Source organism: Hypanus sabinus, chromosome 4 (assembly GCF_030144855.1).
Source record: "Hypanus sabinus isolate sHypSab1 chromosome 4, sHypSab1.hap1, whole genome shotgun sequence".
Classification (NCBI taxonomy): Eukaryota; Metazoa; Chordata; class Chondrichthyes; order Myliobatiformes; family Dasyatidae; genus Hypanus; species Hypanus sabinus.
The window spans coordinates 155,884,691-157,038,123 of record NC_082709.1 but is presented as its reverse complement, the minus strand read 5'-3'; the positions used below and the strand labels follow the sequence as shown (position 1 = coordinate 157,038,123).

The following is a 1,153,433-nucleotide window of genomic DNA, read 5'->3' as shown; positions in this document are numbered from 1 at the left end:
ATTGCAGACATAAAACACTAACATTTCAGCTAAATTACAGTGGGTAATCAGAAGAATGCTTGTGAAAATTCAAGCTTCAGGTGTTTTCACAATTTGATAACTTTGTCATTATCGTATGAAGGAATCATGGCTTAATTGTTCAAGGATATATTATATTTTCAGTAAAATCAACATCAAAGTGCCCATATTACCCAAAGGACTGGGATACATAAAAGTAAAGGCTACAGCTCAAAGAGGTAAGAAAAATCCACATTTTTCTATAGCTAATAATATAGTCGCATATATTAGAAAGGATATAGATATTAGTCTGAATAGTGTTTAGGTATGATGAGCAAATAAAATTTACTCCATAATTTACTCCATAAATGCATTTTATATCCATGTGATTAATACTAAGCCACTCATCTAAACCACCTGCTGTGTCTGTACTATGTGAGATTTATGACAAAATTTGGAATCTCTGCAGTTTGGTGTATTTTATCATTTTGAAGATGGTATTCAAGGCCTTGATTCTCTTAAAATACTCTTTTCGTCAAATAAGTTTTGAGATGTCAGTAATTGTAAAGATCTTGACTAGCAAAACCAGGTCCAACACATCATCAAATAACAAAAGCAAAGTAGTAAAGATGTTGAACATTTAAAATAAAAGCAGTAAATGCTAGAAATCCTCCCTGGATCATGTAGAAGGCTTTGATCAATGACTTGCTGAGGAGTTCCGACATCTGCTCCTTCTACAGTTTCAGCTATCCACAAAGCCTGTGAATAAAATGGGGTAACTGTCAACTGTTGAGGGTAACTTATGCCAATGTAAATGCTAGATGGACAATACAAAAGCCATCTCTCTCATTCATCAACTCAGTGAAAGTACACCAAGTTTCATTGATGGGATGATAGATATACTTGACGCATACCAGATTCATCTTCATTCCTGACAAACTGTGACTACTAAGTTTGATTTCACAGATACTACATAACAAAAAAAACCTGCTGATTTTGGGGAAAAAGAAGAAACAACAGAAGGACAACAGTTAAACAATTTTTAACTGATGATGGTATTGGCCCGATGTGAGCGACACGACAGCAGCATCTGCGGACTCAGGAATGACGGTGGTAATCATATTGGAATAAAATGCTTATTTGAAAAGGGAAGTCGAAAACGCTCCCTCATGGCGTGCTGAGAGTGAGCATGCGAGCAACAGCTTACAGAATTCAACATGAAACTCCTATAATCGGCTATCCAGTTATCAGGAAATCCAGATGTTTCAGCACTTACCTCACCAAGTATTGTTTGCTGCCTGCCCTTTCAACTCACCAGGGCCTCAACGACACTTTGCAGTAAGACCAGTTATTCCTCCGTCCTTTTTGTTAATTCATCATTGAAAGTGTTCAGGAGTGGATTTATTATGCAATCCGAAATTTTGGTTGAGAAGACCCTGAAATCTCTCTGACATGCCTTTATACAGCTCACTCAGATGGTCATCATCTGGTATTCTTTCTTTCTCTTCCAACTCAGAGAAGCTCAGAAATTGGAAAAGGTCATGATGGCCAATGTTGATGACCAATCATTTCCTTGCAATTGAAGATTGATTTCAATAAACTTTGCAAAGCTGTGGGGTCCAATAATATACCAAGTAGGAATCTGAAAGACTGTAGAGCCCTGCTGATGGATATATTCAGCATCTCTCTGGAACAATCCATTGTCCCCTTGGTTTTCAAGGCAGAAACCATCAAAGAAGGCAACAGTAACCTGCCTAAATGACCATCATCCTGTGGCATTAACATCAACCATTATGAAATGCTTTAACCTGCTGGTCATGGAGTACATTAAAACCTTTCTCCTGACTACACAGGACCCTCTCCAGTATGCTTATTGTTCAAGTCGATCCACTGATGATGCAATCGCTCCTGCCTTCCACACTGTCCTGTTCCACCTGGAAAATGGGGCTTCAAATGCTAGAATGCTGGCTATAGTCTTTAGTTCAGCACTCAACACCATCATACCCCAGAAACTGGTGGGGAAATTGTCCCCACTGGGTCTCAACATCTCCTTCCACAATTCAATACTGGACTTCTTAACAGTAAGGCCATAGTCAGTCCGTGTGGGCAGTAACATCTCTTGTCCCATTACGTTGAGCACTGGCGCTCCCCAAGGCTGTGTGCTCAGCCCATTGCTATTCACACTGCTGACACATGACTGCGTCGCAGGGTTCAGCTCAAACCGTGTCATCGAGTTTACAGATGATACAACTACAACAGTGGTTGGCCTTATCGAGAATGATGATGAGACAGAGCATAGAGAGGAAGAGGAGAGGCTGGTGGGTTGGTGTGAGAAGAACAACCCAAGCCTGAATGTGAAAAGGACAAATCATTGTAGACTTCAGGACAAACAATCCCCCTCTGCGAATACATGGCCTTCCAGAAAGAGAGTTAAGTGCACCGTTCCTGGGAGTTCACATCATGGGTGTCCACACCAGGTCCCTTAATATCACCTCCCTGAACAAGAAGGCACAGCAGCACCTCCACTTCCGAAGAAGAGTATTCACGCAAGGCTCCCACCTCCCATCATTACTGAGTTTTAGAGGAGCATCTTTGACAGCATCCTGACAGGTTGCATCTCTATCTGGTATGGGAGCGGTCAAGCATCAGACCATTAGTCCCTGCAAAGGTCTATGATAATGGCTGAGAGGATCACAGGGGTCTCCCTACCATCCAGTGGGGATATTTATCAGGAGTGGCAGCATATTGATATTATTAAGGACCAACCCTTCCACCCACCATCCTCTCTGGCTTTCTACAACCAGGCAGGAGACAATGATGCATAAGAACAAGAACAGTTAGGGTAAGAAACAGTTTCTTCCCCCCAGGCCATTAGGCATCTGATCTCCCTGCAGCAACATATTCGAAGTGTTACTGCTTAATCTGTTCCATTCCTTACATTATTTAATATTAACGCACTTTAGTTGATATTTTTGTCTGATTCATCTGCAGATTTAACCCTCACCTTCATAAGTTATCATGTGTTATGTGTACTATTGTGCTCCACACCCTGGTTTGGAGAAACATTGTCTCCTTTTGATATGCATTATATGGTTATTTATTTATAGACATGAATATAGTTAAATGACAATAAACTTGACTTTACTTGACAACTATGACAGGTCTGAAAAGACTTTTATTGCAGTTTCAAAAAGCATATAAAAGTGTCTTGGGCAGTTTCCTTTTGAGTGCTATCTGAGTTCTGTGTGCAACAGCAAGCATTCAAACTGATCATCATTCTCAATACAAAGCTCCCGAAATAGTCAAAATTGAGAGCATGGGACTTCATGTTATTTATTGCTGTGATAACACTATCTAATGACTTCTGCAGCTGATCACTTGGGTTTTTCTTTTGATGACAAGATGGTGCCTGTGAATTACACAGTGAATGGAAAGTATAGTAGGTATAGCTTTTCTCAAGAAAGTAATAACCACATGGTGGCATCCTGTCATTGATGGTGCCCTGACTGTTGCACAAGCAAGAGTGTTGGTGAGTGAAATGTCCTTCTCTTAGAAAAACTGCTCAACAACCCCCGCCCCCCATATTGACTCCTCGCCCCCCCCCCCATATTGGTTTCTAGTTCTTCTGCAAATAACAACTTTTGAACAATGCCTTCATCTTCCGTGAAGCAAAGGTTCATTGTCTGGCTCAACCAAGTACAAAGCAAGTTCTATTGTCCTCAGTATGTTGCACAATATGTCTTCCACATTCTCAGACACTCATCTATTATAACTGAGCAGAATGTTCTTAATTAATTGGCCTGATGACTTATGCAAAGCCATACTCAAAACCTCCTTTACTGCTGACAGAATCAGTTCTTCTCCAATTGTATGGCACTTTCCAGATTTAGCACTTTCCACCATTTAGAAATGGTGTATGAAGCACGCAAACCATAACTGTTTTGTGGTGAATTGCTGGCAAATGTGCTTTGAAGTGTTTTCCTTTCCTGATAGCTTTCATGTAATGAATAAAAATACACGAAGTTTATGTTTGCTCTAGCAGAATGTATTCTCTTCAAATGTTCAAGGAGCCTGGACGATTTCATTGCTTCATTCAAGAAATCTTTTTCACACAACAGACGCATCAGCTGCTTTAGGTTGCTTGATGCTACATAAACCATATTCCAGAGACTCCACACTATACTGTCTACACTTTTTCATTTGATCTGCTTCTGCCATTTTCATTATGCATTAATGACCACAGTCCATCACCTATTGTTTATGTCCAACCTTAAGCACTGCAATCAATAATGGGGAAAGTTATGATGTCATAATAGCTCAGGTAAAATCTGTCTCTCTCTGCCTGAAGGTACAGAAAGTGGGACAGTGAAATCTCATTTGGGCCATGGGCTAGAGAAATGTGGTCAAGACCATTCGAAAGGGCAGATTCTGACATTTACCCCCTTGAATGCCATATCTTATTTCACAAGGATCGTGTCACCGTGTGATTTGAGTGCGGGAATTGTACTAGCTAACATTGTAGTGAATGGCAATACTGCTCAGGCTGAACTGGAAATAACGCAATTTCTTTAGTCCATATTTCTCATGGTATACCAAATACAGAAGTGTCACATTACTTTTCAATAAGTATAACACACTTGGAGAACTGTGCTCAGTTCTAGTCACCTCACTACAGGAAGGATGTGGATACTATAGAAAGGAAATTTACAAGGATGTTGCCAGGTTTTGAGGGGGTACCTTATGAGAATATGTTGAGTGTACTTAGCCTTTTCTCCTTGGAGTGACAGAGGATGAGTGGTGACCTGATAGAGGTGAATAAGATGATGAGGAACATTGATCATGTGGAGAGCCAGAGGCTGTTTCCCAGGGCTGAAATAGCTCATATGAGGGGCTATAGTTTAAAGGTGCTTGGAAGAAGGTACCAAGGGGATGTCAGGGGTAAGTTTCTCACACACAGAGTGATAAGTATGTGGAATGCATTGCCGGTGGCAGTGGTGGAAGCAGATACAATAGTGTCTTTTAAGAGCCTCTTATACAGGTATGTGATGCTTAGAAAAAGAGAAGGCTATGAGCTTGGGAAATTTGAGGCAGTTTCTAGAAAAGTTTATATGGTTGGCTCAACATTGTGGGCCAAAGGGCCTGTCATGTGCTGTAAATTTCTATGTTCTATGTCCTTCGAGCAAATCTAAGGAACAGTGGGTTAGCAAGAGATGAGGTAATTACGTGATCATTGTAATCAATTATTAGGCACTGAGAATCATATGTTTGTAATTAATTTCTTAAATTAAGCCTGCCCCCTTGCTACCAGATGCCACCCATGGCCCCCTTAGAAACTTCCAACTTGCCCCCCCCCCCAAGGGGATGTGATATCACCCACTTTGGGAAACACAGGTCTTAATATACACAGCCAATCTAGAAGAAGAAAATATATGTATTAGGGTTTCCAATTTTTCCTCACCATCATTTTCTTCGTGGGATTTAATTTATTTGATGCACAAATTTTGTAAAATTAATGAACTTTTTGGTCATCATTTTCTTGATTTTCTGAAAAATGTAATTATAGAACAACTTTATGAATACAACTTTTTGTATGTGAGTTCTGTGGCCAGATACAGAACATCATTATCAAGAAAGCAAAGATTATTTAATTGGAAATGTACTGTACTCATTTACCTACAGACATTACTTTGAAATGTGTGCCTAATTCATTTTCCTTTGATTTTAAGGCAAAGATCTTGGAAATTGTCTTCCTGGCAAGCCTCTGCTTCCCCCAACAGGATTTTATTTTCAGGACCTGTGGTCATCGACAAGCTGCAACATTCGTCATTTCAAAACTCCAGCAAGCATCCTCAACTGTCTTCGTGGGAAAAGGGTCCACATGTTTGGAGATTCTACTATGCGCCAGTGGTTTCAGTTTATGATAGAATTTGTGCCAGGTTAGTTTAAATAATTTGTATTTTGGATGGCAGGAGCCATAGCTTGTCACGAGAAGTGGGAGATTTAAATTGTGGTGCCTGTCAGGACTTTCTGTTCTGTTTTAAACTGATTGAGCAATTGGGCACTTGGCAAGGACCAATAAAAATAAATTAGGTTTAAGAGGAGCAGCCATTGTAAGAGTAGACAGTGTTAGAATGGGGAACTGAGGCTTTGGTTCAAGAGGAAAGCAGAGAGGGGGTGAGGTTTCAGACAAGTTTTTCCTTTTGTCTGTTTATTTTTGCATGGGAAGAGCAGCAAGAATGGATCCTAAGGCAATGCTGTGCTCCTTTGACATTACGTGGGAATTCAGGGAGACTGATGACCACATTGGCAAGAAGTACAGCTGGATTTGCTCCTTGCAGACCATATTAAGGAATGGGAACTGAAGCTCGATGACATTTGGCTCATTCAGGAGAATGAGAAACTGATGGACAGGAGCTGCAGGGATGCAGGAGGCAGGTAGCTGGGTAGCCATCATGAGAAGAAACAGGAATAGGCAGACAGTGCAAAGTATCCTTGTGGCCATTCCCCTAATCATCAGCTTTGGATACTGTTATGTGAATGACCTATTTGGGGATATCTGCAGTAACCAGGTCTCTAGCACTGAGTCTGGCTCTGCAGCTTAGAAGGAGAGAGGAAAAATAGGAGAGCAGTTGAAGGGGATTCAGTAGTTAGATCAGACAGGAGATTCTGCGGATGTGAAAGAGACTCCTAGATGGTAAGGTGCCTTCCAGCTACCAAGGTCAGGGACATCTCAGATCAAGTTCACAGCATTCCTAAGGGGGAGGCCGAGCAGCTAGATGTCGTGGTACATATTGTTACCAACAACATTGGTGGGAAAAGGGATTCATAAATTGGGAACAGATGTTCTCAGCGAAATGTACAACAGAAATGTAGAGGTTGTTTAAGGAGTACTTGCAAGGGTTTCAAGATAAGTTTGTCCCTTTGAGGCAGAAAAACAATGGTAGGATAGAAAACCATGGTTGTTAAAAGAAGTGGAACATCTGCTCAAGAGCCAGAAGTAGGAATACTTTAAGAAGCAATAGAACATAGAATAGTACAGCACATTACAAGCCCTTCGGCCCACAATGTTGTGCCAACCCTCAAACCCTGCCTCCCATATAACCCCCCACCTTAAATTCCTCCATATACCTGTCTAGTAGTCTCTTAAACTTCACTAATGTGTCTTCCTCCACCACTGACTCAGGCAGTGCATTCCATGCACCAACAACTCTTTGAGTGAAAATCCTTCCTCTAATATCCCCCTTGAACTTCCCTCCCCTTAATTTAAAACCATGTCCTCTTGTACTGAGCAGTGGTGCCCTGGGGAAGAGGTGCTGGCTGTCCACTCTGTCTATTCATCTTAATATCTTGTACACCTCTGTTATGTCTCCTCTCATCCTCCTTCTCTCCAAACAGTAAAGCCCTAGCTCCCTTAATCTCTGATCATAATCCATACTCTCTAAACCAGGCAGCATCCTGGTAAATCTCCTCTGTACCCTCTCCAATGCTTCCACATCCTTCCTATAGTGAGCCGACCAGAACTGGACACAGTACTCCAAGTGTGGCTTAACTAGAGTTTTATAGAGCTGCATCATTACATTGCGTCTCTTAAACTCTGTCCCTCGACTTATGAAAGCTAACACCCCATAAACTTTCTTAACTACCCTATCTACATGTGAGGCAACTTTCAGGGATCTGTGGACATGTACCCCCAGATCCCTCTGCTCCTCCACACTGCCAAGTATCCGGCCATTTACTTTGTATTCTGCCTTGGAGTTTGTCCTTCCAAAGTGTACCACCTCACACTTCTCTGGGTTGAACTCATCTGCCACTTCTCAGCCCACTTCTGCATCCTATCAATGTCTCTCTGCAACATTCGACAATCCTCTACACTATCTGCAACACCACCAACCTTTGTGTCATCTGCAAACTTGCCAACCCGCCCTTCTACCCACACATCCAGGTCGTTAATAAAAATCATGAAAAGTAGAGGTCCCAGAACAGACACTTGTGGGACACCACTAGTCACAACCCTCCAATCTGAATGTCCCCCCTCCACCACGACCCTCTGCCTTCTGCAGGCATGCCAATTCTGAATCCACCTGGCCAAACTTCCCTGGATCCCATGCTTTCTGACTCTCTGAATAAGCCTACCATGTGGAACCTTGTCAAATGCCTTACTAAAATCCATGTAGATCACATCCACTACACTACCCTCACCTATATGTCTGGTCACCTCCTCAAAGAACTCTATCAGGCTTGTTAGACACGATCTGCCCTTCACAAAGCCATGCTCACTGTCCCTGATAAGACCACGATTCTCTAAATGCCCATAGATCCTATCTCTTAGAATCTTTTCCAACAGCTTTCCCACCACAGACGTAAGACTCACTGGTCTATAATTACCCGGACTGTCCCTACTAACTTTTTTAAACAAGGGGACAACATTCGCCTCCCTCCAATCCTCTGGTACTATTCCTGTGGACAACAAGGACATAAAGATCCTAGCCAGAGGCTCAGCAATCTCTTCCCTCGCCTCGTGGAGCAGCCTGGGGAATATTCCATCAGGCCCCGGGGACTTATCTGTCCTAATGTATTTTAACAACTCCAACACCTCCTCTCCCTTAATATCAACATGCTCCAGAACATCAACCTCACTCATATTGTCCTCACCATCATCAAATTCCCTCTCATTGGTGAATACCGAAGAGAAGTATTCATTGAGGATGATCAGACAAGTCTCTTGAGAGTTGCAAGGTGGCCAGGATAGAACTTAAGAGGAACTTAGAAGAGGTAGAAGGGGACCTGTGAAAGCCATTGTGAGTAGGATTAAGAAAACCCCCAAAGCATTCTTCTAAGAACAGAGGGATGACCAGACTGACAGTGGTGTCATGTCAGAGATAAAAAAGGAAACACGTACCTGAAGTTGGATGAGGTAGGGAAGGTCCTTAATGAATACTTTGCTTCAGCATTCACCAGGGAGAGGAGCTTTAACATTTATGAGCACAGGCCGATATGTTGGAACATGTCAACATTAATAGACAATAGACAATAGGTGCAGAAGTAGATCATTCGGACCTTCAAGCCTGCACCGCCATTTTGAGATCATGGCTGATCAACTACCATCAATACCCAGTTCCTGCCTTGCCCCTATATCCCTTGATTCCCCTATCCATAAGATACCTATCTAGCTCCTTCTTGAAAGCTTGAAAGAGAATTGGCCTCCACTACCTTCCAAGGCAGTGCATTCCAGACCCCCCACAACTCCCTGGGAGAAGAAGTTTTTCCTTAACTCTGTCCTAAATGACCTACCCCTTATTCTCAAACCATGCCCTCTGGTACTGGACTCTCCCAGCATCTGGAACATATTTCCTGCCTCTATCTTGTCAAATCCCTTAATAATATTATATGTTTCAATCAGATCCCCTCTCAGTCTCCTTAATTTCAGCGTGTACAAGCCCAGTCTCTCTAACCTCTCTGTGTAAGACAGTCCAGACACCCCAGGAATTAACCTCGTGAATCTATGCTGCACATCCTCTACAGCCAGGATGTCCTTCCTTAACCCTGGAGACCAAAACTGTACACAGTACTCCAGGTGTGGTCTCACCAGGGCTCTGTACAAATACAAGAGGATTTCCTTGCTCTTGTAAGAAGATTTCCTTGCTGTTGTAAGAGGATTTCCTTGCTGTTGTAAGAAAGAGGATGTGCTGGAACTTTTGAAAGACATTTGGATAGCTAAATCTATAGAGCCAGATAGGATATATTTCAGGTTACCATCAGAAGTGAAGGAAGAGATTGCTGTGATCTTTGCATCATCACTGACCACAGAATCAGAATCAGGTTTATTATCACCAGCATATGTGAAATTTGTTAATTTTGTAGCAGCAATTCAATGCAATATATGACATAGAAGAATAAATGAATAAATAAATAGATAGATAAATTACAGTATACATATATTGAATGGACAAAAAACTAGAAAGAATATATATCAAAAAAGTGAGTTAGTGTTCAAGGGTTCATTGTCCGTTTTGGAATCAGATGGCAGAGGGGAAGAAGCTGTTCCTGAATCACTGAGTGTGGTCTAAAGTCAAGTGAAGAGCCATTGAGATTGCATCTGCCGTTGACCTATTGTGGCAATAGGCAAATTGCAATGGGTCCAGGTCCTTGCTGAGGCAGGAGTTCAGTCTAGTCATGACCAACCTCTTAAAGCATTTCATCACTGTAGATGTGAGTGCTACCGGGTGATAGTCATTAACGAGAAGCACCAAATGATTGGAGGATATGGGCATGTGATGTTGGTATCAGAAGCATGGCACACACCTTAGGGACATTTAAAAGGCTCAAATAGGTACATGGATGAAATAAAACTAGAGTACGATGTTGGGGGTGGGAAGGCTTAGAATTGATCTTGGAGTATGTTAAAAGATCGGCACAATATTGCAGACCAATATGTACTGTGGTTCTATGTCCTCTGAACAGTGCAGCCCAGAAATAGGCCATTTTGCCCTTTATGCCTGTGTTGAGCATTATGCTAGTCTAAACTGCAAATGAATCTCATCTTTCTATTGCTAGCCTGTTCCCTCCCTGTGTTCTAACCTTTTGTAAATATTACACACACAAAAAAAAAGAAACAAAACTTGCAGGCCCCAAAATCCCCCACGTCCCCCTTGCAAAAAATAAACAGCAACAACAGCATCAAATTCCCCACCACAACCCTGCATAAAAAATGCCATTCACAATCCCCAACCTTCTAACTTGCAGAAAAAAATACAGCGACAATAACAATCTCCAACCCCCTCACTCGCAGACAAAAATGGTGACAATAATAATCACTGACCTCCTAACTCGCAGAAAAGTACAGTGACAGTGACAGCAAGAATTAGCATTCCCATTACAAGACAGTGCAGTTAATTGATATCATAAATGTTCAAGCGGATTTGTTTGCAACAAGACAATAATGTAATTTTTGACACTTCTCGTTATTACAGTTAGAGAGGGCAATGGGACTGAATGAAAACTGGACACAACCTGTCACTCCCAACCTTCCAGATAAATTTTTCCAAAAGATTAGGTTGTATTGTTTTCATGATAACTTGGTAGATTAGATTCAGCATTTGCTCAGTCACAGAAACAGGGTAATGGTTGAGATTTGTTACTCTGAGGGAGGACTGTGATCAGTGGTGTTCTGCAGAAATCAATGTTGAGATTATGCAGAACTTTAGAGTGCAGTTTTGATCTCTGTACTGTTGAAGAAATATAGTCGTCTTGGAGATAATACACTAAAGACTCAATGTTATTCCAAGATGATAATACACTCAGTGGCCACTTTATTAGGTACACCTCTATACTTGCTTGTTATTGCAAATATCTAATCAATCATGTGGCAACCACACAATGCATAAAAACATGCAGACATCTCAAGTAGTTCAGCTGTTCAGACCAGACATCAGTATGGGGAAGAAATATGATCTAAGCCCTTCAGTCCACAATATTGTATTAATATTTTAATCTAGTCTAAAATCAATCTAATACTTCTCTTCTACATAGCCCTCCATATTTTCTACCATTCACATGTGCTTATCTAAGAGTTCCTGAAATGCCCCAGTTTTTGTCAGAATTTATCTACTAATTCAAGGTCCAACTTATCAACTTGGTAATAACAATAATACTATGCTTATTTCCTGTTTTTAGGTCTCAAAAATGTAACTACCATGGTAACGGAAAAATATGGCCCGTACAGCATTGTGGATGTAAAAAATGACATTACCATGCATTATTATATCCATGCCATACCAATTCGAATACCTTCCATTTCAATTGTGAACCTCCCATTCATTGCCAGCAAGTTGGATGACATTCAAGGAGGAAAGAACACAGTTATAGCCTTCACGATCTGGTGCCATTTCAATACTTTTCCAGTGGAGCATTACATCCGACGACTACAGAACATTCGGAGGTCAATTCTACGCTTACTGGGTAGAAGTCCTGATACAGTAATTGTAATAAAGACAGCCAATGTCCAGGCCCTTTCACAGGGGATTAGTCTCTATAATAGTGACTGGTTCTCCTACCAGCTTGATTTAGTGATGAGAAGGATGTTTGAGGGCATCAATGTGGCATTTGTGGATGCATGGGAGATGACTATAGCCCATTATCTACCACATGACGTACACCCCAAGGAAATCATCATCAAGAATGAAGTAGATATGTTCCTTTCATACGTGTGTCCTCTATAAGGGCAATAAGTGCTGCTTTAAGTATGTTGCAGTTAAGTTCTAGTAATAATATGATCAACGTTTAAACCACCAAAAAATGTGATACCAGCATAACTTAGCTTCCTCAAATTAACATATTGTTCAGCTATTTCCATACGGCTTCTCCTGAACATCTGCTGCAAAATCATAAATTCCTGGGATATAACATTTATTCCCTATATAAATTCAAATCTGCAATCACTAACTTTCAACCAATGACTTTGGTTGTCAAGACTGGGTCATAGCTCTCATGCTTATATAATGGGGGGGGGGCAGGGAAGCAGGGTTCAGGGTTAACTGAAGTAATGTTGCAAGAAGTTACAGGTAAATGATGAGGTAATCCCCCAGTCTCCCTCCCCCAACCCCACAATCACAGAGTAGCCCTTGTATTTTTCATTTACATTCTGTCCTTTAGTAAACATATTCCAAACATGACTGAAGACTCCACATATTTATGAATGCTCCTCACCACCAAACCAAACAAGGTCTCACTGAAATTGGAATTTGTGTATTATTGCCACACGTAATAAAGTGAAGTAAAAAACTTGTCTTTCATACAAATGAATTCAATAGAGGGTAAAATGAGGTAATACAAGGTAAAACAATAACAATGAAGAATAAAGTGTGACTGCTACAGAGAAAGTGTGGTGTAGCTTCCAGTGACAATAAGGCGCAAGATCATAACAAGGTAGATTGTGAGGACAAGAGTCCATCTTATCATAATAGAGAACCATTTAATAGCCTTGAAATAACTGTGTTGTAATAAGATTAGTAATAGTCTTATAACACAGCCTCTGGTTTGTTAGACTGCTAGGTTTTTGTGAGCAGAAGCTATTTCTAGTCCCTCCAATAGTGATGATGGCAACTTTCTGCCATTGTGCATTAGACCAGGACAGTTTTATTGTGAAACAGAGCAATTCATTTGAATTCCCTGTTTGAAGAGAAGCACAGCTTTTTTTTTAAACTTTGGCCTGTTTTTCTTCAGACAGGCACACTAACAGTATTAACCTCTTTTGAAATGATATCTGGAGACATTACAGAAAAACTGTGCATGGAGGACCATTTTTTCAAGGCAGAATGACCTAGATGTGTTACTTCCATTGTCATCAAGGCAGATAGACATGATGGTGTGTGTGGCTGAGAGTGAAATTAAGTACAAAGTACACATGTAACTATCCTCCATTCAAAATAAAATTGAAACAACTTCTTTACCTAATTAGGCTTTCTCCACTACAGTCTCCCCAGAGATTTCTAACTAAATTAAATGAACTGTACAGTTCATGGTTTACTCCTAACCTGGCTATCTTATTCTTCAGCTGACAGAGTTGTCAATGAAATACTTGACTAATTTATAATTTGTAACACTAATATAATTATGATTTCTCCTTTGATCAACATGGTAAATGCTTCTTTGGTTTTGTTTTTATCTTTGTGCTTTATAGCTTAATTGCAATTTGTCATGGAGTTAAATTATTCATTCTTATTCTTTTGAAAAGTAAAAAATTCCAATGAATGTGATGAACAACTAAACTGCTAATTCTTTCAATGCCTTTCTTACCAAAGATACATTAAGGTATCCAACAGGAAGTTAGCATATTCTCTTGGTATTTAGAATGAAACAAATGGTGGCACTATCTGGATAAAGTAAAGACAATATGTCCAGAGGGAGCTAAAGAACATGGCTGGTGAAATGATGAAAGGAGCATCTGATTTGTTTTTAATTTGGAGATATATCACGGCAACAGGCCTTTCCATCTCTACAAACTCGCACAGCCCAATTACACCTATGTCACCAATTAGCCCACGAATCCGCAAGTCTTTGGAACGTGGGAGTAAACTGGAGTTACCAGAGAAAAACCACACGGTCATGGGGAATTCATAAAAAAATCGTTACAGACAATGGCAGAATGCAACCCGGGTTGATGGAGCTATATTAGCATTACACTAATTGTGGCACTACCATGCCGCCCAGAGGTTCTTGCAAGTAGTCGGGACTTAAAATAAAAGAAGAATCATAAATATTTACAAAAGAGACAGACATTCAGCCCCAAGTCCATGCTCAGTAATGGAAAACTTATTTAGATTATTTTTCTATTCTTGACCTGTAACATTGTAGCACTCAAGTGCTCATCCAGAAACATTTTACACAATAATCATTTTGGTGTCATTGACACATTTCTGAATCGGGATTCCTTTACAAATCATTAATTTGAATCATGAAAAGCAGGAAACCAGCAATGAACTCTGTGGAACTTCACTATTTACAGCTTATATTCACTGAACCATTCCCCTTTATCTTGCATTCTTTAGCTCTTTATATCACATAACTCCATCAAATGTATTACTCTCCTTCTCAAATAATTCATCACACACAACTTTCCCCTTTACAAATCCATTGTGACTAGCTAGCATTGTTCTGATTTATGATTTATGATTTATCCTTATCCCCCAGTACTTTTTCTAACAAATTTGCAGCCTTATATTCGACTGTTCGGCCTCCAATAAACTACTTATCCATAGCTTTCCTCCCCTTTTTTAATAATAAAGGACATTGGCAGTTTTCTAATACTCAGCACAAGGCTTGTGGACAAAGATGAGTAAAAATAATGCCTGGAGCCTCCTACTTCCTTCCTCCCTTCACTCTTTTAGATGTTTTCAAAATCTGTCAAATATATGTTTCCTAAATGCATTCTGCATAACTTGCTTACAAATATTGAATGTTGAATTTACATAAATCTCTGATATATAGTTCAACATACTGTCTTCTAGGATTTTCAAATATAATGTGTTACCTTTTCAGTTATGACCATGCCATGAAGTCAATGGATCCTAACTGAATTAGTTCTCCCTACTGCCTGCACTGCATCTTGCCTGCAAACATTGAACTTATCATTTCAGACAGGATAGTATCCAATTACACACCAGTCTACTCTCAGAGGGAAAAGGCAGAATTCAAAGTGAGTGAGAGATAAAGCAATATACCAACTATAATTCCCTTTCATCAATTATGAAAGCTCCAAATGGGCTTCTCATTTTTATCTCTTGGTTTATAAATGCTACTGATTTGGAAACCAGAGATCAGAGAAAATAGAATTTTATGAACTATATTTCTGAATCCTCTTATGCTTATGCAATGGGGTTCTGATCATGAAAACTAAATGGAACAAAAAGTTTTATATCAGATTTTAAGGAACACTAAAGCATTTAAATTCCAGATGCAGACAGTTGGGTGTTTTCTCAGAAACAAACTGAGTGAATTGCCATGAAGCTGAGATTACTCTAATGCACCTGGAAGTGAAGATGATTGCATAGTGAAGGTGCCATGCCATTGTCCATATGGTTGTCATGACCTACATCATAAACACAAGAGATTTTGTAGAATACCTACAGATTTCTGGTGGTCACAAAAAGCAATGTCACAGAAGAAACATTGAGGATGGAAGATATTCTAAAATATAAAAAATTTTCTATTTAGGATTAGATGGCCTTGCTCTTCAAGAAAGATCATTTTTTTAGAAACTGGGAAATAAAACACTCAAAACGCTAGCTTGAATATTTTTAGCTTTAGCATCCTTTTTCATCTAATCATTTAGTGCTGGGATAGTAAATGATATAATAAATACCATAAGAACTTGATAGAATTTTCTGAAGTAGAATCAGCTAGCTTCAAGGCCGATAAGCATTCAGGAGCAAACAAAGGCTATAATATTAGTTTGAACATGGTTAGTATAAAATGAGAGGGACTTTGGCAAATGTAAGGTCAGCATAGATCATGCTGGAACATGTCAATTTTAAGAAAACAGATCAGAACTTCTGAAAAACTTTAGGATTGATATGTCACCAGGGCCAATTGGAAAATTCCCCAGATTGTGACAGGAAGCGGGAGATTGTTGGTGCTGATCTTTGCATCCCCACTGGCCACAGGAGTGCTTGAAGTTGGAAAATGGTGAACGTTATTCCGTTCTTCAAAAAAAAGTAATAGGTGCAGCAATTACTTTAAACAAACCAAAGCAACTGAGAGACTAAGGCAGAAAACAGGCGCTGTCTGATGCATGTACAAAATAATGAAGTTCTGATGTTGAAAAAAGGTACTTTCTATTATTTATTATGAAATCAGCAAAGACGAACACTTATAGTGATAAAAAAACTAATGAAACTAAATTAGTGATCTAGTAATTTTAATGTTCCAATTAGTAACATCAGAATTAGCATCTATACATATTTAAGCATTCCATTTAGTGTTCCAACAACATCCCATTTAGCGATCATCAGAAAATAGCATGCTCGTGGCTCAGCCCCTCTTCACTAGACTAAACAACTAAGCACAAATATGAATACAAGTATGAGTACACATTAGCGGACCAATCGATTCGCAGAGAGAGAACCGCACAGGTCGAGGAGAAGATTTTTTAAAAAAGGAGCATTTTGCGGGGCTCAACTCATTAGAGACAGACCACTTGATTTGCAGAGAGAGATCTTCACAGGTCGGGGAGAAGTGTTTAAAAAAGGAGCATTTCACGGGGCTCAGCATTAGCGGCAGACCATTTGATGCGCAATTCATTAGCAGGGGCAAATAAAAGTAAAGCAGGGTCAAAGCAGAGCTGTCATTGTGTGAGTGGACCAGTGTAGGAGTGGGAGCTTGAGGTTTCAGTGAAGAGGCAAAGGTAAGTAGCAGGTAAGGCTTTTGTAGTGGCTGAACAAAAAGTCACTAAACTACAGCTAATTAAATAAAGTAGGGATGGATGATGCAGGATCAGGTGATGTAGCAACTGCAGCAAGTATTGGCTGCTCAAAGAACTCAAACTCAAAGTTGGTGACCTGGAATTGGAGCTTCAAACACTGTAACACATCAGGGAGGGGGAGAGTTACCTGGATTCTCTGTTTCAGGAGGTAGTCACACCCATTAGATTAGCTGCCTCAAATTCGGTCTGTGGTCAGGGACAAGAGGGTGTGCCTGTGAATGGGATGGGAAAGATCCAGTTGTGTGGTCCATGTGGGTAATAACGTCAAGGAAAGAGGTTCTGCTTAGGGAATTTGAGCAGCTAGGGACTAAATTAAAAAGCAGAACCAAAAAGGTGGTAATCTTTGGATTACTACCTGAGCCACATGCATATTGACATAGGGTCAAGTAGATTAGAGAGTTAAATGCGTAGCTCAAGGATTAGTGTAGGAGGAGTGGGCTTGAATTCATGGGAAATTGGAACCAGTATTGGGAAAGAGGGAGCTGTACCAATGGGACAGGCTCCACCTGATCCGTGATGGGACCTGGATCCTAGCAAATTGCATAATTAGGGCTGTGGATGGGATTTTAAACTAAATGGTGGGGGGTTGTTCAACAGATTGGGACATGGTTGCAGGGTGGAGGTAATTGGGAATTAAATACTGTATCCAAGGATATCAGGTAATACAGAAGGATAGGCAGGAAGGTAAGGGAGATGGAGTAGCGCTATTAATTAAAAGTGAGATCAGGATGATAGTGAGAAACAATAGAGGATCTAAGGAGCAGTATGTTGAATCCATCTGGGTAAAGTTTAGGAATAGTAAAGGGAAAAAATATCACTCGTGGAAGTTGTATATCGGCCACTGAATTACAGTGACACAGGCAATAAACAGAGAACTATCTGAGGCATGTATGAATGGAACAGCAGTTATCACGATGGACTTGCACGAAGATTGAGTGAATCAAGTTGGTCAAGGCAATCTTGAGGAGGACTTCATAGAATGCATCCATAATGGCTTTCTTGAACAGCATGTTAGTGAACCGACAAGGAAATGTGTTACCTTGGATCTGATCCTGCGCATTGAGACAGGTAAAATTAATGATCTTGTAGTTAGGGATCCTCTTGGAAAAAGCAATCACAGTAGGATTGAGTTTCTCATACAAATGGAGGGTGTAATAGTTCGATCTAAAACCAGTGTATTATGCCTAAACAATGGAGACTACAATGGGATGAAGGAGGATTTGGGTAGTATAGACTGGGAACACAGGCTATATGGTGGAATGGTTGAGGAACAGTGGCAGACTTTCAAAGAGATTTTTCACGGTGCTCAACAAAAGTATATTCCAGTTAAAAGCAAGGACAGCAAGGGTGGGGAGAACCAGCCTTGGATAACCAAAGAAATAAAAGGCAGCATCAAACTAAAAGCTCATGCGTACAAAGTTGACAAGAGCAGTGGAAAACTGGAAGACTGGGTAAACTTTAAGAAACCAACAAAGAACCACTAAGTAAGCAATAAAGAAAGGGAAGATAGATTATGGAAGTGAACTAGCACAAAATACAAAAACAGATAGTAAAAGTTTTTAATAATTCTATGAAGTGAAAAGGGTGGCTAATGTGTACATGGGTCCTTTGGAGGACAAGAAGAGGGAGTTGGGTAATGAGGAAATGGCAGAGGCTCTGAAGGACTATTTTGTGCTGGTCTTCACGGTGGAGGACATATCTATAACCATATAACAATTACAGCACGGAAACAAGCCATCTCGGCCCTTCTAGTCCATACCAATGCTTACACATGCCAAAGAGAGATATTATGGATGTGATGGGAGGTGAAGACCTCAATACATTAGCTATCACTAAAAAGGTAGTGCTGAGCAAATTTGTGGGCCTGAAGATAGACAAGTCTGCTGGTCCTGACAAAATGCATCCCAGGGTACTGAAAGAAATGGCAGAAGTTATATCCGAAGCTTTGGTGATAATTTACCAAAATTCTCTGGACTCCGGGCAAGTCCTGTCAGATTGGAAGACAGCAAATGTCACGCCATTGATCACAAAAGGATTTAGGCAAAAGGCCCATTAGTTTAATGTCTGTAGTTGGGAAAATGCTTGAAGCCATCATTAAAGAAGAAATAGCGAGGCTTCTGGAAAGAAATGGATCCATCAGGGATGTGCCAACACCGAGCTGTGCCAACTTTGCTCTTGGGAAACGTGGAGAGGACAATGAAGAACAGTTCAGCTGTGAGACAGTCTATTAGGTTTTGCACTAATTCTGTGAGGATGACCGCCTTGTGTCAGTGTCCTCAGTGCAAGGAACGATGTCATGATCTTGTATCTATTTGTGCTGAAGGCAGCTTTTGACTCACAAAGTGGGTAAGCAACAAGAAAAGACATGAAGGATTTGGATCAAGAGATTCCTTCAGTGAAGAGAATATTGGGTGTGCTGTGGTGCATTCAGTCTGATACTTTCAAGTTTAAGATCATGACCAAAGATTATCACTCAAGAAGGGGAATCCTCTCCACAGTTAATTCCATCTATAATCCTTTAAGAATATTGAGTCCAGTGGTGCTATCTACTAAGAATGTCCTACAAGATCTATATAAGAAAGGGCTTGGCTGGGATAACACAATGCCAACATCAGCTGCTTATGAGTGGATAAGCTGGCTGGAAGAACTCTGCCAGTTGGAAGACTTCAAGTTTAATAGATATTTGAAACAGCTAGATTTTGGAGAAGTTACTGCTGCACAGTTACACCACTTTACAGGCACAAGCAAAGATGTCCATGGAGCAGTGACCTATCTATTGTTGCACAATACACATTCTCAGGTACATAGAGTTTTTATCATGGGGAAATTAAGGACAGCTCTATTGAAGTCACTTTCCATTCTTTGTGTGGGAAACAACTTTGCCACATCCACTCTGTCCATGCCTTTCAACATTCGAAATGTTTCTATGAGCACCCCACTCATTCTTCTAAACTCCAAGGAGTACAGTCCAAGAGCAGTCAAATGTTCCTCATATGTTAACCCTCTCATTCCCGGAATCATTCTAGTGAATCTTCTCTGAACCCTCTCCAATGTCAGCACATTCTTTCTTAAATAAGGAGCCCAAAACTGCACATGTTTCCACCTACCTGTCTTTTTCCCATAACCCTTAATTCCCCTACTAAGCAAAAATTTATCCAACCTTGTCTTAAATGCATTTACTGAGGTAGCCTCCACTGCTTCAGTAGGTAGAGAACTCCACAGATTCACCACTCTGAGAAATGCAGTTCCTCCTCATCTCCATCCTAAATCTACTCGACTGAATCTTGAGACTGTCCCCTATTTGAAGTTTCATCTAGCAGTGGAAACAACTTTCCTGCCACTATCTCATCTATTCCATTCATAATTTTATATATTTCTATAAGATCTTCTCTCATTCTTCTGAACTCCAGCAAGTACAGTCCCAGGCAACTCAATCTCTCCTCATAGTCTTACCCCCTCAACTCTTGAATCAACCAGGTGAACCTCCCCTGCACTGCCTCCACAGCCAGTATATCCTTCCTCAAGTAAGGAGACCAGAACTGCATGCAGTACTCCAAGAGACCAGCAAGGATCTGGTCCTTGTAGAAGCTGACTACTCAGAGATATTCCCTGAAAACAGTCAAACACAACATGAAGTTTTCGTTTTCTGAGGTGTATACACTTTTCCGTGGTCCAGTCACAGTCCAATCAGACTTCCCCATTCCAGATCCCCTGCTGACAGCATAACCTTTGGAGGTGACAATCTTCCTGAAAGTCAGTGTGAAATGACAAACACTTCTTAAACCTTTTCTTTAGTTTTAGAGCACTGTGTTCAGCAATCTTCCTATTATTTGGCATGCTAGCCTCCTTCTTTCTCAAAGGCAAACCAGTTTGGTAGTCACAGGATTTGTAACCAGCTCCATGAACTTGTGATCTTCTCTTGACAAACCAGGCTGTTCATTCCGATTGCGTGCAGGGAAGTCAGCCTTAAACTGCTGTTACCAAAGCTCATCCAAGTTCAACACTGGGACTCCATTAGCTGCGAGCTGTGGTTGTGCACAGTCTCTCCCAGCACCATTGTCTCCTTTGTGGTCCATTCACAGCCAAACCCAGCGTTGTTCCAAGCGCATAAAATCCATTATTAACACTGAATCACTTGAAATGGCTCCAGTGCTTTAGGCACATTTGTTCCCATTAGCAGCTCAATTTCTGAATCAATTTCTGGCAAATGGATGTGCTTCAGCTGAGACCATTGCCGGAGATCTCTCTATGTGAAATATTCCCTTTGTGGACAGGCATTTATCCTGCATATAAATATCAGGTAGTTCACAATAGCTTTTACTATTTGAGCTAACAACATCCAATCCGGAAACAATGTAGCTGCTCACAATCTTGTCTTGACACATGGCGTGTAAGAGAATGTGTCCCCTCTTTCCTGTGAGGTTCAGCTTGTTCATTAGGCCCAATGTGCAGAATACACCTGTGCCTCCGTGATCCAGGAAAGCACAAGTAACCACTCGTTAACATCCTGTAACGTCCTGACAAAGGGTCTCAGCCCGAAACATTGACTGCTCATTTCAACAGATGCTGCTCGACCTGCTGAGTTCATCCAGCTTGTTTGTACGTGTTGCAAGTAACCACTGTCTTGGACTTCACTTGTACTGGAACCATGAGAAATTTACAATCATGATCACCTGTCCCTGTAAGACCATTAGATATCAGGGCAGTACTCATTGATTCTTACGCAGCTTGTTTCGATTCTGCACCCTTTTTGTTAGAGAGAATATGAAGTATGCCGAGATGCTTGCCACTGCGTAACTTGTATGAAGGACATTTCCTGCAGTCCTTGTTGATATGTTCTGTACACAAACAGCCAAAGCAGACACCGCTTTCTTTTAGGAAGGCAATATTCTCACTATGAGTCCTTTTCTCCAGCTGACAGCATGAATCCAATAAATGTTCACCTTCGCAGACCAGACAAACCCTTTTGACTGACAGGCCCACTTCCCCTCCATTAGTTCCAGGTTCAGTTTTAGCTTTACTTCTCACAGTGGCCACAGTAATAACAAAGCCTTAGCCTTCTAGCTTTAGAAAGGATTTGTGACTGAGTTTTGTTTATAGCTTTGCTTATTGCAGGTGAAATAGCATCCTGTATATTCCCAAACACCAGGTGTGTAGCAATCTTTACTTGCCTTTCTATAAAATTAACAATGTCAGTGGAAGTAATCTAATGGTTGTCCTTTCTTGCAGTTCACCATTCTCCATTTATCCCCAGGTGTATAGGGCAATTTCTTTAAAACAATCGACTTGTTGGCAAGAATGACCAGCTTACACATGTTCTGCACTACGTTCATGGCATTGCAACAGCCTCCAAGAAAAAGACTAAAGAGCTTCCACATCTTCAGATTTGAACCTAAGAAAGAGCCTTTTGCATGATGCAGTTTTATGTTCATTACCAAAATGTTCCTGTACCTTTTAGATATTCTTTCTTAGGGTCAACATGTTACCAACTTCCAACAAGTTCTCTATGGCAATCTCTTGTGTTCTGTTCAAGGAAATAAAGGCAGTCATGACAGTCGTCAGTCTTGTCTTCAACACTATTTTCAAAGGCCCTCATGAATGCAAGAATCTGCAATGGATTGCTGTCAAAGATTGAATCCCTCTTTTAGGCAAAGATGAAATGCATTCTTATTGTACCAATAAGGTTATTATTTCATTTTGCTTCATAATATTCTTACATCTATCATCTGAAACAAGTGTTTCCATGCTGTAAGTGGAAGTCCCCATAAGCCACTTGAGCTGTTGGATTTGGCATAGGCTCCAAGTGCCTGATTAGTGCAAGCTGAGAGTAAACATCCTGACCTACCTTTTGGGGATCTTATTCATGTTTCACAAACATTTGAGGAACAAACAAATCATTGATGTTGAGTGTTTTTGCTTTACTTTGTGCCTTTCCAATATAGGGACTCATACCCTATGAGTCTCTTGCTAGAGTATTTTTAGCACTCACCTCACTTGAAGCTCAAAGCACATCAACTTTGGCCACCTGTGAGGCAATTTCTTCCTGCAACTTAAGCTGGTCCTTCCTTTCCAATAGCTTCTCCTCTTGTTGCATGCTTGTCCTTCAATAATCACTGATGTGTGATTAATGCATCTATATCATCCTCTGTTTCAGTGTGTGCAGAGGAGGTATTAGATCCAGAAGATGCTCTGTTTGCAGCAGAATTGAGCATTGACAATTGACACACTGTCATTCAGGTCCACGTCGTCTTGTGGGTCCTCTGCTATATGGGTAGTCAAAATATGCTTTGGAACTTGAGAAACATTGTCTGATAGAAGGTGAGACATATTCACTTGTTGCAGCAACATGACCTTCAATACAACATGTTTGATTCAACCATGGTTTCACATCCCCTATGATTGCACTATGATAGCGATCAATGCTTGAAAAACATCCATTTTATCTTTCCTTTATTGAGTTTGGAAAGCAATGAGATTAACATGTAATGTTGCTTAGCAACAACTTCACAGAGATCAGTTAAGTTTTCACGATGCTATTAAACTTCAATAGTTCCATTTAATATCTCAGAACGTATACCATATACATCCTGAAATTCTTCTTCACAGACTTCCACAAAAACAGAAGACTGCCCCAAAGAGTGTTTGGCAGTAAAAAAGGTTAGAAACCCCCACCCCCACAAGCAGCAGCAAAACAGTAACCCTTCCCATCCCCCACTTACTTCAGTAAAAAAAAGCATCAGCACCCTCATCCACCAAGCAAGCAATAGCAATGTCCCCAAGAAAGACCATGATCTGTAGCACAACAAAAACTAATTATTCACCCAATCATTCTACGTTCAACAAACTGTCAGTGCTGGACCAGATAAACCACTTTCAATTCAACATCAGCAACCGGAATATTTCAGCACTTCAATGAAACAAAGCGACGAGCCCTCCAGCAACATCACACGACTAAACAACATTGAGCAGGCAGCACTGACCGTTCAAAACTGTGTTCGAACCAAAAATTTGCAGCATGAATCAACAAAAGGTCATCACGTGCTGCAAGCTGCTTCAGCTTCACCAAGCTATCCGAGGCAACCCCTTGCCACAGACTGGTCTTGTTTGGTATGACTGTTTCTTTTGGTAGACAAAATGTCATCGTCATCGTGGCTATCCCTCGAGGTCAAAAATGATGATCTTCATTCTGTTACCACAGAGCGAAGATGCCTGTTCGTGTATTTATTGAACATGTACTTAATGTTGCACTCCAAGAGGCACACAAAACTTCACAAATCAACCAACTGATTTCAATGGCATGGAAACAACAATGACTGGAGCTGATGGATTTGTTGCAGCCTTCATCCGCCTTCACAGCCATTGAGTTCAAAGTAACTTCGTCCGCCTGTTCCACCATTGAGGTCTTGTTCAGATTGTTCTTTGTCAGGGACCTCACCCTTGACCTTACCGCCATGGGTGACCCTACCAGGAGCATAGCTCCAGACGTCATCGCTCTCGGGATCTCAGGACCACACCACGACAAGGTGACAATCCACGGAGAAGTGACAAAATGTAAAGGTTAATTTAAGGCAAAGCAAAACCACTGACAGACTAAGCCAGGAGATTGTCATTGTATGACACTTCCAAAATAAAAAAAAGTTCCAAAATCTAAAAAGGTACTTGGACACTTTATTACAAAACCAGCAATGATGGATGATCTGATGGCAATAAACTAGCAAAGCTAAATTAGTAATATAGCCATCTTGGTGTTCCAATCAGTGATACTAAGCATATTTATTAACAATATCAGATATAGCATTCTATATCTATTTAAGCATTCCAGCAATTTCCCAATTAGCGATCCAATAACTGTCAACAAATAAATCATTTCCTGGTGCTCAATGCCTCTCCACGAGACTAAACTAAACAATTCCCATTTGCTTCTACTGTGCTCCAAACCACATAACAGATTATCATAATACACCTGTCACAAAATAGGATACAGACAGAAAATAGGTATCTGTCTGACATGGTAGGCTCATTCAGGTAGTCAGGAGACATGAAATCCAGGGTGCATGAATATGAAATTGGCTTGACCATAGAAGGTAAAGCAGCATATTATACTTGGAGGTCGGTGACCAGTGGTGTTCCACGGGGATCTGTTCTGGGACTCCTGCTGTTCCTGTGATTATTATAAATGACTTGAATGAGGAAGTGAAAGGGTGCCAAGTTTGCAGATAACATAAAGGTCAGCATTATGGATAGTATGGAAGGTTGCCATAGGTAACAATGGGACATTTGATAGGATGCAGAGCTAGACCAAGAACGGCAGGTTGAGTTCAATCTGGAAAAGTGCAAAGTGACACACTTTGGAAGGTCAAAATGAAGGCAGAATACAGGATTAATGGTGAGATTCTTGACAGTGTAATGGATCAGAATAATCTGGGGGTCTACGTCCATAGGTCCCTCAAAATTGCTGCACAAGTTGATGGATGTTTAAGAAGGCATATAGTGTGCTAGTCTTCATTAGTTGGGAGATTGAGTTCAAAAGCCATGAGGTAATGTTACAGACCTATAAAACTGGTTACATCGCACTTTGAGTATTAGAATTTTCCTTTCTGCTCACCTTATTATAGAAAAGATGTGGAAGCCTTAGAGAGGAGATATACCAGGATGTTGCCTGGATTAGACAGCAAGAATTGTGAGGAGAGGTTAAGCAGGCTAAGACTTTTCATTTTGGTTCAAAGGAGGAGGAGAGATGATCTGATAGAGGTGTACAAGAGGCCTAGATACTTTGGACATCCAGCACCTTTTTCTCAAGGCAGAAATGGCTAATAGGAGGGGGTACAAGTTTAAGATGAAGGAAAATAGAGAGTTGTTAGAGGTAGGTCTTTTTACAGAGAGTGGTAATACATGGAATGTGTTGCTGGATTCTTGAAAGATCATTACTAATGCCTCCACAATCTATTTAGCTACCTCTTTCAGAATTCAGGGTGTAGACCATATGGTCCTTGTGACTTATCTACCTTCAGAGCTTTCAGTTTGCCAAGCACCTTCTCCCTAGTAATGGCAACTTCACTCACTTCTGCTCTCTGACACTCTCGAACATCCAGCATACTGTTTGTACCTTCCACAGTAAAGACTGATGCAAAATAGTTCTTCAGTTTTTCTGCCATTTCCTAAGCCCCCGTTACTACTTTGAGTATCATTTTCCAATGGTCTGATATCTACTCTTGCCTCTCTTTTACAATTTATACAGCTGAAGAAAGTTTTGATATTATAAGTATAAGCTGAAGTATAATATTATTGACTAGCTTGCCTTTGTATTCCATCTTTTCCTTCTTTATGACTTTTTTTAGTTGCCTCCTGTTGGTTTTTAAAAGCCTCCCAATCCTTTAACATCACACTAAACAGGTAGATAATGTAGAGAAAATGGCAATTTGGTTGAATTTCCTTCATAGCCAGGACAATTGGGATGTCATTTGACAGTCATTCAATACAATGATTGAAGTACATTTAGAGAATTGTATACAGTTCTGGTCACAGCATGAGAGGATAAATGAGGTAGTGAGTGATAAAGGGCGTGCAGAAGATGTTGCCTGGAAAAGAGGGCTCTAGTTATAAATAGACATTGGATAGTCTGAGCTTATTCTCGCTGGAATATAGGAAGCTGCAGCTGATCTTAAAGAGGTTTAAAAGTTTACAGGGGGTTTAGATATGCAGAATTTTTTTCACTAGAGCAGGGGACCATAAGACCTAAAAATATTAGAGCAGAATTGGGCAATTCAGCCCATCAAGTCTGCTCCACCATTCCATCATGGTTATTTCCAGATCTCACTCAACCCAACACACCTGCCTTCTCACCATATCCTTTGATGCCCTGATCAATGAGGAAACAATGAGATCCCACTGCACTCTCCTAAATTCCAGTGAGTACAGGCCCAAAGCTGCCAAACACTCCTCATGTGTTTACCCCTTCATTCCCAGAATCATCCTTGTGAACCTCCTCTGGACTCTCTCCAATGACAACACATCCTTTCTGAGATACGGGGCCCAAAACTGTCTCCTATCAAATCCCCTTTCAGTCTACTTTCAGAAGAATACAGTCTTAACCTATTTAATCTTTTCTTATAACTCAAGTCCGCCAAACCAGGCAACATCCTTGTAAATTTTCTCTGTACTCTTTCAACCTTGTTCATATCTTTCCTGTAGGTAGGTGACCAAAGCTGCACACAACAGTCCAAATTAGGTCTCACTAACGTCTTATTCAATCTCAACATAACATCCCACCTCCTGTATGCAAAACATTGTGTTACAAGAATCACCCCTTGTAATGATGATCATTGAGGCACAGTGTTTACCAACAAGTAACTTTTATTGCTTCAACTAAAAAGCATGTGGGTTCACAAACTATCTACCTGTGTGCACCCTACTTGAATCCCTGACCCTCCGTGTACAGTCAATGAAGAGAAAAGGTATTACCCGGGAAAGGAGTCTATGCTGTCTAGGTGTTCCTTCTGCTCCCAATCTCCATGTGTCCATGCGGTCCTCCTTATCCACAATGGTTGGTCTCTGGTTGCTGGACAGTTATCGTCCATGCATATGTGGAGCTCTGACTCTTATGGTGTTCTTCATCAATTGAACTGTCGGATCTCCATCCTATTGGCTCAAGGTCACTTTCTTACTAGTCATTGTACAGGGCTAAAACCAACATTGTTTCATGGCTCTGCCCATCCCAGCCTTCCCAGAGTAAAAGGCACAAATACACTAGTCTAAAACCAGTTCAATGAGGCAATCCAGACAGAGTCCAACAAGATTACAGATTGCTTCATTTTACATAACAAGTAGCTACTCCTCTGAGAAAGGTCTCAGATTTAGGAGGTCATTACCTGAAGTTCATTGTGCCCACATTCAGTTGCTCTGATTAGACTGTTCCAGAACAAGAACCAGTTCAGAGTCCACTCTCTTTACATAACAGATGGCTACTTGTTTGGGAATGGTCTCAGGTTTAGCAGATCATTACCTGTGTCCATATTCACTTGCTCTGATTAGATTATCCAAGAGCAAGAATCAATTTAGAGTCCACAAAATAGGGGGAAAACAAAGACAACTGGTTTGTCTACTTCCCCTGTCTTTGATTGGACTGTAATTTCTTCTGACCAACAATTGACTTATGAAGGCCAATGTGCCAAAAGCTCTCTTTACTTCATGTGATGCCACTTTCAATGAATTATGGACCTGTATTTCCAGGTCCCTTTGTTCTACTGTCTTCTCAGTACCCTACAGTTCGCTGTGTAAGACCTACCCTGTTTGGTCTCACCAAAGAACAAAGCCTCACACTTGTTTGCATTAAATTCCATTTCCAATTGTTCAGCCCGTTTTTCCAACTGATGCAGATCCCTCTGCAAGCCATGATAGCCTTCCACACTATTCACTATACCCCTGATCTTGGAGTCTTCTGCAAATTTGCTGATCCAATTAACCGTATTATCATGCCACATTGATATAGATGACAAACAACAAAGCACCCAACATCAATCCCTGCAGCATACCACCAGCTAGTTACAGGCCTCCAGTCAGAGAGGCAGCCCTCTACTACCACTCTCTGGCTTCTCCCACAAAGCCAATGTCTAATCCAATTTACCACCTCACCCTGAATGCTGAGTAACTGAACGTTCTGGACCAATCTCTCATGCAGGAAATTATTAAATGCCTTGCAAGACTCGATGCAGGCAGCATCAACTGCCTTGCTTTCTCCATTTTCCTGTAACTTCCCTGAAAAATTCATTAAGATTGGTTAGACATGACAGCACAAAATCATGCTGACTATCCTTAATCAGTCCATGTGTATCCAAATACTTGTATATCCAGTCCCTTAGAATGCCTTCCAATAACTTTTCCATAACTGATGTCCGACACACTGGCCTATAATTTCCTGGTTCTATTTAGAGCTTTTTTTAAACACAGCAGAACAACATTGGCTGTCCTCCAATTCTCTGGACCACTCCTATTGATAAGAATGTCTTAAACATTTCTGCTAGGCCACCGGCAATTTCTTCACTTGCCTCCTGTAGTGTCCAAGGCAATACCTTGTCAGGTCCTGGGAATTTATCCACCATGATTTACCTCAGGGTAGCAAACATCTCCTCCTCTAATTTGTACAAGATCCATGAAGTTGACATTGCTTTGCCTCGCTTCTATAGACTATGTATCCATCTCCCAAGTAAATACAGATGAAAAGAATGCATTTAGATCTCCTCCATCTGTTTGGCTCCGTGCATGGATTATCATTATGGTCTTCCAGAGGAGCAATTTTCTCCCTTGCAGTTCTTTTGTTCATATCATACCTGTAGAATCCCTTCAGATTCTCCTTCACCTTGATTGTTAGAACAACTTCATGCCTTCATTTAGCTTTCCTGATTTCTCTGTTAAGTGTTTTCTTGTACTCCATAGCAGCTCATGTGTTCCTACTTGCTTATACCTGCTATGCATCCCCTTTTTTCTCTTAGCCAGGGCCTCAATATCTCTTGAACACAAGATTCCCACACATGTTATATTTACCTTTTATTCTGACAGGCACATACAAATTTGTGCTCTCAAAACTTCAAAAATGACCTCCCATTTTCCAAGCAACACACACAAAATGCTGGTGGAATGCAGCAGGCCAGGCAGCATCTATATAAAGAAGTACAGTCAATGTTTCAGGGCGAGACCCTTCGTCAGGACTAACTGAAAGAAAAGATAGTAAGAGATTTGAGGGAAGGGGGAGGGGGAGATCCGAAATGATAGGAGAAGACAGACGGAGGAGGGATGAAGAGCTGGAAAGTTGATTGGCAAAAGGGATACACAGCTGGAGAAGGGAAAGGATCATGGGACAGGAGGCCGAGGGAGAAAGAAGGGGGGAGGGGAGCACCAGAGGGAAATGGAGAGCAGCCAATGAGTGATTGTGAGAGGGACAGGGAGAAAAGAGAGAGAAAGAAAAGAAGTAAAAAAAAGGGGAAAAAATAATAAGGGGTGGGGTAAAAAGGGAAGGGGGGCAATTACGGAAGTTAGAGAAATCAATGTTCATGCCATCGGGTTGGAAGCTACCCAGCCGGTATATGAGGTGTTGTTCCTCCAACCTGAGTGTGGCTTCATATTGACAGTAGAGGAGGCCATGGATTGACTTATCAGAATGGGAATGAGACGTGGAATTAAAATGTGTGGCCACTGGGAGATCCTGCTTTTTCTGGCGGACAGAGTATAGGTGTTCAGTGAAATGGTCTCCCAGTCTGTGACGGGTCTCATCAATATATAAAAAGCTGCACTACAAGCACCGGATGCAGTATACCACACCAGCTGACTCACAGGTGATGTGTCGCCTCACCTGGAAAGACTGTGTGGGGCCCTGACTGGTGGTGAGGGAGAAAGTGTAAGGGCAGGTGTAGCACTTGTTCTACTTACAAAGATAAGTGCCAGGAGGGAGATCGGTGGGAAGGGATGGGGGGAAGAATGGACAAGCGAGTCGCATAGGGAGTGATCCCTGTGGAAAGCAGTAAGAGGAGGGGAGGGAAAGATGAGCTTGGTGGTGGGATCCCATTGGAGGTGGCAGAAGCTATGGAGAATTATTTGTCGGACCCGGAGGCTGGTACGGTGTTAGGTGAGGACAAGGGGAACCCTATCCCGAGTGGGGTGGAGGGCGGATGAGGTGAGAGCAGACGTGAGTGAAATGGGAGAGATGAATTTGAGAGCTCTCAAAATGGCATGTCTGTAAAGTAAAATTAGTGAAATGAATGATTATGGAATAGTATATGAGTAAACATTTTTGTAATTCACTGCTGGCAGCATTAGCATCACAGTCCAGAGGAAGTTTGATGTCCCTCTCTCGTAGTATTCTGGAAGTAAAAGTGATGCATCATTGGCATCTTTAACTTAGTTACACCACCAGGTGGCATACAGTGGTTAGGTCTCGTCATGATATCCTACACCCAAACACTGTAAAAATACAGACACAGCAAATTGAATTCAGGTCCTTTTCTAAATAAAAGGGGTGACTAGAGCCACATTTTTATCAAAACAGAAATTCTTTTATCTTCCATATTTAGCAAATTAATACAAAAACCCAGGATGTGCTGATTATTTGGCCAGTTTAGGTTAGTTTAGGTTTGAGTTTAGGTTTCAATAATAAAAAAAACATATGGAGGATTTGTAGCAGTGTGCTACACGCAGCGCTAAAGTAATGACACGGAGTCGGTAAACTGCAGTTAAAGAAGATTTTATTCGAACTTCACAGCCTTGCTTTAAAGCCTCCCTGATCCCGCCCTCCCCGGGCGCGGATGCTGTAGGGGGCAAGTACTCACAATCCCGTGCAGGCTTTTCCCTTTGTTGGTGAAGCAGACCTGGCGCCCTTTCGGGACTGACTTTTGTGCCAGCGCGCTGGCTATTTGTCAGCCGGTTCGAGTGCGCTAGGAAGTGGGTTGTCACATAACCCCCCACCCCCACTCAGAACCGGCGATACACCCCCCAATGTCCACAGTCTGGGCCGGACCCTGTTTGGGAGGTCGGCCTCTGCGCCGCGGTGCCTGAAACTCGACCGGTTGCGCCAGATCCACATGGGCCAGCTTGAGTTGGTCCACCGTGAAAACCTCCTCTCTCCCCCCAAAGTCCAGCACGAACGTGGACCCGTTGTTCCTGAGCACCGTAAATGGCCCCTCGTAGGGCCGTTGCAGTGGTGGCCGATGCCCGCCCCTTCGTACAAACACAAACTTACAGTTCTGCAGGTCTTGGGGTACACAGGTCGGGTTCTGCCCATGCTGCAAAGTGGGTACGGGGGCCAGGTCACCGAGCCTCTCGCGTAGTCTGCCCAGGACTGCTGTGGGTTCTTCCTCTTGCCTCTTGAACTCCCCGGGGACGACCAGGGGTGCGCCGTACACCAACTCGGCCGACGAGGCATGCAGATCGTCTTTGGGTGCCGTGCGGATGCCGAGTAGGACCCAGGGAAGCTCGTCCACCCAGTTAGCTCCTCGCAGGCGGGCCATGAGAGCCAACATCAGGTGACGGTGCAAACGCTCCACTAGTCCGTTCGACTGTGGGTGGTAGGCAGTTGTGTGGTGCAGCTGAGTCCCCAAAAGGCTGGCCATAGCTGACCACAGGCTGGAGGTGAACTGGGCGCTTCTGTCGGAGGTAATGTGGGCCGGTACAACAAAGCGGGACACCCAGGTGGTGATCAGTGCCCGGGCGCAAGATTCGGAGGTGGTGTCGGTGAGCGGGATCGCCTCTGGCCATCTTGTGAACCGGTCCACGATAGTCAGGAGGTAACGCGCTCCGCGCGACACTGGCAGGGGGCCCACGACATCCACATGAATGTGGTCGAAACGCCGGTGGGTGGGGTGGAACTGCTGCGGCAGAGCTTTGGTGTGCCGCTGCACCTTGGCCGTCTGGCAGTGCATGCACGTTCTGGCCCATTCACTGAACTGCTTGCAGAGTCCATGCCAAATGAACCTGCTGCAGACCATCTGGATGGTTGTTCTGATGGAGGGGTGCGCTAAGTTATGAATGGAGTTGAAAACGCGGAGCCGCCAAGGTGCCGGGATGACAGGACAGGGCTGACCGGTGGCAATGTCACAGAGTAGGGTCCTCTCACCTGGGCCTACGGGGAGGTCCTGGAGCTGCAAACCGGAGACTGCAGTTCTGTAACTCGGGATTTCCTCGTCTGCCTGCTGCACCTCTGCCAGTGCCTCAAAGTCTACCCCTTGGGAAAGGGCATGAATGTTAGGGTGAGAGAGCGCATCCGCCACGACATTGTCCTTACCCGAGATGTGCCAGACATCCGTCGTGTGTTCAGAGATGTAGGACAGATGGCGCTGCTGGCGGGATGACCAGGGATCGGACACCTTCATGAACGTAAAGGTAAGCGGCTTGCGGCTTGTGAACGCGGTGAAGGGCCTACCTTCTAAGAAGTACCTGAAATGCCGGATTGTCAGGTATAGCACCAACAGTTCCCAGTCGAAAGCACTGTATTTGAGCTCGGGTGGCCGCAGGTGTTTGCTGAGAAACGCCAGGGGTTGCCAGCGACCTGCGATGAGTTGCTCCAGTACCCTACCGACTGCCGTGTTTGATGCGTCCACTGTGAGGGTGGTAGGGACGTCCATTCTGGGGTGCACCAGCATCGTGGCGTTTGCCAAGGCTTCTTTCATTTTAATGAAAGCGGCGGCGGACTCCTCGTCCCAGGTAATGTCCTTGCCCGGATCCGACATCAGGGCGAACAGGGGGCTTCGGGAGGAAGCGGTGGTAGAAATTGACCATACCTACGAATTACTGAAGGCCTTTGATTGTGGTCGGGGTCGGGGGAAATGGCGGACCGCGTCTACCTTAGTCTTTAGTAATCCTGTGGCCCAGGAAGTCGATGGTGTCGAGCCCGAACTGGCATTTGGCCGGGTTGATTGTTAGACCATATTCACTCAGTCGGGCGTAGAGTTGACGGATGTGGGACAGATGCTCCTGACGACTGCCGCTGGCTATGAGGATGTCATCCAAATAGATGAATGCGAAGTCCAGGTCACGTCCCACCACGTCCATTAACCACTGGAACGTCTGTGTGGCATTCCTCAGGCCAAACGGCATGCGGAGGAACTCTAAAAGGCTGAACGGGGTGATGAGAGCTGTTTTGGGGACGTCGTCCGGATGCATCGGGATTTGATGGTATCCCTGGACGAGGTCTACCTTGGAGAAGATCCGTGCACCGTGCAGGTTTGCTGCAAAGTCCTGAATGTGCGGCACAGGGTAGCGGTCCGGTGTGGTAGCCTCGTTCAGCCTGCGGTAATCGCCGCATGGTCTCCAGCCCCCTGTCACTTTGGGCACCATGTGCAGGGGGGAGGCCCATGGGCTGTCAGACCACCGGATGATCCCCAATTCCTCCATCCTCTTGAACTCCTCCTTCACCAGTCGGAGCTCGTCCGGGGGAAGCCGCTGAGCACGGGCCTGGAGGGGTGGTCCTTGTGTTGGGATGTGGTGCTGTATGCCATGTCGGGGCATGGCTGCTGTGAACTGCGGTGCCAGAACTGATGGGAAATCCGCCAGGACCCTGGTGAAGTCATTGTCAGGCTGCATGATGGAGTCAAGGTGTGGGGCTGGCAACTGGGCTTCTCCCAGGGAGAACGTCTGAAAGGTCTCTGCGTGGACCAGTCTCTGCCTCAGCAGGTCGACCAGCAGGCTGTGAGCCCGCAAAAAATCCGCAGCCAGAAGCGGTTGGGCTACGGAGGCCAGTGTGAAGTCCCACGTGAACCTGCTGGAGCTGAACTGTAGCTGCACCGTACGGGTGCCGTAGGTCCTTACTGTGCTGCCGTTCACAGCCCTCAGGGGGGGACCCGGGGCTGGGTGTCGTAACTCATCGGAGGTAAGACGCTGATCTCGGCACCGGTGTCGATCAAAAAACGGCATCCCAACCTCTTGTCCCACACATACAGGAGGCTATCCCGATGGCCAGCTGCCGTAGCCATCAGCGGCGGCTGGTCCTGGTGTTTCCCGGGAACTTGCAGGGCGGGCTACAGTGGCGGGCTTCTGCTCCCCACCGCTGGTGGTAGAAACACCATTGTTCATTGTTCTCCTCACCCCTGCCTCTGGGGTTAGCGGGCTCTGTGGCCAGGCCTGGTCTGGTTTGCTGCTGGGAGCGTGCCCTGGTGATCTGTGCGATGGATGCCCTACTCACCTTCTTGGCGTCCCACAGCAAGTCCACCCAGGCTGCCACCTTCCGGGGGTCGCTGAAATCCACATCGGACAGCAGCAGGCATATGTCCTCGGGCAGCTGCTCCAGGAATGCCAGGGGTTTTTACAACAAATAACACTGAAAACAAACCCCCCAAAAGTAAACAAATCTTTAACATAACCAGAAATTCACTGCTGTGTGGCAGCTTAAACAGTTCTTAAAGCGATGTTGCAAAAACAGTTCTTCTAAGTAGTATTGCAAAAGTTCAAAATTCTTACAGTCCATTTAAGGGAGAGACTTTTTAAGACGACTTAAATTCTCTTTCACATCGTGTTGTTGCAATTCCCAGTCGAACTACTTTTCCCACGAAGAATTTTACGAAGATGATATGTAACGGCTTAAAGGCACTGACCTTTCCTTTACAAAACTGTTCCCAATCCTTTCTGCTATTATTCACAGGGATTAACACGAGAACAGTCAACGAATTCCTTCCAAATGAGGATCAAACAAGGTCAAACCTGTTTCACCGTCGAAATCGATTCTCCTCGATCTTTTAACTCCCGATCTCCGATCTTCACTCTCCACTGATTCTCAACTAGCAGTATTATAAAGAAACTGCTGGCAATGACCTTTTAAACTTTAGGTATTAGATAAAACTTCATCTTTCAACTAAACTGTGTCATAACATTAAATCACGCAGTGGCATGAAGTCAACATGGCAAATCCAGACACGAAATACCCCTCCTCACAGGGAGGGGTCCTTCTTTTATACCCTGTTAAAAAAAACCTGTCACATGATCTCTACTGGTGGGAAAATGACATCACTCCACCATCACAAGACCATTACCTCAAGTCCAGTATAGCTTTAACACCTGTCACGTGACAAATACACCACTGTCACGTGTCACGGGTACGTAACATATGTTTATTATTTCATGTTGCGTTTGTTACGTTATGATTGCACTGCTCCTGGGAAACACTGTCTCATTCTGCCCTACAGAGCTGATGTACGGTTAGAATGACAATAAAGTTTTTGAATCTTGAATCTTGAATCTTGAATCTTACCCAACAATTGGAACAGTAATACACAGCCTATAGTTTTTGCTAATAACAGCAAAACCAAGAACAACCCTCAACCCCAGAGCAATATGGCCAGGAGACATGAATGGCTGAGACCTCAACATAATGTTGTCAGCAAGTGCCTATCATGAACTGCACTGTGCTCTATGTACTGCTGGCTGAGCATGGTAACACTGAGTGAACCGTAGGTATAACATTATTTGTGGGTCTAACAGCACCTTTTGTAAATTTTCAAAGTCACACGCATGCAGGCATACTGCAGTCCATTGAACAAAGAGTTTATCCCGTAGAATTTGTGACCAATCACAATTATTTGGGTCAGGGCTGGGCTCACATATGCTGAGATTATGTCTCTCTTACCATAAAGAGGCTTTGTGGCTGCCAGGCAATTTCCAGGGAATTGCGCAGGACATGTCTTACAGCAACAATATGAATGAAGGTACCCCAACAAAAATTTAAAGCCACTTTGCCCTATTTTATTATTTTCTTGCGGGGGAATATCATCAAGTAGACTTCAGCTCTAAACACAGCAAAGGTTTATCACTCCAAATAATGGTGAAGTCCAAATTCTAAGCACGTGTAAATGAGGTTTGCTTGATAGGAACACATTTATTACACCGAGAGATTGAAATCACCCCGACACAAACACATTCCACAATACACCCAGAACTAAAACACTTATAACTCAAGACTCATGAACTTTGCCTTATTCCCCAGTACGTCAGTCTCATTAATTACACTGATGTGACTGCTAAATAAGAGAATAATGGTAGTGACTCTAAAGTTTAAAGTGCACTCAGCTTTTGCAGTGATAGACCCAGATTAATTCCAGTGGGAGAGGGAAAGCAATTTGCAATGTCTAGCAGCTGTCAGTAATCACTTAGCAGCCTACTCTGGAGTGATGCATTCCAGAAGCTATTAAATAGACATGACTACCTCATCACTCTCAATACTATCCTCACCTCTCTTAAAGGACCTGGTCCATTGTGAGGTATAGTTTCTATTATGCTATTTACCATCTGAGGTTGTGCTTATGTGAATCACCTCTCATTCACAAAATCTGGACAAAGCATATCAATAGGTTTCTTAACTGCAGGTTTCACTGCTCAGTCTTATTCTCATCTGATATCTAGATGCACATTTCCTATCTGAGCTCTCTAATTAAAGATTAACACATGTATCACTGGCTGAATTTCCCTCACCTTCAAGAGAGATGAATTTCATTGTAGAGGACCAATTATTTCTGGGACTTTTGCAAAAGTCTTTGGCGGCAGCTTGACAACAGAGATCCTGTGGAGATAATTTTGCATCTGTTCTCAGCTTGTTATGAATGGCAGAGGCAGACCTAGAAATATACAAGGACACTTCATTTATATAGCACCTTTAATATGGTAAATCATCCCAAGACGATACACGGGAAAGGCAAACAAACTATGACATATGTTATGTACCCCTAGGGTTCATTTTTTCTGCGGACTGACACTTTAAGACACCGAGAGAATGAGAATAACTTTTAGACACTGTTGGATCTCTGCTGACTGCAGAGTTGCTTGGTTACTGTGGTGGAGAGAGGTGGAGTTATTTGATGGACAATCGATTGTATGGTTTCTCTTCAGCTTGTTTTGAATATACAAGGACACACAGACACACACAGCTCAGTCAAAATGGATTTGGTCAATGGAAGACACCAGTGAGTCGGTCGCTGGTTTAAACTTTCAGTAGCCAAAAGGGGTGAGTTGAGATCGATCCAGAGTATTGATAAATGACTCTCACAAGTTCTGCAACTAGAAGAAGCTTTGCAGAGAGAGGAGAGGAGAAGAAGATTTGAAACAGATGAAACCTAGTGACAAAGAGATCACAGTTTGGACTCTCTCTCTAAGTAGCCTGTGAGGGTGAGTTTGTTTCCATTCGACTACAAAGGTGTGATTGTCATGTAGTCAATCCACAGGAGTGGGTTCTCTGGTGAGGGGAAAACCTTTGTGAATACCACATGTGTGTTTACCCTTTGTCTGGGTGTGGTAGTTCACTGAAGAAAGGCACCCCTATGGCAAATCACTGTTGGAGTTATTTTGTATGTCGTGGAACTGGATAAGTGGCTATCACAGTTGTGTGTTTGAGGTAATCTTGTGGAATCTACCTGTGTGTGATCATCCTGGCCCGGGTTGGTAGTTTTACCATTTGAAGATGGTACCTCGGTGATAAGCCACTGTTGGTGATAATCCATACGTGGATTCTGTTTGAGTATCCTGTGGCCACCACTTTGAGATGTCCCATAGCTGAATTTGGATGCGGTACCACTTGTGTTGAAAGGGGATTAGTTGAAGATCACTGTCGGTGAAACTTAGTGTGTGGAGCGGAACAACTTCGGAGATAAAACCTACTGCTATTGTTACTTTGCATTGCTGTCATGGAATCTGTGGAATATCGACGTAATTGTCTTCTCACAATGTTCGCCTTTGGATTAAAAACATCTCGCATTAATTAACCTGTGCATTTGAACCACACTGAACTTTCTTACACCCCATCATAAGACTGTAACTCTTGCCACCCGAGCTTGAATAAGTTTGGGAACTTTTTTTTACAACTATATTTGCATAACACCATTAACTCTTCATTTACCTGGTTAAAGTTACTATATGACATAGTTACTAATAAGATATTGTTTTGTTCACAGCAAAACCAGACTCCAGATGTGTTCAATTGCTGCTGGTACTTTCACAGGGTAGCGTGTACATAACACATTATATCATAGAAAGTTATCAAGGCTGAATCTCCTTCATCTGAGATAACATCCACCCTCGGCTCCCACATTAATCACCTGCGGCAACTCCTGTAGGATCCATTGTGCTGGAGGGCTCCACTCACAGTCCTTCCATGAGGTGGCTGTGGGAGGAGACAGTGCCCAACTTCTCACTGTTGTTGTCAAGCTGCTGCCAAAGACTTTTGTATGACCTTTAAATGTGAAAACAACCAAAGTCATCTTAAATAATCTAAATATGATGCAGAATATAAAGTAATTGAATCTAAAATAATAAATGTAGTTGAATTGCATTAAACTGTTCTAAGCTAATGTAACTCTCAGTTCCACTAGTGATTTAATCTAGGGGAAGTCAGCCCTCAGCCTAGCCAAATTTAAGATGGATGCTGCGCAATGTGTCCCCTGTTACAAATCAATACCATGAAATAACAAGCAGTACACAATATGTGATTAAACGATTGAGATTTGTAATTCTTAATTTGACTATAAGGTTAGTGAACATAAAAAGAAAAGGGCCCATTCTCTTGAAATAGTCTAATGTGCAACATTGGACCTCACGGTTCCATTCATTTGTTCCCCGTTGACCTCCTTAGAGCGTAGTCAACCCTCGCTCCAAGTCTACTCCATCCAGCAACCTACCAACTCTCTCTATTCACGTCTCCTCTCCTCATCATGAAAAACCGCAAATTCCCTGCTCCCAGACCCACCAAAAAAAAACAGCATTCCGCTGATTGGCCAGCATACGTTCCAAAGCACCTGTTATCTCTAGTCGTAACCCAAACATTACTGCTACAGAGAGACTATTACCTCAGCAGTGGAACACTACGGAGAAGCCATTACATTAGCATTGAAACCAGGTCTCCTAATTCTCTGACACCTGTGCATCCCCTATCACCTAACTCTTCGGGCTCAGACACTACTGGGGATAATTCCGGTCTACCTGGCGAGGCCTCCCCAGACTATCTCTTGTGCCCACCTGCAACTCGGACCACTCTGTCCCATGTCCAAGCCTCACTTCATCCCTTGTAGGCTGTCCACAGGTTGCAACCCCCCCCCCCCCACTTCACCTGACTCAGTGGGAGAAGGGCTGCAAGTCTCTTCCTCAATCAACGGGGAGTTAGCAAAAGGCAGCACATACCACACATCCAGGTCCTCATTCTCTGAATCAGTATCCCTCTCAGGGGTGCGGGCCAGCCCAACCTCTTCTGCTGTGGGCCCTGTAGTTGCCCCTGTTTCCGCAGTCCTCTTACTAGGTGTAGGCTCCAAGTCGGGCTCTGGGTCTATTTGCACCTCTTGTTCCAGGATCAGCAGGTGGTTCTGATGGAGAATCTTGACAGGCCCGTTTCCATCCTTTGGTTTCACCCAGAAAACTGGTAGGTTTGGCATCTGACTCTCCACCACATAGGGCTTAGCCACCCAGCGGTCAGCCAACTTGTGCTTTCCAGGTAGCCCCAAAATTCCTTATGAGGACTCTGTCTCCCGGCAGGAGTTGGGAGAACCTAACCTTTTGATTATACCTCTTATTTCGTTAATTCTGCTTGACAGCCACGACCCCAGCTAATTCATAAGCCCTTTTCAACTCTCTTCTCATGTCACACACATACTTCAGTTAAGTCTTCAGTGGGAAGTCACCCTCATCAGTCCCAATTCAAAGGTCAATGGGCAACCTTGCCTCACGCACAAACATCGGATAATATGACGAGTACCCGATAACTTCATCTTGGCTACAGTTGTAACTGGTGACCAGATATCCAATATGTTGACTCCACCTGCTCTTCTTGCTGATCTCCAAGGTCCCGAACATGTCTAGCAAGGTCCGATTAAACCTCTTGGGCTGAGGGTCATCCTGCAGATGTTAGGGCGTGGTCCTCAACCTCGATTCCAAGTATACCCAGTAACTCATGGATGAGTCTGCTCTCGAAATCCCGAACCTAATCTTCATGGAGCCTTCTGGGAAGGCCATAATAAATGAAATACTTCTCCCATAACACTTTTGCCACTGTTGACACCCTCCGGTCCTTGGTAGGAAAAGCCTGAGCATATCTGGTGTAATGGTCAGTGATGGTTAAGACTTTTGCTGTGTTGCTGATATCAGGTTCTATGGACAGGAAATCGATACACACCAGGTCCAGGGCCCCGCACTCTGCAAGTGCGACAAGGGAGCTGCCCACACAGGCAGCATCTTCCGCATCAAGAGCACGACTTGCAGTATTCTTCGACCTCCAATTTCATCTGGGGATAGTAAAACCACTCTGAGCAATCCATAGGTCTTTTCCACCTCCCAATGTCCAGAATCATCATGAAGTGACTTCAACGCAATCCTCAGATACTTCTCGGGCAGAACCAGCTGGCAGCGCCGAGGTTGGTCCAGGGGTGACATGACCTGGTATAGGATCTGGTTCCACAACACCAACCAAGGCCATTCTCTCAGTAATGGAGGCACCACTGCATACTTTGTCTTCCCTGCTGGAGCAATGTCTCCCTTTTCGACTGCTGACCAAATCATACCGATGCCCAGGTCGTCTCGCTGGGCAGCTGCCACTTCCCCAGAATTCAATTCCAGCAGCTGATTTGTCTTCAGAGCTGTCAGGTTAATGGGGAATGGCATCATCAGGAGCCCCCAGTTGATCCACCACTCGATCCGGCCCCTCCTTTCCCTCTGCCTTCACAGTGATAGCAAACTGACATGTGGCCTTCACCCCAGGGGCAGAAACGCTCTCCCACTCCTCATCCCGGACCAGTCCCTCATGCGCCTGTCAGGACAAAGCATCCGCATCGGTGTTCCTGCTTCCCGGCCAGTACATCAGGCTGAAATCATAGGCAGATAACGCTGCCAAGCACCGATGGCCTGTGGCATCCAGTTTTGCCGAGGTCAGGATATAAGCTAGGGGTTGTTGTCCATTCTCACCTCAAACTTGATCCCGTAGAGGCAGTCACTCAGTTTATCCACTACCGCCCATATTAGTACCAGAAATTCCAACTTGTGCATGGGATAGTTTTTCTTGGAGGGAGACAGACTCCGACCGACAAATGCAACAGGTCTCAACCCAGTGCCCTGATCTTGATACAGGACGCCCCTTAAACCCTCTCAACTGGCATCTGTGTGCAGTACACACGGCAATCAGAGGTCTGCATAAGCCAGCACGGTGCCTGGGTCAGCAGTTCCTTCAGTGACTGAAAGACCTCTTCATATTTTGCATTCCACCTCAGTCCAAAGAGCTCCAATGGGCTCAGATACTCTACACCTTCCTGTCCTTTATCCCCCCTCTCCCTTTCTTCCCCTAGGGAGGGTAACCACACAGAAGCTGATTAAATGGGTGAGTCACTTTCGCGAAGCTTTCAGGAATCTCCAATAGTAACTACAGAACCCAAGGAATGAGCAGAGCGTTCACAGTCTGGGGTCTTGGCCAGGTGGTCACCACCTCTATCTTAGCCGGATCATTAGCTACTCCATCCCGTGAGACTACGTGCCCAACATAGCTAGCAGATGTTTGGCACAACTGGCACTTGTCCAGGGAAAGTTTAAACCCTTCAACTTTCAGGCAGCCCAGCACCTTCAGCAGCCTCACTACATGTTCTTCCAAGGTGGATGCAAACACCATGAGGTCACCCAGATACACCAATATCTCAAGTAAATTCATATCCCCCACTGTCTTCTCCATGACCCTCTGGAAGGTTGCAAGCGCTCTCAACATGCCCTGGGGCATCCTTTCGAACTGAAAAATCCCAGGGGATATAAGTGCCATCTTCTTTTTGTCAACCTCACCCACGGGGATCTGGTAGTACCCACTCCTCAAGTCCAGCACACTGAACCACTTCGCACCACTCAGGCAGGATAGTGCATCTTTAATCCCCGGGACCATATTCTGGTCAGCGACAGTGCTCCTGTTCGGAGTCCTATAGTCCACACACATCTTTACCTTCCCATTCTTCTTCTGGGCCGCTGCTATGGAGGCTTTAGGAGTCAGTGATAATCCCAGCTTCCTTCAACTTACACAAATGCTTCCGAATGTTCTCCACCAGCAGGGGCCAGCCTCCATGACCTTTCTCTAAAAAGGGGTGTCCTCGGTCACCCAGATAGTGTGACGAGTGCTCTTGGAACAACCGACATCAAACTCATAAGTGGAAAGACGCCTTCCAGCTTCAACATCTTCTCTTCTCTTCATCTTCTCTTCCAACCCATAAGAACCAGTGAGACCCTGAAGTTGAATGACTCAGTGGCCAACTTTCCTCCTTTTTCCAATAGCTTCTCCCTGGCTTGTCTCAGAGGGGCTCTCAGCATTATAGTCACTGGGAACAGATGTGCCGGGGCATCCCCCACTTGAAAGTGACCTCCTCTTCGTAGTGTTACTGACAATTACTGCCATCCTGCTCACCTGTACCATCCAGGGCTTCTGCAATTCGGGCCTCACCAGTAACCCAGCAGGAAATCCCAACTCCCCCTCTTGGTCTTCCAGACCACCCACTAAGACAGCTTTGCCCTCAGGCACTCCAGGAAATTTGGGGGTCCCCATCACTCCCGTGACTTCCCTGGGCCACACCACCATTGGATTCAACTGGGTGAACCACACAGTTCCTCGTTGAAAGTTGGTATCCAACCCAATGATGCACTTCCTCAAAAGCAGCTCGAAACACCGGGTGCACGGACAATGTCCCTAGAAAGCTCTCACCTGCCTTCTCCTTGCAGGCCCCCATGAGCCTCCTCACAAGAGGGGTGTTGGTCCCCACCAGAACTGAGATGCCGCCCTTCTCAATGGGGTCCAGACAAACCAGCACCAATGTATTAAGGACCTCAGACACTCCCACATCGGCCTCCGAGAACGCCAACTTCACTGACAAATAACAATCATATGGATAATCACTAGCAGTAAGACCCCAGATCTCCAGTGCCCTGAATGGGGTCAATGGTAAATGCTTCAGATACCAGCTGTAAAATGAACGGTACAACAACATGACATGCGACCCAGTGTCAAGTATGCCTTTAGCATAAATACCCTCTATCCGTAGTGGAGCATGGTCGCACTAAGCCTTCAGGAATAGGGTCTTTCGTTTTCGGGGGTTCCTTGGTACATTGCTGGGAACGTGTTCCCCCAGGGACAACAGGTCGTTCCCTCACTGTCCAAGCTTTCCCAAGGACTCTCCCTGCTGAGGTACCCGGGGGCTCACTCTCCTTCTGGTGTGACTCCTGCTGCCAGCAGCCCTCCGCACTGTTCGTCCCCTTGGAGAATCCACCCCCACCCCATCAGCTCCATCATATGGGGGAGGTTACACCCGCTGATAACAGCCGACATATCTCCATTCTCAGTTCTGCTGCAATCTCCTCTACCACGCCCCAGGGTAAGCTGTCTGCAGTCACTTCACCGCAGGGGACTACTGAGGACTGTACCCTGCTGACGGAGGCCTCTCCAACACATTCTCCTCTTCCCGTACCTCTCCAATCAGCTCAACAAAAGATGGAGGGGGTGCATTTTATGAGACTGTCCGAGACCCCGAGTCAGGTCCTGGGATTGGGCACCCCCGGCTATCTGGTCCATTCTTAACTGATCCACCTCAGACACCTGAATGACCCCTCTGCGCAGCAATTCAGCAGCCTCTCTAGCTGAAAAATATAAGCAGAAAGCTTCTCCCCCTTCTCCTGACACATGTTCTGAACCCCCACCATGAACTCCAGTCGGCTCCCGGTTGTGCTAAACGCATAATCCAGTGATTTCATGTAATTGACAGCTATCGCTATGGGATCCCGCAACCTTACGGCTCTCACGTCAGTGGCCCACCCACTCAAACTCTCAACCAATCTCTGTCACTTTACATCATCAGAGCACGGGCCACTCATCTAACCACTGAGAGGTCTCCTCCGCCCATATCACATCCTCCTCTTCCCCTTTAGGGGTGGGCGTTATTCCAGAGAACAGGCAGAGCCTACCATAGCTGGGATTTTGAATCTGGACATTTTTCCATGTATTTGCCAGAGAGGCAATGACGGATTCTAACTCAGAATTCTCACTCTTCACTGGGAGACATGGACTAATTAGACTTTCCAAATCTGACCACTCCTTCCACTCCCTCCTCAGAAACGATAGAACCCAGTCTTTGAAATCTCCGTCCCCAGCTACCGTTACATCAACACTGGTCTGCATTAAAATGAGAGCTGCGTCTGCTATTTTATCAAACCTCCTCCATGCAATCGCAACTTTAACGGCACTTAACAGGCGAATTAACAGTTCATCTGGAGTACGAATATCTACCCCACTGGTTCAATGCTCAGGGTAATCACACAGCATCCAACCAAATCAATCCCAAATGATACCCCCACAATTGTAGCTTTTGGTTCGGCTGGCGGCATAACCTAGGGGAAGACAGCCCTCAGCCTGGCCATACTTAAGAAATTTTGTTTGGGTGGATGCTATGTGATGTGTCCCCATTACAAATCAGTACCACGAAATAACAAACAGTACACAAGATTGAGCTTATAATTCTTAATTTGGCTATCTGGTTAGTAAAGAAACTAAAGAAAGTGCCCATTCACATGAAACAGTCTAATGCACAATGTTGGATCTCACGGTTCTGTTCATTTGTTTCCCGTCAACCTCCTCTGAGCATAGCCGACCCTTGGCTCCTCGCTCCAAGTCCACTCCGTCCAGTGGTCTACCAACTCTCTCCATTCATGTCTTCTCTCCTCATCTCTCCCCAGCAAAATACTGTGAAATCCCTGCTCCCAGACCCACAAGAAAGAACAATATCCCACTCATTGGCTAGCATACATTCCAAAGCCCCTATTATCTGTTGTCATAACCCAAACATTGCTGCTATGGAGAAACCATTACCTCAGCAGTGAGCCATCACAGAGAGGCCATTACAGTAGCAGTGAAACCTTACAGCACGTTACAATCATTAAAATATAAAGTGAATGTAGAGAAAAAAAAACTTAACCTGGATGGTACAATTAGTTGCTGAAATACCATGGTTGGTGTTATCCTGAAGGGCCAGATGCGAAGTACATGCTGTAGTGTCATTGGTAAGATCAGTAGCAGAATAAGAGGTCATGTACGTCAGCATCTAACAGTATTTGAACTCCAAAACATTTGTGTCTTCCTTTTAGTAGAGCACAGGCAGGAAATTCAAATATGTTTCAAACTTTAGAGGGCGAAGAGCTATTAGTGATCAAAATCTTGGTCATGATGGAGGTAAGATATATCTTAAGTGAATAAAAGAAGGCCTTATGTAGGTAACTCCAGTGCTTAAGTAGTAAGTAGCAAAAAGTGCACTTACTAATATTGCAAATGGTGATGAGGCCAGAATTAGCAGAAAGCAGAGATTCTGGAGATTTGAGAAGTTGTAATATTCTGAAGTGATGTGGAGTGGTGAGGACATGCTAGTATTAGAAAGCATGATGAAGAATTAAAACTGATGCTGGGATGCAAAATGGTTCAGCAAGTGGATAGGTGATGTGAATGAGCAGTCAAGTTTTTGGATGTGGTTACATTTAAATGAATGAAATCAGGAAAGATGACCAGAAGAGGAAAGGAACATTAAAGGAGTTAAACAAAAGCGTGATTGTGAATTTCAGATGTGGGAGAGCTCAAGTAAATGAGAATCTTGGAGAAAACTGGATATGGTTTTCTCTGGTGGGTATGTTTGTGTAGCTTTAAGAGGCCAATTTAGTGATTGTGGTAGAAAGAGCTTCGGACCCATGAAGCTGATATGTCCTGAGCCAGGAAATATGTCTGAAGTACCTCAAACATTTTCTGTTGGTCTCATATATGGAATGGACACTCGTGTGAATTGTTGAATTGCTGGGGAGATGCATTTTGCAAAGTCAAACTAGCATGAGGCTTATACTATGAATGACAGGGAACTAGGGCATGTAATGGAATAGTGTGATGGAGGAGCACAAGAGTATACTTCACTGAAAGCGGTTTTACAATTAGATAGGCCAGTGAAAAAGGCATTTAGCATGCTGGCCTTCATTGGTAAGGGTGGCGAGTTGGGATATTATGTTTCAGTTGTATAATTTGTTGTTGTGGCTACGCTTTGAGTACCTTGTACAATTTTAATCATCCTATTATTGGAAAGATGTAGTTAAACTGGAAAGAGTAAAGAAAAGATTTACAAGGATGGTGCCATACCAGAGGGCCCAAGTTATAGGGAGAGGTTGTCACGATGCGCTCACAAAGGACGGGACCCAGGTGTGGAAGAATGGCAGGATCACCAGGAAGAGATGGAAACAGGAGATTAAATGCCAGAATCAGACCCTCAGAGGAGCCACGAGGTAATTCACCCTCCCTGACACAATGACCCATGAAGGCACTGAATGAGGATCCTTTTCAAATACAGATAGACTGTGGGAAACAGATGCCAGCCACAATTAATTTGACAAGATTAAACAAAAACACAAAGTCTTCACAACTCTAGTTCAGACGCTGATTAGCAAATACAAATGCTCAAAAACCCCAGAAGCTCAATGATCTACAGCAAGCCACAGGGCTCATGACAATACCTCTCTCACAAGGCCAGTACTGTGTGGCCCAGAGAGCTCTCAAGGCAGGTCTGAAAACTGCAGGGCAGAACTGGAGCTCAAGGTGGTGCTGGATTATCCAGAACAGCTCTGAAGTTCCTAAGGATGTCATGGTCCGGTCCATGAAGTCCGCGTTCCGGTTCACAGTCCAGTCCGTGGTCTCTGGACTCTGGGTCTTCTGGCTGTCTCTTGTTTCAGTTGGGTTTATTCATAGGCACCTGATTCTCGCCTTGAGACTGGGAATATAAGTGGTCCTGGGTTCGAGTGTGGGTGCTGGATGTCTTGTCAGTTTCCTGTCCTTGCCTTTGTTGGGTAAGCCAGGCTGGCTTTGCTGTTACCCTGTGGTTCGATCTGTCCCTCCTTGTCCTTGCCTCCATTGGGCAAGACAGACTGTCTTTGCTGTTACCCTGAGGCTGGACTGTTCCCTTCCCTTCCCCTTCTTTCTGTAGCCCTTGGCTGGAGCCTCACCTGCATCCTTGCCTATACTCGTTGTCAAGTTCTACCGCCAGAGCAAGACCGGAGCCTTGCTGTGTCAGATATGGAACCATCTTTCATTGCTTGGAACTGTCTCTTTGTGTCCATGCCTTCACTAGGTAAGTCCGACTGTTTGCCGCTACCATATGTTGGGAACTGTTTCATTGTGTGCAGCTTTCTGTGTATGAATCCTTCCCCTACATCCTGATCCCAAGGAGGGGTCCTGGCTCTGTGTTCTGCGTTCCTGTTCTCCCTCAACCAAGGCTCTGCATTCCTGTTCTCCCTCGACTAAGGCTCTGCGTTCCGCGTTCCAGTCTCCCAAGTCCAAGTCTGAGCTTTATGCCCCCTGTCCAGCCCAGGAGTCCCACTTCCTGCCCCCACATCCAGTATTGTTGCCTTGCCACATCTTATCCTCACCTAGATCCGGAGACTGAGCCCGAGTCAAAACCTAGGATCTGGGTCCCTGTCCAGTCTCTGGCTCAGAGTCCTTGTCCAGGTCCCACTTTCTTAGTCCAGACCTAGCCCAGGCCCTGTATCCTAGTCTCTTCCAGGGCCTGTATCTTGTCCAGCGTAATTTCTTCCCCACTTCCCTTGCTGATTTGACACACCTAGTCCTGTTCCTAGTACTTCAGTGTCTATGTCTTGCATTTGGGTCCGCTCTCAACGCCCACCTTATGACAGAGGAAAATTTGAAAAAACACATGGCAGATCTCTTGGGACAGGGCTGGAAAATCCAGAACAGATCTTGTGCTCCTAGGGCAGGTCTGAAAAACTCAAGGGAGATCTGGAGCTCAAGGCAGGTCTGGGAAAAAAAAACACAAGACAGACTTAGAGCTCAGACAGTACTCTGATGCTCCCAAAAAACATGAGGCATATTACATGGGGCAGGGTTGGGAAATCTGGAACAGACCTGGAGCTCCTGAGGCAGGTCTGAAAGAACTCAAGGCAAACCTGGAGCTTGAAACATAGCATATAACTTGGAAACACAACCTGTAACTTGGAAAACAAAGCATGTAATTTGGAAACATAGCAACTGACTCAGAAACATAGTATATAATTTGGAAACATTGCATTTCTCTTGGAGTTTCTCGACTCAGAAACGGCATATAACTCAGAAAAATTGCAAAGCATGGGAGATTTTACAAACCTTGGTGACCCAGAGTACCTCAGAAAAAATGTCTTGAGCATAGACTGGAGATGCTCAGAACCTCAGTTAGGTCCAAATGAGTGGGGTCATTCTAGCATGAAGCATTCACAACAGAGTGGAAAGGGACAGCTGGATCCCCAGGAAGAGACAGAAACAGGAGGTTAAACACTGGAAGCAAAAGAGGGACTGAATAATACCACAAGGTAATTCATCCTTACCAACACAATGACCCCATAATCATAATCATAGAATCTAGGAAACATGTGCCAGCCACAATTAACTTGACAAGGTTAACCCAAAAACACAAGGGCTTATCAACCCTGGTTCAGACAATGATCAGAAAATACAGATGCTCCAAAACCCTAGAAGCAAAATGGTCCTCAGCAAGCCACAGGACTTATGTCAGAGGTTGGCCAGGGTAGGCCTTTATTTCTTATAATGTAGGAGAAGCTGAGAGGTTGACCTTATAGAAGCATTTTTAGAGGGAAGGGGAGTGCAAAAGTAGGGGTTATAGATTTAGGTGAGAAGGAAATGATTTGGAAGGGATCAGGTGGGCAAACTTGTCACACAGAGGGTGTAAAGTAATATGAAGTGGTTGAAGCAGGTATTTAAGAAGTATTTGGATGGGTACATGGATGGGCAGGGACTAGAAGGATATGGGCCTAGCACAGGAATTTGGGACTTGTTGGGTGGGAACCATAGTTGGCATAGACTGGTTGGAGTGAAGGACCCGTGTCTGTACTGTAATGCTTCTCTGGTAATGGTAGTTCTGGTTGCTTGTTATTGTATATGGCCCGTGCCATGCATCAGCGGTCATGGATACACGCTGGAATGCATCCCTCAGATTAATGGACTATGTTTCTAAAAGGCTGAATGGCATTGAACTGTTAAGAATTTCAGAGAACTGGTAATAGGCGAGAATAGAAAAAAAGACAGAGGCTTAAAGTTGTTGACTAATGAAACTTGTGGCAGTACAGAAGACCAAGTTTTCACTTTATCTGACATTCAGAAATTTGCGCTCATGTAGCAAGATGTTTGACGATTTACAGACAGCAGAGGGATTCAGAGAGACAGTGGTAAGGCAGAGAGAGGCAGAACTGTGCCAGCTGCCTACAGACTGAAGCAAAGGCTTCGAAAGCTGTCAGGGGCAGCAAGTGAAGAGAAATGGGGGAAATAGGAGAAAAGAAGACTGAATCCATAGGGTCCACAAGAGATAACTGCCAAGCATCACTTAGAGGAGGAACAGTTAATACATTGAACATTTTGGGAGAAGTAAAGCAGGTTTGATTTGTTATCACATCTTTTTTTCATGTTAATACAGAATATATGTCAGAATATGCTTCTTACATCCTCTTCTATTATAGTGGGGATTTGTGTCTCTGGTGTATAGAGCATTGCTCAGCATTAATTTCACAATGACTCACTAAATGAATTAGCAACCTGCAGTAAGATACTCTGGTACTCCCTGAGGAGGTGAGATTTACTATTGTGGCAACTACTTTATTAATCATTACTTTGTAAACCATCCAACTATTATATTGAATCCCAGGCTATCAAAATTGAACACAGATCAAAGAATGGAAAAATTCTGTCATGAAAATTTGAAATAAGATCAGAAAATACATCTGTAAAAGGAGCAAATTGGCTCACATTTAACTTACCAATGGCAGATGGTGCTTAAGAGAATTGTCAGCTGCATTTATTCTGTGAGTCAGTGTGATTGTAAATTCTGCACCTACCAAAATTCTGCAGCTCCAGGTTAGCATTCACGAGGAATTAGATTCATTGTAATTGTTTTTCATTTTGTAATTGTAATTCATTGTAAAAGTTTACAGCCCCTGTGGCAAGCATTTCTAGGAAGGTCTCATTCACGTGAATGGGATCGCCAGTTTTCATAACATAAGTGAAATGTATGCATGTTTGTTTCTTTCTATTTATGTTGTTTTACATTGATATTTTTATTGAAAGAGTGTGTCAATTAAGTTTTTTAATATTTCTTGGAAAATAAATTAATAACATGCTTTTAAACTGGTCCTAAGTACATTTTAACAGTAGAGAGATTTAAAGTCTACTGAAGAGGCCTTTAAAAGGGTGAAATGCCAGCAAACCATCAAGGAAATCTGGAATGACAGAATGTTAGGTTTCACCACTGCTAGTTGTTGTATGTGGACACTTCCGGTGCATAAGACAGTCATAGCTAAATGGGGCTGGGGTCAGATCTGACTGGGCCTGAGGCCAGGAGTCAGGGCCAACACGCCCAGGGATCAGACACCATGTCATACCTAATGTAATCTTCTGGACCCATGTTCAACCTTTGAAGTAAGCATACTGGTGGTTACGCAGCTGGCAAGAAGAATGGAGCAGTGGAGTTATGATGAGAGGACCATGTGGAGGTAATGTCTGAAGCAATAAGATGATAGTGATTGGGAAGGTAACTGGAGCAGACTGCAGGATGATAGTGAGTGAAGTAGTGAGGAGACAGTATCTAGAGTAGTGAGGGAGCATATAAAACATTGATAATTGAGCATGACTCCACAGCAGCCTGAGGCAAAGAATTCCACAGATACACCCCTTTCTGCTAAAGAAATTCCTCCTCATCTCAGTCCTAAATTGACAACCTTCTATTCTGAGGCTGTGTCCTCTGGTCTTAGGCTCACCCACAATAGGTAGCATCCTCTCCACATCCACTCTATCAGGACCTTTCAACATTCGATAGGTTTCAATGAGATCCCCTTCATTCTTCCAAATTCCAGTAAGTACAAGCCCAGAGCCATCAAATACTCCTCATATGATAATCCTGTAAATCCAAGAATAATTTTTGGGAATCTCCTTTGAACCCTCTCCAATGTCAGAACTTCCCATAAAGGTCCAAAAATGCTCTCAATACTCCGTGAGGCCTCACCAGTGCCTCATAAAGCCTCAACATTACATTGTTGCTTTTATATTCTCGACCTCTTGAAATGAATGCCTGTATTACATTTGGTTTCCTCACCACCAATTCAACCTGTAAATTAAATTTTTGGGAATTCTGCGCAAGGACTCCCAAGTCCCTTTGCACCTCAGATTTTTGAATTTTCTCTTCATTTTGAAAATAATCTGTGCTTTATTTCTTTTACATGACCAAACACTTTCCTACACTGTATTCCGACTGCCACTTCTGTACTCATTCTGCTAATCTGTTTAAGTCCTCTGTAGCTTCTCTGCTTCCTCAACACCACCTCCCCTCCACCATATCATCCACAAATTTGGCCACAAAACCATCAATTCTGTCATCCAAATGATTGACATATACCATAAAAAGAAGTGGTTCCATCACAGACCCCTGTGGAATACTGCTAGTTACCGGCAACCAACCAGAAAATGCTCCCTTTATTCCCTCTCTTTTCCTCCTGCCCATTAATTAAAACTCGATCCATGCTATTATCTTTTCTGTAATAACAAGGCATCTTAACTTGTTAGGCAGCTACATGTGTGGCACTTTGTCGAAGGCTTTCTGAAAATCCAAGTACACAACATCCACCAATTCTCCTTTGTCTATCCTGCTTGTTATTTCTTCAAAGAATTCCAACAGAATTGTCAAGATTTTCCCTTAAGGAAACCTTGCTGATTATGGCCCATTTTAACATCTACCACCAAGTACCCCAAAACCACATCCTTAACAATCGACTCCAACATCTTTCCAACCATTAGGTCAAAATAACTGGTCTACAGTTTACTTTTTTCTGCCTCTCTCCATTCTTGAAGAGTGGAGTGATATTCCACAGGTTCACCATCGGATTCCAGTCCTTTGGAACCATTCCAGAATCCATTGATTATTGAAAGACCATTACAAATGCACCAACAATCTCTTTAGCTACCTCTTTCAGAACCATCTGGTCTAAGTGACTTAGCTACCTACAGACATTTCAGTTTCCCAAGCACCTTCTTCCTAATAATGGCAACTTCACACACATGCCGCTGACACTCTCAAACTTCCAGCATACTCAAAGTGTCTCCCAGTGTGAAGGCTGATGCACAGTACTCTTTCACTTCACCGGCCATTTCCTTGTTCCCCATTACTACCTCTCCAGCAGTGTGATATCTGCTCTCTCTTCTCTTTTACACTTTATGTATCTAAAGAATCTTTTAGCATCCTCCTTAATATTATTGGCTAGCTGACCTTCATATTCCATCTTTTCCTTCTTCATGACATTCTTAGATTTCTTCTGTTAGTTTTTAAAATTTTCCAATCCTCTAACTTCACAGTAATTTTTACTTTATTATATGCCCTCTCTTTAGGTTTTAGGTTGGCTTTGACTTCCCTTGTCAGTCATAGTTATGTACCCTTGCCTTTAGAATACTTCTTCTTTGGGATGAATCAATCCTGCACCTTCTGAATCGCTCCAAGAAATTCCAGTCATTGTGCCCTGCTATCATCCCTGCTAGTGTTCACTTCCAGTCAATTTTGGCCAGCTCCTCTCTCATGCCTCTGTAATTTCCTTGACACCTCTGATTTTAGCTGCTTGTTCTCAAATTGCAGGGTAAACTCTATCATATTTTGATCACTGGCACCTAAGGGTTTCTTTACTTTAAGCTCTCTGATCAATCCCAGTTCACTGTACAACACACTGTCCTGAATAGCTGATCCTCTATTGCGCTGTACCACAAGATGCTCTAGAAAGCCATCTCATAGAAAATCTACAAATTCCCTCTTTTGAGATCCAGCACCAACTTGATTTTCCCAATCTATCTATATATTTAAATCCCACGTAACCATCATAACATTGCCCTTTTGTCATGCATTTTGTATCTCCCATTGTAATTTGTGGACCACATCTTTACTACTGTTTGGAGGTCCATATATAACTCCCATCAGGTTCTTTTTACACTTGTAGATTCTTAGCTCTATCCACAATGATTCTACATCTTCCAATCCAATGTAACCTCTTTCTATGATTTGATTTCATTGTTAATAAACAGAGCCACCCCTCCCCTTAGCCTATCTACAGTAACTGTCCCTTCAATATAATGTGTTTCTCTGGATGCTAAGCTCCCAGCTATAGTTTTCTCTCATCCAATGCCCAGGTCTTAGTCACTGGTCTTGTAGACTACTGTTTGCCCAGTATATAGTGGGCAATTTTTAAGTGTGCTGAGAATTTCTACCTCTGCCCCACTCCTTCAGGTGACAAGTTCCATTACCCTACAAACCCTGGACAAAAAATGTTTTATTTATCTCCCTACTTATTCTTCTACCAATAACTTCAAATTTATGCTCCCTGGTTTTTGAACCCTTTTGTCAGGAATAATCATTCTTATTTCCTCACTGCCATTTACTTTCTACCATTTAGTCTTAATTCAGGGAAGTGCAAAGTATTGCACTTTACAGAGTTAAATCCAGCTAGGATTTTCAAAGTAAATAATAGGGCCCTGGAGAGTCTTATAGAAATGAGTAATCTAGGTGTACAAGTTCATGGTTCACTGAAAGTACAGTCTGGAGTAGGGAGTATAGTGAATAAGGCTTTTGGCCTGCTGGTCTTCATAAATATGAGCATTGAGTGTAAAAATTGGGAGGTCATGGTATGATTGTATAGGATACTGAAGGGCCCACACTTGGAATAGTGTGTTCAGTTTTGTTTGTCCTAATAAAGGAAAGATGTTATTAAACCAGAAAGACTCCTGAAAAGATTTACTTTTATTATTTAGAGATACAGCACAGAACAGACCTTTCCAGCCCAACGAGCTGCACTGCCAAGCAATGTACCTATTTAATCCTATCCTAATCACAGGACAATTTATAATGACCAATACACCTTTGGACTGTGGGAGGAAAGCAGAGCACCTGGGGGAAACCATGCATTCACGGGCAACTCCTTAATGGCAGTGATGGGAATTGACCCTGGGTCGCTGGCACAGTAGGGTATTATGCTAACTATTACGCTACCATGCACAAAGATGTTGCCAGGACAGGAGAGACTGAGTTATAGGGAGAAGATGGACAGGCTATAACTTTATTCCTTGGAGCATAAGAGACAGAGAGGTGATCTTTCCAAGGTGCATAAGTCATGAGGGTCAGAGACGGAGTCATTCTTTTTCCCAGGATTGGGGAGCTAAGAACTAGAGGGCATAGGTTTAAGGTGAGAGGGTAAAGTTTTAATAGGAACTTCAGGGCCCATTTTTTTTACACAAAAGATAGTATCTGCGTGGAATAAGCTGCCAGAGGAAGTGGTTGAGGCAGCTTCAATATGACTGTTTATTCAGTTCCATTGATGCTGCTTGACCTGTTGAGATCGTCCAGCATTTTGTGTGTGCAACTTTTAAAGGACAGTTTGACAGGTACGTGGATTAGAAAGGTAATTGGCCAAACACTGCCAAATGAGACTAGCTTGGAATGAGCATCTTGGTTGGCATGATTCAGTTGGACCCAATGGCCTGTTTCCAAGTTGTATAAATCTGGCCATATTTTCTTGCCATTTCACTTAAATCTCTCTCACCTACTTCTATTCCAGAGTAAACATTCCTAGTTTATCCATTCTTTCCATATAGCTAGTTTCCTAGTATTGCCAACAGTCTTTTTTTTATCTCACGCAACCTCCCCAATGCAACCATATGTTGTGATGATTTGAAATGTGTGTGACACAAAGCTTAGGATTAACTTCCCTGCTGTTACTTTGCATGCTTTCGCTAATAAAGAAAAGCATTTTATACATCTGCTGAGGTGCTCTAACAGACTAGGTGAAGGAAGATCCTAAGGGCTTCGACAGATGTGTCGAAGACTGGATATATGAGTATTTGGATAGAAAGGGATTAATTAAGGACAGTCAGCTTGACTTTGTGTTTGGTAGGTTCTATCTAACCACTATCATAGAGCTTTTTTCCAAGGTTGTCAGCAGGAAAGTTGATGAAGGCAAGGTAGTGGATGTCGTCTATGTGGACTTAAGCAAGGCATTTGACAAAGTCCATCATGGGAGGTTGGTCAAGATGGTTCAGTCACCTGGCATTCAAGATGAGGTAGTAAATTGGATTAGACATTGGCTATGCAGAAGAAGCCAGAGAGTGGAAGTAGACGGTTGCCTCTCTGACTGGAGACCTGTGCCTAGTGGAGTGCTGCAGGGATTGATGCTGGCTCTGTTGTCATCTATTTCAATGAACTGGATGATGTGCGGTTAACTGGATCAGCAAATTCGCATTTGACACCAAGGTTGGGGGAACAGTGAACAACAAGGAAGACTATCAAAGCTTGCAGTGGAATCTGGACCAGCTGGAAAAATACACTGAAAAAATGGCAGGTGGAATTTAATGCAGACAAGTGTGAGGTGTTGCACTTTAGGAGGTAGTTGTTATACAGTAAGCAGTAGGGCAGTAGAACAAAGAAATCTGGGAATACAGGTCCATAATTCATTGAAAATAGTAGGTACGGTCATTAAGAAAGTTTTAACACATTGGCCTCCATAGATCGAAGTGTTGAGTACAGGAGTTGGGATGTTATGTTGAAATTTATTTGACATTAATGACACCTAATTTGGAGTATTGTGTGCAGTTTTGGTTACCTGCCTACAGGAAAGATATAAGTAAGATTGAAAGAGTACGGAGAAAAATTAACAAGGAGGTTGCTGAGTAAATGCAAATAGGCTTTTTCCACTGAGGTTGGGTGTGACTACAATCGGAGGTTATGGGTTAAGGGTGAAAGGTGGAATGTTTAAGGGGAACATGAGGGGAAGCTTCTACACTCAGAGTGGTGAGAGTGTGGAATGAGCTGTCAATGCAAGTAGTGGATATGATATGAACTTCAACATTTAAAAGAAATTGGATAGGTACATACATAGCAGGGGAATGGAAGGCCATGAGCTGGGTGCAAGTCAATGTGATTTGTCATGAACTGGATGGGCTCAAGGACCTGTTTCTATGCTGTAATTTTTTATGACTCTAGGTGTTGATTTTTAGGCAGATTTTATGAGCTCATAAAAGCCATTCAATACTTCTATAGTCTGTAGCTGTTAAGTTATCAGACAGTTCCATACCTTGCCTGTCACTGAAAACTATGCAAGTATTTTGATAGCATTTAGTATTACTCCCAATTTGATGGGCACTTACATTCTGATTATAACTGAGCAGATTAGAGGACTACTGATTATCAGCACAGTTTACAAAGACTCTGGATAATTTGAGAGAATCTCTATTGGGTTGTAATTACTGAAAGGGTGTGAATACCTGCGTTGCTCTGGCTCAATATTTTAACCTCCATGGATTGAAACTTGAAAATTTCAATCCACGGAGGTGTATCTGTCACCAAGGAAATGCTGAAGTTTGTGGATACAGAAGTGCTTTATTCAACAAAAATGAGCAGCAGGCATCATGTTGAGACACTCGGAAGAAGAGGCCTCCCGACACAATATTACATGACATTTTTATATGCTAAAGATCAAAGGTAGCAGCAGGACAATTCTATAGTTATAATATAATCTACAACACTTCCTTTGAATTACATATAATTTTCAAACACCTCTTTCTCTACACCCACACTCCAGACACCCAAAATTGATGTTAACTGCCGCTGACTCTAGGCTGCATTAATGCACCTTCAGGCAGCTGAGGTCTAATTGATCTGAGCTGTGTTTAAAATTCAATCTGCAATCCACATTCAAATTTGAAAATTGGCTGCCAGTGAAATTAATATTTGCTATATACCCTAACTCCAAATTATGCCCTAACAATGAAAAACAAAATGCAATATTAAACTAAACATAAAATAAAAATCAGTATCACTCAGTGGTTCTGCATCACCATTGTTAGTGTGAGGTAAGATCATTCTGGGCCAGGGCACTGAAACCATTCTAACACAAATATGTGCTCTTCTGATAGCATTTTTTTTAAGTTCTATGTGGAGTTTTAGAATTAAACCACATAAGCTATAAACACCCTAAGTTTGATTTATTGCTTGTATAGCATCAATTGTGTCAATGGTATTTCATGTTCATGGGATGCATGGAGGTATAAACGGCAGTAATTCCTTACTGATATCCAGTGATAGGTGCAGGAAGATGTACTGCATATGACTGGTTGGTGACAGGAGAAAGGTCCCTTTTTTTTATATCTTGCATCCTCCCTGTTTGCTGTGAAAATGTTCAACAAACCATTTAATACAAAGGAACCACAAAGCTATGAAAGCCACTGTCCATTTTATTAGGGTTATTTCATAAAGACAGGGCCTGAATGATTGTAGACAACAAAGCGATTCCATTTTTAAAGTGGTGCATCTCTTGTAAACAATATAATGAAAAGCTCTCCATGAGTACATAGAACGTTATTGGAATTTTAAATAAAAGCCAAAGATGACCCTTATCAAAAGTGACCTCAGTGCCGTGAATTTAAAAAAGGAATACTATTTCTCTATTTTTGGATAAAAATGGTCTCACATAAGCTCCTTAAGACAAACAATTGAGTTTGGATATTACTTCCTTTCATTGCCCCAACCAAGGAGAGTCAGTTTTATAACATTTTCAAATCCACTAGAAACAGTCATGAATATCTGAGAATTAACTGAGTTGATGTAAAAACTCCTTTCACTCTTGTGTTAGTGGTGTGAAAACACAACAGAAATTAATAAAGATGACCTGATTAGTACTAATTAAGTGGCAAGAAATGTCTGTCTTTACCACAGAAAAAAAATCAAGTGCTGGAAATTAGAGAGGCATAAATGTATCACTGAACAACTTGAAATATAGACTTCTACTTCGTATTAATTTTCTGCACAGAAAGTGATATTTAATTCTAATCTTCTGTAATTTTCTATCAGATTAGTCATATACCTTGGTTTGGCCAGGTTAAAATGACAATCCCAGGACTACAAACCAATTTTTCTACCTACTGCAAGGAAGATACATTACCTGTACGGCAACACACAAGTTAAAATATATAAAGAATTTGAATTGATTTTGTGGTAAAGAGAATGTAGATCATTATTGTCCCTTTGACTGTCACTACCTTCTGTTTAACAATAAAAAGTTGTTTGAATTTTAGTGAATGAAATAGCTGCAGTTCAATATTCCTAAATTTCTATTGTTGTAACTGTCTGTGAAAACAGTTGTGGAGAATATGTTAGTGACCTTGAAAAAGTATGTTCTTGAACATGACCTTGCGAAACTGTGCATGCTGGGGAAGGAACAAACAAAGTACAAGCTGAAAACTGCATTCAGGGAAAATTTCAGCACTTCTGGCAAGTAATTTACACATGAAAAGTAATGCAGTTCTGGAGAGCTCTGTTCTCTCCAGCAGTAAGTCAAAAATTAGATTGCAATCCTAGAATCATCATACTAACCAGGCCAAAGTATACGACTAATTAGATTACAAAATGAATGTCTGTGAGGCTCTGGAAGGATGAGTTAGGTGAACCAAATACTCCTCAACTTTGTGATGGAATTTCCTGCAGAGTTAAGGGGTGAACAGATGTTTAAAGGATTAGAAATAACTTAAATTTTCCATGTCCTGAAGAATATAGGGATAGCTCAAAATGTAGAATTATGACAACTGCATAAAACTACTCCAGACCATCTATAAGGCAATTGGGTTAAGTCATTCAAAAAAAAATCAAAATTTCTGTGCAGTCTGTGACATATATATTTAAAGAAATAGACAAGCATTGGAGACTCTGTACATGAAAGCTGTGGATTGAAATCTCATTCCAGAAATCTGTGCCGGTTGTCCAGTGCAGATCTGAGGCAGTAATGCTTTCTCTGATATGGCGCCTTTCATTAAGTCAGTGCCCCAACTGCCCTCTAAGCTGGACAAAGAAGATTGCAGGACATTCTTTGAAGAATGGCAGGGAAGTTATCACGGATGTCCTGTCTAATACGTATTTATCCTTCAGTCAAAATCACTAAAGCAGATTGGACTGCTTGATCATTTATCACAGTGTTGTCAATAGAAAATTCACTATATATGGATTGTGATCTCTAAATACACTGTATAAATGTAATACTTCCTTCTTTCTTACGGTGTCGAATTGGATGCAAGTAAGCTTTAAGCCACTCTGCTGATACTGCTCAGCACAAGTCCACAGCCGGATGAGGTGGACAGGGCAATGAGGAAATACACTGGATTACAGTTAATTGAGACACAGCGAGACCAGGACATCTTGAGCCAATTTAGCAGCTGTCCCAATTAGCTGAACTTCATGGAAATAGTCAAAAAGGTTTAAAAATACAAACTGCCATTTAACTGAGTAACAAATTATGTATTTAAATGAAATATGGTATAAATTAGAACATTACCAAAAATGCTACAGTACTATAAAATTGTATTAGTTCCTAATAGCTATCAATGGAGGAATTCTTCCATTGGCTGCTTCCTCCAAATCTTCATTTTAATTGTAATATTCAAGATAATTGTCAATACCTTCAAATTCCACAAAAAAAATTTAAAAATAAAAGAACTGATTAAAAAAGACTATTAACCACCCAATGTGCAGAAAGAAAAAAAAATACATCATGCAGACAATAACTGCAAGCAAATAGCATTCGGAAGTGAAGTCCGCAAAGAGAGTCCCATAGATCAGCATATTTCAGCACAGAGATGAGTCATAGAGCAGTGATCTGAACTGGCCTGTCCCTCACTTTGGGCCCCGACACCCTGCTTTATCACCGGAATCTCACAGGAATGGTAAAACTTGGTGGGTTACACTCTGCCGTCTAAATGAGTAACATCAACTGACCCCCGCCACCTCCATTCTCAATGGATCCATGTCTTTGTGCCTATCTTTTCTGCCAAGGAACACAAGGTAATACTATAGGATATCTCTGATTATCTCAGGATGCCTGAAAATGCTGTATTTTTATTCTGTACAGTAGTAGTAGGTAGAAGATCTTTGTGGATGCTGAGCGAAGAGCTGATTATTGTGCCAGTAAGTTTTAGAATCAATATTGCTTGCACAGCAGCAGATGGATGAACAATGAGATGTTTCTAAAAATGAATGTATTCATCAGAGATATATCAATTGAATGGATGAAGAAGAGTTAATTTTATCACAACTTCTTCCAGTAACACTGAATTAGAACACACATTTTTGTAAACTGAAGGACAGGGTTCCCTACGACAGATGAACTTTCAATACCAGTTCTTATTACTATGTTGTCATTGCAATGAGGATAAGTGAATGTGTTATAATATGGGTGTTGCAATTTTAACCTACTCAATACCACAAAATGAACATCAGATCACATTACACATTGACATGAAAATTTAACGATTATGGTAACCACAACAACAGACCCTGTTGCTTGGCAACATTACTTAATACTTGAAGAAAAGGTGTGTAATTGTAAAAGTCAAATGCACCCCTACAGAAACTCCATTTTTTCCATTACAGTTACTGACTTTTGGCTTTGGAAAGGGCAGCATTATTAATAAATGTTGTTCAACTCCAGGCTTAAAATGAATACAGATCATTAAAATGAAACAGGCTTCATTTAGAAAGTTTGGCAGTTAATTGAGTTTTTCACTATAAATTAATACAAGCTACTGTCTTGTTTCCCATGGCAGAGTGTCTTAGTCCAATTATTTTAGCTTCCCATTTAACTCTGGATTCATTCTCTACAATAAGCATTAAAACAAAATAAATTATCCAGCCACGGATTTCGCTTTTGTGCAAGATGTGCACTCAGTCAAGACTTGGCTTACCATGGGAAAATAACCCTGACAGTGTGAGGATAATTCACGGAAGCTTTATCTGCATCTCCCCAAAGACATAAGATAGAAGGAAGGGGAAAAACAAGTGGTGCATATTCATGTTCTGTTCTTTTACAGAGGTTTACATTTTGATTTGTGCTGCATCTCGCATTTCCTTAAAAGCTCTAGAGTCTCCATCAAGTCTCTGCTCTCCTATCTCCTTAAAGATCAAGTTGTCTCAGAAAGGCAGTGTCCATTATTAAGGACCTCCAGCACCCAGGGCATGCCCTTTTCTCACTGTTACCATCAGGTAGGAGATACAGAAACCTGAAGGCACACACTCAGCAATTCGGGAACAGATTCTTCCCCTCTACCATCCGATTCCTAAATGGACATTGAAGCTTTGGACACTACCTCACTTTTTTTAATATACAGTGTTTTTGCTTTCGCACTTTTTAAAAATCTATTCTATATATGTAATTGATTTACTTGTTTATTTATTGTTATGTTTTATTTTATCAATTATTATTATTATTATTGTTTTTTCCTCTCTCTCTGCTAGATTAAGTATTGCATTGAGCTGGTGCTGCTAAGTTAACAAATTTCACGACGCATGCCAATGATAATAAACCTGATTCTGATTGTGTTAAGTAGCAAAATTCATTAGGGATAACCGTCAACAAAATTGAGACATTTAACAATCCTGCATTAAAAGCACCATTGTAAGTTGGAGATAAAAGTTGGTAAATTCAAATTAGAAAATTGCCTTATCACCAGAATCTCACAGGAATGGTAAAACTTGGTGGGTTACACTCTGCCATCTATCTGAGGTGACATCAGTTGGTCCCCACCACCTCCATTCTCAATGGTTCCATGTCTTTGCACATATGGTCTTTTCTCCCAAGAAACACAATGCAGCACTATAAACTATCTTTGATTATCTCAGGATGCCTGAAAATGCTGTATTTTTATTCTGAATGTTCACACCATTGATTATCTGAAGGAAAATGTTCTGCCCTGGAAACCAAAAAGCTACAATTAACTAAAATATGGGAAAGATTGAACTTCAGATCTCTTGTAGATTTTGGGAATAGCTTCATAATAAAACAGGTAGTTGTGCAAAGGTGCCATGAAAATTTAAAAACAAACAGAGAGTACTAAGTGCATAATTCTTCATAATTTGCATCATTTAGTTATTATAATTGTTTGTGTTTCTTTAATATTGTGTGGAAATTGCGGAGTGAAAATCAATTTGAAAATCATTTTCAATTTGTTTTGAAATTTGAAACACCAGTATCAGACAGCCAGAATCAGAATCAGAACCTGATTTATTATCATTGACACATTTTGCAAAATTGTTTTGCAGCAGCAGTGTAGAGCTAACTACAGTATGTAAAAACTAGAATGAGAATCATAAAAACCTAAATAAATTGTGCAGAAAGTGAGCAAAATAGTGAGGTAGCATTCATGGGCCATTGAGAAAGCTGATGTTGAAGGGAAGAAGCTCTTCCTAAAATTTTGAGTATGTGCCTTCAGGATCCTACACCTCTTCCCTGATGGTAGTAGTGATAAGAAGGCATGTCCAGAGTGGGGGAGTTCTTTAATGATGGATGCCACCTTTTTGACTCATTGCCATTTGAAGATGTGCAGAGGTTAATGCCCATAATGGAGCTGGCTGAGTTTAAAACCTCTGCATTTTTTCTGATCCTCTACCTTGGCAACTCCATACCAGACGATGATGTAACCAGTTAGACAACACTCCATGGTACATATTTGCTAGAGTCTTTGGTGATAAACCAAATCTCCTATATATATGAGACATATTACTCCATGCTTTAGTTGCAATAATAGTTTCCTGAAGTAGGTTTCAGAGGTGTAATTAATAGTATTAGCATTTACGCCCAATGGCCTCTAATAGGTACACCTGTTCACCTGCTCATTAATGGAACTATTTAATCAGCCAATCATGTGTCAGCAACTCAATGCATAAAAGCATGCAGACATGGTCAAGAGACTTCGTTGTTCTTCAGACCAAACATCAGAATGGGGGAGAAAAGTGATCTAAGTGACTTTGATTGTGGAAAGATTGTTGGTGCCAGCCAAGGCGGTTTGAATACCTCATAAACTGTTGATTTCCTGGGATTTTCACACATAACAGTTAAGGAGAATGGCGCAAAAACAAAAGAAAAACATCCAGTGAGTGGCAGTTCTGTGGGTGAAAACACCTTATTAATGAGAAGGGTCAGAAGAGGGTGGCCAGACTGGTTCCAGCTGACGAGAGGATGACAGTAACTCAAATAACCGTGCATTACAACAGTGTAGAGTAACATCTCTGAATCCACATTGAAGTGGATGGGCTACAGAAGCAGAAGACCATGAACATACACTCAGTGTCCACTTTATTAGGTTCAGGTGATATCTAATAAAGAGCCACTGAATGTTTATAATTCCTACAACATGCATTTAGTGGGTTACACGAGTCAGTCAGGTGCACAATTATTAGTTGTTTGTGGATATACCATTCCTGCCCCATGGTCACTACATATTGAGAGGTATTTTAGAACTATATATGTCTGAAGTTCAGTACCTTTCAAGAAGTTAAATGCTGTATTGAATATAATAGGACATCGATTCAATGAATTTGCTGAATAACTGGATTGGAACTGAAATAGTTAATATTGCATCAACTGATAATTAAAGAGATGTCTCTCCTTTTGGGAAGAGACATAGGATTACCACAGATGTCGAGAAGTGAATTAACCGGCAGGAAAGATTCAGTTGACCTTTTGGATATTGATACGATTCTCTCATGATTTAATTGGCTGAGCTTGGTAAAATGATTTAATGTCATGTATGGATGTGACATCTGATGTTAAATAACTGACAAGCTGAGTTAGTCATAACATTTCTTAACTTAATAAAAGAAACACATGAGAGAAAGGCGATCATTTGGATTCTGCACACTGTGGGAGCAGATGCTTCAGAACATTGATAGAAAATTGTTTCTTTACAAATTAGTATCACTAAATTTACCACTTAGCATAAAAAGAATGAAAGAATAGATTAGCTTTGTAATAAATCGCCAAACCAAAGAACAGCCCTATATGGCAAAATCCTGTCAGTCACAGCATGCCAGACACAGTAACGAAAACAGCAACCTGTCAACTATCTCATTATTAAAAAGTCACCTTATACGAAACTTACTTCTGAGTGCTAGATGTAAAACTTGATGTGTTTCTTGCTTTTGATGGGTTTCAATGTAAGTAGTCACACCCTCTGTCCTAATTTAACTGTCAATTTTCCAGGACAGGCAATGATGAGGGCTATTTTGTAATTAGTTACATAGTGCCCTGTTGCAACACAATATTTGCTGCTTGAATTCTGCTTAAATCAGTCTAGGCAATAAACCTATTGTTGCCCGGGGCTTGAAAGCAAAATGATTTCTATCCTCTTAACATGGTGTTCATTTATATTTATTGACTGCAGCTTTCCATCTTTTGAGGTTGATGGATCCATATTCTGTCTGGAAACAGCCTGAGTATTAAAGAAGACAATAACAGTCTCTGTTAGTTGTACGGGTGGAGACACCATTTTAATTTGACAGGATCCCATTACTAGATAACAAGAAGAAAAGTGAATCATTCTAGTGTGGATAACAGCGAGGCATGTTTCTACTGAACAATCATTCAAAATTTTGAGCACCATATTGAACATAATGCCAAAGAAAATCCCATAAAATGCAACAACAAAATTTTGGTTTTGTATCAATCTTCTTAAATTTGGGTATAATCAAATTCAAGAAATAGTATCCATAATATTTTAAAATATATTAACGCTACTCACCGTGAAATAGAATTGTTCATCATATAATCTGCCAGGTGAAATACAGAAGCATAGGACAGTAAGACAGATGAAGATGTCAAACTGTTTGATCAAGTACACAGAAAAACAACATGTAGGCTGCAAGCAAACAGAAACAAAACTGCAGCAATGTAATTCCTGTAAGTGAGTTGCTTTTCCAGATTTTTCACCAGGACTGCCAACTCTGATTTTACATATTCTAGAAGTCTTCGTAAATTATTACCCAGCCACCAAAATATCTTGTCCATCTGTGCACACACACCTAGTCTGTCCTTGTGCTGTACACTTTATGACAGCTTCTGTGAAGCATATGGTCTCAAGGGCAGCAAATTCTCCAACAGGTAAATTAACTGGTAAGAAATGTGTTTCTTTTGTCAGATGGGAGTTGGGATCATTTTCTGCACCCACAATGTAATGGAAATGCACTGAATAACCTGAATAATTGGGGTCAACTGCCAGGGCTTGTTGTGCTTCCAGGGGCATCTCACGCACTTCAACTGCCTTAGTCTGGAATGCCTGCCTAAAATTAGCAGGAGCTGGCCGAGTTAGAGAGCAAAACAGAAGAAGGTGACCCAAGAGAGCTAGACTTTTAGAAGTGCTGTGGAGGCAAGAAAATCATTATGGCTTTTGCTGACTCCATGTGAATATTAAAACCATGTCTCTTTAGAGACTCAGCTTAGTGGAACACCTTGTTCAACTCTGAACAATCCGGATCTTAAAGAAACATTAGATACTTATTTGACAATGAGCATAATCCCTGTTTAAGAAAGTCAACAGAAATGCTTCAGAAGATTGAGAACCTTTCACTCAGCTTTGTAACTTGGAAAATCAAACCATAAAGTTATGGAATTTTGCCTTCTTTAATTGGGCACTATTCACAAGGAATAGAATGTGTTGGTGTGTGGCCTAGTGGGCAAGGCATCAGACTAGTAACCTGAAGGTTACTGGTTCGAGCCTCAGCTGAGGCAGCGTGTTTGTACCCTTGAGCAAGGCACTCAACAACACATTGCTCTGCGACGTCACCGGTGCCAAGCTGCATGGGTCCTAGTGCCCTTCCCTTGGACAACATTGGTGGCGTGGAGAGGGGAAGGCCTGCAGCTTGGGCAACTGCCGGTCTCCCATACAACACTGCCCAGGCCTGTGCCCTGGAAACTCCAGGCACAGATCCATGGTCTCTCGACCATGCCACAACACAACATTCACAAGGAAAAATATTCTTCCCTAAAATGCATATTAGAGTCATAGAACTATAGAATCAGACAGCACAGAAGTGGAACCTTATGGTACAGCTCTTTCATGCTGATGGTGATGCTTCTCTATGCTGATCCCCATATGTCTGCATCAGGCCCATATTCCACAACTACTTTCCTATTGCTGCTCATACGCCTTTTAAAAGCTATAATTTTCTCTCTCTCCACTACCTCCTTTGGTAATTCCAGCTTCACCAGCATCTGCGAGTAAAACTTACACTTCAAGCCTCTTCTAACTGCACATTCCCTCCCACCCAGCCACCCCCCCCCCCCATCCCCATTCAGCTTAAATGTGGAGCCCCTAGTTTTGGATCCCTACCCTGAGAAAAAGATTCCATTTTTTTTCACCACATAATTTTGTCAACCTCTTTGGTTAGTTTCCCGTGTTCAAGTGACACTAAGCAGAACCTACCCAATCTTTCTTCATGACTACAGACCCCCTTTGTAACAACATCAAGTGGATCTCTTCACAAGAGTCTGTATTGCTGCCACATCTTTCTGGTTGTGTGGTGACCAGAACTGTACACAATTCTCTAAGCGCAGTCCAACCAATGCAATGTACAACTGCAACAAGATATCTCAACTATACTTAAAAGTCTCAGCCTAAACCAAGCATATCAAATGTCTTTTTCATTATCCTATCTACCTGTGTCACCACTTTCACCCACGGTCTTTCTGTATGTATATATGCTCCTACCACCAACACTGTATGTTAGAATTTATCTTCTAAGAGTGCATTACTTTACACTTATCAGGATTACATTATATTTGCCATCACTCCTCTAAACTTTCCAACTCATCTATGGCTCTTATCTTATTCACATTCAACAACACCACTGATTTCTTCTTGCTTTATTCCTCAGGAAGGTAAAGGAATTCGGCATGGTCCTGTTGACTCTTACCAATTTTTACTGATGCACCATAGAAAGCATTCTGTCTGGATGCATAACTGCTTGGTAGGGCAACTGCTCTGCACGTGTACACAGGAAACGGCAGAGAGTTGTGGATGCAGCTCAGTACAACACAGGAACCAGCCTTCCCTCCATGGACTCTTGTCTATATTTCTCACTGCTTCAGTAATGCAGTCAGCATAGTCCAAGACCCCACCCACCCTGAAATTCTCTCTGCTCCCCTCTCCCCCTGGAGAGAAGTTACAAAAGCCTGAAAGCATGAACATCCAGGCTCAAGGACAGCTTGTATCCCACTGTTATCAGACTCTTGAATGGACCTCTTGTATAATAAGGAACAAGACTTCACAAACTATCTCATTATTATCTTACAATTTATAATTTAATTGCATAGCATTCTTTCAATATATTTTACATTTTATTCTGCATTGTTATAGTTTTACCTTATTCTAGCTCAATGCTCTGTATAGTGATTCAGCCAAAGTAACTGTTGTCACTGATTTTAAAATATCTAAAATAGCTGGGCCCAAAACACATGCACTCTTAGGATTCAAGCATTCCTTTTATTTGACTTGTACACAAGGAGAACATCATGGGCCTCTGTCACCAACGCTGTTCTGAAGACTGAACAGAAACCTGCTGTTTTTATACAGAATTGGCTTATCAGCTACAAATATTGATCATAGTAAATTGTATATCTTTCAATTCCTTACTCACAAGATCAATCGCCATTCACAATAGAGGTGTTAAAGTCAGTTGAATCATTAAGCAGACTTTATGTTATATTGAAGTTAGTAAGGCCTGGGAGTGCTTGTGCATGAATCACAAAAGGTTGGTTTGCAGGTGCAGCAGGCTATCAAGAAGGCAAATAATATGTTGGCCTTCATTGCAAGAGGGATTGAATTTAAGAGCAGGGAGGTCATGCTGCAACTGTAGAGGGTACTGGTGAGGCCGCATCTGGAGTACTGCATGCAGTTCTGGTCTCCATCCTTGAGGAAGGATATACTGACTTTGGAGCCGGTGCAGAGGAGGTTCACCAGAGAGGAGAGGGTTAGACTATGAGGAGAGATTGAGTCACCTGGGATTGTACTCACTGGAATTCAGAAGGATGAGAGGCAACCTCATAGAAACATAAAGTTATGAAAGGGATAGACAAGATAGAGGCAGGAAAGTTGTTTCCACTGGTAGATGAGACTAGAACTAGAGGACATAGCCTCAAGATTTAGCGGAGTAGATTTAGGACCGAGTTGAGGAGGAACTGCTTTACCCAGAGAGTGGTGAATCTGTGAAATTCTTTGCCCAAAGAAGCAGTGGATGCTACCTCAATAAATACATAAGACAAGGTTGGATATATTTTTGCATAGTAGGGGAATTAAGGGTTATGGGGAAAAGGCAGGTAGGTGGTGGTCAGATCAGCCATGATCTTATTGAATGGTGGAGCAGGCTCTACGGGCTAGATGGTCTGCTCCTGCTTATGTTCTGAAGACAATAGAGCCTTAGTTATGTTTGTTTCTTGTCTTGAATATGATTCTGGGACTGTTGGAGACAGTGTTTTGCTGTTTGGAGATCATTTGGGTTCTTCATTGCTCTGCAGTCTCCGAGATTTCAGGATGCAAAGACAGCATGAGTGAACCTCGTGGCAAGAACCTGCAGGATGGCGTGCGAGACAATGCTTGACCCCACTTTGCCGATTATAGCTTCCACTGTTGGCCAATTAAAGCAACGAGGGCAATTGAACCCTTGAGGTGATTGCAGAAGTTTGGAGATCATTTGGATATTCCAGTGCTCTGCATTCTCCGAGAGGATTCCAACAAGCAGAGGCAGCCTGCACAAACCTCATAGCAGACAGGCTGTAGCATAGGGTGCAAGCCAATGTTTGGCACCGCTTCACCAACTAAAGCTCCCATTGTTCACCAACTGAAGTGAGGAGGGTGATTGAAGCATCAAAATAAGTGCAGAGGGTGAGTAGCAGTTGCTGTCATGGTCCGGACCTTTAATTCCCATTTTCTCCTAATTCCCTTTGATTGTGCCATGGTTCTGACCATTAATTCTCCATTTTCTCCTAATTTCCTTTGATGGCAGCACACCTGGTTTTCATCAAGACCTGCAGTATGAGAACCCTGGCTTTGCACCCACTAGTTGCCAGACCGTTGGTTTTACCAGTGTGGTAACTAACGCTTCCCAGCTCTTAGGATTGTGTGTTCTAAGTTTTGCTTCGGTACCGAGATTTACCTGTGCAACTCAGTCTCTCCGAGTCGAGGTTAAGTTTTCTAAGTTCAACTCCAGTTCAGAGGTTTACCTGTGCAACTCTGTCTCTCCATGCCAAGATAAGGATTCCAAGTTTACTCCAGTACCGAGGTTTACCCGTGTAACTCTGTCTCTCCATGCTGAGAAAAGTTTTGTCTGCCACTTCCCTTTCTGCGCTCCATGTGAAGATAAGTTCTGCCTGCCTCCTGCTTCCCTGCACTACCTCCTGTTTGCCGTAAAACGCTCACACCCACGTCTGCATCCTAACTCAATCCCCGTGCCTGTGTCCTTTGGGTTCGCCTCATTTGTTGCAACAGTTGCCTGTCTTTTGATCACTGTGCTATACTACCAGAGAGGGGAGAGTCTGCCGCTGTGGAGAGTGTTTCCCAGGTTTTTTCTGTGTTGTGGATGTGGACTTGGACTATAAAATACATTTTTTTAGTATTATAGTTTTTATATTCTTTGTTTTTTCACCCAGTCTTCTTGGTTATTTTTTGTATGGGAGGGGGTATTTGGGGGGACAGGGTTGATGTGCCTGAGCCTTTTTCTTTGTTTTTTTTATGCAGGAGGAGGGATGAGGAGGTCAAAGTTTCGCTGATCTGTTTTGTTCAGTTTTTGTGTGGGAGGAGGAATTAGGGAGTTAATATGCCTGATCCGTTTTGCTTGGGTTTTTGTGTGGCAGAGGGGATTTGGAGATTGATGTACCTGTCCCACTTTTGTTCATTTTGTTTTGCCAGGAGATGGGGTTTGGGGTTGATGGTCGTGCTGTCTTTCTTTTCTGTCTTGATTTCATGGCTACCCAGAGAACTGCAGGATTTCAGAGTTGTATGCTTTGATAATAAGATCAACATTTGAAACTTTGTTTCACATCCTTAACATAACAACATTAGAAATAGGAGACAGGAGTACGCCTTCTGGCCTATTAAGCCTGCTCCACCATTCAATAAGATCATGGCTTATCTGGCCATGGGCTCATCGCCACCTACTTGCCTTTTCCCCACAACTGTTAATTCCTCTACTATGCAAACATCTATCCAATCTTGTCTTAAATATATTTACTGAGGTAGATCCTTCTGTTATCTTCCACACCCCCTATTGTGTAAAGGAGGTAATGTTTTTTAAAAATCCTTTCTGGAGAAGTCTGACTGCAGGTGCCTCAGTCGTTTAGCTTTACTGAGCACTATCCTGTCTGTAGTAATCAGGGGTGTCTCCAGTGGTTTCACTTCATAGGTCATCTTTGACTGCAACTGGCCCAGGCTATCTTTGCCTTACTGAAACTTCCACACTCTTTGTCCTGTAGAGGTCAACATAAATCTTACTGATTTCAGTAGCACAGAGTCTCTGTGATTGGCTGCTGTATCAGATTGGAGGCAGCTGTCTGTGGGCTAACATTCCAGTCGAATCTCAGGCAAGAGACTAAAGGAATATGATAACTATCAAGGATATGGCTCCCATTGCCCACTGTACAATGGAGTTGCCCCCTGCCCCTGAGTAAAGAGTGAGGGCAGCTAAAGGGTCCCTAAGGTGAGGATGGAGTCTTGTGCACCTTTCTCAATCGCCTGAACCTTATCAGCTTCTTCTCAGAAGTTCCCAGCCAATGGGGTTATACTCTCAGATATATCAGGGACGTATGTGCAAGACTCCTGGCCAATGAAGTGCCACTCTTTTCAGCCAACAAAATGTCCAATGCTAATTGACTTTAAAGAGCCACTGTGCAGATTGCCATTAGTTCAGCAGTGATGACATTGATGGCCATATCGTGTAGCACTGAGTCTGCATTATTAGCCAGTTTCTACAGCTGTGCGAAGGCCAGGTTTCCAGAACAGGGCTGCTAATATCCAGCAACACTCAGTTTCCATAATGCCCCTTTGATGGGTGGCCCCAGGAAGTGGATTGTAGATGGAGCGCTGGCAGGTGGTATCGATATGAATGGCAATGCATAGGCCAAGTACCACAGATTCAGTTCAGCCCAGGATCCCATTTTAGAAGGGGCGCTTCTGGCAGCCAGTGATAGACTTTCAGTCACATACTTAGTTAAAGATATTAACTAGGATTCGGGTAACCAGTAACCAGTAATTTTGGCATTGCACATGTACTGTTACCGAACTCTAGTCCTGTCCCTTGAGGGTTACAGTAACATACCTGACCCCCATCCCCATGAAACAGCTTCAAAGTGGGGGGGGGGGGGTGATGCAATCACTGTAAATACATTGATATTATCCCTCAAAGCAGATTAGCAAGAATCATTGCTATGGGCAGTGCAGTCCCACGCTCCCTTCACAGTTCTAATTTTGTTATCAACATAAAACACGGATTCAAATTCGCTATGATCCACACACACTCATAACTAAAGCTAAGAGAAGTGTTAGTAGTATTAGTACCTTGAGATACTTCAGAATTTAGGCAGAAAATGGACGCCCTGATTACCCACAAAGTATAATATATATTGGATACTTAAGGTGGCAAACAGCAAAGATCGGGAGTTCAGTCCGTTGAGATTCATCTGGCCACCAGTTCCCTGGCCTGAAGACACCACAGCTTAACGTGCGAGGCATCTATCAACGTCCGCTTTGCTTGGACCTTTAAAGTGGTACGGTATATGTGATCAGCAACGCTTAGAATGGACCTTCCCAGCGGGGCTCCAGGGAGTTCTGTTCCCAGTCTCTCAGCTGGTCTGTACCACACACTGCAGCCAGCAGCATCTTCTGGGCTTCAAGTACCTGTTGATGGGAACCTTTAAAAGTATGTGTTAGTGCTATACAATACTGCAACAGGTTTTCGCTCATAATATGGATGTCCATCAGTTTAGTTAAAAAGGGAGGGGCGATTAGCAAGCGCACGGGACAACACAAAACTCTCCCATGCGGAGCTAGGCCTGTTGCACAGTTTGGGGCACGGCCTCATTGTCATGAGAACCAGTGGAAACGCCTCTGACTGCTCCAGATTGACCCCCTTATGCAATTTAGTAAACCTGCATTTTCGGGCCCCATTCTCTCTTCCAGCTGCCGATAAGATTGACGGTGGAAAGTGCGGGTAAAATTATGCTTACACTAAAGGTTTCCATCAACTCATAACTTTACCCATAAAGAGAAAACCGTCATCAATTGAGATTTTCTCAGAGATCCTAAACCTACGCATAATTTCTAATAAAAAATAATCAACAGTTAGGGCATCATTTCTCTGAGTTGGATAATCGTTTCCCCTTGGAGATAAACGAGCAAGTGCATAATCACAAGCCACACATTTAGGTAACTGTATAAAGTCCATTTGGAGATGCTCAATTCCGAGGGGCGGGGGAGACCCAACAACGGCAGATACCGGGCAGTGTCTTTCAGAACTATGTCTCTGGCAAAGCGGAAAGTTGCTGCTACCTTTGCTATGGTCGAGAATCTCTCATTTTCAATTATACCACCATCCTCTAGTCTTGCACAGCATGTGCTTTAGTCCGTAAAGTCTATTTAAGCTACTGGCGCATCACGCTATGATTTTACCATTCAAATAATTTTTAAAGTATCGGTGGCCTGGACTGCGACGCGATCATGCCCGTGATGAGTTGCTATTGCTGCCTTAGCTCGTTTGTTCCCGCGGGTTATTTCATAATTCCCGTTAGTGTGAGCCGCATAGATTATAAAGGCAATTGCAGTAAGTTTAAACGCAGGAAGAAGTTCAGTTAGTCCATCGTTTTATCGGATTTCCGAAAGGGTGAGAACCCCACGTAGTTATTGTCCACTGTCACGCGCTAATTCTAAAGCATAACGAAAGTCGGCGCATCGACTGTAAGGATGCAGCTTTTGTTAAGGCTAAAAGGTTCAGATGCGTGTGCAGAACAGGAGGGAAAGTAATTGTGTCAGCTCACACCACATATCCGCTATTTTTTTCCCCAGAATCAGATCGGGAGGAAAAGCCATCAAAGAAAATTTACATGCGGTCTTACATCAGGTGACATTTTACAAGGGGCAGAATTAAATTTGTACAAGTTCTTAAGTACAGTTCAGGAACGGATTATCTAAAGGAAACTGCGTAGTCTATGTAAATGCGGCGGTGGAGGAGCAAACTGTTTTCAAAATTGCATTGACCCGAGGGCATCTTCGAGCCCTGTGGCTAGGTTGGCCGCAAACTAAAATATACCTCTCGCGTACATCCCCACGTTTACCCCTACTATGTCCATCGTCCTATTTCCATGCTAATTGGATCAAAGATCTGGTAACGCTATTTAGAATTTATTTCAGATTTCAAATAATATTATCTAAACTAGGCTGTTCAACCCAAAAATTACCAGTCACAAGTGGGTCATTTGTGTATAGATCAGGTAACGGCAAGCAGAAGAAATGCTGCGGAATTGTAAGCAGAACTTAATCTGGTAATGATTAGCCACTTCAGTGTGGTTAAATACAAAGTAAAACTATGAATTAAAGTAACATTCAAATCGCATAGGACCGCTATCGCACTCCTTTTAAAACAACATTCAACATTGCCCAGAGACTATAGTGGAGCAGCCGGGAAGTTTCACACAAGTATGGTCCCGGTTACCATTAACAGCTTTAATCCCTTGATGTTGTAATTGCTTTTGGCAGTACTGTAAAACACTCGCAGTTTTACTTAAATCGTCTCATCTCAAACAAATAACAGTCTATGTTTTCCTGTAACCTAAATTGTAATTTAATTGTAAATTAAGACAAGCGTCCCCGTTTCGAATGCGGAATACATTTACGCGCGTTCTACAGATTCATTAACAGTATTGTTTCCTGCCCGATATCTTTTAATGCCAATCTACAGTGCAACGAAACATTTTCTTAGAGCTCCTACTAGATGAGTTCAAGGTACATTTAAATCAACATTTAGCTCATCATGCATGTCTCCACCTCTGCTGGGAATCGCCGCCCGTGGCAGGACACCGACTGACGCCAACCTCACCGGGTGTTCAAGAGGCGTCACTTGGCGTGGGCTTTGTTGAATCCGTGCCTGGGGAAGGCAGGGGCACAGCATCTAGTTCATCCTCAGTCTCTGGTGCTAGTTGTTTCTTTTCAAACACTGAGGTAGTTTTTACTTTGCCTGTGTCTTTTCCTTCTTTTTTAAATTTACTTTCTCTGCTTTTTATAAGCAAATACAGCCCACCCTACGGTCTTCTCACATTGTCCTTCACGTCTGCAGACACTCACCTAGTTCATTCCACCATACAATACACTTAACGGTCTCTGCTCCATAACGTAACGTAGAGTCTGGGGCTGTGAACTTTCACGCTATCACACACACACACACACACACACACACACACACACACACACACACACACACACACACACACACACACACACACACACACAGACACACACACACACACACACACAGAGACACACACACACACACAGAGACACACAGACACACACACACACACACACACAGAGACACACACACACACAGACACACACACACACACACACTTTGGAATTCCATTTTTTTAACAACACACATCGATTTTTTTTTCTCTGTGTTTCGTGCAGGACCCGACGCGGAGCACCACGACTTTTTTTTAATGCTACAGCTTTCCTATATCGGCGGCTAAGGTACCTTAGCTTCCCCATACAGGAGGAAAAGTGCGTTCCAGCAGCAGCCTCAGTCCTTTGCTCAAATATGAGCGGTCTAGGATTTAGGACTAATCGGCTACCGGGGCCGAATTCCTTCCTCCGTATAATAAAACCAAGGGTTAGCCAGCTCGCCGGAACCTCCAAGTAATTGTCGTCGCCAGAACTGGGCCCAGAACACGTGGAATGCTTTATTTCCACTTGGGCCTAAGGGCCCCTACTAGAACATCATGAGAACATCGTGGGCCCCTGTCACCCACACTGTTCTGGTCTGAACAGAAAACTGCTATTTTTATACAGAACCGGTTTATCTGTTACCGATATTGATTATTTTACAGTAATTTATATCTTTCAATTCCTTATTTTCAGTCGCCATTCACAATAGATGTGTTAAGTCAATGGAAACATCAAGTGGACTTCATGATATTTTGTAGTAAAGACAATAGAGCCTTTTTTGGGTATATTCACATGTTTCTATTATCTTGTGTGTCTTTGGCACTCCCTGTTGTGTAAAAATGATGCTATATTTTAGGAAGACGTTTCTGGAGAAGTCTCACTTCAGAGGCCTCACTGGTTTGGTTTGAGTTCACACTATCTCACCTGTCCAAAGCAGAAGTGTCTGGGGCGATCTCACTCGACTACAACTGCCCATGGCTATCTTTGCCTGGCTGTAACTTCCACAATTTGCTTGTGGAAGCTGAGGTGTAAACAGAACACAGAACAGGCTTTTTGCTGTATTTAGGTACCTGTGACAATAGTAAACCAGGTATGGTGTTTACATTCTAATCATACCCCTACATACTCATCCAAGTTATTTAAATAAGCTGTAAGTTTAAAAAAGCAGCTGGCACCAATTGCTTTTAGATATCAGAAAATTACCCATTCAGGACCACTATTTCCTCCAATGTCCCAGACAGTGCTGGGTCCAGTTTACCAACAGATTCAGATCCCTTGTGCCTTAGACTTCAGTATCAGCCTACCATGCAGGACATCAAAATCCTTACTAACATGATTTAATAGATGAGAGAGAATAATACACCTTAGTACTGTATAGAAAATGCATACGATCAAGGAGAGGGGAGTACAGATATTTTTATATGGAAGCTGCAGATTCTTTTCTGCGGTAAATTATTAAACGCCGTTTCTTTGAGCAAATAAAGCAGCATCCTTGGGCTCAAATAGTCTCACAAATGGGAATGAATAAAGGACAGAGCAATCTGTTCAACAGGACATCTGGTTATTATCACCTTGTTTATGGAAGCTGACAGTGCACAAATTGGCTGCTGTATTTCTGGCTTTACAATCATGAAGCTACATCAAAAGTACTTAAATTACTGCATAGTATCTTGGGGCAACATGAAAGGTTATTAGACAACCTGACAACATGAAAGTGATGTGTGTAAGAGCATGTCTTTATTTCTTTCTTTCTTCTAGCTGTTGTTGGCTAACATGAATCACACCAGAGATAATGAGGGGTTAGATATATCTGCTGGGATATTAAAATGAACGCACTACTAGCAATCTCTCGTTAGAATAACAGGAGTATGGATTGAAAGTCATTTGGGATTTGAAAGTGTAATCTAGTCTAAAATCTCATCTCCAAAGAGGCCATCTTTTAGATGAAATAATAAACCATGTTAGAAACATGAAAGTACAAAAATAATAGGCACGAAGAGACCATCTGGTACACTAACCCAGCATTATACAATTATTAAACCATCAGTATTGTAAAGAACCAACTCTTTATATCATTATTGGCAAAGGATAATCATTTTTATGCTGATCAATGAGAGAATGTTTTCAATACTGCTGCTTTCCATATTCATTATTTACCACATACAATGAAATAAGTTCTTTATCTAATAACTAACACAGTCTGAGGATGCGCAAGGGACAGCCTGCAAATGTCACCACACTTTCTGGTGCCAACATAGCATGCCCACAATGTTCAACAAAACAATGGCAACAAATTAACAATGGCAAAACCACCACCTGCCCACTCACACACATAGTCAGTTCTCCAATGCGAGCACAGACCTCTCGGTAACCATCGGTCACACATCGGTCTTTCTCCGGTGCTTCAATTAAGCATTTTTTAGGTTGGCATCTTCAGTTCAGCCAAGGTCAGTGCAACACTCGTTTTTTGGAATTTTTTTTTATTGAAGTTCATCATCACACAAACATATACATAAGATGTATTTCAGACATTGTACATATATATCACAAATCTCCACAAACTACTTATCTGAGGTATACACTTATAGAAAAGAGTGGAAAGAAAAAACAAGCAAAAGGAAAGAACTATGTACAAGTAGGGAGTGATCTTTTTTTTTACAACAGATTCATTGATTTGTGAGAATAAAATCAGGCCTATGAGGCATTATGTAGTTAAATCATTTTTCCCAGTATGAATCAAATTGTTCCAGCTTATGATTAACAGATGCTGTTATCTTCTCCATTTTGTAGATGTCCATTGTAATCTCCATCCATGTATTTAAAGTTGGGCTGAAGGTTTGTAGAAACTCTAAGCTCACCACTGCTTCAAAGAAGGAACCCTAACATCTAACCACAAGACCTTAAAACATAGGAGCAGAAAAAGGCCATACACCCCATCACCTCTACCATTCAATCATGGCTGATTTGCTTTCCCTCTCAACCCCATTCTCCTGCCTTCTATGCATAACCTTTGATGCCCTGACTAATCAAGGACCTATCAACCTCCACTTTAAATATACCCAATCACTTGGCTTCCACGGCTATCTGTGACAATGAATTGGCTAATAAAGTTCCCATTTACCTCTGGTCTACAGGGAAGTCCTTCCTATTCTGAGGCTGTGCCCCTTGGTCCATTACTTTACCACTATTAGCAATATATTCTCCATATCCACTTTATCAAGGCCTTTCGATGTCCAATACTGGTCAATGAGAGACACCTCATTCTTCTAAACTCCAATAAGCACAGGCCCAGAGACATCAAAGCTCCTCTTACATTAACCCTTTCATTTCTGGGATCATTCTGGTAAACTCCTCAGGACTCTCTCCCATGGCAGTACATCCTTTCTTGGATATGGAGTGCAAAACTGCTTACAATACCCCTAATGTGATCAACCAATGCCTTATAAAACCTCAGCATTGCATCCTTGGTTTTATATTCTAGTCCTCATGAAATGAATGCTAACATTGCACTTCCTTCCTTAGCATTGATTCAACCTGTAGATAACCTTTAGGGAATCCTGCACCAGGATTCCCAAGTCCTTTTGCACTTCTGATTTCTTAATTCGCTCCCCGTTTAGAAAATGGTCTCATCTTTATTCTTTCTACCAAAGTGTATCACCATACACCTCTGTATGCTGTATTCCATCTGCCATTTCTTTGCCCTTTCTCCTTATCTATTCAAATCCTTCTGCAGATTTCCTCCTTCCTCAACACAACCTGCCCCTCCACCTACATTTGTATAATTTGCTAACCTAGCCCAAACAATGTGTAACCCATGTGCATGTGTCTTAAGCTTCTGAAATGCATAATAAGAACACAAACCAGTCTTCTACTTATTCAATCAAATCACCTCAAACCTTTATATCCATGATATATCCACGTGGCTAAATTTGCTGAAGATACAACTATTGTTGGTAGAATCTCAGGTGGCAACAAGAGGGTGTACAGGAGTGAGATATGCCAACTAGTGGAGTGGTGCCACAGCAACAACCTGGCACTCAACATCAGTAAGATGAAACAGCTGATTGTGGACTTCAGGAAGGGTAAGATGAAGGAACACGTACCAATCCTCATAGGGGGATCAGAAGTGGTGAGAGTAAGCAGCTTCAAGTTTCTGGGTGTCAAGATCTCTGAGGATTTAACCTAGTCCCAACATATTGATGTAGTTATAAAGAAGGCAAGACAGCAGCTACACTTTATTAGGAGTTTGAAGAAATTTGGCATGTCAACAAATACACTCAAAAACTTCTATAGATGTACCGTGGAGAGCATTCTGACAGACTGCATCACTGTCTGGAATGGGGGTGGGGGGCTACTGTACAGGACCGAAAGAAGCTGCAGAAGGTTGTAAATCTAGTCAGCTCCATCTTGGGTACTAGCCTACAAAGTACCCAGGACATCGTTAGGGAGCGGTGTCTCAGAAAGGCAGCGTCCATTATTAAGGACCCCCAGTACCCAGGGCATGCCCTTTTCTCACAGCTACCATCAGGTAGGAGATACAGAAGCCTGAAGGCACACACTCAGTGATTCAGGAACAGCTTCTTCCCCCTGCCACCTGATTCCTAAATGGACATTGAAGCTTTGGACACTTACTGCCTTTTTAAAAAATATACAGTATTTCTATTTTTGCACTTTTTAAAAATCTAATAGATTTACTTGTTTATTTATTATTATTTTTTTAAATTTTCTTTTAGTTTTTTCTCTGCTAGATTATGTTTTGCATTGAACTGCTGCTGCTAAGTTAACAAATTTCACGTCACATGCCGGCGATAATAAACCCGATTCTGATTCTGAAATAAACAGAAGCTTGCTTGAGTAACAAAGCATTTTTATTCCTGCTGCTGACCAGATGGGGCTCTATGCACCAACATAAAAGAATTGCACAATGCTGTTTGAGAGAAGGGAGATGGTAGAGCCAGCTATTTGGTGGAGAAAAAAGACTGTTGGGGAACATTACATGCAAAACACTGGAGGAGCTCAGCAGGTCAGGCAGCACCTATGGAAATGAATAGTCTTTGTTTCAGGACTCTTCTTCAGGACTGAAAAGGAAGGGGAAGGAGCCCAGCTAGAAGGTACTAGATGAAACCAAGTGGGTGGGAAAGATAAAGGGCTGAAGAAAAAGGAATCTGATAGGAGAGGAGAGTGGATTATAAGAAAAAGGGAGTTAGGAGAGGGATGTGATAGGCAGGTGAGCAGAGGTAAAAGGTCACAGTGGGGAATAGAAGACAAGGAAAAGGGGAGGGAAAACTGTTTACCGAAGGAGCAATCAATATTCATATCATCAGTTTGAAGACTACCCAGACTGAATATAAGGTGTTGCTTCTCCACCTTGAGTGTGGCCTCATTGTAATACAAGAGGAGGCCATGGACAGGCTTGTTGGAATGGGAATGGGAATCAGAATAAAAATGTTTCAGCACTGGGTAGTTTTCCTTTTGGTGTATGGAGTGCAGATGCTCAATGAAGCGGTCCCCCAATTTACGATGAGTGTCACCAATATAGAGGAGGCCACATTGGGAGCACCAGACACAATAGACAACCCCAGCGGATTCACAGGTGAAGTGTTTTCTCTCCTGGAAGGACTGTTTGGAGCATGAAATGAAGGTGAGGGAGGATTTATATGGGCAGGTGTAGCACTTTGACCACTTGCTGGGAGGTAGATTACTGGGGAGGAATGAATGGTCAAGGAAATCACAGGAGAAATCCCTGTGGAAGGCGGAGGGGGTGGGGAGGTAAAAATATGATTAGGATCCATTTGAAGATGGTACAAGTCGCAGAGGGTGATGTGTTGGATGCTGAGGTTCATGGGGTGAAAGAGAAGTACAAGAGGAACTCTGTCACTGTTAAGGCAGCAGAAAGATGGGGTGAGTGCAGATAATCGGGAAATGAAGGGGAGCATCAATAGTGGAGGAGGGAAAACCCCTTTCTTTGAAGGACAAGGACATTCTGGAAGAGAAAGCTGGATCCTGGGAACAGTTGCAGCAGAGGCAAAGTAACAGAGAAAAGGGAAGAGCATTGTTACTTCCTCAGTTCTTCCACCTCCCCTGCATCTGTTCCCAGGAAGTGGCTTTCCTTTCCAAGTCATCAGAGGTCTCCTCCTTTTTCAAAGAACAGGCCTTCCCTCCCTCTACTATTGATGTAGAGTTTCTCTTGTCCTTACCTACTACCCCATGAGCCTCTGCATCCAACACATCATCCTCCACAACTTCCACCATCTCCAAGGGATCCCACCACAAATAGATCTTTTCCTCCCCATGCTTTCCGTCGGGATCACTCTCTCCACAATTCCTTGTCCATTAATTTCTCCGTACTAATCTCCCTGCCAGCATATTCCTGCAAGTGCCTATGTTCTACACCTCTCCTCCCTTACTTCCATTCAGGGCCGCAAATAGTCCTTTCGGGTGAAGAAACACTTCACCTGTGAATCTGCTGGGGTTGTGTATTTGTGTCTGGTGCTCCTGCTGCAGTCTCCTCTACATTGGTGAGACCCATTGTAAATTGTGAGACTGTTTTGTTGGGCACCTCTGCTCCATCCACCATAAGTGGAACTTCCTGATGGGCAAACATTTTAATTCTGATTCGCACTCCCATTCTGATGTGCCAATCCACGGCCTCCTCCTGTGCCAAGATTAGGCCACCCTCAGGGTGGAGGAGCAAGACCTTATATTCCGTCTGGCAACCTGATGGCATGATTATCGATTTTTCCCTCTGTAAAAAAAATTCTCTCCCTCATCCTCTCGTCTTCTATTCCCCACTCTGGCCTTTTATCTCTTCTTTTCTGCCTATCACTTTACCTCTGGGTCCCCTTCTCTCCTATCAGATTACTTCTTCTCCAGCCCTTTACTTTTCCTACACACCTGACTTCACCTATCAACTTACAGCTATCCTCCTTCTCCACCCTCCCCCCCACCACCTTTTATCCTGGTGTCTTTCCCCTTCCTTTTAAGTCCTGAAGAAGGGTCTCAGCTCAAAACATCAAATCTTTACTTGACTAATCTATTGGAGTTTTTCGAGGATGTAACCAGGAAGTTAGACAAGGGAGATCCAGTGGATGTAGTGTACCTCAATTTTCAGAAGGCATTTGATAAGGTCCCACATAGGAGATTGGTGGGTAAAATCAGAGCTTATGGCATTGGGGGGAAGATATTGACATGGATAGAAATCTGGTTGGCAGATAGAAAGCAAAGGGTAACGGTGAATGGGTGTTTCTCAGAATGGCAGGTGGTGACTAGTGGGGTGCCACAGGGCTCGGTATTGGGACCACAGCTGTTTACGATTTACATCAACGATTTAGAAGAAGGCATTGAGAATAACATCAGCAAGTTTGCTGATGATACTAAGCTGGGTGGCAGTGTGACAAGTGATGAGGATGTCAGGAGAATTCAGGGTGACTTGGATAGGCTGAGTGAGTGGGCAGATACTTGGCAGATGACGTTTAATGTGAATAAGTGTAAAGTTATCCACTTTGGGAGTAAGAACAGGAAGGCAGATTGTTATCTGAACGGTGCAGAGTTAGGTAAGGGAGAAATACAAAGAGATCTAGGAGTCCTTGTTCATCAGTCACTGAAGGTGAATGAGCAAGTGCAGCAGGCAGTGAAGAAGGCTAATGGAATGTTGGCCTTTATTGCAAAGGGAATTAAGTACAAGAGCAAGGAAATCCTTTTGCATTTGTACAGGGCCCTGGTGAGACCACACCTGGAGTATTGTGTACAGTTTTGGTCTCCAGGGTTAAGGAAGGACATCCTGCCTATAGAGGAAGTGCAGAGTAGATTCACGAGGTTAATTCCTGGGATGTCTGGACTATCTTACGCAGAGAGGTTAGAGAGACCGGGCTTATACACGCTGGAATTGAGGAGATTGAGAGGGGATCTGATTGCAACATATAATATTATTAAGGGATTGGACAAGATAGAGGCAGGAAATATGTTCCAGATGCTGGGAGAGTCCAGTACCAGAGGGCATGGTTTGAGAATAAGGGGTAGGTCATTTAGGACAGAGTTAAGGAAAAACTTCTTCTCCCAGGGAGTTGTGGGGGTCTGGAATGCACTGCCTCAGAAGGCAGTGGAGGCCAATTCTCTGGATGCTTTCAAGAAGGAGCTAGATATGTATCTTATGGATAGGGGAATCAAGGGATATGGGGACAAGGCAGGAACTGGGTATTGATAGTAGATGATCAGCCATGATCTCAGAATGGCAGTGCAGGCTCGAAGGGCCGAATGGTCTACTTCTGCACCTATTGTCTATTGTCTATTTATTTATCTTCATAGATACTGCCTGACCCGCTGAGTTCCTCCAGCATCTTAGGTGTGTTGCTTTGGATTTCCAGCATCTGCAGACTTTCATGTATTTATGATTTGCTGGGAAACATTTCTTGAGAGAGGGAAGACAACTCATCTGATGAAGGGGATGTTAAGGACATGTGGGTAGACTCTATTTGAGTGCAGGAGCAGTGTAGAGGCATCATTTTATTATACTTAAATTGGTGAAAAATGAAAATTTCATTGATTAAGGAAAGGATATTATGAACTGGGTTCATTGTTACCAAGTACTTTACCATTACAAAGACCAGATTAATTTTAAATTCAAAATTTGTTTGAGTACTTCTTTGTAATTTTCAAAAACCAGTCACTTGCACTTTATAGTTGCTCAGTGAAAGATTTTATTCTATATCTCATAAAGCCAGGTTGCATAACTAATTTGGATTCTATTCAAATCTTTTATTGAATAGAGATATCTACAAAAAGGACAACCATGCCTGCCTCATAGAGTAGGGAACATTATTCCCAGGAGACTATTATGGCTTCACTTCAAACTGAAAAATGTGAAAGCAATCAACATCAAAGAAAATACAGAAGAATCAATTGGAGGCCTCTACTAGAAAAATGAAAACAATGTGGGTATTCCTTGACAAAAATTGCTAAAATAGACCCCTTTGAATCAGCCATCTCGCTCTATCAAATGGTATTGCTGTTGTATTTTCTAAGATTTCATGACCCTTTTTGGCTGTGTGTACTTCATGGATGTAGTGCAATTTGGCTTCATATCTACAGCACATTATTTGCAATGTGAGCATAAGTGCTATTAAAGACTAATACTAGCACCTGAACTTCACAACGACAGCGATAACTGCAGGCTACTATCTAGTGGTTTAGCAAGTTGACAGATAACGAATTACATTGACAATGTTAGAGCACCCCTGTTCAGAGAAAATTGCTGATCAAATTATTCTCAAAATGGACTTGATGGGCTGAATAGCCACAATGACCATACAGGGGGAAATTAGAAAGGAATTTGAAAGGATGAGGATATTTGAACCCCCAGAGACAGCTGGAAAGCCCTTAACTAAACTCTTCTGGTGAATGGACCTATAGATAAGACTTCGACTTGAGTAGTGTAGAGTGTAGGGATCATTTTATTTTACTTTCACTGATGATAAAAACTGAACCAAGGTAGATTTTGTACTAAAACGCACTCAGTTCTGGAACATCTGGACAATGAAGATGCATGCATCAGGATTTTCTTCACTGACTATAGCTCAACATTTAACATTCTAATTTTTACTTATTTACTGTCCATTACACTGCTGGTATTCAGGGCAAAAATAAAGGTCCTCCTTCTCTGTCTGTCCTTGGCCATCTTCTCTATTGTGCCCCAAATATGGTTCAGGGTAATGTCCCAGGTGGAGACCCAGGAATACCATTGCACACAGATGTAGGAGAATTCTTCATAGCTGCTTCTGTAACAGTTTTGTTTGACTAGACAGAGATGTCAGCCCTTACCTGAAACACCTAATCTGGAGGACCGGCGGAGCACTCTTAGTCTGGCCTCTACTCTTTGACCTGTTTGGCATGGGTGACCCTACCAGGAGCCAAAGCAGACAACATAACTCTCTGGGTCATTGAGGTACACAAACCCCCAAACCACAACAAGGTTGTGGTCCTCTTGGAGGACATCACCATCCCCTCGAAACTAATTGCTAAGCTCCAGAACCTAGGCTTTGATATCTCACTGTGCAACTGGGTCCTCAATTCCTTGCTCGTAGATCCCAGTCAGTATGGATTTGCAACACCATCTCTTCCACAATCGCCTTCAGCACAGGTGCACCTCAAGGCTGTGTGCTTATCAGTCTGCTCGACTCTCTTTATACCCATGATTGCATGGCTAAGTACAGCTCCAATGCCATATTTAATATTAATGTTCAATAACAGAAAAGTCTACAAAAATGGTGGATCAGCCCAGTCCATCACAGGCAAAGTCTTCCCCACCATTAAACATATCTGCAAGGAGTGCCGCCACAAGAAGCAGCATGATTTCTTCTTGTTACTTCCTTTGGGAAGGAGGTCTTAGATCCTTACAGCCTTAGTTATTACCTTTCAAGCATTAGGCTCCTGAAGAAAAGGGAAAAACTTTTCTCACCTCAACTTTGATCATATCTCACAACCTATAGACTCACTTTCAAGGACTCTACAACTCATGTTCTCTGTATTTGCTTACTTCTTGGTCGTTTGTCAGTCTTTGTACTGTATGTAGTTTTTCATTGATTTTATTGTATTTCTTTGTTTGACTGTCAATGCCTGCAAGAAAATGAATCTTAAGGTAGTGTATGTACTTTGATAATAGTAGTTAATAATCAGGTCAGGTACATAATGGATAAATATGAAAAATATTCTATTCCTCTCAGGAAAAATTCACTTTCCTCGCAGGTATCAGACCACACCTGGGCAGTTCTGCTGCAAGTCATCTGTTTATCTGTAATGTTCCCCCAGGTTTCTCTCTCTGCTAGCTACATGTTTCATGTAGTTCTGCATTTCATAGCTTTTACATTAATCTGTTCCTGTTTTATTTCTCAAAAAAGTCTCCTCAACTTTTCCATCTGATAACCTCATCAGCAGCTTATTGCCAGAGCAACCCTGGCCTGATCTTACCCCTTTGCCCTATCCATACCTCCTGCAAACTCTCTGCAATATAAGACCACATTGTTTTCTCTCTTTCTCTGTTCTGGCAGTTCAGAAACAGATAGTGATAATTTCAAAACCCTCGCTCCCAAAAGCAATAAAAAGAATGTTGCTGGCTTATGCTCAGGGCATTGTCATTCTCTTGAAGTTCAAGATCTAGTTTATTATCATCTGATTCTACCTCTATACAACCAAATGGAACAACGTTCTCCCAGATCACAATGCAGTCGCTGTTGTGTCTTCTTTACTAATGAGAAGGTGTTGTGGGTTCAGTTTAGATTGTCTGTTATCTGCACTCCAAGGAACTTTGTGTTCTTCACTCTCTCCTTGGCAGAGCCACTGATGTGCAATGCAGAGTGGTCAACCCATGCCTTCCTGAACTCTACAACCATCTCCTTTGTCCACATTGAGACTCAGTTTGTCGTTCTCACACCATTTGATAAGCCTCTGCCTCCTCTCTATGCTGACCCATCAACTGTTGCTGGTGAGGCTGACAAATGTATCATCAGTGAACTTGATGATTCGGCTTGAGCTGGATCTGGTAACACAGTCATGAGTCAGCAGTGGGCCAAGTACACAGCCCTGGAGGACACCAGTGCTCAGCATGCTGGAGCTTGAAATGTTGCTGCCAATTTGGACTGACTGGAAGATATCAGTTAAATTTTCTCTATCATTCTTCAGTGGTTTCCACTGTTTGTACCAGTTACCACACCCTGAACACCTGGTGGTCCACAGTGCACATGGATGGTCAGCTTGGAGCTGACAGATCTGTCCAATTTAGCACAACTGTAGAAACACACAACATTCTTATTGTGGAAAGGATCTTGATGTGCACAGGGTGGCACGGCTGTCATTATACCAAGGCTGCAATGGGGAGATTTATTTGCAACAAGTTGATTGATGAGGCTGAGATCATATAGATCATATAAAGTTACCTTTCCTGTTGATTAGGGCTGTACCTGATGGAAATCCAATCTGCCTCATCCTTCAGTTTGGGCACTGGTGAGATCAGTGATCCATTCTTGTTGATGGGCATTGTAGATCACCACTTAGAATACATACTCTGCCCTTTCTACTCTCAGTGCTTCTTCCAAGTTTTGTTCAAATGTATGAATGTTGATGTATCAGCGGAGGATGGACAATAGCTGTTAATCAGAAAATAGTTCGACCTGATGCCAAAATATTTTGTGGGATCTGAACTGCCACATCTACTCCTTCCTACTGGTATCCTTTCTGTAATGCCATACAATGGCCTTGGCTGGGCCAATCTTCCTGGAGGATGAGAACATAATCAGAAGTTTTCATCCTCTGGTATTCACAGTATCATTCTAAATCAGTGAGTTTCGAGAATAAGCATTAATAGTTTATTAGCTGTTAGGGGAGAGGCAATCATAGTTTCTGAAGAAGTCACTGGGTAATGATAAGAAAAAGCTCATTGCTCCGCTCATCAATTTAGTGATGCAATGGGTGATTACAGCCTAAATGCTGTTGAAATTATTTAATATGACAGAGACTGGGAATAAGCAGTGTGGTTAGTCACAGACCGCTAAGAAGCTGCCCGTGAAGGATTATTTTGCAGCTGTGAGGCAATGTTATGAGTTTGAATGAGACTGAAATACAGACATAAGTAAAATCTATTGGCCACTTGCACTTATTAAAAAAATTAAGCAGCTAATAAAAGAAGGCATAATGGATCAAACAATTATCATCCTGTACGTCCTCCTGAGAGCCCAATTTTCCTCTGGAGTGCAGTATTATTATTGATAATGTTTTCTTTTGCCCATCAATGGACACAAAATGAAAATTTTCTAGTTTGGCTGTTCATATCAATTTTAAGCACAACCGCCTTCAGATGTTAATTCGAGTGATCTGAAGTAAGATCTCAGGCAGTCAGTGAACACACAGAAAGCAAATTCCGTTTCATTCAGTCTCATTTGTACTCAAAATATGGCAATTGGATAAAAGCTGCATAGCTTCTCCCTTTAGAGTTCTGAGGGCAACTTTTAATTGCAAAATCTGACCTGCATTTCTACTTCCCACTCCACACCCCAGGTTTTGATTACAGTCTCTTGTGCAATGACCGACCTGATTGCTCATATGTCCTTTTCAATTTTTTTTTCTGTTCTTAGCCAGGGAAAAGGTATAATCTGTCTTCATGGGAAAACTGAATTGAGAAAATACCTGATATGGAAGACTATACAAGTCAAAAGATTCAGGCTAATTATGAATTAAGAATTAAAGATGAAGGACAGTCTAAAGAGACCATCCAACTCGAGGCTGGTGGCCCTGAAGATCATCACTCTTCAACTGCACATCCCAGCACTGACGAAGAGTAAAGGGAAAGCTGAGCCTACTGGGCCTGAACACCTCCCTCTGCAACTGGATACCAGACTTCCTAACTGGGAGACCTCAGTCTGTCCGGATCGGGAGCAGCATCTCCAACACCATCACACTGAGCACTGGCTGTGTGGTCAGTCCACTGCTGTTCACTTTGCTGACCCATGACTGTGCTGCAACACACAGCTCGAACCACATCATCAAGTTCGCCGATGACCAGTTTGTGGTAGGTCTCATCAGTAAGTACGATGAGTCAGCTTACAGAGCAGAGGTGCTGTGGTGAACTACGTGTACCTGTCTGGACACGCCCCCTGCTGACTGCTCCTGTGGCTTCTCCCACAGACCCCAGTATAAAGGCGATTGAGGCCTGAGCCCGGCCTCATTCTCCAGGATGTAGTATGGTGGTCAACTACTGCTTGTTCTTTCTTCCAGTCAATAAAAGCCGATATCTCGACTTCACGTCTCAGAGAGAGTTATTGATGGTGCATCAATTTTATTGACTGGAAGTTTTAAAACATGGAAAGCGTTTTAAGTCCGGAAAGATTGGATTTGGACCCCCAAACTCCAGAAGCAGCTCTTGCCTTTGAACTCTGGCTTGCATGCTTCCAATCATACTTGGAGGAGGTTAGTGCAACTGAACCTGCTGTTATGCACCGAATTCTCCTCTCGAGGGTCACCCCGAAAGTTTACTCACTTATCAGAGGCCTGCCGACCTACGAAGGGGCACTGGACGCCCTCAAAAGACAGTTGAACACCATCTACGCAAGACATCGTTTAGCTACCCGGCAACAGCGGCCTGGAGAATCGAGCGCCCAGTTTCTCCGAGCCCTACAGACACTCGTGCGGACTTGCGATTGCAAAACACTCACGGCGGAACAGCATGTGGAGCTGCTAGTACGAGACGCCTTTGTTACAGGAATCAGGTCGGTGTATGTGCACCAGCGGCTGCTGGAAAATGCCGATCTTACCGTATGCTCGGCGATCGAGATGGCCGACACACTGGAGGCTGCTCTGCACAATGCTGACACTGTCCAGCCGCGTGGTCCCCCGCCGGTTCCGTGGACACCTCAGACCCTGCCGTCGCTGGTTCCCACGAGCGAATTTGCCAAGCCACTGCCAGTCACGATTCCACGAACTCCCCAAACCAGACCACAGCTGCTGCCAGTCGCAAGCCCGCGCAGTTTTACTTCTGCGGACTCTAAAAGCACCCACGAAAACGCTGCCCGGCCTGAGAAGCTACCTGCTCCAGCTGCGGGAAGAAGGGCCATTTCACCAAAGTCTGTAAGTCTAAACCACGAGCGGGGTCGGGCAGTGCTGCGCGTGAGGCATGGGGGCCGCCATCTTGCCTGCCCGCCTCGTGGGAGGCATGAGGGCCGCCATCTTGCATGCCCAGATGGAGGCGGACATCTTTGTCGGCGCCAACATGCCCCACCCCCTACCCACCGGTGCTGACCGGGCACCAAGACAGCAATTCAACTCTGGCCACCGTAAGCCTCGACCAAAGTGCTCCACACCAGCTTGCAAGGTCAATGATGGACATCCTGGTGGAGGGGCACAGGACTAGCTGCCTGTTTGACATGGGGAGCACTGAGAGTTTTATTGACCCGGACACGGTGCAACGCTGTGGGCTCGTGACATGGCCGGTAAGTCAGAGGGTCACCTTGGCTTCTGGGTCATATTCCACAGACATCCGGGTGGGTTGTGTAGCGACATTGGTGGTGCAGGGCACAGAATATCGGAACTTTGCGCTACTGGTCATGCCTCAACTGTACGCGCCTGTGCTATTGGGGCTGGACTTCCAGATCCACCTCGAAAGTGTGACTATGGCATATGATGGGCCCCACCCACCACTCACTGTCAGGAACCCTCAGTTTTGTGGGACCTCGCCATATACCCCGCTACTGACCACACACACACACACTGAACCACACATTCCACCCAGCACCATGCCGGCAGCTGAGCCGCTGACACCACTTGCAGCCTCTCCACCCTCAAGATCCCTCCCCCACCGCTGTTGGCCAACCTGACCCCCGACTGTAAACCTGTGGCAACTAAAAACAGGAGGTACAGCGCGGGGGACAGGGCCTTCATTCAGTCAGAGGTGCAGCGGCTGCTCAGGGAGGGGATCATTGAGCCATGCACAAGTCCTTGGAGGGCCCAGGTGGTTGTTGTTCGGACCGGGCAGAAAAATAGGATGGTTGTTGTAGACTATAGCCAGACCATCAATAGGTTCACGCAGCTTGACGCGTACCCCCTACCCCGCATCGCGGATATGGTCAACCAGATAGCTCAGTCCAAGGTGTACTCGACAATAGATCTGAAATCCGCTTATCATCAGCTCCCCATCCACCCAGAGGACCACCCCTACACCGCCTTCGAGGTGGGCAGCAGGCTTTATCACTTCCTGCGCGTCCCATTCGGTGTCACAAATGGTGTCTCGGTCTTCCAGAGGGAAATGGACCGGAGGGTGGACCAGTGCCGACTGAAGGCCACATTTCCCTATCTGGATAACATCACCATCTGTGGTCACAACTGGCTGGATCACAATGCCAACCTCCAATGATTTTTCCAAGTGGCCAAAGCCCTGGACGTTACTTATAATAGGGACAAGTGTGTGTTCGGAACCACCCGACTCGCTATACTTGGGTATGTCGTGGAGAACGGTGTCATTGGCCCTGATCCCGACCATATGCGCCCCCTGTTAGAACTCCCTCTTCCCACCACCCTCAGGGCCCTCAGACAGTGCCTGGGCTTCTTTTCCTATTACGCCCAATGGGTCCCCCATTACGCAGACAAGGCCCGCCCCCTGGTCAAGTCTACTACTTTTCCCCTCTCTGCCAAGGCCTGCTCTGCCTTCAGCTGCATTAAAGGGGACATTGCCAAAGCAACGATGCATGTGGTGGACGAGACCATTCCCTTACAAGTAGAGGGTGACGCCTCCGATTTTGCGCTTGCTACTACCCGCAATCAGGCAGGCAGGCCAGTAGCATTCTTTTCTCATACCCTTCAAGGCTCTGAAATTCGGCATTCCACGGTGGAGAAAGAAGCCCAGGCCATAGTGGAAGCTATTAGGCACTGGAGGCACTATCTCGCCGGCAAAAGGTTCACCTTGCTGACCGACCAGTGCTCAGTTGCGTTCATGTTCAGCAACCAACAGCGGGGCAAAATCAAAAATGATAAAATTTTGCGGTGGAGAATAGAACTCTCCACCTACAACTATGATATCCTGTACTGGCCTGGAAGGCTCAATGAGCCCCCTGATGCCCTATCCCGGGGAGCATGTGCCAGCGCACAGCTCGACCAGCTATATGCCCTCCATGCACATCTTTGCCATCCGGGGGGTCACCCAATTTTACCATTTCGTGAAAGCCCGGAACCTGCCGTACTCCCTTGAGGACATCAGGACGATGACCAGGGACTGCCAAGTCTGCACTGAGTGCAAACTGCACTTCTACCGTCCTGAAAAGGCACAACTTATCAAGGCCACCCGCCCCTTTGAGCGACTGAGTGTTGACTTTAAGGGCCCCCTTCCCTCCACCGATCACAATGTCATGTCTACTTTCTCAATATTATCGACGAGTACTCGCAGTTCCCCTTTGCCATCCCCTGCCACAACACCACTACCACCTCCATCATAAAAGCCCTGCACCAGCTCTTCACTCTGTTCGGATATCCCTGCTATATCCACAGTGATAGAGGGTCCTCCTTTATGAGTGACGAGCTGTGCCAGTACCTGCTGGGTAGGGGCATTGCTACTAGTCAGACCACGAGCTATAATCCCCGGGGGAATGGACAGGTGGAGAGGGAGAATGCCACCATGTGGAAGGCCACACTTTTAGCCCTTAAGTCAAAAGGGTTGCCGGTCTCTCGATGGCAGGAGGTCCTCCCCGAGATGCTCCACTCTATCCGCTCTCTGTTATGTACGTCCACAAATGCCACCCCTCACGAGCGCCTATTCTCTTTTCACAGGAAGTCTGTCACTGGGACCACCCTACCGGCTTGGCTGACGTCCCCAGGGCCAGTGCTGCTCCAGAAACATGTGAGGAGCAATAAATACTCCCCACTGGTCAAGAGGGTTCACCTTCTACATGCGAACCCCCAGTATACCTACGTGGTCTTACCAGATGGGCGGGAGGACACGGTCTCCGTCCGCGACCTGGCGCCCGCAGGAGCAGCAGACCACTACCCCAAACACTCCATGGTGACTATGAACCCTGTACCCGAGGTGACATCGTGCACACTGAGCCCTACACAGACTCCTCATGACACTCCTATACCGGGCGTTTCGTACGCGCATATACCAGACGCCTCGCACACGCATGAGGGATCACTGACGCCTAGTGGGCTGACACCTCCAGTTAGGCCGGAACCAGCACAACCACCATCTCCGGTGCAATCACAGCCGGTGCTACGTAGATCACAGCGACAAAATTGACCACCTGATAGACTTAATCTGTAAATATACTTGTAAGAAACTTCACCCCTTGGGGACTCTCTTTTAAAACAAAGGGGGGGGGGTGAATGTGGTGAACTACATATACCTGTCTGGACATGCCCCCTGCTGACTGCTCCTGTGGCTCCTCCCACAGACCCTGGTATAGAGGCAATTGAGGCCTGAGCCCAGCCTCATTCTCCAGGATGTAGTATGGTGATCAACTACTGCTTGTTCTTTCTTCCAGTCAATAAAAGCCAATATCGCGACTTCACATCTCAGAGAGAGTTATTTATGGTGCATCAGGTGCAGCGGCTGACAGACTGGTGCAGAGCCAACAACCAGTCTCTGAATATGAACAAAACAAAAGAGATGGTTGTTGACTTCAGGAAGGCACGGAGCAACCACTCCCCGCTGAACATCGATGGCTTCTCGGTAGAGATCGTTAAGAGCACCAAATTTCTTGGTGTTCACCTGGTGGAAAATCTCACCTGTCCCTCAACACCAGCTCCATAGCAAAGTGTCTCTACTTTCTGCGAAGGCTGAGGAAAGTCCATCTCCCAGCCCTCCATCCTCATCACATTCTACAGGGGTTATATTGCGAGTATCCTGTGCAGCTGCATCACTGCCTGGTTCGAAAATTGCACCATCTCGGATCGCAAGACCCTGCAGTGGATAGTGAGGTTAGCTGAGAAGATCATCGGGGTCTCTCTTCCCGCCATTATGAACATTTACACTACACGCTGCATCTGCAAAGCAAACAGCATTATGAAGGACCCCAAGCACTCCTCATACAATCTCTTCTCCCTCCTGCCGTCTGGGAAAAGGCACCGAAGCATTCGGGCTCTCATGACCAGACTATACAACAGTTTCTTCCCTCAAGCCATCAGACTCCTCAATACCCAGAGCCTGAACTGGCACCAACTTACTGTCCTGTATTGTGCCTATTGTCCTGTTTATTACTTATTGTAATGCCTGCACTATTTTGTGCACTTTATGCAGTCCTGGGTAGGTCTGTAGTCTAGTGTAGTTTTTTTTTCTCTGTGTTGTTTTTATGTAGTTCAGTGTAGTTTTTGTACTATTTCATGTAGCACCATGGTCCTGAAAAACATTGTTTCATTTTTACTGTGTACTGTACCAGCAGTTATGGTTGAAATGACAATAAAAAGTGATTTGACTTGACTTTCAGGAACCCCCCCCCCCCCACTTATCATCAGGGTGAAAAAAAAAATTTCCACGTATGTCTCAATACCAGCAATTACTTTAAATTTGTGTCCCAGTTTGTCCCATCTTTACACACAGCGGATGTTTCCCACTCCAGTCAACTTCCTTGCAAATCTTTTCAATTTCTCAACTGTTACCTGTTCATTCATGTAAGCTGATGACTAGAATTTCACCAACCTGATCTGCATTTCTGCTTACCCTTCATTTGTGGATTCACCCTGATAAAGTCAACTTCTTGTCTTCCACTCTTAGTGTGCGGCCCTTCCACCCTTCTGTGTACCTATTCTACCCTATTCCTCAAAGAAATCCCTGGTTTTCCACAAATAAATTTCATTCATCAAGGTATCAATCTGAAATCAATCACAATGTAATGCTTGTAAACTTTGGCTTTTTTTTAAAACAATGTGAATGTGAGAAAAGGATCTGGTGCTTTCCCGGTGTATATGACAAATAAATTCTTCTCACTCTTCCAGCTGGGTGCTGGTATTGATTTTAACCAAGTTTTGATGACTAACTCTGCCACTTTGAGATGGCAGAGTTTGTTATCAAAACAACAATTAAAATCAATACCTGTGTGGTGAACTACATTTACCTGTCTGGACACACCCCTCTGCTGACTGCTCATGTGGCTCCTCCCACAGACCCCTGTATAAAGGAGGTTGGAGGCACTGCTCCCCCCTCAGTCTCCAGGATGTTGTTTGGTGGTCTCTTGCAGCTAATAAAAGCCTATCATTCGCCTCCTGTCTCCAAGAGTTATTGATGGTGCATCAACCTGTACCCAGCAGGAAGCGCAAGAAGAGTTTAATGTGAACTCATGTACATTTTCAAACAAGTTCAGATTGAACTTGTTCAGAAGTTGTTCCAAATCCTTTCAATGAAGAAAAAATTAATCAAAAATCTCACACAACATTACCTACATTTTAGTCTGTACTCCCTGCCATGCACTTTTGCCAACCTCCGCCATTTGATTCTGACTGATTTATTTTTCCTCTCAACCCCGTTTTCCTGATTCCTGCATAATAGGAACTCACACGAAGAACCAGTAAACACTGATTGTGCGCTATACCTTTGCGGCTGAATAAGTAATGAGGCAGCAGTTAAGAGCTCCACGTATATTCTGGAGCTTCTTTTCCCCTTTGGGATTTCAGATGAAGTTGACATCTTTCTCCCTGACAGCACTTGTTCTTGGATATATCCAGCACAATCATTATACTTAATTGTCCTGGATTGTTATCTCATTTAACAGCAGTGTAAAGTGTTTTTTAAAATCTGACAGGAAAATTTGTGACCTTAGAAATTAGTGTTTGAGCCTTGTTCAAAGGATTATGCCGCTTCATCCTTTGTGATTTATCAGCCCCTTAAACCAGTGAAGTATCCTAGTGAGGTTTTTGCTTCCCCATTTATTTTGTTTGAAGATAGAAAGAAGCCCGCAAGTTTTAAGTATATTTAAGCTAATGTTTATTCATCAATAACATAACTAGAATATATTAATACTGACATACTTTTTGGTCAAGTAAATCGATTAGATATTGTGCTGTCAGTCTTTGCAGTGTTCCAACAAGAAGAATTCATTGTTTGAACTGATTCTGTGCATAATAAAATATTTCAAGCACAGAAGTATTACTGTGCCTTAACAAAGGGGAACTCAAATGAAGTATTGGGAGTGCCTTTCACTCTCATTTCTGTGATAGTAATTTCTTCTGATAAATTTCAATAACATTCACGCAAAGCTGTCCAGAAGTCAATGCCGGGTTGATGGATATTAAGCAGGGCATTCATTGAAAGGAGTAATTTCATTATCATATTTCAAAGGAGAAGATGCTTGTGTTATTTAATCGCCACAATTAAATTATTGTGTAGACGTTCAAAAAATACAATTTCAAAACATAGGTTTATATCAATTACATGCCTAAGAACAATGACCTTTAAGACAACTTGTACTTACAGTAATAACAAAAAACTGGCTTGTGAAGAGGTTGATGCAATAAGAATGACTGCATTGTTTCTCCTGCATTAAAAGCCGTAGCCTGATATTATGCCCAGTGCAGCCTGAAACATCTTTTCATAGATTGAATGACTAATATAGCTGTCATTCTCATAAATTCAAAATTTAATAGTTACACAAATGTAACCATCTGTTGGATTAGTTTTCCTTCAATTTTAAACTAGAGTAGAAAACGCTAAAAATGCAGAGCATTCCCAACGCTATCTAACAGGATGGAAGGTAATGCTTCATCTGGTAATGTGCTGCAAGGCACTCTTTAGCATGTCATCCTGCATTCTCTCCCAGCTATCAATAGATATTCTACTTTAGATACCATACTGTCAGAGTTTTAGCTTTGCTTTCCCTTTTTAATTGGAACAATTTAAAACATCTATCATCAGGGTGTTATGGTAATGGTATCATCAACCTGGTAACTGTTCCCAGTCATAAGTTAGTTTGTGTGCATTCTATTCTGTTCACATTGTATTTAAGTCCACAGAATTAAACCTAAATTATGCAGCAGTGCTTCTGCAGAGTTGCAGATGGAAATAGATAACCTCTAAGGCAGTGCTAGTAATATATGCTCATGGTTCCCAAAACAAAACAGTTTACTTTGTCATTTATTTAACCACAGCAACCATTTTCAATTAAACATTGCAGAAGGTTATTTAATATTGTAAGAAATGTAAATCAAATGAGAAAGTGGGCAAGGAATGACAGATGCAATTTAACTCAGGCAACTGCTGTGTTTTGGGAAGTTAAACCAAGACAGGGCTTACCCAGCAAATGGAAGGGCCCGGGAGACTGTAGGAGTACAAGTACACAGTTTCCTGAAAGTGGAGACACAGGTAAACAGGATGGTTAAAAAAGAGGCATTTGCCATGCTTACCTACGTTAGTGAGGGAATTGAGTATAAGAGGTGAGATGTCACGTTAAACTGTACAAGATGTTGAGTTTTGTATGCAGCCTTAGGTGCCTAGGTGACTTCATTGCACTGGAAAAATGTGCAGAAAAGATTCACAAGAATGTTACCAGGACTAAAGGGTTTGAGTTACAGAAAGAGCATAGAAAGATGAGGGGTGATCTCAGAGAGGTATATTAAGTTTTGTGGGGCAAAGATAGGCTGACTAGTCAGACTCTGAATAGGTCTATCATGAGAGAGGAAAGTTTAACAGGAACGTGAGGGGCAAGTCTTTCCACACAGAGGGATGGCGGGTATTTGGAATGAGTGCCTGAAGCACTTAAAAGACACTTGAACAGGTACATGGATTAAAAAAAAAATTAGAGCGTTAAGGACCAAATTCAAAGAAATGGGACCAGCTCAGGTGGACACTTGGTTGAAATGGAGAGGTTTGTGCTGAAGAGCCTGTTTCTGGTTCAAAGGCTCAACAACATCCTCCATATTATTCTCAGATATTGGCATGAATTATGCTGTAAGTATAACCTCACCTATTGTTTATCTGCAAATCAAACTGAAATATCTGATAACATAGATGCAAATCCTGAAAATGCTGTTAGAGATACCCTGCTTCTATATAAGATTTGCTGTAAACACCATCCCATCATCTGTTTCATCATCTAAATGCACTGAACAATGTGAGCTCAGATATAGATTAAACTCTACCAACAAGATTAGAACTTGTCCTTTTCAGCCTAAATATCTAATTACGTTTTGTATTTTTTCAATCTTTCTCCAAGTCTGATTTTCATTCCCTTCTCTTTAATCCACTTTATATAATCAATCTAACAATGAATTCATTAGCTCCAGATCAAACTTGGTGCTGTACATTAATTTAAATAGAAAAGTACTCTGTCCAGGACTTTCAAACCCCCACATGAACATAACAATTGACGTTCTGTCCTCTAAACCTTAATCTGATTGGTTAAGGGCACAAAATGTCAATTGTCCTGATCATATATGTTCTAGTAGTCTCACAGATGCTGTTGTCCTACTTACGTATATACTTGGCATAGAAGTTGTCATTCAAGTTTATGGACATGTAAAAGTGGAATGAATGCTTGAGCAATTATGCATGGAAGTACAGACAGAAATTGGGTGAGGGTGAGGGGTGGAAGATGCTTAACTTTTGCATTTGCCATCCAACAAACCAAAGTAACCTATGTTAGAGAAAAATCACTATGGAGATATCAGAGAAATTAGGTCAGTCAGGGCTCCCAGTCAGGAAATTGACGTCTGTAAAATCACGGAGAGGTGGGGAAGGTAGAATGAGTCATTGAGTCAGGCACGGTTTCAGGAGACAGTTTTGACATCAGAGGCTTCAAGGGATGAAGGTATCAGGGTTCACAAATGCAACTGTGTTGGGGAGGCTCCTAATATATATGAATCAGAATCACAATCAAGTTTAATATTGCTGGCATATTTCATAAAATTTGTTGTTGACAATGATCATTGATGTCTGTATGTGATACAGTTGGAGAGAGATGGGATTTGTAAACACCTTCAATAACATTGATCACACTTAAGAGGTCATTAAGTGTCCTCCCAGTAAACCATCTGCCAAGAGGTCTTCCTAAGTTCCTGTTGTTTGTGGATGGTTTTCATTCTCTCCATTTCATCTGTCAAGACCTACTGTAAATTGAAAAAGGATCAGTCATAACCTGCTGCAAGCTCTAATGATCGGTGCAAGTGATTTCCACCACCTAGGACAGCCACAAAATGCCTGATTTTGGAAAAGTACAGTGACGACATTGATCAGCTAACCATTTTTGAAACTAATCCTGCAGGTGTGCAATAAGACAGTTGCAACCCAATTAGCCGTGGCTGGCCACTGAAATCATATAATGACACCACAGAATGAATTCTGTACGGCTTGTACCAGGGTAAATAGGTTACTCATTCATTGTGATCTCCATTCCAGCACTATCATAATTAATCTTATTACTTCTAAATCACCAAAATAAGTTGCCTGATCTATTGTTACTGAGCTTGTCCCTTTATTATTTTAGAATATGGGTTTTCTGCTATTTATTCTTCCATTTCTAAGCAATATTGGAACCCTATCCAAAGACTTTGCTGTCCCCAATTTATTTCCCATGGGAATCTAGAATACATCATCCACATCTTGTGATTTTTCTATTTTGAGCACCAAACTAGCCTTTTTGTGCATCTTCTTTATCCACTATTCCTTATTGTCATTTACTAGCATCCACCTCATCTTTGAGTGGACAAATGTGAGATATTTATGTAATAACAGAAACATGCCTTTGTCAAGAGTTTTCCTTTTTGACCACTAATTGGTCCAACGTTCTATTCTTTTACTATTAAAACGTTCAAATAAAAATTTACTTTCTTTTTTGCCACTCATTTACCTTTTCAACTGTCTCTGATTGTCTCTTATTCCTTTTCTTCCTCCAGACTGACCTTTATCAAAAAAAAACTCCTCTGTTGTCTCGCTTTACTCTCTACACATTTACCCTTCCTTGGGCTATTAGATGTTGCTCATTCTCTGCCTTTCTCCTAACCCAATTCACTCTTTGAAGACCTTCTACTGTTCATTTACTAAATCCCTACCTTTTGCACCACTGATTGTCACATCCACAGATTCGGCAGCGCAGTAGATACGACAATTGCGCTTGTGAATATGCTCATGTCAGCTAATTATTATTTAATTGTGATAGTATTTAACTCCATATTTGTCATTGTAGTGCTTGTTGAGACTTGGATAGAGCACAGCAATGCTTCGCTGCCTGTTTGTATTCAGCCTTCCCTGAGAAATTGGACTGTCAAGTCAACTGACTCTGAAGACTAGTGGTATTCTTTTAATATTTACATGTTCTTTTCAGTCGCAGTGTAGGCTTCATTTTCCATTTGAGAGTTTTAGTTAACAGCCCTGTTTGGCCTAGCATTTATTGTTTTATTTTACCTTTAACGCTATTTGCATTAAAGCTTGTGAACTATCGACCCGCTTCAGTGTCTCTCACTCTGCACTTGGACCATATCCAAACCTGGTGACATTGATATAATCATTTATAATTTTCATCATCAGAACTGATTACAATTATATAACTATCAGAACTATCAGCTATTGAGTTATAGTCTCCATGCCTCCAGGATTGAAGATCATTTCAGCCATAGCCTTCATCATTTGATATGGTAATGTTGTTTATAGCAAGTGGTCACATGCACTGAAATAAACATAACTTCCCCTACCGCATTGTCACTTAAATGTAATTTTCTATTTGTTGACTTACAAATTCTTCCTCATCATTCAGCGTCCCATTGTAATATCACAATCCCACATCTTTCTGACCGCTCTTCACATGTGAGCTTTGATGTGAAGGACATTCAATTTCAGGGCCTTCTTTCCTGTAGTTTTAGCACCTGAGAGGGATCAGCTAACTCTGCAAAGAGCAAGTATCAAATCTGGCCTGTACATGACAGGACCACACCTGCTGGCCTATTTATTCACAATGCAATTGAGAAAGCTCAGAATACACAATCTCAATTAAATGAACATATCCTTTAAGATCTCAGAGTTCTAGCCTCCATTTAAAAGAAGTTGAAGCCAGTTGGCTTCTGTGTATGCCAGCAACGTCCAGCTCCAGGAATAACAACAGCATGTGAACAGAATTCATTGCAAAGAAAGATCCATTGTAAGAATTCTAATAGAAAAGTCATTTGGGAGTGCAATTACATCATGCTACATGAAAAAATATCACATCCTTTGTGTTTAACCACCCCTGGATAAACATTATTATTAGAGAAACACAACAGCAGCTGAGTCACTTCAGGTCTAATTTTCTGTTGCTGATTTTAACCCATGCTGCCTGGTGTTGATGGACTGGATGAATGAGATAAAGCTAAATAAGAGACATCCCATACACTTTATGATGCATTTGCTCTGGCCAGTCATTTCAGCTGGCACAGTGATCTGCTGCAGGAAAATAGAGGCCTTGCTAATACTTAAAATTCATAGAAATATCTGATGTGATTTTAATCGTCAATGGTGGAAGTGATAGCTAGATTTATAGAAGCACAGAGGCAGAGAGAGATACAGGATGTAAGCATACCCTTCAGTCCATCAAATCTGCACCAGCTATCAATAATCCAAATGCACAAACCCTACATCAATTCCATTTCAATTCTCCCATATTCTCATCAACTTTCCCATACTCTACCAGAATTCTGTAGCCATCAATGTTTATAGATAATCCAATACAATTCCATTGATAATGCTAACTTTGGCAGTAATGTGTTGCATCATGTCCTCAGAGTGACCAGGCATTTTAAAATGTTACTGTATTTATAAGGTCTCCCCAGGGCCAACAAGAGCAGGAACATTGATTCCAGCCAAATGAGAAACCCTTGTGGTGCTCTGTTCCAGATTGTACTCCTCATCTGACAATATATTTATTCACTTCATTCCTGTATTCAAAGTCAAAGTAGATTTATTATGACCATATGTGCATGTCACCAAATACACAAGAGATGCTGCAGACGCTGAAAATCCAAAGTAACACATGCTAAATGCTGGAGGAACTCAGCAGGTCTTGCAGTATCTATGGAAAGAATTAGAGCCGATGTTTCAGATCAAGACTGATAGAAAATCTTGCCCTGAAACGTTGACTCGTTATTCTCTTCCATAAATGCTGACTGACTTGCTGAGTTCCTCCAGAATTTTGTATGTGTTACTATGTCATCACCTACTACATTGGGATTCATTTCTTGCAGGCATTTGAAGGAAGATAAAGAAGAACAGTACAATCTGTGAAAACTATACACAACAAAGACTGCCAAATAACCCATGTTCAATAGAAGACAAAAGAAGTCAAATATTAAAGTCAAAATCAGCTTATTATCAAAGTATATATAAGTCACAAAAGACAATTCCGAGATTCATTTTCTTGCAGGCATTCATAGTAAATGCAAGAAATACAACAGAATTAATGAAAGACCACAGTCAACAGATCAAACAACCAATGTGCAAAATACAACAAACTATGCAAATACAAAAGGAAAGAATCATCAATAAGCAATAAATATTGAGAACATGAGATGAACAGTCCTTGAAAGTGAGCCCATAAGTGGTGGGAGCAGTTCCATGATGGGGTGAGTGAAGTTGTCCATGCCAGTTCAGGAGTCTGATGGTTGTAGGGTGATAACTCATTCTGAGCCTGGTACTGTGCGACATAAGGCTCCTGTACGTCCAGCCCACACAGTATACTGTGTGGTACATGGTGAACAGAGCGATGTACCACATATCATTCCCTTTACTTCTCACCAACAGAGTGCCTCATTGAATTTTGCTCCCACTTAGCATTCCTGCCATACTTGGCTAGGACTCTTGCCTTCTAAAGAGTGATGAACCAAAATGGCCAAAGTCTTTTGAGTGCTTCATGCCCAGACAACTGTACCCAGTTGTTGTGCCCAGTGTTAAGATCAGGGCTTAATATAGTCAGACTTTATCTTTGAAGAGTTGATTTTGATTGAGAAAATATTTGTATACTCAGGGGTGTTTTAATGGCTTTTTTGCACGTATCACATTTATGATTTTAAATGCCGTAGAAGATCATCTCTTCAAAATGAAACAAATGCAGAGGAACCTTTAAAATACGATTGAATGGGTGAAACATTCTTAGTAAAATCCATAATTATTCTGATAACAGTGGCTCATTTTCAGTGTCTGTTTTTTATTCTGCATCTAGCTCTTCCAGACTTATTGTACATCACAGACAGGACTGTTCAACAGTCTGATTGTTCATTAATTTTGCTAAATCGACAACAAGTGCAAATCTCACAGAAAGGTTATGTGTTGAAAGATGGAGATGAAACAGAAAGCATAGTCAATGACTGGACCACACTGCCTGCTCAGGTTTCTGATCCATTGAAAAGAATTGTACAATAAATTGAGATTTAGTAACTTTTCCCATGTTACTCTACGTACAGTTTTTATTACCATGTTTAAATAATGAATCCTTCTGTTTCTCCTTTTCGGATAATGACCTCTTGGGCAAAGGAACAGAAAACCTGATTACATGCAGAAGGACGGGGCATATGGAGCACAGCTGACCTGGCAGCTACAAGTGACTTGGGTAAGTGGAAAAATGAATATTGACTAAATATTGTAGTCAATTACTTTCTATACCTTGCAAACATGAAATAATTGTCATCCTAAACAGAATTAATTTCCTACACAGGAAGAGGCAATCTTCATCTCCACCATTATTATCAATTTTGTACCCAAGTTACAAAATTTAGAGAAAAGAATATTTTACTGTGAACTTAATCCTGAAATTGATTCAAGTCTGAAGAATTTTGCATTAAAATAGATTAATGATGGTGCATCCATTTAATGTTTCTGTTAAGAGTATGCATTATTCTTCCAAAGGATGAGACAAATATTTTAAAATCAGCGATCCTACCTAATAAATCATCATGAAGATATGTGGTAAACTTAGTATTATCTTATCATTAAGTTGTTGAACATTTTAAGTATTCATGATTTGATTGGATCATTTAAGATTAGTATTTGGATTTATTTTTACTGCATTATTGACTCTGTGACAAAATAGCACTTGAATTGCCATAAACCTGTCTGATTCAGAAGAAAATCTGCCCAAAATACGAAATATTTCCAGTAATTGCACTGGTTGTTTATTTGTTCATTTTCCATGCGGCATGAAAACCTGCCAATTTCAGTTAATTATGTTGCAGTTACATTTAGGATGAATATAATATAGGCTTTGGAAATGTGTCAGATTATTTCTCTTGATACCAGAGCTACTGTTTTAATTAAAGAAACCAGGGACTGCAAAGTTTAGACTTCGAGAAGAATAAGATAAAAAAAACTATGTAAATTAGGAAAACATGATCAATTAAAACATATTTATCCTAAAATTGCAGAAGAAAGAAAAGAGAGGAATAATGATAAAGAACTGCACCAATCTGAGGTCCTAACATAGGAAGTGTGGACACAAATTTTGATATATCTTGATTTTAGTGCAAGTGAGAAACCAAGAGGAGGAAAAGTGAATAGAACAGTATCTCTATAGAAACAGAAGGAAAAATTAACATAAGTAATCCAATTGCATTGATGAAGCTATATATAATGAAGTCTGTGGCAAGATTGGAAACAAATGTTGCTTATCACTTAACATAGTTTAAAACCAAATGTCTCATAAAAAAGCTGCCAATATGCTTATTTCAGCTTTCAGAAGAAAATATGCCCACACTATGAAGTATCTCCAGTAATTTCATACTGGTTTATCTGTGAATACTTCATGGTATTGTGGTATTCAATTATAGAAGTAACTTATTGAACTTTCAAGATCACGTCTGATTTGGGGGTATAGGTATATTAGAACCCTGATTGCTCTAAATTAAGATATGAAATCTTAAGAATTATGAGAAATTTTGATGAGCTAAATTGGGAAGATGTGTTACTACTGGCCAGTCAGACTCTACCTGAAAGTTATAAAATTAAAATCAGTGCAAAAAAAAAGGAGAGGCTGAGAAAATAGAGACAGTGATGGGAATAGAAAGTAAAGAACATTGGAAAATTCAGATCCACCAGAATCTGTGGAGAAAGAAACAAGGTTTCAAGTTGATAAACTTTCATCATAATTCATAATAGCTTATGGATGTAAATGTATAGATATTTTTAAACAAATATTATTAAGAAGCTGAGGAAAGAATAAAGAGCCACATATGTAGAATGAATGGTTCAAGTACATAATTGTTGGAATATCTTTGGGTAGACTTTATTTTGTAGGTGATAACAAATCATCTACCTCTTTCTCTTCATCCCTCTAGATTTCTAAATCCACCAGATATGTGGAGTATCTATTTCTATCCTCCTTTGAAAGATGAAGAGACTTAGGAGAGGTGTTGAATATCATGTGAAATTCTGTTTGGAGTCAGAAGTGTTTTCACTAGAGTTCTCTGTCAGCAGCTTTAAGACAAATGGCAACATTTCCCAGGGAATAAATTAAAAAAAATTTGTAAAAAATACCTTTTCAATTTAAATATTTTATTTATGAATTTTTGATATTATTGAATTGTTTATCAATTTATAAGCTTATTTAGTTTCTAAAAGAAATTGCAGACCACTTTGTAAAGGAATATATTGGACCAAAATTCTCATAAACTATTTTATCCCTCCTTTTCCATTGACAATACTTCATATAGCAAAATGTTTTCTGCATATGATCCCTTTTGTAAGTCAAGGGATGTTTGTCGACTCTTGAGCTACAATACAGTACCTCGAAAGAGAATTGAAGTATATTCTAAACAGAATTAAATATATGCCTTAAAACAAGAAATCTGAGAAGTGAAAGCAAAGAGCAGGGTAATGGAGGTGTTTGTAGCTCTTTCAAAGTAAACAATTCAAGTGCCATGGGCCTGATGCTGTACAACTTTTCAAGGCACGTACAGATAGTCTTGTATGCATAGACCTGCTGCCCTTGTCCTACCTAGTGGTAGAGGTTCCATCTTTTAGGAGGTCCTATCAAAATAGCCTAAACAAGTAACCCAGTGCATTTTGTGGATAATACACCCTACAACTAAGAAATATTATAGTGGGGCAAATGAAAGTTTAGGGTGATGGATAGATTCTGATCGAATGAAGTACTTTATTCTGATTTAGGCTGTGCTGGGTTGCCACATTCACCCCAGCAAAAGGACAGTATTCTATTATGGTGCTAACATGTGCCTTGTAAAGATGGGAGAAGTTTTGGAGTGTCAGAAAGTGACAATACTTAGCCTCTAATCTGGACTTGTACTCCTGGTGTCTATAGGCATGGTCCGGTTGAGTTTCTGGTGAATGTGGATACCCAGGGTGCTGATGATGGGTATTCAATGCTGGTAATTTAAGTGTCAAAGTTGGGTGCTTAGTCCCTCTTTTGGTGGAGATACAAGAGATTGCAGATCCTGAAATCTGAAGCAAAGAACAAAACACAGGAGGAAATAAATGGGAAAGGCAGTATCTGTGCATGAAAACAGATGATCAACATTTTGGGTGTAGACTCTTCCTCTGGACTGATGAAGAATCTTGACCTGAAACATCATTGGCTACGTGGAACATTCCCTTACCTGGGAATGCTCCCCAACTCCTTCTGCACTACATTGATAACTGTATTGGTGCTGCTTCAAGCACCCATGCTGGAACTCATCGAATTCATCAACTTTTTCCTTCAACTTCCTCCCTCTCCTTAAATTCACTTGGTCCATTTCTGACACCTCTCTCTCCTTGCTCAATCTCTCTGTCTCCATCTGTGGAGACAAACTGTCCACTGAACTCCTTTATAATCCTGCCGATTCACACAGCTATCTTTACTATATGTCTTCCCACCCCACCTTTTGTAAAAGTGCCATTCCCTTTTCTCAGTTCCTTCATCTCTTCTGTGTCTTTGTCCAGAACGAGGCTTTCCTTTCCAGAACATCTTCAATGTTCTCCTTCTTCATCACTGATGCTGCCCTCACTTGCATCTCCTCTATTTCCCAGACAAAAGCGTTCACCGTCTTAACAGAGATAGAGTCCTCATCCTCACATACCATCCCATGAAGTTCCGCGTTCAACACATCAATCTCCACAACGTCCGGCATCATCAACAGGATCCTATCACCAAACACATCTTTACTTCCCCCTCACTCCACACTGCTTTCTCCAGGAATCACTCCTTCCATAATTCCCTTATCCAATCGTTCCTCCCCACTAATCTCTCTCCTTGCACATCTCCCTAACAATCAAGAAAAATGCTATATCTGTCCATTCTTCACCTCCATTCAGGTCCTCAAGCAGTCATTCCAGGTGAGGCAACAATTCACCTGCAAATCTGTTGGGATCATCTATTGTCTCCATTGTTCCTCTACATTGGTAAGGCATGACATAACTTGGGGAACTGCTTTGTTGAACACTTCCACTCCACCTGCCAAAAGCAGAATTTCCCAGTGGGCAACCATTTGAATTTCTATCCCCATTCCCATTCCAACATGTCAGTCCATGGCCTCCTCTTCTGCCATGATGAGGGAACACTCAGGTTAGAGCAGCAACACCTCATATTCTTTCTAGGTAGCCTCCAACCTGATGGCATGAACATTGATACCAGTACATTTTCTCTTTTTTTTTGCTTGTCCCCTCCCCCTTCTTTCCTCTTTCATTCCCCACTCTGTCCTCTTTGCTTTCCTCCTCGCCTGCTTATCACCTCCCCCAGTGCCCCTCCTCTTCCCTTTCTCCCATGGTCCACTCTCCTCTCCTATCAGATTCCTTCTTCTCCAGCCCTTTACCTTTCCCACCCACATGGCTTTACCTATCACTTTTTAGCTATCCTCCCTCCCCTCTACCTTTTTATTCTGGCATTTTCTCTCTTCCTTTCCAGTCCCGATGAAGGATCCTGGCCAAAAATATTGACTGTTTACTCATTTTCATAGATGTTGCCTGAACTGCTCAGTTCCTCCAACATTTTGTGTGTGCTGCTCTAGATTTCCAGCATTGGCAGAATCTCTTGTGCAACAGAAAATTTTCCTCCACAGATTTTGTCTGACCGGCTAAGTTCCTCCAGCATTTTGATTTTTGCCCTCTCTCTTATTGGAGACAGCCATTTAGTTGTACTTATGTGGCTCAATGTTCTCTGTCATTTTTCAGCTCTGCCTAAATATTGTCAAGGTCTTACTTCCTGCAGGCACAGAGTATTTCATTTATTGAGAGGATTCAGCAAACATCCCACTTCTGAGTAGTAATGGAAGGAAAGGTATTGGTGAAGTACTTGATAGTGCCTAAGCAGGGGACACAGGAACTCTGCAGTGAAGTCCTGGGGCTTGAATGATTTATCTTCAAAACCATAACCATCTAGCTTTATATAAGGCAGGTGTTCCCAACCTTTTTTATGCTATGGTCCCCTACCATTGACCGGGAGGTTCATGGATCCTGGGTTGGGAACCTCTGTTGTAAGGTGAGACTACACCAAATGGAGTGTTTTCTAGATTAACTTCGATTTTAGCAGCCTGCCTTACTGCCACACTTCGTCAAATACTGCCTTGATGTTAAGGCCAGCCATTCTCACATCACCTCTGGAATTCAGCTTCTTGGTTTATGCCAAGGCTGTAATGAGCCTGGAGCCAGAAAATGCTGAAAAACTAAACATCAGTGAGAAAGTTATTGGCAAAAACATGTTAATTAATGGCAGTGTTACAGCCATCTGTTACCACTGTGCTGTTGGTTTAGCACTGAATGTAGCAATACATTCAATTCTTTTAAAGCAAAAATAGGGATAGGAAAAGAGTTTTTAAAAAAGTGAAGCAAAATGCTGCATAAGCAAGATGGTTGATATTTTTAACTGTAATCTCTCTTAAACATTTTCTATTGAAGCAATAGTGCTGATAGGGAGTGTTTTTTGGAGTACTGTTAATAATATTATTGGACATAGTAATTGAAATTACCAATAAATGCAGCAGCATATTTTGAAATACTGGCTAAACAGACCAGTAACCACCAGACAATAAAACTGAGGAAAGCAAAGGAACTTTTTATGCCAACATTGCAAAGACACAATTCAGAGAAAAGAAAGTCAAAAGACATTGGATGACATACAAGGCGAGTAGATTAAAGCTTTATGCTGACTGGCCAGAATGTGTTGTGAGTTCCTTCCCCTCCTCCAGCCATTAACACCCACAACTGCACCCCAGTCAGAGCCTGTGACCTCAGGTCCCATCCAGAGTCTTGTCCAGCCAAAGACTTCCAAAATTCCTTGGACCAGGTGGATTGTAATATCATAGCAGTACTATGATCACTGCCAGCAGAGGCCATTGACCAACACAAACACCAGGTGATTCTTTGCTCACAACACTCACACAGCAAACAAGCAATCCAAAGAATATTCATGAATAGAAAGGCAAAAGTTTACCAGCAAATAGACAGTCAACATTTTGACAGCTTGGCAATTGGCAAGCACATCCCCCACTGTATTTTAACGGCCTGAAAATAAAGTAAGTGCCAGCAGCTGTAAATCAGACAGTCTGGTCCCATGTTGTTTGCGGAATCACAGAGAGGGCAAATCGATTGGAATATTATTGGCACATTTATCTTCAGCATCATATTAACTGCTTATGCAATTTATTTTGTGGGAACAACATATTATAAAATTAACTTGTTCAATTTTAAAATTCAAACTTATTGAGCTCTTCAGATATAATAACCTAGGTTTAGAATGTCTGTTTCTTTTTGTAAGTTATTGGAAGGATATATTATTTTAAATTATGATAACCCTATTTATTTTGCAGCAATTATATATTTCAATTCAATTGTTATAAACATTAAATTGAAACAAAACAATAATGCAATTCTTGCCTGTCAAAGCACAAAAATATTTATCATGAAATTCTTACTCTGAAATGCACATCAACCTATCTATGTAAATGTCATTCTGTTTAAAGTGTCTTAAATTCATGGAAGTTATAATAATAACCTTTTTTTCTGCTTTCAGAAGTATGACTAGGGTCTTAAATTTGTGGTTATAACTAATTACTGAGAGAATGTCCCCAAAACCTACTTAAAAAGATTTATTTTTTACAGTTTTGGCAACATATATTATAATGCTAATCATATGGTTTTATCTTAACCGTTGTGCATAACCAGACTACTAGCCTGCATATTTGTTTGTGGAATATGCCAGTCAGCAAAGAGATAGCGTATCTTGGAGGAAAAGTTTCCAAAATGTGAAAACATAGACAGCAATAGGATGTATTTAAATATGTTGGTTTGATTATTGTTGTAACCAACGTTGTTACCATTCATTATGGAAAGTAGAATTAATGCATTTTATGTATAGTTGTTTAATAATCCTGAATACCCAGTTTTGCCAATGATAAATAGTAAAGAAAAGGTAAACCAACCTGGAAATGAGCCATTCTTGGTGATAGGATCCTAAGAATTATAAGATAAATAAATCAGCAGGGGCAGGAACATCATTTTGTGAGTTTCACCTAGCTTTGTCTTCAGAACAATATTTCATTATTTTAATATACTTCTGCTGATTATTTTGGTGGACCCGGCCTCTGTTATAAATATTTGGCAAGTGATAAATATATATGAAGAAAATGTTAGGTGATTGATGTGAAGGACAGTTTATACATTTAAATCAAAGGATATAAAAGAAAAGCTTTACCATCCAAAGGCAAAAAAAACCCTGCAGATGCTGGAAATCTGAAAACAAAAATATTGGGAATACAGGCCAGGCAGCGTGTGTAGAGACAGAAGGTCAGTTAATGTTTCAAGTGGATGGCTTCTTTCAGAAAATGAAAAAGCTAGAAATCAAGAATGTTTTAAATTGCAGAGAAGAAGCTGGAGTGGAAAGGATAAAGTGAATGTGTATGATAGGGTGGAGACTAAGAAAGACTAAATGAACAGATAGTGATGATGCTAGATGAAGATGGATGGCAAAGGCTTGTTCATCACAGCTGATCTGTCAACAGGAGATGCAAATTGAAGGACAAAGGACAGGAGAAAGAGAGAGAAAGAAAAATTGCCGAATTGTGAGTTACAAATTGCTGGAACTCTAAAATAAAGAGAAAGCTGGAGGTACTCGGCAGGTCAGGTAGCATCTGCAAAGAGTGAACATTCTGGTTTGGTCTTTAATCAGAATTGATCAATTTGCCTGAAAATTGTAATATGTTTAGCTGGAAGATGAGAAGTTGTTACACTCAGTGGCTACTTTATTAGGTACACCTGCTCATTAATATAAATACCTAATCAGCCAATCATGTAGTAGCAACTCAATGTATCTAAGCATGCAAACATGGGCAAGAGCTTTAGTTGTTGTTCAGACCAAACACCAGAATGGGAAGGAAATATGATCTAAATTAGTTTGACCGTGGATTGATTGTTGGTGCCAAACAGGATGGTTTGAATATCCCAGTAACTGCTGATCACCTGGGATTTTCACACATAGCAGTCTCTAGAGTTTACAGAGAATGGTGGGAAAAAACAATAAACATCCAGTGAGCAGCAGTTCTGTGGGCAAAAATGCCTTGTTAATGAGATTGGTTCAAGGTGACAGAAAGGCAACAGTAACTCAATGAACCATGTTTTACATCAAAGTTATGCAGAAGAGCATCTCTGAACACATCAAACCTTGGAGTGGATGGGCTACAGCAGTAGAGGATCACGAACATACATTCGGTGGACACAGGTACTTAATAATGTGGCTACAAGGTGTAGATTGAGCTTCATTGGGACAATATTACGGATCAAAGACAAAGCAGGTCAGAGTGAAAGTGGCGTTGAATTGCTGAATAAAAATCAACTCAAGTTTAAGTTCCTTGCCATTCAACTGTACAATGAATACCTCCACACAAAAGAACAAACCAAGAAGCACACACCGTACATATAACTCACATATAACACATAAAGTAATATCACCACAAATAAATTAACAAATAATAAGGTGCATTTACCTATTAATAAATCATTTTGCTCATTTCATGAATTTTTGGATTCTGTGCCAGGAAGTGTTAAAAATGTTAGGACCGAAAGATATAGGAGTAGAATTAGGCCAATCAGTCCCTTGAGTCTACTCAGCCTTTCAATCCTGACTGATTCTTGTTTCACAACCCCATTCTTCCACTTTCTTCCCATAACTTTAGTTTCTTTATCAATCGAAATTGGGGTTCTAACATTTAACTGTTGTTCGTTCTTGGTGCACTCCTCTGTTTTCGTGGATGGTTGTGAAGGAAAAGCATTTCAGGCTGTATATTGTATACATTTCTCTGACATTAAATGTACCTTTGAATCAAGAACCTATCAATGTCTGCCTTAAACACCATGCTCCATGGCATAAAATTCCACATATTCACCACCCTCTGGGTAGACAAATTCTTCCTCATCTCAGTTCCAAATGGACATCCCTTTATTCTGAGAGTGTGCCCACAGATCCTAGATTCTCCTGCTAATGGAATCATCCTCTGCACATCCAGTCTCTCCAGGCTTTTCAGTAAAGGTAGCAATTTGTTATTTTAAATGCCCATGGTGATGTTTAGAGTGCGGTCTTGACTATCACTTTTCAAAGTGTTACATAATATAAAACGATTTCAGCTAAACTTAAATCTTAAATGAGCATCTTAAAATCTTAAACAAGTTCAGTGATATTACAATGTTAGCTATATACAGGAAGCATATGATTAGAGGCAAAAATTAATACAATGATTACAATAATGCTTACAGTTTTTAAAGTTTTATATTGTGCATCATTTATGATTTAAAATGCTTCTGAAGAAGGGAAAAATATATTATTCTAATAGATTATAAATTATGTATGTTTTCCATCAGGTGTTATTGACTAGAATTATGAAGTCTGTGCCTTTTGATTTATTTAGCATGCTGTACTATTGTTTCACAGAAATGGACAATGTATCAAAATGGACAAATTCATGAATGAACACACGAATAAGAGATTATATGTCAGGACTAAACAGTCATTCATTGTGTGTTGGGGTGTGCTTAATTACCATTACATGTGCTTTTTGTGGAGCAATAAAACTTCTATTTAATGCACAAACCAGCCACCTTATCATGTTTATCAGCTTACCTCAGTAAATTCCATCTGTTCCAAGAGTGCTTTATTCCAAGAATAGTAGAGCATAAGTGATATGAAAATATATTTGATAGGCAATGCCCTGAGGTTCTGGATGGTAAAGAAACATCAACAGAAAAGCTGGAAATCTGACCTAAAGCACAATATGTCCGAACCACTGAACAACACAGTTAACACCTATTAAGAATTTATGACATGGATGTGTCATGTGAATAAAAACCTACTCCCATGTGTTCAGTGAATCACCCAGCCAAGTACACAGCCTCAACAGCCTGCTTATTTTTATTATTCTGACTGTCCTTTTCTATAGTTCTTGCATTTTTTTTCAGAATATTTTGCACGTATAGGTATCGAAGATAAAGTTCATGGCAAGAAATGGCTATTAGTTTGTACATTGAGTTGCATACCAGGATAGATGTCTCAAACAAGAGAAAATCTGCAGATGCTGGAAATCCGAGCAAGACACACAAAATGCTGGAGGAACTCAGCAGGCCAGGCATCATCTATGGAAAAAAGTACAGTTGATGTTTTGGGCTGAAACCTTTTGGCAGGACTGGAGAAAATAAACTGAGGAGTTTCTCAGTAAAAAGCTAGGAAGTTGATTGATGAAAGAGACAGAAGATCACGGAAGAAAGAAAAGGGGGAAGGAGCACCTGTGGGAGGTGATGAGCAGGCAAGGAGATAAGGTGAGAGAGAGGGAAAGGGGGATGGAAAATGGTGAAGGGATGGGGTTGGGGGCATTACTGGAAGTTTGAGAAATCGATGTTCGTGCCATCAGGTTGGAGGCTACCCAAACGGAATATAAGGTGTTGTTTCGCCAACCTAAGTGTGGTCTCATCACGACAGTAGAGGAGGTCATGGATGGACATATTGGAATGGGAATGGGAATAGGAAGTGAAATTAAAATGGGTGGCCACTGGGAGAACCTGTTTGTTCTGGCGGACGGAGAGTAGATGCTCAGCAAAGCAATCTCCCAATCTACATTGGGTTTCACCAATATAGAAGAGGCCACAACGGGAGCACCGAACATGGTAAGTGACCCCACAGGTGAAGTGTCACCTCACCCGGAAGGACTGTTTAGGACCCTGAGTGGTAGTGTGGGAGGAGGTGTAGGGGCAGGTGAAGCACTTGTTCCACTTGCCTTATGACCCCAACAGACTCACAGGTGAAGTGCCGATATGTCCATCCACGGCCTCCTCCACTGCCGGGTGAGGCCACACTTAGGTAGGAAGAACAACACCTTATATTCTGTTTGGGTAGCCTCCAATCTGATGGCATGAACATCAATTTCTCAAGCTTCCAGTAATGCTTCCCCCACTTCACCATTTTCCATCTCCTTGTTCCTCTCTCTTTTTATTTCCTTGCTTGCACCATCGCCTGCCTCTGGTTCTCCTCCCCCCGCCCCCAACCACTCTTTCTACCTTCTTCCATCGCATTCTGTCCCTCCCGCTCCAAGTTTCACCTATCATCTGGTGTTTCTTTCTCCCCTCCCTCCACCTTTCAAATCTACTTCTCAACATATTTTCTACAGTCCTGCCAAAGTGTATCGCCCGAAACGTTGACTGTATTTTTTTCTGCCTGGCCTGCTGAGTTCCTCCAGCATCTTGTGTGTGTTGCCAGGATAGACGTCTGATGTAAGATATCAACCTTGAAAAAATTAATTCATTTTAATATTCATGGCATACCCTGTTCATTCCCTAAAATGTAACAGATTTAGGTAAAAGCAATAACATTATCAAGATAATCAAGCGCTGAAATTAATGCAAGGGAAGAAGAAACACAAAAGGAAAGAAAAGTCATTATGTTTAACTCATTTAGTAAATTCCATTTATTACAAACTATTAGACAATTATTTGAAATATTCAAGCTCTCCAAGCAAGCTATGCATAGCAATCATTATTTCCTATCCAATGTCCATTCAGTGATAATACTGCAATAAATGGGCTATCAATGATTATTTCTACATATCAATAAGAGAGTTATACTCCTAATTGAGAACTGAGTCCTGATGAAGGGTTTTTACCTGAAATAATCAACTCTTTATTCTTCTGAATAAAGAAGTTCCTTCTAATGAAGTTCCTCCATTAGTTTGCCTGTGTTGCTCTGAGAATTTTACAGCTGATTCTTCATCCTGTTGGTGTTATACCTACCACAGAACGTTGAAGCCCTTTATTTTCTTCCAAATTTGGAAGAATAATATACCACCACCCTTCCAATCAACCTAGACCTTTGAAGTCTTAGAGTATTCAGTGTGAATGTTGGACAGAATAATTGAATTCTGCTGCCAAGAGTGGTTAACACCAAGATATCATCAGCCACTGTTACAAATAAAGCTTTTAAAACTGGCTTCCTTTCTCTTTCAACTATCTGGACATCTTTAGATGATCACATTAGGAGGTCTCTGACCTATTGAATCTTGATGGATTGAAACCCTGCATGATGTATTATAGTTCTGCTATAGTTCTACATTCATCAACTCACTGTAGTCTTGCTAAGGCTTTGGTAGTAGAACATATGTTATCCAAACTGGATTTATGTTTGTATGGTGAAATACTATATCTATGATCTCACTAGTGATACCTAATTGCTAACTGGCTTATACAAGCACTTAACCTAATGACATCTGGATTCACATGATTATTACTGCCACTGAGTATTTTTTGTAAGTCCTTGTGCGGAGAGCAGAATGTAAACAACTAGTTAATCTGAGTGTTTGACTCCTGGATTTTTTATCGTAAGTCAGTACAATCAGCTGTGGTGGTAAAACACAGAAATTGCCTTAATTTTCAAAGCTCTCTCACATTCTTTTCAATTCACTGCTGTTAAGTGTTGAACTAATGGCTCAATAAGAGCATTAGCCTTGCTTCAGTAGTATCCCTCTTGCTGAATAAGAAGGTTGCAGGTTCAAGATGCATTCCAGAGAATAGAGTACGTAAATCATCGATAAACATCAGTCAAAGAGAAAGTAGTGCGGTTTTGGAAGAACCATCTTTCAGGTGTGATGTCTGTCTAATCTCCATCTAGCACCCTGTTGGATATTCCCTGAAAGGAGAGTAGAAGAACAGTCCCAGAAAACATAGAGCATAGAACATAGAACATTCCACATTGCTAAGATTCCTGTCATTAACCCTGCATTCTGCCTTCAAATTTGACCTTCCAAGGCGTTCTGACCAACAATTATTTATCAATCATCACCAATAGATAATCTGACTATTTACACCATCACTGTTGAGGGATGTTGCTGCACAATAACATTTGTCCACTTAATACTGAATACATTTTATAGAATGAGGATTTCCAGCAGGGGGTGTATTCTGAGATTTTCTGGGCATATTTCTGCCATTATGAAAAACAAATCCTCACATTATCTACTTTTAGCTTGTCTTCTACATATAAATATAAGGGGTGCTGCTCTGTGGTCAGTGAAATAAGGTAATTTATTTCACTTACAATGTAACAGCTTATTTATCAAATGGAACCATACCTATACTTGCAATTTCCATTATTACTGTGATTGCTTGTTGGGAACTCAAATGGAAATAGCTAGTGCTATAGAAGGAACAGCCTCAGAGTAGAATGACATCCCTTTAGAACAGAGATGAGGACTGAGGAAGTATTTCTTTTTCCTAAATTGGTGCATCTGTGGAATTCATTGCCACAGACAGCTGTGGGGGGGGGGGGCAATTCATTGGATATTTAAAGCAGAGTTTGTTGGGTTCTTGTTTAGAGAGGGTGTCAAAGATTATGAGGGTAAGGCAGTAGAATGGGATTGAGAGAGATAATAAATCATCATGTTGGAATGGTGGTGCAGACTTGATCTGCTGAATGGCCTAATTCTGCTCCTGTCTTATGGTCTTATAGTTAGGAAGGTTCAGTTGAGCACAAACTGAAATTACTCTAAATTAGTATGCAATTAGTTTGTCCAATGATGGAGCAAAGAACCGATCTGTGAAATTTTTAGTTCTGTACGACAAGTTCAGTAAGATTTGGAAACACCTTGTAAATGAACATATTCCTACTTGCCTTGTTTTGATGATAACAAATTATATTGAGAGCAGCACTACTTAAGTAGAATTTCTTTTTCACTGTAAATTCTGCTGACACTTACGTGTCTTTCCCATTTCTTTCCAACAGCCTTGCAATGGAACAACTCTGCATCCTGCTGCTATTAGCTATTAGGATAAGTTCAGTGGATACACAGTTCAATGGCTACAACTGTGATGCCAATCTGCACAGCAGATTCCCTGGTAAGATTAAATAAAATGTATTTGAAATATTTAACTCTATTAATGCCAAACAGTGATTCAAAAGTGTTACTTGAAAATACTGTTCTCAGAGTAATAGATTTTCTAATTTTATTCAACAATCTTCCCCGAGAAGCAAGCCGTGAATTTAGATCGCCCTGATTAGACCTTCAGTTGCTCACTTGTGACAGGTTGAACAGTGGGTCTGTTTATTAGCTATTTACCCCTACCACCATCCCCCCACATCGGACTCTAGCCTCTCAGCTTTTCTCCTGAGATTAGTGTGATAAATGGCCTCTTTGTACAACAGTGCAAAAGGACTGCTCATAATCATAATCATAATTATATGCCAACAGTAGGGTCATCATCTCTCTCACTTTACGAAAAATATGATATTTGAAATGCTACCTGTTCACTCAGAACTATTTCATATCAATTTGCAAAGCCGGTGTCTCATGCTCTGATAATTATTATCAGCAGGTCATTTGTGAGCAGAATACTCTGCAATCAGCTGCACAGCCATCAAAAATGACTTGATTTTATTTAGTTAAACTTTATACCAACACCCAAGAAAAAATTGCTTTTGATTTGTATGCATTAGAGATATGGCTAAAATATTTCCTTGGTTATTTATTTTAATTAAATCATTAAAGCATTGAAACAGAACACAGAAATTACATTCTGACAATTATTTCTGCAATTATTTATTATGTTACCAATTCTTAACAACAAGAGACAAGCTTCCCACAATTAATAATGCTGACAACATCTTAATTCAGACTGGACATTGTAGATAGATTAGGGCAGAGCCTCAGCCTTTCCAGGAATCACATTGCATTTACATTTTTCATATTTTCTGCTTCAAATCAAATAACCTTCCTTTTATCTGTATCAAATCCAATTACCATTTTTTGACTTATCCACATAATGGATTTGAAACCTTTTGAAATTTATCATTGATCCTTATGCATCACTAAGGGATATAAATGGGTCTGTATTACAAAGTTCATTTGATCACTGGAGTTAAAAAAGATGCACACCATCTAACCACTTCAATAGATTACCCTGGCTGATATAATTTCTATGTGTCACAAGTAAGTAACAGTCAATGTCAACAAAAGGAAATTAGGCTTCAGTGGGGTGGAAGAGTGATGTTCAACTCAGCCGATATTCTGAACTTCTCTGATTATAATATATTTGAATTCATTGAATATTTTTTTCCGACAGGTGAAAAGGATATCCTTGTCTTTTGTGGAGTGCAGACCATAACAATCAAGATCAATTTTTGTCCAGTACTGTTCTCTGGCTATTCAGAAACAGACTTAGCATTAAATGGTAGACATGGCAACGCGCATTGCAGGGGTTTTATTAATAACAGTACCTTTCCCACAGTTGTTATTTTTACCATCAACCTCAGCACATTAGAAGTTTGTGGAAATAACTTAGTGGTAAGATTTACTCTTGTTTTTGTTTGTGATTTATTATAGACTGATCATTCCTAAATTGCTTATTAACATTGAAATGCTAAAAATATTCATTTATTTGTCATCTATTTAAGCATCGTATGTTTTCCGGAGATAATCCCGTGAAAAAGAGCCTCAATCTAGTTATACAGCATGTCAGAAATGTCATTCAAAATTAATGGGATTTGTTCTCTGCCAGGACTTTGTAGTTTCATTTCAAAGATGCAGTTCATTTACTCTCAAAAACTGGAGAAAATGTCAAATATCACCAGTGCTGAATCTGGAACTGCACAGAAATCCTCTCAAGGACAGAAGGTATCAGAGAGTGAACAAGTCATAAAGAGATACTGCCCTGCCCAGGCACAGGCCTTTTAGCCAACTGAGTGCCAACCATCAAGCACCGATTTATACCATTCCCCCACTAATTAAGTCTCTCCATATTACACCATTCAATCAAACACTTGGGACAATGACCAACTAACCCACCAACCCACATATCTAATTGTTTAAGAAACACTCTAAGAATAAGAACAGCTAGTGAGTCTGATATCAGTAGTGGGAAAGTTATTAGAAGGTATTCCAAGAGACTGGCTATATAAGTATTTGGATAGACAGGAAATGATTGGCAATAATCAACATTGATTTCTGTATAGGGGGTCATGTCTAACCAATTTTCTGGAGCTTTTTGAGGATGTTACCAGGAGAGCAGATGAAGGCAAGTCAGTAGATGTTCTCTACATGGACTTTAGCAAGGCTTTTGATATGGTCCCACAGGAGAGGTTGGTCAAGAAGGCTCAGTCATTGGCATACAAGATGAGGTAGTGATTTTAGTCAAGGTACATCTCAGTCAGTTGCAAAGACTGAACTACTAAACCACTCTTGAGAGAACAACTTCCCAAAGGAATGGTTAAGAAGGTATTTGGCTCTTCATTAATAAATGGCCAATACATTGAAAAATTGATCTAATAAATGTTACTAAAAGAAGAAAGGGAAATGCACAGCCAATGCAGATTACACCTGTGGATGTTCCCCTCAATAGTAAGTACATTGTTTTGCATACTGTTGAGGGAGGCTGTCTACCAGGAGGAGCTGCAGTGACCACTAAGTATGGTACTGTGGCTCAGAAGAGCAAAGAGGAGAAAATGACTGCAATGTTGATTGGAGATTCCATAGACAGAGGAACAAAGATGAGATTCTGTGGGTGCAATAGACACCCGGATGGTATGTTGCCTCCCAGGTGCCAGATGTCTTGGATTGGGTCCATGGCATTTTCAAAGGGAAGGATGAACATCCAGAAGTCTTAGTACATATTGGCACCAATGCCAGAAGTAGACAAAGCAAGGACGTTTGGAAGACAGATTTTACGGAGCAGTAAGAAAGCTGAAAAACAGGACCCCCAGAGTAGTGGTCTCTAGATTGCTGCTTATGCTACACACCAGTGTGATCAGAATAGTATGTTTTGGCAGGTGAATGAGTAGCTGAGGAAATGGTGCAGGGGGTAAGGAGTTCAAATTTATAGATCATTGGGAACCCTTCTGAGGAAAGGAAGACCCTTACAAAAGGGTAGGTTACACCTGAACCCAGGTACTGAGATTGAGGTAGTTGGTTTACAAACAGAGGCAGTGTGTAGTGAGGCTCCAAAAGAAAGACTGATGATAGAGCAGAATTGGAGTCAATAGGATAAGTTGCAATGTAAAAGGTGGACAAAATCAAAAAGAATGAATACAGGACTGAAGTTGTTATATTTGAATGTGCACAGTATACGGAATAAGGCAGATGCATAGTTACAGATTGGCACGTATGATGCTATAGACATCACTGAATCATGGCTGAAGGAAGATTCTAACTGGGAGCTTAACATCCAAGGATACACATTGTATCAACAGGACAGGCAGGAAGGCAGAGGGGGTGGCGTCGCTCTGTTTGTAGAAAGTGAAATCAAATCTTTAGAAAGAGGTGACATAAGATTGGAAGATGTTGAATGGTTGTGGGTAAAAGGAGCTGCAAGGGTAAGGAGACCCTGAGAAGAGTTGTATACAGACATTCAAACAGTAGTAAGGATGTGGTCTACAAATTACAACAGGAGATAGAAAATGCATCTCAAAAAGGCAATATTACAATAGTCATGGGGGATTTCAGTATACGGGTAAATTAGGAAAATCAGGTCAGTGCTGGATCCCAAGAGGGGGACTTTCTTGAATGCCTACGACATATCTCTTTGGAGCATCTAATGGTTGAACCTATTAGGGGAAAAGCTGTTCTGGATTAGATGTTGCATAATAAATCCAAATTGATTGGAGAGCTTAAGGTAAAACAATCTTCGGGGGTGAGTGATCATAATATGATTGAATTCATCCTGCAATTTGAGAAGGAAAGCCGAAGTCATATGTATCATTATTACAGTGAAGTATAAGGAATTACAGAGGAATGAGAGAGGAGTTCACCAATATTGATTGGAAAAGAACACTGGCAGGGATGATGGCAGAGCAGCAGTGGATGGAATTTCTGGAACCAATTGGGAATGCACTGGATTTTTACATTCCAAAGAGGAAGAAGTATTGTAAAGGCAAGATGACACAACCATGGCTAAAAGGGAAGTCAAAGCCAAGATAAAAGCCAAAGAGGGCATATAATAAAGCAAAAATGAGTGGGAAGTTAGAGATTGGGAAGCTTTTAAAAACCAACAGAAGACAACTAAAAAAGTCATTAAGAAGTTTAAAAGTGTGAGAGTTAGAAGTCCGTGAAGTTGCCATGACTAGAGAGAAGGTTCTTGGCAAACTAAGGTCAGAAGTTAGATAAGTCGCTTGGACCAGATGGTGTACACCCCAGGGTTCTGAAAGAGGTGGCTGAAGAGATCATGGAGGCATTGCTAATGATCTTTCAAGAATCACCAGATTCTGGAATGGTTCCAGAAGACTGGAAAATGCCAAATGTCACTCCACTCTTCAAAAAGAGAGAGAGGCAGAAGAAAATAAATTATAGGCTAGCTAGAAGGATCTCAGTGGTTGGGAAAATGTTGGAGTTGATTGTTAAGGATGTGGTTTTGGGGTACTTGGAGAAACATGACAACATTATGCCATAGTCAGCATGGCTTCCTCAAGGGAAAATCTTGCCTGACAAATCTGTTGGAATTCTTTGAAGAAATAGCAAGCAGGATAGACAAAGGAGAATCAATGGATGTTGTGTACTTGGATATTCAGAAGGCCTTTGACAAGATGCCACACATGAGGCTGCTTAACAAGTTGAGGCCATGGTATTACAGGAAAGATACTAGTATAGATAAAGCAGTGGTTGATCGGCAGGAGGCAACAAGTGGGAATAAAGGAAGCCTTTTCTAGTTTACTGCCACTGACTAGTGCTGTTCCACAGCGACCACTCATTTTTACGCTGGATGTCAATGACTTGGATAGCTTTGTTGCAAAGTTGATGAACAATATGAAGATGGGTGGAGGGGCAGGTAGTTTTGGGGAAGTAGAGGCTTCAGCTGGACTTAGACAGATGAGGAAGATGGGCACAGAAGTAACAGATGGAATATAGTGTTGGGAAGTGTACATTCATGCACTTTGGTAGAAGAGATAAAATGGTGGACTATTTTCTAAATGGCGAGAATATTCAAAAATCTGAGATGTAAAGGGCCTTGTGAATCATTGTACAAGATTCCCTAAAGGTTAATTTGCAAGTTGAGTTGGTGGTGAGGAAGGGAAATGCAATGTTAGCATTCATTTCAAGAGGACTAGAATACAAATGCAAGGATGTAATGTTGAGGCTTTATAAAGCACTGGTGAGGCTTCACAAGACGGTTCAAAGGAGGTTCACAAAAATGATTCCAGGATTGAGTGGTTTGTTATATGAAGAGTATTTGATAGCTATGGGTCTGTATTCACTGGAATTCAGAGGAATGAGAGGTGACTTCATTAAAACCTATCAAATGGTAAAAGCCCTTGATAGTGGATGTGGAAAGGATTTTCTTATGACCAGAGAACACATTCTCAGAATAGAGGGTGTCCTTTTAGAATGGATATGAGGAAAGATTTCTTTAGCCAGAGAGCAGTGAATCTGAGGAATTCTTTGCCACAGGCATGTGTGGAGGCCAAGTCTTTATGTATACTTAAAGCAGAAGTTGATAGATTCGTGATTGGTCAAGGCATGAAGGAATATGGTGAGAAGGCAGAAGATTGGGGCTGAGAGGGAAAATGGATCAGCCATGAAGAAATGTTGGAGCTTACTCAATGGGCCAAATGGCCTAATTCTATTCCTGTATCTTATGGTCTTAACAATGGCCACAATATATATGGGGTTTGAGAACAAGCTAATAAGACTGCAAGACCATGAGACAGAATTAGACCATTCTACCCATCGAGTCTGCTCTGCATTCAATCATAATTAATTTATTATCCCTCCCAAACCTATTCTTTTGCCTCCTCCTCGTAATCATGTACTCCCTATTAATCAAGAACCTATCAACCTCTGGTTTAAAGAAACCCAAGGACCTTATCCCCACCGCTGTCTGTGGCAATGAATTTCCACAGATTCATCATCACCCTCTGGCTAAAGAAATTCCTCCTCGTATTTGTTCTAAAGGGATATCCTTGTTTTGAGGATCCTTGACTCTCCTACTATTGGAAATATCCTCCCTATGTCCACTTTACCTAGGACTTTATGTATTTGATAGGTTTCGATGATTTACCTCCTCACCCCATTCTTCTAAACTCAGGTACAGGCCCTGAGCCATCAAACACTCTTCATGTGTTGACCCTTTCCTTCCTGGGAACATGCTTGTGAACCCCTTCTGGATAATCTCCAATGTCAGCATATCCTTTCTTGGAACTGGGGCTTAAAACTTCTCACAATACTCCAAGTGCTGTCTGACCAATACCTTGTAGAACCTTGGCATTTATGTAGAATCTTGCTTGTACTTTCTAGTCCTCTCAAAATGAATGCTCACGATTAATTTGCCTTTCTTACTTCAGACTCAAACTGCAAGTTAACCTTAGTGAATCCTGCACTAGTGCTCCCAGGTCCCCCTACACTTCTGATTTCTGAATTTGCTCCCCAGTTGTAAGATAGCCTATGCCTTTATTTCTTCTACTGAAGTGCATGGCCATCCCCTTCCCTACGCTGTATACCACTTCTCACTTTTTTGCCCATTCTCATAATCTGTGTAAAACCTTCTGCAGACACCTTGCTTCCTCAACACTACCTGCACCCCCACCTTTATATCTTTGTATCATCCACAATCCTGGCTAAAAACCATTAATTTCATCATCCAGATCATTGACATTTAACTGAAGAAGAAGCAGCTGTAACACTGACGTCTGTAGAGTATTGTTAAGTCTCTGTCGGCCAACCAGAAAACACACCCTTTATTGTCAATCTTTGTTTCCTGCTATGCCAGTATCTTTCTTCGATACCGCAGGCTTTTATCTTGTTAAGCAGCCTCATTGTGGCTAAAATCCATTGCTAATTTATCATTGCGCCATCTCCTTTTGAATCAAATCATGGCTTCAACACAAAATAAATGTTATTGCAGTATGTGACAGGTAAGCTAACACAGCTTGCTCTTTCAGCTTCCCTCCTAATGAAGTGTATTCCCTAGATTAAATGTGCCTCTATTTTGAGTTTTAAAATAAATTAAAATTTGTCTTTTTCTTTTATAGGTATCTGCTGCTCAAGGAGTTAATGCATTAGGCAATATTTCAATGGTGCAATTTGGGAACATTTCAGGTTATATTGACACTCCTGACCCACCAACCATTATTAGTTACCTGCCAGGACTGTTGTACAAGTACAGCTGTAGCTATCCTCTGGAGTATCTTATCAACAACACTCAACTGGCTTCGTAGGTTTAAATTTTAAAGGGAAAAAATATTTCAGAATGTTTCTGTTTGCTACTTGACAAATATTCCTGCTCAGTTTTAAAGTACTTCTAAAATGTTACTTTTAGATCATCTGCAGCGATATCAGTGAAAGACAGCAATGGTACATTTATCAGTACTTTGAGCTTACTCCTGTACAATGTAAGTTTGTTAGCATTTTTTTTAAGATAAGATTTATTCATTGATGTAGTATCAATAGCCAATTGATCCATGATTCTTGTTTTGCGGCTACACATTGTGAAATGTGTAAAATTGCTGACAAACAATTCCAAAGCAATTCCAACTCCAAGCCTGATGACAAAACATTATCAACTTAAAACACTTAAAGGCTCACATTCCCCAAATGATGAGTGATTGATTTATCTTGGGATAGAATTTTACATTACGTCAGTTCAGCCTTACCCCATAATTTGATCAATGATTCAGTACAATACTAAGGGAGTATTGCATTGTGAATTATATGTTCATTGTGACTTCCTATTGTACTTCTCTCTGATAAGAGGCACAATTGTATTCCCATCATTCACACTTTGAGTTTCTATAAATTCACTAAATCAGCACTGTTTAGTACATTATTGGAAAATCACCTGACATCTGTGTATTAGGATCTCACTTTGGGAAGGTATAGTATTTAATCTGTTGATCTCAGTAACTAATACTGGATAAAATCTGTACACCTATGTCACCTTTGTACTAGGTCCCACACAACAAATCTTTGGGCTTTTAAGCTCAATTTGTTCTTTTTCTCTCTCTTACTCCTTTACCCACACCAATATTCTTGTACATACTACAAATTCTCAATGGCTTTGTCCCTCTACTCATATATCTGTTTTCCAATTTTCCTTTATACCACCACTAAAATAGCCTGTATTAAGAACTAAGTGGAAAGGCTGCTAGGGACTGCCAGAAATAGGTCCAGAATCAGGAACCAAGCAGGAGAAATAGAAAGTTGGAAGGATTAGACTGTTAAGACTAACTTAGAGATCTGACCAGACATCTAATCCATAGAAAATCCAATACTGGGACATCCAGAGCCCTGCAAAATGCAAGAAGTAGCGGAGAAGCTAAAGGGTTGGAGGGACCATGGTCTGTACAATTAGAAGGGCTCAGAGTAGGTCAAAACAGTCCATTCACATCAGGCAGGATTGAAAATTAACAACGAATTAGGAGGGCAAAGGAATGGAGGCTGAGGTATACAGAGGTGTTTGATAAGAGTAAATGGAATCATGGGATTGTTTTTGAAAGAGACCGAGGTAAGAAGAACAGAAATTCGTTGAGGTTGAGAAGAAGTTGGGTAGAGTCAAAGAATAATTGTAGGAGGATTGGGTAAGTACCTAAATCTGGATTGCATAGAGAAATACAAAGAAAAAGATGCAGAGATTTCACTGTAACAAAGACATTCTTGCGTGCTTAGATTAATTTAAGGTAGAACATGATTACTAGCATGAATATAAGGCATCATACAAAATTTCAGATGTGTAGAGAAAAATGTTTAGATATTAAATGAAAACTAAATGCATCACATCAAAATTACGATTAAATCTCTGCTCATTTGTGATCATTTTGGTTAGTATCTACTCTACTTGGATATCAGGAAAGCCAATAAGTGCATTATGGGACATATTGGAAACAGTGCTGTTGACTTACGGATAAGGGGGAAAAGGGAGTCTGCTCTGTGGAGGTATTAGCCCAGAAATCAATTCGGAATTGTATTCTGATGTTTTATTTTTAGACCTGTACCCAAGAAATTGTACTGTGTAGCATGATATTCTTGTGTAATCTGCTCTCCACAGCAACCCCCTTCTTCCTGTGATGCTCCCCCACCAGTAACTCTTCCACTCTTCTCTCTTCCCCAAATACATTTACTCCATGATTATCTCTCAGGTTTCCTCTAGCAATGACCATTCTATTGTCTTGTTTGCATCAAATTATCACCACCAAGGGAATGACATAAATTGCAACCTCCCACTTGACTTCTGTGCATAACATGTTCCAATCCCTATGCAGAATTTTGCTAACGGCAGTAAGCAGTCAATATCTGTGGCCATAATGAAATACAGGCTACAATGGAAAAAAAATTGTTAGAATTTGTTACTGGCTTCTTGCACATTCCTGTACCCAGAGCAATGAATTACATAATAGAAAGAGAAGGAATCTATTTATTCAGCAAATAAAGTGCTGAGAATTTTCCACAATCTTGTCATGTCTCCAGGATTCAGCCTACAACCTCCCTCTAGTGATACCACCTGTGGGATTGCCCTTAAAAACCAAGGTGTACGCAGCTGTGAAAGCTACAAATCTTGATGGAAGGTAACAACTTAATATTTAATTTTAACTTTGGTTCCTGTGTGACAAGTACTTCCAGATAAAAAATATCATGTCCCCTGTACAGATGGCACGTCTTCATGGATTATTGTTACACTACTCCTTCCGGTAATCCAAACGATGATCATAGATATGATCTTTTCTTCAGGTGAGTGGTTTTCTTATTTTAAGATATGTGGGCGGAGAGACTGTTTTCCAAAGAGCAGGGGAACTTGATAGGATAGTTATTATCATTAATGGTACTTGTAGAGTAAAGCATGAGTGTTTTTGCATTAGCAGGGTAGTAAGTTGAGGATACAGATACAAGGTGATTCAAAAAAATAAAACAGGAAAGATATGAAAATATATTTATCTATAGTAAGTTTTGATTATGCACATAGTGCTGAAAGAATATAAAAATAAATTCAGTAGAACTTGATTTGAAAGGTTATGGAAAAGAGCAGGGTTTAATTGCAGTTCATTGTGGCATTGTTCTGTTTTTTTACAATAGAAAATAAAAATATATGAATTAGAAGCAGGAGTGAACTTACTTCAATATTCAGTAATTTACTATTCTTCTACCACATCCACTTCAAGTGGTGCATAGTTTTCCACCTTAGCAAAAGATCTCAGTCCAAGGCTTCAACATGGCTAAACATCCATGGTTCTCCTTTCGACTCATTTTCCTGTCTAGATGGCCTAGCCTCCATCTGTCACATAGCTCTCATTGCGTGATTATGGCCCTTCCATTTTAGAAACTTCAGCCAAGGAAAATTGAACTTGTTAAAGCATCTAAATAATATACTCTAGATTTCAATGAAATCACAAAACAAAGCTATGAACTCTAAAGAATATGGATTGATTTCTCTATTTCTCCTTTCTCCAAAAGTGCACACTGTATGTCAGAGTCTCACTGAAGGCACGCATACTTAATTACAGCAAGCTTAACACATTTACTCTCCAACTCCTATTTTAATAAGAGCTGTTAATTACTGACCTAAATATCCCACCTTTTATATTGACATCAGCAAACTTGAATTCATTATGCTCAGTTAAATCATTGATGTAGATCAATTACACAGATTAATTTTAGTCTCCCAGACAAATTCAGTCTCCTTAACCCATTGCAATTGGTCTCCTGCTGAAGCAGATGCCATATAGCTGGCCCTACACTCAGCTCTGGAGCATCTGGACAGTAAAGACATCAATGTTAGACTATTATTTATTGACCTTCAATACTATAATTCCAAGCAAATTTATTTCTCAAATTAGGATGTGATACTTCCTTTTGCAACTGAATCCATGACTTCCAAACCAACAGACCACAATCAGCAAGAATGGGAATCAACACCTCCTCCACAATTATTCTCAACACCGGCATCCTCAAAGTTGCAACATCAGCCCCCTGCTCTACGTTCTGTACGCTCACGACTATGTGGCCAAATTCTGCTCTATCTCCGTATACAAGTTTGCAGGTGATGCCACCGTGGTGGGTTTTATCTTAAATAATAAGTCAGAGTATAACCAGATGAGGTTGTCATTTTACAATCTTTCCTTCAATGTCAGCAAAACAAGAGCTAGTCATTGACTTCAGGAAGGAGGGGCAATGCACATGCTGCTGAGGTGGAAAGGGTTGAGAGATTTAAGTTCCTAGGAGTGAACAGCCTCGTCAAACCATGTTGACTCCATGGCCAAGAAAGCTCATCAGTGCCTTTACTTCCTCAAGGCTAAAGAAGTTTGATATGTCCCTTTTGACACCCCCCCCCCACGAATTGTTACTGATGCACCACAGAAAGCATCCTTTCCAGGTACACCATGGCTTGCTATGGCAACTGCTCTGCCCGTGACCACATGAAGTTGCAGATATCTATGGACACAGCTCAACACATCATGGAACCCAGCTTGTTAGGTAGTATCTACCGAAATGAATGAACAGTCAACGTTTCGTGCCAAGATCCTTGATCAGGACTGGAAAGTAAGGGGGAAGATGCCAGAATAAGAAGGTGGAGAGAAGTGGTAAAAGCTGGAAGGTGATGGGTGAAGTGTGCGGGGAAAAGGAGACGAAGTAAGGATCTGGGAGCTGATAGGTGGAAAAGGTAAAATACTGTAGAAGGAGGAATCTGGAGAGGAGAGTGGACCTTGGGAGAAAGGGAAGGTGGAGAGGCACCAAGGAGAGGTGATAGGCAGATGAGGAGAAGAGCTGAAGAGGGGAGACCCAAAGCAAGGAAATGAAGAAGAGGAAAGAGAGAGGGAAAAAATTGCTGGAATTTGAAGAGATCAATGTTCATGGCATCAGGTCGGAGGCTATCTAGACAGAATAGAAGATGCTGTTCCTCCAGCCCGAGAGTGGTCTCATTGTGTCAAAAGAGGAGGCCATGAACCAACATGTCAGAATGGGGATTTGAATTGAAATGGTTGGCCACCTGGAAATGCTGCTTTTTGCGGATGGAGCCAAGGTGCTGAAAAAGGTGGTACTGTACCCCAATCTATGTCAGGTATGACCAGTGCAGGGCAGACCACATTGGGAACACCGGATACAGTAGACAACACTAATTGCCTCAGCTGCAAGGTGTGCTTGGGCCATGAGTGGAGGTGAGGCAGTACATAAATGGGGAAGTGTAGCACCGCCTCCACTTGCAGGGTAAGTACAAGAAGGGAGATTAGAGGGGAGGGATGAATGGACAAGGGAGTCACAGAAGGAGTGATCTCTGCAGAAAGCTGAGACTGGGAGGAAGATAAAGATGTGTTTGGTTGTTGAGGACCCATTGAAGATGGCAGAAGCTGTGGAGAGGTGCAGAGGCTCATGGGGTGGTAGGTGAAGACAAGAGGAACCCTATCCCTATTACAGCGGTGCGAAAATGGGTTGAACATGGACATCCAGGGAATGAAGGAGAAGCAGGTGAGGGCAGAATCAATGCTGGACGAAGCGAATAACCCGCTCTTTAAAGAGGAGGACATCTCTGATGTCCTGGAAAGGAAAGCCTCATTCTGGGAAAAGATGCAGTAGACACGAAGGAACTAAGAAAAGGGAAATCAGGATTTCCTGGTGGCCAACCATTTCAAGTTCAATCCCCATTCCCAGTCTGATATGTCAGTCCATGATCTCCTCTACCAGCATGATGAGGTCACTTTCAAATTGGAGGAGCAACATGTTGTATTCAGTCTAAGTATTCTGCAACCTAATGGCATGACTATTGATTTCTCTAACCTGGTAATTTCTTTCTCTCCTTCTTCCTCCTTCATTTCCCCATTCTAGCTCCTTTCTTACTTCTTCTCCTCACCTGTCTATCACCTCCCGCGGTGATGCTCCACCTCCCATTTCTCCCGTAGCCCACTCTTGTCCCCGATCAATTTCCTTCTTCTCCAGCCCTTTACCTTTTACACCTAACACCACCCAGCTTACTTCATCCCCTCTCCCTCACTCCCTCACCCACCTGACATCATTTAACACTCCTTCCCCTCCCCCCACCTTCTCATTCTGGAATCTCCTGCCTTCCTTTCCAGTCCTGATGAAGGGTCTTGGCCCAAAACATTGACTGTTTATTCATTTCCATAGCTGCTGCTTGACCTGTTGAACTCCTCTAGTATTTTCTGTGTTGCTCTGTATTTCCAGCATCCACAGACTCTCTGGTGTTTATGGAAACTAGCTTCCCATCTGTGGGCTCCGTCTACACTTCTTGCTGACTCATTAAGGCAGCTAACATAATCAAAGATGCCACCCACTCCAGGCATTTTCTCTTCTCCCACCCTCACGCTGGGCAGAAGTTACAAAAGGCTTAGAGTACAGACACCAGGCTCAAGGACAGCTTCTAATCCTAGTTCAATAAAATGGATTCCTGACCTTACACCTTGTGTCCATCTGCACTGCATTTTCTCTACACAGTAAAACTTTATTCTGCATTCTATTATTATTTTATCTTGCACTACTTCAATTCATGATTGTAATGGATTGATCCACGTGGACACTATGCAAGACAAGATTTCATTTGCACATCAGCATATGTGACAATAAATCATGTTAACTTTAAAAATCATAAGTTGTTGAGGTCGAAGCACAGATTCTTGTAAACACAAAGTACACTGCAGATTCTTGTAGCTCCCTAGTTCGTCAAATTGTCAATGCTGAAATGATTTATAATCCATCTAAAACAGACTTTTGAAATTCAGAGTCCATGAACTATCTGGTAAGCTGAGTGCCTTTTAATCTTATTCTACAAAAGAAACTAGGAATTGGGGTGGAAATCACAAACAGAAAATCTGCAGATGCTGGAATTTTTAGTGGGTGCAAGGGGACAAAGGTGAGGCCCTTACTGATTGGGGTGGAAATAATGCCTCCATCTTTACTCAGTTGTAGAAATTATCTGCAGTCTACTATGAGTCTTGAATTAAATTGAATTGACTTTATTTCTTACATCCTTCACCTACGTGAGGAGTAAAGATTTTTATATTACGTCTATCTAAATGAGCAATGTGCAATCATAGTAACTTATAATAATTTATAATGAATAGAACAATCAATGTAACATAAAATACACTCAGATCAGCGTGAGTTCATCATTCTGATGGCCTGGTGGAAGAACCTGTCCCAGAGCCTGTTGGTCCAGGCTTTTATGCTGCGGTACTGTTTCCTGGATGGTAGCAGCTGGAATAGATTGTGGCCAAGGTTACTCGGGCCCCTAATGAGTTATACACACCTGTCCTTGTAAATGTCCTGAATCATGGGAAGTTCACAGCTACAGATGCACTGGGCTGTCCACACCACTCTCTACAGAGTCCTGAAATTAAGGGAGGTACAGTTCCCATACCAAAAAGTAATGCAGCCAGTCAGGATGCTCTCAATTGTACCCCTGAAGACAGTTCTAAGGATTTGGGGGCCCATACCAAATTTCTTCAACCATAGAACCATAGAACATTACAGCACAGAAACAGGCCCTTTGGCCCTTCTTGGCTGTGCTGAACCATTTTTCTGCCTAGTCCCACTGACCTGCACCTGGACCATATCCCTCCATACACCTCTCATCCATGTACCTGTCCAAGTTTTTCTTGTGTTAAAAGTGAGCCCGCAATTACCACTTCATCTGGCAACTCATTCCACACTACCACCACTCTCTGTGTGAAGAAGCCCCCTGCCCCCCATGTTCCCTTTAAACTTTTACTCCTTCACCCTTAACCCATGACCTCTGGTTCTTTTCTCCCCTGGCCTCAGTGGAAAAACCCTGCTTGCATTCACTCTATCTATACCCATCATAATTTTATATACCTCTATCAAATCTCCCCTCATTCTTCTACGCTCCAGGGAATAAAGTCCTAACCTATTCAACCTTTCTCTATAAGTCAGTTTCTCAAGTCTCGGCAAAGTCCTTGTAAGCCTTCTATGCACTCTTTCAATCTTATTAATATCCTTCCTCTAACTAGGTGACCAAAACAGCTCACAATACTCCAAATTCGGTCTCACCAATGTCTTATACAACCTCACCATTACATTCCAACTCTAATACTCAATAATTTGATTTATAAAGGCCAATATACCAAATGCTCTCTTTATGACCCTCTCTACCTGTGATGCTACTTTTAGGGAATTATGTATCTGTGTTCCCAGATCCCTCTGTTCTACTGCACTCCTCAGTGTCCTACCATTTACCTGTATGTTCTACCTTGGTTTGTCCTTCCAAACCATCTGAGGTGTTATCATTGTTTGAAAAATCTAGTAAATGTAGGTAAGAACCTGAATTGTATACATTGTAGCCCTACCATACTAACATATTCTCCCATTGTAGCTCCACTGGAATTAGAATCTGTATGCCCATCCATCCCTAACAATCTATTTCACTACCAGATCTCTATGGTTATATTTTTGTCTGATTCTCTTTACCTCCTCCTGCTGCTCTGTATGTTTCTATTCATGCACTCATCTCTCTAAGTCAATCTTATCTATTCATTACTACGCTGGCACTACTACCTCTCGGAATACTATGACTGTTTCTGGAGGCCAACAAACCATTCTGTTTATAACCAACCTAAAATCAAATTCAGAAGTCCCAATCTAATCCAGAATCACATGTTTCATTAAAATAAATATGAATTCACCTGTTTGGGAAAATGTTGACCTCCTCTAGCCCATCCAGCCATGATCAAGTCTGGATCATGTCTGATCCGCTACCTCTCAGCCCCATTCTTCTACCCCCTCCCTGTAACCTTTCACGCCCCTGACTAATCAAGAACCTATCAATATCTATCTTACTTTCGCCCAATGAGCCACCTATGGCAATGAATTCCACAGATTTACCACTCTTGCTTAAGAAATACCTCCTCATCTCTGTTCTAAATGGATGTCCCTCTATTCTGAGGTTGCACCCTCTGGTCCTAGACTTCCCCACTATAGGAAACGTCTTCTCCACATCCATTCTATCAAAGCCTTTCAACATTTGACAGATTTCAATGAGATTCCACCCTCATTCTAATAAATTCCAATGAGTACAATTACAGCTATCAAATGCTCCTCATACAATATCCTAGAATCCCAGTATCATTCTCGTGATCCTTCTCTGAACCATCTCCAATGTCAGCACATCCTTCTTTAGATAATTGGCCTATAATTGCTTCAATACTCCAAGTGAGGCCTCATAAAGCCTCAGCATTCCATGCTTGCTTTTATATTCTAGTTCTCATGAAATGAATGCTAACATTGCATTTTATCTTCTTCATCACTGATTCAACCTGCAAGTTAACTTTTAGGGAATCCTGCACGAGGAATCGTACGTCCCTTTGCACCTTGGATTTTTGAATTTTCTGCCCCGTTAGTAAATAACTTACACTTTTGTTCTTTCTACCAAAGTGCACGACTATACAATTCCCGAAACTGTATTCCATCTGCCACTTCTTTGCCCATTCTCCTAATGTCTAAGCCTGCTATAGCCTCCCTGTTACCTCAACACTACTCGTCACTCCACCTATCTATGTATCATCTGCAAACTTGGCCACAAAGACTACAATTTCATCATCCAAATCATTGAGACATAATGTAAAAGTAGGTTGTCCCAAAGATAACCCCAGTAGAACGCCACTAGACACCAGCAGCTGTGCAGAAAAGGCCCCCTTCATTCCCATTCTTTGCCTCCTGCCAGTCAGCCAATCATCTTTCATGCTAATATCTTTCATATAATACCTTGGACTCTTACCTTGTTAAGCAGTCTTGTGTGTGGCACCTTGTACACTTTCCGAAAATCCAATGCACACAACATCCACTGATTTTCCTTTGCCTACCCTGCTTGTTAATTCCTCAAAGAATTGTCAGGAAGGTTTCCCCTTAAAAAAAAACATACTGACATTGGGCTATTTTATCATGAGATTCCAAGTGCCCTTGACTTCTGATCCTTAACGATTGACTCCAACATCTTCTCAACCACTGAGGTCTGACAAATTGGCCTATAATCTCCTTTCTTCTACCCCCCTCCCTTCTTGAAGAGTGGAGTGACATCTGCAATTTTCTCAGTCCTCCAGAACCATGTCAGAATATACTGATTCTTGAAAGATCATTACTAATGCCTCCACAATTTCTACCTCTTTCAGAACCCTGGGGTGACTTACCTTCCAGCTTTGCAAGCACCATACTCTTAGTAATAACAACTGCACTCACTTCTGTCCTTCAGACTGCAGGGTGAATTCTGCAATGCCAGACGCAGTGCCAGAGACCTCGTCACTGTGGCTCCCCCCAGTAGGCTGACCTGCCCAACATTTTCTGAAGTATTTATTATTGAGGAACAGCCACAACTAGATTCAGGGTGTGATTAGTAACTGACAAAGTCCATCAGCAGATTCACAAATTCGCACACTTAGCACAGGTTTTTGCACACCTTCAGGTTACCTCCTATTTTCCATCTTGTATTATAGGAAGATCATAGCAAACGTATTTAAACTCTTAACATATACTTGAAGTGGAATTTGCAAAGAGACAGCCTGCAGTGTCACTCAAACCAATGACGATTTTACTAGAAATGAATTTTATTTTAGGATAATTTCCGCTAATCTCCAGAATGGAGTTTTTATCGTAGCTTCATTCACAGAAATTTTAGACCAGCGAGACTTGACTGGTTCAATAAAGGATATACTCAAATATGGGTACCTCTCTATTTACATTAGGAAAATTAAAGAAGTGTATTTTTTCGGGATCTTTAATATGTTCTCAGATAATCCATTCACTTATCACAACAGTGATGAATAATATAGTAATGTAATTTATTTCAAATTTAAGCCAAGTTTATCACCAATGCTAACTTCAATTTTTTTCATTGGGAATAGCTGTACCAAGGATCCGCAGACTACAGTTATAGAAAACGGTAGGAGTCAGATGGGCAGATTCTCATTTGAAGTTTTTCGCTTTGTGAAACATAAGAACCAGAAGATGTCTCCAGTATTCTTGCACTGTGTAACAAAGCTTTGCAAGTCAGACGACTGTCCATTCTTGACATCTGTAAGTGATATCGCTTAAATTCATGTGAAGTAAATCTTTGAGAGCACAATGTCTAATAAATAAAACTTTCTAATTATTTGTAATTATCAAAATGATTAAATAATAAATAATATGGGGTAGTCCTTTGACCCACCATGTCCATCTGCATCCATCTCATTTACCTCCATTAGGCCTGTAGGATTTTATGAATAAAACATGTGAGAGTTGTTTTGTGTTTGACAAAAGCTGCAGCCTTTACTTCCATTCTGAATAAACCAAAAGCAATCACCTTACACTGACATCATTACATCAGACTTCTTTTAAAGTGAACACAAGTTAATTACTGACTTTGTGAATTACGTAGAACTGTTTCTATTATGAAGAATATGTCTCATCTGTCACCAATTACACTACCCTACAAGTCTGTATCTTTCCATGCCTTGCTTATTCAAGAACCTGTCTAAATATCTCTTAAATACAGAGACTGTATCCACTACCATCTCTGGCAAAATGTTCTAGATATCAACCACTCTGCGTTAAAATCTTTCCCCTCAGATCTTCTTGAAAACAACTTCCTCTCAACAAACCTATTGCCTCACATTTTTGAAATCTCTACAAGGGAAAAGAGATCCTAACTATCTTACTCATTGGTGCATGTTGTAATTTTCACCCCTCAGCCTCCTTCATTCCAGGGAAAACAAGCTCAGCCGATCTAATATGCACCATAACTAAAGTACTCTAATCTATGCAACATCCCAGTGAATCTCGTTCACCTCTCTCCAGTGCAACCACAGTCCTTCTTGTAGTGTGGTGACCAGAGCTACACACAATACTCAAATGCAGCCTAACCAGTGTTTTGTAAAGTTGCAATGTAATCTCTCAACTTTAAAGTTCTGTAGTCTGATCTATCAAGGCAAGCATGCCCTCTTTACCTACTTCTCGGCCTCTATTGCCATTTTTAAAGATCTGTAGACATGAACCCTGAGGGCCTTCTGTTCTTCAATATTCACTTGTGTTCATCATTTAATGTACAGTTTATACTCTATCCCAATTGACAGGATTGATAATGGGATCCATGTTGTCATGTGCATTACCAATATGGATATGAATATAAGAGGTGCAATAAGGAAAATTGCAACTAACACAATGATCAGTGGTGTTGTTGAAATTGAGGATGGCAGTCTTCAGCCACTAAATGATATTGAAGAGTTGTTAATATGGGAAGATAATTGACAGATATTGCTTAATCTTTAAGTTTGAGGTAATGCATTTTGGGGATAACTACTAAAGCAAGGATATACACAACGAGGACTCAGTGGACAAGTACCTTGTCCAAAGATCCCTGAAGACATTGATATGAGCAAATAAAGTGTTTAAGAGACCTTGAAGGATGCTTGTGTTCTAGAGTATAGAATATACTATCAAGGAAGCTGTGGTACATTTATATAAAACATTGTTAGGCCACAGCAGAAATATTATTGGTAATTCTGATTCCAGACTTTTAGGATGTGGTTGCCCTGGAGAAAGTAGAGAGGAGGTTCAGCAGGATGTTCCTACAGAATGGCTACAATGTCAAGGAAATCAATCGGACTCCTAACAAGACTGATGGAAAACCAGGAAACCTAAAAATGAGGAGGAACTTGTCACTACTGCCTGTCTTTGCTATATTTCCACAATTTCTGGAAGGATCGCCTGGATCCTGAAGAAATACTAGATTAATACTATTCACAAACCCAAAAGGAAGCTTGAAACACAGGTTATATGGGTTAAAGATGACCTGGAACTCAGGACGGCTGGTGTTTACAGGATTCCCTGTAAATCCAGAGCAGCATATTTCAGCCAGACGGGATGCACAGGATGTGAAAACCTGCATCAAAGAGCAGAGGAGGTGTATCTGTTTGGATTACTCAGAGAAACTGGAGGTAGAAGAACACTGCATTTGCAATTGCCATAAGACTGACTTCAGCACAAAACTATTGCGCCAGGCCAATGGCCTTTGGCCCCCAGAGAAGAAATACATTGCAATAAAACTAGAGGAAAAGAATTTACAAAGATGACTGGCTCACTCTAAGAACTAAAATTCAATTGTAAACAAGGTGGGACAGCAGAAACCTGATTGGATGAGGTCTAACCAATCAGGAAGGACAGATGATAAGGTTATAAATACCACAGGACCAGGTATCATCCCTGATGAAGTTAGTCATTGAAACATTGGTTAAGATTGATACCTGTTCCTGGCTGAAAGCCCAAGAACAGACGGCAATAGCTGATTTACAAACAGTGGCAATGTCTATTGAGGAGAGGCTGTTGATGGGGCAAAATTGCAGACAAGATGAGTAGCAACATAAAAGGTGGACACAATTGAAAAGGGTGAATAAAGATCAGAAGGTGTTATATTTGAATGTGTGCTGTATATGGAATAAGGTAGATGAACTTGCAGCACATTTACAGATTGGCATGTATGATGTTGTAGGCATCAATGAATGATGGCTGAAAGATTATAAACATAGAAACATAGAAAACCTACAGCACCATACAGGCCCTTCGACCCACAAAGTTGTGCTGAACATGTCTCTACCTTAGAAATTATTAGGGTTACACATAGCCCTCTATTTTTCTAAGCTCCATGTACCTATCCAAAAGCCTCCACCACCATTGCCACCAGCCCATTCCATGCACTCACCACTCTCTGAGTAAAAAAACTTACCTCTGACATCTCCTCTGTACCTACTCCCCAGCACCTTAAACCTGTGCCCTCTTGTGGCAACCATTTCAGACCTGTGAAAAAGCCTCTGACTATCCATACGATCAATGCCTCTCATCATCTTATACACCTCTATCAGGTCACCTCTCATCCTCCATCATTCCAAGGAGAAAAGGCCAATTTCACTCAACCTATTCTCATAAGACATGCTTCCCAATCCAGGCAACATCCTTGTAAATCTCCTATGCACCCTTCCTATAGTGAGGTGACCAGAACTGAGCATAATACTCCAAGTGGGGTCTGACCAGGGTCCTATATAGCTGCAACATTACCTCTCAGCTCCAAAATTCAATTCCACGATTGATGAAGGGAAATACACTGTATGCCTTTGTAACCACAGAGTCAACTTGCGCAGCTGCTTTGAGGGTCCTATGGACTAGAACCCCAAGATCTCCCTGATCCTCCACACTACCATGAGTCTTACCATTAATACTATATTTTGCCATCATATTTGACCTACCAAAATGAACCACTTCACACTTATCTGGGTTGAGCTCCATTTGCCACCTCTCAGCCCAGTTTTGGATCCTATTAATGTCCAACTGTAACCTCTGACTGCCCTCCACTATCCACAACACCCCCAACCTTTGTGTCATCAGCATAATTACTAACCCATTCCTCCACTTCCTCATCCAGGTCATTTATAAAAATCATGAAGAGTAAGGGTCCCAGAACAGATCCCTGAAGCACTCCACACAGAATATGACCCATTTACATCCAAACTTTGCCTTCATTGGGCAAGTCAGTTCTGGATCCACAAAGTAATATCCCCTTGGATCCCATGCCTCCTTACTTTTTCAATAAGCCTTATCAAATGTCCTGCTGAAATCCATATACACCACATCTACTGCTCTTCCTTCATCAATGTATTTAATCACATCCTCAAAAAATTCAATCAGGCTCGTTAAGGCACAACCTGCCCTTGACAAAGCCATGCTGACTATTCCTAATCATATTATACCTCTCCAAATGTTCATAAATCCTGCCTCTCAGGATCTTCTCCATCAATTTACCAACCTCTGAAGTAAGACTCACTGGTCTATAATTTCCTGGACTATCTCTACTCCCTTTCTTGAATAAGGGAACAACATCCGTAACCCTCCAATCCTCTGAAACCTCTCCCGTCTCCATTGATGATGCAAAGATGCAGAGGTTCAGCAATCTCCTCCCTCGCCTCCCACTGTAGCCTGGGGTACATCTCACCTGTTCCCAGCGACTTATCCAACTTGATGTTTTCCAAAAACTCCAGCACATCCTCTTTCTTAATATCTACATGCTCCAGCTTTTCTGTACACTGCAAATCATCATTACAATCACCAAGATCCTTTTCCATAGTGAATACTGAAGTAAAGTATTCATTCAGTACTTCTGCTATTACCTCCAGTTCCATATTCACTTTCCCACTGTCACACTTGATAAATACTATTCTTTCACATCTTATCCTCTTGCTCTTCACATACTTGTAGAATGCCTTGGGGTTTTCTTTAGTCCTGCCCGCCAAGGCCTTCTCATGGCCTCTTCTGGCTCTCCTAATTTTCTTTTTAAGCTCCTTCCTGTTAGCCTTATAATCTTCTAAATCTCTAACATTATCTAGCGCTCTGAACCTTTTGTAAGCTTTTCTTTTCTTCTTGACTAGATTTATTACAGACTCTGTACACCACAGTTCCTGCACCCTACCATAACTTCCATGTCTAATTGGAAAATACCTATACAGAACTGCACACAAATATCCCCTGAACATTTGCAATATTTTTTCTGTACCTTTCCCTGAGAACATCTGTTCCCAATTTAAGCTTCCAAGTTCCTGCTTGATAGCCTCATAATTTCCCTTACTCCAATTAAACACTTTTCTAACTTGTCTTTTCCTATCTCTCTCCAATGCTATTGTAAAGGATATAGAATTATGATCACTGTCTCCAAAATGCTCTCCCACTGACAGATCTGACACCTGAACAGGTTCATTTCCCAATACCAAATCAAGTACAGTCTCTTCTCTTGTAGGTTTATCTACATATTTTGTCAAGAAACCTTCCTGAACACACCTAACAAACTCCACCCTATCTAAACCCCTTACTCTAGGGAGATGCTAATCAATATTTGGGAAATTAAAATCTCCCATCAAGACAACTTTGTTATTATTACACCTTTCCAGGATCTGTTTCCCTATCTGCTCCTTGATATTCCTGTTACTATTGGGCGGCCTATAACAAACACCCAGTAAAGTTATTGATCCCTTCCTGTTCCTAACCTCCACCCATAGAGACTTTGTAGACAATCCCTCCATGATGTCCACCTTTTCTGCAGCCATGACACTACCTCTGATCAACTGTGCCACGCCCCCACCTCTTTTGCCTCCCTCCCTGTCCTTTCTGAAACATCTAAAACGCAGCAATTGATGTAACCATTCCTGTCCCCGAGCCATCCAAGTCTCTGTAATGGCCACCTCACCATAGCTCCAAGTACTGATCCACGCTCTAAGCTCATCTGCTTTGTTCACAATACTCCTTGCGGTAAAATAGACACATCTCAAACCTTTGGTCTGAGTACGTTCCTTCTCTATCACCTGCTTATCCTCCCTCTCACACTGTCTACGAGCTTTCTCTATTTGTGATCCAACCACCTCTTCCTCCGTCTCTTCAGTTCTGTTCCCACCCCCCAGCAACTCTAGTTTAAACTCTTCCCCAGTCGCATTAGCAAACCTCCCCGTCAGGATATTGGTTCCCCTGGAATTCAAGTGCAACCCGTTCTTTTTGTACAGGTCACACCTTCCCCAGAAGAGGTCCCAATGATTCAGAAATAGGAATCCCTGCCCCCTGCTCCAATCCTTCAGCAACACATTTATCCTCCACCTCACTCTATTCTTATTCTCACTGTCACGTGGAACAGGCAGTAATCCCGAGATTACTACCTTTGAGATCCTGCTTCTCAGCTTCCTTCCTAACTCCCTGTAGACTTTTTTCAGGACCTCCTCCCTTTTCCTACCTATGACATTGGTACCAATATGTACCACCACCTCTGGCTGTTTGGCTGTTTTCCCTCCCACTGCAGGATATCGTGGACGCAATCGGAAACATCCCGGACCCTGGCACCTGGGAAGCAAACTACCATCCGAGTTTCTTTCCTGCTTAACAAGCTACGATCCCATGGTATTACAGGAAAGATTCTAGAATAGATAAAGCAGTGGCTGATTGGCAGGAGGCAAAGACTAGACACAAAGGGAGCCTTTTCTGCTTGGCTGTAGGTGGCTAGTGGTGTTCTATAGGGGTCTGTGTTGGGACTGAATCTTTTTACATTATATGCCAATGATTTGGATGATCAAATTGATGGTTTTGTTGCAAAGGTTGCAGATGATATGAAGATGGGTGGAGGGCTGGTAGTTTGAGGAAGTAGAGAGGCTACAGAAGGATTTGGATAGATTAGGAGAAAGGGCAAAGCAATGGCAGATGGAATATGGTGTCGGGAAGTGTATGGTCATGAACTTTGATAGAAGAAATGAAAGGGTTGACTATTTCCTAAATGGAGAGAAAATACAAAATACTAAGGCACAAAGGAACTTGGAAATCCTTGTGCAGGATTCTCTAAAGTTTAATTTGTATTTTGTGTTTGTGGAAAGGAAGACAAATGTAATGTTAGTATTCATTTCAAGAAGAATAGAATATAAAAGCAAGGATGTAATGCTGAGACTTTATAAGTCACTGTTGAGGCCTCACTTGGAATATTGTGAACAGTTTTTGGGAGCCTTATCTTATAAAGGATGTGTTGAAACTGAAGAGGTTTTGAAGGAGGTTCACAAAAATGATTCCATGATTGAATGGCTTGTCATTGAAAAGTGTTTGGCTCTAAACCTGTATTCACTAGAATTCAGAAGACTGAGGGGTGACCTCATTGAAACCTACCAAATGGTGAAAGGCTTTGATAGTGGATGTGGAGTGGATGTTTCCTGTGGTGGAGTAGTCTCAGGCCAGAGGCCACAGCCTCAGAATGGAGAGGCACCCTTTTAGAACAGAGATGAGGAGGAATTTCTTTAGCCATAGAGCGGTGAATCGGTGGAACTATTTGCCACAGGCAGCTGTGGGGGCCAAGATTGATAGATTCTTGATTGGTCAGGGCATGACCGGATATGGAGAGAAGCCATGAGATTGAGGCTGAGGGAAAAATTGGATCAGCCATGATATAATGCTGGAACAGACTAGATTGGCCAAATGGCCAAATTCTGCTCCTATAGCTTGTGGTCTTGTGTCGTCTCAGATGGAGTATATAGATAAAAAGAAAATATTTGAGAGCCAATTTTGCTTTTCTCATAACAGTATTATGTAAAATTATGGCATATATAGAATTGATACTAAGAAACTTCTATAAGGAGGAATTTAGAATTAGCCATGCATATAAAGTAAGGGGTAAATTTAAAGGATTTGAAGAAGAATTTATCCATCTGTCAGGTGATTGAGATCTGTAACAATAGTGATAGTGGATACCAGAAAACTTATATACTTCATATATAACAAGACTATTTAGGTGTGCACTTGGAATGTAATGGCATACTAGACTAAATGCAGAAAATGTGATTACTATAGAAAGGTGTTTGATCGCTGGAATGGCTATAGTTGATGAGAGGGCTATTTTCCAGGTTACATGTCACTGAGATTCTTTGATAGACTCATCATGCCTTTCCTTCAACAGGAAATGGTGGAGTTCAAGTGGAATTCAATCAGGTTTTAGATCTTTAAGTTTATTAACTCCAATCCAACTCCAACACTCCTAATTTGGTGCTTTAGTAGGCTTTCTGCAGAAACGTACTTTTCCATGATCTGAAAGACATCCATTGCTCTGAGGACTTGGCTCTGGTGGAGTGTAAAGTTCAGTTAAGTTAATGAGCATCACCAAGTGACTTGCATAGCTGAGGCAGCTATTCAGCTTAACATGTATTTTGGTTATCAGAATCTAACTACGGTCCTCAAAAATATTGATCAGCTTCCACATCTGAAGCAAGATCAGATAACCTGAAATATAATAGGTGAAACATCAGAAAAAGTTATATTTTTCAATTATATCAAAGGTCATACCAACTATTACAAAATTGCTGACTTGAACCCCTCATTAATGTCACTTAATTGGTAGCAGAGCATCATGCAAGCATTTTCACCAATCTTAAAAGATCCACTGCGGTCATACTCCATTCCTGCATTAGGAAAAATGAATAACGGCTCAGCTGTTTATAGCCAAGAGGAATCGAACAGGCCTGTTTATCTTCAGACCTTGTTTTCTATTTCCTATTCAGACACGTACGGTTAATTATTTCAGACTGTAGGTCGAAGTATGGAACACGACTAACTAATTACAATATTGGAAAGTATGCAAAATCTAATTAATTAAATTACTTTTGATTTCAATTAACAGAATTGTTACAAAAGGAAGCGGAGAGATTTAATGGAAGTTACTACCACAATCCCTCGCAGTTCCACAGGGAATGCAGTAATCACTGCAGGGCCTATTATCACCAGGAGTGAGAGTGGTAAGGTTCACCAGCTATCGCTTGCCAGCAAACATGTGTCAGGGAGCTTTAGGGCAAGGTCAGGATCCTAGGCAATCGTAACTTGTGAAGCAAAGCTAGAAATTCATGCAGATAATAATAATGATAATTGTAATAATAATAATAATAATAATAATAATAATAGTAACAATAATTGAAGACATCTCCAAGATCTGAGCAGACTACATGTTGACAAGGAAGCATTGAACACCTGGCTCAGAGTTGGAGACCTCTTCCCAGAAACAGAAGGCATCCTTGAGACAATATGGGACCAGGTAGTTAACACGAAAATTTATCAGAACTACATTACAAGCGACCAACAAGTTCAGGATGATAAATGCAGAAAATACCGAGAAGAAAACAGAAACAATCCAACACAGGACAGGATCCAGTGGCAGCTTAACATGATCTGATTACTGACACAGGCACAATCAAGTGGCAAACATCATTCACCAAAACCTTGCTCTAAAGGACAAACTCATGAATGAAATCACACCTCATTATAAATGCAAGCCTGATCCAGGTTTAGAATTAGAATTCCACAAATGATATTACAACTGATCCATTATTACAGACAGGACAATCCATAATAACAGTCCAGATATAATAATACAGGCTAAACCAGCAAGAACAGCTTACATAATAGATACAGCCATTCCAAGCACGCATAACTTAAAACAATGTGGAAAAGCACCAGAAAATGCTGAATTAAAAGAGGAGATTGAAAGACTTTGGAACGTAAACAAGGTATATATTGTCTCGATAGTTATATCTATAAATGGTGTCATCCCAAAGACACTACACAATAGCATTAAACCATTATGGCTACGCAGTAATATCTATGTAAATCTTCAGAAAGCCACAATACTAAGCACCACTAGAATAGTTTAAAAGTTCCTAGCAATTGACAACTGAGCATGCTTGGCTACGCACATACCTCAGGTTTTACCAGCTTCAGCTGAGGGAAAAAAAATTTAAATAATAATAATTGAACATTTACATGAGTTTTTATGGGAAAGTCTGAAAGTTTTAGAATTGTACTCCTTGATGCTTAATATTATTTCACATTGTGCCACATGTTTCTCAGTAATGCTTTTATATTCTGATGGCAAGATACTACAGTCAGCAGCAAACAAATGATGTAGCAATTACTCTGTTACAATTCATGCTGGGGGCTTTATGCAAGAAGCTGCTCCTTGACAGCCATTGAGAAAAGGCTTTATGCTCAGTAATGACAGCTAGGACCTGTGTTTACTAGGCAAATTACTGCATTTCTTAAATAACCAAATTGAAAATTTTCATATTCTAAATGCCTCCTTCTCACTTAAGCAAGCCAAAATTGAAATTTTACTCCATTATAATCATGATATTAAATCATTCCCTGCTCAATAAATAAAAGTTAACAGAATATGCTCCCTTTAAAAAAAACGATTTATGTTGTACCCTACAGCCATCTACAGTGCTCTGCAATTCCCCTACCAGGTACTTATTTATTTATTATCAGTCTGATTGATGGTGCCGTGGTAGCAGAGCGGTTAACGCAACACGTTACAGTGCCTGCGATCAGTGATGGGGTTTACTTCCCATCGCTGGAGTTTGTATGTTCTTATGACAGCTTAGATTTTCACTAGGTGCTCCAGTTTCCTCCCACATTCCAAAGATTTATTTATGTATTGAGATACAATGTGGACTAGGTCCGTCTGACCCTTCAAGCCACTCCACCCAGCAATTCCCAATTTAATCCTAGGCAATTTTCAATAATCAATCAACTTACCAACTGGTATGTCTTTGGACTGTGGGAGGAAGCCCCAGCAATCGGAGGAAACCTACATGGTCACGGGAAGAACGTACAAACTCCTCACAGGCAGCGGTGGGGACCGAACCTGGGATCACCTGTACTGTAAATTGTTGTGCTAAACACTAAGCTACTGTGCCACCCCTCTGTACAGGTTAGGTTAGTAAGTGTGGGCATGCTATGTTGGTGCTGGAAGCTTCCAAGAATGTGTTAATTGTTGAGGCAAATTACACATTTCACTGTATGTTTTGATGATTCAATGTGACAAATAAAGCTAATCTTAATCTTTGAGATTTGTTGCTCAGGCAACATTCCATTGTAAGTTCATAATGACACAGATACTGTGTAAATCACCACTGATCTCAAGACCGAGTTCCAATTTACCTTCCTCATATCCCTCAGGAGAGGTTGTCTGGATGAAAGCTGCATAAACCTCAGCATTTGGCATTTGGATTCATATGTAGAAGGCAGGGCCCTTCTAGTTTAACTAACTGTCAAACATGCCATTTCATTAAGCATTTCTGATACTCAAAATTATTCCAAACTCATTAAAATCTAACCGACACACCAAAAGGCAGTTGCAATACTGCAAACGTGAACAACTAAAATAATTAAAAACCTTTAATATATTGAAATAAATTAAATCAACAAAAAATCTAAAATTAATACGATTTACTGATACAGTCATTTTGCATTGAACTGAATGGAAGAGAACTCCCACGTATTAAAATGGATTCTTCAGAGTAAATACTTGGTAATTGCAGTGAAATTGTGCTCCACTGTTGTGCTGACATTGCCTTGCAATTTTATATAAAATCTTCATAGCCAACAGAGAATAAACTTTAAACAAAACATTTTTGCTTGAATTACACCCAGTACAAGGCTGGCTTATTTATAGACAATAGACAATAGACAATAGGTGCAGAAGTAGACCATTCAGCCCCTCGAGTCTGCACCGCCATTCTGAGATCATGGCTGATCAATACCCAGTCCCTGCCTTGTCCCCATATCCCTTGATTCCCCTATCCATCAGATATCTATCCAGCTCCTTCTTGTAAGCATCCAGAGAATTGGCCTCCACCGTCTTCCGAGGCAGTACATTCCACACCTCCACAACTCTCTGGGAGAAGAAGCTCTTCCTCAACTCTGTTTTAACTTCACATTTATCAATTAGTCCATCAGTTGTCAAAAGGATGCATTTAGTTTGGCCTCTCTGGAAAATGTTCCACATTGTTTTGGGTTGCCAACTCTATAGCTACAGAGATGAGTCTGCAGGGAACATGAATAAACGATTGGTTACTGAGAAGCTCATTCATAATAATATCTCAATCTGGAGTTATAAAATCATCAAAAAACAATACACATCTTCTTATGTAAAATTACAGGCATTACAAAAATGAGCATGCATTTTAATAAATATACAGTATATTATCGGACCTGGACATAGAACATATTGGGTACAAATGACTCATTCCCTGGAGTCTGCAACCTCATGAATTTTAGTTCCATTTAAGTTATTTGCCTCATGTATCTCTTTACCTACTGCACAAATCTTTAAATTATTTAAGTTTGTAATACATATTTTTTGTTACTAACAGATGATGCAACAGCAAACAAATCACAAGTTGGTAAGTCTTAGTTTGTTGTTTTTTTTGGGGGGGTGGTAAGAACATAGTCTCAATACCATACTTTGAGGTGAATTTCTGGCCAGAAATTAATGCACTTTTTAGCAGATATCTTGGAGGTACAGCAAAGGTGGGTGTTCTTGTAGGAGGGGTAGGGAGCAGTACTATGGAGGTGATTGAAGGCTAAAAAATGTTAGCAGGACAGAGTTGAAAGACAGGAATTAGGATAGGTTAATCATAATTGCATAGTTCAAAGGTGGAATTCCAAAAGGATCATTGCTGGTGCTAGTGTTGCAAGCTATTCCAGTGCCCAGTGAAAATGTCTTTTAGTCTTCATTCTCTTCAAGTCAAATATAAGCCACAGATCTTTACACAAACAGCAGCATGGCTTTAAAATAATGTTTGTAAAATGAAAGTAGAGGCCTAACTTAAATATCATAATTTACTTTACTATTAGAACAGCAAATACTTTGAAAATTATGAACAAGTCTGACTTTGTGTTTTCTTTTTAGGATACGTGGGAAAATCTGCTTTTCATTTCAACTCTGTGTCAAGTGCATTAGTTTCTGGAATTGTTGTTCTTGGAGTGATGAGCATTTCCTTTGTTACCACCTCTGTCATCCTTAACAGGAAGCTGAAAAACAAAAGTGCTTTGATTGGAACTAGAAATCCTGTTTTTAACTAGCTGATTTGGAAAGTGCCCACTGTTTTTTTTATCTACAATATGCAGACTATATTATAGGACAAGATGTTAGAGATTTCCTATTCACTGAATTTAGAATAGGCCTATGTTCTTCATCACAACAAAACTAGCTCTGTCCCTTTTATAAGTTTTTGTAATTTTATTTACATTTCCAACCATATATGTGTCAGAAAAGAGCATGGTTCCTAACAAATCTTCAGCAATATTTTGAAGTAGGTGTTTTTCTTTCCAGAATGAGCTGGGTTGGGGAGGCTGCAAAGAGCCTATAATTCTGAATATAAACTGAGTTGTTCTCTCACAGTTTTAGCAACCCTAGTTCAACCTAGACCTGACTTCTGGTGCTGTCTGTGTGGATTTTGCACACCGACCCTGTGACTGCCTAGGTTTCCCCCGGATGCTCTGGACTCCCCCACATCCCAAAGGTCGGTAGGTTAATTGGCTACTGTAAATTTTAGGTAGCTGGTAGAATAGAATTGATGGACATGGGAGAGGAGCAAGTTACAGGGGAAACAAGGAGGAGGATAAGACTGAATACAAAACCGGACACAAATTATTTCTCAGCACGTTAGGAATGGGGAATCTGAGTATAGGCTCAATGGCTCCTTGATCACTATGAAATGCTGGTAGTATTGGCATGATACAAGCCTTGTAGATGAACGTAACTATGTATTAAATTTAAAATGGAAGGGAGAGTGGAAATGAGAATCTGTAATAAACTTGAGATATGTAGAGGCTTCTATGACTAAACTCATGAAACAGAGGAATGCCAACACAGGGTGAGTGAATTATTTTCCTACTTCAAGGCCCTAGAGTTGAAATCATGCATTTCCATGTCTTAAAAGACATTCTTCTCTGGATCAGTGTGACTTTCTTAACCCGCAATCATGACTATTTTTAAGTGCATTTTGTTATTTTTGTATCGGATCAAGGGGAATTTTGTGCTTTTGGGTCATGTCCAGAGATTACCAGAACTGAATTTATGTGGGCCTTTTAACACCATCAGATTTGAAGAAAAAAAACCCCTAACATTCTTGTCTGGGTTAAACCCAAGTTCTGAAGAACACATAGTATTATCCAGTATGTAGGCAAAATTTTCTATACTATGATTGACACAGTATAGCTTGAAATATTAATTTACAAATTATATGTGCTTTGTTTCTCTCAGTTGTCTGTTTCTAATTAGTGTTGGTATTCATTATGGCATGGAACATGCAAATAACATGAATCTCAATTAATTCCTGTATATTTCACTTTCAACAGTGTCAAAGTTTATCAAAAGGAAGTACAAAAAACGACCAATTGTAAATCAGGCCACCAGCTCTGTACCACAACCCAGGGCGGATAGCCATGCTTAAAATAAAACTGAAACTGCTGGTGAAACATACTAGTGCTACGCTACACACAATCAGAAAATGCACATCTAGGCACAGTTTTTTTCTGCCAGCATGTTGTGAATGGGGAAGCTACATGCAGTTTACAGGTTTTTGGAATATAAGTCCTCCGTGGATTGCAGGATCAGTTATTTTACTCCATATTCCACTCACATGTGCGGCTTAATAAAATGGTGGTGCTGGCAAACCACCTGGATGCAACATCTGCCCACTTACCTCTTCCCTTCCTGCTGTACATGGACCAAAACAATCCTTACAGGTGAAGCAACAATTCACTTGTATTTCTTCCAAGCTAGTGTATTGTATTTGATAGTCTGTGGTCTCCTCTGCATTGGGTATTTGCTTTTGGAGCATTTACACTCAGTCCTCAGGTGATGTAGAGCTCCCTGTTACCTATCACTTCAATTCTACATCCCACTCCTGCTCTAACCAAGCTGTCTGCGGCAACCTTCAAATTATAACAAGGCTCCATGTCTGCTTGAGGAACAACATCCATCTGAACACACAACAGCCTCAATATGAAATTCTACAGTGCTCATCACCTTGTTTCTGTATTTGTATCAGAACTGGCCAGTTCTTCTCTAGGTCATCTAAATTTAATATTGGCTCAGGTTTTTTTTTCTGTGCCAGCACTGCCTGACCTGCTGGACATTTTTCTACAAAGTTCTGTATTTCCTTCTTTCTGTGTGTTGTGTGTCTCCTCAGTTTGTAGCTTTCATATTCTTTTATTTGTGTTTTCACTCTATCTTTGGTAACCTATCTCAACCTATCTCAGTTGATTTCTGGTTAATTTCCATGTTAGTCTGACCTCATCTAAACCACCAGGAATTTACTTCAGGAAGTTAGATGCATAAGACCCACAATAAATATTATACAAAATTATTAAAACCATTACACTATTCTCTATACATTGATCATTTTGTGAATCAGTTACAATGTAATGAAGATATTGCATGTACACTTTCAGGTATCTTATATAACACATCTGCTTAAGTAGATTATCTTTTGATATTTATCTGTGTAGATTGTAACACATCAAAATCAAACGGGCCATTTGAATTGCATTTCCTTTGAAAGTGGTGTGTTGGATTGACTGGAAGCATGTGTCTGCCCTTCACTGAACATATTAAAATGACTGCACCCAATTGAACTCAGCCTTTCCAAAAAGTCTACTCATAATCGTTGCTGTGAAGTGAGAACACTGAAAACAAGGTCTGATTCCTCCCTGGAAGTTCTTTGGGAAATATGAACAGGTTTTCCCAAAGAAACAGTGTTCTTGTAGTCTACAAGTTGCTGGAGCTTTTACAATGCTGTATGAGATATACATAATGTAAGGTGTAGAATCTCCTGAGAGATGGGCTATTTGGTTCCAAATTTCCATGATGAAAGCTGCAATGTTAACTCACAACCACCTGCGTATTTCTTAACACCAGTCAATGAGTTTGAAATATGTCATTCTCTTGATTTTCAATACCTCAGTAACAATGTGCACTGCAGGGCTGTACTCTGATGATATTGTCATTCATAAGATCATTATATAATAAACTGTGCCTAACGTAAGTGTTCAGCATTCCTTTCTTTGCACTATTTGAAACATTTGGTTCACTTCCCCTCCTTACGTATCACCTGTGGTTATTGTTCAAAGGTAACCCATTTTGTGCTATCCTGACACCAAATTATCTACCAAATTTCTACGTGGCATTTTGATTCATAACTATCAAATTAAACACACTGATTAGATCAATTAATTTGAGATGTTTTAGGATCTGTTTAATATTTGGTTATTTGATTTCAAAACCATCTGAAAATAACATTGGGATGAAATGAATATTCCACAGTACATTTTTCTGGGATCTCTTACAATGGAAAGTGTGTATTTGTAAGCCAACAAAAATTCATTCCTTTTTGGGTGACTTAAGAATGATTAGGTAGGAAATTAAAGGCATAAATACTGATAAAAGCCCTAATCCCTTTATGCCCTATGTTCATGAATTTCTCATTTGTTTTCTAGCATTGAACCCTAATGCATTTGCATGTGTCACTGAATTCATATCTGATGTCCTTTCAATCACTGTGAGTCAATATGTATCATTTAACGTGCATGTTCTGTTAGTCTGATAATTCTTTTGATTTTTATATTAGATTGAGCTTTCAGCTTTCATGTCAATGCATTAGCTTTGGACCCAAGGTGTTCATATTAAAATGTTGTGATCACTAATCCCGAAATCATTCTTAACAACAAGCCTATTATTAATCCCTCCTAACGTCACCTAATCTAAAATAATCTGTTCCAGAGTAGGTTGTGTAACATATTACCCTAGGAAACGATCCATAAATACCTCTTCCATGGTGTCCATGCCCATTTGATTAGTCCAGTCAATGTGTAGATTAAATCACACATAATAATTGCAGTTCCCTTATTACTCACCTTTGATCATTTCTGACATATCATTAGGCAACAGCTTGGTAACTTCCAATGTACTCCCACACTTTGCTCCTTATCCCTGCTATTCCACAATTCCAACCAAACAGAGTCATATCACTATCTATAGTTCCACTGTACCAATATTATTAGTAGACACCACACTGGTGTTGTCCTTAACTAACATTGTCAGCCTATCACATTGTTCCAGGTTACTCAATATTTGGAATAATGTATGATCTGAAATAATGGGACCAGATGCAGGAGTGAAATCTTCCACCTCCTGCTTTAGACACACACACACACATCTTTCCTCATAGAAAGATTTGATGGGAGATACAACTAGACAAATTGGACATGTTTCACTGGTTAAAGACAAAGTTGATGTGGTAACAATTGATGTGTGGAGAGGCTCATTTGATTTGATTATGTAATTATGGGATTATGCTGAATTGGTGAGATAGAGAAAGGCTTCAGGTGGGGTGTCCCAGGCATATCGGGATGCCTGAATTCGGGTCCTGGAACAGGGCATTACTCAGTGCTTGGACAATTTAAATGTTGGCCCAGATAGACTGGAAGCCCAGGTGTTGGGTATAGAGGCGATGGTCGGGCTGATTTCGCTCGCTCTCCCGCAATTGTTCATTCTCTTCTCTGTGGCGACAATACTGTGAACAGATCTGACTGCTGTTCATTTCTGCCCAGCTAGTGTAAAAACTGGGGACTGAGATTTGACCTTGGGCCTACTCCAGCCTCCCCAAGAACAGATCTGGGACTCAGTCTGGTAACTTGCTGGTAATGCTGGTAACTTGCTTCTACTGCTTGCACAATGTGTTTTTTTCCTCTCTCTTTCTCTGTGCAGAGTTTTTAGGTTTTTTAGTTTTTAATTGGGTTATTCAAATTTCTTGCTTTGTGGCTGCCTATAAGCAGACAAATTTCAAGGTGTATGAGTTATACATCAATGGATAAAAATGTGCTTTGAATCTTTAAACCATGTCTGTTAGAGACTTCTTTATACCTTATTCAACCATGCCTTCCTCCTCCATTGGGGTGGTAGATATAGAACACAGTTCTGGTTGCCCTGCTATTTGGAAGGATGTTCTTAAACTAGAAAGGGTACTAAAAAGAGTTATGAAAATATTTCCAGGATGGAAAGGCTTGAGTTATAAGGAGAGGTTGTGTAGATGAGGACTTCCTTTGTCCTGGATCATAGGATGCTGAGAAGTGATCATAAATAAGTATATAAAAACATGAGGAACTTAAGTAAGTTGAACAGCTACAGTATTTTGCCAGGGCAGGGGAATCCAGAACTAGAGAACTCTGGTGAGAGGGAAAATATTTAAAAGGTTTCCAAGTGGCAACTTCACTCAGAGGGTACTGGGTACAGGGAACAAGCTGCTGGAGGAATAGTAGAAGTGGGTACAATTATGACATTTAAAAGGCATCTGAACTGGTAAATGGGGCAATGTAAGCAAATGCAACTAGCTCAGGTAGACAACTTGGTCAGCAGAGATGAGTTGGACTAGAGGGCCTGTATTCTATGCTAAGCAGTGATATTCGCATGGTGGCTTTCCTCTCCCTCCTGGACCTATGGTTCCTGTTGCTCTCAAGTTTCCTCCTCATCACCCTTCAACTCTCAATCTCTTTGTTTCTCTTCTTCCAGCATGGGTTTTTGTCATGTGGCATGTAGTGATGGCTTTAAAGCATGATGATTTGTGCTTGATGTATACAAAAAGATGCAACACAGGCAACAAAATTTCATCTCCCGCAGATCTATGGCATTTCTTGTATGATTATAGGACTTGTGTGACCCTCACACTATATACAGCTGAGAGGTGATCATAAATAAGTGTGTAAAATCATGGGAGAGGGGAGCTACAGAATTAGAGGTCCAGCCTTGCAAATGACTTGAGTAAATTCTCTGGTGGAGCAAGAATGGCAGAATACTGCTGTGGCTACGTGGAATGTTACTGTATTTAGGAAGCACAGTATCAATATGGGCTGGGCCTTCACAGGGAAAGCCTTCTACGCACGAAAGAGGACTGTAGGTCTTCCCATTGAACATCACACTTCAGAGCGATGACAGTCTTGAAAATTTCAAATGTTCCAGTTCCTGGTTGAGAGGTCTAAGTAGGATATAAGTAGACTATTCATAAGCTGTTCCCTGACGGACATGTATGGGCCTTCTGCCCAGGGCCATCAACACTCCCTGAGGGCCAGCCATGCCCAAGGGGATGCCTCTTGTGTTGGGGCACCAATTGAACAAGTATCCTATCAGCTAGAGGCTGAAAAAATATTTTTCACTGTTTTCTTAAGACTCTTTGTGGACTTAAAGAAGTCACCCTGAAATTAGTCAAGTTGTTCAGTCTGGTCATCAAAGCTTCAAATATTTAAAGTACATTTATTATTAAAGCTTGTATGCAGTATACAACCCCGAGGTTTGTCTTCCGACAGACAGCCACAAAATGAGGAAAACTATGGAACACGTCAAAGCAAAACATGAAACCCTCAACGTGTCAAGAACAAATCTCTCAAATGGCACAAAAAAATGAGAAACACGGAATATAAAATGTCAGACAGTCCAGGAATATTCAGCCCAGCCCAGTCCAGTTCAAACTGGCACCGTGCCACCCACTTGTATGCGCAGTGCCAGACCGCCACGATCAAAACAACAACAAGAAACACATCACAGCATGAGCCAGAGGCTCCAGTCTGCAACAGTGTCAATTACACTTTGCCTGTCCAGCAGCATCGAGTGAGAGGGACAGAGAGAGAGAGAGAGAGAGAGAGAGCAATCAACACAGCCACCTTCCTCCAAGAGCACAGAATGAGAAACTGGTCACTCAGGCACCTTCCTGGGGCAGCAGCAAGTGAGAGCAGATGGCGCTGAACACCGGCTTGACTTCTGCTCTCAAAGTCGTTGATTTGAATCTTCCTCGATGTATTAAATGATGGAATCGGCAAGTAATCAAGTTGATCACGGGTTTCCACCCCGTCTTCAGGCTTCTTGGCCTTGGCCACACACTTCACTTGAAACCTCACCAAAGTCCCTCAGAGATAGCAAAGCGCAAGATCACCCTATTGACTAGAAAACACACCACAAAAATGTAGATCATGGGCTCCAAGAGCAGCAGAATCACATTTGAAGGAAGCAGCAGCAGCTGCAGCGAAAGAAGCTGTTTTGTGAACCGGCCCTTTGTTCTGTTGGTTGCTGACGCCATCTTCTTCCATCATTTAAATAATGGAAGAACCAATAATCTAGCATGGACTTCTGGTTGGAGTTCCTGCCCTACAGTGATCTTCAGATGGCCCCTTGAGCCTCAGTTTATTTCAATGGGGAGAAATCATGTTATAGATGTATAGTACAAGGAATCATGTTGTGGATGTATAGTAATGCCATTTAATCTGACATTGGAAGAATTTTAGGTACTTTCTAGCATTTTCTGCTCAATCAAATAGCACACAGAATTGCCTAGACCAACTTTGTGACTGGCATGATTGACTTTGGACTGATGACATTTAAAGTCAAAGTTCGATTACAGACCACCTACATAAACGTTTCCCTGCAAAACAATTTCTAGGCTACAGTTTTAAAAAGAATAGCAGCTAAATAAATCTGAATCATGTTAAGAATTTGAACTAAACTTCTACCAGATACCTCATAGAAATATTCATTTTGGCAGATTCTTACCAAATTCCAGAATTCCCAGCCAGACTTGTAAGGATTGTTGTCAAGTTAAATTGAATTTTAAAATATCAACAGTTAAATCACATACTGGGGCAACAGTATGCAAACATATTCAAAAATGCATAAAATAATTTCTTTCACCTTTTTAAAATATGAAATGTTTAATTATGGAATTAATCTTTGTTTCCAGGTTTTTTTTCTCAAGTACTAAATTCATACTCTGCCATAATTTTTTTTACCCTTTGTTGGCTGTGATACAAACATTCCACTCAAAAAGAAACACCAGTAATAAGGGAATAGAAAAAAATTTGTTCAGGGATCATGGTTATCAAGGATAATTTGCAATATGATGATCCTATCTCCTTTTGAGAAGTGACACATATTGTCTGACCCTTTTTATTAAAGCAACAAAATGGGCCAAATTGAAAAGCAAGTGAATAAAGATGACGAACAGAATATTAAATTACTTACTTCTCAAAATAACATATGTAATGTAATCTAAATAGAACACAAACTACACAATTCTCTATATAAAAATTGTAATGAAGCTGATTAGGACAGCTCTCATATATAACTAATCTTCTAGATTGTGATTCATTCTGTATAATAATCTTAGTCTATTAACAAGGTCCTGTATTTAGTACTTGTGTTGACAATTCTGACAGTGTAATTACTTTGTGAAATGAGAGTCCTAAGATCCATCTGCTCTCTATGTTGATTTGGAAGATAAATAGCTTTGTTAACGTCACTATAGTAGATTATCTGGTCATCTTTGCATTGCTCTTTATGGGAGATTTGCACCAAACGGGTGTGGTGTTTTCAATATTACAACTGTGACTGTACTTCAAAAGTTATTCATTGACTACAAAATAATTTGAGCTATTCTAAAAGGGATGAGAATGATGCTATATAATTATAGAGTCTTTCTGAGAAAAATATCTCTTTAAAGTCATAACTATATTTATTACCTCACAAATATAAAAAGTAAACCAGAAATATTTTGCAAGTAGGCTTTCTCAAAACTGTACTTTTCAAAATCATTAGCAGCTTTAAGTGAAAGCACACATAAAGGTATTCCAAAACAAACAGCCGAATGATAGGCTGCATGGAAGAATGTGGATTATCACAGGATGCTGAGCCACCATTTCAGACAAGGACAATCTGGGAATTTTGGAGAATAGCATTAAAATACTGAGATTATGTAATTCAGTAATCTTCAATCAGGGAATGAACAAGGGAATATGACTTGCAGCTAGTTACAACTGCATTCCAACTATCTCACCTGCAGACCCCCTCCACCCCGCCATTGACCTAATCTACATGCACTGTCAAAGGAAAGCAGCATCCATTGTCGGGGACCTTCACCATCCTGGCCATGCTCTTTTCACACTGTTGTCAGTAAGGAGGTAGAGGAACCTCAGGACCTACAACACTACACCACTAGACTCAGGAACAGTTTTTACCCCTCAACCATCAGGCTCTTCAACAGAGGGAATTACTTTACTCACCCCAACACTGAATTATGGGCTCACTTTCAACAACTCTTCATTTCATGCTCTCGATATATATTGCTTATTTATTCATTATTTCTGTCTTTTTGTATTTGCACAGGTTGTTGTCTTGTGCTCACTAGTTGAATGCCCAGTTGGTACTTTCATTGATTCTATTATATTTATTATTCTATTGAGTATGCCTGCAAGAAAAAGAATCTTGGGGTTGTATATGGTGACATATTTGTATTTTGATACTAACTTTGAGCTTGCTTAACAATTCAATCCGATCAGATATCTCCTTTCTGTATTCATGAACTTAAATCCTATTACCTCAAGTACTTTAGTAACACAGGGTTTAATTTTTTCAATCCGATGTCACAGATGTTAAAAATGTTAACTAATTAATGCAAGATTACATTCTTCAGCTTGACATAAATCAAAACTATTCCAGGCTACTTGTGTTATTCTTTCACTTGGCCTGATTTGTGATTGTCTTACTCTAATAACAAGAAAACCTGAATTTTATAACTGGGCTTAAAACCTAATAAACTGATGGTCACTGACAAAATCAGCAGTCTTGCTGGAAATTTTCAGTGGAGTCTATAGTACTAACAGGTTAATATCCCCTGTGATATTCACTGGACTTGCATAAATACAGTGTTTCACTGGCCTTTCAGAAGGCCTTGCTGCCAGTACTAAGGTTGGAAAGCATGAATGGTGAACAAGTAGACATTCATAATCCTGAATGTGACACTTACATATTATATTGATATCACAGGATTTATGCTGTAGAACTAATGGCCATAGAGTAGAATTCTTACTCTTATTGCTGTTGGGTTTATCCAATTACACTTCCACAAAACATTGATATTTTCCTTTAAAAAATTCTTAGGAAATGAAATGCGAACTGGCACCAAGAAACCCAGGTGGAAAAAATAATGACACCAGCTTTTGAATCCTTGGACATTCAGCTCCCAGCTACAATCTTCTTTCAGCCACAGTTCAGTGATGCTCACAATCTCACAATCTGCCAATTTCTAACTGTGCTACAAGTTCACCTACCTTATTGTGTGCATTCAAATATACACCTTCTGTCCTGCACCCACCCTTTTCTATTTGTCCCCTTTTACTTTGCTACTCATCCTGTTGACTGCAATTTTGCCCTATCATCACCTCTTCTTGCAACTAGCAATCTCATTACACATTGCCTCTGTCTGTAAAGCAACTACCCCATCATCAGCAACATCAGTCCAGTTCCTACCCCACTGCCAAATTAGTTTAAACTCTCCCAAACAGCTCTTGCAAACCTGTCCACAAAGATATTGGTCCCCCTTGGGTTCAGTTGTAACCCATCCCTTTCATTCAGGTCATACCTTCCCCAGAAGAGACCCCAATGATCCAGAAATCTGAACGCCTGCCCTCTGCACCAGCTCATCAACCACACGTTCATCTACCAAATCATGCTATTCTTACTCTCACTGGCAAGTGGTACAGGCAACAATCCAGAGATTAATACCCTGGAGATCCTGCTTTTCAGCTTTCTACCTAGCTCCTTAAAATATTCTTTCAGGACCTCAGCACCTTTACTACTGATGTAATTGGTGCCAATATGTACCAAGACTTCTGTCTGCTCACCCTCCCTCTTTAAAATGTAATGAACCCAATCCAAGACATCCCTGGCCCTGGCACATGGGAGCCAACATACCATCTGGCCATCTGTAGCACATCTACAGAATCTTGCTTCTATTCCTCTAACAATGGAATCTCCTATCACTACCATAGTCCTCTTCACCTCTCTTTTCTTCTAAGCCACTGCACCTGACTCAGTGCCAGAGACCCGGTCATTGCAGCGCCCCCCCAGTAACCATATAACCATATAACAATCACAGCATGGAAACAGGCCATCTCAGCCCTCCTAGTCCATGCCGAGCTCTTAATCTCACCTAGTCCCACCAACCTGCACTCAGCCCATAACCCTCCACTCCTTTCCTGTCCATATACCTATCCAATTTTACCTTAAATGACACAACTGAACTGGCCTCTACTACTTCTACGGGAAGCTCATTCCACACAGCTATCACTCTCTGAGTAAAGAAATACCCCCTCGTGTTTCCCTTAAACTTCTGCCCCCTAACTCTCAAATCATGTCCTCTCGTTTGAATCTCCCCTACTCTCAATGGAAACAGCCTATTCATGTCAACTCTATCTATCCCTCTCAAAATTTTAAATACCTCGATCAAATCCCCCCCTCAACCTTCTACGCTCCAATGAATAGAGACCTAACTTGTTCAACCTTTCTCTGTAGTATCCAAAGTTGGTATAAGCTTATTATATTATTGAGGGGAATGGTCACAGGGGTACTCTGCACTGGCTATCCACTTCCTTTCCTTTTCCTAATAGTCACACAGCCACCTGCCTCCTGTAATCTAGGAGTGACGACCTCCCTGTAGCTCCTATCTGTCATTTCCTCGGTCTCGCGTATGAACTGCAACTCCAGCTCCTTAACAGGTTCTCTGAGGAGCTGCAGCTCAGTGCACCCGGTACAAATGTGGTCATCCGAGAGGCTGGAGGAGTCCCAGAATTCCCACAACACACATGTAGAACAAAACACAGCCCCTGGAGCCATTCTCACTACACTAAGTGTGCCCTAACAGATGAGGAATGAAGAATAAAGAAGAAGAATTAACTTGCCAGATACTCACCTCGCTCAAGCCTGATAAGCCAAAGTCACTCCAACACTGACCCACTCACAAAATGGCCATTCTGGTTGCCCATCTTACGTTTATTCGTCCTTTCTGATGAATCCCAGTCAATGATTTGGCACAGTCCAACAACGAAAACTGCCACAAAGCACTGCCCTTTTAAATCTTCAGACACGCACATAAGTGAAATCACTGCTCCCACTTTCTGATTAGGCCTAGTCCAACTCAGAAAGCTCCTGCAAAGCCCTGCCATTTTTAATCTTCAGCCACATACCCGAGTGAACTCACCACTTCTTCTCATGCTCCCGCTCGCTGATTGGGCGCAGTCCAACTCCTTTACTCCTTTCAATATTCCAAGCTGATAATTGTTCGTAGCACTCACTCATAGGGACTGCATTGGATTATTGAAACTCTTTGGAAGTCTGGTAAAGGAACTTATTTCTTCTGTTTGGCTTGTTTCCTTGCTCTCTGTGTTTGAGTGGCACATGTTCATAATTCCATCACATAACATAAAATTAGTGACGAAACATATAGTGAGGTTATTGGTGCAATTTTGGGTTAATTTAGATAGCAGAATGCAGAATCCGGGTTCAATATGTGATTAATCTGCTCTTGTTTAACCCCAAGTAATTTGAAAACAAAATTTAAATTGTGAATTCATCAATATGAATTCAATGATGAGCCAATGGTGACTGCACTGTTTACTGCCTTAACACATTTCCACAGGTCCATTCCAAATAGGCAGCAGAGTTCATGCCAACTAGCATTGATTATGGACTTGGATGCTCTTTCACTTCTGTATTCCAGTTTTATACATCTGATCCGATCCCCAGCATACCACTAAAATGTGTGTGTGTGTGTGTGTGTGTGTGTGTGTGTGTGTGTGTGTGTGTGTGTGTGTGTGTGTGTGGCATGTGATAAAGATGCCCCCCATGTCGGCTACCCCGAAGAGTGTTATATGGCCAGCTACATCATGGTCAATGCTCAGCTGCAGGGCCAAAGAAGCGCTATAAAGATCAGTTGAAAAATGCTTTAAGGAAGTGCAAGATCAGACCCGAAGACCTGGGGGATATTGCTGCTGACCGTAACACTTGGCGACAGCGGTGTAGGGACGGGGTTCGAATTCTGGAGATGGAAAGAACAACCAGAAGACAGCAGAAGAGAGCCAGGAGAAATACAGCCATGGTTGCCATCACTACCACCACCACTACCACATATACATGTCCCACCGGCAATAGAACTTGTGGGTCCAGGATAGGACTGGATAGTCATATAGTCATCAAAGATCTCACTGTTAAAGGAGTGGACATCGCCATTGGATTCTGATGGACAACCAAAGAAGATGAACTGTGTGTGTGTTTAAGTCTGTACAGAGGATCTAGGATTCCTCTGAACAACCAGAAACCTCCAATGTCACCAACAGAAATACACATGTAGTTGAGCCGCTGTACAAGTGACCTAACCCAGGAAATCCAACCTTCTGGTATTTAAAACTGTGTTCAAAATTTCTTTTTTAGGGAATAACTGCTGCTTCTATCTCTCCAAGGAAATTTCAAGCCATGAATTTTGTGCACTGCATAAAAAAATGCTCTCTAGCTGCTTTGTCATTGTGTTACATTCTCGTCACTTTGAAAAGACAATTAATTCTCGATGCTGTTTTCCCTTCAGTTTCAATATTCTCCTTTGGCCAATGGCCTATTCAGCAGACACAATAATCTGTCATTTATAGTGCTTGACTATGATATTGTGACAAATCCCATATTGCCTATCATGTGTATATGGCCGTGTGATTGTCCCTATACCATTGTTTTCAGATTGATTATGAAATTAATTTAGCTGCAGGAAGTGAATGCTTGATATCAGGCAATCTTCATCCCAACATTACTTGACATAACAGTTTATTAAACTCTGGCTCAATCTGTTAGGTATATGATCGAGAAAGTTCAAGGCCAAGGAAGTAAAGTTGGGAGCTCCAGCATTTGATACAAGATATAACACCAAAATTACCATACAGAGCAAACTTACTTGCAGGGTGCGGTTATGTAAAGATGGCAATCTGCTACGTACATAAACAGCTGGTACAAAGCTTTGATATTTGATTGAGTTCCTAAAATTGACAATAAACAAGGAAACAGGGAAAACACAAAACATTCTTCCCATCATTTTTGCGAATATTTACCAGTTGAGAAATCCTTTACCCAGAGGAAGTCCAGTAGTTCAGGCTGATAACCAGGGATGCTAGTTAAACTGCAAGGAAAATGTCTGTTCCCAAGGCCACACACAGATTCTTGTACCACAACAGATGTGGGCAGGACACAGCTCACCATGTCTTGCCTACATTGGCCACAGGTTGTGATATGCAGCATAATAATCAATTCTTGGATATGGCTTTGAGAGAGAATGCAAGATTTCTTGGCATGGAATTGCTATGTTCCTGGTCTTTTCTGTCCAGCAAGTTCTTATTTTTGGAAAACATACAGAATAGGAAGAGAGCTGATATAGAAATCTTAGGGGAGGAGTCATTGAAATCGTTGGTCATTCCACCATACTACCTTAGCTGTTATGGCATGAATTGCCTTGGATTTCAAGCTGCAAACTTTAGAGGGCCTGAATACAGCTTTACACATCCTAATGAAGGCTAAGCATTTTCTTTTCTTTTAAGATATAGTTTCCATTGGCAGAATTGGCTTTGGCCATCATGATCACTGAAGATTGGTGGGGAGTGTTTACTCTTCACAAACCTCTTCTCAAAAAGGTAAAAAATAAATACAACTATTAATATAGATGGCCAGAAAAGATTTCATATTATACTGTTATTAACTTTGTCTTTATTTTGTTGCCTTATGACCAAAGTTATAGGTACAAGCTCTAGCAATCATAATGTTATTGAACCTTTATAACTCTGCTAGGGCTCAGTCAATGTTCCTAATCACCTAAGATACAGCTCTAGGCCTGCTGGGCATCAGGCAGCAGAGGTAATATGGTGAACTTAAATAAAACCAGCACATCATGTACAGCAAATCTGAGGTGATCTATTCCATATAGAATTCTAAGGATTTTATTCACACTATTAGATCAGACAACAGCACAAACTAAACACAAATCAGAAGCAGATATTAATGTTGGGGTTTTGTTAATACCAATTTATTTAAGCTCTTTAGTTACTCTACAGGTATAGCCCTTCATTGTTTCCAAGAGATTTTCCTTAACCTCCAAGAAACAGATATCAAATATTTAGTTTCTGCTCTCTCCTTACTCCTTAAAATCAGCTTTCCTCAAGAGGAAAGAGGGTTGAATTTAATTCCGCAAAACAGGCTCCTTAAATTGCTATTGTGTTTTATGTAAATTATACCAAGAACAACAATGTATTCACCTGATCCATGAGTGATGTGTACTTGGCTGCTTGAAAAGCACAAACTGACCATTAAATGGCTATCTTAATTGACCAAACCTTTGCAATTTGATTTTTGATTTTCTATGCACAAAGTTCACTTGAGCAAAATTGTGAACATCTACCATTTTAGCCCTTAACAGCTGAACATGGACAAAAGATAAAGAAAAGGAGACAAATGTAATCCATATTGTTTGGATCAATTGATTGTAAATAGAACAAATACTTGGGCTTTCAAATGGTATCACAATAGCTGAGAACACTATACCTGTGTGAGGAGACAAGCCCCTTATTTAGTTCTGAAATCTTGCTTCAGGCATATTTGTGACCTTTAAATAAAAAAAACCAAGATTTTAGTTTAAAATTTAAATATGAAAAACAGTGTCATGTTGTGACATTGTGTAACTTAATCTGTTCTGGGAAGAAACGTATATAAGTAGAAGAGTTGTATCATGACAAACACATCTCTATGTTAGACGGCACTATATAGAGATGCATCACTGAGATTTCTGGATTGTCTGCAACTGGTATGTTATTTGTTGTGCATTAATTCAATCTGTAATTTACTAATGAAGTATATTAGAAACTGTAACTGTTCGTTTGCTTGTTCAATAGTGTAACATGTTTTAAATTGGAATTCTCAGACACATTACATACAAGTGTGATTTAGGTAGATCCTCTACATGCTGTAAACATTGGTTTTGAGCTTATTGTGATATTTTTATTCTGAATTTTAAGAAAAAAGAAATGATTATCATGTTCAGAAGCAAGAATGCAAGAGTGGACTACAAACTAAAATGTCACAGTACATTTTATGGTCTGGTCTACCTAGAAATTATCTGGATTTCTTAAATGAGATGATGATCGCACAATACTTTGGATTGACACTGAAGTTTCCTTCAGTTTGACTTCATTCACTTTGTTCATTTTACAGTTCAGTAGAAATCTGTCTTGTAGAAAACACTGGAGAAGGAACTTCCATTGGAGGTCCAACATTATGGACTTCCATAAAAAACCATTATGGGGTCATATATAGGCCAACACATAGTAGCTAAGAGGTGGGTTGAGATTGAAAAGGGAGCTGGAAAAGGTATGTAATGAAGGCAATGACACGATTGTACTGAGGGACTTCAATATGCAAGGGGATTGGGAAAATCAGGTTGCTGTCGGATCGCAATAGAGGGAATTTGTTCAGTGCCTATAAGATGGCTTTTCAGAGCAGCTTCTGCTTCTGCCTACTTGAGGAAAGGCTATCTTAGTTTGGGTGTTGGGTAATATTCCATATTTTATTAGTCAGTTTAATGTAAAGGAACCCTTAGGAGGCAGTGATAATAATATGATTGAAATCATCTGCAGTTTGAGAGAGAGAGAGTTTGTCTCACTATTGGAATGGAATAAAGGGAATTACAGAGGCATGAGAGAGGAGCTTGCCCAGGTGGACTGGAGGAGGATACTGGCGGGGATGACGGCAGAGCAAAGATGGCTGAAGTTTCTGGAAATAGTTCGTAAGGTGCAGGATAGATATGTCCCACAGAAGAAGTTTTTCTCAAATGGCAGGGGTAGGCAACCGTGGCTGACAAAAGAAGTTAAGGACTGCATAAAGGCTGAGGAAAAGGCATGTAAGGTAAGAAAAGTGAGTGGGAAGTTGGATGATTGGGAAGCTTTGTAAATCTAACAAAAGGCAACTAAAAAAGCTATAAGAAGGAAAAAGATGAAAAATGAGGGCAAACTAGCCAATAACATAAAGCAGAATACTGGAAGTTTTTCAGTTATATAAAGAGTAAAAGGGTGGTGAGAGTTGATATTGGACCACTGGAAAATAATGCTGGTGAGGTACTAATAAGGGACAACGAAATGGCAGATGAACTTAATGGGTACTTTGCATCAGTCTTCAATGTGGAAGACACAAGCAGTGTGCAAGAGGTCCGTGACTGTCAGGGAGCGATAGTGAGTGCCATTACTATTACAAAGGAAAAAGCACCAGGCAAACTCAAAGGTGTTAAGGTGGACTATATCCCAGAGTCCTGAGAGAGGTTGCTGAAGAGATAATGAAGAATCACTTGATTCTGGCATGGTCCCAGAAGACTGGAAGATTGCATCTGTCACTCCACTCTTTAAGAAGGAAGGAAGACAAAATAGAGGAAATTATAGGCCTGTTAGCCTAACCTCAGTGGTTGGGAAAGTGTTGGAGTCCATTATTAAGGATGAGGTTTCGGGGTACTTGGAGACTGATGATAAAGTCAGTCAAAGTCAGCATGGTTTCAGTAGTGGGAAATCTTGTCTGACAAATCTGTTGGAGTTCTTCAAAGAAGTAACAAGCAGGATGGACAAAGGAGAGGCAGTGGATGTCACTTACTTGGATTTTCAGAAGGTATTTGATAAGGTGCCACACATGAGGTTGCTTGACAAGATAAAATACTATGGCGTTACAGGAACGCTACTGGCATAGATAGAGGAATGGCCAATAGGCAGGAAGCAGCAAGTGGGAATAAAAGGGGCTTTTCTGGTTGGCTGCCAGTGACCAGTAGTGTTCCTCAGGAGTCAGTATTGGGACCACTACTTGTTTGTCAATGATTTGGATAATGGAATTGATGGCTCTGTGGCAAAGATTGTGAATGATACAATGATAGATGGAGGGGTAGGTAGAGGCGAGGTAGCAATGTGATTGCAGCAGGACTTAAGGTTGATTTATACTTGTGTGTATGGGCTATGCCATATGCTATGCATAGACCTGATTTTCACTTCTGCATAGGCTATACGGTGTTGCGAGGATGCATTAGTGTGCGCCAAAATACTAGCTGGCGGTGGGGTTTCTATGCCACTGTGTTGAGTTTCTTCATGAGAGACATGGACAAGGAAATGCATTTCAAACATCTCCGCATGTCAGCGGGTAGATTTGACAATTTGGTTCATCTATTTTGCTTTGTTTAAACCTGGAGTATTAGATAGGCAGCCAAGTTCACGCACTGGCTAACCAAGCCATTTAGAGATTTCCTGATGTGCATACAACTGATTCCAGTTGGATGTACCTCTGAGAAGTTGTAGAAAGTTGTGAACTCATTCATCTTGATCTTGGGCTTGAGCCTCCAAGGTATCCAGGACATCTTAAAGGAGCGATGCCTCAGAAAGGCAGCATCCATCATCAAGGACCCCCATTAGCCAGGACTTGCTATCATCTCATTGCTACCATCAGGGAGAAGGTACAGGAGCCTAAAGGCATACACTCAACAGTTCAGGAATAGCTTTTTCCCAGCTGCTATCCTGTTTCTAAATGGACATTGAACCCATTAACACTACCTCACTACATTTTGTTTATTTTTGCACTACCCTATTTAATTTAACCATTCCATCCACTGATTGTAACTCACATGTTTTTTTTCTTTATTTTTATGTATTGCATTGTGTTGCTGCTACAAAGATGACAAATTCCATGACATTTGCCAGAGATATTAAACTTGATCCTGTTTGTGATTGTGATTCTGATGTTAAGAGCAGTTTCCTCACTGGAACTGGCACTGTAGCTGTGATTAAAAAATATACATGTGAATACTGGGTACAGATAGATTTAGATTCAGAATGTTTCCCTTGCTGTCAAATAGTGACTGACATTCATCCTCTGGATTCACATATGATTAATATTCTCTTTAGCCTTTGCATTATACGGCTGCGTTAACAGCAACATATTGTTCCTTCAGAAGTGAAAAGGTGAAAAAATATTATGCCTTTCACACTGCCTTCAGAACATTATAAAATACTTTATAGAGAATGAAAAAATACAGTGAGAGCTGTCTCTGTAGTCATGCAGGAATGACTGTAGCTAATTTAGATGCAATGACCTCACCAAAACTGCTATGGAATAATGACCAGACTATATATTTTGCAAGTATTGATTGAGCGTAATTGACTAGGACACGGAGTGTAATGCAATTTGTTCCACCCTTGGGTGCCTGGGGAATTTTAAAGTCCATCTAAAAGAATCTTATTTTTAATACTTCACCCAAAAGTAAAGGAATTTCAATGGAATAGCACAACTTTATTACAGTAATGTCCAGTCAGTCTGGATAGTCATGCTCAGATCTCTAGAGTGATAAAATGCTGCAGCTGATCCAGAGCTGACACACCAAGGTTCAGCTCTGATGACCCATAGTGATGGCAGGGTTCAGCTCCACCACTCACTTATGGCGAGCCCTATGCAGGCAAAAACCACTGTCTCTGGAAAAAGAGAGAAAAGTGGCCAAAGCCTACAGGTATGTAATATTACCATTAATATTCAGAGTATGGCTGTGTATACTGTCAAATACCCAGATAAAAATGTAGCTATTGTAATTTGCCCACATCTATTTAACTTACCTTCCTGATTTTATTGTTAAATTGCGTTAGTTATCAAATTGCAATTTGTACAACAGATGATTACGTACTACTATGAATCTTTTCAAAAATGTCACCAAAATTTTGTTATATATCATTATTGTTTATTTGATTATTATCATGTGAATGATTAGTTTCTTTTTATTTTTTGCCCTTGATGGAGTAAATTACTCTGTAAACAGAAATACCTGAAGTTGTTGGCCAAACCTTTCTTCAATACTGGTGGAGAGGAAGAGTTCAGCTGGATCAAACTGCCCTAGCTTTCATTCCCTACCAACAATTTCCTTTTGTCTATAACTCATTTCTATGAGTCAATGGTCACTGAATATCCACATTGATGACAATGATAGCTGGTTGGTTGCTTGCGAAGATCAGGAGGGAGTAAACTCCACCACTTTAGGACATTTCTTCCCACCAACATGGCGTAGGTTTATAGTGAGGATCGTTGCACGTGGACTGATGCCACTCCTTAGGCTGGGGGACATTCCACAATGGCACAGTGAGCTGCGATGACTGCGGCAACCACAAGGCTGTAGTTTGAGTATCGGAGTTATCCTTCTCCTAGACAGACTGACTTCCAAGGAAAACAAGTCCAGTCTACTCAGGTTTGGAATCGGAGCTGTCCTTCTCCTAGGCTGGCTGCCAACCAAGGCCGATGAGCCCAGCCTGTCTGCCCTGTTATATCGCTGGAACTCAGTCACACCTATGCCATGACGTAGCAAACTCAGTAAGAACAAGGGCACCATGTGAGGCACAGTAGTGTGAAAGAGGCCATATGCAAGCGACCTCCTGCATGGCAAGCCAACCAGCAGTCCTGTACGATCACTATACCTGGAAAGGAGAGGCTATGAGAGATGCTCCACCTCCCTTAAGCAAGCAGGATGTCCTACCCATGACGCACCTGTCCCCTAATATACACATTAGATACAAGAAAAAATATCTAAAGGGAGCACACTACACTCTGATAACAGATGGTACAAGAGTACCATAAGAAGCAACTCTGGATTTAAAGGTTCTGAGAAAGCCCAAAGATTAAGAGAGTTAGTTACTGAGACTAATACCTGTGTAACTAAAAGAAACCTATCTGATGGCAGATCACTCCCTATATTCTCTGATCTTGGGATTCTAACTCTACCAGCCAGTACTTGCTATTGCATCATAGAGTTATAGAATTAGAGAGCGCCACAGCACAGAAACAGGCCCATCTCCTTCAAGCCAAACTATTATAGCCTCGTCTCATTGACCTGCACCCAGAGCATAGCCCTCTGTACCCCTCCCATCCAATACTTAACCAAGCTTCTCTGAAGGGTTGAAATCAAACCTGCATCCACCACTTCTGCTGGCCGCTCGTTTCACGTTATCACCACGTTCTGAGTGAAGGAGCTTCCCCTCATTCTCCCCTCATATCTTTCACCTTTCATTCTGCGGTTGCGTAGCAGTTAACACTATATTATTACAGCTTGGGGCTTTGGAGTTCGAGTTCAATGTCGTGTTCTCAGTAACAAGTTTGTACATTCCCGTGTGTGCATGGGTTTCCTCCGGGTGTCTCGGATCCTTCTCACGGTCCAAGGACATACCAATTAGTAGGTTAATTGGCCATTATAAACTGTCCCATGATTAGGCTACGGTTAAAGTGGCGAGTTGCTGGACAGTGCGACTCAAAGGGCCAGATAGATAGATAGACAAAAAGACTGACCGATGAATTCTGGTTCTAGTCTCACCAAACCTCAGTGGAAAAGGCCTGCTTGTGTTTATCCAATCTATATCCCTCATAATTTTGTATACCTACGGAGTGTAAATGGGAGAGAAGAGAGTGAATGAGGAGATGTAGACAGATTCTTCATAAGCAGGAGGATGACGATTATCATGTTTGAGGGTGGGCAGGAATGTGAAGTTGAGGTTGAAGTTGAATCATCCTATTTCTAATCCTGATTTGTAATTCTAAATGTTGTTATATGATCACTAAGTCTTTTTAACCTTCTCTTTTCAAACTTGGTGGTAAAAGCCAAGTACTTGATCCATTCAAGTGGTTTACATAATTTAAAAGACAACAGATATCTGGACAATAACTCAGCAGGAGCTAAGAGTGAGCATGGGTAAACAGCGAGTCCTTATTCTCAGTTGAATACAACTAACGCAGTGGAGGAGGTATTATGTAAATGAAGGTGAAGCAGAATATTGAGATTGGAGAAGAGGAAAGAGAACTGAAAGTGAGAGGGCGTCCTTGAGGACTTAAAGGTAGATACAGAGGTATTGCCAAAAAATTGGGACCAATTGTATTTTCCTCACTATGAATGGAATGATCAAAAGAAGCAGAAATGGTGCTTAATGAGATGTATGTCTGGTGGAGCCTCGGCAATTTTTTAAAATTTGTGTTTTATTTACAGGTGTTTGACTATTAAACAGAGAAGATGCTGTTTCCCATCTGTTCATTAATAGGTATTATACTTCTTAAGGAAACATATTCTCAAACTTTTCGCGTTCATGATCAAGACTGTGGAGCAACCTATCGACTTCCAGGTAATCCCATAAAAAAATAAGAGATCAATAATATTAAATTACAGGATCAATCATCTTTACATTCTTAAGTTATGCCAATGCAAGTGTTTTCTCGCTTGCCAGAGATTTCTGCCCAGTCATAGCATTTCCAAAGGTTTTCTTGCTATTTAGAACAACACACACAAATACTGGAGGAACTCAGAGGACCTGGCAGCATCTGTGGAAAAGAGTAAACGGTGGGGAGGAGGGCCTCTCCCCCACTCTCTTACTCTTCTTCTGACTTCTCACCTTTCTTTTCAGTCCTCAGGAAGGGTCTCAGCCCAAAACACCAACTGTACTTTGTTCCATAGATGTTGCCTGGCACAAAATCACAACTCACAGTCTTTGCTAGAGAGCTTTCACATGGGCCAAAATTGGGCTCTGCATGATGCTGTTGCAGATACTGATGAAATCCAGGAGAAGGTTGAAACAAAATATCATAGTACTTGGCACTAATGGAGTTCATTTGGAACATTATGTTCTTGCCATGTAAATAAGGGAGCTATTTAAACTAATTCTATCCCATCTCTTAGTCATTGTCTGTAGTCTAGAGCACATCAAATTACAATCATAATAATTTTTAAATGTAATAAGGATTTACTGCCTTCTTTCAAGCAGCAAGCCCTGGACTCCATCATTCTTCAAGTGAACATGTTCTTCCTGAAATGTCTCTCAACCTTGTTATTACATTTATGTCCTTTAATTATTTATGAAGAAGGTGTATGGGGGTGGAATAACAGGCACTTGCAAAGTCTGTAATGTTCCACACAACTTCAGGGGTGGAAATATTTAAAAATAAGAAAATCGTGAGGGGAAACATTTACTTGCACACACTGTTTATTTCTGCAGCCAATATTATCTGTGTTAATAATTCAATATAGTGATTGCTTTGGGATGATACTATGCAAAATATGGCCAAATCAGTAGACATGGACACATATGAATTGTTTGCCTGAGAAAGCAATTTGAGCAATGCCAGTCATTCAGAAATGCTAGGGTTAAATAGGTGGATTGCTGGGCAGAGCAAATCGTTGGGCCGAAATGACCTGTTCCTCACTGTATCTCTAAATTTTACTTACACTCCAATGCACCTTAATGAATACTAATAATATTTAGAAATAAAGTTTCAATAATTATGTCTTTTGTGAAGCTTAATAATACAACTTCTGCAGGAAAATGACATTTTAGTGAGCATATATAACAATATATAACTGAGCAAGCATGATGTCCTATAGTATTTGGTGAAAGATTTGCAGAAATTGAAAAAAAAATCTTCATTTATCCAACATATCCATTTATCTCCCACCATAGATACAACAAGAAGTTGCAAACAGGAACAGAAAGGGTTCATCATCCAAGCAGATCAAGTATAGATCTGGACTAATAAGGAAGACAAGTCCAGAAATCTGTGTGGGCAAAATTAGAAGTCAAAGACTTTAACTTTTCATATGACATGCTGTTATCAACCATTCCCTCTAACATTATAATGCAGTTCTTTTCCATTCTTTTCTCTGGATAACTTAATGGGGTTATTTCTCTAAGTAACCTAGTAGCCCAGCTATTGCAAGCAGGAAAGCTCCCCCAAGGTGCCTCTGAAGATGATGCATTTTCTATTTGACTGTGTCCCACAGATTCAGACCTGGAGAGCTCTCCTTGATGCTAGTGAGTGGTTTCCAAGCCCCATGATTTTATCCTACCTAGAGCAGGCACACAGGTCTGCTGTAGTTTCTTCTTGGTGGTTAGCTATTGAAAGAAATGCAAATGATATTAGGGAATGATTTAAGTCTGGGCTCAAAGTCACGATCTCATGGGAGTGATGACATGTCAACAACCTGCTCCATGTTTAAAAACCTTCTGTCAAGTATCAGCCATAAAAAAACAATAATGATGCAACTTCTAAACTGTCAGAAACTGCATCATTTTCAAATGTGATATGAAAATATATGTTGTATTTTTAACAGATAACGATGATATCAAAGTGGCCTGTGGAACCCAAGATGTTCAGCTGTCAATCTTTTTGTGCCCAATTTACTTTGCTGGTTATAATGAGAGTCATGTGGCTTTAAACAACCACAAAGAAAATTTAAATTGCCATGGAACGGTGGATGCATCAACTTCTCCTCCTGTTCTCAAGTTCTCATTTCCCATCAGTGATGTTAACTCTACATCTTGTGGAAACAAACTGACGGTATGCCAGTCATAGCCACCTGAAGGAATTTCGTACTATAAGAAGTATGATGGAGTAGTTTGCTATTCAACAAAAATATGTGGAAATTACCTTGGAAATTATAACTTATAACAACACTAAATGTTAAAACTGAAAATGGAATTGGAAGAATATGTACTGTTCATAACTGGTCAATCCCAATGTGGTTACTAACTCCAAAAAGATAAAATTACTGGCAGAAGTAAATGCAAAAGTAAATTATTAATCATAATTTATTTTTGTATGCATTTTATTACTTGGCAATCATAGATATACACTCAGTGGCCACATTATTAGGTATAAGAGGTACATAATAATATGGCCACTGAGTGTATGATCATGGTCTTCTGCTGTTCGAGTCCATCCACTTCAAGTTTCGACGTGTTGTATGATCAGAGATGCTCCTCTCCATAGCCATGTAAAACATGGTTATTTAAGTTACTGTTGCCTTCCTTTCAGATTGAGCCAGTCTGGCCATTCTCCTCTAACTTCTCTCATTAACAAGGTGTTTTTGTCCACAGAATTGCTGTTCACTGAATATTTTTTGGTTTTCGCGCAATTCTCTGTGAACTCCAGAGACTGCTGCGAGGGGAAAACCCAGGAGATCAGCAGCTCTGAGGTACCCAAACCACCCTGCCAGGAACCAACAATAATTCAGAATCAGAATTAGAGTCAGGTTTAATATCAATTGCAGATGTCATGAAATTTTTGATATGTGACAGCAGTACATTGCAATCATCATATTAAAAACTATAAATTACAATGAGAAGATATTAAAAATAAATTAAGTAATTTGTACAAAAAGAGATGGAAAAGTACTGAAGTAGTCTTCGTGGGTTCATTATCCATTCAGAATTCTGATGGAAGAGAGGAAGAGGCTGATCCTGAAACAATGAATGTGTCTCTTCAGGCTCCTGTACCTCCTCCTTAATGGTAGCAGTGAAAAAAGGGCATGTCTTGGGTGATGGGGGTCCTTAGTGACAGATGTCATCTTTTTGAAGCATCGCCTTTAGAAAGTGTTCTGGATGCTGGGGAGGCTAGCGCCCACGATGGAGCAGGCTGAGTGTACAGATCTCTGCAGCTTTTTTCCGATCCTGCGCAGTGGACTCTTCATACCAGACTGTGATGCAACCAGTCAGAATGCCCATGGTCAAAGTCACTTCAATCACACTCCTTTCCCATGTTGATCTTTGATATGGAGAAGAACTGAACCTCTTGACTATGTCTGCATGCTTTTATTCATTGATTTGCTGCCAAATTATTGGCTGATTAGATATTTGCATTAATGAGCAGCTGTTCAGGTGTACCTAAAAAGTGGCCACTGAGTGTACATTTATGAATTTCCACAGAAAATTAAGAAATAGTTTTAAAAATATAAAAAGTGTGACCTTATCTTAAATGATTTACATTGTTTGATTCTCAATCTTAATTCTTAAAAGATCATAATTCACAATTTTACTGTGTGTTGTTACAATCCCAGTCAATGGTTTGCTCATGGATCATTTGCAGAAACAATGTGATATTTTCAACAATAGAGTGATAGGACACAAATTACCACCTGTGGTTTTCCAGACTGAGCAGTTAAACAACTGTCAGTGTAGGTCAAGCAGCTCTGGATAGGAGAATAAACACCTTTGACCAAAACACACAAATAGAGTTGTTACATTTTCTCCATGGAAGCTACTGTAGTCCTCTGCTTTGATGTGATTCTGCATTACCTTTTCTATTTTGTTTAGTATATAGCTAGCTACTATATCCTATTCAAAAAGGCCTAAATATGCATTCTCCACATTGTTCCTCATTGTCTTATGTTGTCTGCTGGGTGCTGAATAGCTGGAGAAGTGATGTCATCAGGTATCACATATACCTAATGCAGAGTAGCAAAAAATTAGTGGACTATCAGAAAATCAGTTGCCAGATTCTTTAGTGATCCAATCTCTTTACTCTTGAGCAGTGAGTCTTCTTCAGATTGTAGAGAAATGAGGCAGATCTTCTAGCATTGGGCCTAGCACAGAGACAAACTCAATTAGGAATATGCTGATTGAAGAAGAATTTTCAGCCAAATTTCAGAGTGCAGATCATTCAGCTATTTTTCAGGGTGCTAACTTTAAATTTGACTTGTTCTTCACATACAGCACGGTCATCATTTGAAGGGGCTTCTTCAAAGACCAGGGTAATCACTTAAGATAGTTTTCTTTGCCAAATTTCCAGTTTAGCTTTGCTCAAAATATCCTGCACTTTCTTTTTCTCACTGAGTTGGTATTGAAAAATCTTCCAATGTGCATTTAAGTGCTTCAATACATTTCAGGACAGAATACATCATTTGGTGTACACAAGATCCTATCGCACCGCGTTAATGTGCAAACTGCATCTGCCAACTCCTACTCTCATTCAAGATGTTCTGTTCCATAGACGGTTGCCTGGTTGTGGGAAGATAGAGTCAGATTCAAAAAGAGGATAAAAAGATATATTTTCTTTGTACAAATACTTCATGGCCTTCTGAGCATTGAAGCCCAGAATGAGCACAGCACAGTGGAAGAGTTAAAAGTTGCTGCCTCATAGTTCCAGTCTTGATCTCAGGTATTCCCTATGTGGAGTTTGTACATTCTCCCTATGGTTGTGCACTGTATTACCTTGGGGTAAATGAGCTCCAGTCTCCTCCCACATCCAGAATTTGAGCAGGCTGGCAAGTTAATTGTTCATTGTAAAATGCCCCTTCTATCTAGATGAATAGTAGATCCTTGGAGGTGGTGTGAGGAGGTTTAGTGAGAATGTGGGAGGTGAGATCACTGTAGAGTTAATGTAAGAGAGGTTTAAGATCATAAGACCATAAGATATAGGATATAGAAGCGGAATTAGGCCATCTGACCCATCATGTCTGCTCCACCATTTCATCATTGCTGATCTATTTCTCTCTCAGCCACAATCTCCTGCCTTCTCCCTGTATCCCGTAATGCCTTGACTAATCAAGAATCTATCAACCTTGGTCCCAATGACTTGCCCTCCAAGGCTGCCTGTGGCAACGAATTCCACAGCTTCACCACTCTCTGGCTAAAGAAATTTCTCCACTTCTTCATTCTAAATGGACACCCCTCTATTCTGAGGTTGTTTCTTCTGGTCTTAGACTCCCACACCATAGGAAATATCTTCTGCACATCCTCTTTATTGAACCTTTTTAACATTCAATAGATTTCAATTAGATCCCCCTTCATTCTTCTGAATTCCAGTGAGTGTAGGCCCAGAGCCATCAAACACTCCTCATATGATAAGCCTTTCGATCCCAGAATTATTTTTGTAAACCTCTTTTGAACCCTTTCCAATGTCAGCACATCATTTCTTCGATAAGTGGCCCAAAACTGCTCACAAGACTCCAGGCAATGCCTTAGTAATGCCTTAGAAAGCCTCAGCATTACATCCTTGCTTTTATATTCTATTCCTCACAAAATGAGAAATAACATTTTTGTTTGCCTTCCTCACCACAAACTCAACTTGCAAATTAACCTTTAGGGAATCTTGTACGAGGACTCCCACATCTCTTTGCACCTCAGATTTTTGAACTCTCTCTCTATTTAGATAATAGTCTACACTTTTAATTCTTCTACCAAAATGCACGATCATACCCTTCCCAACAATGTATTCCACCTGCCACTTATTTTCCTATCATCCTAATCTGTATAAGTCCTTCTGTATCCTTTCTACTTCCCCAAAACTACCTGCCCCTTCACCTATCTTCATATCGTCCACAAACTTGGCCACAAGGCCATCAATTCTGTCATTCAACTCATTGACGTATAACCTAAAAAGAACTTGTCCCAACACAGACCCCTGTGGAACACCACTGGTCACTGACAGCCAACCAGAAAAGGCTCCCTTTATTTCCATTCTTTCCCTCCTGCCAATCAGGCAATGCCCTATCCATGCTAGTATCTTTCCTATAATACCATGGGCTCTTAAACTTGTTAAGCAGCCTTATGAGTGGCACCTTGTCAAAAGCCTTCTGAAAATCCAAGTACACAACATCAACCAATTGTCCTTTGTCTATCCTGATTGTTATTTCTTCAAAGAGTTCCAACAGACTGGTCAGGCAAGATTTTCCCTTGAGGAAACCATGCTAACTACGGCCTATTTTACCATGTGCCACCAAGTACCCCGAAACTACATCCTTAACAGTTGATTCCAACATCTTCTCAGACACTGAGCTCAGACTACCTGGCCTGTAATTTCATTTCTTCTGCCTCTCTCACTTCTTGAAGAGTGGAGTGACACTTCCAGTCCTTGGGAACCACACCAGAACCCAGTGATTCTTGAAAGATCATTTACTAATGCCTCCACAATCTCTTCAGCCACCTCTGGCACAACTCTGGCGAGTAAACCCTCTGGTCCAGGTGACTTAGCTACTTTAAGACCTTTCAGTTTTCCAAGCACTTTCTCCCTAGTAATGGCAAGTTCACATACTTCTTCCCCTGACAATCTTGATCTTACGGCATACTTCTAGTGTCTTCCACAGTGAAGACTGATGCTAAAGTTTTATTCACCTTATCCTCCATTACTGCCTCTTCAGCATCTTTCTTCAGCAGCCTTTCGCCTCTCTTTTACACTTTTTGTATCTGAAGAAAGTTCTTGTATCCTTTTTAATATTATTGGCTGGTACTTAGTGAGCTGAGCAATTAGTTTCTATGTTCAGTGATACAAAGACAAAGTAAACTTTCTTATCAAAGTACATATATGTCACCATATACAACCTGAGGTACATTTTCCTGAGGGCATATTCAATAAACCTATAGAATAATACCATAACAGGATCAATGAAATACTGCCCAACTAGGGTGTCTAATCAGAGTGCAAAAGATGACATACTGTGCAAATACAAAAAGAACAAATAACAATAAATAAATAAATAGATAAGCAATAAACATGGAGAACATGAGATGAAGAGTCCTTAAAGATGCATTGAAAGTGCATTTTAATGATGGGGATCTATGACTATAACTTAATGGCCAGTTTCCATCCTAATCAGGGTTACCATCTGTGAGACACTGAAGTATAAAAGAGCAGGAGGTTTGCAGAAATAAAATGCAAATTGATCTTCAAGAGGGAGTGGTGTAATATTATAAGCCACTGCCTAAGAATGTATTTCAGTCTTAGTTAATATTCAAATGATAATGTTACATCAGTATTTGAACATGTTTTGTTCTATATACAGATCTCCAGTATTCAAGGAACAGGTGTTTTTAAAGACTTTTCAAACATCCAATTTGTCAATATCAGCGGTATGATAGAAACCAATGACCCAGTAGCTAACGTCATAACGTACAACCAGGAACTGGTGTATTTATATTCCTGCTCCTACCCTTTGGAATACTTTCTGAATGATACCAGGCTGCAGGTGTAAGTAAAGAATCTGCTTATCATTTGGTTAGCTGAATTCTCTCTCAAGTATAATTTTGGAATTATTTTGAAATGCACGAGTTTTAAATTCATTTCTGCTGGTTTTTGCCATTTAACTTAAATAGAACTGTGGTCATTTCCTTCTTTTACATCATATGTTGAGACAAAGGAGCAGATTTTAACATCAATCTTTTGAACCAACTTCTCCAAACCACAAGACCATCAGACATAGGAGCAGAAATTAAGCCATATGGCCCATTGAGTTTTCTCTGCCATTCAATCACGGCTGATCCTTTTTTACCCTTCCTCAGCCCCACTCCCCAGCCTTCTCCCCGGAACCTTTCATGCCGTGTCCAATCACGTTCCACCTTAAATACACCCAACAACCTGGCCTCTATAGCTGCCTCTGGTAATCAGTTCCACAAATTCACCACCCTCTGGCAAACTCCAAATAAAATGATAGCTTCTATACTGCATTGCTGGTCACTGGCATCATAATTTAGAATAAGAAGAAGTTTATGTATAAAAAAAATTGAACTCATATATCTATACTAGTTGTAAGACCATTACCCAGTCTATCTCCCACCATGCCTAACAGAAACAGCAAAGAGATTCTCACATCGGACAGTATCAGTCTTCAACACACACAAAATGCTAGAGAAACTCAGCATGCCAGGCAGCATCTAGGAAAAGAGTACAGTCAATGTTTTGGACCAAAACCCTTCAGCAGGACCGGAGAAAAAAAGCTGACAAATAGAATTGAAAGGTGAGGGGAGGGGGAGAAAGAAACTCTAGGTGACAGGTGAAACTTGGAGGGGGAGGAATGAAGTAAAGTGCTGGGAAGTTGGTTGGTAAAAGAGACAGAAGGTCACAGAAGAAAGAAAAGGTGGGGGGGGGGAGCACCAGAGGGAGGCAATGGACAGGCAAGGAGATAAGGTGAGAGAGGGAAAAGGGGATGGAAAATGGTGAAGGGGGGATAGGGGACATTACCAGAAGTTTGAGAAATCAATATTCATGTCATCAGTTTGGAGGCTACCCAAACAGAATATAAGGTACTGTTCCTCCAATCTAAGTGTGGCCTCATCACGACAGTGGAGGGGGCCGTGGATGGACATATCGGAAAGGGAATGGGAAGTGGAATTAAAATGGGTGACCACTGGGAGATTCCGCTTTTTCAGGTGGACAGAGCATAGGTGCTCGGCGAAGTGGTCTCGCAATCTATGTCAGATCTTACTGATATACAGGAGGCCACACCGGGAGCACCGGACATCGTAGATGACCCCAACAGACTCACAGGTGAAGTGTCGCCTCATCTGGAAGGGCTGCTTAGGGTCCTGATTGGTAGTGAGGGAGGAGGTGTAGGGGTATATGTAGCATTTGTTCCACTTGCAGGGTGATCAATATGGAGCGACGAATGGACAAGTAAGTCACATAGGGAGCAATCTCTGTGGAAAGGAGAAAGAGAAGCCAAAAGAGAAATTACTTAGAGAGAGGACAAGTTTCACTAGGTGGAGGAGCGAGCTGGTGGAGGAGAACAGGTTAGGTCTGGTATCCAGAAAGAAGCGGAGAGCTTTGAGGCCCTCCTGGTGAAGGATGGAGATGTATTGGGACTGGACATCCATAGTGAAAATCAGATGATGGGGGCCAGGGAACCTGAAACCACTGAAAAGATCCAGAGGGTGTGAAGTGTCATAGATGTAGGTAGAAAGGGGCTGAACTAGGGGGGATAAAACCAAGTCAAGGTCTGCAGATACGAGTTCACTGGGGCAGGACAAGCTGAAACAATGGGTCTACCTGGACAGGCAGGTTTGTGGATTTTGGGTAGGAAATAGAAACAGGAGGTGCAGGCTGAGGGAACTATAAGGTTGGTGGCAGTGGATGGGAGATCACCAGAGTCAATAAGGTTGGTGATGGTGTGGGAGACAATGGCCTGGAGTTCCTTAGCGGAATTCTGTTCAAGGGGCAAGTAAGAGGAGGTGTCTGAGAGTTGGCATCAGGCCCCAGCAAGGTAGAGGTCAGTACACCAGACTACTACAGCACCTCTCTTATCTGCAGGGTTGACGGTGAAGTTAGGATTGGCGTGGAGGGAGTGGAGTGCCAAGCATTCGGAAAGAGTGGGGTTGGAATAGGAGAGAGGAGTTTTGAAGTCTAGATGACTGATGTCCCGTCAGCAGTTTGATGAGGCCACACTTAGGTTGGAGGAACAACACCTTATATTCCTTCGGGGTAGCCTCCAGCCTGATGGCCAATCTCCTTGCCCACTCATTGCCTCCCTCTGATGCTTCTCCCCGCTTTCCTTTCTTCCATGGTCCTCTATCTCTTTCACCAATCAACTTCCCAGCTCTTTACTTCATCCCTCCCCCTTCAGGTTTCAACTATCACCTTATGTTCTTTTATTCCTTCCCTCCACCTTTTAAAACTACTCCCCAACTTTTCTTTTCCAGTCCTGCCATAGGGTTTCGGCCCGAAACGTTGACTGTACTCCTTTCCTAGGCGCTGCCTGGCCTGTTGAGTTCCTCCAGCATTTTGTGTGTGTTGCTCGGATTTCTAGCAACTGCAGGTTTCCCCTTGTTTGTGAGTATCAGTCTCCACACTGACATGTTAATAACAATTATGGACTTCACAGCTTAACCTCTCTTCCTGATTTCATCTCCACCCTATCAACAGAGAACACACTGTCAGTTTCAAAGCTGATTCCAAAAAGCTACATTCCCAGAAAGAAGACATCTGTACAGTGATGTAAACTCTGTTTGATTTAATCAAAATATTACAGGATCCACCGTGTTAAATATGGAATTGCAGCCATTTTATCCATTCAGGCAGACAAAAAGAAATCTATGTAAACTTGTTTTATCCTTTAGCTTTCCATCTGTGGCACTTTCAGCCATAGACTTCAAGTGCCTATCCAGCTATTTTTCACATTTAATTAGTTTTTCCAATAAGAAACTTTAATGCATCCTGTGGTTAAAATTTCATACTGTTAATTTACAATGTGTTAATTTGATTACATTTATAGTGCAGGAGTGAGTATAGCCATCAAGGACAATAATGGTACCTTCAGGAGCACCCTCACACTTCAACTTTACAGTGTAAGTTACTTGATAACCTATTATTATATCAAGGTAGCAAAGTTAAACCAAAATTTAATTCACAATGGACCCATGAAGAGTCTCTGCTCGAAACATCAACTGTTTATTCCCCTCCATAGATAGTGCTTAATCTGCTGACTTCCTCCAGAATTTTGTATGTGTTCCTCAAGATTTCCTGCAGCAGCAGAATCTCTTGTCTTTAATTTGGTTTAATTTATACATCAAATGTATTCCAATAAAGGTGCTCGGGAAAGAAGTTGAAGATTCGGAAACAGAGTTTTATGTTATTGGGTTATTAGCATCTCCAATTTTCTGGCCATTACTTCAAAATTCAGTGAAATGTATTGATTCCATACATTGATATTGATTACCTGCCATTGGGAAGATAATGTATAGGATTGTAAAGAAATGAAAAGTTTACTGAATGGATAGATCAGTCCAGAGAAATTGAACTTAACATATAAATAAATAACATTATCCATTCGGCAGAAAGAAAACAAGTAAAGAAGAGATTTGTGTGATGTAAAAACAATGAGGCAGTATAAAGCCTAACCAATGGATTGCAATGTCCTTTCCTGCTTTTTAACCAGAGGACAAAGCAGGAAAGGATTCTACAGGAAAAGGGACTGAGACTGAACTGGTGTTACTGAGAACCTTCAAAATGCAGATCATTTATCATAAAGTGATTCTCAGACAAAAAAGTAGCAAGTTATCTTCCTTACTGATACTACAATAATAATTCAGAATCAGTAAGAAAGGGAACTTTACACAGGTTTAATAGAAAAAAAACCAGGATTATTAGCGAGAGGAAGGAACAGATGTAATTCATACAGATATTAGAGTTGTGGACATTTTCAATGTAACAGTTTTAACCCACGAAAACAAAATGAAGTTAGGAAATAGCAAAGAAACAGAAAGCACTGGCTATAGTTCTAGAGACATCCGTGATCAGAAGAATAAAACTTTTCCATCAATGACCCATCAGAAATAAAACAGATTACAAATTGCCAAAGGAAGAGTGGGATGGTGAGAACAAGAGGGAAATTTTGTGATTCTAAACTCAGATCTTAATGGAAGCAGGATTATAGAATGATTAAAAGAAAGGCAACATCCTTCCATTTGGGTTTACAGCACACCCCATGTTCAGTGTAAGTCTGTCTGTCAATAGCCTGGTCTACTGCCACAATGAGGCTAAACTCAGTTTGTAGAAGCGACACCTCATATTCTGCCTGGGTGGCCTCCGCCTGATGGCAGATTGTCACAGAGGAACATGCTGGTTATTGCTCTACTCCTTCTCTTCTCCTCTCCCACCTTCATGACCAATACACCACCTCCCTCTGGTTCCCTTTCTCTTTCACTTTCTTCCATGATCCACTGCTCTCCCCTATTAGATTCCTTCAACTTCATCTCCCTCTTTTGCCTATCACCTCACTCCAGCCTCTTACATCCTCCTCCTCAACCAGACACTTCTCATCTCACCTGGTGTCACCCCTCTCCTGCCAGTTTATACCCCTCTCCCTCCACCACCTTCTTATACTTATCAGCCTGAAATGTCAACTGTTTATTTCCTTCTGTGCATGCTGCCTGACCTACTGAGTTCTTCCAGCACTTTGAGTGTATTGGTCGAGTTTACAACATCTGCAGAATCTCTAATGTCAGTGTCAGTTTAACTAGCTAGTTAGAGGTAATATATGAGATTCCTCCCAGACCGTGACAGCTTCTGTCTCCAAGTGAGGGAAAGCCTTAAAACAGGGACTTCAAGAGAACAGAAAATCAGATGTGATGGAACAAGAGAGATAAGGAAGCTGCAAAGGAAAATCATTCAGAAATGAAGCCTTGCTGCATAAAGAAATAAAGAAATGAAACTTTATTCCCTGGAGCATAGGAGAATGAGGGGTGATTTGATAGAGGTGTATAAAATTATGATGGGTATAGATAGAGTGAATGCAAGCAGGCTTTTCCCACTGAGGCCAAGGGAGAAAAAAAAAACAAGAGGTCATTGGTTAAGGGTGAAAAGTTTAAAGGGAACATGGGGGGGGGGGGTGCTTCTTCATGCAGAGAGTGGTGGGAGTGTCGAATGAGCTGCCAGATGAAGTGGTGAATGCGGGCTCACTTTTGACTTTTAAGAAAAACTTGGACAGGTATATGAATGAGAGGGGTTTGGAGGGATATGGGCCAGGTGCAGGTCAGTGGGACTAGGCAGAAAAATGGTTCGGCACAGCCAAGAAGGGCCAAAAGGCCTGTTTCTGTGCTGTAATGTTCTATGGCTCTATGGTTCTATGTAGGCAAAGAAAGGACCTGCATACTGTTAATTGGTAAAGGAAGATACAATGATAAAGCTAAAACAGATCATGTGATAGCAAAAGAGAAATTAAATGGGAAAAAAAGCACAAGAAACAGTTTTCAAGGCAGGAGTGATATTAGAAGAGAAATGTCCAAAAAAGAAAAAACAAATGTCTAGACAGCCAAATTAATGTACAAAAATAGTAAAACTACCATAACCAAAAGTATGCTAAAACTGTGTTCTTTTTCAGGATGCTGATTATAAAAATTCTTTGATCATTCCAGACAAAGGACTCAACTTGAAAACCAAGATTTACGTAGAAGTAAAAGCTGTCAATTTAACAAATAAGTAAGAGGAGTAAAAATAATTTTACTTTTACAAGTAGAATTGCTTTGTCTTCTATTTCACAACAGATCATAGGCCTGAGAAATATCAAATGTGAGTTAATCCGGTCTTTTTACAGATTATAGGATTGCACAAAGATTTAATATATTGTAACACATGTGGTTCTAGAGGTTTTTTTTGTCTGACAGCATTGACTAACTCACTGCAGGGCATAATTGCGCAGTCGTGAATCAAAAGTGGAAACAGTCATTAATTCTGGAGGTTTTTCTTGATGAATAATTTCCCAGATAAACTGTTAATTGAAATCATACAGTAGATGATTTTAGCATCTAACAGTATTTAGTTATTAAATACCTTTTATTATTTAGAGCAAGGCAAACCATTTTCATGAACATTGTTCTTGCACCACCCAAAACTTGCCTTTCTGGATTATATGTCGTGAATTAATGTTCACATAATAAATATAACTGATAGATTCCGTGACCAGGAAGGCAATATTACATTATTAAAAATATAAATAAAGAATCACTATTTCTATTAAATGGGTCTTAAAATGCAGAATGAAAGTTGATTTCTAAAACTAGAACTAATACTTCATACCATAATATACTGAATAAATGTCTATACTGGAATGTTGTGCAATATGCCGACTGTAAAGAGAAAAACTAACTTAATTTTGATTTAGCACAATGTGTAAAAAGGGCAACATTGATTTTCAGCAGCACCTGACTTTCACTTCTTTTGAAATGTAACTTGAAAGTGATTTGGATGAAGTAGATACATTACTGTTACCTACTTCCATTTAAAAGCCAGAGTTAAAGGCATTCCTATTATCTGGCCTAGCCACATCCACTATACTTTTGAGCACCCTGTTGAATGTTCATTCCAATAGCAAAAAGTGTCCCACCACACCACCCACCCTAGAATTCTCAGAACACAACTCATCAAACTTCAGCAGGCTGAAGTTAGCATATCAGAATAGCATTCTGATATCTGAAAGAGGTAACTTTGTGGTCACAGTAGCATATGGCAATATTTTATGAGTCCTAATGAAAGGCTTTGTATTCTTTTCCATAGATGCTTCCAGAACTGCTAAGTTTCTCAATCACTTTATGTATGTTACTCTGAATTTCCTGTCAGAACTTAACATATGGCAATGGTTCCCAGAAGAGTCCATTAAAATAATCCAATGGTTAAATTTGGAACTGGGTAACTGTGAAGCTGATCACAATTTGTACTGCAAATATTCCAACCGACTCCTGTCTCAGTTAGAGATTTCATTACTTTCTACCTCATGGGCGTTCTATTTCTTGACCTGTCATGCTGACGCCAATGTGCTTGGCGAAGTCAGCTAGAACTGACACCCAAGATTAATGAGAAATTAATTGTGACACTTCCTGTCAGGAGGATACAAGTTTAAGGATTTAAAAGGATGACAATGGAAAGTAGTAGAAAAGTAAAAGAAATATGTAACTGATAAAGCTTACTGTATGTTTATTATGATTTATCTTTATCCACATAGGTTCAATGTGCTTCTTGATCGTTGCTATGCATCAACTTCACGATTTCATTTAAATTCTTCCCAAACCTATGACCTCTTCATTGGGTGAGTGTTCCAAAGCTAGCAGCTTGCTGTGATGATTATCTATCAATCTAATTTAACTTCTCCTTACAGGTGTGGTCACTTTATAAGGCACCTCCTGTACACCTGTTCATTAACGCAAACCGCTAATCAGCCAATCTAATAAAGTGGCCATTGAGTGTATGTTCATGATCTTTTGGTGCTGTAGCCAATCCACTGCAAGGTTTGATGTGTTGTCCACACAGAGGTGCTCTTCTGTACACCACTGTAGTAACACGTGGTTATTTGAATTGCTGTCACCTTCCTGTCAGCTTGAGTCAGTCTGGCTAGTCTCCTCCGACCTCTCTAATTAACAAGGTGCTTTTGGCCACAGACCTGCCACTCACTGGAATTTTTTTTGTTGTTTTTCACATGATTCTCTGCAAACTCTAAATACCAGGAGACCAGCAGTTTCTGAGATATGTAAAACACTGTCTGGCACCAACAGTCATTCCACAGTCAAAGTTAGTTGGATCACATTTCTTCCCCATACTGATGTTTGGCCTGAACAACAACTGAACCTTTTGATCACATCTGCATGTTTTAATACATTGTGTTGTTGCCTTGTGATTTACTGATTAGAGATTTGCATTAACAAGCAAGTGCACAGGTGTATTTAACAAAATGGCCACTGAATGTATTTTCACCCCTTTACTCCCATGATCTACATATTTCTTGACAGTCAATAGGAATAAAAAATTCAGAGTTGAGACTGAATCATAGTCTCTTCCTCTCAGAATCTTGGATTTGAAGAAGAAGTACAAGGGCCAACAATAGATTGTTTTAATTGGGCAATTTTTGTAAAAATCATATATAATTTATGTTTAATTCATGTTTTTTTCCTTCTGAATGCTGCTTGTATGATCTCCTGTGCCTGTAATGCTGCTGCAAGTAAGTTTTTCATTGCATCTGTACATACACACAATAGACTTGACTTAAGATGACCCTGCATTGAAAACGATTAGACATGAGATCCAGAAAGAGTCTCTCAATTTATTCAGATCTGCAGTAAATAACTTCTCTTGTAAGCACAATTGTTCATTTCTCCAGTTACCTCAGGACAACATAAATATGATGAATATCTTGTGTATATTTCTGCCTTTTTCTGTCATTCCCATATAAAAGTAAACCGAGAATTCTCAGAGAGAAGCAGGAGATAAAATGTAGTGTTCCTAGTGAAGGCTTTTCATCTTCCAAAGTTCATCTGCATACAATGTGAGCAATTCTCATTATAATTTACCTATCACCCCTCAATGGTTTATTGTATTCTTCAACAAATTGAACTTAAATATCCTTTTATTTAAACCCCATCCACTGTCACATTCTAGTCTATTATTGTCACCTCTTCTAGCAATTACTGCACCTTTCTTATCCTAAAAGATGGAGGATGCTCTAAAGAAGGGCTATTATCCTGAATTGCTATAATTGTTTTTCTTCCCACAGATTCTCTCTGACCTTCTGAGTATTGTCATTATTTTATTTTTTTATTTATGGTATTGTATTCATTCTGCCTCTTATCAGCTTCAATCATTAATATACCCTCATTAAACCCACTTTTTTGCCAACATTTAAAATCTACCACAAAAGCTTATCTCTTGGGCAACAGTGCTAATTTTTCTACATACATTTCACATTTTTGCTATTTCCTATCCCTCATCTATAGAGTTCATTTGTAATCATATGTTTTGTTGTGTTTTTGTAAAAACACAAGTAATGGCATTCATATATTGCCTGCTCCTCAGGCTTTTTCCCACCTACAAGAAAACACAATCAACTTCTACCTCTACCTCCCCCAAATCTCTCCATTCCAAATTGTTATTTTGGCAAGAGTTAAAGAAGCAGCAAAATCCCTTGTGGAAGCATTCATCAGTTTGAGAATGAAGCTCACTAATAGGTATTGTAAATATGAATACCAGTTTGGATACCAATTTTTTGCTTTATCTTTGAGAAAATGTATTAATGTGTAATAAAATCAGTTGACAAATATACAGCTGTACTTGCGTAGACAATCACAAGCACTGGGAAATTCTCAACAATAGCTTTTTTTAGGAGTGTGATTTGGATGTTTGCAGATTCTTATAAAATCTTTCATTAGTTTTTCCTTAATTATTCCAATGACATTTAAATTGTACCACATAAAGCAATGTGGGTGCCAATTGCTTTGAAATTTCTGTTATCTTGGGAATGCATAATTTATGAGGAAACATTTTAAGCAGCATTTCCATGATGGAATCTGCATTTTCAAGTCTGATCAGAAAGTATCTCCCTTTGCCGTGTCTACAAGAGATGCTCCTACAGTGCTGTAATATCAGCTGAATTTGACCTGTATATGATAACTGGAAGAAAGTTTGCTCTCCCAATAGAAGGGAAGTTGTAACTATATTATGTCCTCAAATTACTGCATTCTATATACCATTTGGCAATACTTATCACATTACTATTTGCAAGTGCCAAGTACGGTGGTTTCAAGGTGAAGTCTTATCATCGTTTGTGTCTTGCCATTAACTTGATAAGATGCAAATATTTCAACAGGTATCAGGAATATTGTCAAGAGCAGCACATTATCGATGACTATTATTTCTCTGATAAAGACTTTATGTATACATGAGTATACATTAATTTCAAGATAATTTATATTTTATCAACAATCAAGATGACTTATACTGGACAGCACATCCTGGTGATCATACTGTACGGAACTTTTGACTGACAGCTTTTAGCTGTAACCATACCATCAAGCTGTGCTGGGAAATATCCGAGCAATTCTTTGAGCTTGAAATGCATGGACTTTTATTTGTTTCTTACACATCAAGAGCAAAAGCTCCAAATATAGTAAAGGTGAAAGAGTGTTCAATAGAACAATAGTTAAGTGGGATTAATAAAATGGTATCTCCAACTCAAATTGCCACCTTGGGCTGGTAAATTCAGAAGTACCTGAAAGGTGCTTTATTTTATTTTGAAGTCCAGATTGCAAGATAGCTAAGAAAACTGAAATGCTTTACAATGACAGAGAGACTAATTGTTCACTTGCTTGAAATAAAAGCCTATAGCACATCTTGTCTTCCAAATTACTTGACACAGAGCTATACAGTATAGAATCAGCCCCTTTGGCCCGCCAGATCTATGCCAATCATTACGCTCCATTTGCCTGCTTTAATTATATAACCCTCTTTATCTTGCTCATTTAAGTACCTGTTAAGATTTCTCTTTTCTGCACCTGCCTCCACCATTCCATTTGACAGCTTATTCCAAGTATCCAACTCGGTGCGGAAAACTTGCTACTTGGTGCCCTTTAAATCTGTCCCTCTTCCCGAATGTTAAAAGGCCTGAACAGATTAGATATGGCAAGGTTATTTCCCCTGGTAGGGGAATCTAGGACAAGAGGGCACAACTTCAGTATTGAAGGATGTCCATTTAGAACAGAGATGTGGAAAAATTACTTTAGTCAGAGGGTGGCAAATCTGTGGAATTTGTTGCCAAGAGTGGCTGTGGAGGCCAAGTCACTGGATGCATTTAAGGCAGAGATAGATAGGTTCTTTATTAGCCAGGGCATCAAAGGGTGTGGGGTGAAGGCAAGGGAGTGGGGATGAACGGAAGAATTGGATCAGCCTATGGTTGAATGTTGGAGAAGACTAGATGGGCCAAATGGCCTGCTTCTGCTCCTATATCTTATGGGCTTAGTTAAATATATATGCCTTCAAGTTTTAGACTTCCCTACCATGGGAAAAAGCCCATAACCATTCATCATGTCGATTCCCTCATGATTTTATTAACCTCTATAAGATCACTCCGCAACAAACTTTCCATGGGTTTCGGTCCTAATGTTTCACTGAACTGCTTGAAAGGAGGGAACTGCCTGACAATATTGAGTCCATCAACATCCTGCCTCCATAGGGTTTGGTCTAGTGACTTCACTGGGAATGGTCCTTTGGTGCCCAAAAGCACTACCCTTCCAGCTTTGGGGCTCAATATGTTTAATGTTGAAAAGAAGCATTCCTCAATTATACCCCTGGGATTAAATAAGCCATATTAATTCATAACCAGCCTTTTATTCCCCCTTCAATAATGTGCTGTATTTCTTTATGTTGCTCATTCTTATTTTGTACACATCACCCAAGCTCTCTGCTATCCTCTTGATTAATTCAAACAATTTCCACCATAAAATATGAGATATCCTTAAACTCCATTTCTGTTACTTCCACAAAATCCCTTCTCATTGTGGAGATATGAACTAAAACAATTTATTCAACTTTATAGATGCACTAAAGAACCACAGACCAACATCGTGTCAAATGGAAAGGATCAGTTTGCGAGATTCTATTTTGAAGCGTTCCGCTTCACTGAGCACCGAGACCTGGCTGTCTCTACCTTCTATCTACATTGCATTACACGTCTCTGTGCCAAGGCTGCCTGCAGTGAATTTAATGTGAGTCGAGACATACTTTATTGATTTCCTTTCTAAATTGAAGTGTAGGACATAAAGTTCCAAGGTTCCCACTCTAATTAGTGGACTAATGGGGCTGGACTTCTGGCTTTCTGCAGGCAAAAATAAAACTATATCCCAAAATGTACTGGAGTCATCATAATTCAGGCAGACCCTAATTGTCATCCAGCCAGGCAAAATACAGACGTACAAAAAGGAATTAATATTTCAGGTCAATTATCTTTTCCCAGAAATGGGAAAGGATCAAAATAAATAAACAGAACTTGATTTTTTTTTCAGTTTTAAATGATAATACTTAACGTATGATCATAAATAATAGCCTACGATGTCAGCATAGATGTTGAGGGCCAAAGGGCCTGTTTCTATGCTGTACAATTCTGTAATTCATGGAACAAGCTTCCTCAGAACGCCACTTGGAAAAATGGTTCTATTTTTACTGTTAGAACTCTGTGCTAGCAATAAATATCATTGATGTAAAATTCAAACTTGCATTTACTTAGCATTAAGAATGCAACATGTAGCTTTCAAAATGACTACTACAGATTATTGATCAATTCCGTTGTTCGTGGGATACATCATCAGGGAAGTGATTGTGATGATGATCATTAGACACTGGCAAATCTAATGTCAATATAACAGTGAGTGAAGCCAGCCGGTGGTGTAGTCACATCTGCACTAGACTTCGAGGCGAGTGGACCAGGGTTCGAATCAGGCCAGCTCCTTGCAAGCTTTCCATCCGTGCTGGGTTGAGCGTCGAACTAGCAATTTGGCCTCATACAAAGCAGACAAATGCTAATGAAACGGCAAGGTTTCCACCCAATGCGGCACCAGGCACGGAGAGGAACCACATCATAACAGTGAGTGAGCTGTGATTTTTAAAAGATCTATTGAGCTCTACTTTGTCTGATTTCTTTGAACAGCGCCATTTTTCCATCAAAAAATAATTAAAACTGAAAAATAAGCCCAAATTGAACTAAGAAATAACAGTAAATAATTCAAGATTGAAAGGTAAATATGTTTTAAAAGGGGTGGGGAGGGATTCAAAGTTAAAAGGAGGGAAGAGGAAGGAGCATCACATCTGTAATGTGGTAGAATGAAAGTCAGATTAAATGAGACAATGAGTGACAGTGTAATAAGTGTTAAAGCAACAACTGAAAAAAATCTGGTAGAGGTAAGAGTGGGAAAGATAGATTCATTCTGTGCTTAGTATAAAGATGGACTGCTGTTTCTCAACTTTATCTTGAGGTTTGGTATCTTGTGACTTTTGGTACAGTTTTAATTTAAGATTGAAGGACTTTAGATGTGAAGATATATGATGCAGTCCATATTGATAAAGGTCAGCTTTTTTACCAATTTTTAGTTGCAGAAAACCTTTACTAATTATGTTTTTATTTCTTTTAGAAATGTGGAAGGAGAAAAAGAGAAGCGCCAGTCATACTCACTACTCCAGCACCGGAGGAATTGTCCAAACCTTCAGTAATTAGTTCCAAGCCTGTCTTCACCAAGAATGATAATGGTATGTCTTTGTTTATTCAATTTAAATTAAAATGCACATAAAATATGAAGTGCTTCATTAACTGAGCTAAATAACAAATCATTCCAGCAGAATTTGTTCCTGGATCTATGTTAAAGGTAGAGGAAGATCAGTCAAATTATGAAACCAATATTGTACTATAATTTTCTATAGCACCAGTAGGCCCATGTACAAGTTTGGGCAACCATCCTAATAATATATGTGTAAATTGAGGTTGTGGATGCAATATCTTACTTAATGGCCCTTCTTGTTTGCAATAAATCCTTTAACTGGTAGGAACAGTCGAATGCACTTATCAAATTCTGCCATCCACAGAAACCCATACGTTTGCTCCACAATGGCGTGGAAGTTATAATACTACAAAATGGGTCTAAACTGTAACCACTCTCAGTGAGAACTGGTGTCAAACAAAGCTCCATCATAACGGCAGCATTTTCTCAATCGGTCTCACCACCAACAAACTTCCCACAGGAGCGGAGCTAACTCACAGAGCTAACGAGAAGCTGTTCAATCTGCAGGGACTACACTGATCACTCAAACCTCAGAAGTAAAGCTGCTGTGTACAGATGACACCTGATTTTGTGCACTTTTGGAGGTTCAGCTCCAAGCCATTGTCAAAACTACTAGACAAGCATTCATGAGGATGGGCCTTATACTCAACATCTGCAGGATAAAGGCAACATATTACCTTCTAACAATAAAGTTAGAGTGAATCCCTGGATCAAGTGAACCAGTTTCTTATATCTCGGCAATGACCTCTTGGTGAATGCAGGTATTGAAGACGAAATTCACTGTTGCCAACTCAGTCTTTAGTTGACGGGTGAAAAGGGTACTTACAGGTATATGGACCTCTAATATGCCTCCAAGTTTCATGGTCTACCAAAAGCTCCGTCCTCCCGTATGTTTTTGAGACTTGGATTATACACATCAGGCATCTCAAGAACAATCTCCACAAAATCCTTAGAATAAGTAAACCAATGTTAATGCCTGGCCCCAGGACAACTTCCAAGAAACTGAAGCTCTGTCTCTGCTGGGCAGAATAATGGCTTAGAATCTGAGCATAGTACAGTGTCATTGTGTGTTGATTGTGACTTTTTATTCAGCAATTGTACACATGGGAAATAGGCAGCATAATTTTAAGTTAACATGTACAAACAAGCTGGATGAACTCAGCAGGTCAAGCAGCATCCGTTGAAATGAGCAGTCAACGTTTCCTGCCGAGACCCTTCGTCCTGCTCAATTCAACAGATGCTGCTCGACCTGCTGAGTTTATCCAGCTTGTTTGTACGTGTTGATTTGACCACAGCATCTACAGTGTACTTTGTGTTTATAATTTTAAGTTGTTAGGCTCAATAAACACTATGGGACACCAAACTTCCACCAAACACTCTTGCAAATTTCTACAGATGTACTGTGGAGAGCATTCTAACTATTTGCATCACCATCTGGTATGGAATACCCACCGCACTGGATCAGAAAAAGCTGCTGCAAGCTCAGGCAGCTCCATGATGGCCACTAGCCTCCCCAGCATTGAGGACATCTCCATAAAGTGATGCCTCAAAAAGGCAGCATCCATCATTTAGGATCCCCGTCACCCAGGGCATGCTCTCTTCTCATTGCTACCATCAAAGACGGTACAGGAGCTTGAAGACGTATTTTAGGAACAGATCCTTCCCCACCATCATCAGGTTTCTGAATGGACAATGAACCATAAGACCATAAGATAAAGGAGCAGAATTAAGCCATTTGGTCCATCAAGTCTGCTCTGTCATCTCATTATGGCTGATTCAGTTTTCCTTTCAGCCCCAATCTCCTGCCTTCTTCCTGTATTTCTTCATTTCCTGACCAATGAAGAATCTATCAACGTCTGCCATAAATATACAGAAAGGCTTGGCCTCCACAGCTGCCCGTGGCAAAGAATTCCATAGATTCATCACTGGCTAAAGAAATTCCTTCTCATCTCCATTCTAAAAGGACGCCCCTCTATTCTGAGGCTGTGTCCTCTGGTCTTAGACTCTCTCACCATAGAAAACATCCTCTCCACATCCACTCTATCAAGGACTTTCACCATTCGATAGGCTTCAATGAGGTCACCCCTCATTCTTCTGAATTCCAGTGAATACAGGCACAGAGCCATCAAACGCTCTTCATATGACAAAACATTCAATCCTGGAATCATTTTTGTCAACCTCCTTGGAACCCTCTTCTGTTTCAGCATTTAATTTTTGTACATATACTTCTTATTGTAATTTATAGTTTTTAGTTATGTGTTGCAAGATACTGCTGCTGCAAAACAACATATTTCACAACATATCCCAGTGGTATTAAACCTGATTATGTTGTGATTCTGATTCTGATTCTAATCATTTAAGGAAAATATATCCTGTCACCTCACCCATTTTGGCTTGCACGGGTGGTTGGTTATTCAAGTGGAAATTGATGGGGATATCTCTGCTTGTGAATATGCAAAGGAATGGAACAAATGAGATTACTCTGAAACCTTGCATTGTCTTGATGAATCATATGGCCTCCTTCCAGGTAGTGGGAAATATGGACTTCAATACTGATAATTCATGGGAAAAACAATGATAAAAAAGTTTAGCTAACCTACATGAGAACCTTTTTAACATTTACTCATAATCTCTTTGTTTCTGTACTTTTACCCACAGTGGTGAACACAAACGATGTTTCAGGTAAGGGAGTTTACTGTTAAAAGGAACTTTCAACTGCTTCAGAAAGTACTTCATAAACATAAAAGGGAAATAAAATAAATGAGAGCAGATGCCAAATAGTAATAGGCATTTAATCTTGCACCCTTGCTAAGAATGGGATTTTCCTTTGATATTTTTAACATTTTAATGTTCATTAATATACGCTTGGCAATGGTCAACTTATTGCTACACAATATTCTCCCATCATCAACATACAGACCGCGATCAGTGAACAATTATTCACATAATTTAGAAAAAATAACAATATTATACACATTTCATGGCATGTGCCAGTGATAATAAACCTGATTCTGATTCAATTCAACAACATTCAACCTTTATATTACAGGTGATTATGTTTTTAATTGTTACATATTTACACTGGCCATAGATATCTTCCTGAATTCAGTACAGCCAGTTGCTGCCATGCATAGTTACTCTACTACCTGCATATGACAAGCAGCATCACGTTACCTATTCCTCATATTTCTCATATTCTGAAGCAAAAAAGAAGGAATTACATGTGATATAACAGTAGAACCCTCTATGATCAGGAACCAGACACTGAGACCTTTTAGATGTTTCTTCAATTTTTTCAATGATAGACCATACAAACATAGGATGACACAAGACCTATTGGAAAGAATGTTCTTGTTAAGTAAATATTAAGTCTGAGTCATCCTACATTGCAAATGTCTACATTCATTGGCATGGAATGTTTTCATTGCAAATTACGGAATAGAAACAAGACAGTATGTAAAGTTATGTTTAGAATGTTTTTATTCTCTGAGGCAGCTATCAACTTGAAAATCCCACTTCTCTTTTCATGACTTCTCTTCTAAATCTGACTGCTCACTGGATAGACAGTATGGTATGTTTAATGTTTTATTCTATATCTTTTGCTTTTTCCCACATTTCATTGGATGGTCCAATCCCTTATTGCCTCATTTGCATGTTATTTCACATGTCTAAATCTAGGAATGAGCACTGCCACATAATTTTAAGCTTTGAATCCTAGTCCAAATGTGCCAGTAACTGATACCTATACACATGCATCTTGTGGCAGGTCATTAGATGTAGCCCAGAATATATGGTTTGCCATCCTCCACACCATTGTCCTTATTCTCTTCCTTTCCCTGCCCCAGTTCATTGTTCAAATGTGCTGTGATTGATACTTTTATTTCAAACAAGTGTTTGATTCACATTTTCACTAATTTTTTATCATACAAGAATCTAGTATTGCTGGTGTATGTAAACAATGTTGATTGACTTATTTCTTGTGTTTTATTACCTGTTTTTTTTTTACCTCCAGCATCAGCTTTAGCTGCTCAACAGGCCTTAAGCGTGTACACTGGTTTTGGAGTAGGATTGGGAATCTTAGCTGTAACCTGCATTGTCATGATTGCAACAGGTATACTACTGTATCGAAGATTCCAGAAAAAAAACACCTTAAAATAAGCTGGAAATTATGTAAAAAAAACTTTAAAAATAAACAAGTTACCCTTCATTGAAGATTTTGTGCACCATTCAGACTTCCATTAGAGCTTTCTAGATGCGATAAGTCCTATTGTAACCAACAGCAGTACAAGCCATACTTCATAGTGTATGTTGTAGTTTCAATGCTACTAGGAAAGGTAAGCCTAACTCCAGGTCATTTTAACTGCACCTACCTGGGATCATGAATTGTGATCAATGAAGAAGATTATATGCATACATTGTTTTTAAGCAATCATTTCATTTTATTCAGAAAAAAAGGTATAGAATATAATGCCAGATGATATGACTTAAAAATTACACTTTGTAATATAAATATTCTATTAAAATAAGACTGGAAAATCAATTTGGTTAAATTCCAAAATATAATGTTGCTTAATCATACTGATTGCCTTCTCCATTTACTGTTACTGAACATTGCATTTTGGATAAAATCTGCACATTGGAAGCAGATATAGATATTATGATGTAAATGAGTAAAATAGAAAGTTTTATAGACACTGCTTCAGTTTGCATTGTATGACAGTAGGATGCAAAATAAAGTGAGAGCTACTCTGATAATTTAGTGTGGTTTAGTATTGAGTCTAATGAACCAGGGATATTCCAAATCTGAACCCTTGTTTGCCATGTTTCAGGTAAGCTCAGCCCAGGTATTGGCATGGGTCATCATAGACATGGCATTGCTAACTCATGGTGGAAAAGATATGCAAGGCACTCACCAGCTAAATGATTCTATAAAGTGGCCTCAAGTGGAAATCAAGTGAGGTCAGGATTAGTACGGCTATCTGCATTTATTGCACCACCCCATGCATGAGAAATGGCCATCTTGTTGATGTACTTGCAGAACATATTCCACCATAATTGATAATCTTCAAGGGAGAGGAGGATAGATGGGGGGAGGTGAGAAAAAGGTAAAAAGCAGAACCATTAATTGTTTTAAAGATGAATTTTATTTACTGTAACTAAACAAAATACACTTAAACTTGGTTATTTGTTCAATAGTTGATAATTTTTCATTAGCTTTGCATAACAACTTTATGTCATAACTTAGATCAGTAATTGATAATTCATATGGAATTATTTAGCAATCAAATAAGCTCCAGAAAATAGAGAGCATTGTGTCATGTAGTTTACCTTCTAGATCAAAAGAGAATTGCCCAGATTTGTGTTTGGTACAGTTTGGATACAATAACATATGAATTTTAGAAAAATTAGAGATATGACTTTAACTAAATCTGCCCATTTTCTGACATTCACTATCGTTGAATGCAAACCAAGGAAATCCCAGTCAATGTGTTAATCAAAATATGGAGTAAAATCGAAGGTAAATCTGGCCAGATTCAGTCAATTTAATCAAAATGATCCATCCTTTTGAGAGATTGACAGTCCCTCCTGCTTTCACACTGCATTCCTTAATTCATTCTTTCCAAAGCATTATGTGTAAGTGAGGGAAAGAATACGATGATTTGGCAGATAAATGTGTGGCTGAGGGTTGGTGCAGGGTGAGGCAAGGTTTCAGACTTCTGGACCATTGGGATCTCTTCTGAAGATTGTATGACCTGTATAAAAAGGATGGGCTACACCAGAACCCAAGGGGGATCAATATCCTTGTGGACAGAGCTGTTGGGAGAATTTATACTAATTTAGCAGGGGAATGGGAGCCAGAATGATAGGGCTGAGAATGGGGCAGTTGCTATATAAGTTGTTACAGTGTGTCATGAGACCGTAAGAAAGGACAGATAGATAACTGGGCAAAATTGCAGTCAGTGGGACTAGTTGAAGTGCAACATGAGGGCAAAATCATAAATGGTAATGAGAATAGGACTGAAGATGTAATATTTAAATGCATGCAGTATTGGGAATAAGGTAAATGATCTTGTAGTGCAATTTGATTGGCAAGTATGACTTTGTGGGCATCACTGAGTTGTGGCTGTAAAGAGATCATAGGAGGGAATTTAACATCCAAGAATACACAGCATATTGAAAGGACAGGCAGGTAGGCAGAAGGGGTGCAGTGGCTCTGTTAGTAAAAAATGAAATCAAATCCTTAGAAAGAGGTGACATTGTATCAGAAGATTATAGAGTCCATGCAGGTAGAGCAATGAAATTGCAAGGGTAAAAAGACCCTGATGGGAGTTAGGTACAGGCCGGGAACTGTGGCTAGGATGTGAGCTACAAATTACAACAAAAGATAGAAAAGACACGTAAAAAGGGCAATGTTACAATAGTCATGGGGGATTTCAATATGCAGGCAGATTGGGAAAATCAGCTTAGTGCTGGATCCCAAGAGAGGGAATTTGTAGAAAGCCTATGAGATGGTTGTTTAGAGCAGCTTGTGGTTGAACTCACTAGAGGAAAGGCAATTCTGGATTAAGTGTTGTGTAATGACCCAAATTTGATTAGAGAGCTTAAGATAATGTAACCTTCATGCATCAATGATAATAATATGACAGAATTCACCCTGTAGTTTGAGAGGGAGGAGCCAAAGTCATATGTATCAGTATTACAGTGGAGTAAAGGGAATTACAGAGGTATGGGAGAGGAACTGGCCAAGGTTTATCAGCAGAGGACCTTAGCAAGGATGGCGGAAGAGCAGCAATGGTTGGAATTTCTGGGAGCAATTCAGAAGACACAGGATAGATACATCCCAAATAAGTTTTCTAGTAGGAGGATGAGGGAATGATAGCAGAAAAGCAAAAGAGAGGGCATATAACAGAGCAAAAATTAATGGTAAGTTAGAGGACTGGGAAGCTTTTAAAAACTAACAGAAGACAACTATAAAGCAATAAAGAAAGATGAAATATGAAGGAATAGGATACCCAAAGATTGTTCAAGTATATGAAAGTTGCAAGACAGGTGAGATTGGACATTGGGCTGCTGGAAAATGACAAAGGAGAAATACTCATGGGGAACAAAGAATTAGCGGACAAACTTAGTAAGTATTTTGTGTCGGCCTTCATTGTGAAAGACACTACTAGTATGCCAGAAATTCGAGAGTGTTGGGATGAAAGTGAGTGCAGTTGCTATTACTAAGGAGAAGGTGCTTGGGAAGCTGAAAGGTCAGAAGGTAGATAAGTCACTTGGACCATGGTTCTGAAGAGTGGAGATATTCGTAGTGATCTTTCAAGAATCACTGGTTCTTGGAATGGTTTTGGAGGACTGGAAAATTGCAAATATCTTTTCACTCTTTAAGGAGGGAGGAGACAAAAGAAAGGAAATTATAGGCCCATTAGTATGACTTCAGTGGTTGGGAAGATGTTGGAGTCCATTATTAAGGATGAGATTTCCGGGTACTACTTGGACTACTTCCTTCAGAGGAAGTCTTGCCTGACAGATCTGTTGGAATTCTTTGAGGAACTATCAGGCAGGATAGACAAAGGAGACTCAGTGGATTTGTTCATTTAGATTTAACAAGGTGCTGCAAATGAGGCTGCTAAACAAGAGCTCATGGTGTTCCAGGAAAGATACTAGGATGGAGAGAAAATTGACTGACTGGTAGAAGGCAAAAAGTGGGAATAAAGGGAAGCCCTTTCTAGTTGGCTGCTAGTGACTAGTAGTGCCCATCAGGGGTCTGTGTTAAACCACTTCTTTTCGCATTATCAATAATTTGGATGATAGAATTGATAGCTTTGTGGCCAAGTTTGTAGACGATATAAAGATAGGTAGAGGAACAAGCAGTGTTGCGGAAGTAGGGAGTCTGCAAAAGGATTTAGATTAGGAAAATGGACAAAGAAGTGGCAGATAGAATATACTGTTGGGAAGTGTACAGTCATGCACTTTGGTAAAAGGAATAAGGGTGTAGACTATTTTCTAAATAGGGAGAAAGTTCAGAAATCGGAAGTGCAGATCAACTTTGGAGTCCTCAAGCAGCATTCCTTAAAGTTTAACTTGCAAGCTGGGTTGTTGGTAAAGAAGGCAAATGTAATATTAGCATTCATTTTGAGAGTACTAAAATATAGAAACAAGGATGTAATGTTGAGGTTTTATAAGGAATTGGTCAGACTGCATTTGAAGTACTGTGAGCAATTTTTGGCCCCATTTCTAAGGATGTGCTGTCATTAGAGAGGGTCCAAAGGAGGTTTACGATAATGATTTGGGGAAATTTCGCGTAACTTATGAGGAGCATTTGATGGCTCTGGGCCTGTAGTCACTGGAGTTCAGAAGAATGAGGGGGAATCTCATTGAAACCAATTGAATATTGAATGATCTAGATAGAGTAGATGTGTCCTGCAGTGGGGGAGTCTAGGACCAGAGAGCACAGCCTCAGAATAGAATGAGCCTTTAGAACATGAAGAGAAACTACTTTAGCCAGATGGTAGAAAATATGAAGAATTCATTGCCGCAGATGACTGTGGAGGACAAATACAGTGGATTCAGGTTTATCCTGGACCAGGGGACCACTACATTTCGGCCCAGTTAAGAGGCTGCCCCAGTTTGCCGAAGTTTCATGGAAATGGTTAAAAGGTATAAAAAAAGACAAACTACTATTTAACTGAGTAATAAGTACTGTATTTAAATGAAATACAAAATAAGTTAGAACACTACCAAAACTACTAAAGTACTATAAAACTGCATATTAGTTTCTAATAGTTTTTGATAGAGAAATCCAATCAGTGTTCTTCTGATATGTTTTTCTGATTGACTGTAAAGGACCAATTTCAGCAAAGGCACCTAGTGCAGAGGGTGGACCGCCTTCAAACAGTACTTTCAATGATTGCATCCTCCAAATCTTCCTTTTAATTGTAACATTCAAGATGATTGCCAATATCTTCAAATTCTTCATAGTTTCTAACTTGTTGAAGTAGTAAAATTGTTTTATTTTCACTGCCAGCTGTTTCTGGCATCTCCAAGCCTGACTGTTTGAAGTCGCAGTGAACAACACAGTTCTGAATTGTCTTACTATTTATTACTCACCAACTATCAGTGACAAAGATCACGGCTTTTTGAACACAAACACGCAAATGATACTACTTAAAAACTTTGCTCTAAGTGCGGTGTGATGTCTAATGGCCACACAATGTGCATGCGACTGACACTAGTTAGAAAATGTTTGGCAACAGACCCCTGCCCCAATTAAGTGGCATAGTGTCCCAAATAAGTGAAGGGAAACCTGACTATTTTCTCGATTTGTTTTTGTTCTGTAAGATTTGTCGCAGCGAAGTGGCTTCCCTGATTAACCAATGGCCCAATTAACTGGAATACACTGTATTTAAAGCAGAGGTTGATAGGTTCTTGGTTAGTAAGGGCATCAAAGATTCAAATGAGAAGGCAAGAGAATTGGTTTGAGAGGGATAATAAATCAGCCATAATAGAACAGAATAGTAGACTCGATGATGCAGTGAGTTCTTTCTCCTTGCATGGGGAATTTTCTTAAAAACAGTAGCCAGTGCACAGGCACAGGAAGTGTCAGAGGAATCAGCAGCAGCTGAAGGCAGGCAGAGCAGCACCAAACATGGTGAGTTCTTCCTCCCTGCATGGGGGTTTTTCTTATTTTTAAAACCAGAAAATGGAGATATGGTCTAGTGCAGCAACCATCATCTGAGTGGGGGTTAGAGTCAGAGTGGGAACTTAGAGGCTTTGATGTGAAGCCTCATCATCTATAGGGATAGAAGAAATACCAGAGAATTGGGGAGTTGCAAATGTTGTTACCTTGGTCAAGAAAGGGAGTAGAGATAACCCAGGAAATTATAGACCAGAAAGTCTTACTTCAGTGGTGGGCAAGTTGTTTGAGAAGGATTAATGACCATTTAGAGAGACATAATCTGATTAGGGATAGTCATCATGGCTTTGCCAAAGGCAGGTCATGCCTTATGAGCCTGGTTGAATTCTCCGAGGATGTAACAAAACACACAGATGAAGGTGGAGCAATGGATGTAGTGTATATGGATTTCAGTAAGGCATTTGATAAGGTTCCCCATGCAAGGCTTATTCAGAAAGTAAGGAGGCATGGGATCCAAGGAGACCCTGCTTTGTGCATCCAGAATTGGCTTGCCCACAAAAGGCAAAGGTGGTAGTAGATGGTTGTATTCTGCATGGAAATCAGTGACCAGTGGTGTTCCACAAGAATCTGTTCTGAGACCCCTCCTCTTTGTGGTTTTTATAAATTATCTGGATGAGGAAGTTGAAGGGTGGGTTAGTAAGTTTGCTGATGACAAAAATGTTGGGGGTGTTATGAACAGTCTGGATGGTTGTCAGAGGTTACAGCAGGACATCGATAGGATGCAGAACTGGGATAAGAAGTGGCAGATGGAGCTTAATCCAGGTAAGTGTGAAGTGGTTCATTTTGGAAGATCACATTTGAAGACAATATAATATTAATGGTAAGACCCTTAGCAGTGTGGGGGATCAGAGTGTTCTTGGGGTCTGTGTCCATAGGACACTCAAAGCTGCTACGCAGGTTGACAGTGTTGTTAAGAAGGCATATGGTGTGTTGGCCTTCATCCACCAGGGATTGAGTTCAAGAGTCGTGAGGTAATGTTACAGCTATATAAAACCTTAGTTAGACCCCACTTGGAGTACTGTGTTTAGTTCTGGTCACCTCAATACTGGAAGAATGTGGATACTATAGAAAGAGTGTAGAGGAGATTTACAAGGAGGTCACCCAGTTTGGAGACTGTGCCTTATGAGAATAGATTGAGCGAACTTGGCCTTTTCTCCTTGGTGCGTGGTGACTTGATAGATGTGTATAGGATAAAAACAGCCATTGATTGTGTGGCATGCATTGCCAGCAATGCTCATAGAGACGGATACAATAGGGTCTTTTAGGAGGCTGTCAGATGGGTACATGGAACCTATAAAAATAGCAGGCTATGCAGTAGAGAAATCCTAGGGAATTTCTAGAAGAGATTACATTGTGGGCCGAAGGGCCTGTAATGTGCTGTAGATTTCTATTTTCTATTTCTATGTTCTATGTCTTATGTCTTTGAACCTAGAATCCTACAGAATCCTCCTTTACATTACCAAGTTTGAATTATATCTGTGATCTCTAGAAAGATTTTAAACTGTACTACTTTTTATACATTTACACACACCACCATTTTTCATTAAGTTAACAAACAAAAGCAGAACTGGTATTCTGCTGATCTTCTATCAAAGAAGACAATCTTTTCAGACATGAATACCAACAACGTACCTCTCAAGCCATGAATGTCAAAATTTCCAGTAATGACTTTGTAAGTGTTTCAAGGTCTTTCAGATGCGACGTTATACTGAGATTCAGTGTGCCTTCGCAGTTCCACGTAACCAATTAAGCTGATATTATTTTGAAGAAAAACAATGCAGATATCTCTTCAACCCTAACAAACAATTACCGGTAACCTTCACAAACATTATTAAAATAAATTGTTGGTCATTAACACACTGCTTTTGCAGAATCTTGTTGTGTACATATTGGTTGTTGCATTCCCTTTCTTAAACTATCATGCAGAAAGTTCACCAGCATTACAGCAAATTACTTCAAAAAGAACTTCATTGGTTGTAAAAGCTTCATGATGTCTTGAGGTCAGAAAAAGTATGTCTCTTTTTCTTTTTTTTTTGCTTCTAAGTAGAGAGCCAGGTCCTGTTCAATGGAGATGATAAATCCAAATATGCTTTAGTTATCCATTACAGAGTGGAACAAGACTGTGAAATGAAATAACATGACATTTAGATTTTTGGCTTTTTATTTCATACAAATAGCTTAGTTTGCTTGTATCTATTGAAATGAGATATTTGGAACATTAATCTTCTGTCATTTACAAAAACCTCAATTATTTCCCCATTCAAACTGCATTTGTCCAATGAATATAATTCCAACCATCTAATCACTCCAGATAATTAATAGTCCCATGATTAATCATTGTAATTTCTACCTATGGTGTTTTTTCTTTAAGGCTTTAATATTCTTTTCCATGTATGGGAATCTAAAAGTGTACCATGTGCAGCTTACAAAGGGCTTGCCTACTGAGATTAAGTTATCTTTCTATTATCTTAGTAACCTTATTCAAAACTATTTAACATCTCAGTGGTTTTGCGAGAACACTTATAAATTTTCCACATGACCCTGAAACTTGATTAATGAATTTCTCACCTCCTACCATCAGTTTAAGTTGTAGATGCATACATTAACTACTAATTCCAATTTTAAGTCTGTTATTTATCCAGCTCTTTTTACCCTAACTTTCCATAAATCCTTACCATATGTACTGTATTAAGTGCCGGCGTAGACCTTATTAATAGTATTCTGAAAATTACAGAATATATCAAAATTGATGTTTCTCATCATGCTTTATAAATTCTGGTAGATTGGCGACAGATTATTTATTTCTGGATCTGTATTTGAAGACTTTTAACATACAATTGATTTGGTTAATTGGGACACATCAGGATCAGTACATTTTGGCCCAGTTCAGCCACTATTCTAATTGCCAAAATTTAATGGAAATAGTTAAAAAGGTATAAAAAAGACAAACTACCACTTAAGTGAGTAACAAATTATGTATTTAATGAAATACAGAACATATTAATATTGCAGAACAAACTACCAATAGAGTACTATAAAACTGTGCTTTAGCTCCTGATAGTTATTGATGGAAGAATTCATCCAGAGTACACTGCTGTGTTCTTTTTATTAACTGAAAATAAACAAAATCAGAGCAGACACCTAATACAGGTAATGAATTACCTTCATTGAAAGCTTTTGATTTTTGCATCCTCCAAATTTTTATTTTCATTACAACATTCAAGATGATTGTCGAAACCTTCAAAGTTCCTCACTTGTTGAAGTTGTGAAATAATTTTATTTTCTCTCCCAGCTGTTTCCGGCATCTCCAAGCCTGACTATTTGAAACTGCAATGTGCAAAACAGTTCTGAACTGTCTTACAGCTTATTTCTCACCAGCTATCAGTGATAAAAATTGCTGATTTTTTAACACAAACACACGTAACTGACATGACTGACCCATGAACACCACCTCACTATTATTTTTACCTCTCCTTTTGCACTGCTTATTCAAATTAATTCTTTCTTTATATATATATAAATGTAAATACATGTACACACTTTTGTAATGTATAATTTTTTATTGCTATGTACTGCTGCTCCAAAACAACAATTTTCACAACATATCCCAGTGATACTAAAGCTGATTATGACTATGATTCTATTAAAAAACTCATTATCCTAAGCACAGTGTAATGTCGAACAGCCACATAGGTGCATGCGACTGACACTAGTTAGAAACTTTTCATCAACAGTCTCTTGTCCCAATTAAGCAAAGAGCATCCTGGCTATTTTCTCAATTGTTTTTGTTCTTCAAGAGTTGCCTCAAATAAACGGCTGCCCTGATTAATCAGTGGCCCAATTAACCACTGTATTTCTTTTTCTGGAATCATTACAAATCATTAAGAAATTGTTAAATATAGCCGTTCTTTAAAACACATATATTTTGAAGCTTTTTCAAAGAACAGAAGCATATTGGCCCCTTTTTAAACTTCAGGAATCCAGATCTGTCAGAGCTGAATGTGCTTACGAAGGAATGTGAGATTATACCACTTGTTGACTTGGAGCACTTTTGCATTTATTGTTAATATTCTTAATATTTTTTGGTTGCACTTTGGCTTTTAACAATATCAGTGACTGATTTCAACCCTTTTTGCAACATTCATCTCAGCACTAAGTGTTATGTTTTGTGTCCTTAAAGAATTATAGTACAATACAGCTTTGCAGTGCTAAATCACTCTGCCAAAATATTGTAAGTCATCCTTAATTTAGGTATTTACATTGTTGTACTTTCTATATTCTAATAAATACTTACTTAGTTGCATTGGAATATTTCATTGCATTATCTTCTGATACAGTTGTGAAAAATTCTCTGTACATTGATTATATTGTATTTAGCACACTTTTCCTGTACTCATAGAATGGTCTTATCACCCTAATATCAAAAAGCTTAGGCACTAATTCCCAGTATCATGCCTTGAAGTTAGGTATAAGTTCTTGAGGTTTCATTTTAATTATACTTTACATAGAGTATAGAACATAGAAATCTACAGCATATTACAGACCCTTCGGCCCACAATGTTATGCCGACCATGTAATCTACTCTAGAAACTGCCTATATTTCCCTATTGCATAGCCCTCTATTTGTCTAAGCTCCACATACCTATCTAAGAGTCTTGTAAAAGACCCTACGGTCATTAGCAGTGCATTCCATGCTCCCACCACATTCTCTATGAAAAAACATACCTCTGACATCTCCCCTGAACCTACTTCCAAGTACTTTAAAACTATGCTGCCTCACATTAGCCATTTCAGCCCTGGGAAAAAGCCTCTGGCTATCCACATGATCGATGCCTCTCATCATCTTATATTCCTCTATCAGGTCATCTCTTATTCTTCATCTCCAAGGAGAAAAGGCTGAGTTCACACAACCAATTCTCATAAAGCATGCTCTCCAATCCAGGCAAAATCCTTGTAAATCTCCTCTGCATTCCTCTATGGTATCCACATCCTTCCTGTAGTGAGGTAACCAAAAATGAACACAGTACTCCAAGTGGGGTCTAACTAAGATCTTATATGGCTGTAACATTACCCCACAGCCCAAGAATTCAATCCCATGGTTGATGAAGGCCAAGCAACACACACAAAATGCTGGAGGAACTCAGCAGGCCAGGCAGCATCTATGGAAAAAATACAGTCGATGTTTTGGGCTGAAACCCTTCAGGAGGACTCCTAATGAAGGCCAACACACCATACGCCTTCTTAACAACACTGTCAACCTGCGCAGCAGCTTTGAGTGTCCTATAGACACAGACCCCAAGATCTCTCTGATTCTCCACACTGTCAAGAGTCTTACCATTTGTATTATACTCTGTCTTCAAATTTGGCCTACCAAAATGAACCACTTCACACTTATCTGGGTTGAACTACATTTCGCACTTCTCAGCCAGTGCTGCATCCTATTGATGTCCCACTGTAACTTCTGACAAACTCCAGACTATCTACAACACCTCAACTTTAGTAAAATCAGAAAAAATGTACTAACCCACCTCTCTACTTCCTCATTCATATCATTTATAAAAATCAAAAGAGGGAGGGTCACAGAACAGATCCCAGTGGAACACCACTGGTCACCAACCTTCATGCAGAATACCAATTACATTCATCCTTTGCCTTCTATGGGCAAGCCAGTTCTGGATCCACAAAGCAAAGCCTCCTTGGATCCCATGCCGCTATACTTTCTGAATGAGTCTTGCATGAGGAACCTTATCAAATGCCTTGCTGAAATCCATATACACTACATCCACTACTCTACCTTCATCAATGTGTTTTATTACATCCTCAAAGAATTCAATCAGGCTCGTAAGGCACGAGCTGCCCTTGACAAAGCCATACTGACTATCCATAATCAGATTATGCCTCTCCAAATGCTCATAAATCGTGCCTCTCAGGATCTTCTCCAACAACTTGCCTACTACTGAAGTAAGACTCACTGGTCTATAATTTGCTGGGTTATCTCTACCCCCTTTCTTAAACAACACAACCCTCCAATCCTCTGATACTTCTCCCATCCCTATTGATGATGCAAAGATCATCACCAAAGGCTCAGCAATCTCCTTCCTCACTTCCCACAGTAGCCTGGGGTATATCCTGTCCAAACCTGGCAACTTATCTAACTTAATGCTTTTCAAAAACTCCAGCACATCCTCTTTCTTAAGGATGTGAAATGCTTGAAATGCTCAAGCATTTCAGCCCGCTATAAGTCATCCCCACCATTACCAAGTTCCTTTTCCTGGTGAATACTGAAGCAAAGTATAGATTAAGTAACTCCACCACCTCCTCTGACTCCATGCACACGCTTTTCTACCACATCTGATTGGTCTTATTCTCCCACAGCTCATCCTCTTGCTTTTCACATACTTGTCAAATGCTTTGGAGTTTTCTTTAATCCTGCCTTCCCAAGGCACCTTCTAGCTCCTCTAATTTCATTCTTAAGCTCCTTCCTGGCAACCTTGTAATTTTCTAGAGATTTAACAGTGCTTCATTTCTTGAACTTTCGTAAGCTTTTCTTTTCTTAACCTGATTTTTTACATCCTTTCTACACCATGGTTCTTTTACCCTACCATCCTTTCCCTGCCTCATTGGAACATACCGATGCAGAATGCCATGTAAATATTCCCTGTACATTTGTGACATTTCTGCCATGCATTCCCCTGAGAACATCTACTCCCAATTTATGCTCCCAAGATTCTGCTTAATAGCAGCATTGTATCTCCCCCAACCAAATTAAATGTTTTCCCAAATTGTCCGCTCCAATCCCTCTCTAGTGCTATGGTAAAGAAGATAGAGTTGTGAACACTACCTCCAAAATGTTCTCCCACCAAGAGATCTGATACCTGACCAGGTTCATTTCTCAACACCAGATCAAATACAGCCTCTCCTCTGGTTAGCTTATCTACATATTATGTCAGGAAACCTTCCTGAACACAGCTAACAAACTCCACCCCATCCAAACCCCTTGGTGATGCCAATCAATATTAGGAAAGTTAAAAATCACCCATCACAACAACCTTATTATTATTATTGCACCGTTCCAGAATCTGCCTCCCTATCTGCTCCTTAATGTTGCTGTTACTATTGGGGAGGTCAATAAAAAACACTCAGTAGAGTTATTCCTCCCTTCTTGTTTCTGACTTCCACCCACACTGTCTCAGTAAACAATTCCTTCATAATTTCCTCCTTTTCCTGATTAGCAATGCCACACCAACACCTCTTTTGCCTCCCTCCCTGTCCTTCTTGAAACATCTAAAGCCCGGCACAATCAGCAGTCATTCCTGGCCCTGACTCATCCAAAGTCTTTGTAATGGCCAGAAGGTTATACTCCCCACATATTGGTCCAAGCTCTAAGCTCATCTGCCTTGTTTATGATACTTCTTGCATTAAAATAGACACTTCTCAAATCATCTGGCTGGGTGCACCTTTGCTCTATCATCTGCCTATCCTTCCTCATAAACTCCCTACAAGCTGTCTCTACCTGTGTGCTAACCTCCCCATCCTCTACCTCTTCACTTCAGTTCCCGACCCCCTGCAAATTACAAAGCAATTATATTCAGTTCTCTAAAGATTTGCATCTATATGCTAGATAGGAGTAGGACAGATACAGTACCCACTTCAGAAACAGACACTCTAATCTGAACTTGTCATTGGAAGAGATTATCAGGGCAACAGGCAAAAAGTGACAAGGATGTTTTCAAAACCACCTCGAAAAGTGTAAAATCCAGAATCCAGCCAAGTGTGAGGTGCTGCACTTTGGCTGATCAAACATAGGGACAGTACACAGTTAAGCATGGGACCCTTAACAGAAGTGATGCACAGAGGGATCTTGGGATCCAAACATATAGCTCTCATAAAGTCTTAATGAAGGGTCTCGGCCTGAAATGTTGACTGTTTACTCTTTTCCATAGATGCTGCCTGGCCTGCTGACTTCCTTCAGCATTTTGTGTGTGTTGCACTCTGAAATTGGCTGCACGAGTTGACGGAGTATTAAAAAAAAACATATAGCATGTTTGCCTTTATTTGTTGAGACATCGAGTTGAAGAGTCAGGAAATTATGTTGCAGCTTTATAAAGCTCTGATTAGGCCACATCTGCATTCAATTCCAGTCACCCCATTATATGAAAAATATGGAGGCTTTGGAGAGTGTGTGGAAAATGAGCACGAGGATGCTGCCTCAATTAGACAGCATGTGCTATGAAGAGAGGTTGGACAAACTTAGGCCATTTTCTCTGTTGTAGCAGATGCTGAGGGAAGATCTGTTCGAAGTTGTGAGAGGCAGATATAGTGTTGACAGTTGGTATCTTTATTTTCCCAGGGTTAAAATGTCTAACACTAGAAGGCATGTACTTAAGGTAAGAAGAGATAAGCTCAGAGTAAGAGAATGGGACAATTATTTTCACACACAGAAGGTGATGGGTATCTAGAATGCATTTGCAGGGGTGGGCGTGGAGGCAAATAGAGGTGTTTAAGACACTTAGATAGGCACATGAATATCAATAGAATGGAGAGATATGGAGATTATGCAAGTAGAGGGGCTAGTTTAGTTAGGTGTCTGATTATTAATGTAATTAGTTTGACACAACATTGTGGGTCAAGACACCTGACCCTGTGCTGTACCGTTTTATCTTATATATTTTATGATTGACCACTGAGAATCTCTGGGCCAAGATTGCTTTGGGACAGCAATGAGATCCCTTAGAAGCTCAAAAAAAAGCCCATCATTAGCAAGAGGAGCGCATGATCTCATAAATTACACTTCCAACTTTTTGTTAGATGTCACTCGACACATCTGCGGAAGAATTTGCAGTTGCCAAATTAGCCTCATTAGTCACCTCAGAATCCACAAAACCGGAATGGAAGCAAATAACCTTCATTCCAATGGACAGCCTAAGAAGATGAGGTCTCACTAATACTGAAGTATAACTTCCCCACTTTTGTGTTCAGTATCCCTCATAATAAACACTAACATTCTTACTATCATTTTTTTTATAAACGTGCTACTTTAAAGATTTTTTAGAACTTAGAGGTATTCCCACTATTTTATCCTTGTTGGCTCAATTTGGTAGTTTTTCTGGTTATAAATTAAACTTAGATAAGAGTGAATTATTCCCTTTAAACGCGCAAACTTTATTGAATGACAGGATTCCATTTAAAGTTGTTACTGATAATTTTAACTATTTAGGTATAAAAATTACCAAGAAATATAAAGATTTATTTAGATTGAATTTTTTACCTATGCTTCTTCAAATACAACATCTTACTACAAGATGGTCTCCCTTATTCCTATCATTAGTTGGTCGGATTAATGCTATTAAAATGATGATTTTACCGAAATTTTTATATTTATTTCAAGCCTTACCAATTTTTATTCCTAAATCCTTTTTTGACAACATTGATTCAAAAATTTCCTCATTTGTGTGGCAAAATAAAAACCCCAGGTTAAGTAAAAGGCAATTACAAAAATCTAAAAAAGATGGTGGTTTAGCTTTGCCTAACTTTAGATTTTATTATTGGGCGAATAATATTCGTAACCTAACATATTGGAAATTAGATTTGGACTCATTATTGTGTCCGCAGTGGGTAAATTTGGAATGCAATGAGGTAAAGGGATATTCTTTATTCTCTGTTCTTGGTTCTTCTCTTCCTGCTGATTTAGTTAAATTCAATAAACAGATATCTAATCCTGTTATTAAACACACATTACGAATTTGGTTTCAATTTCGGAAATTTTTTACTCTGAAAAACTTTGTGCTTGATAGCCCTATTTTATTTAATTTTTTCTTTAAACCTTCCTTGACAGATCAAGCCTTTAGCATATGGAAAAGGAAAGGTATAAAATGTTTTTGTGACCTTTTTTTTGAAGGTACTTTGATGTCTTTTGACCAACTTTCCAATAAATTTAAATTACCTAAATCTAATTTCTTCAGATATTTACAAATCAGAAATTTTTTACATAAAGTTTTACCATCTTTTCCCAACTCAACTTCAACGGATTTCTCAGATTTGTCAGATTCTCAGATCCTTGTCAGAAGGGATTAGTTGCTTTTATTTACAACATGATTATGAAGATACAACCAGAGATGTCCGATAGAATTAAACAATGGGAAAAAGAACTTCGATACAATATACCAACAGATAAACGGGAAAAAATTTTACAAATGGTTAATTCTTCTTCTATATGTGCTAAACATGCTTTAATACAATTTAAAATTGTACATAGAGCTTATATGTCTAAAGATAAACTTGCTCGATTTTATTCTCATATTAACCCTCAATGTGACAGATGTCATCCAGAAGTGGCTTCACTGACCCACATGTTTTGGTCATGTCCCACTTTACATAACTATTGGAAGGACATATTCGTTACCATTTCCTCAATTTGGAACATCGATTTACAACCTAACTTTATTACTGCAATCTTTGGTATACCAAATGAGGATGGTAATCAGTTTTCTCCTTCAATCAGACGAATGATTGCTTTTGTAACATTAATGGCCAGAAGGTCTATATTACAAAATTGGAAAGAAGTAAACCCTCCTACCACGTCTCAGTGGCTTTTTCAAACTATTTCTTATCTGAGTTTGGAAAAAATTAGAAGCACTATCTTTGACTCATCAATTAAATTTGAAGAAACTTGGGGACCGTTCATTCGACATTTTCATATGAATTAATTTGGCCTTTTCCAGACTTTCTCTCTGTTTATTCTTGTTCAGGTATGGAGTTCCGGAGTTCTTTGACACTATCATATACTTATAAACTGTTATTATTGCCCATGTTAGTTTTAGTTTAGTGTTTGTTTCATATATATATTTTCTTTCACACATCTCTAATTTTTTTTTCTTTTTCTTTTGATGATTATTTTTGTTTTTTTTTCATATATAATTATATAGACTCGATTGATTAATGTACTTTTTTGTTGTTGATGTTTAATAGGATATTATTATCCTATTATCAATGTAATCTTAAGTCTATTGTATTCATAACCTATTCATTATTATGTTATGTTTTTTTTATATTTATATGAAACTCAATAAAAAGATTGAAAAAGAAAGAAAGAACTTAGAGGTGGTAAGATTGGGTTGCTAATGGGAAACAAGAGGCATAATTGGATCTTTTTCTGCATTGCCGTATGCTGGCAGTCTTATAAAACTGCCACCAATAGTGCGCCATAATTATCAGTGCTATCAATTTCTTAAATGAAAATACAATGGTATAGATGCTAAATGTTTTACTAACTTGATTGAGATTTTTGACAAGGTGAGAATAGTGATTGATGAAGGTGGAGCTCTGGATGTTATTTACATGCCTTCTAGTAGGACATTTGACAGGATTCCTTACGGAAGGCTCATTCACAAAATTAAGCTGCATAGGATCCATGGTGAATTGGCAATTCACATTCAGAAATGGCTTGTGCATGGTAGAGAGAGGGTAAAGGACTTATTCTAGCTGGAGGTCTGTAATTAGTGGTGTTCCACAGAAATCTGTAGTGGGACCTCTGCTGTTTCTGATGTATATAAATGACCTGGATGAAAATGTAGATTGGTAGGTTAGTAAGTTTGCAGATGAAATCAAAATTAGTGGAGTAGAAAATTGGCAAAGAATACAACGGGACATAGACCCATTGCAGATATGTGTGGAGCAATGTCAGATGAGTTTAACCAGCCAAATCTGAATTGTTGCACCTTGGTTGGTCAAATATAAAGAGACAGTAGACTGTTAAGGACAAAACTCTTAACTGTGTTGATGAACAGAGGGATCTTGGGGTCTAAGTTCATCGCTCCCTGAAACTGGCTACACAGGTTAATTGGGTGGTTAAGAAGGCATATTACATGTTGGCCTTTATTACACATGGAAAAGTCAGAAAGTTATGTTCCAGCTTTATAAAGCTCTATTTAGGCCACATTTGGAGTATTGCACACAATTCTGATCGCCCATTATAGGAAGGATGTTGAGGCTTTGGAGAGGGTGCAGAACCAAGATGCTGCCTTCATTAGTGGGTATGTGAGTTAATGAGAGGTTGGAGCAACTTGGGTTATTTTCTCTAGAGTGGTGAAGGCTGAGGGGAGATCTGACAGAGGTTTAGAAGATTGTGGGAAGCATAGATATGGAATATAAATAGTATCCTTTCCCCAGGGTTGAAATATCTAATATCAGAGGGCATGTATCTGAGGTTAGCAGGAGTAATTTCAAAGGAGATACAAAGGACAAGTTTTTTTCACATAGAGAGTGGTGGGTACCTGGAATACACTGCCTGGGGTGGTGGTAGAAGCAGATACATGAGGAATTTTTAAAAGATGCTTAAATAGGCATTTGAACGTGAGAAAAGTGGAAGGAAATGGACATTGTCTAGGCAGAAGATATTAGTTTAGTTGGCCACTTGATTACTAATTTACTTAGTTTGGCACCACATTGTGGGCTGAAGGGCTTGTTCCTGTGTTGTTTTGTTCTATATTCTATATTTGCTGTTCTAAATTAATTAATGGTACAACCAGGGTGGACAAATCCCCAGGACTTGACAAGGTGTTCCCTCAGACACTGTGTAGAAATTGCAGGGGCCCAAGCAGAGATATTTAAATAATCCTTAGTGTCAGGTGAGGTACTGGAAGATCACCAATGTTGTTCTGCTGTTTAAGAAAGTCTCTAAGAATGAACCAGGAAATTATGGGCCACTGAGCCTGACATCAGCAGTGGGAAAATTAATGGAAGGTATTCCACAGACTAGGTATATGAATATTTAGGTAGGCAGGGGTTGATCAGGGATAGTCAGTATGGCCTTGTGCAGGTTAGGTCAAATCTAATCAATTTTATAGTTTTTCAATGATGTCACCAGGAAACTTGATGAAGGCAAGCCAGTGAATGTTGTCTACACGGACTTCAGCAATGCATTTGACAAGGTCCCACATGGGAGGTTGGTAAGAAGGTTCAGTTGCTTGACATTCAAGATGAGGTAGTAAATTGGATTAGACACTGGTATAACAGGAGAAGCCAGAGAGTGGTAGTGGATGGTTACCATTCTGACTGGAGGCCTGTGACTAGTGAAGTGCTGCATGGATCAGAGCTGGGTCCATTGTTGTTTGTTTTCTAGATCAATATTATGGATAATAATGTGGATAACCGGATCAGCAAATTTGGGGATGACACCAAAATTGAGGATGTAGTAGACAGTGAGGAAGTCTATTGAAGCTTGCAGCGAGATCTGGGCCAGCTGGAAAAATGAGCTGAAAATTTGCAGATAGAATTTAATACAGACAAGTGTTAGGAGTTGCTCTTTGGGAGAACCAGCCATGCTAGGCCTTACACAATGAGTGGTAGGATGTTGAGGAGTGCTGTAGAAAAAGGGATCTGGTAATACAGGTCCATAATTCATTGGAAGTGATGTTACAGGTAGATAGGTTCATTAAGAAAGCTGTTGGTACTGTAGGAACCATGAATCTATCTTCTGTCCATTGGAGCACACATCTATTTTCTGTCTCATGGTTTGCAGCATGGTAGAAGCAAATGGGTATAGTTAAGTATTCACACTTAATTCAGTCTAATTGGTTAGAGGCAGCAGGAAATTATTTTTTTACACTAACTTCATTTAGTTACGTTATATCAGCCTTTCTCAACCGGCGGATACAATAGATTCTTCTAAGAGGCTTTTAGGTAGGTACATGGAGCCTAGTAAAATAGAGGGCTATAGGTAAGCCTAGTAATTTCTAAGGTAGGGACATGTTTGGCACAGCTTTGTGGGATGAAGGGCCTGTTTTGTGCTGTAGGTTTTTCTATTTTTCTATGTTTTGCCCTGAAGGAACACTTGAAATAATTTTTAGGTCTAAGAGAACCCATGTGTAAAAATTATTATATCTACAGCTCACGGTTTATTGGTGTGATCAGTAAATTGTAGATATAATAATCCAAAAATAATTGTCAATGCTCTTTTGAGTATAGAATGAATTTTTAGCCAATCTTTTTTGAAAAAGCAGGTAGTTAAGCTTAGCTTACCTTTCTTGAAATTAATTTCTTTCTTTCCCTTTCATAAATATTAAAAATTCATAAGGCAAACAGATTCTTGTCATCTGAAGTCAAAACATTTTTTCCAGGGCCTTGTAGTGACTTGTTCAATTGGTTCATATGATGAAAAATGTCTGCTAAGTAAGCTAGTGTTTGTAACCGTTCTTCATCTTCAAAGCATTGAGAAAAATCTGGCCTAATATTTTCTTGGAAGTACTCCTGCAATTAACCATCCTTCCCTCAGTTCAATACAGCCCTCACCAATTATTAACAGTCTCCCCTATCTTGCATCAAAAACTGAGAATGGAACCAAATAAACACAGTTCTATTGCACACTGCCATACTGGGCTGAGAGATGTCTAATGAGATTGCTAACCGGGTTCCTCCGTCACTGCCCACGACTACGAGTGCTAGCATAGCACGTTACACAAAATTCAAAAAATGATGTTTATTTCTTTAATCACGATCTTTCGCAGAACTCCTAGCAACATCTTGTGGAACACCAGGGTTCCATGGAACCCCAGCTGAGAAACCCTGCATTATGCGATCACTATTAATACGCTTAAATACGTATAGAATGCTAATTTAGTTCAATCACTTAGTTACATTAATTGTGACATTATTGGAATGCTAACTAGATCACTAACTTTGGCTAAGTACATTCATTCAACTGCTAACTTCGTTATTTTACTAATTTGAACGTTATATCACTAATATAGTTTTATTAGTTTTTCATCACTGCAAGATTGTTTGTCTTTGGTAGTTTCATAACAAAGGATTGAAAGTAAATTTTTTGACTTTGGAACTTTGTTATTTGAAATGGGTGCAAAGTGTCAACCTCCAGGCTTAGTCTCTCAGCAGTTTTGGTTTGCTTTGAAGTAAGCACTATAGGTACATTGGCCTTTCTAGATCGAAGTATTGAGTACAGGTGATGGTATGTTATGTTGAAGTTGTATAAGATGTTAGTGAGGCCTAATCTGGAGTATTGTGTGCAGTTTTGGTCACCTACCTACACGAAAGATGTAAGTAAGATTGAAAGAGTACAGAGAAAACTTACAAGGTTGTTGCCAGGAATGGCCTGAGTTATAAAGAAAGATTGAAAAGATTAGCACTTTATTCCCTGGAACATAGAAGACTGAGGGGAGATTTGATAGAAATATACAGAATTAAGCAGGGTATAGCTAGGGTAAATGTAAGCATGCTTTTTCCACTGAAGTTGGGTCGATCTTGGATTGTGTTCTTACAACGATAGATCATGGATTAAGGGTGAAAAATGAAATGTTTAAGAGGAACATGCAGGGAAATGTCTTTACTTCAGAGGATGGTGACAGTGTCGAATGAGCTGCCAGTGCAAGTGGTGGATATGATTTCAACTTCAACGTTTAAGAGAAGTTTGTATTGGTACATGGATGGAAGGGGTATGGAGGGCTATAGTTCAATGCAGATCAGTGATACTAGTCAGCTTAAATGGTTCAGCATGGACTGGATAGACCAAAGAACTTGTTTCTGTGCTGTAGTTTTCTATGACTCCATGACTTAGCTGTAGGTAAGAAAAGAAGTTCTGAATACATCTCAGCAGGCCAGAAAGGATGAAGATTAGACAACAATCTAGCAATGAACTATAATGTGGAAAACATGGTATTGCCAATTTTGGCAGGAGCGAACTAAATGGTGAGAAATTGTAGAACATTGAGATGCAGAGGGATCTATGTGTCCTTGTCCATGATTTGAACAAAAAGTAAAGCACATAGTTAGGAAAGCTCACAGACTGTTATTAATTACTGTGGTATGAGAAGCATTGAACACAAAAATAGGGAGGATTTTCTTTAGTTATATAGAATATTAGTGAGCCTACACTTGGAGGACTATGGGCAACATTAGTCTAGCTATCTAAGAAAGGATGTAAATACATTGGAGACAATTCAGAGATTTATTAAATTGCTGAGGGTTAGATTTTCTAAACCAGAAGTTCAAAGAGAATACAGTAGATTCTGGTTAATTGACCCTTCAGTTAATCAAGGCAACCTTTATTTGGGACAACTCTTAAAACAAAAAATAAAATGAGAAAACAGTCAGGATTTCCTCTGTTTATTTGGGACACTATGCCTCTTAATTGGGACAGGAGACTTGCCAAACAGACTCTAACTAGCATCAATCATACAGCATATTTTAAAATATATTTTTACATTTTACAAAACGTAAGCCTGTGATTTCCATTTTGATGGCGTGATTTTTGGGCTGATTAAGTGATCTGGAGCTTTGCTATCTCCGAGGGAGTTCAGTCACGTTGGGATTGGTGTGTGCAGACTGGAGGCCTGGAGATGGGGCACAAGCCCATGCTCATCTCATTGCTTCTCTCCAATTGATGTGTTGAGCAAGGTTGAAGTATATAAAGACAAGAACAGAGGACAGATGGGTGTTCAGCACTGCATTTGATCATTCTTCTTCTCCCTCTCGCTGGCTGCTGTCAGATGGAAGTGTTGGAGTCTAAGATTCCATGTTGCAAAGATTTATCTGTTAGGCTTGTGGCTGTAGACTCATTTTGGGAGACCTTGAGATTCATGCTGCATGTGTTTCTGGATTCTGGTTCCTCTTTTTATCGCTGCTTTTGAGCAGTTTGATCAGGGCAATCAATAATGGACTGGGTCACTTTGGCAAAGAATGGTTCTACAGCCTGCACTTAGCTATCAGCATGGCGCTGAACTCCTGGATTCCTGGTTTGATGTTTGATATTCTATGTGTTGTTCACTCACTTTTTGCCACTTGAGTAATTTGTACTTTCTTTGTGCTTTGCGGGTTGATGTTTTCTTTGAATGAGTTCAATGGTGGAGAATGAATCTCAGAGTTGTACTCTGTATTTTCAATCTTTGAATAACATGCTCTTGTGTGGCTGGTAGACACTACACTGTGCTTAGAGCAATCAATTTTTAAATAGTGTCAGTTATGTCTCTTTGTGTTCAAAAAGCAGTGATTTTTGTCATAAGTAGTTGCAAGAAATAAGCAGTAAGAACATTTTGAACTATTTTGCTACCATGGTTTCAAGCATTCAGGCTTGAATTTGGCAGAATCGGATGGAAATAAAAATGATTTCACTGCTTGAGCAAGTTAATCATGTTGAATGTTTCAATGAAAATGAAAATTTGGAGGATGCAATCATCTAAATATTGTATGAAGGCAGTCCATTATCTACACTAGGTGTCTGCACTGACTCTGTTCACCTACAAACAATCAAAAGAACATGTCAGATTAATTCCTCCGTCAATAACTATTAGGAACGGTTTTATAGTACTGTAGAGGTTTTGGTAGTGTTCTAATTTGATTTCATTTAAATATATAAATTGTTACTTGGTTAAATGGTAGTTTGTCTTTTTTATACCTTTTAACTCTTTCCATGAAACTTAGGGTAATTGGGGACTGGCACTTAATCGGGCCATGTTGTACTGGTCACGAAGTGCCCCAATTAACCAAAATCCACTGTATAATGTATCAAATATTTCTGGCATTCCTATCGAATAGACTTTCTGATTGTGCTTTGGCATTTACAAAGCACAGCCATGAACATGCAGGGGATGGAGGGATATGCATTATGGATGCAAAAGGTTTAGAAGAAATGTTCAGAAAGGTTTAGGGAAGGTTTTGTAAGATTTAGCAGGACACAGATCAAATGCAAGCAAATGGGTTTAGTTTGGTCTTCATGGATGAGTTGGGTGCAAGGGTCTATGTCCATGCTGTATGACTCTATGACTATGATATACAAAAAATGAATGCACCCACTTGGGTTCAGAAGAATAAGGTGTATTCATCAGAGTTCAGAAGACTGAGGTGACTGAGAAGATCCTGAGGAATCATGACAGTGTAGATCTGAAAAGGTTATTTTATGTAGAGGTGCAATTTAGAACTGAGTCAATTGTTCAGACCACTCATTTAAAACAGATGACATAGACACATTTCTCTATTTGGTGGCTTTAGAACTCTGTTTTTCAATAGGTAGTGGTAGCAGTATCTGAATATTTTTAAGGCAAAGGAAATAGATTTTTATTATCAAATGGAGGAATAGGAGGTGAATGCAAAATTGAAGTTACAATTAGGTGGGACATAGTCTAGGAAATTCAAGGCTGAGTGGTCTACTCCTGCTTCTCACCCTAATACTTGTATTTTTGTATATCACAGTAACATTCTGCCTAGGACCAAATCAGTTTAGGCATTCTGAACTCCTTTGTGTTCATGTTGTCAGTTTTCAGCTTTATCAAATCCTTTTAAAAATCATTAAATTATACATTTTTGAAGTATCTGAAGACTCTTTAAGCCAGTTCCCTCTAAAAACAAGCATTCAGCATTTATTTGCAGAATGTATGTTCCTCAGGAGATTGACCCACACAACCATGGCTTACATCATGGTTTTGTGGCCAGCCAACATACTCTTCAAAACAGATTTGTGGGGTTGTGAGGTTCAAAACAGCCCTAGAAGTATAATGAGGCTTGCAGATTGCTGCAGAAGTGGGAAAAAAAAGCTTAACCTTCAAGATGGTGAGGTGCAACGTGAAGTGGAGGATTGGAATTCAAATAAAGCACAGAGGGCACAGACTAGTGTAGCTGGCCAAAGAAAGGTTCTGCAGAGCTCAAAATCTAGCCAGGGATACAGTGATGAAGAAACAAAGGAGAATCAATAAACTCTGACTGAGGAAGCTGTCTGTCCAGTGGTTGGCTGGATGCAATGGACAATGGAAATTGGAGGACTGGAGGCCTAAGTGTGGAAAGCAGGTAGTTATGGCCAGAGCAGACTTAGTGTGAATATGGTAAAACGTATAGTAGATGATTAGATTATAAGATATAGGAGCAGAATTAGGCAACTCGACCCATCAAGTCTGCTCCGCCATTCCATCATGGCTGATTTATTATCTCTCTCAACATCATTCTCCTGCCTTTTCCCCATAACCTTTGATACCCTGACTAACCAAGAACCCACCTAGCCCCACTTTCAATATACTCAATGACTTGGTCTCCACAGCAGACCATGGCATTGAATTCCACAGATTCACCACCCTCTGGCTAAAGAGATTCCTTCTCATCTCTGTTCTAAATGGATGTCCCTTTATTCTGAGGCTGTGCCCTTTGGTCCTAGACTCAACCACCATAGGAAGCATCCTCACTATATCCACTCTAACTAGGCCTTCAATATTTGATATGATTTGATAAGATCACCCATCATCCTTCTAAACTCCAGCAAGTACAGGCACAGAATCATCAAACACTCCTCATACATTAACCTTTTCAGTCCTGGAATAATTCTCATCAACCTCCTCTGGACCCTCTCCAATGCCAGCACATATTTTCTTAAATAAGGGGGCCAAAGGTTCTCTGAATATTCCGTGTAGTTTGGCCAAGCTTATTAAGCCTCAATATTACATTTTTGCTTTTACATTCTAGTCCTCTCAAAACGAATGCAAATATTGTATTTAACTTCCTTACAACCAGCACAATCTACAAGTTAACCTTTATGGAATCCTGCACAAAGACTCTCAAATCCATTTGCACCTGTGATTTTTGAATTTTCTCCCTACTTTCAAAATAGTCTACGCCTTTACTCCTTCTACCAAAGTGCATGGTCATAAGACGTAGGAGCAGAATTAGGCCATTTGGCTCATCAAGTCTGCTCTGCCATTCAATCATGGCTGATTCTTTATTTTCCCTTTCCTCAGCCCCACTCCCTGACCTTCTCCCTGTAACCTTTAATGGTGTGTCCAATCAAGAACCTATCAAGCTGTTCCTTAAATACACCCAATAACCTGGCCTCCACAGGTGTCTGTGATAACAAATCCTACAAATTCACCAGCCCCAGGCTAAAGAAATTTCTCCACATTTCTGTTTTAAATGGATGCCTCTCTATCCTGACACTGTGCCCCCTTGTTCTAGACTCCCCCACCATGGGAAATGTCCTTTCCACGTCAACTCTGTCAACGTCTTTAAACATTCAAAAGGTTTCAATGAGATCCACCCTCATCCTTCTGAATTCCAGTGAGTACAGGCCCAGAGTCATCAAACATTCCTCATATGATAACCCTTTCATTCCTAGAATCATCCCTGTGACCCTCCTCTGAACCTTCTCCAATGCTAGCAAATTTTTTCTTAGATAATGAGCCTAAAACTGTTCACAATACTCAAGGTGAGACCTCACCAGTGCGTATAAAGCCTTATCATCACATCCCTGCTCTTTAATTCAAGCCCTCTTTAAATTAATGGTAACATTGCACTTCCCTTCCTCACCACCGATTCAACCAACAAGTTAACCTTTAGGGACTCCCAGGTTCCTTTGCATGAAAGATTTTTGATTTTCTACCCATTTAGAAAGTAGTCTGCACATTTATTTCTTCTACTGAAGTGCATGACCATGCATTTTCCAACATTGTATTTCATTTGCCACTTTCTTGCCATTCTCTAACCATGCTAGTAACTTCACTGTAATACCATGGGCTCTTAATTTGATAAGCAGCCTCATGTGTGGCACCTTGTCAAAGGCCTTCTGAAAATCCAAATATACAACATCCATTGCATCTATCCTACTTGCAATCTCCTCAAAAGAATTCCAAAAGCCTTGTCAGGCAAGAACTTTCCTTAAGAAAACCATGCTGACTTTGTACTATCTTGTCCTGTGTTACCAAGTACTCCATAACTTCATCCTTAACAATTGACTCCAACATCTTTCCAACCACTGTTAGGCTAACTGGTCTATAATTTCCTCTTTTCTTAAAGAGAGAAGTAACATTTGTAATTTTCCAGTCCCTCAGAACCCTGCCAGAATCCTATGATTCTTGAAAGATTATTACTAATGTCTCCACAATCTTTACAGCTATCTCTTTCAAAACCTTAGGATGCAGTTCATCTAGTCTGACTGACTTATGTACCTTTAGGTCTTTCAACTTTTTGAGCACCTTCCCCATTATAATAGTAACTGCACTCACTTCTCTTCCTTCACACCCTTCAACACCTGGCACCTAGAATCTTCCACAGTGAAAACTGATGCAAAATACTCATTTAGTTCAGCAGCCATCTCCTTGTCCCACGCCCCCCCCCCATTATATTTTTTCTCTGGCCTCATTTTCTAGTGGTCCTATATCCACTCTCATCACTCTTTTATTTTTTATATATTTGAAAAAGATTTGTTCTATCCACTTTGATATTATTTGCTAGCTTGCTTTCATATTTCATTTTTCCCTTCTAATGATTCTTTTAGTTGTCTTCTGTAGGTTTTTAAAAGCTTCCCAATCATCTATCTTCCCATTAATTTTTGCTTCGTTGTATGCCCTCTTTTGCTTTTATATTAGCTTTGACTTCCCTTGACAGACATGGTTGTAATATTTTTCCATTTATACTTCTATTCTGCACTTTCCCCATTTTTCCCAGAAACTCACATCATTGCTAATCTGTTATCATCCCTGCCAGTATCTCCTTCCAATTTACTTTGGCCAACTCATCTCTCATATCACTGTAATTTCCTTTACTCCACTGAAATGCTGCTACATCAGACTTCACTTTCTCACTATCAAATATTAAGTTGAACTCAATCATTTTGTGATCACTCTCTCCTAATGGTTCCCTTACCTTAAATACCTTAATCACTTCCAGCTTAATACATAACACCCAATCTAGTATAGCTGATCCCCTAGTAGGCTCAATGACAAGCTGCTCTAAAATAAAATGTCTTGTAGGCATTCAATAAATTTACTCTCCTGGGATCCATTACCAATCTGATTTTCCCAATTGACCTGCATTTTAAAATCTCCTGACTATCTTAACACTGCTCTTTTGACATTCCTTTTCTTTATCCCATTGCAATCTCTAGTCCACATCCCAGCTATTGTTTGGAGACCTATATATAACTGCCGTCAGGTTTCTTTTACCCTTGCAGTTTCTTAACTCAACACACACGGATTCAATATCTTCTAATCCTTTGTCATATCTTCCTAATGATTTGAAGCCATTCTTTACCAGCAAAGCCATGCCACCCCCTCTGCCTACCTTCCTGTCCCTCTGATCAGCAGACAACTACAACTATCCTACAGCCACAGTTCAGTGGTGGCCACAACAACATACCCGGCAATAAAATCATCCACCTTATTTCTTATAGTCCATGCATTAAGATATAATACTTTGAGTCACAAACAAGAGAAAATCTGCAGATGCTGGAAATCCAAGCAACATCAGCAAAATGCTGGAGTAACTCAGCAGGCCAACCAGCATCTAAGGAAAGAAGTACAGTTGATGTTTTGTGTCGAGACCCTTCGGCAGTCCTGGCCAACTGTAATTTTTTCCATAAGTGCTGCCTGGCCTGCTGATGCTGAGCTCCTCCAGCATTTTGTGTGGATAACAATTTGAGTGCTGTAACTACTACCCCTCTGATTCTGCGTCTAATGCACTGATAGTCACCTTGCTGGCTGCAATTTTGTCTGATCACCTGCCTACCTTTCCTGACAGTCCAACGACATGGTATCTTTTGTCCATCATTTGTCTATTCTTCCAATCTGTCCAAGTCCTTCTGCAGACTCTCTGCTTCATCAACACCAACTTCTCCTCCACTTTTCTTTGTATCATCTGTAAACTTTGCCACAAAACCATAAATTCCATCATTTAAATATTTGACATACAGCATAAAATAAGCAGTCCCTATATTGATCCCTGTGAAACATCACTAGTCACCAGCAGCCAACCAGAATAGGTCTCCTTTATTCCATGCCTGCCAGTTAGCCAATCTTCTATCCATGCCTGTATCTTTTCTGTAGTACCATAGACTTCTAGGTAAGCAGCCTCATGTGCAGTACATTGTCAAAGGCCTTCTGAAAATCCTACCTGTTTCCTCAAAGAACTCCAATAGATTTGCGAGGCAAGGTTTCCCTTTAAGGGAACTATGCTGACTTTGGCCTACTTTATCAAGCGCGTCCAAGTACCTCAAAACTTCATCCTTAATAATGGACTCCAACATCTTCTCAAACACTGAAGGCAGACTAACTGGCCTATAATTCCCTTTCCCCTGTCTTCCTCCCTAAAGAGTGGAGTAACATTTCCAATATTCTAGATGTGTGGAATCATCTTAGAATCCATTGATTCTTGTAAGATCATTACCACAATCTCTTCAATTACCTCTTACGGACCCCCAGAGTGTAATCCATCTGGATCAGGTGGACTATCCTGTCCAAAACAACATGGCCTATCACAGCAGCTCCTCTGATCACTGTACCACTTTTGGGCTTGAACTCAGAACGTTCTGCCTTAGGCATGTAGCGTTAAAGCTGAGCCATGATAAATTCTCATTATCATTCCCGTGAGCAGATTTTACTTCTCCTTTACCAGTTCTGCTCCAATCCAACTGCAACAGGTTTATGAGGAGTGTTTGATATCTCTGGACCTGTACTCAGTATTTCAGAAGGATAAGAGGGGATCTAATTGAGACCCATAGGATATTGAAAGCCCTGGATAGACTGGGCATGGAGGGGATGTCCTCATTAGTAGGAGAGCTGAGGATTCCTTGGAACAAAGATGTAAAGGGATGTAATAAAGCTTCCCAAGCACCTTCTCCTTAGTAATAGCAACTACACTTACTAGACCTCAAACCACGGTGTTGCCTGTTTACAGGTGCCAGGGCTGATGCCAACAGGGGAGGTGTGGCAGGGTATCCAGGCTGGAGTCCTTGTTCCCCCACGCCCTCCCACCCCCCCACCCCCCACCCAGTCTTCACTCAGTAGAAGATGAGCTCAGTTGATTTTGGCAGCAATGGGTGGCGTGAGTGTGGTCTCTTTTATTGGGTGGCTGTATTTTCTTATCTTATATGTGCTATGTGTGTGTTTTGTGCTGTGTGTGACTGTTGGTACTGTGTTTTGCAACTTGATCTCGGCTGCATTCATGAGTATTCATGAATGGTTGAATGACAGGTAAATATGAATTAAATTCAATTCAATTCTGCCCCCTAAAACTCTTTAATTTCCAGCATACTGTTAGTATCTTCCACAGTGAAGAATGAAGCTAAATACTTAGTAGGTTTGTACACCATTTCTTTGTCCCCCATTACTACCTCTCCGCGTCATTTTCCAGTGGTCCAATATCCATGCTTGCCTGTTTTAACCATAAGACACAGGAGAAGAATTAGGTCATTTGGCCTATCAAATCTGCTCTACCATTCAATCGTGGCTGAGCCTTTTTACCCCTGCTCAACCCCATTCAGCGGCCTTCTCCCCATAACCTTTGAACAAATTCACCAACCTCTGGCTGAAGAAACTCCTCCGCATCTGTTTTAAACAGACACCTCTCTATTATGAGGCTGTGCCCTCTTGTCCTAGGCTCCCTCACCATGGGAAAAATCCTTTCCACATCAACATTCATAAGGCCTTTCAACATTCGAAATATTTCAATGAGATCCCCCATCATCCTTCTAAGTTCCAGCGAGTACAGACCCAGAGCCATCAAATGTTCCTCATATGATAACACTTTCATTCCTGGAATTATCCTTGTGAACCACCTCTGGACCCTCTCCAATGCCAGCACATCTTTTCTTAGATAAGGAGACCAAAACAGTTTACAATACTCAAGGTGAGGCTTCACCAGTGCCTTATAAAGCCTCAGCATCACATTCCAGCTCTTGTATTCAAGACCTCTTGAAATGAATGCTATCACTGCATTTGCCTTCCTCATCTTCTCAACCTGCAACTTAATATTTAGGGTGATCTGCACTAGGATTCCCAAGTCACTTTGTATCTCAGATTTTTGGATTTTCTACCTGTTTAGAAAATAGTCTGCTCATTTATTTCTACTACCAAAGTGCATGACCATGTATTTTCCAACATTGTATTTCATTTGTTACTCTCTTGTCCATTCCCCTAATCTGTTTAAGTTCTTCTGCAGCTTACCTATTTCCTCAATACTACCTGCCCCTCCACCAAACTTCGTATCTTCTGCAATCTTGGCAACAAAGCCATCTATTCAATCAACTAAACCTTTGATATACAGCATAAAAAGAAGTGGTCCCAATACAGACCACTGTGGAACATCACTAGTCATCGGCAGCGAACCTTTTATTCCCACTCACTGCCTTCTACCAATCAGCCAATGCTCTAACCATACCAGTAACTTTCCTGTAATGCCATGGGCTGTCATGGTCCAGTCCGTGAAGCCGCATTCCGGTTCACAGTCCGGTCCGTGGACTCTGGACTCCGGGTCTTCTGGCTGTCCATTGTTTCTGTTGGGCTTAATCACAGGCACCTGATTCTCATATTAGAAGTTGGAATATAAATGGCCCTGGGTTTGTGTGTGGTTGGTAGTTTATCTTGTACTTTTCTCTGTTGGGTAAGTCAGGCTGGCTTTGCTGTAATCCTGAGGCTGGACTGTTCCCTTTCTACCTTCTGAAGCCCTGCTGGTATACCTTGTCTGTAATTGCTGTCAAGTTCAGCTGCTGGAGTGAGACTGGAGCCTTGCCTTGCCAACAGAAGGAACTATCTATTGTTGAGCTTGGAACTGTCTCTTTGTGTCCCTGTGTTTAGTGTCAGTGTATGAGTCCTGGCCCTATGTCCTGTCCCCAAGGAGGGATCCTGACTCTGTGTAAAGCCCTGGCCCTATGTCCTGTTTCCCAAGGAGGGTTCCTGGCTCTGTGTTCTGTGTTCCTGTGCTCAAGTCCAAGGCTCTGAGGAGGTTCCAGTCTGTGTCCAAGGCTCTGACTAGGTTCCAGTCTGTGTCCAAGTCCAAGTTGTAGGCTAGGCCCTGAGTCTTGGTCTTGTTCAGGGCTCATGTCTGTGTCCAGCTACACCTCTCCCTGCTTCTGCTTTGCTCTCCCTCTACCTAGGCTCTGCATTCCTGCTCTCCCTTGATCAAGACCAAGTCTGAGCTTCATGTCCTCATCTATCCCTGGAGTCCCGTGTCCTGCCCCCACGTCCAGTCCTGTTGCCTTGTCACGTTCACTCCACGCCTGGATCTGGAGTCTGAGCCTGAGCCAAGACCCAGGTTCTGGGTCCCTGTCCAGTCTCTGGCTCAGAGTCCTTGTCCAGGTTCCTAGTTCCTAGTTCCTCATTCAGGTCCCACTTTCCTAGTCTAGTCCTAGCCCATGCCTTGTCTCCTAGTCTTGTCCAGGACCTGTGTATTGTCCAGCATCGTTTCTCCCCCACTTCCCTTGCTTTCTTGATACACCTAGTCCTCTCCCTAGTACTTCAGTGTCTGTGTCTTGCATCTGGGTCCGTTCCCAACGCCCACCTTATAATAAGGGCTCTTAACTTGGTAAGCAGCCTCTTGTCTGAAACCTTGTCAAAGGCCTCTGAAAGTCCAAATATGCAACATCCACTACATCCCCCTTATCTATCCTGCTTGTAAACTCTCAAAGAATTCCAACAGGTTTGTCAGGCAAGATTTTACCTTAACTAAATGATGCTGACTTTGTCCTATCTTGTCCTGTGTCACGAAGTACTCCATAATCTCATCGTTAAAAATTGATTCCAACATTTTCCCCAACCACTGAGGTCAGGTTAACTGGTCTATAATTTCCTTTCTGTTGCCTTCCTCCTATCTTAAGGAGTGGAGTGACATTTGCAATTTTCCAGTCCTCTGGCACCATGCCATTGTCTAATGATTATTGAAAGATCATTGCTAATGCATCCACAATCTCTCGCGCTACTTCTTTCAGAACCCTAGGGTGCAGTTCATCTGATCTGGATTACTTATGTACCCTTGGGTCTTTCAGCTTATTGAGCTCCTTCTCCCCTGTAATAGTAATTGCACTCACTTTTCTTCTTTCACGCGCTACAACATCTGGCACACTGCTAGTGCCTTCTACAGCGAAGACCAATGCAAAATACTCATTTAGTTCATCTGCCATCTCCTTGTCCCGTTATTATTTCTCCAGCCTCATTTTCTAGCTGTCCTATATCCACCCTCATCTCTCTCTTTTATTTTACATACTTGTAAAGGCCTTTACTATCCACTTGATAGTGTTTAGTAGCTTGCTTTCATATTTCATCTTTTCCCTTCTGACTTTTTTTAGTTGCTCTCTAAGTTTTTAAAGCTTCCCAATCCTCTATCTTATGGCTAATTTTTGTTTTGTTGTATGCACGCTCTTTTGTTTTCACGTTAGCTTTGACTTCTCTTTTTAGCCACAGTTGGACTATTTTGCCATTTGAGTATTTGTTTTTGGAATACTTTTATCCTGCACCTTCCTCATTTTCCCCTAAAACTCAAGCCATTGCTGCTCTGCTGTCATCCCTGCCAGCATCTCCTTCCAATTTACTTAGGCCAACTCCTCTCTCATACTACTGTAATTCCCTTTACTCCACCGAAGTATTGCTACATCAGACTTTACTTTTTCCCTATCAAATTTCAGGTTGAACTCAAACAAATTGTGATCACTGGCTTCCATGGGTTCCTTTACCTTAAGCTCTCTAATAGCCTCCAGTTCATTACATAACACCCAATCCAGTATAGGTATTTAACAAATTCACTCCCTTGGGATCCATTATCAACCTGATTTTCCAAATCTACCTGCATGTTAAAATCTCCCATGACTATCATAACATTGCCCTTTTTACACACCTTTTCTATTTCCTGTTGTAATCTGCAGTCCACATTCTAGCTACTGTTTGGAGGCCTGTATATAACTGCTATCAGGTCCTTTAACCCCTGCAGTTTCTTAACTCAACCCATAAGGATTCAAATTTTCCGATCCTATGTCACATCTTTCTAATGACTTGAAGCCATTCTTTACCAGCAGAGCCACGCCACCCTCTTATCTTCCTACCCCCCAATACAATATGGAACCTTGGACATTCAGCTCCCAACTACAGCCATCCTTAGCCACGATTCAGTGACACCCATAACATCGTACACAACAATCTGTAAAAGTGCAACAAGATCATCCACCTTATTGCTTATACTCCTTTGAGTACTGCATTTGCTACCCTTTTTGATTCTACATCCCTACTGCGGGCTGCAATTTTGTCCTATGATCTGCCTGCCCTTCCAGATAGTCTGACTGTATGCTATCTTTGTTATTTCACCATCCGTCCAATCCTGAGTCCCTTCACTCCAGCTCCCATTCCCTTGCCAAAATAATTTAAATCCTCCCCAACAGCTGTAAGAAACCTGCCTGCAAGAATATTGGTCCCCCAGCCACATATTTATCTGCTGAATCATCCTGTTTCTACCCTCACTAGAGCATGGTACAGGCAGCAATCCAGAAATTACTACCCTTGAAGTCCTGTTTCTCAGCTTTTTACTTAGCTCTCTAAATTATCTCTTCAGGACCTCTTTTCTTTTCCTTCCTATGTCATTGGTACCAATATGTACCAAGACATCTGGCTGCTCTCCTTCCCTCTCCAAAATGCAGTGAACATGATCCAGGATGCCCCTGATCCTGGTACCTGGGAGGCAACATACCATTTGGATAACAACACACACAAAATGCTGGTGGAACACAGCAGGACAGGCAGCATCTATAAGGAGAAGCACTGTCGACGTTTCGGGCCGAAACCCTTCATCAGGACGAACTGAAAGGAGAGATACTAAGAGATTTGAAAGTAGTGGGGGGGAGGAGGAAATGCAAAATGATAGGAGAAGACTGGAGGGGTGGGATGAAGCTAAGAGCTGGAAAAGTGATTGGCGAAAGTGATACAGAGCTGGAGAAGGGAAAGGATCATGGGACAGGAGGCCTCGGGAGAAAGAAAGGTGGGGGGAGCACGAGAGGGAGATGGAGAACAGGCAGAGTGATGGGCAGAGAGAGAGAGAAAAAAAAACAATTAAATATTGTCAGGGATGGGGTAAGAAGGGGAGGAGGGGCATTAACGGAAATTAGAGAAGTCAATGTTCATGCCATCAGGTTGGAGGCTACCCAGCCGGTATATAAGGTGTTGTTCCTCCAACCTGAGTTTGGATTCATTTTGACAGTAGAGGAAACCACGGATAGACATATCAGAATGGGAATGGGATGTGGAATTAAAATGTGTGGCCACTGGGAGATCCTGCTTTCTCTGGTGAACCATTTGGATGTCCTGTTCATGTCCACAGAATCTCCTGTCTGCTCCACTGGCTACTGAGTCCCCTATCTGTACTGCTCCCCTTTTCTCCCTCTTTCCCTTCTGCAGCACAGACCCATGCTCAGTCCCAGTAGCCTGGTCTCCATGTCATTCCCCTAGGACGTCATCCCCCATGACACTATCCAAAACAACATACTGATCATTGAGGGGAATGGCCACAGGGATGCTCTGCGCTAACTGCCTATTCAGCTTCCTGTTTCTTCTTCCAGCTGCCAGCTACCTGAAACTTAAGGGTGACTACTTCCCTACAATTCTCTTCATTCTCCCATACAAGCTGAAGGTCATCCAGATGCTGCTCCAGATTCCTAACATGGCCTTCTAGGAGCTGCAGCTGGATGTACCACACACATGTTCCCTTGGAGTCTGTGATTCTCCGAGGACTACAACATCCAGCATGAACTATACACAATGGCCATTTAAACTACATTAAGTACCCTGGCATAGTAAGATAAAAGGGAAACTTAAGAGAAGCTTACCTGGACAACTTACCCTGAGCATCTTCTGAGTTGAAGCCTGACACTCCCACTCTCACTCTGGCCCACTCCCAACAATGGCCACTCCACTTGTCTCCTCTGTACTTTCATTTAATCCTCTCTTCACTGCTCCTGCTGACCTCTGAGAAACCTTCTCACTGTGTGCTGCCCCCGCTGCTGATTCAGCTGCTGGAACGACACCGAACACTCACAAAGCTCTCCTTTTAAATGAGCACCACTGATCTGTGAGAAACCTCCTCACTGTACACTGCTCCTGCCACTGATGAGGCCACCGGAATTTCCGTAGCATTTGACTGTTCTTAACTATGCCGATCACCAACCTGATTTTCCCAATCTACTTGCATATTGAAATCCCCTATGACTATCATAACATTGCCCTTTCGACATGCATTTCCTATCTTCCTTTGCAATTTTTTGTTCACATTATTGCTACTGTTCAGGGTGCTGTATATAACTCCCATCAGGGTCTCTTTACTATTACAGTTCCTTAACTCTACCCACAAAGATTCTACATTTTGCAATCCTATGTCACCTCTTTCTAAGGATTTGATTTAATTTTTGTTTACCAACATAATTACCCTGCCCCTTCTGCCAACCTGCCTCTCCTTTTGATACAAAGATGTTAAGCTCCCAACAATAATTTTTTCAGCCATGACCCAGTGACCCACGAAAGATACCTGCCAATATTTACCTGCACTACAAGATCATCTACCTTATTTCACATGCTGTGTTCTTTCAAATATAGTACATTCAGTCATGTGTTCATCACCCTTTTTCAATTTTGTCCCACTGACTGCAATTTTGACATATCATCTGTCTGTCCTTATTGGAGCTGGCATCAATGGATCAGGGGTTGAGAGGGTGAACAGCTTTAAGTTCCTCGGCATAAACATCACCAAGGGTCTCATGTGGTCTGTACATGCTGGCTGTGCGGTCAAAAAAGCACAACAGCGCCTCTTTCACCTCAGACAGTTGAAGAAGTTCGTCATGAGTCCCCAAATCCTAAGAACTTTCAATAGGGGAGCAACTGAGAGCATCCTGACTGGCTGCATCACTGCCTGATAAGAGAACTGTATTTCCCTCAATCGCAGGACTCTGTAGAGCAGGGGTTCCCAACCTGGGATGCCTGCACCTCCAGGGGGTACGAGATGGAATTTTAGGGGATGCGACAAAGAGTGGCTTGTGTCCTTGAGTGACGAGTCACGAATCATCACTCAGCCAGCTGCCAGTGTGCCTTGAGAAGTGGTAGTAACATTTATCCCAAGCACACTCCAGTCTCCCGCTGCCCGAGTCAAGAGGCGTAAACTCACTCCAGTCTCCTGCTGCCCGAGTCAGCATTGAGGATTCTCATGTTGTACCTGAGAAGTTACACCTCAGAGTCGAGGAGTCTCATCAATATTAGCTAGAAGGTTACATCTCAGAGTTAAAAATCATCTCATAATGCCAAAATCTTTATATATCCCAAATCAACCATCGAGTAACAACTTCGCGTTAAAACCAAACCCACAGACAGTAGGCAAATTATTCAATTATAAAATTTTAAAAAGCCGCATTTTGATTTTAAAAAAGCAGCTGAAGTCATTTGTCTCAATGCATTAAAGAAGTTTTTGAATTTCAAAGGTTTTCTTCCTCTTAAAAGGTTTTTTTCTTGAATTGTTGATAATTTTGAATTGTGTTAGTTGAGGAGGTATCATGGTTAGCACTGAGGACTTTGAATTGTGATGGGAGTTCATATCTCCAGTAATCATCGGAAATAGGTGTGTGTTAATTCAATAGAGAGCAGCCTAATAATTCGCGTCGCGTCCCCGTAGCATTTCCACCTGACGATTTATCTTGGCTTAACCACAGATAATATTGTAATATAATATTCAAAAGCGTATTTGAGTAAAGCGGTCATTCCTGACTTAGTCAGATAGTTTTTCTCATATTAGCCCATATTTTTCCTTTCATTAACCATTCATCATGTCAAAAAGAAGGAAATGGAATGATGACGATGTGTACTTTGGTTTCACGTGCACAACAGGAAATGATGGCTTGCAAAAAACCCAGCGCATTCTTTGTAGCGTTGTGATTTCCAACTCAAATCTGAAGCCATCCAAGCTTCAAGAGCACTTCAAGAACAAGCATGGCGGAGCTGATGTTGAAGGACATGATGCTAGGTCATTGAAAATGAAAAGAGCTCCTTTTGATTCACAAGGAACTCTTCCAAAATTAGGTTTTGTTTCTGTTGAAAAACCACTACTTCTTGCTTCATACCAAGTGGCATATAAAGTGGCCAAATCCAAGAAGCCCCATACAATTGCGGAAGATCTCATCAAACCATGTGCACTGGAAATGGCAACAATTATTCTGGGCAAAGAAGCAAGAAAAAAATTTGAACAGGTGCCCTTATCAAATAATGTCATTCACAACCAAATCAGTGATTTGAGTGAAGATATTTTGGACCAAGTCATCTCAGATGTCAGAGCTAGTCCTCTTAAAATCTCTATTCAGTTGGATGAGTCAACTGATATCTCCAGTTGTAGTCAACTCATCACATTAGTGAGGTATGTCAATGATGGTGCTGTGAAGGAAGATATCCTGTTTTGTAAAGATCTGAAAACAAACACAACCGTAAAGGATGTGATGCAGCTGGTGAAAGACGTCTTTGCTAAACATGATTTAGATATCAAAGTCATTGGTTCTGTGTGCACTGACGGGGCACCTGCAATGCTTGGAAATAAATCTGGCTTTTCTGCATTGATGAAAAAGGAGATTCCAGACTTGCAAGTTACCCTTTTTTTTTCATCAGCATGCTTTGGCATCAAAAACATTGCCTCCAAATTTGAAGAAAGTCATTGATACTTGTGTGAAGATCATCAACTGGATCGGGGGCGTGCTTTGAACCACCGCATCTTCAAATCATTTTGTGAGGATCTGAGAAGTGAGCATTCAGTTTTCCACACAGAAGTGAGCATTCAGTTTTCCACACAGAAGTCCGTTGGTTGTCACGAGGCCAAGCTTTAACCCGTTTCTTTGAACTGCAGGAAGAAATCAAAGTTTTTCTGGAGGAGTGTGAATGTGATCTGGATGGGGCAATGGAATTACAGGAAATTGCCCAAATGCTGGCTTACTTAGCTGATATTTTCAGTGACCTGAGTGTTTCTTTTCAAGGAAAAGGCTTGTGAAAAGTTGAATGCCTTCAAAGAAAAGTTACGTCTTTGGTGTCGAAGGATGGAAAGAGGCAGTCTCTCAAATTTTCTTTCACTAGAAGAGATGGTTGATGATGCTGGATCCATACCTCCTACTGTGTGTGAAGAAATTGTGGCTCATTTGGAAATGCTGTCAGAATCGTCTGATGGATATTTTGCTGCTGGAGACCTGAAGATTTCAGAATGGATCATGAATCCATATTCCTACAATTTGGAGAAAATGCCAGATGATGAAGAGCTGAAGGAAGATCTTATTGATTTGTGGACAAGTCAAGCTCTTGAAATGAAATTTGAAAGCAAGACTTTGGAGGAGCTTTGGTGTGCAGCCCTGGACATGTTCCCCGAGACTTGGTGAAAAAGCACTCCGTGTCCTCATTCCATTTGCAACAACATACCTGTGTGAATCTGGATTCAGTTCTCTTTTGTCAATCAAGACAATATCTAGGAATCGCCTGAATCCACAGGCAGACCTGCAGATCGCAGTCAGCAAGTAAGTTCCACGTTTTGACAAAATCATGAATGAGAAGCAGGAGCAAAGAAGTCATTGAATTTTATGTTCACAATTGGGATTGATTTTACTGTTTACAATTTTTTTCTGAATAAATTCGAATCTAATTGCTCAGTTTATATTTGCATTTTATGTACTGAGTTAAAAGCTTATTTTTTTTAAGTTCAATTTGTTCACCCGCAGTATTGTATGTGGTTCAAAAATTAGAAATTAGACTTCTTCATCTTCAAATGTGATATTACTTTTGTAGGGGGTGCAAATATTAATCAAACATTTCCTAGGGGTGTGGGGCATAGAAAAGGTTGGGAACCACTGCTGTAGAGAGTGGTGTGGATAGCCCAGCACATCTGTAGATGTGAATTGCCCACTATTCAGGGCATTTACAGAGACCATTGGGGACCCGAGTCACCACAACCATAAACTGTTCCAGCTGCTACCATCTGGGAAACTGTACCACAGCATAAAATCCAGGGCCAACAGGCTCCGGGACAGCTTCTTCCACCAAGCCAAAAGAATGATTAATTCATGCAGATACAATTGTATTTTTATGCTGTATTGTCTCTTGTTACATTCTACTTATTACAAATTACTATAAATTGCACATTTAGATGGGGACATAACTCCTCATGTATGTAAAGGATGTAAGTAATAAAGTCATTGAAACTTTAAACCTGCATTGGTCTGATGTATGTGAGTCCCTGCCACAATGTGTTCATTGCAGTTTTGTTCAAACTCAGTTTTATTTGTGAATGCAACTCAATCACAGTCTACTATTTCCATTGAAACAGCAATTTCAACTGCTTGTCTAAATGCTTTCTTGTAAGATTCCACAAACTATCTCTTAGTCATCATTAAGCCCATTACTGAACAGTCAGTGCTCAAACAACTTCTTCAATTCAGCCACATACACTGGAATAGACTCCCCGTCCTTTTGATTCCACTTATGGAACCTAAGTGTCTGCAGTCAACAATGATCTCAGTTCCAAATGTTCCTGCGTTACTTTAACGATATCAGCAAAGCACATTTCCGCTGATTTGGTTGGAGCAGTTAAAACTTCCAAACAAACTGTATGCTTTTCCACGCAATACACTCAGTTAAACTGGCTGTCAGGGGTCAGAAGCAGGGACCCAATCACAGACCCAGTACTGTGCGCACTGCAATATTTACTGAGAAGCAACGAAGTCAGCGTCAAAGTTCAGGCAGAGATCAAAAATTCCAGAGAAATACAAAAACCAGAAACAGGAAGAGTTGATATTCAGACAGACAATGTTTATATACAAATGCTGGAAAGGCTCAGGAAAATTCACTAGCATAATCTGGCCACAAACAGGTGAAAACACAGGACTAAAATATGCTGAGCAGAGGCAGACGATAGATGGAGCACAATGAGATGAGAAACAGGTGAGAGGCGGATTTCTCAGTAATGCAGGGGCCGGAGTACGAAAACAAATAGAAGCACATGGCAATACAAAACCACACACTGATGGCTGGGGGAAAACACACAAAAAGACAAAGTTCAACTGGAGGTACTGGCACTTGCCATTGGCTATTTCATTTACTCAAAATATTGCTCTATTTGCTCTATATACAATTACCTTTCATACAATCAAATGTGTCTATCTTTCCGATGTGGCCAGCCACTTCTGCTCTTTTTTATTTATGGTTATTATCTCCTGATACTCTGTTTATGAACTCATTAATTCATCCACTTTTTGTCTTTATTTTAACTCCAATGTCTTGCTGCACTTTTTAAAAACTCCAACATCTCGTTGTACTTCAACAGGTAGGTAGTTATCTTGAGTTTGTCTACATCTTTCTTGTTGCCAATGTTATATTTTGTAACTCTAAAACATAAAACTAATTGAAATAAAAACACAGAACTGGAAGATAAAGCATTTGAGCTAAGATGACCTTTTTTCTGTAGTGAGACCTGCTTTTATTACATAGTGGTGTGATGACTTATGGTATTCACATACTTTTACAAATAACCCATAATGAATTATTTAAACAAAGAGTGGTTAATCTTACAATATTACAGACATATATTAAATACACACACTTATAGTTTGAGGAAAAAGCTGCCGCGTATGATCTTATATTCAGTGTATAGAATTTAACATCGTCCTCACAAAGTGAGTGGGAAACCATATTCACGATGATCAACATCTCTGAATTTCAGTATTCGTCATCTTTAGGCCCTTCTCAACAACAGCGCCATTACCACTCAAACGGACTGAGAAACACTCTCCACTTGGAGCTTCCCGACGGCAAACCCCGGCCCGCCTGTAGTTGGCGATGGGCGCCGTGTGGTGGCGCTGTGGCGGGCGTTGTCGGCTCCGGCCTGGTTCGCTGGATCAGCCTGCCCGCTGGCGTCAGCTCAGAAATTGTCGTCTCTCCTGGAAAACGCGCAGTGAGTGGTGAATAAAAGTGGGTTTTGTAGATTAAGGGCGTCTCGGGTAAATATGCTGCATTTTGCTTTCCTCTTCTCGTTGTGAAGTTTGTTATCGGCGAAGGAAGGAGCTGAGAAGCAATTTGAGAGTCGGGGCCGAGCTGGAACACCACCACAGCTTCAACCCTACACTGAATTCACCTTTCACTTTCTGCAAGAATCCTCTTCCTAAATTTTCATTGATGAAATTGTGTCTAATCCACTAACTGGAACTAATTTTTAAAGAGTTTTAAATCTCACCTTTATGGCGTACACGGTAAATCGAGTGGTAAACTTCCTGTGACCCGAATTTTAAAAGTTCCGTAACCCCAGATTTAGTTACTTCGCTGTTGTACTAGTCCTGGTAATGAAATTACCAAGAACAGTTTTGCTTTCTGCGCTTCTATCTTTGCCAGTGGTGACCTTCTGTGATGCACCCTCAGTCGTTTTTTTTTAATTTCTCATTCATGTGTTGTCTATCGGGCAGCAAAATCAATCAAAATACAGCGTCCACATTAACGCATAATATTACCGAGTATTAACTCTCCAGACTTGAGATGAAGGGTCACTGGCATGAAATATCAACCGATTTTCTCTCTCCAAAAATGAACTGAATGGGGACCAATTTCCTAGCGGGAATTTTATTGATCCTACACAGTAGGGTTTAAGCTAGAGTTACAGGGGGATGTGAACCAGAGTGCCACAACAGTTTGTGGACAGCAAAACACAAAATGCTGGTGGAACGCAGCAGGCCGGGCAGCATCTATCGGAAGAAGTACAGTCGACGTTTCGGGCCGGGACCCTTCGTCAGCATCTGCAGATTTCCTGGTGTTTGAGGTTGTGGAGGCAGAATTTGGTAAGACCTTAGGCAAAGTCAGGAACCGAGAGATTGAGCATGGTGCGACTAGCATCCTGCGCTGCTTATATCTCAATGCGTGAAGTATCGTAGGAAGGGCGGATGAGCTTAGGGCATGGATCAACACCTGGAATTATGATATTGTAGCCATTAGTGAGATTTGATTGTGGGGGGAACTGACAGCTCAATATTCTGGGGTTCTGTTGTTTTAGATGTGACAGAGTGGGAGGAGTAGCGTTATTAGGGTAAAATGTCACAGCAGTACTTTGTCAGGACAGACTGAAGAACTCAGCTAGTGAGATGTTATGGGTGGAACTGCAAAATAAAAAAAAACTCTGATCACTTTAATAGGGCTGTATTACAGACCGCTTAAGTCTTAGGGATTTAGGGGAACAAATTTGTAAAGAGATCGCAGGCTGTTGCTAGAAACCTAAGGTGGTTATAGTCGGTGATTTCAACTTATCACATATTGACTAGGAATCCCATACTATTAAAGGACTATATAGGACAGAGTTTGTCAAATGTGTTCAGGAAAGTTTCTTTCATCAGTCCCAATGAGAGAGCATGCCATACTAGATCTTCTATTAGGGGATGAGACAGGACAGGTGACAGAAGTTTGTGTAGCAGTACATTTTGCATCCAGTGACTACAATGTCATTAGTTTCAAAGTAACTATGCAAAAAGGTCTGGCCATGGATTGAGATTCTAAGTTGGAGAAAGGCCCATTTTGATGGTATTATAAATGATCCAGCAAGTGTGATTGGGACAAGCTGTTTTCTGGCAAAGGCATACTTGGAAAGTGGGAGGCCTTCAAAAATGAAATTTTGAAAGTACAAAGCTGTCAGAATAATAGGTAAAGATAACAAATGTAAGGAACCTTGGTTTGCAAAATATATTGAGGCCCTAGTTAAGAGAAAAAAGGAGGTGCATAGTAGGTTTAAGCAAGTAGGAACAAATGAGGTGTTTCCATAGTGTAAGAAATGCAAGGGAACACTCAAGAAAGAAATCAGGGAGGCTAAATGAAGGCATGAAGTTGCTCTAGCAGACCAGGTGAAGAGGAATCCTGATAGATTGTGCAGATATGTTAAGAGCAAAAGGATTTTACTCGGGACACAGATACAGAGTCTATGAAAGTGAGGCAAAGTGGCATCAACTTCATGGTCCCTGTACAGATTTACAAATCTCAGAGGAGGAGATGTTTGCTCCCCTGAGGCAAATCAGGGTGGATAAATCCCCACAGTCTGACAAGTTCTGCCCTCGGACCCCACGGGAGGCAAGTGCAGAAATTGCCGGAGCCCTAACAGATATATTTAATACATCCTTAATGTTGAGAGGCACCAGAGGATTGGAGGACAGCTGATGTTCTGCTATTTAAAAAAGGCTCTGAAATAGAAACCAGGAAATTATAGGCAGATGAATCTGATGTTACCTGTGGGTAAACTATTGGAAGGTATTTTAAGGGACCGAATAGACATGGACTGATTCAGGATAGTCAGCATGGCTTCGCGCGTGGTAGGTCATGTGCTGCACTTTGGTAGGACCAGCCAGGGTAGGAACTTGCACAGTGAATGGTAGCACGCTGAGAGTGCGATAGAACAAAGGAATCTGGGAAAACAAGTCCATAATTCATTGAAAGTGGCATCACAGGTAGATTGGGTTTTAAAAAAAGCTTTTGGCACATTGGCCTTCATAAATCTAAGTATTGAATATAGGAGATGGAATGTTATGTTGAAGTTGTATAAGACATTAGTGAGGCCTAATTTGGAGTACCTACAGGAAAGATGTAAATAAGATTGAAAGAGAACAGAGAATATTTACCAAAATGTTGCAAGGTCTGAAAGATCTGAGTTATAAGGAAAGATTGAATAGATTTAGGACCTTATTCCTTGGCAAGTAGATTGAGAGGAGATTTGATAGAGTTGTACAAAATTATGGGGGTATAGATAGTGTAAATGCAAGCAGGCTTTTCCACTGACGTTGGGTCTATCTTGGATTGTGATCTTAGAACTAGAGGTCATGGGTTAAGGGTGAAAGGTAAAATGTTTAATGGGAATATGAAGGGAAACTTCTTCACTCAGAAGGTTGTGAGGGTGTGGAGTGAGCTGCCAGCACAAGTGCACGTGAGCTCAATTTCAACATTTAAGTGAAGTTTGGATAGGTACATGGATAGTAGGGATATCGAAGGCTGTGGTCCCGGTGTAGGTTGATGGGAGTAGGTAGGTTAAATGGTTTTGGCATGGACTTGATGGGACAGTGTTCCTGTTTCTGTGCTCTACTTCTCTATGACTCTAAGTTAAGAAATTCTCCCAACTGGTAATTGAGATGACAAGAGTGATTGCTTTTTGTGCTGGTTCCTAATTTTATTTTCTTAGGCTGCTGTTTGTCATCATGGTTTGACACACCTTGTCCATGCTGATCATTAAATACCCATTTGCACCAGTCATATAACCATATAACAGTTACAGCACGGAAATAGGCCATCTCGGCCCTTCCAGTCTGGCCAAACGTTTACTCTCACCTACCTGCACTCAGCCCATAACCCTCCATTCCTTTCCTGTCCATATACCTATCCAATTTTTTTTTAAATGATAATATTGAACCTGCCACTACCACTTCTACCGGAAGCTCGTTCCACACAGCTACCACTCTCTGAGTAAAGAAGTTCCCCCTCATGTTACCCGTGAACTTTTGCCCCTAACTCTGAACTCATCCTCCTGTTCGAATCTCCCCGACTCTCAATGGAAAAAGCCTATCCGTGTCAACTCTATCTATCCCCCTCGTAATTTTAAATACCTCAATCAAGTCCCCCCTCAACCTTCTATGCTCCAAAGAATAAAGGCCTAACTTGTTCAACCTTCCTTTGTAAGTTAGGTGCTGAGACCCAGGTAACATTCTAATAAATCTCCTCTGTACTCTCTCTATTTTGTTGACATCTTTCCTATAATTCGGTGACCAGAATTGTACACAATACTCCAAATTTGGCTTCACCAATGCCTTGTACAATTTTAACATTACATCCCAACTCCTATAATCAATGAAAACACAAAATGCAGGCAGAACTCAGCAGGCCAGACAGCATCTATGGGAGGAGGTAGTGACGATGAAGGGTTTCGGCCCGAAAAGTCGTCACTACCTCCTCCCATAGATACTTCATTATCCACAATGCCACCTATCTTCATATCATCTGCCTACTTACTAATCCAATTTACCACCCCATCATCCAGATCATTAATGTATATGACAAACAACATTGGACCCAGAACAGATCCCTAAGAACCTGCACCCTCCTGCCCATCAGAGCTGTTCATCCTTCGTAACACCCCCATCCTTCTAGGAATTTTCACCAAAAGGGGAAAATTAACTAATACAGCATTTTACAGGATTACAGAGTTTAGCAAAAATACAGAAGTGTTCTTAACTATAAAGCACTGTCACTTCCTTTAATATGTTGTATCTGAATATCAAACTCTTGTAGCATCAGACTCCAATTTAATAATCTCCTGTTTTTATTTTTCATGTTAGCCAGGAATTCCAAAGAGTTGTGATCTGTATAAACAATTAAGGGTCTTTGTGCTGAACAAATGTACACTTCAAAATGTTGTATTGCCAAAACAAATGCCAACAATTCTTTTTCTATGGTAGAGTAATTCCTCTGTTGCACATTGAACTTCCGAGAGAAATACGCTACCGGGTGTTCCACCCCATCCCCTGCTTTCTGCAATAGGACTGCCCCTGCAGCCTCATCATTTGCATCAGTCGCCAGGGAGAAAGGTTCAAACAAGTCAGGTGCCTTTAACACAGGGTGATGGCACAGTATGGTTTTTAACTTGTCAAAAGCATCCTGACAAGAATTGTTCCATTCAAATTTTTCTTCCTTCTGTAGGAGTTTTGTAAGCGGGAGGGCGATATCAGCAAAGTTCTTACAAAATTTTTGATAGTACCCCACCATGCCTAAAAATCTTCTCAAGGCTGTCTTGTTTGTTGGTATAGGAACCTCAGAAATAGCCTGTACTTTTGCCTGCACAGGAGCCAACTGCCCCTGCCCTACCACATACCCCAAGTAGGTGATTGTGGCATGACCAAATTCACTCTTTGTAAGGTTCACTGTAAGTTGGGCTGCAGACATTCTTTTAAACAGGTTTTCTACAGAGTCAATGTGCTCATCCCAAGTGTCACTCCAAACTACCACATCGTCAATATAAGCTTTGGTATTTGTTAACCCTTTTATCACCATGTCAGTCATCCTCTCGAATGTCCCTGGTGCATTTTTCATTCCGAACAGCAAGACGTTGTACTCGTAAAACCCAGATAGGGTGACAAAGGCTGAAATTTCTCAAGCCCTGTCCGTTAAAGGAACGCACCAGTATCCCTTTAACAAGTTAATCTTAGTGATGTACCTCGTTTTCCCCATTTTATCAATGCAATCGTCCACCCTGGGGATAGGGTAAGCATCTGTCTGCGTGACAGCATTCACCTTTCTGTAATTGGTACAGAATCTTATGGTACCGTCCAGTTTCAGTACTACCACGCAGGGAGAGGCCCACGCAGAAAAGGATTCACGAATTATACCAGCAGCTAGCATATGCTCAATTTCTTTTTCTACTAGCTTGCTCTTTTCCAAATTCATCCGAAAAGGGGATTGTTTAATAGGCTGGGTCGAGGCAACAATGACATCATGCTCTGTTCCTTTACACCTCCTTGGAACATCTGGACATAAATCTGTATGCCTTTTAATGAGCTGTGTTAACTGCTCTCTTTGTTCAGGCTCTAAGTGATTGACTTTATCAGCAAGGTTGGCTGAGTTCTCTATTCTTAACTGAGTTCTCTAGTCTGGTGGGTATTATACTTTTAAAAACGCTCTGGGTCCTCCTCAACACTCCGCTCTATCTCATCAGTTTTCGTGACTGCACCGACATCCGCGGGGGTCGTTTCATGATAACCTTTCAGCATGTTTACATGAACCAACTGGTTCGGCTTGCGTCTATCAGGGGTTTCAATCACATAATTCAGCGAGTCTATTTTCTTAACTACTTTGTATGGTCCTTGAAACCTCGCCTGTAGGGGGTTGGTAACTACAGGGAATAGGACCAAGACCTTATCGCCCACGTGAAATTCTTGCTCTCGGGTACGTTTGTCATACCATTGTTTCATTCTCGTCTGGGAGCCACTGACTAGTCACCGACCTTCCTAACTGACCTTCCGTGTGGAACCTTGTAAAAGGCCTTTCTGAAGTCCATATAGACAACATCCACTGCTTTACCCTCATCAACTTTCCTAGTAATCTCTTCAAAAAATTCAATAAGATTTGTAAATCATGACCTTCCACGCATAAATCCATGTTGACTGTTCCATTTATCCTGCATTTATTTTTAACTTTTTCACATTCATATCTTCCCCCTTGGAATTTACCCCTGAACTGCATACTAGAGATGAAGTGGAACAGCTCGAGGCCTGGTGCCAGGCAAATAACGTCTTCCTCAAAGTCAACCAAACAAAGGAGATAGTTACTTTCTCCTGGAGAACTCATGCCACTCACAGAGGGAGAGTAGAGGAAAATGCAGGCAGCTTCAAACTCCTGGGCATGCACATCATGCACAATCTCTCTTGATCCCAGAAGACATCCTACACAGTCAACAAAAGCTCACCAAAACCTCAACTTTATGAGGTAGCTGAAGATAGATGTACATCTATCAGAATCAGGTTTATTAACACTGGCATGTGATGTGAAATTTGTTAGCAGCAGTTCAATGCAATACATAATCTAGCAGAGAGAGAAAAATAATAATAATAAAATAATACGTAATAAATAAACAAGTAAATCAATTATGTACATTGAATAGATTATTTAAAAATGTGCAAAAACAGAAATAATGTATATTAAAAAAAAGCTTCAAAGTCCATTTACGAATCAGATGGCAGAAGGGAAGAAGCTGTTCCTGAATCAATGAGTGTGTGCCTTTAGGCTTCTCTACCTCCTACCTGATGTTAACATTGAGAAAAGGACATGCCCTGGGTGCTGGAGGTCTTTAATAATGGACGCTGCCTTTCTGAGACACACTCTCTAAAGATATCCTGGGTACTTCATAGGCTAGTGCCCAAAATGGAGCTGACTAGATTTACAACGCTCTGCAGCTTCTTTCGGTCCTGTGCAGTAGCCCTTCCATACCAGACAGTGATGCAGCATGTCAGAATGCTCTCCACAGTACAACTATAGAAGTCTTTGAGTGTATTTGTTGACATGCCAAATCGCTTCAAACCCCTAATAAAGTATAGCTGCTGGCTTGCCTCCTTTACTACTACATCAATATGTTGGGACCAGGTTAGATTCTCAGAGATCTTGACACACAAGAACTTGAAGCTGCTCACTCTCTCCACTTCTGATCCCTCTGAGGATTGGTATGTGATCCTTCATCTTACCCTTCCTGAAGTCCACAATCAGCTCTTTCGTCTTACTGACATTGAGTGCCAGGTTGTTGCTGCGGCACCATTCCATGAGTTGGCATATCTCACTGCTGTACGCCGTCTCGTCACCACCTGAGATTCTACCAACAATGGTTGTATCGTTAGCAAATTTGTAGATGGTATTTGAGCTATGCCTAGCCACACAGTCATGTGTATACAGAGAGTAGAGCAGTGGGCTGACACCTAACTTAGGTGCACCAGTGTTGATCGTCAGTGAAGAGGATATGTTATCACCAATCCGCACAGACTGGTTTTCCAGTTAGGAGGTCGAGGATCCAATTACAGAGGAAAGTACAGAGGCCTAGGTTCTGCAGCTTCTCAATCTGGATTGTGGGAATGATGGTATTAAATGCTGAGCTATAGTCGATGAACAGCATCCAGACGTAAGTGTTTGTGCTGTCTAGGTGGTCTAAAGTCGTGTGAAGAACCATGGAGATTGCATCTGCTGTTGACCTATTGTGACAATAGCAGACTCCATGGGCCTAATTGGCCTAATTCTGCTCCTATATCTTGTGGCCCTTTTCCAGATGCTAGTAGAGAGCATCCTGAAATGTTACATTACTGCATAGTATGAAAACTACACTGTGGCAGATAAGAAGGCTCTATGATGGGTTGTCAAAACTGCTGTATGCTTCGTCGACATCAGTCCATCCACTATCAAGGGCATATATACAGAAAGGTGCCAGAAACGGACCAGTAACATCATGAAGGACCCAGCCACACTGCTCATGATTTGTTTATCCCACTCCCAGCAGGGAGGAGGCAATGTAGCGTCAACTCCAGGACCACCAGACTCCAAGAAAGTTACTTTCCCCAACTAGTAAGGCTGATCAACTCCTCCACCCACTAACCACCCCCCCCCCCACCCCAACCACCACTACTCTATTATTTCCTGTCAGTCACCTTATGTACCTAGCATCACTATGGACATATAACCCATCTATGAATTTATACTTATTGTGTTTATTTTTGTGCTGCATTGGTTGCACGGTAACAATTATTTTGTCTCCTTTACACTTTTGTACTGAAAATGACATTAAGCAATCTTGAATCTTGATCTAGTGCAATCTACAGTGTGTAATTAACCTCTCAACTTGCAGAACTTTGGGATGTGGGAGGAAATCTATCCAGTCACAATGCGAAAATGCATACAGACTGCAGATCAGGATTCAATCTAGGATCTGAACAATGAGGCAGCAGTTCTAGCCTCAGTAATGCAGGAATTAAAGATGAGTATTTAGCTTTTTTGTCACGTCATTGAAACGTACAGTGAAATGTGGTTGCATCAATGACCAACACAGTCCAAGGACGTGTAGGGGGCAGCCTGCAAGTGTCACTGTGCTTCTGGCATCAACATAGCATGGCCACTTCTTATTAACCCATCGTAGGAATGTGGGAGGAAGCCCAGGCAGTCATGGGAAGAACATGCAAACTCCTTGCAAATGGTGCAAATTGAACTCAGGTCGCTGGTGCAGCATCTGTGGAGGCAAAGAGGTAGTCAGCATTTCAGGTAGAAACCTTGCATCCAGATCAAGAGTGTAGAGGGAAGAATGGGGAGGAGGCTAACAGGTGATATGTGAGGAGATGGTTGATGGTGGCAGACAGAACCATGCAGAAGAGGAGAGAGTATTGAGAAGGAGGATGGAAAGTAACAGGTGTAAACAGATAAGAATAATTAGGTAGCTGTAATCAGGATGGGGCTAGATGGGAATGGTTATCCAGGGGAGAAGAAACCCAGGGAGGAGGACTTAATAAAATCAGATGTAGACATAAGTGTGCCCCACAAAATCATTCAGAGTCTTCCTTAACCAGAAGCCCTGGATGAACCATGAGATTGGCAATCTGCTGAGGGCTAAGTAGGAGGCATTCAGGGCTGGTAACCAAGTTAAATACAAGAGATCCAGGTACAATCTCCAGAAAGGCATCTCACATGTGAGGTGGCAATTCTGGACCAAACTTGAATCACTGACGGAATGCTCAATACAATGCTTTTGGTAAGATGGCGGCACATGTGAATGCAGTGGCCTCACAGGGGCCAACCAAAAGTGCTTTTCTCTTTGTAAAATTTGTTTTTTTTACAACCCAAAGACAATTCTACTCCAAGAATATTAGGTACTGCAGGGTTACTCCATTAGTGAGCTGTTTGTGGATCAGAGTAGCTGGACTGGTGTTGGAGGCGTAGCTGGCTGAGATTTTGGAGAAAGAGCCAGCCAAGGTGTCGGAAGGGGCTGGCCGTGATGTTGAAGAAGGGTACAGTCGGGATATCAGGAAAAAAGACAGTTGGGATGTCGGAGGAGCAGGTTTGGGTTCGGACGAGCTGACCTGGCTGCAGATTGTGTTGAGGTCTGCTACTTGGAAGCATTGGAGTTGGTGCAGTATAACTGCGGGAGGTTGCCTTGGGCATTTCACTTGCAATCGCAAGACTCTGTTAGTAATAATGTAAGTTGCTGCAGTCCTGCTACCCTTATCTGGTGTTGAGACAGTCATCATGGGAGATGTGTAGCCTCAGTCAAGCCTTGGGCTTACCACCTGTTGCAGACCAGGTGAAAGTCGTGGAAGTGTGTCGGATTGTGTGCGTCTGTATACTGCTAGAGGATTGTACCATCGATTGTCGTGCGCTGTTGCTCAGGTTCTTAGATATATTTTTTTCGTGTGAATATGCTTCTTTGCTCATTATTTTGAATGACATTACTCACTGTTTTTGAATGTTATTCATTATTTTGAAGTTTGCTTGCTATTTTGAATGTTTTGCACCGTGGCCACAGAAGAACACTGTTTCATTCAGCTGTATCTATGTATGGTTTGAATGATAATTAAAATTGATTTGATTCTGATTTTGACCTGTGGCAGGGGTTGTATGCTGTCACCTACAATAAAGGGAAACCAGGTGACATAGGTAACAGCAAGGCTTCACTCCCAGATTGGCTCAGTACCTTTTATGCTTGCTTTGATCATCAAAACATGGAGGCATCTTGATGAAATTGCTGTGATTTCAGTCTCTGAGGCTCAGCCTTGAAAACATCCTAATGGAGGGTGAACCAACAGAAAACATCCTAATGGAGGGTGAACCAACAGAAAGCATCTGGCCCATTGGGAAAACTTGGCTGAGTCCTAAAGACCTGCGTGAATCTAATGGCAATATGTTTAACGATATCTTTGACCTCCTGCTTTGGCAATCTGAGGAACCCCTCAGCTTCAGGCAGGCTTCAGTTATACCAGTGTCTGAGAAGAATGAGGTAAGTTGCCTCAGTGACTTATCTTCGATTAGCACTTACATCCACTATAATGAATGCTTTGAAAGTTTGATGATGAAACATATCAACTCCTGCCTGAGAAGTGATGTGGATCCACTCTGATTTTCCTACAGTTACAACAGGTTTGACAGTGGATGCTATTTCATTGGTTGACAGTAGGTGCTATTTCATTGGTTCTTCACTTAATCCTGGAACATCGGGACAGTGAAGATGCTCATTGCTACAGTTTGGCATTCAATACTATTATTACCTCAAAGCTAATCAATAAGGATCAAGTCTTAGACCTCAATATCTTCTTGTGTAACTGGATCCTTGATTTCCTCAATTGCAGACTCCGGTCAGTTCAGATTGGCAACATCTCCTCCACTTTCACCATCAGCACAGGTACACCACAAGTCTGTGTGCTTCACCCCCCCCCCCCATTCTGTTTGCTTTATACTTATGACTGTGAGGCGAAGCATAGCTCCAATACCATATTTAAGTTTGCTGAATGACACCACTGATGTTGGCCAAATAAAAGGTGCTGATAACTTATAAACAGGAGGCTGAAAATCTCACTGAGTGGTGCCACAACAACAACAACATCTCATTCAATGTCAACAAGACCAAGGGGATTGATTATTACTTCAGGAGAAGAAAACCAGAGGTCTGTGAGCCAGTCTTCATCGGGGGATCAGAGGCAAAGAGGGTCAGCAACTTTAAATTCGTCGGTGTTTTAATTTCAGGGGCTCTGTCGTGGGTCTAGTACATAAGTGTCGTTATGAAGAAAGCACAGCTGGACCTCTATTTTCTTAGAAATTTGTGAAGATCTGGCAAATCATCTCAAACTTAGACGAGCATCTATATATGTGTGGTTGACTGGTTGCATCATGACCTGGTTTAGAAATACCAATGCCCTTGGTGAAAAGCCTGTAAAAAGTAGTGCATTTGGCTCAGTCTGTCACAGGTAAAGCCCTCCCCACCAGTGAGCTCATCTACATGGAGCACTATCACAGAGAAGCAGCATCCATCCTCAGGACTACCACCCTCCGGGCCATACTCTTTTCCCAATGCTGCAGTCAGCAAGTAGGTACAGGAGCCTCAGGACCTGCTCCACCATGATTTTGTTCGGTTATTAACCCTCGACCATAAGGTCTTGAACCAGAGAGGATGACTTCACTCGCCCCATCACTGAACTGGACCCACTTTCAAGTATTCCTCATTGCATGCTCTCGATATTTATTGCTTATTTACTAATAATTGTTTTTTTTCTCTCTCTTTCTGTATTTGCACATATTTCCCTACATTGGTTGTTGTCTGCCTTGTTAAGTGTGGTCTTTCATTCTGTCACATTTCTTGTATTTATCATGATTGCTTGCAAGAAAAGGAATCTTAAGAATCTAATTACCAACTATCTTTGGTAGTTGGTAAGGGGTTGACTTTTGTTTATATAAAAAATTTCTTTTATGATGTATGACCTATCTTTAAATTATTGATTACAGAGTGGTATACCTTTATGTGATGTGCTGTAACATTTTGATCAATTTTATTACAATATATGAATGTGCACACTTTATTTTGAGATGTATCTATGTGTTGCACTCTGTAAATCTTGTTTCTTCTTCTGAATAAAAATACTGTAAAAGAAGAAAAATAATCTAATGGTGACATATATGTACTTAAATAATAAGTTTACTTTGAATTTTGAACAGGATAGGAGTCTGAGTGATGGGCAGATGTGGCCAGCTGTGGTGGGGGGTTTTATAATTCTTGTTAATGGGATGAGGCTGCGTCGGGGAAGGATGGAAAAATTGAGTTAAGAAACAGGGACCCTGGGTGGAGTGAGGGAAGTGAGAATGGAACACAGGCTAACTGATCTAAAATAAATATAGCTGGTACCACACTTTAATCATTTTGTTTTATTTGGAGTAGAAACCGTCATTCAAATAATTTTTGATGAGTTGCATTTTTATTTTATGTACAAAAGGTGTGAGTTGATTATTTGTACAATATAAGCTACCTTGCAGGGATGTGGTTTCTCATGATCATATTCATAGAAAGTGTATATTGTTGCCTGCATTTAAACCTACAGCAGTCTTCAGTCAGTAATGTTTTGCTATGATATAATATGCATATTTTACATTTATAGGTGAACCCCACATTACAGTCATTTAAGTCAGTGGGAAGTTGCACCTACAAAATTCACTTTTATGTGAAAACAAGTAAGTAAATGTCAACTCACTTCCTGATGCATGTACAGAGGATGCAAATTTGTGTTACAAAAAATCATGACGTGCCCTATTTTCTGGTAATCCCCCCCCCCCCCCCCAACCCCAGTGAGATGTAGAAATCTCTATATAAATAAACAGTAAATCTTAAACTGCTAGTAAAGGCCCTTGGTAATAGATCTGTCTATTCAAATTGACTAATGGGCACTATAAATAAACTCTTCTTTCTGTGCCCCTCCGCTGAACATTTCCCCAAAAGAGTCTTATTAGTGTAAGGAAAGAACACTCTGGATAATAAGACCAACTTTTGATTGGCTGTGGTTTTGTTTAGCAATTAACTTTTTCAATTTTAATTAGTGATTATGGCACTTGGATACAAGTCAAAACTGCTTTTGGCAAAGATAAATCCTTTGATATCTATATCACCATTTTATTTATCATTTCTGACTCATCTGAATATTTCCCATTCCATAATGATTCAAATCACAATTTGAAAGGCTATAATTTTTGTCAAATGACATTTTACTCGATCTGATGAGGGTCATTGACTCAAAGATATTTGTATACTCACAAGTGCTGCTTGCCCTTTGGACTGTTTCTGTCCAATCATCACATTTTACTACAAGTATCCACAGTGACCTAGAAATTATAAGCTAAGTGTGTTTATTAGTATCTTTGCATGAACAGCTTAAATTCATCCTTCAGATTTAGTGTTTATAACAATGGAAATGTTATGGAATTTGAATATATCTAAAATTAGCTGTTGATATTATTTACTTAAGTGCCACTGCTTCCGATACAACGTCCTCTATATTGCTGACACCCGATATAAATTGGCGGACCGCTTTGTTGAGCACCTCCGTTCCATCTGCCAAACTTTTAATTCCTATCCCCATTCCAATTCCAACATGTCAGTCCAAAGACCCCTTCCTCAGCCATGATGAAGCTACTCTCAAGGTGGAGGAATAACACCTCATATTCTCTTTAGGTTGACTCCAACCTAAAGGCATGGACATGGATTTCTCCTTCCAGTACTTTTCTTCTTTTCCCCTCACCCTTCCTCCTCCTAATCTCCATTCTGGCCTCTTACCTCGTCTCCTCACCTGCCTACCACTTTCCCCTGGCCTCCTTCTTCCCCTTCTCCCATAATCCATTCTCCTCTCAGATTCTTTTTCTTCTCCAACGCTTTAGCTTTTCTACCCACCTGGCTTCACCTTCACCTTCTAGCTTGTCCCCTTTCCCCTCAGCCACCTTTTTATTCTGTTGTCTTCCCCTTTCTTTCCAGTCCTAGTGAAGGGTCTCAGGCCAAAATGGCAACAGTTTATTTATTTTCATAAATGCTGCTTGACCTGCTGGAGTTCCTATAACATTTTGTGTGCTTTGTTCTGAATTTACAACATGTGCTGAATCTCTTGTGTTTAAAAAGAAATAAAATGCCTTTATGTTTGTGATAATTTGATTTTCTCAACTATTTGCTGTTTTTCATCATTGCTGTGCTGAATTCTAATAATCACATTTCTTAGGATCTCCATTCTTAGAATGGATGAAAAGAAAAAGATGGAAAATTCCTCTGTAAGTACATTTTTAAGTATATGGTACATAAGCCTTATAGATGAATGTGAAGATCATGAAATAATCTTATTTGGTACTTTCAGCATTCAGTTAATCACTTTATTGATAAGGGAACACAAATATAAATTCACCATGAACCACGCCAGAACTCAAAATTTAGAAATGATTTCTAGACACACAGATGACAATGTTAATGACTGATACATAGCAACTGAAATAGAGTGGAAGTGTGATTCAACTTTGAGAATGAAGGGTGTGGACAGATTATGGGGATTGATGAAATTAATTATTTGGAGGGTGAGCACACATCTGTAGACTATTAACACAGGCACAGAAAAGTTGATCTGGGTGGCTTATTTCTGTGTTGTAGATTCTTTATACAGTATATAAATAAACAAAAGGAATTTTAACCTTATTAATAATATAGATATTTCCAGAAGTTTTATTACTTGTTCTTGTGTTTCCAATATTTAAATTAATTTTTACAGAAGGTATTTATTTTTGGTATGAACTCTAGCTCATCCAGATTCAGAGCTCGAATCCATTGGCATAACTCTACCAGTAGACTGATATTCTGTTCTTTTTGGAATTAACCCTAACCCGTTTTCATAATATACTTACATTAATACCTTTAGCTCTTCACATTGATGGTAATTTCTTTTAGAATTAACTTCACTCCTAGTATAGAATAATGGTTTAGTTTGGTATTAACTCCAATCTTTCCTGAGATTGCATTTCATCAAATTACCTCTCCTTTTCTAACCTGCTTTAACTATTTTAATCACTCAATAATTGTAAATCAGGATTTCAGCTGCCAGAGGCTACGTCCACACTACACCGGATAAATCCGTAACCGAAGCTTTTTCTCTTAGTTTTTACCCTCCATCCACACTAAAACGGTGTTTTCGTACCCCAAAACCAGAGCTTTAAAGAAATGCATTCCGGGGTGGGTATTTTTGAAAACGCTGCTCTGGGAGATCAGTACGACGGTCCGGGTAACTGGAAACTTCTGAAAACCCTATCAGACGGCAGCGCACTATTTCATTGTTTTCTTAAACGCAACCTAACAATTTCTGAACAGAAGGCACCGAGACAGAAGCCAGAAGAGTTAGAAATGTACTCACCAAATACTTTGACCCATAACTTACTGAATAAATAAGTATACTCACTTTGCCGTTTTCTGTCCTTGCTCGTATGAAGGTGTTTTACCTATTTATGCAAGTACTTCTCTGACAGTAGATGTGTAATAGCCTAATGTAACATTATATGGAAATGCACGATAACACTGATGCAGACGTTAAAATATTTATACATTTAACAACGTGCTTTATTAGTGCAACAGAGTTAGTCAGTTTTTCAATGTTCGTCGTCAGCCAGGTCAATCTGTCCGTGAACTCCCTATCGGTTGCCTCCGTACACTCGTTTTTTTTTACTTTTAAGTTCTCCTGCGCGAGTGCCAACAGCTGTCCGTCGTCAAGTTTTTCTAGTCTGTAACTACACAAAGGCGCACTTTTATGGCGAGATTCGACACCAAACATGTCGCTTGTTTTCGGTAGATGTATGCCCAGTGGGAGGAGATTCACCGAAATCTCCGTTTCAATGTGGATAGAGTTATTTTCAAAAATGCATAGTGTGGACGCCTATTGTTTTTTCACGAAACTGGCGTTTTCAAAATTATCCAGTCTAGTGTGGATGTAGCCTCAGCTTTAAGCTCTCAGGTACATGCTCTCACACCACCCCCCATCCTAACCTATTATGCTGCTCTGCCTCTATTTGAGGCACACCTGAAAACCAAACTGGTATGTCATTACATATTTAATGTGGTCATTTAACTCGATCATATTAACCAACCGTTGACTGAAGTGAACATGATTATACGTTGACTGAAGACCATTAACTAAAGGTCTCATTCATTTATCAAGAAGAAGTGAAACAGCTTCCCTCCTTACCTATTTGTACCTAATTAAGATGGGATTGCGCTTAATGACGTTAACATATTTGGGCATTTATTTCAGTCAGAATTAGAAAATTCAGGTTAAGCTTTTGTCATCAGAGTTTTTAATTTAAAAACTCCTAATACTTGAATTTAATTGCAGCAGGAGGTTTGGATTATATTGAATAAGCTTGATGATCAAAAGTCAATCAGTGTAATTCTTGTAATTTTGTCACAGCAGCTGCAAATAAGAATGCTTTTTCTATTACCCTTTATGTGGAAAAATCATGGTTATAAACTTTATTCCTAAATCATCTCTAGCTCTCATTGACCCTTTAATTCTTGATTTTGCAACATAAAAGAGTTTTCTTGGTGTCACGTACCCCGTGACCAGGTTACCGAACCAGCAGAAATGGAATACACATTGGGGTCTGGTATTATAGTGACTCAAAGTGTTTATTAGTAAACTACGTAATACAGTGCTATAAAATGCAAATATATGAAACAGGTTGGCGATATATATAGAAGTGTGGAAATAGGAATCAAAACCAAGCTCTTTCAAAGTCTAGGGGTAAATGGATAGTCTTACGACGGTGAAGAGTTCAATTCAGTTTAGGTCGAGGTAGTTGCTGGTGTACCGTTGGAGAGAGAGAGAGAGCGAGAGGTGGTGCCGTTGCTGTCGATCTTCCCGTTGTCTTCCTGTTGCGGTCACCGACTGTGACTGTACCAGGCACGACTGTTCTTCAGTGGTAGACCTGTCACCCAGGCAAGGGTGGACACACAAACAAGCCCCCACCGGTCACACCTTCACACACTGTGAGCCTCTGATCGATTCCCCTGAATCGATCCTCCAAACCCCTACCTTCACGTGGGTGCACAACGCTCTTTCAGTGTCCCGTGGTGTGTCTCCTCGGTGTGCCTTTCAGGGCACCGGCTGTCCATCAAACCGGCTCTGTCTTGCTGTCTCTGCAAGAATATAACAAGCAGGCAAAGCAAGTGCCCTTGTAGCAAAGGTAAATAATCAGCCAAGAAGCCATAATATTAAATCATGACTCTCCTCTTCTCTCTCTCTCTATCTCTCTCTCTCATTAGCAGCATAGTTCACAGTGGGGGTCAACTCTGGACACTGTCTTAGCTTGGTTTGCTTATCACACCCCCACCCTTTTAGGAATTTTTACAGGGGGGGTAAAAATTCAAACATAAATGTACATTACAGAGTCCAACAAAATACATAGGTAGTCATCAATCAACAGAGTGAAGCACAGATATAATTTCAAATCTATCATCTAGATAAACAATTAACAATCACATTGTCAGTACATTACAGAATAGAAAACAATACATATGTGGTTATCATGTAGCACATACAGAAGCGTACACAAATATTAATCTCTATTTCACTTTTAAACTTAACATTCAGCCAGTCAATCTACCATGATCTGGTTACTGTGCAGGCGGGGTAAACTTCAGAATCTATTGGTGGGTCCTCAGCCTTTACAGGCTTACTCATAAGCTGAACTGTTGGGAACACATCCCTCCCTGCCAGGTCATTCCCGAGTAAGACATCCACATCGCGTATTGGGAGTGCAGACCGCACACTGATCGTGACTGTTCTGGATGCTAAGTCACATTTCAAAAATATTTTATGCAACAGTATGGCCTCGGTCCCTTTTCCAATCCCTTCTATCACCACATTACCAGTCTCTGTCTCAGCACTGAATTCCAATACACTGCTTAAGATTAAGGACTGAAAAGCCCCAGTGCCTCTCCAGATTCTCACTGGAACTGGGGTTGACCCCTCCTTCACAGATATCAACCCAGTCGAAAGAAATTTCTCAATTCCTTTCTGAACTCGGCTTGACTCCTCCTCCCTTAGCGGCATTTCATCCGGCTTAATACAGGCAGTCAGGGTTGGCGCCTTTCCCCTTCCTTTATCTGTTTTGGGAACAAGACACTTAGACGCTATGTGACCAGCTTTCCCACAATTATAACACGTAAAACTGGGGTATTTCCCTCCAGACTGCTTCTCATCCTCCTTACCCTTTCTGCTAGTCCCCTGCTTACCCTCTGATTTAGCCGGTGGGCTCTCTCTACCATCCCTACTACCCCTCTGGTAGCTCTTACTTGGAGAAAGCTTTACCTTGTGGGTTAAGGCATACTCGTCTGCTAACTTGGCAGTCGCGGCCAGGGTTTCTGCCTCTTTCTCGTCCAAGTACGTCCTCATACCCTCAGGGATGCAGCTTTTAAACTGCTCAATCAGCATCAACTGTTTTAGTTTGTCAAGATCCTCACTGGCCCCTTTTGAGGCGCACCAACGCTCAAAGTACATTTGTATCTCGTGGGCAAACTCTAAATGCGTGCGGTCCCACTGCTTCCTCAAATTCTGGAACCTTTGCCAGTATGCCCCTGGAACCAACTCATAATTCCTCAGTGTAGCTCCTTTTACTTCATCATAATTCTTTGCCTCATCCATAGACAATGCCAAATAGGCTTGCTGAGCCTTCCCCTTAAGAACACTCTGTAACAAAACAGCCCACTTCTCCTTCAGCCAGTTCTGATGCACAGCGACTTTCTCAAAATGCAGAAAATACCTATTGACATCTGTTTCCTCAAATGGGTGTACCAAATTAATTTCCTGACTAACCTTGAACCCCCCCTCCCCCCCCCAGCTAGGTCTGGCACTGGTCCCCCTGCCTGCAATGCCAGCTCAAACTGCCTCTCTTTTTCCTTTTCTTCACTCTCTTCCCTGTTTCTTTTCCTCCAGCTCTTTTACTCGTAACTCAAATTCATACTGCTGCATTCTTTTCCTCTCCTCAGCCTCAACCCTTAATTTTTCCATCTGCAGTCGGATCTCAACCTCGCTAGGTTTACTTTGAGTAAACAACTCCAACAGCCCCCCAATTTGACGTTCAAATCCCAAACAAAGGCCCCAATTTGTCACGTACCCCATGACCGGGTTACCAAACCAGCAGAAATGGAATACACATTGGAGTCTGGTATTACAGTAACTAATAGTGTTTATTAGTCAACTAAGTAATACAGTACTATAAAATACAAGTATATGAAACAGGTTAGCAATGATATATACAGAAGTGTGGAAATAGGAATCAAAACCATGCTCTTTCAAAGTCTAGGGGTAAATGGATAGTCTTACGATGGTGAAGAGCTCAGTTCAGTTCAGTTTAGGTCGAGGTAGTTGCTGATGTACTGTTGGAGAGAGAGGGAATAAGAGGTGATACCGTTGCCGTTGATCTTCCCGTTGTCTTCTTGTTGTGGTCACGGACTGACCATACCAGGAACGACTGTTCTTCAGTGGTAGACCTGTCACCCAGGCAAGGGTGGACACACAAACAAGCCCCCACTGGTTGCACCTTCACACACGGTGAGCCACTGATCGATTCCCCTGAATCGATCCTTCAAACCCTCACCTTCACGTGGGTGCACAACACTCTTTCTGTGTCCTGTGGTGTGTCTCCCTGGTGTGTCTGCTTGTGTCTTAGCAGACCTGCTTTTTATCTCCCCTTTCGGGGCACCATCAAACCGGCTCCACCTTTCTGTCTCTGCAAGAATCTAACAAGTGTCCTTGTAGCAAAGGTAAACAATCAGCCAAGGAGCCATAATGATAAATCATATCTCTCTCTCTCTCATCTGCGTGAGATGCCTCCCCCTTTCTTCTTCTCTCTCTCTCTCTCTCTTTCATTAGCAGCAGTTCACGGGGGGACAACTCTGGACCCCATCTTAACTTGGTTTGCTCATCACATTAGAAAAAGTATATCAAGCCTTTCTTTCAATCTCTTTTAAAAAATATTCATTAATCAAGTATGTATATTAACTTTTGTACTTTAACCATTGGTACAGTAACTGTCTTATGAGAAGAAATTTTTTTTTCATGTTTTGACTCTTAAATTTATACAAAATAGACAAATGTGACTTTTCTTCTTTTACTCTGTGGGAAGATAGGTTGGTTCATCATCTTGGAGAAATTAAGGAAGCTAAAATTGGACAATCCAAAAGAGATGGCTGCAGAGACATGGTTACATCAAGTTTGATCTTGCAGAATCACCTAGTTTCTGGAACAGTTCCATGGATTTAAATATGACAACATTTGTACCGTTTTAACTGAAAGAGTAAGAAGGGAAAATAGCAAAAGGACTTGCATCAATCATGTAGATTACAGAGAAATAATATTTAAGAAATAATATAATTAGGTAGAAAATTGTGCTTGACAAGCCCAGTAAAGCTGAGACTGTAACCAGCTGGGACTATAAAGCTTTTTTTCTCAAATATTCATTAAGTTTGTATATCTGTTGTTCAAATCTTATTTGACCAGGTACCTCACAAATTAAGGATTCATAAAATTAATATGAAAGCAGTGCAGGAATAAATGGGTAATTATCTGGTTGATGGACATACAGGTATACCACACAGTGGCTTGTCTATTCACAATTAATAGTAGTGAGAATGATGAGAAGAATAAAATGTTCCTAATTTTACGTGGCAAAGTGAATGTATTTCTTTATATGTCTGTATAATGAAATAAATGGGCAAGCAAGTGGCAGAGTATAATCTTGGTAACTATGAGGTTATGTACTTTGGTTGAATGTGTACTTAGTAGAATTGAACAAGTATACCTCTCAAACAATAAAAAAAAACAAGTTGTTGCTGTACAATAGTCAGCTATATCAGTTTTTATGCAGTCTGTTGTAAATCTTTGAAATTATCTATCAAATGCTCGCTCAAGGTTCATATCTGTAGAATCCTGTTACAAAGGAAATCCAGTCATATGGAGATCAAGCTGGAAAGAGATTAAGACATGGGATCAGTCATGATATTAAATGACTAAGCATGCGCAAGTGCTCTGTGGCATATTCAGTTTCTATTTCTTATGTTATTACTTTAAAAATCATTGTTGCATTGTGTATCCATGGAAAGGCACAGTCATCCAATCTGTTTGCTAGTTCTGGAAGCCTACATGATGCATTATGTTTTGCAGAATAGTTTTGAAAAGATTTTTGATGTGACCACTCTCAATGCGAAATACTGTTTATTAATGAAATTGAACCATGTTACGTTGCTGTTTAATCACAATGTTAAATTTGTTTCAGATTAATTCCAGTGCACAAAATTCAAGTGATGTGAGGTAAGAAATGCATCTGCAAGAAATAAATAGCAGCCATGCAAGAGATGGGTGTTCAAAGGACTATGATTGTGTGGGGGATTGAATTTCAGGGTGTATATGGTGATTTATCTATTCTTTGATAACAAGTTACTTTGAACTTTGAATGTTCAGTACGTGCTTCAACAAACATGTAAAAGCAGTGAGTATTTTCATCAAATGACCTCTTACTGTGGGTTTTAATTATAGTGACCTTATTACTTTTTATTTTATTTGTGCCTATACTCTGCACAATTCAGAGATATGTGTTGCAGTTCCAGGGAAGCAGCCAAACAGTTTCAATTCTGTCAGTAAATTAAATCTGAATGGGATTCAAGTAATAGTAATAGTACTGTGAAACTACTAGATTGTCTTTTTAATAAAAATCAGTTTGCAGATTTTCTTTAGGATATGAAATCTACCTTCCTTGTTGCTTTGGCTCAGATGTGAATCCAAACCCACAGTAATGAGGCTAACACTTCTATCCTCCTATTAAGCCACTCAGTTTTATAAAAAAGCTACTGCTGCTGTTCAAGTAGGCTCATTGCCTTCTCCAGACAATTGTTAGTGAGCAACAGGTACTGGCTTTGTGGATATTGTCTGTATTTTTTACAAAAACTGATGGCATTCTTTGATTTATAAAGCATCTAGGCTCTTGGAAGGAAGCAGTGCATATTTCTTATGGTGCTACAACAATTATATTCATTGAGTAACTGACAATAGAGATGTGAAATTCAGAGGTTTAGTCTCTGCAGAGATAATTGGAAAATAAAGATCTTCCTAAATATCTTTTCAGAACAAAGCAAGCATCAGGTGCAAGCAGTGAAGTTTATCATCCTAAGAGAGGTAATAAATCTTTACCAGAATTCTAGATATTTTGTTAAGATTTCAATTTTCTTTTAACCAAACAGTAATCTCTTATAGTATTTCTATGTTTAGCAATCACAGGATAGCCAGTGCCAGGTATGTATCACTGTTTGCTAATGTTATTAGAAAATGATGGTTCGAACTTTTCTCACTATTTATTCAATATACTATCCAAAGTAACATATCTAAACTGAGAGTATAAATAATGATTGTATTTTTGACTATTAAATTTTGCTTGTCAGTGCAAATCTGGGCTGACAAGCTAATTAAAAAATGAATTTGTACAAAAGGATTAATTGCATCCATTTCAAGTGGCAGTGGAGTCAGTTCTTATGTTCTTTCCCAATATTTTCTTCACAAAGGTGTAAGGTGGTCGTTTGCGAATTCCCCTTGAAGATGTATCAGCCGTGTGTGTCCCAGTAGTAGCTTGCAGAATTGAATTTAGTTTCAGTGTTGTAGTTAATGAGGTCAGGTTGTTTTGGTTGGAAGTACAAGTCCCAGATAAAGAGTCAATTTTGCCATGGTCAGTTGTAAGCATTGTACCATTCAAGTGGTATAAACAAGGGATTTATAAAACAAAAGTTGAGAAGCAGAACTGGCTAAAAATTACATGCAGAAGCATAGTTGATTGTAGCAATGTAGTGAGATATGAGCAGGGCAAATGTCCCAACCAGAATCAGTGGCTGTTCTAAGCTTGTCTATTGAAAAGAGAACCTCCCTAATATGTGTGAACCCTTGTGTTCATCCCTTTGGAAAACTATTCATTCTTGTTCATCTTTATGTTTAGATTATTTTTAGATCAGAAGCAACTACTCAACAATTATTCTTTTGGAAATTTCAGATCCTTTAGCAAAATTACACAACAATTATGCCACTACAACAATTATCCCCACCCAAGAAACAAGTTAATCTTGCAACATCATTCAATTCAGTTTATTGTCATTTAGAAACCACAAATGCAATGCAGTTAAAAAATGAGACTTCTAGGGCACCGCCAGACTCGGCCTTGCAGACACAGCACACAATGAAAGCTCCGTCGGACTGGAGTTTGATATTTAAATTGAGAACAGAACCAGTAAGGACTCTTGATATAAGTTGTACCTGCATAATTATATCTCAAAGAGAACCTCTCTGAGTCCTTCACATCACTTAGGTGTATTGTGTCCCGGTAGCAGGTTTACAGTTAGGAAAGGCGCAATCTCACTTTCGGTCTCGTGACGTGTTCAAATGTGGGTGAGGTGCCATGTCAGTTGAATATCAAAGGGTAACTGAAGATGATAAAATCTGAAGTAAAAATAGAAAATACTGGGAACGCTGGGATAGCGTTTGTGGAAAGTGAAAGAGTTAACAAAGGGTCCTGCTCCTTAAACGTTAAATCCGTTTCCCTTTCCACAAATCCTGCCTGACCTGCTGAGTGTTTCAGGAATTTTCTATTTAGATCTGAGACCTGCTAATTACCAACTGAAGATACACAAATTAGCAGGGATACAGTATATATTTTGGGTGAGTAACTTGGCCAAGCCCTGAAGGACGTCATAGTTTTAGATAGTCTATGACAAAACCAGCATGAGGGATAAATGTAGTTGTCTTTGGCTTTTTATCTTATGTAGGCATCATTGGTCATGACTGTCATGGTAGATTATTGCAGATTACATAGCTAAAATCCTGTCCATTCTAAGAGCATCCACTGTCTTATTATGTGGCAGTATTATAGATCTAATTAGGATATAGTCAAAGCAGATCTAGCAACTCATATTTGGTCATCTCAGGCACTGAAGACCTTTAACAGATTATTCATTTTTTCTTCCCACCACAATAGCTCAAAGGCGCCTCATGTTTCCCCACTCTTGATTACTATCCAGCTATGTAATCAATTACAGTGCAGTGAAGATTGCCAAAGGATGTGCCAGGAACAGTATTAGGTAGACTGAAAATAATTATAAACATAGCAAAGTTGTAAAATAGCTGTTCAGCAAACAAGAGAACTGTTCTAATAAATAAAGATATCTTATAACCACTGGATTCATAAATGTTGCAACTCTTCCACAGATGATAATACATAGTAGTGGACATTTAACTAGTTGCAGAAGGAAGAAGCAGCTCCATGAACATTCATGGCACAGTTTAGTCTTGAGAGAAAATAAGACTGAAGCAATTGCAGCCATCTTAATCAGAAATGACAAATGTTTGATCTTCTTCAGCTTCTTCTTTAGGCTCCTGTCATTATAGAAAATGGACTTCAGTCAATTTGATTCTCTCCACATGATGGCAATACATGTTTAAACATAATGGTTATAGGAGCAGAAACATTCTTACTATGGTATCCACTCACTGGCCACTTTATTAGGTGCATTTGCTGGTTATGCAACTATCTAAACTATGTAATCAGCCAATCATGTTGCAGCAAATCAATGCATGAAACCATGCAGACATGGTTAAGAGGTTTAGTTGTTCAGACCAAGCATCAGAATGGTGAAGAAATGTAATCTGAGTGTAATCTGACTGTGGAATGAATGTTGGTATCAAACAGGGAGGTGTGGGGTTTTCAAGCACAACAGTCTTTAAAGTTCATTGTGAAAAAAAAATTTAAATCCAGTAAGCAGTTCTGTAGGTAAAAACAGCTTGTTAATCAGAGGAGAATGGTCAGAATGATTCAAGCTGACAAGGCAGCCCTGACTAAAGTAGCCACATGTTACAATGGTGTGCAGAAGAGTATCTTAGAATGTGCAACATGTCGAACTTTGACTTGCACTACCGTACTTTCCCTTTTCTATTTTCTAATTATGATTTATAATTTAAATTTTTATTATATTTACTTGGATTTGTACTTCAGGGAGCACGAAGCACAGAAACAAATATCACTGTGATGATTGTACGCTCTAGTATCAATTGTTTGGTGACAATAAAGTATTTGTATTGTATAGTAGCAGAAGACCAAGTACATACACTCAGTCACCTCTTTGTTAAGTACAGGAAGTACCTAATAATGTGGCCACTGAGTGTAGAATATTTTCAAAATTATCTATGCCTGTGTAATTACAATCTTGGCATTTAGTTGATAAATGTGGAGAATTGTCCAGGTATATCCTGTTTACAAAGAGCAGGCCAAAACCATTCCACTCTCAGTCAACAGCAAAGGGATAGAAGGTGTAGTCAACAGTGACATCTAAAAATCTTGGCAAATGTACAGTGCAGCAGTGCTCTTGTTTGTACTTTGCAAGCACCACTCATCTCCAGCCATCATTATAAACGAGCTCCAAACATGGACATAAGAAGCTGGAGAATATAGGTGAAGTGAGAGTGATTATCCTTGATGAATAGGATTTGCTTATCCCAGCATGCGAAGACTGCTTCGGTGGATCAGGCAGAGGAAACCCCGGGGGTTCAATGGCTGAGAAGCTGTTGCAGCAGCGCATTGTGGAATGCGTAGGGCATGGCAGAGCACTTAAGAAGACATCACCATCCAATGCAGCCAAGGAAGTTGCCAGGCGTAACGATTTTTCGTGCCACTGGATCCTGACTTCTGAGGCCGAGAGTGTGGGATTTTTCTGTACAAGGCTTTTCCACTTCAATATCTTTCACGCACTGGTTACATTGTGCAACATTCATCTCCCAACTTTCAATAGGCGGAATATGACCAAGTGTATTATCTGGAGATCTGGTGAAGTGGGATCAAGGGAAAAGTTGTGACGTTTCACACAGTAATAAATGGTTATCGTTATTGAAGATTGATAAACTCAGCATTAAAACATTGAGTCAGATGTTGCTCAAGACACTGTCCTCGGTTCAGCCATTTATTGATGATATTGTTCCTTCCATTATAAGGTCAGTGGTAGAAAAGTTTATAAAATGAAAGAGCCTTTGCCTGCACATATTCAGGATCTGGATAATATCCAGGCATAGGAAAATTAACTAAACAACATTTGGTTTACAAATGCTTAGCAAAGACCATCATTGATAGTCTCCAACTACCATTTGATGAAGTACAGAAGCTGAACCAGTAATGTAAATTGGTAAAATGTAAAATAATAAAGGTTTGGAATAAATTGCCAAGGAGCAGGACAGAGCTGAAACATAAAAGGTAATCTTAAGTTCATTATAAAAGTAATTATGGGAGAGGTATAATCTTTGTAAGATAGTTTTCTTTGGATGTGTAATATACAAATGAAGACGTGGGTTTGCCAAATATCTACAGAGGAAAATCTAGCTGTCCAATTGCTGAATTTAGAAATGATTTTGCCAAAGTAAGATGGTAACCCAAACAGTATTGTGCATGCAGTCTGAGTTGCTCAGCTCCAAATAGTAGGTGGTGCTGTACCTCACCAGTATAACTCAGGAAAGCAACGGTTGGCAATGACATGAATACAGCAGAATAACGTAGACATTTCTGGTGTGACTCAAAAATGGGAAATGATTTTCTTAGTTTCTTCAGTGGTTAGTTGTGTTCAAGTAAGGTTTGTAATTTTATTTTTTTTTTAAGGCGGGGGCAGAAAACTACCAATAGGGTATTGCTGTCAGTTAAAAGTCATTGTATATTTTATCAGAAGAAAACATTCACATTTAATTTATGCTTGCATTTCAGCGAATTGTTTTATATCATATAATAAAGCTGGGTATTCAATGATTTGGGTGCATTACTAATTCATAAATTCTGTAATTCAGTAGTCTAGTTTTAAATTTCTTCCTAGAAAAGAGATCAGTAGCTTAATGACATTTTTATACCACATTTTTTCAGTGAATCAAATCAAAATATTATTAGTCCCTATAAACATTCTCAAGGTTTGCTGTGAATATTGGATTCTGCTTTGTTAACTTTTTTTTTGTTCCTGTGCAGATGTTTTGTTAATGGAAGAACCTAAGAAATGTTATTTATTGCGTGAGCTCACTACAGAAAGAGCAACTATTGAAAAAGGGATGTTGGATGTTGATCGACTCATTCTTAAACTCTTTACATCTGGTGTTCTGGACTTCATCTCCTTGAATAATATCACTAGAAATCCAGTCAGGAATGATCGGACTCGAGCTCTGCTGGATCACTTTTTACAGCTTAATAACAATGGGATTTTAAGACAGTTTGTTTCTCACATGCGCGACTCAGTGATTCTAAATGCGGAAGCACTAAACTGGGCTGAGTATATGCAAGGATGCAGTGAGTATTTCTTAATTTGCTTGACCTATTCTGATTAATAGATTTATTTTTTTACTTCGATTACCTTCAGTATTGAACATTCATTCTGGGATTAGAATTAAAATTTTATCTTCTGTAGAGAAAAACCATTTCTTGCATCATTTTGAGGTGGTTCAGCCAAAGTAAAATGGTAATTTGCATTAGGCCTGATATATTCCCTCAGATAATTAACTCCAAATAGTAAACGCTGCTGGACCTCACCAGCAGAAATCAGGAAAACTGCAGTTGTAATGGTTTGAACTGATACATCCTGGCTTATTGGTGCACATTTGGTTGCTAAAGAACAGAGGCCATACCTCAATAATAAATAAATGGATCTCGAATACTTTACAAGATCATGATGATATGAAAGTGATAATCATATACACAGTAAATTATTTTATAATTGCTTTTGAGAGAAGCATGTGCTCAGCATTCACATAAAAATATCTTAATGGTGCAGATGTGATCATTGTTACTGTGTTGTATAAAGTCTTAAAATGTGCAATATAACATCAGTTTGTTTTTTCCTATATTCAATTCTCCATGACTCTCACATTTCTATGAAGGAAAGATTTGTTCCTCACCAGGTGTAAAATATAAATTTTTTGCATGCCTAATCTGCATTTTCACTCTTTTAGGCTTCCTTGAGAAGTGAAGATATGATGCAGACGTCTGGATCATATGGCAAATACTGCATTATCTGTTATAATAATTAAGTTGTAAATTAATTGTTAAAAACTGCCACCTGCCAAAGAGAATGTAGGTTCTCTTCACTGCTTACAGCGCATATTGCAAACATAGGAAACAAAGCAGTACAGCACAGGAAAGGCCCATGATGTTGTGCCAAACTATTTAAACCAATGACCACTAATTAACTTAATCCTTTTTGTACCACATATTGACCATATCCCTCTCTTCACTACATATTTATCTGCCATTGTAAGAATTCCTTAAACACTCCTATGCTATCAGTCTCTGTCATCATCCTGGCAGTGCATTCCAGGCCCCTACTACTGTCTGTGTTTTTAAAAAAACATCTCCTTTGTAGTTATCCCTTTCACTTTAAACACATGCCTTTTAGTACTAGATATTTCATTTTTGGGAAAATAATGCTGGCTGTTTATTCTATCTTTGCCTCACATAATTTTATAAACCTCTTTTAATGTCTCCTCAGCCTCTACTACTCCTGAGAGAGAAGTTCCTGCTTGTCCTGCCTCTTATACATGTGTTAAGCATCCTCTGCACCCTCTTCAAAGCCTCCACATCCTTCCTATAATAAGGCACCAAGAACTGATCACAATACTCTAAATACAGTCTAATCAGAGTTTTAAAAAATTGTAACACAACTTCCTGGCTTTTGAACTCAGTGCCTCGACTCATGAAGGCAAGCATGCCTTACGCCTCTACCACCCTATCAGCCTATGTAGCATCTCAGGGAATCATGCATCTGGACTCCAAGATACTTCTGTTCATCAGTGCTATTAAGGATCCTGCCATTAAATGTGCACTGTCCCTATATGTTGGATCTCCCAACGTCTCACATTTGCTCAGATAAAACTCCATCTGCTATGTCTCTATCCATATCCACAATTGATCTATATCCTGCTCTACCCTTTCGCAATCTACTACATTGTCAACTATACCACAAATCTTTGTGTCATCTGCAAATTAAGTCACTTTAAGATCCCAGTGCAGTACCCTGTGGGACGCCAATGATCACAAAATTAAGAAAGCCCTGCTTCTCATTATAAAGGTTATCTAGTAAATTTGTTAAATGTTCTTAAATACTTACTGGCTTTCAGGAATGTTATTGGTAAGATAAAGCTCATTGTAACTACGTGGTACCAGAAATACACTAAGGTGCCAAGAAGTCATATGGACAGAAGGTAGTGAGAAGGATCAAACACGAGGAAATCTGCAGATGCTGGAAATTCAAACAACAACACACATAAAATGCTGGTGGACGTCCTGATGAAGGGTCTCGGCCCGAAATGTTGACAGCGCTTCTCCCTGTAGATGCTGCCTGGCCTGCTGTGTTCCACCAGCATTTTGTGTGTGTTGTAGCGAGAAGGATGCTTTGATTAATGCTGGTAAATTTCTAGCATTCATGGTGATTCAGACTTGGTACTACCACTTGATTTAAGAGAGAAACTAGGATTATACTATCAACTGTCTTTTTTGCTTTTCTGAACTTCTTGAAGTAGTGCTCAACTGTGGAAAATGTATGTAAACAATATTTTATATCAGTGTTAAATCATTTTGGTGGATGCAGCTAATTCTGATCCAGGTCTGTTTTTGAGGTAAATGACAGATATTAAATGAATGCTTCGTCATGCTAAACCTACTGGGTTCTGTAAATTGCTTGCTCAATGACTATATTAAAAACTTATTCTAATATTTATGTAACCAGTGGTTTTATGTTGTGTAGGTGACAGCTGCTGTATGTTCTTCATTAAGAAATATGGTGATGTTTTTAAATACGTATTGGAAGAATATGGCGTGAAGAGATTTAATGAATATTTCCTGAAATCGGGAATGCTGACTGAATCTGAGAGCAAGGATTTATGCAAGTACAGCTATAAGGAGGGAGCAGAGCGTTTTATGCACATCCTATTCACCAAAAAAACCATTCTATGTGTAGCGGATATGTGGTTTACATTAGTGGAACATAAGCATGATATTCCTTACCTGGGACCATATATCAACAGCTTCCTGAAAGCATTTGATGAACAAAGTAATTGAATTTTTTTTTAAATCTGATCTTATTTTTGAATTCCCTTTGGTGCAAAATTAAATTAACAATTTTTGTACCAATATATGATTAATATTTTGGACTATGATGCAAATTTGTATAATGATAACAGTATACTTAGAAGGATCCAGTACCCCTTCTGTAAGTTTAATTATGTATAGGATGAGTCACTACATTGCCAATAATGCATTACTGAAGTCTGTGGTGGTGTTTCAGCATCTGAGGGTAGAGTTTGCTGTTAGATGGGGAAGATGTCTTTCTGCATTTTGATAGATGGTACGTAGGTGCTCAGTTAAATGATTAAGCAATGAACCAACTAAAGTCCAAGCAAGGTTAAAATGTTATATTTGAACAGAACTGATTTAATTCATCTTGAAGATCTGCCATTTTTCAACTAGTTTGATAACAAGTAAGATGATATAAACCACATACCTTGAATAGAATTTCTGGGACATGATGGCAGTTTCTTGAAACCAACAGAAATTAAATCAGATGATAATCTACCATAACTTCTTACAAGGTTGAGAGGAATATTTAACACTACACATCCATTTGATTCATATTTCAATACAATAAATTGGTGACAAAACAATGCTCAACAAGTACCATTTGTCCATTGCATTTTCACTTCCCACTGAAATCCTGGAGCTGAGCATTACTCTTATATCCACCTTCCTCCTTCTGTCTTACTACTCTCACTCTTTCCAGCCAATTCATAATTATGCCCAACTCTAATGATTTATAATAGGAATACTCTATTTGATCTAGACTCCCCAGATATAGAAAGACCCTCCATAATGCAGAAACGCTGATTATTAATTATGATGGAATGTCACCTTGCACTGTCTCTAAGACAATCACATTCTTTCTATAGTGTGGTTATGAGAACAACACAAAATAATCGATGTGTGGCTTAACACAAGTTTGGTAAAATTGCAAGTTAACATCCAGTTTTATAATTATGCTTCTGACTATGATGGCCATATGCATTTTCACAATCCCTTCAGCCTGTGTTGCCTATTTCAGGGAACTGTGGACTTGGACACATTTGGCTCTCTGTTCATCAATGTTCCTTAGTGCCCTATCACTTACTATATATGTCCTACATTTATTTGACTTCCCAAAATACATTATCCCACACTTGTCAGAATTAAGTTCCATTTGCCAGTTCTCTGCTCAACATCACATATTTTGGCGTAGCCTTGGACAACCTTCCCTGCTATCCACTTAGCTCCTTATAAAATACTTCTGATTCTTCTTAATATTACCTGCAAAAGACATTTCAGGCCTCCCTAATTTATTTCCAAAGTGTTCTGCATCCCTTAAGGGACTTGATTAGGTGTGGTTGCCTACACCAGTTAGGTGTTTCCTTATTTTCTTGATCAATAATCGTAGTCATCCAATATTCTCTAATCTAGTCATCTTTGCCCCTAACTTTGACTAGAACATGCTTGCTTTGAGCTCTAGCTAATATTCTTCTAGAAGACTGCCATTTATCTGATGTTGTTTTATCTACAAATGTTTGTACAAGCATTTGCACCCTATCTATTGTTTGCCAGGTCTGCTCTTGCATTATTGAAATCAGTCATTCCCCCCCCCCCCCCAGTTTAGGACCATAATCTGAGGACTAATCTTATCCCTTTCCATAACTAGATTGAAAATTACATAATTATTGTCACTGTTTCCAAAGTGTTCCTTAGCTGTAAAATCCTACCACCCACCGATCTATACTTAGAAAGATACGGTCAAGTACAGCCCTTTCTCTGGTAGGACTATCTATATACCGTTTCAGAAAACTATCTTGGGCACACTTAATAAATCCTGCTGTTTCGAAGTACCTTGCACTGGGATAAGGCAAGAAGATGAGGTTAAGAGAGATAATAAATCAGCCATGATGGAATGGCAGAGTAGACTCAATGGGCCAAATGACTGAATCCTGCTGCTATGTCTTATGGTTTTATGGTCTAATCTTGATCAATATTGGGGAGGTTACATTTTCCAGTACCATAATCCTATTCTGTAATTAAACAAAAGCATCTGACAGATGGAAGGAAAGAAGTATTTTAAATACCAGAAATCAGAAATGAGGGTGAAACCAGAAACTTGTATGTGCTTAATGGAAAGAGAAAAAAAAAGAATTTTCTTTTTGATCCAGTTTACAAAGTGTAGACATCAGCTTAAAAAGTGTTACACTTCTTTAGAGTATCTCAAGATATTCTACAGAAAAATCATCAAACAAAATGTGACACATACAGGATAGATAACTAGAATTTTGGTCAGTGTACATATTATACAAATTTTATGAAAGTTTCATTTCACGTGCCTGCTCTGCCTTTCAATATCATGACTGATTTCTATTTCAAAAACACTGTTTTTCTGCAATACTCACTTATCCTTTGATTCCTTTAACATCTTGAAATCTATCATTCTGTTTTGCATACATTTAATGATTGTGCCTCCACAGAACCTTCAGGGTGGAGAATAATAGATTTACCACACAGTGAAGAAATTTTTCTTTAATGCAGCCTTAAGTTGGCAACCACTTGCTAGGGGAAACATCCCCTCACGTTTATAGAAACTTAGAAAACCTACAGCACAATACAGGCCTTTCAGCCCAAAAAGCTGTGCCAAACGTGGCCTTACCTGAGAAAATATCTAGGGTTACCTATAGCCCTCTATTTTTCTGAGTTCCACATACCTGTCCAGGAGTTTCTTAAAGGAACCTATTGTATCCACCTCCACCACCATTGCCAGCAGTCCATTCCACGCACTCACCACTTTGTGCATAAAAAACTTACCCCTGATATCTCCTCCATGCATACTTCCAAGCACTTTAAAACTGTGCACTCTCATGCTAGCCATTTCAGCCCTGGAAAGAAGACTCTGACTATCCACATAATCAATGCCTGTCATCATCTTATACACCTCTGTCAGATCACCTCTCATTCTCTATCGCTCCAAGGAAAAAAGGCCAGTTCACTTAACCTATTCTCATAAGGCATGCTCTCCAATCCAGGCAACATCCTTGTAAATCTCATCTGCACCCTTTCTATGTTTTCCACATCCTTCCTATAGTGAGGCGACCAGAACTGAGCTCAGTACTCTCAAGTGGGGTCTGACCAGGGTCCTATATAGCTGCATCATTGCCTCTTGGCTCCAAAATTCAATTCCACAATTAACGAAGGCAAATACACTGTATGCCTTCTTAACCACAGAGTCAACCTGCGCAGCTGCTTTGAGGGTCCTATGGACTAGAACCCCAAGATCTCTCTGATCCTCCACACTACCATGAGTCTTACCATTAATACTATATTTTGCCATCATATTTGACCTACCAAAATGAACCACTTCACACTTATCTGGGTTGAACTCCATCTGCCACTTCTCAGCCCAGTTTTTCATCCTATCAATGTCCCACTGTAACCTCTGACAACCTCCACACTATCCACAGCTCCTCCAATCTTTGTGTCTTTAGCAAATTTACTCACCCATCCCTCCACTTCATCATCATTAGCAAATTTACTCACCCATCTCTCCACTCCGTTATCCAGTTCATTTATAAAAATCACAAACTAGAACAGATCCCTGAGGCACACTACTGGTGACTGACCTCCATACAGAATTTGACCATCTACAACCACTCTTTGCCTTAAGTGGGCAAGCCTGTTCTGGATCCACAAAAAGCAATTTCCCTTAGATCCCCTGCCTCCTTACTTTCTAAATAAGCCTTGCATGGGGTACCTTGTCAAATGCCTTGCCGAAATCCATATACACTACACCTATTACTCTACCATTATCAATATGTTTAGTCACATCCTCAAAAAATTCAGTCAGGCTCATAAGGCACGATCTACCTTTCACAAAGCCATGCTGACTATTCTTAATCATATTATGCTTCTCCAAATGTTTATAAATCTTACCACTCAGGATCTTCTGCATCAACTTACCAACCACTGAAGTAAGACACACTGGTCTATAATTTCCTGGGCTATCTCTACTCCCCTTCTTGAATAATGCAACAACATCCACAACCTCCAGTCCTCCAGAATCTCTCCCATCCACATTGATGATGCAAAGATCATCGCCAGAGGCTCAGCAATCTCCGTCCTCACCTCCCACAGTAGCCTGGGGTACATCCTGTCCAGTCCTGGTGACATCCAACTTGATGCTTTCCAAAAGCTCCAGCACATCCTCTTCCTTAATATCTATATGCTCAAGCTTTTCAGTCCACTGTAAGTCATCCCTACAATCTCCAGGATCCTTTTCTGTAGTGAATACTGAAGCAAAGTACTCATTAAGTACCTCTGCTGTCTCCTCTGGAAATTCTTCTCCTATCCTGTAAACTCTTACTCAAAGCTGGTATGTTTCATTAAGACCATCTCTGATTCCTCTTAAACTCTAACGTATAATGGCCTATCCCCATTCTATCCTCATACCATAGACCCACCATCCCAAAAAGCAGTCTGTTGTATCTTTGTGGCTTTCCCTTAGTAGAAAGTACATCCATTTTTTGGTAGAAACAAAAGTTGTGCACAATGCTCCGAACGTGTTAAACCACACCACTATAAAATTGTAGTAAACCATCATTACCTTCATACTTAAAATTCTTGCCATAAGAGGATTTTAGGGATTATGGAGTTAATCAGAAACTAGGGCTAAAAGCACAGCTCTGATGGTGAAAATCAACTAGAATTGGATGAGTGCAGAGATTTTGGTAGGATAGAGCCATGGATAAGGCACCAGAGATAAGCTGACACCAAGTCATTAAAAGATTTGAAAACAAAAATCAAAATTTGAAAAGTGAGCCATTGCCAGATCAGGTGACAGTGTAACTCAGCAGTGCTTCAGCGCCAGGTAAGCAATACTTGCTATGATGAAGAATCGTAGCTGTAGAAATTTGTATAAGTAGTTTTTGGAAGGATTTATTGTAAAGTCAAAACCCACCCAGGAGAGCAGTCCAGAGGAGGTTCATAAGAATTATTCTGGAAATAAAAGAGTTAATGTATGAGGAGCATTTGATTGCTCTGGTCCTGTTCTCTCTGGAGTTCAGAAGAATGTGGAGGATCTCAGTGAATCCTATCAAATACTGAAAAGCCTGGATATAGTCGATGTGGAGAGAATGCTTCCTGTAGTGGGTAAGTATAGGACCAGAGGGCACAGCCTCAGAATAGAGTGATGTCCATTTAGAACAGAGATGAGGAGGAATTTCTTCGGTCAAAGGGTAGTTATTATTACAGACGGTTGTGGAGGCCAAGTTGTCAAGTGTATTTAAAGTGGAAATAGATAGGTTCTTGATCAGTAAGGGTGTCAAAAGTTATGGGGAGAAGAAAGAAAAATGGGGTTGAGAGGGATAATAAATCAGCAATGATGGAATGGTGAAGCAGACTTGATGGGCTGAATGGCCAAATTCTACTCCTACACCTTGCCACTTTATTTAGGTTAAAAGGGGAAGTGTCAAGTGAGACAAAACTAGAACTAGGTGGGGAAAGGCACGTTGGTTGAGGTGTTCACTTTGAAGTCACAGAATACTGTGATTGCAGACTGTTTCATACTTAGAAGATAGAAAGAGAAATGGAGCCAGTGCTTACAGAATAAAATTTGTGTCACGATCCAATGAGTATAGCTTTGATGTTTCTGGTACTTCAGTGGGAAAAAAATCATGCATAAGGAATAAATTCATTTTAAACTGCTGCTTTAATATATCCATTGGAATTTATTTCTCATTATTTTTCATCTGCCTGTGGTGTTTAATATTGCACATGATATCAACCTTCTCTGAGTTGTCCCAAATTTGGTTCTGAAGTATTCCTATCCATTCAGTTGTTGCTAAAAACCCAGCAAGGATTGCATCACTTCCTATTCCTGAATTTTCCAAAGGTCAATTTCCAGTTTTTTTTGGCTCTTTCTCACTTTTTGCTGTCCTTTGACAACCTCACTGAAAATGCATGGTTCCATTTACTGTATATGGGCAGTTCAGTTTTCTGGGTTTTGTTGTACCATTATGCAATCATCTTCGTACCTTTTGATATACATCCCAGGTACATCTGCTCTGATGTTTTAAATTTTGAACAGTTATTGCCTCCAGTGGAGATGACTGACACAGTTGGGGCACAAACTTGTCAACCTTGTAATGGAGTCTTAGGCAGATTAAGGTCACCATTTCACTCTTTAGCTTATGAACTGTGAAAATTTAAAACATTGTATGGCAAACTCATTGTCATCTGTTCTTTTTCAAATTTACTGCAACTCATTTCCTTTTCTCAAACTCCTTAAATAAGGCATAGTTAAGTTTGAACTGTTGTATTATATATAATTTGTTATAATTGTTTATTTTTCATTTTTACATTCAGCTGGACCTTTCTGCCCACAATTTGATCCACAATTGCCAGTCAAGCCTCTATTAACAAAGAGGTGCTATGTTAATCTATACCGCCTGCTTCATTTAATACATGTTGAAGGCACAGAAGTTGTTAGGAGAATTTTTGATGCCCATGTCTCAGCAGAAGAATTGGAAGAAGAAATCACGAAGAACAAAGTTTTAATCAAGAATCGTTTGGAGGGACCAGATTTTAGCAACTTCAAAAAAAAATGGATCAATATTATTTATTCAACAGACAAATCAAAAACTCTTCATTTCACATTGCCTATTTTTCAATTTCTTGCTGTGTTTATGAAGAAGTTTCCCCGTCCCAAAAAGGGCTGGACTGGTAGGCTTGCAAAATCAGACACATCCCCAGGAGCTTATCTGCGGCGAATTGGTGAAATGCGAGACCACCTCTTGAAAGATATTTTGCACAAATGTCTATCCTATGAAAAATTTGACAGAATGTGGAATGAAGCTTCGGAGATACTTGGTCAGCTTGGCGCGGATGAAAAGAGATTGCAAGAACTTCGCATGCAGCCAATGAGTATTGTATTTGTTGAAAGGAGATACATGGAGAAATACTTTAATAAGCCTCTGTCTGAACTTTTGGAGGAACTTATTGTTAAACAACACAAAAGTAATATTTGTTCATTTATATATTAAACACCATTTAACTAATATCACAACATGCTGAAAACACTCAGCAGGGTACACAGCACAGTACGGAGAGTTGTTTTGAGTTAGTAACTCTTCATAAGATCAGGAGAAATGAGAAGAGAAGTGTGTGCTAATGTCCAGCAAGATGAGGGGTGTAGAAGGATTCTAGTGCTGCATAGGGGGTTGGGGGTTTAAACTAGAGTTGCAGGTGGACTGGAACCAGAGCTCCAGAACAGATAGTGGAGAGGTTGTGGAGAAAGACGTTGTTAAGTGTACACATAGAGTCATTAATTGAATGGTCGAGCATGGGGGGACTAATGTTCTGAGCTGTGTATATGTGAATGCAAGGAGTATCGTAGGAAAGGCCAGTGAGCTTAGGGCCAGCTTGAGGAATTATGACATTGTAGCCATTAGTGAGACTTAGTTGCAGGAGGGGCAGGACTGGCAGTTCAATGTTCCGGGGTACTGATAGAGTGGTAGGGATTAAAGGAGGAGTGGTAGCATTACGAGTCTGGGAAATTGTTACAGCAGTTTTCAGTCAGGACAGACTGGAGAGCTCATCTAGTGAGACTTAATGAGGAATAAGAAAGTTACCACCACATTAATGGGATTATATTATAGACCACCCAACAGTCTGCAGGTTTTAAAGGAGCATATTTGTAGAGCGATTGCAGACTGTTGCAAGGAACATAAGGCTGTGGTAGTAAGTGATTTTAACTTTCCATATATTGACTGGGACACCCATACTGTAAAGGGGCTGAATGGGAAAGTTTGTCAAATGTCATCCGGAACATTTCATTAATCAGTACATAGAAATCCTAACTAGAGAGAGTGCAATACTAGATTTCCTATTAGGGAATGAGATAGGGCAGGTGACAAAAGTTTGTGTTGGTGAACACTTTGTATCTAGTGATCATAATGCCATTTGTGTCAAGGTAATTATGGAAAAGGATAGGTCTGATCCTTGAATTGCAATTCTGAATTGGAGCAAAGCCAATTTTGATGGTATCAGAAAGGTTCTGGGAAGTATAGATCGCGACAGGTTGGTTTTTGGCAAATGTGTATTTGGTAAGTGGGAGGCCTTCAGAAGTGAAATTTTGAAAGTGCAGAGTTTGTATGTTCCTGTCAGAATAAAAGGCAAGAATACCAGAATTTGGGAATCTTGGTTTTCAAGAGATAGTAAGGCCCTGGTGAAGAAAGAGAAAGATGTGCATAGCAGGTATAAGCAGGCAGGAGTAAATAAGTACTTGAGTATAAGAAATGCAAATAAAGACATAAGTAAATTAGGAGAGTTGAAAGAAAACCTAAGGTTGCTCTACCAGACAAGGCGAAGGAGAATTCTAAAGGTATGTACAGATATATTAAGAGCAAAAAGATTGCAAGGGATCAAAATGGTCCACTGGAAGATTAGAGTGGTAATCTTTGTGTGGAGCCGAAAGAGATAGAAGGTTTTTGCCATCAGTATTTACTTGGGTGATGGACTCAGAGTCTATACGTGTGAGGTAATGGACCCTATGTAGATTAAGGGAAATTAGGCTGGATAAATCCTCAGGGTGTGACAATGTGTTTCCTCAGACCCTGTGGGAGGATAGTGCAGAAATTGCAGGGTCCCCAGCAGAGATATTTAAAACATCCTTAGCCGTGGGTGAGGTGCCAGAGTTTGGAGAATGGCTAATGTTGGTCTTTTGTTGAAGAAAGGCTCAAAGAATAAGCCAGGATGTTATAGGCCGGTGAGCCTGACATTAGTAGTGGGAAAGATATTAGAAGGTATTCTAAGGGACCAAGTATACAGTATAAGTATTTGGATAAACATAGACTGATTAGGGATAGTCAACATACCTTTGTGTGCAGTAAGTCGTGCCTAACTAATCTTACCGAGTTTTTTGAGGAAGTTACCAGGGAAGTTGATGAAGACAAGGCAGTGGATGTTGTCTACATGGACTTTGACAAGGTCCTGCATACAAGGTTGTTCAAGAAGGTTCTGTCAAGATGAGGTAGTAAATTGGATTAGACATCGGCTTTGTGAAAGAAAACGGAGTGTGGTTGTAGATGGTTACTTCTCTGACTGGAGACTTGTGATTAGTGATGTGCCACAAGTGTCAATGCTGGCTCCGTTGTTGTCATCTATATCAGCAATCTGGATAATTATATAAGAAACTGGATCAGCAAATTTGAGGATGGCAATATGATTGGGGTTTTCGGGAACAGTGAAGAATATTATCAAAGCTTGCAACGGTATCTAGATCAGCTAGTGAAGTGGGCTGAAAAATGGCAGGTGGAATTTAACGCAGGCAAGTGTGAGGTGTTGCACTTTGGGAAGACCAAGAAGGGTAGGTTGTTACACATTAAGCGGTATCACCGAGGAGTGCAGTAGAACCGAGGGATCTGGGAATACAGATCCATAGTTCCTTGAAAGTGGCATCACAGGTAGATAAGAAGGTCATAAAGAAAGCTTTTGGCACATTGGCCTCCATAAATCAATGTTTTGAGTACAGGAGTTGGGATATTATGCTGAAATTGTATAAGAAGTTTGTGTAAGAAATTTGGAGTATCGTGCAGTTTTGGTCACCAACCTGCAGGAAAGATGTAAGTAGGATTGAACAAGTGCGGAGAAAATTTACAAGCTTTTTGTGAAGACTTGGGGACCTGAGCAATAGGAAAAGGTTGAATAAGTTGGGACTTTATTTCCTAGAACATAGAAGATTGAGGGGAGATTTGATCAAGGGGAAATTATGAGGTGTAGATAGGGTAAATACAAACAGGATTTTTCCACCGAGGTTGGGTGAGACTAGAACTAGAGGTCGTAGTTTAAGGGTGAAAATTGAAATGTTTACGGAGAACATGAGGGGGAACCTCTTCACTCAAAGTGTGAGAGTGTGGAACGAGCTGCCAGCCAAGAGGTGGATGCAGGGTCAATTTCAACATTTAAGAGAAATTTGGTTAGGTAAGTGGATGAGAGGTGCATAGGAGACTATGGTCCTTGTGTGCTATGTTCTATGGCTCTTTGAGAAAGCAAAATAATTGTCTATGCTGGGATACAAATCAAGTTTATCAAGGTGACTATTACTCTAAAACTGTTAGCTGCTGATAGAAAAAGTCAGATGAGTGGAGAGAGGGAAAAAAGGAGATACTTAACATAGGGTGAATTTAAAAGGGCTGAAATGAATTGCAAAACTCATCTAATTACTTGGTTTCTAGCAAAATTACAGTGGATTTAAAGCTGAAGAATTAATGCTTGCTCAGGTCAACCTTTATATATGGTTTTATGAACAATTTACTTGCTGTGTGACAATATCTTTTCCTTTATTTAGGAATTGATTCTATTTGTGCTTGTTCATTGGCAAAGGATACGAGTGCAGGTAAGCTTTGTTCTAGTCATGTGTTTTTTTGAAGAGCACAAACTCTACTAGACATGATTAATATTTCTCAGTTATGGTTTACCTGTGTATAATGAATATTGGATAAATCTGATTAAATTTTTCCAGTCAGTAATTTTGGCAATAATACAAAATTAGAAATAAGAGATGGTAGTAATTTTGCCACAGTGATTCTGTAATGACTTTTAGCAGAATCAAGAGAACAGAGAATTCCCTCTTGTATAAGGACATATCATTGTAGATTTATTTAATTGAACTGCACACTCAGAATCAATTATCACTGCCATTCAACCAACTTCTTAAAAAAAGCAAAACTATTGACCTTTCATCTATTCCTTAAATCATTCAGAATTTTACAAACCAAGGTTAGTCAGATCTTAAAGAAATATGTGGCTAGATACATCATAAAAACCATTATCCAATTACAATAAAGCAATGTAGAATATGTCTGGCAACTGGTGGCTTTATGTTTCCTTACTCTCAATCCATAAGCTCCTTTATATAAAAGATCAGTAATTAAAATCCAAACATCTACCATTTCTTAATAACAACTTGCACTGGAGCAGCCAAATGCAATATAGTAGGCCTTGTGAATATTTCCACTCTTGTGTTTAATTTTTCTTTATATATAACATTCTTTGAAGTCATTTGTGAAAGTACATGTGCACAGAGGTTTTGCTACAGCCTCTTGTCGGGCAGTTTTTGCTCTGTGAAAAGAAAATAATGTCCATATTTTTTAATGAAATAGATGCAATGTGCCAATTCATGGATTAGCATTCATATGTAATTCTATATAATTGTAATACTGGATAATGAAATATGCTACTTCTATAATTCATATAAGAATATTTCATTAATGCAATATCTGAATGTAGAAGATTTTATCCTTTGTGTTTTCTCAGGCCAAAAATGTTTTTCATGTACAGTTATTCAGGTGGCTTCATGGAATCATAGAGCCATACAGCACAGAAACATGCCCTTTCGGTCCACTTGTCCATGCCAACTGTGTCTGTGTATCATAATTCCATTAGCCTGCATTAGACATGTATGCCTCTAGGCATTTCCAATATAACTACCTGTGCTAATACCTTTGAAACATTGTTATTGTTTCCGTCTCCACCAGTTCCACTGTCAGCTTGTTTCAAATAATTCACCCTCTTTGAAAAATTTACCTGTCTGATCTCCTTCAAAATTCACCACTCTCGCCTTGAACCTGTGCCCTCTAGTCCTGGACTCCCAGTCTCTAGGGAGGAGAAAACTCTTAACTAAATCTATTCCTTCTATGCTTCGCATATTTTTATAAACCTCTATAAGGTCACCCCTCTGTTCCCTCTATTCCAGTGAAAATAAACCCCGCCTACTCAGTCTTTTATAACTATGTTTCATTCCAGATAACATCGCAGTGGATTTCTTTTGCATTCTGTATGGGAAAGGTTAAGTCACTACCACTTTGACCGTAATTATACTACTTTGACTACCACTATGATTAATGGCTACCACTTTGACTATTGTTTCCCCTCTCTTCATTTATTTCTCAGTAGAAATTTATTTGGTTCATCCTAATGGAATTTACCTTTCACTTTCAATTTTGTCTTCACAAACCTGAAGACGCAATGGCAGGATTGGGTATCCATACTGAGTTGGAAGGCTTGAGCTTGGAATGAACTTGGAAAATGGGGCAGCAAACTGATAGTCAGGCTTAGTCAACCTATTTTCTTGCTACCAAATTACTACATTGGAGAAATTGTGTACTGTTCCACATTACATGAAGGATGTAGTAGCAGTGGAGAAAGTCGCAGTCATACAGCAAGGAAACAGATCCCTCGACCCAACTAGTCATGCCAATCAAATTCACTTCTAAGCTTTTTGTTACCTGTGCAAAATTATGCAAATAGTGTTTTAATATTTATTTGTTTTAGATAAACATTCTAGAAGTTATTATTAGTAAACTAATACAAAAGAAAATTGTTTCAGATTTATTATTATAAGGTATTAAAATGTTGTTGTCAATAATTCATACTGACTGTGATCAGTGAATTCATCAACCACATTAAACATCAGATTTGAGGATCAATAAAATAAAATCAAATAGTTGTTTATATTTCCTGAATTCACAGTTAAGAAGTCATATGTGTTCTTGACCTTATGGTTGACCTAAAGTTGATGCAAATTAATATTCAAAATTTATCAAGCAGAAAGTCTTTTATTGAAGATTTTATGTATTTATTGAAACACATAAATATCTTTCTATTAGAACAAAAGCTTGAAGATAAAGTGGCCGAAACAAAAGTGGCGGAGCCAAAGGTGGCCGAAACAAAGATAGCCAAAACAAAAGTGGCTGAAACAAAAGTGGCCGAGACAAAGGTGGCCGAAACAAAAGTGGCCGAAGCAAAAGTGGCCGAGACAAAGGTAGTCAAAACAAAAGTGGCCGAGACAAAGGTAGTCAAAACAAAAGTGGCTGAAACAAAGGTAGCCGAGACAAAGGTGGCCGAAACAAAAGTGGCCGAGACAAAGGTAGTCAAAACAAAAGTGGCTGAAACAAAGGTAGCCGAGACAAAGGTGGCCGAAACAAAAGTGGCCGAAGCAAAAGTGGCCGAGACAAAGGTAGTCAAAACAAAAGTGGCCGAGACAAAAGTGGCAGAAACAAAGGTGGCCGAAACAAAAGTGGCTGATACAAAAATGACCAATTCTAAAGAAGAGCAGAAAGGAAAAGACACTTCAGAGGATGAATCTCTATTACCTACTGCTGTATGTTTGGTGACTTTCTTAATCCAATATAGAACTTACACACGCTTTGGTGTCTCTTTATCTCTGCTTGTAGCAAACATTGCATCATTTTGTGGACAAATTTAGGACTACTGACAAAGAAGCAATCACATGAGAGATTTAGGATTTAGAAGCAAGCTATTCTGACATGATTCCTATCTTACTTTTCATTGATCCTCAAAGGAAATAACATTGTTTTCCTCCTGTCTAAACTGACAATTCCATTGTTCATTGCTGGTTGCCCTCAACAAGGTGATGTTAGGTCACCTTCTGTGGTGAAGCAAGTTATTTAGTCTTAGAAGCCTATCCCATCATTCATAGAGCTCTTGACACAACTCGGGTCTTAGTCCACATACCTGCCTTTTCCTTAAGTCTGCTTTGGCTATCAGTAGATTTAAATCAACAGTTGACTACATAGTAGTAGCCATTTGCAGAAGAATTCCAAATATACATAACCTTCTGTTATAGAATTATTTCCTAGTTTCACTCAAAGGATCTAGGCCTAGATTTTTGACTGTGGTTCTTGGTCCTGACTTCCATCCAAAGGAAATATTTTTCTTTGTCTGCCTGATCAGTTTCCTATTGCATCTTGAAAGCTTAGATCTCTGGTGCATTTCCTAAATTCCACAGAATTAAACCTTGGTTTCTATAGCCTTTCCTTAATCAATGCAGTATAACTTTCTAGAGTATTTCTCAAAGTAGGAAGGAGAAGTTGAAGCATGATAATTCCAGAAGGTGTGAAGAGGTGGGCTTGAATTTGACATTGGTTCAGTATGATGTGAATCAAGTGCACAAAAACATTATTCTTCAAACCAATTTAATTGTATAATCAATATGAACTGCAAGTGTTGTCACCCATATACAGTTTGCGCAAATGTCTTGGGCACATATAGCTAGGATGTTTAAGACCTTTGTCCAGAACTGTATTTGCGAACGTGGAGCTGAGAGCAAGTTTGTAAATCTGGCATGAGCAAAGGATGTTAGGAATGGTGAGGGTGGAAGGATGTGAGACAGGTGTCAGAGAAGGAGTGTCAGGGGTGGGGATTGGAGCAGATACAGATTCACCAAGCCATAAGACACCAGGCAAGGTCATTTGATTCTGAACAATTGGTTTATTTCCTGGTACTTTTTTTTGGTACTTCCTGGTCCCTCCCCTCTCCCCTTTTTCCCTAACCATGATTCTCCTCTTCCTGTTACTTTCCCACTCTCAGACAACAATAGAGACCCAAACCTGAATAAAGTTTATCTTCATTCACATACATCATGAAACTTTTTTTTGTGGCAGCACTGCAGTGCAATACATAAAATTACACCAGTACTGTGCGAAGATTTTAGGTATATATATATGTACCTAAGATTTTGCACAGTCCGTATTTTTTGGTGACTGTTGTTCAGCAGTTTGCAATTTCAGGTAATGAGAAGTAGCAGGCTTAAAAGAACATACAAATTAACATTTTATGTGTAATATACTGAGTCTTTGAGTCTTAGTTGTTCATCCATGTTTTATCATAATCTTTAATAGTGAAAAATAGTGCTAATGAGGATATTGGTAACATTTCTTTCTGTAGAGTTTATTTATTAAATGTGTAGGAAGTGTTTACCTTGGTACATCTGAGAAATAAACCTTGAAGCTTTGATAATGAATTCTGCCATTTTCATTTAAAGTTCCAAAACTGAATAGTGTGTGCCTAACTTCCATGATTTTCAAAATCTTACCATGATCATAATTGAGATAGTGCTGTTAAAATTTATAGATGAAGGTTTGATTTTCATTCTCGCTATTTTATTTTTAACAAAAAGAATTATGTCACTGCATACTTGTCATATTACATTGGCAAGTTGAGATGCCGTAGACATAATCACCAATACAGTAAGAGGTGCCAGTTACTATTTTGTTTGTGTTCAGAAGCCATGCAAATATCAGGTTGTTCTAACTAACCTTGGAAGTTGGATTAAACTATTCAAGTTTTCATGATTATCTTAATTTGAAACTTATCACTTTGTAATAATGCACGACTTTTTTTTGAGAAAAGCAATCCTCAGTAGTTAAAATCATTTTGTTTATTTTGTGCTTGTAGGTGACCGGAGACTCAAAATCAAAAAAAAGGCGAAAAAAGTCTAGAAAAAGGGTATGTTATAATGTTCAGATGTCTAATTTAAATTTTTTGCTCTTACTGAATAATCATAAATTATTGAAGCAGTCATTTCCATTTAAAACAGCTTGATTTGATTGAAATGAAAATCATGATAAATGTAGTGAAATAGATCGGTTCCCTGCCCATCAGATTATTGTAGGAATGCAGAGTCATTTCCATTAATGTATAACACTGACATCAACTTTAGTGATGACTTTGGCAAAAGTGCCAAAATACAGTATGAAGGAGTCAGCATAACCACTTTTGAAGAAGATGTATTGATAGAACATAGAATTGTATGACGCATTATGGGCCCTTTGGCCCATAGTGTTGTGCTGTTCCATATAAACTTAATCACAGTGTATTCCAGGAGCATACCACTTTCTGTATATACAAAAAAAAATCTATCTCTGACATCTCTCTCCTAAACTTTCCCCCACTCAGCTTAAACTGATGTCCACTGGTATTGGTTATTGCTGACCTGGAAAAAAGGCTCTGGCTGTTAACCCTATGCTTCTCATAAACTTGTGCACCTCTATCAAGTCGCCTCTCATCCTCCTTAGCTCCAAACAGAAATGCCCTGGCTAACTCAACTTTCCTCATAAGACATTTTCTCTAACCCAGCAGCATTCTGGTAAAACTCCTTTACACCATTTCTGAAGCTTACACGTTCTTCCTATAAAGAGGTAATCAAAACTGAACACAATACCCAAGAGTTTTATAAAGCTGCAACATTATCTCATGGCTTTTGAACTCAATCTTGTGAATGAAGACCAGTACCCCATAGGCCTTCTTAACTATCCTATCAACTTGTGCAGCAGCTTTGAAGGATCTATGATCTTGGACACCAAGATCCTTTACACTGCTGAGAGAATCCTGCCATTAACCTTTTACACCACATTCAAGTTCGATCTTCCAAATTGTATTTTTTCATACTTTTCCAGGTTGAACAACATCCTGGCATTTCTTTTTCCAACTCTACATCCCATCTATATCCCTTTATAGCCTATGACAGTGTTTCGCACTCTGTACAACATCATCAGCCTTTATGTCATCTGCAACCCACCCTTCCACTTCCTCATCCAGGTCGTTTATAAAAATCACAAAAGTAGGAGTCCCAGAGAAGATGCCTGTGGAGCACCACTAGTCATCAACCTGCAGGCAGAATTCACTCTATCTACTACCAACCTCTGTCTTATCAGAACATGTCAATTCTGAATCCACACAGCCAAGTTTGCATGGATTTGATGCCCCATGACTTTCTAGATGAGACTACCATGGGAAATCTGTCAATTGCCTTAGTAAAACCCATGTAAGCCACATCCACCACTTTACCTTCATCAATGTGCTTTATCATATCCTTGGAAAAAGTCAGTCAGGCTCATGAGGTGCTGTCTCTCATTCAAAAAGTCAGGCTGACTTTCCCTGTTAAGACCATAAGACATAGGGGCAGGATTAGGCCATTTAGCCCATCGAGTCCACTCTGCCATTCCGTCATGACTGATCCTGGATCCCACTCAACCCCATACACCTGTCTTCTCGCCATATCCTTTGATGTCCTGATCAATCAGGAAACAATCAACTTCCGCCTTAAATATACGCACAGACTTGGCTCCCACTGCAGTCTGTGGCAGAGCATTCCACATATTTACTACTCTCTGGCTATATATAAAAAAAATCTTTACCTCTGTTCTAAAGGGTCATCCCTCAATTTCGAGACTATGCCCTCTAGTTCTTGATACCCCCACCATAAGAGACATCTCCACATTCACCCATAAGACATTTGTCCTTTCAACTTTGGTAAGTTTCAGTGAGAACCCCCAGCATTCTTCTAAGTTCCTGTGAGTACAATTCCAAAGCTGCCAAACACTCCTCATTTATTAACCCCTTCATTCCTGGAATCATCCTTGTGAACTTCCTCTGGATTCGCCAGTGACAACACATCCTTTCTGAGATATGGGGTCCAAAACTGTTGACAATACTCTAAGAAAATGTGAAGAAAAAGCATTTCAGGGTGTATATTGCAAGTATTACTCTGACATTAAACTGTACCTTTGAAACCTTTGAAGTGCAGCCTGACTAGTGCCTTATAAAGACTCAGCATTATCTCCTTGCTTTTATAAGTCTATGCTTCTCCAAATGATTGTAAATCCTTTCCTAAGAATCTTCTCCATTAGTTTGCACACCACTGATGTATGACTCACAAGTTTATAGTTCCCAGGATTATTCCTATTAACTTTCTTGAGCAACAGAATGACATTTGCCATCCTCATAGTTATCAATAATCATTGATACAGTTATCTTAGACTCTATTGGAGATTGATATAAACAGTAAGCCAACAGCCTCCATATTTTAAACCAGAATGGGAAAGTAATGCTATTTTGTAGTCTTTTGACCTTCACAATCATCCAAGGAGATCCATGCCTTTACACATCATTCGCGTAATAAATGTGTTTAAATGCTTCTCAGTGAAATTTATTCATAGTCAAGATGCCAAATCCTCATGTAGAAACTCAGAATGTTAGATCTTTACTGTGAAATATCCATAAGAATAAATTTGAGGAGTTTGTCATTAACAAAGTAGCCCTTCACCAAAAAAGGAAAATCATCTTGCTTGTTTTGGGCTAATTTGCATCCTAATTTTAAATTTAAAAAACAAAAAATATTTGTGGATTTAGCTGATCTAATTACAAGAAATAAATAAATCTTGAGATTTTGTGGTAAATTATTGTAATGATGTGTGATTGTTTCATAAGCTTTACAGCCAAACACAGAATAAATTGGTTAGTTGATGTACACATTTACCTAAGTGTAACTGATTCACCTTTTTTAAACTTAGCACTAATTTGCAATTCCAAATTGAGTCAAGTAACTTAATATATTAACTGGTAAAGTAAACATTGTAACCCACCTATTTGCTGATTCCCAGACTTTGTTAATTGTGAACATCAGATGTTAGCATTTAATTCTGTTACATTGTCTGGACATTAAATAATTGAAGCTTGTTGTACAGTACCGTTTATCCACAGTACAATATGTGGTGTTCTCTTTAAAAATTTACAATGTCTAAAACTAGACCCTCCAATCCTGAAATCTCAGACTGGTTTAATTAGAGTATCTTTGACATACACTTAAAAATCTAGTGTGAAATATGATTCAAAGCTTAGAACCTCCATTAATATTTAAAATAACCTCTTTGCATCAACAATGGTCTATCTATCTAAATTTAAAGTACTGCCATTAAAATAAGTGCTGTGTGAATACAGGGTAAAAAGTCAGAAGTTGGTCCCCAGGCATTTCCACAGGATGTTGGTGTGCTCCAAGAATTAAAAAGGTAAGACAAATCCATTGTTTCTGAGCGCAGAATGTTTCCGTAAGTTTTTTCACAAGAAGCAAGTAAACAAATTGTCATAGGTTTCAAATGGAAGATGATGTTTTAAAATATATTGCATATTTTAGATCTGTACTGTGATAATTCTTGTTGTTTTTTTCTGTTTAGATTACTTGCTGCTATTTTGTGGATTCTTTTCACCTAGAAATTCAATGACATGCACATTGGTTGAACTGTAATATAAAATCACCAAGACCACTTGTTTCCATCTCTTTAACCTCTTACATCTCCATTGAGATTCATATCCTGTACTCTGAAATTGCTGCACTGTTCCATGTCTCAGAAAGGATGTGTTATCATTGGAGAGAGTCCAGAGGAGGTTCACAAGGATGATCCCGGGAATGGAGGGGTTAACATATGAGGAACATTTGGCAGCTTTGGGAAAATGCAGGGTTTTCTTATTGAAACCTACCAAATGTTGAAAAGACTTGATGGGTGAATATGGAGAGGATGTTTCCTGTGGTGGGGTATCCAGAATTAGAGTGCACAGCCTCAAAACTGAGGGGCAGCCTTTTAGAACAGAGGTAAGGAGGAAATTTTTTAGCCAGAGACTAGTGAATCTATGGAAGGGTCTGCCACAGACTGTGGTGGAAGCCAAGTCCGTGGGTATATTTAAGATGGAAGTTGATCGTTTCTTGATTGGCTTGGGCATCAAAGGAGATGGCGAGAAGGCAGGTGTATAGGGTTGAGTGGAATCTGGGATCAGCCATGGTGGATTGGCAGAGCAGATTTGGTGGGCTGAACGGTCTAATTCTGCTCCTATGTCTGATGGTCTTATAGTCTAATGATTTCAAATTCCCTATTGTAACAATACCATCCCCTTTTCTCAATTCCTACATCTCCCTGCATCTGCTCCCAGGATGAGGCTTTTCATTTCAGAACGAAGGAGATGCCCTCCTTCAAAAAAAGCGGCTTCCCTTCCTCCACCATCAACGCTGCCCTCAACCGCATCTCTTCCATTTTGCACTCGTCTGGCCTCAACCCATCCTGCTGCCACCCCACTAGGGTTAGGATTCTTCTTGTCCTCACCTATCACCCCACCAGCCTCTGCATCCAGCACATAATTCTCTGTAGCTTCTGCCATCTCCAACGCACATCTTTCCCTCCCCCTCCATTTCTGCTTTCCACAGGGATCGCTCCCTACGCATGACTTCCTTGTCCATTCATTCCTCCCCATTGATCACCCTCAGGCAAGCGGGTTCTTGTTCTTGTTCTTTGCAAGCGGAACAAGTACTACATCTGCCCCTACACCTCCTCCCTCATTGCCATTCAGGGTCCCAAATAGTCCTTCCAGATGAGGTGACACTTCATCTGTAAGTCTGTTGGGGTCACCTACTGTATCTAGTGCTCCCGGTATGGCCTTCTGTAGATAAGTAAGACCTGACGTAGATTGGAGACTGCTTTCCCAAGCGCCAATGCTCTGTCCATCAGAAAAAGTGGTATCTCCCCGTGGCCACCCATTTTAATTTCACTTCCCATTACCATTCCAACATGTCAATCTATGACTTCCTCCACTTCACAATGAGGCCACACTCCAACCTGATGGCATGAACATCAACTTCTCAAACTTCTGGTAATGCCCCCCCCCCCCACCCTTCACCATTCCCCATTCCTTTTTCTATCTCTCACCTTATCTCCTTACCTGCCCATCATCCCCCTCTGGTGCTCCTCCCCATTTTCTTTCTTCCATGGCCTTTTGTCCTCACCCATCAGATTCCTCTTTCTCTTTCACCAAACAACTTCTCAGCTCTTTGCTTCACTCCTCTACCCCTGCCGGTTTCACCCATCGCCTTGTGTTTCTTCCTCCCCTCCCCCTTCCTTCTAGCTCTGACTCCTCATCATTTTTTTTCTCCAGTTCTGGTGAAGGGTCTTGGTCTGAAGCATCGACTGTACTTGTTTCTATAGAGGCTGCCTGGCCTGATGAGTTCCTCCAGAATTTTGTGTTTGTTGCAAGGACCCCCTAGTCCCTTTGCAGCTCTGAGTTTTAAATTTTCTCTCTGTTTAGAAAATTGTCTATGCCTTTATTCTTTCTACCAGTGTTTGACGATTCACTTCCCTACACTACGTTCTCGCTGCCACTTCTTTGCTTATTTTCCCAATCTGTCTAAGTTGTCCTACAGATTCCCTGTTTTCTCACCATTACCTGCCCCTCCACCTATCTTTGTATCGTCTGCAGTCATCCAAATTATTGATGTATAATGTGAAAAGGATCTGTCCTAATACTGACCACCACTAGTCACTGGCAGCCAGCTAGAAAAGGCCACCTTTATTTCCACACTTTGCCTCCTGCCAATCAACCAATTTCCTATCCATGCTAATATCTTTGCTGTAATAGCATGGGTTTTTATCTTGTTAAGCAGCCTCATGTGTGACACCTTCTGAAAATCCAAGTGAAAACATCCACTGACTCTTCTTTGTATATTCTGCCTGTTATTTCCTCAAAGAATTCCATCAAATTTCTCAGGCAAAATTTCCCCTTTAGGAAACCATGCTGACTCTGGTCTAATTTCTCTTGTGTGTCCAAGTACCCCAAAACCTCATCCTTAATAATGTGTATCTTTTCAGTCATTGAAGCCAGGCTAACTAGCCCATAATTTCCATTCTTCTGCCTCCTTCCCTTCTTAAAGAGCAGAGGGTGAGTTGCAATTTTCCAGACCTCCCAAACCATTCCAGAATCAGGTGATTCGTGAAAAATCATTACCAGTGCCTACACAATCTCTTCAGCTACCTCTTTCAGAACCCTGTGATGTAGTCCTTCTGGTCCAGGTGAATTATCTAGCTTCAGACCTTTCAGCTTCCCAAACACCTTCTCCTTAGTAATAGCAGCTACATTCACTTCTGCCTTGACACTCTTGTGTTTCTTGCATTCTGCTGGTGTCCTCCACAGTGAAGGCTAGTGCAGAATACTTATAAGTGCCTCCACCATTTCTTTGCCCTCCCAATTCTACTTCTCAGCCGTCATTTTCCAGCAGTCTGATCTCTACTCTCATCCCTCCTTTCCTCCTTATATATCTTCAAAAACCTCTTTTATATTATTGGATAGCTTACCTTCATATTTCACCTTGACTCTCTTTATGGCTTTTTTTGTTGCCTCCTTTTGGTTTTTAAAAGCTTCCCAATTCTCAAACCATAATAATTCTTGCTATATTATATGCTGTCTCTTTTGATTTTATGCTGTCTTTGACTTACCTTGTCAGCCTCATCCTCCCTTTAGAATTCTTTGTCATCTTTGGGTTGCATCTATCCTGCACCTTCCAAATCTTCCCCAGAAACACCAGCCATTGCTGTTCTGCCATCACCCCTGCTAGTGAGACTTTCCAGTCAACTTTAGCCAGCTCCTCTCTCATGTATCAGTAATTCCTTTTACTCAACTGTAATTCTAATTGCATTCAAATATAACACCTTCAATCCTGTATTCATCACCCTTTTTGATTTTCCCCCATTTTACAATTCAATTCATCCCACTGACTGCAAGTTTGCCCTATCATCTGCTTGTCTTTCCTCACAGTCTCACTACCCACTGCATCTACTTATATACCAACTGCCCATCCTCAACCCTATTACTCTGCTTCCCATTCCCTTGCCAAATTAGTTCAGACCTTCCCCAACAGCTCTACCAAACCTGCCCATAAGGATATTGGTTCTTTCGGGTTCAGATATAACCCGTCCTGTTTGTACAGGACACACCTTCCCCAGAAGAGATCCCAATGATCCAGAGATTTGAAACTCTGCCCTCTGCACATATTCCTCAGCCACATATTCTTCTTGTGACACAGGCAATAATCCAGAGATTACTACTCTGAAGGTCCTGCTTTTCAGCTTTGTACCTAACTCCCTGTATTGGCTCCTCAGGACCTCCTCTCTTTTCCTACCAATGTCATTTATACCAATCACGACTTCTCGTTGCTCACACTCCCCCATTAGAATGCTGTGGACACAATCTGAGACAACTCTGACTTTCACATTTGGGAGGCAAAATACCATCCGGATCTCTCTTTCATGTCCACCGAATCTCATGTCTGCTCCGATAACTGTGGAATCCTCTATTATGACTGTACTCCTCCCTCACTTCCCTTTAGAGCTATTGTGCCAGACTCAGTGCAGGTTCAGTTCCTTAACACAGAATCCAAAGAACTGCAGCTCGATGCACTTGGTGCAGGTGTAGTTATCAAGGAGACTAGAGGTCTTCCAGAATTCCCACATCTCACACAAAGAAAGTGCCACTAACTCTGAACCCATTCTCAGCGTACTAATTATGTACTAATATATAAAGAAAGAGAAGAAAAATTTACTAGAAACTTACTTTGAACCTCCATTTGTGGTTGCTCAAGCCTGTTCTCGCTGAAACTTACTGAGCCAAAACCTCTCATTCTAACACAGATCCATGCCAACCATGACACCTCTGCTTATGCTTCCCTTTTTATTGGCTCAAATAAAAGTCACTCCTGTCCAGACTTGTTCTTTTCAAATGGCATCTGCCCTGCAATGATATCCCTCTCACCCTCCCTCTCCCCTCTAGCCCCCCTCAAATTATGACTTATTCCCAATGAAACTTGTTCTTTTCAGATGTCTCCCACCCTGCAACAATGTCTCTCTCTCTCACTTGCTACTGCAAATTAGGACTCAGTCCCAATGAAATTTGTTCTTTTCAAATGGTTCCTGCCCTGCGAGGCTATCTCTCGCTCACAAATTCAAGTTATGACTCACTCCGAAGACTTGGTCTTTTCAAAATGTGCTCCATGCAGAGCACCAAAGGTCAGGATTGAACCTGAGGTCACTGGAACTGTGAGACATTGTGAGTTAGGTCCTAGATGGAACTATATTTGACACTGCAGCATGACCATTTGAATAGTATTCCTTTGGCCCGTGCGCCTCACCAGGATTTTTGTGACAATAAACGTAAAAAGAACAGCTCTGTCCCATTTCATCTTTGTGCTTTCGTATGAAAGCAGGGTGGTTAAATTATTCTAGCCATCTAAAGAGCCGTTTACCTTATTACTTAGCATGAATTTCATCTTATGAATGGAATAAAAAACTAAATTAATCAACCACTAAGGTTCCCATAACCAAGTCTAGGATTATAAAATAGCTTCAAGATTGCTGTAAGGTCTCAGTATAATACCCAGCCAATCTTCATTAGCCATACCTTTCATTCTATTATTTTATCTGCTGCCACAGTAATTAAATTAACTGTGGTCTGATGCAATGCCTGACACAAACCTAACTTGGAATTTGATGTGCTCAGAACTTGTTTTAGGTGGAGCACAGGTTTAGGATCTTGGACACAAAAGATCCTGCAGATGCTGAAAATCTTGAGCAACACACTCAAATTGCTGAAGGAACTCAGTAAGTCATGAGTCCTGATGAAGGGTCTTTGCTTATTTATTCTCCTCAACCAATGCTGCGTGACTTACTCAGTTCCTCCAGCATTTTGTGTGTGTTGTTTAGGATCCTAAAATCAATTGCTAAAATGTTGTTACTATTTTGTTAAAGAGAAACAGTGGAATCTGGTTAATTGGGGCAGCTAGTTATTTGGAGCAGCTCTTTAAGAACATAAACTAACCAAGAAAATTGATGGGATTCCCTTCACTTATTTGGGACACTGTGCACTTATGTGACCATTAGACACTGCACCATGCTTAGAGCAAATGATTTTTAAATGAAACAAGTGAAAATCTACAGATGATGGAAATCCAAGCAACACACACACAATGCTGGAGGAACTCAGCGGGTCAGGCATTGTCAATGGAAAAGAGTACAGTTGACGTTTAGGGCCAAGACCTGTCATCAGGACTCTTTTCCATAGATGCTGCCTCACCTGCTGAGTTCCTCCAGCATTGTGTGAGTTTTTAAATAACATCAGTTGTATGTGCTTTTGTTGAAAAAGCAGCAATTTTTCTCACTGATAGCTGGTGAGAAATAAACAGACAATTCAGAACTGTTTTGCTCACGGTGGTTTCAAGCATTCAGGCTTGGAGATGTCAGAAACAGGCGGGCATGAAAATGGAATGATTTCATTATTTCAACAAGATACGAAGAATTTGAAGGTATTGACAATCATCTTGAATGTTACATTGCATATGAAGAATTTGGAGGATTCTGTTTTCAAAACAGTAGCATAGCAGTTAGCACAATGCTATTACAGTATTATAACTTCGACAGTATGTTGGGACCAGGTTAGATCCTCAGAGATCTTGACAGCCAGGAATTTGAAGCCACTCACTCTCTCCATTTCTGATCCCTCTATGAGGGATGTGTTCCTTCATCTTACCCTTCCTGAAGTCCAGAATCAGCTCTTTCGTCTTACTGACATTGAGTGCCAGGTTATTGCTGTGGCACCACTCCACAAGTTGGCATATCTCACTGCTGTACGCCGTCTCGTCACCACCTGAGATTCTACCAACAATGGGCATATTGTCAGCAAATTTATAGGTGGTATTTGAGCTAGCCTAGCCACACAGTCATGGGAATATAGAAAGTAGAGCAGTGGGCCAAGCATACACCCCTGAGGTGCAGCAGTGTTGATCATCAGTGAGGAGGAGATGTTATCACCAATCCGCACAGACTGTGGTCTTCCGGTTAGGAAGTTGACAGTCCAATTGCAGAGTGAGGTACAGAGGCCCAGGTTCTGCAACTTCTCAAACAGGATTGTGGGGATGATGGTATTAAATACTGAGCTATAGTCGATGAGCAGCATCCTGACATAGGTGTTTGTGTTGTGCAGGTGGTCTAAAGGTGTGTGGAGAGCCTTTGAGATTGCGTCTGCCGTTGACCTATTGTGGCGATAGGCAAATTGCAGTGGGTCCAAGTCCTTCCTGAGGCAGGAGTTCAGTTTAGTTATGACCAACCTCATCACCAGCATTTCATCACTGTAGATGTGAGTGCTACCTAGTGATAGTCGTTAAGGCAGCTCACGTTATTCTTCTTAGGCACTGGTATAATCGTTGCCTTTTTGAAGCAAGTGTGAACTTCTGCCTGTAGCAGTGGGAGGTTGAAAATGTCCTTGAATAATAATAGGGTTTCTCAGGGGTTGCTGGGGTGCTGTAGCTTGAAGGGCTGGAAGAACCTACTCCACACTGTATTGCTAAAGAAAATAAAATTGTATGAAGGTACTCCACTATTTCTACTAGGTGTTGAGCTGATTTTGTTAATTTACAGTCAATCAAAAGAACATGGTAGCATAATTCCTCCATTGATAACTGTTAGGAACTAATGCTCTGTTTTATAGTACTGTAATAGCACTGATGGTGTTCTAATTTGTCTGTATTTCATTTTAATGCATATTTGTTACTCAGTTAAACTGTAGTTTGTCTTTTTTTATACTTTTTTAATTACTTCCATGAAACTTGACTGATTGGGACAGTCATTAAATTGGGCTAAAATGTACTGGTATTGATGTGTCCCAATTAACCAGAATCCACTGTATATATAAAAAATTAAATACATTGTGCAAAATAGTGTACATGGGTTCATTGTCCATTTACAAATCTGATGGCGCATGGGGAGAAGCTGTTCCTAAAATGCTGAGTATGCGTCTTCATGCTGCTTTACCTCCTCTGTAGCAATGACATACCTCATCTCCTCAAACTCCAAATGAAATGTAGCTGCTAACATACCTTCTTTGTAACTGCAACAATATGTTAGGCCCGGTTGACACCCAGAAACTTGAAACTGCTCACCCTTTCCACTGTTAATTCCTCGATGAGTTCTGCTGCGTGTTCCTTCGATTTCCCATTCCTGAAGACACAATTAATTACTTCATCTTGCTGATGTTGAGTACAAGATTGTTGTGACACCACTCAACCAGCTGATCTATCGGATTCCTCATCAAGGGGTAAGAAATGGAATGGGTGAGCAATTTTAAGCTCCTGTGCGTCAGCACCTATGAGGATCTATCCTGGACCCAACGTATCAATGCAGTCACGAAAAGGCATGGCAGTGGCTATATTTCATTAGGAGTGTGAGGAAATTTGGTAAGTCACCAAAGGTACTCGCAAATTTAAACAGATGAACCATGGAGAGCATTTTAACTGGCTGCATCACTGTCTGCTATGGGGGGAGGTACCGCATAGAATCAAAATAAGCTGTAGGAAGTTGTAAACTCAGTCAGCTCCATTGTGCCTCAAAGAGGTGGTATCCATTTTTAAGGACCCTCATCACTCAGGACATGCCCTCTTCTCATTGCTACCATCAGGAAGGAGGCACAGGAGCCTGACGGCACATAATGGTTTAGGGATAGCTTCCTGTTCAGATTTCTGATTGGGCATTGAACCCATGAATACTACCTCTCTACTTCTTTTTCTCTTTTTGTACTACTTATTTAACTTATATATATATATATATATATATATATATATATATATATATATATATATATATATATATATATATATACACATGTATGTATATTTACTGTAATTTACAGTTTATTTTATTATGCATTGGAAAGTATTGCTGCTGCATATGAACAAATTTCTTGACATGTGCAGGTGATATTGAACCTGATTCAGATTCTGTTCCTGTACACCTCCTTGACACCATTTGAAACTCTGTCAGTAGTTGTGCCATCAGCAAATTTCTAGATGATGTTTGAGTTGTGTCTAATCACACAGTAACCCACACAAAATGCTGGAGGCAGCATCTACGGAAAAGAGTACAGCCAATGTTATTATTATTATTACCTAATGTTATTAGGTATTAATGCTGGAGTAATAAAATGGATTTTAGGTATTAATGCTGGAGTAATAAAATGGATTCAACAGTGGCTAGATGGGAGATACCAGAGAGTAGTGGTGGATAATTGTTTATCGGGATGGAGGCCGGTGACTAGCGGGGTGCCTCAGGGATCTGTTTTGGGCCCAATGTTGTTTGTAATATACATAAATGATCTGGATGATGGGGTGGTAAATTGGATTAGTAAGTATGCCGATGATACTAAGGTAGGAGGTGTTGTGGATAATGAGGTGGATTTTCAAAGCTTGCAGGGAGATTTATGCCGGTTAGAAGAATGGGCTGAACGTTGGCAGATGGAGTTTAATGCTGAGAAGTGTGAGGTTCTACATTTTGGCAGGAATAATCCAAATAGAACATACAGAGTAAATGGTAGGGCATTGAGGAATGCAGAGGAACAGAGAGATCTAGGAATAACTGTGCATAGTTCCCTGAAAGTGGAGTCTCATGTAGATAGGGTGGTGAAGAGGGCTTTTGGAACGCTGGCCTTTATAAATCAAAGCATTGAGTACAGAAGTTGGGATGTAATGCTAAAGTTGTACAAGGCATTGGTAAGGCCAAATTTGGAATATTGTGTGCAGTTCTGGTCACCGAATTATAGGAAAGATATCAATAAATTAGAGAGAGTGCAGAGACGATTTACTAGGATGTTACCTGGGTTTCAGCAATTAAGTTACAGAGAAAGGTTGAACAAGTTAGGTCTCTATTCATTGGAGCGTAGAAGGTTGAGGGGGGATTTGATCGAGGTATTTAAAATTTTGAGAGGGATAGATAGAGTTGATGTGAACAGGCTGTTTCCATTGAGAGTAGGGGAGATTCAAACTAGAGGACATGATTTGAGAGTTAGGGGGCAGAAGTTTAAGGGAAACACAAGGGGGTATTTCTTTACTCAAAGAGTGATAGCTGTGTGGAATGAGCTTCCTGTAGAAGTAGTAGAGGCCAGTTCAGTTGTGTCATTTAAGGTAAAATTGGATAGGTATATGGACAGGAAAGGAGTGGAGGGTTATGGGCTGAGTGCGGGTAGATGGGACTAGGTGAGATTAAGGGTTCGGCACGGACTAGGAGGGCCAAGATGGCCTGTTTCCGTGCTGTGATTGTTATATGGTTATAATGTTTTGAGCCAAAATCCTTCAGTTTCCAGGATCTGCAGATTTTCTCTTGTCTGTAGACACACAGTCATGGGTGTAGGGAGAGTAGAGCACTGGGCTGAGCATGCATCTTTGAGGTATGCCACTGTTGATTGTTGACAAGGAGGAGATGTTATTTCTGATCCGCATTGACCTTGGTCTCCCAAAGAGGAGGCCAAGGATCCAGTTGCAGAGGGATGAGCAGAGGCCCAGGTTTTGAAGCTTGTTGATTAGTACTGAGGGGATAATAGTGCTGATCACTTTAATCTTCTCCTTAAAGTTGATTTAATAATAAAGTAGTTGCATTGTTATTTAAATTTGTAAGAGAAGTTATGGTTGCTGTTACTGCCTTACTGCCTTATTTTACACCCATGGATCGGACTAAATGTGTTCAGTGAAACTGTGTGAAAGCTGAATTGGCCTAATGTTAAAATTTTGTCAGAAAAGATACTCTTTATTATTTTAACATAGCTGCAAAAAACACCTGTATCAGTAATTTTTTAAAGCTTAATAATTATATAATCATGTTAGAAGCAATCAAGGCTGTTTGTCATTGGTGATGCTTTCTTTTCTGAGTAATTTATGTTTTTGCAGTACACCAACTCAAAACACGGAAATTCCTAAGGACCAAACTCAAGAAATCACAGAGAAACCCGAAGCCACAGAAACAGGTAAAGTTAAGTTAAACTCATTTTAATTCATGTAAGTAGGAAAGAAGTTAAAGTGTTTGCTATCAGACACTTCCATTTTCAATGTAATGTTCCAAATATGATGGAGCAGCCAGAATTCTGAAGCACTCCAGATTTTCTGCTGTGTATCTTGGACAATTTTGTCATGATGCTCAGATATCTCCTGTGCCACCTATGGAACCAGCCCACCAAAGATGTCTGTTAGAAAGTGTGGTCCTTGAAGTCCTTAGCATGAACACTATACTCCACCATTTATCATCATTGCCACGCAATCTATCATTACTTGGGGGATAACTTGGAAGAAGCACAGACTGTAACTCTTACATTATATTGTTGGCTAAAAGGGTTGAATCCCAAAGTATGTAGCTGGCAGACTGAGTTTCTGCTCCTCTCTTATCATCTAAATCAAAATTTGGAAACTCCCTTGTCTAAGATTTCTTTCATAACAAGGAAAAGTTTAAGAAGGTTACTAAATTCTTTTCAAGGGAAATTAGGAGTAGACATAAAATGCTTTGCTAGTGATACTCACACTCCATGCATAAGTAAAGATAGGTGACTGCAAAATCAGTTACTGCATATACAGTCTAATCACTTTCATTTCTTGCTGATTTCTCATTGTTATAATTTGCCATAAAATAATTTATCATAGTTAACCTATTTTTATAGTAATGAGTATTTAGGAAGAAAAAATTGAGCCACTTTGATTATCTTTATTTCCACGTAAAAGTTTCATTTAATTCTACAGCAGAGATTTATAATTTTATAACAGAAATAATTATTTTTTTGGCAGTGAAGCAAAATATTGCTTTTTCCTTTAACTGTAATCAGCTGTATTTATCATGAATTTTATTCAGATATCTAATGTAAATGAAACATAAATACTGTATAAATAAAGGTAAACTTTCATCTGTTTGAATTATTCAACCTCTCATTGCAGATATCATTGTAATTTGATGTTATCTATTACAGCCTGGTCACTTCCATGTAACAGACACATTTAATGTAAACAATACCTTAAAACAATTGTAATCAGGTATATTCTGCTGCTTCATGTCTTCTGAAACCCAGGATTACCCCTGACCTTGGCTGCTCTGTGTGGAGTTTGGCAGCCATGAAGGTTTACCTGGTTAGCCTGGTGAACTAGGATGCTACTGTCTGTCCTTAGCTCGTGGTGTATGTGATGAAAGCTGCTGCCTTCCCCTTTTACTTGGCTGCATAGTTCTCCACAGCATCATTGCTGCGAGAGAATCAATGAAAAGTGGAGCTTTGCATCAGATTCCCAGCATAGCTATGCTGTGAATAACACACCTCCATGCTAGAATGATCTTTTTAATGCAAATTCCATAACACACTCATTCCTCAAAACATTTCCCAAGTGCTGAGCGAGTTGCCAGGATATAGTTGTGCTTTTATATTGCATGTTTGGCAGTTCTGTAATCCACTTTTGGATATGCTAACATGTCATAACTATTAAGCATGTTGTCACAGGAAGACAAAGTCTGAAACTGCATTGTTGAAAATTCTGATGTGAGAACAAGCTTGCTTTAGGAAATACTTGAATGTATTCTTAAGTTCTTTAGTACCTATTAATTCAACCTGGTGTTTATGTAAACATTCCATAGAAATGTTGAAAATTGTACTTTCTGAACATTTAAATTTTAGCAACGGAGAGATAAATGCTACATTTACAGTGAACTCTCCATTAAAGAAAAAATGCATTTCAAACAAGGGAATATGAATAATATTTCAAATCAGTAGCTGCAGTATAAATGCTCCATTGGTTAGGGAACTCTTTTGAGATTCCATTTGTTTAAAAAATTATTTCCAAGAATGTGGTTTCTGCCAAAAGAACAAGATACAAATTCGCAATTTTTGTTTCAGTGCAGAGTGTAATTATCTTGCAGATTGTTAGTAAATTTCACGGAACTAATGTAATTTCACTGAAGATAGCACCAACTCTTCAATTTTTTACCTCTGAGTGGGAAATGCTAAGTTTTTAATATTCAGTTTCTCAGTCATCATATAAATTACCGTTATATGTTTGTGGAATTTGTTTCCATGTAACACATACAAAATGCTGGATTCTGATGAAGAATTTCAGCCTGAAGTGTCAATTCTCTTTAGATGCTGCCTGACTTGCCTAGTTCCTCCAGACCAGGGGTTCTCAACATGGGGTCCACAGATCCTTAGTTAATGATGGTTGAGGGTCCATGGCATAAATAAGCTTGGAAACCCCTACTCTAGAATCTGTTACTCTGGATTTCCAGTATCTGCAGAATCTCTTAGGTTTTTGTTTCCATGTACTTGCCTAGGAGTATATTCCTTCAATGAGGAGAATTAAGCAAGATATAGAATTGCTATTTCATTATTAGTGTGATTGCATTAAATTACATTAAAATTGACTGTAATTTTTCTTGCATCGTACCAAACTGTATGTAAATTTCTTTTCAAGAATCCGGAAAAAGCTAACCACCTGACACCTGAAAACTCATCAAATAACAAGAAGTTATTTTCTCTGTAACAGTTAAATATACTGCTTAGATCTCTTTATAGAAAAGGTAGCCATGAATGAAGAACTTCAATTGCATCTACCTAAAACTGCTTGCAAAATACAATTCAAACTTATTAAAAGTTTCTAGTTTGTTGAATGCCTAAGAGATGGCTTTTTAGAGCAGTTTGCCATTGAGCCTACTAGGGGATCAGCTGTACTGGATTGAGTGTTATGTAATGAACTGGAGGCGATTAGGGACCTTAACTTAAAGAGAACCCTTAGGAACCAGTGATCACAATATGATTGAGTTCAACTTGAAATTTGATAGGGAGAAACTAATGTCTGACATAGCAGTATTTCAGTGGAGTAAGGAAAATTACAGTGGTATGAGAGAGGATTTGGCCACAGTAAATTGGAAGGAGCTGCTAGCAGGAAAGACAGCTAAACAGCAATGGTGTGTGTTTCTGGGAAAAATGAGGACATGTGTATTCCAAAAGTGAAAAAATACTCAAATGGCAAAATAGTACAACCATGGATGACAAGGGAAGTCAAAGCTAATGTAAAAATAAAAGAGAGGGCACACAACAAAGCAAAAATTAGATGATTAGATGATAGATGATTGGGGAGTTTGTAAAAACCTACAGAGAGCAACTAGATGAATCATTAGAAGGGAAAAGCTGAAATATGAAAGCAAGCTAGCAAATAATATCAAAGTGGACAGCGAAAGCTTTTTCAAGTATAATAAAAGAGAGATGAGCGTGGATATAGGACTGCTAGAATATGCGGCAGGAGAAATAATGGGGGACATGGAGATGGCAGATGAACTAAATGAGTATTTTGCACCAGTCTTCATTGAGGAAGACACCAGCAGTGTGCCAGATGTAGTGTATGAAGGAAGAGAAGTGGGTGCAGTTATTATTACAAGAGAGAAGGTACTCAAAAAGCTGAAAGGCCTAAATATACACAAGTCACCCGGACCAGATGAACTGCACCCTAGGATTCTGAAAGGGGTAGCGTTAGAGATTGTGGCGGCATTAGCAATGATCTTTCAAAAATCATTGGACTCTGGCATTGTGCCAGAGGACTGGAAAATTGCAAATGTTACTCCACTCTTTAAGGAAGGAGGAAGTCAGAAGAAAGGAAATTATAGACCAGTTAGCCTGACCTCAGGGTTGGGAATATGTTAGAGTCAATTGTTAAGTACGAAGTGATGGAGTACTTAGTGACACAGGACAAGATAAGACAAAGTCAGCATGGTTTCCTAATGTAAAAATCCTGCCTGACAAACCTGTTGGAATTCTTTGATGGCACTATAAGTAGAATAGATAAAGAAGATGCAGTGGATGTTGTCTATTCGAACTTTCAGAAGGCCTTTGACAAGGTGTCACACATAAGGCCAAGTTAAGAGCCCATGGCATTACAAGAAAGTTACTGGCATGGTTAGAGCATTGGCTGATTGGAAGAAGGTAGCAAGTGGGAATAAAAGGATCCTTTTCTGGTTGGCTGCCAATGACTAGTGGTGTTCTGCAGGGGTTGGCATTGGGACCACTTCTTTTTATGCCATGTATAAATAATTTAGATGATGAGATAGATGGCTTTGTTGCCATGTTTGCAGATGATACAAAGATTGTTGGACGGGCAGGTAGTGTTGAGGAAACAGGTAGGATGTAGAAGGACTTAGACAGATTAGGAGAATGGGGAAGAAAGTGGCAAATGAAATACAGTGTTGGAAAATACATGGTCATGCACTTTGGTAGTAGAAATAAATGTGTGGACTATGTTCTAAACGGGGAGAAAATCCCAGAATCTGAGATGCAAAGGGACTTGGGAGACATTGTGTGGAACACCCTAAAGGTTAATTTGCAGGTTTAGCCAGTGATAAAGAAGGCAAATGCAATGCTAGCATTCATTTCAAGAGGTCTAGAATACAAGAACAGGGTTGTGATGCTGAGGCTTTATAAGGCACTGATGAGGCCTCACTTTGAGTATTGTGAACAGTTTTGGGCTCCTCATCTTAGAAGAGATGTGCTGGCATTGGAGAGGCTCCAGAGGAGGTTCACACGGATGATTCCAAGAATGAAAGGGTTATCATACGAGGAACATTTGATGGCTCTGGGTTTGTACTTGCTGGAATTTAGAAGGATGAGGGGAGAATCTCATTGAAACTTTTCAAATGTTGAAAGGCCTAGACAAAGTAGATGGAAAGAATGTTTCCTGTGGTGGGAGAGTCTAGGACAAGAGGGCAAAGCCTCAGGATAGAGTGGTGTCCATTCAAAACAGAGATACGGATTTCTTTTACCAAAGGGTGGTGAATTTGTGGTATTTCCTGCCAGATGCAGCTGTGGAGGCCACGTCGTTGAGTGTATTTAAGACAGAGATTGATAGGTTCTTGATTGGACATGGTATCAAAGGTTACGTGGAGATGATTGGGAAATGGGGTTGAGGAGGAGAAAAAAAGGATCAACCATGATTGAATGGCCGAGCAGACTCAATGGGCCAAATGTCCTAATTCTGCTCCTATGTCTTGTGGTTTTATGGTCAATGGTCTAAAAGGCCACAAATGGGTCTCGAAAGCCTCAGCAGAGGAGAAGATACCACAGTCTTATCCTTTTTTGCCTTTTGGACATAGTGATTGGAAATAACTGAAGGATGTAGGAATCTTTTAAATCTTGCATGATACTTTAGGATGTAACTAGTCAATTACTGGAATATAGTATTAGTTTTATAATTTATTTTTTCAATTTATTTTTATTTCATATGTACAGCCCCATTTGCTCAGATAACACACGTGCAAGCCAATCCTAGTGCATGAATTTTAGCTGAAATAGTAAAAGTTTTATTTGCACAAAATTGGTTGGGTCCTTTTGAATTTAGAGTGTGTGGGCATACATGTGCTACAAATACAAAATTAAGTCTTGTGAGTATATAGCAGTTTCAGTTCTTATGACCCATAAACTTCAATGGATTTAGCATTAAAAAGTGGGTTAGAAATGGGAAAATGTATGCAGCCTCATTTTTGAATTTAACTTCCAGAAAAAGTATCTGTTCAACCAACTAATCATTGTTACTTGTTAGGAAAAGACAGTAATTTTAAACAAGTAAATTGAATTTTGAAAGTGAAAGTTCCTTGAGGAAAATAGTTGGCTGGGACAAGTCTTATCCTTTTTTGGCCTTTGGACATAGTGATTGGAAATTGCTGAAGGGTGTAGGAATCTTTTAAATCTTGCATGAAGCTTTGGAATGTAACTACTCAATTCCTGGAATATAGTTTTAATATTTTAATTTAATTTTTCAATTTATTTTTCTTTTATTGTTCAGCTTTGAAATCTGAACAGAGCAATGTAGAAACTGTGCCTGATCCTGAGGATAGTCTGAAGATGTCTGCACCTTGTCTTGTTTCTGCTGCTTCTCCAACTGAATCGTGTGACTCTAAGGATAGGAGTGAAGATGAATCTGAAATGGAGACTAGCCAGGAGAAGGTAAATAGTATATAAATGTTATCTACTATCAACATAACCTGCATTCTCATTTTAAAACAACTGTAGTTGAAAGTAGGTGAGTGGCTTATCTTTCACCAAAGCTTGCCACTTCCAATATATTTACAGTTAACTGATCAGCTGAAGAGTTGGGAAACGTAATGGCAAATTGAATTTAATCCAGTTAATTGCTAAATAATGCACTTTGGGAAGTCATGTAAGGGTAGGGTATACACAGTAAATGGAAAAGTCTAGGAAGAGTGATGAACAAAAGGTCCATAGGGTAAAACTCCATTGATTACTCAAGTGGCTGCACAAGCAGATAGAGTAGTGAAGAAGATTATATGACTGCTTGCATTTATGAGCCATGAGGTAAAATATAAAAGTAGGGTCGTCTGATTATAATTTTTAAACATTGGTTTGGCTACATCTGGAGTATTATGTTTAGTCGCCAGAGTATAGGAAGGGTAAGATGTATTGGGGAGGGTTCAGAGGAAATTCAGCTCTGAATTTCAGAATTACCAGAATTGGAGCAATTCATTCATAAAGGGAAATTATAAGGGGCAATATAAAATTATTAGGAGGATAGATAAAGTAGGTCATAACAATCTTTTTCCATCGGTTGGGTTATCTAACATTAGAGGGCATAGGTGTAAGTTGAAAGGTAGGAAGTTCAGATGAATCTGAGACAGAACTTTTTGATGTAGGGTGGTTGGACCTGAAATGAACTGCCTGAGGAGATGGAGGCAAGCATTCTTACCACATTTAAGAAGTACTTGTATCACTAAGGCATAGAAGGCTAAGGACTAAATGTAGGTAAATGAGATCAGTATAGATATGCACAAAGATTGGAGTGGATATGGTGGGCCAAGGAGCTGTTCCTCATCTGTTCGACTATGATTAAATGTGGTAAAGTCAATGTGGCTGACACATTATGATGTATAAGATATTTTAATTATGTTATACAAGACACTTTAATTTTGGTGGGAGAAATTAGTATACGTTTTTAGTTTGTTCTAGTGTTGAAAGTTGTATATGGCTGTATAATTGTATATGGTTTCAGGTAGTACATGAAAATAACAAGCATTTTTTAATTTGTTGAACTGACTTGCTGAAGAGGTGTTATTATGAAATCAATGTTGTTGCAAAGGTGTAGCAGCCCTTCAGCTTCAACTACAATACTTCATTATTTTAGTAGTGATAATTATCCCATGGTAAAATATCTCCAAGTTAGCATGTTTTGTGTCTTGAAGAGAAATTGTATAGGCTGCTGTTCCCTTCACACTTATACTCTTGGCTTTCTTTGTAGTAGATGTCACTAGACTGGAGAATGCAGTGGAAGTAAGGTTCCACTGTTATGTCCTGTTGCTAATCCCAATGAGCCACCATGCTTATGGTTGCATTGAAGGAAATAGAATATCTGTATTAGGAGTTTCAGCCAAGCAGACTGCCTTTTGTTCTGAAGGTGTTGAGCTTTTAAATTCTGTTCAGCTAGCTGAATGAATATTGTTGGATTTGTTATTTGATTATTGTCTTCAAAAATGTTGTCTCCTGAACATCAAATAGCTGATAAATCTTTCCCTATCCATGGTGATGGTATACAACTGGTGGTATGCTTTAATGCATTAAGCTTACTCATTGTATTTTTCTCCATTGCCATTGAAGCCCAATGCTATTAGATATAGTCAAATAATTCTCTTGCTCCTCTTAGCTAACCTAACTCAACTTAATGATTGATGTTAACTACGTCTGATGGACAGTCCGCATCAGGCAATCCTTTAAAATAAAAAGAAGGAAGCTTTTTAGTTGTTACACTGTTGCATTCTACAGCTTTGATAGTGTAAGTGGGTTACTGTGGCACCGGAGACCCTCAGACCAATATGCTTGGCACTGAGGTGCTACTTAGCCTGCTTTGTTGGGGAGACTATATTAGTTATCAGCCTGACACCAGACCTCTGAAACAGATATTTTATTTCAAGTTCTGTAACAGGAGGAGTTTATCAGTTGGCTGGAGGAAAGATTCAATAAAGCCTTTCTGAAAAATCAATATCCCCACAGATTGCTGGGAATGTCTAGTCTATGACCATCAAAAGTAACAGGCAGGATAACACTGAGAACCTGTTTCAAAGCACATTTATTATCAAAGAATTATACACCTTGAAATGAACTTAGTCCGAATTGAGAGATGGTGAAAGGGTTGTACCATATCACAAAATACGTACTCACACAACCCATCAAGCACCTTGTGCCTCCTTATAACATATTCAGCAGCTTTCATGTTTAATTTGAAGGGAAGCAAGTCATCCTCAATCTCAAAAGGGCTGCAAAAGAAAAGCAAGTGCCTGCCTCTTAGTAGGTTGACAAGTTGCTATTTAAATTCAACTTGATGAATAATCTTAGAATAAAAAAGTTACTGTTTGTGACCAAGTGTCAATGAAAACAGATTGTTATTGAAGGCAATTTTTTAGTTTACTGATAGATTTCATGAAAAATAATCTGAGAGACTTATCCGGTAGGATCCACGTGTAGCCTGAAACACTCCAATGTAGTTGATTCTTAAATGGCTTAGTAAGTCATTCAGTTCAGGGGAAATTTGACATGACAATAAATGCTGAAGATTCAGTGGCATGCACATCCTGAAAATCAATAAAAATAGGTACTTGTATCACCATTTCTCTAAAAGGCCATGAAATGCAATTTCCCAATTTTTCTATCATCATTGCTATTCCTTTTTGAACCAGGAACGTATATAAAATGTATTTACTGGAATTGAATATTTACACATATTAATTTGGAATCTAAACAATGCTCAAATTATATTGGTAATTAGCAGTTGTCTTGACACTTGCTTTTGAAATGCAGGATTCTGAACACATGTTTTGTATAAGGACTTCAGCACACCTCTGACTGGACCTCGTTTTCTTGCTGTCATGTTAATTGAGTAAAGTTAAACTGATCTGAAATTTTTCTCTTTGAATTTCCACGTGGATTGTATTGAAAACATGACACTGTTCTTAGATTAGGCAATTCCATAATATTGTTGTAATTAAAGTACCTGTACAATATAAATAATTTATACAAGTGTTATGACTTTTCTAAAGTATGATTAGGTACTATTAAGTTTTGGCCCACTGTTCTTATTAAGTTATTAGTTAAATGAACTACTAAGTGGGAATTAGTAGGCTATTAAATACTAAGTAAATTGTGACTTTTGGGTTTAGTGACATAAATCTCTACTGCTGTCACATGTTTCTTCATTTTGTTTGCAGATTTCGAATGGAATGGTAAATGTTTATGTCAATACTGATGATGTGGATTTCAAGGTATCCTAATTATTTATTATAATCACTTCATTGAATTCTTAACTTTTTTTATCTTCTCTCCATAATAATAAACTTCCTAGTTATCACGCATTTCCTTCAACTCTATGATATAGGTTTTAGTTTCATTGTAGATTGATATGATAAAATTTGTTCACTGTGGACCCTTCGTGAAATTAGTAAAGTGATTTCAACTTGATGCAACTGGAATGAGTGCACCATCAAAGTGCCCATATTTTGTTACCCATGGTCAGAGAGCTTGGAGATGTGAGAAGCAGACATGCCACCAGTACACAGTTTTCCATTTATTTTGAAGGTGGACTTATTTTACCATGTAAAGTGCTGTGTAATCAAAAATAGATACTTAAAGTCAATCTCTTGATATGTGATGCAGAATATTAGCTATCAGTTTTATGTACTTAAAATTGTCAAGAATGCTGAAGTCTGAGACATATTTCTGTTAAAGTTCTATTTTCCTTTCTGTAGGAGACTTTCAAAAGAATAGAAGCGGAGAGGACTGAATTGACTCGTTATATTGAAGATCTGCGTGACAGCTGCAAGCAGACAGAAAATGAAAGCTATCTTGAAATCAAAGGATGGAAACAAAGAATTCAAGAGCAAGAGAAAGAAAATGCAGTATGTCCCTAAGACCCACCATTAATACAGAAATTATGATGAAAATACAATGGGTCTGACCACTACCTTTGCTTTAACGGGGAAAACTAAGGGATACTTGTGCAGTCTTTCAATTTTTGATATCATTATAGATATTTTAATCCAGATTACATTGGGTACAACTTTGCTAAATAGTATTTCTGAAATAAAAGAGGGATAAAAAAATTCCTGCCTTAACAGGTACTGTAGTTGTCATCAGTAAAATAGTTCCAAATTAGGAAATTTTTTTGAGTAAATATGCAATATTGACCACACTTAATGGTTTAATTCTTTAGAATGAGATTCTTAATATCTTTAATATTAAAACGCAGCAATAGTTCAATAATTCCATTTAATATCAGAGAATGTGTACAATATACAACCTGAAATTTTTGTTCTACACGGACATCCATGAAAACAGAAAAGTGCCCCAAAGAAGGGGGACAGTAAAAACATTACAACCCCAAAACCCCCTTCCCACACACGAACAGCAGCGAAGCAGCAATTCTCCTCCCAGTTATTTCAGCAAAAAAGCATCAGCGCCCTCACTCACCAAGCAAACAATAACAAAGTCTCAAGAAAAACCATGATCTGCAGTACAACAAAAAGTAATCATTCACAGGACAATTCGACATACTGCTCTGTGTGTGTGTGTCTCTCTCTCTCTCTCTCTCTCTCTCTCTCCCCCCCCCCACACCCCCTCCCCCTCTCTCTCTCTCTCTCTCTCTCTCCCCCCCCCCCCCCCACCCCCAAGGCAATGCTAAGATTTTGTGTGCTAATTCACTTAGGAGATACATTTCCTCAGTGAGTATAGAAATATCCTCTGTGAAATGTTCCAGCTTCAAAGTATGCCTACAGAGAAGGGATATGATATTGAAACTGAAACTCTTGCCAAGCTTCAATCCATGGTACTTCCTGGGCTCTGAGCTCGTTGGTAGATGCCAGCATTTCTGAATGTATTGATCATCAAATGCAGAAATTTCAAATATACAGATATACTCACAGTGCCTAATCTCTGTTTCCTCCATGGCTAAACGCACTGTGCAATTCACTAACATATTACTAGGAAATTGTCACTAAGATCATCAGCCCAATTGATTTTAATTGAGGCTGTAGGGCTGTGATTTAGGAAGCAAAAGGAGGTAATTTCTTTTATGAATCATTTCAATGCAGTTAGTTTATTTTTAATTAATTCAAAAGTGTTTTAGATGTTTTAACTAGTTTTATGTGTTACTAAAAATGCAAAACAGAATTTTAAATGCTTTAATTAAACAGCTCAATTTTTATGCTTTTCATATCAAACAGATTTAACAATTAAATGATCTTCACTTTAATTACTGGCAAATCTTGAGGAATAACTTTACGTTCAAAGCTGAAATCAACACATTTTTGGATGTTGAAAGAATAAGCCAGTCTGAAGTCAGAACAAAAAAATGGACAAGGCACAGGTCAATCATGATCTTACAGAATGGAAGAGCAGACTCAAGACATAATGGTCTAATTTATTTCTTTGTGTTTATTTGACCTAATGATTTTTCAAAGCACAGCACTATTAATTATTTTTGTAGTGCAGTTCATTTGTAATGCAATAGCAAATGTGTACATAAGCCCAGCAAATAGCTGTGAGAGAAACGACAGAGATGACATGGTTTGTTACTAATAGTTGAAGGGGTAATTTGGCCAGGATACCAAATTACCTTAGCTTTTCTCATAAAAGATAGACAGGACATCAATTTAGTGAGCTGGTATTCATTTACAGTTAGCTAGCAGGTTTGTGTAAAACCACCAGATGGTGTAGACATGTTAGTCTGTTCAAGTCTAACATGTCTTCTCAGGCATACAACAAAGCAAAAATTAGTGGGAAGATAGAGGATTGGGAAATTTTTAAAAACCTACAGAGAGCAACTAAAAAAAATCAGAAGGGAAAAGAAATATGAAAGCTAGCTAGTAAATAATATCGAAGTGGATAGTAAAAGTTTTTTCAGTATGTTAAAAATAAAAGAGAAATGAGAGCGGATGTAGGACCGCTAGAAAATGAGGCAGGAGAAATAATAATGGGAACAGGGAGATGGCTGATGAACTAAATGAGTACTTTGCATCAATCTTCACTGTGAAAGACACTAGCAGCCTGCCTGATGATGTAGTGTGTGAAGGAAGAGAAGTGGGTGCAGTTACTGTTGTAAGAAAGAAGGTGCTCAAAAAGCTGAAGGACCTAAAGGTACATAAGTCACCCGGACTGGAGGAACTGCACCCTAGGGTTCTGAAAGAGGTAGTGTTAGAGATTGTGGTGGCGTTAGAAATGGTCTTGCAAAAATCATTGGACATGGTGCTAGACAACTGGAAAATTGCAAATGTCATTCCATCCTTTAAGAAAGGAGGAAGGCAGCAGAAAGGAAATTATAGACCAGTTAGCCTGACCTCAGTGGATGGGAAGATGTTAGAGTCATTTGTTAAGGACAAGGTGATAGCGTATTTGGTGACACAGTACAAGATAGAACAAGGTCAGCATGATTTCCTTAAGGGAAAATCCTGCCTGACGAACTTGTTGGAATTCTTTGAGGACATTACAAGTAGGATAGATAAAGAGGACGCAGTGGATGTTGTATATTTGGACTTTCAGAAGGCTTTTGACAAGGTGCCACACATGAAGCTGCTAACCAAGCTAAGAGCCCATGATATTACAGGAAAGTTACTAACATGGTTAGAGCATTGGCTGATTGGTAGGAGACAGTGAATGGGAATAAAAGGATCCTTTTCTGGTTGGCTGCCAGTCCATAGGGGTTGTTGTTGGGACCACTTCTTTTTATGCTGTATAAAATGATTTAGATGATGGAATGCATGACTTTGTTGCCAAGTTTGCAAATGATATAAAGGTTGGTGGAGGGGCAGGTAGTGTTGAGGAAACAGGTAGGATGCAGAAGAACTTAGACAGATTAGGAGAATGGTGAAGAAAGTGGCAAATGAAATACAATGTTGGAAAATGCATGGTCATACACTTTGGTCGTAGAAACAAATGCGCGGACTATTTTCTAAACAGGGAGAAAATCCATGAATCTGAGATGCAAAGGGACTTGGGAGTCCTTGTGCAGAACTCCCTGAAGGTTAAATTGCAGGTTAAGTTGGTGGTTAGGAAGGTAAATGCCATGTTAGCATTCATTTCAAGAGGTCTAGAATACAAGAGCAAGGATGTGATGCTGAAGGCTTTATAAAGCACTGGTGAGGCCTCACCTTGAGTATTGTGAACAGTTGTGGGCCCCTCATCTTAGAAAAGATGTGCTGGCATTGGAGAGGGTCCAGAGGAGGCTCACAAGGATGATTCCAGGAATGAAAGGGTTATCCTACGAGGAACGTTTGTTTGATGGGTCTGTACTCGCTGGAATTCAGAAGGATGGCGGGGGGGGCGGGATCTCATTGAAACCTTTTGAATATTGAAAAGCCTAGACAAAGTAGATGTGGAAAGGATGTTTCCCAAGGTGGGAGAGTCTAGGACAAGAGCCTCAGGATAGAGAGGTGCTCTTTCAAAACAGATGCAGAGAAATTACTTTAGCCAAAGGTGGTGAACTTGTGGAATTAGTTGCCACATGCAGCTGTGGAGGCCAAGTCGCTGGATGTATTTAAAGCAGGGTTCTTAATTGCACATGGCATTGACGGTTACAGGGAGAAGGCCAGGAACTGGAGTTGAGGAGGAGATTTTAAAAAAAAGATCAGCCATGATTGAATGGCGGAGCACACTCAATGGGCTAGATGGCCTAATTCTGCTGCTATGTCTTATGGTCTTAAGTCTTAGTACGTAACTAGGTGTGGGTGCATCTGACCTCTCTCACAATCATAAATGGACTTTCATCCTTTGATAGAAAGACTGTATCCACAACCTCCACCTTTGTTGAAGCTGAGCTTCATTTTACAATTCAGAAGCATAACTAATCTATTAGTACTATATGTATTTTTTAAAAATCATTTAAATTAAAGGACTAAACACATTATCTTAAAATATAAAAACAATTTATCTATGAATTCTTGATCTACAAGTTGGGCATCCTTTCATATGAATGGGCACTTGGAAACTACACAAGATCTGGCTGGCATTGGATCATGGGTTCAGAACATAACCAGGTCTTACCTGATATGATAGGAATTTGGGTGCAGCCTTCGTGGTTTGGCCCACTGAGTAACTTAAAGTTGAATATTTTGTTTCTCCCCCTCCATGTGTGGGAAGCAAGCCTGCTGTGCTGTTAGGTCATCTTGGGACCCTACAGCTCCTTGTGCTGCTTGTTGGTAGTTTAGTTAATTTTTTCTCCTCCATTTGCTATTACTGTTAATGTAAATATCTTGCTCATTGTTACTGCAGCCCTACATGTATTTATTTAAGAGATAAATGGATTTTCTTTTCTCCATGTGCAGGGCATCCAGCAAGAAATTAATATTGTCCACCATCAATTCCAGGAAGAATCTAACAGGATGGATCAGGAACAAATAAATCATCAAACACAATTACAGAAAGTCAAGGAATTAATTAGAGTTAAAAAAGCTCAATGTGAAAGGTACCATAACTGTTTATATCCAGAATAGCCTGCATTCATTATGAGTGCTCTTCTAACTTTGACTCCCTCTTTCCCTCCCAGTCTCTGCACCCTCTGCTACCCCCAACATGCCCAATTTATACTGGGTTATGGATTCATTTGTAGGCCTGCAGCAGAAGCCCATACGTTTCTAAAGTAGAAAATATGCTGTCAGATCACATGGTTTGAGCTACATTTATTTGAAATTCATAATTACACAGGAGCAGAAAGACTGCAGCTGTGACTTGATAAAAGATAATGGAATAATCTCACTTTCAAAACATAGAAGTTCCCACAACTGAAAGGGTAGAATAGGGAAAACAAATAGCAATTATACTCTTTTCAAGAATTTCATTGAAACGCTGAATCAAAGAAGTTGTGTTTTATTAATCAGCACTTCACAGACCAACATTGGATTAGTTATGACTGCTTTTTAATCGATGCTTTACACATCAAATAGTTTTGTACAGATGTATTATATGTGAATTTAGATTTGTTTTGCTGTGGATAGTCCTCATGTGCCTTTTTACCTCTCCTGGAATTACACACTGACTGTGTTTGAAGCTAAATTGCATCTTTGCTTGATTTTGTTCAAGGTTCCAGAAAATAGGAGAAACAGGTATCATTTCTGGGTTTTTTTCTTGCCTATTTTAAATCATTCACAGTAGACTAAACAGAACTTTTTTTTGTCACATTAGTTAAACATTAATCTAAGCAGATTGCTAGTCTATCTGTATTCTTTATCTTGGTAATTAATTAAAAGTTTTATATCCTCCTTTATGCTCCACACATATTGCATATCCCAGCTATTTCAGCACACAAGGTTTCCTGAGAAAACTAACTATAAGCACAGTATGGACAAATCAGTTTGAGAAGCCATTGATGAGCAGGATAGATTCCAAATGGAAGGTCTCAATTAAAATTATTGGTCCAAATTTTGTAGCAGGTGATAAAGAGCTAGTTCTTTCCAACAACCTCCAAAGAAATATTATACTTAACTCGCACAAGTAACACAGTGGGAATTTGTGGAGAGAAGGTAACTCCAGACCTTGTGGCAAGATTGCATGTGTTTGTAAGCATTCTGTGTTACAAATGATATTAAATATGAGGGTGGTGTAAAGCTGGCTGAGATAGAACAGGGTCAAGCCATAACTCCTTAGCTAGCTGCAAAATCTTACAAAAACTGTAAATGAATGCCTCATGTTCCAAATCATTCAGAAGTTATTTCAAGTCTGTTTGAAACAGTTTTCAAAACCTTTTGAAAGAGCAGGGCATCTCAGCTCAACACTTACATGCTTTCACATGTTGCTGTATAATTTCCACAGAAATTACAGTGATCTTTCTTAGTTTCACTCAAAGTTTTTTAACATCAGGTTATCCATTATTATGTTTAAATTATGTAAACTGTTTCTGATTTGAAAGTTGACATATAAATTGATGATGAAGATATAGATATCTAAAGTGTACAATTATTCAAGCTATTAATACCAGAAAAAGTATATCACCAATTATTTTTCAAAAGAAAATGTATCACTAATAATTATTCTCAAGAGTTGATACTTGCCACTAATACAATTATGAATCCTCAAGGAATGTGACTTCAAAAGAAGACCAACATTTAACATTTTTGTTCATTCACTCATGGAATAAATGTCTTACTGGCAAAACCATCATTTATTGACAACTCCAAAATCAATTTCCTGATACGTTAGAGAGCAGCTAAGAGTTATTAATGGTCATACCAGGTAAAGATAGCTCATTTTATTCACTACAAGTTAATAATGAATCACATGGGTTTAATATATTTCATTCTAACATTGTAATTTCATGCTGATTGAACTTTTTTTCAGTAACTAGAGGCAAAAATGTTACAAAGTTTTCCAAAATTTCTGAGAGAGTTGTCTATTTGCTGTCCTGCTCCAGAAACGGAGAATGTTGAATGTTCAAAGATGCTCCTCAAAAAGCATTGGACATGTTACTGAAACTTTGTCACAAACTTTGTCAAATGGATTTTCTGTCACGAACTTTGTCAAATGGATTTCTGTCCATTTGGTATCTTAGATACAAATGTTCAATATTTCACTTTTGTTCAGATATTTCAGAATTCCCATGTTGTTTTCTTTGGGACTTCTTATGTGATTTCTTTTTTGCCAAGGTATGTAAAATCATTGAATGACAAGAATGAGGAACTGCTGAAACTAAAAAAAGAACTGGAAAATGAACAGTAAGTATTCTATAAAGCATTTTAGTTTTGAATATTTGACTACATTGAATTTAAAGGAGCAGGAATGAAAGTTTAGGCTCAGTCACGAACACAATCTATTTCCACCCCCACCCCCACATACACAAACTATAAATAATAAAAAGATTAATAGCTTCATTTCTCAGAAGTGGAATTAAATGTAAAATAAGAATGTTGAACATTTTGCATTAAGAGCTGAGAAAGGGCAAAAGATCTTGTTGCACTTAAGATAATAAGTTTCTTGAAACAGAGGGTCCCTTATACTTCATATTTTGGTGAGGACTGGAGGGAGAAAACTTACAACATGACTGGTGAGAAGCATGTCACTTTAAAGTGCAATTATCCATGCCTAATAATAATTGTTGCTATAGTTATAATTTTGTTTACACTTTCAGAGGAATACTTTAAACAAGAAAATAACTCTCTGTTGGAATAGCATTTCTTTTAAAATAGTGGATCAGATTTTCTTATTTTGGTAGTAATTTCTGTATTCAGAGTTGTTTCCCACCAGTGTCTCAGTTCAGAGTTTTGCTTTCAGATGCACAAAATACAATGCCAGATGAGCTGGCAATTGTGCTGTCAATTCCCGTGATTTCTATTGAATTTACTCTTGTATTTCTGACCAGTGACAGATTATGATGGTCTGAAATTAATAAATTTTAACATCCATCAGAAGGTCTAAACTTCTGACACCTAATGTCATACAGATGTTAGTGGATAAATGTGGTAGCGTGTGTTGATATAAATTAAGAAATAGCATAGGAAAAAGAATCAACATGTATCTAAAACACATCATTGTCTTGTCTAATACCTCCTAGTAGGGTGAATGCAGCTTCATATTTGTTTAATAATACATGTATTAGGTTACAATTATGGTTGAATCTTCATTTTGACTTCATACTAGACTGATCTTCGAACTGTACAAAGAGCTTTTAAATAACAAGACAAGGAACCTTTTACACTGCAGTCCAGCAGATCTATTTAATCTGTCATGTCCCTTGTGGCATTCACTTTCCATGAGTAATATTTGAGTTACCTACTTTTTATTTTGCAACAATCCACTTGCAGATTTGTCAAGCAATGTCTTAAGTGCGTTTGACATTTTCACAGGGAAAAATGGTGCTATGAACAGCGAAAGCTGGAAGTAGAGATTTCAAATGCACAACAGACTGAAACAGAGAATATTAAAAAAGCAATCAGTCAAGAGGTAAGAGGTCTCTGGATAGGTTTCCACAGATTTACTGATGACTTCTTATTGATAGTTAATATTTAATATTAATATTATTCTTTGGTTTAAACCAATATGTCTGCAGAGAATTAGATGCATATTTTGACTTGTATTGCAACTTTTGTTTTTGTTTCTTGAAATTTAATTTAATTTTATAATTATGTGATTTTTGACTCATTTATGACCATTTGTTTCAAATTTGTTGAGCATAATGAAACAAATCATTTGCTTCATGAATAAATGTTTTTGCAACATTTCTCTTTTAAGTGTATTGCATGTAACAAATTGTAACTGTTACTTTGCAAAAAAAGAAAGTGTCAAGATTTTTTTGTAGAAATGCTGCTTTATATGTGGAAGTGTAGCCAGCAAGTTATTGGCTGTTGCACTCTCATCAATCAAGTAGCTGAAACTTAGCAATTATTTTATTGTGTGAGATAACACCATCTGCTTTTAAAATGAAATTATCTTCATCTTGTATATATACTGCATTTGGGTAGGAATCCATGATTGGCATTATGTCTTAAAATGCCGCAAAACAGAATGTCAGTTAACAAGATCTAAATCATTTGTTCTGAGAAGGTGCCATATGCTAAAACCATTTTTAGTAGTTGAACAGCTTTCCATGATTAATCAAGCCAAAGTAAGGATTCCCTTGTTGTATTCTCCACAGCAATTTGATATTCTTCACATACATGAGCATTTGATTATAATTTATAATGTGTGGTATCTGTTTATGTGTGGGCAGGTTGTTGGAAAAAATACCGAGAGGCAGGATTTATGACCATTTGGAGAGACATAACCTGATTAGGGATAGTCAGCATGGCTTTGTCAAGGGGAGGTCGCACCCTATGAACCTGATTGAATTCTTTGAGGATGTAACAATACACATTGATGAAGATAGAGCAGTGGATGTAGTGTATATGGATTTCAATAAGGCGTTTGTTAAGGTTTCCTCTGCAAGGTTCATTCAGAAAGTAAGGAGGCACAGGACGCAAGAAGACCTTGCTTTGTGGATACAGAATTGGCTTGCCCATAGAAGGCAAAGGGTGGTTGTATATGGTTCGTATTCTACATGGAGGACGGTGACCAGTGGTGTTCCGCAGGGATCTGTTCTGGGGCACCTCCTCTTTGTGATGAGAAAGTAGAAGGCCATGCTAGTAAGTTTGCTGATGACACAAAAGTTAGGGGTTTTGTGGATAGTCTGGAGGGTTGTCAGAGGTTACAGTGAGACACCGATAGGATGCAGAATTGTGCTGAGAAGTGGCAGATGGAGTTCAAAGCAGGTATGTGTGAAGTGGTTCATTTGGTAGGTCAAATTTAAAGACAGAATGTAATATTAATGGTGAGATTCTTGGCAGTGTGGAGGATCAGAGAGATCTTGGGGTCCATATCCATAGGACATTCAAAGCTGCTGCGCAGGTTGACAGTGTTGTTAAAAAGGTGTATGGTGTGTTGGCCTTCATCAACCATGGGATTGAGTTCAAGAGTCAAGAGGTAATGTTACAGCTACATAAAACCTTAATTAGACCCCAGTTGGAGTACTGTGTTCAGTTCTGGTCACCTCACTACAGGAAGGATGTGAATACTATAGAGAGAGTGCAGAGGAGCTTTATAAGGATGTTGCCTGGATTGGGGAGCATGCCATCTGTGAATAGGTTGAGTGAACTTGGCCTTTTCTCCTTGTAGCGATGGATGATGAGAGGTGATCTGATAGAGGTGTATAAGATGATAAGAGGCATTAATCATGTGGATAGCCAGGTGTTTTTTCTCAGGGTTAAAATGGCTAACACAAGGGCACATAGTTTTAAGGTGATTGGAAGTAGGTACAGGGGGGTTAGTGGAGAATGGAATAACAAGAGGGAGACTACCCAGGTGGAATATGAGGTGTTGTTTTCCAATTCTGTTTAGCCTCAACATGGCAACAGAGGAGGCTTTATGTCAGGCATGTCTGTGGGAATGGGAAGTGAAATTAAAATGGCTGGCCTCTGGAGATCCTGGCTGGCAAGGCAGATGGAGCAAAAGTGTTCGGTGTCTTCAGATTAATAACCATTTGATATGAAGGTCATCAAAGCACTAGCCCTGCCTTCCTCCATACATCCACAGCACACGTTCCCTTTCCTGCTCTTTACAATTCAAAATATATCTATTTTCTGTTTTTTTTTCCTAGTTCTGGTGAAAAGTCATCAACATGAAACTTAAATCTGTATTACTTCCTGCAGGTGCCATCTGACAAGCTAAATAGTTACTTATGGTACACTTTGCTGTTGGTACCAGTATTACAAGATTTTACATTCTTAATGTTGATCAACAAAGAGTTCTAAAATTGCAATTACGGTAGACTCTATTTTCATAGAAGTACTTAATAGATTAACCAAGCAATATCCTGCTTATTTGCTGTCTTATTGATTTGTATTTAGATTTTGTGAAAGTTAGATTAATATTAAAGGACTACAGAATTTAAAGATTATTTCTGTGGCAGTGTCTTTTGCTGGAGATGCGCAGAGATTTCTTACTCAGTAACCTGGAAGAAGCTGTGTTGGAGACGGAACATCAGCTCAGCATGCTCATGGATAAGACAAAGGGGTACCTTAGTTTTAATTGCTTCTATTGAAGTTATTTATTACTTTATATAACTGTATGGAAATATACTCTTTGACTTATTAATCCTTTCTTATCAAATTAACAAATGATAGTGTGGCATATAACTCTCCAGTTAATTAGGAATAGCATTTCTGTTCAACCAACACACACAAAGTGCAGGGGGAGCTCAGCAGGCCAGGGATCATCTATCGAAAAGAGTACAGTCGATGTTTCAGGCCGAGACCCTTCAGCAAGACACTTTGTTCCTTTAAAGGCAGTTAGCTAAGCTATAGACAAACCACCTGTTACCAATGTCCAGGTCAGACAAATTTTTCAAAAGGGGCCCACAAACTATTGTTTCAGTTGCACGCCATAAACACCTCTTTCTCAGCCATTCACGAGGAAATCTGCAGATGCTGGAAATTCAAACAACACACACAAAATGCTGGTGGAACACAGCAGGCCAGGCAGCATCTATAAGGAGAAGCACTGTCGACGTTTCGGGCTGAGACCCTTCGTCTTGAAGGGTCTCGGCCCAAAACGTCGACAGTGCTTCTCCTTATGGATACTGCTTGGCCTGCTGTGTTCCACCAGCATTTTGTGTGTGTTTCTCAGCCTTTGCTTAAATAGTAAAGGGCACATTTGAACACTTAGTGTTTGATTAAAGAAGCTTCAAAAATGGTGTGAGGCTATTGAGGTTGTAAGCTGGTCTGTGTTTTGCATAAACATGTCCTTTATTAAATTCCAGGCCAATTGCTGATCCATCACATATTCAAGCTACTGTGAACAAATGGGATGCTACTGCTGCTGATCTCAGAAGCAAGATTGAATATATAAAGGTAAACACAAATTGAAGTTTCTTTTCTTGTTTCTTGGAGTACTATTACTATTTTGTAAACTGACATAAGGTGTTTCAAATCTATTCAATTTGTCTTTCTAAAACTATCAACTTTATATTAATGACTTATCATTTATGTGAGTAATCTTGTTACAATCATTGTTAGAAAAATAAATCCAGGCTACATAAACAGAATCACACTTGCTACTAAATCTTTAACCTATATACATATCTTATCAGGGAGTAATATACCACAGAACCAACAGTTGGCCGATATATTTCTGATTTTATTGGCTGACCTTCACATTTTTCTGTTATCCAGAAAAAACATTTTTTTATCTTTATTGTCACGATGTACATTTGTAGTGGAAAAATAAGAGGTAATGGAAAAGCTTGTGGTGCTCTGGAAAAGGAATAAGGAAACAAGATTAATTTGGTTGCATTTCCAAAAAGGCAACAACCATTATTGAATGGATAGTTTCTTCTGTGCACTACTACTATTTAATGAAAACTGTTGTTGAAGACGTTAGTATTTTCAGAACACCAAAAACCAAGTCAATGTTCATAGAAAAAAGAAATATCAAGCTGTTTCCCAATTCTGACAGACTGAGAGCATCAGTTGTTTTCTTTTTTTTTTACACACCACATCAAATATCTTCTATGTCTAGCAGATTTTTTGAAGGATTTACAGTTTTAAAAGAGGACATTTCTGATGCATTTAATTTGTGAATATGCTGTAAGTAATAATATTGACATGGCATGGCAAGGAGTTAGGAGGATAAATTATGCATTAACTATCATAGAAAAGGTTTGAAGCCTAATAGGCAAACTGTCAATTTCATAACAAGAATGTGACTAGGAATTCTTTGTACCAGAGGGCCGCATTCTTGCAGGCTGGTGGTATCTTCAAAGTATCTAAGCCCTTAACAGTCTATTGGAGAAGCGGCGGACCAATTGATTCATGATTCATTAGCAGGAGCAAATAAAAGTAAAGCAGGTTCAAAGCAGAGCGGCCATTGTGTGAAGGGACCAGTTTAGGAGTGGGAACTTGAGGTTTTGGCAAGGAGGCACATGTAAGTAGCAAGTAAGACTTTTGTGGTGGTTGAATAATAAGTCACTAAATTACAGCTATTTAAATAAAGGGATGATGCAGGATTAGGTGGTGTGCTGTAGCTGCATGATGTGGGAAGTGGTGGACCCCATTGTGGTTCCTGGTGACAACATCTGCAGCAAGTGTTGGCTGCTCGAGGAACTCAGGCTCAAAGCTGTTGACCTGGAATCTGAGCTTCAAACACTGCAGCACATCAGGGAGGGGGAGAGTTACTTGGATTCTCTGTTTCAGAAGGTAAGCACACCTATTAGATTTGGTCTGTTGGGAACAATAGTGTGTGACTGCGAGTGAGGCAGGTAGTGGGAAATAAGAGACAGTGCTGGAGGAGTTTCAGCTCTTGAGCTTGTCCAACAGGTTTGAGATTTTTGCTCCCTGTGTGGATGACAGTGGGGGCTGTAGGAAGGGTGAGCAACCTAACTGTGGCACCGTAGTTCAGGGGGAAGAAGAGAAATGTAGTGGTAATTGGGGATAGTATAGTCAGGGGAATAGACAGAGTTCTCTGTCGCAAGGATAGAGCGTCCCTAAGGCTGTGTTGCCTGCCTGGTGCCCAGGTTCAGGATATCATATCTGACCTGCAGAAGAATTTGCATTGGGAGGGGAAAGATCCAGTTGTTGTGGTCCATGTGGTTACCAGTGACATGGGTAAAATGAGGAAGGAGGTTCTGCTGAGGGAATTTGAGCAGCTAAGGACTAAATTAAAAAGCAGAACCAAAAAGGAAGTACTCTCTGGATAACTACCTGAGCCACGTGCAAATTGGCATAGGGTCAAGAAGGTTAGAGTGTTAAATGTGTGGCTTAAGGATTGGTGTGGGAGAAGTGGGTTTGAATTCATGGGAAATTGCCACCAGTATTGGTGAAGGAGGGAGCTGTACCAATGGGATGGCCTCCGCCTGAACCGCAATGGGACCTGGATTCTAGTGAATTGCATAACTAGGGCTGTGGATAGGGCTTTAAACTAAATAGTGGGGCGGGGGGGGGGGGGGGTCAACAGATTGGAGAAGCATGGATAAAGTAAAAAAGAAAAGTGTGGATAAAGAAAAAACCGGAAGATAAAAAAGAGAAAAGTAAGAGTGGAGTGAAAGTAAGTGAAGTGCAAAAGAGTAAAAGATTACAAGATTTTAAAAGCACAATGAGTGTAAAGGCACTTTATTTGAATGCCCATAGTATATGAAATATGGTCAGTGAACTCGTGGCTCAAATCAGGACAAAAAAGTATTATTTAGTGGCCATTAGAGAGAGGTGGTTGCAGGGTAAAGAGGATTGGGAATTAAATATCCAAGGATATCAGGTAATAGAGGATAGGCAGGAAGGTAAGGGAAGTGGGGTAGCACTCTTAATTAAAGATGAGATCAGGGCAATAGTGAGAGACAATTTAAGATCCAAGGAACAGAATATTAAATCCATCTGGGTAGAGATTAAGAATAGTAAAGAGAAAAAATCATTGGTGGGAGTTGTCTGTAGGCCACCAAATAATAACATTACAATGGCACAGGCAATAAACAAAGAAATTTCTGAGGCATGTAAGAATGAAACAGCAGTTATCCTGAGGGACTTTAACTTGCACATACATTGAGTAAATCAAATTGGTCAAAGCAGTCTTTATGAAGGTGGACTTCATAGAATACATCCATGTTACAGCATGTTACTGAACCTACAAGGGAATGTGCTATCTTAGATCTGGTCCTGTTGCAATGAGACGGGGAAAATTAGTGACCTTGCAGTTAGGGTTCCTCTTGGAAGGAGTGATCACAGTATGATTGAATTTCTCATACAAATGGAGAGTGCAATAGTTCAATCGAAAACCAGTGTATTATGCCTAAATAATGAAGACTACAATGGAATGTGGGAGGATTTGGTTTGTGTAGACTCGCTCGTAGCACAGGCTATATGGTGGGACAGCTGAGGGACAGTGGAAGACTTTCGAAGAGATTTTTCACGGTGCACAACAGAAGTATATTCCAGTTAAAAGCAATGTCAGTAAGGTGGGGTGAGCCTGGATAACAAAGGAAATAAAAGAAGACATCAAACTAACAACTTGTGCAAACAGAATCGCCCAGAGTAGTGGGAAACTGGAAGATTGGGAAAACTTTAAAAAGCAACAAAGTGCCACTAAGTGAGCAATAAAGAAAGGGAAGCTAGATTATGAAAATAAACTAGAACAAAATATATGAAGGACAGTAAAAGTTTTTATAATTATATAAAGTGGAGAAGAGTGGCTAAACTAGATGTAGGTACCTTGGAGGATGAGAAGGGGGAATTGATAATTGCATAATAAGGAAATGGCTGAGGCTTTGAATTACTATTTTTTGCTGGTCTACATGGTTAGGGACACATCTAACATGCCAAGAGAGATGTTATGGATGCGATGGGAGGTGAGGACCTCAGTACAATAGCTATCACGAAAAAGGTACTTGTGGGCCTGTAAATAGACAAGTCCCCTGTCCTGATGAAATGCATCCCAGGGTACTGAAAGAAATGGCAGAATTTATAGTAGAGGCCTTGGTGATGATTTACCAAAATTCTGTTGACGCTGGGCAGGTCCCGGCGGATTGGAGAACAGCGATGGTCACGCCGCTGTTCAAAGAAAGGATGTAGGCAAAAGGCAAGAAACTATAAGCCAGTTAGTTTAATATTTGTAGTTGGGAAAATGCTTGAAGCAATCATTAAAGAAGAAATAGCGAGGCATCTGGAAAGAAATGGATCCATCAAGTAGACACAGCATGGATTCAGCAAAGGCAAGTCCTGTTTGACAATCTTACTGGAGTACTTCAAGTTTCTTCCCCCAAGCTATCAGACTCCTCAATACCCAGAACCTGGACTGACACCTTGTGCTATTGTCCTGTTTATTATTTATTGTAATTCCTGCACTATTTTTGTGCACTTTACGCAGTCCTGTATAGGTCTGTAGTCTGGTATAGCTTTCACTGTGTTTTTTTACGTAGTTCAGTATAGTTTTTGTACTGGGTCATGTAACATCATGGTCCTGAAAACAGTCTCATTTTTACTATGTACTGTACCAGCAGTTATAGTTGAAATGACAATAAAAGTGACGACTTGATTTGACTTGATATGATGAGCGCAGTGAATAGAGGGGAACAGATGGACATTATTTACTTGGATTTCCAGAAGGTGTTCAATAAGGTGCCGCATAAAAGACTTATCCATAAGATAAGGATGCATAGAGTTGGGGGTAAAGTATTAATATGGATAGAGGATTGGTTAACTAATAGAAAGCAGAGAGTTGGGATATATTGGTGTTACTTTGGTTGGCAATCAGTAATGAGTGGTGTGCCGCAGGGGTCTGTGCTAGGCCCAGAACTGTTCATGATATGCATAACGATCTGGAAGAGGGGACTGGGTATAGTGTATCTAAGTTTGTGATGATACTAAATTGAGTGGAAAAGCAAATTGTGCAGAAGATACAGAGAGTTTGCAGAAAGATATAGGTAGGTTAAGTGAGTGGGCAAGAGTCTGGCAGATGGAGTAAAATGCTGGTAAATGCAAGGTCATCCACTTTGGAAAGAAAAATGAAAGAATGGATTATTATTTAAATGGTAAAAACTGCAGCATGCTGCTGTGCATAGAGACTTGAGAGTGCTTGTGCATGAATCACAAAAAGTTGGTTTGCAGGTGCAGCAGCCTACCAAGAAGGCAAATGGAATGCTGGCTTCATTGCTAGAGAGATTGAATTTAAGAGCAAGGAGGTTATGTTGCAACTGTACAGGATACTGGTGAGGCTGCACCTCGAGTAGTACTGTGTGTAGTTCTGGTCTCCTTATCAAAGAAGGATATACTGGCTTTGGAGGCAGTGCAGAGGGGGTTCACCAGGTTGATTCCAGAGATGAGGGGATTAAACTATGAGCAGAGATTGAGTCGCCTGGGAGTGTACTCACTGGAATTTAGAAGAATAAGAGGAGATTTTATTGAAGCATATAAAATTATGAAAGGGCTAGATAAGGCAGAGGCAAAAAAGTTGTTTCCACTGGTAGGTGAGACTAGAACTGGCTGAGTAGATTTAGAACAAAGATGAGGAGGAACTGCTTTTCCCAGAGATTGGTGAAATTGTGGAATTCTCTGCTCACTGAGTAGACTACCTCAGTAAATATATTTACGACCAGGTTGGGTAGATTTTTGTACGGTACGGGAATTAATGGGGAAAAGGCAAGAAGGTGGAGATGAGTCCATGGTCAGATCAGCCATGATCTTATTGAATGGCGGAGCAGGCTCGACTGGCCAGATGGCCTACTCCTGCCCCTATTTCTTATGTTCTTATGAGTAATATATTTGAACACATTGACCTCCAGAGGGTTTAATGTTTTGCAGACTATGTTTACAGTCTATCTCAAGTTGAACAAGAACATCATCCACTTTTAAATTCATGTTATTCACATTTATACTGCTTGTAGTTTAGTAGTCTTTCTAATGGGATAAGTGCGATTAAATTAATATTATATCAAAGCAGATTGTATGTTTTGGAATTCCTGTCTTAGATGTGATGTTTTTAAAAGGTCACATTGTTAATGGTACATATATATTGCAATATCCAACAATTGTTTTGCTTTCATCAATAGCTTTTTGATATTAATACATATTTTCCCAATTCTTATTAGATATGTGTTAAGCACTTACTATTAGCCATATTTCTGAAAAAATGCACTTTTGCACATTTTATACCAACACAGAAGTCACATCAAAACAGTCTTTATATTTTAAAAATTCAGGGAATTTCTGGGCAAGAGTTTAATAATTTTTCATTTACCCTTGGCACTTTCACTTTAGTACATGAAGCACTCTGAAAAAATACTTTGGGTAGAGTCAAAATATTCTATTTCATAACTTTATGTTAAAAATGTATCCGCATTAGAAGTCTGCGATGCTAGAATTATCAGTATCTTTTTCTGAATTGATAAAGTCCAGACTGTTGTATGTTTGGAATGGGGTTCACATTTTTTCCTGACCTTTTATTTGCTTAAAGCCTCATTCTCTTACACCAACTAAGATAACTAAGTTGATGCAGACCAAAATCGGTTTTGAAATGTTCTTGGTTAGTAAAGCAAGTAATACACTATAATAACACACACAAAATGCCGGTAGAACACAACAGGCTAGGCAGCATCTAAAGGGAGAAGCGATGTCGATGTTTCGGGCCGAGACCCTTCGTCAGGACTAACTGAAAGGAAAGATAGTAAGAGATTTGAAAGTAGTGGGGGGAGGGGGAAATGTGAAATGATAGGAGAAGACCGGAGGGGGTGGGATGAAGCTAAGAGCTGGAAAGGTGATTGGTGAAAGTGATACAGAGCTGGAGAAGGGAAAGGATCATGGAATGGGAGGCCTCAGGAGAAAGAAAGGAGGGGGGGGCAGCACCAGAGGGAGATGGAGAACAGGCAAACAACTAAATATGTCAGGGATGGGGTAAGAAGGGGAGGAGGGGCATTAACGGAAGTTAGAGAAATCAATGTTCATGCCATCAGGTTGGAGGCTACCCAGCCGGTATATAAGGTGTTGTTCCTCCAACCTGAGTTTGGATTCATTTTGACAATAGAGGAGGCCATGGATAGACATATCAGAATGGGAATGGGATGTGGAATTAAAATGTGTAGCCACTGGGAGATCCTGCTTTTTCTGGCGGACCGAGCGTAGGTGTTCCACGAAACTGTCTCCCAGTCTGTGTCGGGTCTCACCAATATATAAAAGGCCACACCGGGAGCACCGGACGCAGTATACCATACCAGCTGACTCACAGGTGAAGTGTCGCCTCACCTGGAAGAACTGTCTGGGACCGTGAATGGTGGTGAGGGAGGAAGTGTAAGGGCAGGTGTAGCACTTGTTCCGCTTACAAGGATAAGTGCCAGGAGCGAGATCAGTGGGAAGGGATGGGGGGACGAGTGGACAAGGGAGTCGCGTAGGGAGCGATCCCTGCGAAAAGCAGAAGGGGGGGGGGAGGGAAAAATGTGTTTGGTAGTGTGATCCCGTTGGAGGTGGTGGAAGTTACAGAAAATCATATGTTGGACCTGGAGGCTGGTGGGGTGGTAGGTAAGGACAAGGGGAACCCTATCCTGAGTGGCATGGCGGGTGGATGGGGTGAGGGCAGATGTGTGGGAAATGGGAGAGATGCGTTTGAGTGCAGAGGTGATGGTGGACGAAGGGAAGCCCCTTTGCTTAAAAAAGGAAGACACCTCCTTCGTCTTGGAAAGAAAAGACTCATCCTGAGAGCAGATGCGGCGGAGACGGAGGAATTGTGAGAAGGGGATAGCCTTTTTGAATTCATTCAGCATTCATTGGAAAAATGTGTTTCCATGTAGTTTTTGTAAATTTTTTTTCTCCTTAATTTAGAAAAATTTCAATAATCATATTCAGCTGATCAAAAATGGAGCTAAACTAAGTGATCTTCCAGAACTCATCAATCCTGAACCACAATACCCGCTAGCTTTGCATGTTCCAGTAAGTAGACTGTTTTCTCTGACTTCTTTAGTTTGGCTAAGTATATAATTGATTTCATTGTAGTTGTAAAAAAGAATTCGGAGGAGATCTATTGCTAGCTCAAACTACTGCTGCCAACAACAGAACAGAATATTACAAAAAGACAAAAAATCTGAATTATTACTTTATTCCCAATAAATGTAAAAAAGACAGAATTTTGATTAGCATTTTCGGTAACATTAATGGGTACTAATCCATGCTTGATTGAATGTACTAAGCAACTAAAAAACAATGGCTCTGTACTTTCATTCCACTCTGAAACTGAGTTGAGTTGAAATGTGTAACACTTAACCAACGGCTGGTATATGTCTAGGGGAAAAGGAGATCCAGCCACACACCAATCCCACCTCCCATACACGCAGGTGCTGTGAGAATCAAGTTTATGCCTCGCGCCCGCACACAGTATCAAATTCACACCAGATACCGTTATGAAATACACTTTAAAGAGTTTACTAAAACTAAAAGAGTAATAGGCAATAGTAGAGGGGTCGAATGGTTCGATGGTTGAGCTCCAATGATGTGCACTAAACTGACTGAACTTTGATAAGTTGGCGCCCCCCGGAGCGGTTGACATATGTGGTACCAGGAAAACCGAGTGTGATTTCTACTGCTCTGGGTAGTTATGTCACTGCTTTCTGCACCTGGGTTGGGTTTTGTGTGTTGCAAGAAGCTTTGGGGAACTCTGGTAATGCCATGAGGGCATGACATTTGCTGGTGGGGGGGAGAATGTACAATGTATTGTGTATGTGACTCAAAATGGCTTCTTTGGTTTGTTAAGAGTAGGAATGTTTCTTTGTCTAATAAGTGTTTCTCTCACAGTTGTTTAGCTTTAGACTTGCTGATATGGGGATTGTATTCATTTGTTAACCAATGGGGAATGTTATTTTGTCTTGTGAGGCTGGGAACTTGGAGGGGGAGGTGTTTCGCGGGTCTTTGAGAGAGTCGGGAGGAAGACGCTGAGGAAGGTGGACGTGCGCTGCACTGGTCGCCCCCAGGAGTGGGTACCTCCCCTGTCCTTCCCCTCCAGAGGGGGGTCACCTTGGGCCTCGCCTGCGTACACCACATATGTCAACCACTCCGGGGGGCACCAACTTATTAAAGTTCAGTCAGTTTAGTGCACATCGTTGGCGCTCAACCATCGAACCATTCGACCCCTTGGCGCTTGCCTCCGACCTCCACGTCGTCGCACCCTGGACCACCTCCGGTGGTCAACCAAGCAGTGCAGCGCACGTCCACCTTCCTTGGCGTCTTCCTCCCGACTCTCTCGAAAACCCGCGAAAAGCCCCCCCCCCCCCCCCAAGTTCCCAGCCTCACAAGACAAAATAACATTCCCCATTGGTTAACAAATGAATACAATCCCTATATCAGCAAGTCTAAAGCTAAACAACTGCGAGAGAAACACTTATCAGACAAAGAAGCATTCCTACTCTTAACAAACCAAAGAAGCCATTTTGAGTCACATACACAAGACATTGTACAAATGAATAGAATCATACTTCAGAGCTGAAAGCATTGCCATTGCTGCATTGCACACAGAATGCAAACAAATTTCTTCCTGTACTTATAAAGCAATTAAAAGTTTGCTTTGATTCAATATAGCCAGTTAGCTACACAATGCAGATTCTATATCAACACCTCAATTAGTAAATTTTAATGATTTAATAGCTGTAAATTTGTATTTTGCTTTGGGTTAATTATAATTAAATAAGAATCTCTCAATCCTTTCGACAGTGTTTTCAGAAATACTGTTCTTGCAATACAGGAGTGAGGTGCACTTGAATTAGGAAAGGACTAAAAACAATCATCTTTCACTTTGCTTCAGCCTACCCTATTTTTTGAAGGTGCACTTAATCTTCACACTTGAGTCTTGTCATGTTGCAACTGTAGATGCAGTGCAGCTATACAAAATGCTGCATGCATTTAGATTCTCTCTTCTACTTTTCCACTCAACCATGTCTCCCTCTCCTACACTCTCTCTCCATCTCTCTTCCACACTCTCCCTTTCTCTCACCTGCTTTCTCTCTCCATGCCCTACACTATCTCCATCTCTCTCTCCCTTCCACATACTCTCTCTCCCCCTCCATCCTAAGCTCTCTCTCCATCTCCCTCATTCTCTCTCCCTCACCCTCTCTCATATGCATCAACACCTGTGAGAGCACATTTTGATATTATTCTCAACATGAATCTGTAGTAATGCCACATGGCTATCCTTTCTGAGCATTAATGTTTGTTAAAGTTGGGTCCCTGTGCACAGACTACGTATTTAACTTATCCAACAAGGTACTGGCAGACTATTTAATGCCTCTTTCCATTCTTTTACTTGTTAACAGAAATTTAGGTACCTCTTTCATTTTTAAATAGTTCATATTTGCATACAGGTTTATCCAAGTCTTTTTTCATCTAATTTCTGTTTTGTAGAAATCTGGGAAGAAAACAAGCTCTCCTAGTTTACCATTGCCCCAGCATTCTCTCCGTTTACATTCAGCTATTAATGCTGCAGCCGCCATTGTGACGCCAGCATCAAGCCAGTTGCATGGATATAGACACAGGTAAGTCTTAATTTAACATGGCATGATGGTTTCATGAAGCTGATTCTGATAATTTTATATTTAAAGTGGTATTTTAATTTCTTTTTAGTTTTTGTATTTACATAATTGAGTTTTCACTGGTAAGTGACACATTTGTCATTGAGAAAGTGTTGGTGAACGGCTACTTGAAGCACTGCAATTGGAATAGTGAGGATGCACCCATAGTACCGTTACCCAGGAATTTTGGGGATGTTGGGCCAGATCTTTTGAAAGAACAACAATGTATTTTCAAATCAGTGTAACCTATTACTTGAAGAGAGTGGAATCCCTTGTGAATGCTACCCTTGACCTAGGTCATGCAGATTTGGAAAAGGCTAGCAAAGAAATCTAATGAGATGCTGTAGTGTAGCTTTTAGCTAGTATGTGGTATGCTATGATAGCAGTGAAAGGACTAAATTAGTGCATAAGCTACCAGTTAAACAGTTGCTGTTATCTGGTTGATGCCATGCTCCTTGTGTATTTTAGTTATCCCTATTATGAGCAAATGGGGGCTATTGTGTTATGAGAAAAGAAAGGTGAGTCACTTGTTGCAAGACACCTGTCCTCTCAAGGTGTCTCTGTAGTCATGTGACTGAAGTTTCTCAAAGATTTGACCCATCATGTGATGGTTGGAAGCTCATAAGGGTACAGCATTTTAGACTCACTTCTTGGTCATTATATAATGAAACAGGAGCAAGAGTAGGCCAGTCAATCCTCAAGCCACTCTATCAATCATTCAGATCATGGCCAGTTCAATCTTCTTCACAACATCATATCCCTCCATTTGTTGTATAAAACATAAAATAATATAACACAGGAACAGGTCCTTCATCCCATGATGCCTGTTCCATCATACTAATTTAATCTAATCTCCTCTTCCTGCATGTGATCTCTATCATATCTGCTTCTACCACCTTCCCTCCCCTAGAACCTACAACCTATATAGTCCAGGCATTTACAACAATCTGTGTTTTAAAACAAGCACCTTTTAACTTTTCTGTATCATTTTAAATCTTTGCCTTCTAGTCATTGAGTTTAGAGATGATATTAAGCTGGCATCCTGCATCCATTCATAACCATTTCCATCCTGGGGAATAAAAGTCTTTGAATGTCTACCTTTTCTGGGCCTCTTATAATTTTATATAGTACTTCTTAGTTACTACATCTAGCGGAACCATTTCTATTGACAGGATTAAGGAGAAAGGTAATTTACTAGCACCTTAAAACCAGTTGTTTCGGGCACATAAGGACCCATCAGATGTGTTTGGCCACTCATATTGGAGAAGGAAAACTCTGATTTCAAACCTCTGCTCCCTTGCGGCTACGTCCAATCATGGGCTTTGGAAGTAAACCCCGAGGAAATATCCAGAGCTATAGTCCCTAAAGCAGTGCTATGTTGAGGTTAGCACTGACTGATAATTTCTGTGACGAACAGTATGAGTTTCTGCAGTTCCTTTGGATCCATCAGTTGCATGGACGGGGGAGCCTGCTGCATGACAACAGCTTGCTCACCATATCCCACAGCTTGCATACAGACAGAGACAGCTAGGATGCAACATCCATGGTCATCCCTGACCAGTGGAGGGCCTCCATCTTTCCTAAGCCTGCACTCAAAAGCTGGATTGTGCCTAGGTTGTGTTAAACTAGAAAAAACAAAAACAAATTGTGTAAAAGCTTGGAGTTGCTGATAGGGCTTTTCATTTGCAAATAAAAAAAGTAGCATCACTGCAACATTGGTTTACCTAAAGTATTTGGTGTCTGTTGCACTGGGAGTAAACCAGATCCAATGTAGCCTTGTGCATGGTCCATAATCTTGAATTATTTCCCCATATTTTTCAATGTATGGGAAGAAAATATGCTTATTTTGAATTGGGAGCTGATTTGGGCGGGAATACCTCCTGATCCTATATTATATGGACTCAGATAGCTGCCTGTTCTCTGCTTCCATTCAACCACACCCACCCATAACTTATTCCACTACTTCTGTAAGAGAGCCTAACATGTCTCAATTGTCTGTTGACTTAAGAATTGGTACTGGCGTATAGACCTATCCATTCTTTTAACCTGACTCATTAGTCAACTGTATCATTTGAATAATCATGATGCCCTTTATATCTCTTACACAAGAATAGTTCTCTGAGCAAAGTTGATGCTTCTGAATTTTAAGCCATTGTTTATATCGCACTTTGTTATATAATCTCTCTTCTAGGTCAGGATTAAGCAATTTTGATGAGCCAGGACAAATTGAGAAGGAATCATGGATGGGTGTTGAGTATCAACAACAGCTTCTGCAGCATCAGGAGGTATAAAGTAAAATTGTATATTGATTGTACTTCTATAATATAGTTACTGAAATGGCTGATGTGCAATATATTGTGTTCTGATTAATTGAATGAATGAGATTTCATTCTTTTAAGTGAATTATGAGATAGAGCACCTTGTGAGGTTGAACTTTATCCTTAATCACTTAAATTAAATGCATGATGTTGTAACATAGCCACATTGCAGTTTGCTTCCAAAATTCAGTTCCTTTGAAGTCAATCCTAGCAAATTTCAGAAATGGAGTACAATGTGTATTATTATTAAATTATACATTTAGTACTTAATAGGGAGAACAAATCTTTACCCTACAATGAATGTATTGCAGGCAGGCATTACCAATACCCTTCTTTTTAAATAAAACTCTAGCGTCTACTCATGTATGTCAATAACAACAGTTTAGAAAATTATGGGAAGATTGTATATATTTTGATCTTTGATTTATTTTGATGCTTCAGTTTCAAAACTATTTTCAGAAGATATAGTGAGTAAGAGGAAATTGGAGAAGAAAGGAACCAAAGAAAAATTTTACCTTGTCAATATTCACCCATAGGATGTGCCTGAGCTTTAATAATAACAAGTAGATTCTTTTTCTAATTATGAGTTCCTCACTACTTAAATCTCCTAAACAAGTTATTCAGACACTGGGTGTTATAGTCTGTAATATTATGATGCTTTCACGTTTGTTAATTTAATAAGTCGGCAGCAGTAGCATATTGGAGTAGGTTTTAGTTTCTATTTGCATAACATGTCCACATCTGTCATAGCCACTCTACATGCAATATAGAGAAGCCCATGACCTGTGTGGGAGATGATAACTAGGAACCCTCTGTGTCAAATTTTTATTGTTGTGAATTTCATTTGGCTTTTCAAGCTATAGATTAGAAATTCATTTGCAAGACATTGAGTGCAATGTGGAGTGTCAATCAATAGGGAAGAAGTGTTTTTTTTCTTTGGGTCAACAGATTGCACAGAGGAGGGTAGGAACCCAGCAGATGGTTGAGTGGGCAGCAAACACCAGTTTATTGGATTGGATGAGGATCGATTGTGATATGTAGTTGTATGCAAGATTGGATGTGTGTACGCCTGCCTCTTACTGGTGCATTGTATTTAGCAGCTGAGTATAGAAGACCCACCTGATATTACCAGTGCAGATGCTCCCAAACCTATGCTCATCCATTTCTGTCAACTTACAACTATCTGTGACCAACAGGAGTTCAAGTTTAGATCCAGAATTTATGCTTGGAAGTGCATCTAGCCTGAACTTCAAATTCTATTAAACCAGTTGCTTTGTATGTTAATCTAAATTCATTTTATATTTTTGCCCCAAGAGTACTGAGGAAGACCCATGTGTCATTTGCCATGAGGAATTAGTTCCCCACAAAGATTGTTATGAGCTGGAATGCAAGCATACTTTTCACAAAAAGGTGGGTTTGCTGTTCATTTTTACACAACTGCTGTCGACTTTTTGAACATAAATATTTATATTATTAATAACTTGAACTGTAGTAATGGTTAAGGTAACAGGCATACTTAAAATAGCAATCAAAAATAATTAATAATGTATTCTGGACTGTGTAGCAGTGAAACTTGTCAATGATATGAGTACATAATGTTCTATTGTTCTCCCTCAGATCTTATCACAAGGAACATAATTGGAAATTACTACTGTTGCTACTCAGATTGCAATTCAGCCTCCTAGGCAATTATTCAGTATATCATTAACAATGTGGAAATCTGATTTTTTTTCCTGTATGTTTGAAGATAGATATGTTTTTTACAAATTAATTCAGTTTTCTTCCTCAGGTGTGATCCTTATTAAACCTGAATTATTCAGTCAGCATGAGGGGGATTTATTTTTCCTGTGCACTTGAAGTAAATTGATATTTATTGCATAATTATATCTTTTACATGTGACTTGTTCAGAATATTAGCTCAAGGTTTGAAAATCCTCCTCAGCGTCATACCTGATTTATATAAATATTTTGATTGCATTTTCTTAGATTAAAATGCTGCACTTCAATATAAAATGAATGATAGAAGCGTTCTTTTCAAACTGTTTTCTTGATATGGTTAGAAGTACTTTCAGGCTGTGGATTTCCCCTGAGGAGCAACATTTAAATGTTTTATATATATGTATAGTTACAAATACATGGACACTGGAATGCCTGTCTCTGGACAAGGTCAGTAAGACACTAAGGACCTTCATCAAGAACTCAGTGGGCTGTTGGAGGTCAATGCTAGAAGTTACCTCAAAGTGCAAGTGACCATCAGATGTGGAATATACCAGGGTGATACACTATATCCACTTCTGTTCTGCTTAGTTTTGAACCCCCCTCAGCCAGATCATCTCAAAGAGTGGATATGGGTATAGGTTCAAGAGTGGTATGAACATCACCACCACCATAGCTGACATCAAACTGAATGCCAGAAATGAAAGACATTGGCTCACTAATCCACCTGACAAGTGTGTACAGCAGTGACATCAGGATGTCATTTGGACTGGAAAAGTGCAGCTGGATGGTAGTGAAAAGAGGCAAACTCATCAAGACTGAAGGAGTCAAGTTACCTGAAGGCCACATACCAGATGCACAGGGAAAGGTACAAATTCCTGGGGATCCCGCAGCTGCATGGAAGCCACGATGACAACACAAGGAAGGCTGCAACATGCAAGTACCTCCAAAGAGTGAGACAATTCCTAAAAGGCCAGCTGAATGGGAAGAACAAGATCAGAGCCATCAACACATTTGTCCCATCATTCATCAGATACACAGCTGCAGTAGTGTGCTGGCTAAGGAAGGAAATGGAAGCTGCTGACATCAAGTCCTAGAAACTACTAACAATACACGGAGGATTCCATCCAAAGTGCAATGCCGAGTGAATGTACACCTGCCAGAATAAAGGGAGACGGGGACTTGGAAGTGTCAAGGCCACAGTCCTGGAAGAAGTGCGAAACATCCATGAGTCATGTCAGGAAGATGGTCCCTAAGGACGACCTGCTAGGACAATGCCTCAGACAGCAGGCAGTGGATATGGAAATAGAAGTTGGTGAATCAGAGCCAGAGAATAGGAGGCCATGGCAGGACAAGCCATTGTATGGGAGGTACCATTGCCAGATAACAGAGATGGCTGACATAAGAAAGAGTCCTACTAATGGCTGGAAATGGCAGGGCCGAGGGACAGCACAGAGGCACTACTCCTGACAGCACAAGAACAGGTGCTGAGCACAAAAGCAATAGAAGCAGGGGTCTATCACACCAGACAAGACCCAAGATGCATTCTGTGTGAGGAATCTGCTGAAACCATGCAGCATATAATAGCAGGGTGCAAAACACAGGAGTGGACACTCAACGGCACAACCAAGTTGCAGGAATTGTGTACAGGAACATCTGCTTTGAGTATCGGACAGTCCCAAGTCCAAATGGGAAACATCCAAGAATGACAGAGCTAAGATCCTGTGGGACTTCCAAATACAGACTGAGAAGTAGGTACTGCCCAACCAACCAGACGTCGTATTACTGGACAAGGAACAGAAGAAAACAACAGTAATAGATGTGGCAATTCTGAATGGTAGTAACATAGGGAAGAAAGAACATGAGAAGCAGAGGAAATGCCAGGGCTTGAAAGAGCAGATTGAAAGGATGTGAAAGGTTAAAGCCAGAGTAATCCCAGTGGTGACAGGAGCACTTGGACTGGGAGAGTGGCTCCAACAAATCCCGGGAACAACATCTGAGATCCTGATCCAGAAGAGTGCACTATTAGGAACAGCAAGGATACTGTGCCGAACTTTCAAGCTCCTAGGCCTCTGGTAGAGGACCCGAGATTGAGGGAAAAATACACACACGCCACCCTTAAGGGGTGAGGGAAAAGTACATAATTTGACCGTTCTCATTCACACATTACCATTTTTATGATGCAGCTTGAGAAGGTTATAATGAGTCACACATTGAATCACTGCAGTCCTTCTGGTAAAGGTGTTCCTACTCTGCTGTAGGGGAGGGAGTTCAAAGATTTAGATACATACTAATAAAGGAAGAGTGATATATTCCAAGTTATTTTGATGTATGAATAAGAAGTGAATCTTCATGCATGCTGATTCCATGAACTTGTTGCCCTGACTTTCTTGATGATACAAGTGAGCCATGTTATGCAAGGTAGCAGGTAGGTTTGCATCCTAGATAAAAGGTCCATATCACAATTTTCCATAATGCAAAGCCATATGATCTGTGCCTGTATTGGGAAATGTGAGCTGGAAATTAATTTTGAGTTTTTTTTTATTTTTTGTCCCTCATGTGAATTCCACAAGAGTGAATTTTATTCTGTATCTCAAATTTTTGGGTAGAAATTTGTGAATTTGTAAGGGCTATGTTCTATTAGCTGAACAGCCATGATGTGGGGTTACCTGTAGCACCTGCCAAACGACTGATTTATCAGCATGGCCTAGGTGTAGCTGAAATACATTTTATGGATCAATCACAACCGCCATGGGACATGGATTGTTATGGAAAAAATGAATGATTGGATAATAGAGTGCCAATCAAGTCAGTTGCTCTGTCCCAGGATAGTGTCAAACTTCATGAGCACTACTGGATTTGCATACATCCAGTTAAGTAGAAGGTATTCTATCATACACTTTACTCATACCTCGTAGGTGGTGGAAGGATTTTGGATTAGCCATTTACCAAAGGATAACGTCCCTGACCCTGCTGTTAGTTGTACTACTAATCCATTTGAGTTTCTGGTCAATGATATTAGACGTTTTAGAAGAATGTTAGAAGAACTTAATATTCTGGCTTGAATATTAAAAGTAGAGAACTCAGCAATGGTAACATCATTGAACTTCAGAAATGGGTGGTTCAACCCATGCTTACCGTAGTAACGCAGTAGTTAGCTATTACAGCTCAGGCATCGGGAGTTCAGAGTTCAATTCCAGGGTCCTCTATAAACAAGTTTGTACGTTCTTTTCTGTGTGCACATTGGTTTCTTCCACATGCTTCAGTTTCCTCCCACAGGCCAAAAATGTACCCATTAGTTGGTTATTAGGTCATTGTAAATTGTCCTGTGATTAGGCTAGAGTTAAATCCTTTTGGCCCATAAAGTTTGTTTCTCCATTTTATCATGGCTGATCCAGTTTCACTCTCAGCCCCAATCTCCTACCTTCTCCCCATATCCCTTCATGCCCGACTAATCAAGAATTCATCAACCTCTGCCTTAAATATATCCAATGACTTGGCCTCCACAGCTGCCTATGGCAATGAATTCCACAGATTCACTGCTCTCTGGCTGAAGAAATTCCTCCTTGTCTTCATTCTAAAAAGATATCCCTCTATTCTTAGGTCTTTGTCCTCTGTCCTCTCGTCTTAGACTCCCACACGTTTGGAAACATCCTCTCTACATCTGCTCTATTGAGGCCTTTCAACATTCAATAGGTTTCAATGAGGTCACTCCTCATTCTTCTGAATTTCAGTGAGTAGAGGCCCAGAGCCATCATATGACAAGCCTTTCATTCATTGAATCATTTTTGTGAACCGCCTTTGAACCCTCTCAATGTCGGCACATTCTTTCATTTTCTTTCTTTTATCCCTCCTGATTTCTTTCATAAGTGTTCTCTTGCATTTCTTATACTCCATAAGCACCTCATTTGTTCCTAACTGCCTGTACCTGCTATTTTTCATTAAATGGGGCCTCGATATCTCTCAAACTCCAAGGTTCCCTTCACCTGTTACCTTTACCTTTTATTCTGACAGGCACACAAGTCTTATATTCTCAAAATATCACTTTTGAAGGTCTCCCACTTACCAAGTACACCTTTGCCAGAAAACAGCCTGTCCCAATCCACACTTGCCAGATCCTTTCTGATATCATTAAAATGGACCTTTCTCCAATTTAGAATCTTTTTGGATACTTACTTTGAAACTAATGGCATTGTGATCGCTAGATATAAAGTGCTCACCTACACAAATTTCTGTCACCTGCTATCTCATTCCTTAATAGCAGATCAAGCATCACACACTCTCTCACTGGGACTTTCACCTACTGATTAAGAAATTTTTCCTGAACACATTTGACAAATTCTATCCCACCTAGTTCTTTTACAGAATGGGAATCCCAGTCAATATGTGGAAAGTTAAAATCACCTACTACTACAAGATTATGTTTCTTACAATGGCCTGCGATCTCTCTACAGATTTGTTCCTCTAAGTCCCTTGGACTGTTGGGTGTTCTGTAATATAGCCCAATAAAGTGATCATACCTTTGTTATTACTCACTTTGCCCCATACCACTTCACTAGATGAGTTCTCCAGTCTGTCCTGACTGAGCACTGCCATGACATTTTCCTTGACTGATAATGCCACCCTTCCTCCTTTAATCCCTCACACTATGTCTAGTTTGTCAGGTGAGATTTTCCCTTAAGGTAACTATGCTGACTATGGCTTATTTTATCATGTGGCTCTAAGTACCCTGGAACCACATCCTTAACAATCGACTCTAACTTCACTGAGGTTGGACTAACTGGCCTATAATTTCCTTTCTTCTGCCTCTATCCCTTCTTGAAGAGTGGAGAGACATACACAATTTTGCATTCCTGAGGAACCATGCCAGAATCATTTGATTCTTGAAAGATCATTACTAATGCCTCTACAATCTCTTCAGCAACCTCTTTTTGAACCCTGGAATGTATACCATCTGGTCCAAGTGACTTATCTAACTTCAGACCTTTCAGATTCCCAAGAACCTTCTCCGAATTAATGGCAACTTCATACACCTCTTTCTCCTGACACTGTTGAACTTTCGGCATACCTACTGCTAGCATCTTCCACAGTGAAGACTGATGCAAAATATTTATTCTTTTCATCTGCCATTACTATCTCTCCAGCAACATTTTCCAGTGGTCTGATAACTGCTCTTGCCTTCCTTTTACACTTTATTTATCTAAAGAACTTTTTGATATCCTGTTGTATATTCCTAATATTATTGGCTAGCTTACTTTCGTATTCCATCTTTTCCTTCTTTATGTCTTTTTTTTTGTTGCCTTCTGTTGTTTTTTAAAATCTTCCCAATTCTCTAACCCCACTAATTTTTGTTCTATTAAATGCCCACTCTGGTCTTAATGTTGGCTTTGACTTCTCTTGTCAGCCACAGTTGTGTCATCCTTCCTTTATCATACTTCTCCTTTGGGATGTATATATATCATGCACCTTTCAAATTGTTCCCATAGAGTCCAGGCGTTGCTGTTCTGCCATCATCCCTGCTCGTGTTCCTTTCCAATCAATTTTGGCCAGCCCTCTCTCATGCCTCTGTAATTCTTGGGAAATGTCACTTGTGGGCATAGCAAATCAATGGGTTGCCGGGCAGCGTGGCTTGAAGAGCTGCTAAGGCCTGTTCCATGCTGCATCTTTAAATAAATAAATTATTCTCTTAGTGTGGCACTTTGTGGTGCGAGTGCTACCTGTCACTTGTAAGTCCTTGCCTGGCGGCATGGTAGCTTAATGGTTGGCATAATACTTTACAGCATCAATTCTTGCTGCAGTCTGAAAGGTGTTTATGCATTCTCTCCGTGACCACGTGGGTATTCCTCTGGGTCCTCCAGTTTTTTTTCACTTTCCAAAGACATATGAGTAAGGGTTAGTAAGTTGTGGGCATGCTATGTTGACAGCAGAAGCAAGGAGACACTTGCTGGCTGTTGCCAACACATCCTCGGAATGTGTTGGTCATTGACACAAACAGTACATTTCACTGTATATCTCAATGTACATGAGACAAATTAATCTTCATCTTTAAAAATAAGACTGTCATCTGGGATTTGTCACATGTGAGCAGAGCAAATAGTTTGCTGAGGAGGTTTGAATGGAGTTGAAAATTGAGTAATCACCAAAAAAAATCTCCACTTCTCCACGTTAAAGCAGCTGAGGTTGATTGGGCCAGGGACACAGCCTTGAGAAACTCCTGTTGTGATGGGGCTATCTATGGTTTTTCATCACTAAAAAAACATCTTCATTTATGCACGGTATGACTCCAACCTTTGAAGTTAAGAGGAAGACACTCTTAATTTTACCAAGGCTGCATAGTGCCTCACTTGATCAAATGCTGCCTTCACATAAAGGGTACTCACTCTTGCCTCACCTCTGGAATTAATTTGAACTGCGATGTTTAATGCAGTGGTGTTGATGTATCCCAAACTGGGCACTGGTGACAAGGGACTCTTGATAATCCTGTTGATGATATCTTCCATCATTTTGATAATTAAAAGCTGACTGATTCATTTGTAATTAGCTGGATTATGTACAGGACATAACCTGACCTTGTTAATGTTGTAACTGTGTTGAAGCAGCTTGGTTAAATAGATGGCTAGCTGAGGAGTGCAAGGCTTCAACACCATAGCCGGGCAATTGGTTTATCCTATAACCTATTCCTGCATCCAGTACTTAATGTCATGGGCAGGCTGAGGGTCTTGGGAGTCAACAAAGATCATCCACTTTGCACTTCTGCCATAACATGATATGGAGCCAATCTTATGTTTCCCAGTGCCTGGTACACATGATCAAGTCCACCTCTTTGAGGAAGGTGATGTTTGAGTTTACTATTCATGACTAGACCTGGAAAGAATGCAAACCTTTGATCGGAATCATTAAAACAACCTGTGGATGTTTTTGTTGTTTTATCAGGTTGTCACTTCAGTCTTAATATCAGACACTGTTCCTGGCGTGTCCATCTACATTCCTTAATGAATTAATAAGCTGGCTTGATTGTAGACATAAAATGAAGGATATGTTGGGTCTTAGATTTGTCAGTGTGATGAAGTACATATCTGCCACTACAGACAGAGTGTTCTTTGAATGATTCTTTTCCTTCAGTGTAAAAGATCTGAACATGGGTACAAACAATGCAATTTTGACATAATAGAATGACATAAAACTTGGCAAAAATGTGGAAGGGAGCATAAACAAAACCTTACTTTTTTTTGGAAGATGTAAGAATATGGTGAAATCTTTGACGCTAGCAGGGCCTGGTGATTGACAGAACATAATTGGATATAGTTTGTAAATAAATGAATATACCTTTTAGTTTCTATTATTTGAATGTTACCTTGGTCTTAATGTATAACATATAATGTCAAAAATATTACAACCCTCTGTTTTCTATCCTGGAGAGAGAAAACAAAAATTTCTGCTTTAGAAAATACTGTTTGGCTGAAGTTAATGTGTAAGAAATAGTTTCAAGGCCAGAGAAAAACAGAAGCACTTTCCACATTAAATACAAACATGAAATGATTTAAGCTTCTGCACAAGGTCAAGTTTGGTGTAAGCATTGCAGCAGAGTGCTTCAATATGTAACACTACAACATCTACTATCTTTCCCAGTGCCTCACTGTGACTTGCAGAACCTTGCTACTGGGTTTGCCTTGAGTAATGCAATGCTTGACCCCCTAACAAAAAGAAAATAACTTAAAGTTGCTGGCTTCTGGTTTTGTTTTATATATTTTTTTGAATTGGAACACAAGATAAACTTCTTAATGGTTTTTATGATGTATTTTGCAATGCTAATTGATGCAAGCAGCCTTTTCAACTGACTAGCTTGAGTGTCAAATTAGAATCAATACATCAATTGCTTTTATATACGCAGTTAAAATGCAGTGTATGTGCTAAAAATTGTACATTATTATCCTAACAATGTGTTGAAATATGTAGTACAGAAATTAAAACAGAGATTTAACAAGAGTTCTTGCATTATCACATGCATTAAAATGTGGAGAATAGTGCATGTCTTCACAAATTTGTTATTAATATTATATAAGATGTTCTGATGTTCATTATCATTTCTATGTGCCGAGCCATATGACATAGGCAATCATGGTATCATGACCACGATTGATCTTGGCAAAATTTTATATGGAAGTGGTTTGTCATTGCCTTCTTCTGGGCAGTGTCTTTACAAAGATGGGGGGAGGGTGTGGCTAAGCAGGTGCTGCACCTTGCCCAAGGGTGACCTGCAGACTAATAGAGGGAAAGAACACCTTAGGTAGAGACATATCTCCACCCTGCCACCCAATTCTGATGTTCTAAGTCATAAAACTTAAGACTGATATGTCATTTTTATACTGAAGAACTTTAGTTATCAAAAGTACTGACAACTGGGTTTCCTTGGACAGTATAACTGATCTACAAAGTAAAGAGCCAAAGAATTTGTTCTTTATAACTCACTATGATCTAGTGCCTAAATAAGCACATTGACAGACCCCAGATTTTATTTTTCTTTAGTTTGTTAAAATTATTTTATTTATCATCCAATAATGTAACTAATATAGATTTTTTTTCTGCCTTGCCTTTAAGTGTTATTTTCCAATAATTGAAAAACTGCTTTTCTTTCCAGTGTATTGATTACTGGCTGAAGGAACAAAGTACATGTCCTATTTGCAGGATTCTTGTACTAAAGCCAGAGGACTATCCACAGCTGCCAAAAAAATAAGGTATCTATTTTAGTCATGTTAACAAAACAGTATAAACACAAAAATATCTTTTGGGTTATTATAAATACTTGTGTTTAAAAAGTGCTTATTAAACTTGTTTATTCAAATTTGTTTTCATAAAACTTAATTGTTAAATTTTGAAGATCTGTTCACAGCTAACTGTTCCAATCCTTGAAATTTTTCAAGTGTACACTTACCTTGTAATCACTATGGAAACGATTTTTATTTAGTTTCTCTTAGCTGGTGGTTTGTTATTTGAATAAGGATTATCATGTTCCCTAGAGAAACTTAAAAATCGTAGAAAATAGAGAAATTGTTACTTTTCAGAAAATGTAGTCTCCTTTATTCTTCAATCTTAAAGTACAAGATCAAGTATACTGTCCTATTTTGATGTCTAGATGCAAGCATTTTGAGTACTAATAGATTTACATTCAGGAACGGTTACTTTATTTGAATTTCCTTTCTTGTATTTAGGGATTTGAACATAACATCCTCTGATCTGCCCAGCTCACTTAACTCTACTAAAGTATGCTCCACCTGCTATGAAGGAAATTGAACTGAAGCCAGAACTGTGTTTGGTTCTTTGGAGAGAAATAGAGGAAAAATAAACATACGCGTAAAAGAAAATGGCCAAGGAAAATTCAGTTCAAACACTTGAGAGAAACCTGCAGGCTGATGTGGTTGAACGTACAATACAGAGGTTATGGAAATGTCAGAAATTCCTTGCAATGTTGGTACTAATAAGTAATTTGTAATTGTTTTCCCTATTATGCCTCTTGGAGTGCAAAAGTTCATTTGAGGAATCACAGTACCAATGATTTCCCCTGTTTTTAAGAAAGCCAAGTACAGGATGCAATTATGTGGGTAAACATAGAAGCTACAGTGGCAGCCCTCAGGCCAGATACTGCAATTGGTCTTTCGTTTGGTATGTGTGACATTCGATCAGTTGAAATAGTTACAGATTTGATGGGTATTTATTAATATTCTATTCCGTTTACTATTTATTCAACAAGGATATAATGATTTAGTTATTTTATAAAATAATTGACTTTATTTGGTACAGTATCAAGCTGAAATGTGCTGAAGTCTTTCATACACAGTAAATTACTTTGGACATGTTTGTAAATGTGGTAACTAATCTGTAACATTAAAGTCTCATAAACAGCAAGAAGATGAATGGCCTGTTAAATTATTTCTGAAACTGGTTGAACAAAATTTGTTAGGCAGCATATTCTTCAATTTCAGCATACTTAGGTTTATAATACCAATATAACCAATGTGGAAAGTAAAACAAATACTTGTGAATTTCACCAATTTTGACTTTAATTATATTGACCCAAAACAAGTATCTTGGATTATTTGACAAATTGGTCCTTTCCTATCACCATCCTACAGCAGCTCCATGGAGGCCAAAGAAGTCAGGTTAAACACAATGGAGACCTGTCTGACCCATTCCCCATCAGTACTGGCATGAAACAAGACTGTGTATTGGCACCAATGCACTTTGCCATCTTTTTAAGCATGATGCTACAGGAAGTGAAAGAGAACCTCGGAGAGCATTGATGTTCAGTTCAGCACTGAAGGAAATATCTTCAACCTCCGCTGCCTTCTCCCCTGAACAAAAACTATGCAAGAGCCCATTCTTGAGCTACAATGTGCAAATGTCTGTGCACTTCTCATGCACACAGAGGATGCACTGTAGGCTGCAGTCACTCAGTTCACCGAGGCTGCAAGAGCTTTTGCGTTAACAATCTGTCTGATGCTCCATCAGAAGCCCCCTCATGGCATTTACAACCCACCTCGGATCACCATTGACATCCTGTTCACCTACCTGGGTAGCGTTATCGCCAACGACGCAACAGTAGTAAGGGATGTAGGCAGTCGACTCAGCAGAGCCAGCAGTGCCTTCAGGCATCTCCAGAAACGTGTGTGGAAGAACCACAAGCTGCGTCTGTCCACAAAAATCCAGATGTACAGGGCTACCATCATTATAACACTGCTCTACAGTTCTGAATCCTGGGTCTTGTACCACAAACAAATCCAGTTGCTCGAGCGCTTCCATCAGCGCTGGCTCTGCTCTATCATAGGTATCAACTGGCAGGATCATGTCTTCAACATCGAGGACCCGGAGAAGGCTAAACTTCCAAGCTTTGAAGCCACTTTGCTGCTCAGGCAGCTCTGCTGGTCAGACCACGAGTCTCACTCGGACAACTCCAGGTTTCTGAAAGCAGTACTCTACAGAGAACTCTCAGGGCAAGAGAGATCGTGGTGCCCCACGCAAGAGGTACAAAGACCAACATAAGCAGCTCTCTCAGGCAAAAATCAAGGTCAAAGAGGGGCAGCAACTGGTTTGTGACAGAGACCACTACAGAATGCTAAAACACAGAGTGGCCAAGAATTTTAAGGAATCCAGAAGAGCGACTACTGAAGAGAAGAAGAGATGCAGGAAGGATCCTACTTCCCAAAGTGCCTGCATCCCAGCTGTTCCCATGCCCCTACTGCTCTGGAGTCTGCAGATTGAGAATTGGCCTTTACAGTCACCAACGATTGTGCAGTCACTCCTGAGGACTCTTGTTCCTTCCTGATCTTTGCAAGCGAAGAACCAGCCATCATCGCTAATGGGCAGACTGCCAAGAAGATCCTGACACAGATTACAGGAAAAGCATGCTACATTTTTTTTGTTTTAAGTTACGTACAACTTACAATTAACATCAGTGAAATGTTTTCCTTCGTAACATGTTATGTTGCAGCTTTATAAAACTAGTTAGCCCATATCTAGAGCACTACATACTGCTCTTGTCACCCCATTATAGGAAGGATATTAAGGCTTTGGAGAAGGTGCAGAAGAGGTTTACCAGAATGCTGCATGGATTAGGTGGTGTATGCTATGAAGAGAGTTTTGACAAAGTTGGGTGGTTTTCTCTAAGTGGTAAAGGCTGACAGAAGATCTGACAGACGTTTGTAAGATTATGGGAGACATAGACAATATCTTTTTCCAAAGGTTGAAATGTTTAGTACCACAGGGCATATATTTAAGGTCAGAGGGGGTAATCTCAAAGGAGGTGTGGGGCAAGTTTTTTTACACAGGGAGTGGTAAGTGCCTGAAATGTGTTGCCTGGGCTGGTGATAGAAACAGAAACATTAGAGGTATTTTGAATGACACATGAATGTGAAGAAAGTAGAAAGATATGGACATTGTGTAGGCTGAAGAGTTTAGTTCAGTTGGCCATTTGATTACTAATTTAATTGGTTCGGTATAACATTGTGTCCTGAAGGGCCTGTTGCTGAGCTGTACTGTTCTGTGTTCGATATGAATGATAATGCTTTCTGTCTTTATGGGGAATAATAACCCCATCAATTCCCCTTTCAATTTCATATTGCAGATTGGTAAGTACAGAACATTGGATCAAGAGGAAGTAAAAGTATTTTTTTAAGAAGTCAATAGTTTTTCAAACATGGAAGACTAGGTCCCCACTTTTTGATAATAACTTTCAGTGCAGAACAAGTGATTCATCATTAAAAGAGTTCTTAAGTTGAATTGGCTTACTTTAGTTATCTCTTACAAATTTACTTTGTATTTGGTAAATATTTCCAAGAACCTCATACTTATTTTATTTCCATGTAAGAGAATGCTGAGCTTTTCACAAAGCTAGTAGTGGAGCAACTCATCTCTGACAACTTTGCAATTTCCCTGTTTATCTGCATATCAATTCTTACCTGAAGTTAATAGAAAGTAGTCATACAAATAACATGAGTATTAATTAACTGCAACTTGACAATAATTTTGGACTAATATTACTTTATCTATCATCATTTCAAACTGAGTTTAATGAGTTTCTATAAGACCATGACCTTAACTCAAGAAATTACTGGGAATTACTGTTACTGTACTACCTTAGGATTAGCTAGTCAAGGCAAAATATATTTCAGTATTATAACCTCTTTTAAAATTAATCTGTAAAATGTACACCTCAAGTACTAATCCATCGATGCCTCTGAAAGTACAACACACACAAAGTGCTAGTGGAACACAGCAGGCCAGGCAGCATCTCCAGGGAGAAGCGCTGTTGACGTTTCGGGCCGAGACCCTTCATCAGGACTAACCAAAAGGAAAGATAGTAAGAGATTTGAAAGTAGGAGGGGAAGGGGGAAATGTGAAATGATAGGAGAAGACCAGAGGGGGTGGGATGAAGCTAAGTTCTGGAAAGGTGATTGGCAAAAGTGATACAGAGCTGGAGAAGGGAAAGGATCATGGGACAGGAGGCCTCAGGAGAAAGAAGGGAGATGGGGGGGAGCACCAGAGGGAGACGGAGAACAGGCATAGGGGATGAGGGGCATTAACGGAAGTTCGAGAAGTCAATGTTCATGCCATCAGGTTGGAGGCTACCCAGCCGGTATATAAGGTGTTGTTCCTCCAACCTGAGTTTGGATTCATTTTGACAATAGAGGAGGCCATGGATAGACATATCAGAATGGGAATGGTACTCTGAAAGTACTATAGTGTTTTGCTGAATTAGAACAGTATTGCAGATCAATTTGTGCAGTTTACTTCATTTTATCTCCTGATTCACCATAGATTATTGAATGTACTGGAATTTAAGCAATGCACAACTGCCTGAAAGTGTACACATAACACAAATAAGATTTGATTACAGTCAGTTAATATAAATAGATGGAATGGAAAATTTAATATTTTGATGCACAACAACTAACCGTGCATTCTGCTGCCAAATCAAATACTATATTTTTTTGTGCAAAATGAGTTCACTAAAACTATTTTCAATAATTATCTTTGAGAAAAATCTAATCTTAGATCATCCTAATAGAGTTAACATTATGTAAGCCTTATAAAGTTGCCTGTGGTAGAATTGCAGTGTTATTAGGATAGCAGGTCATTACGGTGATAACTGCCTGATCATTGTCAGAAGATCAAGGCACAGCAGGCTCCTAACCAACTTTGTGCAGTCCCGTGCTGTGCTGCTTCAGTGCAATTAGGTTAAACTTCATTATTTCTCGTTACTTCTGCTTGAATATTCTATTCATACTAAATGTGTGTGTTGCAGTAAAGTTACCAGACTACTAACTCTCTGCTTTGTTCAAACATTTCTCTGAAACTTAAAGCATGCCTTGTTCTCTCACTCTCACCATAGATGTGCCTGTCATGGCAAATGTCTGTATCATACTCTGTTTTATTTTAGATTTCTAGCATCTGTAGTTTTTGCTTTTAGAAACGCAGAAGCCTGAACTAGCAACCTAGAGATATGGGTTCAAATATCAGCCGTGAAATTTGAATTTTATATTATTGAGAATTTAAAATATCCTTTAGTCGTGTTTGAGATTGTGTTAAAAACACAAAATGAAAACATACATAGAATGATCCTGATACATTCTGCCTCATTCACAAGACAGGCCCTCCAGGGGATTGGTACACTGTTGTACAGGCTGAAAGGAATGAACTGTTGTAGGGAATCTCAGTATGGATCATGGGATTTCCTGGCCTCAGGTCAAATGTGACCACAGGAACCTTTCCTGATTACCACCTATTCTTAGCTGATGAATTAATGCTCTCCATGTTGAAAACTTTTTGTAATATGGTGTGGCACCATAGTCAAGCTTGACCTATAGTGGACAGCAATGGGAGGCAAGTCCAAAACATTCTCACTTTCAAACCATGGAAAAGCTCAGCATTTGAGTGCTAAAGGCAATGCTGTGACTGACAGGAAATAAACCATCTTGTGTGAGCTATGATTGACCTTGATGTCCATTGGCTTCTGTCCTACTCAGACTCCTTAAAGTCAAATGCAGTGGAAGACTACCTTTGACACAGAGGATGTCATTGGTCAATTGAGTCCATGTTAGCTTGAGAGCAATTGCATCTATGTATTTACATTTAGCCCAGATCCTCTCAAACACATCAACTCTACCCTAATGCGCCTTTTGCCCCAAAAATGGAATGTGGGATACAAATTACAATGAGAGATAGAAAAGGCAAGTAAAAAGGGCAATATTATGATAGGGAAATTTCAATACTCAGGTAAATTCAGAAAATCAGGTTGGTGCTGGAATGCAAGAGATGGAATTTGTGTAATGCTCACGAGATGGCTTTTTAGAGCGGCTTATGCTGGAACAATTCTGGATTGAGTGTTCTGTAATGAACCAGATTTGAATAGCGAACTTAAAGGTAAAGGAACTTAGGCAGTGAATGTAATATGATAGAACTTACTCCATAATTTGAGAGGGAGAAAATAAGGCCAGATGTATCAATATTACATTGGAGAAAAGGAGATTACAGAGGCATGGGAGAGGAACTAGCCTGAATTGACTGGAAGAGGATACTAACAGGGATGATGGCAGAACAGCAGTGGCTGGAGTTTCTGGGAGCAATTCAGCAGGATAGATGCATTCCAAAGATGAAGAAGAATTCTAAAGGGAAGATGACAGAATCATAGCTGACAAGGAATAGCTTTAAAGCAAAAGAGAGGGCATATAATATAGCAAAAAATAGTGAGAAGTTGGAGGATTGGGAAGCTTTAAAAAAGCAACAAGGCAACTAAAAATAAACCATTAGGGAGAAAAAGATGAAATATGAAAGTAAGCTAGCCAATAATATTAAAGAGGATACCAAAAGTTTTTTTTTCATATATAAAGCGTAAAAGAGAGGCAATAACAGATACAAGACTACTGGAAAATGACGCTGAAGAGGCAGTAATGGGGGACAAAGAAATGGCAAATGAACTTAATATGTATATTTGCATTGGTTTTCTCTGTGGAAGACATTAATAGTATGCCAGCAATTCGAGAGTGTAGGTAGAAGAAGTGAATTCAGTTGCTATCACTAAAGAGATGATGCCTGGGGAGCTGAAAGGTTTGTAGGTAGATACGTCACATACACCAGATGGTATGTATCCCAGCTGAAGAGATTGTGGTGCTATTAGTAATGATCTTTCAAGAACCCTTGGATTCTGAAATGGTTCTGGAGGACTGGAAAATTTCAAATGTCACTCCACTCTTTAAGAAGAGGAGGAGGCAGAAGAAAGGACATTATAGGCCAGTTAATCTGACTTCAGTGGTTGAGAAGATGTTGGAGTTAAAGATGAGTTTTTGGGGTATTTGGAGGCACGTGAGAAAATAAGCCAAAATCAGGATGGTATCCTTAAAATGAAATCGTGCCTGACAAATCTGTTAGAATTATTTGAGGAAATAACAAGCAGGGTAGACAAAGGAGACTCAGTTAATGTTGTATACTTGGAGTTTCAGAAGGCCTTAAATGAGGTACCACACATGAGGCTATTTAACAAGTTAAGTGTCCATGGCTTTACAGGAAAACTACTAGCATGGATGGAAGATTGGCTGAAAGGCAGGAGGTAAAGAGTGGGAATAAAGGGGGCCTTTTCTGGTTGGTTGCCAGTGACTAGTGCCGGGATTGATTCTTTTCATGTTATATGTTAGTGATTTAGATGACAGAATTAATGGCTTTGTGGCCGAGTTTGCAGATGATATGAAGATAGGTGGAGGAAGGTAGTGTTAAGGAAACAGTAAGTTTGCAGAAGAATATAGATTGAGAGAATGGGCAAAGATGTGGCAATGTAACATAGTATAAGGAAGAACATGGTCTTACACTTCAATGGAAGAAATAAAGGCATAGACTATTTTATAAATGGAGGGAAAATTCAAAAATAAGAGGTGCAAAGGGACTTGGGAGTCCTTGTGCAGGATTCCCTAAAGGTTAATTTGCAGGTAGAGTTGGCAGTAATGAAGGCAAATGCATTGATAGCATTCACTTTGAGAGGACTCAAATATAAAAGTATGGATGTAATGCTGAAGCTTTATAAGGCATTGGTCAAACCACACTTGGAGTATTGTGATCAGTTTTGGGTTCCTTATCTACGAAATAATGCACGGGCATTGTTTCTGGGAATGAATGGGGAGTGTTTGATGGCTCTGGGCCTGTACTTGCTGGAGTGTAGAAGAATGAAGGGGGATCTTATTAAAACCAATTGAATAATTCCTGGAATTATTAAGATAATAGTATTAATATAATTATATAATTAATATTATAATAATATTAGTATTAAGATAATACGAATGTTTAATGGCTCTGGGCCTGTATTTGCTGGAATTTAGAAGAATGAAGGGGGTACCTCATTGAAACATATTGAATATTGAAAGAACTAGATGGAGCGGATGTGGAGAGGGTATTTCCTATAGTGGGTGACTAGGACCAGAGGACACATCCTCAGAACAGAGGGATGTCCATTTAGAACACAGATAAGGAAGAATTTCTTTAGCCAGAGATGATGAATCTGTGGAAGCCAAGTTAATGGGTATCATTAAAGCGGAGGCTGGTAGGTTCTTGATTAGTCAGGGTGTCAAAAGTTATGGGGAGAAGGTAGGTGATTGGGATTGAGAGCGATATTAAATCAGCCATGATGGAATAACGGAGCCAAACTGATGGGCTGAATGGCCCGATTCTACTTCTATATCTTAAGGTAATTTACAGTAGCCTACTAACTAGGATATCTTTGGATGCAACAAGAAAAGGGAGCACACCAGGAAATCGCATGCAAACACAGGATTGGAGGTCAAAATTAAACTTTTGGGTTGCTGTTTCTGTAACATTCCAGCACTACTTTTAATACTAGTGAACATGCTGTACTCATTTCTTAAATTAAGTCTTTGGTTCATACTTGGGTTAAGGTTCTAATGACATTTTGGAGCCAGTTTAGTAAACACTTAAACTGGGTGTCAGTGAGGAAGTTCAAACAAAGGAGTCGTGGGTGGCCCATCATTAAGAGCTCTCACCATCCAGGCCATACCCTCTTCTCATTACTACCATCATTGAGGAGGTACTGGTGCCCGACAACCCACACTCAAAGTGTTTGGAACAGCTTCTTCCTCTCTGCCATTAGACCTTTGAAAGGTCCATGAGCACTACCTTGCTGTTCCTCATTTGCACTATTGATATTTAGTGTAACTTATAGTCATTTGTTATGGTTGCACTGTACTGTTGTCACAAAACAATAAATCACAATTTATGTCAGTGACAATAAGCCTGGTACTGATTCTGATTTGCTTCCTGCTGAGATCCTCAACACAAATTCAGTCTTCATTAAAGTTGTTTCATTCAATTTGATTTCAAGAAATGGCTGAGAGTACTAGATACAACAAAAGCTTTGTGATCATTAGCACCAAAGACACATTTAAGAACAGGCCGTGCCTCTAATTTCTGTTCCAGCACAGTTTTAATGCTGGCATCGACCTGACACTGAAAAATTACAATGTGCAACCCTGGTGCATCCTGCTCATGAAATGTAGAACAAATCCAATCCAGCCAATTATCATCAATCAATCTATTCTCAATATCACTAAAATGACAGAGGATGTTGATGGCACTGTCAACAATCACCATCTATTATTAATGAGCTAATTACAATGCTCTATTTAGGTTTCAGCCTCAATTCAACTGTAGATTTAGAACAAAAGAACACTATCACAGCATTGACCCAAGTGGGATTCCAAGGGTGAGACAAGAGTAACTGGCTTTCATATCAAGGCAGCCCGGTAAAACATGGGAGCAGAATTAAGCCATTCAGCCCATTGATTCTGCCATTCCAACATGGCTGATCTATTATACATCTCAACCACATTCTTCTGTCTTTTCCATATAATCTTCAGGGCACTTACTATTAAGAACCTATCCAAATCCGCTTTAAATGTTCCCAATGACTCCACATCCACTCTAAGTAGGCCTTTCATTATTCAGTACGCTTCCATGAGATACCCCTTCGATCGCCCAAACCCCAGCGTGTACAGGCCTAGAGCTATCAACACTTTTCATATGTTAATCCTTTCATTTCCTGGATCATTCTCATGAACCTCCTCTGGACCCTCTCCAAAGCCAGCAAATCCTTTCCCAAACAAGGGGCCCAAAACTGCTTCCAATACTCGCAAGTGCGGTCTGACCAATGTCTTATAAAGCCTCAGCATTAGAGTCTCGATTTATATTCTATTCCTCTTGAGACTGGAGATTGGGGCTGAGAGGAAAATTGGATCAGGCATGATGAAATGGCATAGCAGACTTGATTGCCTGAATGGCCTAATTCTGCTCCAATATCTTACGGTCTTATAGCACATAGCTCCTCCAATGCTTCAGCTCTCAGCTTGGATGGTACAACAACTCTGAATCCTCTCATAAGGCAACCCCCATCAAGGGCAAGTTCATCCCGGCGTTGGTGAAAATGGAGGAACTGGAAATTCTGCTGCACTTCCCACTACTTTGGGTTGCGACATAGATGTGAGACAGTGTTGGGTCTTTTCTGGTTTCCTTTGGATCACCTTTGCTGTAACGGAGACTTTCGATTTACTTTAGGAAGAATACATCAAGAGGAGTATCCTTTTCTGTAATTTTTTTCCAGGCTTCTCCTTTTCCTAGGGTAACTGGGACAAGCCATTTCCATGACTAGTCGTCCTTTTGAATTTGATCTTGTGTACTGCAAGAAACAGAGCCCATCTCTGCGTTGGTGCTGCTGTTGTTAGTGGAACTCCATTCTGTGGATTGAAAATTGGCACTGGAAGTTGATAATCAGCAATAAGGGTTAAACTCTTTCCCATTTACCCCAAACAGACTGAAGGCCTCTCTGTGCGAAATATTTCCTGGCAGTGGTAAGGGAGCGTGATGCAAAGGCTATGGGGCATTACCTTTCATCACTCATAACATGACATTACTGCACCTATATCATAAGGTGAAGCATCACAGGCAATCTTCACTGGATGATGTGGATCATAATGTCTGGGTACCCTGTCTGACATCACCATTTCCCTTTCCCTTTTGAAAGCCACTTCATACAGCTTTGTCCATTGCCATTTATTTCTTCCTAGATTGTAGTAATGAGTTCAAGGGGTGGAGCATAGTAGCCAGATTTGGCAGGAACCTGTTACCGTGATTGTCAAATACTAAAACGGACCCTAACTGCATCCTTTGACCTTGGAGCATCCCCCACTGCTTGAACGCAGTAAGTCATGATTGGTTTAAATAATTCACACTTCTTGTGTCATGCTCTGAGTCCATAATCTTCTAATCTTTTTAACACTCTCTTAGAGTTTAGAGATGTTCTTTCTCATTCTGACCGGTAACAATGATGTCATGCAGGTAACAGCCTTGCAGCACCGATTCCATACCTTTCTGCCAGAGTGAAGGTGCAGATCCTATTCCAAAAGTAAGCCTATTATAGCAATAAAGCCCTTTGTGAGTGTTTATGGTGAGAAACACTTCAGGCTTTTCTTCAATCTCCATTTGTAGGTAGGCCTCTGCTAAGTCTCTTTTGTTGAAGTGTTTACCTCCAGAAAAGTTTGCATTACTTTTAACAGTATGCGTTTAAATCCAATGCCTTCAGCAAAATTGGCACACGCTTTTCATTGGCTATTTCATTTGCTCCAAAATACTGCTCAATCCATTCAGTATAGGTGAGCCAGGTATCTGTTGTGCTAGTGAACGCATAGTCTTTCTTACGTAGCCAGCCTTTCTGCTTTTTTAAAATTTATTATTATCACCCAATCACTGTTAATGAATCCATGAATTTGTCCATTTTCTGCCTTTTTTTAACTCAGCCTTATCTGTCTCTTCAAAGAAGAACATGCTTTGCTGTTGTTTTTTACTCGACCGTTTCTCGCTGCAATTTTTTAACAAACATTTCACTGCACTTCAACAGGTAGGTAGTCATTTCAGGTTCATTTAAATCCTTGTTGCCAGTGCCATGTTTTGTAACTCTAAGACATTAAACCATTTGCAAGAAAAAGATGGGAGCCCAAGAGAACGAGTCTTAATTTTATTTTTTTTAAGAGAGCTGCATACATATGACGTGGTGTATTCCATGCACGTGCTTTTACATGTAATCCATAATGAATTATTTATAAAACAAAGCATGCTTAAACAAGGGACATATTTATGACTCAAGCATTATTGCAATATTAAATACACAACATCCTTCGTCCCACATTCACATCACCGGCCTTTGAATGCAAAACAGAGGCCTGGACTCTGGCTGAACTCTAACTTCCCAATATCTCTGACCCTAAACCCTGACCTGACTCCTAACTCTCCTCTCTGTCCCTAAACTATACCTACAAACCTAAAAAAGCAAAAAAAATCTGAGCCACAACTTTGACTGAGACTGCAGCTCAGTGCCTTCTTAACATGAAGTTTGTTAGATGGTTGTGCTTGTCGCAGTCCATCAACCCAGTGACAGCTTTTACTGTGGTTGCTGCCTTAGCTTGTCTGTGGCCCTACTCTTGTTAGCAAATGGGATTGCTTTTCCCAATTAGCATGCTCAACAATTAACTTGTCCTCTTACACCTCAAGGTACAAGTCAGCAGCATTATAGAATAAATCCAATAGTCTGGATGAGTGCCATTCCACGAACTCACAGAAAACTTGGCAAACAAGACAAGGAACCCCATTTGTTAGCAACCATCTAGCAACTTCAACATTCATTCTCTGTGTCACTGATACACACTATTAATATCAAGCTTGCATCATATACCAGGCTGTGAGGGAGTCAATTTTCCTGTAAACAGGTCCTGCTAATCCAGGTCATCATCGAACTACTTTCAAGATACATTGTCTAATGAATTAGGACATCTGATCTTCTCTTTCCTCGATGAGTGGATTAGGGTGTCAGAGGGGACACTCAAGTGCGGAGAGATCTTCAGCTCTGTGGGGTGCTTTCTGGCTGGAGTTTTCCAATGTCTCACCAGATGTTGTATCAGTGCATTGCACTTGAGTCGCCTATGTTTATTCACCAAGACTATTCTGACAAAATCCTAAGAATCTACAAACTCTGCAATCAAGAAAGACATAGGCAACAGTGGCAAGGAAATACCGCTGCTTGCAAGTTTCTTCTCAAATCATGTGCCTCCATCACCTAGGATGTGCCCTCTTCTCATCGTTACCATTAGGAAAGAGGTTCAGGAGCCTGAGGACAATCACTCAATGATTCAGGAACAGCTTTTTCCTCTCTGCCAAAAATTACTAAATGGGCATTCAACTCATGAACACTACCTCACTTTTATTATTTCTGTTTTTGCATTATTTTTGACTTTAATATGTATATATATATATATATATATACTTACAGTAATTGATTTAACTTTTTACCTACATTACCTCACATTTTAATACATATTACTTCTGCTTTTGCACTATTTTAATCATTTAATATACATATATTAAATAATATAATAATATAATTGATTTACAATTATATATAATGATATAATTATAATATAATAATGTAATTGATTTACATTTTTTCCTTTCTATATTATCATGTATTACATTTAACTGCTGCTGCTAAGTTAACAAATTTCATGACATACGTAGGTGATAATAAACCTGATTCTGATTCTAACATGGAAATATGAAACATGCTTTCAGTTGTAAGATCTAAACCCTTTTCATTACAAACAAAGAAAGGATATTCAGGTTCATATTCAAATAAATAAAAAACCTTCAAAGAGTTCAAAAATTCAAAAGAAATTTGTCATCAAAGTACATGTCACCATATAAAACCATGAGATTTTTTTGAAGGCATACTCAATAAATCCATCAAATAATAACTATAAGAATCAATGAAACAACACACCAACTTAGATGTTCAACCAGTGTGTAAGGAACTACAAACAAACAAACAAATAAATAAATAAGCAAGCAAGCAATAAATATTGAGAACATGAGACTTAGTGTCCTTGAAAATGAGTCCATAGGTTTTAAGTTGAGTGAAGTTATCCCCTTTGGTTCAAGAACCTGATGGCTGATGGATGATATCTGTTCTTAAACCTATTGGTGTGAGTCCTGAGGCTCTTCCTGATTGCAGCAGTGAGAAAAGAGTATGGATTGGGTGGAAGGGGAATCTGATTCTGGATGCTGATTTCCTGTGACAGCGTTTCATGTAGATGTGCTTGAGAAGGCAACTTCACAGATGTGTACGATATATAAATACATTAAAAAGGAACATGTAAAAAAATCAGCCTTACAAATAATGCCATTAAAATATTTCATAAGTGAAATTTTAAATGAATGTAGATTGATAATAGAACCTGTTTCCTTGCATGGCACACTGCGGTTTTTAAGGACACACCTGAAGGGGGCAGCATAAGCACTTGGTGGAAGAAGCTCACTATTGCTGCCTACAGAGATAATGTCAGACAATAGATAAAACTTCTCTGATTGTCACCCAGGCATAGAAGCAAGATTATGCTATCTGATAAGATAATTTCAGTACATTGCTTCAATATTTTTCAATATAAGCTTGATGTACAGTTTTTGGTAAAACTAGATCACGTCAGTTTCCAATGTTCTTTATTGAAGAAATATATTCAGTTACAAAATTATAAAATATGACCTGTTAGGCACTGCATTTTAAGAGTGAATTGAGAATAGTACAGTCTGACTAGAATTCCCTTGGGGTTGTTACCTGTCTGGTACTGGAGCAGAAAGTCTGATTATTTTGAGGAGATTGTCTGGAAATTTCTCTCATGGAAATTAGACACCATAAATTCAGAATGTACAATGTTACTGTACTGTTCTGGCACTTTGTCAAAACTGTTGCTGAGAAAATTAAGGCTGGCAATTCTCAAGTTCTGGCAACCATTCTATAACTCTCCTTAGATAAAAAACTTGGTTCCTGAGGTCTACATTTTAAATAATCACTTATCTAATCAAAAAAAAAAAAGATCTGCTGCAAACCAGCCATGGTGGGGAAACATTTAAAGACAATAGTTGAGGCCAAAATTAATTGGACAACATAGTTTAATAATAACATCCAACATGAATTAGTTTATCCATTTTGATAACTTTGGTGAACTGATATTCTGCACCCTGACAATTGACGGCTGATATCCTGTATGGCTTCTACACCAACTTTTCTACTAGTTCAGCCATCTTCAGTGATCCTCAGACTTGTACACCAAAATACTTGTACACCTCTGTTCATTAGTTCTCCCTAGGTCCATCCAATTCATTGTGTAAATCTTATCCTTCCATCCTTCTTGTCCTCCCAGAATGCCCCAACTTGCACTGATCAGGATTAAATTCTATCAGTTGCTGCTCTGCCTATATTACCAACTCATCAATATCATCCTGTAGTCTATAATTATCACTACTGATCTTTGTTTGATCCACAAACCCACCAATCAAATTGGACCCAACACTGATCCCTGTCACCTGCTTCCATTTACAAAAACAATCCTCCATCACCCACTACTTCCTCTTACTAAGCCAACCTTCAATGAGTTTTCGAACTTGCCTGGGATTGCCAGAGCTCTAAATGCTTGGGAAAGTTTTCCATATTGAACTTTGCCCATGGCCCTGCTGAAGCCCATATTAATTACATCAACTACATTGCGCTTGTCAATAAGTTTTGTTACTAAAAAAATACAGAATAGTGGAAGAGTCGGGCAGCTTCTACAAGTGCAAAAGGTGCTGGTCAATGATTTGGGTTGAGGCCCTGCATAGTTGTGTTGGAGGGGGGATGAGAAAAAAGACTGACAGGGTATAGAAGTATGATGGAGGGATAGTTGCAGGTTGGTAATAGATGAAAACAGATAATGAGGAGGAAGATGGGCAAACGGGACCAGTGAGGGGAAAGATGAACAGGGGGAGAAGAAACATAGGCGGGCAGTAGAGTGTTTGTGGGAGAAGAACACTGGGTGTGTTGACTACCTGAATCTACAAAGCCCACTGTCCATACCACTGGGTTGGGAAATGAGATGTTGTTCTAATAATTATGTGGTCTCACTGTAACCATGGAAAAGGCAGAGGACAAACAGGTAGAAATGGGAGCAGGAAGGAGACTGAACTGACATGAAACAGGAAGCTCGATCTGGCTGCTGTGGACCGTGGACAGGTGATCTGTGTAATAATTGCCTCATCTGCACCTGTTTTCTCAAATGTAGAGGCATCTACATTGTGAGCACTAAATGTGGCACAGTAGTTTGAAAAAAGCTACAGGTGAATCTACAGTATATCTCACCTGAAAGGGTTGTTTATGTATCCGGTTGGTAGTGAGGGAGGAAGGGCAGGCGATACATCTACCACAGTTGTAGGGGAAAGTACCAGGGCAGTAAGACAGCTGGCTGGGAAGAGGTAAATGGACTAGTGAGTCATGAAGAAAATGATTTCTGCTGAAAGGAAAGCAGAAAACAAAATACATTTTGTTATCTCTTCCAAATTAGTTAGAAAGTATCTTCGCTAACAAATCATTTTTTAATACTTGCTTTCTAAGTGCTGATGAACTTTGACCTTCAAATTTTCTTCCAGTAACTTCCCTGACAAGGGCTAGGGTTTGATTGCAACCTCAGCTGCTCTCTGTAGAGTCCGTACATTCTCTGCATGACCATTTAGGCTTCCTGTCACATTCAATGTGCAAGTATGTTAAACACCTACTGTAACTTGCTCCCTTGAATTGGTTAATGGTGAAGAGAATCAATGGGCATATATGAGGAGTTGCAATGGAAATGAGAGGAGGCGTCAGCTCACCAGGAAGCAATATGAATCAGATGGCCAAGTAGTTTCCCTTTGTGTCACTATTTTCTTTTTGTAGCGTAATATAGCAAAAATGACATATTTTCCCAATTATTGGATGTTATTCCAGTTAATACTCAACAGATTTTAATCACTTTCTGAACATTACACAGGAGTACAAGAATTTTTCCATTAAACCTCGTAAGTTTAAATGTGTAGAAAGCAGCCCCTTGCCCCTAGGAAGTTTGGTTACTAGGTCCCTTGTGCATTAATGTGGTCAGGTCCCAGTTAAGTCTGGTAGAGAACCAGAGGTTACCAATTTAAAAACTGCAAAAGAAAAGCAGCAGGGTGAGAAGTACAGCAATTTACATAACGAGCTGTTAGAAATGCTGGACTCAGATTCAACAATGTTCAAAGGGGAAGTGAATAAAACCTTGGTGGAGAAACACCTGCAGAGTGAGCAACTGAGTTAGGGATGCATCTGAGAACATTTCTAAGGCAGCAACACAAACATAAGGCTTTAAATGGCTGTCTCCTGTGCTGCATCAGTCCATGAAATGTAGAGATAATGCTTGAGCTAGGATCTTCAGATTAATTTTGCTTGTTTTCCTGTATTCCCTCATGAAATGAAATCACCTTAGCGAAGTAAAGTTCAATGGATGACAGCTTCTTCAGTCGAGTGATTATTGTTCCTATGTAATTGTTGAAAGATAAAAATGGTCAGCCGTTTGAATACAGGCACATCCCAGTTAAAAAAAATCTTCTCTCCAGCTGGATATAGAAACAAACTCATTACTAGATAGTGATAAAGAGTGGGAATCTATATATGCTGAACCCTATGTAACAGACACGCTAACTAATATCATACTTAGTCTTAAATCCCAGCTGAAGTAACCTAAAAAAAACTATTCAGTTCTGTCATTTCTGCTACCAAGAATTGAATCACCACATTCACAGGACAACTAAATGAATGCTAACCTGTGAATAAATAAAGAAAAGAATGAAGTAACTCACTACAGGCACAATGATGTGATGTACTAGTTAGAGAGGAGGGCAGTTGCTAACAAAGCTACTGTGATTGATCAGCTTTCATTAATAGCAAAGACAATATCTCTGCCTTGGATCCTATCCTAATTAAGCATGCTCTTCTTCATCTTTGGATTAAAAATGTAATCTCAAAATCCCTTAAGAAATATAAATTTGTCTAAGGTTGTCACTTGAGCAGCCTTCCCTATCTATGAGTGAAGTAATGAAATATTCTCCTGTTTGAGCCCAGAAGCTCTGGAAACGCAGCTAGCTGCATAAATAGCAACTGAAAGTGTAAATGAATGATTGATTAAAAGAAAGCTAAACCCTGCAAGAAACAGAAGAGCGGACTGGTTGAAAAATGGTCTGAATCGTGCCAAAAGGTCATTATAAATTTATCACATACCCTTTTAATTCTGCCCAATCTATATCACCCAGTGTTCAATTTCACATATCAAAGGGGAAAAGTCAAAAATTTCAATTTCCCACAGCACATAAAAACAGGAGTTTACCAGAAGTAAACCTCAATAATTCAAATTCGTTCCAAAACTTGTTCTGTCCATCCTCAGGCTTGACCACTTCTTTGCCGTATTTGCCTGTTGTCCAAGGTAATACAATTAGTATCAGAAATAATTTCCATATATTAGCTTTGAATCCAGTTAGAATACATAGAAGAGTACAGCACAGGAACAGGCCATTCAGCCCACCACGTTGTGCCAAACCAAATAAAAAGCAATTCAAGAACACCCAAACACTAATCTCTCCTGCCAACACCATGTCCATGTCTCCACCTTCCTTACATCCATCTGCCTTTCGAAACATCTCTTAAAGGTATCTAATATATTTGCCTCCACCACCATACCAGGCATCCACAACACTCTGAGTAAAAATATTACTCTTTACATCCCTCCTGAACCTACCCCCTCACCTTCAATGCATGCCCTCTGGTGTTAGAGATTTCAACCCTGGGAACAGATACTCTATGTCCACTCTATCTATGCCCTGCCAAATCTTTAAAGCTCTATCAGATCTCCTCTCAACCTGCAGCACTCCAAAGAAAACAACCCAAGTTATCCAGGCTTTAGTGATGGCACCAGGCAGCATCCTGGTAAACATCTACATCCTCACCAAAGTGTCAACATAGTGTGGCAACCAGAAATGTACACAATACTCCAGATGTGGCTTAACCAGAATTTTATAAAGTTGCAACGTAACCTCCTAACCTTTGAACTCAATGCTTCGACTAATAAAAGCAAGCATTCCATAAGCCTCGTTAACCACCTTATTAACCTGTGTGTGTAATCACTTTCAAGGAGTTATGAACTTGGATCCCAAGCTATCTCTCCCCAGCAACACTGTTATGGATCTTTCCCTTAATTGTGTACTGTCTCTTGCATTTGCCCTACCGAGGTGCAACACCTCAAATTTATCTGGGTTAAACTCCATCTGCCATTTCTCAGTCCATATCAGCAACTGATATATATAGTCAGTCTTCAACACTATTCACAACTCCACCAATCTTGGTATCATCCACAAGCTTACTAATCCACCCATCTAGATTTTCATCCAGGTAATTTATACACATCACAAACAGCAGAGGTCCCAGCACAGATCCTTCTGGAACTCCACTGATAACAGACCTCCAGCTCGAATAAGTCCTTTCAACCACTACCCACTGTCTTCCCCGCCAGTTCTGAATCCAAACAACCAATTCACCACTGACCCCATGCATCTTAATCTTCTGAATGACCCTGCCATGATGGGCTTTGTCAAATGCCATACTAAAATCCATGTAGACAACATCCACTCCCTTCCCTCCCCATCAATCTCTCTCCTCACCTGGTCATAAAACTCACACAAGTTGGTAGGCACCACCTGCCTCACACAAAGCCATGCTGGCTCTCACCATTGAGGCTCATATATCCTGTCCTTGAGAATTTTCTCCAGCAATTTCCCTACAAACGATGTGAGACTCGTAGAGTTTCCCCTTGTTTCCTTCTTAAATAGAAGTACAACATTAGCCATTTTCCAGTCCTCTGGGACTTCGCCTGTCATGAGAGAGGACACAAGGATACTGGTCAAAGGCCCAGCAATGTCTTCTCTTGCCTCCTTCAATAAGCTGAGGTAAATCCCATCCGGCCCTGGAGACTTATCCACCTTAATACTCAACATAATACGCACAAAATGCTGCAGGAACTCAGCAGGCCAGGCAGCATCCACGGAAAAGGGTAAACAGTCAATATTTCTGGCCAAGACCCTTCGTCAGGACTGGAAAAAGGAACTGAGAAGTCAGAGAAAGAAGGTGGAGGTAGGAGAGGAAGAATACAGTGTAGTAGGTAGTAGGTGAAACCAGGAGAAAGGAAAGGGATGTGAGTGCTACTGCATGATAGTCATTAAGGCAGCTCACATTATTCTTCTTAGGCACTGGTATAATTGTTGCTTTTTTGAACTAAATGGGAACTTCCACCATAACAGTGAGAGGCTGAAAATGTCCTTGAATACACCAGTTGGTTGGGACAAGTTTTCAGAGCCCTACCAGGTACTCTGTCGGGACCTTCCGCCTTGCGAGGGTTCACCCTATTTAAAGACAACCTGAGACAGAGATCACAGGGTCACTGGGTGCAGCAAGGATCTTCACAGCTGTAGTTATGTTCTTCCTTTCAAAGCGGACATAGAAGTAGTTGAGTTCATCTGGTAGAGAAGCATCGCTGCCATTCATGATATGAGTGTGGCCTCATAGCGGTGGTAAAGGAGCCAATGGATTGACACGTCAGAATGGGAATGGGAAGTATAATTGAAATGGGTGGCCTCTGGGAGATCCCTATTTTTTTTCTGGGGGACTGAGTGTAGGAGCTCAGTAAAGTGGTCTCCCAATTTATGCTGGGTGTCACCAGTATACAGGAGGTCAGACCGGGAGCACCAGATACAGTAGTTTGCAACAACCCTATTATTTTTTACAGATTACATATTTATTCCTTGGCATCCCTGTGGCTATTAGGGTGTCTGTAGTTGAATCCCACCATTCTTATTCCCGAGTTCCACGCAAATGGATTCAGCATCTGGCCCCTTTGTTATGTCTCCCCTGAATGAGCTGAGATATTGTCTCTGATTAGTAGAGCAACTCCACCACCTCTTTTATCTCCTCCTCTATCTTTTCTAAAACTTCAAAAACCTGGTACATTAATCACCCATTCCTGCCTCACTCAGCCAAGGTTCAGTAATGGCTACATCATAGTTCCATGTACTGATCCATATTCTAGGTTTCTCACCCTTACTTATAATACTCCTAGCATTAAATATACCCACCAAACGATTCAACCCATCGTATCTGTTATTTCGATTTTGCCTTTCAATACTTTCCCTGACACCTACCTTCTGGTCCAACCCTTCCCTTACTGATCTGAGTCTCTCATTCCCAGCCCCCTACAAAATGAGTTTAAACTCTCCTGAGTAGTATTGGCAGACTTCCCAGCCACGATATTGGTTCCCCTCCAGTTCAGGTGCAACCTGTCCCTCTTGTACAGGTCACCCCTTCCCCAGAAAAAGGTTCCAATGATCCAAGAACTTGAAACCCTGTCCCCTGCATCATCTCCGCAGCCACTCATTCATCGTATCATCACCCCATTCCGAACAGCACTTGCCCCGGGAACAGGGAGTAACCAGGAGATTACTAGTATGGAGGTCCTTCTCTTCAGCTTCTTTCCTAACTCTATACTCGCAGTGTAGGACCTCTTCCCATTTCCTACCCCATGCCATTGGTGCCAATATCTACCATGACCTCAGGCTCTTCCACCTTCCTCTTGAGAATACCCTGCAGCTGCTCTCATACACCCTGGACCCTAGCACCCAGGAGGCAACACACCATCCTGGTGTCTCTTTTGCAGCCACGGCATCTCTTCTCTGTCCTCTTAACTATTGAGTCCTCTATAACTACTGGACTGCCCGACTTTACCCTTCCCGGTCAATATTCAGAGCCAGTCACTGTGCCACCGGCCTGGCAGCTGCTGCTGTGATCTGATGTGCCAGCCCCCAAGGGGTATCCAAAGGGGTGTGCTTGTTGCTGAAGGGAATGGCCATAGGGGAACCCGGCACTGACTTCTTAATCCCCTGACCCCTCCTGGTGCTCACCCATCCACTGTCCGAAGCCTTGTGACCACCTCTTCAAAAGTCTCCTCTATAGTACCTTCAGCCTCCCGAATGATCCTGAGTACATCCAACTCCAGTTCATCTGCTTGATCTGGTCAATCAGGCGCTGAAGCTGGGTGCACTTCCCACAGATGTAGTCATCATGGAAACCACCAGGTATCCTGAGTTTCCACGCCCGACAGGAGGACCATTCCATCCTGACGACTCTGTACTAAGTGTGCCTTCGCCCGTTTCCACCTAAGCTAGTGAAGCCAAAGTCATCACACTCTATCACTGTCACACTCAGGCAATATCCGCTCCACTTCAGCCTAACCTCTTTTTACTTTTTAGCTGTGTTTATGCTTCTGATGTTGACACTTTCCGCACCGGTACAGTCCTAAAGACCAGCCCTGCCCAAATCTGCTCCTTTTTATCCTCTGTCTCCCAATCTCCACAGGGCTCTGACACCAACACTCACACACCTCATACCTGATCTTGGCCAGATGATTTCTGCAGGTTCAGTATCCTGAAGGATGCTCTCACACCGGCTGCTGAAACAAATCACAATATTGTTGGGTGCTGTGGGGATTCATGAAGTTGCCTCTATGTTCTGTCAGTCAAAATGAGTGTAATACCCTAGTTAAGATTTCTACTGCCAATGCTGTGGAGTATTTCATTTAGTAGCCTTCTGTAAAAACAGTATATCTTGCTGGTAGAATGCTGGAAGATAAGGGGCTATAACGTTCAGTTTAGGAATGTTGTGTCAGTCAATCAGGAAGGTGGAATTGGGAGAAGGTTCTAGAGAGAGCTGGGTGGAGAGAGGTTTGTGACAGACACTGGTAGGTTCCATGATCTTTTGACAGGAGATGCGGAGAAGAAAAAATCGGGAGAGATGACCGTAGGATTCAATCCAACAGGAAGACACAAATGCAAGGAGTGCTTCATCAGTTAAAGGAGTCAAGCTGGCAAACTCTACTGGTGAATTAGTGATGAGGATTCAGCACAGTGAGTAACAGTTATACCCAGCTTTCAGAAGATCTGAACTACAAGGATGTGCACATATAGACTGGTTTAATTGTAATGGGCCATTTTATTATTTTTTTCTTTCTTTTCTTTCTCTTAGTAACTATTTGATAAAGCTGAAATTAGAAAATATACTTTCTTTATAATTTTATGTAGTGTACAATCTGTTATTTCTTGCTGACTGATATTGTGTATGGGCAGCATTTGTTCAATCGAGGTTCTAATAATCAGAATATCCCAACTTTCCTGTTTGGTTGAGCCCCAAATCATAGTGACCCTAGACATATATTGTTTGTGAAGAATGCCCTCCTCACCGCTGAGACACATGGCTTTTAGCAGAGGTAGCATATGAACCTGGTGAGGGGGTTGCATGAGCATAAAATCATTCAGCTCATCTGGGAGTGGAATCTTGTCACATATGTTGCTTGGTTTTTCTTTGTAGGTGATAGAATTCAAGCCCTGCCACAGCTGGTGATCACTCTCTGTGATTCAAGTTTGGTCCAGGATTGACAATTCTTATGGGAGGTGGCTTTTCAGAGGTCATACCTGGACCTTTTGTACTCTCCTGGGTTGTCGGTCCTGAACTCTATCAATCTAGAACTCAGCGGATCTCTTAGTTCATCCAGGGCTTTTGGTTGAGGAATTAATGATTTTCTGGGGATGCACTCATCCACGAGTGTCTCTATAAAATCTGTGGCAACCTTGGCATATTCATTTAGGTCCTCTGAAGAGTCCTTGAACATTTCCCTGTCCACCAACTTGAAGCAATCCCGTAGCCTCTCCTCTCCCTCCCATGACCACACCAATTTCTCAGACTTCTGATAATGCCCCTCCCCCTCTCCTTCAGCATTCCCACCCCCTTTTCCCTCTCCCACCTTATCTCTTTGCCAGCCCATTGCCTCCCTCTAGTGTTCTTCACCCTCCCCCCCCTTTTTTCTTTCTTCCATGGCCTTCTATCCTCTCCTGTTAGATACCCCCTTCTCCAGCTCTGTATCTCTTTCACCAATCAACTTCCCAGCTCTTTACTTCATCACTTCCTCTCCCGGTTTCACCTAGCACTTTGTGTTTCTCACCCCTTCCCCCCAGCTTGTAACTCTACTCCTCAGCTTTTTTTCTCCAATCCTGCTGAAGGGTCTCGGCCCAGAATGCCGACTGTACTCTTTTCCACAGATGCTGCCTGGCCTGCTGAGTTCCTCCAGCATTTTGTGTCTGTTGCTCTATTTTATACCTTTACTCACTAGAAACAGATAAGTGCCCCGTAGTAAACAATGGGAAAAGTGCGGCACTTCATAAACGCCCACCTCTGAAACAGTCTGTGGATGCAACATTGCCCTCATTAGCTATGTCAGAACCAACAGGACTGGAATGGAAGTAAGGCATCCTCAAACCCAAGGGACTGTCTAAGAAGAAGCCAAAGGTTATTCAAATACCAAAGACTCAGAGCATTTTGCAACATTAGAGGTTAGCAATTTGCAAGTATTTAAAATGCATGAGATATCATATGAGAAATTTTCTCTAATGAATCCAGTGTTACACTGCAGATCAAAGCATGTGAAGAATTAATTATTTTGTATATAATCTAAATGCTAAAGAGAGGCCAAGTGGGCAAGCATATAAAATACAAATTTGAACAAGCATTACTGAAAACATTAAGAAACAGTCAGATGTTATTCAGCTACAAATGACTGTAGTCACGTTCACTACAATGGATGTATTTAGCCATTTGTCGGTCTGGCGGGTTGTTACATATACAATTTCACAAATACAAATCAGATAGCTGTAGCTCATTCCAAACTGAAATCAGCCTTGAAGAAGCAAATATTCTATCCAATGTTGCAAAGCAAAAACTGTAAATGCCTTCGTAAGGAAAATTAATCTGAGTATAAAACCAAAAAAGACATTTCAAGTGAAGCTTATTCTTGCCTACTGAATCACAGCAACATATTACGCAGATCGTTATTTTAAATGGTTTTGACTTGCCTCAAGTCAGGGTAGGACACTTACAAAGCAGTAATTAACTGAGTTTTCTTTGTGCCAAAACTGTTTTAGAAATGTTTAAGCTCAAATAGAGAGCCATTTATTTGGACCTTGATTTTCAAACACTGATTGTTGTATATACATGTATTTCAAACTGAAACATTTCAAATAGTCTACACTTACAAAATATTTTCAGCTCACCTCTTCTATAAAAATAAATTGGTAAAATAATATTGTGAAGCAAGTTCAGCCTTGACTATTCTCTATGAAAAAAGAATTCCCTGACTATTCTCTATTAAAAAAGAATTCCCTTGAAACTTGAGAAAATAATTTCAGTAGATTGCCAATAAAGCAATAGGTTATTTTGCAGGGTTTGACTTTTCAGAGGAGTTGTTAAACCATGCCTTTGTCTGTTCTTCAGGGTGAATCAGTCTGCAGGAGGGAGATGGAAAACCTGGCTGAATGGTGCCACAACAAGTCAATGTCAGCAAGACCAAGGAACTGATAACTGAATTCAGGAGGTGGAAATAGGGGAACAGAGGTGGAGAGAGTCAGCAACTTCTAACTTCCTCAATATTAATCTTTCAGAGGATCTGTCTTGGGTCTAGCACACAAGCACCATTATGAAGAAAGCACTTCAGTCCCTCTACTTCCTTAGATGTTTGTGAAGATTTTGCATGTCATCTAAAATTTTGACAAACTTCTGTAGGTGTGTGGTGGTTGTACAGGCTTGCATCATGGTCTGGTATGGAATTCCTTGAATAGAAAAGCCTGCAGGAAGTAGTAGATATGGGCCAGTCCATCATGGGAAACACCCTTCCAACCACTGAGCACATCAACACAGAGCGCTGCTGCAGGATAGCATCATCCATCATCAAGGATCCCACCACCTAAGCTATGCTCTCTTCTCACTGTTGCCATTAGGAAGAAGATACAGGAGCCTCAGTAAACACTCAAATAGGTTCAGGAGTAGATATTGCCCCTCAGCCATCAGGCTCTTGAGGCAAAGGGGATAACTTCACTTGCCCCATCTCTGAACTGTTCCCACAATAAATGGACTCACTTTCACGGACTCCTTGCCTCATGTTCTTAATATTTATTTATTATTATTATTTCTTTTGTAATATCATCTAGGAATTTCAAATCTAATTGTCAACTAGTCCATGCTAGACTTTTTCCAGGATTGATATATCCATTCCAAACGTTGGTGCGGAGATCTGTTCAGTGTACTCTAGGTGTGAAACTAGGTCCAACCTGGACCTTTAGTAATCATCATGTCCCCTTTAATTCACTAGTCCTCTAGACATGAAAGCTAGCAATTTGTTAGCTTTTTAATTATCTGTTTTCTACCTGTCTACAAAAGTTTAATGATCTGTTTGTATGAATTTCTTTGTAAGTCCCTGCTTCTAGCTTTCCAGCAATTCAAAATTACTGGAATTTATCTTTTTTTAGGTATAAAGTAAATTGCTTTGTACTTGTCTAAATTGAAACCTATTTATTAATGTTTGTTCCACTTAATTAATCTATTTCATATGTTATGCTTCTACTTGCTCTGATTACAACATTGCACGTCTGCATCCTCGACAAACTTAGATATGTGGCACTGCATCCCAGCCTTAGGATGTTAATAAACAGAGTGCCTGAGGCTTCAACAGAACTACTTTTGCAATATTACTAGTTGTTTTCAGTGCCCTGCTGTTACCCTGACTGGTTCCAATGCTGAAGCACTCTCCCCAACAGATGAATACTATATCCTCAATATAACAAGTAACACTTCCAGCTAATAATCTCTCACAAGTCCATGTAGTTAATTTCCTGTTCCTGTTCTGTACTGTTCTATGTTCTATGAGTTTATTGTCATATGCACAAGTACAGGTATGCAAAGTTACAATAACATCATATTAGCAGCAAGAAAAACATGAACATAAATTATACATGATGTTCATAAGAAAATACAATCAGAACAACAAAATCAAATTCTATTCCTGTGCTGTACTGTTTTATGTTCTAACATCATGCTGAACAGCCAGTTTCTGTACTGTATGGCACAATATTTCTAAGTCACGTTGGAGAATAATTTAGAAGGGTATTTTTAATTCTACTTATTTAGAGATATGGTGTTGAGCACTCCTTTCCGGACTGCTCACAACCACTTATTTAACCTAGACTAATAATTTACAACGACCAATTAACCCATGAACCTGTACATCTTTGGACTATGGAAGGAGACTGGGGCACACGAATGCATGCACAACTCATGCATTCACGAGGAGGAGGTATAAATTCTTTACAGAGGAGGCCAGAGATTAACACTGAACTCTGATACCACAAGCTGTAACAGAGTCACGCTGGTCCATATGCTGCCGTGGTCCCCCAAAATGCTGATTTGATTTTTGACACGGACTTCTCTAAATCCCTTTCTTGGTTGTGGAGAGATCTTTGGGTCTGAGCAATATTGCAGAAATGTGGTAAAGTTTCATGGGAACTGTAACATAAGCAGATTGCGTAGCCTGGCCGAGTAACTGGATTGGAATTGGTAGGTTGCAATTGCTTTGGGTTGGATATAGGATGATGGTGAAGCAAACTGCTTTGGCACCAGACTTCATGATGCTCCAGATTTTTGCCACGTAGTTGGTGGAAAACATTTAGTGTGTCACATGGTGAGTCAATCAACGCAGGATATTCGGTCTCTGACCATTTTCAGTAAGCATTGCTTTCATGTGGCAGGTAAAGTTGATCTTCTGTTCAGTAGTGGCTTTCAAGATGTTAATGAGGAGGGATTTGGCGCTGTTGACGCCAATGAATATTAATGGTAGATGGTTGGACTCTTCTTTATTAGAGATGGCCAAAGTCTGGCACCTTGGCATTTCTTTTCGTGCCACTTGCCAGAACATTGCCTGGGACTTCTACATTCATCAATAAACTGCCTCATATTCAGAGGAATTGAACAAAGTAAAACTCAAGTTTATCATCAATACACAGCTACATGCTTACTGACTTGCAACATCAAAAGACCAGAAGATTTAGGAGCAGAATTAGGCCATTCAGCCCATTGAGGCTGCTCTGCCATTTCATCATGGCTGATCCAATCTTCCTGCCTTCTCCCCGTAACCCTTCATGCCCTGAATAATCAAGGATCTATCAGCCTCTGTCTTAAATCTACATAAAGACTTGACCTCCACAGCTGCCCATAGCAAACAGTTCCACAGATTTACCACTCCCTAGTTAAAGAACCTCCTCCTCCCAGGTGCCAAGGTCAGATCATGTTCACAGCATTTTGAAGGGGGGAGGGAGAGCAGCCAGATGTCTTTGTATCAATGATATAGGCAAAAAAAAGCAAAAAACATCCTGAAGAGAGAATTTGGACAGCGAGCAGTAGGATTTGCAAGTTATTAATTTCTGGATTGTTGCCTGTGCCACATGCCACTGAGGGTAGAAACAGGATGATTTGGCAGATAAATGTGTGGCTGATAAGCTGGAGCAGGGGGCAGGGGCTTCAGATTCTTGAATCATTGGGAAGTCTTCTTGGGGAGGTATGACCTGTACAAAAGGAATGTATTGCACCTGAACCGGAGGGGGACCAATATCCCCACAGCCAGGTTTTCCAGAGCTGTAGGGAAAGGTTGAAGCTAATTTGGCAGGGGGGTGGAAACTGGAGCGTAGGGACTCAGGATAGGGCAGAAGGTGAAAAAACAAAGATCGCATGCAGTCAGACTGTCAGGAAGGTAGGCAGGTGATAGGACAAACTTGTAGCCAGCAGGGTGAGAATCAGTACATTAGGGATGCAGAATCAAAAAGGGTAGAAAATACAGTACTCAAAGTGTTACATCTCAATGCACGGAGTATAAGAAATAAGGTGCACTATTACAGATTGAAAGGTAAAATGTTGTGGCTGAATCATGGCTGAAGGATGGTTGTAGTTGGGAGCTGAATGTCCAAGGTTCCATGTTGTATTGTAGGGATAGGAAGGTAGGCAGAGGAATGGGTGTGGCTTTGCTGGTAAAGAATGGCATCTAATCAGTAGAAAGGTGTGACATAGGATCGGAAGATGTTGAATCCTTGTGGGTTGAGTTAAGAAACTGCAAGGGTAAAAGAATTCCAACAGTAGCTGGGATGTGGACCATTGATTACAATGGGAAATAGAAAAGGCGTGTCAAATGGATAATGTTATGATAGTCATTGGAGATTTTAACATGCAGGTTGATTGGGAAAATCAGGCTGGTAATGGATCTCAAGAGCATGAGTTTGTTGAATGCCACCGAGGTGGCTTTTTAGAGCAGTTTATCGTTGAGCCGACTAGGTGATCAGCTATACTGGATTGAGTGTTATGTAATGAACCAGAGGTGATTAGAAAGCTTAAGGTAAAAATAACACTTGGTCGGCAGTGAGCACAATATGACTGAGTTCAACTTCAAATTTGATAGGGAGAAAATAAAGTCTGATGTAACAGTATTTCAGTGGAGTAAAGGAAATTACAGTGGTATGAGAAAAGAATTGGCCAAAGTAAATTGGAAGGAGACGCTGGCAGGGGTGACAGCAGCGTGGCAATGGTGTGAGTTTCTGGGGAAAATGAGGAAGGTGAAGGATAAATGTATTCCAAAAACAAAGAAATACTCAAATGGTGAACTAGTACAACCGTGGCTGACAAGGAAAATCAAAGCTAGGTAAAAACAAAAATGAGGGCATACAACAAAGCAATAATTAATGGGAAGATAGAGGATTGGGAAGCTTTTAAAAACCTACAGAGAGCAACAAAAAGAATCATTAGGAGGGAAAGGGTGAAATATGAAAGCAAGCTAGCAAACAAGATTGAAGTGGATAGTAAAAGATTTTTGAAGTATATAAAAAATAAGAGAGATGAGTTTGGATACAAATGCTAGAAAATGAGGCTGGAGAAATAATGGGGGACAAGGAGATGGAAGAAGAAATAAGTGAGTATGAGGCATCACCCTTCACTGTGGAAGACACTAGCAGTGTGCCAGGTGTTGAAGGGTGAAGAGTGTTGAAGGGGGAAGAGGAGTGAGTTCAGTTGCTATTACAAGGGAGAAGGTCCTCTTTAAGAACATAGGTCACTCGGACCAGATTATCTGCACTCTCGGTTTCTGAAAGAGGTAATGGTAGAGATTGTGGGGGCATTAGAAATGATCCTTCAAAAATCATTGGACTCTAGCATGGTGCCAGAGGACTGGAAATTGCAATAGTCACTCCAATCATTAAGGAAGGAGGAAGGCAGCAGAAAGTTAAATATAGACTAGTTAGCCTGACCTCAGTGGTTGGGAAGATGTTAGAGCCAATTGTTAACGATGATACTATAGAGTACTTGATAAAACAGAACAAAGCCAGTATGGTTTCCTTAAGGGAAAACCTTGCCTGATAAACCTGTTGGACTTCTTTGAGATTACAAGTAGAATGAATAAAGAGGATGCAATGGATGTTGTATATTTGGAGTTTCAGAAAGCGTCTGACAAAGTGCCACACAAGGCTGCTTACCAAGTTAAGTGTCCATGGTATTACAGGAAAGTTACTAAAATGGTTAGAGCATTGGCTGATTGGTAGGAGGCAGCGAGTGGGAATAAAAGGATCCTTTTCTAATTGGCTGCTGGTGACTAGTGGTGTTCTGCAGGGTTTGGTGTTGGGACTGCTTTTTATGCTGTATCTCAGTGATTTAGATGATGGAATAGATAGCTTTGTTGCCAAGTTTGCAGATGATACGAAGAATGACAGAAGGGCAGGTAGAGTTGAGGAAACAGGTAGGCTGCAGGAGGACTTGGACAGATTTGGAAAACGGGCAAGAGAGTGGCAAATGAAAAACAATGCTGCAGAATACATAGTCATGTACTTTGGTAGTAGAAATAAATGTGTAGCCTATTTTCTAAATGGGGAGAAAATCCAAAAATCTGAAATGCAAAGGGCCTTGGGAGTCTTTGTACAGAAAACCCTAAAGGTTAACTTTCAGGTTGAATTGATGGTGAGGAAGGCAATGCAATGCTAGCATTCATTTCAAGAGGTCTTGAATACAAGAGCAGGGATGTGATGCTGAGGTTTTATAAGGCCCTGGTTAGGCCTCTCCTTGAGTATTGTGAAGAGATTTGGACTCCTCATCTAAGAAAAGATGTGCTGGTATTAGTTTGGGTTCAGAGGAGCTTCACAAGGATGATTCCAGGAATGAAAGAGATATTATATGAGGAATGTTTGATGGCTCTGGGTCTGTATTCAATAGAACTTAGAAAGATGAAGAGGGATCTTATTAAAGCCTTCAAATGTTGAAAGGCCTAGACAGAGTAGATGTGGAAAGGATGTTTCCCATGGTGGAGGAGTCTAGGACAAGAGGGAACAGTGTCAGGATAGAGGGGCATCCATTTAAAACAGATGCAGAGAAATTTTGTAACCAGAGGGTGGTGAATTTGTGGAATTTGTTACCACAGACAGCTGTGGAGGCCAGGTAACTGGGCGTATTTAAGGCAGAGATCGATAGGTTCTTGATTGGACATGGCATCAAAGGAAGAGGACCAGGGCGTGGGACTGAGGAGGGTCAAAAAAAGGATCAGCCATGATTAAATGTCAGTGCAAACTCGATGGGCCAAATGCCTATTTCGGCCCTTTATCTTATGGTCTTATCTGCAATTTCTTTGCCCATTCTTCTAATCTGTCCAAATCCTTCTGTAGCTTTTCTACTTCCTCAAACCTCCTGCTCCTCCAGCTGTCTTCATATCGTCTGCAAATTTTGTAATAGAGCCATCAATTCCATCATCTAAATTACTCATATGTAACGTGAAAAGAATTGGTCCCAACATTGGCCACTGTGGTACTTACTAGTCATTGACAGCCAACCAGAAAAGGCTCCCATTCTTTGCCTCCCGCCAATAAGCCACTGCTTTCTCCATGCTGGAAACTCTCCTGTAACACCAAGGGCTCGTACTTTGTTAAGCAGCCTCATGTGTGGAACCTTGTCAAAGACCATCTGAACATCCATGTACACAAAATCAACTGATTCTCCTTTGTCTTGTTTCTTCAAAGAACTCTAACAGATTTGTCAGGAAAGATTTTCCTTTGAGGAAACCATGCTGACTATGGCCTATTTTATCATGTGCCTCCAAGTACCCTGAGACTTAATCCTTAATAATTGACTCCAACATCTTCCCCCTCACTGAGGTCAGACTAATGAGGCTTTTGTTTCCTTTCTTGGTGGACCAGCATGTGAGTGCTAAAGATGATGCCAGGACTGTGGTTGCAATCTCGATTCCAATTCAATTATGTTTGCATAATTGTACCTGAACTCTTTCAGCCTCAGATGATTGTCATAGACTCATACAGCATTAAAACAGATCCTTCAGCCTCACTGGGACATACCCATCTAAGCTACTATCCTGGAACTGGCAAGGGAACTGAGTACTGAGCGCAAGCTGAAGCAATGACTATGAACTTCTGGATATTTGGTTGGACAAAATTCGATCTAACACCTGCTAATTTAAAGACAACGAAGTCAAAGATGGGTGAAGATAAGTTCAAGTCGTATACTTGGGTATTTTTTTGATGTTATTATTTAGAGAGCAAATGTAGAATACAAATAAAAGGAAGCAAGTATAGATCCATGGTTGTTTCAAGAGGATATGGTGCAAGGATGTAAAATCAAGCCATTGCTTAAGTGTTGACACTCCTTGTGGATCCTGAGAAATATTTACAACACAGAACTGACTTTAAACTAATTACTTCTGTAGGTGAACTGAATCAGCGGTTGATATCATTTACAAACTCTTTAATAACCTTCTCTTCTGCTGTTATTAAAAAAAAATGCAGCTGAAATCCAAATCAGAGTGTCTTTGAGGTGGTCTTAATGCTAGTGAGAACAAAGAAAAAATATAGTTAGCATTTGAGGTGACTGAGATGACAGGAAATTTTAAGAATAAACTTGGAAACTGTAAGAACACTTAAAAAGAACAAACACTGTGGCAAATATGAGTAATTCATTAGATCCTGGCTTTATTGATTCTTCCCCTGAATTTATCTGGGCTTTGAGTTCTTCCCTGGCTTTTAATGATAGAAGTTAATACTTGGAAAAACAATAGTTTTAAAAATTGAAGAAATTCCAAAGATCCGTGCACATGAATAATGGAACCAGATACAATGATAACGTTCAAAAAGAAATGTCATAAAAACTTTACAAGGGGATATCTACTGTACTTGCAGAGAAAAAGCAAAGGAAGAAAGTTAATTGGATAGCCCTTGGATAGAGATAGAAAAGGCATTATGGGCAGAATAGCCTTCTGGACAGTATTATTTCTTCATGTTCTGAATGCCTTCTGAAGAGATGAGGACTCTGGAGAGAAAGAAAATGAAATCAATGCAGAAAAGAAGATAATATATATACTTTATAGATGTAATTCTAAATCTTTACAAAGGGAAAACATGCTTTTGTTAAGGTGAAAACTTACTTTTCTATTTAATAATGTATGATGGCAGTGCTTTTATTACTTTTTTGATGCCATTTATCCAATGTGCAATCACTAAGCAACAATATACTGTAGCACAATACAATATCTTTACTGATCATTTTGAATTCAGATAAATATTTTTTTTCTTCTGAACAAATAACAGCATGATCTTCAAACTTATTTTCTGTGTGATGGTAGGATAAAAGATGTCTACACATTTGCACTGTTCAGCAGATTTAACTAACTCCAGCTTCCAAAAGATGAAAATATCCCTGCGTTCATCAAAGAAGCAGGGGGTGAAATGCACAAGAGTCAATCAGGAATGCAGGCTAAGGGCATGGCCGAAGGTGGAGGGCCTTAACAGGAGGTAAGGGCTGCAGACAGGCAGAATTCCTTGGAGAGTTCAATTGTATCAAGTTGCCAGCAGCACAGACAGTAAGCACACCAAAAAGCAAGGATGATGAATGCAGAATATCAGCAGAAATTTATAGCAGAGTACCAGAATACTGCAGAATTAAAAAGATGTTGCGGTACCTTTATTTGTAAAGGCTTTAAATAAAATAAAGAATTCTTCCTAATGAAGAGGGTTCTTCCTTTAGCGCACCCTAATCCAAACTAAGGTGGAGAAGTAACCTTGGGGGCATGTTTGTTGGTACCTATGAATTATAAACGGTTGCACTTGGATCTTTACTCTTAAGAAATTTGCCAACCCTAGATGTTAAGTTTTACCTTTGTTATTTGGAATAGGTAAGAGAGACGGCTGATATAATAACTTTTCCCTGGTTTCACCATCCTTATGCAATATTTAGCTTTCTCTGAAATTGGTACTTAAACCTTGGTTCTGAATTCCAGCAAATATTCACTGTGCAAATGTTCATCATTGATTATAACATTCCAGAGTTGCCTTGTTTCATGAACTGTTCCTTTTGATTGGAATACTAAAGTAGCAGATAGGAGAAAGTCTATGTTGTTTACATACAGTGGATGCAGTCATATGAAAAATGCACCAGCATTCTTACTCCCTTAGGAGGTTAAGGATGGTGGGCTTGTCATCGAACACTCTAATAAACTTATGCAAGTGTATCCTGACTGGTTGCATCATGGTGTGCTACCACAACTCAATTGCACAGGAACGTAAGAAATTGCAGAGTAGTGGACTCTGCCCAAGACATCACAGCCATGTATCTCCCCACCACTGGTATTATCTGCTGGAGCTGTTGCTTCTAGAAGGCAACATTGATCACGGTAGATCACCTGGTCATGCCGTCTTTTTCAAGGTTCAAAGTACATTTATTATCAAAGTATGTATGCATTATACAACCTTGAGATTTGTCTCCGAACAGGCAGCCACAAATCAAAGGAACCCAAAATAACCCACCAAAAAATAAACTGTCAAACCCCAGATGTGCAGAGGAGAAAAAGTAAATTGTGCAAACAATAAAAGCAAGCAAATATAATCTCAAATAGCAGATGCAAATGCAAATAGCTTTTTTCCAGCTATCATCGGGCAGGAGATACAGAGGCCCGAAGTCCCACACTACTAGGTTCAAGATCAGCTATGCCCTTTCAACCATTTGGTTCTTGACTAACCAATAAAACTCTAATCACTACAGTTTAACAACACTGGCCATTTTGCACTAAAATTTTATTTCCTTTCTAACTATATCAAATCAGTAATCAACTGGCCAACTAATCTCTTCTGCCTACATAATGTCTATACTCTTCCATTTTCCTCACATTCATGAGTCTATCTAAATGTCCCTTAAAAGTGTGTAATGTATCTGCCACTACCACCATCCCAGGAAGTGCATTTAAGGCAATCATCACTCTCCGTATAGAGAAAAAAAACTTACTCTTCACATCTCCTTTGGAATTACCCCTCTCACCAAAACTGCATGTCCTCTATCCTTAGATATTTCAGTCTTGGGGAAAAGATACTGTCTGTGTACTCTGTGTATGCTTCTCATAATCTTATAAACCTCAGCCTCTGCCTCTCTGGAGGAAACAGCCCAGGTTAGTCCAATCCCTGTAATACAGGGGCCATCCTTGGAGCTTCTCCAAAGCTTCTGTCCTTCCTATAATGGGGTGACAAGAACTCAATCTAATACAACAGATATGGCCTAACTAGAGTTTTATAAAACTGCAACGTAACTTCCTGAATTTTGAACTCAATGCCTTCACTAATAAAGGCACCTTATCAATCTGGGATGCCACTTTCAGGGAGCTATGAACTTTGACCCTAACATCCCTTTGCTCATCAGCAGTACCTTCTTGCCCTTAACAATGTACTGTCTCTTTACACTTGCCCTACCATAGAGAAACACTTCACATTTGGCCTGGTTAAACGCCTAATAGACATGTAAACAACATCCACAGCTCCACCTTCATCAAACACCCTTGTTGCCTCATCAATAAACTCAATCAAGTTAGTAACACACATCCTGCCCTGCACAAAGCCATGCTGGCTCTTCGTCATTAGGCCATGGTGTTCCAAATGCTCAGAAGTCCCATCAATAAGTATTCTCTCCAGTACCTTCTCTGCCACTGATGTGAAACTCACTGGTCTATAGATTCAGGATTATCCCCGTTCCCTCCTTGAATAATGGAATAACACTGGCTACTCGACAGTACTCTGGAACCTTGCCAGTGGCTAGTGAGGACACAAAAATATTGGTCAAGCCCCCAGCAATCTCTTCACTTGCCTCTCTCAATAATCTAGACAATATCCCATCATGCCCTGGGGTCTTATCCACCTTAATGTTCTTTAAGAGACCTAATACTACCTCATTCTTTACTTCAAAATGCCCTAGCATATTAGTACTCTCAGCACGGATCTCCCTATCTTTCACATCATTTTCCTTGGTAAATAATAATGCAAAATAGTTATTAAGTACCTCAGCAATATCCTTTTCATCCAACCAAATATTCGCCCCTTTGTGTTTGAGTAGTTCCAGCCTTCCCTGGTTTTCCTTTGCTCCTGATGTATGTATAGTAGGCCTTGTGATTCTCTTTAATCGTACTTGCCACGGACTTGTCATGACCCCTCCTGACTCTACTAACTTCTTGAGTTCTTTTTTTGCTTCTTTATACATTTGTAATTCCCAAGGACATAATTGAAGCTTTACATACTTTCTATTTTTCTTCTTGACTAAATTCATCATCTCCCTCAACATCAAATGTTCTTTTACCTTGCCATCCTTCTCCTTCCTTCTGTCTAGAACATGCTGTACCTGTTCTGTACTCTTATGAAGTTGGTCACTCCACATGTCAGATGTGGAATTACACAAAAGCAGCTATTCCCAATTAACTCTCCCTAGTTCCTGCCTAATGCTCGCGTAATTTTCCCAGCTCCAGTTGAATGCTTTTCCACAAGGCCCACACTTACCATTATCTACAGGTATCTTAAAACTTGAGTTGCGCTCACTGTCCCTGACTGCTCACCACTGTAAGGTCAGTCACCTGGCTAGGCTTATTACCCAACAACACCAGGTCTAGTACAATACCTCCTCTTGTTGGACTATCTACAATTAAATTAAGAAACCCTCCTGGATGCACATAATAAATTCTGCTGGATATAAATTCCTTCCAGTCAGAAGGTCCCAATTCATATTGAGAAAGTTGATGTCTCCCATGACAACAGCCCTACCATTTTTACACCATTCCTTAATCTGCCTGCATTATTCCTCAATGCCTAGTGGTTGTTGGGGGTTCTGTAGATTGCTCCCATCAGGATAGCACCCTTTCTATTTTTGAGTTCCACCCATATAGACTCAGAGGACAGGCATTCCATTGTGAATACTTTTAATGCAGCTGTGATATTGTCGCTAATTAGTAGTGCAACTCGCCCCTTCTTTTATCTCCTTCTCTGTCTTTTCTAAAACATCAAATCTCTGGGACATTAAGCAGCCATTCCTATCACTCCCTCAACCAAGTCTATATAATGGCCACAACATCATAGCTCCATGTACTGATCCATGCTCTAAGTTCACCTTTCACCTGGATCACCTTTGCCCATAATACTCCGTCATTATACTACACACACCTCAAACTATCCATCCCATCATCTCTATTACTTTGTTTCTGCCTGTTTTCACTGTCCCTGACATCTACCTTCCTCTCCATCCCTCTACTTTCTGACCTGGTGCTCTGGTTCCCACCCCGGCCAAACTAGCTTAAACGCTCCCTAGTAACGCTGATCAATCTCCAGTTTAGGAGCAACCCATCTCTCTTTTACAGGTCACCCTGCTCCAGAAGAGGCTCCAATGAATTAAACCTGCAACCATTCCACTGTATCACTTCTTCAGCCACTCATTCATCTGTATTATCATCCTATTCATGCCCTGACTAGCACGTGGTACTGGGAGTAATCCAGAGATTACCATCTTCGAGGTCCGGCTCTGCAGCCTATTTCCGAACTCTCTATGCTGCTTTCAGAGAGCCTCTGTCCTATTTCTCCCTATGTCATTGGTGACAATGTGCACTACTGACTCTGGCTGCTCACCACCCTCTTGGGAATATTCTGCAGCCGCTCCAAGACATCCTGGACTCCAGCGCCTGGGAGGCAACACACCATCCTGGCATCACTTTCACAGCAACAGAACCTGCTCGCGGAATCCCCCTCCCCACCCGCACCCCCCAGCAATCAGGTCTCCTATCGCTATCACTCTGACTGACTTTACCCTTCCCTGCCGAACCTCGGAGCTGGCCACAATTCCACTTGCTTGGCTGCTGCTGTTGTGTCCTCATAGCTCATCCTCCTAGCAGTGTCCTCATAGCTCATCCTCCTGGCAGTGTCCTCATAGCTCATCCTCCTGGCAGTGTCCTCATAGCTCATCCTCCTAGCAGTGTCCTAATGGAGATACTTGTTCCTGAGGGGCTGGCCACAGGGAAACCCTGCACTGATTGCTTACTCCCCTTACTTCTCCTGGTGGTCCCCCGCTTACTATCTGAAGCTTGCACTCTGGGTGTGACCACCTTGGTAAAATTTTCACCTATGCAGTTTTCACCCTCCCTGATGGTCCTGCATCCAGCTCCAGCTCCTTTCCCTTAACCTTGTCTGTCAGGAGCTGAGGATGGGTGCACTTCCTGCAGATGTAGTCTGTTAGCTACCCTGAAATGCCACATCTCACGGGAGGAGCATTCCACTGTTTTAACCACCCTGAACTAGGAGTAAGGATTTATAGACAATAAAAAAAGCTTATTTGTTCTTACCTGTGCCTTCTCTCGAAAACCTTTGAGCTTCTGTAGGTCATTTACTCAGCTTCTTTTCACTGAGTTTTGGCGCCAACTTCTCAAGTCCAATGTTCACATTGACCACCAAGTATTTAAGTCACTATTCACCAGCAGCTGCTAATTAAAGTGCTTATCCGGTTCTTAAATGTTGTAAGACTACCTGACTCTATTACCTTCTTAGGCAGTGTATTCTTCTGAGTTGAATAAACTCTTCCTCAGACACCCTCCAAGCCTCATAATCCTCAACTTAATCCTTTGCACTCTGAACTTAGACATCTATGCCATGAAAATAAGTTTCTTACTATATATGCTTCTACTAACTTTGTGCACCTCCATCAGGAACCTCCTCATCCTGAGGTGCTCTAATATAAACAATCCCTACCTACAACGTCTCTGCCAAAAATTGAAACTTTCCTCCTCAGGCAACATCTTAGTGAATTATCTCTGATTCTCTCCAGTCCAATCGCATCCTGATTTTTGCTGTATAAATGGTGGAAAACACTTGGTGTGGTGCATGTTGAGTCAATCGATGCAGGATACTCAGTCTCTGACCAAATCTTGTAAACACTGCTTTCGTGTGGCCGGTCAAGTTGACCATCTGTTTAGTAATGACTTTCAAGATGTTAATGGAGAGGGATTCAGTGCTGGTAACTCCAATGAATATTGCTGTGACAGTCAGATACACAAATATGCACACATTGGCAAACATAGAAACTTCAGGCCATTAGCTCAGTGGTCTGGCATTGGGAGGGCAGAATCTCACACTGGTGAGACCCTTTCAGTGGCACAGATATAACACCTGCCAAGACATAGTTGGTGCACATGAATGACCTCAGCATGAATGAGATTACAGTAGGAAAAGATACTAAAAGGCATGATATCATAGGAAATCCAATAATAGTTGTCACACCTTAATAAAATGGAATAAAAAGAAATCTGATATTTCCTGCTTTCTTCTGACTTCTCACAATCCAGTCACTTCCCAAGACAGAGAGAGCATTAAAGTAGTTCTGGCCTTAAACTACAGATTAAATTTCCTGAAACAAAACCAGTTTGCCTCCAAGGGACATCACTATGTATATTGCTGCTCTCCAATGAGAGATGATGAGCAGGAGAAAAGGATTTTGGCTCTGTTACACTTTATGGTCTAGTTATTTCAAAGATGAATTCACTTTGGTATCAAAGCTGCTTTGCTGTTTTACAAGATTCCACAATAGAGGGAAATCAGAACAGGCAGATCCTGCACCATTGAGCCAGTTTACACAAATTATTTGTATGTTTAAGTGGAGATAAAATTAAATTGGGTTATTCAGCACTCAGCTGGTGCGAGGCTAGTGAAATGTATCACATAACTGTGTGAGTCTTATCACAGTAATTGCATTTCCTGCAAAGGAAGAAATACTTTTCTATAGCGTTGATAGGGAGAGAAGATCATGAGAGATTATCAGGGAGGAGTGATGGAGGTCAGCCAAATCATTGTGGCTGTTCATCAGATCGATGATGAAAACCTCAAGCTAAGTTTGGGCTAAGACAGGATCTCTGACTTTCTTTGGGACTTAGATGGTGAGGTGGCAGGAGTGAGGGGGATGGATGGTGCTGTGGTGTGGTGAAGCAGGACTAGCTATAGATTAATTGCGGAATCAAAAGGAGCTCCACGAAACTAAACAAGTTTGGTTATTTATTCACCCAAGCAGGGTCTGCAAAGATTCATTTTCAACCTGATTACTGATGCAGAATATGTGCTGCTGATAGGTTAATAATTCCAAGTAAGGGGAGGCTAAGGTGAATATCCAGCCATCATAGATTGAGACACAGTTCAGCAAAGTCCACCTCACTGCCTAAAAGCAGTGCAGGAGAATTCAAATCTGACTTTCTTAGCTGAATAGATATGTTTCCCCTCTACTAGGTGTCATCTCTGACTTAGCCTTGTTTGTGCTTGTAGGGTTAATTGTGTGTTATTACCTTCAGGAATTCCAAATCTGAAGTTCTACACGAAAAGCAGAACCGTCAGCTCCCATGACAGTAAACAGAGAAATGTTATCACCAAAACAGGACCTATTCATGAAAACTACTCTGTAATAAAATTGTATTCACACTCCATTTTAAAAAAAAACTGATTACACTTGAGGTATCGACATAGTTATTGGATTTAATACCAATTTCTACACATTGGTGTTGAAGCAAAGGTTGCTGTTTTCATAAAGAGTGCTGGAAAATATTGCACATTCCTTAAAGAAGCACAGGGGTTAGCACAGCCGATCAAGTTGAAAAGCTAGTGATTGCAGTGGGAATTAGGTTCTCCTCATGCTGCCATCATACCATGTGAGGGCTGGATAGATGACCACCTGTGTGTATTGATAAGATCAGTAATGACACAATTGACAAGGCTTTGCTGAGTGGCACAGCCATTATTGCGAGGTAAAACGCCGTTGAATGGTGTTTCAGGCATTTCATGACATTGTTGCTTTGTCAAAGTCCTGTGGATTCTGAGGTGGCTAATGTAGGATCTGGAAACTATTGGACAAAAGGTGGGTAGTTTTTGAGTTGGTGTACTCTTCCTTCACTGTTTTTTTTGTGTGTTCCTGGTTCATGGACTCTCAACACCATCCAGATGTTCCTTCTCCATTCCTTTAATCCTTTCATCTGTGCACCTATTAATCTGCTCCCAGAATACAACTCAGAGTAAAGTATCCGTTTTGGGTATCTGCTGTTAAAGCAGTCCAAGCTGGCCAATGGAAAGTAACTAACATTACAGCACTGGGAGGATTGATTTACTTATTCTTTCTGTGAATTTGGAGAGATAACATTGTTGCTATTTTTCCAGTTTCTTGGAATGTCCGCTGTAAGTAATCTAAATCTCAGAAGCAAATACAACGGTACGGATAACTTGCATGGTAGACTGTAAGCTTTGTGCCACGAATGATCAAGTACCATTTTCCAGAATTAACCAAAGGTGTAGTGGCACAATAAATGCAAAGATGAATTTCTTCCTCAATATCTACCTTTATTGGAGGTTTTTTTTACTGGATTTCCAGATCTGTAACTTGAACTAGCAACTGAGAAGGCTGAAAGATCAAATACCACCATACTAGAAAGAGAATTTAAGTTTAATTAAGGAAGTCTATAGTAAAATGGCAAACATGAAGGTTCTGTAAAATACTATACAGAGTAAATGATTGGTAATGGTTACCATGGTTCCGTAAGGCTGTTATAGCCAGGGGCAGTAGTGAAAATAAGCTCCCACCACCTAGTAAATGCTCTCAGTGGCTTGCATCTCAAATAGCCTCTGATACATTCCAGCTCCTGGCTGTCACACATGGCTTAATTGACAGCAGAAATGGGCAATGGCAGGTTACTGCCACATCAAAACCAGTTGCGTCAGACAGATGGGGTTCATAGGCCACAGTTGGAAGCTCATTCAGAAGAAGGAAAACTTCGATCTCATACCCCTGCTGTCTTGTGGCTATACCCACTCATGGAGAAATGTTTGGGAGTAAATCCCGAGGAAATATGCAGAGCTGGAGCCCATAAGGCTGTCCTAAGTTGAGTTCAACGCTGACTGGCAATTCGTGCAATGCTGCTGGTGCCAAACTGTATTGGTCTCTGCTGTTCCTTTGGACTTATCAACTGTGTGGAGAGGGGGAGCCTATGACATGGGTAACAGCTTGCTCTCCATAGCATATTGCCCTGGATTGTGTATCATGTAGATAGCTGGGACACAACATTCATGATCAACCCCAACCAATGGAGGGCCTTAAGAATGGGTACCATGAAAGTGAAATTAACAAAAAAATCCAAGTAGTTCTCTACTATGCTTTAGGCAAAGGAATTGTTGTTCTTATCTGATGTGGCTTGTATGGGACTCCAGGCCTACAGAAATGCAGTTACTCTCACTTGCCTCAGAATGCTATGAGGGACAATCAAAGATGGACAATAGATGCCAATCGTACTTGTATCCTCTGGTAGAACAAAAAATAAATATAATTTATTCATTCACAAAGGATTGTACAATGTCCTGGGTATGTTACTCAAAATGGCCTCTTTGGTTTGTTACAAGTAGGAATGTTTCTTTGTCGGATAAGTGTTTCTCTAGCCGTTGTTTCACTTTAGAATGGCTGATATGGTAATTGTATTCATTTGTTAATCAATGGGGAATGTCATTGTGTCTTGTGATGCTGGGAACTTGGGGGAGGGGTTTTCGCGGGTTCTTTTGGTGGAAGGGGGAGGCCGAGGAAGACGCTGAGGAAGGTGGACGTGTGCTGGACTGCTCGTAAGACCACCGGGGTGGTCCCAGGTGCGACGGCCGGATGGGTCGATTGGTTCGTTGATTGAGCTCCAACGAGTGCACTAAACAGACTGAACTTTGATAAGTTGGCGCCTTTTGTTTTTTTCCTTGTATATATATATATATTGTATTGCCTACTATTTTTTTAATTTTAGTAAACTCTTTAAAGTGTATTTCATAACGGTATTTGTTGTGGGTTTGATACTGTTGCCGGGCGCGAGGCATTAACTCGATTCTCACAGCACCTGCGTGTACGGGAGGTGGGTTGGAGAGTGGCTGGATCTCCTTTTTCCCCTAGACATATACCAGCCTGTGGGTAAGGGTTACATTTGTGGGGGGCTCGTCCGGGATTGGATTGTCAGGGGCTGTGGAATCGCGCAGGCAGCAGAGCGGAGATGGACAGAGATAAGTTTGTTTGTTGGTGCCAGTTTGAAGGTGTACCAGTACAGTACGCATGCGTAGTGAGCGGAGTGGATTTTCGAGTTTCGGGAGACGCGATAGTGAGGGGTTTAAGTTCGGTGAAGGGTATTGGGCAGGTAGAATTGGTAGCTAGACGGTGTGGTAAAGAAGTAGAGTCTAGCTGGGTGTTGGTTTGTACAAGTGCTGAAGTCAGGACGGTGGAACTGCCGGCGACGGTCAGTGTACTGGGGGAGGAGGGGCCGTGGGGGCTCCACTCCTTCTCCAAGGATGAGGCTGAGGAGACATCGGAGGAGGAGTTAGAGCTAGAGGTGGACCCCAGAGAGGTGCCCGGCACTAGTAAAGGGAGGTGGGAGGAGGGAGTCGTGACTAAGCCCTGCTCCCCAGGTAGGGTGGAAGCCTCGGAGCTGGCAGCCGCACTTAATTCCCTGGTGGGGGTGGCCGAGAGGCCACGGCTGAAGCTGGGGGTGTTCTCCGGAGCCAAGCCTACTCCGGATGGGGAGGTGGACTATGAGACCTGGATCGAGCATACGTCTTTGATGTTAGAGGAGTGGCCAGGCTCGGAGGAGGAGAAGAGGCAGCGATTGGTGGGAAGTTTGAGGGGTTTAGCAGCCAAAACCGTCCGGGAGTTGAAAGCTGAGAAGCCTGGGGCCTCAGTGGAGGACTGCCTAGAAGTTTTGGAGGGAGCGTTTGGGTTGTCAGGGGAACCCTGGCTGCTTTTAGCAGAGTTTCAACGCCTGGAACAATGGAGAGGGGAAAAGCTCTCTGAGTACATATTTAGGATGGAGGGGATGCTCTCGGGGCTGCGGCGCCGGGGGGTAGTGAAGGCGACTGATGTGGCTAGCATGAGGATGAGTCAGCTATTCAGTGGCTCTCTGGAGGAGGACAAGGTGGCGTGGACTGTCCGGCAGGCTTATAGGAAAGTTCCCCTTCCATCCTTCGGGCAACTGATTAGAGAGGTGCGAGAGGAAGAGAGAGCGTTGGGGCGGAAAAGGGGCACGGGCCTACGGGAGCGATCCTCAGCGATACAGGAAGTGGTGGCTGAGTGGAGGAATGACAATCCCCCGGGGAGTAGGGAACCCCCTTTGGAGGGGAGGGACAGGGGAGGTACCTACTCTCAGGGGCGATCAGTGCAGTGGATTGGGAGCAGGAGCCGTCCTGGGAGAGGAGGGGCGGCCGGCAGTGTGTGCTTTAACTGTGGGAAAGAGGGGCATTTCAGGCGGGACTGTGGGCAGCCGAGGGTGTGCTATAGCTGTGGAGAGGAGGGTCACTTTAGGTGGGATTGTGAGCGACAAGGAGTCCCGCGGAGGACAAGCCCCCCTATGACTAAAAAGGGAGAGGTGTCGGGAAACTTAGGAGAGGCTCAGTGAGGGAACGGACTGGAGCCTCTGGAGGAACACGTTCCCAGAGATCAGCCGGAAGACCACCGGGTGCCCACGCCTCTGTTCCGGATGGGCTGGTAGGACCCCGTGCCAGTGTGGGTCTACGGATAGAGGGAATTTACGCAAAAGCCGTTCTTGATACGGGATCGCAGGTGACCTTATTGTACCGGTCTTTCTACAATCAATATCTAAAGCATTTGCCCTTAACACCATTTGACGCCCTGCAGATTTGGGGTGTGAGCGAGGGTGACTACCCGTACGATGGGTACCTATCGGTGAGATTGGAGTTCTCGGAGGGCGATGTGGGAGTGTCAGAAGCTATTGAGACGTTGGTGTTGGTGTGTCCTGATCCGGTGGAAACCGATGGTGCTGCCCTCCTGGTGGGGACTAACTCCCCAGTTGTGCGACGGCTCCTGGGAGCTTGTAAGGAGAAAGGGGGGGAAGACTTTCTGGAGACCCTCTCGGTGCATCCAGTGTTTCGAGCAGTGTTCGCAGAAGGGGTTGCCTCCCAAGGGCTGGACCCGGAGTGTAAACGAGGGACAGTGTGGTGTACGCAGGCGAGGCCCAAGGTGATCCGACCAGGGGAGGTAGCACTAGTGATGGGGACCCCCAGATTCCCAGGAGTGCCGACGGGAGAAGCCCTGTTAGTAGACGCCCCAGACGATCTTGAAGGGGAGACACGATTTCCGGTGGGGGTGCTGGTGAGGCCCGAAGTGCAGAGACCAGGGGTGGTACATGCAAGGCGTATAGCTATAAGTGTCAGGAACACCACGGCAAGAGAAATCACCTTTAAGAGGGGAATGCCGCTGGCACATCTGTTCCCGGTGACGATAACGTCCAGCGCACCAGTGCGGACCCCTAACGGGGAGGGATCGGAGCATCGAAGGGAGCTGAAGCCTTTAACTTCGGGGATTCCCCAGTGTCGCCGGAGTGGAAACGCAGGCTAGTGGAGAAGATGCTGAAGATGGAAGCTGTTTTTTCTCGGGGCGAGTTTGATGTCGGCTGCTCCAAAAGCACTCGCCACACCATCCGGGTGACGGAGGACACCCCGTTCCGAGAGAGATCCCGGCGGCTGGCTCCGGCATATGTTGAGGACGTGCGACAGCACTTGTGCAAGTTGAAGGAGGCCGGAATCATAGCTGAGTCTCGAAGTCCTTATGCGTCCCCAATAGTGGTGGCACGGAAGAAGAATGGGCGAGTGCGCATGTGTGTTGACTACAGGACGTTGAATCGGTGAACTGTCCCTGATCAATATACTGTCCCAAGAGTCGAGGATGCGTTGGCCTGCCTGAGCGGTGCGAAGTGGTTCAGTGTGCTGGACTTAAGAAGTGGGTATTACCAGATCCCGATGTGTGCGGCCGATAAAGAGAAGACCGCTTTTATCTGCCCGCTGGGGTTCTTTCAGTTCGAACGAATGCTCCAAGGCATATCGGGAGCCCCAGCCACCTTCCAGAGGCTCATGGAGAGAACTGTGGGGGATATGAATCTGTTGGAGGTGCTGGTGTACCTGGACGATTTAATAGTGTTTGGATCGACTTTGGAGGAACATGAGGAGAGGCTGTTGAAGGTGTTGGGCCGGCTTAATGAAGAAGGGTTGAAGCTTTCCCTGGACAAATGCCAATTCTGCAAGTCGTCGGTTAACTACATTGGCCATATCATTTTGTGAGAGGGAGTGGCTACTGATCCAACCAAGATAGAGGCCGTGACCACCTGGCCGAGACCCCAGAAAGTGGGTGCTCTGCGCTCATTTTTGGGGTTCTGTGGGTATTACCGGCGATTTGTGAAAGGATACGCCAAAGTGTGTCACCCGTTGACTCAGCTGTTGTGTGGCTATCCCCCGGTGGGGAAGAAGAGGACGGGGAACCAGAGGCAGGACGCTGGAGGATACTGGAACCCGGCGGAACCTTTTGGCTCGAGATGGGATGATCACTGTGAAGAGGCGTTCCGATCTTTGAAAAGGGCACTGACCCAGGCCCCAGTGTTGGCTTTTGCCGATCCCCAGAGGCCATATGTGCTGCACACGGATGCCAGCCGAGAGGCTCTCGGGGCTGTTCTGTACCAGGAGCATGGCAAAGCATTGAGGCCGGTAGCCTTTGTCAGCCGAAGCTTGTCGCCATCGGAGAGAAACTATCCCACTCACAAGTTGGAGTTCCTGGCGCTGAAGTGGGCGGTGGTGGACAAGCTGGGCGATTACCTGTACGGAGCCAAGTTTGAGGTGAGAACGGATAACAATCCTCTCACTTATATTTTGACTTCGGCGAAGCTGGATGCCACAGGACATTGGTGGCTGGCGGCCTTGTCGGTATATGATTTCAGCCTGAGGTACCGCCCCGGAAGCAAGAATGTCGATGCGGATGCATTGTCTCGTCGGGAGCCGGGGGAGGAGGAGAGGGACGAGGAGTGGGAGAGTGTCCCTGCCCCTGGAGTGAAGGCGATGTGTCAGTTTGTTATCACCGTGAAGGCCGAGGGAAGAGGGAGGCTGGAACGAGCCGTGGACCATTTGGGGGTTTTTGACGACGCCATACCCCTAGTTTACTGTGACCTGACCGCTCTGGGGACTAAACAGTTGCCGGAACTGAGTCCGGGGGAAGTGGCAACTGCTCAGCAAAATGACCCGGGCATTGGCACAGTGTGGAGAGCGGTCGAGAAGGGGGATGGGGCGTTGGCTGAGAAGGCGAAACACCCATACGTGCCTCTGTTGTTGAAGGAGTGGTCTCGGTTGAAGTTAAAGAACAAAATCTTGTACCGGGTAACGACGCCTCCGGACCAACCCCGCTGTTGGCAACTGGTCCTGCCGGAGGAGTATCGCCAGGCTGTACTCCAGGCCTTACATGATGATTCTGGACATTTGGGGGTGGAAAAGACATATGGATTACTCAAAGACCAGTTCTACTGGCCCCAGATGAGGGGGGACGTCGAAGAATACTGTAGGGGATGCCGTTGTTGCATCCAGAGGAAGACCCTGCCAGCGTTGGCAGCTCCACTGTCGCACTTGCAGAGTGCGGGACCTCTGGACCTGGTATGTATGTATTTCCTGTCGATCGAGCCTGACACCAGCAACACCGCGAATGTATTAGTCATCACCGATCATTACACTCGCTATGCTCAGGCATTTCCCACCAAGGATCAGAAGGCGACGACAGTGGCGAAGGTGTTATGGGAGAAGTACTTTGTGCATTACGGCCTTCCCAGGCGAATCCATAGTGATCAGGGGCGGGACTTTGAGAGCCGCCTTATCCAGGAATTACTGACTATGCTTGGGGTTGAGAAATCCAGGACTACCCCCTACCACCCATAGGGAGACTCTCAGCCAGAGAGATTCAACAGGACCCTGTTGGATATGCTCGGGATGCTGGAGATTGGGCAGAAAAGCAGGTGGAGTCATCATATTGGACAATTGGTTCACTGTTACAATTGTACTCGCAATGATGCTACAGGGTATTCCCCTATTATCTGATGTTCGGGCGGGAAGCGAGGTTGCCCATTGACGTGTGTTTTGGAGGTGGAGTGGGTGAATTTCCCGGGAAGTCCCATCTAAAGTACGTGTCCGACATGAAGAGGGAGTTACAGCGGGCGTACGAGTTGGCCGAGGCGGCGGCTACCAAACAAAATCAGAAGAATAAGATGCAGTATGATCGAAAGGTGAAGTTTGTACAATTATTACCGGGCAACCGGGTCCTTTTACGGAATTTGGGACTCCCTGGTAAGCACAAGTTGGCAGATCGATGGGCGGCCAGCCCCTATGTAATAGAGAGCCAGATGCCGAACCTGCCAGTTTACCCGAGGATATCAAGGTACTCCATAGGAATCACCTGCTGCCACTGGGTCAAGCGGCGCAGGTGGATAAGGAGCCTGAGTGGGAAGTTACGCCCAGTACAAGGACTCTGCGAGGGTGCGGAGAACGGGAAGAGCCCGCTGCTGAAGAGCGGGGACGGGTCCCTCACCCGGGAATGGCTACCGATTCAGAGGAGGACGACTCAGATGAGTGGGTCCTGTTCCCATTCGCTGGTGCTCCAGTACCAGGAGAGGAGGCTCCTGGCCCTTCCCATACTGAATTGGGTGAGAGGAGGGAAGGTCTTGAGGGTCAGATGGAGAGGCAGCCTACATTGGTGGGAGAGAGGGTGGAACCCGAGCGTGAGCCAGAGAGATCTCGGGTGAGGGAGGACCCCTGTGAGGAAGGGGGTGCGGGTCTGTCAGGTAGACCTGGGGTGTCCGAGACAGTGGGTTCGCAGGTGACGAGGGAGCCCAGTGGGGCAGAAGGGGTATGGAGATCTCAGAGGATTAGGCGCCCCCCGGAGCGGTTGACATATGTGGTACCGGGAGAACCGAGTGTGATTTCTACTGCTCTGGGTAGTTATGTCACTGCTTTCTGCACCTGGGTTGGGTTTTGTGTGTTGCAAGAAGCTTTGGGGACCTCTAGTAATGCCATGAGGGCATGACATTTGCTGGTGGGGAGAGAATGTACAATGTCCTGGGTATGTTACTCAAAATGGCCTCTTTGGTTTGTTACAAGTAGGAATGTTTCTTTGTCGGATAAGTGTTTCTCTAGCCGTTGTTTCACTTTAGAATGGCTGATATGGTAATTGTATTCATTTGTTAATCAATGGGAAATGTTATTGTGTCTTGTGATGCTGGGAACTTGGGGGAGGGGTTTTCGCGGGTTCTTTTGGTGGAAGGGGGAGGCCGAGGAAGACGCTGAGGAAGGTGGACGTGTGCTGGACTGCTCGTAAGACCACCGGGGTGGTCCCAGGTGCGACGGCCGGATGGGTCGATTGGTTCGTTGATTGAGCTCCAACGAGTGCACTAAACAGACTGAACTTTGATAAGTTGGCGCCTTTTGTTTTTTTCCTTGTATATATATATATTGTATTGCCTACTATTTTTTTAATTTTAGTAAACTCTTTAAAGTGTATTTCATAACGGTATTTGTTGTGGGTTTGATACTGTTGCCGGGCGCGAGGCATTAACTCGATTCTCACAGCACCTGCGTGTACGGGAGGTGGGTTGGAGAGTGGCTGGATCTCCTTTTTCCCCTAGACATATACCAGCCTGTGGGTAAGGGTTACAGGATTTTTTGTTAAGGTACTGTATCTGTAAGTGATGCCTTTTTTCAACTAACTTAACTGTTTCTGCAGAGGTTTACATAGTGTTGTGTTAACAAAGAATCTCACAAAATTACATGTAGATGGCACAGAAAGACTAGTTTGGAGCAAAATATGTCTAGTTGTTGCTCATGCTTTTTGGAGGCTTCAAGTTTGCACCCAATATTTCAATTATTTTATTACTAAACTGTAGAACTTTTGAGAAACTACCTGTGGATGCTCCAAGTTTAAATTAATCTCCATTTTCTCAATTTAGGCTTGAGTTCCCTCTGCAAAACCAAAGAAAGTGAACATTTTGAGAAAAGGTTTACTTGTTCTCAATGCATCAGACATTGTAAAGATACTCCCTTTATTATAAACTGGAATTCCAGCTTTTTTCCTTCATGATCTGGGTACTAAGGTAAACTGGAATTGCTCTCATCTGCAGCCTCCTTCTCTTGGCTTGAATTTAGCTACATCAGTACACCAGGATATCAAGAATCATTGTAGTTGGTATGGCTTAGTATGACATTACATGCTATGAATAACTAACATATCTCCTGTCTAGAGACATTTGAACCTTATCAGGATTAGCTAAAATTTTAATATGTATGGAAAAGTCAAGGCAAAGCTTCTAATCCAAGAAAAAGTAATGGCTGGATTTTTTCAGATCAATTCATAGATGTCAATAATGTTTTTCTCAGCTTTTAAGTTTATAAAGCACCATGATGCAATGCTGTTGTCTCAATGTAATCTCTCAATAACTTCTTCATATATCTGCTTGGATAGAGATTGCTGACAACCTATCTAATCATAACCTACTTTTTGCTCCCAAGTAAGGTCACTGGACAGCATCCTAACTTGAGGATGATAAGACCTATAACAGTGGCATCACCACGGCCTTACCTGGGTTGTTTTACATAAGCACAAGACTTAAGGTGGGACTTTCCCGCACTGGATTCCTTGATATCACATCACTTACACAAAAGGATACTCCAGAAGCTTGATGCAAAGTTTGAGCTGTTTTTATTACTTTAGATATTGGATAGTTTGTCTCTTTAAAATATATGAAGAACAACAAGAACATAAAAACAAAATACAGAAAGTCAATCTTCAAAAGTATGCTGCTAAGTGTTCTATCATTAAATTCCTGCTGCTATATAAATGGTAGCTAAACAACTGCCACAATTGCTGTTGACATAGCAACGAGAGTGAATATTAGATTTTCTTAGTAATATAATGGAAGGGAATGGTGTGAGAAAAGGGTAAAGTAATTTCTAATTTCTGGTGAGTCAGAAGGAAGCAATCTGACTCCTAGAAATTAGTGAATGGTACCCATCTGCTTTGCCTAATGCTTCACATTGAGTATCCATCTGCTGTCTCTGATAGTGCTGTCAAGGTAATTGCTTGGATGGCCAACATCCTATAATTGCTGCAATAGAGATGAATTGGTGTCATACAATCCAGCAACATTATCCTTTTGTTTTCTTTTGAGGGAATCTGCCTCTGAAGAATATGGTTATTTTCCATTTATTTGATTTTGCCACATCAAGTATCGTGTCAATCTCCAACCCCTGCACGGTGGTCCTTTGAAGGTTTGCTGAGAAAAGATCCATGATTTTGCTTATCTGGTTTTCTCTTCATTTTGCAAAGAAACCTCATTTCCTTTGATCACATGCATAGCACACATCATATTAAAGACTGAACAATCTTTGAATTGAAAAGTTCCTCTTTACCATGTATAGTTCTCCAATTCACGTTGACTTCTTGTAACCACTGGATTACATCTTAAAGCATTATCTTTGTTCCTAATTTTGATGAAAAGTTTGGCATGTGTATAAGATGGCAGTTTCCGCTTTACTCATTCCTACCCTCTTAGTAAAATTTGTAAACCAAGGACATTCGAGCTGAATTATTTCAGCACTTAGATGCCTATTTGCACATTAGATCTAATTTTAATTTACTTTTATTTCTTTTTCATTTTCTTGTGTTTCAGCTTTTCTACTCTTTCTAGACAGGATATAATGTAGCCACCATTAAGCTGTTTCAAACCAGAAGCTGCGCTAATTGATTTGGCTTAATAAAAATTGTCCATGTTACTGTAATATTCATAAGGCTTTCAGTTTTGTTTTAAAATTTGGATGGATTGTTAATAAAATCAGACACAAAATCAAAGAAGCATTTTAGTGTCTAATGGTAATTATCAAGCCATAAATATTTTAAACTTATTACCGGAATCATTAAAGTGCATACAAGGACGGCTCTCACTTAGGAGTTACAATTTTAAATTTCATCATAAATCTACACAGGGTGCACCCTTCAATAGACTCACTTCCGAATGCATATGTTTTATAGACAGAGAATAATGTTTGCAGTACATTAAATACGATGATGGAAACTATTCAATTGCAGTGAAAGAATTTTACTGGAGTTTAGCGTGGCTAGTCTGGATCGTGACTCACTGCAGAATTATAATCTATTCCAAGATCAAGTGCTTTTCAGACCATTGTAGATTGATATTCTCAATGACTAAAGTAGCATACCCTTGTATTTTTAACAAGGTCTTAAATTAATAGCCCCTAATGTTAAAGATCACTACACATTTTTTTTCCTTTTTTTCCCATGAGAGTTAGGTTACAGTGCTAATGTGTTTTAAAATGCATACATTATAAAATCTACGCAGGACAATTAAATATTGTCTGGGTCTTCAGTTTCCAGTGTATTTTACTAGCTATGCTTTTAGGGCTGGAAAATTGACACCTAAACTAGCCAGGGGCAAGGAACATTCTGAATGCTGAAATGCTCATGTTCTCAGCATACAAATGATACCACCATGTCATATTCCCTCCTCAGGTTCTTTGCTGTCTTTTTCTGCATCATAATCTTTGCAGCTATTCAGTCTCCTGACTCCATTAAAGTTCAGCAAAACTATATATCCATATCCATAATTATACTTGGTTGATTAAAATTCACAAAAGCAAGGGGTAGTTTGCTTTGGATTTCTTTGCCATCTCCCTGTCATGAATGTAAAGAGCGTTTACACAAGTAAATAAATTTGCATCTGAACTTGGCCAGAAGTGTGGCAGCAGAGTGGGAGGTGAATTGAGGAAGTTCAGCTACCTTGGATATCTTCCTGGATATCCTCTCTATGAGCGCTATCAAATATTTGCTATTTTCAATGTGTAAGTGGCCCAAAGATAGACGTGATGCACCAAAAGACTCGACTTGTGAGTGTGTTTAATGACTAGCTGAGCCAACAGTCCTTGTGCTTTGGAAAGTAACTAACACAACCATCATTAGCAAAAAGATTAATAAAATCCAGTTGGATTGAATATTTGAGATAGACTAGGGAAAAAAAGGTATATACACTGGATGGCTACACAATATAAATGCAAAGGCTGTTAGATGCTAGAAACAATTTACTTTTCAGTGTGTTAGTGGCAACTGGGACAAGCTGTAATTATGCATTTGGAATTGCCTGATCCTTAAATGATGTAAGAGGATTTTATAAGGGAAAGCTACCTATTTGTTAAAATTACTCCCCAAGATTCCTGGATCTGCACTTGAGTGTTTGAGAGCAGTACCTCTTTTATTTCATAAATTGACTTCAATTTATTTTCTTTTCCTTTCCCAAAACAGTGTATTGCTTGAAATAAGGTAGACTGAGTATGAGGTTGTGGGACAGAATTAACTAATCTGATGACCTATTTGTTGTTTCATATGTATGCTGTTTGTTTTTTTTAATCTAGAGCACATCATAGTATTATTTCAATCGGAAGATGAAGAATGGACATCACCCATTGTTTATAAATAAAACTTTAGTGATTTTTAAGGATACTACATACTTGTGTTGGAATTTATGATTATCCAGCAATTGCTACCAGCACTTTATCTCTGCATTACAAGGCTGGCCTGGTTCAATGGATGGTGTTAGCCTTACAAGAGGGAGCCTTTTATACAAATTTCTCCAGATTTGGCCTGAAGTCTCTAATGATTATGAAAGCACTGGGAGGACATTGGCTGCGTGTTTCCCCTCATTGTCTTTTAGGTTAATTAGCAGTACTTCTCCTTCCATAGATACTGTCCCAACCGCTGAGTGTTTCTACTGCATCTTGTTATTTTTTTCATGGTTCCAGCATCGCAGTTTTCTTTTTATTATTAGTGACTGTTCTGCAAGCAGTCTTCAAATGGCAAATTTTCAGTATGATGGAGGTCTGTTGGGAAAATTATAGACACATAACATAAATCTCTATCCCAGATACAACTGGCCCACAGACACCAGTAGTGGCAAAAGGGCAGACCTGAAATCATTCTGAAAGCTGGCAGAGCTTTTATCTGGTAGTGTCTCCTTTGTTTCTCCTCCCTCTCCAGAGCTTGCTAACATTGCTGTATACAGGGATAGCTTTGCTGCTCTATGTGCCAGACAATGAAATATCCCTTGAGGAAACATGCAAATTAACAGATGGCTGCAGGTTTATTAAGCTTTCAAGTACCATGACTTCAAGCAAATCAGAAAAGTGAACAAATAGGTTCACCATTAAACAGTGAGGTAATGCTGGAGGAAAACGGAATCAAAAGCAGAGCCATGGCCTTGAGATTTGAATGCTCAGCACCTGATTTCAGATGCAGCACAATCGACCTCAGTTATTCTCGGAATAGATGGCATTGGAAATCACTTTTTGGATGAACTCCTATTGTACCTGAAATTGCCCTGGCTGTGTTAGTTTGCCCAGCATCATGTCATTATTTATGTAACGTATGTATGCGCAGAATGGAGCAGAATGCTCCACACAGTGCCATCAATGCACAGAGCCTCGAGAACAAGGAACACATTAAACTGCTTTGCTATTATGCTCTTCATTTAAAGAAATACTCTGCTGACATTGGGAAATGATTGCAGGCTGCTCAAAGGCCTTCAAAAGGTATGCTCAAAGTAACAGAGTTTTCCCAGCATGTAAGTGCCTATACTCATTTAAATGGGTGCCTCATTGGACTGATATAGTTGGCATTCTAAGTGACTAGGCACCTAGAGGGATCAATTTAGAATCTACTGCCAGACATAGTCTACAGGATGATAGTGTGTTATAATCTCATGACTGGAGTATTTTTTATGGAGGTCAAGGAAAAATTAGCTCTCACCTACTTTTACTCCATTCTTTTTCTCCAGATACTTCTTGCTTGCATCTACACCGTCTCTGAAGCTTTCCACTGTTCTGATTGTTTCTAACTTGATAGCTCTAACTGGCTCATCTTTACCATGGATATACAATCCCTCTAAAATATCTTCTGCACTGGAATGCTCTGAGGCCCCCCAACCAGATCTCTAAATAGTTACTCTCCACGTTAATTTGTCTATCCTTCAGATCAAGTGAGTATGTGTTTCTGGGGGGGATATGTATGTCCTGCAATTTTTGTTTAAGAATTGCTCAGGCCAATTTGATGAACACTTTGTCTGGTATATTGACAACTAGATTGATGTTGCTTCCTGTACACTAATAGAACTTTAATGATGCTGTCAGATTCAATCCTATTATGGTCTATATCGAACGCTTTCCTTCCCCTTTCTTGATCTCAATAACTCCATCCAAGAAAGTGGCTACCTTGGCTACATTTTGTTCCCCACCCTGCTTCTTGCAAGTATTCCATTCTTCAGGTTCTAATATCACTGACATATTTACTTTGATGATGAGGCATTCTGCACTGAATTTCTTTTGAGAAGTCCTTCATTTTCCTGTATCATGCTTCCCCTCTACCAGAGAGGCCTTAACAACATATTTAACAACTATTTCCCACAGATCTACGATGAGATACAACACGTGTCTTTTCATCTCTTTCCTTTTGCCATTCAGGGACGCAGACAGTTCTTTCAGGTGAAGCAGCAATTCACCTACACTACGTTCAGTTTGGGTAGCTTCAATCCATCTGGTTAGCCTCCAACAAGACATCATGAACATTCTCTAACTTCTTCTCCATATTGCTCCTCTCTTCTTCCATTCCCCACTCTGAAACCCTTTTACCCCTTCTCTTCTCCACACCTCCCTATCACTCCGTTCAGTTGCCTTTCTCCTTCCCTTTCTCCCATGGTCCACTCTCCTCTCCTATCAGATTCCTTCTTCTTCAGGCCCTTTACCTTTTCCACCAATTACCTCTCAGCTTTGCACTTCAAACCCCACCCAACCATTTTCCCCTTCGTCTGTCACCTGCCTTCTTGTACTCCTTCCTCTCCCCTGACATTATTATTTTGGCTTTCTCCCCTTCCTTTCCAGTCTTAATGAAGGGTCTCAGCCTGAATCATCAACTATTTATTCCCTTCCATAGGTGTTGCCAGAAATTTGTGTGTGTTTCTCCGTTCAGTCCAGTTTCATTGAAATGGTTGGTCACAACGTGTTTCTTCTACAGTGGAGTCACTGCTTCAGTCTGCAAGGGGACTGATGCACTATCAATAATTCTAGGAGACTTGAAGTGAACGATAGGCTTTTATTAACAGCGAAAAGGGAACACAACATCCTGGAGACTGAGAGGCCGGGCTCAGGCCTCGATCGCCTTTATACTGGGGTCTGTGGGAGGAGCCACAGGAGCAGTCAGCAGAGGGGCGTGTCCAGTCAGATATACATAGTTTACCACAGGGACACCATGCTTGCTTTTGCCTGCCACTTTTATCTCAACCCTACCCTCACTCTAACCCGTTTTATGTTTTCCTGTGCTGTTATAATGAAGCAGATTACAAGCTTAAGGACCAACATCTCATTTTCAGCCTGGAAGAAATGAAGATTTCCAAGCTCAGTAATTAATTCTAGAGCATCAGGTAGCTCATTTATTTTATCTATCGATCTGCATTAAAATTGCCCAGTTCCTCCACTGTTGTTATTATCTCATTTTTTCTTTCTCTGTTTTTACAGCCTGACCTGCAAGGCAATTTTGCAACACTGACATTCCTTTGTCTGTTTTCTCATTCTCTAACTCCCTAAATGTCATTGCTTTTGATAGATGGATTCCAAAAAGATGGCAGTGAACTCAATTGGAGCAGCTTCTGTATGTCAGCCAGAAGTGCCATTATCCTTTTAAAACATATTTTTTATGATCACAAGACCTTGCTGGTCATTAAGAACTTAAAGTACTGCAGGAATACCACATCAGTGAGTTGCTCGTTAGTGGAGAAACTGAGGGAGTTAGGCTTGGTGTGGATCGTGCTGCAGTCTACATCAGAGAGGCATTGGAGGACTCAGTGTGCAAAGATTGTGTGCAGTCTAACAGTGAGTGATCGCCTTAGTCACTTTTCTTGTGATCGCATGACCCCGTTGGACATTGTTTATGTGGAATGCTGCAAGTCTGATTCGCTGATTTATTGGCCTCTGCTGTAGCAAAGACAAGGCCTCAATTCACAGTGTCACCTGTTTACAGGAGAGAGGCGTCAGAGTTAGTGCAGTCCTCTGGAGGTGGTGTGGGTGTGTGGAGCCAGTGCTACTCCCCCCCACCCCCTGTGTTTGCTCGGCAGAAGACAAGCTGTACTGAGTTTGATTGCAGACTCCTACAATGTTCATGGAGACAGGGGCTTGGACTATTTCTTTGTGTGACTGAATTTTACTGAAACCTTATATTAGCTTGCTACCTTAGATGTGCCTTGTGTTGTGTGTGTCTGTTGGTACTATGTCTTGCACCTTGGACCCAGAGGAACACTGTTTAATTTGAATGTATTCATGGGTATTCATGTATGGTTGAATGACAATTAAACTTCAACTTCTTGAACTCTTTTGAACAAAGAACAACACTCTTCTTCCCTAAATGCTCCCACTAATACGGTGACAAGATGAGCTCATAGATAACATCTCCATGGCAACACTGGCATCACCCGATCAGAGATGCTCTCTTTCTCCTATCCATCATTTCTACACCCTCTCTATAGCTTGATACTTGATCTCTCTTCTTTCTAGGTCTAACAAAGAGTCTTTTAACCGTTACATTAAATTTCTTGCTCTTTCCACAGATCCCGCCTGACCTGCTGTGTGTTTCCTGCGGGAGAGTTACTGCCTGTCAACAGCAGCTTTGGTAAAGCTACCTTGAAACAGTAACATTGTTAAGTCCTTCTATACAGGAGGAGAAATATTCCAGAGCATTAGATACAGTTCAGTTTTGGCTTTGTTGTGCTTTGTCCACTTTCCCATGGAAGTCATTAAGCAACATGATAGTGCTTTGCTTTTGTCTAACTGAATGAGTTCCCTAAGGCATTGTTCATGACACTCGCCTGGCTCTGTGTGAATAGCAGCAGGTTTTCCTTGTGCACTTGCAACTGATGTAAAGTTATGCTTGATTGTTGACATGATTTATTCATCTTGATTTTGAGATGAGTTGATGGCTGCCCCTTCTGAACTCGGGAAAACCTTTACAGAGTTTGCTCTGGAGCTTACCTGCAAATTATTCCTTCTTCAGATATTAGATTCATAGAAATGTCATTGCACCAGAGACCATTCAGTCTATCATATTTCCCGCTGGATCCTCACGAAGAAATTAGTTAGTCCCCTTCCTCCATATCCCTGAAAATTACACTCCCTCATGCATGTGTCCAATTCCTTTTGTTGCCTCCATTTTGAAGTTTTGTTTCTATGGCGCCCTGCAACATGTAAAAGGCAGACTGACTAGCCAATCATACCAATGAAACTTCATAGAGCACAAATCAGGATACAAAACCATTACCACAGTACCCATGAGACACTAATGTGTCAAGATGTCTGCAGTAAATGGGCAAGTTCTCCTGTCAATTTCCCATCTGCAACCTGTTGCTTGGAACAGCAGCTAATCAAAATTTCCCATCAGCCCCTGCTCAGTGTTTGACTGCATGAACCTAGATCTGTCTGGGCCAATGAGATTGGTCTTTGGATTTAGAGGAATTAAGTTCAGGAAATGAGGAGAACACACAGCAGGGAAATCACACTCTGAAACATCTGTACTGAAGAATTCTGTATTGTCTGATCTTAGCCATGTAAGGAATTGCAGAATTACTTGAAAAAGTTCCACAGAAAAGACAGAAAAAAATTTTCAGCATATTTAGCTCCTTCTGAGTAGGCACGGGGCTCTTCCTATTCTGTAATTTCAATCGTTGAGAAATTTCTTTTGTAAAAATGTATGTTTGTAGATATTGAGTTGGGTTGATCATGGTCAGATAACCTGCTGTCTTTCATTGTCTGTGCAGCCAAAGCAAGGGTCAGTGACACCAGCAAAGAAGGAAAGTAAAGAGGTGAAAGTTGAGGGGAAATCTATTCACTTTCAAGGAGTAACTATAAGAACTTCCTTTAATGCTTCAAGGCATAATACGCTCAGTGCAAGATAGTAAAGGTCATGTATTTGCTTCCCTGTCCTTGCTGTTTAGTTCAGAACAACAGTAGGCAATTACAATTACTGGATCTTGACTGCTTTAAAAGAAAGTTGCCACTGCAGCTATAAGGTGCACAGGAGCAATGTATCTGGGGAGTGGGTGAAATACAACTAGATGGAATACATATAGAACATATAACATGGAACAGTACAGCACAGGAACACAATGTTCAGCCCACAATGTTGTGATGAACTAATTAAATTAAATAGCCAACTAATCTCTTCTACCTACACAATGCCCATATCCTTCCATTTTCCTCATATACATGTGCCTATCTAAACATCTCTTAAAATCCCTAATGTACCTGCCTCTATCACCACCTCAAGCAGCACATTCTGGACACCCATCACTCTCTGGGTAAATAACTCTTGCCCCTTGCAACTCCTTTGAAATTACACCCTCTCACTTTAAATGCTTGCTCTCTGTTATTAGACATCTCAACACAGAAAAAGATACTGTCTGCCTGCTCTATTATTCTGCTCATAATCTTATAAACCTTGACCAGATCTCCTCTCGATCTCTACCGCTCCAGAGGAAACAACTGAAGATTGTCAATACTCTTATTATAGCACATGCCCTCTTCTCCAGGCACCTTCCTGGTAAACCTCTTCTCCATCCTCTCCAAGACCTCAATATCCTTCCTTACTAGGGTGAAGAGAACTGTATGCAAAGCTCCAGATGAGGCCTAACTAGAGATTTATGAAACTGCAAAAATAATTTACTAATGTTTGGACATAATGCCCTGACTAAAGGCGGCAAGAATGCAATATCAACCTGTGCAGCCACTGTCAGGGAGCTATGAACTTGGACTGCAGGATCCCTCTGCTCATCTCTCTCTTTACAGTTGACTTACCAAGAAGTAACACTTCCCATTTGGCTGAAACTGATCATCTCCCGATGTATTCTTTGTCAGTCAGCTACACTATCCACAACAGTACCAATCTTCATGTATTGGAGTATAAACGTTGCATCGTTTGCTGTGTAATCAAAACTATGTAGTCAGCTTTGAACTTGCTATTTGCTATGCATGTATCCAATTTAGTAGAATGAAATCTTAAGAATGTAGAAGACAATGGTGTGTTAATGAGAGGTAGCTAAGAGATGTAGATTAGAACATGATTAAGTCAATAGGTAGTCAGCTTTGAACTTGCTATTTGCTATGCATATATCAAATTTAGTAGGAGAATGAAATCTTAAGAATGTAGAAGACAATGGTGTGTTAATGAGAGGTAGCTAAAAGATGTAGATTATGTAGTCTGAGTTTGCTATTTGCTATGCATGTATCCAATTTAGTTTTGCTGTGTAACCAAAACTAAGCAGTCAGCTTTGAACTTGCTATTTGCCATGCATGTATCCAATTTAGTAGGAGAATGAAATCTTAAGAATGTAGAAGACAATGGTGTGTTAATGAGAGGTAGCTAAGAGATGTAGATTAGAACATGATTAAGTCAATAGGTAGAAACAACAGTGGCAGATGTACTTGTGATACGCAACTGTAGACCAATTGGATATGCTAATACAACTAAACCAGGAGATCGCTATAAAAAAAATGCTATGTACAAGGATCGGTGGGCAATCAACGACTAGCTCAATGACTGTCTCAGCTTTGATTTGCAAATTAAAGTTTAATACTTCTTGAAGAATCTTCTGTGTCTCCTGGTCGTTTGTGGGGCACGAAAAACCACGACACATATCATCGGTAATCTTCCTAACCCACCCAACTACATTTTCATCCAGGTCATTTGCATACATCACAAACAGCAGGGGTCCCAGCGCAGAACCCTCAGAACACCATAAATCGCAGTTAGAATAAATCCCTTCGATCATTAGCTTCTGTCTTCTATGGGCAAGCTAATTCTGAATCCAAATGGCCAATTCACCATGGATCCCATGCATCTTCATCTTCTGGATGGGCCTTCCTTGAGGGACCTTGTCAAATGCCTTACTAAACCATGCAGACAACATTCACAATTCTACCTTCATCAATCACCCTTGTCACCTTGTCAAAAAACTCAGTCAAGTTAGTAAGACATTATTTGACCCGCACAAAGCCATGCTGTTTTGCCTAATTACGCCATGGTTTTTCAAATGCTCATAAGTCTTATCCATAAGAATTCTCTCCAGTAACACCCTACCACCAACATGAGACTCACTTGTCTACAGTTTCCAGGATTACTCCTGGTTCCCTTCTTGAATAATGGAACAATACTGTCCAAACCATCAAAGAACCAAGCTCACGTTTATACTATGACCATTTCAGTTAGGTGCTTCACTTCATTATTAGTCACTTTCAAGACAAAAACAGAGAGGGAGAAAGAAGTTGGAAAAGGATCTTTGATTAAAGGGTCACAATGTTAATGTGAAGTAGCTGTCACTGCTGATGCATAATTATTAGCAGAATAACTTTTTCTGAATGTTTTTTGTTACAATATTTTCCCAAATTGGAATTTATTTTGAAAGGGAACTAAATATTTTCTAGCAATAATGGCTATGATGTGGCCACATGTTTCTGTTCTTCAAAAAAAAACTATTGTTGTTACTATTACTAGCCAAATCTTCTGAGCACCCTCTATAAACCGAACCCATGCCACATTAGATTTTAAGAGCAGACATGCACCAGATGCTTACCATCTGTTCTTGAATAAATCTAAGCTTTCAATCCCTTACATCAAAGTATAGGAATATGCCAGTGCTTGAGAATCATACAACCAAAGAAAATTTATGACATAGAAGGCGGCAATTGTATGACGTTGCATTGAGAAGGCCACAGAAGACAGACTGCATCCAGCTACCCAATCTAGTCCAACCTTCCAGCACCTGGTTCCTAGTTTGGAAGATCACAACTCTGTGAGTACACATCCAGACAGGTATGCTTTCAGCCAGTGAACTTCAGATGCAGTACTTATCTCTGGGTGAAAACTACATTCTTCATATCTTTGTAATCCCGATTTGCTATGTAAATCTATAATGCCTGGCTTCTGACAATACCAACATTTCTCTTCCCCAGCCACGCTCCACCAACACCACCAATATTCTATTTAGACATAAAGGCCCTCATAATTTTATACACCTCAATTAGATCTTCGTTAACCTCATCTATTTCAAAGAACACAAGACAAGCCTTACAAAAAAGCTGGATAAACTCAGCAGGTCGGACAGCATCCATTGAAAGAAGCAGTCAACGTTTTGGGTCGAGACCCTTCGTCAGGCAGAGATAGATAGGTTCTTTATTAGCCAGGGCATCAAAGGGTATGGGCTGAAGGCAGGGGAGTGGGATGACTGGAAGAATTGGATCAGCCCATGATTGATTGGCAGAGTAGACTCGATGGGCTGAATGGCCTACTTCTGTTCCTATGTCTTATGGTCTTATTTAGTTTATGGGCAACTTTAGTACTTAACCAGCTAAATTCCATTGGTAATGAAGTTTTACTAGCACCCTCTACCGTCTTCCACTTATTCCACAAGGTGGAACCAACTTATCACTTACCTTTGCATCTCATGGTCTTTTAGTATCTTGACCAATACTTATTAATTCAAAAAATAAACTAAATTATTCTGCTGGTTGTGTGTTTTTGCTGGTTGCCTAATAACCAATGGTAATTTTATTGCATAGCCATTTGTCTGCAGCTTGTTGCCGATAACCAGGAACAAATGCCCACTGCTATTATAAAAGGCAAGGTAAACTTGCCTCTTTTGCCTCCACAGTGCACTTGGTCCTAGCTGAGGAGAAAATGATGGCACTGGGTGATGTAATGTCATTGTTTGGAAGAGCTAGGACAACAACACACCCTCTACTTAGGTGGCTGTCAGAGACTTGGAAAGCTGCTGAACGTCGCTGACAATCACAGCTCCGCAAGAACAATAAAAGAACAAAGCAATAACACAATCTTAACATTAAGCATACTTAAAAATATAAAAATTAAAACACTTCAAAGCATTTTAAGCTGTACAAGCATTACATTTAAGTCAATTTAGTTATTTCATCAATAACGTACATTATTACAAACTAGTTTAGTTCGGCATCTCGGTCAACATGGCTGAAATTGGTTTCTGTGCTGCATTCCTCATATAAGCATACTCAATCCTCACAGCCATTGCTCTCTATTAAAATGAAAGGACAAGTTGTTCTTCTTCCAGCTCTAACAAGGCAGGATCCCCATGTTATAGTTGGCAGAGAAACAAGATCATGTGCCACTAATGGACTCCATGAGGAACTCAGTTTCGCAACAGAACATGCAAACTGCAAACAAGGAGGTCAGCCAACAGGATAACAATGCCTGTTTACTTAAATTTAGCTCCAAAGATTTGAATCTCCCAGTGAACAATCTGATACTCACAAGAGTAAATGCCAACGGTTGAGTTTGAAACTGCCAGTATTGCTGAGTACATCCCAGCCCATTGGGGGTTTCTTTTGCAACATCCTAAGCTATCTTATTAAGATGGTATAAAGGAGCAAGTGCTAGTGAGAGCTGTCAAGTACGGAAATTACACAGGTACATAAAGTTTAAATATTACAGTATTTTCATTTCATTTTGGAACTAAAATGGAAGTAGACCTAAAAATACTCTTGCTTTGATTAACTAAGTGCTATTCTTAAAATATAATTGCCTTCATTTCACTAGAGGGAGCTTCTGAACAAATTGGACTGCACTGCATTCCATTAATGTAGATTGACTGCAATACGTGACTGTGATGAAATGGCTTTTAGGTAGTGTTCCTTTGCATATCTTACTCACCAAATACAAAATTTTATTTTTCAGATTACACAACATTGAAATTATGGCCAGACAAATGTTGGCACATTTGGTAACCTCAATATAAACTTCACCGCTCAATAATTATTTGAATTTATTTCGACCTATTAGTGGCATAGATACAACAGAAGACAATTTTAGAAATACCAGATGCAATTTCACATGTTAATGTTAGCAGTAACATCACAAAATAGAAAAATAGAAATGCTGGAAACATTGTAGATCCATGATCCACATACAAAATAAATCGGGGTTTCTTTGAAAAATAGTAATGCACGATATTCATCCACCTCTACAGTACTCAGGCTCACTCTGTCAGGGTATAAGCCCTCAATATTCAATATGAGCCCTGAGCCTCAATACTGAATATGATTCCTCAATACACTGATTATTGCATAACCAACTGAGTTCTATTTTAGGATATCTCAGTAACAATATAAATACATTATTTTCTTTCTTCTTTTCCCTGTTTCCAAATATTAATTCCCTTTTGACTTTTCTTTTTAAACTACCACACTGAGAAAGGTAAATATCCTCCATTAAATTCTTGTTATGAAAGGCATTTTTTTTAAAACTTCTGTCATTCAATTTTAAGTGCACCTACCCACTTTTATTTTTGTGTTGTTCTTTCCCATTGCTCTGGGGAAATTGAAATGTAAAGTTTTTAATGAAGTTGGGAATTTGGCTGGGGATGCAATAATAATATGATTGATATGCAATTGTTTACTCAGGCAAAAGCTACCTACTACTTCCTAAAAAAAAGTTTGCTACTCCAGCATTTCCAACCCAAGGGGGAGGTGAAGTGCATAGATTACATGGATCATGTAGATATTTTAATGATACTGTTAGTAATCTTTTCCTAATTGGTCAATATAATGATCCACCTTGTAAGAACAATCTTCGTGTTGAAAAAAATTAGACTTTGAATAATTCATGTTATGAGTCTTGCACAAATCCGCCTTTGTTACTTAATTACAGGCATTAATTTACTTTGTTAATACATTACACAGCAAAATTGGTTTTAAAGATATGGCACCTGTCATAAATCTTAACAAGAACCTAATTAGTGGCAACACTTTAAACAAGAATGTAATACCATTTCACCATCTGTCAGTGTGTGGCCCTGTCCAAACAAAATCACAATTTCCCTTGTTTTTACAAGACACAAGCTTTCATTCACCAGCAAGTTAAAATGGCTGAGATAATTCAAAATGTTTGATTTCAATCACCACTTAAATTACTGCGCAGCGGAAATTGATACATATTAAAACGTACGAGTGGTTATAAACTTCCTTTTGGTCGTATTGGTCACTCTGACTAGCTGCATTCATGCTGACATGTTTTCCTTACATAATACAACTAATATTTATGCCACATGAGAAAAAGTCCTAAACTGCTTCGAGAAAAACAGATGGTTTGCTAAGAATAGAAGAGCTGTGGGAAGGTGCAGGATACCATATTAACTAAATATGTGACTGAAAAGGAGGCGAGGAGCTGCAGAGACTGACAGTGGTTAGAAAATGTATTGTACAAGATAGCTGAAGATATCATATTGAGGCAAAAGGAGGTACTGTAAATGATGGACAACAAGGACACCAAAGCTGAGGATAGAGGTGGAGAGTATGCAAGTTGCAAATTTGATGAAGATTATAGAGGGAGTGAAGTGCAATGTGTTGGAAGGGTTAAGCATGTGGATGAAAATTGTAAATATGAAGTCCAGGACTGGGAGCCAGTGCAAGTCAATAAGAGCTGGGAAAACTGACTTGAAAATCAGCAACATATACAGTATTTGAATGAGTTGAAGTTTACACCAGAGGGAGCTTGTGAAGTCAGGTAGAAAGTTTAATCCAGAACTAATAAAGATATTCTGTGCTGCATCTATACTATTTGTACACATTTCAGAATCTCAGTTTTCCACATATTTATTTCATAAATGTATTACTATCCCTAACTTTTCTACTCATTTCAACTTTGCCATTTCTAAGAAGTGAGGCTTGCATTATATACTGTATTTCTGTCACAACACAAAGTCAATGCTTTTTAATCTAATAGGCTGACTACTTTGTATGCAGCAAAGTCTCACTGACCACAATGACATGAATAATCAAGTAATTAATTTTGTGTGCTGGATAAGAGAATAAAAATAATACATGTCATTTGACCTCCTTATTGCTCACCTGACCTACATGTTGGCGTTCAGTGAATTCACAAGCATACCCAGGGCACTCAACATTTGCACAACCCAGTCTCACAAAATTACTGAGTTCCTCCAGCATCTTATGCGTGCTGTTTTGAATTTGCAGCATCTGCAGACTTTCTTATGTTTATAATTGTTATGTGCACTGTAATAGCGTATTCTGGAGTTATGGTATATAACAAATATTTAGTGCAACAGCAGCCATTCTTCAGATTTGAATGTGGATTACAGATTGAATTTTAAATGCAGCCCTGAACAATAGTTCTCCTGGAGCTGTGGACCGGAGTTAATATCAAACCAGACAATGCTGATCAACATTCATTTTGGGTATCTGGAGTGTGGGTGCAAAGGAGGTGTGAAACCATACGTAATTCAAAGGAAGTATTGTAGATATTGTAGCGATGTGCTACACGCAGCGCTGAAATAACGACACGGAGTCGGTGAGCTGCAGTTGCAAAAGAGGTTTATTCAAACTTTGCGGCTTCGCTTTAAAGCCTTCTTGATCCCGCCCTCCCCGGGCGGGAATGCTGTAGGGGGAGAGTATTCACATCCCGTCCCACGCGCGGGCTTTTCCCCTTGCTGGTGCAGCAGACTTGGCGCCCTCTTTGGGACCGGCCTCAATGCCGGCGCGCGCCACTTTGTGAGCCAGTTCGAGTGTGCTGGGAAGTGGGTCGCCACATAACCCCCACCCCCAGAACCGGCAATACACCCCCCCAATGTCCACAGTCTGGTTTGGACTCTGTTTGGGAGGTCTGCCTCTGCGCCACAGTGCCGGAATCTCGACCAGCTGCGCCAAGTCCACATGGGCCGGTTTGAGTCGGTCCACCGTGAAAACCTTCTCTTTCCCCCCAATGTCCAGCATGAATGTGAAACTGTTGTTTCTGATCACCGTAGACGGGCCCTCGTAGGGCTGCTGTAGCAGTGTCCGATATCCGCCCCGTCATACAAAAATGAACTCACAGTTTTGCAGGTCATTGGGTACGCAGGTCAGGTTCTGCCCATGCTGCGAAGTGGGAACGGGGGCCAGGTTACCGAGCCTCTCACGTAGTCTGCCCAGGACTGCTGCAGGTTCTTCCTCTTGCCCCCTTGGGGCTGGTATGAACTCCCCGGGGACGGCCAGGGGTGCGCCGTACACCAACTTGGCTGACGAGGTGTGCAGATCCTTTTTGGGTGCTGTGCGGATTCCGAGCAGGACCCAGGGAAGCTCGTCCACCCAGTTAGCTCCTCGCAGGCGGGCCATGAGAGCCGACTTCAGGTGACGGTGGAAACGCTCCACTAGTCCGCTCGACTGTGGGTGGTAGGCAGTGGTGTGGTGCAGCTGTGTCCCCAAAAGGCTGGCCATAGCTAACCACAGGCTGGAGGTGAACTAGGCGCCTCTGTCGGAGGTAATGTGGGCCGGTACACCAAAGCGAGATACCCAGGTGGCAAACAGTGCCCAGGCGCAAGATTCGAAGGTGGTGTCGGTGAGCGGGACCGCCTCTGGCCATCTTGTGAACCAGTCCACGATAGTCAGGAGGTGCTGCACTCCTCGCGACACTGGCAGGGGGCCCACGATATCCACATCAATGTGGTCGAAACGCCGGTGGGTGGGGTGGAGCTGCTGCGAGAAAGCTTTGGTGTGCCGCTGCACCTTGGCTGTTTGGCAGTGCATGCACGTTCTGGCCCATTCACTGACCTGCTTGCACAGTCCGTGCCAAATGAACCTGTTGGCTACCATCTGGATGGTTGACTGATGGAGGGGTGTGCTAAGTTGTGAATGGAGTTGAAAACACGCTACCGCCAGGATGACGGGGGGGGGGGGGGGGGGGGGTTGGCCGGTGGTGATGTCACAGAGTAGGGTCCTCACACCTGGGCCTACGGGGAGGTCCTGGAGCTGCAACCGGAGACTGTGGTTCTGTAACTAGGGATCTCCTCGTCTGCCTGCTGCGCCTCCGCCTGTGCTTCATAGTCTACCCCCTGGGACAGGACTTGGATGTTAGGGCGGGTGAGGGTGTCCACCATGACATTGTCCTTTCCCGAGACATGCCAGACGTCCGTCGTGTATTCGGAGATGTAGGACAGATGTCGCTGCTGGTGGGACGACCAGGGGTCTGATGCTTTCGTGAACGCAAAGGTAAGCGGTTTGTGGTCTGTGAATGGGGTGAAAGGCCTACCTTCTAAGAAGTACCTGAAATGCCAGATTGCCACGTATAGCGCCAACAGTTCCCGGTCGAAAGCACTGTACTTGAGCTCGGGTGGTCGTAGGTGTTTGCTGAAAAACGCCAGGGGTTGCCAGTGACCCTCGATGAGTTGTTCCAGCACCCCACCGACTGCCGTGTTAGATGTGTCCACTGTGAGGGCAGTAGGGATGTCCATTCTGGGGTGCACTAGCATCATGGCGTTTGCCAAGGCTTCTTTGGTTTTAATGAAAGCGGCGGAGGACTCCTCATCCCAGGTAACGTCTTTGCCCTTACCCGACATCAGGGCGAACAGGGGGCGCATGATTCGGGCAGCTGAAGGGAGGAAGCGGTGGTAGAAATTCACCATACCCACAAATTCCTGAAGGCCTTTGATTATGTTGGGTCGGGGGAAATGGCGGACCACGTCTACCTTGGCGGGCAGAGGGGTTGCCCCGTTTTTAGTAATCCTGTGGCCCAGGAAGTCGATGGTGTCGAGCCCAAACTGGCATTTGGCCGGGTTGATTGTCAGGCCGTATTCACTCAGTCGGGCGTAGAGTTGACGGAGGTGGGACAGATGCTCCTGATGACTGCTGCTGGCTATGAGGATGTCATCCAAGTAGATGAAAGCGAAGCCCAGGTCGCATCCCACCGCATCCATTAACCACTGAAATGTCTGTGCGGCATTCTTTAGGCCGAACGACATGCGGAGGAACTCGAAAAGGCCGAAAGGGGTGATGAGTGCTGTTTAGGGGACGTCGTACAGATGCATCGGGATTTGATGGTATCCCCAGACAAAGTCTACCTTGGAGAAGATCCGTGCACCATGCAGGTTTGCTGCAAAGTCCTGAACATTGCGCACAGGGTAGCGATCCGGTGTGGTAGCCTCGTTCAGCCTGCGGTAGTCGCCGCATAGTCTCCAGCCCCCTGTTGCTTTGGGCACCATGTGCAGGGGGGAGGCCCATGGGCTGTCAGACCGCCGTATGATCCCCAATTCCTCCATCCTCTTGAACTCTTCCTTCGCCAGTCGGAGCTTGTCCAGGGGAAGCCTTCGAGCACAGGCGTGGAGGGGTGGTCCTTGTGTCGGGATGTGGTGCTGTACGCTGTGTCTGGGCATGGCTGCCATGAACTGCGGTGCCAGAACCGATGGGAAATCCGCCAGGACTCTGGTGAAGTCATTGTCGGACAGTGTGATGGAGTCTAGGTGTGGGGCTGGCAACTGGGCTTCACCCAGGGAGAACGTTTGAAAGGTCTTGGCGTGGACCAGTCTCTTCCCTTGCAGGTCGACCAGTAGGCTGTGAGCCTGCAAAATATCCGCTCCCAGGAGTGGTTGGGCTACGGCAGCCAGTGTGAAGTCCCACGTGAACCGGCTGGAGCCGAACTGTAGCCGCACTGTATGGGTGCCGTAGGTCCTTACTGTGCTGCCGTTCGCGGCCCTCAGGGTGGGACCTGGTGCCCTGTTGCGGGTGTTGTAACTCGTTGGAGGTAAGACGCTGATCTCGGCTCCGGTGTTGACCAAAAAACAGCGTCCTGACCGCTTGTCCCACACATAACCATCAGCAGCGGCTGGCCCTGGCATTTCCCGGGAACTTGCAGAGCAGGCTACAGCGGCGGGCTTCTGTGCCCCATCACTGGTGGTAAAAGCACCATTGTTTGTTGGTCTCCTCACTCCTGCCTCTGGGGTTAGCGGGCTCTGTGGCCGGGCCTGGTCTGGTTTTCTGCTGGGAGCGTGGCCTGGTGATCTGTGCGACGGATGCCCCACTCTCCTTCTTGGCTTTCCACAGCATGTCCGCCCAGGCCGCCACCTTCCGGGGGTCGCTGAAATCCGCATTGGACAGCAGCAGGTGTATGTCCTCGGGCAGCTGCTCTAGGAATGCCTGCTCAAACATGAGGCAGGGCTTGTGTCCTTCCGCCAGGGCCAGCATCTCGTTCATCAATGCCGACGGTGGCCTGTCTCCCAAACCATCCAGTGCAGTAAGCGGGCAGCTCGCTTGCGCTGTGGGAGTCTGAAAGTCCTTATGAGCAAGGCTTTGAATTCTGTGTGTTTGCCGTCCGCTGGGGGCGACTGTATGAATTTCTCAACCTGGGCGGCTGTCTCCTGGTTGAGGGAGCTCACCACGTAGTAGTAACGTATGGCATCCGAGGTTATCTGCTGAATGTGGAATTGCCCTTCTGCTTGCTGGAACCATAGGTGAAGTCGCAATGTCCAGAAGCTTGGCAGTTTTAACGAAACTGCATGAACAGATGCAGCGTCATTCATCTCCGGTCCAAATATCGTTTGGGCCATCGGGGTCACCAATTATAGCGGTGTGCTACACGCAGCGCTGAAATAACGACACGGAGTCGGTGAGCTGCAGTTGCAAAAGAGGTTTATTCAAACTTCGCGACCTGCTTTAAAGCCTTCCTGATCCCGCCCTTCCCGGGCGGGAATGCCGTAGGGGGCACGTATTCACAGTCCCGTCCCGCGTGCGGGCTTTTCCCCTTGCTGGTGAAGCAGGCTTGGCGCCCTCTTTGGGACCTGCCTCAAAGCCACTTTGTGAGCCGGTTCGAGTGCGCTGGGAAGTGGGTCACCACAATATGGTGTAACTATAGAATTGTCCTGCTGTTACCTTTGATCTTTAGCATATAAAAATGCCATGTAATATCGGGTCGCAACATCCTTGAAGGGTGTTTCACGTTGTTGAATAAAGCTCTTCTGATCTACGGGCTTCAGTGTCTCCAGTGACTTTGTTCATGTTATAACATGCACCAGGGTGGATAATCTCACATTTTCCCACATTATTTTCAATTTGCCATGTTCTTGCCCGTTACATTTTGTAACTTTGAAACATTAAACCAATTCAAACAAAATGTGGGTCTAACTTTGAGTTTACTTTAAGCTTTGCCTGCACGTATCACCTGGTAGTGTAATGACATATGCAAATCACACATTTATATATATAACCCACGACTTATTGTTTAAATGAAAAAGAACACTTAATCAATCGTTATATATACAAGATCACTAAATATTATTGAAATATTAAGTACCCAATACTCCTCCCTGATTAGCTATCAGCTCCAACTCAACAGAGATAACAACTGAACTATTCTATATAATACAACTACCATATACAAACATCCACAGCACAGTAACTTTTAAAATTGTCCCATTCAGGTTTAAAGATTTAATTGATGTAGAGGATTTCTTATTCTTATGAGATAACATCTTCTCTAACACGAGGGATCACTCTGCTAGGCAGGTGGTACTTGTGACTGTGAAACAATCTCACCTTGTAGGACTTCCTCTATTGTGGTTGTAGGAGTTGCTTCTGAGATAGAGGGTAGGTGTTGATTCTGAGATAGAGGGTAGGTGTTGCTTCTGAGATAGAGGGTAGGAGTTGATTCTGAGATAGAGGGTAGGAGTTGATTCTGAGATAGAGGGTAGGAGTTGATTCTGAGATAGAGGGTAGGAGTTGATTCTGAGATAGAGGGTAGGAGTTGATTCTGAGATGGGGGTAGGAGTTGATTCTGAGATGGGGGTAGGAGTTGATTCTGAGATAGGGGGTAGGAGTTGATTCTGAGATGGGGGTAGGAGTTGATTCTGAGATGGGGGTAGGAGTTGATTCTGAGATAGGGGGTAGGAGTTGATTCTGAGATAGGGGGTAGGAGTTGATTCTGAGATAGAGGGTAGGAGTTGATTCTGAGATAGAGGGTAGGAGTTGACTCTGAGATAGAGGGTAGGAGTTGACTCTGAGATAGAGGGTAGGAGTTGACTCTGAGATAGAGGGTAGGAGTTGACTCTGAGGTACAGGGTAGGAGTTGACTCTGAGATACAGGGTAGGAGTTGATTCTGAGATAGAGGGTAGGAATTGATTCTGAGATAGAGGGTAGGAGTTGACTCTGAGATAGAGGGTAGGAGTTGACTCTGAGAGAGGTTAGGAGTTGACAGAGATAGAGGGTAGGAGTTGACTCTGAGATAGAGGGTAGGAGTTGATTCTGAGATAGAGGGTAGGAGTTGACTCTGAGATAGAGGGTAGGAGTTGACTCTGAGATAGAGGGTAGGAGTTGATTCTGAGATAGAGGGTAGGAGTTGATTCTGAGCTACAGGGCAGGAGTTGATTCTGAGATAGAGGGCAGGAGTTGATTCTGAGATAGAGGGTAAGAGTTGATTCTGAGATAGAGGGTAGGAGTTGATTCTGAGATAGAGGGTAGGAGTTGACTCTGAGATAGAGGGTAGGAGTTGACTCTGAGAGAGAGGGTAGGAGTTGACTCTGAGAGAGAGGGTACGAGTTGATTCTGAGATAGAGGGTAGGAGTTGATTCTGAGATAGAGGGTAGGAGTTGACTCTGAGATAGAGGGTAGGAGTTGACTCTGAGATAGAGGGTAGGAGTTGATTCTGAGATAGAGGGTAGGAGTTGATTCTGAGATAGAGGGTAGGAGTTGACTCTGAGATAGAGGGTAGGAGTTGACTGAGATAGAGGGTAGGAGTTGACACTGAGATAGAGGGTAGGAGTTGACTCTGACATAGAGGGTTGGAGACTCTGAGACAGAGGTTAGGAGTTGACTCTGAGACAGAGGGTAGGAGTTGATTCTGAGATACAGGGTAGGAGTTGATTCTGAGATAGAGGGTAGGAGTTGATTCTGAGATAGAGGGTAGGAGTTGATTCTGAGATAGAGGGTAGGAGTTGATTCTGAGATAGAGGGTAGGAGTTGATTCTGAGATACAGGGTAGGAGTTGATTCTGAGATAGAGCGTAGGAGTTGACTCTGAGATAGAGGGTTGGAGTTGATTCTGAGATAGAGGGTAGGAGTTGACTCTGGAGATAGAGGGTTGGAGTTGATTCTGAGATAGAGGGTAGGAGTTGATTCTGAGATAGAGGGTAGGAGTTGATTCTGAGATAGAGGGTAGGAGTTGATTCTGAGATAGAGGGTAGGAGTTGATTCTGGGATACAGGGTAGGAGTTGATTCTGAGATACAGGGTAGGAGTTGATTCTGAGATACAGGGTAGGAGTTGACTCTGAGAGAGAGGGTAGGAGTTGATTCTGAGATAGAGGGTAGGAGTTGATTCTGAGATAGAGGGTAGGAGTTGATTCTGAGATAGAGGGTAGGAGTTGATTCTGAGATAGAGGGTAGGAGTTGACTCTGAGATAGAGGGTAGGAGTTGATTCTGAGATAGAGGGTAGGAGTTGACTCTCAGATAGGTAGGAGTTGATTCTGAGATAGAGGGTAGGAGTTGATTCTGAGATAAGAGGGTAGGAGTTGACTCTGAGATAGAGGGTAGGATTTGACTCTGAGATAGAGGGTAGGAGTTGACTGAGATAGAGGGTAGGAGTTGATTCTGAGATAGAGGGTAGGAGTTGACTCTGAGATAGAGGGTTGGAGTTGACTCTGAGATAGAGGGTAGGAGTTGACTCTGAGATAGAGGGTTGGAGTTGATTCTGAGATAGAGGGTAGGAGTTGATTCTGAGATAGAGGGTAGGAGTTGACTCTGAGATAGAGGGTAGGAGTTGATTCTGAGATAGAGGGTAGGTGTTGATTCTGAGATAGGGGGTAGCAGTTGATTCTGAGATGGAGGGTAGGAGTTGACTCTCAGATAGGTAGGAGTTGATTCTGAGATAGAGGGTAGGAGTTGACTGAGATAGAGGGTAGGAGTTGATTCTGAGATAGAGGGTAGGTGTTGATTCTGAGATAGAGGGTAGGAGTTGACTGAGATAGAGGGTAGGATTTGACTCTGAGATAGAGGGTAGGTGTTGATTCTGAGATAGAGGGTAGGAGTTGATTCTGAGATAGAGGGTAGGAGTTGACTGAGATAGAGGGTAGGATTTGACTCTGAGATAGAGGTTTGGAGTTGATTCTGAGATAGAGGGTAGGAGTTGACTCTGAGATAGAGGGTTGGAGTTGATTCTGAGATAGAGGGTAGGAGTTGATTCTGAGATAGAGGGTAGGAGTTGACTCTGAGATAGAGGGTAGGAGTTGATTCTGAGATAGAGGATAGGTGTTGATTCTGAGATAGAGGGTAGGAGTTGATTCTGAGATAGAGGGTAGGAGTTGACTCTGAGATAGAGGGTAGGAGTTGACTCTGAGATAGAGGGTAGGAGTTGATTCTGAGATCGAGGAAGTGTTCTGGCAGCACTGGACATTTTTCTTTCTTTTCTCTCTCTGAATCTACGATCCTTTTTTACTTTCTTGCATTCCTTCTCCATTTCACACCTTTCTCTTTCTCATTCATATTCTTTCTCTCCATCTCTTCCCTCCTTTTTCTTCTTGCAATTTGTGTATCTTGGTCTTAGGAAGTTGCATTTAGTTTACTGGAGTATTCTCTTATTAAAACTTCTCTTGCTTTCTTTAATCTTTCCTCGTGGTTTCCTCATCCACAACATCATCTGATGATTCCTGTCTTTTATCTCCATTGACTCCTTTCTTTCAGCCTTCCATCCATCCAATTGGGCTTTGGTTTCTGTGCAGGCACTGAAATTTTGTTCATGCTCATTTCATTCCTGACACACAATTGCATCTTTGTCATCGGTTTCCATTGAAGCAGTGATTTCAACTGCTCTTTTAAAATAGAAATTGAGCTTCAATTAGGAGCTGTTTTCAAATGCTTTGTTTTAAGATTCCACAAACTAAACAATCTCTTCCATACCATTAAGCCCATAACTGAACTGACAATGCTCCGACAATCTCTTCAATTGGACATGAACGATGAAATGGATTCCGCTTCACTTCAATTCTGCTTATCAATCCTAAAGGAAGAGGGAAATTATAGGCCAGTTAGTCTAACCTCAGTGGTTGGGAAGATGTCAGAATCAATTGTTAAGGACGTGGATTTGGAGTACTTGGTGACACATGAAAAAATAGGCTGTAGTCAGCATCGTTTCCTTAAGGGAAAACTTTGACTGACAATTATGTTGAATTCTTTGAAGAAATATCAAGCAGGATAGACAATGGAAAATTGGTGGATGTTGTGTATTTGGATTTCCAGAAGACCTTTGACAAGGTGCCACACATGTTAACAAGTTAAGAGCTCATGGTATTGCAAAAAAGATATAAGCATGGATAAAGCATTGATGATTGGCAGGAGGAAAAAACTGGGAATACAGGGAACTAGTGGAATTCCACAGGGTCTGTGTAAGGAACGCTTCTTTTTATGTTGTGTGTCAATGATTTGGATGACAGAATTGATGGTTTTGTGGCCAAGCCTGCAGATGATATAAAGACAGATGGAAGGGCAGATAGTTTTGAGGAAGTAGAGAGGCTACAGATGGACTTAGACAGATTAGGAGAATGGGCAAAGAAGTAGCAGGTGGAATACAGTGTCTGAAAATGTATGGTCATGCACTTGGTAGAAAAAATAAAAGTGTAAATAAATGGAAAGAAAATTCAAAAATCTGACGTGCAAAGGATTTTCTAAAGATTACTTTGCTGGTTGAGTTGGTGGTGAGGAAGCCAATACGATGTTAGCATTCATTTTGATAGGACTATAATATAAAAGCAAGGATGCAATGTTGAGGTTTTGTAAAACACTAGCAAGGACTCACTTGGAGTATTGTTAGCAGTTTTAGGCCCATTGTTTAAGAAAGATGTGCTATCATTTGAGAGGGTTCAAAGGAGATTCTGGAAAAAGATTCCTGATTTGAAAGGCTTGCCATATGAAGAGCATTTGATGGCTCTGGGCTTGCACTCACTGAAATTTAGAAGAATGAGGGATAACCTCATTGAAACCTATTGAATGTAGAAATGCCGCAATAGAGTGGATGTAGAAAGGATATTTCTGTGGTGGTAGAGCCTAAGACCAGAGGACACAGCCTCAGAATAGAGGGGTGTACTTTTAGAATTTCTTTAGCCAGAGAGTGGCGAATCTGTGGAATTCACTGCCACAGCTGGCTGTGGAGGCCAAGCCACTGGATATACTTAAGGCAGAGGTTGCCAGATTCTTGATTAGTCAGTGCATGAAAGGATATGGGGAGAAAGCAGGAGATTGGGGCTGAGGGGGAAAATACATCAGCCATGATGAAATAGTGGAGCAGACTCGATGGGCACATTTTCACAACTCTAAATGTTTGTTCTCTTCAGGCAAGTTATTGCAGCCAAGTAAATTAAGTGTGTTGTTGTAGATGACAGAGTTCAACCAATATCATTGAATTATGTGCCATCTACAAATGTGCACTTACGTTCCTTCCCTGGCTACTTCAGCAACACCTTCCAAACTTAGCACAAAGAAGGCAAGGGCAGTAGGCCAGCAGGAACACCAATCCTGCAGGTTCCTGTTCAACTTGTGTACCATCCTGATTTAGAAATATTTAATTAATTCTTCATCATCACAGTGTCCATACTCTGGGAGAGACTAGCTTTCCTAAAGAAATTGCAGCAGTTTTGGAAGGACGTTCCTACTACTTCTCACAGGCCAACTGGCAATAAATGCTGGGGAAAAAAAAAGAATTTTAAATAACTTAGTTGTAGCACTGTTCCCTCATGATTGCTCTAAATGTTCAGCTTGGTCTTCTAACAGAAGTATATAACTTCCCACACCAAAGTAAGTGCAATAGTGTTAATCAAAATCTATTGCTTGCTGCTGCATCATCTTATATTTAGAATATAGGCCATCAAGTGCAACATTCCATTCTGTCTTCCATGCTGAAACAAAAATAAGCAAGTTATAGCAAGACCAACCCCGACAACTCCACCATTTAATCCTACTCCTTAGTAATCTTGTAAAGGAGATGTAAGTCAGGAGTAGATCACCAAATTTGACACCTATATTTTGTGCTCAAATGTCTAGAATAGGACTGAAAGCAACAACCTAGATCCTGTCTTCAGAGTGCTGCCAAACAATCCACACCTAATTGAAACTTTAAGCTATTTCAATAGACATTTCCCATAAGTTGGTCATGTTCTGCTTTTAGGAGGGTAATACATAGACTTTGATGGGATAGAAATTAGCTGTATGTGTTAAGTCTATGATGTCTTAATATATGGTTTGGAATTTTACATTTGGAATTCAGTTCTACCGAAGTCAATAACACTGAATTTCTGAGGTGCTGTGCATTGCAACTATGTCACTATACCTTGTGTGTAGTACATGCAACAAAAATAAATTTCAACCATTGAAAGTATAAATTGGATGCCTCATTAAAACTGAAATATTTTCAGAGCTTTATAAAACTGTTCAAAATGTTTTTTTCCCTTTAAATTTATGATTTATTCAGGAGTATCAAGCATTCTTTCCTTCAGACTATCTTTGGATGGTTTTGCTTTTCTAGACCCTTTCTGTCTTCTTCAGTCAAATTTTCTCTTTGTGTTTGGAAGAAAATTATCTTTGGGGTCAATATTACCTGAGGATTCAGATGGAACAAATAACCTCCCATCTTATGTCCTGGGGAGAGAAAGATATCAACCCAAAAACAAGGCCTCTAAGGACATGGCTGTAAAAAGTTTGGAAAGATTACATTTTACTAGAAGGTGGTGAGAGATATTCAATACTGTTTTGTGTTGAAACAATTAAAATTCATGCACCAAAGATCATTGCCAAAATTGCTGAACCTTTTGGGTTAATGGTATTTTTCATTAGGACTAATTTTACATGTTTCTCTTAATCTTCATGTACTTCCACTTTTCAGAAATTTGGTTAATATTTTCAGACTATTTCTATGACCTTGCATTCAGCTCCAAGTTGAACTCATACTATGTACTAGTCTCTAGATCAGTATCTAGAGAAAAAGTCGGGCAGTTGAGAACAATTTTTCCAATGTAGCTGCACTAAAAAAAGTGCACTCTTTCTTTCTTTCTGTATCTTGCAAACTTGCAATTGTGCTAGAGATGTGGCCCAAAGGAATTTCTACCATTTTGAAATGTGCCCTACCATTTTTCCAACACTGGAGGCCAGTGAGTTTGGCTACATCCAGGTGGAAAACCAACCTGTTCACTGGAGGCAGATCTGTCCATAAAATATAATAGCAAGGGTTGGCCAGACTGTGGTGTAGTGGCATTCACACTGGACTTCAAGGCAAATGGTTCTGGGTCCGAGTCCAGCTGGCTCCTTGCACACTTTCCATCCATGATGGGTTCGGTGTCGAGCTAGCAACTCAGCCTTGTAAAAATCAGACAAATGCTAAAGAGACGGCAAGGTTGTCATCCAGTGCAACAGAAGGCACAGAGAGGAACAACAGCAAGGTTTCTTATCTTGGAGTTTCTTATCATGCAGAATTTAACTTTGATTTTCAGGCCTCACAACCTGGGAACTACAAGACTACTTTATCCAGGAGGATAATAAATTTTCCTGCTTGAGTTACCTACTTCACCACACCTGATAACTGAGCATTCCAACCCCATTCCCTTCCAATCATCCCTCTGATCTTTCCTCAGTTTTGATCTTCAGACACGCCTCTGCTCCACATCACAATCTTCAATCAGCTCTGATCCATCTAACACAGGGGTTCCCAACCTTTTTTTTATGCCATGGATCCCTACCATTAACCGAGAGGTCCATGGACCTCAGGTTGGGAACCCTTGCTCTAACGGATCTTAATCTTTCACCAATTCCAGCTGATCTCCAATGTTCTGCCTTTTGGACCCCAGCAATGGTTTATTTGATCTCCTCTCTGCTCTAGCCATGGTTTTCAAGTGATTCTGACTTCTTAGCTCCCCTTAACTTTAAATTTCAATTCCCACCCTGTCTTTGGATATTTTCATGATTTCCTACGTTGGTTCTCAGGATACCTGTCTGATCCCTGACATTAGGTCTGGATTCTACCCTGTCCCTGACCTCCAATCTCCCCTCTGCGTCTTATTTCCCTTTGTTCTCCTTTCTTGCATACAACTTTCTATCCACCCTCTTCTTCCCACTGTTTCTTCACTCTGTTACTTGACTGTGGAGGAATATAAAAGGTCTACCTTTTTGCTGCCTCAATCCTCATACCTTTCCATAATTCAGTACACAGTATACCAGTCACCATTTCTGACTGGTGTTTGTAATGTTTCCCTGTTGACTGAAATCTACAAGATTTGCATTCAGGACCCTAAATCCGATTGTATTTTTTTTTAAAAGTAAAAGTCAAATCTGCCAAATAACATACATAAGAAACCTAACGGAGTATTTTGCATCCAAGTTTATTTTTATGATATTCCTCTTGTTGGCCATGTTGTGCTCTGCCGGGACAGTCTGCCTTCTTCTTCAAGCTATGTAATGATATCAAAAATCTTTTTATTCCTAAACAACAGTTCCATCCTATCTTTTTTTTGTTTTTTTCTGCAGTTCAATGTGTATTGTTGAGTCTCTCAACAATTTGTTTTAGCCTCATCCCTAGCTGACCCTATTTCCTGGACCTTTCTGAAAAAGCAATGGGATTCTTCTCTAAAAGCAGCGTTATTCAGTTTCATTGAAGATGTCATTCCTTGTTATTGTTCATTCTCAGCCAACTATACTACAGACATTCCATATCAACAAGTCAGTACATGGGCACATTCCCTCTGTCTTCTTTTTCTTAAGCAGTTACATTACTTCATGGAAACTGCAACTTGGTTTCTTTTCCCATCAACCTTTTCATATTTATCTTCGGGCCAACTATGAAATCTATTTGATTAAAGCCTCCCATCATAAACTACAGTTACATCAGGTAACAGTAGAGTTTAAAAACATCAAATAACATTACAGCAATAAATGTAAATGCTATTTTGGAAAGCAAAAGTTAACAGTGATAATCAGATCCTGCATTAAATTCAATGGACTCTGAGGATGACCCATTCTTTTCATTTCCCCAGGTGCAAAATTTCCTGTCCTCACCTCAAACATTTCTGTTCTCAAAGATCAGAGTCTTCATACGGCAGCATTATTACAAGCTTACTGCGTATTTAGTTTGAAAAAATTCTGCTTAAGCAGTGCTTTATTCTAACGAGGAGTCTGACAATAGAGAGATAAGGAGAGGTCAGGTGAAGGAGTATTCAAAAAGCTACTAATGATAACATCAATTATTAACCCATCCCTAATAACTTGTCTCCCCTTACCTTACACACTATTTTAGTTATTCTCTTCAATGCTTTTCTTTAACTGTCAGTCATCATCTCTGCTTTATGTCCTTACTGAGAATTCAAGACCTATTTTCTCACATAGACACATTCCTTTCTGAGCTCCAAAATGTCAAGGATTCACCTTCTTCTGTTCCTATTAAATTTTCTTAAATATTACAATTGAAGTTTAACAAAAATATAACAAGAACATGCTATATCCACATGTGAAGAACTTACAGATCCTCAGGAATATCGGAATGAACTGATAGCAGGCCTTTTGCAAATTTTTGATCACTATATAAGAAAGAACTTCTATCATCTGCCTATTATTTCTTTGAAACTGCGCCCTTTGTCATTTTATATTTAAATTCAAATGCTACATTTGCTTTTTCTTTACCTCTCACATTCCAATATTATCACCTAGTTTCTCCATAATTTTCCTGACATTCCGGACTTGGTACTCAATTTGTATTTTATTGGCCCTATTAAATGTATAGTAGAAACTGGCTACTGTCTACCCTCACCTCCTGACTTTCAGTTTCACTTAAGGCATTGTAAGATGAGTATAAACATTAGTCAACAGCCTTGCAGCATTTAGTGCAAATGAACAAAGAAATTTTTCTCTTCCACCCCCCCCCCCCCCCCCCCCGGTCTTGGATTCTACCTTCATTGCAGCCACATCTTAAATATTTCATTTGTGTCTCAGAGATAATTTGACCTGACCACTGGCACGCTTGTTTTCAGCATGACAAGCACAGGCTTGTAGTCTACTGTTTTAACTGTAGAAATCAATATTCCATTTGTTGTGCAGTTTGTTTCTCCACAGTAATTGGATGTTTTGAACACTGTTGAATATTAGTTTGTTTGAATCTCTGTTAGCTATGTCAATCCATTCATCACTCTGTTTGTCGCCCTATTTTCTTATCTATATACACCCATTGCAATTTAACATCACACCACTATTTCACCCCTTACTTTTTATTGTCTGATTTATTCTTTCATCTCCTAGTTTGGTGTGCAATTTGTTCACTTAACGAAATATCCAGCACCCTGTAATTCCAGCATGATGCTCTTTTCTCTCTCTCTCTCTCTCTCTCCAGATTGTTCTCATCTCCGCTATTTACAGCTCTTCCAGACACATCAACAGCATTTAAAAAGCCTTCACCACCTCTCTCACCTGGCAATAATACCATTTGTATCATTCAATCTCTCTTTGTCTCATCTTACTTCCATCCCTCCTCTAAAACATAAAATATACTTGTTCTCTTTTCCTAGTTCTGAAAAATCATTACCAATCTAAAACATTAACTTTGTTTCTTTCCCTACAGATGCTGCCTAACCTGTTGAGAAGTCCCAGAATGTTGTTTTTATTTTAGATTTCCAGTTTCTGTAGCTTCTTCTTGATGACAATAATCCATTTAACACAGTTGCATTCAGCTTTATGTAAATGGTGAACAATATAAAGCCTGTGTCGATCACTGAGACACCCCATTTGCTTGTCTGTTTACTCTCTGACTAACCTGCAGTACATTGTCAAAATATGTAATGTTCCCATTTATTGACTTGAATAGATAAGCAGGTACATTTTCTTCTTGCTGTTCTGATTTTTAATGTGATATTAATGGCTACAGATTGAGTTATATTGTTGGAATTTTGATTAAGCTACAATAGTAATCATTAATAATAGTCCAATAATAATTTTCCTATACTTTTGACATTAATGACAAATCTTATTTCATTTATTCCACCAATCCCAAATTTTCCTCCATGTCTAATTCAAAACATAGTTCTTTCGTAGCAGTACTGCCATTTATTTTTCCATCTATCCATTCAGTACAAATGGCGTCAATGTTGACTCTCCACTCCGAACTGCATCCTGAACTGAGAGGCTTATTGAAGGGGTATAGGCAAGATCAGTGTAATGATAATGGATTTATTTTCCTGAGCTATATTGAACCAAATGGGTTTTTACTGCAGTCTAGGAGTTTTATAATCATTATTGCTAATAAGATTTATTACATAAACTTGTGTTAGAGTTCATGTATTTGCATCAATGGCTGAGGTCTCTACATACGAGTCCACTAACTTAACCAACATACTCCTGTCCCCTTAAAATGGTAATTACTAAACTATATGACTGTATTGAAATAGACTATTTCTAATTTGAGGAAGGATTTCCAAAACATAAGACCTTAATAAAAACAAAGTTTCGTTGTGTGGAGGCAGTAATATACATTGAATATTGTCTAAACAATATCTGTTTTATATTAGCTGTTCTGGGCCACACTGGTTATATTAATAACTAATAGAGATTCTTTTCAGCAATCCTTTATTAGAGCAGCATAGGAGTTATAAATCCCATAAGATCTTGCCTATTTCAAAATCCACTCAAACATACTGTTTTATAATATTACTTGGATAACAGAGTTGATCTCCTTAACCGCTGTGATTGATGGATTGGAAAGACAAAGGAGAACAGTAAAGGGAATGTGGATTGAATTAGGGTAAAATCAGGGAAAGGAAGAAAAATAAAACCAGAAATTTAAATATTGAACATTTAAAGATGTTAATAACTTACTATCAACAATAATAATAAAGCTCCACAATTTAAATTATCTTCTATGGTGTCAGAGAATTTGAATGGAATTGCAAGAATGTGAAATGCCTCATTGAGAAAATTCTTATGTGCTGGATAACAGGCTGAAATCTGTGTGGCGAATTTAATGCGCAATTAGTGCATATTTTAGCTCCTTTTATGAAGCTCTTCATATATTTGAGGGTGAATGATGCTTTTGGAGGCTGACGTGAGAATGGTGCAAATTGGCTGGAAAATTCTATCCCCTTGCAATTCACAGGATATTCTTAATTTGCAATAAGTTGGTATACTATTTCTGCATTAATAACAACAATGGCATTAAACTTGCTGTTATCTTGCACCATAGTTTAATTTTTCCTTCTCTAGCTAAAGGATGCTGCAATCAATCTATATTAATGGTTACCATCACCAGCTCAGAATAAAATAATAAATTTAACTCACATCTGGGATCTTATTTAAGATTTCCAACAAACTTCATTTATTGTCAAAGTATATCAGGTATTTGGACAGTTAAGGTGTTTTTTGCGGTTGATCTGTGATTGAGGTGATGTACTGCAATCCAGTTAGTGTCAGCAAAGACATCAGTGCCTGCTACATGCTATACAATTATGCTATGTAAAGATCTTCCTTGGACTGGAGATCAACTTAGAATGGATGAGAATAGAGCACTTGATGACGTGGAGACTGCGCAGAAGAATTTTTCTATTAAGAACCGCTTCCGAGAGAGGACACACTTTTGGATTGCGGAACTATCTATGCATTGTTCTTCCTGAGAACAGCCTGAGAACTTGTTTATGCTATTTCACTTGTCTACCACAGCCTCAGTGGAACAATGCTGTTTATCTGTGATTATTGTCACCAAAAGTGGACTGGTAGAGCAGAGAACTCTGAGGTAATTAACCTTTGTGGTCTTTACTGATTCTCACCTGTAGGGCTATGACTCTGTCCAACTATTTTTATTCCACAATGTTTCAACCAAATTATGGTCAAAACAACCTGAAATGTTAGTATTTGAAGTAAACATGTGACAGGGGCACAAGACTTGCTAAAATTCTGTATCAGCAATTCATAGCAGGTGTGTACAGAATGGTAGTGACTTGCATATAATTCTCCTAACAAATATAACTCTCTTGAACGGTAATCTTTTATGCAAAGTTTCAATTTTAACTAAAATCTTTTTAGCAAAAAATATAAACAAAGAAATAGAATTTCATGCTAATATCCAAAAAAATATTTTTCAAATTTGTCTACGTTCAGTTGGTAGGAGACCTGCCTTTGTTACTGAACCTACACCAAAACATTCTAGAAACACTCTGTAGATCAGACAGCATCCATGGAATGTGAAAGAGTTAACTTTTCATACTGAAGATCCTTCATAAGAACTGGAAACATGAGTAGATAACTTTGTTTTAAAACCATCCTGTTTTATAACCAAATATATCTGATACACATCTTGTTCAAAACACAAATCAATACCATGCCAATGAGTTAAAACTTGTTTAATCACAAGCTTATATTAAGAGGATGTGATCAAATGTTTTAACATTATTTCCAAAGCTATAAATTACAGTGGGAAGAAGTAATGCAATTGATCGGGCTAAGACCTAAATAATTGCTTCAAAAATGTATATGTCCCATTACTCAAAAAATATCACAGAAGGAATTGACTGTGGTTGTTTTACATCATACATCAGAACAAGTTTGTTTTTTCCACAGGAAGGAAGTCATCACAGGATATATAAGTGTCTCAGTTTTGGTACTGTAATGTCTTCAGAACATAGACTCTGCAGCTCATTTTAAAATAATGGAAAATTCTTAAAATTCTTGGAGACAGGTTTGTAGTAGATACTTTATAAATATTGTACATTGCCCAACCTAGAACATTATCTTGATTAGCTCCTTTGAGAGATAATGGCCTGTATTTAATGGTTCTAACAGAACCAGTCCTGATGTTATGACATTTTAAAAACTCCTTCCAAGTAGGTGTATATTTATCTGGCTGTGCTTAGTTATTTGAGTGATTCAGCTTTTTTTTAAACTGTTCTCTGGTTTTCTCTTCCACTATACTGAAATTATTGAACTTTGCTTATCATGTTTGTGTTGAGTTTTACATGTAACGCCCTGGTTAAGATTTGGTCCCCTAATCTGAGGAAAGACATTCTTGCCATAGAGGGAGTACAGAGAAGGTTCACCAGATTGATTCCTGGGATGGCAGGACTTTCATAAGAAGAAAGACTGGATCGACTAGGCTTATATTTACTGGAATTTAGAAGATTGAGGGGGAATCTTATTGAAATGTATAAAATTCTAAAGGGATTGGACAGGCTAGATGCAGGAAGATTGTTCCTGATGTTGGGAAAGTCCAGAATGAGGGGTCACAGTTTAAGGATAAAGAGGAAGCCTTTTAGGACCGAGATGAGGAAAAATTTCTTCACACAGAGAGTGGTGAATCTGTGGAATTCTCTGCCACAGGAAACAGTTGAGGCCGATTCATTGGCTATATTTAAGAGGGAGTTAGATATGGCCCTTGTGGCTAAAGGGATCAGGGGATATGGAGAGAAAGCAGGCACAGGGTTCTGAGTTGGATGATCAGCCATGATCATACTGAATGGTAGTGCAGGCTCAAAGGGCCAAATGGCCTACTCCTGCACCTATTTTCTATGTTTCTATTACTGCTAATGTTGTAGAGCAGTTAATTTAATAGCTTTCTGTAGAAGCAGAGGATTACCGTTAAAGGGGTTGTGATATTCAGTTTAGGAATGTTAGGTCAGCCAATTAAGATGGTAGAATTAGGAGAAGGGTCTAGAGAAAGCTGGGTGGAGAGGATTTGTGATGGACACTGGGGTGGGTCATGGTCTTTTCAGTGGGAGATGGAGAGTGAAGATTGAGAGAACTAGCGATAGGATGCAGTCCAACTGAAATGCGCAATTCGATGGAGTCCACGATGGGGAATTCTACCGGTGATTAGTGAATAGGACTTGGCGTTGTGAGTAAAAGGACACATCCAGCTTTTGGAAGCACTGAGCTTATGCACATTTGAGTGTTTTAATTATAATAGGCCCTTTTATTTATTTTCTTTCTTTTTTCATTCTTCTTTAATAATTGCTTGATTAAACACCATCTTTATAATTGTATGCAGTGTTCAGTCTGTTATTTCTTGCTGACAGCTAATTACATGAAGGCAGTACTTATATAGTATTCACTCAGATCAAGGTTCAAGTAGTCGAGACATCCCAACTTACTGCCTTGGTGGGACCCAAGTCATACTGACCCTAAATGCATGGAGTTCGAGAAAGGTGGTTTTCTCACCGCTGAGACCAGTGGCTAGTCAGCAGGGAGTTAAAGGGCTGTTTTTCTAGAGATGCCCGATAAAAAGGGGTTTCATTATGGGGGCTCATCCGGGAACTGATTTGCTGAATACTGTGTAATTGCTGTAAGAATCGATTACATGGTTTGTGTGTTAAGCCAGTGTTAAACTAGTGTCCGGAAAAGTAATTAAGATACATGATTATGGACACTGCAGGGATTAAGCGTTGGTGTGATTCAAATAAATTATCTGTAACTAATGCTTGTGTTTTGAGCGGGGTGGATATCTGCTGTCCAGATGAATTGCTGAATAGAGTTTTTAAGTTTGGTTCTAGTAATAGGGAAAGTAATGCTCATGGAACAGCGGTTTGACCAAATGGCGGGCAATGATGTCGTTTCAGTTCAGACTAGCAATGACATGATGGGAGTGAAACTGCCTGGTATGATTGGGATGCCTGGAGAGGTGGGGCCATGGGCTGACCATGCTTCAGAGAAAAGGGGAGTGTAGGTGAGGGTGCAGAATTGGAAGATGAGTTTCCCGTAGCTGAGGGTGGAGACTTTAAAGACAAGTTGCTCTCATTTCTGTTGAGTGCGATGAAGGAATTGTCTGATGTGGAAGGTCTAATGACTCCTTCAGTGGCTGGTGAAACTTCTGAATTGGTATCAGTAATTATGGCCCTGGTGGATAAATGCACCAGCGGAGAGTCGAAGTCATCGTAGGCTGAGAATGGTCTCGGGAGTGAAGCCCACCCCTAGGAGGGAGGAGGAATATGAACTTGGGTGGAGCAAACAACTCAGCTGCTGGATTTGTGGCAGTGCTCAGGTAATGTAAGAAGACAGCAGCTGGCAGAGAGTCTAAAAGATCCATCTGCAGAGGTGGTGGGGTCCTTAAATGCAGAGAATCCATTTGCCACGTCAGCAGGCTACAGGCAAGTGCTAGAAAGTGGTTTTGGCACGAATGGGAAGCCCAGCGGAACTTAAGATCAGGTTTAGGCGCATGCTCCAGGAGAAAGGGGAGAAAACTTTCTGCCTAATTTTTTGGCTAGAGAGTCAACTGCTTTGCTTGTGCTGTGAAGGAGTCATCCAACTGGCCGGTGTGAATCAATTAAGGAAAGACCAAGCGACAAAGGGCTCACAGGCACGTTACATGTTTGCTTTAAAACTCCTAAAGACTCATAGGACGCATCCCCCTTCCGTCGTTTGTTGAGCTGATCAGAGAAATAAGAGAGGAGGAGAACGCAATGGAGGAGCAATAGGCCTCCGTCAGCATGGCACAGTCATTGGTAGAAGCCTCTGTTGCTGAAGTGACCCTTGATGCCACACAAGCAAGGCTGTTGCAGGATTTTGTGAAAGATTTGAAAGCCAAGGTATCTCGGTTGATATTGGCTGGTGCTGCTACCAAGCTTGACAAGTCTGATAGGGAGCCAGACCCACTGGTGGGACAAACTAATCAGAGGGTGTCCCTTGACCAGAGGAGCGAACAGTATTTTCTGTTACAACTGTGGTGAGGATGGACATTTCAAGCAGAAGTGTGAAGGACAGGAAACCTTCAGAAAGTGAACTAACAGTTATGTAACCAGAAGAGGAAGTCAGGAAACCTTGGAGAGACCCAGTAAGGGAAAAGCCCGGCATCTTGGGGGGAGCACTCAATATATCAAGGAAGACACCAAAGTGTGAAACCCTGTTCCTGAAGGCCTAGTGGAGCCAGGCTCCAGTGTATTCCTACAGATTGAGGGTATTTATGCTAAAGCCAAACTTGGCACAGATTCTCCAGTTACTCTGCTGTCCAGATCTTGCTACAAACAGTATTTGACGCATTTACCATTGATGCCACTCAGTGCCCTACAGCTTTGGGGCCATAGTACTAATGACTACCGGTATGATGGTTACTTGCCACTGAAGATGGAGTTTTCAGAGGGAGATGTAGGAGTAGCTAAGGACCTTGATACGTTAGTGTTGGGCTGTCTGGATCCAGTTGAGAAGGGTGAAGCTTCCATTCTTGTGAGAACAAATACAGGTGTCCCCCCCCTTTATAAAGGTAGAACGTTCCTATGAAACTTTTCTTAAGCCAAAATGGCGTAAAGCGAAGAACCACTAACTTATACGTGAAAAATTTTCGTAAAAGCAGAAATCCTCTTTGTAATGCAAACACAAGTTACTAATGTAGGTCTTCTGTAAAAGCAAAGTGGTGTAAAGCAAACATTTGTAAAGCGGGGGGCACCTGTACTCCTATTGTGAGAAGGCCAATGGGAGCCTGCAAGGAGAAAATTAGAGAGAGTTTTCTGAAAACCCCGTCCATTCACCTGGTCTTCAGAGTTGTTTTTGAGGAAGTGCAAGCTCATCCTAGGCTAGATGATGAGCACAAAAGAGGAACTGTGTGGTGCACCCAGTCCAAACCTGTCATGTCACGGCCTGGAGAAGTAACTAGAGTGACTGGAAACCCCAAATTTCCTGGAATGCCTGATGCAGAGGCCCTCCTGGTGGATGCTCCAGAAGACCATGAAGAGTCATGCTTAGTTTCTGGAGTTCAGATTTCAGTTGAAAACAGTATGAAGACTTGGGTCCAAGTACTGGAATTGCCAAGATTTGATATCTAAACCCTTTCACAACAATAGGACATTAAGGAAATGTAAAATGATTAGGATGTGCTCCAGTCAAGTGTAGACTTTAATATGATTCAGAATGAACTGAAGCAGTTCAATGTGAATATCAACTCTTCTCAAAGTTCACAATCTAGGGAGCTGATGTCTCACTGTGGGTAGTGATGTGATTTAGCATAGGTTCAAATAAGGCTCCCTGTGTTGACACTGAGATCTAGTCTAGCTCAGTATTATAATATTGGTAATAATGTGGTTCTTTGTTAAACTGGTGTTCTAGTACGGAACACATTTTCCAATGACAGTCCTCAATAAGAGCTTCGGTAAGGATCAGGCACATATTGACTGGCCGTACAAATTAATGCAAAGCATTGCGTTGTCATCACTCTATGTTCAGCAAGAATAAAAATCAGTTTCAGGGTATGCATTGATATTATATTGAAGCCATATTTTTAAGATTATTCTATGATGACCAGTTCACTCAACACCATGTGATGTAGGACTAAACATTTATATTGTAACCAAATGTTTTAAATATTCCGTTTCATGTTCTGTACATCGCACAATGGTATTCAATGACAAAACTTTAATTTGTTGAACCACATGCCATAACCTTAGTCTTTTAAATAACAATGTTTTTACACTTGTAATGCCCTGGTTCATATCTTTACTGTTATTCTGTAGATATTTCATTTAGCCACTCTGTAAGAGCTGTCTGTTCTGCTTAAAGCCTGTTTGGGTTATTTCTGAAGATAAGGGATGATGTGGAATGTGTGCCATCCGATTAGCAGGAGGTTTTCTTGGTGAGGAACAATAAGGTTGGGCCTGTTTGAGAGGAGATGAAGAGAAAAGATGCTGGACAGAACTGTAGCGTACGATCCGGTGGGAGACCCGTTTGCTCGAGGTGGATTGCGTTCAGAAGGTGTTGTGTGCTTCCACGTTGACCGAGGGCCCAGCGCGTGAGTGACAAAGAAGTTCAAGATGAGCTCTCACTTGTGCACATTTGACTGTTTAATTAGAATGGGCCCTTTGCTTTTTTTTATTCTTTACTAACCCTTCAGTTAAGATTCATACATATAATTCCTTTAATCATATACTGTCTGTGTTTTTCGTGACAATAATTTGTAACAGGGTAGCAAATGACACAGCATCCACACAAGCCGAGGTTTGGGGTGGGATCGAGCGCACCTCAATCTCATGAGTCTGGTGGGGCCGGAGGTTGTCTTCTTTGGATTTACGCAGCCATGGAAACCAAGGTGGTTTCACACTGAAACTATAGTTTAAGGTTAGCAATATTAATATAAAGCACAACAAAAATAACTCAAATGTATGGGTGTATTCACCATCAATCGAAGTGCCAAGTCTTCAAAGAGGATGTTCTGCTCAGCAGCCTCCAACTACGATCATTTTGTATAAATCTAAATAAACTAAAAGAATGTCGTTTCATGCTTATTGTGTACGACACCTGAAACAAAATTCACTGTTTGAGTTTATTTTTACAAAATCAGAACCACCCTACATAAGCTATGCACAGACTCTTGCTATGCCAAGCCTGATTGCCACTTAAAAGCCAAAACCACCCCCTATTTCTAAATGTCAAAAGGGAAATGCAATTCATTCACCATGATTTGAATACTCTAATGGTGACATATGCAAATTCACCTTTATGAAAAAAGTTATGGAATTGCTTAGTTTTCTTAGAAAAACTTACAAGTTACATGAGAATTCCGGACACCTAAATGCTGGATAAACCAGAGTTTACTGTATTATATTTTGTATTTTTTTGTTATTTTTGCTGTTCTCCTCTTGCGTGTTCATTCCAGTACTGTTAAAAGCTGCAATTTCAGTGCCAGCAGAAGTTAAAAGGATAGCTATTCCTGTGGTACTCTTCATGTCAAAGATAGGGCAGCAGAAGCAGCATTATCTGTGAGTCTGCTGGTCTTTATTTTCATGTCACACTCCAGATATTGAGCATAAAGTTGAAACTGAAAGTCTCATGCAGTATGTTGTCAGAAAAGATTATGTGACACTGTTTAAATAATAATCATTTCCATTATGTGTTATTTTTGTATTGGGAGCACGAAACAGTATTTTGTTTTACAAGCCTAGTCCAATCTGGTGTTGTTTCCTTGGGGTTTTGATTTGTGGTTTAGCTGTGTTTCTTGTTATATGGTTACTATTGATAGATCCTGAATAGATTATTTTATGTCAATTTTTCTAATTGCCTTCTTTCTCACAATTGTACAATTTTGAAAGGTGTTGCTGGGAAATATTTAGAAATAGACATGCTAACCCAGATTATTACTACACATCTTCGCTAGCTCTATTGAGAACAAGTAATTTAGAAATCTGAAAAATATCAGCTATTACTTTTTTTAAAAAGAGGCACCACTATCATTTATTTTAATCTTCTGTCTTCTTTATCCAAGGATCACTGGTGTACAGCTACCCAGCAAATAACAGCCAGCCACTATTTCACCTTCACCATCCGAAGAGAACAAGCAGCAGCAAAGATGCCATGAATTTTCTAGGAGTTATCCAAGACATTCCACAGCCTAATATTCTTTTATATTTCTGTAAAACAGAAGTTAACTGTCAAGAAGTTAACTGTTGTTGGAAAATCACTGATCCATTAAAGAGAGCCAGGAAAAATCTCAAATTTCCTTGTCTGATGGAACAACTGAGATCAAGTATTGAATTTTAGGGACCACTAACCAACATAATGTTGAAAATAGCATTTCTCAAAGATGAGTGCAGTTTGGTGTAGGGTAGAAAATGGCCAATAGCACTTTAGATTTGCTGGTTTGTGAATAGTTGATGTTTCACTGAACATAGGAACATTGAAATATGACAAAAACTTGGAATGAAAATTATAACAACAAATGAATTGAGGCAGGTTTAAAAGTGTGCAACATCACCATAGTTAAAGAAATGTTCTTTGGAATGACGGGTATCTTGTTTCAGTGGCTCAAGGACATATTTTGGGCAAACGCCGGAGAACAGACTGGTTCAACTGATACAGTGGCCACTGATGCCTTTACTTTGCTCCAAGCACATCAAAATAAGACGTAGCAAAGCCCTTTATTTGGAGTTACAGTGACAATTTGTCTCCAATTTATTTGCAAATCACAAATGATACTGAGTGCATTATATGTGAATATGCAAAGTAAGTTGAATGGGCAGTGACCTGGTAAATTAAGATAGTTTAAATCCAAAGAATATCACATCAGTGGGGCAGCTAGAACTACTGCCTCACATCTCTGTTGGCCTGTGTCTGATCCTTACACCCAGTATTGTCTTTTTGGAATTTATGCATTGTTGCTGTGACTACATGCATTTCCTCTGGGTCTTCCAGTTTCCTCCTATATCTCCAGAAATACGTTAGTAGGTTAATTGTCCCCTGCTGTATAGTGCGTGGTGGGAATGTGGATGCACCTGGGTGTTTGATGGTCGGAGAGCATCTTTTGACCTTAAGTGCCTGCTTCTGTGCTGTAAGACTCTATGAACATGCATTCACAATAGAGTTGAAGCTTAACGTTTGGTATCAGGAAGAAACCCAGCCATCATCCCCAACTGCTAATCTGCACTGCATAAATGGATCTTTAACGATTGTTGGGTAAGGATTAAGAGTGGAACTTGCCGATGACATTCGCTTGATGGAGATGATTAAATTTACAAACAAATGAGAAATTGCTGAGGCTCCAGTACAGCCTCAACAATCAACTTTCCAATTGGTAGAAAGGCTTGTATCCATACCCCAAAGCCTTCAACGTGAAGTGAAAGACAAACAGGAGACCTCGAGATCTGGGTGACATATCAGAGGTGTACCTTCAGCATAAGCCCTCCAGCTGGTCAAGTTGGTAGCTCTTTACCATCTTCTCAAGAGCAGACTTGACACCAACATTTCATAAATCAATTTTTAAAACTTTTTATAATTCTCATATAATCTTCCCTCTATTGTTAATTACCTCAAGACTCAACCACATCAACAATCCAAACTCAATTAGTCCATCTAATCAGGTCCAAAAGCAGAGTGTTACTGATAACTATCGCCCTTGGCACATTTCATCACCTACTACTACTCTGCACTCACCTGTGTTCAATGAGTAGCTGGCAGAGCTGGTAAAATCCTAATCACTTTCATAAGAACAAACTGCACTTGATGGCCAGGATTTGCCATGTATTAACCAGTGATAGATTATAGTAAGCACACCAGTGGAACAGCTGTGGTGGGATCATGAGTTCTGCCATCCTGAAAAACAGACAACACCAGCTCCCCACTGCCAGTTCAGGAACTCACCAATCCTAATGATGTGTTTGATGACAGATTGCTGGAGTGACCCTTTGAAGAGCATTCAGAGCCATAATGTCATTGTTGGGTTTATGAGTGCATTGTAAAACAGTATGTTTGGCATTATTCTGGCCTTGAGACGTGAGATTGAGGTTTGGAACTGGTGTATGAGGGTGTGATGCAGCATATGATTGTAAGTTAAAAATCCTGATTGATGGCTATCTTTATTGGAGGTATTATAGCAGTATGGAACTAGGTGCAAGATTAATGGTGCAGTTAATAGTGATAGAATTTCTTGATTTCTTTACTGACCTTGCTCGCTTTTCTGGGAGACAGTTAAACTTCTTATGGTACTGTGGACATATCCCAGGCATTTCAATTAAAATGTTCACTTGAACGCAACTACCCAATGGCTGTTTGAGTGTGAATTGATTTGAGTTTGTGGGCCTTTGTGTAATTCTCCTCTTCTACCAAGGGATTTAGAGGTGTGCAGCGTTCCTACTCTCGGCCATAACCTCCAGCAAATTTCCAAAACTTGTGAAATGACTTTCAGAAGCAGTTGGAGGCATGGCTTTAATGAATACCAGCTAACTTGATCAGACTCTTGCATTACATTGCTTAAGTACAAATGAAGTAAAGTGTATGAGTAGTGTTATATAGATGTATAAACTGCCACTTTGCTTAAGAATTAAGTTCACTTTTGCGAAGTGAAAGAAATAGTTAAAAACCAACTCGGTTTCTGGTAATATTTGCTCAACAGCAACTCCTACTGGTATCAAAGTTGTGTGAGTGTTGAAATGTATTTGGAATGGGTCTGCAGTGCAATGTCCTCCAGAGCTCCAGAGCTTGCTGGTAGTTACTATTAAGATTTACATGTGTACCATATTGAATTAATACCTGAGGTTACAATCGATCATTAGAATATCCATAGTAAAAGAATTAGTGCCTTGAGGAGAAAAATAAACTGAACAGAATTAGAAAGAATGAACTAGCAGTGATAAAAATATCACTACAATGCAATTTAAATTCCGTTGGCAAACTGATACCGAAATTTTTAGACTAGTGAACAATTGCACAATTCAAAATAAATATATGACTGATAGAGTTTCTGGTCAGATCAGTGAACTGAAAAGCAAACAGGAAATTTATTAACATTGCAAATAAACTGAAAGACAAGGAGCTCTATAGGACAGATGCAGCTGCAAGTACTGTCTTTCGAAAAGTCACCTTATTTCCAAAGCAGAATCTTAATGTGGAGGAACTGGGGTGATAATAATTCAACACTTTGAATTTTACAACCGGACTATTTTGTTTTTATAGGCTTTTACCCATGGACAAAGAGATCACTTGGATATTCACCACCACATATTAATATCTGCAAATACTTCGGCATCCATGATGATTTGAACAAACATAAATAAAGAATGCTGCTTTTCTCACAGTGCTGCTGTTAACTGATAGAATTAATATTTGTTGAAATGGGCTTTCTAGAATAAAGCTTACTGATAAGTAATTTAGTGTCTGTTGGCACATAGCCAGAGGATTAAGGGTCATCGTATTGGGGGCCTATAGACTTCTAATTCTGGATTTGAGAATGGTGCTTATGGCTCTTTAGAAATGTCATTTTTCTTTATCCTAAACTGTACCACAAAATCCCTGATGGGGAGAGGGAAAGAGGGTAGGATAAAAACATGGACTGAGTAGATTTTCCAGGAGCTTAACTAACGTATGTGATTATTGATGCCTGTAAACTCAGGAGACCTGCTTGTTTCTACCCAATTCAGCACAGAAAGATGAAGGGTGTCCAGCTGACTAGTCCCACTATAGTTTCTTCCTTGTTTTTCAGATTCATTTGCTCATTTAATGCATGCGTACTAAAGGCAGATTGATGACATTGACTTTCACTTAATTGAAAGTGTTCTTTCCAATTTCACAGCAGAGCCCCATACTGTGATTAAAGGCTTTTTTATATAAAATCCGAGCTGCTTCAGATTGCTTTCTCAAATTGCTGCAGTCACACTACTCTTCTTGTACCAGTCAATGTCAATGAGTGGTTGCAACATCACTGGGTTTTTCTCTGCCTATGAGCTAAATTCTGATGCATCAGCTAATCACCCTCCAATTCCAGAACTCTAGAGATCCTACAGAAGCTGAGAATCTTGAGCAACACTCAAAATGCTAGAGGGACTCAGCAGGTTAGGCTGCATCTATAGAGGGGAACGGACAGGCAATACTTCAGGTGTACCCTTCCAATCCTGATGAAGAGTCTTGGCCCAAAACACTGACAGTTCATTTCCCCCCATTGTCGCTGGCTGCCCTGCTGAGTTCCTCCAGCATTTTGTGTGTATTGTTCATCCTCTGATTCCCACTGTTTCCCAAGGCAGAACTACCTAGACATACTCAAGTCTTGTATTTACATAAGTACATTCTTTTGACTTCCAGTGCTAAATTTTCTGAGACCCATTTTCCCAAATCTCATCTCTTTCCAGCTGTAACAGTTCTTAGAATATAATACTGATGGCCAAGTGGCTGTTCCCCATATTGCCCTTAAAAAAAATCAGTCATTTTCAATACTGTTGTCACTTGATGTTGCCACATTGCTCATTCATGCTGAATCAGATTCAAACTCACAATGGCCATGTGCTTTGCAACACAATGAAAATGCACTGAGTCACGACATAGAAAGAGGCCATTGGGCCCAAAATGCTTGTGCTGGTTGAAAACAGATACCTAATCAATTCTTACCTTCCATCACTCTGCACGCACACGCACATCCAAGTAATGCTTAAATGTGTGAGGGTTTCTCTCTCCACCATTTAATGTATTCAGTTCCACACACCGGCCACCTTTCTGGTGAAAGAAAATTTCCCCACTGAGTCCGGTCTAACTGAGGAAATCTTATGGTGATAGAAAAGGCTTTTAGACAAGTGCCCTCCTTTTCTTTCAGGTGAGCACACGTCTTTCTCATATCCTGACCAATTTACTCCTCAAGCATCACAAATTGTCTAATAATTTGTCATAAATGATTGGAGGAAAATAGAGTTGAATCTAGTATTAATGCATCACTCTGTGCAGGTTTTTATGAAAGGATATTTCTTGAACGTTGTGTGGGCAGAGATTTAGGAACAGACAGACAGTAATTTTCTGCTGGTGTTCCAATACCTATGCGTAAAACACAGGCCTGTTTTCATGTAACACTGGGAGAATTTTGGTCAACTTTTTCTGAAAGCCTTTCCAAAGAATGTAGCTGTTTAGTTAAATAACCATTTCTTGTTTGTGTTGTCCCTGGTGAAACAAAATATTTCTATAAGTAATCACCAGAGGCTTTGTCTGTAACAATAAAGATTTAAAGATTCACGTTATTTTTCACATATACATCAAAATATACAATGAAATGTGTCAATTGAGCCAACAACCAGCATAGTCCAAGAACGTATTTAGCCATACTTCTGGTGCCAAAATAGCATGCCCAGAACTTACCCTCTCCTAATGTGGGAGGAAACTGGAACAGCCAGCAGTCACACAGAGAATGTACAAACTCTTATAGACTGCTGGGGGAATTGAATCTCTATCGCTAATTGCTAGTGCAGTAAAGCGTTTGCTAACTGGTATGCTACCATGTCATCCCGTATAAATAGAGAATAATGAAGGAAGCAGAACCAAACTACAATTTACTTTGCACAAAACCAAGAAAGATACTGAGACTATCCTGCCAGAGGATTGCAGAACTAGAAGTACCATTGCTTTGAGATGGTCTGGGTCTTTGACGCACACAGCAATATGTCGGGTGGAACATAAACTTAGGTTCAGGTTTGATGACTTGGGGATCTTAATGTTCTATTTTCAGACGATTGATGTCAATGGTGGGGCACAAGTATAGATCTCCTTCAGTGTCTCACTTCATTGAAACATAGTTTCTGGGCAGTGTCCAGGATCTCACCCCTGAATCTTGATTGTTAGAAGGAGGAAGGGAGATGGGCAAGTAATTTGTGCATTGGGGAAAGATTAATAATAACCCTTTGTCTTTTCAACATATACAAAATGCTGGAGGAACTCAGCAGGCCAGGCAGCATCTATAGAAAAGAGCAACGTCAATTGTCCTCTTTTCCATAGATACTGTCTGGCCTGTTGAGTTCCACCAGCATTTTGTGTGTGTTGCTTTGGATTTCCAGCATCTGCAGAGTTTCTCTGCAGCTTATGTCTTTTTGTTTAGTGTAAGGCATAATACCTCAAGTGCTTTGCTAAAGGTGTGAATATCCAGGTATCTGAAAGGTTGGAATAGAGAAGGCTGAGGGAAAAATCTGGGGGATGAGAGAGAAAGCTTGAGGGCCGTGGACGGTGATAGTGGAAATTCTTACAAGAGGTTGAGGGACAGTTACAGAGGGAGCGGCTATGCACAAACATGTGTTTGGCTTTTCCCATCTGTATTAACTCTATCCACATAGACAGATGCAAACACATGCTTGTCAAGCAGAGTCTTTAGCATCATACTGGGTAATGTAAGAATTTAATAAATTATATCTGGAGACAAGTAAAGCATAACAATATTCTAGATCTAGTCCTTTTTGTCTGTGTTTAATCTAGGATGAACCCAATGACATAATTATGTGTTTTCCCTCCAGAGTTCTTGTGCACAATTCTTTGCATAATTTTGAGACGAGTGGAGATGATCTGCCAGAGTATAATATGGAAAAATGTGAATTTGACCATCTTGACTGAAAATATATATACGATTTTAAAAGTGAGAGATTTGTACGAGACTTCTTTTAGGAAGGCTAACAGGCTGTCCTTCTTTATTTCAAAGGGAGACTGAAGGCAAGTTCCTTATTTCTATAGGACTTTGGTAAGACCTCATCTGAAATAGTGTGAACAGTATTGGTTTTATAAAGGCCAAGCATTCAGAGGACACCACAATTAACAGTGCACTGATGATGTCTCCTTGTATGGTGACAAAATGTTTGCAAGTAAATTGCCAAAATCGGAGAACTACTCAACCCAACCATTGGTCTTATTCATGGAAGCAGGTTTGAGAAGGTTTACAAAAATCTGTAGAAGTCAATTTGCCTTGTGAAGAAAGGTTTGACCTTTCTTTGATTTTTGTGCAATAAAAATGTTTGGGGGCAAACTTCGGAGCAACCTTTAAGAAATGAAGGGCACAGTGATCACCTACAGATTTAGGAAGAAACTCCTGGAATGATTATCAGGGAGTTGTTTTTATGGTCAGAGTTAAAGGGAAATACATGTTAGTTTAAGTTGCAGTTGGGGTTTAAAGAGAAAACTTTAAAATTGTTAGAAGCATTTGTTCATGCCTGGTATTTCATAATACTTCATATCATATTTCCTCATAGTATTTTCTTCTGTGTTGTGCATGCAAAATGTTGTATATTTAATCACTAGTACGTTTACTTACTTTCAAAATAATGTTCTCTCCTTTGCTGCTCTGTAAGCTTCTGCATCTGGGTGTTTTCAGGCTAAACTCCAAGAATAAGACACAACCGCCAAAAGAGTGGAGTTTAGCAATTCATTAAAGTCATGGCTGACCCTTTTACTTCGCCTGACTTTCCTGCATTAACCCCATATCCCTTGATTCTACAACTATCTGAACATGTTTCCCGTTTTTTTCTAGATTGCACTCATCTCCAGTCCTTTTTGGGTACACTCTTCCAAAGCTGTACTACTCTCTTGGGAAAGACTTGTTTTAAAAAAAGGCGACTCTTTAGCCCGGCTGGGACCATGCCTGATCCCAGAAGTGAAATCTTCTTATTATCCTGCATACTTTTGATTCTTCTCGTCTCCTGAATGGCTAACTCCTTATTCTTGAAACAGTGATTCTTTGGCTTTGCATAACCTTGGTACAGAAAACATATCCATGTGCTAATGATGCACCAGCAAAGATCAAATGAACCAACTGTTGCTAAAAATCAGTCCCTGTGAATTGGCACACTGCTTACAACATCTCCGAAAAATCATAGAAATAGACGCTGTATATACTCAGCAGGGCATTAATTTAACCTCGAATTCAGCCTCTCTCCCTCTCCTACAAATGCTACCTGAGAACTTCCAGCATTTTCTGCCTCATTTAGTTGCAGCAGCTCCGCTGCCTGTCCTACTGCGTAATTGGAGCATTTTCTGTTGATGTGTCTGATCCACAGCGGGACTGCTCCTTTTTTTAAAAAAAAACTGGCACATCGATTACAGAGCGAGTTTGTCTTCGCGTCCTGACACTTCGGAGACCCAGGTGTTGGGACTTCAACCTCCAGAAGACATTGCGCAACCATCTCCCCCCCCTCCCACCACGCCCCCGGGTGGCCTGCTGAGCACGCGTGTGTGCACACGTCGGCGCGGCTGAGAGGATCACCTGCTCCAGGAGCAAAGCGGCGCGAGTTGGCTTCAGCTGTTCGCTATCGATCCCGCTGACATCTGGACCCCGAGCGCCGCACCAATCTCCTTGACACCGAGCGACGCGTACGCTGGCAAGGTAAAGCCAGCAAGAAACTTAAAGGAGACCTCTGAGAGAGAGAGAGGGGGAGAGAGTGAAAGTTTTTTTTTGTTTTATCCTGGTTCTTCCAGCCTCGGTGATCTGCAGCGACTGCGGACTGAAAATGAGAGCTTCGTGTACCGGGATGTTCCTGCAGCTTTTGATCCTCATTTTGGGGAGAGGGATGCAAGGTGAGAGATGCAATTACTAATGTTGTTCTAACATAATGTGTTTTTGGTTAGGTGTGCGATGAGAAAATTTGTTCCAACTTTTTTTCCTAGTTTCGTTTGGACGGTCCAAGTAACGTGCAATTGGGCTGGGCAGTTCAATTTTACTTGCTCGCTCCCATGTTCTTTAAATGAGCCTGTTTGTATCGTTGCCCTGAACCATTTCTCCTGTTGCAGTCGAGGTTGTACTGCAGTGCTTTTGTTGATTACACTGTGTTCTTTTTAAAAGACCTCAATTTCACAACACACTCCAGGTTTGTTTGCTCGTCGGTTGAAGGAAAAGCCGGAGAGAGGGAGGAAAGAAGGGAGGGGATGGGGAGGGAGGGTTGGAGTGGAAAAGCCGGGGGGGGGGGGAGAGAAAACACTTGTTTGTCTGGTCTTGTTGGTAGAGCACCTGCAAAACGTGCAGACCAAATAGCAAATATTGTTTTAGGGGGAAAATATGGTTAGGGACAGTTACGAAGCAATTGAGAGCAGTTTAGTGTTTTCATCAGTAAATCATACAGTGGTATTCGGTCTGTAGGTAAATTATCAAGTGCAGCTGCTATTTGTTTAGGGAACTAACTAAAGTCGGAACGCTTACTGCCATATATCAGATGCAAATACGAACATCACGTTTAAATTTTAATTATTTGTACCAGTCTTTACATTTTATCTCCTTTAAGCGATTCATTGGCAGATGGCACATAGGTTATTTATTTTTAAAGAGCTGACCCCCCCCCCCCCATCCTGCGTAAATGTAGGGCAATTAGCGACGAAGCTGCCCCGAAGCTTTGACGTGTTGATCAGAGTAGAGCTCTCCCCGTTTCTTGGAGGGGTCACTGATCATTGAACAAGAAGTCAGCAGCTCTTGCCTGTGGCTCTGTGCCCTGTGATGCTGACAGGTCGTATAATATCTCTCAATTCGGTATCCCGCCAGCAATCACTAACAAGGTCGTGTTAGTGGTCCCAAACACGAGCAGACTACTTTGGAGTAACCGGTGAAATACAACCCAAAACGAGTAGAAATGCGATTTGACCATGGCGGGAATGGACATTTGTTCCTAATCTGAATTTCGGCAGTTTGTTTCTTCCATTTTGAACTTTTTGAAAAGTTGAGTATTTTTATTCGTGGTGCTTTCGGCCGAGCCAGCACGGCGCCCAATTAGGCGGGCGCGGGTGTGCGACAAATTATGAATAGCATCAGTGTCAGTATGACTACGAATTTCAGACTATCGAAAGTTTTTATTTAGAACTTGATGAAAAATGAAGCGAGTTCCCTTCCGATTTTTCCTGTATTATTTCGCCAGTGGAATAAATGAGTAGTTTAAAACCTGCTAGGGGCATTCAATCAAGTTGACATGGAAGACAGCATGAAAGTGTTGGCGGATAGGTAGCCGAACAAGAGTATTTTCAAATACGAGTAGGGCGTGTTTGTTATTCTTCAACTGAAACTTAGTTTCAAGAATTTTGGTTTCTAAATAAACTAACTCATGTTGAAGTAATCCATTCAGCATCAACAGTCACATTGCAAATAAATAGAATAGCATTGTGAAAATGTCAATTAGGACGGAAAATAATGGAACAAAATAACAAATGATCCAGGACTAATGAAGTGAACGATAGATTAATGTTTCATTTGAATCTGGTTTTCCCCAAGGCATAACCTCAAAAATATTAACTTGCATTTATTTTTCCTGTATTAGCATATTTACCCTGAACTTACTGCACTTACTTTTTCAATTAATGTACTGAACAACATTGTTGTTGTTAAGTCTAATGCTTGAACTTTCATTTGCTAACTATATCCAGATATACAACATTCTTTAGGGAGGGGTTAATTTTTCTGTTTAGTTTTGATCTGAAGTCAATTTTGCACTCTGGAAATGCATTGTTACAAATAATCTGCTTTCAGTCATAGCATCATGCCAAATGCCTTGATTATTTCAATATTGTTTTAGTCTTTTTGCTGGTTTCCAGCATGTTGAAGTCAGCAGGAAGATGTATCAGAAGAATAATTATTAATATTTTTGGAATCCTCACTTCAGTGTTTTTTAAATGATCTTGTATTGATTCAAAACCCTTTCTGACAATGTGCTGCATGTTCCTTCCAGGAGTGCTCTTGAGATGGTGCTTGTACGAACCCCAAAGCATTTCTGATAGGTTCATTCATTCATTCATTCATTATGTGTCATGTCGTATGACGTGGGCGATCATGGTCTTTGACCATAATTGTTCTTGGCAAATTTTTCTAAAGAAGTGGTTTGCCTTTGCTGCCTTCTGGGTGGTATCTTTACAAAACTGGTGACTCCACCCACTATCGATACTCTTCAGAGATTGCCTGCCTGGTGTCAGCAGTTGCCTAACCAAGACTTGTAATATGCACCAGCTGTTCATTGGGCCATCCACCACCTGCTCCCATGGCTTCATATGACCCTGATTCGGGTGGGAGGAGTGAGAGGGGAAGCAGGAGCTACACTTGGCTCGGGGTGCCCTGCTGTACCTTACAGCTCTTTTGGTGGAGACGTATCTCCACCCCTCCACCCTGAGATGCTTTTCTGACAGAGGGTCTGTAACCGGAGTGTTGTCTTATTAACATAGCATTTCCTGTGTTTATTTCAGACTCCCAGTGTTCATACTACTTTCCTTCTCTTATACCCGCACACAATATACAGATATCCTTGTGTCAAACCAATCTCTCTAAAAAGACAACATACAGTTCATCTGGTATGGACTGTCATCTAGGTTTTTACAGGGAATTCTTTCACCTTTCTTGAAAAATACAAGCTGTGGTAATTTTGAAAACAAAATGTCAATAATGTTGAAATCAGCAAAAGAAACCAATGTCAAGAAGTGTGTATTCCTTTATACAAGATCATAGTTTGAAGTATTGCACTTTGGCTTCAGTTGTCATTACTAAATGGAATATTGAGAGGTGGAAAGTAAATGTAGACTGACGTAAACAAATAACAGAAAATTACCCTTCCACATAGAGCAATACCATCTTGTGTGTTTTCTGATCAAGAGTAGTGTTAAGTTAAAACATAAAAAATACTTTTCTCCACTAGATTTTGCAGGTCGGAGACCTCTCTAGACAAACATGTCATGGATTTGCTATAAATTGTTGTCAATTAGTGTCATGAGTAACAGCAAGATTGTTGTGACTTGCTAGAACTTGCACTACCTAGCTGAAGAACATAGGAGCCTCCTAAAACAGTGGCATGTTCTGTAACCTGGCAACAGCAGAAAGCTATCTTAGCATCATGCTCAAGTGCTGGGCCTGGGGATTTGTTAGAGTGATTCAGTAGACTGTGTTCGGTTTTTAAATATAAATGATTACAATAAATTACAGAAAGCAGCAACAATATTCTTTTTCATTGGTCCCTGAACAATCCCTATTGCTCCAAAGTGTCACTTCATTTGGTGTTCCTTTGCTCAGCATTTTGTTTTTGCCGCTCTAGATTTTGTTGGCAGTCAAGTGCAGTAGTCTCAAAACAACAATCTCAATCGCTGTGAAATCTTAACAATTTGTAAGCAATTTTCAAATACAAGACAAATTTACCTTGTCATTTTTTCCAGCTGGTTTTGGTAGTTTAGGTTGTAGAGATTTTGAAATAACTGCCCCCAATATTGGCTAAATCCTGTTTGCCAGTATTGGCCTAAATGTATACACTTGGCCAGTGTGGATGAAAACTGATTGAATTAATTTTGTTTTGTACTCTTTCTTGTAAAAATATTGTTTAATTTGTGTTTATCTTGTCCATGCTGTGATGCTGCTGCAAGTAAGTTTTTCTTTGCACCTGTGTATATGATAAACTCAACTTTGACTTTGGTACAGCAACAGTCTCAATATTGAAGCTGGGAGATTTGTTTATTAAAGTCAAGTGGAATTGAGAAGAGCAGACAAAACAAGATGGCAGAGTTGCATGAGAGCTGTAGTACTCTGGATGCTCAGATCTTGGACGCTGAAGAACATAAGCAGGCATCAAATGTCTTTCTCCATTCTGGTGAATCTGTACTGTACATTTGCTGAGTATTTCCTAAAGTGGGGAGCACTTAATTAACCCTCACAATTTAATATTGGCATTTTATATAGAAACATAGAAAACCTTTAGCACAATACAGGCCCTTCAGCCCACAAAGTTGTGCCAAACGTCCCTACCTTAGGAAATTACTAGGCTTACCTATAGCCCTCTATTTTACTAAGCTCCATGTACCTATCCAAAAGTCTCTTAAAAGACCCTATCATATCCGCCTCTACCACTGTTGCTGGCAGCCCATTCCACGTGCTCATCACTCACTGAGTAAAAAACTTACCCCTAACATCTCCTCTGTACCTACTCCCCAGCACCTTAAACCTGTGTCCTCTTGTGGCAACCATTTCAGCCCTGGGAAAAAGCCTCTGACTATCTACATGATCAATGCCACTCATCATCTTGTACACCTCTATCTAGTCGCCTTTCATCCTCTGTCACTCCAATGAGAAAAGGTTGACTTCACTCAACCTATTCTCATAAGGCATGCTCCCCATCCAGGCAATGTCCTTGTAAATCTCCTCTGCACCCTTTCTATGGCTTCCACATCCTCCCTGTAGTGAGGCGACCAGAACTGAGCAAGTGGGGTCTGACCAGGGTCCTGTACAGCTGCAACATTTACCTCTCGATTCCTAAATTCAATCCCATGATTGATGAAGGCCAATACACCATACACCTTCTTAACCATAGAGTCAACCTGCGCAGCTACTTTGAGCGTCCAATGGACTTGGACCCCAAGATCCCTCTGATCCTCCACACTGCCAAGAGTCTTACCATTAATACTATATTATGCCATCATATATGTTTTGTTGCTTGATGAAAGAGCAACAAAACATATAACTGCCATTGACAGTTGAAATCGTCTTTTCACATTTAACGAGATTGGCATTAAGATTGTCAGAGTAATAATTATGGCATGCCAGAACTGACATGCTAAAATACCCAATATCCAACTGCAGAGAGGGGCAAATCACACTGATTTTTTTTGGTTTGCACACAGCTCAAGGACAATCCATCATAATTTGTGATATTGATGTGGTCAACTTGCATGCTTCTCTTACATCTGTCAATAAAAAATAATATTTAATATAAACAGACATGGGAAACAAATGGCCTTCAGCCGCTATCTTAAAAGTCACTGAATCATGTCCCTAGAAATTGGATTTCACCCTTGTTTTGTGTATAGAGTGTGTGCTTTCTATAGCACTAATGCCTCCGCTCCAATATCCAAAGAAAGAAATCACGAAATTGGCAAAAATACATTAAAATTAGTGCCATGGCATCCTCCACTTGGAATGGGACTTATTTAGTTTCCATCTGGTATTATGTGAAGAATTTTCAACTGTTGTGTCTTTGGCTGCATTGAATATTGAGAAGTAAGTTAGAGCTTCAATGCCCTCTTTGCAATGACATCACAATTCAGTTGCAGAAAACCTGCCTCGAAACTGAGGAAAAGCTCGTGGGTGGTGAGGGGAGTGGAAACTAAGTGATTGCATCCCTATCTGGGCACCTCACACCCCAGTGCCAATCATTTGTCCAGTCGACTTCCTCCTGTGAGTAACCTTGTGGAATGGGCTAATTAAGAGGCTAATGATCACAGTATATGGCGTTGACTGCATGAACCTGCTGTATTGTATAATCCTGTGCTTCAGACTTTATCCTATCACCTAGTTAGTCTATTTCAAGTAAATGTTGAACTAACTTCTCAAGTAATCGCATTCCAGTGCTCTGGCAGATCATAACAATCCTCTTGAAGAACCTAAAAAAAGAGAAAATCTGGAAATCCAAGCAACACACACAAAATGCTGCAGGAACTCGGGCAGCATCTATGGAAAAAAGTGCAGTCGACATTTTGGGCCGAAACCCTTCGGCAGGAATCTTGGAAAAACCTCTTAGTTTATCCAAAACAGAGCATTGGAAAACCCTAATGGGTCATATAGCATCAGTGGTGGCACAAGATACAATTTGACATTTCAGTTTGAGACACTATGCAACGTCACATGCCAGAATGTCAGCTTGTACCCTATGCCTTTACAGATGCTGCTTGACCAACTGAGCTTGGTTAGCATTCTGTTTCTGTTGTTGATTGCAGCATCTTCAATCCCTTATGTCTTCAATTTCTTGCTTGGTTTCTCTCAATTACTGCAGATAGTGTGCATTCTATGACCCACTTGTCTAATGAGGTGTTGCCTGGATTTTCTTTATCAATTTTTTTTTCCATGACTTCATTGGGTCGTCTCTGAACAGGGAGCCATAGTGGCACAGCTCTTGGAGCTGCCCCGTAACTCCAGCTGAAATCCAGTTCAAATCTTGACCTCTGGGTGACATTTTGGAGTTTGCATGTTCTCCCTGTGACTGTGGAGTTCTTTTGGATGCTGTGCTGTTTTCCCGTATTCCAAAAATATGCGGGTTAGTAGATTGTGATTAGGTGGATGATGGAAATTGGGGAAGCTGGCAGGAAAACAGAAAGGGAAAACAAAATTAGTGTAACTAAGTGCTTAATGGTTTGTGTTTCCTTTAAAGACCAAAGGGTCTGTTTCTGCACTTCATATTTCAATGTGTGCCAGAAGGGAAATGCCCCCAGTTTCTCCCATCTCAGTCCTGTTCTCTTATTGAGAAACTTTAAACCTCCAGGTTCAAGTCATTTTATTGCTTAAGTTTTGATATTCATTTCCATCAAATAAGTTAATAATTATAAGCTATTGATTATTTTCAGTCTTTTGAATTATGTCCTAAATTTCTGTGTTAATGCCATGAATTAGGTATGCTGACTTAATTGCCTTAGTAACAGACCCTGATGTTTCAAAGTTCATAATGCATCGCTTCTTTATAATTTGATGCATACTTGGCTGAAGTCTGAAAGCAGAGAGTAAATGTTAAAGGATGAAGTATGTGGTTTCATTCTTTCCATGTATTGTAATATTTTGCTTGTTATGTGTAAATTATCAGGGGTTTGAATACTGAGAATGAAAGCTCCACTTGTCCACATCTGGTAAAATACACGCTCTGCCATAAATTCTTTATGATATCATGAACTGCTGATTTTAAAGGAATTGAGTCTGTTCCAGAGATCAGGAAGGGCAGCCATCAAACCAAGGCCAGGGCAGCTGGTCTGCAGATTTATTTTTGTGAACTTTAAATTTCCTTTAATACTGCGATGACCTCATACATTTATAGTCTTTGTTCTGCTCTTCAAAGGTGATGCACACCTCTATCTTGATTTCCCCATTAAAAGTCCACATTAAATTGAAACTGCTGTTTGTCTGTTCACTTTGCTACTCTGTCCATGTTTACTACTGCTACGCTTGGTATTTGTAACATTGTCTAGTTTTGTATTGCCTGCAGACTTTGAATTGTGCTCCCAATATTCAAGTCCTGGTCATCTAAGACTCAAAATGAAACACTGACTGACGGGGAGCATGTTTTATGTTCCTCTGCAGTTAAATATTTACTCATTGTTATAATTGGCCTTTTATCTTTTAGCCAATTTTGTATCAAAGCTTTCACTTTCCCTGCTATTTTCTAAATATGTTCCTCATGATGTATGTTATCATTCCCTTTGAAAGTCTATAGAGTATCTACTGCACTGTGTGTGATTGGCCATAGCACATGTGATGTCTGTACCATATTAACTCATTTTTCTCCAAGTGAGAATAAATCCTATACTTGAAAAAGATTTCTGATTGTACTCACGTTATGATTTTTTTCCAGTAATTACCTGTTTTCATTTTATCATGGAAAATTTCTGATACAGAAGAAGGTCCCTTCCACACAGTATGCCTTGGCTGGTCGAAAACAAGTTACTCAGCTTAATGCCACCTTTTCAGAAGAAGGTCTACAGTTCATAGGTTACAGCTCTAAGTGTACATCCTTCCGCCTTTATAGTGTAGATGAGGTTTTCTGCCTCTGCCACACTTCTAGGTGAAAGTATTTTACTTATCCCTTTTAATCTTTCAATAATTTAATTTCAATATATGGTAACTGATTTTTGACAATCTGTTAAGAAAGCTAGATCCTTCCTATTTATTCATTCATGGCCTTTGATAATTGTATCCATAATTTTATTCTTTACACCTTTGAACAAGATTGTAATATGTTTTACATTTGCAAATGCTATTTTTTTGTTAAAACCAAAATTAAGTGTTTTACACCTCACTGAGCTCCAGGTACATTTTCAGAACTTTTCCTCCATAGTTCTTAATGGCACTTGGTAGGTTTCTTCATACAGTATTTACCTTTTTCTGGTATTTCAATAGCACCCTCAAACCTTCAGTCTAGTTTATTTAAATGCAATGAACTGGAGTGGCCCCTGTAGTGAACTTTGCATGAGAAGTCTACCTACTTCACTTCCTCTGGGATCAAGTGGGGATAGGGTTGTCAGTTGTCTTGGAGGATGAATGTATCCTTGCCTCCTAGTCTTTGTTTTCAACTTTCTACTAATTCTTAAACTTTCTTGCCACCCCACCCCACCCCACCCCATTTTCTTTCCCTATTATTTTGTTATTTCCTTTGTCATTCTGTACTGTATACCTTTGTCAGGTGCACATATGCTAAAGCAAAAGCATTATTTGCAGCTAATGTACTTTTTTTCTCCTAAAAAAAAACCCCAGTTTGGGGAAGTATTTTCTGTTTATCCCGGTATATGGTGGTTTCATCATTTTATAATGTGGTTTCCCTAGCTGTGTAAAGTTAACGTTGGTGTAATTGTACTGCATTGTTGTAGAATAATTGTTGCAAATTTCATGGATTGACCACGCTCTGGCTAAAGAAATTCCTCCTCATCTTTGTTTTAAAAGGATGTCCCTAAATTTTGAGGCTGTGTCCACTGGTCTTAGACTCTCCCACCATAGGACACATCCTCTCCACATCCATTCTTTCAAGGCTATTCACCATTCAACAGGTTTCAATTAGGTCATTACTCATTCTTCTGAATTCTAGTGAATACAGGCCCAGAGCCATCAAATGCTGTCCATATTCTGGAATTATTTTTGTGAACCTTCTTTGAACCGTGTCCAGTTTCAGCACATCCTTTCTCAGAACTGCTCCAAGTGAGGCTTCACCGGTGCTTTATAAAGTCTCAAAATTACATCCTTTCTTTCATATTCTCGTCCTCTGGAAATGAATGCTAGCATTACATTTGCCTTCCTCACTACAGACCCAACCTGCAAATCAACCTTTAGGGAATCCTTCACAACACAATTCCCTTTTGCGCCTCAGATTTTTGCTTTATCTCTCCATTCGGAAAATTGTCAACCCTTTCGTTTCTACCACCAAAGTGCATGACCATACACTTCTTGACACTATTCCACTTCTTTGCCTATTCTCCTAATCTGTCCAAGTCCTTTTTAGCTTCTCTTCTTCCTCACAACAACCTGCCCTTCCACCTATCTTTGTATTGTCTGCAAATTTTGCAACAAAGCTATCAATTCCATCATCCAAATCATTGACATAAAATATAAAAAGAAGCAATTCCAACTCAGACTTCTGTAGAACAACACTAATCACCGGCAGCCAACCAAAAACAGGCTCCCTTTATTCTCACTCTTTGCCCCCTACCAATTAACCACTGCTTTATCCATGCTAGAATCTTTCCTGTAATACCATGGACTCATAGCTTGTTAAGTAGACTCATGTGTGGCACTTTGTCAAAGGCCTTCTGAAAATCTAAGTACACAACATCAACCAAAGTTATCATGGGCTACTTTATCATGTGCCTCCAAGTACCCCGAAACTACATCCTTAAGAATTGACTCCAACATCTTCTCAATCCCTGGGGTCAGACCAACTGGTTTATAATTTCCTTTCTTCTGCCTTTCTCACTTCTTGAAGAGTGGAGTGACATTTGCCATTTTCCAGTCTTCCGGAACATCCAGATTTCTTGAGAGATCATTATTAATGCTCCACGGTCTCTTCAGTCGCCTCATTCAGAACCTTTGGGTGTACGTCATCTGGTCCAGCTGGCTTATCTACTTCAAGACCTTTCAGATTCCCAAGAACCACCTTCTTCCTAGTAATGGTAACTTCACGTTCTTCATGACCCCAACACCTGGAACTTCTACATACAGCTAGTGTCTTTCACAGTGAAGACTGATACAAAATATTTATTAAGTTCATCCACCATTTCCTTTTTCCCATTACTACCTCTCCAGCATAGTTTTTCAGTGGTCCCATATCCACTTTATGTATCTGAAGTGACTTCTGGTATCCTCTTCAATATTATTGGCTAGCTTACTTTCATATTCCATCTTTACCTTCTTAATGACTTTTTAGTTGTCGCCTTTTGGTTTTTGAAAGCTTCCCTATCCTCTAACATCCCACCAATTTTTACTCTATTACATGCCATCTCTTTGGCTTTGACTTCCTTGTGAGTCATGGTTGTGTTATCTTGCCTTTTGAATACTTCTTCCTCTTTTGGGAGGTATATATCCTGTGCCTTTTGAATTGCTTGCAGAAATTCCAGCCATTGCTTCTCTGCTGTCATCCCTGCCGGTGTTCTTTTTCAATCCTCCTCTCTCATGCCTCTATAATTCCCTTTACTCCACTGTAATGCTGATACATCTGACTTTAGCTTCTCCTTCTCAAATTTCAGAGTGAATTCATTCATGTTATGATCACTTGCTCTAAAGGTAATTTTACCTTAGGCTTTCTAATCAATTCCTATCCATTGCACACTACCTCATCCATAGTAGCTAATCCCTTAGTGGCCTCAACCACAAGCTGCTCTAAAAAGCTATATTATAGACATTCTAGAAATTGCCCTGCGAGGAATCCAGTACCAGCCTAATTTTCCCAATTTTTCTGCATATTGAAATCGCCCATGACTATGTGTAACATTGCCCTTTTGGCATACATTTTCTCTATCCCGCTGTAATTTGTAGACCACATCCTTACTACTGTTCGGGTGGTCTGTATGCAACTCATATTGGGATCTTATTACCCTTGTAGTGCCGTAGCTCTCTCCACAATGATTCCATACTTTCCGACCCTGTATCACCTCTTTCTAATGATTTGATTTCAATTTTTTCCAACAGAGCAACCCCCCCCCCCTGCTGCCTTCCTGCTTGTTGTGTCTTTTTGATACAATGTGTATACTTGGGTTATAGGCTCCCAGCTATTATAACCTTTGTTTTGTTCTTCTAACTGAAAGGAAGATATCTGATATTACTTCAGGTTTCCCGGCTGATATCCTTTTCTAAAAACTCATGTGAAAATCTTCCTAAATATTGCTGCCAATTTTTTTTTATCATTTTGACTTGATCATCCTTTCCTCTTGAAGCATCTCAGTTTGCTTTCACTAATCCTCTTTTTTTAATGTAAAATTCTTTGAATGCTTTTTAAGTATTTCCTAGTACCCTTGACATTTCTTATCCACCTCTTGTATTATCCTAATCCCCATCTTTTTCTATTATTGCTTCATACCTTGAAGGCTTTCTGGTTGAATTTTAATTAGTTTAGCTCTCCTGCGTTTTTATGTGTTTTCACATTACCAGTGTCTTTTTTTAAAGGCTTATCCGTATTGTATATTGTTACAATTTTTTTCCCCCCCAAAAATCCCTCTATTCCTTTAACTCTTTGTGGAAGTGTTTTCTACCTTGCCTCAATAAGAATATGTTCTAATTCACTTGGACAAGATTGAATTTCCCTTTTTTTAAAAAATTGTTTAGGCTTTTTAGTTTTACTTAAATTGTGCCTACTTCCTTTGAAAGAAATTGCCTACATTTAGCTCAGGGTTACTAGTCAATATAATTACATGTTTTCTTGCAACACTTTTGTTTTTCTAGCATGCTTCAGAAAGAGTCCTGTTTACATGTTAGAACTTCATTCCCTTTTCTCCATTTACTCTCTCTCCTAGTTTATAAATTGATAACTAAAGTCTTCCAAAACAATAACTTTATTATGCTTACTCATCCTTCTAATCTGACTGCATGTTTCCTCTCCTGTTTCCTTCCGACAGTTATGTGGTCAGTGACAGGTTTCTAATTGTGTGTTAAGTGCTTTAAAAAGCATTGAGCTCATTGGAATGACTCTACCTTCATCCTGTCTACACCAACTGTGTTCACAACATGCCATCAATGTTGTTGTACTATCTCTGTATCTGCATCCTAAATGTATCAAGCTCCAATAGGTTCCATTTTCCATTCTTATCGAGTTCACAGCCAGATTCCTGTCAATACTAACCACTGTGCTGAGACTTTCCAATGAAGTAATTCCTCCAAGTTTTTTTCTGATTAATTTCCCTTATGCTTCTGATACAGTGCATGCATCTTAGCAATTTTCTGCTTCTATCTTCTTCCCTTTACTTTAACCTTTGTTCTTGTTAAATACTTTTTCCTTAAATGTTATCCCCTTTTACTCAAAATAGTTGATTCTGGATGTTCTGTTTTTGACACTCCCCTTCATTTCTAGAGTATGTATCACTTCCCTGCCTTAATGTTTACCAAATACTATCATTTAAACAACAGATGGATCTTTATTGACATGCTAAATCTCCTCAAACACTCGAAATAGAGCCATTGGTATTCAGCCTTCTTGATTATATCGTTGTGTTTGGACCAAGATAGATCCTCCAAAATGCTGGCATTCAGGAACGAGAAACTGCTGATCCTTCCCACTGCTGACCCCTCAATGATTACTGATCTGTGCTCTTGCTACTTTTCCTTCATAAAAGTCCACAGTCAATTCCTTGTCTGGTCTTGCTGACGTTGAGTATAATGTTGGTTGTCTTAGCCAGTCAGTCTCATTCCAGTAGGCTAACTCCTGCTCTTGTAATGCTTTTTTTTTTACAGCAAGTTAATCTGTGTCTACAGTTTGATTAATTATGTATCTGTACCCTTAGATATGTTGTTCTGGTTCGTATTCCAATTCTCATTAGCTTAGACTATAGCTTTTATTTTTCTCCAATTAAAAGCTACATGACTCGTACATCCACATTAATATATATTTTCTAATTATTCATTATGCAGACTTATGAATATTTTGTACCTTAACACTTTTACATTAGCTTTGTCTCCCAATTTGGACTTGACAGCAGTCTTTGAGGCTGATCTTCCCGTTTATGGGACCAAATTAGTTCTGGTGCTGATGTTTGTAAACTACCACTTATCATCTTTGGCTTATCTAACTAGCTATTTTAATGCTTATTCAAGCTTTTATTTGTTTTGAAGCCATCTTGCCACATAATCTATTAGCTCCCAATTAATTTTGGGGCTTTAATTTTGGTCATGATTCTGCTGTATTGGAAATTTTAACAATGAGTCTATGGATATGTTCTAATCCTACAGTGGAAGAAAGATAGTTGGTGAAGCAGCATGGTGCTTTGTAGAATGGAAACAGACCAGTTATTGTAACTCATTTTTTGTTTGCTCAGAAGGTCTTCTTTATCTCACCTTTGCAGCATTTCTTTTAACTTTTTCTCTCTGTTAGCTTATTCATAAATTAAACTTTGCTGGTTTGAAATGGGATGTTGAATTGATGACCTTGGAAGAGGTGCCAAAGGATTGATTGAGCTCTAACAGTATTAATGTCAGGTATGTTTGGAGCATTGTCACTATCCAGGCATGCATTATCCCATTTGTCAACTCTCCAGTCTGTATTTCTAACTGCATTGGCATCCCTTTGACACCATATTTTCCTCAGTAATGTTAATTTCACTTTCTGCAGACTCCTCACTTTCTTCTTGGGAAGCTAGAGTTTAAGGGCTTAGCTTGAGAACACGAGGGATTTTTTTCTATCATTCCTCTTCCATCATTATCAGTCATCATTCTTTATTCAATGTCATTTTAAATTTGTGTTCTTACACCTTCAAATAATCTCTATCACTCTCTGATCTGTTAGATAGCCTACCTCCTTTTCAGAGATACAGGATTTGAACAATGAAACTTATTGTTTCCCATAGGCATCTACACCCAAATTAATACCTGGTGCTTCAATCACCAACACCTTGCAGGAATAGAACATTGCAGTTCTTTCCTGTACTGCTTCCTTCAGTTTATTTTAATTCTAGATAATATCAACTCGGCACTCTCATCTTCTGGTAGTATCCACTTAGCACTTAGCTTTGGAAGTTTTTGTATCTCTTGTTCTGCAATGTACTTAAGGGATTTTTCATCTGAAACCACTGAGCTGTCAAATTTTAAACAAATATATTGCATGTTAGTGGTTTTAAAGATTAGTGTTTTATTTTGTAATTCTCTTTTGATGTTGGTCATAACTTTGATCTGGTTAACAAGTACATATATGGATTCACCAGGTGAGAACAAGCTGTTTCCTTCATGAATTTCAACCTACATTTGATCAAAATATTGTCTGATATCCATAGACATAGGGTATAGGAGCAGAATTAGGCCATTTGTCCCATCGAGTCATCATTTCATCATGGCTGATCCAATTTACCCCTCAGCCACAATCTCCTGCCTTCTCCCTGTATCCTTTCTTTCCCTACTCAATCAAGAATCTATCAACTTCTCTTTTAAATATACATTAAAAACTTAGGCCTCCACAGCTGCCTGAGGCAAAGAATTCCACAGATTCACCACTCCCTGACTAAAGAAATTCCTCCTCATCTCTCTTCTAAAGGGACACCCCTCAATTCTGAGGCTGTCTCCTCTGGTCTTAGACTCTTTCACCATAGGAAACATCCTCTCCACATCCACTCTATCAAGGCCTTTCACTATTTGACTTCAATGAAGTTGCCCCTCATTCTTCTGAGTTCTGGTGAATACAGGTCCAGATCCATCAAATGCTCTTCATATGAAAAGCCATTTAAGTTAGGAATCAATGTTGTGATCTTTGAGCCGTCTCCAGTTTCAGCATATCCTGTCTAAGACAAATTGGTGAGTTGGCAAGTGGATAAGGCGTGGGACTAGCGATCAGAAGGTCGTAAGTTCAAGCCCCAGTGTATACTGTGTTCTTGAGCAAGGCACTTAATCACACACACCGCTCCAGTCCACCCAGCTGAAAGTGGGTACCGGCAAAATGCTGGAGTTAACCTTGTGATAGACCGGCGTTCTATCTGGTGGGGGGCGGGGTGGTATTCTCATACACTCAGTTGTTCACGCCACAGAATAAGCACTGACCTGATGAGCCTATAAGGCTCAGGACAGCCTTTAACTTTCTTTCTAAGATGGGGCCAAAAGTGCTCAAGAATACTCCAAGATAAAGAATGAGCAAAAAAGTGGCAGATGGAATACAACATTGGGAAATATATGATGATGCATGTTGGTAGAAGGAACAATAGTTTAGACTACTATAACTGGGAAGAAAGTTCAAACATCAGAGGTGCAGAGGGACTTGTGGGTCTTCGTGCAACACCCCTATAAGGTTAATTTTTTTAGGTTGAGTCTGGTAAAGAAGGCAACTGCAAAGTTGGCATTTTTTTCAAGGGGGAATAGAATATAAAAGTAAGGAGATAATGTGGAGGCTTTATAAGGCACTTATCAGGCTGCACTTGGAGTATTGTCAAGAGTTTTTAGCCCCATAGAAAGAATGTGTTGTAGTTGGAGAGAGTCCCAAGGACGTTCATGAAGATGATTCTGGGAATGAAGGAGTTAACACATGAGCATTTGGCAACTCTAGGCCTGTACTCAGTGGACTATAGAAGAAGGCGGGGGCGGGGATCTCATTGAAAGCTACTGAATGTTGAACGAACTAGACAAGGTGGATGTGGGAGGATGTTTCCTATGGCGGGTGTATCCAGAACTAGATGGCACAGCCTCAAAGTTGAGGGGCGACCTTTTAGAACAGAAGTATGGAGGAGTTCTCTTACACAAAGAGTAGTAAATCTGTGCAATGCTCTGCCACAAACTGCGGTGGAGGCCAAGTTCATGGGTATGTTTAAGGCAGGTTGATTATTTCCTCATCGGCAGAGCATCAAAGGATATGGCAGGTGTATGGGGTTGAGTGGGATCAGGGATCAGCTATGACGGAATGGCGGAGAAGACTCAAAGGGCTCAATGGCCTAATTCTGCTCCTATGTCTTAAGGCCTAAGTGAGGCCTCACCAGTTCTTAATAAAGTCTCAACCTTACATCCTTACTGTCATGTTTTAGACCTCTTGAAATGAATTCTACCATGGCATTTGCCTTCCTTACCATGACTCAACCTGCAAATTAACCTTTAGGGAATCCTGCAAAAGAACTCCCAATATTCTTTGCTCCTCAATTTTATTTTGTATTTTCTCTCCATTTAAGAAAGAATCAATTCTTTCATTTCCTCTACCAAAGTGCATGGCCTCTTCCCAGCACTGTATTCCATCTACCATTCTTTGCCCATTCTCCTAATCTGTCTTAAGTGCTTTTGTAGCCTCTCTACTTCCTCAAAGCTATTTGTCCCTCCATTTATCTTATCATCTGCAAACTTTGCAAAAAAGCCATCAATTTCCAGCATCCAAATCATTGACATATAATGTAAAAAGAAGTGATCCCAACACGGACCACTGTGGAACACCACTAGTCAACTAAAAAAAACTCTTTATTCCCACTCTCTGCCTCCTGCCATCAGACACTGTTTTATCTATGCTAGAATCTTTCCTGTAATACAAGGGTTCATAACTCGTTAAGCAGTTTCATGTGTGGCACCTTGTCAAAGGCCTTCTGAAACTTCAAGTACACAACATCAACTGATTCTCCTTTGTCTATCCTGCTTGTTACTACTTGAAAGAATTCCAACAGATTTGTCAGTCAAGATTTTTCCCTTGAGGAAACCGTGCTGACTATGACCTATTTATTATATGCCTTCAATTACCCTGAGACCTCATTGACTCCAACATCTTCCCAAATACTGTCAGACTAACTGGGCTATGGTTTCCTCTCTTCTGTCTCTCTTCCTTCTTGAAGAGTGGAGTGACAGTTGCCGTTTTCCATTCTTCCAGAACCATTCCAGAATCCAGTGATTCTTGAAAGATCATTACTAATACCTCCACAATCTCTTCAGCCACCTCTTTCAGTACCCTGCGGTGTACACCATCTGGTCCAGGTAACTCAACTACCTTCAGATCTTTCTGTTTCCCAAGAACCTTCTCTCCACTTACGGTAACATCACACACTATATGACCTTTGACAGCTGGAACTTCCACAATACTGCTGTTGTCTTCCACAGTTAAGACTGATGCAAAATACTTATTCAGTTCATTAACCATTTCATTACCCCCATTTCTAATTCTCCAGCATAATTTTCCAGTGGTCTGCAATCCACTTTTGCCTCTCTTTTACATTTCGTGTATCTGAAGAAACTTTTGGTATCTTCTTTAATATTTTAGGCTAGTTTACTTTTGTATTCCATCTTTACCTTAATGACTTTTTAGTTTCCTTCTGTTGGTTTTTAAGAGTTTCCCAATCCTCTAACTTTCCACTAATTTGTGTGCTCTATTATATGCCTTTTTTGCCTTTATGTTGGTTTTGACTTCTCTTGTTAGCTATAATTGTTATTTTTCCTTTAGAATACTGTTTCCGTTTTGGGATGTATATATTCTGTGCCTTTGGAATTGCTTTCAGAAATTGCTGTCATCCCTGCCAGTGTTCTTTTCCAATCAATTCTGGCCAACTCCTCTCTCATGTCTCTGTAACTTCTTTTATTCTACTGTAATACTGATATATCTGACTTTAACTTCTCCTTCTCAAATTTCAAGATGAATTTAATAATATGATCACTTTCCCCTAAGGGTTCTTTTAGCTTAAGCTCTCTATTCAATTCTGGTTCATTGCACAGTACTCCATCCAGAATGGCTGATCACCTAGTGGGCTCAACCACAAGCTGCTCTAAAAAGCCATCTCATAGGCAATCTAGAAGGTCCCCTCCTGTAATCTAACACCAACCTGATTCCCCAATCTACCTGCATATTGAAGTCCTCCATGACTATTGTAACATTGCCCTATCTCCTGTTGTATTTTGTAGGCCACGTCCTTACTATTGTTTGTTATTCTGTGTCCGTCAGTGTCTTTTTACCTTTGCAGTTTTTTTACCTTTATCCACAATGATTCAACATCTTCTGACCTTATGTCACCTCTTTCAATGATTTTATTTTATTTATTTTTTACTAACAGAGCAACACCACCCCCTCTGCCTTCCTGTCTATCCTTTTGAAATAATGTGTATTTTTGGACATTAAGCTCCCAACTCTCATCTTCTTTCATCCATGATTCTGTGATGCCTATAACATCATGGCTGCCAATGTGCACCTGCGCTGTGTTCATCTGCCTTATTCCATACACTGCACAAATTCAAATAGAACACCTTCAGTCCTCTATTCCTCCTTTTTGCTCTTGGCCACCTTTTACATTGGAACTCATCCTGTTGACTGCAGTTTTGCTCCATCAACAGCCTTTCCTCACTGCACATTGCCTCTGTAAACTAGCTATCTCATTTTCAGCTCTGGACATGCTCAATCTTTTGGTTCCTAACTTTGTCTGAGGTCTTCCTAACATTTGCCTTCACAACCTCTCCACTAACAGTTCTGGTACTCTGGTTTCCATCCCCCTAGAACCCTAGTTTAAACCCCACCATGCAGCATTAACAAACTAGGATATTAGTCCCCCTCCTGTTCAGATGCAAATCAACTCTTCTGTACAGATCTCACTTTCCCTGGAAGAAAGACCAACAATCCAAAATTCTTATGCCTTGCCTCCTACACCAACTCCTTAGCCTCATATTAAACTGTATAATCTTCCTAGTTCTGGCCTCAGTGGCACGTGCCACGAGTAGCAATGCTGAGATCACAACTCTGGAGCTCCTACCCTTTGACTTAACATCTTACTCCCTGAACTTCCTATGCAGAACCTCATCTCTCGCCAAACCTGTGTCATTGGACCATGACATTGGTGTACACATGGAACATGACATCTGGCTGTTCACCCTGCCATTTAACAATGCTGAGGGCTTGATCCGAGATATCTTAGACCCTGGCATCCAGTGGGCAACCTACCATTCAGGAGTCCCGTTTTTGCCCACAGAACCTCCTGTCCATTCCCCTAACTAATGAATCCCCTATCACCATAGTGTGTTTCTTCTTGCCCTTTCTTTCTAAGTCACAGCGGCAGACTGCAGAAGCCTTCACGCATAACTTATGACAGATCTAGTAGAAACCTTTTAAATTTGTTTCCCTAATTTTGTACCATCATTGATATCCTTGCCTCTGTCAGCAGGGCCCATTGTGCTGAACTAGGAATTACTTAATTTGTGTGGTTTCCAGTAAGATGCTGGCATGCTTTGACATAATGGCTTCTTTAGGGCAATCAAAGGGGCTTTTGCCATCTTTAAACTTGTTTTTACACTTATAAACACTGTTGGACATTAAACACTTCAGGTACTGCAGGTCTACCCATCAGTGAGTTGCTCAATAGCTAGTGGAGCTGGACTTGGTGCACACCAGGTTGCTGCTTGCTACAGAAATGCATTGGAGTTGCGTGAAGATGGTGTAGTGTAATGGCAAGTGATTGTCTTGGATGTTTTGCTTGTGATTGTAAGATCCTGTCGGGCATTGGTAATGTAGAAAACTGCAAGTCTGATTCACTAGTTGATTGGAGAGACTGGTGGCAGGGAGTTTGCAGGGCCTTGGTTGTAGCATGGACTAGGCCCTCATGCCTGGGACTCGCCCGTTGCAGCCACCCAGGAGGGGAGACACCTGAGGCGCTAAGGCGCAGCATCCGTGCTGGATTGGGGGTAGGCCGCTCTCAAAGGTGCTGCTCTCTGTTGTTCACTCAGTGGATGACAAGTTGGATTGCATGCGTATGCTTGTCTGCGGACTGCTGACGGTTTGCTCTTGCTAACCATCATCCCCATGCCATCAATCCGCAGGACCTGTCACCCAGACTGTGACTGTATGCTTACTGCTATTTTATATGTACTGCTTGTGCCTCATGCTGTGTATAACTTGGTATTGCGTTGTGCATCCCGGCCCCAGAGGTATGCTGTTTCATTTAGCTGTATTCATGGATATTAATATATGGTTGAATCATAATTAAACTTGAATTTGAACTTCCCTATTTAACCCCATCTAAGTCTTTACTTTTCTTTTTGGATTATTCTTAAAACCCAATTCTTTGACTTAGAATCTTCCTGTTGCTTACTTTTAATCGCTGTGAGAAGAGAATTTTCCAATAAATTTGTTTTGACAGCATATCAATTCCTTTTTCAAATGCTTCTCTGAAGCCGTGGATTGCTAGAACAATGCAAATCAGTGAATTCTGAACAATCACATTATTAGTAAGCTACTAATTATAGTTTTGTTGGTAGCTATACATTAAAATTTGATCTCCTTAACCTACAAAAGGGAGTTTATCTTCCTTTAACTACCTTTATGATGAAATGTTCCCTGATTATTTTCTTACTTATTAGACCAGCAAAGATGTGCTTCTTTATTATCATCACCTGGTATCCTGCCTTGGTATGGGATATATGTAACAGACATTATGTTTTAAAAACCACTTCTTAGAATACAGGGCACAGAGGACAATTTGCAATGTCAATATTCTTTTAAGATGAGGAGCATGGTGGGAAAACAGCAGGGATTATTGGGGGAGAAAAGAGGAATGTGAATTATCAAGCCTCTGGCTAAAGCTAAGTGAGTATGGAGCTGTGCCAATTACCTTGTTGAAGTAGCAAAAACAAATATTCTGTGTGAATTTAAATTAGTGTGATATTCTCAGGAATCATTTACAGAAGTTATCCGTAATGCTCTCCTTTAATCTCTGATCTATCCAAACATAGTCTGTATTCTGCCTGTAAGAATAAGTACAACAGCTATTAATCAGATAGTCTTCAGTTCCAGTGGCATTAAGGTCAGAAAATACTGAATTTATGCTATCCAAGTAACAGTTTATCACGGGAGCTGCTGGCCGTATACGGAACAATTCCTTCTTCCTTCCTTCACTCCCGAAGTCTTTGCTGAGTTAGATGACCTTGGGTCGTGGAGTAGAAGTGGATTATAGTTGTCCATGGTAACCAAAGTTTAGTTGCTTCCAGTCATAACCATTATCTACCAGGCACTGTTTTGTGTGGATGTTAGATGAGAATGGGATCAAGCTGGCCTGTAATCAGCTGTCCGAATCAGGTTTATTATCGCTGACAGATGTCATGAAATTTGTTGTTCTGTGGCAGCAGTACAGTGTAATACATTAAAAAAACTACATGTAACAACAAGAGATGTAAAAATAAATGATTAGTGCTTAAAGAGAGCAAAGTAGTGAGGTAGAGTTCATGGACCATTCAGAAATTTGATGGCAGAAGGGAAGAAGCTGTCAAAACATTGAATGTGCATCTTCAGGATTGTGATGGTGGTGATGAGAAGGGGGCATGTCCTGGATGGTGAATGTCCTTAATGATGGGGCTTCACCTTTTGTAACTGCTAATAGTCTATACCTTGGATCAGGAAATGTGCCTTAATGGTTATATGATTTCTTTTCCCAATCTAATTTCCTGCTTCCTGAATCCATTGATTCCTTATTGGGTTTACCGATCTGTCCTCTGGACTGTTGTCCCATTCTTGGCTTGGGAGAGTCATTGTAGTTGAACGTGATTTATATCCTTCCCCACTGATTATACTTTCCAGGAAGGATCGCTATATAATGTCAGAAAAGATTAGCTCCATTGTGTAGATACAGCTGTGATTAGAAAGTACATGTGTACATTCTGGCTGAGAAACCTATTGTCATGGCATAGAAAAATAGTTGCATAGTTATTTTTCCAAACCTCTTAGTGCCACACAGGAAATTTAGACTTCCCGGCAATATTTTCAGTAGTGCGATAAATTAGTCCGATGTGATGTTCAGTCCGTGAGGTCAATAATTATGGAATGTTCATTTTCTTTTTTTTTAATCATTTCTGTGTGATATTCCATCTCTTATCAAAACAACACAAAAGAGCCAGCCAACATCTACTTGCAGAATAGTCAAGTTTTACTTAACTGTTTTCTTTGGAATTACTATATCAGGATCATGTGTGACTTGGAAAGGAATTGGCAGATGTTGCTATTCCTATTTGGCTGCGGCCTTTTTGCCTTCTAGATGATAGAAATGACTAATCTTGGAGAGACTGATGGAACAGAATTTATGAATGGCTGGATTGCATTTTGCATCCATTCTATCAGTGGTGCTAGAGGCAGTTTGGGTCTTTGGTGTGGTGCCAGTAAGTGGGCTAATTTGTCCAGGATACTGCCAAGTTGCTTGAGGTGTTGGTGCATGTAGAGTTTTGGTAAGGCTCCAGCGTACAAAAAAGGTTGGGAACCCCCAGTGTAGGGCATTCAATTGTGTGCCTTTATAGATGGTTGAAAAGTGCTGGTGTTGGTTGAGGGTCAAAGGTGAGATCATTGATGCAGCAGTATTTAGAGTCACATCTGCTTTTGTAGTTATGGCTCTTGTATAGTGTATCCATTTGCGTTTTTACTGTTGGACAGTTCTTTGGTAACTGCATCATCTGGCATAGGACTAATACTGTAGTCCTTGAAACAGTTAGACAGAAATCATAATTAGTTTCTTTTCCTGTAGATTCAACTTCAATAGACACATTGAGTCCATTCTTCACAAATTCCAATCCACTTTGTAATCTGATACTTACAGATTAATATGCTTCTCATTCAGAAACCTTCTCATGAATTTGTCCTATCTAGTATTTGCCCATTCTCCTGTTTCATTCTATTTCACTGATAAGCCTTCAGCTGTGGTAGTTCTGTACTGAACAGTTCTTTCTAAAATTTTCCTTTCTGATGCTACTCTGCTTATTTAACTATGATGTGTCATCTGTCCTAACTTCCTATGATTGTTTTCATATGTGTCTAGTTAACATGTTAATTGGTTAAGTATTACACATTTATTTTGCATATATTTGGGTAACAAGTACTCGAATACTGAGCAGAAATAAACAAATTGCAGCTGAAAATAAACTACTTGAAGAATTCAGCAAGCCAAGTAGAATGTGTGGAGGCAAAAGGATGAAAATGTTTTGGCTCAACTCTGCATTATGGCTCATTTGATGATGTCGTCAGGATTTGTGCAAAGTGAGTGAAGTGCTGTGCATTCGGAGGGGTAAGCTTGGAATAGGTGAGGGGAGTAGAGAAGTCCAGGTGGTTAAAGTCGTATCAGCATTTGGGAATGAATGGATCAAGAGAGTGTAAGATGCCAATGTGGGGTGAGGGGTCTTTGCTGAAGAAATGGATATGGAGATGAAGGTGGTGGGAGAAGATACTCAAAGTCATGGATTTGAAAAGCAGTGAGTCTCCAGACCCTATGACTAAGATGGCTCTGGAGTTACTGGGTGTACTGGCTGTCTTTCAAAAATCCATTGATTCTGGAGTATTTCTATCAGATTGGAAAGTTGCAAATATAATTTCAGTATTTAGCAAAGAAGGCAGTGAGGTAAAGCAAAGATTACAGACTAGGTAACTTGATGTCATTCATTGGAAAACTGTTAAAATCTATTATTAGGGGTATGATAGGTGAGTTAGGTAACAATAATTGAGCAATCAGTGGATTTTTAAAATACATTTTTGTGGTGGCAGCTAGCAAGTTTGTTAAGTGCAAACCAGTCAGTGTAGTATTTGGAGAAAGTCTTTGAGGTGCTGAAAAAATGTCATAAAAGATACCATATTTGACTTGGTAATATTCAACTTTTGGGTTGAGGATTAGTCGATGGATAGAAAAAATTGGAATAAATGGGTCATTTTCAGGATTGAAGGAGTCAGTGACTGGATAATTAGAATCAGGTTTAATGTCACCAGCATTCTGTATGTCATGAAATTTGTTAACTTTACGGCAGCAGTACAATGAAATGCATGATGAATATAGAGAACATATATAAGCTGTAATAACTAATATATGTATGTGTATATATGTATGTGTTTGTGTAAAATATATATACATACACACACATGCATATAAAGTGTTATAGTAGCGCAAAAACCCCCCAAAAAATAGTGAGGTAGTGTTCATAGGTTCGATGTCCATTTAGAAATTAGTAGGTGCACACTGAAACCATCACTCCAAGCACCATTGATTAATAAGTAGGCCTATCAAACTTTTACTTGCCTAAGGATGCCTGCGGTCATTCAGATGAACTGAGAAGCCCTCAGTTGTCTAATGCAGTCACATGAAGCTCAGTAAGACAGAACCCAAAGAAGTCCCTAGATTTCCTTTCTCACTTCAGGTTCATGTACGTTGTTTTCAGTGGCCTAGACATTAGGATTGCTGATGATATGCAGCTGAGGGGCAGTGTGGATTATTAAAAGGGTACAGAGAATTCCAGAAAGGCTAAGTGAATCAAGAGGACATAGCAGATGGAATTTGGTGTCAGTAAAGAAAAAATCGACTGTAGTCTTTTGAAAGATGGAGCAGCCACAGCATGTTAAATGGGTTTACTTCTCCTATTTTTATGTGCTCTTGGACACCAAGTGATTTCATAACACTTGGTCTTATCTTATGAAAGATCAATGTGAGCAAATATTATTGCTTTCTATTTAGCAATAAGAGTAGAAAATGACAGTATTGAGGTGATATGACAGTATTTAATTTGAGGTGATAATCACGGTTGTGAATTTATTAATTAAGTCCCCTTTTCCACCTCATTGTATTTTTTTAGCATCTCAGACTTGGTTCATATTCAGTGAATTGCAAATACTGTTAATAGACTCGTTTAGGCAAAATGTATAATTTTACCCTTCAACATGTCATAATGATAAAAAAAAATTATGCCTAACTCTTTAATTGTAGATTGGGTAAAGTAATGCCCTTTATTTCTTTGACATCCTTGTATGTGTGTGCTGTTTTGATAATGGAAATTTGGGTAAAAGAACCTCTTTCCTCCTGTCTTGCAGTCCAAATAAGTTTAATAAATTATGGCATTTTCCAAGATTTAAAAAAATGGTGTTGATTCTATGAGATTGCCTTGATTTGGTAATTTTCTAGTAGTGTTAGAAAATGCTTAGAGGTTTGTGTATGTTGCTTCAAGTTGCTTCTAAAATCCATCTGCCTAGAGGTTGATAATGTACAAGTCTTTGCTTTTGAATTCTATGTGATCCAGATTCCAAGGGGTTAGGAATAGGGTGTGTGCAGGGGAGAACAAAGAACTAAATGCAAAATTAGGATGTTGACAGCATGGATATAGAATTTGTCATTTGGTGTGTATCAGTGATGTTGTGTAACACCATTTCCAGAATGTTCACATGTTAAAGCAGTTGTATGGTATTCAGGCTGCACCTGTTGATGCAGGTTTTCATAATTGCTTCTAATACCTGCTTCCATGCAACTTTGAGAAAACTGGTACAGATTACTCACACGCAATGGATTCTGCATAAACTGGAGCAAGCCACACAAAATGCTGGAGGAACACAGCAGGTCAGGCAGCATCTATGGAAATGAATATTCGGGCTGAGAGACTTTGCCAAGTCAGAACACTTGCCTTTGATGAATACTTAGTGTTATTAGTGCTTGATCTTTGAGAGGTACCCCCAACCATCCCAAGCAAGAGGCCCTTGCCCGACTCAAGATTTTCCCCTTCTCCCATTTGGAATTGGGTTATTAGTGTCAATGTTCTGAGGTTCAGTGAAAGATATGTCTGTATAGATGAACACATTTACACAGTGAACTGAGGTAGCACAAGGTAAAATAACAACAGAATACAGAATAAAGTGCAGTTGCCACAGAGGAAGTGCAGAGGAGGTAAGTAATGAGGTGGATTGTGAAGTCAGGAGTCCATCTTACTACTGTACTAGGAAACCATTCAGTAGCCTTATAACTTCAGGGTAGAAGCTGTCCTTACGTCTGGTGTTATGTACTTATCTATCACCAACCTTTATAGCACAAATCCATTCTGCGTGGGCATTTGTAGTTCCATTATTAGCCTCGCTTCACTTATGAAGTATATTGCAGGAAGCTGTTAAAGTACTGCTGTTAATGCTGGTACTGAATTTTCTTCTCCTTCCTGATCCAGTCAGAGCCATTGAAGTAACTGATTACTCTGACTTTTGGTTTCACTTGCCCTATGCTCACACAGCACATGAAGGAAAAGCCTTGCATTGGTAAGGTTGATTTAATAGCAACCTGCAACTTTGGGTGAAATGCTATTTAATTTCCAACTGGAACTGTGTAGTTACTGGCTTGCTGTGCAGCAACCATTTAGTGTGCCACTACATGTACCAAGAATATTCCATAGCATAGGGATATTGCAGATAGTAAGTATGACCTACCTATCCAAAGAACAGACTTGGCTCTACCAAGAATTAGTCTTAGTAAATTAGCAGTATGTATACACCTATGGGTTTTATCTTTCAAAGGGCATTGGAACAGTTTAATTCTTTTAATATTTGGAATAGATTGAGTAAACAGTCTTAAAATTGCATTGACCTTCTCAGTGTCATTTTGCACAATTTTCACCGATTCCCACTAGAAATACCGTTTGCAGAACAGATATTACACAGATTGGGTATGAGAGGATTGAATAGATAATGTTAAAAGCTGTATAAATTTCTAGACAGGCCCTGGGAGGACGATGGAATAATTTAAATAAAGTGAGTATGACCAAGCATTACAAATACATTCATATTACCAATGTGATTGCTTTAGGACTTCAGTTTGGTGAGCAGTTCTTGAATATTCTTAATTACTTGTTGAATAAAATCCTTTAATGTTGCCCTCAAGGAAGCTGAATAATCATAAACCCGTGGTTGCTAATTAAATAATGACATCATAGAAATTAAATATTAACCATCGAGAAAGTGCTTTGTCTAATAAATAATGCATGAACTGAAATAATCACTTCTAGTTTTCCTATTTATCATTTCCTAAGTTTGATTTTTTTTTATGAGCCAAGCACTAAAAATATTGGTGAGTCTTTTCGGACCCCAGAATGCCTTGAATATCAATACCTTATTTCATAGAATATCCGCATAGTTAGCATACTGTTAGTAAGTGCGATGGAACTTTGAGTTGGAAGTGTGGACAAATCAATTAGATGTACATACTAAAAATTTCAATGTTTTTATTTGAATAAATATTGTGCATAACTTGTCTGTAACACAGGTCATTTACACTAGATTACATGACAAAGTTGTGATTTTGAGAATATTTTGCAACCAAGCTTTTTAAGTAAAATATCTTTCTAGCATTCAAATGCTAATTGCAATTTGGGATTGTACTTGTATAAAGCTGTTGCTTAAGTTTCCATTTGATATTGGTAACCAGAAACTTAAGGTAATTGTTTCCCATATTGCATCCTGTAGTAGAATTTCTATGAGAACAAGAAGTTATTCCACTTATTTTTGACAAATGTCCTTATTGTGGTTTCCTTCATCATGCTGTGAGCTGTACCTTCCTATCTGTGTTTTCATGTGGAATAGCTATTTCGTGTTTGGTATTAGAGGCTAACAGGACTATATTCAGTTTTGTTGTGAATCATTCACTTATCAAGCTGTAAATATTGTTTAACTGTCTGCACAGGATAGAAAAGTCCCTGGGTGCATTGGTAAAGATGCAACTCTTTTGAAAATCAATTTATTAAGTATCCCCTGCCCTCCTTTCACCCTCTCCAAACAGGAGCAACCTGAATTTTTTGCAAAACATCTGCAATACAAAGTCTTCTTTCATGTTGTGTTTACTGGTACAAAAATATCACATTTGCATGCTAATTCTTTGAATCCAGTAATGGTGTGAAATACTATGTGAATTGGATTTCACCTAAGGCCTTGAGTTGATGAATCACTGGTCTGGTTTATAAAATTAGCTCTGAAAGTGTGAGAGTACATGGGTGAACTTACTTCAGAGTGTGATGGTCTAAAACTATGACTTAATTTATGTAAAACAAACACAAATCACTGTACAGGTTGCTTGGTGGGGTGTAAATTAACTCTGTTAATGCAATGTAAAAAGGCCAAGTTCAGGGGCATGATGTATATGTTAGTTAAATTTAAGAGAATTTGTAACAGTAATTCAGAGCAAAACTTCCTGGTTTCTTCAAACAAAGTAAAGCTAGAATTTAAACACGAGTTTCTGCAGACACTGGAAATCCTGAGCAACACACACAAGATAACCTGAGATCCTCCTTCAGGAGCAGAATCAGAGCTAGGTTTAATATCACTGGCATATGTCGTGAAAAATAACTGAATTACAGTCAATATATGTAATAACAAAAATATTTATAGTAATTCAATTAAATAAGTAGTGCAAAAATAAAAATGAAAGAAAGTAATAAAGTGTTCATGGATTCAATGTCAATTCAGAAATCGGATGGCAGTGGGGAAGTGTTCCTTAATCATTGAATGTGTGCTTTCAGTCTCCTGTACCTCCTTCCTGATGATTGCAATGTGAAGAGGGCATGTCCTGTGTGGTGGGGACCAGAGTTAGAATTCATCAAATTTTGCTTAAATTTTCACTTGGATGTCTGCATTTTGTTGTGGAAATTCCATTCATCAACTAACCCAAAAAGAACTGGGCTCTGACTATTGATATTTGCTTCACTGTTTTTATTAGCAAACCATTGACCCATATTGTGTATTTTACTCCATTTTAAAATCAATGCCTTTTATGGTTGTGCCTTTTATATTCAAAATGTTTGCTCATATCTAAGATGCGTGTATTTTTAATCCTGAACAAAGGGGGAGAAAAATCATTCATGTATCATGTGTTGACTTCATTACCTGAGATGGTTTGTTTGGCTATTCTTAAAAAAAAATCAGATGCATTAATGAGGTGTCCACATCCACAGTGTGAATCCTTCATTTTCTTTAAAGATACAAGTTGTGTTCGGAGTGATCAGTTTTAAACCAAAGCTGGAATAAATCTGGATCTAGAAATATTGTTGTCCCCCTCCTTTGCCCTGGATGAGATTGCAAATGCCTGGTAGTTTTCATCTTATTTGGAAGGGCAAGAAATGCCTGGTAATCAGATGAGCGAAACACTGAAAACAAGGATGTAGTCTGTCCATTTTAAATATAACTTTGTTTACCTTTCCACAGTAATTTGAGAAGAATAAAATTCTATTACTGTCCTGGTTGCATATAATAGTCTACACATTATATAGTAATATTTTCCAGAAGTCAAGCAAATATAGACAGCTCTATTAAAATTTAACACTGCTATGTGAGTGATAACAGGAATTTATTCCATCCAGCAACTTTTCCCTCCTATCAACATTCTATGCCATTAATCTGGATAATCAAATAATCCTATTGGTCAAAGGGAATTATTTCTAAGTGATTAAGACTAGTGTCAGAGGGTCTGGTGAAATTCCACTGGCAATCGTATTGAATTTCTTATGATCGTTTTCCCCTTAGGCAGCGATACACCGCAATGTAAGAATTAATTTAATCAGTAATCCATTAACATTTTTTGAATTAGATTTATAATTGTATTGCGAAACTAACACTTGTAATAATATCTTGGCTATATGGGAACATAAAGAGGTATTAATTCACTGCATCGTATTTTAAAAGAATGGTTTAATCTCAAAGTAGTGTAGTGCTATTTATCACATATGTATTGGGTGATAATGCAACAATTTAGCACCATGGCATGTTGAACCAATTTAAGCAGGGTGGTAACATGTTACAATTCAGTGCACCAGTGACTCTAAGAATTTAGATATTTATTTTCTATTATGCATTGTGAGACCACTTACAACCATTTACCACACTCAGCTTGATTTAAAAAAATATTTTTGATGCCACATTGTTAAGATGTGTAGTTTAAACTCAGAAATTAAACTTGCTACCAGTAGGTTTTACTGCAGATCTATTAAAGGAGTTTTCTTTATTTTTGAATATCTTTAACTTTTATTTTTCCTATTGACACGTCTCCAAAGTGGCAAGTTTTTGAACAAAAACATTCCATGAGAAAAACCACAATGGTTTTAGACTGTCATCTGCAATGTGAATACAGCAAGGTAGAGAAGGAAATTATAAACACAAGAGATTCTTCAGATGTTGGAAATCCAAAACAACACACACCCAGTGCTGGGGAAACTTAGCAAGCCAGGCACCATTAATAGAAATGAATAAATACTGGATGCTTTGGGTTGAGAACCTTCACCAGGGTTGAAAAGGAAGGGGGAAGATGCCAGAATAAAAAGGTGGGGGGATGGGAAGGAGGATAGTTAGAGGGTGATGGGTGAAGCCAGGTTGGTTGGAAAGGCTGGAGAAGAAGGAATCTGATAGCAGGAAGAGTTGACCAAGGAGAAAGGGAAGGAAGAGAGGAAGGTGATGAGCAGTGAGAAGAGGTGAGAGGTCATTGTGGGAATAGGAGGAGGAGAATTTTTTTTACTGGAAGGAGAAATCGATATTCATGCCATCAGGTTGGAACCTACCCAGTCAGAATATAAAGTGTTGTTCCTCCACCCTAAAGGAGGCCTCATCATGGCACAAAAGGAGGCTAACGACCAACATGTCGGAATGGGAATTGAAAATGTTTGCCACAGGGAAGTTCTACTTCTGACTGATGGAGTGAAGGTGCTCGAGAAGCTGTCCCTAACTTACAACGGGTCTCACCAATGTAGAGGAGGCGGCATCAGGAGCACCGGACACAATAAACGATCCCAGTAGATTTGCAGGTGAAGTGTGTCTCATCTGGAGGGAGTATTTAGCATCCTGAATGGAGTTAAGGGAGGAGCCGAATGTAACACTTCAATTGATTGAGGGATGAGTGCCTGGAGGGAGAATAGTGGGGAGGGACGAATGGACAAGAGAATTGTGGAGAAGGCAATCCTTGTGGAAAGTAGAGAGGTGGGGGGAGGGAAAACTACGTTCAATGGTAGGATCCCTTTGGAGATGGAGGAAGTTGTGGAGCATGACGTGTCAGATTCAGAGGCACTTAGGGTGGTAGGTAAGGACGGAGGGACTGTTGAGGCAGTGGGAAGATGGAGTGGTGCAGTACAAGCTTATTTACCCATCTTGCATTCTTCCTAATTATGATTACTTATTTTGTCCCTAAATCCTTTTTTATCAGCTTTCACTTACCCAGATAATCTAACTGAGAATGTTGATAAATTTTCCAACCCAGCCATTAATCTTGAAAGTAAAAGTCTTAAAGTTGTAACAATGGAAATATACCACTGTCCTTTGTTGAATTCTTGCAGTTTGTCTTAACTTCATGAGTCTTCACTCCAGGCTCCTCCGCTGTTGAGTGAAGCTGCTTAAACTGGGGAAGTGAGTACCTTGTGCTGCACTTAATCTTGGATACTATTATTTACTCAAAATCTGTCTCAATAAAACCTTTGTTTTAGAAGTATATAAACAATATTGACATAAAACTAATGCATAAGAGTTTGTCCTTCTGATATTTTACTATAGTTGTATCAATATCTCACATTATTACATTCTTGGGGCATTTGAAATATATTTTTCAGGCAAGGTTTTATTTTTGGAGGACTGAGCTGAAGACATGTAAACCTGCTTTAAAAAAAATTGCAGTACAGTATAGGTTCATTATACTTGACACTTTACAACTGATGTATTACTTTAGCTATCTAATCCACTGCAGTACAGGCAAGTGATACAGGTTGTGATCTGGCTTGGCTAAACTAGGTGTATGAGTGGGGAATTCTGCTCAGCTGCCCTGGCAGATTCCCATTAAGTGGAAATGGCAGGTAAATTGGTAAAGTAATTTAGTGGTCAATTGGTTTGCCATTGGCATATACTGTATACTAAATAACAGTGGAAAATCAGCAAGTCAGGCAGCATCTATGGATGGGAATAAACAGTCGATGTTTCATGCCATTACCCCTCATTAGGACTCCTGATGGGGGATATCAGCCTGAAAAGTTGATTATTTATCCCCATCCATAGATGCTGCCTGACCTACTGAGCTCCTCCAGTGCATTGTGTGTGTTGCACTAGACTTCCAGCATCTTCAGTACCTACTGTAGAAAATCCTTGTTATGCAAACTATCCATGCACATCATTTCATTACACCAATGCATTCAAGTAGTGCAGTGGAAAGCAATAGCAGAATAAAGTGTTACAGTTATAGACAAAATGCAGCTCAGGCAGCCCATAAAACACAAGGCCATCTTAGAGTCAATAACTTATATTTAAGAGTTGAACAATCATACTAAAAGTAATGAGCAGATCTGCAGAGAGCAGCTTACAATGAACTCCAGCAGCAGCTCCTTAATTAAAGTTATAGAAAACAAACTCTGTGCCACCATTTTGACTTAGGGCTGCTGCTTTAGATGCAGTAGCCATGGTTGAAGTAAAGCTAAGGTGTTATATTAGAATCAGAATCAGGTTTATTATCATCAGCATGTGATGTGAAATTTGTTAACTTAGCAGCAGCAGTTCAATGCAATACATAATCTAGCAGAGAGAGAAAAACTAATAATAATAAATAAAACAATAATAAACAAGTAAATCGATTACATATATTGAATAGATTATTAAAATATGTGCAAAAACAGAAATACTGTATACTAAAAAAAGTGAGGTGTATCCAATGCTCAACTTGGATCATTATTGTAGACATGTTGACTCTACGCCACCAGCTGGCTATCAACAAGGTCAGTCCATTATCTGTAGCATATAGACTGAAATGCGTTGCTACCTCTAATTCTTGCAACTAGATAACCCATTGAACTTCTAACACTTGAATGAAAGTTTGCTGACACGTGCTGCGTGTTCTGCTTACACATTTTCGTTCCCTCTCGTTTGTAGGTCTATTTCATTAGGAGCAGTCAAATATGAAGCAGCCCTTGGTTTCTCATCACAGTCATAAAAACAGTTACCTGTAATTCATCTGATTGGATGCTGCATAATCAAATAAGTATTTACACTTTGGATTGAATCTCAGATAAAATGGAATGAATTTTGGAGTCACAGGACAATGCATTGTGATAGCCTGATCAACCAGAGATGACTTTCTAGATGTATAACTGCAGAAGAGCAAAATTCGCTTATCCTAGGATGTGAAAAATCAGCTTTGATTCATTTAATTTTGTGGCCAATGTTTGTTAGAGATTACACCACTTGTTGAATTGTAGGTGATACTAATGGATTAATATGTACTAGCTGTCATCCTTCGACTTTTCTTCATTAGTAACATTGTAAGTTTTACCCAATTTACTTAAGTTAAATGCTTGTACAGGTTGAGTACTACTTATCCAAAATTACAAAATCTGAAGTTCCAAAAACCACTTTTTTTGAGCACTGAAATGATGTCACAAATGGAAAATTCCAAGAGTTTGGAAAGGTTTCTATGTCTGCAGATAGTTCTGAGAAGGAGATGAACAGAAGGTAATGACAACAGAAAAACACTGCATAAAGCGAAAAGTGAAAAGCTTGATCATGTGTCATCAATGTCAGAGTGAATATATGTTACTTAATGGTAAGTGGATCATGAAACAAGCAAAGATCTATCATGACAAAGTGAAAATTGAAGATACCGTGCCTATAACATATTCACCCCCTTGGAAAGCTTCATGTTTTACAGCTTTGAATTACAGTGGATTTAATTGGCTTTTATGACACTGATCAACAGAAAAGACTCGAGTCAAAGTGAAAACAATCTCTACAAAGTGATCTAAATTAATTGCAAACATATAACTCAAAATAATTGATTGCATAAGTATTCACCCCCTTCAAGTCAGTACTTAGTAGATGCACCTTTAGCAGCAATTGCAATCTTGAGTCAGGATGGATAGGTCACTATCAGCTTTGCACATCTGGACACTGAAATGTTCACCCATTCTTCTTCAGAGCTCAAGCTCTGTCAGATTGCATGGGGATTGTGAATGAACAGCCCTTTTCAAGTTCAGCCACAAGTTCCTAATTGGATTGAGGTCTGGACTCTGACTTGGCCATTCCAGATTATTAACTTTGTTGTTTTTAAGCCATTCCTGTGTAACATTAGCTTTGTGCTTGGGATCATTGTTTTCTTCTTCCACGTCACAGCTCTCGTGAGGACTGCATCGAGTTTTCCTCAAGGATTTCCGTGCAATTTGATGTATTTATTTTACTCACTATAGACAATAGGTGCAGAAGTAGACCATTCGGCCCTTTGAGCCTGCACCACCATTCTGAGATCATGGCTGATCATCTACTATCAATACCCGGTTCCTGCCTTGTCCCCATATTCCTTGATTCCCCTATCCATAAGATACCTATCTAGCTCCTTCTTGAAAGCATCCAGGAATTGGCCTCCAGTGCCTTCCGAGGCAGTGCATTCCAGACACCCACAACTCTCTGGGAGAAGAAGTTTTTCCTTAACTCTGTCCGAAATGACCTACCCCTTATTCTCAAACCATGCCCTCTGGTACTGGACTCTCCCAGCATCTGGAACATATTTCCTGCCTCTATCTTGTCCAATCCCTTAATAATCTTATATGTTGCAATCAGATCCCCTCTCAATCTCCTTAATTCCAGCATGTACAAGCCCAGTCTCTCTATCCTCTCTGCCTAAGACAGTCTGGACATCCCAGGATTTAACCTCGTGAATCTATGCTGCACTTCCTCTATAGCCAGGATGTCCTTCCTTAACCCTGGAGACCAAAACTGTACACAATATGCCAGGTGTGGTCTCACCAGGGCCCTGTACAAATGCAAAAGGATTTCCTTGCTCTTGTACTCAATTCCCTTTGTGATAAAGGCTAACATTCCATTAGCCTTCTTCACTGCCTGCTGCACTTGCTCATTCACCTTCGGTGACTGATGAACAAGGACTCCTAGATCCCTTTGTATTTCTCCCTTACCTAACTCTACACCGTTCAGATAATAATCTGCCTTCCTTACTCCCAAAGTGGATAACCTCACACTTATTCACATTAAACGCCATCTGCCAAGTTTCTGCCCACTCACCCAGCCTATCCAAGTCACCCTGAATTCTCCTAACATCCTCATCACATGTCACACTGCCACCCAGCTTAGTATCATCAGCAAACTTGCTGATGCTATTCTCAATGCCTTCATCTAAATCGTTGATGTAAATCGTAAACAGCTGTGGTCCCAATACCGAGCCCTGTGGCACCCCACTGGTCACCACCTGCCATTCCGAGAAACACCCATTCACCGTTACCCTTTGCTTTCTATCTGCCAACCAGTTTTCTATCTATGTCAATATCTTGCCCCCAATGCCATGAGCTCTGATTTTACCCACCAATCTCCTATGTGGGACCTTATCAAATGCCTTCTGAAAATCGAGGTACACTACATCCACTGGATCTCCCTTGTCTAACTTCCTGGTTACATCCTCAAAAAACTCCAATAGATTAGTCAAGCCTGATTTGCCCTTGGTAAATCCATGCTGGCTCGGCCCAATCCTATCACTTCTATCTAGATATGCCACTATTTCATCTTTAATAATGGACTGCAGCATCTTCCCTACTACCGATGTCAGGCTGACAGGATGATAGTTCTCTGTTTTCTCCCTCCCTCCTTTTTTAAAAAGTGGGATAACATTAGCCATTCTCCAATCCTCAGGAACTGATCCTGAATCTAAGGAACATTGGAAAATGATTACCAATGCATCTGCAATTTCCAGGGCCACCTCCTTCAGTACCCTAGGATGCAGACCATCTGGACCTGGGGATTTGTCAGCCTTCAGTCCCATCAGTCTACTCATCACCATTTCCTTCCTAATGTCAATCTGTTTCATTTCCTCTGTTACCCTATGTCCTTGGCCCATCCATACATCTGGGAGATTGCTTATGTCTTCCCTGGTGAAGACAGATCTAAAGTACTTATTAAATTCTTCTGCCATTTCTCTGTTTCCCATAACAATTTCACCCAATTCATTCTTAAAGGGCCTAACATTGTTCTTAACTATCTTCTTTCTCTTCACGTACCTAAAAAAGCTTTTGCTATCCTCCTTTATATTCCTGGCTAGCTTGCGTTCGTACCTCATTTTTTCTCCCCGTATTGCCTTTTTAGTTAAGTTCTGTTGTTCCTTAAAAATTTCCCAATCATCTGTCCTCCCACTCACCTTAGCTCTGTCATACTTACTTTTTTTTTAATACTATGCAATCTCTGACTTCCTTTGTCAACCACTGTGGCCCATTTCCCCCCTTTGAATCCTTCCTTCTCCGGGATATGGACTGATTTTGCACCTTGTGCATTATTCCCAAGAATACCTGCCATTGCTGTTCCACTGTCTTTTCTGCTAGGATATCCGTCCAGTTAACTTTGGCCAGCTCCTCCCTCATGGGTTGATAGTCTCCCCTGTTCAACCGCAACACTGACACCTCCGATCTGCCCTTATCCTTCTCAAGTTGCAAATAAAAACTTATCATATTATGGTCACTACCTCCTAATGGCTCCTTTACTTCAAGATCGCTTATCAAATCCTGTTCATTACACAAGACTAAATCCAGAATAGCCTTGTCCCTGGTCAGCTCTCGTACAAGCTGTTCCTAGAATGCATCCCAAGCCTTCACAAGCCTTCCAGGGCCTGGTGCAATGAGGCATCCCCACAGCATGATGCAGCTACTACCATGCTTCACAGTAGGGATTGTGCGATTTTGATGATGTGCAGCATTTGGCTTAAGCCAAAGATAGCATTTAGTCTGATGGCCAGAAAGCACAAATTGGTTTCATCAGACAACAGAGCCTTCTTCCAGCTGACGTCAGAGTCTCTCGCATGCTTTCTGGCAAGCTCTAGCCTACCATGACAGCCTTTTTCAACAGTGGCTTTCTCTTTGCCACTCTTCCATAAAGCTGCAACTGATGAGGCAACAGTAGTGTGTGCAGTCTCTCCTATCTGAGCCACTGAAGCTTGTAACTCCTGCAGAGTTGTCAGCCTCTTGGTGGCCTCCCTCACTTGTCCTCTTCTTGCACGGTCACTCAGTTTCTGAGGATGGCCTGCTCATGGCTGAATTACAGCTGTGCCATATTCTTTCCATTTCTTGGTAATTGACTTTAACTGTACTCCAAGTGATAATCACTGACTTGAAAATTTTCTTGTATCCATCTCTTCACATGTGCTTTTCAATAACCTTTTGGCAGTGTTGCTTGGAGTGTTCCTTTGTCTTCAAAGTGTATTTTTTTGCTAGGATACTGACTCGCCAGCTGTTGGACCTTCCAGATACAGGTGAATACTTACGCAATCAATTATTTTGTGTTTTTATATTTGTAATTAATTTAAATCACTTTGTAGAGATTTATTTTCACTTTGACACAAAGGAGTCTTTTTACTGTTGATAAGTGTCAAAAAAAAATCAAATTAAATCCACTGTATTTCAATATTGTAAAACAATAAAACATGAAAACTTCTGGGGGGGGGCAGGTGAATACTTTCTATGGGTGCTGTAACTGAATATTCAGCAGGCTGGTGAAAGAAATTTGAAAAAAAAGCGGCGTTAATTTTTAAAAAGTATGTGCAGATTATGACGATCCAGCACCAGAGCAAGACTGCAATGCTGATTGTTTTTTATACCTTACAAAACGGCATTACATTTTTAAAGCAAAACTGGTGAAAATCTAACAGCAGAACAATTTAAAATGCTGATTGTTTTTGTACCTTGCATAAACAAAAAGTAAACTGCAAATAGAGTTTACTGTAACCTTTTAATCAAAGCACGGCATCATAGGTGGAGACCGAAGGCCTGCCAATTTTTGTTATCGTTCAACAACTTGTTAAGATATTCTCCCAACGCTGCTGAGCTGCTTTTGTTACCCTGCACATGTTATATTTTCATTCTTTTAATGATATGTAATAATTTTCACTGTCATGTACATTTGTGTGAAGAACAAGTTTAAGACAAAGATTGCTTTTTGAGACAAAGTAGTTCATGTATTCAGGGTTGAAAATAAATATATATAAGCTATCTTATATATTACAAAAACACTCGAAACACTTCTGGCCCTCAGCATTTTGGATAATAGCTACTCAACCTGTACTACGATCATCCCATTAATTGATTACCAGACTTAACTTTTGATGCAGTTTTTTTTTACCACATTGACATATCTAATACAGATACTCATTCTAATTTCTTAAAGACAAGCTAAGCAAATATTCAGTAAATTTCAACAGTAATGTAATTTTGTATATACCTTTTACTGTTTGGACTTTAAATTTTATATTAAGTATTTTATACACTGCATTTTAATGCAATAACTAATCTTAAATTAAATATCAAATTATTCTGAAATTCTGTTATAAAGTATAAACTTAAACCTTTTATATTTTTTCACAAATATTTAATGAACCTTTCATCCTAATAGAAAAATGTTAGTCAAAGAGGTTGCTTAGAGATGGATGAGAATATTAATTAATGATATGGCTCTACTGCCATATCATCAACTAACCTAGGCAGTAACTTCACAATTCTATCAGGAATATGACTTTGTCAGCTTCTTAAAAGAATATAAAGTGAGATTGACTTTCTCCATCATTTATTATGAACATATTGATGCAGCTATAAAGAAGGCAAGACAGCAGCTATATTTCTTTAGGAGTTTGAGGTGTTGATCAAATAAAACACTCAAGCATCTACAAATGTACTGTGGAGAGTATTCCAACTGGCTGCATCACAGTCTGGTATGGAGGGGTAATGTACAAGATTGAAGTAAGTTGCAGAATCGTGTAAAATTAGTAAACTTCTTCATGAGAATTAACCTCTGTAGTATCCAAGACATCTTCAGGGAGTGGTGCCTTAGGAACACAGTGTCCATCATCAAAGATCCCCCCGCCCCCATCCAGGACATGCCCTCTTCTCATTATTACCATTGGGAAGCAGGTACAGAAGCCTGAAGTCGCACACTCAGTGATTCAGGAAGAGTGTCTTCCCTCTGTCATCCAATTCCTAAATGGACATTGAACTCATGAACACTACCTCACTTTTTTTTTTGCACTACTTACATTAACTATTTAATATATATTAAATGATTAGTGCAATCCACAACTTTTTTTATAATCTTTTTTAAAACTTTTACTTCCTCTCTTCAGTATGCTGATTTTCCAGAAATGTTTTTTTCTATTTTGGATTTGGTATGTGAAGCTTAGAAAACTAGAAGGCTGTGGGTAACCCTAGGTAATTTCTAAAGGGCACAGCATTGTGGCCTGAAGGGCCTTTATTGTGATGTAGGTTTTCTATGATTCTATGCATTTCATTGTACTGCTGCTATAAAATTAACAAATTTCACAACATATGCCGGTGATATTAAATCTGATTCTGACTTGAATTTTGTCTGATCCTGTACCTCACCTGCTATCATGTTCAAAGACCCTCCCTTATTTTTCTATTGCAGCCTGTCTTACTGAGTGTCTCCAGCATTTTCAGCTTTTATTTTAGATTTTAATCTTTTTTTCTGATTTTTTTTTTTCACTAAGCTGTCTACTGTTCTGCAAAAACTAGATGCTGTTACTGGCGCAGCACAACAGTCTGTGCCCAGCCCAACTGATCATGATGTTGCAAGTGGTTCTCCCTCTCCATTGTTTATCTTTTAAAGTCCTGCTGGTAATGAAATACTTGTATTAATGTTTTGTTTAATAAAAACATTTATTCTACAATCAAGAAACTTGTAATATGAATCTTGTGCCAAGATGTGGTTGTTGGTTTATAAAAATAAACAGCAGAACTTGCTGAGTAACATTAATATTCCTTCTAATGGATCTGGTTTAACTGTGAGATCATTGAAAGCTGCTGCCTGTACCTATGTTCACCGAAGTACAATGGCTCTTTAGGTAAAACATCTTGATCTTAAAATTATTGATTTGACATGCTCTTCCCATCTCCTCCAGCCCGAGATTTCCCTGCTTCTTAAAATCTGACCTTTACTACATTCCTGTCTTGATGGAAGTTGCTTCATCTGACTTGACTCTATCTGCAGTCCACCATTGAAACCCACGTATCTCTTTAGCTTTCTTTTCATCTCTAAGTTGATTCTTAATACTTCACTTGTCATAATGTCTTCTTCTGTACTGTGAAATTTTATTTTCAGCTGTTCTATGGAATCTTCCTGTATTAAAGCACCCTTTAAACTGTAAGCTATTATAATTGCAAAGGGCAGATGGCAAAATTCATTTGTCTCCTCCTTGGTTTATCCATTAAGGATTATGAAAGAATCCTGTTGTAGCTTCCACTTGGTACAAGTAGTTCTCTAACAGTGGTACACTGGTATACTGTGGCAAACGTGGTCTATGCTTACTTGCTTTCATCAGTTGTATGGAGTACAAGAGATGGGATACCATGTTATAGTAATACCGAACCTTGGTCTGCTCTTGGAGAATTGAGTGTAATTCCGCTTGAATGTGCAGTAAAGACACAGGGATGTTGCTAATATTGGTTGGGTTGTAAGGTGTTACTGAGTAAACTGGGGCTACTTTAAAATTTTTAAAAAATCATCAACACCATAGATAGGGAAGACTGCTTTTTACTCAGGGTAGGGGAGTCTAACACTATAGGGCATAGGGCATAGATTTGTGGTGTGGCGGGGGGAGATACTGAAGGGGAATCTGAGGGATGAATTTTTCACACTGAAAACGGTGGGCTTGTGAAGCAAGATGTAAGAGGAAATGCAAATATAATGTTTAAAAGACATTTGGGCAGGTTTAGAGGGGTGTGGGCCAAACATGGGAGAATGAGACTTGCATAGATGGGCATCTTAGTCAGCAAAAACATTGTGCCAAAGGGTCTGTTTTCATGTTGTGTAACTGACTCTCAGAGAGGGCATAGACATTTGTTCACTTATCCTTCCAGTGATGTTAAAGGGTCGCTGATATTTTCTGGTATCTCGAGATATATGCTGCAGTAGTACATAACTCAGAGGCATATGGGAGGACAAGCATCACCCTTGTCCAGTTGACTGGACAGTTGACTTGAGTTTTGTGACTGGTCTGAGGTTGTGATTATTAGATGCTCCTTATTACCTTGAGTGACAAAGCTGTGAATTTTTTTTTTTGGTCAATGTTTGTCTTCACTGAGAGCGAGTCCTAAGCTGCGGCAAATGGGTCCACGTTTTCCAAAGTCTTACTGTTTATGTTTAGGGTCACAGAGCAGTGTGGCATAATGTAGATGACCCCTGTCTTGAGGAAGTGAAATATAAGGCCCGTCGTCTTTCACTTAAAAATGTCAACTGTGGCTTGGGGCTCAACCTCTGAGCATGCACCGTCTGTACTCCAGTTCAACTAGCAAAGTTTCACTAACTCTGGTGGCTTAAACAACTTCCCACGTGTTCTGGATTGACTTCCTTTCCTGCAGGAAGTTTGTTGGAGATGAGATACAACACTAGGGAAAGAGATTGGGGAAAAACTTTGGGCATTGACTGATCTTTGTGTTGTTGCCAGCTTTGTCTGAGAAAGCTTACGTAGCGTCCTGGGAGCAGAGAAATACAGAGACAGCATGAGCCATTATTTGAATCAGCTCAATCTTGCCTTTGTCCAATGTACACACACATCCGTTTCAGCGGTATCGGGCAGAATTTCCTTTTTCCCTGAACCTGATATGCTGAACTACTCTTGGTTTCTGTCTGCCGCCAGTTTGCAGCACAGATTGCTGATGAATCTGAGACCTTCCAGGTCGACACTCAAATGAAAGGATATACAATGGATGCTGCTTAATTGGGATACATTGAGACAGTACATTTTGGCTTGGGGCTCAGATGTGTATTGATAGCAATGGTTTTACTGTTAAATTTGGCTGTCTAATTCTGGAAGTACTAAACCTGTGAACATGTAGATCTAAGGAGCTCTTTGTGGTAATGGAAATGTTTCTAGCTGAAGCATTGTGAGCAACTGATTGCACATACAGTAGACTCTGCTTAATTGGGACACATTGGGACCAGTACATTTTGGCCCAATTAAGTAGCTGCCCAAATTAGCTGAAGTTTCATGGAAATAGTTAAAAAGGCTTTTTAAAAGAAAGATGAACTTCTATTCAGCTGAGTAATAAATGATGTGTTTAAACGAAATACAGAACAAATTAGAACACTGCCGATACTACTACAGTACTTCAAGGAGTATTAGTTCCTAATAGCTATCAACAGAGCAATTCATCTGGTGTGTGCTGCTGTGTTTAGATAGTTCAGGGAGAGGTAACACCTCTGATGTCGTATTCCTTCTGGGGCAACTTACTCACCTTTGGTTCTCACTGGGCACTCGGCTCTGACCTGTAGCTGACCTGCATGCTATGCTATTTGCATACAACAGTGGCCACACCCTGGTCCACCACTTCAACAGGAGGATTAAACCAGGTGAGGGTAGCTGGTGGCAGCTCTAACCCCATGAAAGGGGGACAAGCCTGACCTAGTATGTGAGATCAACGGTAAGATCCAGTGAGAGGGCATCTCTGCAGCACTTCGTGGAGAGCAAAGGATAAAGCACAGGTCATGGTTATCCACTGCAGCTGAGAAGACCTCAATTTGTGACGACTACTTGTAGCACTAGACCTAGACTTCCGAGGTCGAGAGAGTGGAACTGTTTCAGTGCAATGGCTTTTCCATTTTAAAAACTCTCCTGCACAGATTTCACTGTCATCATCGGATACAACAAACAGCCAACACACTGCCATATTCTTTTAACTGACCGTAAATGATCAAATTCAGCACAGGCACTTGTGTAGATAATGGACTGCCTTCATACAATGCTTTCAACAACTGCATCCTCCAAATCTTGATTTTCATTGCATCATCCAAGGTGATTGTCAATGCCTTAACTCTTTGTAGCCCCTAACTTGTTGAAGTAGTGAAATCATTTAATTTTCACTCCCAGCTGTTCCTGTCATCTTCAAACCTGAATATTTAAAACCGGTTAGCAAAGTAATTCTAAATTGCCCTACTGCTTATTTCTTTCCAACAATCAGTGACAATAATCACTGCTTTTAGAACACAAGTACATGCAAATAATATTTTAGAACTATTTGCTGTAAGCATGGTGTAGTGTCTTAACGACCACGAGTTCACGCGACCAGCACTAGTTAGAAACTGTTTGGCAATGATCTCCTGTCCTAATTAAGCAATATGGTGTCCCAAATAAATGAAGGGAGTCCCAGCTAACTCCTCAATTACTTTTAGTTTTGAAGAGTTGTGCCAAATAAGTGGCTGCTCTGATTAATCAATGGACCGATTAATTGCAATCCACAGTAGTTCACTGGCTAAGCTTATTGAAAAGTGATGTAGACAGAGTTGGGTCAAATTCATATATTTTCAAATATCAGAATTACCCAATTTTGGATGCATCAAACTCTGAATTCAGTTTAATGCTCTGCGGTAACATGGTTTAATATATCACATGCTTCAGGAGCATGATACGGTTTCATATATTAATAATAGATATCCATCTTTTTGAATAGGACAGGTGAAATGAGAAGTGCTCTAATGACACATTCAGTTCATGTATTCAGCGTGATCTGATTTGTTGCACAGCTACAGCTGATAGCAAGCCCTCGAGCTTGATTATTGTAAACCTACAAAAGTTACTGAATATGACAGGTTCTTTATATGTGTAATCCCAGATTTATAGTCAGTAGAGCGTTGTGCAATGGATTCCAAGTTGGGATTGGCTATGCAATAATAGCCAGCAGGAAAAAAATGACAGCTTACTCATGTAGTGAATCAAGCAGATTTCCTGTCTTGTGAGAAACACAGCAAAAATAACACAATGATTTCAGAGTCTCAGGATGTTTTTAATTTTTTCTTTTCATTGCTTCAAGTACTTATTTCAAATTGATAGTAAAGATTAGATCTCATTGAGAGGAAAGACCTCATGTCAGTGTCTTGGAAAAGATTTATGTATATTTTTGTACTTTTTTTAATGTGTCCAACTGAAACATTCAGGTAGAAATCTGTACAGAAACAGGAAATAATAAGCCTTTAAAATGTTCAGGTAAGATTAGGGTAAGTTTGAAAAATAGAAGCTACTTGCTATTGGCCTAATAGTTCCTCCGGTGGACAGCTCCTTTGTTATCTCAATGCAGGATTTTAAATTAGTTTGTTTAAACAAACAGTTGCCTTAACTTTCTTAGTTTCCTACTGAAATTTAATGTGGAGAAAACTAACCTGGGGTCTTTCAGAGCAACATGGTAAGGTGAGTGTCCAGGGAAATGCACAATTACAATTCATAAAAGTATGAACCGAATCTTGATATTCCCAGAAGGTGCAGTGTTGCCACAATCAAATTAGTTGTCCATTTCCCCAAATCAGACAATTTTCCACCTTCCAGAATATTTCAAATAACGACATTCTGAGTGTGATAAGAGTAAGTGGAATGGCAGATGATGTCTGACCTGCTGAGTTCCTCCAGCACTTTGTTTCTTACACCAGATTCTAGCATCTGCAATCTCTTGTGTCTATGTTGTACATTCCTTTGCAATTTCTTGGACCTTAACTTTCACATCTACTTACAGAAAGGCTGTTTAAAAACATCATTATTACTGCAGATAACAGTTGGATGAATTTAAAATGTAACACGTCTCTAAGTTTTGGGTGTCCTGGTGCTGAGAGGAATATGCTTAACTGTTTCATTGGTATTCCTGGTTCATTGCACTCAATGGTATAAATAGGTACTGGTTCTAATAAAGTTGAAAAGTATCTTGGACAGAGTTGCTACCTCCAGGAAATGTATTTGTTTCCCTACATTAGTTGTGATTGATAATTGTACTCTGGGAACTGTGTACCTTTTTGCACCTTAGTGGTGGCTTGCAATGTCATAGATTATACGGAGGCAAATTTGTGAAGCTTCCTGGTATTTAGATCTGGTATTGCCTAATGAAGTTGGCTTCTTTGATCTGGTGGTTCAGCTTTTGGGGGAGAGCTATCATAATATGATAAGATTTTATTGAAAAATTGGGAGTGATTTAATTCTACCTGAATATTCATTCGTAAATTTGAATAAAGCAAATCACAAGACATGAAATGTGAGGTGGTCTTGTTAGATGGCAAAGCTCCATTAAAAGGTGTAACAGTAATCAAGTAATGACTAAACATTTATGGAATTTATGCATTGTTTATAGATTGGATATATCCCATTTTAAATGAAGAACATAAGAAATTGGTGCAGAAGTAGGCCATCTGGTCTGTTGTGGCTGATCTGGCCGTGGACTCGGCTTCACCTACCTGCCTGTTCCCCATAATCCTTAATTCCCCCGTTTTACAAAAATCTGTCTAACTCTTAAGTTGAAATAATAAGGTAACCTCTACTGCTTGTACAGAGAATGCCACAGATTCACTACTCTCTGGGAAAAGTAGTTTCTCTTCATTTATATTTGAAATCTGTTGCACCAAATCTTCAGGTTATGTCCCTGAGTTCTAGTCTTACTTACCGGTGGAAACAGCAGTAGGCATGAGACGGACTCTGCAGAAAGTCAATCCCAGTAAGGTGATCACGCCAGACAACATCCCAGGCTGAGTACTGGGAGTGTACACACCAGTTCATTGACATCTTCAACACTTCTATCATTCTGGCTGCTGTCCCACATGTTTCAAATCAGCCACCACCATCCCTGTATCAAGGAGCTCCACACCTTCAGAGCTAAGTAACTACTGCCTAGTTGCACTGATGCCAATCAACGTGATTTTTCTGGGGTTGAGCAGCATAATAAATCAGCCATGATGGAATAGCGGAGCAGACTCAATGGGCTGAATAGCCTAATTCTGCTCCCATGTCTTATGGAAGTGCTTTGAATGGCTGATAATGGCACATATGGGGAAAAACTCCATTCCTGCCACAATGGACACTCACCAATATGCTTATTGACAGAACCCCTCTGGCATGCACCTGGCCCTGACCTGCATAGAAAACAAGGACACTTATGTCAGAATGCTGCTTCTGGCTTTCAGTTTGACATTTAATAATATTGTCCCACTGACCTTGGTGAACAAACTCCTACTCATCACTCTAAACGCCTCTGTGCAGCTGGACTTCCAAACCAACAGACCTCAGGTATTCAGCAAGTACACCTGCTCCTCCTTCCCCATCATCCTCAACACAGTTGCCTCCCAGTGCTGTGTTCTGAGCCCATCGGGGTACACTGTGCTCATCATGAATGCACGGCCAACCACCTGAGTAATCGCATTGTCAGGTTCCCCAATGACACGACAGTGATGAGACTCATCACCAACAACGATGAGATCATCTGCAGAGAGGTCAAGGCCTGGTGCTGGGCAAATAACTTCATTCTCATTGACAACAGACAAAGGAAATGGATATGGACTTCAGGAAAACTTGCACTACTCACACTCCTCCACATCGGTGGCACAGCTGTTTCAAAGTCTTGAGACAACCTCTCTTGCACAACCCCTCATGGTCCTATTTTCTGAGGAGGCTGAAGAGAGCTGGTCTATGCATATCAATACTCATATGCTTCTGTACATGTGCAGTAAAGAGCATCCTAACATGCAGCATCACTGTGTGATATGGAAACTGCACTGCGGCAGACAGGAAGGCACTGCGAAAGGTAGTCAAAACTGCCCAATGCATCACTAGCATCGGCCTGTCTGCCATTAAGGACATTTCTAAAGAAAGCTGCTGGAAAAGGGCCAGTAACATCATAAAGGATCCCACCTACCCTACTCATGTCCCACTCCCATCAGAGAGGAGTCTATGTAGCATCTACAGCAGACCCACCAGAATGAAAAGCAGTTACTTTCTCCAAGCAATAAGGCTGATCAACACTTCCACCTACTAACCACCCCTCCAGATTTCCTTTCAGAGTCATCTTATGTCCTAGCATCACTATATGGACTTACAATCAATTTGTGTATATATATTTTTTGTGTTTTTTTTTATTTTTGTGTTCTTTTATCTTATTTTTGTTCATTGTGCTGTATCAGATCTAGAGTAACAATTATTTTGTTCTCCTTTACATTTGTTTACTGGACATTAAACTATGAACAAAGTCAGGCAGCATCCCCATTAGCTTAACATATTTTATGTATGTTTTGAAGAGAAGGGGTTGGGAATGTAACCACCCATCCTGAGAGACTCCAATTCACCTGAAACCACAGTCACCATTGCAGACATAAGATCAGACCTCTGAAGAGTGAACCCATGGTAAGCATCTCACCTGGATGTTGGCCCTTGCTTTGTCATTAGATCCTGTACAAATTAACTGGGGGTACTTTCAGACATTTTTAACCACTCCCTGCTTCAATCGTAGCTTCCTTCCTGCTTTAAGAAGACTATTATCTATCTGGTACCTAAGAAAAACAGGGTAATATTTCTTAATGACTATCGCCCGGTGGCTCTGACATCTACCATCTGAAGTTATTGAAGAGGCTGTTCATTGCATGCAGTGACTCCAGCCTCCCAGACAAACTTGACTGACTGCAATTTGCCTATTGCCAAAGCGGGTCTACAGTAGACACCATCTCCCTGCATTACACTCATCTCTGGAACATAAGCACATTAAGTTGTTTGTTAACTACAGCTGTGCCTTCAATACCATAATTCCAAGCCGATTCATCTCTAAACTCTTAGACCCGGGACTCAGCACCTCCTTTTGCAACTGGATCCTTGACTTCCTAAACAGCAGACTGCAGTTAGTAACAATAGGCAAAGGCACTTCTGTCATGATTATTCTCAACTCTGGAGCCCCACAAGGCCTGTGTCCTCAGCCTGCTGCTCTGTTCCCTGTAGACTTATGATTGTATCATCAGATTATGCTCTGACTTCTTCTACACGTTTGCTTATGGTACCTCATTAGTGGGCTATATCACAGATAAAGATGAGTCGGAGTACAGGAAGGAGACACAGAACCTAGTGACATGGTGTTATGATAACAAACTTCCCTTCAATGTCAGCTGAAGTGAAAAGAGTGGGTCGTTGACTTCAGGAAGTGAGGAGGGTAGGGAAGGATTTCATGTGCTCCATGTTCCTGTTTACATGAGCTGTGCTGAGGTCAAGAGGATTGGATCCACAGATTTCTTGGAGTGAGCATCACCAATAGCCTGTCCTAGTTTAACCATGTTGACCCTACAGATAAGAAAGCTGTCTGCCACTACTCCCTCATGAGGCTATTGATATTTGGCATGTCCCATTTGTGCTATGAGGTGGTGCCAGTGAATGTGACCAATGACAATGTCCTGCAGACAGTTCACAAAACTACTTTTATTTCTTCTTCTTTCAAATGTGATTCTTCTATTAAGCTACCTGCGATTGGAACATGTGATTTGCATTTCGATGGTGTGTTTCTTTTTGCCCAGTTGAGCGATTTGTTGCTTTGCTGTCTCTGAGGGGTTGGGAGCAGTGTGTATGGCCTGGAGGACTGGAGATGGGGTGTGAGCCCAAGATCAACTTTATTACTTCTCCCCGATTGACGTACCAAGCAAGGTTGAAGTCGATGAAGATGAGATTGGAGTGCAGGCTGGTGTTCAGAACTGTCTGCCTGTGTTTGACTGGTCTTCCTCTCCCACTAACTGCTGTTGGCAGAAAGTGCAGGGACCTTGGGTTCCATGTTGCAAGGCTTGTGGCTATGGACTCGTTCTTGGGGATGTTGAGGTGCATGTTGCATGTGTTTCTGTATTCTGGTTACTCTTTTGAGCTGTTTTTGAGCTTTTTGATTGGTCCAGACTGTGTTGCTTTGGGGAAGACTGGCTCTGCAGCCCGCAGTTGGCTAGGGTCATGAAACTGAATACTGCTGGACTCAAAAGATTGATATTCTATGTATCATTTGCTCGCTTTTTCCTGTTTATGGAATTTGTTCTTTTCTTCTCCATTGGGAGTTTGATATGTATGTGCATGTGTGTCCTGCCCATGATTACAAGAAATGGCAGAAAGTGCGAATACAGTTCAAAACATCACTGAAGATGACCCTCCTTCCATGTGTTCCTACACTTCTCACTGCCTCAGTAAAGCAGCCAACATAATCAAAGACCTCACCCATCTTGGTGTTTCTCGATTCTCCACCCCCCCCCCCCCCCCAACTTCCATCAGACAGAAAATACAAAAGCCTGAAAGTATATACCACCAGGCTCAAGAACATCTTCCATTCTGCTATTTTAAGAGTATTGGACCTACAATGACAAGGTGGATCCTTGATCTCTGTCTACCTTGCTATGACCTTGCACTTTATTGTCCACCTGCAGCACCCTTTCTCAATAGCACTTTATTCCACTTCCTGTTATTGTCTTATCTTGTACTCTATCAATGCCCAGTTGTCATGAATTAATCTGTAGGAACTATAGGCACAACAAGTTCTTTCACTTTACCTCAATACACTAATAAACCAGTTTAACCAGTTGTTGTAGTGTAAAGTGCTACAAGAGATCATTAAACAAAAAAAGACAGCATTGGGGTGAGCTGAGGAATGGTTAGTGAATGAAAAGCAATAAGTAATAGAACCGGGTTGGTTTCAGGATGGTGGGGCCACTGAGGAGTGGGCTCTGGTGATCAGCAATGAAAACCCAATCATCATGGTCCTAATACGTTCATCGTAAGGAGAAGGTAGGGACACTTCTGGGGAATATAGACAGGTTAAATGAATATGCAAGAACATGGCTGATGGAATATGACGTGAGTTTGTCCACATTGGTAAGTAAAATAGAAAGACTGAGAATATCAAATGGTGAGGGACTGAAATGCATTAATATTGAAAGGGATCAGCGACTCCTTGTATAGAAATCACTGAAAGTTAACATGCAAGTACAGCAGACAGTTAGGAAGGCAAACTGTCTATTATCCTTTATTGCAAAAAGATTTCAGGGAAAGACTAGATGTGCCGTGCTCCAATTATAGAGAATTTATATGGCACAGAACAGCACAAGAACGGGCTTGTTAGACAACTGTGTCTACTCTAAGCATGACATTAGTCTAAATAGTTTCATCTGCTTGCATGTGGTCCATATCCCTCTATTCGTGTCTATTCATGGTTGTTCATGTCTGTCTAAATTTCTCTGAAGTATTGCCATTGTATTTGCCTCCACCACCTCCTCTAGCAGTATGTTCCAACTGTGTACCACTTTCCCTTGGAAGGCTGCTTCTGCTGTGCTCTGAACTGGTCTGATTCCTCCCTGACTTGGGAAAGATACAGTGCAGAGAGATTGACCAGATTGATAGTTGGGTGGTTTTTGGTGAGGAGATGCTAATCAGACTTGAACTACTTTCCCTCAAGTTTTAGAAGGTATATTACTCTTAGATGGCTTTCCAGAGGGGATGAACAGTTAGTATTTCCTATGGCAGCATGGAATGACATCCAGAAAATAAGGAATTGAGGAAAAATTCAAAAGTTAAACTTCAGAATTCCAAAGAAGCTGTGGAGGCTCAGTAGTTGAGAACATTTATGGACTTTAGTGAATCAAAGGACATGGGGTTAGTGTATTAAAGTAGCAGTTATATAAACAATCAGTCATAATCATATTGATCTGTGGAATACAACGAATGTTAAAAATATTTGACAAATAGGTCAGGCAGTATCTGTGAAAATGGATAGAGCTTTAACATTGTCTCTCCACAGATTCTGAATGATTTGCTGAGTATTTTCAGGTCTTTCTGCTGTTATTTCAGTTTTCTAGCCTTTTTATTTTAATTTTCCTGATAGTGAAGCTGAGATAATGGGCTGAATTGCCTCTTCCTGCTTTGTTTCTTTCTTTATGAACTTTGATGGAAAGCTTTAGGATGTGGCCATATCACCAGAAAATTCCTTTGCAACCTTTTGATTGCACTATTCAGCTCTTATTATTCAACAAACACTTGCCTCGACTCCTGTGGGTCAGTGCCACAGATCTTTTACAATTCTTGGCAGTAATATTAAAATGAAACTCCTTGTCTCTTCTTATTTTTACCTATCTGTGATTCCACATATTCTTCTTTAAAACCTTACTTGTGTAGCTATATACTATAACAATACTGGTCTGAACTTAACGCAACTTCTTTCTCCACAGAAATGCTTCCCTGTCCTAAACCTACCCATGCCATTTGCCACATATGTTATCTGTTGGACTGATGCTATTTGATTTATTTTTGCTGTGTAATATGTTTTATTGTCGATGCCATAGACAGGTTACCAGAAAGGACTTTCTTGCCTTTACTGGGGCTGTTTGTAAGTTGGCACAATGTTCCTTCTTGAGGGCATTGCTGCAGTCACTATTATTAACTGAAAACCATTACATGGTGAGCACTAACAAGAGAATCTGCAGATGCTTCAAATCTGAGCAACGGACATGCTGGAGGAACTCAGCAAGGCAGGCAGCAACTATGGAAAAAAGTACAGTCGACGTTTTGGGCCAAAACACTTCGGCAGGACTGCGAGTCTCAGCCCGGAATGCCAACTGTACTCTTTTCCATAAATGGTGGCTGACCTGCTGAGTTCCTCCGGCATTTGTGCGTGTTGCTCTGATTTCCAGCATCTGCAGATTCTGACTTGTTTGTGATTTCTGTGGTTCAATATTAGTTTTTAATTTGGTCACCACTCAGGATTTCACAATGAAACTACCAGTGTTGTTGTTTCATTGCATATCCTACAGTACAAAATTAGTTTATAATATAGGCATTGTAATGAATTATACATTGGACTTCACCCATGCAGTTCCTGCATTGTACAATCTCACTTCAGTTTTATTTATGCTGCTTTGTTTTTGCATTGAGCCGTAACATGGTTTTGTATATCCTGAAGGTTTTTAAAATAGTTTATGAATTCCCTTTAGGGTTCAAAGGCTAGTATAGAAAACAAATTCTTGGGTGGGTCGATTTTATGCCTGCAGGCATAAGAATCCTGTTTTGAAATTGAACTTAATGTTGTAAATACACCCTTGGGAAATTGTAGCAGACTGGTCTTGAGAATGGGTCAAGTCTATATAAAGATTAAATGTAAATAATTTCATAGATAAAATAGTTTCCATAGCTTTCAGGGGACTCATCCCATTTGTATGAGCCTAAATTAGGGAAATATAACCATATAACAATTACAGCACGGAAACAGGCCATCTCAGCCCTTCTAGTCCGTGCTGATGCTTACACTCACCTAGTCCCACTGGCCTGCACTCAGCCCATAACCTTCCATTCCTTGTGTTGTGGGGTGGGGGGGGAGCAGGTTATCCAAGGTAATGCAGTATATACAGTTCAAACACAGGGTTTCACTTGGTGAGACAGCCATCAAACAGTTCACAAAGTTTCCTATTGTTTTTCTTGCTTAGATAAGCCAGTTTTGATTTTAAGAAAAATTTACATAGAATTTAAAAAATGCAACTTGAACCTTAATAAGCTTAATAAGGGAAGTAAAGTTAGAAAGTGCACTAAATATTTAAAAATATGAAAGAATATCTAAAGATAAATTGGGTGGGATCTGGAGAATTAATGGAGAACATAGTGGTGGAAGTCAAATTAAGACGTTATTTTGCTAACATTGTTACTATGAGAATAAAGGTAACATCCAAGTAATAGCTGCAAATCAAGACTTGGAAGGGAGGAGGAAGCTTGCTATCTCCAGGGAAGTAATGTTAAACAAATTGTTGGAACTATAGGAAGACTGGTCTTGAGTCACGATGGACTTCATCCATGTGGATTAGAAGATGTGGCATTTAAGGTTTTCATTTTCCAAAATTCTCTAATATGGAAGATATTGTATTAAGGTTGCAAATAATAAATTTAACTTAGTTGAAAATAGAAGGAGATAAAGCAAGAAAATACAAGCCAATTAATGGACATCTACTGAAGGGGAAAATGTTTGAACCTGTCATCAAAAAATGCTAGGGCAGGGCAGTTTAAAAAGGTTAAGGTAATAAGACACAGACAACATGATTGAAGTAGAGTTTGAGAAATTTATTAGAGTTAATTAAAAAGTTAGCAAGTCTTTATGATGACGTATAAGTTGTAAGTGTCCAGATCAAAGTTATTGTGGAAAATAAAAGCTTATGATGGAGGAAGTGACATACTGAAATGTGTAAAGATTGGCTGCCTGAGTAGGGAATGCTGGGCAGTTGAAGCTTGCATGGAGAAAGGAAGAGAGTGAAACCCTCATGGGGAGTCTAGAACTTTGGAAATGACGCTTGAAGTAAAAGGATTCAACAGTTGAGCCAGAGATGAGATGTGACCTTTTCTCTCAGAATCATGAATCTTTGGAACTCTTCTTCAAATAGTGTGGAAAGAAAGGAAGAAATACTTTTAAATCAGAGCTAGCTGGATACTTGGGGTGTCAAGATTATTTTGGAGTCAAAGGTACAATTTAAGCAGCCATAAGCTTGCAGCCCTGAAGTTCACTGTTCATTTCCTGAAGTTTAGTGCACAAGATGCAGCACTTCAAGTTTATCTAAGGGCAATGCACAAAATGCTGGAGGAACTTAGCAGGCCAGGCAGCATCTATAGAAAAGAGTAAACGGTTGTTGACATTTCGGGCTGAGACCCTCTGTCAGGAGTTCATCTAAGGGCAACTGTTTATAAATTCCAGCATTCTTGATATCAACCCTTTTCTTTGGAAAAGTAGATTGTTGCAAGTGCCAACAGGTAAGTAATATCTGTAGAGAAAGATCATCTCAGATCCATCAGGTCAGATCATTAGCTTCTCAAACCTTTTAATTTTAACTGTCAAAAGTTAAAGGCTTGGAGAAGGGGTGACGAGAGAAAGCGAATCTGGTGGTCTGTGATAGTGCGGATGGCTGAAGACAATAAATAACTGAAAGGATGACAGTGTAAAATGAAAAGATGGTGGTTATGATCCAAAAAGGGGAACAAAAGGTCAATCAGAACCAGACTCATCTCTGAAAATGTGTAAAAGAAATGCTGGAAATGATTTAACTTAATTTATTGAGTTCAGAAAGCTGTAATATGCCCAGATGGATGATAAGATGCTGTTTCTTGAGATTGTGTTCAGGCATTCCACGCTGTTCCAGAGGTCAGAGTGGGAAATGAAATGGGATTGAAAATAAAGATGAAATCTGACTGGAAGTTTAGTCATACAGGCAGACTGAACATGCAAAATACAAGTAGGCTTTATCAGAATATTTGAGGGCTTATCATCGCTCCTCTAAATTTTTCTATAAATCAACAAACCCTTTATTAGCTTCTTTGCTAAGCAAATTGGGTCATAGTTCTGCCAAAGGTCTCCTGCCCGACACATCGACTCTACTTTTTTTCCATAGATGCTGCCTGGCCTGCTGAGTTACTCCAGCATTTTGTTTGTGTTGCCAGGATTTGCAGCATCGACAGATTCACTTTTGTTCATATTTTTTCCCACTGTTGTCTAGGTCTTTAATAAATTGATACATCTCCATTAAGTCAATGATTAGTCTCCTTTGTTCCAGAGGTTACTCAGTCACTTAACACAAATTAAAGTTCTCCGCCTAACAACATTCCTGCTTCCTTTTGTGCTATCATACCCTTCCAATAGTGTAGTGATCAGAATTGTATACGGCATTCTAAATGTGGCCTAACAAACTGGAAACAATCCTCCAGCATACCTTGCAACACGCACAAAATGCTGGAGGAATTCAGCAAGTCAGGCAGCATCTATGGAAAAGAGTCCAGTTGGTTAGTAGGTTAATTGGTCATTGTAAATTGTCTCATGATTAGGCTAGGGTTAAATTGATGGGTAGCTGGGTGGCGTGGCTTGAAAGGCCTGTTCTGTGCTGTATCTCTTTTTTAAAAAAAACCCAATGCAAATCACAAGGTTCTTTCTATCTCTGTGCATTCTTATTTTTGCAAATAGATTTTTTTCAGGAACTTATCAAATACTTTCCAGCTATGCCTTGGCTCCTTTTGAAAATCATTTCCATATTCCAATCTTGACTGCTCATATACACAGCTAAACAAGAGAAAATCTGCAGATGCCTCACTTCACCTGTGAGTCTGTCAGTGTCATTTACTATGTCCTGTCCTTATGATTCAGCCTCCTTTAAATTGGTAAGATCTGGAATAGACTGGAGAAGGGGGGGGGGGGGGCGCTTTATCAAGTACCTTCGCTCTAAACGTCGACTGTACTCTTTTCCTAGATACTACCTGGCCTGCTGAATACCTCCAGCAGTTTATGTATGTTGCTTGGATTTCCAGCATCTTGAAGTGTCACCTGGAAGGATTGTTTAGGGCCCTGAATGGTTGTGAGGGTACAGGGGCAAATGTAACACTTGTCACATTTGCAGGGTATGTGCCAGCAGGATGATCAGTGAGGTGGGATGAGTGGACAAGGGAGCCATGCAGAGAGCGATCTCTATGGAAAGTGGAGTGCGAAAGATGTGCTCAGTAGTAGAATCCCATTATAGATGCCAGAAATTACAGGGATCGATGTGCTTAGTGGTAGGATCCCATTGTCGGTGGCAGAAGTTACGGGGAATGATCTGGTGAATATGGAGGCTCTTGAGTGTTCAGTTTGGAAAAGGGGAACCCTATCCCAGATATGGGATATCTGGGGAAAGACAGATGTCCAGAAAATGGAGGAGATGCAAGTAAGGGCAACATCAATGGCAGTTCAAGGAAACCCTCCCCAAGTTAATGAGTTTGGTGAGGGAGACCATAGCCCAATGTTCCTTAGTGTGGTTCTATTGAAGGAGGTGTCTGAGAGTTGCTGCTGGCCTCAGGAAGGTTGCCGTCAGTATATCAGACTACAGTAGCATCCACCTTGTCTGCCAGATTTATGGTAGGTTTACAATAGTGCGGGGAATGGAGGGCAGTGTGTTCAAATGGTGTGAGGTTTGAATAAGAGAGAAGAGTAATGAAGTCAAGACGGGGATGTCTCATTCACAGTTAAAGGTAAGAAAGGTGCAACAGGTTATTAAGAAAGCAAATAAAATTATATTTTGATTTTTAAGGTTCAGAGTGGGCAGAAAACCATAGCAGGGTGTCCAAGAAGAGGGGGAAGGTTGATGGTGGGAGCTGGGGAATCCTTGAATAAAAGAAAGCTTAGAGACAGGCTTCAGAAGAAGAGCTCAGCGTCAATGCAGGTCTGATATGCTCAGTCTTTCTTTGCAACTTGAAACCCTTCTGTCCCAGTAACATGCTCGTAAATCCTTGTTACATCTTTTTCAGTTTAATGTCGTCCTTCCTATGGCAAGGCATCTGGAATTGGCCTTGCCATCATCTTGTACAGCTGTAACAATACATCCCAACTCCTGTATTCAATATTCCAATTAATGAAGGCAAGTATGTCAAATCACAAACACAAGAGATTCTGCAGATGCTGAAAGTCCAGAGCAATTCATAACAATTCTGGAGGAACTTGGCAGATCAGGCAGCATCTATGGAAATAAATAAAGTCAATGATGCTTCACCAGGATTGGAAAGGAAACGTAGAAACAGAAAACCTACAGCACAATACAGGCCCTTCAGCCCATGATGCTGTTCTGAACATGTACTTATTTTTCCCCTTTGAAAGGGGAAAAAGGCAGAATGAAAAGATGGGGGAGAAGGAGAACATGCTAGTAGGTGATAGGTAAAGGGCTGGAGAAGAAGTAATTTGATAGGAGACAAGAGTGGACCATAGAGAAACCTTCCTTACTGCATTTTCTACCTGTGTTGCTTCTTTCAAGGAGCAATGTGCCTACACCCCTCGGTTCTAGAACATTCCAAGAGCACTACCCATTTATGCCTTTGACCATGTGAATGGAATGAAGAATTAAAGCAGCAGAAAGTTCAGGGTGACTCCTGTGGACTGAATGCAGTCGCTGCATCACCCACGCTGTGTTTGGTTTCTCCATTGTAGAGGAAGCCACATTCTGAACAATGAGTGCAGGGCACTAGACAGGAAGAAGTGCAAGTAAATTGTTACTTCACCTGGAAGGGTATTGGTGAACTCTGGATTGTGGGGGTGGAAAAGGTGAAAGGATAGATGTTGCACCCCCTGCAGTTGTATGGGAAGGTGCAGTGAATCAAGATGGTGTCGAGCTGCGATGTCTGTCAAGGTTGTGGTGCAGCTTAGTTGTTTTTTAGGTTCATAGGGTGGTCTTGGAGAGTTCTGGGTCAAGTTAGAGTTTTAGGGACAGGTTTGAGTGGGAGTTAAAGGTCAGGAGCAGTAAAGGAAGAATTGGGCAGGAGCTGGTTGTCAGAATCAAGGTTGGAGTGTTCTGTGGACGAAAGCCAGAAATTCCCATGGATGGTTGTTGGGTTGGCAGGTGTTGAGGATGAAGAGCAGCGATCCCTGTGGTCAATGAATAAGGTTGGTGGGGCCCATCACAGGGGCTAGTGATCCCTCCACCCCCCCCCCCCCCCACTCCAGGTCAATGAGGTTGAGGCCTGTAGGTCAAAGCTCTGTGACTGGTAGGTTCTGAGATTGGAGAAGTCCGGAGTTTAAAGTCTAGTGATTGCCGAGTTCGGAGGTTGAAGACAAAAGTCGGCGCATCTGGAGGTCCAGGCCTGAACTTCGTAATCTCTGGGTCAGCATATCTGGAAGTCAGAGGCCTGATGTCTGTGAGTCTGGGCCAGGGCCTGGAAGTTGGAGGTGTAGAGGAATGGAGTTGGAGGCTTGAGTGGGAGGGAGGGAGGGAAGGAGTTTTGTTTTGCTATTGTTTTGTTGTGTTGTTCTGCTGGACATTGTGGAAGTGTTATGTTGGCACTGGAATGTGTAGCGACATCAGTTCTGGTCGCCTCAGTATAGGAAGGATATGGAAGCATTGGAAAAGGTACGGAGGAGATTTACCAGGATGCTGCCTGTTTTAGAGAGTATGGATTATGATCAGAGATTAAGGGAGCTAGGGCTTTACTCTTTGGAGAGAAGGAGGATGAGAGGAGACATGACAGAGGTGTACAAGATCTTAAGAGGAATAGACACAGTGGACAGCCAGCACCTCTTCCCCAGGGCACCACTGCTCAGTACAAGAGGACATGGCTTTAAGGTAAGGGGAGGGAAGTTCAAGGGGGATATTAGAGGAAGGTTTTTCACTCAGAGTGGTTGGTGCGTGGAATGCACTGCCTGAGTCAGTGGTGGAGGCAGATACACTAGTGAAGTTTAAGAGACTACTAGACAGGTACATGGAGGAATTTAAGGTGGGGGTTATATGGGAGGCAAGGTTTGGGAGTCGGCACAACATTGTGGGCCGAAGGGCCTGTGCTGTACTGTTCTATCTATCTTCTATCTATCATCTGACATGTGCAGGTTGCCCACAGCACATCCTTGGGTTCCGCTGGTTGTTAAAGCAAACGACACTGTATTAAATGTTTTAATATACATGTGATAAATAAACAAATTTGACTTTATAATGTTTGTCCCGACCCATTTTATCTAATTAAAATTCAACTCGTCACTTTTGCATGAATTAAATTTTATTCCTCAGCCCAGTTGATCAAGATTGGTTTTGTAATCTTAGATAAAAAAATCAGAATTGGCCTCTGACTTTGCTCCTTAGAATATGCTGTACTTGCCACATAGTACTTAGCACATAGTCTGCTTGTCATAGTGCTGACGACTTTCATAAATAACATGCAGTGCACTTGGTCAGCAATAATCTGCCATCACAACTCCATGTGGATTTGTTAAATTGCTTAGTCCTTGCCTCTAATTGGTTCCAGTAATGTCATTTGGTTTAGTTGTTAATTTCTTGCTCTACTGGGATTTTGTCATCTTCCTTCACTGTGAAAATATTTACAAAAAAGCCAGTTAGCATTTGCTGTTACTTATTTTCCTGTATACTTTTTGTCTGCAGCTGTTTTAAATCTTGTATTAATTCTAAAAACCTTTACTCTTGTCAAGATGTTTGAGATCAAAAGTAAATTTGCTGGTTTCAAAATGCCAACAATTGGGAAGATCTTTGTGGGTTCCTTGGGATTTCAAGTTTTAATAATATAAATTTTGGCCTGACAGAGCTCGTGGCTCAGAAGTGTAATTGACAGCAATGGTCTGCAATTGAGTTTGGCTGTTTAATTCTAGAAATACTAAACCTATGAACATATAGATTCTAAGGAGCACTTTGTGGTATGGAACCATTTCTAGTGGAAGCTCTGTGAGCAATAGATTGCACATGTAGTGGATTCTAGTTAATTAGGATGTGTTGGGTCCAGTATATTTTGGACCAATTAAGCAGTTTCCTCAATTAGCCGAAGTTTCATGGAAATAGTTAAACTGTAGTCTGTCTTTTTTATACCTTTTTAACTGAATAACAAATTATGTATTTAAATGAAATATAGAACAAATTATAACGCTATCAGTACTAATGCAGTACTATAAAACTGTCTTAGTTCCTAATAGTAATTAATAGAAAATTCATCGTGTATGCTGTGCTGCTTTCTTTTGACTATAGGTGATCAAAATCAGAACACACGCCTAGTGCAGATAATGGACTTGCCTTCATACAATGCGTTTGACAATTGCATCTTCTAGATTTTCATTTTCATTGTGACATTCACGATGATTCTTAATACGTTCAAATTCTTCATAGTCTCTAACTTGTGGAAGTAGTGAAATTGTTTCAATTTCACTCCTGGCTGTTTCTGGCCTCTCCAAGTTTGAACGCTTGGAGCTGCCGTGAACAAAAGAGTTCTGAATTGTCTTGCTGCTTATTTCTTGCCAGCTATCAGTGACAAAAGTCACTGCTTTTTGATCACAAGCACATGCAACTGGCCCAATTTAATTTTTTTTTCAAAGCGCAGTGTAGTATCTAAAGGCCGTGCAAATGTGCACGCTTGATGCTGGTTAGAAACTGTCCCAACTAAGTGGCATTGTGTCCCAAATAAACAAAGGGAATCCCGGTTATTTTCTTCATTTAATTTTTGTTCTTTTAAAGTTATCCCAAATAAATGGCTGCCCTAATTAAACGGAATCCACTGTAAAATCAAACACAGGTTGTCTTCTTTAAATAAGTGTTTTATGTGGGACTTGGATAAACTGTTTAGACTTCAAGTAAAAAGAAAGGGCAGAGGTGCTATTCCCTCCCACCTGGTTTAAAAATAAAGTTCTTTTTGTGTTACTATTAAAAACAATATGACAGGAAAATCAGGTTTAATGAATATTTGATTTACTGAGTGTGAACTCAATGCTAATTGCTAATGCAGGTCATCCCCAATCTCATCAAGTGGCATTGAGGGCATGCTGCCTGCAGTTTTCTGTGCTCTGAGATAGGTGGATGGAAACTTACGTGCTTGAAAATTTGCTTGAAAACAACTTTTTTTTTTACTATGCTGTGCCTTTACATGTAAAACATAATGTTGTCACAGTTAAATGCCATCTGAAATCTGCATTGTTGAGATTTGTTATTTGTGGAAGCATAGAATTTTGGTACATTCTTTTAAACCTTGACCAGAAACAATAAATCAAGGGTCTATCCAAAAATGTTTGTTGTGTGTAGTTTAAAGGAAGTCCTTTTCAGCATACAGCCATTATTTCCACTAAAGTATTTCTGGAGCATTTGCCAATATTTCCATAGTAACAACTGATTACATTGTCTTTTAAATCCAGAAATGGTTTGCTGGCTGGATTGCCAACATTTCCATAGGGACTCTTCAGACACATTACCTATTCATCCACAGAAACACTCCTTTTGAAATGTTGAAGTGCATTCATAGAAACTGTTTGGATGATTTGCCTATATGATGGACCCTAGAAAAAGCTAAATTGAGATATTTAACCAATAATAATTTGTTTCTCTAAACTTGCATTATTATGTTGCAACTTGCTTTGTCGGTGATTAAGGAAATGACTGGTTTATTATTGTCACAGCAAAAAACGTATACCAATCAAACAGGTTAATTCATTCTAACAGTGCGTTGAGGTAGTACAAGGTAAAACAATAAGAGTGCAGAATAAGGTGTTATCAGTTACAGAGGAGTGCAGTGCAAGTAGACAATAAGGCACAAGGTCATAATGAGATAGACTGTGAGGTCAATAGTCCATTTTATTGTACAATGGAATCTGTTTAACTGTCCCATGACAACAGGATAGAGCCAGGCGGTACATGCTTTGAGGCTTTATATCTTCTGCCTAATAGGAGAGTGGAGAAGAGAAAGGATGTCTGGGTGGGTGCCTTCTGCTTCATCAAGACGTTATCTAGCTCTGGCTTAAATATTAGAAATTCCCTTTGCCTTTTTACTCCTCATCCTGTTTTTATGGCATGGGTTTATCCTGAAATACACTGTAGGTTTTATACAAATTACACTAGCGAAGGCTCACAATCTACCTGTGCATATATTTACCAACAAAGTATAGTTCTGACTTGTAATGAGAATTTCAAGCTGAGGTCAACTGACAAGTGGCCTATAGATTTATGCTGTGGTAATAGCACTATTGTTCATTTTCTTATTGTCATTTCTGTTTATTCAGAAATATTACAAAATAAAGTTATTTACAATAAATTATGCGTTGGCTCTCTGTTCCTATTCAAATTAAAGATGTTTACAATAAATCATTCATTGGCTCTCAAACATTAGTCAAGGATTAAAGACTTATTTACAGTAAAATAAAAACTATTAACGATAAACATCCAGGTGTTGACTCTCATGCCATTACCAAAGATCCTTTATGGTCTATACACTTCCAGCCACTCCTGGGGCACCATGTTGACTCATCTATCCACACTGTTGATGAGGGGTATTCTCCTTCCCACCTGACCCCTCCCACTCCTGCAGGTGATGAACCTTAAACTGTGGTCCTTCCCCAACGGGCCTTTGCGGTGGCTGCACCGCCTGAGTGCATCCCTCAGCACGTATTCCTGCGGGCGAGAATGTGCCAGCTGGCAGCACTCAGCCACGGACATCTCCTTGTGCTGGTAGACCATCAAGTTTTGGGCCGACCAAAGAGCGTCCTTCACCGAGTTGATGATCTGCCGGCAGCACCGGATTCCGGTCTCCATGTGCATCCCCGGGAACAGCTCGTAAATCAGGGAGTCCTCAGTTACGCAGCTGCTGGGCATGAACCTTGACACCATCCCTTCCATCCTCCTCCACACCTTTTTCGCGAACCCACAGAGTGCAAAGAGGTGAGTCACTGACTCTGCCTCATTGCAGTCCTCCCGTGGGCAGCAGGGTGTGGAGATGACGTTCCAGGTGTACAGGAGGGCCCCTCACACCGCCAGCCAGGCAATGTCTTGGTGCCTGTTTGTGAGGTCTGACGATGAGGCAATTTGCCAGATGTACTGGACAGTCTGCTCAGGGAACCACACCAATGAGTCCATCTTGTCCTTCTCCTACATCGCCTGCAGGGCATCACGTGCTGACCATTGTCCAATAGCCTTGTGGTCAAAGGCATTAACCTGGAAGAACTTTTCTACAAAGGACAGGTATGGCGGCAATGACCAGCTGACTGGGGCATTGCGTGGGACTGGGGCCAGACCTATCCTTCGCAGCCAGGGTGACAGGTAGAACCTGGGCACATAGTGGTACTTTGGGCCCTCGTATCTGGGTTCCACACACAACCTGATGCAGCCATACATGAAGCTGGCCATCAGGGTGAGGGCGACATTGGGGTCGTTCTTGCCCCCATTGTCCAGGGATTTGTGCATGACGGTCCATCTGACTTGCTCCATCCTCGATCCCCAGACGAATCTGAAGATGGCGCTGGTGATTTCCAAGCTGCTGGAGAGGGGGATGGGCCACACCTGCGCCAAGTACAACAGACCTGAGAGCACCTCACACCCGGTGACCAGATTCTTGCCCGTTATCAAAAGGGAGCGCCCTCCCCACAGCCCCAGTTTCTGTTTCACCTTGGCAGTCCACTCCTGCCAGTTCTTCTTTCATACTTCTGTACCTCCGAACCAAATCCCCAACACCTTCATGTGGTCAGGCCTGACGGTGAAGGGGAAATTTCTGTTATTCTGGAAGTGCGTGTTCCCGGCAATGACCAGCATTTAACCTCTCCTGGTGAAGCAAATTCCACAATATATGTAGCTGAATGAAATTCTAGAATTTAGATCTTGTGATAATAGTGAAGAATAATGAAGTGCAATACAGAAATTCTAGATCTGATGGAACAAAGAAGGTTAGTGGAGAATAATGAATAACTAGTGGAGATTAACCAGACAATTGTGCAATATTGCAAAGGAAGAATGGCTGAATCAAAAATGCAATGAAGTAGAAGGCCATATTAACAACAGCAAAGAAATGCACAAGAAAATTAAGGAAATTACTGGAATTAAGAAAACCTCCTCTACAGGATGTATAAGGTCAGCAGATGGATTCATAAAGTAGGTGAGAGATGGATTCAGTCTATAGAGCAGCTTTTTGAAGATAATAGAGGGGAGCCCCCAGATATTAAACACCCTGATTCTGGCCCACCTATTGCCAAAGAAGAAATAACTAAAGCAATGAAAAGCGTGAAATGTGGTAAAGCCACTGGACCTGATGAAATTTCAGTGGAAGTGATACAAACCCTATAAGATCTGAGCATAGATATTCTTTTTGAACTGTTTAATGGCATGTATGAGTCTGTTGTATTGCCTGATGATCTCTTGAAATCAGTATTTATAACTCTGCCAAAAATTCCTGGAACTATTGACTGCAAAAATTATAGAACAATCAGTCTGATGAGTCAAATAATAAAGAATCTGTTAAGAATTGTTCTGAGTCGAAATAAAAACAAGTTAGGGTCAGAAACTTCTAAACTGCAATATGGGTTTATTGAGGATAGAGGAACTAGGAATGCAATTTTCATACTACGAATCCTTTTAGAAAGGGCAATTGAATATCAAAATAATTTCTTTTTATGTTTTATTGATTTCACTGAAGCATTTGACAAAGTGCAACATGAAAAATTATTTCAAATTCTTGCTAAACTAGACATTGATAAACGGTGGCAGTAAAAATAGATAATAGTATAAGCAGTTGGATTAAAATTCAAAGCGGAGTTAAACAGGGATACGTTGCCTCACTGGAATTATTTAATATCTATAGTGAAATGATTCTCAGAGAAATAGAAGACCTAGATAGGATAAAAATTGGAGGTGTTATCATCAACAATACATGCAGACGATACCACCCTAATAGCTAGTGCTGCAGAAATCCTCCTAGACAAAGAAGTACAAACAAGTGCAGATTTTGGTCTAACCATCAACTGTAAAAACAATCAAATGTATAGTAATATCAAAACAACAGGATACTCCCAACTGCCAATTGTACATCGGTAACCGAGATTGAACAAAAGACCAGCTTTAATTACCTTGGTAGCTTTATATCACAAGATGCTAGAACTAATGTAGAAATAAAAAGATTTGCCATTGCCAAAACCAACTTCCAAAAAATGAAACCCAGTTTTACCAACAGACATATTTCTATGACAACAAGGCTTAGGCTACTAAAATGTTGTATCTGATCAATCTTGCTGTATGCTTTCGAAACATGGACTATAATACCAAAACTCCAAAGAAACTTAGAAGCAACAGAAATGTGCTTTCTTAGAAGAATGCTGAAAATATCATATAGAGATCGGGTAACCAATGAGACAGTACTCCAAAATGCCCATACAGAAAGATCTTTAATGATAACATTAAATGAGAGGAAACTTAATTTCCTGAGCTATTTAATCAGAAAGGGAGAAATAAAATGCCTTACATTACAAGACCGTATGCCTAGGAAATGTGGAAGAGGAAGACAAAGAAGAAAACATATGGACACTGTGAAAGAACTAACAAATCTAAATGTGCGAGGTATCATTGACGCTGCGAGGGATTGTTCAATGTGGAGAGCCATGATCACCCAAGCATGTAACGTGCAAGGCATATGAAGAAGAAGCTAAAAAAGGAGTGAAAATATATTCCCAAGTCAGGGTGGAATGTGACCTGGAGGGGCTTCAGGTGTTGCAATGCAAATGCTGTCCAATTTTTTGATGGAAATGTTTGTGGGTAGAGTTGGTAATGCTGTTCATGAATGGCTGCCATGCATTTTTAAAAGGCAGGTACAGTGCAATAGTAATAAAATAATGTTGGTGTGTTATGAGTTGCTAATCAATGAAATTTCTCTCTCTCCCCCCCCCCCCCCACCGTGGATTTGAGCCTCTTTGGAGCTGCAATCATTTAGGCAAGGGATGAAAATTCCATGACGTTCCTAACATGTTTCGCTGTTGCTAGAAATCTGGATTCAAAAAGTGAACTCAACGGATTCTATTCTTCTTTTCTTTAAACTCACCAGGTTCATTGAAAAATCATTTATACTGTTGCATAACATATAAAAGAACATAAGTGAAGTAAAATTGTGTAGTAGCAAAAAGAAGTAACATCCAATGATTTGAAAATCTGCTAGTGAGTACCAACAAAGTCCTGTTTGTGCCATTTTACTGTGCCAAGTTTTATTTAATGAGAAGAGTAGTTATTCAGTAGATTATGACCATGGGGTTTCCCAGTTGCTCCTGCTGTTATTTTGATAGCTCTTCTGACCTGCAGTCCAACTAGTGGGACAGAGGGTACTCAGAGATTTGATGGCAGAGTTTTGCATCTTATCTTTAAAATAGGGTGCCTTATTGCAACTGCATCTACCTTTTGGTCAACTTAATTGTGAAACAGCTCTCTCAATTTGGATGCCATTGCTTAGGTGTTCATGAGGAGCACTTTGAAGTTGAGTGGACTGATTATGCAGTTGATTTTTGAGTGGTGTGGCTAGATTTGTCCTTTATCTGCTTCAATGATAGATCTGCTAGGTCGTGCTAGGTTGTTTGAGATAGCATTTAGAAGCAATCACAAGGTATAGAAACATGAATTATTGTGTAAACCTTTTCAGAATTTTGCTAAGATTTTCACATTTATTATGTCATGTCATTAGGTGGTAAATGTAAAAGAAATCCCTGTAAGAGTATAGAGCATAGGTCACAAGTGTTATAGTAACTGTTTACTCAGCAGTAAATCTTGTTGGCTGCACCTAGCCTTCAGTTGTTAATCCTTCAATAGAAGTTACCACTTGGGGAATAAGCACTCTGATTTGTATTTGCATAGAGACCCTAAGCCTGTACGTAGATTGGGGATAAAGAGGACGAGAATTACTTCACGTGAATACTTTTAACTTTGCTTCTGCTTTAAATTAACTTTTTATGTTTTAATGTATTGCTTCCACTTAGCAATTTTTAAATATGACTGATCATTAAGTGTTTAAAAATATTGAATTGCTTGATGGTTTTTAACAGAATGTGAAGAATTACACACAGCTTTGCCTGTAAGAGCTGTTCTGGCTTACAGCCTCGACATCATACCACCAAAAATTACTGTTAAGACCCAATTACCTGAATCAATGTATGCAGTGTTAGCATAATAGTTCTCTGCATTTGGGCCAGGTAAGTATGGGTTTATGCAAATGTGGTTAGCTACTTGGGTACAGTGCACCGTACCAATAAAGTAACGCATAGTGAGGCAGAAAGTACAGTTCAAGTTACACTGGAGAATCTATTGGTAGTAAAGTCAAGTTAGAAAATGGAGATGTAAAATAACTGCTACATTGTCGCTTTTCAAAAAAAGGGATTGAAACAGCCCCACTCCCAATACAAATGTACAAGCTGGATGAGTTATATTGCAACTGTATAAGAGTTTAAATATTTCTTCAGTGGTGAGGCTCACTGTCAGCATTTCAAATGAGCAAGATGACATATTGTCAACAGAGGAACCATGGTGTGCACCCTTAAATATCATATCAATGTTTTCACAGGCACATTCAGGATATCTTGCCTGTGTTCCCATTGACAGATCCTTGAATATCATTGTTAGTATTGTCACAAACACATTTTTGTACATCTTGTCAGCTTTTTCATTGACACAGTCTGGTTATCTTGTCATTGTTCATATGAAACATTTTAATGGAATCATCCATGGGTGGGTTGCCAGCATTCTGTTTTCCCCACAGGGATGATTTTGACATATTTTCAATATTTTCTATAGATGTGCAGTCAGTATTTCTAGAAAAGTCAAGGATGCTTAATATTCTGCACAATTATAAATGGTTGCAATTGTCTAGACACCTAACACAAGATCATTTATGCAGGATATAGGGCAGGTTGGGGTAGTTTATAATGGAAACCAGCTTTTTTATCTTGTTAACTCAGAAAATCCAGGCAGAAAACTGCATGTTTGTCTAGAGAGCAAGTTATGATTATTTCTTCAAGCAAGTGAGTTATTTATTCACTGGTTCTGTATTAACCATTTGCAATTGTCCATGCACTGAAAGACCTACAAGTAGATCCAATAAAAAGGAAGTGTTTTCATTTTTTATTATATGTAAATTACTTGTAATGCATGAATTAGACTGTAGATTTTACAAAGAATTGAATAAACAGTGATAAACGCTTGATAGTTCTATTGTGTTCAGTTGTGTAGTCTATTATGATCCACTTTTCCTTCAACTCTGGTAACTAGCAAATTTACTATTGTTATCATCTACACTCACCGGGACTGGCCTAACTATAATTGAAATAAATGGAGTTCGTGGTTAGTAGCCAAAATGTTAGTAATAATCAATTCAGTGTGTATTCGGTGGTTATTATTGTAATAACTGTTACATATATCTAATAATGAAGATTGACTACACCAGGAGGAATTAGGTAGAGCTGACAAAACACTTCCAGGTGTCAAGGTTCCTATGCAGTAATTCTGGGGCTGTAATACCAGGTAATTAACTTTATGGAAGGCTGATGCAATTATAGAGAACTGACCTGGGTGAACTACAGGAGAATACTTTCCACTGCAAGAGAATGCTTTCCATAAAAAAATAACATAAGAAACTCATACACTTGAACATTAGGGAAAATAATTGATACTTAGGCCAAACTGCAATGAAGGCTTCTGGCAAAATACAAGTTGGAAACAACCCAACCAGTGGAAATAGAGAGCAGATTGACTTACAGTAATAGAGCACTTGACTCATCTACAAAGAATAATTTTAAGAGTAAATAGCTCCTATTGTACTGGCCAGAATACTTTAATAGATAATGAAATGTTTTGTGTAATGCTGAATTGTGTTAAAAAAGTGAAGCCGAGTTTCAATCTCAGCTGGTGCTGTATTAGCTATTCTCATGGGTACTGTTTGGTCTTGGTTTGTTAGGTAATGAGCAGGTTACTTTAGGATACCCAATTCATGACTTGTCTTGATGATGGAGGACTCTATGGTAATACAGATTGTCAAGGGAGTTGGTTAAGTTATCCCTTGTTGGAGATGAACATAGCCAGGTAGTTCTGTAGCAGGATTATAAATGACCAAGTATCAGCCCATCCCTGATTGTTGCTTGGATCTGGCTACTTAAAGTTAGGGGCAACTTCATTTTCTGAGGAGTTGCGAATGGGATTGTATAATTGTCAGTGAAAAGAATCATTATTAACAATGATGGAAAGAGGTGATTTGAAGCTGCTGAAGATAATTGAGCATAGGAGATTCCCTGAAGAGCTCCTGCAACAGTGTACTGAAGTTTTGTGTACATGTGACTCCTTATTATTGGTGTTTTTCCCTTTTATGCCCATGATTTCACTTTTACTAGGGCACCTTGATACTGCATTTGGCCAAATACCAACCAGATGTCAACCACAGTAACTCTGTCCAGACCTCAAGAATTCAGCTCTTTGCTCTATGCTTAGATCAAAGCTATGATGTGGTCTGAAGCTGAGTGGTCCTGGTAGCTGCGCATCCTTGAGTGGGTTTTTTAGCAAGTGCTACTTGTTAGCCTTGTTTAAGACATGACAGTCGGAAACTTTGGCAACAATTGGCTAGATTGAATTTGTCTTCCTTTTTTTGTTTTGAATAGGTTTTAGTTGGATGGTATTCCTTGTTACATAGATGCCAATATTTTAACTGTACTGGAATAGCTTGACTCAATTAATAATGAGTTCTAGAGTGCAAGCTGCAGTGGGAGGTTATCTGGCCTCTGCTTTTACTATATCTAGTGCTCTCAGCTTTTTCTTGAAACCAGAATCAGGTTTATTACCACCGACATGTGACATTAACTTAGTAGCAGCAGTTCAATGCAATACATAATGTAGAAGAAAAACTAATAATAGTAATAATAGTAAATCTTATTCAGTATGTTTCATACAGTATATGGATATTGAATAGATTAAAGTCGTGCAAAAAACCAGAAATAATATATATTTTAAAAAACACTGAGTTAGTGTCCAATGGTTCAATGTCCATTTAGGAAACAGATGGCAGAGGGGGAGAAACTGTTCCTGAATCGCTGAGTCTGTACCTCCTGCCTAATGATAACAGTGAGAAAAGGGCTCATGTGGAGTGTGGAGTGAATCAGATAATGCAGAGACAGGTTACTGTGATGGTGGAGATTACACTCTTTGCTGAACATGACTGGCCATCACTGACAAGGGAGATGTTCTTCTCCCTGTTAATATTTCATTGTCCACCATTATTAGTTAGGTGCAGTTTTTGATGGTTTTTTTTTACCTGACCCCTTGATAGTGAGATTATTTAACTGCTTGACCCATTCTGTTTTTGCTATGCTGTATGCATGTCGTGTTGTATTGCATCTTGTGGTGTTACTTCTGGCAAGCCTTTATAGTCTCCTTTTTAAACCAGGGTTGATCTCCTTGCTATGGTGTTAGAAATTGTGGTGAAAAGTTTGATAAATTTTGCTGTTCTATTGGTCCACAGTGCCTCAAGGACATCCATATCTGCACTGCTAGTTCTATTGAGACTATACAATTCAGCATAATTGTCGGATAAATGTAGGAAGGTGTCCTCGTAAATCAAGGACTTTGTCTCCACAAGAATGTACAAATTATTTGAGTTAATTAATCTTTTAGATGGCAGAAACCTATATAAAGAATCCAGAAGAAAATGTCCATCATCTGGCCTGACTTGGCATTATGCAATCATAATTTCAACACCATTCATTTGCCCACTTTCATTGGCGAAGAGTAGAATCAGAATGGTCACTTTTTAAGTCTAAATGTCAGTATCCTGTTCAATTCAATTTTTTAAGCAGGGCATTGCAATTGTTTTCTAAGAGAGGAAATATTTGAGACAGATTCCTGTTGCCAATGTGTTTTTTCAATGTGTTTTGGGAACAGTACAGAGGTGGATGCAAGTTTTTTTTTTATTTAAAGTATAATTTATCTTTCTTGATACGTTATGAGCTGCCAATAATTCATGTTCCTGTGGGTCTTTCTCCTATTCATCAGTTTTTCATTTGTAATCCTGCAAGATTTGTATGTAACCAGATAAACAAAGCTGCACATCAATGGTTAGAGAGATATCACTAATATGTCTACATCTTCAATATCTTTCCTAACGCACATTATCTGGTGATTGCTACATTGTTTGTGGAAGCTTGCTATCTGCTGCAGCATGTACTGCATTACATGTAAAGATCTTTGTGGAAGGTGCTTTATAACTGCAAAGCCTATTGGCTTCTTTGGTAAATTAAAGGTACTACTTTAAAGGCGTTAATTCTCAGATTTTGTGTTTGCTGCGAATCTCTGTGATTTTCCTTCAATAATTAATGAAGATGAAGGGCAGTGGATTTAACACAGATCCCTGAAGGTTTCTAGCAGTGACTAGCAACTACACTGAGCTACTTCCATTTGTAACTAGCCTCTGTCAGTGAAATTGCATCCAATTGCTATCCAGTGTTAGTAGTTCCCCAGGATGCAACCTTACTTTAGAACCTTTAGTACTATGCTTTAAAAGTCCTTTCGAAATATAGAATTGTAATTTAAATAATGTTTTTGTCATTCTCCCACTGGAATTTCTTCAAAGCCAGGGATTTTTCCTTAAGACAAATCTTGACACCCTAATAAACTGTTTTTTTAAATGAATACAGACTACATCTATTTTCTGTTTTTCTCCTGTGTATCATTACTCAAGATTTCCAGCATCAGCAGACCTCATGTTCCACTGTTTTGTTGCTCCTTTGCAAAGTTTCTTTGAGGTATACCTACCCTGACAATGATTCCTCCTCTCAGATGTCTGTGAGACTCTCTCTGTGAGCTCTGCTGGTCTCCAGCTCTTCAAACACGTACTCACCCAGTCTCACTGCCACAGTGACGTGTCCTTCCTCATGTGCCACATGGTTTCCAGTTCTCTTTCTAGGTGCCTTCCTCCCCTATCAGATTCCTCCTTTTTAATCCCGTTAGACTACAAGACCATATGATTTAGGGGCAGAATCAGGCCATATATCAAAAATAGCCCTCTATTTTTCTAAGTTCCACGTACCTATCCAGGAGTCTCTTAAAAGACCCTGTTGTGTCTGCCTCCACCACCATCGCCGGCAGCCCATTCCACGCACTCACCACTCTGCATTAAAAAAATCTTGCCCACCCTGACATCTCCTCTGTACCTATTTCCAAGCGCCTTAAAACTGTGGCCTCTCATGTAGCCATTTCAGCCCTGGGAAAAAGCCTCTGGCTATTCACACGATCAATGCCTCTCATCATCTTATACACCTCTATCAGGTCACCTCTCATCCTCCACCTCTCCAAGGAGAAAAGGCCGAGATCACTCAACCTGTTCTCATAAGGCATGCTCCCCAATCCAGGCAACATCCTTGTAAATCTCCTCTGCACCCTTTCTATGGCTTCCACATCCTTCCTGTAGCGAGAAGACCAGAACTGAGCACAGTACTCCAAATGGGGTCTGACAAGGGTCCTATATAGCTGTAACATTACCTCTCTGCTCTTAAACTGAATCCCATGGTTGATGAAGGCCAATGCACTGTATGCCTTCTTAACCACAGAGTCAACCTGCGCAGCAGCTTTGAATATCCTATGGACTCGTACCCCAAGATCCCTCTGATCCTCTACACTGCCAAGAGTCTTACCATTAATACTATATTCTACCATCATATTTGACCAACCAAAATGAACCACCTCACACATATCTGGGTTTAACTCCGTCTGCTGCTTCTCAGCCCAGTTTTGCATCCTATCAATGCCCCGCTGTAACCTCTGACAGCCCTCCACACTATCCACAACACCTCCAACCTTTGTGTCATCAACAAACTTACTAACCCATCCCTCCACTTCCTCATCCAGGTCATTTATAAAAATCACAAAGACTAAGGGTCCCAGAACAGATCCCTGACGCACGCCACTGGTGACCGACCTCCATGTTGAATGTTGTACACCCATCTACAACCACCCTTTGCCTTCTGTGGGCAAGCCAAATCTGGATCCACGAAGCAAGGTCCCTTTGGATCCCATGCCTCCTTACTTTCTCAATAAGCCTTGCATGGGGTATATTATCAAATGCCTTACTGAAATCTATTTACACTACATCTACTGTTCTACCTTCATTAATGCGTTTAGTCACAGCCTCAAAAAATTCAATCAGGCTCGTAAGGCATGACCTGCCCTTAACAAAGCCATGCTGACTATTCCTGATCATATTATACCTCTCCAAATGTTCATAAATCCTGGCTCGCAGGATATTTTCCATCATTTTACCAACCACTGAGGTAAGACTCACTGGTCTATCATTTCCTGGGCTATCTCTACTCCCTTTCTTGAATAAGGGAACAGCATCTGCAACCTCCAACCCTCCGGAACTTTCCCTGTCCCCACTGACAAAGCAAACATCATTGCCAGAGACTCAGCAATCTCCTCCCTCACCTCCCACAGTAGCCTGGTGTGCATCTCGTCTGGTTCCGGAGACTTATCCAACTTGATGCTTTCCAAAAATCTCCAAAACATCCTGTTAATGTCTATATGCTGAAGCTTTTCAATCTGCTGTAAATCATCCCTGCAATCGCCAAGACCCTTTTCCGCAGTGAATACTGAAGCAAAGTATTCATTAAGTACCTCTGCTATCTGCTCCGATTCCATACACACTTCTCACTGTCACACCTGATTGGTCCTATTCTCTCTCATATTATCCTTTTGCTCTTCACATACTTGTAGAATGCCATGGGGTGTTCCTTAATCCTGCTCGCCAAGGCCTTCTCATGGCTCCTTCTGTCTCTCCTAATTTCATTCTTAAACTCCTTCTTTCTAGCCTTATAACTCTTTAGATCTCTGTCGTTACCTAGTCTTTTGAGCATCTCGTAAGCTTTTCTTCTTGACTAGATTTTCAACAGCCTTGTATACCATGATTCCTGTACCCTACCATCCTTTTCTTGTCTCATTGGAACATACCTATCCCCTCTGAACATTTGCCACATTTCTGCCATACATTTCCCTGAGAATGTTTGTTTCCAATTTATGCTTCCAAGTTCCTGCCTGATAGCTTTATATTTCCTCTTACTCCAATTAAATGGTTTCCTAACTTGTCTGTTCCCATCCCTCTCCAATGCTATGGTGAAGGAGATAGAATTATGATCATTATCTCCAAAATGCTCTCCCACTAAGAGACCTGTCACCTGACCAGGTTCATTTCCCAATACCAGAACAAGTACAGCCTCTCCTCTTGTAGGCTTATCTACATATTGTGTCAAGGAACCTTCAATCTAACCAAATCCACCCCATGTAAATCCCTTGCTCTAGGGAGATGCCAGTCAATATTTGGGAAATTAAAATCTCCCACCATGACAACCCTGTTATTATTATACCTTTACAGAATCTGTCTCCTTATCTGCTCCTCAATATCCCTGTTACTATTGGGTGGCGTGTGTATATATCTATATAGATCCAGTAGAGTTAGTGACCCCTTCCTGTTTCTAACTTCCACCCAGAGACTCAGTAAACAATCCCTCCATGACTTTCTCCTTTTCTGTAGCTGTGACACTATTTCTGATCAACAGTGCCACACCCCCACCTCTTTTTCCTCCCTCCCTGTCCTTTCTGAAAAATCTAAAGCCTGGCACACTAAGTAGCCATTCCTGCCCCTGAGCCATCCAAGTCTCTGTAATGGCCACAACAGCATAGTTCCAACTACTGATCCATGCTCTAAGCTCATCTGCTTTGTTCATGATGCTTGTGTTAAAATAGACACATCTCAAGTTATTGGTCTGAGCGTATCCCTTCTCTATTACTTGCCTATCTTCCCTCTCGCACCATCTCCAAGCTTTCTCTATTTGTGAGCCAACCACCCCTTCCTCCATCTCTTCATTTCGGTTCCCACCCCCCAGCAACTCTAGTTTAAACTCTCCCCAATAGCCTTAGCAAACCTCCCTGCCAAAATATTGGACCCCTCAGATTCAAGTGCAACCCATCCTTTTTATATAGGTCACACCTGCCCCAAAAGAGGTCCCAATGATCCAGAAATCTGAATCCCTGGCTCATGCTCCAATCCCTCAGCCACGCATTCATCCTCCTCATCACTCTATTCCTATACTCACTGTCACGTGGCACAAGCTGTAATCCCGAGATTACTACCTTTGAGGTCCTGTTTCTCAACTTCCTACCTAACTCCCTGTAGCCTGTTTTCAGGACTTCTTCCTACCTTTGTCATTGGTACCAATATGTACCATGACCTCTGGCTGTTCACCTTACCACTTCAGAATATTGTGGACATGATTAGAAACATCCTGGATCCTGGCACCTGGGGGGCATACTACCATTCGTGTTTCTTTCCTGCGTCCACAGAATCACCTGTCTGACCCCCTAACTATAGAGTTCCCTATTACTGTTGCCTTCTTCCTTTCCTTATAACTTCTGAGCCACAGGGCCAGACTCTGTCCTAGAGACGTGGCCACAGTTGCTTCCCCCAGGTAGGCCGTCCTCCCCAACAGTACTCAAACAAGAATACTTATTGTTAAGAGGGACAGCCACAGGGGTACCTCCCAGTATCTGACTCTTGCCCTTCCCTCTCCTGACTGTTACCCACATATCTGTCTCCCGAGTCCCCAGTGTGACTACTTGCCTATAGCTCCTCTCTATCACCTCCTCACTTTCCCTGACCAGACGAAGGACATTGAGCTGCATCTCCAGTTCCCTAACCCGGTCCCTAAGAAGCTGCAGCTTGACACACTTGGCACAGCTGTGGCCGCCCAGGGAGCTGGGAGTCTCATGGACATCCCACATCTGACATCCAGTACAGAACACTGGCCTCACAGGCATACTTCCTGTTTGTATCCCTCACAGGTAACTTACCTTGCCTCAATCCATTATCACCAAAGCCCTACCACTCTGCCTCGAATCGCTCTGTCGATGACCGCTCTGCTAGGCAGTGTCTCCCTTTTATGCCTGAACCTTCCCTGCTATCTAACTCATGATTGGTGCTCTGGTTATAGCCGCTGATAGGCCACATACAACGGACTAATGCTCTCAAAGCTCCCTTTTAAATAACCGCTGCCAACCTGTAAGAAATCCCTCTTGGTAAGCTCTGTTGACGCTGCTGATAGGCCATGGACATCCCTTCGTGTCCTGACCAGTCAAGAACCTATCAACCTCTCCCGTAAGTATACGTAAAGACTTGGCCTCCATAGCAACCTGTGGCAAAGAATTCCACAAATTCAACACTCTCTGGCTAAAGAAATTCCTCCACATTTCCATTCTAAAAAGATGCCCCTCTATTCTGAGGGTATGTCCTCAGGTCTTAGACTCTCCCACCTTGTGGAAACATCCTCTCCACATCCACTCTATCAAGGCCTTTCACTACTCAATAGGTTTCAATGAGGTCACTCCTCATTCTTCTGATTTCCAGTGAATACAGGCCCAGGACTATCAAACAGTCTTCATATGATAAGCCATTCAATCCTGAAATCATTTTCTTGCCCCTCCTTTGAGCCTTCTCCAGTTTCAGCACCTCCTTTCTAGGATAACTGCTCACAACACTCCAAGTGAGTCTCACCAGTGCTTTATAAAGTCTCAACATTATACACTTGCTTTTATATTCTAGTTCTCTTGAAATGAATGCTAACATTGCATTTGCCTTCCTCATCACATACTCAACCTACAAATTAACCTTTAGGAAATCTTGCACAAGGACTCCTAAGTCCTTTTGCACCCTCTTTTTTGTATTTTCTCTCCATTTAGGAAATTGTCAACTCTTTCATTTCTTCTGCCAAAGTGTATAACCATACACTTCCCAACACTCTATTCCATCTGCCATTTCTTTGCCCATTCTCCTAATCTAACTAAGTCCTTCTGAAGCCTCTCTACTTCCTCAAAACTGCCTGCCCCTCAACCTATCTTTCTGTCGTATGCAGACTTTGCAACAAAGCCATCAAATCCATCGTCCAAATCATTGACATATAACATAAAAAGAATCAGTCCCTTCCATCTTCCATTTACCCCTTCCATCTAACATCTGTAACTTCCCACATCATTCTCTTTATTTGTCCCTCCCTCACCGATTACCTTCGGCCTCACCTGGTCTCACCTATCACCTACCCTCTTGTGCTCTTCCCCCTTGCCCACATTTTTATTTTGGTTTCTATCTCCTTTTCCAGTCCCGATGAAGTGCCTTGGGGAGAACTGAACAGTTCCCATAACCAATGGACTCGCTTTCAAAGACTCTTTATCTCATGTTCTCGATATTTTAAAGATTCAAAGGTTCACTTTATTGTCAAAGTATGCATGTACAATACAACTCTGAAATTTGTCTTCTCCAGATAGCCACGAAATACAGAAAAGCCATAGGAGTCATTGAAAGAAAAGACATCAGTCCCATTCCTTGTGCAAAAATTAAAAAAACAAAACTCGCAAACCCCAACCCCTCCCTCACAAAAACCAACAGATTACTGATCTGGAAGATGGCAGCTAGAACATCAAAAACCTCAAGCTCCCAACCCACTCACCTGCAGAAAGAACACCACCAACAGTGCCAAATCCCAAAGCCCTCTTCCACACACAAAAACTAACAGATTGCCTGCCCAGAAAAAACAACAAGAAAAATTATTATGTCCTTTTTTTTCCTTTTTGTATTTGCACAGCTTGTTGTCTTTTCCACATTAGTTGTTTGTCCATCCTGTTGGGGTTGGCCTTTCATTGATTCTATTGTGTTTTTTTGTATTCACTGTTAATGCCTGCAAGAAAATGAATCTCAGGGTTGTATATGGTGACATATATGCACTTTGATATTAAATTTACTTTTGAACCTTTGAACATTGGAAACATCAACTGTTCACTTCCCTTCATAGATGCTGCCTGACCCTGCTGTAGGTAGAATTTTGTGTGTGTTGCTCCAGGTTTCCAGCATCTGTAGAATCCTTTGTGTATGCATCTGTTAATATCTTCCTGTATCTGCTTATAACTAAGACCTCTAGTTTTCATTTTTTTTCTGAATTGGTACCCTCTCACATAAATATCTTTCCTCCATCCACGGGAAGTTATTCCAACTTTTTATAGCGGTTTATACCAAACAACCCGATTTCAGCTCTCCAGGTTGGAGTCCAGTAGATGAGTGATTAGGTTGCTTTAGAAGCCTCAATTCTTGTAAAAACTTTTTGTTTCATCCACTTCTATGGTTTTGGTTCCAGCAAAATTTCTATATAGCAGTAGTAATGATAGTATAATTTTCAGTACTTAATGCAGAGCAACTTATAAAACTCAGCTATAGCTGTCCTGCAAAATCCACAGTAATATCAGGTTTAATATCACTGGCATATGTCATGAAATTTGTTAACTTTATGGCAGCAGTACAATGAAATACATGATAAATATAAGGGAAAAAAGATGAATTACAGTAAGCGTATATATCTGTGTGTATGTATGTATATTAAATAGCAAATAAAAAAATGTAGTGAGGCAGTGCTCATGGGTTGGAAGTTTATTTAGAAATCATATGGCAGAGGGGAAGAAGCTGTTCCTGAATCGCTGAGTGTGTGTAACAGTACATTGTAGCTTTCTGATTTTTAAACAAATTCTATGCCTTTCTGTGTACCTATTCTAAGCCTTTTACTACAGTTCTTGTTTCTAAATGTGAAGTCATAAGCAGTTGAAGTAGAAAGACTGGGCCAGACTCGCCTCCTTAAGAAGTGCTTCCTTTTAAGTTCTTCCTTTTGATTTTTCTCTTCCTTGTCATTTTCATACGTGGTTAAGTAACATCAGATCTGAAATAGTTCTGGCTCATCAATACCCTTAGATCTTGTTAAAGATGAAGGTGATTTGTTGCATGGGGGAGGAGGGTGTGGGAAATGAAAATCGGGGAAACTTTTCTTTCCAAAAACCATTTGAGCCTCATTGGAGGGGGGTGTGGGGGGGATATAAAAGGGTGATTTCCAAAAAACCCACATCTGAAGTGTGATCTGTTTGTAATGAAGGGTGTGGCTCTACTTCCAACTATCTGTGAAGTAAAAGCAAGTATGGAATTGCTATTCTGTTCTTAGTGCTGGATTAAGGCAGGTGTGTGTGTGTGTCTTTGTGTGATTTGATTGATAGTAAAAGCACATCATCAATTAACAATGACGCCACTCTGTTAGAAATAGAAGTTGCCTGATTCCATTTATTCATGTAGAAGCAGAAGACTAATTCTTCTTTGGATGATATAAACTGTTGCTAAATGTATTAGCATAAAACCTGGTACCTTAAGAAGAGTAATATGTATAAATATAAACAAGCCAGAGGAGTACTGATAGATTAGTAAGCACCAACAATGCAAGGTGCCATTAGAGAAGCTGTTGCAGATATGCAGCGAGTTATGGTTCTAAGCTTTGAAATAAATCTGCCTCATTCACTGTGCATTAGTCATTGCACCTCTTGGCAATAAATACCTGTTCTCTAGTACTGTGATATGTTTACTTTGTGGTTCAAAAGAAATTATGCCTCAGGTTAAGGGACTCTGATCTCATTTTCAGCTTTAATCAACTCTGTTCCTTGTTCTGGTGTAATTTATATAGGACACAACTAATTTAAAAAGCAAGACAAGAGCTGAGAGCATTAATTAACTTGAAGCTTGATCTCTTCCCACAGTCATGAATATGTAGCATGAGGTGAGAATGTTATAGTTTTCTTTTGGTGAATATCACAGGTTTTGATCCAGCTGTATGCTCAGAATTTTGATCCTGTATTTGACAAGACACGGAAGGATCCTGAAAGATCCAGCAGAAAATAAGATGAGCAGAAAAAGGTCTCCTGGCTCATTTAGCTTGCTCTTGTCCTTCAATCTAATCATGGCTGTTCAATGTGAAAACTTAATTCTTCTTACCCCCTTCCCCCCACCACAATTTAACAAGCTGCCATTCTTTCTAGCTTTGATGAAGGGTCTTTAACCTGAAACATTAACTCTATTTTGAGGCCCGTTTTGAGGCGGAAAATGACGTGGTGGCGAGGAAGACCACCCCTCCCACAAATGACCAGGTGCTGTGTCTCACCATGGCTGATGTGAGAAGAACCCTGTGCAGGGTCAACCCACGGAAAGCTGCTGGACCAGACAACATTCCTGGTAGAATGCTCAGAGGATGTGCAGACCAGCTAGCAGATGTTCTCACTGATATCTTCAACATCTCCCTGAGCAGCGCCACCGTTCCAACGTGCTTCAAGACCGCCACCATCATCCCCGTGCCGAAGAAGTCTTCAGTGTCCTGCCTAAATGTCCACCGTCCCATTGCACTCACATCCATCATCATGAAGTGTTTTGAGAGGCTCATCATGAGGCATATCAAGACCCTGCTGCCCTGCTCACTGGACCCCCTGCAGTTTGCGTACCGTCCCAACCGTTCACAGATGACGCCATTGCCACCACCCTGCACCTGGCCCTAACCCACCTGGACAAAAAAGACAGATACTGTTCCTAGGATGCTGTTCATAGACTTCAGTTCAGCATTCAACACAATCATTCCTCAGATACTGATTGGAAAGCTGAACTTACTGGGCCTGAACACCTCCTTCTGCAACAGGATCCTAGACTGCCTGACTGGGAGACCTCAGTCAGTCCGGATCGGGAGCAGCATCTCCCAACACTATCACACTGAGCACGGGGGGCCCGCCATGGCTGTATGCTCAGTCCACTGCTGTTCACTCTGCTGACCCATGACTGTGCTACAATTCACAGCTTGACCCACATCATCAATTTCGCCAATGACATGACAGTGGTGGGTCTCATCAACAAGAATAATGAGTCAGCTTACAGAGAGGAGGTGCAGCAGCTAACGGACTGGTGCAGAGCCAACAACCTGTCTCTGAATATGAACAAAACAAAAGACTTGTTGACTTCAGGAGGGCACGGAACGACCACTCCCCGCTGAACATTGACGGCTGTTCAGTAGAGGTCGTTAAGAGCACCAAATTTCTTGGTGTTTGCCCGGCAGAGAATCTCACCTGGTCCCTCAACACCAGCTCCATAGCAAAGAAAGCCCAGCAGCATCTCTACTTTTTGCGAAGGCTGAGGAAAGTCCATCTACCACCCCCCATCCTCATCACATTCTACAGGGGTTGTATTGAGAACATCCTGAGCAACTGCATCACTGTCTGGTTCGGAAATTGCACCATCTTGGATCGCAAGACCCTGCAGCGGATAGTGAGGTCAACTGAGAAGATCATCAGGGTCTCTTTTCCTGCCATTTCAGACATTTACACTACACACTGCATCCGCAAAGCAAACAGGACCCGAACCCGACGCACCCCTCATACAAACTCTTCTCCCTCCTACCACCTGGGAAAAGGTGCCAAAGCATTTGAGCCCTCACAACCAGACTATGTAACAGTTTCTTCCCCCAAGCTATCAGATTCCTCATTACCCAGAGCCTGGACTGACATCTTACTGCCCTACTGTCTTGTTTATTATTTATTGTAATGCCTGCACTGTTTTGTGGACTTTGTGCAGTCCTGGGCAGGTCTGTAGTCTAGTGTTTTTTTTCTGTGTTGTTTTTTTACGTAGTTCAGTCTAGTTTTTGTATTGTGTCATGTAACACCATGGTCCTGAAAAGCGTTGTCTCATTTCTACTATGTACTGTACCAGCTGTTATGGTTGAAATGACAATTAAAGTGACTTGACTTGACTTGTCTTCCCAGAGATGTGGCCTGACCCGATTAGTGTTGCCTGTGTCTTCTGTCTTTACCTTGATTACTCTGCTGTATGAAGTCCAAGTAGTCCTCAATTGCCTGATTTTACACAGTAGTATCTACCCCTTCTTTAAATACCTCCAGTGGTCCTTCCTTCATGACCAACGAGGACAGAGTATTCTGGAGATATGCCATCCTCTGTGAAAAGAAAAAAGCTCCTGCACCTCTGTTTTAAATGTACACCCTCCCGTCTTGTCTCTGTATGCTCTTGTTTGAGACTCTCCAGCCAAAGGAACCTCACAAGATTCATCATTTTGCATGGTATGATCAATAAGATCTTTCTTTAGCTGTTCATGATAGAAGGACTCTCATCCAAGGAAATGGCCTTGTGAATTCCTTCTCAACTGCTTCCAATGTTGATGTATCCTTTCAGAATTAAAGCAGTGAAAATGAAATTTTAAGTAGGTTATTCTGTCTTAAGTCTATCTTATTATTTATTCTTGAATGACTTTGTAACACAGTCCAAGTCATAGAGAATACATTATCTACATTATTAATAACTGTAACCGTTAGCAATATAAGGTGCCAGAATCATTTTTATTTTCATTGAAGTATGTCGTGAAATTAATTGTTTTGTGGCAGCAGTACAGCGCAACATATAAAAACCACTACAAGTTACAGAAATAAATAAATAGTTTAAGAGAGTAATAACAAGGCTGGAGCCTCCAGGTCCATTAGAGGGGCTGCTGCAGCTTCAGAACTGGATGTGGTTTTAAGCTGTCATGCAAGTCTCTTAACTTTATTTTCCTTATGACGTAACTAACCATTGCACCTCAAGGTAATAAGTGTTTCCCCTTTGTTAGATTTACACATTTTAATTTGATGATTTATATAGTGCCTTGAGTCATATAATACCTTCTCTGGCAGAAAAAAATGTTTCAAGCTTACAAATGCTTTAAGGTCACAGCAGCATTAGCAACAAAATTATGTGATTCTTATGCAATGTAATATGGTATTAGGAAAGATGACTAAAAATTTAGTCCAAAATTTAGATCAAAAGTGTAGGCTTTTAAAAAGCACCTTAACAGAATTGAGAAAACTACTATGCAGATGTTTAGGAAGGGAATTACAGATGAACTCTGGAAATCTCTGTTCTCAGTGGTGACCAGAATTAGAACACAAAATTCCTAAGGTATCCGGCCAGTGAATATTAGAGACAGAACAGGAACTTGAAAAGCAGGAGGAGAATTTGTCCAGGAGTCCATGTAGTAAGCAGGATAGGACATAGGATAATCTCAGGTTGAAAGTTCAAAGTAAATGTTATTAACAAAGTATATGTACGTCACCATATTCAATCCTGAGATTCATTTCTGTGGGCATACTCAGCAAATCAATAAAATAGTAACTATAACAGGGTCAATGTAAGATCAGCTATAGTGGAGAAGACAAGAAACTGCAAATGCAAATATGAGTACTTAGTGAGAACATGTGATAATGAGATGGGGTCCTTAAAATGAGATGTATCAGTTGTAGGGACATTTCAATGATAGGGCAAGTGATTGTAGTTATCCCCTTTTATTCAAGAGCCTGATGGTTGAGGGGTAGTAACTGTTCCTGAACCTCTGGTGCGAGACCCTTGGACCTTCTATCTGATGCCATTGCCACCACCCTCCACCTGGCCCTAACCAACCTGGACAAAAAAGACACATACGTTCGGATGCTGTTCATAGATTTTAGTTCAGCATTCAACACAATCATCCCTCAGAAACTGATTGGAAAGCTGAACCTATTGGGCCTGAACACCTCCCTCTGCAACTGGATCCTAGACTTCCTGACTGGGAGACCTCAGTCAGTCCGGATTGGGAGCAGCACCTCCAACACCATCACATTGAGCACGGGGGTTCCCCAGGGTTGTGTGCTCAGTCCACTGCTGTTCACTCTGCTGACCCACGACTGTGCTGCAACACACAGCTCGAACCATATCATCAAGTTCGCCGATGACACGATCGTGGTGGGTCTCATCAGCAAGAACGACGAGTCAGCTTACAGAGAGGAGGTGCAGCGGCCAACGGACTGGTGCAGAGCCAATAACCTGTCTCTTAATGTGAACAGAACAAAAGAGATGGTTGTTGACTTCAGGAGGGCATGGAGCGACCACTCCCTGCTGAATATTGACGACTCCTTGGTAGAGATCGTAAAGAGCATCCAAATTTCTTGGTGTTCACCTGACAGAGAATCTCACCTTGTCCCTCAACACCAGCTCCATAGCAAAGAAAGCCCAGCAGTGTCTCTACTTTTTGCGAAGGCTGAGGAAAGTCCATCTCCCACCTCACATCCTCATCATATTCTACAGGGGTTGTATTGAGAGCGTCCTGAGCAACTGCATCACTGCTTGGTTCGGAAATTGCACCATCTCGGATTGCAAGACCCTGCAGCGGATAGTGAGGTCAGCTGAGAAGATCATCGGGGTCTCTCTTCCCGCCATCACAGACGTTTACACTACACGCTGCATCCGCAAAGGAAACAGCATTGTGAAAGACCCCATGCGCCCCTCATACAATCTCTTCTCCCTCCTGCCATCTGGGAAAAGGCTCCGAAGCATTCGGGCTCTTACGACCAGACTATATAACAGTTTCTTCCTCCAAGCTATCAGACTCCTCAATACCCGAAGCCTGGACTGACACCTTGCCCTACTGTCCTGTTTATTATTTATTGTAATGCCGGCACTGTTTTTGTGCACTTTATGCAGTCCAGTGTAGGTCTGTAGTCTAATATAGCTTTCTCTGTTTTTTTATTACGTAGTTGTCTAGTTTTTTGTACTGTATCATGTAAACCATGGTCCTGAAAAACATTGTCTCATTTTTACTATGCACTGTACCAGCAGTTATGGTCGAAATGACAATAAAAGTTGACTTGACTTGACTTGATGGCAGCAATGAGAAGAGAGCATGACCTGGACGGTGGGTGCCTCAGATAATGGATGCTGCGTTCCTATGACAGAACTTCTTATAGATGTGCTCAGTGGTTGGAAGGACTTTAGCCGTGATGTACTGGGATGAATCGGGTACATATTGTAAGATGTTCTGTTCAAAGGCATTGGTGTTTGCATACCAGGGTGTGATTCAGCCGGTCATTATACTCTCCACCACACATCTATAGAAGTTTGTCAGAATTTTAGATACATACCGAATCTCCACAGACTCATAAGGAGTAAGAGAAATTGCCATGCCTTCTTCGCAATTGCATCCTGGGTCCAGGTCAGGTCCTCTGAAATAGTAAAACCCAGGAATTTAAAGTTGCTGATCCTCTCCACCTCTTGCCCTCTGATGAGGACTAGCTCATGGACCTCTGGTTTCCCTCTTCTGAAGTCAATAATCAGCTCTTTAATCTAGTGAGAGGTTGTTGGTATGACACCACTCAAATGAGGGAAGCCATTTAGAGGTGTTGTAAAATGATACAATTTATTCAGTACCACATCTCCTGAGTTCCCTCCTCCTTTCTAGAATAGCATTTTATGGGAAAAAAACGGGAACAAACACCAGTATATCTCATCTGCTTTCACCTTGTGTTTTTCTATCATTAATTCCTAAGATTAATCTTTTTGTTAAGTTTAAAAAAATCTGATATTGCATCAACGGCAAGATTTATTTCATAATATATTTTTTCCTGATTTATATTTTAGAAATTCTTTGCTGTTATTCATTTTCTGGATGTTATAAAGTAAGGACTTCAGCCCCAGTTGAGTGAGGCAGGAGAGGAATCAGATCATTTTGGAGGTGGAAATCTGTTATTTTTTTTAAATGGCATTGATAAGAAGTCTGAAGTTCAGTTCAAAACTGCAGATTGCCTGCAACAGTTGCCATTGAGTCAGTAACGAGGACACAGTGTTTCTGACCAGGATTACTGGGGATATTTTTGCCATCCCACGATCAGTTATAAGAAAATTTTGCTCATTCAGTTGTATAGATGTTGTACAAATAATCCAGGAGAGACAGTGATGAGGCAAAGATGTGCACATGAAAATTGCGGTTGTGCTTTCATGTGATGTTGCACAGAGTCAGCACATGTGTTTATGATCTTCGAGACTGTCAAGTATAAATCCTTGGAAGGAGGACTCGGTAAAAGCCGCAGCTTACAAATGGTGTAAAGTAGACCACTTTGATGGATGTGCATCTCGTTATCGTGATGTACTGAGGTCAGAGACTACTATTGCCCGAGGAAATATATTGGCAGCTGATTTCACTGAAACATCTGTATTTTAGCTGAGAATAATTTTGAGAGGAATAATGTTTATCTTTGGTCAGTAGTTTTGTCAGCTGAGTGAAATTCGTACAATGAGAATTGACGGCATGTGACAGTAAATAAACCAGCAATTTCAAATACTGCCTTGAGGATTCCATGGGTGCTTTTGACAGAGAACTATGTCTTAAATTCAGTGCTGATTTGAATGATAGTTCAGGGCAGTGATAGCAAAACTTACAACTAACATCACTAAGTTCTGATGGAGCAGTAAATCAGGTTCTGCATATTGTTGCCAGGTTTGCCAAGTTACAACTTTGGTAGAAACATGCTTTTCAAATATACCTACTATGATCATGGTTACTCAATTAATCATGAAAAGAAAGCCTTGAACGCACTTATGTCACATCCTTGGGGTAATTCCAAAATGTTTTACAGGAGTGGAAGTTTTTGATGTATAGTCACTATGACACTCTATAACTAATTTATAAAGAGCAGGTTGCCAGTGTGATCAAGTCCTGATCATCATAGGATAAATATTGACCAGTAAATATTGAGAAGAAATAGTGACTGGAGTGGGTTGGGTCTTTGATTATGCTGGCTGCTTCTATAGAGGGCAAGCTGGTTTATGTGATATACTGAGCTGTGTCCATAATTTTCTGGAGTTTCTTGTGGCTGTCTCGATCCAAAAAGAAATTGAGGGATAGAACACAATTTGACACTTAAGTGTATAAATCAGAACGTTCTAAATGTACAGGGCAGCATCATGGAATGCAGAAGCCCATATATACTAGTACTTCAGTTCACATTTCAAGACTGTGATTCCACAAATAATGCTAGGAGTTACTGTTGGACCATTGTATGTATAGAGAGGTGTTACTGGCAATGCTGCTGTAATGAGACCCTGGAGCAAATTCAGCAAAGAAACACTGCCTGGTTCAGTGTGGAGAGGCTGCCTGTGAAAGCTGGTACTGTGCAGGCTAATTTGACTGGTGTGTCTGAGCAAAGCTTACATGCAGCTTAGGGCTGCAAGTTGGCAGGCATACCAGGTATAAGTCATAGTTTCTTCAGATACATAAAGTGTAAAAGAGAGACGAGAGTGGATATTGGACCACTGGAAAACTATGCTGAAGAGATAGTAATGGGGGACAACAAAATGGCAGATGAACTGAAGAAATATTTTGCATCAGTCTTCACTCTGGAAGACATTAGCAGCATGGTGGAAGTTCTAGGTATCAGGGGCATAACTTGAGAGAAAGTTCTTGGGAAACTGAAAGATCTGAAGGTAGGTAAGTCACCTGGACCAGATGTTGTACACCCCAAGGTTCTGAAAGAGTGGCTGAAGAGATCGTGGAGGAATTAGTAATGATCTTTCAAGAATCACTAGATTCTGGAATGGTTCTGGAAAACTGGAAAATTGCAAATGTCACTCCACTCTTCAAGAAAGGAGAGAGGCAGAAGAAAGGAAACTATAGACCAGTTAGTCTGACCTCAGTGGTTGGGAGGATGTTGGAGTCAATTATTAGGGCTGAATTCTCAGAGTACTTGGAGGAACATGATAAAATGGACCATAATCAGCATGATTTCCTCAAGGGAAAATCATGCCTGACAAATTTGTTGGAATTATTTGAAGAAATAACAAGCAAGATGGACAAAGGAGAATCAGTTGATGTTGTGTAGTTGGATTTTCAGAAGGCCTTTGACAAGATGCCACAAATGAGGCTGCTTAACAAGCTGCCAGCCCATGGATTTACAGGAAAGATTCTAGCATAGTTAAGACGGTGGCTGATAGGCAGGAGGCATAAAGTAGGAATAAAGGGAGCCTCTTCTGGCTGGCTCCAGTTAGTGATGCTTCACAGGGGTCTGTGTTGGAACCAATTCTTTTTACATTGTATGTCAATGATTTGGATGGTGGAATTGATGGCTTTGTTGCAAAGTTTGCAGGCGATGTGAAGATAGGTGGAGGGGCAGGTAGTTTTGAGGAAATAGAGAAGCTACAAAAGGACTTGGACAGATTAGAAGTGGCAAATTGAATACATTGTTGGGAAGTGTATAGTCATGCACTTAAGTAGAAGAAATGAAAGTGTTGACTATTTTCTAAATGGAGAGAAAGTACAAAAAACTGAGCTAAAAAGGACTTGGGAGCCCTTGTGCAGTATTTCCTAAAGGTTAATTTGCAGATTGAGTCTGTGGTGAGGAAGGTAAATGCAAAGTTAGCATTCATTTCAAGAGGACTAGAATATGAAAACAAGAATGTAATGCTGAAACGTTATAAATCGCTGCTGAGGCCTCACTTGAGTATTGAGAGCAGGTTTGGGCCTGTTGTTACCTTAGAAAGGATATGCTGAAATTGAAAAGGATACAAAGGAGTTCCCTGAAAATGATTCCAGGATTGAATAGCCTGTCATATGAAGAATGAAGGGTGACCTCATTGAAAGCTATGGTAAAAGGCCTGGATAGAGTGGATGTGGAGAGGATATTTCCTGTAGTGAGAGAGTCTAAGACCAGAGGACAGAGCCTCAGAATAGAGGGGCGTCATTTTAGAACGGAGTTGAGAAGAATTTCTTTAGCCAAATAGTGGTGAAACTGTGGAATTCATCGCCACAGGCAGCTGTGGAGGCCAGGTGTTTATGTATATTTAAGGAATAGGTTGATAGGTTCTTGATTGGTCAGGGAATGAAGGGATGCAGGAAGAAGGCAGGAGATTGGGGCTAAGAGGAAAATTGGATCCCCATGATAAAATGGCAGAGCAGATATGATGGGGCAAATGGTCCAATTCTGCTCCTATATCTAATGGTACGATAGCTGGGAACTGTCAGTAGCAACTCCATGTATTTGTGGTACCCAGATCCTACATTGTTTCTTCAGCTTTTTGTGGGCATTATTAAGTTGCCATCTTCTCTTTAATTTGCATTCACAGCTATCCATGGCTTAAAGATTTCTCTCTATTAACAAACCTAATAACTGCATCTTCCAAATAGATTTCTTTTCAAGTACTTGTGAGTGTTCAGACTGGAGGAGCAAGAATGCAGTGATGAACTGGTGCTCTGTGGGGTAGCACTAATCTGACTACCACTGAATTAAAATTGGATCCAGTCCTACTCAATATTGCAAGAGAGACTTTTGATTTAGATGGGAAATTTGCAGTGGCTTCTACTGAAGATCACAGCAGGAAAGCAAGAACATCTTATCATAGCTAAAAACAGAAAAAAGCCATCGTCAGATGAGGCAGCATATTATAAAGAGAAATAAACTTCATGTTTCAGTTTGGAGGTTCTTCAGAATCAGAAAAGCTAAGTGTACGGCAAAGTATCTGGCCAATACATCCCTCCCTCACTCTCATTTGCAGAGAGTATAAGAGAGGGATGTATAGGGCAGAGGTGACTTTTCCAAGCAGACACCAGGTTTATTGTTAGTGATTAGCTATTGATGAGGCCATCTGCTTGATGGTTTGATAAAGACATTTAGAGAGAACGTGGAATGTGAATGTGCATGGAATGTGAGCACAGTGAAATGAAAGTTGTAGGAAATGCCCGTGGTAAGGGGGAAAAGCAAAACCGGTGTGATATTCAAGATGGTAATCTACTATAGCGGGGAGAAAGCAAATCACTGGAAGTTATGGAGTCAGAGCAGTTTCGCATAGATACAGGCCCTTTTGGCTCAATGAATCCATGCCAAACATGTTGACTACTTAGCTGGTCTCAATTTCCTCCCTTCAGCCCATTTCATTCAAAGTCCTGTTCCTCCATGTGCCTATCCAAGTACTATTTATACTATACTATTGTTCCTGTATCAACCACTTCACCAGGCAATTTGTGCTATATACTGAACTCAGGTCTAATGTTGGTCCGTCCTTTTCAAAGATGGAACAATGTTAGCTGTCCCTCAGTCTTCTGGAATTTCATCTGTGGTGAACAAAAGTGCTAAAATTTCCGTTATCAGCTCTTTCCCCTCTCACCTTGTCTCCCCCACCATGGAGAGAAGTCTGTTAACAACCTTGTCTCTGCTTGAGATAATTTTAAACAATTCTGTAAGTTTGCCCTTCATTAACCATATAACAATTACAGCATGGAAACAGGCCATCTCAGCCCTTCTAGTCTGTGCTGAATGCTTACTCTCACCTAGTCCCACCTACCTGCACTCAGCCCATAACCCTCCATTCCTGCCCTGTCCATATACCTATACAATTTTACTTTAAATAACAAAATTGAACCTGCCTCTACCACTTCTAATGGAAACTCGTTCCACACAGCTACCACTCTCTGAGTAAAGAAGTTCCTTCTTGTGTTACCCCTAAACCTTTGCCCCTTAACTCTCAACTCATGTCCTTTTGTTTGAATCTCCCCTGCTCTCAATGGAAAAGGCCTATCCATGTCAACTCTATCTAACCCCCTCATAATTTTAAATACCTCTATCAAGTCCCCCCTCAACCTTCTACGTTCCAAAGAATAAAGACCTAACTTGTTCAACCTTTCTCTGTAACTTAGGTGCTGAAACCCAGGTAACATTCTAATAAATCTCCTCTGTACTCTCTCTAATTTGTTGACATCTTTCCTATAATTTGGTGACCAGAACTGTACACAACATCATTCTTTGATGTTGCAAGAACTTAGCCTAGCCAACTTCTCCTTGTGAGTCAGACCTTCTAGTGCTGGCAGCATCTTTGTAAGTCTTTTCAGCACTCTTTCCAGTTTAATCATTACTTTCCTATAACAGGGTGACCAAAACTGTATACAGTAAATGAAGATCTGCCTTACTGCTGACTTGTACATTGGCAAAGTAACATAGAGTCATAGAAGAGTATAGCACAGAATCAGGCCCTTGTGCCCATCTAATCTGTGCCAAATCATTTAAACTGCCTACTCCCATTGACCTGCACCGAGACCATAGCCCTCCCTATCCCTACCATCCATATTCCAATCCAAACTTCTCTTAAACATTGAAATCAAACTTGCATGCACCACTTGAGCTGGCATTTTCATTCCCCAATCTCACGACCCTCTTAGTGAAGAAGTTTCCCCTATGGTCCCCTTAAACTTTTCACCCTTCACCCTTAACCCATGACCTCTAGTTATAGGCCCACCCAACCTCAGTGGAACAGATGTCTGTTTCATGGTTCAGTCCACTGTCCTTCTTTAATGAGTTTCCTGTATTTTCACAGATATAACACTAGTTTACATCGTCTTGTTCTCTTTATAGAATCATTGAGTTGTAAAGCACAAAAATGGGTTTCTCAGCGTAACTTGTCCAAGCTCATGCTAGTGCTAACCCCATGACTACTACCTTTGCCTCCCATTGTGAAGCAATTTTGCATCCATTTTCTCAGCACTGTGGACAACATGTTCTCTAACCTTCTGGACCAGCCTGACACATGGGCCTTTGTCAAAACCCAAGCCAAAGTCCAAGCCACCACATATACTACTCAACATCCTTCAATTTTCTTGCCTTCTCAAAAAATCCAATCATATTTTTAAGACAGGTTCTTCCCTTCATAAGACCACGCTGACTTCTAATCAGTCCTTACTGCCTTTCTAAGGGAGCACAAGTCCTGTCTCTTGGAATTTTTCCAATAATTTCCCCACTACTGACATGAGGATTACCAGGCTGCACTTGACTGGATTGTCCCTACAGACCAACATTAGCTGTCCTTTTGTCTTCTGGAACTTCATCTGTGGTGAACAGAAGTGCTAACATCTCCATTATCAGAATCAGGTTTAATATCACGGGCATATGTTGTGGAATTTGTTACTTTGTGGCAGCAGTACAATGCAATAGAAAGTATATAAAAAAAACAATAAAAGTAAATATAAGAATAAATAAGCGGTGCAAAAAGAAAGTGAAAAATACTGAGTAAGTGTTGGTGGGTTCATTGTCCATTCAGAAATCTGAGGGTGAGGGATAGAAACGGTTCCTGAAAAAATTGAGTGCGTGTCTTCAGGCTCTTGTACCTCCTCCTTGTTGGTAGCAATGAGAAGAGGGCATGTCCTGAGTGATGGGGGTCCTTAGTGATGGATGCCACCTTTTTGAGGTATCATCCTTTGAAGGTGTCCTGGATGCTGGGGAGGCTAGTGCATGTGATAGAGCTGGCTGAGTTTACAACTTTCTGAAGCTTTTTCCGATGCTGTGCAGTGGCCCGTCCATACAAGATGGTGATACAACCAGTTAGAATGCTCTCTATGGTACATCTGTAGAAATCTGCAAGTGTCTTTGATAACATACCAATTCTTCTCAAACTCCTTCCTTGTAATTGCATCAATATGTTGGGCCCAGGATAAGTCCTTGGAGTTGCCAGCACCCAGGAACTTTGAACTATTCACCCTTTGCACTTCTGATCCCTTGATTGGACTGGTGTGCGTTCCCTTAATTTGCCCTTTCTGAAGTCCATAATCAATACCTTGGTCTTACTATTATTGAGTGCAAGGTTGTTACTGTGACACCACTCATCCAGCTGACTTATCACATTCCTGTACGCCTCTTCATCACCATCTGAAATTCTGCCAACTATAGTTGTGTCATCTGGAAATTTATACATGGTGTTTGAGCTGTACCTAGCCACATGGTCATGGGTGTAGAGAGAGTAGAGAGATGAGCTAAGCAAAGAGAAAATGTTATTTCTAATCCACACTGACTGTGGTCTCCCTGTCAAGATGAAAAGGGTCCAGTTGCAGAGGGAGATACAGAGACCCAAGTTTTGGAGCTTTTTGATTAGGACTGGGTGTATGAATGCTGAGTTTTAGTCAATAAACATCAGTCTGTCATAAGTATTACTATTGTCGAGGTGATCCAGGGCCAGGTAGAGAAACAGTGATATGGCATGCGCTGTAGGCCTATTATGGCAATAAGCAAATTGATCCCAGAATCAATTCATATCCTTTTATTTTGCCCTTGTAATTTCTTTCTTAAAATCTCTTCTCCATTTCCTATAAAAACTCAAAGGTCTCACTCAAAACCAGCTGCCTATACTTGATATATGCTTTTTAATTTCAGATCAATCTTTCAATTTCCTCCAACCAAGTTTACCATTCTTACCATTTTACTGGGTTTTTTCCCCAGGACATGATTGTGACCACTTTCTAACCACCACGTATCAGATGTTTTATACTTTCTAACAGCTGCCTCAAATCTACTTTGTGCCCTGTCCTTCTCTACATTCTTTGTCTCCTGCCCCACCTGAGATTCCCTGACAAAGGCTTTCAATGTTCTTTTCATCAGCTGAAGGAGCAGAACAGCTGCCATAAAGCTCCCAGTCATGTTTTTTAATTTAAAATTGAGTCTGGAAGTCCTCTAGGTGCCTAGACGAAAGATGAGGTATCATTCCTTGTTGCTTCCTCTACATAAAGTCTCTCATCTTGATCCTCCATTTCTCTGAATCTCTTCAGTTATCTCCCTAATAACCAACCCCCATTCCTCTTCAAGACCCATCCCGCAATCCTATATCTTCCTGTCTATTAGCCAACCCCCATCCCTCTTCAAGGCCTTCCCCGCAATCCTATATCTCCCTGTCTATTAGCCAACCCCCATTCCTCTTCAAGACCCATCCCACAATCCTATATCTCCCTGTCTATTAGCCAACCCCCATCCCTCTTCAAGGCCTTCCCTGCAATCCTACCCCTGCATCATGCCATTTGATGACCAGTGTGTAGGGTACTTGCTAGCAGCAGCGCTGGTCCATCTTGTCCATCAGCAGTGGAGCAGAGGAACAAGACCACACAGGGAAGTGACCATGAGGGCTAGCCTTCCTCTCAGTCATCTCCATGTTCACATGCTCCTTTTCTCTTCTCCCTTATGTTTTCTTAATTCATAATCTCTATTCCATCCTAGCCTTCCCAGTTTTCCAGCTGCAAGTCACTTGGCCAGTAGACTAGCCTTGACCATCAAACCTTTCCCAGTGAAACCTTGGGCAGGATTGCAAAAAAAAAAACAGGACTTGTCATTGACCTCAGGAAGCAGGACAGAATATGCACACTCCTGTCAGGAACAATGGTGCTGAGATGATTAAGAGCTTCAAGTTCCTCAATATAAATATCAATAATTTATTCTAGTCCAGCTGTCTATTTAGAGATAATTAATGAATAGGCCCTTCTGGCCCTTTTGAGCTGTTCTGCCCAGCAACCTTCAACAACCTCATGCTAACTTAATCACAGGACAATTTACAATGACTATTTAACCTACCTAGTGTGTCTTTGGACTGTGGGAGGAAACTGGAGGACCTGGAGAAAGCCCACACATTCCATGAGGATGCATTTAACTCCAATCTCCGATGCCCTGAGCTATAATAGTGTCATGCTAACCGCTACACTACAAGCTGTGGCACCTGCGGCTTTATGATCACTATGCCCAAGAAAGCACACTGCTTCCTCAAAGTTAAGGGAATTTGACATGCCCCAGTGACCCTCACTAATTTTTACAGATGCACCATTGGCATTATCCTATGCATGGAATGGATCATAGCTTGGTGTGGCAAATGCTCTGCCCAAGACTACAAGAAATTGCACCGCCAACTCCATCATGGAAACCAGCCTTCCCTCCAGTAACTCTGCACCTACTGCAGCCAATGTAGCCAAGGCCCCTTCTCATCCCAGTCATTACCTCTTCTCCAAACGCTCCATCACTCATTCCAACCCCGTTAAATGAACAGTGCCACAGCTTGATTGCATGTACCTCCAAGCTTGGGGACAGCATCTGTCCCACTTTTATAAGTCTCCTGAATGGGCCTTGAACAGCCCCAGGACTTGGACCACCAGGTTCAAGACCAGTAACTACCCCTCAACCATCAGACTCTTAAATAAAAGGGGGTAACTACACTCATTTGCCCTGTCGTTGAAATGCTCCCACAACCAATTATCTCACTTTAAGCACTCTTTATCTCATGTTCTTGTTATTTATTGCTATTTATTTATATTTGCACTTTCACAGTTGTCTTTTGCAATCTGGTTGATCTTTCATTAATCCTGGTATAGTTTCTATAGATTCTATAGTATTCTATAAATTTGCTGAGTATGCCCACAGGAAAATTAAGCTCGGGATTGTATGTGGTGATGTATATGTACTTTGATAATAAAATTTACTTTAAGTGGATAATAAAGATGAATTCTTGATCTCTCGTGGTCCTTGTATTTATCTACCCGCACTACATTTTGTCTTTCCCTGTAATTTTAGTACTGTATTCTGCTTGTTTAGTTTTTTTATACTACCTCGGTGTACTGATCTGTCCGGATGGCACACATTCAATGTTTTTCAATGTATCTTAATATGTAAATGCAAAAATAATAATCCAATTACCTATCATATGTACACTCATGGGGCCTCTGTCCTCACCACCAGCAAATGATTGCTGACAAGCTTGTTTAATAACTCACTCCTGTGCACCAATCAGTAACCGGAAAAAAACACTCATTAGTGGTGGTTATATCAAATTGATGGATATACTCTGGCAGGGAAGATGTTATTTTGTTCTGTTGTAGCATGTCATTCAGTTCATTCAATACTTAATCCTTGGGCTAGAAGGCTTGATTCATAAAAGTCGTAATTTATGGAAGGAACGATTCCACGGTCCTTAAGTGCCACAAATTGTATTATTCAATGTCCTGACACAGCTGCTGATAAATTTTCATTTATTTGAACGTACCTTCTGCACCAAGGCACATTCCAGATGGAAGAGCCATTGACACAGATTTATTCATTGAAACGAAAGAACTCGGCCAAGAGATGTGAATTATATTAACTTTACTTTTTCACATAGCAGAGGTGGAACTAATTGTTAATCCTAAAATATTTTGGTCTGACTTTAGCTCTGAGCTTAGGCTGATGGGGGTCTTGGTAAATAATGCAGATGAAGTTCTTGCAGGTTGGCATACTGTCAAGAGGCCTCGGTTATTGTGTAATTGTGGTTTAATGTACTTCCACATTGTCCTGGAGTTGAATTGAGTAGGAGTGACAGAACTGCCAATTACAGTGTGGGAAATTGTGCAGTAGCAAGTTAACTGCTTATGTTCCCTGGCAAATAGAGTTCATTTGAAGGAAGTGATCTGAGAGATGAATATCATGGGAGGGGAAGTTGTCAGAAAAGGCGAGCCAACAATTGTAGAAGCGATCCGTTGCTGCTGGACTTCCTAGTTGTTACATTTTATAATAGTGCCAAAGGGCCTGTTGTGGCCTTTTATCCAAATGACACCATAGTTGAAGCTGTGTGGCTTGGGGCGCCATGGTTGCATAGTGGTTAGCATGACAATATTCCAGCTGTGTACCTTCCCATGTTCTGACTTCAGTTCCAGCACCATCTGTAAGGAAATTGCATGTTCTCCCCGTGAACCACGTGTGTTTCCTCTTGGTGCTCCAGTTTTCTCTTATAGTCACTGCGGAAAAGGGTCTTGGCGATTGCAAGGATGATTTACAGCAGATTGAAAAGCTTGAGCATATAGACATTAAGAGGATGTGTTGGAGATTTTTGGAAAGCATCAAGTTGGATAAGTTGCCGGGACCAGATGAGATGTTCCCTGAGCTACTGTGGGAGGTGAGGGAGGAGATTGTTGAGCCTCTGGCGATGATCTTTGCAACATCAATGGGGCTCGGGAGACATTCTGGAAGATTGGAGGGTTGTGGATATTGTTCCTTTATACAAGAAAGGGAGTAGAGATTGCCTAGGAAACTATAGACCAGTGAGTCTTACTTCAGTGGTTGGTAAGTTGATGGAGAAGATCTTGAGAGGCAGGATTGATGAACATTTGGAACGGTATAATATAATTAGGAATAGTCAGCATGGCTTTGTTGAGGGCAGGTCTTGCCTCACGAGCCTCATTGAATTTTTTGAAGATGTGACTAAACACATTGATCAAGGAAGAGCAATAGATGTAGTGTATATGGATTTCACCAAGGCATTTGACAAGGTACCCTATGCAAGGCTTATTGAGAAAGTTAAGAGGCATGAGATCCAAGGGGACATTGCTTTGAGGGTCCAGAAATGGCTTGCCCACAGAAGGCAAAGAGTGGTTGAAGACGGGTCATATTCTGCATGAAGGTCGGTCACCAGTGGTGTGCCTCAGGGATCTGTTCTGGGACCCTTACTCTTGGCGATTTTTATAAATGACCTGAATGAGGAAGTGGAGGGATGGTTTAGTAAGTGTGCTGATGACAAAAAGGTTGGAGGTGTTGTGGATAGTGTGGAGGGCTGTCAGAAGTTACAGCAGGACATTGATAGGATGCAAAAATGGGCTGAGAATTGGCAGATGGAGTTCAATCCAGATAAGTGTGAAGTGGTTCATTTTTGTAGGTAAAATATGATGGCAAAATATATTAATGGAGTCTTATTAATGGTAAGACTCTTGGTACTGTGGAGGTTCAGAGGGATCTTGGGCACCGAGTCCATAGGATGCTCAAGCAGCTGCGCAGGTTGACTCTGTGGTTAAGACTGCATATGGTGTATTGGCCTTCATCAATTATGGAATTGAATTTAGGAGCCGAGAGGTAATGTTGCAGCTATATCTGAGGCTGCTCAGATCCCTCTTGGGAGTACTGTGCTCAGTTCAGGTCAACTCACTATAGGAAGGATGTGGAAACCATAGAAAGGGTGCAGAGGAGATTTACAAGGATGTTGCCTGGATTGGGGGGCATGCCTTATGAGAATAGGTTGAGTGAACTCAGCCTTTTCTCCTTGGAGCGACGGAGGATGAGAGGTGATCTGATAGAGGCATTGATTGTGTGGATAGTTGGAGGCTTTTTCCCAGGTTGCCACAAGAGGACACAGGTTTAAGGTGCTGAGGAGTAGGTTCAGAGGAGATGTCAGGGGTAAGTTTTTTACTCAGAGAGTGGTGAGTGCGTGGAATGGGCTGCCGGCAATGGTGGTGGAGGCAGATACAATAGGGTCTTTTAAGAGACTTTTGGATCGGTGCATGGAGCTTAGTAAAATAGAGGGCTATAGGTAAGCCTAGTAATTTCTAAGGTACGGACATGTTTGGCACAACTTTGTGGGATGATGGGCCTGTATTGTGCTGTAGGTTTTCTATGTTTCTAAAATTCCAGAGACCTAGAATTAATCTTGCATTGTCTTGATGGAGTTTGTGCAGTATCCCTATGGCCATGTGGATTTCCAGTGTTCTGGTTTCCTTACATATTGCAAATATGTGCTGACTGGTAGGTTAATTGGCCACTGTAAATTGCTCCAAGTGTGTAAGTGATTGGTAGAATCTGAGGCGATGGGGTGGAGTTGGTGGGAGTGTGTAGTGAACAGAGTGGACTCAGTTTAATATTATTTTTGATACTTGGACTGGATGCGCTGAAGATCCGGTTGCTGTGCTGTATGACTCTGGACTTTGAGCCTAACATTTCAAGATTTGAGGCAATCGTAGTACTATTAGTCCATACGTTTATTTACACTGATGCATTTTGCTATTGAAACTCCTTTTTATCGGTCGTCTCCAGAAATGCGGCTTGTTAGCTCCTCGCTAAGAGCCACTGCAAGAAATCCACCTTTCTCAGACTCTATATTTCTCAAGGTGTATACGTCTAGGGTGTACATAACTTGGGTCCTGCCAAACCCATGAGGTTGGGATGTCCTTACCACCCAAACCCTGGTTTCTGTGAATGCTGTGTGATTTACTGCACCCCTGCAATTGCTTGTCGACAAGAAATAACAAACCATACACTACATACAGTTATAAAGAAAGTATATTTTTGAATGTTAACTTAACCAAAGAGTTATTAAAGAACAGAAAGACAAAAAAAAAGGCCCATTTAATTAAACAGTCAAATATACACGTAAGTTGCTCATCTTGAAAGTTGGCTTTAAGTCACTCGCTAGACCCTCAGTCGACAGGAAAGCACACACCACCTTCCAAATGTTGCTTGAACTTCATTTTACAACAAACAGGCTCCCCACAGGAGTATTGGTCCTTCCTTCTTGAAGCCATTCATCTGCACAAAGCACCTTGTACAACAGGGACAGCATCCTCATCTTCCCTCCTGTTTTCTTCCAGCTCCCGCCAAAAATGCCCAATCTCACCAGTGTCCCTCACTAAACCTCTCCGCCTAGCGTTCTGTAGAACCTTCTCCGAATTCCACCCTACTGACTGGCTGACACCATATTCCCAAGTTGAGCAAAAAAGCCCCTTATCTCAGCTCAAACCCAAACAGGCTGAAAGCAGAACCGACTGCTGTTACGGAACTGCCAAAATGAAATACTTACAGCATAGCAGTAAAAATCTTAACCAGGGCATTACACTATCTTAAATCATCACTGTACTTACCTTCAAATCCCTCCATTCCTTTTATTATTGTAGGAACACAGATGGGAGCAAAGCCACTGAAGAGTTGAATGGAGCTTAAAATCTAAATATTGGAAAATGTGCAAAAATGTATGAAATCTGGAGTATTTTTTAGATGCATTGACATTTGTAGGAAATAGCAGGTGAAATGCCATGCAGGAACATAGGAATTAATGGATCATTAGATGTCAAAGAAATGGATTAAGATTTTGGTAACAGATAGATTTCAGCAAGGATACTGGTGGAAATTAAAAAGTGAGCTATTATGATAAGGAGGTTGTGGGATTAATGGAAGTTCTGGCTTCAATTAATCCTGTGGTCCTGGTTATAAATTGGATAAGTTGAAAAACTTGTAGATTTACAGGCAAATCTAATTCAGTGATAACCAGAAAGTGAGTGTGGAGTTGTAGAATGATAGTTGTAGAGTATACTGAAATGGTACAGAGCATCAGAAGTCCTAAGTACCCATCCACATTGAGTGTCAAATTCCATTTGCGGGTATGCTACTTGGCCAGGAACACATCCTCATTGAGCAATACAGCACAGAACCAGGACCTTCGACTCAACTCTTCCATGCTGAACATAATAGTCATTTCCCTCTAAATCTTTCCTATCCATGTACCCATCCAAATGATTTTTTAAAAATATTGTTATTTTAGCTACCTCAACCAGTCTCTCTCATAGCCCATTCCATATCTGCTCCACACACTACATGAAATACAGTAGCTGTTCCTCAGCTCCCTTGCTAGATTAAGCCCACAATCTAATTGCAGTGGTCTGTTCATCTTAAACTCATGGCTTCTAGTTTTTGATGCTTTTGTCCCGGGGAAACAGTCTCTGCATATTCACCTGGTCTCTGCCTGTCTTGATTTTATATACTGTATCTTGATAAGGTCGCCCCTTGGTTTCTTACACTCCAAGCAACCAATTCCCAGCCTACCCAAAGTATGTTGAAATTCTCTTTGCACTCTTTCCAGCTGTAATGACATCTTTCCTTTAATAGGGTAACCAAAATTGTACACAAAGGTCCAAGTCTGGCCTCACTTACAATGTAACTATAATGGAATTACGATTGTAATTACACTTACAATGGCAGTCTTTGTACAACAGCAACGTAATGTTCCAAATCTTATACTCAATCCCCTGACTAAAGGTCAAACACCTTCTTCACCACCCTGACTACCTTTAATGCCATGAACTATGTAGAAACATAGAAAACCTACAGCACAAAACAGGCCCTTCGGCCCACAAAGTTGTGCCAAACATGTCCCTACCTTAGAAATTACCTAGAGTTACCCATAGTTCTCTATTTTTCTAAGCTCCATGTACTGATTCAAAAGTCTCTTAAAAGACCCTATCGTATCTGCCTCCACCACCGTTGCTGGCACTCATTCCACGCACTCATCATTCTCTGCGTTTTACAAAAAATAATAATAATAAATTACCCCTGACATCTCCTCTGTACCTACTCCCCAGCACCTTAAACCTGTGTCCTCTTGTGACAGCTGTTTCAGCCCTGGGAAAAAGCCTCTGACCATCCACACGCTTGATGCCTCTCATCATCTTGTACTATTAGGCCTCTCTGTTGAACAAAACTGCCCAGGCTCTTACCATTCACTATGCAAGTTCTATCCTGGTTTGACGCAACATCTCACATGCACAGTGGCATGCCAAAGTTTGGGTACCCCTGGTTAAAATTTCTGTTTCTGTGGATACATAGTTAAGTGAGTAGAAGATGAATTGATCTCCAAAAGTCATAAAGTTAAAATTGAAACATTCTTTTCAAGATTTTAAGCAAGATTAGTGTATTATTTTTGTTTTGTACAATTTTAGAGTGAAAAAAGGGAAAGGAGCACCGTACAAAAATTTGGGCAGCCCAAGATATTTGAGCTCTCAGATAACTTTTACCAAGGTCTCTGACCTTAATTAGCTTGTTAGGGCTATGGTTTGTTCACAGTCATCATTAGGAAAAGCCAGGTGATGCAAATTTCAAAGCTTTGTAATACCCTGACTCCTCAAACCTTGTCCCAACAATCAGAAGCCATAGGCTCCTCTAAGCAGTTGCCTAGCACTCTTAAAATTAAAATAAATGATGCCCACAAAGCAGGAGAAGGCTATAAGAAGCCAGCAAAGCATTTTCAGGTAGCCCTTTCCTCAGGTTGTAATGTAATTAAGAAATGGCAGTTAACAGGAGCGGTGGAGGTCAAGTTGAGGTTGGAGGACCAAGAAAACTTTCCGAGAGAACTGCTCGTAGGATTGCTGGAAAGGCAAATCAAAAGCCCCATTTGACTACAAAAGACCTTCAGGAAGATTTAGCAGACTCTGAAGTGGTGGTGCACTGTTCTACTGTGCAGCGATAGCTGAACAAATATGACCTTCATGGAAGAGTCATCAAAAGAAAACCTTTCCTGCGTCCTCACCACAAAATTCAACGTCAGAAGTTTGCAAAGGAACATCTAAACAAGCCTGATGCACTTTGGAAACAAGTCCTGTGGACTGATGAAGTTAAAATAGAACTTTTTGGCTGCAATAAGCAAAGGTATGTTTGGAGAAAAAAGGGTGCAGAATTTCATGAAAAGAACACCTCTTCAACTGTTAAGTACGGGGGTGGATCAATCATGCTTTGGGATTTGGGATTGCAGTGGCACAAGGAACATTTCACTAGTAGAGGCAAGAATGAATTCAATTAAGTACCAGCAAATTCTGGAAGCAAACATCACACCATCTGTAAAAGAGCTGAAGATGAAAAGAGGATGGCTTCTACAACAGGATAATGATCCTAAACACACCTCAAAATCCACAATGGACTACCTCAAGAGGCACAAGCTGAAGGTTTTGCCATGGCCCTCACAGTCCCCTGACCTAAACATCATCAAAAATCTGTGGAAAGACCTCAAAAGAGCAGTGCATGCAAGACGGCCCAAGTATCTCATAGAACTAGAAGCCTTTTGCAAAGGAGAAGGGGCAAAAATCACCCAAACAAGAATTGAAAGACTCTTAGCTGGCTACAGAAAGCATTTACAAGTTGTAATAACTTGCCAAAGAGGGTGTAACTAAGTACTGACCGTGCAGGGTGCCTAAACTTTTGCTTCAGGCCCTTTTCCTTTTTTGTCATTTTGAAACTGTAAAAGATGGAAATAAAAAAAAGTAATCTTGCTTAAAATATTAAAGAAATGTGTCAACTTTAACTTTATGCCTTTTGGAAATCAGGTCATCTTTTACTCGATTAACTATTCACAGTTACAGAAATTCTGACTGGGGTTCCTAAAATTTTGCACGCCACTGTATCTGAATCGAACCCCATTTACCATTCCTCAACCCACTTATCTGACTGGTCAAGATCCCTCTGTAGTATCTGTTGAGCTTAGTTAGCCTTGACGATACCATACCTTAGTTTCATTTGTAAAATTATTAACCATTCCATGTATATTCTCATCCAAATTGTTTATATAAATGACAAACATCAAAGGTCCCAATACCAATCCTTGTTGCACACCTCCACTATCACCCTCTGCTTCCTACCATCAAGCCAATTATGTAACCAATTCACTAGCTCTTGGATCCCATACAATATGGACTTCCACAAGGGATTTTTTAAAAGGCCTTGCTAAAATCCATATAGCCAACATCCATCACTCTTTCCTCATTGGTCCTCTTGGTTACCTTTTTGAAATACAACTTTTAACAAATATAGACAAGTAGATCTTAATTCCAGACCATTCTTTGTTTTCTGAGTCCCGGAGAACTGAGCACTGGATGACAGGATTTTCTCTTCTCTATCTATGGAAGTTGGAGTCAATTACTGAAACATTCTCTCTCATCATCTGACACTAACTAAGAGCACGGAGATAACTTACAGCACCAATTGTTTTGTATTATTTACCCATCAAACTGATGGATGAATTGCTTAATCTTTCGTTGAGCTTTTGGTAATTAATGTGTTGTATCTGATGCTCATTAATGAAATGATCAAAATGAGATTCTGCAGATGTTGGAATTTAGAGCAAAACCAACACAGGAAGATCTCTGTGGATCAAGCAGCATCTGTGGAGGCAAAAGATGTAAGCCAATGTTTTCAGTCAATGTGCACCTTTTGCCTCCGCAGTGGCATTCAAAACAGAAAGCCATTGCTGTTTCCAGAATGACTGGTACCTTTAATCTGTAGGCAAATTGATGCTATACATCATCTCACCCTTGGACCTCTTATGCATATGCACATAATAGATATGCTTCCACATATTAAGAACCTAAAAATGTTTAGCTGAAAATGACATTTGGTAGGCTTCATAATATTTTCACTCAGAAGGTACGGAGCATTACTTGGACTGGACAGGATCTTGACCGAAACAAGATCTTTTGCTGCACCGGGTGCTGCTTGAACTACCGAGTTCTTCCAGTTTTGTTTTTTGTTAATGAAATGATGAGTCCTCAATTTGGATGAAACCGTTTTCCATTATTGGAACTGTGGAGTTTACAGAGGAATAGTGGATGTCAAAGCAGAAGTAAGTAAAAATAATAAAGGGTATGGACAGAGTAAACAGGGGAAAATTGTTCTCAGGAGCAGCAGGGTCAAGACCCAGGAAACATAGGCTGTTGGTTAAAAGACTAATAGTGATGTGAGGATTTTTTTTATTGAAGCAAGATGATCTTAGAGTACATTCTTGGGATAGTGGTCAAGGTAGATTCATTTGCAGTGTTCAAGAAGAAACCAGATAAGTAGGTGAAAGAAAGGAATTTACGGAGGAGGTTGGAGGAGAACTAACTTGATTGATCTTGGAGAAGGTAAGGAGTTGGTGGCTTAAATGGATCCCTTCAATTACTGTAATAAGTCTATGATACGGATGTGATATGTTACTAATAACAATCTTGCATATATTTAATACATTTTGCAATTTTGAATATTACTTTTAAAATTCAAAACAAGTCCAGTTTAAAGAAATTGTCATTGAAACCAGGTTGACTAAGCAGGATTTTCAGGTCACCAAAACAATGGCCAGACGTTTTCATGTTGCCCTTGTATTTAGGCAAAATGGACAGCTGAGCTCTGAGATTTGTTTGCAGAGGAGAATGAACGTCTGGCAGATGTTTATTCTGTGAAGATGAAACACAGAATCTCCAACAGCCTTCAAACAAATCTTGGAATATTGGTAGTTGCCAGCTGTCATTTCATACCTTGTGTGTTTGACTTTTTATTTTCCACCTGGGTAGTGCAAATTATCTCTCCTGTAGGCAGTATAATTAACCTTCATTCAAGCAGGATAAGTTTTTTTTCTATAAGGCTTTATCTTCCATTAAAATGAACAAAGTCAATTTGTAGATGATGCATGGCAAAATAATCTTCACAGCTGCTTTTTCTTAAAAGAAAACTATAGTGAACTGCTGAATCACTGCAATACATCGTTCTTGCCTCTGGATCTTGTATACATATAAACAGAATAGATGTGTTTCTCTGTGTGTGTTGCTTGTGTTTCTACATATAGTATTCTGCATATCAAGGACTTCGAAGCGGGTAAAGTTACATTTGGTAGGCTTCATAATCTTTTAACTCAGATGGTCTGGGAAGCTTGAGAGGAAGAAACTGAGATCAATTTAACAGTATTACAGTTGATTAGAGGTAGCATGAGGGACCAGCTGGCCTTAGTTGATTGAAGTGGGACTGCAGCAGGGAAGACAGCGGAGCAGCAATTGCAGGAGTTTTTGGGAATAATTCAGGAGACACAGCAGAATTTCATACCAAGAAAGAAGCAGCATTGTTAGGGGAAAATGAGGCATGATCAAGAATGCCTCACTTTTTTTCACTTATATTTTCACTTTTCTGAAATGTAAGAACATTGCCCAAATTTAACACTGCATCTGCAATATTGACATGTCAGCTAATTCAGCACAGGTTAGACAGACTTGAAAACATTAACTGCTTCTCTACAGATACAGCCTGAACTGCTGAGTGCTTCCAGTGCCTTTTAGTAATTCAGCACAAAGTGGAAATTGAATTTCCTACCTTTTTGAATTGCATCTGTGAGCCAAAGCAAGAAAACAATCAGCTTTGGGTCATTGTACCTTCTCTACCCCAAGTTAAATCGCCTGCAATTGCTTGCTATCACAAGTCACTAAAGAATAATGATGATTAGGGTGACTATCTGGAATGCAGCCGGCAACATTGTTTGCATGAAGGTTTGCAGCTGGGAAGTGATGTCAATAAATGTAAGATGGCAGTGATTGCTTTAATCTGTATTTGATTATATAAATGGTTCTCTCAGGCTTTCTGAAAACAGAAATGTTCCGTCTGGACACTTCTGTTCTTGCTGCTCATTTGGAACAAATGTTCAGTATTTTCTTTAATTTTGTATAATGTTGAAATCAAAGGACTAAGCAAGTTTAACCATTTTTTAAAAAGCTGCATAATTTCAAAAAAAGCATGTATGATGTATAGTTTCATTTGTGCTGGCTTTTCAATCCTATTTTTAAGCAGTATATTAGTGAAATTTACAATTTTCCAACCTACATATTGCATAGCACTTTGTAGACTTGCACACTGTAAATTTCAGGAGGACACCTATCACATTTGCAGCACCTATTAATAATCTAAAAAGAAAATCAAGAATATCATAAAAAGCTGATGCAAAGTATATTGGTACGTAATTATTTTCAAGTCTGTTCAACAAAGAAAGAAATGACTCATTTTTAAAAATTCCACATTGGAATCATTACTGTGATTACTATAAGCAGAGACAAGCACAGAAAAGTTTTTCTTTCTCAACCTTTTTTTATTTAGATGTTCAAATGTTGAACCTTACATTTTATATGCAGTTTCCAAATGAAATGAAGCTCTGATGCTCTGATTAATTAATGTGGCCATGGATTAGCTGATCATTGTCACCAGCACAGGAAATATTCCCAGGTCAGGGAATGGATAATCAATTAGTATTCAGGCATGGACACCTTAGTTGTTTTCTGTCTCAGGAACTGTGATCAAATTGAGCTGATCAGTGTCGAGAATGATGAGATGATATTCGTGATGAAGAGATGATTTAGCTTTGGATGTTGTTGCAACTTCATTAATTTATGGGAAATAGATGTGGCTAGTAGAGCCAGCAGTTATTATCCAGCCATGCTTGCCTTGAACTAAATCAATAGCTAGTACATATCAGAAAGCAATAAGGATCAAAAATTTGGCATTCATTAAGTGAGGTTTTACACTGAACCAGTGGACACATAGTCTTCCTCTGTATAAATTCCCGATGTAACAGAGTTTAAATTTCTTAGCTGCTGCGTTTGTCTCTAGATTGTCAGACCAGGCCTTTGGCCTAATCAGAGCTCCAGTATGAGCTGAGCAAGTTGTTTTTACATATATTGTACGTAACATGTCTCTGAATCAATCGTTTTATGAAAATAGTCAAGGTGAAGCAGAATGCCAGAGTAGAGCCGTATTGTTGTTCAATTGGTCCCTTATTTACATACTGGATTAAGAAATAATTTACTTGTGCACATGCATAAATTTACTGTGACAGAACTGCAAGCTTTGTAAGTACAGTCGTCCCTCCTTATCCACGGATTCTGCATGTGCGGATTCAACCAACCAACCGTGGAAAACCCTGAAGTCCAGCACTCGTTGTTTGAGCATGTACAGACCTTTTCCTTGTCATTATTCCCTAAACAATACAGTATAACAACTATTTACATAGCATTTACATTGTATTAGGTATTATAAGTAATCTAGAAATAACTTAAAAGTACAGGCAGTCCCTGGGTTATGAATGAGTTCCGTCTTTAAGTCAGATTTGAAACCAGAACAGGTACATTTGGTATTATTTAGCGTCAGTTAGTCAGACGTTTTTCATAGTATATAGTACATATTTTACCTTTCTATGCATATAAAACACTTAAGAAACATACGTATTTCAATAATTAAACCACTGTGTTGCTTAGTAATAATTGTAGCTTTCATCAGGGCAAGGCCTTTCACATGCTCCGTTAAAATTGTTCTGCTCGTTCACTGACTGTAGCCTAGCGCTTTTCCAAAGACTGATGGCATTTTACCTTTTTCCAATCGCTTTATTTCTTCCACCTTATTTTCAATCGTGATCGTGATTATTTTCGTGAACAGAAACATTGCGGATTCAGAGCTGTACCGCTGGGTCCTAATGTCCACTGCACTGAGCATGTTGAATAAAGTCCAGGGTTCCGCTGGGTCCTAAAGACCACCACACTGAGACAGTTTAAATAAGGGACTTGAGCATCTGGGTTTTTTGGTATCTGTGGGGAGGTCTCAGAACCAATCCCCCACAGATAAGGAGGGCCGACTGTATTCTTTTATCTTTATATCCTTTTTGAATAAATTAAGGATCATTGCCCTTTTTAAATTGTAGGCTTTTGCATTTCTTTATTGGAATGAAGGCGTGATGGAACTAATACTAGGTAGTCTAAGACTGGATTTAGTGTTTCTATTTTTTGCCATGTTCAAAACCAGTTGATGGTGCATGAGTCAGAACAAGATAATTTGTTTGAAGTGTTATTCCTTGTTGACCCCACCTTTTACAACAGAAGTAAACGTGGGAGTGTCTTGGTCTTGAAGGGCAGGGGAGACTCTTTCCATTCAATTTCCTTCATAGCTATTTCCAGAAAACCTATTTCAAAACTTGGCTGGCTCACAGTGTTTCTCATATAAAACTACTTTGCCTCTATGTGTCAAAGAATCCAATCCTAGCATGCACGACTTTCTTTTGTATCTGTGAAGATCAGCCAACAGTATCAGATGTCTTAAATTGTACATCGAGGTACAATTGCTCTAGACTTGGCTGAGTCTGGAATTTTGTTAAAATAAGAATTGACACACTTCTGGCAGGGCACTTAAGCAGGAATGGTAAATGGGTTACACTCTCACTGATACCTAGCCAGTATTTAGGGATGAATAGAGTACTCAAATAGTGTTCTCCTAAATGAATCCTAATGGAAACTAATAAAAAGTTAGCTTTGGGGCATTTCATTGATAGATTCTGTGTAATGTGTGCTGTTTCTTCCGTCATTGTTACTTTTGTGCCCTTTGTACCGATTCACCATATCCTTCACTAAACCATAGTTTCTGCATAATGTCTCCTTAAAACACTAAGGATATGTGGAAGAAAATAAAAACAAAAAAAACTTGAAGTAGTCAGCAAACCAGGTAGCCTTTGAGGAAAAAAAACTGTCAACGTTCTGAGTTGTGAGTTGTACAACTCAGAAATAGACCCTTCAGCTCAACTTATTCTTGCTGATCAAATTGCCTTCCTGAACTAGTTCTATATGTAGGATTTTATCCATATCCCTTTAAACATGTCCTAACTACGGAGCTGTCCAAATCCAAATGCCTTTTAAAACTTAGCAATTGTATCTGTTTTTACCACATCCTCTGGTAATTTATTCCATAGTGTAAAAGATCTGCCTCTCTGGACTCCTTTAATTTTGCATCTCTTGTCTTAAACTGGTGCACTCACTTAACCTGGGAAAAAGATTTTGGCAATCTATCTTACCTCTGCTGCTCATGTTCTTTTGAATTGTTCTTTTTGTTTATTTTTCCACAATTCTTTCCAGTTATGTTTCTGTAGCAATCTCCTTTCTCCAAGCTGGAATGTAGAATGATTTGAATTATTTATTTCCTGCTTCAGGAAGGATTGCTGACCCATTGGGTCTATCCCTTATGAACGACTTGCAACCCACCCCCTTCAAACCTTTGAGGATTGCTTCCAACTTTAAAGAAACGCGATCTGAATCAAAAATATATGTTTGTAATTTCAACCTGCGGAATAATTTCTGCGTACAGAAATAGGTATTAGCATTTGCTGTGTTCATGAACAATTTTAGAGACGTGAACTTCCCCATTCATATTTAATTACTCTTCAGAAGATGGCGATAAGCTGCTACCTTGACCACTGCTGTCTTTCTGAAGTATTGAGAGTTTTGGGATTTAGATCCAGTGAGTAAAAAAATGGTAAACATGAGAAAATCTGCAGATGCTGGAAATTCAAATCGACTGTACCTCTTCCTATAGATGCTGCCTGGCCTGCTGCGTTCCACCAGCATTTTATGTGTGTTGGTTGAGTAGAAAAATGGTTATACATTTCCAGATTTCTCTTCACTGTCTCACCACTCATTCTATCCCTACTGTCATCCAGTCCTGTAACATTGGGTAGGGTAATATTTTGTATAATTTTTACTTGTGAACAGAAACTACAAATGTGAAAAAACAGTCAAGAAATGTGGGCAACATGTAAGAGTTGACAAGTGTGGGTACTAATAATCTCATACAGTAGTTTACTTGCTTCCTGAATGAGTTTCATTGCAAGATCCTTTCCTGAGGGATAGACATCACTCTCTTGCTAGTTTTGTTCCTTTATTCTTCTGTCATGAACGTATTGGCCTTGCTTTGTAGTGAAGTTAAACCTTTTTCTAGCAGTGGATTTTAAGAAAGATTTTAATGCTCTATTTTGTCATATATGCGTTAAACCGGCACTAGAAATGAATAGTTAGCTGCCAAACCACACAGTCATCAGGAGAGGAAGTCTGTGCAGTTGATGTTATTAGGGGCTGTATAATGTATTATAGAACCTCCAGGCTTCAAAGTATATTGTATGGTAGGATCTGCCTCACTTGAGAGTGGCTCAAAGCCAGTTGTTTGGAAAATATTGAGACAACTTGCTTCCGATTTCTGGGTAATGTGTAAAAGCCACAACAGCTGCTTACACAACACCCTCAGAATCCTGGAGAAACTCAGCAGGTCAAGTAACATTTCTGGAAAGAGATGAGTATTTGATGTTTTGGGCTGATTGATTGTGTTCCCCATTTTGAAATACTTCCCTCTTCTGCAGGTCATGGTCAACAAGGTAATGGAGATCAGGCAAATGGTCACCTATGCTGTTTAGCTCACTCCCTCATTTGCCAAGTTCTTATCTTCTCAGTCAACCTGCCTATATCAGTATGGTTACTCTATTGTCATTGCAACATACCCTTGCACCTATTTTATTGTGTCATATTTCTCAGAAGAGAACTAAGGAGCCATCTCTGCTCTTCAAGACTGCTTTGAGCACACTGACTGGCACATGTCCTGCCTAAATGACTACTGTCCCATTGCACTCACATCCATCATCATGAAGTGTTTCGAGAGGCTCGTCATGAGGCATATCAAGACCCTGCTGCCCCCCTCACAGGACCCCCTGCAGTTTGTGTACTGTCCCAACTGCTCACTGATGACGCCATTGCCATCACCCTCCACCTGGCCCTAACCCAACTGGACAAAAAAGACACATATGTTCGGATGCTGTTCATAGATTTCAATTCAGCATTCAACACAATCATCCCTCAGAAACTGATTGGAAAGCTGAGCCTACTGGGCCTGAATACCTCCCTCTGCAACTGGATCCTAGACTTCCTGACTGGGAGACCTCAGTCAGTCCGGATCGGGAGCAGCATCTCCAACACCATCACACTGAGCACGGGGGCTCCCCAGGGCTGTGAGCTCAGTCCACTGCTGTTCACTCTGCTGACCCACGACTGTGCTGCAACAAACAGCTCGAACCACATCATCAAGTTCGCCGATGACACGATCGTGGTGGGTCTCATCAGCAAGATCGATGAGTCAGCATACAGAGAGGAGGTGCAGCGGCTAACAGACTGGTGCAGAGCCAACAACCTGTCTCTTAATGTGAACAAAACAAAAGAGATGGTTGTTGACTTCAGGAGGGCACAGAGCGACCACTCCCCGCTGAACATTGACGGCTGTTCGGTAGAGATCGTTAAGAGCACCAAATTTCTTGGTGTTCGCTTGGCGGAGAATCTCACCTGGTCCTCAACACCAGCTCCATAGCAAAGAAAGCCCAGCAGTGTCTCTACTTTGTGTAAAGGCTGAGGAAAGTCCATCTCCCCCCACCACCCCATCCTCATCACATTCTACAGGGGTTATATTGAGAGCATCCTGAGCAGCTGCATCACTGCCTGGTTTGAAAATTGCACCATCTCGGATCGCAAGACCCTTCAGCGGATAGTGAGGTCAACTGAGAAGATCATCAGGGTCTCTTTTGCCGCCATCACGGACATTTACGCTACACGCTGCATCCACAAAGGAAACAGCATTATGAAGGATCCCATGCACCCCTCATATAATCTCTTCTCCCTCCTGCTGTCTGGGAAAAGGCTCTGAAGCATTCAGACTCTCACGACCAGACTATGTAACAGTTTCTTCCCCCAAGCTATCAGACTCCTCAATACTCAGAGCCTGGACTGACACCTTACTGCCTCACTGTCCTGTTTATTATTTATTGTAATGCCTGCACTGTTTTGTGCACTTTACACAGTCCTGTGTAGGTCTGTATACTAGTGTAGCTCTCCCTGTGTTTTCTTTTATTTACGTAGTTCAGTCTAGTTTTTGTACTGTATCATGTAACACCACGGTCCTGAAAAACGTCTCATTTTTACTATCTACTGTACCAGCAGTTATGGTCAAAATGACAATAAAAGTGACTTGACTTGAAGGGCCCAAGAAGTTAGATCACTCATACCAACAATAAGAGAAAGACAACTCTGATTCCTAGGACACATCATGCAGGTAGATGAACTAGAAAAAGTCATATTCTCTGGAAAGATAGAGGGGAGCAAACCGAGAAGAAGACCTCGGCTTATGTACATCAAAAGCCTAGCCAGGAGGCTACACATCAAGGAAATGGAAGTCATCCAAAGAATGAGGGGTAGATCTGTATGGAAAACCATGATCACCAACGTCTTCAATGGATATGGTACCTAGACAGACATAGGCAAACTTGGATATCTTGCATTCTGTCTCCTCTTCCAGGTTGTTAAGATAAAATGTAAATAATCGAGGGCAATGAATTTACCCATAGGGCAATTTCCTGGCTGCATCTTTCCAGCATAGGAAGCTCCCATCTTACTTGGTGAATAAGCTACAAGTTCAGATGACAACAGGACAGAATGGGTCAAGATCATTTTATCAGACAAGGGAAGACTTCGTCGGTGTATGCTTGTGACTGAACTAGGAAAATTAAGGTGTCTTCTGTTTTGTTTTTGCTATTATCTATGCAAAGTTGAGACAAAGTGAGTTTAACAATTTGATTACTTCTGAGGTGGAAGTATCCAGTAATTATTTCCTTTATTAGCTGCACTTAATAAATACCAACACACTGTGAGCATAAGGCTGTTAAATAATGTGCAAATGCTTTAAGAAAAGGAAGGGTGGAAGTGATGGGGAATTGCCAGTCCTCAATAAGGTCATTGAAAATTGAAGCCATTATTGTCACAGATATGATTGTGATATTTGAGAGGTATTTAGACAGGCACTTGAACATGCAGGAAATGGAGGGATATGGATCACGTGAAGGCAGATGGAATTAGAGTAATTTAGCATCATCGTTGGCACAGTCGTTGAGCAGAAGGGCCTGTTCCTGTGCTGTACTGTTTCATGTTGGCTTCAAGCAAGTTTCTTTTAAGGCAAAGAATTGCAAATATTGATGCTTGGCTGCACATGGGTGATATTGTTATGTGAATACACATAATAAATATACACATACTGTCAGAAATTTGAAGGATAAGTTAGTCTTTGCAGCAAAAAGGGATTGGAATAGAGGAGTAATGGGGCCCTTTTGAAATTGCACAGAAATTGAGATGTTACTTGGAGCATTATATGCAGTTGTAGATTGGAAAAAAATGTAGGAGATAGTCTAGGAATGATTTTGGGACTGATTAGGTTGGATTAATTGAATTGAATGAGCAATGTTTCTAAACATAATTACATGTTTAGAAGAATGTCTAATGAGACCATTGCAAAATAAGGTTTTGATAGGGATCAACAGGTTAAATGTTAAGAATTTATTTCTCTGGATGGGAATCAGGAGTGAGCAAGTTCAAGGTGACTCTTACTTCTATTTCTTGTTCTAATAAAGATCAACAAATTTAGCATCACCAGGAATCAACCTTCCAACCTTCCAGGTCAACATGACAACACTGCAACACATGACCAACTTGTTCACACTTGTTTCTGTATATCACTTAATATTTTCAGTTTGTCTTCAGAAAAGACTGAATCTAACTCTCACGAATATAAACTTGCACATAATCACACTAAATTGATACGGAAAGACTTGAGTCATTTGAAGAATTCAGGGTGAGCACAGTCCAAAGAATGCTAACAAGCAGATACCTGCAATGTTAGATAACAGTGATTTCTTTGTTAATAATATTCAAGTAGTAACTTATTTGATCTTTGCATTTCTTTATCATTGAAGTGTTTATGAATCAGCTATTTTCTATATAAACCTTAATATGTAAATGAATAAGGAACACAAATAATGAGGTAGAACATACAGGTGCTTTTGGCAAAAATGTATTAATATAAAACTACTTGAGGTTGGAATTGTGACAGCATCATCGAGTTGTACAGCATAGAAATAGGCCCTTCAGTCCATCTCATCAGTACAGACCATCCCACATGCCTGTAGTAATCACATGGGTCCACATTAATTCCACATCCTCTATACCTTGTTCATTCAAGGAAGATGCCCCATAAAAGTCATTACTGTTCCTGCCTCCACCATCTCTTCTGGCTGCTTGCTGATAATATCTATTCTTCTTTGTGTGACAGATTTATCCCTTAGATTTCCTCTAAACCTCCTCCCTCACACCTGTCCCTTCTAGTTTTAGAACCTTGCTTTCTATCTAATCTTTGTCTTTCAGAATTTTAAATAATGTCACCTCTCAGCTCCAGGGAAAACAGATCGAGTCTATCAAATCTCTCCTCATTCTTTTTATTCATCCTGTAGCTGAATCACATCCTTCCTATAGTGAGGAGACCTAATCTGCACACAGTATCTCAAGTGCAGCCTAACCAACTGTAATGTGATGCCCAAACTCACCTATTCAAAGTATTGGCTGAGAAAGTAAGCACGCAGTTCACCTTCCTCACCAGCCTGTCTACCTGTGTTTCTGTTTTCAGGGAATTATGTACTTGAATTCCAAGGCGTCTTTGTTCAACAAAACTTCCTGGATGTATGCTTAGTTTAGCTTGCTAATATCACCTACCTGAATTAATTCCCTTTACCCACTCGAGCAGTTAAACTATACAGGTTTCCCCTGCTATCTGAAAGTAGAGCGTTCCTATGAAACCTTCCATAGCTGAAATGGCGTAAAGCGAAGAAACAATTACCATTAATTTATATGGGAAAAATTTTTGAGCATTCCCAGACCCCAAAAAATAACCTACCAAATCAGACCAAATAGCACATAAAACCTAAAATAACACTAACATATAGTAAAAGCAGGAGCGATATGATAAATACACAGCCTATATAAAGTAGAAATAATGTATGCACAGTGTAGTTTCACTTATCAAAATCGGGAAGATTTAGCCAAAACTGATTTATAGAAGAAAATCGGCACGTACACGCATGTGCACATACCTGCTCGCACAAGGCTTCACGGTCATGGTAGTCTTTTTCAGGATAAACACAAGTTTAAAGCGGGTGCCTTTTTTCGTTAAAGCAAAAATCCTCTTCAGTTAGCAGAAACAGGTACTAATGTAGGTCTCATAAAAGCAAATATTCATACATTCTCATCCAAATCATCAATGTTTAACAAGAATAGGGGACCCAGCACTAATCCCTGTGATCATTCTGGTCATTGGTACCACACTGTGCCTCCTACCACCATGTTGCTTTTGTATCCAGTTTGCCAACTCGTATTGAATCCTATGCATTCTCACCTCCTAGACTAGCCTACCATTCAGAATCTTTTGTCATAAAGACCATGTAGATATGTGTTTGTCCCTGCCTTTCTCAGTCCTCTTGGTTCACAAAAAATTTAAATTCAGAAGACATGATTTCCCCACACACAAAACTATGCTGACTAGCCCAAATCTGCCCTTGCCTTTCCAAATGTCAAGTCCTGATCCTCAGAATGCATTCTAATAACTTTACCATTACTAAAAGAAGGTTTTCTGAGCTGTAGTTCTCTTGCTTATCCCTGCTGCCCTTCTTAAAATAAAGGTAGTTATCCTCCAGTATGTTACCTGTGGTTAATGATACAAGAATGTCTGCTAAGGCCCTTGAAATCTTCTCTTGTGCTTCCCCTAATATCCTAGTCAAGCTTTTGGATTTATCTATCTTTATGCATTTCAAGAACTTCAAGACCTGCAACACCTCCTTTAAAATGTTGATATGATACAAGATAGATCTGTTCCCACCCTTGAACCTTTAGCTTCATGTTCTTTTCCATGGTAAATGTGAATAAGAAATATTTATTTAAAACCATGCATTTTCCCATGGTTCCACTTATAACTGTACTGATCCTTAAGGGGACTTCATCTCTCATAGCTAAGCTTTTTCTTTTAGCATACTTACAGAATCTCTTGGCAATTCTCTGACACCACTATCACAAACTTATCACTAATCTGTTGTGGTGTTTTTACCAAAGAGGACAGTCCCAGTGTTCCCAAACCAGAAACCATGATAAACCTGGACATCTGATCTCTACTGAAGTCTAGTGCTACTGCATTCAAATCAGGTGAACCTAACTTTTGCAAGAAATGGAGATGTAACCATTGTAAAGTTATCAGGGATGCCAAGAGACAATAACAGTCCAAAATTGAGTCCTGGACCAGCTGTCAGTTGTGACAGGGCTTGTGTGCTACAAGCAGGCTACAAGTGAAGTCAGGCAGTATTACCAACAGCAGTGGGTTCCTGTCTGATGAACTTAATACATCCTATGCATATTTTGAAAAAAAAGGTGATTGGAATTCCATAATCCACGCTGAAAGCCTCCAACATATCTGAGCCCTCAGTTGCTTTTACGGAGTCCAGTGTTCCAGAGAGTGAATTTGCTGGAAACATCTGGTCAACATGTCCTTAGATACTGCACCAATCAGCTTGTAGAGCTATCTGCAGGTAATTATAATGTTTCCTTGTTTAAATCTGAGGTCTCACCTGCTTTAAGAAGGTTATTATCATCCAGTGCTTAAGAAAAACAAAATAACAAACATAAAGCCTTAATAACTTATGCAACACGCACAAAATGCTGGAGGAGCTCAGCAGGTCAGTATGGAAATGAATAAACAGTCAACATTTTGGGCTGAGACCCTTCTTCAAGACTGAGAAGGAAGGGGAGAAGGCGCCTGAATAAAAAATGGTGGCGAAAGGGGAAGTAGGCTAGTGGAAGGTGAAGCTGGGTGGGTGGATAGGTCAAGGACTGGAGAAGAAGGAATTTGATAGGAGAGGAGAGTGGATCATAGGAGAAAGGGAAGGAGGAGGGAACTTGGGGAAGTGAGAGGCAGGTGAGAAGAGGTAAAAAGTAAGAGTGTGGAATAGAGGAGGTGAGGGGTGGTTTTTTTTTACCAGAAGGGCACATTGAAATTCATGCCATCAGCTTGGAGGCTACCCAGATGGAATATTAAGTTGTTTTTCCTTCATCCTGAAGGTGGCCTTAAACTTGGCATAATAGGAGTTATGGATTGACATGTTGGAAGGGGAATGTACCAGTATCAACACCTGTTTGCTCTCTTTTGGGCAATGTTGGTTATGATGCATAAAATGGAGAGAGTTGTGGCATTATTTTTAATACAGTTTTTAATACAGTTCTAGTTGATTCTGTTACAGGAGATGTGGCATGCAAGTAATTGATGGATCTCTAACCAAGTTATAGTTGTCTTAGCCACTCATGCCCCCACAATTTGCCTCCTGTTTTTACAAAATACAAGCCCAATGTTGTACAGTATTTCACTATTGTGAATGTCATTCCTGCTGGAATTACCTTCATTGTAAGTTCTTAGTTGGACATCTGCAGGCTTCAGTTCAGTATACTTGAAATACCAGTCAAACTCACTGTGTAGAATAACTGACACATAAGAGCCAGTTTCCAATTCCATTTTAATTAATTTACTGTTCACTTCTAGTGTAAGATTTATTGTTTGTCTATTGTTAGGTTTCATATTGTAAATCTTAAGGCTACACAATCCTGTGTCACTCTCATCATTATCATGTAGATTAGTGCTTTTCATGAAACTGTATCTTGACATTTTAGCTTTGTCTCCTCCTTATTTAGTCCATTTATTTTCATCTGCCTGACATGCTTTTTGTATGAGACCTATTTTGTTGCATTTTCTGTAAGTTTCCCCTTTAAACCTGCATTGGTCTAGTGTGGGGGTCGGCAACCCGCGGCTCCGGAGCCACATGTGGCTCTTTTACGTCTGTGCTGCGGCTCCCTGTTGCTTTGGGAAATAATTGGTCAGTATTTAATTAAAATGTATTTTATGTTAGTTTGTTAGTTTTTGAAATGTAATTCTAAATTTGAAGATTATGGTGATCTTGTACAATCTAATTAAGACGTTGTGGCGACCCATTTCCTGACACATCCGAACCGGCTCACAATTAGCCAGCGTTCAGGCTAAGGGAGATAGCCTATGGGGGTTTGTGAGTACGTGTCTTTTGCAGCATCCGCGCCCATGGGGGGGGCGGGTTGAGGGAGGCTTAAAAGCAAGGCTGTTTAGTTCGAATAAAGCTATCTTTGACTGCAGTTTACTGACTGCGTGTAGCACACCGCTACAACGTGTTTTTATCGCTGGCTGTCCAGAGGGAAGGTGCTGAAATGCTTTGTCGCGTGTCTGGAAGAAGTGAAAACTTTCCTGGGCAGCAAAGGGCCCACCTTTCCTGAGCTGGAACAGCCAGAGTGGCTGGAAAAGCTACACTTCATGGTAGACATGACAGCGCACCTGAACACGCTGAACACAGCTCTTCAGGGGTAAGGACGTAAAGCCCTGCACATGTTGGAGGATATTTTGGCATTCGAGCGCAAGTTGACAGTGCTTGCCAGAGATTTACAGAAAGGCACATTGTCTCACTTCCCCAATTTGAGAGAGTTCAAACAAGGTCACGACATGATAAATTCGGAGTATTTACATTCTGCAATCATCGCAATGCAAACATCGTTTGGGAAACGCTTCTGTGAGTTCAGAGAGGAAAAAAACACATTATCCTTCCCGGTCACTCCCCTAAGCATCGATCCATCCCTACTGAATACGACTGCATTGTCAGGTGTGAGTCAACCTGACCAAGTATGATAAACATTTTAATTGCCTATTATTTTACGTATATTCATATGTTTTCATTGTTCAGTGAAATAGTCCTTTTATTTTTCAGGTTGACAGCTGGCTGACGTTATTTTTGGTTTGCTGCTGGCGGCAAATTTAAGTTTGGCGCTTTTCATAAATACAAGAAGGACTCAAATAGACGTTGAGTATTTTACTTAAAAGTAACCTTCAACCCAACGTCTTTTTTCGGAGTTCAAAATGTTTTTGTTGCATGCAGAAATGTAATTTCGTTTTCTCTGCAGGAGTTCATCAATTTCATAAATGCAACACATTATAGTTTGTTTATACATAGCATAAAGGCAAAACAAAACATTGTATGCAGTGTTATTTCATTTTAAATGTCAAACGGGTTTTGCGGCTCCCAGTGTTTTCTTTTCTGTGGGAAACGGGTTCAAGTGGCTCTTTCAGTGGTAAAGGTTGCTGACCCCTGGTCTAGTATAAGTGAGCTCCTGCCACAATGGCTACACAATCTGTTTGGCCAGGTAGGTTTCTGTTTAGACATTGCAATTTTATTCACGCTCACTTTCATCCCTGTCTGCAACTCCATTACATCACTGTCTTTTGTTTCTATTGATTCAGCAATTTCAACTGGTCTTTTAAATGCAAGTTGTGTTTGGATTGGGAGCCATTTTTGAATGGTTTCTTGTAAGATTCCACAAACTAAGTGATCTTCTATCATTAAGTCCACTGCTGAACTGACAATGTTCAGACAACTTCTTCAATTCAGCCACGTATGCTGAAATAGACTTCCCTTCCTTTTGATTCTGTTTTTGAAACCTAAAGTGTTCTGCAATCAAAAATGGTTTTGGTTCTAAATATTCCTGTGCATTACTTTCAGCAAAGCCCATTTCGGCTGTTTGGTTGGAGCAGTCAAACTCCCAAGCAAACTCCACTCAGCAGAACTGGTACTTATTTCTCATTATCTATTGCATTTGCTTTAAAATATTGCTCAATTAGCTCAGTATACTGTACATATTCCAGTTGTCTTTTGTGTAATCAGATACATCAGTCTTTCCAAAGTAGCCAGCCATTTCCGTTTTTCTTTTTAATGATTGTTATCACTTGGTACTCATTGTTTATGAACTCATGGATTTGTCCATTTACTGCCTTTTTTTTTAAACTGGAGCATTTCTCTTTCCCCTTTTCAAAAATAAATGTGTTGTGCTGTTTTTGTTGACTCTTAACATCACATTGCACTTTTTTAATTCGCATGTTTCATTGCACTTCAACAGGTAGGTAGTGGTTTTGTAACTCTTAAAACGTTAATCTAATTGAAAGGAAAACAAGGAAGCTGGAAATTTGAGTGTACTTTGTTTTTTACTTTAAGCAAGGCATGCACTAATGATGTGGTGTGACAGTATATGCCATTTATATACTTCTACATATAACCCAAAATTCATTATGTAAACAACAAAGAATGCTTAATTAAACAATATATTAACAATATTACTCAAATATTACTGATCGATTAAATGCACAACACAAAGAATTCCTGGTGGGCTTCAAAGGCCTTAGAAATCCAGAGACTGGCAGACACTGGTGACTCGAGAGGCTTCATCCAATCTATGGTCCAAGCTACTGTGGAATAAACCCCTCGTACTCAAAGGATGGGAAGAACCTGCTAAGGGATCGGAAGGATATCAACAATTGATGAAAAGATTACTTTCAAGAATTTTTGAACCATGACAGCACTGCCGAACCAGATGTTACTGACCAAATCCTCCAGAGCCCATGAGGGAAGATGTGGCGGAACCTTCCAGTGTAAAAGAGGTCCATGAAAAGCAACAAAGCCACTGGGCCTGATGGGATTTCAGCAGAGATATCAAGGAAAGTGGACCAGCTCTCCTGTACCACATTCATACCCTGCTCCTGAAGGTCTTGGAAACGGAACATCTACCCTACGAGCTCAGGGATGCTCATAGTGACCATATTCAAGGAGGGAGACAAGGCAGATTGTGGTAATTGCTGAGTGATCTCTCTCCTGTCTATAACAGGCAGTGCTTGCACATATCCTTGTCAACCGACTCCTTCCACTATCTGAAGAAGTACTCTCTAAATCGCAGTGTGTTTTCCACACATCACAGATATGATTTTCACAGCAGCATGCCAATTATAGGAAAAGTGCCGTGAACAAGGCAATCCTTGTAATTAGCTTTCAATGATTTGTCAAAGGCATTTGATACAGTAGACCTCCAAGCTCTCTGGCATATGAAGATATGGCTGCCCTGACAAGTACTTACAAATACTGATGGTATGATGGCATGTCAGCCACAGTACTCAGCAACAGCAATGCTGAATCAGAGCTCTTCACTGTGAAGACAGGTATCAGACAGAGCTGTATCATTGCACCCAACCTATTTGTCATCTTTCTTTCTGACATCCTTCACATCACTGGCCAAAACTTGCCACAGGGAGTATCAGCCATGTATAGAATGGACGACAGGCTTTTCAACCTCAACAGTTTCAAGGCCAGAACGTCAACACCATCTACTGTACTGGAGACGGCCAACATGAGCAGCATCTGCATCATGACAAGGCAGCACCAACTCCAATGGATAGGTCTGATCCAGATACCCAGCTCGCATCTCCCTAAACAGAGCCTTTATTCCCAGTTGAAGGAATATCAGTGAGCCCCTTGTGGGCAAAGAAAACATTTCATAGCTAACATCAAAAACAACCTGAATAAATTCAACATTACATCTGGAAACTGGGAAGACATTGCAATCAATAGATACACCTAGAGGAGATCCGTTCAAGAGGGAGCTGCTCTACATGAGAGTGACCTCCTCTGTGCCGCAGAGAAGAAGCAATAACAGGAGAAGCTTAGAAGCTGAGGAACCAAAAGACCTAACCACTATCCATAGCCCACACTGCACCAAAACATGTGGATCCCAGATTGGCCTTTACAGCCACTAAATACCCACCAGTGTACAGTACTGTGCAAAAGTCTTAGGCAAATGAGTTAGAAGTTGTGGCACCACTCAGCCAGATTTTCAGTCGTTCCTATATGCTGATTCATCATCACCTTTGAATCAGCCAGCAACAGTAGTGTCATCAGCAAACTTAACTATGGCACTGAGCTCTGCTTAACCTCACAGTCAGAAGTATAAAGCAAATAGTGCAGGGGGCTTAGCACACAAAATGGCGGTGCACCTGTGCTGGTAGAGATTGTGGATCCTGGTGTATGTATCTTCACTGTCCATGTGTTCCGTGGTTGAGTGAAGAGTTATCTGCTGTTGACCCGTTGTGATGGTGGGTAAATTGGAACGGATCCAAGTCGCTCCTCAGGCAGGAGTTGATGTGCTTCATCACCAACCTCTCAAAGCACTTCATCACAGTGGATGTAAGTGCACCTGGATGATAGTTACTGATGCAGGTTACCACGTTCTTCTTGGGCACTGGTATAATCGAAGCCTGCACGTAGCAGGGGTGTACCTCAGACTGCTGAAACAAGAGGTTAAAGATATTGGTGAATGTTCCAGCCAATTGATTAGCACAGGTCTTTATTATTCAGCCAGATACCCCATATGGGCCAGATGCATTCAGTGGGTTCACCCACCTGAAGGATGCTCTCGTGTTGTCTCCGACTGAAATCACAGGCCCATCAGAGGCTATGGGAGTTTGTGAAGGACATTAAGCTCCTAGTCTTGCTCATCCCTCAAGTAGCAATTATGTCATAATCCCATGTGCTGATCCATGCTTTGAGTTCATCTGCCTTACTTATTAAACTAAATGCAGTTTATCTTGTCAGACCTTCCATGCTCCCTGCATGTCCTACCTGCTGGATTTTCTTTTTCTGACCTCTAGATTTGTTTTAGCTTTCTCATCACATGCATATAGGAGAACTGGAAATATTCAGCACTTTCAGTAATATCTGTGGAGTCTTCATGCTTCAGAATTACGAATAGGATACTGGGGACCTGAGCATTTACAGCATTTCATTGATTTTTATTGGCAATTAAAAACAGGATCACCAACCTGGGCTTTATTAAATGACCTCACTTCCTTCCACAATTGGCCAAGGGAGTTGCAGTAAGGTTCTTCTTTCTGCTGAGTAATGTTAATCAAACTCTGCTGGAAGGATCATATTGAAGTGGAGTAACTTTAAATGTTGTGCTGAAATCTTAGCTCTCTGTCACCCCATACAAAACTGCTGTCTGTTACAGCTATTATAAGGTTGCCCTGGATACTTTGTCAGTTTGCGAGTGTATTGCCACTGCTGAGATCTAGCAGTAATTTACAAAAACAAAAAAATTAACTTACTCCTCACATTTCGTATTCTGCTGTGTGATGGAGGAAAAGTTGCCTGATAGAAACAACAAGCAGAGATCGAAAAAGATAGAATGCAAGTAGTTTCTTTTACCTTTGGCTTGGAAGCTTTGGTTAATAAAGTTGCTTTATGGTCAATATCTGAAGATTCTGGCATAATATCTCTGTGGATGTACTTTAAAATTTTTTTTTTTTTAGCAGGGTCTAGTCTTGCTCTGTGGTGAGGGGATCAGCATAAGTTTAAGGTTGTAATTAGGATGACTGACTAATATTTAGTACAATTTTGCAGCTCCTGGTTGCTTTGAGATAACAGATAAACATCGGGCCTACCGAGAGAAGTACATTGTAATTGTGCAACATTTTATGAAGATGCAGAATGTTCCACACTTCCAGAAACTTGAAGCAGGAGTTAAGAAAGGAACTCCAAATTTAGTGAAACCACCTCTTAAATATTCTAGGTTGTCTCAGCAGGGTATTTAAAACAAAGCTTACCTGGTTAACTTCCTATATATCCATGGTTGGCTTCAGCTTAAACATCAAATCTCATTTTAGCCTCCTGACATAGTGGAAGTAGAATTTTTTGGACTCTGCAGAGCTCCAGAAGATTAGATCCCAGATTAGAGTATAGTCAGTCAGATATAATGAGCCTAATCTCCATGCCAAGGAAACCTATACTTAACAGTAATATGATTGACATTTGCAAAACAATAAAGGAAACCATTCTAAAGATCCTGTATTTCACCTGAAAAGGCATAGGAGGATCAGAAGGTAGAGTTGCAAGTTGCATGAAAGCAGAATTATTTTGGATGACAAACTGATTGGCAGCTGGCGCTGTGAAAACTAATGTATTTCATTTGAAAGCCAGACCTTTCTTCTGATTACACTCTGTACCTCTATATAAAAGTTACAGTGTGAACTGGGACAATATAATCACATTTCTGCTTCTGGAGATTTTTTTTTGTTTTACTCAAACTTCCTGAGTCATCCCATGTACATTGCTGTTCATAGAGTCATTTACAGGACTGATCAATTACAAGGAAAAATAACTGTAGGAGAGGAAGTGTATCTGGGAGTCCAGAAGGAACTTCAAACTGATACAGAAAGTATAAGAACTTTGACCAAAAAAGGAAAAGATTGTGTCTTTATTACCACAAGATGTTTATTATCTGTTGTTTATTATTCTTGAAGATGATAGGTACTCACTTTCTTGCAGTTTTGCAATCATTGTTGTGAAGTTACTGATAAGGAACTGCCATAGAAAGAGTCCAGAGTACCAATCTGAGACAACAGCTGACCAGTTCCATTGATCATTGCTCATTCCTACGTTACACATCAATAACAAGTGTTCTTTGTATCCGGAACCTGTGAAACCATTAACTGAATTTTACGGGAGCCCCATCAAGAGGGTGCTGACCAGCTGTATCTGTTACAGGATCAGTAGAGCATCAGTCCTTACAAAGGACTGTTAGAACAGCCAAGAGCATCATAAGGGTCTCCCTACTATCCACTGGGGGGCATTTATCAGGAGCACTACATACAAAGGGCTCTTAGTATTATCAAGGATCCCACCCGTAAATCTATCATCCTCTTTGACATTCTACCATCAGGGAGGAGACTCCAGTGCATGAAGACAAAAATGATCAGTGTGGGAAACGGCTTATGAACTCCCTGCCGCATTGCATTCAAAATGTCATAGGATAATTTGTACTGTACCCTACTACATTTAATTTATGCACTTTGTTTACCTATGTGTAATTCATTTGTAGATTTAATTCTCACTTTTTGAAGTTATTGTGAGTTACGTGTACTATAGTACTTTATAGCCTGATTTGGAGAAACATTGTCTCGTCAACTTTATACATGTACCTGGTTAAATGATAATAAATTGACTTGACTAGAGAGTTTACATTTAAGGCATGAAAGGCTAAATTCAAAGGACAGTTTTTTGGCACAGAATGGTGGGTATCTGAAATGTGCTGCCTGGGTGATGGTAGATACAAATATGGTGGAGACGTTGAAGGGGCACTTAAATAGCCACACAAATGAGCAGAGAATGGAGGGATATGGAGATAGTGCAAGCAGCCGCAATTTCTTTTGTTAGACCCTTAATTACCTGTTTAATTCAGCACACCATCACGGGCCAAAAGAGCTTGTTTCTTTGCTTCTATAGTGTCTATATTCTAAAAATGTCCCTATCAAGTTGTAGTAGTGCATGGATATGTATTGTGCCCTTGAGGAGAGTTATCTTTATATTTCATTTTTCATGTTATACTTAAAATAATCACAGTCTATTTTGCACCGCTGAAGAGCTTTCACGTATGCTACTTGGATCTTATGAAGGGTTTTTAACCTGAGCTTTTAACTGTTGTTTCACTTCCCACGGATGTGGCCTGACCTGTTGAGCCTTTATAGCAGTTTATTCTCTTTTATTTTACGTTTCCACCTTCTGCTGATTTTTTTTTTAATTTAGATTTTCTTAAATTTGTCCTCTTCTCCGTTTCCTGTTCTTAGTATTTGTTTTGGATTTCTACAGATGCAGTTTTGATTTTCTTTGTATCTTTTTATATTAGTTGTACCACAGATAGGCCCTTTAGCACAACTCTTCCATGCTGATAATGATGCCAATCTACTCTTAATTTTTCCACAATAGACCCATAATCTTCTACTCCTTTCCTATCCCTGTTTAAAATGTCTTAAAATATACATTAGTATAATGTATTGATATATTTTTTCTTGTACTCTATTATATATAAATTAATTAAAATATTGGGAAGAAAATATGTCTTCTAAATGCTGTAATTGTATCTGCCTCTATCACTTCCTCTGTAACCTCATTTCTCCTCCATGGAAATACCTCCTCTGATCTCTTGTAAATATCTGCCCTCTAGTTTTAGACTCCATAAACCTAGGAAAAAGATATTTACCCAATTTTTTCCCCTTATAAGTTTTTATGAAGTCGTCCCTCAGCCTTCTACACTCCAGTGAGGACCCAGCCTATTTAATAACTCTTTATAACTACAGCCCTCAATTTCAAACAACTTCCTGGTAAATCTCTTCTGCCTTCTTTCTAATGCTACCATATCCTTTCTCTTGTGAGGTGACCAGAACAGTACACAATACTGTAAGTGTGGCCTAACCAACATTTTGCAGAGCTGCAACATGATGTCCCAGCTCTTGCATTCATTGGGGCTTATTGTTAAGTGGCAATGTAAAATTCCATATATTAAAATCTCAACTATAAATCTATAATGGGATGCTTTGATTCTGATTGGCATTCAGTGCAACTCCAGAGGAGATGGAGACAGACTAACGACGCTGTCTGGAAGAAAGACTTTGGGCAAAGGAAAACCTAAGCTGCATTTGTCAAGGTGTTGTTGGCATGGGCATTATTCTAATTGAAGGACCTAAGGTGATTGATGAAAACAAATATTAATAAGTTGGATTTGGGGGAAGAAAGAGAAAGAATACTTGGAAAATAAAGAATGAGGCATACTAATCAACAAAAATTAAAGGTTCAGCAAATAAAGAGTAAAATCTGAAGAGGATAACTTGTGAAACTGTCAGTGGCATTAACACACACTCCATACTATTTACTGATAAAGAATTTCCAAATAAATACCATGTACTCTCGGCAGTCAAGCCAGAACATTATACTCTGGAGATAGGAGCCTAAAATAATATTTATTTAAAGAGGATACCAACCAGTAGGTCAGTGTGAAAATGTACATGGAACGAGTAACTCCTGTAATAAAACCCCCAAAAGATTGAAAAGCAATACTGAAAACAAATGTGGGAATTTAAATAGACAGCAAAAGCGGCAGATTACTGTTATCCTGTGACCTGAAGTTAAACGAGATAAATTAAGGCAGATAATCTTCAAGCAAAGTTGGCTACCACATGCACTGGAGTTGAGAAGGAAAAGTTATTTGCATGCAGTTGTAATGAACTCATCTTTAGATTAGTGAGAACAAGGTTGATAAAGTATCTAATAAAATAACTCCTCAGCAAGCTGGACGTAAATACTGTACAATTATTTCTTTTTTTTACATATAATTCTGAGCAGGAGACTGCATCTCAGTCCCTCAGCCATGCTCTGCTTCTTAATAAGCCTGTGGTTGATATAGTTTTAATATCGTCCACATTTCTGCATATCTGCAGTAACCTTTAATCCCTTTGATTATCCGCTTCATTCTGTCTTAAAGAAATTGTGCTTGCACTGCCCTTTGAGGAAGGGAGTTTCAAGGATGTCTGTCCTACGGAGAGAAAAAGAATTTCACTCATCTTCATTTTAAATGAGTATTCCTTAGCTTTAAAAAAGGTGACCCCTAGTTCTATATTCTTCCATTAGAAGATGTATACTCTCCACATTAATCCTGCCAAGACCTCTCAGGATCATTTACAGTATATTTCAATCAAATTCCCTCACACTCTTCATAAATCCAGCCAAGCTTTATGCAACCTTTCCTCGCAAAACCATTTGCCAATTCCAGGTATTAATTCAGTAAAAAAAAAATCTATGAATCGCTTTCAGTGCAAAAGCATTCATCCGTGAAGATCAATATTGCATGCAGTACTACAAGTGTGTTCTCACCATATAACTGAACTCCCTACTTTTGATTTGCTTCTCTTAACAATAATTACTTGCTGTACCTTCCTACCAGCATTTTGCAGACCATGCACTAGGATACCTAGATCCCTCTGCACTTCTGAGCTCTGCAGTTTCCCACCATGTGAATAATTTGCTTGCTTTAATTTTGGGGCTAAAGTGGATAGATTCATGTCTCCAGTTTTTCAAATCTGTTCATTCATTTACCTTATACTGTAACTGCCACAGCCTTACAAGTAATATGTAGTTATTTATAAATTTGTTTATAAAAACCTGACAAACCTGATTAACCCTAACCTGATCACAGAACAATTTACAATGACCAGTGAACCTACTTGGTACATCTTGAGACTGTGGGAGGAATCTGAAGCCACTGGGGTAAACCCACACATTCCATGGGAAGGACGTACAGAGACTCCTTACAGAACGGAACCAGAACTTAACTCTGAATGCTGGAACACCCAAAGCTGTAATAGCGCCGTGCTAACCACTACACTACCATGGTGTTGACAGAGTTAGTATTTAATATCCAAGGCCTAATTGTGTGTGTGAGAAAGAGAGAGAAAACACTGATAAACTACCTCCTTACCTCCTTGATCTGCAGTCTTTGCACTGATAATATAACTATAGACTCTTTGGCAGGATGTTCCAAGAATAAACCCAGCAACAATGAAAGAATTTGCTCAGCTGTCAGTGCCATCATTTATTGTCAATTTTTAATTGCCCTCGAAAAGATGGTAGTGAACTACGTTGCAGTTTTTTGTTCTTGTTATGACACAGCAGGAGGCCATTTGGCTTTTTGGGTCCATGATAGCTCCCAGCAAAAATATCTCCCCACTTAATTTCCCTAAAATTTAATCTTTGTTGCATGCCTATTAATTCTCTTTTGTCACTTACCTACGCCAGGGGTTGATTTACAATAATCAATTGACCTACTAAAAGATTTTCAGAATATTGGAGGAATCCAACAAGCCTGATAGAAACCCACACAGTGATTGGATGATCATGCAAACTCCAAATGGACTGTACCTGAAGATATGATCACCTGTTCGAGTGTAAAGCACATGATGTGGTCAGGAAGAGAAGACAGATGGCAATTGGTGATATAATGCACATCTTTTAAACTGGTTTCAAAAAGCGCAAGTCTTATTATTCCACATGCTATCTTGAAAATTCTGGGTAAATTTGAAAGTATGGTCTTCTTAACTAAGTCTGGCACAAATATAAAATAGCGTAAATAAGTTTAGCACATACTGTCTTCTTTAAACCTCTCCTCATTCCCTACTGAAGGATTATTTTATAATATCCTCAGCTATAACTTTAATGAAATCAACAGATGTTACAGATACCAGGATTAAATTTTGGGTTTATGTTTGCTGTTTTTCATTTATTGCTATGTGGGGCTTTTGATTAATTTTCTTGAAGTTAACCTTTTAAGGATTATGGTTATGTGTGCTTCGCAAAGGGATATAGTCCCCGTACTGTGGTTTCTTAGCATTTTGATGGGTAAAACATATTGAATTATACAAAATAAAGCCAACCAATGACATAGAGAACAGTTGGTACTGAAAGAGTTGTTTTTCTTAGTTTTGAAAAATTTAAGATCAGCAACATTCATGCTTTTGTTCATCAGGAATTCCAGAGTGAAGTTTTTTGTGTGAAAATATCAAATGAGCTAGCTCAGAGGCAGTTTGACAGAAATGTACACTAAGCAAACACTATCCAGATTTGACTCCATGGTCTTACTACTCTAATACAAGTATGTTATGATTTGTGCTGTCGTCGCTTTAAATGGCATGAACCCATCAGAAATAAATTTCAGATATTTTAGTGAAGAATGCAAGATATTTCTCCTGCTTGGGAGATTGGGGGTAGTGGTGGGGAGAGATAATATTTCAGGAAGCTTTTGAAAGATTTAAAAGGATTCTCAATATCCAGGGTCTACATTTACATTACAACAGAGTCAGTAGCTGCAGAAAAATGGGAACAGTGGAATTTGTAATACAAAGAGTGACCACAAGTCACCATTGTGCATGCATTGCAGTTATTGAAGGAACGGAGATACAGATTTGATATATGTTGAATATATAGATGATAAAACCCTGATCTTAAAATAAATCAGCAGCTCCCAGCCAAACATCTTATACAAATGTTCACTACATTGTTTCAACAGTTAACTAATTCAGCTATTTAATCTATCTCATAAGTCTGAACACTTCAAAATATAGAATATTGCTAAAATTATTGTAAAATACAGCTAAATAAAATTATCACTTAAAGTCTTCACCTTTTGGAGAAAAGCAGCCAAAAAAACTAAGGAACTGGCTGTTTTTAAAAAAATTTAAGTCTTGAGAAATGGTATTTTGTAATGACAATGGCCTTGAGCAATGAAATGAAATACACAGACACTGCAGCTGTCCCATTCAGGACTTAGTCAAAGGAACTGTCAAGAATTACAATTATTTATTTTCTGTCAAGAATGCCCTTATTGGACTTTTGTATTCTTTTGTTTTGTGTTGAGCTTTGAAGTAAAATGTATGTTGCATTGCTTTAGAATATAAATATTGAATATAACAGACTTCCTTTGTTTGAACAGATTGTGTACTGTTTGGGCCAGACATTCTTGTGCAAACAATTTAAAATAATCCAGAAGTCTTTGAGGATTATAATTTCAAAAAAAGACATTTCCTCTTCAGCAATGATAACCATTGAGTTGTATATTTAATAATTCTTTCAGCCAGAAACAATGAATACAAAACGTGAAACTTTCTGGCAGATTATAATAGGCATTCCTTTGGTGCATGGTTGGAATTTCGAATAGTAGCATTATTTCATACACAAGGTGAGCTAATACTTTACCCCTACCTCCGCAATCTATCAAGTATACCAACTAATCATCATGCATTTTTATAATCTACTGTTTTATTCAGTAATTAATTTTGGGTATTAATCAGATTTTACATGAAATAATTTCAGGCCTCAGTCCTAATTTTTTTTCTCTCACTAATGTAAAAACAGGAAACGTTCTGTGTTTTTGTTTGTTTGTTTGTGCGGGGAGTGGGAAATTTCGGGGGTCGATGGTCGTGCTGCTTGGTTTTGTGGCTACTCAGAGAAGAAGAATTTCGAGTTGTGTACTTTGATTATAATTGGACCTTTGAACTTGCTATCCATGCCACTTGCACAACTATGAGTATTTGTTTTGAAACTATGATCATGCCACTGGCTGTAAGGAGTTTGTATATTCTCGCTGTGACTGCATGGGTTTCCTCCAGATTCTCTGGTTTCCTCCCACAGTCCAAAGACGTACTGGTTAGCAGGTTAATTGGTCATTGTAAATTGTCCTGTGATTGGACTGGGATTAAATCGGGGTTGCTGGGCCGTACAGCTCCAAGGACCAGAAAGGCCTTCTCTGTGCTGTATCACAATAAGTATTGATCTTTACTGTCATTTACTTTTTTTTACTCCAGTGGGACCCTTTCAAACAAATTGTTTTAGTGTGGATGACTTAAGTTACATGTTTTTATTCTTCTGTTCATCAGTTTGAGTTTGAATGTGTTTGTTGAGGCTTTTAACTATAACAGTGGACAACAAATGATGGGTCCCCATTACCCTGATACTGTTTCTTCATGACCGCAATATCCTGGTGAAATCTTATACCGTGTCTGTCAGTGACTGTGCTAATATTTGTGGGGAAGAAGTCTGAATGGGAATGTTGCACTTCATGGTTTTGTATGTTGTTAACAGCTGCATATAGTTTAGAGTTCTGTAGTTGCCAAGAAGACTTTCAACAACATCCTTAAGTGCCTTCCATGTGATTTTCTCTAGTCCCACTAGAAGTTATTTGAATCACCTGTCATTGAAGCCCTGACTGATTTGTGGACCAACAAAAATGCCTTCCTTAATCTTAGTATCAGTTATTCTGACTCAAATTATAAATTGAAGTAACAAATATGGGTGATTTTTTAAAATGGTGCATGATGGGGAAATTTGATGATCAGCAGCCCAAAATCCATAAGATACACATAAAAGTGTTGAGGAAGCGTTTTGTTGTCCAGTGTAATTGGACATAATGCTTGGATGATAATTGATGAGGAAATTGTTGACCAGCATTATATTCTTTCAGTTACATTGTTATAATGTGCAGATCTGTAAGTACAAAATACTGAAAATGCTCAGCAGTTAAGGCAGCATTTTCTCTTTATTTCAGGTTTCTACTATGTGTTCTGTATGCAGTACTTTATGTAGAATTCCATTTACTAGTTGCTGCGCCACAGTGAAAGAACCTTTAGTTTGTACTGCTCCACCCAGATGCATTTGACTTCTAACATAGCTTCCATTCCAAAGTCTTATCTGTGTGAAAAACTGGAGCTTACTCTTGCCTTCAGTAATTTCCTCTGATAATGATTCAAGTAAATCTGGGTATAGTCAGTCATGTAACAAGTCTAATAGTTGACATCCATTCCCAAAGTTAGATTCACTTCTGTGAGACAATATCAAAGAAAGATTAAGTACTTTTGTTGTGTCTGTGCAGCAACATATAAATTAGTTAAATGCACACATGTGAGAGATGGCTTTAACTGGTGTATTCACATTGTAGTGAGAGAGAGAGAGAGTGAACAATGCACACGCGCAGGCAACAGTCCATATGTAGTGCTAATGGTAGTCATTACTCTAAAAGAAATAAGTCCATACACTACAATTCATCCTCCTTTAGATTAATGTAATATAAAACTATATATACAAAACATTTAATTTCTCTTTCAAAACCAGATCCAAATAAAAATGCTTTCACCATAACCGTCCATTACTAACTTAACTGTTCTAAAGGTTCATTCAGCCCTTTGGGTGGCGTTCTCTTTCTTTCAGGATAGTGCCTCTGGACCTGTGGAGTCACATCAGGTTTGGTAGGTGTCTTGCTTAAGACATTGTTCTCAGTTGTTGTCAGTGACATGATCATCACTGAGAGGGAAGTCCAGTGGCTGTAATGTGTCCTTGTTGGATGCAGTCGACTCAGGTGTGTTCTTTGGTTGTGCATCCAGTATCTGGTCCACATGATGTCTCCAACAGTCACTATGTACATCAGTGGTCCAGTTCTAGTAGCTATCCTACAAACTATCCACTTGTCTTTTCAGTAATCATATGCTAGGACTTCTTGTCCAGCCTTAAAGCTCCTTGTTGATTACTTGACAACTGGCTGAACTGTTTATTCTGCATTTACCTCTGGAGGTTTATGCTCATGAATAGCATTGCAGGTGTTTGACTTGTCGATGCATGAACAGAGTTCTGATACACAAAAAGGAAATTGTTCACCTTATGCTGTAGAAATGTCCTCCTTGTCCATTGCTTTAATGGATTTCTTGAATGTTTGGATAAACCTTTCAGCTAACACTTTCGTTGCTGGGTAAAGAGGAGTTGACTTGAAATGTCTGATACCATTTTTCTTCATGAACAGTCAAAATTCTCCTGATATGTATTATGGTCCATTGTCACTCACAATTTGTTTTGGTAGGCCCTTTCTGATGAAGATAGTTCTTGGAGCAGAGACAGTTTTTGCTGAGGTGGTTGACTTCATTGGTATAACCTCTGGCCACTTCAAATGAGCATCCACAGCAATCAGAAACATGGAGTCCATGAATGGTGTAGCAAAGTCGATGTGTACTCTTTGTCATGGTGATGACAGCCACTCTCTCAGGTGTAACGGTGCCTTTGGGGGTGCACTTTGAACTTAATGGCATCCCAAATAGCTTTTGGTCAAGTCTTCAATCTGTTTATCTATTTCATTCTCAAACACCTTCTCATTACCATTAAGCAGCTGTGCCAGTCTCTGGTTAGTGCTACCATTTGGGCTGCAGTTGCCTATTGATGCCGCATTGAGAGCTTTGATTTTCCTTAACCATTCACATCTGAAAATTGCTTGCCCTCAATTTTTCAACTCTAACTGCAGTGTTTAGCCCCCATACATCATATTCATTTTCAGATTGCCTTTGGGGGGGAAACTTATTCACCTGTGTATGTCTTTAGCATCACTGAAGTCTCTATCTTAGAAAATAATCTGTTGTAGCCAGCCTCTGAAATCATAGACAAAGCTGACCCTGTGTCCAGTTCCATTTTCAGTTCTACACCAGTCACATCTGTTGTGATCCGCTTCAGTAATATTTTACAGTTCTCGGCATGATCGATCACCTTTGTCAGACTCTGTTGTCTGATTCAGTTTCACATTCAGTCACTTTATGCATTTGCTTAGTATTGTGGTGAAACTTTTTACTCAGTTGGCTGTGCTTTTTGTCTGATTTGCACATTCTCTATGTGACTGTGTCTGTGACACGTCCTACAATTTTTTTTCTTTGAATCAACAGTATCATGCAAGGATTCGCACTATCAATTAAATTTTTTAGCTTTTTGAACTATTCAGGGCCATTTTGTCCATTTCACTTTCGAAACCCTTTTTCTGTAGTTCTGCTGCATCATTATCAAAAGATATTGCAGTGGTCAATGCTCATTCAAAAGTTAGGTCTCTTTATGAACGTAACCTCTTGGAGTGCTTTGACTTTGACCACATATAAGCCTGTCCCTTAATGCATCAGAAGATCTATCTCTAAAGTCACAATATTGGGAATGTTTGCACAGTTCTGCAATGTTTTCAGAAATGCTTTCATCCTTTGAGTGGTTCCTGTTGTAAAATCTAAATCTCTCAGCTATTACCAGCAGTTTAGGGCCCAAGTGGTTTTGTAAAATTGAAACGATTTTGTTGAATGTCCTGCTGGCTTTTCAGGGGTAAGTTGCATAAGAGACTGTACATACAAGGGCCCATTAAGCTAAAAAGCATGGGTGCTTTCTTTTATTCCTCCATGTGGTTTGCTTTACAATACAGTTCAACCCTATCAGTATGACTCCCAGCCTTCATTAGCACTATCAAATTTGTTAGCTTTCCTGACTGAAGCCATTGCAAGTTTATTTTCACTTTAAATTTTGCTAGCTGCATGTCTTTCATTGGGTACTATTCTGTACTAGCACATCCCTTTTTTACCAGGAATGATGGCTTCCATACTGTTTAACTCTTTCCTCTTGCTGTTTTGGCCTGTAACTGTCAATGGAGTTCATGATACTTTCTGACATTGAGGTTCGTAGTCATCGCCAATTTGTTGTGTCTGTGCAACAATGTGCATATTAAATAAAAGCACGCACGTCGGAGATGACTTTAACTGGTGTGTTCACATGGGGGGGAGAGAGGAAGAAATCAATACGCATGCACAGACAACAGATCATACGTTGTGCTAAGAGGAATCGTTTCTCTAAAAGAGATCCATTCATTGCAAATCTTTTTTCCTTTGTGAGGAAGTGAAAAAAAATTTGAAACAAAAACTGAATACCGACAACCAGTGGTAATTTACATCATCTGAGGGCTGATGTGTGTGCCATTTAGTGCAGTGGTAAATAAGATAGTGATATGTTTTAATATGAATTTAAATTATTAACAAATTATTATATTGGGCCACACAGCAATATTACAGTTCTCTAAATGTGTGAGGAACCCAAATCTTTTCCTACAAATAGTTTTCAGAAACTTTATATGCAATGAAGTCCAGATATCCAATAGTTACAGTAGTATATTACAGTTGTTATTCCTCCCTGTGCCTTGCCCCCTCCTAAGCATCTGTCTTTTTTTACGAGGCCGAGTTAGTAGCTCAACACTCAGCCCAGCAAAGATGGAAAGCATCCAAGGAGTTGGCGAGATTCAAACCTGAGACCAGCAGCCTCAGAGTCTGGTGTGGATGCCACTACACCACTGTGCAGTGTAGTCCAATAACACTGGACAATTAATTCAGAAGTACAAGTCCAAATTCCAGTCATAGCCAGGAATTCATTTTCCAAAGTGTTCATCGCTAGAATCAGTAAAAGTGACCATGAAATGAATGGATTATTGTTAAATCTTACTGGTACACTAATATTCTTTACAGAAGAAAATCTGTTTTATCAGGTTTGGCCTGAAAGAGACAAACATATTGCTATGCATCTAAAATCGCAGCAATGATGATGGCTTTCATTTTCCTTCCAAAATGGATTAGGAGGAGACTTGCTCAGAGGAAGTGTATTTCTGGGCCATAATGTTGGGCTGACCAGAGTTATCAACTATATTAAAAATGCAAGTTTAATTCTCACTGATTTTAAAAATGCCATGATCCTAATTTAGTATTTAGAAAATTATTATGTTTTAATGAATATTAAGTTTTGTCTTAATATTAAGATTATGGTAAAAGGAGATCCTCACCTTGGTCAATGCTTCTAAGCAGCATAAGAAACAGGATAATGCACTGTGGCAAGCTACCAGTTATTACCACTGAGCAGACACCATAGATGCAAACGAAATGAGCAGCTCTTCCTTTTAAATCAGTAATTCCCTGGCATTCAGGTTCATTTATTGACCTCTTTGGAGTCTGCCCAATTTGCTTTTGTTAATTGTAATTGACAGGTGCTTATTCATTCCTTTAATTGTAAATGACAGATGTTTAATTAGTGTTTTCTCTGCATGTACAGCCAAACTGCACTTTGCTGTTAACCTTTGATTGATATTTGTTAAGATTTCATTGCTTGTGCAGTCAAAGGTTTAGTAACAGCAGGAAAGTGCTTAATGCTAATTGTATGGGTGAAACTTACATAGCCGCTGAATTATGAGTAGCAGGATGGGCCTTAATATAGTTAATCTTCACAATGCCTGCCGGAAGAATGAAATACTTTAATTAGTCCTTTCTCAGCACCAACAAAAGCAAAGCCCTGCTTTTACTCACATCTTCTTAATAAATCTGCTTTGAACTTTGAACTCCATCTTCAGGGCATATCCTTGTGATTGTTTAGCAATATTTTTGAAATTAAAATAACTCGAGTTTGCATTAACTGAGAGTTCTAGGTGAATTAAATTTTCTGAATGTATTTGAAACATTTAAGCTTCCCAAAGCGGGAAGCTCTTGGATGCATGTAATATGTTGATGGTAAAGTAATAATTTTTGTGAACCTGCCAGAAGTATTTGTTTGGTGAAAGTAGACTAGCAAGGTGGGCATTTATTGTCAGTGTAACTCTTCCTATTATCACTGGGAATTCATTAAAATGTAAGGGTTGGCAGATGAATCATTTGTATTGCCACTAAATTGCTGATCCTGTTTCCATGGCGTGTTGCTGAATATATTTTTTCCTGTACAAGAAAGAAATACAGTTTGAAGTTACATGAGAGGAAAGATCAATAGAGCAGGCTGACGCAATGGTGTTAGATGCAACAGATATTCACTAATTATAAATATCGAAAAGCATGGGAGTATGATTTATGGAAAGAAAGCTTACTGTATGCTGGAAGCATGATTACTAATTACATGTAAGCACAATGTACACAGGGATTCAAGACTAAGAATGGTCTTCATGTAAGATTTATTAGAGCAATACAAAAAAAGTGCTGAAGGAAGCCAGCAGTCAGGTCGCATCTATGGAAGGGAAATGAACAGTTGACATTTTGGGCTGAGACCCTTCATCAGGTCTAGAAAGAAGGAGGACAGAAACCAGAATTCTCTTTGCCTAAATGAGCCTTTACATTACAAGACATCTAACATTTCCTCTTCCCCCCTCCCCCCAGAAAATGAGGTTTTCCCTCCATTGGTGAGGACCTCACCTGGTATCTCTGTCATTTTTGGCAAGTCTGCCCTCCCCCGACAAAATAGGGATAGATTTCCTAGTCCTCACCTGTCACCCCATGAGCTTTTGCATCCAACAAATCATTTCCTGAACCCTCACCTTCTCAATCAGGAACATCTACTGCTCTTAGCTTTCTGCATGGATCGCTCTCTCTGCAACTGCCTTGACTGGCCATCTCTCCCTATGCAACTTCTTTCAACCACTTATCCCTACAATTACACTTAGGCTCCTATTCCTCCTCTACCCTCACCACCATTTAAGGCCTTAAACTCTGATTCCAGTTGAGGCAGCACTTCACATGTGAATTCACTGGTGTCATTTGTTGCATCCAGTGTTTCCTGTGTTGATTGTCAGCGAGGAGGCAATGTTATTTCTGATCCCCTCCTGGCAAGGAAGTCAAGGATCCGGTTGCAGAGGGAGTACAAAGATCCAGGTTTTGGAGTTTGTTATTTAAAGCCCAGTGTATGGTTGTTTTGAGCACTGCATTGTAGTCAATAAACTGCAGCTTGATGTAGGTGTTACTGTTGTTCAGGTCATCCAAGGCCGAGTGGAGAAGCCAGTGAGATTACATCTGCTGTAGACCTATAGAGACAATATAGTGACCCTGGGTCCAGTCCTATCCTTCTCCATAATTATATTGAAACTAATGGCATTGTGATCACTGGACCCGAAGTGCTCCCCAACACATATCTCCGTCACCTGACCTATCTCATTCCCTAACAGAAGATCCAACACTGCCCCTTCTCTAGTTGGTACCGCTGTATTGCTGCAAAAAAACTATCTTGCACACATTTTACAAACTCTAAACCATCCAGCCCTTTCACAGAATGGGCTTCCCAGTCTATGTATGGAAAATCAAAATCTCCCACAATCTCAACCTTGTGCTTACTACAAATATCTGCTATCTCCCTACAAATCTGCTCCTTCAATTCTTGCTCCCCATTAGGTGGTCTATAATACACCCCTATAAGTGTTACTACACCTTTCCCATTCCTCAATTCCAACCAAATAGCCTCCCTAGATGAGCCCTCTAATCTATCCTGCCAAAGCACTGCTGTAATATTTTCTCTGACAAGCAACACAACAACTCCCCCCCCCCCCCTTTTGCCCTTCCGATTCTATCACACCTGAATCAACGAAATCCAGGAATATTTAGTTGCCAATCACACCCCTCCTGCAACCATGTTTCACTAATAGCTACAACATCATATTTCCAGGTATTAGTCCATGCTCTAAGCTCATCCACCTTTCTTACAATGCTCCTAGCAATAAATAGATGCATTTTAGAAACTCTCCACCTCTTACTCTCTGATTATCCCTAACAGTGCAAACAAATTTATTATCTTTTTCTTCCTGCTCCGTTACATCTTCGGTCCGAGCGCTCCCCTTCTCTATCACCTGTCTTACAATGGTATTTTCTTTACCATTGCTTAAATAACTCTCGTCACAAAGATTAAACAGGGAACTGTCAGTGAAGAATGGCTTCCAAAAAGTCAGCATTTGCTCCCTCAGTGATTCCTATCTAGAAAACTAATCTGCTACTGGGGGTAGCTGTGCAATGACCTGAAAGGCATAGGGCAAGGAAGTAGCTAAAGCATTGCATTATTGCTTCACACTCCAGGAAAGATGTAGCCAAGGAAATATTATGAAATGTAATTCAAAATGTTGTTTTAGCAGAAAACAAAACAAACATTTGGAAGGCAACAGTCTCCACATGTGTCATGGCTACATACCAAGAATTAAGAATATTGATAATTGTAGTTGGATTTTAGCCACAGTACTATATGTAATAAATAGCAGAGATCTGTTCTGATGTTATTCTTGACACTGCAATAAGAGCACCACCTATCTTCAAATGAGAGCAGGATCAGTTTTGACTGGGATTGAACTTGCTATTAACGACAAACCCACATCCCGTGAACAGGCTCCTGATACCTTCAACTTTGTGGTTGCAGGGGTGGGTCGGGGTGGTTTGGATCATAACAAAGAAAAGTTCTTGCCTCTGGAGCTGCAATCCAGCAAATTACACGTCAATTAATCTTAGCACGAGGATACATCACCATACCATTCAATTGCAGCTATTGAGGAATTCCTATTAATCCTGGGAACAGTTTGAGGCAGAGTTTAAAAAAAAGCTAACCAGGGATGCAATAAATTGCAGATATAAAGCTAGTGTCTGTAACATGATCAAGAAATTATAAAATACAATAGAGAACTATCTATTTTGCCATTGTCCCTTGGGGAAGGAGATCAACTCTTCGCTGCACTGGCCTGCTCTTTTTGTGACTTGCATCCATTCATCCCTATAGCAATATGATTGACTCTTAATTGCCTTTTGAAGCTGTCTGGCAAGCTATTCCATTGTACCAAACCACAATGTGTGATTCAAGCAGGGAGATTATAACTGCATTATTAGGGCAATAAATGGAGTCTTTGCCAACAAACCCACATCACATGAATAAATAAGGTTTGTAAGCATGCCACTAAGGACCATAGTGATAAAATACACACAAATTGCTTTTATGTTGAATTGCTACAGCTTTTCTCACTTGCAGATTTAGATGATAGCAAAAGTAATGATGGATACAATTTTGTATAAATCAAGTGGTAATGGAGTGAAGTAGGTAAAGTGGATCCCTAGATTAATGGAATAAGAATAATCCAGATCCGGAAAAAAACAATTGAGGTAGAGTAATACAAAGTAAAGAGACTTTGAACTCTGTACTACAGGCACAGAAATATGAACAATTAAAAATGAGGAAGGTACCAAGTTAGCTGGACAATTGAATGCAAAGAAACCACTTCAATACCAAAGGATTTATCAGATAGAAAAATTGAATAAGGAAACAATGAGAAATTAAGTTAAAATGGGCATTCATCACTAAGGATCCTCACCACCCAGGACAAGCCCTCTTGTTACCACCATCAAGGAAATTGAACAGGAGCCTGAAGGACCATATTCAACAGTTCGGAAACCGCTTCTTTCCCTCCAGCATCTGGTTTCTGAACAGATAATGAAAGCCACCTTTATTCCTTTTTTTTTGGTACTATTTATTTATTTCATATAATTTATAGGAATTTTCATGTATTTGCACCATACTAGTATCTTCGTTGTTGCCCTAAACACCAGCAGCATAACAGGCAGTATCTAACTGTACTGTGGCTGTAAAAGCAACAAATTTTATATCATTTAAGTCAGATTCAGAAATCAGCAGCACTATTTTGGATAAAGGAAGGAAAATTTGGCACTAACTCGAGTGGTGAAGAAACTGAAGAGTAGAAAACAAATGCACAACTGGAAGACTTAAACTAGATGTAAAAGTAATAAGTTTATACAACTTTTTCAGCCCCTCTAGAGACATTTCAGCTAACTTGCCAGGTATGATGTTGTGGCCATCACTAAGTCATGGCTGAAGGATGGTTGTAGTTGGGAGCTGAATGTCGAAGGTTACACATTGTATTGGAGGGATAGGAAGGTAGGCAGAGAGGGTGGTGTGGCTCTACTGGTAGAGAATGGCATCAGATCAGTAGAAAGATGTGACATATGGTCAGAAGATGTTGAATCCTTGTGGGTTGAGTTAAGAAACTGCAAAGGTAAAAGGACGTTGATGGTAGTTATATACAGGCCTCCCAACAGTGGCTGGGGGGTGGACCACGGATTACGACAGGAATTAGAACAGGTGTGTCGAAAGGGTAATGTTATGGTAATCATGGGAGATTTTAATGTGCAGGTTGATTGGGAAAATCAGATTCATAATGGATTTCAAGAGAGTGATTTGTTGAATGCCTAAGAATGGCTTTTTAAGAGCAGTTTTCCATTGAGCCTACTAGGGGATCAGCTATACTGGATTGGGTGTTAAGTAATGAACCAGATGCGATTAGGGAGCTTAAGGTAAAAGAACCCTTAGGAACCAGTGATCACAATGTGATTGAGTTCAACTTGGTATTTGATAGGGAGAAAGTAAAGTCTGATGCAGCAGTATTTTAGTGGAGTATAGGAAACAGCCTTAGGATAGAGGGGCATCCATTCAAAACAGAGATGTAGAGAAATTTCTTTAGCCAGAGGGTGGTGAATTTGTGGAATTTGTTGCCACATGCAGAAATGGAGGCAAGGTCGTTGGGGGTATTTAAGGCAGAGATTGATAGGCTCCTGATTGGACATGGCTTCAAAGGTTACGGGGAGAAGGCCGGGAACTGGGGTTGAAGAGGGGGGAAAAAAAGGATCAGCCATGATTGCATGGTGGAGCAGACTCAAAGCTCCTATGTTTCATGGTCTTATAGTATTAACTTGTTGTGCTTGAAAAGGGTAGAAAATTATGGGAAAAATAAATCCAAAATACTAAATTAATCTGCTGTAGAGCAAATTTAGGGGAAATACCAATTTATTCAGCTACTTTCATTTGAAAGTAAGCTACTTTCATTTGTATGTAGACCTTTGTACCTGTAGGATAGCTCATAAATATTTCACAGCCACCGAATACTTTACAGAAATCTTCACTCTTGTAATATAGGGAAATGTGATATTTAGATTGCTAGCAGCAATGCTGGTGAGAGATAAATATTGGCCAGGCATAGGCTGCACATGCTGATCACAGACAATATGCTAGCATTTGATACTCCATTTTATGTAATTATCTGAGGAGGCAAAATAACGATAGAATGACTTGCATTTTATTTTTTTTTCCATAAAGCTTGTAATAAGTCACAGGCTATTAAAGAAGAATTGGTTTTGCTGTCAGACAGTATCTTTCTTTAGTAAAGGCTTGTTAAGTTTTAGTATGACTGTATTTACTCTGGTATTTGAGCCTCAGGCCCTTAATTTGGATAACAGAGGTGATGGCTTTGTGGCCAAGTCTGTGGATGACACAAAGGTAGTGAAGGGTCAGGTAGTTTTGAGGAAGAATGCATTCTTTATAATTACTTCATCAGATTAAGAAAATGGCCAAAGAAGTGACAGGTGGAGTATAATGCAGGGAAGTGTATAGTCATGCATTTTGATAGATTAATGGCATAGAGTGTTTTCTAACTGGGGAGAAAATTCAGAAATCAGAAGTGCGAAGAGACTTGGGAGTCTTCCAGCAGGATTCCCCAAAGTTTAACATGCAGGTTGAATTGGTGGTAAGGAAGGCAAATGCAAAGTTAGCATTAATTTTGAGAGGACTAGAAAATAAAAGGAAGGATGTAACGTTGAGTCTTCGTAAGGCATTGGTGAGGCCTCGCTTGGTGTATTGTGAGCCGTTTTGGGCTCCTTATCTCAGAAAGGATGTTGTTGGTGTTGGAGAGGGTCTGCAGGCAGTCCATGAGAATGATCCCGGGAATGAACGGGTTACTGTATAAAGAGCTTGTGATATCTCTGGGCCTGTACTCACTGAAATTTGTGAGAATAAATGGATCTCATTGAAACCTATAGACTATTGAAAGGCTGAGATAGAGTGGGAGGATATTTCTTATAAAACCGTAAGACGTGGAGCAGAATTAGGCAATTTGGCCCATCAAGTCTGCTTCGCCATTCCATCATGGCTGATCCCAGATCCCACTCAACCCCATACACCTGCCTTATTGCCATATCCTTTGATGTCCTGCCGATCAGGAAATGATTGACTTCGGCTGCAGTCCGTTGCAGAGCATTCCATAGATTTACCACATTCTGGCTATAAAAATTCCTCCTTACTTCTGTTCTAAAGGGTCACCCCTCACTTTTGAGGTTGAGCCCTCTAGTTCTGGATACCCCCACCATAGGAAACATCCTCTCAACATCCACCCTTTCTAATCCTTTCAACATTTAGTAGATTTCAGTGAGATCCCCCTGCACTCTTCTAAATTCCAGTGAGCACACACCCAAAGCTGCCAAATGGTCCTCATATGTTAACCCCTTCATTCCTGGAATGATCCTTGTGAACTTCCTCTGGAGTCTCTTCAATGACAACACATCCTTTCTGCACTGTGGGCCCACAACTGTCGACAATACTCCAAGTGCGGCCTGACTAGTTCTTATGAAGCCTCAGCATTATCTTTTTTTATATACTATTGCCCTTGAAATAAATACCAACACTGCATTTACCTTCTTTACCACAGACTCAATCTGTAAATTAATCTTCTGGGAGTCTTGCATGAGGACCCCTAAGTCCCTCTGCATCTCTGATGTTTGAACCTTCTCCCAATTTAGATAATGATCTGCACTATTGTTTCTCTTACTTCAGCACTATCTATCTCTCCACCTATCTTCGTATCATCCACAAACTTTGCCGCAAAGCCATCAATCCCATTAACTAGATCATTGACCAACAATGTGAAAAGTAGTGGTCCCAATATTGACCCCTGAGAAACACCACTAGTCACTGGCAGCCAACCAGAAAAGGCCCCCTTTTTCCCCACTTGCTGCCTCCTGCCTGTCAGCCATTCCGCTATCCATGTCAGTACCTTTCCTGTAACACCATAGGATTTTATCTGGTTAAACAGCATTATGTCGAGCAAGATTTCCTTTCACAGAAACCATGCTGACTTTGACTTATTTTATCATTAGTCTCCAAGTACCTTGAAACCTCATCCTTAATAATAGACTCCAACACTTTCCCAACCACCAAGGTTAGGCTAACTGACCTGTAATTTCCTTTCTTTTGCTTTCCTTCCTTCCTTAAATAGTGGAGTGATACTTGCGATCTTCCAGTCCTCTGGGACCATGCCAGAATCAAGTGATTCTTTAAAGACCATGACCAATTCATCCATTATCTCTTCAGCAACCTCTCTCAGGACTCTGGGATGTAGTCCACCTGGGCCAGGTGACTTATCCACCTTAAGCCCTTTTAGTTTGCCTGGCACTTTTTCCTTTGTAATAGCAACGGCACTCACTCCTGCTCCCTGACACTCACAGTCTTCTGGCACACTGCTAGTGTCTTCCACAGTCGAGACAGATGCAAAATACCCATTAAGTACATCTGCCATTTCTTTGCCCCCTTTACAGCCTTACCAGCATCATTTTCCAGTAGTCCAATATCAATTCTCACCTCCCTTTTACTGTATAAGTGAAAGAACTTTTAGCTTCCTCCTTTATATTATTGGCTAGTCTGCCCTCATATTTCACCTTTTCCCTTCTTGTAGCTTTTTATTTGCCTTTTGTTGGATTTGCAAAGCTTTCCAGTCATCCAACTTCCAACTCATTTTTGCTACCTTATATGTGCATTCTTTGGCTTTTATGCAGTCCTTAATTTGCTTTGTCAGCCACAGTTGCCTACCCCTGCCTTTTAAGAACTTCTTCCTCTGCTGGACATGTCTATCCTGCACCTTGTGAATTATACCCAGAAACTTCAGGCATCTCTGCTCTGCCGTCATCCCTGCCTGTATCCTCCTCCAATCCACCTGGACAAGCTGCTCTCTCATACCTCTAATTTCCTTTATTCCATTGTGATACTGATACATGTGAGTTATGCTCCTCCCTCTCAAATTGCAGTATGAATTCAATCATATTATGATCACTGACTCCAAAGGTTCCTTTACTTTAAGCTCCCTAATAAGACCTGGGTTATTACACAACACTCAATCTAAAATGGCTCAAGCACAAGCTACTCTTAAAAAGCCATCTCATGAGCACTCAACAAATTCTGACTCTTGCGATCCAACACCAACCTAATTTTCCCAGTCCTCTTGTATATTGAAGTCCCCCATTACAATCATGTCATTGCCCTTATTATATGCCTTTTCCAACTCCCTTTGTAATCTCAACTCCACATCTTGGCTACTATTTGGAGACCATTATATGATATCCTTGAATTACCCTTCTTAATTCCACCCACAAAGATTCAACGTTCTCTGACCCTATGTCACCTCTTTCTAAAGATGTAATTCCATGTCTTACCAACTGAAGCACACTACTGTCTATGCTTTCATGCCTGTCCTTTTGATACAAAGTATATCCTTTGATGTTGAGCTCCTAACGATGGCCTTCTTTCAGCCATGACTCAGTGATGCCAACAATGTCATACCGGCCAATCTCTAATAGTGTCACAAGTTCATCCATCTTACTCTGAATGCTACGCATATTTAAATACAGCTCCTTTGCCCCTTTGAATTTTGCCTCTGTGGTACAATTTAACTCTTTGCTTTGTCTGCATTTGTACCCAGTCATCGGCTTGTCCTTCTGTACATTCATGTTACACCCATCATCGACTTGTAAACCTGCCAGCTCATCCTCAGTTCTATTATCCTAGTTCCCATCCCCCTGCCATATTAGTTTAAACCTGCCTGCAAGAACATTCATCCTCCTCAGATTCAAGTGCAACCAGTCCTTTTTGTACAGGTCCCAGAAGAGGATCCAGAAATCTGAATCCCTGCCCCAGCTCCAATTCTTCAGCCACACATTTATCTGCTACCTCATTCTACAGTATTCCTATCCTCACTGCCAAATGTTACGGGCAGCAACCCTGAGATTACTACCCTTGAGGTCCACTTCTCAATTTCTTTCCTGATCCCTATATTATTTTTTTCTGGACGTCCTCCCTTTTTCTACCTATGTCGTTGGTACTGTTGCATACCACAACTTCTGGCTGCTCACCCTCTCTTTTCAGGATATTGTGGATGTGTCCAGAAACATCTCGGACCCTGACACCTGGGAGGCAAACTACCATCCATGTTTCCTTTTTCCATCCACAGAATCGCCTATCTGTAGTGGGGGGGGGGGGCAGGGAGCACAGTCTGCAAATAAAAATTTTCCCATAGAATAAAGATGAGTAGGAATTTCTTAAGCCAGAGATGTTGTATCTGTGGAATTCATTGCCACAGACAGCTGTGGAGGTTAGGTTATTGGGTATACTTAAAGCAGAATATGATTATGTTCTTGATTAATAAGGACATCAAATGTTCCAGGGAGAAGGCAGGGTAATTGGGTTGAGAGGGGTAATAAGTCATCCATGATGGAATGGCAGAGCAGACTCAATGGGCTGAATAGTCTAAATCTGCTCCTATGCCAAATTCTCTGAAGAAAAAAAGCATTAGAAAAAAAGGCAGCATAGTTTGGGGGGAAAGGGTGTAGCTGTGCATTAAGGCACTAATCAAAATCATTTTAATACAAAAGTTTTGGATGTTTTGGATTAATTGGATACACACATTCAAAGAATGCTTTTACATTTTTTGTGTCTAGGCTAGTTGAATTGATATGTTGTAACAAGTAGCATACTTGGAATTTTTCAAGTCTAAGCGTTGCTAGATACTTGATGATATACAAAATGTTTTTACATAATGCATCTTTCAATTTCATTCTGCCTTTAAAACCAGTAACGTATAAATCCTCATTGAGGCTTCAATGTCACAGAGCATCTATCCTGGAGCCAACATATTGATGCAATCTGCCATCAGATTTCTGAATGCACGCAAACTACCTTGGTATTCCTATTTTTGCACTTTTGTTATGTTTGCACTGTAATGCTGCCACAAAGCAATACATTTCACAATTTACATCTGTGATAATAGACCTGATTCAGATTCTAACAGTGGTACTGGAGGTAATAAGGCATCAATCCTGAGTAGTTGCAAGAGTTTGCTGTTTACACATATGGAAAAGAAGGCAAAATGCAGTATGTTTTAAAGTTCTCTCTGCTCGTGATGACATCTGTTGTCATGTATTTTTTTCCTCAACGTAGAAGCTCAACCAAGAATGTCCTGGGGTGATTGGGGTCCATCATTAAGGGCCTCCATTGCCCAGGATATGCCCTCTCATTGCTATCATCAGGGAATAGGTACAGGAACCTAAAGACATACTTAACGATTCAAGAGTAGCTTCCCTCTGCCATCTGATTTCTGAATGGCTGTTGAATCCAAGAACCTCACTGCTTTTTCTTTTAGCACTACTTATTTAATTTAACTTTTTAAATATATATATATCTTACAGTCATTTACAGTTTTTATTATGTATTGCAATGTACTGCTGTGGCTTAGCAACTAATCTCATGGCATAAAACAGTGATATTAAACCTGATTCTGATTTTGAACATTGCAAGTCTGACTTTAAGTGTGTGAGACTTTGACACACAGGTCAGGCCCACTCCAACTTTTTCCCAATGTGATCTTCGGGGTGGGTGTTTATTTAAGGTGGGAATCTTGGTTGAACTTCACCAGCGCTAGGAGTGCTATTCCATTGGAGCCCTCAATAAGTTCATCTGGTTTATAGAAGACCAGTAAACAAATTTGACATTGTCAACAAATGACATTATACTGCAGCTGTTAAATATCTGCAAAATAAATAGAAAGTACTCTGTGTCTAGTAGAATACTGTCTTCCTGAGAGGATCATCATTGAAGTGGATGGAGAACTGAGCATCTACAGTAAATACAAACTAAACTTGGCACGAAAATGTTAGAGCTGTTATGAGGTGATGCATGGCAAGTCCTGTGAAGGCATTTGATGTGTGTATGTTGTCTTTTAATAACATGACAACTGAATTACAGCTGATGAGCCTCTCAAGTACTGAACATTAACCACTGGTAATTGTTCCCATTTGTTTCTGTGCATATTAAAGCTCGGTTATCATTAACTTTTACCATTTCTAATGGGAGGGGAAATCAACATGAACCATTAACTCTGTTTCTCTTCTGAGGGATGACATTTGACCTTGAGTATTTTCGGCATTTTCTGTTTTTTTTCACATCTTTCACTATTTTTGCTTTCGACATTGCATTCACTTTCTCTAATTTACACTTTGGCGCGGTTCTCTTGTTTCCTTTTCTACAATGTGGTAAACACTCACATTTTCAATAATTGGCATTGTAAAATATTGTTAATAAGCAGAAGTTCCTCTTGGCCCCACTACAGCAATTGCAAGACATTTTAATGCATCATTGTGATATATAATCGACTATATTTGCCTGTTGCTTACCTAAGTTTAAGTCAATTTGGTCCCAATATGGCCTGGCACATCACTTGTGATTTTACATTCAATCATTTATGTAAATATTGCAATCTGCATGTGTTTGCTGTGAAGTATAACATGCACAACACTCTTCTATAATTTTCACCAGATACAGTGCCTCTAAAATACATACATCACCCCCAGAAGTTTTCATGTTTTATTGCTTTACAACATTGAATCAATCACAGTGGATTTAATTTGGCTTCTTCTGGCTTTGATCAACAAAGAAGACTGTTTTGTGTCAAAGTGAAAACAAATTGGTTTATATTTATTACAATTATTAAACACAAAATAATTGAGTGCAAAATTACTCACCCCTTCAGGTCAGTATTTCGTAGATGCACCTTTAGCAGCAGTTACAGCCTTGAGTTTGTGTGGATGGATCTCTGTTAGCTCTGCAGTATTTCCCATACTTCTTTACAAAACTGCTCAAGCTCCGTCAGATTACATGGTGATCGTAAGTAAACAGCCCTTTTCAAGTCGAGCCACAAATTCTCCATTGGATTGCGGTCTAGACTCTGACCTGGCCACTCCAGATCACTAAATTTGTTGTTTTTAAGCAATTCCTGTGTAGGTTTGGCTTTTTGCTTGGGGTCATGGTCTTGTGGTAAGCAAATCTCCCAAGTCGCAACTTTCTTGCAGACTGCATTAGGAGTTCCCTGTACTTTGCTGCATTCATTTTACCCTCTATCTTCACAAGCCTTCCAGGGCCTGCTGCAGTGAAGCATCCCCACAGCATGATGCAGCCACCACCATGTTTCATGGTAGAGATGGCACATTTTTGATGATGTTTAGTTTGATGGCCAAAGAGCTCTATTTTGGTTTCATCAGACCATAGAACCTTCTTCCAGCTGACTTCAGAGTCTCCCAGATGCCTTCTCGCAAACTTCAGCCAAGATTTCTCATGAGCTTTTGTCAACAGAGGCTTTCTCTTTGCTACTCTCCCATAAAGCTGTAACAGGTGAAGCACCTGAACAACTGTTGTTGTATGTACAATTTCTCCCATCTCACCCACTGAAGCTTGTAACTCCTGTTGAGTTGTCATAGGTCTCTTGGTGGCCTCCCTCACGGGTCCCTTCTTGCACGGTCACTCAGTTTTTGCGGACGGCCTGTTCAAGGCAGATTTACAGCCGTGTCATATTCTTTCCATTTCTTGATGATTGATTTAACTGTACTCCAAGGGATATTCAGTGACTTGGAAATTTTCTTGAATCCATCTCCTGGCTTGTGCTTTTCAATAATATTTTCACAGAGTTGCTCAGAGTGTTCTTTTGTCTTCATGGTGTAGTTTTTGCCAGGATGCTGACTCACCAGCAGTTGAGCCTTCCAGATGCAGGTACATTTTTTCAGCAATCAATTAAAACACGTTGACTGCACACAGGTCTCCAAAAACAAATCTCCATTTAACTAATTATGTGACTTTTAAAACCAATTGGCTGCACCAGTGATGATTTGGTGTGTCATATTAAAGGGAATGAATACATATGCAATCAATTATTTTGTGTTATATATTTGCATTTAATTTGGATTTCAATTTGACACAAGAGTCTTTTCCAGTTCATCGGTGTCAAAAATGCCAAACGAAATCCACTGTGATTCAGTATTGTAAAACAATAAAACGTGAGGGGGGGGGGGAGGTAAATATTTTTTATAGGCACTTTTTATTTTTAAATATATTTTATTTATTTTTTAAAAAGGGATTAATCATTTATTTGAAGTATTCAAAATAAAATATTTGTCTTGAGCAAAAATAGTCTGTTTTTTTTCTCAAATTAAGAATGACCACAACTTTTACTTCAGCAGTGAAATAATTTGCTTCATTACATCTATTCCCCTTGGGGGTTTAGAAGTCTTTGTCCTGATCGGATCAACCAAATACTTTCTTCACAAATCCATTTCTGAGATTTCAGCCCTATCTCATGGTGGATATTTCTTGTTTGCTGATGTCATCTACTCATGATTAAGCTGTACTGATCAAATTGGATTATTGGTTAAACTTGGAACTTGTAAAACATAATAATTATTCATTATTAATTTTGGTGTTTTTAATTTTTGCTTTATTTTGTTTGGCCTTTTCTCATGTAATGCATATTTCTTGTAATTCCTCTTCCTGGTTTGCTAGTTTCTGAGGGTTAACCCAAATAATTGGCAAGGTTGAGTTGAGCTGGGATTATTGTGCACTTCTGTGAAAGTTGGAAGTGTTATCCTTAAATGCAGCATATAAGTTTTATTGGATGAGTTAATAGAGGCCTGGACTCCCAACACATAAACTGAAGAATCTGCATTCAAATAAATCTAAAATTTAAAAAAATCTGAAATGTGAAAAAAATAAAGTAATTGTACTAAAAGCAAGAGAGACTTTTGTAAGAACCTATTGTGATCATTTTTTCAGAAAAGCAAATCTGCTTTTGATCTTGGACCAAGACACATACATATAAACTAGAAGTCCAGGTATGACCTACAGAAGGCTATTTTAAGGGAGTAAAAACAGTTTCAGTTGAGGTTAGAGACAGAATTGGATGCACGTCAGCTCTTGCAGAGTTGGTAGGTTATTACTTTCTGCAAAATGAAATGAATGACTGTGATGCCTCATTCCCAGATGAGCCCAGTGTCTTTTATGCATGAAATGGAGAATAAAATCATGCCTGTGTGAATCATGACCCTGTGATCTCCATCTCAGAAACCAATGTCAGAGTATCTTTCAAGAAAGTGAAGCCTCACAAGATCTCAGGCCCTGATAGTGTACCTCGTGGGGCTCTGAAAACCTGTGCCAACTAACTGGCAGGAGTTTTCAAGGACATCTTCAATCTCTCACTGCTGCAGTCGGAGGTCCCCACCTGCTTCGAATGGGTGACAATCATACCCGTGCCCACAAAGAGCAGGCTGAGCTGCTTCAATGTCTGTCACCCACTAGCACTCACAGCTACTGTGATGAAGTACCCTGAGAGGTTGGTTATGGCTAGAATCAACTCCTGCCTAAGGAAGGACTTGGACCTACTGCAATCTGCCTACCGCCACAATAGGTCTTCATCTGATGCAATCTCACTGGTTCCCCATTCAGCCTTGAATCAGCTGGGCAGTAGTAATACCTATGGCAGGCTACTGTTCATTAATTATGGATCAGTATACAACACAATTATACCCTCAGTCCTAATCAATAAGCTCCAAAACCTGGGCCTCTGCAACTGGATCCTTGACTTCATTACTGGGAGCACATAGTCTGTGAAGATCAGAAATATGATCTTCTCCTTGCTGGCAATCAACACTCGTACACCTCAAGGATGTGTGCTTAGCACACTGCTCTACTCTCTCTTCACCCACGATTGTTTGGCCAGGCACAGCACAAACACCATCTATAAATTTGCTGATGATGAAACAATTGTTAGCAGAATTTCAGATGGTGATGAGGCATACAGGAGCAAGATAGATCCGCTTGTTACAGCAACAACCTTGTACACAACATCGGTAAGAACAAGATCAAGTTCCTGAGAGTTAGCATCTCTGAAGGTCTATCCTGGGCCCAACATATTGATGCAATTACAAAGTAGGCAGGGCAGTGGCTATCTTTCTTTAGGAGTTTGAGGAGAATTGGTATGTCACCAAAGATGCTTGTAAATTTCAACAGATGTACCATGGAAAGCATTCTAACTGGTTGTATCCACCATCTGGTATGGAGGGGCCACTACACAGCATTGAAAAACACTGCAGGAAGTTGTAAACTCAACCAGCTCCATCATGGGCACTAACCTCCCTAGCATCACAGACACCTTCAAAAGCTGATGACTCAAGAGGGCAGCCCATCATTAAGGACCCCAATCACCTACGACATGCTCTCCTCATTGCTACCATCAAGGTGGAGGTACAGAAGCCTGAAGATACACTCAACTTTTCATGGATGCTTTCTTCTGCTCCACCATCGTATTTATGAATGAACAATGAACCATGAACACTACCTCAGCATGTTTTCCTCTGTTTTTGCACTACTTATTTAATTTAATTTTCATGTTTATATACTTATTGTAATTTTTAGTTTTTATTATATATTGCAATGTACTGGTACCAGAAAACAAAAAAAAATCACAGTGATATTAAATCCAATTCTGATTTTGCTATAGCAATGTAATTGACTTCTAATTACTCAATGAAGTCTCCTACTAAGCCACGGGACAATTAGGAATGGACAGTTAATAAACCAATAATAGTCACGTAGCATGAATAATTTTTTTTTAAATGAGCGTTCCTGGAAGGCTGATAACATGAAGTAGTCATGTTAGTGGTGAAAAGTGCCAGCTTTCCTCAATCCAAGTACAGATGGAATTAGCACTGAGTAAAGCAAAGCCTAAAAGGATTTATGAAATATGCCAGGTTATGCATATGCCCGCTAAGTGCAATTGCTGAGTAGTTAGGCTGTTAGACAATGTGCATTAGCTGTAGCTAGCATGCTGACCTTCAGCTGCTGTGCAAGATATTTGTTAACTGCTGGATACTGAACTTGATACTTCTCTTATCATCAATCCCATTTAAAGATCCTGACTTTGATTAGCAACATTATAATTATACACTTAAGGGAGTTTAGGAAGATACGGTGATTGTACTAACTGCTTGGAACAGTCTAAACTATAAAGTCGCCAGCATGCATAATTTCCCACTGTACCAATGAAATAAAATGTGTTTAGTGTTTCAAGTTGTGATGATTATATCTTTGAAGCTGTTTCATGCATCCATTTATTGCACTAATTATCAGAGCTAGCATATAGTTGATTCATTACTTAAAGATTTTTAAATGGTATGTGCTTTTTCTCCCCCCAAGGACAATTGTGATGGGCGCACGTACGTCCCTTGTATACATCTGTGATGTGATGGTATTTATTTGAAAGGAAAGAGTTGTTACTCATTAAGATCTGGAAGCGCTACCCACATTCTGAAATATTCAAAGAATTTCACATTTCTGATTCATAGAAGTGATAAATCAGAGCTTTGTTTGATGAAGTAAAATAATCTGAGCACTACCAGTACAGGGAAAGGTCCAGATGTGTTAACATTCCTAAGAAGCCAAAATTATATACAGAAATCTGACAGTTTCCTCCAATTGAACAGGCAGTTGAAATGGGGAGAAAAGATGTGCTGTGCTCTAATAAGTTAACATCATGCTCATCAAATGACGAACCTGACTGGGTCAATCTAAGAGACAAACTGTGGCGACCCATTTCCTGGCACATCCGAACCGGCTCACAATTAGATAGCCTACGGGGGTTTGCGAGCACAGAGCTTTGGAGCCTCTGCGCCACGGTGGGCAGGTTGAGGGAGGCTTAAAAGTGAGGCTGAGGATTTCGAATAAAGTATTCTCCTTCGACTGCAGTTACCGACTCCGTGTCGTAATTTTAGCGCTGCGTGTAGCACACCGCTACAAAACATTATTTAAGCAATTTGTAGAAACTGGCTGTTACTCAGAGCAGCACATTCATATCTTTTTGACAGGCCCACTTTTTTGTGTTCAAATAAAAGAATTTGTAACACTATCTATTGGACACAAAAACAAGTACATTTTAAAACTGAAATAGGCTGAAATATGATTGTTTTTTTAATAAATTCTGTATAATGTTTGTAATCGTATTCATAATCACAGTTGCTAGTGACTGATTACTGTAATATAGATCTCTGTAGTTTAGTCAGATGGCATTTTAGGTGAACCATCATGGCTCTTTGCGTTTTCCTAATAGTACTTCATTAATTGTCATAAAAACATTCAATATCCCATCTGATTCAGACAGTTTAACTGTTTGTTTTGTCAGTTACATCAGAGCAGAAAATTTGTTTTTACATTTAAAAGAACTGAACAATCCCAATTTCAGATGTTGCTGAAATTCCGCATTATATAATTTTCATCTGCACTGAATAGGGTTTCTACAGTTACAGAGTCATAAAAAAACTGCAGCACAGAAATAGGCTTTTTGGCCCATCTAGTTTGTGCTGCACTATTTAAACTGTCTATTCCCACTGACCTGCATGGGGACCATAGCCCTGTATACCCCTATCATCCATGTAAAATATCTTGTATGTTGAAATCAAGCTCACATGCACTTCTTCCACTGGTAGCTCGTTCCACACTCTCACAACACTCTGAGTGAAGATGTTTCCCCTTAAACTTTTCATCTTTTACCCTTAGCCCATGACCTCTAGTTGTAGTCCCACCCAACCTCAGTGGAAAAAGCCTGCTTGCATTTACCCTTTCTATACCCCTCATAATTTTGTATACTTCTATCAAATCTCCTCTCAATCTTCTTTATTCCATGGAATAAAGACACAACCTATTCAAACTTTCTTTATAACTCGAGTCCTCTGGTCCTGTAACATCCTTGTAAATTTTCTCTACATTCTTTCAACTTTATTTACATCTTTCTGGTAGGGAGGTGACCAAAACTTCAAATGAGACTTCACCAGTGTTTTATATTTCAGCATAACATTCCATCTCCTGTACTCCCTGTACTCAATACTTTGATTTATGAAGGCCAATGTGCCAAAAGCTTTCTTTACAACCCTATCTGCCTGTGATCATTAGTTCCTGCGTATATCTGCTATGCAGCTCCGTATTTTTCTTAATCAGAGCCAAGGTTCCCTAAACCTGTTCTGTTTATCTTTTACTCTGACAGGCACATTACAAGCTTTATACTCTCAAAATTTCACTTTTGAAAGCCTCCCACTTAGCAAGTACACCTTTGCCAGAGAACAGCCTGTCCCAGTCCACATTTGCCAGATCCTTTCTGATACCATCAGAATTGGACTTCCTCCAATTTAGAATCTCAACCCACAGACCAGACCTATCTTTTTCCATATTTACTTTGAAACAAGTAGCATTGTGGTCACTGGATGCAATGTGATCTCCTACACAAGCTTCTGACACCTGCCCTGTCTCATTCCCTGATAGCAGATCAAGTATCGTACACTCTCTCATTGGACTTCTGCGTACTGATTAAGGAAACTTCCCTGAACTCATTTGACAAACTGTATCCCATCTTGTCTTTTTTACAGTATGGGAGTCCCTGTCAATCTGTGGAAAGATAAAATCACTTGTTGTATTAGCCTATGTTTCTGGCAGCGCTGTGCAATCTCTCCACAAAATTGTTCCTCTAAATCCCGCAGACTGTTGGGTGGTCTATAATACAGCCTCATTAAAGTGCTTTTTCCCTCAGTTCCACCCAGAAAGCCTCACTAGATGAGTTCTCTTGATTAAGCACTGCCATGACATTTTCCCAGAGTAGTAATGTCACCCCTCCTGCTGGATCATGCCTAAAGCAATGGTACCCTAGAATATTAAATAACTAGTCCAGCCTCTCCTGAAATCATCTCTCTAATGTCATAAAACCACATGCTGATCTGTGCTCTGAGCTCCTACACCTTCCCCACAAATAATACTCTTTGCGCACATAGCTCTCAACATTAGTCCCACCATACTCAACTTTTTGCTTTCTGACTTTGAGGACTTAATAACATCTGTCTTCACAACATTTCTGCTTTTTGTTGGGGTACTCTGGTTTCCATCCCTCTGCAACTCTAGTTTAACAGCCCCCTCCCCCCACTAGCAAACCTTCCTACTAGGATATTAGTTCCCCTCCAGTTCAGGTGCAAACCCTTGGACACTACTTCACTTTTTCAATATATAGTATTTCTGGTTTTTAGCACAATTTTTAATCTATTCAATATACGTATACTGTAATTGATTTAGTTATTATTATTTTATTGTGTTTTTTTTCTTCTATATTATGTATTGCATTGTATTGCTGCTGTTAACAAATTTCACATCACATGCCAGTGATTATAAACCTGTTTCTGAAACACTGTGTCCTGTACATGCCCTTCCTTTCCTGGAAGAGAAACCATGATCCAAAACCCTGACCCCCTCCCTCCTCCGCTAACTACTTAACTACATGTTAAATCGTATGATCTTCCTAGTTCTGGTCTCAACAGCACATGGCATGGGTAGCAGTCCTGAGATCACAACCCTGGAGATTACAAAGATACTGTTTTAAAAAAAGTACCTGAAGGGGCATTTCAGTTTAAAGCTGTAAGTAGTTGTTCAAGTGAAGTGGATTAATACTGAGGACTTAACACTTAAATGACCACAAACATGAAAAAAATCTGCAGATGCTGGAAATGCAAGCAACACACACAAAATGCTGAAAGAGCATCTATGGAAAAAAGAACGATCGACGTTTCAGGCCTGCTAAAGGGTTTCAGCCTGAAATGTCAACTGTATTTTTTTTCCATAGATGCTGCCTGGCCTGTTGAGTTACTCCAGCATTTTGTGTGTGTTACTTAAGTGAGCAAATATTGTTGTTATCAGAAGAGCATTGTCATTGAAAATGTGACATGGATTTATGTAGGGGCCTGATTTTAAAGTATAAGCAAGGCCCAGGCTTAGAGATGTTGATGGAGACATATTCTTCTATGTCAAAGCTAAGTCACCTGTATGCTATAAGGGTTTTGATTGCAAACCAATAGGTCATGTATGCTGAAGTGATAAAGCTGCACTCACACAGGTGGAAAAAGCAGGAGGCCTTGCATGGATGCCCATTCAAAATCTTAAAAGTAGCAGCTGATAAAGCAAGTTGTTCATGTATGTTTCAGAACCAAGGAGGCAAGTTAGATTGTATCGTGCATATGATAGTCAGGTGAAGAAATGGAGGTAGGCATACTTTGGTGAATCTTTGCTGCACTCCATCTGCAATAAGTATATCCTTTTTGATAAGGAGCTGGAGTTGTTCACTGTACTCTACATCACTCTACTATAAATATAATTACTATTGTAGTACTCAAATCATCTTGCAGTAAAAACCAACACATTATTTGCCTTTCTACATATCTGATTACTTGCAAGATAGCTTTCAGTGACTTGTACAGAAACAACCTAGTTCCGTTTGAAAAGTAACATTTCTGTAGTCAGCATTTCTGGATTTCTTTGTACCTCTCTGGATAACTATATATTTCTACATTCCATTCCATTTTCCATTTTGTTGTCCATTGTATCCTCCTTGTCACTACTAATAACCCACTTAGTTTTAATTCCATAAATGACCTCCCAAGTGTTATATTTGGTCCTGTCAGCCTAATTGTTGACCTAGATTGTGATGAGTTAGGGCCAAGCACCATTCTTTTGTAGTGTTCCATTATAGGTGGTCCATCACTCTGAAAGGGACTCAATTATTCCTTCTTGTTTTATATCCCTTACCCAACACTCAGTCCATGTCCATATATTGTCCCAATTATCTATCATTTTTAAGAATTCTGAAAGAGCAGCAATGATCATGCAGGAGACCAAGTCAAGACACTTGGATAGAGAGATTGTATTTTTTTAATCATCATAATCTGGGACTGTTAGGATTTCCAAGAAACTGGTTCCATAAAAATAGAGCAGTAGTAAGGTAGGTTCAAATGGCACAGAGTAATCTAGTATATAATTGCACCTTCAAGCCTGCTACAGAAAGCAGTAACTACCTGAAAAAGAAAACAAAATATAGAATTTGTGAAATAGCATTTCAGCAAAATGAAAGTTTATTTCTGTAAATATAAGTAATAGTAATAACTTTAAGGAACAAGAAGAAAAGCCTTACATCAATAGTGAGATAGAGTCAATGGTGAAGCTATTTAATCTTTCTGATAGTACCTAGCAGTAATAAACTGAGTAGAGGGTTTCCAATGATGTGGGGTGTAGCCCAGGCAAAGTCATAACTTGATGCACCAAGTTAAAATGAAGTCCCTACAGCTGAGAGGTTTTCAAACAGAGAATTTTTAAAAGGCAGGCAAACCACACAGTGATTTTAGAACACCCTTCACAAAAAATAATGGCATTGCCAGACTTCAAAGAAATCTTCAAGGATGCTATATATTATTAGAAATCCTGGCTCTCAAAGTTGACTTACAATCTGAGGATGAAATGGGAGCAATTTCAGTGATGAAATAGAACCTATACTGGATTGCTGTGTACCATGTGTAATATTTGTGGGCCAGTCTGAAGTGAAAGATGCAAAGTCTAGATGTGCCACTAATCTTGCGTGCTGTGAGTTCACAGTGTTGATATGAAAGTATATAATCAAGTGTGCCTAATCCAGAGAGAGGTAAAAATCTTGGATTAGAATACATTTTGCACTTATGGGGAGGGGGTAAAGAGCAGAGAAGCAGACAGAAACAAAAAAAAAAAAACTGCAGGAGGAACTCTGCAAGTTGATGAGTATCGGTCAGGGAAAAAATTATAAATGTTTTGGGTCAACCCTATGCATCAGAGCAGGAAGTGGGGATGGAGGATGGCCAGTATTAAAAAGAGAGGCGTGAATGTGGGCCAATAGCAAAGACATGAACTGGGGACAGTTGTAGGATAGAGGGCAGATGGAGCCAGTGAATGAGGGCTGGAGCTGGGATGCTAACAATATCATGATAGGTGGAAGCAGACCAAATTAAAAGTTAGATATATCCAGGCGGAGGGATGGGAGTGTAAATGTGCAGATAGCTGCTGGACGGTGATGTAGGACAAAAACGCTAACAGTGCTGGAATCTAATAAATATGGAAAACAATTATGGGAACCTAAGGGCAAGATAAAAGACTGATAGAACCAGATGAGGGAGTGGATTCAATGGGGTAGTATGTGGATAGAATCAGGAGGGAAGGGGAATGCTGGGGAATGGGAAAGGGACTAGAAATGGGAGGATCAAAGATTGATTGGAAGGAGAGAGAAAGAGAGATGGAAACGCAGATGTTAGAAATTAGAAAACAGTGCTCCTACCATTGAGTTGTAGACTACCCAACAGGAATGTGAGCCGCTCTTCTTCTGGTTTGTGTTGGGCCAGGTCCTGGCGGTGGAAAAACTGGTTTACAACTAATGTGGACTCAAGAAATAGAGGAGTGCTGAAAACAGTACTTGTCCTCAGCTGTCTATGTCCGGAAGATGGTGCAAAACAAAGGGGAAGACATGAACTGCCACAGACAAAAGAAAGAATTTGAGATAATAAGGGAAGTTTAAGGAATCATGATTCCTGTTCTCCTCAAATGGTCAGTGGGGTGCTTTATAGCACCAGTGATCGATGATCAGAGTTTCCAGCCACTGTCTGTGAGGAGTTTATACATTCGCCTGGAGGCTGCATTGGTTTCCTTTGAGGGTTCTGGTAGGTAAGTTGAGGACATGCTGTGTTGGCTTCAGAAGCGGAGCAACACATGCAGGCTGCCTCCAGCACGTTTGTGCACTGTGTTGGTCATTGGCAAAGGATGCGTTTCACTGTACATGTGACAAATAAAGCTTACCTTTCTGTAGCATGTTAGATTGTTGTTACCCTCATCGCTCCATTAACAAAGAGACCATTAAAACCAAGCCCTGATCATGGGTTTTCCCAGTGAACAGTGGTGCCACTAGAGAAGGACGGTGTAGTCTTCTGATGGAGGCAGACCCTAAAATTATGCCTTGGAGGAAACGCCATGAAAGGCTGAAAAGGAGATGAATTAAATGGGAGATGCATAAAAATAAGAAAGGGAAATAAATCAATCTATGAGACTGCCTGAAAATAAAGACAAAATGGAAAAGAACCCAACCAAAGCAGTGATATGTGCCTAAAAGAATTTCGAGTATCTTGTATAATTGTAGTTATTAAGAGCTATTAGAAGTTTGTGTTCATGGTTACATAAACTGTGCTTTACATGCAACTTGTTTAAAATTTTGGAATTAATTATGTTAATTACACTCACTCCAAGTGGTAGTACTAGCACCATCCCTGAAACTTTTGACCTCAGATCCATACACTGCTGGAACGGTCTATGTTTCACTATCTTTTTGCTGTGCAACTGCCTCATTGTTTTTTTCTGCTCTCTGAAGACTGTTTCATTTTCCTGCAGTGTGATCATAAACTACTTTAGTACCTTATCCAGCTAGTCAGTTTTGAACTGATAAAAAGCTCTCAACTATGGAAGCTAATACTCCAGTCTCTTCTTTACCTCACACATGGCTGCTTACAAGCAGGGTTTCTACCACAACCATGTTCAGTGGAACTATGGTTTATTTTTCACTTTCCTGGTCAGTTGCATCAGAAACTCTTCGCAGCACTGTTCTCTTTCGAAAAAAAAAACAAGAATTGAACTGTTGATCTTTCTGATCTGTTGAGTTTAGTGCCACACCCTGAACATACAAGATGGTTCAAATCAGAGAAGTTACATTTGCTTGCTTAGGTACTCAGTAATCTCCTCTGACCAAATGCCATTTCTGTCAAAGAATTGATTGTCATGGACAGTGTTTTTAAGACCTAAGGTTCATCCCTTTAGATCTTTTTACTGATAGAGAAGGTTATATCTACACCTGATCAGGGCTCAGATCCTAAAAGTAAAAAAAATGTCGGCCTATTTAAACAGGATCTCTAAGTGCAAATGATCCAAACTAAAATTGTGAATTACTTCCCCCACCCCCAGCCGGTGGTAGATGAGATGAAAGACACTCAGCGTTTGTTGCCTGCAAGTGAAGATTGCAACATATGTACAATCTTCATAACTCTCATTTATGAGCAGCCTGACTGTACATGTTAAGTATCAGGGAATTAAACAGAATCCTACTGCTACTGCCAGGGAGCATTTTAATTTTGCTTGGCGTGATGACAGCAATACTAATAGCAGATACATACTTGACTAATGATGCCAGGAATCCATAAATTATCATAATGTACTTGCCCTTTACCTTCCTGCTCAACTTGAACCTGGAATACTGTCCAACATTTCTTAAAGACTTTTCTGCTAAAGCATACAGCACCAAATTTTAAGATAATTTGCTAAGTTAGAAAGATCATAGGTGTAAACATAATATTTCAAATAGTTCATTACATAAAATAAATAACTGACACCATTTATTCCTTGATAAGGACTTTTCTTAGTTGTGCATTGGAAAGGAAACAGCATTGGAAAGAGCACAGGAAGACATCCAAAGGCAAAAATGAGGCAGATTCTGGGGATCTGAAACAAAAATAGAAACTGCTGGAAATATTTAACTAGTCAGGTAGTTTCTTGAGAGAAATATAATTGCCACTTCAGGCTGATGACCTTTCAAAGCCAGGAAAAGAGTAGAAATGCAATAAATTTAATTTGCAAGGAGATGAGGAATGTAGACTATTTTGGGAAATAGATTGGCAACTAGTATCCACCACAATCTCATGCACTTCCTCAGCCACTTTGACTACACTTCCTTGCATCTGTCTTGTGAGGCTTACATTTCACTGCCCCATTTTCTCCACCTTTGTTGTATCAAAATTACCATACCTTCCATGTTACTACTTTAAATAAATCTTTTTTTGTCTTCGGCTCTGGCCTCTGCTCCACCAGTTAAGTGATGTCAACTGCATCTTTCCACTTTAGCTTTTCTGCTCTGTTTTGCTCCTACCCTGATTACATACAAGGTCCCCTGCCCTCCCTCTCCACTGCTATATTCAAGGTGATCTGTGTAAAATTTCCACAACTCCAATGTGATATCATCTCCTCTATCCTTTTTAATCATGCTGAAAGGGCCATTCCTTCTGTGACACTCTAGTCAAACTGTCAGTCTCCAAATATATCCACATTCCTCCTCACAATACCTTCCAAAACAACTTGAGGAGATGCAACACTTGCTCCTTTCCTCCTCTTTTCCCATCACCCAAGAGAAATGAAGCTGTGATTCATTTGTAGTTCCAATTTAGTATACAGTATTCAAATTTTATAATACTGTCTCCTGTACATTGTGGGAAAACAAATACAGATGGCTCCATCTCACCCCCTCTCTGTCTTTTCCACCTTTCTGAAGTTCAATAAACAGAACCTCATCGTCCAACTTGGGGGCAAATTACCATTTCAGGACTCAACAACTGAATTCAATTAGTTCCGACAATCAGCATTCCAGTCTTGCATCGTGTACTTCCAGCGTTTAGACTATCCCATTATTTCAGATTTTATTCAACTCCTTCACTTATACAGTACCTTTTCAAAATATACCTTGAAAGCACTCTTTAACAGACACCACCAAACATTTGTGTCATTCATGTATCTGATCTTCATCCTGTCACAGATGCCACCTCTGGTCTCTGTCACCACTTTCTCTACAGTTGAAAATATCTTTCTTTCATTTATAAATTGTGGTGTTACCCTTCATCACTCATAACATGTGACTTGACTGCACCTATTCCACAAGAAGAGGCATCACAGGCAAGATTCACCGTACAATGTGGATCATACTGTCTGAGTACGGTTTCAGACATCACCATTTCCTTCACCTTTTTGAAAGCCACCTCACACTGCTTTGTCCATTGCCCTTTCTTCTCAACCTTTAGTTCAAGGGGTGGAGCAAAATAGCCAGGTTTTGCAGGAACCTGTTGTTGTAATTGTCACATCCTAAAAAGGACTACAACTTGTGACATGTCCCTTGACCTTGGGGCATCCAACACGTCCCTTGGCCTTGGGGCTTGAATTTTCTCAACGCACTGGTGTAATCTTTGTGACCACAGTAAGTGATGATTGGTTTAAAGAGTGCACACTTGTTGCAAAATGCTCTGAGCCTAAAATCTTCTAATCTTTTTGACACTGCTTTGTGATTTCGGAGATTTTCCTTGTCATCCTTACCAGTAACAATGATGTAGGACTGAGTGCCTCAGCAGACTTGCAGCACCTGGTCTGTCGCTTTCTGCTGGAGTGTAGATTCAAATGCTGCTCCGAAGATGAGCCTATTATATTGATGAAGCCCTTTGTGAGTCTTTATAGTAAGAACCACATTGTTTCTTCTACCATCTGCAACTGTAGGTGGCCTCAGCTAACAAACAAGAGAAAATCTGTAGATGCTGGAAATCCAAGCAACACACGCAGCTAAGTCCACCTTGCTGAAATGTTTTCCTGCGGAAAGGATTGTAAAGATATGCTGGGCAGAGGGTATTGAGCTACTTTCAGTACTGTGTTGATGGTAAACTTAATTCCTGATACACCCATCCTTTTTTTTTACTGGGACCACTGGAGTTGCCATGGGCTCCACTCAACCGTGGAAAGAATTCCTTCAGCCTTCATGCAATCTGGCTCACTGGCTACTTTACCACGGAACTGGACTGATTTGCAAAACTTGATATGTTTGAGTTTTCCAGTGCCATCCTTGAATACTGCTATGGCATCATCCAGTACCTTTCTTAATTCGATGTCAGTTGACTCTGTTGCAGGGAACATGCCATGCAATTGATGGGTGGATCTCCAATCATGTTTGTAGTTGTCTCAGCCACTCACGTGCCCACAATGCTGGTTCTCCTGTTTTTACCACCTGAAAGCCCAATGAAACTTGTCGGTTGTTGTATTTCACTATTACAAATGTCATTCCCAGAGGAGTTATCTTTTCTCTATTATTAATTCTTTATTGAATTTCTACAGGCTGCAGTTCAGTATCCTTAAAATGCAGTTCAAACTGATTTTGTGGAGTGACTGAAACAGCTGAGCCAGTTTCCAATTGCATTTTAATTAATTTACTATTTATTTCTGGGTGTAAGACATATTGCATGTCTCATGTTAGTTTTCACACTGTAAGTCTCAAGGCTACACAGTCCTGTGTCACTCCCATTATTGTCAGATTTTTCATCAATAGTATGCAGATTAGTTTTGAACTTACAACTTGACTTTTTTTCCTCTTTCCTATATAATCCATTTAGTTTTGTCTGCCCAGCATGCTCTTTGTGTGTGTCCTACTGTGTTGCATTTTCTGTAAGCTTCACCTTTACATCTGCACTGGTGTGGTTGAATCCCTGCCACAATGGTAACACAACATGGTCATTGCAGTTTTGTTCACGCTCACTTTCATTCCTGACTAAAACTCAATTGCATCTCTATCTGCTGTTTCCATTCATACAGAGATTTCAACTGCTGCTTTAAATATGCATTGTGCTTCAGTTAGGAACCATTTTTGAATGCTTTCTAGTAAGAGTCCACGAAGTAAGCAATCTCTCAGTGCAAAATTAAGCCTATCACTGAACTGATAATGCTCAGACATTCTTTTCAATTCAGCCACTTGGGCTGAAATGGACTACCCTTCCTTTTAATTCCACTTATGAAACCTGAAGTGTTCTGCAATCAACAGTGGTTTCAGTTAAAGTGTTCCCACAGTACTTTCACAGTATCAGCAAAGCTAATTTTTGTAGGTTTAGTTGGAGCATTTAAACTTCTAAGCAACTGTATGCTTTTCTGCCTAATGCACTCAGCAAAACTGGCAACCACTTTAAAATACTGCCCAATTCGCTCAGTATACAACATCCAGTTATCTCTTGTGCAATTGAATATGTTCATCTTTTCGATGTAGGTAGCCATTTCTGTTTATTTAATTTATGATTATTATCATCTGGAACTTACTGTTTATGAACCTGTCAATTCATCCATTTTCTGCCTTTTTCTTTAACTTGATCATCTCTTTCTTTGCCTTCTGAGGAAACACACGTGCTCACTTTAAAAAAAAAACTCGAATATCTCGCTGCGTTTCAACAGCTAGATAAGTGTCTTGGGTTCACTTAAAACTTCCTTGTCACTCCTTCCTAAGTTTTGTAACTCCAAAACATAAATCTAATTGAAAGGAAAATACGGAGCCAGGAGATGCATGAAAGTTTTGAAAGGTTTCATCAGGGATTCCCAAGCTGGGATCCACAAACCCCTTGGTTAATGGTATGAGTCTATAGAATGAAAACGGTTGGGAACCCCTGGCCTGGACCAGTGCAAGTATTTGGAGTATAGGTCCTGAGCCTAATTAGAAGCTCTTATAGAAGACATTATGAGGCCCAATTAATTCACCTTGTTTAGTATTGAACAAAACAAGTAATTAGCAAGGTATCCTCGCCAACATCTCTAAAATAATCATGCCCAAATGTTCAGGTAGAAGATGAAGCAATGGCTACAAATCAATATACATAGACTAAGGAATGAGTACAAATAAAGACAAGGCAGACAATGAGTCTTGCTATTCCAAGAACAAGTAGTATACCATTACTTCATTTATTTAAGGAGGAACAGTAAATAAAGCAACAGATTGTCACTTTGACATTCAAAAGGCTCCAGTTTTAGCTTGTATATCCTATCATACTCATGAAAAATTAAATCAGTTAATCTCCGGAGAGAAGTTTTGACACACTTACTTCAAATGTCATGATCCTGAAATTATGGATAATTGGATTTTTAAGAGCTAACAATTTGTCTAAAAGGGGCTGTACTATACAGTTGCAAATGAATTTACTTTTTTTTTTGGAAAGGCTGTAGGATTCCATGGCAGAATATTGATCAATCCTTTTGTGGGGTATAGGACTGAAATGAGATAACTGCTATTATTTCTGTGCCTTTTATTTTGGTCTGTTTACCTAGTTGCTATTATGTCAGTTTTCATTTGTTATGATTGTTAGGTTCATTATGCTTGGAAAGGATAAAGATATTTGGGAATTGTAATTAACTGTATATTTCAATCAGGAAACCAGCATTTCAATCGATCCAAATTGCCTAAGTTTTCAGATGTTTTCCCTAGGTTAGAGACTTCCAAGTGGCAGTTTTCACATATGAACTTTTAACGTATCATTTTTTACTGCAACATTAGGCTTACCGTATATATTGAGTACATGCTGTCATAATGTGAGCACTTAACTGAATATGATTTGGAATCTCATGTCATTCGACCTACACAGTCTATGCTGTCTTTTGGTAGGGCAATTCTCTCCTTTGAATTGATGACCACTGCTTTGATTCTGTTTCTACCATCCAAAGAGTGAAGTCCAGATCATAATTACTGTTTGAATAAAGATATTTTACTCTCATTCGTCCGGCATTCTCTGCTTAAAAATTCAAAAGCTTCTTATTGTCCTTAAGCCAGCCACTAATATTATTCCTTATTTACACTTTCTATACTGGTCCAACCCATCAAATCATCTTTGCATTTGTTTGCTCCAAGGAGAAGAACTAAAGCCCCTTCATTGTAACCTCAGTTAAAATCCTTCTTTCCTGTAATTATTCCGATAAATCTTTTCAGTTTTGGATCTCTAGGGCATTCATATCTTTCCTAAAGAGTGGTGGCAAAAATTGGATATAACATTTCATTTTTGGCCCAACCAGAATTTTGTATAAGTTCAGCATAATTTCCCTGATTTTTGCACTTTATGCTTAACTTTTATGCTTCTATTTAGAATCCCATGATCCTTTTATATTTTAATAACCATGTTTTCAACAAGATCATCCACTTTCAAGAGCTATTGCACATATTTACTAGAGTGTCTCTATTCTTTCACACTGTTTAGAGCTCTGACATTGAATCTGTATTACTCTTCTTCCTGTCATGATACACCATTTCACAGCCCCAGTACCTGGGTTTCTCTCCACATTTCACTCTGATTAAGCCAGTGTGATTGGAGAACCTTTAAATAAATTTGTCACAGGATCCCTTAATCTCAGTCATTTTGATTAAGTAGAAGAACATGAAGCCTTGTCCAGTTATGATTTATGTTTAAAAAAGACATTCCTTCAAGTTCAAGTGTATTGTAATTCAACCATACACATGTACACAGCTAAATGAAACTTTATTCCTCGTCTAGGACCAAGGTGCAAAACACAGTACATATGTCACGTACAGCACATAATGATATTAACACAATAATATTAACAGATAATTTAAACAGTTCTGTAGATGCATAAGTTGATATTAAGAGCATGTATGCCATATAGTTAAATGTACAATAATATATTACTACTGGTGCTGACAGAAGTAACGTGTACTGGGATGTTCAGAAGTCTCATAGCCTGGGAGGGAAGTAGCTGTTCCACAGCCTAACAGTCCTTGCTCTTATGCCACGGTACCTTCTGCTTGAGGGTAGGAGGTCAAAGAGATTGTGGGACGCATGGGAGGGGCCCTTGATGAAGCTCTATAAATACAGTGCTTCTGGTATATGTCCAGAATGGGGGGGGGGGGAAATAGAGCCTCAATGATTCTCTCAGCAGCTCTCACAATCTGTTGCAGGGGCTTATGGTCAGATGCTTTGCAATTCCCATACCTTTGAGAAGTGGAAGCGCTGCTGTGCTTCCTTGACTAGAGGGGTGGTATTCTAGACCGGCTGAGATCATCCGTGACGTGCACTCTAAGAAACGTGATGCTCCTAATTCTCTTCACAGAGGAGCCGTTTATGTGCAGTGAGGAGTAATCAGCCACAATCATCTCTTTAGCCTTGTCCACGTTGAGGCTCAAGTTGTTTTGTTCGCTGCAGTCCACAAGTCGCTCTACTGCATCCTTGTATGCTGACACTTCATTGTTGCAGATGAGGCCAACCACTGCTGTAATCAGTAAACTTACTGATGTGGTCTGAGCTGGATCTAGCAGTGTGATCAGCAGTGGGCTGAGCGCACAGCCCTGGGGCACCAGTGCTCAGCATGATGGAGCTAGAGATGTTGCTGCCAAAATGAACTGTCTGTCATCCAAGATTCATTTACCTTTCTGTTACCAATATAATTTGAGCACATGATTTAACAGTGCATGAAATATATGCAGCATTGTTTAGTTTAGTGTCCTTCCTTTTAATTTTTCAAGAAGTGTTACCACTGTGCAACCAGTCCCAAGCACCTGGTATCTCATTTGGATGAAATTTAATATTGTAATAAGATGCATTGATCAACATAGTTAAGATATTTCCTGATGTACTTTTCCTAAACTCAAATGACAGCCAGAATAGAGCAACATGAAGCTTATTATTTTTTAGTGTGGTTACCTATCAAATATTTATGATTACCAGGTTTTACTGCACTATAACCTTGATAAATTCCAACAAAATTTATTTATCTGCACAAAACCTGCATGTTATTATTAACTGGAATCAGCGCTATAGGCAAAACAGAATATTAAAGTAAAAGTAACAGAAATAAACCATCTCAGAGCCAATCTTCAGTTTCGGAAGGCTCACAAACCTTGCTTCTGCAAGCTATGACATGAAAGGCGATCTATGAATGTGGGTTTTGCAACTATAGTAAATATTTGCAATGTCACTTTAAAGTCTGTCTCTATATAATGCCTGCTATAGATTCTTCTGAATTGGTCAGACTATTTCTATTAGGTCAGTCTTCTCTGCTGCCAGCTCCAAATCAATCTTCATTTCCCCCATTGATTTTTGCCTTACTTTTCCAAGAGAAATTTATATGAGCTCACACTTTTATTTCTGGAATGCAAGTGTAGCTGGCGAGCCCTCTATTTATTACCCATCTTTAACTGCTCTTCATCTGACCTGCTGGTTTGGCTGTTTTGGAGAACAAATAAAGAGCCATCCACAGTACAGTGTGTGCTCAGTTGCAGATAGAGTAATAAATCTAAACAGCATTGGAGGTAGTCTCAATCCAAATCACACACCTAATTATGCTAATCCTATCAAGTCCCATTTTATTCTCCCTGCTTCTCAATCAACTCTAATTTACCTACTGTCTAGGGCAACTTGCAGAGGTGCGTTAACCCATACAGCATTGGGAAACTGGAGGCAACTGGATCACTCAGAGGAAATCATTGCATTCACAAGAAAAGACGGCAAACAGTGCAGAGGCAGCACTCACACTCAGGATGGAACCCAGGTCATTGACTCTGTGCTATCTGCATCACCATCCTATTTGTGTGGAGTAGAATGACATATCACAGAGCACTCTGATGAAGTAGATAGATTTTACAACAATGAGGTTGTTTCGATGAAATCCTGTGCCATGGGACTGAATGCAGAATCCAATTAGTAAGTATGCACTGATAGAAGGGTCCTAGAATGTGGCCCTTTCCCTGAGAACCCCTGCAGCCATTGCACTCAGCTTCAGTGCAAACCGAAGCGGAGAATCCTGGACTTTTGTGCGTGCCAGTCTGTTGACAACCTTTTAAAATACAGGTGAATTTTTTTTTTGCCCTCCAAATACTAGTGGCTTTCATATTTACCTGTGTGTGGCGCGTGGCCAAGTGGTTAAGGCATTGGACTAGCGATCTGAAGGTCACGAGTTCGAGCCGCAGCCAAGGTGGTGTGTTGTGTCCTTGAGCAACGCACCTAACCACACATTGCTCCAGTCCACCCAGCTAAAAATGGGTACCGGAAAAATTCTGGGGGTTAACCTCGCAATAGACTGGCATCCTATCTGAGGGGGAGTCTAGTTCTCTCTGTCGCTTCATGCCACGGAAACCGGCTTAAGCAACGGCCCTTAACTTTAACTTAGTAGGGCAGACTTTAACCTTAACTCCATATTTACCAGATTGCCTCCATTGTCCCAGCAGTAATCAGTATTTCTTCAGTGTCTGACATTGGCAACCACTTGTTCAATGCCAGGTCCTAGATCTGGCCAAAACTCAACAAAATCTACTGTAACTTTCTATCTCTGTGGCTCAAAAGGACAGGGGAGAGAAGAGGAGTGCAGTAGTGATAGGGTATTCCATAATCATGCAGGCAGCAGATTCTGTGGATGTGGACACCCAGTTGATGCTATGTTGTCTCCCAAGTGCCAAGGTGTGGAATGTCTTGGACTGGGTCCACAGCATTCTAATGGGGAAGGGAGAACAGCTGAAAGTTGTGGTATAAACACGAGTAAGTCTGAAGATGCTGGAAATCCAAGCAACACACACAAAATGCTGGAGGAACTCAGCAGGCCAGGCAGCGTCTAAGGAGTAAACAGTTGACGTTTTGGGCTGAGACTGGGAAAAAAGATGAGGTCAGAGCAAGAAATGGGTTGGGGGGGGGGGGTGGAAGAAGCACAAGGTGGTAGATGATAGGTGAAACTTGAAGAGGGAGAGGAGTGAAGTAAATTGTACCAATGAAATAGATGGGAAAAGGGAGGAGATCCTGAAGAGAGAATATAGGAAGTTAGTTAGAAAACTATAAAGGAGGACCTCCAGGGTAATAATCTCTGGATTGCTTCCTTTGTCATGTGCTAATGATGGAAGAATAGGATGATCTGGAAGAAGAATGTGTGGCTGAAGAATTGGTGCAGGGGACTGGGTTTCAGATTTCTAGATAACTGGGATCTCTTCTGGGGAAGCTGTGACCTGTACAAAAAGGATGAGTTACAATTGAGCCCAAAGGAATCCAATATCCTTGCAAGCAGGTTTGCTAGAGCAGTTGGGGAGGGTTTAAGCTAATTTGTCACAGGATGGAAACCAAAGTAATAAGCTGAAGATGGGGCAGTTGGTATACAACTAGATGTAGTGTGTAGTGAGACTGAGGAAGGAAAGGCAGATGATAAGACAAATTTGCAGTCATTGGGACGAGCTAAAGTATAACAGGCCAAAGTGGCGATGAATAAAGGTTTGAAGGTGTTAAACAGAGAGGGTGGTTGATTCAGTAGGTAAAAAAAAAATGAAATCAAATTGTTTGAAAGAGATTACATAGAATCGAAAAATGTAGAAGTCTTGTGAGTAGTGTTAAGAAACGTGTTAGACAAGGGAGATCCAGAGGATGTAGTGTACCTCAATTTTCAGAAGGCATTTGATAAGGTCCCACATAGGAGATTGGTGGGTAAAATCAAAGCTCATGGCATTGGGGGGAAGTCATTGACATGGATAGAAAACTGGTTGGCAGATAGAAAGCAAAGGGTAGCGGTGAATGGGTGTTTCTCGGAATGGCAGGTGGTGACTAGTGGGGTGCCACAGGGCTCGGTATTGGGACCACAGCTGTTTACGATTTACGTCAACGATTCAGATGAAGGCATTGAGAATAACATCAGCAAGTTTGCTGATGATACTAAGCTGGGTGGCAGTGTGACATGTGATGAGGATGTTAGGAGAATTCAGGGTGATTTGGATAGGCTGGGTGAGTGGGCAGATACTTGGCAGATGATGTTTAATGTGAATAACTGTGAGGTTATCCACTTTGGGAGTAAGAAAAGGAAGGCAGATTATTATCTGAACGGTGTAAAGTTAGGTAAGGGAGAAATACAAAGAGATCTAGGAGTCCTTGTTCATCAGTCACTGAAGATGAATGAACAAGTGCAGCAGGCAGTGAAGAAGGCTAATGGAATGTTGGCCTTTATTGCAAAGGGAATTGAGTTCAAGAGCAAGGAAATCCTCTTGCATTTGTACAGGGCCTTGGTGAGACCACACTTGGATTATTGTGTACAGTTTTGGTCTCCAGGCTTAAGGAAGGACATCCTGGTTGTAGAGGAAGTGCAGCGTAGATTCACAAGGTTAATTCCTGGGATGTCCGGACTGTCTTACGCAGAGACGTTAGAGAGACTGGGCTTGTACACCCTGGAATTAAGGAGATTGAGAGGGGATCTGATCGAAACATATAAGATTATTAAGGGATTGGACAAGATAGAGGCAGGAAATATGTTCCAGATGCTGGGAGAGTTCAGTACCAGAGGGCATGGTTTGAGAATAAAGGGTAGGTCATTTAGGACAGAGTTAAGGAAAAACTTCTTCTCCCAGGGAGTTGTGGGGGGTCTGGAATGCACTGCTTTGGAAGATAGTGGAGGCCAATTCTCTGGATGCTTTCAAGAAGGAGCTAGATAGGTATCTTATGGATCGGGGAATCAAGGGATATGGGGACAAGGCAGGAACCGGGTATTGATAGTAGATGATCAGCCATGATCTCAAAATGGTGGTGCAGGCTCGACGGGCCAAATGGTCTACTTCTGCACCTATTGTCTATTGTCTATAAACTGCAAGTGTAAAAAGACCCTGATAGGACTTATATACAGGCCTCCAAACATAGTCAGGATATTGTCTACAAATTACAACAGGGGATAGAAAAGGCATATAAAAAAGGCAATATTGCAATAGCCATCGGGGATTTCAGTGCAGGTGGATTGGAAAAATCAGGTTGGTCCTGGATCCCAAAAGAGGGAATTTGTTGGATGCCAATGAGATAGCTTTTTAGAGCAGCTTTTGGTTAAACCCATTAGGGGAACAGCAATTCTAGATTAGGTGTTATGTAATTACCCAGATTTGATTAGGAGCTCAAGATAAAGGAACCCATAGGAGGCAGTGATCAGAATATGATAGAATCAACACAGCAGTTTGAGAAGGGAAAGCTAAAGTTGGATATATCAGTATCAAAGTGGAATAAAGGGAATTACAGAGGCAGGAGAGAGGAGCTAGCCCCAAAGATGATTGGAAGGGGACACTAGCAGGGATGACAGCAGAACAGCAATGGCTGAAGTTTCTGGGAACAATATGGAAGGCGCAGGATATATACATCCCAAAGATGAAGAAGTATTCTAAAGGGAGGATGAGGCAACTGTGGCTGAAAAGGGAAGTCAATGACAGCAGAAAAGCAAAAGAGAGGGCATACAATATAGCAAAACTTAGTGTGAAGTTTGAGGAATGGGAAGCTTTTAAAAACCAATGGAAAGAAATTTAGAAAACCATAAAGAGACTAAAGATGATATATGAAGGTAAGCTAGCCAATATAAATGAGGATACAAAAAGTTTTACATAAACAAGAAATGAGACACGAGTGAATATTGGACCGTTAGAAAATAACACTGGAGATGTAGTAATGGGAGACAAAGAAATGGCAGACAAACTTTTTTAAGTATTTTGCTTCAGCCTTCACTGTGGAAGATGCTAACAGAATGCCAAAAGCACAAGAGTGCCAGAGAGCAGAAGTGAATATAGTTGCTCTTACTAAGGAGAAGGTGCTTGGGAAGGTAGAAAAATCACTTGGACAAGACGGACTACACCAGTGTTCTCAAAGAGGTGATTGAAGAGATCATGGAGACACTAGTAATGACTTTTCAAGAACCACTAGATTCTGGAATGGTTCCGGAGACCAGAAAATTGCAAATGTCACTCCACTCCTTAACAAGGTAGGGAGGCAAAAGTAGGGAAATTACAGGCTAATTAGCCTCACTTAAGTAGTTGAAAAGATGTTGGAGTCTATTATTAAGGATGAGGTTTCATGGTTCTTGGAGGTACACCAGAAATTAGGCCAAAATCGCCATGATTTCCTAAAGGGGAAATCTTGCCTGACAAATCTGTTGGAATTTTTAACAGGCAGAATAGACAAAGGAGAGTCAGTGGACATTAATTATTTTGATTTTCAGAAGGCCTTTGACATGATGCTGCATATGAGGCTTCTTAGCAAGGTGAGATCATAGTATCACAGAAAAGATACTAGCATGGTTAGAAGTTAGGCTGACTGACAGGAGGCACAGAGCGGAAAATAGGGGGTTGGTGGCCTTCCATGGTTGGTGGCCGGTGACTAGTGGTGTGCCACAAGGGTCGGTGTTGGGCCTGCTTTTTTTTCACATTAAATGTCAATGATTTGAATAATGGAATTGATGGCTTTATGGCCAAGTTTACAGATGAGACAAAGGCAGGTGGAGGGGCAGGTAGTGTTGAGGAAACGGAGTCTACAACGTACTTGGACAGATTGGGAGAATGAGCAAACAAGTAGCAGGTGGAATACAGTACAGGGAAGTTTTTGGTCATTGAAGGAATAAAGGCATAGACTATTTCCTAAATGGGGAGTAAATTCCACGCTCAGAGGTGCAAAGGGACTTGAGAATTTTTGTGCAGGATGCCCTAAAGGTCAACTTGCAGGTTGTGTCGGTGGTACAAACGGTAAATGCAGTGTTAGCATTCATTTCAAGAGGACTAGAATACAAAAGCAAGGATATGATATTGAGGCTTTATAAGGCAGTAGTCTGACCACACCTGGAGTATTGTGAACAGTTTTGGGTCCCTTATCTAAGAGAAGATGTGCTGGCATTAGAGAGGGTCCAGACAATGATCCCAGGAATGAAAGAGTTAACATATGAGGAGTGTTTGATGGCTCTGGCCTGTACAATACTCACAGAAGTTTAAAAGAATGAGGAGGGAACCTCGTATTGTATTGAAAGGCCTAGATACAGTGAATGTGGAGATGATGTTTCCTATAGTGGTGGTCCAGAAGGCACAGCCACAGAATAGAGGTATATGAATTTAGAACAGAGATGAAGAAAAAAATTCTTTAGACAATGGGTGGTGAATCTGTGGAATTCATTGCTACAGTTGGTTTACGGGCCAAGTCATTGGGTATATTTAAGGTGGAGGTTCTTGATTATTCCGGGCATCAAATGTTATGGGGGTAGCAGGAAAAAGGGGTTGAGAGGGATAATAAATCAGCCATGATGGAATGACGGAGCAGACTTGATGGGCTGAATGACCTAATTCTGCTCCTTTGCCTCATGGTCTAACCATTTCCAGACCAACCTAACAAAGATGCTTTCCAACGTAAGATTCATTAGGGTCTCATTTCTTGTGCACCCATTAGGAGAACGGTATGTAGTGTGTTTAATATTCTAATTATCCATGGAGCATCTGATGAAGGGGACTTTTCTCATCATCAATCAAGCAAGGTTTTGGTGTTTGTTTAAAAGCTTCAGTGACGAGGCATTCTGACAAATGATTTTGACGGTTTGCTTGGAAAACCACCCCAAAGGGTTCTCTGTCTCCTTTTCCTCCAGGGCTTCATTTCATTTCTTGAAGACCATTGAATTATTGATTTGTGATCAAAGGGTTTCATCTAGGTAAGGTGCTCTGCAGGGGTTGGGTATTTTGTCGTAGTTGAATGACAGTGAGTGTTCTCAGGCAAAATGGCTCCATGAAGTGGAAACTGGTGTGGAAGATAATCTTTGAGAATTTGAAATGTTGAGAATTTTGAGATGAGCAAGATTTAGTGGCCCTTTACTTTTTTGGGGGTGGGGGCTAGGTTCTCAACATTCTCTCCCATCGACCACAGAAGGAGGGGATTCTACATTCTTCCCTGGAGTTAGTGCATTTCCCCTTGATTCTCTTGATTTTTGAATCTGTTTGAGATTGAAGAATTTCTTAAATATTTTCTTTGATTGTTTCCCATCGCTGCATTGAGAAATCAAAGAAGAGCTTTATCATCCAGCAGAGGGTTGTAAACTCAGTCAGCAATATCATGGGCACGAGCCTCCCCACCATCAGGGACGTCTTCCAAACTGATGCCTCAGGAAGGTGGCATTCACCACTAGGGACCTTCACCATCCGGGAAATGCCCTCTTCTCATTGCCACCATCGGGGCGGGGAGGGGGGGTACCAGAGTGTGACAACCCACACCCCTCATTCTGCACTTCAGAAACAGCTTCTTCCCCTCTGCCATCAGGTTTCTAAAGCTGCCGTTTTGAGGTTATGTAGTCCCTTTTCAGCTTCTTGGTGTTAATGGGGTCTGCTGGGGCTGTTTTGCTCATGGCAGTGTGTTCTCAGATTTCTGGAGTTAGCTTGTAATACTCTTTGTGATGCTGTTCCTGGCTTTCCAGAGATGGGCTGTATTGCTCTTCACTTACTCTTGTTCCTGGTTTTCTCAAGGGCGAGGTGAGCCTCCTGATGCACCATCAATAACTCTCGGAGACAGGAAGTGAACGATAGGCTTTTATTAGCAGCAAAAGGGAGCATGACATCTCGGGGACTGAGGGAGGAGCAGTGCCCCAATCGCCTCTATACAGGGGCCTGTGGGAGGAGCCACAGGAGCAGTCAGCAGAGGGGCGTGTCCAGACAGGTATTCATAGTTTACCACACCTCCTCTGCCCTTAGTGATGACAAAAGTGCTTCCTTTCTACTCAAAGGATTTCAGTATCTTCAAACAGCCATCCACTTCTCAAGAGGTTACTTCCAAACTCCTGCCACAGCTGGCCTTGTAGGACAAAGATGTTCTGTAGCACGTCTCGTGGTTAGATTCTTTCTTCACCAAGGTGCTGCAGCATCAGTTGACTTCACCTGAGTATGAATGGTGTTCTGTACAGCATGTTTAGAGACACTCTCCTTCCACTAAGTGTAGCTCTTGAAAGAAGTGCTCAGCTACCAAGGACTGCCGGGTCTGCCACTGACTCCCCACTGCTGGGAGTGGGGTGCAGACTGGTACGTTAGGGACATTAATAATTCGGGGTGGGGTGGACACTGGTACGTTAGGGACATTTAATAATCTTGGGGTGGGGGTGCAGACTGCTACGTTAGGGACATTTAATAATTCGGGGTGGGGTGGACTCTGGTACGTTAGGGACATTTCAGAGATTCTGGGATAGGCATGGATTAGGAAAAAAAGGAGTGTTATGAGCTGTGTAGAAGGTAAGCATCATAGAACAGGTCAAAAGGTCAGCACAATATTGTGTTCAAGTGTCTGCACTGCGCTGTATTGTTCCTACGTTCTATTAAATTAACTGAGCCATGTCTAACATTGTATACAAAAGGCTTAGTAAGTCTTAAATTTATGAAGTCCAAACATCTTCCCAGCTCATCACCCCCCACTAAACCCCATTCTCCTCATCTTCAGTCAAACTGATTATACGGCAGGGATAAAACAGTGGCTGATCTGTAGGAGGCAAAGAGTGGGAATAAAGTGAGCCTTTTCTGGTTGGCTGCTGGTGACTAGAGGTGTTTCACAGAGGTCTGAGTTGGGATTGATTCTTTTTACATTATATGTTAATGATTTGGATAACAGAATTGGTGGCTTTGTTGCTATTTGCAGATGATATGAAGATAGGTAGAGGGGCAGCTAGTTTTGAGGAAGTAGGCTGCAGAAGGACTTTGACAGATTAGGAGAATGGGCAAAGAAATGGCAGATGGGATGCAGTGTTGGGAAATGCATGGTCAGGCACATTGGTAAAAGAAATGAAATGGAGAGAAAAAATTGAGGCACAGAGGGTCTTTGGAGTCCTTGTGCAGAATTCCCCAAAGGTAATTTTGCAGGTTGAGTCTGTGGTGAGGAAGGTAAATGCAATGTTAGCATTCATTTCAAGAGGACTAGTATATGAAAGCAAGGATGTGATGTTGAGATTTTATAAAGCACTGGTGAGACCTCACTGGGAATATTGTGAGCAGGTTTCGGCCCCTTATTTTAGAAAGGATATGCTGAAACTGGAAAGAGTTCAAGGGAGGTTCACAAAAATGATTCCCGGACTGATGGTTTGATGGCTCTGGGTCTATATTGACTAGAACTCAGAGGAATGAGTGGTGGCCTCATTGAAACCTATTGAATGGTGAAAGGCCTTGACAGAGTGGATGTGGAGAGGATGTTTCCTATGGTGGGAGTGTCTGAGATCAGAGGACACAGCCTCAGAGTAGAGAGCCATTCTTTTAGAACAGAGAGTGGCGAATCTGTGGAATTCTTTGCCACAGGCAGCTGTGGAGGTCAAGACTTTATGTATATTTAAGGCAGAGGTTGATAGATTCTTGATTAGTCAGGGCATGAAGGGATACGGGGAGAAGGCAGGAAGATTGGGATTGAAAGGAAAGTTGGATCAGCCATGATGAAATGACAGAGCAGTCTCGATGGGCCATATGGTCTAATTCTGCTCCTATATCTTATGGCCTAATCCCTAACTCTTCTCTCTCCTCCTAACTTTCCCTCTTCCAGCTACCCGTACCAGCAGTAGCCTAGCTGCCTCCCCAATCTTAAATCATTTCAGCTCCTTCACTGCACCCCCTGCACCCGTCCACCTCCAAATTTACAACTTCTGATTATCCATGCCTCCATTATACTCTCTCCACCCCACCTCTTCTGATATCTGGTAATACCACCTCCAGAACTATCCTGCCACCACTGTCTGATCCGCTCGGAGACACATCAGAAGAATGTGTGCAACATGGGTTCAGCCTCTATGGTCATCATAAGTTCCATCTCATCTATCTTTCTGGGCAAAACCAAACTGATTCTTTCATTCAGTCTGAGCTACATAAATATAGATTATGGAAAAAACATTTTTTCCCGTTTTGATCAACAGGTTGGAAAGCTGTGTGGCATGCAGCAACATATTAAGATCATTTTAATTATCTCTCGAAAAAATAAATTAGTGAACAATGATACTTCTGTCAAAGCATTGCAAAGCACTTCAGTCAATATATTTGCCCCTGTTGCAGAGTCAACTGTAAAAAGTAATTCACAAGGTGTTACTTATTTTTACAACTGCCTGGTCTTACATGGCATTGTAAAAATAACATCTAGGGGAAGTTTGTGATCATGTCAATCTTACTGTTTGCTTGACTGGTTAAAAGATTAAGGTCCCAAAATTATCTTTTAGAGTTTTCCTGTAGGTATGTCCCTACATGGTAACAACGGCTTTCTACAGAGGCAATTCTGTATGAGTAAAATGGAGGAATGTAACTGCAAACAGCTGTAATATTCTTATTTATTATGATGCAGAAGGCTATTGGTAAATTAAATTGATGGTGACTCTCATCAGAGCAATCTCATCAGTACCATACCCTGCTCTTTCATTCCTTATACTCCTGTATCTTATTGTTTCTTTCTACATCAGTGGCTTTTTGAATCTGTTTTCCCCACTTATCTACCAAGAAAGTTAATTCGGTTTCCTTGCTTGCCGTCTGCAAACTACAAGTGATGCCTAATGGCCATTTCAGAGGCTTGCCGTACTTAGACTCCATATCTTTACGTATCCATCATATCAGCTGCCTGATAATGTTAAATTCAGGTTATAAACATATATCCATTTGCTCAGAGAAAAAGGAAGTAGAGACTTTGGCCCAGTCACCATGTAGTGAAGTTAAGAATCAAAGTGAACCACTATCTTGTCCCTCCAAACTGCTTTGCCAGTTCTGTAAAACAATGGTTGCTCTGGTCTTTTGCTTCAGCCCCACTTTCTTGTATACCTGTACTCCCAATAGCTGTTAATGCCATTATAATCCAGTGAACTATTTCAGCCCTCAATCCTGTTAGTGACTCTGCATCCATGGCTCTCTGGGATAGACATGCCTCAAAGATTAGAAATCCCTTCTCTTCAGAGTTAAATGATTTTGCTTTGTCCTGAGATGAAGTCACTAACTCCTGACTCCACCCTATGGAAACATTTTCACAACATTTACACTTCCAAGGCCTCTCAGATTTTACATGTATTCAGTGTATTTCTCTATCTTTCATCTGAATTCAGTGCATCTATCTCTCAACACAGCACAACTCTCAGATTGGGAATCAATGCAGTGAACTTTTGCTGCACTAGATCTGAGATATATGCACCATTGCTTACATGAGTAAACAAATATCTCCTAGTGCACCAGATATGTTCTCACCGTGTTCTACATTCCAACTGCCGCTTTAATTATTATCTACACTTGCACAATTACACTGTGTTCTTTGTATAAATCCAGTTAGACCTGAGTGTCCAACCTTTAATAGATGCTTACCAACTGAAGCAGACAGTTTAACAGAGGCTCCCGTCCCCTCTCAGCTTTCTGCAGTGATTACTCTGTGACTTCCTTATCTGCTCATCCACCTCTGCCAGCACCCCACCCGACACCTATCCCTCAGTTGTTCTAAATGGTACATCTGCACAAATGCTAACTCCCTCACAGCCATTCAGAGCCCATATAGTCCCTCGAGGTAAGGCTGTCCGCGTTTATCCATTGGTGTTCCTTATTACATCCTGAGCTCCCAGTGTAGCCTCCTCTACATCGTTGAGACCTGACACAAATTGGGGAACTGCTCCTTCGAGCAGCTTCGTTCAGTCTGCTACACCAGCTGGCTGTCCTGGTGCCCAGCCATTTTGATTCCACTTCCTCTGCCCACACTGGCATGTCTGTCTAAGCCTCCACTGCTGAGCTGAGGTCAGACACAGATTTGAGGAACAGCGTGCTGTATTCTGCAGTGCCTTAGGAAGGCGGCGTCCATCATTAAGGATCCCCACCACCCAAGACATGCCCTCTTCACACTGTTACAGAAGGAGGTACAGAAACTTGAAGACACACACTCAGTGATTCAGGAACAGTTTCTTCCCCTCTGCCATCCAATTTCTAAATGAACATTGAGCCCTTGAACTACTTTTTTATTTCTGTGTTTTTTTTTTGCACTACCTATTTTAACTTAACGATTTAATAAGCATATATATACTTAATGTAACTCAGGTTTTTTCTGTCTATATACTTATTTATCATGTATTTCATTGTACTGCTGCAGTAAAGTTAACAAATTTTACGACATATGCCAGTGATATTAAACCTGATTCTGATTCTAACAGTCTCCAACCTGGGAGCATGAGCATTGATTTCTCTGACTACTGGTAACCACACCCCTCTTTCGTTTTCCTTTTTAAAATGATCTTGATAGACAATCACGTCTCTAATATCATTTAGCTTCTTACATCGTTCCTTTCTCCTCCACCCCTCAGCTTCTTATCAACCCCTTCATCTCAATTCATCTATCACTTGCCAGCTCTTGCTCCATTTCTTTCCCCATCTTTTTATTCCGGCCATCTCCACTCTTTCTTTCCTTTACTGATATCAGGACTTGACCTGAAATGTCAACAGATCATTTCTCTCCTTGGACACTGTCTGGCCTGGAGGGTTCCTCCAGCACTTTCCTGTGTAGCTCAGAATTAGAATCCAGATGACATTACTTTGTCCCTCATGTGTTTCATGTTTGTAGTCACTGGACTCTGCTGTTGGAATAAATTTTGTCGCTCTCACACTGAATATGATCTATTAAATTATGATCACTTTTAATTAACCTTGCCTTATTATACATAAATAATCAGGTATTCTCTTGTGGTCTCAAATGTATTTTTCTAGGAAATATTCCCAAGTACATGATATGAATGTGTCCTCAAGGGGATCACTGCCAATTTGCTCACTCTGATTAAAGTGTTCCCATTATTTATCAGCTGAAATCATGGCCATCACAATGCACTTTGTCTCTTTTGGAATTCTTAGATAAAGTAACAGGGAGGAAAGACAAAGGAGAATCAGTGGGTATTGTTTATGAGGATTTTTAGAAGGCCTTTCACAAGGTGCTGCACAATGTGAAACAAACCCATAGTATTTCAGAAAAGATAATAGCATGACAGAAGATTGTTTGACTGGCAAAAGGCAAAAAGTGGGAATAAAGGAGTTCTTTTCTGGTTGACTGCACGTGACTAGTGGTATTCCATTGGGGTTGGTCTTGGTTCTGCTATCTTTCATGTTATATGTTAATAAGCTGGATGATGGAATTGATGGCTTTGTGGCCAAGTTTGTGGATGACACAAAGATAGATGGAGGGCAGAGCGCCTGCAGAAGAACTTGGACAGATTGGAATGGACAAAGAAGTGGCAGATGGAATACAGTGTAGGGAAGTTTATGGTCTTGTACTGAAATAGAAGAAATAAAGGTGTAGACTTTAAATGGGGAGCAAATTTAGAAATCAGACATGCTAAGGGACTTGGGAGTCCTTGTGCAGGATTCCCTAAATATTAATTGCAATTTGAATTAGATTTAAGGAAGGCAAATGCAAAGTTAGTATTTATTTTGAGCAGGCTAGAATATAAAAGCAATGATGTAATGCTAAGGCCTTACAAAACATTGGTCAGACCACAATTGGAGTATTGTGAACAGCTTCGGCTCTATTTCTAAAAGGAGTGATGTGTTGGCACTGGAGATGGTCCAGAGGAGGTTTACATATGTGATCCTGCAAATGAAAGGGTTAACATACGCTGAGCGCTTGGTGCTCTTGACCTGTACTACTGGACTTCAGATGAATGAAGGGAGATCTCATTGAAACCTACTAAATATTGAAAGGCCTGGATAGAGTGGACGTGGAGAGGATGTTTCCAATAGTGGGAAAGTTTAGAACCAGAGGGTGCAGCCTCAGAATAAAAGGACATCTCTTAAAAACAGAAAGGAGGGATTTCACCAGAGGTGGTCAGTCTGTGAAATTCATTGCTATAGACTGATGTGGTGGCCAAATCATTGGGCATATTTAAAGTGGTGGTTGATAAGTTCTTGATTACTAAGTGTGTCAATGATTATGGGGAGAAGGCAGGAGAATGGGGTTGAGAGGGATAATAAATCCACCATGATGAATAGCAGAGCAGACTCAATGGACTGAATGGCCTAATTCTGCTTCTATGTCTAATGGTCTGATTAGGGGCCTTCTATTGTACTCCCATTAGTTCTTTATGTCACTGGTTATTCCTTATCTCTAACAGAAATAACTCTCCTTTTTGATCTTCATAACCAAGATCCTTTCTAAGTTCAGTGTTAATGTCACTTTTTAACAATTGGAGCTAAGCTCTGCTCTCCACTCTTTTCTCTTTGGCCTAACACTCTGAAATACAAAGTACCCTGGAATATTCAGTTCCCAACCTGGGTCACCTTGCAACTACATCTATGAGAGCTATTAAATCAAACCTACCTGTGTCTATTTGTGTCAGTGATTTTGTTCACCTTGTATATGTTTTGTATGTTCTGATTAAGAACTTGGACTTCATGTTACCATTTTACCCTACTGTGACACTATTGCAATTGTATGCTTTCTCCCTTTCTGTCATTCTCCATTTATTGCTGCTGACTCCAAATAGTCATAGACTTTGAAAGCTTCCTTTGGTCAACGTTTTACATTTAATTCCATTTCTCAACTAACAATAACCACTTGCATGTCATTTCTCTTCGCATTCTCCCTAGCTGAGATTCTGCTTGATAACGCCAGGTCATTCTGAAACTGGCAGCTTGTAAATATTGATTATGGAGAGCTGTTGTCCTGTCTCAAGGATGTTACGGTCAGCCTGAAGTTACCCAATTGAGAGCAGTTCTGGCTTTAAATTGGAGAGGGCATTAATTCCATTGTAGATTTTGTGGGAAGTTAACATCTTGGAGGAAGCAACTGAACTACAACTAAACAATCTCTGTGAACAAGTGTAAGTTAACATTGGCCACTTAGATAAAGAAACCAAAGGCTATGAAAAGTAAAATAAAACAAACTGCAAGTAGGTCTGAGAATATTCCAGTGATGGTTGATAACCTGTCAAAAGAATGTATTTGAAAGTAACTGACACACTTCTAAGTTTGATTGTCTATTCAAAATACCTTGCCGTTCAGAATGAGATTCTGTATCAAGCAGCATGGACCCTCTTGGATGATGTTTTTTTTTGTAACAACTCTGTGAAACAAGTGTAAGATTTGCTACAGGATTTTAAGATAGAATGGAACTGGGATGGGAACCAGCAAATCTGAGATCTATCCAGTTTGAAAAGCTGACAGATTCAATTCTCAGCTGTAGGGAGTTAGCATCTGTCAGAGTGTGATGTTTTGTTTCGACAATCCTCAGATGATGACCTACCTCATCCAGAAATATTGATGTTCTGTTATTAAAATAATACAATTCTGCTGCTGTAGCTGCACATGGTCAATTTACAAATCGATGATGAATGTGAAAATTACTCAATTTAGCTATTGTTCCCATATTAAATTATCTTTGTTAATTTATGTAATAATGTTGCAGAACAGGATGCTCTATCAGAGGATGTATCAAGGTATGACATCATATGTCGAATTATTGTTCACTCACTGCTGAGCAGAATTAGGATCCTTGTTCAAAGTTTTTGTGGGAATAATTTAACGAAAGAGAATGTGCTACAAATAATTTTGAAGATTAAATAACAATTGTTATGTTATTATTATATTAATAATGTAAAGTAATAAAGTTATTGTACTAGGAGGTGTTCTTCATTTCTGGCTTCTGCCCTCTTCTATTCCAACCCTGATGAAGGGTTTTGGTCTGTAATGTTGACTGTTTATTTCCCTCCATAGATGCTGCTCGACTTGCTGAGTTTCTCCAGCAATTTGTGTGTGTTGCTCAAGGTTTCCAGCATCTGCAGACTCTCTTGTGTTTGTGGAGGAGTTCATTATTTTCTTACTTCCAGTATCTTCCCTTTCTGCTGCTCTTGTAACAGCAGGATATTATTGTAATAATCAAAAAAAAAAATCGGATGCTGGATATCCAAAATCAAAACAATAAAAATGCTGGAACTACTCAGCAGGTCAGGCTGTGTTTCTGGGAAGAAACACAGACTTAACACTTCAGGTCAAAGACCCTGTGTCAGAAGTCGACTCCATAATTTTTTTGCTTTTAACCATGATTGTATGATGGCCTCCTGTTGCCCATCTGTGCTGATCACAGATGATTCTGCATTGTTAGCACTTGCTTCAGTGTATGGACGGTACATTCAGCTAATTTATAACTTTCTGATATAGATTGCAGGATTTAACTTCACATTAGCTTTTATTTAAGACGTGGCTTCTTTTTTCATAGGGTGCATTTGAGTTAATCAGAAACGAACTAATAAAGAACTCAAGTGTGAAAAACCTGGGCAGCAGCGGTTTCCCCACGAAAACCCTATGGACAACTACACTACCCAAGTTGATGGCACTCATCAATAACAATAACAGCATCTTGCCTGTACTGAGGTGACATGGTAGGGGTGCTATGGTAGCGTAGCGGTTAGTGCCAACAACCCAGCTTCAATTCCCTTCCCTGACTGTAAGGAGTTTGCATGTTCTGCCTGTGACCATGTTGGTTTCTGCCAGGCGCTCCAGTTTCTTTTCACATTCCAATGACATTCACGTTGGTAGGTTAAGCAGTCACATGGCTATAATAGGTGGCCTGGTTCTTTAGGAGGAAAAGGCCTGTTACTGTGCTGTATCTCTAAATAAAATAAACTTCCGTAAGGTTTATTTCCATGAAAAATGACTGGATTAGATGTCAGTTTAGAAGAACGACCTATGAGATTTACAGGAAAATGTTTCCTGCTTGACATTGCTGCTGGCTGCACCTCCAACAGTGCCCTGAGGTCAGCTGTAGGGTCATCAGCCAAAGACCACTGATGTTTTGTTCCCATAGCCCTGGTCCCAAAGCAGTGGCAGGAATGTCTCCCTGCCAACCCCTGCAGCTTCCAGTGGGGTTAGTCGATCTCCCAATTTCTGCCCTTCCTCCTCAGCCACTGCCAAAAGCTTCCCTTGCCTTTTTAATGAAGGATTGCTGAGACAGGTTGTGTCACCCTGACTGAAAAATCCTCACGTTGCAGAATTGAACATGTCTCTGCGTATGGTGTACTTAATAGGGTACCAGGTTTCTGTTTGATTTGACAGTTACCTACAGCATGACTGTGAGCTGTAGAATGGTATCTACACTTAGTCGATGCTTCAGTAAATTTGTGTTAACTTTTCCCTGCAGAATTTGTGAACAAGGTGCCATAAAAGAGAGATTAGATCAAGTACATTTTAAACACGATGAATTTTATTCTTTTTTATAAAAAGGGAAAAAGAGAGTATGAGGAGGAGGTGGTCAGTGGTTATTCTAGCAAGTAATTAGAAATTTTCATGCTTGGGTAATGCGGAAATAATGTTGGCTCCATAATGTAGGGCCTTAAGATATAGGAGCAGATTTAGGCCATTTGGCCCACTGTATTTGGTCTGCCATTTCATCATGGTAGTTCCAGTTTTCCGCTCAGCCCCAGTCTCCTGCCTTCTCCCCATATCCCTTCATGCCCTGACCAGTCAAGAATTTGTCAGCCTCTGCCTTAAACGTACATAAAGACTTGACCTCCACAGCTGCCTCTGGCAAAGAATTCCACAGATTCACCACTCTCTGGCTAAAGAAATTCCTCCTCAGATCTGTTCTAAAAAAAGCCTGTATTCTGTGGCTGTGTTCTCTGGTGTCAGACTCTCCCACCATAGGAAACATTCTCTCCACATCTGCTCTATCAAGGCCTTTCACCATTTGATAGGTTTCAATGAGGACACCCCTCATTCTTCTGAATTCTAGTGGGTACAGATACTCTTCATATGATAAGCCTTTGAATCCTGGAATCATTTTCGTGAACGTTCTTTGAACCACCTTCAGTTTCAGCACATCCAAAACTGCTCATGATACTCCAAGTGAGGCTTCACCTGTGCCTTATGAAGTCTCAATATTACATCCTTGCTTTTATATTCTAGTCCTTTTGAAAGGAATGCTAACATTGCATTTGCCTTCCTCACCACAGACTCAACCTGCAAATTAACCTTTAGGGAATCCTGCACATGGACTCCCAAGTCCCTTTGTGCCTCAGTGTTTTTGTATTTTCTCTCCATTTAGAAAATATTCAATCCTCTCATTACTTCTACCTAGGTGCATGACCATACACTTCCTGATTCTGTAATTCATCGGCCATTTTGTTGCCCATTCTCCTACTCTAAGTCCTTCTGTAACCTCTCTACGTCCTCAAAGCAACCTGCCCCTCCAGCCATCTTCATATCGTTTGCAATATACCTTGATCACCCAGGTGTCTGACTCAAAGAGAAGTGCATGTCTCTGCTAAGACATGAGTATTACACGAACTTCAATATCAATGACATTCCCACACATTGAGAATTGTTTTAAAGCAAGTTCTTATCAGATTTAACAAGTAAGTTAACCGGTATGCATGCATTATCCTCTGCTATTCTAACAATGTCATGTTATTGGTTGAACTTAAATGTACATCATGTTTCATCATGATCAGATACTGTGTATAATTGAAACAATTCCTTGCAGACATAAAATCCTCTTTTGCACCTCGTTGAGGATGGTTTTCCTCAGACCACCATCACCTTGGACATTTCAGACCCTTGGACAGGACGAAGGACCCATCATAAACAGGCCATTGACTGAGCAATAATGCATATATCTCTTACTGGGAGAACATATTACAACTTAGTAACTCATTAGGAAATTGTCAAGCAAATATTGTTCATTGATAGATTACTGTTGATTACCAGTAATCTTGGATTTCTAAAGAAGGCTTCTATATGAGAATTCTAAGAGCCCAGACTTGGAATAGGATCAAGAAATAATGACAAGATGAGGCCATTTTACCCTTTCTATCTCCTTAAATATATTTGATTACATGACTGTTGAGGCCTTCTGTAGTAGAGAATTCCAAAACTTTACCACGCTCTCAGAGAAGAGTTTTATTCCTTACTATCATCCTGCAAGATTTATCCTGTTTATTTTTAAATTTGTTGATAAGAAGGTGTATGGTGTGTTGGCATTCATTAACTGTGGGATTGAGTCCAAGAGCCATGAGGTAATGTTACAGCTATATAAGACCTTAATTATACCCCACTTGGAGTACTGTGCTCAGTCTGGTCACCTCACTACAGGAAGGATGTGGATACTATAGAGAGAGTGCAGAGGAGATTTACAAGGATGTTGCCTGGATTGGAGAGTGTGCCCTGTCAGAATAGGTTGAGTGAACTTGGCCTTTTCTCCTTGGAGCGACGGAGGATGAGAGGTGTATAAAATGATGAGATGCACAGATTGTGTGGATAACCAGAGGCTTTGTCCCAGGGCTGAAATGGCTAACACAAGGGGACATCGTTTTAAGGTGCTTGGAAGTGGGTACAGAGGGATGCCAGGGGTAAATTTTTTCACATAGAGAGTGGTGGGTACATGGAATGCACTGCTGGTGATGGTGGAGGAATTATCTTTTGAATCAATGGTTCTTTTAAGAGCCTCTTAGAGAGATACATGGAGCTTAGAAAAACAAGGCTATACGGGTAGTATTCTAGGCAGTTTCTAGAATAGTCTACATGGTCAGCACAACATTGTGGGCCAAAGGGCTTGTAATGTGCTTAGATTTCTATGTTCTATTTGTATTCTGTTGTGAAGTTTGAAATTTCAGCTAATAATCAAACCATGCTTTAATTGTACTCGGTGTGTCTCCTGCAATGTTGGTCATGACAAATTAATAGGCATGAAGTTTTACACCAAGAATGTTACAGCACACAGCTTTTTCTTTATGCATGTCATATTTTCTGTTTATTATATTACAACTTTTGCTTGTGTTTGAGGACAAGGTTTTGAAATTATTATCCTTTTCAGGTCCAAGGTACATAGCAATATAATGAACCATGTAGCAGAAGAAGAAACAGTTTCAGCACTTTACTGTGCATGGGAAGAAGGGGTGAAATTTAACAGTCCTTTAAAAAACTAGATTGTGTGTTTGAAGAAGAATGATAATGCTTCTAGGAATTTACTACAAGGGTTTAGGGTATAATGCTATTGATGATGGTAATCTGAAACAAACATAAAATGTCAGAAGTACTTATCAAGTCATGCAGGATTCATGGAAAGAGAAATACAGTCATCATCTGAATTGGAAAATTAAAAAAAATGACTTGTGTGCTTTAAATTGCAAGAGGAGCGTGGGGAGAACAAAAACAAAATGACCCCTCTCACATTTGAGTCTCTCAATGCAGTACACTGCCGAAAGTGGGTGGGATTGGGGATGCTGCCAGGTGAGTTGCGATTGTAAGGTTTGTTCACTGACCAGAAGCTGTCATGCACCCTGTATTTGCAGGCTGTACACATGCTGAGAGAGCACTGCGCATTCCCACCTATGTGTGGGTATGAGCATTTATACAATTATAGCCCAATCTGCAGTGATTGTGGACCTGAATGCTACTGGTTTAAGACATTCCTTGTTTAAAAAAGAATCCAATCCAGCCAACACTTAATCCTTAAAGGAGCGTATTAAAGAATTTTATGCTGTAACAATCACAAGTTGACATTTATATTGAAAAGTAAGAAAGCTTGTTCGAGAAGAAGTAATGATTTACAATTTCATCTTACAAGCTAAACCTGCAGGCTGTCTAATAACTCAATATTTCTTCCTTGTCTAAGCATTACTTTATCTCTGGCATACAAAGCATAGCTTTTAGTACAAGGTTAAATTTCAAATGCTGTCTGGAGAAAGCTTTGAAAATTCATTCAATGGATCTTCAAGTTGCTTTTTTTTTCATGTTAACCTTAAATTTCTTGCTCTTTTTTCTCTCAGATAAGAAGATTTTTTTCCAATCAGAGAAGCAGTACCAAAGTTCATAGTTTATTTGATCATCCCTTAAAGCAAAAAAAATTGAATCTTTCTACCAGAAGGTATCTATTTCTAAGCAGTAGGTGCTAACACTCAGTTTCTCCAGATAAAAATTGATTGTAGTTTGTAGTTTCTTTGTTTGTGTGTGTGTGTGTCACTTTTAAGTGTACATATCTCCAGTCTAGGAAGTAAACAAATCAATCTGAAATTGGACACTGGGTCATTTCCTTCTATTATTTTGCTGAACTACCAGAGCTTGTTGTACTGCACCCATTTTGGAGTGTGCTATTTTAAATTTGACTTATTCTCTCCTCCCATTAAGGCCCTGAGTGAAATGCCAGGGGAAATAGAGCACTAATCCGGGAGGGAAAGCTTCAGTATCATGGAGCTAAAGGAGAAATCCTGATTCAAAATCATTTTCTCTCATGAAAAAATGGTTTTTTGTTGGTCTTTGTCACTTAAACTATGGTGATGCACTTTCTGCAAGGAAGCTTAAAAATGCAATGGGCCATTAATGCCTGAAAACAAACCTGACCAAATAGCGGATCAATAGAAAATGATTCCCCCGCCCCACTCTATTGAGATTGTCTGTTGTGGAAGTGGAATGTGAACTACACCTGTCAAAACTTACTGTTTTCTCAATACTGTGTAGGATGAAATTTACTAATGCACACACTTTTGCAGGGAATCAAATAGATCAGAAGTGCTTATCTGGAAATCATATTTTCCCCATGATGTTCTGTTAATGAATTTAAATATATCTTTCCATTTGCAGTGTGGTTTATCACACCTTCACTGACCTTATTAACTCTGGGGATCTCCCATTCACTGCCACCACCACCCTCATTATTCCCTCACCCCATACCTCCTGTTTCTACTTTCTACCCAAGATCCACAAACCTGCCTGTCCAGATAGACTCATTGTTCCTGCCCCAAATAACTTGTATCTTCATACCTCAACTGTTTTATCCCCCCAGTTCTGTCCCTTCCTACCTACATCCGTGACATTTCACACGCACTTGATCTTTTCAATTATCTCAACTTCCCTGACCCCAATCATCTTATTATCACTATGGATGTCCTGTCCCTATACACCCCAACCCCATCAGGAAAGCTTCAAAGCTCTCCATTTCTATCTGGACACCAGACCCAACCGGCTCCCTTCCATCTGCCAGAACTGGTCCTCACTCTCAATAATTTCTTCTTTGGCTGCTCCCATTTCCTTCAAACAAAAGCTGTAGCCATTGGTACTCGCGTGGTGCCATCTATGCCTGACTTTATGTCGGCTCTGTGGAACAGTCTAAATGTTCCAAGCCTACACTGGTATAACTCCTCAATTTTTCCTATGCTACATTGATGACGGAATTTGTGCTGCTTCCCACACCCATGCTGATCTCATCGACTTCATCAACTTTGCTTCCAAATTCCACCCTACCTTCAAATTTATCTGGTCTATTTCTGACACCTCCCTCCCTCCTTTTTAACAATTTCTCTGTCTCTGGATTCAGCTTATTTACTGATATCTGTTATAAATCCACTGATTATCACAGCTACCTGGACTATACCTCTACCCACCCTGTTGTAAAAACGCCATCCCCTTCTCTCAATTCCCCCATCTCCGCTGCATCTGCTCTCAGATGGAGGAAGAGGCTTTCCTTCCTCCACCATCTACACTGTCCTCAGTTGCATCTCTTCTGTTTTGTACACGTTTGCCCTCACCCCTTCCTGCCGCCACCCAACCAGGGATCGGGTTCCTCTTGTCCTCACCTTCCACCCCATCAGCCTCCGTGCCCAGCACATAATTCTCCATAACTTCTGCCATCTTCAGCAGGATCCCACCTCCAAGCACATCTTTCACTCCCCCCCCCCCCTCTTAATGCCTTCTGCAGGGATTGCTCCCTACATGACTCCCTTACCCATTCATCCCTCCCCACTGATCTCCCTCCCGGTACTTATCCTTGCAAGCAGCACAAGTGCCACATCTGTCCCTACACTTCCTCCCTCACTACCATCTGGAGCCCCCAAACAGTCCTTCCAGGCAAGGCGACATTTCCTGTGAGTCTGTTGGAGTCATCTGCTTCATCTGGTGCTCCTGTATTTTGATGAGGCCCGACCTAGATTGGGAGACCACTTCGCCAGCACCTATGCTCCGTCCTCCAGAAAAAGCAGGATTTCCCAGTGGCCACACATTTTAATTCTACTTCTCATTCCCATTCCAATATGTCAGTCCATGGCCTCCTCTACTGTCACAAAGAAACCACACTCATGTTGGAGGAGCAACACCCTGGGTAACCTCTAACCTGATGACATCAACATCAATTTCTTGAACTTCCAGTAATGCCCCCCTCCTTCACCATTCCCCTTCCCATATCCCTCTCTCACCTTACCTGTCCTACACCTCCCCCGGTGCTCCTCCCTCTTCCCTTTCTTCCATGGCTCTCTATCCTCTCCGGTCAGATTCCCCCTCCTCCAGCCCTGTATCTCTTTCACCAATCGACTTCCCAGCTCTTTACTTCACCCTCCCCCTTCCCGGTTTCACCTATCACCTATAACCTGGTATTTGTTCTTCCTCTCCCACCACAATTTTACTCTGATTTCTCCAGTGCTGATGAAAGGTTTCGGCCTGAAACATGGGCTGTTTACTCATTTCCATTGATGCTGCCTGGCCTGGTGAGTTCACCAGCATTTTCTGCGTGTTGCTTGCCCTGCTTCCATGTTCTTCCTGGTGAAGTGTTAATGAAGTAAATAAATGAAAGTATGAAGAGACTGATTCGAGGGTCTATTCAGCTGCAGCTTTCCCGGCGGTAGTATAAATCAGGTCTGGGTCTTTTCAGTAGTTGATATTAAAAGCTCCAGGCACTGAAAATCCAGACCAAAACAGAAAATATTGAAAATGCTTAGCAGGCCAGGCATCATCTGCAGGGAGAATGGCAAAATCAACATGTCCATGGCCCTCTATCAGAACAGGCAGTTGATATTTAGAACAAAAAATACATACTAATAAAATATAATCTATGTATTTATACATAATTCCAGGTGCATTTTTAATTTTAAAGTAATACTTTGATGTACAACTTAAAAAGAAAACAAAGCAGTAAGTAATAATTTTGCATATTGTGTTTATTTATTCCAGTTTCAATGAGGAATCTGTTTCATATTTTATTTCTGAGCTAACTTGCATTGTTAACATTCAATTTCTCTTGACAGCTGTCACATATTCTGCTGATTATCCTATGCTATTAAATTAAACATACTCAATATAACCTAAGGTGAAGAGCTGCAGGCAGTATTTGCTGCCTGTCAAAATAGTCAAGCGAATTGAAATAGGCATTGCCAATAGCATCAAGCTTTCCATTTAGCAGACAACCTCCTGGGTAGGGAAGGAAAAACACATTTAATTGAAAAGTTGGCAGATGTGCATTTAAAAAAAATTAAATTGGTATGCAGAAAGGTGTTTTCCCTTGACAAGTGCACTGAGTAGATGCAGTGTGTGGTATTTACTGAGCACAAGGTTTAGAAGGATCAAATCTTAATCTACACTGAACCAAGGGAGAGAAGGGAGAGGGGGTACATGGCCTGGGTAGCTAATACAATCCAAAACATTTTATTATTATTACTGTGCAACATATTTAGTGCCTTTGTTACTCTACTATCCTTCTACTTTAACTGAAATATTAACTTGTTTAATGTGAAACCCCTCAGTCTAGTGCATTCACCTTGTATGCCATCTTCATTGGTTTGCCCGTATTTCACTTCATTGCTCATCTTTTTAAATTGAACGTTGCTGACTTTTCACCTTATCTTAGCTAGGTGACCCTTTATCACACTTTCCAAGATATATTCCAATAAATAGCATGCTTCACTGAACTACAAAGATGAGGCCAGTCTTTCTGGGGCTTTTTATAGTCTTTGGTCTTCGTCACTTCGTTCTTCAGAATTCTAAATTAGTTTCTGGCATAGCTGCAAGTTTTGTTCTTGTTTGAAATTGTCCTCTGTACCCATAAACATATTTACATTTCTTTCTCTTCATGGCAACAAAATTGATGGAATCTCTGGACACTTAAACTGCATCTTGTCTCCACAAGGACTTCCAGCTTAATTGGACAGATAAGCAAACTAATATTCATGCCTTTTCCCAGGTCAATGCCCCAGCATTGAGGCCTTTCCTAAACTCAGTGTTAGGTAATTTATTTCTTATTTTTAATTTATTGAGATACAGCGCAGAGTAGGCCTCCCAGCTCCATGAGCCACACCATCCAGCAACCCCTGATTTAACCCGAGACTAATCACAGGGATAATTTTCAATGACCAATTCACCTACCTGCACCTGGAATGAACCCACACGGTCACAGGGAGAACGTGCAAACTCCTTACAGGCAGCAGCAGGAACTGAACCCAGGTCACCTGCACTGTCAAGTTTTGAGCTAGCCACTACACTATAGTGCCACTTTGGGCATGACCAGATTCCCACAGCAGACATTCTGTCATGTGAAAAGATTACAAAGCAGACAAATTAAAAGTTTTAAGGATGTATTCAAAGCGTCCGTGAAGAATTGGAGCATTTCCACTGATTCCTGGAAATCTCTGGCTCGTGAAACTGTATCTAATCATTCACTCTGTCAACCAACATCTGTACGCTTCACTTATGAAGAGATCTGCAATTCCCACATCGGCCTCATTGACCACCTCAGAACCCACAAAACTCAAATGGAATTATGTCATCCTCAATCCTAAAGGACTGCCCCAGAGGAAAGATACTTGGATGGCATGTGATCTAAAGGAAGGGATTTCTGTTGCAGTAATAAGCTACTCTTTCATTCTTCACTCATTTGGTTGTGCTTGCTTTCATTTGAAAGCTGATTCACTTTGATGTTAGTCCTGAGTAGCAGTCAGTGTTAAGTCTGATTTCAGGCTGACCCTGCTGGGTGCCAGTTATGGACCATGATACTCCAGAGGAGTTGCTTTTCAGACAAGCCAAGAATCTTACAGTATCTTTCAGGTACTTTAGCACTATTTTAATGAAAAATGCACACGTTATGTCAGGTTTGTCATGTTGGCTTGGGAGTCCCAGTTGACTTGGAGCATAGTGACAGGCTGCAGCAGTGACAATGGAACTTTCAGGTACTTTTGCACTATTTTGCTGAAAAAACGTTCATGTTATCATATCAGGTTTGTCGTGTTGGCTTGGGAGCCCCAGTCCACCTGGGGAACGTGGTGGCAGGCTGCTGCAGTGATGATAGGGCAGAACACATGGCTCTTAGCTTAGGCTATCACTGCTGTCGCTGTGATGAAGTAAGGCCTGAGGGAGATTAACCTCGTGGAAAACTTGCAAAGTTGGATCAAATTGTGCCACTGGAAGTTTATGATGGGCTAACCTTCAATATTAGATTTCCTCTTGACTTGTGAGAAATGATATTCAATAATCTTTGAAGATCTAGATTAAAACCTTTTGTATTTAAAATGGGAGCTTGGGGCTTTTGGTGATGGTGTCGGTACCTGTGAAATCTCCAGCACTGAAGTAATAGCAGGAGTTTTACATATATATCTTCTAACTCAAACCTAATTCTTGCTGATTGAGGCACAGGCTGAAGGATGTTAGGCTTGCGGCAGCCCTCCGGAAGATTTGAGTTTGGGTCCCTAGGCAATGTTGCTAAATATTCTTTGATTTACTGCCTGCTCATACTGTTGCATAGTCATGTCATCATCTGTATTTATGTTTTTACTGTTAAGCTTGAGAAATTTGAACTACATACTCTCATTCAAAACCTGGGACATGTGACTGATTTCCCAGTAGGCAGGAATTTAGAGATATTTTAGAAGAAAGATTAATCAGGAAGGAGGATGCATAATAAGATGACTGATTATACCTAGTGCAAAAAATTAAAATTAAAAATATCCAACTCCCACGCTTAGTTTTGACAGCTACCTTCAGGAGAGGATAAGTGCCATGGAACTACTCTTGATTTTAAAAATGGGAATGTTGGCAACATGTATTTTATAATCGGAAGTATATGGTCAATACATATTGACAGACTGCAGTGTGCAGGAAGGAGATTGGTTTACAATTGTTCAAAACCTGGAAAGTCATTAAATCCCATTAAGAAAATAGCTTTTGTGAGTAGTCAGTGATTCTTCTATTACGACACCATGAAGGCCAAAGATTTGTTACAACAAATTTTGAGGTAAGGAAAGAATTTGGCACAAATCTGCATTGTAGATATATGTCTATGACGGGTCTATTTTTTATTTGTTGCACATACTAAATTATGTTACCAATTATTGCAGAGTTCACTTCACAAAAAATTTAGAGAACATTGCCTAAACTAGGTGAGATATCTCACTGACAAGCCAAGTAAAATCCCAAGCAACACACACAAAATGCTGGTGGAACACAGCAGGCCAGGCAGCATCTATAGGAAGAAGTACAGTCGATGTTTTGGGCTGAGACCCTTCGTCAGGACTAACACAAAGTCAGTATTTGAGCTATGCCTAGCCACACAGTCATAGGTGTATAGAGAGTAGGGCAGTGGGCTAAGCACACACCCCTGAGGTGCGCCAGTGTTGATCATCAGCGAATAGGATATGTTATCACCAATCAGCACAGATTGTGGTCTTCTGGTTAGGAAGTCGAGGATCCAATTGCAGAGGGATGTACAGAGGCCCAGGTTCTGCAACTTTTCAATCTGGATTGTGGGAATGCTGATATTAAATGCTGAGCTATAATCAAAGATAAGCATCCTGACGTAGGTGTTGGTGTTGTCCATCATGGTCTAATATAACTGTCATATAACCAGGGTTGATAGCCTTGCTTAATAGTAATGGTAATGTGAAATATGCAAAAGTACATGCTGGTAGTTGCACCAGACATGCCTAAAGCTGTTAAGCTGATAATCTATTGAAGTTGCAGTGCTGGACTACTTACATGGTAAAAAGCAAAGCAATTGTTGTGTATTTAATATGTCAGTAATATTTGAGTAATATTTTAAATATATTGTTAGATTAACCATCCTTTGTTTACATAATTCATTATGGGTTATCTGTAAAACTACGTGCAAGGTATACGTCATTACAGCACTATGTCATAAGTGTATGCCTTACTAAAGTAAAAAAGCTCAATGTATGTGAATTATCTCCGGCTCCTTGTTTTACTTTCTATTTGTTTTGTTTTGGAATTGGGAAACATGACAATAAACAATAAATGGAGTTAAGAAATCGCATATCAAAGGGATCAGATTAAATTGCTGCAATCCCACCATGTTAAAATTCACAGATATTTATTCCAAGATGGCAGCTCGACGCAGCTTGCAGCGGCCACTCCAGAGCTGATTATCTGTTTTTAGTGAAGTGGGGTGCCGTACACGATCATAATCAATTGAAAACAGACGTGGGAGCACGGAGGAACATCGGGAAATCTCCAGAAAGACCTTCTTCATTGCTGCTGTGATGTCCGGGACTCTGCTGAGAAAACAGGCCCCCAGTCCTCGGGGTCGCGTTGCCGATGGCCGTTGGTGGGGCCGTCTTAATACGCTCGGCAGAGGATGGTGCTCGGAGAAGCTGTACCGGAGGGGATAGTCGTCGGCTTGGAGGTTCGACGGAATCGGAGCCCACTGTGGTCAGGTCGCTTTCGGTGTGTGCTGCGTCTGCGAGGCTGGTTTCGACGGAGCTTTTATCGTGTGCTGAGTCTGCAAGGCTGAGTCAAGTGGCGCCATGGAAGTCCTTAGCGGGGGTACTCCCTTCTGCTGCCTGCATAGGATGGCGAGTCTGTCCGGACCCTGGGAACTTGTGGACACTGTGTGGTGGTTTCTTTTGAACCTATAGTCTTTTAACATCTTTGGACTATTTTTACTGTGCCCATGGTCTGTCTTTTATCAATTATGTTATTGTTTGCACTGTTGTAGCTATATGTTGTAACTATGTGGTTTTGTGCAGGTCTTGTAGCTTTAGTTTTTGGTCTTGTTTGTCTGGTGGATTTGGAGCTCCTTTCCAGGGAAAGCGCTAAGACAGTAGCGCGATATTAATACGCAGCAGCCTCTCCGGACTCTGGATTGGGGATTGCCAAATGTTACGTGGATTTTCTAGTGTAGTCTGTTTTGCCATATGCTTTTGTGATATCTTTCTGGAGGAACATTGTCTCATTTTTTAACTACATTGCATTTGTGGTTTCTAAATGACAATGAATCTGAATCTGAATGTTCACCATCATTTATTATTAAATAAGTAAACAACTAATGGTAAGAAGAGACTTTGAGAACATTTCTTTCCTCCGAAGTGGAGGGTCCTGCAGTTTTCCCACAGAATGCATACCACCAAGAAATGGAAATGGCCAAGCAAGTTCACCAATGCCTCTACTTCCTCAGGAGGCTAAAGAAATTTGGCTTGACCCTGACAACTCTTACCAATTTCTTTCATAGCACTTTAGAGAGCAACCTATGTGGGAATGGATCATGGTCTGGTATGGTAACTGCTCTGCACGTGACTGCAAGGAACTGCAGGGAGTTGTGAATGCAGCTCAGGACATTACAGAAACTGCCTCCCCTCTATCAACTCTATTTCTGGCTGCCTCAGAAATGCTGCCAGCATAATCACTGATTGCAGCCACCCTGGACAATCTCTGTTCTCCCCTTTCCTATCAGTCAAAAGATTTAAAAGCCTGAAAGAATGTACCATCAAGCTCAAGAACAAACTCTACACCTCTGTTATAACACTATTGAATAGTTACCTCGTATGATAAGATGGGCTCTTGACTTCGCAATACACCTCATTAGGATCTTACACCTTAGTGTCTTCTTGTACGACATTTTCACTGTAACATTTTTTTCTGATACGCTTATTGTTTTACCTTGTTCTACCTCAATGCATTGCGTAATAATTTGATCTGTATGAATAGTATGTAAGACAAGCTTTTTACTGTATCACAGCGCATGTGGCAACAGTATACAATTCCAAATGTCAACATTGCCAGTGATACACAACTCCCAAAATGAATTTAAGCAAAACAATTAACAGGTATGTAGTGATTACATTTGGAAGGTTAAGGACCAAGAGCTGGAAAGTGGGATTAGTCTAAAGTTTTTCCACTTGTGTGGACTTCATGGGCCAACTAGCCTAATCTGTGCAGTATTTTTAGCAACTCCTTTTTTCTCCTAGTTTCTCAGATTTAATTTAAGTTTTAGCAGAATTTTATGCTGTGAAATGTGCTTTTCCAGAACAGAAATTTCCTGAAGTATACTCTCTCTCTCTCTCCCAATGTGACTTAATATAATCTAACTTAACATACACAGATATAAATACAAAATGGTTAAGTTAAAAATAAGTAGTGTAAAAAAGAAAGTAGTGAGTTCAAGGGTTCAATGTCCATTTAGAAATCAGATGGCAGAGGGGAAGAAGCTGTTCCTGAATCACTGAGTGTGTGCCTTCAGGCTAGGTCATTCATAACTGGTCAATATTGTAGCAATTTAAACCTCTCTTTTCCATTTCTTTTACTTCTATGAGAATGCTTATTCTCCATGCTCTCCTTGAGCTTAAAAAAAATTGCTTCTAACTGCCATAGTGACACATTTATGTTTTGTTGTAATAGTTGGAAACTCAGGTAATAAAACTTCGATTTAAAATAAAATCTGCAGAATTCTCAGACGATCCCGCTAGTCTGACTGGTGTTGCATCTCTTTCCACACCATCCCCACCTGATCATTTCTTCCCACTTAACATTCAGCTCCCGCCTCTTCTTGCTGAATTTATTTATGTAAATCTCCAACTGAGTGACCAACAATTGTAATACGTAGATGTTTGGATAAACCCTAATATCTTCAAAGAGTGAGATAGACCAGAAAAATAATTCATTATGTTTATTGAAGCTTAAGTAGACTTGCGTTCAGAGCTGAGCTATGACGACAAACCCCTGACAGCAGAGAAAATTATAAATGTATAATCCTTGCATTCCTTTTTGTATATAATTAAAGGTTAAGTAAGTAATTACCTTGGGCTAAAGGATCAGTTAGGCGTATGAGTGGACCTCATGGCTTCTTGAGCATGCTCTGCTTTTCAATCTGATCTAATGATTTGTCCGTGTTCCATTTTCCTGACTGGTATTCATAACATTGAATACCCCTATAATCAAAATACTTCTCATCCTAGAAAATACCTAATGATAGACTTTGGATTCCTTTTGTGGAAGAATTTGAATCATAATCTTACAGTTTCTACCCTATCAAGCACCCTCAGGATTGTTTGTCTCAAAGAAATCACCTATCAGAGAATATATATCAAAATCTGCTCAGTCTTTCCTTTAAGACAACCCTTCACTTCTTGGCCTTTACAGGTGTATTCATTTGGGATACCAATTTACTGAACCTTTGCTTTATTTACCTCCAAAATAGGAGCTGTTTCACCAAACTCATACCCAGTAGAAGAACACATCCCTTTTGATAGGATGCAGAAGTGGGCTGAGAAGTGGCAGAAGGAGTTCAACCCGGAGAAGTGTGAGGTGGTACACTTTGGAAGGACAAACTCCAAGGCAGAGTACAAAGTAAATAGCAGGATACTTGGTAGTGTGGAGGAGCAGAGGGATCTGGGGGTTCATGTCCACAGATCCCTGAAAGTTGCCTCACAGATAGATAGGGTAGTTAAGGAAGCTTATGGAGTGTTAGCTTTCATAAGTCGAGGGATTGAGTTTAAGAGTCGCGAGTAATGATGCTGCTCTTTAAAACTCTGGTTAGGCCACACTTGAAGTACTGTGTCCAGTTCTGGTCGCCTCACTATAGGAATGATATGGAAGCATTGGAAAGGGTACAGAAGAGATTTACCAGGATGCTGCCTGGTTTAGAAAGTATGCATTATGATCAGAGATTAAGGGAGCTTTACTGTTTGGAGAGGAGGATGAGAGGAGTCATGATAGAGGTATACAAGATAATAAGAGGAATAGATAGAGTGGACAGCCAGCGCCTCTTCCCCAGGGCACCACTGCTCAATACAAGAGGACATGACTTTAAGGTAAAGAGAGGAAAGTTCAAGGTGGATATTAGAGGAAGGTTTTTTACTCAGGGAGTGGTTGGTATGTGGAATGCACTGCCTGAGTCAGTGGTTGAGGCAGATACCCTAGTGAAATTTAAGAGAGTACTAGACAGGTATATGGAAGAATTTAAGGTGGGGGTTATATGGGGACAGGGTTTAAGGGTCGGCACAATGTTGTGGGCCGAATGGCCTGTACTGAGCAATATTGTTCTTTGTTCAGTCAAGACAAACATTTAACTAGCCTTATTCTAGTTAGTATTTTTGTGACTTTTTTTCTCCTAGTTTCTTAGATTTAATATAATTTTTAGAAGAATTTTATACTGTGAAATGTGCTTTTCCAGGACAGAAATTTCCTGAAATATATACTCTCTCTCACCTAACCATGACTTGCTATGATCTAACTTAACTGTTGGGCTAATGTAACAGAAAAAAAACATTTTGAGCTGAAATCAGAATCAGTTTTAATATCACCGGCATATGTCATGAAATTCATTAATGGCAGCAGTACAATGAAATGCATGATAAATAGAGAAAGAAATACTGAATTAGAGTAAAAATATATATGTTTATATTATGTGTGTGTATGTATACATATATATGTGTGTGTATATATGTCTATTAAATAGTTATGTTTTTTAAAAAAGTATTGCAAATAAAAGGGAATAAAATAGTAGTGAGTTCATGGGTTCAGTGTTCATTTAGAAATCAGATGGCAGAGGGGAAGAAGCTATTCCTGAATTGTTAAGTGTGTGCCTTCAGGCTAAGTCATTCATACCTGGTCAATATTTTAGCAATTCCTCATTTCTTGCTTTCCTAGCATTATATATTCTTTGGAGGTTTCGTACTGTACAAGGTTAAGCTTTGCCAGAATATAAACTTATCATTTTTAGTGTTCTTGAAAATACCAAAACTGACTTAATTTCCATCAAAGCAACCAATGGATCTAAACCTCTAAATGGAAACCCCACTGAGCAGAAGAATAAAAAAGTTGCTGTTAAGCAGTTGAAGTTTTAAAAAACATCCATGGTCCTAATGACTGAAGGAACAGGTATGAGGGGCTGAATGAGCTACTGCTACATCTAGCATATATGTTCTTGTCCTGTACTGTAAACAAGATTAAGGTCCATTGGTTATTTTAATAGAAAATTGTGTCAATTGCCTTTCTCGTTCTTATTTGAATGAATGTTACTCATTTAGTAATATTATAAGTTTGTAATGTTAATGTGACACAAATAGAAATGCAGCTGGTTTGCCACACATAAGATGACATCCCAGAACTTTAATTAGCATTGTGATATATCTATGGATAGTCACTCCTCACTTTACGTGCCAGAACTGCAAATATTTCTGGTCATGATGTTATACAAATCATATAGAGGCACCAGAGAGGCAGCAGAAATGTACAAGGATTTTACCAGAAATGAACAAGTATACATATCAGTAAAATAACACACCAGCTTCATTTCCAAGCAGGTCTGGAAACAAATTTATCCTGAGCAGCTGCTCTTCAGTTTGGCTGTTTGCAGAGACATGTATCAAGACAAACATCAACTGTTGCTGGAAGATCGTCAGCTAGGTGAAGGATGCAATTTGGTCTGCTCAAACCTTGGTCTTCTGGTGTAACAAGTCTGCAAGTGAATGCTCCAGCTGGCACATTCCACGCTACTGGAATATGTGTTGAGAGAGACACTGAAGTTTGATGCAGCCATTACAGAAGGACCACAATCTAATGTCCAACTAACTTTTAGAAGCTCTGTCCTATATAACAGCCTCTCAGACACTTCATGGATGTGCATTGCTATTTTGTAAGAGTATGTATTGGTGGCACAGTGAATGTATTGATTAGTTAACTTGATACAGTGATGCGATGGGTGGAATGAATGACGTATACTGATTGTGTTGTATTTTCCATATGTATTTATATAGTCCTAGAGTGAGGTACTACTTGGTGTTTAGACTATTTATTTGCCGGCCCAGATAGACTGGGAAGTTTCAGTGTGGAGGTGAGGGTCGGGCTGGTTTTGCTCACTCCCCCACAAAGTTCACTCCTCTCTCCGGTGGCTGTCGTCTCTGCAAATTTTGCGGCGTTTTTGCCCCACTAATATGATGGGCTTGAGAGGTTGAGGCTTGGGCCTACTACTGCGGCTACTCCAGTAGAGCGGATGTAAGGACAGTCTGGTTTGGAATGCTGCCGTTTGCATCTATTGCTTGCAAGTTGTGTGGTTTTTCTACCTCTTACTCTGTGCAGTGTTTATGGTCTTTTTTTTTTAATTGGGTTCTTCAGGTTTCTTGCTTTGTGGCTGCCTGTAAGTAAACAAATCTCAAGGTGTATAATTTTATACAATCTTCGATAATGTACAATTGATTGATTTTGATTGATAAATAAAGCATATCTTTTGAAATATAACATATGAAGCTTCTTGAGAAAGTTAAGCCAGGTGGGTTCTCCTGGACCTTGCAGGAACATTCAGCCCACTTTTTTGTTGACTTTTACTTGCGATGGAGTTTTCTTTTCCCCTGTTAATTGTGTAATGACAGGTTCTCTTTAACTCCTGAATTTGTCTTCCTGGTTACCAGTCTATCCTCCGGCTGTTCCTTCTCTCAGTAGCTTGCAAACTGCCAGGCATACACAAGCGATTTTGCTGATGCTGGAAATCTTGAGCATCACGCACACAAAATCGTTGAAGAACACAACAAGTCAGGCAGCATCTAGGGAGGTGAAAAACCAGTCAACATTTTAGGCCAAGACCCTTCATCAGGCTTTGCATACATCGTTTTACATAGTTTGCTGAATGTAAACCAGGTCCAAATGTTTGCTCCTCACTTCCTTCCTTTGGAGTCTTCCCCAACCAGAATGATGTTTGCCCCAAGTGATCTGAATTTGCCACTGTCCTGCACTGTTTATAGCTGCAGTCCTCAACAGAAGCTTGATTTCCCTACCACTTTGGATAATACGCCCTTGATTTCTGCTGATTATATGCTTAGTATGGCATTGCCCAGGATCAGCAAGATTTGAATAAAGTCATGGAAACCAAATTGATGCAAGAATCTGAAGTGGTCTGGAAGTACTCAGAACACTTAACAGGTCAAGCATTGCCTATGAGAAACAGTTAATGTTTCGGTTTGAAGCTGAAGTCATGCCTGTAGAGGTGTCTCACAGCATCACAAAACTGTCAGTTGTAGTTTCGTTAACTATCACTATACATTGACTATACTATTATAGTATATTTATAGTATATTATATCACTATACTATTCAGTGGTAAATTTAAGTTCACTCCAGTCTTCTGAACGTTTAAAAAGAAATCAAACAAGGGAATAGAAGAAATTTGGATTTTTATTTGACTCTTAAAGAGTAGAACTTGTGGTCTTCCCTAGTTAGGGTACAGGTGGGAGACTAGGCATCCACTCCACATTCGAAGGCTTGTGACATGGACGTGGGACACAGGACATCTATGGTCAGATATCCAGCTGACAGACCGGTGAGGGTGAGAGCAAGTCGTTGGCGTGTTCCATGTGGCAGAAGGCACTGGCAGCGGTGCCCCCCCCCCCCCCCCCCGGGTATGCTATTCAGCAAAGACCAGAATTCAAGGCCTAATGTTCAGGGTCCTGCCATCAGCAAGTCCGTTCAAGGTCCTGATCCAGGGTCCTTCACTGTTATCGGCGAGTCCTGGTTCAATACCAAAGATTGAAACATGATGGTCAATTGGATGTCAAGGCCCAGTGGCGGGAACCCTGCATCTGCGAATCTACCAGCAAGGTTGAAGGCACAGTGCCCGCAAGTCCACCAGAGGCTGAAAATGGCCTGTCTTTAGGGTTGGAGAACTGTGGGTGTGTGGATGGAGCTTGTTTTGCTGTTGTTTTGTTGCTGCTGTTCTGTGGGAGTTGTTGTTGACACTTGCAGGCTGCCCCAGCACATCCTTGGGTTGTGTTGGTTGTTATCATAAACAATAGGTTCCATTGTATGTTTCGATGTACATGTGAATCTGAAGGGTTTAGTGGCCTCCCAGTGTGCAGCATTGAGCAGCAAGTTATGAGATGTGACAAAGGCAAGTAGGGAAAACCAGAAAGATCCAGAGGCAAGAAAACTGAGAGTGTCTGTGTTTCTGTCAACCACAAAGCAGTGATCTAGAAGTACAACACTCTGTTTGAGGTTGTAGGAACTCACATATCTGACTTGGACAAACAAGTTTGCTTGAAATTTGGCACATTTTCAAGTAAAAGCTCGGTGGTTCTGTGGAGTGTTGGTGGTAGTGATTTTCAGGCTGGTGGGGCTGAAGGTCTTTTTACAGAAGATTTTGCATACAAGTCTACTGTTGATTGTCCAGGGACTGTATGATGCCAGGAAAATAATAATTAGGGTAAACATGGTTCCTGCCAAAATAAGAGGCATTGAATTTCATGTTCGGTGTTACCATGCCCAGAAATATGTGGAAGAAGTACTTTATTTCAGCTTATGCCAACTTACCATTGCCCAGAACGTATTATAGTCAGAGTTGTTCAAACACAGTGTCTTTTAAGTGATAAAATATCTTGAACAATGATTAGTTCCAACTTCAGAAGTGAACACCGGGGACTTTTTGAATGTTCATTGCTGTTGAAATGCCCTTTTCAAAAGGTTGACTGGACCATTGTTTTCTGGTAAAATTACAAGCACTATAATAGAAGTTCTATGGAGTGTTGTTTCAATATGGATGCTGCAACAGAAGTTACATGAACAAACTTGGCTTCATGCCTATAAAGCAATTAAATATAACTGCTTTTATGGGTATGAGTTTTGAAGTATTGCACCCTCAAAAGTAGCCTGCAGCAATAAGTGCAAAGCACAAATCTTAAACCTGTCAACAAAAGCTCATTTCAGTTATGTTCTGCACTCTGTTCTATTGTTTAGTTCTCTCAACAGGCACTGTGTTCTCATAGATTTTGGCTCAGTCTGATGTTGATAAATATGTTGTGATTCCAATTTTCTTTCCTGTTTGCTTCTCAACAACAGTTTTTATCCCCCCTCGCTATTTTACCAGTAGCTGGGAGATATGAGAGGAATGAGGCTAAAATTGGGAAACAAAACCTTCGCTGCATAGCAATGGCTTCCTTGTCCATTTTTGGCTCTTCAGTTTTTTTGGTTGGTGGCCATGTGTGGGGGGAGTGGGGGAGAGACATTAGAATGGACTCTCACTGTTGAATGCGATAGGATCTCCATGTTTCCAGATTTCAATGTGCTGTAATATCCCTACTCTCCCCCATTAAGTATCAGGATCATTGAATTCCTTCAGTGGGCTCATTCAGTTGTGTCTTGATGGGTTACACATTTGCCTTTGAGCCAGAAGGTTGATATTTGAAATCCCACTCCAGAAACTTGAGTACAAAAGTCTTGGTTGACATCCCAGTGAAGTACTAAGACCTGAACTTTCCAGAGTAAGAGCAAAAGAAATAAAAGCTGGAATAGGTCATTCAGAAACTTTTGCTTGCTTGGCCATTTACTAAATTGGAGTTGATTTTTGCACATTCCTGCATTACCATCACATCTCTTAATATCCAAAAATATATCAATCTTTTCCTTGAATTTAATCAGCAACCAAAACGCCACAGCCCACTTTGATTGAGAATTCCAAAAGCTCATCACTGCTTTGGTGCAGAAATTCTATTTCCTAGCCCTGAATGGATGACTTATTGCCTTGAGACTATGCTGTGACTCTGGGCTAGAAAACACATCTGTCATGTGAACAGTCTTTTGTGTGTCTGTGCTGTCAAACCTAAGAACTTTCGCCAGTTTCACTGAGATCATCTCTCAAGAATTTGAGAATAAAATCTCAATTTTTTAAAAAATGATGTAAGCATTCAGCAGATTAGATAGAAGCAACAGAATGAAACAGTTGCCATCTCAGTTCTAATGACAGGTCATTGACCTGAAATGTTAGTTTCATTTCTCTATCTGAGCTGATGAAGGATTTTCAGCATTTTCTGGGTATTTTTGTTCAGATTTCCATCAAATACAAATTTTCTTGCTTTTAGAGTACATTCCTCGTCGCTAACTCTTCTAGGAGTAATCTTGTTTTATTGTGCTCTCTTAATAGCATTACTATCTTGGGCAGGGAGACTAGAATTGTACCCAATTTTCCAGGTGTGGTCTCACCATACCAAGACATTTTTACATTGTTATCCAGTCTTCTCACAATTAAAAGCTAGCACAGTGTTTGCCTTTGTAATTTCTTCCCTACCTAGTGACTTCCAGTCATTCCTGTATAAAGAGTGGGGTCACAACAGTTGAATCCCTGACCATTTTAAACATACATTTATGGAAGTTTCCAGAGTGGCTGACATGACCCTAATACTTGATCTCTTTCCCTAATGCCAAAGCCTTGCATGCTGGGAAGGAGGAAATCGAGCATTCTTTGCAGCCTCATGTTAGCTGACCTATTCAAAAAATTAACTCCAGTGTTCTAAGAAAAGATACAGCAACATGTTACTAAACAAGGTATGAATGAAAGAGAGATGTTGCAGGCTAATTGCACCTTCTACTGTATCTTGATTTAGAGACACGTTCTCAAATACTGTTTACTGCAGTTATAACCAGTAACATTTAGGAAACATTATAATATGTATGGCTCGGTAGCAGAACGGTCAGGATAATGCTATTACAGCGCCAGTGATCCAGGTTCAATTCCACTGCTGTCTATAAGGAGTTTGTACGCTCTCCCTGTGACTGTGTGGATTTTCTCTGGGTACTCCAATTTCCTACCATATTCCAAAGATGCACGAGTTAGTAGGTTAATTGGTCACGTGGGTATAATTAGGCAGCATGGGCTCGACTGAGCTGTAAAGACCTATTATTGTGGTGCATCTGTCATGAAAAATAAATAATATGTGGGGAATGTATGCCTACCTGCTGAGAATTTTTTGCCACCTGAACATCACTAAACAACAGTACATTCATTTGCAGGATTTTTTTTAAAGTTTTGGTTATGATTTTGTAATCCCCACAATTAGAATCAGCAGTACATTTGAAATTGGTGTCATTGCTACTCAAATGCATTTTGTTTTGCTACAAGTGTTGGCTTTTAAATACTTATACCAATTTAACAAAGAAACGCAAATTTGAAGCTGATCAGAAATTACTTTTTTTAATAAAAAAACTTCTCAGCGGTTCTTTGTTGAGAAGGAAATTGGAACAGTTTCAAAGAGTGACTTGATAATTTTTCATGTCTGGTGAGAGAAAATGACTCTTTTGTGAAATTGCTAAATATCCTCTGGGGTGAATTTCATTGAGGCTTGACTGCCATACAAAATGTGCATGAGTGTGCCCTTCTTTTACCCTGGACAAATAAGGACATTTCTCCAATGGTCACTGAAGAATTCCACTGCAAGTACAACTAATTAGGGAAGCTTTAAACAGATTCCCAATTTATAACAACAGATCACATTTTATACTAATTGGCAGTTTAATACGGAGACAATTTGTTCTTTCTTATTTGGACTTAATGTTGCTGATTTGCTTAACAATAATCTGAAATTACTTCATTTTGTTTGTGCTCAGTGTATGACGAGCAGAAGGTTAAAGAATAAAAATTATTCCACATGTTTATGCGGCTTTTAAATGTACTGTCATGAACTTGCATGTTAGTTAACAAATCAGCTCATCTACTCCATTCACACTGTTAACAATCAAGCTATTAAGTAAAGCCATTTTCTGGTGTTCTAGTGGTTTACTGGGTTTATGGACATGAGGAAAATATTTTCAAATTTGATCTCCTCATTAGCAGGTTTCAGTCAGGTCAGAGTTTGGCTTCTGATGCCAAACTCTCTTTGTGAGCCTGGGAGATCAATGTTCATCGTACATTATATTATCAAAGTGCATATACTGTATGTCACCACAAACAACCCTGAGATTCTTTTTCCTGTGGGCATTCTCAGCAAATCTGTAGGATAGTAACTGTAATAGGGTCAATGGAAAGATCAAGTAGAGCAAAGAAGACAACTGACTGTGCAAATGCAAATATGCTGTAAATAAACAGCAATAAATAACTATGACATTAAATAACAAGCTAAAGAGTCTTTAATGTGAGATCATTAATTGTGGAAAAATCTCAATAGATGAGTGAAATTATCCACTTTTGTTCAAGAGCCTGTTGGTTGAGGGGTAGTAACTATTCTTGAACCTGGTCAGTCCTGAAGCTCTTGTACCTTTTATCTAATGGCAGTGGGGAGAAAAAAGCTTGGGCTGGCTGGTAAGGATCTTTGATGATAGATGCTGCTTTCCTATGACTGCATTTCATGTACGAGGGATGATTGATAAGTTCATGGCTTAAGGTAGAAGGAGTCAATTTTAAACTAGCACGTTTATTTTTCAACATAGTCCCCTCTTACATTTACACACTTCGTCCAGCGGGCATGCAGCATACGGATCTTGGACCTCCAGAAAGTGTCCACGGATGGGTGATTGATAAGTTCGTGGCCTAAGGGAGAAGGAGATGAGTTATTAACCAAACTTTCTGCATAATCACTAAGAGTTGACCTGCAAGTGCATGTAACTTGAGCTGTATAACTCATGATCAGCCATGATCATACTGAATGGCGGTGCAGGCTCGAAGGGCCGAATGGCCTACTCCTGCACCTATTTTCTATGTTTCTATATGCTCCACGACTACTGGACAAAATGTGTAAGTGTAGGAGGGGACTATGCTGAAAAATAAATGTGCTAGGTTTTCTAATATTGACTCCTTTTACCTTAGGCCATGAACTTATCAATCACCCCTCGTATATGTGCTTAATGGTTGTGAGGACTTTAACCATATAACAATTACAACATGGAAACAAGCCATCTCAGTGCTTCTAGTCTGTGCTGAACGCTTACTTTCACCTAGTCCCACATTTGGCCTTACCAATGCCTTGTACAATTTTAACATTACATCCCAACTCCTATACTCAATGCTCTGATTTATAAAGGCCAGCATACCACAAGCTTTCATCATCACCCTATCCGCATGAGATTCCACCTTCAGGGAACTATGCACCATTATTCCTAGATCACTCTGTTCTACAGCATTATTCAATGCCCTACCATTTACCATGTATGTCCTATTTAGATTATTCCTACCAAAATGTAGCACCTCACACTTATCAGCATTAAACTCCATCTGCCATCATTCAGCCCACTCTTCTAACTGACCTAAATCTCTCTGCAAGCTTTGAAGACCTACTTCATTATCCACAACGCCACCTACCTTAGTATCATCTGCATACTTACTAATCCAATTTACCACCCCATCATCCAGATCATTAATGTACAGGACAAACAACATTGGACCCAGTACAGATCCCTGAGGCACACCACTAGTCACCGGCCTCCAACCTGACAAACAGTTATCCATCACTACTCTCTGGCATCTCCCATTCAGCCACTGTTGAATCCATTTTACTACTTCAATATTAGTACCTAACAATTGAACCTTCCTAACTAACCTTCCGTGCGGAACCTTGTCAAAGGCCTTACTGAAGTCCATATAGACAACATCCACTGCTTTACCCTCGTCAACTTTCCTTATAACCTGTTCAAAAAATTCAGTAAGATTTGTCAAACATGACCTTCCACACAAATCCATGTTGACTCTTCCTGATCAGACCCTGACTATTCAGAAAATTATATACACCATCTTTGAGAATACCTTCCATTAATTTACCCACCACTGACATGAAACTGACAGGCCTATAATTGCTAGGTTTACTCATAGAACCCTTTTTAAACAATGGAACCACGTGAGCAATACGCCAGTCCTCTGACACCATCCCCGTTTCTAATGACATATGAAATATTTCTGTCAAAGCCCCTGCTATTTCTACACTAACTTCCCTCAAGGTCCTAGGTAATATCCTGTCAGGATCCGGAGACTGTTTATATTCCTTTTATTTTATATTAGATTATATTATATTCCTTAAAAGCACCAGTACTTCCTCCTCTTTAATCGCCATAGTTTACCTAACTTCCCTACTTGTTTCCTTTACCATACATAATTCAATATCCTTCTCCTTAGTGAATATCAAAGAAAAGAAATTGTTCAAAATCTCCCCCATCTCTTTTGGCTCCACACATAGCTGTCCACTCTGATTCTCTAAGGGATCAATTTTATCCCTCACTATCCTTTTGCTATTAATCTAACTGTAGAAACCCTTCGGATTTATTTTCACCTTACTTGCCAAAGCAACCTAGTATCTTCTTTTAGTTTTTCTAATTTCTTTCTTAAGATTCTTCCTACATTCCTTATATTCCTCGAGCACCTCATTTACTCCATGATGTCTATATTTATTAAATCAAGTTCCCAATATCCCTTGGAAAACTATGGCCTTCTCAAACTTTTAACCTTCCTTTCAACCTAACAGGAACATAAAGATTCTGTACCCTCAAAATTTCACCTTTAAATGACCTCCATTTCTCTATTACATAATTCCAATAAAACAAATTGTCCCTATCCACTCCTTCTAAATCCTTTTGCATCTCCTCAAAGTTAGCCTTTCTCCAATCAAAAATCTCAATCCTGGATCCAGTCCTATCCTTCTCCATAATTATATTGAAACTAATGGCATTGTGATCACTGGACCCAAAGTGCTCCCCAACACATACCTCCGTCACCTGACCTATTTCATTCCCTAACAGAAGATCCAACACTGCCCCTTCTCTAGTTGGAACCTCTATGTATTGCTGCAAAAAATTATCCTGCACACATTTTACAAACTGCAAACCATCCATCCCTTTTACGGTATGGGCTTCCCAGTCTATGTGTGGAAAATGTAAATCTCCCACGATCACAACCCTGTGCTTACTATAAATATCTGCTATCTCCTTGCAAATTTGCTCCTCCAATTCTTGCTCCCCATTAGGTGGTCTATAATACACCCCTGTAAGTGTTACTACACCATTCCCACTCCTCAATTCCACCCAAATAGTCTCCGTACACAAGCCCTCTAATCTATCCTGTCAGAGCACTGCTATAGTATTTTTTCTGACAAGCACAACACCTCCCCCTCTTGTCCTTCTGATTCTATCACACCTGAAGCAACGAAATCCAGGAATATTTAATTGCCAATCACACCCCTCCTGCAACCATGTTTCATTAATAGCTACAACATCATATTTCCAGTTATCAATCCATGCTCTAAGCTCATCCACCTTTCTTACAATGCTCCTAGCATTAAACTAAATGCATTTAAGAAATTCTCCACCTCTTCCTCTCTGTTTATCTCTAACAGTACAAAGAACTTTACTGTCTTTTTCTTCCTTCTCCCATATATCTGTTCCTACACTCTGGCTCCCCAACCTACCTGCAAGAATATTTGTCCCCCTCCAGTTCAGATGTAAACCGTCTCACCGGAACAGGTCCCACCTTCCCTGGAAAACTGCCCAATTATCTATAAATCTGAAGCCCTCCCTCCTGCACCATGTCTTCAGCCATGTGTTGATCTGCTATTTCTAAACCCACCTGCACGTGGCACTGCTAGCAATCCTGAGATTGCTATCCTGGAGGTCCTGTCCTTTAACTTGGCACCTCGCTCCCTAAACTCACCTTTCAGGACCTCCTCACTCTTCCTACCCATGTAATTGGTCCCTACATGGACCACAACATCCGGCTGCTCACCCTCCCTCTTGAGAATACTGAGAACTCGATCTAAGATATCGCAAACCCTGGCACCAGGGAGGAAGCAGACCATCCAGGATTCTAGATCTCTTCCACAGAACTTCCTATCTGTCCCCTTAACTATCAAATCCCCTATCACTACTGCTCTCCTCTTTTCCCTCCTTCCCTTCTGAGCGTGAGGTACTGGGCTGAACCCACTACCTTACGGGTAAAACCCTCCCAACCATTGAGCACAGTGACATGAAATGCAGTCGTAGGAAAGCAGATGGGTAATTGGCCAGATTTATTGTTGATGATGATCCATTACTATTGTGCTTGCCCAGATTCAATCTCAAATCTATTAATATTTACACTTTGGTCTCATCAGTGAAGGATGAGCAATTAGGCTGGTTTTCAGAAGCATTCTTAGACACTGAGCTATATCCTTAAGTGACAATGAACAAAAAGGAGAGAAAAATGAATAAAATTATTGGAACAAAAATATGTTTGTATATGTTTGGCACCATTGTCACGTGCACACTTAATCCTGCAAACCAATACAAAATATTAAACACAAGATTCTGCAGGTGCTAGAAATGCAGAACAACACTCACAAAATGCTGTAGGAACCCAGCAGGTCAAACAACGGCTATTGATTTCCCTCTGTAGATGCTTCCTTCAACATTTTGTGTGGTTGCAATACAGAATATTGTAGTTTGATTCGTTTACTCAGTAAATTTGCACTTAATGTTCATTGAAATAATCACAATAGAATCCTTTCAGTATCTATTATATATGCTCATTAGGTAGAGGTCCAATTACAAATTAATTGAATTTCACAGAAATTTTTTCAAGTTTTTGTCATGGGTAGCTTGAATGCAGCAATAGTTTCTTCTCTGAAATATATTACAAACAAATTCACAAATTTAAGAAGGAAGTAGAACAGAATGTCTAGGAGCTACTCTGCACCTCTAAATAAGATTAAGTTCAATGACCTTTGGACAGGACTTAATCAAAAACCACCCATGGCTCATTTTCAAGAACTTAAGTTGTGTCTGTATTATTGATTTTTAAACCAGATGTTTGTATGAGTTCCTAGCATATTTGCATACAATTTGTCACTATTTGCAAATCTGAAGGTATGTGGAGTCATTTCTGTTGTAAGAATCCATGAACAAGTGAGATGGTTTCAATTCATGCCTCCACTTTCTAGCAGATTTTTTTCTCTATTGTTGGCCTTTACACGCGTTCACTCATCTTAATGAGATTAGTCAGATGCATAGTAATTTTAAAGTGCTTTAGTCTTATTTCTGAAGTAGCAGCTGTGCCAGATGTTGCTGCAGAAACAGCAAGATTGTCAAAATCTACTTTTGGGTCCAGTTGAACTCAAAAGTTCAAAGTAAATTGATAACCAAAGGACAGTATGTCCTTTGGTTATGCTACCTTGAGATTCATTTTTGAAGTTATTTATTAGACAAGAAAGTAATGTAATAAAATCAATGAAAATATACATAAAGTCTGACAAACAATGAATGTACAAAAATGACAATCTGTGTAAACACACAAAAATAATAAATGAGTAAATAAATAATACCAGAACATAATGTGTTGAAAATGAATGAGTTCAGAGTTGAGGGGACTGAATTTATCCATGCTGATTCAGGAACCTCATGGTTGAAGGGTAATAACTCTTCCTGAATCTGCTGGAGTGGGACCTTAAGGCTTCTGTACCTCCTTCCCAGTTGTAGTAGCAAGAAGAGCCTGGGTGGTGGGGTCCTTGATAATGGATGTGGCTTTCTTGTGGCAGTGTTCCTTTTGGAAGGGCTCAATGGTGGGGAGGGCTTTCCCTGTGAGGAACTGGGCAGTTTATTTTTGTAGTATTATCCATTTTTTGGCCAGTCTTTCCATTTCTGGCCATGATTCAACCAGTCAGGATACTGTTCTCTGCGTCCCCATAGATGTTTGTTAAACTGCAGCTATTTCAAATCAGTTGAAACTTACTAACACCCTTAAGCTATATGCTGCTCATAGGAATGTCTCTGAGGTGTCACAATTATTTTGGAAATTGATATTGTATTTTGAGCAAAGGAGTCAATTGTACGAGGAGTGTATGGGAAATTTTAAAATAATTATGAACAATTTTATAATTATTATGATATTGTACAGGAGTAGTTTTGTGTTTATTCACATTCTTGAATTGCCACTGATTAGTTTAAACAGATGGTCTTCTGATAGTTGGAACTTGTATTCAAAGACAGCAATGTTTCTTAGTCCCATCTTGTTTTGAAAGGAGTACCAAGGAGAGGGGCCATCTTTTCTCATTGGAGTTGAGAGAGGTGATCTGTTGCAGCTGTTGAATTTATTCCATTCAGAAGGTAGGAATTTGTATTGGTAGCCTCTTTAAAGAGTCCCAAAGCAGTGCAAACCAATTAGATTAAAACACACACACACACAATCAATCTGTTTACAGGATTGTATAAATTAAGCTGTCCTTGTTAGCACTAAGGAATAAATGTTGACATGAATAATAGAGGATTCTTGTACTCATTTAGTAAGCAGGAGCATCAGTATTAGCTTATTTGGACAGCAGAGCTTTTCTGGAACACAACTTTTAAGATTATTTCCTAAAAGTAAGTGGTGCTGAATATTCAGAGAAAATGAAAATGGAAGTATTTTAAATATCATGGGGTGAAGAAGAGGTGCTGGAGCCAGAGGTTTTGCTGCATGTCTTTTCAGATCTCTGAGACAACTGATGCGTAACCAGGATATTCACAACGCTAACAATGTATTACCATATTTATAAGGTGCAGACTGAGCCTTTGCCAAGTACAGCCTGTACATGATGAAATTTGTACTCTTCTACTAAACAGGGAATAACTGTGAACTCAACTAAAACTCAATTAAAATAAAAGTGGCTTATGTTTTAATCAACTATTTGGTTGTATGTGGTGAATAAGGGATTGGCCGATGTGTTACTTCTGTGGATGCCCAATTCTTACCTTTAAGGAGATGTAATCCCTGTGGGATATGCATGTTGTGCAATTCTGAAGAATACATTTTAACAGGTTGTTTCACCTTGGAAGTACCTTGATTGAGCCAGATCCTCATTTGACATCAAAACTCATTCAGCAGTGCAAAGGAACAGAAATCTGCAATAACTCCTCTTCCCTTCCCAAGCCAGTAAATAGGCTAATTCTGTCAGTCTAGCTGCACATACCTAACTAGCATTGACTAGCAACTGATAGGGAAACTTTTGTTGCTTAGGTATCACTCATAAGTGATAAGACTGCAACTTGTTTGTGGAACAATGTAATGTATTGACAACATGGCTATAGAACTGTACCAGTTAGGACGTAGCAGTGTTAACTTGGAGCAACACACAAAATGGTGGATTAGTGTTACATACACACAATTTGAACACGGGACAGTGGGTTAATGTAATTGTCTCATGACCGTGGGGTGATGTTATATCACATGCATGTTCCAAATGGTATTTAAACGAGGCCACAGTCGGTGATGCAGTTCTCATTTTTATTTTTGTGCAACGTTGTTGTTGCCGGTCGGAGGAGTGGAGGCTCCACTGGTTTTGTTTGTTGCGCGTTTAATTTTCCCTTACTGTCCAGTATCTGAGAGTGAAGGCATTACTGGAGTTATCTGAGTTCAAAGGATCAGATAACGTTAATGTTGTTCAGTGTTTTGGGGAATGATAGACCTTTGACTTGGTTCAGGAATTGTGACATGCACATTTGAGTTAAACCCCTGCAAGGTCAGCAAGGTTTGTGCAGTGACCACCCTCCAGTCAAAAGGTCAGTTCCTTTTATTTCTTTGTGATTTCTTCAAACAAGGCATCTCTCAGCTGTGGGATCAGCAGATTTGTAGTTACTTCGAAGGAATCATTGTTTCGGGGAAGTCTCTCCAGAATGACTGTATAAATCACATGGACTTTTGAATTTATCACTTTAAGTCTGTGCTTGGATAAGAACTCATTGAGAACAGTTTTTGTGTTTGACCGTTTGTTAGATATTGCCGCCTAACTGTTAACTTCCAGTTAAGTTAGTCGTTTGTTTACTTTTCATTTGTTTTGAGCAGAGATTAATAAATCTCGGGATTTGTTTTAAACCCTGTCTCAGTTTCATATTCCCTGCAGCTGCATTCATAACAGTTAGGAAGCTTCTATGGAGTGAAATGGACAGTCAATGGTTTTGGTTGAGACCCTTCATCAAGAATGGAAGGAAAGGGGAAAGAAACAGCCTGACATGCTGTATGTTGCTCCAGATTTCCAACATCTGCATACAGCCTGAAACTCTTACTCTCCACAGACATCCTCAAAACGAAGAATATCCCCAAAGAATGAATGACAGAAAAAAAACAGAAGAACCCCAAAGCCTCCTGTCCCCTCCCATGCACACGCAGCATCAACCCTCCCCCGTCCTCTCCCTCCACGAGTTGGATCTTCCACTATTTTCTATTGCTGGAGAGCAGATGACAGAATTTCCGACATATTGTATAAAGTACCAAAGAGCTGCATCAAGTACTGGGAATACATTTTCTCTAACTTTCCATATTCATTCTAAAGAATAGCAGATATTGCATGGAGAAAAGGATAGAAATGAAGAGAGGTACTGAGCTCTGTGCTCAAGACAGCTCGGTATTTTTCTTTTCTGGAATGGCAGTTTAAATCTTGTAACATTAATCAGCAGGCTTTCTCATTTAAGCCAAGAAGAGGCTCTGCACCATCTGTTTTTCTTATCTCTCAGGTAAGGATATAGGCATAAACTGTTGTTGTGATGGTGGTCTAGAATTAGCTTTACTACATTGATTCTTGATATACACCCAGCTGTGTGTGATGATGTTGATAATGTATTTTGGGTATAATTAAGACTCAGGCTCATTTCTGGCATTCTACACTCAATAGGTGTGTGGCCTGGCAACAGTTAGTTCTATACAGAAATGTTATACAATATATTGATGTCATTATGAACTTCTGTACCTATTCAACTGATTCTGTTTTCATAATTTGATAATTTGCTTATCATAGGACCAGCACAATGGTGCCAGAATTAATGCTGTTGTTACCTCAGTTCTGGGATTCTAGGATTAATCCTGAGCTTAGGTGCTGTCTGTTTTGGAGTTTGCTGTAACCATGTGGATTTCTTCTAGCTGTTCTGCTACCCTCACATCCCAAAGGTGCTGCTGAACTAACTTGGTGTGACTTCACCTGCAGCACTCCAAAAGGAACATTGCAGTTAAACTCCAATTTTGAAGTCATGTGGAGCCTTACATGAGGTCCTCTACTGAAAAAAAAGTACGCTGTGAAAGCGTGAGCGGAATGTCAACATCTAATGTGACAACGGAGTTTGTGGATTGCCACTGGATCACAATAATAGAATAAGATTTTGGTACTCAAAATTATTTGTTTGTAAGATCATCTCCAATTTAATTAAAATTTCGACACTTGGCTAAATTTTGTGAGGAACTATTAATGGTACATAATCTAGTGAATCATTATGTGCATCATTTTTTTGGGTGTGAAGGAAAATCAGCATGGTTCTTATTTACCACCTAGTCTGATCTTAAGTTTTCTTTATGAACAATTTGGGTCAACATGCACATTGAATGATGCAGGAATTTGGTGTTCATTAGTGCCTGAAACCCAATTAAGGGCATCTGCATGCCACATTCCCAAACTAGAGTGATTCCAATTCTTCCATTCAACCTAATTTTACCAATGTAACATTACATAATAGACTAGCAGCAAGGCAAAACAATCACTAGGTATGCTCAGTAAATGCCTCATATTGCCTTAGTAGACTAATATTTAAGATTTATTAAACTGTTTGGGGACTACCTAGGATTGAAAGAGAAGGAAACGGGTGCCACTGATCACCATGTGTTCCTTCTCTCCCATGATCCCAATAATTGACTCCTATTTCTTTACAATAAAATATGCTGACTCTCTTTTAAGAGTAAAAGTCAGAATGAATGAATCCGTTGGGGTTTAATACCTCTGCCAGCGTCAGAATCTTTTTCAGCTGAGGTCTGCAAACTCACTCTTTATACAGATGGTAGCAATTAACTGACTAATTCGCCCAGCTGTCTCCCCTCTCTTTTTCTCCCATTTCACTGAGACATTGGAACTGGGGAAATCATGGACTTTGCTAGATGGCATGGCTCACATTGGAGCAGGAGAAAAGCAACCAGCCTTTTGGGTCTACTCTTCCATTCATCAAGATTATGACAGATCTTCCATCTCAGCACAGTTGTCCAGCACTATTCTCGTAACCATTGACTCCCTTGATGCCTTGAAATTAATCTCTATTTTGCACAAGCACAATGACTGAGCATTAACTGACCTCTGGGATAGAGAAATCCAAAAGTTTACTACTCCGAAGAAAACTTTTTTCCCCCCACTGCAGTCCTGAATGGCCTGCCCTTATTGTATCTTCTCACCCTAGACTCGTTAGTCAGGGGAAACTTCCTCCTTATCAAGCCCTTTAAGAAAAAGTCACTGGAGACTGAAATTTCCAGTACTATTCTTTAACAGACAAGCAGCAATAAAGCCACTGAAGGCACACAATGACTTATTATGCTACCCTGTACTAATTGGCATATTTGCAATGATGATTGCCTAAGGGTAAATGAGATCATCTTTTTAAACAGAAGCACTGTAATATGATCTGCCCCCTTATGTCTCAGTCATTCAGTCCCATCTGCGAGGTGAAGTTTTCAGTTCAAAATTAGCTTTTAAGCAACAATGCTTTATCTCAAGTGGTCCTTGGGGATCTGGAAGATTTGCTTCAGCTCTGGGTTATGCTGGCTCAGAAATGATGCAACAAACCAGTGTTGGATTTGAAGGCTTCTGTTGGTGGGGCAGAGGCTTCTTGAAGGGGCAGGTAGGTGGGTAGTTAGTAAGGTGAGCACTCTTCCTACCATTTACCCTGGGCTCTTTGTGGTCCAATGCAAGCCATGCTTCACTGTAGGGTAATAGTTGCAATATTTTCCATTTGCAGTGCATGCACATAAAATGCCGAAGGAACTCAGCAGGCTGGGCAGCATCAATGGAAAAGAGTAAACAGTCAATGTTACAGGCTGAGACCCTTCATCAGGACTGGAAAGGGTGGGGATAGATTAGAATAAGGTGGGTGGAGGGGAGGAAGAAGTATAACGTGGCAGGTGATAGGTGAAACCTGGGAGGGGTGAAGTAAAGGGCTGAGAAGTTGATTGGTGAAAAGAAATCAGGGGCTGGAGAAGGGGAATCTGAAGGCAATGGAACAAAGGGAAAGGGGACAAGCACCAGAGGGAGGAGATGGGCAGTTAAGAAGAGGTGTGAGAGGGAAACAAGAATGGGGAATTTCTTGTTTATTTTCCATTTGCTTTCTATTACTGACCTAAAGCATACAAAAAAAATGGACTTTGCAACATCTGCAAGTGATGGAACTGCTAATACGCCCTTCTGACAATAAAGTTGAGACCCTGGAAAACATGAACCACTTTGAATATTTTGAGCCGTGAAGGTAGAAGGTAGACATTAGTGATGTGCAATTCACCGTCCACCAGCATAAATTTTGGTCAGTGGAGATACAGTAAGTTTGATGATCAAGTCGTTAAACCATAACTTTTGTGTCAGATCTGCCAGACCACAATGATGCCTGACATTCTGAGATGTGACATCATGGCATTCTTATGCACCTATAGCTGGTTTCATAAGGCAAAGGAAAGTACCATCAACACGGTTTCTCCAAGATCTTCCAAATTCACTGTAAGAATGCACTGATCCACATCATTGTCATCTCAGAGGCAGACACTGCATTGTAACAACCCCAGCCCCTTCTACTTACCTAGTTATAGTTCTGGGCCATGTTGTTCACTTGCCCAACACCAAATTATTGTAGCAGACACTATTCCAAACTCTCTCATAACAAGTGACTACCAGAAGGAACCTTAATTCCTTAAGGTTGTTGTAGCCAGGGGTGGTAATGGAGATAAGCTCCCAATATCTGTTATATGCTCCCAATGGTGCATGACTCAAATTGACTCTGACAACCAAGCCCAGCTCCTGGCCTTTGCATGAGGCTTAGCTACTAAGCCCGGTGGAACCATTTCTACTGACAGAAGGGGCAAAGGTGGGCTACTGGTGTCTTAAAACTTACCACTTTAGTCAGATGGGGCTCATCAAGGAGAAGGAAAACTCTGATCTTAAACCCCTGCTGTCTTGTGGCTATACCCACTCACGGGGAAAGCTTCGGGAGTAAACCCAGAGGGAAAAATCCGGAGCTTGAGTCCCTAAGACAATCCTACATTGAGTTCAATGCTGACTGGCAACTCCTGTGATGCTGCTGGTACCAAACTGTACTGGTCTCTGTCATTCCTTTTGGATTCATCAGATGCATGGGGATGGGGAGCTTGTTACATAGGCAACAGCTCAGTCTCCATATTGTACAGCCCTGGCTTGCGTATCCAAGTTTTAGAATACAACATTCATGGTCAACTCTGACTGACAGAAGCCTCAAGATGGAGCAGGAACAGCTTCAAAGATGTGCTCAAAGTTCCTGGGGACAAACAAGACATCTCTACTGATATTTAGGAATCCCGTGCTCAAAGTAAAGGGAAACATTCTAGATGATTCTTTGGAGAATTTGGGAAATCCTGGAGGATTTCAAGTTAGTAAATTGGTGGTGTATTGCAGCTCTGCATAAGTAATAGAGGGTGGGTAGTATCTCACAGAATACCAAAATGCTGCTTGCCCAGTCAAACAGGCCCTACCCTATCTGTGGTAGAGTTTGTATTTCCCATATTGTTTCCAGCAGTCATCTCCGTACTCATAAAGCTCGAGACAAGGTTAGTCATCCTTGATCCCAAATGGCTGCCTTAAGGATACATTGCTTAAGGTGTTAATAATTGTGTTGCATATCAGCTTTAAAATCCTGCAGATAATAAGTCCTTTCATTTGAAGAATTCATTATGCTTCTCATAAACTTTCATCTTTTAGATTAGATCTTTTTGATCTAATTTTTTTCATCAATTAGATCTTTTCAAGGTATTTTCAATTTACCTTAACCTAAGAGGAATGTAACCATGGAGCTTGAAGGGACTAGCTCGTGCACTACCAAAGTGGAAGATAGCCCACAAAGTCTCAATATTGTCATGAGAGCATGTGGAAGATAATAGATTACTAAGCTCACAATTATTCATCTGTAAGAAACAATAAGTGAGCATGACATGTAAAACAAAAGCTGCCTGATGTTTGTAATAAAAACACAAAATGCTGTCTGGCCTGCTGAGTTCTGCCAGCATTTTGTGTTTTTATTTATTTCCAGCATCTGCAGATTCACTCGTGTTGCCTGATGTTAGTAATTCTGTTTATCGCAGCCTAACTTTCCCCACAGATGCACTGTATCCGTCCCTGATTTGTTTTTGAATTATCTTTCCATCTCCTAGTGAGGTTAAGTAGAAAACCAGTCTTTATTTGAGATTACATTTAATACCCAGAAACTCTGCTGTATCGGGACTCATTCACAGTCCCACAGAAGAGAGTGAGAGTGACATTTTAAATTCACTGCTAGATGGATTCTGCTTAAATTAATAACATTTGTGAGGAGAGTTTTCAAGTGCTGGTGCTTGGGCACCATTTTATATGGATTGCAGTTCTACACGTTGGAAATATGGCATCTATGTAGTTCTTTTTGGAGAGCATTACTAAAAGCCTGAAACTTGCAACCTGTGCAGATTGTGTTCTCTTCAGAAAGGCGTCAAATTCAGTAAACTTCACTGCCTCTACTTGGAAACAGAAAGCCTGGCACTTAACACACCTTCCAACTCCCTGGTTTGGGAGTTCTAAGGCCAACTCTAATAACCAGTTTGAAATGAGTTAATAGAGGAGAAAAAGTATTAAATCTAGCTTATTCTGGTATAGACATCTCTGTGCAAGACTGAACTGTTCTTTAACAAAGAGAGCAATCGAGGAAGATACAAAGCAGTCTTCTTAATACTGTGTAAAGTTCAAGACTTGGAGATCAGCTTTCAGGTGATGGCCTGGCAAAAAAGCAAAAGTGATGTGAGAAAGTAATTGTAATTTGCAGTGTTCCATTTGAAACGATGGTGGAAATTTATTGTGGCTTTCAAAAAAAATAGTGAAAATATTTTTTAAAACGTATACAGGACATTGGGGAAAGAACCGGTGAGTATAACTATAAGTGAATTGTACCTACAGCATGTGATTATTAAGCTATATAGTTTTTCCCCCTGTCCTGACAAAGGGTCTCGGCACGAAATGTCGACAGTGCTTCTTCCTATAGACGCTGCCTGGCCTGCTGCGTTCCACCAGCATTTTGTGTGTGTTGCTAGTTTTCTTCTTTTGTATGCTGTAGTTCTTGTATTGAATACAACAAAAGCATTGAGAAGCAATAGCCATAGTCTTGAATTAAGTACATTCTTGTTTTATATAGGATAAGTGATATTAAATTGGAGAAAGTGAAGAAAGTATTTAAAAGGTTATTGCCAGGAATTGAGGTACTGAGTTATAGAGAGAAATTGAACTTTATTCCTTGGAACATAGGAGACTAAGACGAGATGTTATTGAAGTGAATAAAATCATGAAGAGCAAAGACAGGATGAAAACACTCAGTACTTTTCTCAGGTTTGGTGAATCAAGTATCAGAGGACATCGGTTTAATGTGAGATAGGAACTTGAAGGACTTTGGTACCTATGTGAAATCAACTGCTAATAGAAGTGGTTGAGGCAGGAATGATAACAACTTTTAAAAGACAGTTGAACAGATACATGGTTTGGAAAGGTTTAGATGGTTTTGAGCCAAATGCTGGCATTTGAGCCTTGTTTGGATGGAGGATCTTGGTCATCCTGGAGCATTTCGGCTGAAGGGCCTGTTTTAGCAGTACAACTCCTTCATTATTCTAATCATTGCCTAGACACATCCCAGGTGGAGGAATGTGAAACGTATAAAATTGTAACGGGATTGGACAGGCTAGATGCAGGAAGATTGTTTCCGATGTTGGGGAAATCTAGAACGAGGGGTCACAGTTTAAGGATAAAGGGGAAGCCTTTTAGGACTGAGATGAGGAAAAGCTTCTTCACACAGAGAGTGGTGAATCTGTGGAATTCTCTGCCACAGGAAACAGTTGAGGCCGGTTCATTGGCTATATTTAAGTTAGATATGGCCCTTGTGGCTAAAGGGATCGGGGGGGGGGGAGGGGTATGGAGAGAAAGCAGGTACAGGGTTCTGAGTTGGATGATCAGCCATGATCATACTGAATGGCAGTGCAGGCTCAAAGGGCCGAATGGCCTACTCCTGCACCTATTTTCTATGTTTCTATGTGCTTTTCCACGCTCACAGTTCATAACAATTTATTGAAAATTCTGCAGCTATCTTTAGCACTCCCACAGAACCAACCATTCTTAGAATATTTTTGCCCATTTTTATCAGCAGCAGAGACACATGGACCAGATGTGACTATTCATTACTACTTCTCCTATACTTGGCTTTAATTTTATTTTAAGTGATTAAATACAGATGTGTCATTACACTGGTTTTCTGTTATAAAATATAGACACACACAACATAAAGAATAGCTTCTGCACTAATTACAGCTGGCCAATTGTTCATTCATTTATTAATAAGATGAACATGTACGCTGCCTATATTTTTTGGTCATATACAATGTTTGCTTGCTTATCCTTAACAGTAGTACACAAGTCATTATCGACAATTGAAAATGAAGTTTTAAAAATTTTAGTGGTAGATAAGAGAAATGGCCACCTTTGCCATTAAAGTTAATGTACCTAATAAAGGACTCCAATATAATTCCATTGAGTGCTTCTAGTTACTGTTAAAACTATTAATTCAGCATGCTCAGGACCTGGCAGGTTTTCTAGACCAATGGATGTCATTCTATAATAACACTGGACAACAAAGATTTTGCTTCCTGGATACTTCTAGGTGTATCTTATGAATTTTGGGCAACTGATCATCAAAATCACATTGGAATTTCTCTATCATGCACCATTTTTTTGAAATCACTTGTATTTATTATTTCAATTCATAATTCAAGTCAACTAAAATGTTGCCTACAATGTAGGCTGGAAAGTTTCCTATCTTGTCCAGGCAGGCTTGGTCATGCTTAGGCAGCGCGGCTGCTGCATGGCAGGACAGGTTTCAGTAATAATTATTGGGTTCAGGACTGTAAGGATGGAATTTGCTATCACCAGGAACAAAAATTTCTATGAAGGATTTTGATATTTGAGACAGATGCTTTCCAGAATAACTGATGCCAAGATTAAGGAAAGCATTTTTGTTGGTCCACAAATCAGACAGGCAATTTGAAGAGTTTCTAGTGGGACTGGAGAAAATCACTTGGCAGGCATTCAAGGAAGTTGTTGAAATTTTTCTCGACATCTACAGAGCACCAAACTACATGCAGCTGGTTGAAAGCATGCTTCAGGTATATAAAACCATGAAATGCAACCTGTCACTAAAGATTTATTTTCTGCATTCCCATTTAGACTTCTTCCCTGCAAATCTTGGTGCTGTTAGTGACGAGCATGGTGAAAGGTTTCACCAGGACATTGTGGTCATGGAGAAAAGATACCAGGGCAACTGGAATCCATCAATACTGGTGAATTATTGTTGGACACTTAAGCAAGAAGTCTCAGATGCTGAGTACAAATAAAAATCATTAACAAAATATTTTAAACACATTATATTCAATAAAAGTTAATTTGTTATTTCTCTAAATTCCTACATGATACAAGTAGTCTGAAATTATATTTGTGTTCATCTTCAAGCAGTCTATCATAAACAAAAAAAATTCTGAGGGAGCAACACTTTCGAAAAAAATTGTTGTCCAGTGAATAATGCACCAACAAACTTTTAATTCATTTATTCAATATTACACAGTAGTACTGCAAATTTGCCAGCATACTTAGTAAGCTTAAAAAGACTGAGAAAGAAAACCGCAAGTTTCAAAGGAGCATGGGAAAGTGAATCAGGTAAATTGCAAGGTAGTTTGGGGAACAGGGAGCTGATAAGATTGGGAGCACGGGGACCCAGTGCGGTTGTGGGAATCAGCAGCCAGTGAGCCAGCTGCTATATCATTTGAATTTGTGAACACTGGATAGCAAATTATCAGAGTTTTATTACATAAATTTTGAACACAAAACATAGGAGCAGAATTAGGCCTTTCAGCCCATCAAGTCTGCTCCACCATTCCATCATGGCTGATTTAATATCCCTCTCAACCCTATTCTGCTTTCTCCTTGTGACCTTTGACACCATGACTAATCAAGAACCCATGAACTCTGCTTTCATACACAATGCCTTGGCCTCTGTGGCAATGAATTTAACAGATTCACCACCCTCTGGCTAAAGAAATCCCCCCCCATCTCTGTTCTAAAGGAAGGTCCCCCTATTCTGAGGCTGTACCCTCTACCATGTTGAAGGCACACACGTGTGCGTAGTTAATGAGCACTTTGTTGTTAACAACCATGTTGTGGTAATGATAATTACACTTTGAATTATTTGAAAACATCAGAAATGAAAGATGTTGCACTGTGAAACTACTGTTCTTAATGTAAAACTAATCTATACTGGAGCATTATGTCTAATAGAATTACTGGAGAGAAATTTAAAAAATAATTAGTTCCTGTGGTTTGCCACTGAGTGCTTCCAGAAAGCCCTATGGCATCCTGTTTCCTTTTGCTTTCTCTGATCATATCTGTGAACGTCCAGTACAAGGAGCTAGAAAATAAACTTGCACAACAGTTGTAGAGGGATCCTTTCACTGCCAATTCCTGGTGTGCTGGCTTTGCATAGCTACTGCCAACATCAGTTTAAACTTGCCAAGCTCTTGGAAACTAGGCCTTGGGAAGAAATATTTAAATACTGGTGGTTCTGCCAATCTCTGTAGGCAGATTTAATTTGTAATTACATTGGATTCTAACAGCATTAATCCCCATTGTTGTGATCAAAGTGAAAAAAGGAGTTTAGGTTAGGTTGTTATCCAGCTTCAAGTTTCCAATCTTTAATGATTTTGTCCCCTGTCATTCTTGATATTGTGCAGATGTACATGAGTGAGAGGAATGCAAGGGAAGGAACATTCCAAAAGATTCACCCCCCAGCATTTTTATCACAAGTTAGAAGCCAGTTGTTTAATTTCCAAGCAATCAATACAAGTTCAGAGTAGAGTGATAACTACAGCATTGTGTGTTATCTGCAATATTTGTAATGACAATATATACATAACTCACTTAATCTCACATCTTTTATTGTATGGTCCCTCTGTGTTTTGTCCAACATAGCTTCTTTATAAACATCCGCTTTTCAAATCATTGTTGTTTGTCAGAATTGCTTGGATATAGATGGACTGCCTAACATTCACTGCCCTTGAAGTAATCTTTTGACAATATATATTACCCTTCTTGTACCTCTCCTTCCCTCTAAAATGACAATGCCATCTCAAGACTTTACAGCCAGTGTTTGTGTAAGCTGTGCTTCTTCTGAGCCCCTTCTTTTCCCTGCAAAAAAAAACTGTTGGCTAGGATTTCAGTTCCTGATAACTCTCCAGTGATTCTGCTGAAAAGGTGGCTTCATGATGAGTGATGACAGATAGAACTATAATACCCAATTCTCCACCTGCCTTCCCCATAATCCCCCCCCCCAAAATACATAACTGTAAAGTATACTCATTAATTACAGTGGCAAAGCAGTTAGCGCATCAGGGTTCAATTCCCACCGCTGTCTATAAGGAGTTTGCTCGCTCTCCCCATGAACACATGGGTATCTTCCAGGTATTCCCATTGCTTTTCACATTCCAAAGATGTCCAGGTTAGGAGTAACAAGTTGTGGGCATGCTATGTTGGCGCCAGAAACTCGGCAAAACTTGTGAGCTGCCCAGCATAATCCTCACTGATTTCATTTGATGCAAATGAGGCATTTCACTGTAGTTTTTGAGTTTTGATGAACATGTGACAAATAAAGCTAATCTAATCTACCCAAGGCTTGAACATTATAAAATACCCATTGGCTGAGGTATAAAATGATAATTAACCCCGTGACCCTCAGAACAGATTGGAGGCTGGGTATCGTGACCCATTTTCTGACCCCTTAAGGCCAATGCATCATCTACAAGGTATGAATCAGGAATATTTGAATATGCCTCCAACAACTCTGAAGAAGCTGAATCACATCCAGGAGAAGCAGCGCACTAACCACTGTAACTATTCATTTCCTCCAGCACTGGTGTAATGAGGTTCCTATCTGTACAATCTCTAAAATGCACAGCAGGTTTGTGTTTCTTCCTGATGCACCATCAATAACTCACTCTGAGACGTAAGGCGAGATATTGGCCTTTATTGACTGGAAGAAGGAACAAGCAGTGAGTGACCACCATACTACATCCTGGAGACTGAGAGGCCGGGCTCAGGCCTCAATTGCCTTTATCCAGGGGTCAGTGGGAGGAGCCACAGGAGCAGTCAGCAGGGGGTGTGTCCAGACAGGTATATGTAGTTCACCGCACTTCTGAAGGTGATAGGTGAAGCCAAGAGGGTGGAAAGGTTAAGGGCTAGAGAAGAAAGAATCTGATGGCAGGGGTGGGGGGGGGGGGGAGTGGAAGAAGAGTGGACCACAGAAGAAAAGGAAGGTGGAGGGATTAATAAGCAGGTGAGAAAAAGTAAAAGGTTGGAGTGAAGAATAAAGCAGGAGATAAGGGAGGAATTTTGTTCACTGGAAGAAATCAATATTCATGTCATCAGGTTGGAGGGTACCTCATGTATGAGAGCACCATTTCACGTTCATCCCCCATGTTGTTTACCATCCCAAGTTGGAAATATATTAATCCTTTATCTTCTCTGGGTCTGAATCCTGAAATTCACTATCCAACATCAGGGTGGGAGAAACTTCCCTACAAAGCATGTGATGGTTCAGGAAAGCCACCTGCCCATCACACTGAGAGCAGTAAATGTATTAAACACTAACGGGTTTTGTGTTTAGTGATTCGAGAAACTTAGCAAAATAAAAGAACCCATGTGGTTACTTAAAACAAGTTGACTGTTCAACAATCATAGTTAGCTTAGGGAAAAACAGGAACAGGAAAATATACTGGATAATGGAAGGAAATTCAGTTGTTTGGTTTTAAGATTATACTGTTGCACTCACAATGTTGACGTGATTTCAGTTAGGTCTGCATGGCAACCTCATACCACTTTTATTCTCACTTTTCATTCTGCCTGTGATTTCTGGAGCAAAATCCAAATCATAATCAAGATTATTGTTAACAAAAACCTACTTATAAACTAATCAGGTTATTTCCCAGGTTTACTACTTCAACCAGATGTGAATGTCAGTAATATGTTTAAAGTTGTTTTCTGGTAGGCAAGGGTTCTCTCACTTCCATTAATTTTGAAACATTGTTAGGAACTGAAATGATCTTTCCTTTGACTGTCAGCTCAGAAGAGATGAAGAACCCTTTGCATTACTCAAGAATTGTTCATACATAACGATGAAAGACAGTTTTCAAAAAGAAAGGTCACTTTCTTCACCTCATTGCACTTTCTTTGTAGCTTAGAAGGCTAAAATCAAACCTGAAATCCCGTTGCTAACATACAATACTGTGGAAAAGTATTTAGATAGAGTACTGTATTTGTCAACGTGGAGCAGAGAGCATGTTTGAAAATCTGGCAGGAGAAAAGAATGTTGGGAATGGTGAGGGTGGAGAGCCACGGCAGGGGTGTGGGACAGGTGGCAGAGAAGCATTGCTAGGTATGATGGGGGGGTGGGGGGGGGGGGTGGAATGACAGGTGTCTGAATACACCCAGCCCAAAGCAACAGGCAAGGTCACTTGATTCAAAACAATTGGTTTACTGATCATAACAGAATGTGCCCCTGGTGCTTCCTGCTCCCTTCCCACTCTGTCCACAATAGAGACTTCTATCAGAATCTGATTTATCATCACTCACATACAGTGCCTATAAAAAGTATTCACCCCCCCCCCACTTGGAAATTTTCAGGTTTTATTGTTTTACAATATTGAATCACAATGAATTTAATTTGGCTTTTTGGACACTGATCATCAGAAAAGACTCTGTCAAAGTGAAAACAAATTTCTGCAAATTGGTCTAAATTTCTTACAATTTTTAAACACAAAATGAGTGATTGTATAATTACTCACTCCCTTCAAGTCAGTATATGCACCTTTGGCAGCAATTACAGCCTTGAATCTGTGTGGATAGGTCTCTATCAGTTTTGCACATCTGGCACTGCAATTTTCCCCATTCTTGTTTACAAAGCTGCTCAAGCTCTGTTAGATTGCATGGGGATGATGAGCGAACAGCTGTTTTCAAGTCCAGCCACAAATTCTCAATTGGATTGAGGTTTGAACTCTGAATTGGCCACTCCAGGACATTAACTTTGTTGTTTTTAAGCCATTCCTGGATAGCTTTGGCTTTGTGCTTGGGGTCATTGTCTTGCTGGAAAACTAATCTCCAAATTCGCAGTTCAAGTTTTCCTCCAAGATTTCCCTGTATTTTGCTGCATTCATTTTACCCTCTACCTTCACAAGCCATTCAGGGCCTGCTGCAGTGAAGCATCCCCACAGCACAATGCAGCCCCCACCATGCTTCACGGGAGAGATGGTGCATTTTTGATGATTTGCAGTGTTTGGCTTGCGCCAAACATTGCATTTAGTCTGATGGCCAGAAAGCTCAGTTTAGTTTCATCATACCACAGAACCAGCAGCTGACTTCAGAGTCTCCCATGTGCCTTCCAGCAAACTCTAGCCAGGATTTCATGTGAGTTCCCCCCCCCCCTCACCCCCTGCCCCAATGGTGGCTTTCTCTTTACCCCTCTTCCATAAAGTTGTGACTGGTGAAGCACCCAGGCAACAGTTGTTGTGTGTGCAGTCTCTCCCATCTTAGCCACTGAAGCTTGTAACTACTCCAGAGTTGTCATAGCTCTCTTAGTGGCCTCCCTCACTAGTCCCCTTCTTGCACGGTCACTCAATTTTTGAGGATGGCCTGCTCTCGGCAGGTTTAAAGCTGTGCCATATTCTTTCCATTTCTTGATGATTGATTTAACTGTACTCCAAGGGATATTCAATGACATGGAAATTTTCTTGTATCCATCTCCTGGGTTGTGTTTTTCAATAACCTTTTCACAGAGTTGCTTGGAGTGTTCTTTTCATGGTGTAGTTTATGCCAGGACACTGAGGCTGCATCTGACTCACCAGCAATTAAACCTTCCAGATTCTGGTGTATTTTTACTACAATCAATTGAAACACCTTGACTGCACACAGGTGATCTCCATTTAACTAATTGTGTGACTTCTAAAACCAATTGGCTTCACCAGTGATGATTTGGTGTGTTATATTAAGGAGGATAAATACATATGCATTCAGTTATTTTGTGTTTTATATTTATAATTAATTTAGATCACTTTGTGGAGATCACTTTGACGCAAAAGAGTCTTTTTCTATTGATCAGTGTCAAAAAAGCCAAATTAAATCCACTATCATTCAATGTTGTAAAACAATAAAAATTGAAAACTTCCATGGGGCTTGAATACTTTTTACAGGCACTCTGTCATGAAATTAGTTTTTTGCCGCAACAGTAGTGCAATACATAAAATCACAACCATATTGTGCCAAAGTCTTAGACTTCCTAGTTATATACATGTGCCTTAGAATATTGCACAGCACTGTATCTCTCATTTATTTACCTACAACAATAACTTCCATGGTAGTCATAACATTAAGAATGTGTCATCATTCCATTAGAAGGCTGTAATTAACTGATTCACCACCAAGCATCATTATCATTTAAAAAAGTCCTTACACATTTATGCAAGTTCTGATATCCCACTTGAAAAAATGTTTTAATTATTTTTAATAGTACTGTTCCCATTCAAAGTTACTTGCATTTACAGTATAATGAACTGGTATCAGATAATTGCCTAAAGGTATAGGAACAATGAAACTTCTGTTGGGGCTCAACTGAGATCCTGACATATAATAAGAATCCTCATTACAATGTATTTGGCAACATTCATTCTAAAAATCTGCACCATCCACAATCAACTGCTGTCATCCAGTGCTTTGAAATTTCTTGGACCTCCTGGGGCCTCGCAGCAGCACAGCTAATAGAACTGCTGCCTCTTCATGCTAGCAATCTACCATGGTGACATGCAATCAATAACAGGCATTAGACCTAAACTTCCAGAAATAGCTCAGTTAGGAACTTGACACCTGGAGTAGCTGTCAGTTACCTGAATGACCACTGATTCTGCACGTTAACAAGGGTGAAGGAAAGGTCAAAAATAAACTCCCAAGTTTCTCAATCACAAACAAGAGAAGATCTGCAGATGCTGGAAATCCAAGTAATACACACACACACAAAATGCTGGAGGAACTTAACAGGCCAGGCAGCATCTATGGAAAAGTGCATAGCCGACGTTTCAGCCCAAAACTTGGACAGTTTACTCTTTTCCATAGATGCTGCCTGGTCTGCTGAGTTCCTGCAGCATTTTGTGTGTGTTGCTCGAGTTCCAAAATCTTCAGTTTCATAGCGGAGAAAATGAAATGCACATTGGCAAACCAAGAGTTGAGATCTGATATTGTGCATGTTTGATGGAAAAGCAGAGAAGAAGTAGATCCACTTATCTACAAGCTTAATCATGTAGAAGTGTCGCAGCAGGGATAGATCCGCATACTTTTTTCATTTAAGCACATCTTCCTGGTGTCATAATGAGCTTTGTTCAGCTGTTTTTCATCAAATTCCTGCTCTGTTAGAGCAATCATATAGTGGGATTTTACTGTTTATGGTCAAATCATAACAGTTTAAAAAATGGTAAAGAGCTTGCTGGTGCCTAATAAGATTACTGAGAACGTAATGAGCAACAGAGAAAAACAATCACTAATGCATTAGTTTTGCTGTACGTATCCATATAAGGATCAGATCTTTATTAAAATAAGCTGAAAATTCAAAATAAACTAGTTTATTTAGATTCCTCATTCCAAGTTTTGTTCAAACCATTCCGCCAGAATTTAATTACCAGAAGCAATATTTGAAACTGACCTGGTTCACCAAAAATGGAGAAGCAGCCATGTTTGTCAGTGGTCCTGGGAATTATACTCATTTGGTAGATCTGAAAATGTTTGTCAATCTAAAGAAAACCTGAGCATATTTTGTTCCCTTAAAGGAAGTAAACATTTTATTACAATTAACATTTTCTTGGAAGAACTGGATTCAGAGAATTACATGCAACAAACAGATTGCCGGAGGAACTCAGCAGGCCTAGCTAATACTATCCATCAGGATTGAGAGGGGAAAGGGGAGAGGGGCAATATAAAAGGGGGGGGGGGAGGGAGTGCAGGGGATTGGTGAACTGAAGAGAGATGAAGGATGACAGGCAGAATCAGCCAGTAGGGGAGGAGTGGGTTGTGAGACAGAGGTAGGCAGATGATAGATTGTGCCAGACAAACAAAAAAGTCACGGGCAAATAGAGGCAGGTAGAGGGGAGGGAGGGAGAAGGACAAGAGAGTAGGAGGGTTATAGGCAGGGACAAAAAAAGCTACCAGTATTGGAATCTGATAAGGAAGGAAGATGACATATCCCATTTTCATCTTCTTATATTCCGGAACTAGTAGCCTTTATGTTCCTGCTTATCACTGTCGATACCCCCCCATCCCCCGGCTCCACATGTCATCACATGTGATGTCTGTCTCGCAACTCCACCCTTCTCTCTCTCCTACCCACCCCCACTATCTGGGTCTGTTTGCCCATTATCCTTTGTCCCTCTAGCTCCTGTCTCACCCCACTCCCCATCTCTTTGTACTTTCTGTCTTCCCTCTTCACTCTCAAGGATGCAGGGTTTAAACATGAAATATTGACAGTTCCTTTCCTCCACCTGCACCTCCCGCGCCCACCCCACCACCACACTGGTGCTGCTTCAACCCATTAGTCCTCCAGCCGATTGCTTGCTGCTCCAGATTACAGCATCTCGTTACTTTGGAAATATAGAGTAATTTTTATGTCTTCGCACTGTACTGCTGCTGTAAAACAGCAAATCTTACATCACACAAGTCAGTGATTCTGATCTGCAGTCTCTTCTGTCTCAGGAGATTACATGCTACTTAATCTTGGTAATGTTATGCATAACCAAGAGATATACTGCACTTTGTACTTATTATACTACAGTGGATTCTGGTTAATTGTGACACATTGAGACAAGATCAGTATATTTTGGCCCAATTACGCAACTGCCCCAATTAGCCAAAGTTTCAGGAAATAGTTAAATGTAATACAAAATATAACACAACCAATACTTCTGCAGTACTATAAAATTGTGTTAGTTCCTAATATTTATCGACAGAGGAATTAATCTGTGTTGTCTTCTTTTGACTGTAGATAAACAAAATCAGCTCAGATACCTAGTGCAGATTGTGGGCTACCTTCATACGACGCTGTCAACAATTGCATCCTCCAATTGTTCATTTTCATTCGAGATGATTGTCGATACTTTAAATTCTTAATAGCTTCTAACTTGATGAAGTAGCGAAGTTGTTTCTTTTTCACTCCCGGCTGTTTCTGGCGTCTCCAAGCCCGAATGCTTGAGGCCACAGCTAAACAGTTCTCAATTGGCTTTCTGTTTATTTCTCACCATCAGTGACAAAAATCACTGCTTTTTGAACACAGACACATGCAACTGCTCTATTTAAAAACTGTTTGCTCAAAGCAAGGTGTGTTGTCTAACGGCAATGCAAGTGCACGCGACTGATGCTAGTTAGAAACTGTTCGGCAAGACTCCTGTCCAAATTAAGTGGCACAGTGTCTCAAATAAATGAAAGGAATCCTTGCTATTTTCTCGATTAGTTTTTGTTCTTTATGACTTGTCCCAAATAAGCAGCTGCCCCAAATAACCAATAACCCAATTAATCAGAATCCACCTAATTTGTAATTGTTTTGAATATATGCAAAAGACAAAATTAAAATATAGGTTCTAAAGTAACTACAGGGAGGATAAAGTGGGCATCAAAAATTTGGAGATGATCAGAAAAAGTGGTCTAAATCCTAAAATATTGGAAATGGAATGGTGCGTTTGTGGAAATTTGCAGAAGTAGTTTAATTTAAGAGATCTAGACATATTAATAACTTAATATATTAATGTAAATGTCAGGATTAGATGATGATAGAATCTGTAACTTAATCTTTTTAATAATGGTTTCTGAGGAGGTTGGGAGGGAGGTGGCCCGGGGTAACTGTATCCACGAAAGATTCTGTCACTGCAGTAGGATGTGGATATGTCCCTTGGAGATTTTCCAAGGCCAGTGTTTCCCAACCTTTTTTAGCCCAACACCCCCCGAAAGCACTTTCGTACTTGCCAACAATCCTCTTAGGCACAATGTACTTCCCAGTGTAAAAACGTCTACCATATGCCAATATGAGAAAGATGATTCTGCTTTAAATTTTTATTTGTCTTTAAACCTAGCTTACACAGTACCCTTACACTGTTCAGTAGCTTCAATGTCAGTGTGGTCCTTGAGCTTGAGCAAGAGTTGAAATATCTGTTTCAAGTTGTGATGCAAAAGCTTCAAGTCCCCACGTGTATTAATGTCCAAGTGGTTTCTGTTTTTTGTGAATATGTGGTTCGCTGCACTGAAGCTTCTTTCAAGGAAGGAGGATGGAAATACAATGAAGAGCAGTTTGACTCTCTCCAAAGAGCAAGAAACTTTGTATGACAGTTTAGCCACATACCACAAAGTTGACATTTTTTAAAAAGCATTTTTGCTTCTTCATCATTCGGAATTTTGATAAGTTTTTTCTTACAAACTCTCTTCCTGTTCTTCCACCTTCCAAAGGGTTAATTACCCAGTCTGGAATTTACAGATTGCTATTGAATCGATTCTGAAAATTCTTCTTCTGTGACTGCAGGTGCAAGCAGTACTCTTGCAAATCACTGTTTGTGAAAGGGAGTGCCAAACTTTCTATGCAGGGAAACTGTGAGGACATTCTTCTCCCAATGTTTTCCAATTGTCTGATAAAAGTGGACATTGCACTTTTTGCCCGATGTTAAATTGAAATTCTTACCCTGCAGTTCCATATTTAGAATGTTCGTTTTGTCAAACAGATCAGCCGGCTATGCCACATCTCCATGCAGGAGTTTGATCTTGTTTCCCAAGCTCTTGTCGACCTCGAGCAAAAATTCAACCACAATGTCAAAAACGTTAAAGAAACATTTTAAGCAGCAGCCTTTTGACAGCCAACGCACTTCAGTGTGAAGAAGCAAGGGTTCAAACTTTTCATCATTATCTTGGCATAACTGGCAAAATATTCTGCTATTTAATGGATGAGCTTTAATTTTGTTGATAGCAGATATTAAAAGAGTCATGCTTCCAAAAAAAAAATCGCTGGCTGAGGTTTTTGGCTGCAAGGTGTTGATGTTGAATTAAACAGTGGTTTTTCAAACTGACTAGGAATTTACTTCTTCATAAATGCCAGTAAACCAGCATGGTGACCTGCAATGGTGCTCCATCTGTTACACAAGAAATCATATTCCTAGATGGCACACACAAGATGCTGGAGGAACTCAGCAGGCCAGGCAGCATTTATGGAAAAGAGTACACAGATGCTGCCTGGTCTGCTGACTTTCCCCAGCATTTCATGTTTATGGCTTGGATTTCCAGCATCTGCAGATTTTTTCTTGTTTGATCTTCCTAATCAGAATATTTTTATCCTCAACATACATTTTGAGCTCGTCGTAGATTGATTCTCTGTTGATATACTTTGAACATTTTACAAAAGAAATCTCTTCATAAACTTTTCCAATTTTGATAAACTGTACATATTCCATTAGCAATGCCTCGTTGTCTTGCACAATTGACTCACCCAGTTGTATCCCAAATTCTGCTTTTGTAGTTCTATGTATACTTGATAGTCAAATGTCTTCACCTACGATCTACAGAGTTATTACTCTGAGGAATTGATTTAAAAATACTTGTATCCATTTTCAGAACAATGGTGAGCACTTCTGATGCAGTATGCAATATTTATCTTTCACCAGTTGTGAGATTTTCCACACTTTGGAAAATATAATTTTGGAAATGTTATAAGGAGCAATGAGACCACTATCAAGGGTGTTTTTAGCTTTCTTGGGAAATGACTCAAGTATACAATGCTTTTCAAATGTTTCTTTCATCTGGAACTGAGTAATACCATAAGTAGCCTTTTCAGGGTGTATTTTACAAAAATGTTCCTGCAATCTTGATGGTTTCATAGATTCATTAGACAGTACAATATTACAAATAAGACACGAGCCTTTTCTGGTTGGCTAATGGTGTTCCTCAGGTGTCAGTGTTGGGACCCTTACTTTTCACATTGTTTGTCAATGATTTGAATAATTGAATTGATGGCTTTGTGGCAAAGTTTGAAGATGATACAAAGATAAGTGGAGGGCTAGGTAGAGCTGAGGAAGCAATGTGGTGCAGTAGGGCTTAGACAAAATAGAAGAAAGGGGAAAAATGTGGCAGATGGAATACAGTACGTATTGGAAAATGTATGATAATGCATTTTGGTAAAAAGAACAATAATGCAGACTATTATCTAAATGTAGAAAAGGTTCAAACATCAGAGATGCAGAGGGACTTAGGAGTCCTCATGCAAGACTCACTGAAGGTTAATTTACAAGTTGAGCCAATGGTAAAGAAGGTAAGTACAATGTTGGCATTTATTTCAAGGGGAATAGAATATAAAAGCAAGGAGATAATACTGAGACTCTATAAGGCATTAGACAGGCTGCACTTGGAGTACTGAAAACAGTTTTGGGTCCCATATCTCAGAAAAGATGTGTTGACATTGTAGAGAGCTCAGAGGATGATTCCAGAAATGAAGGGGTTAGCATATGAGAAATGTTTGGCAGCTTTGGGTCCGTACTCACTGGACTTTAGAAGAATGCATTGGGATCTCATTGAAACCTAACGAAGGTTGAAAGGACAAAATAGTGCGGATGTGGAGTGAATGTTTCCTATGGTGGGGTTGTCCAGAACTGGAGGGCACAGCCTCAAAATTGGGGGGCAACCTTTTAGAACAGAAGTAAGAATAAATGTTTTAAACCAGAAAGTAATGAATCTGTGGATTGCTCTGCCACAATCTGTGGTGGAGGCCAAGTCTGTGGGTATATTTAAAGTGGAAGTTGATAGTTTCCTGATTGGTCGGGGCATCAAAATAGGATTGAGTGGGATCCATGATAGAATGGCAGACCACTCTCGATGGGCTGAATGGCTTAACAGTCGGTCAGGTCTTGTGCCTCAAGTTAGGGTGCTGCTTACCACCACTCTCCCAAAAATTGTGAATGCCCACCGATGACTTTTATTTGCCCTAATGCCCCTTCAGGACACGTAACCACCACCACCACTGGAAATCACTGTCCTAGGGCAATCTTCATGTGTAAAGTGAAAATTGGCCAAAATAACTCAGATGAAAAATAAGTTCGGTGAAAGTGGGTGATATTAACTATCCGAAAGGAAACAGGAATAATGTTATAAAAGTAGGCCGTGCATCAGGACTACTTCATGATTCAAGACTACTTTATCCATCAAGTCTTGTCAGCATGGAATCTGTGGAAATTTGGCTGCATGCATTTGAAATTGGCTGGCCCATAGAAGGCAGAGGGTGTTAGTAGCTGGAGCATATTCAGCCTGGAGATCAGTGACTAGTGATATTCCATAGGGATTTGTTCTGGGGATCTACCCACCCCCCCGCCCCCACTGTTGGTGATTTTTATAAATAACTTGTTTGAGGAAGAGTGGGTCTATAAGTTTGCAGATGACACTAAGTTCGGTTGACAGTGTAGAAGTTTGTTAGAGTTTACAACAGGATACCAAGCTGGGAGAAAAGTGACAGGTGGAGTTCAGTCCTGAAAAATGTGAAGTGAAATGCTTTGGAACTTTGAAATTGAAGGCAGGGTACCAGGATAATGACAGTGTGGGGGAACGGAAGGATCTTGGAGTTCAAGTCATTAGATTCCTCAGGTTCAAAGTTGCTGTGCAAATTGAATAGGTGTTTAAGAAGCTTATGGTGTGTTAGCCTTCATTAGTCAAGGTATTGAGTTCAAGATCCACGAGGAAATGCTGCAGCACTATAAAACTCTGGTCAGACCGCACCTGAGAATATTGTGCTCAGTTCTGGTTTCCTCATTATATGAAGAATGCGGCAGCTTTAGAGAGAGTACAGTGAAGCTTTACCACAATACTGCCTGGATTAGAGAGCATGTCTTATGAGGAAAGGGATTTTTTCTTTGGAGTGAAGGAGCCGAGAGGCAATTTGATAGATTATGAGAGGCATAGATGGAGTGGGCAGCCAGCACCTTCTCCCCCCGGATGACAATTGGCAAATAAGAGAGAATATCCTTTTAAGGTGATTGGAGGGAAGTTTAGGAGAGATGCCAGAATATCTTTTTACACAGTAGTTTATGCCTAGGCACTCTACTGGGGTTGTGATATGGAGGCTGATGCAATAGGGACATTTTAGAGACTTCAGATAGGTACATGGATGACAGAAAAATGGAGAGTTAAGGGCTGTTTAGGAGAGATTGGTTAGATTGATAATGGAGTAGGTTTATTTTGGTCGGCACAACATCATGGCAAATGGCCTAGATGGGGATTTTATCATCAAAACTAACATAGAGCATGGTTTAATTTAGTTCTGGGAAGTGGAACAAGGTAAATAGTTCATGTAAGGGCAGGGCAAAAATTGGGTAATTATAAGAATCCCAAGTTTGAAACAATAACCCTGGTGTACTAGAGAAGTTCAGAGTTCATTGAGATTAAAACTAATTTCTGGTCCAAGTTTTCTGGCCAAAAAAGTTAACAAGCATATTGACAAATCAGTCATTAACTTCTTCAAATAAGTGGGATACACAGAGTTTAAAATAAATACAGTTCTTGAAAAGGCATATCAAAAAAATAAAGCTCTACCGATAAATGCCATAACATAATCTGAAAGTTATTGTTTTAGGACAATAACAAGCCAGAACAAGCCTAATGGGCTGAATGGTCTTGTTCTGCTCTCTAATTGTCTATGATTCCATCAATAGGCAGTATTTTGCTTAATAAGAAAGGTGGAAAATTTGCAAGCATTATGATTCGGAATGAATCAAAATAGTTTTCACTTAAGGAATAAGACAGGCAGTAGCACAGTGAAATGTCATTTCTATCTCAAGACAGATTTTGGATAGGGAAGAATGATCGTCTGACGTGTTGTATCTGCTGTAGAATTCTGCATGTAGAAATATTGGCTTTAGCTGAAGCTGAAAGGAGTAAAGTATCAAAAACATCATAAAGGAACCAACCAAGACTGCTCAGGTAATTATATTGAAATGAAATGACTGATCTCCCATCCCTATTTTAAAAACAGCATAATAGGATTACATTGGACCTACTGAATTTCACCTCTCACCACCACTCAAAAACTTGGCGAGCTTCTGTACCTTGTGAACCAACTTTTCCCACAGGAAATTTGTTTTGTGGGCACCATCATGGCCTCCTGATAAAGTGGTCCTTGACAAGAAGAAGCAGCTGCACTCTTGCAGCATTCTCATGATTTACAATTATGGTGTAGCTGACACTGAGCATCCATTTCACCTGGCACGTGCATGTCAATAGTGGCCATATTTCTGGGATTCAGATATAACAAACCACAAAGAACTGATGCTTTTTGATCACTTGGTAACAGAACTAGCCTAAATTGAATTGATGGAAAATCTTTCAATATAAATTGAGGTGAGAGACACCTTCGACCTATTGATCAGCACTTGTTCCCTCTCTGGCATTTGCTTAATTTTAAAAATGATGGTTTTATTTTTATTTTCTTTGAAGCCACCAACACTGCCCAAATCAAAGCCCTGTAATTCTTTTGTTGCTGTAAACAGGCCATTTTTTTTTTGCTTCACTAGTTCTTCCGAGACTGGTGTCTGTAGCCTCCTGAATTTTAATTACTTTGGTCTTTGCTTTCAGTTGTCTTGGCTGTACACTCTGGAGTTCTTTCCCAAATTCATTCTGCTTGAATCTCAAAGTAGCTGCATAAACAGATGTCCAGAACCAAGCCTTTGGTCACTAATGTAGAGACTAAAGCAGGCAAGGTTGGCAGGACAGCCAGGGCTGCACAGGCAGTGAGGAAGATAGGTTTGGCTGAACTGCATTTATTTTAATGAACAAAGTCTGTCAGGTAAAGCAGATGCACCCGGGGCCTGGATAGATGCATGGTATTGTGATATTATAGCTAATACGGAAATATAGTTGAGGGATGTGTAGGATTGGCAGCTCAATCTTTCTGTGTACAAGTAATACGAGTGTGATAGAGTTGGAGGTAAGGGGGGGGGGGGTTCACATTTTTAATTAGGGAGAACATAGCAGCAGCACTGAGGATATTCCTGGGAGAACATCCAGTGAGGATAAATGGGTAGAATTTACAAATAAGAAAAGGTAATAATGTGATAGTGTTTTTCAGATTGGAGGATTGTGATCAAAAGTATGCCACAGGAATCAGTGTGGGTCCTCGGTTATTTTTCATTTATACTAACGATTTGGATGAGAACATAGGTGGCATGATTATTATGTTTGCAGATGACAACAAAGTTGGTTCTGTGGTGGACAGTGCAGCTGATTGTCAGGATATAGATCAAATGGGAATGTGGGCAAGTGAATGGCAGAAGCCATTTAGCTAGCTAAGTGTGAAGTGATACACTTTGGGAGTTCGAACTGCAGCGAGAGTACAAGTGTCCTGAGGAGTGTGGTAGTACAGAGAAACCTAGAGGTGCAAGCTGTCCCAAAGTGACAACACAGGTAGAGAAGGCATGTGGCACACTTGCCTTCATCACATGGGACATTGAGTAGAAGAACTGAATCGTCATGTTAGAGCTGTACAAGTCATTCCCAAGATTGTACCTGGAATTCTGCATGCAGTTCTGGTTGCCACACTGTAGGAAGAATCTGATTAAACTAGACAGGGAGCAGGGAAGGTTCACAAAGATGTTACAGGACTGGAGGACTTGAGTTATGAGGAGAAATTGGATAGGCTTGGACTGTTGACCCTGAAGTGAAGGAAACTGTGGAGTGTGATCGTGCAAAGGTGATAAAATCATGAGGGGCATAATGAGATGGATTGTCACAGTCATTTTCCTAGTGTTGGGGAGTCTTACTTAGGGGTTATATGTTTAAGGTGAGAAGGAAAAGATATAAAAGGACCTGAGGTGTATATCTTTCACACTGAAGGTGGTGAGTATATGGGACAATCTACCAAAGGAACTGGTAGAGGTAGGTACAGTAAGAGTGTTTAAACAGGTATGTGGATAGGTAAAGTAGAGGGGGCAACAAAACTGTGCTAAAGAAATTCAGCAGGTCATTCAGCATCTATACGAGGAAAGAAATTATTGATGTTTCGGATCAAACCCTTGCATTAGGACTGAAAGTGGAGAGGTGGGATAGCCAGCTTAGAGGTGAGAAGGGGGAGTGATAAGAAAGAATTCCAGGATGATTTGTAAACTGGGGAAGGGTGTGATTTGACTGGCCCTCCCATTTTTTGTTCCTAAATTCCCTCTACCTTCAACCCCTTCCCCCTTTCGGCTTCATTTACCCACTTCATTCCCTTCCACTCCCATCTAGTTCACCTCTCCCCCTAACAGCTCCCTGCTCCCCCTCTGTGAGCTCTGATGTTCTCCAACTTTTTGCACCTATCACCTTCTAGTTAGTCCTCATACCCCCCCACCACACCTTTTTATTCTGGCATCTCCCCCCTTCCTTTCCAGTCCTGAAGAAGCGTTTCGGCCTAAAACGTTGACTGTTTACCCAGTTCCATAGTTGCTGCCTGACCTGGTGAGTTCTTCCAATGTTGTGTTTGTCTTACTCGCATTCTCAGCTCTGAAGATCTGAATCTACAATAGTGACTTGTGTTCCTGCTTATCTCCCTCCAGCAGCTGTCTGCTATCTTCACACTCTCCTCCCCCATCAGTACTTTTCCTTTCTCCTCTCTGTGTGCCTCCAACTATCATACATCTGCCACGCATTCCAACTCCACCTCTGCTCACCTCCCCTACCTGGCACTGCCTGCCGGCTTCAGCAGATTACAACATCTGCTATCTCGGCTGTCACTGAGGTTTTAGGGGGATATGAGCCAAATGTAGGCAAATGGGACTGGCTCAGGAAGGCACCTGGTCTGGTATGAATGGGCTGGGTCAAAAGGCCTAACCCATGCTGTCTAACTCTGTAACTCTGTCAGATCTAGCTTCAGTAAAGGAGGTGAGAATGGGAGTATCCTGATACATTCTCACTGTTGCTCAGTGTCAGACATTGCCAGTTTTGGATTTGATAATGTCAGGAGCCTTGAGATGTTTCATTATTGTACAGGAAGTAATTTTCATCCAGCTCATTGCCCAGTAACTGCACTTTGTTGTTTTATTCACTCATCGCAGCAGGTGTAACTTATTCCAGTGTGGGAAAGTAATACTGAAGTTCATAAAACAACTGCGAGTGACAAGCAGAGGAATTGCATTTTGCCTTTGTTCAGTCTTAGCTTTGTAAATGTGTGTATTAAAACTTTTAAACTGAAATGAGAATGTTGTGCCTTACATCAACTCAAAAGCAAAACTGATGAAAGAAAATTGGGCTGTATGTAAGACTGGCTGGATGATAGCTACAAATATATACTTAACCTTCCGTCATCCCACCAAGACAACTTTTACTCCCTATTCACAACATTTAAGGAGTCCATCTTGGAATGATTATGTTATAAATTGTAGCAATTTAGATTTTAAGCATCTGCAATTTAAGAAAATGTACTGATTGCGTGTTTGTTATTTCTGTGTGTGTATGGGGATGCTTCTATTTGTATGGAAAATGTTAGAAATCTTTGCATTAGAATGCCACCATTCTGATTCCTTGCGTGAATCAGTTAACCAAATAAGATTGATATACATTTTTTTTCTCTGCGTCCATCTGTCTTGCCTTGTCAGGGTGAGTGGGAGTTCAGATACGGAGCCTTTTGTGCCCATTGAGCTTGCCTGTCAAGCTGTGTGCATTCATTCAGTGCTCTCACTGCCAGGCACAATTACTCCTCATAGCAGCATTCCTCCACTGATTGAAATTCATGCTATATATTGAATGTTATTCTTTGGCACAGTTTTCCCCCCTTTTTATTCCCACTTTCCAAGCAGCAGAGGTTATTTAGGTAATTTATTTCTTACATTATAACAGGAACTTCATTTATGATTCGAGGTTATGGAAGGTCCTAAACAAATGTTACTCTTTTTTTTTCGTATTACAAGCTTCCTACGTATTTCACACAAGTTTTGATTTGTGTCAGCATTCTATTCAACAGCAAGCCTTGCCAATTCTGTTACTTCTGTTTTCAATTTTGCGTAATTGACTTGTGGATGAACTCAATGATTTTAGAACGAACAGTTCAAATGAGTTTCCTCATCTGAGGTTCACGTATTTTCTTTATCCCAGGCCTTGAAAAATATGGAAGGTAAAAGCAAGATCTCACACAAGAAATTAGAGTGCAAAATTAAAGTGATTAAAGTACATGGGATGGTGGGTAATGCAATCGTCATCAATAGAAAGCTGGCTGGTAAACAGAAAGCAAAAACGGAAGAATAAGTGGGTCCTTTACCAAGATGAAAGCAATGACTGTAGTATACCTTAAGGTTCAATGCTTGGACATTAGTTATTCACTATATAACAGGGCACGGAGGATCACAGGGGACCTGAGTCACCCCAACCACAAACTGTTCCAGCTGCTACAATCCAGGAAACAGTACCACAGCATTAAAGCCAGGACCAACAGGCTCCGGGACAGCTTCTTCCAGCTGGCCATCAGACTGATTAATTCATGCTGATACAACTGTGTTTCTAAGCTATATTGACTGTCCTGTTGTATATCTTACTGTACGCACTATTTATTACAAATTACTATAATTTGCACATTGTACATTCAGATGGAGACGTAAAGATTTTTACTCCTCATGTATGTGAAGGATGTAGGAAATAAAGTCAATTCAATATTATATATTAGTAATTTACATTAAAGCATTAAATATATTACCCCCAGGTTGCAGTTGACCTAAAGCTATGTGGGAAGATGAGCTGTGAGGAGAGTTCAGAGAGACTCTAGGTGATACAGATAAGTTGAGTGTAAGAACACAGAAAAGATAACAAGAGTAGACGTAGGCCATTCAGCTCCTCAAGCCTGTCCTGCCATGGCTGATCTGCTGGAGGGCTCCCCTTCTGTGCCAGTTCCCCATGTCCCCTCAATTCCCTGATCTTTCACCAATTTACGTACTTTATCTTTAGACACCTCCACTGATTGAACCTCCTCACCCTTTGGGGATAGAGAAAATAAGAAATTGATGACTCTCTGTCAAAGGGTCTCAGCCCAAAACGTCGACTGGACGTTTCTCCATAGATGCTGTCTGGCCTTCTGAGTTCCTCCTGCATTTTCTGTGTGTTGCTCCCTTTACTCTCAACTTTTCATTTTATTACTGCACCTAGTCTTGTAATTAAGTGTTCTGTGTGGGGAAAATGCATGACAGATGTAGTATAAAGCAGATAGATATGAAGACATCCACTTTGGTAGCAAATTGAACAGTGAATGATCAGGAAAGGGGGAGGTACAATGAGATCTGAGTGCTGTTACACACCAGTTGATTGAAAATAAGCATGCGGATGAAGCGGGCTGTTAAGAAGACAAGTTGTATGTTGGCCTTCTTAATGGGGTGAAGTGAGAACAGGAGCAGGGATGACTTACTGCAATTGGACAGCGCTTTAGTGCAATGTATTTGTGCAGTTTTGATCTCCTTTTGAGGAATGGTGTTCTTGCTGAGAAGAAAATGCAGTAGAAGTTCTCTACATCAAGTTCTATTATGGAGATACAAAAAACTGTACCTCTCTTACATTTCCTCTGTTTCTCAGATTTCTGCTCTCACCCACCACAGGAACTACTCTTTTAGTAACTTCCTGGTCCCCTCATCCTTCCCCAGCACCCCTCACTGACCACTGGCACTGTCCCCTGCAATGACAGAAGGTGCGACACTTGTTCTTAGACTTCCTCTCTCACCACCTTCCAGAGACAATATTCCCAACTCCCTCAGTACCCATTTCCATTCCCCTCCCTCCCTGTTTCCAAGAACCTATTACCCACAAGAACCTTCACCCACCAACTTTCCATCCCCTCTCCCGTCTGGTTCTGATTCGATCTGCCTTCCCTCTCTCCCCTCATGGTCCCCAATATTACCTTCACCACAAAAAAAAAGTCAAGGCCAAGACATTAAATCCTTTAAAGGAGGAATGAGATGTGGTGCTAATGACTAAAGATATTCAGGGACGTGCAGAAATAGCATTTCCACACACACAATGCCGAGGGATTCAGACAGCATCTATGGAAATGAGTAAATAATCGATGTTTCAGGCCATGTCTCTTCATTGGGACATTCACATTCACAGTGTACCGGACATGGATAATCAGCACTGCTAAAATTTGGATGTATCTCCTAGTTGGTTAGCAATTGAAATTACTCATTGATAATCATTGAAACATGCCTGCTCCATCTACAAACCACAGGTGATGTATTTGAAAGGATTACGCAGCTGGCGGTATCCTGGACCAGTAGACAGGTCTTACATGGACTTGCTTTTCCTGCATGCATTTGGCTTCAGCAGACTTCTTCTGGCATTGACAGATATAGCCAGTACATTCCTGGCTCCTAATTAGCATGCACTTCCTGCTTCCCATACTATAGGATGTTTGATACCTATCACTGAGACAATAGGTCCTTCTATATTGGAAAGCTCTATTGTTCAATGAAGGATGATTAAGTGGATTTCATATTTTGTTCTCCACTTAACCTAGGAAGTACATATTTAATCACATCACCAGCTAACATTAAGCAGTGAGATGAGAGTCCTACTGGTCTGCTTAACCATGTGAGGCATTGTATTTCCTCTGGAGCAACAATCTTTAAAGAACCTCGTGATCTCATGCTTTGGCATCTATACATCTGACTTTTTTTTTGGAAAAACAATCCCCGCCGCACATACCATAGGCACTTTTATTTATAGATAGACACATACAAATGGTAAAAATATGCACAAGACTCTAAAAACAGTTCTCCCAGAACAGAAAATTTTTGGAAGTTCAGTACCAGGAAATTGAGCACTTAAAATGTTGTATAAAATAGAAACAGTCTTTATTATTTAAATTTCTAAGAAATGGATAAAATGAGCAGACTTTGCTGCCAAACCAACTTAACCCCATCTGCTTGCATGTGGTACATACCCTTCTATTCTCCGCTTCTTCACGTTTGTCTAACTGCCTCCTAAACATTGATACAGTGCCTATAAGTAGCATGCACCCCACCCCTAAAAGTTTTCATGTTTCTTTGTTTTACATTAAATTATGGTGGATTTAATTTGGCTTTCTTGACACAACAGAAAAGACACTTCCATGTCAAAGTGAAAACATTTCTTCAAACTGGTCTAAATTTATTACAATTATTTAACAAATAATTAATTGCATAATTACTCACCCCCCTCAAGTCAGTATTTAGTAGATGCACCTTTGGCAGCAATTACAGCCTTGAGTCTGTGTGGATAGGTCTCTATCAGTTTTGCATATCTGGACACTGCAATTTCTCCCATTCTTCTTTACAAAACTGCTGAAGCTCTGTCAGATTGCATGGGGATTGAAAATGGACAATCCTTTACAAGACCAGCCACAAATTCTCAATTGGATTGAGGTCTGGACTCTGACTTGGCCACTCGAGGACATTAACTTTGTTGCTTTTAAGCTATTCCTGTCTAGCTTTGGCTTTGTGCTTGGGTCATTGTCTTGCTGGAAAACAAATCATCTTCCAAGTTGTAGTTCTCTTGCAGACTGCATCAGGTTTTCCTCCAGGATTTTCCTGTATTTTGCTGCATTCATTTTACCCTCTACCTTCACAAACCTTCCAGGATCTGCTGCAGTGAAGTATCCCCACAGCATGATGCAGTCTCCACCATGTTTCACAGGACGGATGGTGTGTTTTTGATGTGCAGTGCTTGGCTTACACCAAACAAAAAGCTCAATTTTGCTTTCATCAAACCATAGCAGCTTCTTCCAGCTGACTTCCGATTCTCCCACATGCCTTCCGGCAAACTCTCTCAGAGATTTCATGTGATTATTTCCCCCCAACAGTGGCTTTCTCTTCGCCACTCTCACATAACGTTATGACTGTTGAAGCAACCAGGCAACAGTTGTTGTATCCTGTTCTCTCCTATCTCTGCCACTGAAGCTTGTAGCTCCTGCAGACTGTCACAGATCTCCTAGTGATCTTCCTAACTAGTCTCCTTCTTGCACAGTCACTCAGTTTTTGTGGACATCCTGCTCTAGGGAGAATTACAACTGTACCATATTCTTTCCATTTCTTGATGATTAGTTTAACTGTATTCCAAGGGATATTCAGTGACTTGGAAATTTTCTTGTATGCATCTCCTGACATACAGGAGATGTCACTTGGAGTGTTCTTTTGTCTGCATGGTGTAGTTTTTGCTAGGATACTGACTCACCAGCAGTTGGACCTTCCAGATATATGTGTATTTTTACTACAATCAATTGAAACATCTCCTGTTATCTCCATTTAACTAATTATGTGATTCTTAAGACAAATTGGCTACACCAGAGATGATTTCTTGTGTCATATTGAAAGGGGTGAATACTTAAGCAATCAATTATTTTGTGGTTTGTATTTGTAATTAATTTAGATCACTTTGTAAAGATCTGTTTTCACTTTGACATCAATGAGTCTCTTTCTGTTGGTCAGAGTCAAATTAAATACACTGCGATTCAATGCTAGAAAACAATAGAACATGAAAGCTTTCGGGGGGGGGGGTGAATACATTTTAGAGGCACCTTGGGAAAAGAGTATGGTTTGTACCCTTTTTTTCCTCTCATAATTTTAGATACTTCTATCAGGTCATCCCTCAGCCTTTAAGAGACCTGAAAAAAACAAACTCTTCTTATGGCTAATATGCTACAATCCTAGCAATATTTGGAGAACTGTTCTGCACCCTTTCCAAAGCCTCCAAGTCCATCCAGTGGTGTGGCAGCCAGAAATGGACATAAGACCTCAATGACGGCCTAACCAAAGTTCCATGCAGCTGCAGCATAACTTCCAGATTTTAATACTCAATATCCCAGCTATTTGAAGGCAGGCATGCTGTATATCTTCTTTACTGTCATATCCACTTGTGATGCCACTTTCTGGGAACTATGGACTTTGATACCAAGATCCCTCAGTACATCAATGCTCCTAAGGTTCCTGCCATTTACTGTATGCTTTTCTCTTGCATTTGGCCTCCCAAAATGCATCACCACGCACATGTCCAGATTAACCTCCATCTGCCATTCCTCTGTCCATATTTCAATGTCATCTATATTCTGCTGTATCCTTTGTTGACCTTTCTGACCATCAATTCAATTCTCATGTCATCTTCAAATCTACTAACCAGGTCACCTACATTTTCATCCAAGTCATTAAAATACATTAAAAACAACAGAGTTCCCACCACTGATCTTTGAGGAACAACACTGATGACAAACCTCGGAACAGAAACCACTACCCCCCTTCACTACTACCTTTTATATTCTCTGATTAAGTCAATTTACTATCCAGCTTATCAATTCATCAAGGATCCCATGTCACTTAATTTTCTGGTTGATTGAGGTTTACTAAAATATTTTACTAAGTACACGTGGACAATATCCATTGCTCTACCATCATTACTCATTTTCATAACTCAAGAACTCAGTTAATTAGTGAGACTAGACCCCACCCACACAAAGTGATGCTCATCATACCTAATATGTAATGCACACAAAATTCTGGAGGAACTCAGATGATCAGGCAGTATCGATGGAGAGGAATAAAGAGCTGACATTTCGGGCCAAGACCCTTCATCAGGACCTAATATGTCTGCTTTTCCAAATGAAAGTAAGCTTTGCCTATGAGAATATCCTCCAATAATTTCCCTACCAATGATGTGAGGCTCACCAGCCTATAGTTTCCTGAATTATCTGAGTTGTCCTTCTTAAACAAGGATAATATTGACTGTTCTCCAGTCTTCTGGGATCTCATTACTGACTAAAATGGATACAAAGATCTCTGAAGGCCCTATCAATTCCTTCCTTGCCTTTCCCCAGTATCCTGGAATAGATTTCAGCAAGTCCTGGTGAATTAACCACCTTAATGTTTTCTTTAAAGATCCAATACCAGCTGCTTCTTAATATTGACCTGCCCGAGAGAATGAGCATACCCCTCCCTCATCTTGCCATCATCTATGTCCTTCTCTGTGATGAATACCAATGAGAAGAACTCATTTACTCTGGTTGGAATGCTCAGCAATGAATTGTTAATGTAGTTGTAGCATATTGTGTTTGCAATACCAGTCATCGTTTTTTGTCAGTATTCTTATCTGGGAAAAGACATGGTCGGTGATTATTCAGCACTGGGATCATGCAGGCAGGTTATCTCCAGGAGGACTGCTGCCTCTTTGTACTTATTGATGATACAGATCATCTTCAATAGAAACGTATGAAGTTAAAGAAGACAGCTTCATCACTTTGCATGGTTTTCTTTGGAAAAGTTTTGTCTTTGTTTAAGGCATGAACAGGGCAGGCACATTTTGTATCTTGTTTACTGAATATTTGTTAAAAGTATATTGATTTATTTTCAGGTGAACTCAGTACCTTGGTGTTAATTGCAACTCATCGATTACTTTGAGTGTAATTTTACCCTTTTTTTCTGATCTTGATATTTCTGCTTCATACTCCATGAGCAGTCATTTACCTAACCTAAACTGATGGTTGGCATTGACAGGAAGGGCCGAAGGGCATACGTCCATGATGTTTGACTCAGTGTGAAAGGAGGCAGGTGGTAGTAGCCACCTGAACAACAGACATAAGTTACATCCTCTGTTGGTCCTCCGTGTTTTCCTATGCACACAGTATCCAAAAGCAAAAATATTTTAAAAAGGAGAAATTCACAAAAAGGAAAAAAAAATCTGGAAAAAAATAACCTATTTTAAAAAATATTACCACTGAATCAACAATAAATAATATGCTTTACTTTTTCTTTACTGTTTATTCAATTTCCTGAATTATGGAGGATGAGGTCAGATGGTAGCTGCAAATAGCATTAAAGCAACTTAACATTTCTACTTCTTTCAGCTTCCGGAACAAATAACTCAGTGTTCCTGCCTTTGTTCCCTTGAGGGACAATTCAATCCCCTTCCTTTCTGATGACTCCAATTCTGCTCATAAAACTGTATTATGCCATAATTTAGAAGGTTTTTATAGAAAACAGTACCCTGGGGTCCAATTGAGCATCATGAATTTTGTTTCTGTATGTTAATTGCTTGCTGTATTTGATTTTAATAACAATATATGTCAGGTTGAAAGCTCATGCTATAGAAGTTTAAGATAAAGCCCTCACTGAGGATGTAGATCTGACTGTGACTTTAATACAGTTCCATTGATGAACAGATTGATCAAGGTTTATTGATCCAGGCCTACAGACAGTCATGCCTAAACATTCAACTTACAGTGGAATATAATTTATCAAAACCAGAATGCACTGCTGAGTGTTCAGTCTGAGGCAGGGAGGAAGACTGGCCATCTCCCGCCCACTGTGTCTTTCTCAGGTGGCAACATCAAAGCTGAAATATCTGAGAAATCTGAGATACGTTTGTAATGTTTACAGTTGTGGTTGTCACAAGTGTGTGAATGTTCTACATTCTGAACTTCATTGTCAGAAGTGGAAAGTGCCCATGCATGTTCTTTTTTGATATGGGCTGGATGATGCACGTTGGTGGTCACTTGGACTTAACAGAGTGAGGTCTTGACCCATTGGCTTGAGAATCCAAGAGAATTAGAGACCAGGCCCTGCTGCTAAGTTCCAAATTGTGCCATACCTACCCATAGGCACACATATCTATTCTGGCATACGTTGAAAGCACAAAGCTTTAATGTTTTCTTCAAGATCCTGCTCATACCTCAGTGTTTCCTTCTTCATTCTCACCCTGTGTCTGCCCTTTAGTCTCCACTGAGCAGGGAGAGAATGAGGGTGTGGGAGTTGGCGTTTTGGACAGGTGCTGAGGTGGAAGGGATGGAAGATGGGGGGGGTGGGGGGAGGGAAGGTGTATTATGAAGGATCCTTTGATAGCACTGTGAGTCTGGGGGTCCAGTTACTTGAAAATTATGTTTATAAAATCAACATCATTCATGTGCCTTGATAGTGGATTTTCCCAATGCTCAGAATTCTGTTGGAACTACATTCTCACTTAATAAAGCAACACCCAAAAAATACTGGAGGAACTCAGCAGGCCAGGCAGCATCGAAGGAAAAGAGTAAAGAGTCAATATTTTGGGCCAAGACCCTTCATCAGGACAGAATAAGTCCTGGCCTGAAACGTCAACTGTTTTCTCTTTTCCATTGATGCTGCCTGACCTGCTGAGTTCCTCCAGCACTTTGTATGCGTTCCTTTGGATTTCCTGCATCTGCAGGTTTTCTCACGTTTGTGTGACATATTAAAAGCTTTTTTAAATAAAATCTTCAGATCCTTTTAAGACTGCTGTAATTTCAGGAAACATCCCTGCTGCTTCAGTGGTCTCAAGGGAGAGAGGATGACTTCCTTCTGTGCGTCTGAGGTGGTTGATAAGGTCAACATGGAGACTGAAAATGAGGTAGGGGGCAGCTTACAGGGACTGCTGATCTTAACTAAGGTGGTGGTAGCAGTGCTGTAACTCACCGAGCAATTCAGGAGGTGACAGAAGGGATTGCCTTGTGAACACCTTACAGTAACTCCATCACAAACATGTGAGTGCTTAAGGGTAGAATATTAGGCTGAACTATTCTGTCTTCCATTGTACAAATGCATGCTCAAAGAAATTCAAAACTGTGCATAATCAAGGGCTGATGGGAGGGCAGAAAATCAGCAGAGAAAATTAACCAGGAAAATGATTCTGGGAAGTTGATACTCTGCAGTCAAAGCAGCAACGGTATTTTGTGACGTATTTGGCCTGCCTTGCCTTTCTTTAGTCTCTCGGTTTCCCCTGTATTCTGGGAGTCTAGCAATTATCTAATGCTGCACAGTTTTACACATATAACTTTTAAAGATCTTGTGACAGATCAGGGTGGCAGCTGTTTCCATTACCTCGTCTCTGTTAATCAAAGCTATTGTGTAAAAACAGAACATGCAATATTGTTTAAACAGCGTTTTCCTATAATTCTTTTAACGCACTTCAGGGGACCTTTTAAAACATTTCCTTTGATGAAATAATTTGTTAAAATCAAGTTGGCTGCTGTACAAGGGATTAAAAAAAATTGTACTAACATAAATGAGTGAATTAATACAAGAATGTTTGTTAAATAAAATGTAGTTACTTTTATCCAAGTTAAATAGATGTTCTTTTTTGGTATTTTAACATTGAGGAAAAGAAAGCAATTTGCCACTGAGAGTCAGGGTAAAGTGACATCAGGTCAGTTGTGAAATAGGTCAGGTGAATGAGAAAGCTGTCCCTGTTGTGCTTCAACAATGCCCCTCAATCACAGGCTCAGAAGAGTTCCTTCTAATTGCATCTGTGTACAATTTTGCATTAGGCATTATTGTGACCTCCAAGTCGGACTGTTGAATGCTGCTGATTCGAAATAGTGCCTTCTCCTAATTGGATCTCTGGCAAGTAGAGAGAGGAAACATTTATGCCATCAATCAGTATTGGATTCAAGGCTTCATTCCACAGATGGAGGACTCTACTAACCCAATCTTGGCTTCCCCTAGATAAGCTATTTGAGATGGATGAATTAACCTCCATTCCCCGTTGCACTCTGGATCATGGAATGGCAACTGATCAGAGAAACGGATATTGAAAGTGGAGCCAAAGATTTGAGATCACACTCTCGAGTGGAACAAGTTGTTTATGATGGTCACAGGATGTAGTAAGGAACAAAGTACTAATATGAGAAATATAATCTCAGGAAGAATCTGCTGCCTCAAAAGCAGTTGTTAGAAGCAGACCAAATATTTTAACTGGACAAACTCCTGCTCTTTTGAATGTTAACTAATTCCTGCTACAATTCACACTAACCTCATGATTGGTGGTAATGAATAGAAGTAAAGAAAATGAGGTTTATGATATGCTTTTGTCGACAAGGGAGTAATATGACTTTGCAACAGAATTATGGATTTTCATAACTGCTGCTTCTCATTTGGGTGTCTTTTGGACCTGGGATTAAATGGGGCTAACAGGCCAGAATAGGAAGCTCTTTGTCTCTTAGGAGACCCAAAAGGTCACAAACGATCACAGTCATTGCTAATCTACAGGTGTAAAGGAGGGGTTTGGAGGTGGATGTGGAATTCGATCAATGCAGAGGTTTATTTTCCTGCTCTTTGCATCTGGGTGCTCATGCCCTGCAGGGTTTGATGCCATGGTATGATAGCCATTTTTTCTTGTTTCTGGGACATAGCCAGTTGGATTGAAAGTTGGGTTTGCATTTTGCAGCAGATCTCATCTTGATAATGGGATGGGAGAATCAGAATCCCTGACATATGACATGAAAGTTGTTGTTTTGTGGCAGCTGTACAGTGTGAAGTCGCAAAAATCTGCAAATGTTAAAATTAAATAGATCAGTGCATGAAAAGGAATAATGTAGTAATGTTCATGATTTCTTGGCCTGTTCAGAAATCTGATGGCAGAGGGGAAGAAGTTGTTGCTGAATTGTTGAATGTGGGTTTTCAGGCTCCCAACCCTCCTCCGTGATGGGAGTAACAGGAAGAGGGTATATCTCACATGGTGAAGGTCCTTTTATGATCAATGCTGCCTTCTTGAGGCACTGTCTCTTAATGCTGTGCTGGATGGTGGGGAGAGTTGTACCCATGATGGAGCTGGCCGAGTCTATCGCCTCTGCAGCTTCTTGTAATCCTGTCCGGGGGTGCCTCCATTCCAGGCTGTGATGCATGCAGTCAGAATGCTCTTCACATTTTCATTGACACACCAAATCTTCTCAAACTCCTCACAAAGTAGAGCTATTGGCATGCCTTCTTTGTGGTGGCATCCAAGTGTTGAGCCCAGGATAGATTCTCTGAGATGTTGGCGCCCAGAAACTGGAAGTTGCTCACCCTTCCCACCACCGACCCCCTCAATGAGGAATGGTGTGTGTTGACATTTACAGCCACTTCCTTGGTCTTGTTGACATTGAGTGTGAGGTTGTTGTGGCAACACCACTCAATCAGCTGATTTATCGTACTCCTCTAAGCCTCCTCATTGTCATCTGAAACTCTACCAACAATTGTAGTGCCATCAGTGAATTTATAGGTGGATTGAAAAGGCTGAGGTGAGTTCCTGTTCGAGTGGGTATATAATTTGGAGGTTGGAGAGGGGTAAATTAGTCACAAAGGAGATGGTTTATGGTAGCACAGGGAGAAAACCTTTTGTACTTTGGAACCTAAAGGAAGAAAATGATGAAAGAGAACTCTATATTTATTAAAAAGGCATATTCCACAGTAGAATGTGTCACTTTGTGCTTCAGTGGAATAGATTTGTTGAGTTAAGAAGTATTGATCATGATCTCCCCCTGTATTCCTGAGACGTGAGGCTACATAGGAGAGAGGACGGCTACTACAGGGCTGAAGTAGTTGTCAATTTGCAATAACCCGGATGGTTTGAGTTCTTTTGGGGACTGAACAGTAATAAAAGCCAAAAAGATCCCAGCAGTCATTCTTGGTGCTATCCTTTTAAAAAAAAACAGAAACTTTTGAGTCTTGGGGAATTCCCGCTTCCCTTGATTTTTTTTGGATATCTCTGTCTACAGTTCCCCAATTCTGAAATGGCAGGTGGAGGCCTGGCATCAAGGCAGTTTGGATGTCTGCCCTGTTTCCTGTGCTTGGGTACATGAACTAAATGTCCTCCTGATATGAATTGCAGTAACACTATTTTGACCGTTGAAGTTAAAGTGTGGGAATATTCCTATAGCAGACTCATCAGACACTTTGTTTCAAAGGGATTAGAAATCTTCTGGTAAAATGGGTGAAGGAATTTAGGATTAAATGTTTCATCCACATTTACTCAACAAGTCAGTGATTCATGTAATATGAAATAGAATGCTCTGGGCAAAAAAAAAACTGGGCTTGTACTCAAGGTAAAACAACACTGGGGTCTGAAAAAAGAGGGAAAAAAACAAAGTCAGAAAGTTAAGTGATCCATTTTCTTCATTATATGGTCCCAGACCAATGTTTTATTGCTGTAGTTGATCTGCAATACATCACAATAGTTGTTGTAGACTCAAAGAAATGCAAAACCATGAAAGTGTGGTGCTTTTTATCTTGCTTGCAGGATAAGAATATTAAATTACACATTGAATAAAATACTAGTCTTGTTTTCCAACATATTTTACTTTGGAACAAAGCAGAATCAGGTGAATGAAATCATCACTAGCAATATTGCTGCATGGGTTTTAAATAATGAGGTACTTGCATTTAAGTAGGTTTACAATGAAGTTAAGTTTAGTTGAGTAAGTCACTTGTAATTCTGATCTCAGTAAAGTGATTATTGCCAGTACAAACGGTTTTACAAGGACAGTCTTGTGTTAATTCAACTATAAAGTAGGCTGTGGTATTGTAACAATTAAGTTAAAGGCATTCCAGAGCCTTGTGGATCAAGATCCCGGAGCTTCTTTGCTGAATTTTTGATCTGTTAAGTCTGATGAAGTGTCTCAGTCCTAAAGGTCAACTATTTACTCTTTCCCGTGGATGCTGCCTGGCCTACTGAGTTCCTCCTGCATTTTGTGTATGTTGCTTTCAATTTCTGGCATCTGCACATTTGTTTAGGTTTGTAATGGCAAATCCTGTTAGGCTAACAGACTCTACACAGCTCAATCCCTTAACATAATCCTGGCATGCACAGCTTTGCAGTAATAATAACCATCACAGCACAGCAATCAATAATATTGATTGGCATCTGTTTAGTTCTAATATTGATTGGCATCTGATTAGTTCCAATGGTTTAGATAGGGCAGAGTATGTTAAGTGTGTCCAGGACGGATTCCAGTCATAGTATGTTGACAGGCCGACTAGGGGGAATGCCATACTAGATCTATTACTAGGTAACAAACCAGGTCAGGTCACACATCTCTCAGTGGGTGACCATCTGAGGGACAGTGATCACTACTCCTTGGCCTTTAGCATTACCATGGAAAAGCAAAGAATCAGAGAAGACAGGAAAAATTTTAATTGGGAAAGGGCAAATTATGAGGCTGTAAGGCTAAAACTAGTGGGTATGAGTTGGGATGATGTTTTTGTAGGGAAATGTACTATGGACATGTGGTCGTTTAGGGATCTCTTGCAGGATGTTAGGGATAAATTTGTTCCGGTGAGGAAGATAAAGGGTGAAGGAAGCATGGGTGACAAGTGAGGTGGAGAATCAAGTCAGGTGGAAGAAGGCAGCATACATGAGGATTAAGAAGCAAGGTTCAGATGGGTCTATTGAGGAATATAGGGTAGCAAGAAGGAGCTTAAGAAGGGCTGAGGAGAGCATGAGAATGCCTTGGCGAGTAGGGTAAAGGAAAACCCCAAGGCATTCTTTAATTATTTGAAGAACAAAAGGATGACAGGACTGAAGGTAGGACCGATTAGAGATAAAGGTGGGAAGATGTACCTGGAGGCTGTGAAAGTGAGCAAGGTCCTCAGTGAATACTTCTCTTCGGTATTCACCAATGAGAGGGAACTTGATGACAGTGAGGACAATATGAGTGAGGTTGATGTTCTGGAGCATGTTGATATTAAGAGAGAGGAGGTGTTGGAGTTGTTAAGATACATTAGGATGGATAAGTCCCTGGGACCTGACAGAATATTCACCAGGCTGCTCCATGAGGTGAGGAAAGAGATTGCTAAGCCTCTGGCTAGGATCTTTATGTTCTCGTTGTCCATGGGAATGGTACCAGAGGATTGGAGGGTAGTAAAAAAAGGTAGTTCAAAAAAGGTAGTAGGGATAGTCCAGGTAATGATAGACCAGTGAGCTTTACATCTGTGGTGGGAAAGCTGTTGGAAAAGATTCTTAGAGATAGGGTCTATGGGCATTTAGAGAATCATGGTCTGATCAGGGACAGTCAGCATAACTTTGTGAAGGGCACATCGTGTCTAAGAAGCTTGACAGAGTTCTTTGAGGAGGTGACCAGGCATGTAAATGAGGGTAGTGCAGTGGCTGTGATCTACATGGATTTTAGTAAGGCATTTGACAAGGTACCACACAGTAGGCTTATTCAGAAAGTCAGAAGGTATAGGATCCAGGGAAGTTTGGCCAGGTGGATTCAGAATTGGCTTGCCTGCAGAAAGCAGAGGGTCGTGGTGGAGGGAGTACATTCAGATTGGAGAGTTGTGACTAGTGGTGTCCCATAAGGATCTGTTCTGGGAGCTCTACTTTTCATGGTTTTTATTAACGACCTGGATGTAGGGGTAGAAGGGTGGGTTGGCAAGTTTGCAGACGACGCAAAAGTTGGTGGTGTTGGGGATAGTGTAGATGATTGTTGAAGATTGCAGAGAGACATTGATAGGATGCAGAAGTGGGCTAAGAAGTGGCAGATGGAGTTCAACCCGGAGAAGTGTGAGGTGGTGCACTTTCGAAGGACAAACTCCAAGGCAGAGTACAAAGTAAATGGCAGGTTACTTGGTAGTGTGGAGGAGCAGAGGGACCTGGGGATACATGTCCACAGATCCCTGAAAGTTGCCTCACAGGTAGATAGGGTAGTTAAGAAAGCTTATGGAATGTTAGCTTTCATAAATCGAGGGATAGCGTTTAAGAGTCATGGGGTAATGATGAAGCTCTCTGGTTAGACGACACTTGGAGTACTGTGTCCAGTTCTGGTCGCCTCACTATAGGAATGATGTGGAAGCATTGGAAAGGGTACAGAAGAGATTTACCAGGATGCTGCCTGGTTTAGGGAGTATGCATTATGATCAGAGATTAAAGGAGCTAGGGCTTCACTCTTTGGAGAGAAGGAGGATGAGAGGAGTCATGATAGAGGTATACAAGTTATTAAGAGGAATAGATAGAGTGGACAGCCAGTGCCTCTTCCCCAGGGCACCACTGCTCAATACAAGAGGACATGGCTTTAAGGTAAGGGGTGGGAATTTCAAGGGGATTTTAGAGGAAGTTTTTTTACTCTAGAGAGTGGTTGGTGTGTGGAATGCCTGAGTCAGTGGTGGAGGCCGATACACTAGTGAAGTTTAAGAGAGTACTAGATAGGTATATGGAGTAATTTAAGGTGGGGGGTTATATGGGAGGCAGGGTTTAAGGGTCGGCACAACATTGTGGGCCGAAGGGCCTGTACTATTCTATGTTCTATGTAATAATGCTCACTAGAGCAATAATTAACAAGAATTTTGGTGTTTGAAAGGGGTTTGCAGTAGGGAAGTGTGAGGACAATTGGAAGACAACTTGGGTGATTTTCTTAATGTTAGATGATTAGGAACTGCAGGGAATCAAATTAATTTATGCTCATGAGAAAGAAAAGCTCCTAAAGACTGGAGCAAAGAAAGTAAACTGCTGGAGGAACTAAGCAGGTCACAGAGCATCTGTGGAAGCAAAGAGATGGTCAGGGTTTACTACTGGACTGATTATTGGTATAATAAGCAATTTTAAGAAGCCTATTGGAATGGTAGGACAGATTTGAGGGGCTTTTTTTCAGCCTCGTGGTTATCCATATTGAGAACTTTGAAGTTATCACATTTTCTACTTAGAGCTGTTCCATGAACTCTGCAATTTAATAGCAACACTTTTTCTTCATCTTAATATTGTGTTGTTGATATTACAACAAGAATATATGAAGCTAATCTTAAATAAATTAGATTATGTTAAGGTAAGAACAAAATAATGGTCAGGCAGAATCTATAAGGAGAAACAGAGTCAATGTTTCATGTAAATGACCTTTCATTAAAATGCTTCACAGAAGTGTTAACTTTGTTCCTTTCATTATTTTCCAACAAATACTTCCAGTGTTTATTGTTTAATTTTACTTCTGTGATATAGTAGTTGAATAATAATAATATTAATAATTGCTGTATTAGTGTTTGCTGAGGTCTAAAGACAGAAGGGTATTGGCCCTTGAAGGCATTCTTAACATGGCAATCATATAGACAGTGGCTGTGAGGCTGTAGGAGTTATGGAGGGAACTGCCAGTTTTACTCAATGTAATTAACAGGTTTGTTAGAGCTGTTGGGGAGGGTTTAAACTAATTTGGCAGGAGGATGGGAACTGGACTGAAGAGGTTCAGAATAGAACGTATGTTTAAAAAAGCAAACAAAGTAGGCAATCAGACTGTCAAGAAGGGCAGGCAGACGATAGGACAAAATTGCAGTCAGCAGAGTGAGTATAAGTGCACTAGGAATGCAGAATCAAAAAGTGTAGCAAATGTAGTACTCAAAGTGTATTTGAACAAGTCTAAGAAATGAGGTGGATGATCATGTTGTACTTCTGCAGATTGCCAGGTATGATGCTGTGGCCATCACTGAATTGTAAATGAAGGATGGTTGTAGTTGGGAGCTGAAGATCCAAGGTTGTATGTTGTATTGGAGAGATAGGACAGTAGATAGTGGGGGTGGCGTGGCTCTGCCAGTAAGGAATGGCATCAAATCAGTAGAAAGATGTGACAAAGGATTGGAAGATGTTGAATCCTTGTGGGTTGAGTTAAGAAACAGCAAGAGTAAAAGGATCCTGATAGCATTTATATTCAGGCCTCAAATGGTAGCTGGGATTTGGACTACAGGTTACAATAGGAAATAGAAAAGACGTGTCAAAAAGGCAATGTTATGATAATCATGGAAGATTTTAACATGCAGGTTGATTGGGGAAAATCAGGTTGGTAAGGGATCACAAAGCAGTGAATTAATGCCTATAAGATGGCCTTTTAGAGCAATTTGTTGTTGAGCCTACTAGGAGATTAGCTGTACTGGATTGGGTGTTATGTAATGAACTGGGGGTGATTAGGGAGCTTAAGATAAAGGAACCATTAAAGGCAGTAATCACAATATGATTGAGAACTTGGTTGAGAAAGTAAGGTTTGACATAGCAGTATTTCAATGGAGTAAGGGAAATTACAGTGGTATGAGAGAGGAGTTGGCCAAAGTACATTGGAAGAAGCTGCTGGCAGGGGTGGCAGCAGTGCAGCAATATCTTGAGTTTCTGGGAAAAATGACGAAGATGCAAGATAGATGTATTCCAAAAATAAATAAATACCCACATGGCAAAGTAGTCCAATGGTGACTGGCAAGGGAAGTCAAAGCTGATGTAAAAACAGAAGCAAAAATGAGCTGGAAGGTAGACCATTGGGAAGCTTTTAAAAATCTACAAAGGGCAACCAAAAGGATCATTAGTACAGAAAGGATGTTTTTCAAGTATATAAAAAATAAAAGAGTGATGAGCGTGGATATAGGACCACTAGAAAATGAGGCTGGAGAAAAAATAATGTGGGGAGGGAGGTGGGACAAGGCAATGGCAGATGAACTAAGTGAATATTTTATGTCAGTTTTAATGTGGAAGGCACTAGCAATGTGCCAGATGTTGATGGGTGTGAGGGAAGAGAAGTGAGTGCAGTTACTATTAGAAGGGAGAAGGTGATCAAAAAGCTGAAAGACCTGAGTCACCCAGGCCAGATGAACTGCACCCTAGGGTTCTGAAAGAGGTAGCGGTAGAGATTGTGGAGGTATTAGTAATGATGTTTCAAGAATCTTTTGACTCTGGCATGGCTCTGAAGGACTGGAAAATTGCAAATGTCACTCCACTCTTTAAGAAAGGAAGGAGGCAGCAGAAAGAAAATTATAAAAAATGTTATGGATTTCTTTCTTTCTATTAATCCACTAGGTAAAGGTTTAATATCATTTATACGTGATCAATTAGCATCCTTACGGCGTGCCCCTGTGGATAAAATTAGAATGGCTTGGGAGCATGATTTAAATATCTCCTTATCTGATGAGACTTGGGACTCGATTCTCAAATCAGTTAATTCAACCTCTCTTTGTGCTCACCATTGCCTTTTACAGTTTAAGATTGTTCATAGAGCCCATATGTCTAAATCTAAACTATCCCGATTTTACCCTAATATTAGTCCTCTTTGTGATAAATGCAAAAGGGGCGAGGCCTCTCTCATTCATATGTACTGGTTTTGTCCTAGCTTGGAGAAATTTTGGAAAGATGTCTTCATAACGTTAGCGTATATTCTGAATCACCACCTGGAACCTAACCCTTTAAGTGCTTTGTTTGGTTTTTTGGGTGAGACAGATTTACATCTGAGTTCGACCAAGTGTCGAATACTATCTTTTGCTTCTCTCCCGGCTAGACGTTTAATCTTCCTTAGATGGAGAGATGTTGCCCCGTCCACGCATGCTCAATAGCTTAATGATATTATGTCCTGCTTAGACCTTGAAAAAAATCATTATTTAGTTCTTAATTCGGATACAAAGTTCCATAAGGTCTGGGGACCTTTTATTGAGTACTTTCATAACCTTCCTCTTAATTAAGATTTTTTTTTGGTCCCTTGCTTTCAGCTCCTTTTTTTTTGGTAGTAGGCATTAATATCTTCTGTTGCTAAGTGTATTTACAGTTTTGGGGGTTTGAATGTCCTGATTTATATTCTCTATATTGTGTTGTGGTTGGTCTGGAGTTCTTTTTTGTTGCGGGGCTTGGGGAGGATACTAATTTTACATGTCTTCAATTTGGGTGCTTTCTCAATTATCTTCTTTTGTATTATATTATTATTGTATGTTTATTTTTGCACTGTATTAATGTTCTTAATTTCAATTCGGAGTTTTTTTTATCTGTAGCGATGTAGAAAATGTATAAAAAAACTAATAAAAAAAAGAAAGGAAATTATAGACCAGTTAGCCTGACCTCATTAGTTGGGAAGATGTTAAGAGTCAATTGTTAAGGATGACCTATGGAGTACTTGGTGACACAGGACAAGATAGGACAAAATCAGTATGTTTTCCTTAAGGGAAAACCTTGCCTGACAAACGTGTTGATATTCCTTGAGGAGACTACAAGTAGGGTGGATGAAGGGAATGCGGTGGACATTGTATATTTGGCTTTTCAGAAGGCTTTTGACAAGGTGCCACACATTAGGCTGCTTACTAAATTAAGAGCCCATGATATTGCAGGAAAGTTACTGGCATGGTTAGAGCATTGGCTGATTCATAGGAGGCAGTGAGTTGGAATAAATGGTTTATTTTCTGGATGGCTGCCAGTGACTAGTGGTGTTCTGCAGGGGTTGGTGTTGGGATTGTTTTTTATGCTGTATATCAATGATTTAGATGATGGAATGGATGACTTTGTTGCCAAGTTTGCAGATGAAATGAGGATTGGTGGAGGGGCAGGTACTGTTGAGGAAAGTAAGGCTGCAGAAGGACTTGTACAGACAAGAAAACTGGGCAAGAAAATGACAAATGAAATACAGTGTTGAAAAATGCATTGCCATGCACTTTGGTAGAAGAAATAAATGGCAGACTATTTTCTAAATGGGGAGAAAATCCAAAAGTTTTGAGATGCAAAGGGACTTGGGAGTCCTTCTGCAGAACACCTTAAATGTTACCTTGCAGACTGAGTCAGTGGTGAGGTAGGCAAATGCAATGTTAGCATTCATTTCAAGAGGTCTAGAATACTAGAGTAGGGATGTGATGCTGAGGTTTTATAAAGCACTGGTAAGGCCTCACCTTGGGTATTGTGAACAAGTTTTGGGCTTCTCATCGCAGAAAAGATGCGCTGTCATTGGAGAGGGTTCAGAGGCAGTTCACAAAGATGATTCTGGGAATGAAAAGGTTATCATATTTGATGGCTCTGCATCTGTGCTCACTGGGATTTTGAAAAATGAGGGGGGATCTCCTTGAAAGACCCAGACAGAGTGGATGTAGAAAGGATGTTTCCTATGGTGGGAGAGTCTAAGACAAGATAACACAGCCTGAGGATTGAGGGGCGTTCATTTAAAAGAGAGATGCGTAGTTATTTCCTTAGCCAGAGAGTGGTGAATTTGTGGAATTTGTTTCCATAGGCAGCTGTGGCGGCCAGGTTGGTGGGCATTTTTAAGTCAAAGAATGATAGGTTGTTGATTGGCCAAGGTGTCAAAGGTTATGGGGAGAAGGCTGGGGAGTGGGGCTGGGAGGGGGGAGGAATCAAAGAAAGGATCAGCCGTGATTGAATGGTGGAGCAGAATCAATTGGCCAAATGGCCTAATTCTGCTCCTGTGTCTCGTGGTCTTGTGATATTGAAGTCCTACTGCGGAAAACGGACTGACAGGTGGTTAATAGGTTGGGGTAGAGGGAAGGGGTGATGAGCACTAGTTGAGGTGGAGCATCCAGAAGATCTGCCAGGGTAGCCATCATCAGCCTCTGGCAGGAGGTTGAATGGAGCCAGAAGTCCACAACCTCCGCTCTGAATGTCATGTGTGTTCGTATGCCAAGGAGCAGCAAAAATCCCAGCAGGGGACAAGCACCTTTCGGTTCAGGTGACCACTGTTGTGGGGGCACACACAAAGTTTTGTTGCGTCTGTAATCTAGATAGAGATTTGCTCCCTGCTACAAGGGACCACTCCAGCCTCTGAAGGATCAGTGGTATGCCACAGGGAGCAGGTTACAGCCCTCTTTGAGCAAAGGCATGCTGCTTGAGAACAGACAGTTATGCTCATTGGATATGCATGCTCCCCATGAATGGCTCATGGTTCAGCATAGGAGAACACTGCACAAATAGCTAGCTGTTGCTGCATAAACTGCATGTCAGTGGATTGCATCTCATAGTTCCAACAAATCACTCTTCTTAAAGGGCAGAAAGACAACATGCTGGAACACATCTCCCTTCTGTGGGTGCGGCGAGATCCCCACTCAGAAATCACAGCCCCCTTCGTCCTGGGTAGAGTTCAGCTGAGATTACATTGAGAGTTGAGTCCAAGTAGAAGATTGAGGACAGGAATGACCTGGAAACTGAGATTCAGGATTTGTCAAACCAATTTAATTCCAGGGTTGGAGGTTGAAGTGTTTGCAATACTGTCATTCACTGCATCATTGCCTTCTCAAATGCTGTGAGAGGTTGTCTGATGTGCAGGTTCTAGACTTTGATATGAATTCTTACACAACTCCCAATATACCTCCCAATATGGCCTTCAGACAGCAAGCTTGGTTGTGGCCCACAACCAGGTGTCTCAGAATGCTCTTTCATGTTTTTTTCCTGGACGCCAGGAGCTGGCCCATTCTCTGGCGTGAGATACCGAAGTCATCTGTGGTGATTCAGAGAGAAAGCAATCATCAAGAAATCATAGCAACATAGCATAAGATTTAAAAGCGGTGGTGGGGGGGGGGGCACAAAGATGTTGGTATACAGAGTCAAAAATAATGTCTTTTAGTTTTTATATGGATTCTACTTTTTTGTTATAAAGCATAATAAGCACATTTTTTTCCTGCCCCAGAGGATGGCAGAGGACTTGATCATCCAAGGTATTTCGGGAGAGCTAGATAAGTATTTGAAAGATTAACCTCAATTCCTTAAAGTTGGCACAGCAGATAAGTTTAAACCAGCATGGATTAGGTATGATCAGATTGAATGGCAGGGCAGGCTTGAAGAGCCTGGTGGTCTACTGATGCCCAGTCTCTCTGGTGAGGGATAAAGGACACATGCAGCAGCTGCAAGTGTTAATGTATATGTATACCTTGCAATGCCTTAACTAACAGCAGATCCGTCATTTGAGCCCACTTTGACGGAGTGTTTCTGCTGTTAAAACAACCCTGGTACTTCTGGCACTTTCTGTGAATCTTAAAAGGTGTCTGATCAGCTGACAATGGGCTCTGAGACATAAGGAGTGCATGTTTCTGGCTGTAAACCTCTCCAAACTGTTCTAAATGTCTTTCTAATGAAGTGTATGAATTTCGTTGTGCAAACCCAAGTGGCCAATGATTTAATACACCAAAAAAAACTTTGAAATTTAATATCACCATGTTCCATTCTTTTTCTCTATATTTACCAGATAAAATATATTCAACCCTGCAAAAGATTTGTGTTGTGTAAATAGAATTATTATTTAGTTACGGCATTGGCACTAGCAATGGGATGAATAAGTTTTATATGCATCTAAATTTATTTGATTCTGTAAAAAAATGTTTAGTAGCTTGTAAATGTTTATGTTTAGATATAATATGGTAGTTAATGCCAACATGAAGTGGGGGGTGCGGGGGAATGCCTGTGCAGGCAAAGGTATTTGAAAAACATATGCCGAATTCTGTAAAGCACTTTTAAACTGCAGCATCTGCTGTGTTTTGATTAATATTCAAGTTGTACTGGACATGGATGACATTGGTTACATTAACTCTTATTGGGCCTGAATTCAATGAGCTGGATCCTAACAAAATGAGAATAATCCTTAAAAAATATGAAGAAACTAGACATTTGCATAACTAGCCTATCCTATCTCTAAATTCAGGCTGGGAAAGATAGATTGTTTTGTGAGAAGCCCAAACACCTTGCATTTCTACAACAAAAGTAAGAGCAGGCTCTTCATATTTGTAATAATCGCATAAAAATAATGTAAGACAACAAACTCTAAGACTTAATAGTTGCAATTTATAAGAATTTGAACTTCGAGATGAAAGCCAAGTTGTAAGTTAACAGAGATGATGGTGCTCTTATCCATTCCTGGTGAATGTGGGATAGAAGCACCAAATGGAGCTTCCACATCCTTGTTTTAAATCACAGAATTACAAGTTAGATGACAGTCTCTCTGCTAAGTATATTTGTTCATCCTCACACAAACAGAATATGTACCAGTTACAAGCGGGTTCTGTTCCTGAGAAATGTTAGGAGGTTAAAAAAATTGGTATGTCCCCATTGACCCTTGCCATTTTTTTATTGATGCGCCCTAGAGAAAATCCTATCTGGATGCATTGTGGTTTGATATGGCAACTGCTCTGCATGTGACCGCAAGAAACAGCAGAGAGTTGTGGACTCAGCTCAGAATATCACAGAAATCAACCTCCCTTCATTGGACTCGCTGCCTCAGTAAAGCACCTATCCCAATCAACTACCTTATTTACCCTGAATATTCTCTCTTCTCTCTTCTATTGGGTAGAAGATACAAAAGCCTGAAAGTATGTACCACTAGGCTCAAGGACAGCTTCTATTCTATTGTTATAAGACTAATTCCCTAGTACAATAAGATGGACACTTGACCTCACAATCTACCTTGTTATGATCTTGCACATGCACTGATTGTTTACCTGCACTACATTTTCTCTGCAGCTGTTACACTTAATTCTTCATTGTTAATGTTTTACCTTGTACTACCTCAATGCACTGTGAAAAGAATTGTTCTGAATGAATGATATGTAAGACGAGCTTTTATCTGTACCTCGGTATGTTTTACAATAATTAACCAATCCTAATTCCTAACTCAAACTGTTCACAACTCAAATGTGGCTGCTCACCAGAAAATTTAAGTAAAAACACGGGCCAGCCAAGGGCAACATGCAGTTAAACCAGGGCGTTTAACTTGCCTGTTGAGATTTCTCTGCAAGATGAAAGAATGTTGCCTCAGACTGACTTCCCACACTGCAACAGATGCTTGCAACACCACAAGAGCCAGCAAATCCATCTCACCTGTTCCCAGATGCTCATTTATATGGACAGGTTGTACATAAGTTGGGGATTCGTAACCTGGGGAGCAACTATAAAACTAATTTTATATTGGCTGGTAGCCTGATTAAATATATTGGAAATGGAAGCAGCAACACCTAGTGCCATAAAACCAGTACTACAACACCAATAAATTCAGTGATGTTGGTTGCTACATGTGTGTGCGAGAGGAACAGAACATCCATACAGCTAGGCTGGAAAATCTAGAAAGAGCATGGAGCAATGCCATTCGCGGCTCTTCAATGAGACATCCAGTAGAGGACCTTAAACTTAATTTCTAGGACAAGTCCAGATTTGGGGGACAAGAGCACGGAAGTTCGGAGGACTGTCAGGGATCTGTTTGATGGAAGTTGAGGGTACGTGATGATGCTGGTGATTGGGGATGGTGTTTAAGGTGGTGTCAGACCAGTCAGGTTAGGAAGTGTAATCGTCAGCTGGGGATGCTAGAAGTACAGCGTCGTCATGGCCGAGATGGGGCTGGTGATTGAGAGTTGTGATTGTGGTTAGGACTTGAATGATTTAGGTGGTTAATACACTGTTGCTTGGATCAGGTGGCAGGTTGGTGGGTGGGGTTGTGGGAGGAGAGGAGGATTAAGCAAAGGCCACAAGCTTGGCGTGAAGGGAAGTTATTCAGAGGGAGAAATGCTTACTTCAAGGGAATCTTTCCAAGTAGCGTTTGTATATATTAAAGGATATGTTGTACTTAAATGTAATAGAATTTGTAATCCACGATCAAGAAAGTGTGCATCAACACACAATGATGAAACTTCTTGCATGTCCAAAAAATTAGTGAGTATAGTTGATGGCAATTCAGTCTCAAGAGGAAATTACAAATAGAAAATAATGAAATGACACTTCTATTCTGTACTGTTGTATTCACACAGCAATGTTGACATAAAAGCAGATATTCACTGCTCCAAGATCTGTGGTATGTCTTATTGCAATAATTCTTTAGTTTCTCATCCTTGATCATGCGACCTTAATACAATCAAAGCTTGTTTTTAAACCTCACAGCTGAGGGACCAACCTGTTCTTATTGCATGACCATATAGGCCAGCCATTCTCAACCTTTTTGCCCTGGAGGACCACTTGAAATAATTATCAGGTCTCAAAGAATGGCATAATAAATAACTAAATAAGAAAACCACAAATACAAAAACTTTGCAATAAATTCACTTCTAATCTATGCAATCCACTTTTTGCAATGTTTACAACAACAGCAAAGTGGCAGGCCAGCAGCTGAGTCAAGGCACATGAAAATTCCTTCTTTAGTACAAAAAGTACTCCAATAAGGGGAATTTGGGAGGGGGAGGCTGATGTCACAGCCCAAGTTGGGAGAGTCTATTCAATGCTTGGAAAAAGAGCTTCACGCTCATCGGCAGCCTACTGTCCTCTCCTCCATGCAATACAACACTCACCAATTATCAATGGCCTCTCCTGTCTCGCGTCAAAAACTGAAAATGACTAAACCAAATAAACACGGTCCTACTGCACACTGTCATGCTGGGCTGGAGACCTCTAACAAGATTGCTAACAGGGCTGTTTGGTCACTGCCCGTCACTGCAAGCGCTAGTGATTTATTTTTTAATCACAATCTCCTGCAGAACCCCAGTTAACAAACCCTGATATAAGTATTATAATGTAGAAAACCATATTGTTGTTCTAAAGGTTAGGTGTCAGTTATGAGCAAGAGTAAAGGGTCATAATCTGTAAATGGCTAAGAGTTAGAAACTTTGAGAGATTGTTGAGGCAAGATCTATTTGCATTGTTGAGCAACAGGATTATCAAAAATTCTCTTTTGCTGGGTGAAGAATGTGGCTGTTAATCTTGAAAACAAAGCTAGTTACTTTTTTTTTAAAAGGATGAGATTTTTGTGATTTGCGTAGTGACTGGTGAAATTCAAAATTCAAAACAAGTTTATCATCAAAGTACATATCACCATTTATTTTCTTGTGGGCATTCACAGTAAATACAAAGATACACAACTGGATCAATGCAAAACCACACACAACAGTGACTGATGAACAGCAATGTGCAAAGGACAACCAGCTGGGAAAATACAAAAAGGGAAAATAATAATGATAATAAATAAATAAGCAATAAATATTGAGAACACAGTTGTTGAGTCCTTAAAAGTGAGTCCATAGTTTGTGGAATCAGTTCAATGTTGGTTGAGTGAAGTCATCCCCTCTGGTCCAAGAGCCTGATGATAGAAGAGAAATAACTTTAGTGAGTGAAGCTCATTTTGTCACTTAGCATTTCTGTTTATATATGACTTTAGTTTACTTGCTAATTTTTCTGTAAATCACTTTTGCCTTTTGTTTCCTCTCCTGACTAGTGGGTTCTAAAAGTCATGCCTGTAGCCTCTCATTCAACTGTCTAAATTTTCCTTTTTTTTTCTGTTTTGTGTAGCTTTTGTGTTTTCTTACTCTTGGTGTGTTGCATACTTTGATCACGTCTGATGAAATCTTTCATCAAAATGTAAATTCTCATCCCATTTTACAGGATCTAACCTGGAGGGAAAGTCAGAAGAGAATTCAGCCTATACGCTGCTGTAGTCAGGAAGGACTCCACGATTTGAGCTTATATTCTTGATATTCTGCTTCAGTAGAATAGATACAAAATAAAAGTAGGTAAATGGTACTACTGTTTATGTAATTGTACTCATGTTCTTTCTGCTTTCAGTTCATGCAGTGACCATTGTGACGGCAAAGGTTGGAGAAAACATCACACTGCCTTGTGAGGCAGAAAAAGGAATTGGCTTGTACTTGGTGACATGGAGACTGGTAAGTAATGTGTACAATATATTTGTTTCTTTGACACAGCATAGAGCCAGTTTAAAGATTGTAAATGTCTCATGTGAGTAATCATGTGATCATGTGGTTAATGCCTCATGGAGTGATCATGTTGTTAATGCCTCAAGGAGTGATCATGTGATCATCTACCACTGGCTCTCTCCTCGTCTGGTGAGTGACTGCCAGGCACTTGTGCTGAGCAGATATTTGAAGAAGTAGTTGTGTCTCCTTGTTGCATCAATACCAGCCGAGTGGAGCATAGGATCTTCAGTACCAAATAATAAAGACTAAAGATTAGCTTCCTTTGTCACAAGTACATGGACACATACAGGGAAGTGCATTGTTTTGTGTTAATAACCAACTCCGTCTGAGGGTTGTTGGAGGGTCAGCTTCTGGTGCCATAATGGCATGCTCACAATTCACTAACCCTAATCGTACATCTTTTTGTAATGCGGGAGGAAACTGGAGCATCCAAAGGAAACCCACATGGTCACAGTGAGAACATACAAACTCCTTACAGACAGCGGTGGAAATAAAACCCCAGTCAGTGAAAGCTGGCGCTGTAAAGCGATGGCTCTAACCGCTACCCTACCATGCACGATAAGGATGCTATTTTAGTATTATTTATTTCCTCTCAATTCATTCTGAGATGTCTTAACGTAAGAAATGAAAGTGGAAGATTATAGCTGGGAGCTTAATGTCCAAGGATACACATTATATCGAAAGGACAGGCAGGAAGGCAGAGGGGTAGCATTGCTTTGTTGGTTTAAGAAAATGAAATCAAATCATTAGAAAGAGGTGACTTAGGGTCAGAAGGTGTTGAAACTTTGTGGATCAAGCTAAGGAACTGGAATGGTAAAAAGACCCTGATGGGAGTTGTATACAATCCCCCCAAACAGTAGTAAGAATGAATGAAAAAGGGCAATAGAAACTGCATGCCAAAAGGGCAATGTTACAATAGTCATGGGAACTTCAATATGAGGGTGGATTGGGAAAATCCAATTGGAGCTGGATTGCAGGATGGGGAATCTCCAGTGTGCCTACAAGAAGGCTCTTTAGATCCCATTGTGGTTGAGCCCACAAGAGGATCAGCTATTATGGATGGGGTGTTGTGCAATGAACTGGAATTGATAAGGGAGTTTAAGATAGAAGATCTCTTATAGGGGAAAGTGATCATAATATGACTGAATTTACCCTGAAATTTGAGAGGGAGAAGCTGAAGTCAGGTGTATCAGTATTACAATGGAGTAAAGGGAATTTCAGAGGCATGGGAGGGGAGTTGGCTAGAATTCAAAGGTCAAAGCTTCATTTATTATCAAAGTATACAACTTAGAAATTCTTCATTTCTTTGGGTAGTCATGAAACGAAAGACAGGCAGCACAACCATCAAGCCCCCCCCCCCCCCAAATCACACCACTCTGCCAAAAAAAAGAACAAAACTGATCAGGCACATCAACCCCCAAGTCCCTCCTCCTGGACAAAACAGTCAAACAAAATGGATCAAGCACATCAATCCCCAAATATCTCCTCCCTGACGGAAAAAAAAAGTCAATCAGACACATCAATATCCCCTCCCACACTAAAAAATGAGAAGATTAGGTGAAAAAAACACAGAATATAAAAGCCATAGGTCTGGTGGGGAGAAAGGAGACTTTAGTGCAAACTCCAAATCCAAAATGGAGAAAAAAAGCCTGGACAACACTCTCCGAGCAGCAGGGTTTCTTCCTCTCCAGTACAGAGCAACCAATCAAAAGACAAGCAGCCAGTGTTCACACTCTGCCCTCTTTTAGCTATTTCAATCTCCCTCATCACTTTAATTGGCGAACAATGGGAGCTTTAATCGATGAAATGGAGCCAATCATTGGCTTGTGCCCTGACCTGTGCCTGCTCGATGGGAGGTTGGCACACACTGTCTCTGCTTCTTAGAAGCCTCTTAGAGACTGCAGAGTGCTGGAAGACCCAAACAATCTCCAAACCTACATACTCTCCTCGATGTTTCAATCACCCTTGTTACTTTAATTGACAAACGATGGAAGCTATGATCGGTGAAATGGGGTCAAACATTGGCATGCATGTCATCCTGCAGCTTTCTTGCCATGAGGTCCATTCCTGCTGTCTCTGCCTCGCAGAAGCCTCTGAGACTACAGAGCACTGAAGCACCCAAACAATCTCCAAATAGCAAAACACAGGCTCCAGAAGTTCCAGAATTACATTCAAGATGAGAAACACATGTAAAAGACACAAAAGAATTGAAAAAGATTGGTTTCATGATCAAACCAAAAAATGTCAACTAAAGGAGTGTTGTACGTAGGTGCCATCTTGACCAAAAGGTGAAGTTCAGTGGCTCAATTGAAATGTTTCAATTCATTGGAAAATAACACTGGCAGGGATGATGGCAGAGCAGCAATGGCTGGAACTTCTGGAGGCAATTTGCAAGGCACAGGTTACATAAATCCCAATGAGGAAGAAGTATTCTGCAGGAAAGATGAAACAACCATGGCTGACAAGAGAAGTCAAAGCCAGCATAAAAGCCAGAGAGAGAGAATATAATAGAGCAAAACTTAGTGGGAAGTTGGAAGATTGGGAAGGTTTTGAAAACCAACAGAAAGCAACTGGAAAAATCATTAAGAAGGTAAAGGTGGAATACAAAAGTAAGCTAGCCAATAATATTAAATAAAATACCAAAAGCTTCAACAGATATGTGAAGTGTGAAAGAGAGGTGAAAGTGGATATCGGACCACTGAAAAATGATGCTGGAGAGGTAGTAATGGGGGACAATGAAAAGGTGGATAAACTGAATAAGTATTTTACATCAGTCTTCATGGTGGAAGACACTAGCAGTATGGTGGAAGATCCAGGTGTCTGCAGTCATGAAGTGTGTAAATTTACCATAACTAGAGAGAATTTCTTGGGAAACTGAAAGGTATGAAAGTAGATAAGTCACCTGGACCAGAAGGTGTACACCCCACAGTTCTGAAAGAGTGGCTGAGGAGATCATGAAGGCATTACTAATGATCTTTCAAGAATTACTAATTTCTGGAAGACTGGAAAATTACAAATGTCAGTCCACTCAAGCAAGAGAGAGAGACGGAAGAAGGGAAACTATAAGCCAGTTAGTCTGATCTCAGTAGTTGGGAAGATGAAGTTTATTATTAAGGATGAGTTCTCAGGGTACTTGGAGGCACATGATAAAATAAGCTGCAGTCAACATGATTTCCTCAAGGGAAATAACAAGCAGGATAGACAAAGACAAATCAGATGATGTTGTGTACTTGGACTTTTAGAAGGCCTTTCACAAGGTGCCACACATGAGGCTGCTTAACAAGCAATGAGCCCGTTATATTATAGGAAAGATTCTAGCATGGATAAAGCAGTAGTTGATTGGCAGGAGGCAAAGAGTGGGAATAAAAGGTGCCTTTTCTGGTTGGCTTCTAGTGATTAGTAGTGTTCCACAGTGGTCTGTGTTCAGCTGATTCTTTTTACTTTATATGTCAATGATTTGGATGATGGAATTGATGGCTTTGTTGCTAAGTTTGCCTAGAATATGAAGAAGGTAGGTGTAGGGACAGATCGTTTTGAGGAAATAGAGAGGCTAAAGAAAGACTTAGATGGATTAGGAGATGGGCAAAGAAATGGCAGATGGAATATAGTGTTGGGAAGTGTATGGTCATGCACTTTGGTAGAAGAATTGAAAGGGTTGACTGTTTTCTAATTGGAGAGAAAATACAGAAAAACTGAGGTGAAAATGAACTTGTGAGTCCTTGTGCAGGATCCCCTAAAGGTCAACTTACAGGTTGAGTCAGTGGTGAGGAAGGCAAATGCAATGTTAGCACTTATTTCAAAAGGTATAGAATATGAAAGCAAAGCACTGGTGTGGCTTCACTTGGGTATTGTGAGCAGCTTTAGGCCCATTATCTTAGGAAGGATGTGCTGAAACTGGAGAGGGTTTAAGGGAGGTTCACAAAAATAATTCCAGGAATGAATGGTTTGTTGTATGAAAAGCATTTGATGGCTCAGGGCCTGTATTCACTGGAATTCAGAGGAATGGGGGTGACCTCATTAAAACCTATAAAAAGCCTTGATAGTGGGTGTGGAGAGGAAGATTCTTATGGTGTGAGAGTCTAAGACCAGAGGACACAGCCTCAGAATAGAGGGTCGTGCTTTTAGAACAGAGATGAGGAATTTCTTTAGCCAGAAAGTGGTGAATTTGGGGAATTCTTTGCCACATGCCACTCTGGAGGCCAAGTGTTTATGTATAATTAAGGCAGAGTTTGATAGATTCTTGATTGGTCAGAGGATGAAGAGATATGGGGAGAAGGCAAGAGACTGGGGCAGAGAGGAAAATTGGATCAGCCATGATGAAATGGTGGTGTAGACTTGATGGGTCAAATGGCCTAATTCTGCTCCTGTAACTTATGGTGAAAGAGTCTCGGGACATGGGCTCACAAACAGGACATATCATTTAATGTGTTTCATTTTATTTGCCATCAAATATAAAGGTCCATTTCTAAAGACCATTGTGAAGCCAGCATATAATATAAAAAGCAATTCTAGCAGGTTGAGATTGTAGTTGGGCTTTCCGATACAAAGGCTTTATGCTTCACAGAACACAGAGGCACCTCAGTCTAACTGGCTTTCTTTCAATTTTGGAAATTATCATTCTGGGTAATACATCTTGCAGGTATTACAAGCATGTGATCCAGCCCAAGTGGAGTTGTTTACCCAATCAAGTATTTTCTTTTTGATTGCTTTTTCTTGAAACTGATGCTTCTGAGATCTAGACCATTAATAATAAGTTTAAGATGCTCCAAGTATTGTATTAAGAGGGACAGAGATTATGATTTTAGTTCTAAAAAGTAAGTGGTACCCGTCAGTACTTGTCTGCGGAGCGGGAGATTGTAGAGCTAGTTGGAGACAGTTCCTTGTGGACTTTAAGTGCCAGTTTTAAAAAGTAGGCGGCACCTGTCAGGACTTGTCTGCGGAGCAGGAGATTGCTTGGGTTAATAATAAAAAGAAGCAAAGTTTAAGTGGAGCTGCCGTTGTTGGAATGGAAGGTGTTAAAGTGGTCAGGCTTTGGCTGACAGACTTTGGCAAGAACAGGCACAGGTTAGAATTTAAGTGTGAGCAGTTAAAGATATGACACATGTAGGCAGGATTGTAGTTCAGGCTGTAGAGTGCTCCTTCTGTAAGATGTGGGATTGGATGGCACCTGATGGTCTCCCTGATGACTACATCTGAAAGAAGTGCATCTAACCCCAGCTCCTGACTGATAAGGTCAAAAACTGGAGCTGAGTGTACTCAGGACCTTCTGGGAGAGTTTTACTGAGGTGGTCACACTCAAAGTACAGGCTTCAGATAGTAGATGGGTGACCACCAGGAAAAAGAAGGGGAGGAAGCAGTTAGTGAGGGGTTCCCTTGTGGCCAATCCCCTCAGCAACAATATTCTGCTGGGGGAGGGATGAGCTGTTGGGGCACATCAGCAGTAGTCAGACCAATGGCACTGTGGCAAGCTCTGAGGCTCAGCAAGGAAGGGCAAAGTCAGGCAGAGTGATAGTGATGAGAGACTTGATAGTCAGGGCGGACAGACAGCAAGATTCTGTGGCAGTGAAAAAAAAACAGGATGGTGTGTTGCCTCCGACGTTCCAGGGTCCAAAATGTCTCAGAGTGGTTGCAGAAGATTCTCAAGAAGGAGGGTGAGTAGCCAGAGGTCACGTTGAACACTGGCACCAATGACATGGGTAGAAAGGGTGGAGAGGCCCTGCGCAGTGAGTATAAGAAGAGGCTGAAGAGCAGGACCTCCTAAGCAGTCATCTCTGGATTGCTCCCAGAGTCATGTGTCATGAATAGGATGACAGTACAGATGAATGAGTGGCTGAGGGAGTGGTGCAAGGGGCAGGGTTTCAGATTTCTGGATCATTGGGATCTCTACTGGGGAAGGTGTGAACTGTACAAAAAGAACGGGTTACACCTGAACCCAAGTGGGACCAATATCATTACAGGGAACTTCTCAAGAGCAGCTGGGGAGGGTTTAAACTGATTTGTCAGGGAGATGGGAACTGGAGAGATCGAGCTGGGGATGGGGCAGTTGTTATACAAATCAATACCGTGTGTACTGAGACTCTAAGGAAGGACAGGCAGATGAAAGGGCAAAATTGCAGTCACTGTAGTGAGTTGAAGTATAACATGGTGGCAATATCGAAAAGGGTGATGAATACATGACTGAAGGTGTTATATTTGAATGCATGCAGTATATGGAATAAGGCAGATGATCTTGTAGTACAGTTAGAGAATGGGAGTTATGACATTGTGGGCATCACTGAGTGGTGATTGAAAGAAGATCATAGTTGGCAGCTTAACATACAAGGATACACCTTGTATTGAAGTGGCATACAGGTAGGCAGAGGGATGGAGTGGCTCTATTGGTAGGAAATTAAATTAAATCCTTAGAAAGAGATGATATAGGATCAGAAGATATAGAATCCTTGTGGGCAGAGATAAGAAACTGCAAGGGTTAAAAGATCCTGGGATTGACATACAGGCCAAATTATAGGATGTGGAATATAAATTTCAATGGGAAATAGAAACGACATGTAATAAGGGCAAAGTTGCAATATTTGGGTGGGGGGGGGGGGAATTTCAATGTCCAGGTAAACTGGGGAGATCAAGCTGGTGCCAACAAGATGGCTTTTTAGAGCAGCTTATGGCTGAGCTCACTAGGAGAAAGGCAATTCTGGATTGGGTGTTGTGTACTGAACCAGATTTGATTAGAGAGCTTAAGATAAAGGAACGCATAGGAGTCAGTGATCACAATGTGATAGGGTTCACCCTACAGTCTGAGAGGGAGAAGTTGAAACCAGATGTATCAGTATTATAGTGGAGTAAAGGGAATTGCAAAGACACAAGAGAAACTGGCCAATATTGATAGGAAGGAAATACTACAGGCATGATGGCAGAACAACGATGGCTGGTGTTTCCGGGGGCTATTTGGAAGGCAAAGCATAGATATATTCCAAAGGTAAAGTACAGTACTCTAAAGGGAGGATGAGGCAACCATGGCTAACAAGGGAAGTCAAAGACTGCATATTGGAAAAGAAAAGGCATCTGATATAGCAAACATTAGTAAGAAGTTAGAGGATTCAGAAGCTTTTGAAAACCAACAGAAAGATCTGAAAAAAACATAAGGAGAAAAAAGATAAAATATAAAGGTAACCTAGTTAATAATACCAAAGCGGATACAAAACATTTTTCAGATATATAAAGAGTAAAAGAGAAGCAAGAGTGGATATTGGACTGCTGGAATATGATGCTGAAGAGGTAGTAATGGGGGACAAAGAAATGGTAATTGAACTTAATAAATATTTTGATTCGGTCTTCACTAGCAGTATACTAAAAATTCAGGAGTGTCAGAGGGTATAAATGAGTGTAGTTGTTATTACTAATGAGAAGGTGCTTGGGAAGTTGACACATCTGGTCTGAAGGTAGATAAGTCACCTGAACCAAATGGACTACACCTCAGGGTTCTGAAAATGGTAGCTGAAGAGATTGTGTAGTTATTAGTAAAGCTCTTTCAAGGATCAATAGATTCTGGAATGTTTCTAGAGGACTGGAAAATTGCAAATGTCACTCCACTCTTTAAAATGGGAGGGATGCAGAAGAAAGGAAATTGAAGGCTATTTAACCTGATGTCAATGATGGGAAGATGTTGCAGTCCATTACTAAAGATGAGGCTTTGGAATACCTAAAGATGCATGATAAAAGTCAGTATGGGTTCCTCAGGGGAAGATTTTGAATAACAAATCTGTTGGAATTCTTTGAGGAAATAACAAGCAGGATAGACAAGCTCGAGTACATCCACCTTCTATCAAATACTACCACTGTTGCTACTCCAGGTAGCCCCCCCCCCCCCCCCAATCAGGACTCAAAATTGAGTATTTATTGTTGATGGGAACTGCCACAGGAATGCTCTCCGCTATCTGATGTTTCCCCTTTCCTCTCTTGACAGTCACCCATTTATCAGTTTCCTCTTCCCCTAGGGGTGACTGCCTCCCTGTAAGTTCCTGTCTATATCACCTCCTCACTCCCCCTAACAAGCCGAAGGTCATTGAGCTGCAGCTCCAGTTCCCTAACACGGTCTCTAAGGAGCTGCATCTCCATGCAACTGGTGCAAATGTGGCCCTAGGGGAGGCTAGAAGTCTCCTGGTGGTCCCACATCTGACTCCCGGAACAGAACACTGGCTCTGCAGATGTACCCCCTATTCTTTCAAGAGTTAAATAAGAAAATGAAATAAGAAATAAACTTACCTACTTATCTCACCTCTGCCTGTTCTCTCTGAAGCCTGTCGAACAAAAGCCTTACCACTCTGACTCAGACCACTCCCACAATGATCGCTAGATGGCACCTTTCTTTTATAGAGTCTGGCTCCAGATCTGCATGGGAATGCTTCTACTATGCCACTGTCCAGTCCACTGTAATACAGATACATATGCCTTTGGCATCTCCTTGCAAATTTCTGGGTGAGTGGAATCATATTATGGTCACTTTCCCTGAAGGGTTTTTTTTACCTTAAGCTCTCTAATCAATTCCTGTTCATTGCAAAACACCCAATCTAAAATAGCTAGTCTCCTAGAGGGCTCAACCACAAGCTAATCTAAAAAGCAGTCTGGTAGGCATTCTAGAAACTCCCCCTCTTAGGATCCAGCACCAAGGTGATTTTCCTAATCCACCTGCAAATTTAAATCCTCCATGACTATTGTACAAGCTATAACCTTCTTTCAGCAATGATTCAGTGACATCCCACAACATCATACTTGCCAATCTGTATCTGTCCTACAAGTTTATCAACCTTATTCAGTAAATTGCACAAATTCAAAAAATCACACCTTCAGTCCTGTATTCACCCTTTTTGATTTTGTCCACCTTTTACATTGCACCTCATCCTGCAGATTGCAATTTTGCCCTGTCATCAACCTCTCCTTGCTTGGAGTCTCACTACACATGGCCTCTGTTTGTAAACCAGCTCACTCATCCTCAGCACTATCGCTCTAATTCACATTTAAACCCTCCCAAACGACTGGAGCCAACCTGCCTGTAAAGGATATTGGGCCCCCTCAGGTTCAGGTTTAACACATCCCTCCTGTACAGGCCATACCTTCTCCAGAAGAGATTCCAATGATCCACAAATCTGAACCCCTGCCCCCTACACTAGTTCCCCAGCCTCATTCACCTGTCAATCATCCTAATTTTACTCTCACTGGTGCATGGCATGGGTAGCAATCCAGAGATTTAATACTCTAGAGATCATGTTTTTCAGTTTTCTACCTAGCTCCCTAAGATTGCTTTTCAGGACCTCTGCACTTTGTCTAGTACCTGTTATTGGTGCCAATATGTACCAAGACTGCTCCCCCTCCCCCTTGGGAATGCTATGGATCTGATTCAAAATATCCCTGGCCCTGGCATTTGGGAGGCAACATAGCATCCAGGTATTTCTATCATGCCCACAGAAACTCATCTCTTTTTCTCTGAGTATGGAATCTCCTATCAACACTGCTGTGCTCTTCAGCTCTCCTCTCTTCTGAGCCACAGCACCAGACTCATTTGCAGAAGACCCAGTCATTGTGGCTCCCTCCTGGAAGGTCATTCCCCCTCAACAGCATCTAAAGTGGTATACTTATTACTGAGGGGAATGGCTGCAGGTGTATTCTGCACTGTCTGTACGTTTCCCTTCCCTCTGCTGACAGTCAACCAGTACCTGTCTCCTGTAACCTAGGGATGATTACCTCTCTGTAACTTCTATTTGTCACTTGCTCATTCTCCTGTACGAGCCAAAGGTCATCAAGCTGCAGCTTCAGATCCTCAATATGTTCTCTCAGGAGTTGGAATATCATTGACAATGAAGAAAAATTATGGAGGAATCTTGATCAGATGGGTAAGTAGGCCAATGATTGCAAAGTTGCTTTGATTTAGATAACTATAAAGTGTTGCATTTGGGAAGTTAAAGCAAGGTGAGACATCTATAGTGAGTGGTTAGGACTTGGGAAATGCCGTGGAACAGAGGGGCCTAGGAGTATGGCTGGAAGTGGTGTCTTAGCCTGACAGAGTGTTGATGAAAGTATTTGGCGTGTTTCACGACTTATGCCGGTGATATTAAACCTGATTCTCATTCTGGCCTTCTTCAGTCAGGGCATTGAATATAGGAGTTGGGATGTTGTGTTTCATTTATAGAAAACATTGGTGAGACCACACTTGGAATATTGTGTACAATTTAGAAGGCCCTGTTGCAGATAAGAAATCATTAAATTGGACAGATTGCAGAGACGATTTACAAGGATGTTGCCAAAGCTCAAAGGTCTGAATTATAATGAGGCTAGGACTTTATTCCTTGGAACATAAAAGATTGATGGGAGACCTTATTATACAGATGTATAAAATCATGAAGGATATAGATAGGTGTCATACATATCCTTTATTTCTCAGAAAAGGATAATTAAAATCTAGAGGGCATACAGTGCCTATAAGAAGTATTCAACCTTTATTGTTTTACAGTGGTGGATTTAATTTGGCTTTTTTAACTGATCAACAGAAAAAGACTCTTTGTGACAAAGTGAAAATGGATCTCTACAAAGTGATCTTAATTTATTACACATATAAGACAAATTAATTGCATAATATGACACACAAAATCATCACTGGTGCATCCAATTGGTTTTGGAAGTCACATAATTAGTTAAATGAGGATCACCTGTGTGCAGTCGCAGTATTTCAATTGACCAGAGTGAAAATACACTGCTGGATCCTGATATGCTTGAGAGTCTGTTAGTTCATCAATATGTTAACCATTTTTACTGATGGATCAAAAGATAACTAAACTGGTAACAATAAAGAAATGTCTTAATAACCATTTATCACTATATACAGAACTGGTTGTTAACATTTTGGGCTTACAGTGGGTGGAGGAAATTTGTCCTTACAAAGTTGTAATCTGTTCAGATTCTTTTTCAGTTTTGACTAATCATTCTAGTAGTAAGTCAGATTTACTGATGGAAGCTCTTCAAACTTTATTTCATATTTAAAGTATTAGTTTACGTGTTCCCTTCTTCCGGGTCCCTGCACATAGAGGTGTTGAAGGGAATGATCAGTTGATTACTTGGCCAAAAAAAGCTGTTCAACTGTGCATGTAGATCTTCCACTTAGCAAATCAGATGTTAAGGAGTTGGTGGGGCAAAGAATTAAGGGATTGTGGCAGGACTTCTGCGATAAAGGGCATAAGGGGAGACATCTTTACAAAATACATAAAACTGTTGGATTATTGGAAGAAGGGAGTTAAACAAGAAGGAATAGTACTGACTTGAGTTAGAGTTTGCACACTATGCTTAATTATTTCTTGTATCTTGTTGGAAAATTTCTTTGTGGGGTGTGTAGGTTTTGTCATTATGAAACAATTGAACACATTCCTTAGCAATGTGAAGCATATAATGTTGAAAGAAAGCAAATGCAGGCTACACTACTAACTTTGGGGTTTGATAGTTTTCCTTTAAAAACTAAATTATGGAAGTAATTTTAATTCACGATATTGTCTTTCATTAATTACAATCTATAGGGCTTTTTGGGGTAATTTCGTTATTATTTGATAAAGAACCAGTAGGGGTATTGTTCCCAACTCTCTACACCCCACTCCAGTCCAGTTGGTGGCAGTAGTACACCTTTAAGTTAGACTGTCAACTGCCATTAAAAGTCAGAAGAAGGTCCAACTGCTGGTGAGTCAGTATCCTGGCAAAAACTACACCATGAAGACAAAAGAACACTCCAAGTAGCTCAGTGAAAAGGTTCTTAAAAGGCATAAGTCAGGAGATGGATACAAGAGAACTTCCAAGTCACTGTCTATCCCTTAGAGTACAGTTAAGTCAACCATCAAAAAAATGGAAAAAAATATGGCACAGCTGTAATCTGCCTAGAGCAGGCTATCATCAGAAACTAGTGCCTGTACAAGAAGGGGACTAGTGAGGGAGGCCACCACCAAGAGACCTATGACCACTCTGGTGGAGTTACAAGCTTTGATAACTGAGTTGGGAGAGGCTGCGCACACAACTGTTCATCAGTCGCAGCTTTATAGGAGAGTGGCAAAAAGAAAACCACTGTTGGAAAAAAACTCGCATGGAAATCTCAGCTAGAGTGTGCCAGAACGCATGTGAGAGACTGTGAATTCAGCTGGAAGAAGGTTCTATGATCTGATGAAACCAAAATTGAGCTTTTGGCCATCAGATTAAACTATGTTTGGCATAAGCTAAATACTGCACTTCATTTAAAAACACACCATCCCTACCATGAGGAATGGTGGTGGCTGCATCATGCTGTGGGGATGCTTCACTGCATCAGGTCCTGAAAGGCTTGTGAAGGTAGAGGGTAAAATGAATGCAACAAAATACAGGGAAAACCTGATACAGTCTGCAAGAGAACTGTGACTTGGGAGAAGATTACTTTTCCAGCTAGACAATGATTTGAAGCATAAAGCCAAATCTACACAGGAATGGCTTAAAAACAACATTAGTGTCCTAGAGTGCCAAGTCAGAATCCAGACCTCAATCCGATTGAGAATTTGTGGCTGGACTTGACAAGGGCTATTCATTCACGAACCCCACGCAATCTGACAGAGATTGAGCAGTTTTGTAAAGAAGAATAGGGAAAAATTGCAGTGTCCGGATGTGCAAAGCTGATGGAGACCTATCCACACAGACTCAAGGCTGTAATTGCTGTCAAAGGTGCATTTACTAAATACTGACTTGAAGGGGGAGGGGTAGCAATTATACAATCAATTATTTTGTGTTTAATAACTGTAATAAATTTAGACCAATTTGTAAATATGTTTTCACTTTGACACCAAAGAGTCTTTTCTGTTGTGTCTAAAATGCCAAATTTAATCCACTGTGATTCAATGTTGTAAGACAATTAAGCATGGATACTTCCAAGATGGTTGAATACTCTTTACGGGCTCTGTAGATTTAAGATGTGCGGTGAAAAGTTTAAAAGGCACCCCACAGTATACATGGAAAGGACCATCAGATAAAGAGGCTGTGCTAGATACAGTAACAACATTTAAAAGATATTTGAATATGTACAAGGATAGGACGTGTTTAGAAGGAAACGGGCCAAGTTCAGGCACATGGGACTAGCCTGGTTGGCACCATAATTGGCATGAATGTGGGCTGAAAGGTCTGCTTACATGCTATATGACCCTGACTCTTAAATGTACTTATCACATCCAATTTTACTAGGTAGCAACCACACTGTGTGGGCAAGGGTAGAAAATACCCCTTCTAATGCTCATTCTTCTCACCTTAAACTTAATCACACCTGTTTTTGATACCCCTACCATGAGGGAAACGGAGATATTGACTATCTATAGTATCTACATCCTGTGGCCATCTTATTAGGTACACCTGCTTGTTAATGCAAGTAACGCCAATCATGTGGCAGCAACTCAATGTGTAAAAAACCTGCAGACATGGTCAAGAGGTTATCAGAATGAGGAAGGAATGTCATGTAATTGATTTTGACCATAGAATAATTGTTGGTGCCAGACAAGATGGTTTGAGTATCCCAGAAACTACTGATCTCCTGGAATTTTCACACACAGCATTCTCTGGAGTTTACAGAGAATGGAGTGAAAAGCAAAAGATGTAAAGGGAGTGGCAATTCTGTGGGTGAAAACACCTTGTTAATCAGAGAGGTCAGAGGTAAATGGCCAGACTGGTTCAAGGTGACAGGAAAGTGATGGTAACTACATGGCATAACAGCAGTGGGCAGGAAAGCATCTCTGAATATACAACACATTGAACTTGGAAGTGGATGGGCTACAGGAGCAGAAGACCATGAACATAAGAATACGTACACAACACTGGAAGAACTCAGGCAGCATCCGTGGGAAAAGAGTAGCCAACGTTTCGGGCCGAGACCCTTCATCAGGATACTGCCTGACCTGCTGAGTTCTTCCGACGTTGTGTACGTATTCTTTGATCCACAGCATTTGCAGTTGTATTTTTGTGGACCATGAACATAAACTCAGTGGCCACTTTATTAGGTACAGACTAATCAAGCATGGCTTATCTAATCTATGCCCATAGCTAAAGTGCTATAATCCAAGCAACCCCTTAATGAATCTGCTCCACATTCTTTCCAGTGCAATATCATCCTTCCTATAAATTGGTGATCACCAGGGGTGCAGTGCTAGCCGGAGAGCACCCGGTACCTCTTTAAGGAAAAAGCCAAACTAAACAAGCCAATTAATTAGGTGCCGCCCAGGGTGATCTGAGTATCTTAGAAACTCCTAGGAATGCCTATCTCCTGGGATTTTTACGCACAACAGATGCTGGAGTTTACAAAGAATGGTGCCGAAAACAAAAACAAATCCAACAAGTGGATTTAACAAGCTGGTTTCGCTCACAGAACAGCCACTCGCTGGATGTTGTTTTGTTTAAGTGGCAATTATAATTTATTGCTGATAAGTATGAGCTAATGCAACATGCAGTGGAATGTGTGATAAATAGGAGATATTGAATGGCATAAAGAAACAAAGAAATCTTAAAATGCGTCACAATCAAGAGAAAATCTGCAAATACGAGGAAATCTGCAGATGCTGGAAATTCAAGTAACACACACAAAATGCTGGTGGAACACAGCAGGCCAGGCAGCATCTATAGGAAGAAGTACAGTTGATGTTTCGGGCCGAGACCCTTCGTCAGGACTAACTGAAAGAAGAAATAGTAAGAGATTTGAAAGTGGGAGGGGGAGGTTCAAAATGATGGGAGAAGTCAGGAGGGTGACAGGAGGAAGATGAAGCTAAGAGCTGGAAAGTTGATTAGCAAAGGGCCATCAACCTTCTCGACTTCACTACACCTTGTTCCAGTTCCAACCTCACTCTTTCTGAATGCTCTCCTCTCCACTCCCTCCTCTGCACCAATCCCAATCTTACTATAAAACCCACTGATAAATAAGGGGGGTGCTGTAGTAGTCTGGTGTACTGACCTCTACCTTGCTGAGGTACAGCAACGATTTGTTGATACCTCCTACTATTTACCCCTCGAATATAACCCCACTAAGGAGCACCAGGCCATTGTGTCCCACACCATCACCAACCTTATCAGCTCTGGGGATCTCCCATCCACTGCCACCAACCTCACAGTTCCCACACCCCGTACTTCCCGTTTCTGCCTGCTACCCAAGATCCACAAACCGGCCTGTCCAGGTAGACCCATTGTCTCAACTTGCTCCTGCCCCACCGAACTCATTTCTACATACCTTGACACTGTTTTATCCCCCCTTATTCAATCCCTTCCCACCTATGTTTGTGACACTTCTCACACTCTGAATTTTTTCAATGATTTTAAGTTCCCTGACCCACATCACCTTATTTTCACCATGGATGTCCGGTCCATATATACCTCCATCCCCCACCAGGAAGGTCTCAAAATTCTCCGCTTCTTTTTGGATTCAAGACCCAACTAGTTCCCCTCTACCACCACTCTCTTCCGTCTAGCGGGATTAGTCCTTACTCTCAATAATTTTTCCTTTGGCTCCTCCCACTTCCTCCAAACCAAAGGTGTAGCCATGGGCACCTGCATGGGTCCCAGTTATGCCTGCCTTTTTGTTGGCTTTGTGGAACAGTCCATGTTCCAAACCTACACTGCTATCCATCCCCCCACTTTTCCTTTGCTACATCAACGACTGCATTGGCGCTGCCTCCTGCATGCATGTTGAGCTCATTGACTTCATTAACTGTGCCTCTAACTTTCACCCTGCTGTCAAATTTACCCGGTCCATTTCCGACACCTCCCTCCCCTTTCTTGATCTTTCTGTCTCCATCTCTGGAGATGGCCTATCTACTGATATCTACTATAAGCCTACAGACTCTCACAGCTACCTGGACTATTCCTCTTCCCACCCTGTCTCTTGCAAAAATACCACCCCCTTCTCACAGTTCCTCTATCTCTACCGCATCTGCTCTCAGGATGAGGCTTTTCATTCCAGGACGGAGGAGATGTCTTCCTTTTTAAAAGAAAGGGGCTTCCCTTCCTGCACCATCAACTCTGCCCTCAAACGCATCTCTCCCATTTCACGCACATCTGCTCTCACCCCATCCTCCTGCCACCCCACTAGAGTTAGAGTTCCCCTTGTCCTCACCTACAACCCCACCCGCCTCCGGGTCCAACATATAATTCTCCGTAACTTCCGCCACCTCCAATGGGATCCCACTACCAAGCACATCTTTCCTTCCCCCCCCCTTTCTGCTTTCCACAGGGATCACTCCCTACTCAACTCCCTTATCCACTTGTCCCCCCCATCCCTTCCCACCAATCTCCCTCCCAGCACTTACCCTTGTAAGCTGAACAAGTGCTACACCTGCCCTTACACTTCCTCCCTCACCACTATTCAGGGCCCCAGACAGTCCTTCCAGGTGAGGTGACACTTCACCTGTGAGTTGGCTGGTGTGGTATACTGCGTCCGGTGCTCCCGGTGTGGCCTTTTATATATTGGTGAGACCCGACACAGACTGGGAGACTGTTTCGCTTAACACCTACACTCTGTACGCCAGAGAAAGCAGGATCTCCCAGTGGCCACATATCTTAATTCCACTTCTCATTCCCATTGTGATATGTCTATCCATGGACTCCTCTATTGTCAAGATGAAGCCACACTCAGGTTGGAGGAGCAACACCTTATATACCGGCTGGGTAGCCTCCAGCCTGATGGCATGAACATTGATTCTCTAACATCTGTTAATGCCTCTCCTCCCCTCATTACCCCATCCCTTATTTATCTCTCTCTCCCTCCCTCTTTTCTGTTCTCTCTCTCTTTTTTCTCTCTCTGCCCCTCTCACAATAACTCTTTGCCTGTTCTCCATCTCCCTCTGGTGGTCCCCTCCCCGTTTCTTTCTCCCTAGACCTCCCGTTCTATGATCCTCTCCCTTTTCCAGCTCTGTATCCCTTTTGCCAATCACCTTTCCAGCTCTTAATGTCAACTCTCCCCCTCCTGTCTTTTTGGATCTCCCCCTTCCCCTCCCACTTTCAAATCTTTAACTATCTCTTCTTTCAGTTAGTCCCGATGAAGGGTCTCAGCTCGAAATGTCAACTGTACTTCTTCCTATAGATGCTGCAACATCTGCAGATGCTGGAAATCCAAGCAGTGTTGCTTAAGATGCATGTCCACATATCTCTAAAGAGAGCAGGATGGGTCGATAAGGTATCAAAATGACACGCAGAATACAAACATGAAAAATGAAACATACAATATGAATTAAGACAATATGACCATAAAACATACAGGCAGAATTTAAAGCCATTCGGCCCATCAAGTAGTTTCCTCCATTCGATCATTCTGATTTTTTTTTTAATCCCTCTCAACCCCATTCTTCCGCCTTCTCCCCGTTACCTTTGAAGCCCTTACTAACTAATCAAGAACCTTACACCCTCCGCTTCAAATATACTCAATGACTTGGTTTCCGACACTCGTTGTGGCAATGAATTTCACAGATTCACCACCTCTGGCTAAGGAAGTTCCTCCTCATTCTATTCTAAAGGGTTGTCCTTGTATCCTAGACTCCCCCACTATATGAAACATCCACTCTGTCTAGGCCTTTCTGTGGCTGCAGATTGCTGCCCATGGCTAACTGAAGACACAGCTTGGGATGACTAGCTGAGGAGTACTGGCGAGAGTGCTGCCTGGGAAGCAATGCTGAAGACAGAAGATACAGTCATTTATCTAATTAGGAGTACAAGGAGTCTACTCAGACCTCAAACAATTTCCACTGAGTACTTTTAAAATTATTAACTAACTCAATTAGAGTGATTTAATAAATTAATTTGCTTAATTTATAAATCCATTTCATTTGTTTGATTTACAGTCACCTCAATGCTCTACTCCCATCACCATTCAGTAACCTTTCATTCACATGTTTATCAAGGATCTAACCCTGCCTTTAAAATATTCAAACTGCTTTCACCATCTCAAATTGATCACAATCTATTGTGAGAGCAATTTCCATCTTACATGGGCAACCCTCTTTTTTTTAAAACAGTGATCCCCAATCCTACATTTCATAAGGCAAAGGTGCAGAATTTGGCCATTCAGCCCATCAAGTCTGCTCCACAATTCCTTCACTGCTGATTATAATCCCTCTCAACTGCATTCTCCTATCGTCACCCTGTACCTTTAACACCCTTACTAATCAAGAACTATCAACCTCCATTTTAAATGTACCCAATGACTTGGCTTCCATAGCCATTTGTGGCAATGAATTCCACAGATTCACCGTCCTCTGACTAAGGAAATTCCTCCTCATTTTGTTTCTAAAGAATTGTCTTTCTATTCTGTGGCTGTGCCTTCTGGTCCTAGCCTCTCCCACAAAAGAAGAATTCTGTCCTAATCTGCCCTGTTGAGCCCCTCGGAATATATGTTTCAATCTAAACTTTAAGGGATGAAAGCACAGGTTACGCAACAAGCGAATTGCTCCAGATATTAGTCTAGTAAACCTTCTCTTAAATGCTTCCACCTTAGTTAGAATAAGAGCAAGGGTATTATTTCTGAGCTGCAAACAGAATAGTTTGTACATGGTTGTACACTTCATTTCAGGAAAGATGTAATAGCACCAAGGAGAGTGCAGAAGAGATTTACACGGATGTCATCAGATCTGGAAAACATCAGCTTTGAAGAATGATTAAATAACCAATGGATTTTGTTTTTTTTCCGAAACAGAAGAGTCTGAAGGGTAAATTTATTAAGATGTATTAAATTATGAAGAGCTTAAGTAGAGGAGAAAGAACTGGGTGTATTTAAAGTAATTGGTAAATGGATTAGATGCTGCATGAGAATATTACCCCGAGGCAGGAAATCACTATCCAAAAAAGTGAAAAGAGCAGAATCCCTTATTGCATTTAAAAAGTAATTGGATTTGTACTTGGAGAGCAATGACCACAGGGAGATGGATCATGTGCAGTGGGGTGGAATTACCCCGGCTACCTCCTCAATCTTTATAGACAGAATGTGTGAATGGCCTGCCATTTTATGCATTAAAATTTTAATGCATCACTGTACTTTTTGCATAATGTGTTGCTCCCAGTGCATAGAGGAAACACTGCATTCAGTCAGCCATAGCAAAATGAAGGTTAGGTTGGATTGGTTTAAGTATTATCTTGCCTCTTGCTCCAGAAAATGAGCAGGATCATCTCAGCATCTAGTCTGCACATCAACAATGGCGATGGGTACTGCTGCCACCAACAACCTAGCAGATAACAATCTTAAAAAGAGAAAAGTGCAGATGCTAGAAATCCAAGCGACACACACAAAATGCTGGAGGAACTCAGCAGGCCAGGCAGCATCTACAGAAGTACAATTGATGATTTGGGCCAAGATCCTTCAGCAGGGACTGGAGAAAAAAAAATGAGGAATAGATTTAAAAGGTGGGAGGAGGGGAAGGAGGAACACAAGGTGATAAATGAAACCGGGAGGAGGAGGGATGAAGTATCGAGCTGGGAAGTTGATTGGTGAAAGAGATACAGGGCTGGAGAAGGGGTGTCTAATAGGGGAAGCCAGAAGGCCATGAAAGAAAGAAAAGGGGAGAGGAAGAGCTCCAGAGGGAAGCAATGGACAGGGAAGGAGACAAGGTGAGAGAGGGAAAAGGGGATGAGGAATGATTAAGGATGGGGAGTGAGGTCATTACCAGAAGTTCAAGAAATCGATGTTTATGCCATCAGGTTGGAGGCTATCCACATGGAATATAAGGTGGTGTTCCTCCAACCGAAGTTGGCTGCACCGTGACAGTAGATTTACAGATAGGAATGGGAAGTGGAATTAAAATGGGTGACCATGGGAGATCCTGCTTCTTCTGGTGGAAAGCAGGTGCTTGGTTGAGCATCTCCCTGATATACAGGAGGACACACTGGGTGTACAGAACACAGTATATGACTCTAACAGACTCACAGGTGAAGTGTCGCCTCACCTGGAAGGACAGTTTGGGGGCCCTGAAAGGTAGTGAGGGAAGAGGTGTAGCAGTTGTTCTGCTTGCAAGGATAAGTGCCAGGAGGGGGATCAGTGGGGAGGGATGAATGGACAAGGGAATTGCGTACGGAGTGATCCCTGCATAAAGCAGAAAGTGGGGTGGGAGGGGAGGGAAGGGAGTGCTCAGTGGTGGGATCCTGTTGGAGAGATGGTGGAAGTTCCGGCAAATTTGGAGGCTAAGTTGATGAAGTCAGCGAGCTCTGTGTGGGGTGCAGGAAGCAGTGCCAATGCAGTCATCGATGTAGCGTAGGAAAAGTGGGGGATGGACACCAGTGTAGGCACGGAACATGAACTATTCCATATAGCTGACAAAAAGGCAGGCATAGCTGGGACCCACGTGAGTACCCATGGCTACACCTTTGTTTGAAGTGGGAGGAGCCAAAGGAGAAATGATTAAGAGTGAGGACGTTCCACTAGACAGTGGAGAGTGGTGGTGGAGGGCAATTGGTTGGGTTTGGTGTCAAGAAAGAAATAGAGCTTTGAGCCTTCCTGGTGGGGTGGTGGAAGTGTAAAGGAACTGGACATCCACAGTGAAAAAAAGATGATGGGGCCAGGGTACTTGAAAGATCCAGAGCATGTGAAGTGTCACAGATGTAGGTAGGAAGGGACTGAACTAGGGGGTTAAAATAGAGTTGAGGTATGCAGATATGAGTTCAGTGGGGCAAGAACAAGCTGGACAAGTGGGCTTGTGGATCTTCCTGTACCAAAAGCCCTGTTGTAGAATCCAGAAAATTACAATGGTTTATAACCTGCGTAACAATAACCTTCTTTTTCTCTTTTAGGAAATTAATGAAAATGTCAAGGAACAACTCATTTCTTTTTTGCCAATGACTAATAAAACAACAGACAAAGAATTCCCCAAGTACAAGGGCAGACTAATTCTAAACAAGGATTTGTCCTTAAAAATTTTGGATGTTGGAGTTCAGGATGAAGAGAAATTTTCCTGCTTGATAGTGGCTGAATCAGACGTTCATCAATCTGTTGTACATGTCAGAGTTTACAGTAAGTAAAAACTACATTTGTGATTTAATTCACAGAAGCTAGATTTTGAGACATGTTAAAATTTTTTCTGATAAATATCAAGTGATAGATATTCAAACTATCACACTTTTTACCCAAGGTTTGGGAATTGAAGTTACTCCTTTTTTGCAGGCTTGGCTTTGCTCTTTCTCCTCCAAGACATCAATGTCCATCTTACCCCACCCACACTGGCGCTAGCCCAGTTTCCTCAGTCTGGGATCACGTGCTGTGGTGTTGGGCTGTGGGAGGCTGCCACTATAGAAATCAGTGTTGCAGAAGCTAACGAGAACAGGAGATCCTTCAGGTGAAGAGACCAAATAAGATCAAGCCAGGTTAGGTTAAGGGAGGGCAAACTGTTCGCCATGGAAGTCTCGTTCCCCAAACATCAACATCATGAAGGCTGTAATTACTAGAAGTCACTTATTATTTCCAGAATCTAGATCTAGATAACTGTGTGACTTGCTTCCAGTGCCTCCACCAAAAGTCATAGAGTCACAGAGAGATTCAGAGGAAACAGCCCCGTTGGACCACCAAGTCTCCACTGAACACCAATTTCCCACCTATACTAAATCTTAAAATGATCCCGCTTTTTACTCTTCTCAATTTCTCATCAACTTCTCCCAGATTCCACACCGACTAATACACAAGGGATAAAGCACAGTGGCAATTAACTGAACAACTTGCAATTTTGTTGGGATGTGAGAAGAAAATGCAACACCTGGTGGAAAGAGAGGGAATAGACAATAGGTGCAGAAATAGACCATTCGGCCCTTCGAGCCTGCACCGCCATTCTGAGATCATGGCTGATCATCTACTATGGTTCCTGCCTTGTCCCCATATCCCTTGATTCCCCTATCAATAAGATAAGAATCCAAAAAATGTACAGATGGCACACTGTCAGCACACAGGGTTAGGTTCGAACTGCATCTTTGGTGCTGCGAGGGAGCAACTCTACCAACGACATCACTGTCCCACTCTCCTTGCTATTGTTTAAGGACGCTAGGTGAGGAAGAGCAGTGTTCAACAGACAGCTATCCTAGATGTAACAATGGATGTGAAGCAAAGGGAGAAAAAAATTGGCACAATATGTAAAGGCAGTAATACTGCATCATTTTTCCTGGATGTTTTCACAGCAATCCCTCTAGATTTGAGGCAGTAGCAGAGGTATTTATTTCATGTTAATTCAATCTTTCTGATAGGAATACATCCATTTGCAATAGTGAGCATGTGTGTCTGAGCACATCTCGATTTTCTTAACTAACTGACGTGCACGGTTCACAGTGACAGAGTTTGAGTATCCACAGCTTGTAAGTCTTCTTCAAAATCTTGCTCATGTCTGTTGACGCCTTCAATGTAGCAACTTGCAGTTGTAGCATATCGTTAAGAAGAAAACACCCCAATTAGGAAGCATCACCCACTCACAGAACCACCAGGCGTACTAAAGCTTTGTACATTTTGAGAGACTTTTAAAGGCAGAATGGGATGTGTGTGTTCAGATTTGCAAAGAACAGGCTAAGAGAGCTAACACACTGTAACTGATACGGGAGGTAACTTCGAAAACCAGGAGACATGAAGAACTCCAGTCAAAACTGATATTAAATGTATTCATTGGTGTAGGACAAACTGGTGAGAATGAGAATGAAAGATTGAGGTGTACTGTATAAAAGAATGCAGATGAAATTTCAATTGATGGATATGTTGGAGGCCAGTGAGCTGATGACAATATGAGAACTGCATAAAAAAGTGATATGAAATTTATGATTGCAGGAACTATTGTGCCCTGATGTGATGCCCTGCCAAAGGGTCTCAGGCTGAAAGGCCAACTGTATTTTTTTTCCATAGGTGCTGCCTAGCTTGCTGATCTCCTCCAGAATTTTGTGTGTGTTGCTTGGATTTCCAGCATTTGCAGATTTTCTATTGTTTGGGGTTAGGGAAATCCTGCCCCAACCTTGTAAAAGTGATTAATGGAAGATAAACCTATGGACAGTCTCTTGTCATCCCAACTTCTGCTCTACTGGCAAACATGACGTTGATATGATAATGAACTATCAAATGAGGTTTAAACAAAAGTCAAGAAGGAATATGTGAATTTTATTGAGAAAGGGGGAGACAGGTTTTACAGTCTTAGTATTGAATCCCTTGAAAGGACAGTAGGAATCTTGATAGCAATTCCACTTCAATTTTTTGTCAGCTCTGTAATTGCTATTGGAAATTATACCACAAAGGAAATGAAGCTCTGATGGAAGGGATGGTGGCTTGGAAGTCAGAGGTAGTTATTACTGGTGTTGAGGAAATTTTAAACATGGGGACAGGAATGGGATATTGTAGTTCACATCAGAGTGGGAAAACATAGGCTTTTAATTAAAATTAGGGGTTCAGTTTAAGATATTTTTGGGAAGGGAAAGGAAAAGTCATCAGCAATATTGCAAGGCAACAGCAGAGATAACAAGTGTATTATGGAGGGGTAAAGCATAAGAGTGTACTCAGAAATAGAGTATAACTATGAAATAAGATGGATAAAATAAAAATGCTGCATGCAATCTATTTGATTGCTGCTGGAGAAGGAGTCTGCGAGTGGCCTTTGGCTGTGTGGCTTGCTGTGGCAGGGGTTAGGCCTCTGCCTTGTGCGGTGTCCCTCTCTTTCGATGAATGTCGGTGATATTGTCGAATGGTATCGTGGTTCTGCATTTATGGATTGGAGTAATGCGTTTATGGACTTTGGACCTTCTCAGACATGGTTTTTATATTGTGTTTTTTTAATAACCCATTCCTTTTCTGTTTTGTTATGCAAGGGAGGGTGTTTGAGGTTGATATTCTGTCATTTTTTTGTGCATATGAGGGTTTTTTTGGGGGATTTAATGTTTAATTTTGTGTGGGGGGTTGATGATTGGGATGCTGTTCTTTTTTGTATGGGGGCTGGGTCTGATGTTTCTCTCTGACTGAATTCCATGTACTTTCTTGGTCTCATGGCTATCTTGATAAGGCAAATGTCAGAGTTGTATATGCACGTTTTGATAATAAATAAATGAAACTTGGATTACATGCAGCATTTATAATAAGGTGCACATGGTGGCCACTTTATTAGGTACATTTATACACCAGCTAGTTAATGCAAATATCTAATCAGCCAATCACGTGGCAGACATGGTCAAGAGTTTCAGTTGTTGTTCAGACCAAACACCAGAATGGGGGAATAAATGTGATCTAAGCGGCTTTGACTGAGGAATGATTATTGGGGCCAAACAGGGTGGTCTGAGTAACACAGGAACTGCTGATTTCCTGGGATGGGCTCTAGAGTTTACAGAGAATGGTGCAAAAAATAAAAAATAAACATCTAGTGAGTGCCAGTTCTGTGGGTGAAAATGCCTTGTTAATGAGAGAAATCAGTGGAAAATGGCCAGACTGATTCAAACTGACAGAAAGGTGAGAGTGACATTTTACAACAGTGGTGTACGGAGAGTATCTCTGAGCACACAACACGTTGGACCTTGAAGTGGATGGGCTACAACAGCAGAAGACCATGAATCTATGCATAGATATGTAGGTGAAGTGTGGTACACATAGAAATGAATGCATAAGTAGCTGTTACAAGTTCAAATGAGCAGGGTATCTATGTCTAGCACTAAGGCGGGAGGGAGGTTTGGATATAGAGGTTGAAAAGCTCTAATGAGATTACTAAAGTGAAGGGGAATGATTTGGCGGTGCACGACACTATTACAGTGCAGGGTGGTCTGGTATTTGGAGTTCTGTAAGGAGTCTCTGTACATCCACCCCATAGAATGCATGGGTTTCCTCCCACTGTCTAAAGGTGTACCGGGTAGGTTAATTTGTCATTGTAAATAGGTTGGGGTTAATCTGGGTTGTGGGGCTGCTGGTGTGGCATGGCTCAAAGAGCCAGAAGGATCTACTCTGAATCATATCACAATATAAATATAATCTCTAATTGTAGAAGAGGTTTTAGTGGAAGTAAGAAATAATATTGATAAGAAGGCATAGGTGTTCCCTGCCAGTCGCTGTACTGTTGGAAAGAGTGCAAATCAAGATACACAGGAGCTTGTAAGAAAGAAATTGTAATACTAATGGTTTATTTTAATCTGTATAAATTTAGACAAAAATCAATTTGGCATGTGTAGAATTGAGGAGGAGATCAAAGAATGTTTTTAGCATAGTTTTTCAGAACCAACCAGAGTGCCAGCTATTTAGACATGGCATAATGTGGTGAACCAGGATTAATAAATTAATCTCAGTAAAGGACCCTCCACAGAAAACTGTTTATTGCATGGTAGAATTTTAAATTCAGTTTGGTAGTGATAAATTTGGTTCTGATGCCAGTATCTGAAAACAAAGAGTACTATGGGGATAGTATTGGCTAAGGTGTACTAGGAAAATAGGATAACCTATCAAATCAGCAGTGGAGGACATTTAAGGAGATTCTTCAAGTCCCCCTGTAATCAGAACATGGTACTAAAAAAAATTACAGATGATTTCAAAATTAAAGAAAAGGATCATTATATTGTGAAAAGGATCATTATATTATTAGGGTAGCCAAATAATTAGAAAGGTTTTAGTTCAAACAAGGAAAGGATAACTGTAAAGAGTGGAAGAAATGGAGTATGAGTAATCAGCAAATTACAGGAGAACAGTAGGAGATTTTACATATAGTGTACATAGAATATGTCCTCTGGTATTAGATATTTCAGCCTTGGAGACAAATACTGTCTGACAATCTGTGCCTTTCATAATCTTATTAACCTCTATCAGATCTTTACTCAGCCTCTGCTGCTCCAGAGAAAACATTCCCCAATTCTCCTTATAGCACATGGCCATTAATACATGCAGCATCATGTATCCTTTCCAAAGCCTTAACATCCTTCCTTTGGCAGGGTGAGCAGAACCGTATGCAATAGTCGAGATGAGGCTTAAATAGAGTTTTATAAAGCTGTAACATAACTTCCACTCTCTTGAACTCAATTCCTCAAATAATAAAGGCAAGCACACCATATGCCTTCTCACCACCCTATCTACCTGTGTAGCCACTTTCAGGGAATTATGGATTTGGATTCCAAGATCTCTCTGCACATCAACACTGTTAAGGGTCTTAACAATATACTCTCCCTTTACACAATCTCTCAAAGTATAACTCTTCACATTTGGTTGGGTTAAACTCTATCTACCATTTTTCTGCCCATATCTGCAACTGATCTATATCCCACTATCCTCTGCCAGTCTTCTGTACTATCTACAACACCAGCAATCTTTATATCATCTGCAAACTAACTAATCCACACATCTACATTTTCATCCAGGTGATTTTATATATCACAAAGAGCAGAGGCACAGTACAGATCCCGATGAACACCACTAGTTATAGAATAAGCCCCATTAACCACTATCCTCTGTCTTCTATATGTAAGTCACTTCTGAATGCAAGCAGCCAATTCACCATGGACCCCATGCACCTTAATCTTCTGGATGACCCTCTCATGAGGGATCTTCTCAAATGCCTCACTAAAATCAATGCAAATGACATCAACAGCTCTACCTTCATCAGTCACCTTTCTCACCTTGAAAAAACTCAAGTTAGTAAGACATGACTTGCCTCATGTGAAGTCATGCTAATAAGGCCATGGCTTTCAATTGCTCATAAATTCTCTGCGTAAAAATCCTTTCTGGTAACTTACCTGCCATGAAACTCACCGGTCCAAAGCTTCAAGTATTATCCTTATTTCCCTTCTAGACTAATGGAACAACATTAGCCACTTGCCAGTCCTCGGGGATCTGGCCTGTGACTGCAGATGACCTGAAGATTTTGCTCAAGGCCCCAGCAATCTCATCCATCTCTGGCCACTCTGAATAACTTGGGGTCTATCCCATCAGACCTTGTGGACTTATCCACTTTGATGTTCTTTAAGAGATTCCTTCATTTCAAAATGCCCCAGCAAATAAGCACACACCACACTGACCTCCCTGTCCACCATGCCCTCTCTGTGCAAAGTGTGGGTTTAGGAGTCCAGCCATATCCCACCCCTTCAAGTACATGTTCTCTCCTTTGTCTCACCCTCTCTCTAGTTATTCTCTCAGCCTTGAAGTATGTATCGAATGCTTTGAGATTCTCTTTAATTCTGCTTGAACTAGGGCTTTTCATGGCTCATCCTGGTTTCTTTAATTACCTTACTGAGTTCTGGTTCTTCATAATTTGCAAGGTTCCCAAATGCTTTTTGATTTTGGCTTCCTAAATGTTCAGTTCCTGTTCGTTTTTGTTCCCACACAATATGTAAACACAATTACAAAGAAATCATGGCAACGCCTCTACTTAGAAGTTTGCAAAGTTTCGGCACGTCATCTAAAACTTTGACAAAATTCTATAGCTATGAGGTGGAGAGTACTGTATATTGACTGGTTGCATCACAGCCTGGTAAGGAAGCACCAATGCCCCTGAATGGAAGAACCTACAAAAAGTAGTGGGTACAGCCCAGTCCATCATGGGTAAAGCTCTTCCCACCACTGAGCACATCCATGTGGAGCTGTGTCACAGGAAAGCATTGTCAAGGACCCCACCATTCAGGCCATGCTCTTGTCTAGCTGCTGCCGTCAAGAAGGTACAGAAGCCTCAAGAATCAGTCCACCAGGTTCAAGAACAGTTATTATCCCTCAGCCATCATGCTATAGGACCAGAGGGGATAATTTCACTCAACTTCATTCACCCCAAAAATGAACTGTTCCCACAACCTTTCAAGGACACTTCAGTTAATGTTCTTGATATTTATTGTGCATTTATTTACTTATTTGTTCATTCATTCTCAGCTGAAGCTGGTAAAATCTGAGGTATGGGCACAGCCAAGCTCGTTCATTTCTCAATTGTTAGGAACTTTCGGACTATTCTAGTGGTGTTTCGTATTGTGACTTTCTGGAGATTTACTTAAATATTGCTGAGTATGATTATTATTATCTTCTCTTTTTGTATTTGCATAGCTTGTTATCTTTTGCACATTAATAACATTGTACATCAATTCTTATCAGTTTCTCAACCAAGTCTCTGTTATGGCCACAAATTCATAGTTCCATGTACTGACCTGGGTCTAAGTTCATCACCCTCCCTCAAAATAATCCTAGTATTAAAACACACACTTCAAACCATCTATCCCATTGTGCCTGTTACTGAATTTGTTCTTACTGGTCATGACATCTACCTTCTCATTCCTTCCACTTTCTGACCCTGTGCTTTGTTCCCATCCCCTTGCCAAACAAATTTTAACCCTCCCTTGTAGATGAAGTACCTTGTAAAATTTTGCAGCTCCCAACTAATTGTTCACAAAAATGAATATTACAAGCAAGGATTTTGATCAATTTAACTGAGACTTTTTATTTGTGAATCACATGCTCATTTTTCACAGTTAAGCCTAAAAAAAGGGAAGATTGTAAAGCATGAACAATTAAAGTGTCAAAAACTGAGATGTCAACAGTTCTAAAGTATTCATCCCACTTTGCTCAGTAATTAGTTGAATCACCTCTTGCAGCTAATACAGCTAGTAATATTTTTGGATAAGTCTCTATTAGCTTTGCACAACGTGATGGAGCAAGATTCAAAATTACAAAATGGCTGAAGCTCTGCCAGGTTAGTCGGTGAGTGGTGTTGGACAACAACCTTGAAATCTTTTTGAGGTCTTGCCTGAGACGTTTGATTGAGCTGATGTCAGGGCTCTAACTGGGCCACTCAAGGGCATCAAATGTCTTCATTTAAAGCCACTCCCTGGTTGCTCTGGTAGAGTGCTTTGGGTCATTGTCCTTCTGAAAAACAAATTTCCTCCAGTTTAAGCTTCCTGGCAGAGGCAGGCAGGTTTTTTTTTATCCAGGATCTCTCTGTATTTACAGTACTCGTCTTCCCATCAATCTTGACCAGATCTGCAGTCCCTGCTGCTGAAAAACATCCCCATAGCATAATATCACCCCCACCGTATTTTATAGTAACAATGGTGTTACCGGGCTGATGTGCACTATTAGATTTATGCCACATGAACCACTTAGTGTTGTGATGAAGAAATTCCACTTTAGTCTCATCTGTCCACAAGGCATTGTCAGCATCTTTACATCATCTAAGTGACGCTATGCAAAGTCTGGATGGGCAAGTTTTTTTTTAAAACCAGGGCTTCTTCCTTGGCAACTTGCATAAATATCCTTTTTGTGCAAGGCCTTAGATTTGTGGAGCCATGAACTCCAGTTCAGCCACTGACTGTTAGCGTCACAGTAGCCTCGCTTACGAGTGCCATTCTTCTCTGGTGACTAAGTTTAGAGGGGCAGCCTGACCTATGCAGTAGGACTCTGGTTTCATATATATCCAATTCTTCACGATGAACTGCACAAATCTCCAAGGAACATTCAATGCGCTTGAATGTTCTTGTACCTTTCCCCAGATTCTCTATTATCTTATCCCTGACTTGTCTTGAGTGTTCCAGTCTCTTTTTTTGGTTGGTCTGCTGAAAATTTGCCATATAGAGAGAGGAGGTATTTATTGAGGTGATCCTTCAATTTTCTACATCAACAAATTGGGTGAGTTGGTAAGGTAATATACGGTTATTGCACCTGAAGAAAGTTTGCACAGTAATTACAAAGGGGATGATAATTTTTCAGCCTCACAATTTTGGGTTTTAATTTTTAGCAAGTAATTGACAGATTTTGGAATTTTATTTTTGATTTGGCCTGTTGCCCAATGTTTTGTAGATTAGCTCAAAGATCCTAATTCAATATATTTTAAATATAGAAAATGAGACAGTAAAATGTGAAAATAGTGTGAGAACTGAATACTTTTTCAAGGCATTGTAGATCACCATTTACTGTACAACCCTGAGATTCATTTTCTTGCGACCGTTCAGAGCAAATACAAGAAACTGAATAGAATCAATGAGAGACCACACCCAACAGGATGGGCAACTGTGCAAGTACAAAAGAGGGTAATAAATAAATAAACAAACAATTGATATCAGGAACATGGGATGAAGAGCCCTGGAAAGAGAGTTGATAGTTTGTGGGAATACTTCAGTAATGGGGCAAGTGAAGTTATCCTCGCTGGTTCAAGAGCATAATGGTTAAGAGGTAATAACTGTTCTGAACATAGTGGTGTGAGTCCTGAGGCTCCTGTATCACCTTTTTGATAGCAGCAGCAAGAAGAGAGCATGGTCTGGGTGGTGGGGACCTTGATGATGGATGCTACTTTTCTGCAACACTGCTCTGTGTAGGTGTGCTCAGTGGTGGGGAGGGTTTTTCCTGTGATGGACTGTAGGATTGTGTAGGATTTTCCATTGAAAGGCATTGGTGTTTCCAGACCAGGCCATGATGCAAACAGTCAATATACTCTCCACCATGCACCTATAAAAGTTTGTCAGAGTTTTAGATGTCATGCTGAATCTTTGTGAACTTCTAAGGAAGTAGAGGCACTGCCGTGCTTTCTTCATAATTGCATTTCCATTCTGGGCCCAGGATGGGTCCGCTGACATAACACCGAGGAATTTAATGTTGCTGACTCTCTCCATCTCTTATCCCCCAATGAAGACTGACCCATATACCTCCATTTTTCTCCTCCTGAAATCACTAATCAACTCCTTGGTCTTGCTGATATTGAGAGGTTGTTGTGCCACCACACAGCCAGATGTTCGATCTCCTTCCCATATGTGTATTAGTCACCACCTTTGATTCGGCCAAAGACTGGTGTGGTCAGCAAACTCGAATATGGCATTGGAGCTGTGCTTAGCTTCACAGTCATAAGTATAAAGCAAGTAGAGCAGGAGGCTAACCACACAGCCTTGTGGTGCACCTGTGCTGATGGAGATGTAAAGGAGATGTTAACAATCTGACTGACTAGGTTCTGCAAGTGAGGAAATCAAGGATCCAATTGCATAAGGAGGTATTGAGACCAAGGTCTTGAAGCTTATTGATTAGTTATGAGGAGTTGATAGTGTTGAATGCCGAGATGTAGTCAATAAAGAGCATCTTTGATGTCCTGATGTTCCAGGGTTGAGTGAAGAGACAATGAACTGGCTTCTGCTATGGATCTGTTGTGCCAGTAGGCAAACTGGAGCAGATCCAAGTTGTTTCTCAGGCAGGAGTTGATATGTTTCATCAACGACCTCTCAAAACACTACATCACAGTGAATGAAAATGCTACTGAATGATAGTCATTGAGACAGGTCATCACCTTCTTCTTGAGCACCGGTATAGTTGAAGCCTGCTTGAGGCAGGTGAGTACCCCAGACTGCCAAATTGAGAGGTTAAAGATATCATTGAACACTCCAGCCAGTAGATCAGCACAGGTTGTTAGTACAAGGCCAGATACCCCATCAAGGCTGAATGCTATCTGTGGGTGCATCCTCCTGAAGGATGCTCTCATGTCAGCCTCAGAGACTGAAATCATAGGGTCATCAGGGATGTGGGGGTTTGTGAAGGTTCTTCCATGTTTTCATGGTGAAAGCGAGCATAAAAGGCATTGAGCTCATCTGGAAATAAATCCTTGTCACCTATGTCGCTTTTTTCTCTTTGTAAGTTGTTATAGCATTCAAGCCCTGCCACAGCTGTTGAGCACCCCTCAGTGACTCAAGTTTGCTCTAGAATTGTACATCACACATGAGATGGCTTCCTGCGACTCATACCTGGACCTCATGTTTCTTACTTGGTCACTGGATCTGAATGGCACTGATCTGGCCCTCAGCAGATTGAAGATATCATGGTTCGTCTAGGGTTTCTGGTTGGGGAAGACTGAATGATTTTGTGGGGACACACTCGTCCAATGCTCCCTATACTCACTGCATAGGACTTCTAACCCCCCTTTCCACCTATGTTATTGGTGCCAAAGTGCAGCAAGACCTCTGGCTGCTCACTCTCTTCTTTGAGAATGCTCTGCAGCCGCTCTAAGATATTCTCAACCCTGGCATTTGGGAGGCAACGTGGGGGTACCTCCTTCACAGTCACAGAATCTCCTATCAAGTCTCCTGTTGCTATTACATTGCTTGCCTTTACTCTTACCTGTTGATCCCTAGAGCCACTAACCTGACTACTGCTGTTGTGCCCTGGTAGCTCATTCTCCACACCCCCACCCAACCAATATCTGAAGAGTTATGCTTACACAGGGGATCATGCAATGTCTATCGCCACCTCCTTTACCTCCTTTCATGGTCACCTAACTATCTGAGCCTGTTCCTTAGCTGTGACCACCTCACTGAAGCTCTTGTCTGAGATGCTTTCTGCATCCTGGATAATCCTAAGTATATCTAACTCCAGCTCCAGCTCCATCTCCTTCACAGCTGGGCACACTTCCTACAGGTGAAGTCATCAGAGACACTGGTCATCTTCCTGACCTCCAAAATCCTACAAGAGGAGCATTCTATTACTCTCACTGACATCCCAGCTACCCTAATCGGAAGATGAATTTTAAGGAAAATCTCATCTGCACCTTCCTGCTCTGACTCCCTTCATCAAAGCATCCCAAACCAAAGGCTCAGCACCTATACTTAACCATGGCACTTCAAACATGGCCATTCTCAAAAATGTAATGGCATTATCCAAAAAAGGGAAAAGACAGCAAACTATAGGCCAATTAGTCTAATATCAATGATGAATGGTCCTGGCATGAAATGTCAACTGGTTACTCCTCTCCATGGATGCTGCCTGAGTTCTTCTGGCATTTTATATATGTTGCTCTGGATTTCCAGCATCTGCAGAATCTCCTGTGTTTAAGAACCTGATATCAATCACTGGGGAAATGATTGTACCTATGTCCATAGAGATAATAACAGATATTTAGAAAGTCACGAGGTAGTGTAGCAGAGTTAACATAGATTTATGAAAGGAAAATGATGTTTGACACATTAGCTGGAGTTCTTTGGTGACACAGCAAACTGGGTAGATCAAATTTCGATTTCCAGAAGACATTCAATAGATAAGGAATGATATAATTGCTTTAGAGGCATTGGAGAAGTGCTTCACTAAGTTAGTTCCTAGGATGATGTAGTGCTTGGGGACTCAGATAGGTGACACTTTTAGAACAAAATGTCTCTTATCTACGATGAAGCTAAGGTGGAATGTCTTCTTTGAGGGTCATGACCTTTTGGATATCTCTATCCTAGGCAGTTGAAGAGTCTGAATCATATATTCAAGGCGGAGATCATCCGGACCGGTGACATGATTGTTATCAACTGCGGTTCCAGCGGCCCCAGACTGATCCAGACCTCAGATTCCACTGATGCTAACAATGGTTCCTACAAATTGAACACTTTCTGATTGCAAATTATCTGGCCTCTGGCTCTGGCTCCGGCTCCAGCCTGGACCTTGGCTACTAGCACCTCCATGCCAAGATCTCCTTCGTTTCCACTAGGCACCCAGGCTCCCCTTCCCCTACTACCGTTCTCAAACCCCAGGTCTCTCAGATTCCACTATCTCCTCTTTGGCCCTCTGAGCATCCATCTTCCTCTCACCCTACCTTTCCTGCACCCACAACCCCCACCCCATACCTCCAACTCTCCTCTAATCCCTGCCCTGTTTTCACTATTCCTTCTGACCTTTCCCTCTCTGAGGCTCAGCTTTTTGTCCCTAGCAAGGGCCTTACCTTTGTCCCTCTTGGTACACACCTCAGTGTGTTCTGCTGCTGTCATGACACCAAGGTCTTCTTCTGTTGCCCCAGTCTCCTAGCCCACTTCTTCTGCAAAAATTCCCCATCCCATACTGATTATCTCTTACTCCATCTCTAATGTTCCTCCTATGCTTGGACACTCCACTTTGGTTCTCTGCCTGCCCTGGAACTTTTCCTCTCTAATTATCGACGAGTCATCAACCAGCTCAACTTCAGCACTCTTTATTCCTCCTTGAACCTTCTGAACGCACTACTCTCCACTTTCTCTGCACCAATCCCAACCTTACTATCTGCAGACAATCTGCAGACAAAGGGGGATCTGTGCATTGTGGTCTACCTTGCTGAGACAAGGCAGCAGCTCTCAGACACCTCCTCTTGCCTACCCTTCTGCTTTCCACAAGGATTACATCCTCCATGATTCCCTTGTCCATTCGTCCTCCCCACTAATCTTTGTCTTGGCACTTATTCCTGCAAGTGGCAAAGTGCTAAACCTGCTCTTTCACCTCTCCCCTACCTCTATTCAGGGTTCCAAGCGGTCCTTCCAGGTGAGGCAACACTTCACCTGTGAATCTGCTGGAGCCTTGTATTCTATCCAGAGTCCCTGATGCAGCCTCCTCTGCTTGGTGAAACCCATTGTAAATTGGGAACCACTTCATTGAGTAACTCCATTCCATCCACCAAAAGTGGAATTTCCCAATGGCTAAACATTTTAATTCCCATTCCCATTCCTGTTCCGAAATGTTGTTCCATGGCCTCCACCTGTACCATGATGAGGCCACCCTCAGGGTGGAGGAGCAGCACCTTATATTCCATCTGGGTAGCCTCCAACACGATGGTATTGATTTCTCCTTCCAGTAAAAAAAAATCCTCGCACTCCTCTCTTCTTCTAATCCCCACACTGGTCTACTACCTATCCTCACCTGCTTATCACCTTCCCCTAGTGCCCATCCTTCCTTCTCTTTCTCCCATGGTCCACTCACCTCTCATCAGATTCCTTCCTCTCCAGCCCTTTACCTTTCTCACCCTCCTGGCTTCACCTATCACCTTCTAGCTATCCTCCTTCCCCTCTCCTTTTGTTCTGGTGTCTTCCCCCTTCCTTTCTATCCTGAAGGAGGGTCTCTGCCTGAAACGTCGACTGTTTGTTCACTTCCATAGAAGCTGCCTGACCTGCTAAGTTCCTCCAGCATTGTGTGTGTGCTTCTCCAGAGATCATCAGATATTTGAAGTAAAAGAGAATCATGGGCTGAGAGGGCTGAAGTGAAAGAAAATCATTGGCTGAGAGGAGGAAAGGGGTGCAGGCACCAGGACTAGTTCTGATTGAAGACGAATGCAGCAGCATTATGGGGCTAATTGCTGACCTCCTGTTCTTGTGTGAAAGGAAGTGTTAGATAGAAATAGTGTGACTATAGAATTTTGTTCATTCATCCATCTTCTTTTGAATTCAACTCTGCACTGGCATACGATTAATGAATTTGCCCTGAAGACAGATTGCATCTTTCTTTTTGAAATACTTCACCAGTACTACTACCCCACAAGCCTTCACATCTAGCCATCTTGAATGGGATCCTACTATTAAATACATCTTTCCCTCACCCCGATTGTCCACTTTCTGTACAGATCATTCTCTACATGACTCCATTGTCCACTCATTCCTCCCACTCGTCTCCCTTCTGACACTTAACCCTGCAAGCTAACAAGTATTACTCCTACCCCTTCACCACCTCCCTCACCAATATTCAAGGCCCCAAACAATCCTTCTAGGTGAAGAGTCACTTCACCTGCAAGTCTGTTGGGGTCATCTGTTGTATTGGCACTTCCAGTATGGCCTCCACTACATCAGTGAGACCTGACATAAATGGGGAGCTGCTTTGTTCAGCTCCGTCACTCCATCCACCACAAAAGGTGTGATTTCCTAGTGGTCACCCTTCTCCATATTCCCAATCTGACATGTTGGTCCAAGGCCTCCTCAACTGCCACAATGAGGCTACTCTCCTTTCCACTTTCTTTTTCAGTCCTGATGAAAGGTCCCAGCCCAAAACTTCAGCTGGTTATTCTTCTCCGTACATGCTGCCTGACCTGAGTTTCACCAGCATTTTGTATGTTGCTTTGGTTTTCTAGAGCATCTAGAGAATCTCTTGTGTTTACCAGTACTACACTTAGCCCAGTGACATTCATATTCAATGTCAGGATTTTATTGTTACCTACTAAAAGTACTTGGGTACTTTGGCTGCAGATTTCTATCGCAAATGATCAACGATTGAACAGTATTGGAGTTTTTTGGGAGTGGGTATGGATTCTAATGTGTACCATTTTCTGTTCTGAAGTTAATTTTTATTTTTATTTTACAGGAAGATACCTAATGCTACATACATGCTCATACTGTAGCTGAAGACTAAAAAGCTGTTTCTTAATAGTGGTGACTTGACAGAGGTGTACAAAATGATAAAAGTGGACAGCCGGAAACATTCCCCCCCCCCCCCCAAATGGAAATTGCTAATATGAGGGGCATCAGTTTAAGGTTATTGGAGAAGAGGTGGGGGGGAGGGGCGTCAGATGTAGGTATCTTTCACACAGAGGGTGGTAGGTGCATTGAGTGCATTGCCAAGAGTGGTGGTAAAGGCAGATACCTTAGGAGCATTTATGAAACTCTTAGTAACGTACATTTTAAAAGAAGATATGGAAGTCTATGTAGGAGGGAAAGGTTAGACTGATGTTTGAGTAGGTTAAAAGTTTGCAACAGCGTTGTGGGCCAAAGGGTCTGTACTGTGCTGTAATGTTCTATGTTCCATATTCTGAATCACTAATTGAATGTTGGCACTTTTACTTGGGTGGCTATAGAAACAATGTCAATCTTTAAGCATCTGCTATTTATTTGGATGCCTTGGTACAATGTCTGAAACATCCTCATTATTCACAGTTCCGTTTCCTTTCAAGAATGACAGATACTAGGAAATGCTGATGTTATTGTTTGTACTGATGTAGCATATCCTCCCAAAACTCGCACTGTGCTTTGACATTTTGCCTCAGCAGGAAGGACCAGGTGCGATGCGATACAAACTGAGGCAGCAATAGAAGTTTTTCATTGAATCTGTCTTTGTGTATTCTATGATCATGCTTCAGGGTTTTGCTGCTGGATGGGTCCATTGCAACTGAGCTAAGGTGCTGGATATTTACATGACTCTCAGCATTTAGCCGTAATTTCTGTAATTATATTTTCATTGGAATATATTGAGTCTTGCAGTAAACAAGATCAGCTTCCATCCTCAGATACTTGGTAGAGCAAAAATGCAGCAAAAAAGAGTAACTTCAGATTTGATCATTTAAAATTGCTTTGTTAGTTGATAATTCTCAAGTCTTCTCTATTTTCTGTTTCTTTACAGAGCAGCCAACTTCTCCCGAAATTGAACAACCAGCTCCATTTCTCATTGCAGGGAAACAACAACAGGTATGAGCCAGGAGAGGTCAATGCTCCAAAGTAATGACCAGAATATGTTGAAAAATTTGAACAGTATTCACTCATGTTTCCCACAATAGAAGATACTCGTGTGCATTAGAAAACGAAGAACTACAAATTAAGAGATTGCAGTGTGATAAACATATGTAAACTCTTATCAATAAATTTAAGCTTTAGTCATCACAATTATGAGATATTTGGAAAGATACTAAACATGTACATTGTGAAAAGAAATCAAGGTAAATTTCATTTCAAATTAATCCAACCAAAAGGGCCATGACAAAACTCAACACAAGGGATTCTGCAGATGCTGGAAATCTTAAGAAACACACACAAAATGCTGCAGAACTGAGCAAGTCAGGCAGATTCTATGGAGGGGATAGACTGTAGATGTTTTGGGTAAACACCCTTGATCAGGACTGGAAAGGAGGGGAGCAGAAGCCAGAATAAGAAGGTGAGAGGAGGATAAGGAGTACTGGCAAGCAGGTGATATGTGAGACCAGCTGAGTGAGAAGGTGGTGAGTGGGAGAAGGAGTCGAAGTAAGAAGCTAGGTTGTGATATCTAAAAGATATAAATGACTGAAGATGGAATCTGCTAGAAGGGGACAGGGGGCCGTGGAAGAAAGGGAAGAAGGAGTGATGCTAGAGGGCAGATGAGAAGTGAAATGGTGAGAGGGTAACCAGGATGAGTAATGGAGGAGGAAGGAGAAATTACTGGAAATTAGAGAAAGCAATGTTCTTGCATCAGGCTGGAGGCTACCCCAGATGGAATACGTGTTTGATTTCATCATGAGGACACAGAGAGACTTGTCAGAATGGGAATGGGAGGTGAAATTGAAATGAATAGCCACCGAGATATCCTGCCTCTTGGGACGGATGGAGCAAAAGTACCTGATGGAGCAACCCCCTCCCCTCCCCTCCCCCCCCCCCCAAATTTCAGCCTGTTTCACCAGAGCAAAGGAGGCCACACAGTGAGCACTGAACCTAATAGGTGTGCCAGTGAAGTGTTGCCGCACCTAAAAGAATGCTTGGGGCCATCAGTGTTGGTGGGGGAGGAGGCATAGGGTGTAGCAGCAGGTGTAACACATGTCACACTTGCAGGGTTAACAACAAAGAGTTCATATACTAGATGCACATATTAAAAGTTCTCCATTTCAAAAAACGTTTTTTAACTACTTATTTTATTTAGTGGTACAGCAAGGTAATAGGCCCCACTGGCCCAAACAGCCTGTGCTGCCCAATTATGCTCATGTGTCCAATGACTCTACTACCCCGTATGTCTTTGGAATTTGGGAGAAAACTGGCATACCCAGGGGAAACGTGCTCACAGGGAGAATGTACAGACCCCTTGTGGTTAGCAACAGGAGCTGATACTGTAATAGGGTTATGCTAACTGCGATGCTACTATGCCACCCAATTTTTGGCTAATAGCAATGAAATTGTAAAATTGGTTTTAAATATACTCAATGGCATGGCCTCCACAGCTGTCTATGCCATTGAATTCCTCAGATTCACCAACCTATGGCTAAAGAAATTCCTTCTCATCTCTGTTCTAAATAGAGGTACTGCTATTCTGAAGCAGAGCCCTCTGGTTCTAGACTCACTGACAGCAGGTATCTTCCTCTCCACATCCACTCTATCCAGGCCTTTCAGTATTCAGTAGGTTTCATTGAATCCCCCCCACATTCTTATAAACTCCAGCAAGTACAGGCCCAGAGCCATCATATGAGCTTCATAATACCCATAATAATGTATGTATAATCTATATTTTCATTTATATTTATCATTATTATTGTTATGAGCAGAGAGACAACATCTGCCGGAAGTAAATTCCTTGTATGTGCACAGGTACTTGGCGATTAAAGTCTGATTCTGATTCATATGTTAACCCTTTCATTGCCAGAATCATTTTCATGAACTTCCTTTGGACCTTCTCCAATGTCAGCACATCTTTTAGATAAAGGGCCAAAAACTGCTCACAATACTCCAAGTGTGGTCTGACCAATGCCTTATAAAGCCTCAGCATTATATACCTGCTCTTATATTCTAGTCTTATCGAACTGAATGCCAACGATACATTTGCTTAATTTACCATTAATTCAACCAGCAAGGGAATCTTTACAGAATAAGACCATAAGATACAGGAGCAGAATTAGGCCATTTGGCCCATCAAGTCTGCTCCACCATTCAATCATGGGCTGATCCAATTCTTCCAGTCATCCCCACTCCCCTGCCTTCTCCCCATGCCCTCTAATGCCCTGGCTAATCAAGAACCTCTCTATCTCTGTCTTAAATGCACCCAATGACTTGGCTTCTGCAGCCACTCATGGCAACAAATTCCACAGATTTATCTCCCTCTGACTAAAGTAATTTCTCTGTACCTCTGTTCTAAATGGACGTCCTTCAATCCTGAAGTTGTGCCCTCTTGTCCTGGACTCCCCTACCAGGGGAAATAACTTTGCCTTATCTAATCTGCTCAGGCCTTTTAACATAACCATATAACAATTACAGCACAGAAACAGGCCATCTCAGCCCTTCTAGTTCGTGCCGAACATTCGGAATGTTTCTATGAGATCCCCTCATTCTCCTGAACTTCAGGTAATACAGCCCAAGAGCTGCCAGACAGTCCTCATACAGTAACCCTTTCATTCCTGGAATCATTCTCATGAATCTTCTCTGAACCCTCTCCAATGTCAGTATATCCTTTCTAAACTAAGGAGCCCAAAACTGCACACGATACTCCAAATGGAGATTAACCTCTCGGGTCTCCTGCACAAGGACTCCCAAGTCCCTTTGCATCTCTGCATTTTGAATTCTCTCCCCATCTAAGTAATAGCCTGCCTGTTTATTTCTTCCACCAAAGTGCATGACCATGCAGTTTCCAACATTGTGTTTCATTTGCCACTTCTTTGCCCATTCCCCTAAACTATCTGAGACTCTCTGCAGGCTCTCTGTTTCCTCAACACTACCCGTTCCTCCACGTATCTTTGTATCGTCAGCAAATTTAGCCATAAATCCATTAATCCCATAGTCCAAATCATTGACATACATCTTAAGTGCAGTGATCCCAACACCGACTCCTGTGGAACTCCACTGATAACTGGCAGTCAGCCAGAATAGGATCCCTTTATTCCCACTCTCTGTTTTCTGCTTTTCAGCCAATGCTCCACCCATGCTAGTAACTCCCCTGTAATTCCATGGGCTCTCTTACCTTACTAAGCAGCCTCATGTGCAGCACCTTGTCAAGGTTCTTTTGAAAATCTAAGTACACCACATCTAGCATCTCCTTTGTCTACCCTGCTTGTAATTTCCCCAAAAATTGCAGTAGTCAAGCAGGATTTTCCTTTCAGGAAACCATACTGGCTTTGGCCTATCTTGTCAAGTGCCTCCAGGTACTCTGTAATCTCATCCCTAAAAGTCAACTCCAACAACTTCCCAGCCACTGATGTCAGGCTAGCAGGTCTATAATTTCCTTTCTGCTGCCTCCCACACTTCTTAAATGGTGGAGTAACATTTGCAATATTCCAGTCATCCAGTACAATGCCAGAATCCATCGATTCTTGAAGGATCATTGTTAATGCCTCTGCAGTCTCTCCAGCTACTTCCTTCAAGGGTGCATTCCATCAGGTCCAGGAGCTTTATCTTGCATGAGAGCTCCCAAGTTACTTTTCACCTCTTGACTTCTGAATTTTCCCTCTGTTTGGAAAATAGTCTACATCTTTATTCTTCTACCAAGCTGCATGACCATACACTTCCCTACACTAACACTACATTCCATCTGCCACATCTTTGCCTGTTCTTCTAACCTGTCGAAGAACTTCTGTAGACTCTTTCCTTCCTCAACACTACCTGCCCCTCCACCCATCTTTGTCTCATCTGTAATCTTGGTCACAAAACCATCAATTCCATCATTCGAATTGGTGACAGAATGTGAAAAGAATTGGTTCCAACACAGACCCATGTGGAACACCACTAGTCACCAACAGCCAAACAGAAATGTCCCCTTTATTCACACTCTTTACCTCCTGCCAGTCAGCCAATCTTCTTCCCATGCTAACATCTTCCCTGTAATACCAAAGGCTGTTAAGCAGCCTCATGTGTGACACCTTGTCAGAAGTCTTCTGAAAATCTAAGTGGACAACATCCACTGACTCTCATTTGTCAGTCTTACTTGTTAGTTCCTCAAAGAATTCCAACAGATTTGTCAGACAAGATTTTGCCTTAAGGAAACCATGCTGATTTTGGCCTATTTTCTAATGTGCTTCCACATATTGCAAAACCTCATCCTTAATAATAGACTCCAACATCTTCCCAACCAGGCTAACTGGCCTATAGTTTCCTTTCTTCAGCATCCCTCCCTTCTTAAAGAGTGGAATGACATTTGCAATTATCCAGTTCTCTGGAACCATTCCAGAATGAATCTTGAAAGATCGTTACTAGTGCGTCCAAATTCTCTTCACCTACTTTTGTCCGAACCCTGGGGTGTAGTCCATTCAGTCCAGGTGACTTATCTTGCTTCAACTTCCCAAGCAACTTCCCCTTAGTAATCGCAACTACACTCACTTATGCCTCCAGACACTCTTGAATTTTTAGTCTCTCCCATACTTAATACATTCGTCCCCAATTACTACCTTTCCAGCAACATTTTTAAGCAGTCTGATATCTACTGTTAATTTTTGCTAATTGAAGAGTTCATTGCATTTTATAAATAAATTAGTTATACGTTTGTAGAAGTTTTCAGTGCATTTTATACTCTGATAAGATGGAAAAAAAACAGCAATCTTTTTGTGCTTCAGACGTATTTTGAGTAGTGTTTAAAAAATAGAAGTATGAAGCTGACATAACTTCCATTTAATGATTTGCTTGGTTGTTTTGACTGTGCTCTTAGAACCTACCAGGATATCAAACAGGGAACTGTATATTTCCAGCCTATTATCTCCTAAGCTTCAACGTTAACTGTCAATTTCCTGTATTGGATTACACAAGTCTGGTATTATCAAGGAGCACTGATACTTATTTTTAAAGGATTCCTTATAAATGGCTTTTTCTGATAAACAACTGATGGTTAACAATATCCCAAAAGATAAAATGTTGCTGAAGTTGGTCCATAATGTAATTGTAATATTTCCCTGTTCCCTTTCATTCAGGTTGGTGTGTGTGTTGTGAAAAATAGCTACCCTCCTGGCAAGATTTCCTGGCAATACAATTCTCAGGACCTGGACAGCAACAGCCCAGGTACAAATATAGATTTCAGAGTTACAGTTTAAATATTGAGCCGTTTCAACACAGAGCACTTCTTGTTGACTCTAAACAATGTTTTTCTCTGACCACTGTGTTCAGTGTAGCCTAATAGCAGGTATTTGCAAATCGTTTGAGTACAAAACACATTCCAGTTAGGGCTGATCCCTCTCTACATCCATCAAACATCACTGGAAAGTGATCAGTTGGTTGACTGATTTCTCTCACAATGAACCAGCGCCAAAAGCACCTGACCTCCCACCCACCCCAACACCCCACTGTTACCATTTCCTCCCCCATCAAGTTCAGTTCTTTAAGCTGTCCTTTAACATTTTAGGGCATTTTTTTTCTGCATCTACTCAAGTCTGCCTTAGATGTTTTGTCAGCCATGAAAGACGTTTTGCTGTGGATACTCAGCCCAGTATGATTGACCTATCCAAAGGATGCTCCTGAGAATGGGCCTGCTAGCAGGCCTTGATCTGTTCTCTAATGACAATAAAAGAAAAATTAAATAAGATTTAATAAAGTGACCTTGTTGACAACAGTTACTGATCAACTTTAACATCTTTTCTAGATGTAAGGATTGTCAATTCCGCTGTTGTTAATGGTAAACACTTATACAATTTAACATCTATCCTGGAGTACACACCATCAAGAAATGAAGGAAGAATATCTTTTCGCTGCCAGGTGACTTACTTTGAAGACCTGGACAGAAATGCAACAAAAGTATCTCCATCAGTAGATATGTTCGTACATTGTAAGTAACAATCATTAATTATGTTTTTGCATAGAAGAGGAATTAAGGGTTACGGGGAAAAGGCAGGCAGGTGGAGATGAGTCCATGGCCAGATCAGCCATGATCTTATTGGATGGCGGAGCAGGCGCAACAGGCCAGATAACCCACTCCTGCCCCTATTTCTTATGTTCCTATGTTAACCCATAACACACTGAATGATCTGTTTATTCTCACATCGGATATAACCATAAGATAGAATACAGTATATAACACTTCTGAATCTTAAATACAGCAAAATTAATTGTCAAGATAGTATAGACAGGTTACATATGGTGCAGCCACAGTTAGATATAATAAGTTAATTTGCTGATGCAGTTTCAGTTGAGGAATAGATGTTGAGCAACAAGCTCTTCTTTTGAATTCTAGTGTGACAATTGATGGACACCGCTGAAGTCCATCTAGCATCTAGCCTTGATGCTCCCCTTTTCCTCCACTTTGTTACAATAGTACCTGTGAATATGGTGTCAGCTCTCATGTGTTTAATGATGGGTCGGGACCTGCCGCTTTCATTTCAATTATTGTTGCGTTAGACGTCTGACATTGGTTATCTCCATCTAACTCTAGGAGGACTGAAGCCACATTCTTCATGTCCAGCATACTGCAGGTTCTCACTTTCTAGCAATTGTCCACAGTTGAACTATACTCTTAATAATGCAATCCTTTTCCTTCTTTCCCTGTCTGTCTTTGAATTCTTTGATCCATGCATTTGTTAACCGAAAATTCAGCTTCTACCTGGTCTTCCACCCTCCACTTTACTCCCAAGTACTCCTCATCGTATTTTTGATGATCTACACTGATCACCTAAGCCCTGTTAATTCATTTTTTGATTCTTTCAACATTTAGTTGTTTCTTCTTTCCTTACCCTGAAACTCTGCATTCCTCTAAGACTGGCTTTAGTGTTCCCTTTATGTTTTATTCTTTTAATTGTGTTCACCTTAGGTTCTGCAGATCTCTTCGTAAAGAAATAAAAACCCTTGCTGGTGGGTATTTCAGTTTTTTCACTAAGAGGAACCTTAGTGCCAAGTCCCAGTTTCCATTTTAATAGTGTGCATGTAATATCACTTTGTAGCCATTGACCAGATCACGCTGGCCTCACCTTGCCTCAGTACCTCCTTCTGCAATTGGATCTTGATTTCCTCACTTGCAGACCTCAGTCAATTTGGATTGGTAACAACATCTCTTCGGCAAACTCCATCAGCACAAGGCTGTGTGCTTATCCTTCTGCTCTACTCCTTTGTACTTATGACTGTGAGGATAAGCACAGCTCCAGTGTCATATTTACGTTTGCTGACAACACTACTGATACTGGCTGAATCACAGGTGGTGACTAATCAGCACGTAGGAGGGAGATCGAAAATCTGGCGAAGATTTTTTGTGAAGATTCGGCATGACATCTAAAACCTTAACAAGCTTGTATTGGTGTGCAGTGGTTGCATCCAGCTGTCTGGTATACCCCTGAATGGAATATCCTTTAAAATAACCATCACTGACCTCATCCACTCTGGAGAACTCTCAACCACTGCCACCAAACTCATAGTTCCCCTTGCCTTGCACTGCTCGCTTTTACCTCCCACCCAAGATTCACAAACCAAACCGTCCAGTTAGGCCTATTGTCTTTACCTGCTCCTGCACCACTGTCCTCATACCTCGATCCCATTCTATCCCCCTTGGCTCAGTCCGTTCCCACTTACACCTGCCACATTTCTCATGCCCTCGATCTCCTCATTAACTTCCGAATCCCTGGTCCTGACTGCCTCATCGTCAACATGGATAATCAATCCCTATAAACTTCTATCCCCATGAAAGCTCTCCTCTTTTTATCGTGACAGAAAAACTAACCAATCCCCCCTTCCCCCCCCCCACCACTCTCCAGCTGATAGAACCCCCCTCACCCAGAACAGTTTTTCCTTTGGATCCTCCCACTTCCTCCAAATCTGAGGATAACCATGGGCACTTACGTGGATCCTAGCTATGCCTGCCCCATCGTCAGCTATGTAGAACAGTCTGTATTCAAAGTCTTCCCCAGTTATACTTCCCAACTCATCCTCCGCTACACTGACGACTGCACTGGTGCTGCTTCATGCATCCATGTTGACTTTGTCAATTTTATCAATTTTGTCTCTAACTTCCACCCTACCGTTAAATTCACTCGGTCTATTACTGACACCTCCCTCCCCTTTCTTGATCTCTCTGTCTCCATCTCTGGAGACAAACTGTCAACCAACGGTCTTTTATAAACCTACCAATTCCCCATGGTTATCTCGACCATATCTCTTCCCACCCATCTCCCGGAAAAAATGCTTTTCTCAGTTTCTTTACCTCCATTGCATCTGATCCCAGGACATAGTTTTCCATTCCAGGACATCGGAGGTGTCCTCCTCATTTGAAGAATGGGGTTTTCCTCCCTCCCCTACTGATGCTGCCCTTACCAGCATCTCCTCCATTTCCCGAACAAACACACTCACCCATCTTCCTGCCGCCTTAATAGCGATAGAGTTCCTCTCATCCTTACCCAGCCTCCACAACCAACACATTATCCTCCACAACATCTGCAATCTTCAAAGGGTTGACTCCCTTGTCCATTCTTCCCTTTCAACTAATCTCCCTCCTGGCACTTAACCCTGCAAGCAGCCAACATGCTACACCTGCCCATACCCCTTCTCCCTCACCATCGCTCAGGGCCCCAAACAGTCCTTCCAGGTGAGGAAAGACTTCACCTGCGAATCTGCTGGGGTTGTCTATTGTATCCAGTGTTCCCAATGCAGCCTTCTCTGCATTGATGAGACCCATCATAAATTGGGGGACTGCTTCGTTGAGCACTTCTGCACCATACACCATAAGCATGACTTACTGGTAGCCAAACATTTTAATTCCAATTCCCATTTCCATTCCGATGTGTTCATAAGACCATAAATCCATGTGTCGATCAATGGCCTCCTTTTGTGCTCAGATGAAGGTCTTTATTCTTTGGAGCGTTGAAGGTTGAGGGGGGACAATAGAGGTACTTAAAATTATGAGGGGGGATAGATAGAGTTGATGTGGATAGGCTTTTTCCATTGAGGGTAGGGGAGATTTGAACAAGAGGACATGAGTTGAGAGTTAGGGGGCAAAAGTTTAAGAGTAACATGAGGGGGAATTTCTTTACTCAGAGAGTGGTAGCTGTGTGGAATGAGCTTCCAGTAGAAGTGGTAGTGGCAGGTTCGATATTGTCATTTAAAGTAAAATTGGATAGGTATATGGACAGGAAAGGAATGGAGGGTTATGGGCTGAGTGCGGGCCAGTGGGACTAGGTGAGAGTAAGCGTCGGCATGGACTAGGAGGGCTGAGATGGCCTATTTCCGTGATGTAATTGTTATATGAGACCAGTCTCAGGGTGGAGGAACAACACCTTACATTCTGTCTGGGTAATCTCCAACCTGATGGCATGAACATCGATTTCTCCTTTTACTGAACAGATTTCCTTCCCCATTCCCTCCCCCCCACTTTCTCTATTCCCCACTCTGACCTTTCACTTATTCTCACCTGCCTAATACTTCTCCGTGTCCTCTCCTCCTTCCCTTTCTCCTATTGTCCACTCTCCTCTCCAATCAGATTCTTTCTTTTTCAGCCCTTGACCTTTCCCACCCACCTGGCTTCCAGCTAGCCTCTTTTCCTTCCTCACCCTTTTACTCAGGCATCTTCTTCCTTCCTTTCCAGTCCTGAAGAAGTACCTCTACCCAAAATGTCAACCATTTACTCTTCTCCATAAATGCTGCCTGGCCTGCTGAGTTCCTCCAGCATTTTGTGTGTGTTGCTTTGGATTTCTAGCATCTGCAGAATTTGTCATCCTATAAAAAGTAGTGGATACAATCCAGTCCATCACAGGTAAAGTGATGGTTATTTTATAGGATATTCTGGTGCTACCACTGGGGAGAAGGTACAAAAGCCTCAGGACTCACACCACCAGGTTCAGGAACAGTTATTACTCTCAACCAAAAGTCTTGAGCCAAAGAGGATAATTTCACTTGCCCCATCACCAAACTATTCCCACAGCCTGTGGGCTCAAATTCAAGGACACTTCATCTCATGTTCTCAATATTTATTGCTTATTTATTTATTATTATTATCACCATTTGTATTTGCACAGTTGTTTGCCAATCATGTTGAGTGAGGTCTTTCATTGATTCTGTTGTGTTTCTTGGATTTAACGAAGAAAACAAATCTCAGGGTTGTATATGGACACATATATGTAGTTTAAATCTTGAACTTGAAATGACAGTAATACATTGGTCACTTAGTTCCATTACTAGGTTCCATTTGGAGTCCTTTTTTACTTGGATCCTCCAGCATTTTCTGTCACTGCAGATTATGAATAGGAGACAACCGTCATTTCACTGTGGTTTTTTTTGTCAAGCGGGGCTAGGTTTTTTAAATCATTTATTTTCATTTTATAAATTTAAGAATCAAGGTTTTTCAAGTTGTAGAAAGATTTTCGAGATTTGAGTCGGGAAGTGGAGGAGCATTTTCGATGAGTTTACGAACTGGAATGTAATTGGGCATATTTTGGATACACTTGTAGAATTTTTGCTGAAGCAACTCTTCCAGGGTGCTATTCCGCTCATTGTTGGGGGCCATTGGACAGGTGTGGATCTTAGAGCTCCTGAGATCAATATATATATAGCTGCATATTGATGATGTTTGTGTGAGCACTTCTCTCACAGGTGGGTGCACAATATTCTGCGACTGAAAAACATTGTGCTGGGCTAAATGTTCGTAGGACTGGCTGGTTAGCACCCCATTTGGTTCCTGTTATCTTCCTGATTAGTGCCATTCTGGATTTTAGTTACTTTGAAGGTGGATCTTGTATGAGAGAGTTCGATTCAGTGTGACTTCCAAGTACTTTGGGTGCGGATGTTTGGGTAGCTGTTCATCATTGAATTTGAATTTAATATTAAGTATAAATTTGGTTAGTTGGTTGCCAGATAAAATAGGGAAGTTACTATCTAGTTGATGTTCATATTTAGGTACCACTTTGAGAAGTAGTTGTATGAATCAAGTCAACTTTTCAATATAATTACAATAAGTAATATAAAAAATTAAATAAGTAGTGGAAAAAGAGAACAAAAAGCGAGGTAATGTTTATGGAGCATTCAGAAATCTGAAGAAGCTGTTGCTGAAATGTCGAGTATATGTCTTCAGGCTTCTGTACCTCTTCCCTGATGGTAACAATGAGAAGAGGATGGCCTGGATGGTGAGGGTCCTGAATGTTGTGTTTTCTGTGTGGGATGTGGGAAGCCTGGGAGACTTCCAGTCTCCCGGGTATACACTTCTGCACCAGGTACACTGAGCTGCAGCTTGATGACCTTGGACTCATACGGGAGGAAGAGGAGGTGATAGGCAGGAGCTACAGGGAGGCAGTCACCCCTAGGTTGAAGGAGACCGGTAACTGGGTGACTGTCAGGAGACGAGCGGAAAGGCACAGCCAGTGCAGAGCACACCTGTAGCTGTTCCCCTCAGTACAACTTTAGATACCATTGAGAGGGATGACCTACCGGGGAGTGTAACATTGAATCAGGTTCACAGGTCTGACAGGTGAGACTGACTGCCAATAGGTATATTAGTCATTTATTTACAAACAGTAAAAATTCAACCAAACATTCATGTGCCCCAGACACTACAAAGCTAAATGTTCAGCAGACATACTTAGTTAAAAGCATGCCTTCCTGATGGCTATGTTCGCTGCTTGCCTTAAAGGAAAAAAGAAAGAACCTCCCACAGCATATACCCAGGGTATTTGAAATGGAACACTAGGTAGCTATCCAGTGGGAAAAGCAGCTGCAGTTTCTAAACTTACCAATCATAACGGAAGCAGCTTTCGACAATCAGTATGAGCCACAGTGACCAGGTCTCTGGCACTGAGTCTGGTGTTGTGGCTCAGAAGAGCAGAGAGGTGAAGAGGACTGTAGTGTTGATAGGAGATTCCCTAGTCAGAGGAACAGAGACAAAGTTCTGTTGCCTCCCCGGTGCCAGGATCGGGGATGTCTTGGATCGGGTCCAAGGCATTCTCAAAGGTGAGGGTGAGCAGTCAGAATTCTTGATGCATTTGGCACCAATGACATAGATGGACAAGGTGAAGAGGTCCTGAAGAGAGATTTTAGGCAGCTAGGTGCAAAGCTGAGATACAAGACCTCCAGAGTAGTAATCTCTGGATTGTTGCCTGTGCCAGGACAGGAATAGAAGGCTCTGGCAGGTGAATGTGTAGCTAAGGAACTGGTGCAAGGGGCAAGGCTTCAGATTGATGATCATTGACCTTTACTATCCTTGCGGGCAGGTTGGTGAGAGTTGTTCAGGAGGATTTAAATTTTTAGCAGAGGGATGGGAACCAGCGTGATAGTGCTGAAGACGAGGTAGCTGGTTTACAAACAGTGCCAATGTGCAGTATGGAGAGGCTGTTCACAGGGCAAAATTGCAGTCAATAGAATGAGTTGCAATGTAAAAGGCAGACAAAATTGAAAAGGGACAATACAAGACTGAAGATATTATCTTTGAATGTACACAGTATATGGAATAAGATAGATGACCATGTAGCACAGTTACAGATTGCCATATATGCAATTATGGACATCATTGAATGATAGATGAAAGAAGATTACTGCTGGGAGCTTAATGTTCAAGAATACACAGTGTATTGAAAGAACAGGCAGGAAGAAGGTGGTATTGTCTGTTGGTAAAAAATGAAAACAAATCATTAGAAAGAGGTGACATAGGGTCAGAAAGTGTTGAATCATTGTGGGAACTGCAACTGCAAGGGTAAAAAGATCCCGATGGGAGTTGTATACAGAACCCCAAACAGTAGTGAGAATGTGGTCCACAAATTACAACAGAGATAGAAAATGCTTGCCAAAAGGGCAATGTTACAATAGTCAAGGGGGGTTTCAAGGTGCAGGTAGATTGGGAAAATCAGGTTGGTGCTGGATTAAAAGAGGGGAAATTTCTAAAGTGCCTACGAGATGGTTTTTTAGAGCAGCTCATTGTTGAGCCCACTTGGGGATCAGCTGGTTTGATGCCTCTGGGCCAACATTCAGTGGAATTGAGAAGAATTAGGGGTGGCCTAATCGAAACCTATTGAATAGTGAAAGGCCTCGATAGAGAGGATGTTTCCTATGGTGGGGAGTTTTAAGACCAGAGGACACGGCCTCAGAATAGTGGAGTGTACTTCTAGAGATGAGACATTTCTTTAGGCAGGGAGTTGCGAATCTGTGGAATCCTTTGCCACAGGCAGCTGTGGAGGCCAAATAGTTATGGATATTTAAGGCAGAGTCGATAGATTCTTGATTGGTCAGGGCATGCAGGGAAATTGGGGGGTGGGTGGTGGGAGAGGGCAGGAGCTTAGACCTGAGAAAATTGGATCAACTATGATGAAATGGCAGAGTAGACTCGATGGGCCATGTGGACTAATTCTGCTCCTATATCTTACTGTCGTATGATAGATGCCACCTTCTTGAGACATCGCCTTTTGAAGGTGTCCTCAATGGTGGGGAAGCCAGTGCCATGATGGAGCTGACTGAGTTCAATTTTTTTTAAATAACCATTTTCCTTCTTGCAATTTTTTTCTTACTTTTAATAATTGCTGAATGTCTCTGAACATGAAATATTATTATTCAATTGTTAATTCATCTTGATTTAAAAGCAATTAAATCTTAATCAAGTGCTGTTTTGCGATCATTGAACAGCAATATTGAAGTTAATAAAGCTAATTTACAATCTCCAGTAGAGTTATTTTTATCTTGAAATCACATTGAATAAAATGTATGGCAGGTAAAATACCTGTTGATCTCATAGAAACATAGAAAACCTACAGCACAATACAGGCCCTTCAGCCCACAAAGTTATGCCAAACCTGTCCCTGCCTTAGAATTTACTCGGCTTACCCATAGCCCTCTTTTTCCAAGCTCCATGTGCCTATCCAAAAGTTTCTTAAAAGACCCTAATGTATCTGCCTCCACCACCATTGCCGGCAGCCCATTCCACACAATCACCACTCTCTGAGTAAAAAAACTTACCCCTGACATCTCCTCTGTACCTACTCCCCAGCACCTTAAACCTGTGACCTCTCGTGTTAGCCATTTGAGCCCTGGGAAAAAGCCTCTGACTATCCACACGATCAATGCCTCTCATCATCTTATACACCTCTATCAGGTCACCTCTCATCTTCCATTGCTCCAAGGAGAAAAGGCGAATTCACTCAAACTATTTTCATAAGGCATGCTCTCCAATCCAAGCAACATCCTTGTAAATCTGCTCTGCACCCTTTCTATGGCTTCCACATCCTTCCTGTAGTGAGGTGACCAGAACTGAGCACAGTACTCCAAATGGGTTCTGACCAGGGTCCTATATAGCTGCAACATTACCTCTTGGCTCCTAAATTCAATTGCATGATTGATGAAGGCCAATACACCGTATGTCTTCTTAACTACAGAGTCAACCTGCGCAGCTGCTTTGAGCGTCCTTTGGACTCAGACCCCAAGATCCCTCTGATCCTCCACACTGCCAAGAGTCTTATTATATTACTACATATTGCTATATTCTGCCATTATATTTGACCTACCAAAATGAACTACTTCACATTTAGCTGGGTTGAACTGCACCTGCCACTTCTCAGGCAGTTTTGCATTCTATCAATGTCTCATTGTAACCTCTGACAGCCCTCCACACTATCCACAACACCTCCAACCTTTGTGTCATCAGCAAACTTACTACTCCATCCCTCCACTTCCTCATCCAGGTGATTTATAAAAATCACGAAGAGCAAGGGTCCCAGAACCGATCACTGAGGCACACCAATGGTGACCGACCTCCATGCAGAATATGACCCGTCTACAACCACTCTTTGCCTTCTGTGGGCAAGCCAGTTCTGGATCCACAAAGCAATGTCCCTTTGGATCCCATGCCTCTTTACTTTCTCAATAAGCCTTGCATGGGGTACCTTATCAAATGCCTTGCTGAAATCCATATACACTACATCTACTGCTCTTCCTTCATCAATGTGTTTAGTCACATCCTCAAAAAATTCAATCAGGCTCGTAAGGCACAACCTGCCCTTGACAAGCCTATGCCCAATTATATTATACCGCTCCAAATGTTCATAAATCCTGCCTATCAGGATCTTCTCCATCAACTTACCAACCACTGAGGTAAGACTCACTGATCTATAATTTCCTGAGCTATCTCTACTCCCTTTCTTGAATAAAGGACCAACATCCACAACCCTCCAATCCTCCAGAACCTCTCCCATCCCCATTGATGATGCAAAGATCATCACCAGAGGCTCAGCAATCTCCTCCCTCACCTTCCACAGTAGCCTGGGGTACATCTCATCCAGTCCTGGCGACTTATCCAACTTAATGCTTTCCAAAAGCTCCAGCACATCCTCTTTCTTAATATCTACATGCTCAAGCTTTTCAGTCTGCTGCAAGTCATCACTACAATCACCAAGATCCTTTTCCATAGTGAATACTGAAGTATTCATTATACCTCAATTATTTCCTCGGGTTCCTTACACATTTTCCCACTGTCACACTTGATTGGTCCTATTCTTTCATGTCCTATCCTCTTGTTCTTCACATACTTTGTAGAATGCCTTGGGGCTTTCCTTAATGCTCCACCAAGGCCTTCTCATGGCCCCTTCTGGATCTCCTAATTTCCTTCTTAAGCTCCTTCCTATTAGCCTTATAATCTTCTAGATCTCTAACATTACCTAGCTCTCTGAACCTTTTGTAAGCTTTTCTTTTCTTCTTGACTAGATTTATTTATTTTAAAAAAAAGAAAAAAAAACAGCCTTTGTGCACCACAGTTCCTGTACCCTACCATAACTTCCCTGTCTCATTGGAATATACCTATGCAGATCTCCACACAACTATTCCCTGAACATTTGCCACATTTCTTCCGTACTTTTCCTTGAGAACATCTGTTCCCAATTCAAGCTTCCAATTTCCTGCCTGATAGCCTCGTAATTCCCCTTACTCCAATTAAATGTTTTTCTAACTTGTCTGTTCCTATCTCTCTCTCCAATGCTATTGTAAAGGAGATAGAATTATGATCACTATCTCCAAAATGCTCTCCCACTGAGAGATCTGACACCTGACCAGGTTCATTTCCCAATACAAAATCAAGTACAGCCTCTCCTCTTGTAGGCTTATCTACATATTGTGTCAAGAAACCTTCCTGCACACACCTAACAAACTCCATTCCATCTAAACCCTTTTCTCTAAGGAGATGCCAGTCAATATTTGGGAAATTAAAATCTCCCATCACGACAACTCTGTTATCATTACACCTTTCCAGGATCTGTTTCCTCGAGCTCCCTGTTACTATTGGGCAGCCTACAAAAAAACTCCCAGTAAAGTTATTGACCCCATCCTGTTCCTGACCTCTACTCAGAGACTCCGTAGACAATCCCTCCATGGCATCCACCTTTTCTGCAGCTGTGACACTATCTCTGATCAACAGTGCCACGCCCCCACCTCTTTTGCCTCCCTCCCTGTCCTTTCTGAAACAGCTAAAACCCGGCACTTGAAGTAACCATTCCTGTCCCTGAGCCATCCAAGTCTCTGTAATGGCCACCTCATCATAGCTGTAAGTACTGATCCACGCTCTAAGCTCATCCGCTTTGTTCACAATACTCCTTGCGTTAAAGTAGACACATCTCAAATTGTCTGTCTGAACACATTCCTTCTCTATCTCCTGCCTATCCTCCCTCTCAGACTGTCTCCAAACTTTCTCTATTTGTGAACCAACTTCCTCCTCCCCAGTCTCTTCAGTTCGGTTCCCACCCCCCAACAATTCTAGTTTAAACTCTCCTCAGCAGCCTTAGCAAACCTCCCCGCCAGGATATTGGTCCCCTTGGTAACTCGTCCCTTTTATACAGATCACACCTACCCCAAAAGAGGTCCCAATGATCCAGAAATTTGAATCCCTGGCCCCTGCTCCAATCCCTCAGCCACACATTTATCCTCCATCTCATTCTATTCCTATTCTCACTGTCGCGTGGCACAGGCAGTAATCCCAAGATTACTACCTTTGCGGTCCTGCTTCTCAACTTCCTTCCTAACTCCCTAACATACTACTGAGATTACTGGTTTGATTAACAATACTATGATAAGCTGCATAAGTATGGTGGAAACTGTATATCTCTCTATGCCCATTACAGTGTATATTTGTTCTTTAATATCAGCTTGATATAGTGAACTATACAATAATGCAGAGATCTGGACTGGAAGCAAATTATTTTCAGTCCCCCAGAACTACCTCAGCAGTGAAGTATCTTGACTGAAGCATTATCAAAAGAAAATGAACCAGATGATAGGATGGGATGGATGGTTATCGAGGCAGAGTGACCAACCTGACTGGCCTTTGGTGCCCATGTTCAAAGGTTCAAAAGCCACAAAACATGCAAAATTTTTTATAAGTAGGTGTTGTTGTTGTTAACACTGGATCTGATAAATTTATGGAGAAACACTAATCTTTTACCTGCTACATCACAGCTCCCAGCTGTCAGAGATAGAGGCCCTGTGTGTCTCCATCTTAGTGGTAAGCTTTTGGAAATTGGAATTTCTTTTGTATCTGAAATTGCAGCCTCTTTTCTAATCTACAAATTCTCCATCAAGATGTGGAGATGATCACAAATAATATTCTGTGATATAACTTTGGTTGTTCTGTTAGCTTTGAACTGCATGCAGAAATGTGTCTTTTGCTGGTAAGGCTTGATTTTGTGTCCCTTATTTTATCTTGGCTTGAGGAGGATATTTAGATATAAAAATGTGATTAATTTCATGGTGACATGTCAAATTGCTCTTTAGCAGTGTGAGCTGTGGCTTGCACAGCAGTATGCTATTTTTGACAATGCAAAATCACCTTCTCAGGAGGAATCCTTACTTCTGTTTCCACCTCTACACTTGTGTTTTATACAATTCAATGCTTTTGTCATCTGCTATGTTGATCTATCCCATTTAAGTTTTATGAATTGAACAGGACGTTAACATTCTTCAGGGAAGCTGTAAGCATATCATGTGTATTCACCGCAGTGGTTGAATGCAGCCTGATTATAGTCATCTGCAGTACTCCACAAGGTACATTTTATGCTTAGCCTGCTGAGACCAGAGCTTGTTGTACACACAATATTTTGGACCCACCTTGAAATGCACATTTGAGGAGGTTTCTGTGCAAATTGTTTCTCAGCCTTTGAGAGTCACATTTGAGCGATGAAAGAAAAAAGTGGCCTGGAAGGTTTGTTTGGCCATCCTTGTTATAAAGGAAGAGGGCCATAAAGGTTTAATGAGCTATTCTTTAGCATAGGACCTTAGCAGTTGAAGTTTCCACCTTAGGGTGTGGATGCACAACCAACAAAATCTTGGAGAAGTGCAAAATCATTTCAGTTGTAGCTCTGTTAAGAGTTATATCGATTAGTGAGGCTGAGGATATAGAAACACTTGAAAGCAAGGATCTGAAACAAGATTCAAGAAAAACATCTTTAGTCATTGCCACTCAACAAGTGTGAGCGTATTGACTGCTAACCAACCTTGCTTCTGTAGATATAGTTCTATTGAAGCTAATCGAATGAATTGCATGGAGGTGAGTGCAAACCTTTCTTACTCCCACAGTTCAAATTTCAATCCTGTGGGGAAGCACCTGAAAGAACTGGAGCAGTAGAAAGGGCAGTGTGTATAGTTGTTATTCTTCAAATAGGAATGGGTCAAATCAGCCAAGTTCCTTTTTTCTAAATACAAGTATGTTGGCTTTAGGAATTTGTTCAAGATTGAAGATGGTTTGTTTCTCCAGTTTTGTGGATTGAGAGGCGACTAATGAGGGCAATATGCAAGCTGCAGGCTCCCCCACAGTTCAGGCAGGAGATGTCCAGTTGGGATGATAGTGGGTAGTTTAAGAAGTGTCGCTCTTGGTCAATATATGCATCATTCTGTTGTATGGCCACAAAGCTCTCAATATTGTCTTGAATGCTCCTTCTCCACTTTGAAGTGTCATGATGGATCAGAGATTCACAACTGTTAATGGGGCTATTGAATTTCTCCAAGAAGACTTTGAACAGTTCCTTGATTATTTTCCCTCTGTCTCTTTGGTAATCTTTTCTCATGACAGAGCTCAAAATAGAACATTCACTTCAGGAGTCCAGGTTCTCTGGTCTGATGCCCTGAATAAGCAGTATTCTAATCATTAAACAAGGTGCTTGGGAAGCTGAAGGGTCTGAAGGTGAATAAGTCACCCAGATCAGATGGATTCCACCCCAGGGTTCCGAAAGAGGTGGCTGGGGAGACTGGGGAGGCAATGGGAATGATCTTTCAAGAATTATTGCATCCTGTCATGGTTTCGGAGGACTGGAAATTTTAACAGGATGCCACACTTGAGACTATTTAACAAGGCAGGATCCTATTGTATTACAGGAAAGACACTAGCATGGATAGAACATTGGCTAATTGACAGGAGGCAAAAAGTGGGAATAAAAGGAGCCTTTTCTGTTTGACTGCTGGTGACTAGTGGTGTTCCACAGAAGTCAGTGTGGGACTGTTTTTTTTTACGTATATGTCAATAATTTGGATGATGGAATTGATGGCTTTGTGACCAAGTTTGCTGATGCATCGAAGGTAGGTGGAGAGGTGTGTGGTATTGAAGCAGGAAGACTGCAGAGGGAATTGGATAGATTCGGAGAGTGGACAGAGAAGGGGCAGATGATATACAGTGTAGGGAAGGGTATGGTCATGCACTTTAGTAGAAGGAACAAAAGTGTAGACTATTTTCTAAATGGGTAGAAGATTCAAAAATTTGAGGTGCGAAAGGACTTGGGAGTCCTCATGCAGGATTCCCTAAAGATTAATTTGCAGGTTGAGTCTGTGGTGAGGAAGGTGAATGCGATGTTGGCATTCATTTCAGGAGGCCTAGAATAGAAAAACAAAGATGTAATGCTGAAGTTTTATACGGCATTGTTGAGACTTCATTCATAGTATCTTGAGCACCTTATCTAAAAGATGTGCTGATAGTGGAGAGATTTCAGAGGAGGTTCACTAGAATGATTCCAGGAATGAAAGGGTTGTGGTATGAGGAGCATTTGATGACTCTGGTCAGGCACTCACTGGAATTTAGAAGAATGAGGAGGGATCTCATTGAAACCTATTGAGTTTTGAAAGGCCTAGACAGAGTGGATGTGGAGAGGATGTTTCCTATAGTTGGGAGACTAAGACCAGAGAGCACAGCCTCAGAATAGAGGGACGCCTATTTAGAACGGAGGTGAGAAAAAATATATTCAGCCAGAGGGTGATGAATCTGTGGAATTCTTTGCCACAGTCAGCTGTGGAGTCCAAGGCATTGGGGATACTTAAGGAAAAGGTTGATAATCAGGGTATGAAAAGTTATGGGGGAGAAGACACAAGAATGGGGTTGAGAGGGAAAATGGATCACCCATGATGAAATGGCAGAGCAGACTTGATGGTCTAATTCTGCTTCCTACTCTTATGTTCTAAGGAGCAGATTCAGGAAATTAAATGCAGTAATTTGTAGTGTTCAATTAATAAAGTATACACAGGATCGTAAGATCTCACATATCCTATTCCTTTTATCCTATTTTTTCAATTAGACAATACTTCAAAAATTTCCTTACAAGTGTCACCAGCACAAGATGTCCTGGAGGGAACAACTGTACAATTCTCGTGTTCAGGTGATGGCTACCCACAACCAACAAAATTCACCTTCACCAAGAATGTAAGTCAGAATTAACAATTTGATTGTCCTTAACCACGTAATTAACATTTTAAACTGCCTTTACTCCTTTGTAAACACTTATCATTTCCTTAGCTATCCTCAGTTACAATATTTGCTTTGTAATCCACAGATGGAAATTTTGTTGCTCATGAATTGATTTAGAAACAGAAATGCATCATAATTGAGTATCACTGTTTCTCTATGGGTGGGAGTAGTTAATGACTTTACATTAGTTATGGCTGGCAGTCTGCACGAGGCCAGGGGCACCTAGCACCATATTATGTACACACCTACATGCATTAGAACTTCATAAAATGTGTTATCCTATTATATACAAATTAAATATTGTTGTTTAAGACTCAAACAGTACTTTTACATATGATGAATCAGTTATGTCTCATTGTTAAAACTATGTTCAGTAAAGTGTTAATATTATAGTCTTTGCTTTAGTTTCTTGCATGCATTTTGTAGTTATACGAATGTGCGGTGGGCATATGACAGAATATCACATTTACTACAGTCATTAAAATACAAAAAGTACCTTGTTTTTATTTTTGCATTTCCAATGACTTAGCACTTAGCAGCTTGGACAGCATTTGTAAAGGGAGAAGCAGGGCTGAATTAAGATCAAAGACCTTTAATCAGAACTGGGAAAGAAGAAAGTAAATGACGAGGATGAGAGAGATGGATGAGTCAAAGGGAATAATGTAGGAAGTGATGCTCAGAGGTCAGAGTGCAATGGAGAATCAAAATGATAGGTAACTTTAAGTTCAAGAACTGTGGACTGAACAAAACTCCTCAAATCATTCACTTAATCTGTGTTTGATTTGTCCAAAGCAGAGGAGTCAACATTGTGAGCACAATTTGTTGAGCACATAGATTTAGTTCACAGGGTTAACCCTGAGCTTCCATTTGCCTGTCACATTAACTCTTCATCTGACCCCCACTCTGAACTGTCTGTGACTAACCCTAATCATAATACACCATTTCAACAGACCCAATGTAAATTTAAGCAACAGCATCTCATCTTACATCAGGGTATGCCATAACCTTCACAATATAGTATTTAATAATATCAAGTAATTTGCTTGTTCTGTTTGTACTAGAAATGTCCAGTTCTGCTATGGTTATCCAACTGAGATTAACTTCCTCCCTCCACTGATATTGCCAGATCTATTGGGAATTTCCAACGTCTCTGATCTGCATTTCATGCAGTTCCTAGGTCTATACATTTGTTTGTGTCTAACACCTCTCAATTTATCAGCAGCATCTCACCGAAGCATTCATGGCCCCTCATCAGAGATACTATCCATATCTCCACATCGCACTCTGCAGCTTAAAACTGGTTTATTTTCTACCTTTCCTTCCCACTGATGCTGCCAGACCCACTGACTGTTTCCAGAATGATATTCTTATATGCAGGCTGAAGATATGTTGAGCAAATCTCCACTATTTACTTTAATAGGGAGAAGAGAAAGCAGTTGGCGTGAACAGACTGGAGCTGACAAACGTGACACAAGAGGATAGTGGTGAATATGCCTGTTCACAACCAGAAAACCCTGACTTGAAGGATGCTCTTAACATCACTGTGTATTGTAAGTATTATTTTAAAATTGAAATATTTGGCTTGTATTAAATTAGAGAACATGTATTGATTTTCAAATTAGAATAATATTGCCTATGACAAGCGAATGTAAGGATTACAGCTATTTCGTATGAAGTGCAGTACTGTCACATGGCTTGTAGAGGAGTTGCCTCAGTAACCAAGGTTCTAATGACCTCTGGTGCTGTCCTTGTGGACTTTGTCCATTCTCGCTGTCTGTATAACAGCATGGGCTTCCTCCCATGTGCCAGAAATGTGCAGGCTGGTAGGCAAATTGGCCACTGTAGTGTGCCCCTACTGTGTAGAATATAGAGGGAATTGATCTCGTTCCATACTGTATGAGTTGATGAAATATAGTTAGCATCAATAATGGCCATTAAAATCACATTCACTATGATATTCAGACCAGCTTATGATTTCTAGAAACAAACTATATTTGGAACAAAATTAAATTAACTGAGATTCTGATATTTTGAGTGATCACCTCACATGAAAATAGAGAGTTTCAATACAATTCCTACCTTGCAACATTAACAAAAGAAAATGCACATACAATGCTATCAATGTAGCAAACTGATCCATCATGCTTCTTAAGCAAACAAAATGTTGCAAACCATATAGGGTGAATATAATTGCCTAAAAGCTTGGTTAAAGAGACAGGGCTTAAGCATCTTAATGGAGGGTAGATGTTTGAGTAAAAATGAGGATTAGCAAGAGATTTAGGGTTTAGCCAGGCTTAAACCCCAAAACACACAATAATTCTCATTTCCCACATTTATCATTTATCAGTACAATTTTATTGAGTTTATTTATCTGCATAAGAGGACCATTCACATAATTTAAGAATGGCAGAGAGAGAAAGCAGAGAACAATGAATTTTCATTTCCATGCATCTTGATTGAAGTGAGTAACTGAGAAAATGTAACATGTAATGCCAATTTGATATAGCATAAAGTCCCTTGTTCCAGAGATTTAAAGCATAGAATTCCCTCTCCACATCCACTCATTGCCATAAGTGTATATGTGTGGATGTTAGCCTATAAAAGTGTTAGAGGCAATTGTGCTACTTTGCATGGGTGTTTGAATGACCATTTGTAGAGGCATGCATGAATGCATGTTAGGCAGTGATTAAAGATTCGGCTTTGTAATGGAAAAACACTGTTAATATTCAGAGTTTCTGAGTACAGACAGTCCCCTTGGCTGATGCCTGTGGATGCTAGCTCCAGCAGAAGGCAAGGTGGGGGGTGAAAAAATACAGAAGCAGTATCAAAACAAAAAAATATTCTCACAATTCAAACTTCTGTCTTTTAATCTAGGAAAGGTGGAAAAATCTACAGAGTGGGTGAAATAATGAATTTAAAAATATCTTATTAATCACAGATTTGGCTCTGACAATGAGTCCTAGTGAAAATGTCTCCAAGATGATTGGGGAGAATATAACGCTGGAGTGTATTGCTACTTCCTCTGGAACTGTGGATGTTACCCTGATGAAAGTAAGATGTTGACTGTTGCTTTCAACTTGTATTTACTGCTTGAGTAAATGTTCAACAACTTGGTCATCCAATTATTGTTCCCACCTTTATCCCAGGCTGAGAAACCTTCACAAACTATTCCCTCTGGTTTTGAGGATACTGAATCTCAGCACTGGAGTATGATACATGTCCAACTGGATTTTCTTCGTGGTTTAAAATTCCTAGGCATTCGTGGAAGAGCTGCTTTCCAGTAGTCATGCCTAAATCATTCCACCTTGCAGAAAATAGCCGCCTTTTGTGATCTTGGTGAGAGATTTGGAAATTGCACTGAAAATAGGATTGTGCCAAGAACTATCAGTTCTCTCATGAAATTAAGCTTGGTACAAATATAGGTACACAGGCTAATGCGAATGTGCTACGTGACACTTTAATCCTCCTGGATGTGATTACTTCTTGTAATGTTGATACTAAATTAAATATATGTCTCTTTCAAAACTGTGTGCTTCTAACATGCTCTGTGTTTCAGAAAAATAAAGCTAATCCGAACCCTTTAGTGGTGAAGTCATTACAGTATGCGCACGCTGGTAATTACACTTGCCAAGCCAAAGTGAAGGAAGTGGAGAAAATTATGAGAGAAAAGTCTATAATCATACGTGTGGAAGGTAAAACAATAGTATGTGTGGCATTATTTGGGGCCAATTAACAGGGTTCTGCTCATTTATTTCTCCTACTTTTTTTGAAATCAATAATTCTTTGTTATTTTCAATATTCTATGCACCAGATCACTGATGTGCAATTGTTATGTAGAGGCCTAGAAATTCAGTTATGCATGGCAGTGTTTTTGAAATCTAAAAAATAATTTCATCAAGAATCCATCTAGTAAGTACCATTGAAATATTTAGAACCAGAATCAGGTTTAATACATCTGCATATGTTATGAAATTCATTAACTTTATGGCAGTAGTACAATGCAATCAATACATGATAAATATAGGACAAAACTGAATTGCATTTGTTCCAGTATCTCCCCAAAGATGATACGCTGCTATGCATGTCAACAGAGCACAATGGATACTTAACATTGAGAGAAATTGTTGTGTGTCTGAGACCCTCAAATTGAACACACTGAACCAGACCAATCTGGAGCATTGATAGCTGCTTAGCTATTAGATAAAGAGTTCAAATGTGAGCAGGTTATCATTTATAAGTCCACGTTGTCTTTTTCCTACTAGGCTGGTGGTTTCACCAACCCCTCTCAACAGCTTCAGTCCTCCCCAATCCTCTATCCAAGTCCCTCCATCAGTCACTGATACTTTGCCGAGATCTCGGTCCAAAAGCCTGATCAATCTGCACTCTGACCCCCACTATCATCCTCTGTCTGAACACCACCAACACTTTTGATCCTTAAACTGTCTCACCATCACTAATACCTGCACCATCCCATCACCTACCCAATCACCATGCTGATTCCGATCTTGTAACTTCCTTTTCACTCCTGCTGTCATCATGTTGGTCCTCATTTTGGTCCCTTCTCCTATCCTTATCCTTTAACTCTTTGGTCATTATCTCAATCCTTACTCCTGGCACCCCAACATTCCCCTGCTCCTTTAGCAAACACTTGCTAACCCAATCCATTCCCCCGAGACGTTTGCAAACCATGTACAAAACCCTCAAAACACTGCACAACTGATCCTTCCTGAAAATTTACAATGACAGGAGTTGGTGAGTTTCAATGTGTAAACCCCATAATGCTTCAGGCTTTGGGTTGATAAAATTATCATTACTAAGGGTGGGACTTGTGTTTCTTTAATGTGCCCATTCAGGTGTGGTACAATTTCTAGCCTTGCAACGTTAAACACGATCATAATGGAACCAAATTATGCTCCAAATTCTAGCAACTAAACAATACTGCCACTTGGATCAGGTAACATGAAGGACGAAACTTGGTGTGTTATTTGTCTATGTGAAACAGTGAAGCAAAAGAGTGCTAAAATTAGCAACAAACTGCAGGTTTTGGAGATCTGAAATAAAAGCAGAAAATCCCAGAGATACTCATCAGATCAAGCAGCATCTATTCAAGAGAAAAACTGCATTTAATGCTACAGGTTAATGACATTGCCTCTGAATTGCCTAATCCCAACAAGCAGGAAAGGGCAGGATATCTGAAATAGGTCATTTTAATATAGATCCCCAAAGGCTGCAAACTGCCTTTACAGAGGCTAAGTTCTGCTCCCCAAAGTTTATTGGGCTTCAGTGAAACCAAAGATAGATAGATCAGAATGTGATTTTTGATGGAGAATTACAGTGATGGTCATCTTGACACACAAGATCATCCCTGTGGACTGAATAAGTTGTCATCCAATCTGTATTTGGATTCTCCACTGAAGAGGAGATCATGTTGTGAACACTAAATTGCAAGTGATTCATTGTTTGGGCCCCTGGATATGGCTGGGGATGAAAGAGGTAAAGGGGCAAATCCTCCATTAAATAGAATGTAATAGGATGGAGTGAAGGACCAGAGGGAATCATGGAAGGCAGAGTTAGGCTGGAATATTGAATTTGGGAGAGAAGAGTAAATGGTTTGGTGGTGGCACCTAATTGAAGGCAGCAGAAGTTATGGAGGACGATACATTGAATACAGACTTAGAAAATAGAAGTGAACGTTTTTTCATTCTGAGTGAGAGCAGTGTACCTTAGACTAAGTGAACAAAATGAAATATGGTCAAGGTGCTGCCAGTGAACAGTGATTGGAGTCACTGCTGCTGTGTCCCAATGCTCTGAGATATTATCAGAATTCTGAGATTCATGGATTGGACTGTAATTCATATTGGCCGCTTTCAGTTCCGTGCTGTTTCTTCGTGTTCTCGCCCATTCTTTCTTGTTACTGACTGACGGCTGAGAAATGGGTGATCTGTTAGTTTGTGTGTGAGGGAAGGATTGGGGGTGTTTGGGGTTTGCAAGTTTTTGTTTCTTTCTCTTTTTGTGTGTGGATTGGTGTCTTCCTTTCAACTACTTACATGGTTTTCTATATTCCATGGCTAGCTGGAGAAGAGACAAATTTCAGAGTTGTATTCTGCATTTATACTTTGATAGTCAAATGACCCTTTGAAATAAAACTCAGCTATTAAATAATTAGCAGAGTTGCTGGCATGGAGTTAATTGCCTTTGTCAGTAGGGTGAGTAGCAAACTTCCTTCTGGAATCAATTGTGATAATTATTCCTTTCAATGCATTGAGAAGTTAATTGGATAGGTTCCCTAAAGGGCAGGTGAGCGACCCAACAAATTTACCTGGGCACTGAAAGCAAAATCTATCACAGTGATCCCTTGCGAATTCTTTGAGAAAAAATAATATTCTTTGTTACAGGAAAACCGAAGGTAATAAAATTGACAAAGAGAGTGGTGAACAATGCAAAAGTGATCACGTGTGTTGTGGAGGGTTTCCCCAAGCCTCTTGTCCAGTGGAGCATCAATGGAACATCTGTAAGTAACAGAGTGGGTGACACTCATACACCCAAAAATTTATCCCAGTTTTTTAAAAAATTAATTGTCTTTGCTTTTGAGCACAACAGACAATACGAGCCTTTATTGTCCATCCCTAATTGTCCTTGAATGTAGTGGCAAGTCACCTTGAACTGCTGTAGACTTTATGGTGGAGATACTGCCACAATCCTACTGGGCAAGGCTTCAAAATTTAGACTCAGTCACAGGTAATATTTCCAGATCAGACTGATTGCATGTTGGAGGAGAACCCACAGATTGGGATGGGCTGCTGGAGTAGCCTAGATGAAAACGAGTGAATTTGCAGAAGATGCACACTGCAGATTGGTGATAATTCCCTCCTAACGGATGCTGCTCGACTTGCTGAATTCCTCCAGCAGCTTGCGGTATTTTCTTTTTTAATCAAATTCCAGCCTATGCACCAGCAGCTATAAAAACAGGTCCAAGCCTGTCTGTGTCTCTTGCAGTACCTGGCTTATTTCCAGGAATCCTAATGACTTGCTTGGATGAATGCGGCTCCAGCAGTACTTAACATCATCCAGAACAAAGTATATGGTACACCCCAAACATTCAATTCTTTTACCTCTCATACACCACGGCTGCTGTGTGTGACATTGACCGAATACGTTGCAGTACATATCAGAATCAGCTTTATTAGCACCGGCATGTGACTTGAAATTTGTTAACTTAGTAACAGTTCAATCCAATACATAATATAGAAGAGAATAATAATAAATAAATAAACCTTATTCAGTATACTTTATACAGTATGTTGATAGATTTAAAATTGTGCAAAAAACAGAAAGACTATATACTTTTTAAAAAGTGAGGTAGTATCCAAGGGTTCATAGTGGAAATTGCACTGAGAAGCCCGAGGACCAGCGAAGCTGGATGTGAAACACCCTGCCACTTACCAAGCTTTGGTGAACTACGATTCCATTCTTTATTGTGCAGTACCTGCCACAAATTAGCTATCAGGGTTCTTCTATTCGGAGATTTTCTAAATAAGGTTGTTCGGTGAAGTGGAGATTTTGTCTAGGAGGAGTTTGGTGATTTATTAGGATGTTAAATATAGATTAGAAAGAAGGGTGATTGAAATTCTCAACCAGAGCTGAATATTAAATGTGGACCAACAATGCAGTAAGCCTGTTGATGCCCGGATTACAAGATACAGTAGATCAGAGAAGTGACCACAATGCAGTTTTTGCTGATTTGCCTACCTGTACCGCAAACAAGTTGGGATACACAATAAATATGGTGTTTAGTTATCCAGGTACAAATTAAAAAATTGAAATGTTTTCATTGCAGCCAAAAGAAGAACCAGTAAAAGACAAAACATCACAGTGGGTCCATAAGATAACAGTAAAGCCTTCAGAGAACATTACAGTGACATGCACAGCCATAAATATCCATGGGGAGGATCAATATTCGGTTAATCTAACTGCCAGTGAGTATTTTGAAATATTTTGCAAACAAAATTTAGAGGATGATAGCAGCTTACTATGCCATTTTAATCAAACCTGTGCTTTGATAGTTCAGCAGCAGCTTTTCATTTACACTGAAAATGTTTCTGAAACTTAAGTGAAATCATTTTCCATTGTTCAAAGGGCTTTGCTTTTCTGTGGGTCTTCAGATGTTTCAATGTTCACAAACACAGCTTTCAGATTGACCACAATGCTATATTGATTTGAAGATGTTACAACTCAATGGAGAACATCTGTTAGGCATTTTAACAAAGGATGACCTGTCACTCTCTTCAGTGCAGTATCTGCCATATTAATGGTGAATTTTCCATTATCATTTGAATCCAGGCAGCTACCTTGGATCAAAAGAGAATCAATAGGCAGAGTAATACTTAGCATCGGATTCACTTTCCACCCCCACCTAGATATACAAATTATTTTTCTAATGCTCCTTTCCTTATTTGTGATCATTTTAGAAAGACAAAGTCAGTTAGCTTTCCTTTCTTGATCTTTCTGCACACATTGTATTTTTTCTGCCTTAAAATAGATCTTAAAAAAAAAGCAGGTTCTCTTACCTCATTCTGTTTTTCACCATCTTCAGTCTGCAAGCCTTTAAAACCAAGACTCTGCCTCATTTGACCACTGGTTTTTGATTCATTTCCCATTCTCATTGATTGGAATGGAACGTACCTTTATTTTACTGAATTCTTTGAGGTACAGGATTGTTAGTTGTCTATATTTCACCAGTAATGGTTAGCAAGCAATTACTGACATTAAACTTTTAAAAGCCCCTCTTTTGCAGGGATCTAACTTTTTTTATTCCACAGTGTTGCCCAGTAAGTGTAATGTTTTGACAGCTTCCTAATCATGTCCTGTGAACTATTCTCTCACCTCGATACTCAAATGAATGGCTGCCTTCTTCAAACATTTTTTGGGGAATATTTGGAAATATCGGATAATGCGTACAATGAAGTTGGGGACCTTGTTTAAGCTAGAAGTGGACTTCATGGACTCAATAACTTGCTTTATCCTATGTATTTTTCAGTGCGGTTCCAAGAACCTGCGGATGAAAGTCTCGAGCAAGACTCTCCAGGTAGTTGGCAGAATTTACCTGTCAGAATGTAAGAAGTGATATATTGTGCTAGTGAAGTGAGGAATTGAATGATTTTCCTTTTCATTCCTTGTGAGACCTATGTTGTCACTCACATCTAGCATGGTGTAGACATGTTCAAGGTGGAGAGATACCCCTCCTTCCTCAGAGTTTAACATCACTACTCAAGGAAGGTAGGAGGAAAAAAAATAGGGAACTATTTGTCTGATAACAATGGTTAACAGAATACTGGAAACTTATTTAGAATGTGGTAACCCATTTGGAAAAAATATGACAGGTAAGAGTGACACACACAAAATGCTGGAGGAACTTAGCAAATCACACAGCATCAATGGAAAGGAATAAATAGTCAATGTTTCAGGCCGAGACCCTTTATCAGGACCAGAAAGGAATGGAGCAGAGGCTAGAATAAAGTACAACCTGGCAGGTGAGAGGGATGGTGTGTAGGTGAGAGAAGAGGGAATGAAGGAAGAAGCTGGACAATATCATGGTTAAACATACCCTGGAGATGGCCATTGCTTGGTATTTTTGGTGGAGATCAAGCAGGCAATAACTGCTTTATTTTCTGAGCAGTTGTGAATAGAATTGAAGTTACTGCTATCATCAGTAATCATCTCCAGTTCTGATTTTGTAATGAAGGAAAGTTGTTTTGTGTAGATCCCCAACATAATCCTCAGACTGGAGAACTATGAGTTAATCTCAAAAGGAATCATAAATTTGTTTATCATAGATGTCTGTTGATGCTCAGCCATTGAGCATATTTAAAAATGTGATAGAACATCTTTTTTTAAGGACGAGAAGGGCAGGTGGTTGAAATAGAAAAAACAATAACCATCACCTTACTGAGTCTGGACCACATTTGGGGTTACTTCCTGCGTATGTTCCTCGATGGCAGTCTTTATTAGGATGCAGCTTATCTTGCATTATTTATGTGAGAAAGTATGCAGTGACACTGAAATATCACAACTAAAGGTTTATAAAGATTAGCTTTATTTGCCACAGTACATCCAAAACATTGTTTGCATCAACATGATCCAAGATGTGCTGTGGGCAGCCTGCAAGTGTCTCCATGCTACTGGTGACAACATAGTATGCCTGCAACTCGCTAACCCTAACCCATACGTCTAAAATGTTGGAGGAAACCCTCACAGTCACAGGAAAAATGTGCAGATTCTTTACAGAAAGCAACAAGAATTGAAACCCTGATCTTACAGCTTGAGCTGTAAAGTTTTGTACAATCCACAATACTACCTTGCCACTCTACATTGTTAAAGCACTAAATTGTTCATTGAAAATACACAGAACTGCGATCTCTGCAATAACTTAGCAGCTGGTCTTGCGAACAACCTACTTTAATTATTTCAAACCATTATTTATTGGCTGACTGACTCCACTCAGTGGCACTGTATTTCACTTGAACATTCGTGGGGAGGTGCAGGTTATGTAATTGGTGTCTCAGTAAAGCTGCCTGGGCAAAGTCAAGGCTTTCTTGACTTGTAGACCTGGTTATCTCATAGGTCAGTTCATTTTGCTCCAGAGATCCTGTTCTAATCATTGGAAGTATCATTGTGTTACCACACTTGGCCACACTATAGTCAAATTGATGTAGTTTAAAATCGCCACTTAATAAATCTGACTGGAATGCTTTAACTCCTCCAGATCCAAAAAATAAAGACAAGAGCAGCGGTGGTAATCGGGCCAAAGTAATAGTGGGAGTAATCATCGGCCTGTTAATAGCAGCATTCATCGCTGGTATGATTTACTGGTTGTACAAGAAGAAAAGGTATGCAGCGTGATATCCCAACGTAGCAACAACTGTATCTGTATGATTTCTTTAACAGAATAAGGTTTTCTGAGGTATCTACACAGCATTGTAATAGCTTCATCTCACTGCGGAACAGGACGGTGATTTAAAAAATCCATTTACCTGAAATCTTCAGGTACCTATTCATTTCCCAGGAATGTGAAGGGAAAATGTCAATGGCTTCCTGTAATATGAAGCAGCCTGAATAATTTTGTTCATTTTTAAGTTTCCCTCTGTTTGAGTTTCAATATTGTCTTCAGTATTTTTGAGCATTTAAGATATTGAAGAAACAATCTTTAAAAATCAACTCTGGGAGCTATTGATCCAGAATCATAGGTGACCAGCTAACCTTCAGATACATGTGGGTTAAAGTTGCTGTTTCCCATTCAGATCAATAGAAATGCCAGAATCCAGAGACTTTAAGTCACATCATTGGAAACACCTTTCAAAGGAAGACAAATCAATTTTCTACCAAGCCTGCAGGAAAGTGAACATACAAGTAAAAACTTCATGCCTTGATGTTTTGTCTTTTGAACATCAAAGCATTTTATTATAACTTCACAAAACAATCTCCTGTTGCACATGAGGAGAGATCAGTTGTAATTTCAGGTGAAGTAGCGTTTAATAGTTTGGGCAAGTAATTTGTCCAGAGTATGCAGGCATAATTCAGCCTTTGTTTACATTTCACAATCATGATATGAACTGCATAACTCAGAACTTGCAGCAACTAAAGATGCAGAATTGATTGAATAGTAAGAAATTATCTTCACTAAAGCTCAGAGATTGAAAATTGCAAGATTTAGACGGTTCTACACTACTGATATAGGTTTACTTTAAAGGTAACAGGAACTTGTTACAATAGCATTTTAGTGCAAGTTTAGTTTTGCTGATGAATACTTGGTCTTTAAATATAAATTGAGATTCTCTCTTCACTTTTTTTTTAAAAAAAAACTATATTCTTCAACTTTCCTGCATCAAAAAGCAAAACCAATGAGAGAGGTACAGCTGATGAGTTCAAGAAGATAAACAAGGGAGACAACAACCATACTTCAGGCTCTTCAGCTGTGTAACTGTTATCTCAACAAGACAGGTATGGTTTCCTATAAACACGAGCTCACCAGTCACAATTGACTTGAAGTGCAGAGCGACATTACCAAGTATACCAAAACCAAAAATATGGTGAAGGAAGAGTATTGTAACTTTTCTTTACTGGCTAACTGAATCAGTATCTTTCAAGTTTACGAAATTGCAGAAGTGTTTCATGGATGAATCCCAAAATTCAGTTGGCAAAAGGAGGAGGCGATGTTAATTGCCTGCTCTTGAAAATAATAATCATACGACAAGCCAAAGTAGATCAATGGGGAATTAATGCATCTCTAAACTACTTAGTATTAAGATCCTAAAATGAATTTTCAGAATTATTGTTCAAAATATTTAGTTGAAATTGTATAAATAAATAAGCTATTGTTCTCCACATTTTTATAAATTGTTTAGCTTTGATAGGCTCTTAGCACTACAGCAAAGAAACAGAGCCCAACCCATCCAGTCTGTACCAAATCTGCCTAGTCCCACTGATCTGCACACAGACCATAGCCCTCCATTCCCCTCTCATCCATGTACCTATCCAAAATTCACTGAAATGTTGAGATCGAACCTACATCCACCACTTCTGCTGGGAGTTTGTTCCACACACTCACCACACAGAGAAGATGCCCCCTTTTAACATTTCACCTTTCACTATGAACTCTAGCTTTAGTCTCCCTAACCTTGGAAAAAGCCTGCTTACATTTACCCTACCTATACTCTTCAATTTTGTATACCTCTATCAATCTTTCACATTTTAAGGAATAAAGTCCCAACCTATTCAATCTCCCCTTATAACTCAAGTCTTGGCAACATAAACTTTCTCTGTGCTTTGTCAATATTATTGATATCTTTACTGTTCGCAGTTCTGGTCACCTACCTACAGGACTCTAAAGCCTCCAATAGTCTTGTCCAAATTCAGCATAACAACTTAACATTCTAACTCCAGTACTCAATACTTTGATTCAGGAAGACCAATGTGCCAAAAGCTCTTATGATCTTATCTCCCTGTGACACCACTTTCAAGTAATTATGGACCTGTATTCCCAGATCCCTCTGTTAATATTACACTTTTGGAATCAGTCATCAATTCTATTTCATCTTGATGCTAGTTCAACCATAATTAAATGGTCTTTGTAATTGCAATACAAAGATCAATTTCTCAACAATACAAAACATATGACTTTGACAGTTATTAGCAAGACAAAAGCTCTTCATAAACCTGCCAGTTTCTTGGTTGTAATGCCAAATCATTTTTTTTGTTTTGAATTCTTTGGCTACGTGTTCTGTTGTATTACAGAACAGAGATAGTTATTTTGCAAGTTATCACTAATTTGATTTGGAGGGAGTTGTTCCATGAATCTTGTTGCAGGATACTGTGTTCTCCTATTTACCACTGGACTTGTAGCAATCAAAAACAATGCTCTATTATTTCCACATCTGGTACCACCTGCCAATTGTGTCTTGACTGGTGTACTTGTTTCATACCTCAACCACTTAACTACACCACAGATCGTTACAGTTGCCTAAGTCCACACATTTTAATCTTTTAGTTAAAATCTACTCAGCTTTTTAAAAAAAAATCCAGTCCTGCCAAAGGGTTTTGGCCTGAGATGTCGACTGTGCTTCCCCCCCCCCCCCCCCCCTTAGATGCTCCCTGGCCTGCTGAGTTCCTCCAGCATTTGTGTGTGTTGCTCGGATTTCCAGCATCTGTAGATTTTCTCATTTGTGAACTTTTAGTTGTTGGAACAAGAAAGGTGGGGAGCAGACTGCTGTCCGAGAGTTTCTGCTCCTTACCCAGGGAGGCTGATGCTGGATGATGCCAGACCCATAGGTTATCTACACATTCAAATTACATGGTCGATGCTCTTTATTACACTTAGAAACAAATCCTGAAAGCGGCTGCTAACTTCATTTACTAAACAGTTAATAGCAATGAATTGTAAAATTCAGAGCTCTTTCAAATTACATGTTCAGACAATCTGTGTTATCAACTAATATATGGAAATTCTCAATGTCCCAATAAATTCTCTTACAGTCTGCTTAATTCTAACCAACCTTAGACTGGCATGTTGTTGTTAATCTAATCCATATACACATGTTTTGCCTGGGCTATATGAAAACAATGACCCGGATACCATTCAACTTTTCGGTGATCACCTTACATTTGGAATAAATTTGGCAGAAGCTGCATTCAAATATAAGGGTACAATAAAAAGTTAACAATGCATGCCAGGACATCAGCATGGAGCCTAGTTAAACTCATATCCAGTTTAATGACAATTTCTTGTTTCTTTCTGTCACTTTACAGGGAGAGAAAACCATCGATTTAGATACAGATTGGTCAAGGATATCAAAGCCACTGAAACAGCAAATTGTAATAATCGCTGAAATTGGCAGGGAGTTGAAATTGCCGTCTCCATCACCACGGGCAATGCCTTATCTCTTAAGATACAGATGTACAAATATCTGCAGCTGAATATCCAAATATTTCTAACGAAACACAATTTAACCGGTTTGTTACTCTGAGGACTGAAGTAGCACATGTTACCTAACCAAATGTATGAGGAAAAATTCTTCCCAACACAAAAACTAGGTAAACATGTGACTTTTATTATGGATCAACCTGTAACAAAAAGATATTTCTTATTTAAATAAGGTACTCAGTCCTCCAAAGGAATAAGAACGTTTCCTGTGGTAGCAAGTGAGTTTTTTTTAAATCCCCAAAAAGTGTTTCGTTGTTTTGAATTTCTGCACTGATGTGTTTGCTTTAAATGTTAATATTACAGGGGGTGGTTAATGCTTTCATGTGTCATTTCCTTACGGCATTAGTTTATGGGATATTGTGGATCATGCTTAATTGTTTTTGAAATATTCGCTTCAGGTTAATTTCCTTGGCAATTTAGGTCAGTAAGATCTATGATTATGCCAAGATTTCAAGAAGCCCACCGTATGAGTTCGCTGTAAGCCCGTCTAGGGCTTCAATAGAACTTGCATTAACCCATATAATAGAGAGAAATCTTGGGCTCTGAATTTTCAGTTTGGAAACATGGTTGAAAGAGGAAGGAAGACAAATTAAACATAATTTAATATAGTCTTTCTGGATTTTGTGGTTGATTCAAGATAGAAGATAAAATGGCAGCTTTATAGTGGAGATTTCACAGTCCTTTACTTATTCCTGGCTTGCATATAAAGTGTCCATTTAAAAAAAATTTGATGCTAATTTAACCAGTTAAGTAGCTTAAAGCACATTGTTGATTGGCCAGTTCAATGTATCCATACTCTTCTCACCTCTTACTCAAATCACGTTGGAGAAGTTTGCTCGTGGATATTTTAGCAGAATTGGAAATATGGAAGAATAGTGTAAATATATAATTAATGCAACTATTTCAACCAATCTTAACTGAAGCTTCTACAGGTTACATAGAGGTATGATGGGGCAGCCAATATCCAAAGGGTATGAAAAAAAACGGAGAAGGCTAAATAGAAATAGTAATACAAATTTGGATTATTTTGTTTACAGGAACCATTCTTCAGTCAGCAGTTCTTTTGAGTCCATTATTAGACATAGTTTGTGAAAATTATGAATGGAAAAGATGGAGTAGTAAGTGTAGTATCACAAATGCACTCAGGAATGTGTATACAATATCATTATACACTAACTGGCTCCCCCTGTTTTTAATCTGGTGACTTTGAAAAATAGAAGATAGCAATTGATCAGGTATTTAACTTGACACAGAAGCCTGAATGACTGACTGAACAACTTTTGATAAATCCATTAAAACTTTGCATATTTCTTGCAATTTATTCAGTTAGTTTCTGAGTGACCTGACAACGGGCTATATTTTTCTTCTGCTAATTACAATCTCAATTCCTCATTATCCTGAACTTTTACATTTGCCAAATGTTTGTTGCAGCATATTTAAAGAGCTTGTGGACCCTTGGAACTTCAGTTACCTCTTCAGGCACGACACCAGAGTATTGGTGAGGTTAGCTGTACAGATAATTGGGTCTTATAAAATGACTGCTGTAATTTTTTTAATTCATTAATCAGAGATATAATGAGAATTTTATGTTTTGTATATAGTAATAGTTCCACAAAGATTTGCTATTTCTTAATGATGAATAATTCTCAGTGAAGGCAGGGAAAATCATTGTTGGCCTCCTTCTATTGTAACATGGGCCCACAACACAGACTCATTGAAAGTTTAATAACAAAGAAAATATTTTGGAGTGGTATGAACAAGCGGATGTATCATAAAGCAGTAAAACAGATTACAGAATCACCTGTAATGAAAGTGGAATGTAATGTATTTGGTCATTTTGTGACATTAGCCCCAATTATTTAGCCTGATTCTTGTACAAAAAACAGTTCTTGATCTTTAATCTTTCCAGTTTGCTAAAAATAAATGTTTTGAAGCTTTAAATGGTCTACTGTGTATTAGTCATTTAGAAAACTAAAAACAAAGACTAACTACCAAAATTAGCACAATTTGCAAATGAGCATTTTAATATTAAGTACACACACTGAAGAAGAAGAAGAAGCAAGCCGAACCAAATTTCTAATGCATCAAACCTCAGTCACATCCAAGTCCATACACGACTGGTTGATGCAGGATAACGTCAGAGGCAGGGCTTGTGTGACACAGAAGGAGTTCTGCCTGCTGTGTGAATGTGCAGGGGAGCATCTGGTTTCATTGTGGTGCATTGTCTGCATGGGATGGAGAGGGAAAGGGGAAAATGCAGCACCAAAACTGCCCTTGCAGCCCATAATGACAATTTGAGCTAATCCCATCGGCCTGCTCACTTCACATCACTATATTCCTGGCTTGATCATGTGTCTATCTAAATGCTTCTTAAATGTGACACTATCACCTCCCAGCAGCATGATCCAGACACCTAATGCTCTGTGTGTGAAAACTTGCCCCAACTCTCCCTCAAACAGGCCTTGACACTTCCATCCTAGGAAAAAGACCATCTACCCCTATTCTGCCACTTATTTAATATATTCATAGCATGTCACCTGGTTGTCTTTGTCTATCCTTTCCTTATACCTAATACTCTCTTATCCAGGCAACATCTACACCCTCCCCAAATCCTTCACATCCTCCCTGTAATGCAACAATCAAAGCTGGACACAGTACGAGTACAGCCAAACCAAAAGTTTATACATCTGCAACATAACTTGCTGATTTGTATACTGAATTCCTTTACCAGTGAAGGTAAGCATGCTATTTTTCAGATGAGGAGCCTTAATAATGGATGTTACCTTCCTGAGGTATTGCCTCTTGAAGATGTCCTTGATGGTGGGGAAGCTTGTACCCATGAAGAAGCTGCCTGAATCTATAACCCTGTGCATTGGAGGCTCCATAACAGTCAGTGATACAACCAGTCACTTTACAGAAATTTGTAAGAGCCTCTTGTGACATACCAAATCTCCTTAAACTCTTAAAGCAGGGCTGCTGCTATGCCTTCTCCATGAGGTATTGGGCCCAGGCCATATCCTCCAAGGTGTATTGTAGACACCCAGGCACTTGAAGCTGCTCACCCTTTCAGCTGATTCCTCAGTAAGGACTGGCATGTGTTCCCTTGACTTACTTCCCCTTCCTAAAGTAAATAATAAGTCCCTTGAACTTGAGTGCAAAATTGTAGCACCATTTGACTAACTGATCCATCTCACTCCCGTACAACTCCTCATTGCCATCTGCAATTCTGCTGACAACAGTGGTGTTGTCGTAGAGGACTACAGCACAGAAACGGGCTTGTCATCTTATCTAGTCTATGCTAAACTGTTACTCTGCCTAATTCCATTGACCCCCATCTGGATGGGAAGGGTATGGAGGCCTATAGTCCATGTACCTATCCAAATTCCTCTTCAATATGGCAATTGAACCCATAGCCACTATTTCCACTGACAACTTGTTCCACACTTACACCATCCTGAGCAAAGAAGTTCCCACTCCACCACAGATTCCCTTAAATATTTCACCTTTCTCCATTAACACATGACCTCTATTTCTAGTCAAACCCAACCTCAGGAAAAAGCTTGAGTGTATTACTCTGTCTATACTCTTCATAATTTTGTATACCTCCTTTAAAACTCTCCTCATTCTCCTATGCTCTAGGGAATAAACTCCTACCCTATTCAATTTTTCCCTATAGCTCAGGTCCTAAAGTCTGGCAACATCCTTACACTCTTTCAATCTCATTAATATCTTTCCTGTATGAGTGACAAGAACTGCACTCTCCCAAAGTCTTGTATAGTTTCAACATAACATCCTAACCCCTGTACTCAATACTTTGATTTATGAAGGCCAATGTACCAGGTCTCTTTCAACCCTATCTATGATGCCACTATTAAAGAATTATGGATCTGTACTCCCAGGTCCCCTGTTCTATCACATTACATAGTGTCCTACTGTTCACTGTGTAAGCCTTACCCTGGTTTGTCCTCCCAAAGTGATACACTGCACTTGTCTGAATTAAATTCCATCTGCCATTTCTCAGCCCATTTTTCCAGAACTCTATCACTGTCCACTACCCCAATCTTGGTGTCATCTGCAAGTTTTCTAATCCAGTTTATATTACCATCAAGATTGTTGACATAGACAATAAACAACAGGCCTAGCATCAATCCCTATGGCACACTACTAGTTACAGGTCTCCAGTTAGAGCAGCAACTGTCAAATACCACTCCTGCAAAGCCAATGTTGAATCCAATTTACTACCTCATCCTGACCACCTTGACTGAATCTTCTGAACTATCCTTCCATGTGTGACTATGTCAAAGGCCTTGCTAAAGTCCATGTAGGTAACTACTGCCCTTCATTCATCAATGTTCCTCATACCTTTTTAAAAAAACTCTACAAGGTTGGTTAGACAGAACCTACTGCACACAAAACCACAACCTGCCTATCCAAATATTTATACAGTGCATAAAGTATTAACCCACCTAGGAAGTTTTCATGTTTTATCATTTTAAAACATGTACGTTGGCACGTGGTCAAGTGGTTAAGGCATTGGTCTAGTGATCTGAAGGTTGCTAGTTCAAGCCTCAGCTAAGGTAGCATGTTGTATCCTTGAACAAGACACTTAACCACACATTGCTCTGTCAGGACACTGGTGCCAAGCTGTATCGGCCCTTGCCCTTCGCTTGGACAACATCGGTGGCGTGGAGCGAGGAGGCTTACAGAATGGGCAACTGCCAGTCTCCCATACAACCCTGCCCAGGCCTGCACCCTGGAAACTTTCTAAAGGCACAAATCCATGGTCTCTTGAGACTAACAGATGACTATAATCACAGTGAATTTAATTCTGGTGCTCTTTTTAAAAAAAAACTCGTTAAAGAGAAAACACCTCTACAAAGTGATCTAGTTTAAATACAAATATTAAACCCAAAATAATTGATTGCATAAGCATTCACCCCCTTCAAGACAGTATTTAGTAGATGTACCTTTGGCAAGAATTACAGTTTTGAGTCTATGTGGATAGGTCTTTATCAGCTTTGCAACCTGGACACTGCAATTTTTCCCCATTCTTCTTTACAAAACTGCTTAAACTCTGTCAAATTGCATGCAGATTGTGAGTGAACATCCCTTTTCAAGCCCAGCCACAAATTCTCAATTGGATTGAGATCTGTACTCTGACTTGGACATTCCAGGACATTAACTTTGTTGTTTTTGAGCCATTCCTGCCTAGCTTTTGCTTTATGCTTGGGGTCATTGTCTTGCTGAAAAACAAATCTCCCAAGTTGCAGTTCTCTTGCAGACTCCATCTGGATTTCCCTGTATTTTACTATACTCATTTTACCCTCTACATTCACAAGCCTTCCAGGCCTTGCTCCAGAAGCACCCCACAGCATGATGCAGCCACCACCATTCCTCATGGTAGCAACAGTGTGTTTTTAAATGCCAAGCATAACATTTAGTCTGATGGCCAGAAAGCTCAATTTTGGTTTCTTCCATCTGACTTCAGTCTCCCACACACCTTCTGTCAAACTCTGGACAAGATTTCATGGGAGTTTTTTTTCCCCCCCAACAGTGGCTTTCTCTTTGCCACTCTCCCAATAAAGCTGCAACTGGTGAAGCAGCCAGGAAACAGTTGTGCAGTCTCTCCCATCTCAGCCACTGAAGCTTGCAATTCCTCTAGAGTTGGCTTGGGTCTCTTGGTGGCCTCCCTCACTGGTCCCCTTCTTGCACAGTCACTCAGTGTTTGAGGATGGCCTGCTCTAGGCAGATTTACAGCTGTGCCATATTCTTACAATTTAATGATGATTGACTTACCTGTACTCCAAAGGATATTAAGTGACAGAAATTTTCTTGTATCCATCTCTTGACTTGTGCTTTTCAATACCTTTTTGTGGAGTTGCTCAGAGTGTTCTTTTGGCTTCATACTGTAGTTTTTGCCAGGATACTGACTCACCAGCAGTTGGACCTTCCAGATACAGGTGTATTTTTACAGCAATCAGTTGAAACACCTTGACTGCACACAGGTGATCTCCATTTAACTAATTATGTGACTTTAATTAGCTGCTAGGCAAACACAAGGAAATCTGCAGATTTTGGAAATTCAAGCAACACACACAAAATGCTGGTGGAACGCAGCAAGCCAGGCAGCGTCTATAGGAAGAAGCGCGGTCGATGTTTTGGGCCGAGATGCCGCCTGGCCTGCTGCGTTCCACCAGCATTTTGTGTGCGTTGCTAGCTGCTAATTAGTGATGATTTGGGGTGTCATATTAAAGGGGGGAATACTTATGCAATTAATTATTGTGTTTTGGATTTATAATTTATTTAGATCACTTTGTAGAGATCTGTTTTTACCTTGTCTTTTTCTGATGATCAATCAAAAAAAGCAAAATTAAATCCACTGTTAGTCAATGTTGTAAAACAATAAAACATGAAAACTTTCAAGGGGGTGAATACTTTTTATAGACACAGTACATATGGTTCCCTGGAATATTTTACAATAATTTACCCACTACTGGTATCAGCCCCATTGGCCTCTAATTTCCAAGATTATCTTTAGAGCTTTTCTTGAACAAAGGAACAGCATTAACTATCCTTAAGTCCTCTAGCATCTCATCCATGGCCAAGTATGTTTTAAATACCTCTTTCAGGGCCCCTGCAGTTTCTGCACTTGCCCCCCACAAAGACCAAGGGGACTCTTTGTCAGGCCCTAGGAACTTAGCCGCCCTAATTTGCCTCAAGGCAGTGAGCATCTTCTGTAATCTGGATACAATCCATGGCCTCGCTACTGTTTTACTATAGTTAATTTATGGATAAAATGTATTATGTGCAAATCCAACTCAATTCCCCAAGGTGCAAGCTTGAAATAAATAAATTCAGAACAATTTATTATAAGTTTGCTGCTGAACACCACTGGGAAGTTGGAGGTGTCGATGATGGATAATATTTTAGTTTCTCAATTAGTTGTAACATGGTTGTATCACTGATCCAGAAACATACATTATAAATCACCTTTTCATGTTTGAATTAAAATAACTAAATAAGAAATTCTAATATCTACATCAAAAACCATGACTTTTTTCAACAATAAACCAGTAGTTCTATCTGGTTGACTGATGCCCATCTGGGAAGAATACTTTGCCTCCTTATCCATTCTAACCAGGGGTCAACCACCAATACAGGAAATGACTCTCAATTCAAGACTCCTGGAACTGAAGAGTAACTTTTGGTATTGCTGACAACATCCACATCCCTACATGAACAAGTAAATAATAATAAATACACAGGAGTTTCTGTGGACGGGAACAAGATGCCCAGATGTTATGTTGCCTCCCAGGTGCCAGAGTCAAGGACAGCTCAGATTGAGTCCATAGCATTCATAAGTGGGAGGGTGAGCAACCAGAGACTGTGGTTCACTTTGGTACCAATGTCATGTATAGGAAGGCAGAGGAGGTCCTCCAAAGTGAGTTCAGAGAGTTAGGTACTAAGTTAAATGACTGGACCTCTAGGGCTGTGATCTCAGGATCGCTACCTGTGCCATGTGCTAATGAAGCCACGAATAGGAAGGTCATACAGTTTAACATGTGGCTAAGAAGTTAGTGCAGGAGGAAAGGCTTCAGATTTTTGGATCATTGGGCTCTCTTCAATGGAAGGTGGGACCTGTTTAGAAGAGATGTTTTACACCTGAACTGGAAGGGTCTAATATTCTTGTGGGAAGGTTTACTGCATGGGGATAGAGGGTTTATACTAGAGTTGCATTGGGATGGGAACCAGAGTGCCAGAGTAGATAATGGAGTGTTTGTGGGGAAAGATGTTGTTAACACTACAGTACATAAAAAGTCGGGATTAAAAAGGTTCAGTTTGATGGGACCAATATTCTGAGTTGTGTCTATTTCAATGCAAAGAGTACTGTAGGAAAGACGGATGAGTTTAGGGCAAAGATTAGAATTATGACATTGTAGCCATGAGACTTGGTTGGAGAAGGGGTAGGACTGGCTGCTCAATGTCTCAGGGTTCTATTGTTTTAAATGTGATGGTGCAGAAGGAATTAAAGGGGGAGGGTTTCAGAAAAAATTATCACGGCAGTGCTCAAAACTGAACAGACTGGAGAGCTCATCTACTGAGGCTATATGGGTGGAACTGAGGAATAAGAAAGGTATGACCACATAGGGAAATTGCAAACTGTTGCAAGAAACATAAGGTTGTGATAGCAGGTGATTTTAACTTTCTATATATTGATTGGGACTACCCTACTTTAAAAGGGCTGGATGGGATAGAGCTTGTCAAATGTCTTCAGGAAAATTTCCTTAATCAGTACACAGAGGCCCCATTCAGAGAGTGTGATACCACATCTATTAAGGAATGAGACTGGACAGGTGACGGAAGTTTGTACAGGGAAACATTATGCATCTTGTGGCCATAATGCCATTAGTTTCATGATAGTTATGGAAAAGAATACGTCTGGTCCTCAGGTTGAAATCATAAATTAGATCATAAATTAAATCATAAATCATAAATCATAAAGGCAAATTTTGATGTTATGAGAAGGATTTGGCCACTGTGGATTGGAACAGGTTGCTTTCTGTCAAAAGTGTACTTGTTAAGTGCAAGGATTTCAAAAGTGAAATTTTGAGAGTACAGAATTTGTATGCTCTTGTCAGAATAAAAGGGAAGGATAACAGTTTTACAGACCTTGGTTTTTGAGAGTTATTGAGGCCCTGGTTAAGAAAAAGGAGATGCATAGCAGGCTTCGAGAAGAAGAAGCAGCAGGTACTAGAGGAGCATAAGAAATGAAGCCATGAGGTTGCTCTAGCAGACAAGTCGAAGGTGAATACCGATGGCTTCTATAGATAGATTAAGAGCAAAAGAATAACAAAGGACAAAATTGGTCCTTTGCAAGATCAGAGTGGTCATCTATGCATGGAGCCAAAAGATGGGGGAGATATTGAGTGGATTTTTTTTTGCATTTGTATTTACTTGGGAGATGGACACAGAGTCTATAGAAATGAGGTTATAGACCAAATGCAGATTACAGAGGAGGAGGTGTTTGCTGTCTTGATGTAAATTAGGGTGGATAAATCTCTGGAGCTTAACAAGATGTTCCCTCAATCCCTGTGGGAGGCTAGTGCAGAAATTGCAGGGACTCTGGCAGAGATATTTAAAACACCCTTAGCCATGGGTGAGGTGCCAAAGGAATGGAGAATAACTAATGTTCCCTTGTTAAAGAAAGGATCTAATAATAAACTGGGAAATAATAGGCTGGCCAGCCTGTTATCAGTAGTGGGTAAATTTTTGCATGGTGTTCTAAGGGATTGGATATACATGTATTTGGATAAACAAACTGATTAGTGATAGTCAACATGTCTTTGTTCATGGTAGATCTTATCTAACCCATCTTTTTTGAGGAAGTTACCATGAAGGCAGGGCAGTGGATATAGTCTACAGCGACCTTGGCAAGGCCTTTGACGGGGTCCCACATGGGAGATTGTTCCAGTAGGTTTAGTTGCTTGGTATTCTAGATGGAGGTAGTAAATTGGGATAGACATTGGCTTTGCCAGAGAAGTCACAAGAGTGGTAGATGGTTGCCTCTTTGGCAAGAGGCCTGTGATGAGTGGTGGGTCACTGGGATTGGTGCTCAGTCCATTGCTATTTGTCATTGATATCATCAATGATAATGTTGTAAACTGGATCAGTAAATTTGTCATTGACACCAAGATTGGGAGTGTAAAGGACGGCAAAGAAGACTATCAAAGTTTGCAGGATTATCTGGACCAGGTGAAAAATGGCAGATGAAATTTAATGTAGAATCGTGAGGTGTGGCACTCTGGGAGGACAAACCAGGGTAGGACTTACACTGTGAGTGGTAGATCACTGACGAGTGCAGTAGAATAGAGCAATTTGGGAATACAAATATAAAGTTCCTTGAAAGTGGATTCATGGGTAGATAGGGGTGTAAACACTATTCTCCTTCATAAGTCAAAGTATTGAGTTCAGGAGTTCAGATGTTATATTGAAGCTGGTGAGGCCTAATTTGGAGTATTGTGTGCAGTTCTGGGCACCTACCTACAGGAAGGATATCAATAGGACTGAAAGAGTGCAGAAAAAATTTATGAAGATGTTGCCAGGACACAAGGAACTGTGTTATAGGGAAAGGTTGAATAGGTTAGGACTTTATTCCCTAGAGCATAGAAAATTGAGGGAGGTTTGATAGAGGTATACAACGTTATGATGGGTATAGATAGGGTAAGTGCAAGCAGGTTATGGGTTAAATGTAAAAGGTAAAATGTTTAAGTCAATAAGTCACTGGAGCTGAATTAGGCCTTTCAGCATATTGAGTCTGATCCACCCTTCCATCATGGCTGATGTACTTTCCATGTCAATCCCATTCTCCTCATAATCTTTGAATAACCAAAAGCCTGTCAACAACCGACTAGGCCTCCACAGCAATCTGTGTCAATAAATTCCATAGATTCACCAACCTCCGGTTAAAGAAATTCCTTCTCCTCTCTATTCGAAATGGAAAGTATGATAATCACGTTGAATGTTAAAATGAAAATGCAGATTTGCAGGATGCAATCATCTAAAGCATTGTATGAACGCAGTTCATTATCTGCGCTCAGTGATGCACTGATTTTGTTCAATTACAGTTAATCATACCTCAAGAGGACCACAACATTGTTGTAGGGTTTGGAGGCTTGTGTGCCTCAATGACCCAGACAGCTATGTTGGCTTTATGCTTCGTTTTTGGTAGGGTCACCCATGCCAAACAGGTCAAAGGGAAAGGCCAGAATAAGAGTTCTTGTTTCACTGATCCTCCAGGTTTGGTTTCAGCTCAAGGCTAACAACTTGGACTGATGAAACAAAATTGTTACAGAAACAGCAATGAAAGATCTTTCTACATCTAAGTGCGATGGTATTCCTGAATCTTCACCCAGGAATGTGCATGATTGACAGTAGTGAAAACCAAGCTACTGACACAATGAAGGAAACCCTGAACACCGCCAGAGATGGAGGACCTTCATTGCTGCACTGAACACCAGTGGTGTAAAAGAGAAGAGAGAGAGAGAGTGACAAAGAGTCAATCATAAGGACGCAGCAGATGAACTACCCTGTCGATAACTCTTAGGAACTAATACACATTATAGTACTGTAGAGGTATTGGTAGTTTTCTAATTTGTACTGTATTTCACGTAAATACATGAATTGTTACTCAGTTAATTGGGTAAAAACGTACTGGTCCTGCTGTCTTCTGATTAACTGGAATCCACTGTACTAAAAATGATCATTTTGCAACAATTCTTTTTACCTGGCTAAAAAGGGACTTTGCTATTAGGTGTTTTTTGTTATTTGAAGACTCATTACTTAATTAATCCCACAGGCCTTACCTTTATATATTAAAGATTGAGACACGAATATAGGAGGGCATATTAAAAATGTTTGTAAGGAATACAAATATTGGCTCTGTGATTTTGGAAGGAAGGAAGCTATAAACTTCAGGACAATATCAACGAACTTGTCACTGGACAGAAAAATAGATTCAGTGGTGACTGGTGTAAGCTAGTGCAGTAGGAAGTTGCAATAAGAGAAGGCCATGCACAATAAATGAAAAGATATTGTAATGTATACAGGGACTTTGAACTGCCTACCTGAAGGACAGGTGATATAGGCAAATGAGATGCTTTCTTTTATTAACTGAAGTACAGTACAGGAGATTGTGCTAGACCACGCACAAAACTAGCTAAACCACAGATTTTGGATTACCACCTTAAAAGATGTACAGAGCAGATAAGGGGACTTTGCCAAAACAACAAAATGATATCTTCGAGAAAATACTGGACAGGATAAAGTTGCTTTCTTTGGAACCGAGGAGTCTTAACAGAGATTTAACTGTGGAATTAAAATTAAAGGCCAGGTAAATCAAAGCTCTTGTACAGTTAGAGAGGGTCAAACACCACAGGAATGGAAGCAAAATTATTAGAAACCGATTTAGTCAGAAAAAGTTCTTTTACCAAGAACGGTATTGCAGACTAAATGAGTGGTAAAGGCAGAAATCCTTCCCAAATTTAATAAGTGCTTTGATGTGTACTTGAAGGTACTTGTACTTACTACAAAAATCGATCACTAAAATAGAATTCAAAATAGTATACGGATAGCAACTATTAAAAACCAACTGAAGAATGAAGGAGTGAGATTTGTAATAATCAGTCTCATTGGAACTAGTCAACAATGTGCTTTGTCAGTCACAATACCCAGTAAGCTAGATTCACATGGTATCTTTAGTATGTACCAACACACCAATACAGCAATACTTGTGGGTAGAACAAAGAAATTGCAAAGGTAAAAAAAGCCCTGATGGGAATTATATACAGGCCTCCAAACTGTAACCAGGATGTGAATGACAAATCATCACAGGAGACAGGAAAAATATGTAAAATGGGCAATGTTGAGATAATCATGGGGGAGTTTCAATAAGCAGGTTTATTGAGAAAATTTGGTTGGTGCTAGATCCCTCCCAAGAGGCAAAATGGTAGAATACCCACGAGGTGACTTTATAGAGCAGCTTGTGGTTGAGCACTCAAGGCATATTGCAATTCTGGATTGGGTATTATGTACAGACCCAAATTTGATCAGGAAACTTAAGGTAAAGGTACCTTGAGACACCGATCATAATATGAAAGAATTCACCTTGAAGTTTGAGAAGAATGTAAATTTGAATCTATCATTATTACAGTGGAGTAAAGAGAATTACAGAGGTATGAGAGAGAAGCTGGCCAAAGGTAACTGGAAGGAGGGGCACTAGCAGGGATGGCAGCAGAGCAGCAATGGCTGGTGTTTATAGGGAACAATTGGAAGATGCAGGGAAGATATATCATAAAGATGAGGCAAGGGAAGTCAAGGACACCGTAAACACAAACCATTCCGCATGTAATAGAGCAGGATTGGGAAGTGTTTAAAAACAAACAGCAGTCAAATAAAAGAATCTATAATGAGAGAAAAGATGAAATATCAAAGTAAGCTATATTAAGATAATATAAAAGAGGAAACAAAAAGCTTTTTCAGATATATAAAGAGTAAAAGAGAGATGACAGTGGACATTGTAGCACTGGAAAATGACACCAGAGAGGACAAAAATATGGCGGAGGAACTTAATGTTTGCTGAGTTTTCACTGTGGAAGACACCAGCAGAATGCCAGAAATTATAGAGTGGCAGGGGGCAGAAGTGAGTGTTGTTACTATTACTAGGGAGAAGGTGCTTGGGAAGCTGAAAAGTCTGAAGGTAGATAAGTCACTTGGACCAGATGGACCACTTTGCTTGACCATTTAAATATGCAGGAACCATCACAGACTCTCACAATCCCGTCATTTCAGTTCGAGGCTGATATGAGGGCATCTTTCAGGAGCATGAAACCACAAAATGCATCCGGTCACCTGTGCTGATTAACTTCTCACTTGGACAGTCTGAGATGCCAACCGGCTTCGAGCAGATCTCACTTACACCAGTGCCCAAGGAGAAAAATGGTAGCCTGCCTCAATGACTATAGTCCAGTAGCACTTATATCCACAGTGATGAGAGGTAGGTGATGAAACACATCAAGTCCTGTCTGAGAAGTGACTTGGATCACCTCTTCACTCAACCCTGGAACACCTGGACAGCAAAGATGCATGCATCAGGATGCTCTTTACTGGTTACAGTTTGGCATTCAATACCATTACCCTTGTGCAATACGTCCTAGTGCAATTGGATTGTCAATATCCTCACTTGCAGACCTGTCAGCTGGGATTGGCAACATCTCCTCCACAATCTCCATCAGCACAGGTGCACCGCAGGTCTGTGTGCATAACTCCCTGCTCTACATGCTTTACGCTTATGACTGTGTGGCCACACACAGTTCCAATGCCATAACAAAGTTTGCTGATGATACCACTGGCGTAGGTAGAATCAGAGGTGGTGACAAATCAGCATAAAGGAGGGAGTTTGAAAATCTGGCTGAGTAGTGCTGCAAAAACAACCACCTACTCATAGAACAGTACAGCACATTACAGGCCCATCGGCCTACAGTGTTGTGCCCACCCTCAAACCCTGCCTCCCATATAACCCCCCCACCTTAAATTCCTCCATACACCTGTCTAGTAGTCTCTTAAACTTCACTAGGGTATCTGCCTCCACCACTAACTCAGGCAGTGCATTCCCCGCACCAACCACTCTGAGTGAAAAACCTTCCTCTAATATCCCCCTTGAAATTCCCCTTACCTTCAAGCCATGTCCTCTTGTACTGAGCAGTGGTGCCCTGGGGAAGAGGTGCTGACTGTCCACTCTGTCTATTCCTCTTAATATCTTGTACACCTCTGTCATGTCTCCTCTCACCCTCCTACTCTCCAAAGAGTAAAGCCCTAGCTCCCTTAATCTCTGATTATAATCCATACTCTCTAAACCAGGCAGCATCCTGGTAAATCTTCTCTGTACCCTCCTATAGTGAGGTGACCAGAACTGGACACAGTACTCCAAGTGTGGCCTAACTAGAGTTTTATAGAGCTGCATCATTACATCGCTACTCTTAAACTCTATCCCTTGACTTATGAAAGCTAACACCCCATAAGCTTTCCTAACTACCCTATCTACCTGTGATGCAACTTTCAGGTATCTGTGGACATTTACCCCCCGATCCCTCTGCTCCTCCACACTACTCAATGTCAGCAAGACCAAGGAGCTGATTTATTGACTTCAGGAGAAGGAAACCAAAGGTCCACAAGCCAGACCTCATCAGAGGATCAGAGGTGGAGAGTGTCAGCAACTTTTAATTCTTTAGTATTATCATTTTGGAGGATCTGCCCTGGTTCCAGCATGCAAGTGCAATTATGAAGAAAGCATAGTAGTGTCTCCACTTCCTTAGGAGCTTTCAAAAATTTGGCATGACATCAATTTTCTACAGATATGTGGTGATGAGTATATTGACTGGCTGCATCACAGCCAGGTATGGCAATACCAATGCCCTTGAATGGAAAATCCTACAAGTAGTACTGGATATGACTGGTACAGGAAAGCAGTATCCATCACCAGGGATCTCCACCACCTAAGTCATGCTCACTTTTCACTGTTACCATCAAGGTGGTGCAGGAGCCTTTGGCTTCACACCACCAGGTTCTCAAAGTTATTACTCCTCAACCATCTGGCTTTTGAACAAAGGGCAAAAACTTGACTCAACTCCATTTGCCCTATCATTGAAATGTTCCCACAACCTATGGACTTACTTTCTAGGATTCTTAATCTCATGTTCTTGATATTTATCGCTTATTATTGTTACTTTCTTTTTGTATTTGCAGTTTGTTATCTTTAGCACATTGGTTGAACATTCAAGTTGGTGCTGTCTCTTATTGATTCTAATATGGTTATACTTCTATTACGGATTTATTGAGTATGCCCTCACAAAATGAGTCTCAGGGTTGTACATGGTGACATTTATGTAGTTTACTTTGAACACCCCAGGACTCTGAAAGAGGTAGCTGATGGAAGCATTAGCAATGATCTTTCAAGAATCACTAGATTCTGGATTGGGTTCTGAAGACTGTAAGTTGCAAATGTAACTGCACTTTTTAAGAAGGGGGGGGGGGGAGGCAGAAGAAACAACATTGTAGGCCATTTAGCCTGACTTCAGTGGTTGGAAAGATGTTAGGGTCTATTATTAAGAATGAGGTTTCAGGGTACTTGGAGGTGTATGATAAAAGAGGCCAAAGTCAGCATGGTTTTCTAACAGATCTGTTGAATTCTTAGAGGAAATAACAGGCAGGATAGACATAGTCAGTGGATGGTGTTTATTTGATTTTCAAAAAGCTTTTGACGAGGTGTCACAATGGAGGATGCTTAACAAGAGCCCATGGTATTACAGGAAATATACTAGCATGGATAGAAGAATGGCTGACTGGCAGGAGGAAGAGAGTGGGAATAAAGGGGGCCTTTTCTGTTTAGCTGCTGGTGACTAGTGATGTGCCACAGAGGTGGTATTGGGACTGCTTCTTTTCACATTGTATGTCTATGATTTGGATGTAAGAATTTGAGGGCCAAGTTTGTGGACGATACAAAGATAGGTGGAGGTGAAGAAAGCTGGGTGGCTGCGGAAGGACTTAGATTGGGGCAAGAAGAGGCAGGAGGAATATAATGTAGGGGAATACATGGTCAAGCATTTTGGTAGAAGGAGTAAAGGCATGGACTACAGTACTTTTTAAATTGAGGTGCTGGGGGACTTGGGAGTCCTCGTGCAGGATTCTCCGAAGGTTAACTTGCATGTTGAGTCAGTGGTAAACAAATGCAATGTTAGCATTCATTTTGAGAGGACTAGAATACAAAAGAAAAGGTGTAATGCTGAGGCTTTATAAGCCATTGGTTAGACCTCACTTGGGAGTATAGTAAGCAATTTTGGGCTCCTTATCTAAGAAAGTATATATCGGTATTGAAGAAGGTCCACAGGAGGGTCATCAGAATGATCCCAGAATGAAAAGGTTAACTTAAGAGGAACATTTGATAGCTCAGGGCCTATACTTGCTAAAGTTTAGGAGAATGAAAGGGGATCTGCAACCCCTCAAATACTTAAAAGTCTGGATAAAGTGGATGTAGTGAGGATCTTCCCTGTAGTGGGGGAGTCTAGGACCAAAGGGCACAGCCTCAGGGTAGAGAAACATCCATTTAAAACAGAAATAAGGAAAAATTTCTTTAGCTGGAGGGTGGCATATCTGTGGAATTCATTGCCACAGATGGCTGTGTAGGCCAAGTCATTGGGTATATTTATGGCAGAGATTGATATGCTCTTGATTAATCAGGGAGTGAATGGCTATGGGTAGAAGGCATGAGAATGAGGCTGAGAGGGTTAATAAATCAGCCATGATGGTATGGTGGAGCAGACTTGATGGGCAGAATGGCCTAATCCTCTATATCTTATGGTCTTAGTAATTATATTAATAATTATATTTTTACATATAACATTTTATTTGTACTAAAACTACCAATATATGGCAGAGAAGGAAAAAAAAGCAGAAATGAAGTTGTTTCAAGAAATGAACAAAACACCCTTGGAGAGATGTTTTAGGGAAGTTTTAAGAAGGAGGTGGAAAACAGGTAATTACATCTTCCATTATACTTGGAGGACAGGTGGGTTGTGAGAGAGGGAATCAGCTGGACTGGCATATTGTCTAATCTGCAACAGAATACGTGCAGTTGTTTGCAGGTGATGTGATTATGAAGGAAAGAGTTCAAGAAGCGAACAAAAGGGTCAGACAGCTAAGCTACATCATCATCATCCCCCTGGTTATGTGAAATCTTTAATGATGCGTTTGCTAAGAAGAGATTACCTCAATCTTTTTATGAAGCTACTATCTCTCTAATTCTTAAAAAAGATAAAGATCCTACTTTATGTGCATCTTATCGCCCTATATCACTATTAAATGTAGATTCTAAGATTCTTACAAAAATTTTAGCCATTAGATTAGAAAAGGTACTATCACAGATTATTTCAGAAGATTAAACTGGTTTTATTAGGAATCGGTATTCCTTTTTTAATGTTAGAAAATTGATTAATATAATTTATACTTCATCACCCACAATCTCAGAATGTGTTATCTCATTAGATGCTGAAAAAGCTTTTGATAGAGTTGAATGGACATACTTATTTAATACATTGAGAAATTTTAATTTTAGTCCCAACTTCATATCATGGATTAAATTAATAAATTATAAACCTGTTGCTTCTGTTCTTACAAATAATTATAGATCCTCTTTTTTTCAATTATCTCGTGGTACGAGACAAGGCTGTCCCTTAAGTCCTTTATTATTTAATATCGCATTAGAACCTTTAGCCATTGCTGTTCGTGAATCTCCTAATATTTTTGGTATTACCCGTAATGAGAAGTTATACAAATTATCACTTTATGCTGATGACTTGCTGTTATATATTTCTGATCCTGATAGGTCTATTCCCGCTATTTTATCCTTGTTGGCTCAATTTGGTAGCTTTTCTGGTTATAAACTAAACTTGGATAAGAGTGAATTATTTCCCTTAAACGCACAAACTTTATTGAATGACAGGATACCATTTAAAGTTGTTACTGATAACTTTACCTATTTAGGTATAAAAATTACCAAGAAATATAAAGATTTATTTAGACTGAATTTTTTACCTATGCTTCATCAAATTCAACAACTTACTACAAGATGGTCTCCCTTATTCTTATCATTAATTGGTCGGATTAATGCTATTAAAATGATGATTTTACTGAAATTTTTATACTTATTTCAAGCCTTACCAATTTTTATTCCTATATCTTTTTTCGATAACATTGATTCAAAAATTTCCTCATTTGTGTGGCAAAATAAAAGCCCCAGGTTAAGTAAAAAGCAATTACAAAAATCTAAAAAAGATGGTGGTTTAGCTTTACCTAACTTTAGATTTTATTATTGGGCAAATAATATTCGTAATTTAATGTATTGGAAATTAGATTTGGATTCACCACTGTGCCCGCAGTGGGTAAATTTGGAATGTAACGAGGTAAAGGGATATTCTCTATTCTTGGTTCTTTTCTTCCTGCTGATTTAGTTAAATTCAATAAACAGATATCTAATCCTGTTATCAAACATACATTACGAATTTGGTTTCAATTCCGTAAGTTTTTTACTTTGAAAAACTTTGTTCTTGATAGCCCTATCTTACTTAATTTTTTTTTCAAACCTTCCTGGACAGATCAAGCTTTTAGCATATGGAAAAGGAAAGGTATAAAATGTTTTCGTGATTTTTTTTGAAGATACTTTGATGTCCTTTGACCAACTTTCCAACAAATTTAAATTACCTAAATCTAATTTTTTCAGATATCTACAAATCAGAAATTTCTTACATAAAGTTCTACCATCTTTTCCCAATTCAACTTCAGCGGATTTCTCAGATTTGATTTTTACCTTAAACCCTTGTCAGAAGGGATTAGTAACTTTTATTTATAATATGATTATGAAGATACAACCAGAAATATCAGATAGAATTAAACAAGAATGGGAAAAAGAACTTCGATATAATATTTCAACAGATAAATGGGAAAAATTTTTACAAATGGTTAATTCCTCTTCTATATGTGCTAAACATGCTTTAATACAATTTAAAATTGTACATAGAGCTTATATGTCTAAAGATAAGCTTGCTCGATTTTACTCTTATATTAACCCTCAATGTGACAGGTGTCATCTCGAAGTGGCTTCATTGACCCACATGTTTTGGTCATGTCCCACTTTACATAACTATTGGAAGGACATATTTGTTACCATTTCTTCAATTTGGAATATCGATTTACAACCTCATTTTATTACTGCAATTTTTGGTATACCAAATGAGGATGGTATTCAGTTTTCCCCTTCAATCAGACGAATGATTGCTTTTGTAACATTAATGGCCAGAAGGTCTATATTACAAAACTGGAAAGAAGTAAATCCTCCTACCACGTCTCAGTGGCTTTCCCAAACTATTTCATATCTAAGTTTGGAAAAAATCAGAAGCACTATTTTTGACTCATCAGTCAAATTTGAAGAAACTTGGGGACTGTTTATTCGACATTTTCATATGAATTAATCTGACCTTTTCCAGACCTTCTTTCTGCTTATTCTTGTTCAGGTATGGAGTTCCGGAGTTTTTTTGACACTATCACATACTTATAAACTGTTACTATTGCCCATGTTAGTTTAGTTTAGTGTTTTTTTATCATTATACATTTTCTTTTACTTATTTTCAATTTTTTTTTCTTTTTTGACGATTATTTTTGTTTTTTTTCCATATATATATAGACTTGATTGATTAATGTACTTTTTTCTGTTGATGTTTTAATAAGATATTATCTTATTACCAATGTAATTTCAAGTCTATTGTATTCATAACCTATTCATTATTATGTTATGTTTTTCTTTAAATATATATGAAACTTAATAAAAAGATTGAAAAAGATAAATTATATGACTGTACAAAATAGATAGCATCAGAAGAGTATTTTGCACTTTTCAATCACTGCAATTAACATGTCCTCAAACTTTATAAAATTTGAAGATATAGGAATAGTTAATGTTGTGCGCAAAGTCAAGAGCACAGTTTAAGATTAAGCAAATAACAATGTTGATTGCTCATTGCCTTCCTTGCCTGTGTGGGAAGCTAGATATGGTTATAAAATCTTGGTAGGGTCTTAACATTTCACTTTTCTGATGTTTAATTACAGCCAACTCTGGTTCACCTGTGATTTCTTAGAGGTCTTAAACTACATGACATTGACAAACCAATGGTAAACCTTCATCACAAATGTGTAAAGGGTTTTTGATGCCTTAGGACAATATCAAAAGCTGTACTTTTTAGATAATGAATTAACAGATTACATTCCAGGCAACCTTATAGGAGCAGGAGGGCAATCATCAATACTCTTCAGTAGGTGATTGAGTAATCTAATGTGGGTAAAGTGAGGCTCTATTGCAATGAGCTAATACATGTAGAATTAAGGCAAAGATCACATGAATCAAGTGCAAGATCAAACTGTCAAAAAAGTGCTCGGGAAGAAGTTAGAAGCTGGATGGTGTATGGTCATCACCAAACTGTTATGGAGAACAAGAATTGTAAAAGAAAAATGTATCATTGGTTGGGGCAAGCAATGGAGATACAGCAGTATCTTTGAGAAATTATACAATGCGATGAATGATTAAAAAATTGGCAGAATTGTGAAAAATCATTCAATACTTCTGCCCACTTTTAAAGCTAGTTGAAAAGAAAGCCAACAATAAAACATTGTCATAGAATAGAGAGCAATTTAACTACAGATGAAAATGATATTCATAATATACAGAAGACATATTAGACATCCTATTACACATAACTGTGTAATGACATTAGCCTAGTTGTTGTAATTGATCCATCCAAAAACCTCCCACACCACTAAATTGGAAGTGAATCAGCTAAATCTAAATAGAGCAAACTATGAAGGCATGAGGCATGAAATGGCTAAGACAGATGGGAAAGAAACATTAAAAAGATACGACAATAATCACGCAATACCAAACATTAGAGAATGGATGCATAGTTGACAAAGGGGGGAAGAAACAAGTGACATGACAAGCCATTGTGATCACGACAAGGAAAAGGCTACGAAGATTGTAGATGCACTGATCAGTATCTCCCAAAGTTTCAATGATTCTTAAAACGATTCTCATAGATTGGAAAACAGATTAGAAATGAGGGAGATAGAAAACAGGGAATTGTAGGCAGTTTAACCTGCTATCAGTCATAAAGAAAATGCTGTTATCTATTATGAAATAAGTGGTAACAGGATCCTAGAAAATAATGTAGTTGAGCAGTCATTATGGATTTATGAAAGGGAAATAATATTCAACAAATCTATTAAATATTTTGAGGTTGTAACTAGCAGATTAGACAAGGTCAAACCAGCTGTGATGCATTTGGATTTTCAAAGGGCCTTGGATAAGGCCACACAAGACTTATATGGATACATACTGACAAGGATTGAGGATTCATTAATGAAAGAAACACAAGGGTTATTTCAGGTTGGGAGACTGTAAATGGTTTAGTGCTGCAGTGATTGGTGTTGAATTATCCTTTTAAAGCCTCGAAAGAGACAGAAATTCAACATAGTACAGATGGAAATTAGTGGTAAATTAGGGTCCTGTTCATGAGTGCAGAGAGGATCTTCGTGGCCTGGTATGGAAATAGTAATGTCCAGCAACAGAAAAGCCTACAAGAAGTGGTGGATACTGCCCAGTCCATCACAGGCAAGTACTTCCCCAAGGGACAAGCCAAAAGAAAGCAGCACCCATCATCAAGGACCTTCACCATCCAGGTCATACTCTATTCTCACTACTAGCATTGGACAGGAGCTTTAAGTGCCAACACCACCATGTTCAGGAACAGTTATTACTTACAATGATCAGGCTCATGAAAGAGCATGGATAAGTTAACTACCTCAACACTGAACAGATTCCACAGCCTATGGATTCACTTTCAAGGACTCTACAACTCATGTCCCTAGAATTATTATTTATTTATTTACCTAGATATTTTTATTCGCAGTTTATCTTATTTTGCACATCTGCTGTTTGTCAATCTTTGTGTATAGTTTTTCGTTATTTTTAATGTTTCTTTATTTGCCTGTAAATGTCTGCAAGAAAATGAATCACAAGGTAGTATATGGTGACACGTACATACTTAGAGAATAAATTTACTCTGAACTTTGAACTTTTGAATGTTATGAGAAAAAGATCACAATATATGAATAAAAATTCAATGTTACAAATAAGAAGCAGACACAATTTATTTGTTAATACTGATTTTATAAAATATTTTACATGAACAGATAGATTGCTGAATACTTAAAATTGAAAGATAAAAAGGATGTTGAATAAAATATAAATTAATTGCACACATTAATAGTTTGCCATGTTAGACAAATAGAAAGGCATTCTTTTCAACACAACGTTGAGTTAAAATGAAGACTAAGAAACTACTGCCTCTTTTTAAATGTGAGTTCAGAGAAAAGGGGTACCTGATTTCAATGAACTCCACCAACAGAATGAAGAAGCTTCCATCTGGAGGCAATACATGGTAGCGCACTGCATTACTTCACAGAGATAAAGAGCTGCTGTTTAGCTCAATCACAGAGCAACAATGAGATAACCGCACCAGAAAATATTCCACAAAAGATTTTGTTCACCATTTTAAAAATGCATTTACACTTTGAGCACGTTCGACATAAGTGAACCTACTATAAATGCAGAGGGGTGAGGTGTGATTGTCAACTTTCTCTAGGTTTATGATGCAAACTATTTACTTTCCTCTGCAGGACAGCTAGTACCTACAACCAGCTATAACCAGGACTATACATTTTTTCACAGAAAATGAAAAAATGAGGGTACATGGGTTTCACGTAAAGACCAAATGGAAAAGAAACTCCACTGATTAGACATCCAGAAGTATTACAGACTTGTGCAGCAATTCCAGCCTACGAACAACATACAGCTCCAGTTACATGTGCCTAGAAAGTGAAACCTCTCTATTTTACCTTTAAAGCATATTTTAGTTTCTAAGCTTCAAACATTTACACAAAGGCTTAAGGAAACTACATAAGGAAGCCAACAAACTGACCAGTGCAAAGGGACTACATAGCCTCCAGTTGAAAATGAACAAAAACCTGAATTTCAAAAATATCCAATAAACATGCCTGGAAAAAGAATGTTATTCACATTTATTAAAACAAGTTATTTGGCATGGTAAGTGCCACTCTTGAACTTGATTTCAGAATTATTTTCCTATGAATTTCTAATGCTTAGACTGAAATAGTAAACAAGGAACCATAAAGGTCAATCCTCAGCTAAATATGTACCCATTGATGCCAGCCATGACTATTACAAATTATTTGCCTCTGTCTCAGAAAAATGTTTCAAATACAAAGTATTACAAGCCGATATTGGTTGCTGATGTAAATATTAAAATATTTAAATGACTTACTACTTTAAGTAACTTTTATTGAAAAGCAGCAATTCTCCACTACACTAGCAGGAATTATTATGTGCAAAGGGAAGGCGAACTGCACTTCCATTCTCTAATGACAGGCAGTACTTTGATTGGCCATGGCTTGACATCAGTGACTGGGATCATTATGACCTTGAACAATACCATAAAGCATCAATATCAAATAGAAATGAAAATCATAATGGAGGTGTATAATGGGAGACTAAAGTGATTTGTCCATTCAACACAATTCTGCTTCCATGCATCGAACCTAGAGGAAGCTATGGAGAGTCAAATGCATTAATGCATCAATAAACACATTAAAAATGCAAATGCACTGCATTATTCCCTCTTAGTTACCTCATTGTTTAAGATTATTATCAACAATATTGTTAGCATTCCAGTAGGGGGCATTATTAAACCATAAAACATCTGCAGCTGAGACAACCCACTAAAGAAACTGAAATCAAGATACTGTAATTATAGAGTTGCTATGATTTAGACAAAATGTACTGTACATATTTAATAATATTAATATCTTGGTAGGACGTATTAATACTTTTAGTTGACCTGTGAGTGAGTTTACATCAAGACATTTTAAAATTGTAACAACTCTTACTACAGAGAAGTTGAAAGAATTGCAATTGCAATTAAGGGTTTAACTATAAAGTCCTAAAGCAATGAAGTAAACTAATTTTCTGTAATGTCATTGACGAACTTAATTTACAAAAGAACCATGATTTACATACAATGACAAGAGATTTGCGCTGAGTTTAAAATCCACTAGAAATTATGGTACAAGGTAATGCTTATTTACCACTTCTTTCACCATGGTAACCTAGAGAAAGGCATCAACAGAAGCAAGTTCTTTTATTATCCATTATTAGATGCAAGGAAAGAAATAAACATCTCGAACTAACAAGGATACTGATCATTTCAAAGCTGCAATGCTATTTGACACAATATTAACAGTGCAAGATGTATTTCTTTGTTTAATTTGAATAGTTATCCATTATCAATTCTAGTTTACAGTGATACCAGACTTGGAAAAGTGACTTCACTCAAACTTTTTCCTAAAGAGGATACTGATGCTAATAATGAAAACAACTGTATTGCTCCCCCCCCCCCCCCCACCCACGGCACAAACAAATACAGCAAAACCAAGAAACCAAGACTCTACCTCTGCTACACAGTTCCATCAATATATTGGCACACAATTGAATGCAGGCAGAGTTTTACATTCAGTTGGCCATCATCAGTGTGTATAGATCTTGTGCATTGCCTCTGCTGCCTTTGCTTTTCTATATCCAGCATTATAAATGATTTAAAAATATAAAAAGATGAATATTTTTACTTCAAAATTGATTCCATTAATGATGTTACAATTCATAAAAATAGGTTAACATTTTTGTTGCATTAACCAGAAACTTCAAAATCAGTTTTGTTCCATCAGAATACAGATGAATTGGCTACCTCATAGGAACGGAAACGGATGTAATAAATGCAGTAAAGGCTGTGCACAATGGGAAACTGCAAAGGTTACTGTCAAAAATTACCTTAAAAGGCAATATACATACACAAATATATGTACTCTACATTCAGAAAGTAGTTTTTTTTAATAAAGAAATTTCACTATCTCAGAAAAGACTCAGTAGTGAAGGCCACATGCTGTTTGCACCTGTTGAATAGATAGTAATGCAGCAAATTGAAGCATCTTCGTTTAGTCTGTGTTTTAGACTGGACAATGGGGTGGAGGGAGGAAGAAGTCAAACCAACAGTGTGTCCCCATCAGTGCAGATGACATAAAAGAAATACTGAAGCAGAAATGACTGGTTCCCAATTTCCAGACATAATCAGTACTTAGGCCGACAAGGCTATCTCAAACAAGAAAGTTCAGATGATACTCAAAAAAAAAAAAATTCTGTTGATAATGATAAGCAGCAGAGATCTCAAGCAATTCACAGGAGTGAAACAGTAAACTTTCTTCTTCTCAGTTGAACCCTGATTTTTAACATTATGGCTAACAAAAATACATAGGTATCATTGCTATCTTTTATTAGAAACCTTCCCAAGAAAGCCGCAGAAGTAGGCTCCACACAGTTGGTTCAAAATTGTTCTGATTGTTGAATGTTACTTTAAAATTCAATGCTCTTGTGAAACTCAGAAGCCTGTTCTCTGGGTTTTCCACTCACATGCAAACAGCCATTGCTACGGATTAAGACGTGGAGTAATAGGAGGAAAGCTGGCAAATTCTCTTAAAATATCTCTTGCCATCTCTACTTTGTTACTAGCTATCAAAAGAGCTCGTTTTACATCTTCAAAGGAGTAGCCTTCACCCATGAGTTTTGCAATTTTTGCATCCACATTTTCTTCTGCTTGGCTGCTCTGCAAAGACGCTGGTTCTTGAACATGAGTTTTCTTGTGATAACTATCTGGTGCAGCCCTACGAGGAAGTGGTTTAGGAGGTCTGGCTGGTGCTTGTGAAGAATCTGGAATAGAAACACACAATGGAATACTGATTCTAGTAACAGTAACAATTAAAACATTTTCTCCACCATTATTGCTTAGGTTTATTGTTAAGTTTTGGTTTATAGCTAATTTCCCTCACATTTTATCCACAAAAATCAGGGCCTCATTTACATAAGTTTGTTTTGTTTCACTGCAATGACCTGGCAATCTATAGTAGCTACTATGTTGTCTCAGAAAAAATCTTTCTTTTCTTATGTAATTGCAATACAGACTTAAATATTAGAATCTTTAAAACACTATCAGTAATTCCTTAGTAACTCACCTTTTCCCCATTCACAAACCTATTCAATCTGATACTCATAAAAAGATTCTTTAATTTACATGCACAACTCTCAATTTATAAATTTACACAGCCTCATCTTTTTGAACTAGTAACTTGTTCAATTAATTTAAAATACTTTTTCAAGCACTTTAATACCTGGATTTAATGAAGACTGCAGACAAATGGTCAAAATAATCTACTAAAATTCAGAATTATATTATGCTATTTGCTTTCATTAACCAGTATCTGTATCCACACATGATTAATTTTCTTTGATTTTCTCAGATCAATTTTTGCCTCTTCTTACCTGTCAGTGATGGGAGCTGGTCATAGTCTTGTGAGGTCCTATTAGATTTCTGATTTTCTTCAACTGTCCTTCTAGCAGGTGGCACAGGTACAGAAATACTCGGGGCATCAAAGGCAGCATCTACTTAAATAAAAGATAAGGTTTTTTTTACAAAACTTTTCGACCTTATACTTTAACACATTCCTCAAATGGCTGTTTTATGCATAATATACTGCTCAGGTAACAAGTTGCTATGCGTATAAGCCAAGTAATTTGCATATAGAGTGAATGAACAATCAAGCTGACTGCGTGAGTGTGTAGATTGAAATTCCTGATCTTCTTTTCTTTGGGGATAAGGTTCCAGTAATCGTGCACTCATCAAAACCATCCATACTTAAACGGGAAATTGAAGGCCACCTATCAAAGGTCACAAATTCCTTTTCCACTTGCCTACCCTTAGCATGCCCAAGTAAGTCTGCACTCGAAAAGCCATTGGCTAGGATTTTGCTGTCAATTGCACGCTGCTGGTATTCCAGTCATTTAAAATAAACTAAATGAAGTAGGGAGTACAGTGAGGTAAGGGTGGGTGAGATGGATCAGCGTGTGAGTGTGTGTGTGCATATCTGAAGGCAAATGGTACGTGCATATGGCAAACTCAGAGCCTGAGTGTGATGGAGTGCCTTGGAGCAAGAAAGAGGTGGGAGGGAGGAAATACAATTCATGACAGTTATGGCTTTCTCTGCTGTTCCCATGAGTAACTCATATCCAACAACACCTCAGACCAATTTTCTTTAATGGGAGAGTAAATGTTGCATGAATGAAAACAATGCATTTTTAATTTAAAATAAGTGAATGAAGTACTTTTCCAGCAGAAGCTGCAAATTAGAATGGGCATCTGTTACAAGCCTGAGTGTTCAATGATACACATTATTCCTGAAACCTGACAGCTGCTGTCTTCTACCAGCTTTCAAGTTATGAAAATTGTTGTTCCTCTTCATGCCTTTTGCCGCATCAGGCGGCAACCTTGCCTTTTCTTTAGCATTTGTCAGTTTTCTTACGAGGCCAGGTTGCTAGCTTGATGTTTGACCCAGCACAGATGGACAGCATGCAAGGTGCTGGCTGGAATCAAACCAGGGACCACTCGCCACAAAGTCTGGTGTGGATGCCACTACGCCACTGCCTAGCTAAGTTAGGAAAAATGGTCTATGAAAATTTATAGATACATTATAGACTCAATAAAAATGGAGGGTAGTTTAAATTATCACAATTAATGATGTTTATATAGTTTGCAAGACACACAAGCTTTATAATGATTAAAAGTCAATGTTGCAGGACACTTACTGAAAATTTCAACATAAAATAAGTTGCCTATTGTTAAAATTCACAGTTTTAAAGAGACATTTGCAGCTGAAGAGATAAAGCACTGAATATTTACATTTATTCTCTAAACTAATGAACTGTGTTCTAGCTTATTTCCAGTAATGAGGCTGTAAACCTTATTGAAAGTGATTGCCTATTTCTCAACATACTCTAAGTAGATTATTTAAGGATCACTAGCAATGACAGGAAATTGAGTCAAATAAAGGAAATAAATTTACCAAACATATGGAAATACGTAGAAACAACCATATATTTAAAAAATAATTGTACATACTGTTATTAATGTCAATGATAATAAATAACAATATAAGAACATAAGAAATAGGAGTAGGAGTAGGCTATCTGGCCCATCGAGCCTGCTCAGCCATTCAGTAAGATCATGGCTGATCTGACCATGGACTCATCTCCACCTACCTGCCTTTTACCCATAACCCTTAATTCCCCTACTAAGCAAAAACTTATCCAACCTTGTCTCAAATATATTTACTGAGGTAGCCTCCACTGCTTCATTGGGCAGAGAATTCTACAGATTCACCACTCTCTGGGAAAAGCAGTTCCTCCTCATCTCCATCCTAAATCTACTCCACTGAATCTTGAGGCTATGTCCCCTAGTTCTAGTCTCACCTACCAATGGAATCAACTTTCTTTCCTCTATCTTATCTATCCCTTTCAAAATTTTATATGTTTCTATAAGACCTCTTCTCATTCTTCTGAATTCCAGCAAGTACAGCACCAGGCAACTCAATCTCTCCTCACAGTCTAACCCTTCATTTCTGGAATCAACATCCTCTGCACCGCCTCCAAAGCCAGTATACTCTTCCTCAAGTAAGGAGACCAGAACTGCACGCAGTACTCCAGATGTGGCCTCACCAGTACCCTGTACAGTTGCAGTATAACCTCCAAGCTCTAGAAAAGAAGGCTAAAATTCCACTTGACTCTTTGATAGCACGTGCAAATCAATCTTTGTGATTCATGCTCAAGCACTCTGAAGGCTCTCTGCACAGCATCATGTTGCATTTTTTTTTACCATTTAAATAATAAACTGCTCTTTAATTTTTCCTTCCAAAGTGGATGACCTTGCGTTACACCAACATTGTACTCCATCTGATAGACCCTTGCTCACTCACTTAACCTTCTCTATAGGCTCTCTGTATCTTATGCATAATTTGCTTTTCCGCTCAATTTGGTATCATCAACAAACTTAGATACATCAATCTCCTCTTCTAGGTCATTAATGTACATCGTGAACAGTTGTGGGCCCACTACTGACGCCTGAGGCACACCGCTCACCACTGATTACCAACCAGAATAACACCCATGCATCCCAATTCTCAGCATTCTATTAGTTAACCAATTCTCTATCCATGCAAATACATCCATGTATCCTTATCTTATGGATAAACCTTTTATGTGGCACCTTGTTGAACACCTGCTGGAAATCCAAGTAAATAACATCCATCTGTTCCCCTCTATCTACTGCATTTGTTATATCCTCAAAGAACTCCAGTAAATTTGTCAAACAGGACCTGCCTTTGCTGAATCCATGCTGTGTCTGCCTATAGATCTATTTCTTTCCAGATCCATCACTGTTTCTTCTTTAATGATAGCTTCAAGCATTTTCCTAACTACAGATGTTAAATTAACTTGCCTATAGTTACTTGCCTTTTGCCTACATCTTTTTTTGAACAGCGGTGTGACATTTGCCTTCTTCCAATCCACCAGGACTTGCCCAGAGTCCAGAGAATTTTGGTAACTTATCATCAAAGCCTCTACTATAACTTCTACCATTTCTTTCAGTACCCTGGGATGCATTCCATCAGGACCAGGGGACTTATCTATCTTCAGGCCCACAAATTTGCTCAGCAAATAATACTAAAATAACAACAATACTACACTTATAATCAAAACTGACTGATTAAGCTCATTATATTCCACTATTTTCTTACCTTATTGAACATGCTACAGTGGAAACACTGATAAGATGCAATGATTGCTACAAATTTTAGATAACTGGTCTCTGTTTTGCAATGTTTTCCAAAGATATTTACAATAGAAATATTTAAATATTTAAATAAATAGAAGACAAAATAAATGTTCTTATAAGGGAAAGCAAATTACATTTGCATGTTCTAGTCCAATTATCCCACTTTATGCCATAAAACAAGGGTTCCATTTTTGGGAATACTTGAGCAGGAATAAACCCCAAAAACATCTCCAATTTTAAGAATTGAACCTCAAACATTAATGCAGTTATAATATGAATTGATTTGATAAACTAAGGGCAATGTTAAGAATTTTCACAGTCATATTTAAAATTTTACATGCACTGGGCACGTAGTAAGCTGGCTTACCTGCACTGAAATGGAAGGAGTCAGGGCCAGATGTGGGTCTGCTGCCTGAACCAGATGACCTGGGCAGATCTGACAGGCTAACACGAACAGGAGGAGGTGGAGGAGGCAGTGAAGGAGGTGGGCTGTCAAATGCATTATCACTAGCTAATGGCAAAAAAGAAAGCATTTTTGCTATTAAAAATCCATATTTTAATATTAATAATAGCCTCAAATTCAAAGTATTTAGCATGAATCTATTAATAGACTTCTATAATTGATGGTTTTAATTTGGTCATTGTTTTTTATCTTTTGTCAGGTCTCTTGATTTTGAATGTTTGCAGTTTTCAAAGACGATAACAATGACAGCTGTGTACAGGCAAGCAAAGAACAGGGTCTCAAAATTTGTCAAACTGTTCTGTAAGTAAAGCTGACTAGCTGTACTGGGCCCCTTTCCTGTAATCTGCCATTCTGAAGTACTGTGAGCCCTCGTGATCTGCATCTTGCTAATACCTAACAAAGTGGTCAGTAACAAGAGACAAGAGAAAATCTGCAGGTGCTGGAAATCCAAGCTACACACAAAATGCTGGAAGAACGCATAAGGCCAGGCAGCATCTACGGAAAAGAGTAAACAGTTGATGTTTCTATGCTCTAGGGAATAAAGTCCTAAATTGTTTAACTTTTCCCTATATCAGGTTCTTAAGTCCAAGCAACATCCTTGTAAATTTTCTCTGCACTCTTTCCATCATATTGATATGTTTCCTATAGGTAGGTGACCAGAACTGCACACAATACTCCAAATTAGGCCTCCCAACATCTTATACAAATCAACATGCCTTTCCAACTCCAATACTCAATACTTTGATTTATTAAGAATGTGCCAAAAGCTCCCTTTATAACTCCATCTATCTGTAATGCTACTTATAAGGGAAAATGGATCTGTATTCCCAGATCCCTCTGTTCTTTTGCACTCCATGAACTTCCACTGCCTTGTCTTCATCAACTCTCCTGATAACTTCCTTGAAAATCTCTTGTGAAAATTGGTTAGACACGACCTACCACGCACAAAGCCATGTTGACGATACCTAATCAGTCCCTTTCTATCCAAAAACTTGTAACTGTATAACTGGTTCCTTAAAATAACTTCCAATAACTTTTACACTACTTACGTTAGGCTCACTGGCCTTTAATTTCCTAGCTTATTCTTAGAGCCTTTCATAAACAATGGAACAATATTAGATATCCTCTAATCTTCCAGCATTTTAAATAGCTCTGCTAGGGCTCCTGTAATTCCTTGTCTCCCACATTGTCAGGATTTATCCACCCTAATTTGCCTCAAGACAGCAAACACCCCCCTCTCTGCAATTTGTATACAGTCCCTGACCTCTTTGTTCTTTTGCCTCTCTTCTATATATTCAGTGTTTGGCTGCTGAGTAAATACAGATGCAAAATATCCATTTAAGATCTTCCTCATCTTCTTTGCCTCCATACATACTATAGGTAACAATTCCTATCTCCCAACGAGGACCAATTCTGTCCTTTGCTACATCTGTAGAAGCGCTTGGGATTCTCTTTCACCTTGTCTACTAAAGCAACGTCATACCTTCCATAGGACCTCTTGATTTTTTTCTCAAGTGTTCTCTTGCATTTCTTATACTCCTCAAGAACCTCATTTGTTCCTTCCTACCTATACCTGCTATGCATCTCCTTCTTCTTCTTAATCAGGGCTTCAATATTTCTCTAAAGCCAAGGATCCTTAAGCTTATTATATTTGCCTTTTATTCTGACAGGAACATACAAAGCCTGTACTCTCAGAATTTCACCTTTGCAGGCCTCCTACTTAAAAAGCATGCCTTTGCCAGAAATCAACCTCTCCCAGTGTACACTTGCCAGATCCCTTCTGATACTATCATTACCTTGGTTACCATCACTTCCATAATAATCTTGAAACTAATGGCATTGTGATCACTAGATGCAGAGTGTTCCCCTTCACTAACTTCTGTCACTTGCCCTGTCTCATTCCCTAACAGAAGATCAAGTATCATACTCTGTTAGTTGGGAAAATGACATTGTAAACATTAAACTTCATGCAGTGTTACCAGGAAGCTAGCATTACTGTCTGGGCAATCATTGTTGCTTTTGAGCTCAGAATATTCAAGGAAATTCTACTGGAAATCTCCAGCCATTCCAGAAAGGGGAAAGCATGGAAGTGTAGGTATTATTAAGCCAAGTCAAAATCAAAATTTCAGTAGAATAGGAAGTGGCTCTGTGAGATTAATAAATAGAGTGAATCATTCAGCAAAGACGACAATCTGAGCTTTCAGTCCCCTGCCTGAGTCAGAGGATCTGGGTAGCTCAGGAGGCTGATAAATCTAGGAGGTGGCGATGGTGGTACTGGAGGAAATAGATGTCAAATGCATTAACACCCACTGTGAACAAAGAAAATATTTAAATGAGAAAACAGAGAACAAAGATGTTCATGAGTATGCAAACCAAAAGGATTATTACTAAAAAAAAACCTTTAAAAATAATAGCCTCAAATATAAATTATTTTCATAAGTATAATTCTGAACAAATTTCCCAAAGAAGTTCTTCTTATATGACAGTTAGGATCTTATCTGTGAATCTAACAATTTCTAAATGAAGTACCTTGTGGAGGAACCAGAAGATCATAATCGGAAGGTGTTCTGTTCAGTGAGGAGCAACTTGGTTTTGGGTTGTCTCTTGCAGGAACTCTAGCTGGTGGTAATGGAGCTGGAACAAAAGAAGCCTCAAAGATATCATCTGGAAATAATAGAGAGAGATTTATCTCACTAATAGTTTAATTTCAATATTGGTCTTCAGCACAATAGGCCATCTGGGTTAGTTCTCTTGTATGACTTAAAAAACATGGAAACATAGAAAACCTACAGCACAATACAGGCCCTTCAGCCCACAAAACTGTGCCAAACATGTCCTTACCTTAGAAATTACCTAGGGTTATCCACAGCCCCCTATTTTTCTAAGCTCTGCATACCTATCCAGGAGTGTCTTAAAAGACCCTATCGTATCTGTCTCCACCACTGTCACCGGCAGCCCATTCCACACACTTACTACTCTCTGTGTGAAAACTTATCCCTGACATCTCTTCTGTACCTCTTCAAAGCACCTTAAAACTGTGCCCTCTCGTGCTAGCCACTTCAGCCCTGGGGAAAAAACCTCTAACTATCCACACAATCAATGCCTTTCATCATCTGATACATCTCTATCAGGTCACCTCTCATCCTCCATCGCTCCAAGGAGAAAAGGCCGAGTTCACTCAACTTTTCTCATAAGGCATGCTCCCCAATCCAAGCAAAAGTTTATAAATCTCCTCTGCACCATTTCTATGGTTTCCACATCCTTCCAGTGTGAGGCAACCAGAACTGAGCACAGTACTCCAAGTGGGGTCTGACCAGGGTCCTATAGAGCTGCAACATTACCTCTCGGCTCTTAAACTGACGATTGATGAAGGCCAATGGACCGTATGCCTTCTTAACCACAGAGTCAACCTGTGCAGCAGCTTTGAGTGTCCTATGGACTTGGACTGCAAGATCCCTCTGATCCTCCACACTGCCAAGAGTCTTACCATTAATACCATTAACTTCCCTCCAGGACTTCCCTGTATTTTGTTGCATTCATTTTACCCTCTACATTTACAAGCCTTCCAGGGCCTGCTACAGTGAAGCATCCCTACGGTAGGGGTGGTGTGTTTTTGATGATGTGCAGTGTCATGGACAAAAAGCTCAGTTTTGCTTTCATCAGACCATAGAAGTTTCTTCCAGCTGATTTCAGAGCTTCCTACGTGCCTTCTGGCAAACTCTAGCCAAGATTTTATGTGATTTTTTTCCCAATAGTAGTTTTCTCTTTGCTACTCTCCCATACAGCTGTGACTGTTGAAACACCCGGGTATCAGTTGTTAGATGCGCAGTCTCTCTCATCTCAGCCACCGAAGCTTGTAACTCCTCCAGAGTTGTTGTAAGTCTCTTAGTGGCCTCCCTCACTCATCCCCTTCTTGAGAATGGCTTGATCTAGGCAGATTTACAGAAGTACCATTTTCTTTCCTTTTCGTGATTATTTGACTTATTTGTACTCCAAAGGATATTCAGTGACTTGGAAATTTTCTTGTATCCATCTCCTGACTTGTACTTTTCAATAACCTTTTTGCAGAGTTGCATTAAGGGATATTTTATCTTTATGGTGTCGTTTTTGCCAGGATACTGACTCACCAGCTGTTGTATTTTCCAGATACAGGTGTATTTTTAATACAATTAGTTGAAATACCTTGACTGCACACAGGTGATCTTCATTTAACTAATTATGTGACTGAAAACCAACTAGCTGCACTAGTGATGAATTGGTGTGTCATACTAAAGGGGATGAATACTTATGCAATCAATTACTTCATGTTTTATGTTTGTAATTAATTTAGATCACTTCGTAAAGATCAGTTTATATTTTGACACTAAAAATTCTTTTTCTATTGATCAGCATCAATAAAAGCAAAATTAAATCTATTGTGATTCAATATTGTAAAACAATAAAACATGAAAACTTCCAAAAGTGGTTGAATACTTTTTATAGGCACTGTAAATTTAAAAGGTTAAATTAGCAAGCTGCATATGTTTGTAAAAACACACAGTGGTTGCAATTCTTGCCTGCTTCTGTTATTTTAATTACTATTCAAATAATCTTAATATAAGGTAAAAGTAAACATGCTTTACCCATTTCCAATGCTTTTGGTTTCTTTGCTTCGGTTGTACTGTTGTGAGTTCCGTTAGCGCACTGTCCATTTTCAAACACTCTACAAAAATTTGACAGGATGAAAAGTAAGATGGGAGAATGTTGCAGTTCTACCCTATTCCAAGCTCCCAAATGAGACCATCTTCAGTTCCTGCTCTCTTGAGACCCCTAATGTTCCAAATTTCTCAAAACACTGAAGCATCCATGAAGAAGAGACCACAAGATATACGAGCAGAATTACACCATTTGGTCCGGGTTTGCTCCACCATTTTTGCATGACTGATCATTGTCCCTCTGTGCCCCAATCTCCTGCCTTCTTCCCGTATCCCTCATTCCTTGATTAATCAAGAATCTATCAACCTCTGCCTTAAATATAAGTAAAGATCTGGTCTCCACAGCCACTTGTGACAAAGAATTTCAGATTTACCACTCTATGACTGGAAATTCCTCTTCATCTCCATTCCAAAAGACGCCCCTCTATTCTCTGGTCTTAAGACTCTCCAACCATAAGAAACATGCTCTCCACATCCACTCGATCAAAGTCTTTTATCAATTGAATACAGGCCCAGAGCCATAAAACACACTTCAAATGACCAGCTGTTCAGTTCCAGAATCATTTTTGTGAATCTCCTTTGAACACTCTCCAGTGTCAACACATCCTTTCTAAGATAAGGGGTCTAAGACTACTCACAATACTCCGTGAGGCTTCACCAGTGCTTTATGAAGTCTCAACATTACATCCTTGCTTTTATATTCGACACCCCTTGAAATGAATGGTAACATCGCATCTGCCTTCCTCTCCACAGACTTAACCTGCTAATTAACTTTAAGGAAATCTTGCACAAGGACTTCCAAGTCCCTTTGCACCTCAGTTTTTAAAATTTTCTCTCCATTTTTATTTCTTTTACTAAAGTGTATGCCCATACTGTATACTGTATACTTACTGATACTGTATTTCCATCTGCCACTTCTTTGCTCATTCTCCTAAGCTAAGTCCTTCTGTAGCCTACTTCCTCAAAACTACCTGCCCCTCCACCTACCTTCAAATCATCCGCAAACTCTGCAACAAATCCACCAATTCCACCATCCAAGTCACTGATATATAACGTATAAAGCAGTCCCTACACCTACAGCATGCTGCAGGAACTCAGCGGGTCGGGTAGCTTCCGTGGAAATGAGCAGTCAACGTTTCAGGCCAACACCCTTCGTCAGGACTGCAGAGGGAGGGAGCAGGGGCCCTATAAAGAAGGTGGGGGGAGGTTGGGAAGGAAAAGGCTGGTAGGTGCCAGGTGGAAAACCAGTAAGAGGAAAGATCAGGGGGTGGGGGAGGGAAAGCAGGGAGGGGAGTGGTAGGAAAGGTGAAGAAGAGGGGAAAGCACTATGAGTAGTAGAAGAAGGCGGAATCATGAGAGAAGTGATAGGCAGCTGGAGGAGGAGGCAGAGTGAAACTGGGATGGGGAAGGGAGGGGGAGGGAATTACTGGAAGTTGGAGTGTTCAATGTTCATGCCAAGGGGCTGTGGTGTATCACTAGTCACCAGCAGGTAACCCAAAAAAGCTTCCATTATTCTCACTCTTTGAGTCCTGCCAATCAGCCACTGCTTTATCCATGCTAGTATCTTTCCTGTAATAGCATGGGCTCTTAACTTTTAAGCAGCCTCATGTGGCAACTATTGTTCAGAGCAGATAGGGGAAACATTAGGGCATTCTTTCTTGAAGGTAACCTTCCTTGAACGAAACAGCAATAACTGGTACAATAATGTACCAAAGTCATTCCGCGTTGTTCGCAACAATATACCCACATTCGTGTATAAAATACTGCTTCTCCTTTAAAGGTGAAATCAACCCATGAAAGCTGAGTATACACATTACATTATATCATCAGGTAGAGGCAGCACTGTGACCCTGCACGTATTACAGCTGTCTCATAGAAGTCAAGCAACCTAAGTTTGATAATGATGTCCAGTGCTATCTTTTAGGGGTTTACATGTTCTTCTTGTGCTGCCATACACTAGAGACAGGCTGGTTGTTAAGTTCAACTGACTTCTGTAAACTTATCTCCAAGGCTCTGAGGATTTCTACCAAGTAGGTACACAATGCAATGTGATGAAAATATTTCAAATTCACAAGCTGTTCCATTACTTGATTTGCTGCTGTCTCTAGACTTCCTTCGTCCTGAGTGAGAGCCATAATGTCATTGAGTGGTGCAGGAGGCAAGAGAGGTCAAATGACTAGCTCCTGGATCTTATTTCTTATGACAAGAACAACAAGTGATTTTGAACAGACATCCTGGAGCTGTGATAAACATCCAGACAGGTAAGCTATAGCCTATTCACCTTTAATACTTGCACCTTACACAATCACCAACACCTCCTCTTTCAGATGATGCTGAAGAGAACTGGACTATGCACATCAATACACATGGCCTTCTACAGATGAGCAGAAGAGAGCATCCTAACATGCTACATTACTGCAAGGTACAGAAACTGCACTGCAGCAGACAGGAAGGCTCTATGACAAGCAGTCACTCTGCTTTGGGCCACTTAGACAACAGCAAAAGATACGACAGTTTGCTGTTTACTGATTACAGCTTGCATTCAATACCATCATCCCCTCAGTATTAGGCACCAAGCTGTTAAACCTGGGCCTCTGAGGCAGATCACAACTGGTTCTCAACCTCCTCATTGGGAGACCACGGTCAGTATGAACTGGTGACAACATCTCAATGACAATCAACACAGGATGTATGCTTAGCCCTCAGTTCTAATTTCTCTACATCCATGACTGTGTGGCAAAGCACAACTCAAGTGTCATTTATAAATTTGCAGATGACACCATTGTTGTTGGTAAAATCCCAGATGGCAACAAGGAACAATTCAGGAGTGAGATAGATCAGCTGCATGAGTAACGTGGCAACAACAATACTGCACTCAATGGCAGCCAGATCAAAGAACTGATTGTAGACTTCAGGAACGGGATGTCATGAGTACATGGACCAGTTCAAGTTGAGCAGTGGAAAGGGTGAGTAGTTTTAAGTTTTTGGGTGTGAACATCTTAGAGGATCTGCCCTGGACCCAGCACCAATGATGTAATCATGAAGGCATGATTCCACTTATTAGTTGAGGAGATTCACAATGTCATCAAAGATTCCTGTAATTTTCTATAGATGTACAGTTGGAAGCTTTCAGACTGGCTGCATTACAACCTAACATGGAGGCTCCAATACATGGGATTGCAAGAAGCTGCAGATGGCTGTTATCTTAGCCAGCACCTTCATGGGGATAACGCTCCTTACTATCGAGGACATCTTCAAAAGGCAGTGCCTCAAGAAGGCAGCATCCATTATTAAGGCCCTTACCATCTGAGACATGTCCTCATTACTACTGTAAGGGAGGAGGCACAGGAGCTTGAAAACCCACATCAATGATTTAGGACAGCTTCTTCCCCTTTGCCAACAGATTTCTGAATGGTCCAGAACCCATGAATATTCCCTCTTTATTCCTTTTTATTGCACTTTTTATTTATTTTCTAATTTTTAGTAATTTTGTCTTTAGATTGCTGCTTCAAAACAACAAATTTATCATCATTTATCAATGATAATAAACCTGACTGATTCTAACCCTGCTGAAAGTTTAAACACAAGGAAATCTGTAGATGCTGGAAATTCGAACAACACACACAAAACGCTGGTGGAACACAGCAGACCAGGCAGCACCTGTAAGGAGAAGCACTGTCGATGTCTTGGCCTGAAATGTCAACAGTGCTTCTCCTTATAGATGCTGCCTGGCCTGCTGTGTTCCACCAGCATTTTGTGTGTGTTGCTGAAAGTTTGTTGTATTGATAGATTTGTCCATTTTTGTTTATATCTCCAGCTCTACTGCCAGCAGCAACATTGCCTCCTTCTTTATATATTATCATGCTTTGATATTCTGCGTCCTTTTAAGGACTTCAATTCTTTAAAGAGCAGTACTGCACATCCACACATATAGGGAGAACAACAGAGTCTATATGCAATTTGTAACATTCATGCTGCTAAAGAACTGAGCAATGTCTACCTCCAATAAGAGAGACTAACCAACTATCCTTTATTTTATGATGATAAATCAATGTCATTATATTCACCAAGTTCCCAATTAACAGCATGGTCAGTTGACCATAAGCTCACCTGAACCAGCCAATAAATGCCATGGTCACAGCAGCAGATCAGAATCTAGTGATCTAGTGACTTGTGGAAAGCAACTCACCTCCTGGCACCCTAAGCTTTTCCACTGTCTACAAGAGAGGGGCACAATAGAATATTCTCTCTTTGCTTCACTAAATGGAGCTCAAAAATCCATGATGAAACTTTACACGATACAGAACAAATCAATGTACACCCCCCCCCAAACATTCATTCTCTTCACCACCACAGCACAGCGGCTGCAGTGTGTGTCAAAGACAAGACAATGTACTTACCCAAGATAGTCTGACATTTCCCTTCAGACCCATGATACTTATCATTAAGAATAAGGAAGCAGGCACATGGGAACACCAATGGCAGGTTGGAAATCCCTCCAAATCTAATTAACAACAGCACTATAGAAGTAGCTTTACTACTTCCACTACAAGAGTTCAACAAGGCAACTCATACCACTTTCTCAACGGCTGTTTTGCTAGCCGCTGAAAACAAAAGTAATTTTAAGCTTTTCAGAGTTTCACGTGTCTATTTCCTGACTTGGTTGTCTTTTATCACTGTACCTGAATTACATCTCTAAGCACTCTTTAAGATGTGTAGGGTTCTCAGTAATATTAACTGTAATGTTAACTGCTAATAATAAAATGGCTTCGCTGTAGTGTTATAATGAAATGGCTTCTCTGTAATGTTAACTGATGAGGTAATGTTCTTTGTAGCTGAAAGGTCTGGGTTATAATTATAGATAACGGGAAACTAACCAATGGAAGTCATGTTATTCTATCTGTATGTTTGGGAATCTGGGTGAGTGCGCGGGAGATCGGCGAGGAGAGGCAATGACGAAAGAAGTGCAAGAAACACTCTGGTAGACCAAGGATATTGCCTGAGCTCCAGAGTTGTGCATGAACTGTATAGTCTCTATTCTTGGCGCCTTTTTATTTTACATTTTTGTTTCTCTATTAACCCCATAGTCCCAGTACAAGTTATAAAGAGTAATCGTTTAAACGTACATTGTGTACTGATACTTTACGTTGTGGATTTGTGCCGGGGTGCATACACAGCATCTATGCAAATGTGAGACAGTTTGGCAGGCAGACGGCGGTTTCCCCTAGACGAACATGGGTTGGTGCGCTGAGTGTTACAGATACACATATAAACTTATTAGCAACGTAGGCTTTGTGGGTTTCTCTGGTGCTGGCGCAAGTACCACCATTCTTTATTGAAAGTAGCCATTCCCAAACTAAGCAGTGATTAGTACAACAAAGTATGAAGGTCTAACCAAGCAAAACACTTAATTCATAAATGTACATTCACACTCTAATGTATAGTACCACACCAATCAACAGAGCATGCTCCCTGCTAACATTCCCAATCACCTTCATATCTACCAATTCATTCCACAACTGCCAAGTTTTAAAAATTATTTCACTGTGACAGTAAAACCTCTTTGCACATTAAACCTGTTGAGGCTGGTTCAATTGCACAGATTACCTTGAATCTAACACTCAATACAATTTTGCTGCATTTTCCCACCGGACTGACACACACTGCCACTCTGGAGTGTATCTCACAGCAGGAATGAGTTTCAAAGCTTTTGTTTTCTTTAATTCTCAACTACTCTGCTCTCTAATTCCCCCCCTCCCACCCCTTTCTTTATAAAACATTTACCATCACTAAATGAACAGAATTCTACTGGACTTCAATAACTTTGCCATGATTATGTGTGAACCTAGATGGCAAGTACTGAGAAGCTATCTCATTCTGGCTGGTTATCAGACAAATCCATTTCTTCTTTCACTCGCCAGTTGTTTGACTTCCTTCCAACATGGACATGTACATTAGGATTGCAAAATTATTTTCTATTTTTAAAACATAATTAACTGTAGCATCCTCTCTGGATACTGATTGAAATTAGTTCAAACTTAGAACTGAAGGGAATAAAAGCTGAAGTCTTCCTGTTCTACAAGTTCACTAACAGATGAGCCAGAATTCCCAAGTCTAATGTAAGTAATCTTCAAATGTTTCTGAAATATTGATCATTGCAATATTTAGAATTAAATAGTCAAAACGAAAATTTAAATTTAAATTTTGCCATTTAGACAGCTTGAGAAAAGGGCAAGAGACTGATAATAAACATTGCCAAAAACATTGCAAAGCTATTAAATTTAACCACTTAATAATTTGCACATTAAAGAGATGTTACTAAAACAAAGAACTAACTGCCATTCAATTATGTCAGATTTAAAGCTATAAAGCATTTTTTATTCTGTAACTTACTCACCTCCACTTAATTATTCTTAAATGCATTCAACTTCCATTTAAAGCAGAAACTGAAACACTTGTTTCATTATATAAAAGAGCTGAAGTTAGAGATCTTCAACAACATGGATGTTCAACTAGTATCATAGCTACAGTTGAAATTCATCAAACCGTTGGCTTGCTTAGAAAACTGGCGGAGTAGCAGAAGGCAGAACAGAAGTAACAGGCAAGTATTCAAATTAGCATTGTGGAATGATTGATGTCCTGCAAGATCTCAAATAGTTATTCACCTCAGAAATGAACAGGATAACAGGATAAAGTGACAAACAAGAATAGGAAGCATTGTAAGCAGTGTAGGTGAAGTAGAAATTGCAAATATATTAGAAGTAGATTGATTTAATTAGCAAATAAGGGCCATATTTCAATTAATACAGGCAAATAAGGGTGTTGGGGCTAGCCCCTTTGGACCAAAATGGACAGAATTAAGTATTTTTCAATTGACAAAAAGTAGAAGCAACGAACACCAAAAGAGACTTTGTGACACTGCTTGAAATGTAATATTATATGAGCTCAATTGTTATTTTTACTTCAGAGACTGATAGAATTTCCCTTAAGCTATGGTGTTAAGGAAAAGATGAGATCATGAGCTTCCGATGAGCCATAATCTCAATGACTATGGATACAAGTAACTTCGTCCTTTCCCATATTCCTAATTACAAGGAGAAAATCCAACAAAAACTGTTTAATGGGTAGAATAAAATGGTTCAAGTCTGGATACATCATGTTCATTATCATATGATATTGTTTCCATTATGTCAAGTAACACGCAAGAGCTAGGTAGGATGAAGCCATTGTAAAGTTCTGGAAAAGAAACAAATCACCCTTGACTGTAATGCTTGCCCTGATGATGGTTGCTATCAAAGGTGTTATACAAAGAACAGTTTCTTGGACAAACAATGGCGAAACATTAGAAATGCACCTCAATGAAGTTTTGCTGGCTTTAGTGCAAAGAAAGGTAAAAGCTGAATATAGAAATGGGATGTTAAAGCTTTATATTCCTCATGCAAATACAGAATTGTAGTCCAACTGTTATTTGTAATAGGCTAACACATGTCAATAATACACTAGTCATTACATGAACAGACATTTGTCTATGCATAGGACATCTAAACCAATAGTTCACAAGAAAAGCTCACCATCCACACCTAATAAAATACATGCTCCTACATCCATGCCTTATCACATAAGGAACTGGGGTTCTTCTTGGCATTACTAAACAGCTACTAGCCTTGGTTAGAGCAGCCTTTGTGTTGATTGAACTTTTAATTGCTTTACTCATTTTTGTGAGCTTTCTAACTAAATACATTCGGCCCTCCTTATCCATGAGTTCCACATGTGCAAATACAACCAACCGCGAATCGAGAAAACCCATAAGTGCTCTTCCAGCACTTGTTCGACAATGTACAGACTTTTTTTTTCTTGTCATTATTCTCTAAACAATGCAGTATTACAACTATTTTACATAGTATTTACATTGTATTAGGTATTATAAGTAATCTAGAAATGATTTAAAGTATACAGGAGGATGTGCGTAGGTTATTGTGGATTGGGATTGAAAAAAATAGGAAGTTCTCTTATTAAGTAAGTCGGAACAGGTACATCCGGTATTATTTAGCACCAGTTAGTCAAACGTTTGTCTTAGTATATAGTATATATTTTACCTTCCTGTGCATATAAAACAATTAAGAACATATGTTTCAGTGCTGGGCTCGGGAACGGAAATTCCTGAGTTTGATCCAGTGACAGATCACTCCCGAGTGTGCTCTCCATCCATGCCTGGTTGATGTGGAGGATCAAAAACCCAAAACACCAAAACCCAATAATTCTACCCAGCATTGCTTAGCAATAATTGTTGCTTTCATTGGGGCAGGGCCTTTTTCACTTTATCCTTTAAAATTGTTCCTATCGTTGACCAACTGTAGCCTAACGCTTTTCCAATGACCGATGGCGTTTCACCTCTTTCCCTTCACTTTGTTATTTCCACTTTAATTTCAATTGTGATCGTGATTATTTTCATGAACAGAAACACTGTGGATTCAGAGTTCTGCCACCGGGTCCTAATTTCCACTGCAGTGAGACAGGTTAAAGAAGGTCTGGTGTTCCGATGGGTCCTAAGGTCTACCACATTGAGACAAGTTGAATAAGGGGCTTGAGCATCTGCGTTTTCTGGTATCAGCGAGGTGTCCCGGAACTAATCCCTTGCGGATAAGAAGGGCAGACTGTATTGTTAAAAGCTTCATGCACCTTATTTAACCTTTGTCATGGGCAGGCCAACAATACCAAGAGAATCCGGCACCCCAATCTGATAGCTCCTTTGATTTTTTTAAATCTAACCTAAAGTTTTCCTTAAAGTGTTAAAGGTATAAATAACTATTTTTTGTACTACAGAATGATATGTCATTCACAACATAAAGTAATAGCCTCAAAATAACCAGACCTTGATATCCGCGGTTTCACAGTTTGTAAGTGAGTGGAATGCGTAGATATGGACAGAGGATATGATGACGGGATCTTGTATTCATCTTCATTGTCCTCATTAAACACTCTTGATTTTTCAGAGATTGTCTGTACATTTGTGAATAGATGGGGGTGTCTACAAAAGGAAGACTTACATAAATAAAACAGTTCACTGCAGAGACATTATTAAGCTTTAAAATGTACTTATTTTTCTCATTTTATGTACCTAAAGTCACAATTGACAATATCTCAGAAAATCAGGCAATAAAATTGAGAAGTGTAATAACTAAAATGAAAACATTCCAAATTTATAATTTTAAAAGAAAACCTACCAGACATGGTTGATAAAAAAAGATATCTAATGAGGCGCATGATATTCATATGGTTTAACTCATAATCCAAAGTAAAGTAATGAATAGAGCAATATGGTCAAGAAGGCTTAGTCGCTTGGAATTCAAGACGAAATAATAAATTGGATTAGACATTGGTTTTGCAGGAGAAGCCAGAGAGTGGTAGTAGAGAGCTGCCCCTCTGACTAGAGACTTGCGACTAGTGGTGTGCCACTGGGATCAGTGTTGGGTCTGTGCTTTTCTTTCATCTATACCAACGATCTGGGTGATAATGTGGTAAGTTGGATCAGTAAATAAATGGATGACACCAAGATTTGAGCTGTAGTGGACAGCATGGAAGATTATCATGGTTTGCAGAGTGACCTGGACCAGCTGGGAAAATGGGCTGAAAAAAAGCAGATGGAATTTAATGCAGACAAGTATAAGGTATTCAATTTGGGAGGACATATCAAGGTAGGACTACTTAGTGAGAGGCAGGACACTGAAGAGTGCAGTAGAACAGAGGTATCTGAGAATACAGATCCATAATTCCTTGAAAGTGGTGCTACAGGCACATAGGGTCATAAAGAAAGTTTTGGCACAATGGCCTTCGTAAAAAGTTGGGATGTTATGTTGAAATTGTATAAGATGTTGGTGAGACCTAATTTGGAGTATTGTGTCCAATTTTGGTCACCAGCTACAGGAAAGATATCAATAAGCTTTAAAGAGCAAACACGAGGAAATCTGCAGATGCTGGAAATTCAAACAACACCCACAAAATGCTGGTGGAACACAGCAGGCCAGGCAGCATCTATAGGGAGAAGCAGTGTCGATGTTTTGGGCCGAGACCCTTCGTCAGGACTAACCAAAAAGAAAGATAGTAAGAGATTTGGAAGTAGTGGGGGGAGGAGGAAATGTGAAATGCTAGTAGAAGACTGGAGGGGGTGGGATGAAGCTAAGAGCTGGAAAATGATTGGCCAAAGTGATACAGAGCTGGAGAAGGGAAAGGATCATGGGACGGGAGGCCTCGGGAGAAAGAAAGGGGGGGGAACACCAGAGGGAGATGGAGAACAGGCAAACAACTAAATATGTCAGGGATGGGGTAAGAAGGGGAGGAGGGGCACTAACGAAAGTTAGAGAAGTAAATGTTCATGCCATCAGGTTGGAGGCTAGATTGCAAAGAAAATTTACAAAGATGGTGCCAGTACCTGAGGACCTGAGTTATCAGGAAAGGTTGAATAGGTTAGGACTTAATTCTCGTCAGCATTGAAGAATGAAGAGAGATTTGATAGAGGTAAACAGAATAATGAGGTTTAGATAGATGCAAGCAGACTTTTTCCACTGAGATTGGGAGAGACTAGAACTAGAGGTCATAGGATAAGGGTGAAATGTGAAATGTTTAAGGGGAACATGGGGGGGGAACTTCTCCACTCAGAGGTTGGAAAGACTGTGGAACAAACTGCCAGCAGAAGTGGTGGAAGCAAGTTCAATTTCAACACTTAACAGAAGCTTAGTTCGGTACATGGATGGGAGGAGTTTGGAGGGCAATGGTCCAGGTGCAAGCCAATGAGACTAGTCAGATTGATAGTTTGGCATGGACTAGAGGTGAAGGGTCTGTTTCTATACTGATCTATGACTCTATGGTTGTTCACATAAAACTTTATTGTGAAGTTTACTCAAAAAAGGCACCTCTATGTTATAACTTCATCTTTTGTTAAAAGTTAACTCAATGCCTTAAGGCTATGGAAACAAAACATATCCAGAAATGTGACGGAGCTGCCAGGAATCTGTAGAATACAATTTCTCCACGTTGTGTATTCCTTGAACTTTTGACTATGGAGATAGGGGACGAAAGGGAAGAGATCTCCAAGGAAAAACCACATCCAGCTGTCTCCAACATCCATAGAGTTTATTAATATTATCACTAACAGAGCCCTGAAGCTAGTTGTCTATCTGCCTGTCTTCTTCAACAAGAATCTGTCAAACTGGATTTAATAAGGAAAACAAAAGAAAAATTGACTGGATTATTAAATGGATTTATACATGATTTCCTCTTAGATCCTATAGATTGAAAACAGTTATTTCCTGCATATGTTTCATTGCGAAAGCAAAATTAGTTTTTCTCTTCTGTGATTCACTTTATTTTCCTTTCTGCCGAGGGAGCAATTTTTCTTGTTTACTGAGAAACAAAGCCCTGGTTTTTGATAATAGCTTTATTGCCATAAGAAGCTATAGTAGAGCTACTGGCAAGCAATATGGGAATTTGTTTAGGTATGTAAAGTATCTCTTTTTCATTAAAAAAAAGCAAAATCCTATCTACGCATTAATACCCTGTCCAACTACTCTCAATGACGGGCAGCATCCAACCTAGAGTCAATCAATCTTACCTTCGTCACAGTACAGTAAGTTTAAAATAAATTGTTAATTCAGTATCTTTTCTGTAAAATCAAACAATGGGTTCTGATTCAATATACGTATACCCATCATAAGGATTAACAAGCAGCTGTGTGCAGTTTTTCTTCTAATGGATACTTAACAATGGCATGTGCAGAATTTAACAATAACATGCAGAATTTCACAATTGCATGTGCAGAATCAATCAGGTACAGGTATATGAATATGGTGGTCTGACAATATTATTTATTCTGTAGAAATGTCCTTACCTTTGCAGCAAAGTATAGCTTTAGAAAATTAATTCTTAACTTAATTTCCCCATGAAAACATTACATCTGCATAGTTAGATGCTGAATGTAAGTTTGCAAGTATATATTCCAATTTATGATTTATTGACTATCCCTACACACTTTCATGTAAAGGAGAAATCTCCCACCTTCCCCTCTCCAAACAAAAGAATAATTTCCTGCAAAATCATGCTTCCTCACACAATATTTACCTTTCAGAAATTAAAAAAACTAACCAGCTTTTTAATGTACAAGCTGCTCAAATTTGAACTTAATTTTGCCTTCACTGAAATAGCTTTCCAAGAAGATGTCACCAAGTAATCCTGAAGTCCTGACTGATTTTTATCCTTCTAGACAAATTATATAATGACGTCAGCACAGTGAGCGGTCATTCTCCAAATGCTCAAACTTGCAATTCCAAATTTAAGGGCAGATGGTGTTGTACCAAAATGTACAGGAAGCTGAAAATTTCTATGAATGAAATTAATTCAGCAAAGAAATACATTAAACTGGCCAATATTTTCAGTTAGTGAAAATTAATAATACATCATGAAATATTTGGCAGGAAATGGACCCAATACATTTTTTCTTTTGTTTACAGTACTGTGAAAAATGCTACAAATGCTTTTCTGGATTACTGACAAGGTATTTATAAATAAACCACTGTGGTGGGCCTCATTTTGACAACAAGCCAGATCATAGGATTCATGAAGTGTTTTTACATGAACCTAGTAGCACTTTTCTTCTTTTAAAAATCCAGATTAACTCTGACATCAATTCAAATCAGCTGACAGTGTGATTTCAACTAACTTCTCTGGGATCAGCTATCCAGAGCTCCATGTTCTAGCCTGCTGAACTGTGTTACTGTGCTCATAGTGGGGGGGAGAAAGCACAGCATTAAAGTCTTAATTACACTCAGTCTGCTCTGTTGGGCACTCATCATTGTTATACCCAATACTGGACTTCTAAAATAGATATTCCATTCTGAGCCCTGCACAGCTAAAAATTACAAGGGAGGGAGGACACGGCGTATTCAAAAATTATTCTAAGTGGCATTGTGAATCTTAAGTCCATACATGAGGAGCATGGTGGAAAGAGTACACATCACCTCTCAAGCTTTCAGAACATTTAACAAGCTCCTTTTACTCAGATGTAATTCGAACACAGGCATCATAGGCTACTTCAGAATGCACACAACTGGAGTGGACCTTGATCCTATGGGACGGCTTAAGAGGATGATGATAAAATACCACATTCCAATTTTTTCATGCTTTTTATTTACAATAATCATTAATTATGAAATGTTTTCAGTACAGAAAAGCACCATAACTCTTAGCATCAGTGTGCCTGATGAAGCTATATTGTTATTTTTAATCAAAATAAAGGATAACTTACTTCGTGCTGTTGGAAAATGCTGCAAGCGTTGGTGGTGGTGGAGACTGTCGTAGAGGTGGAACATCATATTCATCAGTACGCAAAAGTCCATTGGTGAGTGTCTATAAAGTAAAGCAATACATTGGTAAATTAATTTATTATTGTCACATGTACCAAGGTACAATGAAAAAACTTGTCTTGCCTACCATTCATACAGATCAATTCATTACAACAGTGCACTGAGGAGGTACAAGGTAAAACAACAGAGTGCAGGATAAATTGCTACAGTTACAGATAAAGTATAGTTTAGATAAACAGCAGGGTGAAAAGTCTTAATGAGGTAGATTGTGAGGTCCAGTTTGGTATAGGGGTCCATTCAATAGTCTTCCTCCTGAGGAAGTAGAGGAGCTGGTGAGCCTTCTTGGCCATTGCGTCAACATGGTTGGACCAATACAGGCTACTGACGATTTTCACTCCTAGGAACTTGAAGGTCTCAACATCAGCACCATTGATGTAAACAGGAGCATGTGCACCACCCCTTCCTGAGGTCAATGACAATCTCTTTTGTTTTGCTGACATTGAAGATTATTGTTATGATACTATGTCACTAGGCTCTTTATCTCTATTCTGTCCTCCAACTCATAATTATTTAAGATATGGCTCACCACAGTGGTATCATCTGCGAGCTTATAGATGGAGATTGAGCAGAATCTTGCAATGTGAGTGTACAGAGAGTAGAGTAAGGAGCTGAGTACGCAGTCTTGTGGGGCACCAGTGTTGAAGATAGTCATGACAAATAACAAATATTTTAAAAAATCTACACCATCTACCATTAAGATAACTATAAATTAAGATATCGAATTCACCAAGAATGAATATTGAGGAGCAGTGATACAGAAGCCCTGCAAGCTTGCTCAGCCATTCAATGAGAACATTGTTAATTCATTTACAATTTTAAATGCTTGCCTTTAGAATTGGTCACAGATTTGTGATCCAAAATGTAAAAGAAAAATTAACAGGATTAACTAGCATGAATTGGAAATGATTTATTATCACATATACCAAAATTTAGTAAAAATACAGTGAAACACATTTGTTTGCATGTCACCCAAAAGATTATCTGATACACAAGTACAATGAGGTATTAAAAAGGGAAAGAAAATCCTGGAGAAACAGCAGGTCAGGCCGCATCTATGGATGTGACTAAATAGTCGACATTTCAGGCTGAGACCCTTCATCAGGACAACAGAATACAGCATATAGTTTTGCAGTTCCTGAGTAGTATAGTGCAGGCAGACAATTGCCATTTGAAGAAGAAAGCATTCCAATCTACTCCCACATTTTGCTTGTAGAAGCAAAACCAAACTTCAGAACTAATAGATCAGAATCTTATTCTTAGGTTACAGCCTTTGGGCTAAACCCTTCATCTACTAGAAAAAGTTGTTTTCCCCCTCTAGCTACACCATCAAATCCCTTCACTATCTTAGAACTTTGATCAAATCATTCCTAGAATATTTATGGAACACAACCATTGTTTTGTCACTGCAAGGCCAATGAATTGATTCTTAGGTGTGGTGCCCAAATTCTCACAATATTCTTTGACATTATCTTCCAGAGGTTTATTAGACTGTAATATAATTCTAAATCCTATCCTCCAGATTTGATTCCATTAACTTTCCTGTCCCTGAAATTTTATTGAAACATTTCTCTTTTAGAGCCAGAACTGCAAAGCAAGTGAAGAGTTTTTGTATTGATCACAAATTTGCTAGTTGCTTTGGTCAGCTGCTGAAAGTTGACCTCCTTTATCTAGGTTTCTGACAAGACTCCATTGTGTCAGTCTGAATGACCAGATGCAGTGTTTTACCACAGCACCCCTCACCCAATAGAGGAGTGGGAGGGTCACTCATTTATGCTGCCCAAGTAAAGACCCATTGCCTATTGTTCCAATTATGGACATGGCTTTTGGACTTTTCCCAGGCACGAGTATGGTATGCTTTGGAGGTGAGCAATACTTGGTACAGGATCACTTCTCCCAAGACATCTTTCAACTTCCAAATTGCTCAGACATCTGTTTGTAAGCTCAACAACTTGCTTAGATCTCTGTTCTTAATTCTTCAGATGTATATGTACTCTCTAATAACACACACAAAATGCTGGAGGAACTCAGCAGGCCAGGCAGAATCTATGGAAAAGAGTACAGTCAACATTTTGGGCTGAGACTTCAGCAGGACCGGAGAAAAAAAGATGAGTAGAGTTAAATGGTGGGGAGGGGAGTGAGAAATAAAAGGTGATAGGTGAAACAGAGGGGGGTGTGGTAGAGGTGTGAAGTAAAGAGCTGGGAAGTTGATTGGTGAAAGAGATACAGGACTGAAGAAGGGGGAGTCTGACAGGAGAGGACAGAAGGTCATGGAAGAAAGAAAAGGGGTGAGGAGCACCAGAGGGAGGCGATGGGCAGGCAAGGAGACAAGGTGAGAAAGGGAAAAGAGGATGGGGAATGATGAAGGAAAGGGGGGGGGGGGTGCCATTACCAGAAGTACAAGAAATTGATGTTAATGCCATCAGGTTGGAGGCGACCCAGAAAAAATATAAGGTGTTGTTTCTCCAAGTTGACTATGGCCTCATCATGACAGTAAATGAGGCCATGGAGAGACAAATCGGAATGGGAATGGAATGGAATTAAAATAGATGGCCACTGGGAGATCCTGCTTTTGCTGGCAGAGTGTAGGTGCTCAATGAAGTGGTCTCCCAATTTACGCCAGGACTCACCGATATACAGGAGGCAACACTGGGAGCACTGGACACAGTATATAACCCCAACAGATTCACAGGTGAAGTGTCGCTTCACCTGGAAGGACTGTTTGAGGCCCTGAATGGTAGTGAGGGAGGAGGTGTAAGGGCAGGTATAGCATTTGTTCTGCTTGCAAGGATAGAGGGAGATCAGTGGGGAGGGACAAATAGACAAGATGAGTAGGGAGTGATATCCTGCGGAAAGCAGAAAGCTTAGAGGTGGGTGGGGGGGGGAGGGGAAAGATATGTTTGATGGTGGGATCCCATTGGAGATGGCAGAAGTCACACTCTCTAGTAAGCTTGTTGCTCCTAACGTCATATAAATTACTCTGCATTCTGGTGCATTTGCCTGTTCCACTGTAGTTCTTTTAACTTTCACTTCACTTCTTTTAGTGCTTTTTTTGCAACTTTTCTCCAAATCAAGTTTTAGCTGCTGAATGCCTTCAGAGACCTTCTCAAGTATGTGCTTAAATCTGCTGCAGTACAAGCCTCCATTCTAACAATGATTTCTACAATGTCACTGTCTCTACTTTCAATTTTCATACACACATATTCATTTTTCATTTCAGGAGGAATTTTAAATTTAATGCTCTCCTCTCAGGAGGAATAGCTCTCCTTGGAACTCTTCTTATTTTGGATCACTTTCCCTTGCAATACAGATTCCTCTCTGGAGCTTTTCAGAGAAACTCATGTCTCCCTTTTCTGGGAGTGACTAGTAACGTTGTTTACACCAGCAGTATCTTACCATCTGAAGATTCCAGGCAACTAAGTTTGTTTCCTAAATACTCAGTCTTTTGCCACCTTATTTCAGTGATTGACTCCGTCTATCAGCTCCTGTGAACCAACCACATAATCCAGATAAGGTAATTCCAACAAGGATGGATTACGAGATTTCCACTCCCTCTCAATTCAGATTACTGGTTGCAGAATAATGCAATTTATTGGATCATTAAGAAGAAGTATCACAGAAAATGAACATGCAACCAATATGTGATACAGGTGGGCCCGGTTTCTGAATGTTCACTTTACAACACCTTGCTTTTACGAAAGACCTACACTAGTTACCTGTTTTCGCTACCCAAGTAGTGTTTTCGCTTCTACGAAAAAGGCAGTGCGTGTGTGCCGAGCACCCAAGCTCCTCCCCCCAAACTGCATTCTATCCGCTATAGCTTAAACAATAAAGACATTTTTGCGAAAGTGGAACTTAAAGGTAGTCATGGGTGGTTTGATTGGTTTTTGAGGCAACGGCAGCTTCATAACTTAAAAGTTACTGGAAGAGTGCCTCTGCTGAGAGCGCTTGCATGAGATTTTGCAGAAAAGTATTTCTACGTTATATAGGCTGTGTAGGTTTTATGTGTTATTAGGTGTGATTTGGTAGGTTATTTTTTGGGTCTAGGAATGCTCACAAATTTTTCCCATATAAATTAATGGCAATTGCTTCTTCGCTTTACGCCATTCCGCCTTATAGACCGTTTCATAGGAACGCTCTACTTTCAGATAGTGGGGAAAGCCTGTAGTGACTTAGTCAGCAGGCATGAAATAGTGAATGCTTCAGTTCTACAGGCAGTAGGGCTGCCTTCTTCAACCACCTTCTACAACAGATCAATGTGTTAAGTCACAAAAGGCTACCAATAGATCAGTTTAAAGCATGTAATGTCCACTTTCCTACTTTAACATTATGTATTCGCATTCAAAAGATCTGTCAGTATCTATAGAGTTTTACAGCATAGAGCAGGCCCTTCAGCCCATCTAGTCCACACAAACATGACCTTCTTCCTAGCCCACCTACCTGTACCCACTTCATATCCCTCCAACTCTCTCCCTCCCATCCATGTACCTCTCCAAATTTTTCTCAAATGTTCCAAAAGAACCCACATCAACTTCAGCTGGTAGCTCATTCCACACTCGCACCACCCTCTGAGTGAAAATGTTGGTCACCTCCAGCCTTAGGTGCAACCAACTGTAAACCTGCAAGTACTCTAGCGGACTGGTGCTGAATCAGCTAATTGCATTATGTCTTTCTCTATCTCTAGGCTTATTCAAGTTACCTCACAATGTCCTATATGAAGACCTCCTCAGAAATGGTCTTTTCCAAATCACCCATTTAACTACATCAACACTTTGTCAATCAAGGTGTATTAGTGCTTAATTCTTTCCATGTTATTCACATCTTATCATGTTACCGGGCTTTAAGTGGACATTGATCAATAACCTATGAGACGGAGAAAATAACGTCAAGATAAAGAAGAGTCAAGTATGGACTATAAGGAAGAGAAAGGAGTAAAGAAAGTGAAAGAAAGTGAGTGAAAGTTACCAAGATTTGAGTTCTGTACAATTCTAGAAAGCAGCACATTATAGTCATCAATGCAAGGGAAAATGAAGTGAGGGAGAGGGCCCGATAAGGACAAAAATAAAGACTATTGCATATATCAAACTGATATCCTTCCATTCCTGTTTAACATCCCTTTCCCTCTTACTATTTACACTCAAAAGTGCAACTGAAACATTTGAACCCTGAACTTGGAAAATAAGTCGGAGTAAGGACAAATGATTTGAGTGCAATGATTCCATCTTACCAGTAGCAGTGAAGGTTAAAAACATATCATGACCATTGTGGGTTGAAGGATAATAATGTTTTATTATTCCATCCTTTGAAGCATACCAATTTACGTGATTGGCACGTAACAAAAATAAGATTGAACTTAGCTGGCACAGAAGGTGGGGAAATTCCCCAGCAATATGTAACAAATCTAAAAAGAATTTGCTTATGACACAATTGCACACAGGGGTATCCCCCCACAGGTTTTAAATGCAGAACTTAAGTAGATAGCTTAGAGCTCAAGGATCCACTACATTCAGGCCAAACCATCTACCTTACAACTAATGATGTTTTAGTTACAACTCTGAAACTGTAATCAACATTTCTCCTATCCAGCAGAAAATAAAAAAGCCTGAACATAAAACCACCAGATTCAGTTTCTATCCCACTGTTATATGAATGGTTCCCTAATACACTAAGATGGACCTCACAATTTACCTCATTGTAACCTTGCTCTTTACAGTCTACCTGCATTGCACTCTCTGCACTATACATGTCATTCTGAACTCTGTTATTGTTTTACCTTGTACTATCTTTAGGCATTTTTATAATGAAATAATCTGTATGAGTGGTATGCAAGAAGTTTTTCCTCTGTTCTTCAGTATATCTGACAATAGTAAACAAATTTACCTATTACCCATTTGGTGGCAATGTTAAACCAGTATTAACTTCAAAGAAGCATTTCATTTATTGGCCAAAGAGGGGTGTGAAACTGTGAGGAAATAATTTCACATGGCTTGAGTTTAATTTTGTTAACTATTAGCTCCATGAAATTGTTTCATTGGACAGCCAGATCAATAATAAAATTCACTTTGGTCATTCTTCATTAAAGTCTTAGATCAAGCAAAAGTAATTTTATAACAAATTGATCTCACACACACACACACACACACACACACACACACAAGTTCGTGACCTAAGGTAGAACGAGAAGAGTTATAACAGATCTTGTTACATGCACATGCAGGTCAACTCTTTCAGTGATTATCTATCTTAGGCCACGAACTTATCAACCAGCCCTGCTGTGAACACTTTCTGGAGGTCCAAGATCCATATGCTCCACGACCGCTCGACTAAGTGCATAAATGTAGGAGGAGACTATGTTGAAAAATAAATGTGCTAGGTTTTCTAAAATTGACTCTTTCTACCTTAGGCTATGAACTTTCACTCACCCCTCGTATATATTGAATGTCTGTCATTCAATGAGTGTGCCTGCTCACTACTCTGGGTATATAATTATAAAAATTCATAACACTAAGAAAATATTGCTTCACACCTCTTAAATAGGGAATCGTGTCTTCTGAATTTATACATAACCCTAACCTATCAATCCCCTTTAGGAATTTTCCTGTTTCAGTAAGAATACTTCTCATTGAAACTCTAATGAGTAATGGGACAATCTACTCAACATTTTTCATACAGCAACCCCTTCATCTGCTAAATTTTAACATAGTGAACTTTCTTTACATTGCTTCCAATTCAAGTACAATAAAACTTAGCACCTGCTAAACGATTATGAGAGATCCCAATGATTTAGCATCTGACTCACTAGATGACGTTTCCCACTTTGCCTTTAAACTCATTGCAGCCTGTCTATTGCACAGCCTTGAAACTTAAGTCTACTGGAATATTTGTAATACTGTGCAATATCTAAGTAAGTGAATTAAAATATGTTGAAGTAGAAACAGGAACAACATCCAATAATATGGAAAATCTGCCAATCTAGTGCCTGCTGGATAATTGGAATTTTAATGTACATTATTCCCTGTGTAAGGAGACCAAAACCTCACAGCACTCCATGTGTGACTTCACCAGCATTCTGTAAAACTGCACCACACCTTCCTATTTTTACATTCTGCATAACTTACAATAAAGCTCAAGATTCCATTAGCTTTCCTAACCACTTTCATCTTTGTGTTTCATGTACTTGGACTCCAGATCCATTTGTACCACAGTATTTTGTATTCTGATTTGACTTAATTAATAATTTGTTTCTTCATTCTTTCTTCCAAAGTGGATAACCTGACATTTTCCCCAACTTACACTCCTACCATATCTTTTGCTGACTTTCTTGACCTATCAATCACTTTGAAGATAATATATTCATGCCCTCCTCGTAACGTACTGATCCACTCATCTCACTAAAGAACACTCTCGTGCTTTTTCCAAAACATCCATACACTGTAATAGTTGATCTTTATGATTTCACAAGTTACTAAATGCCAATCTGAAAATTTATCCACGTTTTTCCCCATTAGTTAGTCACTCCCTTACCTCCAACCTCACCCTTGTGCCATAATATTTATGTGGCTTGTTATCAAATGCTTTTGGAAATGGCAAATACACGACATCTACTGCTTCCCCTTTAGTAGCCTAATTGCTCCAATCCCAAAGAGCCTAAACAAGTATGTCAATTGTAATTTTAAAACAATTTGATTCATCTTAATATGATCTTCATATGGTTTTCCACATATCCTGATATTAAGTCCATAATAACAATTTCAATTATTTTTTGAATGTCTTATGTTGGATTGACAAGCCTATAATTTCCCATGAAGTTTGCCCCTTGGCTTATACCATACTGGAACATGAGGTGGTAAGGAAAAGCAGCATTAAGTGATTTTGAGAGTTTACTGGTTGATGTTTAAGATGCTATAAAGCATTCAATCAATTACTTTAAGTATCATCATTTGGTTAAAGGGTGCCTGACTTCCGCTTTTGTGCTAGAAAATAAGGAACAAAAAATCTCTTGTGGGTGATATAATTAATTGCGCAGTGCAAATTTAGAGGCAAGAGGCACAAAGTTATGAAATTTCCTATACAAAAAACTGATGTGATGATTGCTCATGGATGCATTAAAAATAATTTTATTGCTAGCTTCACTTGTAATCAGAATTGCGCAAGCAGCTAGCATTTGATATGATGCAAAACCTGAATAGCTCACTGCTAGTTGCACAATAGTCAGTAATAATACTCCTTAATATGCCTTTACATTATTAGATGTATATGTAGTATAAGCACATACTCAATTTCTAACTCTAGCAGTCAAGCCGGAAGCAAAGTGAAAGAAAAACACAAAACAGAACGAGTATTAAATTGACAAATAGTAAAAGACAGCCGCAATCTGAAGATTTTTTTTGTGCATATTTGATTGTGCCTATTTCTTTATTTGTTTCCCAGAGAATTCCACACGCTAGAGGCCTGTACTCGGAAATCAAAATCCAAATTCCCAAATTTTTGTTTTGATTGATTGGTTTTGCATAAAACAGAATGTAAAGCAAAACTACTAAAATGTTTCCATAAAATTTATCTGAAAGGAGAGCTTCAAACAATATAAAGCCTCATACTATCTTTCCTGGCAGGTAGATTAAGAGAGTCAATTAGGAAATGGCTGTGAACACTAAAATACTCTCCAGGTGTCCATCTCTGCCATCAAAATATTGAATTAAGTGTAGGAGAAATGAAATGCCGACCCCCAGTGATGATACTGCCATTTGTCACATTCATTCTCCCACTGCTACCTCACTACTTCAGGTAGGACTTCACAGTTGAGAAATTATCCCATAAGAGCACTGGTAAGAGGGCAATTTGCATACAAACTACAGTTGGCCCTCCTTATCTGCAGGTTCTACATGAGTGGATTCAACCAACCGCGGATTGAGAAAACTCAGAAGTTCTCTCTCTAGCACTCATTGTTTGAACATGTACAGACTATTTTTTCTTGTCATTATTCCTTAAACAATACAGTATAACAACTATTTACATAACATTTACATTGTATTAGGTATTATAAGTAATCTAGAAATGACTTAAAAGTACAGGCAGATCCCGGGTTATGAATGAGTTCCATATTAAGTCAGATTTGAAGTCAGAACAGGTACATCCGGTATTATTTAGCGTCAGTCAGTCAAACGTTTTTCATAGTATCTAGTACATATTTTACCTTTCTATGCATATAAAACACTTAAGAAACATACGTATTTCAATAATTAAATCACTGTGTTGCTTAGTAATAATTGTAGCTTTCATCAGGGCAAGGCCTTTCAAATGCTCCATTAAAATTGTTCCGATCGTTGACTGACTGTAGCCTAACGCTTCTCCAATGACTGTTTGCGTTTCACCTCTTTCCGACCACTTTATTACTTCCACCTTATTTTCAATCATGATCGTGATCATTTTTGTGAACAGAAACACCGCGGATTCAGAGCTGCACTGCCAGGTCCTAATATCCACCACACTGAGCATGTTAAATAAAGTCCAGTGTTCCGCTGGGTCCCAAAGACCACTGCACTGAATCATGTTAAATAAGGGACTTCAGCATCCGCGTTTTTTGGTGTCCGCGGGGGGGGGGTCTTGGAACCAATCCCTCGTGGATAAGGAGGGCCGTCTGTATAGTTATATTTTTCAACTAATAGGTCTAACTATACTCTGGATGGAGAAATCTGCATAGACATACAATAAGATCACAGTCCCAGATGATCTGCTGTGAGCCCCTTTCACATTTCTGATTATAATCGAGTTTTATGTACAATTTCTGAAATAATACAGCATGTAAGCAGGTCATTCAGTCCAACTCATCCACTTGGACCAGTGAGCACCACTCTGTATTAAACCCATGACCCAGAACTTGGCTCACTGTTCCATATAATAAACACAGGAGATCCTGCAGATGATGGAAATCCAGAGCAACACACACAAAATGCGGGAGGAACTCAGCAGGTCCAGCACCATCTAGGGAAATGAATAAACAGTCGATGCTTTAGGCCAAGAGCGTTCATCAGGACTGGAAGAACAAGCTGTGGAGAGGGGAAGGAAGACAAGCTAGAAGATGACAGGTGAGGCCCAATGGGTGGGGGAGGGGGGTGAATGAAGTAAGAAGCTGAAAGGTGATAAGTGGGCAAGTCAGAGGACTGGAGATGAAGGATTCTGATAGGATAGGAGAGCTGATCATGGGAGAAAGGGAAGGAGGAGGGGCACTGGGGGTATGTGATAGGCAGGTGAGGAGAACAAGAAAGAGGCTAAAATAGGGAAATGAAGAAGAGGGAAGAGGGAGGGGAAAAATTACCATGAGTAAATTACAATCAGGTTGGAGGCTACCTAGATGTAATATGTTGTGTTGCTCCTCCAACCTGAGAGTAGCCTCATCATGGCAGAAGAGTCAGTTATGGACTGATATGTTGGAACGGGAATAGGGATAGAAATTGAAATAGTTGGCTATCAAGAATTTCTGTTTTTATCAAATGGAGCTGAGGACTCAACAAAGCAGTACACAGGTCTACACTGGGCCTCCCAGTGTAGAGGAGGCCACATTGGAAGCACCAGATACAAAAGATGACCCCAAGAGATTTGCATTTAAAGTGTTGCCTCACCTGGAAGGACCATTTGGAGCCCTGAATGGAGTTGAGGGAGGAGGTGAATGGGTAGGTGCAGCACTTCAGCCACTTGCAAGGGTAAGTGCTGGGAGGAATGAAAGGACAAGGGAATCAAGGAGGGAGTGATCGCTGTGGAAAATGGAAAACGGGGCATGGTATAGATTTGTAACCAGAATTTCCATTTCAATTTCTGTCCTCATTCCCCTTCCTCGCTTCACCAGTTTCCTAATCTGACCTCTTACCTCTTCTCCTCATCTGCCTATCATCTATCCCCGGTGCTTCTCCTCCTTCCTTTTCTCCCATGATCTACTCTCTTCTCCTAACAGATTCCTTCTTCTCCAGTCCTTTGACTTTTCTACTTATCACCCCCCCAGCTTCTTATTTCACCCCCCTCCCCCACCAACCTCGCTTCCAGTATTCCAGTTACCTACCACTGACTGGGTGAAGGTGGTCTCCCTTACATTCCCTCTGAATCTCTTAGCCCTTGCTCAAAGCTTATGTCCTCTAGTTTTATCTACCTCTTATATGAGGAGAGATTTCCTGCAGTTTACCCTTTCTATACTACTCAAATTTCTATCAGTCACATTCCCCCCTTTATGTCATTCACTCCGGGAAGAAAGGACCCTATCTGGTCTGTCCTCATTGCTGAACTTCTCCATCCAAGGTAATATCCTGGTAAATCTCCTCTGCATCTATGGCACTATCACATCCTTCCTAGACATTGGTGACCAGAACTGCTGCTGTACTCCAGCTGAGGTCTAAGCAAGACTTTATAAAGTTGGAGTATAACCTCCCTACTTCTATACTCAGTGCCACAACTAATGATGGTCAGTATCCAGATTGCTAACCAAATTTTCAATTGTATTGCCTCAATTGTGTGTGGCCTGGTACTCCAAGGTCCCTCTGATCCTCAATACTACCAAAGACCGTGGTGGATGTCTGGGTCTTCTAAGTGCTCCAAAATGCATCATCTCACATTTGTCTAGATTAAATACTATCTGCAAAAGTCAGCTCACTTCATCAAAGCATTGATATGTCTCTGTATCTTAAGGCTACTTTCCATACTATCAACAATCCAAATAATATGTGTCAACTCCAAAGTTACTGATCTTGCCTCAGATATCCACATCTACGTCATATTCTCTCATTTTCCTAAACTGCAACAGATACCTGCCCAGGCTGTCCAATGTCTCCTTGCACAACAGCCTGCTTATTTCAGGTATCAGTCCAGTATACCTTCTCTCAACTGCTTTCAAGTTACATTCTTCCTTAAGTAAGGAAACCAATATTTTACATAACTCTCTACATGCCTTCAACCCTGGGGAAATGACTTTGGCTATGCCACTCATGATTTTATTATCCTTACTTCTCAGTGTCCAGGGCAAAAGGTCCTAGTCTATCTAGGCTATTGAGACCTGGTAACATGCTTGTAAATCTCTTTTGCATCCTCTAGTTTAATAATATAATTCCTAAAGCAAGGTAAAGCAGGCTAAAGAAATGTAGTCTCACCAACATCATGTACATCTGTAACATGACATCCCCAACTCCCTGTACTCAAAATGCTGAACAATGACTGTAAACCTACCAAACAGCTTCTTCACCACCTACGTCATTACTTTCAAGAAGATCTCATGACTATAACTTATGCCTAAAATGGTGGTTGGAAAATAATAATAATAATGCAAATATATTGTATGGGTCAAATTCATATCCAATTTTTCTTTACTTTCACACACATCCAAGTTTTAGAGGCATTTATGCTACCCAAATCTTCCTATGAATAAACAACTAGTGTTAACAGCGCCCCAACCTGCTAATGCAATCAAGTAAACGAATCATTTACACTCTGAAAAAATCCAGTGTATTTATTTTGTTTTGATATTCATGCTGTGCAGTTACATTTTCAAATTACCTTCACAAATTTGTTCCAACTTGGCGCTAGTTACAACTATATTTATAAAAATCACCAAAATGAAAGTTCATTACACTGCTCATAGGAACAGGTATAGACTATTTAATTCTGTGAGCCTGTTAAAATCATTCATTTAAAACACTGTTATTCTGCATCTTGGTTATGTAATTTTAATGGACTTGAATGTCTAATATTGATTAACTTCAATTTTTTTCCTCCCACCGTAACTGCACTAGCTTTCATATGGAGAGAATTTAATTTTCAAATAAAGAATTGTTTCTTTATATCCATCTTCCTTAGACAAATGTTTCCTTTGTCTTTTTGCTATAGACTCCCTGAAAGAGGGATCAGCTTTCCCTAGCTTCCCTGACAAACCCTTTAAGTGACAGCTATACTTGGACAACAATTGTATGCTTCTCCATAGCTGGTGAGGTCAGCATTTAAAAATAATCAAATTTTCACTGGTTTAAATTAAATTCATCACATCCTCTGTTGTAATAATTATCTGTCTACAGTTTGTGCAGCTTATTGCATTGAAGTATGATTGGCATCAATATTACAACCAAGTGTTAGCTTTCCATAGATAAACTAAAAAAAGCAAAGCTATCCCTTGATTTAAAAACAACTATTTTATATCTTACCTTCGTACTATCATATGTTGTATCTTGGCGCCTGCCAGGTTTGCATGGAAAACTTGGATCTGTAAATTGCCAGCTCGATCTGGTATTTAAATTAACAGGTGGTGTGTGGCCAGATTTAGGAGATCGATCACATCCAGACCTGCAGTCTGCTGATGTGGTAGAACTATGTGCATCCCTGGGACATCTTGCTTCATGTATTGTGTGTTGGTCCCTGACAGAAGCGACACCAGAAGGATGTAGTGAGCGTGCACCTCTGCTTTCTGGTGGGATAGGCGGTGGTCTTTCAGGTGGAAGAGGGGGTTCTCTGAGGGGTGGTGGTGGTGCTGGGAGAGGCTTGTCTTGTTTTCGAACCATGCATGGAGAAGACTAATTAAAAAATAAGAACATTATGTAATTATAACTTTACATTAAATAAAAATTCAAAACTAATTCAACAGCAATTGATGACCGAAATATCCTTTCTTTTCTAGGGTGATTAGGGGGACAGACAAAATTAATCTTTATGTAAAAGGTACACTTTTCCAGAATAATTTCCATTTATGGATAATTTTGGTCATTCAGAACATTACACATAAAAACTAGCACTCAAAAGAACCACACACAAAATATTGGAGGAATTTAGCAAGCCAGGCCAAACCCTAGTTTTACATCTCTGTTTATCAGTTAGCCAAGAATGGTGAAATTAATTAACACATTGTCAATCATTGTGGATTCTAGAAGGGAAAGCAGGACAGGAGAATGAAGAGTTATCATAAGCAATAAGTAGGTCATTGCACTCGGCCTTCTCCCAAGCATCTTAACTTCAGAGATGAACTCACTATTTCTCTCTATGCCCAAGTATTTCAGATGCTCACCTAAACACCTTTTAAATACTGTTCAATGACACATCTTCAACCACTCTCTCAGCTGAAGGAGGACCCATCACATTCTGTCTAAAATCTCTTCCCCTATACTATAAACCTGAACTCTCTAGTTTTGCCTGTCTCAGATACCGGTTAAAGTTTCCTGCAATCTATCTATCTATAATCTCTCAATTTTATATACCTCATTCCTATCTCTCAATTTTATATACCTTATATTCCTATCCCTTCTTATCCTCCTCTGTTCCAGGGAGAAAAGACCTAACTTCAATAGCCTCATCTCATAACTGAGCTTCTCCATCTGGGCAACATCTTAGTGAATTCCTCTGCACCCTCTTCAGCACCATTATATACTTTCTAGACTTTGGCGATCAGACTGCACACTGTATTCCCACTGAGGTCTGAGCAAGTCTTATTAAGTTTGAGCATAACCTTCTGTTTCTGGATGCCAAACCAATTTTGGATGCAGTTTACCAACTTGGCCTGAATCCCCGGGCACTGATGTTTCAAATTAGGTTCCACAACGAGACTTCATCAAAGGCTTTACTAAAGTTCAAATAAATCACACCTACTACCCTGCCTTTAACAATATATTTTGTTTGAACAATACATCTTTGAACAATTCAGTCTAATTGGTAAGACAATTCTGCTCTTGACAAATCCTGTCTGTGTCAGAATAGTCTCTGCCTTTCAAAAAGATTATTAATCTTTTCACTCAGCTCTTTTTCAGTATCTTCCCTACTACTGATGTTAGGCTCATAGGTTTATAGGGGCTTTCCTTTGCTGCCTTTGCCTTTCCTGAAAAAAAACAAGGATCACTTTGTTGTCCTTTAGTCAACTGATGTACATCCAGTAAATACTGGAACACTGCAGTTAGAAACCCAGCTACTTCTTCCCTCCCACCAAAACCTGTGACAAATCTGACCAGTTCTGGGGATTTATGCTGCTCATTATTGCTCAATTTGTGTTCTGTTTCATGCAAGTGTAAACCAAAGAGTTGAATTCCAGAGACTGGGGGTAACTGCCCTTAACATCAAGATAATAATTGACTGTGCGTGGCATCAAGAAGCTCCAAAAGAACTGGCATTAATTGGTTATCAAGTTGAGATTGCTCCCAGATACACATCGAAAAAGGAATAGGATTTGGCAGCTCTAGGTTAACTAACTAAGTTTGAGGAATGTGTTGCGAGAGATCTTCAGGAAAGTACCCTTGGCTCTTCTTCAATGACCTGCCTTCCATCCTAAGGGGATGTTTGCCAATAATTGTACTGTGTTCAGTTTCATTCATGACTCCTCAAAAAATTAACGTGACCATGCCTATATGCAATAAAATCACAACACTGCAACAAGACCTGACAGGCAGCATATAATATTCTTGAAGGTCAAGTGTCAGGCAATAAATATCTTGAACATCTCCTAAAGCACTATCATTTAATGATAATTCCATTAATATTTTGTTACACTATTTGGCCCACTGAGTCTATGTTGGTTCACAGAGCAATCACACTCCCCCACTAATTTTCCCCATAAGCTGTCCTCCCAATATTCTCATCAATTCTACCATTTTCCTACATGTAAGGGCAGCCTATGACAGCTAATAACCCTGCATCTTTGTGATGTGGAATGATTTCAAATGACCTGCAGGAATCCTATACAGTCAAGGGAAGAATATGCAAGCACAACAGATAGCACTGTTGTAAGGGCTGAACCCAGGCCACTAGAGGTGTAAGGCAGCAGCTCTACTAACTGTACTATGCTGCTGCTCATCTTCAAGGGAAGAGTCACTATCAGAAACTTAACTTGAAGAATCACAGAATTACCATAGCAACAAGTACAAGTCTAAAGCCAATTATCCTAGAGCAGATGACTTAGCCCAACTCCTCAAAGCTTGCCCACCATCCACAAGGAATGTTAGAAGAATGATAAAATACTCTTCATTTGCCCAATTGAAAGCAGTTGCAACGAAGTTCTAAAATCTCAACACTGTCTAGGAAAATACAGCCTGACTGATTGCTAATCAATCCACCACACGCTCTCCACTACCATTTGCAGTTCTTGCTGATGCTACTCGAACAATACTTCCCCAAAACACTGCCTCTCCTGTGGGTATGACAAGGGGAATTAGCTCTGGGAACAGCATCACAGACACCTTCCCCTGCAATTAAAAATATACTACCATTCTTTTGTCACTAGGTCTTTTTGATCAAGTCCACTTCCCTATAAAACAGGGCCAATAACTATTGACATTGCAGTATTTGGCTGGAAAATTCATATCTTTTTTCTTCATCTCTACAAACTCAACCCCAATGCCTCAAAGTTCCTCGCTAACTCAAAATAGGCTAATCAGGAGAAGCCTGATGTATAACTCAATGCATTTATTAAAATAACTTAGCACTTTTAATATATATGCAGTAGTTATAGCAGTTTTAACAAACCTTCCTTATAGATCAGAGGGAACAAAGGCAAAATGGCACAAATGATTCCTTGTAACTGGGAATGAAGCAATGCTACCAAACATAATACTCAAACTCATTTTCTAACTTTCAAAACTTATTTTAAATTCAAAGATGTCTAGGACAGTAGCACTGAAAACCAAATCAGTCAGCTGATTTCTAAAAATGTTGGGCTTTGATAAAATACCTTTGGTGAACCAGTGGGACTAGCACAAGGTGACCGAACCACTCCTTTCTGAATGAGATCTAACCGAGGTGGCACTGGGGGAAGATTGAGATGTTGAATTTGAAGTGGATCTGGAGCAGCTTTTCGGCGTTGTGCAACAGGCGACGAGTTTGGCGAGGACACAGGAGATACTTGTCTTTCTGTACACTGTGAAGACCAAGTAGAATCAGGAGACAATTAATACTCCATCATTACTCTGGTGCTATCAAATTCCATAGGAATATTTAGAAGAATGTACATCAAAAGAAATTCAGTTACAGAGTTTTTAGAAAAATATCTGCTGTTTTGGGCCAAAACTAGACAACTGCTGGTGAATTCTCTTCTTAACTTAGATGTTTTCTGAACAATAACTGAGGTAACATCTATGTGGTGAGTGGAAAACCAAAATAAGAATTATTCATCAGTGTACTTTGAGGTCCTTAGTTATGTTGACAGGTTTTGCCAAGTAGAGCAAAACTTGGGTGCAGTCTCACCAAAACCCTCAGATATTTCAAATTATACTCTTACTACAATAAAGAAAATTTTACAGCTTAGAAAACAAAAGATTATAGAATCAATTTGGTTGGAATTTGGCAGACAGCACAGGCAGGAATGGTTTATTGAATTATTCATAGGATTTGTATTGTTAATCAAAGCAAATAATGGGCTTCCATCTTTATATAAACTGGGAATACCGAACTTGCAGTGGCAGTAAGAGTAATAAGTTCATGGACTGTGTCCACATGACTTCCTAGATGAGTACATCCAGAAGAACAGACTGAAAAGACAAGTTACTGTAGTTTATATCTACTATTATGTGTTGTAAGAAGGAAAATTAATAAACATAAACTAAAGAATCTCTAGAGAAAAATGATAACACTATTATCTAATTTTATTTATGAGTGATTTAGCGAAGTTAGAAGCTGATGGTATGAACCTATGCAAACTTTGCAGACAAACTGATTTATGAAGCTGCTGTTATAACGAATTATTATTGCACCTAGCATAGTATTGTAAATAATAAGAATATTAGACTGAACAAACAGGAATGATCTATTTCACTTCATAGAAATAACAACAGCTGGGGAAAATATACTTCTTATTCAATACAAAGATTAAGGGAAATTGAGAATTTTTCCCCCACTCATGGAGTTATGAGGGTTCGGAATGCACTGTCTGAAAAGTGGAAGCAGAACACCTCACCACATTTTTAAAAGCACTTGATAAATAAGCAAAAGACTGTAACCTATATGAACATGGATCAAGAACTGGAAGGGAGATTAATCCAAAATTCAATTTTGTTCGCCATCTGTGCTTTATATTTCTATGATTGCAAGGTAGGTTGGAAAGCTACATACTGTACATTAGAAAATATCACAGCAGTGAAGAAATGGCAAAAAAAATTGTCACAATTTACATTCCTTCAATGAATAAAAAAATCCCCAACCACATGACTAAAGAGGAAACGTATGGATGATATGGTACTTAAGGTTCATAATTTTGTTAAAGGCACTAGTAAACTAGAGTACTAAAATGAATTTTATAATTTACCAAACGATGACAAAGTTGATAAAGGCAAAATAAAAGAACAGGTTAAAGACAAAGGATACCATCACACTTTTGACTCAGAAGCATAGGGCACTACCATCTAGTCTGTGCCCAACTGTTACTCTACCTATTCCTATTGACCCGCACCTGGACCATAGTTCTCCATACTCCTCCATTCCATGTACATATGTACAAACACTATGAAGCCTCTTACAGTCTATAAAGATTTGTATACTTTTATAGACTGAAGAATGATTTTGGGGATTCAGCAGGAGTGTTTGGGAATCATTTGATTGATTGCAACTTCAATATCTATGCTTGATGTCTTTCAGGAAAGTGCAGCTTGCTCAAATAGTGCACTATCTACCATCTAAACATTTCAGCTTTGCTACAAGCACCTGTGGTTGCACTGCATCCCTTTCAAGGTACAGTAACCTCAGAAACTTTACCAAATAGAATGACAAGGCCAACAAGCCCTTGGGAATTCTTTTATTTGCATGTCACCCTCCAATTTGAATAGTGTGCTGACTTGAAGCCAAATTGAAATTTCTTCTTCATCACTGGATCTAAATCATAGTACTCTTCAATAACAGAGTGGGGATATTTCTGATAGTTAATTTCCTGAAGTCCCTCAAATAAAGAGCAATTCCAAAAGCCAGTTTTATTTTTCCAAAGGGTAAGAAGAATAACAGATGATTTAGTTGAAACAACTAAAGCTGTGAGGAATAAAAGGAGCAGATAGTAAGGACTTTCTTTGTCAGGAAATATAAACTAGGTATTGATTTCCAAAATAAAAAGTGCGTAAAAAATTAGATGAAATTTATTCATTCAACAGAATAATCAAAGATTTTTGGGTGGGCATTCTGTTGCAAAAGACCACATTTCTCAGTTTACAGGCATAATTAAGCTGATAATTCATTTGATATCCACAAAATCTAAGTGATAATAAACATGGTGCAGGACAGTGTTGATGAAACTGAGAATCAAGCATAATTTTTCTGAATGACAGTAGAGGCCCTAAAGATTCATATCTGTGGTTCCTACCTTGACTGCTACAAGTCACTTAATTGTGTACTACAGGGCCCACCGGACCATATTTAACCATATTAAAATAGTTAAAATATCAAATTTGAAGCACATTTTGTAAGTAATTACCACTATTATAAATCAGTTTATGGTGCTTTAAGTGTATAATTAGATATCTGTTTGCTGGAAAACTTTCTTGTTCATGGATCTTTGTTTAATATATAACTACCAGCACATTTTGTCACTTGTCAAATGTGTTAATATACAAACATAACTTATATTAACAAGATTTAATTTTATTGCATTTCAAACTTACCTTTCCAAATGATTCTAGCCTGTTCATAATCAGCGAATCATCACGATCATCATCATCATCCAGGTCCAATATTGGCATATTAAAACTGTCTAGGCAACATTTTGCTCCATCATCTCTTGGATCAAACGGATCAACAATAATTGGTTCTGTACCTTTGATTTCACAACGGCAAAATGGGCAACCCTGACCATCAGATTCCTATATGGGAAAGAAATCAAGTGTTATGTAAAACTAATGAAAGATTTGTTTGTCTAAAGTTGTAGTAGAGTAAAATGATTTACCTTCCTCTTATTCATGGATTCCCAAAAATATAGAGGTAATACAAGGATCAATCTATATTTATCTACATTGAAACACGCTTTCAAAGAAAAATGCATTACAAGAATGTCGAATAATTTGGAATTTCATTTTATTTTACGCAATCATTTAAAAGAAAAACAATCTACTGAAGACCAAGCATTTTATATTTAAATTGGAAACTCCCAAAGGCAGTAGATTTTTAAAATCTAATTCAATTATCTGATTAGATTACCTTAAGGAATTATTTTCTTTTCAAATGAAAACATAATCATTTAGAACACCAAACTTCCTGTCTTTCCATACTTTATGTTTCAAATTTTCTATGTCCATAACATCTGGTTTTAAGTCTATTGCTGATTTTCATTTTGACAGCTATACTATTATCTTATTAGATTTTTAAAAAAGTTGAAATTCCCAACTTTGGCAGTCCAACTCCCAATTCAAAAACGGAGCCCTTAATATCAAATACTTTGTATTCATTAACGTGTGAAAGGCTTCTCTTTGCTTTATTCTCTGAAGACTCTGAATCACATTCTAACAGTTAACTGAAAACCAAAAAAACTGTAGATGCTAGAAAACTGAAATAAAAATAATGCTGAAAATACTTTCAACAAGTCAGGAGTATCTGCATTATAAGAAACAAAATTAACTTTCAATTTAAAAATCTTTCATCAAAACTGCTAAAGTGAGAAAGCAAGTTGGTTTTAGTTTGCATAAACAGTTGTGTGGGGAGGACAAGGTGAGTCTAATAACACAAGACAAGATTTGACAAGGTGATTATACTGTTTACAGAACAGTCTTAATGAGGATTGCTAGAGAGAATAGCAAAAAAAAGCCTGTAAAAACTAAGAATGCATGACTAACAATGTCCTGTTGCAATTACAGATGGACGTGGTGATAAACTATCTCCTCACTTGCATGTTTCATCCTTTATTGATGAACCATCACCTCTGTGCCTGGACTCCGTCAACTAAGGAGCTGGGTAGACTGTTCATTCCTTTTATGTGCCATGTTGTATGACGTGGGCAATCATGGTCTTTTCATGCCCATGATTGTTCTTGGCAAATTTTATACAGAAGTGGTTTTCCATTGCCTTCTTTTCGGCAGTGCCTTACAAGATGGGTTGCCCCAACCATTATCAATACCCTTCAGAAACTGTCTGTCTGGCCTCAGTGGTCATATAACCAGGACTTGTGATATGCACCAGCTGCTCATACAGCCATCCATCACCTGCTCCCATGGCTTCACTTGACCTGGATCAGGGAACTAAGCAGGTACTACACCTTGCTCAAGGGTGACCTGCAGGCTAGCAGAGGAAAGGAGCACTTTACACTTCTTTTGGTAGAGACATATCTCCACTGTGGTGAACTACATATACCTGTCTGGACACGCCCCTCTGCTGACTGCTCTTGTGGCTCCTCCCACAGACCCCTGTATAAAGGAAATTGGAGGCACTGCTCCTCCCTCAGTCTCCAGGATGTTGTGTGGTGGTCTCTTGCTGCTAATTGTGGTCCCTTGCAGCTAATAAAAGCCTATCGTTCGCCTCCCGTCTCTAAGAGTTGTTGATGGTGCATCACCACCCCACCACCCAAAGTATGGTTAGATCACACTTTGAGTAATGAGTGCATTTTTTGTCTCCTTATTGGAAGGAGAATGTTCTTATTGGGGGCGGATGCAGCAAAGTTTCACAAAATGGAATGCTGGCATAGCAGGGCTATCTTATAGAATTTAGATTGACTATACTTACATTTAGTTTAAAAGAATGGGGGGAGGGGTTGTGGTGGTTGGAAATCTCACAAGATTGTGAAATGACTACATAGAATAAGTGCAGGAAGATTGCAGGGAGGCGGGGTAGATGGAAACCAGTTCCACAGGTCACAACCCATGCAAAATGCTTTTTCTGAAACTTTCACTTACACTGGTTATCACTCGAACAGTCCAGGAAGCCACAAAGAGATTAGAGTGGGAGGCGAAGTGGCATGAGGAATTAAACAGCAGGCAGATGAAAGTTCAACATCACCCCTTTGGACTAAACACAGGCGCTCTGCAAAGTGTTTACTCATTGGCTTCTGGTGTTTCCAGAGGGGAGGAAACACATGTTAATCATTGCTTCACATGAAAGAATTGTTAGGTCCCTGGATGACGAAAAGGGATTGAGTTAAAAATAAAAGCAGGTGTTGTTTCTGCTGCAGCTGCATGGGAAAGAACCATGAGAAGATGAGAGGTTGGTGGACATGGAAAAGGCATAGCAAGGTGGTACAAAGGGAATGACCCTCTGTAAAGCTGAAAAGGTAGTGAGGTGAAGATATGTCCTGTGATGAAAAATTAACTGTGGTGGAAAATGTGGAGGTCCATCTTTTGAATGAGAAGGTTGATTAGATGAAAGATGAAGACCAGATGAGATATGTATCAGGTTTCAAGCCATGATTAAAGAGAGGGAAAAGCATCTCAGAATGGAAAATCTCTTCATCAGAGCAGCAACAAAGGAAATACAAAAAAGAAAGATTGGAATGGAATCCTCACAGGAAGCAGCTTGGGAAGAAATATACATAACATAGTTGTGGGAGTCAGTGGAAATTGGCAGCAAGAATAATAAATTCACAAGTTCTGTATAAGTGCAGGAAGCAGCATCAATGTAGTTAACCAATGGTCCAGAAAAATAGCTGAAGGGACCAGCGTAAGAATGAATCAAAGACTGCTCCATGTATACTGTGGGCCCACACTAGTTTTCAAAGCTGTTGTTTTAATCCAAAGAAAGTGAACTTGTTGTTATTCAATATGAGAATGAGGTCTTCAGTCATTTGCTTAGCAACGATGGAGAAGAGCCAGTTGAGCCTCTGTTGGCTGAAAAAGAAAGGATCACCCCACTGTGTTACATAGAGTGTAAAGGGTTGTAGGTCTAGAATAAAAATTAACCTGTAGAAATCAGGAAAATGAAAAATATTATAGTGGCAGATGGCATCAAATGTGAATGTAAGTGGGAAAGGCCTGGATCTGGAGAGCAAGGATGGCGTGAAGGTGGGAAGGAACAAGTTTGGTGGTGTAAGGACAGTCGAAACAACCTAACAGCCCAGGTTGTGGATCAACAGGTGCGGACAAAAGAGGGCTTTTTTGGGGTTAAATGACTACAAGGATGGTGGCTGCGAAGGAAAGATCTCCAGAGAAAATAAGATCACCGACACTCTATGAGACAATTAACTGATGCTCATCCTCCAGAAGAATATATGAAGAGGTAACTGAGAGCTAAGGTTTGACCTCTGTTATTTCAGAAAGCCACAGCAGCACACTCTTGTTGATAACAATGAACAACACAGAGTGCGAGTGGATTCACCTCATACTTCTGATTTCACACTTCCTTTGCTCTATTTGAAATCTCACACATTTTCTCTGCAAATTAAAACTAATTTGTTTTGCAGTTTTCCAGTTTTGATGAAAGATCTTGGATCAGAAACATGAATTTGGTTCCTTTTTGGACAGATGTTGCCTGATTAGCTGAATACTTCCAACGTTTTATATTAGGCATCATGCATTACATTGTTTTGGTGCTTAATGTACCTTTGTAGTCAGAGGAATTCTTTGTTTGTCCACGTACCTGCCATGCCGTCAGACAAGAAGTGCACATCAAGTGACCACATGGTTCAATCTTCACATCCTTATCGTTCTCAGCACAGATTTTACACAACTGAAATGTAGAACCCATCTCACAATAGAGCTCATATTGTTCCTAATGGGAAAGAATTTTAAAATGTTTGCAAAATTAGTGAAAGTCATAGAATACTATTGGTAATAGTCTGCTGTGGCAAGCTATCCATTTTACCACCCTGCACATTGAACTTGTTTCCAAATGTTTCTGATGTAATTCTTATGTCTTTCATATTTAGTGAAGTTGCCTATGTTATTGATAAATTTTGCAAAGAGGCCTTCAATTAAACACAAGGCTCACGGTATGTGCAAATACTGATTTGAGATGTTTGGCTAGTTTGTTAAAACTCAAAAGCTTTGGCAAACTTCTATAGCTGTGTTGTGAAAAGTGTATTGACTGGCAGTATTATGGCCTGATATGAGAACACCGATGCCTTTGAGTGGAAAATCCTACAAAAGGATTCAGCCCAGTACATAATCAGTAAAGCCCTCCCAACCATTAAGCGCATTTACATGAAACATTGCCGCAGAAAAGCAGCATCCATCATTAAAAATCCTCAACATCCAGGCCATGCTCTTTTCTCGCTGATGCCATCAGGTGGAAGGTACAGGTGCCTCAAAATGTGTGCACTCTGGCCGATTAGGCCCATGATAAAAAAAAACAATGATGTAATCTACTTTTAAGACAATAAAAATTTAAACAATACCTGGATAACAATGACTTTACCTGCGTAACCTTTATGTGATCATGAGGTGTTGGTTCACATAATCCAGTTAGATCTGGATTGTAACTTCGTCCATCTGGGTATAAATAACTAAATAAAAGAGGGGGAAAAACTTTACATATTTCAAATACTCACATTATAATTAAAACATTGTAAAAGATTTTGACATCACTTCTGATTGTTATTTGTAACTTATCAACATCAAATACATACAATCCTTCTCGGCATCCATCTATTAGCGCTTGAAAAAGTGGCTTATTGTGTGGTATGGTCTGCAGGATGTTTCCATCATTTGTCACGTAGCCAATAGCCCATTGGCCAAGTCGGGTACAACTGAGCCTAAAGATGTAGCTGTGGCAGAAACAAAACAAAGTAACTAAGCATGAACATACAAAAGTTCCAATACTCAGATCAACCTTATATAAAATGGATTTAAAAGGCAATTCAAACAGCATTTTATTTACACAGAACAGTCAGGTTTTTTTGTAAAAAAAATCACAATTTGCAGCATTTAAAACTAAATGTTGTAAACTTGCCACAGGGAGCTATTGCCATATACAGAAGCCCACTGTTTGCTGTTTGTACAGCCTGTATATATGAACAAATGTTTGGGATGCTGGGAATATGGATTTGCCTGCTGCTGCAGGGCTGCAGCCATCTGTTAGGAACAATTCACCTGAATAGAGCATGGTATAACCTGGGGAGACCTGTAACATAGGCTCTGAAATGGAACTCAGTTAATGAAAAACTGAATTGCACTGAGTGATTTCTGAAATGCCACTTACTCCAGTGTGCCTCATGGAAAACCATTAGTTAACTAAGTACATAATTGTGTCTAACATAAATAATTTACGATTACTGTTGAATGTTGAAGACCAAGACTAGAATTACTACTTAAAGAACTAAGAGGAACAGGAAATGCTAATTCAGCCTTGAGGCTGCCCATGGTTGACCTTCAGTCTCAAAGAGTTTTCTCGATATCCATCAATTCACTCAGAAGTTAGTTTTCAGGTACAACGGTTATTAAGGCAAATAGAATTTTATTTTATTTTTATTTAGAGATATAGCACAGCAGCATGCCCCTCTGGTTGAATGAGCCCATGCCACTCAATTGCACCAATGTCATCAATTAACCTACTAACCATACACCTTTAGAGGCAACCAGAGCTCCCAGCGGAAACCCACACAGCCACAGGGAGAACATCCAAGAACCTTATAGACTGCAACAGAAGTTGCTGGCACAGTAAGGGATAGGGGTATCCATTTATTGAATGACCTCAATTTCACAGAAATTGTGGTTGTCACAAAAAGACTAGAAATCACAACAGATGAGTGACTCTTGTAGAATGCAAGTACAGATTTAGCAAGAGGGCAAGAAATGTTTTAGCAACTAAAGAGATTCATTAAACATTAAACAAATTATGGAAGTTCAGATTATTATCCAAAATGTTTAATGGATAAAGGAACAGAACGGAAGGATAAAGGAAAAAAACTAATTCATTTAGGCAATGAAAATTTATTGCCACTATCACTGTATGTGAATGATTATGGCAGAATACAAATTAAGGCCAATGCAATCTTTTTTTTTTAAAAAGGATAATAGACACAAGTTCATGGATTTTGTACTTTGTGATTTAGGTTGAAGTTAATAATATTTCAGGAATGAAGCAATTCAATATGGAGTTAAATAGAGGTACCATTTGAGTGTTCTTGTAAGCTACAGTAAAACAGAAAATGCAGAAATGCTCAGCAAATAAGACCACAAAACTATAAACATAGGCGCAAAATTAGGGCATTCAGCTCACTGAGTGTTCCACTATTCCATCGTGGCTGATATATTATCCTTTTAAACACCATTCTCCAGTCTTTCTCACCCATAACCTTTCACACCCTTACTAATCAAGAACCTATTAACCTCTGCTTTAAACATACTCAATGCCACGGCCTCCACAGCAGTCTGTGGCAATAAATTCCATAGACTCACTATCCTCTGCCCAAAGAAATTCCTCATCTTTGTTCTAAATAGACATTCTTCTATTATGAGGTTGTGCCCCCTGGTTGAAGACTCCCCAAGTAGAGGAAACGTCCTCTCCATGACTAATCTAGGCATTTCAACATTCAATAAGTTTCAAAGAAAAACCCCTCATTCTTCTAAACTCCAGTGAGTAAAGGCCCAGAGCCATCAAATGCTCCTCCTCACCAGGAGGAGCATATGATCCTGGGAATGAACCCCTTCTGATTTTTGAATTTTCTCCCCACTTAGAAAATAATATATGCCTTTATTCCTTCTATTGAAGTGCACTTCCCTACACTGTATTCTATCTCCTATTCCTTTGCCCTATTATTTCTCCTAATCTGTCCAAATCCTTCTGCAAATCCCTGATTCCTCAGCACAACCTGCCCCTCCTCCTATTATTGGAATCATCCACAAATTTGGACACAGATCCATCAATTCTGTCATTTAGAGCATTAACATATGACAAGAAAAACATTGGACACCACTATTGTTGGCCACAAGTAGCCAATATGAAAAAGCACATTTTACTCCCATTCTTTGCCTCCTGACAGTCAATTTTCTATCCATGTTAGTATCTTTCCTGTTATACCACGGGCTCTTATCTTGTTTAGCAGCCTCATGTGCAGCACCTTGGAATGGCCTTCTAAAAGTCCAAGTAAACAACATCCACTGACTCTCCCTTGTCTATCCTACCATGATACAATAAACAAACCAAAATTTTCTTTGTATTATTGTTATGTATTTCAAACACCTATTCAGAAGCAATCTTCTGTAATTGTGTGAAAATGGTAGATACATTTCATTTTAAGGTATTCGAGGTGGGTCAAAGTGGCACAGCCAGGAGAAAGGGGGAAAAACAGGATTAGGGCTAAATTTCCAAAAACAAATCTAAAACGTAGTTGTATGGTCAATGCACAATGAACAGTGTAGCTTTTTTGTCAACTCCTTTATGCCTTATAGTCTATTTAAAAGAAGTGTAGCAAAGCATCTTTGAAAAAAGTTTGAAGTTTAAAGTTCAAATTTCAAACCTATTATCAAAGTATGTGTCAGCCTGTTCTAGTTATTCCCTGATTTAATAAAGGGACACATTCAATTTGTCAGTGTCAATATAAACAACCCATTGCAGTTCAACCTATTACAGTCTAACTGCCTTATAGCACTGTTAATCTTAGCCACACAGGCACTTATAAAAAATATCAGTCCCAATCTGTATCAATAGGATGTCCTTGTTAAGCACTGTGAGATTAGCCCTTTTAGCATTAAACAAAAATCTTAGAAATAATTTGAAATGAATAGTTTGAACACAGCAGGACAGTGCCAATGTCTTGCCGAAGGCAAGTATTCCTGTGCCCTAGGCCTTTGGGATTACATTAAATCTAGATATACAGCTGCAGTTGACAGTCTACTGTACTCTGTCAGACATAACTTGCAAGTAAAGCTTATAAATCCCATCTCTCAGTAAATTAAACTTGCCAGTTCAAATAATTATTTTAAATTGTCTTATACTTAGAATCAAGGTAATAACAAAAGCAACCTGAGAGCATACTGTATAAAAATGTACAGAAGGGTTCACAGAATAAGTAACAAAGGCTAGAAAATGACCATTCCTCCAAATACCGAAACAGGCATATAACAGATATCCTGTGCCATGTCAAGCAATTTCAGACATCTCATCCAAAATGTAGAAAATTAATTTAAATTTAGTATAATTAACATTTTTATAAATGATATATGCCAGTAGACTTTATATGATCAACAAATAGCTTAAATTTATTGGAGGTGCATGTTAAATGTATGTACTTTTACCCCTGAACTCATTCAGAATGCTTGAAAACTGGTGACTTCAGTATTCAAGTTCTGTGACCATGAGGATAGGCTGGTTATAATATTGGATTAATAACCCAGAGATTAAAAGATCATGATCCAGAGGGATAAGTTACAAATCTTAAATTAATAATTCTGACAATTTGTAGCAGAACTGCAAAAATTATAATAATCTTGTACTGTAGTAAAACCTCAAATATTACATCACTTTCAAATCAGTGAAGAACCAGATATATTTATCTGTCTAACACACATCGAATTCTGTTTCCAAACAGTCCCATGCACCTCCTGCTATTTAGAAGTTTTCAGATGGGTCAGCAATAATTAACTAGGCAATCTTAGCTTCCACTCTCAAAGGCTCTGCTCTCTCCATCCTCTCACTTAAAATTTTCTTGGTTTCTCACTTTTCCAGTTCTGTTTGAGTCATTAACATGAACCTGAATTTTTGCCTTCCACTGATGCTGCCTGATATGCTAAGGTCTTCCACCATTTCTGGTGCAATACAGTCCTGTACTAGGTTGTCGAAAGGGAGGATTAAAATCCTGTGCTTCCCATTAGGAATGGAAAATATTTCACAACAATTAGCTTAAAAATCCAGTTCCTTATTGTTTCACAAAAATCAACTTGACATTGATACACGGAGTGAAATACAATGGTTATAAAACATAGAATCAGGCTCTTCTGTCCATCAAGTCTACACCACCATTCCATCATGGTTGATTGATTATCCCTCTCAACCCCATTCTTATACCTCTCCCCACAACCTTCAATACCCTTACTAATTATGAACCTATCAAGCTCCGCTTTAAATAGACCCTATAACTAGACCATCACAGCCATCTATGGAAATGTATTCCACAGATTCACCACCCTCCAGCTAAAGAAATTTCTCCTCATCTCTGTATTCTAAAGAAATGTCCTACTATTCTGAGGCTATGCTCTATGATCCTAGATTCTCCCCCTCTTGGAAACATCCTCTTCATTTCCACTCTATCTAGGCCTTTTAATATTTGAAAGGTTACAATGAGATCCCCCTTATTCTTCCATGCTCCAGCAAATTTGGGCCAAGAGCCATCAAACACTCCTGATATGCTAAACCTTTCATTCTCAGGATTGTTCTTGTAAAGTTCCAATGGCTCTCTCTAATGCCAGCACATGCTTTCTTAGATACAGGGCCCAAAACTGCTTGCAATACTCCATATGTGCTCTGACCAATGCCTTATAACGTCTCAACATTACACCCTTGCTGTGGGATTCTAGTCCTCATGAAATGAATGATATCATTGCATGTGCCTTTCTTACCACCAACTCAGCTTGCAAGTTAACCATTAGGGAATCATGCACAAGGACTTCCCATGACTTTGCACCTGATTTCTGTATTCACTGCCCATTTAATAAATAATCTATGCCTATGTTTATTCGACCAAAATGCATGACCATACACTTCCTTGCACTGCATTCTATCTCCCATTTTTTGCCCATACTTCTAATCTGTCCAAATCCTTCTGCAAACTCCCTGAGGCACTATCTGCCTCCCCACCTATTATTGAATCATACACAAACTTGGTCACAAAGCCATCTATTCTGCCATCCACAGCATTAACATATAACATGAAAAACAGTGGACACAACACCCAGCCCTGTGGGACACCACCAGTCACAGGCAGACACCCTGAAAAAGCCTGCTTTATTCTCACTCAATGCCTTCTGCTAGTCAGCCAACTTTCTGACAATACTAGTATCTTTCCCATAACACTATGGGTCCTTATCTTGTTTAGCAGCCTTATGTACAGCACCCTGTTAATGGTGTATGGTTGTCTCTCCTTTGTCTATACTGCCTGTACCTGCAGGTACCCCAAAACCTTATCCTCAATAATGGACTCCAACATCTACTCAACCACTGAAGTCGGTCTAACTGGTCTATAATTTCCTATCTTTTGCCTCCCCCCTTTCTTAAATACTGGAGTGTCATTTGCAAGTCTCCAGTCTTCTGGAACCATTCAAGAATATAGTGATTCTTAAAAGTTCACTACTGATGCCTCCCCAATCTTTTCAGATACCTCTTTAGAACCCGGAGATGTAGTACATCTGGTTCTGATAATTATCTACCTTCAGAACTTCGTGTTTCAGAAGCACCTTCTCCTTAGTAATAGAGACTATCCTTACTTCTGTCCACACCACTCACAGATTGTTGGCATGCTACTGATGTCTTCCACCATGAAGACTGAAGCAAAGTATCTATAGCATTCAGTCTGTGTGCCCATACTTGTTCCCCTTTACTACCTCTCCAGAGTCATTTTCCAGCAGACTGATTCAGTCTGGCTATGTCCTATTGCAGAATAATTTCATATATAGTTACAGGACACAGCTAACACATTGGATCCCTGGAACGTCTGGGGGTGATTACTGAGGCCTCACCAATAGCTTAGCCCTTATTGTTGAAATACAATGTCAGCAACCAAGAAAAAAAACTGAGTAAGTGGTTCTGTGTATGTCCCAAACACACGCCAGAACTGTGACATCAATCAACGTGCATCACGTAGTTGATGCCTGTCCTGTCAAATTGACCCATATATATTCAGCTAGTACGCAATGCTAGTCATACATGGGCAATTAGTCCTAAAGAACAGATCTCCAAACTATTGAAATGGGAAAGCCTTAAGAATCAGCAAAGCCGGATTTTTGAAATGAAGAAAACGAAGAGGATTTTTGTTTTTGCTCTGTGTCAAACTAAAAGCCTTGTTTTCTATTTCTTGAAATGGTCTCTTATTGCATCTAACACAACCAGAGGTAGGAGGAGGAGGTGTAAAAGGAGGGCTCTCACAAAGGTGGCTGAAGGATAAAAGAGGTTAAGACTTCAGCCATGATAGTCTGTCCCTTACAGTCTTTAGATGGTCAGGTAGCAATATTCCTACATCCACTAATCCATAGACACTAACATCTTCAATGGTAATGAGGACTGAGACCCAGAACCTTTTTATACAGCTTCTCTCATTATTTTTAATAATAACTAGAGAAAATCAGCAGATACTGGAAACCAAAGCAATACACACAAAAAACAGGCCAGGAAGCATCTAAGGAACAGAGTAAACAGTTAACGATTTGGGCTGAGACCTTTCATCAGGACTGGGAAAAAAAGAGATGAGAAGACAACGTAAGAAGGTGGGGAGAGGGAAAGAAGAAGTACAAGGTGGCAGGTGATATGTGAAACTGGGAGGGCGGGGGGAAGTAAAAAGCTGGGAAGTTGGTTGGTGAAATAAGTGAAGGGCTGTAGAAGGGGGAATCTAACAGGAGAGGACAGAAGGCCATGGAAGAAAGGAAGGAGCAACAGAGGGAAGAAATGGGCAGGTAAGCAGTTAAGGTGAGTGAGGGAAATGGGAATTGGGAACGGTGGAGAGGTGGGGAATTTCTGAAAGATCAAGAAATTGGTGTTCATGCCATCAGGCTGGAAGCTGGAAGCATACCATCAGGCTGGAAGCTGGAAGCATGCCATCAGGCTGGAAGGATACAAGGTCTTGCTCCTCCAACTCGAGTGCGGCCTCATTGTGGCAGTACAGGAGATCATGGACTGACACGTCAGAATGGGAATTGGAAGTAGAATTGAAATGGATGGCCACCAGGAGATTCCGCTTTTTCTGGTGGACAAAGCATAGGTGCTCTGCAAAATAGTCTCCTAATCTATGTTAGATCTCACTGATATAAACGAGGCTGCACTGGGAGCACCGGATCCAACAGACAACCCCAATAGACTCACAGGGGTCATCTACTGTATCCCTCACCTGGAGGGACGACTGTTTGGAACCCTGAATGGTAGCGAGGGAGGAGCGGTAGGTGCAGAAGAGAGATCAGTGGGGAGGGATGAGTGGACAAGGAAGACATATAGGGACCAATCCCTGTGGAACGTAGAATATGGAGGTGGGCAGGGGGAGGGAACGATGTGCTTGGCGAAGGGATCCTGTTGGAGATGGCGGAGTTTATGAAGAGTTATGTGCTGGACATGGAGGCTGGTGGGGTGGTATTTAATAATAACATGATATCATCTTATACTTTTTCTTCAGTTAAGGAAACCACATTAAGAGTATTTGTCTAATTCTACAACTTGTGCAATCAATTAAATATGATGGTTTCATTTACAGTTATAAAACACTACAGAACAGAAATGGGCCCTTCATCCCATGTAGTCCATGCCAAACTATTAATCTGCCTAGTCCCATCAAATTGCACCTGGACGACAGCTCTCCAAACCACCCCCTTCCCCATTCATGTACCTTTTCGAACTTCTTAAACATTGAAATCAAACCCACATCTACCACTTCTGCTGGTAGTTCAGTGAAGAAATGTCCCCTCATATTCCCCTTAAACATTTCACTTTTCATCTTTAACCCATGACCTCTAGCTCTACTTTCATCCCACATCAATGGAAAAGGCCTGCTTACATTTAACCCATCTATACTTCTCATAATTTTGTATACCTCTATCAAATCTCCCCTCATTCTCTTTTTCTTTTTCAATCTTTTTATTGAGTTTCATATAAATATAAAAAAAAACATAACATAATAAAGAAAAGGTTATGAATACAATAGACTTGAAATTACATTAATAATAAGATAATAATATCCTATTGAACATCAACAAAAAAAAGTACATTAATCAATCGAGTCTATATAATTATATATGAAAAAAACCCAAAAATAATCGCCAAAAGAAAAAGAAAAAAAATTTGAAAATATATAAAAGAGAATATATATGGAAAAAAAACACTAAACTAAACTAACATGGGCAATAATAACAGTTTGTAAGTATATGATAGTGTCAAAGAACTCCGGAACTCCATACCTGAACAAGAATAAGCAGAGAGAAGGACTGGAAAAGGCCAAATTAATTCATATGAAAATGTCGAATGAACGGTCCCCAAGTTTCTTCAAATTTAATTGATGAGTCAAAAATAGTGCTTCTAATTTTTTCCAAACTCAGATAAGAAATAGTTTGAAAAAGCCACTGAGACGTGGTAGGAGGATTTACTTCTTTCCAATTTTGTAATATAGACCTTCTGGCCATTAATGTTACAAAAGCAATCATTCGTCTGATTGAAGGAGAAAACTGATTACCATCCTCATTTGGTATACCAAAAATTGCAGTAATAAAATGAGGTTGTAAATCGATATTCCAAATTGAGGAAATGGCAACAAATATGTCCTTCCAATAGTTATGTAAAGTGGGACATGACCAAAACACGTGGGTCAATGAAGCCACTTCTGAATGACATCTGTCACATTGAGGGTTAATATGAGAAGAAAATCGAGCAAGTTTATCTTTAGACATATAAGCTCTATGTGCAATTTTAAATTGTATTAAAGCATGTTTAGCACATATAGAAGAAGAATTAACCATTTGTAAAAATTTTTCCCATTTATCTGTTGATATATTGTATCGAAGTTCTTTTTCCCATTGTTGTTTAATTCTATCAGATATCTCTGGTTGTATCTTCATAATCATATTATAAATAAAAGCTACTAATCCCTTCTGACAAGGATTTAAGGTAAAAAATCAAATCTGAGAAATCCGTTGAAGTTGAATTGGGAAAAGATGGTAAAACTTTATGTAAAAAATTTCTGATTTGTAAATATCTGAAAAAATTAGATTTAGGTAATTTAAATTTATTGGAAAGTTGGTCAAAAGACATCAAAGTACCTTCAAAAAAAAGATCACGAAAACATTTTATACCTTTCCTTTTCCATATGCTAAAAGCTTGATCTGTCAAGGAAGGTTTGAAAAAAAAATTAAATAAAATAGGGCTATCAAGAACAAAGCTTTTCAGAGTAAAAAATTTACGAAATTGAAACCAAATTCGTAATGTATGTTTGATAACAGGATTAGATATCTGTTTATTGAATTTAACTAAATCAGCAGGAAGAAAAGAACCAAGAACAGAGAATAGAGAATATCCCTTTACCTCATTGCATTCCAAATTTACCCACTGTGGACACAATGATGAGTCCAAATCTAATTTCCAATACGTTAGGTTACGAATATTATTCGCCCAATATTAAAATCTAAAGTTAGGTAAAGCTAAACCACCATCTTTTTTAGATTTTTGTAATTGCCTTTTACTTAACCTGGGGTTTTTATTTTGCCACACAAATGAGGAAATTTTTGAATCAATGTTGTCAAAAATAGATTTAGGAATAAAAATTGGTAAGGCTTGAAATAAATATAAAAATTTCGGTAAAATCATCATTTTAATAGCATTAATCCGACCAACTAATGATAGGAATACGGGAGACCATCTTGTAGTAAGGTGTTGAATTTGATGAAGCATAGGTAAAAAATTCAGTCTAAATAAATCTTTATATTTCTTGGTAATTTTTATACCTAAATAGATAAAATTATCAGTAACAACTTTAAATGGAATCCTGTCATTCAGTAAAGTTTGCGCGTTTAAGGGGAATAATTCACTCTTATCTAAGTTTAATTTATAACCAGAAAAACTACCAAATTGAGCCAACAAGGACAAAATAGCGGGAATAGACCTGTCAGGATCAGAAATATATAACAGCAAGTCATCAGCATAAAGTGATAATTTGTATAACTTCTCATTACGGGTAATACCAAAAATATTAGAAGATTCACGAATAGCAATGGCTAAAGGTTCTAATGCAATATTAAATAATAAAGGACTTAAAGGACAACCTTGTCTCGTACCACGAGATAATTGAAAAAAAGATGATCTATAATTATTTGTAAGAACAGAAGCAACAGGTTTATAATATATTAATTTAATCCATGATATAAAATTAGGACTAAAATTAAAATTTCTCAATGCATTAAATAAGTATATCCATTCAACTCTATCAAAGGCTTTTTCAGCATCTAATGAGATAACACATTCTGGGACTGTGGGTGGTGAAGTATAAATTATATTAATCAATTTTCTAACATTAAAAAAAGAATACCGATTCTTAATGAAACCAGTTTGATCTTCTGAAATAATCTGTGATAGTACCTTTTCTAATCTAATGGCTAAAATTTTTGTAAGAATCTTAGAATCTACATTTAATAATGATATAGGGCGATAAGATGTACATAAAGTAGGATCTTTATCTTTTTTAAGAATTAGAGAGATAGTAGCTTCATAAAAAGATTGAGGTAATCTCTTCTTAGCAAACGCATCATTAAAGATTTCACATAACCGGGGGAAAGCAAGGAAGAAAAAGTTTTGAAAAATTCTACAATATAACCATCAGGGCCAGGAGCTTTCCCTGAATTCATTGATGAGATGGCCTCACCTATTTTGACCATAGAGATAGGAGCATCAAACAAGCTACGATCTTCACCTATCAGTTTAGGAATATTCAAATTGTTAAAAAAATTATCCATCATGGACAGGTCACTATCAAATTCTGATTGATATAAAGATTTATAAAAATCTTGAAAAGTGTTATTGATTTCTTTATGATCAGTAGTTAAATTACCGTCTTGTTTACGAATTTTAATAATTTGTCGCTTAGTCGAAATAGCTTTTAATTGATTAGCTAACAGTTTACCAGTTTGATCAATGTGAATATAGAATTGAGCCCTGGTCCTAATTAATTGATTTTCAATTGAAGAAGATAATAATAAGCTATGTTCCATTTGAAGCTCAACTCTCTTCTTATAAAGTTCTATGGTAGGAGTCACGGAATAAATCTTATCAATTTCCTTAATTTTATCCACTAATAAAGCAATATCTAAATATCTTTGTTTCCTTTTACCAACGGAATACGAGATAATTTGTCCACAGATAAAAGCCTTGAAAGAGTCCCAAAGTATTCCTCTGTCAATTTCTTCAGTATAGTTTGTTGAGAAAAACAAGTCAATTTGCTGTTTTATGTAGGTGACAAATTCTGGATCTTGAAGCAGAGTAGCGTTAAGTCTCCAAGATCTAACATTATTGGAAAAGTCCGAAAACTTAATAGATAACTTCAAAGGTGCATGATCTGAGATAGTAATAGAATCATATTTACAATCAATAACATCCGTTAATAACCGATGATCAATAAAGAAATAATCAATTCTAGAATAACTATGATATACATGTGAAAAAAATGAAAATTCTTTATCTTTAGGGTTCAAAAACCTCCATATTTCTGTAATTCCCGAATCAACCATAAAAGAGTTAATAAGTAAGGCTGATCTATTCGGAAGAGTTCGGATAGGCTTAGATCTATCCATCGAAGGATTCAAACAACAATTAAAATCTCCACCCATTATCAACATATATTCATTTAAATTAGGAAGGGAAGTAAATAAACGTTTAAAAAATTCAGGGCAGTCAGAGTTTGGAGCATAAATATTAACTAGAACCACTTTTTGATTAAAAAGTGAACCAGTTATCAACAAAAATCTGCCCTGTGGATCAGAAATTATTTCATGATGTGTAAACAAAATTGAGGGGTCTATAAAAATAGACACACCCCTAATTTTGGCGGTACAATTCGAGTGAAATTGTTGACCCTTTCAGAACCTAAAAAAACGTTGATTATCCTCCCTCCTAATATGGGTCTCCTGTGCAAAAATAATATTAGCGTTCAATCTATGGAATACTTTAAATATTTTTTTTTACGTTTAATCGGATGATTTAAACCATTAGTATTCCAAGAGATAAAGTTAATAGATTTATCCATCATGCCAATATTAGTTGTGTATATCATAATAGGTTAAAAAGACACATAACCCATAATTCAGGAAGAAGGAAAATTGATTCAGGAGCAACCGGAGAACATGACACCTCAACAATATTAATAATTTAAAGTCGGCCCATAAACTAAAAGCAAAAAAAAAACGCAAAAGCATGAAAAAAGATCCCTACCCCCTCCCCCCACCCTTCGAAGGAAAGCCAAGCGGCAGGTGCATAATCTAACACTAACCTTACCCCCATTTCAAGATGGCAGCTCCATAAAAAGATTTAAAAAAACTATATAACACCCAGATTTAAATATAGGGTTGCAAAAAGAAAATATATATCAATCAGAATGAAAAAACTAATATAATAAAACAAACAATCATTAATAAAAAAAGTATAAACATTAAAATTTAAGTGTAATATACCTTTAAAAAAAAATTCCATATTCAAATACAAGAAAGATGACGTTTCAGAAGCAAAGACTTATGGGAAGAAGAAACGACATTTTAAAAAAGCCATCTTACAAAATATAACTGTAAATTCAGCAATCTGCTAAAAAAGTTTAATAAAAAAAGTTATCAAAATAGGATTTAAAAAAAGATTTAATAGACACTACAATATATTAAAAAAAGACTAAAAAATTCAAAAAATTTGTCCCATTTCTAAGTACAGGCAAACAAATAAATGCTTATAGAAAGCAAAGTCTTATGGGAAGAAGAAACGACATCTTGAAAAAAATAAATCATTATTACAAAATATAAATGTGTATATCTGAAACAGAAAAAAATTTATAAAAATTAAAAGAGCATCTATAAAACAATGATGATAGTAAAAAAAAAGAACCAGACCCGTAGATCAGGATAAGAAGTTATAACCCAGCTTCGTAGGTTAATTAAAATGAGATGGCGTCCTCTCTCCGAAAAATCTTCAACATGACACATAGTTCAAGTTGCACTAGAAGATCTATATTCTTCAACAAATTTCTTCGCTTCTTCCGGAGTGTTGAAAAATTGCTGACTGTTGTCATTCAGCGTAATTCTAAGCTTCGCTGGATACATTAAAGCTTGTTTAAGTCCAATCGAGTGAATCTCTGCTATCACTGGTTTAAAAGCGATTCTCGATCTCATTACATCGTATGAATAATCTTCAACAATTCGAAATGTGTTAGTGTTGTAAGAAATCATACCTTTTTTACGAGCTAATCGAATTAAAAGCTCTTTCTCCCGAGGATAATGAAGGCGAACAATCACCGCTCGTGGTTCCAGACAGAGCCGAAAATCTCGCAACTCTGTGAGCGCAGTCGATAACAGGTTTAGATTGCAAACCTTCAGCACTGAAAGTTTCCCATGGTAATTTAGAGAAAAATTCAGTTAAATCACCGGACTCGACTTTTTCGGGAAACCCGATGATACGCAAATTCTGTCTGCGAGATCGATTTTCGAGATCAGTAATTTTAAACTTATACTGATCCATAGTTTTAGCATTCGACTCTACCTTCTTCTCCAGCGCTTCAATTGTATGTACTTTTTCACAAATTGATTTTTCAAGAGTCGCGATCTTATCTTCATGCCGCTGAATGTCTGATGCCTGCGATTGAAGCTTAGTTTCAAGCGATCTATCAACTTCTTCAAGTTCAGATATTTTCCTGGTAAGCTTATTTTCCAAACTTGTCAGTCTACTTCCCAATTTACCATCTAATCCGCCTTCCAGACCCGCAAGTTTAGCATCCAATTTAACGTCCAAAAGACTAGAAATTGCGTCGATGGATAAAGGATCCTTAGACGATTTCTTGCTTGTAGCCATTTTAAGTTTGACAAGATTAGATCAAATATTGTTTTAGGAAGAAAAAAAAGTTAATCGAAAGTATCAACTCATGTGATTAAATTCGAAAAGATTTGATTAAAGGGTGATTATAGTTGAAAAAATGAAGAGCGCCTAAAAGGCAGATGTTTACGTCGCCATCTTGAAACTCCACCCCCCCCCCCCCCCCCCTCATTCTCCTATGTTCTATGGAATAAAGTCCTATCCTATTCAACCTTACCCTCTAACTCATGTCTTCAAGTCCGGGCAACATCCTAGTAAACTTTCTCTGCACTCTTTCTGATATTTTTCCTGTAGGTAGATGACCAGAACGCCATATAATATTCTAAATTAAGCCTTACCAACATCTTAAAACAACTGCAACATAATATCTCATTTCTGGAAGATGCAAGAAGCATAACTGATTGCTTAAAATAAAAGCACAACGAATAATCCTTTTGAATAATGAATAGCCTTGTTCTTCAGACACTAACATGCAACTTTATTACCCCAATCCACTCCAGAGAAAAAGTTAGTGAATATGAAATATACAAAACGCAAGTCAGTACACTAGGTTAAATATTGATTTAATAAACTGCTGCTCCAGGATTACCTTTGTCTTGTGCAATCTGTAAAGATAATCTAATCATTATATATTTGACAAAGGAATTATACACAAACATATTACTATAAACAATTATAATTAAGTATCAGTGGAGAAAACAATTTACTTTCTGGAACAACAGTACCATAATGTAGAATTCACTTTAAGAACTCTGTTTACATTGCAATTAGTTTCTTTCTTACCTGCCAGGTTTATTGATATATTTTTGGAGACGAGCTTTCACCTCATCATATGTAAGAAAAGCCATGTAGCCGGGGTGGGTCACAGCCAAGAAATTCCAATTTCTTAAAATAGAGGTCCAAGGCTAATGAAGAAAAACATTTTTTTTTACTCTGACAGTTGGGGTAGACTACATACACTAAATGTTAGTAGACTTTTATCTTCAAGCTTCAAGAAAACCTGTACTGAAGAATTGTAGTTATATTTAATATAGGGACCTTTGTCCAATTAAAACCAGAAGTCAATTTTGTAAATTTCACAACATGTAGTATCTGTCTGTTAATAAAAAATAAGGATGTGACCTTCAGACATGTGACGACTCAGCTCTTGAAATTACAATACATCTCAGCTACCACAGAGCAACAGTATGCTAGTTACAGTACAAAATAAATTGACATTCAGTCTGTCATCTACTATATGTGCCAATGGCTAACCTGAGCAAACAAAAAAAAGTAAACTTACACTATGATTTTATCCCAAATTCCTTTCTATTACAGGCATGATCTATTATCCATTATTTTTTGTAAATTATGCAACATGGCCTTGACCTCAACCACTCTATTTTGATAAATGCTCTTCTTTTGAATAAATTTCCAAGTATTTTTTCTACACCCATTCTGCAGCAATAATTTTGAACTGGTGCCCCCTTGTGGCTATTTGTTTAACCCGAGGAAAAAGTATTCCTGTATTTAGGTATTCAAAACACTGAAGATTCAAAACTCTGAACGTTCAAAATTTCTATTCACCTTCCTTCTCCATTACATTGGCAAGATGCCAAGTAAATTATTTTTCTGCTGTTACCATGGCTTTGCAGTCATAGCTCCTGGTGGCTTTAATGTGCTTTCTCTAATAACAGCATCCGAGTAATGTCATCTCTCTGCAGCTACCATTGGGCAGGGTGTACAAAAAGCGGAAGTCCCTCAACCCTACGTTCAAGAACAGCTACTTCTCTGCAACCTTTCACCCTTGAATCAACCAGTAAATCCCTAATCACAACTACAGTTTAGCAAAACCTTTGACTACTCTGATCACTTCGTATTAAAATTGACATTCTTTCTGCTCTAATTCAATTTTTCTCTTGTAAAAATTGTGTAGAATTTATGCTTAATACTTGTGAATGTTGTTTATATGATGCTATGTAGCTGAGGTTACTGCAAGTGAGTTTTTCATAACACATATGCTATGATAAAAACTCACTTGACACAACAGTTAAAACTGCGTTCCTTATTTAAATGTGGTCTAAACTATGCTTTGGAGAATTATTTTTCATGTATTTGTTTAATCTAGTACCCCATGCCTGTTTAAGAAACAGAGTTAATTAGAAATACAAATATGATTTGAGTACAACAATTGTAGAACACACAACACAAAACAGTGCAGCATAGTACTTCAGCCCATGATATTGTGCTACCCTATATAAACTACTCCACGATCAATCTAATCTTCCCTCCCACACAGCCCATAAGCCCCCAATTTACTTATATCCACGTGCCAATCTGAGAGTCTCTTAAAAGTCCCTAATGTATCAGTCTCTACCACTACCCCTGGCAGTACATTCCAGGCACCCACCAGTTTGTATAACAACCTTACTCTGACATATTTGCTAAACTTACCTCCAATCACCTCTCATATAAGCCATGCCACCCTGGGAAAAATAAGCTGATTGCCTACTCTACCTAAGCTTCTTATAATTGTATACACCTCTATCAAGTCACCTTCATCTCTAACCTACTCAACGTTTCCTCAAAAGATATGGTTTCTAATCCAGCCAGCATACTGTTAAATCTTCTCTACACCTTCTCTGAAATTTCCGTATCTGTCCCATGATGACGTGACCAGAACTGAATACATTTAAATGTACCACACCCAAACCTTCCCCTGAGTTTTATTGTATTCCCCAGGCCTATTAAGATCCTCTGCAGTTTATGAATGTCCAACCTGTATACAGCCTATACATACAAGTGAGGTGTTGGTAGACAAGTAGAACAGATTTGCCGGCTACTACAGGCACCTTCTGTCACCTGAGAACTTGATTTGCCAGGAAATTCATTCTACTTGTCTATCAACACCTCATATGTATAGGCTGTATGTATGGAAGTCCGACATTCCTACTTGCAAACTGCCTGGGTTACAAACAGTTGACAGGAATGGAACTTGTGCAGCCCAGGAAGGACCTGTATTTCTTTCAAATAAAAACCTTGAATATTAATTTTCTCATTTATGACACAATATCTGCAGGTAGGAAATACATATTTAAGGAACAGCCCTGTTTTAACCTCTTGGCAATTTATCCTAGAATATTCACATTCATCAGGAGGTCACTGCTTACTACCTTCTATATACTTTTACTTGAAGTATTTCTCAAAGTTAAAGACTTCATTTATTGTAGTTCATATAGACATACCATTCACATGATTTTTCTTAATAACTTTACTCCTGACTAGAAATATATACAGTACCATAAACAACGTCATCAATTACCTTTCATTTACTCTGGTGGGTAAAACAGAGAACACACACCTATATTAAAGCAATTTATTTTACTGCTTTAATTGAAAATATTTGGGTTACTGTATAAAATAATGGGATATTTTTTTTCTTCTTGGAATTAACTTATTTATACAGATCTTACAACTTGTAATAAACTTACCTAAAAATCAAATAACAAGTCCCTTCCAAAGAGGGGAATGATTCTCCTTGTTTCAGGTCCAACCTTTGGTCTAATAGTCCTTTAGTTCCACCCCTCACCCTGCCCCAAAAGGTACATATACATATACACAAATGCACACGCTAACCCTTTCTTCAGCCAAGAACATTAGTTTTAATCACTATACCCCATGTGCTCTCTTAACTCAAGAACTATTTTGAAAATGTGGCAAACAAGTTTGTCAATCTAAATACCATCCTGTCCCAAAGCTACCAAAATCTTTTCTTTCTGAGCACCCCAATAGCTCTGTTTTCAGAAATTCCTTACGAGTATGCAAAACTATAAGGAACTGTAACAATCTTCTAGTTCAAAGGATTTTAGCTAACACATACTTAGATACCAGCTACTGTCACTGAGTTCCAAGTTGCAGGAAAACTGCTAACAAGACTCCCCACTCAAAGGACTTGCATAATAAGTTTGTACACATCTACAATCTTCATCCAACACCTATGATCTTGCCACCCTCAATCAACCCGTTTTAAGGTATTCATTCTAGCCATGCAACAATTGAAAAAAAATCTATAACTACCTGGATTTTATTTAGCCTATTAGAATTTACAGCTTGTTCATAACGCAGCTTAGTTTGATCTTCTTTGGAAAGCTTAGACTAGCTCGAATTACTCAAAATAATATACTTTTAACAAATGGAATAAATTAGCAGAGCAGGTGAAATGCCAAATTAAAACACAGAAATGTGTAATTAACATATTTATTTTAATAGTCATTAACTTACCTGAAATAGCCTGGTAAAAATATCAAATTCAAAGATTGAAATGTAATCATTGCAGGTTAAATCAATTGTAGACTTTAGAGCCATGGCTTCCAAACCAGAGCTGATAGAATGAACTTCATGAAGGCACTGTCTAAAGACTTTCCAAGGTACAATGGTCCTGAAAGAAGGAAAATCCTGTAACTATTCTTCATTATTTATGCTTTAAAAATCACAGTAATGTGCATTAAATACAGAGCAAACATCACTATTATTAACGTAGCCTGCCTTTTTTCAGACTTATTGTCCATTTATCCTGGGAATAACTTCGCTCATACCAAATATCTTTTATTCAAATACAAACAAAAAACTATTAAAAACAAATCAACAATTAATTCAAAATAAATCCTTCCTAGCAATGACAAGGAACGGCCTTCCCATTTTTTTAAAACTTCATAATCATTTAAAATTAGCATGTATAATTGTTCATAACATTGGCTAGAAATAATGGTATTTGAGGGCCAAAAGGTCATATTAAACAAACCAAGCACGTGGGTTTAAATAGTGCTTTCAACATATCAGAAAGATCCACGGTAGCTAAAAGGAGCTTTATCAAATAAATTTGATAAACACTTCCACTGGGGTATACAAAGACAGCTAATCAAGTTTGATCAGAGGGATAATTTTAAAGAACCATCTTAGAGGAAGAAACAGATGGATAAAGTTGTAGGGGATTCCAGCGCCCTTGGGCCCAGGATACAGACAATATGGCCATTAACGTGAGACTGATCAAGATGGGGAATGCATCTGGGGAAGCCAGATTTACAGAATACCTCATCTATGTTAACTTTTCCAAGACTGTTCCTACTCCAATTGAAAAATGCACAGAATCAAAGAACTATTCAGTAAAAAATGCAAAATAATGAAAAAATTGTCAGAGTTTAACTTGCTTTATTACACAAATTAACACAATAAATCTTTCACATAGGTTGTGAAAAAACATAACAAAATTGAATTTCACTGCCCCAAGTATTACACTCCCATGTCCTTGTTTAGTAGTTGTCAATTGCAATACAACAAAATCGACATACATTTCTATAAAGCTGCAACTGACACTGTTAACTTGGACAATAATTTTACATTGATTTCCCAAGACAACTTCTGAATAAACCATCAGAATTCATAACTTAGAGACTTTGGACATAGTCAAAGTCCCGTAGTTTAAGAATAACCTTAGTAACCTTTACAAGGACTATATGAATTGATCTTGAGGACACCAATCAAACCATAACATCTTTAGAAGGAAATCATACAACATTTAAAATTGAAAAGGGTTAGCATACTGAACATCACGCATTACACATTTAAATACAAATCCCTATTCAACTTAACTTTTGCTACATGAACTACAGTTTGATGTTCTGTAGTTTACCAATCCAAAGGAATTATTAACATTTCGTTAGATTTTACAGGATTACAAAAACTCACTACATGAAAACAAGGTAATTTGACAATCAAATCCATGTAAAAGAAGCGACTTAGTATTTCCCAGCTTTCAGGGTTTAGCCATGTACTTTCTTTAAATGCCATATTGAGTTTCTCCCTCCACACTTTCAGATGTCCATTTCCAGGCTCCTACTACTTCACTTAGTAACTCTTTTTCCATCCATTCTAACTCTTCTACCAATTAACCTAAGTCTAATCATTTCTGTGAAGAGATATATGTCCTTTCTTTCACACACCTATACCCTTTCTTTCACCAATCTCCTACAAGTCCAAAAGAACCAGCCTAGCAGAAGATCCCTCTTCATAATTAAAGAAGTCAATCCTCAGTTTTCCTCGCCACGCACTATTCTGCTATCACATCCTTCCAGAGGTGCAATGGCCAGAAATTTATACAATTTTGTGCCATTTATTTTGCATTAAAGTCTCAAGTGATATAGGCACCTTTTCTGTGTTCCTTAATCACTTCAACTGCTACCTAAAAGGAGCAGTGGGGATATACTCAGCCTTCTTGTTCCTCTACATCCCTTATTAACATATTACTGAATATATATTCCCCTGCCTTATTTGCTGCTTTTAAGTACATTTCTTCATATTTGTGGATTGAATTCCACTTAAATGCAATCAAAAAACAATATTCAAATATTTCCAAATTCTGATGAACCAGACCCAAATGTTAGATCTGCTTCCCTTTCACAGATGTGGCCCAACCTACTGAGGGCTTTCAGCATTTTCTGTATTTATAACAAACTTCTGACATTTGCAATTGTAATTTTTCAACAGAATCTAATAAAACAAATCATGACATTACTAATCTTGTCTCATGTACATATTTCTCCCTGTAGCTGTTTCAAGGTAGTTTACATTGCTTGCATGTTTTTAAAAAATTCTTGATGAAGCCACAAAGCAGCATGCTTAAACCTCCTTGGCAAATAAATTCTAGTAATAATCTAGTAGTTGATCACACTGAAACATCAAAATATCATATACTCCATTATAATCCAGGAAGCCAAAAGGTTTGGAAGAATCCACATTTGAGTACTAGAACAAAATATGTAATGAAGTCATTTTAAATCACATTGCCCATTATTGTTGCTCTTCAAACCACAAACCACAAATGTGACCACTCTGTTGACTGCTGGTCATTATAAACATTGCAAATTAGGTCATAAAAAGATTAAAAAGTTGCAATAAATGTGCAGTGCAAAATATTTGCTACTTTCTGAAGATAAAGTACGCACTGGATACAGACAAATGCATCACCTTCCAAGGACATGCATGAAAAAATTTAAATTATACTACATTGTGCATAAAAAGATGTTTCATACTTAAAGGCTTTTGGAAATATTCCTTGCATCCAATCTTACACAATTAAAATATCTGCCAAGCCATGAAACATTTTTTTTTCACACCATAGCATGGCATCCTAAAATTTCCACCTCTCCGAGCTTTTAATGTATTTTCAAATAGAATCTAGGAAGATGCCTGTATATTGTTTTTCACATGTAGTGTGTCTATATCTACTTAGCATTACTAAATTGCCGAGATGATAAAGGGATGATTGAAATAACAAACTAAAACAAAATTAATAAATGAAAATAAAGATACAATGTAAAGAATGTAATTAACAAGATCTTTAGTCAGTGAAGATGCTTAATTTTATTATTTCAATTTACTCAGAAAGGGAAATTAAAAGTTACATCTTATATTTCCAAGATTAGGCAAGCCTAGGAAAATGGCAATGAAGCATATGTCTTCAATATTAATGATCTATCAGACACCATCCTAGATGCTTGACAAACAGGAAACCACTTGGTAACTTGCTGACATACCACATCAGAGGATACCTACAAAAATTGACGTCTTTCAATATATATGTGACAACGAAAGGTTACAGCTTCAAATATTGTGACAGCACAAAATGACTGTATTCTTTACTGTCATTAACTTAGTCCCTCAAATGCCCAACATTAAGAATATTAAGGTCATGCACTAAACGTCACTTATCATATTTGTCTATCTTAGGCTTACATAGAACACAACCTCAAACATTTATCAGTACTTCCTGTGTAAGTATTTTGATGTCCAGTGATTCCGCTCCATTTTATATTGAGACATTATTATAATTTTAATTACTCTATCGCTAGGTTTGCATAAATATCCCATTGCAAACAATTCATTCAAATTTCCATTCATCTGAATCCCTCTCAAATGGACTTCCGTGATGGCACTTTCACTCGACAAAAAATAGATTGTATAAAATACAGAAATAGTAAATGGGAGTGAAATGGGTTAGGCCAGAAATGATATGAACTTAAATTCAATAATATTACTCAAACTCATAAACAGAATTTCTTTTCAGTTAAGCTAGATTTAAGTGCACACACTATTTTTACATTTATCCATCTGTAGATGCACGAAGAGTGGTAATGCAGGAGCAAGATGATGCACGACAGGAGGTTGGCAATGGCTGGTGGGGACTACAGAATTCCCTCTGGTTTGAAATGAACTAAATGTTTTCTGAGAATCCATCAACAAAAACACATTTAAAAGCTTCCTCTTTTCTAATGGGGGAAAAATAATCCTCTTTCTTTAGCTTGGTAATTTCACCAAGTGTAACTTTAAAACATCAACTGATATTCAATGTGGTTAAACATCCTGTATCTTTATAAAAATGTTGTAAAACAAATTTTGATATCAAGCTACATTAGAATATTTCCGGGCTGCTCACTTAGTTCATTTTGAGGAATGAAGTTAAATTGTTTGAAATAATTCACAGGAGGGTTACAAATAAGTTCCATTTTACGTTCTAAGATCAGTAAAGAGGAAACTCAAAAATTGGTTCGAGCTTTATGGAGAATCATAAAAATAAGAAATAGATTAGGGAGGCTTACAGAGGAAGACCATAAGAACTCAAGAAAATAGGTGCAGAAGTAGACCACCATGCCCCTCAAGCTTTCCATGTCATTCAGTATGATAATGGCTGATCTATACTGGCCTCAACTCATCTTTGGTGTAGGTTTCCACTAAAGTTCATTTCCACAATCTTTCAATATTTATCTGATATTAACTGAGTGTAAAGACCTGGCGTCCATCACCTGCAGGACGGAGAATTCACCCAATCTATCCAGAGTTATGGACTCATACATTGAAGACGAAACTGCTCATGATTGAATGATTAAATTGAGAGGTGATCAAAAATCCAACACTGAAGTAGCTCAGTTACCTTGGAGGGTTATAGCACTGGGAAAGATTATTGAGATAGAAGGGTGAATCTATTGTTTATCTAGAAGCCGACAAAAAATTGCTAGGAAATGGGCAAAATAATTTTGTGAGCCTTCAATTTTATCAAGGAGAGCATGAGGGAAGCCTATTGGTAGTAGTCAAGCTTAGAGATAAAATGATTTTGGTGCAAGTTTCAGCAGCAAATATAGGGATAGAATCAGACAGCATTTCTCCATATGTAAATAATACAGAAAAACAATTTAGGATCAAATATGACACTGTAGGTCTGAATAGTGTTGTTCAGTTTCAGAAGCCTTATTCGCTTTCAGACCAACTCTGAAGAGAGGGCTGGAATCATAGATGACATAATTCAAGATGACTACTTCAGTGTTCCCAATAGTTAGCTGGTGGAAATTCTCCTCATCTAGCACTGAATGTTGTTCAGAATGAACATAGCAACAGAGTCAAGAAAGGTATTGAGATCAATCAAGATGCATATGGCAAGAGAAAATAAAGCAATAGCTTTCTGTTACTCTGGATTGGAACATCATTCATAAACTAAAGCTGATCAAAAAATGAAATGGATTATATCAATCACTTCCTAGGATTTTTGGGATGATTGCATTGAAAGAGAATGATAGGCAAAATCTGGGACATCGATCCAACGGTTTGCTGCACTACATGAAATTACATTTATTGCAGATCTAGTTTTTATGATCATTTTATGGACTAATGATGGAGAAGGAATTAATATGATTAAAGAAAAATCAGATAATTTTAGATTTTTAATAACTATATTAAAATTTTGCACCACAAATATTCTTGACCTGCCACAAGACTTTAAATGGTCTACATAGACACTAATGAGTAACTATACCAAAGTAACAAAACGAGGAATTTTTATTTATTATTTAGTAATTTCTCCACCAAAAAATATACTTAGAATGTTACAGATGCTTTCATAAAACAAAAAAGGGTTCAATTCTAAAATTCAGCCATAATATTGACCATGTGTTTATTTTCTGCAAATAAATTAAAAAGGAACAAAGATAGAAATAATTAGAATATTCAAAGACACTCTGAATAATTTGCTCCTATCATACCATACATACTAAAATTCAAATCTAATGTCCTGCTAAATTAGGCTTGAGTGGCAATCAATCAATCAATCACCACATGGTAGGATACCCTTCATCAGGACTCAGGAATCAGGTAGCATAGAATCAAACCCTAATGAAAGGTCTCAGATCGAAACGTCAACTGTTTACTCTTTTCCGTAGATACTGCCTGGCCTGCTGAGCTCCCCCAGCATTTTGTATGTGTTGCTTAAATTTCTTTAATCTATTTGTTTCATGAGTTTTAGAATGATTTCTTCATGACAGATGTATTTAGAATTTAACAGTAATGCAAAATTGTTTTCAAACATACCAAACCTACAGATTCCAAGACAGTAAAAACAGAATAAAAATGTTTTTCAGGAAAATGGGATAGTATGGTGAGGAACTATACTTCAAAAATATTTTTACATTTTCTAAGCATTTTATGAAGTATGAGATTACATCCTTATTGCACAAATAATTTGAAAAGATGTAAGAAAATTTCCTTCAGTATGTTTAGAAGCTTAAAATTAATTCAACAGAAGTCACGTAGCAAAATTAGTAATGGTCTTTAATGTTCATCCTCTAAATTTCCGTTAGATGGAGATCAAATGACATTTTGTTTTAGATTATTTAGTACATCAACTGTTGCAGTAATGAAGCAACCAAAAGTGAACTTAAAAGTAGCTGTAAAGGTCAAACCAGAGAAAATAATCTAAACAAACTGAAGAAATCTACATATGCAACAGCAGACACTTTAGCTCTGTTGGCCACATAAAAAACAGTACCTAATGCATGCCACAATGTTTTTTTCTAAAAATTCGGCACAACTGGGATATTGGTAACATCATATTTTTTCAAAAAAATATTACAAAGAACTGGACAGTTTATTAGCCAATAAGTGTACCTTCACAAGTACACTTGAATGTGACTGTCACAAAATCCATTCTTCCCAGCCATTTAAGAAATTAGTTGCTTAGAAAAGGCTTTGAAGTCATACTTACTTGTCATCAAAGGCACGTTTCCAGAATTCTGCAGCATCTGCTTTAGTGATGCGAAAGATGTCACCTTGAAAATGTCCAAAAGGGAATATGGCTTTGATTTCCGCAAGCATGTGGCTGAAGATCAGCGACAACTTTGTCAGATTTCTCCTAGGGAAAAAAAGCCACACATCAGAATGCTAAATATTCCAATCCAACTCTACATTTCATCCAACGTTCTGGAGTGTGCAGAAGAGCTTTACAGCTTTTAAGTACTGTCAGCAAATGAACTAAATTCCAAAACTGCAACAGACCAGGAGACTGTCCTTCACAATACAAAATTCTCTGAAGGCCAACCATTTTTACAGTGAAATACTTCCAACAATAATATAGGATGAGGATATCAGATGGCACTAAATTGCAGAATTTGCAACCTTGACCAGTCTAGGCAAAGCAAAGATAATCCAAACAGACTTAAAAAATGTCATACCAGATAAAGCAAAAGCTTTAAACCACAATGCCAATGTTTAAATTACTAGATACTTATCAAAAAGATGATTCATCTCATTTCCAGACATAGAAATATCCATAATGGGCTATTCTTGGAAATTTTCAAATTGTGGTAGTTTACCACTGAACTGCCAAAAATTCTCAACAGTAGTGTAACCTAGCTTGGGAATGATGTGTAAATGAGAAAGTTCTGAATTTGCTCGTTGAGCTTCACTGGCAATTCCCCAATGGTGACCCAATATTGGAATCCAACACTGTGCACATTCTTGCTGCAATTTCCCAGGAGTTGTCCTCAGAATGAACCTAGTGCAAGAACATCAAGTTAATTTCTTCAAACGGAAAGGAATGGATGAAAGTGAATTTGGGAGGTAGAACATAATCAATTTTTATTCAATTAATAGGATTTGCTTTGACGCTTATTGGTATTTGAAATGTTTGTCCTTAATATGTTTTCAATTTGCTTAACTGATTGCAAGGGATGGATCAGGGATATTGAGAAATATTTAAAATGTATTGTCCTGAGACAACAGGGCATTTGAAGCACCTCGAGGTAAAAAGGTTAAAAAGAAGTTTTTTTAAAACAATCAGGGAATACTCAATCATCATTATTGAAGTATTTTAACATTAAATCAAGCTATGGAACATCAGGACAAATTACAAAGACATTCAGAATCTTTAAATTAGAAGTTTAATTTCTAATTATTTATTGAATAAAAATTGGCAGTCAGCATTCCTTTAATTTTAATGGGGACGGTCACAACAATCTTGCTTTTACAGAGAGAAACCATTCAACCCTAAAAAGTTAGGTAAAAATCAAAACTGCAGATGCTGGAAAACTGAAATAAAAATAGAAAGTGCTGGAAACAGTCAACAGATCACACAGCATTTGTGATTAGACAAATGGAGTTAATGTTTCAGGTTGAAGGCCTAAAATATTGATACATCAAGAAATTGAGAATGATGTGTGACAACTTTATTTTAAAAAAATAATGTGATACACTTCAACAAGTGTGTCTGTGATTTTTAAACCCAAGCAAGCGCTCTGATCTCACTACTTTAATTGAAGACCAATGCAACTTGAAAACAAAAAAGTAAACATTGAAGATGTCTTACAAAAAATAGGTTTTGGCAGATGCCAGAAAACCTTCTGTGTTCGGTTATAAAAGAGATCTTGTTTAAATGCATGAAGTGAACCAACATACACACCAATTAGTCTGTGTTCACTTTTTTAAAAATTTTCTTGTTCAGGGGACCAATGTAAAGGTGCCCTTTGACTCAGTTAATCATTTTTACTGTTTTGTATAAATAGAGCAAGTGCTACTTGAAGACAAACGAAAAAAAAATAAATATATATATATATCCTGTATATTTTATATTCAATGTATATGAACAGAATCTGATAAAGTTTGACAGGACTGCAGAAACTTGAGTCTACAATACAAGGCTGTGTCAAATTGGCAGCTGTTGAATAACTCATCAGTATGTACAGAGTGTATTTAATCAAAATAAGAAATGGAAATAACTTTGCAATACATTCAACATTTTAATTCTGTATGATGTTTAATATGTGCTGAAGTGGCAAAACCAAAGGTCCTAAATCAAATAGAATGTAGTAAAATTTTGACAAAATAGTGCTATATCCTCCCAAAAGAGAAATGAATACACAGGGAAAAAACTGCATTACAATTGCCCATGTGGCAGATGTGCTTGTTGAGTAATGAATAATTCCAGTCCTTGAAATAATAAGGGGCTAAGAAAGCACGAAAAGGCTTCATGCCCTTCATCATAATCCTTGTGACAACACACACACTACAGCTAAATATCACACTTCTCAAATTACTTTTCTGTAAGAAAATGCAGACATTGGCTACTGGAAGACAATTGTTATAAGAAGCATCTTCCAGAAATAACATAATTTCTAAAATAATTTTCAAGGATCACATTCTTGTAGTTTGCATTGAAAGTAGACTTCTTAATGAAATACAATTTAATTGCAGGACAAAATTAGTCTATAAAGGGAAAACTTGTTCAAAATCTGTGTATGAGGCAGATTTATAATCAACATGTTTATAAGTGTGATGTGAAACTACAAGCAATAGAGGTTTTGTGGAGCAATTTCTCCAGGCAGTATTAACTCAGCCAGAAAGAACATCTAGTGGACCCCAGGTTGGGAACTCTTGTATAAGAGGATTTATTAAAATCATTCTCCACACTGCATCAAGGGTCACGACCCACAATTCAGTGAATTTTCAAATTTGGTATACTGGTAAAGGACTTGGAGACCTTTTTAAATAACAGAACAAGTGGTTACTTTTACAAAGTGTTTCTTAGAATTAATTTGTACATTAATACTTCCCAAATCATAGTTGCTTAAGTGCTGCCTTCACTTCCCAATGATTACAAAGCAAATTACTCAGGTTGTTGTAGTCACTGTTTTGATAGTACTTTAAATGGAAATGAAATTTTAAACAGATAATGCCTTATTGTGAATATTTATCTAAAGAATGTGTACACAAGACTATGTTCTTTCACTTCACCTCTTAGAAGGCTTATTTAATTAGAAGAAATCGATCATGGGAAATTTTTCATGTGGTTACATTTTGCAATATTGCACTATATGATATATAAATGCATGGAAGTTAGATACTCCAATTTCTCAACACCATGAGTGCGATTATCTGTTATATTTCAAAACTAAAATTCAAAATTTTGCATGATAAATTAACTCAATGTAATCAGGCCATGGGTCTCTCGAGCCTGGTTTCCTGATACATGCAAATGCTTTGTAAACCACAATTTGGCCACAAAAACCTTTGCCTGCCCTGTAACGACATAACTGACCTCAGCCATCATAAAATGTTCTGCATTAAATTGACATTTTTACCAAATAAATTTGTATTATATTACAATATTACATATTATAAATACACACACACACAAATAAATATTTTACATATAACTATAAGTCAAGTTTATTGTCATTTCGACCATAGACTGCTGGTACAGTACCCAGTAAAAATGAAACAACGTTCCTCCAGGACCCTGGTGCTACATGAAAGAACACAAAACTACACTAGACTATGTGAGACAGCACAAGGCTACACTAGACTATGTAAAACAACATAAAAACTGAGCAAACAGGAGGAAATCTGCAGATGTTGGAAATTCAAACAACACACACAAAATGCTGATGGAACACAGCAGGCCAGGCAGCATCTATAAGGAGAAGCACTGTCGACATTGGGTCTTGGCCCGAAATGTCGACAGTGCTTCTCCTTATAGATGCTGCCTGGCCTGCTGTGTTCCATCAGCATTTTGTGCATGTTGTATCATTAAAAACTGCACTAGACTACAGACCTGCACAGGACTACATAAAGTGCACAAAACAGTACAACAATTAATAAACAATAGGCACAGTAGAGGACAAATTACAATATAATAATAAATGATATAGATATCAGTCTAGACTCTTAGTATTATGGAGTCTGATGGCTTGGGGGAAGAAACTGTTGCACAGTCTGGTTGTGAGAGCCCAAATGTTTTGGTACCTTTTGCCAGATGGCAGGAGGGAGAAGAGTTTGTGTGAGGAGTGCATGGGGTTCTTCACAATGCTGTTAGCTTTGCGGGTGCAGCGTGTGGTGTAAATGCTTGTAATAGCGGGAAGAGAGACCCCAATGATCTTCTCAGCTGACCTCACTATCTGCTGCAGTGCCTTGCGATCCAAGACGGTGCAATTCCCAAACCAGGCGGTGATGCAGCTGCTCAGGATGCTCTCGATACATCTTCTGTAGAATGGGGTGAAGATGGGGGGAGGGAGATGGGACTTTTCTCAGCCTTCACAGAAAGTAGAGACCGCTGCTGGGCTTTCTCGGCTATGGAGCTGGTGTTGAGGGATCAAGTGAGATTCTCCACTAGGTGAACACCAAGAAATTTGGTGCTCTTAACCAGCTCAATGGTGGAGCCATCAATGTTCAGCGGAGAGTGGTCGCTCCGTGCTCTCCTGAAGTCAACAACCATCTCTTTTGTTTAGTTCACATTCAGAGACAGGTTGTTGGCTCTGCACCAGTCTGTCAGCCACTGCACCTCCTCTCTGTAAGCTGACTCGTCATTCTTGTTGATGACACCCATCACGGTCGTGTCATCGGCAAACTTGATGATGTGATTTGAGCTGTGTACTGCTTCACAGTCGTCGGTCAGCAGAGTAAACAGCAGTGGACTGAGCACACAGCCTTGGGGGGCCCCGTGCTCAGTGTGATGGTGTAGGAGATGCTGCTCCTGATCCGGACTGACTGAGATCTCCCAGTCAGGAAGTCTAGGATCCAGTTGCAGAGGGAGGTGTTCAGGCCCAGCAGTTTCAACTTTCCAATCAAGTGCTGAGGAATGATTGTGTTGAATGCTGAACTGAAGTCTATGAACAGCATTCGAATGTATATATCTTTTTTATCCAGGTGGGTGAAGGCCAGGATGGTGGTGGCGATGGCATCATCTGTTGAGTGGTTGGGATGATATGCAAACTGCAGGGGGTCCAGTGAGGGGGGCAGTGTCTTTATGTGCCTCAAGACGAGCCTCTCGAAACACTTCATGAATGATGGATGTGAGTGCATCAGGACAGTAGTCATTGAGGCAGGACACTGAAGACTTCTTCGGCATGGGGACGATGGTGACGGCCTTGAAGCACGTTGGAACAACGGTGCTGCTCAGGGTGATGCTGAAGATGTCAGTGAGAACATCTGCCAGCTGGACTGTACATCCTCTGAGCACTCTACCAGGAATATTGTCTGGTCCAGCAGCACAGATATATAAATTAATATATCTTTGTTTGGGGTGTCCAGAGAGGGATAGCACCTTTGGTGAAGAGGTTTGTTGTGTCCATTTCAGGGCAGTTCACTCACCTTCAGTTCCCAATTGACACTCAGCTCTCAGCTGTAGCACCAATTTTCTGTTTGAATGTGACAGCAGCCACAGTTTGGCTCACTGCTTCAACAGGCAAGATAAACCAGGTGAGGGGAGCCGGCAGCCTCATATCCCAGTGAGATAGAGACATGCCATTCTTAGCATGCGAAGCAAGCTCCAGCAGACTAAGCAGATGAGAGCAACAGTAAGATCCAATGGCCTGGAAGGTGATACTGCAATGCTCCGTGGCGACCAAAGGGCATAACCAGGCACAGAAGATGCCATGGTCATCCTCTGCAACCAAGGAAAACCCCAGTTTGTGATACTCATTTGTACTACTGACCCGGACTTCCGAGGTCAAGAGAGTGGAATTGCCCAATGCAATGACTTTTCCACCTTAAAAGCTCGCCTGCACAAGTTTCCTGTCTACATCAGACGTTATGGGCAACCACCAACCCTACATACAGTGGATTCCAGTTAATTGGGACACATCATCCCAGCACATTTTGACCCAATTAAGCAGCTACCCCAATTAGTTGAAGTGTTATGAAAATAGCTAGAAAATTATAAAAAAGACAAACTACATAACAAATTATGTATTTAAATGAAATACAGAACAAATTAGAACACTACCTACAGTAACAGAGTAGAGCTGTATTAGTTCTGAATATTTATGGACGTAAGAATTCATCCAGTGTATGCTATCATTTTCTTTCCATTGACAGTAAATGAACAATATCAATGGTGCCACCCAGTGCAGATAAAGGACTGCATTCATACATTTTTATTGATGACTGCAAACTCCAAATCTTAATTTTCATTGAAACATTCAAGATGATTGCTGATACCTTAAAATGCTTCATAGTTTTGTTGAAGTAGTAAAATTGTTTCATTTTAACTCCTAATCATTCCTGGTATCTTCAAGCCTAAATGCCTGAAACCACAGTGTGCAGAACAGTGCTAAGTTATTTTACTGCTCATTTCTAGCCAACTATAAGTGACAAAAATCATTAATTTTTGAACACAAGCACATGCAACTAACACTATTTTAAAACTGTTCACTCTGGTTAGAACCTGTTGAGCAACAGTGTCCTGTCCTGCAAATTGCAGCCACAGTGCATCATTGGTGAGAGAACGGTTAGTCAAACAGCCTGCTCAGGTAGATGCCCAGAGGTACTAACAAAGCAAGTATCATAGTCCTGATGAAGGGTCTCAACCTGAAATGTCAACTGTTTACTCTTTTCCATAGATGCTGCCTGGTCTGCTGAGTTCCTCCAGCATTTTATGTGTGTTGCTCGGATTTCCAGCTTCTAGAGATTTTCTTTTGGTTTTTTTTACACCACAGTCCTGTCTGCTAATACACAATTAATCTGCAAGAACAGTCAAAAGCTACTTAAATAGTATCCAGGTATACACTGCATGGCAGTGGATACCAGTGCATGCTTTCTGAGTGAATCAGGCACAAACAAAAAACTATGTTCTGTGGACTAAATTCTTGGAACTCAAAACAAGCTCACAGTTTTCTTTAAAATCCTTTAAATAAAAATGGAACCATGCAGTGCACAAATGTGGAGTATGCGTTCCTGCTTCAAAGTCATAGTATCAAGTTTTAGAAGATGTATTAGCATTTTCTAGCTTGGAAAGTTAATGGATAATATGGTTGGCACAGTTTACAACATGCTTTTGAAATCATTACCAGCCAAGTAAATATACTACATTATGCATCATGAGCACTCTCATGCACTTGTCATGAAAGAGCAAAAGACTGAACTTCAACACTTTATCTTTGGGATGATCTTTCCCAGCATCTAAAAGTTTTCTGCTGAGCAATTTCCAATATGTTCAAACTCTAAAATTAGCAAACTAATCCATTTCACCTTTCACTAAAATGCCTTAACATGATTTTAAGTTTCTTCAGTTAAGGTTGATCTTCTATCATAATAATTTAATTCATGGCATGTTTTTCAGATACAAGTCTTACTTTAATATAGAACAAATCATTAAAACAAGACTTGAGACTTTTAAAAAAATAATTAACCACTAATAATAGCAATATTGTCTGCTCCAATATTGCACAGTTCTAAAGAGCACTATATATGAGGTCAACTGTGCTGCTCCAAAGAGCGCTACATGAGGTCATTCTTACTCGTCAACCATTAGGCTCTATAATGAGTCAATCTATAGCTGGGGAAGTGATGACCCCTTCCTGTTAAAGACTGTTCATGGTAATATGTTTTATTCTTTCTACTTCTCTTCTAATATTTATATCTGTGCACTTGTAATGCAACTGTGACACTGTAATTTCCTTTGGGATCAATAAAGTACCTATCTGTCTATTCAACTCAACCAACAAGTTCAACTTAAGTATACTAAACAATTTCCTCTAAATTATGTTATGCAGGACATGAAAAGGTGTAGTCATAAAAAATCCTGATTTTCTTAAAATATATTCTGATATATACACACAATATCACAATTTCAGCTGATCTTCTTGTGCATCATATACGAGAAAACTTGACAGAATGACCCAAAAGATGGAATGCTTATTCTACAAATCAAACCACCGCTGTGCTCTCCCTGCATGAAGTTAGACCTTTAACTTAGAACACATAATGTGCATTGACTCTTACAGGAAGTGCTTTGAGACACAAGATGCTACAGTTGTTGGGTTCTACAAAATACTGGAAGGAGGAAAGGACTCAGTGGATCACATACCACCTTTGGCTAAATAGGGCAAGTTAAAAGCTCTTCACTTAACACCTAGTTTTAATAAACTCTTAATTTTTCAAACTGATCCAAATACCCTAGTTGTCAGGAATAGGGAAAAAGTGGTTAATGACAGTGGTATTGCTGACATTCAGTTCCATATATTCAATGAGGTAATGCCCTGATGAACGGCTTCCTAACCCTTGCAACTAAACTTGAAACTAAATCCTCTGAAGAACATTAGTGCATTTAACCATGCACCCATGCTGTCAAACTGCTGCTTTAAAATCATAAATAAGAAACATGCAGATGATGGATATCCAAGTAACAGACACAAAATGCTGGAAGAACTCAGCAGGCCAGGCAGCATCCATGGAAAAGAGTACAGCTGACATTTCGGGCTGAGACTCTTCAGCATTCCTGCTGCCTGGCCTGCTGAGTTCATCCAGCATTTCGTGTGTGTGTTGTTTTAAAATGAAAGGCAAAAAGTTACAAAAGGATAATCAGCAGTCTTTTTTTTCTGTATACATTTGTTTGTTGTTCGGATACAATAAAAAAAATCCTTCAAGTCTATGTTTGTCCATCATTGGTAGCCTAGAAAGCATGTTGTTAGGTCGTTGACATAGCAAAATAGGAACAAAATTGTAATAAATACCAAGTGGATCTATTACGATGCATTCACAGTTTTGGTAACAGTGGCTTTAAACTTGCACATTTAATAAACTTTTCCTCACACATACTTCTACACAAGAACAAGATAGCACCAACTCAATAAATTGAGGAAAACATAATAAATTAGTTTTCTTTAATGATAAAGCCAGTGTTCAACCTACTTAGAAAGCATCTGTATCTATACAAAAGAAGTTCTATTTCTTCTTAAGAAGTCTTGAAGAGTCAAATGTAATCCATTTTCTAAAACTTCAATTCATTATCAGTAATGAAGGACAGGGATAAATAGATCATACCTTATGTTACAGCTGAGCTTTCAAATATGGTGCAAATGGAAACATTTGATTACGGCTAATTGTTATACAAGAGGAAATTCCAAAGTCACGAAAGGATTATAAAAATTAAACCATAGCTTGTCTAGCTTCTGGCATTATTAAGGCAAACTTCCTAATAATTCCTCCAATTGCAGCTGAGACACCGATTTACTGGAAAAGTGCCTCTTGTTTTCAGTCACATACTATACTATTCTTTTACTAGAATGCAAATATGACCATTACCACCAAAAATGAGGTACTACTCACCCAGTGGATAGCAGGTAATTGGTGAAGCAAGACCTTTTCTTACTAATTCAAAGTATTTTCAGAATCACTGGAAGTTTTGCTTCAAAAGTCCAATTATTGAAATCTCCCAATTGTTCAGTTTGAACAAGGGTTTAAAAGTAAACACAGAAGTCAACATAGTGGATGTGAAATGTTATAAATAGTAACTGAAAATACCCAAATCACCCTAATTCTCAGAGCACTTGTTACACTCAATTTTGTTGCTACTGTTGCATTGAAGCAGTTCCAGACAAGCTACTTGTTTTTTCAGTTACAAAGTGATGAAACTAAAGGTCATCCATCATATTTTCTTGCATACCTACATTAGAACATATGATTTTATTAGCTGATTTTATCATAAATCAAATTTACAAGCTAATCACATTCACTATTCTTAAGCTACCTAGTTGCTTTGCACCAATTTTCAATTATGCAGTGGAACATTCAATTATTTAACAAGCAGCAAAAAAGCAACTCTTCTGACACTAAACATTCAACAAGGCATTAAAACAAGGCATTAATATGTTGTTTTGAGAAAAACCTTAATACATAGCATTCAAAGTTGCAGTTAATTAACAATACATTTTGCAGAAAATTTCATTCCAAAGGACAGTCACTCAAAACAATACCAAGACCTTGCCTATACTGATCAGAAAGTGAATACAATTGGAAAGCTTTAAATGGCCATGGGGTTTATTTGTTTTAAAGATCTGTTTGGAGTTCAATGCCAGCATTGTCTGTAGAGTTTGAATGTTCTCCACATGGGTTTCCTCCGAGTGCTCAGATTTCCTCCCACAGTCCAAAGTATCGGTTAGTAGGTTAATTGGTCATTGTAAATTGTCCTGTGATTAGGTAAGTGTTAAGTAGGTGGGGCCCTGAGCAGTGTGGCTCATTGGGTCGGAAGGGTCTGTTCCAAGCTGTATCTTTACAACGATAAAACTAATTACATAAAGTACTGCTGGTCCACCCCCTCATATCAAAACGGCTACTCCTCTCCCTCCTTACTTACCTCCACCTCTGTCAAACTGTAGTTTCTGTATCCTTCCAGTTCTGCCCTTCTCTCACCCACGTTTCAGTTATGACTACAACATCTTAGTTCTCAGAATCAATAAAAACTGAGTTCATCTGCTTTATTTAATATTTATTAACACCAAATAGATAACCTCACATTTATCCACTGTGATTTAGGCAGGTTGAGGGAATGGCGCATTCCCTCTACCAGTCCAAATCACTCTGAAGCTTCTCAGCATTCTCCTGGTTGCTCACTCTTCCATCCAGGTTTGTGACCTTTGCATATTTGGAGATATTACATTTAATTCATGCTAATATATGTTACGGATAGCTGGGATCCCAGCACAGATCCCTGTGGTGACTCCACTCATCTCTGTTTCCTCAGAGAAAGCAACCTGCTTGTTCCCCATTTCCTGTGGATTTACAGTTTCTCTATACACTTTAGTACCATGCCATCAAACCTAAGTGTTTTAATTTTCGTTGCTAATCTCTTACTTGGCACCTTATAGAATGTTTTCTGCAAGTCCAAATATACCACGCCTATTTGTTCCCCCTCATCTATTCTGCTAAATGCATTTTCAAAATATTGCAATATATAGGTGGCGCCCGTTTTTTGAATGTTCACCTTACAACAGCTTGCTGTTACGAAAGACCTACATTAGTACCTACTTTTGCTAACCAAAGAGGATTTTCGCGTTTACGAAAAAAAAGACGCCTGCTTTATATGTGTGTTTACCCTGAGAAAGACTACCATGACCATGAAGCCTTGTGCGGGCAGTTGTGCGCGCGTGCATGTACATGCGTAGGTGTGTATATGCCGATTTTTTTTCTCCACATTGATTTTGGCTCGCTGTTTTCCCAATTTTTATAAGTGAAACTACACCATACATACAATATTTCTATTTTATATAGGCAGTATATTTACCATATCATTCCTGCTTTTACTACATGTCTGTGTTATTTTAGGTTTTATGTGCTATTTGGTTTGATTTAATAGGTTATTTTTTGGGTCTGGAAACGCTCAAAAATTTTTCCCATATAAATTAATGGTAATTGCTTCTTCACTTTAAGACATTTCGGCTTACGAAAGGTTTCATAGGAACGTTTTACCTTCGGATAGCAGGGGAAACCTGTACTCGTCAAACATAATTTCAGTTTTGTAAATGTTGATTTTGTCTGATCACATTACTCTTCTCCAATCATTCTGTTATTACGCCTTTTATCAAGGCCGTAATCTTTTCCACACTATTAATGTAAAACTGGTCTATAATTCTGTTACTCCCTGCCTGCTTTTTAAAATTTTAATAAAGTGAGCTTACAGGAAGTACCCTCCCATTGTAGGACTGTTCAAGTGCCCAAAAATTGTCAGAAAATGGCCACCATTCACTATTTTTTTGGGCCACTCCTTTAGCTCACTGGAAAACAGGACCTGGGAAATGATTGGTCCATAATCCATTTAATTTCCCTGAGACCATTTCCCAACTAATTGTGGATTTTATTTAATTACTCCCTCTCACATGATCCCATGTGCCTCCCTCAGTACTTGTGATTTATTATATCCTTCTTTGTGAAGGCAGGACCAAATATGTATTTACAATTTTAAAAAGCATTAAGACATTTATTTTACATCTATTCTCTTGAGGGTAACTCTTTGGACAAATATTTCAGTCTCACTTCCTTTCTCTTCTGTGGCCTCAGTTGTGTGAATGTGGCCTTTAAAATGCGTAGACAGTTATCTCTTCACCACAATCATAATGTAGGCAGTGCAACACAGTCAACACATTTACTGTTTCCTGTCTGTCAACAGATCTAACTTGTTTTTTAAAATATTTAGCTGTTCATAAATAAGCAATTTAATGAATTGGAAGGAATTATACACAATAACCACACTTACAGCTATCCTCCAGCTGCACTGTATTACAAAAAGAATTAATGGTTTGGCCACCACAATAGTTTACAAAATAGTTATAACAGAAATACATTTCTCTCCAATTTTCACCATCATGTACTCTCAAATTCTACATTTACAAATGATACTTAGAACATCAAGAATGACCAGCACAACCTCTCAATCTTTCACAAGTTCTTTTACTGTGGTTTTGGTCAAAACAATTCTGCTTTTTCTTTCTTTTTGCAAAAGCTCAATAATAAATTTACAGAAACAATGCTACAAAATATTGTGTAATAAGAGGTTATTGCTTCAGCATTCAATGTCTATCCTAAAGTTTTTTGCAACTTCCACTCAATGCAATGCCAATTTATGAACACAATCTCACTCATAGCCCTTGGAAGGAAAAACGCAAGACTTTTTCCATCACTAATACCGGACCACGCCTGTATTCTCAGAGCATTCCACCTGGTACCCAAATGGGTGAGGCAGGGCTCTTAGTTGAACAGAAGAAGAACTTGTGAAATGAATAGATAAGTTTTCCATCCTCTTAACCTCAATGCTTACTCAGGTCGAATCAGATGTTATTACTTCATATTCAGACGGAACAAAAACCAAGATCCCAATTTTGATTTCTATATTACACTAATAGAGCGTGCTTATACTCCCAACAACATAATCGGACTTGAATTCTATCGTACCCTTCTACATCTGAAGCACTTATCTAACTTGTTGAACACGCTGTTGCTATTAGCATTCACTTCCTAGTCAACCTCTAACCTATCAAAAACATTATTCACACTTGGCTTTAAACTAATCCAAAATGGAAATGATCGATGGGCCAAATCGGAAATAAAGACAGAAGGAAAAAGGGTTAACAGATTGCTAATCTTGCAGAATTGTCCTGTGCTAAGTTTTCCTCACCTATCAGTACGCACCGATTTCTAGTACTCTCAACTCTATCCACGTTATCATATTTCCAAAGGTATATTTCATCTTATCTTTGCAACTACAGTACTACCAACCTATATCACATATACACCCTACAAATACAAGAGTACTTTGCCTCCTTTCATCAATTATTTGCCACTCTCATTAAGGGACCAATCATTCGGTCATCTTCCATTTGCCCTCTTCTCTATGCTACCATCAGGGAGGCGCTCTAGGAGCCTGAAGGCATACACTTAATGATTCAGGAATAACTTCTTCCACTCTGCCATCAGATTTCTGAATGGGCAATGAAAGCACGAACACTACTTCAGCCCTTAACTATCCAAGTCATTGTTGATCTTGTCCTTGAGAACTCCATCCAATAACTTCCCTACAACTAAAGTCAGGCTCAACAGCTTATAGCTCCCTCAACAACAGAACAGAATTAGCCATCCTCCAGTCTTCTGGAACTTCACCAGCTGCTAAGAATGAAGTAAATATCTCTACAAAGGCCTCCACAATTCCATCCCTGGTCTCCCATTAAGTCGTGGGGATTTGCCCACATTAATGCGCTTCAAGGCTGCAAATATCTCCTTCCCCATAATATGCATATGTTCCAAGACTTCAATACTTGGAAGTCTTTGGCATCCATGATGTTCTCTTTCGTAAACACAGAGGAGAAACAAATATTAAAAAATCTTGGCCATCTCCTGTGGCTCTGCACATAAGCAGCCCTGATTGTCTTTCAGAAGACTTAGTCTCTCCCTGGTCACAGTTATGTTAATATTGAAGAACCTCTTAGGATTATCTTTAACCCTGCCTGCCAATTCCATCTTATACCCTTTTTACTTGCCTCCTAATTTCCCGCTTAAGCTTTTTATTTTCATTGGAAGATTCACTTGTCCCCAGCTGCCTAAAAGCCATGTACAATTCTTGATCAAAGTCTCATTATCTCTCCACAGCCATGGTTCAATGAATTTGGTATCTACTATCCAGCCTAACAGGAACATGCAGACCCTGGACTCTTGATATGACCATTTAAAAAGCCTTCCACTTGTCAATTTGTCTGTTTGCCTTTAAATAGAGGTGCCAGTCAACCCAGGTTAGACCCTACCTTATACCCTCAAAGCTGGCTCTGCTCCAGTTCAGGACATTAATCTGTGGACCTGTTCTTAATTTTTCTATTACTATTTTAAAACTAATAGAATTGTGGACACTGGACACAAAGTGCTGCCCAAATACCACTTCAGTTACTTGGACAAAACTATTTCCTAAGGAGATCCAATATTGCTTTTTCCAAAGTAGGTATTTCCACATACAGTATTGCATGAGGAAACTGACTTAAATGCACCACATAAATCCCACCCCATCTAGGCCCTTTGCACTCTTGAGTGGCCTAGTCAGTAGCAGGAAAATTGTAACTTCCCACTTGCACAACCCTACTATTCTTGTAACTATGTACAATTTCATGAACATATCTGCTAAAGTTCCCAACGACTATTACAGGGTGCCAGCAACGGTAGAAACAGGATGATTTGGCAGATAACTGTGTGGTTGAGAAGCTGGTGCAGGCCCAGGGCTTCAGGTTCTTAGAATATTGGAATCTCCTCTGGGTGAGGTATACTAGTACAAAAGGGACAGGTTGCTCATGAACCTGAGGTGGGGGGGGGGGGGGGGGGGAGAACCAACATTCTTGCGGGCAGGTTTGTTAGAGCTGTTGGGAGGGTTTAAACTAATTTGGCAGGGAGATGGGAAGCAGAGTGGAGGGACTCCAGGATAGGACCAAAGATAGCATGCAGTCAAGTATGTCAGAAAGGGCAGGCAGATAATAGGAAAAAATTGCAGCCAGCAGGAAGAGTATCAGTGCATTAGGAATGCAGAATCAAAAAGGATAATAACTACACTGCTCAAAGTGTTATATCTCAACGCACACAGTATAAGAAAGAAGGTGGATGTTCTTGTTCCACTATTACATATTATTGGGTATGATATTGTGGCCATCACTGCATCATGGCTGAAAGTTAGTTGTAGTTGGGAGCTGAATGTCCAAAGCTACACGTTGTATCACAGGGATAGAAAGGTAGGCCGAAAGGGTGGTGTGGTTCTGCTGGTAAAGAATGGCACCAAATCATTAGAAAGATGTCACATAGGATCAGAAGATGTTGAACCTTTGTGGGTTGAGCTAAGAAACTTAAGGCTAAAAGGACCCTGACGGCAGCTGTATACAGGCTTCCCAACAGTAGATGGGATGTGGACTACAGATTACAATGGGAACCAGAAAAGGCGTATCAAAAGGGCAATGTTGTGATAGCCATGGGAGATTTTATCATGCAGGTCTATTAGGAAAATCTGGTTGGTAATGGATTACAAGTAGGATGGATAAAGGAGAAGCAGAGGATGTTGCATACTTGGATTTTCAGAAGGCCTTTGACAAGTTGCCACACACGTGACTGCTTACAAGGTTAAAAGTATGTCATTACAGGAAGTACTAGCATGGTTAGACCATTGGCTGATTGGTAAGGAGCAACAAGTTAGAATAAAAAGGCCCTTTTCTGGGTGGCTGCCAGTGACCAGTGGTGTTCCGCAGGGGTTAGTGTTGGGACCGCTTCTTTTTATGCTGTGTACCTATAATTCAGATGATGGAATAGATGGCTTTGTTGCAAATTTTGCAGATCATATGAACACTGGTGGAGGGGCAGGTACTGTTAAGGAAACAGTAAGGCTGCAGAAGATCAGGAGAATGGGCAAATGAAATATAATGTTGGAAAATCATGGTCATACATTTTGATAGAAGAAATAATTGTGCAGACTATTTTCTAAGTGGGGAGAAAATCCAAAAATCTAAGTTACAATGAGACTTGGGGTCCTTATGCAGAATACCGTAAAGGTTAACTTGCAGGCTGAGTCCATGGTGGGGAAGGCAAATGCAATGCCAGAACCAGAATCAGGTTTATTATCACTGGCATGTGACGTGAAATTTGTTAACTTAACAGCAGCAGTTCAATGCAAAGCATAATCTAGCAGAGAGAAAATAATAATAATAAATAAAATAAAATATAATAAACAAGTAAATCAATTATGTATATTGAATAGATTTAAAAGAATATGCAAAAACAGCAATACTGTATATTTAAAGTAAGTGAGGTAGTGTCTAAAGATTCTATGTCCATTTAGGAATCGGATGGCAGAGCGGAAGAAGTTGTTCCTGAATCGCAGAATATGTGCCTTCAGGCTTCTGTACCTACCTGATGGTAACACTGAAAAAAGGACATGCCCTGGGTGCTGGAGGTCCTTAATAATGGACGCTGCCTTTCTGAGACACCACTCCCTAAAGATGTCCTGGGTACTTTGTAGGCTAATGCCCAAGATGGAACTGACTAGATTTACAACCTTCTGCAGCTTCTTTCAGTCCTGTGTAGTAACCCCTCCATACCAGACAGTGATGCAGCCTGTCAGAATGCTCTCCACGGTACAACTATAGAAGTTTTTAAGTGTATTTGTTGACATGCCAAATCTCTTCAAACTCCTAATAAAGTATAGCTGCTGTCTTGCTTTCTTTATGACTATATTGATATGTTGGGACCAGGTTAGATCCTCAAAGATCTTGACACCGAGGAACCTGAAGCTGCTCAATCTCTCCACTTCTGATCCCGCTATGAGGATTGGTATGTACTCCTTCGTCTTACCCTTCCTGAAGTCCACAATCAGTTCTTTCATCTTACTGACATTGAGTGCAAGGTTGTTGCTGCAGTACCACTCCAGTAGTTGGCATATTTCACTCCTGTACGCCCTCTCATCACCACCTGTGATTCTACTAACAATGGCTGTATTGTAAACAAACTTGTAGATGGTATTTGAGCTATGCCTAGCCACACAGTCATATGTATACAGAATCGAGCAGTGGGCTAAGCACACACCCTGAATTGCGCCAGTGTTGATCATCAGCGAGGAGGATATGTTATCACAAATCCGCACAGATTGTGGTCTTCCAGTTAGGAAATTGAGGATCCAATTGCAGAGGGAGGGACAGAGGCCCAGGTTCTGTAACCTCTCAATCAGTGAATATAGCCCATCACATCACACAAACCAATCTTCCATCCTTGGACTCCCTTTACAGTGCTGCCAGGTTAATCAAGGACACAACCCACCCAGCCAACACACTTTTTGTCCCTCTTCCCTCCGGGAGAAGGTTCAGGAACTTGAAAATTCGTACGGCCAGATTTGGGAACAGCTTCTTTCCAACTGTGTAAGACTGCTGAACGGATCCTGACCCGGATCTGGACCGTACTTTCCAAATATCCGGACCTTACTTTCCCTTTTCTATTTTCTAATTATTATTTATAATTTAAATTTTTATTATATTTACTTCGATTTGTACATCAAGGAGCACGAAGCGAAAAATGAAATATTGCTATAATGATTATACGCTCTAGTATCAATTGTTTGGTGACAATAAAGGATTGGGGGAATGATGGTATTAAATGCTGAGCTATAGTTAATAAACAGCATCCTGATGTACATGCATCCATTTCAAGAGGTCTAGAATATAAGAACAAGGATATGATGCTGAGGCTTTATAAGGCACTGATGAGGCCTCACCTTGAGTATTGTGAACAGTTTTGGGATCCTAAACTAAGAAACAATGTGCTAGCATTGCACAGGGTTCAGAGAAGGTTCACAAGGATGATTCCAGGAATTAAAGGGTTATCATATGAGGAACATTTGATAGCTCTGGGTCTGTACTCAGTGGAATTTAGAAGGATGAGTGGGGGATCTCATTGAAATCTTTTAAACATTGAAATGCCTAGACAGAGTAGATGTGGAAAGGATGTTTCCTATGGTGGGGGAAATCTAGGATAAGAGGGCACAGCCTCGGGATAGAGGGGCATCCATTTAAAACAGAGATGCGGAGAAATTTCTTTAGCGAGAGAGTGGCGAATTTATTACCCCAGGCAGCTGTGGAGTCCAGGTCTTTGGATGTATTTAAGGCGGGCACTGATTGGCTACAGCGTCAAAGGTTATGAGGAAAAGGTCAGGGAGTGGGGCTGAGGAGGGGGGACAAAAAAAGAATCAGCCATGATTGAATGCTGGAGCCGAATCGATAAGCCAAGTGGCCTAATTCTGCTCCCATGTCTTATGTTCTTATAGATGATCCCTCCAGAACACCCTCTCTAAGCACTGTTGATATATCCTTCCTTATTAACTCCACTCCCTGAACTATGATACCTCATTTTAGTAGCACAAAAGGCATGAGTTGTCTCCCAGTGAGGTTAGTCCAAAATTAAACAATTTCCCGCCAGCACATTCTTAGCTCACACTGCCACTTCTCAAACCTTTTTCAATTATACTAAACTACAATGGAACAGCATCTTTCCCACTCAAAAGAATACTGCATGAAAATATATTTTGTTTTCATAAGGAATCAAACAATTCAATCTTTGTAACAGATTTATATTGTAGGACTCTTGACAAAACAAACTTAATTAAATTTAACTCAAAACGGTGCGGGTGATATTTGGCTGACCTAATTATTCCATGAGTAATATATGCCAAATGCTGTACTACAAAATGAAGTTCAAACTTCAAAGCAAATTTATTATGAAAGTGCATATGTTACCATATATAACCCTGAGATACATTTTCTTGCAGGCATGCTCAATAAACCCATAATAGAATAATAACCATAATACAAACTTTGTAGATCAATGAAAGACCGTGCCAACTGGGAATTCAACCAGCATGCAAGTCAACAAATTGCAAATACAAAAAGAAAGAAATAATATTAAAATAAAGCAATAAATACAGAGAACTCGAGAAGAGTTCTTGAAAGTGAATCCAAAGGTTGTGAGAACATTTCAGTGATGGGGCAAGTGAAGTTGAGCGTAGTTATCCCCTTTGGTTCAGGATCCTAAGGCTCCTGTACCTTCTTTCTGACAGCGGCAGCAAGAAGAGGTCATGGCTTCTGCGGAGGGAGTCCCTGATGATGGATGCTGCTTTCCTGAGACAGCACTCTGTGTAGATGTGTTCAATGGTGGGGAGGGCTTTGCCCATGATGGTCTGGGCCATATCCACTACTTTTTGTAGGATTTTCTGTTCAAGGGGATTAGTGTTTCCATACCAAACTATGAAGTAGCCAAACAACATAGCCTCCACTGCACATCTATAGTAACTTATCAAAGTTTTAGATGTCATACCAGATCTTCACAAACTCCCAAGGAAGTAGAAGCACTGCTGTGTTTTCTTTGTAATTGCACTTTACGTGCTGGACAGGTCCTCCAAAATGATAATACTGAGGAATTTAAAGACGCAGATTCCCTCCACCTCTGATCCACTGATGAGGACTGCCTCACAGACTTCTGGTTTTTCTCCTTCTGAAGTCAATAATCAACTTCTTGGTCTTGCTGACACTGAGTAAAAGGGTGTTGTTGTGGCACCACTCAGTCAGATTTTCAATCTCCCACCTATTTGCTAATTTGTCTCCACCTTTGATTCAGTCAGCAGTGGTGTCATCAGCAAACTTGAATATGGCATTGCAGCTGTGCTTAGCCACACAGTCATGAGCGTACAGCAAGTAAAGCAGGGGGCTAAGCACACAGCCTTGTGGTGCACCTCTGCAGAGGAAGATTGTGGAGGAGATGTTGTAACCAATCTGAACTAACTGGGGTATGCAAGTTAAGAAATCATGGTTCAGATTGCACAGAGAGGGATAGAGGCCAAGTTCTTGAAGCTCATTGATTAGTTTTGAGGGGATGATGGCATTGAATGCTGAGGTGTAGTCAATAAAGAACATCCTGAAGATTGTATATTTGCTGACCAGATGTTCTAGGATTGAATGAACAGCTATACTGCACCAATAGGCAAACTAGAGGGGATCCAAGTCGCTCTCAGGCTGAAGTTGATATGTTTTATCACTAACCTCCCAAAACACTTCATCACTGTGGATGTAAGTGCTGCTATCATTTATAATTAACAAATCAGAAAACTAGAAAGAAAATTACAAATGCACATAAATACATAAAATGCACAATTATAAGACCTCTGGAAAAAGATAAAAAGGGTAGGAACACAGACCTTTAAACCTTTCAGAATCTACAGTGCATTTCCAACATTTCATATAATTTAAGTAAAAAAGTGTAGAAAAAGCATATATTGCAGGCTTTTAGTTTCACAAGCACATCTGCTTGCTAAGTCCAGGATTCTGATTTCCTACCAAGAAAAAAAATTATACAGGCACTTGGTGTCTCACATTTGGCTAATTACACATTAAATTCTAACAGACTTTGTTAGTTAACTGAAGAGAAGTGCTAAATATTCTGAAATTGATTGTTCAAGTGTAATACAATTATCAATCCTAAATCACCTTGTCAGTTTCCAAAACTAACAACTTGCTGATACTTTAGTGAATGAACAAGTCACACTGAGACACGCGCACTCTATATTTAAGAACTTGACATTATCTAAAAAGAGATTTTTGGACTTTGGAGACACGAGGGATATGCAGATGCTAGAGATTCAGAGCAGCATGTGCAGGCCAATGAGAGAACCCAGCAGGTCAGGCAGTGTCTATGGAGACAAATGGGGGAGGGGGTGGTGGCACTTCAGACCGAGACTCTTCATCAGGTCTGGAAGGAAAGAGGTAAGGGGGTCAAGCAAAAAGGTGGAGGGGAGAGGAGAGGAAGTACAAGCTGGCAGGTGATGGGTGAGGCCAGATGAGGGGTAAAGTGGGTGGGTGGGGAGAGTATCTGGTGAGGATCTGAGAGGTGATTGGTAGAAGTAGAGAGCTGGGGAGGAGGGAATCTGGTGAAAGAGGACAGTGGTCCATGGGAGAAATGGAAGGAGGAGGGGCTGAAGTCCTGGGGAAGGGCCTCAGCCTGAAGCATCGACTGTTAACTCTTTCCCATAGATGCTGCTGAGTTCCTCCAGCATTTTATATGCGTTGCTTTGAATTTCCAGCATCTGCAGATTTTCTCATGATTATATTCTCTGGTGCACTTGAGAATAAGGAAACTGACACTCAAAAAGAAAGTGAGAATATTTTCTCTCTATATCAAATACACAACAAATAGCAATCAATAAAGGAATAAATTTGATACTTATATAAATGGTGTTTTTTCATTTTTTCAACTAGTTTAGTAGAACAAATCGCATTTCTCTCATTGTATGATATTGGAGAAACTGAAATTGAAGTATTCCACATGAATGTTTTTCAAAGTTAAAAGTCAATATAGTACTTATCACCAAATACTCTCTTGAGATTCACTTTCTTGCAGACATTTACAGGAAAATAAAAGAATACAATAGAATTTATGAAATACTACACATAAATGAAGAATGACAAACAACCACTGTTCAGAGATAACAAATTGTGCAAATAAAAAATAAATAATAAAAGGATTATAGAGTCCTTGAAAGTGAGTCTGAAATTAGTGGAATCAGTTCAGACTTGAGGTGAGTGAAGTTATCCACACTGTTTCAGAAACCTGATAGTTGTAGGACAAGAACTGTTCCTGAACCTAGTGGTGTGGGACTGCAATGAAAATATTTTAAAAAGTGTTTCATGTTCACGTTCTTTTCTGATTTAGTAGGGACATTTGCAAATGTATTTGCAAACAAAGTTACTGTACATGTGTTAAACCACAAATAATCCCTTTATTAGTTATATAAACCATGCAATACAGACAGGAAGACAAATGGTTAATGAAATAGCAGTACAAAAACAAATATCACCCACTAAATGAGCTGAGCTGCAGAATGCCGCAGGGAACCAGAGTGCACACAGCCTTTTTTTCTTTCCCACGACATCCTTGTCCCCATCTCCAACTTTTAATGCTAGCACGAGTCTTCGTGTACCCTACAAGATTCCCCCTTGCACAAAAAAATTGCCCCTTTTTATGCCTTTCAAGATCCCACCAAAACTCTAACACAACTCTTACCCCAGTACTCTCATGATAAAGCACCAGTTGCTACCTACACCTGTACAATGATCTCACCTTCTCCAGCCAAAAGTGTTGTGAACCCTGTAGAACTCTCTTTTTTCTGCATTAGTATAACCTAAAATTGGATCAGATCTTTGTATAAAACTAGACAAAGAGAATCCAATTAAATAATAACACAAAAAAAAATTATACGGTCAATTATTTATTGAGAAAAATGATCCAATATTACATGTATTTTTTGGAAAAAGTATCTGAACCTTTGCTTTCATTAACTGGTCAGATCCCCTGTACAGCAATAACTTCAACCAAACCTTTCTGGTAACTGTCAATCAGTCCCACATATCAGCTTGGAGGAATTTTAGGCCATTCCTCACAAAACTGCTTCAACTCTGAGATGGTAGTGAGCTTGCTTGCATGAACTGCTTGCTTCAGGTCCTTCCATATTGTATTATTGAACCCATTGTATTAGGGTCAGGACTTTGACTCAGCCATTCCAAAGTATGAATTTTCTTCTTTTTAAGCTATTGTTGTTTATTTACTCTTGCCTTTTGGATCATTGTCTTGTTGCATTATCCAACATCTATTAAGCTTCAGGTGACAGACTGCTACCCTGACATTCTCCTGTAAAATGCCTTGACATAATTTTGAATTCACTGTTCCCTCAATGACTGCAAGCCATCCAGGCCCTGAGGCAGCAAAGCAGCCCCGAATCATGATATTCCTTCTACCATGCTTCACAATCAGGATGAAATTTTGGTGCTGGTGTGTAGTGCCCATTTTTCCTTCAAACATAGCAATGTGTACTTCTGCCTAAAAGTTCTACTTTAGTCTCATCTGTCCACAGAACATTATCTGAGAAGTGTTGTGGAACATCCAGGTGGTCTTTTGTAAATTTGAGATGAGCAGCAATGTTTTTTTGGAAAGCAGTGGTTTCCTCTGTGGTGTTCTTCCATGAACACCATTCTGCTTAGTGTTTTTCTTACAGTAGAAACAGGAACACAGACTTTAGCAAGTTCTCTAGATTTTTGCAGGTCTTTTGCTGTTAACCTGGATTCTTTTTCACCTCCTTCAACATTGTACATTGTGCTATTGGGTGTGATTGTTGTAGGATGCCTATTCCTAGAAAGAGTAGCAACAGTACTGAGTTTCCTCCATTTGTAGACCATTTCTCTTACTGTGGACTAATGAACATTCGGGTCTTTAGAAATGCTTTTGCAGTCTTTTCCAGCTTCATGCATCTCTACAAATCTTCTTCGAAGGTCCATTGAAAGTTGTTTTGATCAAGGCATGGTGTACATAAACATATCTTTCTTGATAAGAGCAGCCCTGTCAGTAACCTGACTTTGTGTGTCTTATATTTTATATATAGCAGGGCACCTCTACAACCCACACCTCCAATCTCATCTCATTGATTGGAACACTAGACTCCAAATAGCTTTTGAAGAAGGCATTATCCCAGAAATTCACATACTTTTCCCAACAAATTTATGTAATATAGGAACATTTTTCTCAATAAATAAACAAGTATAATGCTTTCATATTATTTTTAATTGGGTTCTCTTTATCTAGTTTTAGGACTTACTTGATGAAATGATCCCACTTTAGGTCATATTTATGCAGAAATAGAGAAAATTTTACAGGGTTCACAAACTTTTTAGCACCACTAACTCCATTAACTTTCTCAAAATCCCACACCAGCTAACATCATTTTGTGTTACAGACTTTCATTTTATTCTAGCATACCAAGGAGGAATCACTTAACTCTTTCGGACCTAAGTAAGGCTTCTGTACCTATTGCTCGATGGCGGTAGCAACAACGAGGCATGGACTGGAGTTGGTGGGTGCTCTTGATGGTAAATGCTGCTTTCCTGCAACAGCACTCTTTGTAAGTGTGTGCAGTGGTGCCTGCGATAGGCTGGACTTATCCACCGCTTTCTGTAAACTTTTCTATTCCTGGGCATTGGTGTTTCCATACCAGGCTGTGATGCAACCAGTTGGGGTACTCTTCTCTGTGCAGCTACAGAAAATTAACCAAGTTTTAAGTGACATGCCTTCTCTACACAAAATTCTAAAAAAGTAGAGGTGCTGTTGCATCTTCTTTGTGATGGTGCTTACACGCTGATCTCTGGACAGATTTTCTGATATGATATCAGCAAGAAATTTAAAGTTGTTGGCCCTCCTACCTCCAATTCCTAGAACCCAAGGCACACAGACCTTTGGTTTCTTCCTCCTGTAGTTGATAACCAACTCTTTGGCTTTGCTGACATTGAGTGAGAGGTTATTGTTGTGGCACCAACTGGTTATTCAATTATTTCTATGATCTTCTGAGCAATGCCTCAACAAATTACTGTACATTTGGATTCATATACAGGGAGTATCATATACAAAAGTGATTCACTTTTACTGGCTCAATTCACCCACAGCATATTCAAAACCCAGACTCAACCACCATCCATGCGGGTTCCAACAACCATGGACACCTTCAAAGCGATTCCGCAGCCTCCAACTGCGACTCCAGCCTTGAACTACAGGCCGGGTCTTCACGTGCTGCTATTGGAATTCCCATCTCCCCTTCCCCCGCCACCACTCTGCAATCCCGTCTCCATCAGATCCCATCATCAGCTTCTGGGCCCTCAGAGGCTCTATCTTCCTCTCACCCCCAACCCTCCGCTCTCCACTGACACTATCAACTTCCCTCTCCCCTCTGACCCCAGCTCTCATCTGTGTCGGGTCTTCACCATCCCCACCGACCTTCCACTCTGAGGCAGAGCGCTCTGTCCTCAGTAAGGGCCACACCTTTGTCCCCCTGCGCCCACACCTCAGTGAATTCCGCATGTGCCATGACGCTGAACTCTTCTTCCGCCGGCTCCATCTCCGAGCTTACTTCTTTGGCAAGGACTCTCCTACCCCCACCGATGACCTCTTCTCCTGTCTTCAACCTCCTCCTCTTCATGGAACTCCACTCTGGCCTTCTGCCTGCTCTGGATCTTTATATTGCTAACTGCCAACGGGACATCAACCGTCTTGACTTCACCACACCTTGTTCCAATTCCAACCTCACTCCTTCCAAATGTTCCGCTCTCCACTCCCTCTGCACCCTTACCATAAAACCCGCTGCTGGGGGGGGGGGGGGGGGGGGGGCGGGGGGCGCTGTAGTAGTTTGGCGTACTAACGTCTACCTTGCCAAGGCACAACTACAACTAGCTGATACCTCCTCTTATTTACCCCTCGAACATGACCCCACTAAGGAGCACCAGGCTATTGTCTCCCACACCATCACCAACCTTATCAAGCTCTGGGGATCTCCCATCCATGGTCACCACCCTCAGTTCCAACACCCCGCACTTCCTGTTTCTATCTCCTACCCAAGATCAACAAAACTGCCTGTCCAGGTAGACCCATTGTTTTAGCTTGCTCCTGCCCCACCAAACTCATTTCTGCATATCTCAACACTGTTTTATCCCCCCTTGTTCAATCCTTTCCCACTTATGTTCGTGACACTTCTCATGCTCTGGATTTTTTCAGTGATTTCAAGTTCCCTGGCCCCCATAGTCTTACTTTCACCATGGATGTCCAGTCCCTATATTACTCCATCTCCCACTAGGAAGGTCCCAAAGCTCTCCATTTCTTTTTGGATTCCAGACCCAACCAGTTCCCCTCGGCCACCACTCTCCTCTATCTAGCGGAATTGGTCCTTACTCTTAATAATTTCTCCTTTGGCTCCTCCCACTTCCTTCAAGCTAAAGGTGGAGCCATGCACACCGTATGGGTCCCAGCTATGCCTGCCTTTTTATTGGCTATGTGGAACAGTCCACGTTCCAAGCCTATACTGGTATTTGTGCCCCACTTTTCCTTTACTACATCATTTACTGCATTGGCGCTGCTTCCTGCACGCATACTGAGCTCGTTGACTTCATCAACTTTGCCTCCAACTTCCACCCTGCCCTCAAATTTACCCGGTCCATTTCCGACACCTCCCGCGCCTTCCTTCATCTCTCTGTTTCTATCTCTGGAAACAGCTTATCTACCAATGTCAACTATAAGCCCACGAACTTTCAGAGCTAGCTGGACTATTCCTCTTCCCACCCTGTTACTTGTAAAAATGCCATCCCTTCCCTCAATTCCTCCATCTCCTCCGAATTATATGTCTAGCATATAATTCTCTGCAACTTCCACCATCTCCAATGGGATCCCAGCACCAAGCACATCTTTCCCTCCTCCCCCCACTTTCTGCTTTCCGCAGGGATCGCTCCCTATGCGACTCCCTCGTCCATTCGTTTCCCCCCCCCCCCCCATCCCTTCCCACCAATCTCCCTCCTGGCATTTATCCTTGTAAGCGGAACAAGTACTACACCTGCCCTTACACTTCCTCCCTCACCACCATTCAGGGCCCCAGACAGTTCTTCCTGGTGAGGCGACACTTCACCTGTGAGTTTGCTGGGGTGATATACTGTGTCCAGTGCTCCCGCTGTGGCCTTCTATATATTGGTGAGACTGGACGCAGACTGGGAGACCATTTCACTGAACACCTACGCTCTGTCTGCCAGAGGAAGCAGGGTCTCCCAGTGGCCACACATTTTAATTCCATGTCCCATTCCCATTCCAATATGTCAATCCATGGCTTCCTCTACTGTCGAGATGAAACCACACTCAGGTTGGGGGAAACAACACCTTATATTCCGTCTGGGTAGTCGCCAACCTGATGGCATGTACATTGATTTCTCTAACTTCCGTTAATGCCCCTCCTCCCCTTCTTACCTTATCCCTAATTTTTAAATTAAATGTTTTTCTCTCTTTCCCTTTCACAATAACTCATTGCCTGTTCTCCAACTTCCTCTGGTATTCCCCTCCTACTTCTTTTCTTCCAAGGCTTTCCATCCTATGATTCCCCCCCCCCCCCCACCCCCTATCCCTTTTGCCAATCAACTTCCCAGCTCTTAGCTTCATCCCTCCCCCTCCTGTCTTCTATGATTTCGGGTCTCCCCCTCCCCCTTTCAAATCTCTTACTATCTCTTTTTTCCGTTAGTCCTGACGAAGGGTCTCGACCTGAAACGTCGATTGTACTTCTTCCTATAGATGCTGCCTGGCCTGCTGCGTTCCACCAGCATTTTGTGTGTGTTGAAGGTATTGAATGCCATTGTTAGTGAGTTCAATACTTTGCCAGCTATCTGTGAACTTCACTATCACCTCTTCTGTGAAAATAAACCTAATTGTGGTCATCTAATTCCATCACTAGAACTGTAAAATGTGTCAAAATGTGTAGGAGACAGCTCTTTGTATTTCGCTGATGGGACAGCTGATTCATTTTGTCTCTTTAGCATATTCTGTAGTATTAACACCCGAAGTTCAGGAAAATTAAAGTTTGATGATCTATTGAAGTTACCAAATTACCACTTAACTTTTGTTATCAATTAAAAGCTCTTTACAACTTCTCTAAAAACAGACTTTGATATTACTATGTGATATCAAAAGACCAGATTGCTACACAAGTAAAAATTTGGTTATTTTACCTTTAAAACATGTTTTTAGTCTTCCAGAAGAGGTCACATTTGTAGTCCTCTTTGTACTCATGCATTACGTAAATGATAGCAAACATATACAATCCATTAACATACAAAAGAAAAGCTCTGTCATAGAGCATGGAAACAGGTCCTTCTGTCCAACTAATTCATGCCAACTATAATACCCACCTGAACTAGTCCCATTTGCCCTGGCAAATGTCCCTCCAAACTTGTCCTATCCACGTACTTATCAAAATGTCTTTTAAACTTTGTTATTGCACCTGCTTCAATTACTTTCTTAGGCAGCTAATTCTATATGCATACCATCGTCTACGTGAAAGGGTTGCTCCTCAGGTCCCTTTTAAATCTTTATCACTTTACCTTAATGCTTCCATTTTCTAGTTTTTGGTTTCCTTTCGCTGAGAAAATTAATGTGCATTTACCTTTGATGATTTTAAATGCCACAAAAAGGTTGCCCCTCAGTCTCCTATGCTCCATGGAATAAAGTTCTAGTCTGCAATATCTGTCCCAAAACTCAGGCCCTCAAGTTAGAGAAACACTCTGGTCACAGATCTTCTTTGCACTAATTCTAGCTTAATGACACCTTTCCTATAGCTGTGATCAAACCATACACAATACAGTACTTTAAGGGCAACCTCACCAGCATCTTACACAACTGTAACATGATGTTTCATCTTTTAAACCCAATGACTGATAAAGTCCCGAACTTTCTTTACTACTGTTTTCATGTGGTGCCAATTTCAGAAAGTTACAGGCTTCTATTCCTAGATCACTATTTCATAATAATCCCAAGGTCCCTACTATCCACTACCTAAATTCCACCTGGAGTGACTTCTTAAAATATAACACCTCACACTAATGGAACACCTCATCTACATTAATTTAGACTGTAATTCTGGTCAAAAGGTACAATCGTTTGTAATTGATTTTTCAGGTCACTGTTGACCACAAATCAAAAATCCTAAATTACATTGAGCTCTGTGCACCTTCTGTGAATGAATGGGTCAGGCAACCCGTAAAAAACATTAAAAACAAGTGCTGTGCATTTTGTCATTCAAGAGTTGGAAGTCTCATGCTTTCTTCATGGTAAAACACTGCACAGAACCCCTCAAATGCCTCTCATTACTCAAAAATTAATTTCCCTTCTCAGCTCAGTTCTTGGCAGCCCACATAACCCTGATGCAATAATTTTGCCAATTTTTATTTCTGGATTACAAGCTGTTCAATGCTGAACACATGTTGTGCTCTGCTATAGGTGTATAATTTCAGTATTCTTCTATACTATTGAATGATAAGTACTTAATGAAGGAATAAAGATGAGCAGCTTCCATTTTTGAGATCTTGGAAAAATCCTTGGAACAATTATGGGCCTTAGACCACCAGAAGCAGCATCTATGAGGGAACAAGCCTAAATGTTTGCAAATTGTAATAAAAGTCTGTAGACTTAATTGGCTGTAGTATGTCAGCTCTTCACAATCTTGCATCAGTCATTCAGACAAGCAGATCTAATACAACTCTGATAATCCACCCTTTTAAATTGTTTAGATTTACTAGAGGTATGGCGTCAAACTCAATCAACAGTATAATGAGAAGGTCATATCTGTATGCTGTCAGATTTAGAGTAAACCATCAAAATTGAGGCTGGAGCTGGAAGACATGGTGGATGTACATTTCAGTTTGCTTGAACAAATTGAAATTCACTATGATATATTTCCTGCTGCCTTTAAACTTCACAACATTCACTTGGGGTGGGGGAGTGTGTGCAACATATTTTGAGAAAAGGTGAAATAAAGGCATATTGGGGTATTAATAGGTGCAATATCCACTAGTCTAGAAAATCTACCAGTCTAGCATGACTGCACGACCTGAGGTTTCAAGTTCAAGATGGCTTAATGTCACTTGCAGGACCCAAGTGAAAGAAGAACAAAGTAATTGTTTCTGCGGATCTGATGCAGCACAAAAAATAGAATGAATAATAATAATAAGGTGTAATAAATATAAATACATAAAATAACTTGCATACATAGATTGATTGTATATCCATAAAGTGATGCTAGGTACTTGGATGTCCGTACTTGGGTGACTGTACTTGGGTGACTCTGAGAGTAGTAGTGGTGGGGTATGTTAGTGAATGGAGATGTTGATCAACCTCGCTTCTTGGGAAAGGCAACTGTTTTTGAGTCTGGTGGTTATGGCATGGATGCTGCATAGCCTCCTTCCTGATAGGAGTGGGACAAACAGTCCATTAACAGGTTGGGTGGAAGCCTTCATGATGTTCCTGGCCCTTTCCCTGCACCTTTCTGCATACATATACTTGAAGGCAGGGGATGCATTGGGCAGTTTTGACTACCCATTGTAGTGCTTCCCTGCCTGCTGCAGAACAGTTTCTGTACCACACAGTCACACAGCTTGTTAGGGTGTCTGTCTGTAGAAGAAGGAGAGTATAGATCCACATAGTCCAGCTCTCTTCAGCCTCTGCAGAAAGTGTAGATGTTGACAAGCTTTCCTGACTGTGCAAAATGTGTTCTGGGACCATGAGCAGTTAATGTGAAATGTGCACTCCTAGGAGAATTTGAAACTGCTTACATTTTCCACTACTATAATACCAATGTAAAGAGGGGTGTGAGTAACTCAAGTTCTCCTGAAGTTAATAATCATCTCCTTTATCTTGTTGATATTGACAAAGTCATTTGCCTGGCAACAGGCCTTGAGCTCTTCCACCTTCTCTCTGTAGGCAGTCTCATCATTGGATCGAGCATCACCACTGTTTTGTCATCAGTAACGTGACAGTGTTTGGCCACGCAGACATGTGTGAGCAGAGTAACTCACCACACAGCCATAGCGGGGCGGGGGGAGGGAAGGAAGAATCGGCACCAGTGTTGAGGATGTTGGGGGAGGGAGGAGTGGTTGTGTATCATGACTATATGAGGGCTGTTGCTTAGGAAGTTCAACACCCAGTTGCACAACAGTGCGTTTAAACTGAGAAGTAAGAATTTGTACACTGAGGTCTATGGGACAATAGTGTTGAATGCCAAACTGAAAACCAGAAACATTCTGATATAGCGTCAAGTTTATTGTTGTAGCATATATATCCAGGATGCAAGTGTCATGAAAATGAGCTTTTTGCAGCAGCAGCACAAGAGTTTTACTGTATCCAGATTTACTAATGAAGCTAAATTAGGTGGCATGATCAGTCGCAAGGATATTGCATTGCAGAGGGGATTCTGTGGTGTACAGACAAAGTATATGAATGAAAATCTTCCATCATTTTCTGTTACTATCTTATAATAGCATGTGGACTCAGCAACAAATTAGGAACACAAACAGTAGTATCACTTTTAGAAGAGGATTTGATTCTAAGTGAGGTATCATGTTCTCATTACACTGCAATAGGTGACAGCACATCAGGAATTCTGACAAAGGGTTGCAGGCCTCACAGAAATGATTGCACATACTGCATGAGATTTTTCAGCATTTTCTGGTTTTATTTCTGGCTCCAAACTGCTGATTCTGAGAGTCTAATTTTCACTATATCTGGAATAGTGTGCAGATAGTTCCTATCTAAGGAAGCTTACTTGTAATAAAGAAAAATGTAAATGTAAAAAGAAAAATAAAGAAAAAAGGTTCACCAGATCTGTATGCTATTCCGCCTTATTTAGAGTTTGAAAAAAAATGTAAACTCCTTGAAAAGCAAAGTTCTTATAGGTTTGATAGGATCATAGAAACATACAGCACAGAAGTGGGCCCTTTTGTTTCCCAACACCCCACTCCATGCCAACCTGGATGCTCATCCCATTTCTCTGCATTATACGGTGGGAATCAACAGTAATGGAGATAGTGCAAGAAAGTGGCACTGACACACAAAGACACAGACACAGAATTATGCCATTCAGCCCTTCGAGTCTGCTCCACCAATCATCATGGCTGATTTATTATCCTTCTCAACCCCATTTTCCACCTTCTCACTATAACCTTGGACGACCTGAAGAATCAAGAACCTTTCAATCTCTGCTTTAAATATACTGAATCCCTTGGCTCCACACAAAGACAGCATACTGTCTGAAGGTATGGAGAATATGCAAATTCTTTATACATACATTAATTTGACACTAAATGGGATCTCAACGATTCTGCTGATGCCCCATGTTCAAATCATACTGTGGTGCTTGAAAGGTCATGAATTGTTTATAATTTTCTCTATTTTTGCACAAATGTGACCTAAAATGTGATCAGATGTTCATGCAAGTCCTAAAACTAGCTAAAAGGAACCCAATTAAACAACACAAAAACACATACTTGTTTATTTATTGAGAAAAATGATCCAATATTACACATACTTGTTGAAAAAAAATTGTGAACCTCTTGGATTAGTAGTTCATTTAAAAGAGAAATTAGATTCAGGCGCTTCAAATAATGGGATGATAATCAGATGAGTGCGGGAGGCCCTGCTCTATTTAAAGAACATAAACCTGGGTCTTCACTATCCAAATCTGATCTTCATCACACCAGTCTTTGGAAGTGTGCTATGCCTCAATCAAAGGAGATTCCTGAGGATCTCAGAAGTTGTTAATGATCACCAGGCTGGAAAAGGATACAGAATCATTTCTGATGAGTTTGGGCTCCACCAATCCAGTCAGGCAGATGGGTGTACAAATGGAGGAATTTCAACACTTGTTTCTCTCCCCAGGAGTGGTCGACCAACAAAAATCACTGAGTAAGGTGTGCAATATTCCTGGAGATCACAAAGAAACCAGGGTAACATCTAAGGAACTGCAGACCTCTCTTGCACTGGCTAATGTCATTGTTCATGAGTCTACCATCAGGCAAACACTGAACAAAAATGGTGTGCATGGCAGGATTGTAAGGAGAAAGCCACTGCTCTCCAAGAAAAACATTGCTGCCCATTTAAAGTTTGCTAAAGGCCATGTGGATAAGCCAGAAGGCTACTGGAAGAAGGTTCTGTAGACTGAGGAGTCAAAAATAGACCTTTTTGGTTTAAATGAGAAACATTATATCTGGCAAAAAGCAAACACTACATGCCAGTATAAGAACCTCATCCCATTTGTGAAACATGATGGTGGCAGTGTCATTGTTTGGGTCTGCTTTGCTGCCTCAGGACTAGGATGGCTTGCCATCATTAGTAGAATGATGAATTCTGAATTGTACCAGCAAATTCTACAGGAAAGCATTAGAGTATTCATCCTTGAATTGAAGCTCAAGAGAAAGTGGGTCATGCAGCAAGACAACAACCCTAAACATGTCAGTGTACCATAGACTGAAAACATGAAATTTTTTATGCTTTAACCAAACGGCTTAATCTGATAGAAATGTTATGGAAGGACTTGAAGCAAACTACTCATGCAAGGAAGACCAACATTCCAGAGCTGAAGCACTTTTGTAAGGAAGGGTGGCCTAAAATTTCTACAAGCCAATATGCAGGACCATCGACAGTTGCTGGAAACATTTGGTTGAAGTTATTGTTGTACAAGGTTGTCATACCAGTTACTGAAATCAAAGACTCACATACCTTTTCCGAAAAATACATGAAATATTGGATTATTTTTCTCAATAAATAAATGAACAAGTATAATGCTTTTTTTGTTATTTAATTGTGTTCACATATAGTTTTAGGACTTGCATGAAGATCTGATCACATTTTAAGTCATATTTATGCAGAAATAGAGAAAATTCTAAAAGGGTACACAAACTTCCTAGCATTTTTGACCTTAGTTAGCAGCAATTTGTCAAAAGCCAAGAGAACTTGAAGAAACTATTCTTGCTTCTGCATCTTGTATTTTATTGAAAGACAAACCCTTGTGGGAAGGCCAAAACTTTGATATTGTGACAAGATCAGTCGTGTCTAAAATTTCAGCATTCTGTCAACAATCCCACCCACTAGAACAGACAAACCGGGCCTAGTGCAAGCAGCCTCCACAAGGTGTAAAAACAAGCCAAGATGCAAAATCTGCATAAAACCAGATATTATTATAGTATTGATGGAGGATTAATTTACAGAATAGGCATAAATGATTTACTTTCAATCTGGCAGTTATAACTGATTTTATCCACGTACTTTATGTACTTTATCCACATTTGCAGATATTTCAAGGATTAGTAGAGAAACAAATCAGAGAATACTAAGATCTTATAATTCAAGGAAGTGGGAAGGAAGATGGGATAAATGAGTAGGCGAAGTATAAACAAATATGATATAATGCCATGAGATTAGAGTTCATCTGCCAAAACGGAATTACGATAGGGCACTGAATGGCAACTTCCAGAGATGTGGGTGTCCTTTTTACAAGACTTGCAGGAAGTTAGCATTCAGATACAATAATTAGGCAATTTGTATTTTATTCCTTTATTGCCAGGAAAATATGATTATAAAGGTAAGGAAGACTTGCTGGATCTGTACACAATTTTTGCATGATGACATCTGGAACATTACATAGGATTTTGTATTTATTTCCAAGGAGAATGATACTCTGGCCTTAAAGGCACTGCAGAAGAGGTTTATTTGATTCTTGGGTTGGGGTGGAGGCAAATGTTTTCTGAGATAAAAGAATCTTAATGAGATTCTGAGGAGGCTTGATAGGGTAAAGTCAATGAGAATTTTTCCCTGGTGAAAGCTAGAGCTCAAGGGTATAACATCCAGATAAAGGAACCTCCTATTTAAGACTGAGATGAGGGAAATGAATTCTCTGTACCTACAAATTTTTCTTTGGTATGGATGCTGAGCTATGAAATTTATTTAGGGTTGAGAGATTTCTGGAATATAAAGGAAATCTTGTGAGATGGAGCCAGCCAGGGAATTACCATCGTTAAGCATCCTTTAACAACTGCCACAATCACTTATTTCTGTTAAAATGTTTCACAGCCTTCAATTCAACTTAACCTGAAAAACAAATCAACTTGTCTGCCTCCAGTACAGATAGTTGTAAATCTGTTTAATGCTTACCATGTTTGTTATTTTCCTTGATTCATAAAGTAATTTGTAAAAAGTATATTATACTTAATCAGTACTATAAAAATGCACATCAATCATAATCTAAATTATTGAGATAGAATTCTAGAATTTAAGGGCATGGGCATAAATTTTTTATTAAATCTCTGCAAACAGGAGAAAATCTGCAAATGCTGGAAATTCGAGCAACACACACAAAATGCTGGAGGAACTCAACAGGCCAGGCAGCATCTATGGTGTAAAAGTGTACTCAACGTTTTGGGCCAAAGCCCTTTGGCAAGACTGGTGAAAAGAAAATCTCAGCAACACATTATTTTGCAAAAATCAATTCTTATTTTCACTTTAGGTTACACAAGTAGTTAACTATTCAGTTCCCTGAGCTTGTTTATTGTACCTCCATTCCATTTACTAGCATTTCCGTTGATATGCTTGACAAACAAAAATCTGCGGAGTTTGAAAAAGCGAAATTGAACTCTTGCCACAATGTTGTTGATTTTTCTTGCATTAAAGTAATCTGTCGAATTCAATGACATTCCATATTGGGGTTATTGCATTAGAGAACTTCAAACGGGGGAATAAAAGCACTCAAAACACACACACTGGTATGACATTTATAGAACTTCAAGATGAATCAGTTTCGAGCTCTGGGGAGGTTCAACCTTGACCAACGAGGGTACTCCAGGCTACAGTGGTCAATGAAACAAAGCACAATACATTTTTGGCGGTATAACTAGGAGGTCCTGTCCCTTGTACAAGTGGTAGAATTCCGCTTACATCTCTTTCAGGAAATTGTGTAGACTGGACCAAATGAAGACATCAAATCATGGAATAAAATAGAAGCAGTTAATCGAGGGTTCCAGCTAGTTGGAACACGGGTAAGAAAGTGAGGATGAAATACACATCAATGAGATTACTCTGAGTGGTAAAGTCACAAATTATCCTAGGTTAGTTTTTCTAAGTAACTGGTCATGAATGTTTTAATGCAAGCAAACACCCACATCTTCCTGCAAGTGGTTTAGGCTGAGATGGCTGTTTTTCTATTTGTTCTAGTTTATAGTCATAATTTGGTGACATTTATTTAAACAGAAATCTCCATTTAACATTGAGGAAGAGCAGCTGTATCCAGCACCTTTGATACTGAATCACATTAAAGTTGAATTTTGAGTTGAGGAATCATGGATTTTATACACATCAAGAATCGTGAATCTTTTTAAGTTAGAAGAATGAAAGATGATTTTGTTTTATTTGAACAGGCTAACAATATGAACCTGTTCAGTTTTTTTTGGAAAAAGAAAAGCAAGCAGACAAAGTATCAAGTGCTTTGGCTTGTTGAATAAATATATACTGTATATTATTGTAGGCTTGTGTTATTTTCTATATTACCTCCGCCTAGAAATACTTGCATCTTTAAATATAAATCTTTGTTGAAACAAATAAAATTTGAAGTTACTGATACACTACCACAAATTCAAAATTTAGTTCAGGAATTAAAATACCCAATAATGTTTCATGTTCAGTGAAGATACAATTTTTGCAATAGGATCATATTGCAATGTTTCAGCACACTGCCTTTAACACTTAATTTTCATTTTAACTCAATTTCTTGAACTCTGGAAACTCTGGAAACTAAGCTATTAGAGAAACTCTCTAGAGAGCGTTTTCTCTTAAAAGTTTCTGTAGATATTAGGTGGGGGAAGGGAAAATATTAGCAAATCTGAAAATAGGATTAAAGGAGTTCCCAATTTGGGGATTCCCTAAAAGGGCAGGAACATAATTTAAACTGTACTTTAATAGCATTTAAATTTGTGTGGGCTAGATGACACATGCTGGGTTATCAAACCATTTTTAAATTTTCCAGTGAGAATCGAAAGGGTACTTCTCTTAAATAGGCCTTTGGTGAACACCCTTGTTTCCATTTAATGATTTGTTTTTTCACTTCACAACTCAATGTGCCTCAAAGCAGTTGAATTCGCATGATTTTTTTTTGCTTGACTTCAGGCACTGTTCTTTTACATTGAATACATACATTTTTCTAGCTTTTGAATGTATCTGACAATTTACGTTCACAGACGATACTTCTATCCCAGCACAGCGTGGAAGGTGTCAAGAGTTCATGTAGGACTTCCTGTTAAGAGATTTATAAATGGAAACTATTCCAGGGCATGATTTGGAAATTATGTCTCTCGGTTACATACAAAGATCTATAAATGAAGTTTCTAACATCTCCACGGTTGTAATGTGTTTGTTAGTCTGACCTAGCCTTAAACCCATGTTAACTTGAACTTATTGTTTTGTATTAGTGCCCTTATCATTTGTTCCAGTTCCTTTTCTTCGGGGTTGCAAAAAAACATTGACCATGCTGATCCGATAATTTCATTGCTATCAATGCTCATTAGTCACTCGCTATATTGCAGATATCTGAAATAAAATTTGAAGTAGTTGTTTAACAATAATCAGTTTAAAAATGTACAAAATAATGAATCTAGAACACAGTGTTAAATTTCCTGTTATAATGAAAATATAATGTGCTGAGTGTAACACAAGTGTTATTTTAATGTCTTATTTCAGTTGTCAGCTTTACAGTTAAAACTGCATTATAGTACATATTGAATGTTAAACAATTCCCCATTTTATTTTCTGCCATTTTGAATATGCTGACAAGGACCACTGATTTGGCCACAAGTGACATTTTGTGGAAGAACTCTGATCCCTCATTATCCCTTCATTCAGGTATCCAGTTCCTACTTTAAAAAAGTATATTGCCGACCTTGTTTTGGCTATATGGATGAATTTGCTTTCATTTCAATGTACAGCTAGAATGAACTGTGCAAATGCACATTTAGTGTGGAAACACTCATGTTTAAATGAAAGGAACTGAGAAGTTATTTTGTTCATTTTATATCGTGCCTTGGTATGTTCATGCTCTCTGTGGAAGTGAGGATGAAAGAAGGAGCCTGTGTCAAGACTCAGTATTCAGACCCTTGCCCTTCAACAAATGCTTAAGATTTAGATTTAAAATGTTGGGGATATGAAAGAATGGTTTGTAAATGTTACAACTTGCCGATTTGTCGATGGCCTGTTCTTTCATCTGAGGTAGCCCAAGGAGAAAATATCTTTTATGAAGATATGGATTGTTTCATCAACTTGCCAGTGAAGTGTAAGACAATGCATTTGGGAAAGTGTGATAAAGCAAGTAGCCTATAAAGGAAGGGACATGGAACTATATAGAGGAACAGCAGTATTTTGTAGGGTGTGTGCACAAATCACAAGGTGTTTAAAATGCAAACATGATGTTTTCTTTATAAGCTATGGCACCATTTCCAAGAGCAGTGGATAGTCTTTAATACCATAATACAAGGATGAGAAAAATATTAAGACAGAAAACAGTCCCTTCAGCCTAGTGAAACAGAACTGACAATCAACTATCTACTTTTTACACTAATCCCATCTGTATCCTCTTATCTCAATTTCCCCAAAATTCCACCACTCACCCATTTGCATTGGCCAATTAGCCTACCAATCCACATGTCTTGAAAGGAGGAGGAAATCGGATCATTTAGAGGAAATCCAACAGTCACAAGGAGAACATGTAATCTTCACACAGATGATGCCCAAGATCAGGATTGAACCTTGGTCATTTTATCATCCAGAAAACTGTAAGAGCTTGGGCTGAAAACATCATCCCATTTAAAAATACACGTTAATATGAAGAGCTGGGACCTTCAGGGTTATCAAATAAGAGCATGATGATGGAATTTGGCTGTACAGTTTTTTTACCAAATGGCCCAATTATTCAGCATGATCTGCGGTTCATCAGATGGATTACAAATATTGTATTACAATCTGCAAAGAACAGATACCAACTAAAGAACGAAGTGGCCTGCACTTTGGTCCAAAATAGCCTATCCTTGATTCAATCAGCATGCCAGGCTGATCACTTAAGGACAGAAGCAATGATGCCATGTTCTCCACCCACCCCAAGATACCATGATGTAGCCAAATTTCATGCCAAAATCAATGTTGGGCAGATGATATTGCTTTCTCATTAGGTTGCCTTTATTCTCACATAACAGGATCTTGTAAATCCATTTCTACATTCAAGATTTTTTTGTAGATCAACTGCTGAATAGACAAATGCTTGCTACTCATTTTAATTGTAGAGCAGCCATGAATGAATCATCTGGTTCCAAAATGACAATGGTATTCAGAATATGCTTGGATTTGTAGACTAGGCTTGGGAACTCCACCCCCCCCCCAAAAAAAAAACACTTTTACAATTGCCTTGATGAGCTTAGCTGCTAGCAAGGTTTCAGCCCTTTTAACTCTGTATAATTATCCATGCATTTCTTGTTTGGCTTGCACTCTGCAGCCAAAGTATAAAAAGCTTTCTTTCCTTCCTCTTAACACTTAGAAACTTTGGAGGGGAGATATCCCATGTTGTTTACCTAGGCACAAACTTTGTGATGCATTTCGGGACAACTGATATTAGATATACTTTCTACATCATTGGCTTCCATTCCTCATCTTCCAAAGTGGCTTCACCAATAAATGGCATCAAGAAACAAAAATCTGGCTGCCACGTGCATATATAATTCTCCATCCACCTATAAAAAGCAATATTCAACTGATCTTGAACATTAAGAATAGTCAGAATATGACTGCCACCACCACATTAGAAATCTATTTTTTCACATTTACACTCAAAGGAAAAGTTTATCCTCCGACTAAATATAATGTCACTGAAATGTCATCAAATGATCTTCACTGGAAATTAAGCATGTGAAGGAAACTAGACAATTTGAGAGAAATAATATTCTCAAAATTAAATCTGCATTAAATGCTTGATTAAAAAAACCTCAAAAGAGGGATTTCCTGGGAATACTTAACCCCAGTTTAGCTCTGCTTCAAAAACCTCCCATCAAAATCCCAGCTAACATAGATAAATTTGAGAACAAAAAGGTAAGAATAAAGTTTAATAATGTTAGATTTCAATAGTGTACTTCTTATAATTAGCCATTGTACAAAATGCATGGTTTTACTTTCCACTAGTGGCATCAGTAATAGACAAGCATGAGACAATCGCAATGGCTTTATGAAAAAAAAACTCTCTGGGTGCAGCACCACTGCCAAGATTGGGACCTAATGCATAGTTCAAGTTGAAATAGTAAGCAGTTATGGATGATTCACTCACTCAAATTGATGTGCTTGAATTTGATGCAAGCTGTTCTTTTTTCAAATATACTACCAGTTCTTATCAACTTTCTCAGTCTATTCCCAAACCTATGGTTTCTCATTCCACAAGTTATTCTGAATGAATGGACTTTATTTCTTACATTCTTCACATACATGAGTAAGAATCTTTACGTTACATCTCCATCTAAATGTGTGACGTGCAATCATAGTAATTTATTATAAATAGAACAGTCAAATGTAACATAGAAGTACACTCAAATCAGCGTGAGTTCATCAGTCTGATGGCCTGGTGGAAAAAGCTGTCCCGGAGGCTGTTGGTCCTGGCTTTATGCTGTGGTACCATTTCCTGGATGGTAGCAGCAGAAACAGTTTATGATTAGGGTGACTCAGGTCCCCGGTGATCCTTCAGGCCCTTTTTCACACCTGTCCTTGTAAATGTCCTAAATCATAGGAAATTCACAACTACAAATGTGCTGGGCTGTCTGCACCACTCTGCAGAATCCTGTGATTAAGGAAGGTACAGTTCCCATACCAGGCAGTGATGCAGCCAGTCAGGATGCTCTCAATTGTTCTGCTGTAAAAAGTTCTTAGAATTTGGGGTCCTCAGACTTCCTCAACTTTGAGGTGAAGGAGGCGCTGTTGTGCCTTTTTCACCACATAGCTAGTGTGTACAGACGACATGAGGTACTTGGTGATGTTGATGCCAAGGAACTTAAAGTTGTTTACCTTTTCAACCCAGCTCCATTGATGTCAATAGGGGTTAGCCCAGCTCCATTCCTCCTGTGATCTACAACCAGCTCCTTTGATCTTGCAATCTTGAGGGAAGAGGTTGTTTTCTTGACACCACTGTCAAAGAGATAACTTCCCTATAGTCCACCTTGTTATTGTTTGAGATTAAGGCCAATCAATGTAGCATCATTGGCAAATTTAATTAGCAGATTAGAGCTGTTGGTGACAACATCATCTTGGGCATATAGGGAGTAAAGGAGGGGACAGTACACAGCCCTGAGGGGCTCCTGTGTTGAGAGCATCATCTTTTTGCACCCTTACTGCATCCTTGCCATAATTTGAAGATTCTTCCGGTTATTGAAATACAATTATTATGCCATTTTTCATCATCAATGACGGATGCACAGCTCTGCACCAATTTCTAGAATTATTTGAAAGCTTTAATTTAATGCAGCTTTTCTCTTACTTCCATCACAAAGACAATTCTGCTATTTCTCAATTAAGAGCATGCCAAAACAGAAGCAAATTGTTTCCTCTATGAAATAGAGGTGCATTTTAGTAGCTAGCACCTACATCCAGCTACACAACATTTGTAATTTCAATATTCAATTACATTCATTAGATTTTAATTGGTCAATATGTACTAGTAGCAGAAGGGCTGGTAATAATTGCAAAATAAAGGGCTTGGCACAGAATTTAAGCAGCACTACAAATAACCACTCTATAAACCCACAAAGGAATTCAATAAACTTTCAAATGGTGAATCAATATCACAAAATCAATCTCCCCCCTCCCCCCACACACTGAACCAACAATAAGAATTCCCATAATAGATTCTGCTAGAGCGGCAAGGACTATTCAAACCCATTCTCTAACCCAATTTGGAATGTTTTCTAGATTTTACTTTTAAGCAAATAAAGCAAATATCAATGTGAACATTTTGAATTCAAATATTCTTGTGTCAGAGAAATTCCAATTATTTTGGAAACTCAAAAAAAGTTTAGTTTTTTTAAAAGATCCAATCAAATTCAATGACAATCAAGAATTGCACAAGTCACTGACACAAGTCTATTTCATAGAATATCAAATTGAAGGACATTTTTGTGGTTCAATTTTATTTACCTGCAATTATGAAAGGATATGAAAACTCCAGAAACTGCACCAAGAAGCTTGCAATTCAAAATAATCTGCTGAAAGTACCCAGGAGGTTACTCAGCATAAGAAACATTTAACATTTCAGTGCACGAGCTTTCATCAAGTTAGCTTTTCAAAGGTGATTGAGCCACTTGTTTTTGAGTAATGTCGTACTCAAATTGCTTCCACGTTTTACTAAGTTCAACAATGCCTACGTTTCAGAAATTCTGAAACATTTGGAGATCTACATTATGTGAAAGGCACTACCTTTGCAATTCATTTCCTCATCATAAATCCAAAGCTCAAAAGTACATTTGTGACTTTCCCAAAAAAAATAAATCGCATTCCACCACCAGCATCAGGTTATAGTTTGTTTCCCCAAAGAAAAAACAGAGGTATAATACTTTCAAATTAAGACTTGGTAATAAAAGGCACATCTTAAGTCACAACAGTATTGATAACTTTTGCCTCAAACATACTTTCAAGCTAACACACTAGCATATTTATATTTCAGAACAACTTCTGTTTACTGCAGAATGACCTTTTGATGTATGCATAGAATTATCAAAATAACACACATTTTGTCAAATGCTACAGTCTATCACTAAATTTATTACCATACAAACAATAGTTTTGTTGAATTTTGGTTAACACAACGTAAAATGCTATGGTGAAAGCAGAAATATTTCTATGGGAATTGGGGATTATTATTGTCACATATACTGAAATACAGGGAAAAGGTTAGTTTTGCAAGCTATCCATCCAGATCTTTTCAAACTATTAGCACACTGGGGTAATACAAGGGAAAAATAACAGAATATAGGACACAGTCTTACATTTACTAAGAAAGTACATTGTAGGTAGAAAATAAGGTGCAAGAGCCTTTATCACATAAATTGTTATGTCGAGAGTTCATCTTTAACATACAAGAGGTCATTTCAAGAGTCTTATAACAGTGGCATACAAAGTGTCCTTGATCCTGGTTGTGTGCATGTTCAAGCTTTTGTATTTTCTGCCCGATGAAAGGCAGAAAAGACAATGTACAGGATGAGTGGAGTCTGATTATGCTGGCTATTTTTCCAATGACAGTAAGAACTGTCCATGAAGGGGAGGCTGATTTCCGTGATGGATTGAGTGGTGTCCACAGCTCTCCACAAATTCCTGCCAATTTTGGCTGAACAGTTGCCATACCAAGCTGTGATGCATTTATAAAAATTGCTGAGGGTCAATAGGGGCATGCTGAATTCCTTAGCTTTCTGAGGAAAATATTTCCTATTTGAATGGAAGGATACAAATTCTGATACTTAGAAGGGAAGAGCTGTAAGATTTTAAGTTTTAGCCAATTTATTTTTTAGACCGATTTAAATATCTAATACATATTTTTGTTCCCAATTCCAGCATACAGATTACATTAATTGTTCAAAAATGTTATACGTCCTTTCACTATTACAGCACATGGCCTCAGAGTTTTGAGTGCAATCCCAGCATCCTCTAAGCCTAGGAATCTCTGTGTTTGTCCTCTCTGTGGATTGCGTGGGTTTTCTCCAAGCCCTCTGCTTTCTTCTCGCAGTCCAAACATGATTCAGGTAGGTTAATTGGTCATGATTAGATTAAGTTTAAATTGAGTTTGTTGGGGGTTGTCAGACAGTGTGACTCGAAGAGTGGGAAATAAACAGTTGAGGCCCCAGTACCGTTCACACAAAACCAATTACAGATTGCCAACCCAATCATAACCCACTACACTATTGGAGTCTTGTAAGTTCGACAATTCCGTATGTGGTATCTTTATCAAATGCCTTTTGCAAATCCAAACACATCTTTTATCTATTCTGCCTTTTTACATCCTCAAAGGATAGTAATAAATTTGGCAGATCACAATTTCTTGTACTGAAAGGATTTTAACTCTGTTATTAAGGAAGTATTTGCAGGACCTGTACAATACCAACAAATTCCATTATTTTTAACAATGACAGACTGGGCCAACTGCACTGCAGAGATCCATTTTAGATGCAGGGAATTTTGGAAATCACAATAATTTATCCATGATTTCTGCATTCATTTATTTTAAAATTCCAAAATGTTGCCCATCACATCCAGATGATTGTCAATACTTACGGTAGTCTTGTGAATTTGTGTATTATCTTTTCTTTAGTAACATTGGTTTTCAATTTTGTTTTTAAAGCTACTTCCTCTGTTAACTCCAAGCTTTATTAATGGAATTCTGTTGACACCTTCTACCATAGAAATATTTGTTCATAACTTACTTATTTTTAATTAATTCCCTCTGTCTAGTTCTCCAAACTAGAATGTTTAACTAGAGTCTTCAATTTTATTTACAAGCTCTTGCTATCTGATTTTATATCTCTTGCTAATATGTATTTTTATCAATGGCAGATTCAAACTACCATGCAATTAGTTTGGCCGATAATAAATCTGGATCTCCACAAGTAGTCATAATTTCATAAAGAACAACATGAAGCAGTTCTCTTAATGAAGATCAATTTAATTACACACACACCCACACTTTCTTTACAGATAAGGAATGTAACATGGCAGAATTATGTTCGAGCCACCATGAACATTAAAGGTGTGGTAGACTGTAGCTTTCTCTCAAATGATAAGAAAGAACCTACGAAAGTGATTAAAAAGAAATTGTAATTAACTTTGAGATGAGAGCAGTAAATATTGAACATCCAAGGGAAGGCTGGATAATGCAACTTCAATATTTCAGACTTAAAACCCAAAATTAAACTGCTATTCAATTCATCTCAGAATTCTTAACAAAAGAAAAGATTTTACAGTACAAATTTGAAAAGCTGCATTATTAAGCAGCTTTGTTCACTCAACCAGCATAACCCCTAGGAACAAGTTTGCGGGTAGGAAAAGAATTAACCCATGTCTTTTGGCCCAAAGTGACACAGAACAATCACTAACCAAACAGCCTATGAATAACTTATGATTTTCTTGATGAAACTTGGCTGCAAAGGGCATTGAATGTAGTCTAGGCAAACAAAAAAAATGATATGGTCAACCATTTACTAATGAGTAATTTTCCAATAAGATTACGGTGCTCAATTCTGTATATGTGATGCTTAACATTCCTCCAGAGTGCCACCACTTTAAATGAAATAATTACTCCAACACTATATACACAGCCGTTAGTAACCAAATGGCCAAATTTCAAACTGCTGCTCTATAGTTTATAGAACTAAAGTCCTCCGGCTACTGGAGAATTTCTGATAGTTTGCAAGGGCAGAATGTGGAGCCATTTTTCCCAATGCAAGGATCTTGGGGAAAAAAAGGATGAACTGTAAAGCCATTAAAGATTTCTAAGTTGATTCCCCTTGTTCCTTCAAATTCCTACAAATTCATTTCTAATCACTTTCAAGTTTACCTTATTTTACTTAAACAAAAGTTGTATGAATAGTTTTTCCGTTGCAGAATTCAGCTCATAGCTTTCAAATGTCGAGATGTGCCAAATAAAAATTGCTGGGCAAAAATAACTTTTTTTTTTAAATTACTTTCTCTACTTGGCAATCTATAAAATGGGCATAGTGAAGAAATGCAAGTATGACATCACTGGCATGTGTGGGCTTGGAAAGCATATCAAGTGTGCGTTAACTAAATATATGGTGTATGTTGAAAGAGCACACACATTGATTAAAAAAAAGGACCAACAATGACAATATCTGTAGATCATAAAGCACGTAAATAATCCTCCCAAGGTGTACTGCAAGGGATTGTCAGGGATGTAAAGCTTCATTCTGGTGAAACCAGAATTTTAATGAAGTTTCTCAGTAAACCACAAGTGTATCAGAATGGAACAATTATTTTTTACATTTCCCCCATGAGGATGACTTTCCTCATTACCCAGCCATTACTCAACTGATGAGCAATTCATGGCCCTACAGTGGAAAGGCAATATCTGCCATTTCGAATTTCTATAAAAGCACCGTGTTATCCTTTAAAAAGATATCTGAAATGCCACAAACAGGCTGTACTAACCATATCTCATGGTTCAATTTCCTTTTACATACAAGACATTGAAGCTATTAGTTAAGCTGATAATACCAAAAGTACTGTGGTGCTGGAAAGTTGGTGAACCCTGTAGAATTTTACTCATATTTATGCAGAAAGAGAGAAAATATGATCAGATCTTCACGCAAGTCCTAAAACTAGATAAGGGAACCCAATTAAATAAATAACACAAAACACATTATATTTGTTCATTTAATTATTGATAAAAGTGATCCAATAGTACATAAATTTTGGAGAAACTATGTGGACCTTTGCTTTCAGTAACTGCTGTGACTCTCTTACACAGCAATAACTTCAACCAAATGTTTCATTAACTGTTGTTCAGTCCTGTACATTGGCTTGGAGGAATTTTAGGCCATTCCTCCTTATAAAACTGCTTCAACTCTGGGATGTCAGTGGCATGAACTGCTTGCTTCAAGTCCTTCCACAATATTTCAGGACTTTGACCTGACCATTCCAAAGCACAAATTTTCTCTTCTTAAACCATTTTGTTGTTGATTTACTCTCGTCTTTCAGATCATTGTCTTGTTGCATTATCCAAATTCTATTGAGCTTCAGGTGACAGGCTGAACCCTGACATACTCCTGTAAAACGTCTGATACAATTTTGAGTTCATCGTTCCCTCAACGATTGCAAGCTGTCCAGGCCCTGAGGCAGCAAAGCAGCCCCAAACCATAATGTTCCTTCTACCATGATTCACAGCTGGGATTAAGTTTTGGTGTTGGTGCGCAGTGCCCTTTTACCTCCAAACATAACAATGTACACTTCTGCCTAAAAGTTCAACTTTTTTCTCATCTGTCCACAGAATATTGTCCGAGAAGCGTTGTGGAACATCCTGGTGGTCTTTTGCAAACTTGGTATGCAACGATGTTTTACTTGGAGTGCAGTGCTTTCCTCTGTGGTGTCCTTCTCTGAATACCATTCTTGCTCAGTGTTTTTCTATGGTGGACACGTAAGCAGAGACTTTAACAAGTTCTTTAGATTTCTGCAGATCTTTTGCTGTTACCCTCAGGTACTTTTTCACCTCCTTCAGCATTGCATGTTGGGGAGAGTAGGGAGAGTAACAACAGTACAGAGTTTCCTCCATTTGTAGACAATCTTTCTTACTGTGGACTGATGAACACTCAGTTCTTTAGAAATGTTCTTGTAGCCTTTTCCAGCTTCATGCATCTCTACAATTCTAAGGTCCTCTGAAAGTTGTTTTTGATCAAGGTATGGTGGATAAGAATCAGAACTTTCTTGAGAAGAACAGGCTCTGTCAGTAATCTGACTGTGTGTGTCTTTCTTTTTTAAATATAGGGCAGGGCACCTCTATAACCCACACCTCCAATCTCATCTCATTGATTGGAACATGACTTCAAATAGCTTTTGTAAAAGGCATTAACCCTGAGGCTCACACACTTTTTCCAACAAATACATGTAATATTGGATCATTTTTCTCAATAATAAATGAACAAGCATCATGTTTTTGTGTTATTTAATTGGGTTCTCTAGTTTTAAAACTTACATAAGGATCTGATCATTTTAGATCCTATTTATGCAGAAATAGAGAAAATTCTACAGGGTTCACAAACCTTCTAGCACCACTATATAAACGAAACAGGGATGCTCTGGAAATCTCAACCACGTTCCACTTCCTGTAGAACTTATTACTTCTCACTCTAAAAGGGCAACTATTCCAGAGAATTTCAACATAATTTTAAGAGTGCACATTCAGCTCTTTTCTTTTCTCTTCCTTTTTTAAAAATTTATTGACCTACAGCTTCAAAAACTACACCCAACGTTTGAGTTAAAACACATTTAATAAATAGATATAAAATGAAACTTCTGTAACTTTGGGCTGACATCTGGTTCTTCCCTCTAACTAGCAGTACCTCAGAGAACTGTGATCACCTTTCAATAATGATTAGAAAATGTGTAACTCAACATTGATTTGAGATAAGAGAATCCTGTTTATGGTGTGCCATAGGGGTCCATGCTGGGTCAAAGGTACTTGTTATCCAGATTATTAACATAGTTGACAGTGTTATTAACATGGTTAGGAAGTTTGTGAATGACACCAAAATTGGTGGTGTAATGGGGGCAGAGAATGACAAATAGGCAAGTGTGAAGTGCAGCAGTTTGTAAATTAAACTCGGTCAGAACTTACACAGTAAATGGTAGGGCCCTGGAAAGTGCTGTAAAACAAAAGGCCGAGGTATACAGAGATGCAGTTTGATTTAAATTCCTCTAAAGTGGACTTGTAGGTAGACAGAGTTGGGCATACTTGCCTTTGTCAGTCAGAATACTGCTATACAAGAGTGTGGTGATATCACATTTACAATACTGTGTACACCAAGCTGGAAAAGGTGGAGAAAATATTCATGAGAATATTCTTGGAAATGGAGGCCTTGAGCTACAATAGACATTGGATAGGCTGGGACCTGCTTCCTTTTGAAACATAGGAGTTTGAGAGGATTAACTCAGATTTATAAATCATGGAGTAATGGTCATTCTTTTTCTCAGGGTAGGGCATGCAAAAATCAACAAGCTTAGTTCTACGCATTTCCTTCTCATCTTTAAAGAAACCTAAGGGACATCTCTGCCACAAAGTGGGTGGTGGGTAAATGGAACAAGCTGCCAGAGGAAGTGATAGAGGTGAGTTTACAAGGTTTTAAAGCCCACAGACAGCTGCTTGGATAGAAAAGGTTTAGGGAGATCTGGGTTTGTTTTTTGTGCTGTATAATTGTATATTAAGCAACCTATAAAGAATTACAAATGTCTGGTCTAACAGATAAGCAGATCAGCATTTATGTATTACCTTACCCATATTCTCTACATTTAACTTCATACAGGAGAAAGCAGCTTTGACCAAAACTCTATTAGTAATCATTAACAGTTTAATCAAATCCTGATGGTTCACTGCAAACAGGAAAAAATATTAAAACCTCAAAATACAAATTAACTATCTATAGATCTACAGCTGCACGTTTAGTTCATTGCAAACTATTACCCATGAAACATGTTTAATAAAAAGAGCTATTAAAAGCAACACACAACTAATTAAGCCATTCTGAAGGTGCCAGGCAGTGAACAAACTTGGTTGCCAGAATCTGTCACAAGGGAAAGGGCACCTCTAAACTTGATTAAACTTTACTTAGTAAAAATAAATCCTTCTGAACAGACTTAACTTTTAATTCATACAAGCCATTTACACTATTTTAACATGCGCTGCAAATGAATGTGACCTCAGTTGCAATGTTAATTTTAGCTGTAATAATGAGAGAAAGCTCAACTAGTTAGACAGCATCAATGGAGAATGAAACCAAGCTAATGTTTCTGGTTGCAAGAACTTAAAAGAACAGATTCATTCTTGGTGTCATTCAACACTCATTGAAATATCCACATTAACATATCACAATTTAATAAGATGAAAGTGAAAAAGATTGTATTGGGTAAAGAAACTGTGTGAACATTCAGACTCAAAAGTAGCAAGATTTATGTTAGCAGGCACCACTCATTATCCGGTCTCAAGATTAAACCTTAATTAATACAATTAAACAAAAGTGACAAAAGAAATTAATGAAGGAAGAGTAGTGGATGTGGCCAACTAGTGATTTTAGCAAGGCATTTAACAAGGTGTGATAGTGAGCTCATAGAGAAAGACAGGAGGCATAGGATCCAGGGAAACTTGGCTGCATGGATTTAGAATTGGCTTGTCCACAGAAGGCAGAGGGTGGTATTAGATGGAACACATTCTACCTGGAGGTAGGCTTCCAGTATTGTTCCACAGAGCTCTGTTTTGGGGCTTTTGCTTTTAGAGATTTTTTTTTTAAATGTCTTGGCTATTGAAGTGGAAGGGTGTATTTAGTGAGTTTGCAGATGACAAAGGTTGGTGGTGTTGTGGATCGTGTAGAAGGTTGTCATAAGTTACCACGGGACATTGGTAGGATGTAGAGATGGGCCAAGAGGTGGAGGTGGAGTTCAATGCAATAAAGTGTGAAGTGATGCACTTTGGATGGTCAAACTTAATGGCAGAAGAGAGTTAATGATGGGATTCTTAGCTTAAAATTAAGGTAACTGGAGGAAAGCATGGGGATATGTTGAGGTAGTTAATTTTCATACAGAGTGCTGGGTGCATGGAACATGCTGCCATGGGCGGTGCTAGAAGCAGATATATTAGGGAACAATGAACAAACTTTGATAGGCACATAGATGAAAGAAAATTGGAGGACTATGTGGGAGGAAGGTGTTAAACTGAATTTGGGAGTAGGTTAAAAGGTTGGTACAACATGATGGGCCAAAGGGTCTGTACTGTTCTATGTTCAGCTGAAATGAAAAGGTATGATCGACAAGGTTATCACTTTATCACATTGCTTTAACAGTTGAAAATTACAATTACAGTTCTGTATTTCCATTCAACATATAGTTTCTGTACTGCAGCTACTCATTTTGCACAGTAATAAGAACTTGTTTAGAAAATAAAACTAACAATTAAAATGCAGTAACTAAAGGAGAACAAGTTTTTTTGAGGAAAATCAAGTCATTCAGAGGAATCATTTCTTTGAACTCAATTATTTAGCAAATGGGTGAAAAAACTTTGAATAAAATGCTTTCCTCTTGTCAAAGAAAACAAAGGAACAGCAAATGAGCAATCTGTATCAACTATATCAACAATGCATGATCCTAAGTTGCATAACAGAAATTTTGAGTATTGCCCTAGGTTTAAAGTTGAGCCTCTGACACAAAACAATAAAGAGGTAACTAAATCTGCACTCAACGGATATTTTATTTAGCACTTCCTTTAGTAGATTCAGGGAATGGGGAGGTATAGACCATGTGCAAGCAGACAGGGTTAGTTTTAATTGGCCAGCACAAAGGACTATATGACCTGTACCATACTGCTCTACATTCTATATTTGCTGTAGAATGGTCTTCTACAATTCAATTACACAAATGTTTCGGGTGGTTGTAAGATCAATTTCCACACCAGTCCATGACCTGCGAAAAGCATTTGGAATGCATTGCCAGGTAGTGGTGGAAACAGTCTCCAACAGCCTTTAAGAGATGTCTTGTTAAGGATCTGAATTGCCCAGACGTTGAAGGCAATGAGCTGGGAGCTGGAAAATGGGATTTATAATGAATGGCTTGTTCTCACGCTGTGTGAATCCAGGTTCAGGTTCTGTCATTTACGCAAATTGCAGTAAACAGCAAGTTTTTAAAAATATCGGTAGTGGAAAATGTACAGAAAAAGATGACTCTGGAGCTTCATACTCAAACAAATTATTCAACACAAAAAAATAAGTTACTGATTTCAGAAACAGGATTACTGGTTAATTTTGCACACAAGTATAACTTCACAACTTTTTACAGACTTGAGCGGTTCTTTTAAAAAATAGTCCAATCATTGACCTGACTGTAAGCTTGGAGAGCAAATTCCATAATTGCTCATTTCAAAAAGATGCAGAGAAAAATAGGCTTAAGATGAAGGAGGTAGGAAAAGTTTAAAGCAGATGTACATTGATACATTGATAGGTGCCTAGAACATGCAGCCAAGAGAAGTAGTAGCAGATATGATATTTCAAATATTTTACTTCTAATTTAATTTTTCAATTTCAACTTTTAGTAAATTGTTGACAGGTTTTGGAAGTTTTCTTTTAATCTGACATGCTGCACAATGTTCTGTAGATGAGCTCATAAATACCTACTTCAATATATTTTAAGTTTAGAAAATGAGTGTAAAATTTGAAAATAGTTGTGGTGGACTGAAGTTTCTAGACACTGTATACGACAAGAAAAAAAACAGTAAAACTGACAATAAAAGGACTCAAATGCATGCTTATCTCTAATCCAAAACTTTCGTGCTACTGAGTCTTATATCACATACAGTTTATCAGTGTTCTTATAAACCCATGGATGAATTGAGTAAATCATTTATCAGGTAATTCTATCAAATAGTTTTTGAAAGGGCATTATATACACATCTACTGCAGTATCTTCAGAGGTCAAATGAAATTACCATGTCAAGGTTTACCTGTTACAATATACAAGCCTGTCACTCATTCCCCAAAAGTTAATGCATCCTACACAGATGGCTAGTCACAAGGTTTCCAGTTGTTTCAGAAATGTTAAACGAAGTGCCACAGTGAGATATTAAACTGAGTTCATTGCACAACCTAAACAAGCCGACTCAGTTTCTGCCCACCCAGAAACAAAAGCAGATACTCAACACTTGAAAGTGGTAAATTGGTTTAAAATGATAAAATAGTTTATTATTGGCACAGGTAAAAAGGTAGAGTGAAAACAGTTGTTTAGCATACTGTCCATGCAGATCATTTCATAACAATAGTACATTAAGGTAGCACAGGGAAAAGCAGTAACAGAATGCAGAATAAAGTGTTAGAGTTACAAAGTGCAATGCAAGCAGACACTAAAGGTGCAAGGCCATAATGAGGCAGACTGTGAGGGCAACAGCCCATCTTATCGTAAGACTGTTCAAATAGTCTTAAAAAAGCAGGACTCTGGTGGTATGTTTTTTTTTCCCCAGGAATTTGTATCTTCTGCCCGATGGGAGAAAAACAGAATGTCTGGGGTGAGTAATGCATTTGATTATACTGGCTGCTTGAATATGCTTTAATTGTGCTGGTTTGCAATGAGAAATGTAGACAGAGTCCATGGAGGGAAGCTTGTTTTCTGCAATGCATTGAGCTGTGAGCAGAGCAATATCCAGATAGAAAGCATCCTTTGGAGCATTGCTAAAAATTGATGAGGATATAGGGGACATGCCAAATTTCTTTACTCTCCTGAGGAAGAAGCAGCACTGGTGACCATTTTAGTCATTGTTTGGGCTAGTAGTAAAAACGCTCACTCCTAGAACTTGAATTACTCAACCCAACTGACCTCAGCATTACTGATATAAACAGGAAGATGTGCAATACATCTACCCCCTTCCCTAAAGCCAATGACCAGCTCTTGTTTTGATGACATTATGGAAAATATTATTGTCATGACACCCTATCACCAGACTCTCCAACTCCCTTTAGTACTCAGACTCATCATTACTTGAGAGTCGGCCTGCTACAGTGGTGTCACCTGCAAGCTTGCAGATGGAGTTAGAGCAGGATCTGGCCGTGCAGCCATGAGCACTGTAGGCAGCTGAGCGTGCAGAGAGATCCCAGTAGTAAGCCTCAGGTAGGGTACCACCGTACTGCTTCAACAGCACCCCGATTGCTTTAAACAGCAGATAAAGCTAAGGCGGCCCAGTTTCAACTGTTGTCAAAGCTACTAAGGCTTTGTAACAGTTTCTAATTAGCACTAAAAACACTGTCGAGCACTAAACAATAAGATCTGTCATCCAAAACATGCAGGCAGATCAAGATACATATTACTCAGTAAACCTATTATGTGAATTATCCACTGCCCCCACCCCCAAGATGATCAGAACAGGATACTTATAAGCATGCCCAATAAACCAGCCACAGGAAACTACTATCATGTGGTGAATAGTTACTATGTGGAACTCTGTTACTGGAGAACCAAGAGATTTCCAAATTGTTGCTAACTAAAGCACTAAAGCTTACAGAATCATTCCAACATACAAACTACACAGTTAAAAATAGTGACTGTGCTAGGATTTAAACAAGTAGAATGTTCTAACTTCAAACGTTCCTAATACTGGCAGTCCTCAGGTTATACACGCATTCTGTGCCAACAACCGTCAATAAACTATGTTTTCTCCGAGTAAGAAAAATCTGTTCCTTGGTTACCCATATCATTTTGCTTTGTACACACTTCCTATAACTCTTTCATTTCATCAGCTATTCACTAAATACTTCCCCTTAATTAGATTAATGGAATAAGATTTGTATTCTATTGTAAGTGAATAACACAAAATACCGTACTGCAACAAAAAAATCTTTAAAAACTTAATAGGAGAAATTGAGCAAGATCAAATTTCCATAAATCAGGAGTAACAAACAATCTACTGGAGAAACACCAGCAGGCTGAGTAACATGAGCAGGTCCAAATGCTGCCACCACCACCTACAACCCTCCCCACCCTCCTGCCCCACAACCAACTTCCTACAATAGACTGCCCACTGTCTCACATTCCAGCATATGCTGTCTTGTTTCCCCAAGTCAGGTCTTCTGTAACCCAGGAGCCCCTGGACAGGCTACAGAGAGGTTCTGATCAAAAACTTAACATTCATATACTGATGCAACACAGGCGTAAAAACTTAGTCATTCAACTGAAAAAATAACCAAGGTAGGAACTCTGAAATCCCAATATGTTAAGTCACAAAACATCAGTTCCCCAACAGTGAATAATTTTCCAATAATTACACCCAAAACAAGGCAGAACTGAAGTTACCATCACAAAAGTCATACTCAAAATACTCATTGCTCATGTGCTCTTGAAAAGATTTTCTTTGGGAATGAGGAAATCTTTAAAAAGCTATTGCAAGACAGATGGCTTAGAATCTTATGAACATAGAAAGTCACATGCAGTATCACTGTTAATGAAAATGGATAGTTGTAATTAATACAGACAAAATAAATTAGAATTGCTTTCAGACTGCTGCACAGATAAAAAAAGTTCTAGCTACTTTATTGAAAGTACCCTCAAGTTTCAGTGACTGAATACAAATCAATGGGACACATAAACACCTAGTTATTTAGAATAATCTATGACAAGTACATCAAAATTGATTGTAAAGGCCATACTTTCTGTAGAATATTTCCAGAAAAATACCCATGACTATATAAATCAGATCAATTACATCCAGTTGACTGGTCGGCAACATGACAGCAAAATTTCAGTGGTTGAGTTCTGCAAGCTAGCTTCCTGACCTACACCAACACAATCTCACTGAATAATGAATCCTCAGCAAGTTAATTTATTTCAAACTGTATACAACTTCTCATGGTTGAACCTTTCCACTTCTGATGAAAATTTGAATCCAGAACTCTGGTGACGTTTTGTCCAAAATCATTGCATCTGCTAGGAGAAAACCCTAGCAGCATCTGTGCATGAATAACAACCACACTTTCTATTTTTACATTTATCTCATAACATTATTTTAAAATATATACTTCTCATAAGGGACAATTCTGCAAATGTCAACAACAATAATCTGGCAATAGAGAAACAAATCCCATCTTGTTTTTTTCAGAATGATCATCTCAGGCATCATTCTCAAGGTTCATTAATGGAAAAAAATACTAGTTCTGTAATTTTAAACATTAATCAGGATCAGCCCTTAATGTTCCAAGTCATTCCTGAATTTTTTTTGAATACATTACCACAACCATTCTGTAGTTAGATGGGTCTCCACCAATCCATTATTAGAAGTGTCCAAAGGACTCTGATGATATTATATCATTCTAAAACTAAATTAATACATTTTACAACTGAATTGTAAATTCTTCAAAACAAAGAATTCACTTTGGCAATGAGAATATGAGGCCTTTGCTCAGAAGTAGATTTTTCAGCCTTTCAAGCCTCCTTTTCTATTCAACAACATCATATTTATCCTGCCTTATCCCCATATCTCATTAATATCCAGGCATCAGCTGATATCTTGTTCCAACAGAATCAATGAACAAACATTCAAAGGTAGAGAATTCTGGAGAATCACTGCCCTGATAAAGGAAGAAATCTCTCTTCATTTCAATCCTAAATGGCCAATTCTCCTAATTTTGAGACTGTGACCCTTATTTCTAAAGTCAACATTCGGGGGAAACTATGCATCTTTTCACACCCTCAGAATTTTATGCTTCCAAATGTTATCTGTCATTACTCCAACCTTCAGAAAACAGGTCTATCTAGCCCAATCTCAAATGGTAGATCCACCAACCCAGCAAGTAATCTGATGATCTTTGTTCTATTCTCTCAAGATTCAAGACCCTTGAAAAGGCAACCCTCATCAATACAGGTCTGTAGGCCTGGCATTTGACCAGGAGTGTGCTACATCTATCTACATCACTGCCTTTGAATACAGAGTTGAGGCTTGGAGTCCAGCCTGTCCTCTAAATTCCCCCACATCCCTATCCCTAAACCCTAATCTGACCTCTAACTTCCACTGGTCCACAAAACCATCCCCACAAACCTAAAGAACTAAAATAACAGTCTGAGCCATAATCATGATAGAGACCACAACTTGTTGCAATCTGGAAAAATAAATGGATGGAATAACAGAAGTATTTCTTTCCCAAAACAGAAAAAAGGCTAAATTAATTTTTTGATTGTAGTCATTCATATCACATCAACTTGATTGCAAAGCTAACATTTACTCCTTTTTGAAAACAGCAAACTAATTTAGAACTATAAACTTAAAAATCAAAGGTTATCCAAGACTGTTACATTTGAACACAAGCAGCATCATTTGTTTAAAAAAATAAACACATAATATCTTACCAATACTACTGGTGTTTATTTGGCACAATTACTGTATGTGAAACTACTGGCAGAGTATTTCACTCAAATACATCACAGCAAAGTTTAGTTATATCTTAGCTCACAAATAGGCTTTTTGGCAGTCAAAACTGGGGGGCTACTTGGATCTTCCTACCCAAAATGATAGTATTTACACTTCCCAATTTCCTTTAGCATAAGATGATGATCTGAACTGTGCTGTATAGCTACAGAAGAAAAGGGAATGGAGAATGAATAGTAAACAAATCTATGGCTGAAAGAACACAACCAGGAGAATTGGCTAAAAGGTTAGTCAATGATTTTTGTAGATATTTAAAAGATAAAACTAAAGAGAAAAAAAAACTAGCCCCTCATAACTTTGTTGTCCAAAATACTTTACAACCAGTTATGCATTTCTGACATACTGTCAAAGTTCAACATGGGATGGGTAAAAACCAAAGTATACATAGCAGCTTCTCAGAAATAGAATAGTGAAACTAATAGGTTAGTGATAATTGTGTGAATATGCCACTGTTGTCAGTCTTCCCTCACCAGAAACCCTTGATGAACCAAGAGATTTCAATCTGCACCCAGGAAAATACAAGAACTCCAGGTATAACCTCCAGAAAGCCATCTCACAAGCGAAGTAGCAATTCTGGACCAAACATAAATCACCGAAGGATATGTGATAGCTCTGGCAAGGCATGAATGTCATCACCTCCTACAAAGCAAAACTAAGCAACATAAATGACAAAAGGCTTCACTCTCAGATAAGTTCAACACCTTTTATACTCGCTTTGATTGATAGAACATGGAAACATCTTCACAAACTCCCAGTGGCCCAATGATGAGCTCTACAACTTATTCTCATTAGCATTTACTTATTTTTTTTATTTTCAGTCTACCTTCTTTTGCACATTGGTTATTTATCAGTCTTTGCTTATGTAGTTCTTCACTGATTCTACTGTATTTCTCTGTTCTACTGTGAATGCCTGCAAGAAAATGAATCTCAAGGTAGAGTATGGTGACACATACAGTACAAACTTTGATACTAAATCAGATGTTTTCAACAATTCTGATTGAGAATGAAGTTGTGTAAAATATTAGGAATATACCATGTCATCTTCAAGACAGTGTAATTATATATTATGATAATGTCAATAGCTTAATGTTGCACCTGAAAGCTAAGCCACCTAACCCAAATAAAATGTATCTCAGCCTTTTACAAAGCTTCCAATACTTTTTGGCTCCAGACATACAGTAGTTACTGATTCAAAGACTTTGTTTAAAACAGAGGAAAAGGAATGGACCTAATAATTACAGATTCATCAGTCTGACATAATCACAAACTGATTATAACCTGCATAAGCAATGTCATCCCAGTCAAAAATATTTGTTGTTTTTGATGAAAAAAAATAGCCAGCCAAAGTGGAGGTAACTGGTCAGTTCTCACCTCTTCTATGTTGTGAACACACTGCCAAAAGTGGTAGAGAGCTTAACCATGTATATATAATTTATATGCAGTGACCCTCTATTCTTTGCAATTTTCAAAAGGAAGTAGCCCTACTTCACTGTTACAAGTTGTGAAAACTTGCTTCCCCTTTCTTTAAACAAACTGTGAAGTATCGAATGACATCTCACAATTTATTGGCAATGTACATACAAATTAGGAGCCACAGAAAACCTTTATGCTTCTTATGCCTCCTCCACCATTAAGATCACAGCTAATCTGCAATCTAATCTTATACAAGAATCTATACTGTATAACTCTGCCCTAGACTTTGAGAAAGAGAATGTTCCAAAAACTGATGATATTCAAAGACTGTCTTATCCATCTTAATTGCGTAACCACTTACATTTAAACAGCAAGACCCTAGTTCTAGATTATCCCAGAAAATCTCCATTCACCCAATCTAGAGCTTACAGGATCTTGTACGTAAAATCATTTTTTTCTTTTAAATTTCAACAGATACATCTTACTTTGTCTTTTCTTCCATCAAAAGCCATTCACCCATACCAGGTATCAGTCCAGGATACCTTCTTTGAATGCTTCCCACCAATTTACATCCTCCCTTAAATGAGAACAATACTGCATTCAATATCCCAGATATACTTTTACCATGCTCTGCATAATTGAAGCATAGCCTCTCTACTATTGCATTGAGATAATTAACATTGTTATTTTCCCCCAATTATTAACTGTATTTGCATTCTGTTAGATCCCCCTGCACCACAAAGCTCTGCAAAAGCACATTATTTACATAATGCCCTTTACTAATTTTTATGCACAATTATACTCCTTTATCAACTTCTGTTTGTAAGCTCCTTGGCTCCTCTGCATAACTTTGCGTCATCATCCAAGTTGTTTATGTAAATAGCAAAATGCTGAGGTCCCAGTACTAGAAAATGTCTTGTTAGCAAGGAAATAATCTATAGATACCAAAGCACTTAATTCCCTCAATAGCATTTGATGTGGCATTTTATTAACTTCCTCTGGAAATCTCAATGGATGCTCTGGTTTACCTTTATTCATAGGGCATTAACTCTTCGAAGAATGCCAATGCATTGGCCAAACATTATTATCCTTTCATAAAATCATGCTGACTGTGATGATTACCTTAAATATTTTGATTTGCCTTTCTTTTACGTATTAAATAATGGCTTTTAACAATTTCATGAAAGATGTTTATGGCAAGGTAACAGGATCTTGAATATCAAGGGAGGTGAGGAATTTAGTTGAGGAAAAAAAGCTTTGGAAGCTGGAATCAAATAGCGTCCTAAAAGATTATAAAGTAACCAGAAAAGAACTCAAGAAGGGAATTAAGAAAACTAGGAAGGGTCGTGGAAAGTTTAGCAAGCTGGATTAAAATTCCCAAAGCACTCTACGCAAACTTCAGCAGCAAGAGGATAACTAGGGAGAGGGTGGGACCACTCAATGATAAAGGGGTGAATATTTACTTAGATGCGAAGGGTGTGGGGGAGGCCCTTAATGAGTACATTACATCAGTATTTACCAAGGAGAAGGACATGGAGGATAGAGAGATCAGAACTGAGTGCATTAATATGCCAGGGCACTTTGAGGTAAAGGAGGTGGTAGTACTGGTCTCATAAAGGGCATTAAGTTGGACAAGTCACCAGTTCCTGATGGGATACATCTCATGTTATTGAGAGAGGCAAGTGAAGAGATTTGCTGGGCCTTAACCATTATTTCTGTGTTCTCTCTAGCCACAGGAGAGGTCCTAAAGGACTGGCCAGTAGCTAATGTTATTCCATTGTTCAAGAAGGGAATCAGGGAAGATCCTGGAAACTAAAGATTGGTGTGTCTCATGTCAGTGGTATGGCAGTCACTGGGAAGAATTCTTAGGGATAGGACTTATAAGCCTTTATAAGCCTAATTAGGGAGAGCCAGCATGGCTTTGTGCAGGGCAAGTCATGTCTTACAAACTTGACTGAGTACTTTGAGGTGAGAAGGGTGATTGATGAAGGTACAGCTGTGGATGTTGCCTACATGGTTTTAGTAAGGTATTTGACTAGGTCCCTCACAGAAGGCCCTTCCAGAAGATTAAGATGCACGGGATCCATGGTAAATTGGCCATTGGCTTGCCAATAGAAGACAGAGGTTAATGGTCAAAGGGACTTATTCTCACTAGAGGTCTTTGATTAGTGGTGTTTCAAAGAGATGTGTACTGATATGGACCTCTGCTGTTTCAGATGTATATTAATGACCTGGATGAAAATGTAGATGGGTGGGTTAGTAAGTACGCAGATGATACAAAGATTAGTGGTGTTGGGGATAAAATATATAACTGGTGAAGAATATAGCAGGATATAGATCAGGTGCAGATATGGGCAGAAAAACGGCAGACAGATTTTATCTCAACCAAATATGAAGTGTTGCACCTTGGCAAGTCAAACATGAAGACAGTATACTGTTAAGAGTCTTAACACTGTTGATGAGCAGAGCGATCTTGGTGTCCAAGTTCATAGCTCCCTGAAATTGATCATGTAGGTTCGTAGGGTGGCTCAGAAGGCATATGGCATGCTAATCTTTATTAACCAAGGCATTGATTTCAAAAGTCAGGAAGTTATGTTGCAACTTTATAAAACTAGTTAGGCCACATCCAAAGTATTGAACACAGTTCTTGTAACCCCATTATAGGAAGGATGTCAAGGCTTTGGTGAGAGTGCAAAAGAGTTTTACCAAGATACAGCCTGGATTATAGGGCATATATAATAACAACAGGCTGGACAAACTTAAGCTGAAGAGGCAGAGGCTGAGGGGAGATCTGATAGAGGTTTATAAGATTATCAGAAGTATAGATAGAGTATCATAGAAAGACAAACAGCATCTTTTTCCCAGGATTGAAATATCTAATACTACAGCACATGCATTTCAGGAAAGAAGGGATAATTTTAAAGGAGTGTGAGAGGCAAGTTGTTTTTATTTAAAAAAGTATTGAGTGGTAGGTGCCTGGAATGGTGGTAGAGGCAGATAGATTAGGAATGTTTAAAAGACATTTAGATAGGTACACAAATGTGAAAAAGAAAGAGCGATGTGCACATTCTGTAGGCAGAGGGGCCTATAGATTAGTTGTTCAGTTGTTTACTAATCTATTTGGTTTAGCACATCATTGTGGACTGAAGGACCTGTTCCTGTGCTATTTTCTATGTTCTAACTGGGCTATAGTACCCTGCTTTCTTGCTCTCTTTTTTTTTTGATTTTCCTAATCCAATGGAACCTTAGCAGAATCCAAAGTATTTTGGAGAAACTGAAGCCAATGCATCAACCATTTCATTCATCAATTCTTTAAAAATATTTGGATGAAGTCCATCCATACTTGTGGCCAGGCCCAACGCTTTGCTCAGTGCCACTTCCTTGGTGATTATAATTTTCCCCCATCCTAGCTCTTTCCTCCCAATTCTTGATTTGCAGCTCCTTTTGGAATGATGCCTGCAAACAAAATATGTTTAAAGAGGTTGCAGGTGAATTAGCTTACATAATTTTCCCATTTTCCAATTTCTATAGGATCAGCACTTTGTTTTAAAAAAGCAAATCTCTCTTGAATTTTTCATGTTTTTATATTTATTGTATTTTTTAAATTTTTAGTCATTCTTTGCCATTTTAAAATCTATTTACTCTTCTCATTTCCCACCCTTTGATCATATGCTTTCTCTTTGATATTATTTGAACCAGAAACATGCTTAGTGTCCTTGTCTAAGATTTTTTCTTCAATGTTAGCAAGTATCTAATCCGTGTATATTGGAAGAGTTCCTTCAATATTTACCATTGCACTGTGACCGACCAATCTCTTAGCTCAAATCTGCTATATCACATTGCCTGCTAGCTCTGCTTTCATGCCCTTATTTAATAATGATTACTAGCCTTGGACACTCTCGCTCAAACTAAATGTAAAATTCAATGCTGATTAAGGACACTTTCACTATGAAGTCCAAAACTTGCCATCCTCAGAAGCTGTCCCAATAATCTGCCATAAACAGTGATCTGAACTACTCTTGTCCATCTGAATTTTTTTAAACAAATTTGTATTAAAATCATGCTTATTACCACAAGGTTATGGACGTCACCCATTATTTTAGCCTTTATATTCATTTCTACTGCAGTTACTATTTGGTACCTGGAGACCACTTCCAAGTGTGACTTGTTGCTTTTGTTTCCTATATCCACCAAAACTGCTTCTACAACTTAAGTTTTCAAACTTAGGCCATCCCTATTTGGTTGATCATCAGTAATAAACAGCTACACTTCCACCTTTTTCTAGCTTCCCACCCTTTATAGATTTCATATGCCCTTCAAAATTTAGATTCCAATCTATGTCATCCTGCAGCCAAGTCTCTGTGGTGGTTATCATTCTATACTTTATCTCCCCTTTTTCAATTCATCATTTTTGTCTTGAATGTCAGGTACACTCAGATACCTTTCATTTTGTCCTTCTATTACTTTTGTAACCCCCAGCTTTAACTACCATCTAACATAAAAATCTGACAGTGAGTACACAGAAATGGATCAACCTTCTAGAACCACCCTCAAACATACTCTTACTCTTCCTGTCAGTTTATTTATTACTTCCTAGTTTTGGCACTCTAGTGTAGTGGTTAGCCCAAGGCTTTACAGTAAAGGCAACATGGGTTCAATTCCCACTGCTGCCTGTAAGGAGTTTGTAAGTTCTCCCTGTGACCATGTTTCCTCCCACAGTCCAAAGATGTACCGGTTAACTGGTCATCATAAGTTGTCCTGCGATTAGTCTAGGGTTATATCAAGTGGTGTTGGGTAGCTTGGTTCAAAGGGCCAGCAGACCGTGGTCCATGCTGTATCTCAATAAATAAGCAAATATCTTCTTTCTAGCTAAAACCATGTCAGATCCTAAATGTAACTACTTTTCCCACACATTGCAGCCTGGACTGCTTGCTGTTTCCAGTTTTTTTCTGTTTTCATTATGGTCATACTTTATGTTTCTTTTAAAGAATGCTGTTCAAGTTCACCAAAGCAGTTGTACACAGATATGTGACTTCCTGTGTGAAGACTTGCAGATTCTAGCACTGACCTTGACCTGCTCCCCTTGTAGAAGTCAGAGCCAGTAACTTGCTTCCTTACCTTTAGATTCTTTGCTGCAGACTTCTGGCACAGACATTGCATTGATATCTCAGGCTTATTCTAGCCTTTCAAGAATCGCTTGACATCTTTTCCCCCACCATCAGCTGAGAGAAAAAGCAGAAACCGCCATCACAGCCGACTTACTAAATATATAAGACCTCAAACTGCACCCAATAATAAACCTTGAGGTTTCAATGTCCAGAAAAGACTTCCATTCTAGTTAATCACAAGTTAATATTAGCTTCCCAGAAAATTGGTACTGATCTTATTATGTGTCAATATAATTTACTTATTTTGCTTATGGACACAGCACAATAACAGGTGCTTCAAGCCAACAAGCTTGCGTTGCACGAGTACAACCATGTGACTAATTAACCTACTAACTTGCACATTTTTGGAAGATGGGAGGAAACCAGAGCACCTGGAGGAAACCCTTGCGATCATGGAGAGAACATACAAATGCCATAGAGACAACAGCAGGAATTAAACGTGGGTTGGTGGACTGTAAAATGGTGGGCTAACCCTAATGCTATCGTACCACCCAAAGAATGGGAAGAATTATCTGCATGATGGTTAAAGCATTTAGTATTAGAAAAATGTATTGAATTTTAGATATGAGGTTCCATTCCCTTCTATAGTGGGGTGGGAGGAGGGAAACAGTGGGGAAGTTGACACTTAATGAACTTAAGCAAAGCCTGCACTATATGCATGATTGACCTACTAATAGGGCAGAGTCCTTGCCAGAGGAAGTAATGAGGAGGAAGACACCTCAAAAGAGGAAGAAGAGCAGAACAAAACACACAGTTGTTGTAAAGAACAATGCAAGGCAGTACCGGAGACACCTTTCACTGCCAGAGTTGCAAGACTTGGGCCACAAATTTTCATTGCCCATGCTGTAATTAAAGCAGAATGTCAAATAGTACTTTTCAATTACTACTAAATCTAAGTCTTCTATTCAGAATGAAATAATTGTATGTTTGTAGTCTTGACTAAACAAATAACAAATTGATAAATGAAGTCTTGTCTTAATCCAAAAAACACATTATATAGAAATAAAACTTCAATCTAATTTACAACAAACATAAACAGTTGAAATTAAAACTTACTTTAGAATTTGTAGACAACGCTTCATCAAATTTAATTTGACTGGAATTCATTGCAACAGACGGCTGTGGAGGCCAAGTGATTGGGTATATTTGCAGTGGAAGATGATAGGTTCTTGATCAGTAAGGGCATCAAAGGTTACAGGGAGAAAGCAGGAAAATAGTATTGAGAGGAATAATAAATCATCCATGATGGAATGCTGGAGCAGACTCAATAAGCTGAATGCCCTAATTCTGCTCCCATGTCTTATTGTCTTCTCTCAATAACACCAGGGGATAAATTCAAGCACCATTTCAAAAATCACTAGCCATAAATAGCTTACAATATTTTTAAAACTGTCGGCCACAATACCGGCATCTTTAAGTGCTTACAACATTTGCACTTCAAATTATGCTCAGTGGCCACTTTATTAAGTACGCTTTCTCGTTATTGCAAATATCTAATCAACCAATCATGTGGCAGCAGCACAATGCATAAAACCATGCAGACAAGGTCAAGAAGTGCAGTTGTTGTTCAGACCAAACATCAGAATGGGGAAGAAATTTAAGCCAAGTGCTCATTTATATCACTGTTTGGATTTTTTTTAAACAATGAGCATTTATGACATCACACATTATTGTCGAAGGTCATCTGTTACCAACATTAAGAAATGAACCTTTACTGGGAAAAGTACAGTCTTGCAAAAGTACAGTCGGCCCTCCTTATCCATGGGTTCCGCATGCGCAGATTCAACCAACCACAGATCGGAAAACACATTATGTAGCGTCAGTTAGTCAAACATTTGTCTTAGTATATAGTATATATTTTACCTTTCTATGCATATAAAACACTTAAGAAACATACATATTTCAATAATTAAACCACTGTGTTGCTTAGTAATAATTGTAGCTTTCATTGAGGCAGGCCCTTTCACATGGTCCATTATTCTCACTTTATTCTTTATCCTTTAAAATTACTCCGATCGTTGACTGACTGTAGCCTAACACTTTTCCAGTGACCGATGGAATTTCACCTCTTTCCGATCACTTTATTATTTCCACTTTATTTTGAATCGTGATCGCTTTCCGTCAACGGAACAGAAACAGCAGCAGCCGCTGGCAGCGGGTCCCAAGCTCCGCCAGGCCCTAAAGTCCACCATATGAGACAGGTTAAATAAGGGACTTGAGCATCCATGTTTTTTGGTATCCACGGGGGGGGGGTCCCGGTACCAATCCCCTGCAGATAAGGAGGGCCAACTGTATTTAGCCCCAACCTTTTGTTCACATTAGCATTACAACCAGTGATTTTGATCAGTTTAACCGAGAATTTTAATTTGTGAATCACATGCTCCTCCCCCACAGTTGAGCCCCAAAAAGGGAAAATTGTAAAGAATGAAAAATTAAAAATATAAAAACTGAAATGTCAGCAGTTCAAAAGTATTCATCCCCTTCTGCTCAGTACTTAGTTGCACCACCTCTCACAGCTATTACAGCCAGAAGTCTTTTTGGATAAGTCTCTATTTGCTTTGCACAACTTAGCAAGATTTGCTCATTCCTCCTTGAAAAATTGCTCAAGCTGTGTCAGGTTAGTTGGTGAGTGGTGGTGGTCAGCTATCTTGAGGTATGCTGTTGAGGTCTGTTGATGTTCGATTGAATTAAGATCAGGACTCTAAATGGGCCACTCAAGGACATAAATTTTCCTCATTTGAAGCCACACCTCAGTTGTTCTGGCAGTGCACTTTGGGTCACTACCCCAGGGGCCACGAACCTTTTTTGCACCGCTGACCGGTTTAATATTGACAATATTCTTGCGGAGCGGCCAACGGGACCGGGGCGGGAGAGCAGGGTATTAAACATGACCAGAATACAGCGATACTCGAAGGAGGTTCCTTATGTCCAATCTATTCCGCAATTTAGTTTACATGGCTATCAGCACCTTGCTTCTGTCCCGCTTGCTCACGTTCTTTTTAATCGCTCAAAAGACTCAATGGGTTTGTCTTTCAGTGCAGGGTTTCTTGGACTCAAGGTACTGAAGCAGTTTTGAGGGCTTCATTGCCTTATTAGACAGTCTCCGGGCCCGAACTCCAGCCTCCGCCCGCCCACTGCCAGATGCCTTGGCCAAGTGCAGCTGGTCGTGGATGGGGTGAGAAGACAAGGTAAGGGCCAGAGGTCCCTGTGCTGGGGCCGCGGCGGTCGCAGTCCAGAGAGAGAGTGACCAACCGAGTGAGGAGTGAAACAGGGTGTCCCACCCCACCATGTAGGATCTATCGGCTGACAAAAGTTTGGCTCAAGGGATCACTTTCAGTAGATCGCAGCGAGGTAGCTGCTCTCCTGCTTACGACACCCTGTGCCCAAATTAGGTCATCTGCGAATATTTTAGCATCGGGTTCCCCACGAACATTTGGTATGCCAAACAGGTTCAGAGGTGCAGCCTATCTGTCCACGCTCCAAGCCAGTAGCAACGGTACAGCCACGCAAGGTGGCCAGTTACCCAAGACCAACCAGTGATCCCTGGCACTAGGGTATCACTGCGTTTAGGCAACTGATGACCTCATGTGGGTAATGGCTTTGTGTGTATAATGACCTCGCGTGCGTTCAAGTTCAGCAGTGGGCGTGACAGGGTATGAGGAAAGGTGCAGTGACTCATATCATTTCATATCGACAAATCGTATTGTTTCCTCGCGGCCCAGTAGCACATGCTTTGCATGTTGGGAACCACTGCAATATCCTGCTGAAAGATGAACTCCCTCCTCAGTTTAAACTTTCTGGCAGAGGCTAGCAGGTTTTTTTGAATCCAGGATCACTGTATTTAGTAGTATTTATCTTCCCATCAATCCTGACTAGATTTCCAGTCCCTGCTGCTGAAAAATATCCCCACAGCATGACGTTCCCTCCACCATACTTTACAGTAGCGATGGTGCTACCTGGCTGATGTGTGGTGCAAATCTAATACCGCGCATCAATCAGGTACTGCTTAGTGTTGAGGCAAAGTTTCACTTTAGTCTCATCTCACCACAAGACCTGCTTCCACACCTTTACAGTATCTAAGTGATGCTTACCAAGTCTTTACAGGCAAGAATACGCTTTTCTTCAAACACAGGGCTTCTTTTCCACTCTTCAATACCTTTTTTGTGCAAAGGCTTAGAGATTTCAGAGCCATAAACTTCATCTCCAGTTGCAGCCACTGACTTCTGCAGCTCACTCGGAGTGACTATTCGCATCACAATAGCCTCTCTTTAGAGTGCCATTCTTCTCTGGCAACAAAGTTTAGAGGGCCAGCCTGATCTCACCTGTGTTGCTCTGGGTTCATATTTTTCATGATGGACTGGATTGAGCTCTGAAGTATGTTCAGTGCCTTTGAGATGGTCTTGTACCCTGCTGCAAGTTTGGGTAGCACCTGATGGCATGAACATCGATTTCTCAAACATCTCAAAAAAAATGAAGACTTGGAGGATGCATTGTATAAAGGCAGTTTGCCTTGATTTTGTTCTTTCACAAACGAAAGTACTCTGGATAAATTCCTCTGTTGATAACTATTAGAACTAATACTGTTTTATATTACTAGTAATAGTAGTAGTATTTGTAGTGTTCTAACTTGTTACTCTTAAATTGTAGTTTGTCTTCTTTTTAAAAAAAACCTTTTTAATTAATATCCTAGAGGGAAGGTTGCTTGTGCTGCACAGGGGCAGGGGGTTTAAACAAGTTGCAGGGGGATGGGAACCAGAGCGTTAGAACAGATAGTGGAGGGGTTGTGGAGAAAGATGTTAAATTTACATAAAGGGTCAGGAATTGAAGTAGAATATGATGGGACTAATGTTCTGAGCTACACATATTTCAATACAAAGAGTATTGCAGGGAAAGCAAATAGGGGCAGGACTGGCAGTTCAGTGTTCCAGGGTTCTCTTGTTTTAAATGTGATAGAGTGAGAGGGATTAAAGAGGGAACTGTGGCATTACTAGTCAGCACTAAGTCAGGGCAGATAGGAGAAATGTGAAGCTACATGGGTAGAACTAAAGAATTAAAAAGGTATGACCACATTATTGGGATTATCTTATATATAACCCAACAGTCTGTAGAGCAAATTTAGAGGAGTAAATTTGTGAAATGATTGTAAACTGTTGCAAGAAACAAAAGGTTCAGGTAATAGGTAATTTTAAACTTTCCACATATTGACTGGGACTCCCATACTGTAAAAAGGATGAATGCCATAGAGTTTGTCAAATGTGTTCAGCAAAGTTTTCTTCATTGGTACATAGAGGTCCCAACTGGAGAGAATTAGACACTAGATCTCTTATTAGAGAATGAGACAGTAAGTGACAGAAGTTTATGTAGGGGAACACTTGGCATCTAGTGAGCATAATGCCAATAGTTATGGAAAAGGGTCGGTTTCGTCCTTGGGTTCAGATTCTAAATTGAAGGCAGGCCAATTTTTATGGTATCAGAAAGGATTTGGCAAATGTGCTTTGGGATAGTTTGTTTTCTAGCAAAAGTGCACTTGGCAAGTGGGAGGCCTTCTAAAGTGAAATTTTGAGAATGAAGTTTGTATGTTCCTATTGGAATATAAAAAAGGATAAAAGGTTTAGGAAACCTTGGGTTTCTAGAGAAATTGAGGCCATTGTTAAGAAAAAGGAAGAGGTGCTTGCAGGAACAAATGAGGTACTTGTGGAATTTAAGAAATGCAAGAAAAGACCAAAGAAATCAAGAGGGCAAAGAGATGACAGGAGGTTGCTCTAGCAGACAAGCTAAAGGGGAATCCCAAGTTTTTCTACAAATGTTAAGAGCGAAAAGATAGCAAGGTTTTAAAAAAAAAATTAAAAATGGTCCTCTGGAAGATCAGAAGGGTAATCTATGTGTGGAACTGAAGGAGGTGGGGAGATCTTAAATGGATTTTTTTGCATCTGTATTTACTCAGGAGATGGACACAGTCTTACAGATTGAGGGACTGCAGCAGCAATGCCATGGACTCTATACAGATTACAGAGGAGGAGGTGTTTGCTGTCTTGAAGCAAATTAGGGTGGATAAATCCCCAAGGCCTGACTAGGTCTAGGTGTTTCCTTGGACCCTGTGGGAGGCTAATACAGAAATTGCAGGGCCCCTAGCAGAGAAACCCAAAAAGGCAAAAAGGTATTCAGAGGGGGCAAAAATACACCTATGGGCTCCAATATGACAAACTGGATCCAAGACTGCTTCCTCCCACTGAAACTATTTAATGCTAGAATCTTTAGTTTGCATCAATTTCAAAATACATTTATTGTCAAAGAATATATAAATTATACAACCTTGAGATTTGTTTATCTACAGGTAATGGCAAAGTAAGGAACCTGAAAGAACACTTTTTAGAAAAAATAAAGACCAATCCCCAATGTGCACAGAGAAAGAGATAAAAACAAATCATGCAAACAACAACAGCATTCCGAACCAAATTGAGTCCTTAGATCCAAATCCCTGGAGCACCCCAGAATAAGTCCAAAGCTTCAGTATTCAGTTCAATATATTAGCAAGGCAAATCGCCCAAAACTTGCAGACACGAAGCACAGCAGGCAGGGGCAGTCTCACAGTTTTTGTGTCGCAGAGAGAGAGAGTCCCCAGTGCATCTTGGGCAGCATTTAACCTCACACTAGGACTTGGACCCCAAGGAAAATTGCTTCAGGCCTAAATTTTGCTGCTGAAGGCACTGTCCTCGACGTCTCTTTATCAGCTTGGCACCAGAGCGACCCAACCTTGGCCAACTCTCGACACACTGCCCTTCCAGTCTATATGGGCCAGCATTTAGATTGTCCAAACAGCAGATTAAACCTTGCATATGGATCCAGGCCCCGATGTGGCGAATCACTCTATGCCTGGAACACACCACCCAGTGATTGCTTCGGACCTGGATTTCACTGCTGGAGAAAGCAGTTCTTGATCTTTTCAAATCAGGTCGACATTTAGAGTACTTTATCCTTGTAACCAGGCCAGCTGGACTGGCATCAGAATTACTCTGTACAGCGTTCTCCCCTCCAAATTGTCCACTATAACCAGCACAGCTCCAACTCCTAGTGTGTTGATTTTGCAATGTACAAGCAGGGCACATCTTGCCAATTTGCTCTGCTGTCACTCACCTCTGCATTGTTTGTGGTGATAGTTCACCACCCTTCACCTCAAAAATGTTAATAATATTTTTAATCAAATTTCTTTGCTTTTGAACTACAAAGAAGCTGTTACACACCTTTGATATCACCATCTTAAACCGGAAGAACCATCATATCAATAGATAATTAATTTAGAACTAAATGTTGAAGCCATGGTTTAGAGATTGAGATATTAAGAGTTAGTTGAGTTGTTCATTGTGGGAACTACACTCAATACTGCAGAGAATTATTAATGAGTAGATCATCTATACCGAATTCTTTCTGGGTAAGTGAAAGATTTTCTTATGCATGATTATTTATGCATGAGAGGGTAAATAAGGGGAAGAGTAATACATAGGATAGAATACTTCCGTATAGGGAAATAGGGAGAGCCAAGATTCCATGATATTCCTCTTTTCTAACAGAGTCATTAAATAAGAGCAAAGTGATTATGTTGAATCCATATTTAGAGAAAAAAAATTACACCACAGCTGACCGGCTAGATTCTTGGATAAAGTTTAAATGTGAAATCTAAATTTCTGTTATTTATACATGAGAAGGATGGGGTAGCCTTGATTAAGGCTCTGGGGGTCATTACAAGGAAGCTGTCAAGGATGGAGAAGTTTACTATGTGGAAAGATTGTGTGGTGTTGTTTCATTCTAGAAGAGGGAGGGTTAATGGAAAGTTTAATAGATGGGTCAATATCCCTGTGGCATAAATTTAAGGTGATCAATAAAAGAATCAAGTAATTTGAGGGAAAAACAAAAAAAAATTAGAATCTAGAAGTGTGGTTGACCCAGAAATGGTCATAAATTTAGAAAGAACCTGAGTAGGCAGCACATTTAGCTGTACTTTTCAAGATCATGATTGCAGTGGAAGCAAAAACAAACATCTACTGCAACTTGCTGTCAAAAACTGATGAGGTGGTGAGAACATTCAACCTCCAGTACAATTTTCCATTCAATCAGAATGATGCTGCATTATTTACAAGAGGAAGTTCTCTTTTTTGAGCAAGCTCAGCTTAGGAGAAAACTTAGTGTTTTTTAAATTTGAAATTGTACAAAATATACAAAATTATATATATATTATTTTTCACAATAGAAAAGGCAGGATAAAGAACACTATTGAAGTATGCTACATATAACCTTTAGATTCAGCCCCTTACAGGCAAACACAAAACAAAGAAACCCAATAGAACGAACCCAGTAAAAAAAGACCGTCTAACACCCATTGTGCAGAAAAATATAGTGACAGCAGTAAAAATAAGGAACTAATATTCAGAACTGAAGTTCACAAATGCGAGTCCACAGCCAAAACATTAGTCACAATTCAGTGCAGAGACAAGTAAACTTTGAGCAGCAAACTGAACAATAGTCTGTCCCTCTCCTCCATCCCTGACACCCTGACCTTTTCAATCTGGCCCAGCATTAAACTGGCCTAAAAGTGGGTCGTTCCTTGCTCTCAGACCCAGGCCCTGCCACTTCAATACACTCTTGGGCTTGAATCAGCCCATAACTGACCTTTACAATCTGTTCCAGCACTGAAATCAAACATCAGCTTGTTCCTCACTCTCAGGCCCAGGCCCCAAAGCCTTGGTTGTGGCACTTGGAATCAGCTCCAAAGACCAGACATTGGCTCATTCCCTGCTCTTGGGCCCAGGCCCTGCCACCTCGATTCAGCCCATACATGCCATGCCGCAACCATCCTAGCACCTTCAAGACTTCAGTCCACACTACAAAAAAAAATGCAAGTTCATACAGGTGGTTCAAAACCTCAACTCCAAAGAAAAAGTTACAGGCTATTGATTGCAGTGATCATTTTACAGAAAAAATGTGATTAATAAAATAATTAGTAGTTTTGATTGCTGCCAGAAAGTCACTGTGCTTCACCAGCACTCCCTTAAACCAGAAACTTAAATGACTTTTAATTTAGTGTAGTAACATAATACAGCTTAGAGTAGAAGCAACTTAAAGAAAATAAAATGTTTAACTTCAACATACTGCAGTCACCAAGTTCCTTCAAGTAACAATGCAGATACAAATGGAAACCAGCTTCATCACAGCTATCATAGTGCCACAGGAATTCTAGAAATATTGTAATAATCATACTCAACTAACATATAACAAAGCAGTCTCACTTCACTCCTGGAAAATATAGGGCAGACCACAGTATACTTTCCAGAGTCACAGGATTTCAATGCTTACAACTACCCAGAATGAGCCAAGCAGTATCGGTGATGTTGTTGTTGTTAGGAGCCAATAAATAAACTAATCAACAAAAGAAAACATAGGATCTCCACAAACTCATCGACCTCGAAATATTGATTCATCTCCTGCAAAAAACAAAGTTTAATTTTCACTGGCCTCCACTTGTAATGACTTAATGTCATTCATGCAATGATATATTATTTCTAAGTGTATCCAAGTCTGGGCTTTCTACTGCATGCTTCAACATACATAAAAATCAAAAATGGTGCATAAAATTGCAATAATTTATTTATTTTGGCATCAATTGTGTCTACCCACATCAAAAAGAACGTTACATCAGATAGAGTTCCATTGTGTTCTATACTCCCTCTTCACTTCTTATAGCTTTCGGATTAGCACACAATTGAAGTAGATAAGCACAGGATAAAATGGCATTTAAAATTTTCCCCTCGGCATATGACAGTACAAAATGTGTCACATTTGGCTTTTTATATAGTACTATTTTTAAATCCATTCTGCCCATGCTAGCAATTAGAAAGAAGAAATGGAGCCACTGACATTCAAAACTACTTTTTCACTAGTCAAACTCCTCCGTTATCAGTAACTTAACATTTTGATGAAAACAGCAAGAAATGTGCAACAACAGTGAAATGTAATCTGGCCAGAAATATGTACTTAAGTAGGATGCACTAGGCAGAAAATAATAGGAGAATATGAAGATGTCTGAGAGGTGGTACTATATGGCACCACTGGGGTCAATGGTTTGCTTGTGCTATTAGTACGACATGATGTCACACTGGCTGGGCTGATGGCCATTTGTGAAAAATCTGAGGCACCCAACTGTTCAAACAAAATTTATACATGGCTTTTAAAGCCATACATTGATCACTGAACGTATCTGCCAGCAAAATAAATCAAAATAATTGCCCATTAATACACATATGCAATATTAATTAAAGCTCAGAATCTGTTGAGATTTCCCCCAAACACTCAAGAATTTACAAATTGGATCAGTGGTTGCAGAGTCAAAAATAGCATATTAGTCAATGGTTAAAATAATATTTGGAGTGTAGCAAATCCACTTGTCCTACATCTTAGCCACCCAGACCGAGGGGAACTGGTGCATAAACACATTTCATTCATGTACATAGTTCAACATTAAACCCAGTTCACAAAAATAACTATAAACTTTTAATAAAGCAAAAAGTACTGCAAGTATAAAGATGTGTAGATAGATAAACTGAGCTATTGTTTCAGGATTGTGAACTTTCACTAGAATCAGAAAATTTTAAGATGCAGAGAAAACAATTAAGAAAAAAAAGTCACTGATGGGGTAGGAGATAAAAGGAGTTACTAACAATGGAGAAAAAGGACAGATAAGGTAGTAGTGATGCTCACACAACCTACACAAATCCCAGCCCTCACAGAGGGCCTCTCCACTTCAAGCCGTGGGCAATTATTTGCCCCGGGTCACCAGCAAAAAGGTTTTACACTAGGCTTCTAGCACAGAAGCATACAGCTGTGCAGATGCAGTTTTAAATGTATGGAATATATTTAAACACTATAACCAGAACTCTGCTGGATACCAAGTACATCGGTTGTAGCACAAAGTAATTTCAATCAACCACCACCACTTTGTTTTAGAGGTCATCTTTGGAAAACCGTAAGAGTAGTTCTCAACAGGATTTATTTATAATTAATATGGGCAAGTATTCAAAATTTAGATAGCACTTTAGTCCTCCAGTCTTTTTTCTACTCTACAATGTGCAGTTAAACCAAAAATTATAAAGAGGGTTAACTGAGCAACTATGGACAAGACTGAAACAGCCAAAGTGTTTCAAAGTTTAAAAGGTTTACCACATGCCCATCAGACTACAAATTCCAATTTCCAGGCTTAGTACATCAGGAATTTCATCCTTTAAATGTGTTCACATGATGTAAAGGTCACATAGACAGGTTACAAGTCCACTGCTCATAGGATTGCAAAACTAAACTGGTACATTTTTCCAAAATATTCCAAATAAAACTTCTGTACACTGCTAAAACATTACGCATTTAAAAAATCATCTACAATTTAAATTCCTAAAAGACAGTGTCACTCGAAGTGAATATTTTAGTTCTAGTGCTGCCCACACATTCTAATGACTGGAGCAAAATGAGTAAACTGATGGATTTTAAAACAATGCCATATCAAAAGCAAGATACAGCAACTTCCAAATCATGACTCTTTAATCTAGACAGAATATGATTCTATAAAACTATTTAGTTCATAAAGAAAATTTCTGCTCTTTTTAAGAAAATGAAAATAGGATTATCACCAATTCCATCTACCGAAAATGAAAATTAAAAACATCCGCATTTTAGGCCAGCTTACATTTAGTAAGGTGTTAGTGGCCAAATGAAAAAAGCTGAAGTACTAAAATCACATCTTAAATTACAGTACTTCAGCAAAATGTTATTTTTCATATACAATTCATGAATTTAAGCAGATTAAAAAAGACAAGGGATGACTGCTGTTTTTAAAACACTGAAGAGACTAGACACGCTCTGCTCAGGCAGTAACTCCATTATCATTGTATCACGCAAAGATAGCAGCAGACTGACAGGAACACAGACCACAAAAACAAAGCACTCTGAGTCCCTTCTAAAAGAATCCAGTTCAAAAACAGAGACATACGATAATGAAGAACTTTGGTTAAAACACTCAATGATATATGTTAAAGCATCACAGTAAGTTACTACAAAGTTACCAGAATGAGAGTACAGTTCAAGGAAAGAATAAACAGATTAGGAATGATTATTCTAGGAAAACGAGTAATGGAGTTTGACTTAATAAAGATTTTTAAATTATGGTGGACATCAACAGAAGTTGAAAAGATTTCTGTTTGTAGCAAGCTTAAAAACTAGCCACCATAAATCTAGTGCGTAGATCAAAAGAAACATTCTTCACTCACACGGTGGTGAAAATTAGGAATTCTTGATCCTACTAGCAACCAGCATTAGACTTGATGGTTACATGAGGAGGAAAACAATACAAAATGCTGATAGGCTGAGATCAAACATCTAGAATCACATAGTGGTATTTATCCCATTGAGTAACCAGTTTTCTTTAAAGAAAAGCAACCCTATTAAACACACTCTCTAGAACATTCGCTATATCCCTACACTTGCCCCCCCCCCACCCGCCCATTTATTTATAATAAATGAATCATCCTCGGAACCATTGTAGCCATTATTCAGAATTTGCAGGCAGCAGCAAACTGCTCACCAACCAACCTATTCAATGCCCAAAATCAACTTCAAGTCAAGTCACTTTTATTGTTCACTTGCATGGACACCATATGACTCTATCCTTAATGACAGTAGCACAATGCTATACAGTACAGGCAACCTGGGTTCAATTCCCACCACTGCCTGTAAGGAGTATGTCTGTTCTTCCCTTGAACACATCAGCTTCCTCCGTGTGAACTGCAAGGAAACCAGGCAAAGACATACTGGTTGGTAGGTTAATTATCAACTGCAAATGGTCCTGTAATTAGGCCAGGGTTAAATCAGGAGATTGCTGGACTGCGTGATTTCAATGGCTGGAAGGGGCTATTCCACATTGTATCTCAATAAATAATAACCCTTTTGTGTTCATCAGGAGTAGAACAAACTTCGACAGCTGGCTTTGCCATCTGGTAAACAAAACATCTGACCAAAAAAAATCAAACTATTGAAAAACCAAACTTTTCAAGAGCAAAAGTAGGACAATTCATTTAAAAACTGATCTATTTACCTTGGTCCCTCACTGATGTTCCTCTCCAATTCAATGAATAGAGATTTGTTCTCGAACCAGATGCAATCTTCAGAACTGACACAGATTCAGTCATATGCAAGTTTTATATCAGGTGCAAATTTTGAAATGATGCCTACACTCCCAAATAAAATGGGAGAAGGCTCATGTGGACCATAAACATCAGATAATTGATTCCTGGGATGGAAGGACTTTCATTTGAAGAAAGACTGGATCGACTAGGCTTATATTTACTGGAATTTAGAAGATTGAGGGGGGGATCTTATTGAAATGTATAAAATTCTAAAGGGATTGGACAGGCTAGATGCAGGAAGATTGTTTCCGATGTTGGGGAAGTCCAGAACGAGGGGTCACAGTTTAAGGATAAAGAGGAAGCCTTTTAGGACTGAGATGAGGAAAAGCTTCTTCACACAGAGAGTGGTGAATCTGTGGAATTCTCTGCCACAGGAAACAGTTGAGGCCAGTTCATTGGCTATATTTAAGAGGAAGTTAGATATGGCCTTTGTGGCTAAAGGGATCAGGGGATATGGAGAGAAAGCAGGTACAGGGTTCTGAGTTGGATGATCAGCCATGATCACACTGAATGGCTGTGCAGGCTCAAAGGGCCGAACGGCCTACTCCTGCACCTATTTTCTGTGTTTCTATAATCATCTGACTCGGTGCTATGAATTCTTGTAAAATTCAAGTCATTAGCATAAAATAAAATATTTCTTAATCACACAGCGTTCAAGGCACAAATTTCCAATCACTCAGATAATATTAATGTTTACTTTTGTTTGGTTCATCTGTAAAAGACAATTTGCAACAAAGCAGCATCTCAATGCACTACTCTGATCTGAATAAAGCTTTCTTGATATGAAACTTCATTCTAACCATATCAAAATGATTCAAAACTAACATGTATCAAATTACAAGAGATTTTCCTGTTACTTACTGCATCCTTTCTCTCCTTAATACAAAGCAAAGTGACCTGCATCAAGTTATCATTTATTGTTACTGCAATCACAAATCCAGACAGCTTTGGGAAACTAAATTTACCATCGACAATAAGACATAGGAGCAGATTTAGGCCATTCTGCCTATCGAGTCTACTCCACCATTCTATCATGGCTGATATTTTATACCTCTCAACCACTTTCTTCTGCCTTCTCCCAATTACCTGCAACACCCTTACGAATCCAAAACCCACCAACCTCCACTTTAAATAAGCTTCGGTCGAGCAACACATCAAATTAACTAAATCCATTTTTGCTTGTTGCAAGTGAGCAATAAAAAGGCAGTAGAGAAATGCCTTTCAAAATCACTCCATCACAGAAACTGCTTATGGGGTGCAGCAGTGATACTCAAAAACTTATCAGGGGTATCACTTGAAGCTTTTGCACACTTTCTGGTTTACACAGTTCTGGATCTGTGTACTGTTTGTTTGACCGACTTGTGGGGATCTTTTTGGAGTAACAGGGCAGTTACCTGATTTGTTGTTTCTCCAATACAAGGAGGCAGCAGTATTGTCTAGCAAAACAAAACCATGCCAGTCTCCAGAAGCAAATAAAGAAGCCTCCATTTTCATTACTCCATCTCATCACCTTCACTATGTCCCTTTTCTCCCACCTACTTAGTGTGAACAATCTTAAGTAAATCTTTACCTAATCATATCATGTCCAAGGGTATGATAGTCAGGCAGATAAGTTATTGGGTTAGTAGGCAGGGTTCTGGACTGCTAATCAAGCAACATGGTTTAAAGTTTGCAGATGATATGGAGAATGGTGAAGGGGCACAGTGTTGAGGAAACAAGGACTTAGACAGTTTAGGAGAATGGGCAAGAGTGGCAAATGAAATACAATGTTGAAAAATGCATAGTCATGAACTTTGGTAGTAGAAATAAAGATGCAGACTATTTTCTAAATGGGGAGAAAACAAAAAAAATCTGAGATGCAGAGGGAGTTGAGAGTCCTTGTGTAGAACACCTTAAAGGTTAACTTGCAGGTAGAGTTGGTGGTGAGGAAAGCAAATGTAATGTTTGCATTCATTTCAAGAGGTCTAGAATACAAGAGCAGGGATGTGATGCTGAAGCTTTAGAAAGCACTGGTGAGGACTAACCTCATCTAAAAGAGGTGCTGACATTAGAGAAGGTCAAAGAGACAGTTCACAAGGATGATTCTGGGAATGAAATGGTTATCATATAAGGAACGTTTGAGAGCTCTGGGTCTGTACCAGAACTTAGAAGGATGAGGGGAATCTCATTTGAAACCTTTTAAAGGTTGAAAGACCAAGACAGAGTAGATGTGGAAAGGACGTTTCCCATGGTGGGGGAGCTTCAGGATAGAGGGACTTCCATTTAAACATACAGAGAAATTTCTTCAGCCAGAGGGTGGTGAATTCATGGAATTTATTACCACATGCAGCTGTGGAGGCCAGGTCGTTGGGTGTATTTAAGGCAGAGCTTGATAAGTTCTTGACAGGACACAGCACCAAATGTTACAGGAAGAAGGTTGGGTAGTGGGGCTGAGGAGGGGGATAAAGGATCAGCCACAACTGAATGGCAGAGCAGGCTCGATGCACCAAATAGCCAAATTCTGCTCCTATGTCTTATGGAATACCACAATGGAGGACAGGTGATTAAATAAATCCTGCATTATTAAAAATACACCAGTCACAGGATTGTCATTAAAACCTATCTGGTTCCTTAAGGCTTAAAGGAGGAAATCTGTGATCCTTACCCAATTTCATATTCTCATATTTCCATGATATTTAGCACATCAAACTCATACAAGCTCTGAAAGCAATTGTCAACCCTGAATATTTCCCGGTAACCTATTCTCCCTCATGACCATTAACACCATATTTCTCGGTAACCTATTCTCCCTCATGACCATTAACACCTCACTGACTCTCTGACTACCCAAATACATTGCAGTTGGGGGGGGGGGGGGGGGAGAAGAAGAGGTAATTTATGGCAGCCATTTAACCTACCAACTAGCACATGTTTGGAACATTGGAGGAAACCAGAGCAATCCCAGGAAAATCCACGCAGATGCATTCACTGTAAATGCCACACAAACAGCACTGGAAATACTAATCAGACCCCAAATCTCTCAAACTATTAATCAACACCATTGTTCACATAATCTGGAACAAAAATATAAAATATTCCTGTAATCTTGGGCTGTAAAATTTAATCACAACAAAATTCTGTAATTTGCAAACTCAATTCAGTTAACAACTTCTCTGTTCTGCAGGACAACATACTCAAGAAGGCACATCTATTCTGTCCTAAACAGCAGCTAATAAGATACTATTCCCCAAACATTCTGGTGCATTTATCACTAAACATCCGAGAAAGACAAAGCCAGCTATCCAAACTTCAGGAGGATGCATTTCTTTTAGGCAATTCACATCTGACTGTCAGCAGCACAGCTCATAATGACTACATCCGCTTGGTAATAACATCCTTTTCTTGGGGCCAAGTACGGGTAAAAGTGGATTCTGTCTGGAATGCATTACATTTTCTTTTTTAAATGATTCCACTTCCAATTTCATGGCTTATCAACAAGTCTGCAACCACACTTTTCTTCATAAAACACAAAGATAAGACATGTGAGTTCTTTCTTTCCTTTCATTCTCACCCAACCCCCGCCATCCCACATTCTACAAAGCCTACAAATGGAGAGTTTATTTTAGATTGTTTGCTTACATTGTGCATTTCCTTCCTCCTGTCTGTGAATCTATCTTTGAGCAAGAATCCAAAGATAAATTAAAATGTATTATGGCCAAGAATTTTCACTTAGTGCTTACACTGATAATCCTAATTCCAGTATTATATTTTCCCTGACAATTTTTTTTTAAAAAGTTGTTACATTCTAAAGATATTTTTCTTGTTTTAAAAAGAGCAAAATTGCTTCATTTCCTGTTTCCAGTTTCTCTCTAAATCCCAACAGTGTGACCAGACATCCAGGTACAAGATGAAATCAGGAAGTCACTTTGCCTTGTTTTTTCCCTTATTTGGGAATAAATTACACATCTGTAATTTATACAGTACATGCATGGAACTCACATAGAAGCCAAAGTAGATCTTGATGGATCCAGTCTCCTTATTCATCAAATCTGTTTTTCCCCCAACATCCACCATTCCCCTCCAAAACTTTGTATTGCAAATTTAAATACTTACAGCACCTAACCATGTATCAAGCAATCACTGAATCTTCACTCATTTCATATTTGCTGACCATTCAAACTCATTGGCATTCTACTTTGAAAATGACTTGGTCCTTCATTTTGCTTTCTCAAATTAAAAAAAAATGGATATTGATGCTTTTTAAGTAATCAAAGAACATAGGTCTTTCACAATATGAGATTGCTTCAAAGCATTTTTCATTCAATTAGTTGTGAGTGTGTTGGATAAATACAGCTGTCATTTGTGCGAAAGATTATGTGAACACTAAGAGTAGTAGTTTAAATATTTTTCAGTGGTATTAGTTGAAGACTAGCTGACACCAAGAGGAGTTTCAGTCTTCAAAACAGAGTTTAACTCTTTTTGGGGGAAGTCTCAGGTAAGCACTGCCACAGAATTTAGATATCAGTAATATGACATTTGACCATCAGCAGAGACCACAACTTCAAATCCTGTGATCTACATTATAGTTTTATCTTACATGATTGAAATGAAGATCCAATTTTTCACTCCAATACAAAAGCAATTACTAAACCCAAATCACACATGCATAAAGCTGTCAATTCTACAGAATAAAAATCTAATCCAATTTAAACTTGGATGTCATCAAGCTAAAATGATGGACTAATATCATAGCCCATGAATGGTGCTAAAGATCATTCCAGGAAGAGCAATTTCATAACTTTTTTTTGGAAGTGTGTTTATGTAATTCTATGCCAGCACCACTTTTGCTTCCACCACGGACTACCAGAACACCCACTATTGCTATACGATGACGCTAAAGATTAACACTGACGTTATTACCAGTGCATCAAGAACCTCCAGCTGATTACCGGGAACTTCTGCAGTCAGTATAATTGTCTTCCATTTGTAGTTTCCAAACAAATCATGGAAAAAAGAAATAAAATATTCTCCTGATTCTGATATCTTGCTCAGCTAATTTCTTGACAATGTCTTGGAATTTAATTCATTCGCGGAACAGATTTCCATTTACTGAATGACTTTAATCACGATTACACTTCATCCGCAATGCACTCGAATAATTCGTTCAGAATAACTTGAACGCATTTGGTTTTAAGAATAACAGAGGAAAGAACGGCGCTGTAGAATTTGTACACAGCCTGTTATTTAGATGGAAACTTCAGTCGAATTCGGAACTTATTAATGGAGCAAAGCAAATACCGCACATCCAGAAATAACATTTTAGTCACCTACGCGAAAAACGCCAGCACTCTGCAATATCTGACAGCAATACTTCTCATTAGATCATCATGTTGCAAGGAATAAGAAAAAGTTCATGGCAGTGAAAGGAAAGGGATGATGCAGAGAGAAATGAGTGGTCAGTGCTTTGGGGGTGATATACTTATTTTCTTTTACCTATCCTGAGATTGCTCCTCATACATCCTCTCCTTGCCTTCCTTGAACAGTCTGATTGCCCGCTTGGATTTCTTCATTAGGCTGTCGATATAGATCTTGAAGTATTCGTTTTCACTCAGGACGTGCATGCGATCCTCATACTTGGACAGAATGAGGCGGAGATGTTGGTAAGTGTCCGGCAGAATGTCCAGAATGTACGGGGGGCTGTTTTTCAACTGCAACTTGGAGTTCTGGCACAGCCTCACCACTTTGTCCATCAGCTTCCAGGTCTTCTCAACCATCCGCTTGTCGGCCGCCTGCTTCGGCGGCCCAACGGCATCTTGGATGGCGTCGATAATCCCCAAAATCCGACCCTTTTTAACATTGCTACGTGGATTCCTCGGCGCCGCCGCCATGTTCCTGCCTCTTTCCCCCTTTTCCTCAGGACTGCTTTCAAAAAAACTTCAAAAATATATACAAGAACTCCTCCCAACTGCAGCAAATAAATTAAAAACTCCCGAACTCACGGAAGGAGAGGGATCACGCGAAGTGCGGGGATGAGTAACAGCACCATGTGCATGCGCTGTATCCTAAGAGGAGGAGCTGTGTGTGAGATTTTTTAAAGGCCCTAACGCGACACCAAGCCCGAGCCGACTCGCCTCAACTCCGCACAAACAGAGCAGCAAGGAAGAAACGATCGGGGCGGGATAACCTGACTCGTGCCCTCATCCACCAATCCGCTTGGAGGATTAGTCCGCTCCGCCCCTCACACCCGCCCACTTCGCGCATTATCCATTCAGAAACAGGAGAGGGGGTAAAACTAAACGTACATCTGACTGACATTTAGAACGACCAATCCATGAGGACGGTTTTCACAAACTGCTTTCTGATTGACGCACACGGTTTGAGGCGGGGTCCATGAGGTGGAGCTGGGCTTGATTAGCATCAGGAATATCCAATAGAGGACGGGAACTGGGATCAGATCAATCAATCGGATTGACGCTTTGCGCGAGCTTTTTGTTGATAGGGTTAGCGAAGTAGTTGACAAAGACATTTGACCAACAGCCATCAAGTAGACAATCTCAGCCCCGCCCCGCACGCCTTTGTTGACTGAGGCGAGGGGGGGCTGTTGGTGGTAATGGAATGGCGGTGATTTGCTGTTTACGAACGCGAGCAATCTGCGAGATTCTTATAGTTGAATCCATGATAGCTATCTTAACCCCCTTAAAATGCCCGGCAGGCCCAGGCGCTTAATGTAAATTCCATTGATGAAAATGCGGAAGTTATGGGACGTCATTTTATTTACATCGATAAGAGCCAATAGGGTGATAAGTCGAATTGTAAACAAAGGGTGTAAGGACTTCCGGTCCGAGAGCCTCCCTTGTGGGTGCGAGCCGGTGAGGAGGGAATTTTGAATTGCAACCACCTCGGGTTTGTGGCGCAGGAATGATACAAACAGCAGTATGTATCCTTCAGTTTTTTATGGTGATCCATGAACATTTCCAATAATGGAGCAGAACTACCAGCATTGTCACTAGGCTCTTAAAAATATATGAGGAGGGTGCTGATTCCACACTTCTCCAGTTGTCACGGCCCTTGTACAGGTTCAGTCAGGTTATAAGAAGAATCAGATCTATTGTCACCGGCATGTATGGTGAAATTGGTTAACTTTGATGGCTGCCATATGTGTGTAATTTGTTGTTTTGTGGCGACAGTCAAGCTGTAAATTACAGTATAAATAAATAATGGGGGTTCTTTTTATTCCCTTATTTTTCTTTCAGAAAACATTCTTAACACTTTATTTTTATTATTATTGATATATTACAGTTCTGTTAATCAGTTTTATTTAATTCTCATTTAATTCTTTATTGTACATAATGACATATTGACTTAATGTGTGGTCCTGTTCTCTTTCTCTCTCTTTTACCCCACTCACTATAATCTCCCCCCAGCCCTACCTTTCTCTCTCTTTTATTTCCCATAATTCTCTACCTTCCCCCTAGCCCAGGGGTGGGCAAACTTTTTGACTTGAGGGCCACAAAGGGTTCTAAAATTTGACAGGGGGGCCGGACCAGGAGCAGATGGACGGAGTGTTTTGGTAATACACCTCATAAGAGAAAATAAAATATCATGGGATATGTAGAAAATATGTGCTTTAATTTCAGTTGAAAATGAACAAATGCATTACAACAAAATATCTGTCTTTGAAGTCCCATGGTATTTAGCTATTTATTGAAATGACTTTTAAAACACTGAAAATTAAATGAATAAAATACAGCTTTTTTTAATAGTAACAGTTATTATTTTAAAGCACTGAAAATTCTGTTATCCTTCAAGATATTATCATCATCACTCTACTCCTGACTGTCTTTATTTCAAAAACTGTAGGAGATGCAGGTCTACTTGTCCTGCTCCTTCTTATTCAATTGTCCCCTGTGCCAAAACTCGACAACGACCCGCACAATGACAGAACAGTGAGAGCGCGCAAGTATGCGGAGCGCATTATTTGATCTGGAGCGCATTTTTTATTTTGAGAACGTACGTGCACCACTACTCATGTCCATCACTTAACAGAAATGACATGTAACATGTAAGGCTTATGGAAAAAAATATTTTCAAATGCATTTTTTACATAACACAACGAAGAAACTTATTTTTAATTTCAATGGGAACAGTGTTGTTGGTCTCCCTTTTTAGCCAGCGCATCAAAGTCTGGATTTAGTTTTGTTGTGGCGATTCTCAGGATGGATCTGAGGTGTTGGTCAGTTAGCTTGGATCTGTGGCTGGCTTTGTTGATGTTCATGATGCTGAACGCCTGTTCACACAAATAGGTCGAGCCGAACAATGCCAGCATCTTCTGTGCCGTCCTCCGAAGGTTTGGAAACACCTCTTTACCAAGAGAAGCATAAAAGTCATTCAGTTTAAGAGAGTTGAACTTCTCTTTTAGACGGGGTCAGACTGAAGGTCGATCAGTTCCAGCTGTAGCTCCTCTGGTGCTGTTTCAGGATCTTGTGACAGGGGACAGGCCACCAACTGAAGTGACTTGTCAATTTTTTCAAAATCAGAAAAGCGACGGCAGAATTCTCTGTGCAGCGCATCCAGTGACTCGCTGTATTTTTTCACATTTGCGCCGGCCTCTTCCAGCGTGGCTAGTGTGGGAAAATGAATGAATAACTTATTCGAAATTTGCCTGGAGAAAAAAGCCAGCTTGGATTTAAAGGCTTTCACGTTTGTGTACATGTCATGCACAAACTGATCCTTCCCCTGTAGCTTCACGTTCAGTTCATTCATGTGTGAAAATATATCCACAGCAAACGCGAAGTCACAAAGCCAGCTCTTGTTGCTCAGCTCAGGAAATTCGCCGGCCTTCCTCAGTAACTCCAAAAATGCACCGATCTCCTCTTTGAGCTCCCATACTCGTTGAAACACTTTGCCCAAACTTAACCAGCAGACACGGGAGTGATAAAGTAGGTCCTGGTGATCCAGGAACGTGATGAACTGACGGTGCTGAAGTCCCCTTGCACGTATAAAGTTGACAAGTTTTACGACAGGATTCACAACATGATTCAGCTGTAATACCGATTTACATAGAGATTCCTGGTGGATGATGCGGTAAAGGAAAATAACTTCCTGGTCAGGATTTTCATTTTTCACTTTATTCTGTATTCTCCTCAGCAGGCCAACATTTTTCCCCGTCAAATTAGGAGATCCATCTGTGGTGACGTTGATAAGTTTACTCCAAGGGAGCTTCATATTTTCAATGACAGCAGACACCCGGTCATACAAGTCCTCTCCCCGTGTTTTTCCTTTCAGAGACTCCATTGTCAAAAACTCCTCCATTATTTCAAAAGTATTGTTAATTCCTCGGATAAAAATGAGGAGCTGAGCAGTGTCTTTTACATCGTTGCTTTCATCCAGTGCTAATGAATATAACGTGAACGACTCTGCCTTTTTATTTAAGTTGCTGGTTATATCTTCATCTATCAGTTCCACACGGCGAGTCACTGTCCTGCATGATAAACTGATTTTTTTCAAATTTGTCTTTGCTCTCCGGACACAATACACCTGCTGTCTCCACCATACATTCTTTTAAAAGCTCGCCTTCAGACAGAGGCTTGCTGGCCTTTGCTAATTTGAATGACAGCATAAAACTCGCCTTGGTACTTGAGTCATGAATGGCAGTTTGACGGTGAAAAAAATTTTGTTGAGCCTGTAAATTAGCTGCCAACCTCTGAGCATTAGCTTCCCGTTCTTTCGTTGACTGGTCACTAGCATAGTTGGCATGTTTTGTGGCAAAGTGACGGCTGATATTATATTCTTTAAAAACCGCCACAGTCTCTTGGCATATCAGGCATACAGCAGTTGATCGGTGTTCGGTAAAAAGATATTTAGTTGTCCACTCCTTATTAAACACCCGACATTCTCTATCCACTTTTCTTTTCTTAGCTCCACTCATCTTTACAGAAGGGGTGAGAGGTTGTAGCGGTGTGCTACACGCAGCGCTAAAATTACGACACGGAGTCGGTAACTGCAGTCGAAGGAAAAAACTTTATTCGAAATCCCCAGCCTCACTTTTAAGCCTCCCTCAACCTGCCCCCTGTGGCGCAGAGGCTCCAAAGCTCTGTGCTCGCAAATCCCCGCGGGCTATCTCCCTTAGCCGGAACGCTGGCTAATTGTGAGCCAGTTCAGATGTGCCAGGAAATGGGTCACCACAAGGTCACAAAGTAAAGCGCAAATGTGGAGTAATACGCTGCACCTCAACAAAGGTCAATGTATATAGAGTGCGTCATCTATTGGGAAAACGCCAGAATTGTGGGGAAAAAACGTTAACAAGGTTTATTAATATAATTTCATCAAGATCTGCGGGCCGGATTAAAAAGCTTAACGGGCCGCATATGGCCCGTGGGCCGTAGTTTGCCCATGCCTGCCCTAGCCCATTTCCCTCCAAGCCTATCACTTCCCAGCTCTCTACTTCATCCCTCCCTTCACTTCTTATCCCCCCTCGACCATCCCATGTTACTTCACTCCTGATGAAGGGTTTCGGCCTGAAACGTCGTCACTACCTCCTCCCATAGATGCTGTCTGACCTGCTGAGTTCTGCCAGCATTTTGTGTTTTTATTGATTTAATGTATCTTTTTTGTTGATCTTCAATAATAATTAATAAAAAAGATTTTTAAATGAAATGAAATTGTGCAAAGGAAGGATGGCAAGGCAGTGTTCATGGGTTCGTGCACCGTTCTGAAAGCTGATTGTGGAGGGGAAGAAGCAGCTCCAAAAACGTTGAGTATGGATCTTTGGGTTCCTGTACCTCTTTCCTGATGATCATAATGAGAACATATCATCACAAATTAAACTGATATTTAACGACACCAGCATCATGGAATTCCTTCCAGCATCAGTTTCCCTTGATTTAGCCACTGATTAGAAACTCAGTCATAATTGCCACATTGCTCTAGAGTGGCTTGGAGATTAGCTTCCTGCAAGCCTTGCTTCCCCAGATCCTTAAAATCCATCATTAGGTACAAGAAGGAATTATCTTTTATACCTATCCAGATGCCATCAATTTACCTGGATGACAGTAATTCCAACAACAACTAAGTTGCTTGACATTATCCAATATTTAAAGCACCAAACACTACCAGCGGTGTATTTTGACAGTGGTCAGTGCCGTCTACAAAATACACTAAGGAAACTTGTCAAGTTTCACAGTAACATGTCACAAATCCATGATCTTCGTCACACACTGGAGAGTGGAAACACCACTGCTTCCAAATTCCCTTGTTAATTATATAAATATATCAGAAGTACTTCATAACTTCACTTACCTAACAATAGCCGAGTGCAATGGCTGCATCAACGTAAGGTGGCGGTTCACTGTCACCTTCTCAGAAGAATCTAGGGGTAGTCAGTTAATACTGGCCTTCCACCAATTTCACTCTAATACAGAAAATAGTCTAGACAGATTCTATTTCTAGACAGGAGAACATCAAGGAATCAGATAAATGACATTCAGGTGTTTGCAAGGAGACAGAGGGAAAATGCAAAGTAGAAGTAAAATTTGTGAAAACTTGAGAAGGGAATTTAAGCATAGTAGCAGGATGACTGAAGAGACACATAGTATGATTTTGAAGATCAGATTAAATTAATGTCATTCAGAAATCTGAGTAGGACCACAATGTGATTTCTCTTTTAACTGGGAATACTGAGTCTAATTGTAGCATTAATCATGGTAAAGATTCACTAATGAGATTGAAACTGAAGATAAAATCTAAAAGCTTTCCATTCTTTATCTCTGTTTCTTAGAAACTGATTCAATTACAAACTAAAACATTACATGAAAATGTATTGAAATTGGAATAACCACATATGCAATTGTATCCCAATTATACAACTGTAATCCTTATAAAAACAGAACATTCTGGAAATACACACAAGGTCAACTAGTTCTGATAAAGGGTCTTTGCAATGTACTGTTTGCTCTGTTTCTCTTCACAGAGATGTAGCCTGACCAGTTGAGAATTCCCAGCTCTCTTTAAATTTGTAATTACTTTGATTTTTATTCATTGTAATCATTGATATCACAAATGGAGTTGCAATATACATATTAAGGACTGAAACTTAACAGAGAAACATTTTTTGCTCCTAGGATTTACCTAGGTATTACACATAAATCATTTGTCACTAATTTTAGACACCTGCTGAAATGTAAATAATTCAAAAATATACTGCAAATAACTTTATAAAGCAAAAGTAATTCAGTTATGATATTTTTCTCTGTTATTAAAACAGTGTCATCAATTTCCTTAATTTCAGGAACCTTTTAAAAAATACCATGAAATTTGTCAACATCATTTCCTGAGCAAGCACCAGCGGGCTTCCTTCTGTAATGTTTCTCAGTTTATGGAACAGTGCCTGCTAGCAGTGAAACATTTTGTGTTGGTTGCATCATTCCTCGCAGCTCTGCCCTCAAGAAATCCTTAAGGGTCAAACAACTATACAGGCAACAGTCTTCCGGCTATTGAGAAGTGATGATGTACTGTTGAGTGCCCAATGTTGAGGGAGGTGAAGATGTGATCAATGGAGTTGTAAGGACTGGAGCACCTTTTCATACCTGTGAATTCAAAAGGCACATTTATCAAAAAATCGATTTCCCAATTTGCTAAAGAACAATTATTTTTTTAATTATTTTTACTCCAAGTGGCAATGAAATTGTCCTTACCACAGTCCTCACCGCTTTGTAACATTTGGCAAAAGTTGGTGTGAAAGTACAATATTTGTATTATGTTAATCCTGTTCAGATTATAAGAAGTAAGAGCAGGAGTAGGCCATCTAAACCTTTGAGCCTGCTCCACCATTCATTTGGTGTATGGCTGATCACCTGTGCACCATTTTCTTTGGCACTGTTCGCATATATATCACTGTACTCCAGTATACAGAAATGCATAGATCTCTGTTTCAAATGAACGCAACAGAGTAGCCTTCTATGCTGGAACCAGCACAGAGGGTATTTCCTATGGTGGAGAGCCCAAGTTTAGAGGGCACAGCATCAGAAAAGAGGGGTGTCCTTTTAGAGCAGGGATAAGGAGGAATTTCTTTAGCCAGAGAACGATGAATCTGTGGAATTCTTTGTCACAGGCAGCTGTAGAGGCCAAGTCTTTATTTAGGGCAGAAGTTGATAGATCCTTGATTGGTTAGGGCATGAAGAGATACAGGGAGAAGGTAGCAGATTGGGGCTGACAGGAAAAATGGATCAGCCATGATGAAATGGCGGAACAGATACAATGGGCCAAATGGCCTAATTGCTCCTGTATCTTCTGGTCTTATGTAATCATAAGCAAAGCAAGCTGGCATCTTTAGAAGGTTAAGGATGTTCAGCTTTTTGCTGCACGCTAATAAACTTCTACAGAAGTATTGTTGAACGTATCCTGACTGGATGCATCGTGATCTGCTGTAACAATTTGAACATGCAGGAATGTAAGATGTTGCATGCAGTAGTGGATTCTGCCCAGTATATCACAGGCATGGCCCTCCCCTCCATTTATGGTATCGACAGTACTGTGCAAAAGTCTTAGGCACATATATTTAGTTAGGGTGTCGTAGACCTTTGCACAGTCCACTTTTTACTTTATGTATTGCATTGTACTGCTATTGCAAAACAAAAACAAATTTCATGACCTGAGTAATGATAAACCTGATTCTGATATGGGTCTCTTTTGTGGAACTGGGCAGGGAGAAGGGAATCAGAGGGAGCAGGAAGCACCAGAGATATATTCTGTAATTATCAATACACCAATTGTTTTTAATCAAATTGCCTTGCCTGGTGTCTCAGAATGGGGAGTGTCTGCACCATGCCAACCCTCCCCACTCCTGGCACTCCTTCTCTGCTACTCATCCCACACTCCTCCCGTGGTACTCTACCCTCACTATTCCCAACATCCTTTACTCCTGCCAGATTTACAAGCTCACTCACAGCTCCACATTGACAAAAACAGTACTGTGCAAATGTCATAGGCACCCTGGATATACATAGTGGTACAAAGAAGTTTGTGAACCCTGTAGTTTTCTCTATTTCTGCATAAATATGACATAATATGTGATCAGATCATCATACGTCCTAAAACTAGATAAAGAAAGCCCAATTAAATAAATAACACAAAAACATTTACTTGTTCTTCTATTTATTGAGAAAAATGATCCGGTATTACATGTATTTGTTGGAAAAGGTATATGAACCTCTGGGGTAATGCCTTCTACAAAAGCTATTTGGAGTCAGGTGTTCCAAACAATGAGAATGGAGGTGTGGTTTGTAGAGGTGCCCTGCCTTATTAAAAAAGCCGCACAAAGTCAGGTTACTGGCAGAACCTGCACTTCTCAAGAAAGATCTGTTTATATCTACCATGCCCCAATCAAAACAACTTTCATAAGACCTTAGAAGAAGAATTGTAGAGATGCATGAAGCTGCAAAAGGATGCAAGAACATTTCTAAAGAACTAAGTGTCCATCAGTCCATAGTAAGAAAATGCAGGAAACTGTTCTGTTGCTACTCTCCCTGGGAGCAGTCGTCCTGCAAAGACCACACCAAGAGCACAACGTGCAATGCTGAAGGAGGTGGGAAAGTACACAACAGTAACAGCAAAAGAGCTGCAAAACTCTCTAGAACTTGCGAAAGTCTTGCTCAACTGTCCATCATAGAAAAACTGAGCCAGAATCCTGTTCCGAGAAGGGCACCACGGAGGAAACCACTGCACTCTAAATAAAACATCGTTGCACACCTCGGGTTTGCAGAAGGCCACCAGGATGTTCCACAACGCTTCCGGGACAATATTCTGTGGACAAATGAGACAAAAGTTGAACTTCTAGGCAGAAGTGCACATTGTTATGTTTGGAGGCAAAAGGGCACTGCGCACCAACACCAAAACCTCATCCCAACTGTGAATCATGGTGGATTATGGTTAGGGGCTGCTTTGCTGCCTCAAGGCCTGTACAGCTTACAATTGTTGAGGGAACGATGAACTCAAAATTGTATCAGACGTTTTACAGGAGAATGTCAGGGTTCAGCCTGTCACCTGCAGCTTAATAGAATTTGAATAATGCAACGAGATAATGATCGGAAAGACAAGAGTATGTCAACAACAGAATGGTTTAAAAAGAGGAAAATTAGTGTTTTGGAATGGTCGGGTCAAAGTCCTGACAATCCTATAGAAATATTGTTGAAGGACATGAAGCAAGCAGTTCACACCAGGAAGCCCACCAACATCTTACAATTGAAGCAGTTTTGTAAGGAGGAACGGCCTGAAATTCCTCCAAGCCAATGTGTAGGATTGATCAACAGTTACCAGAAATGTTTGGTTGAAGTTATTGCTGTACAAAGGGATCACACTAGTTACTGAAAGCAAAGGTTCACATACTTCTTCAAAAAATACATGTAATATTGGATTATTTTTCTCAATAAATAAATGAACGAGTATAATGCTTTTTGTGTTATTTATTTAATTGGGTTCTCTTTATCTAGTGTTAGGTGTTACCTGAAGATCTGATCACATTTTAGGTCATATTTATGCAGAGAAAGAGAAAATCCTACAGGGTTCACAAACTTTCTAGCACCACTATATACGTGCCTATGATTTTTGCACTGTACTATACAAAATGCCTTGCCTCAAAAAGGCAACGTTAGTCATCAAAAATCCCCACCATCCGGGCCATGGCATCTTCGCAGAGCTCCCATCGGGCAGGGAGTAGAGAAACTTGAAGACCTACACCACCAGTTTCAAGAACTATTTCCCTTTAATCAATCGGTTCTTGAACCAACTAACAAAGGCCTGTGCACTACAATCTAGCAACACTACAACAATATTGATAATGTTGCACTAAACTGGACTTTGTTTTGTGTTCTTGTAAAAATTGTGTATAATTTATGCTTACCTATAATTTCCAATGTGAATATTGAGTATAAGATGCTTTTTGCCCGTGACACTGCTGCAAGTATGTTTTTCATTTTACTTTTGCCTTTGACAATAAACCCCACTTTGACTATTTCCTTAGGCCTCTAGAGTACAAAATTTTCAAAGGTTCTTCAATCTCTTAATGAAGATATTTGTCCTACAGCTTTATTATGCCAAAGTTTCCCTGGTTCTAGCTATCTCAGCCTGGTAAAACATCCTCCCTACATTTTGCTTTTCAAGCTCTTCAATCATTTAGTATATTTCAGTGAGATGTCTCTCATTTTTTTAAACTTTAGAGTATACATACCCAGTCTACTCAATCTTTCATCATCATTGGAAACAGGAATGGATGTTTGCTCCAGTACATCTGTGACAACAACCATCCTTTCTCAGGTAAAGAGACCAAAACTACACTAAATTATGATTCCTTACACATTCAAAATTCAAGGTTAATAACTGAAAAATTATTCACAGACTAAATTAGTCATTTGACCAGCAGACTGCAATATTTGGATGAATCGATATTTGATGTCAGATGTGGTCATGATTGATTTCATTCTGGACTGAATCAACTTTGTTCAGCAATGTATATACAGTATGTGGATACACTAAGACACTGAATTTGATACTAAGACGCTTCTTGTACTAAGACCGTTAGTATATTATCTTAAAAGTGTAATGTGAATAGAGCACACCATTCATTAACTTACCAACTACAAATCTTGATCAAACCTTAAATATCTAAGTGAATTTTCCACAGAAGTGCCTGGTGTGCATTTCTGTGTTACCTAGTGGATTTAATATATTTGTCACTGTTGAACCAGATCAGAGTAGTATTTGCTGAAGTGAAACTATTCAGCTAAATCTGGCTTTCAAAGCTGGAAAAACCTTTTTTTATCAGTTGTACTTCTGGCTAGACTTAGAACCCTGATTAGATGATAGTGGGGTTAAGCTTCACTCCAGAGGTCTGAACACAAAATCCTGGCTAGAACTCCAATGAGTGAGGCGTGTGCACTGTCAGTGATAGTGTTCACTCTCTGGAATGGGCCTAGAAATCTCATGGCCTTATTTAAAGAATATGCTGCTTCCCACCATCAACATTACATTGAAATGCAGAACTTGCTGTGCAAGGCTTATCTGCTCAATTTTCAAAATTGTATGAGTAACAACACTTAAAACCATATTTTTACAAAGAATTCACAGACATAAACAGACCTGTTAACCTAACTGATCTGTGTTGTTGTTTGCACTCCATATAAACCTCCTCCTGTCTCATTTCATCTCACTCTGTCAACAAAGTTTTCTTCACCACATGCACTTATCTAGCTTCCTTTTTAATGCATTTAAGCTGTCTGCCCCCCCCCCCGCCATTCACTGTGGTAGTGTGTTTCACATTCTCACCACTCTCTAAAAAACATCCACAATGTAGAGTTTTGTCTTATGCTGCTGTAAAGCTCCAATGAACATTTTATCATTGTTAAAATGCTATGTAAATGGAAATTGTGGTTGTTGAATTCTGGATTTACTATTGATTATCTTTTTCTAATGACCCCACAAACAGAAGTGTAATTTCTGCATTTTTGCCTTTTTAATGCTATATTTGTCATTACTAAAATTATTTTCCTTTTCTACTACTTCAATATACATGCCTGGAATTCGCTGTCTTGATAACATGCAAATAAAATCTATTCACTGTATCTCAGCACCTATAACAATAATAAACCAGTTGCCAGTGACTAATTACTTGCAGATTTCTATCATGTAAGTACTTTCTTTTCATAGAGCATAGTACAGGCCATTCAGTTTCCAATTTTTTACAGACTTTCAGCCTAGTCCAAGATCAACCTAACCCTTCCCTCCCACATAGCTGTCCATTTTTCTTTCATCCATGTGCTTATTTAAGAGTTTCTTAAATGTCCCATTAAATGACTACTTTCACCACTGGCATCTCCTCTCCACTCCCTCTAGAGCTTCCAACAAGAACTGAACAATATTCAGGTGTGGTCTAACAAGAATTTCCATTTTTTTTTCATTTTTTTCCCTTTATTTTCTTTTTGATCCTTTTTTTTTCTGGTGAAGGTTTTACGTTAGTGCCAGTGAGGCCAGAAATAGGAAGATTATGCAGTTTAACACATGGCTAAGCTGTTGGTGTAGGAGGGAGGGCATAAGATATTTGAATCATTGGTCTTTCTTCCAGGGAAGGTGTAACCTGTACAGAAAAGACAGCTTGCTCCTGAACTGGAAGGGGATTAATCCTCGCAGGACGGTTTGCTAGTGCTGCACGGCAGGGAGGTTTAAAGTAGCATTGCAGGGGGATAGAAACCAGAGTGCTGGAACAGACAGTAGAGAGGTTGTGGAGTTAGATGTTGTTAAGACCGCAAAGTCAAGAAACAAAAAGTTGAGCATGGTGTGACTAATCCTGAGCTGCATGTATTCCAATGCAAGATGTATCATAGGAAAGGCAGATGAGCCCAGCACATGGATCAACTCCTGGAATTATGATATTGTAACCGTAAGTGTGACTTGGTTGCAGAAAGGGCAGGACTGGCAGTTCAACATTCTGGGGTTCTGTTGTTTTGGATGTGACAGAAGAGGGTAGCACTACAAGTTAGTGATCAGTCAGGACAGACTGGAGAACTTGTCTAGTGAGGCATTATGGGTGGAATTGAGAGGTATGACCATGTTAATGAGGCTATATTACAGACCACCCAATTGTCTGAGGGATTTAGAGGAACAAATTAGCAGAGAGATCACAGATTGTTATAGTAGGTGATTTTATCTTTCCACATATTGACTAGGACTCCCATACTGTAAAATGAATAATTGTCAAACGTGTTCAGGAAAGTTTTCTTAATCAGTACATAGAAGTCCTAACAAGAGAGTCTGCTATTAGGGAAGGTGATATAAATTTGCATAAGTGAACACTTTGCATCTAGTGATCACAATGCCATCAGTTTCAAAGTATATATGCAAAAAGATAGGTCTGGTTCATAAGTTGAGATTCTAAAATGGAGAAAGGCCAATTTTGATGGTATCTGAAAGGATCTGGCATGTGTGGATTGGTACAGAAAAGTACAAAGCTTGTATGTGCCTGTCAGAACAAAAGGTAAAGAAAATAGTTGTAGGACAACCTTGTTATCAAGAGATAATAAGACCCTGGTTGAGCTATAAGAGGAGGTACATAGCAGATATAGTCAGGTAGGAACAAATGAATTACTTATGGAGTATAAGAAATGCAAGAGAACACTTAAGAAATCAGAAGGGCTAAAATAAGTGATGGGGTTGCCTTAGCAGACAAAGTCCCAAGGGATTCTACAGTTATGTTAAGAGCAAAAGGATTGCTCTCAAAACGATTAACAAAATTAGTCCTCTGGAAGATCAGAATGGTAATCCATGCATGGAGGCAAAAGAAATGGGGGAGATCTTAAATGCATTTTTGCATCTGTCTTTACTCAGGAGAAAGACACAGAGTCTGTAGAAGTAAGGCAAAACAGCATCGTTCATGGACTCTGTAGAGATTACAGAGGAGGAGGTGTTTGCTGTCTTGAGGCAAATTAGGGTGGATGGATCCCCAGGGCCTGACAAGGTGTTTGCTTGGGCCCTGCAGGAGGCAAGTGTGGAAATTGCCAGGACCCTAGCAGTGATATATAAATCATCTTTCGTGACAGCTAAGGTGCCGACTGATTGGAGGATAGCCAATTTTGTTTTGCCGTTTAAGAAAGTTTCTAAAATATACCGGGAAATTAAAGGCTGACGAGCTTGACATTAGTAGTGGAAGAGTTATTGGAAAGTATTCTAAGGGAGTGGATATATGAATATTTGATTAGACATGGACTGTTTAAGAATAGTCAGCATGGCCTTGTGCACAGCTGGTCATGTCTAACCAATCTTAGAAAGTTTTTGAAGGGAGCTATCAGGAAAGCTGATGAAGACAAGGCAGTGGATGTGTCTACATGGACTTTAGTAAGGCATTTGACAAAGTCCCTTGTGAGAGGTTGGTCAAGAAGGTTTTGTCACTCAGCATTCAAGGTGAGGTAGTCACTACTGGAGTGCCTCAGGATTAGGTCTTATTTTTTGTCATCTATATCAACAGTCTGGATGCTAATATGATTTTCTGGATCAGCAAATTTGCAGATGACAGCAAAACTGGGGTGTAGTAGACGATGAGAAAGGCTATTGTGGCTTGCAGTATCTGAATGACCTGGAAAAATGACAGATGGAACTTAATGCAGAAAAGTGTGAGGTTTTGTACTTTGGTAGGACCAACTAGGGTAGGTCTTACACAGTGACAAAAGGAGCGTGGTAGAACTAAGGGATCTGGGAATGCAGGTCCATAATTCATTGAAAGTAGCATCACAGGTAGTTGGGGTCGTAAAGAAAGCTTTTGGCACATTGGCCTTCATATATCAAATTGAGTACGGGAGATGGGATCTCAGTGAGGCCTAATATGAATCACTGTGTGCAGTTTTGGTCACCTACCTACAGGAATGATATAAATAATGTTGAAATAGTATTTTGAAAATTTACAAGGATGTTGCCAATTTTGGAGGACCTGAGTTATGAGGAAAAATTGAATGGGTTAGGAACGTAGAAGATTGAGAGGAGATTTGGTAGAGGTATACAAAATTATGAGGTGTATAGATAAAATAAATACAAGCAGGCTTTTTACAGTGAGGTTGGGTGAGACAAAGGTCATGGGTTACGCGGAAGGTCATGAGAGTGCAGAATGAGCTGCCAGCGTAAGTGGTGCATGCAAGCTCAATTTCGATGTTTAAAAGTTTGGATAGGTACTTGGATGTTAGGACTATGAGGGGCAATGGTCCCAGTGCAGCTTGATGGGAGTAAGCAGTTTAAATGGCTCGGCATGGACTAGATGGGCCAAGGGGCCTGTTTCTATGCAGTACTTTTCTGTGGCTCTCTTACACCAAAAATATTTCATAGGAAAAAGAATCTCAACATATCCTATGAAATGTTCCTTTTGGTGTTGTGCAAAACTTTGACCATGCTGTCTTAGGAGCCACAATTATTGGGCACTCCCTGAGAGCTGGTTCTTCATGCCATAATGCTGGTGATCAGCAAAGATTATGGCCTTGTCTTACATTCTCCTTGCACGTGGTTCCCCATGAAAGACCTTCACACACTCACCACATTCTGCCTGCAGTTTCACTCCCAAACCTCAAAGAAGTCCACGCCCTAACCTACTGCAATTCTTGAGGCCGAGATGGCCTCCCACTCATTGTTTACCTAATCATCTGCTTCAGTTCCCAGTTCCTCAGCCTAGATCAACCCAGCCTCCTCACCTATCACAGATACTTATTGTCCAAGTCTTCTTCACCCTGCCCCAAACTTGCATGTTTACCATACATACTGCCCGAGTACCATAATGCCTACAGACGTTATTCATTGCAAAAACATGAAATTTAATGGTGACTTTGGTGTAGTGGTGAACTTAACCAAAATAGTCACTAATACCATAGTGCAACACTAGTCAAGCTCATCCAATTACGTAAATTTCAGAATCAGATTCAGGTTTATTATCACCGGCATGTGACGTGACATTTGTTAACTTAGCAGCAGCAGTTTAATGCAATACATAATATAGCAGAGAGAGAAAATATATTAATAAATGAAATAAATAATAATAATAAATAAACAAGTAAATCAATTATATATATTGAATAGATTTTTTTAAATGTGCAAAAACAGAAATACTCTATATTAAAAGAAGTGAGGTAGTGTCCAAAGCTTGAATGTCCATTTAGGAATCGGATGGCAGAGGGGAAGAAGCTGTTCCTGAATCGCTGAGTGTATATCTTCAGGCTTCTGTACCTCCTACCTGATGGTAACAGCGAGAAAAGGGCATGCTCTGGGTGCTGGAGGTCCTTAATAATGGACGCTGCCTTTCTGAGATACCAGGTTAGGTCCTCGGAGATCTTGGCAGCAAGGAACTTGAAGCTGCTCACTCTCTCCACTTCTGATCCCTCTATGAGGATTGGTATGTGTTCCTCCGTCTTACCCTTCCTGAAGTTCTTTCTCATCTATACGTATATTTTATTACAGACAAAGATTAAAGAGAAATATTCCCCTCCAATCAAGAGGGTTGATGTCCCTTTTCTGTTTTTGTTCATTTTTGTGCGGTAGGAGGGATTTGGAGGTCGATATGCCTGTTACAATTTTGTTCATTTTTTTTGTGTGGGGAAGTGGGATTTGGGGGTCGATGATCGTGCTGCCTTTCTTTTCTTTCTTGGTTTCATGGCTACCCAGAGAAGAAGAATTTCAGAGTTGTATACTTCAATAATAAATTAAACTTTGAACCTTTGAGTTTGTTGCAAAGAACAATTTTGCCATTTAGCCAAGAGTAAATATGCTACAATGCTTTAACAGTTGATGACGTGCTCAAAATATTAAACACCAACAATTCTGAGGACTAGCAGACATTAATGAAAAAGACTTTGACGGCAATTTGACACATGGTTTCAAACTTGGACTTAAGCATTGGCACATTGACAGAAGGGACTGAAATGCACTGTTTTAGTAAAGCAGTAAACACAACTTAATAAATTAAGCCACTTTTGATTTTGCTTTTGTAACTCAGTTTTATTTATTCAGAAGTTATTGATTTGTCAGACCCAAGTGTTATTGCAAATGACAGTAGAGTGAATTGATGATATTATGGAGGATGAAAACATGAGAAAATATGAAACTAACCTGCACAAAAAACTGCTTTTCTCCTCCCAGTCTGTAAAATGTACTTAAGATTACCATTCCTCTTTGTATATCCTGGAGTGTCCACATGTGGAAGGTTAATAGCATTGATAGTGATAATTGAAAAGAGTATTTTTGAAATAACAGTTAAGGCCAGTGTATCTAACTCACTTATCACACAATGACCCAAGCCATGAAACCTGATGAAAGGTTTTGGCCTGAAACTTCGACTGATCCTTTTCTTCCATGGATGCTGCCAGACCTGCTGAATTCTTCCAGACTTTTGTGTTTGTTGCTCAAGTTCAATCCTGTATTCAAAGGTTCAAAAGTTCATTTTTTTGTCAGAGTATGCACGTGCAATGCCATTCTGATATTCATCTTCTCCAGATAACCATGTAATATAAACAATTGGTAGTTGTTGCAAGAAAAGACATCATCCCCCTGCATGAAAGAAAAGAAAAAAGAAAATGCTCGCAAACCTCAACACCCCCCCACTCCCACACACACACTCCCCTCTCCCGCACAAAAAACTAACAGATCACCCACACGGAAAATAGCAGCTGAAGCATTCTTTTTCTGCTAATATAGCTCCATTCCTATAAATGTGGTACTCTGGCAGAAGCTATGCAGCGAATGAGTTAGATCAGGATAGAAAATTAATTGCCCCAATAAATTAACTTTCTGAGCCACTTTATATCAGCAGCTTTGCATGTGTTAGAAATGAAAAAAAATCATAATCTGTTTTTGGTCTCAGTTTCCACTTCACTTGCCTGTATCCTCCTATCCTTGATTTCTTTATACACCAAAAATCTGACTCTATTGGCTTGAGTGTGTTCAAAGATCCTGTCTATGTGACTTTGTGTAAAGAATTCCAAAGATTCTCAATTCTTTAACAGAATTTTTCCTCATCTCCTTCTTATTCTGAAATGTTACCTAGTTCTAGATTCTCTCATAAGGGGGCATATCTTCTGAGTGCCTGTCAACCTCCTCAGAACCTTACGTATTGTATTAAATCACCTTTCATTCATCTAAATGCTAGTGAAGTAGGCCTACTTTGTATTAGCATTCCTCATAAAACAATCCTTCTTCCCAGGAAACAAACAGCAAATCTCCAATGCAAATATATCTCTTCTTAAAAAATGTAAAGTGAAGAACTGCAGATTCTGGAAACCTGAAATAAGAACAGAAAATGTTAGGGGGCAGGTTGTAACTGCGAAGAGAGGAGAAACAAAATGTTTCTTTAATGGATATCAACAGATATAGTATATGCTATGTGATCTGCTGATTATCCTCATCGTTTTCTGGCTTTTTATTCTTCCCTTAAGTATCCTGCATTAATAAATGTTTGCTTTGCATGATACCAAATCCACACCCTTAACCACTATTTCCTGTCAGTCGCCTTCTGTGCAAACACTCCTGTGCCAAGTGTCACTGTATGGACATACAATCAATCCACACATATAAACTGTCCCATGTGTTTATTGTGTTTAGTTAAATTATTATTGAGCTCTTTCTCTATTGTGATTTGTTTGTGGTGCTGCATTAGACCCAGAGTAACAATTATTTTGTTCTCCTTTACATTTTTCTACTGAAAATAGCATTAAACAATTTTGAATCTGGTGTGATTTTTGATCACATTGTGCATATATATAGTGTTATTTTTTTAAAAAATCTACCTCAATTTAGTTATAGAGCTGTATCACACTGAAACTCGCTGTAATTTAGAAGGACAAGGAGAGATCTCATTGAAACTTTTCAAATATTGAAAGGCCTAGATGGAGTAGATGTAGAAAGGATGTTTCCCACGGTGGGAATTTAAGATAGAGATGCTGAAGGATTTCTTTAGCCAAAGGATGGTGAATTTGTGGAATTTATCACCACAGGCAACTGTGGAGGCCAGGCTGTTGGGTGTATTTAAGCAGAGCTTGATAAGATATTGATTGACACAGCATCAAAGGTTATGGGGAAAAGGCTGTGGAGTGGGGCTGAGGAGGGGAAAAAAGGATCAGCCGTGATTGAATAGCAGAGCAGACTTGATGGGCCAAATGGCCTAAATCTGCTCCAGTGTCTTTTGATCTATGGTCTTATGAAACAGGTCCTTCAGCCCAACTCTCACTTTTCAATCATGATGCCTTTCGATACTAATCTCATTTGCTCTGTTATCACTTTACTTCTTTCCTTTCCAAGTATCTGTGAAGATGCCTCCTAAGTATTGTATTTGTCTCTACTGCCTCCCCAGCAGCTCATTCTGTGTTATCGTCACCCTCTGTATGGTAAAACCTGCCCATCAGATCCCCTTTAAATTTCTCCTCTCACCTTAAACCCACACTCTCCAATGTTGGATTTCCCTACCCTAGGAAAAAGACTCTGACCATCTATCCTATCTGTGCCCTTTAGAATCTTATGAATCATTACCTTAGAAATGCAAGACTAGTAATTAAACTAAACTAAATGCAATGTATTCTACCAGCAGTCATCATGTCTTATGATTAAGCCATGTTAATGACTATCATGTGACCAAACCTCTGAAAATAAGTACAGTTAAGACATAGAGCACTAGTTATGGCAGAGGAGAAAAAGGAAAGGGGACTGAATGCTAATAAGACTTTTCAACCTGTGAGGTTTTGTTTATTTATGTACTGCAGCAAACCACAAAGACTTTTACAACTGTGATTTCTCCATCTGGAAGGGGAAGAACAGCAGCTGCATGGGATCGATTGAACCCATTCCAAGTCACATATCCTTCTGAGCTGGAAATCTATTGCTCACCCTTCATTCTGGCTGATTTAAAATTCAGACACTCACTGCCTACCAGAGCTGTGGCTTCACCATTTGGAGGGCAGTGGCTTGAGAACTGTACCATCTTTTCACAGGCATTCAGAATTATTAGCCAGAAGGAACTATTCTATGCAAGGAATGGATTTGATGGATCAAAGACAGGGGAAGCAGGCAAACCAATTGTCGTTGTTTCCCTCCATTTTGTGGACTTGAACTGATTCTTGCTCTGGGATCATCTAATCAGAGTAATTGAATGTGGGCACAGGAAGCTTTAGCTTCCTGCTAAATCTGAGAGCATTCTTGGACGAGTTGCTACGTATTATGTAAAATGTCAGACCTACCAAAGAAGCAATATGTAATCTTGTTAGGCTGTCAGGGATGCCTCACCTAACTGGTTTGGACCAGTCAGCGTTGAAACACTCAAACACAGACGGCTGGGGTGGGCAGAGCCATGAAGCAATGTTGGTTGTTGCCCTGTACAATGACCAGTAAGAAGATGACCCAGGTAGGTCAGGTGACCTTGAGCCAATGGGATGGAGATCCAATGGTTCAATTGATGAGAAACAGTATAGGAGTCAGGGACTCCAATATGCAGGGGCGGTAACTCTCTAGCAACCACAGACCAACCACTACGGAAAAGCATGGACATGTGGAGATCAGGACCACAAGGCCAGCATAGACTCCTTTCCCGGGTAATACCCTTACTCTTCATTGACTGTTCATGGAGGGTCAGGGATTTTAGTAGGGTGCACACAGGCAGATAATTTGTAAATCTTGTGCTCTTTAGTTGAAACAATGAAAGTTACTTGTCAGTAAACACAGATTCTCTGTGCCTCACTGATCATTATTACAAGGGGTGATTCTTGTAACAGAATAGTCCAATAAATGCTGATCTTACAAACAATGCCAATATTTTCAGTAAGGTAAGTGAAAATAAACCAATTTTGTCAATTTAATGTTAAACACTGCATTTGTGGAAGTAGTAGCAGCTTAGTCTTAGCAAGATAATATAAGACAGAAACAAGACAGGGGATCAAAGGATATGGGAAAAAGGCAGGTGTATGGGGTTGAATGGGTCTGGGATCGGCCATGACGGAATGGCACAACAGACTGGATGGGCTGAATGGCCTGATTCTGCTCCTATGTCTTATGGCTTAAAATTTGAGAATTCAGAGCAAATGTAACACCCTCAGTTCTGCAATTTAGATCAGCTAGTACCGTGGACTGGAATTTGTAAGAGATCATGCAGTGCCTTGATCTATTGGGCCAAAGGGTTGAAGACTGAACAGCCATACCTAAACACCAACACATTTAACATCCATGCACAGAACAACATGCGGTAAATTTCACAGTGCTCTCATGGGATTGAGGAGGAGGAGAAGGAGGTTTATGGTTTACGTTGCATACTTTGGCAGACCAAAGTAAACAGAGTCTTGCCTTCACATCTTATATTTAGCAACTGGTTACAGTGAGGTAAACAAATGTCAAAATAAGCAAAAGGATCATGCCAAAATGAAGAAATTGTTCATTACATTTTTACTTAAGAGTCACAGCATTGTTCTATCATTACTATTAACCGAGATACAGACTGGGCCTCTGTATCTTCCTCTGCAATGGATCCTCAACTTCCTTATTGGGTGACCACAGTTAGTTCAGATCGGAAATAACCTCTCCTCTTCATTGAATATTAATATAGGCACACCTCAAGGAGTTATGCTTAGCCCACTCCTTTACTTCTTCTACATGCATGACTGTGTGGCTAAACACAGCTGAAATGCCATCCATAAGTTCACTGATGGCACCACTGTTGTTGGTAGAATCTCAGATGGTGATAAGGAAGCTTACAGGAGATTGGCTGATTGAGTAGCGTTACAACAACAACCTCAGAATCAAGACCAAGGAATTGATTGTGGACTTAGGAAGGGGAAGATGTGAGAACACACATTGAGGGGTCAACAGTATAAGGGGTGAGCAGCTTCAAGTTTCTGGAAGTCAACACCTCGGAGTATCTATTTTGGATGCAACACATGGATGCAATCACGAAGAAAGCACAACAGCGGGTCTGCTTCATTAGGAGTTTGAGGAGATTTGTTATGTGATTAAAGACAGATTTCTGTAGATGTACAGGGGAGAATATTTTGATTGATTGTAGCACAGCCTGCTATGGACCTTCAAATGCACAGAACCAATAAATACTCTCATCATCTGGGCCACGTCCTGTTCTATTTATTACTGGCAGGGAGGAGGTGCAGGAGCCTGAAGGCACACAATGATTTAGGGACAGCTACATGCCCTCTGCTATCAGATGTCTGAACAGCCAGTGAATCCATGAGCACTATCATGCTATATCTTTTTATTGCACTCTTTACTTATTTGTAATTTATCATAATTTTGTCTTTGCATTGTATTGCTGCTGCAAAACAGCAAATTTACACTATTTAACCAATTTTGTAATTTATAGATTTTATGTCTGCTCTATGTGTAGTAGGTCTCCGTTAGTCTCGATAGACCATGGATTTGCGCCTTGGAAAGTTTCCAGGGCACAAGCCTGTGCAGGGTTTTTTTTCATACTATACTTTCGCCACAAAACAAATTTTGCGTCATACTATGTCAGTGGTTATGAATCTGATTCTGCTTCTGAGTTTGACACTTCTACCTCAGACATTTGAATGAACAATGTCAATATTATATGGATTCATTTGATGTTGACTGAACAACGTGCTCCATGACCAAGGCTACAAAAAGCCGTTTTCAAAGCAAACTAATTTGACTTTGTAAATTTTCACAACTTTTTACCAAGCATAGTTTCTCAAGAAATTCATGGGCTGCCAACTGAAAATTAGTATTTCAGATACTGTTTTCAGTGCTCTGGGCTTTTCAGTAAGATGTCCATAAATTTGAATTCTGTCTTGCTTACAGGGGCTTAAGTTCAATCTCAATTGAATAAAAGGATTGACCAATTAGAGAGGTCAAGCACCCTATTCAAGGGAAAATAGAAATTGTAGTAGAAAACATATCATTAAGCAAATTACTCTAAACTGAAGAGACTGGGAAAATGCATTATGGGTATTTCAGCACACTATATTTCAATGGTCAGAGAGTGACATGTCCATCGTTAATCAATAATATGTACCCAATGAAATCAATTGCATAATGGTAAACATTCATAAATCAGACTTTGATAAATCACAGAATGGCTCTACTTAATATTTAAGGGAATACAAACTCACTCTAGTGTCTTATAAAAGCTCAGCATTATCTCCTTGTATTTATATTCTATTCCCCTTGAAATGAATGCCAACATTGTATTTGCCTTCTTTACAACAGACTCAACCTATAAATTAGCCTTCTAGGAGTATTGCATGAGGACTTCGAAGTCCATTTGCACCTCTGATGTTTGAACCTTCTCCTCATTTAGATAATAGACCGTACTATTGTTTCTTTTACCAAAATGCATTATCATACATTTCCCAGCACTGATTTCCATCTGCCACTTTTTGCCTATTCTTCCAGTTTGTCTAAGTTCTGCTGCAATCACATTGCTTTTTCAGCACTACATACTCCTCTACCTATCTTTGTATCATCCACGAATTTTGTCACAAAGCCATCAATTCTATTATCTAAATCATTGACAAACAATGTGAAAAGCAGCGGTCCCAATTCTAAACTCTGAGGAACACCACTGGTCAACGGCAGCCAACCAGAAAAGTCCCCTTTTATTCCCACTCGCTGCCTCCTGCCTGTCAGCCATTCCACTATCCATGCTGGTATCTTTCCTGTTACACCATAGGATTTTATCTTGTTAAGCAGCCTCCTGTGGCACCTTATCAAACACTTTCTGAAAATCCAAGTAAATGTCATCCATTGCTTTCCCCTGCTTGTTACTTCCTCGAAGAACTTTAACAGATTTGTCAGGCAAGATTTTCCTTTATAGAAACCATGCTGACTTTGACTTATTTTATCTTTAGTCTCCAAGTAGCTTGAAACCTCATCCTTAATAATAGACTTCAACACTAACAGGCCTATAATTTCCTTTCTTTTGCCTTTCTCCCTTCTCAAAGAGTGGAGTGACATTTCCAATCTTCCAGTCCTCCATGAATCAAGTGATTCTTGAAGAATCATGACCAACACACCCATTTTCTCTTCAAGGCTCTGAGATGTAGTTCATCTCGCCCAGCTATGTTATCCACCTTAAGACCTTTGAGTTTGCCTAGCAATTTTTTCTTTGTAACAGCAATGACACTTGCTCCTTTCTGGTATTGTGCTTTATATTATTGGCTAGTCTTCCCTCATATTTCATTTTTGCCTTTCTTCTAGACAAATAAATCCAGAAAAAGGGGAAGAAGAGTCAGAGATGGATCACGTGAATGTTAGAGCAAGGTGCAAAGTGGCAGTTCCGTACAAGTGAAGGAGATGGGACCGATGTATTTGTAAATGTACCAGAAAAGATTCGAAAGCATGAGGCAGAGTAGGATTGCATGAAGCACCATTCTATGTATTGTACAAAGCAAATATAGCTTGGCCCCATGTGATCACATTGGATGGAGTTGGAGCAGCAGTTCAGCCAGGCAGTATGTTGGTAGAAGAGAATCAACTGGGTCTCTTTTAAAGGAAGAAGCAAAGGGCCCTCAGCTCATCCAGCTGTAGAATGAGCTAAAGTGTAGATGAATTGTATTTCCACAGCTAAGCCCTTAGAACCAGGAAGCTGAAAAATATCAGTGTAGCAGATAGCATTGGAGGTGTCGCAGATGTAAATGGGAATGGACTGGACAAATGGAGAAAGGATGGTATTGGTGTAGGGAAGAATAAGTTCAATCAGGTAAGAGGAAACAAACAATGGGTCTTCCTAGAGAGTCTTGCTTGAGGATCTTGGAGAGCAAGTCGAAGTGCAACATGCAGGGCTGGGAGACAATAAGGCTGGAGTCTGTAGGTGGAAGATCTCGAAAGCAAATGGGGTTGGTGAATTTTGGTAAATAATAACCTGATGAACAGTGGTGAGAAGGTGATTTAGAAAGTGGCAGGAGGATGTGTTTCAAACCTGACATTTGGCCTCTGTAAGATGGAGGTTAGTTGGCAAAGGCACCCTTAACAGCAGGTTTGGTAATGATATCAGGTTTGGTCCTTAGTGAGCAATGTTTTTCAAGTTCTGAAATTAGAGAAGGTTAGAATAAGTAAGAAAAGTGAAAAAATTGAGATAGTGAATTACACATTGGTAGTTCACAATGAACAGATCTAGCGAGGGTAAGAAGCCACAATCTGGAATGAACACATCTGGCAAAATGAATGAGCGTGGAGAGTGAGGAGGTGGAAGAAAAGTTCAACCTCATGCTGGTCTTGGAATTTCATAGGATGATAGCACAGGGACGAGGCTGGCTTCTCTGCTCAGGACTGATGTTCACAATCAGAGGGGGGAAGATCAGAAGAAGTGAGCTGTGGGTAAATTGAGGATAAATTTTAATGATTCCCATTATTAACAAGTCTACAAACTCACAAAATTGTAACTCATATCTGAAGCATGCTAAAAAACCAAGGAGTAGGAGTTTGACACTTTATCAGAACTTCTGCACCGTGAGTCAATGCCTTTAGGCTAGAACAGTCTAAAATGAAATAACGATGACAAAACAGCCACAAGAGTGTTAGAATTAGATGTTATCTGTTGTTGAACTGTTTAATTTGGTGTGTATGCATACAAATGTTAACTTGTTTTAAGATTTTTCAGTGCTCATAGTTTACTGTTTGAGATCTTATGTTTGAATCAAGAGCCAGCAAAAATCTCCAAATTAATTATCTGTAAAATCTGCTTAACTGAAGAACAGATGTTTTGTAGATACATAACTTTTAAAAGTACAAGCATTAGAAAGTTATTAAGTGAAACTCTTGGAATTCAAACCATCCAGACTTATTCCCTAACGGCCCCACAGTTTTTTACATTGCAGGATAAAATTTCTTCCAGTAGAAAATACCTAAGCAGTCTTTAAAATCTTTATCCAATTTCAGTAATTTTTGTGAATGAGTGGATTTTCCTTGTTTTTACTGGAACAGGAAATTCTAAGAAACTGACGTCATCAAGGCAGGGATTGCTACAGCCAGCAGTCAGAGGAAGCTGCTTTCCATGTCACTAATGAACTTCGGTGAGTAATCATTGTGTGTGATTCCCAAGCTATTTAGGAAATATTTCATGCATAGAAATAAAAATGAAGTTAATCACCATTACGGTTAACTTCAATTATTAAGTGACTCTTACAGTTATCCACCCATGCAAGTTTTATCATTGCATATTTGTGCACATTCTGTACGTAATTTCCATTTATTCAGCAAAAGGTTACTGAGTTCCTGAAAGAGTGACTTACTGATTGTCTGAATAGTTAACTCATGATTATGCATGTTAGTTAAGATTCCAGAATTAGATGCGCATTAACTCTGACAGGGCTTGCAGGCTATTACTTCTAACAACACGAACTCTAACATCAGAAATGACTGTGATGCTTCACTCCCAGATGTGCTCAATGCTTTTTATACATGCTTTGAAAGGGAGATGTGCAAATCCCTGCAACATCTGGAGACCCTGTGTCTTAGAGGTTGACGTCAGAACATCTTTCAAGAGGGCAAACCTTCACAGAGCGTCAATCCACAATAATGTATTTAGTAAGGCACTGAGAACTCGTGTCAACCAACTGGACATTGTCAATCTCTCGCTGCTGCAGTGGGAGGTTCCCAGCTACTTCAAAAGGGAATCACTATACCATTGCCCAAGAAGTGCAGGGTGAATTCCACTCCACCATGAGATTTTTGAACAAACAATGAACCCATGAACACTTTTTGCTCACTCTTTGTACTATTTGTTTTATCCTTTTATATTAATATTTCTTATAGTTATGATACATTTTACATGTTGCACTGTACTGCTGCCATAAAATAACAAATTTCACAGCATATGTCAGTGAAATTAAACCTGATTCTGATTCTGATTTTGATTCTAAATCCAGGTTTAAGTTCTGGATCTAGAAATTTTACCACGTTGCACAATCAAAAGAATAAAAAAGAAATAAGGTATAAGCGGTGTGGCCTTTGTTGGGGTGGGCAGTATTAGAGTGACCAGGCTTTGACAAGAACAGGCACAAGCTAGAACTTAAGTTTGAGAACTTAGGGGTATAACAAATGTGGCAGGATGGTAGTTAAGGCAGTGGAATGTTCCTTCTGTGAGATGTGGGATTACCTAACCATCTCCCTGATGACTACATCAGCAGGACATACACCCAACTTCAGCTCCTGACTGACAAGGTCATGGAACTGGAGCTGGAGCTGGATGTACTCAGGAATATTTAGGAGGTTGAAATCCTCATAGATGGGACTTTTACTGAGATGGTCACACCTAGAGTGCAGGCTTCAGATGGTAGATGGGTGACCACTAGGAAAAATAAGGGCAGTAAGCAGTCAATGGAGGGTTCCCCTGTGGCTATTCCCCTCAGTAGTGAGTACACCCCTTTGGACACTGCTAGGAGGATGACCTATTAGGGCACAGCAGCAGTCAGCCCAGTGGCAGTGGCCAGTTCTAAGGCTCAGCAGGGAAGGGAGAAGTCAGGCAGAGCGATAGTGTTAGGAGACTCGATAGTTAAGGGGTGGACAGGAGATTCTGTAGTTGCAGGAGCCAGGATGCCTCCCAGGTGCCAGGGTCCAGGATGTCTCAGAGCGGCTCTAGAAGATTCTCAAGAGGGAGAGCAAAGAGCCAAACACTGGTGCATAATGGCACCAATGACATGGATAGAAAGGGGGAGGAGATCCTGTGCAGCTTGTATAGGGAGTTAGGGAAGAGGCTGTAGAGTAGGACCTCCAAGGATTACAGAGAATTTGTGAATTACACCCAGTACCACATGCTAGTTAGGACAGGTTTAGGATGACAGTATAGTTGAATGAGTGGCTGAGGGAGTGGTGCAGGCGGCAGGGCTTCATGTTTCTGGATTATTGGGATATCTTCTGGGGAAGGTGTGGTCTGTACAAAAGGATATGTGTCCACTTGAGGTTCAGGTGTAACCTATCCTGTACACAAAGAGTAAGTTACACCTGAACACAATGAGAACAAATATTCTTGTGGACAGGTTTGTTAGCGTTATTGGGCAGGGTCTAAACTAATTTGGCAGGGGAATGGGAACAGGAGTGATAGGGCTGAGGATGGGGCAGTTCGTATACAAGTCGATGCACTGTGTAGTGAGACTTGAAGGAAGAACAGGCAGATGACGGCAAAATTGCGGTCAGTGTAATATGGGAGAGAAATTGAAAAGGGTGATGAATACAGGACTGAATTCACACAGTATACGGAATAAAGTAGATGATCTTGTGGCACAGTTAGAGATTAGCAGGCATGACATTGTGGGCATCACTGAGTTGTGGTTGAAAGAAGATCATAGTTGGGAGATTAATATCCAAGGATTAACATCCAAGGATAGGCAGGGGGAAGCATGGCTTTGTGAGTAAAAAATGAGAAAAAATCCTTAGAAAGAAGTGACATATGATCAAAAGATGGCAAATCATTCTGTGTAGAATTAAGAAACTGCAAGGTTGAAACAACCCTGATGGGAATTATATACAGTAGGATATGGGATACAAATTACAATGGGAGATAGAAAAAGGCATGTGAAAAGGACAATGTTACAATAGTCATGGAGGATTTCAATATGCAGGTAGATTGGGAAAATTAGGTTGGTGCTGGATCCCAAGAGAGGGAATTTGTAGAATGCTTACAGGGTGGATTTTTAGTGCAGCTTGTGATTGAGCCCACTCATGGAAATGCAATACTGGATTGGGTGTTGTGTAATGAACCAGATTTGATTAGAGAGCTTAAGGTACAGGAACCCTTAGGAGAGAGTGATCATATTCACCGTGCATTTTGAGAGGGAGAAGATGAAGTCAGGCATATCAATATTACCTAGGAGTAGAGTGAATTACAGAGGCATGAGAGAGGAACTGGCCAAAGCCGATTGGAAAAGAACACCAGCACATATGATAAAAGAGTTGCTGGGGATAATTCAGGAGAGAGAAGTCACAAAGGCGAAGAACTATTCTGAAGGGAGAATGAGGCATCCGTGACAGAAAAGGATGTCAAAGACAGTACATCAGCAAAAGAGAGGGCATACAACTTAGCAAAATTAGTTGGAAGTTAGATAATTGGGAAGCTTTTAAAAACCAACAGAAGACAACTAAAAATGCCATAACAAGACAAAAGATGAAATATAAAGATAAGCTAGCTAATAATATAAAAGAGTGTACCAAATGTATTTCCAGATATATACAAAGTAAAAGAGAGGCAAGAGTGGTTATCAGACTGCTGGAAAATTATGCTGGAAACATAATAATGAGGGACAAAGAAATAGACAAACTTAATAAGTATTTTGCATCAGTCTTTACTGTGGAAGACACTAGCAGTATGTCAGAAATGCCAGGGAGCAGAAGTGAATAGTTGCTATTAGTAAGGAGAAGGTGCTTGAGAAGGTGAAAGATCTGAGGGTAGATAAGTCATGTGGAACAAATGGACTGCATCCCAGGGTTCTGAAAAACGTAAGAGATCGTGGAGGCGTTAGTAATAACCTTTCAAGAATCACTAGAGTCTAGAATTGTTCTGGAGGACTGAAAAATTGCAAATGTCACTCCACTCTATAAGAAGGGAGGGAGACAGAAGATGGGAAATTACAGACCTGTTAGCCTGACTTCACTGGTTGTTAAGATTTTGGAGTTCATTATTAAGGATGAGGTTCCAGGGTACTTGGAGGCACAATGTAAAGTAGGCCGAAGTCAGCATGGTGTCCTCAAGGGGAAATCTTGCCTGCCAAATCTGTTGGAATTCTGTGAGGAAATAACAGGCAGTATAGACAAAGGAGAGTCAGTGGATACGGTTTACTTGGTTTGCCGAGGACGGCTATGGAAGCCAAGTCGACGAGTATATTTAAAGCAAATATTGAGAGTTTCTTGATTAGTCAGGGTGTCAAAAGTTACGGGCAGAAGGCAGGATGATGGGATTGAGAAGGACATTCAGACATGATGGAAAGGCAGAGCAGTCTGGATGGACTGAATAGCCTAACTCTGCTTCTATGTCTTATGATCTGATGTTCTTATGTTTTCCATTACTTCACGACAATACAGTGATTGTTTCATGCTTCATACATTTCATTGCTAAATCTGGGAAGCCCCATTAAAGTTGGAGATGAACCAGCAGTAAGGGAGGTTCTGAGTACAGTTTTGCAGAAGTCACAAGACCAAATTAATAAAGCAACTCAGTTCAGTGACAACTCTGTTCAAGGACTATTAGATGAAATATCTGAGAATGTGTAAGATACATTGTGCAGCATATTTAGGACAACAGAATTTGGTCTGTGTTTGGATGAGTCAACTTTGCCAGGCAACATATCTTTGCTTCTTGGTTATGCTTGTGTTATAAAGGATGAAGATTCTTTCAAGATTTCAAGTTTCAAGATTTGTTATTTGCAGGGGGTGTAAAAACAGTTTAATTCACAGTCAACATCCTGTTGCAAAAGCTTAAGTGATCAGCTGCAGAAATCACCAATAACAGTTATCACACCGGTAAATATGGTGCCATGATATATGATATATGATATATGAAATATGGTGGTTAGCGCAACGTGATTACAGCTTGCGGCATTTTGGAGTTCGGAGTTCGTTTCCGGCGCTCTTCTTCCCATGGAATGCCTGGGATTTCTCCGGGTGCTCTGGTTTCCTCCCACAGTCCAAAGACACGCTGGGTAGGTTAATTGGTCATTGCAAATTGTTCTGTGATTAGATTGCGGTTAATTGGGTTTATCAGGGTTTGCTGGGACAGCATGTCTCAAACAGCTGGAAGGGCCTACTCCACACTGTATTGCTAAGTAAATAAATGAATGGAATCAAGTCCCATGCTCCCAGCTCTCGACTATTTCATGAGCTTTGTATTGAGAACGACGAATAGTTTCAATACTTGCTGTTGCACACAAAAGTCAGGTGGCTCTCAGAAGGAAACTGCCTGAGACACTTTTATGTGATTTTTAAAACTGTGATAAAATTTTTTGAAGACTCGAGTGCTTCATTCAGTAATCAACTCAAGAATATTAGGCATGACATTGCTTATTTGTCAGAGTTATTTGTGAAGTTTAATGAAATCTCTGTGTCCTGAACCTTCTTCTCTATTCCCTATACACTCCTGACTGTCACAATCAAGAGAAAATCTCCAGATGCTGGGAATCCAAGCGACACACACAAAATGCTGGAGGAACTCAGCAGGCCAGGCAGCATCTAAGGAAAAGAGTACAGTCGACGTTTCGGACCAAGACCCTTTTGCCGGACTGGAAAAAAAAGCTGAGGAGTAGATTTAAAAGACAGGGGAGGGATAGAGAAACACAAGGTGATAGGTGAAACCTGAAGAGGAAGGGATGAAGGAAAGAGCTGGGAAGTTGATTGATGAATGAGATACAGGGCTGGAGAATGGGGAAATTTAACCGGAAGGCTCTGGAAGAAAGAAAAGGGGGAGGGGAACCATAGGGAGGTGATGGCAGGCAAGGAGATAAGGTGAGAGAGGGAAAAGGAAATGGGGAATGGTAAGGCATTGGCATTACTGGAAGTTTGAGAAATTGATGTTCATGTCGTCAGGTTGGAGGCTACCCTGTTGGAATATAAGGTACTGTTCCGCAAATCTGAGTGTGGCCTCATCACGACAGTGAAGGAGGCCATGGATGGACATATTGGAATGGGAATGGGAAGTGGAATCGAAATGGGTGGCCACTGGGAGATCCCACTTGTTCTGGTGGATGGAGTCGTAGATGCTTGGCGAAACGGTCTCCCAATCTATGTCAGGTCTCTCTGATATACAGGAGGCCACACCAGGAGCACTGGACACGGTATATGACCCTAACAGACTCACAGGTGAAGTGTCGCCTCACCTGGACGGACTATTTGGGGCTCTGAATGGTAGTGAGGAAGGAAGTGTAGGGGTAGGTGTAGCGTTTGTACCACTTGCAGGGATAAGTGCCAGGAAGGAGATCAGTGGGGGGTGGGGGCGAACGAATGGACAAGGGAGTTGCATAGGGAGTGATCCCTGTGCAAAGCCGACAGTGGGGGGAGGGAAAGGTGTGCTTGATAGTGGGATGCCATTGGATATGATGGAAGTTGCAGAGAATTATGTGCCGGACGCGGAGGCTAGTGGGATGGTAGGTGAGGACAAGAGGAGCCCTATCCCTGGTAGGGTGGCGGGAGGATGAGGTAAGAGCAGACGTGCATAAAATAGAAGAAATGTGGTTGAGTGCAGCATTGATGGTGGCAGAAGGGAAGCTCATTTCTTTGAAGAAGGAGGGTATCTCCTTCATTCTGGAATGAAAAGCCTCATCCTGAGAGCAGATGGAGTGGAGATGGGAATTGAGAGAAAGAAACGGCATTTTTACATGGGTGGGAAGAAGTACAGTCCAGGCAGCTGTGAGAGTCTATGGGTTTATAATAGACATCAGTAGATAAACTGTCTCCAGAGATAGAGGCAGAGAGATTGAGAAAGGGGAGGTGTTGGAAATGGACAAGGTAAATTTGAGGGCAAGTTGGAAGTTGGAGGCAAAGATGATGAAGTCGACAAGATCTGCATGGGTGCAGGAAGCAGCAACAATGCAGTTGTCGATGTAGTGTAGGAAAAGTACTGGATGGTCACCGTGTAGGCTTGGAACATAGACAGTTCCACGTAGCCAACAAACAGGCATAGCGAGTGCCCATGGCTACACCTTTTGTTTGAAGGGAGTGGGAGAAGCCAAAGGAGAAATAATTAAGAGCGATGACAAGTTCCTCTGGATGGTGGTGGACGGGAACTGGTCAGGTCTGGTATCCAGAAAGAAATGGAGAGCTTTGAAGCCTTCCTGGTGGGACACAGCTCTAATCTGCTGATCAAATTTGCAGATGACATGATATTGATGTGCCTTATTATCCAACAATGATGAGACAGCCTACAGAGAAGTCAATGTGCTGACACAGCACTGTCAAAAAAGCAACCTCTCCCTCAATGTCAAAAAAAAACAAAGGAATTGATCGTGGATTACAGGAGGAACAGAGACAGGCTAGCCCCTATAACATCAGTAGGACTGTGGTTGAGAGGGTGAGTAGTTTCAAATTCGTCAGTATACACATCACAGAAGATCTCATCTGGACTGTACATGCCAGCTGTGCCACAACAGCACCTCTTTCACTCAGACGGCTGAAGAAGTTCAGCATGAGTCCCCAGGTCCTCGGGACTTTCTACAGGGACACCATCAAGAGCAGCCTGGCTGGCTGTGTCACCGCCTGGTACAGGAACTATACCACCCTCAATCGCAGGGCGCTTCTGAGAGTGGCGCTGACAGCCCAGTGCATCTGTGGATGTGAACTTCCCACTATTCAGATCATTTACAGCAGCAAGTGTGTAAAAAGGGCCCAGAGGATCACCAGGGACTCCAGCTGCCCCAACCACAAACCCTTTCAGCTGCTACCGTCTGGCAAATGGTTCCACAGCATGAAGGCCAGGACCAACAGGCTCCAAGACAGCTTCTTTCACCAGGCCATCAGACTTATTAATACACATTGATCTGATTGCATACCTGACTGTACATTGTATCTGCCTGTGTATCTGATTGCATGAGAAAGTGTTATGAATCAGGATCAAAATCATGTTTAATATCATTGCCATATGTTGTGAAATTTGTTGTTTTTGCAGCAGCAGTGTAATACAGTACATAATAGCAGATAAAAATGTGAATTACAGTAAGTATATGTATATATTAAATACTTAAATCAAATAAGTAGTGCAAAATATAATTTAATAAGTATTGAGGTACTGTTCATGGGTTCAATGTCGATTCAAAAATCAAATGGCAGAGCGGAAGAAGCTGTTCCTGAATCATTGGGTGTGTGCCTTCAGGTACCTCCATTTTTATTTATTCACTTATAGGATGTAAACATCGCCAACTAAGCCAGCATTTATTGCCCATCTCTAGTTGCCCTTGAGAAGGTTGTGATGAGCTGCCTTCTTGAACCGCTGCAGTCTCTAAGGTGTAGGTACACCCACTGTGCTGTTAGGGAGGGAATTCCATGAACTTGGCCCAGCAATTACGAAGGAACGGCGATATGTTTCCAAGTCAGGATGGTGAGTGACTTGGAGTAGGATTTCCAAGCGGTGGTGTCCCTGAGTATCTGCTGTTCTTGCCCTTCTAGATGGTAGTGGTCATGAGTCTGGAAGATGCTGCCTCAGGAACTTTGGTGTGTTCATTTTTAAGGGTCTCCAGCACCCAGGGCAAGCCCTTTTCATTGTTACCATCAGGTAGGAGGTACAGAAACCTGAAGGCACACACTCAGTGATTCAGGAACAGCTTCTTCCCCTCTGCCATCCAATTCCTAATTGGACATTGAACGCATGAACCCTACCTCACTTTTTTAATATATATTGTTTCTGTTTTTGCGCAATTTTTAATCTATCCAATATACATATACTGTAATTGATTTACTTATTTATTTAATTTTACTTTTTTTTTCTCCTAGATTATGTATTGCATTGAATGGCTGCTGCTAATTTAACACATTTCACAACACATGCCAGTGATAATAAACCTGATTCTGTTGCAGTGCATCTTGTAGACAGTACACACTGCTGCAACTGTCCATCGATGGCGGGGGGATTGGATGCTTGTGGAAGGGATACCAATCCTTGCATTGGCTTGTGTCAAGCTTCCTGAGTGTTGATGGAGCTGCACTCATCCAAGCGAGTGGCAGACAGGCTTTGGGGAGTCAGAGGTGAGTTACACACTAGATTCCTAGCCTTTGACTACTCTGGTAACCATGGTGTTTATATGGCTAGACCAGTTTAGTTTCAAATCAATGGTAGCCCCCAAGGTGTTGATGGTAGGAAATTTAGTGATGGTGATGCCACTGAATGTCAAGCGATGATGGTTAGAGCCCCTCTTGTTGGAGATGATCATTGCCTGGCACTTGTGTGGCTCGAATGTTACTTGCCACTTGTCATCCCAAGGCTGGATATTGTCCAGGTCCTTCTGCATTTGGATATGAACTGCTTCCCTATCTGAGGAGTCACGAATAGTACAGAACATTGTGCAGTCATCTGCAAACATCCCCACTTCTGACCTTATGACGGAGGAAAGGTCATTGACGAAGCCACTGAAAACGGTTGGTCCTAGGATACTTCCCTAAGGAACTCCGGCAGTGATGTCCTGAGGATGAGATAATTGACCTCCAACCGCCACAACCATCTTTGTGACAGGTCTGATTCCAACTAGCAGAGGGTTTTCCATCTAATTCCCATTGACACCATTTTAGCTAGGGACCTTGATGCCATATTCAGTTAAATGCTGCCTTGATGTTGAGGGCTATCACTCTCACCTCTAGTATTTATCTCTTTGGTCCATGTTTGGACCAAGGAGATGATGAGGTCAGGAGCTGAGTGGCCTTGCCGGAACCCAAACTGGGCAGGTTATTGTCGAGTGGGTGAGCATGATAGCTCTGTTGATGGCCCCTTCCACAACTTTGGTGATGATTGAGAGGACAATTGGCTGGGATGGACTTGTCCTGTTTCTTGTGTGCAGGACATTCCTGGGCAATTTTCCACATTGCCCGGTAGATGCTGGTGTTGTAACTGTACTGGAACAGCTTGGCTAGTGGTGTGGCAGGTTCTGGAGCACAAGTCTTCAAGACGATTGCAGGGATTTTGACTGGGCCCAAAACATTTGCCGTATCCAGTGCTTTCAGCCACTTCAGGATATCACATGGAGTGTATCGGACTGATCGCATAATGACATCTGGGATGCTGGGGACTTCTGGAGGAGGCCAAGCTGGATCATCCTCTTGGCACTTCTGACTGAAGATTGTTGCAAATGCCTCAGCCTTCTCTTTTGCACAGGTGTGCTGGGTTCCTCTATCATTGAGGATGTGGAGCCTCCTCCGCCAGCGAGTTGTTTGATTGACCACCACCATTCACAGCTCGATGTGGCAGGACTTCAGAGCTTAGATCTGATCCGTTGGTTGTAGGACCTCGTAGCTCTGTCTACTTCTTGCTGCTTATGGTGTTTGGCATGCAAGTAGTCCTGTATTATGGCTTCACCAGGTGATGCGTCACATTGAGGTATGCCTGGTATTGTTCTCAGTATGCCTTCCTGCATTCTTCATTGAACCTTCCTGATGGTAGCAATGAAAACAAGGCATGTCCTACGTGGTGGGGGTCCTTAATGATGGACGTCACCTTTTTAAGGCACCATTCTTTGACGGTGTCCCAGATGATGATGCAACCAGTTAGAATGCTCTCCATGATACCTCTGTAAAAACTTGCGAGTGTCTTTGGTGACATACCAAAGTTCCTCAAACTCCTAATGAGATTTCCCACTGTCATGCCTTCTTTGTAGCTGCATTGATATGTTAGGTCCAGGATAAATCCTCAGAGATATTGACTCCCAAGAACTTGAAATTGCTCACTCTTTTCACTTCTGATCCCTCTATAAAGACTGGTCTGTTTTCCCTCGCCTTACCGTTTCTGAAATCCACAATCATTTCTTTGTTTTTACTGATGTTGAGTGCAGGTTGTTGCTGCAATATCACTCAACTAGCTGAAATATCTCACCCCTGTACACCCTCTTGTCACCATCTGAAATCCTGCCAGCAACAATGTATCATCTGCAAATTTATATATGACATTTGAGCTGTGCCTAGCTACAAAGGCATGGGTGTAGAAAGAGTCTTATCAAAATCACATCAGTCATTTTCACATTTCCGTCCAAGTTAACCCTATTTAAGTGCAACATTAGCTGTTGTGACTTTTTTCATTTTCCAAGCCTCTCTGAGTTGGAAGAGAAAGAAAAACTAACAGATGATGATTTTCAAGTATACTGTGCCCACCTGGGTGAGAGATTTTAGAATCCCTGCTCGATCCAAGTTCCAGACTGGGTTATAAATTCATTCCTAGACACTTGTAATGAAGAATTATTAAGAATAATGGAGGATGAACTGATCTCACTACAAAATACTTCGAGCTGAAGCCGAGGTTCAAAATATCATATCAACTTTTGGTTGCAGGAAGAAATCTCTAAATGCTATCCTGCACAGTGTGAAAAGGCCAAGGTCTTCTTTATTACCTTTCCAACATCATGCTTAGTGGAACATGGTTTCAATGCAGTCGCCCAACTTGTTTCAATGCAATGAAACAGACTGCAAATCACTGAATGAGGGGATCTGACTTACATTCAGCCCTCTCTGATCTCTCTGCACCAAGCCCACTCATCTCACTGAAAGGCAAGGGAGCAGTGAATTATTAACAAAAATTGCTTTTACTGTAATTAAATAAAGAGATAATATTATTCGTAGCGTTAAATAGATTTGGGTAAGCTTTGCAATTATTTGTCACTGCTTTGAATTTTGCAGTTCCTATTTCACTGTGCATTTTAACTCAGGATTCTTTATAGTTTTTATGGAATGGCTGGAAAGGGAGACGTGGGCACTGGGGATGTGGTCTGGGAGCCAAGGGACAGTAACCCAAAATAGTTTGGGAAGCTCTGATGTATATAGCATACATATACACAGAAGCCGCCAGGGATTTGCTGAGATGTGAAAGAATGTGCAGTCCATATCCTTGTGTCACTCATGCAGGTGAGGCCTGTGGCTGGCCTGGAGATCGAAGCCTTCTTTGATTTTGGCTAAAGAGGGCTGGACTTTACCTGGGTTGCTGCTGTGCGTTTCTTCTTCTTTTGTGGTTTTTCTCAATATTCACTTCTAATCCCAACTAATGATTGCCAACACTACCCTGTTCTTCCTTCGTCTGCAATCATCTCTCTATTCAGCAGCTTCACATGCCCTTCCAGATCCTGACTTTATGAAACTAGGTTTAGCTTGATGTAGACTTAGTATCTCTTCTATTAGTGCCCGAATCTTAGATGTGGAAGCATTAACAAAGCTGATTACAGTTCAGCTATCCTCAGTGGGCATGAATGTGTCTTTTGATACATGTGAACAATGTTAGGTATCAATGGTGCTTATGGAATTTCATCCCAGTAGCTTCCTTAAGAAAATTGTTTTTATCATAGAAAATGTTCTTGGAAGGCATTTTCCCGTGTTTTACAGTGATCTTTACAAACTCTGCATTCTCTCCACCATTCCTGTACATTTTTAATGTATAGATTTTCATATACTGTGCAATAACAGTAACATTAAATTCTGAGACAGTGTAATGATACAACCTGCAACTGTTTGGTTGGTATCATGTTTAATTTTAGTTTTCATTTTTCAAATTATTTTAACAAAAACATTAGCAGCGGTTCAGAAAAATAAAATAAAAACATTTCTCATCACATTTGTTACTCAGCCTGATTTAGAACCCATAAATAGCTCTTTTTCCAGTTTCATCTTTTCCAGTGACGAGACTGTGCTTCCCTTCCTTTATTAGGATGACCTCCAGGAAATAAAGCAGGACCACGACTTCCTCGGCATGTCAAAGATTTTGCACTTGTGGTATTCCTCCCCCCACCATACAGTCTCTGCATTTGGTGGTTTGTGGTAATAATTTTGTTTGAACCTCTGTCTCACATCCTTCTTTGTTCCTTTGATAATAAACATGGAGATATGTTATTGATTATGTCACAGATTTCTCTGTGACAGATGTGCTTTCTGTGGGAGTTAGTTCGTATGCTTTGAAACACACAGTTTTAATTATAAAACATCTTGCCAAATAACCCCAAATTCATTTTCTGTGAAATATGCTTTCCGTTGTAATGTTCCTCATCTGCCATCCCCACCCCCATTTGCCAGAAATAGGACTGCCACCCATCTAACTTACAGTTTGCAGAGGAATAATGATTCGTCTTGCTCCTCCATGACCATCTACCCAGTGGAGAGAGGGGATTGGCAGCCAGTGTGCCAGTGAAGGGGATAATTTTGGAAACTACTGTCACTGAGCAGATATAAGTATGGAGTAAATGATCAATGTGATGCTTTCACAACTTGTTTACACGTTTCCATTGAATAGGGTTGGGTATTCCGCAGCAAGCATTTTGTTTACAAAGACTGTAATGACCACCAGCGTCAGAGCTGTAGTATGATATTGCTTGAAAGGGTGCTATTCGAATCCAGTGAGCTTGAGCCAAATCTTTAGCAAAGCTATCTAATTAGTTTTATTCCACTATGCTTCCTCCATAACTTCAGAATCAGAATCAGGCTTATTATCACAGACATGCATATGCCATGAAATCTATTGTTTTGTGGCAGCAGTATAGTGCAACACATAAAAATAAAACTATAAGTTACAATAAAAACTATAACAAAGTAAATAAGTAATGCATGAAGAGAGCAAGTGGTGAGGTAGGTTTCATGGATTCAGAAATCTGATAAAAAGACTGTTCCTGAAATATTGAGTATTTGGCCTCAGGCTCCTCTATGATGGTAGTAATAAGAAGAGGGCATGGTCTGGATGGCAAGCGTCCTTAACGATGGATGCCATCTTCTTGAGGAATCGCCTTTTGAAGATGACCTCAATAGTGCGGAGGCTTCATAAATTCTTCCAATTTCCATTTGAAGTTATTATCAAATCTGTTTCCTTCGCCCGTGAAGATCATTATAATTCACTCTGCAATCTTTTCTCTCACGTCGTCTCTGGTCCTTTTGCCATTACATTAAATGGTTAGTACCCATTCTGCTGCTAAATAGTTTCTTATTTACTTTATCAAAACCTTCCTGACTTTTCACACTGCAATCAAATCTTCCCTTTACCTTTATATACCTTATTGTTGTTAAACAGGAAAATTGATTCATGATTATCTTGGTAGAGTAATGGTCTGCTTTAAAGAGAACAGCATACACTTTTCAACCTCCATGCAGCTTTTGTCTTTCTTCTTTGTTACCATTATGGTAAGTGTCTTTGCATTCAGTTCTTTAGTTATATTTCTCAGTTTGAGTCTCAACATGAATCCAATACACTGCCAGGGGCTTCAACAATGCTTTGAAGGTTTCATGTAACTTCTTGTTTTCTAGATTGCATAATTTTAAGGTGAGAAGGGGAAGATTTAAAGGGAACTGAGAGGGACGATTTTCCACACAGAGGATAGTGGATATATGAAACGAGCTGCCAGAGGAAGTGATAGACACGCATACAATTACAAAATTTAAAAGGCATTTGGACACATGAATGACAGGAAAGATTATGAAGGACTTACGCCAAATTATGGAAAATGGGACTAACTCAGATAGGCATATTGGTTAAATTCACCCAAAGGCCTGTTACTGTGCTGCATAACTCTAACCCTGAGGGCAGAACTGTTTCATTTGATTTATAATCTCTTTTCACTCTTCCCAACAATTTTCATACCTTTACACTTTTCTACTAACTTTCATTCACTTTGTGTTCAACAATATTGTAAGTTTATTAATGTCCTCTTGAAGTCTGTTGCTACCTGTTTCACCATCATTTGATATCTGAGTTTTGTTTTCAGCTATGGAATTTGAAATGATACAAGTACAGACTATAAACAGAATCAAGAAATTGATTCCACTAATTGGAGATATCACTCCCAATTTTTCTCCTACCTGAAAAATGAATGTTAACCACCTTTTCAAGAACATAAAGTCATAGAAAACAGGGATAATTCATTTGGCTCCTGATACTTGCACTACCATTTGATAAGTTCAAGGCTAACTTGTAACCTCAGTGTAACCTTTTTGTACTAACCTTGCATTTCTTTGTTTCTCTTAAAATCCAAAAAAAACCCACATCAATCTCTGCTTTGGATATATTCAGCAATTGTACGATCTTATGGGTAAATACAAGAGAGATTGCATATACTGGAAATCTGGATCAATGCACACACACAAAACGCTGGAGGAACTCAGTGGGTCTGTTATGTTTTGTAACTAATAAACATTAAACTAAATCAAAGAGAGACACGGGAGTCCAGGAATGCAAGTCTAACTTTGTGTTTACTTTAAGCGAGGTGCGCACACATCACGTGGTTGCATCATGACGTATGCAGTTCACATATTTATACATATAACTCGGAATGAATTATTTAAACGAACAAGAATGCTTAATCAACCAGCGTATGTATACAAGATTACTCAAATTTTACTTAAATATTTAACATACAACAGGGTCAGACTCAAAACATCGCCTGTTTGTTTTCCCTCTGAGTTGAGTTCATCTAGCAACTTGTATGTATGTTCATCTCATAGATAGGAAATTTCAAAGATGTTCTCCCTCTGGGTGGAAAAAAAATCTTTGCATTTGAGTCCTAAATGGTTGATTCCTTATTTTGATGCTGTGACACATGATTCTAGAAGTTGCAGCAAGAAAAATTATCATATATGCATCTTACCTTGTTAAGCCCGTAAGAATTTGTCATGTTTTGACGAGATCAATTCTCGTTCTTCTAAATTATTTTGTAGGCCCAGTCAATATGTTGTCTCCTTATAATGTTCTCCCCATTTCTGGGAATCAATCTGAAATTTCTTTTATTAGGTCTTCAATTTTGTACTTGCACAATCTCTGCCTCTTTAATCCCATGGGTTTTAATTTTATGAATGAAATTAAGCGGTTGTGAAATTACTATTTCAGAAATACAATGGAAGGGAAATTTAAAGATTTAAGCATGGAAAATATTACACTTATTGGACATCCACACATTGAAAAATTGGTCATACTAACTCAGATCAGAGACTGAATATGAAATCGACTTGCTTTTTATGGTTTGGTGCCATGCCACATAATTGTGAGCCATCTGCTGAGAATAACCAATTAATTACAGGTGCATTTATGCTAAGATATTCAGTTAATGTCATGTGAATAAGTTAATGTAGTAGTGAGGATGTTGTCAGATTTAATAGCAACGATTGTGCAATTTTGAAGCAGTTACTGTTGTAATATTGGGCTACATAGCAGCAATTTTGTTGACAATATTTTTGTCATGAACTCCTGTTAAAAATCGTGTGCAAGGATGTTGGGTTCATTAAATAACCTGCTGAATTTTGCTCCTAATTTTAAATACAATAATTGCATTTTAGGCAAGGGTACAAACCTACTGTTTGGGAAGAACCCAAGGCCTTTATGTGAAGAGTTTACAAGCTATTAAAACACACAATAGGGGAAAAGTACATATGTATAATAATATTTTTGTGAATATGTAATTTTTAATTACACTTTGTGGTTCAAACATTGTACCCGTCAAAGTTTTGATTGTTGAGAAAAATGCTGACACTTGTATTTTTATATAAATCAATGTCTGGCAGAGTGTAATTACAAATTAATTACTGCTCTCTTTGAATCTAGCACAGTTTAATCAACTTCTTTCTCATATACATTACTCACAACATTTAGAAACCTTCTTTAATATATAAAATAATTCCACTAGCTCATGTTCTAGTCATCAATTGTGTTACTAAATGAAGTTAGAAACTTTACTTAAGAATTTAAGAGTAGTGCTTTTATAATGATTGTTCAAAAATATGCTCAGAGTTTCACAATTCCTTTTTCTGAACTCTAGCTTTATTTGACTATGTTTTACATATCTCTATCTCTGGAAGCATTTACATTGACGTTCAAATAAAACTATGTGCCACATTATGGCTCACACCCCCCCCCCCAAATATGCAAACGTAAATGACTGACAGACGCAAGTTCAGAATCTTGCCTACAAGAATAGGGACTATAGGAATCTGCTAAATGTTAGAGCACTTTTATGGTGATAGTCCAATAAATAAAAACTACAAGAATTGAACACGTGTTTGAAACAGATTTAATGTAAATGCCAATAAGTAAAAGATAAAACATAAAATGAGAAAAAGACATGATACCCACCTGATTCAATTGACAAAACCTACATAATCTCCACCAACATGCGATGTGCTGTGCTTATTTAATTCCCAGTGCAAGCAGTTCACAAATCTGTGGCCTTTATGAGATTAATTAAGGGAAGCTCCAAAATATTTGTCTAATGCATAGCAATTATTTTAAAACCATAGCATAAAGTGCCTCTTGTTTGTCCAGTGATGTCCAGTTTCAAAGCTGGTAATAAAATTTCAGATCATCCAGTGATTATGTGCTTGTACCTGTAATCTAACCAAATACCAACACTGCGAATTTCAGAATATGTATCAGGTTTAATATCACTGGCAAATGTCATGGAATTTGTTGTTTTGTGGCAGCAGTGTGTAGCAGTACACTATAATAAAGCTATAAATTACAATAAGAAGTATATATAAAAATAAATTAAGTAGTGCAAAAGAGGGAAAATATGAGTAAGTGTTCATGGGTTCATTATCCATTCAGAAATCTGATGGAGAACAGAACAAGTTGTCCCTGAAATGTTGAGTGTGTGTCTTCAGGCTCCTGTACCTCCTCCATGATGGTAGCAATAAGAAGAGGGCATGTCCTGGGTGATTGGAGGGGGGTGCTACCTTTTTGAGGCATCACCTTTTGGAGGTGTTCTAGATGCTGGGGAAACTGGTGCCCATAATGGAACTGGCTGAGCTTAAAACTTCCTGCAGCTTTTTTCAATCCTGCACAGTGGCCTTTACATACCAGACAGCGATGCAACCAGTTAGAATGCTCTACGCAGTACAGCTGCAGAAATTTGTGAGTGTCTTTGGTAACACACCAATTCTCTTCAAACTCCAAATGTAATGTAGCTGCTGTCATGCTTTCTTTTAATTGCATCGATATGTTGGGTCCAGGATAGATCTTCAGAGATGTTGACACCCAGGAACTTGAAACTACTCACACTTTCTAATTCTGATACCTCAATGAAGTGCATGCCTCGACTTCCCCATCCTATAATCAATCCCTTGGTCTTACTGACGTTGAGTACAAGGCTGTTGCTGCAACACCACACAACCAGCTGATCAATCTCACCCCTGTATGCCTGTTTGTTGCCATCTGAAATTCTGCCAACAATAATTGTGTCCTCAGCAAACTTATAGATGGTGTTCCGAGCCATACAGTCATGGGTATAGAGGGAAAAGAGTAGTGGGCTGGAGATAAAAACAAAGTTGCGGCCAGCAAAAATGACCATGAATATATTGCCCTGCCTTAAAAGCTAATTAATTAATACCTCCTAGGAACAAACTGCTTGCAATTGCAGAAATGTGACTCCAGTTATGAATGTCTGAACTCTAAAGTAGGAGGAGGAGTGGGCCACTAACCCTCAAATCTGTTTTACCATTTTATCAGATCTTGATGAACTGCACATTCCAAAACCTTTCACTAAGTTGCTCATGATGTATCTACCTCTGCCTTACAAATCCAACAGTCTTGGAAATCTCTCCTTTTAACAAGAAGTTTCAAAGAATCATGGCGTTCTGTGAGAAAAATGTCTCTGTTTTTGACCTCTCCAATTTTTTTTAAGCAATGTTCAAGATTCTACTACAAGGGAAAGCATCCTATCTACATCCACTATGTCAAAAGCCCTCAGTATCTTAAAAGTTTCACACTTTCCTCATAAGACAACCACTTCAATCCTGTGTCAATGCAGTAAATCTTCTCTGAACTGTTTCCTGTGCATTAACAGCCTCCTTTAAGTAAGGAGATCATTCCTATACCCAGTACTTAAGATGTTTATTACTAATGCCCTACATAACTGGAGGTTTATATTTAAGTTTTATACGGTGTGGTATCACCAAACAGATTAAAAAGAAAATACATGCAATAACACAGACGTTTTTGCGTTATCATTAGCATACACTGAAGTAGTTTAGCTCCAATAAGTATTTATTGGAAAGTAGTTAATGTTGTTATATAAAAACTTGCATGTGGTGGTCCCTCCACAGACTGCAAAATGACATTTGCTTACTGTATTACTGACACAGAAGAAGCCAATTTGGCCTGTTGAGTTCATGCTGTTCCCGGCAGAGCAACCTCATCAGTTCCATTCTGAAATCCCTGTAACCCTGCAACATATTCTCTCTCACATATCCATCAATTCACCTTTCTGACTCTTTTGTCATGTGCCTAAACTAAAGGGAAATATGTAGTATCCACTTAACCTTTGAGATGTGGAAAGAAAGAGGAGAGTCGTGGAGAAACATGCATAGTCATAGAGAAGATGAGCAAACTCCACACAGATACAGTGGTGTCATTTTAATAGTTTTAAAATATTCAGACACATTAAAAATATGACAGCTTTGAGAAATAGCTATACTACTGATGGAGAGTCCTGTTTCTGACAAGGTTTAGTAGGGAAAGCGTGTACCGAACTGGTTTCTGTTGCCTCTGGAAACTTAGAAATGCAGGTTTGGATTCTAATCAATGGTTTCCAATGTAAAAGTTCAGCGCACCCTCCAGTTAGATTTCCAGATCTGTTATTGTTCTTTGACAACGCATTGCTTGCTCCTGGGATCTCAGTGTTGATGCTGCAGGTGTGTCTAAAGGAGCCACGTGATCCAGGAGGTGTTCTGGAATGAAGAGTCGTTGCTCGTATTTCTCTGGTGGGTGACTGGGCCCATGTCCTGAAGCTGGCAGCACCGACAGTGGTTTTCATTTTCCACCACTTCTTGGGGTCCATGAGTAGAAAAGAGTATGTAGTAGATGCTTCACTGCAAAATGGACTTCTGAAGGACACCTCAGTCAACCCTTATGCATCATTTAGCCGATTAATGCACTCATTTGAATGATCCCATTGCTAACAAGAGAATAGTGGACACATAGCCTGGCCTCTTAGCTGAGAGATAGTTGTACCATAAAACCCAATCTCCATGATTATTCTTTAAATAGATATGTTATGCCCACTTGAGAGATGGACTGAAAAATCTCCCTCTGGATTAAGTATTGCTGGAACCAATCACCTTCTATTGCAGAGATGTAATACCCCTGGTTTAAGACTATGCTTTATTGTATTAATGCAGTTATGCTGTTGGGTATTTGATCTTATGTAGATTTTGTCAATATGGATCGTGTTCCTTTGATTATATTGTACAATCGAATATTACTCTTTTAGCTGTTTAAAATAATAATTCAGTTGATTAATTTAGGCTTATTGTAACAGACAATGGGATTTGCCTTGTTTCTGTTAACAAGGAGCATTCTAGAGGGTTTGGGGGTAGCCACTTTCTGGAGAGAGAGCAGGTGTTTTGGAGGAAGAAGGAGGAAAAGGAAAATAGAAATGGATAATAAACACAGCAGAAGAACATGAATCCTCACGCAAACTTTGGTCTCACAGAGAATGGGCAGATAAATTTTAATTAGCTAGTTATCACACAACCTTAGAGAAAGTTCGTGATACCTTGTCCTTGAATATTCACTTATGCTTCACCTGGACTGTTTTCAGGCAGAATTGTTTGGCACCGTGAATAAATTAAGTGAAGCAAACCAGATTGATTACACAACAATGAGCTCCAACAATTATGTACACACTAGAGGCTAATTAATATATATGTGAAATGGGCCCTTTACTTCATTTTGTTTGTTACAGTTTAAAATATTTTGTCAATACAACTTTAAGCCTATTCTGGTGTGAGTTAAATTATTGCTTCCTGGTGAACAGTAAATTTGCACGTGTGTCAGTATTCATATATGTAACAGTCGTAGTTTCCCTTAAAGGAACATTCAACCTTTTATGTGCTGCATTTACCCGAATCATCTTTACCTTAGACATGTTTACTTTTTGGAAATGGTCTTATCATCATTATTCCCCATGCATTGTTGCAGCTAGGATGAGATCACAGTAATAGCTAACTTGTTACGAGCCTAAGGCGAGACGGTTGCAGATATAAAAGTCCTCTCAGTGATTGAAGGCTGGCACAGAAGTAACAAGGAAACAATAGCATATGGTCCTTGGGAAATGATGTGCAAGCAGTACTTTATGAAGATGTGTCCCTGCCGATTAAGAACCTCCAGTTTGTATTGTTGATGTTAGAGTCTGTATTTAGTAATTTAAGATGGTGCCTACATGAGAGATTCAAATATTATTGATAAATGCATAAAATAAACCTACCACTATTAACATGTAATGATTTGTCCATAGAGTTAGCTAAAATGATGAGTTGAAGTGACTTTCTAACAGCTTATTTCTGAAGATCATTGAAATCCAGCAAAATAAATTATTTAAACTGCTACGTATAGTCTAATTTGATAAATAATCTTACTGTCTTGTGCAGTTTAATTTGTTTTACTAGTACTTCTTTATAATCAATGTCCTACAATTGCTAACAGCTTACATGCATAGGATGACATTATGTCCTGATTTCATTTGAATATGTACATCTTAAATTCATTGGATATATAGTTCTATTTATCACCAGATGAAGTTGAACAGTTTTTAGGTGAATGAAGCTACCCCATGATCCCTCTCGCTGCCCCATTCTAACCAATTTTTACAGAAGCACCATTGACAGTATCCTGACCAGCTGCTCCACCATCTAGTGTGGGAACTGCAATGCATCTGACTGCAAGACCCTACAAAGGATTGCGTGGACTGTAGAGAGGATGATCTGAGTCTCTTTTCCATTCATTCAAGATCGCTATCAGAATTGTTGCATGTGCAGGGCCCTAAGCACTGTCAACAATCCCTCCCGCCTGTCCCACAATCTCTTTGACTACCTACCATCAGGCAGGAGGCAATGTAGTTTCAGGGCAAGTACTCTTAGGATAGAAACAGCTTCCTCCCTAGGCTGTAAGAATACTGAATTTCCTGCCACCACCCAGATCTCATCACTTATGAAACATCAGTAAAGTTGTACTGTAATGGTACTGGGTTTGCTGAACGCAACGTTGAAAACTCAGATGAAGACCTTAAGCCCATAAGTACTCTCTCTAAAGGGAAATTGTACTGTAACTATCCAGTCTTCAAGGACGAGTTCATTTCCCTATTTATTTTCCACAATGCATTTAGTTGCCAATACCCACTATTTGAACAGTGTGTTCTCTCTCCCCACCAAGGAGAAGGTACTTCCAGCTAACAAAGCAGTTTAAAACACAGTTCATTTATTTTCAGTGATACAGTTTAAATCCAAACAACACTCTCAAAACACATTTAAAGCTCACAGAGGATTTCCATCATAAACCTTTACAAATCACAAACCATTTCTAACACATAAATCATTTCTAGAACACAAAGTATCTCTAAAACACAAAGCACAAGGAATTCCCAGATCACAGGTACTATTCCGATAACCTAAAAAGCCATAGCAATGGTGCAGATGAACAAATCTTCCATCACAGAAACTAAATCCAGAAGAATGGATTCGGGATTCCACTTCACCCATTTTTCTTTCATAGCTTCTTGATGTTCTTTAGCCCATTCCTTGATGCCTGAACTGCTCTCTACAATTATACTGTTTCTACCACTTGGGTGACTTCACACATACATGATATTACCTCAGAAAACCTTTTTACACAAAAGATTTTAAAGATTTTTAGAGAGACAGTTCCACAATTAATGCTGTGAAGCTAACTTCATATGTACATAAAACTTCCAACATTATTAGATGAGTTATTGATATGCTAAGCGATTGTTTTCATCTGGTCTGCAAGCTTCTTTGAACAAAACAACATACAGTAGCTTCTCTGTTTTGAAACAAGCCAAATTAAATAACCCATCATATTATACTGCACTCTCAAGCAATAAATAAACTAGGCGCAGTGACCAACATCTTGCTTTCCACAGACAGAGTGTCTGCTATGTACAGAGCTTGTTTGCAAAGCTATGTTTTAAACTGCAGGCTGATTACTGTTTTTCATTTACATTTTGAGAACTGAAGACTGACTCCCATTCACAAAGTATGACCACAGGTTAAATAAAGCAGTTTTAAATGGAAGTTTACTTAGAACTGCTTTGATCTTACAAGTGGCAGCTGTTGTGTTTGGAAAGTGAGCTCAGTAAAACATGAGAATATCCATCACAGTACCATTTAACTTTTGACTTCTGTCATGAATGCACCTTATGCTAAATGTCAATCTTCCGGAAAATATCTCATTATTTGTTAATTATGTTGGGGTAGTATTACTTTATGTGTGGTGTGTGATTTATAGGTACTGTGTTGTGCATCTTGGTCTGGTGGAATGTTGGAGGAACCAGTTAATGGTGTTAAAGACACAGGAACAATTCCGAAATGTAAGAACAGAAAACGTTATGATAGTTGATTAAGAACTGAAACAGTTCTATATTTCATCTTGCAGTCCCAAAAATTCCAGTCAGTGGTGAACTTTTTCAAATTTCCATTATACTTTCCAAAACTGTGATTTCATTGCTTCTCAGGGTAAACTTTTATGACTTGTGCCTTTTTATGTTACTTTGGCACATAAAACTGGGAACACTTGCCTTGAGTCACTTGTCAGAAGTAGCTGCCTACTTGTGCTGCTGAAATGTAATTTTTCATCAAGATCAATTTAGTGGAAATAATTTACAATTAATACTGCAATATTGCAGTCATGGCATGTTTTATGGCTCTTAGAGCATAAAGTATAGAACAGTGGATGAAGATTCTTAGGACAGGATTTACAAGCATTTAGAAAAGCATAATCTTATTTGAGATAGTAAGAGTGGCCTGATAGAATTCTTTGAGGCTCTGAAAAGCACATTGATGTAGGTAGAGCAGTAGATATGGTGTAGAGCATTTGATAAGGTTCTCCATGGTGACCTCATGCAGCAAGTCATGAGGCATAGATTCTTAGAACATTTGCTGCATGATTCAGAATTGTCTTGTCCATGGAATGCTCAGTGTGGTAGTAGTGAGATGTAACCTGCCTGTAAGTCAGTGACTCATGGCGCTCTGCACAGATTGGTTCTGGGCCCCTGCTCTTTTACAGATGACAAAAAGGTTGGATGTATTGTAGAAGGTTGTCATAGGTTACGACAGGATATAGACATGATGCAGAGTTGGCTGGAGAAGTTGCAGATGGAATTCATTTGGAAAGTGTGAAAAGTTCAAAGTAAAATTTACGATGAACATATTGCCACAGACAACTGAGATTCTTTTTCTGTGGTCATACTTAGCAAATCTATAGAACAGAAATGATAAGTATCAGGAAACTGTAAACAAACTGTGCAAATGTAGATATAAATGCATAGCAATAAATAATGAGCATGAAATAACAATATAACAGAGTCCTTAAATGAGAGTAACTGTCCCCTTTTGTTTGACCGCCTGATGACTGAGGGGTAGTAACTGTTATTGAATCCGGTGGTGCGAGTCCTGAAGCACTTGTACCTTCTTTGGTGAGTGGAGTAAAGGAAAACCCCAAGGTGTTCTTCAATTATGTGAAGAACAAAAGGTTGACGGAAGTGAAGATAGGACTGATTAGAGGTAAAGGTGGGAAGATGTGCCTGGAGTCTGTGGAAGTGAGTGACGTCCTCAATGAATACTTCTCTTCAGTATTCACCAATGAGAGGGAACTTGATGACAGAGAGGGCAATATGAGTGAGGTTGATGTTCTGGAGCATGTTGATATTAAGGGAGAAGAGGTGTTGGAGTTATCAAAATACATTAGGACGGATAAATCCCCGGGGTCTGACAGAATATTCCCCAGGCTGTTCCACAAGGTGAGGGAAGAGATTGCTGAGCCTCTGGCTAGGATCTTTATGTCCTCATTGTCCACAGGAATGGTACCGGAGGACTGGAGGGAGGCGAATATTTCCCCTTGTTCAAAAAGGTAGTAAGGATAATCCAGGTAATTATAGACCAGTGAGCCTTACATCTGTGGTGTGAAAGCTGTTGGAAAAGATTCTTAGTGATAGAATCTATGGGCATTTAGAGAGTCTGATCAGAGACAGTCAGCATGGCTTTGTGAAGGGCAGATCGTGTTTAACAAGCCTGATAGAGTTCTTTGAGGAGGTGACCAAGCATATAGATGAGGATAGTGCAGTGGATGTGATCTACATGGATTTTAGTAAGGCATTTGACAAGGTTCCACACGGTAGGCTTATTCAGAAAGTCAGAAGGCATGAGATCCAGGGACGTTTGGCCAGGTGGATTCAGAATTGGCTTGCCTGCAGAAAGCAGAGGGTCGTGATGGAGGAAGTACATTTGGATTGGAGAGTTGTGACTAGTGGTGTCCCACAAGGATCGGTTCTGGGACGTCTACTTTTCGTGATTTTTATTAACGACCTGGATATGGGGGTAGAAGTTTGGGTTGGCAAGTTTGCAGATGACACAAAGGTCGGTGGTGGTGTGGATAGTGTTGAGGATTTTTGAAGATTACAGAGAGAGATTGATAGGATGCAGAAGTGGGCTAAGAAGTGGCAGATGGAGTTCAACCTGGAGAAGTATGAGGTGGTACACTTTGGAAGGACAAACTCCAAGGCAGAATACAAAGTAAATGGCAGGATACTTGGTAGTGTGGAGGAGCAGAGGGATCTGGGGGTACATGTCCACAGATCCCTGAAAGTTGCCTCACAGGTAGCTAGGGTAGTTAAGAAAGCTTATGGAGTGTTAGCTTTCATAAGTTGAGGGATAGAGTCTAAGAGTCGCGGGGTAATGATGCAATTCTATAAAACTCTGGATAGGCCACACTTGGAGTACTGTGTCCAGTTCTGATTGTCTCACTATAGGAGGGATGTGGAAGCATTGGAAAGGGTACAGAGGAGACTTACAAGGATGCTGCCTGGTTTAGAGAGTAGGCATTATGATCAGAGATTAAGGGAGCTAGGGCTTTACTCTCTGGAGAGAAGGAGGATGAGAGGAGACATGATAGAGGTATACAAGATATTAAGAAGAATAGATGGAGTGGACAGTCAGTGCTTCTTCCCCAGGGCACCACTGCTCAGTACAAGAGGACATGGCTTTAAGGTAAGGGGTGGAAAGTTCAAGGTGGATATTAGAGGAAGGTTTTTCACTCAGAGAGTGGTTGGTGTGTGGAATGCACTGCCTGAGTCAGTGGTGAGGCAGATACACTAGTGAAATTTAAGAGACTACTAGACAGTTATATGGAGGAATTTAAGGTGGAGGGTTATATGGGAGGCAGGATTTAAGGGTTGGCACAACATTGTGGGCCGAAGGGCCTGTACTGTGCTGTATTGTTCTAAGTTCTACCTGATGGCTAATTTATTCATATTTTGGTAACTTATTCTACCTAGCCTTTTTAAAAGATTATTATGAACTCAAGACATTCTGCAGTTGTTAGAAATCCAGAGTCACAGACACAAAAATGCTGAAGAAACACAGCAGGTCAGGCAGTATCTATGGAGAGGAGTAAAGAGTTAATGTTTTCAAAGCTCATTAAGCTCAAAATTCAAAGTAAAGTTTATTTTCAGAGTACATACATGTCACCACATACAACCCCGAGAATCTTTTTCTGTGGGCATACTTTGCAAATCTGTAGAACAGTAGGAATTGTAAACTGTAAACATCAGGAACTATTAACTGTAAACAAACAGCAAATGTAGATATAAATAAATGACAATAAATAATGAGTATAAAATAACAATATAACAGAGCCCTTAAATAAGTGTAGTTATCCCTTTTTGTTCAATAGTTGATGGGTAGTAACTGTTCGTGAACCTGGTGGTGCAAGTCCTGATGTTCCTGTACCTTCTACCTGATGGCAGCAGTGAGAGAAGAGCATGGCTTGGGTGGTGAGGATCTTTGATGATGGATGCTGCTTTTCTACAGCAACGTTTCAGGTAGTTCTTCTCAAAGGTTGGGAGGGTTGTACCCTGGGCCAAATCCATGACCTTTTGTTGGATTTTCCACTCAAAGACATTGGTGTTCCCACATCAGGCTGTAATGCAGCCAGTCCGCACACTTTCCACCGCACATCTATAGAAGTTTGCCACGGTTTTCAATGACATGCCATGCCTCCACAGGCTCCTGAGGAAGCAGAAGCACTGTCATGCTTTCTTCACAGTAATATTTATATAATGGGTTCAGGATAGGTCCTCCAAGATAGTGACACCCAGAAATTTAAAGTTACTTAGCTTCTCCACCTCTGATCCTCCGATGATTACTGGCTCATGGACTCCTGGTTTGCATCTCCTGAAGTCTACAATCAGTCCCTTGATCTTATTGACATTAAGTGAGAGGTTGCTGTTACCATTCAGCCAAGTTTCAATCACCCTCCTGTATGTTGATTCATAACCACCTTTGATACAGCCCACAACAGTGGTGTCGTTAGCAAACTTGTGTATGGTGTTGGAGCTGTACTTAGCCACACAGTCATAGGTGTAAAGTGAGTAGAACAGGGGGCTAGGTACCTTCAGTGCTCCTATGCTGATGGAGATTATGGAGGAGATGTTTTTGCCAATTCAAACTGTCTGGGTTCTACAAGTGAGGAACTCCAGGATCCAATTGCATAAGGAGTTATTGACACCCAGGTCCTGGAGTTTACTGATCAGTTTTGAGGGGATGATGATGTTAAATGCTGGGCTGTAATTGAGAAACAGCATCCTGATGTATGCATCTTTACCGTCCCGATGTTTCAGGCTTGTGTGAATAGCCAACAAGATATCAGCTGTGGACCTGTTGGTTTGGTAGGCAGATTAGAGCAGATCCAAGTCACCATTCAGACAGGAGTTGATATGCTTCATCACCAGCCTCTCAAAACACTTCATCAGTGTGGCTGTAAGTACCACTGGGCACAGTCATTTAGACAGGCTACCATGCTCTTCTTGGGCGCTAATATGATTGAAGCCTGCTTGAAGCAGGTGGGTACTACACTGTGCTGGAGTGAGAGGTTGATAATATCTGTGGATACACTGGCCAGTTGATCAGCACAGGTCTTCAATACTCAGCCAGGTATTTCATCTGGACCTGATGCTTTCCTTGGATTCACTATCTTGAAAACATCCCACGTCATTTTAACATGCTGAGACCAAAGGAACATTGGGAGAACGGGGAGTGCACAATGGTTCCTCCCTGTTCTGGTTCTGTTCTGTTTTGAACTTTGAATTTTGAGGATGCTGCCTGGACTAGAGAATCTGTTTCATGAGGAAAGGTTGAATGAGCTAGGCCTTTCTTTTTGGAGTGACAGAGGTTGAGAGGTGATGAGATAGAGGTGTATAAAGTTATGAGAGGTTTAATTAGGTTGGTCAGCCATCAGCTTTCTCCCAGGGCAGCAATGGCAATAGCAGAGGACATGTAATTAAGGTGAATGGCGGAAAGTTTCAGGGAGTTGTCAGAGGCAGGTTTGTTACGCAGTGACTGGTGGGTGCCTGGAACACACTGCGGGGATAGTGGTAGAGGCTGATACAAGACTCTTAATTAAGCAAAATGGAGGGTTATGCAGGTTGTGTAGTAGGTTGTAAATTGATCTTACAAGTGGGTTTATATTGTTGGCACAACGTTGTGGGTCAAAATGTCTGTAGGGTGTTGTGGGTGTCAGTGTACTATCATGGGACAGGCAATTCAGCCCATGATAGTGTGCCAATCTTGATGCCAATTTTTACTAAATCTCCTCCTCCTGTATATCATTCCCCTATCCACTTCATTCTCATGAGTAACTAAAAGCCTCTTAAATGCCACCAAGCAGCCTGATTCCACTACCACCTCGGGTGGCCCATTCCAGATACCTATATTCCCTATGTAAAAAAACTTGCCCCTCACGTCGCCTATGAACTTCCCCTCTCTAACCTTGGAAGCATGCTCTCTGGCATTTCACACTTCAACCCGTGGAAAAGATTCTGAATGTATACCCTATTCATGCCAATTATTCGATCCTTTCTAACCCTAACCCAACATCCAGTATTTCCTTCAGAATGATTTTTAAGATACCTACAGAAATTTCCTTAGGCTCTGTTTATTTGTCTCAGGAGATTTAATTGTTCTTAATATCTCTGGATTTCAAGACATTTCCAACTCTTAGCTTCACCCCACCCCCTCCGGTCTTCTCCTATCATTTCGCATTTCCCCCTCCCCCCGCTACTTTCAAATCTCTTACTATCTCTTCTTTCAGTTAGTCCTGACGAAGGGTCTCGGCCCGAAACGTCGACAGCGCTTCTCCTTATAGATGCTGCCTGGCCTGCTGTGTTCCACCAGCATTTTGTGTGTGTTACTGTTAACCAAGGAGTCTGTGGACCCCTGGTGGGGAACCCTGCTCTATATCATGATGGATGGTAGGAGAGACACTCTTCACTAAAACAGCAACATAATTTTTGGTTACTACATACAATTTTTGGTTGCTTTCTTCCCATAACCATCTGTTGATGAATCTCTTCCTGTGTTAATGGGTATTCAAATCAGATTGCTCATCCAGTATTTCTGTAAACTTCATCACAGAATCGTCTGTCAAGTCTAATTTTTCCAATTGTATTGTTTTTATAATTAACAATTAAAAGTGTTAAAAATTAAAGAAGCATGTTCTTCTTACTGTCTCTATTGTTTTTCTTCCAAAGTGCCTGCAACAATATTCACAAAATGAATTGTAAACGACAATTGATTTAGAGTAATCCCAGCGAGTTGTCAATCCTTGTACAAATCTGTCCTTTGATTTACTAATAGGATGTGGCTGCTGTTGCAAAGACCAGTATATATTGCCTGTATCTAATTGTCCTTCTACTGAATGGTAATGATAGGGTATTTCAGAGAAGAATTAAAGAATCAAACACATTGATTTCATTCTGTTGTGTCACGGGTAGGGCAGGCAAGGGAAAGAACAGCAGAACTGCCAATAGCCTTCCCCCAAAACAAACGTTCGGAGAACCAAATAAGCTTTTTATGATGTCTGATACATTAACAGTCAATTTAAGTATTAGTAGCATTATATAACAGATAATTTAATTTACAGAGTATAAACATTACACCTATGTGAAGACATTTGAACTGTTTCACTCATCTAGATGCAGGGGAACTAGTCCTGTCACATAACACAATGTTAAATTTGTGATACTAGCAATGATAAAAGAGCCCAAAATAGAAATAGATGTACAAACTTTTCCAATGTTTCAATGTTAACAACTCCAAATCTAAATGAATCCTATTCTTACATGTATAATTTTAACCTGACCTTGCTGCACTTGTGTGATTGCCTATACCACATAAATACAGTGCATTGTTGTATAAATAGTACTGTGTCTGCGGGCAGTATATCACAATACTGTTGATCATTTAACCACTGCAGTCACTTGTTGATTTGAAATTCATACACCCAATTCATCACAATAAATCACAAACCCAAATCCAACGGTAAGTTTTTCAATACATTCTTTTGCAATAACATGCATAGAAATATAGAAACATAGAAAATAGGTGCAGGAGTAGATCATTCAGCCCTTCGAGCCTGCACTGCCATTCAGTATAATCATTAATAATCATTTAATTCATTATTATGTGACTTATTTTTGTACACCCCACCTGAATCCATAATTTTGCATGAAATGTACTGGATTTAAATTTCCCTCATGAAAATGGATTTTATAATTTTTTTCTTGTCTTTAGGTACCGTCAACAGTAAACCAATGAGTCACCACAGAGAACTTTTCAGTTTAAAATCAAACCCACTTTTATATGGAGCATGCAAGTGACAAAGTGATATCCATTACAAGAACTCCTTCTACCTAGAGGTAGGGATACATTCAGAGGTCAGTGAGATGAATCATCCAAACATTGTCTGGAATAATCTTATTTTTTTTCAGTCATGTTCTTTCTTGTCTTACCTCCTGAAGGCACTGACACAAGGTGAGTACTCTTCTGCAGATATCGCCAGCCCTCTGAACGAGCTGAAGAGTAAGTGGCAGCAGGCCTTTGAATGTTATTTTCAGAATCAGAATCAGAATTAGGTTTATTATCACAGACATACAATATGAAATTTGTTAACATAGCACTATTGTATGGAGAATGAAGCCATTTGTACTAACATCTTAATTTACAGTTTGCAGAATGAACACTCCAGGAATCAAATTTAGGACTCTTCTTTGATATGGCTTAATATTAAATCAGTGGATGAACGACACTGTGTTATGTATGTAAATTAGTAACATATAACCTTTTATTTTTAAATATAGGGCCCAACATTACATTGTTGACTACGTATTGAAAAGGATTCACTGATGGTAAAGTTCTTTAGAATGTCTTGAAATCTTTTTGCTTAAGAGTCTGTTACCTGGACTATTCCTCTTCCCACCCTGTCTCTTGCAAAAAGGCTATCCCCTTCTCACAATTCCTCCATCTCCGCCGCATCTGCTCTCAGGATGAGGCTTTTCATTCCAGGACGAAGGAGATGTCTTCCTTTTTTAAACAAAGGGGCTTCCCTTTGTCCACCTTCAACTCTGCTCTCAAACGCATCTCTCCCATTTCCCGCACATCTACCCTCACCCCATCCACCCGCCGCCCCACTTGGGATAGGGTTCCCCTTGTCCTTACCTACCACCCCACCAGCCTCCAGGTCCAACGTATAATTCTCCATAACTTCCGCCACCTCCAACGGGATCCCACTACCAACCACATTTTTCCCTCTCCCCCATTTCTGCTTTTCGCAGGGATCGCTCCCTACGCAACTCCCTTGTCCACTCGTCCCCCCATCCCTTCCCACCGATCTCCCTCCTGGCACTTATCCTTGCAAGTGGAACAAGTGTTGCACCTGCCCTTACACTTCCTCCCTCACCACCATTCAGGGCCCCAGACAGTCCTTCCAGGTGAGGCGACACTTCACCTGTGAGTCAGCTGGTATGGTATACTGCGTCCGGTGCTCCCGGTGTGGCCTTTTATATATTGGTGAGACCCAACGCAGACTGGGAGACAGTTTCGCTGAACACCTACACTCGGTCTGCCAGAGAAAGCAGGATCTCCCAGTGGCCACACATTTTAATTCCATGTCCCATTCCCATTCTGATATGTCTACCCATGTCTACCTCTATTGCCAAAATGAATCCAAACTCAGGTTGGAGGAACAACACCTTATATACCGGTTGGGTAGCCTCCAACCTGATGGCATGAACATTGACTTCTCTAATTTCCATTAATCCCCCTCCTCCCCTTCTTACCCATTCCCTGACATATTTAGTTGTTTGTCTGTTCTCCATCTCCCTCTGGTGTTCCCCCCCCCCCCTTTCTTTCTCCTGAGGCCTCCCATCCCATGATTCTTTCCCTTCTCCTGCTCTGTATCACTTTCGCCAATCACCTTTCCAGCTCTTAGCTTCATCCCACCCCCTCCAGTCTTCTCCTATCATTTCACATTTCCCCTTCCCCCCCACTACTTTCAAATCTCTTACTATCTTTTCTTTCAGTTAGTCCTGACGAAAGGTCTCGGCCCGAAACGTCGACAGCGCTTCTCCCTATAGATGCTGCCTGGCCTGCTGTGTTCCACCAGCATTTTGTGTGTGTTGTTGTTTGAATTTCCAGCATCTGCAGATTTCCTCGTGTTTGGTGGTTAACGGTAGGAGTCTATGGCATAATAAAAGGTTGGGAACCCCTGATATGGAACCATAGAGCAATACAGAATGTGTATCGGCCATTAAGTCCAATGAGTCCATGCTAGCCCATTTCTTCTGTTTGGCCAATATCCTTTTATACTAATCCCTCCATGAACCAATCTTCTTAAATGAAACTATTGTACCCTGCCTCAACTACATCCTCTGAACACCTATTCCATAAACTCACCATGCTCTGCATGAAGCAGTTGCTCCTCAGGTCCATTTTAAATCTTTCCCCTTTTGCCCTAAATCTAACCACTGGAGTAAAGACAGTTACCTCTTATCTATGTCTCTCATAATTTTAAACATTTCTATAAGGTTGTTCATCACCCTCTCATTTTTCATAGAATAAAGACCTAACTTTGCCAACCTCGTCTTATAATTCAGGCCTTCCAGTCCTAGTAACATCCTCATAAATCGTTTCTGTACTCTTTCCATTTTAACCACGTCTTTCCTGTAACAGGGTGACCAAAACTGTACACAATACTCCAAATGCAGCCTCATCAACAACTAGTACAACTGCATCATAATGTCCCAACTCCAAAACCCAATGCCCTGACTGATGAAGACCAGGGCACTAAACATATATTTCACCCCACTATCTACCTGTGATACTCCTTTCAACAAACTAAGTACTTGTAAACTCCAAAGTTCCTCTGTTCTCTTACACTCCCTAGTGCCCTACCATTGATAGCATAAGTCCTACACTGGTTTGACTTTCTGAAGTGCAGCTACTCACATTTATTTGTATTGAAGTCTATTTGCCACTCCTTAGCCCATTTCCTTAACTGATCAAAATCACTTTGTGATCTACAATCTCATCAGGCCAGGCAGCATCTATGGAAAAGAGTACAGTCGACATTTTGGGCTGAGACCCTTAAGCAGAACTTAGCACAAAACGTCAGCTGTACTCTGTTCCATAGATGCTGCCTGGCCTGCTGAGTTCCTCCAGCATTTTGTGTAAGTTGTTTGGAAATCAAGCATCTGTAGATTTTCTCTTGTTTGTAATCTACTTTGTTTGTAAGCTTCTTCACTATCAACAATACCTCTTAATTTTGTGTCATGCATAAACTTACTAATCAAGCCTTGTGTATTTGCACCCAGGTCATTTATGTAAATAACAAAGATCCCAACCCTGACCCCTGCAGTCACTAAACATCATTTTGATAAACAACCTTTAATCTCTGCTTCTGTTTCCTACCTCTGAGCCAATTTTGAATCCACTTAACTAGTTCTTCCTCAATTCCATGTGGTCTAACCTTCCAGATGAGCCTATCATTCGGGATCTTGTCCAAGGCTTTGCTTAAAATCCAAACAGAGAATTTCCTGCCATCTGGGAAAAGGCACCGAAGCATTCGGGCTCTGATGACCAGACTATGTAACAGTTTCTTCCCCAAAGCCATCAGACTCCTCAATACCTGGAGTCTGGACTGACACCAACTTACTGTGCCTATTGTCCTGTTTATAATTTATTGTAATGCCTGCACTGTTTTGCAGGCACTTTATGCAGTCCTGGATACGTCTGTAGTCTAGTGTAGCTTTTTCTGAGTTGTTTTTATGTAGTTCAGTGTAGTTTTTGTACTGTTTCATGTAGCACCATGGTCCTGAAAAATGTCATCTCTTTTTTACTGTGTACTGTACCAGCAGTTATGGTTGAAATGACAATTAAAGGTGACTTGACTTGACCTGACTTCTGTCAAATAGGCACCATCCACTATCAAATGAAGTTACAGCTGAGAATATTGCTGTTCCAGAACTGAGCCAGAATACAGAGGAGATCTTCATTTTTCCTCTGTTAGTCAGAAATAGCTCAATGAATGTCATTTGAAGATTGAGCTAGTTATTGGCCTGAAACTTGGGACATAGTTGGAATATGGATTGATACAGGAACAACATAAGAGGAGTGTAAAATGGCCTTTACATCCCATTCGATATGTACAAGAGGTCAAAATGCAATGTAAATAGTATGCTCTATTACAGACATACAGATTCTCCAGTTAGGGCATCCTTAAAATAATTTTCATAAAGTAATCAGGAATCTTGTATATTGGTAACTTTTATTTTGCACAGACATTAATGAGTTGAGCAGAAGCAGCCACCATGTTTGCTTGTTTCTCTACATAGAACATAGAATAGTACAGCACGGTACAGGCCCTTTGGCCCACCATGTTGTGCCAACCCTTAAACCATATAATCCCCCGCCTTAAATTCCTCCATATACCTGTCCAGTAGTCTCTTAAACTTCATTAGTGTATCTGCCTCCATCACTGACTCAGGCAGTTCATTCCATGCACTAACCACTCTCTGAGTAAAAAACCCTCCTCTAACATCCCCCTTGAACAATTATAATGTCATCACTCATCCAGTGAACTAACGATGAATGCAATGCAAGGTTTCCAATATTTGGCTGATATAACTTCTCAGATAAACCACTCTAACCTCATAGGAGCTTCAACAATGCTTTTTGTAAAACTGAAATTGCTTTGGTTCTGTCCAATTAAAACCTTAAAGGTGCAAGATTCAACATAAAGGATAAAATGTATCAGATAAAGAAAATGTCTTTTAATAGAATCTATAAGCCGAATTGGAAATAAGTTACATAAAAAGATGACAGAAAATTCTCAGAATACTCAGCAGGTTAGGCTGATCTGTGCAGATCAGTCAAATGAGAAACAGCATGAATATTTCTTACAGTTGGTCTCACTGAAAATTAGTGATGTGTAGAAATTCAGTTTTTCCAGCAAAGGCACAGCATCACAAGGTTTATTTCTTGCAATTGGATTCATTTAAGTACGACAGTAATATTTGCTTTATATTGTTTTTACACTTGTTTCTATTTTCATTTGTACCATTTTATTTGCATATCTGATTAACATGAGACATGGCTTTATTTTCACATGATAAATACAAAGATAAGTAGAGATGGACAAAGGCCATCTGACTCATCAAACTTTTTTTTGCAAAGAAACTCACATCCCCACCCACTAACTCCGTAACGTCTTGAATAATTCCTGCAGTAGGTTGCCACAATGAACCAAGGATAACGCCCTTTCCTTCTATTGGCAATTAACTTACCGCGCCAGAGAAACAAACATTTTTTCCATTGTTGGGTGAATACATAAATATATGGTCTCCAGAAATGAAGGGCATCAAATAGCTAATACGCAGCTGTACCCTCTAACCTAGCAGTTTTATTCAAAATATAGAAGAAAATGACTGTGACTCCTTCATTTTCTATGATACTATAAAATAATGGCGGAGAGAAAAAACAATCTAATGTTCTTAATGCAACTGCTTGCAATTTATTGTGACTTTTCACTCTCTGGACTTCATCCTTGTCAATCTAATCAGGGGAAACGATACACCTCAAAAGTACCTTCCAAAAACCACTGCACAAGATATAAGAATGCAACCAGTTGCTCATTTATATATAAAACTTTAATATGCCGTTTATTACATAGAAACTTAGAAAACCTACAGCATAGTACAGGTCCTTCTGCCCACAAAGCTGTGATGAACATGTCCTTACCTTAGAAATTGCCTAGGGCAGGGGTCGGCAACCCTTATGAACCCATATGAACCCACTTCCCACAGAAGAGAAAACACTGGGAGCCACAAAACCCGTTTGACATTTAAAATGAAATAACACTGCATACAATGTTTTTTTTTGCCTTTATGCTGTGTATAAACAAACTATAATGTGTTGCATTTATGAAATCGATGAACTCCTGCAGACCAAGCGAAATTACATTTCTGCATGCAACAAAAACATTTTGAACTCCGAAAAAAAGACGTTGGGTTGAAGGTTACTACATCGTTAGCCTACCTTGGATCGAAAAATTAAAAGAAATCGCGCACTGGCAGGTGTCAGGGATTGGCAGTGGTGACGTATACTAATAGTGATAAAAACACGTTGTATTGGTGTGCTACACGCAGCGCTAAAATAACGACACGGAGTGGTTAAACTGCAGTCAAAGATAACTTTATTCGAACTGCACAGCCTTGTTTTTAAGCCTCTCTCAACCTGCCCCCCGTGGGCGCGGATGCTCCAAAAGACACGTACTCAAAAACCCCCGTAGGCTATCACCCTTAGCCGGAATGCTGGCAAATTGTGAGCCGGTTCGGATGTGCCAGGAAATGGGGTCGCCACAACGTTTTATTTAGATTGTACAAGATCACCATAATCTTCAAATTTAGAATTACATTTCAAAAACTAACAAACTAACATAAAATACATTATAATTAAATACTCATCATTTATTTTCCAAAGCCACAGGGAGCCGCAGCACAGAGTTGAAAGAGTCGCATGCGGCTCCGGAGCCGCGGGTTGCCGACCCCTGGCCTAGGGTTACCCACAGCCCCCTATTTTTCTAAGCTCCATGTACCTATCCAAGAGTCTCTGAAAAGACCCTATCAAATCCACCTCCGCCACCGTCACCGGCAGCCCATTCCACACACTCACCACTCTCTGCTTAGAAAACTTACCCCGACATCTTCTCTGTACCTACTTCCAAACACCTTAAAACAATGCCCTCTCGTGCTAGCCATCTCAGCCCTGGGAAAAAGCCTCTGACCATCCACACAATCAATGCCTCTCATCATCTTATACACTTCTATCAGATCACCTCTCATCCTCCATCGCTCCAAAAAGCTAAGGCAGAGTTCACTCAACCTCTTCTCATTAAGGCATGCCCCCCAATCCAGGCAACATCCTTGTAAATCTCCTCTGCACCCTTTCTATGGTTTCCATGTCCTTCCTGTAGTGAGGCGACCAGAACTGAGCACAGTACTCCAAGTGGGGTCTGACCAGGGTCCTATGTAGCTGCAACATTACATCTCAGCTTCTAAACTCAATTCCACGATTGATGAAGGTCAATACACCATATGCCTTCTTAACCACAGAGTTAACCTGCACAGCAGCTTTGAGTGTCCTGCTGACTCAGACCCCAAGATCCCTCTAATTCTCCACACTGCCAAGTGTCTTATCATTAATACTATATTCTGCCATCATATTTCACCTACCAAAATGAACCACCTCACACTTATCTGGTTTGAACTCCATCTGCCACTTTTCAGCCCAGTTTTCCATCCTATTGATGTCCTGCTGTAACCTCTGACAGTCCTCCACACTATCCACAACACCTCCAACCTTTGTGTCATCAGCAAACTTACTAACCCATCCCTCCACTTCCTCATCCAGGTTATTTATAAAAATCACGAAGAGTAAGGGTCCGAGAACAGATCCCTCAGGCACACCACTGGTCACTGACCTTCATGCAGAATATGACCCATCTATGACCACTCTTTGCCTTCTGTGGGCAAGCCAGTTCTGGACCCACAAAGCAATGTCCCCTTGGATCCCTTGCCTCCCTACTTTCTCAATAAGCCTTGCATGGGGAACCTTATTAAATGCCTTGCTAAAATCCATATACTCTACATCTACTGTTCTACCTTCATCAATGTGCTTAGTCACATCCTCAAAAAGTTCAAATAGGCTTGTAAGGCACGACCTGCCTTTGACAAAGCCATGCTGACTATTCCTAATCATAGTATGCCTTTCCAAATGTTCATAAATCCTGCCTCTCAGGATCTTCTCCATCAACTTACCAACCACTGAGGTAAGACTCACTGGTCTAAAATTTCCTAGGCTATTTCTACTCCCTTTCTTGAATAAGGGAACAACATCCGCAACCCTCCAATCCTCTGAAACCTCTCCCGTCTCCATTGATGATGCAGATCATCACCAGAGGCTCAGCAATCTCCTCCCTCGCCTCCCACAATAGCCTGGGGTACATCTCGCCATTACATAAGACAAGGGAAACTTTGTATATCTTAAATAAATTTTAGGAGTAATATTGATTGTCATCAGACATGAAATTCGTCTTTAGATTGCAAACACTTCATTTCCCTACAATGAGATTTTTCTTTCACAGGGTTTCACCTCCATTGATAACTTAATCTAAATTTGTTGAAAGGGTAGTGGTACAGTGATCACAGACGGGGAGGGTTACAAATTTAAATGACAAGCAGCAATTTGGATAAGGATAAACAGTGTGAGAGAGAATGGAACAGATGGTGCCTAAGTAAATAGCATCAATTCAAGAAATGAATGGTAATTAAAGCTATTATATCTGAATACACAAAGCATTAATTAAAATATTGATAAACTAACAACCCAATTAGAAATAAATGAGAACAGAGACATGTCTGTATGGTGACCAGAGCTGTAAATATATATTAGAAGGAACCTAGAAAGTATATATTAGAACAGAAAAAAAGGACATGGATGAGTGAGAACAGCTGATAATAAAGAGAGAAATGAGGACCGTTGTAGAGGATAATTTTGTGAAGAGGAATGAGAAGTAGAACCACTGTGGATGGTAAGATGTAAAATGGGACAAAACTAATGGTTGAAGTAGTTTATAGGAAAACTAACAGTAGAAATGTAATCCCAGAGGGAATTATTTTAGAAAACCGTGTTTTAAGTATAATCTTCAATGGAGTGAAATAAACAGCCAACATTTTGGTCTGTGAATAAAGCAGTGCCTCTATTTCCTCAGGGGCCTGTGGGGGTGCACCATGTTTTTGAAAACCTTGGCAAATTTCCATAAGTGTGTGATGGAAAGTGTGCCGACTGGCTGCATTACGGCCTTGTACAGGAATATGAATGCCTTTGAATGGAAAACCCTACAAAGATTCAGCCCAGCCCATCACAGATAAAACCCTCCCAACCTTTGAGCACATCTACATGAAACGTTGCTGTAGAAAAGCAGCATCCATCATCAAAGATCCTCACCACCCAGGCCATGCTCTTTTCTTGCTGCTGCCATCAGGTGGAAGGTACTGGTACCTCAGGACTCGTACCACCAGGTTCAAGAACAGTTACTACCCCTCAACCATCAAACTCACAAGGAGATTCACAAGGATGATTCCAGGAATGAAAGGGTTATCATATGAGGAATGTTTGATGGCTCTGGGTCTGTACTTGCTGGAATTCAGAAGGATGAGGGGTGATCTCATTGAAACCTTTCAAATGTTGAAAGGCCTAGACAGAGTAGATGTGGAAAGGATGTTTCCCATGGTGGGAGAGTTGAGGACAAGAGGGCACAGCCTCAGGATAGAGGGGCAACTTTTCAAAACAAAGATGAGGCGAAATTTCTTTAGCCAAAGAGTGGTGAATTTGTGGAATTTGTTGTCACACCCAGCTGTGGAGATCAGGTTGTTGGGTGTATTTAAGGCAGAGATTGATAGGTTCTTGATTGGGTACTCCATCATAGGTTACAGGGAGAAGGCCGAGAACTGGGGTTGAAGACGAGATAGGAAAAAGGATCAGCTATGATTAAATGGCGGAGCAGACCTGATGGGCCAGTTGGCCTAATTCTGCTCCTATGTCTTATGATCTAACTACACTCACTTAAGGAGCCTGTTATATTGTTATATCATACTCACTATTTATTGCTCTTTATTTATATCTGCATTTGCAGTTTGTTTACAGTTCATAGTTCCCGATGTTTACAGTTTACAATTACCGTTCTACGGATTTGCAAAGTTTGCCCACAGAAAAAGATTCTCAGAGTTGTATGTGGTGACATGTATGTACTCTGAAAGTAAATTATACTTTGAATTTTGAACTTTATGAGCTTTGAAAACATTCGCTCTTTGTTCCTCTTCATAGATGCTGCCTGACCAGCTGTGTTCTTCCAGCATTTTGTGTTTGTTACTCTGGATTTCCAACAACTGTAGAATCTCTAGTGTTCATAATAATCTTCAAAAAAGGCTCCTGTCTTATCAAAGGATGAATTTACAGATTAATTTTCTGTAACAATTAATCTCGCATTAATGGAGCATGCTGTATTTGACAATGTATCACATAATTCATCATCCCCATTATGTGCTGTGTTGTATGATGTGGGTGATCATGGTTTTTGACTATAATTGTTCTTGATAATGTTTTTCTACAGAAATGGTTTGCCATTGCCTTCTTCAGGGGCAGTGTCTTTACAAGATGACTGACCTCAGCCATTATTGATACTCTTCAGAGCTTGTCTGTCTGCCATCAGTGGTCGCATAACCAAGTCTTGGGGCAGGCGGGCTAAGCAGGTGCTACACCATGCCCAAGGGTGACCTGCAGGTTAGCAGAGGGAAGGAGTGACTTACACCTCCTTTGGCAGAGACATATCTCCTCCCCGCCACACAAATCACATAATTAGAAAGAAATAATTCATAATTTCAAAATAAGAGGTCCACTGTATTGTCTGGAAATAGAAATACTTGCAATAAGTTGCAGGTTTCCATCCTTGGTTGCATAAGGAAAATCAATGTTATCATCCATTCAAAGAGCAGTGAGTAGATTTCATTTCTCCTTGACAGAGAGCAACAGGTGGAGCAAGTGTTTGGCTTCATTACTGTCGCCAACTCGACCACGGTGCAGCACACCACTGACTCTTTCTACACTGCTTTGTGACTCAGAGGCGAATAGTAATGGAAAGAGATTCCATTTCCTGAAAAATCAGCTTCTGCGTCATGTTATCCAAGACAATGCCTGATTTCCTGGCAACGGGTTACAGGGCCTTCATTTTCCAAAGGACCCTTGACGCTAGGCAAAAGGTGACCACAGACTGACTGGGTCGTTGCGAAGAGTTGCTCTTTACCGCTAACTATATGACAAACAGTTATGGAGCAGGGAGGAGCGAGGATGCAACCTGCAGCTGATAATATCTGTTTTTGAATAGCAATTGGACATCATTAACATCATTGGACTGCAATTGGTGGCAGTCCTTCGGATTCGAAGAAACCTGTGCGTGATGGAGTTTTAAGTTGAACAGGGCCAATCCCACTCACTCAGCAGAAGAGATCTTGATCCAGCGGCACAGACAACCGTTACGGCTGGAGACTGCAATACAAATAAATTTAACCACATATTCTCAGACCCAAAATTGATTCTGTTCCTCTCACTGCCAGAGATCACAGGATGTACTTCACCACAATGCAAATATAAAAGCAGATAGAAAATTAAGATATCAAAGTACTTTTTTATAAATGAAATAAACTGAGCTGTATAGAAATGTCACTAGTCACATTTGAGGATTCCCATAGTCCTGATTTCTATGAGCCTGTTCTAGTATTCCCACACACTGCCTGACCACTGGCTGGAACATGTCCGATGGTAAACAGCAGAAGGCCTTGAAGGACGACGCTGTGCGGCTCTCTCCTTAAATAACCTTTCTTGCATGAATGGCTGCAACCTGGGCAACTCCAAGGAGACTGGGGGAATGGTGACAGTGGGATCCTGAGTGCTTTCATCCGGTGAGGATTCAGCAGACTCGTATTCCATGGATACATTGTCCTGACCCAGAGTAGTGTATTCTACTGAAGGTCAGATTCCTGGAATGCAATCACCTTTTGGGCAGACAACCAGAGACACAATTTCAGCATTTGGAACTTGTAAGTCTTAACTTTCATTACAGTGCCCATTGTTGGGTAGATTATCCCTGTAATCAGAAGTAGGATAGCAGCCATCAGCTGGCTCGGGTTTGACTCCACAGGGACCCCAATGTGTATTTCCACCACATCTGCACTGGGAAGGGTGGCATTCAGGTCCTGCACAAATCCCTGTGCAAAATTTGTAGTGGCTGCTCTCTGCTCCTGGCAATTGCGACAAAGCTTTCTCGCAGGCCTACCGCATCAGCAGTCATTTGCTTATGCAAATACTTTAACCTTCTTTTGTAGATCAACTTTTAAATTAATCTTCTTTTGTGATAGTGAAGGGTAGCCAGTAATTCAAATTAACAGGCAAAGGTATTTTATTGAACAAGTAACTGAAATTGTGCAATAAAGCATTTCTTCCAATGTTTTGCTCAAACTATACATGCAATCTCCTATAAGTTTCTGTTCAGAATTGTATCGTATTGGCATAACAAGTCACAGTTCCTGAAGAGGTTGTGACCAATATTCTAATTTACATGTTAATCATTTGATTATTGGTGGGACCTAAATGTAGGCAAAAAGATTGCCTCATTTTCTATATATCATTTGATTGTGGAGTAATTATTGTTATTTGAAGCTCTTTATAATACATGCTATGTAAATGCATATTTTTATGATTAAACCTCGCCTGCTTACCCCCTTTAACACAACTAAGGAGCTAAGTTATTTTGTTTCGTTATTTTGAGTGCATTGTATATTTGCAAAAACCTGGAACACAAAATCCTAAAGAATATATTTTTTCCAAAACATTTGACAACAAAGGAACTGGATTGAAAATTCCGGCAGTTCTCCCGGTGGCATATATAATTGGTTAAAATATAAAACATTCTAGAAGTATTCCATGGTAGTACTCCACTGGAAGCATGAATAGTAGTTTTGACAAAATATTTCTTTTGTTAGAAGTACATGTTCTGATGCATAATTCAGAAGAATCTATGAATACAAGTTCTCCCTAGATATTTCAGATCTATAGCTTTCCTTCAACAAAACATATAAATATTTTCCAAACCCTTATTTTGAGGATTGTATCTCTGCTTGGCATTGCAAAATAAATGTAGACTGATAGCAATATATGGGAGGTGATGGATTGTTGTTGATGCAATGGATGTGCCACAGTTACGCTGGCCAGCACCAATCTCATCTGGTGAGAGTGGACAAAGGTCCTGGCTACATGACAAGGGTAAAAGAATCCCAGCACCATTCAGCAACTCTGCTATTATTTCCTAACAGCCAGATTAACAATCTGGCATAAAATCTCCTTTACCAGGGCACAAAAAGCTAATAACTTATACTTTATACTTGCATTTAGTTGTTTAATAATTGCTATTAAAGATCTGGAAGTAATTGCTTTCAATCTGAACTAATATTCACCACAAAATTAATTAATTGAACATTAACTTGTATTTGTGAGATCTTGTACAGAACTTGCCCAAATAACAAAGCTGATAGTGTTCAAAAATAATTACGTGCTTTGCTTTCAACCATTTGTCAAGGACATCACAAAGTGGTATAAGACACAATATTTTCAAGCATCATTGGATTTTGGAATCATGGGGTCCAAGTCCATAGCTCCTTGAAAATCTATAAGATGGGACAGAAGGTAAATAGCATGCTTGCCTTCACTGAACAGGATAGGAAGCATAAGAGTAAGGAAATCATGTTGCAGCTATATAGAACTTCGGTTTGACCGCATGGACTGTTGTATGCATTTCTGGTTGCCCCACTATAGAAAGGATGAACAATGATTTTCAGAAAACTGATGACCAAGGACTTCATTATGATCACACAACTTAATTGACAGGGAATGATCAAATCACCTCCATTTTGGTGTTGTCCTTGTATGCAATTTTTTCAAAGCAGTGTAAGGCTTATGTTGATACTTCATTCAGCACGTTGACATCAGAAAGTGAAACCTCCAAGTCTTGGTGTGTCTGAACAATAGTGCATTATTGGTTGCCAAAATTACTTATGCACTTGTGGTGAACTACATATACCTGTCTGGACACGCCCCCCCCCCCCCCCCCCCGCTGACTGCTCCTGTGGCTCCTCCCACAGACCCCGGTATAAAGGCGATTGGAGGCACAGCCCCGGCCTCAGTCTCCAGGATGCAGTGTGGTGGTCAATTGCTGCTTGTTCTTTCTTCCAGCCAATAAAAGCCGATATCTCGCCTCACGTCTCAGAGAGTTATTGATGGTGCATCAATTTTATTGGCTGGAAGTTTTAAAACATGGAAAGCATTTTACGTCCGGAAAAATTAGACATTGACCCCCAAACTCCAGAAGCAGCTCTTGCCTTTGAACTCTGGCTTGGATGCTTCCAATCATACTTGCAAGCGATTCCAGTGACTGAGCCTGCCACAATATACAAAATCCTACTATCAAGAGTAAGTCTGAAAGTATTCTCCCTTATCAGGGACCTGCCGACCTACCAAGGGGCACTGGACGCCCTCAAAAGACAGTACCTGCGGCCGGTGAACACTGTCTACGCAGACAAGGCCCGCCCCCTGGTCAAGTCTACCACTTTTCCCTTCTCTGCCGAGGCCCGCGCGGCCTTCAGACACATTAAAGGGGACATTGCCAAAGCAACGATGCATGGGGTGGACGAGACCATTCCCTTCCAAGTAGAGAGTGACGCCTCCGATTTCGCATTAGCTGCTACCCTCAATCAGGCAGGCAGGCCAGTAGCATTCTTTTCTCGTACCCTTCAAGGCCCTGAAATTTGGCACTCCGTGGTGGAGAAAGAAGCCCAGGCCATAGTGGAAGCTATTAGGCACTGGAGGCACTATCTCGCCGGCAAAAGGTTCACCTTGCTGACCGACCAGCGCTCAGTTGCATTCATGTTCAGCAACCAACAGCGGGGCAAAATCAAAAATGATAAAGTTTTGCGGTGGAGAACAGAACTCTCCACCTACAACTATGATATCCTATCCCGGCCTGGAAGGCTCAATGAGCTCCCTGATGCCCTATCCCGGGGAGTGTGTGCCAGCACACAGCTTGACCAGCTATACGCCCTTCATGCACATCTTTGTCACCCTGGGGTCACCCGATTTTACCATTTCGTGAAAGCCCGGAACCTGCCGTACTCCCTTGAGGGCATCAGGACAATGACCAGGGACTGTCAAGTCTGAGCTGAGTGCAAACTGCACTTCTACCGTCCTGAAAAGGCGCAACTTATCAAGGCCACCTGCCCCTTTGAGTGACTGAGTATTGACTTTAAGGGCCCCCTTCCCTCCACCGACTGCAATGTCTACTTTCTCAACATTATCGATGAGTACTCGTGGTTCCCCTTTGCCATCCCCTGCCCTGACACCACTGCCACGTCCGTCATAAAAGCTCTGCGCCAGCTCTTCACTCTGTTCGGATATCCCTGCTATATCCACAGTGGTAGAGGGTCCTCCTTTATGAGTGATGAGCTGCGCCGGTACCTGCTAGCTAGGGGCATTGCTACTAGTCGGACCACGAGTTATAATCCCCGGGGCAATGGACAGGTGGAGAGGGAGAATGCCACCATGTGGAAGGCCACACTTTTAGCCCTTAAGTCAAAAGGGTTGCCGGTCTCTCGATGGCAGGAGGTCCTCCCTGAGGCACTCCACTCTATCCGCTCCCTGTTATGTACGTCCACCAATGCCACCCCTCACGAGCGCCTATTTTCTTTTCCCAGGAAGTCTGCCACTGGGACCACCCTACCGGCTTGGCTGACATCCCCAGAGCTAGTGCTGCTCCAGAAACATGAGAGGAGCAATAAATACTCCCCATTGGTCGAGAGGGTTCACCTACGACATGCAAACCCCCAGTATGCCTACGTGGTCTTACCTGATGGGTGGGAGGACACAGTCTCCGTCCATGACCTGGCGCCCACAGGAGCAGCAGACCACTACCCCGAACACTCCACGGTAACTATGAACCCTGTACCCAAGGTGACACCGCGCACACTGAGCCCTACACAGACTCCTCACGACACGCATATACCAGGCGCCTCGCACACGCGTGAGGGATCACTGATGCCTAGTGGGCTGACACCTCCAGTTAGGCCGGAACCAGCACAACCACTGTCTCCGGTGCAATCACAACCGGCATCTGTGCAATCACAGCCGGTGCTACATAGATCGTAGTGACAGATTCAACCACCTGATAGACTTAACCTGTAAATATACTTGTAAGAAACTTCGCCCCATGGGGACTCTCTTTTAAAACAAAGGGGGGGGGGGTGAATGTGGTGAACTACAAATACTTGTCTGAACCACCCCCCCCCCCGGCTGACTGTTCCTGTGGCTCCTCCCACAGACCCCGGTATAAAGGCAATTGGGGACACCGCCCCGGTCTCAGTCTCCAGGATGTAGCATGGTGGTCAATTGCTGCTTGTTCTTTCTTCCAGCCAATAAAAGCCTATATCTCGTCTCACGTCTCAGAGAGTTATTGATGGTGCATCAGCACTGCAGCATCTTAAGTCAAGAGCAGATGTGTAAATAAAAGCAGAATTCCACAAGTTGGTACCCAATTTGAACAGGTCCAGTTTCAGATGAGCAACTCTCTCACTTAACTATTGAATTGAAGTGAATGTATGAAACCATTTTTCAACGATTCACCGCAGATCCTCACACCCACACTAACCTGTCCTCAAAATGGAGGGCCAAAAGATGCAACACACCGTGCCCGGCAGTAATCTTTCAAATTGAACTTGTTACTAAACAGCAGCTAGGCTCTGGCAATCAGGTACTAAGGCTAACTCAGAATCTCCTAGTGGTCTTTGGACAAAAACATTTAAAAAGTCCAAATAAAATTAAAGAATTCTACACATTGAAGAATTGTTTACCAGTTTAAAAATGACTTTTAAAACTCCTTAAAGTTCAAGTGATAGATTTAAAAGATTATGAGAAAGAGCAATAAGTAAGCCACTTAGCTGCATTTACCCTTTTACTCAGGGCCATTGACCAGATTAAATGGCACCAGCAAGCCTAATACGGAGTGCTAAACTGGCTTCTTCAGCAAGTTAAATCAGAATCAGCTTTATTGTCACCAACACATCATGTAGAATGCATTGTTTTGTTGCTGCACTACATTTAAAACGTCACAAAATAAATAAATACATCCATAGACACAAAATTCAAATGTGAAGCAACCTTGCTTGGCAACGACTGGTAACAGGCAGACAGATGTGGAATAAGTCATACTGTCTGTCTAGTCTTACTGGAGGAGGTTGCAAATGGCCTGGGAGAATGATTGTTAAGAGAAGGCTGTTAAAAGAAGCGAGGGAGGAAATAACAGAGGCTCTGACCAACATTTTTCAATCCTCCCCAGTTCCAGGAATGGTGCCAGAGGATTAGAAGACTGCTAACCCTGTGTTATTGTATTAAAAGGGAGGAAGGGATAAACTGTAATTACAGGTCTGTTAGTTTAACTCAGGAAGTGAGGAAGTATCACATCGATTTTGAGGGATAGTATAAACCTTCACTTAAATGTGCACAGATTAATCAGAAAACGTCAGCACAGATCTGTTACAGGAAGTGATGTTTAACTAGTTTGATAGAGTTTGTTGATTAGGTGACAAAGAGTATCATGAAGGACAATTAGTAAAGTTGTAAGTTAGTTTACTATTGTCGCATGTACTAAATTACAGTGAAAAACATGTCTTGCATGCTGTCCGTTTAGGTCAATTCATTACGATGGAGGTAGTATAAAGTAACAGAGCACTGAACAGTGTGCAGCAGCTACGGAGGAGGTCAAATGCAGGTAAGCATTAAGGTGCGGGGTCACAAGTTAGATTGTGAGGTCAAGAGAAAATCTGCAGATGCTAGAAATCAAAGCAACACACACAAAATACTGGAGGAACCCAATATCTCAGAAAGGATATGTTGATATTAGAGGGAGTCCAGAGGAGGTTCACAAGGATGATTCTGGGAATGAAGGGGTTAACATATGAAGAGTGTTTGGCAGCTTTGGGCCTGTACTCACTGGAATTTAGAAGAATGGAGGGGGATCTCACTGAAACCTACTGAACGTTGGAAGATCTAGATAAGGTGGATGTGGAGAGAAAGTTTCCCACGATGGGCATGTCCAGAACTAGAGGACACAGTCTCAAGGTGGAGGGGTGACATTTTAGAACAGAGGTAAGATGGAATTGTTTTACCAGAGAGTTGTAAATCTGTGGAATGCTCTGCCACAGACAGTTGTGGAGGTCAAGTCTGTGCATATATTTAAGACAGAAGTTGATCATTTCCTGATCGGACAGGGCATCAAAGAATATGGCAAGAAGGCAGGTATATGGGGTTGAGTGGGATCCAGGATCAGCCATGATGGAATGGTGGAGCAGACTCAATGGGCTGAATGGCCTAATTCTGCTCCTGTGTCTTATGGTCTAAGTCAGCAGGCCAGGCAGCATCGATGGAAAAGCGTAAACAGCTGGCATTTCAAGCTGAGACCCTTCTTCAGGACTACTGCTGCCTGCATGTTCTGGATCTCCGTGAAGCTTCAGTCTGTGACCCCAGCGAGAAATTGGGTCCACAGGGCCCCACAAGGCCACAGCCTGAAGGAATCATCTTCCAAGCCAGACCTGGAGATTTGGTAAATGTGGCTGATCGGCGAGCTCCAGGAATGGGAGCATGCTGTTGTGAAGAACCGCAGTATGAGTGCGGCTATAGATCACAGGCTCTGGCAGCACCCCAGCTACCTTGAAAAGGGGAAAAAAAGGAGGCATTAGAAGAAGAAGAATTTAAACTGGTCCGCTGATGGGCTGAGAGTAGCCCTCTGGCACTCTACTTAGCTCTGCCCCCTGTATATCTCAGGCTTGTATGCTGCATATACTGATAATAAATGTACTTTGAAATAAACAGTCAACATTTTGGGTTGCGATTCTTCATGAGGAGTGGAAAATAAGGTGGGGGTGGATGGACAGAAGCCAAATAAGAAGGCAGGGAGGGGCAGGAGTATAACATGGTAAGTAATAGGTGAGAATGAAGGTGAGTGGGTGGGGGAGGGGTGATGATGTGAAAAGATGGGATGTGATAGGTGGAAGAGGTAAAGGGCTGATAGGAGAGGACACTGGGCCAAGGAAGGAGGAAGGTAATCAGAGGGAAGTGATGGGCAGCTCATGAGGGTGGGGTGAGGAAAAGGGAAGGAGTAGGAGAGCTAACAGAATGGTGAGAAACAAAAAAGGTGGATGGGGAATAGAAGAGTAGGGAGTGGTTGCTAGAAGATATAGAGATCGATGATCATGCCATCAGGTTAGAGACTACCCTGGCAGAATATGAGGTGTTGCTCCCCCAACTTGCATTTGGCCTCGTAGCGGTAGAAGAGGTCGTGCACAGGCATGTTGGTGAAGAAATGGGAAGTGACCATCAGGAAAACTCTCCTTCTGGTGCAGATGGAGCAAAGGTGCTTGATGAAACAACCCTCCAGTCAATGTCAGGAGTCACCAATGTAAAAGAGGCCTCACCGGGAGTTGATACAGTAGCTAACTTCGACAGCCTCACAGGTGGAGTGCTGCTTGACTTGGAAGAACTGTTTGAGACCCTGAATGGTGGTGAAGGAGGAGGTGCAGGAGCAGGTGTCAACTTGCAGGGATAAATGGCAGGAAGATCTGTGGGGAGGGATGAGTGGACACGGGTGTTACATAGGGAGCGATCTCTTTGGAAAGTGGAGAGGGAGGGAGGAAAACATTTACTTACTTGTAGGATCCTGCTGGAGATGGTGGAAGTGGTGGAGAATGATGTGCTGGATGTTGAGGCCCATGGGGTGATAGATAAGGACAAGGTGAACCCTATCCCTGTAATGTCAGTGGGGGTGAGGAGTGGGGTTTGTGGTGAGGGCAAACATGCAGGAAGTGGAGAAGATGCAGGTGACGGTAGCATTGATAGTGGTGGAACGGAAAACCCCATTTTCGGTTTTTTAAAAAAGGCACCTCGGATGTGCTGGAATAGAAAGTTTCATCATGGGAACAGATGTACCAGAGGCAGGGGAACTGAAGGAAGTGATTTGCATTTTTATAACTGACAGGATGGGAAGAGGTATAGTCATCGTAACTATGCGAATCAGTCAATTTGTAAAAGATAGCAGTCAGGTTCCTGGGATATGAAATAGGAGTGTTATGTTTTGAGAAGTGGGAGATTAAGAGATTCAACTTAACACATTGAAACTTTAATCTAGCAGAAAGTGTCTGCTGAGAGTGAACTGTAGTATGGGGGAGGATCCGACTTGTGGATGCTGTTTTCAGCCAAATCACTTGCCACAGGCTCAACAGGAATGGATTTTCAAAAGTTTATCTAATTACAGACATGCCTGTGTTCTCTTCATCCAAGACAGAGAATATAACATAAGAACACAAGAAATTGGAGCAGAAGTAGGCCATCCGGCCCATCAAGCCTGCCCCACCATTCAATGGAAACAACTTTCCTACTTCTATCTTGTATATCCCTTTCAAAATTTTGTATGTTTTTATAAGATTCCCTCTCATTCTTCTGAATTCCAGAAGGCATAGTCCCAGGCGACTCAATCTCTCCTCATAGGTTAAAGGCTTCATTCCTGGAATCAACCTGGTGAACCTCCTCTGCACTGCCTCCAGAGCCAGTATATCCTTCCTCAAATAGTGAGACCAGAACTGCATGCAGTACTCCAGGTGTGGCCTCACCAGTACCCTGTATAATTGCAGCATGACCCCCCGGCTCTTGAATTCAATCCCTCTAGCAATGAAGGCCAACATTCCATTTGCCTTCTTAATAGCCTGTTGTATCTGCAAGCCAACTTTTTGTGATTTATGAACAAGCCCTCCTAAGTCCCTCTGCACAACAGCATGCTGCAATCTTTCACTATTTAAATAATAATCTGCTCTTCTATTATTCCTTCCAAAGTGGACAATCTCGCATTTACCAACGTTGTATTCCATCTGCCAGACCTTGGCCCACTCACTCAACCTATCTATATCCCTCTGCCATCATTCCACATTCCCTCTGCAGACTTTCCACAATTTGCTTTCCCACTCAGTTTAGTGTCATCAGCAAATTTTGCTACGCTACACTCAGTCCTCTCTTCCAAATCATCAATGTAATTGGTAAACAGCTGCAGGCCCAGCACCGACCCCTGCAGCACCCCACTCACCACCGACTGCCAACCAGAGAAACACCCATTTATACCAACACTCTGCCTTCTATTGGTTAACCAATCCACTATCCATGCCAATACACTTCCTCCAACTCCATGCATCCATATCTTATTTAAGTCTCTTGTGTGGCACCTTATCGAACACCTTCTGGAAATCCAAGTATATCACATCCACCTGTTCCCCTCTATCCACTGCACTCATTATGTACTCAAAGAACTTCAGTAAGTTTGTCAAACAGGACCTGCCCTTTCTGAATCCATGCTGCTTCTGTCTAATGGAATTACTCCTTTCTAAATGTTTCGCTATTTCTTCCTTAATGACAGCTTCAAGTATTTTCCCGACTATAGATGTTAAGCTAACTGGCCTATAGTTACCCATTTTTTGCCGACATCCTTTTTTAAAAAGTGGCGTGACATTTGCTGTCTTCCAATCCCAGTGGAACATGTCATAGCAATTTCTTTGGGTGATGTGGTGGTGATAATGGAAGTGTATGAAGGTAATGAAATATGGGTCCGAGATTGCATCGCCATTAGGATAACGTGGAGTGCATGAATACCATACAAGAGTCTGAATTGGGTGAATGGAGTCGTGTCTGAAGCTAATTGTGCAATTAGCTGGATAAGGCACCCACTGATGCTCACCACAAATCAGGTTTGAGTTCAAGTTCAAGTTTAACTGTCATTCAAACCATTCACATTTATACAGCTAAATGAAACCGTGATCCTCTGGGTCTAAGGAGCAAGACAGCTCATACAGTAAATCAAGCCCATAGCACATGTAGTTGCAAAAGCAGATACAGTCACAGGAAATATTAGCACAAGTTCCTGAGTGGCATGCCTGAAAAATTGATGGTGCAAGGGATGTTGTCCTGGAGCCACATCTCCACAAGAACAAGTATGCAGCAGTTCCACATCTCACACTGGTTCAGCAGAGAAAGGCAAAGCAGCTTGTCTCATGCTGGGCCAACTGCAGTCGATCTAGTTTGTTTTTTAGTGGGAAAACACTAGATTCCACTGCACCCACTGTTCCTCTGTACTTTCCCACACTGTCTCTGACATTTCTTTCCCAGGCTGGCTGTAACACGCAACACCACAGCACGAGGGCCTGGTCTGCTCAGCAGCCAAGGCCAAGCAGATCCCCCACCCTCTCACCAATGAGCCAATGAACCAGATCTGCAGTATTTTATGTGCCTTAGAGACATAGTGTCTATAGACAGCCAAGAAACAGGCCCTTCAGCCCATCAAGTCCATGCCTTGTCCAACAGGATCCTCAAATAAAATAAGGACATTTAAGACTCACACGTGCACTATTTGCTTGCCCTGGAGAGGCTGCTGTGACCAAGTGTGCTGCCATCTTATGGGATCTGCCTTCAAGTGTGTTCATCAGGTTTCCTCAGCTTTGCTGCATGTTCTGAACTGCAAGGAATGATTAGCCCTGGAGAACATTTCTTGTTATCTTGGCTTGGTATGGCAACTGCTCTGCCAGTGGCCACAAGAAAATGCACAGGCATAGGACATCACGGAAACCAGTCTTCCCTGCAAAGACTCCAATTACACCTCTCACTGCCTTGGTAAATCAGCTAACCAGACATTCCCTCTTTTCCCCGTCCCATCTGCAGAAGATACAAAAGCCAAGAAAGTACATGCAACCAAGCTTATGGGGAGTTTCTATCCTGCTGTTATAAGACCCTGGTACAATAAGATGGACTTCTAACCTGACAGTGTACTTTGCTTCTTGCCTTGCATCACAGTGCCCTTTCTCTGTACTGTAACTGTAACACGTTATGAACACATATCACTATAGCGTAGAACAAATCTTCAGCGTAAGGTGTTGTGCTGACCTGTTAACCTACTCTAAGATCAATCTAATGGTTCACTCCTACATAGCCCTTTATTTTCTCTCACTGATGTTCAAAGGTATCTCTTTTTGTCAAAGTATGCATGTACAGTACCAACACTGATATTCACCTTCTCCAGATAGCCAGGAAATACAGAAAAACTGCTGAAAGAAAAGACCACAACTCCCCCTCCCCACGCGAAAAGGAAACTAAAACAAAACTCCCAAACCTCAAACTCCCCCGCCCTCTCCCTTGCATAAAGAAACTAACAGATCGCCCACACAAAAGATGGCAGCTAGAACACCAAACCTCAAACTCCCAACCCCCTTCCTTGCACAAAAACCAACCCACACAGAAAATGGCAGCCAGAATGTCAAGAACCCCTTCCCCCACAAAAAAATAACGGAGGCATAAGCACCAAACCCCAACCTCCTTTCCTACACATAAAAACCAACAGGTCGCCCAGGCAGAAAAATAACAAAAACATCAGACCCCAAATCCCCAACTCCCTCCTTGCACAAAAACCAACACATCACTTACCCAGAACCCCAACCCACCAATCAGCAGCAAGAAAGAAAACAACAGAGAAAAGTGAAGGAAAGCAATATAAACTACAGTCCAATAATCACACATCTCAGAGCTTTGAAAACATCCTCCCGCCAGAACTGAGGAGAGCGGCTGGTCAAAGTCAGTCCACCTGTGAAAAATGGCTACTGCACCACTGCCACTGACCTGTGGTCTTCCAAACGCCACCTACTCGGCAACCAACTGTCGTCAACCCACAGCCTCCGTGGAGAGCGACTGCTGACCTCCTCCACAAGCATCTTGATGCCTCAATCTTCCTCAACACCTCAAAATGGAGTTGATCATTGCCCCACAGCCTGGGTCTGGTCTTCTGCACAACGCAGCCTGTGCTTGCGGTCCTCTCCAGACACAGCAGAGCACCAGATCACTCAATCAAACTCCAAACTGTGTATCACAGGCTCCAACTGTCTCCGAGACATAATCGAGACAGAAAGAATGAGCAGGAGGTGTAGAAAAAGGGAAATAATTTGAAGAGATTGGCTATCTGAAAGATGTCACCTGAGAAATTGTTCGCTAGTGCCACCTTGGCCAGAAGAACCCTCCCCTCCTACATAGCTCTCCATTTTTCTATCATCCATGTGCCCATCTAAGAGTTTCTTAAACGCCCCTTACGTATCTGCTTCTACCGTTACCCTGGCAGGACGTTCCACATCCACCACTCTCTGTGCAAGACACCTCTGACTCCTTCCCTATACTTTCCTCCAAACATCTTAAAATGATGCCCCCTCATATTAACCATTTTCTGTATTTTGCTATTGTCCTTCTACGTACTACCTGAATATAGGATGAAATTATCTGTATGGATTGCATGCAAAATTCTTTCACTGTACGTCAGTACATGTGACAATAGTAAGCCAATTTACCCAGGTACCAGTTTTACCCAAAACTGCATTCTATCAAAACCTTAAGCCCTCATGAAACCTTGGAATCCACTCTCACTCTAGACTGTTTAGGCATAGACTTGAAGAGCGGAGCAGGGTAGTTATGATAAAAATGCACAAACATTTCACAAGACCACAGACAGAGAGAACTGTGTACATTTCTATTTATTCAGGGATAGCTTCTTCCTCTTTGTCATCACATTTCTAAATGGACATTGAACACATGAACATGTCCTCACTACTTTTTTTCTCTTTTTGCACTATTTATTTAATTTAACATTTTAATATATGCATATATTTCTTACTGTAATTTACAGTAATGATTATAATCTACTGCAATATACAGCTGCTGCATAACAACAGAATTCACAACATACGTCAGTGATGTTAAACTGATATTGATTCTAATGATCACATTAGGGAGGATGGAGAGTGTAATGAGAAATGGGATTAACATAGGTTCATTTCAGAAATATATGTGATTATTAAAATACTTTGCAATATGGATGAATTCTTCAGTGAAACAGTGAACTCAAGAACATGAGAAATTAGAAGTGCATGACCTCACTACGTAAAACTCCATTTGCCAAGTTTTCACCCAATTACTCAATCTAGCCCTAAACAAGTGCACAATCACAATGTCCTCATCACAATATGCCTTCCATTTATTTTTATATCATCAGTAAACTTGCAAGTGTTACTTTTCATTACCTCCCTCAGGTCATTAATGTAATTACTAACCAACTGAGGCCAATCTTCTGATACCCCTGTGGAATTCAACAGTTTCAGACGAGGAGTCCACTGTCTTTGCAGCAATTCTGTTAAAAGCCTTGGGCGCAGGCCAGGTTTGTCTGTCATTTTTTACTGATTACCCATTACAACTCTGGCATTTATGGCAGCAATGAAGGTCCTCCATCTCTGTCTATCCTTGGCCATCTTCTCTGATGTGCCCCAGGTGTAGTTCAGGTTTCTCATTTCTGCCTCTGTGGAACAGCACCAAGTCATCTTTGGTCTCTCATGTTTCCTCCACCCTTCAGAGGTCTAGTGAAGTGCTGTTTCGATGATGGAGCTGGCCTCACTTACCACATGCCTCATCCACCCCCAACGCTTCCTCATGACACTTGTTGCCATATCCTCTTGATGACGCTGAAGGAGAAGGCCGTGGTTGGAGATTTTTCTTGGTCAAGAGATAGGCTTGTACTGTAAAATGGCGGCAACTTGGCAAGGTAGCTGTCTGTCATGTGTGAGCATGCATACCCGTGAAAGAATGTGGACAGAACACAGGTCTGCTTTGGTGTGGGCGCTGCACTTGGTGATCCCCAAATGTTGCTCATTGTTCTGAAGACATTTCTACGCTTTCTGAGTCTGCACTGGATGTCGCCTTTGGTTCCACCATGATGCCAAATGATGCGGCCCGGGTAGGTGAATCTGCTGGTGCTGGGCAAGTCGACACCATATGCCTTGACAGGAGGAGGAGACTCTACGTTGAGTGTCATGGATTTCTCTAGCCAGCCCTGAGTCCAACCTGTCCACTAAAGGTACACAGGCGCTGAGTTTTCTCTTGCATGTGGCAGTAATGCAAGGTCATCTGCAAAGTCAAGGTCTTCCAGAGCAGAAAACACAGTCCACCTAATGCCTCTCTGCTTATCTTTTGTTGTTTGCCTCAGAACCCAGTCAATCACCATGTTAAACAATATCACCAATTTTGCCTGACTCCTGTCTTGACATCAAAGATCAAGTTGCAGTCCCCAACTGTGCAGGTGAAATTAGCGTGGAAACTCTGGATGAGCTGGACAAACTTGGAATGGATCCCGTATGATCTGAGAATTTGCCAGAGGCTGTCCCTGTCAATGCCTTTTCGAAAACCTTTTCAAAGTCCATACAATCTACATACAGTTGTCTCGGCCACTCTGTGCACTGCTCTGTGATGTTACACAGTGTGAAGATCTGGTCGACACAGACTCTGTTCTTCCTGAAGCCAGCTTGCTCACTCCTCAGGTGCACACATTTGTGATGCCATGCCGGTTGTTGCAATCACTTAGTACTTCTTTCATGGGGATCCTAACAGTGACTCCCTTTATCCAGTCTTGGGTACTTGTCCCTGTTTCCAGGTTATAGTAAACAGTCATTATACGATGGCTTCTCGGCCTTTGGGCTAAGATCAAGTTTAGAATCCATTGTCTGTCAAGTCAAGTCAAGTCATGTCACTTTTTATTATCATTTCAACCGTAACTGCTGGTAACAGTACACAATAAAAACGAGAGTGTGTTTCAGGACCATGGTGTTACTTGAAACAGTACAAAAACTACACTGAACTACGTGAAAACAACATAGAAAAAAAACTACACTGGACTACAGACCTACCCAGGACTACATAAAGTGCACAAAACAGTGCAGGCATTACAATAAATAATAAACAAGACACAGTAGAGGGCAATAAGTTGGTGCCAGTTCAGACTCTGGGTATTGAGGAGACTGATGGCTTGGGGGAAGAAACTGTTACATAGTCTGGTCGTGAAAGCCCAGATGGCAGGAGGGAGAAAAGTTTGTATGAGGGGTGTGTGGGGTCCTTCATAATGCTGCTTGCTTTGCGGGTGCAGCATGTAGTGTAAATGTCTGAAATGGCAGGAAGAGAGACCCCGATGATCTTCTCAGCTGACCTCACTATCTGCTGCAGGGCCTTGCGATCCAAGATGGTGCAATTTCCGAACCAGGCAGTGATGCAGCTGCTCAGAATGTTCTCAATACAACCCCTGTAGAATGTGATGAGGATGGGGGGTGGGAGATGGACTTTACTCAGCCTTCGCAGAAAGTAGAGACGCTGCTGGGCTTTCTTTGCTATGGAGCTGGTGTTGAGGGACCAGGTGAGATTCTCTGTCAGGTGAACACCAAGAAATTTGGTGCTCTTAATGATCTCTACTGTGGACCCGTCGATGTTTAGCAGGGAGTAGTCACTCCGTGCTCTCCTGAAGTCAACAACCATCTCTTTTGTTCACATTAAGAGACAGGTTGTTGGCTCTGCACCAGTCTGTTAGCCGCTGCACCTCCTCTCTGTAAGCTGACTTGTCGTTCTTGCTGATGAGACCCACCACAGTCATGTCATCGGCGAACTTGATGATATGGTTCGAGCTGTGTGTTGCAGCACAGTCATGGGTCAGCAGAGTGAACAGAGTGGACTGAGCACGCAGCCCTGGGGGGCCCCCGCGCTCAGTGTGATGGTGTTGAAGATGCTGCTTCAGATCCGGACTGACTGAGATCTCCCAGTTAGGAAGTCTAGAAACCAGTTGCAGAGGGAGGTGTTCAGGCCCAGTAGGCTCAGCTTTCCAATCAGTTTCTGAGGAATGATTGTGTTGAATGCTGAACTGAAGTCTATGAACAGCATTCAAACGTACGTGTCTTTTTTGTCCAGGTGGGTTAGGGCCAAGTGGAGGGTGATGGCAATGGTGTTGTCTGTTGAACGGTCGGGTTGGTACGCGAACTGCAAGGGGTCCAGTGAGGGGGTCAACAGGGTCTTATATGCCTCATGACGAGCCTCTCGAAACACTTCATGATGATGGATGTGAGTGCAATGGGACTGTAGTCATTTAGGCAGGACACTGAAAACTTCTTCGGCACGGGAACGATGGTGGCAGCCTTGAAGCACGTTGGAACGGGGGCGTTGCTCAGGGAGATGTTGAAGATGTCAGTAAGAACATCTGCTAGCTGGTCTGCACATCCTCTGAGCACTCTGCCAGGAATATTTTCTGGTCCGGCAGCTTTCCGTGGGTTGACCCTGCGCAGGCTTCTTCTTACATTGGCCACGGAGAGACACAGCACTTGGTCATTTGGAGGAGGAGTGGTCTTCCTTGCCACCACAGCATTTTCCACCTCAAAACGAGCATAGATGTTATTCAGTGCATCTGGGAGGGAGGCATCACCTGCACAGTCAGGTGATGTTGTCCTGTAATTGGTGATGTCCTGAATGCCCTTCCACATGTCACTGCTGTCCTGGAAGTGGCTGTGGATTCGCTGGCCATGAGCACGCATTGCCCCTCTGAGGGCCCAGGACAGTTTGGCCCTTGCTGTTGTTAGGGCTGCCTTGTCACCTGCTCTGAAGGCGGAGTCACAGGTCCTCAGCAGCGCACGCACCTCCATGAATTTCTCATACTTTATCACTTGAGATTGGGATTTTTGTAAGTTCCTCGCAGTCATATGAAATTAGCTCATTTGCTATCATAAGCATATTTGCAATATGTGGTCTACAAAGTGAAACTTGATGTCAAAAATTGACTTAACATGTCTGTTACTTTGTTTTCTGTTACTAATTGTTTTCTAGTAGTCCTATACCAACCTTAACCTACTTCTTTCTATTTATGGTTTATGTTCATTGAAACTGTTTGTTTTGATCTTATGCACAAGTTTCCCCTCAGAATCAATATTCTCCCTTATTTGAAGTTTGATTATCTCTTTCCTTATGAAGTTTTGGCATCAAACATAACCATGCTTGGTATTTCTATCAACGAATACTTGCTGGCTGAGGTACAACTAGCAAGCATCCTTTGATTGTAATACACGAAACGTCAGAAAAATGGGAATTGGCTTGGTCACCTCATTTCATATTGCTGGTTATCCTCTGCCACATTTTCTCACATATGAGAGGCAAGATGATGTTTCAGTTTGGCATTAAAATGCCTTTGCCTGTTGTCAGTGCTATTTTGAGTTTAATGCCATTCAGTAACACGTCTGTATAACGATCACTTTAAGCATGATTTCCTTCATTCCTGGAAATTATTAATGCCGTTCAGCAACAGCTTGTTTAGAAGTTGCCTATGAGGGCTGTCCTTGTATAAATGCCATTCAGGCTCTTCGCAAGCTCGAGAGGGGAGGGGCCTGCCCCCAGTTCCCAGCACTCCGTTTCCTGCACATTGTCAGTAACACGTCTGTATAACAATCACTTTGAGCATGATTTCCTTCATGCTTTTTGTTCCTGGAAATGATTCTCAAATTCTAAAGTACCAGTGTAAAGCCTGTAAATAATGACAACAAAATCTCTATCTAATCATTTCTGTAAAACAACAGAAAATGCTGTGTATATTCAAAGACCAAATTAAGTGTATTATCGGAGCGCATGTATGTCAGCATGTACTATGGCGAGGAGAGAGCATGGCCTGTATGGTGGGGATACTTGAGGACAGATGCTGCTTTCCTGTGGCACCATACCTTGTAGATGTGCTGAATGGTGGGTCAGCAGGTCAGGCAGCGTCTGTGGAAAAAGAAACCAAGGTACCACATCAGGTTGATGACCTTCCGACAGAACTGTTAGAGATAAGCAGCTGAGAGAGGGGGAGAACGGGTAGAGAGGGGGATGATGTAAGGGGTAGAACATCGAACATTACAGCACAGCAATGGCCTCAGAATGAACTTTGTTTGTGGCCTTGTTTGCTGGCACCACACTTTCTCTGTGACGGTAACACAGCACAGGCATTCCAGCCCACGATGTTGTGCTGACATTTTAGCCTGTTCTTAGATCAGTCTAACCCTTCTCTACCATATGATTCATCCATTATGCGCTGTGTCGTATGACATGCACATTCATGGTCTTTCCAGGACCATGATTGTTCTTGGCAAATTTTTCAACAGAGGTGGTCTGCCATTACCTTCTTCTGGGCAAGTGAATTTACCAGATGGGTGACCCCAGCCATTATCAATGCTCTTTCAAGGTTGTCTGCTTGACATCAGTGGTTACATAACCAGGGATTGTGATATCCACCAGTTGTTTACGCAACCATCCACCACCTGCTCCCATGGCTTCACATGACCCTGATTGGGGTGGAGGGAGGGGGACTAAGGAGGTGCTACACCTTTCCCAGGGTGACCTGAGGCTAATGGAGGAAAGGAGTGCCTTACACCCCCTTCAGTAGAGAGGTGACTCCACCCTGCCACCTATTTCTTCTACATAGCTCTCTAATTTCCTGTCTTCCATGTGCTTTCCTAAGAGTTCCTTGAACACCCCTAACGTATGTGCCTCTAGCAGCACCCCTGGGTAACTCAACTGGTAAAGTTTGAATGGAAAGGTGATTAGATCCAGCTGAACTAGGGTGGCAAAGGCTGGAGAATAACAAAAAGGCAGAAGGAAAAGATGAAACATGAAGGTAGCAGAAGGAAAAAAAGGTTACCTTTAATTCAAAGACACTACCTGTGGGGGAAAATGGTAGCGAAAGGGAGTACATGCATAAGGTTGTAAGCAGCAAAAGTAATGAAACGTTCTGGTTTTGTGTGTGAGCAGGTAGAGACGGCAATGTTAGTGTACCAGAAAAGGTTAGGTTGGGGTTCTGAGACAGGGGTCGCCAACCTTTTTGTGCACCGCAGACCGGTTTAATATTGACAATATTATTGCGGACCAGCTGATGGGGGGGGAGGGGGGTTGTTAAACACAACCGGAATACAGCGATACTTGAAGGAACAACACACACAAAATGCTGGTGGAACACAGCAGGCCAGGCAGCATCTATAGGGAGAAGCGTTGTCGACATTTCGGGCCAAGACCCTTCATCAGGACTAACTGAAAGGAAAGATAGTAAGAGATTTGAAAGTAGTGGGGGGAGGGGGAAATGTGAAATGATAGGAGAAGACCGGAGGGAGTGGGATGAAGCTGAGAGCTGGAAAGGTGATTGGTGAAAGTGATACAGAGCTGGAGAAGGGAAAGGATCATGGGACGGGAGGCCTCAGGAGAAAGAAAGGAAGTGGGGGGGGAACACCAGAGGGAGATGGAGAACAGGCAAACAAATAAATATGTCAGGGATGGGGTAAGAAGGGGAGGAGGGGCATTAACAGAAGTTAGAGAAGTCAATATTCATGCCATCAGGTTGGAGGCTACCCAGCCGGTATATAAGGTGTTGTTCCTCCAACCTGAGTTTGGATTCATTTTGACAATAGAGGAGGCCATGGGTAGACATATCAGAACAGGAATGGGACGTGGAATTAAAATGTGTGGCCACTGGGAGATCCTGCTTTTTCTGGCGGACCAAGCATAGGTGTTCAGCGAAATGGTCTCCCAGTCTGCGTCAGGTCTCACCAATATATAAAAGGCCACACCAGGAGCACCGGACGCAGTATACCACACCAGCCAACTCACAGGTGAAGTGTCGCCTCACCTAAATGGACTGTCTGGGGCCCTGAATGGTGGTGAGGGAGGAAGTGTAAGGGCAGGTGTGGCACTTGTTCTGTTTACAAGGATAAATGCCAAGAGGGAGATCGGTGGGAAGGGATGGGGGGATGAATGGACAAGGGAGTTGTGTAGGGAGCGATCCTTGCAAAAAGCAGAAAGGGGGGGAGGGAAAAATGTGCTTGGTAGTGGGATCCCGTTGGAGGTGGAGGAAGTTACAGAGAATTATACGTTGGAGCTGGAGGATGGTGGGGTGGTAGGTAAGGACAAGGGGAACCCTATCCTGAGTGGGGTGGCGGGTGGATGAGATGAGGGTAGATGTGCGGGAAATAGGAGAGATGCGTTTGAGAGCAGAGTTGATGGTGGATGTAGGGAAACCCCTTTGTTTAAAAAAGGAAGACATCTCCTTCATCCTGGAGTGAAAAGCCTCATCCTGAGAGCAGATGCGGCGGAGACAGAGGAATTGTGAGAAGGGGATACTTGAAGGAGGTTCCTTATGTCTAGTCTATTCCACAATTTGGTTTACGTGGCTCTTAGCACTTGCTTCTCTCCCGTTTGCTCACATTTCTTTCCACTCAAAAAACTCAGCGGGTTTGTCTTTAAGTGCAGGGTGTTTGGACTCAAGGTACCGACACAGTTTTGAGAGCTTCATTGCCTCATTAGACAGCCTCCAGGCCCGAACTCCAGCTTCCCACCGCCCTCCGCCAGACACTTGGCCAGGTGCGGCTGGTCGTGGATGGGGTGAGAGGACAAGGTCAGGGCTGGAGGTCCCTGTGCCAGGGCCGCGGCAGTCACAGTCCGGAGAGAGCGACCAACCGAACGAGGAGTGTGACAGGGCACATGCCCGCTCCCCTTGTAGGTCGATAGGATCTATCGACCACAAAAGGGATGACTTTCAGTAGACCGCAGCGAGGTAGCTGCTCTGCTACTTATGGAACCCTGAGCCCGAATTAGGTCGTCTACGAATATTTTAGCACTGGGTTCCCCACGAACATTCGGTATGCTAAACAGGTTCAGAGGCAGCGCCCATCTGTCCGCACTCCAGGCCAATAGAAACAGCACTACTCGCCAGCCGCGCGAGGCGGCCAATTACCCGAGGCCAACCAGTGACCCCTGGTGTGAGGGTATCACTGCGTTTAGGCGACTGATAACCTTGCATGCGTTCAAGTTCAACAGTGGGCATGACAGGCAATGAGGAAAGGTGCAGCTGACTCATATCATTTCCTATTGCCAAATCATATCATTTCCTCACAGCCCGGTAGCACATGTTTTGTGGCCCGGTACCGGTCTGCGGCCCAGTGGTTGGGGACCACCTTTCTAAAATACCGAAACAAGGAATATGCCAACATGAAATGTGTCAGGGCATAATCATTCCTGATATATATTTATCAAACCCATACTATACGTGCACAAACAAGAGAAAACCTGCAGATGCTGGAAATCCAAGAAACACATACAAATTGCTGGGGGAGCTCATCAGGCCAGGCAGGGTCTATGGAAAAGAGTAAACAGTCAATATTTTGAGCTAAAACCCTTGGGCAGTCCTTTTCCATAGATGCTGCCTGGCCTGCTGAGTTCCTCCAGAATGTTGTGTGTGTTGCCCATACTACATCTAGTTATGAACAGACGAAAGCAATTCTGGTTGTATCAGCTAATCATTTAAATAGCTACTGAATGAAAGAAGAGCCAGTTACCCAGGCCCATCAAAAACAGGAGATGCTGGAAACGTGCTGGTCAGACAGCGTCTGTGGAAAGGGAGAGAATTAATATTTCTGACCAGAAACGTTAACCAGTTTTCCATCTACAGGTGATGCCAGATGTGATGAGTGTTTCCAGAACTTCCTGTATTACACAGAGCTATTATTCACTCACCCATCAGAAAAGGTTGTACTCATTATTAATAAGCTACTAACAAGCAGGTTCATTTTCTTCCCCAGCTTCTGGTCACAGATGTTGTTAGTCACTCCCTCTCTAGTGTTTAATTCCCCAGCCATCATGATTTGTAGACATTCAGAAATGGCTTGCCTACTGACAGCATCCAATCACTGTCCAGGAAGGATCTGAGTAGGTCAGCTGACTTTGGCAGCTGACAGGTAGGCTTACCACCAAGGGTTTTGATGAGTACTTTGTGACTCAGTTGCCATAGCAATCGTCGTAATGTTAGTGCTTGCCAATCACTCATCTTTATGCGACAGATGAAGGCAAAAAGTGAGTGATAATATAAGGAAGCAGATAGCTGATAGTGCTTGCATTAAACTGATTTTATACGGTCATGTAATTGTGATGGCACTACAGACCATTGAGACAGACCATTGAAATCTACACCAGCTCCTGGTAGGGCAATTTTTCTTGTTTTATTCCTTTCCTCTTTCCTATAGGCTGCTGAATTTAATCCCCTCAAGATGCCAATCTCACTCACCTTTAAAATCCATAGGTGCTAGTACAAATGTCCAACAAGAACACACAATTAATGGGAATTTCTGTTTCTCACCACTGCTACAGACATCAAGCTCCAAATCATTATTATTTTCTGCATCAAAATGTATTCCCACATATCCAGCATTTACCCAGTTTAAAAAATAGTCTCCTTGAACCCTCCACTAATGGGAATATCTTCCCAGTATTTACCCATCTACATTAATCATTATTTTGTACGTTTCCTTCAAATCTCCTCTCAAGTCTGTGCTCCCCCTTTCTCTTGAAGGTGTTAACTCATATTGGGTGAGTTTCAGAGTTGAGGGTTATGAACTTATTATCCTGTTCAATTACATTTTCTTTAGTCTGTAAGCCACAAGACATAGGAACAGGATTTGGCCATTTGGCCCATCGAGTTAGCTCTGCCATTCTATCATGGCCGATTTATTGTCTCTCTCAGCCCTGTTCTCCTGCCTTCTCCCGGTAACATTTGATGTCCTTACTAATGAAGAAACTATTAACCTCCACTTTAAATATACCCAATGACTTGGCTTCCACAGATGTCTGTACCAATGAATTTCACAAATTTGCCACCCGCTGGCTAAAGAAATTCATTCATCTTCATTCTAAAGAGATGTCCTTGCTTTCTGAGGTTGTGCCCTCTTGTCCTGGACTTCCCACTATAGGAAATATCCTCCATGTCCACTCAATCTAGGCCTTTCAATAATCAATAGGTTTTGATGAGATTCCCCACCCATTCTTCTAAGTTCCAGTGAGTACAGGCCCAGAGGCATTAAATATTTCTCATACATCTGATTCACTCCTTGCTAAATATCAAACGTTTTGCTCCGTGATTGTGGGCAGTAGTGGAATTTCAGGTCTTTTTTTTGGTCCTTCCTAATAACCTAATGTAACTAAGCTAATTTAACAGTGATGAGGGTGGGACAGGGTGGGGTTGGGAACAGATATTTGCAGGAGTATGAATTAATAAACAAGAGACAGTTTATTAAAAGGAAATCATGCTGAAATAAAATTAAACTTTTTTTTAACCAAATAGAGAAGACTGATTCAGAGAATGTAATAGATGAATTTTCAGAAGGTGTTTGACAACGTTTCATTCAAAAAGCTGGGTATAAAAACTGATGACCACAAAACAACAAGGGTTAGTGGCAGGGTAGAAAAGAAATTTGCTCCTGGGCAGAAAACAGAAACTTGTGGTAAATTATTATTTTTCAGACTGAGGGATGGGAGATAATGGTGTTCCCTGGGGGTTATTGTGAGGTTCACTGCTTTCTCTGATCTACATTATTGATGTAAATATAGGTGTGCAGTATAAAATTTCAAAATTGAGAGATCCTGCAAAACTAGAGGGTAAGGAGGAAAGTAATATGTCACAGAATGTTAGGGATAGACTGGCAGACAAGTGGCAGGTGAAATTTAATACAGAAAAGCATGAAGAGGTACATTTCACCCAGAAGGGACAAGGAGAGATAATATAGATAAAATAGCCTAGTTCCAGAGAATGTGCAGGGACAGAGGGAGCTGAAGGCTCATATGGTTTAATATTTCATGGCAGTTCATTTTGATTGCATAGTTCATAAAGCATATGAATGGTGGGCCTCATTAATACAGGCACAGAGGAAGGTTTCATTAAACCAGGCTATACCTTTAGCTACATTGGAGGTTGCAATGAACCTGAACACCTACGCTCGGTCCGCCAGAGAAAGCAGGATCTCCCAGTGGCCACACGTTTTAATTCCACGACCCCTTCCCATTCTGATATGTCTATCCATGGCCTCCTCTACTGTCAAGATGAAGCCACACTCAGGTTGGAGAAACAACACCTTATATTCCATCTGGGTAGCCTTCAACTTAATGGCATGAACATTGATTTCTTTAACTTCCGTTAATGGCCCTCCTCAGCTTATTGCCCCATCCCTTTTTTATTTATCATTCCCTCCTTTTTTTCTCTCTCTGCCCCCTCACAATCGCTCCTTGCCTGCTCTCCATCTCCCTCTGGTGCTCCCCTCCCCCTTTCTTTCTCCTTAGGCCTCCCGTCCCATGATCCTTTCCCTTCTCCAGCTCTGTAACCCTTTTGCCAATCAACATTCCAGCTCTTAGCTTCATCCCTCCCCCTCCTGTCTTCTCCTATCATTTCAGATTTCCCCCTCCCCCTCCCACTTTCAAATCTCTTACTATCTCTTCTTTCAGTTAGTCCGGACGAAGGGTCTCGGCCCGAAACGTCGACAGTGCTTCTTCCTGTAGATGCTGCTTGGCCTGCTGTGTTCCACCAGCATTTTGTGTGGTGCTTGAACTTCCAGCATCTGCAGATTTCCTCGTGATTGGAGGTTGCATCCAGTTTTAGCCACACCTCTTCAGGGAGATTGTAGACAGCACAGAAAAGATTCAGCAGTAAAGTAAAACCATAAGGTGACCCTGAACTTCCTGTTGCATTTCACCTTCATTCTCAATCCGAGGCCTATTCCAACCTGTTTGTGTGTGGCCTCCTCCAGTGAGGCCCAACATGAACTAACATCTCATCTTCCATTTGGGTACTTCACAACCCTCTGGGATGAACACTGAATCTTGCAACTTCAGGTAAGCTGTTCTCTCATCATTTCCCATCATGAAAGTGTATAACACAGCTGTTTTACCATCTCTGCTTTATTCAACTGAAATGATGACATTGTATGGGAAGCACATCAAGAAATTGACCAAGACACAACTCAGGCATTTACGCCAAATATTATACATCAAGTGGCAAGAGAGGGTACCAGATGCAGAGGTGCTCAAACGTGCTGGAACAGTCAGCGCAGAATCGCTCATCACAGCTTCTCAGCTGTGTTGGACTGGTCATGTCACAAGAACGAGCGATGATCGTTTACTCAAAGCTGTTGTCTACGGCGAGCTACCTGAAGGAAAGAGGAAGCATGGTGGTCAGAAGCTGCGCTACAAAGATGTGCTCAAGCGCCAAATGAGGAACACGGACATGAAGGTCAACACCTGGGAGAAAGATGCTTTGGACAGAAGAAGTTGGTGCTCCATTGTCAAGAAGTCAATCCCAGCTATCGAGGAGAAAAGGCAGAAGAAATATGAAGCAGGTCATGAACACAGACATTCAGTGCTAGACCAGTCAAATCACAAATGCAACTGATGTGGGAGACAGTGTCGATCCAATGCTGGTCTTATGGCCCATGAACGTGCCTGCAGACACTAAACTCTCAGCACAGTCAACATCGAAATAGACAGACAGCTGAAGAAGAAAGGTTATACACTTTCTAAGACGGATGCGATGAAACTGTTAGCACCATGCTCCTTAACATCTGATCTTAACCAATTGTCATAATGGCTTTTGTCTTTCACCATGCTTCCCCTGGCTCTGTTTTGAAACTATAAACCTTCTGTTTTCACTCCAGTTCTGCAGCAGGGTCCATGATCCAAAATCTTGTGTGAAATTATCTCAGCAAGCCAAACAGCTTCTATAGAAGGGAATAAAAGGTTGCTCCCCTCTACAGAGCAAACACGAGGAAATCTGCAGATGCTGGAAATCCAAGCAACACACACAAAATGCTGGAGGAACACAGCAGGCCAGGCAGCATCTATAGGGAGAAGCACTGTCGACGTTTCAGGCGGAGACCCTTCTTGGCCCGAAACGTCGACAGCGCTTCTCCCCATAGATGCTGCCTGGCCTGCTGCGTTCCACCAGCATTTTGTGTGTATCCCCTCTATAGATGCTGCCTGACTTGCTGAGTTTTGTGTATGTTGCTCAATATTTCCAGCATCTGCAGAACTTTTTGGATGTATGAAATTCTCTTCCTGGATGATACATTAACAGAAAGCTTTTATTTACTTTTATTGTATTTATTTAGAGAAACAGGGTGGATCTGACCCCTCTGACCCTCTGAGCTTTGTTGCCCAGCAACCCACTTGTTTAACCTTGTTGTTGTTAAGTCGTTTAGTCAGATCTGCCTCTCCGTGACCTCACGGGCCATAGGGTCCATAGGGTTTTTGTGACAGGATATGGAAGTATTATGCCAGGCCTTTCTTCCACCCAGATACTGCTGCTGCCCAGGTTGGGATCTGTCTAGGCTTGAACTCTGGACTGTCCTGCGCTGATGCCACTACACCACCAGCCGGCCCATTTAACCCTCGCCTTATCATAGGACAGTTTACAATGGCCAATTAACCTACTAACTGGTGTATCTTTGAACTCTGTGAGGAAAACAGAGCACCCTGAGGAAACCTGTATGGTCACTGGGATATGGGGAGAAGATACTCCTTACAGAAATCACCAGAAATGATCAAAAACTCTGATGCTGTGAACTGTAATAGTGTCTCACCAACCCATGTGGGACTGTGGCACCCGACTATATCTTGATGTAAGTAACAAAAATAAACCGAAACTGAAGTTAGTTTGTTTTCCCACAGATGCTGTTTGACAGTATCATCCTCACTCTCTTATCAACAAGTTAAACTCAAAGTCAAGTGAATTGACAAATGATTAATTACATGCATGCAAATGCCCAATTCAACTTACTTTCAGCAGCTTCACAGGTGCATAGGATCAAATAAGCAGCATTTAGAAGAAAATCATAAACTTTAAACACATTGTTTAACAAGAAAGAACACAGAGTGAAGAACTACAAAATCCATTATAATGCAAAGTGACCAAAGAGGTCTATAGTTTTGCTATATTGAGGTAGGGAGTAGGGTTGTGTAGGCTGTTTCAAGAGCCAAAAGGCTGAAGGGAAGTAGCTTGACTTGAAACTGAGTGAAGCCTGAGAACTTTTTTTTTTCCGTATGGTCATCAAGTTGAAAGATCCCAATGATAATACTGACTTTGGTTAAACATTCCGAATGAGATACAACAGTTACATGGAGTGGAAAGTTTTTGTACTCAGATTCTACAAGGTCTGTCAATTGCTTTTTTTTTGAAGAATATAGTTTTCTTATCATATCATTGTAGCATTTCATTTCCAATATAAGTAATGCTGACAACTTTCAAACTTAAGCTCTCAAAATGAGTTGTTGTGAAAGACTTCTTTCCATTGAGAAACGAGTTGAGGCAGCCCAGACTCAGGCTGAGTACTTTACACAATCACCTGATGGCAGAGCCCAGTACAAGACATCACGTAGAAAGTGTTAAAAACAGTGGCTGCCACTGAAACATCTATCGTGCAGGAAAAGCCACAGAAGTACAGGATTTCCAGCAGCCATCAATAGCGACTTTGAACTGTGGAACAGGCAGTGTTCAACAACACATAGGGTGTATTTTTGCTGGGGCAGAGGGGATATCAGGCATGTTTTGTACATTATTTAATGGTTCTTTCTACTTGTGCGATGATGCAAACAAGATCACAATTACTAGGCTTTCCACTCACAGATAAAACCATATTCATTTACCAAGCTAGTAAATAGTTAGTTCCTCAATGCTTTAGAGGTCAATTGATCCCAATAGAAATATATGCCAGTGTGATTTGTCTTCAAGGGAAGATGGGAGAACTGGAGCGGAAAATCAATCAGAGAAGCCGAGATGGTTGGTACATATATGGGTCAAAGGGATTATTGTCTTGTAATCTAGTCCTGTTATATTTCCAAGTGACAAATCACTTCAGTTTGATAGGATGGAGAAAACAAGAGGACATTTTTGTAATCTTTAAGCATAAATCTATATTTAACATTGAGGGATTTCCTATCCCAATCTATCAATAACCCCAGGAACATGTTGCCAACTCATGTATTAGGTGTAGGTTCACTGAAAATGTTTGGTAATGGCTGATGTTACAGGTAGCTGGCACTTTGAATGACTGATCTTGTGGTTGGTGGTATCTTGTGGGAGTTGATTTATATCACTTTCTGGTGTTGGAAAGATGGTTCTTTGAATTTCCTGAACTAGTGTATTTTTTTAAATATCTCTGTAATTGTCTCTCCTGGAAGATTGCCAGACTGTTGCTGGGTACAGAGCTTTAAACCATAAGATACAGGAGTGGAATTGTGCCATTTGGTCCATCGAGTCTGCTCTGCCGTTTCATCATGGCTGATCCATTTTCCCTCTCTGCCCCGATCTCCTGCCTTCTCCTTCATGCTGTGACTTGGCCTCCACAGCAGTCTGTAGCAACAAATTCCACAGATTCACCACTCTCTGGCTGAAGAAATTCCTCTTTACCTCTGCTCTAAAAGGATGCCCCTCTATTCTCAGACTGTGTCCTCTGGTCTTAGGATCCCCCACCATAGGAGGCACCCTCTATACAATCCACTCTATCAAGGCCTTTCAACATTCAATAGATTTCAATTAGGTCACCCCTCATTCTTCTAAATTCCACTGACTACAGGCCCAGAACCACCAAATGCTCTTCATACGACAAGCCATTCATTCCTGGAATAATCTTTGTGAACCTCCTTTGTACCCTCTCCAGTGCCAGCACATTCTTTCTTAAATAAGGGGCCCAAAACTACTCACAATACCCCAAGTGAGGCCTCACCCATGCTTTATAAACCCTCAACATTACATCCTTTATATTCTAGACCTCTTGAAATGAATGGTAACCTTGCATTTGCATTCCTCAACCTGCACAAGGGCTCCCAAAGCCCATTTCACCTCAGATTTTTGTACTTTCTCTACATTTAGAAAATTGTCCACAATTTTATTTCGTCTACCAAAGTGCATGACCATACACTTGCCGACACTGTTTTCCATCTGCCACTACTTTACCCATTCTCCTAATCTGTCTAAGTCCTTCTGTAGCCTCTCTACTTCCTCAAAACTGCTTACCCCTCCACCTATCTTCGCATTGTCCACCAACTTTGCCACAAAGCCACCAATTCAGTCATCCAAGTAAAAAGAAGCAGTCCCAACACAGACCCCTGTGGAACACCAGTAGTTAACAGCAGCCAACCAGAAAAGGCTCCCTTTATTCCCACTCTTTGCCTCCTGCCAATCAACCACTGCTTTAGGGATTGTGTGTCTAAAAACTGAGCTAAGTTTCACCTGTTTTGATTGCACATTTTAACACAATGATGTCCATTTCTGCTGGAAGTCCCACCCAGCTGGAACTTGGATTTATCCCTTCTAACTGTGATTCTCTTCAGAGCCGCTGATGTTTCTCGTAGGTTTTTTGCACGTGCATATTGTCAACATGTACGGTGATAACGTATATCCTATGACTTGATTATAGCTACTAGTAAAGCAAAAAGCAAATAGCCAGACATGGATTAAAAAACCTTGACTTGGGGTCTTGATGTGTCAACAAGCACCTGCTTGAGTTTTCAATGGTACATGTACTTAACACATTATCGCCAGATCTCACAATGCTCTTTGCAGACTTTCAAAACCAGACACAGCAAAAGTGTACTACAGTTTGCTGAATAATGAATCTATGGCTTCAAGTTCTATGGGTTACTCATAGCACAGAACTCAATCTGCAATGACAGTTGCTCATGGAGAGAATTCTTTAAGATCGTGACCTGCTTCTCAGAATTCTCAATAGCAAAGACACAGTAGCTGTGATTTCTGAAGGCAGTCGCCTTAAAGAATAGGGCAAGAATGTTAGCTCACATATTGTTATTCTAGTTACTAAAGCAAAACCTGCTGGAATTCTGGGAAATAAATCAGAAAATGCTGGAAATACTCAGTAGGTCTTGCAATGTCTGTGGAGAGAGGAAGTTTTTCTTTTAGATTTATTAGCAATTTTAGCTTTTGTTTATTCTTCAAGTTAGCAAATGGTTTCTTCCATTAAAACATTGTTGAATATGATAAGTAAATAAGATTTATACTCACAAGCAAGGCCATTTCTCATATAGTTACAAGGATCAACATCTGTCAACGATAACCCTATATTCCTTTAACATTCCCTAATAGTGAATTCCAAAGATCCACTATAGGTGAGAAAAAGCTTTCCCATCCCAGTCCTAAGTAGCTGATTCTGTTGTCAGCCAGGACAATCATCATCCCTACACTAATCTTGTCAGGCTTCTTGAAAATGTTGTACATCTCATTGAAGTCATTTCTCGTTCCTCTAAACTCAAAAACGTAAAGACCTAGTCAGCATCATCTCTCCTCATACACTATCTCTCATCCCAGGAATCAATCCAGTCAACCTTCTGTTACTCAGTGTGTAGGAGAGACATTGGAAAATAAGGTTGAGTGGTGCCAGAACACCAACTTCTCACTCAATGGCAGCAAAACTAAAGAGCTGATTATTGACTGCAAGAGGAAGGAGCCATAGTCCATGAGACAATCTTCTTTAGTGGAACAGAGGTGGAAAGGGTCAGTAGCTTCAAATTCCTTGGTGTCAACTTATCAGAAGATCTGTTCTGCGACCAGCACCTCTTCTTTCTTAGAAACTTGTGTAGATTCAACACTTCACCAAAAAGTTTGACAAATTTCATAGATGTCTGTGTTGGTGGTGTTGGTGGTGTAGAGGTACCCACACCCGGACTTTGGAACAAGATGTCTCGGGTTTGAATCCAGCTGGTTCCTTGCACGAGTCCCACCTGTGCTAGGCTGAGCATTGAGCTGGCAACTCAGCCTCATGAAACAGACAAATGCTAAAGAAACAGTAAGGTTGTCACCATAAGCTCCTAACATCATCGGGAAAAACCTTACCTTCTATACTATAGTGAAAAATACCTTTACTGGTTCATCCCGGCCAGATATGGAAACATCAATGCCCAAGAATGGAAAAGACTTGCAGAAAGTTGTGGCCACAGCCCAGTCCATCACAGGCAAAACCCTTCCCACCGCTGAGTCCATTTACATGAGCTTTGTCGCAAGAAAGCAGCATCTATCATCAAAAACCCACACCATCCAAGCCATGCTCTCTTCTCACTATTACCATTGAGCTGGAGGTATAGAACCCTTAGTTCCCACACCACCAAGTTCAGGAACAGTTATTACCCTACAACCACCAGGCTCCTGAACTGGCATGGACAACTTCATTCACCACAATGCTGAACTGCTTCTACTTGACTCACTGTCAAGGACTCTTTACAACTCATGTTCTCAGTATTATTTTTATTAGCACTACTAAATAAATACAAATACAAATTTGTCTTATTTTGCACATTGGGTGTTTGTCAATCTTTGTCTGTTTATGTATAGTTTTTCATAAAATTCTGTTGTATTCCTTTTTTCGTTAAATGCCTGCAAGGAAATGAATCTCAAGGTAACTTATATGTACTTTGATAATAAATTTACTTTGAACTTTGAACTTTTGAACGAAACCAATTTTGTTTTCACATCATTTCTGCCTCTTTAATTAAAGCTGAGTTTTAATTAAACACATGGGCTTTAATTAAAATTGTATTGCTGTGCAGTTACTGGATTCAGAAACAGAAGCCAGATGGAGGGAAAGTTTAAGCATTTAAAAGCAGAAAAATATTCACTTGCAGAACATCGTCACACAGAGAAGTTGGTCAGGTTTGTGTGCACAGGTCAGAGACTGAATATTATAGACTAGGCCTTGAAATGCCCTACACCAGGGAAAGATAATTTCTCTCTCTACCCTGTCAAGCACCATGAACAGTAACAGAGTAATTAGAAAGAGACTAGACCTCTTAAAAACCATCAGAGCTGCCTATTGTGGAGCTGCTGAGATACCTGTGATTTTTTATGTCTATTTCTCCTCAGTGTTTGTCATGAATGGAAAGAAATGAGAGTAACAAATAGTGACGGCTTGGATCATGTACACATTAAGAGGAGGAAGGTATTTTCAACCTTGAAGTGCATTAAGCTAGGTAAATCTCCTTGCCCCAGACATCGTGGAAGGTCAGAAAAGAAATCATAGAGGACTTATAGAGATATTTGCTTCATCATTATCCAATGAAGAAGTTCCAGAAGACTGTGGATGGCTAAAGTAGCCCCGTCATTCAAGAAGGGCACAGGGAAACTACCTCGTCATGTCCTTGCATCTTACGTCTACCTGCAATGTACTTTTTCTGTAACTGAAACACTTTATTCTGCACTTTGATATTCTTTTACTTTGCACTGTAGGTTTTCACAAATAAAACAACGTGTTTTATTTTTAAGAAAAACCCATAACAATTCATTTATTGAACTGAACACAAGACGCTGTGTAAGAACTTTATGTAGTTAAGTAATCATGTCAGACACCCCCACTTTTAAAGTGAACCCCAACTCAGTATCGGCAGTTGTGAATTCTGCACGTTTCTACCAATTACATTACCCCTCACAGCCCCCACCCCCAGAATTCTCTAAAACCGGCATTGTGAGCCTGACCTGGGTCCTATGTTCCATGGGTGGAAGAACAGCAGGTGGCTCTGGTTCATCCAGAGGTGTATTGACATGCTTACGCCCATGTCATGATGGCAGGGGGACGGTAGTGGAATGCTCCAAAACCTGGTGGGCTGGTTTACGGTGACCTGCTGAAATACATTCATGCTTACCCCTCTTATCTTTTCTCTCTGTACCAAAGCATGGAACAGGCCATCGTAAGGGGGCCTAAAGGGAAGTTGGTGTACATCAAGGCAGACTAACACAACCGAGGCAGAATGTAGGACAACAGGAACCCAATAGTGCTGTACACCATGCTGGCAGGTAGGAATAGGTGAAAAGGAATTGAATTTACTGAGGAGGGTGGATGCTGTTGAGAGACCGACCAGTCAGCTGTGCCATCAGGGATAAAATCACCTGCTACACTTAACAGCTGCCCGTAAACCAACTCAGCCGTGGACGACTGCAGCTCCTCTTTGGGAGCCGTTCTGAGCCCCAGCAGGACCCAGGGGAAATGATCATGCCAATATTCATCTGTCAGGGAACCCCTCAGAGCAGACTTCAAGGAGCGGTGAAACTGCTCACATAAGCCATTAGACTGCAGGTGATACGCCGTGGTGTGATGTAGCCTAACACTGAAGCTCTGGGCCATCGCAGCCCAGAGGTCTGATAGGAGTGATTTGTGGTCAATGAACGCTGTGAAATGGTGACCCTATAGAAGAAAACAAAAATGGCAGAGAGCAAAGTAGACACCGAGAAGCTCTCAGTCAATCTTCAAGGGAATGGAGCTGCTGGTTGAAGTTCATGTCCAGCACACACAGCGTAGTCTGAAACATCAGTAGTAATGGCTATAGGTGGGCATTGGGAGCAGGTGTGCCAGTAGGATTTGTTGGAAAGAGATTGTTTGGTACCTTCAAATGCCCTGGTCATGTTCACTGACCAGTGAAGCACGCAATTAGGGGTATTGCCTTTAAACACACTATTCAGGAGAAGCATAAATTCAGCTGTTCATGGAACGAAGTGGTGATAGAAATTCACCATGTCTAAAAACCGTAGTTTTTTAGTCATGCGGGGCAGAGGAAATCCATAAAAGTGGCTACTTTTGATGGCAAGGGTTTCACACCTTCTGCAGAGATGCAATGGCTGAGAAAGTCAATGGTTGACAACCCAAACTGGCATTTAGCAGGCTTAATAATCAACTCACATTGGCTTAAGCGCTCAAAGTGTGCAGAGATGGGATATGTGTTCGGATTTGGATGCACTAGCAACAAGTAATCCATCCAGATGAACGAAAAGAAAATCTAAGTCTTTTAATATAGAGTCCATCAGCATTGGAAAGTCTGTGCTGCATGTTTCAAACCAAACAACATGCGCAGAAACTCAAAGTGGCCAATTGAGTTATCGCACCCACACTGGGAATGTCCTCCAAGCGCACAGGACCTGAGGGTAGCCCTAACTAGATCAACTTTGTGAAATATTAACTTTTCGGCTAAGCATGCTAAAAAGTCCAGGATATGTGGAAATGAGTAACAATCAGGGATGGTGGCCTTGTTAAGGTGTTGGTAATCACCACATTGGCGGCAACCACTATCAGACTTAGGGACCATATGGAGAGGAGAAACCCAGGGCCCATTTGACCCATGTACAATGCCAAGTCTTTCCATGTTGGCAAACTCAGCCTTCGCAGATGCCAGCTTTTCTGGGTCCAGTCTTCACGTGCAGGCATGGGCTGGTGGGCCAGTTGTAGGAATGTGGTGCTCGACCCCAGGCTTTGTGACTGTACTGGGGAATGAGGGCTAGATGGAGTTTGTCCAGCAGTCGAGTGAACTCGTATGTGGTGGTGCATGTGCTTGGGGAATCATTGTGGGGAACTTACTGGGGGAGAAGGGTAACAACCCAAAGTCTTTGACATCCCTATGCCAGCAATATTTAAGATCAACTAATAGTCCTTGGGCTCACAGGAAATCTGCAGCAAGCTGAGATCTAGCCACCTTAGCCAGGACAAAGTCCCACATGTAACGTCACCCACTGAGGCAGAGCATCACCTGTCGTGTCCCATAAGTCTGGATCCTGCTGCTGTTGGTCGGTGGCCTCCAGTGAGGTTTCATTGCTCCTTGTCTTTTCATTAATAGGCGATGCTGTCAGCACACTCACTTGAGCACCCTAGTCACACAGGAAGTTTCACTCTGAAAGGTGTCCATAATGAACAGTAGATGTCCTTGGCAGCTGGAACCCACAGTGTTCACAGACCTCTAATGTCCCGATGTACTGACAAGGCAGTCAGCACATCCTAGCATTCGTATAAAAGTGAGCGTGATAAAAACACAGACCTGGAGTAGTATGTTTTGCAACATTAATTAGTAGCGCGTTTTGCGTGCTTGTGTGGAGGCCTCACTGACCAGGCTTATTAAGGCAGGATAAAGAGAAGGAACTATCAGCCATTTTAGCAAGTTCCTTTAGTACTTCATGGGTGCCTTAGTGAGGGCTATGTGAACTTGATCAGACATTTGCTGCATTAAGAATTCTTTAAGAAATAAAACTCTGATTTTCCAGGAGAGACAGCATGTGGTCTATTAGCTCCGACGGCTGAGCATTGCTGAGGCCAGGCAAGGGAAGCTCTTGGACTCCGATAGTCCAGAAGCCTATAAAAAGTGAGTTTTCAGCGAAGGTATTTATTGTGTTCATTCAGGTTTTTTAGTAGACTCACAGCTGTGGAGTTTTTGAGTGACACTACTGCATAGTAGGATATGGTGTTGTCAGCAATGATTTCTCGCAGTACAAATTGGGCCACAGCTTGTACAATCCAAGTGATGGCATTTTACTCCCAAAGCTCCAGCAGTTTCAAAGCCAATTGGCTGGCATATTCAATAACTCTGGAATCATCCTAGAGCACTGGGGTCACCAGGGTAGGTTTTTGCAAATAAAACAACTTGAGGCATTTTACGTTTAAAAGAAAACCGTAGCAACTCATTTATTGAACTCCAAAAAACTGAACACAAAGCACAGTATAAGTGCTTTATGTAATCACATCAGACCCACCCCTTAAAGTGAACCCCAATTCAATGTCAGTGGCTGTGAATTGTGTACATTTCCTCCAATTACATTACCCCACAGTACTACCTTAAACACTGTTACTGAATTAATCTGTATGAAGTATATGCAAGACAAGTGTTTCTCTGTACCCTAGTACCTGAAACAATTGTAATCCAATTTCCCAATTTACCACTTTAAATTGCCAAACAAATTATTTGTTTCAAGAATAATTAGGCAAGGTCAATAAGTGTCACAAATAAAAACACTACGTTTTTTGCAAAGGTACTTTACAAGTGTCATATTTTCTTTGGGATGTAGCTAGCTGAGTATTGAATCTTGATTTTCAAATTGCCTTTCATAAAGTATTTCTCAGGGATTTTTACGTAAAAGCATAGGGAGTTCACGAATATCATAATAGTATAAGCAGGGGATTGTTTAAAGGACATGAAAAAGAAAACAGGAATAAATGAGTCTCTTTCATGGATATTCAACAAGATCATGGCTTGTCTGCTTTCTCACTCAATCCACACCATACATCCTTTCTTTTCTCAAGTGGTCAAAAATTTACCCTTTCAGCTTAGAGTACACAGTATTACACAGTCTCTGGAGCAAAGAATTCCAAAGATTTAAAAACCTTCTGAGTAAAGAAATTTATCTTCATTTCCATACTTCGGAAGTGAAGTTATTCCCATAAACGAGGAAACACTAAGTTGTGTGGTAGCATAGTGGTTAAGTTACCGAGCCAGCAGCCAGCAGAATGGCAGCTAGGGAATTAAATAAATCTGGAATAAAAACTTTTTGCAGTAATGGTGATCATTAAGTAACTGGATTCTTTTGGAAACCATCTGTTTCCCTCATTACTTGCAGAGAAGGAGATCTGCAGTCATTACCCAGCATGGCCTACAGGAGACCACTGTTGTACTTGACTGCTAACTGTCTCCTCAATTGAAGGGAAGTTAAGAGTCGACAGCAAGTGCTGGCATTTTCAGAAATGTCCTCTTCATGTGATTAAATAAGTAAAAATAAAGTAAGAAAATATCACAAACTGCAATATGATAGTAATCAAGTAATCAGTTTAATTAATTAAGAAATTAAATATTCAGCAGATCAGCACCCTTTATAAAGTAACTCAGAATTAATGTCAGTCCAGGTGAAGGGTCTTTACATGTAATATTGACTATATATTTCCTTCCATAGGTGCTGTCTGACCTGCTGAGTTCTGCCACAACTATTTTCGGAATGATTCGAGAAGGAAAGAGTTAATGTATGAGGTGTGTTTGATGGCTCTTGGCCTGTGCTCTCTGGAGTTTAGAAGATTAAAGGGGGATCTCGTTGAAGCCTATTGAATATTGAAAGACCAAGGTAGAGTGAATAAGGATAGAGTGGTGAGGGAGTCACTTATTTATTAAAACTCTTCCTGCTTAGATTAAAAACAGCAACCTGAAAATTACAGATGATGTACAATTCAAAGATTAAAAGGATTTTATACCCAGCATATATTTTGATTGTTAATAGAATATAAATTAAAACACTAGTTTGACGCTGCATAGAGCTGGGAAGCCAAATGAAATGTGACTAAAAAATCCAGTTGTGATTGGCATTTATTTGGAGTTCAAACAAGAGACCTACAAGGGGAAGGGCACAGCTGAATGGGTATTTGAAGTTTAAAATCGAGTTACATCATAACTACAGTTGAAACAATGATGGAAAGAACATTTATTTCTGATCAATGAAACCAGTGCTGGGGGTGCAATATCTGCTGCTATGACATGGGTGGAACAAGAAATATGATGAAAATGTCAGACCTCAGCAAACCTCCTGTCATGTTTTGAAACTCCAAAACGTAAAATTAATTGAAAGAAAAACATGGAGCTGGGGATAACTTGTGTGTACTTCATTTTTACTTTAGTGAGGCAAGCGCTTACAGTACGACATGGTGACGTATGCCATTCACGCACTTTTACACATAATGAACTATATATACACACACGTATATATATAGTATACTATATAATACATCTACTATACAGACAACCACAGCATAGTGAATTTTAAATTGTCCCATTCAGGACTAACAATTTAATCACAGTGGAGGATTTTCTACTCTTGTGGGACAATGTCTTTCCTGACGAAGGGGAACACTCTGCTTGGCAGGTGAGTTATGTGGCTGTGAAGCCATCCCAGGTTCTGGGGCCTCCTCCATGGTAGTTATAGAAGTTCTGTCTGGGACTCCCTTTCTTCTCTAACAATTGACTCAGTACTTCTCAACTGATCGATGTGTTATCTCCAGATTGCATCAGACACAGTCTCCATTGTGAAAGAGGGAGAGTGACCCATCTCTGTCCTTAATCTTTCCAGGTACCTACCGGTACTTTTGATCACCACTTGTTTGAGGAGCGCTCAATTTGTCCCAACTTTTTGTCCTGTATACTCCCTCTGAGAGTGTGTTTCAAGAGATCCAAGTGTGAGCACAAGGGACAACCCAGGAATGGCATAGCTGGTAAATTGATTGTGGAGTGTGCTGCATTGCAATATGCAAGGAAAAATTGGCAAACTTCTGATCCCTTGTCAGTGTAGTGTGTTTTGCTGACTCCACTCATTAAGAGTACAGTGCAGATGTAATATATCTTATTCCATTCATTTTCAGAAATGACTGAAACTGTTTCACACAAACTGTGGTCCATTGTCACTGACTAAGTGTTCTGGAACACCAGACTTCGAGAAGAGGCTTCTCAACACATTGACAGTGTGTGAGGCTGCAGTTGAAGCTATTGGGAAAATTTCTAGCCACTTTGTAGCTGCACCCACTACTACCAAGAAATTTGTGCCCATGACTGGTCGGGCAAAATCCACATGAATCCTCGGTCAGAGCACTGCAGGCCATTACCAGGAATGGAGAGGTGCTGTTCTTGTCATCTTCTGAGCACATTGGTAACCCGAACAGTGCATAGCAAGCTGCTCAACCTATTGATCTGTTCCAGGCCACCAGGCACCCTCGAGCCAACGCTTTTATTTTGACCACGCCTAGATGACTGGCAAGTAACTCCTCCAGCACTTCAGCTCTCAGCTGGGATGGCACAACAACTCTCAATCCCCACAAAAGGTAAACTCCGTCAAAGGTGAGTTTATTCCCGTGCTGGTAAAATGGGGGAACTGGGATCTCTGCTGAACATTCCAGCCATTTTGGGTGGCCATGTAGTCCTGAGACAGTGTGGGGTCTGGCTGGTCCCCCTGCTCCCACCCCAAAATGCTGTGGACGTGATCCGAGATGTCTTTGACCCTGGCACCTGGGAGACAACATACTGTCTAGTCTCTATCTGCAGAATCTCCTGCCTGTTCTTCTGACTATAAAGTTCCCTATAAATACCACTCCCCTCTTCTCCCTCATTCCCTTCTGCACCACAGACCCATGCACAGTGTCAATAACCTGGTCACCGTGGCATTCCCCTGGGAGGTCATCTCCTACAACAGCATCTAAAATGATATATTTATTATAGAGGGAATGCCCACAGGATTTTTTTTATTAAGTGCAATCGTGAACAATAGCCAGATCAGAAATGCTCATCAAGTCAACCAGTTCCCAAAGAGATCCCTGATAGGCCAATCAGACGGTTCACTGCTGCTCAGCGATAGAACACAAATCCCGCACTAACTGCCTATTCAACACTCCATTGCTTTTCCTGACAGTCACCCCATTACCAGCTTCTTACAACTTAACAACTTCTCTGTAGTTCCAGTCGATGATCTCCTTGCTCTCCTGCACAAGATGTTTTCTTTGTCCTTTGGAAAGCCACTTCACTCTACTTGCCATTTCTTCCCAATTCGTAGTGATGAGTTCAAGGGGTGCAGCACAGTTGCCAGATTTGACAGGAACATGTTACCTGGGTTACCTGGGTTTCAGCAATTAAGTTACAGAGAAAGGTTGAACAAGTTAGGTCTCTATTCATTGGAGCGTAGAAGGTTGAGGGGGGATTTGATCGAGGTATTTAAAATTTTGAGAGGGATAGATAGAGTTGACGTGAACAGGCTGTTTCCATTGAGAGTAGGGGAGATTCAAACTAGAAGACATGATTTGAGAGTTAGGGGGCAAAAGTTTAAGGGAAACACGAGGGGGTATTTCTTTACTCAAAGAGTGATAGCTGTGTGGAATGAGCTTCCTGTAGAAGTAGTAGAGGCCAGTTCAGTTGTGTCATTTAAGGTAAAATTGGATAGGTATATGGACAGGAAAGGAGTGGAGGGTTATGGGCTGAGTGCGGGTAGGTGGGACTAGGTGAGATTAAGGGTTCGGCACGGACTAGGAGGGCCAAGATGGCCTGTTTCCATGCTGTGATTGTTATATGGTTATATGGTTATATGTTATAGCAATTGACAAATCCTAAAAAGGACTGCTACTGCAGTAAATCCTTTGGCCTTGGGGCTTCCACCACTGCATGAGTTTTCTCAGCACACTTGTATAACTCTTGTGCGTCAATGATGTGACCACAGTAAATGATGCTTGGTTTAAAAATTTCACAATGTTGCATTATGCTCTGAGTCCATAAACTTCCAATATTTTTAACAATGTCTTAAGATTTTGGAGATATACCTTGTCATCTTCACTGGTAACAATGATGTCATTCAGGTAACATTATGAGCCTGGACAGCCATGCACACCTGGTCCATGGCTTTCTGCCAGAGTGCAGCTGCAGATACTACTCCAAAAATAAGCCTATTATAGCGATCAAGCCATTTGTGAGTATTTGTAGAGAGAACCACTTCGGACTCTTCCTACATTTCCATTTGTAGGTAGGCCTCAGCGAAGTCCACGATTACAGGTGATGTGGCATGCAAATGGTGGATGGATCTCCTATCAAGTTCTGGTTGTCTCAGCCAACTATGCTTCCACAATATTGGTCCTCCTGTTTTTACCACATACAAGCTCAATGCAGCTTGTCGGTTGTTGTATTTCACTATTATGAATGTGATTCCCACAGGAGTTGTCTGTTCTCCAGTTTAAGTTCTCAGTTGGATATCTGCAGTCCTCAGCTCAATATCTTTGAAATGCAGTTCAAACTCATTTTGTGAAATGACTGAAACAGCTGAGCAATTTTAGTTAACTTACCATTCATTTCTGGTGAACCCATATTGCTTGTCTCTTGTTAGTTTTGAACTTTGTAGATCTCAAGACTACCCAGCCCTCCATCACACCCATCATTATTAGACTTTTCATCAACAGCATGCAGATTCATGCTCTTTTTCAAGCTACAACTTGACTATGTAGTTTTTTTTTTCTTTTCCCTCTGCAGCCCACTTACTTTTGTTTGCCTGATCTGTGTTCTACATTTTTGCATTTTCTGCAAGTTTACATATAAAGGTGCATTGATCTGGTGTACGTGAACCTCTGCCACAACCATAACACAACTTGTTTGGCCAGGCAGGTTTCTGTTTAGATGCTGCCATATCGTTCATGCTCACTTTCATTCCTGACTAGAACTCAATTACATCTCTTTCTGCTGTTTCCATTCATACAGCTGTTTCAACTTCTCTTTTAAAAGTGAGATATGCTTCAGTTGGAGTAATTTTTGAATGCTTTATTGTAAGAATCTCTTAGTGCACCATTCAACTCTTCACTGAACAGACAATGCTCGAGAAGTTTCTTCAGTTCAGCCAGAATACCTGAAATAGTCTCCCCTTCCTTTTTATTCTACTTATGAAACCTAAAACATCCTGAGATCAACAATAGTTTTGGTTCTAAGTGCTCCTGCATTACTTTCACGATAACAACAAAGCTCATTTCGGCTGGTTTGGTTGTAAACCTCTAAGCAAACTGTATGCTCTTCCACCAATTACACTTGGCAAAACTAGCTCTCATTTCTCATTGGCCATTTCATTTGCTTCAAAATAACTGCACAATTTTTTTCAGTATACAAATGTAACACTTACCCAACAGGCTGGTATATGTCTAGGGGAAAAAGGAGATCCAACCACTCACCAACCCACCTCCCGTACATGCAGGTGCTGTGAGAATCGAGTTTTATGCCTCGTGCCCGCCAACAGTATCAAACCCACAACAAATACCGTTATGACATACACTTTAAAGAGTTTACTAAAATTAAAAGAGTAGTAGGCAATACAATATATATACACACACAAGGAAAAAAACAAAAGGCGCCAACTTATCAAAGTTCAGTCTGTTTAGTGCACTCGTTGGAGCTCAATCAACGAACCATTCGACCCCTCGTCGCTTGCCTCCGACCTCCACGTCTTCGCACCTAGGACCACGCCCGGAGGTCTTCCGAGCAGTGCCACGCACATCCACCTTCCTCGACGTCTTCCTCCCGCACTCTCCTTCCACCAAAAAAACCCGCGAAAACCCCTCCCCCAAGTTCCCAGCATTACAAGACACAATAACATTTCCCATTGATTAACAAATGAATACAATTACCATATCAGCCATTCTAAAGTGAAACAACGGCGAGAGAAACACTTATCCGACAAAGAAGCATTCCTACTTGTAACAAACCAAAGAGGCCATTTTGAGTAACATACACAGGACATTGTACATTCTCTCCCCACCAGCAAATGTCATGCCCTCATGGCATTACTAGAGTTCCCCAAAGCTTCTTGCAACACACAAAACCCAACCCAGGTGCAGAAAGCAGTGACATAACTACCCAGAGCAGTAGAAATCACACTCGGTTCTCCTGGCACCACATATGTCAACCGCTCCAGGGTGCGCCCAATCCTCTGAGATCTCCATACCCCTCCTGCCCCACTGGGCTCCCTTGTCACCTGCGAACCCACTGTCTCGGACACCCCAGGTCTACCTGACAGACCTGCACCCCCTTCCTCACAGGGATCCTCCCTCACCCGAGATCTCTCCGGCTCACGCTCGGGTTCCACCCTCTCTCCCACCAATGTAGGCTGCCTCTCCATCTGACCCTCAAGACCTTCCCTCCTCTCACCCAATTCAGTATGGGAAGGGCCAGGAGTCTCCTCTCCTGGTACTGGAGCACCAGCGAATGGGAACAGGGCCCACTCATCTGAGTCGTCCTCCTCTGAATCGGTAGCCATTCCTGGGTGAGGGACCCATCCCCGCTCTTCAGCAGCGGGCTCTTCCCGTTCTCCGTGCCCTCGCAGAGTCCTTGTACTAGGCGTAACCTCCCACTTGGGCTCCTTTTCTTTCTTTTTCAATCATTTTATTGAATTTCATATATAAAAGAAACATAATATAATAATAACTAGGTTATAAATGCATAAGACTTGAAATTGAATTAATAGTAGGATAACAATATCCTATTAAAATATCAACATAAAAACATAGTACATTATCAATCAAGTCTATAATAATTATATGAACAAAATAAAAATAATCATCAAAAGAAAAAGAAAAAATTATAAAAATACAGGGAAAAAATATAAAAAAATACTAAACTAAACTAACTGGGCAATAATAACAGTTTATTTGTATATGATAGTGCCAAAAACTCCGGAACTCCATACCTGAACAAGAATAAGTAAAGAGAAGGTCTGGAAGAGGCCAAATTAAATCATATGAAAATGTCGAATGAACGGTCCCCAAGTTTCTTCAAATTTAATTGATGAGTCAAAAATAATGCTTCTAATTTTTTCCAAGCTCAGAAAAGAAATAGTTTGAGAGAACCACTGGAACGTGGTAGGAGGGTTTACTTCTTTCCAATTTTGTAATATAGACCTTCTGGACATTAATGTTACAAAAGCAATCATTCGTCTGATTGAAGGGGAAAATTGATTATCATCCTCATTTGGTATACCAAAAAATTGCAGTAATAAAATGAGGTTGTAAATTGATATTCCAAACTGAGGAAATGGTAGCAAATATGTCCTTCCAATAGTTATGTAAAGCGGGACATGACCAAAACATGTGGGTCAATGAAGCCACATCTGAATGACATCTGTCACATTGAAGGTTAATATGAGAATAGAATCGAGCAAGCTTATCTTTAGACATATGAGCTCTATGTACAATTTTAAATCGTATTAAAGCATGTTTAGCACATATAGAAGAAGAATTAACCATTTGTAAAAATTTTTCCCATTTTTCTATTGATATATTATATTGAAGTTCTTTTTCCCATTCTTGTTTAATTCTACCTGATATTTCTGGTTGTATCTTCATAATCATATTATAAATAAAAGCCACTAATCCCTTCTGATAGGGATTTAAAGTAAAAATCATACCTAAAAAGTCCATTGAAGTTGAATTGGGGAAGGATGGTAGAATTTTATGTAAAAAATTTCTAATTTGTAAATGTCTAAAAAAGTTAGATTTAGGTAACTCAAATTTATTGGAAAGTTGGTCGAAAGACATCAAACTACCTTCAAAGAAAAGATCACGAAAACATTTTATACCTTTCCTTTTCCATATGCTAAAGGCTTGATCTGTCAAAGAAGGTTTGAAAAAAAAATTAAGTAAAATAGGGCTATCAAGAACAAAGTTTTTCAGAGTAAAAAATTTACGAAATTGAAACCAAATTCGTAATGTATGTTTGACAATAGGGTTGGATATCTGTTTATTGAATTTAACTAAATCGGAGGAAAGAGAAGAACCCAGAACAGAGAATAGAGAATATCCCTGTGCCTCACTGCATTCTAAATTTACCCACTGTGGGCACAATGGTGAATCCAAATCTGATTTCCAATAAATTAAGTTACGAATATTATTTGCCCAATAGTAAAATCTAAAGTTAGGTAGAGCTAAACCACCATCTTTTTTAGATTTTTGTAATTGCCTTTTACTTAACCTAGGATTTTTATTTTGCCACACAAATGAAGAAATTTTTGAATCAATGTTATCAAAAAAAAGAATTAGGAATAAAAATTGGTAAAGCTTGAAATAAATATAAAAATTTCGGTAGAATCATCATTTTAATAGCATTAATCCGACCAACTAATGATAAGGATAAGGGAGACCATCTTGTAGTAAGTTGTTGAATTTGATAAAGCATAGGTAGAAAATTCAATGTAAATAAATCTTTATATTTCTTAGTAATTTTTATACCTAAATAGATAAAGTTATCATCAACAACTTTAAATGGTGTCCTTTCATTCAATAAAGTTTGCACGTTTAAAGGGAATAAATCACTCTTATCCAAGTTTAGTTTGTAACCAGAAAAACTACCAAATTGAGCCAACAAGGATAAAATAGCGGGAATAGACCTGTCAGGATCAGAAATATATAACAACAAGTCATCAGCAAAGAGTGATAACTTGTATAATTTCTCATTACGGGTGATACCAAAAATATTAGGAGATTCACGAATAGCAATGGCTAAAGGTTCTAATGCAATATTAAACAATAAAGGACTTAAGGGACAACCTTGTCTCGTACCACAAGATAATTGAAAAAAGGAAGATCTGTAATTATTTGTAAGAACAGAAGCAACAGGTTTATGATATATTAGTTTATTCCATGATATAAAATTAGGACTAAAATTAAAATATCTCAAAGTGTTAAATAAGTATACCCATTCAACTCTATCAAAAGCTTTTTCAGCATCTAGTGAAGTAACACATTCTGGAATTGTGGGTGATGAAGTGTAAATTATATTAATCAATTTTCTAATATGAAAAAAGGAATACCGATTCCTAATAAAACCAGTTTGGTCTTCTGAAATAATCTGTGATAATAACTTTTCTAACCTAATAGCTAAAATTTTTGTAAGAATCTTAGAGTCTACATTTAATAGCGATATAGGGCAATAAGATGCACATAGAGTGGGATCCTTATCTTTTTTAAGAATTAGAGAGATAGTAGCTTCATAAATAGACTGAGGTAATCTCTTCTTAACAAATGCATCATTAAAAATTTCACATAGCCAAGGGGAAAGCAAAGAAGAAAAAGTTTTCAAAAATTCTATAATATAACCATCAGGACCAGGAGCTTTCCCTGAGTTCATTGATGAGATGGCCTCTCCTATTTCGGCCAGAGAGATAGGAGTATCAAACAAGCTACGATCTTCATCTGTCAGTTTGGGAATATTCAAATTGTTAAAAAAGTTATCCATCATGGACAGATCGCCGTCAAATTCTGATTGATATAAAGATTTATAAAAATCTTGAAAAGTGTTATTGATTTCTTTATGATCAGTAGTTGGGCTCCTTATCCACCTGCACCGCTTGACCCAGTGGCAGCAGGTGATTCCTATGGAGTACCTTGATAGGCCCTTTTCCATCCTCAGGTTTCACCCGGTAAACGGGCAGGTTCGGCATCTGGCTCTCTATTACATAGGGGCTGGCCGCCCATCGATCTGCCAACTTGTGCTTACCAGGGAGTCCCAAATTCCGTAAAAGGACCCGGTCGCCCGGTAATAATTGTACAAACTTCACCTTTCGATCATACTGCATCTTATTCTTCTGATTTTGTTTGGTAGCCGCCACCTCGGCCAACTCGTACGCCCGCTGTAACTCCCTCTTCATGTCGGACACGTACTTTAGATGGGACTTCCTGGGAAATTCACCCACTCCACCTCCAAAACACACGTCAATGGGCAACCTCGCTTCCCGCCCGAACATCAGATAATAGGGCGAATACCCTGTAGCATCATTGCGAGTACAATTGTAACAGTGAACCAATTGTCCAATATGACGACTCCACCTGCTTTTCTGCCCAATCTCCAGCGTCCCGAGCATATCCAACAGGGTCCTGTTGAATCCCTCTGGCTGAGGATCTCCCTGTGGGTGGTAAGGGGTAGTCCTGGATTTCTCAACCCCAAGCATAGTCAGTAATTCCTGGATAAGGCGGCTCTCAAAGTCCCGCCCCTGATCACTATGGATTCGTCTGGGAAGGCCGTAATGCACAAAATACTTCTCCCAGAACACCTTCGCCACTGTCGTCGCCTTCTGATCCTTGGTGGGAAATGCCTGAGCATAGCCAGTGTGATGACTAATACATTCGCGGTGTTGCTGGTGTCAGGCTCAATCGACAGGAAATCCATACATACCAGGTCCAGAGGTCCCGCACTCTGCAAGTGCGACAGTGGAGCTGCCAACGCTGGCAGGGTCTTCCTCCGGATGCAACAACGGCATCCCCTACAGTATTCTTCAACGTCCCCCCTCATCCGGGGCCAGTAGAACCGGTCTTTGAGTAATCCATATGTCTTTTCCACCCCCAAATGTCCAGAATCATCATGTAAGGCCTGGAGTACAGCCTGGCGATACTCCTCCGGCAGGACCAGTTGCCAACAGCGGGGTTGGTCCGGAGGCGTCGTTACCCGGTACAAGATTTTGTTCTTTGACTTCAACCGAGACCACTCCTTCAACAACAGAGGCACACATGGGTGTTTCGCCTTCTCAGCCAACGCCCCATCCCCCTTCTCGACCGCTCTCCACACTGTGCCAATGCCCGGGTCATTTTGCTGAGCAGTTGCCACTTCCCCCGGACTCAGTTCCAGCAACTGTTTAGTCCCCAGAGCGGTCAGGTCACAGTAAACTAGGGGTATGGCGTCGTCAAAAACCCCCAAATGGTCCACTGCTCGTTCCAGCCTCCGTCTTCCCTCGGCCTTCACGGTGATAGCAAACTGACACATCGCCTTCACTCCAGGGGCAGGGACACTCTCCCACTTCTCGTCCCTCTCCTCCTCCCCCGGCTCCCGACGAGACAATGCATCCGCATCGACATTCTTGCTTCCGGGGCGGTACCTCAGGCTGAAATCATATACCGACAAGGCCGCCAGCCACCAATGTCCTGTGGCATCCAGCTTCGCCGAAGTCAAAATATAAGTGAGAGGATTGTTATCCGTTCTCACCTCAAACTTGGCTCCGTACAGGTAATCGCCCAGCTTGTCCACCACCGCCCACTTCAGCGCCAGGAACTCCAACTTGTGAGTGGGATAGTTTCTCTCCGATGGCGACAAGCTTCGGCTGATAAAGGCTACCGGCCTCAATGCTTTGCCATGCTCCTGGTACAGAACAGCCCCGAGACCCTCTCGGCTGGCATCCGTGTGCAGCACATATGGCCTCTGGGGATCGGCAAAAGTCAACACCGGGGCCTGGGTCAGTGCCCTTTTCAAAGATCGGAATGCCTCTTCACATTGATCATCCCATCTCGAGCCAAAAGGTTCCGCCGGGTTCCAGAATCCTCCAGCGTCCTGCCTCTGGTTCCCCGTCCTCTTCTTCCCCACCGGGGGATAGCCACACAATAGCTGAGTCAACGGGTGACACACTTTTGCGTATCCTTTCACAAATCGCCGGTAATACCCACAGAACCCCAAAAATGAGCGCAGAGCACCCACTTTCTGGGGTCTCGGCCAGGTGGTCATGGCCTCTATCTTGGTTGGATCAGTAGCCACTCCCTCTCACAAAATGATATGGCCAATGTAGTTAACCGACGACTTGCAGAACTGGCATTTGTCCAGGGAAAGCTTCAACCCTTCTTCATTAAGCCGGCCCAGCACCTTCAACAGCCTCTCCTCATGTTCCTCCAAAGTCGATCCAAACACTATCAAATCGTCCAGGTACACCAGCACCTCCAACAGATTCATATCCCCCACAGTTCTCTCCATGAGCCTCTGGAAGGTGGCTGGGGCTCCGGATATGCCTTGGGGCATTCGTTCGAACTGAAAGAACCCCAGCGGGCAGATAAAAGCGGTCTTCTCTTTATCTGCCGCACACATCGGGATCTGGTAATACCCACTTCTTAAGTCCAGCACACTGAACCACTTCGCACCGCTCAGGCAGGCCAACGCATCCTCGACTCTTGGGACAGTATATTGATCAGGGACAGTTCGCCGATTCAACGTCCTGTAGTCAACACACATGCGCACTCGCCCATTCTTCTTCCGTGCCACCACTATTGGGGACGCATAAGGACTTCGGGACTCAGCTATGAATCCGGCCTCCTTCAACTTGCACAAGTGCTGCCGCACGTCCTCAACATCTGCCGGAGCCAGCCGCCGGGATCTCTCTCGGAACGGGGTGTCCTCCGTCACCCGGATGGTGTGGCGAGTGCTTTTGGCGCAGCCAACATCAAACTCGCCCCGAGAAAAAACAGTTTCCATCTTCAGCATCTTCTCCACTAGCTGGTGTTTCCACTCCGGCGACACAGGGGAATCCCCGAAGTTAAAGGCTTCAGCGGTCAGCTCCCTTCGATGCTCCGATCCCTCCCCATTAGGGGTCCTCACTCGTGCGCTAGACATTACCATCACCGGGAACAGATGTGCCAGCGGCATTCCCCTCTTAAAGGTGATTTCTCTTGCCGTGGTGTTCCTGACACTTATAGCTATATGCCTTGCATGTACCACCCCTGGTCTCTGCACTTCGGGCCTCACCAGCGCCCCCGCCGGAAATCGGGTCTCCCCTTCAAGATCGTCTGGGGTGTCTACTAACAGGGCTTCTCCCGTCGGCACTCCTGGGAATCTGGGGGTCCCCATCACTAGTGCTACCTCCCCTGGTCGGATCACCTTGGGCCTCGCCTGCGTACACCACACCGTCCCTCGTTTACACTCCGGGTCCAGCCCTTGGGAGGCAACCCCTTCTGCGAACACTGCTCGAAACACTGGATGCACCGAGAGGGTCTCCAGAAAGTCTTCCCCCCCTTTCTCCTTACAAGCTCCCAGGAGCCGTCGCACAACTGGGGAGTTAGTCCCCACCAGGAGGGCAGCACCATCGGTTTCCACCGGATCAGGACACACCAACACCAACGTCTCAATAGCTTCTGACACTCCCACATCGCCCTCCGAGAACTCCAATCTCACCGATAGGTACCCATCGTACGGGTAGTCACCCTCGCTCACACCCCAAATCTGCAGGGCGTCAAATGGTGTTACGGGCAAATGCTTTAGATATTGATTGTAGAAAGACCGGTACAATAAGGTCACCTGCGATCCCGTATCAAGAACGGCTTTTGCGTAAATTCCCTCTATCCGTAGACCCACACTGGCACGGGGTCCTACCAGCCCATCCGGAACAGAGGCGTGGGCACCCGGTGGTCTTCCGGCTGATCTCTGGGAACTTGTTCCTCCAGAGGCTCCAGTCCGTTCCCTCACTGAGCCTCTACTAAGTTTCCCGACACCTCTCCCTTTTTTAGTCATAGGGGGGCTTGTCCTCCGTGGGACTCCTTGTCTCTCACAATCCCACCTAAAGTGTCCCTCCTCTCCACAGCTATAGCACACCCTCGGCCTTCCACAGTCCTGCCTGAAATGCCCCTCTTTCCCACAGTTAAAGCACATGCTGCCTGCCACCCCTCCTCTCCCAGGACGGCTCCTGCTCCCAATCCACTGCACTGATCGCCCCTGAGAGTGGGTACCTCCCCTGTCCCTCCCCTCCAAAGGGGGTTCCCTACTCCCTGGGGGATTGTCATTCCTCCACCCAGCCACCACTTCCTGTATCGCTGAGGATTGCTCCCGTAGGCCCGCGCCCCTTTTCCGCCCCAACGCTCTCTCTTCCTCTCGCACCTCTCTAATCAGTTGCCCGAACGATGGAGGGGGACCTTTCCTATAAGCCTGCCGGATAGTCCACGCCACCTTGTCCTCCTCCAGAGAGCCACTGAATAGCTGACTCATCCTCACGCTAGCCACGTCAGTCGCCTTCACTACCCCCCGGCGCCGCAGCCCCGAGAGCATCCCCTCCATCCTAAATATGTACTCGGAGAGCTTTTCCCTTCTCCATTGTTCCAGGCGTTGGAACTCTGCTAAAAGCAGCCAGGGTTCCCCTGACAACCCAAACGCTCCCTCCAAAACTTCTAGGCATTCCTCCACTGAGGCTCCAGGCTTCTCAGCTTTCAACTCCCGGACGGTTTTGGCTGCTAAACCCCTCAAACTTCCCACCAATCGCTGCCTCTTCTCCTCCTCTGAGCCTGGCCATTCCTCTAACATCAAAGACGTATGCTCGATCCAGGTCTCATAGTCCAGCTCCCCATCCGGAGTAGGCTTGGCTCCGGAGAACACCCCCAGCTTCAGCCGTGGCCTCTCGGCCACTCCCACCAGGGAATTAAGTGCGGCTGCCAGCTCCGAGGCTACCTGGGGAGCGGGGCTTAGTCACGACTCCCTCCTCCCACCTCCTTTTACTAGTGCCGGGCACCTCTCTGGGGTCCACCTCTAGCTCTAACTCCTCCTCCGATGTCTCTTCAGCCTCATCCTTGTAGAAGTGGAGCCCCCACGGCCCCTCCTCCCCCAGTACACTGACCGTCGCCGGCAGTTCCACCGTCCTGACTTCAGCACTTGTACAAACCAACACCCAGCTAGACTCTACCTCTTTACCACACCGTCTAGCTACCAATTCTACCTGCCCAATACCCTTCACCGAACTTAAACCCCTCACTATCGCGTCTCCCGAAACTCGAAAATCCACTCCGCTCACTACGCATGCGTACTGTACTGGTACATCTTCAAACTGGCACCAACAAAAAGTCTTACCTCTGTCCATCTCCGTTCTGCTGCCTGCGCGATTCCACAGCCCCTGACAATCCAATCCCGGACGAGCCCCCACAAATGTAACACTTACCCAACAGGCTGGTATATGTCTAGGGGAAAAAGGAGATCCAGCCACTCACCAACCCACCTCCCGTACATGCAGGTGCTGTGAGAATCAAGTTTTATGCCTCGCGCCCGCCAACAGTATCAAACCCACAACAAATACTGTTATGACATACACTTTAAAGAGTTTACTAAAATTGAAATAGTAGGCAATACAATATATATATATATATATATATATATATATATATATATATATACACACATATATATATACACATATATACAAGGAAAAAAACAGAAGGCGCCAACTTATCAAAGTTCAGTCTGTTTAGTGCACTCGTTGGAGCTCAATCAATGTACCATTCGACCCCTCGTCGTTTGCCTCCGACCTCCATGTCTTCGCACCTAGGACCACGCCCGGAGGTCTTCCGAGCAGTGCCACGCACGTCCACCTTCCTCGACGTCTTCCTCCCGCACTCTCCTCCCACCAAAAAAACCCGCGAAAACCCCTCCCCCAAGTTCCCAGCATCACAAGACACAATAACATTTCCCATTGATTAACAAATGAATACAATTACCATATCAGCCATTGTAAAGTGAAACAACGGTGAGAGAAACACTTATCCGACAAAGAAACATTCCTACTTGTAACAAACCAAAGAGGCCATTTTGAGTAACATACACAGGACATTGTACACAAAATTTAGTGTTCTCTTCTACAATTGAACACATCTATCTTTATCCATGTAGCCAACTACTTCAGCTTTTTTAAAAATTATTATTATCACCCGGTACTCATTGTTTTTGAATCAATGAGTTTCATCTGTTTTCTGCCTATATTTTACCCCAAGTGTTTCTTCCTCTTGTGAAGAAAGTATTTTCTGAAGAAACTCAGACATCTCACTGTACTTCAACAGGTAGGTAGGTTCATTTTTAAAATTACCTACAACCACTTTTATGTTTTGCAACTCCAAAGCATAAAACTAATGGAAAGAAAAACATGAAGCCAGTGATAACTCATGTACTTTGCTTTTACTTTAGTGAGGTGCACATTTACAGCATGTATGCCATTCACATACTTTTACATATAACCTATAATGAATTATGTAAACAACAAATTAAACAATATATTTATAATATTATGCAAATATTTACTGAAATATTAAATACATAACATCTCCCACTGTTAATCAACAATACTTTTGCATGTGATAAGGAAGTGGACGAAATGCAAAAATAAGAGTCTCCTCTGATAAGAACCAAACCTTGTAATGCTAGAGAATAATGAGAACCTTGTGCAAACAGAGACATTCATTAAAGTCCCTGCAAAGTAAATAACATAACAGAGCTACAGAGTGCAATATCAGTTTTTAGCAGACAAAATCCCACGAACCTGTGATATGATGTGGTTTACTTTATAATATAATTCCAGTACTAGACAGCAAATCAAAACAGAAGTTGATCTTAAATAGTTCAGGTTAAAGAGCAGGACCTCAAGAAGATGAGCAGAAGTCTACTCATGCAGTTGGGAAAAAACTTCACGAATTTCATAATATTTGCTTGTACACGTTTGTAATTCCACTTGTTGGGAATACCTCCATTCTTGAGTTGCTTTCTCTCCATCAATATTTTTAATTCTCTACTCTTAATTTCCACTTGCTCTGACTTTGTACCTTGCAAATATCGAAGTTCAAGATAAATTTATTATCAATGTAAATATATGTCAGCATATACAATTCTTAGGTTCATTTTCTTGTGGGCATACTCAATAATTCCAATAACCACAATAGAATCAATAAAAGACCACACCAACAGAATAGACAGCCATTATGCAAAAGACAAACTGTGCAAATATAAAAGGAAAGCAAAAATAATAAATAAGCAATAAATATCAAGAACATGAGATGAAGAGTCCTTGAAATTGAGTCCATTGATTGTGAGAATATTTCAATGCTGAGGCAAGCGAAGATGAGTGAAGTTAACCTTTTTGGTTCAAGAGCCTGATGGCTGAGTGGTAATAACTATTCCTGAACCTGGTGGTGTGAGCCTTCTGTACCTTCTTCCTGATCACAGCAGTGAGAATAGAGCACAACAAACACAAGGAAATCTGCAGATGCAACACACGCAAAATGCTGGAGCAATTCAGCTGGCCGGTCAGCATCTACAGAAAAGAGTAAACCGTTGACATTTTGGTCCAAGACCCTTCATCAGAACTGGAAATGGAGAGGAGTAATCAGAGTAAAAAGTTGGGGAGAGGGGACAAAGAAGTATAAGGTGGTAGGTGATAGGTGAAACTGGGAGAGAGGAAGGGGAGAAGTAAAGAGCTGGGAAGTTGATTTGTGAAAGAGATACAGAGCTGGAGAAGGATGAATCTTATAGGAGAGGACAAGACCATAGAAGAAAGGGAAGGGGGAGGAGCACTAGAGGGAGGTGACGGACAGGTAAGAGAATAAGATGTGAGAGGAAAACAGAAATGGGGAATGGTGAAAGAGAGGAGGGCTGGGGAAAGGGGTAATTACCGGAAGGTCAAGTAATTGATGTTCATGTCATTAGGTTGTATGCTACCCAAATGGAATATAAGATGTTGCTCCTCAGAATCAGAATCAGGTTTATTATCACTGCCATGCGTTGTGAAATTTGTTAACTCAGCAGCAAATGCTCAATGCAATACATAATATAGAAGAGGAAGAAAATAATAATAACAACAAAATAATAATGATAAAATAATAATATTAATTAAATAAGTAAATCAATTACAGTATACATATATTGAATAGATTAAAAATTGTGCAAAAACAGAAATAATATGTATTAAAAAGGTGAGGTAGTGTTCACGGGTTTAACAACCATTTAGCAATCAGATGGCAGAGCAGAAGAAGCTGTTCCTGAATCGCTGAGGCTTCTGTACCTCCTGCCTGATGGTAACAGTGAGTAAAGACCATGCCTTGGGTGCTGGAGGTCCTTAATAATGATCACTGCCTTTCAGAGACACCGCTCCTTGAAGATGTCCTGGGTACTTTTATAGGCTAGTACCCAAGATGGAGCCAACTAAATTTACAACCCTCTGTAGCTTCTTTTGGTCCTGTGCGGTATCCGGCACCCCCCCCCCCCCAACTTACCAGACAGTGATGCAGTCTGTCAGAATGCACTCCACGCTATATCGATAGAAGATTTTGAGTGTATTTGTTGACATACCAAATCTCTTCAAACTCCTAATGATGTATAGCTGTTGTCTTGCCTTCTTTATAATTGCAACAATATGTTGGGACCAGGTTAGGTCCTCGGAGACTTTGACATCCAGGAACTTGAAACTGCTGACTCTCTCCACTTCTGATCCCTCTATGAGGATATTCCTTCGTCTTACCCTTCCTGAAGTTCACAATCAGCTCTTTCATCTTTCTAATGTTGACTGCAAGGTTGTTGCTACAACACCACTCCACTAGTTGGCACACCTCACTCCTGTACGTCCTCTTGTCTCCATCTGAGTTTCTACCAACAATGGTTGTATCGCCAGCAAATTTATAGATGGTATTTGAGCTATGCCTAGCCACACAGTCATGGCCTCATTGTGGCAGTAGAGGAGGCCATGTTGGAATGGGAATGGGAAGTAGAACTGCAATGGGTGGCCACTGGGATGGTCTGCTTTTTGTGAGCATGGCCTGGGTGGTGGTGGGTCCCTGATAATGGATGTTGCTTTCCTGTGTGTAGGTGTGCTCAGTGGAGGGGAGAGCTTTACCCGTGATGGACGAGGCTCTGTCCACTACTCTTTTTAGGATTTTCTGTTCAAGAGCATTGGTGTTTCTATTCCTGGCCATGGTCAGCCAGTCAATATAATCTCCACCACACATCTATAGATGTTTGTCAAAATTTTAGATGTCATGCTGAATCTTCACAAACTTCTAAGGAAGTAGAGGAGCTGTCGTGTTTTCTGTGTAATTGCACATGTGTGCCGGGCCCAGGACAGGTCCTCTGAAATGATAACACTGAGGAATTTAAATTTACTGACCCTCCCTACCTTTGATCCCCCGATGAAGACAGGCTCATGCACCTCAGTTTTCCTCCTCCTGAAGTTAGTAATCAGCTCCTTGATCTTGCTGACATTGCGTAAGGGATTGTTGTTGTGGCACCACTCAGCCAGAGTTTCAAACTCATTCCCATATGCTGAGTTACCACCACCTTTGATTCAACCCATGACAGTGGTGTTGTCAGCAAACTTAAATATGGCATTGGATCTGTGCTTAGCCACACAAGTGTAAAGCGAATAGAGCTGGGGCTAGACACACAGCCTTGTGGTGCATCTGTGCTGATGGGGATTGTGGAGTTGCTGTCGTTGCCAATCCAAACTGACTGGGGTCTGCAAGTAAAGAGTTTGAGGATCCAATTGCACAGAGATATTGAGGCTAAGGTCTTTAAGTTAATTGATTAGTTTTAAAGGAAAGGTAGTATTTAATGCTGAGCTGTAGTCAATAAAGAGCATCCTGATGTGTGCATCTTTGCTGTCCAGATGTTCCAGGGTTAAGCGAAGAGCCAATGAAATTGGATCTGTTGTGTCAGGAGGCAAATGGTGCAGATCCACGTTGCTATTCAGTCAGGAATTGATGTGTTTCATTGCCAACCTCTCAAAGCACTTCATCACTGTGGATATAAGTGGAACTGGATGATAATCTTTGAGGCAGGTTGCCACGTTCTTTTTTTGGCACCAGAATAACTGAAGTCTGGTTGAAAATCAGGTGGGTACCTTAGACTGCCAAAGGAAGAGGTAATATATCTCCATGCACATTCCAGCAAGTGGATCTGCACATCTTTAGTATTCAGCTAGGTACCCCATCTGGGTTAAAAGCCTAACAGTGACATTGTGATTGAGTTGAATTTGCTCAGTAGATTGCTTTGGAAGACCAGTAAAAAGTGGATTGCAGAAATCAAGTCTATTCCATATAAAGTCATGAATTAGTTTTCAGCATCAAAAATCATGAAGTCAAGATTAAAATAGATGGAGAAATACACTACAAGTCAAATGGCATCAGTGGAGGGAGTTTCATCAGTTACTGTTAGAAGTTTTACAAACTGATGTTATTTGACATACACTGTAAGTGCCATCTAGAGGATGACTTGCAGAGGTGCTGATACACGAGAGGCTGATGCTGTAAACCTGGAGCAATACATGCAAAATGCTATAGGAACTCAGCAGGTCAGGCAGCATCTATGGAAGGAAATGAACAATTGACATTTCGGGCTGAGTCCCTTTATAAGGACTGGAAAGGAAGAGTAGAAAGATGGAAGGGAGGGTGAACAACATGTGGTGGCAGGTGACAGGTGAAACCAGGCGAGGGGGAAGGTTGGGGAAAGGTGAATGAAATGACGTGAGAAGCTGGAAGGTGATAGGTGGAAGAGAAAAAGAGCTGAAGAAGAAGGAAGCTGATAGGAGGAGACAATAGACCATGGAATAAAGGGAATAAGGTGGATAGTCAGAAGGAGGAAGTTGTAAACAAAATAAGCATGTTGTGATAGCAGGTGAGGAAAAACAAAAGGGATAAAGGGGCCAGAAGAAAACAAATGGGGGGGGGAAGAGGGGCATAGTTGCTGCATATTATTGAAATCAATGTCGATGCCATCGAGTTGGAGATTACCAAGATGGAATATGAGTTGTTGTGCCCCTCCTCCACCTTCCTACTTTTCCTCTCAACTGGATCCACGTAACACCCACCAGCTCCAGTTTCTTTGTGCACTCAAAGAGCTGATAGGTCAAATGGCCACAATGTGTGTAGGTGAGTGGTAGGAACTTGGGGGGATTTGAGGGGAATGTTGGGAAAATATATTCACATTCGTGCAGGATTAGTGTAAATAGGTGCTTGACTTAGTAGCTCAAGGGCCCTTTTCCATGCTTTACAATTCCATGATCTTTATTTGATCAACTAGGCTCAAAAATAAATATTAATCATTTAGACAAGGCACTGAAGTATGTCGAGTAACAATCACAATCTTAAGCTGAAGAAGTTAAAACTTAGAAAATGTTTTCGAATATTTACGTTGGTCAATATTTTAAGCAGCAAGTTCTCAAAAAAAAGTCATTGATCACAGAACAGAACTGAGCCCTCTTGGTCCTGGCACATCCACATCTCCAACTATGAGCCCTATCAAGGCTAGTTCATTTGTCTGCATTAGGTCTCTATTCCGTCACTGCCTAAGAATACCTTACATTTCCATTTAATTATTCAGGCCAAATATTTTCCCTTGCCATATCAAAGTGTTCCACTAAGTGCCTCGGTGAAGGATGTGTTAGATACTGGGTAGGCTTCCAAAAGGTTTTGCAAAGGGTAATGCAATAAACCCAATGCACTCTGATTACGCAACAGTCAATTATTCTAACTTTAAAGATGTTAATCTGAGACTGATACAGTTTCTCAATAAACCCAATGCTCTGTAATCTGATTGTCCTTAAGAGACAGGGGAAGTGCACTCTAAATTTACGTTCTTTCCATTCTCATAAAGTAATGGAAGACAATTACTCAATGCCTTGAATCTTCTGCAGAAACCAACCTGCAAATTTGATTATTGATAGTGCATACTAAGTCCCGGTCCTAAAGCACGCATTTCCAAACACAGAACTCGACTGGAGCTAAATGAAATACAAATTCTCTTAATGGTATCTATATTGACTTACTGCAGCAAGTCAATATGCTTACTTTTATGAGAATCTACTTTTCATTTACATTTTAAAATGAAAATATTCTTTTTTTAAAGGCTCTGCTTATGAATTAACTGCTAGTACAGTTGTGACTATTCTTTCAAAATATAGCTTCTTTAGTATCCTGCAAATGTTATGGGCAATATTCTGCTGAACATGATCTTACTAATTGCTAATAAAACTCCAATAACTTCCATGTAAATTCAGTTAGCTTCAGAGGTAATATAAAGGACAATGGATATTAGCATTTGGCTAAATGTACTGAATGGATTTTGGAATGTGCTATGTTTCCTGGAAAGTCCTAGGTTTATGAGGTGTTAACTAATCACAGACAGAATTGTGGTGAGTTCAGTATTTTTGGCAGAAAAAGGAAAATTGCCCAGCTTTCCAGCTTCCAATTGTGATCCAGTGATTTTCCCATTTTTCAGTTTGTGCGTATCTGTTGGCATTTGAGTGAAGGTTTTCTGTGAATCCTTTCATAGTTGAGTAGCAAAGATATAAAGACGTCTGTCAGGTTTTGTATGAGGCTATTTGACTCATCATATTCATTTTTTAGTGGAGATATTCAATTCATCCCACTTCTTTACTTATTCACTCTATTGCCATTTTTACCATTAAGAATTTATCCAAATTTCCTTTGTGCTATTTCCGGTAGTGCTTCCAGAATTCTATTAGCAAATATATTGACGAGCATAATTCTAGTGTGTAAAGGAAAATAACCAGAGCTCCCTCTTCTTCTGTCAATCAAGAACCTCTGTCCGCTGTTTACTGAAGGATTTGTCTTTGAAAAATTTCTCCTTCTTTGCTCTGCAAAAGACATTCATGATCTTGGACACGTCAGATGTCCTTTTCATTCCTAAGGAGACCAACCCATCTTCTATAAATAGCTGAAGCCCCTCTATCCGGACAGTTCACTATTAATGGAAAGACTCTTAACAGTGTTGCTGTGCAGCGGGATCTAAGGCCAAGCCCACAGCTCCCTGAGCGTGGCTGTGCGGGTTGATAGGGTGGTGACGAAGGCATGCTTGACTTTATTAGTTGAGGAATTGAGTTAAAATTACAGTGAATTAGGTTGCAGCTTTATAAAACTCTATGGAGGCCACATCTGGAGCACTATATTCATTTCTGGTTGCCCTGTTACAGGAAGGATGTTGAGGTTTTGCAGAGGCTGTAGAAAAGATTTATTAAGTTGCTACCTGGATTAGAGAGCAGGTGCTATGGGGAGAGGTTGGAAACATTTGCATTGTTTTCTCTGGAATAGCAGAACCTGAGGGGAGATCTGATAGAAGTTTATAAAACTGTGAGAGGTAGGCAATGGAAATACTTTTAACAGTGCTGCTATACAGAAGGGTCTAAGGCCGAGTCCATAGCTCCCCTAATGTCCTCTAGTAATGGCCATTTCAATCCTGGGGAAATTATTAGTTGAGGAATTGAGTTAAAATGAAAGTTGAGAAACTGTTAATAATTGTCCCCAGGGTTGAAATGTCTAATACTAGACAACATGTATTCAAGTTGAGAGGGGTCAGTTCAAAGGAAAAGTTTTTTTTACAGAGAGTGCTGAGAGCGTTGAATGTGCTGCCGGGTTAGTGGTGGAGGCACTCGAAAAGTTCCTAGGTGTGCAGCAAATGGAAAGGTATAGATGTATCCTTGTGTAGGCAAAAAGGATTAGTTTAGATGGGCATTTGATTACCAATTTAATTAGTTCAGCACAAAATTGTGGGCCAAAAGGCCTGTTCCGCTGCTGTACGATATTGTACATTCTAAATATTTTAAGTATCTTTACACCAACATTGTATAAGTCATGTGCAGAAATGTTACCCAGATGAGTCTAGTGGTTACTGAATTTTAAAATGATTTATTCAGTATGAAGACATTAAAAGGCCTGACTGTTTCCAACAATAACAACCTCCTTTTAATGTCACAGTTGGCCATGATTTGTGGTTCATTATGTAATATTGATGCACATAGACTATATACATTCTCAAGTAAGAAAATAGACAAATTACCGTAAAGCCTCATAAATAGTCATGAGGCCCCACAGCAATTGATTTGTAATTGAAACGGAATTGTCAGAAAAGGACCTCAGATAACAGTGCAGTTTCCTGCTGTTAGATTGCACAGATGCATCGGTTCAAATCAATCTCCAAACCATGAAAATTTCCTGCAGTTTAAAATACATGATAATTTATGCAGGACAAGCTGAGAATATATTGTTAGATGTTGCTTGTGTCTCCCTGGCACACAGTCAATCACATTTAGTATTGAACACTTCAGTAAATCTTGCATCAAAAGGACAGGGCAGTAGGCCGAGGCTGTATTGGTAAAAATAAAATTAATCAAATCCTTAGAAAGACATGAAGGGTCAGAAGTTGTAGAACCCTTGTAGGTAGGGTTAAGAAACTGCAAGGATACACAAAGACTTTGGTGGGATTTATAGACAAGACCATAACCAGGATGTTGGATATAAATTTCAATTGGAAATAGAAAAGGAATGTAAAACGGGCAAGGTTATGTTAGTCACAGGAGATTTCAGGTTTGTGTTGGATCCCAAGAAAGATCATAATAACAGCATAAGAAATAGGAGCAGGAGTAGGCCACCTGGCCCATCGAGCCTGCTCCAGCATTCAGTAAGATCATGGCTGATCTGACCATGGACTCATCTCCACCTACTTGCTTTTCCCACATAACCCTTAATTCCCCCACTATGCAAAATGTCTATCCAATCTTGTCTCCATTGCTTCATTGGGCAGAGAAATCCACAGATTCATCACCCTTTGGGAAAAGCTCTTCCACCTCATCTCCGTCCTAAATTTACTCCCCCGAATCTTGTGGCTGTGTCCCATAGTTCTAGTTTCATCTACCAGAGGAAACGACTTTCCTGCCCCTATCTTATCAATCCTTTTCATAATTTTATATGCTTCTATAAGATCTCCTCTCATTCTTCTAAATTCCAGTGGATACAATCCCAGGTGACTCAATCTCTCCTCATACTCTAACCTCCTCACCTCTGGATTCAACCTGGTGAATCCCCTCTGCACCACCTCAAGAGCCAGTATATCCTTCTTCAATAAGGAGACCTGAACTACACGCAGTACTCCAGATGTGGCCTCACCAGTACCCTGTACAGTTGCAGCATAAATCTCCCTGCTCTCAACTTCAATCCCTCTAGCAATGAAGGCCAACATCCCACTTGCCTTCTTGATAGCCTGCTGCACCTGCAAACCAACCTTTTGTGATTCATGCACAAGCACTCCCAAGTCTTTGTGGACAGCAGCATGCCACAATCTTTTGCCATTTAAATAATAATCTGATCTTCCATTTTTCCTTCCAGAGTGGATGACCTCATATTTACCAACAGCAAGGTTTAAGGGTCAGCACAACATTGTGGGCCAAAAAGCCTGTACTGTGCTGTACTATCCCATGTTCTATGTAACATTGTACTCCATCTGCCAGACCCTTGCCCACTCACTTAACCTATCTATATCTCTCTGCAGACTCTCCATATCCTCTGCACAGTTTGCTTTTCCACTTAATTTCGTGCCATCAGGAAACTCAGACACATGACACTCGGTGCCCTCTTACAGATTGTTAATGTATATCACGAACAGTTGTGGGCCCAACACCACCCCCTAGAGCCTACCGCTCAGCACTGATTGCCAGCCAGAGAAACACTCAGGTATCCCCGCTCTCTGCTTTAAATGGCTCTTTTGTGTCAGTCTTCACGGTGTAGGACATGTCTAACATGCTGAAGAGAGATGATATGGACGTGATGGGAGGTGAGGAACTGAGTTAAAATGAAAGTTGAGAAACCATTAATAATTATCCAGCGCTATCTCCTGGATCCCACTACCCGTCTCACTCACAGTCACATCCTCTTGTCACTGACCACACACCAAATTTGAGGCAGCCAATCTAATGGGTGTGACTACTTTCTGAAACAGAGAATCCAGGTAACTCTCCCCCTCCCTGATGTGCCGCAGTGTCTGAAGCTCAGATTCCAGGTCATCAGCTTTGAGCTTGAGTTCCTCGAGCAGCCAACACTTGCTGCAGATGTGGTCACCAGGAACCACAATGGGGTCCACCACCTCCCTCCCACATCATGTAGCTACAGCGCTTCTCCCGAACCTGCATCTTACTTCCTTTATTTAATTAGTTGCAGTTCGATGACTTTTTTATTCAACCACTGCAAAAGCTTTACCTGCTACTCAACTGTGCCTCCTCACTGAAGCCTCATGAGCCAAATTTGGTAAACTTTGCTTTCTCCATCAGTGAACTATACTGCGAAGCAACTCTTAGTCCCACCTTGTTAAGCCAACAACAACTTCACCACTATCTTAATTATTGTTTCGCTCATTTCTTCTTTGAAAAACACGCTAAGTGCCTCTATTACTATTAGCACTAGCAAACTGCTTATGCAAAGATGAAAAAACTAGCTGACCAAAACAAGGGATAGGCTGGCAAAACAACTCCTTTGGGGCCCCTGTAAAGCAACCAACCACAAAATATATAAGCAGCCACGTCCAAAATTTAAAATAGAACAAAAGAATGCTACAGGCCAAACCAACCAAACCACTTTTTCACACTCACACTCTCCCAGACAGCGTACACAGTCGGACATAAGTCTGCTGCACCAGCACCAGCACTAGCTCAATCCAGAAGGGCATTTGTAGAATGCCTATAAGATGGCTTTTAAGAGCGGCTTGTGGTTGAGCCCCTACGAGAAAGGCAATACTGGATTGGGTGTTGTGTAATGAACTAGATTTGATTAGCAAGCTTAAGGTAAAAGAACCCATAGGAGACAGTGATCATAATTTGATAGAATTCACCTTTCAGTTTGAGAGGGAGAAGATAAAGACAGTATCAAAATTACAGTGAAATAAGGGGAATTACAGAGGCATAAGAAAGGAGCTATCCAAAGTTGATTAGAAGGGGACACCTAGAGATGACAGCAGAACAGTAATGATTGGAGTTTCTGGGGGCAATTTGAAAGGTGCAGAATAAATACATTCCAAAGATGAAGAAGTATTCTAAAGGGAGGATGAGGCAACTGTGGCTGACAAGGGAAATAAAAAAACAGCATAAAAGCAAATGTGAAGGCATATAATATAGCAAAAATAGTGGGAAATTAGGGGATTGTGAAGTTTTTAAAACCCAACAGAATGCAACTAAGAGCCATAAAGAGAGTAAAAATAAAATATGAAGGTAAGCTAGCCAATAATGTAAAAGAATATACCAGAATATTTGTTCAGATATATAAAGAGTAAAAGAGTCATGAGCATGGATATCAGACTACTGGAAAGCGATGCTGGGGAGGTAGCAATGGGATACAAAGAAATAGCGGATAAACTTAACAAGTCTTTCATATCAATCTTCACCGAAAAGACACTAGCAGTATAATTGATATTCAAGAGTGTCTGGAGGCAGAAGTGAATGTAGTTGCTATTACTAAGGAGAAGTTGCTTGGGAAGCTGAAAGATCTGAAGGCAGATAAGTCACCTGGATCAGGTGGACTACATCCCAGGGCTCTGAAAGAGGTAGCCAAAGAGACTGTCGAAGCATTAGTAATCATCAGTAGATTCTGGAATGGTTCCCAAGGACTGGAAAATTGCATATGTCACTCCACTCTTTAAGAAGAGATGGAGGCAGAGGAAGGAAAGTATAGGCCAGTAGCCTGACCTGAGTGGTTGGGAAGATGTTGGAGTCCATTATTAAGGATGACGTTTCAGAGTACTTGGAAGCAGATGATAAAGTAGGCTAAAGTCACCATGGGTTTCTTAAAGGAGAAACCTTGCCTAACAAACATGTTGGAATACTTTGTGGGTATAACAGGGAGGATAGACAAAAGAGAGTCTGTGGATGCTGTTAACTTGTTTTTCAGAAGGCTTTTTACAAAGCACTGCACATGATGCTGCTTAACAAGATAAGAGCCAATGGTATTACAGGGGAAATATTAGCATAGATAGAAGATTGACTGACCAGCAGGAGGCAAAGAGTGGGAATAAAAGAGTTGAGTGCCAGTGACTTGTGGTGTTCCGAAGAGGGTCAGTATTGGACCGCTTCTTTTAACGTTATATGTCAACAATTTGGGTGATGGAATTGATGACTTTGTGGCCAAATTTGCAGGTGATAGAAAGATAGGTGGAGGGGCAGATAGTGTCGAGGAAGCAGGAGGTCTGCAGGATTTAGACAAATTGGAAGAATAGGCAAAGAAGTGGCAGATGAAGTATAGTGTAGGGAAGTGTATGGACATTCAGTTTGGCAGAAGGAATAAAAGCATAGACGATTTCTACTTGAGGAGAAAATTCCTTGTGCAGGATTCCCTAAAGGTTAACTTGCGGGTTGAATTGGTGTAAGGAAGGCAAATGCACTGTTAGCTTTCATTTCAAGAGGACTAGAATACAAGAGCAAGGACATGCTGCTGAGGCTTTATAAGGCATTGGTCAGATCGCACTTGGAGTACTGTGAGCTGTTTTGGGCCCCCTATCTAAGAAAGGATATGTTCGCATTGGAGAGGTTCCAGATAAAGTTCATGAGAATGATTTTGAAAATGAAGAGGTTAATGTATGAGGAGCACTTGATGTTCTCACTGGAGTTTAAAAGGATGAGAGGGTATCTCATTGGAATCTATTGAATAATGAAAGACCTGGATAGAGTGGATGTTTCCTTTGGGTGAGTCTAGGACCAGACTGCGCAGCCTAAAAATAGAGGGACATCCATTTAGAATGGAGATGAGGAAGTGGGTGGCAAATCTAAAGAATTCTTTACCACTGATGGCTGTGGAAGCCAAGTCATTGAGTATATTTAAAGCAGAGGCTGATTGGTTCTTGATTAGTCAGGGTGCTAAAGTTTATGGGGAGAAGACGAGAATGGGGTTAAGAGGGATAATAAACCAGCCACAACGGAATGACAGAGCAGGCTCGATGGCTGAGTGGTCTAACGATGCTCCTATGTCTTTTGGGCTTATGCTCTTTATGGTATAAATCTCTTCCCCCGGCAGCAGAGGTGCTGCCTAAATGGCTTTCTGCCCCTTGCTTCTCCAGCCAGTGTGAACAGAATCTCACTCCTATCTTCAAAGTTCAAAGTGTGAAATATATTTATTATCAAAAAATATATACTTTATGTCACCAATCATTCATTTTCTTGTGGGCATACTCAATAAATCCAATAATCATGATAGAATCATTAAAAGACCACTCCAACATGGTTGACAACCAAAGCACGAAAGACAACAAACTGTGCAAATACAAAAAGAAAATAAAGAACTAATAATAATAATATTAATAATTTCTCATACCAATACAGGACCAGGTAGTTAATACAAAAATTATCAAAATAAAGAATAAAAGGCCAACAAATTCAAGATGTTAAATGGTGAAAATACCAAGAGAAACCAAAAACAATCCAACAAATTATAGGATCCTCTAGCAGCTTAACTCAATCTGATTACTTACACAGGCAGAATCAAGTGGCAGACATCATTCATCAAAGTTTAGCTTTAAAATACAAACTGATATAAGACCCCATACCTTACTATGAATACAAGCCTTGTCCAGTTTTAGAGTCAAAGTCTACAAAGGTATATTAAAGACTGATCCATTATTACAATCCATAATAACTGTCCAGATCTAATATTATAGGATAAGGAAGCAAGAACAACTAACTGAATAAATATAGGCATTCCAAACACGCACAGCATACAGAAATCAGTAATTGAAAACAACAGAAATATGCTGAATTAAAAGAGGAAATTGAAAGATTATGGAACATGAACAGAGTATACATTGTCCCAAAGTATATATTGGTATCATCTCAAAGCCACTACATAACAGCACTAAACAATTAGGCCTGCACATCAATATTTATGTAAATCTTCAGAATGCCACAATGCTGAACACCCCAGAATAGTCTGAAATTTCCTAGCAATTGACAAATCAGTGTGCTAGGCTGCACCCGTACCTTAGGTTTTACCGGGGTGAGTTGAGGAAAAATTTTAAAAATTATAATAATAAATAAACAATAAGTATCAAAAACATGTGATAAAGAGTCCTTGAAACTGAGTCCACAGATTGTGGGAACATTCCAATGACAGGGCAAATGAAGTTGAGTGAAGTTTTCCCCTTTGGTTCAAGAGCTTAATGGTTGAGGGGTAATAACTGTGCTGTGAGTCCTGAGGCTCCTGTACCTTCTTCCTGATGGCAACCTTGAGAAGAGAGTTTGACTTGGGTGGTAGGAGGTCCCTGATGATGGATGCTACTTTCATACGAATACACTCCATATGGATGTGTTCAATGACAGGGAGTGCTTTACCTGTGATAGACTGAGCTGTATCCATTAATTTTCGTAGGACTTTCCATTCAAGAGTGTTGGTGTTTCCATACCAGGCAATGATCTCTCACCATCACATATCTAGGTGTCGTGCTGAACCTTCACAAACTCTTAAGGTAGTAGAGATGCTGCCATGCTTTCTTCATAATTGTGCTTATGTGCTGGGCCCAGGGACTGGTCCTCCGAAATGAGAACGCCAAGGAGTTTAAAGTTACTAACCTTCTCCACCTCTGATCTTCCGATGAGGACCGCTGGTTTCCTCTTCCTGAGGTCAATAATGAGCTTCTTGGTATAGCTGACATTGACTAAGAAGTTGTTGTTGTGGCACCACTCAGCCAGATTTTCAATCTCCTGCCTATATGGTGATTCGTCACCACCTTTGACTCAGCCAACGATGGTGTTGTCAACAAACTTAAATAAAGCAATGGATAAAGCCACACAGTCATAAGCGCAAAGTGAGCAGAACGCGAGGCAAAGCACACCGCCATGTGGTGCACCTGTTCAGATGGAGATTGTGGAGGAGATGTTGTTGCCAATCTGAACTGACTGGGGTCTTCAGATGATCCAATTGCGCAAGAAGGTATTAAGACTAAGGGCTTGAAGCTTATTGATTAGCTTTGAGAGGATGAAAGCCTTAACTGCTGAGTTGTCATTGATAAAGAGCATCCTTGCTGTCCAGATGTTCCAGGGTAGAGTGAAGAGCCAATGAAATGGCATCTGCTCTGGACCTGTTGTGCCGTTAGGCAAATCAGAGTGGATCCAAGTTGCTTCTGAGGCAGAAGTTGATATGTTTCAAAACATTCAAAACACTCAAGCCCCTCAAAAGACTTCATCACTGAGGATGTAAGTGCTACCGGACGATGGTAATTGAGGCAGCTTATCACATTCTTCTTGAAGCAAGTGGGTACCTTAGACTGCTGAAGCAAGAGGTTAAAGATCTCAGTGAACACTCAGGGCAGTTGATCGACATAGGTCTACAGTACTTGGCAAGGTACCCCATCTGGGCATATTAGCAAATATACAGTCACTGGAGAACAAAATTGAGGACCTAAGGGTGCTGTACTGCAGGGGAACAAGGGATTGTTGTGCTCTGCGTTTTACAGAGACATGGCTCACTCGGAGTATGCCAGATATGGTGATCAGACCTGAAGGCTTCTTGATGCACAGGATGGACCGAACTGCTGATTCAGAAAAGGCAAAAGGTGGAAGTCTCTGTTTCATGATAAACTCTCTGTGGTGCTCCAATGAGGCAGTTTGTCAAACTCATGTTCGCCTGACTTTGAACATCTACTGATCAAATGTTAACCATTCTACTTACAAGAGTTCTCATCCATGATCCTGACCACAGTTTACATTCCACCAATGGCCGACTATAGTCGAGTGCTTGAGATCCTACATGATACTATCATCAAACAAGAAATGGTCCACCTCGACGCTTTTCATATCATAGTTAGGGGATATCAATCAGGCTTATCTGAAGAATACCCTGCCCAATTACTAAGGGCATATAGCCTGTAGCACCAGAAGTCCCAACACACTAGACCACTGTTAAGCCAAGATAAGGAATTCCTACTGCTCCATATCCAGACCGCATTTCAGGAAACCTGATCACTTGGCTGTCCTTCTCCTACCTGTACAGAGGCAGTGACTAACGAGCAAGACTCCAGAGATTAGGACAACAAAGAGGTTTTTGTGGGATGCAGTGGAGTTGCTATGGAATTGCTTAAGTTGGTGTGCCGGGCTGTGGTCAAGTCCTCCTCTATGGATCTGAATGAATACACCACAGTTGCCATGCACTTCATAAAAACAGTTGTAGACAAGTCTTCCACAGCCAGTTTTCAAAGTTCAAAGTAAATTTATCATCTGAGTACATATATGTTACCATATATGTGACCATACTATATGTCACCAAATACTTGAGATTAATTTTCTTGCAGGCATTCACAGTAAAACAAAAAAAAACTACATTCTCAGACTGACAAACAATCAACGTGCAATAGAAGACAAACTTACAAATACAAAATAAAGATAATTAATAAATAAATATTACTGTGAACATCAGTTGTAGATTTCTTGGAAGTGCATTTATAGGTTCACTTGTGTCCATATAATGAGAGGTGGACTATGGACCTTAGATCCATAATCTTCATACACTCCTTAAATAAATCCAACCATTTCTCTGTTGAGAAAGTTTGTGTCTTTGCTGTGCAGTTGGAGTACATCCCCCATTCAGGTGCTGTCTTGAGTGTGATCAGTGAAGCCCAATGCCCTGTAAGCAATGAGCTGTGTATCCAGTAATGAATGCAAGCCTGACAGGATAAATTACAGACCATCCTTGTGATTATATAAACTAATAAGTGTAACATGTGGCACAGGAGCTTCCAGTTATCTTTTGATGAAGTGAATAAAATTTCTTTCACATCTTCCAAACAACTGACATTGAGCTCTGAAGACGAAACCAACCTAGTTCCATCCATCTGAAGCATTAACTATGTTTCTCCTTCCACAGTGGTTCTTGACCTGCTGCATTATTCTAATAGATTCTGTTTTTATAGTATGTTTCTGGCATTTGTAACTTTTGACCTGAGAAATAATGCTTGGATCCTAGCTTGACCTGAAGCTCTCAAAGGCTCCAGCACAAAGCCACCAAAGGGCAATTTTCTGATTTTCATGCTGACTTTGCATTGTTTGATTAACTATTCTTCCAGGATAACTTTGACTAAGTGCCGATTTTGACTGTTTCTGTACAGTGGACATCAGCTATGGTCAAAAGAGGCAATGTACCACCAAAAGCCAGTCATTTTAGAAGCTGGCGGATATTAGTCCAAGATGGCGGCGCGACGCAGCTTGCAGTGGCCACTCCGGAGCTGATTATCTGTTATTTGTGAAGTGGGGTGCTATGTGCAATCATAATTGATTAAAAATGGATGTGGGAACATCGGGAAATCTCCAGGAAGACCTTCTTTGTTGCTGCTGCTGCTGTGAGGTCCAGGTCTCTGCAGGGATGAACAGGCCCCCGGTACTCGGGGTCGCGTTGCCAATGGCCGTTGGCGGGGCCGTCTTAATGCGCTCAGCAGAGGATGGTGCTCGGAGAAGCTGTGCCAGAGGGGGTGGTCGTCGGCTCAGAGGTTTGACGGACTCGGAGTCCGCTGCGGTCAGGTCGCTTTCGGTGTGTGCTGAGTCTGCGAGGCTGTTTTCGACGGAGCTTTTATTGTGTGCTGCGTCTGCGAGGCTGAGTCAAGTGGCGCCATGGAAGTCCATTGCGGGGGTACTCCCTTCTGCCACCAGCGTGGGATGGCGAGTCTGTCGGGACCCTGGGGACTTGTGGAAACTGTGTGGTGATTTCTTTTGAACTTACAGTCCTTTAACATCTTTGGACTATTTTTACTGTGCCCATGGTCTGTTTTTTATCAATTATGCTGTTGTTTACACTGTTGGAACTATATGTTGTAACTATGTGGTTTTGTGCAGGTCTTGTAGCTTTAGTTTTTGGTCTTGTTTGTCTGGTGGATTTGGAGCTCCTTTCCGGGGAACGCGCTAAGACGGTAGCACGATATTAATACGCAGCAGCCTCTCCGGACTCTGGATTAGGGATTGCCAAACGTTATGTAGATTTTCTGGTGTAGTCTGTTTCGTCATATGCTTTTGTGATGTCATTCTGAAGGAACGTTGTCTCATTTTTTAACTGCATTGCATTTGTGGTTTCTAAATGACAATAAACTGAATCTGAATCTGGTCAGTGTTACACCCAATAGCTAAAGTGACTGATGATAAAAGAAAATGAGGCATCCATCCTTTTACAGCATTCAACAGGATGCCAAGATATTCTTCATCACCACCATTTTCCTGCCCTGTCCACACACTTCTTGAAATATCCTACCTTCAACCGCCCTCTCAAAGAAGTTTAAGAATCTGGTGTGCTTTATTATAATGATTTCTCATTTTTCTAAACTCTAAGTTCTAGCTTACACATACATTCCTTCTATGACACCCCCGTCATCTCAAGTACATCCTTCCTGAGAAAGGGAGACCTCAACTGTACACAGAATTACAACATGGTAGCCAATTACAGTGTGTGAAGAACACCTACAATTAGTTACATTGACAACTTCTTTGTAGAATATCATCAGGCCAATTATCCATAACATATGACTTTGAGGACTGGTGTTTAATTATCCAATAAATTCTTTTTTCACCAGCAAGCCAATTCTGGCTCAGTAAAGATTAGGCAAAAATATTAATAATAATGATTCCCAAGGCATTTTAGAAAAATTATTTTCAAGCTGAAGAATGATTTTATAATGAAAGTTGTAGTATTCTGATCAAAAGTGTTAAATTAAATCTTACAAATGGTGAACTTAATGGGGACTAACTCTACTTTATACAATGTATTGCTGTCATCTATTTCACATTTAACGTTCTTCCTTCAGATCCATGGCGCTTTATTTAATTCATATATTAAAATAAATTTCAGGCTCACATCTTTTTTAAGTTATCCATTTTCAGCTGGCTGTGATTTTTTTTGTTTGAAAATAGTGACAAATGTTCTGGCGGATCTATCGATGTGAACAGATGCCAGACACTTTCTTTAGGTAGTCAATATTCATTTACATAGTTAGACTGACATACTATTCACTTGGGGGATATTAGTTTAGCATAACTGTTTTCATACTGTCCCCCATGTATGCTCGTTTTGTAGAAGATCATTAGGCAGCAGTCAAGTGTGGGAATATTCTCCTACTTATAAACCAATTTCAGAACCCAAGCCACCATCAATTAACTCACAGTGATACTGACAATGATAGAGAAAGCATTTCAAGTTGAAGTTTCTATATATCACGAGGTCCTGATCTTTGAGTCATGTCAGTGCTTCTTTCTGCAATAAAACACTCCCTACGCTGCTCTCCATAGGCTGATACCTCACTTTGTGTTAAGTAGCATGATTCCATGTCCTACAATTTCACAGTAGGATGACAAACCTTAAAACTGCTTCATTGACCAAGTTTTATGGTTATTTACTTGATCTGTTTTGATTGATAATGTACTTGGGAATGCTGGGGGATGGTTGACAATGCAAAGCACTGTGTAAACGGAATTTGTTACTGCCCTTCATATCCGGGTGAAAGTGACAGGGAAACTGACTGCAAACTTGAAAAGATTTGGAGAGTGGCCCTGAGGGCATTGGAGGGCATGAGGATAATGTGTTCCGATTCATAGCAATTGCATTCAAATGGAGTGGTACAGCTGTGCTAAAATAACCAAAACCTTTGTTTGTGGCTGTTCTATACCTTACAAAAATACGAGGGTGCCTACCTACTCTTGATTGTGCATATTTTATAATTAAAGTGAGGAAAAATGTTTCATGTGGAAAGGCAGTGAATCTCCAACACACATTTAATAAAATATATAAACGCCGCTAAACATTCCACAAAATCACCACATGTATACAATGTAATGAGTCCAAACAGATTCACTCTGAATGTATTGCTCTAGGTGTATTACAACATATTTCTATATTACAGGTATAATGGGGAATTTATTGCATTTGTCATGAAAATATGTAATCACATCCTGTAGTTGTTCTTTTCCACAGTTAACTGATTTATTTTGATGTATAGCTTGGCAACAGGCTCTTCCGGCCAAATGAGCCCAGGCCACCCAATTACACCAATTAATCTACTACCCTGAATGCCTTTGGAAAGTGGGAGGAAATTGAAGCACCAGAACAAAACAGGAACAGTCATGGGGAAACACAGAAATTCCTCACAGGCTGTGGTAGAATTGAACCCGGTTGCTAGCATTATAATAGTGTTACACTAATCGCTATGCTCCTGTACCAATGCCATAATGAACGTAGAACCATTACTTAGACCATGATGGTTGTTAAGGTTACAGTGACACAAAACCGAAATATATCAGAAACCATAAGTTTGAAATAAAACAAAAAAAAATTCATCAGGTCAAGTAACATCTATGGAGGGAGAAGAAACGTTAAAATTTCATGAGCTAAGTCACATCAATTGAAAGGCCATCTGGTTCTTTGACATGCACTGCAAGTGCCATCTAGAGGAAGATTGGCAGAAATACACTTCCTCCATTTTTTTGCCGGATGTATTTGAAAGACAAATTGGTCGGGGTTCCAGCCTCATTATTTAAAGGACATTCTACATTTTGAATTGATAGTGATATTGCTTCAAATTACAATTGATACAGGGAAGGGGAATATTACATTACTGATTTCGCTAAGCACAGCTCCAATGCCCTATTTAAGTCCCCTGATAAACAACACTGTCATAGGCCGAATCAAATGTGGTGACAAATTGGCGTACAGGAGGAAGATTGAAAACCTGATGGAATGGTGCCACAACAACAATCTTTGACTCAATGTAAGCAAGACCATGGAGCTGATTATTGACTCAGGAGGAGGAAATCTGGGGTCCTTATCGGGGGATCAGAGGTGGAGAGGGTCAGCATTTTTAAATTCCTTGGTGTTATCATTTTGGAGGACCTGTGCGTAAGTGCAAGAAAGAACAGCAGTGCTTCTACTTCCTCAGGAGTTGGCGAAGATTCGGCATGGCAACTAAAACTTTGGCAAACCTCTAGAGATGTGTGGTGGAAGGTGTATTGACTGGCTGCATCACAGCCTGGTATGGAAACACCAATGCCCTTGAATGGGAAATCCTATCGAAATTAAAGGATATGGCCCAGTGTATCAGCCCTCCCCACCATTGAGCACGTCTATACGGTACATTGTCGTGGGAAAGCAGCATCCATCACCAGTGGCCCCCACCACCCAGGTCATGCTCTCTCCTCGCTGCTGCCATCAGAAGGAAGGTACAGGAGCCTCAGTCCTCACACCACCAGGTTCAGGAACAATTATTACCCCTGAACCATTAGGGTCTTGAACATCACCTGCTCCATCACTGAACTGTTCTCACAACCTATGGACTCACTTTCAAGGACTCTTCATCTCATGTTCTGGATATTTATTGCTTATTTATTTATTAATATTATTATTATTTACTTATTTTCTTGTTGTGTTTGTACAGTTTGTCTTTTGCACCCTGGTGGTCTACCCTACTGGTGCAGTCTTTCATTGATTCTTAGATTTATTGAGTATTCCAGCAAGAAAATTAATCTCAGGGTTGTGACATATATGTGCTTTGATAATAAATTTGCTTTGAACTTTGGCATTACCTTATAGGAAATGGCCACCTTAATGGAGAACATGGTGAACTTGCCAGATTTTGATCTCATATTCTGCACTAAAATTTATATTTTTTGAATCTATTGGTTAAAGTCATGACTTTTGTAACATCAAGTAACAGAGGATAATTTCCATGGACAGGGAAATTTGGGACGGATGTCTTCTATAACATTTAATAGCCAGAAAATATGAATGCCTACAAATTATTGTAAGAATTGAAGGTCAGTTAAAATTACATTAGTTTATGATAATTTTCCCTTCACATAATAATCAAAATGATTATGCCAATGAGTTTCACCATGCAAATGCGACAATATCTGGTGTTGATGACATGTTTGTTAAAATAATCCTTCTTAACCCATACAAGATCATTCTCAGTGATCATTATCAGTAACAACACATGCACCATCTACTGTTTCAGTTATGCCAAAAAGTACTCTTTTATTTATCAGTGCACCAACATTTATCTCTTCAGGCCTGTGTAAAGTCTTGGAAAATACAGGGATATGGAAAAAGGAGGAGTCAAATCAGGCTCTCAAGCCTATCCTGCTACTTGGAGCTGATCTATAATCTCACTTCATATTTCTGCTAATCTTGAATATTACCTTGGCTGCAGCCTATATGAATTGTATGTGTCCAGGACAGAGGATCAGGCAGGAAAAGTTGAAAGTGCTACCCAGCCTGAAAACTGCCTTTTCCAAAAGCACCATTTTGGAAAGTGTTATAGGGCTATTAAAACAAAGACTTCATACTGTCTTTAAAGTTTCTCACTGCAGGCGATTGATCAGATCAACCATTCTCGTTAGCACCCCACCCAAATTCACTCTATCTATTACCACCATCACTGCTCTGCACTGTAGGCACTTCAAACTGCTTTCTGTAACCCTGTTTATATTGTAAATACATGCCATAATATATTTATTGAAGCTCATTTTATTCCTTATCTGTCCTTTAACTTCTACCTTTGTTAGCGTTTTATATAATATTATTTATTTTATATATATTTTTTTCATTATTGTTGAATGTTGTTGTTTGTATCATGCCACGCCCTGACTAACACATGGTGAAATCAATGCCTCTTAATCCTTGATCCTTTGGTTAACATAAATCTCTCAATCTTAAACAATTGCCCTCAAAGTTGTCACAGAGTTTGAAGATTCTACAAGCCATCCATCAGTGCAGAATTATTTCCTAGTTTTACAAGTAAGCCTTGGCACTAATTTACATGATGACATGTTCTAGTCTTCGACTAGGACAAGTTCTCTGAATTTATCTACCTGTACAAATGATTTTAAATTACCTTCAAACCGGAGAGTACTTTTTAAGTAGTTAATAAAGTATAAGAATATGTATAATTATATCATTTTAAAGTGTTCAGAACAATAAAATTAGTCAATAAAAATGTCTGTGAACAGTGATTTAAGTGAAAAACTGCTCTTTTTAAGCTTTGAGATCTGTTTCGTTTTGGGGGTTTTTCCCACTCTTTGTACTTGAAATACCTTAGTGTCCTTAAGAAACACTGAGCAAGGCACAGCTCTGAGTGCGTTTGTGTTACCTTCCAGCTGCTTGATATCATGATCAGTTAGTTTTGCTTGTTATTGTGACGTAGCTTCCAGTTGTCACTCATAGTGCTCTTACAGCATTGCTTTTAGCAACATCACCATCCCAGCAGCGACTGCCTTTCACAGTAGTACACGGCACAAGAATAACAGGTGCTGGGGAAGGCTTGCACAGACAAGTTTCAATCTTCTATCATATCATGCATTTTATCTATATTTATTTCTATATCCTTATGTATGTGTATCGGTCAATTATATGTAATTGAATTTAAGCTTCTCTTAAATTTGACATTTATTCCACATTCATCCCTTCATCCTATTAACCCAAATTATGGAGAGATTTCCAGTGTTGAAGGAGGGGACTTAAAATGTGAATGATGTTCGAAATATAAATGATCAATTCACAATTTCTGTCCTTCCAGATGAACCACCTCAAGCTCAATCATTGGATAGATGGAAGCGTAAGGATAAAAGTAGGCTATCAGCCCCTGGAGCCACTTCTGTCCTTCTCTAATTCCTGGCTGCTCTGTATCATTGCTCCATTTATAGCCTTTGCTATTTATTCCTTGAGACGTGTAACCTCTGAAAATTAATCGATATAGTTGTGAATTTAATTGACCCACACACTTTGCATCAAGAGCTTTGCCATAGTTCATGCACACGTCGAGATACTGGACTCACATTCAGAGCCTGGAATATTGATCTGGAGTCATGAGTCTGAATCCCAATGCGGCAGCTGGGAAATTTAACATCATTTAATCAAGTAAATCGGGAATTAAAGAGCGAAAGGTTAGTTTCAGCATGAAATCACAAGAATGTAATGAAAAGCGACCTGATTCGTAAGTTTTGTTCAGGGAAGGATATCTGCCTGGGTTTGGATGACTTCTGAAAAGTCCTGTCAAACCACCTAGATCAGGTACAGTTGTGAATGGATAACAAAGGAATGTTGGCCTTGACTTTGGCAGAAACATCCACATCCCACAAAGGAAAAAAAACAAAATTAAGTCATCCATCACAAAAAAAATGGTTATTGTAAAAACATTTTTAAATCTTTCTTCAAGCTGAAGACCTCGTCCCATTAGGTATAAATGGCGTGACTCATTCAGTGGCGGATTGAGAGGTGAAGGTTGAGAGGGCAACCTGCAGCCACTGTGCTGATGTGTCAGTTGGTTAAGATTCCTGTTACAGACTTTGCTCCTAATATTTGTTAATTAAGTACAGTTTGGTTGTAAATTTAAATTACATTTCATTTATCAGCCATCCTTGTCTCCTCCTTATGGGCAAGTGCAGACTTGCCAAAAAGGTTTCCTATAGCCTGACTACACAAATTATGATGACCTGCAAATTGTATTTGAACTGTTAACCTGTCTTCTAATTTCAGAAGCTGATTGTTGTGCCTTTTGAATACTCATTACTGATGCGAGTGCCTTTCTCCTATTGTGTAAAAGTGAAATATACAGTAATTTCCTTGGAAAATGTGTGATTTAACATTGCTTTTTTTCTGAACTTCTGCATCCAGGGTCTTGCAATTTTGTTACAAATACAAATTTTTAAAAATCAACTTTCACCTCCAAAACAGATCAAACCAATCCTCACTCATCATTTATGTTGAAGATATTCCAGTACATGAGGAACTAATGCTTCAGCGCAGATGCATTTTAGCTGTCCTTTGTTTATCGAACCAGGGCATTGGAAAAGCTCTCATCAGTAGAAGTCGTTGATTGCTCAATTTGAAAGCCAGCCCGGGGAACAGCATCTTAAAATTAAGCAACTGACAAAATCATTTATGATCAATAGAAAGCAGAAATATTAAGGATTTACTGTCAAATATAAAATGAGTTAGTAATGAAGAAAGGTTAGTGTCTTTCATGACCACAGGGCATTCCAAATGCTTTACAGCCCATGCGATACATTTTGAAGTGTAGTAATTGTTGCAATGTAGGAAAGCCACAACTGAACGTGTGCATAACAATCTTCCAGGCAAGCTGTGTTTGGACATTTTTGGGGTGCAAATATTGACCAAGACATTGGGGGAAATTCTCATGCTCGTCCTGTCACTTCTCCTTTCCTTTCTCCCAACATCCACTCTCCTGTCTACCAATTCCTTCTTCTTCAGACCTTGATTTTTCCCACCCATCACTTCCCAGCTTCTTACTTCACCCTCCCCTTAACATGGCTTCACCTTCTAGTTTGTACTTCTTTCCCTCCCCACCTTCTGCCCACCTTCATTCCAGTCCTGATGAAGGGTCTCAGCCTTAAACCTTGACTCTTGATTCTTTTCCTTTGATGCTGAGTTCCTCCTGTACTTTGTGTGTGTTGTTGAGAAATGTTTTTAAATCCTCACAAGGCAGAGCATGCAGAGCCTTGGTTTGACCTCTCATTTGAATAACCATTCATTTCTCATTTTTCAATCTTTTTTATTGATTTTCCAGTAAAGAATATACAAATCAGAGGAGAAGTTTAGCAAACAAATAATACAAAAGACATATAAACAGCAGTAAAAAAAAAGTATATATAGTCAAAATCAGTTAGGTAAAATGTTGAGCTGTTATATATACAATATAATAAAAAAACCACAACTCCTCTTAACAATTGTAAAAGAACGATTGGAAATTTTTTTACCACTCTACAGGACATTAACCAGATTGAGCCAATTGCACGTTTTATGAGGAAAGATCTCAAGCAAAGTCAGGACTTTTCTAAAAGCTGACATGTGCCCAGTTCAGCTTTGTGCACATTGTGCTTAACACATATTCAGTCATAGCAAGTCACCTCTGCGCTTTATATCAATCTAGCTGCTCCAGCTCTGTGATCTCCAAATAATGGAAGAAAGAGGCAGGACAAAGGTTAATCATTTATTGCTGCACTTTGTAACGGAGAAATCCAACCCTTGAACACCCAAAGCTGCGCTCTCTATAAGTCAACAGTAGGTGGCAGACTTTGGCAACATTCAGTCTTAAATAACATTTACCCAGCAGTCAGAATTGAGGTTACAGCTTCCAGGTAATTTGATTACAAAAATGATACGATGACAGTGGACCTTGAGTCTTTAGTAAGCTCTCAGCATCACTTGACTATGGGGCAGATGTACTAGATGTTCCATTGTGCAATGGAAGCCAATGAATCCTTCGTCAGGCTTCTGAACCAACATGGATAAATAACCTTACTCATGACAACACTGAAATGATTCTGTTATATTAGGGTTAAGTCAGGGCTTGTCAAGGGCTGATGGGCACTGCAGCTTGAAGAATCAGAACAGCCTATTCCACACTGCATCTCTAAGTAAAAACATATAAACTCCTGTCTCAATATTATTCATTATGCATTTTATTTATTTAGTATTTGCACAGTTTGTCTTATTTTGCATATCGGTTGTTTATCCCTCTTTTTATATAGTTTTCATTTATTCTTATTGTTTTTCTTTGTTTCTACTGTGAGTGCCCACAAGAATATGAATTTCAGGGTTGCATAGAACCATTTGAAGAAATGAGAAAGGATCTAAAAAGTGTAGATTGGGACAGGTTGTTCTCTGGCAAGGATGTGATTGGTAAATGGGAGGCCTTCAAAGGAGAAATTTTGAGAGTGGAGAGTTTGTATGTTCCTGTCAGGGTTAAAGGCAAAATGAATAAGAATAAGGAACCTTGGTTCTCGAGGGATATTGGAACTCTGATAAAGAAGAAGAGAGAGATGTATAACATTATTAGGCAACAGGGAGGAAATAAGATGCTTGAGGAGTATAAAAAGAGTAAGAAAATACTTAAGAAAGAAATCAGGAGGGCTAAAAGAAGACATGAGGTTGCTTTGGCAGTCAGGGTGAAGGATAATTCTAAGAGCTTCTACAGGTATATTAAGAGCAAAAGGATAGTAAGGGATAAAATTGGTCCTCTTGCAGATCAGAGTGGTTGGTTATGTATGGAACCAAAAGAAATGGGAGAGATATTAAATGGGTTTTTTGCATCTGTATTTACTAAGGAACCTGGAATGGGGTCTATGGAAACAAGGCAAACAAGTAGGGAGGTCATGGAACTTATACAGATTAAAGAGGAGGAAGCACTCGCTGTCTTGAGGCAAATCAGAGTAGATAAATCCCCAGGACCTACAGGGTATTCCCTCGGACCTTGAGGGAGCCTAGTGTTGAAATTGCAGGGGCCCTGGCAGAAATATTTAAAATGTCGATATCCACAGGTCAGGTGCCAGAGGATTGGAGGATAGCTCATTTAGTTCTGTTGTTTAAAAAAGGCTCAAAAAGGAAGCTGGGAAATTATAGGCTGGTGAGTTTGATATCGGTAGTAGGTAAATTATTGGAAGGAATACTAAGAGATAGAATCTACAAGTATTTGGATAGACAGGGACTTGTTAGAAAAAGTCAACATGGCTTTGTGCATGGTAGGTCATGTTTAACCAATCTAATAGAGTTTTTCGAGGAAGTTACCAGGAAACTGAATAAAGGGAAGGCAGTGGATGTCGTATACATGACTTCAGTAAGGCCTTTGACAAGATCCCGCATGGGAGGTTAGTTAAGAAGATTCAGTCGCTAAGTATACATGCAGAGGTAGTAAATTGGATTAGACATTGGCTCAATGGGAGAAGCCAGAGAGTGCTAGTGGAGGATTGCTACTCTGAGTGGAGGCCTGTGACTAGTGGTGTGCCACAGGGATCAGTGCTGGGTCCATTGTTATTTGTCATCTATATCAATGATCTGGATGATAACATGGCAAATTGGATCAGCAGATTTGCTGATGATACAAAGATGGGAGGAGTAGTGGACAGTGAGGAATGTTTTCAAAGCTTGCAGAGGGATTTGGACCAGTTGGAGGAATGGGCTGAAAAATGGCAGATGGAGTTTAATGCGGACAAGTGTGAGGTATTGCACTTCAGAAGGTCAATCTAAGGTAGAACATTCAAGGTAAATGGTAGGACACTGAGGAGTGCAGTAGAACAGAGGGATCTGGGAGTACAGCTACATAATTCCCTAAAAGTACTGTCACAAGTACATACGGTTGTAAAGAGAGCTTTTGGTACATTGGCCTTTATAAATCAAAATATTGAGTATTAGAGTTGGAATGTAATGGTGAGGTTGTATAAGACATTGGTGAGACCAAATTTGGACTATTGTATGCAGTTTTGGTCACCTAATTACAGGAAGGATATTAATAAGGTTGAAAGAGTGCAGAGACGGTTTACAAGGATGTTGCCAGGACTTGAGAAACTGAGTTACAGAGAAAGGTTGAATAGGTTAGGACTTTATTCCCTGGAGCGTAGGAGATTGAGGGGTGATTTGATAGAGGTGTATAAAATTATAATGGGTATAGATAGAGTGAATGCAAGCAGGCTTTTTCCACTGAGGCCAGGGGAGAAAAAAAAAACATAGGTTAAGGGTGAAGGGGGAAAAGTTTTAAGGGAACTGGGTGGAGGGCTTCTTCACGCAGAGAGTGGTGGGAGTGTGGAATGAGCTGCCAGATGAAGTGGTAAATGCATGCTCACTTTTGACATTTAAGAAAAACTTGGACAGGTACATGGATGAGAGTTGTATGGAGGGATATGGTCCAGTTGCAGGTCAGTGGGACTAGGCAGAAAAATGGTTCGGCACAGCCAAGAAGGGCCAAAAGGCCTGTTTCTGTGCTGTAATGTTCTATGTTTCTATTATTCTAGTATTCTTTCCAGTAATTTGCCTACTACTGACGTCAAACTTACTGGCCTATAATTTCCTGGGTTTCTTTTAGAGCCTTTTTTAAACAACGGAACAACATGAGCTATCCTCCAGTCCTCCGGTACCTGACCCGTGGATACCAACATTTTAAACATATCTGCCAAGGCCCTTGCAATTTCAACACTAGTCTCCTTCAAGGTCCGAGGGAATACTCTGTCAGGTCCTGGGGATTTATCTACTCTGATTTGCCTCAAGACAGCAAGCACATCCTCTTCTTTAATCTGTATAGGTTTCATGACCTCCCTACTTGTTTGCCTTATTTCCATAGACTCCTTGCCTGTTTCCTTAGTAAATACAGATGCAAAAAAACCATTTAATATCTCTCCCATTTCTTTTGGTTCCATACATAACCAACCACTCTGATCTTCAAGAGGACCAATTTTATTCCTTACTTTCCTTTTGCTCTTAACATACCTGTAGAAGCTCTTAGAATTATCCTTCACCCTGACTGCCAAAGCAACCTCATGTCTTCTTTCTTAGTATTTTCTTGCACTTTTTATACTCCTCAAGCACCTTATTTGCTCCTTGTTGCCTATACCTGTCATACCTCTCTCTTCTTCTTTATCAGATTTCCAATATCCCTCAAAAACCAGGGTTCCTTATTCTTAATCACTTGCCTTTAATCCTGACAGGAACATACAAATTCTGCGCTCTCAAAATTTCTCATTTGAAGGCCTCCCATTTACCAATCACATCCTTGCCAGAGAACAACCTGTCCCAATCTGTGCTTTTTAGATCCTTTTTCATTTCTTCAAATTTGGCCTTTATCCAGTTTAGTACCTCAACCGAGGACCAGATCTATCTTTACGCATGATCAAGTTGAAACTAATGGTGTTATGATCACTAGACCCAAAGTGTTCCCCTACACACACTTCTGTCACTTGTCCTAACTTGTTTCCTATTAGGAGATCTAATATTGCATTCTCTCTAGTTGGTACCTCTATATGTTGATTTAGAAAACTTTCCTGAACACATTTCACTAACTCTAACCCATCTAGACCTTTAACAGTATGGGAGTCCCAATCAATATATGGAAAATTTAAATCCCCTACTGTCACAACTTTATGTTTCCTGCAGTTGTCTGCTATCTCTCTGCAGATTTGCTCCTCCAATTCTCGCTGACTATTGGGTGGTCTATAATACAACCCCATTAATGTGGTCATACCTTTCCTGTTTCTCAGCTCCACCCATATGGCCTCAGTAGACAAGCCCTCCAATCTGTCCTGCCGAAGCACTGCTGTAATATTTTCCCTGACTAGCAATGCCACCCCCACACCCCCATCCCCCCACCTCTATCACATCTGAAACGTCGGAACCCTGGAACATTGAGCTGCCAGTCCTGCCCCTACTGTAGCCAAGTTTCACTAATGGCTATGATGTCATAATTCCATGTGTCAATCCAGGCCCTCAACTCGTCTGCCTTCCCCACAATACTCCTCACATTGAAATAGACACACCTCAGAAGATTATTGCCACCACACACAACCCTTCTATTTCTGACTTTGCATGAACTTTTAACATCATTTATTTTCACCCCCGCTTCACTATCTGTTCTGGCACTCTGGTTCCCATCCCCCTGCAAATCTAGTTTAATCCCTCCCCAATAGCACTAGCAAACCTCCCTGTAAAGATATTGGTCCCCCTGTAGTTCAGGTGTAACCCGTCTCTCTTGTACAGGTCCCACCTGCCCCAGAAGAGGTCCCAATGATCAAAAAAATCTGAAACCCTGCCCCCTACAGCAGTACCTTATCCTCCAGAGCATCCTACACTTAGCATCACTACACGTGGTGATGTTTATATACTTAGATAATAAATCTACTTTGAACTTTGAATCTGGTCAGTCAGAATCTGTGAGAATATGTAAATATTCTGACTTGATTATTCTTCTTCTGCAACCTTTCTTTCTCTCAAGTTCAGGACTCAATCTACAGGTTTGTACATATTCATAAAATCACTTCTTAAGTTTCGTCTCCATTACTGCTCCTGGGAAAGGAATCTTTAACTGGGCTCAATGACTATCTATTGGCAGTGTACCTTGGAAAATGAATGCTAAAGGGGTCAATAGAAGAGCTGGAATGTGATAACAGCGTAATCTGGGGTAAAGTCTTACAATAATGAAAAACAGATGTTGGTGAATCTGCAACCAATTGCCTTTAACAGAAGCAAAACGTCCTGGAGGATATAACACAGGCTGTTGGTTCATCTTCATCCATATTGCACTGTCAAACGAATTTATAAATTCCTCCATAAGCCGTACTTAGTGTTATTTAAATTTAAATTTAAATATATGGAAAATTTAAATCCCCTACAATCACAACTTTCTGTCTCCTGCAGTTGTCTGCTATCTCTCTGCAGATTTGCTCCTCCAATTCTCGCTGACTATTGGGTGGTCTATAATACAACCCCATTAATGTATAGCAACAGAGAATAGCAACAGAGGTACAGCATAATTTTACTCATATCACAACAAGTCAATGTTTACCCTTGATCGTATATCACCTTTTCAGGGAAGACATAACAAATAAAGGTATCCCTGTTTATCTTAAGGGTTTTTTTTTAAAGGAAAAATATAGCAAGGCTCTATTTTGAATATGGTCACACAAGAAAGTGCTTTACAGCTAATGACAAACTTTAGAAAAATAGTCAGTGTTGTGATGGAGCAACATACTTTGCCTGCGACAATACTGGATAAAATGATATTTTATGCAGAAAATCCAGAGACATTGAACACGTTCTAGAGAATCAACACATTCGTGCATCACCTGGTGCAGCCCTTTACTTTCCCAGTGATAATGGGCACAAAACATTAATTGTTGGAACTCATCTCAGCATGTGAAACCTGATTCATCTCTGGTGCCTAACTTAATGCTAAAGTATTACATTGAAAACTAAAACAATGTTGTAAGTATTCCTCTCAGTTTCCTGTTGAGAATCCCATACACACCATAAACATTATGTCCATCTTAGGAGGCTGATCTCAGCTTTCTTGCCTAGACTGTTTGACTGAGCCAATCACTGGAGAGTTAACAGAAGACAGGGGAATGGCAGCAGGCCTGAAAGAAATCAGGATTGTCTAATGGGGTGGAATGCAACAATGAAAATGACTCAGTTGGCTAGGTATGAGGCCAAAAAATTTCCCTCAGCTTCACTCAACAACAGAAGACTCCAGGTTCATGATTATTAGGGCAGAGTACTCCTTAGACCGCAGTCACAGATTCCCAGCACCTGCAGACTTCACATGAGCACTGCACCTTGTGATTGCATTCTGTGGAGGTCGCATACCATATTTGTGAAGCTGTACAGATCCAAGGATGCTATTCTGCCACAGGTCATGTTGATGTCACTGTAACTCGATAGCCTCCCAGCCTTCTACACAAGTGCAAAGTGAGGAGGAGCGTCATCCTGAACTGAAAGAAAATGTGTTGGTCCTGATGTCAATTAAGGTCTTTAGTTCTTATTTTATTACCAGTGCATTTCCACTGCATCATTTAAACTCCACTTCTAACCTAACTCACAATGAATTAAACCAAAACATTTTAAAAATTAATTTAAAATTTAAAATTCTTTCACCTTTAGCTTCCACTCCTGTTTGAAAAAGATTTTTCTTACTTATTTAATCCCCAATATTAAAGTCTGATAGATTCATTAGTACACTTGAGTGAATCTTTCCCTGACCAAGCTGCAAATGATTGCCAACACTCAATGCATTCACCAGTGTCCACCTGAGAGAAGGGTTGACATCTGCTCTGATTTGTAGCAGAATTGTTAACATTATAAAAAGCAAAAAAAATCATTAACTTCCATGGATTATTGAGATGCGAAATGTTTCTCACTGAATAACTACTCAGTGATATCTGCACACATTCCCCCCCCCTCATAATTCCATGACATATCTCATAAAATTAGAATTGATGACTTACGTTTTGAATCCCATTTTAACTTTTTTTTATCAAAGCAGCAATCTTGTACTAACATGATGCTGCTATTATATTTAATTAATAATTGATTAGGAGAAGGTACGGTGCCAAAGGACTGGTTATACCTACATTTAAAAAAGGAAGTGGAACTTGTCCAGGGATGATGAACCAGTCACTTTGACAATAGTAGTAGGTAAAGTTGTGAATCCCTGGAAACCAAAAATATAATAATGAATGAAGATGTACAATACTACAGATCACACAAAATGCCAGAGGGATTTAGCAGGTCAGGCAGCCTCTATGGAGAGAAATGAACAGTCAACAATTTGAGCTAAGAGCCTGTCCTGGTGAGTGACAGGTTCAATTATAAAATAAATACAGAACTGTTATTGAAATGTTGCGTGCCATGCAGGGAAGAGGCCATCAATAGTTGTTTCATTAACCAAACGCCTGAACTACAGTCTGAAATGTCGACCATTTACTTCCCCCACTAGATGCTGCCCGACCTGCTGAGTTCCTCCAGCATTTTGTGTGTGTGCTGCTCAAGATTTCCAGCATCTGCAGAATCCCTTGTATCAGGAGACTGCGGATGTCGGAATCTGGAGAAACAAACAGTCTGCTGGAGGAGCTCATCGGATCGAGCAGCTTCTGCGGGAGGAAAGGTCAAAACCCTGCATGAGGACTACTTGGGGCATCAGTCCTGGTGTGTGGCTTCAGTCTACAAATTTCCTCCATATATGTCGAAGAGGTAACAGGGACTATACAGGATGAATGCAATATTTAGAGATTTCTAACAGATCCATGATAAACCAGCAGGTAATAGACAAATGAATAATGTCACAACACATCAGGTCAGGTATTATGTGGCAGAGTGGGGAAATGTAAAACAGAAAGCAAAGAGCAGGGGCAAAGAACTGTATCTCTTTATATTTTAACTGAAGGACTATCTGGGAGTTAACTTCCAATGATAGGACTTCTGAACAACGATAAGTATCTATGCAAAATTTATGTTTACTCTCATCATAAAAATACCACCAGTGGCTTTCAGACAGGTGACTATTTTGTGGGAATCTCTGTCAGCATTGCGAGCTACTGAAAAAGGTAGAAGAGCTAAATGCAGGTAGAAATGGGAGAAATAAAAGGTATTCGCAATTTCATGAAGGGAAGTGATTTTTGACAGTAATTAAAGACTAATCTAATTTGAAATTCATTAGTTGTGCATCATGGAGATTGAAAGTTGATTCAAGTGTTGTTTTGAACCAAAAATACCCAAATTTGCTGAACATAACTTAAGAAAAAATGCCTGAAATTAACCAAAAATAGAAAACAGAAAATTTAAGCCTACAAGGTGATTGCTTAGAAAAGCAGGATGTGAAAAGAGTGGATTTGCGAGGATTAGTGCTGAGGTCTCTGTTCACAGACTGCATGAATGATTCAGACTTCTGAATAAAAAATATAATTTATAAATTTGCAGGGAGCATTAAACTGGGAAGAATAGTCAGTACTAAGGAGGACCACAACAAATTACCAGGAGATAGTCATAAATAAATTACATGATTATTAAATGATTTTCAATGTAGATGCGCACATTTTGGTAAGAAAGATACTAAGTTTCATATTATTGCAAATAAGGATCTAAATGGGTCTGAGGGGCAAATGAATCTGCGATTACAAATGCCACAAATCAAGGAAAGGTGTGACACAATTAAAGGAAAAGTCAGCCAAGCACAGGAGGGGCTTGAAAGAAAAGGCATTTTGTAAACATTTTGAACCTTGTTAAGTCACAACTGGAATGCTGTGCACAGTACTGGCTGCCATATTGTAAATGCACTGGAGAGGGAGCAAAATGAATTTATAAGGCAATATTTATCAGGAAAGCCTCCTAAAGGAGATGAATGATTGCAAAGAATTTCCACATGTGGTACAATCTTAACGGATATAGAGAACAGTCAAAATATATCCCTTCATTTTATGTAACTATATCAGCCTAGTGGTGTCAAACATGTCAAATCAAGTACAGGTTGACAAACCATCAACAGATCGCATTCTGCCTCCAAAATTCAATTCTATTGACTTCAATGGATCAAATTTCCAAGGTAGAATACAATTCACTGATGTTATGACATAATGTTAATTTTTAGGCCAATATTGTCTTTGGAAGTGTACAGATTTGAATGAAAAATATTAGTGTTGTCCCCTACCACACGCTGTCAGTCATATATTCCCTCCAACTTTCTTCAGTCCTTGATTTGGGTCGTTGTCCTTGGTGAAGATTGCATCAGGTTCAAGTGCTAAAAACTGTTATCCTTTACAGAAACAAATTTCAATTACAATTTATCTGCAGCTGGTGGATAAACCATAGGACATAGTACAGTACAGCACAGGAACAGGCCCCTCCAGCCTACAATGTCACGCCAAACCAAATAAACTAGTAATCAAATGGCCAACTAAACTAATCCCTTCGGCCTACACGATGTTCATATCCCTCCATTTTCCTCACATTTATGTGCCTAACTAAGTGTCTTAAAAGCCTCTAATGTATCTGCTTCAACCACCCCACCACCCCAGGCAGCACATTTTGGGCATCCTCCACTCTTTATAAAGAATCTTGCTCCTCCCACTTTAAATGCATGCCGTTGGTATCAGACATTTCAAGCCTGAGAGAAAGATACTGTCTGTCTACACTATGTATACCTCTGATAACCTTATCAGATCTTCCCTCGGCCCCTGCTGCTCCAAACAAAACACCCCAAGTCTGCCAACTTCTTGTTTTAGCACCTGCTCTCTAATACAGGCAGCATCCTGGTAAATCTGCTCTGCACCCTCTCCAAAACCTCACGTGCTTCCTATAATGGAGTAACCAGAACTCTTTGCAATACTCCAAATGTGGCCTAACTAGAATTTTAAAGTTGCATCAAACCTTCCTGACTTCATAACTCAATGCCTTGACTAATAAAGGCAAGCATACTATATGCCTTCTTAACCACCATATAAACCTGCATAGCTAGTTTCAGGGAGCTATGAATTTCCCCCCCTCCCACCCCCGATCCCTCTGCTCATCAACACTGTTAAGGGTCTTGCCATTAACAGTCTACTGTCTCTTTTCATTTGACCTACCAAGGCACCATACTTCACATTTGCCCTAGTTAAACTCCATCCGCCTTTTCTCTGCCCATATGATTTAAATCCCATTTTATTTTTCACCAGTCATTACGCCATCCACAACACCACCAGTCTTTGTACCATTTGCCAATTACTAACCCGCCCACCTATATTTTCTTCCTGGTCATTAAAATACATCACAAATAGCAGAGGTGCCTGTACATATCCCTGCAGAACGCCACCAATCACAGACCACCAGCTAGAATGTCCCTTACCCCACCACCCTCCGTCTTCCATGGGCAAGTCAGTTCTGATTTCAAATGGGCAATTCCTCCTTGGTCCCATGCATCTTAATCTTCTGGATGAACGTCCCATGAAGGATCTTGTCAAACACCTTACTAAAATCTATGTAATTAACATCCACAGCTCTACGTTCTTCAATCACTCTTGTCAGTTTGTCAAAAAATTCAATCAAATTAGTAAAACACAACTTGCCCCACACAAAGCCATGCTGGGTCTACCTAATTAGGCCATGGCTTTCCAAATGCTCAGAAATCCTATCGCTAAGAATTCTCTCCAGTAACTACCCTACCAATGATGTAAGAATCACCATTCTATAGTTTCCAGAATTATCCCTAGTTCCCTCCTTGAACAATTAGCTTCTCTTAAGTCTTCTGGGACCATGTTAGTGGCTAGAGATGATACAAAGATACTGATCAAGGCTCCAGCAATCTCTTCAATTGCCTCTCTCAATAACCTGGGCTATATCCCGTCAAGCCATAGGGACTCAACCACCTTACTGCCCTTTAAGAGACCCGACAGTATCTCCTCCTTTACTTTGAAATGTCCCAGCATATTAATACTTGTGGCTCTGATCTTTCTATCCTCCATGTCTTTTCTCCTTGGTAAATACTAATGTGAAGTACTCATCCCATGCCCTTCACATCCAAGTAAACGTTCCCCCCTTATCCCACCATCTTCCTAGTTATCCTCTTGCTCCTGATGTATGTATAGATTCAGATTCTCTTTAATCCTAGTTTCTCCTACTAGCTTTCCTTCTTGGCTTCTTCTCTGGGTTCTTTATGATCCTCCAGGACTCTAATTGATTCCAGCTTCCAGACCTTTACATAATTTTCCATTTTCTTCTTGGCTAAATTCATCATCTCCCTCAAGACCCAAGGTTTCCTTTCCTTGCCATCCTTGTTCTTCCTCCTGATTGGACACCCGTCCTGTACTCTGTGCAGTTGGTCTTTAAACACCCTCCACGTGTCAGATGTGAATTTACCCAAAAACAGCTGTTCCAAGTTAACTCTCCCTACTTCCTGCCCAGTGCTCTCGTAATTTGCCTATCTCCAATTTAACACTCTCCTGAAAGGCCCGTACTTCTCTAAGAAGGTTCTCAGTCATCCAGGTCATTGTACGTCACAGACAGAGGTCAGGAACAAAACAGACGGAAACACATAGTCATCCCACGTGTGGCTGGAGTTTCAGAGAGACTTAGAAAGATTTTCAACAAACACCAAATCCCTGTGTTTTACTTTTTTTTTTGCAATTTATTTTTTTATTGAAGTTCATCATCAAACAAACTTACAATTACACTCAGCCAGAAACTCGTAAGGATCCTACACCCAAACATAAACAGAGCTAAATTGTATATGCAGTGAGATCGGCACAGATCTGTATATCAGTGAGACTTCACAAACGGATGGCCCAGCAGAGGAGGACTAACACCTCAGGTCAACACTCGGCTGTATATCTACACCTAAAGGACAAGGGACACTCCTTTAATGGTAACGTTGTGCACATTTTGGACAGGTGGTTTGAAAAAGGGGTTAAAGAAGCCATCTTTGTTAAACTGGAAAATCCATCCCTGAACTGAGGGGACTGGGTGTAGCACCACTTATCAGCTACTTACAATGCAACCCTAACATCTCTACCCCAATGTCCACAATGGTTTACACCTCCATTCCTGCAAAGATAAAACTAATGACTCTTAATGACCCTCATAATCTTGCTATACCTTTAAACAACTTACAGAGTTTTTAAACCAGGAAACTACCCACCATGGATTTGAACTGAACAGATGAGTGACTAAATGTCTTCTAGACAAGACAGCAAGTCCAGTTGCTTTGATTTACTGCTTGATGTCCATGCTTACCATTATCTATAGCTGTCTTAAACCTTGAAGAGTTGTGGTCACTATTCCCTAACTGCTCACCTATTGGCCAGGCTCATTACCAGGTCTAGTAGACCCCTTCTCTTGTTGGACTATCTACCTATTGATTTAAGAAATAGTCATAGATGTATCTAACAAATTCTGCACCACCTAAACCTCTTGTACTAAGAAGCTCCCAGTTTGTTCTTACACCTTTCCTCCATCTGCCTGCATTCCTGTTCCTCGATGTCCCAGTAGCTGTTGGAGGGTCTGTAGTACAATATCATTAGAGTGATTACACCCTCTGTATTTTTGAGCTCTACCCATTTAGACTCAGTGGCCGAGCCTTCCATTATGTCCCTGCTGAATGTAGCTGTGATATAGTCCCAGATTAGTAGTGCAACTCCCCCCACCTTCGCTTTACCACCCTCTCTATCTCTTCTAAAACACCAAAACCACTCGTCCCTCTCTCAAAGTCTTTGTAATGTCCTCGACATCATAGTTCCATGTACTCATCTGAGGTCTGTTATCGCTTGTACTATCATACACCCTTTCAGAAGATCCATTCCATCGTATCTTTACTTCGGTCCTGTCATGAAATGTGTTTGTTTTGTGGCAGCAGTACAGTACAATACATAAGAAATTACAATAAGTTACAATAAGATATATAAAAAATAAGTCACACATGCAAAAAAAGCAAAAGAGTGAAGGAATATTCATGGGTTCGTCAACAGTTCAGAAATCTGATGGCAGAGGGAAAGAAACTGTTCCTACAACATTAAGTGTGTGATACCTCCTGTCTGATGGTAGCAATGAGAAGAGGGCATGTCCTGGATTATGGGGTCCTTAATGATGATGCCACCTTCTTGAGACATCACTTTTGAATATGTCCTTAATGGTGGGGAGGTCAGTGCCCATAATGGACTGGCTGAGTTTACAGCTGCTCTTTCTGCTCCCGTGCACGGGCGCCTCCATACCAGACAGTGATGCAACCAGTCAGATACTCTCCATGGTGCACTTGTAGAAACTTGCTCGAGTCTTTGGTGACATACCAAATCTCCTCAAACTCTAATGAAATATAGCCATTGGCATGCTTTCTTTGTAATTGCATTAATATGTTGGGCCCAGGATGTTGACACCCAGGAACTTGAAGCTGCTCATCTCTTCCACTGCTGATTCCTTGAGGAGGGCTGGGGTTTGTTCCCTGAAGCCCACAATCAATCCTTTGGTCTTAGCGATGTTGAGAGTGAGGTTGTTGTTGTGACATTATTCGTCCAGTTTATCTGTCTTGCTCCTGCACACCTCCTTGTCATCAACTGAAATTCTGCTAACAATTGTGGAATCAATGAATTTATAGATGCCGTTTGGGCTGTGCCTAGCCACACATCCTTGAGATGTGCCAGTGCTGCTTGTCGGTGAGGAGGGGATGTGATTTCCATTCTGCACTAACTGTAGTCTGCCAATGAGGAAGTTAAAAATCCAAAGGCAGAAGGAGGTACAGAGGCCTGGTTTTGAACTTGCTGAGTGGATGATTGTCTTGACCGCTGAGTTGTAATTAATCCAAGGCTGAGAGGAGAGCCACTGGGATTGTATCTGCTGTAGATCTAGTTTGGCAGCAAGCAAATCACAGCAGGTCTAGATCCTTGTTTAACAGGAGGTAATTCTAGCAAAGACCAACCTCTCAAATCTCTTCTTCACAGTAGATGGCTATTGGGCGATAAGTATTGAGACAGTTCACCTGCTCCTCTTGGACGCCAGTATAATTGACACCCTTTTGAAGCAGGTGGAACCTCGGACTGCAGCAGTGACTGATTGAAGATGTTCTAGAACACCACAGCCCGTTGGTTGGCACAAGTTTTCAGTGTGTTAAGCTATGAAACTGGTCATTAAGAAAGGGGGTGTCATATTGCTCATCTTGTCCATTGCCACAGAACATTCTGATTACAGTGATTAATAACTTTTCATTTAATTGGATTATTTTAGCTCCACAACTCCACATGCAAGAATATTTCATACATTTATACTTTTTGTGTGAAGCTACATTTCCTAGTTTTACTTCTTACGCTTCTTTGAACTTGCACCACTTGGCCCTACAATTTAATTTGACGTTCCATAATGTTCTGGATTGACCTTTCCTTTTCCAACTTTCTTATTCACTCAGAACCTTCCAACCCAAATGCTAAGCTTCAAGCCTAGAAATTAGACAAATTCGTGCCCGTATCTCAAGCACTGGGTTGCCTCCTAAATGTTGAGCAGGAATTGTGTTGTTAGTTGCAGTATGTTGTTATGCTGGTTACCATAAAAATTGCTTCACTTCAGCCTGATTAGTTAACTTACATGTGTCATAGAAATCAAGATTTAAGGTTGTTTATTGTCATTCCTCAGTATACAAGCATAAAGAAGAACAAAAATGTTGGTACTCCAGCATTAAAAAAACACAATATGCATAAGGAACACAATTAAAAAACACAAGAAATGTAAATACTTAAGTTTAGCTTATATACGTAACTATTCACTTATATACATAGATTCTAAACCAACCCGGACAATGAGCATAATGATTTACCCTACCTCTTAATATGTAATCAGGAGAGACAGAAGCACTCTCCGAGATTTCATGTTAAAAACCTCTGCCAATGGGCATTTCCTCAGCCCTGAGAATCCAAATCAGGTTTAATGTCATTGGCATTTAGTTTTATTAATAGTTTTTATTTATAGTACATTGGAATTGATATAATAACAAATATAAATTACAATAAGTATATGTATATATAAAAAGAAAATTAACTTCAATTAATAGGTCAAAAAGAGAGGGGAAAATACTGAGGTAGTGTTCATAGGTTCAAAACCACAATATTTTATACATCCCATAAAGGCCACTAATATCACATTATTGAGCCTTGTGAATCTCCTGCTTAAGTTCCACAGACTCAACCCTAGGAGTTTTGTGATATCTCTCCTTGAGACCTGCAGTGCCTCCTCCATGAGCTCCTTGACTTTTCCCCAGCATCTGGAAGAGTACTTGGACTGCAATCACCAGAGCAGCCTACAAACCAAATTGGGAAAACGGGATTAGTGCAACGTTCATTCTCCACTGCAGCCTTGGGGCACAGAATCCTTGGAGAATGCTTGAAGGAGCCATGTGATTAGGCAAGCAGAAGTGGAAGCACTGATCAAGGTGTTACCTGACTAGTGGCTTTTGCAGTTCAACGACAGGTTCAATTATGAAACAAATACCGAACTGTAATTGAAATGTTGGGTGTCACACAGGGAAGACGTGGTAAAAGGTTGTTTAATTGTCTGAATTAAAGACTGAAAAGTATCCAACACGCACACTTCAGCCAAAACTTTGATTGTTTATTCCCCTCCATAGATGCTGCCTGGCTTTCTGTGTTCCTCCAGCATTTTGTGTGTGCTGCTCAAGATTCTCAGCATAGCAGAGTGCTCTTGAGTCAGGAGAGTGTCTAGTCAAGGCAAGAGAGGCTAGTTTCAGAGCATTTCATTATCATACTCAGAACCCAATTATTTCACTAAAACACACTAACATTATAATCTTAGCAGATTTACTTTTCTGGCACAACTTCCAGTTTTTGTATTTTAATTTCAGTTTCTTACAGCACCATTTTGAATTATTGCAAAATACTCTACCACAACATGAGTAATTGACATGTAGCTGCAAGAGTGCATGTGGCACTGGGCCTCGACTGTGTTCTACGCAAAAGTCTTCAACATTTGTGTCTTGTAGGCCAGACATTCACAGGGGCCCAGACGAGGTGTTGAAGGAGAACTACTACTTTTGACTGCCGACTCAATCGCTTTCTGGAACAGCTGGCAGATCACATTAACACAGTAAGTCTCAGCTGCACAGACTTACAGCATTGTTTCATGCAACCAGAAGCATACTTTTAAATAAATGTTAGAAAAGTTCTGTGCTAGTCTCTGAGTCAACTGTGTGATCAGTGACACTATTACTTTGTAAGCATTCATTAATAAATGCTTGTTTTACTCTGTAAATGCAAGCTGTTGTTCTCATTATAATTGTAAGGAAACCAGATTATTCCATATTTAATATAAATCCACATATTTTACATCAGGGACAAGTTTTTAAGTTTCTTCAGTGGAAACAGTTGACTTGGATTATGCTGGTGAAGTTATAAGGTACAAGTACCTTATAAAGTTGCTTCAATTAGCTTAGCATATCGTAGGCATTGAAAATCATCTGTAATCTACAAAAGTTGTAACTTATAATTTTCTTTATGTAACATTGGTTTGGAGTAAGTAAAGCCAGTTTAAGTCTCATTAGATAATGTAAAGGAGTAAAAATAAATTAAAAACCCCAGTTTGGAGGCTGTTGATTGTGGTGTCATACACTACTGCATAATGGAGAGACTTCTGAACCAGCAACATGCTTGTGAATAAGAACAAAATGGGCTAGTTTTAACAATGCATATTCTTTAATTAGATGTTCCTGTCAACACTGGCAAAATGCAATAACATATAAAAACTGATGTACAAAGTTTAGATCTTGTAAAATAATCAGGATATCACTTATAAAATAAAAACAGCTGTAGGGAAGATGCAATAATGAAAGTAAATGAAAATCGTTGTTTTTGCTGATTTGAACTAAAACTCAGATATGCAAAAGGAGGCTGAGCAGCCACATTTCCCAAGTTTGAGACACTAATTCCCAGGTTGAGAAACAAAATGTCGCAGCTGGCATAGGAAGGAGGATAATTTCATTGACTAAAGTCAATGTGATAGAATTCAAAGTAAGGTTCAACTATATTGGAATATTCTCAAGTTAATAGAAAGGCCAACAAGAGTGGATGGAAGTAGAATTACTATGGTCCCAGTGCAGGTCGATGGGAGTAGGCAGTTTAAGTAGTTTGGCACTGTCTAGATGGGCCGAAGGGGCTGTTTCTGTGCTGTGCTCTTCTATGACTCTATAATTAATTAGAGTAATGTCATGAAGTGAGTATCACTGCAATTTTATTTGGTGAAGATATCAAAAGGACTATCAGACAACTACTTGCAGTCTCCAGCCTGTGATGAAAAGTGCTTCAGAAAAGATCAGTATGCTAGGAAAGGTGACAACAAAGTACATGATAATAGTTGTTCTTACTGAAGCTCGAAAAAGTGAAATTCTGATTCATCTTCAGGAACATCTGGAGTCGCAGTAGAAGTAGTTGATTAAACCAATCAAGGTTAGATAAGCTATTATAATCAGAAGCATTTTCAGCTAAAACTTTTTCACCAAGGTGACGTCACTTAAACATGGAAATGAATTAATGAAAGAAAAATCACTCATTGAACTGTTTGCTAACATGTGACCATAGATATATGTAAATGAGAGCGAAATGCTATTTGCAGTTCAGAATATGATGATAAAATGGATAGATGGATCTATTTATTTAATGTAGAAATATTTTTCATGAAAATTATGTCATTTTTATTATTACAACCAGGAGCAAAAGGAATTAGATTAGCTATGATTTTTCCTGTTTCAATCAAATGTGTAATCGCTGATATACTGATACCATGCATGTTTTCTTTAATAATGAAAGTTATTGACATAAAATGTATGGAGAAAACCAACATAATTTCCACAAGATTGCACACAGATCAAATATCCTTCCCATGAAAGATTGCAAAGCAAAATGCTGTGCGATATTTTGCTGTAAAAATAGCAATGAGGCAAACAGTTGAAACCTCTTATGGTGTAAACCACATAGTAAAATACATAGATGGAGGCAAAATTTTTGTCACAAACATGAGAAAATCTGCAGATGCTGGAAATCCAAGCAACACACACAAAATACAGGAGGAAATCAGTAGGTCAGGCAGCATCTGCCAGAGCTGCACTCTTATTGTTATCTTGTCAGGAGACTCAGAACTGAAATAAAGTAACAACATGATCTATTTGCTTGATAGCCAGTCAACGAAGTTAGTTTAAGTTCAAGTTTAATTGTCATCCAACCATACACATCCAAAACATCGTTCCTCCGGGGCCAAGGTACAAAACTTACATGTACTGTCACATAGAGCACACAGCACATAGAGCTACGATTGCACATACAATCACAAAGATAATATTGGCATAAGACCCTGAGTATCATGGCCTGCAGATTGATGTTGGCCTGGAGCCATGTTTCTGCAAGAACAAGTATGCAGCAGTTCTTCATCTCATGCTGGTCAGTCATAGATGAAGGCTGCTTGTCCATTTACATGTCAATGGTCCATTAACAGTATAATAAATCTTACTTACTGTGAAACATTGAAAATCAATCTATAAAATGTTGCATCTCATTTCTTCAAATTTAATTTTAATTATCAGTGACAATTTTAAAAATAAAGAATAGAAGTCACTTAATTTCATTGTCTAACTCTATTTCACATCCTCTGATTTGACATAAAATGAATACCCTCATTCCCACTTCCAGATCAGACTAGCATATTTCATTAACAATTCTTCACTTTAATTTAGAGATCCACAGTTACTTTGCATCTTCAGACAAATCCCAGATCCCCTGTAAAGAGCATTGTGCCAAATGTGTTCGCTAATTACAAGTTTCAGTGAAAGGTTCCACAGCAAGCCAATGGACAAGTGTAGGAGTAATAATTGTTTGGCACCATTTGCTTGACACTGGGGCAAAATCTTGCCCAATAGCATTTAAATGATAGATATTGTAGCTTTGCACTGCAGGGTCTTCCAAGGCTGTGTGCACCGTATTTAGCACTGAACATCAATGTGTATTCTAATACTCTACTGTCAGAGAACCCATTCATTTATTTTCCAAATCCCTGAACATTTCTGTCCTTCTTTCTAAGTCCTTCATTTAAAATACCTCTTCATTACAAATAACTTGCTCAAGGTTAAATTTGTTATGAGTAACAAAAAATATTCAGGAGGAACTCAGTGGGTCAAGCAGGATCAATGGGGAGAAAGGAATTGGCAATGTTTCGTGTTGAAACCCTGCATTAAGTCCTGTTGACATCTCCTTCTCCACCACCCCCCACCCCCAATGGATGCTCTTCAAACTGCTGAGTGTGTCCAGCAGATTGTTGCTTCAGATTCCAGAATCTGCAGTCACTTGTGTGTCCTGTCTAAGTTTGTCATGAATTTTATTAGATCATTTGCTCATGTAATCTATCATTTATTTTGAGTGTTGTGTTCTCTATACATACCATGGGTCACTCATAGAGAAATGTATTCTGGAAGAACATAACTATAACTTTTATTTAACAGCAAACAGCAGCCACATTTAACACTGCCACACTTCCAGATCATTCTGTCAGTTCTGCGCATGCTCATAGCTCCACCTAATCACGTTCTTACATGTGACATGTGATATCACCACACCTTCCTTTCCTTAAAAAGAAAAACAATTAGGAACATTAATCAAAACAAATGCATAATTTAACATGTCTCTGTCAGTCTCTCTGGGGTTTATGAACACAAGTAGACCTTCTAAGTGGTTGACACAGTTCTTGTGTTTCATTGTTATTTTCGTGTTTCACCTGGTCTGCATAAGTTAACTGAAACTCTGAAGTTGGCTCTTTCTTGAGGTCTTTGCGATTTCTTCTTAACACTGCTCCTTCTTCTGTTTGGACCATGTATGATCCGGGTTGTACTTCTTCAAGTACTGTAGCTTTCAGTATCCATGCATTCACTTTGTCTTGTATCCTCACTTCATCTCCTTGGTGCAGTTCAGGTAATGGATGAGAACATCGGTCAAAGTATGTTTTCTGCTTTGCTTCGTGTTCAGCTTTCCATCTTTTTACTTGTTCTCAGGAGGCTCTCATCTATTGGCAGATTGGATCTCAAACGGCATCCTATCAAGAGCTGAGCAGGTGAAAATCCACACTCAAGTGAAGTACTGCGATAGGCTAACAAAGCTTTATAAAAATCAGCTCCACCATCTTTTGCTTTGTGCATCAGTTTCTTGACAATTTCTACCGACTTCTCAACTAATCCATTGGACTGAGGGGAAAATGGACTAGATGTTGTATGAACAAAGCCCCATTCATGAGCAAAATGTCTCATACGTTCACCATTGAATTGTGGACCATTGTCTGTGAGAACTTCATCAGGTACACCATGTCTGGAAAAAACACATTTCATGCATCTAATTACATTCTCTGCTGTTGTTCTGCCCAAACCACACACTTCAGGATACAAGGAGTAATAATCTGTTATTAATAGATAATCTTTGTTGTCAGTTACAAACAGATCAACAGATGTTAAATTATGCATTTGTTTTCATTAATGTTGCTAGTTGTTTTTCTTTTCTGTTAGCTGCCTCAATGGAGCAAGCTGTTCCGAAAGATTGGGTATGAATTTTCTCATGTAGTTGACCATTCCCATAAACCATTGAACATCCTTTTTACATTGCGGTCTTGGCATGTTCTCAATAGCAGAAACCTTCAATGGATCAGGACACACACCCTCTTTGCTGATGATATCACCCACAAAGGTAAGTTCAGTCACTCCTAGCTGACATTTGTCTTTATTCAACTTCAGGTTTGCCTTGCGTGTTGCCTCTAAGACTTGTCAAAGTCTGGTGTCATGCTCTTGTTTAGGTGATGGTACACTTCAGGAGCGGATGCAATTCCAAAAGGAAGCCTAAGAAAACGGTATCTGGCAAAAGGAGTGTTAAAGGTACACAACTTTGAACTCTGTTCATCTAGTTTAAGTGGCCAGAATCCAGAGGACGTATCTAATATACTAAAGTACTTTGCATTAGCAACCTGCGACATAATTTCTTCATGAGGAGGCAATTTGAAATGCTCTCTTTTAATGGCTCGATTCAAGTCTCTTGGATCTAAGCAAATCCTCAGTTTTCCATTTTTCTTATCAACAATAACAAGCGAATTGACCGATTCAGTCAGTTCATCAATTTTTTTGTATGACTCCTAACCATTCCATTCTGTCAAACTCTGTTTTCAGTTGATGACATAATGCAAAAGGTACTTTTCTACATGGATGTACTGCGGGTGGCACTGTGTTGTCAATTTTAACCGTGTGCTCTCCTGGAAGACAACCAAGCCCTTTGAACAAGTCCTCATACTCTTTCATTGAGTCACTGTATTCTGACTCTGTGTCACTATCCATGACTAAGACTCCTTTCACCAAATTCAGTCTCTCACAGACAGATAAACCTAGTGTTGACTGTACATTCTTAGGCATCACCACAAATGAAAGCGTGTGCTCAATATTTTTGTGTGATACCTTTGCCATGCATGTTCCTTTAACTGGAATGTCTGCACCTGAATACCCAGTCACTTTTATATTCGTCTGATGTAACTTTTGTCTTGGCTTTAATGCATTAAACTCAGATTCTACAAGAACATTTACTTGTGCTCCAGTATCCAGTTTAACCATTTTAATCCATTTAACCATTTTAACCATTTAATCAAGTTTTGGTTCACTTGCACTGGCATAGTCCAGTCATTCTTACTTTGTTCATTTTCACAAAGCACTGCTATATAAAACTCCTCACGTTCATTTTCAGGCGCTGCATTTACGTGTTTTATTTTGTTTCTACTTATGCAACAGCGTGAAAAATGATTACTCTTACCACAGTTGTTGCACACTTTCCGATACGCTGGACACATTAGGTTGGTGCCGCCGCCCACAGTGATCACAAAGTTTTTTTCTTTCAGATGACGTTGGTTTTGTTGTCGCTTCATTATTTTTTTTTAATATGTTTGCACTTTACAGCGTCTATGCTCCCATTCTCGATAAAAAGCTATTCAGCCTGTGATATCACTGATGCACCATCAATAACTCACACTGAGACGTAAGGCGAGATATCGGCTTTTATTGACTGGAAGAAGGAACCAGGAGTGAGTGTCCATCATACTATGTCCTGGAGACTGAGGCCGAGCGTCAGGCCTCAGATCGCCTTTATACAGGGGTCTGTGGGAGGAGCCACAGGAGCAGTCAGCAGGGGGCGTGTCCAGACAGGCACATAGTTCACCACAATCACAGTCTCCGAAGCTTTGTCGAGAATCAAAGCTTTTTCCAAATTTACATCTGGTTCTCTTAAAAGTCTTTCTCTCAGACCATTATCCAGAATGCCGTAAACAATTCTGTCTTTAATGAGAGAGTCTGTCAGCTCTGCAAACTTGCACATTTTACTGTGGCTTCTCAATTCCGTAACAAATTGATCAATCATTTGACCAGTTTTCTGCTTACATGTAAAGAATTTATCTCTCTCATACGTCACATTGCGCTTCAGTTGACAAAACGCTTCAAACTTGTCAATTATCGCTTTTAGATTCAAATTATCTCCATTCTCAAATGGTTATATACCTCAATTGCATTGCCAGCAATCACGTGGAGTAGAATGGCAGCTTTCGTTTTTCCCGTTTTATTTTCTGCTCCGATCGTCGATAAATAAATTTCAAAAAGCTGTTTAAATCTTTTCCAGTTTTCAGCAACGTTTCCAGTCAGCTGAAGTGTTGATGGGTGTTGAAAAACTTACATTCTTAAAGCTGTTAGCAAACAATGAAAAAGTTCATGCTCTTTTTTTTTCAATTATCTTCGCTTCTCCTGTGTTTAGCGAATGAATTATTCTTCCAGACTGACTTCTGACAGCATGTTGTGTTCTCTATATGTACCGTGGGTTATTCATAGAGAAACATATTCTGGAAGAACATAGCTAGAACTTTTATTTAACAGGAAACAGCAACCACGTTTAACACAGCCATGCTTCTAGATTATTCTGTCAGTTCTGCGCTTGCTCATAGCTCTGTCCAATCATGTTCTTACATGTGACATGTGATATCACCACATTGAGAAATTGTAGATGCTGGATACATGAAAACACTGGAAACGTTCAGCACATCAGGCAGCATCAGTGGATAGAGATGCAGTGTAACATTTCAGACCAAAGGTGGTTCTGTCAAAGGGCCACTGTCATGAAACATTAATCTGTGTCTCTTTCCACTGCTGCTGTGTGACTGGTAAGTTTTTCTAATGTTTCTGTTTTAATTCACCATTTGTTTTATCATTTTTTTAGGATTCATGCATTTTTGTTAATTCCAGCATCTATTGTTTCCCCTTATTGGGCCTTGAGTAAGTATCTTCTGAGGAAGATACTGCCACAAGGTTATTTGGTAGGAAGTTCTAGATTTCAATTTAGTATGATGATACGGCAATATACTTCCACGTGAGGATGGCGAGATTTGGAAAGGGAAGCAACAAGTGGTTATGATCCCTTGTGACCGGCAGGCTGTCCTTTTCTTTGGTCGGAGATGTTGCAAGTTGAGCAGTTGCTGTCAGAGTAGTCTAGAAGTGTAACTGTGGTGCATCGAATCTACAGCACCATCTTATGCCAACCATGTAACCTACTTTAGAACATGCCAAGGATTTCCCTACCGCATAGCTCCGTGTTCGTTTTACAAAATGTCATACCTTGTAGTCATTGTGAAAGTGTTTGGGGGAAATGGATATTTTTTGGTCCCAATCAGGTAGGAACCTTCCCTGGATAGAGTTGAGTTTCCAGTGTCAGGAGTGTACCGGGATACCCAGTCTCTGAGCTGCTCCTGTAGACCTGTTATTTATAACCAATTCTGGCCCTGTCCTCACTCAGTATGCTTATATTTTCAGTAATAGATAACAATCAGTAGCAGGGGAAGTGCTGAATTTTCCTTTCCCGGTTTTGGCTTGCTGAAGTTAAATTTAATAACTCCCACCAAAACACGGATGAAACGTTCATTGGCTGAATGTGGGATCACTTTGATTTGGCCTAAGTCACTTCCTCAATGAGCGTGCAACATTTTCTAATGTACAGTTTCAATGCAAATTTCTCTCTTTTAAAAAATATCACAATACTCAGCCAGTAAAGCAATTAAAGAAACCCAACTCTCATCCTAATGAATCAAAACTTATTATTATGTGTCTACACTTCAACAACATTATGAGACAAGTTAGACTTTAAAACTGAAGATATCAGCCATTGCTTGCCATGTAGATAAGCTGTTGCTCTTTAACTGAAGACGAATGCCTATTTTTAGGCATTAATAGTTCATTGATGTCACGCTTGAAACCAAAATCAATCCTCAGTGTACCTCAATATATACTGCCGTGATTACTGCATCTCACTTGGTTACCCATTCCTTTAGAATTTCTTGTGTAGAGCAATATTGATTTATGACATCTTTTCAGATCTTTTAAGTGGATTCATATTTACCCAATCTTAATAAAAATTTGTTGAGGTTATGCAATGTTCCAAATTGAAAACTACTGAAGGAATTTGTTCATTAGCATGCCTGGATTCAGCTGTCCCACATGCATTTGTAAGCACCTTTACTGCACTCCTCGAATAATATAGGTGTTCAGAGATTTCCTGATCTACAACTTGTACCAAACTAGAAGTGAGAAAGCCCAGAAGTTGAGCAACTTATTTTCAGGGATTTAGTATAAATTTTCACATTTCAACAAATTTTCTGAGATGAATCTAGATGTATCAGAGCCCTATACAGAGCTATAGAGCTATGTACATAGAGCCCTAAGACAAGATAGTGTAGGAGTAATTTCCTTAGTGTTCTTGAGTTTGTCATCACATGTGATGTCATTCCCATCTCCCACCAAATTCTAACCTGTGATCCTTTGCCATTCCATTTTGGTCAGCTGCAGAGCAGGCATGAGTATTTTTAGAAATTTTAGCTTGTATTATCAGTCACGGGCAGAAATACCTAACTTAGAATATGTTCCCAGTTTATTATAAACTTTCTCAGTTTAAAACGTTTAGAAGTATTGGTAAATATCTTGCTTCAACCCTATTCGTACGAAAACACTGAAACGCACATTTACCAGTGGAGGCCCCCTGTTTAAAAGGATCTTAAAGGAGGAGGCTACGGTTCCTTGTAGAAACCAAGGCCAAATAGTTACTTCGGATCAAAATGCAGTTTGTTTTGTAGTTTATCTTATTGTCAATTGCTCTGCACGTCCTCAGCTACCGAGCAATATGTAGCAGGAAGTGGCTATTTGCAGGTGTATTTGAACCTTTCACTCTCAGTTCAAATGTACAGCTGCTGTGGAGGTCTGTAGCATGCAGCAACAGTTTCCTTCACTGGTTTTGATACACATAGTGTCGGTGCAATCCTTGGAATACATTGGGGAATTTTATTCATGGGCCTTCATGCAACTCTTTGACAATTCCTCTTTGGGACTATGGCAAAGTAGCAGGCCCACCTGAAACTGCAAATACTAGGGAGTGAGTGGGCAGGAATTATTACCTTCACAGTAGATTGCAGGAGCCCAACACTCACCAAGGAAGAGTTTGTGATGAAGTTGCTTTTTTTTCCATTAAAGAGCTGTGTCACCTTCTGCAACAAGAGCAGTAACTCTGTTCTAGCTAGCACAGCATTGTTCTCCACAACTAAACTCAATATACCTTTCAGTTTCCTTCCAACAGATCTGTTAGAGAGTAAAAGTTAAATGCTGCAGGTTTCATATTTGGAATAAAAAAATTCAACAGCCTGTACTTTGTATCATAAATGATAGGGCATTGAAGAATGCTGTAGAACAGAGTGAACTAGGAATAATGGTGCATAGTTCCCTGAAGGTGGAATCTCATGTGGATAGGGTGGTGAAGAAAGCTTTCGGTATGTTGGCCTTTATAAATCAGAGCATTGAGTATAGGAGTTGGGATTTAATGTTAAAATTGTACAAGGCACTGGTAAGGCCGAATTTGGAGTATTGTGTACAGTTCTGGTCACTGAATTATTGGGAAGATATCAACAAATTAGAGAGAGTACAGAGAAGATTTACTAGAATGTTACCTGGGTTTCAGCACCTAAGTTACAGGGAAAGGTTGAACAAGTTAGGTCTTTATTCTTTGGAGTGTAGAAAGTTGAGCAGGGACTTAACAGAGGTATTTAAAATAATGAGGGGGATAGATCGAGTTGACGTGAATAGGCTTTTTCCATTGAGAGTAGGGGAGATTCAAACAAGAGGACATGATTTGAGAGTTAGGGGGCAAAAGTTTAAGGGTAACATGAGGGGAATTTCTTTACTCAGAGAGTGGTAGCTGTGGGAACAAGCTTCCAGTAGAAGTGGTAGAGGCAGGTTTGGTATTATCATTTAAAGCAAAATTGGATAGGTATATGGACGGGAAAGGAATGGAGGGTTATGGGCTGAGTGTGGGTCAGTGGGACTAGGTGAGAGTAAGCGTTGGCATGGACTAGAAGGGCCGAGATGGCCTGTTTCCGTGCTGTAATTGTTATATGGTTATATGTTCCATGTAGGATTAATCTTCTGGCTTTTGTACACAGCGAGATGTCCCACCCTGTTTTGGTAGCCAAGAAATGTCGACACATTGAAGCTGGGTAAAGGTTTGTTTTAATCTGATTGTGGATTTTACTTATATTTATACAAGTAGCTTTTTGATTTGTACTTATGCTAAAATAATGAGACAATTGAAGGTGTCCATTCCCATATTCATTGGGTCATGGAGTCATACAGAATGGAACCAGTCCCTATTGCCCAACTCGTCCAGGCTGACAGTGTTGCCCAGCAAGGTACATCTGCCCCGGTTTGGTTCATAGGCTTTTAAACTCTCCTATCCATGTACCTATCTAGATGTCTTTTAAATGTTGGTCATTTGTCTTCCCCAATCACTATTCCTAGCAACTCATTCCAAACATGCATTGTCCTTTGTATGAAGAAAGTGCCCAATGTCCCTTTAAAATCTCTCGCATCTGATCTTACACTTTTGTCCTCTTCATTAAGTATCGAGTACAACTCTGCTGCTCAGATTCTGTTCAAAGTGCATGGTGTGTAACTGATGCGTCTTCATTTCTCTATGTGTAATGAGATGGCTGGGATAGTCTGAGATATCTAATCCTGGCTGGTAAATGAGATGGCATCTGGTGTTTTATAGAACTTCCTCATTTCTGGAGGTTTCCTCATGGTAGCTGTTGTCAGGGTATGATGAATAGCCTTGGACTGTGCTTAGGAACAGAAGTCCGTGAAGAACTTCAGTTTTCATGAACGATGTGGAGAAGCAGGATGGAAAGAAAGTTAAGGTTAATCTGTTATCCTGAAATAAAATGGAATAATATAAAAGATGAAAGCTGTGGAATGTTTGAGAAGACATTGGGGGTGGAAATGGATGGACTTCTGAAAAGTTAATTGGTGATTTAGCTGACTGAATTACATCAAAACAAGTTGAAGTTTGCCAAACGGTCCATCAAGCCTCCTCCATCAGCCAATTATTACTAACTTATTGACTGACTTCTAAGGCAGAATTTCAATGACTCAGAACTCTCTGTCAGTCCTAATCCTGACACTATCCCTGTTGGGCCTGGACTCTGTTGTCGAGAGCAACAACTACTCACCATTTATCTCATTAGACCTCTAAGAATTCTATAGTCAGTGCGAATCATAGACACATTGGAGCTGGGTTCAGCCCATTGAGTCTACCCTGACCATCGAGCATCCACCCTAAACTCATACCATTTTTATATTTCTCAAATTTCATTGGGTCCTCCCAATTCTACCGCTCACCCATACACCTGTACACCTATACACTACGAAAAATTATACACCTACATCTATACACTACAGACAATTATACGCCTATACACATATACGCTATGGACAAATATACACCCATACACATATACATTACAGACTATTATACATCTATACACTTGTACACCTATACATTATAGACAATTGTACACCTGTATGCCGATACACTATGGACGGTTATACTCCTATATACCTGTACACGTATACACTATGGACAATTATACACTTATACACCTATTACAAACAATTATTCAACTGTACACCAATACATCACGGACAATTTACAGACATCCAGATCTTTGGCATTAGGACAAAAACTAGAACACCTAGATAAAAAAGCAAGAACGTGACTGTGCCACACAGACAGCACCTGATGTCAGGGTTGGATCCTCTCACTGGGACTGTGAGGCAGCAACTCTACTCTTTGTACCAATGGCTGCCCACTGGTCTCCAGACACCTCTGGCCCATTCTAGCCAGTCTTGTCTTTGTGACAACTCTCCTATTCCTGGAATCAAAATAGTGACCCTTTCAATATTCTAAGCATATCTTTCTTATGCAACAACTTAACTCCAACATTGGTGGTGCATGTAACCAAGGCATCACGGTTGACTTTTGTCCAAACATAGACTGGGCAAATCAAATCAGTATTGAAAATGTAGAGGATGAATTCCTACAATGTATACTATGTGGATTTCTTGACCAGTATATTGAATAACTGACTAGGGAACAGACCATCTTGGAATACCATGCAGTGAGGAGGTATTGTCAATGAACAATCTTGTGGTAAAAGAATCTCTGGGAAAGTATGATATGGAATTTCATACTAAGTTAAGAACTAATGTAGTTCAATCTGAAACCAAGTTTTCAATCTAAGACAAATGAAACTAAAAAGCTATGAGGGATAGGCTGGCAGGGGGAGACTGGGAAGTTACATTAGAGCTTATGATAATGGATAGGCAATGGTTATCATTTAAAGCAGAATCATAATCACAATCAGGTTTATCATCACTGGCAAGTGTCCTGAAATTTGTTAACTTAGCAGCAGCAGTTCAATGCAATGCATGATAATATAGAAAGAAAAAAATAATGAATCAATAAATAAATTTATTGCAATCAGTATATATATTTAAAGAAGTAACACATGATTTTCAAACAATAGACATTCATTTAAGGCATAACACCCAACAGGATGTGATACAAGTACAGGAGAAATTAAAGACGGTATTATATTTAAATAGATGTAAGCCTGAGGATTGAGAATATTTCAGAAATAACAAAGGTTTAAAAAGATGTTGATAAATAAAGAGAAAATAGAATATGAAAGTAACTAGTGAAAAACTGACATACACCTCTGATCAAAACAGTAGCTTTACTTCATTACGAGTATGAGGGGATATGATACATCAGCAAAAACTCTGGCAAATTTCTTCAGATGTACCGCAGAGACCATTCTGACTGGTTACATCACTGCCTGCAATGGGGGCTCCAAGGCACGTGATCAAAAGAGGATTGTTAATCAGCCAGCTCCATCACTGGCACTAGACTCCCCACCATCGAGAACATCTTCAAAAATCAGTGCCTCCAGAAAGAAGCATTCATCATTCAGGACCCTCTCCATTTGCAAGATGCCCTCTTCTCAGCACTACCATCTGGGAGGAGATACAGGAGCCTGAAGACTCACTCTCAATGTTTTAAGAACAGCTTCTTTCCCTCAGCCATCAGATTTCTGAACAGTTCATAAACTGACAAAAACTAACTTGTGTTTCCTCTTTTGCACTGTTTATTTAATTATTTTTATTGTAACATATAGTGATTTTTTAATGCCTTGCATGCTACTGTTACCACTAAACAAATTTCACACCATATATCAGTGATAATAAATCTGATTCTGATTCGGAATGGACTACTGCATCGATGTCTGCCCCAACGAGTGTTGCAAGGGTATTCAAAACTCAGCAAGTAACTTCAATTGTCCAGTTTCATTGTGATGGATGCAATAACTCCATAAACAGGGTAACACCTTCCGTGCTTACTTTTTGAACAATGTCATTATTTTACAAATGGTCAAGACATTCAGTGTGCACTATGTCTTTAAGGCTGAGCATACAAATCAATTTATGTGTGCTGTTGTGTAAATAAAAATTCTCTTTGGGTAAACATTCTGAAGCTGTTGCAATCCCCATCAATTTCCACTGTGTTTTAAAACCATTTCAGTGCATTCTTCATAGAAATGGAAATGCTTACACACTAAGTTGGGTACTCCGAGGAGTCAAGTCTCACTCAGTCGAGTCGGGGCATCCATTTAGTTCTGTTCCAACTGTTAAGAGTTATGTACCATGTCATTATATCTCTTGTGTTCTTTATCTGGCAACTACAGAACATAGTATCTGCTAAGGCAGATTGCTCCATGATTTGAAGTGAAAGTGTTCACAGGTTTTCACAAACAATTCGTAAGACATAGGAGCACAATTAAACTATTCAGTCCATTCCATCTGCTCTGCCATTCCATCCTGGCTTATTTATTATCCCTGAACCCTATTATGCTATTAACCCTTTTCTCCATAACCTTTGACACCCTTACTAATCAAGAACCTCTCAACTTCCACTTTAAGTACACCCAATAACTTGGCCATCCCAGCCTTCTATGGCAATGAATTCCACAGATTCACCAACCTCTGGCTAATGAAATTCCTCCTCATCTCTGTCCTCAAGGGCCATTCTCGTACTCTGCGGGAGTACCCTCTGTTCCTAGACTTCCCCACTATAGGAAACACCCTCTCCACATCCACTCTATCTAAGCCTTTCTATATTTGATAGGGTTCAATGAGATTCCCTTCCCCCCCCCCCATTCTTCTAAAGCTCTTAAGTTCACCTAAGCTAATCAAGGGAATCAAAAACTAATTTTTTGTCATTACTTTATTGTTGCCTTTTGTTTTTATCTTTGGTGATTGTGCTTAGACTTGCATTTTCTTTTTTTAATTAGGATTCTGTTGGATATAAAGTAAAGAACTGATGGAGCACATGCAACTGGTTTATTCAACAGAGGAACACTGTTTATTTGTGCAAATACGTATATGATATGCATATTAGTCATTCATTTTCTATACATCACAACAACATTATCTATTCACTTCCTGAAGTGATATAATTGGCAAACATCCTTGTATATGTCTGTGATGATGGCAGAGGGATATATATCAATAATAGTATTTATTTTCTTGCTTCTTTTCTAGATTAGAATCATCATCTTTATTTTACATTAAAATAATGGAGCAGTTGAATTATAATTTAAACTGATTAACACTTGGAAGTAATTAAGGCAGCAACTATTTGTTAAATTAGATATTTATTCAACATATTCTGAAATACATTTTTCTGCATTTTGCTAGAAATATTAACCTTCTATACGCCTTCTCTCACAGGGGCAAAACAACATTCAGATTGACATTAAAAGAATATGTGCATGGATAGACAGCTGCAGGTCTATGAATACTGAGAACTTCCTTTTTACTTTTTGTTTGCTTTCTCTTTCAAAGGGAGAGCAACACTAAGCTGTGTATCAGTCCATACAGATTACACCGATTGTTAAAATATACTAATTGCAGAATGTTTGCAGCTTGAAAAAAAACAGATTTTTGGCTGCTTCACAGGAGATGTGGAAAGGGGCAGTAACCAATAACTAGCTGCAGACAGACTGAACTTGGCAGCATTGCAACGGAAAGGGTAAAATAAAACAGAAGTGAATTTTTAAGCATTAAAACAAAAAAGGCTTAAAAAGCAAGATAAAGGCACAGAAGATAACAAATTTTAGCACAAACTAGAAAGAGAAAAATGCTTGCATTCTTTATTGCAGAAGTAAATTAAGATGCATTTGGATTGTTAAAAAATAGATTGTACCAAGATCAGAAAAATGTTAGTATGTACAGGATCATCTTGAAAGGCAAAGGACATTAATATTAATACAATACTTGATGTTGATGATGGGCATGAGGAGCAGGTGGTCCCTATAATCGGGAGTTATGACAGATGCGTGATGAAATGGTCAACAAGTGTGTATAAAGCTCACTAATGTTTCATCTGACTCTGACCAGCACCATAAACCTACAAAGGGAAGTGGCAGTGTGAACCAAGTGACAAAGAACAGAATGAACCTGATGAATGAATATTTCACAACATTTTTAACAAAGTAGATTTCATTACATTACAGACTGAGTGAGGCAACTGGCACCAAAAAGGAAAATAAAACTTCAAATACAGTACTGTGACTGAGCAAGGAATATATGTGGATAAATTGAGACACTTAAGAAAAAACTATGGCGCTTAAAGTGAAAGTTTGACACAATAGGAACGTAAGAACCCAAGAGAAAGGAACAAGACAGGAAATTGTCTCAGCGTCTGCTCTGTCATTGACATCTACTGTACCTCAGTTCTCCAAACCTACCAGTTCCATCACCATCATACTTGGTTCCTTTAAAATCTAAAGATCAATGAATTTTTGCTGTGGAAAGCAAAGCTCTCACTTACCAAAGTTTACACCTTTATAACATAACCTGAAGGGTGTTGTACATTCTGATGACATATCCTCTCACTCTAGGCTTGGGCAGAGTTTCCCAAACAGCACACTCTGTAAGCCAAAGGATGTGCAAAGTACCTTTCAGGCAGGGTCCGAAGCTGCCTGAGAAGCATCAATCAGTGATAGGTTGAGGATGTTGCATGTGGGAGAGGTCATTCTGATGTCAGTATTAGAAAGACAGTAGGGGAAGTGTGAGCATAATAAAAAGGACGGGGTTAGACCTTCGGGCAGATGATAGGAAGGTGGTAAAACAGATGCCTGGAGTCACTTCAACCAGTTGATGCTAAGGGCAGGTGAGATACTTAGGTGGACAGTCAGATGGAGGGTGGAGTGGATGACCAGTGGGCAGGTGATGAATAGGAGGGAGAGAGGTGGTTGGAAGGGTTTGAGTCAGGAGATCGATAGTTGGGTTGGTCAGGTGAGAAATAGGGGTGAGGGAGGTGTTTGAGAGGGTAAAGTAAGGGGAAATAGACAGTGTGTCAGGAAGATGTGGGAGCAATGTTTGGACAGTTGATAATCAGCATATGAAAGATATGCATATACAGTATATATTTTACACATAATGTGGAGTTCCAGAATTTTAAAAAGTGTAAGAATCTCTGCACTAACAATATAGCAATTCTAGCCAAGTATACTTAATCCTTTCTTTACGATAATGTGCCCATCCCAGGTATCAGTCTGATGAACTATCTCCATAAATGGAAGACAAAATTCATTAATTTTGTTCCAGGTATAATATTTCCAACATTAAAATACTATTTAAACTCTTTTACTTCTTTTCTCAAATGCTTCTGGCACTTGCTTTCCTAATTGCTTTTTGTAGCTAAATGTTAACATGATTTACATAAAAGAAGAAAAGTTCACTTTGAGCAACAACATTTCCATCTCTCTCAATTAAAAAAAATCTTCTGTTCTTCTGTTTCTCTTTCCTGCAGCAATGGGTGGTCAGCTGGGCACTTTACTTGTCTATGGCTGTTTGCAGCCTCTTCATATCCTCTTCAGAGCCTAATTTCCTTTACAGTTTTGCATCAGCGGTCAACTCAGGTACACCTCTTTCCTTTCCTATTTCTTTCCTATAAGTCCCAGCCTGTGAAGAACTGTTCACATCGACTATTGACTTCAAAATCATTTCTGGCATAATTCAGTGGCACCACATGGGGAAAAGCAGGAGGGTCCTGCACTGAAGTTGGCTTACAAGATGGAAAGAATAAGCTCCTCCAGAGAGAGAATAGTTACCCAAGCAATGCTCCTTGAGGCACTTCGAATTGTCAATTACAGAATATTTCAGTCATCTAATTCCTGTCAAAAATAACAAGAAAAAACTGAGTATACTTTGAACTATCACAACATTATTGGAAAATATAAATAACATAAATACTAAAAATTTACATACATCTGAAAAAATTAGAAATTTAAATGAACAAATTGCCCGTCTCCACTCTTTGCTGCCATTGAAGTAAATGGGTTTTGGCACTAAATTCTCATGAAGATTCTCCACTGGAGGACTGGGAACTTCGCCAGCTTTGTGCAACGTTGCTGAATTCCATGAGTCACCTGGAGCCAGAGGGTAGATGGAAATCATCAATAACCTATCATCAATATCAATTATCATCAATAATCATCAATAACTTTGGGCCTTTCACATAGCAACCCCAAAGTCACTGAAGTTGTGCAGGTTACAAATTCCCTTCAAAATGTTTTTCTAATTGCACGTTCCTAATAATAGTCTTTTTTCACTGATATCAAGATATTTGATCTAAATATCCCTTGTTTTTTCTCCCTCTTAAATAACACTTGCTCTCCATGGAAAATGTTTCAAAGCCTAGACAAATTTGTAAGCCTAGACCAACTGTTTGTAGCTACCGCTTTTAAAACCCACAAGGTAAAGGAGATTTGATTGGTTTTGGTGCTATTAATTTTATCAGTGATATTTCAGTCTAATTTTAAAATTTCCTCAGACTGAGGAACTAAGAAAAAGCAAACACATTTTTTACAGGAGACAGAGAGCGAAAGGGGTATAGTCAAGATAAAAGTGGGGATCAGAAGGTTTATGAAAGATGTCAGTTGACATTTTGTCTCGAGAGATGGAGACAGAGAGAGATCGAGAAAGAGGAGGTAGGTGTCAGAAACAGACCAAGTGTATTTAAGGGAAAGTTGAGGAAATAGACATGCTCGGTATGGGTGCATGAAGCAGCACCAATGTAGTTGTCAACGTAGTTGAGGAAGTGTTTGGGAGTATTCCTGGGGAAGGCTTAAAACACAGACTGTTCTACATAGCCAATGAAAAGGCAGGCATGGCTGTTTGCCTTCATCATTTAAGGCATTGAGTTCAAAAGCTACAAGGTAATGTTGCAGCTCTATAAAACCCCATTCAACCACACTTGGACTTCTGTGTTCTGTTCTGGTCAACTCATTATAGGAAACTTTAGAGAGAGCGCAAAGTTGACTAACCAGGATGCTGCTTGGATTAGAGAACTTGTCTCATGAGAAAAGGTTGTGCAAGCTGGTGCTTTTCTCTTTAGAGCACAGGGGGATAAGAGAAGATTTGATAGTGGTGTAAATGACAATATAAAGCATAGCCAGTGCCTCGGTCCCAGTGTGGCACTGTCTAATACAAGAGCACATATTTTTAAGGTGATCAGAGAAAAATACAGGGGATAAGTGGGTTATCGGTATTTTTACACAGAGTGGTGAGTGAACTGCTAAGTGAGGTGGCAGAAGCAGATGCATTAGGGACATTTAAGAAGCACTTAGACACATGGATGAAAGAAAATTGAACGCTCCATGGGAGGGAAGGGTTAGACTGATCTTGGAGAGGGTTAAAAGGTCAGCACAACATTATGAGCTGAAAGGCCTGTACTGTGTGGTACTGTTCTACACTCAGGAGGTATGTTTGTGACCTCCTACCCATCCACTTCAAGATTTGATGTGTTGTACATTCAGAGAAGCTCTTCTGCATACCACTGTTAGAAACATAGAAAACTTACAGCACAATACAGGCCCTTTGGCCCATAAAGCTGTGCTGAACATGTACTTATCTAGAAGTTATCTAGGGTTACCCTTAGCCCTCTATTTTTCTAAGCTCCATGTACCAATCCAAGAGTCTTTTAAAAGACCCTATCATATCCGCCTCCACCACCGTCGCCAGCAGCCCATTCCACGCACTTACCACTCTCTGTGTAAAAAAACTTACCCCCGACATCTCCTCTGCGCCTACTTCCAAGCACCTTAATACTGTGCCCTCTCGTGCTAGCCATTTCAGCCCCGGGAAAAAGTGTCTGACTATCCACAAGATCAATGCCTCAAAGGTAGGTTGTCTCGTAGGCTCTATATATTACTAAGAACTGCTGCATTGTATTGCTGTGTAATTGATACATATATACCATTCACCAGCTGCATTTGTCTACATAGTACTTGTTACATATGGTTATTTGAATTACTGTCATCTTCCTGTCAGCTTGAACCCGCCTAGCCCTTCTTCTCTGACCCATTAACAAGGGATCTTCACCCACAGAACTGCCACTCACCAAATGTTTTATTTTAATTTTTGCACCATTCTCCATTAACTTGAGAGACAGCTGTGCATGAAAATACCAGAAAATCGGCAGTTCCTGTGATATGCAGACCACCCCGTCTGGCACTAACAATCATTCCACAGTCAGTCGATTAGATCACATTTCTTCCCCGTTCTGCTATCTGGTCTGAACAGCAACTGAACCTCTTGACAATGTCTGCATGCTTTTATGCATTGAGTTGCTGTCACATGATTGGCTGGTTTGGTATTTGCTATAACGAGTAGGTGTACTAATAAAGTGGCCACAGAGTGTATATTCTGTGTTCAAAGCTGAAATCTAAAATGTTACTCTATTCTTGGGGTTGCTACTTTTTTAACATTATTTTAGGCCTCTTTCTTCATTGAAAGGTTAGTGATGGCTAGACAAATTGTCTCTTGGAGATTTTATTCATTTCTTTAAAAGTTTGCCATTTTTAACAATCATGGTAGGTTTATCACACAATAGCAAAGAGAGAAACTCAAAAGAGATTAGGTAAACAGTTATAAAACTTACATTAGTGAAATAAAGCAATATTAAGTGTGAGGTAGGCCCTCTAGAGGTCATCAAGTTGTCCATAAGTTAACTGAGCCAGCAGAATCCAACAAGTCCTGTATAACTAAATACATTTTTCAAAAGGAAAATAGAAATGTCAAAAGAAGATAAACGTAATTCAAAGTTATTGAATATGAGGGTTTACTTTTAAAATATACTCTAACTGAGGAAAGGAAGAGTAATAGAGAAGAGTAAGGAGATTTGGGTTTTTAATTTTGCAAGACTTCAAAAAGATCACCCCATAAAGAATTTTATGGTAGTTATCTTTTGTCCCAGATTCCACCTGATATCTGAACTGAGATGAGAAAGGATAAAAGGAAACTTCACCCTGGACTTATCAATGCATTTGACACAAGCTGTTGGCCCAGGTCAAGCCCTAATATGCAGCCCTAATCCAGGTGATTCACCTAGGCTTCCTCCAGAGATCCCGCCATTGCAGAAGACAGATTCCAGCCGCTCTGTTCACTCCATGTTATTTTACATATAGACATTGCTGAATATGTGCTCTACAACAGTCTACTCTGCCACTCAAGCTTTCATTGTGCAGTTATTGCACTAACGTCTACCCATCAAGGTAGAACATTGGCCTGGTCTGACGTTTTCATGAAGAGAAACAGGACAAATCGCACACAATTTGTGATCTCTCAATAATAATCAAGGCGATGCAAGCTTTTGTCTACAATGCTATCAAGTTTCACTTTAACACCTGGCTTGTGTTTCACCAGGAGCACTTGATTTTAGGCCTTGACATAACATTGGTCTTTATATTAACTAAAGAAATGAACTTCAGAGGTGAGATGCGAGTTGCTAAACCTGACATTAAGCCAACTTCTGATTGAGTGCGGTACCAAGCTGCCATGATAATTCTGAAGCCAATGTGCATGAAAGGGAAAACAGTCGAATGGTTGGAGTTATTATTCAGAGGAAGAAAGATGGTGTGATTGTTGGAGTTTATCATCCCAGCTCCAGGACATCCTTACAGTGGTTCCTCAGTGCAGTGTCCCTGGCCCAACTATCTCTGTCTGTTTCGTTATATGCTTCCTTCCAAAGAACAATTCCATTTGCCCTTCATCAGCAAATGAAGCAGCCAAGGTCTGTATATGGCAAGACACAGACATCATTCAGGCACTGGATATAAATGCCCATTGGTGTGTGCCTCAACTAGCCTCGGACAACCAAGTCCAGCTCCTGGCCTTCACATGTGGCTTAGCCACTAAGCCTGGAGGAGCTGTTCCTACTGACAGGAGAAGGGCAAAGGCAGGTTATTGGCACCTTAAAACCAGTCACTTTGGGCAGATGGTGCTCTTCAGCCATGGTTGGCAGCTCATTTATGAAAAGGAAAACTCTGATTTCAAACCTCTGCTGCCTTGCTGCTATACCCACTCATGGGGAAGGCTTTGGGAGTAACCCCTGAGGGAAAAGTCCGGAGCTGAAGTCACTAAGACAGTCCTACGTTGAGTTCAGTGCTGACTGGCATCTCCTGCGATGCTGCTGGTATTAAACTGTATCAGTGTCTTCTGTTCCTTTGGGTTCATCAGGTGCGTGGAGAGGGGGAGCTTGCTATAGTACATGGGCAACAGCTTGCTCTCTATATCATACTGCCCAGACAGCTAGATCGCAATACCCATGGGCAACTTGGACTGATGGAGGCCTCACAATATTCATGCCACCAAAGTGACTAATACCAACAACAGAGTCTAACCCCCAACCCAGACTATTCAAACTCCAGCCAAAATCAAGACAAATTCCTGGAGACAGAAGGCATGGTTGAGTTTCGAAGTTCCTTGTATATGTCTTTATGAAAAAAAGATGCACCCATGATATTATTAAAACAGGAGGTAACTGAAATGCTGAACACGTTAAAAATTAATATAGGGGAACTACGAGAAGGGCTGTCAGTACCTTAAGCAAGTTGGTCACCCAGTCCTGAGAATTGCAAACTTGTTTGCTGAAGAAGATAAGGCTGCCAATTTGTGAAGGCACTGGCTGTAATCTTCAACTCTGGGAGAAATTAACATTCACTTGGATAAGGAGAAATTAACTAAAGGTATACAGTATTGATTTGTAAAAAGCAAATCATGTTTAACTAAACTGATTGAGATTTGTAATTATGTTTCAGAGAAGATTGATGAGAACAATGTGGTTGCATAGATTTCCAACATGCCAGACAATAGGCTTCATAGTATCACACAATGGTCTTGTCAGCAAGGTTTCGAAGCCCATGGGGGAAAAGAAGTTTTGCTGTGAATGAGAAATTGAGTTAGTGAATGAAAGACGAGAGTCACGGAGAAGTGTTGCTTTTCAGAAAGGAGAAAGGTGCTGGTAGTGGGTCCACTGTTTTTCCTGATGTGTTACTGACTTGCAGCTGAGAATACATGGACAATCTCAGAACTTGCAGGAGACCGAAAAGTTTGAGCCATTGTGAACATTGAGGAGGAGGCCATCAGATCTAGGAGGACATAATCAGGCTGCTGGAATTGGCCAAATATGTTGTGAAAGAAATTTTATGCAGAGGAAAGTTGTGATCTACTTTAGTGGAGAAAATGAGGTAAAGCAAAGGGACGTAAGGGGTTCAATTGTAAAGGAGGTGTAGAATTAGAGACAACAGAGTACGATTGTGTATAAAACTTTGAAAGGGAAATGTTTGGCTAAAACAGAGGCTTTTAAATTAGAACATAGTGTCTGAGCTTCATAAACAAAAAGAGTAAATATGTGATGAAACCTTGTAAAACTTTGCAATGCAGAAGAGTTAAAGGTTATGTGGAAAAGGAAGATAGGTGGAGCCATGTCCACATTCATATCAGCTGTAATCTTATTGAATAGTGGTGCAGGCTCGATAGGCCAAGATGACCTACTCCTGCTCTTGTTTCTTCTTATATTGTCTCATCAATTCCAGTCACTAGATATTAGGAAGGATGGAAAAAATGTGGAAAGGATTTGCCATCGGATGGTTTCAGAGATGGAGAACTGAAATGGTGGAGAAGACGGGATGATTTTCAATAAACAAGATAAGATTGAAAGGAAGTATCCACATAATAAAGTATTTAGATTTGATAGAAGTAAACAAAATTATGAGGGGTATAGGCAGGTTAATGCAAGCAGGCTTTTCCCACTGAGGTTGGATGGAACTACAAATGGAGGTCATGTGTTAAGGGTGAAAGGTAAAAAGTTTAAGGGGAAGGTTCTTTACTCGTGAGAATGTGGAATGAGCTGCCAGCAGAAGTGGTGCATGCGACTTGAATTTCAACATTTAAGAGAAGTTTGGATAGGTACATGGATGGGAGAGGTACAGAGGGTTATGGTCTGGGTGCAAGTCAATGGGACCTTGCAGTTTAAATGGTTTTGGCATGGACTAGATGGGCTGAAGGGCTTGTCCTGTGCTGTACTCCTCTATGATTCATTGACTTTACCTAGATAAAATGGATGAGGTAAACTTCCTGTTAGTGGAAAGAATCAGAGGATATTGAAGGTGAGTGGCAAAAAAAACAAAGACAAATGGGAGAGATGTCAACATTACACCATGAACTTTTTAACATTGGAAATAAATACCTGACACATTTAATCATTACTCTTGAAGGGTTTAAGATCAGTACTTGAAAGAATAAAAATCCAAGGCTATGGGAATAGATTAGACAAGTTAGTTTAACTGTGATGCTTTTGTAGAGAAACTGCGATATCAAAAGAAACACAAATAATGACATTTAAGACAAGGATGAACTTTAGGTCCTAGCTCTAGCTTTAGAGAACATAGATAAGAGCATTAACACTCCAGGACTTTTCCAAGCAAATAACATCATGGATGATGGAAATGAGATGGATATTAACAGTATGGATGGCCAGAAAGTTTTAGGTAAGAGGTACAGGCAGATTTAATATATAAAATATAGACACCATGGTTTTATTGGAGAAACAACAGAATGGATTGAGAATTGTTTGAAATGAACAATGGTTATTAACAGGGAGGGTTCAAACTGTGCCCCAGTATGAGTATTACCCTCAGCTCTATCTTGTATTGTGCATTGTTTTGATCAATGAGCTTGAGGAGGGCATGAATAACACTTTTAGCAACTTTGCAGATAATTCAGAATGTGTACTAAGGTTAGTAACAAAATTAGATTAGCAGGCAGCAAGCTGATTTAGATAAGTTGATTGAATGGGCTGTTAAATGGAAGATGTCATTTTACATGAAATGCACAGAGGTCCAAAAACTCATTATCTGTCCTTTTAAACATAACATAGAAAGAAGAAAGTTAAATGTTGTTAATAACTGCTACAAAGCATTATATTTTTGTTCCTTTTGGATTCTCTAGTGTTTTTCCATCATAGTAATGACCTAGAAAATAGAGTAAACCTAGGGTCCATGGTCCCTCCCGATTTTATTGTAGAACAGCTTTTTTTAAAATTTATGAATAAGTTATTTAAAAAGCAATAGCCAAAGTAGCTTGTATACAAGGGTGTGCACCTTTAAGAAATACATATGCTTGATATATTCTTCTACCAGATACGCAGTTTGGTTTGAGAATGGTTGCGTTCATCAAGGCTGTGTAACGCCCTGGTAAAGATTTTACTGCTAATGTTGCAGGGTATTTCACTAAATGGTTTTCGGTAGAAGCTCTGTGTTCTGCTGGTAGAGTTCGGGTACCACTAAAGATAAAGGGTTGTGATGTTCCTCTTAGCAGACATTCCACCCTGCAAAAAATCATTTCAGGGAGGTAGCAACCCTGCCCCCCACAACCCCATATACCCTCCCCTCCACCCCCCACGGTCGACCTCCAGGGGTGTATGTAATACTTTGTTTAGTGATTTTGTCTAATCTGTAAACCAAGTTGGGTATGTACAGAAAATGTGACATTAAAATATGTATTTATATTATCATGGAGTCGTTTTTTGTTCTGTTACAACTTTAAGCAAGTCTACAGGGAGTTTGGCCTCATCACGTAGGACATCAATAGAGCAGCTCCTTAGCACCCAGCCAGCTAGTTTAAATAATGTTAGCAATGCTAATGAATGACTGACACCTGTTAAACTCATCTCAACATATCTTTTACATTTTAACCCACCATGGGCAATAGAAAAGTCACTGTTGCAAACACTGTCATTATTTTTGAGGTCAACTGTAAAGCCCGCCCACAGAGAAAACTGATAGGTCTACTTAGCACGAACAGAGACCAATCAGGATTCTCCCTCTCACTCTCCCTCTCCCTCTCCCTTTCAAAAAAATTGATTTCCGGGACATTGTATATAATTTGCAGGTGTCAGGGAGCCACTATCAATATGCAGGAGACTCCTAGAAGTTCCAGGAGAGGTGGGATGTCTGTCTTAGGAATGTCGTGACATCTAATCAGGATGGTGGAATTGGGAGAAGGTTCTAGAGAATGCTGGGCAGAGAGGTTTTAGTGATGGACCCTGGGGTGGCTGGAGGTCTTTTCAGCGGGAGATGGGGTGGGAAGAAACTCAAGAGAACCGGCCGTAGGATTCAATCCAATGTGAATGTGCAATTTGATAGAGTCCAAGTGGGAAAATTCTGCTGGTGATCGGTGAATAGGAGTTGGCACTCTGTGTACACAAGACACATCAGCTTTTAGAAGATTTGAGCTCCAGCTTTGTGCATATTTGACTGTTTTAATTATAACGGGCCCTTTTGTTATTTTCTTTTTTATTCTTTCTTCATTAATGATGGTTTGGGTAAGCTAACATTCATAAATATACTTTCTTTATAATTTTATGTAGTATACGATCTGTTATTCCTTGCCGACAGCAAGCACAATGGAAGTTATTGACCTGAAATGAAAGCAGGGCAGCACAGTAGTGTAATGCTGTTACAGTGCCAGCAGCCTGGGTTCAATTCCCCCCTTGTCTGCAAGGAGCTTGTACATTCTCCCTGTGACCATGTAGGTTTCCTCTGGGTGCTCTGGTTTCCTCCCACATTCCAAAGTGGTGCGGGTTAATAGGTTAATTGGTCATGTGGATGTCGTTGAGCAACACAGCAAGGTTCCTCGGGCTGGAAGGGCCTGTTGCTGTGCTGAATCTCTAAATAGATAAATAACTGTGTCTTTGTCCATAGATGCTGCCTGGTTCCAGCATTTTGTTTATTTTTTACTTCAGTTGTTCACTGTAGGTTTTGGACCAGCCATTGCAAGGAAGGCCAGTATAGGAGAAGGGAGCTGGGACCTGGCTGGAGGGTTTGCTGTGAGGAAGCTGGGAAGGCGGGCAAGGTGTCGGGAGTGAGCGTGGACCTCAAAAAGCTTTGGTGAGGAGGCACAGGTAAGATTTTATTTTACTGTTGATCCTTGTTACTTAATTGAGTATATGCAGGATGGCAGTTAGGGGAATGGAATGCTCCTCCTGTAGGAAGGCAGAGAACCTCACCGTTCCTCTGACTACATCTGTGGGCAGTGCACCCAGCTGCAGATCCTGACACACAAGGTCGAGGAAATGGAGCTGCATCTTTATGCACTCAAGATCATCCAAGAAGCTGAGAACTTCATGAATGAGACTTTTTCTGAGGTGATCACAGCCAAGTAAAGGCTTCAGATGGACGGGTGACCACAAAGAGAGGTAAAGGATTAGGTAGTCAGTGCAGAGTTCCCTCACTACCAGATATGGTATATCCCTTTGGATATTGTTCAGCGGGAAGGGCTAGCAGCAGTGGTCAGGTCTCACTGGCTCTGATGCTCAGAGGGAATGGGTAAATTAGGACAGAGAGATTCTGATGGGAGAGCCAGTAGTGAGGGAGACAGACAGGAGATGCCAGACGGTTTATTGCCTTCTGGGTGCCACAGTCTAGGATGTCTCTGAGTGGCTGCAGAAAATTCCCAGTGGGAGCACAAACAGATGGAGATCATTGTACACGTTGGTACAAATGAAATTCGTAGAGAGAGGGATGAGGTTACGCAGAATGAGTACAGGGAGTTAGGTGAGAAGTTAAGAAGCAGGACCTTGTTGGTGGTTATCTGTGGATTACTCCTGGTGCGACGTGCTAGTGAGGTCAGTAATAGAAAGATGGATGAGTTTGTGGCTGAGAAACTGGTGCAAGAGGCTGGGATTCAGGATCTTAGACCACTGGGGCAGAGGTAACCAGTACAAGAAGGACAGGTTGCACTTGAACCATAAAGGAACAAGTATCCTTGCAAGGAAATTTACGTGTTGCACTGGAGGAATTAAACAAGTTTGGCAGGGGTTGGAACTCTGAGCAGGAGCAAGTCATGGAATAAAGCAGTAGTCAGAAATTAGTAATCAGAGCGAGGACGGTAAAGACAGGGAAAGGAATACCAAGTTAGACTGGAATTATTTCAATGCGTGAGTTTAAAGATGGACAAATTCAGAGCATGAAGTGACTCTGAGAACTGCCACGTTATAGCCATAAGAGGAACATGACTGGTAATCTGAAAGGTAAGGTTGAGGAAAAAGCCAAGGGTTTCTATAGCGGTATTATTAATAAAAGAGTAGCTAAGGAAAGAACACGTCTGCCACAAAATCAGCAGAGCCAACTATGCCTCAAGCTGCGGGAGATGGGTGGGAATTTCAAGAACATTTCTCCTCAGTGTATACTGAGGAGAAAATCATGGCTGCTCGAGAGATAAGAGAAACAAATGGAGATGGTTTGAAGAACATTCATATTACCAGGGCAGAGGGACTTACACTTGACGGTGCATTAAGGTGGATAAATCCCCAAGGCCTGACCAAGTGCATTGTCAGACTTTGTGAGAGGTTAGAGGAAATATTGCAGAGGCCCTGGGGAGGCATTTGTTTTACTGTTTGGCAGTGGTGATGTTTCCCGAGACTGGCAGGTAGCTAATGTTAGTCTGCTGTTTAAGAAGGGTAGCAAGGACAAGCCAGGAAACTACTGGTCAGTTAGACATCAGTTACAGGGAAAATACAAGAGGAAATTAGAGGGTCAGGATCTATCAGCACTAGAAGATACAGAATCCATGTGGAAGAAGCCAGCTTGGCTCTGTGTGTGGAAAGCAATGCTTGGCAAACAAATAGAGTTGTTTGAAGAGATAGCAAAAAAGGTAGATATGGGTAAGGCAGTGGATGCTGTCTATTTAGACTTTCGCAAAGCCTTTGACAAGGTTCCTCATGGTAGACTGGTTTGGAAGGTTAGATCCCATAGAATCCAGCAAGGTCTAGTTACGTGCATTGAAAATTAGCTTGGTGGTTGCAGAAAGTGGCGGTTGAAGGCTGTTTCTCAGAACGGCAGGCAGTGACTAGTGGTATGCTATTGTTGGTATTTATTATTTATATCAGTGATTTGGATACACATGTACATTGATCAGTAGGCTTGTGGGTGTGGTGAACTATATATACCTGTCTGGACACGCCCCCCCCGCTGACTGCTCCTGTGGCCCCTCCCACTGACCCTGGCTCCTCCCACAGACCCCGGTATAAAGGCGATTGGGGACTCTGCCCCGGCCTCAGTCTCCAGGATGTAGTGTGGTGGTCAATTGCTACTTGTTCTTTCTTCCAGCCAATAAAAGCCTATATCTCGCCTCACGTCTCGGAGAGTTATTGATGGTGTATCAGTGGGTGACACAATATTAGTTGTTATTGATAGCGAAGAATTTTATTGTAGATTACAGGATGATTTTGATCAATTAAAGAAGTGGGTCAGGAAATGGTAAATGGATTTCAATATAGATAAGTGTGATGCAATACATTCTGGAGGAACTAATATTATGAATGGTAGGGCATTAGAGAGTGCATGATAACAGAGAGACCTAAGCGTACTAGTGCATAGTTTGTTGAAAGTAGTTTGATGAAAAAGGCATTTAGTATGCTGGTCTTCATCAGTCAGGACATTGAGTATAGAAATTGGAACATTATGTTGCAGTTTTATAAGTTGTTGGTGAGGTCACACTTGAAGCACAGAGTACAGTTTTGGTCACCCTTCTATTGGAAACTCATGCAGAAAAGACTTAAGAAGATATTGCAAGACTAGAGGGCTTGAATTATAGGGATAGGCTCTTATTCCTTGGAGTATAGGAGAATAGTGAACTTATAAAGGTTTATGAAGTCATGAGAGGCATTGATAAGGTATTTTTCCCATGGTAGGGGAGAATAAAATTAAGGCGTATAGATTTAGGGTGAGAGGGGAAATATTTAAAAGGATCTTGAGAGGCAACATTTTCACACACAGGGTGAGTATATGTAATGAGCTGCACATAGAATGGTTGAGGCAAGTACAATAGTAAATCATTAAGGTGCAATCATTTCAGAAGCACTTGGATAGGTATGTGCAATGGTGGAGCATAGGACATTGGTCAAAGGCAGGAAATTGGACTAGATTGGTGAGCATCTTGATCAGGATAGACTTATTCGGTTGCAGGTCCACTATCAGTGCTACATTGCTCTAAGACTCTACATCCAACATCTGCCATATTTTGCTGCTGGGGAAGTTAGTGACAATGTGGAGTGGTATAGTGGCAAGGATTTGGAGCAGAAGTTAAAAGGTAGTGTCTTCAGACCAGAGAGACATTAAGGAGGAACGCTGCTCAAGAAAAGTCAAGCTGTACATGGAACTACAGTGAAATTGATTGAAGATCACAGCAGGAAAGGCAACCCAGAGAGTGGCTGAAGAGCACCATTTGTAAAGAATCTTAAAACATAAATAGATGCTGGTCAACCTCAAGAAAACCTTCAAAGATGCCTCAGATATAAAATCCTCTGGCTTTTGAAGTGGTCTGGAACCTTGAGAGGCTGTATTTATTGAATTTCAGTATGAAGTGGCTGAGGCATAAGTGAGCCAAAGTTTTGAAATGACTATACATGTTGAAGAAAATACATTGCAATATAACAACACAAATTTGAAGGAACGATTACACTAAGATAACAAGCTCAAATGCATTAGGAAGTGGATATAAACCCGCATAACATCTATCAAATAAAAGCAACAGAGTGGATTAAGGTCCAGGATCATAAGTATATTAACACTCTGAAGGACGTTGAAGTCAAAAATGAGTGAAAACAAGAGTCAGCCAATGAGAAGTCAGAGGAAGCTCAAAGACAACACAGACTTTACCTCAAGGTTATAGTCACTTATGACTGGTCAGGTGGATGCCACAAAAATCATCAACAAACAAAATTAAGGCCTGGAATAGTTTCTATAATTTGAGCAATGAAAGATTAAGCTATCACAATCAGTGGATCACTTCTTGGTGTGTCCTTTAGCTCCAACGCAGCAAAAATAGAGGGTCAAACAAAAAGCAAAAAGATGCAGTATTGAAAGACAATCAAAGAGTCTGCTAAAATGAAGTTCATGATTTTCAGTATATGCCATATAAGACCATAAGACACAGGAGCAGATTTAGGCCATTCAACCCATTCAGTCTGCTCTGCTATTCCATCATGGCTTATTATCCCTCTCAACCCTATTTTCCTACTTTCTCCCATAACATCTGATGATCTGACTAATGAAGAAACTGTCATCCATATGTCGATGACTTGGCCTCCACAGCTGTCTGTAGCAACATCACCTTCTGACTAAAGACATTCTTCGTCTCTGTTCTAAATGGACATCCCCGTATTCTGAGGCTGTGCTCTCTGATCCTAATTCACCCACTAAATGTAGGAAACATCTTTTCCACATCCATTCTACCCATGCTTTTCAATAATCGATAGGCTTCAATGAGATTTTCCTCCATTCTTCCAAACTCCAGCAAGTACAGGCCCAGAGCCATCAAAAGCTCCTCATACATTAATCCTCTCATTCCCAGAATCATTCTTGTTAACCTTACCCAGACCTTTTACAATGTAGCATATCTTTTCTTAGATAAGTAGCCCAAAACTGCTCACAATGCTCCAATTGCGGCCTGACCAATGCTATATAAAGTCTTAGCATTTCATTGTTGTTTTTCCTTCTAGTCCTCTCTTAATGAACACTAACATTGCATTTGCCTTCCTCACCACTGACTCAACTTGCAAGTTAACTCTTCAGGGAATCCTTGGCATTTCTGATTTTTGAATTTTTGAATCGTCTACACCTTTATTCCTTCTACCAAAGTGCATGACCATACACTCCTCCACACTATATTCTATCTGCCACTTCTTTGTCCATTCTCCCAATCTAATTCCTTTTGCAGATTCCCCGCTTCCTCAACACTTCACGTCCCTCCACATATCCTGAAATCATCTGCATACATATCTGCAAAGCCATCAATTCTGTCATTCAAATCACTGACATATAACGCGAAACAAAGCAGTCTGAACACTGATCACTGTCAGCCGGCCTACATTGAGTCCAAATTCCTCTATGCTACTCCTATCCAAGTAACTGCCTAAATGCCTTCCAGACAGTGTAATTCTATCTGCCTCTACCACCTCCTCTGGCTGCTCTCTCCATATAACCAACACAGTCTGTGTGGCTAACCATTGTCCCTCAGATCTCTTTTAACATTTGTCCAGTCTCCCCTTAAACCCTTATCCTCTTGTTTTAGTTTTCTCCACAATAAGAAAAATACTCTGACTACATCCTCTCTGCCCCTCATTATCTTTTAAATCTCTATAACATCAGCCTTGAGAAGCAAGGAAATGAGTAATTAACAATCACATAAATAGCCATCAACTTTTGGCTTCCTGCCTCTGAGCCAGTTTTCATTCAATCCTTGGATCCCATGGTTTTTTTACTATTTTAACCACCCTTCCATTAGAACCTCACTAAGAACCTTGTAAAAACTGCATGGTCTTTGTCAAATGCATGCCCTCATCAATCCTCTTTGTACCACCTCAAATAATACAGTCTGCTTACACAGACGTGACTTGCTCTTAAAAACAATTCTTGCTGATATTCCCACTAATTTGTGCCATTATAAGGAAGGTTTACATTTTTCATTAGAATGGATTTCAATAATTTGCCCACTGCTAAAGTTAAACTAACTGAGCTATAATTGCTTAGCCTATCCTTTTCTTTCTTTTTAAACAACGATGCAATGATAGCCATCCCCCAATCCTTTGGTACCACTCCTTAGCATGGGAGGATTGAAAGATAATGGCAAATTATTGGCAAATTGGACCTTGGCAAATTCCTCTCTTGCTTCTTTTTCAGCTTAAAATATATTTCAAATGGTTCTGGTGAAAATGTTATCTCTCTTCATGCTCCCTCTCTTGCTATGTTCCTTCTTCTTAAGCCCATCACCCCTACTGGGCTTGGAGTCCAGTATAGTCTTGTGGTCATAAAAAACACATTCAACTAATAAAACTTGAGCTTGTTGGAGTTCTCTGTCCTGGTTAATGGGATCAGCCATCTGGTCTCAGTTTTCACCACACAACCTCATATAATTTATAACTAGTTTTGTTCTGATTATCTTTTTAAAGTTATTACTAGTTGTTGATGTTAATTTCTATGAAAACTATGCACTGCATGCGGGTGGCCAGAGCAAATAATGCAAGGTGAATCACAGGAGACCGCAGACACTGGAACATGGAGCAACACAAAATTTGCTGGAGGCACTCAGCTGGTTCAATATTAAGGAGGTAACTCTGTCCCTGCAACAATAATAGAACAGGATGCCAGACCCAATATATATGACGATTTGGTTTATTGGAATCAATATTGCCAGAAGTGAACATTTCAATAATGTTCAGTATAATTTCTGGCAAAGAGTTTAGTAAGCAAGAAGACAAGGAAACTGCATGAATTTACAATTGGTCAAAATATAATTGCATATTATAGATATTATGATTGCATATTATCATCCAAGATTATTACCCCCTACAAAAATGAAGGTGAGAGAAGTGACTGTAAGAACACCAGGGGGATCTCCCTCTTGAATGTTATTAGCAAAGTCTTTGCTGAATCTTCTTGGTCTGCCTACAGAAGAAGGCTGGACATGTCTACCCAGAGTTATAGAGTGGATTCTGTTCTGAAAGGTCAAGATGGCGGCGTGTTCCAACGCAGCGGCCTCTCAGGGGCCAACCAAAGATGTTTTATTCTTTGTCAGATGTGTTTTTTTATGATCACAAGACTATACTGGACTTCAGGTACAGCAGGTCTACTGCATCAGTGACTTGCTCGTTGATTGGAGTAGCCAGCCAGGGTGTTGTAGGAGCTGGCCGGTGTGTCAGAGAGCCAGACTGGGTTCAAAGGAGCTGACCTGGGTACAGACCATGTTGCTGCCTGCTACTCAAAGGCATTGAAGTTGGTGCGTGAAGGTGGCATGCGTGAGTGTTAGTGTGGGACGTCTCTCTATCGAGTGCAAGACCCTGTTGGACATTGATAATCTCAGATGCCAGAGGCCTGTTTCCTTTGATTGGTGTTGTGGGAGCTGCATAGCCTCAGCTATAGTGAAGACTCGACCTTGCCTGCTGCTATAATCCAGGTCAGGAGATGCCAGAGGCTGCGTAGCGTGGCATCTCTGTTCAATTGGAGGCCGGCCTCTCCTGTTGGTGCTGCCCTCCAGTGACCAATCGGTGGAATGACGGGCAGGATTGCCAGGAAATGTAACATCGATTTGTGGGACACGTCGCTCAGGGTCTATATGTGTTTTTTTGCATGACAATGTTTTCTTTTCCTTGGTCACTATTTTGAATGTGATGTGTACGTTTTGCACCTTGGCCCCAGAGAGTCATTGTTTTGTTCAGCTGTATCCAAGTATGGTTGAATGATGGCAGTTGGACTGTGCAATCAAGTCAATCAAGATGTGAATAGCTCAGACTCAGCAGAAAGCAGCTGATTGGGCAATCGAGGTCAGGTGACCAAGCAGTCTGAAAAGCTCAAACAAATAAATAGAGGGTTACCTCAAGTGGAGTGGCCTGTGAAGGAGTGGAGATTTGAGGCTTTGACAAGAAGAGGCTGAGGACAAGCTTCACTCCAAGTGAGGTGAGGCCAGGTAAGTTCCTTTCAAAGGAGAAAGTTTCAAAAGTTGAGGCAAGTATTGGATAGGTCATGGCAGCTGAGATCGGCCCTGTGGTTTGTTCATCCTGCAGCATGTGGGAAATCAGGGATACTTCCAGTGTCCCTGACGACTATGTGTGCAGGAAGTGTGTCCAACTGCAGCTTCTGGCAGACCGCATTGAGCGCCTGGAGCTGCGATTGGATTCATACTGGAGCATCCACAATGCTGAGAAAGTCGTGAATAGCACGTACAGTGAGTTGGCCACACTGCAGGTAAAGGCTACACAGGCAGAAAGGGAAGGGGTGGCCACTAGACAGAGTAGCCGTAGGCAGGTAGTGCAGGAGTCCCCTGAGGTCATCTCCCTCCTAAACAGATATACTGTTTTGGATACTGTTGGGGGAGATGTCTCATCAGGGGAAGGCAGCAGCAGCCGAGTTCATTGCACCATGGGTGGCTCTGCGGCACAGGAGGGAAGGGAAAGGAGTGGGAGAGCTATAGTGATAGGGGATTCGATTGTAAGGGGGAT

The 1,153,433-nt window shown here is 40.3% G+C and overlaps 6 protein-coding genes and 2 long non-coding RNA genes across 19 annotated transcripts in view; 7 read left to right on the top strand and 1 right to left on the bottom strand.

The window, feature by feature from the left end:
• The window catches only part of LOC132392376 (NXPE family member 3-like), a 25,639-nt gene extending 12,930 nt beyond the window's left edge, over positions 1-12,709 (top strand). The window contains exons 4-6 of the mRNA XM_059966197.1: positions 163-236; positions 5,724-5,933; positions 11,671-12,709. Of these exons, the coding sequence (XP_059822180.1) occupies positions 163-236; positions 5,724-5,933; positions 11,671-12,215 (829 nt within the window). The 3' untranslated portion in view covers positions 12,216-12,709. The remainder of the gene's footprint in view (positions 1-162; positions 237-5,723; positions 5,934-11,670) is intronic.
• A 103,720-nt stretch (positions 12,710-116,429) lies between these two features.
• zpld1a (zona pellucida-like domain containing 1a) lies at positions 116,430-147,023 on the top strand. The gene is made up of 10 exons (XM_059966196.1): positions 116,430-116,535; positions 117,760-117,980; positions 123,653-123,834; positions 123,940-124,012; positions 126,084-126,181; positions 126,264-126,344; positions 134,474-134,645; positions 142,786-142,891; positions 146,312-146,341; positions 146,851-147,023. Exons 1-10 carry the CDS (start codon positions 116,430-116,432, stop codon positions 147,021-147,023), a joined length of 1,242 nt encoding a protein of 413 aa, XP_059822179.1.
• A 21,881-nt stretch (positions 147,024-168,904) lies between these two features.
• On the top strand, positions 168,905-194,111 carry si:ch211-103f14.3 (zona pellucida-like domain-containing protein 1). The gene is made up of 10 exons (XM_059966195.1): positions 168,905-169,013; positions 170,993-171,219; positions 176,441-176,625; positions 179,642-179,714; positions 182,249-182,346; positions 183,866-183,949; positions 188,222-188,390; positions 189,810-189,924; positions 192,612-192,635; positions 193,966-194,111. Exons 1-10 carry the CDS (start codon positions 168,905-168,907, stop codon positions 194,109-194,111), a joined length of 1,230 nt encoding a protein of 409 aa, XP_059822178.1.
• A 41,118-nt stretch (positions 194,112-235,229) lies between these two features.
• LOC132393389 (E3 ubiquitin-protein ligase DZIP3-like) lies at positions 235,230-340,328 on the top strand. The gene is made up of 27 exons (XM_059968532.1): positions 235,230-235,335; positions 248,054-248,126; positions 249,656-249,704; positions 256,743-256,777; positions 257,589-257,638; positions 262,494-262,808; positions 265,258-265,563; positions 271,932-272,582; positions 275,914-275,961; positions 278,234-278,388; positions 280,824-280,874; positions 284,148-284,215; positions 294,724-294,800; positions 300,628-300,788; positions 304,055-304,108; positions 304,592-304,741; positions 309,161-309,300; positions 311,474-311,542; positions 312,671-312,767; positions 315,268-315,371; positions 316,117-316,207; positions 323,651-323,758; positions 326,216-326,346; positions 328,574-328,667; positions 330,015-330,110; positions 339,055-339,151; positions 339,626-340,328. Exons 3-26 carry the CDS (start codon positions 249,672-249,674, stop codon positions 339,148-339,150), a joined length of 3,180 nt encoding a protein of 1,059 aa, XP_059824515.1. The 5' UTR covers positions 235,230-235,335; positions 248,054-248,126; positions 249,656-249,671; the 3' UTR covers position 339,151; positions 339,626-340,328.
• A 97,852-nt stretch (positions 340,329-438,180) lies between these two features.
• On the top strand, positions 438,181-780,193 carry alcama (activated leukocyte cell adhesion molecule a). 5 transcript variants are annotated; one of them, XM_059968529.1, is made up of 17 exons: positions 438,181-438,380; positions 438,473-438,571; positions 705,706-705,806; positions 726,645-726,864; positions 742,879-742,943; positions 748,100-748,187; positions 748,765-748,947; positions 763,607-763,731; positions 765,197-765,326; positions 766,715-766,827; positions 767,333-767,468; positions 770,172-770,287; positions 771,614-771,752; positions 772,814-772,861; positions 774,539-774,662; positions 775,666-775,773; positions 778,078-780,193. In XM_059968529.1, the coding sequence occupies exons 2-16, from the start codon at positions 438,505-438,507 to the stop codon at positions 775,751-775,753; spliced, it is 1,743 nt and encodes a 580-aa protein (XP_059824512.1). In that variant the 5' UTR covers positions 438,181-438,380; positions 438,473-438,504; the 3' UTR covers positions 775,754-775,773; positions 778,078-780,193. The 5 variants fall into 5 exon arrangements, with proteins under 5 accessions (XP_059824512.1, XP_059824511.1, XP_059824514.1 ...); XM_059968531.1 differs by adding an exon at positions 687,954-688,053 and having other exon boundaries at positions 438,184-438,571; XM_059968528.1 differs by having other exon boundaries at positions 438,182-438,571.
• A 22,686-nt stretch (positions 780,194-802,879) lies between these two features.
• Positions 802,880-958,503, bottom strand: cblb (Cbl proto-oncogene B, E3 ubiquitin protein ligase). 3 transcript variants are annotated; one of them, XM_059968523.1, is made up of 17 exons: positions 957,851-958,503; positions 876,406-876,552; positions 869,601-869,757; positions 866,124-866,245; positions 851,227-851,364; positions 851,016-851,103; positions 850,239-850,370; positions 846,347-846,544; positions 843,439-843,624; positions 839,939-840,304; positions 826,649-826,749; positions 822,224-822,379; positions 813,280-813,359; positions 811,187-811,321; positions 808,562-808,705; positions 804,852-804,974; positions 802,880-804,242 (listed from the first exon to the last, which is right to left on the bottom strand). In XM_059968523.1, exons 1-17 carry the CDS (start codon positions 958,243-958,245, stop codon positions 803,962-803,964), a joined length of 2,949 nt encoding a protein of 982 aa, XP_059824506.1. In that variant the 5' UTR covers positions 958,246-958,503; the 3' UTR covers positions 802,880-803,961. The 3 variants fall into 3 exon arrangements, with proteins under 3 accessions (XP_059824506.1, XP_059824507.1, XP_059824508.1); XM_059968524.1 differs by having other exon boundaries at positions 804,852-804,971; XM_059968525.1 differs by having other exon boundaries at positions 811,187-811,291.
• Positions 927,223-933,709, top strand: LOC132392373 (uncharacterized). 3 transcript variants are annotated; one of them, XR_009511509.1, is made up of 4 exons: positions 927,223-927,575; positions 928,630-928,674; positions 932,691-932,803; positions 933,037-933,709. It is a non-coding gene; the product is annotated as an uncharacterized LOC132392373 (long non-coding RNA). The 3 variants fall into 3 exon arrangements; XR_009511510.1 differs by lacking the exon at positions 927,223-927,575 and adding an exon at positions 928,125-928,323; XR_009511508.1 differs by lacking the exon at positions 927,223-927,575 and having other exon boundaries at positions 928,356-928,674.
• Positions 958,504-959,105: 602 nt separating the features above from the next.
• LOC132393386 (uncharacterized) lies at positions 959,106-1,026,170 on the top strand. Of its 4 annotated transcripts, XR_009511860.1 has the most exons (9): positions 959,106-959,290; positions 983,798-983,886; positions 992,366-992,533; positions 996,183-996,292; positions 1,010,184-1,010,331; positions 1,014,080-1,014,204; positions 1,014,646-1,014,693; positions 1,015,867-1,016,015; positions 1,023,728-1,026,170. It is a non-coding gene; the product is annotated as an uncharacterized LOC132393386 (long non-coding RNA). The 4 variants fall into 4 exon arrangements; XR_009511862.1 differs by lacking the exon at positions 992,366-992,533; XR_009511861.1 differs by lacking the exon at positions 996,183-996,292.
• The last annotated feature ends 127,263 nt before the right edge of the window (positions 1,026,171-1,153,433 follow it).

Excerpts from the sequence above, each read along its gene's own strand:
- zpld1a (XM_059966196.1), top strand. The coding sequence starts at position 116,430 with ATGGAACAACTCTGCATCCTGCTGCTATTAGCTATTAGGATAAGTTCA. Across the intron at positions 124,013-126,083 it reads TGAGCTTACTCCTGTACAAT|GATTCAGCCTACAACCTCCC; the intron begins GTAAGTTTGTTA and ends TCATGTCTCCAG. Across the intron at positions 142,892-146,311 it reads AGGGCCTATTATCACCAGGA|ATGATGCAACAGCAAACAAA; the intron begins GTGAGAGTGGTA and ends TGTTACTAACAG.
- si:ch211-103f14.3 (XM_059966195.1), top strand. The coding sequence starts at position 168,905 with ATGCTGTTTCCCATCTGTTCATTAATAGGTATTATACTTCTTAAGGAA. Across the intron at positions 176,626-179,641 it reads AATGATACCAGGCTGCAGGT|TGCAGGAGTGAGTATAGCCA; the intron begins GTAAGTAAAGAA and ends TTACATTTATAG. Across the intron at positions 188,391-189,809 it reads CTGCCTGCAGTGAATTTAAT|AAATGTGGAAGGAGAAAAAG; the intron begins GTGAGTCGAGAC and ends TATTTCTTTTAG.
- LOC132393389 (XM_059968532.1), top strand. The coding sequence starts at position 249,672 with ATGGATGAAAAGAAAAAGATGGAAAATTCCTCT. Across the intron at positions 249,705-256,742 it reads AAAAGATGGAAAATTCCTCT|ATTAATTCCAGTGCACAAAA; the intron begins GTAAGTACATTT and ends AATTTGTTTCAG. Across the intron at positions 311,543-312,670 it reads AAAGAACTGGAAAATGAACA|GGAAAAATGGTGCTATGAAC; the intron begins GTAAGTATTCTA and ends ACATTTTCACAG.
- alcama (XM_059968526.1), top strand. The coding sequence starts at position 556,436 with ATGGTTTTGGTTCTAAATATTCCTGTGCATTACTTTCAGCAAAGCCCA. Across the intron at positions 726,865-742,878 it reads TGTACATGTCAGAGTTTACA|AGCAGCCAACTTCTCCCGAA; the intron begins GTAAGTAAAAAC and ends GTTTCTTTACAG. Across the intron at positions 748,948-763,606 it reads AGTAGATATGTTCGTACATT|ACAATACTTCAAAAATTTCC; the intron begins GTAAGTAACAAT and ends TTTTTCAATTAG.
- cblb (XM_059968523.1), bottom strand. The coding sequence starts at position 958,245 with ATGGCGGCGGCGCCGAGGAATCCACGTAGCAATGTTAAAAAGGGTCGG. Across the intron at positions 843,625-846,346 it reads GGCTAGAATCATTTGGAAAG|TGTACAGAAAGACAAGTATC; the intron begins GTAAGTTTGAAA and ends TGGTCTTCACAG. Across the intron at positions 811,322-813,279 it reads ACCAAAAGCATTGGAAATGG|ATGATATCTTTGAGGCTTCT; the intron begins GTAAAGCATGTT and ends TATTATTTCCAG.